This window comes from Podarcis erhardii, assembly GCF_964252035.2.
Source record: "Podarcis erhardii genome assembly, chromosome: 4".
Taxonomy (NCBI): domain Eukaryota; kingdom Metazoa; phylum Chordata; class Lepidosauria; order Squamata; family Lacertidae; genus Podarcis; species Podarcis erhardii.
Genome location: NC_138508.1, coordinates 11,886,013 through 13,039,445, shown reverse-complemented (window position 1 = coordinate 13,039,445; position 1,153,433 = coordinate 11,886,013). Strand labels below are relative to the sequence as shown.

The window sequence follows — 1,153,433 nt, the reverse complement described above, 5'->3', positions numbered from 1 at the left end:
ATCCCCTAACATCTACCTTAATTTAGTAGATAGGATCATTAGCGGCCATTATATCTAATCAACATCTAATCCTGGTAGAAGTGATTCATAAACAGGCTGATAAGAGAACACAAATGCACTTGATGATAAATGTTTATTTCCCTTGGATGAATTCCTCCATTAAAACAAGAGAAAGTTGGCAAGTGGTTTTGCAAAATTTAAAGTTGAGCTGTCAAATTCAGCTTGAGGAGGGGATGAACGCTAAAGTTCCCCACTCCTCTCTCTTTAACAGTGACCTAGGAAATATTACAACGTCCCTCCAAGACAGAATTTGGATACAAGATATAAAGAACATCTGCAACAGCATTTGCCCATCTCTATTCCATGTGTCTTTATTTCCACTGGGGGGGGGGGGGACGGGAATTTGCCACTCAATTAGGCCTGCCCCGCAGGAAACCACCACCTGAAACCTGCTAGCATTGGTCAGTTGCTAGCAGCCGGGAGATCCACCCCCAGCCATTCATTGAATCACTGGCGTGGCTTGTGACCTGGCCGCAACACCACCCACCATAGAAGGTGAGTGGTTTTATGGTTAAAAGCTTTCTAAAAGCTGATCCAATTGAAACATGATTCCATCCAGTGATCTCAGGGTTGATAGGAACAGTATTCTTCAGTTACCACATGCCTAGGTAAACATTTTCAATTTCCTTCTGAAGCTTAACCACCCCCTCTCTAGGGAAGGCATTCTACATGGACTCACAGCTGTCCATGGAGGCACAGGTCAAATCTGTATCCAGGGCAGCTGTTTACCAGCTCCACCTGGTACGTAGGCTGAGACCCTATCTGCCTGCAGACTGTCTCGCCAGAGTGGTACATGCTCTGGTTATCTCCCGCTTGGACTACTGCAATGCGCTCTACGTGGGGCTACCTTTGAAGGTGACCCAGAAACTACAACTAATCCAGAATGCGGCAGCTAGACTGGTGACTGGGAGAGGCCGCCGAGACCATATAACACCGGTCTTGAAAGACCTACATTGGCTCCCAGTACGTTTCCGAGCACAATTCAAAGTGTTGGTGCTGACCTTTAAAGCCCTAAATGGCCTCGGCCCAGTATATCTGAAGGAGCGTCTCCTCCCCCATCGTTCTGCTCGGACACTGAGGTCCAGCTCCGAGGGCCTTCTGGCGGTTCCCTCACTGCGAGAGGCCAAGTTACAGGGAACCAGGCAGAGGGCCTTCTCGGTAGTGGCGCCCACCCTGTGGAATGCCCTCCCATCAGATGTCAAAGCCATAAACAACTACCTGACATTCAGAAGACATCTGAAGGCAGCCCTGTTCAGGGAAGTTTTTAATATGTGACATTTTAGTGTATTTTTCATCTTTGTTGGAAGCCGCCCAGAGTGGCTGGGGAAACCCAGCCAGATGGGCGGGGTACAAATAATAAATTATTATTATTATTATTATTATTATTATTATTATTATTATTATTATTATTATTATTACAATGCAGGAACCACCACTGAAAAGGCCCTATCACAGCGCAGTGCCAACAGGGCAGGCCCAGTTCAACATGATGGCAGTGTCCTTGCAAACTGGAGGTGGGCAAATGTTGTCCCCATCTTCAAAAAGGGGGGAAAGGAAGACCCTTTACATCGCTACCAGGGAAGGTCCTAGAACAGATAATTCAACAGTCGGTCTGTGAGCATTTAGAAAAGGATGCTGTTATTACTAAGACCCAGCAAGGGTTTCTCAAAAATAAGTCATGCCAGACCAATCTGATTTCTTTCTTTGATGGAATTACAAACTTGGTGGATCAGGGAAATGCTGTGGACCTAGTGCATCTTGATTTCAGTAAGGCTTTTGACAATTTCCTGTGTGATACTCTCACAAGGAAGCCGGTAAAATGACAAGTGGGGTGCCATAGGGTTCTGTCCTGGTTCCCTTGTTGCTCAATGTCTTTATAAATGACTTGGATGAAGGAATTGAGGGGATGCTCTTCTAATTTGCAGATGACACCAAACTTGGGAGGGGTAGCTAATGCAGCAGAAGACAGAATCAGAATTCAAAATGACCTTAACAGATTGGAGAACTGGGCGCAAGCTAACAAAATCAGCTAAGTTTGATTTCTGCTGGTTGCTAACTCCTCCCTCAGCCTGGTCCTTTGGATATTCCAGTTATAGGCCCTTCCTACTATCTATCTGCCTTTCAGGGTAGTCAATACCAATCAATAGTCAACGTGAACTCTTGTTCTGTTGTTATAGTCATTCATCTAGCACTCCTGGTGATGGAAGTCAAATCCCTCTGACATTATGGTACAATGTCTTATAAACTCTAGTATTTCCTTGTGCCATTCAATATTTACTGGGCAATTCAATATCTAGCAAAGCCACAATGGACGTGAGTCTTATATTTCAAGTGTAAACACTGCAAAATAATGTGCGGAGGCATTTCACCAAGGGTAAACGGGGACATTATCAATTCTCATTTGCAAAAAAACCCATTAACGGCTTAGCTATTCTTCGATGGTTGCAATCCCAAAGGGCCACTCAATGTCCCAACCAATAGGATGTGTTTTTTGTTTCTTGGCATATGAGATGAATTTCAAGGTGTTTTCACATCCTTCAAGATAGAGATGAATCAAAGCAAAGTTGGTTCCTCGCTGGAGAAGGCGAGTAATACTGGAAAGCCTCCTTGAAAGACAGTCTGCCTGCTATCAGCAGTCTTTTTAGCAATGTACATTGCTGTACACTGGCCTGTCCAGGGCCCATGAGTGTCAGGATCTGGGCAGAGGAGTGGTGGAGACCGACTCCCCATCCTGACCCTTCCAGGGAGGAGGAAGAGGAAGGCAGTCTAGATTTACAGTAGTGGTTTGCAGGAGGTCACAGCTCAGAGGCAGATGATGGTATAAGTTGGGAAATAATGGGAGAGGAGGATCAGCAAGATCTGGAGCAGCAGCTGGCTGACACGTTGTCATTAGAAAGCATTCCAGACCCACCATCTCCCAGAACCTGGTGAGCCTTAAAAGTAGGCGAGCAAAGAGCTCAAAGACAGGGGGCACTCAGAGGCACCTGTAGAGGAGGTGATGATGATGACGAATGAGGAAGTGGGAGAGAAGTGGGGTGGAGATTCACTCGGGACAACGCCATTATCCAAGAGGCTGGGTTCTACAGCCTCTCTCTGTAAAGTTTGAAATAAAAAAGGCCTGTAAGAAACTTTTCTTTGTCTTTATACTTTCCTGGGCAACCAGCCGGGGGCCGTGGAAAACATTCTGACAATGAGTAGAGACCCTATGGTCAAAGGTGGCTTATCTGTCCCTAGGAATTCTCTCTAGGCCACACCTCTTTCCCTAGGCCACACCCCTCTTCTCAGGTCATGCCCCACACCTTATTGGCTTTGCAACCTGAATGCTTTTGCCTGGGTGGAATGTATCCTTCAACTCTGATCATGCCTGTTCCTTGTTTGGATGGAGGGAGGGGTGTGTGTGTGTGTGTATCATGGTCAATGGTCAGGAATGATGGGAGTTGTAGTCCAAAACATCTGGAGGGTACAAGGTTTCAGAAGGACAATTTCTGTACAGTGGTACCTCGGGTTAAGTACTTAATTCATTCCAGAGGTCCGTTCTTAATCTGAACCTGTTCTTAACCTGAAGCACCACTTTAGCTAATGGGGTCTCCCGCTGCCGCCGCGCTGCCAGAGCCCGATTTCTGTTCTCATCCTGAAGCAAAGTTCTTAACCCAAGGTACTATTTTTGGGTTAGCAGAGTCTGTAACCTGAAGCTTATGTAACCTGAAGCGTATGTAACCCGAGGTACCACTGTATTGTCTTGTGGTCCTGACTGTCCCTAGACCAGCCTACACCAGCTTTCACCAACCTGATGCCCTTCAGATGTTTTGGACAACTTCCATCATCGGTGGTGGTTCAAAACATCTGGAGGGCACTGGGTTGGTGAAGGATGCTGTCAGAGCCACCCTGGGTCCCAGCTCACAAGAGACCAAAGTCCAGTCCAAGCTATATACAAAAGGTTTTATTGAAGATCATTGTCGTCATTACATCCAAACTCCGTGGCTCCGCATCTGTTACCCTTAGATGTTAGAAGTCCCCTCTGAGTCCGTCCCTCCCCTGCACCAATTTAAGAGGCTTGTACTGCTCCACCTTTTCCTCTCTTTCCTTTTCCGCAGGGTCTTCCTGCCCCCCTGTCTTCCCTCTTTCCGGGACTCCCCAGAGGCTGAGTCTTCTCCCGCCTGCTCCCCCCTCCTTCGTGCTTTGGCACCAGGCTCCTCCTCAGAGCTCTCCTCATTTCCGCGCGCCTCTATATTTGAACTTGGCGCGCGTACGTTGCCTCTGACCTTCCTTTCTACAGTTACGCTGCTCTCGGTACTACACTCCTCCCTTTCAGGCAGGACGTCTTGCTCCGAACTCCTCCCCCTTCCTCCTTCCTGTCCTGCTCTTTCTGACACACTGGCAACTCCCCCCCCTCTACTCCGTTCCGACGGGGGAGCTGGTCCCGCTTTGCCACTCCCACTGGGGATTCCCTCTTCGTTCCCCTCTCTCTGACTGATTCCCTCTCTATTGCCCCTTGGCCTGACCAGGGGGGCTCCCTTCTGGGAATCCTCTGATTCGCTAGACGGACTTTGGGACAACCTCGGCTCGTTGTCGTCCTCTTCCTCCTCGCCCTCGCTCTCTGTCTCCTCTCTCCCTAAAACCCTGACATCCATCCCCCCCTCGAAGCCCCCCCTTCCCCCCTTCCGCTCATCGGGTGCAGGTTGTGGAAGCTGCCGCTCTTCGGAGGCGGACGCAGGATACAGATTCTGCACCTCCATCTCCTCTGTTTGCAGTTCGTTGTACGAGTGTTCGAATTCGGGTTCTTGACCCAAGGTGTTCTCTTCTCCCTCCTCCATTGGTACCTGGTCCGGTGCTGCCTGCCAAGGTCCCGTCAGCCATTTCCTGCGCCAGTCCTCCTCTGGTTGCTCGTCCCACCAATAAGAGGGTTCTGTGTCCACCCCCGAACACGATCCCCTGGGCGAGTTGGAGTCCGGCGACCTTTCTTCGGCTGAAGAAAAGCCGTGGAAAGTGCTGCCTGAACATGTGGGCGTAAAGAGCCAGTCATCAAAGTACTCGGCTGGCATGGGTCTATGAGGGAAAAGGGCATGGAACTCGTCTTTTAAAAGAGGTTCGTCTAAGGCGTAGCCCGGCACCCAACCATTGGCACTGACTGGGGCACCCTCTCTGACTAGAAAATATTCTACTCCCTCTTGCCCCCATCTCGAGTCCAGGATCTCTGTGACCTCGTTGAGTGGTTCGGCCCTAGGCGCCCTCTCCCTCTCCTGTGACTTAGTGTGTTGTTGCGTGACTGTGTCAGACTCCTGAAACCTGTGCGGTGCCTTGTAGGGAGTGAGCACCGATCTATGAAAGACCGGGTGCACTCTGGAACCTTCGGGGAGGGCTAGTCGAAAGGCTACAGGGTTGATTTTAGCCTCCACCTGGTACGGCCCTAACTGCCTGTGCCCCAGCTTCTTCTTGGCCAACGACTTGGCTGGCATCGCTTGGGCCGCTAACCACACCCAGTCCCCCACCTGGATCTCCTCTCCCTCTCTCCTGTTTTTGTCAGCCTGCACCTTATATGCTTGCTTGGCCAGCTCTACCTTTTCCTCTCTTTCCTTTTCCGCAGGGTCTTCCTGCCCCCCTGTCTTCCCTCTTTCCGGGACTCCCCAGAGGCTGAGTCTTCTCCCGCCTGCTCCCCCCTCCTTCGTGCTTTGGCACCAGGCTCCTCCTCAGAGCTCTCCTCATTTCCGCGCGCCTCTATATTTGAACTTGGCGCGCGTACGTTGCCTCTGACCTTCCTTTCTACAGTTACGCTGCTCTCGGTACTACACTCCTCCCTTTCAGGCAGGACGTCTTGCTCCGAACTCCTCCCCCTTCCTCCTTCCTGTCCTGCTCTTTCTGACACACTGGCAACTCCCCCCCCTCTACTCCGTTCCGACGGGGGAGCTGGTCCCGCTTTGCCACTCCCACTGGGGATTCCCTCTTCGTTCCCCTCTCTCTGACTGATTCCCTCTCTATTGCCCCTTGGCCTGACCAGGGGGGCTCCCTTCTGGGAATCCTCTGATTCGCTAGACGGACTTTGGGACAACCTCGGCTCGTTGTCGTCCTCTTCCTCCTCGCCCTCGCTCTCTGTCTCCTCTCTCCCTAAAACCCTGACAGATGCCCTGGATGATAAGATTAAGAGGGCATTTTTTAATTGACATTTGTGATGGAACATGTGAGTGGATGTGATCTCGTGGATTGTGCTAGGCCTGGGTCATTGGAAGCTTGTAGGTCCAGCACCTTGAACTGATCCTAAAAAGCAACAGAGCTCAGAACTGAAATTAGTTATTAATCAGCCTGCCAGAATTATAAGAATATAGCTACAAGCATGGGAAATGGGAAGAACAGTATAATCTCTTTTCATCCCTTTTCAGGATCCCAGAGAGGGAAAACGATGCTTCTTGGGGGGCTGTTGTACAACACTGCTAATTAATTTAGAAGCCTGTTTATGTAGGTTACTTTGTTAGACTGAATGGGAAGAGAAAGCCAAAATGGTACTCTTTTATAGGAGCTCATCACTTACAGCAAAGCTCTTATTGTAACATCTTGACAGCATTAATCCACAGACAATAAGATGCTTCTAGCTACATCGCAGGCCGTATTCCTCTGATCACTCACACTCCTGCATGCTGGATCCTTTCCTCTTGCTGGCTGATAAGTTTTCGTTTCGATATAACCAGATGGAGGGACAAATCTGCATGTCCGTTTGGAAAAAGTGAGGATGGGGTTCAGGCAGGAACAGCCCAGCCTACCTCACCACCTGAGGCAAAATTTCAAGATCTCACCAGATGGCAATGCTGCCACTTCTGCAGGGGCAGTACCCTATGGGATTCTGCCACCCGAGGCAGCTGCCTCAGTCTGCCTCATGGCCGGTCTGGTCCTGGGTTCAGACATTGTGGTTTGAATCTTTGCAGTGGTGAAGGAACCCTCTCCGGCACCCGGGGCGGAACGCCGAGGGGCAGGGCAAACTGCCCGGTGGTGCACACATGGCATCTGTACGGACTGCCCCTGAATCTTTGTCGAGCTTTTTTATTATTATTATTATTATTATTATTATTATTATTATATTTCTATCCCTCCCTTCCTTCCACAGGAGCCTGCGGCAGCACAGAATAAGACAGTAAAATACAATGATTAAAAATGAACAGCAAAACATTTAAGAACATTTGAAAACAGCTACATGCAGTCACACCTAATAATTTCGAGGTTGTTCAAGGAATCTCTTTCTTTGTTTCAATAAAGTTCCCAGTCGGTCAACCTTCAACAACAATGTGCCCTTCAGATGTTGTTGGACTCCAACTCCCATCAGCCCCGGCCAATATGGCAATGGACAGGGATGATGGGAATTGTAGGTCCAAATATCTGATGGGTACCAAGTTGGGGAAGGCAGCAGTAGAGCTCCCACTTATTTCTAAATAAAACCAGGGTTATGAAGACACCAAAACTCTCTTATGCTCTTACATCCACAGGAAACCAAATCCTGGCTAAGGCTGACCTTTGGAACCTCTCACCACTTGAAGCATGCATCAATATTTATTGCATCTGATTGTTCCTGAGTTGAGACTGGAAGGAGATGGCTGCTTAAATATTTCAGACAGTATCTTTTTTTTTATGGCTCAAAGTAACTGTTCCTCGCTAGTGCATGCTCCTGTTATTGCTAGAAGTGGAAGAAAGCATTAATGTCCAAACCGTAATCAATAAGGAGAGTGTTTGACAGGAAGACTCTGTTCCCCTGGAAGGTCTATGATTTACACACCTTAAGCCTTGGTAAATATTTATACCATTGATTTTTGTCCCCAATGAGCCTCTTAGATATATATGCTTATCAAGAGCTTTCGTCAACAGCTCCTTTTCCAGGCCATGGGAGTGTGTGTGTGTGTGTGTGTGTGTGCGCGCGTGCGTGTGATCCAGGCCTTGACCAAAATACATAATGGCTGTAGCATTATTGCTAATTAAATGCAGGGAGAAAACCTTTGCTCGATAATGCCAACTTGCCACAACTGGGAAGGATTGGTTCCGGTTCTTCTCAGATGCAAAATCTATCAGGGATTTGTTTTTGTTTTTTTTTAGTGTCAAGGGTAAGGAAGGAAAAACCCACCACATCCTGATACAGTAGAATTCAGGAATATATGTGCAGTCTGCGGCAGAGATGCAGATAAAGCAAGGTTGGCTTATGCCAGTTCCGGGGGCCGACATATGCCCCCCCCCGGCTTCTCTATCTGCGCTACAGGACACATTCCACCCCAAGCAAAAACAGTGAAGGAGAACATGGAGGAGGAGGAGGGCAAAGGAGGGAGAGTCTAAAGAGCCAGTCAGAGAAGCCACAGGATGGAGTTTCAGTGCACACCTGGTGTAGACAATACAGTGGTACCTCGGGTTACGAACTTAATTCGTTCTTAACCTGAAACTGTTCTTAACCTGAAGCACCACTTTAGCTAATGGGGCCTCCCGCTGTTGCCGTGCCGCTGGAGCACGATTTCTGTTCTCATCCTGAAACAAAGTTCTTAACCCGAGGTACTATTTCTGGGTTAGCGGAGTCTGTAACCTGAAGTGGCTGTAACCTGAAGCGTATGTAACCTGAGGTATCACTGTACTGAGCTTGATAAACCAGTTCTCCAGAGGCAATGCTTCCCCATTTTTCTGCCTGAAGTGAATTTTCACCAAAATCCTGCCATGAGATCTCATGCACGCTATGAGATTTGGGTGAGATTGTGAGAGATTTCGGTGAGATCTCATGAGACCTCGCTAGAAACTGGTGGTGCTGCTTCTTCTCTGGTGGTGGCAGGGTGGGCAGGACACCCCCAGGGGTGCAGCCTCTTGAGTTTCCACCACTTGAGATGGCTGCATCAAGCTGCCTTATGGGCGGCTCGGCCCTGCAGTGCTCTGACCGTGAAGCGTTTTCCTATGTTGGCATCTTATCATTCTAAGTTTCTTTTTTATCAGACGTTAGTTTATTCTCTGTTTCAAAAAAGCCAAAGCGGTGTTCAGCAAAGCAAAGAATTAGGACACCACGTCAGTTACAACAGAAAAGCAACATTGATGGGCCCTTTATTTATTTATTTTTCAGAGACTCTGTCTAAACTTCCAGCAAATGAAGCAAATCAGGTCTTTCCGGTGCAAAGAGGTACTTTGAAGCTCTCCATCCTCTCCTGTCAGCACTCGGGGCCTCCGCTTTGAGTGTTTTCTCTCTCGGATGCCAGCTTTCATTTGCTTCGTTTACCTGCCTCCGGAGACGCAGAGATCCAGTCCTGCCAATTTCACCGGAATATCCTGTGGTTTATTGGGCGTCGCAAAAGTAATGAGAAACTCCATCAATATTATTAAATTAGGGAGATGCTCACCAGATGGTGGGGATATATATGGAAATGTGGTGATAAAGATGTGCTGGAGCCAAGCAGGCAAGTCGCTGTCAGCCCCAGCGTACTTTCCCAGCTGGCTCGGTTCCATCTTTCTTTTCATTGCCCCCTAGTTCCTCACTCGTTCAAATCTGTAGAAGCCTCACTCCTGCCCATGGCTTCCTCGGCAACTCTGTCTCAGCTGCTTCCTACACCAGTGTGGTGTAGTGGTTAAGAGCAGTGGACTCGTAATCTGGTGAACTGGGTTCGCTTCCTTGCTCTTCCACATACAGCTGCTGGGTGACCTTGGGCCAGTAACACTTCTCTGAAGTCTCTCAGCCCCACTCACCTCACAGAGTGTTTGTTGTGGGGGAGGAAGGGAAAGGAGATTGTTAGCCACTTTGAGACTCCTTTGGGTAGTGATAAAGCGGGATATCAAATCCAAACTCTTCTTCTCTCTTTCCTTATTCAGGGGTCCCCTATGTGGTGCCCACCAGAGCTCTGATACCACTTTAAACAGTCCTGGCTTCCCCCCAAAGATCTCTGTTAAGGGTGCTGAGAGTTCTTAGGAGCAGCGCTTTCCCCCCCAAAATAGGTGCCGGAACTCACCATGAAGTTGTTACAGTAAGTTGCTGTGCGCTGGCTAGGTTCAATTCTAATCCTTCTAACCTCCTTTGGGGTAGGTTTGCGGGTTTGGCAGAAGGAAATAGGATCTGTCCATGCGATGCCCACCTGGTGGAAACACTAGCTCACATGGCCCTTAAATGTAAAATGTATGATTATCTCCGCCAACAGTTTCTAGACCATCTATGTATTCCAACATGGAAACCAGAGACGGAGGTTATGTGCTTCTTATTACAGGGGAGAGACCAGGAGCTCACCAAGACAGTAGCTAAGTTTCTCTATTTGATTTTTTGTCGCCGAAGTATGCTACAGGATCCTGCCCTTGCTAGAAACCCACAGAGATGAGGCGGATTGATTGCCTCTTCTGCCCTTTGGTGGGTGACTGTGCCATTGGGGTGGCGACGAGATCGCACTGGCCTATCTATTCTGAATGTGTTTTGAATGTTCTTATGTGATGCCAATAAAGGTTACTTGACTTGACTTGAACTCGGGGCAGCCCTGAACAGATGCTGGTTTGACAACAGCTGTGTTTACCACCAGTGGAGTTGCTAAAAACTACAGCAAGCTGTTTCCCTAGCTGGTTTGGGGGTTGCCCCTGATTCTGCTGCAGGTCAAATAAATGTGCCCCCACATCTCTTGTTGTCTTAGATTAATAATAATTATAATAATTTATTATTTATACCCCGCCCATCTGGCTGAGTTTCCCCAGCCACTCTGGGCGGCTTCCAATCAAGTGTTAAAACAATACAGTATTAAATATTAAAAACTTCCCTAAACAGGGCTGCCTTCAGATGTCTTTTAAAAAGACGATAGCTGCTTATTTCCTTCACATCTGAAGGGAGGGTGTTCCACAGGGCGGGCGCCACTACCAAGAAGGCACTCTGTCTGGTTCCCTGTAACGTCACTTCTCGCAATGAGGGAACTGCCAGAAGGCCCTCGGCGCTGGATCTCAGTGTCCGGGCTGAATGATGGGGGTGGAGACGCTCCTTCAGGTATACTGGGCCGAGGCTGTTTACTGCTTTAAAGGTCAGCTCGGAAACGTACTGGGAGCCAATGCAGATCTCTCAGGACCGGTGTTATGTGGTCCTGGCAGCCATTCCCAGTCACCAGTCTAGCTGCCACATTCTGGATTAATTACAGTTTCCGGGTCACTTGAAGCACATTGCAGTAGTCCAAGTGGGAGATAACTAGAGCATGCACCACTCTGGTGAGACAGTCTGCAGGCAAGTAGGGTCTCAGCCTGCGTACCAGGTGGAGCTGATAGACAGCCGCCCTGGACACAGAATTAACCTGCGCCTCCATGGACAGCTGTGAGCCCAAAATGACTCCCAGGCTGCACACCAGGTCCTTCAGGGGCACAATTCCCCCATTCAGGACCAGGGAGTCCCCCACACCTGCCCACCCCCTGTTCCCCAAAAACAGTACTTCTGTTTTGTCAGGATTCAACCTCAATCTGTTAGCCGCCATCCATCCCAGGTCTCAACTCAACACCCTAACCCAGTGATGGCCAAACTTGGCCCTCCAGTTGTTTTGGTACTACAACTCCCATAATCCCTAACTAACAGGACCAGTGGTCAGGGATGATAGGAATTCTAGTCCCAAAACAGCTGGAGGGCTGAGTTTGGCCATCACTGCCCTAACCAGTACACCATACTGGCTCTCCACTGAGGACATATTGCCCCCTCCTGCTCCCTGTGTAGACACCGATAAGTTCAGCTTATGTGTAAAGAGAAGGTGCCGAAGGAGAAGAAGAGTTTGGATTTGATATCCCGCTTTATCACTACCCGAAGGAGTCTCAGAGCGGCTAACATTCTCCTTTCCCTTCCTCCCCCACAACAAACACTCTGTGAGGTGAGTGGGGCTGAGAGACTTCAAAGAAGTGTGACTAGCCCAAGGTCACCCAGCAGCTGCATGTGGAGGAGCGGGGAAGCGAACCCGGTTCACCAGATTACAAGTCCACTGCTCTTAACCACTACACCACACTGGCTAGAGGCAGGCTGCCCATGCACTTCCGGAAGATTCTCCGAGGCATTTCGAACACTGGCTGTGATGGAGACTGGGAAGGAAATGACAAGTACTAATGAAGACAGTCAACAAGCGAGAATTTGGCCCACCTCTAATCTCGAATCCCCACTGAACATCTTGGCTTCACTTCTTTTCTCTGAGCGTGTCAACCAGCCTCCTCACGGAGTTCCAAAAAAGAAAGACCCAACGTCCTGTTAGTGGCAGGATTTATGTAGGAATAACATTTATCACACACTTCCCTGACAAAATAAGCCCTTTGATCAATACCGTGAATGTCATATCTGCATTGCTTAAACTCCGCCAGATTGCTTTGTGTACAAGAGTTCTTTCTTCCCTTAATATAAATGTATTTTTAATGAGTTTTTGCTGGTTGCATTTTTCTCCCTCTGTTCACGTTCCTCTTTTATTTATGGTTTACTTTTCTCCTGGGTGGTGTTCGTTTTCTTCTGTTGTTGGGTGTTCTTTTTTTTCTCCCTCTCGTTTTTTTGTTGTTGTTTTGTTTTTACACTGGCCTATGGAGATTAATCTATTGTTGATTTATTCATGGCTAAAGTCATGTTACTTCAGGGAATGACACATCTGAGGAAACAAGTGACCTCAGATAAACGAGGAAAAATTCCGCAGCAATGCTTTCTTTTGAATACAAAGAAAAATAGCAGGTGGGTTGCATTCTAGCTGTGATAAAAGCCATGAGCCTTCTCCACTTCTTTTCTGGTATATTCAGCCCTGCCATGACCCATTTTACACAAGACTGAAGTGAGGCTAGCAGCCATTTCGGATGTGGATACATACCAGCCTTCCCTATGCTGACGCCCTCCAGCTAAAACTCCTGTGCTACAACTCCCATCAGCAGAGGCAGGCTGATTTGAGGCCCTTTTTGTCCCTCTTTTTGCAAAGAAGGAGGGTGGACAGAAAAGGCCAAGGAAGAAACAGGAACAAGTGAGCCCACCTGTCTCTTAACTCTTTTCCCCTCTCCATTTAAAGATGGACACACGTACGCAGTGCCAGATTTATGTATAAGCTAAACAAGCTATAATTTAGGGCCCCACTGTTTTGGGGGTCCCCAAAAAATTTTAAGGGAAAAAATCCTGGATGTGCATTTCCAAAATATAAGATAAAAAAACCAAATAAAATAGAACCTACATGCAGCAACAGTGTTTTGTGTTGTGTAGGCTCCTATGATGTAAGTCAGCCTGCTCCCTAAAATATCACTGGTTTGATCATTTCTATATATAAGGTGCCTACATTCTGCATGGACTGGTTGCATGGCAATATGTGCAAATGGCTTTAGATATCTATTAGGTCCATAAATTACCATAGAGCATTTATTCAACACCAAAAACAGTGACAATTTGTTGTTGACAAAGGACAGCTGGACATATAAAGGGCCCCATTACCTTCAGTCGTTTAGGGCCTCATCAAAACTAAATCTGGCCCTGCTCACTATCCCTCCCCATTTAAAGATGGACAAGCATAAGCCAAGTTGTAACCTCATGTCCCTGCTCGCAGCCCCCACTGATTAATATGGACCCCCGCCAATAATGAACCAAAGCTTTAGTTGATGAATGTTTCTTCGCTTATATGAAAAAGGCACTGTGATTATAATGGGCCTGGAGCCGCACTAATTATGACCACTGAAGTCTGCAGCAAGGAGAACGACATTTCAAACTGTTCCAAACTAGCTTCATCATATCGCCATTGTGTTGCCTGTTCATTTAATCACAGCATCTATTTTGCCATTGATTTGTATCGGCTGAATGTAGCAGTTTGGGCATGTATCAGCAATGATAATTAATTTACGAAAAGTATAACTCAGGAATAGATGAAAGGATCAGTGGAAATAGATTTCCAGCATCTTAGAGCGGACAGACTCGTCATATCCCCTCTTAGAGGAATGTAGCATATTCTGTTTGCATTTAGAGGTGGGTGGTTTTTGTGTGTGTGACAATCAATGGAATTATAGATTTGCAAAGAAAAAAAGAAAAGGAAAAGGAAATGTTTATAGATGAGAGAAATCATGTGAAGCTAACAGCAATTTGAAAGCTTTCAAAACCAGTACCATTTCCACTTCTTAGCCATCTCTGTTTTCGGAACTGCTCCAAGTAAGAACCTAAGAACATAGAAAGCTGCCTTTTGCTGAGTCTGGCCATTGGTCAGTCCAGCTCTGTATTGTCTACAATGACTAGTAGAGGCTTTGCAGGACTTCCTGCTGGGAGTCTGTCCAAGCCATGCCCCAAATAATCTAGGATTAAATCTGGAGTTTTCTGCAGATACTCTTTCCCAGTCCTACCCAGGGAATGAACCTGGTTCTGGTCAAGCAGATCTTCTTCTTCTCTGATGACCACTCGTAGCCGAGTAAGATTGTCTTCCATAAACATGGTTTTAACAATGAGTCCGTAAGTGACTGTGGAGGCCAGTTCTGAATCCACATGTCCTTCCACAGTGGGGACATTGGTTTCCGGGAGAGAGTTGATCCCTGTTATGTACTGAAGTTCTCACCCTGGTCCAGCAGGGGGATACTGTAGATAGTTCAGGTCCACATATGCAAATAAGGGATCTAAAGTGACGTTCAGTGATTGGATAGTTACAGAAAATGGTTACTGTTGCGTTCTAGTGGAGCTCTATATAAGCAGGCTGGCTGAACCCTTCAGTTCAGTTCTGTTCTGGCCTGTGAATAAACAAGAGCTGTTTGAAGAATCGCTGTGTCGTCTGATATGTCCACCCACAACTTAACTGTCCCGGTGTGCAATTTGCCAAGCGTGCCTTCCTCTTAGCACGTTTCTCCCTTGCGTCCTGAGTTTGAGTGTCTTCAAAGCCCATGACACCTTTGGTAAAGGCTGTTCTCCAATTGGAGTGCTTGCAGGCCAGTGTTTCCAAGCTGTCGGTGTTTATACTACATTTTTAAAGATTTGCCTTGAGAGCGTGTTTAAACCCTTATTTTGTTGACCACCTGCATTGCACTTTCCATTTTTAAGTTCGGAATAGAGGAGTTGCTTTGGAAGACAAGAATCAGGCATCAGCACAACATGACCAGTCCAATGAAGTTGATATTGAAGAATCATCGCTTTGACACTGGGAATCTTGGCTTCTTTCCAGTACACTGGTATTAGTTCGCCTGTCTTCCCAAGTGATGTGTAAAAATGTTCATAGACACCATTGATGGAATCTTTCGAGGAGTTGGAGATGGCTGTTATAAGTGGTCCATGTTTCACAAGCATTCAGATACTCCCCCACTGAGCTATAGCTTTCCCCCTGAACTTGACGTGATAGGACTCTTGCACCTGACATGAGTGGCATGAGGTGATTTTTTTTTGAAGGACACTAGCTGGTGAGGGCAATTGTGGGGGCCCAATGTTGTTGTGCATAGGGGGATGCGGGTGGCGCTGTGGGTTAAACCACAGAGCCTAGGGCTTGCTGATCAGAAGGTCGGCAGTTCGAATCCCCGCGACAGGGTGAGCTCCCGTTGCTCGGTCCCTGCTCCTGCCAACCTAGCAGTTCAAAAGCACATCAAAGTGCAAGTAGATAAATAGGTACCACTCCGGCGGGAAGGTAAACGGCGTTTCCGTGCGCTGCTCTGGTTTGCCAGAAGCGGCTCAGTCATGCTGGCCACATGACCCGGAAGCTGTACGCCGGCTCCCTCGGCCAATAAAGCGAGATGAGCACCACAACCCCAGAGTCGTCTGCAACTGGACCTAATGGTCAGGGGTCCCTTTACCTTTACCTTAATGTTGTGCATGTGATGCCCTAATGTTCAGGCTTTGGGAAGATGTTTCATTGTTGTTTTCCGACTGCTTAAATGGGTTTTTATGAATATGCTTTTATGTTTACTCTAAGGCAGGGTTTGTCACCCCCCACTCCATGGGCAGTATGGTGTCCCTGAAGGCATTCATTGGTGCCCTTGGGCATGTGCCACTGACTCTGAGCTTTTTTCTTGTTTATCATCATCATCATCATCATCATTATTATTATTACTACTATTACTATTATTATTATTGTACATTAAATTTCCATTCCACCCTTTATCTGAGGATCACGGGGTGCTTTGCAATATATTGAAAAAACACAAAAATACATAACATAGTAACAAACGAAAGGACATTATATCACTGGGGATGAAATCTAGGCATAGAGAATGAAAATCTCATGGGGGAGTATTTGGGCGATTGAGAAGAAACACTTCTTAATTATTCTGAAGGTTACAAGGCTGGAATCAATAGTTATCAAGTCTAAATTCGGAGCTGTGGTGGAAAAAATGTAAGTCAAAATGGTGCCGAAAGTCACCCCGAGAAGCACATTAAGCCTGATGTGTGCAGTTCAATCCAAAATGTGAAATTCATTTGTTCCTTCTGTTTTACAACACTTTGTATTCTTAAGAAAACATTTTATGTTTTGGATGACAAAACTTTTTTTTAGTCAATACAGCAATACATCTGCATGAAAGGTGATGGTGGGGGGAAAAACGTTTTGCTTTACTTTATTTATTTATTAAGTTTGCATGGCAGGTTTCCCAGCCAAGGTATATGATTTGCCAGTTGGCCTAATTAATGGGCCTTTGATGTATAATGCATTCGCTTGAAGAGAGGTGCAGAGACTATTTGCAGGGGCATTTTGGGCTAAAATGCCAGAGGAAGAATTAATGAAAGGATATAGACAGATAGGGCCAAAATAGTTTCAAAATGGTATAAGGTGTTATTAGACAAAGAGAAATCACCAAAGGAAGCTTTGAAAGAATATTGGAAACTAGATATTCAGGAACCGATTTTAGATGAAGGTTGGGAAAGAATCTTTCAGCAACCACCCTTTTGTTCCGACCTCTAGGATAATCCAGGAACAAGGGTTGAAGTTGGTACAAAAATGGTATTACACACCTGTAAAGTTATATCATATTACAAAATCTGGAAGTAAGAATTGTTGGAGGAAATGTGGAGTGATGGGAACATACAGTCATATGTGGTGTGATTGTCCGTTAGTTAATGAATTCTGGAAACAGATTGGTATAGAAATATCGGGAATTATGGGTAGGAATGTGGAAATATCTAAATTAATGGTTCTTATTAGCCTGAGTAGCACTGAGTTAGAAACAAAAGAGGAATGTAAATAGGTAAAATTGATGGTAATTGCAGCCAGACAGGTTCTGGCAAGTAACTGGAAAAATGCAGAAGATCTAGGGGTGAACCAATAGAGGGAAAAATAGAAAAATATTCTAATCTTAGAATATCTAACTGTGAAGATACATAAAATGAAAGGGTTTAAGGTCAGTGAGAAGGAGGAGGATTGGTTTGAGAAGGTATTGAATTATTTGGGCAGGTTTGAACAATTTGGGGCAATTAAAATGTTAAAAGTTAAATAAACCTTGTGAAGGGAGGAGTGTTAAGGTATATAGCATTGTACATATGGTTGATTTGAATATGTTGTTATTGAGTATGTATACCCAGTGTATCAGTCGCCTGGGAGGTTTCACTGTTTGTTTTCACTGTTTGTGTTTTGGTTGTTGGTTAAAAAAAGTAAATAAATGCCAGAGGGTTGGGCTTTTAAACCTCAAATAAGGGAACTAAGGGAGCAATCCCATGGCATGGTTCCCCAGGTTTAGCAGTTTGGCATGCAATGGATCTCTGACTCAGCCAGCTGGTTCCTGGCTCAGCCAGCCTTAAATCCATAGGCCCATTGCATCTAAGCTCAGCTGGGGTTCAACTGGCTGAGCCGAGGCCAGTGGAAGTTCCCCAAAAGGGGTGTTTTGGGGGCAGGAAGGACCAGAGAGGTTGAATTCTAAGCCCATTCATCTCAGTGATGTGACCTGGCAACCCTGCAGAAAACATAGGGATGACTCAGTTGGTAGAGCGTGAGCCTCTTAATCTTGGAGTCATGGGTTCAAACCCCACATTGGGCAACAGATTCCTGTATGGCAGGGGTTGGACTAGATTACCCTCGTGGTCCCTTCCGACTCGATAATTCCATGATTAATTTACTAATTTTATTAATTTAAAGGCTTGTTTCCCCTCTGCCATGCTTGGGTGAAGAAGAAGCCCTGCTTCATAATGTGTGGGAGAGTCCAATAATGTGGCTTCTGGAGATAATAAGCTAGAAAAAAAATGTCCCCCCCCCAAAAAAAGTTTCACATGGAACTTTTGGCATAAATCTGCTAAAATAACAAATTGACTGTAAATATAAAATATATAAAAAGGGACGTGGGTGGTGCTGTGGGTTAAACCACAGAGCCTAGGACTTGCCGATCAGAAGGTCAGCGGTTCAAATCCCCGCGACAGGGTGAGCTCCCATTGCTCAGTCCCTGCTCCTGCCACCTAGCAATTTTAAAGCACGTCAAAGTGCAAGTAGATAAATAGGTACCGCTCCAGCGGGAAGGTAAATGGCATTTCCGTGTGCTGCTCTGGTTCGCCAGAAGCGGCTTAGTCATGCTGGCCACATGACCCGGAAGCTGTACGCTGGCTCCCTCGGCCAATAAAGCGAGATGAGCGCCGCAACCCCAGAGTCGGTCACGACTGGACCTAATGGTCAGGGGTCCCTTTACCTTTACCTTTATACATATATAAAACCTCACAGAAAGGCTGTTGATGCTACCATTGGTATGTCCCTCTTAAAAACAAAACAAAACAGGGTTGTGGGTTCGAGCCTCATGTTGGGCAAAAGATTCCAGCATTGCAGGGGTTGGACTAGATGACCCTTGTGGTCCCTTCCAACTCTACAATTCTATGATTCTATGACACCCCACCAAATATAATCTAAACACACACTTTTGCAGCTTGCAAATGAAGCTTTTAAGTTGTGAAAACTTTAGTCTATAGCCTGTGGCCCTCCAAGATGTTCCTGGATACTTGGACTACTGCATTGCGCTCTGCGTGGGGCTACCTTTGAAGGTAAACTGGAAACTACAACTAATCCAGAATGTGGCAGCTAGACTGGTGACTGGGAGCGGCTGCCATGACCATATAACACTGGTCCTGAAAGACCTTCATTGGCTCCTAGTATGTTTCCGAGCACAATTCAAAATGTTGGTGCTGACCTTTAAAGCCCTAAATGGCCTTGGCCCAGTATACCTGAAGGAGCGTCTCCACCCCCATTGTTCAGCCCGGACACTGAGGTCCAGCGCCAAGGGCCTTCTGGTGGTTCCCTCCCTGCGAGAAGTGAGGTTATAGGGAACCAGGCAGAGGGCCTTCTCGGTGGTGGTGCCTGCCCTGTGGAAACCCTCCCACCAGATGTCAAGGAAATAAACAAATATCTGACTTTTAGAAAACATCTGAAGGTTGTCTATTTAGGGAAGTTTTTAATGTTTGATGTATTTATTATGGTTCTGTTGGGAGCTGCCCAGAGTGGCTGGGGAAACCCAGCCAGATGAGCAGGGTATAAATAATAATAAATGATGATGATGATGATGATGATATAAGAGTTGCAAACAGAAAACAGGCAGTTCCCCACACATCTGGGATGAAGGTATCTGGGCTTTCAAGGGTGCAAAGTATGACTTCTGAACTTGTGCTTCATAGTTTAAAGCTTTAGGCCGGTAATTTGAGCCAAGCTGGAGGCTTGGACATATCCCTTTTGAATAATGTGTGAAATAAAGTATCTTCCTAAATATAACAACCTGACCTTTCTTAATGGTTCTCAAAAAAATGGACGTAGATACAAATTACTCTTGGTGTACAAGCCATTAAACAGTGGAAATATACTTTGCCTCATGTTCCCAAGGAAGCATTCTGCCTCTGCAGTATCAATCGAGTGACCTGCTGCCTTCACTGGGAGCAACCTTGAAATTGATCACAGTCCAATCGGTTATTAGGAATTGAGCAAATATGGGTTGATGCAAAAACAAAGACAATTCACATTCCAAGTACCTGAATTATACATTGTCATGAACTTGCAAGACAATGGGGAAGAGGATCTCAGTGAGGGGTGCAGCCAGGGCCGGATTTAGGTTTGATGAGGCCCTAAGTTACTGAAGGTAATGAGGCCCTTTATATGTCCAGCTGTCCTTTGTCAACAACAAATTGTCACTGTTTTTGGTGTTGAATATATGCTATATGGTCATTTATGGACCTAATAGGTATCTCAAGCCATTTGCCACTGTTGTTGTATGTAGGTTTTATTATATTTGTTTTTTTGGGGAGGGGCAAGAGAGTGGGGCACTAAGCTATAGTTTGTTTAGCTTATACATAAATCCGGCACTGGGTGCAGCCATGACACCAGGGCAAGCTGGGGGTGGAGAGGTTGGGGTATAAAAAGTATTCGCGGGGTGACGGCAGGGAATCAGAGGAGCAAGGCCCATCACCTGAGCCAGAAGGATCCTTGTCTCCACAAACACAGTGGGCTCTGAGGTGTAGGGAGCAGTGGGAGGTACACTCTAGGAGGCAAACTCAGCCCTCTAGATGTATTGGGACTACAACTCCCATGATCCCTAGCTAACAAGACCAGTGGTCAGGGATGATGGGAATTGTACTACTTCCAGTGGCCTAGTGCAGGCATAGGCAAACTCGGCCCTCCAGATGTTTTGGGACTACAATTCCCATCATCCCTGACCACTGGTCCTGTTAGCTAGGGATCATGGGAGTTGTAGTCCCAAAACAACTGGAGGGCCAAGTTTGCCTATGCCTGCTCTAGGAAGCTGAGGCAGGTAAGGGCCCATAGCCCAACTCACTAGCTGGCCAGGTGGGGCTCGCTAGCTCTGGGAGAAGGTGTAATTCCTCAGCTGGAGTAGGCTGAGTACAGGTGAGGGTCACCTGCCTCATCAAGCCCAGATGCTGCAGTCAAGGTATAAAAGGGAAGCAGAGCTGAGCTGCTGTATCTGCTCAATTTCTCATGTTGATGTACCTCAGCTTGGATGGTTCAGGAGCTCTACGGGACTGTACTTTTTTGGGACTATATACACCAGTAGGGAGTTGTTGCTACGTACTCCAGGGTGGAGTTCATTTCCCCCAAAAGCCTTTCGAGAGTTAAGTGTTGAGGGAAACATTGGCATTACAAAGCTGTAGATATACTTCATATTAAATGCAAACTCCCATTAATCACAGTTTTGACTGTGTTGAGGCACAGTTTTCTATTCTACTCTGTTTTTGTGGCATATTCCATTACAGTGGTACCTCGTGTTAAGTACTTAATTCGTTCCGGAAGTCTGTTCATAACCTGAAACTGTTCTTAACCTGAAGCACCACTTTAGCTAATGGGGCCTCCTGCTGTCACCACACCACCAGAGCACGATTTCTGTTCTCATCCTGAAGCAAAGTTCTTAATCCGAGGTACTATTCCTGGGTTAGCGGAGTCTGTAACCTGAAGCGTCTGTAACCTGAAGCGTATGTAACCCGAGGTACCACTGTATTTCCTTTCTGCTGCAGTTCGCCTTCTGCAAAAAACCTGGCAATATTCGTCTCACAGTCCAGTGTGGTGAAATTATGTAACTTACATGATTAATAACACAAATTAAGTTCGTTACATCCATTACATTGTCATCTGCATGGTGAAATTGCAATAATTAACGTGAACCAAACACTAACCGTTGCCTTAAATGTCTACCCTATTGCAAGTAGTTTTTCCGATTAAGCACTTCTAAAAATATATGTTTTAAATGGGATCGACATTGGAAAATTTAGAGAAGTGCAAATGATGAAGAATATTATGGTTTGTACACATTGGTTTGGGAAGTGGAAATTAGGTAGGTATATGACTCATCCCTACATTGAACTTAGCAAAGCGACCCTACCCCGCATGAAGCTATAGGTTATTGCAAATGTTTGAGTTACCTACAGTTACCCTTCTTCTCTTTACACTGCTGAAAATAAGCTTTTCAGTTTTTAATGGCCTCTAAGAAACTCAGATAGTTCATTTTTTTAATGTACTAAGGAGCCAGAATCTTGGCGAGTCATGTGGGTCAGCGTCGACACTATAAAAAGTCCAAGGAGTCTATTACCGGAAGACAATGGTTGAAATTGCTGCCACTATTAATTCCGTGGAGAGGTTTTGCTTATTTTGTGGTGAAGGCCTGAAGAGAAGCATCGTATATTTAGCTCCCATTTCACACTGAATGGAGCAAACTCAAGATGAAACATCATCAAGCCAGAGATACGACTCCCTAATTGCCTGAAAATTGTCAACTAAATATCTGTTTTGGATGGTTCCCCAGGAATATGTAGCTATCAGAGGAGGAGAACATACAATGGACAAATGCAGGCTGAGAGTCTCTTGCTGGACTGATGCTCAAATGTTGTTCTGTATACAACTGCATCAAATATTCCTCCATTTCTGGAAGAAGTATTTCCAGGAAAAGAACTCTGGATATTGGAAAAATATCATCTACCTCATCAGATGCTGTAAAAAGATGGTGCTATTTTAGAGAGTGTTTAGTTTGGGGTTGGCATACGTCCAGAATTTCCTGGACATGTCCAGGATATCAACGACGAAATTAGTATCTAGGTGGAATTACGAAAAATCAGAGAAATGTCCAGGTTTTTTACAACAGAACAAGGAAGTGTGTGTTTGAGTATCACACTTTGCCTTTTTTTGTTTTGTTTTGGCGAATTCCCCAAAACAACTTTCAGGTTCAGATTTTTACTTCTTGAAATATGGCAACCTTAGTTCAGTTTCTTCTTTTGCTTTTTTAAAATCTCGATTTTCATTGTTATCCATTTTTGTACGATGGGTTTAAAATTTTCATTTTCTGTCTTGCAGATTTTTTTTTTTAAGATATAAGAGCATAAAAGCCTGCTGGATCAGACCAGTGGCTTAACGTGTCCAACATCTTGGTGGCCAACCAGATTCCTGTGGAAAAACCCCAAGCAGAATTTGAGCACAAGAGCACACATCTCTCCTGTGGCTCCTAGCAGTTGGTATACCAAAATGCAGGTTGCAAATGTTTATCTATCTGTGTGAACACGTGTTGCTCTGTGTATGAACTAAATAAATCATGGATAGAATGATGACATGAGGCTAAGTAACTGTTATGTACTGAGTTGAATAGGATCCAAAATGCAGCAGTCTGATTGGTCCTAGAACAATAGGATTCAGAATGCAGCAGTCTGATTGGTCCTAGAACAATGCAGCAGTATGATTGGTCCACAGGAGCCACCCAATCCAGCTCCAGATGGAAGTGAATCCACAACCTGATTGGCCTACAGGAGAATTCCTGAATTAGCCAATCACATGCATCCCATTGTTTAAATAATGTATATAAAGGAGATACTTTGGGGGAACTTCCATTCCTCCTCCCACTATGAGCTGAAAAAAAGAGCATGAAATCCACTCTCGACTCCGAGTATATTTCAGTAACCTATCAAGGTTACCTAGAGTGAAGCCAATGGAGGGTTAGCCCAACATTTTCCTATATCAGTTAGATGGGCGATCCCATGCAATCAAGGATCAAAGAGTGACCGTGTGAATAAAGTAACATCATAATTCTGCTTGAGGACAAATGAAGCTGCGGGAGAAGAAAATGTAAATTAACAGGTTAACATGTTATCAGGTGCTGTCAAAAATTCATTGAAAAGGATGAGGAGCTTTTGAAGGAAAATACACCCCAAATAGAGTAGGTTCTCCCATAGCAGCCAAGCCAGTGCCAGCAGCTCTCCTTTCATCTCTCTCCTCCATGCTAAATTTAAGGATGTGTTTTATTATATATAAAATTTTTATTAAGTCTCCAAAAATAGTACAAAACTCTGGTCATCATATACAGTTGTTTTTTTTTTTTTTTTAAAAAAAAAAAAACACATATAATTCCTTCTTGAGTTCCCACCTCTCCTTTCCTGATTTTTTTTTGTTACTCCTTTTTATTAGCTGTTTTAGAACACATAGTTTTTTATTATCTAAGCCCCATTATCATTAATTCTTTCAGTAATCCGTTGCTTCTATTTCTAATCCTACCTGCTACTTCATATATGGACGATAGTTTAACAGAGAAGTCCATCCATGGCCTCCATTCTTCCTTGTACAAATTCTCACTCTGTCTTCTCAATTTAGCTGTCAATTTCACCATTTTAGCATAGTCCATCAGTTTTAAGGATGTTTTGAAACATTTCCCCCTCTTAATTTCCAAAGATGCAAATCCTTTCTCAAAACCTCCTTGTTCATTCGGGAGATAACATGTTCCAAAAATATCCACTATAATGCCTCAATGATGTATTTGCATCACTCACTTGCTCTAATGGAATCTGTTTAATGCTAACAGTAGACTCTCTGATCACTAACAGTTGCTCTACAAAATCAGAGTAAAACCCATTAATTTTCCCCATCAATTCTGGTGTCCTCATGGGTCATTAAAAAAAAAGAAAAAGGAGGTGAAGGTTATAAGGGCAGTTGTCTGTTAGTTAGTTCTGAGAACTTGTGTGATATAAGGGCTAGCATTCCAAATACAGAGTGGGGAAATCTTGACTTATATCTCTCATTCTCAATGCAAAGGTGACCTTTGATCTGTCGCTATCTCTCACCTTAACCTACCTCACAAGTAGGCATAGATGAATCTGTGAAATCTGTTTTCTTCCCCCCCCCTTTCCCCCTTTTAATTTTAGTTAACATAATTGTTACAAAATATAAGCAAAACACTGCAAATACATACACACATATACACTTCAAATAAGCACATATACATGAAAAAGGAACAAAAGAGAGAAAAAGAGAAAAGTTGGAAGAATTTCTTCCAAATTTATTCTACAAATATCTCAGTATGAAAATAGTAATAAAATTTCATTAATTGACTTCCATCTGTTTTCTCTCCATTTCTCATTCCCCGCAATCTTAAAATCAGTTCCATGTATTTCCACATCAATTTGCAAGTTTTTAATACATATTTTTTAAATAAAAATTTCAATTAAAAAATCCTCACATAAATTCACCTGCATTTTAGTGTGCCTTTCTCCCAACAATTCAGCAGGAGGTTCTGCCTAATGTACATGCAATGTTTCGCTGCCCCCCCATGTGATTTTCTACAAAGTGGCTTTTGAATTGCATATTTTCGAGATTCACCCAGTTCGTGTGATTGCGACTTGTTGTAAACTGTTGCGTTTTCTTTTTACCATGATGCAAATAGTTTTCAGTTTGGGGTTTCATTGAGGAGGGAGTGGTATGGCTACAAAATAAGGGTGATATAGCCTCAGTCGTAAACACTTGTTTAGGGAAAACCCCAACTTCAGCTAATGAGTTCTTGGATCTCAATAGATAAGAAGGAAGTTGAGGAGGGTTAAACAACATTTATAGGATCATTTTGGAACCTGGGCATGAATGAAGCCAAGTTAATTGAATTGAATCAATTCTAGAGGAGGGTAAATGCAAATGAGTTCCAAGAGTTTTAAGGAATGATGTCATATTGTGCCACACTCAACAAAACCTTGTAGACAGGCTAAAAACCACCTGCTACCTAACTGAGAAAGGACTGGTGCAGAGAATATAGTTTTAATGCCCTGTTCTAAGATCTCCTTTCCATCCATCACCTATTGTCCTCTGTATTTGAATGTTTGCCACCTGATTGTTTATCAGACTTAGTGGACTCCGGAAGAAGATGCAGTTTAGATGCTATTTTTGTAAACTCATAAATGTCTTTGAATAAGTATTGAATAGTTTTGGCAAATAGAAGGGGAAGAAATGGAGGCAGTGAGAGATTTTACTTTCTTGGGCTCCATAATCACTGCAAATGATGACAGCAGTCATGAAATTAAAAGACGCCTGCTTCTTGGGAGAAAAGCAATGACAAACCTCGACAGCATCTTAAAAAGCAGAGACCTCACCTTGCCAACAAAGGTCCATATAGTTAAAGCTATGGTTTTCCCAGTAGTGATGTATGGAAGTGAGAGCTGGACCATAAAGAAGGATGATCGCTGAAGAATTGATGCTTTTGAATTATGGTGCTGGAGAAGACTCTTGAGAGTCCCATGGACTGCAAGAAGATCAAACGTATCCATTCTGAAGGAAATCAGCCCTGAGTGCTCACTGGAAGGACAGATCGTGAAGCTGAGGCTCCAATACTTTGGCCACCTCATGAGAAGAGAAGACTCCCTGGAAAAGACCCTGATGTTGGGAAAGATGGAGGGCACAAGGAGAAGGGGACGACAGAGGACGAGATGGTTGGACAGAGTTCCCAAAGCTACAAACATGAGTTTGACTAAACTGTGGGAGGCAGCGGAAGACAGAATGCCTGGCGTGCTCTGGCCCATGGGGTCACGAAGAGTCGAACACGACTAAACGACTAAACAACAACAAAAGTTTTGGAAATTAAAAAGTGACATTGTTCTACTGAAACCCCTGGTCACTTTTATCAGCAGGCCAATCGTTTTTGTGATCTAAAACTTGGAAGAGGGAGAGGAAACTGAAGGAAACCAAAATAGAGGCACAGCCATCCATTCCTTGTCTTCGCATGCGCACGAACAAGTCAGTGGGCAAAGAAAGCAGAGCCATGGCTCAGTGGTAGAACATCTGCTTTGCATGAACTTGGTTCAATCTCCAGCATCTCCAGGTAGGTCTCTTAGAAATTGTGGAGAGCCGCTGCTAGTTTGTGTAGGTGCAACTGGGCTATGTGGACCAATGGTTTGTCTTCCTTGACAAACTGGAATAGCTCAGTTGGTAGAGAATGAGACTCTCAATCTCAGGGTCATGGGTTTAAACCCCACACTGGGCAAAATATTCCTGCATTGCAGGGGGTTGGACTAGATGACTTCCAACTCTACAATTCTATGATTCTAAGTGTTGACAAAGCCACTTTCGACCTTGGGAGGAGTGGTGTTCACGCCCCCAACACATGCGTGGAGGCTGGCTTCCAGCCCCCGCACGATCAGGGGAATCCTCGGGCCGCGTCATCCCCTGAGCCAGCCAATTGTGTGGCTTGCCTCATTTAAGGCAAGCGCGGCCCCGGGATCTCCCTCTTTGGTTCTGCTCAGCTGTTGAGTTTTTCCCACCCGCCCACCCTTTAAGGTTCCCCTTCTGATCTTGCTATGGACCTTGATTGGTCACCGTTAAGGGGCCTGGTAGGAATTTTTTCCACTTGGCAAATTGGCACCGGCCATTTGGTTTTTTGCCTACCTTGTAGCAAATTGTCACAACTCCTTTGGTTTTGGCGGTTAGGCATTGGTAGGGGTATTGTTATGTAGATGTGTTGGGGGGGGAGCGCCATCACCTCCCCCAAATATTGAAGGGTAGTCCAGTAAAGGATTCCGGGGGGGGGGGGCGTGGCCTTGTCCGAAGCCTACGGAGGCCAGGGCCTAAAGCGCGCCCCTGAGCGGTGACCCCAGGGGAGTCCCTAGTTGATGTGCATCAGCAGGGCTCCCCCTCCTGGTGTTAACCCTTCCCGGTCTTCAAGCAAATAGGCTGGAGCCGGATAGTCGGTTAGGACCAATGCCTAAGCCAATACTGCTCTTTACCTGTAACCAATAAAGTTGTGGCCAATTTTAGCCCATTAACCTAAAATAATGGTGTCATGTGTCTTTATTTCTACTGGTGGGAGGCGGGAACTCGCCACACAACTGGGGTTTTGCAGATATGGGATTTTGTTCCCTTTGTTATTCTTGTAAAAGAAGAGTTTAGACACATTTCTTTGAATCTTCTTTGCCAGCCAAGATTGTAAAAACGCCAACAGATGGTTCTCCCAGAAACTGGACAGATGACAGCTCTCAAGTAAGTAGTGTTGGGAGATTTCTCAGGGATGTTTGGGGACAGGCAAGACAGCTGTCCCCAAATATCTTAATTACTGCATTTACAAAGTTCTAATTAATGTAATGTTGTTTTTATGATTATATTAATGTTGCATCCAGTAGAGCCTCTGGTTCCCCTTTATGGATTATGTTTGGAAATCAGCAAATAGTTTGAGAGATGCTGATGTTGCATTCTACCTGTGGGGAGTGGGTTGAGAGTGATGCCTTTGGACTTTGGCTTTCAAGCGAAAGGTGCACGTTTTGCATGGTACGTCTTCCTTTCTTATCATTGCCAACGGGAGATCTTTGCAGGGGAATGTTGATCATTTAGTTATTAGCACTTCAGTAATGTGATTCCATCTGTGACAGACAAATTCTAAGGGAGCAACCCTGTGCCAAAGAAGCAACAGTGTGACGCGGCAGCTAAAAAAGCCAATGCAATTCTGGGCTGCATCAATAGGAGTATAGCATCTAGATCAAGGGAAGTAATAGTGCCACTGTATTCTGCTCTGGTCAGACCTCACCTGGAGTACTGTGTCCAGTTCTGGGCACCACAGTTCAAGAAGGACACGGACAAACTGGAACGTGTCCAGAGGAGGGCAACCAAAATGGTCAAAGGCCTGGAAACGATGCCTTATGAGGAACGGCTAAGGGAGCTGGGCATGTTTAGCCTGGAGAAGAGGAGGTTAAGGGGTGATATGATAGCCATGTTCAAATATATAAAAGGATGTCACGTAGAGGAGGGAGAAAGGTTGTTTTCTGCTGCTCCAGAGAAGCGGACACGGAGCAATGGTTCCAAACTACAAGAAAGAAGATTCCACCTAAACATTAGGAAGAACTTCCTGACAGTAAGAGCTGTTCGACAGTGGAATTTGCTGCCAAGGAGTGTGGTGGAGTCTCCTTCTTTGGAGGTCTTTAAGCAGAGGCTTGACAACCATGTGTCAGGAGTGCTCTGATGGTGTTTCCTGCTTGGCAGGGGGTTGGACTCGATGGCCCTTGTGGTCTCTTCCAATTCTATGATTCTATGATTCTAGGTCTAAGCTAGGCTAGTGTAAGTTAGGCTGGTGTGAAGTTGCACCATTTTGAAACCCTATCCAGGAGTGGGGCTGCTGCTGCTGCTCTGCCTAACCAGGGCAGAGGGAAAACAAATCTTTAAAATAGTGTCCAATGCCATGTTGCCAGGCCACATGATGGAAATGAATGAGCTGAGGATCCAGTCTAAGTCCCCTCCAGCCCCTTCCAGAATGTCCCCCCCCCCTTTTGGACTTACACTGGCCTTGGCTTAGCCATCTAAGCTGGGATGAGCAAGTTACAGCAGTGAATATTTGGCTGAGCCAAGGTTGGGAATCAGCTAGCTGAGCCAGAGATCTACTGCATCCTATGCTGCACATCAGGGACGCGGGTGGCGCTGTGGGTAAAACCTCAGCGCCTAGGACTTGCCGATCGCATGATTGGCGGTTCGAATCCCCGCAGCGGGGTGTGCTCCTGTCGTTCGGTCCCAGCGCCTCCCAACCTAGCAGTTCGAAAGCACCTCCAGGTGCAAGTAGATAAATAGGGACCACTTACCAGCGGGAAGGTAAACAGCGTTCCGTGTGCTGCGCTGGCTCGCCAGATGCAGCTTGTCACGCTGGCCACGTGACCTGTAAGTGTCTGCGGACAGCGCTGGCTCCCGGCCTATAGAGTGAGATGAGCGCACAACCCTAGAGTCTGGCAAGACTGGCCCGTTCGGACAGGGGTACCTTTACCTTTACTATGCTGCACATCTTTGTGGATCTTACTATAGGATTCTGGGTCTCCCAAGACTTGGGTGTATTTGAACATACATCTCTGTGTGTGAAGTGTGCACATCTCAAAAGTGTGTGGGAAAGACAGTTCACAAAACTCAGTTACATAATGTTGTGACATTTGATACACAGCCTTCTTATCTATAGCAACAATTAATGAAGGGTGGCACCGATGAGAGGTGAATCCTGTCACCTGACCAGCCTTCTCCCCACCCAATTGCTTTGGTGAAGGTGGGTGTAAGGAGAATAATAATAATAATAATAATAATAATAATAATAATAATAATAATAATTTATTTATACCCCGCCTTCCCTGGCCAGAGCCAGGCTCAGGGCGGCTAACACCATTAAAATTACAATAAAAAGATAAGGGGGGGATTTAAAATATAGGTTAAAATGCAATTTAAAATACAACCTCATTTCAAAAGTAGCCCATAGAACAAAACCATAAGGGGAGGGAAACATAAGGGTCAGACTGAGTCCAAACCAAAGGCCAGGCGGAACAGCTCTGTCTTGCAGGCCCTGCTGAAAGATGTCAAGTCCTGCAGGGCCCTGGTCTCTTGTGACAAAACATTCCACCAAGTCGGGGCCAGTACTAAAAAGGCCCTGGCCCTAGTTGAGACCAATCTAACCACCTTGTGACTTGGGACCTCCAAAATGTTGTCATTTGTGGACCTTAAGGTCCTCCGCGGGGCATACCAAGATAAAGGTGGCATACCATCGGATTTGGAGAAACCATGGGGGCATACCATCGGATTTCGAGAAACCTGTCCTCACCCAACCAAGGCTAATCCTGTTATTGACTCCTATTAGTTTCAGCCCTGTCAACTATGGCAAGTCTCCTCCAGTGGGTCCATCACACATTATTACACCTGAAGATCTTATCCCTATTCAGGAGGTCAGCAGAGCTTGTCCCCATCTCCAGTCTTTGTGTGGCACAAATGTCTGTAGGTGGGATTGCCATAAGTCCTGAATTTACCAGGCAAAAATTTCAAAAATGTCTAGGAAAACCCAGACCATATGGCAACCCATGTCAGCAGTTTTGTTTTTGGTGATTTTCCTTCAAAGTAGCTCAAAAACTTCCTTTTTTGCGATTCCCCCCCCCCCCAATCCTTTGTGTCCGGACTTTCACTTTTTGAAATATGGCAACCCTTCTGACTATAGGAAGCTAAATGTGGATAGAAGCCTCTGCAGAATCGAGAACCCCGATGCAGTGCTTCTAACTGTATTAAACTAAATGCAGTCAGCACATGTAGAAGAAGAAGAGGAGTTTGGATTTGATATCCTGCTTTATCACTACCCGAAGGAGTCTCAAAGCGGCTAACATTCTCCTTTCCCTTCCTCCCCCACAACAAACACTCTGTGAGGTGAGTGGGGCTGAGAGACTTCAAAGAAGTGTGACTAGCCCAGGTCACCCAGCAGCTGCATGTGGAGGAGCGGGGAAGCGAACCCGGTTCCCCAGATTACGAGACTACCGCTCTTAACCACTACACCACACTGGCTCTCCTAAGATTTCTGCTCAGAGATTTGCACCAGCTGCCTATTTGCAACCTGGCCGAATTCAAGGCGTTGCTATTAGTATAGAGAGAAATGTCTATATTCATGCAAGTAACATGGGAAAACATCCTAGGGAAAATGCTTGCAAAAATATATATGGAAAACTGCATGCAAATGGTGGGATTCAAAGTAGTGCTAATATGATCGTTCCATTATCACAAACACCTCTGCTTGCCCGATAGAATTACTTCCCCTTGCCTTCCCCTGCATGATGTCCTGGGGTTCTCCCAATGTTCCCCCAACCCAATTTGGGTGGGGCACAGGGGTTGTAGGAGAGAGGGGAAGCCTCATTGTGCTAGTGCAACTCATCACGCTGGCTCCCACTAGCACAATTATTCAGTTGAATCTGGCCCCAATATATTAGGAGAGATTTGCAATAAAATGCTGGCAAATTGTCACGAGCACTTAAATATATATATATCTCACAATGTGGAAATGTGGCAACCTGAACTGAAAGGTTGGGGAGAACGCGAGGAATGGAGAGGAATCAAAATTGATCAATTTGCCCCTCCCTAAATGCTCTGTGCATTTGATGAAGTGGAATGTGGACCACGAAAGCTTGTTCCATGATAAATTTGTTAGTCTTTAAGGTGCTGTGAGACTCTTTGTTGCTTTTGCTGCCAGAGACTAGCATGGCTTCACCTCTGGAAATCAAAGTCTGGAGACAGGTAACCTCAAGCTCTTCAGGAATATCGAAGCCAACCAAACGATCTCATTTTCTAGCAATTTAATCAGGAGTCGGAGAAAAGCAGCCGTCATCAAGGCAGCATTCTGGTGCAGACTTCGCAGGGGAGCTGAGCAGCTGTGATTGGCCTCTCTTTGTGCAATTCCACCTCGAGCAACAACACTGGATTCTGGACAATTGGCATCCTGCAGTTCCCCCCACTGAAAATCAATAGGATTTCCATTACATTTCAATTGTCTTGCAATGGAGAAAAGCCACAGGGCTTTGATGGCTGTTGCTCATACATTTTTAAATATTACCTCCCGTGTAGAGAAGTGCAGTTTTGTTCTTTTTAATACTTTCCCCCCTCTAAGCAGCCAGCGAGGAACATGCAAAACTAATCAAATCCAGGCATCAAGCTCTCCTTGGGAGCAATTTCCTTCCCTACCAGAGTGGACTCTGATCCTTGCATGTTCTTTCTGTTACCCACTCTCATCTCCCACAGTCCATCACAATTTCTGACATATCGCCCTTATTGACTGCTCGATCCCAGTCGCATTTTCCTATCATGAGTAATTGCTTCAGTGAGATTATCCCTAGCGGCGAGCGTTTTAGAAGATGGAAAGGGGATTGGCAGGTGCTAAAGACATATCAGATAGGAAGTTGCTAAGATGCCATCAGAGAGTGCCTGGAAATAATGCGGAAACAATAAGTCCTTTAACTCACATCTCCTTTTTTTGCACTTAATTGTAGACGCTGCTACTTGAATAAAAGGGCACCCAAAATGATCGAAGGGATTGGAGTGGGTCCCCTGCAAGAAGAAGTTGCAGCATTTGGGACTTTTTAGCTTGGAGAAAAGACATAAGAGGTGTAATGATCGAATGTCATGGAGAAAGTGGGTAGAGGAAAAGGTTTTGCGCCTCACTCATAAGAAATGTAGAGAACTAGATTGCAGTTCTAGAGACCTTACAAGGGTAATCAAATACAACCCCCTGCAATGCCGGAATCTCAGCTAATGCATCCCTGATAGATGGCCATCCAACCTCTGAGAGCCAGTGTGGTGTGGTGGTTAAGAGCGGTGGACTCGTAATCTGGGGAACTGGGTTCGCGTCTCTGCTCCTCCACATGCAGCTGCTGGGTGACCTTGGGCCAGTCACACTTCTCTGAAGTCTCTCAGCCTCACTCACCTCACAGAGTGTTTGTTGTGGAGGAGGAAGGGAAAGGAGAATGTTAGCCGCTTTGAGACTCCTTTGGGTAGTGATAAAGCGGGATATCAGATCCAAACTCTTCTTCTTCAGCCTCTGTTGCTTTCCCACCCATCACCCAAATCAAAGCTACCAGCATGAGTTTGACCAAAATGCAGGGGGCAGTGGAAGACAGGAGTGCCTGGCATGCTCTGGTCCATGGGGTCACGAAGAGTCGGACACGACTAAACGACTAAACAAGCAACACAAAATGCAGAACTTTACATTTGTCCCTGTTGAGATTCATTCTGTTAACTTTGGCCCGGTTCTCCAATCTCATACCCTCCAACATTTATCTGATTAAAATAGGGGCGTCCCATTCCATAATGATAACTTTACTATTTAAATCACACACATCTTACTGGGTTGCCCCAGCCAATCTCAGGAGCTTCCAACATATATAAAAACATAATAAAATATTAAACATTTTTTAAAAAAACTTCCCTATACAGGATTGCCTTCAGACGGCTCGGGGGTTGGATAACTCCATACCCTCCAACATTTCTCCGGGGAAAATAGGAACATCCTAAGGAAATGTGGGACGTTCTGGGATCAAATCAGAACCGAGGCAGCTTCTCTAAATCTCAGGACCTTTGCTGGAAAATAGGGATACTTGGAGGGGCTGTAATCTTTTAAAGTCATCTTGAATCCTGATTCTGTCTTCTATGGCATTAGCTACTGATAATGCTAGAACTTAAGGACGTCCAATGAAGCTTCATGTTGGAAGATTTAGAACAGAGAAAATAAAGTCAATGACTGGGGGCCACCAACCTTTTGGAACCAGTAAGCATATTTATAATTTTGCTGAACTGTCATGGTGTCGTGGCATATCACAAAATGTATGCTGTGGGGCATGGCAAAACCACAAACTGGAGATATACTAAGACCTTTTGTGGGTGCTGCAGAAGGTACAGTAGGATACATTGAATCCCATGGACACCACGTTGGCAACCCCAGTAGATAGTACTGAGATGGACAGACCAAAACTCTAACTTGGTGCTCCTAAATAATCTGATTTAACTTGTGTTGTGCACATTTCATTAATTGTTTCCAAAGCTAACACTATTAGCAATCAGGTCCTGAAGTTCCATGAGATGAATAAATTAAGGTATGCTTGATTGATTTCTTGCACTTAATTTTATTTACTTCTATATTTATATAGGAGAATTTATTTTTAGATATTTATATGGAAGCATTTTAAAGATTATCCCTCCCCAAGAGGCTCTCAACCCATTTCAAGTATAAAAATTATTCATAGTGCAATTACAAACCATAAAATCAAAGTCTATAAGAGATCTCTCCCCCTCCTCCAAAAAGCGAGATGCATATGATATAACATTTCTTGTTGTTAGTGGTGGATTCAACACTTCCTCTCTGCTGATGAAAGGCATATGTCAGTGGGGATAATCCTTCTTCTCCTGAAGTCCCGCCCCCCACTGTCATGATCCAGGGTATGAATGGCAAGGGTCCTGGGCAGGAACGCTAGGACCAGGTAAGGGCAGGGCAGCAGCGCCAGTAGCAAAGGACCACTTACGACTGAGGTGCCACAGGCAAGGGCTGGAGCTAAGGCAGTCCAAGGTGCCAGCACATGATCAATGGAAGTCCCAGCAAGGGCCAGAGGTAGTCCGAGTAGCTGACAAGAAGTCAAAACAGAGGGAGAAGAGGCAGGGAACAATCTAGCTAATGGGTCTATGGGCTGAAGGAAGCAACAAGTCCAAACAGGGATCAGAGGCAAGAGGAAGTCCAGAAGTGTGCCAGAGCGTCAAGAATGAGCCAGCTGCAAGTGAAGGTTTGCAGCCAACTGCAGAGTGCAGCCAGGAACAGAGAGGCTTAGATGTTACTCAGGCAGGGGAGAGCCGGCAGCTGCAGACTTTGGCCTCTTCCTGACCTTGACGGGTAGGCTGATAAGGCAGTAACCCCTTATGGTTATGATCTATGGGCTACTTTAAAAAGGAGGCTGCATTTAATTGCATTTTAACCTGTATTTTAAATTTGTCCCCCCCCCCCAATTATGTTTTTACTGTAATTTTACTGGTGTCAGCCACCCTCAGCCTGGCTCTGGCCAGGGAGGGTATGAATCATCATCATCATCATCATCATCATCATCATCATCATCATCTACCCATTGCTCAGAATCAGTCTCAATAAGTATTGTCCCGCTGGAAATTAAGCAAAATGGTTATGTGTGAAAGAGAAAGGCGAAGAATAGAAAACTGGCATGATGTTAATTGCCACAGCACCTGCTGTTGTGCTAGGATGATATGGAGCCTTCGAGACCACTTACATGCTTTATAGCAGGCATGGCTAAACTTGGCCCTCCAGCTGTTTTGGGACTACAATTCACATCATCCCTGACCACTGGTCCTGTTAGCTAGGGATGATGGGATTTGTAGTCCCAAAACAGCTGGAGGGCCAAGTTTGGCCAATTCTGCTTTATAGGGTCAAAACCCCAAAACCTGCTTGCCATTTTCTTACATTTCATTGAGTCCTAATAAAGGCATTGGCCTGCCACATGTTTTGGAGTTCTCCCATTTCCCCACCAATAAAATAAAATAAAATAAAATAAAATAAGGAGAAAAATGTCTATATCTGTGCTATTTCTCTACATATATAGTTATGGTCAAGATTACAATAAGGGTACAACATTTTATGAGGTCTAACGTGTATTTTAGGGTGCCTTGTTGTTGTTTAGTCGTTTAGTTGTGTCCGACTCTTCGTGACCCCATGGACCAGAGCATGCCAGGCACTCCTGTCTTCCACTCCCGTAGTTTGGTCAAACTCATGCTGGTACCTTCGAAAACACTATCCAACCATCTCATCCTCTGTCGTCCCCTTCTCCTTGTGCCCTCCATCTTTCCCAACATCAGGGTCTTTTCCAGGGAGTCTTCTCTTCTCATGAGGTGGCCAAAGTATTGGAGCCCCAGCTTCAGGATCTGTCCTTCCAGTAAGCACTCAGGGCTGATTTCTTTCAGAATGGATAGGTTTGATCTTCTTGCAGTCCATGGGATTTTAGGGAGCCTATTTAGCCTTTATTTAGCTAGGAGCAAGCCCCACTGAACTCACTAGGCCTTACTTTCAAGCAGACACCTATAAGATTGCACTTAAACCTTTTACTCTTCTCTTGATGCAACATAAACTTCCCTCACTCAAGTGAGCGTAATTTAAAAATCACAAAAAATTCAGTTATTGTTGTTCTTGTTATTATTATTAATAATAGTTCAATTTCTTGCCAGCCCTTCACAATCAGATCCCAGGGCAGGTTACAACAATTTAAAATTCAATATTAAAAACAGTTAATTCTAAATATTACTTTGGAACCAGTGGATATAAATATGAAAATACCCGCCCCCCCCAAAAAAGTGAGATGCACAAACTATTGCTGGAGAACATTGGACCCAATTCAGGATCAGGTCAGGCTCTAGATCACCCGTCAACCCAAATGTTTGCAGTGTGTGTGTGTGTGTGTGTGTGTGTATCTCCTAATAAATATGGAAACAGTAAGGACAACACGATGGTAGACAACTCTGAACATCCTGCCTCTCTCCACAGGCACTGACTGCCAACCTCCAAACTTTGCTCTTCTCCCTTTGGGGGCCTCCTATGACAATGACAGGTTAGGTTATGATTGAAAACAAATTACAGGTTAGGAGAGCAGCAGAGAGTCTTGTGAGAGTTGGTCAAACATTGTGCTAAGTGGAAGGGGTGTGCATTGTGATTCTCTGTGGATTATGAGATGAAGGTCTTTAAAAAAAGAATTCGACCCCAGGCTGTGATTGCATTTGACCCAGATAGATTGGGTGTAAGTCGACACTCCTCCTGTGGTAGACCCTGTGGGATGAAATGCAGAGGTAGTCAACGGATGAGGACAGTCCCAGCAAAAATATAGCATAAAACTGAGCCCCAAGCCCGTAAGTAGTCTGCATAATATAGCAGGGTGCAAGAGAACTTTGATAATCTCCAACCAGAGACGAATGGTTGATGAAGATGATGGACTTCGCTGAAATGGCGAAAATGACCAGGAAAATCAGAATCCAGGAAGATAGAAACTTTAATAAGGAATGGGGGGGGGGGATTATAAGTTACTTAAGAGAACACTGTAAACAACTAAAAACTTTGGCAGGATTTGAGTAACTAAAAACTAAGGTACAAATGGACTATTTTAAGAAAATTGAAGAAACCATATTTTGCAGTAGAAAAAAAGTTTGATAATGGAAACCATGGAGGGATGGAGGGAAGTATAAGGATTCAGGGAATCTTAAATGTTGATGATTATGATTGTTTGAATTAAAATGTATAGTGTAAAATTGTGTGTGTGTGTGTGTGTGTGTGTGTGTGTGTGTGTGTATGTGTGTGTGTGTGTGTGTGTGTGTATGTGTGTGTGTGTGTGTGTGTGTGTGTGTGTGTGTGTGTATGTATATATATATATATATATATATATATATATATATATATATATGATAATTCAGTGCTGTGAAATAGGTGGAATCTACACATACCGTATTTTCCGCCCTATAGGACGCACTTTCCCCCCCTCCAAAAATGAAGGGGAAATGTCTGTGTGTCCTATGGGGCGAATGCAGGCTTTCGCTGAAGCCTGGAGAGCGAGAGGGGTCGGTGCGCACCGACCCCTCTCGCTCTCCAGGCTTCAGGAGAGCTGCAGCGCCAGTCCCACAAGGTCGGGGGACAGCGGGGAGGCAGAACGCCGCCATCCCGCTGTCTCCCGATGTGGTTTGGAGGCTGACGGTGGGGAGACGCGTGCTTCTCCCAGCCGCCAGCCCCGCAAGCTCCGGGGACAGTTGGGAGGCGCAGCGCGTCCTCCCGCTGTCCCCGGACCTGGTCTGCAGGCGGGCGGCGGGGAGAAGAGCGCTTCTCCCTGCTGCCGGCCCCACAAGCGCCTGGGGGGGAAATAATTTTTTTTCTTTATTTCCCCCCAAAAAACTTGGTGCGTCCTATGGGCCGGTGCGTCCTATGGGGTGAAAAATACGGTATATAAAAAACGCGCTGAAAATGCTTTTTAAAAAGCGTTTTGAAAAATACATTGAATTTTGCATAGCTCACTGTTGCCATGTAGTGTCTTGTTACAGCACATTTAAAACGTTTTATTTGCAGCTGTGTGGATGAGTCATAGTCATTGATAAGTTAGTGGTGTACAATAGACATTGACTATGTGCTTTTAAATCAAGGTGGAGCCAAAATTTATTGCCTGGTTTTTTTTATGAGTACAAAAGTAAGTGCTTTACATTTTTGATGTTCATTGCAATATATTTTGCTTTGCTTTGAAGGTGTTCAGTAGTCCCTCTTCTACCTGCTTCTTCTTAGTGCTATCTTCTTCTTCTTCTTCTTTTTCCCGGACCCTCATTTCCCATCACTGCCCTTCAGTCTGACTGGTTGTGGCAACCAAAGTACTTCTGGCCAATGATATGTTTGATGTCAGGATATCACAGGCGTTTGAGGACAAAGGCCATGTGTTCTTGGTGTGGAGGTGCATATAGTCTTGTGACTTCCCATCCATCATTTCTGAAATGCTGCAGTCAGGACATCCGCTTTTACCCACCAGTTCTCACTGAGAGCTATGCCTGTGTGTTTGTGCATAAGTGGGAGAGTTAGGTAGAATTAATTTTGGCAATTAACATTCACATTGATTGCCATTTCTGCACAGTTTGACTTTGACAGCTAAATAATGTAGGTCATTGATTTCACAGTTGTGGGTTTTCTGGTTGTTGCTTTTTTTTACTTATTATTTTTTGCACTCCCAACTTAGTATATGTGGTTGCATATCTGTGTTGAGCAATGCCTCAGTTTAACTCTGACATGCACAATTTGTCAAAGCATCTCATTTATGGCTAGTTGGCTTGGGTGACCTCTGACACCCATTACAGCTTCCAGGTGCCAAACCAGCATGTTCAGTTAAACCAAAAGTCCACAATGGGTGACCCAAGACTGGTATTGGACATTAGCATCACGTTCTCCAATACAGTGGTACCTCTGGTTACGTACTTAATTTGTTCCGGAGGTCCGTTCTTAAACTGAAACTGTTCTTAACCTGAGGTACCACTTTAGCTAATGAGGCCTCCTGCTACTGTGGCGCAGCCGCCACGCGATTTCTGTTCTCATCCTGAAGCAAAGTTCTTAAGCTGAGGTATTATTTCTGGGTTAGCAGAGTCTGTAACCTGAAGCGTATGTAACCTGAAGTGTATGCAACCCGAGATACCACTGTACCCTTTTGGAGAAGAAGAAGAAGAAGAAGAAGAAGAAGAAGAAGAAGAAGAAGAAGAAGAATAGTAGTAGTAGTAGTTTCGATTTGATATCCCGCTTTATCACTACCCGAAGGAGTCTCAAAGCAGCTAACATTCTCCTTTCCCTTCCTCCCCCACAACAAACACTCTTTGAGGTGAGTGGGGCTGAGAGACTTCAGAGAAGTGTGACTAGCCCAAGGTCACCCAGCAGCTGCATATGGAGGAGCGGGGAAGCGAACCCGGTTCACCAGATTACAAGTCCACCGCTCTTAACCACTACACCACGCTGGCTCTCCACGCTGGCAAGCCATTGCCATAGCTGCCTTGCCAATACACTTGTCCAGCTCAGCGTGTCTACGGAAAAGTTTGCTGGTTATGGTGGAACCCAAGGTAAGACAAAGTTGTCTACCCCTTCAAGCACATGGTCACCAATGCTGATGCATGGAGTGCTGAAACATTTCCCAAGTCACAATTTGGTGCAGTCCAATGATGAATATTGAGAGCCAGGGTGATGTAGTGATTAGAGTGTTGGACTAGGACTTGGGAGACCAGGGTTCAAATCCTCCACTTGGCAATGAAGCTCACTGGGTGATCTTGGGCCAGTCACTGCCTCTCAGTCTATCCTACCTCACAGGGTTGTTGTGAGGGTCAGATATGGAGGGACAGGGCAATGCACACCCCTTGAAAGGTGGGGTGCTAAATAAATATTAACTTATGGTCTGTGTGTGTGGTTTGGGAGTTGCATGGTCAGGGGGAAAAACAATGCTGTCCAGGGTTGTAAAGACTGCGGAGAGAATAATTGGGTGCACTCTTCCCACCTTGGATCAAATCTATGCTTCCAGGTGCCATAAGAAAGCTGCAGAGATAGCACAGGATAGTGTGCACCCCAGAAATGATCTCCTTCAGCTTCTGCCTTCTGGAAGAAGGTACAGGGTTATAAAGAGTAGGACTAGCCGCCTGAGAGACAGTTTCTATCCAAATGCGATTTTGGTTCTAAACGCATTGTAAAGAGTCTGTATGGGAGTATATTGAATTTAAAAATGGGGTATCAGAGTTTTTAGGGGGCTAACCAGGTTGGGATAGTTGGGATAGCAGGCTTGTTGGTTTTTGAATGTCTTATGTAGATTTTTCAATTTTGTTGTTCTGTATGGGATAATGACAATAAAGATTATCGTATCGTATCGTATCGTATCTAAATAAATAAATAAATGTCCACATTTATTTTTATTAATTTGCATAGTGCCTTCAGTCAGCAAGTGTCAGAGACCAGTCTGAGGAGTACAACTCTGATGAGGAAATGGTGGGAGCCTACCCCCCCCCCCTTGGCCAGGATACTGAAACTCCACAGGAGCAAAATTAAAAAAAATTCCTTCCAGTAGCACCTTAAAGACCAACTAAGTTAGTTCTAGGTATGAGCTTTCGTGTGCATGCACACTTCTTCAGATACCGTGTGCATGTACACGAAAGCTCATACCCAGAACTAACTTAGTTGGTCTTTAAGGTGCTACCAATAATTCAAATACTGAATAATATAATTTAGATAAAGTGGCCCCCCACATGCTAGAATTGATGATTTGATTGTTTTCTTTAATTCTGCATTCCAAAATCTTATTAATTTCCTTTACATTCTGTTCATAATAACAATCCCCTATACAACTGCAATATTAATAACTTCTTTTCGTGTTGACACATTAAATGATTTATAAAACTACAAGTGAGGCACTCAGACTATATCCTTGCTCTTCCTGTGTGTGGCAATTATTCCACCTTGGGTGGAGCTGATATCCCATTGTTGTTCCAGAAAAGGCAGGAGAGAGTATTAATTCTACCCAGTGTATTAAATAGATGAAGTGTATGGGGTGGTTGAGCTATTTGGGATTTAATTTCCCATTAAGCATATTTAACTATATGCTAGGTAACTGTACGATAAACTGAGGCACTAATGTAAATATCCAGGGGATATATGATACTTTTTTTTTTTAAAGCCTTGCTTTTACTTCCTTTTCAACATAACCTAAATAGTGGCATTTTTTTTTTTTTAGGTATGCTCAACTTCACACTGTCTAGAAAGCTAAGCAAACAGCTTGCAGATTTATAGTCTCATTACCTGCTGTAATAAACTCCGCCAAAAGTAATCTTCATAGCCCATGACTTCAAAATGAATGGGACTGTCTAGGCCAATAAAATAAAATGCTGGCCAGAAAGGGCTTAGAGTCGTTCTCAGTGTCATTCATTACCACTGTAGATTTTCATTCCTCTCCCAATTCCTTCTTTCTCAAGGATATTATTTCTAACAAGGGTCATCATGGTTTTTCTTCTGGTCTTCCAGAGTTTGACGCCTTGCAGTAATATGCTGACATTCATTGGGAATTTAAAGTCAAGTTTTGTGAACCTCTGGAAAGACTGGTTTGTAGTGCTGGGCATCATTAATTACAGCTTTCACCTTGGTCATTTGACCTATCTTCTTCTTTCTTCTTTGGCACTCACTCGTAGCTGAGTAAGATTGTCTTCCATGAATACGGTTTTAACAATGAGTCCGTAAGTGACTGTGGAGGCCAATTCCTTCCACAGTGGGGACACTGGTTTCCAGATGGGAGTTGATCACGGTGAGGATTTGCCAAGCGTGCCTTCCTCTTAGCACGTTTCTCCCTTGTGTCCTGAGTTCTAGTGTCTTCAAAGCCCATGACACCTTTGGTAAAGGCTGTTATCCAACTGGAGCGCTCACAGGCCAGTGTTTCCCAGTTGTCAGTGTTTATACTACATTTTTTAAAGATTTGCCTTGAGATAGTCTTTAAACCTCTTTTGTTGACCACCAGCATTATGCTTTCCATTTTTAAGTTCGGTATAGAGTAGTTGCTTTGGAAGACAATAATCAGGCATCCGCACAACATGACCAGTCCAACGAACTTGATGTTGAAGAATCATTGCTTCAACACTGGTGATCTTTGCTTCTTCCAGTACACTGATATTAGTTTGCCTGTCTTCCCAAGTTATGTGTAAAAAATTTCGGAGACACCATTGATGGAATCATATATCAAACAGATGGAAAGCTCTTCAATCTGAGCAGGCTGAAAGCAAAGAGTAAGGTTACCATAACTTCCGTCATAGAGCTTCAGTATGCTGATGACAACATAGTGTGTAGACGCTCAGAGGATGACTTCCAAACCTTCCTAAATATCTTTGCAGAAGCTTATGAAAAGCTTGGCCTATCACTCAACATCCAAAAAACCAAAGTGCTGCACGAAAAAGTACAAAATAACCACTCTGCAGTGCCACAAATCCAACTCAATGGTGTAATGTTGGAGAATGTTGATCACTTCTCCTACCTAGGCAATTATCTTTCCACAAGGGCCAACATTGATGCCGAAATCCAGCATTGCCTGAGCTCTGCGAGTGCGGCTTTCTCCTGAATAAAGTGCAGAGTGTTTGAGGACCGGGACATTCGCAGGGAAACCAAAATGCTTGTTTACAAAGCTATTGTACCACCAACCTTACTATATGCTTGGACCACTTATAAATGCCATCTCTAACTCTTTGACCTATGATGGGGTAGCCAATGCGACATGTTCTTCAGATGCTGCTGGGTGACAACTCTCATCCTCCTTGACTACTGGACATGCCAACTAGTGATGATGGAAGCTCAAGACCAACAACACCTGGAAGGTACCACGTCAGATCCCCTGATCTAGGTGTTTGTCTGGGTTACGGCTTACCTATGGGAAGAGCTCATAGCTTGGTAACAGAGCACACACTTTGCATGCAGAAGGTCCCAAAGTTAATCCTTAGGATCATCTCCAGTTAAAATGATTAGATGATGGGAAAGAGCTCTGTGCTTGAGGCCATGGAGAGCAGCAGCCTGTCTGAGTAGGCTAGGGGTGGGGAACCTTCTCCCTGCAGGCCAATTGTAGCTTGTCAGGGGTTGTAATTCACCCTGCAAGGACATTTTTCCTGATGTCACTCCAAACAGCCTATCTATCATCTATCTATCTATCTATCTATCTATCTATCTATCTATCTATCTATCTGCAGTTCAAATTTGATGCTGCATGCATCAGTTCTAGTGTTTGTAGTGAATGAGTGGAAGTGTAAATCCTACACAGGTGCAGACAATGCAACAGCTCCTGCAGGGAACTGAGGTAGCGGGAAGAGCAGCAGGATTTATTTCCCCACTTCTCAGATGATGAGTGGAGTGTCAAGTCCTGCTCACTTCAGGAAGATTCAGTGTGCATTGAAACCACTGCTTAAAAGTGTTCTCCCTCTGTTTTTGCAATGCCTTGCTGCCTGTGAGCTGCTTTGAAGTCCTCATTTGGGGCCTTCAAAGGGTCAAACCACCTGCCGTCATTATCATAGGATCGTAGAGTTGGAAGGAACTTTGAGGGTACTCTAGTCCAACCCTCTGCAATGCAGGAATCTCAACCGATGCATCCCTGACAGACACCCAACCTGATTCCTGACATTTAGTCGGAATCTCCTTTCTTGTAACTTGAATCCATTGCTTTTGGCCCAAGCCTCTGGAGCAGGAGAAAAAAAGCTTGCTCCATCCTCCATGTAGCAGCCATTTAGATATTTGCAGATGGCTATCCTATCTCCTCTCAGTCTCCTCTTTTCCAGGCTAAACATCTCCAACTCCTTTAACTGTCCCTCATAAAGCTTGGTTTCCAGACCCTTGAGCATCTTGGTCACCCTCCTCTGCACATGGCCTAGCTTGTCAATCGGGCCTTTTTTATCTGGCCCTTGTATGGTATCTCCCATCATGCCAAAACTGAAACAGCACTAGCCTAAAATGGCTGGTGTAGAAAGTTCAAATGCCTCCACCTAGTGGTGGAAAAGTATGAAACTAAACTGAATAACCGGCACTTTGCAGGTGTTTTGTTTAATTGGATGGGTCTCAACAGGTGCCCAACAATGTCTCCTTCTGGCATTGGCCCAGGTTGGAATAATATTGCAACAAGTAAGTAAAAAAACACACCCATACCTGCCCCCTTCACAACTATTGAAACCCTTCTTTGTGGCAATTCTCTCTGCTGGGGATCAAATGTCTGCATTCTAAACTTACCAGAAACCATCTCTTTTTTGTGTGACATTTTTATACCTCATGGACCAGGACTCTCACTCCCCTGGCTCCACTTCTCAGCTCACAATTCTTAAACCTCCAGAGCTGTATCATTAGACCTCTTCCTTCAGATCACCATAGGAGGACTCAGATCGGTGAAGCACACCTGCTTTAGCAATTCTCACCCTCTCTCGCTCCCTTTTCTCCATCTCCTTTTCCCCCAGTGAGCTTTGAAATGGGGGAAAAAAATCATCTTGGGAAATATCATTGGAAGCAGAGCTGCAGATATGCAGCTCAGCACAGCATGATTTTTTTTTTAACCGCTTCCCTTCAAAATATCCTCATAGTCCTAGGGCTGCAAGCCTACAATTAAAGCTCATCCCGAATCACCTGGTGAGCTTCAGAGCTTGAGAGAAATACAGGGCAAGCACACTCTATTTTCAGAACACCGAGGAAGCTGAGAGTTACAGGGCTAAAGTGAAAATGCGATCTCCAAGAATCGTGGGAAGCCAACCCTGCAGAAAGTCAGTTGAAGGCTGTTCCATGGAATCCTGCTCCTCTGACTTCCCCATTCTGAGTGATCCAGATTCCTATTTAATATCCTCCCTCTCCCCTGATAAATACTTGGAAATGGATAGGGGAGAAAATGGCAAACTAGAAATTACCGTATTTTCCCATTGAAATATACTCGGAGTCAAGTGTGGATTTCATGCTCTTTATTCAGCTCATGGTAGCGAGGAATGAAAGTTTCCCCACAATATCTGCTTTCTATACATTATTTACACAATGGGCCACACGTGATTGACTAATTCTGGGATTCTCCTGTACGCCAATCAGATTGCGGACTCACTTCCACCTGGAGCTGGATTGGGTGGCTCCTGCAGACCAATCAGACTGCTGCATTGTTCTAGGACCAATCAGACTACTGCATTCTGAATCCTATTGTTCTAGGACCTATCAGACTGCTGCGTTTTGGATCCTATTCAACTTATGTACTAACACCCATCTATAGGATGCTCCCATGTATAAGACCCCCCCCCCTTTTAGGGGACTCAATTTTAGGAAAATGAGGGGAAATGGACCAAACACTTCCTAGAACATTTCTTGTGCGCAGCTGCATTGGGAGAATTTTGCGCTCCCGCCAGCCATTGCACTCCGATGCTGCCATGCATGGGAAACAATCCAGAGAGCGCAAACTGCATGCAGCGGCATCAGGGGAAGTTGCGCTCAAGGAACACAACTTCCCCCAATGCAGTCGTGTGTGGGAAATGGCCCAGAGAGCGCCCGCTGCATGCAGTGACATCAGGGGAAGCTGTGCTCCCACCAATGAGCTGGCTGGCGGTGCAGCGCTTCTCCCCCCACCCCCCATGCCACTATGCGAGTATTGGACGACCCCAGTTTTTTGACGTGATTTCCCCCACCCCAGGTTTTTTTTATTCATTTTATAACACAAATAAACAACACAAACAGAAAAACAAAAAATACAAACAAATTCTTGTCTTCTCCTTATTTTTTCTAAACGTTGTTAAGTGGGCTTCCCTAAGTCCCCCCTATCTGATATTCATTATACAGTGGTACCTCGGGTTACATACACTTCAGGTTAAATACGCTTACAGGTTACAGACTCTGCTAACCCAGAAATATTACCTTGGGTTAAGAACTTTGCTTCAGGATAAGAACAGAAATCGTGCTCCGGCGGCACAGCCCCATTAGCTAAAGTGGTGCTTCAGGTTAAGAACAGTTTCAGGTTAAGAACGGACCTCCAGAACGAATTAAGTACTTAACCCGAGGTACCACTGTACCTCATCTTTTGCAGTTTACATATATCATAATTTCTAATCATTTTTTTTTATCACACTTACTCTTACCATTAAAATCTTCACATTTTATCTCTTACAAATAATACTATTTTAAAATACACTATCTTCTACTTCTATCCCTACAGCCTATATCCACTTCCAAAGCTATTCCAAGATTTAAATATTAACATATTTTTTTCAAACATTCCTTAAACTTCTTCCAATCTTCTTCCACCGTTTCTTCTCTCTGGTCTTGTAGTCTCCCAGTCAGTTCGGCAAGTTCCTTATAGTCCAGCATGTTCATCTGCCATTCTTCGATAGTTGGTAAGTCTTGTTTCTTCCAATTCTTTGAGTCAAAAAAGCTCGTCCAATTCACGGAAAAATATGGTATTTTTTAGAGGTGCAGAGGCTGCAGAGGTTCATGTTGCATAAAATGAGTGTTGCACCAAATTTCCACCAGTGAAAATTTTCAGGATTTGGAGAGGAGCATGATAAACCCCACCAGTGGCTGCAATCTGCAAGAGACAGAATCCTTCCCATCAGGAGGTTTGTTCCATGCAAAGTTGGAGCCACACCTTTAGCAGAGCAGTACCCACACTTTGAAACTCCCTCCCATTAAGTACCAGACAAGTGTCATCTCAATGGTCTTTCCGGTATGTGTGGAAGATGCCCATCTTTTTCAACAAGCCTTCAAGTGATCTTTCTGTGAGTTATCTCTGTGGGGATCTGTACTCTATTTGAATTTCCCCCCATTGGCAATTGCTTTAATTGTTTTTATGACATCACCTTGCCAACAAAGGTCTGTATTGTTCAAGCTATGGTTTCCCCAGTAGTGATGTATGGAAGTGAGAGCTGGACCATAAAGAAGGCTGACTGCCGAAGAATTGATGCTTTTGAATCAATGGTGCTGGAGGAGACTCTTGAGAGTCCCATGGACTGCAAGAAGATCAAACCTCTCCATTCTGAAGGAAATCAGCCCTGAGTGCTCACTGGAAGGACAGATCGTGAAGCTGAGGCTCCAATACATTGGCCATCTCATGAGAAGAGAAGATTCCCTGGAAAAGACCCTGATGTTGGGAAAGATGGAGGGCACAAGGAGAAGGGGACGACAGAGGGCAAGATGGTTGGACAGTGTTCTCGAAGCTATGAACATGAGTTTGACCAAACTGCGGGAGGCAGTGGAAGACAGGAGTGCCTGGCGTGCTCTGGTCCATGGGGTCACGAAGAGTCAGACACGACTAAACGACTAAACAACAACAACATGTGTGCAGTTGTTCCATATAAATTTATGGAGCTGCTTCAAAGGAAGTAATTCATAAAGGAAATTAAATAATAATGAAATGACCAGAGTGTTGGAGAAGTTATTATTTGTTCACATAATTTGTTGTTGCTTGTGGCTGTTCAGCTGTTTCTCTGTTGTTGAACGTACTATATGCTTTCTCTTTGAAAAAGCGCTGGATTGCAGAATGCTGAGCACTAGAATACTTCTTCTAGGTTGCAAAAGCAACCATTGCTGGTGCAGCACTGCATTTCCTATCATGCCATGGCTTGCTGTCCCCTCTGGGGGATGTTTTGGGTCTTCTGCCCTGCTATCCAACCCTAATAGCACCACCTTGCTTAAGAGAGACTGCCCTTTTGAGCTGCATTTATTTTGACAGTTCTTCCTATTGTAAGCTATTTTCTTCTTCTTCTACAGCTAGATCGATAAGGTAAGAACATGCCAGATCCAATATTTGTCTCCTTCCTCCCCTCCAGAAAGGTTTTAAAAAGTAAAAAGAAGAAGTCTAAATTAATAACAGCCATAATTTGACATCCTGTATATGATCTGGATCGGAAGAATATACAATTGTGTGTTTGCAAGGAAAGAGACCGTGCATATGTTCGTTTCCGATCGCTTTGGCAGAGATTCAACCGGTACAGAGCATTTCCTTGTTTAATGTGTGAGATATTATGGGAAGAGCAAGGAGAAACATCTATGTTTTTAGCAAGGCGCATTTCCAGCAGTCCAATGGAGAACAAATTTAGGTTGTGAGTCATCTGCATTCAAACCCCTGCCAAATCATTTGTGGGTTCCTTTCCCGTAGGGTTGCCATATTTCAAAAAGTAAAAACCAGGACACCCCAATTGTTGAGACCCCAATTGTTAAGCTTTTTTTTGTTTTTTGTAAACCAGTGAAATTGATGAGCTGTTTTTAGACAAACCCCAATGTTTGTTACAAAAAGGAGTGATTTTTCAATTGACTTGCCTAAGATCCAGGACAAAGCGCCATCTTTCGGAGATTCCCCTTGGATGTCAATTTTGCCTTTGAAATCCCGGTAATGTCCAGGAAAATATGGACGTATGGAAGCCCTACTTTCCTGGATGACAGCGCTTTTCTGTATATCTTTCCACTGCTGGAACCATCCAAGGCCCACTGGAATTTAAGAGAAGACATCCTAGTCACCTCCATTGCTTTTAGGGTGTGTGTGTTGTGGGGTGGGGTTGGTATTTGGTCTGATAAGCATTTTAATGCAAACCCACCTAATTTGTACTTCCTCAAACAAAAAGGTAATTATTTTTCGTTTGTACTTTTAAAAAATTAGTACGGTTTTTGTTTCCTGCAGGGCCTGCTAGCTTAAAATACGGGGGGGGGGGATCTCTGTTAGGCAAAGTCTTGGATCTCTCTCTCTCACTCACTCACTCACTTGGTAGAGCATGAGACTCTTAATCTCAGGGAATGTAAAAAAGTGAAAAACTTCTGGGAAATGATATATAATGAGATGAAAAAGATGTTGAAATATATATTTATTAAGAAACCAGAAGCATTTTTGCTTGGCATTGTAGGAGATGATATTAATAGACGGGATTGTAAGTTGTTTTTACAGTATATGCAATGACAGCAGCAAGAATATTATTGGCACAAAAATGGAAGCAAGAAGAATTACCTACAAAAGAAGAATGGCAGATGAAATTAATGGACTATGCAGAATTGGATAAATTAACAGGAAGGATTTGAAACCTGCGGGACCAGAGATTCTTAGAAGACTGGAGTAAATATATGAACTATTTGAAAAGTAATTGTAATGAGCAGATTATGCTAGTAGGATTGCAAGAAGTTTTGTAAAGATGAATATTTGAAATATTGCAAGAAAGACTATGAGGAGAACTATTAGTTAATGATAATTAAGAGTAATAGAGAAATTAAGAAATGCAGAATACGGTAAGTGATAAAGAACGGAAAATCATCAGAGGTGTTGACGGAAGTCTAAAATATTGTATAAGATAAGAAGTTATGTTATATGATTGTTGGAGATGATATGTTTAAAAAACTAATGAAAATGTGTATATATATAAAAGAAACTCTTAATCTCAGATTCATGAGTTTGAGCCCCACGTTGGGCAAAAGATTCCTGCATTGCTGGGGTTTGGACTGGATGACCTGCGTGGTCCCTTCCAACTCTACAGTTCTGTGATTCTATATACTTATTTTGTTGGCTTCCATATGTTACAAAGTTGTTGATACTTAATATTATCTTTTTGGTACTAAGTTACATTAACTAATAAGGTATCTATATTCCCCCTCCACCTTTCAAATTCCTTTCAGCTCTTATCCTCAGTGCAACAAATGAGGAGACACTCTGTTTTAAAATAAGAAAGAAGGCAAGAGCTTAAAATTGACATCTGAAAATTGACTTCCTCGTGTAAATGTGGGTGGGTTGTGCTGCTTGTATATGACTCACAACACACTCTGAAAACCCCCTTTGAGAAAACAATGACTTAAAGTATAAAACCTTGTTTTCAGTCTTTAAACGCTTGCTGCCAGGGCAATGGATAGCTCAAGTGTTTTCTTTAAAACTACCTTTCAAAGTCTAAATCTACAGCCTTCTCCTGTGCTCCATATCACATAGCCCGCTAACAATACTTATATGAAAAGACTGTGGAAGGCTCCATGATGAATTTCTCAGCTTCCCCCATATCCATGCTGGACACCCCAGCCCCATTCTTTCTCTCCTCCTGACACATTTTATCTCTTTTAGCCCTTCTTTAAGAAAACATCTGTCCATTAGCATACTAACAGCGGTTCTGCTGGCGCTTAACGGAGGGAAATGTCTACCTTTATTATTCCATCTGGTTTTGAGAAACTTTTGGAGAAGAAGTTAACAGTTTTTTTTAAAATAATATTTATTAAAGTTTCAAAAAAGTTACAAAAGTCAGAGGGAAAAAAAACAAAAATACAAAATACAATAAAGTAAAAACAATTAAAAACAAACCAACTTTTCCATATCTTGTCTTTCATTTACTTGTTTCCCTGACCTCCTCACACCTCCCTTTTTTGTATTCTAGTTCAATTGGTTATTTCAGCAAATCCTTTCCATTTTTACTTTTATCTTACTAATTTATCTTAATATATTATAACTTTACATTCTCACCTGTTAATAATCCATCTTTAAATACTCCTTTATAACATTACTACTAAAACCACATAACTTCATTCCAACATCCTTCTAACATTCCTTAATTTTACAATATTTCTGTAGATAGTCTTTAAATTTCTTCCAATCTTCTTCCACCGACTCTTCTCCCTGGTCTCGGATTCTGCCAGTCATTTCCGCCAGCTCCATGTACTCCATCACCTTCATCTGCCATTTTTCCCGGGTGGGTAGCTCTTGTGTCTTCCAATACTTTGCGATGAGTATTCTTGCTGCTGTTGTGGCATACATAAAAAAAGTTCTATCCTTCTTTAACACCAATTGGCCGACCATGCCCAGGAGAAAGGCCTCTGGTTTTTTCAGGAAGGTATATTTAAATACCTTTTTCATTTAATTATAGATCATCTCCCAGAAAGCCTTAATCCTTGGGCACGTCCACCAAAGGTGAAAGAATGTACCTTCAGTCTCTTTACATTTCCAACATTTATTATCGGGCAAATGATATATTTTTGCGAGCTTGACTGGTGTCATGTACCACCTGTATATCATTTTCATAATATTCTCTCTTAAGGCATTACATGCCGTGAACTTCATACCTGTGGTCCATAACTGTTCCCAGTCAGCCAGCATAATGTTGTGTCCCACATCTTGTGCCCATTTAATCATAGCAGATTTAACCGTTTCATCCTGAGTATTCCATTTCAACAGCAAGTTATACATTCAGTTAACAGTTTTTTTAAAGGTGCTGTTCTCCTGTTTGCCGGGATAGGAAAGAGATCCCAAGGGTGTTGACTGAGTAGGCCGCCTGGTTGGATGAAACCTCTCATGCAAAGACTCTGGGTTGTATCCAAAATGGTGCTAAGGAACTCGTTCTATTAGCACGATAATTTATGCTTCTGCAATATAATCTTCCTTCTTTCCTTCCCCCATGCACCTGCTAAATCTCCCTCAACCCCATCGAACAGATTTCCCCCCTGGGGGGAAATCAAGGCACACAATGGGAGGAGAGAAGGAAGTTCCATTGTACAACTGTAGATCCTTGCACTAATGGAATTAGTAAGACTCGAACCAACAGAGGGTAGGATTTGAACCAATGACTTCAAGTTACGAGGAAGGAGATTCCAACTAAACTTTTGGAAAAAAATTCTGACAGTAAGAGCTGTTCAGTATGAGCCAGTGTGATGTAGTGGTTAGTCTCGTAATCTGGTGAACCTGGTTCGTTTCTCTGCTCCTCCACATGCAGCTGCTGGGTGACCTTGGGCCAGTCACACTTCTCTGAAGTCCCTCAGCCTCACTCATCTCACAGAGTGTTTGTTGTGGGGGAGGAAGGGAAAGGAGATTGTGAACCCCAGGACATCATGCAGGGGAAGGCAAGGGGAAGTAATTCTATCGGGCAAGCAGAGGTGTTTGTGATAATGGAATGATCATATTAGCACTACTTTGAATCCCACCATTTGCATGCAGTTTTCCATATATATTTTTGCAAGCATTTTCCCTAGGATGTTTTCCCATGTTACTTGCATGAATATAGACATTTCTCTCTATACTAATAGCAACACCTTGAATTCGGCCAGGTTGCAAATAGGCAGCTGGTGCAAATCTCTGAGCAGAAATGTTAGGACAGCCAGCGTGGTGTAGTGGTTAAGAGTGGGAGACTTGTAAGCTAGTGAACTAGGTTTGCTTCCCTGCTCCTCCACATGCAGCTGCTGGGTGACCTTGGGCCAGTCACACTTCTTTGAAGTCTCTCAGCCCCACTCACCTCACAGAGTGTTTGTTGTGGGGGAGGAAGGGAAAGGAGATTGTGAGCCACTTTGAGACTCCTTAGGATAGTGATAAAGCGGGATATCAAATCCAAACTCCTCCTCCTCCTCCTCTTCTTCTTCTTCTTCTTCTTCTTCTTCTTCTTCTTCTTCTACCATGGAACAGACTCCCATGAGAGGTGGTGGACTCTCCTTCCTTGGAGGATTTTAAGCAGAGGTCAGGTGACCATCTGTCATGGATGCTTTAGCTGAGAATCCTACATTGCAGGGGGTTGGACTAGATGACCCTTGGATCCCTTTCCAGCTCTAAGATTCTATGATTCTAACTTGCCAGCACCTGGCATCCATGCTATTCCTACACATTAGGTCTCGTCCTGGCCTCTGGATCAGGACAGACAAGCTAGCTCCATCTTCTGTTAGTTTCATTTCCATCTTCACAGCATTATGGTCGGAGCACGTTTTTGGGCAGATTTCCACCTTTCTAGTCTTCGGTGCCAGTCCTCTAGTTATCCATATTTGGTCAATTCTAGTCCAGGTCATTTGGGCTTCAGAGAAGAAGGTCCCTTCTCTTCCTAGGGGATTTTTAGTTCTCCAGATGTCAATCAAGTCCATATTGTCAGTTAGATCAAAAAAGGTTTTAGGTAGTCTGCCATCTTTTGTTATGTTTTGTCTTTGTGCTTTATCCATGTTTGTAGATACCACCCCATTCATATCTCCCATCATGATGATGTTGTTGTAGTCCATATAATCCAACATTGTCTCATGCAACTTCTTATAAAATTCTGACTTCCCCTCGTTTGGTGCGTAAATTCCTAAAATCAAAAATTTTTCTCCTTGTATTTGAATTTCGATTGCCAAAGTTCTCCCTTGTTCATCTTTAAATAACAATTTTGGTGATAGGCTTTCTTTTGCGTAGATAACAACTCCTATCTTCTTCACTCTGTCTGATGAAATAAATTCTTGGCCTAGTCTTTTGTTAATTAAGACTTTCCTGTGCAGCCTAATCACATGTGTTTCCTGTAAACAAATTAGGTCTAATTGTTCCTTTTTTAATATATGAAATATCCTCTTCCTCTTTTGGGGGGAGTTACAACCATGAATGTTCCACAAGCTAGCTCCATCTTCTGAGTGAAGCCTTTCAAGTATTTGAAGACCACTATCGTGTCTCCTGCTTAATCTTTTCTTCTTGAGGCTCAATGCACCCAACTCTTTCAACTGTTTGTCAGAGGACTTAGTTTCCAGACCTATCACTATTCTGGTCTCCCTCTGTAGGTGAGATATAGATCTCTCAGTTAAACTGAATGTTTGTCAAGGAATATAGATCAAGGGTGGGAGCCCTGCATTCCTCCAGTTGTTGTTGGACTGCAACTCTCCTCAGCCCCAGTCAGCATGGCCAGTGGTCAGGGATGATGGGAGTTGTAGTCCAATAAAATTTGGGGTGGGTGTGTCACATTGGCTGCCCCCGGAATAGATTATATTTTTTAAAATGGCATTAATCTCCATACTCTCACTTTCATAGGAAAGTCATTTAGTATCAGCTGCCTTCAACTGTAGTGGAGGTGAAATAGAGAGAATTAGAGAAAGCATCAAATTAAGCTCTACTCTGGACACACCATTAGGTATGACATTTGGTTATGATATTTTGAGTCTTCGGTACTTTTTTCAGGGGGTGGGGTGAGATTAGTAACAGGAAAAATACAGGCTGTTTGCATTCCCATTTTTACTTCTTCTACCCCATAATATATATAGGGTGATATCCCAAAACGATGGGAACTTATCTTTCTTCCCACCTCCCCCTGTCATCCTGGCTACCCCATAAAGCCATCAAATGCTGTAAAGTAATACGAACGATATGATTTTTCTTCTTCTTTTGGTATCAGGCTTTTTATAAATAGTTTGTATTACTTGGATATATGAAAACTCAGCTGTAATAACATTTATATTCATGAAAACCCAGTTGTAATAATAATACAACATCAAGATAGCAAAAGGATCAAAACTGAGAAAGGGATATGCCTCAAGAATATTATTTCGCCAAAGTTATTCACTGCCTCTGATCCTACGGTACCAGTTTTATTGGGCCAGTACAATGGATCTTCTGTCTTCAAGAAACTTTCCACGGCAGGTAGCCTAGTAAGGAACTCCATGGCATCTGCCACAGAATCCCCATGTGTTGCAAAGGATTATGGGGCATGTAGGGGATATAATCAGCACACCTGTCAGACTCACTGCAACTATTCCGCGTGAATTATGACTGTGTCCCAAAATATAATCCCTTATTGAGTAGGGTTGCTTTGGATGAGTAAGCAGAATTTCAGGAAAGTTTGTCTGGCGCTACTGATCTTCATTTCACTTTTAATTTGTACACCACCTTTCAATAATAGTACACAAAGGTGGTTTAAAAGGTAAAGGGTCCCCTGACCATTAGGTCCAGTCATGGCCGACTCTGGGGTTGTGGTGTTACAGCAACCAAATATGCAACAAAACAACATATAATAATCTGAGCCAGTACAAAAAGTCATAATATAACATAACTTTAACATGGAACGGTTTATATCAACTAAAGTAATGTCCAACAATTTATTAGAATATAATAATGCAGAATAAAATTCACTCTCAAAACAAATAATAATTAAATAGAAATTAACTCTTAACAATCACAATTACTAAACTATGATCGATAAAATCAACTGCAAGCCGCAATGCATAAAACAGCACAATACAGTGGTACCTCAGGTTAAGTACTTAATTCGTTCCGGAGGTCCGCACTTAACCTGAAACTGTTCTTAACCTGAAGCACCACTTTAGCCAATGGGGCCTCCCACTGCTGCCGTGCCGCTGGAGCACGATTTCTGTTCTCATCCTGAAGCAAAGTTCTTAACCTGAGGTACCACTGTACAATGGTATACAATATTGTTTTGAATGCAGTTTTCTTATTAATGGAGGGAGAATGGTACAACAACCAACACACACAAAAATTACAATATTCTACTATTGGAAAGAGGATTAGAGAAATTCTTGGAGGCTAAGGCTCTCAGTGGTTGCTAATCATGATGATTGTATACTAACTCCATGATCAGAGGAAGCATGCCTCTGAATACCAGTTTAAAGGAAACGGCAATGAGAAATGGCTGTTGCGTCCTGCTAGTGGGTTTATCAGAGGCATATGGCTGGACTAGATAGGACTTTCATCTGATCCTGCAGGGCTTTGCTTATGTTTTTAGATAATGGAAGATATTTTTTTATTTTTTTTAAAAAAATCTTCCTTAACACAAACACAAAACTGGAATTTGTCCTTTCCCTGCAGCTTTACATTAAAAGCGTTCTTCCTGGCTGCATCGACGACTTATACAATATATATAAATAACAGTTATTTTTTACTTATTATTTTCTTAGCCAGTGTGGTGTAGTGGTTAAGAGCAGTGGACTCGTAATCTGGGGAACCGGGTTCGAGTCTCCGCTCCTCCCCATGCAGCTGCTGGGTGACCTTGGGCCAGTCACGCTTATCTCAAGTCTCTCAGCCCCACTCACCCCACAGAGTGTTTGTTGTGGGGGAGGAAGGGAAAGGAGAATGTTAGCCGCTTTGAGACTCCTTAAAGGGAGTGAAAGGCGGGATATCAAATCCAAACTCTTCTTCTTCTTCTTCTTAGCAAGACTTTCAGGTATTGTTGGCGTGTTTTGAATGGTGTCCAAAGTAGAACTCTCAGCTCTTTCTCATGTACCTTTAAAAGGGGGTTTCTCCCCTTATTGGGGGAAAAGAAAAATCCTGAACGTAGATGCTGAACTTCACAAAACTTTTATAACATTTTATTTGAAGTTAAAAATGTAAAATTGCATGTCAGCAGCCTGAAACTTCCTTTATGGCCACCGCTGTGCAGAGTCTAGCTCTCCGGTGAAGCTCTCTTCCAATTAAAGAAAGGACGGTTTGACATGAAATGAAACGAAGTGGGACATGTTTTAAAATAGACCGCTATCTGAAATTAGGAAATTAGAACAGGCCATGGAGTGGTGCTCCATTTAAAGACAGGGCCATCTCTAGCATAATCTTTTTTTGATTTCATCAGAGCACGGTGCTGTTGCAACACGGGTGAGAACAAAATCACCAGTTTATGTTATTATTCAGGGGTCTGGAGGTATTTTTTTAGATGTCAATTTTATTCCCCTTTCAAAGTCAGCATGCATTGTGGGAACCAAATCTCATAGAGGGGGAGGCAAACAGCAATGGGTTAGATGCAGACTTAGCTGAATTTGAGTTAAACCATGACTGATGTGTCCCATTGATTTCAGTAGGGAAGAAGTTCAACAAACATTATTATTATTATTATTATTATTATTATTATTATTATTATTATTATTTTCACTTTTTGAGTTGCTTGCTAATCAGGAAGCCTCCAAGTGCCTTAGAAAATTTTAACAGCAAAAAGCATAACATAAACTTGGAGGCAGCGTTGCAATGAAAGCCATAAAACTAACTAGAGTTGACTGCCAATTTTCATTTTTCCAATATCAGGTTCAGTTCTCCACATTCCCATATGAGTTTGCCATTATTATTATTATTATTATTATTATTATTATTATTAACTCCTCGTGAAATTTCATCATCCTTCTAGTGTAAATTTAGCCTAATGCAATTTTGTCTAATACTGTACACACAATTTTAGAAAGCGATAATGCATTTTTGTATTCTGTTCTCACCAATAAATGCATTTCACCTTCGTATATACATTTTTGGGATACACTACTTGACTGCAGAACTTCATTACAAAATTCAGAGAACTGCAAATTCCATAGGGTCACTGTGCTTGAGTTCACTTATTGTTCCAGAAAATGCAAATAAGATAGATTTGCCCTTAAATGCAAACTGAATCTAATTTCTTCCCATCCCAACAATGACCTACAAACCAGAAAAAAGCAGACAAAAGCAAATAGCGGTGTCTCCTGAAGCCGATCGGAAGCCGCAGAAGTCGCGTTGGACATTCGGGTTCCAAAGAACGTTCGCAAACCGGAACACTCCTGGGGTTGTGGCATTCGGGACCCAAAACGTTTGACTCGCAAGGCATTCGGGACCCAAGGTACGAGTGTAATTCAAAGAAGAGTAGAAGAGTTTGGATTTGATATCCCGCTTTATCACTACCCGAAGGAGTCTCAAAGCGGCTAACATTCTCCTTTCTCTTCCTCACCCACAACAAACACTCTGTGAGGTAAGTGAGGCTGAGAGACTTCAGAGAAGTGTGACTGGCCCAAGGTCACCCAGCAGCTGCATGTGGAGGAGCGGGGAAGCGAACCCGGTTCACCAGATTACGAGTGCACCGCTCTTAACCACTACACCACATTGGCTCTCAAAACAGAAACAATAATATACCGTAAAATAAATTTTATTTTTCAAAATGAAACAAAGCCTACAGTAAGGCAGAAAATGAAATTTGCTTTTGTATACTTCCACTTTATTTATATTTGAAAAATTTTCTCCTTCTTTTTCCAACTGCAAAGTCTTTGACCCGATCATTGAAACTAATCTTAACGTAACATACCTGCTTCTATACTTAGTAGAGATAAGCCTTCCTCCAGCCTGCCTTGTTGATGGTTGTTCTGTTGGGATTTTTTAATATATTTCATCTGAGAAAATGAATGCTCAGCTGAGCAAGTTGTGACCATTCATGTTCAAAATCCAGCAGTGGGAAATTTCTGTGGTGCCCGGCTTCCCTTGATGCCCTGAGCACATGTTTATTTTGCTTAATGGTTAATCCAGCCTGGACTGCATTAGATTGGCAAAGGCCAGAGTGCGGGATGACCAAACCATACTCTGAGTGGGTGTGAGCAGAGTTATTTTTTCCACCATTGTGGAAGCAGAAATGCATTTACTTCTATCAGCTGCATTTGTATGCTGCAGCTACCTTGAGAACAGCTGAGGAAATGGTGCTAAGGTTAGCATTACCTGGAGTGCAGACTGGCAGATCATGATTAATTCAATCTGCTCCCGGAACCTGTTGGAATAAATATTTCCCTCTTTGAGCGAGTGGCAACAAGAATTTATTTCCAGATTATATGCAGAGATGGCGAGGAACAATATCAATAAATCATGAGAGGATTCTGTAGTCACATTCCTCTCTCTCCCCCACCCCCACCCCCCGTCCGGGTAACTACATTTTCAATGCATGATTTCTGTCATTTACAATTCAGAGGACCTGTGATCCTTTGAGCTAACAGCTCGCTACAGCTGGAGTTGGCATAGCTTGGTCTTCTCCTGCAGCTGCCATGCACTGAGGTGTCATTATAGCTGAAACCCCCTGCACTAAAAAAACCCCAAGCCCACCACAAAATTATCCTTAAAATTTCTGTTCAGGAAATTTTTGATAGGCAAGTATTCTCAAATATCCAGCAAATGTTTACCTAAATCTGGCAAAATGACCTTTCCTCCCTTACCATGCCTGGGTTGGGGGAGGGAGGCACTGAGTCTGCCCCCAAATGGAGGGGAGACATCATATTGACGTGGTGGCACCACATTTCATCACCCCCCCCCCCGAGTATGGTAGGGCATGTGCTGTGTCCCTGGAAAATCAAGACACTGGGAGGGTATGGTAGCATGGCTGAAACGGCCTTCTGAGCTTAATGGGCAGGCCTGGTGGACTTGATAAGGCCCAGAAACCTGGGGCCAGAGGTTTCCCACTGCTGTGCTAAGTAGATCCAATCTAGCAGGGCTCTCCTTAAAGTCTTCCATTTTAGACTGCAAGGTGTGTGTGTGTATATATATATATATTCCTTGCACTCTACTCCATGCCCCCTTATTCCTGCCCAGTGTGCCAGAAGCGGTTTGGTCATGATGACCACATGACCGGGAAAGCTGTCTGTGGACAAACGCCAGCTCCCTTGGCCTGAAAGTGAAATGAGTGCCACAACCCCAGAGTCATTCTGAGAGTCGTTGAGAGCCAGTGTGGTGTAGTGGTTAAGAGTGGTGAACTTGTGATCTGGTGAACCGGGTTCGCGTCCCTGCTCCTCCACATGCAGCTGCTGGGTGATCTTGGGCCAGCCACACTTCTCTGAAGTCTCTCAGCCCCACTCACCTCACAGAGTGCTTGTTGTGGGGGAGGAAGGGAAAGGAGAATGTGAGCCGCTTTGAGACTCCTTAGGGTAGTGATAAAGCGGGATATCAAATCCAAACTCTTCTTCTTCGTTCACGACTGGACTTAACTGTCAGGGGTCCTTTACCTTTACCTTTTTATTTGTTTTCACCCCACTTTTTTGCCTAATGGGACTCAAGGCAGCTTAAATATAGAAATTAGAACTCCCTTGGCCTGAAAGCAAGATGAGTGCCACAACCCCATAGTCACCTTTGACTGGACTTAACCGTCCAGGGGTCCTTTAGCTTTTACCTTTACCTCAGAGCCTGGGTGTGCATGCGCTTGCACATTATGTCATACTGTGGGGGCAGAGGGTGCTGCGAGGATGACTGCATCCCTCCCAGGTGCCTTCCAGCTGAGGGAGACAGGCTGTGTGTGCACTGGACCCATGCTACTTTTTTGGGCAGTGCTGGGCCTGCAGGGTGCCTGAGCTGCCGCTTCCCTCCTGGGTGCCCTCCACCTGGAGGATGGCTGGGAGGGATTCTGTGGCTTGGGTGTGCTGCAGGCCCAGTGTCGCTTGTGAGGCCAGAGCCCACTTGTTGCATCCTTCTCAGCCACAAGTGGGCGGCTGGTTGGGAACCCGGCAGCTTGCACACACTGTGAGGCCAGCCCTGCACTGCCTTTGTGAGTGGAGTGCTGGGCTCTCAGGGCACCTGGGTTTGCCAGCCACCTTGGGCTCCATTGTGCTGCCCCCCAAAGTAAGTGCCGCCCAGGGCGATCCATCCCTTGCGCACCCCCTAGTTATGCCAATGCCTAGTAGGCTTGAGTGGGCCCACAGACCTGGGGCCAGAGGTTTCCCACTGCTGTGCTAGCTAGATCCAATCCAACAGGGACCTCCAAACCATCCTAAATATCTTTGCAGAAGCTTACGAGAAGCTTGGCCTATCACTCAACATCCAAAAAACCAAAGTGCCGCACCAACAAGTACAAAATAACCCCTCTGCAGTGCAACAAATCCAACTCAATGGTGTAACGTTGGAAAATGTCGATCACTTCTCCTCTCTAGGCAGTTATCTTTCCACAAGGGCCAACATTGATGGCAAAATCCAGCATCACCTGAGCTCTGCGAGTGCAGCTTTCTCCAGAATAAAGTGCAGAGTGTTTGAGGACTGGGACATTTGCAGGGAAACAAAAATGCTTGTTTACAAAGCTATTGTACTACCAACCTTAGGATATGATTGTGAAATATGGACCACTTATAAATGCCATCTCCAACTCCTCAAAAGATTCCATCAACAGTATCTCCAAATTTTTTTTACACATCACTTGGGAAGACAGGTGAACTAGCATCAGTGTACTGGAAGAAGCAAAGATCACCAGTGTTGAAGCAATGATTCTTCAATGTAATGGTTCTAGGGGTTGCTCGTGCATAAACCGGTGCAACACCTGGCTGGGTTGCCTGAGTGAACCTTTTCTGTCCGGACAGCCACTCACCCGTGGCTGTCTCAATCGCTGGCAGAATCCGTCAGTGGGTGTTTCTTGAACTTCTTCCCGCAAAGAAGCTCTTTGACGCCTAGTCTCCTCCTACTCTCCCTGCACGGAAGCCTTCTGCGCAAGGAGGGTGTAGGCAGCGGAGGACCCTTACTCTCCCTGCTGGTCCCTGGTAAGGAGTCATGGGACCGCCTCACCGATTCCCCCATTTGCCCCCCTTCTCCACTAGTGCTACGCTGATTCCCTTCCCCAGAAGATGGGCTGCCTCTCCCCATCCCGGGACGCTCTCTGGGACCCCTCCGGAGCCCGCTCTCTCCCTCCGGCCCTGATGGCAGTTCCCTGACATTCAACATCAACTTTGTTGGACTGGACACGTTGTGCGAATGCCTGATGATTGTCTTCCAAAGAAACTACTCTATTCCGAACTTAAAAATGGAAAGCGTAATGCTGGTGGTCAACAAAAGAGGTTTAAAGACTGTCTCAAGGCAAATCTAAAAAAAATGTCGTATAAACACTGACAACTGGGAAACACTGGCCTGTGAGTGCTCCAGTTGGAGAACAGCCTTTACCAAAGGTGTCATTGGCTTTGAAGACACTCGAACTCAGGATGCAAGGGAGAAATGTGCTAAGAGGAAGGCACATCTTGGCAAATCTACACCGTGATCAACTCCCATCCGGGAACCAATGTTCCCACTGTGGAAGGATGTGTAGGTCCAGATTTGGCCTCCACAGTCACTTACGGACTCATTGTTAAAACCGTGTTTCTGGAAGACAATCTTATTCGGCTACGAGGGATCGCCAAAGAAGAAGATACACCGGTACCTTGGTTGTCGAACTTAATCTGTTCCAGGAATCCGTTCCACTCTAGGAACCGTTCGGAAACCAAGGTGTGACTTCCAGTTGGCTGAAGGAGCTTCTGCACTCAATCAGAAGCTATGGAAGCCATGGCAGACATTCAACTTCCAAAAAACGCTCAGAAACTGGAACACTTACTTCTGGGTTTGCAGCGTCTGGGAGCTAATTTGTTCAGGAGCCAAGCTGTTCGACAACTAAGGTACCACGGCAGTCTTGTGTTTCAGATCACAGTTGCTTATCTCTGGGCAACGCGTTGATTCTGCATCCAAAGTTCGTTGGAAACAAGGAACTGTGTGTTAGTTCAAATGCACTTATGCCTTTTATTTTTTAAGCTACACTTTGATGTGTTTTGAAAACACTGCAACAGTTATGATGAGGCAGAAAATTGCTTTAAAAACATACTGCTTGAAAAAATATTTTTAAAATCCTGAATATATCCAAGTCTTGCCCTTTAAGTATTGCTAAAATCTCTGCTTCCATATTTTGAAATCGAGCCCTCTGGGCAAGCAGAAAAGAAAAGATGTTGCCACAACTTTTTTAATTGTTTTCCTTTTACTTCAGAGATATTTTTCCTCCGTCCCCTTTAAAACAACCCCAAAAAGCACAATCATGACAGAGAAGTAATATAGCAATTTCATCGAGAACAGAGGGTTTGTCTGACAGGGCCCATTAAAAAGATTTAATGAAATTCCCAAGACTTATTTTGAAGTCAGCCTGGGAAGGTTTTTATTCTCAATCTGCACATCAGTATTAATTTAAAAATTTAAAAAAAACCTCCACACACCCACAGATGGAGATTTTATTGATACCCACGGAAAGAAGAACAAAGCGAGATTACTGGAAAGTCTAGATGGAAGCAGGGGTTCTATGAAGCAAAAATTTCTTGCTGAGGTAAGAATGAGATGAAAAGCAGGAGGAATTATGATTGCAAAATTGATAGGGATGCACCTGTTTCTAATGGACCTGCCACTGATGCATAAATTAAGTGGAGAATAATTCATTTATCTGGGTGCCTGCGAGTATCTCCTATGGCATCCATGAAAAGTTTCAGAATGCATCCCCTCAAAAATCTGCAACACAGGTGAAACTGTTCTTCCTGCTCATCTCCTGTTTGCACCGACTCAGCCTCTCCCACATTGAACACGCCCCCTTGAACATGCCCACATTTTATTGGATGCAAGGATTGGACACGCCCTCTCTTTTGTTCCAGACAGAGGTGCAGTGCAAAGAGCTTCTGTTTAGCAAATTGGATTTGTACATGCCTCTATGTAGGGCCAAGGGACGCGGGTGGTGTTGTGGGTTAAACCACAGAGCCTAGGACTTGGTCCCAGCTCCTGCCAACCTAGCAGTTCGAAAGCACGCCAAAGTGAAAGTAGATAAATAGGTACCACTCCGGCGGGAAGGTAAACGGCATTTCCGTGCGCTGCTCTAGTTCGCCAGAAGCTGCTTAGTCATGCTGGCCACATGACCTGGAAGCTGTACACTGGCTCCCTCGGCCAATAAAGCGAGATGAGCACCGCAACCCCAGAGTCCGTTCACGACTGGACCTAATGGTCAGGGGTCCCTTTACCTTTACCTATGTTCTTAAATTAAGTATTGGTCCCAACTTTATGATTCTATTCTAGGATGGTGGTGGTGGTGATATAATATTACTGGATTTAAAGACGATAAAGCAAAGATTATGGGAAAATACACACACTGACTTGTGATCTCGATCACACGCAGTCTGTAGTCCTCTGGCAGTAGGAGTACAATATGGGCATGTCTTTAAGTTAACACTTTACATTAAAAACCTGACAGCACCAAATTATTGAAGGTTATTCTCCAAAGCCAGACTAAACGTCTTTCCTTCTGCAGGTGGATGGCAGGTTGAGAGGAGTTCCCCACCAAGAAAGACTTTGCTCGTGTGCTCAAGACATCGATTCTATAAAACATATTTTGCTGCACTGTGCGAAATATGAGCAAGCCAGGGTTGAACTGATATTACCCTTGCTGGTACCTTTCCCAGGAAAATCAGAGGCTCACTATGTCAGGTTCCTATTGGAAGACCGGACAGACACTAGAACATTAGCAGTGGCAAAGTTTTTATTGGTGGTTGCAAGAACCAATGATCCCTACCTTTAAGTCTGAACAAAATGCTTGTTTAACCTGGAGGTAGGCTGTCTGAATTGTGCATTGCTTTATAACAATTTGTTGGATCTCTGGACCATAATAAAATTAAACTATATATATATTACTTATACGCCGCCCATCTGCCACTGTGGGCAGCTTCCAACAGAATATTAAAAACATGATAAAACGTCAAACATTATAAACTTCCCCAAACAGGGCTGCCTTCAGATGTCTTCTAAAAGTCAGATAGTTGTTTATATCCTTGACATCTGATGGGAGGGCATTCCAGAGGGAGGGTGCCACTACCAAGAAGGCCCTCTGTCTGGTTCCCTGTAACTTCATTTCTCACAGTGAGGGAACTGCCAGAAGGCCCTCGGAGCTGGACCTCAGTGTCTGGGCTGAACGATGGGGTTGGAGACGCTCCTTCAGGGATACTGGGTCGAGGCCGTTTAGGGCTTTTAAGGTCTCTACATGTCTCTCTACAACCACAGCAGGCACTGTACCCTTCCAACAGTTTGACTTTACCCCAAAGGCACACTCCTCCGTTGTCTCCCAAGAACAACTATTACTATTAATTTATCAATCACCTTCTAAACCGCCATCTCAAGGCAATCGACATGGGAAACAGTTGCAGACACTTAAAAACGCAAAACCAACAAATATATTTAAAACAACAAATGCATTTAAAACAATACAAAAACTTGTTTTGTGGTTACGACCCATTTATTCATCTGGGAAAGCCTGTCGTAACAAAAATCCATTCAACTGTTCCCAGAAAGTGTGGGCAGTGGGCACCTGTTGTATATCAACAGAACAGGGGCAACTAAGAGCCCTGCTCTGAGTTCCTGCAAACTGGGCTGCTGAGGTTTTTGGAACTTGCAGGCGAGACTCTCCCTAAGACCATAGAGATCCACTGGTGGTCTCTCAGAACTGGTCCCAGCCTGTTTAGGGGCTGTTTAGTACCATCATATTGAACTTGGCCTGATAGCAATTTTTTTATTTTTTAAAAAGTTTTTATTTCATTTTAATACACCACATACAAAAAGAAAATACGAAGATACACAAATATCCATCACCTCCTAACAACTAAGAAAGAAAGAAGAAAATGAAAATAAAAAACGACAACACCACCAATACATTGAATATTACTCACAATACATTTAACATAAAAATGACTTTTTCCTATATAAAGCTGACTTCCTGTCTCCTCTTTACTTCTGTTTCTCATCCATTGTTCACTGCCATAATATAGCATATTTTGGCTTTAATGTTATTTATTCTATCCTAGGTTTTCCATCAGATTTAAAACTCCTACCGAAGTTATTCAAACGCTGCTACAGACTTCAAACTGTCATTGCTATTTTTCAAATAAATTTTAAAGACTTCCCATTTTGGTGTAAATACTTCCTTTGATTTTATTTTTTATTCTTTCTGATAGCTGGTCTAATTCTGCATATTCGGTCATTTTTTGAATCCACTCTGATCTAGAACTTGGCCTGATAGCAAATTGGTGAGCAGTACAAATCCCATAAGCGGGGTGGTGGTATGCTGGTGGTAGTTTGTTCCCACACCCAAAGGAACCTAACCACATTCTGCAGAAGTTGCAGCCTTCAGATGAACCCCAAGGGTGGCCCTACATAGGTAAAGGTAAAGGGACCCCTGACCTTTAGGTCCAGTCGTGGCCGACTCTGGGGTTGCGGCGCTCATTGGACGAGGGAGCAGGTGTACAGCTTCCGGGTCATGTGGTCAGCATGACCAAGCTGCTTCTGGCGAAACCAGAGCAGCGCACGGAAAAGCCATTTACCTTCCCGCTGGAGCGGTGCCTATTTAACTACTTGCACTTTGACGTGCTTTCAAACTGCTAAGTTGGCAGGAGCAGGGACTGAGCAATGGGAGCTCACCCCGTCGCGGGGATTGAACAGCCGACCTTCTGATCGGCAAGTCCTAGGCTCTGTGGTTTAACCCACAACACCACCCGCGTCCCTTAATTTAAGAACATAGGAAGGTGCTATGTACCATGTCAGACCAATGATCCAGCTAGCTCAGTATTGTCCACACTGGCGGCAGTGGCGTTCCAGGATTTCAGGCAGGAGTGTCTCCCAGCCTTACTTGGCGGTGTCATTGGGGATTGGAACCTTCTGCATGCAGATACTCAACCACTAAGCTACAAGCCTTCCCATAACTAATTGCAAGAAACAGGGGGTAAAGAAAAGCTTATCCAAGTTTTTCTTCATCTCCTCCACGCACAACATTTGCACTTTACCCCAATGCCATGTCCTTGTCTTTCTTTCATTGACATAAGCTAGCCTAATCTGCTCCTGGGTGCATGGAATGCTACCACGGAGAATTTAATCAGAGCCCTTAAAATGTATTCTATTTGCTTACCCATCCTTTTCGTGTTTACGAACGTGCTGCCGACTCTCTGTGGGAGTAGCGTCAGCCAAGGAAAGGAGAGGTCAGTCAAAGTGCAAGTAGATAAACAGGTACTGCTCTGGTGGGAAGGTAATTGGCGTTTCTGTATGCTGCTCTGGTTCGCCAGAAGCAGCTTTGTCATGCTGGCCACATGACCCAGAAGCTGTACGCCGGCTCCCTCAGCCAATAAAGCGAGATGAGCGCCGCAACCCCAGAGTCAGCCACGACTGGACCTAATGGTCAGGGGTCCCTTTACCTTTACCTAGCCAACATGTGGCCCTCCAGATATTGTTGGAGGCGTTAGGGGTGGTGTGGCCCTGCAAAGCACCTAAATTGTGGGAGTTACAATTTAGACCAGTCTTCCTCAACCTTGGCCCTCCAGATGTTTTTGGCCTACAACTCCCATGATCCCTAGCTAGCAGGACCAGTGGTCAGGGATGATGGGAATTGTAGTCTCAAAACATCTGGAGGGCTGAGGTTGAGGAAGCCTGCTTTAGACCATATTCATTGAAGAATTCAGGAAGAACTTTCTGATAACAAGAGCTGTTTGACAGTGGAGGAGACTCCCTTGGAAAAGGTGGTGGACGCTCCTTCCTTGGTGGTTTTTAGGCAGAGGTTGGGTGGTCATCTGTCCGCGATGGTTTAGCTGAGATTCCTGCATTGCAAGAGGCTGATGACCCCTTCCAACTCTGCAATTCTGTGATTCTAGAATTCTAGACAGCATCTTAAAAAGCAGAGACATCACCTTGCCGACAAAGGTCCATATAGTTAAAGCTATGGTTTTCCCAGTAGTGATGTATGGAAGTGAGAGCTGGACCATAAAGAAGGCTGATCACGAAGAATTGATGCTTTTGAATTATGGTGCTGGAGAATACTCTTGAGAGTCCCATGGACTGCAAGAAGATCAAACCTATCCATTCTGAAGGAAATCGGCCCTGAGTGCTCACTGGAAGGATAGATCCTGAAGTTGAGGCTCCAATACTTTGGCCACCTCATGAGAAGAGAAGACTCCCTGGAAAAGACCCTGATGTTGGGAAAGATGGAGGGCACAAGGAGAAGGGGACGACAGAGGACGAGATGGTTGGACAGTGTTCTCGAAGCTACCAGCATGAGTTTGACCAAACTGCGGGAGGCCGTGGAAGACAGGAGTGCCTGGCGTGCTCTGGTCCATGGGGTCATGAAGAGTCAGACACCACTAAATGACTAACAACAATAAAATCCACCACTAAATGACTAACAACAATAAAATCCAGATCAGATGTTCACTGTGTGTACATGGTGCTTTTCTTTCATTCTGCTTTTAGACTTGTCTGTTTTGGAAGACTAGCGGTGCATTCACATGCATGTCTCTTTAGAAGCAAACCCTCAGGGAATTTAGTGTATAGGACTTCTTCCTAATTATCCATATGTGGCACTGATCTTTGCGGAGGACAATAAATGGGCGTGTGTCACCTCACTGGAGTATGCAATAAAGCATTAGATCAAATCGCCATTGTTTAAAATCCAGAGTTGACTGAGTCAGTTGGTGCAAACTCTACAAATCTGTCAAATCTAAAGGAAAGTTCCGAAAGGAAATGCCTGATTCATTACATGAAATGCCATCTCTACCCATTGTCCTGCATGAATTATGACTCTGTGAGCAGGTTATTTGTAGTTCCTTTGAAGTCTATAGATGAAACACTTCGGTTTCTTTTTATCAGCTGTCCTAAGGGATTTTTAGTCTACATAAGGAAGGAAAAGAAAGAACACAGAGAGAACCATCCATTCTTGGCTTGGAGGAAGTTCAAAGAACATTTCCCAGAATGCTTGTTGAATTCTTTTGTATTTTTTAGGTGTAAAGTCATCGGCCGATGTGTAAAGTTGGAAGAGACCACCAAGGGCTATCTAATCCAGTCCCCTGCCATGTTTCTGCCACTGGTCTTGCTTGTGCTCCGAGTAGCCTGGCTTAAACACAGTTCAGAGGGGAGGCATAGATGGCACATGGCTGGATCAATATCCTTACTCCAGAGGAGGTTGACTGCAGCAAAAGGCAAATGTCAGGGAGGGCAATGATGGTAAGTCTCTTTCCCAGCCTCCTGGAAGTACCAACTTCATGTTATTTGCACCAGAGGCGGGGTCAGGAATTATCTCTAAATTTAAACCACTTTGGATAATACACGGCAATTTTTTAAAGATCTGGAAAGATGCTATTACTGTCACTGACACTAGGTTCACACACACACACACACACACACACACCATTAGTGAAAGCTTCTTGTTCTATAATATAATGCTTTATGCAATTTAATGTGAAGCAAAGAAACAGCATCTAGATGCTGTTGCTGACGGGGTCCACAACCTACCTTTAAAGCAGATTTGAAGTGCATTTCCCTCTCAAAAATTTCTGGGCATTGTAATTTACCCCTCGCAGAGTTGCAGTTCCCAGAACCCTTAACAAACGATGGTGCCCAGAATTATTTGAGGGGGAAATGTACTTTGAATGTGCTTTGAAGGTATAGCGGGTTTTCCGTCTTAGCAGAAGAAGTGGTGCGATTGTTGTCATTTGCGCTGTTACAGCTAACAGGCTTTCAACAAAGGGCTAGATGATGTGAGGGGCATGCACACAACCAAATGTTTAAATTACCTAGGCCAAACTACGTGTTATATCAAATGTGGAGTTTGACACTAAATGTCTGATAAACAGCGCATGGGTGCACCAGAGGTCAGTGACCCATGGGAGATGGGGCAGTTGCAGTATCCCTTGAGAGTGCTCCATCTTACTTGGGTCATCAGCCCCAGGCACACTGAGATACTTTGCAATAGGTAAAGGTAAAGGAGCCCTGGACAGTTAAGTCCAGTCAAAGGTGACTATGGGGTTGTGGCACTCATCTCGTTTCCAGGCCAAGGGAGCTGGCGTTTGTCCACAGACAGCTTTCCAGGTCATGTGGCCAGCAAGACTAAACCACTTTTAGCGCAAGGGAACACCCTGATGGAAACCAGAGCACATGGAAACGCCATTTATCTTCCCACCGCAGCGGTACCTATTTATCTACTTGCACTGATGATTTTTCGAACTGCTAGGTTGGCAGGAGTTGGGACAGAGCAACAGGAGCTCACCCACTGTGTGAATTCGAACCACCAACCTTCTGATCGGCAACCCCAAGAGGCACAGTGGTTTAGACCACAGCGCCACCTGCATCCCTTTACTTTGCAATGATCCTGAATGAGGGGGAAGTATGCCTCTTCAATTCATTCCTTTCCCTGTGTGCAAGGCTGCTGCTTTTTTTACTCCCTAATTAAGAAGCAGGAACAGAAGAAGGGTGCTTGGAAATGCTGTCTGACAGTTGGCATGTTTGGGGCATCATGAAGGAGAGGAAGGGATGCAGGAATAGATAGACAGATTAGCCAATGGCCATAGCAACAATAAAACATTACAGTATACGCAGAAAGGGAAATTTGAAATATGAGCACAATTTAAAGTCCTGAATCAGCAGTCAGTTAGCGGGCCTTATTCTGATTGCCCCAGCTGTGAACCTAGCAACCTTTGCTGTTATCTGCTCATTTTGATCTGATAGAAGAAAGGACATTGTGGCAGTGGTTGAGCGCCCTGGGATGGTTAGTACGAGTGGGGTGATGATCATAGAATCATAGAATCATAGAGTTGGAAGAGACCACAAGGGCCATCGAGTCCAACCCCCTGCCAAGCAGGAAACACCATCAGAGCACTCCTGACATATGGTTGTCAAGCCTCTGCTTAAAGACCTCCAAAGAAGGAGACTCCACCACACTCCTTGGCAGCAAATTCCACTGTCGAACAGCTCTTACTGTCAGGAAGTTCTTCCTAATGTTTAGGTGGAATCTTCTTTCTTGTAGTTTGGAACCATTGCTCCGTGTCCGCTTCTCTGGAGCAGCAGAAAACAACCTTTCTCCCTCCTCTATGTGATATCCTTTTATATATTTGAACATGGCTATCATATCACCCCTTAACCTCCTCTTCTCCAGGCTAAACATGCCCAGCTCCCTTAGCCGTTCCTCATAAGGCATCGTTTCCAGGCCTTTGACCATTTTGGTTGCCCTCCTCTGGACACGTTCCAGTTTGTCAGTGTCCTTCTTGAACTGTGGTGCCCAGAACTGGACACAGTACTCCAGGTGAGGTCTGACCAGAGCAGAATACAGTGGCACTATTACTTCCCTTGATCTAGATGCTATACTCCTATTGATGCAGCCCAGAATTGCATTGGCTTTTTTAGCTGCCGCGTCATACTGTTGGCTCATGTCAAGTTTGTGGTCAACCAAGACTCCTAGATCCTTTTCACATGTACTGCTTTCAAGCCAGGTGTCACCCATCTTGTATTTGTGCCTCTCATTTTTTTTGCCCAAGTGCAATACTTTACATTTCTCCCTGTTAAAATTCATCTTGTTTGTTTTGGCCCAGTTCTCTAATCTGTCAAGGTCGTTTTGAAGTGTGATCCTGTCCTCTGGGGTGTTAGCCCCCCTCCCAGTTTGGTGTCATCTGCAAATTTGATCAGGATGCCCTTGAGTCCATCATCCAAGTCGTTGATAAAGATGTTGAATAAGACCGGGCCCAAGACAGAACCCTGTGGCACCCCACTAGTCACTCTTCTCCAGGATGAAGAGGAACCATTGATGAGCACCCTTTGTGTTCGGTCAGTCAGCCAGTTACAAATCCACTGAGTGGTAGCATAGTCAAGACCACATTTTACCAGCTTCTTTACAAGAATATCATGGGGCACCTTGTCAAATGCCTTGCTGAAATCAAGGTAGGCTACATCCACTGCGTTCCCTTCATCTACCAGGCTTGTAATTCTGTCAAAAAACGAGATCAGGTTAGTCTGACATGACTTATTTTTCAGAAATCCATGCTGACTATTGGTGATCACAGTATTCCTTTCTAGGTGCTCACAAACTGTTTGCTTAATGATCTGCTCCAGAATCTTCCCTTGTATTGATGTCAGACTGACTGGGCGGTAATTATTTGGGTCCTCTCTTTTCCCCTTTTTGAAAATAGGGACAACATTTGCCCTCCTCCAGTCTGCCGGGACTTCGCCTGTTCTCCAGGAATTCTCAAAGATGACTGCCAGTGGTTCTGAGATCACATCTGCCAGTTCTTTTAATACTCTTGGATGCAGTTCATCTGGCCCTGGAGACTTGAATACATCTAAACTAGCCAAGTATTCTTGTACTATCTCCTTAGTTATTCTGGGCTGTGTTTCCTCTGCTGAATCATTTGCCCCAAATTCTTCAGGTCGGGCATTGTTTTCTTTATCGGAAAAGACTGAGGCAAAGAAGGCATTGAGGAGTTCAGCCCTTTCTGTGTCCCCTGTTTGCATTTCACCATCTTCTCCTCTGAGTGACCCCACTGTTTCTTCGTTCTTCCTTTTGCTACGAACATACCCATAAAAGCCTTTTTTGTTGCTTTTAACCTCTCTAGCAAGCCTGAGTTCATTCTGTGCTTTAGCTTTTCTGACTTTGTGTCTACACGTGCTGGCTATTTGTTTGAATTCCTCTTTGGTGGTTTCCCCCCTTTTCCATTTTTTGTACACATCCTTTTTAAATCTTAACTCAGTTAAAAGTTCTTTAGATAGCCACCCTGGCTTCTTTAGGTACCTTCCATGTTTCTGTCTCATTGGTATTGCCTGAAGTTGTGCTTTTACTATCTCCCTCTTAAGAAATTCCCAGCCATCATGAACTCCCTTTCCTTTTAGTATTACTGTCCATGGGATCTCACCCAGCACTTTCCTAAGTTTTATGAAGTCGGCTTTCTTAAAGTCAAGAAATTGAGTCTTAGTATGCTTGGCTGCCCCTTTCCGCTGTATAGTAAACTTCAGAAGAGCATGATCACTCGCGCCTAATGATCCTTCCACTTCTACTCCACTAACCAGGTCATCAACATTGGTTAGGACCAGATCTAAAATGGCTGTTCCTCTTGTTGCTTCTCCCACTTTCTGGACAACGAAGTTGTCTGCAAGGCCAGTGAGGAATCTGTTTGACCTTATGCTCTTGGCTGAGTTTGACATCCAGCAAATATCCGGGTAATTGAAGTCCCCCATTACTACTATCTCCCTTCCTTTTGCATGCTTGGCCATCTGTTCCAGGAAGGCATCATCTATGTCCTCCGTTTGGCTTGGGGATCTATAGTAAACTCCCACAATGAGGTCCCTGTTATTCTTCTCTCCCTTAATTTTGACCCAAATGCTCTCACTTTGGCTTTGAGGTTCTAAATCTTGGATCTCTTCACAGGTATACACATCCCTGACATATAATGCCACTCCTCCTCCTTTCTTGTCTGGTCTGTTTCTCTGAAATAGATTGTATCCCTCCATTATTACATTCCAGTCGTGGGACTTATCCCACCAGGTTTCAGTGATGCCTATTATGTCATATTTAGTTTGCTGTACCAAGAGCTCAAGCTCATCTTGTTTATTTCCCATGCTTTGCGCATTAGTGTACAGACACTGAAGTCCATTAATCATTCCCCCGTGTCTCTTATTTAAGGATTTTTTCCTCCCACCACTAGGTCTGCGTGCTGTTTGCTCCATTTGGTCTATGACATTTGGATGATCATCTTCATCAATTGATAGACTCCTACCTTCAGGAGCACTGTCTCCCTCCCCCACATTAGTCAGTTTAAAGCCCTCCTGATGAGGTTTCTGAGATTTTTGGCAAAAACATTCCTCCCAACCGTTGTGAGGTGCAGCCCATCGCTTGCCAGAAGTCCATCTTCAAGAAACTGCAGTCCGTGATCTATGAATCCAAACTGTTCCTGTTTACACCATTTGCGAAGCCAGCTGTTCACTTCAACTATTTTTCCCTCTCTCCCTGGGCCACGTCGTTCAACTGGGAGGACAGATGAGATGACAATTTGTGCATTTAATTGCTTCAATTTCCTGCACAGAGCCTCATATTCTCTTTTGATCTTCTGGAGGCTATTGCTTGCAGTGTCATTGGTTCCCACATGAACCAAGAGGAAGGGGTATTTGTCGGTGGGTTTTATGATTCCTTGCAATCGTTCAGTTACATCTTGGATCTTAGCCCCGGGGAGACAGCACACTTCCCGAGACATCTTGTCAGGCCCACAGATCTCGTTCCTCAAGTCTTTGTAGAGAGTGCAAGACAGGAGGACGTGTGCCGCTGTTTCGGTGCTACCGTCTCCACAGGGGCAAAGACGTTTCTTACGTGGGATCTTTTGGAATCAACCCTCAAGTACCGCAGATGGCAAAACATCCAGTCTTGCAAGTGTAAAAGCACGTCTGTATTTTGGGATAATAAGTTTGTGCAGATATGGGGCCAGAGAATCAAAATGGAAAGGTGGAAAATGCACATACCAAGGGCAGAATTTCCTTATAGTGACCAGGTTGTTCTGATGTTCGATATCTTTTAGACGTTGACCAACTAGACTGTTTGCTTTAGTAGGGCCCATAGTGAGTAGGTGTTGGGGGGAATCAGCCACAAGAATGAAGTTTTTTGATAGACGGTTTTAAGCCAGGCACTTTTATGGGAGTCTTGAAGTACTAGGGATAGTAAACTGGGGGGGTTGAATTTAGGCGGAGCCAGAAGTTAAGAGTTCTTTGCCAAGTACGTACTTCTACTGAAGGGAGACTTGCCTCCAGTCTCAATGATGCATTTGGGATGCATGGCGGTACAGAAAAAACCTGCCTTAGAAACTTTGATTGAGCACCTAATGCAGGAATAATTCTTTGGTTTTTGTCCATGCTGGATCACACACACACACACACACACACACACACACACACACACGGCTGCCATACCTGCTCACATTGCTAGCCAACCTGACCTATCCACACCCCCTTGCCAAGTCTCAACCCCTTGCCAAACTCTCACCCTTTACATTTCACCCAACCCCCAGCCACCCCCTGCTGTTCTACATCCATCCATCCACCCTGACTACCCACCATGCCTCACCAGCCAAGGAAACTCAAAAAGCAGCCTCCATGAATGTTATCGCAGTCTGGGTACACATAGAAGACTTTGAGGGGCTTCAAAACTTGTCTATCATTTGAGCCAGACTTTCAAGAGCATCCAAGTTTTGTTTCCACTCCTGGCTCAGGAAACCTTCACTGGAACCCCTGATGATGGAGGATCCACATTTCATGCAGTAGGTTCTCAGTGCAAGAAAGGTTCCAGCAGAGAACCTCTACCAGAGAGCTTGGGGAGCTGTTGTTCCTTAGACCAACCTTCCCCAACCTGGGACCCTCCAGGTATTGTTGGACTAGGATCTGCCCCACCATCCCCAACCAGCAGAGCCAATGGTCAAGGATGATGAGAGTTGCCTATCAGAACATCTGGTGGGTAAGGTAAAGGGTAAAGGACCCCTAGATGGTTAAGTCCAGTCAAAGGTGACTATGGAGTGTGGCACTCATCTCACTTTTCAGGCTGAAGGAGCCGGCGTTTGTCCACAGACAGTTTTCCGGGTCATGTGGCCAGCAGGACTAAACCGCTTCTGGCACAATGGAAGCCAGAGTGCACCATTTACCTTCCCGCCGCAGCAGTACCCATTTATCTACTTGGACTGGTGTGCTTTTGAACTGCTAGGTTGGCAGAAGCTGGGACAGAGCAACAGGAGCTCACCCTGTTGCATGGATTCAAACCCCCAACCTTCCGATCAGCAAGCCCAAGAGGCTCCGTCATTTAAACCACAGCGCCACCCATGTCCCTATCTGGTGGGTACTAGGCTGGGAAAGGCTGGACTAGACAATTCTCTGCTAGATGAATGAATGCTTTGACAGAAGAGAGAAACCCCATTCTCCGTTTGTCTCCAGAGACACTTCCCACCCCCCCATCGGCTCAGGTAACTACAAAGGTTCCTTTTAGATTCATTACGTGGAACATTTACAAGTTGTTCTGCCTTCAGGTCGCTAAATTTATCCAGGTGTTTTGACTTTAAGCCTCCACATATTTCACATGTACTGCTCTCTGCCAAGATCAATGGACTTTTAATTCCCCATGCCATTAGAAACCCAGACTAACGTTAGAGGTAGTATTACTTTCTCTGATGAACCTAACGCTGATTGTTCAGTGAAGAAAATGGGACATAACCAGATCACTCCCATCAGCGTACAAGTGGCAGGGATGCTATATCAGAACATCCCAGCACGAGCAATTTTGGGAAGAAATGTTCTGCTCTGTTACATCCATGCCATTCCACCGAGGAGCTAATGAAATGGAGGGCAGACTTTCTAGTCAGGATAAGCTTGAAAAAAACACTGAAAGATTTTCCAGGCCCGAGTTTGAATAGAATATCAGAACTGTTCCAGAGAAAAAACTGCATCATGGAGGAATCCCCAGTATTTGTGCACTCCTCAACGTCACTGTGATTCTCTGGGGAATGGCCCCGTGATGTTAGGACATGGGGAATATACTAGAAATAGTATGTACAGTCGTACCTTGGATCTCGAACGCCTTGGCTCCCAAACAAATCGGCTCCCGAACGATGGAAACCTGGAAGTGAGTGTTCCAGTTTTTGAATGATTTCCGGAAGCTGAAAGTCCGGCACGGCTTCCGATTGATTGCAGGAGCTTCCTGCAGCCAATCAGAAGCTGTGCTTTGGTTTCTGAACATTTTGGAAGTCAAATAGACTTCCAGAACAGATTCTCTTTGATTTCCAAGGTACGACTGTATATGGAAGAATAGGAGGGGGTGACAGAACAGCATCAACAAACAGCAAGTACTGTTGGACAGTTTCTGAGGTTCCTGCACCCTGGAAAGGCCCGTTCTTGAAGCTTGCCCCACTATCCTTCACATTTTCCCCCAGTGCTTCAATCAGTCCTGAGTTGACTAAGTCTAAGAGGTGCCATTTTGATTTCCCATGATGCCCCAGGTCATGGGTAGGGAACCTCAGACTTGGGAGCCAACCTATCTGGCCCTCAGGACTCTCCCCAGGACACCCCGCCCTCCTGAGCCCACTGCTTTTAATATAATGACAAGTGTTTTTCTTGTAATTATTTGTATGGTTGTAATAGATTATATCTATGTATATATGTAGTCTTACTTCTAACAATGTTTTTTTTAAAAAATTATTGTTTTTTCTACATTTTAGCAGTTCTCATTTCTATATGCAAGCTGTCTTGAGTCCCATCAGGCAAAAAAATGGGGTATAAACAAATAAAAAGGTAAAGGTAAAGGACCCCTGACAGTTAAGTCCAGTTGCGAACGACTCTGGGGTTGAGGTGCTCATCTCGCTTTACTGGCCGAGGAAGCCGGCGTTTGTCTGCAGACAGTTTTTCTGGGTCATGTAGCCAGCATGACTAAGCTGCTTCTGGAGAAACCAGAGGAACGCACAGAAATGCTGTTTACCTTCCCACCGGAGCGGTACCTATTTATCTACTTGCACTGCATGCTTTCAAACTGCTAGGCTGGCAGGAGCTGGGACCAAACAATGGGAGCTCACCCTGTCGCGGGGATTCGAACTGCCGACCTTCTGATCAGCAAGCCCTAGGCTCAGTGGTTTAGACCACAGTGCCACCAGCGTCCCTTAATAAACAAATATATACTACTACTACTAATAATAATAATAATAATTCTATGGGCTCTAATGCTTTGGGATATGATTCAGCGGGTTCCTGCCTGCCAGCCTCTGGTTCTGGGAGTCTCCTGATCACCTGGTCCAACTCCTCAGCCAGCAACAATGTAGCCTCCAACCCAGTGTCCTGGTCACTGCTGGAATCTGGGGCCATGTGTTAACTAGGGTTAGGACTCTTACCTATCCTCATTCTGCCAATAGAACACACACACACACAGTGTAGGTTGGCACATTAGGGTCAATGGGACGCTGCCCCACCAACCTCAGCCTGCCCTCTGCCAGATCCCACCTGCCTTCTTTCTTCTTTACAACCAGCCCATGGACTTGCCCTGGGCTTCTCGCTTCCTCTTCCTTAGTCCTGACATTGCCCCTGTAAAACGTAGCTGGGAGGAAATTGGGTCGCAACTAGAATTGGTTGGCTCTGCCTGGCATTGGCTCTGGCTCCACCTACTGGTGGGCTCCTTCACTTCCGCCCTACTGGCCTCAATGGGCAGCAGCCATATCCCCACAAAGCCTTTGTTTGGGAAGGAAGGTAGGCGACAGGATAGGACAATGCTCCAGAGAACTCTTGGATTTGTGACGAACAGCAGGTGGCAGCAGCATCGTGGATTTAGAGCATTGCCTAGTAGTGAATTAAAAGCTACTAAAATGATATAGGTTAAGCAATGAAAAGAAAAACAAATAAAGAATGTGCATTTGTATCTTTATGGCTGGCAAGGTAACGGCAAGGCTGCCATTTCTTTCATTCAAAAGCGTGAGATTTCTGCTATGTGCCTCTGGAAATTTCAGTTTTATTCAAGTCTGAAGCCTAAACTCTTCACATGCGTGACTATGTGCCTTTTCAAGCTGAAACGTTCTCATTGAATGCATTTCAATCCACCCTTTAATTAAGCACTGATGTAGAGTAGGGTGTTTTTTTCTGGGAATGCAAGAAGGTCAATTCTTGTTTGTTTGTTTGTTTGTTTGTTCTACATCCTTTCAAAAATTAATTAATCACTTCCCCAGAGGGCAGTAATCCATAGCACCAAAGCTTAATTTCAACAATGAATTGGGCAGTGATGAAGAAAACTGTAGTAAGTTTGAGAGTGTCATTGGATGGAGGACGTTGAAGACTTATTTTTTGGAGAGCTGGGTTCAACTTCTACCCCCATATGGCCCTTAGCAAGTCACTTATTTTCTCAACACCTCATGTTAACATCTGGAAAACTAGGAACAATAACTAACTTCCTTTCTGCCCAGTACATTTACATTGGAACACATATATTTTAGCAACAGCGACATAGGACTATGGGAAGTCATCAACACTGACTGATACTGGCTCTCCAGGGCTTCAGAAGTTTCGGGACATTGAAATGGAAATACAATAGATCTCATCATATTGGGGAGGAGAGTGACCAAGTGGCCTCTGTGCCCTTCTCAATCTGCTGTGCGCAGTTGATAGGCAAAGTCATCTTTTCCTGAGGAACGCATTTTTGTTGCTGACATGGGTACATGTTTGGGGTCAGATCAAGAGCAACTTCTGCTCACAGGCTTTGAGTGTTATTATCTTCTGTGGTTTGCTGGATTTCATCGAATCATAATAGAGATGGAAAGGACCACAAGGGTTATTAAGTCCAACCCTCTGCAATGCAGGAATCTCAGCTAAAGCATCCATGACAGATGGCCATCCAACCTCTGCTTAGAAACCACCAAGGAAGCAGAGTCCACCACCTTCTAAAGGAGGCTTTTCCACTGCTGCACAGCTCTTACCGTCAGAAAGTTTTTTCCTGATGTTTAGTTGGAATCTCCTTTCTTGCAACTTGAAGTCCTACCCTCAAGAGCTGGAGAAATCAAGCTTGTTTCCTTTTCCATGTGACAGCCCTTCAGATTTTTGAAGATGGCTATCCTGTCTCCTCTCTTTGTTCTTTTTTGTTGTTAATTTGGCCACTGGTCCCATCACCTCCTGGCACATAGAAGGGGAAGAAATGGAGGCAGTGACAGATTTTACTTTCTTGGGCTCCGTGATCACTGCAGATGATGACACCAGTCACGAAATTAAAAGACGCCTGCTTCTTGGGAGAAAAGCAATGACAAACCTCGACAGCATCTTAAAAAGCAGAGACATCACCTTGCTGACAAAGGTCTATATAGTTAAAGCTATGGTTTTCCCAGTAGTGATGTATGGAAGTGAGAGCTGGACCATAAAGAAAGCTGATCGCCAAAAAATTGATGCTTTTGAATTATGGTGCTGGAGGAGACTCTTGAGAGTCCCATGGACTGCAAGAAGATCAAACCTCTCCATTCTGAAGGAAATCAGCCCTGAGTGCTTAGTGGAAGGACAGATGCTGAAGCTGAGGCTCCAATACTTTGGCCACCTCATGAGAAGAGAAGACTCCCTGGAAAAGACCCTGGTGTTGGGAAAGATGGAGGGCACAAGGAGAAGGGGACGACAGAGGACGAGATGGCTGGACAGTGTTCTCGAAGCTACAAACATGAGTTTGATCAAAGTGCGGGAGGCAGTGGAAGATAGGAGTGCCTGGCGTGCTCTGGTCCATGGGGTCACGAAGAAGGTCATAACTAAATGACTAAAGGGTCATGACTAAATGACTAAAGAACAAAAAAAATTATGTCCTGTGTAAATTGTTTTGAGACCGTATGGCATGAGATGATACATGCATAAGAAAACTTCCATAATAATGCAGGTATGACTCATAAGGTCTTTGTCTTTAAAATTGGACTGCACAGCTTTCCAAACAGAAGGGACGAGCCACAGGTCAGTAGCAGAGCAACTGCTCTGGATGCAGATCAGTCCAGGTGCAATACCTGTTATCTACAGGTAGGGCAGGTAAAGGTTCCTGTTTGAAATCGTGGAGAGGCACTGCCAATCAGTGTACGCACTACTGATCTAAATGGACCAATGGTTGCAGTATAAGGTAGTTTCTCATGATCCCATGTAATCTTCCTTTGTAAAGAGGGCTCCTTCAAACAGAGGACTGTAAAGGAGGGCGCATGATTGATCACTCTACCCCCAATTTAGCATTGCTCCAGGGATTTAAAATGGCTGCTCACAGCTATCCAACCACAAGGTGCTGATCAGAGCATCAAAGGAGGATCCATGCGCAGATGTGAGCAGTGGGCCATGCTGGGCACTGAATTCCCAGCCCCTGCCCAGTAGATGTCATGTTGGTGGATCTGCTTGCCTTGTTGTATGGTTAACTCTGGTCCTAACTTCAAATAGCCATAAGATACTTGCTATGGTCGGTGGCCTAATATTGTCTCGTTTTGCTCCTGTCGGCCTCAAATAATGCTGCTCCCTCAAGCTCTGTTCATTTTATTGAAGTGTTTATTGATGCTGCAAAGTGCCACGCTTGGAAGCCTTTTCATCATGTCTGTGCTTACCATCAAACTTTCGGCCAATATTACCTGCTGAAGTGATATGGTGGCTGGGCTGCAGGAAAGCTGCTTAAAATACACGCAGGCTGAAGCCAAACTTTAAAATTTCCCAGGGGCCTTTTGGCTCTAATGAGAGCATACTATAATTTGAAAAGACTAGCTTTTGAACTTCTGTAAAAAAACACGGTTCAAGGCCAAGGTGCCGGTTGGTTTTGATGCCTTATTGCTGGAAGGGATAATGCTATTTCTCAAAAAGGCTCCCCATTTTGAAGCCTTTCCTCCTGCCCTCCAAAATACTATGCTTTGGGACCAAACTGGGTGTGAGTTATGAAACACATTCCTAATGTGATTTTAGAATATATTCCAAGTAGGATGTTTGGTGGAAATTACTGTTCCAAGTTGCTTTTTCTTTCCCAAAGGGAAAGAAAGGGAACACCCTAACCCATCAGATGTCAAGGAAATAAACAACTATCTGACTTTTAGAAGACATCTGAAGGCAGCCCTGTTTAGGGAAGTTTTTAATGTTTGAAGTTTTATTCTGTTTTTAATGTTCTGTTGAAAGCCGCCCAGAGTGGCTGGGGAGACCAAGCCAGATGGGTGGGCTAGAAAATAATAATAATAATAATAATAATAATAATAATAATAATAATAATAATAATAAAAATAAAATAAAATAAAATAAAAATAATAAAAAGATCTATGGATCCAGTAGGACTGTCCTCCTGATGAGAACCCTATGATAAGGTATAAAGGTAAAGGTAAAGGGACCCCTGACCATTAGGTCCAGTTGTGACTGACTTGGGTTGCAGCGCTCGTCTCGCTTTATTGGCTGAGGGAGCCGGCATACAGCTTCCGGGTCATGTGGCCAGCATGACTAAGCCGCTTCTGGCGAACCAGAGCAGTGCACAGAAACGCCGTTTACCTTCCCGCCGGAGTGGTATCTACTTATCTACTTGCACTTTGACGTGCTTTCGAACTGCTAGGTTGGCAGGAGCAGGGACAGAGCAACGGGAGCTCACCCCGTCTCGGGGATTTGAACCGCCAACCTTCTGATTGGCAAGTCCTAGGCTCTGTGGTTTAACCCACAGCGCCACCTGCGTCCCCCATGATAAGGTATAGTTCCTGACTATTGCTCTAGAATAAGATGTGGTAAGGACCAATCGACCTGGATGGCTTAAAAAGTAGTTATGACCAATTGTTGGAGGAAAAGCCTACCATGGACTACTAGACATAAGAGAGTTGTTAGGAGACCACTATTCCCTTCATGGAGTGACCATTCCCAGTGTTTTAACACTTTTCTTTTTGAGTGGAATAGATACGACATTATTTCCTTCTTTTTTAAACAGCAAAGTCTGAAACTCTGCAGAAGTAATTAATCCTACATCAGTTTCAATTAGTTTCATTGGTCGCCCTCAGTGACATAATCGTGTTGCTCATAGATTGGTTCTATGTGACATCTCCTTTTTTTAGGAGCGAATGCAGGCTGCGCAGCTGTCCCAGAAGCCAGAACAGCAAGAGGGATTGCTGCTTTCACTGCAGAATATATTTTATATTGTTTTCCTCCTCCAAAAACTAAGTGTGTCTTGTGTGTCTTATAGAGCAAAAAATACGGTATATGTAGAGCGCAAAGCCAGTTTCTCGTTTTCTCATTTTCCCTTTTCTAAATTTGGTTGACAGTGGAAATATTAAACGCCTTATTTGGGGGAACTTAAGGAAAAAGAGACCCACCCACAGCACAGCTCTTCTGTTTTAATCATTCTCTCTGTCTCCCGCCACCCACCTCTCCTTCCCTTCCTGGTTGGAGTTCTCGTGCCAAGTTACCTAGTGTTTAATCAACAGCCTAATGTGGTAACACTTTTGCAACAATGATTCTTCACTTATCAGACTGTCTGGAGCCGAGCTCCATCAAGCAGTTTCCTTTCTATTTAACACCTTAATGATCCTCCTGACAAAACAATGTGTGCGTGCGTGTGTGTTTCTCTATGTGGAAGGGGAAATGGATCCTCAGAGGTGGGAATCATTACGGGACAGACATGCACAATTGCTTCTGGTGCCAGATTTTGTTACTCCAAATAAGCAGAATTAAAGCAAACGTTTTCTCTTCTACGGTTACATAGCGAGTTTCTTGAGGTGGTTTTAGGGCAAATGGATTAGAAGACATTTGCGCTGCGTGGGGCTACCTTTGAAGGTGACCTGGAAACTACAACTAATCCAGAATGCGGCAGCTAGACTGGTGGCTGGGAGTGGCCGCCGAGACCATATCACACCGGTCCTGAAAGACCTACATTGGCTCCCAGTTGTTTCCGAGCACAGTTCAAAGTGTTGCTGTTGACCTTTAAAACCCTAAAAGGCCCCGGCCCAGTATACCCGAAGGAGCGTCTCCACCCCCACCGTTCAGCCCAGAAACTGACGTCTAGCTCCGAGGGCCTTCTGGTGGTTCCCTCCCTGTGAGAAATGAGGTTACAGGGAACCAGGCAGAGGGCCTTCTCAGTGGTGGTGGAACGCCCTCCCGTTAGATCTCAAGGAAATAAACTGGAATAAAAGGAAATATGAAATAAAAGGAAATAAATCTGACTTTTAGAAGACATCTGAAGGCAGCCCTGTTTAGGGAAGTTTTTTTAAATGTTTGATGCTTTATTGTGTTTTTAATATTCTGTTGGGAGGCACCCAGAGTGGCTGGGGAAACCCAGCCAGATGGGCGGGGTAAAAATAAATAAATTATTATAATAAATTATTATTAATTGTGGCCTTGACACGCAGCCTGTAAGTGAATGGGATCAGGCAGTAGGGTCAACCTTGCACACAGCAATGGGGCAAATTGTGGCACAGATTGAGGCCTGGCTATTATGTATATTTTATATAATGATTTATGCATTTGAATACCAGTTGTTGGGATTTACAGGGGGGCAGAGTGTTGCGTGGCAAGTTCCCGCCTCCCCCTGATGGAAATAAAGACACAAGACACAATTAATTAGGTTAGTAGGCTAAAATGGCCACAATTCTATTGGTTACAGGTAATGAGCAGTATTGGCTTAGGCATTGGTCCTATCTGACTATCCAGCTTCAACATGATTGCTTGAAGTCCGGGAAGGGTTAACACCAATCAGGGGAGTCCTGCTGATGCACATCAACTAGGAACTCCCCCGGGGTCACCGCTAGGGGGCGTGCCTTAGGTCCTCACCTCCATAGGCTTCGGACAGGGCCATGCCCCCCGGAATCCTTTATCGGACTACCCTTCAATATGCGGGGCAGGTGATGGCGCTTCCTCCCCCCTTCATCTACATAACAATACCCCTACCAATGCCTAACCGCCAATGCCAAGGAAGTTGTGACGATTTGCTACGAGGTAGGTGAAAAACCAAGTGGCTGGTGCCATTTTGCCAAGTGGAAAAAAATTCCCACCAGGCCCCTTAACGGCAACCAACCGATGTCCATAGTAAGGTCAGAAGGAAACCTTTTAAAAGGTGGGAGGGTGGGAAACCGGTGAAGCTGAGGCGACAAAAAGAGGGAGATCCCCGGCCACATTGGCGTAATATAGGGCAAACCACGTTCCCCCCAGACCAGCCAATTGGGTGGCTAGGGGATGATGCGACCGGGGATTCCCTCAATCGGCGCGGGGGCTGAGAGCCAGCCCCCGCGCACGTGGAGAATGCGTGAAGCCCGCAACTCAACCTCCTCTTGAATTCGGAAGTGGCTTTGTTGCACTCAGGTCAAACTTGCAGGTTTCCCAGGGGCCTCCGAGTGGCTACTGTGAGAGCAGGATGGTGGCCAAAAAGGTCATTGGTCTGATCCAGCAGCCAACCTCTTCTTATGGTCTTATTGCTGGCTCTCTTTCTCTCTCCCGTGTTAGGTATAGTAATTTAACCCACTGAAATTGTAAATGCTTGTATGCATTACTGTGTGTTTAAATCTGATTGGTTGGTAACGGAATTCTAGAGAGTTCTCTAGCAGTTCTCATGGGATTGGCTAACTTTGGTCACATGGGAGGTATCTAGTGAAGGAGAGACTCCATTTTATGTGAGGCAAGGTGACTGTGTTTTAGAATCCACTGTGATCACTGCTAATTTGAATAGAGTGCTGTTTCTCTGCTTGGAAGAAAAAGAGCAGAGCTCTAGGAGAAGGTAAAAGTAGAAATTTCTCATAGGAGCTGCAGGGCATGGTCTAACTGAGATACAAAAAACTGAATGCTGAGCTTTGGAAAGAGAGGAAAATACAGTTGTTTGGAATTTAGAAGAAGAGACAAAACTCATGCTTGCAGAAGCATGCGACTGTAAATACGATGTTTTCAAAGAAAGGTTCCAGTCATGCATATGGTTTGAGCTCCTTAGCTGCAATTTCATTACCCTTACTTCAACACCCCACTCTTTCTACATAAAATGTCCCCAAAGTAGTTCACAAATTATTAAAATTGGCATTAAAATTATTGGGCCTCTTTCCACGATTTGCCAGTAGCTGGGGAGGCTTAGGACTCTCCTTATGTTCCTATTGATTTATTTATAAAATATTGTGATGGATGATCCCAACAGGTCATGAACGTTAAAAAACCAAGTTGTATTTTGTCCATCTATTTAAGAAATAGTTTTTTACCACGTAATCCTAAAGTTCTCTTAGGGTGGTATTCGGCGAGGTTATACTCAGAGCAGACCCACTGAAATTAATGAACATGACTAAGCTGGGTCTACTCTGAGTAAAATTTAGTCGACTTCATGTTCATGTTATTTGAATGAGAATTATAGTAAAGGGCTTGGCTGTTCATTCTGTCTCCCCTCCACCCCACTTCAAGGTTCTGAAGATTTAAAGAGCAACAAACAATTTTATGTGCAATTCATCCAAGCATATCTTTATTTGCTATAAAAGAGAAAATAGCTTGAGGAACAAAAAATGGGGGGAAGGGGGATAACACATAAAATCCCGTACACAGGAGCATTAAAAAAGTGGTAAATAAATAAATAACCAAAAATAATATGGATGAAACTGTAAAATAATGATGATGATGATGGTGTTTATCAAACCATTTTTATACAATGGCCATTTAAAAGCAATAAATACTTCCGAATAATTCATGGATTAGTGCTAGATGAAATACATTTTTCCTAGTAAAGGTCTTCTTCCTGACGTTTCAAATGATGTGTTTTCCCCTCTTCCTGGCTATTGATTACTAAATTGTGTAAATCTTAATCCAGAGACGTAGGGGTTGGGCCCAGAGTTTGCTCATCAATTTCTTTCTCTCAGGGAATAATGGCTATGTTTAGAAAGGGGGAAAGAACTTTTAAAACCGTTTCCCTATACAGGCGTACCTTGGTTCGCGAACACCTTGCGACTCGAACGTTTTGGCTCTCAAACGCTGCAAACCCGGAAGTGAGTGTTCCGATTTGCGAACATTCTTTGGAACCCAATAGTCTTCTGATCAGGTGTAGGAAGCTCCTGCAGCCAATCAGAATTCACGCCTTGATTTTCAAACGTTTTCGGAAGACGAACAGACTGGATTCCGTTTGAGAACCAAGGTACGACTGTACGTTCCTTTGAGTGAATTTAGGCTCTTGATGTACTCTACTGAACAGCCACGTTGACTCCATGGCCACCCACTTCCTAGTTAATGAAGTTTCCATGTCATCACCAGATGATAGCCTCATGCCTCTTCTTTTACTGCAAGCAGGACTTCGCATGCAATTGCCCTTGAAAATAGCCCCCAAACCTTGACACATTTCAATGTGCTGGGCTGGATCTGTAAGAGCGTAAGGGGAACCTGATGGATCAGAGCAAAGGACCATCTAAGCCACCATCCTATTCTCACAGTGCTCAACCAGATGTCTATGGGACACACTGTGCTGGACCCGAGGGTAACCTGAGCAAAACAGTTCAGGTCCGGTCCCGAATCCAAGGGTTCCGTGAGGAGTCAGTCTGACAGGGCCAAGGCAGGACACGAGGCAGGTAACCAGGCTAGGTCAGGCACACGGTCTCAGGCAGGATCTAACATACAGCAATGTTGCTCCCACAACCTGGCGCGAGGTCCGACAGCCTTTTATCTTTGTCAGGGTAACGGCCGGTCCTGATCCCCCGGCGACTTACCTCTCTGTTTTGTCTGAAGGCAAGCACTCCTCCTGCAAGTACTCAGGTCTCTCCTTCTCTCAGACTTGGCTTGGGAGATGTCGGTGGGTTACTAGACCCAGGGGCCACCTCAGCCTCCCCTACCCAACCAGTAGTGGAGCAGCTGTAAGTGATGGCCCAGCTGAAGGCAACAAGGTAATCCCTGCATCTGGAGCCAGGGCAGGCTCAGGCCCCTGACTCGGCCCAGCTGGTGCTTGTTGCAGGGGAACCTGTGCAGACTGGGGCTCTTCAGGATCAGGCCCCAGACTTGGTTCAGATGCCGCCTGAGGCAAAGGATCCGGTGCGGACTGAGACTCCTCTGGTTCTGAGCCCAAGCCCAACTCCCAGGCCATCACACACACAGGGAGACCATGGCTTGAATCGTCACTCAGCCATGAAGCTTACTAGGTGACCTTGGGCTAGTCTCTCACTCTCAGCCTAACCTACCTCACAGGGTTGTTGTGAGCAGAGCTAGGTATGAAGCAGGGACATTAGGAGGTGTGGCTGGAAAAGGTGTGTGGTCTTTGTAGAGCCCAAAGGACCACAGCCAGGAGTTTGGAGGGGCACTTTCAGCCCCTGAGCCCCTGGTATAACTATTGTTCTATCTCCCTGACATATTTGTATGAAGACAAATGTGAAACAGCTTTTAAAATAGCTCTCCCAGTAGCTTTCCTCTTCGTCTTAGTCATGCTTTCATACACACACACACACACACACACACACACACCAAACATAATGCTTTTTTGGGTGGTGGTAAAATTCAATTTTAACACAGAAAACTGGCTGAGGGTTTGCACTGACAATTGTACATTGTTTCATGGTTATGATGACCTCAGTCCCTTTTCTGTTTTCTTTTTTTTAATGTTTAAAATTTTTATTTTTTTACCAACAACCAAAACACAGTGAAACCCCCCAGGTGACTGATACATTGAGTATAAATAATAACATATTCAAATCAACCATATGTACAATTTTATATACTCCTGCATCCACAAGGTTTATTTAACTTTTAACATTTTAATTGCCCCAAATTGTTCGAACCTACCCAAATAATTCAATATCTTCTCAAACCAATCCTCTTCTTTCTCACTGACCTTAAACCCTTTCATTCTGTTACAGATAGGTAGCCGTGTTGGTCTGCCATAGTCAAAACAAAACAAATTCCTTCCAGTAGCACCTTAAAGACCAACTAAGTCAGTTCTTGGTATCTGAAGAAGTGTGCATGCACATGAAAGCTCATACCAAGAACTGACTTAGTTGGTCTTTAAGGTGCTACTGGAAGGAATTTGTTTTCCTTTCATTCTGTGTCTTCACAATTAGATATTCTAAAATGATAATATTATTCAGTTTTTTCCTCCATTGGCTCACCCCTAGCTCTTCTGCATTTTTCAACCCTTTTCTGTTTTCTAATTCTCTTTTTTTGGAACATAGGAAGCCGCTGTTTACCAAATCAGGCTACTGGTCCATCTAGCTCAGTATTGTCTACTTCAGGATTTCAGACAGGAGAGTCCTGATCTGCGAGCAAACTTGGTAATGTTGGAGCAGGTTGGTCTGTTAGTTTCTGTTTGCCACTGAGCAGTGCTTTGGAGTCACAAGACTCTATTTACATTCCACACATTCCGGAGACAGTCCAGGCTCTTGAAAGTCTCACGGGAGATGGGAGATGGATGTGACGTACTGGTTTTCTGTTTCTTTGTTCCTCTGTTGTTCAGTTGCTCTCTGCTTTCACAGAGAGAGGATGTTTCTTTTCTGTCTGCGTAGCAAGAAATAAAACTCTTTAGCCATGTAGCCATAAATCTCATCACTTCCGTGTGCTGCTTTGATTCTGTGCTGGATGGGAATGTGCCTGAGGCCTCATCAAAGGCTCAGGTCGTTAATCACGTCGGGAGACGATTCCGGAAGATGAGCTTTATCAGCTTGGCCAAGCGGAGATCCCGACATTGTCTGCTGCAAAATGCAGGCCAAACAAAATCTTCACCCTTCCCTATCCCATGTTGAATGGCAACCTCCAAGGATTATTTTCAAGAATAAATAAACCGAAGGAGAGATGTGGAACCCCATGTCTCATTTACCGTATTTTTCGCTCTATAACACGCACCTGACCATAACACGCACATCGTTTTTAGAGGAGGAAAACAAGGGAAAAAACATTCTGAATGAAACAGTGGATGTATCATTTTTGGGCTTCATGCTGTGGCCACAGACATGTGATCTGATGGTGAATTTGGGGTGACCCAATGCAAAGATCCTGAGAATCCCTGTGGATCCATGCTTTGTAACCACGTTTTTGCACCATTGCAGCCCCAGGCAACAGTGAGTGCGTGATTTTTTTGGTGCAGGCTGTAGCCATGGACATGCTATGTGATCTGATGGTGAATTTGGGGTGACCCAATGCAAAGATCCTGAGAATCCCTGTGGATCCATGCTTTGTAACCACGTTTTTGCACCATTGCAGCCCCAGGCAACAGTGGGTGCGTGATTTTTTTGGTGCAGGCTGTAGCCATGGACATGCTATGTGATCTGATGGTGAATTTGGGGTGACCCAATGCAAAGATCCTGAGAATCCCTGTGGATCCATGCTTTGTAACCACATTTTTGCACCATTGCAGCCCCAGGCAACAGTGGGTGCGTGATTTTTTTGGTGCAGGCTGTAGCCATGGACATGCTATGTGATCTGATGGTGAATTTGGGGTGACCCAATGCAAAGATCCTGAGAATCCCTGTGGATCCATGCTTTGTAACCACATTTTTGCACCATTGCAGCCCCAGGCAACAGTGGGTGCATGATTTTTTGGGTGCAGGCTGTAGCCATGGACATGCTATGTGATCTGATGGTGAATTTGGGGTGACCCAATGCAAAGATCCTGAGAATCCCTGTGGATCCATGCTTTGTAACAACATTTTTGCACCATTGCAGCCCCAGGCAACAGTGGGTGTGTGATTTTGGGGGGGCAGGCTGTAGCCATGGACATGCTATGTGATCTTATGGTGAATTTGGGGTGACCCAATGCAAAGATCCTGAGGATCCATGTGGATCTATGCTTTGTAACCACATTTTAAGTGGGGAGCGAAGGAAAAACAAAGAAGGGACATGAGAGGGGTGTGCAGAGAAGCAGCTGGCTAAGAATGCAGGAGAGGGATTTAACAGGAGGGAGGAAAGAAAGGCAAAAGTTTTCCCCCACCCAAGCCAGCCATATCTCTCTCTCCCTCCCTCCCTCCCTCCCTCCCTCCCTCCCTCCCTCCCCTTCTCTCTCTCCCTCCCCCCTCTCTCTCCCTCCCCCTCTCTCTCCCTTCCCCCCTCTCTCTCCCTCTCCCCCAGCAGCACAGAGAGGAATTCCCCTCTGCTTGCCTGGAGGGGAGGGGCTTTCCCTGCTCTTTGTTCCGTTTCAGCAAACACAGCAACGAAACAGAGGAGGGTGGGCAGTAAGACCCTGAGGCAGAATGCAGGAAAGCAGCCACTTCCTCTTTTCAGGTTTCCCTTCTCCGTGCAGCGCCGCGATTTGATTTTTGCCTGATTTTTCGGCTCCAGGGACCACACATTCGCTCTATAACACGCACAGACATTTCCCCTTCCTTTTTAGGAGAAAAAAATCTGCGTGTTATAGAGGGGAAAATACGGTAGCTTGGCTTTCAACCTCGACATTGCAATAGGAAAATTTATTACCCATTCATTCATTAAGTTGCATAGCTCGTTCGGCCGGTCTCTCATTTTTCCCACTTTAAGTTCAGCCCTCTACGTTTCCACATCACATTGGGCTCTTTTTAAAAAAGAATTTCTTCTGAAAATTCACCAGCATTTTCATGCAAGTTTTCCCTAATCTACACATTCACATGCAATCTTGCCAATTATACACATACATTGCAATTTTATGTTATTTTCACTAGTATGTGCATATTTAGGGACACTATACCACAGCATATGTCTTTTTGTACACATTTGTTGACTGCAATTTAGCATTGCAAAATTCACAATTTAGCACTGCAAAATTCGCAATTCAGCACTGCAAAATTAGGAAAAGAGCAAATTTCAAGTGAAGGCTGCGAAGGATGAAGTGTGAATGACACAGATTCCCCATTGAATGGATCGGGTTGCTTCGCCTCCGTACGTTTAATGCAATTCTGTTGAAATATCCCAAATCACGTACAGACTGCAGCCATCATTTGATTCACTATAGGGTTGAAACAAGCATCACATGATCATTCCTCTTGGATCTTTCCTTCTTATCAGATTGGCCACTTTCCCAGCAATGGGAGCAAAGCTGAAAGATGGCAAGCCTCTGACATACACTGGCAACCAGCCATTACATAGCAGCCTGCCTAGTCCTTAGGCTTGCTCCAGCTCAACTAATTTTAACCATCCATTTGCCTTCCGTTCAGCTCTGGCTGAGCTTCTTGTTTGCTGAAAAACACCACCACCCTTGCTGGTTTGCATGTTCATCAACCACCGAAGGTGTTGCTTGTCTATCGTTTCCTTATTTGATCACCTTTAACTTTGAGACACACTCTCCCTGCTCCGTTGACACAATTTCACACTTCATAAAGCACCTGTCAGTGTAGCCGTTTTAAACACTCTTACAATAAATCCAGCCTGGTATTAATGTGAGCGAGGGAGATCTGAGCTCTACGAGCAGTGAACATGACACTAACATTTTGGAAGGAAGGTTCCCATTCTTATCGAGCTCCACAAAATGCACTTGATTTGTTCCGAGGCTTGACATTTATATGAAAGCTTCCAGATATTGCACTCTAGCTCCTATCAGAACCAGACTCTGTGGGACTGGTAGGGTGGAAGACAAAGAGATCAGCGAGAGAGGTGAAAAACAGGCTCTGCACTTGCCTCCTGGTGACCCAGCAACCAATGGGAGTTGTTGAGTTCATCAGCCAATCTGGAGAGAAAGAGTAGAATTGAAGTTAGATGCTGACAGATAGGGAATGTCCAGAAGAGTGCAAACAGGGATTGCCCATGGGTTAGGCAGGGACCTGGGGTCAGAAGAACTGGATGGGTAGAAGGGGACCTCTGGCTTTCGGAGCCGACTTAGAGAGGATTAATCTGTCAATGGGGTCAGAGAGTGAATTGTCTCAGTTAGAGATGAATCAGAAGAGGTTTTACCTACCTGTGAAGAAGGTTAGGATTCTAGATGGGGCTGGAAGTGCTTTACAGGTAGTGTCAGATAATAGGCATCCTCGAAAGAGTTTCTCTGTCCAATGATGGGTTTGAAGCTTGATTGTAAGCTTTGTTTGAAGCAAAGTGTTGTGCCTTCCAAAAGTAACCACTAAGCCAGGGGTCAGCAAACTTTTTCATCCACTTGTGGACCTTGTGAGGGGGCTGGACTATATTTTGAAAAATATAAACACCCTGCAAGCCGGTCCCACAGCTGCCTCCGGACCTGGAGGAGGAATGCATTCTGCACGCGCTCAGGAGCACGTCTCAGTGCCACCCGCTCCCTGGCAGCAGCCACTCCGTCGGCCCGTCCTCACAGAGCTCCCAGGTGGCATGCGCCATGCGCTGCAGTCCATCGTCCGAGGCCAGGTCAGTGGGCAGGTCGCACACGCGGAACGTCGGGCAGGCAGCACACAGCTCGTCCTCCAGCTGCTCCATTGTGGCCACCAAGCGTGCCACCAGCAGCAGCGCCGAGCCATGCACCAGGTGTGGGGCCAGCAGGCATGCCAAGCTCCGGCTGAAGTCCTGCTACATGCCTGTCACGATGCCCATGGCATGGCCCAGACCTGCCGCCCGCCCGCTGGCCTCTCTGTCCATAGCCATACCAGGTTTACCTCAGCGTGCGGGTGACGAGGGTTCGGATTGTCTGCAGGAACTTCATGGAGCCAATCTGAAGCTGCGCAGCATTGCCACCTGCCCAGAAGCCATGCTAGCGTCATGGAAGTCAGTCCTCACGCAGTGAGGGGGGATTGACCGAGCAGGCGGCAGGGTCTGTGGGCTGGATTTACAAGCCTGGGGGTCCGCATCCAACCCCCGAGCCTTAGTTTGCTGACCCCTGCACTAAGCTATAACTTCATTGAGTGTAAATAAAGTTATTGCTTTGATCTAAAAATGCATCAGCCTTAACTTAGTTCCTCTGGGTGAGGATTAAGTGGCCACAAATCCCCATTCACCTAATTATAATACTTTGCTGCTGGTAAAAAACATAAATGCTACAACAATCAGTACATTCAAAATGTCTGCTGTGGGAATACAGGAAGAGATTTGTCCTATAACACACCAATAATAATGGTTGTGTTGTCCAGCACCCATGTTAAGGGCCTGTTTTAAACATGGCAGCCTCTTTTCCTTTTCCTTCCTGGGAGGTTTTTAAGCAGAGCTTGGATGGCCATCTGTCATGGATGCTTTAGCTGAGATTCCTGCATTGCAGAAGGTTCGACTAGATGATCCTCAGGGTCTCTTCCAACTCTACAATTCTATGATTCAGACTGTTGTGGGATGTTTTTCTCCCCATAGGTGTAGTCTGCAACATATCATTGACGCAATAATAATGCATTAGTCATGGATTTATATTCTAAACGTCATTCTATGTCACTAGCTGTTCCATGATTCTTCCCCAATGCTACCACATCAGTGCCATCTGGCATCTTGTGTTGTATCACAACAAAACCAAGTCAAAAAAGTCTAGAACATTTGTGCTATGAAAGTTGTGGAATTTCTGCAGGAAGCTACAGGACAGGCACCAAAATCTCTGTCCTGAAACATTTGTGGCTGTAAGTAATATTGAAAGCAGGATCATCTTTAACCTTTCCCTGTAGCATCAGAAACACAAAAAATCAAGCATACAGAATAGAAAGGATGCCTGAAGTGGCTCTGAACCTTACTTGCATCTGAGTAGACATACAGAGGATTATTTCACTTACATTCCCCTCCCTGTACCTTTTCCAGCTGGAATGGATTTTGGGTGATGTTTTAAGATGTATATGTCATACACACTTGAATGTCTTCAATGGATTTTTAATGTAATCTTTCTATATAGTTATGCTTCAGCTGTGCTTCTGAATCTATAAAATGTGGTGACTAATCTATCTGGAAGGGAAAGATGGGGTTTGTGAAATAGGTTTGCGTTTTTATTTGCAGCATTTTCTTTATGCCGGAATAACATTAGTAGAGTGAGTTGGAATTGCGTGAGGCGTTGGTCTCAAATGAACCAGCAGCTGGATAAATAAAATCTATGTGTCACTGCATCACAGTTCCGGTGGTGCTGATAAAGAACTGACAAATGTCTTACAGATCCTTTAGGCCATCGTCTTTCACCAGCTAGTTTGCTCAACTGCATTTTGAAGAGATCATATAAAGTAAATTGTTCCCCCCCCCCCTTTGTGGCTTGCTGAAAGAGAGCAAAGCTCTGGTACTTTCAGCTGGCTATCATAGAATCATAGAGTTTTGGAGAGACATGCTTGGATTCCATACTTTGGGTAACCCTTGTGTCTAATGATTTGACTCAAACGTTTTAGGCCAATTCTTGTCCGTGAAAGCAAAATCATATCATCTGCGTATAGAAGGATGGGAATGCTTGATGCGTTGAGTTTTGGGCTGTGGGCAGCCACCTGTTTTAGTAAAGAAGCGAGGTCGTTAAGAAAAATAAAAAGATCAACACTGCATCCCCAAATGGAAACCAGAGTTAGAGGTCATACATTTTCTATTATTGTGGAATAATCAGGAGCTCACCAAGTTAGTGGCTAAGTATCTTTATCTGGTTTTTCGTCGTTGAAACATATTGCAGATGTCTGCTCTCCCTGGAGACCTAGAGATGTAATGTTAGACTGCTCTGCCTCTTTCATTTGACAAATGTTTTGTGTCACTGGGAAGGTGGTAATTCTGTATTGATTTGCTACGGATGTTTGTATGTGGTGCCAATAAAAGGTTTGATGATGATGATGATGATTTGACTCAAATCAGAGAACATAAGAAGAATATGGGGCAGCTGCATATTCCTGCATTGCGGGGGTTTGGATTGGATGATCTTCAGGGTCCCATCCAGCTCTACAATTCTATGACTCTATGATTCTCTAACTATGTTGGATCAGACCAATGCCCCCTTTTCTCCAGCATCCTGCTCTTACAGCAGCCAAACTGAGGTCCATGAGAAGCCTACAAGCAAAACCTGAGTGCAACAACACTCTGCACTCTGGAACATGTGCAGAGGAGGGCAACCAAGATGACCAAAGGTCTGGAAACCAAGCCTTATGAGGATCAGTTGAGGGAGCTGGATATGTTTAGCCTGGATAAGGGGAGACAAAGAGGAGATCCTAGACAGCATCTTCAAAAGCAGGGACATCACCTTGCCGACAAAGGTCCATACAGTTAAAGCTATGGTTTTCCCAATAGTGATGTATGGAAGTGAGAGCTGAACTATAAAGAAGGTTGATCGTTGAAGAATTGATGCTTTTGAATTATGGTGCTGGAGGAGACTTTTGAGAGTCCCATGGACTGCAAGAAGATCAAACCTCTCCATTCTGAAGGAAATCAGACCTGCAAGGACAGACCCTGAAGCTGAGGCTCCCTGGAAAAGACCCTGATGTTGGGAAAAATTGAGGGCACAAGGAGAAGAGGACGGCAGAGGACGAGATGTTTGGACAATGTTCTCAAAGCTACTAACATGAGTTTGACCAAACTGTGGGAGGCAGTGGAAGACAGGAGTGCCTGGCGTGCTCTGGTCCCTGGGGTCATGAAGAGTCGGACACGCCTAAACAACCAAACAACAATAAAGAGGAGATCTGAAGGGCAGTCACATGGAAGATGGAGCAAGTTTGCTTTCTCCTGCTCTGAAGGGTAGAAAGGTTGGAATCGAACAGAGGAGGTTGCTGAACTAGTTGGACAAGTTTCATTGCCATTGGTTTTATTTACACATATATGCAACCTGAGCATGTGATGGAGGGGCCCATAGCATGAACACTCCAAAAGATCTTGTTTTCTCCTGCTCCGAAGGGTAAGACCTAAACCAACGACTTCAAGTTAGAAGAAAGGAGATTCTGGCTAAACATCAGGAAGAGCTTTCTGAGGGTAAGAGCTGTTAGACAGTGGAACGGTCTCCTTTGAGAGGTTGTGGACTCTCCTTCCTTGGAGGTTTTTAAGCAGAGGTCGAATAGCCATCTGCCATAAAGACTTTAGTGAGATTCCTTCATTGGGGTCCCTTCCAACTTTACAATTCTATGATTCTTCCCAGCAACTGGTATTCAGAGGCATACTGCTTCTGACAGTAGTGAAAGAACATAACCATTGGCTTCATATATACGCGTTGGCAAGAATTCTTGTTTATATATGGGTTCAGAGGGCAGAGGTACTCAGCAACTAGAAATTATCAGAAATGCTGTCCTCGAGGTGCATGTTCAGGCAGATGCACCAAGGAGCAAAACAGCAACCATTATTACATCTATAACACAGCCTGGAGCATAGGTGACCTTAAGAGGAAACAAGAAAGAGAGAAAGAAAGAAAGAAAGAAAGATATACAGCTAGTGGGGCAGGAAGTCCTCTTCTTCAAGGAGTACAGACATCCCAGTGACTTCAGCTGCATCACCTTAAGGCTTAAACTTCCACGAAAGACTTCACATGCCAAAGAGCGACATTGGAATGCAATGGAGTTATTCTTAAGCATAACACACCGTACACACTTGAATGCATTGAATGGATTTTTAATGTATTCCCTCTGCGCTGAGAGCCGGCATGGCAAAATGAAGCTTGAAGCACAATTTGGGTTGTTTGTCACAAACAAGTTGTGTAAGATGGGAGGGTGAAAAGAAAGAAAAGAAAAGAAAAGAAAAGAAAAAGTTCTGTCCTTCTTTCCCCTCTGCATCCTCGTCACTGACAATCACCTTGGGTCAGGAGACAATTTCAGATGTCTTTCCCCTCTACTGAGAATGGCTCCTTCGCCCCCAGCAGTGGTGGAATATATTGAATTTATAGGGCGACATTCACACTGCATGTCTGGAAAACCCAGGCACTTGTAATTTAAGGGGAAGTCATTTATTCTCCAGCGAGTCCTCTGTCAGAGCGTTTTGCGAAAGCTTTCAAAGTCGTCATTTAAACAGGGCATCCATCACATGACGCCAGGCTCCTTAGCCAAGCAAAGATTTTCACACCGCTGCGCCTGGGATGTAAACAAAGATCATGCATTTGATTTTTGTATCGATCACTTTGAGGGAGGCTAAAAGCATCGTGCGAGACAAAGGGGACTCTCCAGATCCAAACAGCCTGCCAAGCTTGGTTTACTTCTTCCTCTATCAGGCACGGGCTCTTTCCCCCTCTCTCTTTCTCTCCTTCAATTTCCAGAACCTTCTATCTGATTGCAATTCTTTTCTTCTTTTCTTTTCTTGTCCTCATACCCTTTTTGTGGTGATTAATGACAGGCCAGCGTTGGGAGGTTGCTTGATACTGCTTGACTGAACTAAACAGAGAGTACAAACAATCTCTTTCTGGGGTTCGTGCTTCCTGGTAAAACACTGTTCTTGCAATCTCTGGAAGGTCAGCCGAATTCAAAAGGAGGGAAACGAGTGTCTCTGGCAAAGGGGTGGGGGGTGGGGAAGTCACGTAAATACAACATCCAGCTGACATATCATGGGAAGGCATCTGTTTGTACAGTGGTACCTCAGGTTAAGAACTTAATTTGTTCTGGAGGTCCGTTCTTAACCTAAAACTGTTCTTAACCTGAGATACCACATTAGCTAATGGGGCCTCCCACTGCTGCCGCGCTGCCACGGCGCAATTTCTGTTCTCATCCTGAAGCAAAGTTCTTAACCCGAGGTACTATTTCTGGGTTAGAGGAGTCTGTAACCTGAAGCGTCTGTAACCTGAAGCGTCTGTAACTCAAGGTACCACTGTACTCCATGTCATGTTGTTGTTTAGTCATTTAGTCGTATCCGACTCTTTGTGACCCCATGGACCAGGCATGCCAGGCACTCCTGTCTTCCACTGCCTCCCACAGTTTGGTGAGACTCATGTTAGTAGCTTCAAGAACACTGTCCAACCATCTGGTCCTCTGTCGTCCCCTTCTCCTTGTGCCCTCCATCTTTCCCAACATCAGGGTCTTTTCCAGGGAGTCTTCTCTTCTCATGAGGTGGCCAAAGTATGGGAGCCTCAGCTTCAGGATCTGTCCTTCCAGTGAGCACTCAGGGCTGATTTCCTTAAGAATGGATAGGTTTGATCTTGCAGTCCATGGGACTCTCAAGAGTCTCCTCCAGCCATGTCATATTATACTCAAAATTCCTTTCCATTCTGCTTCCATATAGAATCATAGAATAGTAGAGTTGGAAGGGATACCCTTAGGGGATCTATTAATCAGCTCCTATTAATCCTCTATTTACACCCCCATTCTCGCAAAATGCGTATTTAAATTGTATTTATTTATTCACTGCATTTATACAACCCCTTTCTCCCCAAGGACCTCGATGTGGCATGCATAGTTCTCCTGCTCTCGCATTTAACCATTCAGCCAGGAACCAACCAGTCCCCAAAAGAGGGTGTTCCAAGGATACAGGGGGGTTGGGACCAGAGAGGGGGGACTTAGGCTGGATCCTAAGCCCATTCAGCTGAGTCACGTGATCTGGGAACCTGGCATAGCCTCCCTCCCCCATCTTAGGCTGAGCAGCAACAGCAGCCATGCTGCTCAACAGAGTTTGGATCCAGTGTAACTTCGCACTAGCTTTCTTTTATGCCAGTTTAAGATTGCTCCCCGAGTTAGATCCACTTACAGCAAATGTTTCTTATGGCTATCTCTCCTATGAGTTAAAGCAGTACCTAAACACAGTTCGGCAAACATTAGGAAAAGACGTTTCAGGTTTTTGGAAATAATTGCTCTCCGTTTCCTTCTCTTTCTCTCTCGTTTCATGTGACGTGGCTTCAGGGAGAAAATCCGAGTTTCCAGTAATCACTGGCATGTTGAACCAAATCTCTCCCCGGTTCCTGCTTTGTATATCTTAGCTCTTGTCTCCTGCAAGGCATCAGATAGGATCTTTCATCAGGTGTTGCAAATTGGATGGACTAGTGCCTAAATCACACCCAGTAGGGTGTTCATTCCAAAGCTACAGTATTGTGTATCACCGCTGAAAGCATATCTTCATACAGAATGTAAGGATTTCAATAAAATGCCAAAAAACGGGGGGAAAAAAAGTATCAGAATAAATTAATTTGACAGATTGTGTCACAGAGCCGGACAACCAGATCCTATCAGATTTGGTATTGTGCTCTTCTCAGAGTCGCTACATCCCAAAGTATCCCTAAGATTATGCAATGGTTAGGTTTTGGTGATGCACAGTGCATGGGACTGCCTAGGGAGATTGCTTGGAAAATTTCAATCAGCTCAGATTATACCTGCAAGGTGGCTGATAAAAATCAGAGGAATGATAACTTCCCTGGCTAGCCACTTTTCTTTTCCTGGGCACAATTTAAATTCAAAACACAATTTTGTTTTGACCCCCAAAGCTCTAAATTGCCTGGTGCTGGGATACCTGAAGGACCACTTTCTTTCATATAAACTTGTCCAGTTGTTAAGATCTGAGAGTTGTATCCCAAGGCTGCATGTATGGAGATTTAGTCACACAGTGGGACTTCTCCTTCCCCTCCTCAAATTTTGAGGTTGAACATGGGTAGCTTGCAGGAGAGAGAAGAGGAGGAAGTTTCATTTCACAAAGTCTGCCATGGAATGACAAACTCAGATACTAACCCAAATACCTCCACCTTCTCATTTGCCTCCTCTGCGAGCATCTTGCCATCTCTGGCCATCCTTCTCCAGGTTACTACTATAATCCTGCTCTGATGAGTTTTGATTACAAGATAAAATACTTCTGGCTTACATGGGCATTTCATTTAAAGAAACTGATTTGATTCTGCATTGCGGGGGGTTGGACTATAGATATTTTGGGGTCCCTTCCAACCTTTCTTTAAAAAAATAATACTGGGTAATCTGTTTTTTCTCTTCTTGTAGTTGTGACCGCATCTTGTAAGACATCTCAGAAATCTTTGGTGATTTGGTGGGCTATCAAAATTGTAAATAATAATTTTAATAAATATTAAAATTTCACCCTGCCCCCCATTTAATAAATGCAATTACAGTGAAACCTTGGTTTTTGAGCATAATCCATTCCGGAATTCCGTTCAACTACTGAAATGTTCAAAAACTGAGGAGCAAAGGGCTGGCTGCAAAGTCAATGGGGGGAAAAATGAAAAATGTACCTCGGAAGCAGTTTGACTTCCAAGGAGCATTTGAAAACCGAAGCATTCACTTCTGGGTTTTTGGCGTTTGGCTTCTGAAATGTTTGGCAGCTGAGACGTTCGAAAATAGAGGTTTGACTGTATTGTATATGTCTGTGTGTCAAATTGTTTTTAAGTTCTAATTTTTTCTTTGTTCCTTTGGGCACTTGTATACAAATACCTAGCATAAAATACAGTCATGCAGATAACTAGTAAGTAATATAAATAAGCTGCTGTCAAATATCATTCATTGGAACTGATGGTTTGACAACTGATGACAGTGCCAAGAAAAGATCTGTTCAGTTTCAAAATGGTGGATGGAAAGTTTGCTTTAACTTTAGGGACCTTAAAAACAACAACCCCTTCTTAGAAATAGTCTATTCTTCCCTTATTTTGTCTGGCAAACCTTAATTTACCTTGACCAAGGGACTTTTTAACAAGGCAGTCAGAAGAAACTTATTTAGCAAAGGTTTTATAGGTAAAACCTCATTCCTATAAAATGCTTTGTTTACAAGAATATCCTAGGAGAGATCAAGGTAAAGAAGAACGTGTTAACGTCAACCATTCGTTTAGAATTGCTCTGACTTGTACTAATAAAAAAAAGAACTTAATGTGATTTGCTCATAACATCGAAATCCACAGTTTGTAGGTCTGTGGAGTCTTGGGTACTTAACTCCTCCTTTGCCAGGGATACCAGGTAAGGACAGAAAATGGAGAAAAAGATCCTGTGGATTTTTAGTTTGAGGAAGGTTTGAGATTCATAGCCTTGCAGTCCTATTTATGTTTACCCGAGAATAGGGCAGGGGGAGAAATTCAGTTTAGTTTGTGTTTAAAGGTGAACCTGACAAATTTGCCATTTCTAAAACAATATGTTTTAGAATATGTTTTAAAAGCTATGGTTTTCCCAGTAGTGATGTATGGACGTGAGAGCTGGCCCATAAAGAAGGCTGATTGCCAAAGAATTGATGCTTTTGAATTATGGTGCTGGGGGAGACTCTTGAGAGTCCCATGGACTGCAAGAAGATCAAACCTCTCCATTCTGAAGGAAATCAGCCCTGAGTGCTCACTGGAAGGACAGATCCTGAAGCTGAGGCACCAATACTTTGGCCACCTCATGAGAAGAGAAGACTCCCTGGAAAAGACCCTGATGCTGGGAAAATGGAGGGCACAAGGAGAAGGGGACGACAGAGGATGAGATGGTTGGATAGTGTTCTCGAAGCTACCATCTTGAGTTTGACCAAACTGCGGGAGGCAGTGGAAGACAGGAGTGCCTGGCGTGCTCTGGTCCATGGGGTCACGAAGAGTCGGACATGACTAAACGACTAAACAACAACAACAAAACAGTATGTACATGGAGGGTCAGCAGATCTATGAAATTCTCACATCTTGCGGTTTTGCCATGCAGTTCTCCAGCCAGGCAAGTCAAGCAATGTCTGCAAACATGCATATATTGAGCCAAGGCAGGCATTAAAATGCACATGTTGGTGAAAATAATATACAAAAATGCATTATCTTAAGCTACATCGCATACAAAAATGTGCATATTGAGAGAAATTCACACAAAACTGGTGGTCAATTTTCAGGAGGACTTAATTTTTTTTGCAAACAGATGTGGAAATGGGGGGAACCGAACTTAAGATTGGGGAAAAAAGAGAAGCAGAGGGGAACTGAAACTGACAGAATCATCCACCCAGCTCCTTTAAGTAACTCTGGCATTTTGGATCAGATGCCAAAAATTTTAGAGCCCACTTCACAAGTGGCTTAAAGTGTGTGGGTCCAATTGATTTCCGTTTGATGGATGTCAATGGACTTAAATCGATTTGCACCTTAAATATTGCATCTTAACTGAGTCTCTTCTGGATGAGTTGGCCCTTCTCTAACAGGTCAGGGCCATCCCAACCTGGGGAGACTACCTGATCCAATTTTAACTTTGAAGTGGTCTCTGTGGCATGAAGGATGTCTTGCACACACCAGTTGGCCAGTTATCCATGCTCACATAACATACCACTTGGTTTGTGGAATGGGCTTAGAAGGCTGTTTGGAAACCCTCGTTGGTACCATGGACAGCATCTAGAATACTTTTAAGAACTAGGTGTAGAGGACAGATATCTCCAGTTTTAAAACAGCCTTCACTAGCCCTTGGTTGCTTTCTGGCCTGAGCTGTCCCCTCACTCTGGTCAAACTACTGCCCATAGACCAGACCTGACACCTGTCCCATTCCTCAGCCACATTCTCCAGGATAGCTTCCCCAACCTCACAGTGTGGTTTCCAAAGCATGCTGGATACAATAAATCTGTAGAAACATGCAGTTGTGGCTGGTACCCATTGGGACTGGAAGAGCAGAAGGCAAGGAGCCCAAACAGAGTTCTACAAGGGCAGCACTGAGACCTAAGAGGAGGAAGCTGACAGCTAACCTCATGGCTTGGGCTGGTTTTAAGTAAGAAGGCAGGAAGGTGGGAGCTGACTGAGGAAAGACTGAGACCATATCTACTGTCATGCGTCCAAGTTTCCAGCTTGATAACACTGCAAGCATCATTAATTAAAAATGAGGATTTATTGCAAAAACAACAGATATCTCTGGATGGCTGTAACAAAGCCTCCAGCAGCACAGTCAAGATGACCCGTCTGAAGACTGCTTCCAGTGTGACCAGAAGCAACTGAACTTTTGCTTCATACGCCTTTTGTTTTGCTTCCTGTCTTGCAGCCCTCCCATTTGTCAAGACCTCAGACTGAGTGGGTCAGCTCCCTCCTCTTCACCATTCTCTGAGAGGCTGTCTCTTAACTCTTTCCTGCCTGTTTGTGCTTCTGGTGAGCTTTGACTGCCTTCTAGCTTGCTCACCACCATTCCCTTATCAGCCAGCATTCCAAGGGGTGGGGAAATTGGTACTAGTCAATGCCCATCCTGCATGGCAGTTAACCCTCTCTGTTCCTGGCTGCTTTCTTCAGTTGGCTGCAACCCTTGCCTGGGAGCTGGCTGATTAATGACATCAACACCATACATTTATAGCACTATGATGGCGCTTTAAAGAGTCATGGCTCCCCAAAATATTTCCATAGGGTTGTTAGGAGGCCCCTATTCTTCTCACAGAGCTGTGATAATCAGAATGGTTTGACATTCAATTCTTCTTCATAGGGAACTCTGAGAATTGGAGCTCTGCGAGGACAATAGGGGCCTCGTGACAAGTCTCAGCACCCCTTAACACACAACTGTTCCCAGAATTTTTTTTTTTTTTTTTTTTTTTGGGGGGGGAACCTGACTGCTTCAAGTGCCATCATAGTGCTTTAAGTGTATGGTGTGATTGTGGCATGAATTTGGTCGGGTAGTGCCCTGATTGCCCTAATAGAGAAGATTTCACTGGAATCATGTATCTCTGTTTTAAAGTGTTCTTAAAGGTAAAAGGTAAAGGGACCCCTGACTGTTAGGTCCAGTCGTGGCCGACTCTGGGGTTGCAGCGCTCATCTCGCTTTACTGGCCAAGGGAGCCGGCGTACAGCTTCCGGGTCATGTGGCCAGCATCACTAAGCCGCTTAAGGTGAACCAGAGCAGCGCATGGAAACGCCATTTACCATCCCGCCGGAGTGGTACCTATTTATCTACTTTCACTTTGATGTGCTTTCGAACTGCTAGGTTGGCAGGAGCTGGGACCGAGCAACGGGAGCTCACCCCGTCGCAGGGATTCGAACCACCGGCCTTCTGATCAGCAAGCCCTAGGCTCTGTGGTTTAGACCACAGCACCACCCTTGTTCCATTTACCTGCTCTTACCTGCTCTTACCTGAGGGACGCGGGTGGCGCTGTGGGTAAAACCTCAGCGCCTAGGACTTGCCGATCGTCAGGTCGGCGGTTCGAATTCCCACGGCGGGGTGCGCTCCTGTTGCTCGGTCCCAGCCCCTGCCAACCTAGCAGTTCGAAAGCACCCCCGGGTGCAAGTAGATAAATAGGGATCGCTTACTAGCGGGAAGGTAAACGGCGTTTCCGTGTGCTGCGCTGGTGCTGGCTCGCCAGGGCAGCTTTGTCACGCTGGCCACGTGACCCGGAAGTGTCTCTGGACAGCGCTGGCCCCCGGCCTCTTAAGTGAGATGGGCACGCAACCCTAGAGTCTGGCGAGACTGGCCCGTATGGGCAGGGGTGCCTTTTACCTGCTCTAAAACAGAGTGCACCACTGTTTCCCCTCCAGGTTTCCCTGGAGGTGGGATGTGGCATTGCTTTACAGCTGCAGGATGTGTTTCTTCGTCCTTCATCATCTCCCTTGCCCCTTCTGCTGCCCAGTTCCGGATCTCCTTGACACCGAAAATGGAACGAAGCTAATCATCTGCTCCTTTGGGTAAGAGACCGTTTAATACAGATGGCAAATCAGTTCCTTTTTCAGAGAGAGCATTTAATTAAATTAAAGTGTTTCAACACTGAAATATTAAAAAGGAGGGGCGGGGGAACAACAGTAGCTGGATTTTATCATCTCTATAATGGAAAAAGGCCAGAAGTTCTGCTTTGCAGTCTGATTACCTCTGAAGTCCCCGCTAGCTTTTGTGGCTCGTCTTAATGGGTAGAGCTGTCTCATCCTGTCAATCAAGATCTTCCACTGTGATATTTATAATGTCTATATTATTATTCACAAGATCCTTTTCAAAGTTAAGTAGACCCTGATGTGCAGAGTTATATAACGGTCGTACCGCTGTTAACAAGACATGCCTTTGTATTCTAACAAGGAATGGAAGATAATAGGGGCAAAGCTGTTTTGGCTAGAGCTTAGAGATGCTGTCAGAGTTTGAATAGCAGTGGCTTTGAAAAGGATTTCACAAGCTCACGGGTAGTGAGACCCCTTCAGATGTTGCCAAACTACATTTTGCACCTTCCGTGGCAGTCAGTGGGTTAACATTGAGCCCCAACAAGACAGAAGTACTGTTTCTGGGGGACAGAAGGTGGGAAAGTGGGGGTTGGGGGATTCCCTGGTCCTGAATGGGGTAATTGTGCCCCTGGGAGTCATTTTGGATTCACAGCTGTCCATGGAGGTGCAGGTCAAGTCTGTGTCCAGCACAGCTGTCTACCAGATTCAACTGGTACACCAGCTGAGACTCTACCTGTTCACAGACTGTCTCACCAGAGTGGTACATGCCCTAGTTATCTCCCGCTTGGACTACTGCAATGCGCTTTATGTGGGGCTACCTTTGAAGGTGACTCGGAAACTACAACTAATCCAGAATGCGGCAGCAAAACTGGTGACTGGGAGTGGCCGCAGGGAACCTATAACACTGGTCCTAAAGGATCTTCACTGGCTCCCAGTATGTTTCCAAGCACAATTCAAAGTGTTGGTGCTGTCCTTTAAATCCCACAACGGATTTGGTCTTGTACACTCAGAGGAGCTTCTCCACCCCCATCATTCAGCCCAGACACTGAGGTCCAGCTCCGAGGGCCTTCTGGTGGTTCACTCACTGCAAGAAGTGAAGTTACAGGGAACCAGGCAGAGGGCCTGCAAAAAATATCCTGGATCCTGCAGAGAGCTGTGCTCTATCAGTCGTGCCGTTAAAGTGAGTCCTCATCTAACAGTTAAAAGCATTACAGAAGTAAAATCCAATGTAAATAACCAACTGATAGCCATGAGCGATGGGAAAGGAAAAAGAGGAACAAATGGTCCATAATTAATTCAGAAATAATTGCAGCGGGCAGAAAAACAGAAGAGATGGCATGCAGGGTGTTGGGGGAGTGAATACGAGAAGAATATAATGACTCCTGGAAAGCTTTTGGACAAATTCTGTCAGGCGGCAATTGATAAGAATTATCACACTATTGGAATGCTTTTTTCCTGCTTTTTTTTTGGGGGGGGGGAGAGAAACATCCCTAATTGTATCATAGCATGTGTATCTAGTGTTCACAAATATCGAGTTTGTGTCTAGCATTTGAAGGACCTCTTAGAATGCAAAGGGATCTCAGCCTATATTGGTTTGGAGCAGTGGTTCTCAAAACATTTACCTCTGGGCCACACTTTTCAGATTAAAAATTTGCTTGCAGTCCTTGATTCATAACATGGGATACAACTGCTTTAGAACATGATCAGGGGACATCCAGAAAGTATAAAACAATGCAGCTACATAAGAGCACAAATCATTCTGAAAATATAATACTGATTGTCCTTGAATCTTCCTGCCACACTTGCCATCCTCTCCTGACATACCAGTGTGGCGTGCCACACCAAACACTGCTCGGATGTTACCATCAGTGCCGGATTTACGTATAAGCTAAACAAGCTATAGCTTAGGCCCCCACTCTCTTGCCCCCCCCCCAAAAAAAAATTAAAGGGGAAAAAAACCCCTGGATGTACATTTCCAAAATATAATATAAAAAACAAATAAAATAAAACCTACATACAGTGTTTTGTGTTGTGTGGGCTCCTATGATGTAAGTCATAGGCCCCGCCTGCTAGCCTGCTTCCTAAAATATCACTGGTTTGCTCATTTCTATATATAAGGTGCCTAAATTCTGCATGGACTGGTTGCATGGCAACATGTGCAAATGGCTTTAGATACCTATTAAGTCCATAAATTACCAACACAATTATTCAACACAAAAAACAGTGACAATTTGTTGTTGACAAAGGGCAGCTGGACATATAAAGGGCCCCATTACCTTCAGAAGCCTGGGGCCTCATCACACCTAAATCCGGCCCTGCTTACCGTTTTCTTTTTTTTGCTCCCCGCCCCCGATACAACCATCAACTTCCTTTGGTTTCTTTCTCTGCTTCATATGCTGAAATGTTACTTGGCTGTCCCTCACCATTTGCAGCAGGATAGCAGCACAAAGGACAGCATCTTTGAAATGGTCCCATCTGCACTATACCTTTAAAGAAGTACCATGCCACTTTAAACAGTTGTGACTTTCTCCAAAGAGTCCTGGGAAATGTACCTTGTTAAGACTGCTGGGACTTGTTAGGAGACCCCGCCCCCCACACTATTGCCCCCACAGAGCTACAATTTGCAGAGGGGTTTAACAATCAATCTCGCTTCCTGGGGAACTCTGGGAATTGTAGCTGTGTGAAGGGAAGAACTCCCGGCTAAGGGAGCTGGGCATGTTTAGCCTGGAGAAGATGAGGTTAAGGGGTGATATGATAGCCATGTTCAAATATATAAAAGGATGTCACATAGAGGAGGGAGAAAGGTTGTTTTCTGCTGCACCAGAGAAGCGGACACAGAGCAATGGTTCCAAACTACAAGAAAAAAGATTCCACCTAAACATTAGGAAGAACTTCCTGACAGTAAGAGCTGTTCGACAGTGGAATTTGCTGCCAAGGAGTGTGGTGGAGTCTCCTTCTTTGGAGGTCTTTAAGCAGAGGCTTGACAACCATATGTCAGGAGTGCTCTGATGGTGTTTCCTGCTTGGCAGGGGGTTGGACTCGATGGCCCTTGTGGTCTCTTCCAACTCTATGATTCTATGATTCCCACCACCCTTAACAAACTATAATTCACTCTCTCTGTCTCTCTCTTTCACACACACACACACACACAACCTTGCCAGGGGCAGAGAAAGGGGTTTGTGGCAGGGGCGGATCACCCCGGATATCACCTCTAAGGGGGAGGTGACAAAATGCCGGGCGGCACTCGCCGTGGGGCCTGCAGTGCACCCAAGCCATGCGTCTCTCCTGGGAGTGATACAGTGGCTTGGGCGCCCGCAGGTTCTGCACTGCCTCAAACGGTCCGCCCGCCACCTTCCCCTCAGCTGTAGGGTGGCTGAGTGGGAGGAGGCAGGCAGACTCCTCAGAGGCATAGCTGTCAAATTTTCTTGTGAGGAATCCTATTCAGAATAAGGGAATTTCCCTTAAAAAAGGGGAAACGCTGACAGCTATGCTCAGAGGCCCTGCAGAGTGTCCTGCCCCGGTTGGCCCCGCTCCGTGGGTGGCTGGTCCTGCCCCTGGGCGCACCGCCCCAGGCACCCTATTGGCTTGTTCCGCCGCTGCCCCTTGCTCTCTAGCACAAATGGCAGTTAAGTTTTCCTTGTACAGTGGTACCTCGGTGAAATATACTCGGAGTCAAGAAGGGATTTCATGCTCTTTATTCAGCTCATAGTGGGAAAAGGAATGGAAGTTCCCCCAAAGTATCTGCTTTATATACATTATTTACACAATGGGCTGCACGTGATTGGCTAATTCCGGAATTCTCCTGTAGGCCAATCAGGTTGTGGATTCACTTCCATCTGGAGCTGGATTGGGTGGCTCCTGCAGACCAATCATACTGCTGCATTGTTCTAGGACCAATCAGACTGCTGCATTCTGAATCCTATTGTTCTAGGACCAATCAGACTGCTGCATTTTGGATCCTATTCAACTCAGTACATAACACTCTGGTTACAGACGCTTCAGGTTACAGACTCTGCTAACCCAGAAATAGTACCTCGGGTTAAGAACTTTGCTTCAGGATGAGAACAGAAATCTCTGCTCTGGCGGTGTGGCAGCAGCAGGAGGCCCCATTAGCTAAAGTGGTGTCTCAGGCTAAGAACAGTTTCAGGTTAAGAACGGACCTCCGGAACGGACATGCCCAAGGATTAAGGCTTTCTGGGAAATGATATATAACGAAATGAAGAAGATGTTTAAATACACTTTTCTGAAGAAACCAGAGGCCTTCCTCCTGGGCATGGTTAGTCATGTGGTGTTAAAGAAGGATAGAACTTTGTTTTTATATGCTACAACAGCAGCAAGGATTCTCATTGCAAAGTATTGGAAGACATCAGACTTACCAACCCTGGAAGAATGGCAGATGAAGATGACAGATTATATGGGACTTGCAGAGATGACGGGCAGAATTCGAGACCAGGAGAAAGAGACAGTGGAAGAAGATTGGAAGAAATTTAAGGACTATCTTAATAAATACTATAAGATTAAGGAATGTTAGATTGACGTGGATTTAAAAATATGGTGGTTTTCAGAGATACTAGAGTATGAAAAGGAATGGAATTTGTTAAAAAAAATTGGGAAATAAGGGAATGGAGTTGCTGACGGGATAATGAAATTAGAATACAAAATGGTGAGGTATGAGGAAGTCGGGGAAATTAGGTTGAGAAAATAATTTTTGGAATTATACTTGTTTTTTGTTTGTGTTTGTCTTTATTGTAATTGTTTTGTATTGGTATGTTTTACTGGAAAATTCAATAAATATTATTAAAAAACAAAAAAACAAAAACGGACCTCTGGAACGAATGATGTACTTAACCCGAGGTACCACTGTATTGCTGTTTGTTCTGATTAAAAGCTAAGAAGCAGGTTTTCCCTGGGAAAAGACTGGGGGCAAGTGGGAAAACCGTTTCGACCCATGCTTTCTCGGCATAAGACAAGCAGAAGTGTGGATGAGCTCTCTCTTTCTCTCAGAATCCCTGCACATAGAAAAGTAGCATGCAAGGCAAAGAGCCAAGCTAGAACTCATGTGGTTTTCTCTCTCTGTGTGTATTATTGTGTGTGCATATTTGTGGGGAATTCTGAACCCCATTTGCAGCCCTGACATGGATTTACAATTTCAGCGAGAAGAGGGCCTTTGCGTTTTTCTCTAGGTGTATTTAGCAATGCAAATATCACTGCATAAAACCAAACCAAACTAATAGTAAGATAAATTTGTTTGGGCTCAAAGGAGGCATCTGCCTGAAAGCCTCAAACTGAGCAGACAAAAGGAAGAAGTATTGGTTGATGTAATATTTATCACTCAAATCACTAATGCTACAATGATCAAAGGAAATCTATTTGCCAGTGGGATGCTGGGGACAAACATTGTCTGTGGCTGAAAACAGGAACAGTGGAATATATATGAATCCGGAATACCATTTTCATACATTAAAATGCTCCGGGTTGCTCTAATTCTGCTCAGAATGAAAATATTCATGTGAAGACCCAAAAGGAGGACTTCATAAGCAATCAATTTCTCACAGAAAAGAATAGCTAAGATGTTGCGCTCTTGTCTTTGATAGCAATCCTGCAGCGTCGAAATAAATAAATAAACTAAAATAGAAAGAGTTCAAACTTTTAAAATATCCTATTCATAAAAGGTGCTGTCATAGTGTGGAGAGAACAAGGAACTTGATTTGAAAGACGCATTGATTCTCCTTAAAAGACAAACTTGATGACGATGACGAAGATGAATGGATTGTACCACTTTGGGCTGCTGGTGTGTGTGCAGGTGGCATTTCTGAACAGCACAATGGGTAAGCTGGGCTTTGCTGGCCAGTTTTCTCGCACAGAAAAGCTCTGCCAGAATTACACCTTGCACTGTTCCATTTCCTCCCTGAAATAAATCAAGTATCTATGTTTAGGAAATGATGTGAGCACTGACTTTCCAAGCTCTGTATTCCTTTGACATGCTGTAACAAATGTGTTTTGTCCTGGTGATCAACAAATTTTATGGCCCCTCTTATGCTCAGAACTCCATCTGTTTCCCAAATGCAACATGAGTGCAAGAAAGCGATTGCTAATCTTATAGTGTAGTGTAAAAAGCATCCAAAAACAACCTGGGGAGGTTTTTTTTTTGCGGGGGGGGGGTCTAGGTTATAATTTACTGCGGGGTTTTTATTTTTTAGCATACTTATTCCCTGGTGGATAGTGTCACTCAACTATGCCCTGCCATGTGACTCTCCTTGAGAAGAGGACAGAAGTCCCTTTCTCCAGAATAGCTCATGTGTTCAGCTGTGTCCTCTGGCCACAACCACTGACACCTGGGAACTTAGTACATGAGTGAGAATCATAGAATTGTAGGGTTGAAAGGGAGCACAAGGGTCATCTAGTTCAATGCCCTGCAATGCAGGATTCTTTTGCCCAATATGGGGCTCAAACTCACAACCCTGAAAGAGCATTATTGTAATGGTTGGATCTCTCCCATAGAAGTGAGACAACTCTGGCAGCAATTAACCCGAGGTACCACTGTACTTCTTGGGAGAAAAGCAATGACAAACCTAGACAGCCTCTTAAAAAGCAGAGACCTCACCTTACCAACAAAGGTCTGTATAGTTAAAGCTATGGTTTTCCCAGTAGTGATGTATGGAGGTGAGAGCTGGACCATAAAGAAGGCTGATCGCCAAAGAATTGATGCTTTTGAATTATGGTGCTGGAGGACTCTTGAGAGTCCCAGGGACTGCAAGAAGATCAAACCTATCCATTCTTAAGGAAATCAGCCCTGAGTGCTCAGTGGAAGGACAGATCCTGAAGCTGAGGCTCCAATACTTTGGCCACCTCATGAGAAGAGAAGACTCCCTGGAAAAGACCCTGATGTTGGGAAAGATGGAGGGCACAAGGAGAAGGGAACGACAGAGGATGAGATGTTTGGATAGTGTTCTCGAAGCTACCAGCATGAGTTTGACTAAACTGCAGGAGGCAGTGGAAGACAGAAGTGCCTGGCGTGCTCTGGTCCATGGGGTCACGAAGAGTCAGACACGACTAAACGACTAAACGACTAAACAACAACAACCACTGTACTCTCATTTTCCTACTCATATTGAAATACTGCCCCTCAATGAGGCCAAACTTAGATTCACAAAATGTTTAAGGGTATGGGTACCCCCAGAAAAACAACATTGGGTCCTACCCTCTGGGGCAGCAGAATACAAGCTTGCTCTATCTTCCATGTGAAAGTCCAACAGATATTTGAAGATGGCTATCTTATCACCTCTCAGTCTTCTCTTCTCCGTGCTGAACATCCCCAACTCTCTCAACCATTCCTCATAAGGCATTTTATCCTCTTGTCCACCTTCCTCTGCACACATCCCAACTTCTATTGTCATGTGGTTCGGACATCTTAGAACTGTTTCAGCATTGCGTTTTTTCAAGGAGGGGTGCCTAATAATGAAATGTTGAAAGTACAGTGGTACCTTGGGTTACATATGCTTCAGGTTACATACGCTTCAGGTTACAGACTCCGCTAACCCAGAAATATTGCTTCAGGTTAAGAACTTTGCTTCAGGACGAGAACAGAAATCGTGCTCCGGCGGCAGCGCAGCAGCGGGAGGCCCCATTAGCTAAAGTGGAGCTTCAGGTTAAGAACAGTTTCAGGTTAAGAACGGACCTCCGGAACGAATTAAGTACTTAACCCGAGGTACCACTGTATATGGTAGATATAGGCACTTCATTAGACATGAATACATACTGTCAGGGAACTGCCATCGGATCAGAGTCGAGAGATGGAGGGGCAGTTGTGTTACAGGGACCTCCGAAAATCTTGCGAAGCAGTTCCTCTTCTGGCGAGGAGGAAAGCCCCACCTCCAGTGGAAAAGAGGTGCAGAGACACGAGGATGCTAGCAAGAGCCTTAACACTGCGCCTGAGCAAGCCGGAGAGGAGGGAAACACACCCCTCCCATCGCCCATCATGTGCAGTAGTTTGAGACGCAGGGAGAGGCAGAAAAGGCTGGGGGTGACGAAACTTTTATGTTGGGGGATGTACAAAAACAGACCACTCCCGGATTCTGCTAATGATTGAGCCAGACATGAACTTATGACGCTCTGCACTGTAAATAGTTTGCACCAAAATAAAGCCTGTAAAAGACAGGTCGGAGTCCTGCCTGGTTACTCTCGAGCAACCGCAACAGCATCTGACACATACCTAATTAACGTATTCCATCTGTTAGAAATTTATATTTGTATGAATACACATACTTGTCAGTATTCTTAAACAAGGATATTTCCTTTGGTAATGCTAGGTGGGAAGAGGACTTCCACAATTATAAAATTTACTTCCAATCGCATAAATCAGCTCCTCAATCCCGGCCCTCCAGATGTTTTTGGCCTACAACTCCCATGATCCCTAGCTAGCAGGACCAGTGGTCAGGGATGATGGGAATTGGAGTCTCAAAACATCTGGAGGGCCGAGGTTGAGGAAGCCTGGCATAAATGATCACCTCGTTCTAGCATCATGTATACAGAGCGAGAAGCACTGTTGCGCCTGTTAAGACAGGACAGTTTCAGCCAATGGCTTTTGAGCCAAAGGTTATCTAAACAGCTGCTGGCTTAATCCATGTTGGAGCCAAATTGGTACATTAAGAGAAAACCTGTTCGCACTGGTTCTATTTTTACACACTAAAGCGCAGCAAACAGAAACCAACAAGTGTAACGGAAAGGAAGTAATTGGGCTAATGGGCTCAAATGAAGCTTGCTGTGATCAAATAGGGAGAGTAATGTATCATGATTTTATTTATTCCTTTCTTATTTTGAATCCCGTTCTGTGGTGGAGCATAGGCAATGTTCACTTGGTGGAAGACTGCATTAGAGATGTATAAGGCCATTCAGAGAAACTCTCCACCTGTGAGAATAACTGTGAGGAAGAGCCATAGGTTCAATCCACAATATCTCTATGTAGGGTTAGGATAGAACCCTGCCAAAAATCCTGGAAAGCCACACTGCTTGCCACTGCACAGTACTGAGAAAGGTAGCCACTTGTTTGACTTGGAATGTTCCAAAATGCACTTGCTTACTTTGGTTAAAATGAATACCAAAATGTCTATACTGCGATCAAACGTGTAAAAATTGTATTTTTTTTCCTGGGTAAAATGGCTATTTATCTGCCATTTTGGTTGGCCATAATGAAGGGATTTTGGAAGATTTTGCAACAAAAGTGGCCTGCATGCTAATGCAATTGTTGTTGCTGCTGCTGCAGTTAAATTTATTTGTAACCTACCTTTCGCCCAGACCGGGACTCAAAAACTAAAACAACACAGATAAAATACAAAAATCTAAAAATATATGCAAGGTAATCATTAAAGAATAGTTAAACTCTAATAGGTTTGCAACAATATATAAAAAGCAAATATATTAAAATACAGATAGTAAAAGCAAGACAGTAACCTGCCTCTTCTCTGCTTTACTTATTTGTTGTGTTTCTCTCTGAGAAAAAGAAAAAAAAAACTATTTGGCATGCAGATGATTGGTAAATGGAACTCCAGGAGATGACATCATCACTCCTGTTATGAAATAAGTATAGTGGTGCCCCGCAAGGCGAATGCCTCGCAAGACGAAAAACTCGCTAGACGAAAGAGTTTTCCATCTTTTGAGGTGCTTCGCAAGACGAATTTCCCTATGGGCTTGCTTCGCAAGACGAAACGTCGGGCGAGTTCTTGCGAGTTTTTTCCCTTCCCCCCCCTTTCTAAGCCTCTAAGCCGCTAATAGCCGCTAAGCCGCTAATAGCGCTAATCCGCTAATCCGCTAATAGCCGTGCTTCGCAAGACGAAAAAAACGCAAGACGAAGAGACTCGCAGAACTGATTAATTTCATCTTGCGAGGCACCACTGTAGTGCATTGAAATATACTCAGAGTCCTGCAGTGATTTCATGCTCTTTATTGCAGCTTGTAAAACAGTGATTGTATTTCCCCCCAAACCTCAGGCCTTTATATACATTATTTACACAATGGGTCCCATCAGATTGGCTGATTCTGCTTCCCTCCTGGAGCCTGATTGGTCTTCTCTTGCAGGCCAATCAGTTGTTGCATTCTATGATATTACCAGCCTAATAGGCTGCTTAACTTCCTCCTGGAGCCTGATTGGTCTTCTCCTGCAAGCCAATCAGTTGTTGCATTCTAGGATACTACCTGCCTATTGTTCTAGGATCCAAGCTTAGTACATAACACTTATCCTCACCCCTGCTTGCTCATTGGTTTCTGCGATGCTGGTGTTTTCCTGGAAAGCACTGAGATGTCTTCCTGTTTCCCTCATCACGTCTCAGAAGCAGGCACGCCCCCCCCCCAATTACTGAAGTAGCTTTTTGTTTTATTTCATTCATTTCAAATCTCCCCGCACGACATTGTTTGTCTTTGCGATTCTCCTTGAAGTGCTTTTTGAAATGTTAAGAGTACCATGTTCGACAATCCCTGGGAGGGACTCCTGCCGCTTTAAGTGATCAATAGGGGTAAAAACAGTTATTACACAACCCCATAGTGACACAGAAAGCAGTGCTCTGCAAAATGAAGCATCCTTAGGTCAAGAGTCCTACTGAGTGCAGGGGAAATATTCTTAAGGTCTCGCCTTAATCTCGAGGTCTCACTTTATTGCCTTGGTTCATCTTCCAGCGAATCCCAGTCTGGGTTTGTGTTTATGTTTCAAGTACAGCATGTGATTGGCTGGCTGGCTGACTCATGGAGCCATATTTTTTTAAAAAAATATTTTTTTATTAAGTTGTACAGTTTTATAATCATCACAATCAACATAGAAACAATAAAGATTATCATTCTCCAATGACTTCCCTCAGCTTCATCTTCTGGTTCTTTGGATATTTGCTTCCCCTTCTTGTTTTATTCTACCTTAATATTGCAGTCTTTAACTTAACTGTTGTTATAGTCTTAACATTTTTATACCATACTTATTATCAAGTTCCCTCTTATACTTTGTTATTTTCCAGTTTTTACATGTTAATTTCTATATTTATTTGGTTAATTGTATTTACTCAAACCCTGCTAGTGAGTCCCCTTCTTTACAATGTTTCTGTAAATACAACATAAATGGTTCCCAGTCTTTTTTTTAAAAAAAGTCTCTATTCTCCTTATCTCTGAGTTTTCCCGTGAACTTTCCCATTTCAGCACACTCCATCAGTTTTTCTTGCCATTCTTCTTTAGTTTGTATCTTTTCATCTTTCCATTTTGGGGCTTGTAATATCCTAGCCACTGTTGTTGCATAAGCAAATAACGTATTCTGCTCTTTGGGCAAGTCTTGTCCTATAATGCCTAACAAGACTCATGGAGCTATCAACATTGTTGGAGAAACTCCTCACAAGACAGGAAGCTGAAATTTGGTGCACGCTCATCAGGGGGTCTTTGGATTTGTAGAAAAGTCTGACCGTGGCACATTCTGCAAAACAGAAGGCATAAAGAGCGCGGCAGGGCTCCAATTAGCACCAGGCAGCTATGCCCAGAGATCACCATTTTAATTTCCCATAATACTCCCTGTTGCATTGGAGGCACTGTGGGAAATTGAAAAGGTGGTTCCTACCCTGATGTTGGGAAAGATTGAGGGCACAAGGAGAAGGGGATGACAGAGGGTGAGATGTTTGGACAGTGTTCTTGAAGCTACCAGCATGAGTTTGACCAAACTGCAAGAGGCAGTGGAAGACAGGAGTGCCCGGCGTGCTCTGGTCCATGAGGTCACGAAGAGGCGGACACGACTAAACAACAACAAAAGATTCAGCCACCCAATTCTCAGCTGAGTACTGAACATACTGGCAGACAAATATGCTGTGATGCAGCAGCTAATGAAACTAATACAGTTTTAGGCTACATCAACAGAAGTATAGTGTCCAGATCAAGGGAGATAATAGTAGCACTGTATTCTGCTGGACATTGGTGTAATGTATCCATTTCTGGGCACCACAACTGAAGGTGGATATTGACTAGCTGGAACTTGTGCAGAGAAAGGCAACCAAGATGATCAAGGGTCTGGAAACCAAGACTTATGAGGAACGTTTGAGGGAGTTGGGTATGTTTAGCCTGGAAAAGGGGAGACTGAGAAGAGATAGGATAGCCATCTTCAAATACAGTGGTGCCTCGCAAGACGAAAAGAATCCGTTCCGCGAGTCTCTTCGTCTAGCGGTTTTTTCGTCTTGCGAAGCAAGCCCATTGACGGGTTAGCGGATTAGCGCTATTAGCGGTTTAGTGGCTTTTAGTGGCTTTTAGCGGCTTTTAGCGGCTTAGCGGCTTAGCGACTTAGCGGCTTAGCGGCTTAGAAAAAGGGGGGGGGAAACCCCCGCAGGAACTCGCAAGACATTTTCGTCTTGCGAAGCAAGCCGATTGGAAATTCGTTTTGCGAAGCACCTCCAAAACAGAAAACTCTTTCGTCTAGCGAGTTTTCCGTCTTGCGAGGCATTCGTCTTGCAGGGCTCCACTGTATCTAAAGGGCTGTCATCTGAAAGATGGAGCAAGCCTGTAGAACTGTACCAATCAATTCCAGTTACTGGAAATGAGATTCTGATCAGGAATTCTTATTCTGATTCTGATTCTTCATCAGGAAGAACTGTCCTAACCTAGTCGTGTTCATGAATTCCAGTAGGTCTACTCTGAACAAAACTTAGTAAAGGTAAAGGGACCCTTGACAATTAGGTCCAGTCTCGGACGACTCTGGGGCTGCAGAGCTCATCTCGCTTTATTGGCCAAGGGAGCTGGCGTACAGCTTCCGGGTCATGTGGCCAGCATGACTAAGCCGCTTCTTGCGAACCAGAGCAGCGCACGGAAACACCGTTTACCTTCCCGCTGGAGCGGTACCTATTTATCTACTTGCACTTTGATGTGCTTTCAAACTGCTAGGTTGGCAGGAGCAGGGACCGAGCAACGGGAGCTCACCCCATCATGGGGATTTGAACCGCCAACCTTCTGATTGGCAAACCCTAGGCTCTGTGGTTTAACCCACAGCGCCACCCATGTCCCTGAACAAAACTTAGCTGAACACTACTCACTGCCTCTAATTAAAACAAGCAAGCCTCTTGAGAATGGGAAAATCTGGGATCGGGGCAGGGCAAACAGCAAGTTGAGTTCCCAAGGCAACAATGTCCAAGAATGTCTTATAAGCATAAGGTCACTGCTTTCATAGAATCATAGAATTGTAGAGTTGGAGGGGACCATGGAGGTCATCTAGTTCAACCCCCTGCAGTGCAGGAATCTTTTGCCTAGCGTGAGCCTGAAACCCATGACCCTTAGACGTTAAGAGGTTAAAAATACACTTCAATGCTCTTGGGGGAAAAAATGGGGCAAAGGACAAACTTTCATCATTGTTCACTCTGCATAGCCTATCCTTCATGGACAGGGATTTTGGGGTGGGTGGATGGGAGATGCTATGCCAGATTCCCAACCTTAATGGTGGGCATTTATCTCATAAATGTAATTAAAATAGCCTCATATGTGTGTTTTGCATTTAATTTTTAATATATTATTTGTTGTGGGTCACTTAAAGCCTTCTTAAAACAATCTCATTCTGAGAACAAGAATATTTGAGGCAGATTATATATATATATATATATATATATATATATATATATATATATATAATATATATCGCTCTCTCCTCTTCTCTCCAGGGTACTGAGGGCAATCTAAAACCAAACAAAGCTACCAGAAGTATACAACATGTCCAGTTCTCTGTTATCTCCTTTTTAAAGCCACATCAATTCCATGCACCTGAGCCTATGGATACACAATGATTTGATTGGACAGTCGAAACAGTAGGCCTCCAGTCAAAATCTACTGGGGTGTTCCGGAAGTGTCCATTGGTTCATACATATTTATATATTCGTGGGTGTCTTACTTGTCACATCAGGTGTTTTATGATTTTGTTTACTGCTGCTCTCTGATGTATTTATTGCTTGGTTGGTTTCCCAGGGACTCTTGCGGAGTCTGGGAAAGATCTGATAAAAGGGGGCACTTTGCTGCATGGAATGGCCTCTCCACAGCGCAAGCTGATTCCGATATTAATCACCCAGACAGTTACCTCTGCCTATTTAGGTAATGATGGAGCATTTAATTTCCAAAACTTCCAGTGCTTTTGTGTGTTTGTGTGTGCGCACACACCTCGAGGAACAGTAAAGCCCAACACTCCTGCCATTGATTTTATTTTAATTCTCCACCCACCTTAAAGCAGTTTAAACTAATTCACATGCCTTGGCATTTGAGTTCAATAAACATGAATTAAATTATTTACTCAGGGGATAGAGGGTTCGGCAATCATTGCGTTGGGCTAGCAGGAGGCGTCTTTATCAATCTTTGATACAGCACTTTGGAGCTGTGATACTAACACTGCTTATTGGGTACAAGCTCTGTTGAAAGAAAGATGTCTCCATGGGAGCAACTTGCACAGAAACCCAGTGGGCGCTACCCATCAAAGCTCAATCTCTCTGGGGACGACTGCATGAGGAAGTGGTTGACTGCTTAGGTTGGAACACAGGGAGTCTCCTTGTACTGAGTTGGACCTTTGGGTCATCTAGCTAAATATAGACTAAAATGACTGGCGGTGGTTCTCCAGAATTCCAGGCAGGAGTCTTTTTCAGCCACCTGGAGATACTGGGAATTGAAACAGATGATCTATCACCGAGCTGTCCCAAGGATTGAACCTCCCAGTGCCCAAGGACTGTTGGACCTTGCTTATCCCCTAAGGTCTGCTGACCATATGAGGGTAGTTTGGTGACAATATATTTCATAGGAAGCTGTCCAATCCCAAATGCGACCTTGTAGCTCAGTCCAGCCAACACTGACTAGTAGTGGCTCTCCAGGATTTCAGATGTCCAAGTCATTTCTGGAGATGATGTGGATGGAACATTTGCGTTTTTCATACAAAGCAGATGCTCTTCCACTGAGCCTACAGTCCTCCCCTTAGAAATGGCTGGTCATTGGTCATTGTTAAGAGGATCTCTTGGGATTTGAAATAGGTACAAGAGGCCAAGCATAGAGCCCAGTGTGGTGCAGCTTCAATGGCCGGTGGGTCCTCCTCTCTCATGCTCAGAAGGAGCCAGCCCCTGAAGCCACATCACACTCACTTCTGTGCCTGGTATCTTCTGCTCCATTGTCAGGTACTTACGTACGGCTCTACTTACTTAAGATTCCAGTTACGACCTTCAGTAGGTGCTTTAACTTATGAATTTTCTTCTAGATATGAACAGAGGCCTTGCCAGCAGCCTGGAGCTTGCCCAGCCAGCTGCAGGGCAGTGCTGGGGCCTCCACTGCTGGGGAGAGGCCCCCCCCCCCGAAGCTGTGGAAGAGGTGCCGCCTGCAAGAAGCACAGCAGGGCGCACTGCAGCCCCAAACCCTGCTGAGGAACTCACCTTAGGAAGTCCAGAGAAGAACTTGGCCTGGCAAGAAAAAAAAGTGACCCTGGCCGAAGTGAATCAGCTCTTTACTGACCCTTGTCCCACCCCCAGCTTGTAGCCAGGTAAGCCCACCCACCCTCAGTGCACGTAATAAAAAAAAATGTTAAATTTTTTCATCTACAATACTGTCTTATTTATTATATAGTACAGTACATTGATTATTTGAGTGCTCACTGGAAGGACAGCTGAGGCTCCAATACTTTGGCCACCTCATGAGAAGAGAAGACTTCCTGGGAAAGACCCTGATGCTGGGAAAGATGGAGGGCCCAAGGAGAAGGGGACGGCAGAGGACGGGATGGTTGGATAGTGTTCTCGAAGCTACCAGCATGAGTTTGACCAAACTGTGGGAGGCAGTGGAAGACAGGAGTGCCTGGCGTGCTCTGGTCCATGGGGTCACGAAGAGTCGGACATGACTAAACGATTAAACAACAACAACAACACATTGATTATTGCCTTCATTTTATGGATCTATGGTCTTGTTAGACAGTAAAATCCGTGTTAAATTGCTGTTTTAGGGCATGTTTTTCATCATCTAGAATGGATCAATTCACTTTTGCATTACTTTCTATGGAAAAGTGAGCCTATACTTATGTACATTTCTAGTTATGACCGGACCTCCAGAACAGATTATGGTTGTAAGTAGAGGTTCCACTGTATAGATTTGGAACAGTGGTTTACAGAGGGGCAAATTTCAGAAGGCAGAAGCTGGGAAATGCTGGACGGAGAGCAGCTAGGAGAAGAAGCACTGGAAGAGAGAGGGTTAACAGATTCACAGTCTCTGGACAGCATTCCTCTGCTCAGCCCAAGGTCAAGAAGAGCTCAGAAAGTCTCAGAACAGAAAGCACAGAGGGTACAAACTCAGATTACAAGACGTAGGAGTGATGTAGATTAATAGGGACAAAAGGGGGAGTGATCCTTAATTGGGAGCACCGCCATTTCTAGGAGATGTGTTTGTTGTTCTCTCACTGTGATTATGAAAGTTTCTAACTGGTAAGACGTTCCTTTCTTTGATCTTCTTATCTACTGCCATGGGTGGAGGAAGCCGATTCCCTGAAGCCTGACACCCATCAACATTGAGGGGGAGCAGCCCCCTACCAACAGATATGGGGGCACTAAGACACCTTGGCCCCATAGAGTTGGTGCCCCTGTTGTGTGTTTGCAATAGGATTAAAACCCATTGAAGTCAGATAGACAGCATCTACAACTCCTGCCACTGGAGAGGGCTCTCATGTACCCTTGGCTCTTGTCTTTGTACTTCTCCTAGTGCCCCTTGTAACACTTCACTGTGTGCTGGTCTCTCCTCTCATCCTCACCCTTTAGATTCCTAAGAACACCAAGCCACTCTTGTTTACAAAGCAGAACTGGGAGGGGGGTGTCCTTTGTTCTCAGACCTCGGGAAGCTTGTTTACCACAGGACCGTCCTTTGGGCTTCTCCTATCTCCTTGTGCTGAGGTTCCTTCTCCTGCGGGAGCGGGTGGCGCTGTGGTCTAAACCACTGAGCCTCTTGGGCTTCCTGATCAGAAGGTCGGCAGTTTGAGTCCGTGTGATGGGGTGAGCTCCCATTGCTCTGTCCCAGCTCCTGCCAACCTAACAGTTTGAAAGCACACCAGTGCAAGTAGATAATTAGGTACTGCTGTGGCAGGAAGGTAAACAGCATTTCTGTGTACTCTGGCTCACATCACGGTGTCCTGTTATGCCAGAAGCAGTTTAGTCATGCTGACCACATGACCCAGAAAGCTGTCTGTGGACAAACGCTGGCTCCCTCAGCCTGAAGCGAGATGAGTGCTGCATCCCATAGTCGCCTTTGACTGAACTTAACCATCCAGGGTTCCTTGACCTTTACCTTTTTTTCCTTCTTCTTCTTTCTCCAAGGCTTGCTACTGTGCACAATTAACACAGAAATCCCAGCCAGTGTGGTGTCGTGGTTAAGAGCAGTGGACTCATAATCTGGGGAACTGGGTTCGCATCTCTGCTCCTCCACATGCAGCTGCTGGGTGACCTTGGGCTAGTCACACTTCTCTGAAGTCTCTCAGCCCCACTCACCTCACAGAGTGTTTGTTGTGGGGGAGGAAGGGAAAGGAGATTGTTAGCTGCTTTGAGACTCCTTAGGGTAGTGATAAAGTAGTGATAAAGTAGGATATCAAATCCAAACTACTATTCTTCTTCTCCTCCTCCTCCTCCTCCTCCTCCTCCTCTTTCCATTCATACCACTCTCCTGTCCTGCAAGGACATATTTAGATTGTATATTTGTTGCTGATGCTGGGAAAGGGGCAGGATCCGGAATAGCAGAAAGACTGTAAGCTAGGGACCTTAGAAAGCAAGAAGGCTGGGAAAAAATGGGATGCTGAGCTTCATATAAAGTATTTTTTTGCTTGAGGTGTCCAGCTCATATAAGAAGACAGGCAGGTTATGTTTCCAGGACATGCATATAAGGCTTCTCCTTCTCTCACACACCCTTCAATATATACAGCTCTCAGATGATTTAGAGAATAGACTCACACTTTTCATTTGAGTTCATTGAAGGATTCAGCCTGGCTCAACCACTAAAGATAAGTTTCTAAGGCGTCTCCATAAGGAAGCCTTTGTTCCAGACCTACTTAAAAATAAAAGATATTTTCCTGACACCTGTAGTCTATACTCTCTCCAGTGCCTGGGACTGTTTGGGTTTTGTCCAGGAGTAATGATAACACTGACCCATTCTCAGGTGGTGGAAGAAACATCATCGCATCCTGCTGGAATGCCCATTAGTGCTCCAAAACGGCCTTGTTAAATCTTACAACAGATGCCACATTTGCTCATAATGATGTTGATGGTGCCTAGAAGGAATCTTTATTCCGTTATATTCCCTGACGTTCCCCTGGAAAAAAAAAAGTTTCCAGTTAATGAGATCTTCTTTGGGTTTATTACACACAAGGCTGAAAGGCTGAAAAGATCAAGGGTATTAATAAAGCTACTCCGCTTCTCCCGAGCACCCAGCCAGCAATTCACTTTTTTGTGATATAAAGGAAGGTGCTGCGATTGCCTGTGATAGATGAAGCAAACAATGACTGTTTCCCAAATAGACCCAATTAAGCTTCTATACTAACAGTGATCTTGGTGCTCACAGGCTGATGGTCAAGGAGTCTGTTTGGAGGGGAAGCCATGGAAACCAGGACTCCTGATCATCAGTAGAGACCCAGTAAGCTTGCAAAAAGAGAAAAAGGAAAAGTCCACTAGCTTAGAGCATGTGATTTAGAGGGATTCTTGCAGTAGACAGAGTTAGCTTTAGGGAAGGACCTTTGATTGAAGAAGGTCCCATGTTCAATTGCTTGGTAGCAGAGTTTGGATTTGATATCCCGATTTATCACTACCTGAAGGAGTCTCAAAGCGGCTCACATTCTCCTTTCCCTTCCTCCCCCACGACAAACACTCTGTGAGGTGAGTGGGGCTGAGAGACTTCAGAGACGTGTGACTAGCCCAAGGTCACCCAGCAGCTGCATGTGGAAGAGCGGGGAAGTGAACCCGGTTCACCAGATTACGAGTCTACCACTCTTAACCACTACACCACACTGGCTTGGTACAGCTGGGAGAGACTCCTGTCTGAAACCCTGGAGGGCAGGTCAGTGTAGACAATACTGAGCAAGGCAGCAGCAAAATATGTGCATCACTCATCTACTTCCCAAGAGTTGTCTCTGGACTTGCTGGTGAAAGAGAGATAATGATGGGGCTAGACACACCTTGGAAGGGAGGGAGCTCTACAACTTAAAGGCCACCACTCCAAGGGCCTTTCCTGTTGATCTTCAGAATGGGAGTATTGTTGGGATGGTCTATTCCACTGTAAGGAACAGATGTGAGACTGTTGCATGTTACATGTCTGTAACACATACCAGCATTGCTTGCTGGGAACTTCTGTTTTGCTTTGGACATAAAGGAGATCAGACATGTTTCCTTCTGTCCTGATCTACGCTGAATAAGACCTGCTTGTAAATATGCTCATACAGCCTCTCGTGCCACTTCTGTCTGCACAGCGTTTTCTTTGCTGAATAGCGTGCTCAGTCTTCTAAAGCCTGGGCTGCAGTTTTATGCTGCACCAAGGACCGGAGTTCGCCTGGCACACCGGCCGATGGGCTGGAGCCAGCTGGGGGCCTGCCAATTGCCCCCGTTTCCTTGGGTGCATGCCAACATGTATGTGCTCCTCCAGATATTTGGGCCTAAATCTTTTAGGGTTCTATACAGTGATACCTTGGTTTTCGAACAGCTTAGCTCTCGAACAACTGGGAACCCAAATGCTGCAAACCTGGAAGTAAGTGTTCTGGTTTGCAAACTTTTTTTGGAAGCTGAACATGTGCCATTTTTAGCGTTACACTTACAATTTCGAGCGCAATGCTTCCATTCGGAGTGCTACACTGAAGTCTGTCTGCTTTTGCTATTTATTTTGCATTTTTGTTTCTGTGACTTTTGGCTTTTTGTGTGTGTGTGACTGTGTGGTACCCAGTTCAGCTACTGACTGATTGATTGTGTGACTGCAGAAATGAATAAAATCTGCAAAGCCAAGAGAACCTTTAACAGTAGAGGTAAATTGCTAAATTGCTGTTTTAGGGGTTGTTTTTAAAAGTCTGGAATGAATTTTGCATTACTTTCTATGGGGAAGCATGCCTTGGTTTTGGAACACTTTGGTTTTAGAATGGACTTCCAGAACAGATTGAGTTTGAGAACGAAGGTAGCACTGTATATCTTCTCAGGGGGACCCTGTAAGGTGCCCAGTTCCCATTCGCAAGCTTATTTTGAGTCCATAGTCTGGAAAGCCACCCACCATTTGAATTTCCCACAGTGCCCTGGAGTGACTCTATGTCTGGTAATCTGGAGCAGTGTAGAAAACTCAAGGGTGAGACTGGCTCCCCACACCCAGCCACCACTGCCAAATGAGCCCATGACCAACCAAGGGAGCACCTTGGACTATGCAATGTGCTCTATGTGGGGCTACCTTTGAAGGTAACCCCATGTAGATAGTTAGTTTAGATAGTTAGTTAATCTTCCCCACGTAGATTAGTTGAAGATAACTACAACTAATCCAGAATGAGGCAGCTAGACTGGTGACTGGGAGACCATATAACATCAGTCTTGAAAGACTTACACTGGCTCACAGTATGTTTCTGAGCACAATTCAAAGTGTTGGTGCTGACCTTTAAAGCCCTAAACAGCCTCAGTCCAGTAGACCTGAAGGAGCGTCCCCACCCCCATCATTCTACCTGAGGTCCAGCACCGAGGGCCTTCTGGTGGTTCCCTCACTGCGAGAAGCCAAGTTACAGGGAACCAGGCAGAGGGCCTTCTCGGTAGTGTCAAAGAGAACAACAACTACCAGACTTTTAGAAGACATCTGAAGGCAGCCCTGTTTAGGGAAGCTTTTAATGTTTGATGTACAGTGGTGCCTCGCAAGACGAAAAAATCCGTTCCGCGAGTCTCTTCGTCTAGCGGTTTTTTCGTCTTGCGAAGCAAGCCCATTAGCTCCTTAGCAGATTAACGCTATTAGCGGCTTAGCGGCTTTTAGTGACTTTTAGAGGCTTAGCGGCTTAGCGGATAAGCGGATAAGCAGCTTAGCGGCTTAGAAAAAGGAAAAAAAAAGGGGGGGGAGTCAAAAAAACTTGCAAGACATTTTTGTCTTGCGAAGCAAGCCCATAGGGAAATTCGTCTTGCAAAGCACCTCCAAAACGGAAAACTCTTTCGTCTAGCGGGTTTTTTTGTCTTGCGAGGCATTCGTCTTGCGGGGCACCACTGTATTATGGTATTTTAATATTTTGTTGGAAGCCACCCAGAGTGGCTGGGGAAGCCCAGTCAGATGGGTGGGGTATAAATAATAAATTATTATTATTATTATTATGAAAAGAAGCATCAGTATTGATGAACGTGGCACAGGGGTCTGATGCATCTGGCTGTTAACCAAAAGGTTGGTGGTTTAAGCCCACCCAGAGATGGCTGTGGGCAGAATTCCTGCATTACAGCGGGTTGGACTAGATGACCCTTGGGGTCCCTTCCAGCTCTACAATTCTATGATTCTATGGACCCTAGATGAGTGTTTGGGCCCTTGCAGATGCCCATGGGCATCAATTGTTGGGGTCAGCATCCCAACAGAGGAGCACAAAGTCATCAGCCAGTCAGCTCACAAGTCACTTACACTTTCTCCAACATTTTTTAAAAGTTTTCTTTTAGGTGTGGCTCCTAATCCACCATTCTTCAGCAGCTGGGAACAACTGTCACAAATGCAAATTGGGGCTTTACTCCAGATTAGGCCTCCTCGTTATTCAGAGCCGGTAGGAGAAACACACATTTTCAAAAGAGCCTTGTTCATGAAAGAGACTCGGAAGGCGTAGCTGTCATATACAAATCTTGTAAAAATATGAGGGGAATTTAATGCCATTCTAATATCTTGGAAGGTAAATTATTAATGTTCCCTGGGAAAGAGGAAAAATGCCGTCTACTAGGTTAAACACACAACCTGTCTTGAATGACATTCAGGTACCCTTGCTTTGAAAGTTAAAGAGAAAGTAAAGTCAACAGTATCTTTAGAAAGTCAAGTGTGGAATGCTAAGGGAAACTCGGCAGCTGAATGAAAGATTCACCTCACTTATCATAATCTCCTCTTAGTGCAGTTGTAAGTTTTCAGTTTAGGATTCATCTGCCAAATATCTCTTCTCCTGAAGAAGGTTCTGGGGTGTGTTTTAGAAGCAACCTTCTTCCACCTTGGGTCCATATATGTTGTTGGACTACAAATCCCCTCATCCTGGATCATTGGCTACACTGGCTGGGGATGATGGGAGTTGTGGTCCAACAGCATTCACCAAGTCTGTTGGGTTACTCCAATTCTTTCCATATACAGTTGTACCTTAGATCCCAAATGCCTTGAGAGTCAAACGTTTTGGCTTCCGAACGCCGCAAACCTGGAAGTGAGTGTTCCAGTTTGTGAACATTCTTTGGAACCTGAACATCTGGCACAGCTTCCATGGCTTCTGATTGGGTGTAGGAAGCTCCTGCAGCCAATCGGAAGCCGTGCCTTGGCTATTGAACATTTCTGGAAGTCGAACGAACTTCTGGAATGCATTCCGTTCGACGACCAAGGTACGACTGTACTTGAAAGTGCACCCTAGATTGTAAACACTGTGGATAATTAATTAATTTTTTCCCCCATGGACAGCAGTCTAAGGTGAGACATGGAGATGAAGAGTCATAGGAGCAGCCAGCAATCAAAACCAAAGAGTAATTCAGAATCACAAAACAAATCAGGAGTCAGGATTAAGGAATAACTGAGAATATGAATCAAAAAGCAGAATGATGGAGAAGTTCTTCTACATTGGTTTCACTTCGTAAAAACATGCCAGGCAATTCAGAACCACACAGGGTAAACTTTGGGTGAGGAGGGGAATTCTGGAACAGCCCTATGTGATGTCTTTTTAGGAGAACAATACTGTTTTATAATATGGTACATAGTATGCCTCATATCCAGCAAGGAGTATAAAGGCTTTATCAAACAACAGTTTAGATCGCTAGAGTAAGGAATTCCTTCTCCTGCTCAGAAGCTATTCCCTTAATGCTTGCTTCCTATTGTTTATCAGTGTGGCCACCAGCCAAAGCAACTTGAACCATGATCTTGTCACATTTTATAAGTAAACCAGGGTCCAATCTGAGGAGATTTCACCCCTCCCATATCCAAGAATCTCCTGACGAGTCTGCTGATTCTCCAGAGAGGAGGAGCAGTGTTCTGCTTTCTATTTATTCAGCTCCAGCACCAAGTCAGTCAGTCAGTCAGTCAGTCAGTGTGTTGGGGAGAGAGAGAGACTGAGTGTTAGAGATCATGTGTAGAGATAAGGTTGCTGCTAAGAGCAGCTGCAGACACTCAGTGCAGCATTCATTTATGCTTAGACCTATTTAGCTCTGTATATAGTTTTGTATCATACTTGTAGTTATAGAATAAAAGAAGATATTCTACAGAGCTGCTCTCTGACTTGTTTATACACTGCCAGACTCTGCTATACTCTGCTGTGCGACGACTGTATAGTGGAAGTGAATCCGGTGCTAACAGCTCTAAGCTGTGAGTCCACAGCACTTTGACCTGGTGGTCTCTGGAAGTGCTACCCAGCTCGCCTAGCCCAGTTGGGGTTGAAGTGCATGAGTCCAGTTGGTGACACTGGCTCAAAGGCGATGCTGACACAATCAATTATTGGACAAGGCAATCCAAGGACAATATTGGGAAGATTCCAGAGGTTCATCTAGGCAGCTCATCAGCCATATTCAAGTGTCCTACTCATGGTTGACAACCACATGAGAGCAGGCAGTGGGGTCATGCTATGTAGTCTCTCCACCTATTGTCTACACATAGAATGCAAGTGTCTGAATGGAGGGGCAACACTCACAACCCGAACATCCAAGTGTGGTGTTCATGGTAGGCTCTCCTGTGCCCGGAAAGTTCTCTCTGGTCTGAGCAAATTACAATGACATCCATTTCCTAAGGCCTGACGTACACATTGGGTAGAGTGAGGTGGAAATGAAAAGGTAGACTCCTGAAGCGGTTGTATGAACTGTACACAAGAACCAAAGGAAAAAGCCTGCTGGATCAAGCCATTGAGACAAAGTGGCCAACCAGATGCTTGCGGGAAACTGTTAAGCAGAGCACAATAGCATTGTCCTCTCCGGAGGCTTCCAGCAGCTGGTTTTCAGAAGCATTACTGCCTTCAACCATGGAGATAACTCAAAGACATTATGGCTAGTAGGCACTGATAGCCATACCATCCTTTAATTTGCCTGGTCCTCTTTTGAAGCCATCCACATTGGTGTCCATCATTGTCTCCCATGGGAGCAAGACCCATAGTTTAACTGTGTGCTGCATGACGACATTCTTATATCTGTTCCAAATCTTCCAGCATTTTGTTTCATTGGATTTCCATAAGTTCCAGCGTTCCAGGAAAAGATTTGTCCTCCATCCACTTTCTCCATGCCATGATGATTTTATAACCATCCATCATATCACCTCTTACTCTCCTTTTCTCAAACTAGTAAAGGGTAAAGGGACCCCTGAAAGTTAAGTCCAGTCGCGGATGACTCTGGGGTTGTGGTGCTCATCTCACTCTATAGGCCGAGGGAGCATTCGTCCGTAGACAGCTTCCGGGTCATGTGGCCAGAATGACTAAGCCGCTTCTGGCGAACCAGAACAGTGCACGGAAACACCGTTTACCTTCCCGCCGGAGCGGTACCTATTTATCTACTTGCACTTTGACGTGCTTTCAAGCTGCTAGGTTGGCAGGAGCAGGGATCGAGCAATGGGAGCTCACCCCATCGCGGGGATTTGAACCACCAATCTTCTGATTGGCAAGTCCTAGGCTCTGTGGTTTAGACCACAGCGCCACCCGCGTCCCGTAGTTTCTCAAACTACGAAGTCCCAAATTCTGCTCCTCATAGAGGAATAACTCCATGCCCTTGACCATTTCAGCTGATTTCCTCTGAACCTTTTCCAGTTTACCATATCCTTTTTGAAGTGGGGCAACCAGAACAGTACAGAGTGTTCCAAATGGTTTTTTTTTCCAGCCGGAAATGGGGTTTTTTTTCCAGCCAGAACTCACCGGAATTCAGTTCCGGCACCTGCTAAGTGGGCGCCACTGATGTTAGAAGAGAACAAGGGTGAGTTCATGGTGAGTTCCGGCACCTTTCCCCCCTAGAAAAATACCATAGATTTGTACCACTTCATAATGCACATGGGGAAAGATATTTTTAACGGCTCTCTTTTTGCTTGTTTGTTAAAAAACAATAAAAGAGTCTAGCACAGCAGGTTGTGGAAGCTGACCTTTCCCCCTGCTGCATTCTGTAGGCCTGCTTGTTTTGCTTCCAGGGAGCTTTTGCATGGAGAAATATTCAAAGTGGCACCCCCCCCCCCCCGGCCTGCAGAACGAAATGGTACTGTCTACTCTACCACCTTAGGATTCTGTCGCATGATTCTGCTGAGCATTTCAAGCAGTCGCCAGTCTGACATCCAAGCATAATCAGTTCAAGCCACAGATGGGGATAATGAGGGCAATGATTAGGATGGCACTATTGAAAGTGCATGGACGGAGATTCTCTGGAGAGTGAAACTTCATTCCAAGAACTGTCAGTATGACACTGGGCGGGGGGGGGGGGGGAGTACTGACATGGCCTAAAATATTAATGGGATCATTAAAACCCACCATTCTGCTTTATTTAATAATACCCTTCTAATCCCATAACCAGTTCATTGAGACAATCCATCACGCTCTGTACTAGGGGGATGGCGGAGAAGACACAGAAACCAGTGGTGCCCATTCTGTGGAGGTATACCACATGACTCTTATGGAATTTGGACCTCCCCCCTTATCCATACCAGATGGTAATGACTAACAACAGGGAAAACTCGCCACAAGAGTCTGGCAGCAGGGGTGCAAAGGTAGCCACGCCCCACTGAATCCTCCAAGGATGCTCCCATTGACTCCAGAGGGCCAACAGCTATAGAAGGGGCTGCTGATCATCTCTTTCATCTGTTATCGTCTGGTGAGAGAAGCACTGGATGGAATGGAGCAATTGCTGCCTGCACTCGAGGCTAGCCCAGTGAGTCATAGCTGCAATGCTAGCTTCCTAGCAGCTGTTGTTAGGATATAGTTCCATTCCACCTTTAGTACTGGCATGTGGAGTTTTTGTATGTCACATGTCTGTTTACTTCCAGCACAGTCTGCTGGGAACTTCCGTTGTATATAGCTTTTGCCTATGCTGTTTGCTTGGACACGAAGGGAAGCAGACATGTTTTTTCCTTTGTCCTGCTGCTCAGTAAATGCTTGTAAATATGCTTACATATGCCTCTGTCCACTACTTCTGTTGCAAAGAGTTCTTATCTCTGCTGGCTTGTGTGCTAAGCTTTTGAAGGCTTCTGAGGCTTGAGTCGCAGTCTTGATGCTGTTCTGAGAACCGGAGTTCGCTCGGCTGCTGGCCGGTGGGCTGGAGCCAGCTGGGGGCCTGCCAATTGCCCCCGTCTCCCCGGACACATCCCAACACCTGTGTCACAGCGACTTATCGTGAAGGAGAGGAGGAGGAGAGAGGTGTTAGGGAGGTTGGTGCAGCATGAGCACAACAATGGGAGTACCATATTTGTTCTGCAGGTGCCCCCACATTGTATCAGTCTCCCTGTGGCTTCTCCCTTCCATGTTAGCAGCAGCGACACACCTGACGGGAACCTAGCATTGCAGCTCTGCCCTCCACCACCACTCTAAGCAAGGTGCTTCTGTCTCTCTTAGGTTCTCTTTAGCCCAATGAGTTCCTTGGGGTAGCTGGGTTTTTTTAATAATAATAATAATAATAATAATAATAATAATAATAATAATAATAATTTATTTATACCCCGCCCATCTGGCTGGGCTTCCCCAGCCACTCTGGGCGGCTTCCAAAAAATATATTAAAATACTGTCATACATCAAACATTAAAAGCTTCCCTAAACAGGGCTGCCTTCAGATGTCTTCTAAAAGTCTGGTAGTTGTTCTTCTCTTTGACATCTGATGGGAGGGCGTTCCACAGGGCTGGTGCCACCAGAGAAATGGGTGGTTGTTCCTGATGCATTGTGATGGGGACAAGGCCTATTTCCTGATACCGTGGGGGGTTTCTTTGGTGTGTGTGTGTGTGTGTGTGTGTGTGTGTGTTTGTGTGTGTGTGTATGTAGGAGGGTCAGTCTGTTTGATTCCTTAAGTCCCTTCCAATTCTTGGGGTCCTATACCCCATGAGGGTTATAATCTAAGACAGGAGAATTCTGAACTAGTTGGACAAATTTCTTTGTAAGAAACATCAGGAAGAACATTCTGACTGTAAGAGATGTTCGACAGTGGAATGGACTCTCTTGGGAGGTTGTGGACTTCCCTTCAATATGAAGCCTCTGGTATAAATTAAATTTCAGGACCCTGGCCTTTTAAGAGCCCTACTGGATCAGGTCAAAAGCCCATCCAACATAGCTCCCTGTTCTCACAGTGGCCTACTCATGGGGAAACCCCAAACATGAGTCATGTGCAACAGCACTCTCCCCGCTTGTGATTCCCAGCAACTGTTATCCAATGTTTTCATTGGTGAACATAGCTATCATAACTATTGGTACCCTTCTGCACCATGAAAGTATCTAATCCTTCTTTGAAGTCTTCCAACTTGGTGGCCATCATGACCATCATTGTGTCTCTTGTGGCAGTGAATTCCATAAATTAGCAAGCAGAATGCTATCTGTTGCACTTTGGTCTCAAGTTTCAGGAACAGAGAGAGGGTTGGAAAATGCCCAGTACAGTTCTGGATTCGATCAACATTGTTAGGGGAAAGAGAAGAGAAAAAGCAGAGAGAGAAAAGCGCAGCCCAGATCATTTCCTTTCCAGTCATGGTTGAAGATTTAGTTGCTGTTCCACTGCAAGCAAGCGAGTCAGCTTCCCTCGAGATTTCCCAGCCAGGACAAACAATGTGTTGTAGTGCCTCTCAGTTATTGCCCTGGTAGATTTCAAGGAATCTTCTTCTATAAAGCTAAGAGGCTGTTTCCTCCCTGCCATTGTTCAGACCAACTGAGCTAGATCAGCGGTGAGCACTGTGGGGATTCACTCCAAGAAGGAAAGGCTTGATGAATAAGAAATGCCACAACCCCAGCAAGGGGGGGGGGGGAGAACCCAACCCTGAAACTTTACCCTCTCTGACAGGTGTCTGTAACAATAAAGGAGGCGGAATCTGCTTGTACGAAACCTCTCTCTCTTTCTTGACTGATCAAGTCCTTGGTGATCTATCGCGGGAAGGTCAATAGGGTGTAATTAGCAGTGGGATTAAAAAGAGAGGCTGCGCTCCAGGAGCCTGCTTCTCCTTGCTGTGGCTTTTTCGGCATGCATCTCACATCTCTCTGCTCGTGGCTGGCTGATGAGCGTGCACTGCTACTGCCGGCACACACATACTTCAGCGCTTTCCCGGAGAGTGGAGCATTAGCAACTGCAGTTGGGAAAAGGACTCCAGCCTCCCTGGCTTGAGGGCGAGAAGCCACTGTCTGATCCTGCTGGGAGGAAGGAGACGGCAACCACCCTGGAGGCAAGTTTCAAAAGGACCTCTCCGCGCCTCCTGTCAACAGCAGAAAAAGTGCCACTGATGCTGAGCGCACTTTCAGCAGCATTCCAGGCACATCAAGGGCATACGCCGGCATAGAACATTGGCTGCCTTGATAGGTGGGGGAAGTCCACGATTCAAGGTATGTTTGCCATCCTCTTTGCCTGTAATTCTCTTGTCAAATGCCTGTGGCTGCCTTCTTCTCAGTAGTGGAGAGCGATCTTGCTCTGCACAACTCCCTGTCGCAAGCTGTTGGATTTAGCAAGTCACCACGGTAGGAAGGAATTGCCAAGGGTCTCCCCCTGAGTAGGCACAGACCCTGATGCTAAACGACTGGACTGAGCAACCGGTGTGTCGACATTCAGCGCAAACTGATGGTTCGGTCTGTGCATCAGGGCAAGCTAACCACTGGGTTGAAAATCATACTTTGAAAGCAAAGCATTTTCTAGTTGACTGCATAGATTTAGCTGTGTACAAGGGTTTTATCAGCTGGTTCATTTGTTTTTTGTTGAAAACCCTTCCCATGCACCAGGGGTAGTTACACCTTGCAGCAAGATCTGGCTGTCATCAGCAGACTTTTCAATTAACTTTGATCTTGTTAAGAGCTTGCAAGATGCTTTGCTGTTTCTTAAGGGGGGGAATGTGGTGAGAGCAGTTAATCTTAGGTAGTGCCTGCTTTTAAGAATCACAAGTCAAGATGCGAAAAAGTTTTGAGGCAAAGCTTTGAGAGGGTGGACTTTCTGTAAAATGCAACCAATACGAAGTCATCAGAGGCTTAGCATTCATGTGGCCCCCTTGAAGGCTATGGCGGGGGGGGGGGTGGAATGCAACTTGAGCAATGTGCTATCAAAGGCGGTGAAGTTGCTTTGATGTGGCTCTTTCCAAAACACAGGTGGTTTCAGGGATGCTACTGGATTAAGACACAGGGCAGAGTATCCAATCAGTGTGAAGTAATTGTTGGCTTATGCTGCTGTGGTCCCATTAAAGTGAGTACTCAAGGAATCATGCTCTTGCAATGTTTAAGAAAACTCCACTGAATTCAGTAGGACGACTTCTACCCTCCCCTAAAGTTAGGCTTGTGTTATACAACCAGAACTATTAAGTGCCAAAGTAGCACCTGATCGTACCACTTTAGATGGTGGTGGGGCAGCAAAGTATGTCTGAATGCTCTCCCACAGAATACAAACTAGAAAAATGTCATGTCATGGAGAAAGAGCGACTAGGCTTGGGGCTTTCTGACTCTAGCTTGATATGGTATGTGATCCCAGAAAAAATATTGGTCATGTGACTTTGCTGATTATATACGGTGTCTTTAGAGGTGTCTTGCTGGTAGCGAGAATTCAGTCCGCAGTGGAGTGCACTTAAGATATTAACCTCAATGTTCTTGAGTACACTGAAGTTGGTTGGATTAGGCGTGCTAAATTTTCCAAAAGTGTATGTGTTTGCAGGGTGGATTTCTCCGTCGCTTCAACTTTTTGCAAATAACTCGAGACACTTGTTGATTCATGCTACGATTCTTTGAAATGCTACTGGCAAGTTGAAGTAATCCTGGTTAGCAAGTCAAAGGCAACTTTTACAGTGTCCTGAGCAGAGAAATATCACCTAATCTTTCCAAATGGTTTATGCTGAAATAGTGTCTTTAACACCAGTGAGACTACTTTATATTGGCTTACTTCCCTTTGCAATAAAGCTACACTTTTGTTGAAGGAATATTGGTTTTGCTTCAGAATTCCCAAAATTGCTGATGCACACTGCAGCTTTTCCTGGACTTAACCACCAACACTGTTTATTATGTAAGGTGTTGTTTTTCCCCTCCCCAAAGGAAGGAGGCAGTTGACTTGGGAAAGCTTCCTCTGTAACAATCATTTGTTGGGGTATACTGTTAATTGATTACCTTAACTGATCCCTATTGCTGGTCTACAACTTCCATCATACAAAACTGCTGACCGAGCTGATGTGAGTTGGCGTGCAACAACATCTGGATGGCAACTGATATAATTGTCTTACTGTACAAAGTAGGCTGGTCAATGATGGTATCCTGGGACATTGCTGATATCTTTGGGGAAAGTGATATTGCTTATGTGATCCCTTTTTTCAGTTTGTATAGATGAACAGATATTGTAAAAACCAGGACACAACTCTCTCCTTGCATGAATGCTGCTTTGCCTTCTCCTGTGTGTGTGTGTGTATAATACAATAATTCTATTTGTATTTTATCACCTATTGTATTTGGCACTTAGTGCAGAAAGGCCAGATCTAAATCTGAGTCAATCGGTTAAGGCATCATATTACAAGCTAGTTTATTTCCATTCCATACTGGGTTGACGTTGTCATGGAACTATCCACCATGACTCCACAGTGTCTTTCCTGGTTAGTCTTCAGCAGTTCAGATCTCATTAGTATACATATGGAGTTTGGGCTTGTTTCCTCATCATACATCATTTACACTGACATCCATTTGACATTTTATTTTGCCCATAAGTGCAGTTTGGAGACATCTTCTGGAAGATCTTTGCAGTCTAGTTGGGTTTTCACTACTCTGAGTGATTTGGCATCATCTGCAAGCTTGACCACTTCACTGCTCACCAGTAATTCCAGATCATTTGGAATGATCCCACAGGTCCCAGTACAGATCTTTGGGTGATTTACTGATTCCCAAACAAGAACTGTCCTTGTAGGCTTACAGTTTCCTCTTTTCCAGGCTAAACATACCCAGCTCCTTCAACCATTCCTCATAAGGCTTGGTTTCCAGAGCCTTGATCATCTTCGTTGGGCTCCTCTGCACACATAGTATTCCCGGTGTGGTCTGACCAAGGCTGAATAGGGTGAAACTATTACTTCACTTGAGCTGGACAGTATACTTCCGTTAATGCAGCTTAGAATAGCTCATTACTTTCTGAACTGACTGGCAGTGACTCTGGGATTTAAGATTGGAGTCTGTCCCAGTTTAACTCAAGATGATGGGGATTGAACCTGGAACCTGCTACATGCAAAACAGATGCTCGCCCACAGAGCTATAGTCCCTTCTCCATCCTCTTTCTTGACATTGCTGACTCAGCTGGGGACCTGTCCTTTTTACTTTGTCAAAAGCTTTTTCAAAGCCCAAGAATACTGAGTGGTATCCAACTAATACATCCCATTAGTGCAAGGATTTCTCCTTTTTAGAAGACATCTAAAGGCAGCTCTGTTTAGGGAAGTTTTTAATGTTTGGTGTTTTATTGTGGTTTTAATATTCTGTTGGGAGCAGCCCAGAGTGGCTGGGGAAGCCCAGCCAGGTGGACGGGGTATAAATTAGTATTAGTATTAGTATTATGCAATGGAACTTCCCTATTCTTCTGCCCCCACATGTGCCCCCTGCCCTTCCTAAATCAGTTCCTGAGTGTTCAGAGAAACTCTAGAATGGATTTAAGGGGTACATGGGGGAGGAGAGGCAGCAAGTCCCATTGTGCAAGCAGAAATCTTTCTTCTGATCGGATGCATCACCTAGCAGTACTTTGGGTACAAACCATAGGCTCAGATTCAGCTTTCTCTGACTGCTAGCATAAGGACTGTTGCACTAGCATAAGGGTAAGAATAACATTTGCACGATATGAAATCCCATGAAACGATTATATTAGCAGATGCTTGTTGTGTAACTGGTTGTGCAACAGGAAGCGCTGGGGCTACTGCAATCTGTTGCACAACCGGGCACAAGAACCATGCTGGCATCCTGCCCTTCTCTTGCACAAGCTATTCTGCTAGCTCAACAAGTGCACCACTAACAGACTTGTAACTTAGAGCAACGTTGAATTTCTCCCATAATGTATGTCAGACCCACATTTATTGACATGTTTATTGGCATATTCAGGGAAGTCTAAAAGGCTGCTGAAGCAGGGCTTCCCGTTGCAGAAGCCATGCTAATCCTTCCCCAGGAAGGCTTGTTCTTCGGTACACTTAATAATCCTCTCTTTAATAATGTTTCCTACCAAATTATCTGCAACAGATGTTAGGCTGAGTATTACATTAATGGTAGTAGTGCTACGTGGACACATCTTGTCAGAAAAATTGAGAGGTAGGGAGGAAAGAAAATCATTGCAAAATCCAAACAGGTGCACCGTTTCTAGACAGCCTCTATTTATAGACTGCATCAGATTTTTTCCAAAATAGCTGAAGATTAAAAATAATCAGTAGCAGTGGCATTTTGGGTACCCATCACTCTAATGAGTGATATATATATATGGCTTTTTTTCTTATAAAAAAAGGAACAGCATGATACATACCAGCAGTAAAGTTGAAAATTAGGCTCCAGATGGCAAGCCTTTATATAGCAATACACTGGATTAATACACTGTGTATCTGAAGAAGTGTGCATGCACACGAAAGCTCATACCTAGAACTAACTCAGTTGGTCTTTAAGGTGCTACTGGAAGGAATTTTTTTATTTTGTTTTGACCATGGCAGACCAACACGGCTACCTATCTGTAACTGGAACACTGGATTAAGTTTAGGGCTCTCCTGCCTGCTGTTCCTCAGCTTTAATTTTTCTTTGTTCTGAGTTGTTTTGGGATTTTTAAATATATATATATATATATATATACCCTCTCTTCCGTATCACCCCAGTAATTCCATGACAATGTAGAGATTAGAATAGCTTGTCTGCTTTAGCAGAAGCTTTGATTGCTCTCCCATTATCCTCCGCATTCCAACTGATAAGCCAAGGCAAGTGGCGAGAATTCAAAGGGCATTCATGTCCCCATGGCTCTTGGACATTGTCCGAAAACAAGATGCTTGGTCATGAAAGGTTAACTTCTCATTTTGCACCCTGGAATCCATGGGCGTGTGTGTGTGGGTGTGTTGTGGATTGGCTTTGATTACAGGAGCAGTTTCAAAATGTAGCAGCTGGGAACTTTATTGCTAAGAGCAAACTTATATATTCCAAAAGAGAGTTGAACTCTCCAAACAAATATATCAATGCCATCAACTCTGGTTGGTTATTTTCAACAAGGGATTTGTAAGCTAGTGTGGCATAGTGGTTAGAGTGTTAAGAATAGTACTGGGGATACCCAGGTTCTATAAAAAAATCAATGATGCAGTGCCAGGGTGGGGACAGTGGAAATATCCACACACCCGCAATTGAAAGGTTATACACCTAGTTTGCACACACACATACGTACACACATACGTACACACACACACACACACACACACACACAAGTCTTTTGAGAGTGTGAGTTGTGTAGATGTGCGTGCATGGCAAAGTGGCTGTGTGATCACTTTGGTATGGTTCAACCTATCCCACAACCACCAATTCTCTTCAGCTTTCCTGTGTACCTGTCTTTGAACCATTGACTTCCTGGTGTGTACATGCTAGCGGTGTGCCTTGACTATGAGATTTTGTTTGAACTTCAGTTTAGCACATTGGAAAACAGCCTGCTTCAGTTTCTAGGCACTTTGTTGCCTGTCCAAGTCTACTTAGCCCTCCCCCTTCATCTATTTGGAAACAACAAAGAAAAAAAGGTGATAACCTCTCTCTTTTTATAAGAGTGAATAAAATTCACAGACATACTAGCTCTTCCAGAATGTATAAAGCATTTGTTTGGGGATTATGTGCTGGTTACTTCTAAAGTGACCCCCCCCCCCAAGAGAGAAAAAAGAAAAGTCCTTAACTGTTTGGGGGCAGAATTGGATTAAATTTGCAGGTTAGGTTCTCCTTCTGAGGGGATGAATCCTGTCAATTTTCAGAAGAATAGCAGAAATGCTTTTCCTGCAAGGGCAACTTTTGAGTTTTTTGATTTGAGGAAAAAATGGGATTCCTCAATATTTCATAGTGTGTTGTGGGCATTTGGTATGAGAATTACAAAAATTAGAGAGATTCCCAATATAAGAAACTGGACTATGAGTCTTAACATTTTGCTTCGCTTAAACAGTCAATTTCTATTACTCCATCATTTGCTGCATGCTTAATTAAGCTAGGATTGCCAGCTGACCATGAAAAGCCTCCCCTGTGAATTGCTCTTATGCCTTTAACTGCAGTTTGATATTTCTCAACATTTCTATCATTAAGCTCTCCCCAAAGTTTAATGCAGTACCTCAATGAACCATTGGAGTTTGGACACTCATTTATTCTGGTTTTTATGGTCTTATTTCTGCTGCACTCTGTCCTACACCATTGCCTGGGATGTGTTCTGCCTGTCTTCTACTTTCTTTGGTGATCACTCACAGCCGAGTAAGATTGTCTTCCATAAACAGGGTTTTAACAATGAGTCCATAAGTGAATATGGAGGCCAATTCTGGATCCACACATCCTTCCACAATGGGGACATTGGTTTCTGGGTGAGAGTTGATCCCGGTGTGGATTTGCCAAGCGTGCCAAGTGTACCTCTTAGCACATTTCTCCTTTTCATCCTGAGTTCAAATGTCTTCAAAGCCCATGACACCTTTGGTAAAGGCTGTTCTCCAGTCGGAGCGCTCACAGGCAAGTGTTTCCCAATTGTTGGTGTTTATACTACATAATTTAAAATTTGCCTTGAGACAGTCTTTAAACCTCTTTTGTTGACCACCAGCATTACGCTTTCCATTATTAAGTTCGGAATAGAGTAGTTGCTTTGGAAGACAATCATCAGGCATCTGCACAACATGACCAGTCCAACAAAGTTGATGTTAAAGTATCATTATTTTGACACTGGTGACCTTTGCTTCTTCCAACACTGGAAATAGTTTGCCTGTCTTCCCAAGTGATGTGTAATTTTTTTTTCGGAGACACCATTGATGGAATCTTTTGAAGAGTTGGAGATGGCGTTCATAAGTGGTCCATGTTTCACAAGCATATAGTAAGGTTGGTAGTACAATAGCTTTGTAAGCAAGCATTTTGGTTTTCCTGTGAATGTCCCAGTCCTCAAAAACTCTGCACTTCAATTGGGAGAAAGCTGCACTCGCAGAGCTCAGGAGATGCTGGATTTCGGCATCAATGTTGGCCCTTGTCGAAAGACAACTGCCCTCTGGCCAACAGGCTAGCCTCATTTTTGTTGTAAACTCTCTCTCTCTCTCTCTGTCTCTCCAGCGTTCTTACTTACTTAACAAAGCAGTCCTGAGTGAATGAACTCTGCTGCCCCATTTCAGGAAAATTCACCATAACTTTGCATATTACACGGGACCTTATTCAAAGGCTTAATTCCATGTTCTCCCGACATGTTCTGACCACTAGCTGCTCCCCCCTGATGCCACACTATCCCTGCAAAAAATCCCCTGTGATCCAGAACACAGATCATTTAGGGCTGCATGCTGCATGGAAGCTTTTACAGGTACAGTTGTCTGTTCAAACGTTCCGTCCTTACAGATGTCCATGCTTCATGCATGGATGCCAGCAGATGTAACCAGTCAGGGCAGCCCCATTCATGTGCTGGGAGATCCCATAAATACAAACCTCTGACTGTGCTAGGTGAGCTAAGGGTGTTGTTGATAAAATGATTTTCAAAATGTCTATACTTTGTCAGGATGGAATACAACAATTTACTTGGAAATGTCTCGAAGTTGAACAAAAAAATGTATAATTCTTATGAAACCTTAAGGTATTCAGAACGATTCAACAATAAGGTGCTAAGCAAGTTTATTTCTGGGACATTAGATGGAAGTGACAGATGGTACCCAAACAAAGACACAGTTGCGTTGGCAGGCATCCTAAGTAACATGACTGGTCAGAACTACTGGGAAATTATTATTTGTGTGGAGTAAAGCTGTTGGAGAAAAGCATTCATTTGGCATAATCTGTCTTTCTAGAGTCATAGTGGGCTTGTTTGTCAGAATGGAACAGGTAAGTAGGGATGGAGTGTAAGCTCTGGTGATGGCAAAGCCTGATTCTCTCTTGCCAGATATGGACTGATCAACCTTATAGCTCCTCTCTAGCCCAATTTGGTCAAAACTGGAAACACAGGAACATAATTTGTAACAAATATAACAATTTCCCCAAACTTTGGTTTCATGATTATTCTTTGAGTGTGTGGGGGTTTCAAACTGTGTGAAAAATCACAATTTAATGTCATTGAAATATGTATTCTAAAGCATTTTCTCATCAAACGAACCTTTCGAAATGCATTTCCTCTCCATACATGCATGCTTAATTGTAATTTGGTTTGCTTTTTCTATCTGAGAACTGTGTCACAACATTCTGCAAGTGTGAAAATGAGTTGATAACATTCTGCTCTGCTTGTTAGTTCAAGAGGGTCTATCCATATCTGAATTCATATGAGAATTCACAGTTGCCCTCAAGAGACCCCAGAATCCAGGATGTACCTGAAAAATATCACACGGGACAAGGCCTAGTCAGGTGGTCTGGGTTGGGTTAAGGATAAAGCCCCAAACAACAAGGAACCCCAACTTAAATGAGTCTTTTTTTTTTTTGCATTTTAAAATTTTTTATTAATTTCATTCTAAATACAATATATCCGAAATACAGAACTTTCCATTCATTTTTTACTTCCTTCAGCGACGTTGACATTCCTTCGAATTTGAGTCTTTGAAACACATTCCATCCTTACATATTGCCATACATATCTCCCTTTATACATTATTTCGATTGAGTCTTGAAGGGTTTCTACTGATTTTGGAAAAGTGTCTAAGCCTCTCCACACATGCATGGAAAGCTCTATCCATGGAGGCCTCTGCTCATGTGCAAAGAGACTTGCAGCAAGTTAGCTTTGTATTTCAGGCTGAGATTTGCCTGAAGTGGAACCCGCAAATTGGGTTCAAATTTCAGTTACTGTGAGATTTGAGATCATTGATGTGAAGGGTGCTTGTTGGCTGCTTTTAAAGGGTTGGCCTGAAGAGGGCTCTGCTCTCTTGCAATCAATGTCCCGGGTAGGTCTGTGAACTGGATGTTTGACTAAAGACACACACTTTGGAAACCTGTGTTCTCTGCCGCCAATCTATTTCAACTGGCTTCAAGGAATCCGCACAGCTAAGACATGGAGATTTGTGCTATTGAACACCGATTTATCTCCACGCGTGGCAGACATGGAAATAATTTCCTAAGAAGCATATCTAACATACCCTGACCCCATTAAACATGAATAGTCCCTACCCTCTAGATCAGCTGAAGGCCTATTTTGATAAATAGGGATGGAGGAGAAAATTGTTCAGTCCATTTTGCTGTGGATTACCCAAAGTGCCATTCCTGAATTTGCTTGAAGTTCAAAATGCAGCTCCTAGCTGGATCACACACTTCTCTAGAGTTTGCAATGCAGTTTTGGTGCGCAAAAATCAGAGCTGCACAAAGACCCCAACCCCGCTTTTGGGCATAGCTCCAGTCTGTGGGGGCCACCAATCAGCACAACCTGCCCTTGTCCAACTCAGGGACCTCCCTGCCCCATCTCGGATCCAGTCCAAATTTAGTTAGGGGGCAGGGCTAAACTTTTATTATGGTGGCCGGGGGAACAGATGGATGCTGATTAAACATATGTCCAGGAGGGGGTGGGGGATGCAGAATGGGGATGAGTTTCAATTATTTGGGGTGCACTTCACAAGCTGCTTGTGAGCATCCTAAATTCTGCAGAATTGATGCCTCTGCTTAACAGCTATTGACTGGAGGTAGCAATCCTGCTGGACAGGGTATCAGGCAGGAAGGAAAGTCAGGGAGCACCCTACCTTCGCCTGGAAAGATGTAGCCATTGTTGAGGTAGGTCTCAGCCTTCTCAAGGGTTTCCCCACCTGATGCTCTACTCTCTGAAAGACCCAGATCACTAGAATCATAGAATCATAGAATCATAGAGTTGGAAGAGACCACAAGGGCCATCGAGTCCAACCCCCTGCCAAGCAGGAAACACCATCAGAGCACTCCTGACATATGGTTGTCAAGCCTCTGCTTAAAGACCTCCAAAGAAGGAGACTCCACCACACTCCTTGGCAGCAAATTCCACTGTCGAACAGCTCTTACTGTCAGGAAGTTCTTCTTAATGTTTAGGTGGAATCTTCTTTCTTGTAGTTTGGAACCATTGCTCCGTGTCCGCTTCTCTGGAGCAGCAGAAAACAACCTTTCTCCCTCCTCTATGTGACATCCTTTTATATATTTGAACATGGCTATCATATCACCCCTTAACCTCCTCTTCTCCAGGCTAAACATGCCCAGCTCCCTTAGCCGTTCCTCATAAGGCATCGTTTCCAGGCCTTTGACCATTTTGGTTGCCCTCCTCTGGACACGTTCCAGTTTGTCAGTGTCCTTCTTGAACTGTGGTGCCCAGAACTGGACACAGTACTCCAGGTGAGGTCTGACCAGAGCAGAATACAGTGGCACTATTACTTCCCTTGATCTAGATGCTATACTCCTATTGATGCAGCCCAGAATTGCACTGGCTTTTTTAGCTGCCGCGTCACACTGTTGGCTCATGTCAAGTTTGTGGTCAACCAAGACTCCTAGATCCTTTTCACATGTACTGCTCTCAAGCCAGGTGTCACCCATCTTGTATTTGTGCCTCTCGTTTTTTTTGCCCAAGTGCAATACTTTACATTTCTCCCTGTTAAAATTCATCTTGTTTGTTTTGGCCCAGTTCTCTAATCTGTCAAGGTCGTTTTGAAGTGTGATCCTGTCCTCTGGGGTGTTAGCCCCCCTCCCAGTTTGGTGTCATCTGCAAATTTGATCAGGATGCCCTTGAGTCCATCATCCAAGTCGTTGATAAAGATGTTGAATAAGACCGGGCCCAAGACAGAACCCTGTGGCACCCCACTAGTCACTCTTCTCCAGGATGAAGAGGAACCATTGATGAGCACCCTTTGGGTTCGGTCAGTCAGCCAGTTACAAATCCACTGAGTGGTAGCATAGTCAAGACCACATTTTACCAGCTTCTTTACAAGAATATCATGGGGCACCTTGTCAAATGCCTTGCTGAAATCAAGGTAGGCTACATCCACTGCGTTCCCTTCACCTACCAGGCTTGTAATTCTGTCAGAAAACGAGATCAGGTTAGTCTGACATGACTTATTTTTCAGAAATCCATGCTGACTATTGGTGATCACAGTATTCCTTTCTAGGTGCTCACAGACTGTTTGCTTAATGATCTGCTCCAGAATCTTCCCTGGTATTGATGTCAGACTGACTGGGCGGTAATTATTTGGGTCCTCTCTTTTCCCCTTTTTGAAAATAGGGACAACATTTGCCCTCCTCCAGTCTAGGAGCTATCCAACCCGACCTATAGTGATCCATGACTGTCTCGCCTCAATTGATGCCCCAATCTCTCCGAATAGGGAAGGCGAGAGCAATAAAGAAGCATTCTTAAATGCCCACCAAACCCAGAAAATAAGAAACTCCAGAGAAATAAACTCCTTTTATTAAAGCTGCTTTCTAAAAAAGCGGCAGCTTCCTACAATCCTTTCAATCTTCTGTTCCCCTCTTCTGTCTGTCAAAATAATAATAGGAAGGCACAGTTTCAATGGAACATCTTTGAAGCGCATTTGGAAAACTGCAAAGCCTGGTTTTGAACGTTTATAGTGTGTTTTAAAAAAATGTCCACCTGCTGTTGTGGCTTGAACATTTGTCTGCAGCAACCAATTCAATTGTCCAATGGCAGATGGGTGGGAGATTCTATATTTAAGAGAGCAAAAGGAAAAGGGCCAGATTTCCAGTAGTGCTAGATATTAAAGAGCAAAGGAACCTTTTGTTGCTAATGTGCATTAGGAACCTGGTTAATACCACCATGTACCAGGTAACTATGAGAAGGGCTTGCAACAACATCCAGCTGGCCACAACAGAATGTTGAACCTGAGTTCAACAAGACTTTGATGCACAGTAAAGCTATCACATGACCAATTCAACCGTTGACAAGGATCCCAAGCTCTTTTTTTGTCAACTTGCATTTCACTGCCTGAAAAGAGTTCTCCTTTAATATAGAATCAAAAGAAACTTGCGCTCAACATTCAGCTGAAACAAAGAGGTGTATATGAGATTTTGGGTGAGGCAGCTCACAGGGCTTGGAATGCCCATGGGATGTGTGAACCACCATAATGGGTTTCCCCTCAACTGATGGTTGCACTGAAGCCCCTCCGCTTTTATCTAGAAAGAAGTTTGGGTGCTCTGGAATTATGTGAACTTTGACCCCACTTCTTGACGATCAGAGTCTGAGTCATCATCCAGGGCCAGGGATGTGATAGTGACAGCAATAACTGGGTCAGCAGTTTGCAAAAATAAGTTCAAAGAACCATTTGACTCATAAGAAGGCACTGGAGGCTGGTCCATTAGAGTAACTGATGCACTGTCATACCAGTTTAAGGAATATGTGTGTGTCTAAAAAATAAAAATAAAAATGCAAAGAAGAAGAGTTTGGATTTGATATCCCGCTTTATCACTACCCGAAGGAGTCTCAAGCGGCTAACATTCTCCTTTCCCTTCCTCCCCCACAACAAACACTCTGTGAGGTGAGTAGGACTGAGAGACTTCAAAGATATGTGACTGGCCCAAGGTCACCCAGCAGCTACATGTGGAGGAGCGGGGACGCGAACCCGGTTCACCAGATTACGAGCCTACCGCTCTGTTTCCCACACACTCCTTAGTTTTTCCAACATAGAGATTCCTGGAGACATCTCTATCCATTCTCTGTCCAATTGGCTCTTTGCACTGCTCAGCCAATCCCAAGCCAAAACAATTGCTATGGCCAGGCAATTCCTCTCTCTCACCTCCAGGCAGAAAAATCCATGTGTTTAGCAGCTGGAGGGGCTATAAGAGAAGAGGTGGAGGGCTCTTTCTCTCCTCTGACATAAAAGCTGATCTGAAACTCCTTAATGAAGACCTGCACTGCTGCAACTTTCTGCTGAGCATGAAATACGGGTGCCATGACTTAGGAAGGAAATTCTGATTGACACCCCGTTGATGCCCCCCTTTGCATGCTCCAGCAAAGTGCATGTCAGCCAATGTAGACAGAGGGAAATAATGACATTTTAAACCTGCTTTTAGCCAAATCAAGTTACTACATCCGAAAGAAGGGAAAATAGAGCAAGGGAGAGAGAGAGAGAGAGGAGGGTGGGGTATGATTGTTGAATGATAAGCTGTAAAATGAAAGGAGAACTGGGGAGGGGGAGAGAAATGGTAGCTACCCAAATCTTGCTGCAGGGAATAAAAGAGAATGACAAAGTGGGCAACTCCTTATCATGCTGGTCTTTCTGAATAATCAGGTAGGAACAAAAGAGGGGAAAGAACAATCTGTTAACTGACAGTCCTTTGTAGACTACACAATAGGAAACAAAGGTACTTTTTACTTTTCTCTTCCTCAGGAAAGGCGGGGAATCCTACAGGTGCTTTCAAGAATGATTTGTGAGTCTCCAAAATATTGGCTGGGATCCAAAGAACTGCAACTACTTTTGCTTTTCTAAGAAGTCTTAGGTTTGTAATCTTTTTACAGAAACCTCCTTTTGATATGGAAGGCAATCTCAGAAGAGCAAAGGAAGCATTTTGCTGGATAAGGTCAAAGGCAGATCTGATCTATCACTATGTTGTCACAATGGCTAACCATTGTGGAAAGCCTCCATCACCTGTGTGCAGTGATGCCTTCCTCACTTGTGATTCCCACCAACTGGTATTCAGAGCCATATTGGGTGGTATGCAACCTGTTGAGGTTAAAGGGCCTAACTGTGCAGAGGCAGGACATGGAGGCAGTTGTATAGAGGCCAGGCCTTCCAGTTGAGATTTAGAAGGTCCATGTGCAGAGGAAATCTTCCCCTGAAAACCCTTCCCTAAGGAACAGCTATAGGAAATGGCTATTTTTTTCAAGCCTTGCTCATGGACTTATTGGAGAGATCTGGTTGGCCATAGTAAGAAATGCTCTGGACAAGATGGGCCTTTGGTCTGATCTAGCAGCATTCTTCTTCTTCTTCTTCTGTATTTTTATTAAAGATTTTCTTGGTTTATAAAAGTATATGCAATGTCTCTCTCTCTCTCTTTTCACCCCAAGTAACATTTTTTACAGATCAGTTTGATTTGAGACATTAGGAAGAAGAGGGGGAAAGAGGTGGAGGGGAGAAAAGATGAGTGGGGGTGGGGTCTGGTGGTGATGTTTCTATTAACCCCACTCAATGGACCAGAATGTGGTCTAAGGTAAAGGTAAAGGGACCCTTGACCATTAAGTCCAGTCGTGGCCGACACTGGGATTGTGGCGCTCATCTCGCTTTATTGGCCAAGGGAGCCGGCGTACAGCTTCCGGGTCATGTGGCCAGCATGACTAAGCCACTTCTGGCAAACCAGAGCAGCGCACGGAAACTTCGTTTACCTTCCCGCCGGAGTGGTACCTATTTATCTACTTGCACTTTGACGCGCTTTCGAACGGCTAGGTTGGCAGGAGCAGGGACCGAGCAACAGGAGCTCTCTGTTCTCATGTTCAGTATTGTCTACTCTGTCTGGTAACAGCTTTCTAAGGGACAGATGTCTTTCATATCACCTGCAGTGTCCATGTCAAGCAGGGAACATTCAGGACTTGGGACTGTTCTGAGGAACCTTGTTGCTACAGGAGCAGCTTTCTCTGTAAGGAGCTAGAGCCCAGTTGAAGTCCAATATTGACTGACTAGACCTGTAGTGTGTTAGGCTACACTCCCCTAGAGTTGCTGACTGGCTTTGTTAAAGGGCCTTCACATAACCTTTGGTTTCTGCAAGGCAGAATAGATAGAGATCCTGCAGAGCATCAATTTTCTAAATCATCTTGATGAACCCTGCACAGTGGGGCATGGGTGTGATTGTTGCACCTACAAATACCAAGCCTCAACTTGTAAGAAGGGAGTAATCATTGGCTGATGGTTTTCTGACTAAATGATTAAGGAAATGTAGGCCAAGACATACACAGAAGGATTCTGTTAATATGTGGATCAGGCTTGGTGAGAAAAGGGGAAATCAGATTTAAATCAAATCTGCAGAAATATTTTGTTCTCCGCCCAATTTGGTTCAGGATTCAGCCAAATCTGGAGCACACTGCTAACTCCTGATGCTCCTGCTATTTTCCTGGTTCCGCAAAATGCTGTATAAATAATGTCTGACTTCACATGTGCACTTTAGGAGCACCCCTGACTGCACACATGACAAGCAACTTTGATCTTCATGTAGAGGATGCAAATAGCACATTTGGATTCATAGCAGACTGAACTGTCCATGGTACTGAAACTGCATCTTGCAGAATAATCTCTGGGTAAATAACTTTTGACCCAATTCTCCTGGATTAAACTTGCAGACATCATGGAGCAGTGTCTGCATTACATTACATTATATGAAGTTTGCATGGGGAAAACTTAACTAGTCTAAAGACACAATTTTATAAGTCATCAAATGGAGTTTTGACTTGTTTCCACCAACAAACATCAAAATTGTTGTCCCCCTTAAACACATCTAGACTTTAAAATGTACTCATCCTATTTATCACTGTCCTATCAACTGAAAAATCATCCCTCTTTCTTCTAAGCCCTAACCGTTTTAGGACCGACTTACACAATCAACCTAATCAAAGTTCTTGCTGGGTTGTAATATATCAGCCTGCTGGGGGTTGTTATGAAGCACTCCTAAAATATGTTCAGCTCTTGTTCCATTTGTAGATTTAAAAGAAAACAAAAGAGCACCAGACTCCTTCAACCAAGATATGGCCACCAACATGTCTCTCCCCCACAGTTACAAATCAAGAAGTTACAATAGACAGAGGCTCTTCCCAGCAGAGCCCCAAAGATATGTTAATCTCTTTCCCCCCCATTTCACCTGAACCACAGAATAATTCCCCCCCGGCAAGCCACTTTGCTAACTTTTTTTAAAAAAAGATAAACTCTTTCCGGCACCATCTTAAAACTTTCTTAACCTGCCTTAGAAGCATAGCAGTAGGTGTTACACAGAGAGATACCATATTTTTCTCTCTATAAGACACACCAGACCACAAGACTCACCTAGTTTTGGAGGAGGAAAACAAGAAAAAATATATTCTGAATCTCAGAAACCAGAACAGCAAGAGGAATCGCTGTGCAGTGAAAGCAGCAATGCCTCTTGCTGTTTTGGCTTCTGGGATAGCCGCACAGCCTGCATTCGCTCCATAAGACTCACACACATTTCCCCTTACTTTTTAGGAGGGAAAAAGTGAGTCTTATAGAGCAAAAAATATGGTACTTTTGCTGAAGCCTGGTCTTCTTTCTTTTCATATGTTAGAGAAGAAGATAATAATTCTATCCCACCAACTACTCATACTCAATGCATTTTTAAAAATTATTATTAACCCAGCTATTATTATTATTATTAACCCAGCTATTGTTGTTCACAGGTTTTTTTTTGGGGGGGTGGTATATTGGGGAAAAAAAATTAAACACCCATTCACTATGAGGAAGATGGGATCTACGGCCTTTGTTTCTATGTTTATTTCTGATCCCATCTCATGTACAAGAGATGATTCTTTTCACCTGACTACTTAGAAATCTTTTGGACATTGAAAGCATCTCATCTCCATGCACAGGGCAATCTCCTCTGTTGACACCCCCTTCCTTCCCCCTTTTCCTTCTACAGTGGTGCCTTGGGTTACAGACGTGTCAGGTTACAGATGCTTCAGGTTACAGACTCCGCTAACCCAGAAATAGTACTTCGGGTTAAGAACTTTGCTTCAGGATGAGAACAGAAATTGTGCTCTGGCGGTGCAACAGCAGTGGGAGGCTCCATTAGCTAAAGTGATACCTCAGGTTAAGAATAGTTTCAGGAATGGACCTCCAGAACGAATTAAGTTCTTAAACCAAGGTACCACTGTATATTACTTTCTGCTGGTGAAGAGGTGCTCTCACCTTTGTCCCATAACACCAAACCCCAGCTTGACAGATTAAGAACATATCCGGATCAAGCCATTGGCCCATCTAGTCCAGCATCTTCTTCTCACAGTGACCAATAAGATACCTCTTCTGGGAAATCCACAAGCAGGACCTGAGCACAAGTCTGCTTTTCCCTCCTGCTGTTTCCTCTGGCTGTGGCGGAACAGCATAGCCATCATAACTATTGATAAGGAAAAGTATTAAACTCTCTCACACACATGGCAAAAGAAGAAGAAGAAGAAGAAGAAGAAGAAGAAGAAGAAGAAGAAGAAGAAGAGGAGGAGGAGTTTGGGTTTGATATCCCGCCTTTCACTCCCTTTAAGGAGTCTCAAAGAGGCTAACATTCTCCTTTCCCTTCCTCCCCCACAACAAACACTCTGTGAGGTGAGTGGGGCTGAGAGACTTCAAAGAAGTGTGACTGGCCCAAGGTCACCCAGCAGCTGCATGTGGAGGAGTGGAGATGCGAACCCGGTTCCCCAAATTACGAGACTACTGCTCTTAACCACTACACCACACTGGCTCTCAAACCCACATTTGGCAGCTGACCAAACCTTCATTCTCTCTAATTCCTTTCCCCTGCTGAGAGCAGAATGAGGTTGATGGGACAATACCTCCTGCATTCTGATGGATTGGCCTTCACTGCTTGGCTCTCTCCTACCAGTACTCAGAGACAATCATAGCTGTTTGCTAAACGAGATTTGCAAGCTGCTTGAAATTGTTTGCATGGTTCCATCACATGAACTATCTGCCTGTTTACCTTACTGGAACATTTCATAAACAGCCTTATGGTTCTGAACCACTTTCCACCATATCAGATTTTCTTCACAGCCTCCTTTGTGCCAACTTCTGTTTTTGTGTGGGTGGAAGGGGAGCCTGAAGCAGATGGCTGCTGCAAACACAGGATCACAGTGGGATTTCCCTTTCCGCAGCTGCTGAATGTTGGTGTGGAGAAAACCCTCAAAATGGATCCATCTCTGTTAAGTTGAAATCCCCGTCTTAAACCCCGGTCAATATTAAAGATGGTGTGAGACTTAAAACTGGGCTTTTTTTGGGGGGGGGGGAGCTCAAAATATGAACTCTTTCCTCCACCCCTGCTTGAAAAGGAACTGATCACAAATAATGGGACTTTGAGATGCCCCATTCTACCACCCTGACCCATCCAGCATCAAGTGGGGAAACACATTTATAGGCCTGCCTGGCTGAAAATGCCAGCCCCCTCTGATGCTGTGTTGTGCATAGCATGGGGGCTGACAGGTTCTAGCATCCTATTTAAGGGGCAGTCTGTAGACAGCATCTTAAAAAGCAGAGACATCACCTTGCCAACAAAGGTCCGTATAGTTAAAGCTATGGTTTTCCCAGTAGTGATGTATGGAAGTGAGAGCTGGACCATAAAGAAGGCTGATCGCCGAAGAATTGATGCTTTTGAATTATGGTGCTGGAGGAGACTCTTGAGAGTCCCATGGACTGCAAGAAGATCAAACCTATCCATTGTGAAGGAAATCAGCCCTGAGTGCTCACTGGAAGGACAGATCCTGAAGCTGAGGCTCCAATACTCATGAGCAGACCTCATGAGGAGGCCACCTCATGAGGAGAGAAGACTCCCTGGAAAAGACCCTCATGTTGGGAAAGATGGAGGGTACAAGGAGAAGGGGACGACAGAGGATGAGATGGTTGGATAGTGTTCTCGAAGCTACCAGCATATGAGTTTGACCAAATTGCAGGAGGCAGTGGAAGACAGGAGTGTCTGGCGTGCTCTGGTCCATGGGGTCACAAAGAGTCGGACACGACTAAACGACTAAACAACAACAACTGTCTGCTCCTTACTCTCTCTTCTCTGTGGTGGCAGCCACCCTCCCTCCCTGATTCACAGTGTGATTCACTTGGTTGCTTGGGAGCAAAGTACGAATTTTTGACCTATTCATTCACAATGTGTAAATAGGTTAAATTAGTCACTATGGTGGTTAGGTGTGGAAAGGTGAGCGTCCTACAGGCTTCCACTAGTTTACCCATGAAAGATGAAGGAAAGTCATTTTCTGAGAGCCAGAAATGCTTTGAAAACTCAGTCAATTTTAGGTGGGGAGGGGGCGTTCTTTGGCAAAGAATTATGCCATCAAATCAATTCCATTGTAATTGCAAGAAGTCCCTTAAGATCTCATATGCAACAAACACACTTGAAGGTGAAAGCAGTGAGTCTGTGCAACCACTGTGCTTGAATGAAACAGATACCAAATTGTGCTAATTAGAAGAGGCAGAAATTAAAATAATTTAAGAGTGTATTTAATTTGAGGCAAATAGCTCTGAATGGAACAATTAGCTCATTATATTGACATCATATTGCAGGGGTTTCTCTGCTTCTACATGTACTGTGCTCAGCAGTGAGAATCAAGGGGTACATTTTTCTCCCCCAGCTTTTCCTTTTACTTTGCTTCCACTAGAGAAAATGCATTATTATCTACTTGACCCGAGACACGGCAATTAAGAATGCAGAGCTGAAATGTCTGTAGAGATTATAACAAAACCATTCAGTCAGCTGGAAACATTTAATTAACACACATATTGTAAAGTGTACACTGAATCCATTGGTGCCATCCAAAACCGTTTTGACATAGCGAGAGGTTTAGGATATAATTCCGTAGCAGGGTGTTCCTGGTGCTACCCAGGATTTTTAAGAAATCAAAACGTATTGGCTTATTTTTTAAAAAATGGATAGTGTAATTTGTGAGTTTGGGCCTATTGTGCCAAAAAATAAAATAAAAAATGGGTGAAATCATGCCCAAGTCACATTTCAGTCCTCCATCTAGATTCAATAATATGGTGCCTAGTATCCAAACATCAATGAAGACCCCCACCTTGGGAACTCTCATGCCACATTTGGTGGAGGTCAAACCTTGAATGGCAATCAAATCTGCGGCAAAAAACAGGTGAAGTTATGCCAACGTCATGTTTCAGTGCACTATCCTGATTCAAAATGGCACCTGGCATCCAAACACTGACCAAGACTGCCACCCCCACCTTAGAAACCCTTGTGCCCAGTTGAAGGTGACATTCATGGTTCTGTTCCTCCCCATTTGATCCTCACAACAACCCCACGATGTAGGCCGAGAAACTAAGACTGGCCTCAGGTCACCCTGTTTAGGGAAAATTTTTAATGTTTGATGTTTTATTGTGTTTTTAACATTCTGTTGGGAGTCGCCCAGAGTGGCTGGGGCAACCGATTCTGATGGACGGCATAAAGAAGAGGAAGAAGAAGAAGAAGAAGAAGAAGAAGAAGAAGAAGAAGAAGAAGAAGAAGAAGAAGAAGAAGAAGAAAGAGGAGGAGGAGGTCCTAGTCCAGCACTCTGGAGCCAGTGTGGTGTAGTGGTTAAGAGCAGTGGACTCGTAATCTGGTGAACCGGGTTCGCCTCTCCGCTCCTCCACATGCAGCTGCTGGGTGACCTTGGGCCAGTCACACTTCTTTGAAGTCTCTCAGCCCCACTCACCTCACAGAGTGTTTGTTGTGGGGGAGGAAGGGAAAGGAGAATGTTAGCCGCTTTGAGACTCCTTTGGGAAGTGATAAAGCGGGATATCAAATCCAAACTCTTCTTCTTCTTCTAACCAATACACTATGTTGGCTCTCTTAGGGTATAATTTTTTGTTTCTTGGATTTGTTGTCGACTCCGCTAAGTAATTCCTTGCCAATGAAGTCATTCTTTCACTATGTTCGCTCACATATCCTGGAGTCTCTGCAACTCTGACATATGGCTTTTTCTCCTCACTGTGCATTGTTGTTACTTTTGGTGATGTTGCTTCTCAGTCAAGTTGGGTTTCTCTCCTTTTTCTGGGCCATGAGGATCTCAGCTTCCCTTTGCCACTCGCAACAGCTGCATGTGCAATTCTAAATTAAACTGTGATAAACCTGAAGATCTCATCCTGCCTGCAATTAACTTCCAAGCCAATTAAAAAATGGAGGGAAATTGACAAAAGAGGGACTTCTGTTTTTTTTTAAAGAAAAGTTGGTATGCTGTTAAGGAAAGGTTCTGCACTGTTATATATATAAAAAGAACATCTGCCAATCTGAACTGCAGTGGTGCTAAATAACTCTTTCCAGTGATAGGGCTTTATAGACAGGGAAGTAAAACAAAGACAGGAAACTGAATGTTGGAATATTCAGGACAGAAGAAAGAAACTACTTATTCACACAGTGTATTGAATTTCATTCCACAGGAGGTGGTGGTAGACAACCTAGAGGGTTTTAAAATAGGGTGGGACAAATTCTTGGAGAAGAGGGCTATCAATGGCTACGGTCCGGAAATAATAACATCTTGGAGATCCCAGGCCTCAAGGAGTTTATACTGCCCTTGACCAGAGCCAAGGCCTTTTTGGCCACGGCCCTGCCCTGGTGGAATGCTCTGCCACAAGAGACCAGGGCCCTGTTAGATCTGACATCCTTCCGCAAGGCCTGCAAGATAGAGCTGTTCCACCAGGCCTTTGGTCAGGGTCCAGTCTGACTCCCCTCTCTCCTTATAAGAACTTGTATGAAAGTGGCCCCCCAACTTTTCACACAGGCTGATATAAGATCAGTATAAACAGTTAGGCTGGTGAGCATTTAAGGTCCCCAACCCTAATCTGTGGGTTGACATCTGATTGGATTTCACTTTGATTCTGATTTGAGTTTAGGATATATTTTAATTGATTGCCTGATTTTATGTTATATATTTTATGTTAGCCACTCTGAGCCCGGTTTTGGCCAGGGAGGGTGGGGTATAAATAAAAGTTGTTGTTGTTGTTGTTGTTGTTGTTGTTGTTGTTGTTGTTGTTGTTGTTATTATTATTATTTACTGAAGTTCTCACCCTGGGCCAGCGGGGGGGGGGTACTGTAGATAGTTTTCACTCAGGTCCACATATGCAAATAAGGAATTGAAAGTGACGTTCAGTGATTGGATAGTTACAGAAAGTTGTTACTGTTGCTTTGTAGTGGAGCTCTATATAAGCGGGTTGGCTGAACCCTTCAGTTCAGTTCTGTTCTGGCCTGTGAATAAACAACAGCTGTCTGAAGAATCGCTGTGTCGTCTGATACGTTCACTCACAACTTAACAATTATTATTATTATTATTATTATTATTATTATTATTATTATTAGTCACAATGGCTCAGCTCTGCCTCTATGGTTGGAAGAGGGTAAGATCTCCCTTCCCTGTCCCTTGGCAAGGCAGGTACCAGGAGCAATGGGAATTGTAATTTTCCCAGTGCTCCTTTCAGATACTTTTCCAGGTTGGATTTTATAAACTGCATAAGGATGCCAGGAAAAACTCCCTCTTTGGATCCAGAGTAATTTAGTTCAGTATTCTCTCTTCTGTCCATCTAATAATTCTTATTAGCCCTTCCATTTTAGATTCCTTGTGGCTTTATATGCCAAAGAACAAACCAGAGACCTTCAAAATACCAAGGAGGAGCGCTTATGACCCATCCCATAATGCAGCATCACAAGATCTGCCATCGAAAGAGAGCCTTCTCCTCTGAAACAGCCGCAACAGCATCTCCTGCTAGTTCAGGCTTTTAGGATGAACTGAAGGTCAGTGGAGAGATGCTGGAAACACTTAGTTAATAGCCGAGCGGTGTCTAAAGAACAAGTAGGGGAGTCTGTTATGTTGTAAAGGAAAAGCTAACCTGAATCATTGCAGGTTAAAAGTCTGTGAATAAAAGCTGATTGCCAAGGAGGTTTTGGAGAGCAATACTCCAACCTGCTGAATCGAATTCTCATTGCATGGTATGACTTCATCTTCTAAATGAAACCAGCACGACTTCTTCTTTTTCTTGACCCTTGAAGGTAGCTAAACCACCTGGCTTTTGATATGACAGGTGCATTACTGTCAGTCTATAACTAAAGACTATTGATTTCTTGAATGCTCCCCCAAAATATTCATAATGTATAGGCTATTGTTTACTACAAATTGTGCAGGCCATTTCAAGTATACAATCACATGGAATCATTTTTTTTTATTCTTATTACTGTCTCATATTTGTCCCATATTTGCACATTCTCTACTAACTGTTGTCTCCTTGCCTTCTCCTAAGAATAGTCTTGTGTAGACTATTGTAATCTACAAATCATGCCTGGCATTACTCGTTTGCGGGCACAGTGCAATATGGTTTTTTTGAGTCATGTTTTTTCCTCCAGGTCTGTACTTTCCAAATTGTCTCCACAGTTGGGCAGGGATAGGAGCAGAGATGAGATGAAACATTACCAATTCAGTGAAACAGAACAATTCAGTTTTCATATCTTCATTGAAAAATCTGGAATACCCATTTTGAAGGTTGAAAATGTGAGAACATCTGCCCCCAAAATTCAGAATTCAAATGCTTTTCAGTTTGGCAGTCTTGACAACAGGAATCCAATAAGCTGTCAGTTTTAGATACTAATATATCACCATGTGTTATGTGTAAAATGCTATCCACTCTCATGCCAATCATCAAATACTATAAAATATGGAATTCAGTTGTCTTTAATTTTAATATATAACTAAATGGTGAGGAACTCAAGTCATATCCAATCTGGTGCATTCCAGATGTTGTTGGACTACAACTTTCATAAACCCTGATCCTTGGCCGTGCTGGCTGGGTCCTAAAAATCTGGGTGATACTAGGTTAGGAAAGGCTGTCCTAGGCTTCAAAACATTGAACAAACCCTTGCCTTTGGGTGCCTTCTGCCCCTTCCATTAGGCCTTTTATATAGCATACCCTGTCTAGTACTGGTACAGTTCAATTTTGAGCAACTAGGAGATTTCTATGGGGAAAGAATGGCCACTGTGATGTGACCCCATAGCTTCAATGTCCGCCAGACTTTAGCCAACAGTTCCATTGCCCCCCACCTGTTGCATTTTCCTCTGACTATTACACACTAGTTTTCTACTCATTGGGGAACAGAAATAAAGTAACACCACCTATCTGCAGTCTGAAGTGATATAGCCCAGTGTTCTTCAAACTTGGGTCCCCAGATGTTGTTCCTAATCATCTCCAACCATTGACTAAGTTGGCTGGGGAGGATGGGAGTTGTAGTTCAACAACATCTGGGCACCCAACGTTAAAGAACATAGTCCATTTGACCACATGGGAACTATTTCAGTTTCCATTTCTGCATCTGTAAGCCAGGTTTTATGTTGGTTTCCTTAAGTCTCTCTCTCTCTACCCCAGGCTCATTGTGCTGCCCTCCAGATATTTTGGATTCCCATAATCCCTAACCACTGCCCTTTCTGGTTGTGGTTGATGGTAGTTGCTGAAGACCAAAACATCTGCAGGATATAGCTCTTCTTATTTTCTGGAGCTCCACAAATAGGGTGCTATTACTGAGAAGACTCTGTCTGAGGCGATGGCTATCTTCACCTCCCTTGGTGGTGGAACACACAGTAGGATTTCTGATTACTGTAATTGATAGACATGTCTGCGGACTGTCTCACCAGAGTACTGCATGCTCTAGTTATCTCCCGTTTGGACTACTGCAATGCGCTCTATTTGGAGCTACCTTTGAAAGGTGACTCAGAAACTGCAATTAATCCAGAATGCGGCAGCTAGACTGGTGACTGGGAGTGGCCGCCGGGACCACATAACACCAGTCCTGAGAGATCTGCATTGGCTCCCAGTACGTTTCCGAGCACAATTCAAAGTGTTGGTGCTGACCTTTAAAGCCCTAAATGGCCTCGGTCCTGTATACCTGAAGGAGCATCTCCACCCCTATTGTTCAGCCCAGACACTGGCCCAGTCCAGCTCCGAAGGCCTTCTGGGGGTTCCCTCCCTGCGAGAAGTGAGGTTACAGGGAACCAGACAGAGGGCCTTCTCGGTAATGGTGCCCGCCCTGTGGAACGCCCTCCCATCAGATGTCAAGGAAATAAGCAGCTATCTTATCTTTAAAAGACAACTGAAGGCAGCCATGTTTAGGGAAGTTTTTAATATTTAATGCTGTATTGTTTTTAACACTTGATTGAGAGCTGCCCAGAGTAGCTGAGGAAACTCAGCTAGATGGGCGGGGTATAAATAATAAATTATCATCATCATCATCATCATTATTATTATTATTATTATTATTATTATTATTATTATTATTAATTACTGGTAGCAACCTTCAGATAAAGCCCTTTAGGGTTGTATTATTGCTAAGAAACAACACCTCGAATATACAGTGGTGCCTCGCAAGACGAAATTAATCCGTTCCGCGAGTCTCTTCGTCTTGTGGTTTTTTTGTCTTGCGAAGCACAGCTATTAGCAGCTTAGCGGTTTAGCGGCTATTAGCGGCTTAGCGGCTTAGCGGCTATTAACGGCTTAGCGGCTTTAAGAAAAAGGAAACAAACTCACAAGAACTCGCAAGACGTTTCGTCTTGTGAAGCAAGCCCATAGGGAAATTCGTCTTGCGGAATGACTCAAAAAACGGAAAACTCTTTCGTCTTGTGCGTTTTTCGCCTTGCGAGGCATTCGCCTTGCGGGGTACCACTGTAGTTAGTTTGGCATCAAGAAATTTGAGCTACTTGTGAGAAAGCAGAATGGTTTTATGCAGAAGTTGGAAGTATTGCAGAAATGCAAATCTCTTGAGGATTCACCTCACCAACTAACCTGAAGCTGAGATGACTCCCACATCTGCAAAAAAGGGTCTCCCCCCCCCAAAAAAAACCCCCTGTGCCCTGCAAACAATTGCCAAGCAATAAATCAAAACCACATATATTCTTTAGCCAAGCAAAATTCAGCAAGCTAATCCTCTTGCTTCAAAAATGCACAAGAAATGTGATAATGTAGTAGCCTATGGGGCAAAACGACACACACCATAACAGAATATATAGCAATAGCTCTGCTGAAGCGCTTGCAGGCAATTATGCATTGATCTGTGTGGGAAAGAGTTCCTAAATACTCAAGGACATGATAGATCTTAGCAATACCCAGAGGATTTCACCGAGTCCCTTTGGCCAATAATCCATGTTACCGTAGATTTACATGAAAAAGTACAAGCATTTTGCAGAGTCTAAACAGTCTATTAGGTCAACTGCTATAAAACCCAACCGTGTGGGATTTATCTCACGTTCAGCATTTCTTGCTTGCTTTTTGAATGTGCGTTCAGAGGATTTTCCTCCACCACTGTGCAGATGAGTATTTTCCTTTTCCTTTTAAAAAGCCAATGAAAATGCTCACAATTAGCTACAACCAAGGAATGCTCCCCGAGGACAATGTGAAAATCTTTACATTTCAGTTTAGGAAAAGAGTTGATTTGAGGAGCAGGTGGTGGAGGAGGAGGAGGAAGAGCAGGTAGATCAGTGGTGGGGAATCTGAGGGACACCTTCCCTCCTGAAGGCCACATGCCAAGTGGTGGGTGGTGCCAGAGGTAAAAGAAGGCTGAACAACTAAGGTAAATTTCACCATTTTGTAGACAGCTAGCATCTACACATAATAATACAAATAATAATTTATTACTTATACCCCACACATCTGGCAGGGCCTCCCCAGCCACTCTGGGCGGTTCCCAACATAATACTAAAGACACGATAAAACATCAAACATTAAAAATTTCCCTAAACAGGACTGCCTTCAGATGTTTTCTAAAAGTCAGGTAGTTGTTTATTTTGTTGACGTCTGATGGGAAGGCATTCCAAAAGGCGGGTGCCACTACCAAGAAGGCCCTTTGCCTGGTTCTCTGTAACCTTGCTTCTCACAATGAGGGAACTGCCAGAAGGCCCTCGGAGTTGGTCCTCCGTGTCTGCGCTGAACGATGGGGGTGGAGACGCTCCTTCAGGTCTACTGGGCCAAGGCCATTTAGGGCTTTAAAGGCCAGCACCAACACTTTGAATTGTGCTTGGAAACATACTGGAAGCCAATGATGATCTTTCAGGACCAGTGTCATCTATCCTCCACGCAGACAAGCAAGAGGTATTAGCAGAATTCAAGGACACATTCCAACCAGGCAAAAGCACTTGGGGTTGAAACAACAGAGCATTTGGTGTTGAAAGAGGCATGAGGGAAAATATGATAGAAGACCAACATGTTCCTCCTGTCCCCCTCTTTCCTCCATCTAAATTCCAACCTCATAACAGTTACAAATGTCATCAGCTCTTCATGCTGGACGTGCTGCTGAACAATGTGGGTTCCCTTTATTTAGGCTTGATCCAGTCTTGAGAACATAAGGAGAGTCCTACTGGATCAAACCAATGGCCCATCTCATCAGATGGTTCCTACTCCTTCTAATTAAGCATCCTGTTCCCCAAAGCAAGGAACCACGTGTCTCTGTAAAACTCGCACACAAGATATTAACAACCATATGTGTCAGGGAACTGCCATCGGAGCTCAGGGGGGTGGAGAGGCTCTCGGATGCTGGGAGACCCTCGGATGCTGGGGAGGGAGCCAGCCGGGAAAGAGGGAGAGCTTCCGCTGAAGAAGGAGGGGAGGAGGAGGCGTCGGAGGTAAGGCTCAGAGACGCTTCCAGCGAGACCAGTGGAGAGAGCTCAGGACCTCCCCTTGGAACGCCCACTCTGCGCAGAAAGCTGTCGCGCAGGGAATCAAGGCGGAGACTTTCTGTCAAAGAACTGTTGGAAGAAGTTCAGGAAACGCCCACTGACGGACTCTGCCAGTGATTAAGACAGCCACGAACTGAGGGCTGTCCGGCTAGGGAGAGTTTTAACCAACTACTCAACTTGGAGCGGTTTGGCGCTGACGCACAAGCAACCCCTTATCCCATTACAATATGTTTCTATTGACAACCATATGTCAGGAGTGCTCTGATGGTGTTTCCTGCTTGGCAGGGGGTTGGACTCAATGGCCCTTGTGGTCTCTTCCAACTCTATGATTCTATGATTCTATGATTCTATATAAAAATACCCCAACATCTTCTGTCTGCGAGAGCAGTGAGACCACCAGCGCATCTCATATGCACATCTGAGGCCCTTAGCCAGGTGAAAGAATGGCAGTTGATGAAACTCCTTGCATTAATATTGGCAGGTACCTGTTGATTTTAACCCTGGCTAAGATGCGGCTAGGGATGCAGGTGGCGTTGTGGGGTGAGCTCCCGTTGCTTGGTCACTGCTCCTGCCAACCTAGCAGTTCGAAAGCATGTCAAAGTGCAAGTAGATAAATAGGTACCACTCTGGCGGGAAGGTAAACGGTGTTTCCGTGCGCTGCTCTGGTTCGGCAGAAGTTGCTTAGTCATGCTGGCCACATGACCTGGAAGCTGTACGCCGGCTCCCTCAGCCAATCAAGTGAGATGAGTGCTGCAACCCCAGAGTCGGTCACGACTGGACCTAATGGTCAGGGGTCCCTTTAAAATTTCATCCAACTTTCTATTTTCACTGTGGCCTGCATGCCATTGCTAAATCATTTGTTCTCTCCTTCCCTTGCACACAAGCTGTTGCCATTAAACAAGCAGAGAAGAGAAGAGAAGAGAAGAGAAGAGAAGAGAAGAATGATGAATTTATGAGGCTTGCCCAAATGACTCTCACTTCCAAATTTTATTATTGCACTACAATTTGGGCAAAATTAGAATGTCATTAGGTAGATGAGTGACTCCTTTAGAATGTACCCACCTCTCTTCCCATCGGTGAGTTTAAAGCCAACAAAAATGCAATATGATACAGAAGAGCTGTTTTAGAGAGTTGCCTGGAGACTCAAAATTGGAAATGTAAAATGGAACCAACACGAAAAATGCAGAATGCATAGAGAGAGCAAATGTAGATAACAAAGGTCCCATTTGATTTTAGTATAGGCCTGACTTTATTTTGATTTTAGAATAAATTTTGGAATAGGCCATTTGATTTTAGAATAGCACCAGGCTCATTCTAGACTGCAAGCTATGTAAGAACATAGCTCAGGAGAACAGAAGAAGAGCCTAGCACCCTGTTCTCACCATGGTCCTCTTGATGCCGAGTGGAAGCCCTTAAGCAGGGCCTGAGCTCAGCAGCATTTTCCCACTTGTGATTCCCAGCAACTAGTACAGTGGTACCTTGGTTCTCAAACTTAGTCCATTCCAGAAGTCCGTTCCAAAACCAAAGCATTCCCAAACCAGGGTGTTAAGAAACCAGAGGCATTTTTGTTAGGAATGGTAGGAAATGAAATAAACAGAAAAGATTATAAGCTTTTTTTATATGCAGTAAGAGCGGCAAGAATACTGCTAGCCCAAAAATGGAAACAAGAAGAATTACCCTCGATGGAAGAATGGAGAATGAAGTTAATGGAATATGCAGAACTTGATAAATTAACAGGAAGGATCCGAGGCCTACGAGACCACAGATTCACTGAAGACTGGAGTAAATTTGTAGACTATTTGAACAGTATTTGCGATGAACAATTAACGTTTGTAGGTTTGCAAGAGGCTCTGTGAAAATAATATTAGAAATATTGTAAAAAAGGGAATAAGAGGGAGGAGGTTTTTTAATAAAAGGCAATATTAGATTAAGAAATGCGGAAGAAGGACTAAAATGGAGGATTTGCAGAAGAGCTGAGGGAACTCAAAAAAATGTATTTGTGAAAAATTGTGTTACGTGTTTTTATATTTTTGTATTGCAAAATGAATAAAAAATATTTTTTTAAAAAAAAGAGAGAGTAATGCAAAATGGATCAATCCATTCCAGACTTTTAAAAACAACCCCTAAAACAGCAATTTAATATGAATTTTACTATCTAACAAGAGCATAAAGGATAGTCTCCTTTAAAGTGACTTCGGTCTTAATTTCTTTCAGAGTTCACCAGTAATCCTGTTATCACCAGTATTTATTCCATCGCTACCCTGCTCTTCCTCCCAAAGGAGCCTGGAATGGCAAACAATAAAACAGGAAAACAATATTGAAATGTTTAAAATATATAAAAACAATCACGTGGTTTACAAAGATAGACTGGCGTCCAAAGATCTGAGCACATGTGCTCAGCATCCTCAGGATTTCTTGTTTCAGCTCTGCTGAAACTGTGCCACGGCTCACTGAGACTTGAAGAGTAAAAGTATCCCAGTTAAGAGTAGTTTTGTAATGGGAGGGGAGGTCCAAGAGGACAGGGGAGAAGTTCTCTTCCACAAGCAGATGCTCCATCTGCAGTTCCTTGGATCCTGCCCAGATTTTCCTCTTTTGGCATCCTGAAGAATAGACAACCTGGACTCCATCGAGTATGTTGAGAAATGCATGCCAGTGGTACCTCCCAGTAATGGGATGCTTTGGTTTCGCTGTTGTTCCGCTCGATGGTTGAAGCATCAACTGTTTTCCCAACTGTGTAATGTTTATGATATGCCTGCTATAAAATACCTTTGCATGAAATATCGCTTTGCTCGAACTCCCTTGTTCATCATTAACTCAGACCAGATGGCTGTTTGCTTACAGTAAAACAGTAAACACTTCATAGGTCAGTGAGTTTAATTCAAAGGGAATATCTTGAGAGCTACTGCTCATCTTTCCCTTTCTGAAAGAGGAGAGCAGGAGGAGAACCCTGCTGGATCAGACGAAAGGTCCATCTAGTCTGATAGCCAACATCCAACAGAGACCAGCCAAGATGCTTCTGGAAAGCTCAGGGCTGACCTAAGATGTTTTGCAGCATGAGGTGAAGGACAAAATGGCGCCCCCTCAGCATTCCATGGGCTAATGCTGACTGGACTGGCAGCTGAATCTTAATTATTATGGTGTATCAATTTTCTATCTCGCCCTTCCACCCAAAGGAGCTTAGGACAGCAAACAAGAATATAGCAAAACAATATAATTAGAAATAAAACAAGCACATTCAAAACAGTCACATCACATCACGGCCTACAATTTCAAGGTTGCAGTATTGTTCAGCCATCAAGTGATTGGGTGAACAGGAACAGTTGTTGCAGCTAAGATTCCGAGGTCAGGAGCATCCCAGACTCAGTTTTCAGGGCCTAAAACTGAGACCTAGGGGTAGCCCCTGGTGATGTCACTGGGAGGAAAGCCCCTGATGATGTCATGGAATCATTCCCCAGTGATTTCATGGGGCAGGTCCTGAAGATGGAGGTTAATTGGGGAAAGGGAAAGTCGGACCCCCCCCCAAGTCCTAAATGGCTTGGGACCCAAGTACCTAAAATAGCACATCTCCGAATATTAAATATTTTGAGCAGCTGGGCAGGCCTTGTTGGTGGTGGCCCCACTGGACGCTGCTTGGTTGGTGCTGATGTGTAACAGGACCTTTCTTGGTGTCAGTTCCTTGTGTGTGAAATGCCCTCCCTAGTGCGATGTGCCTGTCTCCCTCACTGGAAGGGGCAAGGCAAACCTAGAGACTTCATCTCAGACCTGGAGGTCTGGCAACCCTCTTTTCAACATGGGCAGGGGACCTGTGGCCCTCTAGATGTTGTTGGACTACAACTCCCATCAGCCAGCATGGTCAATGGTCAGGGATGATGGGAATTGGAGTCCAATAACATCTAGCCACAGATTCCTATTCAGAATGCATAGAATACGCACCTTCCGCCGTGTATTCACCAAGCAACGGAGGCCTGGGGATTCCACAAATATCTGTAGGCTTCCACCCAGGTATCAAAGGAGAAGATTTCAAAGGAAAGCTCACACAATTCATTTTTGCAAATAAATGTGTCAAAGAAAGAACAGGTTTGCAAATAGCGTTTTCAGATCAGCAGTGAGGGGGAGAGTCGGTGGCAACTGAATGAATGAGCTATTGCACAGTTAAGGCCAATTTATGCATACAGTGCTCAACAATGCTGTATAATGCTGCTGGCTGAGCTGTTGAATGGAGAACATGATGTGCAATTAAGCCAATTGTGAGTGTAATGAGCAACAGCAAATTGGGCCTGGAGATGGGTAGCAACAGTTATGGCATGTGCCGATTGTGAAAATGGCATCTCCACTGGAGGTGAAATAAATTTGATCTCAATAGCCCCCCTCAAAATTGTCTTCTGAGAATGTTGATGCCAGTCCCCAGATAGTGTCTCAATTCTCAACTAACTGCCAAATATTTATTGCAAATTTACAACAGTGTAGTTGACCTTCTGCCATTGATAGTGAGCTGTTGTCGATGAGGACAATGTTGATGTTAATTTTAATTTTATTGATTTTATTGTTGTATCGATATATACAATCCTTCCTCTAGGGAGCTCTAGGTTGTATACCTGATTCCCTCTCTGTCCATAATGTCCTCAAAATGTGGTGTAGGTTAGGCTGAGAGTTCATGGCTGAGCCAACATCACCCAGCAAACTTCTGAATTTAGTGAAATTGAAACCCTGGTCTTCCATGCCCTTGTAAGACACTCTAACCACTGCACCACACTGCCTCTGCAAACTGATGCAGAACTATGAATTTAAGATTTGAAAAATGAGAGACTGAAATTAACAGATTTGCCCATCCAGATTGCAGACTAGTCAGAAGATACAATGTAGATCTCTGCTATGCTTAAGTTTAATACAATTGCGGCCCCAATTAACCCAATGACAAGTGACTCATCTCTTTATTCTGGGTGTAGACACTATTATTATTAGTGTTATGCAATTTATATACTGCTTACTTGTCCAAATGGAGGTTTAGAATTGTAAAACCATATATATATATATATATATGAAAATGTACATAATTAAATTGCACAATAAGTCAGTTTCATGAAAACTTTTTTTTTTAAAAAATCCATAATTAAAAAGTATAATAAAATAAGCCCACCAAAACAGTGTAGCAATTCAGTGTCCCACTCATAGGGTGAAGGACCACTGTGTCAGATGGAGTTAACATAATCAGAAAGGATGTAAGATGATGTCCTTCCTGAACCAATGCGGTCATGGACAATCTCACCCTGCTACTTGTAACAGCAAGAGCTTACCCAGGTGTCCTGGAGAAAGGCCAGAAAGGATAATTGTATTATGCCAGCCATTCCCACCCCCTGAAGTTTCAATTAGATATGCCGTTCTGCACTTGCCACATTAACTTGTCATGTTTTGTCAAGTACATGCTTCTCGGGACTATGAAGATGTGATCGCTATAAACTCCAAGGACATAATTCAACCAAAGTTAAGAATTTTAAGGACTGCTGGTTTTGTTGGGGGAAGTACTGTTGACAAGACAGAAGTACTGTTTTGGGGGGGAACAGGGGGCAGATGGGTGTGGGGGACTCCTGAATGTGGTCCTGAATGGAGCAACTGTGCCCCTGAAGGACCGGCTGCGCAGCCTGGGAGTCATTTTGGACTCACAGCTGTCCATGGAGGCACAGGTTAATTCTGTGTCCAGGGCGGCTGTCTACCAGCTCCATCTGGTATGCAGGCTGAGACCCTACTGCCCGCAGAGTTATCTCCTGTTTGGACTACTGCAATGCGCTCTATGTGGGGCTGCCTTTGAAGGTGACCCAGAAACTACAACAAATCCAGAATGTGGCAGCTAGACTGGTGACTGGGAGTGGCCGCCGGGACCATATAACACCAGTCCTGAAAGATCTACATTGGCTCCCAGAAAGTTTCTGAGCACAATTCAAAGTGTTGGTGCTGACCTTTAAAGCCCTAAATGCCTTTGGCCCTGTATACCTGAAGGAGCATCTCCATCCCCATTGTTCAGCCCGGACACTGAGGTCCAGCTCCGAGGGCCTTCTGGCGGTTCCTTCACCTCGAGAAGTGAGGTTACAGGGAACCAGGCAGAGGACGTTCTTGGTGGTGGCACCCGCTCAACCCGTTGTGGGGATTTGAACCGCCGTCTTTCTGATCGGCAAGCCCAAGAGGCTCGGTGGTTTAGACCTCAGCCCCACCCGCGTCCCCAAGGGTAGCCCCACATAGAGTGCATTGCAATAATCCAACCACTAGACAGGATGGTAGACTAGAGGACCTTGCTGTGTTGCACCAGCGCTCTTTCTGGGCCCTTATGGTTGTACAGGATGCCACCCACTCACACAACCGTTGCAAACAACCCATAAATTATTCATCATGTTAATCAGTTTCAACAAAGAACAGAAAACTGATGCCCCATAACCGTGAATGAAACCTTTCCTATTTTAACAGGAAATCCACATTTGCATAAAGATTAAATCAATGCAATAAAAAAAAGTACTTTGCTCGGCTGTAAAATGTTTTTAGCAGCCTAATAAATTATCAGGTAGACTTGAGGGTGAAATTAGCAAAAGATAATGAGTGAGTCTTGTGAAGCAACAGCTTCAATTTTCACCTAAGTGCGGGAGAGATTGGCGTTAAAAGTGATAGAAACGGCTTCCTGTTCTGACGGGCTCCTTCTCCAGACCTTGTTAAACAATCCATTTCCACTCACTGAATCCTGAACTAATCGTTGTGGGGTTTATGGAGTTTATCTGTTTAAATGCACTCTAAATCTCCCATTTAGAAAAATGGGCATTTAGTTGGTGAAAAGATGGAAAATAAATCATTGGAGAGATTCTCTGCGTTATCAAGAGATGAGCCCAAGCGAACTAGATACTGGCCATATTAACGTTAACATCTCTTCGGGTGTTCATTTCTCTTCCACTAACCCACATTCACACAGTTTTATTGCTGAAACTCACTTTGGCATCTCTGGCATTGATAAATCTGTTCACCCACTAAGTTTTCCCTTTCAAACTACAGTGGTACCTCAGGTTACATACGCTTCAGGTTACATACACTTCAGGTAACACACTCCGCTAACCCAGAAATAGTGCTTCAGGTTAAGAATTTTGCTTCAGGATGAGAACAGAAATCAGGGTCCGGCGGCGCAGCAGCAACAGCAGGAGGCCCCATTACCTAAAGTGGTGTTTCAGGTTAAGAACAGTTTCAGGTTAAGTATGGATCTCCGGAACGAATTAAGTACTTAACCCGAGGTACCACTGTATTCTAGGCTTAGCTATTCTTCATGAATGGTGATCTCTAGTGGAGCCGGTGTGGTGTAGTCATTTGAGTGTCAGACTAGGACCTGGGAGACTAGGGTTCAAATCCCCCCTTGCCCATGAAGCTCTCTGGGAGAAGGGTTGTAGCTCTGTGGTAGAGCATCCACTTGCATGCAAAAGGTCCCAGGTTCAATGTCAAAGTAGGAATGGGAGAGACCTGTGTTTGAAACCCTGGAGAGATGGTGCCCGGCAATATGGAAAATATTGATCTTAGATGGAGCAGTGATTCCATCTCAGTTTAAGGGAGCCAATGTGGTGTAGTGGTTAAGAGCGGTGGACTCGTAATCTGGTGAACCGGGTTCACTTCCCCGCTCCTCCACATGCAGCTGCTGGGTGACCTTGAGCTAGTCACACTTCTCTGAAGTCTCTCAGCCCCACTCACCTTGTGGGGGAGGAAGGGAAAGGAGAATGTTAGCCACTTTGAAACTCCTTAAGGCAGTGGTTCTCAACCTGTGGGTCCCCAGATGTTGTTGGACTACAACTCCCATCATCCCTGACCACTGGTCATGCTGGCTAGGAATGATGGGAGTTGTAGTCCAACAACATCGGGGGACCCACAGGTTGAGAACCACTGCCGCCGCCTTCTTCTTCTTCTTCTTCTCCCTCTCCCTCTCCCACTCCCACTCCCACTCCCACTCCCACTCCCACTCCCTCTTCTTCCTAATTGTTTAAATCAATTCATAAACCAAGAACTTATACAGTGGTACCACGGGTGACAGACACTTCAGGTTACATACTGTCAGGGGTTCAGGAGCAGAGACACAGGAGAAGGAGCAAATGGAGAGTGAGGAGGAGGAATACGAGGGGGGTGTAGGCAGTGACAGTGGTCAGAGAGATTCCACGAGTCTCTCCAGCGAATCGGAAGATTCACAGAGAGGAGCGCCGATGGCCAGGGCAAGGGGGGTGCCAAGGGGGAAACCCCAGAAGGAAGGGGCCAGCGGGGACTCCCTGAGCAGCAGTTGGAAATCAGGACCAGCGTCCCCACCAGAGCGTAGTGGGGGGGAGGAGTCCCAGGCATCGGGACCAGTCTTCCCACCACCAGAGGGAGGAGATGAGTCAGGATTGGCCACGCCTCCATCGGAGAGCGGGGAAACGGTCAAGAGGAAAGTCACCGGCTGGGCGCGCGCGCCAAGTTCAAATGTACAGGCGAGCGGCACAGCAAGTAGCCCGGATAGGGAGCCAGGTCCTAAAGGAAGGAAGGAAGGGCAAGACTCAGGGGGGTCAGCGTCAGAAGAGTCCAGGAGGGAGGAAATCCCAGGGGGCAGAAGGACCCAGAGGAGGAAGGAACAGCGCAGGAGGTGGAGCCGGGCTAGGATCTTAAACTGGTGCGGAAGGGGCAGTGACTCAGAGGGGACTTCGCCGATCTAGAGTCTAGACGTAGGGTTGCACGCTCTGGCTTTAAAATGGAAATTATACTTCAATAAAGACTTTTGTACATAATATCAGCCTGGCGTTGGCCCTCTGTGAGCTGGGACCTAGAGGCAGCCCTGACACATACGCTTCAGGTTACAGACTCCGCTTACCCAGAAATAGTGCTTCAGGTTAAGAATTTTGCTTCAGGATGAGAACAGAAATCGTGCTCCGGTGGCGCAGCAGCAGCAGGAGGCCCCATTAGCTAAAGTGGTGCTTCAGGTTAAGAACAGTTTCAAGTTAAGAACAGACCTCCAGAACGAATTAAGTTCTTAACCCGAGGTACCACTGTACATTGACCACTAATAATGAAACCTATGTTGTAGATATTTTCCCCCACATTTATTATGCTATTTTTTGTGATATACAAATGGCATGAGGAAACTTGGTATACTTATTTGTATAACATTATTCCTGTTTATAAAACACAATAAAAAATTAAAAATAAATAAAATTTTTTTGAAAATAAAATAAATAAATGGAAGCACATAAATCGGTCATTGCCTGTGCTGCATTAGATAGTCTGATGATCTGCCTCAGTAGATGATATATAGATAGATAGATAGATAGATAGATAGATGATAGATAGATAGATATAGAGAGAGTTCCCCTTTTCCTTCTTTTTATATTATTTATATATACTTATCAAGTTTTTACATTTCACTAATTCTATACATTTCACTCATTTAACAATCATTTTGACATTTCAAAACTTGACTTCCTTCCCCCCTCTTTCTGCAGTTCCTTAAATTTGTCTTTAATATCTTCTGCATATCCAGATTAACTTAATTTGCTCATTTATTCATCTCCTTTAAATATATACCCTTATAAAACAGCAGGTTATTACAGTAATCCTGCCAATGTTTTTATCTGTTTATAATTAATCTGTAAATAGTCAACAAACCATTTCCACTATTTTATTTTATTTATTTTTTTAATCTTGATTTCTTATTCTTCCGGTAAGTTTCTCCATTTCTGCATATTCCATAAGTTTTTGTATCCATTCTTCCTTTGCTGGGACTTCGGCTTCTTTCCATTTTTGGGCAAGTAACATTCTGGCTGCTGTAGTAGCATACATGAGTAAGTTTCTATACATTTTAGGTAGTTCTGTCCCTATAATTCCCAAAAGAAAAGCTTCTGGTTTTTTGTTTTTTTGTTTTTTTACAGAGGTTATTTTAAACATTCTTTTTATTTCATTATAATAATAATAAATAATAATAATAATAATAATAATAATAATAATAATAATAAAATAATAATTTATTTATATCCCGCCCTCCCCAGCCGAAGCTGGGCTCTGGGCAGCTAACAACAATAAAATAGTACAACATTCTAAAATCATTTCATTATAAAATTAATTCAAATCAAATTGATGGCAACCATTGGGCTAGAGTTCTGTGAAGATTGCCGAAGGAGGCCTGATGGAACAGCTCTGTCTTGCAGGCCCTGCAGAAAGATGTCAAGTCCCGCAGGGCACTAGTCTCTTGTGGCAGAGCGTTCCACCAGATCGGAGCCACAGCTGAAAAAGCTCTGGCTCTAGTTGAGGCCAGCCTAACCTCTCTGTGGCCTGGGACCTTCAAGATGTTTTTGTTTGAAGACCGTAATTTCCTCTGTGGGACATACCAGGAGAGGTGGTCCCGTAGGTACGAGGGTCCTAAGCTGTATAGGGCTTTAAAGGTTAAAACCAGCACCTTAAACCCGATCCTGTACTCCACCAGGAGCCAGTGCAGTTGGCAAAGCATTGGATGAATGTGATCTCGCAGCGAGGACCCCATAAGCAGCCTCGCCATGGCATTCTGCACCCGCTGGAGTTTCTGGGTCAGTCTCAAGGGCAGCCCCATGTAGAGCGAGTTACAATAATCCAGTCTGGAGGTGACCGTCGCGTGGACTACAGTAGCTAGGTCAGGGCGAGAGAGGTAAGGCGCCAACTGCTTAGCTTGGCGGAGATGAAAAAATGCCACCTTTGTTATAGCTGCAATCTGCGCCTCCATGGAGAGGGAGGTGTCGAAGATTACACCCAAACTCTTAACGGATGGTGCTGGCACTAATTGTGCCTCTGCAAGAGATGGGAGTTCCCAGTATAAGGGAACTCAATATAAGGCAACTTCCTCTGATTCTGTGCCTCCCCATATTCTTCAGTCAGGAAGTGGGGCTTGGACCCTAGTCTTCGCTTTCTGGGATGAAAGACTGGCTGAAATGCAGGGCATGACTTGCTTTGCAGTGGCCTCCAACTATTAGGGCTCTGTCGAAACTATTCTATGAAACCACCACCTCAATCGCTTGCCGTAACGAACAAGTGTGTGCCTTAACAAGCAATACATTGCTGCTGTTCTTTCCCCATAATTTAAAACAGTTTTTAATCTGCCAATAGACTGTTTTTGCATGGCTCGGCTTATTAAGTTCTTTAAACTATTTTATTGATCTCTGTAAGGTCCTTTGTGGGATTTGCTTAACAGAAAACAACAACCCAGCAATCCATTAAACAAACGAAGAGGCAGACAGGCAGAGAACTACTATGCAAGGTGATTTGATACAGAGAGCACATTAGTTGCAGAGGCACAGATCCATATTGGTACACATTTGTTTCTGAATTACATGGGTGAATTACCTTAATGGGTGGAGAACCTGGGACCTTCCTGTTGTCACTGGCTAAATCCCTCATCATCCCAGACCCAAGGCCATGCTTGCTGAGGCTTATGGGAGTTAGGGACCAACAAGACCTTGAGGGCCACATGGCCCATGTAGGTAATGGTAGGACCCCAAGGTGCAATCTTGAGCCCAGCCTGACAACAGTGGAGCTCAAAGGAGTGGCAGAGTCACCGCAAATCTACATCCACATCATTCACATCCATCCAAACGGCCTTGGTCCAGTATACCTGAAGGAGCATCTCCACCCCCATCATTCTGCCCAGACGCTGAGGTCCACTGCCAAGGACCTTCTGGCGGTTCCCTCACTGTGTGAAGCCATATTACAGGGAACCAGGCAGAGGGCCTTCTTGGTAGTGGCACCCGCCCTGTAGAACACCTTCCCATCAGATGTCAAGGAGATAAACAACTACCTCACATTTAGAAAACACCTGAAGGCAGCCCTGTTCAGGGAAACTTTTAATGTTTAATAGGTTATTGTACAGTGGTACCTCGGGTTAAGTACTTAATTCGTTCCAGAGGTCTGTTCTTAACCTGAAATTGTTCTTAACCTGAAGCACCACTTTAGCTAATGGGGCCTCCTGCTGCCGTCGCGCCACCGGAGCACGATTTCTGTTCTCATCCTGAAGCAAAGTTCTTCACCCAAGGTACTATTTCTGGGTTAGCGGAGTCTGTAACCTGAAGCATCTGTAATCTGAAGCATATGTAACCCGAGGTACCACTGTATTTTAATATTTTGTTGGAAGCTGCCCAGTGGGCGGAGTATTATTATTATTATTATTATTATTATTATTATTATTATTATTATCCAGGAACAGGCTGTTTTGCTACACCATCTCCAAGGCTAATGCAGCAAATGGACCCTGCTTAGGTCTCCTGGCGCAATTTGTGGTTTGCTGAGGATCCTGAACTGCCTCAGCTTCATCTCCTTGCTTCTCTCCCCCCACCTCCCAAATGCCCCCTAGGGTGGCTTTCCCCCCTGTCTACCATATGTGGAGATACTTTCGGTAAGTGGAGCCACCCTTTTAGCACAGCCTGGTGCAGCTAAGCAGAGATGGATGGATGGATCTCTGCATCAACAAAACCCTCTCCAGCATGGTAGATTTAGGCACTGGTGGAGGAAGAGGGGGGCAGGGGGAGTGCACTACCCCTGATACCACGATCCTGGTGGGGTGCCATCATGGCTGCCCCCCCCCTGTGCTGGGCGCCACACATCTGTGGGTGGCATGTCACACACCCCAAGATGCACACCACGCCCCCACCTGTTCTCCGCCCCCAGTGCTGGAGCATGAAGCTCTGCCACTGGCTTTAGGATTTGGATTGTTCTGGAAGTCAATAGACATCTCTTGTTGGGGAGGTTGGTAACCATGTCCTAGATGAAACCAAAGTCACCCTCCCAAAAGCAAATTACAATGTAGAGAGTCTGTATGGATCCTTTAAAACACACCCACCCTATTATTAAATATCACACTTGAGATCTGTAAAGCTAGTAACTGGATTCTGAATATTCTTCCATCCCAGCACAGTGGTACCTCGGGTTACAGACGGTTCAGGTTACAGACTCCGCTAACCCAGAAATAGTACCTCGGGTTAAGAACTTTGCTTCAGGGTGAGAATAGAAATTGCGCAGCAGTGGCAGCGGGAGGCCCCATTAGCTAAAGTGGTGCTTCAGGTTAAGAACAGTTTCTGGTTAAGAACAGACCTCCAGTTCTTAAGTTCTTAACACGAGGTACCACTGTACTGTATTTAAATGTGAATTTTTGTGCAGAGCTTTTTGGTTTTTTGCTTGTTGTTGTTGTTGTTTTGAAGGGCATATTGATTTAGAAACTGGATTGGAGAGTCCTATGCAAAAGTGATGTGGACCAGATTGATTTGTCTGTCAGTAGGCTTAGCTCTTCTTGTTATTGGGGTTCCCCCTTGGTGGCTCATCTCAACATCGGAAAAAGCAAATAGTTTTGACAATGGTTAATTGGGTCCAATGACTGATCCCTTTCAGTAGGGACACTAGCACTTCCCTTTCCTTGGGAAACTATTGAAAAGTTGGCTCCCCGTTAAGAGCAGCCAATTATTCAACACTTCATTATGTAGGGAGGTAGATTGTCTCTGTGACCAAGCATTTATGCTAGCTTTATTCAACCGCTCCTGCAAAGTTTGTGCAAACTAATCTTATGCTAATTAGGATAATGATTTCAGTGAGGCTGGATCCTAATCCTTTAAAAGCTTATCCACATTAACTGAGCTTAGAGGTAGCTTGTTATTAATCGTCATTACAATGGAAAGGCCACTTATCCCTTCCTGATTTTCTGCCAGCCATTTCCTGGATGATTCAGATTGCTGAAGAATCTCATTCTATAGCCCTGGTATGGAAGTTCTGATAAGCAAGCTTGATGATGTAGGTAAGCTTTCGACTATTATTATTTGGGGGGAAATATCGAAGCTCCTTTCTCCTTGTTAAGGGCCACATTTCCATGACAAAGGCATGCAAATGATTTTTGGAATTAGATTGAAAATGCTGATAGAGAATTCAAAAGAGAGTATGCAACTTGCAGGATATGAGAAATGGCAGAATTATTATTATTATTATTATTATTATTATTATTATTTAAATAGATTGCTGCCTGCTCCATCCTGATGGCTTAAGGGGGTTATGTATTAGAATCTAGATCTAAACGTAAAACTAGATTTCACTGAGGGGCGAATAATATTTTTTACCTGAAGCTATCTGGTCTACCATCCAGATAATAATAGGTGTTCTGCCCTGCCAGGATCAAATATAATAGTTGTTTGGGACCAGTTATGGACTTTGTATAGCATTTATTTTTGTTTTTAAGTTGTAATCATTCTTCTTGTTTTTATTATTGTTTGTAAGCCGCTCTGAGCCCGGCCTTGGCTGGGGAGGGCGGGGTATAAATAAAAAATTATTATTATTATTATTATTGTTGAAATGAATGGCCAAGACCCCCTCAAATTCAAGGATCAAAAAGCATGGGGACTATTAGATGGATTTTTATGGGTGGGGTGGCCTCCCTCATGGTGGTTTTGGAAGTGATGTTCCCGGTGACTGCCACCATTCCCCAACAGATACGCTCTCAAGGCAAATATTTAAAAAATGTAGTATAAACACCAACAACTGGGAAACACTGGCCTGCGAGCATTCCAGTTGGAGAACAGCCTTTACCATGGACTTTGAAGACGCTCGAACTCAGGATGAAAGGGAGAAAGAGGTTAAGAGGAATGCACATTTGGCAAATCCACACCATGATCAACTCCCGCCTGGAAACCAATGTCCCCACTGTGGAAGGACTTGTGGGTCCAGAATTGGCCTCCACCGTCACTTATGGACACATTGTAAAGACCATATTCATGGAAGACAATCTTACTCGGTTACGAGTGATTGCCAAAGAAGAAGAAGAAGAAGGGATTCTAGACTAGATGGGCTTGATCCATTAGGTTCTTAGTGTGTTCTTCTGATGGCTCACTCTTCCCTCAACACAATGCGACAGCATTCTCATTCCATGCTCGGCGTTCCTGGAGTTTGTGGACCTGAAATCTGTCCTTTTATTTCTCTCATTCTTAGCATGAGAAGCTACAGGCAGTATATCTCCATGGCCATAAAAGCATCAGGCAACATCCCATGTGAATCCCATTGCTTGAACCTTAAAACCAGATGTGAACATATAATAAATGGATGGGATTTTTCTCCTCTCCCTTCTCCCCTACCAGGAAGCTATTGCTCTCATAAATTTCAAGCTTCTCAATTTACAGCAGACCATCTTCTCTTTGATATTTTTATTGTTGCCACTAAAAGTTGCTTCGCAGCTTTCTGACACTGGAGGGGGGACATAAATCATCCCATTTTCCTCCAGGTTTTGCCCATATTGAAAGCAGCTTCCATATTCTGAAGGGCACCGTTAAGCTTATGGATTATATAAAATGGTGCTTCTTAGATGATGCGACAGTCTTCCCTAGGTATGCTTAACTGTCCACTCCTTGCTTCAGACACACAACAGTTTGATTTATACATTAGCCTATTGCAAGGATGGAGGGGGACCTGTCATTCAGTTGGGGAGTCCCTTAGGGCAATTTGTTGGAAGAAGCCAGAGGGGTGAGCAGGATGGGTCTCTCACTCTCTCTCTCCAACAACCCCTTCTCTGTTTCTCTCCTCTCTTCCTCCCTGCCCAGTGAACTGCAGCGGAAGGAAGGGGCAGGCAGTCCTCGCCATAATTTCCTAACTGGCTTTCAGTAGTTGTGGGAAGAACTGGATAGCAGTGATGGCAAATCCCATTTTGATCCCAACATGAATTCATAGGAGTATAAGCTTAGCTCAAACTAGGATGAGAATTCTTTTGACCTGGGAGACTTTCTATTTCGAAGTCCCCCAAAGGATAATTACCATACTTTCCCCATGCATAAGACACCCCTATTTTGGGGGACTCAAATTTAAGAAAACAGAAGGGGGGGGGGAGATGGCACACAGTTGGTGAGCTTTTTTTTGGCGGAGTATTGCCCATAGTTTTGGAGTTTTTCAAAGAGGGGATTGCCGAAAATCGTTCACCTGGGCACGTCGCTGACTCCGCCTACCGTCTGTCCCAGAAGCTGCCAATCGCCCTCCTAACTGCCAGAACGTCAGCCAATCAACACCACCCATTGATGCAGCAACCAATAACATACACAATAGCCGCTGACGACCTTGGCAGCAACCAATCAAATGTCCACCCTATGCAGTACCCATGTATAAGATGACCCCCACTTTTTAGTATGATTTTTAAAGAAAAAAACATAGTCTTATACACAGAAAAGTACGGTAGCCATTTTCCCCACCTCCCATTAGTAGGGTTCGCAGGTCCACCTGCTACTTACAGAGTCCCAACAACACTCATGATGTGGAAATCTGGCTCCTGCATGTATTCTGCTTGAGGTGTTCCATTCCATTTCTAGTTTTTGAAGGCTGCTCTGTTGGGTCAACAGTGAAACTGTAGAACCTGACAATTTAGATTTCTCTCTCTCTCCTCTCACTTTTTGATCCCAGATTAAATCTTGCCTTGAATGAAAACTTTATTGAGAGTCAATTTCATCACCCGTGTCCAGTTACAGCTGCTGAAACTCAATAAGCCCTCCTCTGTCAATATCTTCCTATCTGCCTTCTTTCATTCCAGATAATTACACGTCCTCCCTCAGGAATGGCCTGGCTGATGTTCCTTTGTATATTTTGTGGATGGTGTCGAGTTTGTCTGAAGTGTGCTATTAAGCATTTTAAAACTTGCTTTGAAAGAACCTTTCAAGGGAGCTGGTCATATTGAACAACAAACATAAAATCAGGGGTAGGAGCAGCTGGCTTGGTAACCTTACTGTTGGGTGTGGTTTTTTTAATGGCTATTGCAAGGAATTCTTGCTCACTGTACAGGTATTAGAGGGGACATTCAGAGCCCAACGTTTTATGGTGCATTTTTATGGTGCTAATTTGTTCAAAGTCTGGTTGTTTCTACCATTGCCCAAAGTAAAAATAAAATAAAATGGCATTTTAAATCTTAGCCTAACCTACCTCACAGGGTTGCAGTGAAAGTAATATTGGATCATCCAAATATATGATAACTTGAGGAAGGGCAGGATGCACAAATGAGGAATAGTAATTGCTTTACTTTTTGGAACAACTCTCCCTACGCCACCCTGCCCAAAGAAATAGAAAATGGAAGCCGATAAACAAATGCTTTTCTTATTTTCCCCCTATCTTTCCAAAGTGTCTTGTTTCAAAGTTCAGAATCAATGCCTGGGAAAGCCCAAAGGTCAGTAAAGGTTGTATGGAAATGACACTTTTGTACTGTATGTGAAGTGAAATATAAAACAATGGAGCCACTGGTTTTCCTTTACATTATATCCAGTTCTTGTATGGTCCACATTTCCAGTATTGTTTAAACTAGTTGCATCCAGATGCAATGTATGTTTACACAGAGATCAAACTCACTAATTTCAATGGGGCTTACTCCCAAGTAAGTGCATCCAAGATTGCTGCCCTGTAGTATTGTGCTGCCTTAAGAATTACAGTGGCACCTACATGCTGACATGTATATGAACTCGATAAGTGTATTTTGCATCACTTCTAGCTCCTTATGTAACTTGTTGTTGTTGTTGTTGTTTAGTCGTCTTCGACTCTCTGTGACCCCATGAACCAGAGCATGCCTTGGAAACTCTCACTTTCTTCTCAAAGCTTCTCCTTTTTTATGTCCATGGAGTTTTCTTGGCAAAATAATGGAGTGGTTTGCCAGTTCCTTCTCCAGGTGGATCACGTTTAGTCTAAACTCTCGGCTATGACCTGTCCGTCTTGGGTGGCCCTGCATGGCATAGCTAATAGCTTCTTCGAGTTATTCAAGCCCCTTCGCCACAACAAGACAGTGATCCCCGAAGGGACCTTATGCAATTACTATGAAACAAAAAGAGAAGCGGGTGGCGCTGTGGTCTAGACCACTGAGCCTCTTGGGCTTGCTGATTGGAAGGTCGGTGGTTCAAATCCCCACGACGGAGTGAGCTCCCTTTGCTCTGTCCCAGCTTCTGCCAACCTGGCAGTTCGAAAGCATGCCAGTGCAAGTAGATAAATAGGTACCGCTGTGGCGGGAAGAAAAACGGTTTGTTTGTTTGTTTGAACAATAAATCTGAAATAATTGACTGTCGGAGTCCTCTCGTGTTTGTGGGAGAGACCCAAGCCATTACAACATGCAGCCAGCTCCTTAAACCATGGGTAGGCAAACTAAGGCCCGGGGGCTGGATCCAGCCCAATTGCCTTCTAAATCCATCCCGTGGACAGTCTGGGAATCAGCATGTTTTTCCATGAGTAGAATGTGTCCTTTTATTTAAAATGCATCTCTGTGTTATTTGTGGGGCCTGCCTGGTGTTTTTACATGAGGAGAAAATGTGTTTTTATTTAAAATGCATCTCTGGGTTATGCATATAGAAATTTGTTCATTCCCCCCAAAAAAATATAGTCCGGCCCCCTACAAGGTCTGAGGGACAGTGGACGGGCCCCCTGCTGAAAAAGTTTGCTGACCCCTGCTAGAACCTTGCTGAGACATTTTGGATACTGCAAGAGCGCTAGCCATGGTCCTGAACCTTGGTGCCTCCTGTGGACATCCAATGAAGGCCATTGGTAGGAATTCAGGAGGAACAAAGCTACCCAGTTAAGGCTGGGATATCTCAGTCAGTAGAGCACAAGGGTCATGGGAATGAGCCCCACATTGGGCAAAAGATTCCTGCATTGCAGGGGGGTTGGACTAGATGACCCTCATGGGTCTACTAGCTCTATGATTCTATGAAAGCACAGGCCATGGTGAATCCATGGAAGAGTACAGAGAAGACAGAATGGGGGGAACAGGTTCATATCTAGCTTCTGGTGTTCTGCCGCAACTCATTCATATATTCCCCCACCATCACCTGATGCTGCACTCATCAGTGATAAACACAACATCTGTTCTCTTATATATTCATATGTAATAGAGGTGGAAGAGCTGGATATAATGCTTGGTTAGGTTTAAATCATTACTATTGAACATGAGGTCAATGGGTCAATAAATCCTACTGTTCCTCTTCTTCCCCCCTCCTTTTCCTGCTCCACAATTTCTTCACTCTTCACTGGTTAATAAATCCTGTTTTTTTTCCATAATAGACCACTGTGCAAAATGCTTTATGAATCGCAATGAAATGCAATAGGATATTATGATATTTTACTGTAGCCCACCCTAAGAAATGCTGAGAACAAACAATAGGACAGTGTGTGTGTGCGCGTGCGTGCGTGCGAGCCAGAGAAAGAGAGAGATAGAGAGAGAGAGAGAGAGAATGGTAAAGATTCAGATGGATAATTGATGCCAGCTCTCTCATGGGTTTTTTATGCTTTATAAAGGTAAAGGTAAAGAGACCCCTGACCATTAGGTCCAGTCGTGACCAACTCTGGGGTTGCGGTGCTCATCTCGCTTTATTGGCTGAGGGAGTCGGCGTACAGCTTCCGGTTCATGTGGCCAGCATGACTAAGCCACTTCTGGCGAACCAGAGCAGCACACGGAAACTCCGTTTACCTTCCCGCTGCACAGTACCTATTTATCTATTTGCACTGGTGTGCTTTCGAACTGCTAGGTTGGCAGGAGCAGGGACCGAGCAACAGGAGTTCACCCCGTTGCGGGGATTTGAACCACTGACCTTCTGATCACTCTGTGCTTTATAGCCATCTCTAAAAGAAGCAAATGGCCCCCTCTCCCTTGACATTGGTTTGTACTTACGTCAGAATTGCACGGGGGGAGGTAGAAAAGAGTTAATGCAACTAATTGCACACCTTCCTGGATTTCACAGGTGGAAAAATGGGACACACTTGCCTGCATTGTCCCCTCCAGACATTGTTGGACTACAACTCTCATAATGACTGATTGGCTGGGACTGATGGGAACTGGCATTCAACAACGCCTCATGGGCTCCATGTAGGCCACCCCAACGTAGTTCATCACCCTGCTTCCTACACTGGCGAACCAGATGCCTCTGTAGTTGCTCCCTAGCGATAGTGGCATGCTGCCGCCGGGGCCTAGAGTTTGCATACAGCCCTTGTAATCAGCATTCACTGTTTTCTAAAAAGCCTAATCTCTGGAGTAAAGATATGAGGTGTAGCATGTAAAATGGCAGGCTGTGAATGGCATGAAGCCTTATTGTTCATAAACCTGCAGCCATATGCCTTGGATATCATTTAAAGGATTATTAGGGGGCAAGGCTACAATGTGACCCTATACAACTACACATTGTCCACCAGGCTGGATGTCAGGCCAAATAGATCAGTGATCTGAGCCAGTAGAAAGCAGCTACATGTCAACAGAGCTTTGGAGAAAGCCATTGTTCAATAGTAGAGAACTTGCTGAAGGTTCTATGATGAACCACTGACATCTTCAATTAAAAAAACATATTGAGTAAGCAGGTAGATATCAAGATGAAAGAACAGAGACTCAGGCAAAGTCCCACTCTGAAAAGAAAACACTGATCACCCTTCCAGTCTTCTTGAGGAGAGCCTAGGTGACTGGAGTCAGGCTGAAGAGGTCACAGCTCGCTGGTAGAGCCTATGAATGCTGATGTTTCCAAGCTTTGTAGTAAACCACTTAGAGGTTCTACTTCACAATCAAGCAGTATACAAATTTCATTATAGGGAAAGGTAAAGGGACCCCTGACCATTATGTCCAGTCGTGGCCGACTCTGGGGTTGCGGCGCTCATCTCGCTTTATTGGCCGAGGGAGCCGGCGTACAGCTTCCGGGTCATGTGGCCAGCATGACTAAGCCGCTTCTGGCGAACCAGAGCAGCGCATGGAAACACCGTTTACCTTCCCGTTGGAGCGGTACCTATTGATCTACTTGCACTTTGACATTTCATTATATAAAAGGAATAAATAGTTCAATCTCTGGTATCTCCAGTTTATAGGGACAGATGGTGATGGAGATACGGTTGAGACACTGAAAAGCTACAGCCAAGCAAAGTAGACATTACTGGGCCAACAAATTGACTTGGGATAAAGACAGATCGCTTTCTTGGGATATTTATAGAGTTGCCATATTTCAGAAAGTAAAAATCAGCACACCCCAAGCTTTTTTAAGGAAACCCCCAGAATTGTGAGCTTTTTTTTAAAAAAACATGCAAATAAATGGCGATTTTTCAATTGACTTGCCTAAGATCCAGGACAAACTGTCAGACGTATGGCAGCCCTATTTAACATGGCACTAGGGGAGGGTTTGGTGGTGCTGGGGGTTCCGACTGCTTTTGGTACTACACCCCTGTTGCTGAAAGCTAGCCTAATACCCAAGAACATACTGGGAATCTTGTTGAAAAGGCTTCCTGGACCGTACAGCTCATTTACTGTAAGAAGTTTGGGGGCACTTCAAAGACAATCTACCCAGGAATTTTGGCACTTTGGAAGTCAGCGGGAATGTTGCCATCAACTTCAGTAGAAACTGAGATACTTTAGGACTCCCCATCCAAATCGTTTGGCTGCTGTCTGCCTCCATTTCTCATCTCCCTGCCCCTGCCCCAGGGTACCTTCCATCATCCAACTGGTGTTAAAGTAATGTTTCCATGGCTGTTATTAAGTGGTGTACCAGAATTCAGCAAGAGGCAGCCAAACCTTAGAAGAGCCACTTGGGTACGCTTGCTGATGTGGTACTGTCATCGTTTTTCATTAATTACCCATATGCTCCAAAAGGTTTCAATGCGCCTGTCAGTCCCATGATAATTATAGGCTTCTGCTGTGAGAGCTCATTTCTCATTGCTGGGATCATGCCATGTTTATAGGGCTTGATGAGTTGTTTGTTCAGGATGGATGCAGTGCAGTCTTGCTGCAAACTTTTGCATTTGAATTGCAAATGGCTTGACAAATATATATTTAAACCAGGCCTGGATTTTTCAGGTAGCACACGGTGGTAGCCTTGGAAACCAGTTTTGGCAAGGAAGAATGTAAGCCTCTGGCTGTAAATAAGAACAGGACAGGAAGGATTATCTTGTTCTTCTGTGGAATTAAGTGGTATGAGAACCAGCTTTGGTCCAACTGGATAACAGTGCTGGTCGCAGATGTGGGTTCATTACCCATCTCAGCCATGACCTCACTGGGTGGCATTGTTCAAGTCTTATTATCTCATCTTCATAACAAAAATAATAGGAGCTCTATTGGATCAGATCAAAGGTCCATCTAGACAAGCCATCTTTGTCCCCCAAGCAGGACATGGACACAACAGCACTTTCCCCAATTGATGCCCAGCTGCAACCACAGATCAAATGGAATTAATAACGACCAACATCAAAGAGAGTCCCATGGACTGCAAGAAGATCAAATCTATCCATTCTTCAGGAAATCAGCCCTGAGTGCTCACTGGAAGGACAGATCCTGAAGCTGAGGCTCCAATACTTTGGCCACCTCATGAGAAGAGAAGACTCCCTGGAAAAGACCCTGATGTTGGGAAAGATGGAGGGCACAAGGAGAAGAGGACGACAGAGGACGAGATGGTTGGACAGTGTTCTCAAAGCTACCAGCAAGAGTTGGACCAAACTGCGGGAGGCAGTGGAAGACAGGAGTGCCTGGCGTGCTCTGGTCCATGGGGTCACGAAGAGTCGGACATGACTAAACGACTAAACAACAACAAACATCAAAGATGTAGCATGTACCAATGACTGGTGATTCTTCTGTTGGGTAGATTGCTGGCCATATGCTACCTTCAATAACATAGATAACATGCTTCCAGTTACAGATAGGTAGCCGTGTTGGTCTGCCATAGTCAAAACAAAACAAATTCCTTCCAGTAGCACCTTAAAGACCAACTAAGTCAGTTCTTGGTATGAGCTTTCGTGTGCATGCACACTTCTTCAGATACACTGAAATAGAAGTTTCCAGACCCTTCTATATAGTGAGAAGGTGGGGAGGGGTATTACTCAGAAGGGTGGTGGGAATGGGTGATTGGCAGATAGCTGTGATGAGCCTGTTGACGACTCTTAATGACTGCAATAGGTCTTACAGGAAAAAGCAAGGGGTGAAAAGGTGAAAAATGGCTTTGTCATGTATAATGAGATAAGAATCCAAGGTCTTTGTTCAGACCAGGTTTCTCCATGGTTTTGAGTTTGGTGATAAGTTGTAATTCAGCAGCTTCTCTTTCCAGTCTATTTCTGAAATTCCTTTGTAGTAAAACAGCTACTTTGAGATCTTGTATAGAATGTCCTGGGAGATTGAAATGTTCTCCTACTGGTTTCTCTGTCTTGTGATTCCTGATGTCCGATTTATGTCCGTTTATTCTTTGGCGTAAGGTCTGGCCTGTTTGTCCAATATAGAGAGCTGAAGGACACTGTTGGCATTTTATGGCATACATAAAGGAGAGGTTGTAGATCTCTGATGACCCAAGTTAAAACAGTACAACGCATCATCAGAGATCTACAACCTCTCCTGGACAATGACAGTTCTCTTTCTCAAGCTCTGGGAGGAAGACCTTTCATTGCCTACAGACAGCCACCCAGTCTTAAACAACTCCTAACCCACAATAATACTACAACCAGACTTAACACGGACACTGGCACCAGAGCCTGCAATAAACCCAGATGCCAACTTTGCTGCCACATACACCCGGACAACACCATTACTGGCCCCAACAACATCACACATACCATCTCGGGACTATTTAATTGCTCATCGTCTAACATTGTGTATGTATAGTTGGAAGTTTCTTTGTATTTTTAAATGAGATATCAAGAAAGAATTTGGAACTGGTGATGACCCGCTAGTTGATGAGAGGGAACAGATGCATGTGAGAAGCAGGAGCTGGTAATGAGAGGGGTGGATTGTGGTGGGGAAGGAGAGAGAGAGAATCCACTGATTCAACTGAATCCTCAAGAGAGACTGGGGTGAGGGCAATGTCACCATCCATGGTCATTGTTCGGTAGTAGGCTTCTTCGCTTTACATGGATTTTAGGGTCTACAGTGGAGATTTCTTCAGTAACTTGAATACAGTGGTACCTCAGGTTACATATGCTTCTGGTTACATATGCTTCAGGTTACAGACTCTGCTAACCCAGAAATAGTACCTCGGGTTAAGAACTTTACTTCAGGATGAGAACAGAAATAGTGCTCCCGCGGCACGGCGGCAGCAGGAGGCCCCATTAGCTAAAGTGGTGCTTCAGGTTAAGAACAGTTTCAGGTTAAGAACAGACCTCCAGAACAAATTAAGTTCTTAACTCGAGGTACCACTGTATAGGGACGCGGGTGGCGCTGTGGGTTAAACCACAGAGCCTAGGACTTGCCGATCAGAAGGTTGGCGGTTCGAATCCCCGCAACAGGGTGAGCTCCCGTTGCTCAGTCCCTGCTCCTGCCAACCTAGCAGTTCAAAAGCACGTCAAAGTGCAAGTAGATAATTAGGTACCGCTCTGGCGGGAAGGTAAACGGAGTTTCCGTGCGCTGCTCTGCTTCGTCAGAAGCGGCTTAGTCATGCTGGCCACATGACCCGGAAGCTGTATGCCGGCTCCCTCGGCCAATAAAGCGAGATGAGCGCCGCAACCCCAGAGTTGGTCACGACTGGACCTAATGGTCAGGGGTCCCTTTACCTTTACCTTTACCACTGTATAGGAAAGCATGAACTGAAGCAAACAAACACAGTTTTTTTTTCATCTCCCAAATCACTGTGATTGGAGTGCCCTGGGGAAATAAGTAACTGTGATTAAAAGCTAGACCTGTCCTGAAAAACAAATCTCCTCTAAATCACCTCCCACCTTGAAGCCAGGGTGTTTCCTCGAGCATCTTGGTTTGGTTCTTTGGGGTGGGAGGGAGAGGATGGCCATGTATCTTTTTTAGACAGCCAAGGCCAGAGAAAGACTCAGAAGCTTAGGGAATCCAGCTTGAGAAATTTTATTTATGGTGCAATCTGACTTGGAATCATGAGAACCTTCCCAAAAGAAGCTGAACAATTTGGGGTAGACATAAAGCTGATGCAGACCTGTAAAAAATAAAACAATACTAGAACTCATCTTCCAAGTAATCACCAGGGGGCAAGTCTAGCTTCTACTTTGGGCCAGATTTTCCCAATAACCATCAGTGTTGGTTACCAAAGGCTCTGTGTCCAATCATGTGACAATTTTACATTTTCTCAGATATAATTTCCATGAAATTGTGTGACATTGTATGAAGGTTTAGGAGAAAGGGGCAGGATGATGTTCTTTGGACCATACGTCTCATTATGAGATTTGAATGAAGTTTACGGTGCCCTGCATTTTCACACAACTTGTCTGCTTATATTACACACACACACACACACACACACACACACACACACACACAACTTTAAGTGTCAGCATGGCCCATCTTTCTTTCCTTGAATAGGATTAACCTTTCCTTCTAATTAGTTTCCAGGCTGAGCATCTTTCCTTTCTTTCTTCAGAGTTCCAGGGAGATTTTGACTCCCAGTTCCCAATTAACATTAATGGAATGGGGGAACATTGTAACTCCCATAACTAGCTTTGCAAGTCTCGGATGTGAGATGAAATAATGGATTTTTCAAGGATCCATATGGCACGTCCACATGGGGATTCACCTGTGGAAACTTGATTTTGGTCTCATCCACGATACACTTTCCAATCTCTCCATCAAGAGATGACTAATGGCTTAGTATCACTACTGCCTGGAATGCACAACCATGGGCTGTATCTCAGGAAAGGTATCTATTAGGCGATAGAGTCAAGTAAAACATGGCGAGTTGTTGCCAGAAACATGTAAGTAAATTCCCCTCCTTGCTTAGAAGAAGCCCAAGCTTTAATTTTGAGGGGATATGATGACTCACAGCAAAGAGGGTGAAGGAGTCCAGTTTGGTGACTTCACACACTAACATATACCACATGGCACAGCTAGGGATGCAAAGGATTTAACAGTTTCATTTCTCTCTGTTTCTCTCTCTCTTTTTGAAATATTTTTTTTATTTGATTTTACAGTGGTACCTCGGATTACAGACTCTTCAGGTTACAGACGCTTCAGGTTACAGACTCCACTAACCCAGAAATAGTACCTTGGGTTAAGAACTTTGCTTCAGGATGAGAACAGAAATTGTGCTCCAGTGGCGTGGCGAGAGCAGGAGGCCCCATTAGCTAATGTGGTACCTCAGGTTAAGAACAGTTTCAGGTTAAGAACAGACCTCCAGAAAGAATTGAGTTCTTAACCAGAGGTACCATTGTACGAGTGTAAAGTCATAACAATACTAAATACATATTCATATTTAGAGATGTATCTGAGTTTCCAGACTACCCACCATCCCTTCTATGGGTCCTATTGTCAACATTTTCAACCGCATATTATTTCATCATCCATATTTTATATCTCTCCATATTGTCCATGGTATTTGTTACATTACAAGTGTTATTAGAATCTTGCTAATGTTTTCATTTGCTTACAGTGGTCTCCTAAATAAATTACAGTGGTACCTCTGGTTACGAACATAATCCGTTCCAGAGGACTGTTCATAACCAGAAACCACTCATACCATGAGGCGTGCTTCCACTAATGGCGCCTCCCGCTGCATGCCTTGGCGCGCGATTTCCGCTCAAATCCTGGGGCAAAGTTCGCAACCAGGAGCAGCTACTTCCAGGTTAGTGGAGCGCGTAATCCTGAGCGTGCTCAACCAGAGGCGTTCGCAACCAGAGGTACCACTGTATAAATCTTCCCCATTCTTTCTTGAAGTTTTTGTCTTCTTTGTTTCTGAGCTTTCCAGTCAGTTTTGCCATATTGCCATTTTGCTGTACTCCAACAGCTTAATTTGCCATTTTTCTCTGGTAGGGACTTTACCTTTGTGGCATTCATACGGAGCTCCCGGTCGTCTCAGGACTATTGACTTGTACACCACTAATCCGCTGCCACCAACCAGGTCCTCCCCGGTAAATCACTTAGTCTCAGTCAGGTTCTTAATTTAACAAAGAAGAGTGTAGTTTATTGCAGACACAAATAAACTTTAACTGCATTCAAAACTTTGTTACTCTTTACCTTCTTAGTCTTATTTTTATCCTGTCTCTAACTCTTCTACCTCCCCTCACACAAGAACCAGCTGCACTAACTGTCTTTCTAATTCCAACTGTCTGCCAACTGCTTTCCCAACTGCCTTTTCCCAACCAACCAACCAACCAACCAACCAACCTCGGGCTAAGCCCTTTTATAAACAGATAGGCTCCGCCCCTGGCTTTTCTATTGGTCTACCTATTAACTCTTTCTCTCCCCCTGTACAGACATTTTCAAATGAACAAGCAAACGCCACATCTTTTTTTCCAGCTCGGGGCCATTTCTCTCTGTTTCTCATTTTACCAGTCTGAAATGCAGTTCTCCACATTTTGCAGTGGTGCGGTGTGTTGCCACGAGTAGAGTTTCCCTAGATGATCTAGATGATCTTATGGGTCTATACTTGGGCTGATAGTATTTCAAACCATTGGGAGTTGGACTTCAAGGCCGTTTAAGCTCAGATCACAATGCCTTGAGGGATTTGGTTCTGAACCACATCTTCAGTTGTGAGCTTTGGTGCCATTTCAAATAGCTGATGGCACCACAGCAGCTAAACCCTAGGATCAAGCAGTTTCTTCTCAAGTAACTCCTGTCTCATTTGCTTCCCAAGCAGACTACCAATGTCCCCAACCCTCTCCCCCCCCCTTCTCTTTCTCTGTCTCTCCATCTCTCTCTCTCTCTCTGACTTGGTAATGTGTCTCCCGGGAAAGTTGCACTGCCACAAAAGAAGCAATTCATAGCATTTTCCAATAAGAGCAAACCAGATTACAGCAGAATATATGTCAGTAAAATGTAAAGTGCTATTGACAAGAGCTCTGTATGGCTTTATAAAATTCCTGCTTACTGGCTCATGAGGTGCCAGGAGTGCATCAGTGGCCTCATCCAGCATTTTGCTTATGTGTTCTGAACCAGGACCACTTCTACTCACATGGACTCCTAAGGCTGGAGCCATCCGCTTTAATAGATGCACCGCTTCCCTGCTCCCTATGTGTCGATGCACTAATGTCATGCAAATAGGAACAAAACCAGGCACAGACAACCCCAAGGGTGTGTGGGGCTTGCTTTAACTTCAAGACATTTAGGGTTGTCGTGGCATGTCAGGACTGTCCGAGCCATTATATTCCAGCCCAATCACCGAGATCCCTTAGAGATGTGTGGTGAGTTGTCCTTCATCTTCCAGAGGCCCAAATGGACCAGAGGTTGGGCATGTAGTGTCTCTGGTTCCATGCTGTGGAATCTATTTTCAGCAGAGATCTGGCAAGTCACCCTTGCTTTTAACTCTCATAGGTGCCTTGGAGACTAAAGGATCATCAATACTTCCACTTGTCTCACCACTTTCCCATGGGAAAGGTTTCAGGGGCTCACAGGAGGAGGAGACGGGTGAAAAGTTCCTCCTTCTCCTCCTCTTCCTCCTCCTTCAGCCAGGAGTATGATATGGTCTTAACAGTGTGTCCATGACTGTGAAGGCCAATTCTGGATCCACACATCCTTCCACAGTGGGGACATAGACTTTTGGGCAGGAGTTGATCACTGTGAGGATTTGCAAAACATACCTTCCTCTTAGCTCATTTCTCCCTTTCATCCTGAGTTCGTGCTTCTTCAAAGACTCCTTCCCCATTACACTAATGAAAGCCCTTATGGGGTTCTGTTATTGGAGCCACCTACTTAAATCCAGTCCAATGATTCGTATTCTCACAGGCTTTTAATAGGTGCTTTCTGTTTTTACTTCCCTTTCTAGTAGTAGACTTCTTCTTTTTTAATTGATCAGTATGTACGGTTGTCACCCTGTGTCAAATTCTATAAAGCTCTTTGGATATGATATTTTCCACAGAAAAGCACTATATATAAACATTGGGGGGGGGACGCAACTAGGTTCTACTTGGAATCAGTCCATTGAAATGAATGGACTTCATTTAGGCTGAAGTCTCAACTCCACTTACTTGGGTGTAGGCCCCATTGACTTCAATAGGCCTTACTTCTGAGTAAACAGTAGGCAGTTAGGGCCACCAACTTGGATTGCTTTAAAAGACCATTAGACAAATTTATGGGGAGGTGGGCATCTGATTGGCCACTGTGACGACTGGGCAGGATAGGCCATTGGCCCGATCCAACATGATCTTCTTATGCTCTTAGGATTGCACCACAAGTCACATTCATCCCAATGGGTCTACTCTGAGTGTGGCTATGGTTGGATACAGCTCATTCTAAACACATTGGGGGGGAAAGAATAACTCACACCACACATCAGAAATAGGGTTATGAATCACACAGGTAGGTCCAAATAAGTGGCAGATTATGCTGTTAAATGTGAGGAGGAGGCAGAAGAAAATTCCTTTGTGACATATGTTCTCCAACAGCTGGTATAGTACCAAGCTGCAAAAGGTGGCACAATTATAGCAAAAGGTAATATCAACCCCTTGGGTACAAAGGCTGCAGTGCTGCTAAGCTGAGATGTGAAATATGCCAGCGTATCTGTTAAATACAGAAGCTGCACATGCAAACACAAATTAGCAGCGCATAAGTTGTGGCTGCCCAGGGCTCCCAGTGTTTCCTCACAAAAGAGGAAACATCTGAAAGAGCAAAGCTGTCAGTTGTATTCAAGGAAATAGACACAGAACTGGCATCCTTTATTTTGTGTGTGTGGGTGTGGGTGTGGGTGGGTGTGTGCGCACACACACACACACACACACACACACACACACACACACTGTGTACAGGTCTGGTCACCTGATGTCAAAAAGGATATTTCAGAACAAATAAAGGAGCAGTTCGGTGACCTTGAAACAAATTGGCTGTCTGCACACCAAATTTTACATTTCTCTGTTAACCCAACAGTATTGTCTGAAGCTGCCCCAAACCTTAAAACCTGTCACAGAACCAGGGACGTATGAAGTGGGGGGTGGAGGGGCAGTCTGCCCCGGGTGCTACTGGGGGGGGGGTTGACAAGATGGCCCCTGCTTCTCCCTAGCTGTAGAGCGGCCGAGGGTACGCACAGTCAGTAGGGGCGCCGCTCTCGTGCGCCGTCCGTACGGGTGTCCATATGGACTGCCTCTTGCACAGCAACCGTATGGACTGTCATGCATGCGCACTCTGTACAGGGTGCCACACATGAGCAGTCCATACGGACATCGCACATGCGCCACTGGGTGATTCGCCCCACCCCTTGGCATCCTGCCCCAGGTGCTAGAGAGGGTTCCTCTGCCGCTGCGCAGAACCCATTTTGAAATTCCACATACGCATAAAAAGGACTCTCAAATATCTACAAGATTTCCTGAGATGTCATGGTATTATCAACTCTAAACTATTACACAAGCCTGCTTAATATTTGACTGTATCCTTTAAACTGTATATGCATGGAATGTTTCTTGGGCTCTGTGGGGATTGTTTATTATGGGTATTGCCCCCCCTCACAGAGCTACGGTTTCCAGTGCCTTCAACAGACTACAGTTCCCAGGAATCTTTGAGGAAGTTAAAGGTAAAGGGACCCCTGACCATTAGGTCCAGTCGTGACCGACTCTGGGGTTGCGGCGCTCATCTTGCTTTATTGGCCGAGGAAGCCAGCGTACAGCTTCTGGGTCATGTGGCCAGCATGACTAAGCCACTTCAGGCGAACCAGAGCAGCACACGGAAACACCGTTTACCTTCCCACCGGAGCGGTACCTATTTATCTACTTGCACTTTGACGTGCTTTCAAACTGCTAGGTGGGCAGGAGCAGGGATCAAGCAACGGGAGCTCACCCCGTCGCGGGGATTCGAACCGCCGACCTTCTGATCGTCAAGTCCTAGGCTCTGTGGTTTATGTGCTTTATATATATCATACCCTCCAAGTGTCCCAATTTTCCTGGGACAGTCCTGGAATTAGGAAAGCCACCCTGGCTTCTGATTTGACCCTGGAATGTCAACCCTATTTTCCCCACCAGTGCTGCCGCTGCTGAGCTCAGGGAAGAGGATGAGCCAGTGCTTATCCTGAGTGGCAGCCATGGCTGCTGGCCTCCTCTCTTGGGCAGTTCATAGCGGGCGAGGTGGAGGAGAGACTGCGACCACCAAGGCCCAGCCCTGTGTGATGCCCTGGCTCTGAGGGGCAAGCAGAGTGCAGACCCGTCCTGGGAAGCAGAGGGAGCAGAACGGAGGGGGCAGAGCAATGAGTCTTGATATGGTTGTCGTTAAAATGATTTGTGTGTCTGCGTCTAATCTTGCCCCTTCCTAAAATTTTCTTATTGGGGTGTGTTTTCCTTTTTGTAAATCTACCAAAGAATAAAATAAAACCAAGATTAAGGCGTTTCCCCAGGATGGTGGAGGGCATGTGCTCTGTTGGTGTCTCAGTGCTGGAACTTGTCCTTCTTGTCTGATAGGAAATGCTCTGTCGTAGGGCAGGGGAGAGAAAAATGGGGGCTTGTGGCAGCGGCGGAGCAAGGCGATGTCGACATGCAGAGGGCTGAAAGGCCAGCTGTCTCCTTCCAGCCATCCCGCTGCGGAGATCCATTGGCCTCTTTCCAACATAAATCAGCGACCCGGGCTTCAAAGCCAGGGCACACTATCAGCAGATCAAACTGAGGACACAGAATAGGCGTGAGGCTTGTGAAAGCATACTACAACTACAGATTTATTAATTATAAATCAGGGCAAAGAAACATGTCGTCTCTCTCTTCGTCTTCTCAGAGAGACAGGGAAAAGCAAAAGCAATGCACACAATGGAAGTTCCCAGCAAGCTGGGATGGGATGGAAACGGACATGTGACACGCAACATGTTCCACACATCTGCTCCTTAAGGTGGAATAGAAATTCTCAACAGGCAATCTGGCACCTGGCAGTCAGCTGGGCCAGGACGCTCCACGGGGCCTCTGAGGAGTCTGCCTGCCTCCTTCTACTCAGCTGCCCTACAGCTGTGGGGGGGGGGGGAGGCAGCGGGCAGACCGTTTGGGCAGCACAGAGCCTGTGCACGCCTAAGCCACCACATCTCTCCCAGGAGAGACACGTGGCTTGGCCGTGCTGCAAGTCCCGCAGTGAGTGCCGCCTGACATTTTGTCAACCCACCCTCAGTGGTGACACCCGGGGTGGCCTGCCCCTATTGCGCCCCCTCCCTCCAGCCCTGGGTTGAGGAGGGTCAGTTGCAAGAGAGTGAGAAATGTCCCTATTTTCAGCTGAGGAATGTTGGGTGTGTGTGTATGATATATATATGATATGGATCTGCCCTTCCTTAGTTTTCTCCCCCCCAAATAAGTTTTTATTGTATTCTTTACACATTCTTTCTTACAATACATTAATCAACATATAAACATTTTAGCCCTGCCGAGCTTGTGACTTCCTCCCTTCAATTGGTATCTCTTATCAAATCCATTTGCGTATTTTATCTTTTCACATCTTCTATCATCTACATTAGGGGATGCGGGTGGCACTGTGGGTTAAACCACAGAGCCTAGGACTTGCCAATCAGAAGGTTGGCGGTTCGAATCACTGCAATGGGGTGAGCTCCCGTTGCTCGGTCCCTGCTCTTGCCAACCTAGCAGTTTGAAAGCAAGTCAAAGTGCAAGTAGATAAATAGGTACCACTCCGGCAGGAAGGTAAACGGTGTTTCCGTGCGCTGCTCTGGTTCGCCAGAAGCAGCTTAGTGATGCTGGCCACATGGCCCGGAAGCTGTACGCCGGCTTCCTCGGCTAGTAAAGCGAGATGAGCGCCGCAACCCCAGAGTCAGTCACGACTGAACCTAATGGTCAGGGGTCCCTTTACCTTTTATCATCTACATTGTGGGAGTTATTTCAATCCTGCTAGTGTCTTTAAGTTTGTACAGCTGTCCTTTAGATATGCAATAAATTTACTCCAATTTTCTTGGAATCTCTGATCGTCCTGATCCCGAATCCTTCCGGTCAGTTTGGCTAACTCCGCATAGTCCGTCATTTTCGTCTGCTACTCCAACATGGTAGGAACTTCTTTTGATTTCCAATTTTGGGCTAACAAAATCCTTGCAGCAGCTGTGGCATACATAAATAATCTTTGATCTTAATCTCCTTTCCCATCAAGCCAAGTAGAAAAGCCTCTGGCTTTTGGGGGGGCCCCTTCCTTAGTTTTCTAGGTCATCTGAACGTCCTTCCCTGCCTTTTAAAAAGGTGGTTGTTTTGGGAAGTACAAGGTTTGGTGCAGGTACACAGGCTAGTGAGCTTCCCTGGACTGTGAGGTCAAGCCTCAAAGCTCTCTTCACTCAGGCAGAGAAAACAAGATATGCAGCTACTGTGACTGGCAGGAAGTGTGGATCCGCTGGAATGGACAGGCCAATGACTAGGAAGCAGACTTTCTGTCCTTGTTCGGACAATTGAGCCATGCCTTCTTCCTGCAGCTTCCAGCTCCAATTTCCAGTTTCAGTTCAAGCAACTTAGTTCAGATTTAATTACAACTGCCCGTGGTCCTGGCCCGACCCGGGCAAGTTGACTGTGAACAACAGCCGGAGTATTTTATTAAATAGAAAGCACCTGGGCGACATTTTGAACCTTGAAACAAATATGGGAAATTGAAATGGACGGTGGAATTTCAGGGGGCTTTTAGAAATGGTTGCTACATAATAAAATAAAGGAATAAATTATTCTCCCGATTTTTATTACTTCCATTTTTTTCCCTGTGCCTCCATGGCTGTTCTGCTTAACAAGCAACAGGAAATCGGTAAACAAAATCTTTATGGTAGATGGAGAAATGTCCCCGAAGAGGAGCTATGTTAGAAATAGATTGTTTTCTATTGACACCTGGGGTATCTTGCTACCCTCATTAGCCCTCCTAGTCAATTTCATGTTTGCATAATGAAACTTTGTGCTAGCTTTTGGCCCCGGCATTATGGCTTAATGAGTGGTTCTTACACCTATAGTCAAATTAGGGCAGTCACAAGGGTTTCCGTGGCATAGCAAAACAGCACTAATATGCCTTGGATTTGAGTGTGCTAAATATTTTGAAAACGCAATGAACAAATCAAGGTTTTCACTCCCAGCAAAGCCTAGCTCTGCATATTGAAAGCTTCACTGAACTGAATAATAGGCTTCAGCTGAAATCTGGATGGATAAGAACTAGCAGGGATTCTGGGTAGAAATCTGGATAGATTTGATAGAAAGGCAGCCTGAGAAAAGAACTGGAACATTTGGGATCTGGACAGTTCAATATTTATAGGGATGCCTAAATTGGCTATGCATGAAAATGGCACCCGAATACTTGCCCAGAGCCTGCGTTCAACTCTCTTCACTTTTTCTATGACCTTTTCAAAACTGAGCATTTGAAATGCCTTGAGTATTTTAACAATAAACTTTAGAAATAGTGGGCTTCCAATGCACTATCCCCTAGCTCACCATTGCACTGCGGGTTGAATTCCCTTAGACTCATAGAATCATAAAATTGTAGGGTTGGTAGTGACCCTTAGGGCCATCTGGTCCACCCCCCTGCAATGAAGGAATCACAGCTTCTCCTCCTCTTCTTCTTCTTTGACAATTACTCATAGCCGAATAATAATAATAATAATAATAATAATAATAATAATAATAATAATAATAATAATAATATATTTATACCCTGCCCATCTGGCCGAGTTTCCCTAGCCTATCAGGCTCTCAATCGAGTGTTAAAAACAATACAGCATTAAATATTACAAACGTCCCTAAACAGTGCTGCCTTCAGATGTCTTTTAAAAATAGAATATTGGGGAGCGCAACACTGGGGAATGGGACATTTGGATAAAAGGAGATGAAGAATTTTACTACATAGAGTCCTCCAGAGATTGGCTCCCCAAAGAGAAAGAGAAGAAAATGCGAAAGAATACAACAGGGAACAAGGATCTATGTAACTACAAACAGAAACAAGAAAACTCGCAGAGGGGGCCTGGAGGTGACTTGAGTGCCTCAGATATTAGAACACCGGACTGACAAGGGTTAAAGACTTAAGGACTGACATTATCCAGAACCAGGAAAAGGGATGTTGGAGAAACTTAAATTGAGAAACGCTTTTGTAATAAATTCATATTTATGGAATTAGTGTAATTCTAATGAAATACTAAGAGATGCTGGAAAGGAAGTAATTGGCTTTAGCAATGGTTTAAATTTAAGAATTTTAAAGATTTGAGGACAAGATAAAATTGGGGAAATAAGAATTTGTAAGAATGGGTTGATTATAAATGAAAATATGAGGTAAATATTACATGGGGACATATAATTAAGGGTAAGACAAGTGGCCATGAATTTGCTGAATTAAATTTAAAATGGAATACAAGGAGGGAGGTGAGAGGAAGTCATGAAAATAAGTTAAAGAATGCTGAGAATTTGAATGGAGAGATTTTTATTTTTTATTTTTCTTATCTTTTTGTTTTTTGTGTGGAATTTTTGATTTTAGATTGTTGTAATTTTTCTTTTTCTGTCTTTGATGTTTACTTTTTTTGTTATCTTTGTGGTCTTTATTCTTGAGAAAACTTAATAAAATATTATTTTTTAAAAATGCAGCTCTCTTTCCCACTCCCCCTTTCATGATAATTGTTGTTGTTTAGTCATTTAGTCATGTCCAACTCTTCATGACCCCATGGACCACAGCACACCAGGCACTCCTGTCTTCCACTGCCTCCCGCAGTTTGGTCAAACTCATGCTGGTAGCTTCGAGAACACTGTCCAACCATCTCGTCCTCTGTCGTCCCCTTCTCCTTGTGCCCTCCATCTTTCCCAACATCAGGGTCTTTTCCAGGGAGTCTTCTCTTCTCATGAGGTGGCCAAAGTACTAGAGCCTCAGCTTCACGATCTGTCCTTCCAGTGAGCACTCAGGGCTGATTTCTTTCAGAATGGATAGGTTTGATCTTCTTGCAGTCCATGAGACTCTCAAGAGTCTCCTCCAGCACCATAATTCAAAAGCATCAATTCTTCGGCGATCAGCCTTCTTTATGGTCCAGCTCTCACTTCCATACATCACTACTGGGAAAACCATAGCTTTTACTATACGGACCTTTGTTGGCAAGGTGATGTCTCTGCTTTTTAAGATGCTGGGTTTTTTTCATGATAATAGGGGATATGTAAACATGGCCATACCTCCAGCCCCCTTTTCACAAAAAGTAGGTGAAAGTATACTGCAGATACAGGAACCACTCTGCAATGGATGGCTAAGTCTGCTAAATTATAGTCAGATGCAGCTATAGGTTTTCATGCAGGGCCATAGTTCAGGCATATCCTTCACAGGAAGAGGATCCCAGGTTCAAACCCTGACATCTCCAGGTAGGGCTATGAATGAAAAATCCCAGAGAGCTGCTGACAGTCAGTGCTGGCGGTGCTGAGTTAGATGGACCTATGGTCCAACTCAGCATAAGAAAGCTTCCTATGTTGCACCTCAACAGGAATTCTATACTTTCCCATCCTTTCATTGCATCTCTTCCAGCTGTTCTGATTCATTTCAGGCCAAAGCTTCTGGCAGAGATGACAGGTGTCTGTTTCTCTGCTTATCTGCCAAGCCATCTCTACATCCCAGTTCTCCTAACATCTCCATTAAAGAAGCCTACATTAAATCTGTCTAGAACTTGCTGAAGCCCAAGGCATCTTCAAATTGTGTTGGCTTATCAAGATGTGAGGTTTGCTCTTAAAGGTAAAGGTAAAGGGATCCCTGACCATTAGGTCCAGTTGTGACCAACTCTGGGGTTGCGGCGCTCATCTCGCTTTATTGGCTGAGGGAGCCAGCGTACAGCTTCCAGGTCATGTGGCCAGCATGACTAAGCCGCTTCTGGCGAACCAGAGCAGCGCACGGAAATGCCGTTTACCTTCCTGCTTTTGACGTGCTTTTGAACTGCTAGGTTGGCAGGAGCAGGGACTGAGCAACGGGAGCTCACCCTGTTGTGGGGATTCGAACCGCCAACCTTCTGATCGGCAAGTCCTAGACTCTGTGGTTTAACCCACAGCGCCACCCGCGTCCCTATCAGGTTTGCTCTTAGGAAAGGATAAATGGGATTGGATTGATAAATAAGACCATAAAATGGGTCTTGACAACTTATGGAGAATATTGGGGGGCGGGGTGGGGCGGTGAACCTCATCCACAACAGAAAACTATACAAGCAGCTGCTGTCTCTCAGTTATTACCTGAACAACTGGCGTGCGGAATATTGCATTGGTTTTCCTGACTATGAAGCTAGCTCTCCTGTCCTATTTTCTAATGCTCCTTTCACTCTGTTGTGTTAGGGGGGCAGTGTGGTGTAGTGGTTAGAATGTCAGACATTCTGGGAGACCAGAGTTTAAATCCCTGCTTAGCCATGGAATCATAGAACTGTAGAGTTCGAAGGGACCTTGAGGGTCATCTAGTCCAACCCCTTGCAATGCAGGAATTTCAAATGAAGCATCCATGACAGGTGGCCATCCAAGCTCTGCTTAAAAGCCTCCGAGGAAGGAGAGTCCATCAGCTTTCGAGGGAGTCCTTTCCACTGCCGAACCGCTCTTACCACCAGAAAGTTCTTCCTGGTATTTAGTTGGAATCTCCTTTTGTGTAACGTGAATCTGTACATGGTTGTGGGTCACTTTGAGCTCCTTGAAGAAAGACGTGATCTATAAATGCCCTTTTTTAAAAAAGGGAACTGTGGGTTTTTGACACACACATCTGCATGTTGCACTAAATTCCATTCACATCACAGGGTGTGGTGTGGCAGAACAATAAACACCATTGGGCAAAATCACTACACCCCTGAAATATACTCTGAGTCGAGAGTGGATTTCATGCTCTTTATTCAGCTCATAGTGGTGAGGAGGAATGGAAGTTCCCCCAGAATGTCTGCTTTATATACATTATTTATACAATGGGCCCCACATGATTGGCTAATTCCGGGATTCTCCTGTAGGCCAATCAGGTTGCGGATTCACTTCCACCTGGAGCTGGATTGGGTGGCTCCTGTTGACCAATCAGACTGCTGCATTCTGAATCCTATTGTTCTAGGACCAATCAGACTGCTGCATTCTGAATCCTATTGTTCTAGGACCAATCAGACTGCTGTATTCTGAATCCTATTGTTCTAGGACCAGTCAGACTGCTGTATTCTGAATCCTATTGTTCTAGGACCAATCAGACTGCTGCATTCTGAATCCTATTGTTCTAGGACCAGTCAGACTGCTGTATTCTGAATCCTATTGTTCTAGGACCAATCAGACTGCTGCATTCTGAATCCTATTGTTCTAGGACCAATCAGACTGCTGCATTTTAGACCCTATTCAACTCAGTACATAACAACCCCTAAACATGTGCTCTCTTCTTCCCCCATGCAAACAGCAGGAAAGACCTGTACACTGATGTGCTTCCCCCAAATGTCGTCTCACTTTCCTCTGCATTTTTTCCACTTAAAGGAGGCTGCAAACAGATTCCCCCCCCTGGAATCTAATAACACAGAAATGAGTGCTAAACTTGCGCTATATTCCATTAGTTTTCTGGCACTGGCTTTTTTTATGTTTTGCGAAAACTCGGATAGAATGCTGAACTCGTCAATTAGGGGGAAATTGGGGAAATGGAATAAGCTGACATGGGAATGTAGCCCCAAAGAGGAAAATGCTATTCGAAGGAAAACAACAAGCGCAGAAGCAGCAACAACAACAACAGGCTCGGGGTGTTGAGGACTTGGAGCGGCCTTTTCCGACATGGCCCCTCTTCTCAATGTATATTTTGGACTCCACCAGCCCTAAAAAGCATGCTTGATGGTCAGGAATAGTGGGAATCATTGTCCAACAACATCTGCAAGGTTGGAAGTTCAGAATACACGCAATTATAAAATAGATTTAGATGCATGGGGAAGATAGAGATTATGTTGCGGGCGTCAGAAGTGAGCAATAACCAGCCTTTGAAACTAATAAAAATGATTGCAACCCAGGTCACTCCATTCTGGGCCTACGTCAAGCTCACATGCTGTCATTCATAAATGCAGTCCATCCTCTTTCCTCTTTATTTTGTGATCTTAAAGGGGGGAAAGAATGTATGAAGATTAACATTTAAATATCCACTTCATCTCGATGTACGCATTTCTGAATATGCTTTATCCCGAAATATGTATGTTTACAAATACCAGTACTTCCCCCCCACTTAAAGTCAAGAACTGTCTCACACAATTCTGCAAAGCACCAAATTCAAAGGATAATTACCTTCTAATTATGCATTAGACTGGAAGGTGTGAATTAGGTTGGTTCGCTTAAAATGAGGTCTGAAATAAATCCTTCTGCATCTCTAGGGTGGGGAAACACTTTAATACCTGAAATAACTTTAACTGCCCTGGGGAAAGCTCATCATATTTTCCCCAACCCTACTGAACTGGGATGGGAGGATCAGAGTAAGCCATGAAAAGGAGAATTACAGGGGAGTATCAGGTGTGGAGGGACGCGGGTGGTGCTGTGGGTTAAACCACAGAGCCTAGGACTTGCCAATCAGAAGGTCGGCGGTTCAAATCCCAGCGACGGGGTGAGCTCCCGTTGCTCGGTCCCAGCTCCTGACAACCTAGCAGTTTGAAAGCACGTCAAAGTGCAAGTAGATAAATAGGTACCACCCCGGCAGGAAGGTAAACGGCGTTTCCGTGCGCTGCTCTGGTTCGCCAGAAGCGGCTTAGTCATGCTGGCCACATGACCCGGAAGCTGTACGCCGGCTCCCTCGGCCAGTAAAGCGAGATGGGCACTGCAACCCCAGAGTCGGTCACGACTGGACCTAATGGTCAGGGGTCCCTTTACCCTTTACCTTTATCAGGGGTGTGACCAGTTCAACATAGCTCAGTTGGCAGAGCATGAGACTCTTAATCTCAGGATTGTGGGTTCGAGTCCCATGTTGGGCAAAAGATTCCTGCGTTGCTGGTGGTTGGACTAGATGACCCTCCTTTCAAGTTCTATGATTCTATGACCTAAGAATCTGGATACTGAACCCATTTGGCTTGGTCATGTGACCTGGTAACCTAACAAGTTAAGCTGGCAAAAAAGGGTTTTGTAACGCAAACACTATAGGATTTCTTCCTGAAGAACCAATCCCCTGTGCACACTCACCTTTGAATAAACTCAACTGGATACAAATGGCACTTATGCACCTAAACCATCCAAGAATCAGACCAGATTAAGATTGGTCAAAGACTTAGAATAGTACTAATTTGTATGGGGTGGGCAGAAAAACATGGCCCTTTATGGTACAAAAATGCAGCACTCTGGTTAAAGGAACCGTTATGTACTGAAGTTCTCACCCTGGGCCAGCAGGGAGATACTGTAGATAGTTCAGGTCCACATATGCAAATAAGGGATTGAAAGTGACATTCAGTGATTGGCTAGTTACAGAAAATGGTTACTGTTGCATTCTAGTGGAGCTTTTTATAAGCAGGCTGGCTGAACCCTTCAGTTCAGTTCTGTTCTGGCCTGTGAATAAACAAGAGCCTTTTGAAGAATCGCTGTGTCGTCTGATATGTTCACCTACAACTTAGGTAAAGGGTAAAGGGACCCCTGACCATAAGGTCCAGTCGTGACCGACTCTGGGGTTGCGGCGCTCATCTTGCTTTATTGGCCGAAGGAGTGGGCGTACAGCTTCCGGGTCATGTGGCCAGCATGACGAAGCCGCTTCTGACAAACCAGAGCAGCGCACGGAAACGCTGTTTACCTTCCCACCGGAGCGGTAACTATTTATCTACTTGCACTTTGGTGTGCTTTCGAACTGCTAGGTTGGCAGGAGCAGGGACCGAGCAAAGGGAGCTCACTCCGTTGCGGGGATTCGAACCGCCGACCTTCCGATAGGCAAGTCCGAGGCTCTGTGGTTTAACCCACAGCACCACCCGCGTCCCTTCACCCACAACTTAACAGGAACCAAATTTGATGTCTATAATGCCAGCAATAAGTCCCTTCGCTGAAGCCATTTTTAATGCCTTCTCTATTTTCACAACAGCCATGTGAGGTAGGCTAGGCTGAGGGTTGGTGATTGGTCCAAGGCCAAGAAGTGAGCAAAACCGGTGAAAAATTCAGTGAGCTTAAAATGTGGAACTGCATGTGCTCAGAGTATTTTCTTTTGTTTATCAGTGTTGGCAAAATGTTTTTGCTTGTTACTATTATTATTGTTGTTGTTGTTGTAAACGTATTAGCCATCCTTCAGCAGAAGTTCCCAAGGGAAGGTTACAGTATTAAACACAGTATTGAAACCAATTTAAAACAACATACAATCATAAAAAACAAGACAAATCCTAAAAACATGCTCCTTGAATGTCAAAAGCCAGGGTAAAGAGGTAAATCTTCAGCAAACACCTATATAATGAAGATTCCAGGCACACATATGTGAGGAAGGAGTTCCACAGTTTAGGAGCCACAGGGAATGACCAAGAGTTTTGCCAAGAGTTGTGAACCACCACAAACTCATAGTATATTTTGCAATGTTTGGAAGCTTAGATTTGTTAGTCTTTACTGCTACTTATTTTGCGGTAGCTTATTTCATGCATTCCTTTTGAGGGGAAGGGGATCATATATAGGAGGGACTGTACCAGGGGCCCGATCCACCATAACCCAGCCTTGAAAGCAGGACTTCTGAGAGGCATGGCCTGGTGAGAGGGGTCACAATTCATAGACTCACAGACCCTCAAGGGTCACAATTCATAGAATCACAGACCCTCCAAGTGACCCTATTTTCCAGGGACAGTCCCGGATTTACAGAAGCTGTCCCAGTTTCTGATTTGATCCTGAAATGCCCTGCTTTCCTTAGGACATCCCATTTCCATTGGAGAAATGTTGGAAGGTATGGAGTTATCCAACCACTGAACCAAGGAGATAAGTCTAGAAGACATCTGAAGGCAGCCCTGTACCTTGGTTCTCGAATGCCTTGGTACTTGTACGTTTTGGCTCCCAAACTCCGCAAACCTGGAAGTAAGTGTCCCGATTTGTGAACGTTTTTCAGAAGCCAGACATCCAACATGACTTCCGCTTGACTGCAGGAAGCTCCTGCAACCAATCGGAAGCTGTCCCTTAGTTTTTGAGTGGTTTCAGGAGTTGAACGGACTCCCAGAATGGATTAAGTTCAACAACCAAGGTACCATTATATAGGGAAGTTTTTTAAAACGTGTAATGTTTTGTTGTGTTTTTAGGTATGTTGGAAGCCACCCAGAGTGGCTGGGGCAACCCAGACAGATGAGCAGGACATTAGTAAAACAACAACAACTGTGGTTATGCAATAGGACATCAAGGAAATTTACATCAAGGAAATCTTGGAGGGTATGGAATCATAGAACTAAAGAGTTGGATGGGACCCTGAGCTTCATCTAGTCCACCCCCTGCAATTTGTCCCCCAGGCCCAAGATGCTTCATCCCTGGAATAGACAATAGTAGAGAAATAAATCTGGCCTTGTAATGAGCTCCTTACATTCCTTTTGTACGGGATTTGACAGTCGCTTTGAATGCTACTTCAGTTGGAGATACAGGGAAAGTTAAGCAAAGTATTTAACCGCCCATAACTATTAAGATTATACTGGGAAGCAGAGTGCTTTTTGTTACTCGCCAACCTGTCTTCTTCAGAATTAGATAGATGAATGAATCGCTTAATGTAACAAAATGAGACAAATCTTATCTGCAAAGGGATATAAAAAATACATTCCCAGCCATCAAAGCAAATGCACTCAGCGTAATTTATGCTCGCGCCTTAAGTCGGCGAACGGCAACACAGAGTTAAAGTAAATTCCTTTATGCCCAGTCACTAAATCCTCTAATATACATGTCATTAAAATAAAGTATGGAAGGAAATATGCGACTCTATCAGAAATTGGGGTCAATTAGGGACTCATTATGAAGGAGCAGTGAAATTGATTTGTAAGTGTAGCTCTTCAGGCCGGCTGCCTGTTCCACAGAGCTAATAATAAAATCTGAATTCTGACAAGGAAAGTCATTAAGCCCCTTCACAGCCAAGAGTTATTCATTACTTTAGAACTTATTATCTGGAATTTATTCCCTTCTGCTAGCTAGATTCATCATGTCCAAGTGATTAATGATTTTGAATACAAAGGAGTCGAGCTGTTATCTGTGCTAATATTCGCCCGCTCCTAGTGGATTGATGTTCTTTGTTGCCACATGCTTCCTCCTTTGGAGGAGAGAGTTCCCCATCTCAGGTAGCAAGCCTTTGTCGGAGACCATACACGGCGCACCCCGTCCTTTATTCATTGCACGCACCAATGTTTCCGTTCTGCTGCAGTTTGGTCCTCTGCCGAAAACTATGTTAATCGCGCCACTGTTCACTGTGGTGAAATTGCACAACTTCCTTTGCAATTATTCCATCCCATTCATTTCAGTGCCAAGGAAAAAAAGCAGAGCAAAAGAGGAGAAATGCAATCTGTTACATGTGATTTGCAAACTGGAAGCAGGAACCATTGAATATTTGCTGGACTGATTTCTGTTCTCATAAGAGGAGAAATAGGCAAACGCTGGCAATTTCCGCTCACTTTCCCATTGGAATTCTCCAACATCTCTAGTTGTCACTGCTCCTATAATCGGAACAAACTGACTCACTTTGCCTTATGTCAGGTGTGGCAGCGTCCATCATCCCCATTAAATCTCTACTATGGCGAGACTACAACCACCCACCAATCTTATTTATTATTGTTATTATTTATTGAATTCATATACTGCCCTATACCCATAGGACAGTTCACAGGATAAAACCACAAAGTACATAATAAAAATTAAAATAACAACAACCCAATAACCCCCTCAAAAAATTTTTAAATGCATAGGTTGTCAAGCAAATCAACCAGAGGTATGGTGAAAGAGGAACACTTTTGCATGGCACCTAAAGGTGTATTGTGAAGGCGCCAAGGAAACCATCCAGGAGAGAGCATTCCACAGATGGGGAGCCACTGCAGAAAAGGCCCTTTCAAAGGCATATATATGTCTATACATATCTATACATTTATTTATTGCGTTTTTTAATCCTACTTTCCCTCTAAGGAGCTCAAGTTGGCACTGTCAGGAGGCAGAGGAACCAACCCCCACAGCAGGTTGGCCAGCAACGGAGAAGACAAGGAAAAGTCCTTACCATCTGATTTTATTCAATACAGTGGTACCTTGGGTTAAGAACCTAATTCATTCTGGGGGCCTGTTCTTAACCTGAAACTGTTCTTAACCTAAGGTACCACTTCAGCTAATGGGGCCTCCCACTGCCGCCGCGCCACTGCTGCGTGATTTGTGTTCTCATCCTGAAGCGTCTGTAACCCGAGGTACCACTGTATTCACAGTAAGCGGCTTGGAAATGGAGCCTCTCAGAATCATAGTTGTCAACTTTTCCCTTTTCTTGTGAGGAATCCTATTCGGAATAAGGGAATGTCCCTTTAAAAAGGGGAAAAGTTGACAGCTGTGCTCAGAATAATGGTGTTGCCCCAAGTGAATCTCCACCCCCCTCCCTCTTTCCAATTTCCTACAGGTGCTGAAAAGTGCCCTCTGCTTTTGAGTTCTTTACTCTCCTACTTTCAAGGCTCGCCAGGTTCTCGGGTTGCTTTCTAAAGACACTGAGCCCATCAGCTGTCACACCCCTGGGGCTTCTTCTTCCCGCTCCTCCTCTCCTATTATTCCCCAGCTTTCCCCCTCATCTGCATCTGAGCTGCGACCTCCCTCAAACCCCTGTTGTAATTCTGAACTGCCTTCCTCTCCTTGAAGGGGCAGGCTGGGGAAGCAGTCTCCATCATTTCTCCTCTGCCCAGTCCCTGACAGGCACGCATACTTTCCCCACTCCTTATTTTATCCTCACTGTGACCCTGGGAGATAGGCTAAGCTGAGACAGAGGAACTGGCCCAAGCTTTATGGCTGTGTAGGGATTTGAACCCTGGTTCCCCAGCTCCTAGTCTGGTGCTGTAACCACTTAACCACACTGTCAAAGCAAATCTACATTCATGTCATGCTCATTTTTTTCCTGGAGCCTTTTAAGTATCTGGCAACGCCCTGCTACCCATTGAAATGGCCGTTGTGATTGAGCCACACAAAAGCACCCTGGTCTGCTTTATTGCCAGAGTTAACTTCCCACTATTTGGAAATATGGGCATGACTATGGCCTTTAAGAAGATGGAGCACTGAAGAAAGTGCTGATGAAGGCCATAAAAGCCAATGAGGCTTGTTGCTTCTTGACATTCGGGACACTTAGGGACGATTCCTCCGTGAACACACCAATAGCAGAGAGACTTTCTAAGATAAGTCCTTCCCCGCCTGCTAAAACCCCGCAAAAACAAAAGCACCCTCTGAAGCAGTCAGCAGGAATTCATTACCCAAATGCCGTGCCTGCTCTGAAGGTTATGATCTCCGCTTGCTAAATGGGCGACGGGATGGGAACACAAAGAGCTGTTTTCTCATAACCTTTGCAGCCATTATTTGGATGATTAACAGAGAGGTCAGAGGTGTGTTAGCATTTCCAAGGATTCCTGCTTTCTTTCTTTTTTCCTTTCTCTCCTCTGCTTGATCAACACCTCAGAAGAGGAGTAGTTGTGTGAGCCTTTGTTTGGTGCAATGATTCTGCATAACACACCCACCCCAAAAAGGGGTTGAAAACTTTCCTAGGCCCCATTTGCATCATATATTCAAAGCACTATTGTATTGATTCTAAGGCCATATTCACACCACACATCTACAACACTATGAAACCACTTTAAACAGGCATGGCTTCCCACAAAGGATTCTGGGAGCATTAACAGTGCTGAGAGTTTTTGTTGTTGTTGTTTAGTCATGTCCTACTCTTCATGACCCCATGGACCAGCGCACGCCACGCACTCCTGTCTTCCACTGCCTCCCACAGTTTAGTCAAACTCATGCTGGTAGCTTCAAGAACACTGTCCAACCATCTCATCCTCTGTCGTCCCCTTCTCCTTGTACCCTTGTGAACACAGACAGAAAAAAAACTTTGTTTTTAGATTCAATTCCTGCTGCTTTTAATAATTTTACATTGGGTAAGATTTCCTCATGCCTTTTGTACAGATCTGATTATTTTATTACTTGGTGAGCTTCATACTTCACTATTTTATTTTTAAACGTTTTTTTCTTTTATCTGGACTAATTTTCTGTTTGGTTTTCTTCTGGATTCCTTATCTGGGCCACCTCTGAATTCTAGTAGTGTGCACTCACAGCTATCATGACTAGCAGTCATTGATAGTAGCTGGAATCGGCAAGGGTTAAGTTGTAGTTAATTCTAAGCTTGCATATTGTTATTCTGAGTAGAAGAAAGCTAAGCTGCATATGCTTATTCTGTTTTGCTCATCGCGCAATCATTATTTGCATGTCCTACTCATTTTTTCTCCCTTTCCCCAAGACTCATTCGTGTATAATGCACCATTGAATTTGCTTGATATCAAATCTTTCCTAAACTGAAAGGCACACACTGGCCTTCTGCTCATGTCTTTAAAACAAATCTTTTCTAATGAATTTTAGCCTCTTGAGCCCTTTCTGGTCAAAAGCCTCATGCCCGTTGGGGCAATTTAAGAACCTCGTTTTCGCATCCTGCAGATTAGAGATGTTGGTGAGTTTAAGGGAAAGGGCTGTGGGTTTTCTCTCTTCAACTGTGAGGTGAACATATGTTCAGATACTCGGAAAGGTTCATCTGCCAAATCAGTATCATATTCAGAATATGGTTCTTCCAAGGATATAAATTAATTCCCTATCCTGGAGCTAGGAAAAGGGCTGTGTGGATGAAAAAGAGACACACAGAGGGATAGTTTAATTTCTTCCCTTCTGTTGGGTTTCTTGATCATGCCTGGCTGGCTGTTCATGAAAGAGGCATCTTCTGGCTCCGTCTTTTGCTTTGATGGATGTTGCATCTGCCTTAGCATATGACCTAGATGGGTTGCGGCCACTTGTTCAGCATGCCTCCTGTTCAGCTACCGAACCACCTGAGCAGCTGGATCCCGAGGCAGAGGAGTATAATTCATATACTTTCCTGGCCAAGTGAAAAGAACATATCATTCAAGGGCAGCTCTCCAACTCCAACGGAAACACTCCCCGTGTACAAATTACAATGGTATGAGTTTGGTGACAGATTGACAGAAGGAGCTAGAGCAGGGGTCGGCAAAGTTTTTGTGGCTTGGGCTGGTTCACGGTCCCGCAGACTTAATTTTAAACTGGTTTTAAATTGTTGTAACCCACTTTGAGACCTTAGATTAAAAAGTGGGTAACATCAACAACAAGGGATGCGGGTGGCGCTGTGGGTTGCCAATCGGAAGGTCGGCGGTTCGAATCCCCGCGACGGGGTGAGCTCCCGTTGCTCGGTCCCTGCTCCTGCCAACCTAGCAGTTCGAAAGCACATCAAAGTGCAAGTAGATCAATAGGTACCACTCCGGCGGGAAGGTAAACGGCGTTTTCGTGCGCTGCTCTGGTTTGCCTGAAGTGGCTTAGTCATGCTGGCCACATGACCTGGAAGCTGTATGCTGGCTCCCTCGGCCAATAAAATGAGATGAGCGCCGCAACCCCAGAGTCGGTCACGACTAGACCTAATGGTCAGGGATCCCTTTACCTTAACAACAACAGCTGCATAGCAGGGGGTTGGGCTTGATGATCCCCAAGGTCCCTTCCAATTCTACAATTCTATAATCTTATGATTCTATGAGTCAAGACAGCTTACAGGTAAATGTGCAGCAGCTGCTCCCGTTGCCAGGTCACGGTGCCAGATTTATGTACAGTCATACCTTGGGTTGAAGTAGCTTTGGGATAAGTATTTGCGGGTTGCGCGCTGCGGTGACCCAGAAGTAACAGAGCACGTTACTTCTGGGTTTCACTGCCCGCGCATGTGCAGACGGTCAAAATGACGTCATGCGCAGAAGCGTCGAATTGCGATCCGCGGATGCGGGTTGTGTTCGCTTCTGGATGCAAACAGGGCTCTGGAATGGATCCTGTTTGCATCCAGAGGTACCACCATATAAGCTAAACAAGCTATAGCTTAGGGCCCCACTCTCTTGGGCCCCCCCAAAAAAAATTAAAGGAAGAAACCTGGATGTACATTTCCAAAATATAAGATAAAAAACAAATACAATAAAACCTACATACAGCAACAGTGTTTTGTGTTGTGTAGGCTCCTATGATGTAAGTTATGGGCCCCACCTGATAGCCTGCTCCCTAAAATATCACTGGTTTGCTCCTTTCTATATATAGGGTGCCTACGTTCTGCATGTGCAAATGGCTTGAGAGGTCCATAAATCACCATATAGCATATATTCAACACAAAAAACAGCGAGAATTTGTTGTTGACAAAGGACAGCTGGACATCTAAAGGGCCCCATTACCTTCAGTTGCTTAGGGCCTCATCAAACCTAAATCCGGCCCTGTGCCAGGACCTCTAAAATAAAGGAAGAACAAGAAATGGATCAGCCGTTGGACTGCCACATAATGGAACTGAGAAGAATTGCACATTTTAAAGTCTAATCTGTCTGGAGGTGCTGATTAGGCGAGTCCACTTTTGCAATTTGAACTCCCCCAAATTCTTCCCTGAAAATTATTTACGCGGGTTTTGCGCCTTCTCCACAGATGTGAGATGTCTATCACCCCAAGCACCGTGATGCCTAGAATGCTTTGCTAGTTTCCAGACTTAATAATATTGACCACTTACTCACCTCATTATGTCAACTGCTTTCTGAATATTGAATGCTAAAATGAGGTTGCAGAGTATAAGTGGTTTGGAAAGTGGAAACTCAATACTCAAGGATGAGAAAACAGTACTTACTAATTGAGTGAAACAGGCCGGAACAGAAACAAAGCAATGGTGCAGCATTAATAATGTCATAATAAAACAGTGGGTGGGTAGGAAGCACTGGGAAATGGTGGGGCTATGCTGACACCTTCAAATAAAGTAGTATTAACTAGGGGTAACAGAGATATCAATTTTGGCTACTCTCCACTTCTCAATTTTCCAAACTTAATTTCTCCATATTTCCCCATCAGTTTGAGAGTGTGTGTGTGTGTGTGTGTGTATCTCCTCATGAAAATTAATTGTCTTTTAATTTAATTGCAAAATTAATTCACATTTTCCTGTGAATTTCTCCTAAGATATAGATGCTTGTGTGCAATTTTGCCTAAAATACACATTTTAATTTTTTTTTGCAAGTAATTATCCTAGCGCTCAGCTGAGCAAGCCCCCCTCTGCCACTCCAGCTCTTCTCCTTCTAGAAAAACAAGCACTGGTTGTCACAAATGGATGGAGCAAACTTGTTTTCTGCTGCTTCAGAAGGTAGGACCCAGACAAATACAAGAAAGGAGATTCCAACTAAACGTCAGGAATAACTTTCTGATGGTGAGTTCTTGCTTGACAGTGGAAGGTGATGAACTCTTCTTCATTGGAGGTTTTCCAACACATAATAGATGACCATCTGTCAGGGATTCTTTAGTTGCGATTCCTGCGCAAGATGTTCGACTAGATCAGGCACAGGCAAACTCGGCCCTCCAGATGTTTTGGGACTACAACTCCCATCATCCCTAGCCAACAGGACCAGTGGTCAAGGATGATGGGAACTGTAGTCTCAAAACATCTGGAGGGCCGAGTTTGCCCAAGCCTGGACTAGATTACCCTTGGGATCCTTTCCTACACCACAGTTCTGCAATTCTATTGCATCAAAGATAGGAGGAGAACCATCTTATGCTAATAACACTGTTATACGGGGGAGTCTCCCCAGAGGTGTTCTTAAAATACTCTTTCGGCAATCAAGCATTACATCTTCTGAGTCTCACCTTCCTTTAATAACATACCCATCTTCCTCCCCCATTCATCCCTCCGAGTTTCCTTGCTTCATTTTATGGGTTGGAAAAAAACCAACTGCCTGTATAAAGCTTTGTCATCTGACTTATTAGCTATGACCTGATTGTTCCGCCGAGTGCTGTGGCCTGGACATGTCTCGCCTCTGCCCCAGAAAACCCTTAAGTTGCTGTTCTTGACGTGATTCAGCACGGCCTGTCTAGCAGCATAAAATGTCACCGTCTCCCCTGGGTTAAGCGGGTCACCGAGGTCTATTGCTCTGACTGATGCAATTAGAGATTTTGCTTCCAGGTGCGATGTACAATCACTGCCGTTTGGGCGCAGGACCAGGAGCCCGCCAGGGAGATCCTCCGTCACTATAACAACCTGGAGAACATGAATAATTCAGCCCATTTTAAAATGCTTGTTTATTTATGGAATACCTTAATTACAGCAAAGGAAAATTTCACAGTTACTGAAACAGTTTCCCTTCAGAGATAACTTGCTCTTATTGCTTATCAATTATTGAAACCTGGCAGTGTTGGGAGAGAGAGAGAGAGAGAGAGAGAGAGAGAGAGAGAAAGCAGGAAGGAACAGAAGATAGAGAAGAAATCAGCCTGGATAGAAGGGTTTTGTGGAGCCCTGTAATAAGAATGAACAATAGAATCATAGAATTGCAGAGTGGGAAGTGTCATCTATTCCAACCCCTTCCAATATAGGAATCACAGCTAAAGCATCTCAGACAGGTGCCAATCTAACCTCTAAAAAACCTCCACTTTTCATGACAGTCCATTCCACTGTCATACAGCTCTTACCATCAGAAAGTTCTTCCTAATGTTTAATCAGAATTTCCTTTCTTGTAATTCGAATCCATTGGTCCTTGTCCTACCATCTGGAGCAGCAGCAATTAATGAACTTTTGTGAAAGAAATCACCTTTTATCGTTCAGTGACATACGGAGGGCCATAGGTTAGCTATCCCCAAATTAGTCAGTGAAGTGCAGCTATCTTAGATGACGCTGAGATTTAAGAATCTTGTGCTCCTATCGACTGAGCTATTCCTTGTTTGAACATTTCACATGGATCATCCCATATGTTCAGTAAACACATCTGCGGTGAAGTTGGAATGGCATATTTGAGAGCTTTGGCCATTTCTTGACAAAGTGCATTCTAACATTAAGAGAGAGGTAACAACATTTGCAGGATCCCTGTAGGAGAATGTCATCTGCCATAGGCCCTCAAGCTCAGGCGTTTTGATAGCCGATAGCCTGATTTATGGTGCTGGAGGAGACTCTTGAGAGTCCCAAGGACTGCAAGAAGATTCAACCTATCCATTCTGAAGGAAATCAGCCCTGAGTGCTCACTGGAAGGACAGATCTTGAAGCTGAGGCTCCAATACTTTGGCCACCTCATGAGAAGAGAAGACTCCCTGGAAAAGACCCTGATGTTGGGAAAGATGGAGGGCACAAGGAGAAGGGGACGAGAAGGGGACAGAGGACGAGATGGTTGGACAGTGTTCTCAAAACTACCAGCATGAGTTTGACGAAACTGTGGGAGGCAGTGGAAGACAGGAGTGCCTGGCGTGCTCTGGTCCATTGGGTCACGAAGAGTCGGACATGACTAAACGGCTAAACAACACAGCCTGATGCAATGGGGCAATGGAGAGAAGTTATGGAGAAAGAACCTGCCTAGTCTTTCTTCCTTGTACACCTTCACTGCTGCCAGCTCTGACTTAATGGAAAGGAAGGGGAAGCATACTTGGTGATGGAAGAGTGAGCTGGGTGGAACAGTCTCCCAAATACAGTGGTACCTCGGGTTAAGAACTTAATTCATTTTGGAGGTCCATTCTTAACCTGAAACTGTTCTTAACCTGAAGCACCACTTTATTATTATTATTTTTAATAAATATTTATTAAGATTTTACAGAATCATAACCAATACAACAAAAAAGAGAAAAAAGAAAACAGAAAAATACAAAATACAAAAAACAAAAAACAAAATGTAGATAAAAATAAAGAGAAAACAGAAAAAATCCCTCTTTCCTTTTTTAACTTTAAAGCTCATTACCTTGTTTCCTTGACCTCCTCACACCTCCCCTTTTTGTATTCCCATTTACATAATCAAATCAGCAAATCCTTGCCCTCTTTTAATTTATCATCTTTAACTTTGTATCTTAACTTATCACAACTCAAATATTTTCATCCATCAATTCATTTTTGCATACTCTTTCTAACTTTATCACTAATGCCACTTATTTTTAATCCAACATCATTTTAGCATTCATAAATTTTACACTGTTTCTGTAGATAGTCTTTAAATTTCTTCCAGTCCTCTTCCACCAACTCCTCTCCCAGGTCTCGGATTCTGCCAGTCATCTCCGCCAACTCCATATAGTCCATCACTTTCATCTGCCATTCTTCCAGTGTGGGTAGATCTTGTGTCTTCCAATACTTTGCGATAAGGATTCTTGCTGCTACTGTAGCATACATAAAAAATGTTCTGTCCTTCTTTGACACCAATTGGCTGACCATGCCCAGGAGAAAGGCCTCTGGTTTCTTCAGGAAGGTGTACTTAAACACCCTTTTCATTTCATTATAGATCATTTCCCAGAAAGCCTTAATCCTTGGGCACGTCCACCAAAGGTGAAAGAATGTACCCTCAATCTCTTTACATTTCCAACATTTATTATCGGGCAAATGATAAATTTTTGCAAGCTTGACTGGGGTCAGGTACCACCTGTACATCATTTTCATAATATTCTCTCTTAAGGCATTACAAGCCGTAAATTTCATACCGGTGGTCCACAACTGTTCCCAGTCCGCAAACCTAATATTATGACCAATATCTTGTGCCCATTTAATCATAGCTGATTTAACCGTTTCATCCTGTGTATTCCATTTTAACAGCAAGTTATACATTCTTGATAGTATCTTAGTTTTGGGTTCTAGTAATTCCGTTTCCAATTTTTATTTTTCCACCTGGAAGCCATTTTTTTTGTCCGAATTGTAGGCCTCTCTTATTTGAAAATAATGAAGCCAATCTCGCACTTTGTCTTTTAATTTCTCAAAACTCTGCAATTTCAGTTTGTCTCCTTCTTGTTCCACTTTAGCTAATGGGGCCTCCCGCTGCCGCCTTGCCACGATTTCCGTTCTCATCCTGAAGCAAAGTTCTTAACCCAAGGTACTATTTCTGGGTTAGTGGAGTCTGTAACCTGAAGCATCTGTAACCTGAAGCGTCTGTAACCCGAGGTACCACTGTAGACTGTTTTACCAAAAGAATTTCAGAGAGCTTGCTCGCTTCAACTTTGAGCTCTTCTACTAGAATGTGAACCAAGCATTCGGCAAGACCTACCTTTGTGAAAATTAGACTTCTTTTGGGGGATAAATGCACTAAATGCATGTTGTCGCATTTGGAGAGGTGGAAATATTGGCGGTGATAACAGAACATGCCTTTTCAACATCCCCAGTAATCTCTGCTCAGGGAAGGACAATATTCTGGAAAAGACACCCAGAGGCTTCCGCTAGATGTCCTTGAGGATGCAAATCCGAGAAGGATTTCATCAGTGAGTGTTCAGATTACTTGTGCACACAGCATTTACATAAATCTCATCTATGGTATTGTGTATGGATCGGCAGCTGGGATTTTGCATAGCACCGTCCTGTGTTTCATCGAAATTGCTTTCCTGGGTTTTGTGGGGAGAATTGGGAAGAGAACGCTGTTCGAGGAGAAAGCTGTTATCTAAGCTTTTCATTTCGAGAAATCTTTTTAGGGCAGCGGAATCTCATAACTCAGCAAGCAAAAAAGCTGGCTGGGGCAACTGCGATAATTTATCAGGCGTGCTAGAAAAACTCATTTTAAGCTAAGCAAACAAAATAGAACAGGGTAAGACAGTCAAGCGCTGGTTCCTTTTGAGCTGTTCGTCACATTATGTTCCCTGTCTGTTTCTTGAGGACGTGGGTAGGGAAGGGTCTGGAGGATTGGAGAGGCAAAACTTAGCAGTGGTGCTTTGCATGTAAAACATCCTAAATTCAGTTCCAGGACTCTTCATTTAGAAGACTCCAAATAGCAGGGTCAGGAGAAAACTCTTATCTTGGAGAGTTGCTTTCAGGCAGAGATGATGTGAACAGAGTAGGGCTACACCATCCATTTATAGCACTATGATGGGTAAAGGTGGTTTGATTTATAGCACTATGATGGGTAAAGGTTAAGTCCAGTCAAAGACGACTATGGTGTTGCAGCACTCATCTCGCTTTTCAGGCCAAGGGAGCCAGCATTTGACCACAGACAGTTTTCCAGGCTATGTGGCCAGCATGACTAGACCGCACCATTTGCCTTCCCACTGCAGTGGTACCTATTTATCTACTTGCGCTGGCGTGCTTTCAAACTGCTAGGTTTGCCGAAGCTGGGACAGAGCAACAGGAGCTCACCCCATTGTGGGGATTCGAACCGTCAACCTTCCGATCAGCAAGCCCAAGAAGCTCAGTGTTTTAGACCATAGCACCACTCACGTCCCGCAAAGCACTATGATACCACTGTAAGCAGTTCTAGGTTTCCCCACAGAATTCTGGCAGCTGTAGTTTGTTAAGGGTGCTGCAAGTTGTTCGGAGACCCCTGTTCCCCTCACAGAGCTACAATTCCCAGAGTTCCCTATTGATTGTTAAACCACTCTATAACTGCAGCTTTATATTATACACAGCCCTGTGATCCCCAGATGAAGGGTGGTATAGAAATTCAATGCACATAATAAACATTAGTGATTTAAATGCAGCATGTGAATGTGGTCTAGATCAGGGCAGACCTACTGACTGGCACAGTGAGACAACTGCTTTGGGCAACTGATGCTGGAGGTCAACAATAGTAACCTCTCAGCTGTTCCTCCTAAGCTACTTGCCTCTCTTGAGGACACAGCTGTGTATGTAGATGGCCTGTTCTTGAGCCACTAAATGAACCTACTACCCCCAGGTGTAGTGCAGTGTGCGACTTTATCATCAGGCTTTTGTGGAATGGGAAGGGGTGCCATCTTGTTTTCCACCTCAGGCAACAAAATATAAGCTTATTAAATTTGTAAATGGCTGACTCTTGAAAAAAGAGTCCTAAAGTGATTTGCAAGCAAGTAAAAATAATAATACAAAAATGAAACTTTGTTGTTGTTTAGTCATTTAGTCGTGTCCGACTCTTTGTGACCCCATGGACCTGAGCTCGCCAGGCACTTGTGTCTTCCACTTCCTCCCGCAGTTTGGTCAAACTCATGCTGGTAGCTTCGAGATCACTGTCCAACCATCTCGTCCTCTGCCGTCCCCTTCTCCTTGTGCCCTCCATCTTTCCCAACATCAGGGTCTTTTCCAGGGAGTCTTCTCTTCCCATGAGGTGGCCAAAGTACTGGAGCCTCAGCTTCAGGATCTGTCCTTCCAGTGAGCACTCAGGGCTGATTTCCTTCAGAATGGATAGGTTTGATCTTCTTGCAGTCCATGGGACTCTCAAGAGTCTCCTCCAGCACTATAATTCCAAAGCATCAATTCTTTGGCGATCAGCCTTCTTTATGGTCCAGCTCTCACTTCCATACATCACTACTGGGAAAACCGTAGCTTTAACTATACGGACCTTTGTCAGCAAGGTGATATCTCTGTTTTGAGCAGGAACTGGCAAGTCACTCCAGTATCCATGCCAAGAAAACTCCATGGACAAAGACAACAGGCATATAATGAAACTTACAGCATGTATATTAAAAACAGATTTAGAAATAGAATAGAATAGAATATTGTTGATTCTGCCCACATGCCTGGGAAAACCTTTTCCTGATGCTGCAATGATGGCAAGGCCGGGTGGACATTTCTGGGAAGACCATTCCATAAAACAGAGACGATATTAAGATATATTAAGGGCTGGGTGATCATCTGAACAGGTGTGCCTGGTTATGTGAACAGGGCCCAATTATATCATTTTTCCTCCCAATATGGGGACATTTCAGGTCTGACTCTTCAAATCCACATGCTTCTAAAGAGTTTTGTAATATGCTTGGCAGTCAGGATGACAGAAGGAGACCACTCTTTGACGTCCACATTTACTAGACAGTAGGTACACAGAGGCATGGAAAAGACCATGCAAATGTCGCAAACAGGATGTTGACCTGCCCAGTCCATATTTATGTTTCTAGCAAAACAATCCTAGCTTAAATAAATTTCTGCAGCCCTCTCTTGGATAAAAGACAGAGAACTGCATGGCATCTTAGCCACACACACAGTCTGCTGTCCAAGGTACAGGAAGTCTCTAATCAGCTTCTGTTTGTCCGCAAATCGAGGAGAGATGTTGGGATCAGCTTTTCTCCATTTTTTCTTTCTCATTGTCATCACAGCTATGCTTGTCATCGGCTTGTTGGGAAACGGATTCATCACCATTGCAAGTGGCCTTGAATGGTCCAGAAACAAAACGCTCTCTTCCTCTGATATGATCCTGTTGGTGCTGAGTGTGTCCCGCCTTTTTTTCCTGGGGCTAACTTTGGGCATCCATTACTCAGTTTTTACTGACATCAGCAATCCAAAACATATGCCAAAATCTGTTGTTTTCCTCTGGGCCTTTTTCAATGCTGTTACCCTGTGGACAGCCACGGGGCTTGCTGCCTTTTACTGCATGAAAATTCTCACCTTTACCCAGCCTCTCCTCGTGAAAATTAAGATGGGGATCTCCAGGATGGTTCCACACTTGCTCCTAGGATCAGTGTTGGGTTCCTTCCTTGTCTCCCTTCCTTTCAACTGGTTTGAAAATTGCTACCAATGCTGCAATGGGACAAATCTCCCTTTGGGTAACAGTACTGGGAGGTGTTATGTTCAGACCACCGGGATGCTGTTTTCTTCTCTTCTGTACATTGCAGGGACATTCCCATCCTTTATTATATGCTTAGCTTCTTCTGTCTTCTTGATTCACTCCCTTCTGCACCATGTTAAGAGGATGCAACAGAACAGAGAAGGTTTTAGAGATCAGAGGATGGATGTTCAATTGAGAGCGGTCAAGATGGTGGCATCATTCCTTCTCCTCTACACTGTAGCATTTGCAGCTGAGATTTCACTCATGTTGTTCATCAATCCCTTGACAGTGGTATTGTCCATTGTTATGGTGGCTGGATATCATTCAGGACATGCCATCAGTTTGATTATCACAAATTCCAAACTCAGGCAGATGTTCCTCATGACTTTGTGGGATCCTCTGAGTCAGAGACTGAGGGCAACTATATCACCTTCCTATCCCAAGACTCCCAAAGGAACGAGTCAGTCTTAGGGATGTTTGAAGCATCTTGTGAAATTTTACTAGTAGTCAAGCCTCTTTTTTTTTTTTTCAAACCTCCCTAAAAATTACTCAGACATTTCTTTGAGCAGAAGCCAAACAGCCTTTGGCAACATCTCTGTATCTCCATTGGCAGAGTCTGGAGGAAATGATCTTATTCTTCTATCATGTGGCTTGAAGGAAATATCATTTGCTACAACAGAAAAAGCTGAGAAACACTGTCCTGCTCCTCGTTTGAACAATATTATCATGTTTCAATAAATAGCTCATGCTGATTCATGCTGTGGTCTTCAGATGCAGGTGCTGAGGGTGTGTTGCATTGGATTCCTGAGCTCTGGAAGAGGAAGTGTGTTGACAGTTGTAGCTTTAATTGTGAATGGCAGGGTGGACAAATCAAGGCACATTGTTGCCACTACACAAAGAAGAAGCCATGCCAGGGAATATGTTCATTCATAAATCCATTTGTCCTGTTCCCACATCGATTTGTAATATATACATGGGGGATTTGCACTTTAAATACTTTTAAAGTATGCATGTTATCACAAAATACATATTTAAATACACATTTTATGTGTATTTTCAAATGCATTTTTTAAACCCAAAATGCGGGAATTGTTCATTCATTTTGGTACTTTTTTGAAAATTGTATCGCATAAATTTTGGAGAAATGCGAAATCTGAAAAATGATTATGTTCTGATCTTTGTACTACTTTGGAATGTGTCAATTAGCTTGGTTCAGTTAAAAATGCAGAGCAATTGAAATTCCATCCATCCCTAGCTGCTGCTGGTAATTTAAATAGTGGACCTGGGAACTGGACCCTAAGGGCAGATGTATAAATAGGAAGTGGGATAAAGAACATAGAGAAAGCACTGTTGCATAATGCCTCTTGCTTCCTGGCTAAAGGCTAGAGAGGGGGATGTGAGTGTGAGTGCAAACTAGCAAAAATTATATTCCTTGCTCCGCCCACTTTTCCTCTGGCTCCACCCACCACTGCGATTTGACCCTACAGGCTTAGGCTGAAAATGTTTCCCTACCCATTATCTATTCTGGAGGTTATACTGCAAACAATGGCTAATAGTCACTGATGGCTTTTCTCTGCAGGTGACCCTAAGAATAAAATACCTGCCTAGTTTCTCAATTTCGGAGAACGCATGTCCTCTGTCCTATGCATCAGCGGGATGGATTCCACCCTTCCTGATAACTTCTGCCTAACAGGAGTTGATAAGGAATATCTCCCATGGCACTCCTTTTGTTTCCATCTTCTCAAGTTGGAAAAACATCAGTGGCTCATTTCCCTCTGTGTACTTGCTGGAACGACATGCACCAAATGCACATCACCTGGTCACACCTGAGAGGTGGATTCTCTTCCCTCTGCCAGCCCTCTCCCCTGAGTCTCCCGGGAGGAAAATGAGGCTTATCATGTGCCATCCATTCTTATCCACTTGCCACCACTTTGTCATCTCAGAATGTCATGGACGATGCATGTAAGCTTCAGCATCTATGTTCAGTTGTCTGAAATAAGGTATTTAGAGAATATACTCTTTTGTTTCTTTGCCTTTATCCTTCATCTTAATAAAGCTTCAGAACTGGAACCTGGGGGTAGATTACGTATATTTTGGAAAGTCCAGTGCTCTTTCATACTGTGTTCTAAGCATGCCATTTAAAAAATGGGGAAATAAAGGGAAAGGTGGATTAAAAAATGCTCAGCAGTGACTTGGGGTAGGGGGTTAAGCAATAGTTGTCCCATCCCAGGATATGTGTGTGTGTGTGTTTAGGTTTGGATGGAAGGGAGTAGGGAGAATCTGAACTGGGGGGGGGGCAGGTTTTCAACTCCACAACATCCATGAATTTGACTAACATCTTTTTGAAGCCACCATAGCCACCATCACATCTTGTGACAGTGAGTCCAATAGTTTTAATTGTACTCTGTGTGAAAAGTACTTGTTCTCCCTTATATGCCATGAATGACTCTCCCCACTCCATTCTCTCTCTTGTCATCCTCTTGACTTTTGCTAGTCTTGCTTTCCCCAGGGAATGAATGCATGAGACATTAATGGAGTTGAGGCCACAACTTCCATTAAATCTCAAAAGGATCTCAAAAGCCACCCAACATGTGTCACGATCCAGGTTGTAGGCAGCAACCATCCAGACCTGACACACTGGGACCAACATATGGATGGTAACAATGGTAGCAGTTCAATGGAGGATGGAAACTTCATGAGGTACAGAACAGAACCCAGGAACAGAAACTGGAACAGGAGCAAGGACAGGAGCACTAAAGCAGGATCAGGAACAAAAACAGGAACTGTCAACAGCAGAGTATAAACCACATTGCTGTGGCAAAGAACCAGGGCAAAACACTGGCCTTATATACTCCTCTTGGGCTTGCTTCCAGTTGCTGCACATCTCCTGATCTGGCCACACCTGCCAGGCCACACTCAACTCCCCCAAGACAAACACAGCAAGGGCCTGGTTCTGCAACTCCTCACTGAGGTCAGGGCCTGGCACAGGCAAATACTCATGGTACTCCTTACAACATGTGTGAGCAGCCTGACTTGGTGAAAATGACCGGAGGCATTCATCCACTTGCACATTGGTGATGACACCAACAGGGCTCGGGTGTGCTGGTCCCAGGGGAAGGTTACTGTTGGCGTAGTCAAAGTCCGGTCCTGGGTCACTAGCCTGGAAACAGTTCAGAAGGAGTGGGACGAGGTCTGAAGCAGGAAGCCGGGCGGGGACAGGAACACTGGAAGGTCAGGTCTGGGTCCGGGCAGGAGCAGGTACTCAATGATGTTGCTCCCACAACCTGGGACCGGGCTGACTGGCCTTTATCTTCTCTAGGGCCAGGGGCGGCCCCGGCCCCCAGGAGACCCACCTCTCCTGGCCATAAGGCGAGCACTCCTCCTGGGAGAAACCAGTTCCCTCCGCCTCTCTGCCCTAAGCCTCTGCAGTTCAGGAGAGGCTGGAGAGTTACTGGACCCAGAGGCAGCCTCACCTTCCCCTGACAGGGCTGGGAGAGGAGCACCTGCAGGCAATGGATCCTCGATCACCTCCAGAGCCAGAGTGGATTCAGCTGGTGTCTGCTCCTGAGGATCTGGCACAGGTGCAGGCGCTTCAGATCCAAGGCCCTGCCCCAGTTCAGCCGGCCCTGGAGGCGGGGACTCCTGTGCAGGCTGGGATTCCTCCGGTTCAGCCTCTGAGTCGGATTCCCAGGCCATCACATCGGGATAGCAGATGGGAGCATTCATTGATTTGTTCCCGTCTTCACCCCTTCACCTAGATGGCTTTGAAAAAGGGTGAGACAAAGTACCGGGGGAGAGGTTATTGTCTATGGTTATTAGCCATGATGATTATGCTCTGTCCCCACAGTTGAGTTGAAGGAAGCAATGCTTCCGAATACAAGTTGCTGGGAACTGCAGGTGGGGAGAGTGTTGTTCTTGTGCTCCTGTTCTGCCCGCTGGGTTCCCACATGCATTTGGTTGGCCACTCTGAGAACAGGATGCTGGACCAGGTGGACCTTTGGCCTGATCTAGTAGGGCTCTTCTCATGTTCGGAGTGCAACAGCCCTCTCACAACTTCTGATTTCTATCAACTGGTGCTCAGAGGTATATTGCCTCTGAAATTGGAGGTATAACACAACCATCATCCCTGTTTGCCTACGTCAGTGGTGGCCAAACTTGGCTCTCCAGCTATTTTTGGACTACAACTCCCATCACCCCTAGCTAACAGGACCAGTGGTCAGGGATAATGGGAATTGTAGTCCCAAAACAGCTGGAGGGCCAAGTTTGGCCACCACTGGCCTACATAGTCCCCTCTGGCAGGCAGATGATGACGATGACGATGACGATGACGATGACGATGACGATGACGATGACGATGACGATGATGATGATGATGATAATAATAATAATAATAATAATAATAATAATAATATATTTGTACCCCACCCATTTGGCTGGGTCTCCCCAGCCGCTCTTGGCAGCTTCCAACAAAGATTAAAAATACATTAAAATGTCACACATTAAAAACTTCCCTGAACAGGGTTGCTTTCAGATGTCTTCTAAATGTCAGGTAGTTGTTTATCTCTTTGACATCTGATGGGAGGGTGTTCCACAGGGCGGGCGCCACTACCAAAAAGGCCCTCTCTCTGGTTCCCTGGGTCAAGGCAGCCCCTGCAGTAACATCAGAGCTCAACTTTATCTCCACCAGTAGGTCTGGCCAAACTTTTGAACGTATGGGTTTATTTTTTTGCATGGGCAGGTGGGTACAAAACTCCCTCTTCTCTTTCAAGAACTGCAAATATTTTTGGAGGGAAGGGAGGAGGGCCTGAAATTTACCAGAGTTCCCTTTCATCTCTGATAGGTTCACCATATCTCCCCGTCCCCCAATGGTCCAAATGATATTTTGGAGGAAAAGTTGGTCAGGGTAAAGAAAGGATGCCTCCCCCCCCCCGGAACAGAGCACTGGGGGTGGGGTGGGGGATAGATCAGTCACCAGCCCAAAGGAATTCCTTTGATAAGTTTCCTCCCTATAATCATATATCCACTGACCCTGAAAACAGCCCAATACACACATACCAATTTTTGGCGGGTAGCAAATGGGATCATGAAGGAGGAGTATTCTCAATCCTTCCTATTTTATAGCATAAGAAAAATCCACACACATAGTTTGTAGCCCTGAAGATCTTAGAATCTAAAGTATGACTATAAGAAGAGAATGGACAGCAGGAAGGGGTGAAAGTAACAAGGGATGTGTTTGAGCAGATGCATCTTGCAAATGTATGTTCAGGAGAAAGGCTGGCATTAAAGCCAAATTGGAAATCACACCAATCATTTGCATGCCCTGAAACAACACCAGAATAAAACACACAGTATAGATTTCAGGCGACTTCCTGGACCAGGAGAATGAGAATATTTGGGTGGACAATGCATGTGCTCTGGCTGGATCCCAAAAGAATGGAAGGCTGTAGGACTGATGGAACCAGGTAATACCAATACTTCACATTGCCCTGTTTACTGTTTCCGAACATGATCAGAGCTACATGCTACCCCTGAAGATCCTTCACAGGATTGTCCAAATCGCGGATTGTCTGTGGATATATCACCAAGGCAAGAAGCACAGGCAAGGGTGAGTGCAAGGATGTCAGATTCTGTTCATAAAACCTTACAAGTCATAATCGTGAGCCAGGGTGCTGTGGGCATGGCTGCCAGTGCGTTCATTGTGGCCGTTGGCTACACAGACTGGGCGAAAAGGAAAAAGCTGCCCACTTGCGACGTGATCCTGGTCTGCCTCTGTTCATCTCGGCTTCTTCTCCAGGGAACCATCCTGCACTCTGCCCTCTTACCGAAGATGTACCAGTGGGAAGTGATCAGAGTCCACTATGTCCTCCTGGTTTTGGCCAGCACAGCTTGCCTCTGGTTTGCTGCGTGTCTCAGCATGTTCTACTGTGCCAAGATCAGCACTTTCACCCAGCGGTACTTTCTGATAATCAAGCTGAGAATCGTCAGGATGGTTCCGCAGATTCTGCTGGGTTCGGTGCTGGTCTCTTTGATCTCTTCCCTCCCTTTCATCTGGATGGATTATAGTGTCCACCTCTGCAACTCAACCAGGAGCTTTCTGAAAAACGCCACCTTTGACAGCCCCGTCGGGACCATCTCCTACTTCAAGGGTTTCATCATGTTCCTGACATTGGCAGTCATCCCGCTTCTGTTCTTTGTAGCATCATCCACCTTGCTCATTGCATCTCTGTGGAGACACACCAAGGAGATGAGGCACAGTGCGGCGGACAACAAGGACCTGAGGACTGATGCTCACATCACCGCCATTAAATCTCTGATCTCTTTCCTGATGCTCTACATCTGCAGCTTTGTGGCTGAGATGCTTGTGGGAATGCCTTCCTGCCAAGTGAGGAGCAGATGGAAAGATTATATCTGTTCACTGGTGATTGCTGTGTGTCCTTCGATCCATTCCATTCTTTTGATTCTTCTGAATGTTAGACTGAAGCTGGCATTCAAAAACATGCTATTTTACATGAAATGCTGTTAGGTGATCCATAAAGACAGAATCAGCTGCTTTGGTGGGAACTGGGGCCAAAAAGAATTTGAGGAAGGAAAACTGCTTCTTTTTAATGTGCAGTCGTATAGTCTTTTGTTTTTCCTTTTCTTTTGCATTTATATCCCACCTGTTCTCCATCAAGCTCAAGGTGGTGTCTCCAGTTTTATCTTCATAGCAACCTGTGAGTTAGGTTAGGCTCAGAGGCAGTGACTGGCCCTCAGTTACCTAGTGAGCTTTATGGCTGAGTGGGGAATTTGAACCCTGGTGTCCCAGGTCCTAGTCTGACACTCCAACCGCTACACCACATTGGTTGTCATTCACATTTTTTTAAAGCAGGTTCATTTCCCCCCAAAAGCAAGATTGGCCAATAAGGGATGCTTTGGATAGAGGGCTTTTTAGGTAAAGGTAAAGGGATCCCTGACCATAAGGTCCAATCGTGGCCGACTCTGGGGTTGCGGCGCTCATCTTGCTTTATTGGCTGAGGGAGCCGGAATACAGCTTCCAGGTCATGTGGCCAACATGACTAAGCCTCTTCTGGCGAACCAGAGCAGTGCACAGAAGCGCCATTTACCTTCCCGCTGGAGCGGTACCTATTTATCTACTTGCACTTTGACATGCCTTCGAACTGCTAGGTTGGCAGGAGCAGGGACCGAGCAACGGGAGCTCACCCCGTCGCGGGGATTCGAACCGCCGACCTTCTGATTGGCAAGTCCTAGGCTCTGTGGTTTAACCCACAGTGCCACTCGCGTCCCTAGAGGGCTTTTTACAAAAACACAAAATCGTTTATTGTATTTAGAGAGAAAATTATTAATATCACCTAGCTATATTAAATGGTTGCTGCTGTTATTGTAAGCAAAACCAGGACTCTGATCCAAATAACTAGCCTGTGCATTTTTAAAAATTTGATTTTAAGTCTAAATTTTAAAAAAATCCAAGGAAGCTTTCTTATACAAGTCTGCCCACAGTACTGTCTACACTGATTGGCTACCACTCTTTTGAAGGCTTTAGCGGGAGATGCCAGGGGAATTTTAATGCAAGGCTCTACATGAAGAGCAGGTGTTCTGCCATGCAGATACAGTCTTCCACCATAACCCTGAATTTTGCTGACAAAAGCGAACTGGCTGAAAGTGGACTGAGATTGGTGGGGCAGAGCCAGCCTTAACTGGCAGCATGTAAGCAGATCAAACAGAAGTTGAGCTCCTGGGCCTATTACTGTGGAGCGATTAGTCAAATGTTGTTACTGTTGGGTTGAAGGAGGATGTTACAATTTGTCTAAGGCAGGGTGTGGATTCCAGAGTGAAATGCTCCCCAGATTTGCATCTGAAGAGACCGCAATATTATTTCGAGGCTGCTTCCTGTTCTTAGATAAATAGCAGGTGCATAGCTATAGCTTTGCCAGGTGCATCAGTTTATGGGTTACTTGAAGGGTGGCCTCCTTCCACCTGTAGCTACAGAGGCTATGGATTGGTTGAGCAACTAATCCCACACTGTTTCCATTTCACCGGAGTTTATTCACAGGTCTGTTTCATCCTAGTCGGTGCAGATGAAAAGTCCACAATTAGAGATTTTGTATGGATTTCCAACTCTACGGTTGTATGACTCTATGACTTCATACATAAAAATAGATCCTTGTGAAAAGCAAAATATGCATTCCCAGCGCATTTGTCAGCAATATATGCATTTTATATATATATAGAAAAATCTAGTTACAAAGGTAAAGGACCCCTGGATGGTTAAGTCCAGTCAAAGGTGACTATGGGATTGTGGTGCTCATCTCGCTTTCAGGCCGAGGGAGCCAGCGTTTGTCCACAGACAGCTTTCCGGGTCATGTGGCCAGCAGGACTAAACTGCTTCTGGAGCAACGGGACACTGTGACAGAAAACAGAGCGCATGGAAAGACCATTTACCTCCCGGTCACAGCAGTACCTGTTTATATACTTGCATTGGCGTGCTTTCGAACTGCTAGGTTGGCAGGAGCTGGGACAGAGCAATGGGAGCTCACTCCGTCACGGGGATTTGAACCGCCAACCTTCCAATCGGCAAGCCCAAGAGGCTCGGTGGTTTAGACCACAGTGCCACCCACATCCCCCAAAGCACTATGATACCACTGTAAGCAGTCATAGATTTTCCCCAAAGAATTCTGGCAGCTGTAGTTTGTTAAGGGACACTGTGATGAGTGCTAGAGCTCATGGATACGCTGTTTACCTTCCTGCCGCAGTGGTACCTATTTATCTACTTGCACTGGCGTGCTTTCGAACTGCTAGGTTAGCAGGAACTGGGACAGAGTAATGGGAGCTCACCCCGTCGTGCGGATTCAAACCACCGACCTTCCGATTGGCAAGCCCAAGAGGCTTGGTGGTTTAGACCACAGCGCCACCCGCATCCCTTATACAAATCTAAACTGCATATTTTTGTACACAAGTTTTGCTCACTAAAACTGCTTCACAAACTGCTTTGAAAAATGGACCAAATTCCTTGCTCATTCCTCACCAGACCCCGAGGCCTGGTATATATCTGTTGCTGAGAATCAAAAGCAGGGACAGAGAGCTGTCACTCATACAGTGCTAGCAGGCTTCCCATCCACATCTGCCTGATCACGGTCATAATAGGATGCTGGACAAGGTGAGACTTTGGCCTCATCCAACAGGACACATTTATATCATATGTGTGTGTGTGTGTTGAAGCTTCGAGAAACACCTTTGTACTGTCACGTGGCCTAGTCATCTTAGCATTGTCTCACCAACGCTTCTTTTTGTAAACGGTGGGGAGGTGTCTACATAATGAAAAGCTGAAAGTGATCGGGGACACAAACAACACATTTCATTAGATGTGATTGCATACTTAATTACCTTACCCCATCCATTAGGAATTATATTAGTATAATCAAATACAAAAGACACATACATGCAAAAAGGAAATTAGTAGAGAGAGGTGTGTTGTAATAAAAGTAATAATAATACTAACTAAGAGAGAGTATATAAGTTACAGGACAACATAGAAGCGGGGGAAGGGGAGGGGGAATGAAAGCAGGAAAGAAGAGAGAAAGGAAAAAGAGAAGAAAAGAAGAAGAAAAATGGAGAAAGAGAAAAATGTTTGTGTGTAATATATGAATATGCAGAGGAGAGGTATTCAGAAGTCATTTGAAAATAGATTGTCAGTTATTATTTTAATAGTTTTTCAATTTTACTGTTTTTATATTTGCAATGGTGTTCCGTACGTTTTTCTTGTATTGTGAAGACGCTCCATGGGAAATGAATAATAATAATATATGTGCAGAAACCTCTGACTTTTATATGAAGGGGATCAAGCAGAAGGATTTGGGCTGGGGGAGATCTTCTGAAATGTGTGGCAGGAGATGGGATAATGAGTATTTTTTATTGGTTGTTTGGTTGATTGATTGATTGATTGATTGATTGATTGACTGTGTGACTGTGTGACTGTGTTTATATCCCACACTTTCCCAAGGAGCTCAAGATGGTGACCATGGTTCTCCCCCTCCTCATTTAATCCCCACAACAAGCCTGTAATGTAGGTTATTCTCAAACACAGTGACCGGCCCAAGGGCACCCAGCCAGCTTCAATGCTGCGTGGAGACTTGAACCCTGGTCTCCCAGTTCCTAGACCAACACTCTAACCACTGTACCACACTGACTGGCTCATTTTATATATTTACTTAGGAATCCAACCAATTGAAATCAATGGGACTTACTTATGAGTAAGGCTTGCACTGTAAAACAGGGGTGGGGGCAATTGGCTGCGCACCTGAGGCTGTTTTGCAACGTTCAGATAGAACATTTTGATATAATGTAGTATAATTTATTACCTCCTCTTCACCCTAAAGTTCCATGGCAGATTGGAACAATTTAAAACGCAACATTAAAAACAGTTTAAAACAAAGTTGTGTGAGTCCTAAAATTCTACATCAGGGTAAAGAGCACTATCTATTTTGTATTATTTTATTGTACTATCTATTTTGAACTCACCTACTTTGGTGCGGTTGAGGCACACCGGGTTGCTTCATTTGTCACTATCTTGAAAGACTCTTGACAATTTGAGCAGCCGCTGAATATAATTCAACTGGAGCACCTTTTCATGCTAATATTTCCATCCCCAACCCATGCATTAATTTTGCAATATCAGTTTAAGCTTCTCTCCGGAGAGAGTCAAGGGGATGCTAATCAAACCAAGTTAGTTAGAGACAATGATACGGTTGGCTAGTGCACTGGCCTTCTCAAAAATTTCAAGTGGTCATTAGTTAAGGTGCTGCTGGAGGGATTATTTGACATATCATTCCAGGTATCATGAGTTTCTCATTAGAGGAAGATGGCACAGCCACTCAAGTCTGCCGCAGGCCAAATATATCTGATCAAATGAGGTCAGCACAATGGAACTTTCCTGGCGCTGTAAAGTTGCATTTGTAATGAAATCAGGACAAATGCTTTTCCTGGGCAAGAGCATATAGGACAATGGTTGCAAGCACAGAAGTGTGGGCCAAACCATTCCACCAGCATGTTTTGTGTGGTTAAAAATAAAATAAAAAGTCTGTACCATAGAAGACCAAGCAGTGGGCAAGAAGTACCTGTGGGGTGCAGGTTACATACTACTCAACAAGTGATGTGGGGGAAGTTTCCTAAAGACTAGGCATGTTGTTGTTTAGTCATTTAGTCGTGTCTGACTCTTCGTGACCCCAAAGCACGCCAGGCACTCCTGTCTTCCACTGCCTCCCGCAGTTTGGTCAAACTCATGCTGGTAGCTTCGAGAACACAGTCCAACCATCTCGTCCTCTGTCGTCCCCTTCTTCTTGTGCCCTCCATCTTTCCCAACATCAGGGTCTTTTCCAGGGAGTCTTCTCTTCTCATGAGGTGGCCATAGTATTAGAGTCTCAGCTTCAGGATCTGTCCTTCCAGTGAGCACTCAGGGCTGATTTCCTTCAGAAAGGATAGGTTTGATCTTCTTGCAGTCCATGGGACTCTCAAGAGTCTCCTCCAGCACCAAGAGACTAGGCATACTGACCGGAGAAAGTGCATATTGCCTGGAGAAGGCACGAAATGCAGTTGAGATATGCCAGGCATAGGCAAACTCGGCCCTTCACATGTTTTGGGACTACGACTCCCATCATCCCTGACCACTGGTCCTGTTAGCTTGGGATGATGGGAGTTGTAGTCCCAAAACATCTGGAGGGCTGAGTTTGCCTGTGCCTGAGATATGCACGTTACCCAAAACCTGTTGGAGATTATGCATAAAGTCCAGGGAATGTGCAAAATAAATAAATTCCCAAGGTCTGTTGGAGATTTATTTTAAAGATATATGTTTTTTATTGATATCTGTCTGTCTCCAGTGGCGGAGGAAGGGGGGCGGGCTGCCCGGGGTGTCATCACTGGGGTGTGTGTGACAAAATGACAAAAATATTTGGGGTTTTCCCCCCAAAAAAGCGGGGCTCACGAAACCTTTTAGTTCAGTTAACAAATGTAACGAAATGCGGCTGGCACTGGGCGCCACACTTCGGGGGCCAGCACTTACTGTGGGGCCTGCAGCGTGCCCGAGCCACACGTCTCTCCTGGGAGTGACGTGGTGGCTTGGGCTCCTGCAGGCTTTGCGCTGCCTGAAATGGCAGCGTGGGGCTTGCTTCAGCCCACAGCCTCACCCTCAGCTGCTCGCGCCGCACCTGGCACCTGAGCGGCTAGCTACGCCGCTGTCTGTGTCAAGAGACAACAGAATGTACTGCTGGGGGTGATGCCAAACCATTGCATTAGCAGCACCAAGTGACCTCCCCAGGGCGCAAGCCTGGGCAGTGTGTATGGAGGTCCTGGGAAGGAAAGCAGAGCAAGATGTTTGGCACCAGCTTGGCTGCAGGAGTTGCCGTAAGGATGCTTACAAGGTGCCACCCAACCGCCTTAGGGACTCCAATCTGGATTTGTCTAGGGTTCACTCCTTAGCCCTTTCTTCTTCTGAAGATATCCTGCAAGGCATCAAAGGTTTAGGATCAGAGTTTTCCATTACAACTCCCCACTTACAACATTTCAGGTCAACGAATATTAATATCCTTCTCTTTCACTTTACAATACAGTGGTACCTCAGGTTAAGAACTTAATTCGTTCTGGAGGTCCGTTCTTAACCTGAAACTGTTCTTAACCTGAGGTACCACATTAGCTAATGGGGCCTCCCACTCTCGCCACGCCGCCAGAGCACAATTTCTGTTCTCATCCTGAAGCAAAGTTCTTAACCCAAGGTACTATTTCTGGGTTAGCCGAGTCTGTAACCTGAAGCATCTGTAACCTGAAGTACCTGTAACCCGAGGTACCACTGTATTGCTATCTCAACCAGAATGTCCACATAGCAATTCATTGATAGCTAATATAATATCCTGAGAAACATGAACTAGGACAATAGTTTCTTTTGTGGCAGGATTAGGATTGCAGTGCATTTTCCATAAGCATTGCTGTAGGGGTATTTCTTTTAAAAAAATGCTTCCCTAATTCTGCAAAAGGACTCCATGGCATAGAATAATAGCTTCTGCCAGCCCACTCTAACAGATGGTAAGATGGACTTTGCCCTCAACTCATGGTCTTACTCAACTATGTTTTCATCTCATAGCTTTGTGGAAATATCTGTTTCCCAAGCTCATGTATTACATGATGATAGCAGAAAGGTGGCATTGTGATCCAGCACTTGCCCAGCAAGACGTCTTCCTCGTCATCGATGGTGCTCCCTCTTCTGGCTGAGAAAAGCTAATTTCCTGCGTCACACTTTTAATAAGAACTTGGACTTGAGTACAATTTTAATAATAATAATAATAATTTTTTATTTATACCCCGCCCTCCCCAGCCAAGGCCGGGCTCAGAGCGGCTTACAAGCAATAATAAAAACAAGATGAATGATTACAACTTAAAAACAAAAATAAAATACATTAAAATAATGGAACATTAAGATATTAAAATGTAGCCTCATCGCAGGAGGAGAAGGAAAAGAAAGGGGGGGGAAAAGAGAGGGAGGGAATCAAATTGGCTCCAAGCCAAAGGCCAGGCGGAACAACTCTGTCTTACAGGCCCTGCGGAAAGAAATCAGATCCTGCAGGGCCCTGGTCTCATGAGGCAGAGCGTTCCATCAGGCCGGAGCCAAAGTTGAAAAGGCCCTGGCTCTGGTTGAAGCCAATCTAACTTCCTTAGGGCCTGGGACCACTGGGGTGTTGTTATTTATGGACCTTGAGGCTCTCCGTGGGGCATACCGGGAGAGGCGGTCCCAATTTTGAGGGTTGAACTCAAGTAGCACTTACTCAGAGCAGGTTCACTGAAATTTATTGCCAGTACTAAGTTGAGTCCATTAATTTCAACGGATCTACGCTGAGTAGAAGTTAGTTGAATACAGTCTTGAGGGTGGGTTGTGGTGGAATTTTTTCCCCATCCATAAAACTCAAAATGATTTGCTAGATATCAAATACACTGTGTTTGATTTATTCAATCAAGAACATTTATACAATCAAGAACATATACATTTACTTTGGGCTGTATAGAGCTGAGGTGCTTGCAAAATCATTTCTCTCCATCCAAATTTCTTCCTGGATCTTCCCAGAGTTCAGGACCACCTGGCCTTGTTTGTAAAACAAAACCAATGCTTTAGAAACTTTAGAAACTTTCCATAGTCACATTTTTTTAAAAAAACAAAACCCCCCAAAATTTATATAGAGTGCTGTTCATTCGTGGATTGTCACAACTTTCAATTTGTACAGTTCATTCACGACTCTTTTCCCCTCTGTGTTACTGATGCACACATGCCCATGTATAAAACACTGTGAAAAAGTAATCCTGGTGTGATTCTTTCTGTGCAGTGTTTTATTACAGTGATAGCTTGGTTCTCAAACTTAATCCGTTCTGGAAGTCTGTTCCAAAACCAAAGCCGTCCAAAACAAAGGCGCATTTTCCCATAGAAAGTAATCCAAAATGGATTAATCCATTCCATACTTTTAAAAACAACCCCTAAAACAGCAATTTGACATGAATTTTACTCTCTAATGAGACCATTGATCCATAAAATGAAAGCAAGAAACAATGTACTGCAGTCACTCACTCAATCAATCAATCAGGAGCTGAACTGGGTTCCACACAGTCACAAAAACAAAAAAAGAGAACCACAAAAACAGACAGACCTCAGCGTAACACTCAAAATAGAAGCGTGGCACTCAAATCGGAAGTGTAACACTCAAAACGGAGCATGTTCAGCTTCCAAAAAGGGGTTGCAAACCGGAACACTTACTTCCGTGTTTGCAGTGTTTGGGTTCCAAGTTGTTTGAGTACCAAGACATTTGCACCTTTATTATTAGTAGTATTAGTATTAGTATTATTCTAGAATCAGCTCAACAGGTGTAGGGGAGCAGCTATGTTGGTTTTCCAGTACAGTGGTACCTTGGGTTAAGAACTTAATTTGTTCTGGAGGTCCGTTCTTAACCTGAAACTGTTCTTAACCTGAAGCACCACTATAGCTAATGGGGCCTCCTGTTGCTGCCACGCAGCCAGAGCACGATTTCTGTTCTCATCCTGAAGCAAAGTTCTTAACCTGAAGCACTATTTCTGGGTTAGCGGAGTCTGTAACCTGAAGCATCTTTAACCTGAAGTGTATGTAACCCGAGGTACCACTGTAGGTGAATCTTCATTGCTTACTGGGAGGGAGAGGCAAAGGAAAGTTCAGGACTATGCAAACAGACTGGCAGAGTTAATTCAGGACTCCTGATGGTACTTTTGCATGGCGCTGACCTCCATGCTGATGCCTCCTTCTGACTTCTAGAAGGCAACAATCATCTCCCTGCCAAGAATTAGTGCAGCAACTCCTCCCCAGGTTTTGAGCAGCTTATGCCTTTCTCCGAATGCAGGTCACCATACAGAGCGGCTGGGTGATTACAGCAAACCTACATAGGTTCGCACTGCATGGCCAGCGGTGGGTGGGGTGATGATTCAGTGTCCAATCTCTTCCTTGCATTTACAATTTTGTTAAGTTCTAACTTGTTCTCTCTTTGCAGTCTTCTTTCTAAAATGGCAGTCAAACAAAATGTGAGCCAATCAAATCAAAGCAAGAGCTCCCTTCCTCGTGTTGTTCCTTCCACTTCAAATGGTTATAAGTGTTTGCTCGTCTCCAAAACTCATTCTTTGTTGTTGTTGTTGTTGTTGTTTAGTCGTTTAGTCGTGTCCGACTCTTCGTGACCCCATGGACCAGAGCACGCCAGGCACTCCTGTCTTCCACTGCCTCCCGCAGTTTGGTCAGGCTCATGTTTGTAGCTTCGAGAACACTGTCCAACCATCTCGTCCTCTGTCGTCCCCTTCTCCTTGTGCCCTCCATCTTTCCCAACATCAGGGTCTTTTCCAGGGAGTCTTCTCTTCTCATGAGGTGGCCAAAGTATTGGAGCCTCAGCTTCAGGATCTGTCCTTCCAATGAGCACGCAGGGCTGATTTCCTTAAGAATTGATACGTTTGATCTTCTTGCAGTCCATGGGACTCTCAAGAGTCTCCTCCAGCACCATAATTCAAAAGCATCAATTCTTCGGCGATCAGCCTTCTTGATGGTCCAGCTCTCACTTCCATACATCACTCATACATCACTCAAAACTCATTCTACATGAGGTTATATGGGGTGGACCTTTTGGGTCATTTATTTTCAAATTTGAAGGAATTTTCTCAATGAAAATTGCAAAAACTATGGTCCTTTGGCCTTTCAACACAACTTACTGAATGGGGGCGGGGGAGAGAACTTACAGGAATGTGGCATCAACTGGTTGTCTGAATCTGCAAAATACTGGAGACAGTATTAAGATGTCCCCAGCATATTGCAAAGCTGAGGGTCAGGCTATAGGTCTTGAACACAACATGAGAACATGCTTGCCCTCTGCTTCCCTGTCAACCTCACAGTCTCAGGACAGTCTCAGATTTATAATAATTTAACCACTGAACAATTATGACAGGTGATGAATTGAGCGCAAGGAGCTAGTTCTCAGTGTGCTATTAATCATGAGGCCACCATGCAGGGAGAGAACAAGCAATCTATATCAGTTACGAATGTTGTAAGGCGCACATTACTCAGACAGCGTGAAAAGGTCATTGTGCTGCTGAAAAGCAGGATGAGTAGATTTAGCTGGATTGATGAGAGACTCTGATTTTGTGTATTTATTTTCAAGGGAAAAAACATCATTAAATCTGCACAAACACCATAAATAACTGACTTAAGCAGGGGGAGGAGATCAAGTTTCAGACCAGTGTTCCACGTTTTTAGCAGCTTATTATATACTTCCCATGCAGCTAACTTTGCTTCTTTATATTTAGCCTGCTCTCCTGACCCAGAGACATGTAGGAATAAAGTATGGGGGCTTGCACACCCACACACATGTGAATCAACAATGCCAGAGGCCCAGCGCTGTGCATATGCTTCCGTGTGAAGATGGGTATATGGGCATGAGCGCACTAAAGGCTGTTTCAAATATCTTGATTTTCCATTCAGTGAGGTTGATGTTGGCGGCTTTCCAGAAAAAAAGACAACAATTTTCTGAATATTGTTGTCAGAACTATGGCTGGCAAAGAAACAGCCAGTGGGTTAACCAAACCTGCTGCTTTTGCTCAATGAAGCCAATTGCACATTTGATGAGGCTACAGCCGTTCAGATCTGCACCATTCTCTGGGCCACCGAATTGAGAACATAGAATCATAAAATCGTAGAGATGGAAAGTATCGGCAAAACTTATTTGGTGTTTCACAACTTTCTGACTAGTTGCCGGACCTTAGCCAGACCTAGCAGAGTAAACGCAGAAACCACGGAAGCGATTGGCAGCTTGGCTGCAGACAGGATAGACGAAGCAGGAACCAGGAACTTGTAGTTAGGTGTTTATTATATACAGTGGACTATTTACAGGAACAGAACACGGATCTTCTGCTAGCTCTCTCTGACACGACTCACAACTCCTACACTGACACACATAACTCTGAACCTCTGAACTCCTGAACTAACACATTCCAGTTAGTGGGCCATTAATTACCACTCCCTTGAAAAGAGCTTGACCAATCAGGAAGCTGCCTTCATGTCTCTATTATCTTCAGGCAGACTTACTCCTTCAGATTGCCTTCTGGCTGTCTGCCAAACCTTAAGTGACTCTGTGTGAGTAGCTGCACGTACACAGTTTCCCAACAGAATGGACCACAAAGGTCATCTAGTCCAACCCCCTGCAATGCAGGAATCTTTTGCCCAGCGTAGGACTTGAATCCATGACTCTGAGATTAAAAGTCTCATGCTCTACTGACTGAGCACGTCACACAAATGGATATTGCACGTGATTCAGGCATTTTCACCTGTGCACGTGATGAATCCCAGTGATTGGGCAGCCACAGAAACTGCAGAGCATGATTATACTTTACATTTTTATGCATGAAGGGAGCAATGTGGCCAGAGTTCAGTCTATTTTATGTGCTTCATCTCTTTATTCCTGGGTTTGACCACAAGCATGGCTATCCCTCTAGAAATTACCTGGATCTAAAAAGGTTCCTGTCCATGTGCAGTTTGCTCTTCGATTCCTTCCATTCATTCACCTATGGCATGTATATGTATACAGTGGTACCTCAGGTTAAGTACTTAATTCGTTCCGGAGGCCCGTTCTTAACCTGAAACTGTTCTTAACCTGAAGCACCACTTTAGCTGATGGGGCCTCCTGCTGCTGCTGTGCTGCCGGAACACGATTTCTGTTCAAATCCTGAAGCAAAGTTCTTAACCTGAAGCACTATTTCTGGGTTAGTGGAGTCTGTAACCTGAAGCATATGTAACCCGAGGTGTCACTGTATGTATATGTATATGTATATGTATGTATATATATGTATATGTATGTGTGTGTGTGTGTGTGTGTGTGTGTGTGTGTGTGTGTGTGTATATATATATTCCTTTGTGGATAATCCATGCACACCAGTGGCGTAGCGTGGGGGGTGCAGGGGGGTCCGGCCGCACTGGGTGCAACATCTGGGGGGGCGCGCTTGCCGCCTCCAGAGTCGCCGAAAAGCCTCGGGCGCAGGCTGTAGCAGAGCCCCATGTCTCGCGGAACCGACGAGCTGTGTGCGTGCGTCCAGGCTGAAGGCATCTGGCAGGCAGCGGCTCTCAGCGCTCGCCGCGGTCCCTGAGCGTCAGGGCCGCAGAGGGCGCGCCAGGCAGCCCCTCCTCACAGCCCCGCCGCCGCTGCCGCTGCTGCAGCTGCTGGGCCATGTTGCATTTTCCTTGCCTCTCTGCCCTCCTCCTCCTTCTCCTCCTCCGGGCAAGCGGCATCGTTTGGGCGGCAGCGCCAGCGGCAACTCACCTCAGATCACCTGACACGGACCTGCCACCGCTGCCGTGGCTACCTTACCGTAAATACCCCAGCCCAGGCAGCAGCAAGAAGAAGCTGGCAGCGGTGGCAGGTTAAGGGTTAGGGGCGCAAATTACTTGCCTTGCCCCAGGTGCTGACAACCCACGCTACGTCGCTGATGCACACAAGAAACTGTTTAGCATTAAAGGACAGCATTTTTAAACATTAATGGAAAGTGCAGCAATTACATCTGAGTTCCTTAACTGTCCTTGAAAAATTCCCCACTGAGAGAAATGGCAACAGGGAAGTTTAGGGAGAACAAATCTCCTGGAGAGCAATTTAATCAATGCTAGAAAAAGCCAGGCGGACTGGCTTCATGGTTGCACCCTGATCTAGATAAGGAGATCAGCATTGAAAGGGACAGCCAGCCCTACTGTGACACACTTATAAGAGCATTCGGTTTGGGCCATTCGAACTCATAAAAAGATGTACCACTAAGTAGGGCAAAAGAGGTTTGGGTCTCCTAGATGACTTACCTTCCCAGGTTGATGTGAAGCATTAGTCCCATGGAAGTTGTAGTCCAACGATAACTAGAGGGCACCACATGACTAGACCAGCACATTTGAAGAAGGGTAAAGGTAAAGGGACCCCTGACCATTAGGTCCAGTCATGGCCAACTCTGGGGTTGCGGCGCTCATCTCGCTTTATTGGCTGAGGGAGCTGGCGTACAGCTTCCGGGTCATGTGGCGAGCATGACTAAGCCGCTTCTGGTGAACCAGAGCAGCGCACGGAAATGCCGTTTACCTTCCCGCTGGAGCGGTACCTATTTATCTACTTGCACCTTGACATGCTTTTGAACTGCTAGGTTGGCAGGAGCAGGGACCGAGCAACAGGAGCTCACCCCGTTGAAGAAGGGTAATAGCTACTAATAACAGGGATGCGGGTGGCACTGTGGGTTAAACAACAGAACCTAGGGCTTGCCGATCAGAAGGTCAGCAGTTCGAATCCCCAGCAATGGGGTGAGCTCTCATTGCTCGGTCCCTGCTCCTGCCAACCTAGCAGTTTGAAAGCACATCAAAGTGCAAATAGATAAATAGGTACCACTCCGACAGGAAGGTAAACGGCGTTTCCGTGCACTGCTCTGGTTTGCCAGAAGCGGCTTAGTCATGCTGGCCACATGACCTGGAAGCTGTACGCTGGCTCCCTCGGCCAATAAAGTGAGATGAGCACTGCAACTCCAGTGGACCTAATGGTCAAGGGTCCCTTTACCTTTACCTTTACCTATAGACTGCATTATGACTAAGCATGAAATGAACATCCCCAGGATTTATCTATTTATTTTTATTAGATCTGATTATTTTGATTTGATCATTTATTTTCTATACTGCTTAATATATATTTTTCAAATTTCTAAGTGGTGTCCTGAAAACTGAAGCAATAATGGACAACTTACACTGCAAAAATTTGCAGTTGCATATAAAAATGTTATAGTAATACAAAGTTACACACACACACATACATAGAGTGGCACCTCAGTTTTTGACCATCTCGGAAGCCGAACGTTTGAATGCCAAAAACCTGGAAGTAATTGCTTCCGTTTTCAAACGCGCCTCAGAAGTCGAACAGCTCTTCCTTCACTCTCTCTCCTCTCCTCCTCCAGCTGCTTCGATTCCAGTTAGGAATCGCTTCCCATAAAAATATCTGAACACAATTTCACAGTAAAAGCATCAACAACAAACACAATTCCATACATAAAAGCTATTCCATAAAAAATGATTCCGTTGCTACAAAAAAAGTAAAGACAATAATAACATGGTGCTTTCTTATTATTTTGGTGATTTAGAAACAGGGGGGCAAATTCAGGCTTTCAAATCGGCGGAAAGTGGGTTGTTCGTTCATTCATTCGTTTGTTTTCCTCAGGGGAACCAAAAATATCCTCCACCATCCTGGTGTGTGTGTGTGTGTGTGTGTGTGTGTGTGTGTAAACTTTAGGGTTGGAGGCTTCACAAACACACCAACACAAACAGACACACATATAAAGATATACAATTTCCCTTTGCAAAATTCCTTGGCCAATAAAGCGAGATGAGTGCCACAACCCCAGAGTTGTCCGCGACTGGACCTAATAGTCAGGGGTCCCTTTAGCTTTACCTAATAGCTGGGGAAGGGCCATAGCTCAAGGTAGAGCCTCTGATTTGCATACAGAAGGTCCCACAATCAATTCCCGGCATTTCCAGCTGAGAGAAGCTTCCACACCTGAAGCTTCCAGAGGTGAGCCTTTGCTACTCTGTGTAGACCATACTGAGCTAGATGACCCAATGGTCTGACTTAATATAAGGCAGCTAGCTTCCTATGTTCCTACATTGAGTTTCCCCATCAAGTTGCTCCCTGTGTTCAGCTGTAGGGGATGGGGGAAAATAAATTCTACTCCCCTCTTGTGTTGAGTGAATCACACTATTGAGTCCATGGACTTTTGATGCAGTTGTGGTGCTTTCTCGCCTGCTCCATCATGATTGGCTGAGTGGGTCTACAGACTGGGGAATGGCCTCATAGTATAGAATGGCAAATAGGAGCCATTAACTGTAGCTATGTTATATGCATGCCTTCCGCCATGAAATGAAACAGTTGGGAGCATGCCTCTTGGGCCATATCCTCTTAGTACACAATTAATTTATTTTGCTGCTTCAACCTCCACAAAAACAAAACAGGTAAGGAAAGAGCAGAGCGTTGTTCCCTTCTGCTTTATTTATTAGCAGCAAGAAGTTCTGACTCCTGCCTTTATTGCAAGTGATGTGTTAGGCAGGCATCATACCGAGTGCTCTCAATGTGGTGGCAATTACAGACGTCTCGGCTGTAACTAGCACACCAGTTTTATAAGCTTGTTAGCACAGCAGAATGAAGAGGGTACCAAAAGACGTCATCTTACAAGCTCTTTCTGTTTGAGAGAGGCTTTTCAGCTCCTTAAGTTATGTTGTTCTCCATTGTCCTTGCTTTATGAAAAAGCCTGCACGAAAAATCCATGCATGGCATATAATGTATTTTATTTGTTGTTGTGTTCATTGGTGTCATCTGGAAAAAGATGTGATCGAAATAATAATAATAATAATAATAATAATAATAATAATAATGCTTGATCTTGAGTCAGCATGTTGGAATGTGCCTTGACCTGGGGTGGAAAACCTATTTCAACGTGAGGGCCACATTCCAGTTGGGGCAAGCTTTCAGAGGCCACATACAATTGGTGGGTGGGTCCAGAGACAATGTCTGATGGAACAATAAATAATTTTGTTACCTTTGTACGGTAGGCTGGTTTCTATATACAGTGGTACCTCAGGTTACATATGCTTCAGGTTACATACTGAAATATGCTCGGAGTCGAGAGTGGATTTCATGCTCTTTATTCAGCTCATAGTGGTGAGGAGGAATGGAAGTTCCCCCACAATATCTGCTTTATATACATTATTTACACAATGGGCTGCACGTGACTGGCTAATTCCGGGATTCTCCTGTAGGCCAATCAGGTTGTGGATTCACTTCCACCTGGAGCTGGATTGGGTAGCTCCTGCGGACCGATCATACTGCTGCATTGTTCTAGGACCAATCAGACTGCTGCATTTTGGATCCTATTGTTCTAGGACCAGTCAGACTGCTGCATTTTGGATCCTATTCAATTCAGTACATAACACATTCGCTTCAGGTTACAGACTCCGCTAACCCAGAAATAGTGCTTCAGGTTAAGAACTTTGCTTCAGGATGAGAACAGAAATCGTGCTCTGGTGGCACAGCAGCAGCAGGAGGCCCCATTAGCTAAAGTGGTGCTTCAGGTTAAGAACAGTTTCAGGTTAAGAACGGACCTCTGGAACGAATTAAGTACTTAACCCGAGGTACCACTGTACACTCATACATCCCTCTTTGTTCTCCGTTTAGGTGAGTGAGAGACATTGATCCAATCTGCACAATAAATTCAAAGCAAAATCATACCATGTTACACAGTTATGCTTTCCCCAAAGCATCCCAGAAATGGTGTCAGTTAAGTCCACCCTGATGCTCATTGCTGAGTTTGAAGAGATGGTCATTTTCGGCTAAAAACGTTTGTTGTTTGGATATCTGCTCTGTATCTCCTTGAAGGCAATGCTGATTCCCTTTCAGCAAGACTTATATCAGCCCTGCCCTACCCCAACCTTAACCACATGTGAGCATCTTTAAAAAACTAGCTATGATTCAGGAACCACTATGGGAGAACATGTAACAGAGGCCTATTTAAAACACTTTGCATATTCTACCTCGTTAGTCTAGAGCAATCCCACCACTCACCATGGAATAAATGTCACCATGGGTATGTTTGTATCACAGTGTATATGTTCTGGTGCCCTCTAGCTATCTTTCAGGGTAAATCCTTTATGTCTCAGATAGAATCTATCTTAAGAAATGCAATACATCTTGTTAACCAACTGGTGGGAAATTGGACAGGGAGAGATATTTTAAGAACATTCATTCAGCATTGTCTATGGCTTGGTCTGAGACCAAGCTCTGTTAGTGGGATCAAGCTAATCATCCTTTATAATGGTGTGAATTAAGGGTATGCTGAAATAATGTTCCCATCACAATGCTCCATAAGCAACAAATTCAGAGTTAACTTGGCAAAACTGAGGGTTCGTGAGTGACACCTCACAGCATCACAGCTTCTCTTTAGTATGCACCAGCTGGTTTCTGCAATTTTTTTTAGTGCTGTACCAATAGAAAGATAGATAGATGATAGATGATAGATATAGATAGATAGATAGATAGATAGATAGATAGATAGATAGATAGATGATAGATAGATAGATAGATAGATGATAGATAGATAGATAGATAGATAGATAGATGATAGAGATGATAGATTGATAGATGATAGATAGATAGATAGATAGATGATAGATGATAGATGATAGATGATAGATGATAGATGATAGATGATAGATGATAGATGATAGATGATAGATGATAGATGATAGATGATAGATAAAGATAGATAGGTGATAGATAGCTAGATAGCTAGATAGATGATAGATAGATAGATAGATAGATAGATGATAGATAGATAGATAGATAGATAGATAGATAGGTGATAGATGATGATGATAGAGATAGATGATAGACAGATGATAGATGATAGATAGATAGATAGATAGATAGATAGATAGATAGATATAGATAGATATAGATATAGATAGATAGATAGATAGATAGATAGATAGATAGATGTAGAGACTTTTGGGGGTAAAAAAAAATGGAGATCCCAGTATTCATATCTTGATAAAGGTGCCCAAAATGGCTGCATGGCATCCCTCCAATGGAGGTTTCTGGATAAATACAAATGGCAACCTCCAAAAATATATTCAAATATCTGAAAGACTGTCGCAGGGAAGATGGAGCAACCTTGTTTTCCTTTGTTCCAGAGGGAATTCAGACCTATGGATTCAAATGACAAGAAATGATATTCTGGCTAAACATTAGGAAGAACCTTCTGAGCTGTTCAGCAATGGAATGGATGCCCTCAGCTGATGGTGGACTCTCCTTTACTAGAGGTGTTCAAGCAGAGGATGCATGGCCATCTGTCAGGGATACTTTAGTTGTGATTTCTGCATTGCAGGGGGTTCGACTTGATGATCCTTTGGGCATCTTCCAACTCTTCAGTCCTAGGATTCTATGAACACACTGACACGGTGGGCTGCAATTTTTTATAACCTTTAAGCTCCCATCCCAGCAGTGCTGCACCATCACATTAGGACATTCTAGGGGGCAACTGGGTAAAACAAGTATGTCAAGGCAGAACCCAACCAGAAGCTGCTGCCAGGGGCAGGGAAGGGGGGAGAGTTGACTTTATCCCCCACAGCCAGTTATGCCCCCACTCCTTTTATGGTCTTGATCAGGACTCCTCAGAGACAGAGTTCTGCAGCAACTGTAGCCATGAGGGAAAATGGATCCACTCTCAGGTCCATCTCCTGTGGGTTCATAAGCACCATAGTCTCTCTCCCCTTCCTTGAGAAGTCATCTCTGCCACCAGACTCTGATGGCTGGTTCACAGATTCCTTGGGGAATCCAGAAATCCCTGAGGAGAGATCCTCCACAGTGAAACCTGATTACCCTGTGGAAGCCAATAGCTGCAGAAGAAGGCCCGGGGGCTGGATCTGGCCCAATCATCTTCTAAATCCGGCCCACAGACGGTCCAGGAATCAGCGTGTTTTTACATGAGTAGAATGTGCTCTTTTATTTAAAATGCATCTCTGGGTTATTTGTGGGGCATGCCTTTTTACATGAGTAGAATGTGTCTTTTTATTTAAAATGCATCTCTGAGTTATTTGTGGGGCATAGGAATTCGTTCATCCCCCCCCCATATAGTCTGCCCCCCACAAGGTCTGAGAAACAGTGGACCGGCCCCCTGCTGAAAAAGTTTGCTGACCCCTGCTAGAACCTTGCTGAGACATCTTGGATACTGCAAGAGCGCTAGCCGTGGTCCTGAACCTTGGTGCTGAATCTTTGCCTTGGGAATCAGGAACTTCAGACCTCCCTTTGTTTCAGCCCTTCTCAGCGGTGTCCTTCTCTGTCAATCTCTGTCCTGAAATTGAAAATAATCAGCTCTAATGTATGATGATCTCTATGCACCATGGGCAAGTTTGTCTGTGTATCTAAGGAAGGGCCATAGCTCTAGGCCAGTGTTTCCCAAACGTGGATCTCCAGATGTTTTTGGACTTTGTTGTTGTTGTTGTTTAGTCGTTTAGTCGTGTCCGACTCTTTGTGACCCCATGGACCAGAGAACGCCAGGCACTCCTGTCCTCCACTGCCTCCCGCAGTTTGGTCAGACTCATGCTGGTAACCTCAAAAACACTATCCAACCATCTCGTCCTCTGTTGCCCCCTTCTCCTTGTGCCCTCCATCTTTCCCAACATCAGGGTCTTCTCCAGGGAGTCTTCTCTTCTCACAAGGTGGCCAAAGTACTGGAGCCTCAGCTTCACAATCTGTCCTTCCAGTGAGCATTCAGGGCTGATTTCCTTCAGAATGGAGAGGTTTGATCTTCTTGGACTACAAGTCCCATAATCTCTTATTACTGCTCCTAGTAGCTAAGGATGGTGGGAGTTGTAGTCCAAAAACAGCTGGAGGCTCAAGTGTGGGAAACACTGATCTAGGCAAACTGCCTGCGTTGTTCCAACAGCATGTGAGCATGGAGTCATGCTACTGGCTGAACCCCTTTTCTTCTGCGAATTGAAATCTAACTGCATTGTAGTAGTTGACTTGAGCAAGCTGCATCCAGCCACAGGAATCACCCATCATTTGAAAATCTTACAGCATGATCTGGATCCTGACCCTGAAAATTATGTGGAGTTTGTTCAGGAGGGCAGGCTGCGGCTGCTCTTTTATTTTTTATTTTTAAAAAAATATTTATTTATTTTAACAGAAAGAAAAAAAGGAAAAAAAAAACATCAGAAAAGTACAAAACTGCAAAAACAATCACAGACATGAATCAAAAAAAGAAAAAATACGAATTAAGAATAAAAACTCCAATTTTTAAATTCATGTTTGCATAGCTTTCTTTCTTGACTTCCTCACACCTCCCTTTTTTGTGTTCCTCTTTGTCCAATCAAATACAGCAAATCCTTACCCTTCTTCAAAACCCATTTCTAGTTATTGTGATCACTTCTATTATGTCTCCAATCTTTCCTCCTTATAATTAAACACTTTTATCATAATATTTACTTTGACATAATGTAACCTTATTTTTCCACCCTTTTTCTATTACATTTTTTTGCATATTTTTTAACACTGTACCGCTAATGCCATATTATTTCATATCCAACATCATTTTAGCATTCGTACACTTTACAGTGTTTCTGCAAATAGTTCTTAAACTGCTCTTTTAAAAGGGCTAGAAATGGTGCCATGCAGCTCGTTGACTGAAGAACAGGAGGTTTAGATCTGCAGCCAGGCAGAAACCAAATTAAGGATTTCAGAAGAGCCCTGGTGGATCAGACCAAAAGGCCTGTCTTCTCCAGCCTTCTGTTTCCAACAACATCCAGCCAGATGTCTCCGAAAAGCCCACATGCAGAGCTTAAAGATAACAGCTTTCCCTCGTGAGCCTCGCACAGAAGTCTTAGGCATCCTACCAGCATCAGCTTCCAGTTCTTCTATCCAAGAATCGGCTGGGTCTTTCTTGAAAATATCTTGCCCAGGATACTTGGCTGTGCATCACAAAGCCAGGAAATCCCAGCTCTCAAAGTTAGCTCCCTCTACTGCCTCCTAAAAGAAGCTTTCTAGCACATTGAACTAAAATAGCCAAGTCTCCTCCTTAACTATTACCTTAACTTTTACCTATGTTTTCATTTCCCCCCAATTGCTGTCCCATCTCATTCTCTGTTTCTGACAACTTCTCGGCTGTCATTCTCAACATTCTCCACCTGTCACTCAGCCTGACCCTGCCAAACATTTCAACCCACTCTCCTGCTGTATCACATTTTCCTTTTCACTCTTCTTTGTCGTACTTCCCTTCCTTTTGTGCATGTGCGGTGCCATTTCAGCTACATATGAAACAGCAGTCAAAGGTTGAACACTAGAAATAGGTAGAAATTATTATTATTATTATTTAGAAAGATAGTAAAGAAAGCATTAAACAGCCATCTTGGAAACAGCATGGTTTTTATCTGAGCAACTGATAAGGAGGAGGAAACTCAGATGTTTTGCTATAAGAATTTAACATTTCTGTTTCGTTTGCCACTGTATCACACATACACACAAACACACATGAATTTCCAAAGCCACCTTTCCTAGAGGACTGCAGCGGCTGATCCTTATGCTGTGTGCATCACCGTGGGATTATAGATATTCCGAATGTATGTAATGTCAATTTTTTCAGCCACTAAAATATTATCCCCGAGGCATTACAAACCTCATTCATTTCAAATGTGGTGATTCAGGTTGTTGCACTGCAGGTAAAGGGATTTCAGCTGGCAGGGTTGAAAGTGTACTCGCTTGCCAAGATAAGAATGTGCATTGCAAATACTGTTGATTTATTGCTGGTTACCGTGAGATGAAGTAGGACAGCATGCTTAGCAAATGCCAGATAAATGGTAATCAGGCTAGTCCAGCGCACATTAAGAGCAGGGCAACAGGCAAGGCTAGTCCAAGATATATATATATTTTCCTGCTGTCCTAGGCAAATTGAAATCTCCTCCCGCGTGTCTTATTGAATGCTGAGCAGCATAACAATACCACATTAAATGAGCAGGCCTTGTCTGGAATACTGTTCCCTCATTTACATGTTTAATATGACTTCTTTACTTCCTTCCCTTTATAACTTTCTCTGTGGCTCAAGCCATCAGGAGTTCATTATCACAGAAAGGGGGAGTTGGGAGGGACCCTAAGGATCATCTAGTGCAACCCACAGCAATGCAGGAATATGCAGCTGTGCTGTATGCAGATTGAACCTCCGACCTTGGAGTTAGCACCACCACACTCTGAGCAACTGTGCTATTCTGGCCACACACAAAAAAGTTTGAGAATAAACATGGGAAGTTGCCTAATACTGAATCAGACCATTGGTCCATCTAACTCAGTATTGTCTACAATGACGCAGCAGCTCTCTAGGATTCCAGGCAGAAGTTTTCCTGCAGTGCCACTTGGAGATGTCAATCATCTTCATGCAAAGCAGCTGCCCTACCACTAAGCTATGTCTAGGGGTGGGTAAGAAATTCAATTAAGTTAGCACTTAATAAGTCACACTTATAGCTCAGTTGGTAGAGCATGAGACTCTTGATCTCAGGGTTGTAGGTACGAGCCTCCCTTGGGCCAAAAGAATGACCACTGTGGTCACTTCCAATTTTAAGATTCTGAAACAAGGCAAAAACGAAAACAAACTCTGGGACAATCTGTTAAGACAGAGAATGGAAGGTACTTAACTGATACAATCAACTCTAAACTGTTGCACATAACTGCTTGATGTTAAAGGTGAAGGGACCTCTCACCATTAGGTCCAGTCATGGCCGACTCTGGGGTTGTGGCGCTCATCTCTCTTTATTGGCCGAGGGAGCCGGCATACAGCTTTCGGGTCATGTGGCCAGCATAACTAAGCTGCTTCTGGTGAACCAGAGCAGCGCACGGAAATGCCGTTTACCTTCCCACCGGAGTGGTACCTATTTATCTACTTGCACTTTGACACACTTTTGAACTGCTAGGTTGGCAGGAACAGGGACCGAGCAACGGGAGCTCACCCCGTTGCTGGGATTCGAACCGCTGACATTCTGATCAGCAAGTCCTAGGCTCTGTGGTTAAACCCACAGCACCACCCGCTGATACAATCAACTCTAAACTGTTGCACATAGCTGCTTGATGTTAGGCTGTAGCATTTTCATTGTTTCTCATGGGGTGGGGGGGATTTTTGAAATAAAAACAGTGGTACCTTGGTTTAAGAACAGCTTAGTTTATGAACAACTTGGATTAAGAACGCTGCAAACCCGGAAGTAGGTGTTTTGGTTTGGGAACTTTGCCTTGGAAGCAGAACATGTTTCGCTTCCTGTTGAGTGTGTTCCATTTGCAAATTGAGTTCCCCGCTGCTATGGGAAAGCTCACCTTGGTTTAAGAACCCTTTGGTTTAAGAACGGACTTCCGGAACGGATTAAGTTCGTAAACCAAGGTACCACTGAATTTACAGAAACTGGGAAATAAATGGTTTTAAAAAGCAACAACTTTCTGATGGCTAGAGTTGGGATGGACACCCTTGTAAGGTGCTGGAATTTGTTGAAGGTTTTTAAGCAGAGGTTGGATGGCCAGCTGTCATGGATGCTTTAGTTGAGATTGCTGCATTGCAGAGGGTTGAAGTAGATGACCCTCAGATTCCCTTCCAACTACACACACACACACACACACACACACACAGACAAACACACACGTTATCCTTTTTGAACCATGACAGAGCGCAGACAGGGATTTCTGAATGGAGCCCTCTGCTTCAAGAGCAATTTAAGCACACATCCACCCTCTGCCTTATCAAATAGCTAAAACCACTTATCCTGGCAATGGAATAATTCCTTCCTCTGCTACCAGCACCCAAAGCAGAGATAATTCATTACAGGGCTGCTCAGAGCCCTAGCCCTTGGAGTCTGGACCACATCAATGGACCACACAGCGAGTGAGCACAGTGACAGTCCTTTTTACGGTTAGGATCAGAAGGCAAAGAGGTTCCTGGATGAAAATTGTGGCTGTCTAAAAATGGCAGCCACAAGTCGGGGCTATTTTTAGGCTTAATTTTTTTTGAGGCAGCCACCATTTATAACAATGGAGCCTCCAGGATGTTTGGAGCGGGTACAGGAAACAATAGCAGAGTCTCAAAGGGGGAATTTTGCAAAGGGAAATTGTATATCTTTATATGTGTGTCTGTTTGTGTTGGTGTGTTTGTGAAGCCTCCAACCCTAAAGTTTACACACACACACACACACACACACACACACACACCAGGATGGTGGAGGATATTTTTGGTTCCCCTGAGGAAAACAAACGAATGAATGAACGAACAACCCACTTTCCGCTGATTTGAAAGCCTGAATTTGCCCCCCTGTTTCTAAATCACCAAAATAATAAGAAAGCACCATGTTATTATTGTCTTTACTTTTTTTGTAGCTACGGAATCATTTTTATGGAATAGCTTTTATGTATGGAATTGTGTTTGTTGTTGATGCTTTTACTGTGAAATTGTGTTCAGATATTTTTATGGGAAGCGATTCCTAACTGGAATCGAAGCAGCTGGAGGAGGAGAGGAGAGAGAGTGAAGGAAGAGCTGTTCGACTTCTGAGGCGTGTTTGAAAACGGAAGCAATTACTTCCAGGTTTTTGGCGTTCAAACATTCAGCTTCCGAGATGGTCGAAAACTGAGGTGCCACTGTATGTATGTGTGTGTGTGTGTGTGTGTGTGTGTGTAACTTTGTATTACTATAACATTTTTATATGTAACTGCGAATTTTTGCAGTGTAAGTTGTCCATTGTTGCTTCAGTTTTCAGGACACCGCTTAGAAATTTTAAATATATATATTAAGCAGTATAGAAAATAAATGATCAAATCAAAATAATCAGATCTAATAAAAATAAATAGATAAATCCTGGGGATGTTCATTTCATGCTTAGTCATAATGCAGTCTATAGGTAAAGGTAAAGGGACCCTTGACCATTAGGTCCACTGGAGTTGCGGTGCTCATCTCACTTTATTGGCCGAGGGAGCCGGCGTACAGCTTCCGGGTCATGTGGCCAGCATGGCGAAGCCGCTTCTGGCAAACCAGAGCACTACTTGTGGAGTGGTACCTATTTATCTACTTGCACTTTCGAACTGCTAGGTTGGCAGGAGCAGGGACTGAGCAATGGGAGCTCACCACATCGCGGGGATTCAAACTGCCAACCTTCTGATTGGCAAGTCCTAGGCTCTGTGGTTTAACCCACAGCGCCACCCACGTCCCTTTACAGTCTATGCTGCAGCATAATTCCTATCCCAGTTCTTGACCACCAGGATACAGGAGCGAACAACTTGTCCGCACGGTGGCATAAGAGTTCCCAGCCATCGCCAGCCAAGCCCTAGGGTGAACATGTTTCTAACCCCCCCCCCCAATTTGTTCTTCATAATGGGACTGCACTTAGCAAGCCACCACCTCCTGGCTCATTTCAAGTCCTCTTCAATTTCAGTGAAAATTGTCTTCAGCTGTTAACTTAATTCGGAAGTACCTTCCAGGCCTGCTGGCGAAGGAGCCAATGTCATCGCAGGGGCTTTCAAGAAAGCGAGTGAGGTTTCCTTTGAGCAACAGATTATAGCCACATTAAGCAACAATTACTATAATGGAAATTATTGAAGCAGCAAGGTAGCAGGCGAGTGTTGTAGTTCTGGACAGCTGGTGTGTTTCTATGGAGAGGGGCTGGTGGAAAGAGTGCTGAGGCTGGATTTCACCCCTCCATCCCATGGGGAGAGCATCTAATTGTAATATACGAGCCAGGGGAACTTGCCTGGCTTCAGTCAAGCATCTCTTGTGATATCCAAAAAGTACTGAGGTAGCCCTGCATTTAAGGTGGGGGGAAAAATCTATTTTAAAAAGGAGTGGGGTTTAGTTGTATGGATGTGTGGATTCTCTCTGGTTTACCCTGTGGATTTTTCACCATTCTGAATTTACTGTGCCACCCCCCCCCCCAGAACCCACCACCACAACATCTCAATCAACCACTTCCTGCCAAAAGGAAAAAGTTATTTACCTTTCACTATGCTTGAGAGATTCTGTGTCTGATTATTGTACCTTGGAAAAAGCAACATTACACAATTAACTCTTGGGTCCTTTTATTATGTACTTTGACGTGTGTGCGTTGCATCTGTTTGTATACTGCTTGAGGAAAATCATCATGCGTTCTCCCTTATGCAAGATTTAAAATCCTCTGTGAAATTTAATTAGCTGCAACAATGGTTAGAACCAAATAAAAAAATTCCTTCCAGTAGCACCTTAAAGACCAACTGAGTTAGTTCTAGGTATGAGCTTTCGTGTGCATGCACACTTCTTCAGATGGTATCTGAAGAAGTGTGCATGCACACGAAAGCTCATACCTAGAACTAACTCAGTTGGTCTTTAAGGTGCTACTGGAAGGAATTTTTTTATTTTGTTTTGACCATGGCAGACCAACACGGCTACCTATCTGTAAATGGTTAGAACCGTTTGCAAACGCTAAATAATAGAGCTTAGTCAACATTTTTCAATAGCTGCAAATAAACTACTGCAAATAAACTAAATAGCTGCAAATAAACTACTCAAGAAATCCCAGTTTATTAGGGGGTGTTGTCTGTGTTTAACAAAAGGACTAAAGAAAATGGTGTGTTAAGTGAATTTTCACTATGCACATACCTGCTACTATTAAGAAATGCAATAAATGACACATTGTTCTGATCCTCAGCGTACCCAGAGGTAAGTCTTGGTAGTGCACATAAGCCCAAGGGCATCACTAGAAAGTATTCAGGCATTCCAGATGACCAAATACCGGTCCAAAGTCAATCCCACCCCACCTCTGCGGAAGATCCAGGGTTGGAACACTTGCGGTCAGTCCCAAAGTCACAGGCCAGTAGTGTTCCCAAAGCAGCCAAGCTGCAGTCCATCAACAGAGAAAGTTGAGCAGATACAGAGTCCCTGCCTTGCTTCCTTTTTATCTTAGAATCTTAGAGTTGAAAGGAACCCAAGGGTCATCTAGTCCAACCCCCTGCAATGGAAGAATCTCAGCTAAAGGATCCATGACAGATGGCCATCCAACCTCCACTTAAAAATCTCCAAGGAAGGAGAGTCCATCAGCGTGGTGTATAGAATCATAGAATCATAGAGTTGGAAGAGACCACAAGGGCCATCGAGTCCAACCCCCTGCCAAGCAGGAAACACCATCAGAGCACTCCTGACATATGGTTGTCAAGCCTATGCTTAAAAGCCTCCAAAGAAGGAGACTCCACCACACTCCTTGGCAGCAATAGTGTAGTGGTTAAGAGAGGTGGACTCGTAATCTGGTGAACCGGGTTCATGTCTCCGCTCCTCCACATGCAGCTGCTGGGTTAGTCACAATTCTCTGAAGTCTCTCAGCCCCACTCACCTCACAGAGTGTTTGTTATGGGGAGAGGATATTGTTAGCTGCTTTGAGACTCCTTAGGGTAGTGATGGGGAGCCACAAGTGGGGAGCCACTGCAAAAAAGGCTCGTTCTTGTGTTGCCACCCTCCAGACCTCTCATGGAGGAAGCACACAAAGAAGGACCTCAGATGTTCTGGGTCCAGGCCGGTTCATGTGGGGAGAGTTGGACTAGATCAGCCATTGGCCTGATCTAGCAGGCTCTTCTTCTGATCATTTGGCATAGTCTCCAACAGGCCTTGGGAAACGTGCATAGCTCCAGGGCTGTCTTAAGCATATGCAGCGCCAGGGTGCAAAGATCCGCCCAGCACACACACACACCCTAGGTTGCCCAGAGTTGTTGACCTTTTTTAGGTTCCCCAGAGTTGTTGTTGTTGACCTTTTTTTAGGAAGCTGACACACCACACTTATCTCCGCTCAGGAAAAGGAAACAGGAGACATAATTAGCCCAGCGCAACAAACCAGTCCAAAGTGTTGGCATCAGCGACTGAGCGAAACCAAGCGCCTTGTGGTGTAAGCTGTGTGCGTTTGGCGGGCCTCTCCATGGCCATACGCCAATCCCAGATGCACAGGAGGGTGGAGCCAGCCAGCCGCCTCACGCCTTGCTGGCTCGCTTGCCCCCGAACTCAATGGCACAGAGCCACCATCAGCAGAAGAGCCCTCTGTGGCGGTCTGACCGACTTCAACTCTCAGGCCCTGGACTCTCGGCCTGGCATCCCTGAGAGCCTGGCGCCTGGGTGCCCTGCACCCATGGTGCCTATGGTTAAGACGACCCTGCATAGCTCGAGAGGATTTTGCAAAGAGATGTGTCTGTCCTATCGCTGTTAAAATGCCCTAGATGGCATCTTCTTTTCCTTGGCACATTGGGTAGCATGCTCATTGATCTAGGTGCATGTGTGATCACGCCCTAAAAAGCAGAATTTAGCTTCGTCTTTGCCATATTAACTGTCACACGACTATATCCCAGCATTTGCTGAGTGCAAGCATTGTAACTCTTGGTGACAGCCAATGCTTCATAAATCTAGGTAAGATTATTAAATTTAGACTGCCAATTACCACTTCAGAGAATTCTGCAGGCTTTGCATGTGGATTGGATAATCATAGAAGCTTGTTTTTAATTAGCTGCAAGCCTTTACTGTTTATAGTGCATTACATCAAGGTCATTTCCACTTCGGTGTCTTGTGAAACATAAATCAGGTGTCCATTGTTGTTTCTAAAAGGAGAGAAGTTACAGCAGAGATCCAATGGACAGTCAACCTATGGGCAGAACTGAGCTCAGGAAATCACCCGAACAAGGGTATTATTGCTCTCACCACGGTGGCAATAATGGCAAAACCTTTAAGATCCCAGCTTTAGCTAAGAGATATACCGTATTTTTCGCACCGTAACACTCACTTTTTTCCTCCTAGAAAGTAAGGGGAAATGTCTGTGCGTGTTATGGAGCGAATGCCTACGGATGGCGGGGGGATCTGCTGCAGTCGTGAGCAGAGGATCCATGGTTCCCCTTCCTTCCCTCCTCCGTGGCTCACTTTGAAACAGCAAAGCAGGAGAAGAGCCGCTGAGTGAGGAGGAGAGAGAGACAGAGAGCCTGCTTGCTTTAAAGGAGCAAAGCAGGTTGGCTCCTTTAAAGCAAGCAGGATCTCTGTCCCTCTCTCCTCCCCACTCGCTAAATAGCAGCAAAGATTTTTCAAACGGGCTCTCTGTCTCTCTCTCCTCTCCACTCCTCTTATAAGAGCCTTCTCCTCTTATACCCCTCTTCTGCATTATTAACAGCATCCTTCTCCACCCACCCCACACGTGTTCCTTGTCCCTTGAGTGCTTTTCCTTCCCTCCCCACTTAAAACATGGTTACAAAGCACGGATCCACATGGATCCTCAGGATTTTTGCACTGGGTCACCCCAAATTCACCATCAGATCACATAGCATGTCCATGGCTACAGCTTGCACCAAAGAAATCACGCACCCACGGTTGCCTGGGGCTGCAGTGGTGCAAAAACGTGGTTACAAAACAAGGATCCACATGGATCCTCAGGATTTTTGCACTGGGTCACCCCAAATTCACCATCAGATCACATAGCATGTCCATGGCTACAGCTTGCACCAAAAAAATCACGCACCCACTGTTGCTTGGGACCGCAGTGGCGCAAAAACGTGGTTACAAAGCACGGATCCACATGGATCCTCAGGATTTTTGCATTGGGCTACCCCAAACTCACCGTCAGATCACATGTCTGTGGCCACAGCATGAACCACAAAATTCATACATCCACTGTTTCGTTTAGAATATTTTTTTTCTTGTTTTCCTCCTCTAAAAACTATGTGCGTGTTATGGTTGGGAGCGTGTTATAGAGAGAAAAATATGGCAGTTAACTCTGGGTGGGAATAAAAGTGAAAGTAAGCAATATCAGGAAAGGGTCAATCACAGAAAGGTGTTCCCTTTCCTATGGCCTGTCTATCCAGTGATTGGGTTTCAGTTGGCCCGCTGGCCAACCCAGCTGCCAACCAGGGGTCAATACAATTGAGGTCACTTTAAAATATCCCCTTGGCTTCTTTATTCATTAATTAAAAGGACACTTTCTGCTGAATGATACCACCAGCCTCCGTGCCACAATGGTTCATTAAAGGCCAGATTTTATTACATATTACATGCTTTCTGCTTTTCACACAAACTTATTATAGCATTCCGAGAAGGTGATCTTTTAAAGCACATTAGACTAATGTTCCTGAAACTCCAGCTAATGTAAGTTTTATTGAATTGTGGTGACTTTTTTTCTTTAATACATATTAAAAAGATCACCTAATGATGTGCTCTGATAATGGTTTTGGTGAAAGGAAAACAAAATGAATAACTTATTCGAAGGCATGCGAACCTGAGATGCATCTATAGATACTGAGATTGATTAAAATTGCAACAAATAAAAATAAAAGATTTGGGACCAATATTGCTGCCCCTATTATCAAATGATGGATTAATATGAGACAGCTTATAAGGGTATGGAATAGATCTGTTTATCTATGGCTGGTAGTATATGTGTTGTATCTAACTAAGCCATTCTCAGAGTAGACTTGATTTCAGTAGGTCTGTTCTGAGTTGGATTCAAGCTGACATCTTTATCTGTCTGTCATCTGTCTGTCATCTAACTAAAAATAATTACTTGCTTACTTACATTGATAGTGACACGGGTGGTGCTGTGCTCTAAACCACTGAGCCTAGGGCTTGCCAATCAGAAGGTTGGCGGTTCGAATCCCTGCGACAGGGTGAGCTCCCGTTGCTCAGTCCCTGCTCCTGCCAACCTAGCAGTTCGAAAGCACATCAAGTGCAAGTAGATAAATAGGTACCACTCCGGCAGGAAGGTAAACAGCATTTCTGTGTGCTGCTCTGGTTTGCCAGTAGCGGTTTAGTCCTGCTAACCACATGACCTGGAAAACTGTCTGGAACAAACGCCAGCTCCCTCGGCCTGTAAAGCGAGATGAGCGTTGCAACCCCAGAGTCGTCTGCGACTTAACTGCCAGGGGTCCATTACCTTTTACCTTTTTACTTACATTGATAGCTGAGCTCACCTCCAAGGAGCTCAAGATGGTCCATGTAAGCCCACCCTCCCCATTTTATCCTCAAACCAACCCTGTTGAGGTAGGTTAGACTGAGGAATGGATATTGGCCCAAAGTCAGTTTTACGAATATAGTCCAGCAAGACTTTCCTGTGCTCATGCACTGAGGTGCAGCTCTGAGGGCCTTCTGGCGGTTCCCTCACTGCGAGAAGTGAGGTTACAGGAAACCAGGCAGAGGGTGTCTTGGCAGTGGAACGCCCTCTCACCAGATGCCAAGGAAATAAACAACTATCTGACTTTTAGAAGATATCTGAAGGCAGCCCTGTTTAGGGAAGTTTTTAACGTTTGAAGTTTTATTCTGTTTAATGTTCTGTTGAAAGCCGTCCAGAGTGGATGGGGAAACCCAGCCAGATGGGCGGGGTAGAAACAATAAAGTATGATGATGATGATGATGATGATGATGATGATGATGCACAATCTGGCATAATGATGGGAATTTTCCTAAAATAAAGAAATAGGCAATCTTATGCAAGGGTATTCTCCCACCTCCCACCCTTGCAACAAGGACTACTTCAAAAAGCCATTTGCTAACCTGTTGCTTAAAACGCCGTTACAATGAAAAATACGCTGAACAAATCCAGGTCATGCCATTTCGTCGTTTGATGAATGAAAGTGGAAGATCTTACAACATGGTTTTCCTTTTGTTTTGTATTAAACTTGCCCTATCAATCAATGTGGCAGAGGAGGTCCATAGCTCAGTAGAAGAGAGCAAGCTTTGTACACTGAAGTACTCAGGTTTAATCTTCAGCGTCGCCAGTTAAGGATATTGAGTAGCAGAGCTCTGAGTGAGCTTGGCCTGAAACCTTAGAGAGTTGCTATCAGTAGACTTGCTAAGGATGTATAAGACTGAATCAGATAAGTGTTGGAGATGCAACGAGGTCGAGGATATGTTCTATCATATGTGGTGGACCCGTAAAAGGGTAAAAGAGTACAGTGGTGCCTCGCAAGACGAAATTAATCTGTTCCGCGAGTCTCTTCGTCTTGCGGTTTTTTCGTCTTGCGAAGCACGGCTATTAGCGGCATAGCGGCTATTAGCAGCTTAGTGGCTTAGCGGCTATTAACGGCTTAGCGGCTTAGTGGCTATTAACGGTTTAGCGGCTTAGCGGCTTTAAGAAAAAGGAAACAAACTCGCAAGAACTCGCAAGACGTTTCGTCTTGTAAAGCAAGCCCATAGGGAAATTCGTCTTGCGGAACGACTCAAAAAATGGAAAACTCTTTCATCTTGCGCGTTTTTCATCTTGTGAGGCATTCGTCTTGCGAGGTACCACTGTATTGGGAAATAATCCATAATGAACTGAAAAATTGTTTAAATGTACTTTTCCAAAAATCAACAACCAGGCTCCTTTCTGTTGGGGATAATTCAGGCGGAAATTCCCAGGTGTCAAAAAAGGTTTTTTTATGTATGCCACTACTGTGAGGGCACTACGAGCAAGGTCCCAACCAAATAAGAAGGGCAACTTAAACTGATGGAATATGTGCAGTTTTAGGACCTAACACACAGAATAAGAGAACAAGAAAAACATACGTTTAAAAAAGACTGGAAAATGTTTATTGAATATATATATATATATATATATATATATATATGGAGGAAAATTGTGATTATTTGAAAACATGGGCAGCATTAAGATAAATTCAACAGTGTAAATAAGTTTTGATGGATGTAATAATGGAATACTGAATGGTTAGTAATAATAATAATAATAATTTATGTACCCCACCCATCTGTCTGGGTTTCCCCAACCACTCTGGGCGGCTTCCAACAAATGTCACACATTAAAAACTTCTCTGAACATGGCTGCCTTCAGGTGTCTTCTAAATGTCAGGTAGTTGTTTATCTCTTTGACATCTGATGGGAGGGCGTTCCACAGGGCAGGTGCCACTACTGAGAAGGCCCTCTGCCTGGTTCCCTGTAGCTTTGCTTCTTGCAATGAGGGAACCGCCAGAAGGCCCTCGGAGCTGGACCTTAGCGTCCGGGCAGAACGATGGAGGTAGAGATGCTCCTTCAGGTCTACTGGGCCGAGGCCATTTAGGGCTTTAAAGGTCAGCACCAACACTTTGAATTGTGCTCAGAAATGTACTGGGAGCCAATGTAGTTCTGGTTTAGTTTATATAAAATATGCAGGGATTTTATGTTATGCAAATGAACCATGTAAAGAGAAGAAGGGAAGTCATTGATATTTTAAGGTAGTTTGAATGAATAGTCTAAAATGTAAAACAGGAAATTTAATAAAAATTTTAGGGGGGTGGTCCTCAAAGAGATAACAGTGGGTTAAATGGTCCTGGGGTCTCACGCCAGTACAAAGTAGCATCACACATGTTCAAGTGGTGGTCCTTTCAGTCTATTTGGCTTGATGTTTTGCTTTACTGTTGTGTTTCTGCATTTCTTAAATCTGTTTTATTATTTTATTTCTTCCATTAATATGCCATCTTTTTCCTCCAAGGAGGTCAAGGCATTGTACATGGGTCTCCCTTCCCTATCTAATCCACAGAACATCCCTGCGAGGTAGACTAGGCTGAGAGACAGTGACTGGCCCAAGGTCAGTGGTGGAATAGCTCTATCTTGCAGGCCCTGTGGAAAGATGTCAAGTCTCACAGGACCCTAGTTTCTTGTGACAGAGCGTTCCACCAGATCGGGGCCACAGCCAAAAAAGCCCTGGCTCTGGTTGAGGCCAGCCTAACCTCCCTGTGGCCCGGGACCTCCAAGATGGTTTTGTGTGAAGACCGTAATGTCCTCCGTGGGACATAGCAGGAGAGGCGGTCCTGTAGGTATGAGGGTCCTAGGCCGTATATGGCTTTAAAGGTTAAAACCAGCACCTTAAACCTTTGACAAACTGCAGTCTCCAAGATGCTTTGGGGGAAGCCAGGAGAGTTTAAAGTGGTATCATAACATTTTCATTGTATGCTGTGAATGTGGCCATAGACCTGGATGAAGGGCCTGCTTAGGTTTCACAATGGGAAGAGCATCACATGCCCCTGGAGTCAGTTGGAGTCGCTCTGTAGACCCGCTGAGCAACAGCGCTTTAAATCTCCATTTCAGTGCAGTGAGAGACGACCCTTCACTGCCCTTCTGTGAGGGAAAAACAATAGCATACAATCCTGTCAGGTTTAGCACTGTTTGCAAATGAATAATGTGGATCAGAATATTGCCTGCTATTATGTGCTCATAAAGTGGCTGGAAGTGGGCTTTCTCGCCCCCCAGTTAAAGGTATTTAAGCCTTTTTTAGCAGAGGATAGGACTGCTGTGTGGAGTGGTATTAAGGCGAAACGCAGCTGGGATTAAATTCCACATAGTGCCAAATTCTTCTCCGCTTGCTCTTTAATATACCCATAATGGTCTTCCTGAATCTGCTTAAACCACGTTTATAAAATACTTCATATTCTCTCTCCTTTAGCACTGTATGTTCAGAAATAATAGGCTTTAAAAGAGGCTTATTTTTCTTTTGCATTTGCAAGGAACAGGCACTGTGGTCTAACCTCACAGGGAAATATCGCAAAGACGATCGGTAGCTTAATGCAGGTGGAGCAATCGGGACCTATCCTGGCCTCTGGCACACTAAATATTGAAGGGTGGAGGAAGCAATACTTCTGAATACCAGCTCTACCTATATTTGTAAAGACTGTACTGTGTGGACAACTATTTAAACACTGTTGCCTTTGCAGTTCGGAAAAGCCAAGCAAGTTTTCTGGTAGAATAGCCAGCCTGCTGAGGTTTAGCATGAACATTTGGTTGGGCAGCGTGGCAACACCTGAAAGGTTTCATTGGCTTGCTGTTGCAGTTTAACATAGTAAAAACACATTCAGCTAACTTCACCTAGGGCATATGACCTAGGGTCATGTGAAATCAGGTGTGGGGCAGGTAGCATCACACCTGTCAAGGAAATAACCAGGAGCCACAGAACACATTTCCAAGGGTTCCCCTTGAACACTTGCATTCAGCATCCTTTATTCTGGGCACCCAATGCCAGCTCTGCTAAGACTGGTTCTACTAGGGAGCTTCATACTAGAAAGCAGGACTTAAACCGGTTGCCAGGTTTTAAACTGCTAACTGCAAGCCCGGCTTTTGGCTGGAATCTTCGTAGTCCTGGTTTAAATTAAAGACAAGGCTGCAAATGAAGAAAGGGTGAATTGGGAGCATGTTGGGAATGTTATCACTGGAGGAGAGAAGGGATGTGCCCCACGTTGCCAAGGCAACCAAGCGATACTCTGCCTTCTTCCTTTGTACCATTGGGGCAGCCAATTGAAAAAATCCAGTGGTAGCCAATGTGGTCCCCTCCTGGTGTAGTTGGATCAGAGAGCATGGTCAGGGGTCAAGGTATGATTCCAATGTAAGAAAACAGCACCATCAGGTGGCCTTAGTAAAGCAGGGGTCAGTTTCTGAACCATTTGGTTGTGCCTTCATATGTGTACAGTAGTACCTCAGGTTACAGACGCTTCAGATTACAGACTCTGCTAACCAAGAAATAGTACCTCGGGTTAAGAACTTTGCTTCAGGATGAGAACAGAAATCGTGCGGCAGCAGCAGAGGAAGGCCCCATTAGCTAAAGTGGTGCTTCGGGTTAAGAACAGTTTCAGGTTAAGAACAGACCTCCAGAATGAATTAAGTTCTTAGCCCGAGGTACCACTGTGTTTGGATGCAGGGGCGTCCTACCCATAGAGGCTAGTGGCGTGGGGCACTGGGGCGCCAAGTCCTGGAGGGCGTCAAGGAAGAGGCGGAGGCTGGACGCAGCACCTCCTGGCATCAGTTTGCCAGCCTTGCCTGCCTCTGCCATGCCACGCTGAAGCAACACCGTGCCTAGAGCCTTTGTCTGCCGTGGCCACCACGGCACAAAGCGGCCAGCTGAGCTGGGAGGCACCGCGTCCAGCCTCTGCCTCTTTCCCACCGGAGTAGCTGCCCTCCAGCAACTGCCCACCTCCTCCAGCCCTGCCAGCAGCCCTGCCACCACGGCGCCGGATATGCTTAAGACGGCCCTGTTTGGATGTCTGCATCGAAATGTGCACACATCCGACACTCCTGTTTTTCCAAATTCCAGATTCCAAAAGGGAGCGCTGTTCCTTTTGAGCCAACAGAGATCCATTTCTTCTCTGTGTGTGAACAAGTTCAAACCCCTTTGAAGACCTCCCCCTGGAAGAAGAAGAAAAATCACCAAAAATGAGGGCTGCTTTTCCAAGCGTGAAAACATATTTGCAAAGCTCAGTCCCTGATTTTGGATCATCTGTAGATTAAATCAAACTGCTGATTTCTCTTGGCCAGTAAGCTCACTTGGCCAGTCCCAGTTCCCCCATTGCTTGCCCATTGAATAATCTCCCTCCCTTATGTCTTCTCTTTCCACAGGCTTCAGTAAATGGGATGCGAATGGACATTTCCATGACAGCCTGGTGAGTCACACATGGTTTGATATTGGTTTATTCTCGCTGGATTGCGTTTTTGACAAATTATGTGAGAACATCTCTGATTTGGACTTTTGGACTGATTTGAATTTGGACTGATTTGGCTTGCTTTGCATGTTGTCTTCTACTGAACATTTGGATTTTGATAAAGGAGACATATGTCTTGGTGGGATTTTGGAAAGCTCTGGTCCCCTCTAAAGAAGGCCTGAGCAATTTGTCACTGGCCAAACTGGGTTTAACTGGGTTTAAAAATCATCACTGGGTTTAGCCCACCAGTTGTGTGTGGAGTTGTGTATGGTGGTCCTATCCTGTTTTTTGAGTTTCAGGCAGTGGCTGCAGCAAGAGATTTATCAAGAACACAAGGGATGTTGTAGATTAGGGCTGGGGAACATCTGGCTCTCCACAATGGCGTAGCTAGCTGCTCAGGTTCTTGGTGCGACTCACGTGTCCTGCAGCCAGGGGCAGGGCGAGCTACCCATGGGGGCAGGGCAAGCTGCGTGGAGCCTCTCTGCTGCCTCCCCCTCAGCTGTAGGGCGGCTGAGGGAGAGGCTGTGGGCAGATGCAAGCCCCACACTGCTGTTTGAGGCAGTCCAGAGCCTGCAGGCACCCAAGCCACCACATCACTCCCAGGAGAGATGCATGGCTTGGGCACACTGCAGGCCCTGTGGTAAGTGCTGGCCCCCGTGGTGTGGCGTCCAGTGCTAGCCGTGTTTTGTTACGTTTGTTGACTGAACTAAAAAGTTCTGTGAGCCCAATTCTTAAGAAAACTCATATTTTTGTCACCCCCCTCAGTGTTGACACCTGGGGTGGTCCGCACCCCCCTTCCTCCACCACTGGCTCTCCATATGTTTCTGAACTACAACTCCCATCATCCTTGATCACTGGCCAGCGATGATGGAGATTTGTGGATCCCAACTCCATCTGGAGGGCCACAGGTGGTGGTGTTCAGCTTGATGTGTCTATGTCTGCTCTAAAGATGTCCCATGATTATGTTGTATAGCTATCTCAAATGCCTTTGAATACTTTGCATTCCCAGGAGTGGAAGCTTATTCTTACTGTAAGGTGCAACCTCATCACAGTACATCCAGAAGCCAGTTGTGTATTAAACATGCACCACAGTTCAACTGGCCCATCAGATACACAATACACGATGGGTCACTTGTGAAGCAACTGTGTGTAGGCGATCTGGCTGCGCCATCTGTCACCCCATTGATCGCCAGGGTTGATTCGGCTGATCGGGCTGGCTAGGCGGGTGTCCCCTTCCTCCCTCACCGCTCCATGTGCGTCCCTCCCGAAGCTGCGTGCTCGGTGGAAGAGGACGACCATCCCAGATAGAAGGAGTGTACCATTCTTCGGTCAAGGGTATACGATAGCTGCCCTCCCCTGCTAGACACCCCAAGATGCACATTTGGGGGTGCCTGCTAGCATCCGAAGGGGCACATGTTTTCCACTCCTGCTTTAGATATCAAGAATTTCCTGTCCTGTTTTAACAGTCATTCCTGGGCAACTTCGGTCATGGTTATGCTACTGAGATTTTAATCGAGGAATTTTTTTGGGGGGGATAATTCTTGATCCTTTGGTTGTCAGATGGATGTAGTAATAGTTTTAATTGCCATTATTTGTGGAGTACATAAAACACACACTAGGTGCTGCCTAAAATACATTAAAAACAGACTCTGTCCAAATGGGATTATATAATAATGATTTAATGTGATTATAATGATGGAATAAACATAAGTAATGGTACTTTGGTTTCTTCATGGATCAAAACTGCTTTAGAACAAGACATACACTGTGGGTGCCCCCCCCGAGGTTTTGAGAATGATGGGAACTAATCAGGCTAACATTTTACCGTTGGACAAAGGAATGGGGATTTAAACCTTGAAAATACATGATCTCTTGCAATGGAAAACGGTTCCCTGTTCTTTGTGGGTGTGAATCCCAGTTATGGGATTAAAGCAGCAAAATATTTAGAAGTGCTAAATCTTTATAAATATAGGCATGCTTTAACATTAGCTGGGTTCAGTGTTTTACTGTACAACGAAGATTTCATAGTATTCCTTTAGCTCCCTGTTTTTTATGTTCTGGTGGAACTACAGAAGGTGGGTCTGTCAAATTCAGTTTTTATTTTATTATCCGCCTTCAAAAAATTGATTGAAATGTTTGATGGATTTAAGGAAATACCTGAATCTGTTAATTGGGAGTTTAACAGGTGTCAGATTGAGACTTTTTTTGGGGGGGAGTTACAAATGCAGTAAGAATAAGTTTGGATTTATTGAATAATGCTGTTTTTCATTGCATTTATGCTCATCTGTGGCTATAATAAAAAGCATAGAATTTCATCCTCTAGATAATGAACAAGGTATCTAAAATAAAAAAGACCAAAAAAACAGAGGAGATGATAGCTTAAAAAACAACAACTTCTCAGCTAGCTAATATAAATGAAGTCGTGTTGTGTGAAACCCTCCTGTCTCAGTTCAGAATAGCCTAGGTTTTTCCAACCCACTCTGGGGGAATTATTCCAAGATCATCAACTTTTTGTTTTGTCACTTTTCTCTGACTTCCCCACACTTTCCTAAACTTGCAAATTTTGAAAGGTGAGGAGCAAAAAACTTCAGCTGCATGGGCTCAAAGGAGCCAAGATTGATCTCTTTCCAGTTTTTAGCTACTGACATTTGAAAGATTCTGGGCATGCTCACACCCTGCATTCTCCAAGGAAATGATGGGAATTGTAGTTTTGCTCTTGATGCAGAGTAGGTTTTGCGTTGACAGACAGGACTTTAGTCTGAGTCTTCTACTTACTGTCAACAGGCATTCTTGAATGCAACAGAAACAATTGGAAGGCTCCCATTTTTGTCTCATCACTGCAAACTTCCTCCTCTTTGAGTATTTGCATCAGCAGTCTCAGCCAACCGGGAATCCCATGGTGAATGTGATGATGTCACAACTTTAGATAGCCAATCGCCTTGGTCTGGATGATAAGATCACTGGCAGCAAACATAGTTCCAAGCAAGGATGAGGCTCCCTGTATACTTCCACCTCTTTTAAATACTGCAACCAGTGAAAAATTAGAGGATGGAATGGTGTTTTTCGTTGCTGTTGAACATGTTTACAAAAAGGTCTTGCTTTCATCTCAGTTCAATTTAGAATGTACTAATTTCCTTTGTTAATTGGTTGTACTCATACCGACTGACAAATCTGATCTGAGCTATCAACGCCTGCTATCTCCCTCTCGTTCCTGTACCTGAATAACTGGGTCAGCCACAACATGTAAATAATTAAGAATTCAATCATTACATTGTTGGAAGGAACTGCTGGTGTGTGCTTTGTGCTTCATAAACAAAGCTGATGGTTGTGTGTATAAAACAATGCACCCTGAAGTATCAAGTATCCAGATGAGATGAGCTACTGCTCTCAATAGGAACAGCATCTGGGAAAAAAAACCCCAACCAGTTTCATTGTAGCTATGCCTAGTTATCCACAAGTCTTGCGTTTTCCAAAAGAGCTGGTCCTACTATGAGTAAGTTTTGTGGGGTGGGGATTACAATATTAAATGCAGCAGTGTACCCCTTGCTAATACACCCTGGAAGAAGTCTCTAGTGGCAGATAGGTGGTCGGATCCTTGGATGGCAGAAGAGTTCTGGGAGTGCTAAATAAGGAGGAGGAGATTGTGGAGAAGATGGCATATAATGGAGCTTTTACAAACTGAGTGGTTCCTTTCTCTATAGCCTGTGTTGACTTGCATACAGTGCCATGCACTTCAACACAACGTGGTCCAAATTCGGAACACCATCTTCCAGGTCTGAAATCCTACACGGGTTACGCTATCCGTGTGAGATTGCAGACCTTGCAAAAACATTCTTGTTGGGCCTGGCACCCCAAAATGCATCCTTTGGGGTGCTGCACAAGATTGCAAACCCAGAAAAGGTGCTTTGGGGGCACGACACCCCAAGATGCACATTTGGGGGTACCACGTGAGATTGCATAACACACAAAAAAACCACTCTGGGGGGGGCTGGGCAAGATCTCAGTTTGAAATCACGAGAAAGCAAGGAACCCAAAATGTAATGTCCATACTCTTGCATGAAAAAAAGTGGGGTGTCCCTGTTTTTCCAGAACAGTTGATGGGCATGCCATGACTTGGGCAATGTTGCTCACCTGGCTTTGCAACATGGAGGTCACTACTGGTAACTGAAAGGGAGAGAGGAGGAATGGAGAAGCAATAAGGAGGTCAGCAGAGTGGGGGTGCAGTGGCGGAGCCAATGCACTGTTCCCGCCATCGCACCCGCACCATACTGGCCTTCTCGCCACCTGCCCCTTACTGTATTCAATCACCAGAAGTGACCTCTGCATTGGGCAGCCAGGTGAAAAACGCTGGCTACTCCCCACTCTGCCCTGCCACCTGCCGCTGCCTGCATACGACAGAACTAGACTCAGTTTTTAGCACCAGGTGACTGAGGTCTTCATGTGGAAGAGCTGCGGTAACCAATTCAGTAACCTTCAAATGTTCAGGCTGCTGAGGGGTGTGGCCTGGAAAGAATATCAAAGACCAGATCGTGGGGACTGGGGACCCCAGCCGATCCCTAGGCCAGAGGTCCCCCAGTTCTGTGTAACAAAACATTCCTGGAACATAGGAAGTATATTATATTGTAAATACAGTGGTACCTTGGTTCCCGAAAGGCTTAGTTGTTGAAGAAATCGGCTCCCAAATGCTGCATTCCGGTTTTCTCCTGCAGCCAATCGTAAGCTGCGCCTTAGTTTTTGAATGGTTTCGGGAGTCGAACGGACTCCCAGAATGGATTAAGTTCGAGAACCAAGGTACCACTGTATAGTGAAGCTTCCCTGTAGCTGTACGTTGGAAAATTCAGGACAGATAAAAGAAAGTGCTTCTTCACACAGCACACAGGTAATGGTAATAATAGTAATAATAGTAATAATAGTAATAATAGTAATAATAGTAATAATAGTAATAATAGTAATAATAGTAATAATAGTAATAATAGTAATAATAGTAATAATAGTAATAATAAATTATTTATATCCCACCCTCCCCAGCCAGAGCCAGGCTCAGAGTGGCTAACAGAAATAAAAATAACACAGCATTCTAAAATCAATATTCTAAAATCAGTTCAAAATAAAATGGCAACCACTGGGCCAGAGTTCTACGAGGATCAACAAAGGAGGGAGGGGGTCAGACTGTGTCTTGGCCAAAGGCCTGGTGGAACAGCTCTCGCTTGCAGGCTCTGCGGAAAGATGTCAAGTCCCGCAGGGCCCTAGTCTCTTGTGACAGAGTGTTCCACCAGATCGGAGCCACAGCCGAAAAAGCCCTGGCTCTGGTTGAGGCCAGCCTAACCTCTTTGTGGCCCGGGATCTCCAAGATGTTTTTGTCTGAAGACCGTAAGGTCCTCCGTGGGACATACCAGGAGAGGCGGTCCCGTAGGTACGAGGGTCCTAGGCCGTAGAGGGTCCTAGGCCGCAAACTATGGAACTCACTTCTGCAGGAGGCAGTGATGATTACCAACCTGGATGACTTTAAAAGATGGCTCTGCCTCCACAGTTTGAAGCAGCGATACTTCTGAATACAAGCTGCTGGAAATCACGGGAAGGGAGGAACGTATTTTGCTCGAATCCCACTTGCTGATTTCCCCCAGGAATCTGGATGACCACTGTGAGAACAGGACATAGAACTAGATGAGCCATTGGCATGATCCAGCAGGATCTCCTTCTGTTCTTATCTCTATGCCCACATGCTATTTTCTTATATCATATTTTGCTGCATTTCAGACCTGCACAACCTGAAGCTATGGACCTGTGTTTGATTGCATTAAGTTAATGTGGTGTGTTAATGAAACACAGGTCCAAATGAACTTCATTTTGTTTTGTTGCCAGGTATTTAAAACTGTAAGTTGTGTTGCTAGGTTGCAGGAAACACAGCACTTCATCCCCCTCCCCCTGTCTTTTTCCGCAAAAGGGATTGACAAACGAAAGCAAAACCTGCTGCATTTGATTGCAGGTTGCTCCCTTCAATGAAAATAGCAGCACTAAAATTGTGGTATAGTATGTTTAAAAAGCAGGATTGGGCCACAGACATAATGTCTGAACTAGAGTTGCGAAAACTGAGGACCGGGAACGGATGAGGATGCTTGCTGTTGATGACCAAGTGACAAGTAAATCGAATGGAAGATGGAAGATGCCGTCAGGGACTCTGGGTTTTGAATCAATAAATATGGGGTTCGAGGCTGAGACTTATATCTCTAGCTTATGGTGGTTCATGGTTGTTGCAAAATTCGCCAGCCCATTCTTAGGTGGAAGATGGGCAGTGGGGGTGGGGACAGGGAGGCAGTTCAGAAATTGCAGGCATGGTGAAATATATTGTTTTTGGAAGAGAGACTTTTCTTAAACTATTTTGGTCAGCACTCCTCTATGGTAGCCTGGCTGGCATTTCCCCCACTCCCCACAAAATCCCCTAGGTACAGCAATGTTGAGGCAGCATTGGACTTCTAGGATGTTCCTTGTTTTTTCTCTTAAAACTCTGAGGTCCATCAAGCAGAGAGCCTAGTGCCAAAGAATTATTAACTGCAGGGGTTTGTTTTGAGTTCCCTTCCAAATGAAAAAGTCCCTTCTGAGTATGCCTCCCCCCAGCTTCCGGCATTTTAGTAGTACGTGTATTTGTGTATGTATGGAGGAGAGTCATTTTGTTGTTGCTGTTGTTTCTGGGAGCCAGAAATCCAACTAGTAAGGAGCCACAACTGAAAAGGCCTTTTCTCTTGTCATGACCCTCCAAAGCTCCCTCAGATGAGGAGGCCTCAGATGAAGAATATCAGAGATTATTTGATATATTTTATTTTATCACCTCAGTTATCGTAGACCAGTAGCTTTCTGCCTTGTGCCATGTCTACCACATATGGTAGAAGTTTCATATATATAAATATTTCCACATGCCTATCAGCCTGCAGGAGGTTCCACAAGCCTTGCTGTGAATGCCTGGCCCTGCTACTGTAAACCTCCTAGACCCCTTACCTGAACTCCCAAAAGGTGCCTCTGCTTGTTATTTCCCCCTGAACTTCAGAATATTTAAAACTACAAATTAAAATGAATAAAACACATTTTAATTTCAAAGAGGGACAAATGTAAGGTTCTGCTGTTGTTGTTGTTGTTTAGTCGTTTAGTCGTGTCCGACTCTTCGTGACCCCATGGGCCAGAGCACGCCAGGCACTCCTGTCTTTGAGAACACTGTCCAACCATCTCGTCCTCTGTCGTCCCCTTCTCCTTGTGCCCTCCATCTTTCCCAACATCAGGGTCTTTTCCAGGGAGTCTTCTCTTCTCATGAGGTGGCCAAAGTATTGGAGCCTCAGCTTCACGATCTGTCCTTCCAGTGAGCACTCAGGGCTGATTTCCTTAAGAATGGATAGGTTTGATCTTCTTGCAGTCCATGTTCTGCACTTTGGCAGGAATAATCAGGTACAGAAACATAGGGTGCAGGACACCTGGCTTCACATCAGTACATGTGAAAGAGATCTATGAGTCCACAGTGTGATGCAGCAGCAAAAAAAAGCTAATACAGTTCAAGGCTGTGTCAATGGAAGTCTATTGCCCAGGTCAAGGGAAGTAATAGTTCTACTCTATTCTGTCTTGGCCAGACTACACCCGGGATACTGTGTCCAGTTCTGGGCGCCAAAATTTAAGAAGGATGTTGACAAGCTGGAAGGTGTGCAGAGGAGGGCAACCAAGATGATCAAGGGTCTGGAAACTCAGCCTTATGAGGAATGGTTGAAGGAACTGGATATGTTTAGCCTGGAAAAGAGGAGACTAAGAGATGATATGTCCAAGCAGTATACATTTAAGCAGTATGCATTTCCCAAGTGATATCGGAAGATAGGAGGACAAATTGATTGGGGAATGTGTAATACTGCCCAGGTGGAGTGGAGAATATGTACAGTGGTACCTCGGGTTAAGTACTTAATTTGTTCTGGAGGTCTGTTCTTAACCTGAAACTGTTCTTAACCTGAAGCACCACTTTTGCTAATGGGGCCTCCCGCTGCCACTACGCCACTGGAGCACGATTTCTGTTCTCATTCTGAAGCAAAGTTCTTAACCCAAGGTACTATTTCGGGGTTAGCAGAGTCTGTAACCTGAAGCGTATGCAACCCAAGGTACCACTGTATAATAACTGAGCATAATGTAGGGCTGCCATATTTCAAAAAGTGAAATTTGTTGAGCCTTTTTGAAGTTTTTGAGCTATTTTTAACAATGTCACCAAAACCTAAACTCTTCTATATGCCCTGGGTGTATGGCAGCCCTAGCACAATGTATTTCTGCTGCAAAGGTGTGCATCCTCCTAAACATCATTTGAAGAATATGCAGAATGAAAATACAAAACAAAGTTATTTTCCAAAATATATTCAGTGCTTCATCCCTTGGCTTAAGGTGTGCAAACTTCTCAATATGTAGCACCAAGGCAATTTTTCCCTTCACCCCGCAAGAAGACTCACCTTCTGAAACCAACAACTGCAAATATGATTAATCTCTCTTCTCTCTGAGTCATTTATTATAGATGGCTCATATCGGTGCTGCATAGGCTGGTATCCCAAAGAGGGGTGTGTGATAAAGTGAAGGGCTATACAAATTGGATTTTTGCTTGGCTGATGACCACCCGTATTACCCACCTGAAATTGCTTGAGTCCTGCAGGTTGTAATGGGCTGAGAAACAATTGCAATATCTGGGAGGTAGGGTTGGCAGGAGAATGGGGGCGGGGGGGGAGCATGCAACCTGTATTTGCAAAATTATTTCCATAATGTTAGAAAATTTTGATTTCCAGCAGGTTCTGAGCTGTTCCAGAGGCTGCAAAGGATCTTTCTGCCATGACCATAGATGAGGGCATTTATAGGTTGCTCCTAAAAGTGCAGTCTGAAATAAGAACATAAATAGAGCTCTGCTGGATCAGGCTAATGGCCCATCTAGTCCAGCATCCTGATAATAATAATAATAATAATAATAATAATAATAATAATAATAATAATTTATTATTTGTACCCTGCCCATCCGCACTTGTGATTTCTCACCACTTGGTTTTCATGCACATCCTTCAACTTCCATTTGAGTAGCTTCAGCTGAAGCAGAGGAATAATGGAATCATAGACTGAAGAGCTGGAAGGGACCCTGAGGACCATCACTTCCAACCCCGCTGCAATGCAGGAACATGCAACTGTCCCATACGGGGATTGAACCTGCAATCTTGGCATTATCAGCACCACACTCTAACCAACTGAGCTATCCAGGTGATAGGGGAGTGGAGCTGTTTCAATCTGAGGGCCAGATTCCCTCCGGTGGTGGCATCCAGTGCTGGACTTACGTATAAGCTAAACAGGCTATAGCTTAGGGTCCCACTCTCTTGGGCCTCCCAAAAAATAATAAATGAAAAAACCTGGATGTACATTTCCAAAATATAAGATAAAAACAAATAAAGTAAAACCTACATACAGCAACAGTGTTTTGTGTTGTGTAGGCTCCTAAGATGTAAGCAATGGGCCCCACCTGCTAGCCTGCTCCCTAAAATATCACTGGTTTCCTCCTTTCTAAATATAGGGTGCCTACATTCTGCATGGACTGGTTGCATGGCAACATGTGCAAATGGCTTTCGATACCTATTAGGTCCATAAATTACCATGTAGCATATATTCAACAAAAAAAAACAGTGACGATTTGTTGTTGACAAAGAACAGTTGGACATACAGTGGTACCTCGGGTTAAGTACTTAATTCGTTCCGGAGGTCCGTTCTTAACCTGAAACTGTTCTTAACCTGAAGCACCACTTTAGTTAATGGGGCCTCCTGCTGCTGCCACGCCGCCGGAGCACGATTTCTGTTCTTATCCTGATGCAAAGTTCTTAACCCGAGGTACTATTTCTGGGTTAGCGGAGCCTGAAACCTGAAGTATCTGTAACCTGAAGCGTAGGTAACCTGAAGCGTAGGTAACCCGAGGTACCACTGTATAAAGGGCCCCATTACCTTTAGGAGCTTAGGGCCTCATCAAACTTAAATCTGGCCCTGGTGGTGTGCCACTGGTGGTCATGATCAGAGGCAAAAGCGGATGGCACAACAGATGCAACTTGTATCTTTGTACAGAAGGCAACCCAGCAGGGCAAAATCCAGAGACTCCTTCCTGTACGCACACATCTCTCCATCCTCTATACATGCAAGCAAGATACATCATGACAGTTCAGGCAGCAGTGGTGGACTTGGGGCTTTAAAATTTCAGCAGTGCCCTGTGCAACGCCAAAATTGGGTGCCCCCCGCCTCCCACCTTCCATTTCTTATCAGTGTTGCTGGATCCTCTGCAACACCCTCATGATCCCCTAAATCCATCTCTGCAGCCAGACAAAATCATTCAAAGAGGTCGAGGGACCCAGTCAGTGCGGGTTGTGTCCTGAGGGGAGGTAGTGTGGCCTGAGGGGGTTCCTGGGGGCCACATTCAAGATGAAGGCTCCCCACCCCTATGCTAGAGATTTCTCAAGGCCGTGGGACAGCGGAGTAATCCCACAGGTATATGTATTTGCCACTTCCAGAGTTCCTAGACTACGATCAAAGGGATGTTATTAGTGTGGAACAGCTGTAGTTTTAATTAAGATCAGCAGTCATCACCAGGGAAGCGTGCAGAGCATATCAGATGCAGAACGCTTTGCGCTTACTCTGAAATCTCGGAAAGTTTTTCCCTCGCCCCGCATGAAATAAAAGAGGATAAAAAATACCCCACTGATTCCCAAACTCGGCGGAAGTCTGAAATAGATGAGGTTTTCCCTCCACAACTCTGTTTTTAATTTTCTCCTCAGGAATCTACACTTCAAACGCATTAAAGAGTACACGATTTGAGGCGTCCAGCTGTGCTGCTCGCAAGTTGCCTCGCCATCCAAAGGAGTCGCCTTCCGCCTCCCTTATGGCGCCAATTTCATTGCTAAAAGGAGCCCTCCCTCCCCCCCCATTTTTCTCCCTCCTCTCGTCTTCTGCAGCTAGATTATCTTCCTGTTTCTTATCAGCTGACAAAGGACAGGCATGTTAGTCTCTTTCAGCAAGATCAACAAAGAGTTAGCAAGTAGCTGAAGGGCAATGAGTTCATGGCAGTATGACCCAGAGTCCATTTCATCAGGTGCATGAAGAATGGACAATGACCATAGTGCAATGGCGGAGCTTTTCATAAGGTCTCAGGTTCAATCCCCAATGACATCTTTAGGTAGGGCTGGGAGTATTCTCAGTTTGTAGCCCCGGAGAGCCACTGCAGTCAGTGTTGTTGTTTGTTTAGTCGTTTAGTCATGCCCGACTCTTCGTGACCCCATGGACCAGAGCACGCCAGGCACTCCTGTCTTCCACTGCCTCCCGCAGCTTGGTCACACTCATGCTGGTAGCTTCGAGAACACTGTCCAACCATCTCATCCTCTGTCGTCCCCTTCTCCTTGAGCCCTCCATCTTTCCCAACATCAGGGTCTTTTCCAGGGAGTCTTCTCTTCTCATGAGGTGGCCAAAGTCTTGGAGCCTCGGCTTCAGGATCTGTCCTTCCAGTGAGCACTCAGGGCTGATTTCCTTCAGAATGGATAGGTTTGATCTTCTTGCAGTCCATGGGACTCTCAAGAGTCTCCTCCAGCACCATAATTCAAAAGCATCAATTCTTCGGCGATCAGCCTTCTTTATGGTCCAGCTCTCACTTCCATACATCACTATTCGGAAAACCATAGCTTTAACTATACGGACCTTTGTTGGCAACGTGATGTCTCTGCTTTTTAAGATGCTAGCTAGATTTGTCATTGCTTTTCTCCCAAGAAGCAGGCGTCTTAAAATTTCGTGACTCCTGTCACCATCTGCAGTGAACATGGAGCCCAAGAAAGGATTGGCCTGATCCACATCAAATGCACATTTCTGGTGTTATGAGAGAGAGCAAAAATATTCTTTTGGTCAGTGGCTTTCCTGATGTTGTTGGACTGCAGTGCCCATCAGCCCCAGCTGGCATGGCCAATGGACAGGGATGATGGTCCAGGAACATCTGGAGGGCCACAGTTTGCTCATCCCGGCTCTATGATTCCCCCTTTTAGTCTTCATCCTCCAAGGTGCTGCTATAGATATGTCAGATAGCATAGTGAGATAGATTCCCCCCTCTTTCCTTCTTGAATATCAGTCAAATTTGCCAAGTCAGATGAAAATCCCTTCCATTTCTAAAATCCCCTTGGATTCTTCAAAGAAATTCTGCCATATGGCATATAGGAGACTGCCTTTCAAGGAATGCAAGCAGAAGGCCTCCTTGGGTTTGCAAAATGAGTTGGACAGATATTTGGATACTGGACAAAGCTTTTTTTATTTTTAAAAAACCGTATTTAATAGCTAAAAGAAAAAAATATATATCAGCCTCTTTTAAAATGCAAAATGTTCCAAGGTATTCACCCTAACACAATTGTTGCCTTCAAGGATGAAAGCAACTGAGCCAATCAAATACTTTTTCTCTCTCTGGATGTTGTTAATCTTTTTCTCGCGGGTGGGGAATGTCTAGAAATTTTGACCTGTTCGAATGACCAAGCAGCCTCTCCCTTTGAAAAGGATGGGACTAGTCATTGGAGAAAGACGGATGGCGAGAAAAGATTGAGGTTTCATGTGTATGTGTTTTAATATCCTGAAATATTCCGAGCCACCAGATGTCAGTACAGTTTAAGCAATAATACAAGGAGTTCTCTAACGTTGAATATACAGTATTGGCAAGGGTGAAAACAGAAACAGAGGGGGGAATGTCACCAAATCACGAACAGGAGCCTAGGAAGCTGTATTATACTGAGTCAGATCTTAGGCCCACCTAGTTCAATACTGACTACCCTGGCTGGCAGGAGCTCTCCAGGATTTTTAAGCGAGGGTCTTTCGCACATGCCAGAGATTGAACTCAAGACCTTCTGCATGAAATGCAGTTACTTTCCCACTAAACCATGGTCTTGTTGTTGTTGTTTAGTCGTTTAGTCGTGTCCGACTCTTCCTGACCCCATGGACCAGAGCACGCCAGGCACTCCTGTCTTCCACTGCCTCCCGCAGTTTGGTCAAACTCATGCTGGTAGCTTCGAGAACACTGTCCAACCATCTCATCCTCTGTCGTCCCCTTCTCCTTGTGCCCTCCATCTTTCCCAACATCAGGGTCTTTTCCAGGGAGTCTTCTCTTCTCATGAGGTGGCCAAAGTGTTGGAGCCTCAGCTTCACAATCTGTCCTTCCAGTGAGCACTCAGGGCTGGTTTCCTTCAGAATGGATAGGTTTGATCTTTTTGCTGTCCATGGGACTCTCAAGAGTCTCCTCCATCACCATAGTTCAAAAGCATCAATTCTTCGGTGATCAGCCTTCTTTATGGTCCAGCTCTCACTTCCATACATCACTACTGGGAAAACCATAGCTTTAACTATATGGATCTTTGTCAGCAAGGTGATGTCTCTGCTTTTTACGATGCTGTCTAGGTTTGTCATTGCTTTTCTCCCAAGAAGCAGGGGTCTTTTAATTTTGTGACTGCTGTCACCATCTGCAGTGATCATGGAGTCCAAGAAAGTATAATCTCTCACATATTATTCTTTTTACAAACCTCTTTGCCCTGGCTTTCGATGCTTGAGGTGTATATTTTTAGGATCTGCCTTATTTCTGTGATTGTAAGTTGTTTTAAACTGTTCCTCATATTGTGGGGCTGGCTGTGTGTGTTTCAGCCTGGATAATGTCCCGAGTCCCTTCCAGTTCTTGGAGTCCTTTACTCAGTAAAGGTTGGAATCAAACAGAGGAGGTTGCCGAACTAGCTGGACACGTTTTGTTGTCATTGGTTTTATTTACACATATATACAATCTGAGTGTAATGATTTCTGGCAGGCAAACAAGCCCCGATAAGAAGTAATGACACTCTGGCAGTTTTATGTATGTTTATGTCAGGAGTCCAGGTTCCCAGCTTGATAACACAGTAAGCATAGGTAATTAAAAAGGAGGATTTATTGCCAAAACAAACAGATATCTCCAGACAGCTGTAACAAAGCTTCCAGCACCATTACTCACAATGACCCTTCTGAAGACTTCCTCCGGTATCTACAGAATATATTGAACTTTCACACCTTGTTTTGCTTCTTGTTTAGCAGCCCTCCCATCCGCTGATTGTGTGGACTTACTGGATCAACTCCAACCTTATCCTTTTCAGAGAGGCTGTCTCTGAGTTTGTTTGCACCTTTTTGTGCTTACTGGGAGCTTTGGCTGTGTTCCAGCCTGCTTTCAGCTACTGCCTTATCGGTCTGCTCATCAAGGTCAAGAAGAGCTGAAGTCTGCATCTGCCGACTCTCCCCTGGCTGACTAACATCTAACCCTCTCTGTTCCTGGCTGCTTTCTGCCATTTGCTGCAAACCTTCGCTTGGAGCTGGCTCATTCCTGACAGTTCTTTTACAAAAAAACAAACAAAAAAAACCCCCACATCCAGAGCACAGCTTCTCGCCTGCTCACATTGACAATAGTTGGTCAGTCTGAATCTTTGCCCCACCACAGCAGGAAGAACGCCAAACTCCCACCTTTGCCCTCTTGCCCTTCTGTTGCCCTCTAATCTTATCCAGTCTCCTAGAATGGGGACTGAGAGGCTGGCCTCCGCCCTCCCTACTTCCACATCACACAGTCTCAGACCTCTGCTTATCTGCTGATTCCTCTCCTTGAGAGCTAACAGAGTCTTCCCCAGGAAGGGGGGTCAAACTGCCCTTTCTTGACTCTGTCAGCCAGCTCTCATCCGCAGAGTCGGTCTCTTGCCCACTTAACTCAATTTCTGAGTCTGACTCTTCCCCTGCGCTTGGGGGGGGGGCACGTTCCTGACACTGAGCATGTGATGGAGGGGCCCACAGCATGAACACTCCAAAAGATCTTGTTTTCTCCTGCTCCAAAGGGTAAGACCCAAACTAATGACTTCAAGTTAGAAGAGAGGAGATTCTGACTCAACATCAGGAAGAAAGTTCTGACGGTAAAGAGCTGTTCAACAGTGGAACGGTCTCCCTCAGGAGGTGGTGGACTCTCCTTCCTTGTTGGTTTTTAAGCAGAAGTTGGGTGGCCATCTGTCATGGATGCTTTAGCTGAGATTCCTGCATTACAGGGGATTGGACTAAATGACTCTTGGGTCCCTTCTAACTCTACAATTCTGTGATACTATTATTCATATTTGTGTTTTTCTTCTTCTAAGTGCAAGCTAAGTTCACGTGAATACTTTTATTGACCACCTTACTGAAGCTCAGGAGTGAATACCTTTCTGTGACAATGGCTACATGTAACGGACGACTAATCACAGAGAATGTTCCTTAGTTGAATGTCACTGGTAGTGAAACAAAAAGGCAACGGAGAACAGTCTGAGCTTTAATTTGGTGACAATCTCGGCTCACAATGCCTTGTTCCACCCAATGAGTTAACAGCTGTAGAAACGAATGTTTGAACTTGGCAGGCTCCTTTGATTACAAGGACACAGGTGCTAACTGGGAAACCTTGGAACCTCTTTAACCAAAGAGTTATCAGGGGAGGAAAATCTGCTCTGATGCAGTGGTGGATAATCTATAGATATATAGATAATAGAGTAAGGTAAAGGTAAAGGGACCCCTGACCATTAGGCCCAGTCGTGACCGACTCTGGGGTTGCGGCGCTCATCTCGCTTTATTGGCCAAGGGAGCTGGCGTACAGCTTCTGGGTCATGACTAAGCCGCTTCTGGGGAACCAGAGCAACGCACGCAAACACCGTTTACCTTCCCGCCAGAGTGTTACCTATTTATCTACTTGCACTTTGATGTGCTTTCGAACTGCTAGGTTGGCAGGAGCAGGGACTGAGCAATGGGAGCTCACCCCGTTGTGGGGATTCGAACTGCCAACCTTCTGATCAGCAAGTCCTAGGCTCTGTGGTTTAACCCAGAGCGCCACCCGCGTCCCTCTAGGTTATAGAGTAGGTTCAGAGTTTATGAGCTTTTCCAGAAAACTCTTGGGGAAAACTCACCAGCAGCCATCAAGGGCCAGTTGCTAGGGAGGGACAAGGAAAGGGGCTGGTGTCTTCATGCCCTGCTTCTCAACTTCTTCTCAGAGGCACCTGATTGGCCACTGTGAGAAGGAGAGTGCTGCAGTAGGTGGATCTGAAGTAGATGGATCCCATAAGGTTTCTTCATATTTCTGATGTTGGTATAGTCTTCCTAGTTTTATTTCCATGTTCATCAGTTATTATTTGCATCAAGATGAAAGTGAAGCAGGTGAAGACTGCATAAGCTGGCAGGTATTAATTTTCCCCAACCCTGGAGTAAAACAAGCAGGTGTTCTGTTGGATTGTGGTCCTTATGAGATCTGTACTGAATATCATCAGCAACAGCAACAGCATTGTTGGTAGTACTAGTGGTATATTGGTATTAGTATCATCATGGTTATGTCTTCCATTTAGCCATCATTTTCTACAAAAGATGTCTCAAAGCAACTTGCATATGTATAAAATACCAACCAGTTTGTCAATCATTTAAACCAAAATACAGTGGTACCTCGGTTCTCGAACATCTCCATTAACGAACGTTTTGGAACCTGAATGCCGAAAACCCGGAAGTAAATGCTTCTGTTTTCGAAAGTGCCTTGGAAGTCGAACGGCTTCCGCTGCATGTTTTTCAGTTTTCTCAGCTGAATTTGCAGACAGCCCTTTGTCCCTCAGTTTTCGAACGTTTCAGAACTTGAACGGTCTTCCGGAATGGATTACGTTTGAGAACCGAGGTACCACTGTACATGGAAGAAAATAAATAGGACAAAAGATTCCAAAGGTGTTCATCCAATGACACAAATGAAAAGGATGACTCTTGCCCCACATAAGGATGAACACCACAAAATCATGCTGCATTATGATCTAAATTAAATGGTAATAGTAGTTTTGAAAGTAATGGTGGTAATTGTTAGTACTTACATGTCCTCAGATGTTCAAAATATTGTACGTTATGTTGGCAAATCTTGCAACAACACCCTGTATTCTGGTATTGTTAGTTCAATATTTATTATACCCATTTTTCAGATGCAGGGACTGAGGCTGAAAGAGAAAAGAGCTTGCTTATGTGCTTACAGTCACCTACTGAGGTGATGCACTGGCAGAGGAACAGGGGTGCGGGGGGAGCACATAGCCACCAGTGGCACGATCCTGGTGGGGTGCCATCGCGGCTGCCCCCCCCCATGCTAGGTGCCACACCTGCGCAGGTGGAACACCATGCCACCATGATGTGTGCCACGCCCCTGCGCCAGCCACGCCCCCACCTGCTCTCCGCCCCCCCACTGGAGCTTGAAGCTCCGCCACTGAGGTGATGCCAGAGATTCAAACCAGAGACTTCCTATCCTCCAGCCCAGACTCTAAAAATGTAAAGGACCCCTGGCAGTTAAGTCCAGTCGCGAATGACTCTGGGGTTGCAGTGCTCATCTCGCTTTAGTGGCCGAGGGAGCCAGCGTTTGTCCACAGACAGTTTTTCCGGGTCATGTGGCCAGCATGACTCTGGTGAAACCAGAGTAGTGCATGGAAACGCCATTTACCTTCCCACCGGAGTGGTACCTATTTAATTTTAATTTTAAGATGTATTTTAATTAATTTGTGTGTGTTTTTATGCATATTATGTTGTTTTTATGTTGTTAGCCGCTCTGAGCCTGGCCTTGGTCAGGGAGTGCAGGATAAATTATTATTATTATTATTATTATTATTATTATTATTATTATTATTATTATGTTTGTGTACTACCCTATGGCCACAGACCTCAGGGCGGTCCTCAACATAAAATCACAATATAAAAACACAAAATACATAATAAAAACACGAACAACCCTATGACCCCTCACCATCCCCAACATACTTTAAAAGGTCACTGGATGTCAATTAGCTTGGTTAAAGAGGAACGTTTTGGCCTGATGCCTAAAGGTGTATAATGAAGTTCCCCAGGAACTTTTATCTACACAATCTTGAATTCAGTCATGGAAGAAAGGGGAGAGATATTCAGCTATTGCTGAAAAAGCAATGGCCTTCTTAAATGAATGGCCTTTAAAAAACACAAAAAACACCACTCACTTCACAGAACATTTGTATAGTTTTGGATGTTGTTCAGTACATCTTTGTTCCCTGGACTGCTTCTGTTTTTCACTGCCATTTCCAAGCTCCTCTTCCTCTCCTTACAGGAGAAATGTTACTGGCTGATAACCAAAGGACGAATAAGAAAGCCTTTATCTTCTGGGCCCAGGAACGATGCCCCCAATTTACACAACCTCCTTGGTGCCACCATGACATCTCCCCTATACCTCTGAGAACATCTCCCCATGTCCACAGAAAAGCAAATAGCTGAGGATGCTTAGAAGACTGTGCAACTGGAAAACCCGATAAGATGGGTTTCCCAGTGTTGCAGACATTGCAGACGTAAAAGCCTCTTTCAGACCTCAATGCTCAACATGCATTGGTACGATGGGAGCCCATGCATGTGAGGACATTGGAGGCATGCCTTGTATGCCCCCTGAACTCCTGATTCTGTATGCAGTGCTCCCCATAGGCTCAGATGAATGCCTGAGGAAAGTTTCAGTATTGCACATGTGTGCTTGCTGCCTTGTAAGCATAACAGCCTAAGAACCCTGCTGGATCAGGCAAAATGCACATCTGGCCCTAAGAACATAATATTGCACACATTAATATTGTGCTGTTTGAAGTGTCTGGATACACAAAAAATGACTCCTTTTGAAATCATGCATTACCCAGACCCATTAGATATCATTCAGAATTTTACTTGCAGAACTTTCTTCAAAGCAGAACAGAAACATCAAATGATACATCCAAACAGTTCCAGTTCTTACAAAATACGAAATAATTCCAGCAGACCTAGAAGGAAAGGTGTCTCTCCTTACAGCATCCATTCCACTCGGAGCTGCTTTCCTGGAGAGCTTCATTTACATCCTTGCTCTTGCAGAGCCTGAGAACAAAAGACTCCAGCCAGCACTCTTCCAAGATGGCGGATTTGCAATTCAACACATCTCATGTGATCTAAGGTTAAAACACCATGTCAGAGCTACCTGAGAATAATAATGGTTAAATATCAACCCATCAAAGCAGCTCATAGAGTCCTTTTTGCTCTTAGTTTAGCTTCAGTGGAATCTTCCAGTTAAGCCCAATAGATGCAGGCATTCCTATTTCATTGTGAATTAAACCAATTATACTTAACACATAAGAAGTCCAACATCCTGTTCTCACAAGCAGAACCAGAGTGCATCAGTGCTCTTCCCACTGGTGATTTCCATCAACTGATATTCAGAGGCATACTGCCTCAGAAAGTAGGGGAACAACACAGCTATTAACTCATCACAGGCCGCTCCCTTTCTCAAAAGGTCCATGAATAACCATAGTTTAGAGGTCCTGGGCCCTAAGGAAGTCAGACTATCCTCCACCAGGGCCAGGGCCTTTTCAGTGATGGCTCCAACCTGGTGGAATGCTCTGTCCCATGAGACTAGGGCCCTTCAGGATTTAATTTCCTTCTGCAGGGCCTGTAAGACAGAACTATTCCGCCTGGCCTTTAATTTGAATTCAGCCTGATCTTTTATTTCCCTTCTCTTCCCTCCCCCTCCCCTTTTATGAAGATCACCCACTCTGAGACCCCACAGCTAATTCTCCCCTGGCCTCCTCGCTGGCCCAAGTAGGACCAATTCAGCCAGCTAGCCCTGGGGATTATCTAATTGATTTTTGAATTTTATTGTTACTCATGTTTTTATACTGTAATTTATGCTGCTTTTAAAATTAAGTGTTTTAAAGTGTTTTAAATTTGTTGTTAGCCTCCCTGAGCCCGGTTTTTGAACTGGGAAGGGTGGGGTATAAATAAATTATTATTATTATTATTATTATTATTATTATTATTATTATTATTATTACTACTATCATCATCATCATCATCATCATCATTAAAAATAAAAACCTAGATCCAGCACTGGCCTTGCTCTACCCGTCATTGCCCAGCACCTAGATTTGACCGTGAATCCGTGATGGGTATAGGGACGCGGGTGGCGCTGTGGGTTAAACCACAGAGCCTAGGACTTGCTGATCAGAAGGTCGGCGGTTCTAATCCGTTCTAACCCGTTGCTCGGTCCCTGCTCTTGCCAACCTAGCAGTTCGAAAGCACATCAAAGTGCAAGTAGATAAATAGGTACCACTCTGACGGGAAGGTAAACGGTGTTTCTGTGCGCTGCTCTGGTTCGCCAGAAGCGGCTTAGTCATGCTGGCCATGTGACCCGGAAGCTGTCTGCGGACAAACGCCGGCTCCCTCGGCCAATAAAGTGAGATGAGCACCACAACCCCAGAGTCAGTCATGACTGGACCTAATGGTCAGGGGTCCCTTTACCTTTACCTTTACCTGTGATGGGTGTTGGTTAAGCACGAGAGGAAACAAACCTAAAGGAGCATCTCCACCCCCATCGTTCATCCCGGACACTGAGGTCCACTTCCGAGGGCCTTCTGGCAATTCCCTCACTGCAAGAAGTGAGGTTACAGGGAACCAGGCAGGAGGCCTTCTCGGTAGTGGCGCCCGCTCTGTGGAACGCCCTCCCATCAGATGTCAAGGAGATAAAGAACTGCACAACTTTTAGAAGACATCTGAAGGCAGCCCTGTTCAAGGGAAGCTTTTAATGTTTGACATTTTATTATTTTTTATATTTTGCTGGAAGCCACCCCAGGAAACCCTCAAACAGGGCCGGATCATAATAACTCTCTCTCTCCATTTTTGATTCCTAGCATCTGGTATTCTGAGGCATATTGCCTCTCAGAGTGGAACACTGGTCGTGAACCCTCCTCCATGTTAAAGCACAGTGTCCTCTTCAGAACTCCTGCTACCAGTCGCAAAGTACTTTATTTGAAGACAAAGGCACTATGAACCCCTCAGCCTGTTCTTATTTCCCTGATAATGTGGTTGAACTAATGGTGGATACCTCTTAGTCTCTGACCTTGCGCACACAGAAAGAATGTAATGGATTTTAATAAAACATAGAGTGATACAGAGGCCAAATTTATAGTTCCGTCTACTCTTCGGTTAATCCCTTGTTAGGGTGTATTAACTTGTAAGTGGTGTATGCTAGGAATTGGTTATTAAGGTTATACTAAATGGGTCAATATTGCATCAATAATTCAAGGTGTAATTTAGCAGTATAATTATACAATATTACATTAGTGCTGTCCTCTGTTTTGAGCAAGGCTAAACTTCCATGCAGGGATGTTCTAGGCACGCTTTACATCCATGTTGAAACGTTTCCATTAGTGAGTGGTGTGGGTGGAGGCAGGGCTTGGTTTGTGTATTTTTGCAGATGCGCCTCTGACAGTTTTAAGACTTAGGCTTTAAGCCTCATGCTGTGCTGCATAAAGCTACCCAATGTAGGGGTGCCCTATGTCGGCTGTCGGAGACAGTGTCCAGGCGGAAATTGTGAAAAACAGCTCAATAACTTCGCCAAAGAAAGCTCAACAAATTTTCCATCTGAATTTTCACTTGTTGGAATATGGCAACCCTATCAAATGGAACTTAGAATGCCAGGATCTCTTATGTTTCCAGAACTTCATTTGCAGAATGAGGCAATGTCACCTTCAGAACGTACATTTAAACCAGTCTCGTGCATGTTATCTATAAGACAGTGGCGGTTAAGAACCAGCTGTTCAAAGATGGACAACAAATGGGGACATATTCAGATTGCAGTAAAGTGTAACGAAATCCTGAGTGATAATGATATTAAATGCTTTTTGCGACAGAAAATGGTAATTGATTGTTTCCATTTGTATGAAAGCAAACAAAGATACTCTACAGGTAAAGGGTTTATGTTGCTCAAGAAGCAGAAGGCAAATCTTATCTCTGTCCATCAATCTGAGCTCTTCAGGATATCTTTCAAAGCTGCATCCAAGGTTGCCCAAGCAGAAATCCTCTCATGCAGCCTTGGATGCAGTCTAGGGATGGAAGGTTATGTCAATTCCAGTTCTCTCATTTCCCTATTTTCCCTCAGTCTAAACTTCAGTTCCCCACATTTTGCAGCAATTTGATTTTTTTCTTCAAAAAATAGTCTTCGTGAAAATTCATCAGTATTTTAGTTTGAAATTTTCCTAATTAAAAAAATGTATGCAATTTTGACTAAGGTACACATTTTCGCAAACAATTTATATTGTGAACAATATAACACATTTCTCTACGCTACTTTCACAAAGATACTTGTTTTTTGGCACTCTTGAACCTAGAATATGCATTTTTGTAAGCACCCTTTGGTTGGAGTACTGCATTGCAAAATTCAGATAAGTGTGAATTTCAAAGGACAGCTGCGTTCATGTATTGTTTCTGGAAGTGTGGAGTTGATAGATTCAGCTTTGAATGTGTATTGAATTGAATTTCTCCTTCATGCCAAGCTACAACCCCTGAGTTGGTTTGCTTTGACAAAAATGGACACAATCAACTACAGCCTACAGTGTCAAGAGACCAGTTAATACATTTATCACTCTGAATTTCATTGCAGTTAATCTGAACATGTCCCTGCTGTTGTTGCTCATCTTTGAGAGCCTGGTTCTTAACTTCCTCTGTCATAGAAATAAATAATTTGGGTTGTGGGCAATGATTTCTGGGAGATGAGAAGAGGGAATTCTCCGCAGCTAGAACATCTACTCTGAAGCACTACCCACAACCCCATGGGGCAGAATTTGAGGGTGCAAAGGAGGATGTTGTGGAGAGGAGGGGAAGATCCATTGCACAAGCAAGAGATTGTTGTGTGAGTAGAATGCAACATTGGATAAAACTCCCTGGGGATATCATGGGAATGATAAAATATAGCATTACTTTCCTCCTCCACCAACCAGACTTCCATGGAGTATCTACTGAATATTACAGAATGACAATCTTCCTGACTGTCACTTCTCAGATGGAACTATGTAACTCTGCTGTACCCCTCCTGTCCTTCATGTTTGCCCTCAGAATATATACAGAAATGAATGAAATGTAAATTTTAAAGGAATGTTGACATTCAAGAGAGTTGTCATCGCCATGGGAGTAATCGGGATGTTTGATGGGTTTGTTTGACATATTCAGAGCTTGCTAGGATGCTGAAATGTCATTCACCCATTGCTGAAAATCAACAAGCACCCACAGTGGTTCATATGGAGCTGTCTGCTGTGACTAAATGCACAGAAGAAATTGGATGGTGCTTTAACTGTGTGATTGGCTTTTTCCTAGGTAGGCAAAGCATTTTTAGAAGATGAATTCTGGGGAGGAGGCATTGACACATTTGAAACCTGCTTATATCTCTCCCCCTCCATGCATTTCTGTGCTTGCATAACATGTCTCCACCTCAACTCCATCATTACCTATTGTGTAGTGTGAGAACAAACTTTGGGAAACGACTTTACAACAGAACAGTTGTCAAGAGATTTACTTTGGGGAAGGGGAGTCCACAAGCTGTAGAACACAACCACCATGTTTAGTAACCATGTTGTTGTTGTTGTTTAGTCATTTAGTCGTGACCGACTCTTCGTGATCCCATGGACCAGAGCACATCAGGCACTTCTGTCTTCCACTGCCTCCCACAGTTTGGTCATGCTGGTAGCTTTGAGAACACTGTCCAACCACCTCATCCTCTGTCGTCCCCTTCTCCTTGTGCCCTCCATCTTTCCCAACATCAGGGTATTTTCCAGAGAGTCTTCTCTTCTCATGAGGTGGCCAAAGTATTGGAGTCTCAGCTTCAGGATTTGTCCTTCCAGTGAGCACTCAGGGCTGATTTCCTTCAGAATGGATAGGTTTGATCTTCTTGCAGTCCATGGGACTCTCAAGAATCTCCTCCAGCACCATAATTCAAAAGCAAGTAACCATTGTTAGCCTTATGAATTTCACTACTCTTCTTTTAAAGCCATATGAATTCTTGGTGGTGGAAGGAGGAGGAGGTATATGTGTTTGTGTTATAAATTTAGACTGAAAGTTCAAGTAATGCAGGACACCACAGGAGTGACAAAATGTTTTCAGAGCCCAAATGAATACAAAATCAAGTCAAATGAATAAAATATCCCATCAGTGGGTGGCGTGGGTGTGACCCTCTCCTGACTGGTGGCCACTGATAATGATGAATGGGTATAGCACAATCAATAATGTAAATAAAAACTGAAAGTGATAAACTAGCCACTCCCAGGTTTTGTTGGGATCAAGTTCCAATGTGTCAAGTTTGCTAATGAATTCCAAATCAGTTTCATGGTGGCATCTCTCATTGAAACTTATAGGTTGGAATACAGCAGTTTGAGGTGGACTTCTGTATTTCAAGACTATCCCACTGCTTCGGATTGTAACCCAATTTGTGTTCACTGATTATCTTGCATAGAGACTGATCTCCTTGGCATATGATGGAGAGCCTCAGGGCTGGAGTTCAATGGCAGACCTCCAGACTTTTGTTTCTGGTCCTTGAAACTCTCTCCAAGCAAACACACCTCTTTAGCCACACCTCCTCTTCCCAGGCCACACCCCTCACCAACCCTACTTCATACCTTCCTGGCTCATTATTTTTTTCTTGTCTGGAATGTGTCCTTGAATTCCCATAATGCCTCTTGGTTGACTGGATGGGGAATAGAGGGGTGTGCATTGGTGTATGTTGAAAATAGCATACTATATAAGCATTTTCATTTGTTGCTCTGGCCATATTTGCCTGTCACCTTACCCGTTGCTGACATGTGGCCCTCAGAAGGTTTCACAGAAGGGGAATTGTGGCCTACAGTCTAAGCAGGTCCTTCATTCCTTGCCTTTGCAAATGGCAGAAAAGCTTTGCTGGGAGTTGATCAAGGATGGCCCATCACATTAGAAGATGTACAAATGGATATCTTGATGGTGTGGTCGTTGGTGTTGTTTGTTCCCATGATAGCACCGTCAGAGTAAATATATGGGGACAAAAATTGCATAGAATTCGATTTGTGAGCGCTTGAGGTATGAAGCCCAGAAGTTTGATTTGGCTCCCCCTGCCAATTTCCCAGTCCCACACAAGGCCAATTTGTAGACAGGTTGAAAAGTTTCCTACTCAGGCTCCAAGGTGGCTGGAAGAATAATTCCCTGCAACTATGAGTGGTTTAGGTGCATGCCAGAGAAACCAGAAGTTTGTGGAAGTGCGCACACATTTTGCAGCATCAACTCATCTTACCTCTATCCTGATACTGCCACAAATGGCTCTCCCTGAGTGCTGGTTGGAGGAGCAGTATTCTCTAATCTCCGGAGAAAAGGTCGCAGAAAAGATGGCAGAAAATAGAGGGTACGCTTGCTTTGATGTCTCTGCCTATGTGTGCTTCCGAAGAGAAGATTGCAAACAGCTTCTCCCATGATTATCCTTGGTGTAATTATTTTAAATCTCTTTGACCCGTGGCACCCGAACACAAATTGTGAAATGACAATGAGCAGACAAGTCATTGTGGGGGAAATTAAGACCCGTTACTTTTATTTGAATGGGCTGCTGGTTTTTGGCATTCCGGATGAGCCTACCATGGCAGTTCACAATCCCGGCGCCTCGTACAGAGATTTCTAGCCACATTCAGGGAGCTAATCTCCTTGTTTGTTTACAAATGGCGAGGCACCTTCTTATGATGAATTATTAATTGCACACGGAAAGTGTCTTCGATGCAAATGTGTAATTAATGGCCCGTACGACCACAGGCAACTTTGGAATTAAGGATTCTCACGGATCAAGGATGTGGAACATATGAGACACATTTGCAAATAATAGGATAGGCTCTAAGTGGTGTTATTTATAATCTGTGTCAGAGTTGTAACGGAAACCTCCGTCAAGGATCAGTATCTTATTGTCCCACTGCCACCACAGAAACAACAACAACAACAACACCACACCACAAGGAGGCAAATGCTGGGTTGAAACCCTGCTTTTCCTTACGACAGCAGAGAGCAGACCATCATATAATGTGAAAAGGCCAAGATTCTTGACATAGAGGTGGAGGAAACAGCTGCATGCATAACACTAGAACTCATAGTCATCCAATGAAGCTAAATGTTGGAAGATCAAGACAGATGAAAGGAAGGAGTACACAGCAGGACATAGCTAAACTGAGGAACTCAACCCCACAGTGATGATCACCAACTTGGATAGCTTTAAAAGAGGATTGAACAAATTCATGGAGGAGGTGGTGGTGATGATGATGATGATGCTTTATTGAGTTTATATACCGCCCTAAACCCGGAGGTCTCAGGGTGGTTCACAGAAAAGATCACAATATATATAATCAGAATAAAAACAACAACCCAATAACCCCCCACCCCAGGAAAGAGCCACATTTTAAAAGGGTATAGGATGTGAAACAGATCAACCAAAGGCCTGGTTAAAAAGGAACGTTTTTGCCTGGCGCCCAAAGGTGTATAATGAAGGTGCCAGGCAAACATCCCTGGGGAGAGCATTCCACAGATGGGGAGCCACTGCAGAGAAGGCCCCGTTCTCGTGTCGCCACCCTCTGCACCTCTCGAGGAGGAGGCACACAAAGGAGGGCCTCAGAAGATGATCTCAGGGTCTGGGTAGGTTCATATGGAAAGAGGCTGTCCTTGAGGTACTGCGGTCCTGAGTCGCTTAAGGCTATTGGTGTCTACTAGCCATGATGTCTATGGTTGGAAGGCAGTGAACGTGTCCAGAGGAGGGCAACCAAAATGGTCAAAGGCCTGGAAATGATGCCTTATGAGGAACGGCTAAGGGAGCTGGGCATGTTTAGCCTGGAGAAGAGGAGGTTAAGGGGTGATACGATAGCCATGTTTAAATATATAAAAGGATGTCACATAGAGGAGGGAGAAAGGTTGTTTTCTGCTGCTCCAGAGAAGCGGACACGGAGCAATGGTTCCAAACTACAAGAAAGAAGATTCCACCTAAACATTAGGAAGAACTTCCTGACAGTAAGAGCTGTTCGACAGTGGAATTTGCTGCCAAGGAGTGTGGTGGAGTCTCCTTCTTTGGAGGTCTTTAAGCAGAGGCTTGACAACCATATGTCAGGAGTGCTCTGATGGTGTTTCCTGCTTGGCAGGGCGTTGGACTCGATGGCCCTTGTGGTCTCTTCCAACTCTATGATTCTATGATATTTCCAAATATCAGTTGCTGGGAATCTGCAGGTGGGCTGCAGTGCTCAGCTCCTGCTAGTAGAGTTCCCACAGGCATCTAGTTGGCCAATGTGAGGCTGGATGGGCTACATGGGCCATTGGCCTGACCCCAGAGGCTCTTCTGAGATGGCCAAGTCTTTCTCAGAACACTAAGGGAAAGCTCCGATGACTTCCTACCCACTAGAGATCAAGGCAAAGATCAATCTGAAGCTTCTTTGCCAGGCCTCTGCCATATCTAACCTTCCACTTGCTCTCCTCCTTCGCCCTATTGCCAAAGTTTTCCCCAAAGTCTACATTTTGTACCAACACTTGGAAGCTAACAATGGGCCACTGACTGCCCCAAATGTTTTTGACTGCCATCCTCCCCCCTCCCTGCCCCCAATTCCACAGATGAGTTTGGGAAAGGAGCTGTAAAAGAGGAATTGGCGCAGCAACTTGACTTCAAACAGAGCCAGATTTCAAAGGGGAGTTTGGCTCATCTCATGCAGTAATTGGGACACCTTACCAAAGGGTAGAGGGCATTATTCTTCCTCCGCCACTCATTCCAAATCGCTGTTTCTAATTTTAATTCTGGGACCTGTTCCTTAGGAAGTTAAAAAAAGAAAGAAAAGGCACCTCTCTGCCAAACTTATTGAAAATCGTGGAAAATATCCAGTTCCATCAATACTGCTGTAAGAATTCGTGTGTTGAGTTCAGGAGCCCTCATCTATGGACACCAGATGGTGCTTTGGATATTATTATGCAGAATATGAAAGGTGTATGAAACTGTCAGCTATTGGCATTTGTACTGCCTGGTGTCACAGTATGGACAAAACCCACTTCCTGTTTCGAGGAGAGGCATTTTGTTTGCATTATTCATACTGCCTCAGGTTATGAGCCACACTGTCCATGGTCTGTGACAGCTGTTCGCAAATGTTTTCTCCATCAAAGGAACAGAGGAAGCTGCCGTATGCCGAGTCAAACCATTGGCTCATCTAGCCCAGTAATGTCAGCACTGGCTGACAACAGCTCTCTAGGGTGTCGGGCAGGAGACATTCCAAGGCCTATCTGGAGATGTTGGGGATTGAACCTTTAGACCTTCTGCATGCAAAACAGGTGCTCTGAGCTACCCTCATGGCCCTAACACCCACAAAGAAATCTCATAAGGCAAAGCATTGTGGGGGGCGAGGTTTATATTCTTGGGAGAAAAGCAATGACAAACCTAGGCAGCATCTTAAAAAGTAGAGACATCAGCTTGCCAACAAAGGTCCGTATAGTAAAAGCTATGGTTTTCCCAGTAGTGATGTATGGAAGTGAAAGCTGGACCATAAAGAAGACTGGTCGCCGAAGAATTGATGCTTTTGAATTATGATACTGGAGGAGACTCTTGAGAGTCCCATGGACTGCAAGAAGATCAAACCTATCCATTCTGAAGGAAATCAGCCCTGAGTGCTCACTGGAAGGACAGATCCTGAAGCTGAGGCTCCAATACTTTGGCCACCTCATGAGAAGAGAAGACTCCCTGGAAAAGACCCTGATGCTGGGAAAGATGGAGGGCACAAGGGGAAGGGGACGACAGAGGACCAGATGGTTGGACTGAGGGCACATGGAGAAGGGGATGGCAGAGGACAAGATGGTTGGACAGTGTTCTCGAAGCGACCAAAATGAGTTTGACCAAACGGCGGGAGGCAGCGGAAGACAGGAGGGCCTGGAAGACAGGGGCCCTGGTCCATGGGGTCACGAAGAGTCAGACATGACTAAACGACTAAACAACAACAACAATATAAGAACTTGGAGGAACTGGAAACCAGGTACTTCCTCCATGCTAGGTGAGCCTTGGGTATGAAGCTGACACATACACCCAGGCCCCACTATTCAGCAATCACTCCAAATCTGCATACCAGGCCCAAAGGTTGCCAATCTAATTAATCCCAGTAGCATGGTGTAAGCAAAAACTAGGGTATCTAAGACCAATCAAGGAATACCCCACCACCACCAAAAAAAAAATCCCTGTCAATCCCACTAAACTGGTGACTGGAAGAACATTTTTCCTATGAAAATAGGAACATCCCATTCCATAACAATAATTTCCCTCCCCCAGCCACTCTGGGCAGCTTCCATCAAGTAGAAAAACATAATAAAACATTAAGCATTAGAAAACTCCCCTATACAGGGATGCCTTCAGATGTCTTCTAAAGGTTGTATAGTTACTCATCTCCTTGGCTCGGGGGGTTGCCTAACTCCATACCTTCCAACATTTCTCCAATTAAAATATGGACGTTCTACCATACCCTCCCGCATTTTTCTGATGAAAATAGGGACATCCTAAGGAAAAGTGGGACATTCCAGGATCAAATCAGAAACCGGGATGGCGAGCCAGTGTGGTGTAGTGGTTAAGAGTGGTGGACTCGTAATCTGGTGAACCGGGTTCACTTCCCCGCTCCTCCACATGCAGCTGCTGGGTAACCTTGGGCTAGTCACACTTCTTTGAAGTTTCTCAGCCCCACTCACCTCACAGAGTGTTTGTTGTGGGGGAGGAAGGGAAAGGAGAATGTTAGCTGCTTTGAGACTCCTTAGGGTAGTGATAAAGCAGGATATCAAATCCAAACTCCTCCTCCTCCTCCTCCTCCTCCTCCTCCTCCTCCTCCTCCTCCTCCTGTTGTTGTTGTTGTTCTTCTTCTTCTTCTTCCTCTTCCTCTTCCTCTTCCTCTTCCTCTTCTTCTTCTTCTGTAAAACCTGGACTGTCCCTGGAAAAATAGGGACACTTGGAGCATCTGGAAGAAGCGCACATAGAGGCTACAGCCGTTTAGATCTGTACCATTCTCTGGGCCACTGGATTGAGAACATAGAATCAAAAAATCTTAGAGCTAGAAGGGACCCCAAGGGTCATCTAGTCCAACCCCCCCAAATGCAGAAATCTCAGCTAAAGCATCCATGACAGATGGTCACACTTGGGGAGGGTTTTGTAAACATCACAAAGAGACAAAATTGTTCTCCAACCCTCTCCCCACTGGCGAATAGCCAAGATGTGACCCCCTCTACTCACCCCCCTCCCTTGAAGGGCAAACTCCTGAGTCCTCTTTGCAGGGTAAACACACCTGTGTTGTACAAGCAGGAATGATACGCCAGAAATACTTGTGATGCAGAAATATAGAAATACTCACATTCTTACTGTCATGTTGTATCAGCAGGAAACATGAAACTGAAGAACTGGATGTGCCGCCGCCTTTTAATCTATCACCTTTGCATCTTTCCCTTCTACCACCAAGGTGTTTAGGGTGCTGGAATTATCCCAATCTCAGAACCTGACCCGGAAGCACAGAACACCTGCAGATTGTGACATCCTGATGTTTTCAGCTTTAATTTAAAAGGGGGGGGGGACCAAGTTTCTTCCCCTCATGGTGGCAAAGCTATGCAGGCAGCTCCTCCTAAAATCTCATCTATCCAGCAGATCGGCCGTCCCCTGTGACTCGGCTCACCAGAATAAATTGTTCATTACTACCTCTTGTTTTCATCATGGCAACTCTGAACTTCCTTCATTTGCTATTCCGTTATTTCTATGAGCCCTGTCTTAACAATCTCCGACAGCGTGCCCAAGAGAAATGGGCTTGGGGAGGGAGGGGGAGGCATTAAATGCTCTGTCTGCTTTTGCAGCCACACAGGCATGATGGCAAGTATTCCTCCAGGACCTTTCTCTTCATTTTAACCTCTACAGCTGCCGAACAAGCCTGTTGCTTCCCTCCCAGGTAAGGAAGAGTGACATCCCAGGTGTTAATCAGGACTGTGTCTTTGAGCGGAATAATGCTTGGCTCAGCTGTGACAGCCTGACAGCTGAAGGAATTTCTTGGGGACCCAACAGAGCTGTGCGCTGCTGCCAAGGTGGCATTCTCATGCCATTTACCTGCCAGTCTGTTTGGGGACCGGGGCTTGGGGTTTCCAGAAGGCAGGAGAAAGCGTAGGGCAATCTCCAATTGCAGCAGTCTGTTTGCGTGAAGAGCTGGTCTGTGAATGGTAAAGCGCATTCTCCCTAAAACAAGAGCGCAGGTTGCGGTGTAGGTCGCCAGGCCAGCCCTGTGTTGCCAGGCAGGTTAATGGCTATTTGCCTGGTGCAATGATTGGCTGACCAGGTTGCTGGGGCAAATTGCATGTAGCAAATCGGTGGGTGGGACCATAGGCTTTAAATATTGGGGCTCACTGCTTCTACTTTCTCTTTTGCAGTGAGCATCGGATCACCCGCCTGCCAGCCCTGTGTTCTGGTTGACCTTGCTATGCCTGTCATGGGGTCGTCTGCCTTGGAGCATGGGCCTAGTAGGAATTTTGCCATTTGGTGATTGGCTATTGCCATTTGGTTTTTGTCTACTACTCAGCAATTCGTCACAACTTGTAAGGTTGCGGTTAGGCATTGGTTATAAAAATGCTGGTGGTGGAGGGGTCAGGATAGGCTGTGCCTGCCCCTCCAATGGTGCTGGAAGGGAATTCCATTAAAGGAATCCTGGGGCTTGCCACAATTTCGTCCAATCCCTGAAATGGGACCAGGGCCGTCAAACCTTGGGGAGCTGGTTGGGTGAGCGGTGAGGGACTGACGCTCAGCTCAACTGATCCCCAACATTGTCTTTCCCTTCATACTGGCTTCCGATGGAGTTCGGAATGTCAGTTCTGTCCCAGGCGGGGGGACAGATAGTCATAACCAATGTCTAAGCAACCATTGACTGATTTTGTATTTTAATAAAGTTGTGGCCAAAATAGTGTCCAAAAACCTAAAACTAAAATTACATGTGATGTGTGAATTATTTTGAGGGGTGGCTTGGGGACCTACACACGCAACCCCATTCTATGCATAGCACAACGGAACATTCTTTGACAACCAGCATCTGATGGATCAGGCCCATGGCCCATCTAATCCAACATCCTGCTCTCACATTGGCCAACCAGATGCCTATGGAAAACCCACACGCAGAATCTGAGCACAGGAGAACACTCCCCTCCTGTGGCTCTATCTTTTGCACCACTGCTTCTGCAACATTGTCTCTTGAGCAGAGGCGTAGCAAGGTCAGGTGGTACCCGGTGTGAATTTTTTTTTTTAATAATATTTATTAAATTTTCCAATAAAAACATACAAATACAGACAACAACAATAAGAACAAACACAAACAAAGGACAACAAGTATAATTTCAAACCTTGTTTTCTCAACCTAATTTCCCCGACTTCCTCATACCTCACCGTTTTGTATTCTAGTTTCATTATCCCATCAGCAAATCCATTCCCTTGTTTCCCAAAAGTTTTTTACTAATTCCATTCCTTTTCTTACTCAACATCTCTGAAAACCACATTATTTTTAAACCCATGTCAATCTAACATTCATTAATCTTATAGTATTTATTAAGATAGTCCTTAAATTTCTTCCAATCTTCTTCCACTGTCTCTTTCTCCTGGTCTCGGATTCTGCCCGTCATCTCCGCGAGTCCCATGTAGTCTGTCATTTTCATCTGCCATTCTTCCAGAGTGGGTAAATCTGATGTCTTCCAATACTTTGCAAAAAGGATCCTTGCTGCTGTTGTGGCATACAAAAACAAAGTTCTGTCCTTCTTTAACACCACATGGCTGACCATACCCAGGAGAAAGGCCTCTGGTTTCTTCAGGAAAGTGTACTTAAACATCTTTTTCATTTCATTATATATCATTTCCCAGAAAGTCGGTGTGAATTTTTTTTGTCACCCCTCCCACATTGCAATTTTTGGGAATGTTACCCAGAGCTGCTGAGCTTTTTTTGAAGGGAGGATACCCAAAAGTTGTTGAGTTTCTTTTAGCACTCAGCTACCCGCCGATCGCATAAAACCATGCGCCGGGGATGTGAACGCCGCCTGCCAGGGGGTGCCAGGCTAATCACCGGCCGTATTTGCACGATCATTATCGTCCACCCTGGCTGCTAACTCTTTTGGAAACTCTTTTGTAATTTCCTTGATAAGGTATACAATAAACCATTCATCTTGGACTAGGTGAGCCTTTGGGTCTCTTCCAAATCTACTATTCTGCAGAGTGCACTGTTCTTTCCAGCTTTATCACAAACCTTCATGCATTGTGTGCAAGAGGGATTCTTCATGCATTTGGCTGGACATGCATAGACCTTCTTGTGTTCTGGAAGCCTGGTTGTGCAACGTTCTTGCTCAAGGGGATGCTTCCAAGGGTCTTAATTAGAACACAGATAGAAGCCCCCCTTCAGAGATCTGGACTCGCAAGACGAATGCCTCGCTAGACGAAAAACACGCAAGACGAAAGGGTTTTTCGTTTCTTGAGTTGCTTCGCAAGATGATTTTCCCTATGGGCTTGCTTCGCAAGACGAAAACGTCTTGCGGGTTTGCTTCCTTTTTCTTAAAGCCATTAATACCCAGGGAATCCGCGCTCCGCAAGACGAAAAAATCGCAAGACGAAGCAACTCGCGGAACGAATTAATTTCGTCTTGCGAGGCACCACTGTAAAGTCTGTGAGGTCAGTGTGCACAGGGCCTATCACCCCCCTCCAAAGGAGGGCTTTATTTATTAAGTTTATTTGTTATGTTTATGTTCATTTACTATGCTTTTTGTTGGAAGCCATCCAGAGTGGCTGGGGCAGCCCAATCAGATGGTTGGGGTACAAATAAGAAGAAGAAGAAGAAGAAGAAGAAGAAGAAGAAGAAGAAGAAGAAGAAGAAGAAGAAGAAGTGCAACCTAAATGCTAATTTTTAATATTAAAAGAAGTCTGTCCTCGTAGGTCTACAGACTCAGGGATAATTTATAAATACTAGTTAGTAAAATCAATACCTAACAAGAAGGTCACTGGGCCAAATTTAATTGCAGCAATTTCACATTTGCTTTCTCAGACAGTTACTGCACCTCTCCTGCTGCCCATCACAAGTGGTTTGCAACTCTATTTTTGTTATCAGGAATGTGGCTGGTGTGTAAGGAAGAACCAGTGACAGCTGTCGCAGGAAATTAGAAGGCCTTGACAACAGTGTCCCCATTTATTTCTTGCAACAGTGACACAGTTCAGAGAAGATTAAGTCTGATAATATAACTTCAGAAATATGACAACTTTGTTAAGGCTGCTCCACAGCTAGGGATGTGCTGGATGTTTGCCCATGTTCAAGTTTCAGTAGTACTTTCAGGATTAACCCAAAGCGGGGCTTGTGTCAGCATCCAAAACCTTCAGGTAGTTTCTAGGGCTCCTGTATCCCACCAGGACCCAACCACAGATGCTTGTTCTAGGGCCCTCTCTAATGAGCACCCAGCAGCTTGGAACCGCAGTTTAAATTTCCCATAATGCTTTGGAGCAACTGTACATGAGCTGAGTATGTTTAGCCTGGAAAAGAGGAGGTTGAGAGGAGATATGATAGCCATCTTCAAATATCTCAAGGGTTGTCCCATGGAAGATGTAGCAAGCTAGTCTTCTGCTCTGGAGGGTAGGACCTGAACAAATGACTTCAAGCTCCAAGGAATGAGATTTTGACGAAACATCACGAAGAACTTTGTGACACTAAGAGCTTTTCGACAGTGGAACGGTCTCGCTCAGGAGGTTGTGGGCTCTCTTTCTTTGGATGTTTTTAATCAAAGTTTGGAAGGCCATCTGTCATGGATGCTTTAGCTGAGATTTCTGCATTGCAGGGGGTCTCCTCCAACTCTCCAATTCTATGATTCTATGAGGGCTGAACCAGGGCATGGTAGAATACTCAAATGGCTGCTCCAAACTGACCAGCACTCATTACTCCCTGTCACCAGGTAAGCCCACCAGCTAAGCGTATAGTGAGGAGGGAGGGAACCCCGGAGAACAGTATCCTTAAGGACCACACAAACATGCCCCAAATACTGCCCTGCAAGCCATGCTATTTTCCTTAAAGTTGTAAGATGCCATTTCTCCTCACTGCTGCTGCTTTGGTGCTGTCTGAAAACAGACAGAGATTGCAATGGGCTCCCCTGTGGAGGGCATCCCATGACTGGTGTACATCATCCCAAAAGGCCCTGCCGCCACCTGCCAATCTTCAGCCAATGGTAGGACACAGAGCAAGTCATCTGATGTTGACAGAAATGCTTAGGTAGCTACATATGGAAGGAGGCAGACCTGAAAGCATGGGTGAAAGATTCACTGCTGTATTTCTTGATCTCTGCTGTATTTCCTCGTTCTCTTTTGGGGAAGACTGTAAGGTGGGGCCAGAGCAAAAGTGGGTGGAGCAATCAATGTGCAATAGGCTGGTTTCTATACACACTTACAGAGCCCCTGAGGACCAAAGAGAGGCCCATTGAACCCCAAGACCTGAAGTGCCTCCAACTGGGATGACCTCAAAATGGCTCTTCTTTATTTCATATACAGTGGTACCTCGGGTTAAGTACTTAATTCGATCTGGAGGTCCGTTCTTAACCTGAAACTGTTCTTAACCTGAAGCACCACTTTAGCTAATGGGGCTTCCCGCTGCCGCCGCACCGCCAGAGCATGATTTCTGTTCTTCTCCTGAAGCAAAGTTCTTAACCTGAAGCACTATTTCTGGGTTAGCGGAGTCTGTAACCTGAAGCGTATGTAACCTGAGGTACCACTGTACAACCCAACAAGACAATGACCTAACCTTCCCAACAGCATACGAATCAATATGGCTAATTTGACCCCACTAACCCCCCACCCCACCCCACCCCCTCACACACAGAGACAAAACCGCACTGCAGGCAACCAAAGGCAACCAACTGGGCTCTGGGCTCCACAACCTTTCGCACCGCCAACGGAAATGAATAAACAAACAAATAATGAACCTCTCCACATGACACTGATACCAAAACTCTGCACATACTCTATGAAAAGAATGAAAGATTGTTATCTCTTCCCTTTCTCCCCCTCCAAAGGTCCCCTCTCCCGGGACCTCCAAAGTGTTGTTATTTGTGGACCTTAAGATCCTCTGCGGGGCATACCAGGAGAAGTGGTCCCATAGGTCCGTGGGTCCTAGGACTCTATGAGCTGGAAACAGAGACATCATATGCACCTTTGTTATCCATTGAAATCTTTTATTTTTTCTTTAAAGAAGATTAGACAGATTCCTGGAGAAGGAGAGGGCTATCAACGGCTATTAACCACAATGGCTATGCTCTGCCTGAACAGTCAGAAGCAGCGATGCTTCTGAAGACCAGTGGCTGGAAACTACAGAAGGCAAGAGGGCTCTTGTCTTTAAATCGTGCTTGTTGGTTTCCTGTAGGCATCTGGTTGGCCGATGTAAGAACAGGATGCTGGGCTAGATGGGCCATTGGCCTGATCTAGTAGGCCCTTCTTCTAGGAAGTTCCCAACCCTGTGCAGCATGATCCCATATTTAACCAGGGATCTTCTGCATGCAAAACATTGTGTGTTCTGCCATTGAGTTCTGACCCCCTCTTCCATGAGAGTTGTTCAGTCTGGAGAACTTCACCGGGGTCTGAACGGAGATCAAAGACTCCAGTCCCGAATATTCCGGTCCTGCAATTTTCGCATCGTTCCCACCGGTTTGTCTCGGCTGCTCTCTGTCACTTCCCTTTGACGTCCTCACTTATCACAGCCATTGGCTTTTGGCAGGTTCTTGCTGCTGCCAAACCATCTGCGAGAGCCACTGCGAAGTGTGGCGCCGATGCCTCTCTGAGAGAGCGTTTGGGAGGGTGATTGATGCGAGGCAGTGGGTCTCTGTTAAGTCAGTGTCAAGCCTTGCCTTATCTCTGAGGCTCGGCTGAGGACAGCTGCAAATGGAAGAGGGGGAAACGAAAAGACAAAAAGACAAAAAGCCAAAGCCAAGGGGGAACCGAGGGTTTCTCCATCAAAGCAGTTTATATAGTTAGGGAGTGACAGTTAAATCATGTATATAAACAGCAGCCCTGGGGGAATAGACTTCCATGCAAATGTTCCTGCCATAGTCCCCTCCTCCCACCCTGGGTAAATTTATTATGTTAAGAGCAGTTAAGTATTGCATAGTATTGACGATCCAAAAAATACATTGTTGGGACACAGAAATCAGTCTTTACGATAAACACACAAATCTTTATCCGTGTATTCAGTGTGATCGTTTTCACTGCAAGCTTTCCGGTTTACAAAAATAACAATAAAATAAATAAATACTTGGTCTCACCCTGTATTTTGAGGAAGATAATGAAGCACTTCATTGCTGCTCGTTTAAAATTTCATTTACGGTTTGCTTCTTATGAAGCATCTCCAAGTGATCAAATTACACACATTCTATGTGGTACAGTGGTTAGAGTGTCAGACGTGGACCTGAGAGAGCAGAGTTCAAATCTCTGCCCTACTCAAACATGAAGCTCCCTGGGTGACCTTGGGCCACGGCCTCCCTCCCAGCCTAACCTACCTCACAGGGTAGTTGTGGAGATTAAAATGAGGAGGGAGAGAACCATGTACACCACCTTGAGATCCTCAGATAAAAGCTGGGATAGCGAGAGAGAGAAAGGGAGGGAGAAAATAGTGTTGGTGCCCCTCTCTCCCTACTTCAGTGCTCAATCAGAGCAAATGTCAAATTGGGTTTTCTTTAGGATTGCCTTTTGCTTCAATTCGTGCCTGGAAAGAGCGAAGGAAAGATAAGTGTGACGAAGCCCTGAGTCATCTTCCAATGTTCCTATAACTCCACAGACCACCAGTATTCAAACATATCTGAGCTTGACACAGCAAGAGAAGTTTCAGAGCCTGCAAACTGACAGGTGTTTCCAATCTGTCTAACACTCATCCTGAAGATGATTGTGGTTTCCCCCCTCCTCCTTCAGGTTGACTTTTGCAAAACTAATAAAAAGTTGTGTGCTGAAGTCATACAGTTCCACAGCTCTTGAGAATACATTTCGCCCCCTCTCCTCTTCCCCTCCCAACAGCTGAGCTGAATGCTTCTAAGTCAAGACAATAACTGAGAGATTTCATCAGATATATATTTTTTTCCTAGGCAATAAGGTTTTTTTTAAAAAAAGTTTTTGTTACAAACAAGAAAAGGACCTTAGGATGAATGCATTGCCAAAGAGACCAAACTGAAGAAAGAAGGATTTAGCCTTGCTGATAACAGCAAAGGAGGCTGAGATGTAAGATAAAATGCTATCAGTGCGACCGTGAATTCACAAAGAGCTTTAAGACCTGCTGAAATGTATTATGTAAGGAAGAGAGAAAAGATTTGTCCCAAAGAAACATCATGGGGAGTGGGAGTTTCACTTTGAATATTCAAGATAATAATATACACATCTTCCCAGAGCTGGCAGAGAACAAAATGTTGGTTGGTCTGTCCTTAAAAGTGAGATAGTTTCATACTTCATCTGACATTGTGAGATTCTGAACATATGGAGAACACACACACACACACACACACACACACACATGCAAGGTGTCCACCCTGAAGCTCCTTTTGAATCTAGATACATTATTCCCAAGGTCAAAGCCATTAACAACTTAAGGGGTAATAAATTCAGTGATGCAACATACCCAATTTGCAATGGTGCCGAGACAAAATGTGGAGCCCACTTCACAAACACCTTGACCATGGTGGTTCACGAATTGGTAACTTCAAGTCTAGACTACTGTAATGCACCCTGCATGGGCTTTCCCTTGCAATTCACCTGAAACTGGAGTTAGTGCAAAATGCTGCAGCATGATTGCTGGCCTGAGTAAGAGTTATGTCGGCATGTTACACCTGTGCTCAAAGCTCTGTGCTGGTTGCCAGTTTGCCACCAGGCTGTTCTTGTATAGAAAGCTCTTAATGTCTTGGGACCAGTTTCCTTCAAGGATTGCCTTACCCCACACATGCCAACTCAATCACTTCGAACTGCAGAACTTATACTTCTACAAGTGCCACGCAATGTTTGTTGTTGTTGCTTAGTTGTGTCCGACTCTTCGTGACCCCCTGGACCAGAGCACGCCAGGCACTCCTGTCTTCCACTGCCTCCCGCAGTTTGGTCAAACTCATGTTAGTAGTTTTGAGTTGTCCCCTTCTCCTTGTGCCCTCCATCTTTCCCAACATCAGGGTATTTTCCAGGGAGTCTTCTCTTCTCATGAGGTGGCCAAAGTACTGAAGCCTCAGCTTCAGGATCTGTCCTTCCAGTGAACACTCGGGGCTGATTTCCTTCAGAATGGATAGGTTTGATCTTCTTGCAGTCCATGGGACTCTCAAGAGTCTCCTCCAGCACCATAATTCAAAAGCATCAATTCTTCGGCGATCAGCCTTCTTTATGGTCCAGCTGTGACTTCCATACATCACTACTGGGAAAACCATAGCTTTAACTATATGTATTTTTGTTGTCAAGGAGCCATTCCTTCAGTATGGAACACTTTGGAATTCCCAGAGACATGATTTGGTTATATCTGCTCTTAAATTTGCTTCAGTTGTTCTACTGTGTTTTGGGGCTTTTGGAACAGAAGAAGAGCCTGCTGGATCAGGCCAACGGCCCATTTGGCACAGCATCCTGTTCTCACAGTGACCCACAAGATGCCTGTGGGAAATGAGCAAGCAGGATTTGAGCAGATGCTCCAATGAAAATGGAGTGAGTCCATTGAATATCTCCGTATGGCTTGGCCTACAGCCATCTGCATGTTGGTTTCATACGTTAGCTATGTTGTTATGGCCACATAATGAAAGGAGCAGAGAAGGTGATACAAATAAAAGAAGCATCTCCCTAAATAATGCCTTTTCATGTAGCTTTGTGCTGTGGGGCTATGGTGGAGCACATGTATTATAGAAGAGCCCGGTTTCAAACTCATGATACTTCACGGTAATGTTATGAAATATACCCTGAAGAGCTGCTACCATTCACTGCATGCAGTAATGAGATAGAATCATAGGACTGTGGCCTTTTAAGGGACCAGAGGGTCATCTAGTCCAACCCCTGCAATGCAGGAATCTTTTGACCAACCTGGGGCTTGAACCCACCATCCTGAGATTAAGAGTCTCACACTCTAGTGACTGAGCTACAAGGCAACAAGTGATAAGAACCTGATAAGTCCTGCTAGATCAGAACAAAGGTCTATCTAGTTCAGCCTTTACAGCATGCACAGACATTGGTCCATTGGCCCAGCTAGATGAACCAATGTTCTACTTTGGTAGAACTCAATATTGTATGTTCCAAAAACCCTGAAAACTCATCAAAAACGTCATTAGATTTTCTGGCAGTCCTATGGACTTGTTATGATTGCAACTCCCCTCCCATATCTACATATTATTATCAACATGGTCAGTGCTTTCTGTGTAGAAAACACATGAAATATGTGGTGATTCTTGAACCAAACATTGTGCTATCAATTCATTATCGCTGGAGAAGCACCTACACCTTGAAAAGCAAACAGTGATTAGTTATATTTAGTAGAATGTCTAATTAGCTAAAACATTTAAAGAGAGAGAGAGAGGAGGAATTTAAGTTGTTTATCGCATATCAAAGTACATGTTAATTAATGTGAAAAATGCAATATGTCATAACGGATCCAACAAAAATGGGCAACATCTTGAAGTTCCCCATCAGTTACCCACCAAAAGCCACTGGAGTCATCTTCCAGTAGAGAACACATCTGGTCCGCAGTTCCCCCTCTTAAATTAATAAATCAGCTATCACATAATTCTGACTGCTACCTGAATGACAGCTCAAATTAATTTCATGCAGGTTCTCAGTGCAGAGGTGAGGTCAAGGTATCGTTGGCTCCATTCCTATATTTAAACGCCAGAAGGTATCACCCATCTGGTTAAAAGCAATCAATATTCGCAATTTATCATAATTTGCTCCACGGGTCCCGCGTCTGCTGTTTAATCAAGCGTCCTGAGTGAACAGCAGTTGCCCGTGATGTCTCAAAGTAGGTACTACTGCAAACCAAAATGGCCGTTTTATATATATATATATATATATATATATATATATATATATATATATGACTACATACATATACACTGCCCTTCCTTTCATCAGACTTCCCTAACAAAGTCACCATCAGGTTACCAACCACACTGGCACCCATCAAATCATTCTACTGTGATTGTGGCACCACTCGGACATATCTTACCTCTTTGCCATGCTGTTAATCCCAAATCATCTTTTGCTTTGCTGTCCTGTACCACTGCAACACTTGCGTTTGTTTGATTGTAACTTGTTGGTTGTTCTGTGATTGCGTGGCAAGTTCCCGCCCCCCACCAGGGAGAAATAAAGACACAGGACATCAGAATTAAGGTTTAATGGGCGAATTAGGCCACAACTTTATTGATTTCAGGAATGAGAGGCATTGACTTAGGCATTGGTCCTATCGACTATCTGGCTCCAGCCCGTTTGCTGAAGACCAGGAAGGGTTAACACCATAAAGGGGGAGTCCTGTTGAGGCACGTCAACTAGGAGCTCCCCCGGGTCACCGCTTGGGGGCGTGCCTTAGGCCCATACCTCCATAGGCTTCGGACAGGGCCACGCCCCACCAGAGTCCTTTATCGGACCACCCTTCGCTTTTTGGGGGGAGGTGATGGCGTTTCCTCCCCCCCACATCCTCTAAACCCCTCCTTACCAATGCCTAACCGCCAATGCCAAAGAGTTGTGACGAGTTGCTACGAGGTAGGCGAGAAATTCCTACTATGCCCCTTGCGTCGACAGACCGAAGTCCATAGCAAAGTCGGAAGCCTACCTAAAGGGAGGGAGGGTGGGAAAACGTGCCAGCTGGCACGGCGAAAGAGGGCGAGCCCCGGCTGCGTCGGCCCTAAATAGGGCAGGCCACGCCCCCCAGCCATCCGATTGGGTGGCTGGGCGGACGACGCGGCCGGGACTCCCTTGTTCTTGCGGGGGCTGCAACCCAGCCCCCACGCACGTGGGGTGGGCGTGAAGCCCACAACGCCACCTCCTTGCCAGGTCCCGGAAGTGGCTTTGTAGCAAGAAAGACTGATGGATCGATAGTTTTACTGATAGGTTCAAATCAGGGCCAGATTTAGGTTTGATGAGGCCCTAAGCTGCTGAAGGCAATGGGGCCCTTTATATGTCCAGCTGTCCCTTGTCAATAACAAATTGTCACTGTTTTTTGTGTTGAATATATGCTACATGGTAATTTATGGACCTAATAGGTATCGAAAGCCATTTGCACATGTTGCCATGCAACCTGTCCATGCAGAATATAGGCGCCCTATATATAGAAATGAGCAAAACAGTGACATTTTAGGGAGCAGGCTAGCAGGTAGGGCCCATGACTTACATCATAGGAGCCTATACAACACAAAACACTGTTGCTGTATGTATTTGTTTTTTATCTTATATTTTGGAAATGTACATCCAGGATTTTTTTCCTTTAAATTTTTTGGGGGCCCCCAAGAGAGTGGGGCCCTCAGCTATAGCTTGTTTAGCTTATACGTAAATCCAGCACTGGTTCAAATGTATGTTCACATTACCCTACCATATACATTTTTAAACACATTATTTGGTTAACACATTAACTGCATCACAAACATTAGAGGATTTCAGATTTCCAAAGGGTCAATGTGTTCTGGTTCTGATAATTTGTAGGAAAGGGCAAATTAGGTAAGTTCATGTTAAAATGTGAGCTGAACTGAGTTTCTGTCCCATCCTAAATTGTAGTAGATGGGTCAGTGGGTGGAAGTTTTTTCTTTATTTACACTCTTGACACCTGGTGTGTGTGTGTGTGTGTGTGTGTAAGAAGGACACAATTGTGTGGCAATTCCCGCCCCCTCCCACAGTTGGAGAAATAAAGACACTGTACACAGACTTTGAGGTTAATGGGCATAAATGGCCACAACTTTATTGATTACAGGTAAGAGCGGTATTGGCTTTAGGCATTGGCCCTAACAGACTATCCGGTCTAACTGGGAAGGGGTTAAACACCGCCAGGGGGAGCCCCCGAGATGCACATCCCTAGGCGCTCCCCGAGGGGTAGCCGCTCGGGGGCGCGCTTTAGGCCCTAGCCTCCGTAGGTTTCGGACGAGGCGACGCCCCCCGGAGTCCTTTAACGAACTGCCCTTCAAGACCTGGGGGAGGTGATGGCGTTCCTCCCCCCCAACTTCATTTGCATAACAATACCCCTGCCAATGTCTAACCGCCAAAACCAAGGAGTTGTGATGTTTTGCTACGAGGTAGGTGAAAAAACCAAGTGGCTTAAAATGCAGCCAATTAGCCAAATGGAAAAACTCCTACCAGGCCCCTTGCGGCGACCAGCCGAAGCCCATAGCAAAGTCCGTATGCACACCTAGAGGGTGGGTGGGTGGGGAAAACTGCAGCTGCTGAGAAGGAAAGAGGGTGAGCCGGGGCTGCCCTGACCTTAAGAGGACCCGGTAAGCCCGCCCCCTACGCCAGCCGATTGGCTAGCGCCGAGGGAGATGAATATGTATGAAAGAGGGGGAATCCCAGCGTCCAGCGGGGCTGACACCAGCCCCGCGAGATTGTAGTTGGGGGCGTGAGCCCTGCAACCCCACCCCCTCCTGAATTCGGTAGTGGCTTTAGACTCAGAATGAATCAACCAATTATCTGAGTTTTAGGAACTGGAATGATTTTTCTCAGCTCCGTTTCTGAGTCTGCATGGAGATGTTCTCCTCTTCATTGATTACTGCTTAGAGCAGCGTTCCCCAACCTGGCTCTCTCCCGATATTTTGGACTACAACTCCCATCAACCCAGCCCAGTGACACACTGTTGCCCATTGCTGGCTGGTACCATTGGGAGTTGCGATCCAAAACAATCTGGAGAGCAACAGGTTGAGGAAGGCTAAACAAAGAGCTAAACGAAGTCGAGGCAGAAAAATTGAAGCCTGTTTCACAGAGGAGGAAAACTTCCAGGAAACCGGAGGACAGATTTCAGCACAGTGCTGATACTGACACAATGAATCGGGCCCCAAGGAGTTAACGCTGGCTTTTAGAAATAAGTGTTTTCATGATGATCACGTTCATGAGAATCTTGCCGTGGATTCAAACGGACTTCAGAGAGCTTAAAAATTCTGAGGAAACCCTTGATGATATCTACCACCAGATGTTCCTTTAGCTCCCCCCCCCTTTCATCTTCTCCCCTGAAGGCGTGGGTTGTGTGTCCCTCTTGCCAGAAATCAAAATAATATGTTTTAAGGGCTTTTAAAAAAAGAGATAATGGCCTTGCAGATAAATATGAAGCATTTACCTACCATTCCCAAAAAACAACTGGAGAGGGTGATGGCACATGAAGGGAGATTTTAATTTAGTTTAAAAAATGAATTAAGAAGCTGGTAGAAGGCAGGAAGCCATCTAACAGCAGTTCAGAGTCTAGTTCAGTACTGGTAGCTCTGGCTGGCAGCAGCTCTCCAGAGTATCCATTACTGGTCACCTGAGACTTTTAACTGGAGATACCAAGAATCAAACCTGCAACCTCCTTCATGTAAGGCGTGGCACTCAGAACATAAGTACACGATAACATGTTAAGAGTAATTGTTTAATTGACACTGAAATGGATAATGCTAGAAGATTGCATTGAAGTTAAAGTAGTGTAAGAAGGGCTCTCTGAGTTCCTTGATGGGTTGATATAATTAACTGTTATTCTCTGCTAGCTAATATGTGAGTGTTTAACTTTAGATCACATGGGAGGCTATTGAACTGCAAATTCACCATCTTGAAAGGATGGCGGCTGAGTCTTTGTTCTCAGGCTCTGTTTGAACAATACTTTTATGGGCTTGGACAATGAATCATTTCCAAAAAGAGTCAGTTCTTATGCTTCCAGTCATTTGAGACTGCGCAATATTAATAATTGCAACAAACAGTGAGTTGGTATTCTTCCCACCACTGTTACTCTGTGTCTTCATAGAATCATCCAGAGGATTTTTCCAAGGTCTTCACCTCTAAGGCCACATCTGTACCTTACATTTAAAGCAGTATCATACATGGTTTCCTCCAAAGAATCCTGGGAACTGTTGTTTGTTTATTTTCAAGATATATTTTTAATTTATTAGCTTTATATACCGCCCTTCATCATAAGATCTCAGGGTGGTTAAGGGTGCTGGGAGCTGTTGGGAGAACTCTACTCTCTTCAGAGAGCTACAATTTCAAGAAGGATAATCACTCTGAGTAGTATGCTTCAAATGGAAGGGGCAGATGTGGCCTTGGTTTCACTCCGGAAAAAAGTTGGTAGCTCTTCTCATTTTGCCACATCAGAGTTGAGCTGCGCACAATAAATTCCCAGCTGAGTTGAGATGCTGCCTTTTCAAAAATGTGTCATTTCAAAATTATTGACAAATTGCGCTGACCGAGTTGTGGCCAGAAAACCTTCTCCTGAACTTCCAGCGACTTTCTAGCAGGACAGCGCGGGGCTCATGAATAAACAAAGGTGATACATTCTGAACTCAGAAGACTCAGAAATGAAATTTAAAGGCAAGATTAACATGTAGTGCAAAGCGGCTCCCGGACACCACTGCCAGGCTTAATGCATTCAGCTAGAAGGATGTGAGCATCTTTTTCATTGAATGTGAAATCTGAGTTGTATTTTGCCCCTTAATAGAGGTTATGAAAAGGTCAGCTGGAAACGATATATATACATTTGCTGTGGTGCAGGAAAGGTGTTTATTTGGCCATACCGGCACAAAATACCCTGTAAAATGAAAAAGCCTATTCCGCAAAATGCCCCCAGTTTCAGCCAATGGTGCGGCTCTCTTCATGTATTGGCTCCTTCAGGAAAGAGATAATTCCTATTATTTGTGGCATATCATTCCTACGAAATGCTTGGAGTCAAGTGAGTTCAGAGGCAAATGGTGCACAGCAAGGAAGGCACATATTGAATCCAAAGGCAGCAATCGAGAGTCCAGAGGCAACTAAAACAGGTGATGAATGGATTCTGGGGTAGGCAAGCAAAGATTAGAGAGGACAGAGGAAGGTGTCATGGTGAAAAATAGGCCGAGGCTCAGATCCTGGAAGGCAGGTGGAGCAAGGTGAGCAATGGGTTGTTCCAACTGAGGAACCAAGCCTTGGAACAGGAGTGGCGAACCTACAGATCTTTGTTTATTGATGGACTCCAACTCCCATCAACTCTAACCATTATGACCAGTGGTCATGGATGATGCAATTTACAGTCCAGCAACATTTGGAGGGCCACAGTTCCCCAACAGTTCAACAGAGCAAGCCATGATTTGTATGAATCTCAGATGACAAGTTGAAGACGGATGTCTCAGAAGGATTTGGGCCTTCTGTGAGACAAGATCTCTATGATGCAGGAAAAGTTGAAGCAAAGACCCCTGGGAGTTTTGTGGCCCCATCAATCCAGACATTTTGTTTTCAAAAGTTGTGGACATGTGTCTGTTGAAAACAAAACTATGGGAGCTATTCAACTACGTTTTACTCAGAGTAGAACTACTAACGTTCATGAACATGACTAAATTGTTTTCAGTTGCTCTACTCTAAATAAGTTTAGTTGAATATTGCTGCATGTCTCTAAGATTAACCATGAAGGTCAAAGATGCAAAATCAAAACTCATAAAACTCTTGTACATTTTAATAAATGAAAAATAAAAATTAAACAAATACGTTTCTGTGATGTAGAATGGGTCTGAGCAGCTCAGGTCATAAGTACAGATGGAAACTCAGTTTGTTGTAGTTTCTCATTTTTCAAATCTAATGATCTGTTCTACATATTTTCACACCAGTCTTCACAAAAACATGGCAGCATTTTAGTGCTAATATCTCCTAATATTATTATTTTTTTTTGCCATTTTCCCTGCCACCCACATTTTTTTGCAATGCATTTTTCCTTTATATAATGTATCTTGCGCATGCTCTATTCACTAAGAGATGCATTTTATTAACAATTTACCCTAGGATGCATTTTCCTGCACATTAATTTGCTGGAGAGTTGCATTGCAAACTCATTCATTCATTCAATTTCTATACTACCCTTCATCTGAATGTTGTGCTCATTTAATTTCCCCCTCTTGTAGGGAATGCTCAGATATGGACACCTTCATCCACACATTGAAATGACAAGATTCCATTCTGCCACCCACTCATTCGTTCCATTTGGGCAGACCAAGTGTTAGATGTATTATAAGATAAGGAGAAAGCATTCTGCTGTTATAACTTTGTGTACTATTTGATGCAAGAGTACATCCCGTTCTACAGCCTCAGGACTTTGATCACCTCTTGCCCACCTCTTTCGGCGGCCTGCACAGATCAGGCCCTTTTCTCACCTCAGCAGAAATAGAATGAGGTCCGCAAAGGTCGCTGCATCAATCAGACAGAAAATCACAACCTTACCAAAGTACAGAACCTTGGCTGCAGCTGCTTTAGGCGCAGAGTTTTGATCCTCTCCGCGGTGCAGCCTAGGGGGAGGCGTTGTAAATAAACTTGTCTATTACGCTGTGTATTGAGAACACAACAAGGAAACAGATTGTGGAGGGCTTCTGCACATCACTACCATCATAGATTTTGCCACTGGTCTTTGGAGGATACAAAAGTCAAAACAAGCTTATCTTCTCTGAAAAGCGGGCGCTTTTGCTAAAACATAATGCCCTTTCCTTTCCTTTATGACAGCTCTTCTGAATGGTCCTTTTTTTGTACCTGAAAATGCCCTGAAGGATGAAACTAGCAGAAAGCTATTGAGTGACAATTGATAGAAATTTAGAGTGCAGGTGGGCTTTCTTAACCTTCCTGTAGATGAACACCCCCTCCCCACAATGTTGGCTGAGGAAACGAATATTGCTTAAGGAATGACACATCCGAGGCCCCATTTGCACTATGCATTCAATACAATATTATGCCACTTTATGTAGTCTTGGCTTCCCCTAAAGAATCCTGAGAGCTGTGGTTTGTTAAAGGTGCTGAGAGTCGTTAGGAGACACCCACCCTGTTCCCCGTTGCAGAGCAACCGTTTTCAGATGGAACCATTAATCCCTGTTCCCAGGCAACGTTGGGAACTGTAGCCGTGTAAAGGGAATATTGTTTATTTATTTACAGCAACTTCATTTTGCTTTTCAGGCAGACCTCACCAAGCATTTTGCAGGAGATTATTATAAACATAGGCATCACTTTAAAAAAAAAAAAAAAGAAAATAAAAGCTGTAACAGAATGGATAAGACAACTTGTTTGTTTAGGGAAAAAATGTGATTTCTGCTTCTTCAACATTCCCCTCAGTGCAAGAGCATCCTTCAGCCATCCCTGCTTTGGCAGCTGTGGGGAGTGGGAGGCCACAATGTTATAGGGGGGTCTCCACAGCAGGTGGCGCTGTGGTCTAAACCACTGAGCCTCTTGGGCTTGCCGATCAGATGGTCGGCGGTTCAAATCCCCGTGATGGAATGAGATTTTGTTGCTCTGTTCCAGCTTCTGCCAACCTAAAAGTTCGAAAGCATACTAGCGCAAGTATATAAATAGATACCTATGTGGCAGGAAGGTAAACGGTGTTTCCATGCTCTCTGGTGTCTGTCATGGTGTTCCATTGTGCCAGAAGCGGTTTAGTCCTGCTGGCCACATGAAATGGAAAGCTGTCTGTGGACAAACGCCAGCTCCCTCAGCCTGAAAGCGAGATGAGCGCCGCAACCCCATAGTCACCTTTGACTGGACTTAACCGTCCAGGGGTCATTTACCTTTGTGTGTGTGTATATATATATATATATATATATATGGCATATGTTACTGATAATCCAACCAGGCAAAAACATTCCAGGAGGCTACAAAGCCATGATGATGAGGTATGTAGCTAGGGAAAGTATGCCTTCTGGAGAGAAACCCAGGGGCCAGATAGAGAACTCTGGAGGGCCACATTTCACTCCCAATCCAGAGGTTCACCATCCTTGAGCTAAGAAAGTATGATGGAATCCATAAGAGTTTTGACTACCATGATTTCTCAGGAGGACATCCCTAAATATAATCCAAAGTAGAACCCATCAGTGGTATTTAGACTGCAACAAAAACAAAAAACTAGTTGCTTTTTCATAGCCAGCATAGGAAATGATGGCTTATATTTTGTGTCAGAGAAATGCTGTGTAGTTAAGAGGCAATTCTGGTTGGCTAGGACATAATAGACCAATGCAGGAAGGCTAAATGACTGTTGCTTTGGTGACTCCAGAGAACAAGCTGGCCTTTCGCAGGGTGGAGGAGGAGGAGGAGAAAGAGGAAGAGGAAGAGGAAGAGGAAGAGGAAGAAGAGGAAGAAGAGGAAGAGGAAGAAGAGGAAGAGGAAGAGGAAGAGGAAGAGGAAGAGGAAGAGGAAGAGGAAGAAGAAGAAGAAGAAGAAGAAGAAGAAGAAGAAGAAGAAGAAGAAGAAAACACAGAAATCTTTGGCCTCCTGAAACAGCCAGAATGGCAATGTGAAATAGAATGGAAATTGCTCTTCAAAACATTGTCTTGCCTATGGCGCTGCAATCTGCAAAAAGGCCAATTGCTTCAAACTGTGTGTGCCTTCAGGTTGGTGAGCAGAAAAATCTCTTTCATTAGAATCAGCAGGAGTGGCTTTGCCGTTGGACAGCGCCGCAATGCCTTCACGCAGGAGCCCGCAGTCCACGAGTGAGTCAGTTTCTGGCACACAATTATGCAGCATTAAAAGAAAGGTGTGATGGGGGGGGGGGGAGTGAGGGATGAGAGAGGTTGATTCATCCTGAATGGCTCAGAGAGCAGAGGAAAGGTCCTTTGATGGGAACAATACCACAATACCTAACCAGCTTAACTATGGAACTGAGAATTGAGATTAGTCACCTACCTCTGACCAAAAAAATTCATTGATTTCATTTAAGTGCATTTGCTGATTACCATCATGCTAACAATGTAGAGTTATGTGTCCACATGTCACCTCCCTGCATTTGTTTAATTAATGTTCTTTTTTTTAAAAAAAAATGCACATTGACTTCCTTATGTTTTTGTGAGTCTTACATTCCTTCATGATTCCTGATCGTTTTCATTTTCAAACTCTATGTCTCTTTCTGTTTAACTCTGCGATGGGGTGATGCAGGTGTGCTGGGCCCAGGGGGAGGTGAAGCCAAGCCTTGGCTAATGGTGCCGCATAGGGTCCAGAGGGCTGCGCGCGACCACGCAAAGGGCACCCCCCATTTAACGTGGGGAGCGGTCATTCTCGTCCTGGGGCAAAGTTCTCAACCCGAGGTACTACTTCCGGGTTAGCGGAGTTTGTAACCTCAAGTGTTTGTAACCCAAAGCATTTGTAACCTGAGGTATCACTGTATCTCTGAAAGAGAGAATGGACAAAATATGGCACTGATTTACAAGGGACAAGTAGTAGAAAATCAGATAGATCCGGGCAGTAGATATCACTCAGCTGGAATGAATGAATGAGGTCCCAAGTCATCAGCTGTCAGTCTTCTTCCAGTCTGCCCTCACCTGCCTGCTTTCTTACCTACAACCAGTCAGGTGGCATTGCCTGACAGATCCCTCCTCTTTGTCTTAGGGTTGACCTTGTAGAGCTGCAGGGACCCAGAGGATGGGGACAGAAGTAGAACTGGAATCTCTGTGGCACAGTGGGTCAGTGCATTCAGCTGTTAACCAGGAAGTTGGTGGTTTGAGCCCACCCAGAGACTGCTCTTAGCGGGATTCCTGCACTGCAGGAGGTTGGACAAGATGGCAGTCAGGATCCCTTCCAACTCTACAACTCTATGATTCTATGGTTGTGCCTCTCGTTGGCTCTGACTCCACCAGTCCGGGGCTCTGGCGCCACCTAGTGATGGTCTCCCTGTATTCTACCCTGTCAGTTTCAATGAGCACCAGCCCCCAGCAGTTGGCGTACATGCCAAATACAGCATATGCTAAATCTGGTCCCGATGTGTTTTTGTGCAAATAGAAGGAGAAGAAATGGAGGCAGTGAGAGATTATACTTTCTTGGGTTCCATGATCACTGCAGATGGTGACAGCAGCCACGAAATTAAAAGACGCCTGCTTCTTGGGAGAAAAGCAATGACAAACCTAGACAGCATCTTAAAAAGCAGAGACATCACCTTGCCAACAAGGGTCCGGATAGTAAAAGCTATGGTTTTCCCAGTAGTGATGTTTGGAAGTGAGAGCTGGACCATAAAGAAGGCTGATCACCAAAGAATTGATGCTTTTGAATTATGGTGCTAGAGGAGACTCTTGAGAGTCCCATGGACTGCAAGAAGATCAAACCTATCCATTCTGAAGGAAATCAGCCCTGAGTGCTCACTGGAAGGACAGATCCTGAAGCTGAGGCTCCAATACTTTGGCCACCTCATGAGAAGAGAAGACTCCCTGGAAAAGACCCTGATGTTGGGAAAGATGGAGGGCACAAGGAGAAGGGGACGACAGAGGACAAGATTGTTGGATAGTGTTCTCGAAGCTACCAGCATGAGTTTGACCAAACTGCAGGCGGCAGTGGAAAACAGGAGTGCCTGGCGTGCTCTGGTCCATGGGGTCACAAAGCGTCGGACACAACTAAATGACTAATCAAGAGTGTGTGCCTGCACAGTCTGTTATTATTATTTTTTATCTGCCACCTTTTCCCAAAGACTAATATTTCCTATGTGGAGTCAAGCTTTAACCAACAAGGTAGCTGTTATCCACTTTCCAAGTTACTATAACAGGAAATTCTCTAGTGGGCTCTCTTCTAATAAGCCCAAAGCTACTTTATATATATTTTGAAAAAGCAGAACTCTTATATATATATATTTCCTTCCTGGGTATTATCAAAGACTTGGCATATCCTGTGATGTTCCTTGAGACTCCAAGGGATTATTTTAGGGTCTTTTCAGTCTCAAGTGAAAGCCTACGACTGTTCTAGAAGATTTGTACTTAATTTTGTTTCCTTTAAGGAACCTAAAGTGAGGCTGTGGGGAGGGATAACCATGAAACTCTTTACCTACCAAGCAAAACCCAGCTTTTGAACTTACTAGTGTACCAGTCATAAACACAGATCCTTGGGAGTAGAGCACTGTGCAGTAGGTAGGAGGGAAAAATTCAGGTCAGGTCAGCTTTTAATATGAACCCATCTAATTTGCACTTCTGTTCTAGAACTGAATGGCAGCTGCCCTTCAAAATTCACACTGCTCTGAATTTTGCTATGAAGTTCTACAGGCATTGTTAACAATAACTAAAAACACACACATGTGAATATTAGGGGGAAATGGACATACAAACACACTGAATTCAAATTTCCTGGGTGAATGCATGGCAAAGCATTCCCCTAAACTGGCCACTGTGAGAACAGGATACGAGACTAGATGGGATTTTGGCTTGACTCAGGAGGACTCTTGGCACACGGTTATGTTCTTGCTGGATTTTGTGCTCCTACTCCCTCAGTTCAGGAATTGCTCACAACCAGTACTAGGCCAAAAGAGGAAGCCAGCTGACCAACCTTTGCAAATCCTATTTTGACTTGTGTTGAGCCTGAATCAAGGCTGAATCTCTATCTCTGTTGGCATCTGTCTATCTTGGGTGACAATGGAGGAATGTGTCTTTGGGAGTGAAGTCAAACCGTTGGAGATTTACAGCACCTGCTGTGTCTGTAGAGACCAATGCATGAGAGCAGTGGCGTAGCGTGGGGGGTGCAGGGGGGGCCGGCCGCACCGGGCACAACATCTGGGGTTAGGGTTAGGGGGCGCAAATCCACAGGTTAGGGGGCGCAAATTACTTGCCTTGCCCCGGGTGCTGACAACCCACGCTACGCCACTACATGAGAGACATGCTTTGTTGCAGCTGGGGCAGATGAAGATGCCCGGTTGTGTTGCCGCATATGTCCCATGACATTTCTTCTCTCTGCGCTCCTCCCAGCGGTCATTCCTCCTCTGTGGATATGCAGTCTAACCATATCCAGGCACTGTGGTCATCTGCAAGGGATTCCCACAGAGCAGAGTTAATGTTGCCTGCCTTCATGTCTCCTTTGCAGACATCTTTGTAATGCAGAGTTGGGTCTGGTGCCTGAAACCAGCTACCCATAGAACATGTCTTCCATTCTGAGGACATGGCCAAGCCAGTGTAGACATCACTGAGACAGGAGTGTGAACATGCTGGGAATGTGGACTTGGGAGAGCACATCTTTCTTTGAGACTCTGCCCTGCGCTGTGATTCCCCAAAACTACTTGATGCAGTGTATGTGGAACGCATTGCAGCATTGCTCCTGGCTGTTGCATGTTGTTGTTGTTTTTAATAATTTTTTAAATTTATTTTAACATATAAATTATAAAATGTACCACAAAACTTATCACTTATACAATCTTTTTGGACTTCTATCAGCACCTCTGATGATCCACTGTTTTCACCACTTCTTATGCATTTATTAACTTTATATTTCCTTTATATCTCTTAACAAATCATCCTCCCCTTATCCATTTTTACAATACTTCTAATAATACTCCTCACAAAACTTCTTGCAACCCTACCAACATCGTCTGTTCTTCACAATTACTTTTCAAATAGTTCATAAATTTACTCCAGTCTTCCGTGAATTTCTGGTCCCGCCGGTTTCGAATCCTTCCTGTTAGTTTATCTAGTTCTGCATAGTCCATTAACTTCATCCTCCATTCTTCAATCGACGGTAACTCTTCTTGCTTCCATTTTTGGGCCAATAATATTCTTGCTGCTGCTATTGCATATAAAAAGAGCTTACATTCCTTTCTATTTATATCACTCACCACAATGCGCAATAGAAATGCTTCTGGTTTCTTTAAAAATGTATATTTCAACATTTTTTTCAACTCATTATATATCATCTCCCAGAAGCATTTCACCTTTTTACATTCCCACCACATGTGATAAAATGTTCCCTCTTTTTCTTTACATTTCCAACATTTATTAATAACTTTATACATTTTCGCTAACTTGACAGGTGTAATATTCCATCTATACATCATTTTCATCACATTTTCTTTTTTCACATTGCATGCAGTAAATTTTAAACCTTCCTTCCATAATTTCACCCAATCACTCAGCTGTATATTATACCCAAAATCTTTGGCCCCTTGGCTGTTGCATGTTGCCCGCAACTCACTTCCATAAAGCAACATGCTCAACATGCAAGGCTGGTCAGGGCTGTCTTAAGAATATGCGGCACCGGGGTGCAAAGATCGATGGGCAGGCTCTTCCCCGGACTCAACTCTTGGCCCTGGACTCTCGGCCTGGTGCCCCTGAGAGCCCGGTGCCCGGGTGCCCCGCATACCTAGCACCTATGGGTAAGACAGCACTGAGCCTGGTAGACCTTTATCTTCATATGGGATGTTAGCATCACATTCTCCCATGCCCTTTTGGAGAGGTGAGCCATAGCCATAGCTATATTACCTATACAGTGGTACCTCGGGTTACAGATGCTTCAGGTTACAGACACTTCAGGTTACAGACTCCCAGAAATAGTACCTCAGGTTAAGAACTTTGCTTCAGGATGAGAACAGAAATTGGGCAGTGGCAGTGCAGCGGCAGCAAGAGGCCCCATTAGCTAAAGTGGTGCTTCAGGTTAAGAACATTTTAAGGTTAAGAACGGACCTCCGGAACGAATTAAGTTCTTAACCAGAGGTACCACTGTACTCCTTTTCAGCTCATTTCCAGTGCACCATCAACATCTGAAATTCGTGATCCACTAGTACAAAAGCCTGCCAGGGAAAATAAATAAATAAAATGATGCTGACATCCGACCCTCCCTGGTTGTATTAAGTTTTCTTAACTGGCGGTCCCTCGCTTGCGTTAATTTGTGCTCCTCTGAAACAACCCTGAAAGGTCAACTTGCCAAGGATGAGACAAGGAACGGAAGCCCCCTTTTTAATGGTTGATTGGGACTAAATGAAAGCGTGTCACAGTGAGCACTTGATAATGAGATTCAATTATTTCCAGTGAGGGGTTTGAGTCCCTGGGGAGCCCCATCTTCTGCTTACTGTAAGCAAAGCAAAACAAAACCTCTCCAAGTTTAACGCGATGCTCAGCCCTTCCTCTCCCACTCTGTTCCTTTGCATTCTTGTTGGCTCCAGAAAAAAAGAAGTCAGAGCCAATAAAAACCATGGCTTTTGACACACAAACACTTTCCTTTTTTATTTCTATTTCAGTTGCCAAGTCAGGGCTACCACCTCACATGGGGATTACAGCCTGACTGCTTTCTCTTTCATGCAGCGTTGCAGTTATGTAATTTTTTAGACTCTGGGTGTAATGGATTCTATGAATCCTGTCTCCTTCTTTTGACAGCAATGTGCTCTACTTGACTGTGATAAGCCAGCCCTGCTGCATTTAGAGGCCCTGCTGCTCAGTCTGCTGAGAGGAGTCCTGGACATCTGCCCTGAAGTCCTACCCTGTTGCTGTCACTGCATGTTAATCCATACTTTCCAAGCTCTCGCTGGGGTTATGCATGACTCAGTACCGCCGCTGCAAGAAGGATCAGCCCATCAAGAGCTCACCCACTGTCTTTCTTCACGAGTCCTTGATCTAAAATGTTGCATCAAGCTCAAAGTTCTAGATCAGTGGTTCCGAAAGTGGGCGGTGACGAAGGAGGCGCAGGAGGCAAAAACAGCAGCTGAGAAAGAAGTATTGGCAAAACCTATTTGGTGTTTTGCAACTTTCTGACTAGTTGCAGGACCTTAGCCAGACCTAGCAGAGTACGCGCAGAATCCATGGAAGCAATTGGCAACTTGGCTGCAGACAGGATAGACAAAGCAGGAACACGGATCTTTTGCTAGCTCTCTCTGACACGACTCACAACTCCTACACTGACACGGAACTCTGAACATGAACACTGAACCAACACATTCCAGTTAGTAGGCCATTAATTATCACTCCCTTGAGAGAGCTTGACCAATCAGGGAGCTGTCTCTGTGCCTCTGTTATCACCAGGCAGACTTACTCCTTCAGATTGCCTTCTGGCTGTCTGCCAAACCTTAATTGCCTCTGTGTGAGTAGCTGCACGTACACAGTTTCCCAACAAGAAGTGCTGCCTCTGTTGGCTCGGAGGAAGCCAGGGAGGAAAAAGGAGGATGGCTGGCATTTCTAGAGGCAAGCAAGGACTTGCTGGGGCACCCAATGGCCACCCACTGCAAGAACACTCTATGGCCTCTGCTATTCCTAGATTTGTGCCCGCTGCTGTCAACCACTTCTAGGTTTCTTCTCAGGGCTTTCTCCTGGCATGAGGGTAGGGGAACTGCCTGCAGAATTCAACAGAGAGCTGCTTCTTGTGGGAAACCAGCAGCAGGCAACAGGCAGGGTGAACAGCAGCAGAGATAGGAGGAGGCAAGGTGTGTTGCCTTTGTGGATCCCACACCTGAGGCAACTGCTCCAGTCTGTCTCATCCCTGGGATGGCACCGTAGCCTGAATTTATGTGTCTTGAACCTTCCCGTCCAACACTTGCCCCCTGACATTCCTGGATTGCGCCAAGCAGTCAACCCAACACAGAGCAATTGGGGAGCTGTCACCACCTGACTTGACCAATGCCTATATGATGTTTTTATATACTGCTGGAAGCCACCCAGAGTGGCTGGGGGAATCCATCCAGATGGGCGTAGTATAAAAAAAATTATCAGCATCATCCACACCCCACCCAGCAACAGACCAATTCAATTCACGATTCAGCCTAATCCATTGCACAGACCTTTATTTTTTGCTGTAGGTGAACAGTTAGGTACTTAAAGTGAACGAGAGAATCTAGTCCAGGCATAGGCAAACTCTGGCCCTCCAGATGTTTGGGACTACAATTCCCATCATTCCTAGCTAACAGGACCAGTGGTCAGGGATGTTGGGAATTGTAGTCCCAATCATCTGGAGGGCCAGAGTTTGCCTATGCCTGATCTATTCTGATTCTCTTTTCAGCACGTGTAGCCCATCCATGCTTTTTATTCCATATAGATATATATATATCACCCAACAGAACTTTGGCTTCATTAGTATATTTCTTTTCTTAATTAGTTTTTATTAAACATTTTTTGTGATACAAAACAAACTAATAAACAAGGAAAAGTACATATAGTGTCTCCATTTTCAATTTATAGAGTCTTTCTCACAGTTCGTTTACATTTGGTCTGAGACCCTAATGGTCATAGGCATTGAGGGAAAGAGGGGGAGAGAGAGACTGGTGCCATAATGTATGGGGAACCGCCCTACTAGAAATGTTTAGTATATTTCTGAGGCACCTGGGTCTGCTTCTATAGACAGCATCTCAAAATGGACGCTGGGTGTCTGCATTGCAAGAGCACACCGGTTCTCCTCCAAGCTGGCCCCACCCGCTCATTCACTTCAGCCTCAGTGTAAATGTGCAAAGAAATCTTGCCGAGAAATCCCCCTTCCAGGCCACTTAACAAAAGCGCCTTCGAGTGTAAAGAAACAACTCCCGGAGCCTGCAGAGTGGGAGAGAGGCGAAGTGTGAAAAGCTGCTTGGAGCAGTTAAAAGATGCATGCCCCCTGGACTTCCTTAAAATTAGTCATTTTAAACACCTGAAGCATGAAACAACATCTGCATGGGCTGTGATCAAACACAAATGCAAAAATTAAAAATGAAAGGCGTCGCTATTGAGTTCGGATAAAGCCCAGCGCGCTGTAAACAGAATGCAGCTTCCTCTTGGTCTTTTCATCTTCGTTCTGCTTCTACCCATCTATTGAATTCCCTCCCTCCCCCCAGCTGTGTTTCATTTCCCTGCCTCTCCGTATTTTTCCTCTTCACCAAGCCCGCAGCGTGCCATAATTCCTAGCTCTTACCTAACGTGTGACTGAGGATAGCCTTAAGCACAGTTCATTTCTCCCAGCCGAAAGAATGATGGCTGCCTTTCCAGCTTGCATGCTAGGAAGAAGTCAAGGAGGAGAACTTTGGTGGTGGTGTGTTGTTATGGTTTAATGGTTCTGGGTTTTTGGAGGAGACAAGCAGTGGTGATATCATAGGAGAAGGCTAGGACAGTCTTGGCCCTATCATTAGGCAAAGTGATGCAGCTGCCTCAGGTGGTAGCTTGTGGGGAGTGGCATGAGAACATAAGAAGAGTCCTGCTGGACCACTGAGTCCAGTATTCTGTTCTCACTGTAGCCAGCCAGATGGCTCAATGGGAAGGATGCGAGTGTAACAACACTCTTCCCACTATTCTCCAGAAACTGGCATTCTGAGGTGTTCTAACAGTGAAGGTAGAACCTAGCCATTGTGGGTAGTAACCATCAATAGAATGATCCTCTAGTGATTTATCTAATCCTTTTTCGAAGTCATCCAAATTGGTGACCATCACTACCTCTTATGAGAATGAATTCTATAGTTTAACTATGTGCTGTGAGAAGAAGTACAGTGGTACATCGGGTTAAGTACTTAATTCGTTCTGGAGATCCATTCTTAACCTGAAACTGTTCTTAACCTGAGGTACCACTTTAGCTAATGGGGCCTCCTGCTGCCACCATGTCGCCGCCGCAGGATTTCTGTTCTTATCCTGAGGTAAAGTTCTTAACCCGAGGTACTATTTCTGGGTTAACGGAGTATGTAACCTGAAGCGTCTGTAACCCGACATACCACTGCATTTTCACTTGTCTTGGATCTTCCAACAATCACAACTGAAGGCACCCATGTGTCTCCTTCTTCTCTGGCAATCCCTCATAGCCAAGTAAGATTGTCTTCCATAAACACAGTTTTAACAGTCAGTCCATAAGTGACTATGGAAGCCAATTCTGGATCCACACGTCCTTCCACAGTGGGGACAAAGGTTTCCGGGGGGAGCTGATCATGGTGAAGGTTTATGAAGCCTGCCTTCCTCTTAGCACATTTCTCCCTTTTGTCCTGAGTTCGAGCATCTTCAAGACCCATGACACCTTTGGTAAAGGCTGTTCTCCAACTGGAGCGCTCGCAGGCCAGTGTTTCCCAGTTGTCGGTGTTTATACTACATTTTTTAAAGATTTGCCTTTAGAGAGTCTTTAGACCTCTTTTGTTGACCACCAGCATTACACTTTCCATTTGCAAGTGGACCAATGTGTGGACTCATGTGTGGACCAATGTTCACCAAAGAACCATCAGAGAAATCACATCTGTGCAACCCATGTGTGCATTAACACAGCCCATGCCAAGGATGTGGGTGGGTGAAATGCACAAATGTTATTTCAGATACAGGGGCAGCATCTCCTAGGGGCTGAACTCTCCCCTCCCCACATGGGGGGGGGGTGTTCTCCCCAACGGCAGCAGCAGGAGGAGGCAGAGAACCAGAGAAGAGGACCCCTCAGACAGTGAAGCTTATGGTGGCGTCACATTTGGCTCTGCCTCTGGCCTCTCCCGATGTTGTGAGGAGACAATGCACATATGAAGTCGTGCACAGTGCTGCCTCCAATCTTTGGCGCAAGTTGATGCCTCTGTTCAGGTAGCAGTTTTCTCAAATCGCAAAGTGAATGAATCAGTTCATGACGTTTCTTGAAGCATTTCCTCCGCTCCCCAAAAATCAAACTTCTAACCAGCGGACAACAGTGTTTAACAGTGTGTGTGTGTGTGTGTGTGTGTGTGTGTGTGTGTGTAGCAGTTCAGAAGCAGTGTCTTCACAAGCATGCTAATGTTTCTATTGAGCTTTTATGAATGGCACTACTTGGTTATAAATAAGCTGTTATCTGTTTGGCTTCAGAAGGCAAATTTCAGGTGCCACCGTGGTTTGCCTTGAACGTTTCCTCTCCTTCCTTTTTTTTACCCACCTGACAGTTTGTACAAAATGTTATTCATGCCTTGAAAACTCACAGGAGAACAATTAGCCAAAGTAGGGCAAATTATCTCTGACAGTTGTGTGATAATACAAACTCTGAAGAGTCTCTCGCAAAAAATTATGAGGGAGACAAACAAAGGCTTTATGGTTGTTATTTCCTTTGTCTCCCACCTCAGAGATTGCTTCTCTCTGTCTTCCCACCCCACACAATGAAGTTATTAATTGATTGTTGTACAAGTTGCCCAAGGTGGGAAAGAACTGGGGGGGGGGGGAGGAGGAGGGATGGAAGAGCGTGTAGACAAAATGGAAATAAAGAATGGAAAATTCACCACCGAGGTAGCTCAAGATGTTTTGGTGCCGGAGGCAGAAAATCCAAATGCCGTTCCTCACCCCTCACACTAGTGGTAAAAATATATTAGCTAAACTAAAATAATTGTCAATGTGCTGCCCTTTTAAAGTACCTCAAAATGTGCTGCCTCAGGCTGGTCTTCCGTCGCTTGCTTTCAAGTGAATAAGACTCAAAACTCATAAACTAGATCATCTGTTATCCCTCACATGCGAATTGAATTTGTCGTATGGATTTTTTTTTCTTAAACCCTCTTATTTGACCATAAAAGGAGTCGAAACGATAATGAACAGTGGATTCATAGAATTGAAAGTGTTGGGAGGAACCTCAAAGGTCAATTTCAAAGGTCAGCTAGTACAGGAAATCTACTACCAAAGTGCCTATTACAGGTACAGGCCCCTGTTTTTAGCCTCCATCTCTTCCACTGTCAAACAGTTCATACCATTTAATACATTTCGTGACATTGTGAGAGATCAAGTGCCTTTCGGTGTGAGAGCTCAGCCTTAAATTGTGCAAGATCACGGCGTCCAAAATGGCCACCATCCTCTCACATGGGACGTCCCTGTTTTTCCAGGACAATTGCGGGGTGTGCTGTGTTAGAGTGCATCTTGACCACCAAATCGGTTAGAACCAGTTTAGGAAGAACTTAACTAGAAAACAACTCCAGATAAGATGCAGGGAGGGCTCTGTACATACAGCAAAAACTTGGGTTGAATAAGTTTTCGAGGACTATGGTGGGATGACGAGATGGTTAAATGTAGGGGTAGCAGAAGGTAAATGACTAGAGAATAAAAAAAAGCCAATATGACGTACTTTTCCTATATAGGAAAACTCTCACACAGTCTTTTGATCTCTGTCCTGTGATGCATTACTGAATAAAATTCTTACTAATCAGGAATCTAGTTTGAGCCTCTATACTGAACCCCCAGAGGGAATTTTCTCTCACAGAGAACAGTCAATTCTCTGCTTCCCCATAAGAGGTTCTTCTTAGATTCTTAGATTCAGCTCAGGGTCAGATATAGCTTGGCTCCTGACAAAAATTATTTATCTATTCAAGCCATGTGGTGGCAATTAATTTTACCTCATAATCAGCTATTTGGTTCCCCCATCGCTTTTAGAAAAGCATGTCATTTTTGGCAAATTATGCAAAGAAGGCAACCTAATTAACTTTTACTTTTCAAATCTTTGCTTAGATATACTAGTGACACATGTGATTTGTCTGCTGAGATTGAAATTACCTTTCCCCCCCACCTTCTTAAGTGTAAACAAATGTCCACTACAATTTCTGGGTGCTGAACAGAGAGCATATCTGAATATGCTGAATCAGCTGGCAAAGAAACCTCCTGAGAAAGCCTGCGCAAACATACTGAGTTTGGGAAGCTGGGCAACTCATGGCTCGCCCTGTGTACAAAGCTGCAATAAGGCTGTAGGAACATTGGAAGAGGTTTTAAACTGAGTAAGACCATTGGTTCATCTAGCTACTGTCTACACTGGCTTTCAGAGACTGTCTAGGGTGTCATGCATGAGATAGTCTCAGCAGTGGCGGAGAAAGCCTCTCAGGTACCTGGGGCGGCACATCCAGGGGTGGGGCGAACTAGCCATAGGGATGGACTGGATGGGGCGCACGACACCCATAGGGATGGAACGGGACGTGCGATGGCCATTCCCACCCTCTTCCATTGTTTTTTCGCCTGCCTCCTTCCCATCCTCTCCTCTTCCTGCTTGCCTGCGTGCCTCCTTCAGCTGGGAGTGTGGGGTAATGGTAAACGGTCCACCCATGACTCTCGACTGAGGGAGCAGTGCAATTGTGCCCGGCTGGGGGACATGATCTGGTGCAGCGGCCAGGGCAGGGGGTGCGATCTAGCACAGCTGCAATTGCGCCCAGCCAGGATTGTGTCACACCCCTAGGGATGACACCCGGTGTGCTGGTCCTGTGGGTTACCCGAGAGGCAAGGTCCAAGTCCGGTCCGTGGTCAAAGGTGCAATGTGGAGGCAGTCCGTAGTAGCTGAAGCTGGGTGCAGGGCAGGGAGTCGGGTGAAGTCAGGAACAGGCTCGCAAGCAGGGAGCCAGGGCGGGCCAAGAGCTCAGTCAGGAAAGCAAGGCAGGGTTCAGGCAGGAACTAGCAACCAACAATGTTGCTCCCACAACTTGGGACTGGGGCCAGCTGGCTTTTATCTGCCCTGAGGCATAGGGCGGCCCCAATCCTCTGGTGACTCACCTCTCCTGGCCTGGAGCCGAGCAATCCTCCTGCGGGAACCTGGTTCCCTCCGCCTCTCTGCCCTGAGCCTCTGCAGCTCAGGAGAGGCTGGAGGGTTACTGGACCCAGAGGCAACCTCAGCTTCCCCTGACAGGGCTGAGAGTGGAGCACCTGCAGGCAATGGGTCCTCCACCACCTCAGGAGCCAGAGCAGACTCAGCTGATGCCTGTACCTGAGGATCCAGCACATGTGAGGACCCTTCAGGCTCATGCCCCATCCCCGGCTCAGCTGGTTCTGGAGGCAGGGAATCCTGTGCAGGTTGGGATCCCTCAGGTTCAGCATCCGTCTGAATCCCAAGCCATCACACCCGGGGCGGACCGCCCCACTGCCCCGCTTCTGAGTCTCATTGAAACATACCTGGAGATGGAAAGTTTCAGGCTTCAGGGACTCAGCTCCCCACTCCCCTTTGGCAGTAGATAAGCAGAACAAAGTGAAAGGAGTCTCTTACCAGTTAGCAATTTTAATGATCACAGAGAGAGAACAAAGAATCCATTCCTCGGAATGAAGGTGCTCCTAATTAAGGGTTCCACTTACTTCCTCCCTAGTCACCCACTTCACTACCGTGTCTTGTAACCTGATCTCACAACCACTGTGCTTTTTTTTTGCTGCCACCTTATCTGCTCTCCTTGACCTTGGGCTGAGTGGCTGGATGCTTTCCAGTGACAGCAAGCCTGTTAACTCTCTCTCTCTCAGTTCTCCTCCTCCTAGCTGTTCCCCACCCTGTACTTCCCAACTTCTGCCTTCTGAACTATGTCCCTCTGCAAACCACTGTTCCAAATCTATACTACTTCCCTGCTTTTGGGAAGATTCAGGATCCTGATCAGGAGCAGGGGGAGGCTCCTGATCAGACAGAAACTGAGACCTTCTGCAAATGCCCTACCCCTGAGCTACAGCCCTTCCCCAGGCAACATAATGTATTGAGATGACCCTACATACCAACACATGAATCTAGGAATGCAGGGTGCTGCCTTATAAGTAGCCAGACCATTAGTCATCTAGTTCAGAATTGCCTACACTGACCTGCAGTAGCTCTAGTCTAGGATTATTCCCAGCCCCACCTGTAAATACCAGGGACCCTCTGTGTGCAAACCCATACTCTTCAACATTTTTCTGATGAAGATAGGGACATCCTATCCCATAATAATAACAACAATACTTGTCTTATTTATACCCCACCCATCTGGCTTGCCCCAGCCACTCTGAGCAGCTTCCAACATAAATAAAAACATAATAAAGCATTATTATTTTTTTAAAAAACTTCTCTATACAGGGCTGCTTTCAGATGTCTTCTAAAGGTTGTATAGTTACTCATCTCCTTGGCTCATGGGTCGCAGAACTCGGTACCCTCCAACATTTCTCCGATGAAAATAGCGACGTCCTAACGAAGAGCAGGACATTCCGGAATCAAATCGGAAACCGGGACAGCGTCTGTCAATCTGGGACTGTCCCTGGAAAATACAGACACGTGGGTGGAATCTACACACATATAAAAAGGCCTTTTTAAAAAGTGTTTTTAAAAATACATTGAATTTTCCATAAGGCTCACCATCGCTATCTTGTGTCACATTGTATATTGCACTTAAAGCACACTTAAGATGTTTTATTTGCCGCTGTATAGCTGAGTCTTTGGAGGGTCTGCAAATCACATGCTCTGTCACTGAGCCTATAGCCACCCTAGCATGGCCAGTCTGCAGAATTAAGACACTATGCAGTTGATGTACCACTGAGCTATGGATGAAAGAGGTGGGCACTGATGCCACTGATTTCTCCACATCATCTGCTTTAGTATTCGGCCCTCCAAAGAGAAGAAGAAGAAGACTGAGAGGGGTGGGCAGGACCGAACAGCTGCTGAGTCCTCTTGTTTCTGGACCATGTAGATACAGCAGCAGCAGCAACAACAACAACATCCATGCTTCCCAGCACTGAAAATTGCTCTCATGCAGCTGTAGGGAAATAATAATAATAATAATAATAATAATAATAATAATAATAATAATAATAATTATTATTATTAATTCCCCGCCCATCTGGCTGGCCTTCCCCAGCCACACTCAGCGGCTCCCAATCGAGTGTTAAAAACAATACAGCATTAAATGTTAAAAACTTCCCTAAACAGGGCTGCCTTCAGATGTCTTTTAAAGATAAGATAGCTACTTACTTACTTCACATCTGAAGGGAGGGCGTTCCACAGGGCGGGCACCACTACCGAGAAGGCCCTCTGCCTGGTTCCCTGTAACCTCCCTTCTCGCAGTGAGGGAACCTCCAGAAGGCCCTCGGCACTGGACCTCAGCATCCTGGCAGAACGATGGGGGTGGAGACCCTCCTTCAGGTATACAGGACCGAGGCTGTTTAGGGCTTCCAAGGTCAGCACCAACACTTGGAATTGTGCTCGGAAACGTACTGGGAGCCAATCTCTCAGGACCGGTGTTATGTGGTCCTGGCGACCACTCCAAGTCACCAGTCTAGCTGCTGCATTCTGGATTAATTGCAGTTTCCGGGTCACCTTCAAAGGCAGCCCCACGTAGAGCGCATTGCACAACTGTGCAAGAGAGACTGGATGCAAGGGCTCTTTAGAAAGCGACATTTGCATTGCCGTGGTGGATCCCTCTGGACCCTGGAGGAAGAATTTCAGCATCGCTGGTGACTAAGGTCGGGAAGGGCTGTGCTTCCAGGCTCCCCACCCTCCAAAGTACGGATGTATGGGGAAGGGCTGTGCTTCCAGGCTCCCCACCCTCCAAAGTACAGATGTAGGACTACAGAGACATAGGAGGCTCACTTACTGAGTTATACAATTGGTCCATCTAGTTCAGTCTTGTCTACACTGACTTGCAGCCACTCTCAGGGGTTTCAGTCACCCTCAGCCCTGCCCCCTTGAATTGGTGGCTATACCGTCTGTTTCCGTGTACATTTTCTCCCTCCAAAGCCCTTGCCCCCCCCCGTCTAAATAAACACCAAAATAAATCTTACAGCCCATCGATATGAATTATAAATGCTCCAGCAAAGTCTGTTTATGGAATGCACATCCACAGCTTAGCATCTGAATGCCTTATATAAAATGCAAAGCTTTCTGCAGAATTTCAGCAAAAACAAATTACAGTTTGAGACTCTAATTTATGGGAGCTATGTAAATATGGTCCCCCCCTTCCGTTTTTGTAGTCGACACTGTTTAAATTACACACAAACTACTAATTATACAGTTTTCAGCTGCAGGATACGCAGAAAGCCCTCGGTGATGGAATTTCAAAGCTACTCCTGCTTGACATTTTCCAATAACGCAGCGATATTCTAGGTGCAATGTTTCAATTATCCAATGTATCCACGAGATAATAAATTTGGGGCGAGATTAGGGCTGTGGGCAACTTGATTGTGTATCCTCTCATCCGGTGATGGACTTGGGTGTGTATTCAAAAGTCCAGAGTCAATTTCTAGAGCCTGAGATACATTTATTGACTCCAGAAAAACAAGCATGGAGGAAAAGACTATTGATCGCTACTAGGGCCGTCTTAACCTGGGGGTGCAAGGGGTGTGGGGCACCTGGGCGCCAAATTCTGGGGTGCGCCAGGCACCCGCCACTGAAGCCGCCTAAGCTCTTAACCATTTACCTGTTATGAAATAATAAATAGTTTTGATCAAGCTAGAAAAACCAAATACATATATACCTACAGTAGGTATTACCGAAATGTATTCCTACTGTTTCACTAAAGGACTTTCTATGAGCTCATTTAGCAAAGACGTGTCAGGCTAGCGGCGGCGCTTGTCATTCACAACTGCGGCGCTTGTCAGACTCAGCAACGGTGCTTGTCATTCTCAACGGCATCGTGCACGTGAAATTAACTAAATTTGGGGGCGCTAGGCGGATCTTTGCACCCCGGCAGCACATATGCTAAAGATGGCCCTGATGGCTACTACCCATGAAATCTAAGCCCTGCTTCTACAGTTGGAGGCAATAATACTTCCGAAACCAAGTTGCTGGAAACCACAGGAGTTGAGTGTACTCTTATGCTCATGCCCTGCTTGTGTGTTTTCCACAGGCCTCTGGTTGGTCGCCATGACAACGGGATGCTGAATTGGTTAGGCCTTTGCCCTGATCCTGCATGCGTTGTATGGATCATAGGTGTCTCTGATGACCTTACACAGGGAAGGAGAGCCACCAGGAGTATGTCAAAAGGGGATAGGTTTGAGGAGCTTTGGTTTCTGTGCTCCTCTTTCATAAATATGGGAGAGCACACTCTATACACCCAGTCTGTCAGGTTCCTCTGTGGAGAAGCTGTAGGGGACTCACTGAAATGGGGTAATGAATAGGCACAAGATCTCTGCAATAAGATAAATCTCCAAATACATGAGAGCAGAGCAGTCATAATAATATTTGCCTTGTTTGTGTGCTATGCTTTGCTCCGTACAAGCTTGTAGGTGAAATAATTATATAGAGTTCTACTTGTTTGTAATGTTTAGTGAAAACAATAAAAAGTTCAAAAAATAGATCCGGAATCAGCGTGACGAACTGTTTCAAAAGGACTGGAGCAAATGTATATTATATATGAAAGAATATTGTAAACTTCTGAAAATGTTTGTAGCTTTGAGTTGAAATGTTTTGTAATGACAATATAAGGAACTGATTTACATTTAATAAGGGGAAATATAAAAATAAGAGGGAAGGTAAAAAAAGTGGTTATAGAAATGCTAAGAATAAAGCAAATATGTATGGAAGTCAGAAAGAGGGGTGGGAGGAGGTAGATGTTCGGATAGAGCAATGTTTGAGCTTATTGATTTATGTATGGATATTGTGATTACAAAAAATTGAAAATGTAATAAAAATTACTTTTTTAAAAAGTTCAAAAAATAGACACCTGATGGGCCCTGGGGAAGACAAAGTCCACAGTTGACTGCCGTATCTGAAAGCTTCATACAGTGGTACCTCGGTTTACAAACAGTCCTGTTTACGAACGATTCGGTTTACGAACTCCGCAAAACTGGAAGTAGTGTTCCGGTTTGCAAACTTTACCTCGGTCTGTGAACAGAAGCTGAACGGTGGAAGGGCACCGGCAGCAGGAGGCATCATTAGGGGAAGCGCGCCTTGGTTTAAGAACAGATTTGGTTTAAGAACAGACTTCAGGAATGGATTAAGTTCTTAAACTGAGGTACCACTGTACTGCCTTCCAATCACAGGGGGTTAATGCTGGACACCACAATTCTGCTTTGGCCTTCTGGAAATCCCACCAATAATAATTAAAAACCAGTCCAGATTGCTTCCCTCCCTCCCGGTTTGAAGTTCTGTCAGTGCCTCACATCTGGCTTTGTGATTCACTATGCACTTTTGAGTTCTGATATATTCCTTCATTGGCTTCCTGACCCATTGCCTACTTTGTAATCCCTGGAAGATGCTCCCTGGATGAGCGTTTTTTGGTCTGTCTCACTTTCCCAGTTACAGATAGGTAGCCGTGTTGGTCTGCCATAGTCAAAACAAAACAAATTCCTTCCAGTAGCACCTTAAAGACCAACTAAGTCAGTTCTTGGTATGAGCTTTCGTGTGCATGCACACTTCTTCAGAATTTGTTTTGTTTTCACTTTCCCAGTGTCAGTCTTCCTGGAGAAGTGTTAAATCACTGAGATACAAAATGAACTGACCTTTGCTTGCCTTCCTCTGGCTGATGTCACATCAGTTGGTAGGCATTTCACTTGCCAGTTATTACAGGTGCTTCCCAACAGATGCTCAACTGTCGCTGTTATCCCATGCCAGTCCAGCTCAGGTGTCCATTAACAACAACAAGCTATAACCAGGTGCTCTCATGATTTGCAATATTCTCTGAATGACGTTAAAGCAAAGATTATGGGATAATACACACAGTGACTTGCGATCTCGATCACACACAGTCTGTAGTCTATTGGAAGTTGTTGTTTAGTTTAGTTTGTTGTTGTTTGTTTAGTCATGTCTGACTCTTCGTGACTCCATGGACCAGAGCATGCCAGGCACTCCTGTCTTCCACTGCCTCCCGCAGTTTGGTCAAACTCATGCTGGTAGCTTCGAGAACACTGTCCAACCATCTCGTCCTCTGTTCTCCCCTTCTCCTTGTGCCCTCCATCTTTCCCAACATCAGGGTCTTTTCCAGGGAGTCTTCTCTTCTCATGAGGTGGCCAAAGTATTGGAGCCTCAGCTTCAGGATCTGTTCTTCCAGTGAGCACTCAGGGCTGATTTCCTTAAGAATGGATCGGTTTGATCTTCTTGCAGTCCCTGGGACTCTCAAGAGTCTCCTCCAGCACCATAATTCAAAAGCATCAATTCTTCGATGATCAGCCTTCTTTATGGTCCAGCTCTCACTTCCATAAATTACTACTGGGAAAACCATAGCTTTAACTATACGGACCTTTGTTGGCAAGGTGATGTCTCTGCTTTTTAAGATGCTGTCTAGGTATGTCGAGTACATGCCTTTAAGTTAACACCTTACATTAAAAACCTGACAGTATCAAATTATCGAAGGTTATTCACCAAAGCCAGACTAAAGATTGTTATAAAGATTGATTGATATTCTCTGAATGAGTTTTTATAAGGTGAACAGGTAAAGGTAAAAGGTGAAGGACCCGTGGACAGTTCAGTCCAGTCAAATTCAACTTTGGGGTGCAGTGCTCATCTCTGCTTTCAGGCCGAGGGAGCCGGCATTTGTCTGCGGACAGCTTTCCGGGTCATGTGGCCAGCATGACTAAACTGAAAAGGGACCTACAGAAGGAAGCTAAAGAGATGGTTTACCCTAGTAAGTCTGGCCCGGAGTCCAAACATGTCACAAAAGGATGATGTCAAATGGTGGGGCTAATCAGAATATGTGAGCCATGTATTCTGAAACAGCGCTTGGCAGTGGGCTCCTTCTTCCTCTTTCTTCTTTCTCCTTCTCTCTTCTCTCTTCTTCTTTTGGGCAATGTCTTTCCTGTTTTAGTTAGTAATTGCCAGGATTGTAAGCAAGGGGTAAAACGCTACACACTTCACTGCTCTTGTTATACTGCATTAAATATTTAATTCCTCCCCACGCTCCGCAGCCATGAGTCAGCAGACTGTAACTTTAATACATTTCATCGCCTCAAGTGCTTAAGCCTCTCTTTACTGTACAGTGGGAGAGAGAATTATCTATCTATCCATGGTCCGTACGTACCCGCTTCTCTTTTACTGTAATATTTGAGCACCTCATAATCTTTAATGTATTAATCCTCACAATGAGGCAAGACAGTGCTCTTATCTTCCTTTTCCAGCTGGGTGACCAAGACACAGAGAGATGAAAGACTCGGGGTGAGGCAGACACTGGCCAGGTATCTGAGCCCCAGCTGGAGTATAACGCCATCAGCCGTTGTTCTGCAAAGATCCTACCTATTACACCACCCATGACAAGGTGCTTTGAAGCTAGCCTTCTCCAGGGAATCCTGGTGCTATGAGGGCATGCAGAAATCTAAAGAAGCGAGCAATTGGCAAAGAAAGGAGGTGTCTTTCCAAAAAGACTTGGGGAGAGCTGTTGCTCAGTGCTAGAGCATATGTTTATATGCAAAGGGGATCCACCCCTGGCATCTGCAGGAAAGCCTAGGTAGGACCCATGCCCTTCCCAGACTCCCACTGCCAGTTAGTGTAGACTAGAGTTAGTGTAGACTACAACTCCCATCACGGGGTCCCTGCCATGGGAGCATATTCACCCAGTGCTTTTCCAGCTGCACTGGCTCCCGGTGGAGTACAGGGTCAGATTTAAGGTGCTGGTTTTGACCTTTAAAGCCCTTCACGGCCTAGGACCCTCATACCTACAAGACCGCCTCTCCCGGTATGCCCACGGAGGACCTTAAGGTCCATAAATAGCAACACCCTAGAGGTCCCGGGCCCTAAGGAAGTCAGATTAGCCTCAACCAGAGCCAGGGCTTTTTCAACACTGGAATGCTCTGTCTCATGAGACCACGGCCCTGTGGGATCTGATTTCTTTCCGCAGGGCCTGTAAGACAGAGTTGTTCCACCTGGCCTTTGGCTTGGAATCAATTTGATCCCCTTCCCCTCTTTCCTCTTTCCTTTCTCTTTCTGTGATGGAACTCCTGTTTGGGGACTTCCCTGGCTTTTTTCTGGCCCACGTAGGACCAGTCTGGCCTTGGTGAAGATTAAACGTTTTCATCCCCCAAAAGTTTTTGATTTGAGTTTCTACTGAAATGAGGCTGCATTTTAATCTTGTTTTTAAGTTGTATTTTAATCAATTGTTTTTATACCTGGTGTTAGCTGCCCTGAGCCCAGTCTTGGCTGGGGAGGTTTTGTTGTTTAGTCATTTAGTCGTGTCCAACTCTTCGTGACCCCATGGGTGGGGTATAAATAAATTTTTTTATTATTATTATTATCCTCGGCCAGTTTAGTCAATGGCCAGGGGATGAGTGGAATTAAAGACCAACAACATCTGGGGACATTTAAAGAAGGCTGATGTAGACAGTACAGAGCTCAGTGGACCAAATTGCTGGTTTTGTAACTAGGAAGCTTCCTCCGTTCCAAGGACCCATAGTAACAGAGCACTTCCTTTGCGTGCAGAAGATTCCAGAGTTAATCTGAACATTTTAGTGGGAATGCACTTAATATCTATCAGATCATGGTGAGTGGGAGAGGGATTAATCTAATTGAGTTGCCATCTATCGGGAGTACGCCTTTGGAGGTGAAGTCAAAGTATTGTAAGGATACAGCACCTGTTGTGGCTGCAGAGACTTAAACGGGGAGAGACATGTTTTATTGCAGCTGGGGCAGATGAAAGCTACCTGCTGGACTGATGCAGATGCACAATTTCTTCTCTCTGTGCTCCTCCCAGTGGCCATTCCTCCTCTGGTCACTGCTATGGATGTGCAACCTGCCTGCAAGGGATTCCCACAGGGCAGAACTGATGTTGCCAGCCTTCTTGTTGCAGACATCTTTCCAATGCGGAGTTGGTCTGCCAACAGGCCCGATGCCTGAAGCAAGCTCCCCATAGAGCACGTCATTGGAGATCCTGCCATCTTCCATTCTGTGGACATGGCCAAGCAAAAGCATTTCTCTAAAATATAACCCACCTCAAAGCTGTTCTCCGTGCCTGAAGCAAATCTGGTGGGGGTGTTAATGTCAACACTGATTCTGGGTGAATGGCATCTTAAGAAGGGCTGGGAAAGCTTAAGTGCTGCCCACAAACTGTCATCTGACCATGTTTGCCCATGAATGGTGGTGGTGGACGGCAGACACATTGAATGCATTCATACTGAAAACATACTGGCTAGTTTGACCCTTAGGTGGCAGATTTGGGATTAGCACCCGCCTAAGATATCCAGGAGTCACTGGCCAATTAAAGAAGACTACTGTTGGACCAGGGACGCGGGTGCCACTGTGGTGTAAACCACTGAGCCTTGGGCTTGCAGATCGGAAGGTCGGCGGTTTGAATCCCCGCGACAGGGTGAGCTCCTGTTGTTTGGTTCCAGCTCCTGCCAACCTAGCAGTTCGAATGCACGTCAAAGTGCAGGTAGATAAATAGGTACCGCTCCGGCGGGAAGGTAAACGGCGTTTCCGTGCCCTGCTCTGGTTTCACCAGAAGCAGCTTAGTCATGCTGGCCACATGACCCAGAAAAACTGTCTGTGGGCAAACGTCGGCTCCCTTGGTCAATAAAGCGAGATGAGCACCGCAACCCCTGAGTATTTCGCAACTGGACTTAACTGTCAGGGGTCCTTTACCTTTACCTTTTTACTGTTGGACCAATGATATGGTTCTGCGTCATATGTTACTATGGTATTATCTAATAGTCTGCATGCACGAGTGCTAAAGTTTTCCAGGTTCCATTCTTCCTAGTTCCCAAAAGTTAAATCTCAGAATGGGGGGGGGGGGGGTGAGCGGATGCTTGTACAATGTATGTAATGCACACATAAGGACACAAAATCACTGTGCTCTTCTTCTCCCCAATGACCAAATGAGCAGTTAGTAGGATAGGAAAATCCTGGTGAAAGCCATGGGATTCTCTAATTGAGTTGGAGTTGAGTAGGAATGGCCTAATTTTGAATTATGACTTGTTTTTCATATGCGCCATTTAGCCTTGGGCATGGGTAGGCAAACTAAGGCCCGGGGGCTGGATCCGGCCCATGGACAGTCCGGGAATCAGTGTGTTTTTACATGAGTAGAGTGTGTCCTTTTAATTGAAAATGCATCTCTGGGTTATTTGTGGGGCATAGGAATTCATCCCCCCCAAAAAATATAGTCCCCCCACATGGTCTGAGGGGCAGTGGACCGGCCCCCTGCTGAAAACATTTTCTGACCCCTGGCCTTGGCTTCCATTACTTGGTCACACAGGAGAGTTAGACGGGCACCAAACAGGATATATCAGGTGCCGGTTGCCAAGCCAATGAGTCACTGCCCCCATTTTATGTACAGTGTATTATTCAAGAAGATAAAAATCTTCTTTTCTGGGTCAAATCTTTATCAGTCCTTCCTTGTGCAACATTCAGGCTTATTCGTTCAAGTTTGCCTTCCAGGTCAGTGCATAAATTCCCCTTCCTTAATATTTCATAAATGTTACTTAACAAATTCCAACCAGTAAGACCATTAAATGGAATCTTCTGGCTTACGGCGCACTTGCATTTACTTCTAGTGTATGGCACAATGAAAAATCCTATTTATCCTTCCTATCAAAGGAGTAGCAAGGCACCGTTTTCACAAATGCAAACACCATTCTGGCAGGCACTCCTAGTAAATCATAACACATAAAATTGAATCTCTCTTAGTATATATATATATATATATATATATATATATATATATATATATCACTGCTCTCCAAAGCCAGCCCATAATTTAGCTGTGGGGGTGGGGTGGGAGATGACTGGTTTCCTTTCTGCAGTTGGTCTGCAAACAGCTTAGAAAATATGAACAAATATCTCCAGGAAAACAGGTTCCCAGGTGTTTATATGGAAAAGCTGGCTTGATAAATTTCAAAGGCTGTTAAGTGCATGAAGCGGGGAAAGCTCAAGGATAGAGATGAGTTTGAAGCAAACATCAGACATGACTACCCTTACAGGTTTTGTAAAATTTCAGAGCTGTGTCTTAAAATAGCCTTAATATTGTATTTCACCCTAAGTATAAAGGCTGGTTTGCACAGACAGCTCCCCCTCTCCCTCCCCCCGCCACATGAATCCCTGCAGACCCTCCTGGTCCAGGTGTGGTGTGTGCCTGTAGTAAAGTATATAAGGATTTAGAATTTGTGGGTTCAAATAATGATAGTTATGGTGATGATGGTGAAGATCACAGAAGAAGAATCAAAGAATCGTCGAGTCAGAAGGGACCCTGAGGATCATCGAGTCCAAATCCTTGCAGTGCAGGAAAATGCAGCTATAACTTTATTGATTACAGACTGTGAGCGGTGTTGGCTTAGGCGTTGAATGGACCCAGCTATATCTGAATCCTGCCCATTGCGCAGGGAGTCCAGTAAGGGTAAACCACCAGAAGGGGGAGTCCTGTTGATGCAAACCAACTCAAGCTCCCCCAGAGGCTCCCAACTGGGTCGTGTCATGGCCCTAGCCCCCGACCCGGGCTTCAGACAAGATCCACACACCCCTGGATTCCTTTAACGGAATACCCTTAAGCTTGGAGGGACAGGTGATGGCCACACCTCCCCTCCCCATCAAAAGGTCAAACAGTGTTGTTGTTTAGTCGTTTAGTCGTGTCCGACTCTTCGTGACCCCATGGACCAGAGCACGCCAGGCACTCCTGTCTTCCACTGCCTCCCGCAGTTTGGTCAAACTCATGCTGGTAGCTTCGAGAACACTGTCCAACCATCTCGTCCTCTGTCGTCCCCTTCTCCTTGTGCCCTCCATCTTTCCCAACATCAGGGTCTTTTCCAGGGAGTCTTCTCTTCTCATGAGGTGGCCAAAGTATTGGAGTCTCAGCTTCAGGATGTGTCCTTCCAGTGAGCACTCAGAGCTGATTTCCTTCAGAATGGATAGGTTTAATCTTCTTGCAGTCCATGGGACTCTCAATAGTCTCCTCCAGCACCAGAATTCCAAAGCACCAATTCTTTGGTGCTCAGCCTTCTTTATGGTCCAGCTCTCACTTCCATACATCACTACTGGGAAAACCATAGCTTTAACTTTATGGACCTTTGTTGGCAAGGTGATGTCTCTGCTTTTAAAGATGCTGTCTAGGTTTGTCATTGCTTTTCCCCCAAGAAGCAGGCGTCTTTTAATTCCATGGCTGCTGTCACCATCTGCAGTGATCATGGAGCCCAAGAATCATGGAGCCCAAGGTCAAACAATGCCTAACCGCAAAACCTTACAAAGTTGTGACGATTGCTAGTGGTAGGCGAAAACCGAATGGCCCCATGCCAATTTTGCCAAGTGGAAAAATTCCTACCAGGCCCCTCAACTGCAACCAACCGAGGTCCATAGCAAGGACAATGAAGAAAACCTGTAAAATAGGGAAGGAGGGTGGGAGTTTGAAGAAGCGAGCCAAGAGGAAGCCCTCCGGCTTGCACTTCAGCTTAAATGGTCCTGGCCACGCCTCCACCAGCCAGCGGATTGGCTTGCTGGTCGATGACGTGGCTGGGAACCCCGGGCAATGCGTGACTTCATCCCCTGCACCCGGAGGAGAGTGGGTGGCCACGCGGTCCACTGCAACTCCTCCCCACAGTAAAGTGGAGCAGACTTCTAAGTGATTGGTTATCTTTTCCAATAGGTTTTTGAGGGAACGAAGACCAAATTACAGTGGTACCTTGGGTTACATACGCTTCAGGCTACATACGCTTCAGGTTACAGACTCCGCTAACCCAGAAATAGTGCTTCAGGTTAAGAACTTTGCTTCAGGATGAGAACAGAAATCGTGCTCCGGTGGCGCGGCAGCAGCAGGAGGCCCCATTAGCTAAAGAGGTGCCTCAGGTTAAGAACAGTTTCAGGTTAAGAACAGACCTCCGGAACGAATTAAGTACTTAACCAGAGGTACCACTGTACACAAAATACATTTACTGCTGCTTCTGCTGCTATTGATTGCTGTTTAGTGATTTGTTATAAGTTGCGTCATTGTTACGTTATTTTAGGGATTTGATCTATTATTTCTGCCTTATTTGATTTTTTCTTGTAGCTTATGCAAAGGGCAGCATATAAAGAAATTACATAAATGTATAAATATTAAGTACACCCTATCCCCTTAGCAGAAGATTTTATTAAATAAAAATATTTCATATACTGCATCTCACACTTATATCAATAACTGCCAATTGGCCTGTATTTTATTTTTACCCTGATGTATATCTCACAAAAAATTCAATACTTCAAGCACAAGGTGGCAGTGTTACTAATCATTTTCAGTGCTGTTCCCTCATTAAAATGTACCGTAGATTATTCCTGGGTGTTCTCCCTCCACCCACATTTACGCTGCAAGATCTCAGAATAAATCTTTCACTTTTCATGACAATTTCATGTGTGCAAATGATGACCCAATGAAAAATCCATTTGGGGGTTCTTTATTTCTTCTTTTTTTAAAACAACAACAACACAGCTCAAGGTGATTTTCCCATCAGCTGTTTCATAGCAAGAGTTATTAATGAGGGCCTTGCACAATGTCCAATATCAGTTTGGATCATAGTCCGGGATGAAGGCTTGTTGATGTTGTTGAGTCATTTAGTCGTGTCTGACTCTTCGTGACCCCCTGGACCAGAGCACGCCAGGCACTCCTGTCTTCCACTGCCTCCTGCAGTTTGGTCAAACTCGTGCTGGTAGCTTCGAGAACACTATCCAACCATCTCGTCCTCTGTCGTCCCCTTCTCCTTGTGCCCTCCATCTTTCCCAACATCAGGGTCTTTTCCAGGGAGTCTTCTCTTCTCATGAGGTGGCCAAAGTATTGGAGCCTCAGCTTCAGGATCTGTCCTTCCAGTGAGCACTCAGGGCTGATTTCCTTCAGAATGGATAGGTTTGATCTTCTTGCAGTCCATGGGACTCTCAAGAGTCTCCTCCAGCACCAGAATTCAAAAGCATCAATTCTTCTGCGATCAGCCTTCTTGATGGTCCAGCTCTCACTTCCATACATCACTACTGGATGAATGCTTGTACTGAATAGCAATGAGGGAGAAGTTCAGTTCAGTTCCCTTTTTAAAGCAAACCTACCTGATTCAGACTTCCCAAAGTGATGCACCGACCCAAAAGCAGATGTCCTTTGAAATTTGCACGCTTCCAAACTTTGCAATACAGTTCTCCAGCCAGACTGTGTGTGTGCAAAGCATCACCTCACATATACAAGGGGAAAGTGTTCACAGAAAAAGGCATATATTGTTGCAAGCAAAATGCACTACGGGGTGGAAAATTGTGACCAAAATGTGTATTTATGCAAAAAAACGCTTATAAATTTTCATGGTGACTTTTTTCTTTTACCACAAAAACTTGTCAAACTGAACGGAATGTTGGAGAAAGCAGAAACGTGTGTTCCTGAGCTCAGTAATGTTGCTTTGTGACCTTGGGTGCCATTGTCCCATCAGCAATGTTCAAGCACAATTCAACTTCCAGTCCACTCAGCTTCTGTACAAGAAATTGGGGGGCAGAGAGTCATCTTTCTCTTTACCAGAAGCACAAAACACCTTAGGTCTGATTAGATCTGATTTATTATTATTTATTTATTTCATTTCTATCCAACCTTTTTCTCCAAGGAGCTCAAGGTGGTGTGCATCATTCTCCTGCAATAATAATAATAATAATAATAATAATAATAATAATAATAATAATAATAATAATTTTTGTACCCTGCCTTCCCTGGCTGGAGCCAAGCTCAGAGTGGCTAACATCATACAAATAATACAATATGCATAAAAACAAGCAATCAATTGATTAAAATGCATCCCAAAATCAATTCAAATAAATTAAAATTAAAGGTAAAACTGGAGAAATGACAATCCTCAGGTTAAAATTGGAAGCGGTTAATACTCGCCAGGACCAACTGTTTTCACTGATATTATAAGGACCTGTGAGAGGGCTGGTAAACCTCCTTCGTGCTTGTTCTTATACAAAGAGAAAATGAGTCAGACTGAACCCTGACCAAAGGCCTGGCAGCAGTGGCGTAGCGTGGGTTGTTAGCACCCGGGGCAAGGCAAGTAATTTGCACTCCCTAACCCGTGGATTTGCGCCCCCTACCCCTACCCCCCAGATGTTGCGCCCGGTGCGGCCGGCCCACCCTGCACCCCCCACGCTACGCCACTGCCTGGCAGAACAGCTCCATCTTGCAAGCCCTGCGGAAGGATCTCAAATCTTGCAGGGCCCTGGTCTCTTGTGAGATAGCATTCCACTAGGCTGGGGCCACAGCCAAAAAGGCCCTGTCTCTGGTCGAGGCCAGTCTAATCTCCCTGGGGCCCAGGATCTCCAGGGTGTTGTTATTTGCAGGCCATAAGGTCCTCCGTGGGGCATACCAGAAGAGGCGGTCCCGTAGGTACAAGGGTCCTAGGCCATAATCTCCACAACAACTCTGAAAGAGAGGTTAGGCTGAGAGGCAGTGATTGGCCCCCAAAGTCACCCAGCGAGCTTCAAGGTTAAGGCAGGATGGGATATAAATATATAAATAAGGGGTGGATCCACAGTTGTGATCAAATTTTCCATGCTATTTGCTGGGGGGCAGGGACAGAACTGAAGGGAGGGACTTTGCCAAATATTCTCTGGGAAAAGAGAGGGTTCTGGCATTTGTCAAAGATTTGAAGGAAAAAAATGAGCATTTCTCAACCCGATCTTTCCTGAGAAATTTTGGCCCAACTCTAGGGAAGCTAAAACTCTGAAACATTGGCTCAAAGTAAGAAGTCAGGAGCCTCACATGGTATGTCCTATTAATTGTCTTTTACTGGAGAGCAATAAGGCAATTTTCATGGACTACCCAAAGGCATCTAGGACAGCCCAGAGACAAAGTTGAATTGGTTAAAGAAAAAAATGGAAGAAAAGATTAAAGAAAGGCATATAAGATGGATATAAATTGGTTAAAAGAAAGAAAGACATATCAGAGGTATGTTTTGTGTATCTATATTTATATTATATTATATTATATTATATTATATTATATTATATTATATTATATTAATTTATTCATTTTTTAAAAGTGTGACTAAAGTTAAAAACAATGAAGCCATAAAAATACATGTCTAAGAATGTCACTAATGAGTGACGAGAAGTAAGAAAGACAAAAGAATCTGATAGGTTTTCAGGTTCTTTTCATCTGAATGAATTAAAAAGAAATACAATGTGACATGATAGGAAATTGGGAGTTTTAATAATAATTTTAAAAAATTGGTCGGGTTACAAAAACAAGGGAACATGGTGCCTGCATGTGTATTTTTCCAATTCTACCCCATAATTCCAGATCATTCTGGCATCCAGTCTTGCTGCCATTAAGGTTTGGATGGCTAGAAAGACCATCTTTCCACCACTAGCAGAAGACAGTCCTCAGATACAACTGGGAAACACCAGTCAACCACACCACAAAGCCTCAGTGAAAAGATGATAGAGATGGCACCTGTCTGCTGGGTAACTGGATGGATTTCCAATGGTTGGGGCCACCACACTAAAGGCCTGACTCTGACGTCGTACAGAACAGACCTCCTGACGAGATGGTATTTGCACGAGGCTCTCTTCTGGAGAGCCAGAGTGCTGTGATTGGTTGGGTAGGTAAAGAACAAGAATATGTAGGTATTCTGGTACCAAATTGGATGTGATTTGCTAGGTTGGTGGGACTTGTTGCTTTGAAGCACAAATGGATATAGGTCAGTGGCTGTGGCCCTCTCTGGTTTCAGTAATAATATTATAATAATTTATCATTTATACCCCATCCATCTGGCTGGGTTTCCCCAGCCACTCTGGGCGGCTTCCAACAGAAGATTAAAAGTACACTAAAACATCAGTCATTAAAAACTTCCCTAAACAGGGCTGCCTTCAGATGTCTTCTAAGCATCAGATAGTTGTTTATTTCTTTGACATCTGATGGGAGGGCGTTCCACAGTAAGTTGCTTCTTCCTTGTGAAATGAGTCTCCAGTTCAGATTTATTGTTTTCCATGGTCATTGATTCATCACCTAGCTAAAAGCTATTGGAATGGAATGTTTCCTTCATTGGACAAGACTCACATTTTAAATCAGTGCAGTGGGGACCTTCATGTATGTGAGGTATTTATTTTTGGACCCAGCACTGTGGTCCTCAGGTCTTGCTTGAAGGTTTCCCCAGTCATCTGGTTGGCCACTGTGAGAACAGGATACTGGACTACTTAGCCTGATACAGCAGGCTCATCTTATACATACATAAAATAGCATATGCATTATTTAGGTAAAGGTAAAGGGACCCCTGACCTTTAGGTCCAGTCGCGGATGACTCTGGGGTTATGGCACTCATCTCGCTTTATTGGCCGAGGGAGCCGGCGTACAGCTTCCGGGTCATGTAACCAGCAGGACTAAGCCACTTCTGGCGAACCAGAGCAGCACATGGAAACACCATTTACCTTCCCGCCTGAGCTGTACCTATTTATCTACTTGCTCTTTGACGTGCTTTTAAACTGCTAGGTTGGCAGGAGCAGGGACCGAGCAACAGGAGCTCACCCCGTTGAGGGGATTCGAACTGCCGACCTTCTGATTGGCAAGCCCTAGGCTCTGTGGTTTAACCCACAGCGCCACCTGTGTCCGCATCATTTATGTGTGTGCAAATCTGTGCCTTCTTTCCGCTCCCTTCTTTGGTGATGCATTAAGTCATCACTCCATCCCTAAAGCTGGAAGTAGACAATTTTTTTGCTTCAGGAAGCAAATGTGTTAACAATCCAGATCTGCGAAGCCGTCAGAGTCTCTACTACTGGAATCAAATTGTCTATGCAGAAAAAGAAATTTGGGGGGGGTAGTAGAAAGAGGAGGGGACCATTCTTTTTTGCAACGAAAATTAAGGTGAGAATGTCTGATTTTTCAAGGCGTTTCCAAAAGTGACACCTTTTGGCCTCTGCACCTCTGGCCAAATTGCTTTCATTTGAATACAATTTGGAATTGGATCAACTAATCACCATTGGATAATTGCATTTTGGAGGAAGAAAAGGAAAATTACATGGAGTGATGGGTTCTCGTTAAGCTTGTGCCAACAGCTGAATATAGAACTTGGGCTATTGTAACTTAAGAGCTGCAAGAGCAGCGTTTTCCCTAAGCATTCACAATTCAGCTTTCTGCCTCCTGTTGCCCGCCAAACACATCGTTCCATTGTGTTCATCATCAGTTATATTATATGCTGTTGTTATAATAGCATGATTCAAATTGGCACGAGTGATCTTTAAAAGTACATGCTACTGTATCCAGCCTTGATTGATGTACTAATGCTGATCTTCATTTCACCCAGCGCTGATGTCATTTCAAGATAAATTAACTTGGATCCCGGAGGTGTTAATTGTGTCAAAACATAGACACTTCTCTAATATACCCAAAAAAGTAGCCTCAGGAAGTTTTTTTTTAAAAGGACACAGCTGAGCTCAACACAAATGTGGTACTGGGAAAGAGGGGGATAACTGGATTCAGTTTGCATTTAAAGACAGAGCTACATAATTCACGCTTCCTGAAACAATGCAAAAAGATCAAAAATTGCACTTTAAAAAATAAAAAAAAAAATTGTGACAGTTCTCCAACCAAGCAACATTTACAAAAATGCCTGCATTCAGGGAGAGCATGCATAGTGTAATTCTCCCCACCCCAATTTACACATTTTTTTCTATGCAGTTTTGCCTATTATTGTGATCTGCTTGTAGGAGAAGCTCTCATGCAGACCAAAGTCGTTCATAAATTAAGAACAATAACAACCACCACAATAACATACACCATTTTTTTGTAAAGCAATTTTTCTGAATAGAATGGAATTTTGTATTTTATTTTCACCAATATATGCATTTTTATGGATATTTTACCCTAGCATACTTGTACACAGTTGGAAAACTGCACTGCAAAAATTTGGAGAAATGCAAGTTTTGAAGGACAGCTGTGCTTTTGAACTAAAACTAATCCCCCCCCCCCAGTGTGAAGAAGGACTTCCTTGCCAGTAAAAAGTGTTACTCAGTTGCTTGAAACAAATAGGTGACTCAGGAAAGCATGAGAGGTTATCACAACAGTGGTCCAACTTCGCCAGTCAAAAGGCTGCATGGGTAGCGTCTAAGTCTGATTCGGCAGCCAGGGTTCGTTATTGGAGTTTTCTCCAATGCTGGTTATCTGAAGGAAGGCAGACAGTTTTTCTGGCAGTCAAGCATTGGGATAGGTTGTCTATGACCAGCTCAATCTATGGCTGAGCAGAGCCAGCAGTTTTGTAGGGCAATATTTTTTTCATTTTATTTAGCAAGTGAATTTATATACCACTTTGTATTTCAACAGAAATCACAAAGCGGTTTACATATCCCAACATGGGATGCTTGGGGCTCTTTGCATCGCCTGATCCCTGCCAGGCTGGCAATAATAATAATAATAATAATAATAATAATAATAATAATAATAATAATAATTTATTACTTATACCCTGTTGATCCCACTCCGGGGGGCTTCCAACAAGAGATTAAAAATACATTAAAACATCGTCAGTCATTAAAAACTTCCCTAAACAGGGCTGCCTTCAGATGTCTTCTAAACTGTAGCCGCAATGCCACTTTCCAGCCATTTGCAATGATGGCGCTACGGTGCAGGCTTGATATTAGACTTGCGCTTCCCTCTTTCTGGCTAGTTACCAGACAGCACAGAAAGTAGAGCACCTGTGACCTCTTCTAGTCTTCAAACTGAGAGCCCTGGTAGCCAAGCATTAGAAGGGCCTTTACATAGCCTCGTGATCCTAAGGCTTCCAGTTCATATAGCTCCCTGCCGCAGCAATTTTGGACATTCCCTTTCTTCAAATTGCCTTGGGGTTTGCAAATATACTGGATGCATTGGTCCAGAACAAATATCATTACCTTGGGGGAGAACGTCAGATATGATTACGGCATGCATTCTGTACTATGGACCTAGGGGTTGGAGAAACTGGCCCATGCCCAGGGGCTGTCAGAGACTGGACGAAGATGAAGAAGAAGAAGAAGAAGAAGAAGAAGAAGAAGAGGAGGAGGAGGAGGAGGAGGAGGAGGAGGAGGAGGAGGAGGAGGAGGAGTTTGGACTTGATACCCCGCCTTTCACTACCCTTAAGGAGTCTCAAAGTGGCTAGCAATCTCCTTTTCCTTCCTCCCCCACAACAAACACTCTGTGAGGTGAGTGGGGCTGAGAGACTCCAGAGAAGTGTGACTAGCCCAATGTCACCCAGCAGCTGCATGTGGAGGAGCAGGGAAGCGGACCCGGTTCACCAGATTACGAGTCCACAGCTCTTAACCACTACACCATGCCAAGGAGGAGTCATGGAGACCTCCCCCCCCTCCTCCTCCTGAACCTTCCAGAGAAGAGGAAGGCAGTATAGAATTAGAACAGTGGTTTGCAGAACGTCATCATTCAGAGGCTGCAGAGGGGAGAAGCTCAAAAATATTGGGAGAGGAGCAAGAAGAAGAAGAAGTACCACCACCAGGGAAGAGATAGCTGACAGACTCAGTGTCTTTAGAAAGCATTCCTGACCCCCCCCCCAGGACAAGGCGGGCATTGAGAGTAGGAGAACAGAAAGCTCAGAGGCAGAAAGCACAGATCAGCCGACACAGGGATGACGTAGAATAGGAGAGACGGAGCAATGCCCTATACTCTACGTCCCTCTCTGTGAATACTGTATAAAATACCTTGGTAAGAGCTTCTTGTTTTCCCATTGCTGGCAGCCTGCCATGAGGGAGGGGGATTGGATTCCCCAAAGGGGCAGGGACAAAAATTTGACTATGTGTCGTGATGTGCCACTGCCGTTGTGAAGAGGTCAAACATGAGAGAAACTTCTCTCCCTTCTTGCACTGCAGCACAAAATGTGCATTTTTCCCCCGCCCTTCCTTCTTGCCTTGCCCTCACTCTGGATGCTTTGTGTGATGGCCTGGGCTTCGGACTCGGATGCTGGACCTGAGGGATCCCAGCCTGCACAGGATTCCCTGCCTCCCTAACCAGCTGAGCTGGGGCTGGAGCATGAGCCTGAAGGGTCCTCACATGTGCTGGATCCTCAGGTGCAGGCATCAGCTGAGTCTGCTCTGGCTCCGGAGGTGATGGAGGACCCATTGCCTGCAGGTGCTCCACTCTCAGCCCCGTCAGGGGAAGTGAGGTTGCCTCTGGATCCAGTAACCCTCCAGCCTCTCCTGGGCTGCAGAGGCTCAGGGCAGAGAGGGAACTAAGTTCCCACAGGAAGAGTGCTCGCCTCCAGGCCAGGAGATGTGAGTCACCAGAGGATCGGGGCTGCCCTATGCCTTGGGACAGATAAAGCCAGCCCCAGTCCCAAGTTGCGGGAGCAACATTGTTGGTTGCTAGTTCCTGCCTGAACCCTGTCCTGCTTTCCTGCCTGAGCTCCTGACCCGCCCTGGCTCCTTGCTTGCCAGCCTGTTCCTGACTTCACCCAGCTCCCTGCCCTGCACCCAGCTTCAGCTGCTATGAACGGCCTCCACGTTGCACCTTTGACCACGGACCGGGCTTGGACCTCGCCTCTCGGGAAACCCATGGGACCAGCCCACTTTGAGTACTTGGGTCATGTAAAATGTAGTGATTTCTAATATGGCTATTGCAGTAAAGTGGTTTGTTTTCATGGTGGGGTGCCCGTACAGTTCCTTGCCGAGGGCACAAGGGACTCTAGGTACGTAGTGCTGACAATGTATAATAAATTCCAGGGCCCGTTGCTAGTTCTGATAAATAATTTCATTGGGGCCTGAAGGTTTATTACCATAATTTAAGCAGGGACTCAGTGCAGTAGCACAATTCATATTGTCTCTGGGGTCTTGCTAACGTGTCATTCCCCTTTGCAAAAGCCATTTCGTTTCGAGCTGCAAGGGGGACGTGGGAACTGGGGGTAATAATAAAGAGCCTAGCGTTCTGGCTCTGGGAAGGCAGACTCTGGTGTGCTGTGGTTGTTATCGCTTTGTTGCAAATTCCAGCTTTTCCTTCCACCATTGTCACATACCGGTGGCGTGAGGAGGGAGTGGTAGGAGCCACTCTAAAAAGTTCGCCATGGGAGTTGAAAATGTATTCCAGCTGCGTTGGGTTCACCGTCCCTCTTCCAGACAACTGATAATTGATGAACACAAAGAACAATTACACACCTCTCCAATCTGTACCGTTCATTGTTCCTTGCTTACTTTTTAATTGCCAACAAATGCTAGATGCTTAGAGAGACCCTCGGAAAATAATCCCTCATACAGCTGCCTTTTTCCTTCACTTTAGCAAAGCACTCACACGAGAGCAGTTGCAGATTATGACACACTTTTTTTAAAAAAAGAGAGCATAGAATTGTACCTTTAATTAAGGTAAAGGTAAGGTAAAGGACCCCTGAATGGTTAAGTCCAGTCATATCCAACTATGGGGTGTGGTGCTTATCTCGCTTCAGGCTGAGGGAGCTGGCGTTTGTCCACAGATAGCTTTCCAGGTCATGTGGCCAGCATGACTAAACTGCTACTGGTGCATGGAGGATTGTGATGAGTGCCAGAGCACATGGAAACGCCATTTACCTTCCTGCCAGAGCAGTACCTATTTATCTACTTGCACTGGTGTGCTTTCAAACTATTTACCTTCCTGCCAGAGCAGTACCTATTTATCTACTTGCACTGGTGTGCTTTTGAACTGCTGTTGGCAGGAGCTGGGACAGAGCAACAGAAGCTCACCCCGTTGTGGGGATTTGAACCGCCGACCTTCCTATTGGCAAGCCCAAGAGGCTCAGTGGTTTAGACCACAGCGCCATCCACATGCCTTTTTACCTTTCATTACAGCTAGGAGAGACTGTAGAAAAAGAACAGAGAGAGAGAAAGAAAGAGGGGGAGAGGGAGGTGAATATGCAGGAAAAGAAACACTAAAGCTTATTGTTTCCCAAATTGGGATGTCATTGAAAATGATTAGCTGCATTAAACTGCAGAGACTTGGAAGTAATGAACTGTAGGCAAAGCACATGCACTTCCAGAAAGTGTGTGTTTGCGTGCATGAAACGATCTTTATTTCAATATTACAGCAGGTTCTTATTTCTTTTGCATATAAACTGTCACCGTTCCTGCTCCATTTTTCTATTTTCACTTCCTTCAAGCTTGGAAGGCTATTTCCCCAAAATGGAAGGTGACCTGCGAAACACTTTCGCAATTGTCCAGGGCTGGGTGAGGAAGCTGTTCCAGTCTGAGGTCCACGTTCCCTTCTGGAAAACCTTTTGAGGGCCACAAGCCAGTGGTGGGCTGGGGCAGAGACAAAAGTGAGGTGAGCAATGGATGCAATTTTTGGTGATTGGCTAGTTCCTACACATTGGTTGGCACCCATCTATCTCGGGTGACAGTACTGGGAATATTAGGACTGTACCCCCAAAACCTGCATTGGGAAGCCTTTCTGGAATCTTTGTAGGTTCTGTTCTGAAAAATGCTGGGAGTGTGTAAAATGTCTTCAAAGAGTGTAGTATATCTCTGATACAGCTGAGCGCTATATTCCCTCTCCACTTCTGTTGTTAAGCCACAGTTGTAAAGTTATAATCCATAGCAATAGCGTAATACGGTATAAATCAGAGGGTGAAAGCAATATTGTTTGTACACCATCTTGCTTTGTGGCTTTCATTTCAAATCTTCTGCAGCAAGGATACTAATAGATCATTCATATTTGCACATCAACTTTCTTTTCCTTCCCTCTTTCTCTCTCCCTCTCCCCGCCAAGTCCTGTAATCAAAACTTTGCTTCTTTCCACTCTGTTATTACCAACCAGAAGGTGTTGAAGGATTAGTGGGCCTTGCTGGTAATGGAAATTGCAGAGTACACTAAAAGCATCACTACTTCTTTGCAAAGGTGGCATTTGCATTTTAAAGCTCTTGTAAAACTGCATTAACATTTATTTTCTCATTATCATTTGGATGGTACCTTTTGTTGACTGTGAGTGTTCTCACTGCCTGCCCCCCCAACACACACACTTTAAAACAAAGAATGGAAAGGGAGATTGTCTCTTCCTTTGTGTCCTCATATGAACCTTAGCAACACTAAGGAAGAGTTGATTCACCTTAAGGCAGGCTTGGCCAACCTAGCACCAGTAGGGTAGTGGGAAATTCAGGGTCCTTTTATTATTGGCACAGCTCCACACCCTCTAAGATTATACAACAATAATAAAATTATACCAGAATAATAATGAAGGATGTACTGCAATGATCAATGCAATCTCCATGTGTTGCCTTTCAGCTTGTGCATGTATATGGGCAAATGTATTTTATTTGGAATGCTCCAATACAGTCATACCTCAGGTTACGAACACTGCGGGTTGCGCATTTTTGGGTTGCGGACTGTGCCGAACCCAGAAGTACCGGAATGGGTTACTTCCGGGTTTTGGTGCTCGCACATGCGCAGAAGCACAAAAATGATGTCACGCGCATGCGCAGAAGTGCCGAATCACATGCACAGATGCGGTGCTTCAGACTATGAACGCTGCAGGTTGCGAAAGTGCCTCCTGCACGGATCACATTTGCAACCGGAGGTATGACTGTATTTTATTTTGGACTGATTTCCTTGAAGTGCTACTGCATGTAAAAGAACTTGCACAACATGACCTCGACACTGAAGCTCATTGTGTTTCCAGTATCCCTAAATGGTAAGCTTTGGAATGCACAGGACAACTCACTGGTGTTCTTCCCATGCTGACTCACCACATTTCACCATGGATTGGGTCCAGAACGAAAGGTGCCGACTTTCTCATTGGGTGAAAAGCTCAACATTCATGCTGATTGGGCAAGTCTAGGATGCTGGAGACAAGGACCTTGATGGGACCCTGCTGCAGAAATACTAGTGGGTCTTTGACCCCCTGCAACCCAGGACCACTACAGCTCTAGCTAGCTAGCCAGGAGTGAGACAGAGGGAACTACTCCCATGTTGAAGTAAGGGTAGATGGATTAAAACATTATACAGTAGAGCCTTGGGTTACGTTACCTTCGGGTAACGTAACTTTCGGGTTGTGAACGCAGCAAACCTGTAAGTGTATACTTCTGGGGTTTGCCGTCTGTGCATGCACAGAAGGGCTCTGCACACCGCATGTGTGCGCAGAAGTGCTCTATTGCACCGTGCACATGTGCAGAGGTGGAGCTTCATGTTGCGGACTTTTCAGGGTACATAAGGACCCCCGGAACAAATTAAGTTCGTATCCAGAGGGTCCACTGTTGTTGTTGTTTAGTCGTGTCCAACTCTTTGTGACCCCCTGGACCAGAGCACGCCAGGCACTCCTGTCTTCCACTGCCTCCCGCAGTTTGGTCAGACTCATGCTGGTAGCTTTGAGAACACTGTCCAACCATCTCATCCTCTGTCGTCCCCTTCTCCTTGTGCCCTCCATCTTTCCCAACATCAGGGTCTTTTCCAGGGAGTCTTCTCTTCTCATGAGGTGGCCAAAGCATTGGATACTCAGCTTCACGATCTGTCCTTCCAGTGAGTACTCAGGGCTGATTTCCTTCAGAATGGATAGGTTTTATCTTCTTGCAGTCCATGGCAAGGCGATCAGCCTTCTTTATGGTTCAGCTCTCACTTCCATACATCACTACTGGGAAAACCATAGCTTTAACTATACAGACTCTAAACTCCATGGAAGGAGACAACAGGGTCCACTGTATTTACAGTCAAAACCTCACCCAAGGATGGGCTTACAGTTTCTTCTTCTAACTTCCAAGCAACTGTATTTTCCTCTCTTTCCAGAGCTCAGCACTCAGCCTTCTGTATCTCAATTAGGCCATGCCTTGCATCTCCTATGAGAGATTTCCACTTTCCTCTTCTCCTGCAGCTCTGCTCTCTTTCTTTCCAGCAGAGAAGAAGCACTCCCACACTCTATTCAACTTAGCAGTGTTCACAGTGCATTCTAAAACACAGTCATCTTGCTTCACATAAAATGGAGTCCCTTCTTTGTTAGATACCTCCCATGTGACCAATGTTGCCCAATCCTACGTGAACTATTAGAGAACTCTCTAGAATTCAGTTACCAGCCAATCAAATTTAAACACATAGGAACTCATACAAACATTTACAATTTCAGTGAATTAAATTACTATGCCTAACATCCCATACGTCCCCAGAGAAAGATGCCTGCAAGGACCAAGTTATTCAATTTTTGCTCAAAGCCAATCCTTATTCAAATAATAATCAGATCATTGTTTTGATTATAAAGTTGGGACTCTTTAAGTAACTCATTGCTTGACTTTGTGGCTCCTTTCTGGGTTTGAAAGCAAGGTGACTTTACAATCCACTTTGAATTCAACAAGAAGGGCATGAGGACAGCAAGGACAGACTTTTTTTAATGACTCTTGGGCAACAAACAAAATGGCTGCTTACATTGCTTGCCTGAGAGTTGCTACCTCAGCCCAACAAGTCACACAACAGAAAACATAGTGGAAAAATGTCTTGTCTTAGTCAGCCTGTCAGTTTGATGATGTTGATGTAAGAGATTTATGGCAATCATTGTGGTAACAGTAAGTTGGCCTTACATCGTATGTACAATAATTTTTATTGTAAATGGACCTTTCGGGGAGAGATCGTAGAAGAACGAAGACCTAATCCATACAGTTTTAAATTACATTACTTTAACCTCATCCAGAGCTCTGAATCTTGTTTAGGACACTTTTTTTAAGGAAAAGGCTAGGACTTGCAGGAGAACAGCAACAAACATGATAAAGGGCTTTGGATGCAAGATGTATGAGGGGAAATGGGAGGAAAAAATGTATGCTTAGTTTAGGGAAAAGAAGATTAAAGGCGACCGTTTTCCAAGCCTTAAATATTTAAAACCCACCATAAAGAAAATGGAGAATAGCTGCTTTCAATTCCCATGGAAGTTTTGCAAGAAACTGTTTTGGCCACACTCCAGGAGAACCCAGCCGATGCAGTTTTCATGCATACAGCCCCATGCACAAAACTGCAAGAACATCAATCATAAAAATGATTCCATATATACAAACAGCTAAAAAGCATTTGATTTGTGTGTGTGTGTGTGTGTTTAAAAAAGGTTGCAGACCCAATAGAGATACCGTATTTTCCGCCCTATAGGACTCACCGTCCCATAAGGCGCACCTAGTTTTTTGGGGGGGAAATAAAGGGAAAAAATTATTTCCCCCCCAGGCGCGGGGCTGGGGTGGGGGAGGCCCGCCCGAGCTTCCCCCGACCCCAGCCCCCAAACAGGCAGCTCTGTGCAAGCTGTGGGAGCCCAGCGCTGGCTCCCGCTGCTTGCTGAAAGGTCCGTGAAGCCTGGATGCGCTGAGGTCAGCACGCGCAGGCTTCAGCATGCAAGCAACTCTCCGCAAGCAGCGGGAGCGCTCCCGCTGCTTGCGGAGAGGTCCGCGAAGCCTGGTCGCACCAACCCCTCTCACTCTCCAGGCTTCACCGAAAGCCTGCATTCGCCCCATAGGACGCACACACATTTCCCCTTCATTTTTGGAGGGGAAAAAGTGCGTCCTATAGGGCGAAAAATACGGTACATACTGGGATAAAAGAAAGCTGCTTAGAAGGCTTGCTGGAAAAGGTCTTCATGGGGGCCCGAAAAGATAAGAGAGACAGTGCCTGTCTGGTGTGCAACAGGAGAGAGATCCAAAGAGCAAGTGATGCTCCACTAAAGACCCAAATTCTCCATCATCCGGAATGGACCTCCTGGTGCGATGAGATCTGCAGGAGGCCTTCTCCTGCAGAGTGCAATAATCACTTGGGTGTATAAGGGGCGAGTCTACCATTTAGGCATTTCCACATTGGTGATGGGTCAGTGTACTCCACTGCACCCGAGGACAGCATATTAGCCCAGGATACTTTAAGACACACAAGGGACGCGGGTGGCGCTGTGGGTTAAACCACAGAGCCTAGGACCTGCTGATCAGAAGGTCGGTGGTTCGAATCCCCGTGATGGGGTAAGCTCCCATTGCTCGGTCCCTGTTCCTGCCAACCTAGCAGTTCGAAAGCATGTCAAAGTGCAAGTAGATAAATAGGTACCGCTCCTGCGGGAAGGTAAAGTGCGTTTCCGTGTGCTGCTCTGGTTCACTAGAATGCTGGCCACATGACCCGGAAGCTGTACACCAGCTCCCTTGGCCAATAAAGCGAGATGAGCCCCACATCCCCAGAGTCGGCCATGACTGGACCTAATGGTCAGGGGTCCCTTTTCCTTTACCTTTACTTTAAGACAAAGCATGCAGTGGACCCACCTCTGCCCTCCAGCACCTCACTTTCAACCCCTCAGCTGCTTGGGCAAGTCATTTTTCATTCCTGAAAATACATGTGTCTGTTGCGTTGTGTGTGTGTGTGTGTGTGTGTGTGTGTGTGTGTGTGTGTGCATGAGAAAGAGAGAGCTCTTCATCAAGGAGGCTGAGTAAAAGTGCCTCTTGGGTGCCAAACTCTTTGACTCCCAGTAATTATCCAAAAGCTGTTTGAAGAGACACGGCTTCTTTCAATTAGTTTCCATTGATGAAGCGAAGTGGCGATGTTCTCACGGCGCTAGAATCTGGGAGCGCTCTGACAATGTTTTCCACTGTGTTGATTTTCACGGGCTGTTAGGAGAAACTTCAAGAGTGCCTGGGTTGAGAGCGGAACTGATTTGTCAGTGTGTATATTTCATCTCTGCCCAAGATACAGGTCTTACCACCTCTTTGCTGAAAAGACGCCCACACCTTAGTCTTTTCCTCAGCTTGTTGCTACGTGAATAAAATAACATTTCCCTCACACAGGCGTGGTGACTTGGCAAATGACATTGCACATGAAAAAAAGTTATTATTATTATTATTATTATTATTATTATTATTATTATTATTAAATTACTAATACAGTGGTACTTCGGGTTAAGCACTTAATTCGTTCTGGAGGTCCGTTCTTAACCTGAAGCACCACTTTAGCTAATGGGGCCTCCTGCTGCTGTCGCGCCGCCGGAGCACAATTTCTGCTCTTATCCTGAAGCAAAGTTCTTAACCTGAAGCACTATTTCTGGGTTAGCAGAGTCTGTAACCTGAGGCGTATGTAACCTGAAGCGTATGTGACCCAAGGTACCACTGTACAGTCATACCTCAAGTTACGTCCGCTTCATGTTACGTTCTTTCAGCTTATGTCCCGCAGCAACCCAGAAATACCGTAAAGGGTTACTTCCGCGTTTCGTTGGTCACGCATGTGCAGAACCGCAAAATGATGTCATGTGCAGAAGCGGCGAATCGCAACCCGTGTGTGCGCAGACGCGCCGCTGCGGGTTGCGTTCTTTTCATGTTGTGAACAGGCCTCCGGAACGGATCCTGTTCGCAACCAGAGGTACCACTGTAAATATAACGCAGTTTCCATCAACCGTAGATTATTAGCAACTTGTATAGATTTGTATAGATAGAGGATAGATTTTTCTTGCATTATTTCCTTCTACTCCTTCCTTCTTTCTCTGTCTCTGAAATGGGTAACAATGTTTACTAAAATGCTATCAAAATCTGAAGGTCATCTAGTCCAAACCTCTGCAATGCAGGAATCATTAATACTGTGCGGTGATTTGTGTTGAAGAGTGCAAGCCTAACCATGTCTACTTAGAATCAAGCCCTGGTGGATTCAGTGGGACTTACTCTCAGGTAAGTAGGGTTAGGATTGAAACTTAATTCAATCATAATAGTGGTGACAGCATGAATAGTTTTCCTGCACTCCTATAGTTGTTATCTTTTTGTAAACCGCTTAGAGACTGTTCTAAAGTACTAAGCAGTATATAAATATAGGAAATAAATGAATTACGTGAATGCCATTCCTTTCAAAGAAAAGTCTTGCTTTGGGGTCATTATTTACCAAGGTGAAACACTATTTTCTGGTCTTTCATTCTGAGGGAGCTAAGACTGTGGACTAAGAAAGAAAGAAAGAAAGAAAGAGAAAGGAAGAAAGAAAGAAAGAAAGAAAGAAAGAGTGTGTTTTAAACGTGTTATACAGTGGTACCTCGGGTTAAGTACTTAATTCATTCCGGAGGTCCGTTCTTAACCTGAAACTGTTCTTAACCTGAAGCACCACTTTAGCTAATGGGACCTCCTGCTGCTGCTGCGCCACCGGAGCATGATTTCTGTTCTCATCCTGAAGCAAAGTTCTTAACCTGAAGCACTATTTCTGGGTTAGCGGAGTCTGTAACCTGAAGCGTATGTAACCTGAAGTGTCTGTAACCCGAGGTACCACTGTAACACTGTGACCCCAGATGATGCTGTAGAGTTCAATCCTTCCGCAACTTGATTTCCCATTATGAGCTTTCCAACGTGTTTTCCTGGAACAGTTTTTTTGATGTGTCTAGATCCAGCCTGATTCTTGATATGAGAACTAGGAAATTGTCAGCATGTCTCTGTTTTCAGTTGTGAAATATTAGACAGTAGGAAATTGATGGCAAATCTTTAGGTCTGTGTCCTATCTCGGACCAAAGAATAGGTCTGGATTGCAATTGGATCCCTTCCAATTCTGGTCACCCTAGAGTGGCAATGCCATCACCAACAATGCTATTCAGAATATTCCAGTTCTGAACAGACTCCATGACTAGAATCATGGATCAGTGTCTTGCTTTCCTGGCAAATCTGCTGTTATACATGCCAAATTGCAAAGAGCGAGAAGATATGTCTCCGTCTGCTGGCTGCCCATCCAGGCATCTGCTAGGCTTTTCCTTGGGAGTAATTATTACGGTGCATTTGATCGCAAGTGAGGCCCACTGGTGTTACAGTCCGCTGCCTCCTGTTGTGTCACTGAAATCTAAATAAGATGGGCATAGTCAAGGAACTGGGCCAGTTTCTTCTTTTTAGCACTGTAGGGCCCAACTCTGGCAACACCAAAACAGTGTCCTCCTGACTTGAAGGTGGCTCCAGGGGCTACCAAGGAGACATGTTGAGAAATGCATTTCCAAATGCTGAATATTGAACTGTTAGAAGCAAGGAGGACCAACACGGCTTTATCAACAGCTTAAGCTGCAACACTCTTGCTTTCTGTTTATCAAGTCAGGCTTCAGACTTATGGTGAGGATGTTATGTACAATAACTTGAAATACATTTTTTTCTCCCTGTTTACAGTGATCCCAACAGTATATTTGACACTGCAATTTCTTCAACTTGGTTGTGCCAATACATAATAAATATGCTCCGTTATACAGTCATGATATTGTTAGACTGCACGTCCCCCAATGTTGGTTTATATTACGTGCAAACTGTCATTCCAAACCATTTAGAATCTCAACCCTCTTAACGCTGGGATGTCTTCTTTCCCCCTAGTTTGCACAGATTGTCATCCGAGGGGCTGTCTAAAGCTGTGGTATCATTTCTCTAGCCTTTGATAAAACTCACATACCCAGCTCTGCTGGGGTATTAGCACTAGCAAGAGGTGCTATTGTAATACTCTGTCCCAGTTCACAATAGGACCAGTGCTATTTTTCTAGAAAAAGAGGTGCCAGAATTCACCATGAATTGTTCTCTTATCATGTCAAAGTCTTAGCCTGTGTACCAGGTGGAGCTGGTAGACAGGGCGGCTCTCTACCAGCTCCATCTGGTATGCAGGCTAAGACCCTACCTGCCCGCAGACTGTCTCGCCAGAGTGGTGCATGCTCTAGTCATCTCCCGCTTGGACTACTGCAATGCGCTCTACATGGGGCTACCTTTGAAGGTGACCCAGAAACTGCAATTAATCCAGAATGCAGCTCCTGAGAGATCTGCAATTGCTCCCAGTATGTTTCCGAGCACAATTCAAAGTGTTGGTGCTGACCTTGAAAGCCCTAAACAGCCTCGGTCCTGTATACCTGAAGGAGCATCTCCACCCCCATCGTTCAGCCCGGACACTGAGATCCAGCGCTGAGAGCCTTCTGGCAGTTCCCTCATTGAGAGAAGTGAGGTTACAGGGAACCAGACCCTGTGGAACACCCTCCCTTCAGATGTGAAGGAAATAAGCAGCTATTATATCTTTAAAAGACATCTGAAGGCAGCCCTCTTTAGGAAAGTTTTTAATATTTAATGCTGTATTTTTAACACTCGATTGGGAGCCGCCCAGAGTGGCTGGGGAAACTCAGCCAGATGGGTGGGGTATAAATAATAAATTATTATTATTATTATTATTATTATTATTATTATTATTATTAGAACACCCACCTGAGAGGTGCTGGAACTGAGTTCCTGTGAGTTCCTGCTAAAGAAAAGCCCTGGATAGGACAGTTGTATTCTGAACAAACTGATGTCAGTGGGTTGTTTCCAAAGAAAGCCCCATTTATAACAAATTTCAGTAGTCTAAGCTGGATGTCACCAGAGCATGAATGACTGAAACAAAATTTTGTCCCCTGTTAAGTTCAGCTAGCCCTCCTCTCCCCACCACACAGAGCATTACACAAAATCTAGTGAACTCTGAAATTCACCTATTTGTTAGGTGCTGGCCAGGAGATCTGCATCCAAATATAGCCAAGAGGGGGATAATATCCCTACTTCAGTATCATAAAAGGACAATTTGAAACAGTCAGTGTGGTTAATCTGTGTGATCGTATGTCTGGCTCAGATTGCGATGCTTTCTCACAAAATAAAAATGGCATCTGCATGCAAGTTTGGGCTAGATAAGTATTCTCTGATGCTGATTAGCTGAAGGTAAGTGGGGAGGGCTTCAGATTACAATCTGATGAGGTCATTGATCCATTGCCACTTGAAGAGGACAGCGAGCACCTTGGTAGTTTGAGAACATGGTCCCATCGATAATATTGATGGGAAGGGGAAAGTTATAATGACATGCAAGGGCAGGCTGAACCAACTTCTGAAATCTGAGTGCCTTCATAATACTCTCTCCCAAACAATTAATATCTGTGCCACTCCAGTGCCATATCAAGTTGGTAATAGAAGATTAGAGTTGCTGAGAGCATCATAGGATTTTTAAAAAATAAAAAATGAGAAAAGCCTTGCTGGCTCAGAGTGAAGGTCCATGTAGTCCTGAAGTCTGATTTCCTTTCCTCCAGGAAATGCAGCAGTGAATGAAAACTATTGCCTTCCTGTTCTGCATGTGTGGTTTGCAGACCCTCCTAGGGTCCCTATTTTCCAGGGACAGTCGCGGATTTATAGAAGCCATCATGGTTTCTGATTTGAACACAGAATGTCCTGTTTTTCCTTAGGATGTCCCTGTTTTCATCGGAGAAATGTTGGAGAGGATGGAATAGGATGTCCCTATTTTCATCAGAGAAATGATTGCTGGACTCCATTGCCCATTATCTCTAACCTCTAACCAGCATGGCCAGCAGAAGGGGTCATAGCTCTGTGATGGAAGATCTGCATTGCTCCAGGTCGCAGGTTCAATCCCTGGTATGGTGATGTCAGGAATGAGCCAGCTCCTAGTGGAACTTTACAGCCTGCTGCAGAACAGAGAGGGTTAGATCTGACACAGGCAGAACAGCGGTTAGTGCACTATGAGGCTTCCCTGCCCCTTGGAATGCCGGTGGCCGAGGGAACGACTGAGAGTGGGCTTGGACACAGCCAAAGCTCTCAGGAAGTTCAAACAGGCACGAACAGACAAGGAGATAGTCTGTCAAAGCAGGAAGAGGCTGGAGCTAATCCAATAAGTCTGAAAAGTCAACAAATGGGAGGGCTGCTAGATAGGAAGCAAAACCAAGAGATGTAAAGGGTGAAAGTTCAATATCTTCTGTAGACACCGGAACGAGTCTTCAGAAGGGTCATCTTGAGTGATAATGCTGGTGGCTGCGTTAGAGCCATCCGGAGCTATCTGTTTGTTTTTGCAATGAATCCTCCTTTTTAATTACCTACGCTTACTGTGTTATCAAGCTGGGAACCTGGACTCCTGACAGGTGAATGTGGCCTAATCCACCCATCCACATCCAACCGATTTGCTGATCACTGTAACTGACCGCTGTCTCAGCCTCCAAAACCATCTCCCTGCACCTCAGCAAAAATGCCTGGACATGTGCGAAAAATGACGATCTCCTTTTGCTTTTGAGGAAAACGTGTTCCTGCCATTTCATAATATCAGTGTGGTACCAATGAAAGCTCTGCATTTAAATATTCTGGTTAAATTGCTGCCTTAGGGTGGTCAGCATATTTTCCCTGGTTTGGAAGCTAGAGAGTCTTTAAACATGACTCTGCATACATTAACAATGAACATAAGCAGCATTGTTTTCTAAGCTTCTCACCCCAATATCTCTTGTTGTGCCAGTTGGAAAGAGGCCAGAAGTTTTGGAAGGCCGGGTTAATTTGTGATCAGCATTACCTTTTCACCTGGTAGTCAGTATAGCAATGCTGGAAAGAGAGGTTCCAGTTGGTTCCAGTAGAGAGTTTGCTTATCAAGGAGCCGAATTGGTTGGCCACTGTGAGAAGAGAAGGCTAGATGAGATGGGACTTTGAAGGCATCCAGCAGTGCTTTTTCAAGTGAGGAAGGTTTTTTGCTCATTCGCAGAGCATCTGCTTCACATGTAGAAGGTTGAATCTCATGCCTTCCAACGAAAATAGGGATGTCCTATGGAAAAGTAGGACATTTTGGCTTCAAATCAGAAACTGGAATGGCTTCTGTAAATCCAGGACTGTCCCTGGGAAATAGGGACACTTGGAGGGTCTGGAATCTCCAGGTAGGACTGGGAATGTTCCCCACCTACAATCCTGAAGAATAACTGCCTACCCGTGTAGACAATGCTAAGCTAGATGGACCAATCGCTACAAGACTCCTTTGTTCTCATCTCATCTACATGCCTGAGTCAGCCCTAAAACTGCTTCTTAATATACAGCTTATGAATTGCAACCCAAGTGTGCCGCAGCAATGATTATTTAAAACCGCTAAAATAGAAAAAATAATAATAATAATAATCATGCTTCCTTTGGTGTCACGTTGTTTAACAAAGCTTAATTGGTGAAGCTAATTGCTTTGCTTGTGCCCCTGTGAAATAGCCCAAAAACACCAATTACAGAGAGAAATCCTAGATAAACATATCCTTCTGTTCTTTTGCCACAGTGACTATCTGTCTTTGGGGGTGGGTGGAACATTGGTTGCGCATCTCCTTTTCTCGGGGAGCAGCTAATGAAAATGTATTCCATAAGCCCGTGCGTTCCCCCCTCCCTGCAATATTTATGAACTCGTTAGCTAAATATTTAATGCGCCTAAGTATGCGGAGTGGTATGCAAAGAGCAGGGATTTGACTATAATTGTGTCCGATCACTGAAATGGGTTCAGATCCCAGATGCTCCTTCTCAGCTCTGCGCTGCGCAAGTAAATGAGAGAGTTGTCCCCTGACGATGCCTTGGTTTGCAGAGGTCTAGCCTCCGGCATGCGCTGACAAGATTAATTACAGACCTCTGAACCTGATGTGTTTTCTTAATACCTGACATCACTTTTTATTTTCCTCATTCAAGCTGAAATATGAGGCTTCCTCGTGCATAATTCAGCGGGTTTTTTCTCTCCGAAGGTGGCACTGTTTTCGTTTTCACATTTTTTTTGTGTGTGTGTGGGTTTCCTAAGCGGGTGGAGATGGCTTCAGGTGCATTTGGAACGGTGTAGGGTGGCTGTTGATCCACTGCTTTGGAAGCAATTCCCGAGAAAAATAAGATTCACTCCTGTAAAAGGAGGAGGCAGGAGGGGGAGCTGCGCGAAGCAGGGAGATGTGTGACTTTCGTAGGAGCTGAAATATCACTCATACAAATTGACAGAGCTAGTGGGAACTAGGAAGTTCTCAGTTCGGATGCGATCTCCATTATATATACTGCTGCCTCACTGTAACCACGATTCACTTTGGCTTCATACACACCATACATTTAAAACACATCCACTCCCCACAAAAGAATCATAGGAACTGCAGTTTTCCCTTCCCAGAGCTACAACTCCCAACACCTTTTTAAAACTTCTGTTCCCAGGCAGAGGTGATGTCCTTTAACTGTACTGTATGGATGCAACTTAAAAAGTAGAGACATCACCTTGCCAACAAAGGTCCGTATAGTTAAAGCTATGGTTTTCCCAGTAGTGATGTATGGAATTGAAAGCTGGACCATAAAGAAGGCTGATCACCAAAGAATTGATGGTTTTGAAATATGGTGCTGGAGGAGACTCTTGAGAGTCTCATGGGCTGCAAGAAGATCAAACCGATCCATTCTGAAGGAAATCAGCCCTGAGTGCTCACTGGAAGGACAGATTGTGAAGCTGAGGCTCCAATACTTTGGCCACCTCATGAGAAGAGAAGACTCCCTGGAAAAGACCCTGATGTTGGGAAAGATGGAGGGCACAAGGAGAAGGGGACGACAGAGGACAAGATGGTTGGACAGTGTTCTCAAAGCTACCAGCATGAGTTTGACCAAACTGCGGGAGGCAGTGGAAGACAGGAGTGCCTGGCGTGCTCTGGTCCATGGGGTCACGAAGAGTCGGACATGACTAAATGACTAAACAACAACAAAAACAACAATGGATGCAACAAAGGATCAGCAAACAATGAAACAAAATCAGTTAAAAGACTGAAAATTATGAACAGCCAAAGACATCTGCATTTTTTTTTAATAAAATGTATACACCACTTGACTGTATGAAACATCATAGAATTACAGAGTTGGAAGGGTCATCTAGTCCAACCCTCTGCAATGCAGGAATCTCAACTAAAGCATCCATGACATATGGCCATCCAACCTCTGCTTGAAAACCTCCAAGGAAGGAGAGTCCACCGCCTTCCGAAGGAGTCTGTTTCACTGCTGAACAGCTCCTACTGCCAGAATGTTCTTCCAGAAGTTTAGTTGGAATCTGCTTTCTGGTAACTTGAAGCCATTGGTTCCTTATTAGCCTCCTGATGTCATGGACAGGTTGAATACAGAGGAATGGTGGGAGGAACCAGTTGGGGAACCACCAAGGGCAGAGGGCTCAGATCCTGGGGAGTGGTGCTGGGACAATGATGAGTGCTCAGAGGGAGATGACTGGGAAGAGGAAGTATTGGAAGCTGAAGAGGTAACAGGGCTTAATGAGCTGGCAGAGAAAAGCCCAGAATTAGAGGCATTTCGTTGGTTATGCCAACAACTTTTCAAGTTATGAACATAAGTAAAGGTTTATCAAGAGCTCCATGCTAAAAACGTCCAATGGGATAATAAAACCTGCTACCAAATCCCATTCTGGGGTGCAACTTGGTGCAAACTCCAGTGGTGAAGCCTTGGAAACTGTTAATTTGAAGGAATGCCTAGGAAATGAAGAAGTCTCATTTTTTTAGGGCTGTGAACTGTATTCATCCAAAGCCCAAAGAGAATCAGGGAGACATGGGCTTGGGCCAAGTTGGACTGCTCTGGGTTGGGCCACCTGGAAGAATCTGGGACTGTCAGGGGGTAGTTGAGCCAGAAATCTGTGAGATCTTATCTCATCCTGGTGGATCTTGGGTTTGGATTATCCCCAAAGCCAGGAACTGCAGCCCAGGTTCTTAACCCTGAGTTTGCCACTAGGCAGTCACAATAGGTCTTCAGAAAACTCCAAAGTATAACCAGCACTATCCATGATATGCTTTTAAAACACAAACAAGCTGTGTCACATCAGAACACGAAGTGGAAGTGTCCTGAGTGAAGATGAATTTGTTACTAAAGAGGAGGAGAAAAAAGTCTGTTCCGTAGAATCCCTTGGGGAATTTTCTTGTCTGTGAAGATTTACATAGCTTGATTAACATTCTCTTGGAGTTTAAGGAGGTATATTTTGTGAGCATATGCAGTGTAGAGATGAGATGAATGAATTGCGTATGTGAAATATATGGACCAGGCTGATTTAGGGGAAGCCAGGCGGCATAAGAAATTGCTATGGAGAAGCTGCCCATCTAGCTTTCCTCCCAATTAGCCTGTACCCCCTCCTTGAGATTTCTTGGACTCTTGCGGATGGGGAAACTCATGTCTGCTTTTGATGGTTCCCCAGACAGTACCAGTTCTTCTATCTGATGATGCTCCTGCAACTGCTTTGCAGCAGCATTCCTGGCCCCTACCTCATTCTCCAGAAGTAAGTCTGAAGAAAGGGGGGAATCTGCCACAGAGAAGGCTGTCTGATAGTGGGGAATGTTGGTCCCAATGTAAACCCCTTATGAGCTGGGCCTGAACTTCAGGAGGATATGAGCTCAGCTTGCAATAGCCTGGGGCTTCCCAAATCAGGGAAGTGAGATCCTGAACCTGCCAAATTCTATAAACCCAACCCACTTCGATACAGTCTTCATGCGCACACCATGTTGAGTGGCAAAAATAAATAACATTCTGTATAGAACTGTATGGGAAAGATGAAAGAAGTCATGTTCAGATGACTGTAATTGGCTTCTGCTCATCCTGAGCCAATAACAATGGTTCTAGTCCAGGCTTGGGCAAACTCGGCCCTCCAGATGTTTTGGGACTACAATTCCCATCATCCCTGACCACTGGTCCTGTTAACTAGGGATCATGGGAGTTGTAGTCCCAAAATATCTGGAGGGCTGAGTTTGCCTAGGCCTGTTCTAGGCTGAGAAATCTTTCCTAAGCCACCAGTAATGGTACTGGTTGTTTCTTATTTTCCAACGGTGTTGCCTACTTCTTATTTTGCAATACTTTGCACTTGTATGTATCTGTATCATACAGATTGTTATCTCCAACCCAGACTCCCCAGCTTCCAATATGGTTTCCTGGCTTCTTCTGCTTCTCTAGCCATCACATTCCTTGCACCCAGGGTCAAGCCTTTCATTTCCCTGGAGTGATCTCTTCACTCACAGATCTCCAGATCTTGATGGTCTACAACTCCCATCATTCCTGACCATTGGCCATGCTGGCTGCTCTTGATGGGAGTCCAGCCACATCTGGAGGGCCACAAGTTCCCATTCCTGTCCTAGCTGTTGACCCCATCTTGTTCTGCAGTGGTGCATGGTTTAACCCTCCAAATGTTCAACCCCTGAAACTGGTCACTCGCTGTCAGCTGGTCGTCTATGGCCAAAAGCAAGAAAGTCACAGATAAACAGACGCCATCTCAGCAGCAATGAGAGGCATTGTTTCGACAGCAGTGTGCTTCTGGTCCAAACCTCTGATGTAATTCGCTGCGTGTTTCTTAAATTAATTAAAACCACTACTGTTCAGAGGAAGACTTTTAAACCAAGTGCATTAGGTTTCCAGCTTCAGAGACAACTACGTGTGATTCTGATGACTCTGGAAGCTAATACAAATTAGAATACCCCGGAGGAAAGTCAGCAAAAGGGTTATCACAGCTAGTACATTTATCACATAAAGCCTCTGTATCTTCTCCCCCGACCACACTGCCTTTGAAGTCAGGCTCAGTATCATTTCCTCATTATGATCATTGCATCGGAAGACGATTGTTCCTTCCAAAAGAGGCATTTTCCAGAACAAAAAAAGAGAGGATTGTATCAAATTTTAAAAGCTGGATTGGAACAGACCCCTCCCTAAACCTTTTGAGCTGCTATGAAAGAGACAGCTTCCCCTGAGGCTTTCTGTCTGAAAGGTTATTAAAATTTTAATTTTAAACAAGGCAATTCATGCCGTAAATACAAGAATGTACACACGCTGCTTCAAACTCTCCTGATCCTCCTCAATGGCTTATTTCTAAGTAAGGTGGAGCTGTAATGTATTCATAATATTTCACCATGCATCAAATCCCCTAACCAAATGCAAATTATCATACTGGATTCCGTGACGTGGATGCAAAAGCCACAGGGCTAAGAATGCTGACTAGCAGGGGAGAGTTTGAGCATGAGTCGGTAGCCTTTGGGCAAATAATAATAATAATAATAATAATAATAATAATAGGCAGTAGCATTTTACCTGAACTAGTACAAAAACTGCATGTACAAACCTTGGTTCCTGAACGACTTAGCTGCTGAACAAATCGGCTCCTGAACGCTGCAAACCCTGAAGTAAGTGTTCAGGTTTGCGAACGTTTTTCAGAAGCCGAACATCCACCGCTGCTTCTGCTTGAGTGCAGGAAGCTCCTGCAGCCAATCAGAATCCGCGCTTTGGTTTTTGAATGGTTTCAGGAGTCGAACAGACTCCTGGAACAGATTAAGTTTGAGAACCAAGGTACCACTGTACTAGTAACAGGGCTTTTCAGTGATGGCCCCACTTCTTGGAATCACCACATTCATGCTGTTGGGCCATTTGGGGGAGCAACATTCTATCCAAAAATTTCTGAGTACACTCCTCTCCCAAAGCAGTTCCCGAGGTGAGGGGAGAGAGATAAAAACTTAGTGGTAGAGCATCTGGTTTGCATGCAGAGACCCCAGAACCTCAACATCTCCAGCTAGGTCTTGGCCCTGTCAGAAGCTATGGAGAGTTTGCAAGTTAGTTTAGACAATAGTGAGCTAGATGGACCAATTGTCTGATTTGGTTTAAAGCTGCTTCCTAAGTTCAACTCATACCATCCAACATTCTGCATGAAACTAGGGACATTCTATTGCTTCCTGTCTCCAAGCTTAAACTAAGATTAAACAGGTGTTCACAAAAAAGAATATGCACACAAGTTGACAGCACGACCACCAAACTGTCTTACTTTTGACTGTCCTGGAACACACTGGGTGAACCCATCATGATCTGTTGGGATCCAGGACTGCTCAACCTGGTCCAGGCAACACAATTGACCGAATTTGGTTTGGGATCTGGCTTGGGATCTGGTGTACATCCATACAGGACATTTTGCCCCATAGCCTCCTGTGTTCCAGAACTCAAAGACATAGGCACCAACTTCAGGGGGCAGCTGCTTGAGCAACCATGCATGTGACGTCACATGTACTATGTGCAGGCGTGTGCGTGTGATGTTGCATGTCCGTGTTATGGTGGTGGGCACCCACAATCCTGAGGGCGAGATGATTCCCCTGCTCAGAGAAACAATATGCCATTGGCTTCTTTGGGTAAACTAAGCCCCATAGTGTCGTTTTCCAAAAATGCCTGAGGCCTTCTTGGGTTCCATCACACTGAAAAAAACCCACAAGAAACATCTGCAGATTTCTCTGTGCATTAGGAAAAGCACAAAGATATCAGCATCTGCTCTGCATTATTATCTGCCCAGCAAGTGAATTCTTGCAGGTATGGTTTATTTTTTCTCTCAGGAAGGTTCTGTTTGCTAGAAAATATCCTCTGAACCCTACTGGCCTACTGCTGGGGCAGAACATGTGGATCTAAAGCAGGTTTGAAATAATGGGGACATGTCCTCATTAAGATCTGCAATCTCTGCCCTCCCCCTCAATTCATCTCTTCCTCCCTTCCTCTTCTTTTTTTCCCTGAGCCTGTAGTTCTTTCCGTTTGAGCTATTCTTGGAAACCAATGGCACTTCTATCTCTGCTCCTACTGCTACAGAAAAGATGCCTGGGAGAGATGCAGGCCCTACATCCTGTCATTATACCAGAAGTACTAAGCCAGTCATTTTAAGAGTGTATGATGCCTGCCAAAGCACCCTAGCGACACTTGATGGAGATGATAGCCACACAGGCACAGCCAATGTGGTACCCTCCAGATTTTGTTGGACTTCATCTCCCATCTACTACTTCCGACATGGTCAATAGTCAGAGATGATGGGATGCTGCATTGTCTACCCTTAACCTAGAGGGTACATTTGCAAGCCTAGTGATGCTAAGGTCAAATGCTTAAAGAACTGAGAGTTGTATTAGCTGGAGCTTGAAATACCACAAGTGGAATGTACTGTTGCATTGGACGATGTACCCAAGTCATTCACACGGGTGCATATTTCCTGCCAGCAGCAGAGATTAAAACTGAGCACTCTTATTCCCTGCTGAGCCTAAGGGTGGAACACAGATTCTAGGATCTCATCTGGGGTCTAGGATCCCGCTTCAGGGCCTAAATTTTCTGGTTGTTAACCTGGAAGCCATCATTTTATGGGGATGGGCTGTGGCCATAGAAAGCCATTGCCAGTCAATGCAAGGCAGGGTGTTGCGAGAAATAAATGCAAAGGCTCCTTTCAGTCAAGTTCTTTGGAGGGCAGGTAGTAATCTCATGGTTAAGCTTGTACAGTCATACCTCAGGTTGAATGTGCTTTGGGATGAGTGCGTTCGAGTTGCGCTCTGCGGCAACCTGGAAGTAACGGAGCGTGTTACTTCTGGGTTTCACATGCGCAGACACTCAAAATGACGTCACGCACATGCGCAGAAGCGCCAAAATGTGACCCGCGCACGCACAGCCTCGCGGACACGGGTTACGTTTGCTTCTAGATGCGAACGGGGCTCCAGAACAGATCCTGTTCACATCTAGAGGTACCACTGAATCTCGCTTGTTCACTGAGTGATGCTCAATAAGAGTAACATGCAAAGTAAAATGCAAAATAACCAATCAAAACATGAAAGCTTGAAACATCATATATACATCATGTGTGTTTGTGTGTGAGAGATGATGATGAGAGTGAAGGTAAGGGTGGTGTGGTGGTGATAATAATAATAATAATATTAATATTAGTAATTATTATTATTATTATTACCCCACACATCTGGCTGGGTTTCCCCAGCCATTCTGGGTGGCATCGAACAAAGATTAAAAATACATTAAAACACCATCATTAAAAACTTCCCTAAAGAGGACTGCCTTCAGGTGCCTTCTAAATGTCAGATAGTTGTTTATTTCCTTGACATCTGATGGGAGGGTGTTCCACAGGGTGGGCACCACCACTGTGAAGGCCCTCTGCCTGGTTCCCTGTAACTTGGCTTCTTGCAGTGAGGGAACCGCCAGAAGGCCCTCGGAGCTGAACCTCAGTGTCCAGGCAGAATGATGGGGGTGGAGACGCTCCTTCAGGTATACTGGGCCGAGGCCGTTTAGGGCTTTAAAGCTCAACACCAACATTTTGAACTGTGCTTGGAAATGTACTGGGAACCAATGTAGGTCTTTCAGGACCGGTGTTACGTGGTCTCGGCGATGTTGTGTTGAAAGACATCAGTTGAAAGAACAACAGCCAACTGAGCAATTGAATTAGAAACAGACAAAAGATGTGCTGAGCAAAGGAGCTGCAACACTTACCATTTTTAATATCCAAAAATGGGTGTGGATCCCAACATGATATTTGCTGCGGTCTAGAGGCATTCTGGGATACTCAATAAGGCAACTGCATCCATATATGCATTTTAACGAACACTTTACCTTACTAGATACATTGTTAGATACATTACTCGACTGGAGAACCACACTGAAAAAAAAACAGAGAAGTGCAAATTTCAGAAGTCTGCATTTTTTTTATTCATGCCTTCTTTCAGAACCTGCAAATTAAGCAGGTTCACCTTTAAAGGCCAGTTTCAGTTTCATTTCTCCCCCATCCCTTGTCCTAAGTGAAGGCCAAATAAAAGCAGTGTTTTCCTCCAGACCTCGTGACTTCAGGCAAAATGGCTTCCTGCTTTGCAACAACTCCAATAAAATCAGGGGCAAAACTTCCTTTGACTGTCATTGCTACAGGAAAGAACCCAAACCACCTCCAACTCCTCTTTGCAGCTCATAATCAAAGGGGATTAGTTTCCCCAGATAAATTTGTCAAAAGTCTTATTAGAAACACTCCTTGGGGATCAGTTTACATTACCGGGAGGAGCTGGCATAATGGAAAGCCAAGTCACTTCCAATTTGTATTGAGTTTCATGACAAAAGTTCTAGTGAGACTTTATCCTATCTGTGCCCCGAGACAAACAATTTAGATGAGTGCTCGCCTTGACATTTGCTTCCAAGATTGATTTTGCTTGCAATCTTCTCTTGCCCCAAATATCAAGTTTGTAGCCACTGAGCTGCTGAGGTGCAACAAAACTATACTTTTCTAATTGTCCCTGATAGCGTTGTTTTCCTTTGTGTTTCCTAGCTACTACAGCCAATGAGGTGTCTGGCTGTTTGGGCAGATTGACCAATTCATTGCATATCCCAAGATGGGAGAAAAAAAAATATTTATTTATTATTTATGTATTTATTGGATTTATATACCCCCCTACACCCAGAGGTTTCAGAGCGGTTCACAGAACAAAATCAAAATATAAAACCCCTATATATATAATCAAAAGAAAAACAACAACAACCCTATAACACACGCACACACCCAAAAAGAACCACATTTTAAAAGGGCATAGGATGGCAATCAAATCAACCAAAGGCCTGGTTAAAAAGAAACGATTTTGCCAGGTGCCTAAAGGTGTATAATGAAGGCGCCAGGTGAACGTCCCTGGAGAGAGCATTCCAGAGATGGGGAGCCACTGCAGAAAAGGCCACGTTCTTGTGTTGTCACCCTTCGGACCTCTTGAGGAGGAGGCACACAAAGAAGAGCTTCAGAAGATGATCTCAGGGTCCAGGTAGGTTCATATGGGAAGAGGTATTGTGGTCCTGAGCTGTTTAAGGCTTTATAGGTCAAAACCAGCACTTTGAATTGGGCCCGGAAACGAATTGGTAGCCAGTGCAGTCGGACCAGGATCAGTGTAATATGCTCAGACTGTCTGGCTCCAGTGAGTATCCTGGCCACTGAATTCTGCACTAGCTGAAGTTTCGGAACCATCTTCAGCAGGCACAAGCAAACTCGGCCCTCCAGGTTTTTGAGACTACAATTCCCATCATCCCTGACCACTGGTCCTGCTAGCTAGGGATGATGGGAGTTGTAGTCCCAAAGCATCTGCCTGGTCTTCAGAGATAGTCCTACATATAACGCATTGCAGTAATTGAACCTTGAGGTTAGAAAACTCCCTTTTGGGGTTCAGTACAGAGGCTCACACCAAATCCCCAATTATTTAGACTTTACTCAGCAATGACTGTGAGATCATTTCCATTAGCACAATTCCTGCAAAGGAAACATATGTCATCTTAGTTGGTTCATCTCTAGCTAACCTCCTTCTAACAGCGTGGTGTAGTGGTTAAGAGAGGTGGACTCATAATCTGGTGAACTGGGTTCGCGTCTCCGCTCCTCCACATGCAGCTGCTGTTTGACCTTGGGCCAGTCACACTTCTCTGAAGTCTCTCAGCCCCACTCACCTCACAGAGTGTTTGTTGTGGGGGAGGAAGGGAAAAGGAGATTGTTAGCTGCTTTGAGACTCCTTTGGGTAGTGATAAAGCAGGATATCAAATCCAAACTCTACTCTTCTCTTCTAACACCCCAGCACCTCACCACCCCTCACCCAACCAACCACAGTCCTTGAAAGGACTTGTTCAAACTAATATTTTTGCTGTACATACAGAGCTCTCCTTGTACCTTATCTGGCATTGATTTTGGCTCTAACCATCAGCGATAGGTTTCTCCTAAACCGTTTCTTCCCAGTTTTGTGGTCAAGCTATACTCTACTGCATGTGACACTGGCCTCAGATACTGGTGACGAGAGAAGAAGTTCTAGACCAGATAGGCAAAATAACAACTGACAAAATGCCAGGTATGGATGGCATCCACCTGAGAGTTCTCAAAGAACTCAAAAGTGAAATTGCTAATCTTCAATCAAAAATACGTAACGTGTCCCTTGAGGACTGGAAAGTAGCCAACACAACTCCAATTTTTAAAAAAGGGATCCAGGGGAATGCTGATAATTAAAGGCTAGTTGGCTTAACATCTGCTCTGGGGAAACTGGTGGAAAGTATTTACAGTGGTACCTCGGTTTACGAACTTAATCCATTGCGGAAGTCCGCTCTTAAATCAAAACTGTTCTTAAACTGAGGCACACTTTCCCTAATGAGGCCTCCAACCGCAGGTGCCCTTCCACCATTCAGATTCCATTCTTAGGCCGAGGTAAAGTTCGCAAACTGGGACACTACGTCCGGTTTTGCGGAGTTTGTAAACCAAATAGTTCTTAAACTAGACTGTTCTTAAACCGAGGGACCATTGTATTGTTCAAGATAAAATAGCCAAACATCTCAAAGAAGAGAAAGCCCTGCCTCACAAACCTTTTCCGAACCACCACCACTAATAATAGAATGTTCTCATCGGGCTGCTCTTATAAAGGGTTCAGAAACATCAACTGGCTTCAGATATGGCTGCCAAAGTATTAACTCGAGCTTACTACTTCTTAAAACATTGAACGGTCTACCAGTCCTTTGATAGTGTTCTGGGAACAAGACATGTTGTTGTATTTGATGGTCCAGAGATCCAATCCAGAGACAGGCCTGTGAACCTAGGGGGTTTCATGAGGCTAGGGATTTCCTGAACTAATCTGTACATCACAGCCTTTCCCCGTGCAGATCTCTGGATCGAGCTGTATGGGTTAAATGTCTGCTGAACTCGTCTTGAGCTGCTACATAATTTACATGCAGCAAACATTGAATTACAGTGGCTGTTTTATCTGTGATGCTTACATTTCTCAAAGGAATATGGCTTATTTGTACCTTTGAAGCCAGCGCCGGTTATTTATTTTTGGATCAACAGAAGCAGGCCAGCATATCTCAATACTATCATAATTGATTTCTCCCCCTTTGCCAAATCCCTCTGAACATTCATTAATGCTAAATAATAGGTTTCAAGATGATCCATTATTCTGTCATTTTGAAAAATCGCAGACATAATATGGGCCGGTCTGGTTTGCTCACCATTCACAGTCTCATGCTAAAACATCAGATTCCATTGATCAGCCCCTCTGTACCTTTGTACAGGTATCTCAGCAATCTCCACCACGTCCTCTCCGCCCTCAAATTTACAGCCTCGTTTTTCTTCATTTGTATATTCATTATTTGAAATGCAATCTTGTAAACTCTTGAGATCGCCAATGAAATTTGTGAAAAGCATTGAGCTACAGAAGTCCATTGTTCTGCTCACCAATGGAGAAATAATGCGGTTTTGGTTCTACTTAATTGATTACAGAAGCTCAAGGTGGGGGAATTGTAAAGGAAAACAAAATAGTGAATTGGTTGGTTATAATGCAAACATAAATTATACTTGTGCAATCACATTAAGGTAGGGGCAGCCAACAAATGTCTCAATGCAGCCTCCAGCTGATAGTACTGTTGGGGTGAGACACTGGGGCCACCACTCAGGAGAATAAGCAGGGAGGAGAGGGCAACACAGCAAGACTAGCTGACTTCATTTTGAAATAAGTGAACCAGCATGCATTACTGCTTGAAGACCTACACACCATCTTATGTAATCTGATGAGTGATCTCGGATATTAAGCAGTATATAAAGACTATCATCACCCTCTATAGAACACCTTACTTGTGTCCTGGCTACCAGTTTGCTACTATGTCAGGGCAGGTTCAGCTGTGTCACAGTCCAGTTCACAGGCAATCAAAGTCCCGGCTGGGGACATCGGGACCAGGGGTAAGATTGCAGGGTGGGAGCAGGAATGGGGGTCCAGAAGCCAGGAGTCAGGAAGCCAAGAATCAGAGGGTCAGAGAGCTGGGAGTCAAGAAGCCAAGGGTCCGAGGGTCAGGAAGCAAGGAGGCACAAAGCCAAGGGTCCGAGGATCAAGAATCAGGGAGTCAAGAAGCCAAGGATCAAGAATGTAAGTGAAAGGGAGTTCATGATGGCTGAAAGGGAGTTCATGATGGCTGGGAGTTTGTTAAGAGGGAGATAGTAAAAGCACAACTTCAGGCAATACCAATGAGACGGAAACATGGAAGGTGCCTAAAGAAGCCAGGGTGGCTATCTAAAGAACTTTTAACTGAGTTAAGATTAAAAAAGGATGTGTACAAAAAATGGAAAAGGGGGGAAACCACCAAAGAGGAATTCAAACAAATAGCCAGCACGTGTAGACACAAAGTCAGAAAAGCTAAAGCACAGAATGAACTCAGGCTTGCTAGAGAGGTTAAAAGCAACAAAAAAGGCTTTTATGGGTATGTTCGTAGCAAAAGGAAGAACAAAGAAACAGTGGGGTCACTCAGAGGAGAAGATGGTGAAATGCAAACAGGGGATACAGAAAGGGCTGAACTCCTCAATGCCTTCTTTGCCTCAGTCTTCTCCGATAAAGAAAACAATACCCGACCTGAAGAATTTGGAGCAAATGATTCAGCAGAGGAAACACAGCCCAGAATAACTAAGGAGATAGTACAAGAATACTTGGCTAGTTTAGATGTATTCAAGTCTCCAGGGCCAGATGAGCTGCATCCAAGAGTATTAAAAGAACTGGCAGATGTGATCTCAGAACCACTGGCAGTCATCTTTGAGAATTCCTGGAGAACAGGCGAAGTCCCGGCAGACTGGAGGAGGGCAAATGTTGTCCCTATTTTCAAAAAGGGGAAAAGAGAGGACCCAAATAATTACCGCCCAGTCAGTCTGACATCAATACCAGGGAAGATTCTGGAGCAGATCATTAAGCAAACAGTCTGTGAGCACCTAGAAAGGAATGCTGTGATCACCAATAGTCAGCATGGATTTCTGAAAAATAAGTCATGTCAGACTAACCTGATCTCGTTTTTTGACAGAATTACAAGCCTGGTAGATGAAGGGAACGCAGTGGATGTAGCCTACCTTGATTTCAGCAAGGCATTTGACAAGGTGCCCCATGATATTCTTGTAAAGAAGCTGGTAAAATGCAGTCTTGACTATGCTACCACTCAGTGGATTTGTAACTGGCTGACTGACCGAACCCAAAGGGTGCTCATCAATGGTTCCTCTTCATCCTGGAGAAGAGTGACTAGTGGGGTGCCACAGGGTTCTGTCTTGGGCCCGGTCTTATTCAACATCTTTATCAACGACTTGGATGATGGACTCAAGGGCATCCTGATCAAATTTGCAGATGACACCAAACTGGGAGGGGTGGCTAACACCCCAGAGGACAGGATCACACTTCAAAACGACCTTGACAGATTAGAGAACTGGGCCAAAACAAACAAGATGAATTTTAATAGGGAGAAATGTAAAGTATTGCACTTGGGCAAAAAAAATGAGAGGCACAAATACAAGATGGGTGACACCTGGCTTGAGAGCAGTACATGTGAAAAGGATCTAGGAGTCTTGGTTGACCACAAACTTGACATGAGCCAACAGTGTGACGCGGCAGCTAAAAAAGCCAATGCAATTCTGGGCTGCATCAATAGGCGTATTGCATCTAGATCAAGGGAAGTAATAGTGCCACTGTTTTCTGCTCTGGTCAGACCTCACCTGGAGTACTGTGTCCAGTTCTGGGCACCACAGTTCAAGAAGGACACGGACAAACTGGAACGTGTCCAGAGGAGGGCAACCAAAATGGTCAAACGCCTGGAAACGATGCCTTATGAAGAACGGCTAAGGGAGCTGGGCATGTTTAGCCTGGAGAAGAGGAGGTTAAGGGGTGATATGATAGCCATGTTCAAATATATAAAAGGATGTCACATAGAGGAGGGAGAAAGGTTGTTTTCTGCTGCTCCAGAGAAGCGGACACGGAGCAATGGTTCCAAACTACAAGAAAGAAGATTCCACCTAAACATTAGGAAGAACTTCCTGACAGTAAGAGCTGTTCGACAGTGGAATTTGCTGCCAAGGAGTGTGGTGGAGTCTCCTTCTTTGGAGGTCTTTAAGCAGAGGCTTGACAACCATATGTCAGGAGTGCTCTGATGGTGTTTCCTGCTTGGCAGGGGGTTGGACTCGATGGCCCTTGTGGTCTCTTCCAACTCTATGATTCTATGATTCTATGAATCAGGAAGAAAGAAGCCCAAGGCAGGGCGTGTGTTGCTGTGGCAAAGAGCTAAAGGGAAATGCTGACCTTATATCCCTTCCCAGCTCTTGCCACCAGGTGCAGTGAGTTACCAATCGGCCTCACCTGTGCGGCCGTGCTTTGCCTCTTCAGAACAAACTTAGGAAGGCCCCAGTCCTGGTCATAGGGCCTGGCTCCTGCACACACATCTGACAAGCTGTGTCAGATGCACAGAGACTGAGGGAAAAGTCAAAGAGACTAAATTCAAGCAGAGAACTCCACAGGCAGAATAGCCCGATGAAGCAGTTGCCAGGACTGAGGATCTGAGCCTACCACTTCCTTCGAAGGCTCCTCCCCAGCTGCCTGCCTTCTCAACAGCCTCAAACTCTTTCAAGGAGGAGCTGTCTGTGCCTTTTGCTCTGCTATGTGTAATTCCCTCCTTGTTCTTGGAGACAGGAGAGGAGGGCAGAGGAAAACTGTGGAACTGGCAGGTTACTATAGATCTGTTGCAGCCTCCTCCTCCTCCTCCTCAGCTGCTTCACTCTCACTCAAACTTGTTGCTTGCTCAGCCTCCAATCCATCTGCACCCCCTTTCCTCCTCTGACCTGTCTTCTGTATCCCACCACCATTCTCCTTGCTTGGAGCCTTCATCCTATGATGCTTCTCTATAGGGTTCCCCCAGCTGTAGCCTCCCACCATTCCTCCTTGTCTAGCCAGTCCCTGACAAATTCAAGGTCTTGGAACTAACATATAAGGCCCCCCACAGTTCAGGACCGGGTTACTTATCCCATGTACATCCAGTGGGTCGCTGTGGTCTGTGGGAGAATTTCTCTTGCAAGTTCCAAAGAGCTCTGAAGCCCACTCCGCAATAATTCAGAATTGGGCTTTTGCTGTAGCTGCCCATGTTCTTTGGCACAGGATTCCTGTTGAGATACAGCAGACACCCACTATTGGCACTTTCCCAAAACAGTTGCAGACATTTTTGTTTTAACAGGCTTTGCCAAGTGGGTATATGGATCTGCACCACAAATGTCCACTCGCTAGGGCTCAGGGGTGCCAACTTGGATAAAATATTCGGGGGCGCCAGGTAAGCCTTGCCCAACATAGTCAATCACAAGACATGGTGCACACACACCATTTGAATGGCAATGCTCTTTAATTTTGGGTCCCCTTGGCCCCTCAGATATTTTATTGGGGGGTGAAGGGACCTCAGCCCCTAGGAGTCTGCTCCTATGCTAGGGCTTTAGTCTTGTTTCAAGGGTATTGGTTGTTTTGTGTTCTTACCAGTTTTTATTATCTTACATGAACATCGTCCAACCCCTCCAGTCAGGAATCACAGCTAAAGAATCCATGAAAAATCATCATCCAAGGTTAAAATCCTCCAACAAAGCAGTGTCCATCACCTCTCAAGGTACTCAGGGTAGTCTGTTCCTCTGTTGAACAGCTCTTACCAGCAGAAGGTTCTTTCTGATGTTTAGTCGTAAACCTCCTTTCCTTTAATTTGAATCCATCGTTTTGAATCCTATCCTCCTGTGCAGGAGTAAACAAGCTTGCTCCATCCTCCATGTGACAATCCTTTAGATAACTGAAGCTAGCTATCATATCTTGTCTCAGTCTCTTCTTATCCTGTGTAAACATACCCAATTGCCTCAACCATTCCTCATCAGGCTTGGTTTCCAGACCCTCGATCATCTTGGTTGCCCTCCTCTACACATGTTCCAGCTTGTCAACATCCTTCTTAAACTGTGGTGCCCAGAACTGGACACAGTCTTCTGGTTGTGGTCTGACCAAGGCAGAGTAGAGCGGTACTATAACTTCCATCGATCTGGACACTACACTTCAGATGATGCAAGCCTAGAATTGTTTTAGCTTTTTTTGCTGATGGTGGTTTAGAAGATGATTAATAAATTAATTGTAATAATAATTAATATTATGAATTAATAGGTACACAGTTACACAAACATAAATAATGAAAAATTGCTGTGATGGCTCAAAGCAAAGGTCCAAAGTCTGTAATTTTGAAATAGTGCACAGCTCCGCATCTGACTTCCTGTCACATCTTGGCAATATTGTAGGAAGTGCAGACAGTGCTTAGAGCAGCACACCTTGTTTACCAACATGGAATAGCACAGAGTCTCTTTACAACTCTATGTCTCTGTTAATAATTTTAAAATTAGCATAGAAAAAGCTATTGATTGGCCATCAGCCCTGATGTTGTTGTGAGCTGACGCCCATGAAATTATAGGATTGCTGTTTTCTGTTTTGATTAAACCTGCCTCGTTCTTTTATACATTATTTGACAAACTAATCTTCTAAGGATTTGAACATCCAAAGGAAATGGATTGTTCTCTCCAGCAGAACCTCCATTCATTTGGTACTAATACTAAATTATAGGAACACAAGCAAAAGATGTGCTGGTGTGCTGACCCTTCGCACAGTAGAGGAGACTTCAAAGCAGTCTGTTCAGCAAGGGGGGGGGGTTGTGGCCTTGTAGATGTCATTGGACTCCAATTCCCATCACCCTCAGCAGTTGGCATGGTCGGGGATGATTGTGGTTGTCATTCCGGAAAGCCACAGGTTCTACACCCCTGTTCTTCAGAATTAGCTTCCTCTTGAGGGATCCGTGAGAACTCTGACTTTGCATTGAGGCAAGAGTTCTCCAAAACTTAGTTTAGTTTCAGAACCATGGCATTCAGAAGACCTGAGTCTAAACCAGATGTAGCCCGTGTAACCTCTGACATCTCTAGGAAGAGCTGAGAGACAGCCCTGTTTGAAACTCTGGAAAACCACTACCATTGTGGACAATGCTGGGCTGGATAGACCAACAATCTGACTCACTATAAGGCAGATTCCTATTTTTAACACACACACCCCTTTTTTAAAGATCCACTCCTAGTTTGTTGTTTTTTGACTTGTCTTGGATCAAACTGAGCAGCACCTAACATGGACATATATCAGTCCATAAGCTACAGAAAGATGTTGTTGTCTCTTTCCAAAATAACAAAGCAGCAGCAGGAGAAAAACTGCTGACTACAACTAAGTCCAGCGCCATCTAGTGATGAAACTGCATAAATGACATTATCCACCCACCATTTGTAAGAGAAGTCACACCAGCAAAATTCACAGCAGGTATTTTGCAGGGCATTTGGCAAGAAAATATGTAGAGCAGATACATCATTATCAAATTAATATGAAAATCAGAGCAATTTTAATCTTATGACTGATTTGACACAGTGCCTTTATTTAGCTTTCCTTTCTCTCTCTCTCTCTCTCTTTTCCAAATGGTTTTTGAAAGGGGACATATTTAATTACATGGGTGCATCAAGTAATTATTTTAAAAGAAGAAAACAGGACTGAGACAACACATTAGCATGTAAAATTGCAGTTGCAATTAGGTAGTGCTGTAAACAGTGGGGTTTTGGCATGATGTTAGATCTTCAATAGATTTCCACCCTCCCCTCCTCTACTTTCCTTGAGCTACTTTCAAATACTCCTCCCACAGGAACTGTAAATGGCTCATTCTTGCTCCTGTAGTAGAGCCAATTAAATTAATTTGCTGGAAATAACCACTCTCTTGCCTTTATGCATTACTAGATTAGGCTTTCTATTTTTCTAGGCCACATTGCAGAACTGAATGCAATCATCAGGAGTAAGGAACCAGGGGCGGAGGACCTCTGGCAACCAGATGAGGGCACCTTCCTCTCTGTGCCACCAGCATGGCAGCTTGCCAGAAGAGCTCACCTGCTCCCTGCTGCGCATCAGTGCTGTTGGCACATATGGCCAAAGAGCAGCATCACAGCTAGGGACATAGAAAGCTGCCTTGCGCTGAATCAGATCATTGCTCCATCTAGCTCAGTACTGTCCAAACTGACTGGCAGCAACTCCCTTGGGTTTCAGATGGGAGTCCTTTCCCAGCCCTATTTGGAGATGCTGTGGATTGAACCTGGAACCTTCTGCATGCAAAGCAGATGCTCTACCACTGAGCTACAGCCAATCCCCTGTGTTGGTGCTGACCTTTAAAGCCCTAAGCGGCCTCAGCCTAGTATACCTGAAGGAGCGTCTCCACCCCCATTGTTCTGCCCAGACACTGAGGTCCAGCTCCGAGGGCCTTCTGGCAGTTCCCTTGCTGCGAGAAACCAAGTTACAGGGAACCAGGCAGAGGGCCTTCTCGGTAGTGGCACCCATCCTGTGGAACGCCCTCCCACCAGATGTCAAAGAGAAAAACAACTACCAGACTTTTAGAAGACATCTGAAGGCAGCCCTGTTTAGGGAAGCTTTTAATGTTTAATAGATTATTGTATTTTAATATTCTGTTGGAAGCCACCCAGAGTGGCTGGGGAAACCCAGCCATATGGGTGGGGTATAAATTATTATTATTATTATTATTATTATTATTATTATTATTATTATTATTAAATTCGCTGCCCCCGCCTCTCACACTCCATTCCATAGCATTGTTTTGGCGTGCCCCTGCTGTGTGGCACCCAGTGTGATTGCACCGGTCGTGCTATCCTAAAACCACTTAGCATTAAGATTTCTGTGCCCATGCAATTGTTGTTCCTGTCATGGCTTCCCTTGTTGTTCCACAGGCTGCACTGCCTTTGGGGTTTCCCAAGACATGTGGTTGGCCACAAAGGGAAAACAGGAAACTGGACAGGATCTCAAGGCCATTTCAATGTAACGCTCTTGCATGGCGTGGTGAAATTTGGAGGGAAGCAATCAAGTTCTTGATAGGAGAAGCAGCATTTCTTGAAGGGGTGGAGGGAAATCAGAGGATTTCTCTTTAACATACCTTGCTGCTTTCTTGTAGGGCTGATGTAGCAGTGATCCTCTGCCAAATATTCACAATCCAATTTTCCAGTGTACCCAGGGAACAGTCTGCTACTCCACATTCTTCCACCACTGCTAGGGGAGAAAATATATTCTGTTCAGATTCACACCAGAATGAAAAGAAAAAAAGCTTACTTCACCTGACATACAGATGACTAGATCTATAATGAAGTGCTTTCCCTCCCTGTGAAAACGAAGAAAATCCTGCAAACGGAAAATTGGGGTTGCTATATGTGCATTGTAAAGGAATAGTTATTTGGGTATTGAATCCGCCAGAAGGAAAATTTAAAAATGATGAAGTGGTTCGAATCCCCGCGATGGGGTGAGCTCCCATTGCTCTGTCCCAGCTCCTGCCAACCTAGCAGTTCGAAAGCACGCCAAAAAGTGCTAGTAGATAAATAGGTACCACTCTGGTGGGAAAGTAAACAGCGTTTCTGTGCACTGCTCTGGTTTCAGTGTTCCGTTGCGCCAGAAGCGGCTTAGTCATGCTGGCCACATGACCTGGAAGCTGTCTGCGGACAAACACCGGCTCCCTCGGCCTGTAAAGCGAGATGAGCGCTGCAACCCCAGAGTCGTTCGTGACTAGACTTAACTGTTAGGGGTCCTTTACCTTTACCTTTATGTTAGGAGAGGGGACCCTGTAGTATGTTCATTCTATGCTCGTCCACACTCCCTGCCACACTCCTCCATACTCCCTGCCACTGAGGATTCTCAGAGGACCAAGATATTGTTACAAAGGTCACCCACCACCCCCAATCTCTGTTGAGCGATGCATACGATTTCAGGGGTTTCTGGGTGCTCACCCAGGGTCATGTTTCCATTGAGAATCCAGTTGTGGTGGAGGTAATACTACTACTACTACTAATAATAATAATTTATTATTTACACCCCGCCCATCTGGCTGGGTTTCCCCAGCCACTCTGGGTGGCTCCCAACAGAATATTAAAAACATCATAAAACATCAAACGTTAAAAGCTTCCCTAAACAAGGCTGCCTTCAGATGTCTTCTAAAAGTCTGGTAGTTGTTTATTTCCTTGACATCTGGTGGGAGGGTGTTCCACAGGGCGGGCGCTACTACCGAGAAGGCCCTCTGTCTGGTTCCCAGTAACCTCACTTCTTGTAAAAAGGGAACTGCCAGAAGGCCCTCAGAGCTGGACCTCAGTATCCGGGCAGAATGATGGGGGTGGAGATGCTCCTTCAGCTATACTGGGCCAAGGCCATTTAGGGCTTTAAAGGTCAGCACCAACACTTTGAATTGTGCTCGGAAACGTACTGGGAGCCAATGTAGGTCTTTCAAGACCGGTGTTATGTGGTCACGGCAGCCGCTCCCAGTCACCAGTCTAGCTGCCACATTCTGGATTAGTTGTATACAAATGCAACACCTTCCATTCCATCTGCTCGCCCCCACTTCTTCTAAGGCTCAAGTGAAAGGAAAGAATTTTCCTGTATGGCATCAGGCCCCTTCATAGGAGCCGTGGGGGGATCGGCCCCCACAATAAAATATTTGAGGGGGACGGGCCCCTACAAAGTTGATGGGCATTCCCATTCAAATAGGGTGTGGGCACTTCATCATGTGATCTATTATGTAGGGAGGGGCTTACCTGGGCCCCCACAATATTTTATTCAAGTTGGCACCCCGGGCCCCTCCCCTTCACCTTGGCAACCCCCTGTTTGGCAGAGACCCAAACACCTTCTCTAACGTGGAGATACCTGGCCATCGTTTCATAACAGCTTACATTCAATCAGCTCAGCCAGGATTGTTTGCACAGGCTAATCCCAGGAATTTCCATGTTTGGCGCAGTTCAGGTGAATTGCTGCAGCCTGTAACTTCCCTTTAATATGCCAAATATCCTACCATGTATTAATTCCTAACATTAATTAACAGACTCTGGTACCCCGGCTATAACAATACTCTTATTTCAAGGTATATACTGGGTGAGGTTCTTGCTACAAGAGCTATACAAGAGTTATAGTACAGACACTCCCAATTAACCTCCATCTCCAAGTCCTGCCCCCGTGGCGTCACTGGAGCCACCTCTAAGTCTCAGGTTTGGGCCTTGAAATCTCAGGGTCTGTGGTGATGCTGACTTGGCAACGCTACCACCAAACAAATACGGGACTACTTTAGGGGTTGTGGCTTACCAGAGACAGATTGAAGGAAACAGTGGTTCATTGGGATGGATAAACAGGGGAAAGTAGAGCATTTGAGCCTAGTCTTGTGGATGGCTCCAGGGCTATCAGAACTGTCACCCACATGCAGATTTGCCATTTGTTTCTGCTTCTGCCAGCATTCTGTCTCTTTGATGGAACACTCGCATCCAAGCCAATTTGAATTAATTTTTCATTTTCAATCATTTTCCTAGCCTAGCGCCTCCCTTATTCATCTTAAATATTTTAAGGCCAATTAACTTGCCGTTTTAATGAAAGGTGTGACAGCTACGGAGAACTCTGAGGAGCTCAACGGCTACAGGAATAATTAATGTGATAACATGGAACGAAAATTGTGATTAAAAATTTAATAAACTGATTTCCTTTCCCAAATAGCCAAATATCAGGCCCAGCATTTGTTGGTGTGGGTGGAATCACGGTCCATCTCCACTGCAGAAATAGTGATCCATGTCTTTTTAAAAAAGGGAATTGTTTGTAAGATGCAGCCGCACAGACTGTTGGCCTAGATAATGTGATATTTTGGGAGGTTGCTGCTATCCCTGAAATGGCTGAAAGAGAGAGGCAGTGAAATCCAGACTTGCATACTGCTAGAGAAATACAGCGAATCGATTAAATCTTCCATGATACATAAACTGCACTTGGATTAGAAATCTTTAACTTAAAATTCAACGGCCATGGGGAGAAAGCAGGAATAACAAGCTGATCACTAAAAGACTCCCCAGGCTATGGGACAGTCTAGTTTGGGGGAACATCAGCTGTGTAAATGCAGAACATTTTAATCTAGGATGAGTGGAAACTGAGTACTTGTTTTTTCTGAATATTCTACACACAGTATCGATCCGCTGCATATTTTTTTGTCCCAAATCCTGCTTCTTGAGATACTGGTTACATTCCAAATGTAAAAGCACACTGCAGACAGGTTCTGCACCACTGCACAGTGGGTCCATTTGGAAACAGATGAAAGGAGGTGTCAGCAGTCCCACCAAGGGGATGGGTGTGTGTGATGTAGTCACACCTGTCCAAAGACATTGTGGATCGGCTTATTCCAAGGTCGCCATTATCTCTCCTTCATTCACCACGGATAACCTAACCGTGGGGAGGGTTTTCAAATGTGCATCAAGTCACCACAACCCCCCCCTTGTGGACAGCAGGCTCTAGAATCAATCTAGATTGAAGGCAGCATGTTGAAGATGAGCATACATGATTCTGGATTGAGGAAAGCTACATGTTTGTGCCACAAACGGGTTGGCGTGTATGAGGCCTTAGTTTTCCTAGAGTGATAGAGTTGGAAGTTGCCAAGAGTCATGTAGTCCAAGCTCTGCAGTGCACGAATTACTGCTGATTACTGTGGACCATCCTGAGACCTTTGGATATAGGGCGGTATATAAATTCAAATTATTATTATTATTATTAATAATAATAATAATAATAATAATATTTAGAGAAGCTTTTAATGTTTAATAGACTATTGTATTTTAATATTCTGTTGAAGGCCGCCCAGAATGGCTGGAGAAACCCAGCCAGATGGGCGGGGTAAAAATAATAAATTGTTGTTGTTGTTGTTGTTGTTGTTGTTGTTGTTGTTGTTGTTGTTGTTGTTGTTATCTGATAGATGGTCATCCGACCTCTGTTCAAAAACCTCCAATGAAGGAGAGTCCACCACATTCAGTTCCTAGGCAATGTCAGTTTCTGCCCCACAATTTTGACGATAGTGTTTCACCTCTCTAAGCAATTATAATTCCCTCCTTGCTGACCAGTACTTACCTACCACGTACCTAGGCTATTCGCTTTTTACTTTTATGCTTTACTTTTGAAAATATTTTTTGGGGGGGGAAACAAATTTTAAAAGTGGCTAGCACAGTGAGTCCTTAATCTATCTGTCTGAAATTTGGCAGAGTTGAGTCTCTCTTGTTATCCCTCCATCACTGAAGGCAGAATCCACCAGAAGACCAGTCTGAAGAAGGCTGCTGTGCTTAGGTCCTGCCTGCCGCCTGCCTTCAGACATCTGATCGACTCCAGTAAGAACTGGATACTGAACTAGATGAGTCTTTGACCTGGTCCAGCAGAGCTTTTCTCATGTTCTCATCTGTGGGGTGGGGGACACATGGATCTCCTGGCCCATAGCTTGCCCACCAGTGCTCTAAAAATGAGGGGCTGTTCTTCCATCTTTGCTCTCGAAAATGGCATGACACCTTTTTAATCATGCACATCCATCGGTATCTCGCAAGACACCTGCAGCGAGATTTTGATAACACGCAAGTTTATTTACAATTTAGGGTTGTCAATAGATGTTAAAGCGGTTAGTTGATTAATTAATCACCTGCCCTTTATCTGGTGAGTCAATTAATGAACTAAAACATTTTAATCACTTAATTAGTTAAACTGAAGATAATTGATCAATTAAGCATTCTCTAGTCAGTTGACAGTCTGAAATTTTACAAATTATGATAGAATGGGGTTCCAAGATACAGACAGAGAGAAAAAAGATGGAGGATGAGTTTATCTACAGCTCGGAATGGCATTATATTGAGTTAGACCACAGATCCATCTAGTTTAAGAAGCAACCATGTGGTGCCCTCCAGCTGGCTTCAGACTTCAACTCCCATCAGTCCCAGCCAATGTGACCAATGGTCAGGGATGATGGGAGTTGTAGTCCAACAATAACACCTGGAGGCCATCCCATTGGCTAGCCAGTATTGCATTAGCCCTGTAGCCAGTGCTGTCTATGCCAGGGGTGGGGAACCTGCAACCCTCCAGCTGTTGCTGTACTCCAGCAACCACTAAACCCTGCCAACATGGCGAATAGTCAAGGGTGATGGGAGTTGTAAGCCAACAATTTATGGAGAACCACAGGTTACCCACCCTTGGTCTACACTGAAGCCAGAGTTTCAAACATGAGTCTTCCCCAGCCCTATCTGAAGATGCCATGGATTCAGTATGGAACCTTCTGCATGCCAAGCATGTGTTCTGCCACTGACCCACAGTCTTTCTCTATTGGTCATGATGGCAATATGGTATCTCCATGTTCAGAGACTATGAACTGGGGCAGAGGGAAACAGCAGGTGAGTGCGGCTATCTTCAGTGCTGTTTTTTTGCCAGAACTCACCATGAACATCTTCCTTATTCTCTTATAATGGCAATGGTGCCCACCTGAGAGGTGCCGGAACTGAGTTCTGGTTTGAAAAAAAAGCTCTGGCAGGTGGCGCTGTGGTGTGAACCACAGAGCCTAGGGTTTGCCGATCAGAAGGTCAGCAGTTCAAAACCCTGCGATGGGGTGAGCTCCCGTTGTTTGGTCCCAGCTCCTGCCAACCTAGCAGTTCGAAACCATGTCAAAGTGCAAGTAGATAAATAGGTAGCGTTCCGGCGGGAAGGTAAACGGCGTTTCTGGGCACTGCTCTGCTTTGCCGGAAGTGGCTTAGTCATGCTGGCCATATGACCAGCTGTCTGCGGACAAACGCCGGCTCCCTCAGCCAGTAAAGAGAGATGAGCGCTGCAACCCCAGAGTCGTCTGCAACTGGACTTAATGGTCAGGGGTCCCTTTACCTTTACCTTTACCTTTGTGGACTTCCTGGAAGCATTTGTCTATGTTTTGTTGAAAACAGCGTGCTAGACTAAGTGGTACTATATGAGCTCTGTTTATGCCCTAGCAGACTTTATGCCTTCTTTACCCAGTGAATGCTCTTGTGTACTTTAAAAGTATTTCACTAAAATTATTAAGTGATGTGCGCCTCAGCACTACACATAGCCAATGAGTTAATTCTGTGTTTTTAAACTATGCATAATAGATATACCACAGAGTGTAACTTAATGTTTTTATATTGGAATAAAACACACTGGTGTCTTGGCTTTTCATTATACTGAAGAATATTTATCCCATCTGGACAGATGTTTCATTTATTTTTCCTAGCCAGTGTTCCAGGAAGGCTAACCTCTTTTTGCTTATGATTTGTATTTATAATGGTAACATTTGTAATGTTATGTTTGCTTAGAACACAGTGAAACCAAGATTCTTAAAAAAAACAAAAAAACTAACAGTGCCCTGAAAGAAATCCGATAATTATGCAAAAAGTGTTGAAATAAAACAGCAGTTAAGGGAGTCATTTGTATTATTAATAATTCAATATCTGCATCCTTGGGCAAGAGAACAGCAACAAAAAAAATGTTATTTTCTAATATTCTGTGTCTAAATCCTGACGGGTGTAATAAAACAAGGGGTAGGTCTCTTCTCCAAACATTTGGAGAATGGTAGAAGTAACAGCAATGAGGGATTCCTAGGACGAAAGATACAAAACTCCCAATCACAGCTAGGCTTTCTCAGTTCCTGCACAGTCTGAGCAAAAAGGACTTTGTAGTGCATCTCAAATGCTATCATTTCATTTCATTTATTATTTCCATGTCACAAAATGGCTTAAATACCATAAATAATAACATAGTAGAACATCACAACTGCAACACAAATCATCGAAAATGCTTCGCAGATCATCTGCAAAACAATTACAAGTCATCAGCAAAGCAACCAACTTCTATAAAACACTATAAACAGAAGTTAAAAAATAGATTAAACAGCTCAACCACGAAGTGTTACAGCGCTCATAATCCACAAAACAATAGTAACAACATTAATAGGTAAGCAACCAAAAACAAACAAGGCACTGCTGAACGCACACTTTCCCCATCCCTGTGACTCATAGGGCAGATCTGCACTTGTGGTTTATAACATTAGGAAAGGGTTAAGAAAACGTTTCAAAATGTAAGGTCACCTTGTGTTTAGCTGAACGTTAATAATGCATTATTAAAATGTGACACCAGAGGGGGCTGTGGAGCAACTAGCTATCAAAACGGGGTAGACCTTGTGGAAAGGAAACGAAACCAAATGGGACTGACGTTTTAGAACGATATTTCTAATACCGTTCTTGTTGTTTAGTCTTTCAGTCATGTCTGACTCTTTGTGACCCCATGGACCAGAGCACGCCAGGCACTCCTGTCTTCCACTGCCTCCCACAGTTTGGTCAAACTCATGCTGGTAGCTTTGAGAACACTGTCCAACCATCTCGTCCTCTGTCATCCCCTTCTCCTTGTACCCTCCATCTTTCCCAACATCAGGGTCTTTTCCAGGGAGTTTTCTCTTCTCATGAGGTGGCCAAAGTATTGGAGTCTCAGCTTCACGATCTGTCCTTCCAGTGAGCACTCAGGGCTGATTTCCTTCAGAATGGATAGGTTTGATCTTCTTGCAGTCCATGGGACTCTCAAGAGTCTCCTCCAGCACCATATTTCAAATTTTTGGCGCTCAGCCTTCTTTATGGTCCAGCTCTCACTTCCATACATCACTACTGGGAATCCCATAGCTTTAACTATATGGACCTTTGTTGGCAAGGTGATGTCTCTGCTTTTTAAGATGCTGTCTAGGTTTGTCATCGCTTTTCTCCCAAGAAGCGGGTGTCTTTCTAATAACTTTTAAAGTGTGAATGTAGATCCAGCCATAGTCTTCCACACAAAATAGTCATGGGTAGCAAATAATGGTCATGGGTAGCAACTTCCTTCTGAAGGCTCCTGGGGCTCCGATGGTTGAAGGGTGGGGCAAGGCAGGTGGGAAAAGCCCTTGCCTGGTCTGAAGAGACCCCCATTCCCCTCCTATAAGTCAGCTGATTAGTGGTGCTTGGGAAGGTTTGTCTTCAGAGCTTCCCAAGTGCTGACCATCAGCTGACAGCTGGCACTTGGGGATCAATGTCCAAGCAAAGTTCCTTTCATCTGAGCCCCATGTTGACATACCCCACACCTGATATCAGGTGTAGGGAAGGTGGGTGTGGTTTAGTCAGAATGGCCTGGTAGGCCAAATCAGGAGACCTGGCAGGCCTAAGTAGGTTTGCAAGCCAGAGCTTGCCAATACTGAAGCAAATCAATCCCACCAAGACCAGCCAAGGTGAGAATAATGTCCCAGTGTCCCCATGCAACCTTACAGCTCCCCTTAATGTGGTTGCATAGCAAGGATCTTTCATTGATCACCATTTATGTGAGATGTGATACATAAGTAGCAGTCAAGTACAACATTCCTTGTTTTCCTAGAGTGGACATGCGGGGGAATGTTTTGTCCAGCCAGTCGAAAACTTCCTGTTTCGTCCTGGCTGGGACATACTTCCTTTGCATGTGACTAGAGGTGGGCGTGACCTTACCTGTGCAGGTAACAAAAGGACAAGTCACACAGCACTCCCTCTCTCATTTTTTGACTTTCTCCATCGTTGGAGCAGCTTTTTAGCTAGAAATGCTTTGTTGGCTTTCATATGGGATAGAATCCACATGTATATACTTTGTAACTAAGCCTGCCTTCAGGGATCCAACTGTGAACTGAATGTAAGTAAACTACTTTTATATGCTTTAAACAAGATTAAACTGATAAGAACAAGATTGTGGCATGTTTATTCCTTTAAGAGGGATATAAGGGAATTTACCAGGAACCTAATAGTGAGAGGATTACACAAACATGCAACCAGCTATTTGTTGTGCGTTAAAAGGGGGAATGTAAACTCTGTTAAGTAAAGGAATTTGCTAGCGCAAGTTAGGAAGGATATTAATAAACAATATATCCTCTCCTGCCTCCCTAAACATTCCCACAAAAGACAGATGCAAAGAGGGATGCTGGAGGGAACTGAATGTAAACAAGGCAGGAGAGGACCTCCTCGAAGGACACTGACAAACTGGAACGTGTCCAGAGGAGGGCAACCAAAATGGTCAAAGGCCTGGAAACAATGCCTTATGAGGAACGGCTAAGGGAGCTGGGCATGTTTAGCCTGGAGAAGAGGAGGTTAAGGGGTGATATGATAGCCATGTTCAAATATATAAAAGGATGTCACATAGAGGAGGAAGAAAGGTTGTTTTCTGCTGCTCCAGAGAAGTGGACACAGAGCCATGGATCCAAACTACAAGAAAGAAGATTCCACCTAAACATTAGGAAGAACTTCCTGACAGTAAGAGCTGTTCGACAGTGGAATTTGCTGCCAAGGGGTGTGGTGGAGTCTCCTTCTTTGGAGGTCTTTAAGCAGAGGCTTGACAACCATATGTGAGGAGTGCTCTGATGGCCCTTGTGGTCTCTTCCAACACTATGATTCTATGATTCTATGACCTTATCGGTGGCTGCTCCAGACTTTGAAAGTCTCTTCCTAGGGAAGCTAGGCTGGCTCCCTCTTTGTTGTCCTTCCAGTGGCAGGTGAAGACTGTTTTGTTCTGACAGGCCTTTGGGAACTGACTGTTTTTTTAAGAAAAGGGGTTATAATATATCTATATTTCAATAGGTCAGTTATTGTATTGTTTTAATTATTGTTTTAATTCTTTTAAAGTTCAATTACTTTTAAACTATTATCTCCTATATGTTTTTAGCTTTCTGGATTTTATCCGTGTTGTTTTAATTTGTGTAAGCCACCTTAAGTCCTGTTCTGGAGAAAAGGCAGGCTAGGAGGAAGAAGAAGAATTAGAATGAGAAGAAGCAAGTTAAGGGCAGATGGAAAGGTAGCCTACCTCGGAGGAAAACTCTGATCCTAAACCTCTACTGCCTTGTGGGATATCTTCAGGAGAGGCTAAGGAGTAAACCCTACACAAATCCAGAGTGGAGTCCCTAAAACAGTTGGATGGCATCTCGTACGCCTCCTTCCAGCAACTCCTGCAGCCAAACTGCTGCCAGGCTTATTGCTCTGCTTTCCTTTGGGCCACATCAGCAAGGCGGGGGGGGGGGGGCGGGGCTGTTGCCTGGGCTGCCCAGGACCTTCATCCACACTGCCCAGGCTTGTACTGCCCAGGGTAGGTCACTTTTGGTGCTGCTAATGCAGCAGTTTGACGTCACCCCTGGAGACGCACCCCATTGCCTCTGGAAACAGACGAATGCCAACAACAAGCAATAGAATTGTTAAGTTGGAAGGGACCCCAAGGGCCATCTAGTCCAACCTCCTGCTGCTTCAGCAGCAACAGCAAGAGCAGGAACACTGACAACAACAACAACAAAAACAACAACAACAAGTAGTAGTTGGGAGGAGTCAGCATGGACTCTAAGATGAGGGGAGAAGAGGAGATGGAATGAAGTCAGCTTGTGTCTGTTCCATGCAATATGGCTTATATTTGCTCTCAAGGATGGAAATGTAAAGAGATTGAAGGTACATTCTTTCACCTTTGGTGGACATGCCCAAAGATTAAGACCTTTTGGGAGATGATCTATAATGAAACGAAAAAGGTATTTAAATATACCTTCCAGAAGAAACCAGAGGCCTTTCTCCTGGGCATGGTCGGCCAATTGGTGCGAAAGGAGGATAGAACTTTTTTTATGTACGCCACAACAGCAGCAAGAATACTCATCGCAAAGTATTGGAAAACTCAAGATCTACCCACTCGGGAAGAATGGCAGATGAAGGTGATGGAATACATGGAACTGGCTGAGATGACTGGCAGAATCCAAGACCAAGGAGAAGAGTCGGCGGAAGAAGAGTGGAAGAAATTTAAAGTTTATCTTCAGAAATATTGTAAAATTAAGGAATGTTAGAAAGATGTTGGGGAAAAAATTATTATGTGGTTTTAGCAGAAAAGATATAAAGGATTAAGTAAAAATGAATTGGTGAAAGAGAGAATGTAAAATTATAGTATATTAAGATAAACTATTAGGATAAAAACAAAGTTGGAAGGATTTGCTGGAATATCTAACTGAATTAGAATACAAAAATGGGAGGCGTGAGGAGGTCAAGGAAATAAGTGGATGTAAGTAAATGACTTAAAGGTTTGACTTGTTTCTTATTTCTTTTTTCTCTTTACTGTTTTTTGATGATGTTTTTCTATATGTATTGTTTTTTCTTGTTTTTTCTTTGATTGTTATGTGTGTGTGTGTGTGTGTGTGTATATATATATATATATATATATATATATATATATATATATATTCCTTTTTTCTGTAACCTTTAAAATCTTAATAAAAATTTATATATATCAAAAAATATATTTGCTCTCAAGGCATTTTGATCCATTTGTTTTGCAGGTGTATGACATCAGAATTTGGATTGTATGGGTTGATGTTGGGACAAGGTCTGCTGCATGAATAACCCTGCTTGTTCACTCTTTATTTATTTATTTATTTATTGTGTTTATGTGTCGTCTTTCTGCCCTGGCATCCCAGGCAGTTTACAATTTTAAAATCCTCAAGCACGCAAATTGTGGGAATGTTCAGGGAGGCAGGAGAGGATATTTTTTTTATTAAGATCCTTCCTAACTTGCGCTAGCTAGTTCCTTTACTTAGTTTACATTCCCCTTCTAATGCACAACAGATAGCTGGTTTCAGGCTTGTGTAAGCCTCTCACTATTAGGTTCCTGGTAAGTTCCCTTATATCCCTCTTAAAAGAATAAACTGCAGACCTTCCTGTTGATAAATACCAACACAGAGGACCAAATGTGTTCAACCTCAATACATGGGGAGGTTGAACATCCGAAATATGAGCTGGAGCAGCTGGTTCTGCTAAGTGGGGGTGGGGTGGGAGGAACCAAAGCAGGCCACTCAAAGTCTCAGCAAGACACTTGCATTTGCCAGCTGAGCGCCAATCACTTTAGAGCAGACAGGTGAAACTGTAATGGACAAGAGAAGTGAAGAGGAACCAATAGGTGCAGAAAGCAGAATACAGAAAGCAGAATACAGTAGCACTATCAAGGGAAGTAATAGTGCCACTGTATTCTGCTCTGGTCAGACCTCACCTGGAGTACTGTGTCCAGTTCTGGGCACCACAGTTCAAGAAGGACACGGACAAACTAGAACGTGTCCAGAGGAGGGCAACCAAAATGGTCAAAGGCCTGGAAACGATGCCTTATGAGGAACGGCTAAGGGAGCTGGGCATGTTTAGCCTGGAGAAGAGGAGGTTAAGGGGTGATATGATAGCCATGTTCAAATATATAAAAGGATGTCACATAGAGGAGGGAGAAAGGTTGTTTTCTGCTGCTCCAGAGAAGCGGACACGGAGCAATGGCTCCAAACTACAAGAAAAAAGATTCCACCTAAGCATTAGGAAGAACTTCCTGACAGTAAGAGCTGTTCGACAGTGGAATTTGCTGCCAAGGAGTGTGGTGGAGTCTCCTTCTTTGGAGGTCTTTAAGCAGAGGCTTGACAACCATATGTTAGGAGTGCTCTGATGGTGTTTCCTGCTTGGCAGGGGGTTGGACTCGATGGCCCTTGTGGTCTCTTCCAACTCTATGATTCTATGATTCTAAGTACCTTGATGATACGTCAGGCTATGTCCTGCCAGGATCAGGCAGTAGTAATAAAATGTGTGTCCCTAGCAATCAGAGAGGAGTCAAAACTCCTAACAGCTTATGCAATGCATAATGCTCAGCAAAATCCACTGTTAGAGCCTCAGCTGAAGATAAGGGATGTCCGCATTATTCATTTCATGTAAAATAGGTCTTGTGCAACCACTGGGCTGCATTTTATCATTTGCAGAGTTAACCCTAGAGAGGTAAGAGAAATAAGCAAACAGTGAAAGCTCTCGAACTAAACCAACATTTTCAGAGATGCGAGGTGAGGCGGGGGGAGAGTTTTGACAGGGAATGCTCAAGATATTTCAACCACGCATAGCAAGCATTAAGGAGGTTAGAGTGAAGATTGAGTAATTCAGACAAGAGTATCAGCTCACCAGGGATTTAGCTTTTAAGTTTCTATTTCATGGGGTGACAACTTGAAAATGTCGAGTGGGTCTCCCCCCCCTCTTTTTTGAGATCTTCAAAGGCTGCTTGCTTCAGCTAATCTAATTCTTTGGCCGAGCCATTAATTTTGACTGGGAGAATGGGGAGGGCGGTTCGGCCCCCTCCCAGCTTGTAATGAACTCTGGGAGAACAAGGCATCAACTTGATGTGATTAAAACAAGCTCCTGCCTTGATGGGCACAGCTGAGGAATCTGGATAAATGCTAATATGGTGATTTTCATATTTGAAGGCCTTTGCTTCTGCATCAGTCTCCATTCCTGCTTATGTTGGCCAGAGAATCGAGTGGAAAGAAAATGGCAGATTAGCAGTGGAGGCATCTTCAGTGTGCCACTGGTGCTGTGAGAACCAGCCCCCAATTGATGGCTTCTCAATGCTTCCTTAGATGGAAGGACTATAAGGAGGGAGTCAGTCAAGCTTCTCTAGGAAGGGTGTTCCGAAGTCTGGAAGCCGCCACTGAAGGTCTTCTTTTAGGTACCCACCGAGCATGCAACTGAGAGAAGGTCTTCCCCAAAAGATCTCAGTGCATACAGTCTTTCAGATATCCTGGGCCCAAGCCATGTGGGGTGTTATAGGTTTGTTGTTGTTGTTGTTTAGTCGTTTAGTCGTGTCCGACTCTTTGTGACCCCATGGACCAGAGCACGCCAGGCACTCCTGTCTTCCACTGCCTCCCACAGTTTGGTCAAACTCATGCTGGTAGCTTCGAGAACACTGTCCAACCATCTCGTCCTCTGTCATCCCCTTCTCCTTGTGCCCTCCATCTTTCCCAACATCAGGGTCTTTTCCAGGGAGTCTTCTCTCCTCATGAGGTGGCCATAGTATTGGAGCCTCAGCTTCAGGATCTGTCCTTCCAGTGAGCACTCAGGGCTGATTTCCTTAAGAATGGATAGGTTTGATCTTCTTGGAGTCCGTGGGACTCTCAAGAGTCTCCTCCAGCACCAGAATTCAAAAGCATCAATTTTTCGGCGATCAGTCTTCTTTATGGTCCAGCTCTCACTTCCATACATCACTACTGGGAAAACCATAGCTTTAACTATACGAACCTCTTATAGGTTATAACCAGCAATTTGAATTATGCTTGGAAAGGTAAAGGTAAAGACACTGGTGTACAAAGGGGGGCAGGGGAGTGCACTACACCTGGTACCATTTGGGGAAAGGGTGCCATAGCGGCTGTCCCCCCGGGACATGCACCGCACACCGCGAAACCCCGCGAGCAATGCGTCATGCCCCTGGGATGCACGCCACGCCCCCGCGGGTGACACATCACACCCTTGGGTTGCACACCAGCCATGCCCCCGCCTGTTCTTCTCTCTGGGGGCTGCAGCATGTTGCTCCACCACTGGGTAAAGGGCCCTTGGATGGTTAAGTCCAGACAAAGGCGACTATGGGGTTGTGGTGCTCATCTCACTTTCAGACCGAGGGAGATGGCGTTTGTCCACAGACAGCTTTCCGGGTCCTGTGGCCAGCAGGACTAAATCGCTTCTGGCACAACGGAACACCGTGATGGAAATCAGAGTGCATGGAAACACCATTTACCTTCCCACTGCAGTGGTACCTATTGATCTACTTCCACTGGCATGCTTTCCAACTGCTAGGTTGGCAGGAGCTGGGACCGAGCAATGGGAGCTCACTCCATTGTGGGGATTTGAACTGCTGACCTTCCGATCGGCAAGCCCAAGAGGCTCAGTGATTTAGACCACAGTGCCACCCACTTACCTACTTGGAAAGAGACCAGTGCTTGGAACAGACCAGTAGCCCATGGAGCTGATATTATTATTGTTATTATTACTTATCCCCATCAAAACCAGGAGCCACCCTACTAACACAGAAAGAAATAATGCAATGAAATCAGGTCCTGTTGTGTGTTGCAGTAAATCTATGTATATTGTTTTTATTTTCAAAGTTCATTTTACGGTTTACTGTAGCTTTTATTTTATTTTGAATTACATATGGGGGTACCATAATGTTTTCAGTGCTTAGGGTCTCTGAAGGTCTTAATCCAGCTCTGTGCAGGGGAGAAACACTTTGGATAAATTGGGGGGTGGATTCTGTTGTAGCCCTGTCAGTCACAGCTTTGAATCATCAAATCAGAGGGAATTGGAAGAGACCATGAGGATCACCTAGTCCAACCCCTGCACAGCAGGAATCTTTTGCCCAGCATGGGACTCAAACCCATGACCTTGAAATTAAGTGTTTTGTACACTACCTGGAGGGCTGTATTTATCTACGTTTAGTGAATCACAACTGTGGATGGCATAATCTGTCAATTGTTGTTTCCTTTAGCTTCTCATTTTTCCAGACTTAAATTCAGTTTTCCACATCTCCACTTAATTTTTTTTAAGTCCTCGTGAAAATTCACCACCGTGCAGTGCGCACAGATCCTAATATACACATTTCTGTTTGCAGTTTTGCCTAACAGACTCAGGTTTTGCCAGCAACCTTCCCTTATAGAATTTCCCTCTTTGTTATTATTTAAAATCCATATGCAATTTTGCATATGAACTTTTTCCTAGCAGATACAAATGTTGTACCCATTACCTGGCTAGAGAAGTGCATTGCAAAATTCGGAGAGGCGCAGATTTCAGAGGATGGCTGAGCATATTGTTTCAGGAAGTGGAAATCAAGAACCAAAATTCTCCCCGCACAGGTCAAGTTGTACTCCTTCCACCCTATCATGCATTTCATGAACCCTCCTGCTCATGAACTTGATCCTCATTTATTGCTAGCAAGGCAACTTGGCGCCTTCTCTAATTAATAGCTTATGACCGACTGCTAATGCAGCACAGCTCAGCGGAAGAGCATACAAATGCCTGAGTCTGTGAGCACAGCATAGCTTAGCTCCTTATTCCCAAGGCATATCTTGCGATATAAATGTACGAACTCCATCGGAGGCAGGAATACATTACTTATTGTGTCCGCTGCCATCCTGTGATCTTCACGGATTGCTATAAAAAGGAAAGGGAATGACAGAGCAGTCGGGTTTTTTTCATTACTGTAATAATTTCATTTAAATCCAAAGCAAACCCGACAGGATCCCAGCGACTTTCTTATGTCAACTGTCACAAGTGGTTCAGAATTGTAAATACTCCTGCTCAGCTTTCCAAAGCAATGCCGTTCTAATTGTGTGCTTATTCTTTCCACGGTAACTGAAAAGCACACCGCTTATTTAAACGCCACACTTCCCTCCCCTCACCCAGTGAATGCCATTGTTACTTGCCTAAAGAAAAGAGTTTCACCGAGTCAACATTTGCCATTAGTGAGGGAGCAGGATGAAAATTGTGTATCACTAGTATCAGTATAGGGATACGGGTGGCGCTGTGGGTTAAACCACTGAGCCTAGGGCTTGCCGATCGGAAGGTCAGTGGTTTGAATCCCCGCAACGGGGTGAGCTCCCGTTGCTCGGTCCCTGCTCCTGCCAACCTAGCAGTTCAAAAGCACGTCAAAGTGCAAGTAGATAAATAGGTACCACTCTGGCAGGAAGGTAAACGGTGTTTCCGTGCACTGCTCTGGTTCACCGGAAGCGGCATAGTCATGCTGGCCACATGACCCGGAAGCTGTACGCTGGCTCCCTCGGCCAATAAAGCGAGATGAGCGCCGCAACCCTAGAGTCGGCCACGACTGGACCTAATGGTCAGGGGTCCCTTTACTAGTATCGGCATGTGACACATTAATCTCCTGATTTTATCTGTGTTTTTAATATACAGTGGTACCTTGGTTCTCAAGTGCCTTGGTACTCAAACAGCTTGGAACCCAAACACTGGAAACCCGGAAGTAAGTGTTCCGGTTTGCAAGATTTTTTTCAGTTGCCGAACATTTTGAGTGTTACGCTTCCGATTTGAGTGCCACACTTCCATTTTGAGTGTTACGCTAAGGCCTGTCTGTTTTTGCTATTTATTTTGCATTTTTGTTTTTGCGGCTCTTTTTTGTTTTGTTTTTGTGACTGTGTGGAACCCAGTTCAGCTACTGATTAATTGATTGATTGTGTGACTGCAGTACATTGTTTATTGCTTTCATTTTATGCATCAGTGGTCTTGTTAGATAGTAAAATCCATGTTAAATTGCTGTTTTACGGGTTGTTTTTAAAAGTCTGGAACGGATTAATCTGTTTTGCATTACTTTCTGTGGGAAAGCACGCCTTGGTTTTGGAACACTTTGGTTTTGGAACAGACTTCCGGAATGGGTTACGTTTGAGAACCAAGGTACCCCTGTAGTTATTTTATGTGTATTGATGTCTGTGTTTTAACAGTTTTGTGAACCGTTTAGAGAGCTCTTGGATTAAGTAGTTTGCAAATTGAAATAGCATCTTCCAACACCAATTTATTTATTTATTGAAAAACATGTACCCAGCCTTTCCCCTCCAGTAAAGGGTGACTCAAAGCAATGCACAAGAGACTGATTGCTCTCCCAGTTCCTGCTTGCATTGGCTTGGCCTCTCCTACATTGAACCCACAGACTTTCAACATGCCCACATTTTGTTGAATGCCAGTGTTGGGCACTCACTGCCCAGATGGCTGGAGCTGCAACACTAAAAGCCTGATTTCTAGTGCTTTCGCATGCAGTTGGAAGCTGCCCAGAGTGGCTGAGGCAACTGAGTCAGATGGGCGGGTTAAAAATATATTATTATTATTATTATTAATAATAATAATGCTCTGCTAAGCTACAGACCTTCCTCCCTGTTCTGAAAATTCTCAACTGTCCCCTCGAATATATGACTTTTTCTTTCTTTCTTTAGAAAAAGGAAATTGTAGATATATATATGCAATTAAAAACAGCATTTCAAAATGTATTTAATATGCTATGCTATAGTAGTGTCACCACAAGCAGGGGCTCCTACTCGTGGAACTACTGGAGCATCCAGCCTCCGACAATTGCAGAGGAGTCATAATTTATTTCCGCTCAAAAATAGACTTGTGTGTTGGAACTTAAGCATAATGTGGCACCTCAAAATAAATATGCACCACCGAACAGCTATTTCTCACTTAGCTTAGGGTACACAGTTTGCCCGTAAACCTGTGTCAGGTATTAATGGGCTGCCAAAAATAAGCCTAGGATGAAGCATTTAGCACCTCAAAAAATACATACCTTGGGTACAAGCTAATTAGCAGCGAAGCTGCAATTGTGGTTGGAGGCTACTTATCTTTAAGAGTGGGAATAAATATATCATCCTCCAGTTAAGTGCTCAGCTCTCTAATTATGAAAAGGAACTGCAGGAAAGAAATATGCTGACAAATTCCTAGGCCATTTACTAAAGCAGGGATGGGCAGCATTTGTTTTCCAACCCGAGGGCCACATTTGCTCATAAGCAACCTTCCAGGGGCCACAAGAAAGCAGTGGTCAGGGCTAGAGGCAAAAGCGGGCAGGGGAATGGGTGGGACTCTTACCTTTGCAGAGTGGAGTGGGGTGCAGCGGGGAAGGCGTTTTATAATAACCATTTTATAATAGCCATAAAACCAGGAGATGGAAATATTGCTTTAAAAAACCCCTGCTGAAATAATGGTGGTGGTGGTGATTAAGAGCAGCAGTGGCAGACCTTTGCCAGAGGTGTTAGGCCAGTTGCTGGGATCACAGGTGGACAGAGAGCTTGCAGATTTCCCACAGGCTTTTGTTTGGCCACTGTGAGGACACAGTGCTGGACCAGATAGGCCACTGTGGCCTGATCCAATACTCTTAGTATGGTTCTTGTGGTAAAGGCAAAGGGGTGAAGTGTGACGGTGGAAGACCAGAAAAGATAAATAGGGTCAATGTGGGGAGTTATCTGGAGCATGAACTAGAACAGAAAAGTGGGAAGCTACTGAATTAAAGTATGGCCAGCCTGTTCTTGGCCAGAGCAGAGGACCTTCAAGTATTATGAACATCTTTCTTCAAAGAGAGAGAGAGGGAGGGAGATATGGCAACACACATTGCGAAGAAATATCTAGCAGTCATTGAACAAGGATATATTAATGCACATTCCAAACCTGTGGTTTCAAGCTGGCATGTATTAATCTACTGACATCTTGTGTAATAACACATGGCTGCCTTGGAAGAAGGATGTGGCACTTATCAAATAGAATTTGATGGCCAAAAAAATAAAAATCTCCATTCAGTGCAGAGTAACTGTGAAGGCAGAAGGGTTAGGGCAATTTAAATACAGCCAACCAAAGACACGCAAAAGCACAAAGTTTTTGACCTTTGCATTTATATTTGTATGCCATTTATATTCACAGTTATATTGTTTTAATGTGTCAGTCGTTGGCTGCCATGGAAAATATAATTAACAAAAATGGTGGGATATAACTATGAAATTAGATAAATAATCCCACCCAAGCTCTCCCTGATACAGTATAGGCAGTGTGTTTCTTATGGGTCCTCCTCAAAGTAGACCCATTTACTTTAATGGACACAGTGAACTTAGATCCATTAAATTCAGTGGGTCTACTCTGACTTGAGCTTAGTTGGAAACAACTCTGTATTTTTAAGCCCTAGCCTCCACATTTGGAATTGCTTGAATTTCCCATTGTAGATCTGTGAGCGATTGATCCAGTCTTAGCACTGGGCTGATGGGTACTGTAGCTGGAAACATATGAAGGGCACTAGATTGGCATGGCCTGGCTTAAGTCATTCATAAAAGAAGATCCGTTTTGCAAATTGGAAGCGCAATCTTTTCACAATATGACCAGAATTACATGCCACACAGTGAACTAAATAAATGATCAATTTTCATTATGCTGGTGATTTTCATTGTCAGGAAGTTTGACATAAAGTGCTCCACACAATGCTAATTTGTAAGGGGTTCTCTCTCAGAAAAATAACATTTTTTAAAAAAATTCATTGGCACCCAATATTCCTTGGCATTGAATAATTGCCTTCTCAACAATGGTCCTAGGTTTGTGCCATTTACTTGCAGAGCGGTACACCTTGAAGTCATTATTGTTCATCTGAAGACAATTTAATTAGTTGACCTTTCCATAGTCTTCAGAGACATCATTAATTGCTCTCATTATTTGGGTCCTTTCAAATTCTTTCTTGGTAACAGCTTATTGATTCTAATTCCTTTTGTGACTAGTTTAATTTCTGTATCAGTTGCATCCTGCATTTCTCCTTGTTTACTCACTTGTCGGCAAAAGAAATTTGACTGGGGTCATAAAGCATACAGCGTAAATCGAAATATTACTTTTGGAGGAGGGAGGAAGAGAAAACTCCCTGATTCTGAGCTCTAAGGATAACTCCTTCAGAATGCCGATTTTACTAGAAGAATTTGTAAAAATAATTCTGGCATCTAGGCATGTTCGCATATGCCCCCCTCCTCATGTTAATTCTACGCACACAGGCAATATTGTGCTTTGCTGCCCACTAGCCTTGTGGAGCAAGCAGCAGCCAGCTGCTCTGTCCATGGAGTTGTTCCTGAAAAGTAGGTGTGTGGAGGAAAAAGCACAGGATTCACTATTTGCTGCTTAATTTGTTTTGATTTGCTGTCTGTCAGCCATATGGAGCAGTAGTCAGGCAGCTACTTTTAAACATCTGTATTTTAAACGAGTGGGGTAAGCACGGGAATATTTGGTTATTTGTTTTGCTGCCTGCCAGCCATGTGGCAGGCAGCTGCTTGTGGCACTTTTTGAAAATGGGTGTTGAGGACAGAGAAGAAATGTAGGACTTGTCTCTCTGCAGTGATTGCTTTGCTACTTGCTGGCACATAGAGCTACTTGAGAGGTGGCTTGTTTGTCTATATGATGTGAAGGGGTGGGGAGGCTATGGCAACTCTGTCCTGTTTCTGTAGCATGCCCTGCAGCAGGGATTGTTTCAGCTCCAAGCAAGCAACTTGCTCCAACAAAGTTTGGGGGCAGAGGCCTTTTATGACTCTGTCTCCAGACTGTCTCCTCCAGCCTCCACTCCCTTGAGTTCTCTTTAGAGCATTATAAGGTTAAACCTCTGGCCTGAAGATGGGCATTGCTCCTTCATTCATAGCCTCATATCAGGTGCACTGCTGGACTGGTGATATGTAGCACCTGGTTCTTCAGGATCAGGAGAAGGTGTCTGAGAAATTCCAGGCTCCAGGCTCTGGTGGGCTAGGTGGTTCCTTTGGGACTTACTGTACAACTGCCTCAGATGCAATGGTTTTCCTATCTTCTGCACTTAGCTCTGAGCTCTGACCCAGACATGGCTCCCTATCAGGTGCCTTTGTAGCCTCTACAGCTGGGTACAAGGGTTCCATCTATAGCAGGTGTGGAGAACCTTTGGCCCTCCGGATGTTGCTGAATTACAACTCCCATCATCCTTTGGACATGCTTGTGGGACTGTTGGGAGTTGTAGTTCAGCAACATCTGGAGGACCAAAGGCTTCTTACACCTGATCTATAGCTGCTGCTTCTGCTGCTGCTGCTTCGGCAATCACTCATAGCTGAGTAAGATTGTCTTTCATCAACACAGTTTTAACAGTGAGTCCGTAAGTGACTGTGGAGGCCAGTTCTGGATTCACACATCCTTCCACAGTGGGGACATTGGTTCCTGGGTGGGAGTTGATCATGGTGTGGATTTGCCAAGCGTGCCTTCCTCTTAGCATATTTCTCCCTTGCATCCTGAGTTTGAGTGTCTTCAAAGCCCATGACACCTTTGGTAAAGGCTGTTCTCCAACTGGAGCGCTCGCAGGCCTGTGTTTCCCAGTTGTCAGTGTTTATACTACATTTTTAAAGATTTGCCTTGAGACAGGCTTTAAACCTCTTTTGTTGACCACCAGCATTACGCTTTCCATTTTTAAGTTCGGAATAGAGTATTTGCTTTGGTAGACGATCATCAGGCATCCGCACAACATGATCAGTTCAACAAAGTTGATGTTGAAGAATCATTCCTTCAATACTGGTGATCTTTGCTTCTTTCAGTACACTGATATTAGTTCGCCTGTCTTCCCAAGTGATGTGTGAATTTTTTGGGAGACACCATTGATGGAATCTTTTGAGGACCAAAGGCTTCTTACACCTGATCTATAGCATCTCCAGTTAAAAGCATCTTAAATGGAGTGGAGACAATATTGGGCAAGACTAACTTTCCCTAACCTGGTTTTACACTGCAACTCCCATCATCCCAGACTACTGGCCAGGTTGACTGAGGCTGATGGGAGTTGTAGTGCAAAAAATCTGTAGGATAACAGGTTGGGAAGGCTGGGCTCATTGGACCAGTGGTCTGATTTCAGACACAGGAACTTGGGATTTGGAACATCCTGGAGTCATATTCAAAATGGAAGACATATTAGAGTCCTTCACCTCACCGTTCCTCTCAAATCCTTCTGCTTCATGCACATTTTTTTTTTTAAAAAAAAATCATGTTGTAAGAAAATTACTTGTAAGAGAAACAAACCCTATCCATATGGTTGTCAGGAAAATTATCTTAAATGTGGAGACAAGAAAGTACTCTTCGACAAGCAAGACAATTACTCTAAAACATCAGAATCAGTCAAGTGCATAATGAATGGAAGGGAAAGTAGTTTAACATTTTGTTAGACAAATGCCTTATTGACCGCAGCCACAGATGCTGCAGCAACTGTTGTGGTGACTCTGTCAGAACCGGACTTTAAAGTCAATTCACGAGGGACTGATTCTTCTCTGATTGGCCAGCTGTTTCAAAGCTGTCAGTTCTCATGAAGTGTAAAGTTCTGGGATGATCTGGGAAGCAGGAATGTTTTTAGAATCATAGAATCATAGAATCATAGAGTTGGAAGAGACCGCAGGGGCCATCGAGTCGAAGCCCCTGCCAAGCAGGAAACACCATCAGAGCACTCCTGACATATGGTTGTCAAGCCTCTGCTTAAAGACCTCCAAAGAAGGAGACTCCACCACACTCCTTGGCAGCAAATTCCACTGTCGAACAGCTCTTACTGTCAGGAAGTTCTTCCTAATGTTTAGGTGGAATCTTCTTTCTTGTAGTTTGGATCCATTGCTCCGTGTCCGCTTCTCTGGAGCAGCAGAAAACAACCTTTCTCCCTCCTCTATGTGACATCCTTTTATATATTTGAACATGGCTATCATATCACCCCTTAACCTCCTCTTCTCCAGGCTAAACATGCCCAGCTCCCTTAGCCGTTCTTCATCGTTTCCAGGCCTTTGACCATTTTGGTTGCCCTCCTCTGGACATGTTCTAGTTTGTCCGTGTCCTTCTTGAACTGTGGTGCCCAGAACTGGACACAGTACTCCAGGTGAGGTCTGACCAGAGCAGAATACAGTGGCACTATTACTTCCCTTGATCTAGATGCTATACTCCTATTGATGCAGCCCAGAATTACATTGGATTTTATTTATTTTTTTAATTTTAATTTTTTTGCATACTAGTTGCTGGAAACTTCAGGATGGATGATTGCTCTTGTGTTGGGGTCCTCCTTGACGGTTCCCCGGAGGCAACTGGTTGGCCACTGTAAGAATAGGGTACTAGACTAAATGGTTACCTGGCCTTTTCCAGCAGGCTCTTCTTATGTTTTTATGTCAACACCGCCACCGCCACAAAAGGGGAACCATAAGCCCTGATATATTTGTTTATGTTTTGACCCCCCCCCTCCAAAGAGCTAATGGTGCGATACATGTTGTTGTTGTTTAGTCGTTTAGTCGTATCCGTCTCTTCGTGACCCCATGGACCAGAGCACGCCAGGCACTCCTGTCTTCCACTGCCTCCCGCAGTTTGGTCAAACTCATGCTGGTAGCTTCGAGAACACTGTCCAACCATCTCGTCCTCTGTCGCCCCCTTCTCCTTGTGCCCTCAATCTTTCCCAACATCAGGGTCTTTTCCATGGAGTCTTCTCTTCTCATGAGGTGGCCAAAGTCTTGGAGCCTCAGCTTCAGGATCTGTCCTTCCAGTGAGCACTCAGGGCTGATTTCCTTCAGAATGGATAGGTTTGATCTTCTTGCAGTCCATGGGACTCTCAAGAGTCTCCTCCAGCACCAGAATTCAAAAGCATCAATTTTTCGGCGATCAGTCTTCTTTATGGTCCAGCTCTCACTTCCATACATCACTACTGGGAAAATCATAGCTTTAGCTATACGGCCCTTTGTCGGCAAGGTGATGTCTCTGCTTTTTAAGATGCTGTCTAGGTTTGTCATTGCTTGGTTTCTCATTGCCATACATACCCACCCACTTCCAGATGAGCTTGGTACATACCTACCAAGTGTCCTGGAAAAAAATGGGACATCCTGTTTTTTCACACAATATTGCAGTGGCCATTTTGGGTGCCATGCTCTTGCCCCCCAAAAGGGCTTTTGAGGGGGTTGAGAGTGTGGCATAAGTCATGTGACTCACCCAGGAGCATTTCCCGGAAGCTGTGCATCCTGATTTTGGCTCTGGAAAAGTTGGATAGTATGGAAGTAACTAGCCTGAGCTCACCCAGTAAGCTTTGCAGCCATGCAGATATTTTAATCCAGCTCTTCCCCCTTGAAGACTCTAGTTCATCCTTCACTAATGTGATGCCCTCCAGATGGTTTGGACCGCACTGTTATTGTGCGTACTTTCATGCTAATCGACCTTCAACTTTATTAGCTGGAAGCAATGTATAAATGCAGGTATTAGTACGCTTAGTTTTGGAAGAAGAGTCAATGGAAGGTTGAATCTGACTGTGATAAAAGATGGTATGGATGAGGTGAAAAGACAATGCAAGTCATGACCAAGCCCTCCAGGCTGCAATCCTTCTTCTGAACAGAGCTGTGATTCAGAGTGACAGAGAACAAGGACAGAGCTGCGCTGCCCTTGAGCTGGTAGGGGTTGCAGTAGTCCAACAAATTCTGAAGAGCACCAGGTTGGCAAAGGCTGTGCTAGCCAGAAACTACTAGGTCTTATATTGTTTGGCTCCTGGAGACCTTACTGGGGTGGAAAGATAGGAGAGATGGGAGTGGTGGGAAGAGAGAGAGAGAGAGAGAGAGAGAGAGAGAGAGAGAGAATATGTATTGAAGCAGAATTCCTTCTTGGTGGGCCAAGATCCCCTCATCATTCTTCTCCAGGCTGCTGAGATTCAGCCATAACTTCATGTCCTCTGTGATGTGTTGCCTCCTGAGTGAGATAGCTCACCATTGTACATCCCTTTTGTGGCAAATTCCTCTCTCTCTCTCTCTCTCTCTCCCCCCCCCCCCCATGTATTAAGGTTAGGGATGGGGAAGAAATACAGTCCTGTTCATGTTCAACAGCAAACCTATCAAATCCACTCTTTCCATAACAAGGCATAAAAGCTAGCTGCCAACCTCTGCTTTAGCCTATGTGGCTCATATAGGCTGATTGCTCCCACCGTTTGACATTGTATTTGTGTGTGTGGCATATTTGTGCTCCTGGTCAGACTCACTGTGGTCAGTGTGTCTTTAGCTTCTTTCCTTAGATACCTCTTCACCTTACAAAAAGAGAATATTGCAAATCATGAGAGCACCTGGTCATAGCTTGTTGTTGTTGTTAATGGACACCTGAGCTGGACTGGCATGGGATAATGGCGACAGGTGGGAAGCACCTGTAATAACTGGCAAGTGAAATGCCTACCAACTGATGTGGCATCTGCCTGAGGAAGGCAAGCAAAGGTCAGTTCATTTTGTATCTCGGTGATTTAGCACTTCTCCAGGAAGACTGACACCGGGAAAGTGAGACAGAATGAAAAGCGCTCATCCTGGGAGCATCTTCCAGTAATTACAAAGTAGGCAAAAGGGCCAGGCAGCCCAGTGGCTGCAAGGAATACAGCACAACTCAGAAGTGCATAGTGAATCACAAAGTCAAATGTGAGGCAATGACAGAACTGCAAACCGCCCAGGAAAAGAAACATCTGGGTGATTTTTTAAAATTATATTTTTGGGGGGGAGTGGGCGGTTATTGCCCAAGGAGCAGAATAAAACTGTGATGTTCAGCAATTAACCAGGGCATGAGCCCCAAAACACACATTATTACTTATTATTACTCTTTATTACATTATTATTACATTATTACTCTTATTACTCTTATTACTCCCAGCCAGTGCAATTCAGAGGCATGCGGTTCATCTACCTCAGTATTGTCTACACTAACTGACAGCAACTCTCCAGAGTTTCAGATGGGTTGAGTTCAATCAGAACTTGGATTGGCTTAGAAATAAGTTGAACTATTCACCATTTAAAAATAAAAACTTAGACCATATTTCTGAAAATGTCAGATGTTTGATACATTTCCCTCAACAAAACCCAATATGCACTATTTCTAATGCAAACTGTATGTGGCAGATGTTCACTCGCAGGTATATACCATAATTTTGCCATAAATGCAGAGCTGTCCACATAAAATTTCCCCATGTTGAGGCTGAGACCCCACAGCAGCGGGTTCCCTATGAAACTGAGGTTGTCTTCTCCAACTCCATTCAGTGTTGATTGGCATCAGCCACAATTTCTCCTCTTGTCAAAGATGCATCGTGCCAATTACCGAAGATGATGTGCCGTTGCTTAAAAACTGATTACAAATTGCTTCTGACTGATTGGCAGAATAATGAAGTGGAGGGGGAGATATCTGGGAACGAGAGCTGGGCACATGGAGCATCATCTCATGCCAGTGGGTTCTGCAGATGCTATTTATCCAAAGTTGCTTTGAGCACTGACTCATCATATGATGGATGGCTTGAAACAGGTTCAGCTAGATGGTTCAGCCTTGCCACTTCCCTGCGTCACTGATTTGCAAATCTAGACTTCCACTGTGACACAAGCGCCCCTCCATCAGTGTGGAGATTCCTGCTCTGCCCCACTGTATGTGTGGGTGGGTGTGCTGCTAATGGTAACTCCAAAGCCATGACTCTGTCCCTGCCCCCTAAAGAATTCTGGGAGTTATATGCTGCTGGGAGTTAATAAGAGACCTCATAGAGCTACAACTCCCATAATGGTTTAACACTCAATCCTTCTTCCCAGGGAATTCTGGGAATTGTAGTTCTGTGGAGAATAGGGGCCTCCTAACAACTCTCTGACAGGACGTGGGTGGTGTTGTGGGTTAAACCACAGAGACTAGAACTTGCCGATCAGAAGGTCAGCGGTTCGAATCCCCACGACGGGGTGAGCTCCCGTTGCTCGGCCCTGCTCCTGCCAACCTAGCAGTTCAAAAGCACCTCAAAGTGATAGTAGATAAATAGGTACCGCTCCGGAGGGAAGGTAAACAGTGTTTCCATGCGCTGCTCTGATTCACCAGAAGCAGCTTAGTCATGCTGGCCAGATGACCCGGAAGCTGTACACCGGCTCCCTCGGCCAATAAAGTGAGATGAGCACTGCAACCCCAGAGTCGGTCACGACTGGACCCAATGGTCAGGGGTCCCTTTACCTTTAACAACTCTCTGCACCCTTAACAAACTACAGCTCCCAGAATTCTGTGGGGGAAGCCATGGCTGGAGGCAGGAGGACCGCCTGCTGAGGGCCTGAAGGACCCTGCCCTTGCCTCTCTCCACCTGGCTTGGGGTGGGGCTTGGCAGGCTTCACAAGGACTGCAGCTGCTGTTAATTGTTTTTAATTTTTATCTGCGTTGTCTTAAATGAGACCATCTTGCCTGTGAGCCCTGGACAACCTGCACCCTGCCTTGCTGGCCCTTTCCCACCTGGCCTGGGAGAGTGGAGTGCGGACTGACTCCAGCTACAAAAGCTGAAGCTTTACGGGGGGGGGGGGTTGAGAGAGCTGTTGCTCTTATTGATACTATTGTTGTATCTTTAGTTTTAGATCTTATGATTTACGTGGAAATGGTTTCCATTTGGTTGTGTGCTTTTTGATGTGTTTTATTTATTGTTTATGACTTCGGTTGTGTTTGTAATTATGTAAATCTTGTCATGTTGTAAGCCGCCTTGAGCATAGTTTCAACTATGGAAAGCTGGCGTATAAACAAAATGATAATGGTGACGATTATGACTGCTTAAAGTGGCATCGTAGTGCATTAAAGAAATGGTGTGAATGTGGCCTAGGTCTCATACACATTTGTGGGTGAGTGATATGGAGAAGGTCAAGGTCTGGGGTTCTCTCCAAGGACATCCTGCGTGCAAATTATCTGCTAATAATCCTCTTATATCGTCAAACCTCTTTAATTTCAGCTCATGATCTATTTATTTATAGGAACCCAGTCATTTCTCATATTCCCCCCCCCCCCAGGCATATCACCTCCAGTGGAGAAAGCCGCTATGGTGTTTTGTTGTTTTTTTATATTTTCCCTGTACTTCATACACTGCTTTCCTTACTACATGATTCAAAAAAGCTTTATGAAGTTTAACCTCACATACCACAAATATACATGCCAAGCAAATCCAGAGGAAAACTGGGACACGCGAATCACATGCATCGTGTGAGGGAACTGTGCCCCAAAATGTGTGCCTTTTAGAAGAAGAAAAGGAGGAGTTTGGATTTGATATCCCGCTTTATCACTACCCTAAGGAGTCTCAAAGCGGCTAACAATCTCCTTTCCCTTCCTCCCTCACAACAAACACTCTGTGAGGTGAGTGAGGCTGAGAGACTTCAGAGAAGTGTGACTGGCCCAATGTCACCCAGCAGCTGCATGTGGAGGAGCGGGGAAGCGAACCCGGTTCACCAGATTACGAGTCCACCGCTCTAAACCACTATACTACGCTGGCTTTTAGAGTCATGATCTCACATGAGAGAGCCCCCAAAACAGGATGTTCAGTTGAGGGGTATGCAACTTTCTACCTAAGAACTCAGAGATCTAAGAACTAGGGTTGGTAATACTTAGTTTGTTCATCCAGTATCATCCACTAACACAAGGCACAACTAACACAGCTATCTTCAAACCGATGGCTTAAGGCTCCAGGAAAGGAGATTCCAATTAAACATCAGGAAAAATTTCTGACAGTAAGAGATGTTCAACAGTCTCCCTCGGGAGGTTGTGGAGTCTTCTTCCTTGGAGGTTATTAAGCAGAGGTTGGATGGCCATCTGTCTACATGATCTAGATGAGATTCCTGCATTGCAGGGGGTTGGACTAGATGACCCTTGGGGTACCTTCCAATTCTACAATTCTATGATTGTATGATTCAAAAGAGCTTTGCCTGAGCATCATCAGTCAATGTAGATAATACTGCTCTAGGTGACCCTAAAGGTAAAGGTAAAGGGACCCCTGGCTGTTAGGTCCAGTCACAAATGACTCTGGGGTTGCGGCGCTCATCTCGCTTTACTGGCCAAGGGAGCCGGCGTACATCTTCTGGGTCATGTGGCCAGCATGACTAAGCCACTTATGGCGAACCAGAGCAGCGCACGGAAACGCCGTTTACCTTCCCACCGGAGTGGTACCTATTTATCTACTTGCACTTGACATGCTTTCAAACTGCTAGGTTGGCAGGAGCAGGGACTGAGCAACAGGAGCTCACCCTATCGCGGGGATTCAAACCGCCGACCTTCTGATCAGCAAGCCCTAGGCTCTGTGGTTTAACTCACAGCGCCACCTGCGTCCCTACGTCAATATAAAGCAGGGGTGGAGAACATTTGCCACCAATTGTCGAATTGCCATTCCCATGATCTCTGGCCATTGGTTCTGCTGGCTGGGGCTGATGGTAGTTGTGGTCCCGCAACATCTAGAGAGCCACAGATTCCGCAACCTTGGAGAATGGCATCATTTTATGTCCACATGAATGAGATGCCTGCCTCGTGCACCGGAGCTTAGATCTCGTTCTTTCAGCTGCTACCATTAATTTAATGACACTGAAATGAAACAAAAGGTGAAAAGCAGAACTAAGAACTCCGTCTGTATAAAACTCTGTGAACCGAAACTAATGATGCTTCCCCCCTTCTTCACTGCCACCTCCACTCCAAGCATCACCTCTGTTATTTTTATATTCAGAAACCAAGGAGGAGGAACGATATGGAGATGTTCCGTGCTTATTTCAGTAATGTTTAACAAGCAACATTGACAGCGCTCTCTGAATATTACACACGTACACAGCTGCTCTCCTGTGCCAGCTAACCAATCGCCAACACATCTCGCCCTAATTTAATCTGAGATGTATAGCTATTTCAGCTACTGCCTCCGTCTTTCAACTCCAGACTTTTTGCATTCAGCATCCGGTAACCTGAGCCAATCATGTATAGTGGTACCTCTGGTTGCGAATGGGATCTGTTCCGGAGGCCTGTTTGCAAGATGAAAAGAGCGCAACCTGAAGCGCCGTATCTGCGCAGGTGCGTGGCGCAATTGGTGCTTGTGCGCATGCCCGATGCATGATTTAGTGCTTCTGCACATGCGCGAGTGGTGAAACCCGGAAGTAACCCTTTCCAGTACTTCCGGGTCCCTGCGGGACATAGCCCGTAAGAATGTAACATGAAGCAAACGTAACATGAGATATGACTGTACAGCTATCCTGATCTGCTATCCTGACAAGTAACATAAGAGCCTGCTGGATTAGGCCAATGGCCCATCTAACCCAGAATCCATTTAGTCCAAGAACCATCCAGATACTTGCTGGTAGAGGCAGTTTTAGGGTAGCATGACTGCTTCAGCCACACTGAACACTGTGCTGCAAGGGGACACTGCAATGATGGTGTGGAACAGACCATGAGAGGTTGGGGCTGCTGAATTTTAGCTTCACACAAGGCACCCTTGAAAGTCTACCACTGCTGTGGGAAACCCTCAAGGGGGACCCGAGCAGTACTCTCCCTTCCCATGGTTCCCAGAAACTGGTACTCAGAATACTCTCTCTAGATGTTGAGGCAGACTGTGGCCATCGTGGCAGGCAGCTCTTGACAGATGTGTTCTCCATTAATTTGTGCAGTCCTGTTTTGAAGCCATCTAAGTTGGTGACCATTACTGCCTCACAGTTTAGCTACACATTGATTTCCATTGACTTAGAGTGTGATGTATGGTATAGAGCCTCTTGGGCTTGCCAATTGGAAGGTCGGAGGTTCACTTCCGTGTGACGGGGTGAGCTCCCATTGCTCTGTCCCAGCTTCTGCCAACCCAGCAGTCCAAAAGCATACCAGTGCAAGTAGATAAATAGGTACCACTGCGGAGGGAAGGTAAACTTTTACCCCGAGCCCCACCTTCAGCTGTGCCACTATAAACTCCTCCACCACCTCTCTTAGTAATGTGCACCATGTTTTGGGGTGCTTTGCCTGCACTGGTACAGAAACCCCATTAAAAATCTGGGCCCGTTCACTTTAGTTCTCGACCAAGGGAATGGAACCCATTTCTTTGTGATTTACAACGCAGTACTGAGCAAGTGCCGAGTCTGTAGAGATATTTGTCTTTCGGAATGTCAATAATCACACTGTTTAATTTCCTTAATGAGAGATTCTTGTGGCTTGCTGGGGCCTTGGAGAGTTTGGGCTGGCGTAGACTCAGGCTGACATAGACTATGCCAGGAGTCTTTTAAGGCACACCATGTTGTCAGAGGAAGTCAGTACACAGAGAAGAATGTAATTACTAGAGCTTTGATGGGAGATAAGAGGTCAGATCTGAGAGAAGAGCTCCTCATTTTCTTGTCGGAGGTTGATGTAACTTTGCAAAATGTACCCTTTCTTCTCTTTCCCCAAACACTCGCAGGCCTAAGATGTGAATTATAATGAGGAATGGGAAGCATGTATGCATGGCAAGGGAGAGGTGGGAAGTTCATGCAAGATTGTCTTCAAAAACACCGAGTTACTAGAGAGAATATTATGAAAATGATTTACAGGTCATACATGACCCCAGTCAAGCTTGCTAAAATTTATCACCTGCCTGATAATAAATGTTGGAAATGTAAAGAAACTGAGGGTACATTCTTTCACCTTTGGTGGACGTGCCCGAAGATTAAGGCTTTCTGGGAGATGATATATAATGAACTGAAAAAGGTATTTAAATATACCTTCCCTAAGAAACCAGAGGCCTTTCTCTTGGGCATAGTCAGCCAATTGGTGTTAAAGAAAGACAGAACGTTTTTTTATGTATGCGACAACAGCAGCAAGAATACTCATCGCAAAGTACTGGAAGACACAAGATTTGCCCACCTTGGAAGAATGGCAGATGCAAGTAATAGACTACATGGAATCGGCGGAAATGACTGGCAGAATCCGAGACCTGGGAGAAGAAACGATCGAAGAGGACTGGAAGAAGTTTAAGAACTATCTGCAGAAACACTGCAAAGTTTATGAATGCTAAAATGATGTTGGATAGAAAAACAATATGGCATTAGTGATACAGTGTTAAAAAAGTATGTAAAAATGTAACAGAAAAAGGGTGAAAGAACAAGGTTATATTATGTCAAAAGTAAACAATATGTTAAAGGTGTTTAATTATAAGGAGGAAAGATCGGAGACATAATAGAAGCGATTATAATAATTAGAAATAAGTTTTGAAAGAGGGTAAGGATTTGCTGTATTTGATTGGACAAAGAGGAACACAAAAAAGGGAGGCGTGAGGAGGTCAAGAAAGAAAGTTTTTTAAATATGAACTTAAAAATTGGAGCTTTTATTTTCAGTTCTTTTTTTGTTTTTCCTTTTCTTCTTTGGTGTATGCTGGTGACTGTTTTTGCTGTTTTGTATTTTTCTCTGTATGTTTTTTGTTGTTGTTTATTGTTTAATGCATTGTAACTCTTTTCTTTTTGTTAAAACTTTAATAAATATTATTTTTTTAAAAAAACAACAACACCGAGTTACTGATTTGGAGTCCTGTTTTTATTTCATTTGGACTTTGAGCTGGTTTACATGTTTGAAATCTGCAGTTTCAAACACGCATCCTTGTGTGCAGGGCTTTTTTAAAGGGGGAACTCGCAGGAACTCAGTTCTGGCACCTCTCAGGCAGGCGCCACTGTTGTTATGAGAGAACAAGGGTGGCATTTGTGGTGAGTTTTGGAACCTTTCAAAAAATAGCACTGCTTCTGTGGAAGTGTGCAAGCTCAATAGCAGGCTTGCAGCCCAACAGGGATTGGGTGCTGTCCCTGGCTACATAAACATCTACCTCTGCATTGGAAGTGGGCACACACTTCTGAGGATATGTATGGTTGCAGCAGTCTGAGAAAATGCCACAGTAGTTGTGCAAACCTTATAACTAACAAGAGTAGTGGGTTAGTGCTTTTTACCAAGAAAAATAGGTGCTGGAGCTCAGCAAAAAGTTGTTACAGTAATAATAAAAATAAAAACAACAACAACAACAACAACAACAACAACAACAACAACAACAACAACAAATTTTATTTATATCCTGCCCTCCCCAGCTGAAGCCAGGCTCAGGGCGGCTAACAACAATAAAATAATACAACATTCTAAAATCATTTCATTATAAAATTAATTCAAATCAAATTGATGACAACCATTGGGCTAGACTTCTGTGAAGATTGCCAAAGGAGGGAGTCAGGCTGTGCCCTGACCAAAGGCCTGGTGGAACAGCTCTGTCTTGCAGGCCCTGCGGAAAGATGTCAAGTCCGGCAGGGCCCTAGTCTCTTGTGACAGAGCGTTCCACCAGATCAGAGCCACAGCTGAAAAAGCCCTGGCTCTAGCTGAGGCCAGCCTGACCTCTCTGTGGCCTGGGACCTTCAAGATGTTTTTGTTTGAAGACCGTAAGTTCCTCTGTGGGACATACCAGGAGAGGCGGTCCCGTAGGTACGATGGTCCTAGGCCGCATAGGGCTTTAAAGGTTAGTCGCTGGCTGATTCTTGGCAGCCCTGAACAGACACCGGTTTGACAACAGCCTGCGGAGGTGCCAAAAATGATGACAAGCTGTCTTCCTAGTTGATGGGGGGGGGTCACCCCTGGTTCTGGTGCAGGCTAAATAAATGTACCCAGAAGGGTGATTGTGCAAATGCACCTCTGTGTAACAGTAGAAAGATTAAAGGTAAAGGAGCCCTGGATGGTTAAGTCCAGTCAAACGTGACTATGGGGTTGTGGCGCACATCTCACTTTCAGGCCGAGGGAGCCGGCGTTTGTCAATAGACAGCTTGCCGGGTCATGTGGCCAGCAGGACTAAACCGCTTCTGGTGCAATGGGACACCGTGACAGAAGCCAGAGCACACGGAAACACCGTTTACCTTTCTGCCACAGCGGTACCTATTTATCTACTTGCGCTGGTGTGCTTTCAAAATGCTAGGTTGGCAGGAGCTGGGACAGAGCAATGGGAGCTCCCCCCCCCCCCCCCGTTGCGGGGATTCGAGCTGCTGACCTTCTGATTAGCAAGCCCAAGAGCCAAGAGGCTCAGTGGTTTAGACCACAGTGCCACCCGCCTCCCTGCAACAGTAGAGGCCTGGCTGGAATGCTTAAAAACTGCTGCCGCTACACAGGAGATGCTCCACCACTGAACTATGGCCACTCTCCATGGTACTGAATCTTGGACCTCTGCTGGCCATCTTCAAAGAAAGCTTCGGCTAGTCAGTGTAGACCATACTGAGTTAGATGGATCAATGGGTCTGATTCAGTATAAGCCAGCTTTTCACATTCCAGCTTGGTGTCAGCCCTTCACACTCCTGGAGACACTTGCATGAGTTTTACTGCAGAGAGGAAGTGCCCTTAAAAAGAAAAGGGCACATTTATAATTGCCATGTCACTGTCAAACTAAATCCTAATAGTGTTCTGCCAGCCAGCAGAATATGCAGTATGCATATCCTATGCATAAAAGCAACGATTCCTTTTCAGAAAATGCCACAGACTTCCAGCCCAGGTTATTTCCCACAGGGAGCTGAGAGAATGCCATTTTAACTCCAGCTCACTTAATGACTTTTGTCACTATGCAAATCTGGCAGACATCTGAAGTGCTTCACATTGCTTCTCTCTTGAACACGGACAAATACAATTGTCTAATGCAACAATACCAATTTTAATTATATTCCACATGGTGAAATGAAATCTCTTTTTTGAGCCACGGTATGCATTTTAAATAAAAAGAAGATACCCGAAAGAACATATCGGGGGTCAGAATTGGAGTTGTTTTTCATCAGCATCTGAAAGGAAGTTGTTTCATTACTGTACCCAATAATGTGAGAAAGCTTTTTTTTGGAAAATAAGTAAATACAGGATATCAGTGGATCAGGGAGGCAGTAATTCAGAACAACATCCCAGAGGCAGATTTGGAATCAACTCACAAATTAGTGAAACCTGTAATTTATGGGTGAATAGCGGTATATCACAGTTTGTGGCATTTCTAATGTCAATGCAAAACATAAATCTATGCAAGAGGAGAACAGGCTGACCCAAGTACAACCAGGAGTCACAGGTCATAATGCACTTTGCTAGTAACCTAAGAAGAGCTTGCTAGATCTGGCAAATGGTCCACCTTTACCAGCATCCTGTGGCCAACAAGATCCCCAGAGGATCCCCACAATCCCAAATTCAAGAGCAGGAACACTTATGCCCCACAAATAACCCAGAGATGCAATTTAAATAAAAGGACACATTCTACTCATATAAAAAAACCAGGCAGGCCCCACAAATAACCCAGAGATGCGTTTTAAATAAAAGGACACATTCTACTCATGTAAAAACACCCTGATTCCCGGACCTGTCCGTGGGCTGGATTTTGAAGGCGATTGGGCCGGATCCGGCCCCCGGGCCTTAGTTTGCTACCCATGGCTTAGAGTGTCAATGGGAGCGAAATAATGTGAGTGAGTGTAAGAGATAACAACAACAACAACAATAATGGGTATGCTCAAGCTTCTAGCACCTTTTGTGCTGCTCTTCCATATCAGGGTTCTACTCCAGGGTCTTTGTTTTCATGTTTTTCTTTTAATTTGCTTTCTTGTGATTTCAATGACGTGCAAGCCAGCCTTGAACCTCTTGAAGGACAGGTTATGAATAAATAGTGTAAGTAGGTAAACAGCTTCTACTACCCTAGAAGGGTCGAGATGAGGGTCAAAGAGATGCCAACTTGATGTAAAATTTCCTTTCCCCACTCACTGGCAACCTCTTCCCTTCCTGCTGTATTATTTATTGTCGACATTTCTCCGCTAGCATTGCAAGGGCCGGCTCAGCATTCGAGGTCTTCATTGCTATTCAGCAGGAGTGGGGAACGCATGGCCCTCCGAATGTGGTGGGGTTCAAGCTCCTCACAGCTCAGCTGCCATGGCCAACAGGAAGGAATGATAGGAATGGAAACCTGACAATATTCATAGGGCCACAGGGTTCCCACCCTTGCTTTATAGCATGGTAGCAGAGGCACCAACTTGTGCAGAATATTTGGGGGGGGGGGTGGAGAACGACATATGTGTGACATCTAGTTATCTCCTGCTTAGACTACTGCAATGCGCTCTACGTGGGGCTACCTTTGAAGGTGACCCGGAAACTGCAATTAATCCAGAATGCGGCAGCTAGACTGGTGACTGGGAGCGGCCACCGAGACCACATAAAGCTGCTTCTGATAGGTCTGTACTGGCTCCCAGTATGTTTCCGGGCACAATTCAAAGTGTTGGCGCTGACCTTTAAACGGCCTCGGTCCTGTATGCCTGAAGGAGCATCTCCACTCCCATCATTCAGCCCGGACACTGAGGTCCAGCTCCGAGGGCCTTCTGGCGGTTCCCTCATTGCAAGAAGTGAGGTTACAGGGAACCAGGCAGAGGGCCTTCTTGGTGGTGGCATCCACCCTGTAGAACGCCCTCCCATCAGATGTCAAGGAAATAAGCAGCTATCTTATTTTTAAAAGACATCTGAAGGCAGCCCTGTTTAGGGAAGTTTTTAATATTTAATGCTGTACAGTGGTACTTTGGGTTAAGTACTTAATTCATTCCAGAGGTCTGGTCTTAACCTGAAACTGTTCTTAACCTGAAGCACCACTTTAGCTAATGGGGCCTCCTGCTGCTGCTGTGCTGCCGGAGCACGATTTCTGTTCTCATCCTGAAGCAGAGTTCTTAACCCGAGGTACTATTTCTGGGTTAGTGAAGTCTGTAACCTGAAGCGTAAGTAACCCGAGGTACCACTGTATTGTTTTTAACACTTGATTGGGAGCCGCCCAGAGTGGCTGGGGAAACAAAGCCATATGGGCGGGGTATAAATAAATAAATTATTATTATTATTTATTATTATTATTATTATTATTATTATTATTATGCCACATGTACCATGCCAGTATGTTGGGAGGAGCCATGGGGTGCAGCCAAACAGGGCGGCAGTGTGGCTTCAATGGCTGGTGGATCCTTCTCTCTCGTGTCCTTCTGCTGCTGCGGCGGCCAACACCACCTCCTGGGGTCTACTTCCCCTGGCTTTCCATTACATGACCAGCACCGTCAGAACTGCCAACCACCGAAGGCATGCCATGCTTCTGCAGGGACATGGGACCGATTCGGATGGTCTGCCCCCGCCACTTAATGGATCCAAATGGTTTCCAGAGAGTGATAAGGAATGTTTTATCCCATGTTGATGGCCTTTCAGCTGATTCCCTGGTGGCCCACTAGAATGTGGAGTTAACCAGGACTATTGACTGTCTGGCTCCAAAGCGCCCTCTCCGATTGCATGGGGTCCGGACAGCCCTGTGGTTTCCCCCAGAGCTGAGGGCAATGAAAAAATCACTGAGACAGCTACAGCACCAGTAGTGGAAAACTCATTCTGAATCTGACCAAACATGGGTTAGAGCTGAACGCTGAGCCTACCAAATGACGAAGGCAAAGAGGACCTTCTTCACCGCCTCTATTGCATCTGCAGAAAACAGCAGCAGGAGACTCTTTCAGGTTGTTTGCAATTTAACAGAACCACCTGCACCATTGGGGCCTGGTAAGGGCCCAAGATCTCCTGCAATGAGGAGAGGAGCCGGTCACTGAAACTGTGCCACACTTGGCTCTGTGCTTGGCCTCCTCTGACACAGTTGCCAGGAATCACAAACTGTTGTGCTTAGGTCTTGCTTTGGGCTTCCCATATGGGCTGACTGCTGTGTTAATAGGATGTTGGACTAAATGGGCCATGGGCCAGTAGGAATCTTCTTATGTTCATAAATGGGCTTAAGTCAGGCATAGGCGAACTCGGGCCTTCGGATGTTTTTGGGACTACAATTCCCATCATCCCTGACCACTGGTCCTGTGAGCTAGGGATCATGGGAGTTGTAGGCCTAAAACATCTGATGGGCTGAGTTTGCCTATGTCTGGCTTAAGTTAACAGGAGAGCATACTGTAGTTGAATATTAGGACACCGTTAATGTTGATAACTGTTTGACAGTGGACCCAATTATCGAGAAGCATGGTAGGCTTTTCCACAGTGAAGGTCTTCAAGCAGAAGCTGATAGTCATCTGTTGACTATAAAGCAGGCATCCCCAACCTTCGGCCCTCTAGATGTTTTGGACTACAATTCCCATCATCCCTGACCTGTTAGCTAGGGATCATGGGAGTTGTAGGCCAAAACATCTGGAGGGCTGCAGGCTGGGGCTGCCTGCAATAAAGGGAGGAGGATTTCATGTCTTTAAGCTGTTATCAGGTTTCACCTAAAGTGAAAGTCAAGGCTATTACAGAGGTTTCACCCAGGTGAAATATCAGAGGAATTATAAGAAGTTAAAAAGCAATCTGATAAGACTTGAACATCTTTAAGGTGTACATCTCTGCCTCATTTGGGATCAAGAGGTTAATTCAATGCAAAGAAAAGAAGTTCTAAAAGGTTGGTAAGCATTGCTTGCCATTTATCAGAGTTTCTGAATCTTGTTCAAGGCTTTAAAATTGACATACAGATAAATCTGATATATAAATAAGCCTGTATATATGTTCATACACACACCTTTCTATTCCCCTCCTCTAATTCCTCTTGCAAAAGGCTGGCAATAATTAACATTTGGTGATGAAAAAGGCATCACTCCGGAGCTCAGATATATTCCTTTCATGTTTTATCTATTGTTGGCCTGGGTGATGTATTATTTATATACCCGGAATGAAAGGTTAGCAGTGAAATTACTGATTGTAACGTATGAGCACAGAAGGTCAACAGCAAAATCTGAACGCTGGGTGCATAATCTTTTGGTTGACCCAGTCAAAGCAACTTACTTAATGAGCCTGGATGGAAACTCAGAATTAATGCAGCCACTGTGCATTTTAATTCTCTCTCTTTCATCACGGTTGGCACACTGTAAAAATGTTCATGTGGCAATATTACTATGTTACAAGCCAGAGGATGGATGACAGATAAAGTCCAGGACCACAACAGCAGTCACCAAAAGCTAGACTGGACTTCCCAGCATCCTTTGCAAAACACACAATGATAAATGAATAATAGCTGTTGGTTGGATGGAGTGTTCTCATCTATATTTCACCAAGAGAGTTCTGACTATCTGAAAGGCCATATATTATTGAAAACATCGTTTTTATAGCATTGGCGGCAGCAAGAAAGCTAAGTGGGGGAAAAGAAGCTACTGGTAATTCAAACACCTTTGAATTTTAACTTCTAAGAAATACAGCGGGAGTATTTCATAACAAAGACACATACACAGTCCAGATTGTATGACACTTGTGATGCCTTTGGTTATTGGTTGAGGCTTTGTGATGTCACGGAATGCTCAAGGAATGCATCTACTTGCAGTGAAGTTTCTGTGGGGGAAGGAAAAGCAGTCAGTTTGTCTGAGATTAATGCCTCTCAAAGGCTAATAATAATAATAATAATAATAATAATAATAATAATAATAAATTGTATTTATATCCCGCTCTCCCCAGCTGAAGCTGGGCTCAGAGCGGCTAACAAGAGTAAAATATACAACATTCTAAAATCATTTCACTATAAAATCAGTTCAAATCAGATTAATGGCAACCATTGGACTAGAGTTCTGTGAGGATTGCCAAAGGAGGGGGTCAGACTGTGCCTTGGCCAAAGGCCTGGTGGAACAGCTCTGTCTTGCAGTCCCTGGGAAATGTTCCTAGGGTGTAAGGAATCTAACAGACAGGGACCCACATAACAAAGAGCAGGAAGGAATGGTTCCAGCTAAGTAACGATAATTTGCTGTATTTGCTATACTACCATATCACATACTGCAGTTATGCCATTGCTGACTCAACAAAGCAAAGCAGCAATAGTGGATAAAGAAGGGGAACTGTTGCACGAGTAGAAGGCAGCTCATGCGCTTGAACTTTCTGTTTGCCCCATCTCCCTCTGCAGGCCCCAGAGAGCTTCCCCAGTGGGGCTGGAAGGGAGGTCTGCTGAACTGTGGGCTATGTTATACAGGGTTGCCTGAAACTGGGCGGAGGTGAAGGGGTCTAGCTCAGCGATAGAGCACATACTTTAGGTTGCAGCCAATGTTAGTCCTACTCTGGGTATACCCACTGAGGTTAATGAACACGATTAACTTTGTCCTGCTGGTCACATGACCGTGGGTGGTGCTGTGGGTTAAACTGCAGAGCCTAGGACTTGCCGATCAGAAGGTTGGTGGTTCGAATTCCTGCGACTGGGTGAGCTCCCGTTGCTCGGTCCCTGCTCCTGCCCACCTAGCAGTTCAAAAGCACGTCAAAGTGCAAGTAGATAAGTAGGTACTGCTCCAGTGGGACGGTAAACGGCTTTTCCGTGCACTGCTCTGGTTCGCCAGAAGTGGCTTAGTCATGCTGGCCACATGACTCGGAAGCTGTATGCCCGCTCCCTCGGCCAATAAAGCGAGATGAGCGCCGCAACCCCAGAGTCGGCCACGACTGGACCTAATGGCCAGGGGTACCCTTACCTTTTAACTTAAGTCTATTAATTTCAGTGGGTCTACTCTGAGTAAAAACCCCAGCCACTTAAATACGCTTTTTTTGCAGGGGAACTTCAGAAGAGAAGGGTAACAGAAAGATAACTGCACAAGGTGTCCATTGGATGCAACCTTTTGCGGGCAAAATCACTGTGCATTTGGGACCCAGCTCTGTGATATATTCCTCAAATTTTATAAAGGCCTTGCTGTAAAGTAACGGGACATGAACTTAAAGTGGAAAATGTGGCGTTCAGTAAAACTGTGACATTTCCCTGGTTTTTATCCACAGACCAGACCCTCAAGAGGAGGGGTGTGTGCATATTCTGAGGTCTTTTTTTGCATACATTCCAGCAATGGGGCATTTTGTGCCTGTGAAAGCCGTCTCGGCTTGCAAAGGATCAAAAGCCCTTCCCTCTTTGAAATTGCTTTGCCACCAATCCCAGCTTGCGCACGCTGACTCCAATCCATCAAGCACCACCAATTTGGAAACCTGAACCTGCCGAGGTCAGATTCCTCCCTACCCTTTGCAGGGCCCATAGCCGAAGACCCCCCCAAAGCTTGCAAAGCTTTCGTCTTCAGCAGCTCCTTGACATCCTATTGCCTGAAAGCAGAAATCTGATAATTAGCCAGCGGAGACAGGAAAGGGGTGTGGCCACCGGCAGCTGACTCATACCCTGGAGGTTGCGGGAGACTTAATGCTTCTAATTCTCAAGGGTGGTAATTATCTGGAAATAGACTGAAAGGCGGCTATTTTTGGAAATGTCAATTTTCAGGATTTATTGGAATTGAAGCACTCTTGTATCCACAGCCTCCAGTGGGACCGAGCAGCCCTTTTTGAAGGTTCAAGCCGTAGCCACAGGTGCTGGGGGAATTGGCTTGGAAAGTGCCCTCAGAAGCAATACCATTCTCCTCTTCCCCTTGGCCATTGCTTGGCACTGCAGGCATTGATTGGGTCCAATTAATGGGGCTGCTTCCCCCTGCCTCTTCTTTCCTGGCTTTTTCCTACGGCTGCCGCTCTTTAACCCTTAGAGCACCTGACAGCCTCAGGACGGAGCTCAGGTTGCAGTTGGTCGAATCAGGCAAAAAGCCAAGGTGCTTCTTTTCCCTTGAAACAGTCCAGAAAATGGAAGAGTAATGAAATCCCCTCTATACAAGATTGGATCCAAAAGCTAACAGAATATGCCGAATTAGATGGTCTATTAGAAAAAAAATAAAGAATAAATCAAAACAGGAATTTGTTTCAAAATGGGAGGTTTTCAAAGAATATCTGAAAAATAAATATAGTAGTTTAAATTCTGCTGCAGCATTCGGGGAACTTCAGTAATAGTTTCAAGGTAGATATACGAAATTAGAAATATTAAGAAGAAGTTTAATTATGATAAAAGTGTGTATTGGCAATAAGTATTATGAAATCGAAATATGGAATAGACGGGAGGTCGGGTCTTTAGTGTTAAGACCAATATATGTTATATTGTTTGCTAAGAAAATTATGTGCCTATAGTTATTCCTGTGTGTATTTTGGTATTTGTGGGTTTTTTTTTTCCTTGTTGTATCAATAAAAAATCTTTAAAAAAGAGAAACAGTCCAGGTTTGAGTGCCCACTTAAAATGCCTCCTAGCACAGCAGATTGCCATATGCAGGAGAAGATGGAGTTAGGACTACAGGAAGGTGTGTATTTTAGTGGCAGAGGACCTGTGTTACATGCAGGGCTGGATTTAGTTTTGATGAGGCCCTAAAACAAATCAATACAGAATTACCACTTCCCCAGTGGCACAAAATATTTGCTAAAAGAAAGGAGGCAGAGCAGTCTATCATCACATCTCTAGGTCTCCAGGGAGATCAGACGTCTGCAGTGTCTTTCAATGACAAAAAACCAAATAGAGATATTTAGCCACTAACTTGGTGAGCTCCTAATCATTCCCCAGGAATAGAAAATGTATAATTTGTTTTGGATGTATGTATGTGATGCCAATAAAAGGTTTGATGATAATGATGATGATGCCCTAAACTACTGAAGGTAATGGGGCCCTTCATATGTCCAGCTGTCCTTTGCCAACAACAAATTGTCACTGTTTTTCTGTGTGTGTTGAATATATGCTATGTGGTAATTAATGGACCTAATAGGTATCTCAAGCCATTTGCACATGTTGCCGTGCAACCAGTCCATGCAGAATGTAGGCACTCTATATATAGAAATGAGCAAACCAGTGATATTTTAGGGAGCAAGCTAGCAGGCGGGACCCATTACTTATATCATAGGAGCCTACACAACACAAAACACTGTTGCTGTATGTAGCTTTAATTTATTTGTTTTTTATCTTATATTTTGGAAATGTACGTCCAGTTTTTTCCCCTTTATTATTTTTTTTTGGGGGGGCAAGAGAGTGGGGCCCTAAGCTATAGCTTGTTTAGTTTATACATAAATCCAGCACTGATTACAAGCAGAAGGACTGGGGGGCAACTTAATTTCACACTGGTGTCTTTGCCTCTCTACAGCATAGACAATATCAAACCGTTGGAATGGCTAAACTGTCCCTCCCCATCCACCCAGAACTCCAGAAGGGAAGTTTTCAAACTTATTTATCAGAAAATTTTTGACTAAGGAATTTTGGCTCAGCCCTAGGCAGAATTGTGTCCAACCAGACTTCCAAGTGAATAATCTAGATCATAGCTGTCAACTTTTCCCTTTTCTTGTGAGGAATCCTATTCGGAATAAAGGGAATGTCCCTTTTAAAAAAAGGAAAAAGTTGACAGCTCTAATCTAGATCTGGAATCTTGATCTATTCAGTGCTCAGAAATAAATTATTTCTTCAACTGCTTAATGATGGGTATTGACATGACTATTGCCAGGCACTTGTTCAAGGGAGGAAGACAGTGGAATTTGCTAAAAGGCAAACTTTCTACCTGGAGAGAACTTCACCAGTGACATCCCTTAGGGATCAGCCCCAGGCCTTAATTTATTCAATATTTGTGTTTGTGACCTGGGAGAGGGGAAGCTAGTGTTCCGCTGATGAGACTTTGCATGTGGTATCAAGCTAAGAGGCATTGTTCATTACAGAGAAGGACTGGGGAATTATGCGGGATAAATTGGATGACCTCATCAGCCGGAGGAATAGAAATGAAATGGAATTCATTAGGAGAAAGGGCGGGGGATTTAGGTTAAGATGCCAGCAGCCATACTTAGTCAGACTATTGGTCTGGCTGCAATCTGCTCCTATGGAAAGTGCTTTCCCAGGGTCTCGACCAGCGTTCTTTCCAGTCCAACTACTGCAGATCCAGGACAGATTTTTTTTTATTTAATTTTATTTAAAATAAAATACTTCTTCATGCAGTGCACAGTTTAACTATGGAACTGCCTCCCACAGGAGGAGGCATTGACAACCACTGACCTAGATGGAGTTAAAAGAGGATTAGATATTGAACTCATGGAGGCTATCAAAGGCTACAAGCAATGATGGCTATGCACTCTCTCTCTCTCTCTCCAAAGTTGGAGGCAACAATGCTTCTGAATAACAGTTGCTGGAAACTGCAGGAGGGAAAAGTGCTCTCGTGCTGGAATCATAGGAGCCAACTCCTAGGAGCTGAGGTCCTTTTGGCAACCCAATGCAATATTTGAGGGGGCCGCCCACCTCCAAGTTGATGAGCCTTGCCATTCAAATGGTGTGCATGAGCCACATTTTGTGACTGATTATTTGGGACAGTGCTCACTTAGCTTCCCCGCAATATTTTACTCCAGTTGGCACCCCTGGCTTGAATCCTGCCTGTTGGTTTCCCATAGACATCTAGTTGGTCACTGTGAGAACAGGATGCTGGACTACGTGGGCCACTGGCCTGAATCAGCAGGATCTTCTTAGATTATTTTAACAGGAAAGGTTAGGAATTGCAATGTGCTCTATGTGGAGCTATCTTTGGGCCTGTTCTGGAGGCTCCAGCTGGTACAAAATATTGTGGCTGAACAATCGAAGGGGACAGGATATTGCCAGCATGTCACTGGTATTTACCATATTTTTCGCTCCTTAAGACACACCTGACCATAAGACGCACCTAGTTTTTAGAGGAGGAAAGGGGGAAAGCCATGAAAAAGTGTGTCTTATGGAGCAAAAAATGCGGTACTTGAATCCATCCCACAAAATACTGACAGTTTGAATTGACCAAGTGCATCTTATGGAACGAAAAATATGGTACTTGAATCCATCCCACAAAATACTGATAGTCTGTATTGACCGTACAGAAGTAAATTTGCATTATTTCCCCCACCCACTTTTCCCTCTGGCCCTGCCCACCACCAGCATGAGATCCCCCAGAAGCTTGTCCACAGGGGGAAAAGTTTCCCCACATCTAAGAGGATGTCAGCATTTCACTCCTCTGTTGCTGGATGTGTGGTTGTTATATCACATGTCTGTGTTTACTTTCCAGGCTTGGAAAGTGTGAGAACGGAAGCCAGTTTTATCTCTTCCACTTGTACTGTACTTTTGTACTTCTTTGCTCTCTCTCTCTCTCTTGGGGAAGAAGTGAGAGGATGCCACGATTGCTTTGTCCAATATATATTGCTTAATAAATACTTAGAATGCTAAACTCACAGTCCACCATCGTTTCTGCTATACTCTGCTGAGTGAGCGTGCACATGTCTTTTGATATGTGAAGAGAAGAAGAGAAGAGTTTGTATTTGATATCCCACCTTTCACTCCCTTTAAGGAGTCTCAAAGCGGCTAACATTCTCCTTTCCCTTCCTCCCCCACAACAAACACTCTGTGAGGTGAGTGGGGCTGAGAGACTTCAAAGAAGTGTGACTAGCCCAAGGTAACCCAGCAGCTGCATGTGGAGGAGCGGAGACGCGAACCCGGTTCCCCAGATTACGAGACTACAGCTCTTAACCACTACACCACACTGACTCCCCAATGTGCCACTACAGCGCACTGGGACTGGAGATTGGAGAACGTCCTGGGGCTGTGCTTCATCAGGAAGATGCCCGGAGAGGTCTGTCTCATCCTGGGGCTGAGTGTGCCCCCCAGGTGTGTTCCAACAGGGTACAAATGTAGCTGCTGAGAGGCTGCACAAAAGAACAACCCAAAGGAGTGTGTGCAGTTCCCTTCAGTATGACCTGGTGGCACAGTGTACCCCAACTGTGACTCCTGCATAGCAAGGGGGTTGGACTAGATGACCCTTTGTGGGAATGTTCAGGGATACAGGAGAGCTTATATTGTCTGATTATAGCCTTTCCAACTTGTGTTAATAAGTTCACAGTTTAGCAGAGTAACATTCCCCTTTTTAAACTTGCAGTGGATGTGTTTGCTCAGGCTTGCTAAAGCCTCTATAATAACTGTTCTGGTATTTTCCCCTTATTCCCTCATAAAAGATAAGACACGACACAGTCTTCTATAAAAGTATAAAAAGAGTTTACTCACATTCTGTTCACAATCGGATCCCAGAAGGCAGACTTAACTTAGAAAAGTAACATACACCTGGAAACTATCTCATAAGAAGACAGTCCCTTTGTCTTCTCTTGGCTGGAAGCCAAGAGAGCATCTTTGGCTAAGCAGATGTTGCTTCTTAGATGCATGTAGTCAAAAAGAGAGAGATGGCTGCCCTGCCCTGTGCTTTTGTCATTATCTGCACAGGTGAGGCCACGCCCACCTTTAGTCACGTGCAGAGGAAGTCTGTCCCAGCCCAGACAAGTTTACCTGCTGGCTGGACAAACATTCCTCCCCATATGTAAACATGTTCACTCTAGGAATGTTGTACTTGACTGCTCTTGTGTTTCACATCCCACACCTTTGAGCCCCAACTTCTATAATTCTATGGTTTCCTCTGAGCTGTTTGGGAGACCATGCTGCGCACAGCACTCACTGCAATCTACACTTCCAGCCTCTCTGCATTCACATTTCTTCCTTTGTAGTTTTGCTCTGCAGGACTGCATTTGAACGGGCAATTCCAAGTGTGTATCTGATTGCCCACTTTCCCCAGTGTTCTAACAGACCCTCCAAGTATCCCTATTTTCCAAGGATGTCCCTGATTTCTGATTTGATCCCGGAATGTCCCGCTTTTCCTTAGGACGTCCCTATTTTCATCAGAGAAATGTTGGCGGGTATGGAGTTATCTGACCCCCGAGGTGTCTGAAGGCAATCCTGTATACAGTGGTACCTCAGGTTAAGAACTTAATTCGTTCCGGTGGTCCGTTCTTAACCTGAAACTGTTCTTAACCTGAGGTACCACTTTAGTTAATGGGGCCTCCCGCTACCGCTGCGCGATTTCTGTTCTCATCCTGAAGAAAAGTTCTTAACCTGAGGTACTGTTTCTGGGTTAGCGGAGTCTGTAACTTGATGCGTCTGTAACCTGAAGTGTCTGTAACCTGAGGTACCGCTGTAGTTAAGTTTTTTTTAAAAAAAATGTTTAATGCTTTATTATGTTTTTATATATGTTGGAAGCCGCCCAGAGTGGCTGGGGCAACCCTGTAAGATGTGTGGGGTAGTAATACTAAAACAACGTCTCTATTTTCATTAGAGAAATGTTGGCTGGTATGCTCTAATGAAAATGAATGGAGTATACCAGCCACCTGAACTCTGGCTTGTGCTTGGCATTCACTCACCATTTTAGCTGAAACTGTTTGTGGACAATCATACCCTTCCACTGACATTAAGACGGCTCCCGGGAACCGATTGAAAGCCATTTGCAGGTTTGTTGAGTAAACCTTTATTGATTAGAACGTCAATTACAGCTGCTCATACACTCCCATTAATTACAGCATCTATGGGACTTTGGCAGGCTATCAGTGGAGATATTGGGCTGTCAGTTGGAGCAGTTTCAGATTAGAAGCCCATTGAGGCTTTTGAGACGATAGTGTCAAGAGCAGAAGGCGGCACAATAGCATTTGCACTTAAGAAAATGCCTATCAGGTTCACCATGTCTAGCTGCCTTTTCCTTATTTCAGTATCAACAACCCAGAACTGGAGTACAGTTATACATAAAAGCACTCGCCTCCTGCATTATCAATAGAGTGTCGACCACTGAAAATATGTCTATTAATGTTTTTTTTCAGATTGATACAAGACTTGGATGGAACAAAAAAATGAAGCAAACATGTTAAAAAATTCAGAACTTCACAAAACTGAACATTATCAAATTTCACTTTTAAAACTCGGGTTCCGTTCATCGGCTTTAAGGCAATTCTATAAAGCAGCTGGTCTGATCACTATTACGTGTTAAGTGTAAGCTTAGAGTAACTCTTCCAATCAACTTGGTCCAGCCCTTTATAATGCAACCCTAAAGATATTTAGGGAAGCGGGTGGTGCTGTGGGTAAAACCTCAGTGCCTAGGACTTGCCAATCGTATGGTCGGCGGTTCGAATCCCCGCGGTGGGGTGAGCTCCCGTCATTCAGTCCCAGCTCCTGCCCACCTAGCAGTTCGAAAGCACTCTTAAGTGCAAGTAGATAAATAGGGACTGCTTTATAGTGGGAAGGTAAACGGCGTTTCCGTGTGCTGCGCTGGTGCTGGCTCGCTAGCTGCAGCTTCGTCACGCTGGCCACGTGACCCGGAATTGTCTTCGGATGGCGCCGGCTCATGGCCTCTAGAGTGAGATGAGCACGCAACCCCAGAGTCGGACACGACTGGCCCGTACGGGCAGGGGTACCTTTAACTTTACCTTTAAAGATATTTACTCAGAAGTAAGTTTCATTGTGTTCAATTGGACTTACTATCTAGTTAGTACGTGTGTGTGTTTAGGATTGCAGCCTTAAACAAGCAGTAGCCAATATGTGGGATAATAAAAGCAAAGTTTACTTACTTAAATAATCTAATATCAAAAAAGCAATCATAGCAATGAATTCTCAAAGAAGATTACTCTGGAGACCATGATTGTTCTAATCCTCTCCTTTTGGTTGCTCTCAACAGCGTCCTCTCTGCTCCCATCACACTGAAGGCCGAGACCTTTCAAATTTCTATTTCTCCCTCGCTCCCCCAGCTGATCACAAGGAGATCATGCAAGTTGTTTCATGCACAGATAGGTTTTTGATACTCCGACTGCTTCTCATGGAAAAGTAGTTTTGGAGGTGACAATTCAGAAGAGGGGTGGGGAAGCATTTTCAGTCTGAGGGCTGCATTCTCTTCCAGAAAGACTTCCAGGGGCTACATGTGAGTGGGTCCAAAGGCAAAAGGAGGCAAAAAAAATACCTTTGCAAAGCAAGCTAGTTCCTACATGCACACCCCTCTGTTGTCCATCAAGGAAAACAAGAAGCATTATAAGAGTTCAAGGAGACATCTCAGCCAGTCAAAAGCATTCAAGGAGGTAGATGAGGGTCATGGCCTGGGAACAGGGGGAGCCACTGGGGAAGAAGGTGTACCCTCCAAAAGAACAGATAGAGAGGGCAAGTGACTCCCCTCACCTTATTCAGAATACAAAAAATAATGAGCCCCAGGGCTGATCTGTATGCAACGTCCCTGGTGACTTCTCTCCTAGTAGAAAGTTTGCCTTTAGAGAAGGATCAATCTGATGCAACCAGATCTCAGCTCTGCTCATTTCCTCAGTCTGGGTAAGTTGTTGTGGGGATAGACCACCTGGCTCTTACTCCAGGCCCCAGATCACAAGGCTCTTTAGCTCTTTGGACCAGATGATGGCGATGATGATTGAATGAATGTGCTGCTGAATGCCAAGTAGACACCTAAGCATTTTAGCAAACACTGTTGCAATGCGCAGTAATTACAAATGCACTGTAATTAAAATACCCAATAAATCAATCCCATTAAAATATAAATCCCCATAATTAAAACACACACACATATTGTTGTTGTTTAGTTGTGTCTGACTCTTTGTGACCCCATGGACCAGAGCATGTCAGGCAATCCTGTCTTCCACTGCCTCCCGCAGTTTGGTCAAACTCACCTCCTTGTTGTGGCGAAGGGGCTTGAATAAGAGAAGCTATGAGGTATGCCGGGCAGGGCCACCCAAGACAGACAGGTGAAAGTGGAGAGTTTTGACTAAACATGATCCACCTGGAGCAGGAACCGGCAAGCCACTCTAGTGTCCCTGCCAAGAAAACTCCATGGACATATATATTAAATTCAATTAAAAGAATATAGTGATTTGAACAGGAGACTTGGGTTGGGAGCAAAGGAATGCTTTTCTAAATAGGTGTGTCTTCAGCCAGCCCATCTAAACTGCTTTGAGGGTGGGTTTGTTTGTTTTTTTTACAATCAAGCAATGTTTAAACTGTATGAAATAACTAACTAACTAACTGACTGACTGACTAACAGGTCTGAATGCATGACAAAATATTGCTTCTGTCCAATTAACTATTTTTCTAATGATCACTGATGATTGCAAATCACTATTCTCCACCCCGCAATCTGGAGAGCTGAAATCAAGATTAGAAAAATGATGAACTGACATTGTTTTCTCCTGCTGGGAAGGGTAGGCCTCAAATCAACAGATTTAAGTTACAAGAAAGGAGATTCCAACTAAACACCAGAAAGAACTTTCTGATGTCAAGAGCAGTTTGACAGTGGAACAGATTCCCATGAGAGGTAGTGGGCTCTCCTTCCTTGGAGGTTTTTAAGCGGAGGTTGAATGGCCATCTGTCATGGATGCTATAGCAGATATTCCTGCATTGCAAAGGGTTGGATGAGATGATCCTTGGGGTCTTTCCCAACCAAGGCCAGATTTGGGTTTGATGAGGCCCAAACTACTGAAGGTAATGGGGCCCTTTATATGTCCAGCTGTCCTTTGTCAACAACAAATTGTCACTGGTTTTTTGTGTTGAATATATGCTAGATGGTAATTTATGGACCTAATAGGCATCTCAAGCCATTTGCACATAACAAAATATGTATTTTATCAAATTAATTGTTGAATTGAAATCCAATTAAGAAGAAGTATATTAATAGTGAATTTTTTTGGGGGGGGGCCAAGAGAGTAGGGCCCTAAGCTATAGCTTGTTTAGCTTATACCCCAACCTTAATCCTGCGGAAAGCCATCTAATAAGATTTTAATTTGATCCTGACTTGTTTTTAGGAGGTAATTTAATTATTGTCTGATTTTATACCAAGGTTATACATTTTATGTTAGCCGCCCTGAGCCCAGTTTCGGCTGGGGAGGGCAGGATACAAATAAAAGTTGTTTATTATTATTATTATTATTATTATTATTATTATTATTATTATTCGTAAATCCAGCACTGCTCCCAACTCTACAATTCTATTATTCTATGACATAAACAGACATTGACATTTGCCTGTCCTACCTGCTAACATGCCTGCTCTTCTGGGATAAGTATCTAACAATATTTCCCACCTCCTCTAGCCAAATCGCATGTTTAATAATAGCTGCAGGAACCAGCCTGACATCAATTAATATTTCCTGTCCTGGTTCCTCCCAGAGTGACTGGCCTGCTCTATGTAGAGGAAACCAGACTAACTGATACTATGTAATTATTTAAGAATGATATGTGGATAAAATATCATTATAATTATTCCATTTAAAAACTGGAGACCTCCGGAGGTAACCCTACAGCACTGCTAATTAGCTGGGCTCGGTGTCATTCTTGTAGCTTACCCCGATTCTAGCGCTGAGTGTAAATTTCAAGTTGTTCCAATGAAACCTACAGACCCCATTTGAGTTTAGCTTCACACCACTGCGATATTCAGAGACGTGCCAGTTTCAAAGGATAGCTATAGTTCAGTTTCCTGATAGTTCCAGGAAGTGCAAATTAGATACAGTCACTTAGGGAAAATGCAATCGGGACCAGATTTCTCCTCCATCTCTTCCTGGGAGCAAGACTATTGAACTAAGTTGGTACATACTTCTCTGTGAATATGTATAGGATTGTGCCTCATGTCTGAAGGCCTCAGGCTGATCAAAGCCAACATTGGGCCCACACAGGAAATCTCTCAGGACCATTGATTGCTAAGCCCTGTTCAGGGAAGTTTCTATTATTTTTCTTCATAATTTTATTTAGTTTATCGAATTTTAGAAATTTACAATCAATTATCCAACAACCAACATAAAAAGAGGATTCCAAAGGATCTCCTGAACATCCCTCCTCCCCTTTGTGGGTCCTTATATTAATAATAATAATAATAATATTTTTTTATTTATACCCCGCCCTCCCCAGCCAAGGCCGGGCTCAGAGCGACTTACAAGCAATAATAAAACAAGATGAATGATTACAACTTAAAAACAAAAATAAAATACAACATTAAAATAATGGAAAATTAAAATATTAAAATGTAGCCTCATCACAGGAGGAGAAGGAAAAGAAAAAAGAAAGAGAGGGAGGGAGGGAGGGAATCAAACTGGCTCCAAGCCAAAGGCCAGGCGGAACAACTCTGTCTTACAGGCCCTGCGGAAAGAAATCAGATCCTGCAGGGCCCTGGTCTCATGAGGCAGAGCGTTCCACCAGGCCGGAGCCAGCGTTGAAAAGGCCCTGACTCTGGTTGAAGCCAATCTAAATTCCTTAGGGCCCAGGACCACTAGGGTGTTGTTATTTATGGATCTTGAGGCTCTCCGTGGGGCATACCGGGAGAGGCGGTCCCGTAGGTACGAGGGTCCTAGGCCGTGAAGGGCTTTAAAGGTCAAAAGCAGCACCTTAAATCTGACCCTGTACTCCACCGGGAGCCAGTGCAGCTTGAAAAGCACTGGGCGAATATGCTCCCATGGCAGAGACCCTGTGAGGAGCCTCGCTGCAGCGTTCTGCACCCGCTGGAGTTTCTGGGACAGCTTCAAGGGCAGCCCCGCGTAGAGCGAATTACAGTAGTCAAGCCTGGAGATGACCGTTGCATGGATCACTGTGGCCAGGTCGGGGCGGGAAAGGTAAGGGACCAACTGCTTGATGCGGCAAAGGTGGGAAAATGTCTCCTTGGCTGTTGCTGTAACTTGCGCCTCCATGGAAAGGGAGGCGTCAAGGATTACACCCAAACTCTTAACAGAAGGCAATGGCACTAATTGGGCCCCCACAAGAGAAGGGAGTTTGTCCTTCATCCCCATGCCATCCCGACCTAGCCATAGGACCTCTGTCTTCGAAGGATTTAGTTTCAATCGGCTCCCACGAAACCATCCAGCCACAGCTTCCAAGCATCTGGTCAGTGTGTTTGGGGTCGAGTCGGTGTGGCCATCCATCAGCAGATAGAGCTGAGTGTCATCAGCATATTGGTGACAGCCCAGCCCAAAGCTCCGGATAATCTGGGCAAGGGGGTGCATAAAGATGTTAAAAAGCATCGGGGAGAGAATTGCGCCCTGCGGCACTCCACACACCAAGGAGTGGCGCGACGACATTTCCCTCCCTAGTGCCACCCTCTGTCCCCGACCAGAGATAAAAGAGCACAACCAGTTACGGGCTATGCCCTGTATCCCCACGTCTGCAAGGCGGTGGTCCAGAAGATCATGATCGACCATGTCAAAGGCTGCTGACAATTCTAAAAGGATCAGCAGTCCTGTCCCGCCTCGATCCAGTTGTCTATGGAGATAATCTGTTAGGGCAACCAGAGCCGTCTCCGTCCCAAAACCAGGACGGAAACCGGACGGAAATGGATCTAATGCCGATGTTTCCTCCAGAAACCTACCAAGCTGTTCAGCAACCGCTCTCTCAATTACCTTACCCAGGTATGGAAGATTTGAAACTGGGCGGTAATTGGATAGGTCTAAGGGATCTAATGAAGTTTTTTTTAAGAGTGGACACACCACTGCTTCCTTCAGTTCCCCTGGGAATGTCCCTGTGACAAGGGACAAATTGATAATTTCAACCAGGGGGGTCCGTGCAACATCTGGACACTCCCTAATCAGCCAAGACGGGCACGGATCAAGGAGGTAGGTGGTGGGCCTACCAACTTGGAGGAATCTATCCACATCAGTAGGGAGTATCCGATCGAAATGGTCCAACACTGGACCTGAAGTCAGTCGAGGGGCCTCCAGTTCAGTCACTGTATCTAAATTGGCAGGGAGGTCACGGCGGAGCAACAGGACTTTCTCCGCAAAAAAGCTCGCGAATGCCTCACAGCTGTGGGTCGAATTTGTGCTTAAATTTGGTTGTCCTCCTAAGGACGTTATTGACCTAATTATTCTAAAAAGTTGTGCCAGGCGAGAGCTAGCGTATGCAATGGAAGCTGCAAAGTAAGATTTCTTAGCAGCTTTCATAGCCATCTCATAGGCTTTCATAAGCGTCCTATAAGATGTTCTTGAGGCTCCGTCACGAGTCCGTCGCCATACTTGCTCTAGCCGTCTGAGATCCCGCTTCATTTTCCGGAGCTCCTCAGTAAACCAAGGGGCCTGGTTTCGACGGGGTCGCAGAGGGCGCTTAGGCGCGATATCATCAATGGCTGCCAAGAGCCGGGTATTCCAGTCCTCAACAAGGTCATCTAATGAGTCGTCAGGAGGAGCAGGGTTCCGCAAGGCTTGTCGGAATCTATCAGGATCCATCAGTTTTCACGGATGAGCCCAAATAGGTTTGCCACCCGAGCCGGGGAGGAGCGGGAAGTCAATCTTGGCTTTCAGAGCGTAGTGATCAGACCATGGCACTTCCACAGCGGGGAGCATGATCACATCTATGCCAGCCCCAAAGATCAGATCCAGCGTGTGGCCTGCTTGATGAGTGGGGCCCAAAACAAACTGGGAGAGCCCTAGTGTTGCCATGGAAGTCACTAGGTCCAGAGCCTGTGAGGAGGGAGCGGCATCGGCATGGACGTTGAAGTCTCCCAAAACCAGTAGGTTTGGGAACTCCAAGGCCCAGCCCGCCACCACCTCCAGCAGGTCTGACAGGGTGGCTGCAGGTGTGCTGGGTGGTTGGTACACCAGCCAGACAGCCAAGCTCTCCTTGGTGCCCCACACGAGACCAACACATTCAATGCCGGAGATCGCCGGTGATGGCAGAGCTCTGAAAGAGCAATCCTTCCGGAATAACGCTACTCCTTTAATTAACCTTTTCCTCCTGCATCTTTTCTACTAATCCAAATCTTTTAAATCTCCATAATACCCAAAATTCAACATTTAACTACAAATGTTATTCCAGTGCTACTAATGATTTCAATTGTTTACAATGGTTTTTAAGGTAAATTATGTATCCCCCCTCGCCCCATTCCTTATTAAAATTTTGGTCTCCCTGGTTTCTGATTCTTCCAGTCATTTTTGCCAATTCAGCATAGTCTGTCAACTTAGATTTGCCATTCCTCTCTGGTCGGGACTCTTTCTTATTTCTAATGGTTAATGTTTTATGGTGTTTTTAATATTTTGTTGAGAGCCACCCAGAGTGGCTGGGGCCATAGCTGTCAACTTTCAGGTTTGAAAATAAGGGATCATCAGCCTCAAAAATAAGGGATCAGCAGCCTCACCTGTCCTGGGGATAGTCTACGGGATATCTAACAATCCAGGATAGCAGCGGGAAGCAGCGGGAAACGGTGCTGGAATAAGGGGATTTCCCGCAAAAAAGGGAAGGTTGACAGCTATGACTAGGGCAACCCAGGCAGATGGGCGGCATATAAACAATAAAATTATTATTATTATTAAGCCATCCTTTAAGTCATTAAGTGCCCACTTTACGTAGGGAACCATATAGATCAATGGTAGAGCATCTGATTTGCATGCAGATGGTCTTGGGTTCCATTTTTGGCAACTCGAAATAGAGCTGTGGGATACCCCTGTCAGAAATCCTGAAGAGCTCCTGTCAGTATACACCAGGCACAGGCAAACTCCAGCCCTCCAGATGTTTGGGACTACAATTCCCATCATCCCTGACCACTGGTCCCATTAGCTAGGGATGATGGGAATTGTAGTCCCAAACATCTGGAGGGCCGGAGTTTGCCTATGCCTGGTATAGACACTGTCAGGCGTGGAGAGTCATCATAGGCAAGAATAACAAGCAGTTCGCATTTATAGTCCTTTCTATTCAGTCATCTGGTTGCAAGACAAGAATCCATGTCTCCACATGAAAAGAGATGTTGGCTACTCTGAGTCCCTCCTCTTCCTTTCTCAACAACATCCTGAGTGCCAACGGGAAGTCTCAGGAGTCCCACCCCTTTGTCTTCTCTGTTCTAGAATGTGGAGGGACCAACAGGCCTGTGGAGATGGAGGATCCCCCATACTCTCCAGGGAGGAGGCCTCTGTCGGCTATGCTCTCACCTCCCCTTCCTCCTCCACTATCTCGTAACTAGGCAATTCCTCCTTGAATGGTATAGCATATCTCTCTCTCTCTCTTCCTGAAACTGCTGGAGACAAGTGGGGGGGGACTTCCCCCTCCTCCTCCTCTTCGAAGAGAAGCTGATCAGACTGAGTGTACACTTCCCAGTCTTCCTGTCCCGACCATTCCCTGACAGACACTGAGTGAGATGGACCAATGGTCTAACTCAGTATAAAGTACGTGTTCCTAACAGCATTTACTGTGGCTTCCACTGTGGTGTAGTGGTTAAGAGCGGCAGACTCGTAATCTGGTGAGCCGGGTTTGCTTCCCCGCTCCTCCACAAGCAGCTGCTAGGTGACCTTGGGCTAGTCACACTCTCTGAAGTCTCTCAGCCCCACTCACCTCACAGAGTGTTTGTTGTGGGGGAGGAAGGGAAAGGAGATTGTTTGCCGCTTTGAGACTCCTTGAGGGGAGTGAAAGGCAGGATATCAAGTCCAAACTCCTCCCCCTCCCCCCTCCTCCTCCTTCTTCTTCTTCTTCCTCAGCTTGGTAATTTCAAATTTCCATTCCAGCTTACTTCAGTGTTTCATACCCGTGAGTTCATCCTGTTTGATTTCTGCATTACTTTTTTGATTTTCTCTTTTTAATAGGTACTGTCAAATGACATGTTTAAATGCAAATTTAAATAGCATGCCAATACTTACTTACATGCACATTTTCTCTCAACATCCAAATTAATTTCCATATATTTAGGCCACTGAAAACCATGTTGCAATGTATGGAGATGTGTGAAATCTGGTGGATAGGGCCTAGCTGCACAATCTGCGCATCAGCCCCTCTGAAAGGGGCCATTCCATATAAGAATTCATAAAATAAAATATAAATCCCATAAGCCTCCCTACATTCAAAGGGTGGAGTGAGCAACTTCATTCATTGAGATCAAACGAGGTTGTCTTGCTTCGCTGGCCTTAAGAGGAATGGTTGAGGGAACTGGGAATGTGAGCCTGGAGAAGAGAAGACTGAGAGGTGGCATGATAAAGGTAAAGGTAAAGGGACCCCTGACCATTAGGTCCAGTCATGGCTGACTCTGGGGTTGTGGCGCTCATCTCGCTTTATTGGCTGATGGAGCCGGCATACAGTTTCCGGGTCATGTGACCAGCATGACTAAGCCGCTTCTGGCGCACCAGAGCAGCACACGAAAATGCCGTTTACCTTCCCGCCGGAGCGGTACCAATTTATCTACTTGCACTTTGATGTGCTTTCGAACTGCTAGGTTGGCAGGAGCAGGGACCTAACAATGGGAGATCACCCCATCGTGGGGATTCAAACCACCGACCTTCGGATCAGCAAGTCCTAGGCTCTGTGGTTTAACCCACAGCGTCACCCGCGTTTCTAGGTGGCATGATAGTCATCTACAAATATCTGAAGGGCTATCACATGGAAGGTGGAGCAAGCTTGCTTTCTGCTGCTCCGGAGGGTAGGGCTCGAAGCAATGGAAACAAATGGCAAGAAAGAGGATTCCAACTGAACATGTGGAAGAACTTTCTGATGGAAAGAGCTGTTTGACAGTAGAATGGACGACCTAGGAAGGTGGCTTCATTGGAGGTTTTTTAAACAGAAGTTGGATGGCCACCCGTCAAGAATTCTTTAGCTGTGATTTCTGCCTTACAGGAAATCGGTCTAGATGATTTTTGGGATCCTTTGGATCCCTTCCAACTCTACAGTTCTATGATTCTACCATCCATATATGATTCACTTAAGATTCAGATCCCAGAAGTTCTTATTTCTCCTAGCAAACCTGATTTCTCCTTTAATAACACACCAGGTCCTTTCCTGCCTCTGGACTAGCTCAGTTTATCTTGGTGTCACCCACTTACGCCAACCAGTACTCTCCTAAAAATAAAAGACAATGAAGACAACAATGCACATCGATAAGAAGAGCCCTGAAAGCATAGATGAGAGACCTGTCTAGTCCAGTCTTCTGTTCTCAAGGTGTCCAACCAGATGCCTATGGGAAACCCCAAAGCAATGACCTATATGTAATTTATTTTATTTATTTATTTATTTATTTATTTATTTATTTATTTATTTATTTTATACCCTGCCCATCTGGCTGGCTTTCCCCAGCCACTCTGGGCGGCTCCCAATCAGATATTAAAAACATAATACAGAATTAAACATTAAAAACTTCCCTAAACAGGGTTGTCTTCAGCACTCACGACCACTACAGCATGCAAGTATAAACGTACCAAACATAGACAACTTCCTTTCACTTTGAGTATGGGAAATGGCTTTTACCCAAGAGAGGATTTAATATATCTGTAAGTTGTAAAGTTGGAAGAAACATTGATTTATAGCTCAAAATCAAGGATTACTTCTGTCAACTTGCTCCGAGGAATTTACTCTGCTCATAGACACACTTTCCCTTTCCTGGAAAGATCAAAGGCAATGAAGGAAATCTTATTAAAAGTCACTTTAGTTCATGCTTTTGAGCAGCTGAGGTCACCTTGCGCTCTCGCTCTCTCCCTCTCTCTTTAAATGACAGTAGAACATGTGATTGAGTGGCAGCCCATTTGTCAATTGATATCTCAGCAACCAGGCTAGTCTTTTGAGTGCGCCTTTTGAGAATATTAATTATAAAACTACTCTATTTGTGAAAGTTATTGATAAGTGTTTTGTTTTTTAAAATAAACAACTGAGCTTGAATGGAAACCCATCATTTACTGGCCACAGTGTTGTTGTTGTTGTTGTTGTTGTTGTTGTTGTTGTTGTTGTTGTATACCCCACCATCTGGCTGGATTGCCCTAGCCACGCATCACTTAGTTAAATCCCAATTGGACTGCTATGGGAGAAAAGCAATGACAAACCTAGACAGCATCTTAAAAAGTAGAGACATCACTTTGCCAACAAAGGTCCATATAGTAAAAGCTATGGTTTTCTCAGTAGTGATGTATGGAAGTGAAAGCTGGACCATAAAGAAGGCTGGTCGCCAAAGAATTGATGCTTTTGAATTATGGTGCTGGAGGAGACTCTTGAAAGTCCCATGGACTGCAAGAAGATCAAACCTCTCCATTCTGAAGGAAATCAGCCCTGAGTGCTCACTGGAAGGACAGATCGTGAAGCTGAGGCTCCAGTACTTTGGCCACCTCATGAGAAGAGAAGACTCCCTGGAAAAGACCCTGATGTTGGGAAAGATGGGGGGAACAAGGAGAAGGGGACGACAGAGGACAAGATGGTTGGACAGTGTTCTTGAAGCTACCAGCATGAGTGTGACCAAACTGCGGGAGCCAGTGGAAGACAGGAGTGCCTGGCATGCTCTGGTCCATGGGGTCACGAAGAGTCGGACACGACTAAACGACTAAACAACAACAACAAGACTCTCTTTGTGGGGCTGCCTTTCAAAAGTGTTCAGAAGCTCCAGCTAGTTCAGAATGCTGCAGCCAAACTGCTGACTGGACTGGATACAAAAAAAAGCATGCTACTCCCTTGTTAAAACAACTTCACTGGCTACCGGTCCATTTCCAAGCACAATTCAAAGTGCTGATTATAAAACCCTACATGGCTTGTGTCCAACATACCAGAAAGATCAAATCTCTCTTTTTTTAACATTGTTGTGATGAACAGGTTATCCACCCTTGTCCTGTGCCTGCTGGAGAGAGAGAGGGAGAGGGAGAGGGAGGGAGAGAACTGGTATTACTTATGAGGGATATGGTTTGGTTCACTGGTGCTGATAGGGACATTTGTCTCATCTTGCCGCCGAGATGAGTTTGGATCCCATGTTGTAGAGAGGACAGTGTGAGGTCAATAAGAGGTTTAAGTTTTTCTGCTATTGATTTCTCCCGCAGCAAACTGGGCATTGTCCTAATCTTATTTTCTTCTTCTTAGCCTCTGATACCCTTAATAAATACTGCCACTTTCGCAGACCTGTGACCCACGAAATCTGAAGCTTGCCTTCGATGAAAGATATAAGGTGTTTACTTCTTCCTCTTTCCCACAAAGAGACGACACAGCTCCAGGAGACAAAAGAGGCAGTATAAGTGAGGAACAACCTCTCACTGAAACCTATTAGCTTCCCACCTTTTGAAATACACCTTTTGTGACGGAGGGAAAGTGTAGAACCTTGGAGTTACAAATTGTTTGAGAGTGGAGGCTGTTTGTAACCTGGAGAAAATGTGAGGTGGAGAGGCAGGTGGATCCAGATTTCTGTCAGGGATAAGATGACTTAGAGGCAGTTTGACGTTCATCCTACAAAGGTCGCCACAGGGTGAGTCACACCATCAAGGGCTGCTTCTTCCTATTATCTCATGCCCATGCTCCTGTTTCGGGGCTGTTCGCAAGAAGTAATAAGAAGTGAAGGTATCAGGGAATGGTCTGAAGCTGAGGACCGGGGAATGCATTCTATGCCAGACCAGCTTCTCTCCGATGGAGAGTTGGAGGGAGGAAGAGTCGCCCCCTTTGTCCACAGAGTGTTCAGAAGCAGAGAGAGAGAGAGAGACAGAAGCTGAACAACTTAGGGAGGTGTTACCCAGTTACGAGATAACGCAAGAGAACCAGAAGGGAGGGGACAGCTAGTCGAGACATCACTTGAGAGTGTGGGGGATGTCCCAAATTCTTCTCAGCACCCCAGCAGAAATGCTCAGAGTTCCAGGCTCTTCAGTGCAGTATATTCATTGTGAGCCACATATACAAATATCTACAGGCCACAATACACGAGCAGTTCACACAGTCAAACAGAGCACCCGGCTGCACCCCAAGGCAAACAGGCAAACCTTTCTCTCTCTCTCTCTCTGACCACACTCTACTACACCACACTTACTGCTGGACAGGTTTCCCTTTTAAACTGGTGACAGCCAATCAACTGTCAGCACTTTACTGCTGAGTCATTCTGACCCAGCACTACCATAGAAAGTATTGCAGGCGGATTGCATCAGCCAGTTGCATCAGCTAGCAAACTCAAGCCTGCAGACTTACTATCTCATACAGCATTCTGTGCATCCCGACGGGGACCCCCCCCCCACATGGACTCGGAGGTCCGAACGTATCAGAGAGCAAAGGAGTCAGAGGGAGGGAGGAACTTCCCGTTTGCGCCTAAAATGCTGTGGAAGTCGGAAGTAGGATTTAGAGTCGTCATCTCCTCCTCCTCCTCCTCCTCCTCCTCCTCCTCCTCCTCCTCCTCCTTTCTTCTTTGGTGATCCCTCGTAGCCGAGTAAGATTGTCTTCCATAAGCACAGTTTTAACAATGAGTCCATAAGTGACTGCAGAGGCCAATTCTGGATCCACACGTCCTTCCACAGTGGGGACATAGGTTTCTGGGCAGGAGTTGATCACGGTGTAGATTTGCCAAGCGTGCCTTCCTCTTAGCACGTTTCTCCCTTTCATCCTGAGTTTGAGTGTCTTCAAAGCCCATGACACCTTTGGTAAAGGCTGTTCTCCAACTGGAGCACTCACAGGCCAGTGTTTCCCAGTTGTCAGTGTTTATACTACATTTTTTAAAGATTTGCCTCGAGATAGTCTTTAAACCTCTTTTGTTGACCACCAGCATTACGCTTTCCATTTTTAAGTTTGGAATAGAGTAGTTCCTTTGGAAGACGATCATCAGGCATCTGCACAACATGACCAGTCCAACGAAGTTGATGTTAGCCAACTTGCAGAAAGCTGTGTATTTGAGCTTGCAACATGATGCTGTAATAAAAGGACTATAAATATATCAGCTGCTTGTTAATTCTTATCTGTGAAGTTACCAAAGGGAGAGGAGGCCTTTCCACACCTGACAGAAGGAATGTGACCAACACTAGCATTTTTTCTTGCTGTGGACATAAGAAGAACTGTGCTGAAGTCCACCATTCTGCTCTTAAAGTGGTCAACCACATGTGTATGGGAAGCCCACAAACAAGGATCTGAGTGCAACAGTGTTTTCCCAGTTCTGATTCCTAGCAACTGAAATTTGGAGGCAACCTGCCCCCAACTAGCCATCATGGTTGTATCAATAATAACTACAGTTGCATGGCACTTAATATATAGAATAATAGAAGCGTAGGGTTAGAAGGGACCATGAGAGTCATCTAGTTCAATCCCCTGCAGTGTAGGAATCTTTCCCCCAGAGTGGGGTTTGAACCCATGGCCCTGAGATTAAAATGAAGAGTCTCATGCTTTACCTACAGAACTATCCAAGAGACGACTGAGCTATCATAGTATGTATGGCAAGTACCCTCCTTCATGGATCACTGCCTTGCCGTGGCGAAGGGGCTTGAATAACTCAGAGAAGCTATGAGCTATTCCGTGCAGGGCCACCCAAGATGGACAGGTAAAGGCTGATCGCTGAAGAATGGATGCTTTTGAATTATGGTGCTGGAGGAGACTCAAGAGTCCCATGGACTGCAAGAAGATCAAACCTCTCCATTCTGAAGGGAATCAGCCTGGAGTGCTCACTGGAAGGACAGATCGTGACGTTGAGGCTCCAATACTTTGGCCACCTCATGAGAAGAGAAGACTCCCTGGAAAAGACCCTGATGCTGGGAAAGATGGAGGGCACAAGGAGAAGGGGATGACAGAGGACGAGATGGTTGGACAGTGTTCTCGAAGCTACCAGCATGAGTTTGACCAAAGTGCAGGAGGCAGTGGAAGACAGGAGTGCTGGCGTGCTCTGGTCCATGGGGTCACGAAGAGTCGGACACGACTAAACGACTAAACAACAACAATGGCAAATACCCAGATGTTGTTGGACCACAAGTCCCATCATCCCTGGCCATAAGCTATGACTTGAGCTGATGGGAGTCGAAGTCCAACAACAATTGAACAGATGCAGACTCCTTGATCCTTGCATTTTACAGCCAAAGTAGCATAATTGGACCAGAAGCATTTCAGGAAATGTAAGACAGACACATAAGGAATGGCAAGTTGAGTTCTTCATTAGTTCACTTGTTTGCTTCCTTTTCTTATCATAATTTTATTTATAGTTTCCATTTATATACATTTCAATAGTTCAACAATAGTTCTAACATTTCAAACCTCAACTTCCTTCCTCCTCTTTCTGCAGTTCCTTAAATCTATGTTATCATTTCCTGATTGTTCTAAATCAATTTAACTTATTCTTTTATTCATCTATTTTGATTATATATTCTTTTGAAGCTGTAGGTTATTACAGTAATCCTGCCAATGTCTTTAGCTGTTTACAATTTGTTTGTAGATATTCAATAAAACATTTCCATTCTATTACATATAAAAAAGTTTGTTATCTTGATTTCTTATTCTTCCAGTAAGTTTCGCCATTTCTGCATAATCCATAAGGTTTTGTATCCATTCATCTCTCATCAGGACTACTACTTCTTTCCATTTTGGGGCAAGTAACATTCTTGCAGCTGTAGTTGCATGCATAAATAAATTTCTATACTGTTTGGGTAGAGATACCCATTAGCTCGCTGGTTAACAATTGCAGTATCAGAGAAGAATGTGGTTCTCAGAAGCTTTGCAAGTGTCTTGGAATATTCAAAGTGTGAAAGGTGGGATGGGATTTTCTCTGTCTCAGAATAATATTGGTCACCTTTCTATCCCAACATCCCTCCAAGGTGAATGTTCAGAGATCCAAAACAGACCAAAGGAAGATGGAGCAAGCTTTTCTCCTACTGCTCCAGATGTTAGGACCTGAACCAATGGGTTCAAAGGACAAGAAATGAGATTCCAGCTAAAGATTAGGAAGAACTTTCTGACAGTAAGCATTGTTTAGTGGAACAGACTCCCTTAAGGTTCTCCTTAATCAGAGATTTTTAAACAGAGGTTGGATGGCCACCTGTCAATAACTCTTAGCTGTGATTCCTGCTAGATGACCCTTGGAGTCCAATCCAATTCTACTATTCTTTGATTCTGAATAGAATCATGGGTTCCTAAGTTAGTAAAATATTCTCCTTTATTCCTGGGGTTTGAGGACTAAAGGTGGTTCAGCACCACCCCAAAACTATGAACCTGTTCCTTCTAACAAAGTGTGACACCCCCCCCCATCCAGAGAAGGCAAGAGAAAGGGGAAAGAGACATCTTTCCTATTTAAGTGAGCATATTAAAAACCTTGCTTACCAGCCGTGCATTTATCCTCGAATCAATTCCCACTTAGAGCAATCATTCTTCTTTTCCATGGATTGGCTATTTGAGGTTCCGCTCTGATATCCATCTCCTCAGAGGAAGGTGGGAATCTTTTATTAGAGATCTGACAGTTTCCTAGATGGGTGTAGGGGGGTGGGTGGGTAACAGGACAATTCCTCTCCAGCTATAACTAAGATGTAACTTGAGTGGTGTGCCTTGCTAAGTTGTTTCCTAGCAAATAATACAAATAATACAATGGAGCCTCAGTCCCTGACACGTCCCCTGACCGGGTCACAATCAGTTTTGAAGCTGGCATTGTGCATTTTCCTCCCAATAGCAGCCATGGGTTGGAATTATTCTTATTATTAGTGTTGTTGTTGTTGTTGTGGTTGTTGTTGTTGTTGTTAGTGTTATCTTAACCCGAGGCACCACTCTGCTCTGTGAGAGACAGATCAACACACACACACACACACACACACACACACATATGATTTTTATTGGTTTTACATATAATCACATTACATAACATCGTACCCTCTTATTTTATCTCTTTGGCTCAACGACATCCCACCCTCCCATCTGATGGTTTACAAAGTTTAAACTTTACATCTTTACATTTTGCTTCGTTTCCTATCCTTGTTATATCATTACCTGAATGATATATATTACACAACCTGAATGGGTAGCAATTTCATCTTACAAATCTTCAGATAACCCTGCTAATGATGATCATTGCTTACAGTTGTCTTTCAAATATAATATAAATATGTTGTTGTTGTTTAGTCATTTAGTCGTGTCCGACTCTTCATGACCCCATGGACCAGAGCACGCCAGGCACTCCTGTCTTCCACTGCCTCCCACAGTTTGGTCAAACTCATACTGGTAGCTTGGAGAACACTGTGCAACCATCTCGTCCTCTGTCGTCCCCTTCTCCTTGTGCCCTAAATCTTTCCCAACATCAGGGTCTTTTCCAGGGAGTCTTCTCTTCTCATGAGGTGGCCAGAGTACTGGAGCCTCAGCTTCAGGATCTGCCCTTCCAGTGAGCACTCAGGGCTGATTTCCTTAAGAATGGATCGGTTTGATCTTCTTGCAGTCCATGGGACTCTCAAGAGTCTCCTCCAGCACCATAATTCAAAAGCATCAATTCTTCGGCGACCAGCCTTCTTTATGGTCCAGCTCTCACTTCCATACATCACTACTGGGGAAACCATAGCTTTAACTATACAGACCTTTGTTGGCAATGTGATGTCTCTGCTTTTTAAGCTAGTATAGTATAAATTTGTTCCAGTCCTTTTGGAATGCTTGGTCTCGCTGGTTCCGGAATCTTCCCATCAGTTTTGCAAAGTCCATCACCTTCACCTGCCACTCTTCTTTTGTTGGTAACTCCTGTTGTTTCCATCTTTGGGCTAACAAAATTCTTGCTGTGGTTGTTGCATATAATTCGGAACTGGAATTTATTTATTTTTTTGCAAGATGGAAAATGATGAAGGGGCAGAAATGCACCACTCTGCTCTGTGAGAGACAGGTCAACTTCTTTGTCCCCCACACTCCTTTTAGGATTCCTAAACTGTGCAATTGGGAACTGTAGCTCTGCAAAAGGTCCCCTGGCAGCTCTTAGCACCCTTACCAAACTGCAGTTCCTAGGATTCTTGGGGCAAGAGAGCCATGGCTGTTCAAGTGATGTAAGAGTGCTTTAAATGTTTGGTATGGATGTGAATGGGAGGAAAATCCTTAGCAGTAAATGTACTTTTTATATAAGTAAATATTCCTACTGTACATTTTCTTTCATTTCTCAACCCTGCCTCTAATCTCTCTGATTTCTGTGAAACTGGCTTTGATATGTCTGGAGAGATAATTTAAATGAAAAAAGACAAGAAATGATAAAAAAATGGTCACTGCTTTGAAACTATGCCTTTGTAAAGGATTTGTGCAACCACCTGACAGATATTCCTCAGCGGGAAATGGTGTTACAATTAGGTTTATAATCTTGTCTCTACAAGAGCATCATTCTCCCAAATACCACCTGAGCATCGCTGGGTTTATTATGGCAACTTTTGCAAAGAACTGTGTGTGACTCATTCGACTGAGAAAGGTCCATTTGCCTGCTTACTCATATTTTAATCTTCTATTTGCTTTGAACTCTTTTTTTTTTTTTAAATATTTTTATTGGATTTTCAAAATTTTTTTTTAAACAAACACAAACATATATCATAAACACAAAACACAAAACAGAATATCTGTAGTTTCATACCCTTACAATCATTACCCTCTTTCAGTGACTTCCCCCCACCCCCCCCAGCCACCTTCCCATTTCATTAAATATCTCAGCAAGTTATTTGTTCAAATCTCTTAAATATTATTCATATCTTTTCTTATAATTTATCCTTTATCCATTTTTACTTTAAATCCCATTATACATATTAAGTTGTTTCTCTAAGGTCGGCCTAATTTCTCTCCCATAAATTCCTTGCTCTTTATATTAAATCAAAAAACAATAATATTTCTATTCTAAACCCCAGACTTTTACCACTCTACACTCCCCTCCCCCTCTGTCCCGGTATTTGCCCCTTCACACATTAATGTTCAAAAGAAAAAAAAAACAGATTTAACCCGGATTTCTCACATCAGAGGCCCTTAGGCCCCCGTTAATCACTCTCCAGCAGTTTTGTTTATAGTCCTTTTTATTGATCTTCTCTTCTCGAAGGAATTCTGTCACCAGTTCCTCATATTTTTCAAACAAAAACAGTCTTTGTCCAGGATCAACAAATCTCCCATGTTGCAGCTTAAAGAAGAAGTCTCCATCATACTTGTTCGTTCTTTCATAGCTTAATGTTTCAGTTGTTCCAGGGACTTCCATCTTTCTCTCTCTTTGCAGATTTGTGATCCATTGGTTGTCTTTTTCACTTCTTTTCCTCCCAAAAGTTACAGATATTTGATTACTCTCTTCCTCCTGAACTCCTTCTTCTTTTTCTTCTTTTTCCCCCAGTTCTGAAGTTGTCTCTTTTTCTGCAGCTGCAGATTCTTTTTCCATCCGGTTAGCTCCACCAACAGAGTTGTTTAGTTTAAGATTGAAGGTCATCAGTTGTTCTCTCATGGCTAAGCTCTGCTCTTGCAGAACTCCCACCAGAGAAAACATTTTTTTTATCTCTGCCAGTAGTTTTCCTTCCGCAGCCATTGCAATGTCTTTAGTTCCCTCCAGGGGGATTTCCATCATAGTTCTTTTCCAACAGTTCGTTACTTTGTTATTCAGAATTAGTTTGTTTCCAGTCAATTTAATGTAACACTTTTAGTCCCAACAATATAGTTGTAACACAATTTTAACACAATTTCCAAGCTGACGTCCGTTTGACAGCTCTTTTGACAGCTGTCAAACACCTTGTTTTTTCTCTCGGGTTCCCAAGCAGGGCACTGCCCGGGTTCGGGGGGGGGGGTCCGCCAAAAAGCAAAACCTCTGAGATTCCCCTCTCTTCACTCCAGCACAAATAACTTTTTCAACCAATTTATGAAAGTGTTCTTTTTCCTTTCAACACCAGAATCTTTCCGACTTAGTGCTCCTCTCCTTACTTTGAGTCTTTTGGTGGGGGGGGGGGAGTGTGGACTTCCTTTTTAACACATCCCCCGCTCGTACTCGAATTCAATGATAAAACTTTTAGTGCCAAAATTTCCTTCTACTCACGAGTTGTTTTTTCAGTCCAAATTTCAGGAAGAAAGATAGCGCTCTCCGGTCATGGCTCGCGGCTTCGCTCCGCCAAGGCAGCGATCGACTCTCAGCTCCACACCACTCTCCGGTCCCCTCCGTAGCCTTTAAAAAGGCTCTTCGCGGGTCGGGGAGGGCGCTTAAGGTGCCCACCGAGTCTCCATGTCCGCAGGCTTCAGCGCCTGCGGTTTCTGAGGGTCCCCGTGTCGCCGGCACGGCAAGACCCGTCCTTAGCGGAGCCGATTCCCTCCAGAGCTCGGAGGGAATCCGCCATTACCCGTTCGCGCTATCCCGGAAGTCCCTTGCTTTGAACTCTTGATTCCCTTTGCTTGAAAAGGGAAATTGCTCTTTCAAATGCACTCTCGGAGTATTGCTCCTATGCAGTCATTTGTGGCCAATGCAGGAGCTCCAAAAAGTTCCCTTCCATTTCAGTGGAAGGGCAACCATGCACATGTATGATTTTGCATGTAGGAATGTAGGTGTGTAAGAAGTGGTCCCATCACCTCCTGGCAAATAGAAGGGGAAGAAATGAAGAGATTTTACTTTCTTGGGCTCCATGATTACTGCAGATGGTGACAGCAGTCACGAAATTAAAAGATGCCTGCTCCTTGGGAGAAAGGCGATGGCAAACTTAGACAGTATCTTAAAAAGCAGAGACATAGAATCATAGAATCATAGAGTTGGAAGAGACCACAAGGGCCATCGAGTCCAACCCCCTGCCAAGCAGGAAACACCATCAGAGCACTCCTGACATATGGTTGTCAAGCCTCTGCTTAAAGACCTCCAAAGAAGGAGACTCCACCACACTCCTTGGCAGCAAATTCCACTGTCGAACAGCTCTTACTGTCAGGAAGTTCTTCCTAATGTTTAGGTGGAATCTTCTTTCTTGCCAACAAAGGTCCGTATCACCTTGCCAACAAAGGTCCGTATAGTTGAAGCCATGGTTTTCCCAGTAGTGATGTATGGAAGTGAGAGCTGGACCATAAAGAAGGCTGGTCGCCGAAGAATTGATGCTTTTGAATTATGGTGCTGGAGGAGACTCTTGAGAGTCCCATGGACTGCAAGAAGATCAAAACGATCCATTCTGAAGGAAATCAGCCCTGAGTGCTCACTGGAAGGGCAGATCCTGAAGCTGAGGCTCCAGTACTCTGGCCACCTCATGAGAAGAGAAGACTCCCTGGAAAAGACCCTGATGTTGGGAAAGATGGAGGGCACAAGGAGACGGGGATGACAGAGGACAAGATGGTTGGACGGTGTTCTCGAAGCTACAAACATGCGTCTGACCAAACTGCGGGAGGCAGTGGAAGACAGGAGTGCCTGGCATGCTCTGGTCCATGGGGTCACGAAGAGTCAGACACGACTAAACGACTAAACAACAACAAGAAGTGCCCTGCAGGATCAGGCCAATGGCCCAGCTACTCCAGCATCCTGCTATCACACTGGCCAAGCAGATGGCCTTGGGAAGCCCACAGCCAGGACATGAGTTCCAACAGCTGTGGCTTCCAGCGGTTGGTATTCCACGACAAATTGCCTTGAGAGTGGAGGTAGAACACAGCAGTCATGACTGGTAGACAATGATACACTTACTATCCATGAATCCATCTAAGCGAGAAGTGAGGTTACAGGGAACCTGGCAGAGGGCCTTCTCGGTGGTGGAGCCCACCCTGTGGAACGCCCTCCCACCAGATGTCAAGGAAATAAACAACTATCTGACATTTAGAATACATCTGAAGGCAGCCCTGTTTAGGGAAGCTTTTACTGACTGATGTTTTAATGTGTTTTTAATCTTTTGTTGGAAGCTACCCAGACTGGCTGGGGAAACCCAGGCAGATGGGTGGCATATAAATACATCACCACCACTATCATTATTACTTTTATTTGTCCTGAGTCTTCCAAACCCTGGAGATCCCCTGCCAGTTTCTTTAGACAATACTGAGCAAGATGGGCCCGACTCAATATAAAGAAGCTTCCTTTGTTCCTGTGGGTGATAGTCAACTACGTTTTACTCATAGAAGACCCACTGAGAGGAATAGACTTAATGTAGTCATGTTAAGAACATAAGAAGAGCCACCTGGATCAGGCCAGCTGGCCTATCTAAGTCCAGTATTCTGTCCTCACATAGGCTGACCAACTGTTCATTAGGAGGAGAGGAGTAGTAGTTTGGATTTGATATCCCGCTTTATCACTACCCGAAGGAGTCTCAAAGTGGCTAACATTCTCCTTTCCCTTCCTCACCCACAACAAACACTCTGTGAGGTGAGTGGGGCTGAGAGACTTCAAAGAAGTGTGACTGGCCCAAGGTCACCCAGCAGCTGCATGTGGAGGAGCAGGGAAGCAAACCTGGTTCCCCAGATTACGAGTCTACCACTCTTAACCACTACACCACACTGGCTCTCTTAATTCCAATGGGTCTACTCGAAGCAAAACTTAGTTGACTGCCATCCTTTGTTGCAGTCTGGCTGGGAAAGAACCTCACAGACTGCAGGAAGAAGCCAATTCACCCGCTGCCCTCTAAAATGCTTTCAAAGAGATTCACATCTCTCGTCAGATGGTATATATTATAAAACAGATGCTGGAAATCTGAATAATGAGATCTGTCTGCCTCGAGAGTGAGGAGTTCGACTGATTTCCTGAAAGTTTTGCATGTCAATTTGTCTCTGCGTAAAGCCACAAATTAACATGCAAAACTTCTTTGAAAAAATGTTGAACTCCCCGCATTCATGGCACACAAATCTCCATTATTCAGATCCAGCGTCTCTTGTTTTAGGAGAGGCGATGCCGTTTGCAAGATTGCAGACATTATGTCAGGCTCATTCTTTGTACTCTGTTTTGCAGGGTGAACTTCCTTCAATTCCACCCTCCACCCCCCCCCCCCCGAAAGAGGGAAGAAACAAGTCCCGGCCAATATAGCACCCTAGCACTAATTGCGTTGTCTGGGCACATTGAGTAGAGATTTCATTTCACACATCACAAACTAGCAGCAAAAACCCTTGTCATAGTCATATTTCATACAAAGCTCCCCTTTAGTCTAAGCGTCCCATTACCCTGAAACAAAGCTCAGTTAAATCTTAATGGAAAAAAATGCCAAATTTAAAAGAACCCAAACAGTCAATCTTTCCATCACTGCCCCTAATTCCACTCACTCCAAAGGCTTTGTGGTACTGGCCAATGTCCCATGAGCCACCAGGTGCAGATGGATAATGCTTCTGATAGGTCAATATCTCAGGAGGACGTTTCCGTCCAATAGCACCAGGGGAATTGCACATACAAGCCCTGGTGGTTGGGAATTTGATGAATGCTCCTTTTTAAAATGAAGATGGAGACCATGGATTTTTATGGGATATATTTTGGTGTTGCTAATCAATGCTGAAAGGATGCCCCGAAGAAGTTGGCTGAGGCAGGCTTAGGGCAATGAGAGTAATGTGGTTGCACTGGATGAACAGCCAAGAAGGGCATCTCCTCAAAGCCCCATAAGCGCTTGCCAGATTTTATGAAGGGACAATGGGCAGATGAAAGCCATTTGCCACTTTAAAATTTCCCATGGTGCTCCAGAGTGAGAGTGCACCAGTGCATTGTGGGTAATTAAAATGGCGGCCATCCAACCTTGTATCAGGATACTGTTCCTGTTTGTCACGACTGCCTGCAAGTCTGCCCAAGCGGGCGATGATGTTGGGTGTGAAACTACTGGTGGTGGACAGGACTTTGCTGGTAAAGTGGGGCGTGTGGATGTGGGTGTCTCCAACATTGGTTTAATGTGTACAGTTGAGTCGAGAGCCTGTGTGGTGTAGTGGTTAAGAGTGGTAGACTCGTAATCTGGTGAACCGGGTTCGTGTCTCTGCTCCTCCACATGCAGCTGCTGGGTGACCTTGGGCCAGTCACACTTCTCTGAAGTCTCTCAGCCCCACTCATCTCACAGAGTGTTTGTTGTGGAGGAGGAAGGGAAAGGAGAATGTTAGCCACTTTGAGACTCCTTAGGGTAGTGATAAAGTGGGATATCAAATCCAAACTCTTCTTCTTCTTCTCACTGGGGGGGGGGGCTTTTCCAGATCTTCCAAGGCTTTTGGTACTCTCCTGCATAGTGTCCGAAATAAATAATTTTTTAACAGCGGCAGAACAGCATTGCAGAAACAAAACGCCTCTCTATATCAGGACAAAACGAAAGCAAACCAAAGGGAGAAATGGAAAGGTTCCCAAGATCAAGCAGTGGCACAGGACTACTGCTAGCGTAGTTTGATTTGCAACATTTCTGCCCAGGTCATTCTGAGGTAGGCCTTCGAGTGCAATATTCAGCCTTCTAAATTGATGGCTGATGAGGGAGTGTAACATGTACAGTGGTACCTTGGGTTAAGAACTTAATTCGTTTTGGAGATCCATTCTTAACCTGAAACTGTTCTTAACCTGAGGTACCACTTTAGCCGCACAATTTCTGTTCTCATCCTGAAGCAAAGTTCTTAACCCGAGGTACTATTTATGGGTTAGCAGAGTCTGTAACCTGAAGCGTCTGTAACCTGAAGGTACCAATGTAGTTGCTTCTCCACCAGCTCCTGTCAACAGAGAGGAGGATTGCCTTCCCTCTCCTTTTTGGGGGTGGGGCCTCCACCATGGTAGAGACACCACCATCACTGGGTGGGCAGTGTCATGATCCTGAAATCCAATTGCCCTTCTTCAATGGATGGGATCAAAGGCTTGAGTTGGAAGGGAATTTGCATGCAGCGCCACACCCAGAGGAAAAAGTCTGCTCACATTTTCCAGTGGACAGTGTTGTGGCCAGACATCCAGGACTTCAATGATCTGACATGGGGGCAGAGAGTTGAGCCCCCCCATGTAGTCCTAGCTGTGTCACTGGCACTGGCTGGCCAATCAGCGCCGGTAGGGGGTGTGGCTGTGGGAGATTTAACCGCAGCACAGCCGGGGGGCCCTCCTTTCTCACCCTTTCGCCAGATCTCCCAACCCACCCACCCTGTTTCCATGCTTTTCTGTGATATGAGCTTGCTATGGACAAATACCAGCCGCCTTATTGTCGGGGCCATGTAGGATCCATTAGGGATCTGTGGGTCACACAAATCCTTTCCAGCCTGAATATGTTCTGAAAGCCTTCCCAAAGACCCAATTCTAGACATTAAGCTCAGCTGCAATTGAGCAATTTTATCTCTCTTGCCCGTCTCCACACATTCAGTTCAGCTCAATTTGATACATTTCTTGGAAAGCGGCACTTCTGGGTACTGCTCATAACAGAGCTCATAGATGGGAACTAATTTCATACATCTTAGATAAGTGCTTTAATTAGCTACAGCTTCGAGGAGAAAGTCCATGCATCAACATGGAACTACAGTATTGTCTTACTAGCCAAAGCGAGGGAAATTCTATGACTATTAACAGTAATTTAACTATTTAGAGGAGTTGTTTAAGGCCCTAAACAGCCTTGGTCCTGTATACCTGAAGAATACTATAACTAGACCACTATAACCTCTTAAGAATAATTTTTTTAAGAATAATTTTTATTAACCGACCAATCACATCAAATCAAACCAAATTACATAAATTCCAAATTACACAACCAAATTTTAAATTTTCGTTGGGGGTACCCATATTTCAAATTCCGAAGGGGATCCAATCAACTTCTTGCTTCTTACTGCTGTTTTAATGTCCACAAATCTAACCTTATGATGTTCACAGTACTATCCAGTCCTTTCTTATTGTTTTTCCACGTCTCTTGTTGTTATTTTCATATATTTTTCCTTTTTCTTTGTGACCTCTGATAGTCTCTGCAAGCTGGTTAGAACAGTTTGTAATCCTGCGTGGATATTTTTTTTTTTATCCAGTAGCCATATCCAGACGTTTTCCATATAACATCACTTCCATACATCAGAACAGTCTTAGCGTCATTAATCTTCACCAATCTGCCTCCTTTCTCAAAACCTCTGAGGAGATTCACTAGGAATGCAGTCTAAAAACAAGTCCGTTCTTCCTCCCGGCTATAAATCCTTTGGCAAGATGGCGACTCCGAATTAATTGCTGCGCCATTCCCAAAAGCTCTTATTGCTTCTTGGTCTCCATAAAACATACTTTTGGTTAAAGTTTATCTCCACACAGACCTTAATCATCCTGCTTGGGTCAGTTCAACCAATGATTCTAATGAGGAGGGGTTCTTGTAAATCACATAGAAGGAAAGTAAAAAAGGTTTCCCCCCCATTCAGTCCCAACATACCCAGCCTTTGGTGTATCTTCATCATAAAATATTCCTGTTTCTCCAACCCGTCGTCTTCTTTCGCAGAGGTCACTTAAATTAGCAGACTTCACTCCCCTTCTTCACTTGAAATATGTGCATTTGCTTCTTTTGTAATTAATTATTCCGAATTGCTGCAGCTAGTGCGCGATCAGAGACAGTGTCCAGGAGAGCCGAGGTCCACACGGGGGCATTCTGCCTAGGGCCCTCACCCTCTTCTTTCAAATTAGGGGGTGGTTTATGGGCACAGCAGGCAAGGGCATTGTTCCCCATTTCCTTGGGGCAACATGGGAGGCTGCCTACTCCCATAACAGCCTCTTAATTACCCCGTGTGGGTCGGAGAGATGGTATTGTCGGCCATCTTCCAATGTGCCCCTTAGTGGGCCCCCGACTATTATAACCTCTTAAATGTGTTGTGGGGTGTGAGTGTGTGCTGCTGCTGCTGCTGCTTGGTTACTATATATCTTTGTGTGTGTTTTTATAGTGTAAACCACCCCGTGATCTTGGAGTGAAAGGGCAGAAATAAATAAATAAATAAATAAATAAATAAATAAATAAATAGACAAACATACAACATGTAAGTATACACTGGTACCTCGGGTTAAGAACTTCATTCGTTCTGGAGGTCTGTTCCTAACCTGAAACTGTTCTTAACCTGAGGTACCACTTTAGCTAATGAGGCCTCCTGCTGCCGCGCCGCCGCCACCGCACAATTTCTGTTCTCATTCTGAGGCAAAGTTCTTAACCTGGGGTACTATTTCTGGGTTAGCGGAGTCTGTAACCGGAAGTGTCTGTAACCTGAAGTGTCTGTAACCTGAGGTACACTGTACATGTCAATATACGTTAGGGGAAACTGCTTGGGGGAGAAATTGTGTATTGAGGGAAAATGTGCACTAATGAGGATTTTTACAGGGGTGGAGATGTGTAAATGTTGGCAAAGGGAATTTCAGAAAATGTGCAACAGATTGAAGCTGGAAATGGCAGATTCACCCATTCCTCCTGCTGTCCCATCACCAGTGCTGAAGTAAGATTCAACTCCTAGTACAGTGGTGCCTCGCAAGACGAAAATAATTTGTTCTGCGAGTCGCTTTTTCGTCTTGCGGAGCGCGGATTCCCCGGGTATTAACAGTTTTATGAAAAAGAAAGCAAACTCGCAAGATGTTTTCGTCTTGCGAAGCAAGCCCATAGGGTAATTCGTCTTGCGAAGCACCTTGAAAAACGGAAAACCCTTTTGTCTAGCGAGTTTTTCGTCTTGCGAGGCATTCGTCTTGCGGGGCACCACTGTACAGTGGAATGCAGGATATTGTCTTCTTCGCTTTGGCCTAGATGTCTTGGGATGTCTTGGGATGGCCTAGAGTTGACTATACCCTACCAAGCTATCCCAGTGCTGTTCCCCACGACTGCTGCTCTCGCTTCAGTAGACTCATGATCACATTTGTTTTTTAAAGCCATGGGTGCACACAGGACAATCAATATTTATTTTCTGTCTTGGCGGGTATCGTAAAGAAGAGAAACTATTTCTTTTCTATATGCATGGTCAGAAAGAGAGAGGAAGCGAGTTTGAGCAAGATGTGTTCTTCAAGTGGTGTGATTCACATGAAAAGCTGGAAATCAATAGGCCATTTACTGAAAAGGAGTGCACTTTGTTCATTATACACTCTTGCTAATGCCTTTTATGTATGAATGGAATTGATAATGGTCCTTCTTCAGTGGGAGAAAGAACATACATTACAGACAAAAACCCACAGCCTTCAGGTTTTGTTTTTTTGCAGGGCGGGGAGAGTTCTTGTAATGGGGAAAAATGTATCAACTGTATGTAAAGCTTAGAGCATTCAGTTCTTCCAATGATATAAGCTGCAATGTGCCATCAAGATGCAACATCATCAAAGCTAGAAGTCAGGTCATTCATTATTCACATCTAGAAATCCCCCACATTCTCATGCATGCACTTTTGTGTTGGGGCAACTGGCTAAAATGTTTTTAAATGTTTTTAATGGTTCTAATTTTGGTTCCTCTGTTTTGTTTTTGTCAGGCTGATGTTGGTTAAATGTTTAGTTGGAGTTGGTGGTTATTTCAATTTCAGTATAACTGCAAACTGTTTATTATTGCTATTATTGTTGCTGTCATCATTGGCTTCTATTGATTTATTGGTTGGTTTGTTGCTCGTATAGGATATTTTGTTTTTGTTTTAATGTTCGATGCTTTGTTGTGTTTTTATATATGTTGTAAGCCACCCAGAATGGCTGGGGAAACCCAGCAAGATGGGTGGGATATAAATAAAAAAAAAAATATTAATAATAATAATTATTATTAAATCTGGTTTCTAAGTTTAACATGGGTGATCCTAACATGGCTCCCCTCCTGTTGCATCCTCTTCATCCACATAATTTGATGATAACTTTGAAAATGATTTAAATTGCGCTTGCTCTCTCTTTCTTTCTTCTTTTACTGGCGAAGCCTAAGTTAAAATGCTGTGGGAGGTTTAAATCAGCAGTGATGGTACGAGATCCAAGCTCTTCCACTGAGTGGGTGGGCTAGATGCTGCATGGGGCAATGGCGCCAATTAATTCTGGAAGCCGACAGTGTGACATCTTATCCCACCATGCATGCTAACGACAGAGTGCAACCTCTCCGTAGGTGGGAGGGCTCAATTGAGAGTAATTAAGTGTGAAGGGAAGTTCGGTAGGCCTTTAGAAAACTTAGAGGGGAGGGGAGTGCATTCCCAGCAAGGGTCTTGTCCAACAGTGTCAGGGCACCTGGCCTTTTGAAGTAGCTTGTGATCTTCGAATACCTGGGCAGGAGAAGCAACAGCATTTAATACATGATAGCTTGCACAAATTTCTGTACAGTAACTGCCCCCTCCCCCAATTACCTGCTTTGATCGCAGGGAAGGCTAATCAGTTGGGCCTCCTGTATTATTTCAAATGAAATAAAATCAGAACATATCAGCTAAAGAGAGAGAGTGGTCGTTTTCCATTATTGTTGTTGCTGTTGTTATTATTACTATCTTTCGTATCAGGCTATTTGCAAGTGCACAATAAGAGCAACAACAGGCTTAAAAGCAGCACATACATCCAAGGCAGAGACCTTGAAAAGACAATAAATCGTCCGGCTGGAAAAGCTTTTTGAAGCAAACATCTCTTCAATTTTCCCTAGAAACTACAAATAGAGGTTGTCTGTGAATATCTCACCAGGGATGCTATTCCACAAAGCAGGGGCAGCCCCACTGAAAGCCTTGTTTCCACATCTTATTAACATTTTAAAACATCTTATTGCTGCTCCTGACAACCTTGCCTGGGTTACCTTATAACTCCCACCCCACTTTTTCTCCTTTTGTGTTTTCTCCTTTAACCTTTCTTTCTTTTTCTTTTTTAAAGATATTTTTTGAGGTTTTACCAACAGAAAAAAGAAAGTAATTACAGAATAAAAAAGAAAAAGTTACAAATACAAAAATACAAAAGAAAAATACAAAGTACCTGAAAAGTGAAAAAGAAAAAACAATTAGAGAAAAAGAAAAAAAATCAATCTTTTCATATCTTATATTTTGTTTACATGTTTCCTGACCTCCTCACACCTCCCTTTTTCGTATTCCAGTTTACATGATTGGTTCAGCAAATCCTTTCCCTTTTTGTTTTTATCTTAATTCTATATCTTAACATATTATAGCTTCATATTTTCATCTGATTATCAATCCATTTTTTACATACTCTTTTTAACCTTATTGCTAAAACCGTTTCATTTCAATCCAACATCATTTTAACATTCATTAATTTTACAATGTTTCTGCAAATAGTCTTTAAATTTCTTCCAATCTTCTTCCACCAACTCTTCTCCCTGGTCTCGGATTCTGCCAGTCATTTCCGCCAGTTCCATATAGTCCATTACTTTCATCTGCCATTCTTCCAGGTTGGGTAGATCTTGTGCCTTCCAATACTTTGCGATAAGTATTCTTGCTGCTGTTGTGGCGTACATAAAGAAAGTTCTATCTTTCTTTGGCACCAATTGGCCAACCATGCCCAGGAGAAAGGCCTCTGGTTTCTTCAAGAAGGTATACTTAAATACCTTTTTCAATTCATTATAGATCATCTCCCAGAAAGCCTTAATCCTTGGGCACGTCCACCAAAGGTGAAAGAATGTACCTTCAGTCTCTTTACATTTCCAACACTTGTTATCGGGCAGCTGGTATATTTTTACAAGCTTGACTGGTGTCATGTACCATCTGTATATCATTTTCATAATATTTTCTCTTAAGGCATTACATGCCGTAAATTTCATACGCCTGTAACCTTTCTTGCTCAACAATGCAAGTGTTGTTAGAGGGGCCGTCTTTGAAAAACATGCAGGATGTTCAACCGATTCAGATTGCATTGGCCATATTATTGTATTGAGGCTGTCAAGCACAGATTCTGGCAAGTGCAAGGCAAAGGTGGCTAAGCCCCATTTGGGAAACATGATCTCTTCCACACAAGCCAATTGTTATTTGCCTCTGTCCCAAGAAGACCTCACTGATTTCAGCCATGGTGCCAAAAAGAAGAGGATGGGGTCGTACCCTCGTGTGGATTCAGGTTGATTCCTCCCTGGTAATCAGATCGTTGTTCAGATGCAGCCCTTGAACAACAACAAAACACACCATCTGCCCCTATTTAACACAACTATGTTCTCAAGGTCATCAATCCACACTCCCCATAATCCACCTTTGCTTCCAAAGCAGCTTATAATAATAAATAATAATATTTTTTTATTTATACCCCACCCTTCCCAATTCAGAAAACAGGGCTCAGGGCGGCTAACAACAAATTTAAAACAATTGATGCAACAACAAAAACAGCATAAAATACAGTATAAAACATGAATAACAATAAATTTAGAATTCAAAAATCATTTTAAGGGGGAAATCCATCCAATAAACATTAGATGATCACCAGGGCTAGCTGATTAAGTTAGTCCTATTTGGGCCAGTGAGGAGACCAGGGGAGAATTAGCTGTGGGATCCCAGAGCAGGTAATCTTCATAAAAAGGGGAGGGGGAGGAAAGGAAGGGGAATAAAAGATCAGGCTAAGTTCAAATTGAAAGCCAGGTGGAATAGCTCTGTCTTACAGGCCCTGTGGAGGAAGTTAAATCCTGCAGAGCCCTGGTCTCATGGGACAGAGCATTCCACCAGGTCGGAGCCATCACTGAGAAGGCCCTGGCCCTGGTGGAGGATAATCTGACTTCCTTAGGGCCCAGGACCTCTAAACTATGATTATTCATGGACCTTAAGATCCTCTGCAGGAGAGGCAGTCCCATAAATACGAGGGCCCTAAGCCACAAGAAATATAATAAATATTATAATACATTTATAGCAAACATCAATGTAAATATATAAAAAGTCATTAGGATCCTTCCCACAATGCAGTTGGTGGTGGAATGGTCCTGTGCTGGGAAGGAAAGGCCAGCTGGAACCTCTGTTAAGAAACTTCCAATGAAAGAGAGTCCACCACATTCCACTCTTGAACAACTCTTACCTAAATAAAGTACTTCCAATGTTTAGCCGGTATCTTCTTTCTTGTAATTTAAATCCATTAGTTTGGGTCCTGCCCTTTGGAACAGCAGAAGACTAGTTTGTGCCTTCATCCATGTGAAATCCCTTCAGATATTTACATAAAGACAAAGTTTTTGGGCTCTGAGAGCTGGTCTTATCTAGGGGAGATTTTTTAACACTTCAATGGGCATTTTGGTAGCCCTATTAGAATCATAGAATCATAGAGTTGGAAGAGACCACAAGGGCCATCGAGTCCAACCCCCTGCCAATATTGCATTATATTGTTAAATTGTTTTTAATACATTTTTATTTTTGTAATGTTATTGTTATATATATTTTATTCCACCTGCTTGTAAATCACTTTAGGACTTGGTGGAAAACAATAGGCCGAAGTCTCCACTGAAGTGCCTTAAGGTGAGCTCCTGTAGAAAAGAAGGGGAAGTTTCACATACACAACCTTTTCAATTCCTGTTCACCTTCTGAAATTACAAAGGGTGGAAGAATGAAAAAGTGGAAGCATGAGGCATATAGTCCCTAGCCACCCCCTCCCCATTTTATCAAATCTGAAGTTGAGGGCAGTTCCAAGTGTCTGGGGCTTTTCTTGAGGGCAAGCATAACTCACTCAGCAAGTGTCACTTTAAACATCACACATCCTTAAAATACCTTGCCTCCAAAGGATGCTTTGACATAAATCAGAATTTCATTACTTTAATGTGACTAAATCAGTACCCCCTAACGTTACCGTAATGTATTTCTGTTTCACACTTTTTTTGGGGGGGGAGAACATCTATTCATTAGAAAATGATTACCCATTTTAAGGTATTTTATAGATCAGTGAGTTCCTGCAGCCCTGAAGTATTATTCAAGCTACATTAGGCTACATGTAAAAATTGACAATGCCCTGAACAATTCGTCTCCCAACGAAAAGGCACAATATCCAGTGAAAAGACAATGCCGTGCGTTTGCCTTGCACGGAACAAAATATTTAGGCTGCAGTTCTCCGCACACTTCCTTGAGAGCAAGTCCCACACGACATAGTCAAGAGCACAAGTCTAGCAGAGAGAGTGTACAGGACCTTGGACAGCTACCATGGGTCCTGCTGCTAAATCAGATACAGCAGGGAAGTCAAACTCCCAAGAGACTGCGATCTGCTCCCAGAAAAAAGTCCTGTCAGTGATCTACCCATTTTCTGGGGGATGGGGGAGTTCAGAGAAAGCCTGTGTGGTGTAGTGGTTAAGAGCGGTGGATTCGTAATCTGGGGAACCAGGTTCGCGTCTCCGCTCTTCCACATGCAGCTGCTGGGTGACCTTGGGCTAGTCACACTTCTTTGAAGTCTCTCAGCCTCACTCACCTCACAGAGTGTTTGTTGTGGGGGAGGAAGGGAAAGGAGAATGTGAGCCGCTTTGAGACTCCTTCGGGTAATGATAAAGTGGGATATCACATCCAAACTCTTCTTCTTCAGAGTGGTCAAACCTTTTTTAGGGGGGCAGGTGTCTAAGTTGTTGAGCTTTTTTTAGGAGAGCAGGTCAGACTTGGAGTGGGATTGGCACACCTCTCTGGAGGAAGTTAGCTGTGTGGACCCTTGTTTCATTTTGCAGTCTTTGGCTCTGCACGGCCAGTTAGAAAATAGAACTGCAGGGAACTCATCCTTTGAGGGACAAGGTTGTGAACTTTGGGGGGAAATGGTTGTTCCACCAAGGAAGTTTCCCAGGTCTCATCCTCATCCAATTCATTTTCCGGCGCTGCACTTTCCATTAGTTGTAGGTCATGCTGACCTTTTTGAAAACTGAGCCTTTCCTAGCCTGGTTGTGGTCTTCTCCAGATTTCACCCACTTTTCCTGGAAGAAGCATGATGTTGCAGAGAGGATCCAGATGAGGAAGGGAATGAGGTGTATGTTAGCATTTCACTCCACTGTTGCTGGATATGTGATTGTTATATCACATGTCTGTGTTTACTTTCTAGGCTTGGAAAGTGTGAGAATGGAAGCTAGTCTTATCTCTTCCATTCTACTGTACTTTTGTCCTTTCTTTCTCTCTTGGAGAAGAAGGAGGAGAGACGCCATAATAAATACTTAGAATGCACACACAGATGTTCCACTTCATTTCTGCTAAACTCTGCTGAGTGAGCGTGCACATAGTCTTCTGATATCTGTTGCTGGAAGCATGCCGGGACTGAAGATTTATGGACGTCTTGAGCTGCGCTTCATAAGGAAGACGCCCAGAGAGGTTTGTCTCATTCCGGGGGCTGCGTGTGCCCCCCAGGCATGTTCCGACAGTGTAATGAGGTGTTTAGGGCCAGTCATGTTCTTGAGAGCACCATTGGGAGTACAGCAAAGCTAGAAGTTGCACCAGTTCATAACTGATCCCATCTAAAAATGCATTACTCTCACATGTCCAGTGGCCAACCTTATTATTAACCTTAGGTACTTAAGAATCAGATGTTGTGAGGCACCTGCCATATTCATCACTAAACTATAATCAGGGAATGCTTCTTGAATTCTCCTAACCCAAACTTCTCCCTGGATTTTGGGATTCCAGATTGCCCGGCCAAGTTTCTCAGGCAGAAACACTGTATTACAAAACCTCTTTTGCCTTTTTCAACCTGGAATTTCTGACCACACATTCAGTTGCTTTGGTTCGTTCATACAGCTGGATAGTTCATTTATTTTCTGGTCCATGACACTTTCACATGCATTAATTCTTATTTCCATAGGTAAAGGTAAAGGGACCCCTGACCGTTAGGTCCAGTCGTGGCTGACTCTGGGGTTGTGGCGCTCATCTTGCTTTACTGGCCGAGGGAGCCGGCGTACAGCTTCCGGGTCATGTGGCCAGCATGACTAAGCCACTTCTGGCAAACCAGAGCAGTGCACAGAAACACTGTTTACCTTCCCGCCCGAGCGGTACCTATTGATCTACTTGCACTTTAATGTGCTTTTGAAGGGCTAGGTTGGCAGGAGCAGGGACTGAGCAATGGGAGCTCACCCTGTCATGGGGATTCAAACCGCTGACCTTCTCATCAGCAAGCCCTAGGCTCTGTGGTTTAACCCACAGCGCCACCCACGTCCTTATGCCCATACTTCCCTGCTTATGCATTAATCTGCATTTTAAAGAAAGAATGCATAAAAATTCATATTCAGATTTGTAGGTGCCGTCCAACTAAGTCATGCTGAGACTGAAACCAATGAAGCTAAGTTACTTAGTTCCACTGAAGCTTGATCTGCCTTGAGTTACTCAGTCTCAGCACCACCTTTCTGTTTCTTTTCACACACTACTAGCATTGCTTAAAAGGGAAAAGTAAAAATCTCAAGGGTCCCATTGGTTTTTTAAAAAAGGTTCTGTACTTACAGTTCCTCTTATTCACAAGGATGGCTTGGGATTCTAAACTATATGACTGGAACTTGTTTCATGACATCCTCACGCAAGAGCGCGGAAGATGAGAGGGAGAGCAAGAGGAAGGTGCAGAGCTTAGGTGTTTAGTTAGAAACCACAAAGTGTATGATCTCAACGCTTTGCTCCACTGACTGCAGGCACACAAAGTTGCTTATACTAGGGTTGCCTTGCGTCTAGAATTTCCCGGGCTTACATGAAACACTACAATCGGAAGCAGTGTCCAGGTGAAAATCTGTGAGTTTGCCCAAAAAGTTCTACAACTTTGGGCCAGAATGAAAAAAGCACAACAACTTTTGTTTCCGGAATTTCACTTCCTGAAATATGGCAACCCGACTTCTACTCAGCAAGAACTACCTCGCAAAATTTGCAGAAATGCAAAATCCAAAACACAATTATATTTTGATCCTCACATTATTCTGGGAGGTGGTGATCAGGTCCATTTGTATCAGAATACACAAAGATTGATTGCCTCAGAATATCCCTATTCATTCCTCTTTTTGCTCCCCATCCTCTATATTGCCAGTACACCCATGTAAATAGATAATAAAAGCTTTCTTAAAATAAGCACCATTTATAGGCTATTTGTTTGCCATTGCTGATACTTTGGGCCCTTTGTCTCCTGATGAGATTTAGGCTGTTTTTCTCCATTGGTTGACTCTGCCAGCAAATTATGAGCACTTCTTGTGAATAGAAAATATAGCAAATTAGTAATTCATGTGGTAGTAATAATAATAATTTGCCTCTACATATTGATTGGAGCTGGCTGACAATTGTGATTCTGTACAATTGAAAACAATCCATCTTTTCAGGATGAAGTGTTAAATCAAAACAAAAATATTTGACATTTGAGAGGTTCCTTTGTGATCATGAATGAAGCAATAACTTTCATATGTGGGGAGAGGAGATAAGCCTTGCTAAATAAGGCAGAATACTTTACAGGAACCCAAGAATTAGAAGGAGCTCAGGGCATCATGCAGCCTGACCCCCCTGACTTCACAACATTATTTACAAGGTTATTGCCTGTTGGTAGCACTTATTAGGAAGAGGAAGAACCTGCAACACCATATCTCACCCCCCCTTTCTGTTGCATAAAATGAAAATCATTATCTTTCCACCATCGAAAGCCAAGAGATTGTTTTGTGGAATGCTATATTATTTTAAGAAGAGCAGGACAGACTCTTTGGCTGCCTGATCCAAGAAATTAAGAAGACTTGTTTCCATCTCTAGCTTGCGTACGATCAAAAGCTATCACCAAAAATGGGGAATGGGCACAACAAACAGATCAGGTGGCTGTATTTCATCCTTGGGGGTCTGGGTGGGTTTTTAAAGGGACATTTGTGGTGCAGTGTGTGACGTTTTGTATTTTACGGCCTGAAAGACAGCTGCCGAGGAGGAAAGGAACTGGTGGGAACCGGACACATCCTAGCAATCCTAAAGGCAGCATTTGGGTTGTCAGCACTTTTGCTGAAATACCAATTAGGGACTAAGCTGCATGTAATACTTTAATTGAAATGTGTCAGAGGTAAGACAGTGGCCTGTTAGCTCTTGTAAATCCGTTTTGTGCTCCCCTTCCTGCAATTAGGCTTCCACCAGGTATCCATCAAACAGGCTGGTTGAAAAAGGAGCTGAATATGCAGGAGATTGTCAGCTACACACTGATGTGAGGTTTCTTTGGCAAGTAAAGTGTCTCACGACCAATGCTGGATTTAGGTAAAGGTAAAGGGAACCCTGACCATTAGGTCCAGTCGTGACCGACTCTGGGGTTGCGGCGCTCATCTCGCTTTATTGGCTGATGGAGCTGGCATACAGCTTCCGGGTCATGTGGCCAGCATGACTAAGCCGCTTCTGGCGAACCAGAGCAGCGCACGGAAACACTGTTTACCTTCCCACTGGAGCAGTACCTATTTATCTACTTGTACTTTGACGTGCTTTTGAACTGCTAGGTTGGCAGGAGCTGGGACCAAGCAATGGGAGTTCACCGCATCGTGGGGATACGAACTGCCGACCTTCTGATCAGCAAGTTCTAGGCTCTGTGGTTTAACCCACAGTGCCACCCGTGTCCCAATGCTGGATTTATGTATAAGCTAAACAAGCTATAGCTTTGGGCCCCACTCTCTTGGGGGCCCCCAAAAAAATTAAAGGAAAAAACTGGATATACATTTCCAAAATATAAGATAAAAAGCAAATAAAATAAAACCTACATGCAGCAACAGTGTTTTGTGTAGGCTCCTATGATGTAAGTAATGGGCCCCGCCTGCTAGCCTGCTCCCTAAAATATCACTGCTTTATTCATTTCTATATATAGGGTACCTACATTCTGCTATTTATAGTTACAGATAGGTAGCTGCTATTTATAATTATTAGTAGTTTGCATCATATATTTACACCATAGCTGTCAACGTTTCCCTTTTTTAAAGGGAAATTCCCTTATTCCAAATAGGATTCCTTGCAAGAAAAGGGAAAAGTTGACAGCTATGATTTACACCCATTATTATTTCATGTTACAGCAAGTTTCTAGAGGCTAGATTATGAGTCTTTGCAAATTGTCTTTCTAAAGGAACCTTTGTTATTGCCAAATGCCAATGTGTTTGCATTATTAAGTTTGTTATGAATAAAAAATCATTTTAAAGTTAGAGCTTAATAATTATTTCACTGTTAACATACTTCTTCTTAATTGTATTTCAGTTCAACAATTACTTTGATAAAATACGTGCAAATGGCTTGAGATACCTATTAGGTCCATAAATTACCACATAGCAGATATTCAGCACAAAAAACAGCGGCCATTTGTTGTTGACAAAGGACGGCTGGATGTATAAAGGGCCCCATTACCTTCAGTAGCCTCATCAAACCTAAATCTGGCCCTGCTCACGACCACTTGCTCCCACATTCTTTTGACTAGATATATTATGACGGCCAGCAAAGACTCTTCTCCAGGTGGATGGCAACTGGGTGGCTGACAAAGAGGGGAAAGAGCCTTTTTCTGTTATGGTACCCCATCCTTGGAATTCTCTACCCAAGGATGCTCACCTGGTGCCTGCTTTGATGACACTGAACCAAGACATTTCACTTTGTTCAGGTTGTTAGTCCTTCATTTGATGGCTGCAGCACTTTATTATGCTGCATTGACAATCTTGTTTGTAAAGTTACCACCCGACTGCTGCTTTTACTCTTTTAAATTGTAATTTTGAGACTATTTATTGTCCTGAGCTTTCAGGGGAAAGCATTTTAAGACTGCTGTTATCATTTTATTGCTGTCTTTCTCCTAGCTGGTTTATTCTGGACCCCAGAGTTTGTTTGTTTGTTTTATTGGAGCGGGGGGAGTCTTTAATTCTACTTTGATTACCTTCTGCTCTTTTTACTGAATAGAAATGTTTACTGGGTTGAAATGAAATAAAAATTGAAAACATAAATGGGTGGAATATTCAACAAAAGTATCTAGAGTCAGCATTCGCCAAAAATTAATATGCACGCTGGACACCAAAAATGATATTCTGACACCGTCAGCTTATTTATATATTGCATTTCTCATAAATACATTGCACTCAAAGTGATTCACAGAAGACAATTTAAGTACTATGCAAATCATAACAAAAACAATACATTGCAAAACACCATTGACATTGCAACACTTACAATTCATTTAAAACTCGTCAAGAGTGCAAATGTGCATGAAACATACCAATAGGTCAGTTAGCAATATCCAGTGCCAATAATATCAACTTCATAACCCACATTAAGCAATTTATTTAGCAGTTTGCAGTAGGAAACCTAACACATCATATCGAACTAGCAGCAAAAGATTAAATTAACAACAGCCTCCAACAAAGCATATGGTATCACGATGCATAATCACAGCCAAGATGTATTTTTGTGTTTTTATATCATAAACCGCCCTGCGATCCTTGGATGAAGAGCGGTGTAGAACTTCAATAAATAATAATGAAAATAATAAAAGTCAGCTATCTAGGTCCTAGTTCAAAAATATGGAATTCTGTGTGCTAGGACAGCATGTAGTGAAATAGCCTGTGGCGTTTGCCCTCCTATGTTTGTGGCATCATACTGGGTTCATAGGGAAAGGGTTAACTAATTGTAAAATGACTAACCAATGGGAACCCAAGGGGCAGAGTTAACTGTGTATAAGGTTTAAGCACAGAGAGAATTTGTTAAGAGGAGTTAGAGTTAGAGTGGTTGAGAAGACAGTCTGGAGTTAGACGAGAGAGGGAAGATAAGTCTGTGGGTTGGCTAGTCTGGTGTGTGTGTGTGAGAGAGAGAGAGAGAGAGAGAATTTGTTAAGAGGAGTCAGTCAAACAGTTGAGATAATCAGTCAGAAGGTAAAGAAACTAAAGTTAAGATACTGACAGGAATATTATCTGAGAAACCATAAACTTGTTAATGTTTGTAAAATAAACTTGTCACTTTTAACAACTGACTGGACTCAGTGTTTTACCAGAGAGGAACTGGTTGGTGGCAGCAGGGAAGCGATCACAGTGGTGGCACAGGGATCAATAGACCGTTAAATGTCCGGGGACCCTGTGTGATACCACATAGCCGTCAGCTTAAAAGGGGAATAGACAAAGGAGTGGACAATAAAGTCACTGATGACGGTATTTTACCAACAGTATCAGAAATAGTATACCAATTCCAGGAGATCCTGAGACAGAGAGTGCTGCTGCAGCCAAAGATTCCTGCATTGTAGGGGTTTGAAAAGATGGCCTTTCCAGCTCTACAGTTCCATGATTCATGTCTTCTTTACCTAAGCATGTTGGTGGTGTTGGGATACTGAGACGGAGGCATCAGGCAGGCCCCCAGTTGTCTCCGGACGATCACCGGTCTCCTGTGGAACAGCATCAGTCAGTTAGCGACATGAGCCTCAGAGACATCCCAAGACCCGTGCACACCCTTTCAGCAGTCTCCACAACAAAAGATGCAGACAGGAGAGCATATTTACAGCTTTATTCAATGTACAGTGGTGCCTCGCAAGATGAAAAGAATCTGTTCCGTGAGTCTCTTCGTCTTGCGGTTTCTTCGTCTTGCGAAGCAAGCCCATTAGCGGCTTAGTGGATTAGCGCTATTAGCGGCTTAGCGGCTTAGCGGATCAGCTGATAAGCAGCTTAGTGGATCAGCTGATAAGCGGCTTAACGGATCAGCTGATAAGCAGCTTAGCGGATCAGCTGATAAGCGGCTTAGAAAAAGGGGGTGGGGAAGGGAAAAAATACCGCAGGAACTCGCAAGACATTTTCGTCTTGCGAAGCACCTCCAAAACGGAAAACCCTTTCGTCTAGCGGGTTTTCCATCTTGCGAGGCATTCGTCTTGCGGGGCACCACTGTAGTTCAGAACAAAGGAAAAAACATGACTGCTTGCCTCCATGTCCAGGAAAAACAGCCAGAACAAAAGCTACATACAAAATGGAAGTTCCCAGCGAGAAGCTGGAAGTAAACAGGCATGTGACACACAACAGCTTGTTCCCTTTTAAGGTGGAACAGAACTATATCCTAACAGGTGGCCACTCTCAGAAGTAGGATGCCGGTCTAGACAAGACAATGGCTGCTTCAGAAGGGCTCTTTGGATCTTCTCACAAGTCTTACAAAGAAAGGAAGAATTGATTTATGGCATTAAACACCACAGAAATGCCTGGTGGTGACCACTGGCTTAGATCTCCTTTTAAAAAGGAGGTCAAGGGGCGGGGGGACATGAAGGCTCTCTCCTTCAACACCAGGACATCCAATGAACCTGAGCATTAGAAGATTCAGCACAGACAAAAAGGAGGACTTCTTCACACAGCACAGAGTTAAACAATGCGATTTGATTCCCCAAGAAGAAGTGATGGCTACCAACTGTGATGGAGCCAAAGGCTAACCATGGCTACTAACCCTGATGACTGTCAAGAGGCAGCAATGCTTCTGAATACCAGTTTCTGCAAGCTGCAAGAGGGGAAGAAGAGTTTGGATTTGATATCCTGCTTTATCACTACCCGAAGGAGTCTCAAAGCGGCTAACAATCTCCTTTCCCTTCAACCCCCACAACAAACACTCTGTGAGGTGAGTGGGGTTGCGAGACTTCAGAGAAGTGTGACTGGCCCAAGGTCACCCAGCAGCTGCATGTGGAGGAGCGGGGACGCGAACCTGGTTCCCCAGATTACGAGTCCACCGCTCTTAACCACTACACCACACTGGCTCCATGCTGGGAGAATGGTGTTGGACTCAGCTTGGGCTTTACGGTTTCCCACAGGGACCTGGCTTGTCCCTGTGAAAACAGGATGCTGGGTGATATAAGAATTAGAGACCCAAGGTATCACTTTTTAATTGCATTTAACCTCTTAAATAGAAGCATGGAGGGGAAAGTGTGTTTTCGTCTTCCAGAGCAACTACTCTATTCCAAACTTAAAAATGGAAAGCGTAATGCTGGTGGTCAACAAAAGAGGTTTAAAGACTGTATCAAGGCAATTTTTTTTTTTAAAGTAGTATAAACACTGACAACTGGGAAACACTGGCCTGCAAGTGCTCCAATTAGAGAACAGCCTTTACCAAAGGTCTCGTGGGCTTTGAAGACACTCGAACTCAGGACACGAGGGGAAAACATGCTAAGAGGAAGGCACTCTTGGCAAATACACACTGTGATCAACTCCAGCCCGGAAACCAATGTCCCCACTGTGGAAGGACGTGTGGATCCAGAATTGGCCTCCACAGTCACTTACGGACTCACTGTTAAAACTGTGTTTATGGAAGACAATCTTACTCGGCTATGAATGATCGCCAAAGAAGAAAGATAGATAGACTGATAGACTCATAGATAGATGATAGATGATAGATCGATCAATCAATCAATCAATCAATCACTTTTTAATTGCATTTAACCTCTTGCGAGAGCCAGTGTGGTGTAGTGGTTAAGAGCGGTAGTCTCGTAATCTGGGGAACCGGGTTCGCGTCTCCGCTCCTCCACATGCAGCTGCTGGGCGACCTTGGGCCAGTCACACTTCTTTGAAGTCTCTCAGCCCCACTCACCTCACAGAGTGTTTGTTGTGGGGGAGGAAGGGAAAGGAGAATATTAGCCGCTTTGAGACTCCTTAAAGGGAGTCTTCTTCTTCTTCTTCTTCTCTTAAATAGAATGCATGAAGGGGAAAGTGTGTTTTCTGTGTGAGTTTCCTGTGGGCCTGCATGTTACAACCTTATGCTTTCTAGGCCATAAACAAGAAACCCTATCTGACGCTGAAAGTGCTTTGCCCTATTGCAATAGCTACTATAAACACTGGGTCCCTCCTGGATGCTGCGCTTGAATTAATTTCCTTGGTTCTGTGTTTTATTTAAGAGGTGGTCCCTCACCTGGGTAACAAACACAGTGGTGTAGAACTAAATTCTTACCACATGGATTAGCTTGGCCACTGGCCTGAACCAGCAAGCTCTTCTAATGATCAAGAAGCTACTCGTTGCTAATTGTAGCGGCTATGTTTTGGGGGTTTTCATGACTCTACTAGAGCAAAACAAATATTGTGGGCATACGGAGAGGAGATGAGGAAACTCCATTGCCCAAACAGAAATCCTTGCATGGGGCTTCTGCTGATGGGACTCACTAGCTGAATCTGAGAGAGGGTTGAAGTGAGGAGAGAATATACTCCCTTTCCATCTCTTTGGACTAAGTCTTCGAACAATGGGCTCCTTGCTGGCAGCTTTCACAGCGTTTTGCTGCACAAGTCTTTTCACCCAGCAATTTTCCCTGGGAAGGATTTGTTTTAGAAAGTGCCTCCAAAAGTCAGAAGTTAATCAAAGGGCAACAATGCGGGAACATAAGCATAAGCTCTCCCTCGTCCGGAGGCAGCTCAGACTGTAAGGCGCTGGCGAAATTATACGGCACGGCGACGCACGGCATCTTTTCCCTGACAAAAGGATCAAGACCAACGAAAGGTCAGCGTTGTTGAGACACGAGTCTATTAGCTTACTATTGTCATAAGTATCGGGAGGAGAAAAGCAGCATGTTAGATGATGCTTCGAAGACAGGGGCTGCAAAGCAAGCAGGAGCTATAGGGCATGCTTGGCATTTCCCCTTAGGAACTGCTCCGTTCTCCCCCCCCCCCCCAAAAAAATATCCACATCAGGCAATTGAGCATGAACAATGCTGCGCGCTTGGGAATGGATTTGGGATGGAGCATTAGAAGTTGGGCAGATCCTAAGACCAGGCTGGCGATCCGCAAGGAGTCAGGAGTCAGATACGGCCCTCCAGGCCTGCCAGTCAGGCCCCCAGGACTCAGTCTGGGCACCAGTGCAAGAGACTTCCAGTTTTCACCTACACAATCCTGGCCCTGTCACAGTCTTCCTGTGTGTTCTCCAGGGTGTAATCACTGCAGAGGTTATATTTTCTGAGAATCCTCCGGAAAAATAATCTCTGTTGGACCTGTTGATGGCATTTTACCATTGTGCTGTGGAGAGTGTATTAACTTATGGTCTCTGTGTGTGGTTTGGGAGCTGCACGGCCAGGGAAAAAACAATGCTTTCCAGGGTTGTCAAGACTGCAGAGAGAATGACTGAGTGCACTCTTCCCACCTTGGATCAAATCTATGCTTCCAGGTGCCATAAGAAATTTGCAGAGATAGTGCAGGATTGTGCACACCCCAGAAATGATCTCTTTCAGCTTCTGCCTTCTGGAAGAAGGTACAGGGTTATAAAGACTAGGACTAGCCGCCTGAGAAACAGTTTCTATCCAAATCCTATTTTGGTTTTAAATGCAGTGTAAGGTAGTCTCTCTGGGAGTATATTGTATTTAAATAGGGGGATCAGAGTTTTTAGGGGGTTAACCAGGCTGGGATAGCTGGGACAGTAGGTTTGTTGGTTTTTGAATGTCTGATGTAGATTTTTTCAATTTTGTTGTTCTTTATGGGGCAATGACAACAAAGATTATTATATCATATCGTAGGGCCAACCCAAGACATTTTGGCACCTGAGATGAACCACAAAATGTGCCCCCCAGCAGGGAAAAAGGAGAGAGTGAAGATCTACATCAGGAGCAAGAGGGGAATAAACATCTACATAGGGAACAAGGGTGGGAGGAGACCATTAGCACCTCCTAATTGCCAGGAGCCCTCTGTAGAGACGGAATTAAGGGGGGGGGGGTGCCAAGGAGGTGGCAGATGTGCCACTCACAGAACAGACCTTTCAAGTGTCCCTAGTTTCAGGAACAGTCCTGGATTTATAGAAGCCATCCTGGTTTCTGATTTGATCCCAGAATGTCCTGCTTTTCCTTAGGATGTCCCTATTTTCAGTGGAGAAATGTTGGCAGGTATGGAGTTATGCGATCCCTTTAGAAGACATCTGAAGGCAGTCCTGTATAGGGAAGTTTTTTAATGTCTAATGTTTTATTATGTTTTTATATATGTAAGTAGTGCTGGATTTACGTACAGTGGTACCTCTGGTTGCGAACAGGATCCGTTCTGGAGGCCCATTCTCAACATGAAAAGAATGCAACCCGCAGCAGTGCGTCTGTCCACACGCAGGTTGCGATTCGCCGCTTCTGTGCATGCACGTGACGTCATTTTGCACGTCTGGCCATGTGCGAGAGGCAAAACCTGGAAGTAACCTTTTCCGGTACTTCTGGGTGGCCTCAACTAGAGCCAGGGCTTTTTCGGCTGCGGCTCCAACCTGGTGGAACGCTCTCTCACAAGAGACAAGGGCCCTGCAGGACTTGACATCTTTCCGCAGGGCCTGCAAGACAGAGCTGTTCCACCTGGCCTTTGGTCAGGGCGCAGCCTGACTCCCTCCTCTGGCAATCTTTACAAAACTTTAGTTTATGGTTGCCATCAATTTTGATTTTAATTCATTTTAATCCATTTTTATACTGTTTTATAATGCTGTACTGTTTTAGTGTTGTTAGCCGCCCTGAGCCCGGCTTCGGCTGGGGAGGGCGGGATATAAATAAAATTTATTATTATTATTATTATTATTGGGTTGCCGTGGGACGTAACCTGAAAGAATATAACATGAAGCGGACATAACATGAGGTATGACTGTATAAGCGAAACAAGCTATAGCTTAGGGCCCCACTCTCTTGGGGGCCCCTCAAAAATATACTTCTTCTTAATTGTATTTCACTGTTAATATACTTCTTCTTAATTGTATTTCAGTTCAACAATTACTTTGATAAAATACATATTTTGTTATGTGCAAATGGCTTGAGATTTATTAGGTCCATAGATTACCGTCTAGCATATATCCAACACAAAAAAACAGTGACAATTTGTTGTTGACAAAGGACAGCTGGACATATAAAGGGTCCCATCACCTTCAGTAGCTTAGGGCCTCACCAAACCTAAATCCAGCCCTGTATGTAAGTCACCTAGTCAGGGAGCAGGGGTATAAATAGTAAAATGATGATGATGGTGGAATGGGAACTCCCTTTTTTCATCGGAGAAATGTTGGAGGGTATAAGAGCATGCCTCGGCCATCATTGTCATGGCAGCAGCATTAGCGGACAGTGAAATCCTTGGAGGTCAGATCTGCTGCCTCTGTGGCAGTCCCCTCACTTTTCCTCATGAGTAGGCCAGCCCAGGTAAGCACTTCCCACTGGACTAGGAAAGGATTGCTCCTTGCCAGGAAAGTGTGTTCATAAAGCCAGGTAGTTAAATCCAGCGGGTTCATTAAAGAGCCCACACACCTCCAATGAAACAATCCAACAAGCACTATGCTCTTCAAAATCCAAATCCATAAACTCAGCTGTGTTAAAATATGGGGTCTTTATGGGCTATTTGCCATTTGGAAATATTTCATGTCCTTTGTTCCCTGATGAGATTCACGTTCCATTCCTCCCCCCCCCCCCAACCATTAGTTGGCTTAGCCAATCACAAGCACTTGTGGTGGGTGGAAAATAAAGTAATTCAAGTACTACTGCTGCAGCTAATAATGATTTGCCACTACTTATTGATTGGAGCATGGATTTTTGATTCCTAGTGACTGAAAAGCACTCTTCTTTTCAGGATGACATGCTCAGAAATATCTGCTACTGCATGTGTGTGAGAGAGAAATCCTGAATGAAGCAGTAACTTTCATTTGCTAAAAAACACCCCCCCCCCCAAAAAAGCTGTAATCTTATAACCGCTTACCGGGGAGCAGTGCTGTTTTTCTAGAAAAAGAGGTGCCAGAACTCACCATGAACACTTCCCTCGTGATAATGGCAATGGCACACACCTGAGAGGTGCCGGAACTGAGTTCCGGTGAGGTCCAACTGGAAAAAAGCACTGCCTGGGAATAAGCTTCACTGAATTCAAAGGGGTTTACTTTTGAGTAGACACAGTTAGGATGCTGCTGCAAGGCTGTAATGCTCACTTACCTGGGAGCAAGGTCACCTTGAACTAATCTTGCGTAGGCATGCCTGGGTTTATAAAGGTAAAGGGACCCCTGACCATTAGGTCCAGTCGCAGACGACTCTGGGGTTGCGGCGCTCATCTCGCTTTATTGGCCAGGGACTGCAGCATCTTCCTGCTCTGCTAATGCTTCTTACTACCACCCCACCCCCCAATCACTCAGACACAAAGGTAGGTCAGTACTTTGGGGCAGGCATGCATGGGTTGGCATAAGAACATACGAGCAGATGGCTAGTGGCTCATCTTCTTCAGAATCCTGTGGGAAACCCCCAAGAAGGACCCTAAGCACTGTTCCCTCCTGCAGTTTCCAGCAAATCTGCTCCACTTCCCAGTGGGGAGGGGTTGCGGTGGACTGCGTGGCCACCCACTCCTCACTGGGAGTGGGGGACTTAGTCCTCCATTGCCTGGGGGATCCCAGCCACGTCAGAGACCGGCCAGCCAATCCGCTGGCCGGAGGGCGTGGCTAGACCATTTAAACGGAGGTGTGAGCCGGAGGGCTTCTTGCTAGCAGTGGCGTAGCGTGGGTTGTCAGCACCCGGGGCAAGGCAAGTAATTTGCGCCCCCTAACCCATGGATTTGCGCCCCCTAACCCGTGGATTTGCGCACCCTAACCCTAACCCCCAGATGTTGCGCCCGGTGCGGCCGGCCCCCCCTGCACTCCCCACACTATGCCACTGCTTGCTATGGACCTCGGTTGGTCACCCTTGGAATTTTTACACTTGGCAAATTGGCACTGGCCATGTGGCTTTCACCTAGGTAAAGGGACCCCTGACCATTAGGTCCAGTCGTGACCGACTCTGGGGTTGCGGCACTCATCTCACTTTATTGGCCGAGGGAGCCGGCATACAGCTTCCAGGTCATGTGGCCAGCATGACTAAGCCGCTTCTGGTGAACCAGAGCAGCACACAGAAACACCGTTTACCTTCCCGCCGGGGCTGTACCTATTTATCTACTTGCACTTTGGCGTGCTTTCAAACTGCTAGGTTGGCAGGAGCAGGGACCCCCGTTGCAGGGATTCGAACTGCCGACCTTTTGATCAGCAAGCCCTAGGCTCTGTGGTTTAACCCACAGCTCCACCCACGTCCTGCCTGGGTTTATGCACAGCAGTAATTGTAATGCTCAGAGGAAATATAAATAGACTTCATGTGCATTACAAAACAGCATGGGATTATTATTATTATTTTAAAAAAAAGACAGGCCAATTTTTTATGTGCATCCACAAATGCTTTTTGTTAACATTTTAATATGCTTTATCAGCATGCACACACCCTAACAGCACCTGGCCTAAAAGATAGCAGACAACCTTTGTTCAAGAGAGGGTGAAATGATGCCAACAAAGAACAGCATACTGAGAACAATGGTTTGCAAGCGGGCATCAAAACAAGGAAACAGTGCTGAGTAAGAGATTAGTGGACCTCTTTTACTTTTCCTAGGAGTGTAGCTCTAGAACATGTTTTTTTCACACAGCAGGGCTGATGACATCAACTGCCAGAGCACCAGGGCAAATGATGGATCTTCCTTGGTTGGGCAAGCGAACGAGGTGACAACGAGGCTTTCAAGTTTTACAATTCGCAATGTGTAATACGGATGACATGCTTTTTGTTTGTTTTAGGCATTTGAATAAAACGTTACAAAGATTTTCTGCAGCACTAGGCAGCGGATAACATTGTCACATCAAATCAAATACTACAAATAATCCCACTTTCTGTACATAATGTAATGAACGGTAGGGCAACCCCCCCCCCATCTTGCTCGGTGCCCTACATTCCCAAGCTGCATCCCCATTGTATTTCAAAGAACCAACTCTCTTAATCATGCCACAAAATGCTTAGAACAAAGGCGCCATCAATCTGTGTTGATTTTCTTATTCCATTTACGACGTAATATGCAGCCGAGCCACATCTGCTGGACATTAATAAGGGCCAGAAGATTAATATTGAAGCAAATGTTAGTAATCCCTTTTTATCCACTTCAGAAGCAAGCAAAGAGGGGCAAAACTCCACATCTGGAATGACTGTCACCGGCATATGAGGTTTAACCCAATTTTCATGCATTCGTATGGGTCTAACCCACATATCTCCCTCTTTAGGCATCTAGAATTTCCTCTGGATAAATTTTCTCCTATCTGGCCATGATCACCGAAGTAAGCATACTTGGTGCGCACAATGCTCATTTTGCAAATCCTGGACGTCCCCTTGGGTCTACGCAAGTGTGCAAAATCAATTAAGAATTTGAGACTTGGGGATGATGGCAGGAGCTGATGGGGGAGTTTTCGTGAGTCGAGAGGGTGAAGCAATTAATTTGATGGTTGAACTTGACCAGTGAAGCATATTCGGGTCAGCTCTTACAGGAAACATGAGTAATTTGTACAGGGGCCAGATGCTGTGGGGAGTCCCAAATAGTCTGCAAGGAGAGCAAAGCCATACAGAATATGCAGCCTGGTCCAGTCTAGTTATATGCACGGCAAACAGCAACTGAATTTTGTGGCTGGACACGGGAAGCAAGGACTCTTGGAGAAGACAGAGAAATGTCTGGGTAGCCAGGGACTGCAGCATCTTCCAGCTCTGCTAATGCTTCTTACTACCACCCCACCCCCCCAATCACTCAGACACAAAGGTAGGTCAGTACTTTGGGGGCAGGCATGCATGGGTAGTCATAAGAACATACGAGAAGATGGCTAGTGGCTCATCTCCTTCAGAATCCTGTGGGAAACCCCCAAGAAGGACCCTAAGCACTGTTCCCTCCTGCACTTTCCAGCAAATCCGCTCCACTTCCCAGTGGGGAGGAGTTGCGGTGGACTGCGTGGCCACCCACTCCTCACCGGGGGTGGGGGACTTAGTCCCCCATTGCCCAGGGGATCCCAGCCACGTCAGAGACCGGCCAGCCAATCCGCTGGCCGGAGGGCGTGGCTAAACCATTTAAATGGAGGTGCGAGCCGGAGGGCTTCTTGCTATGGACCTCGGTTGGTCACCCTTGGAATTTTTACACTTGGCAAATTGGCACTGGCCATGTGGCTTTCACCTAGGTAAAGGGACCCCTGACCATTAGGTCCAGTCATGACCGACTCTGGGGTTGCGGTGCTCATCTCGCTTTATTGGCCGTGGGAGCCGGCGTACAGCTTCCAGGTCATGTGGCTAGCATGACTAAGCCGCTTCTGGCGAACCAGAGCAGAGCACGGAAACACTGTTTACCTTCCCACTGGAGCGGTACCTATTTATCTACTTGCACTGTGCCATGCTTTCGAACTGCTAGGTTGGCAGGAGCAGGGACCGAACAACGGGAGCTCACCCCGTCGCGGGGATTCGAACCACCGACCTTCTGATCAGCAAGTTCTAGGCTCTGTGGTTTAACCCACAGAGCCACCCGCGTACCTCGTAGCAATTGTCACAACTTTGTTAGGGTTGTGGTTAGGCATTGTTTGACCTTGTGATGGGGGAGGGGAGGTGTGGCCATCACCTGCCCCTCCAAGCTTAAGGGTATTCTATTCAATGGCCAAGCCAATACCGCTCACATTCTGTAATCGATAAAGTTGTGGCCCAATTCGCCCAATAACATTAACCTAATATCTGTGTTCTTGTGTGTGTTATTCCTCAACAAGGGCGTGGCTTTGGGGTCTTGACATGCAACTGGTATTCAGAAGATTTACTGCCTCCAACCGTAGTGGCAGAGCAAAGCCATCAGGGTTCGTAGCCATTGACCGCCTCCTCCTTTGTGAATTCGTCTAATCAGCTTTTAAAACCATCCAAGTTGGTCCTATCACTGCGCCCTGAGTTCCATAGTTTAACTATGCACTGCACAAAGATGTACTTTCTTTTATGTGTCCTGAATCTCCAACACTCAGCTTCTAGGGTTACGAAAGGAGGAGGGGAAAAAAATCTCTATCCACTTCCTCTGTGCCATGCATAAGTTTACAGTTTTAAAACTATAAACTCACCTCCTTTAGAAGGATGAGGTGTCTAGAACCTTAACCATTTTCCAAGTGCAGGTTCACCATAGCTTTGTAAAAAGGTGTTAACGCTATGGGCCGGTTTTATTCCCAACCCTTTCGCTCATGGATCTTTATGGAATTGCTGGAGATGTGGGAGTAAAAATGTGTACATATGATGATTAACTGCCTGATGATAAGATCATTTGGTGTGAGGTGAGGATGTTTATAGCAAGAGTAATAAAAATAAATTGTTATTTAGGGGAATCAAATTTAATTCTAAATTATATTCCAGAAACGTGGGAGATTACAAGGGTCCAAAAAAATATATGGATGTAATGTGCTATATTAGAAGCAAAAAAACTTGACTGAAAGATTCCATTGAGCACAGGGATTGATAATATGGAAAGATTAGCTACATACGAACAAATTGCATATTGACACAAATTAAGAATGGATAAATATGAAGAAATCTGGAAAGAATAATTAAGCGATAAGGCGGATAGTGGTGGGAAGTAGGGGGAGGAGAAAGAGGTGGGAAAATATTGTAAAAAAAGGCGTAGTCATAGGTATATCAGTGTATTCAAATCTGACTTGTCAAATTGTGTTATTATGGTTTTTGTTGTATGTGTCTGTTGCGGTTGTTGTTTGCATTGAAAAAAATTATTAAATAATTTAAAAAAAGAAAAAGAAATGGATCCTTATGGAAATTTCCTGCCCCAAAGAATCTCAAACGGGCTTTGAATCAAACATATTGCAGTACTGCTTAGCCTTTATTTATCACAAGAATGGTTATTTAAAAGTGATCAGTGGCACCTGCAGACACGATTTTCAGACCAGCGACATCTTTACATGCCCCACAGCTGTCATCATATATGATATCAGGTGCAGGGAAGGCAGGCATGGTTTGGCCAAAATGTCTTTGTGAGCCAAATATGAAGGCCTAGTGGGCTTAATTAGGCTATCAGGTTGGTGGTTGGCAAACCCTTTAGTATAGTAAGGGAGCTTCTTCTGAAGCCCTGACAGCCTCACCCCATCTAAAGCTGTCTATTGCGGGTGGGTGATGTTGCGGATATTAAATATTGTACAGTTTGAAGTGACGGGAAGTCTAAGAACTGACTCCTTTGGAAATGAAACATTGTTCCGTTCCATGTAAATATTATTCAAATTTCACTAGCAGAACTTTCTTCATAACAGAATTAAAACATCAAGTGTACATCAAAAATATCCATACAATGTCTTGTGCTGCCCAGCACAGGCTCAGCATCTTACAAAATATGAAATAATCCAATCAGATGTATAAGCAAAGGTGTCTCTCTCTCTCTCTCTCTCTCTCTCTCTCTCTCTCTCCAGCCTGCTTTCCAGCCTCCTGGCTGTTTGCACTCCCTTCGGAAGAGCCTTTATTACATGCTTTGTTCTCTGTCATGTTCAGAGGAAGCCTAACAGCCACCACCCTTTCAAGATGGCGAGTTTGCAACTCAATACCTTCATCACATGATCAAAGGTTCACTACTCCCTACAGAGCACAGAAACAATCAACAGGCAAACATTAACTAGTGGAAAAACCCCAGTGCCAGCAACACACATTTAGCTATTTTCTATTTCAAACCTTCTTTAATACATATACATTTTTTTCGTTTCTGTGTGATTTAATCCATTATACCAGTGGTACCTCAGTTTACGAACTTAATTCGTTCCGGAAGTCCATTCTTAAACCAAAGCTTTCTTAAACCAAGGCACACCTTCCCTATTGACTTTCCACCATTTGTCTTTCAATACAAAGTTCGCTAACCGGAACACCTATTCCTGCTTTTGCGGAGTTCGTTGCCCGAATAGTTCATTAACAGGACTGTTCGTAGACCGAGGTACCACTGTGCTTAACAATGAAGCAGTCATCGGTGTCTTGGGCAAACCTTTAAAGTGAAGATTGCTGAAGGTCTTGGTGAACCGCCTAATGTTTTTTCTGCCTTTTAGTAGCAATTGCAATGTACCGTGCTAGGTGCTACATGATTTCTAATTGAATCAAGATTAAATGTCTCCTTAATCCTAGCCTGTCATTAACTTTACTCCTTATTTCCCTCACTCCTCTCAAGTGTGTATTTCTCTCCATTCAACCTTCTGGGCAGGTTCTAGGAATGAAAGAATATATGCCGCATCCTTCATTCACACCTGCTGCTCCTGTCTGTTTCTATCAGTGTTCCATGAAACACCTGAATGGAGCTTGTGGACCACTGGCAGTCCAGGGACCAAAATTTGGGACTTAGAAGAATGCAAGCAATCTATTACACTAGCTCTGCTTTTGCCTAACTGGTGTATAGCGTTGTAGCTCTGCGTTGACAGGCATCAGGTTGTTGAAGGCAGGACAACATCGAAAGCAAAGCAAGCACACAACTCAGTCCCCTAAAGAGCTATGCAGAATACAGTGCAAATAAAAAAGATGATTAAAAAAAGTAAGTCTTAAACCTAATAATAATAATAATAATAATAATAATAATAATAATAATAATTTTATATATACCCAGCCCATCTGGCTGGGTTTTCCGAGCCACTCTTACATGCAGCTCTGCTGTAGATGTAAAGCAGTTGTCTCCCTTCTGCAACATACCTTCTGTGATCTCACTTTTTAAAATCATTATTTCATTTTCTCGGGATGAAACAGAGATTGCTAACTTTAGAAATTCACCCCAGCAGCATTTTCAACTAGGGAAACCACGGCAAAATGAACGAAGTTTCAGTTTGTAATCCAAGGATAATATTTACTTCCCTTGCTTCTGAAATTATAATATTAGCCTGTATGACCTTCAGAAATAATCCTTCCTCCTCTCTGTTAATTAGCTAGCACCTTTGCTGATTTCGTTCTCCTCAAAGATCTGGTTCTGTTCATCTAAATCATTCCAAAAGGGGCAATGATAAAGATGACGGATGGGAACCTTTAATCTTGTTTGATGGTGGCTTAAATAAAAATAAAGAGATCACTTCAAGAACAGTCCTGTGACTTCACCACCTTGGTGAAGCTAAGCAGGTATGATCTGGTCAATGTCTGAATGGGTGATGGTTTGGGATCCTTCCACGTGTAGCCTGCCTTCGATTCCATGAGTTGGATATAAAAGTAAACTCTAGGGGGCCAAGGTGTCTTTGGCCCCTTAAGTATTTGTTGGAAGGGGACTGGGCCCCCTCAATGAGTGGATGGAGTGGATGAGTGGGTGGAGGAGGTCAACACAGTAAAGCTTCAGTGGCTAACTCCTCCAAAGGGCTTGACCTGCTTCAGAAGTCACAACTGTCGCTTGAGTAGGACCCTGGCAGAGACACATGCCCAACTGGCATGTTCCCTCCCTCCTGGTCGATCTTTCGGGAGCTTCAAAAGCTTTCTTCAGCCTGAACATCACAGCAACCAATGCCAACCAACACCGACACACTTAGGGATCAAAAGAGTTTGCGCAGTTGCGTGACAGACCTCAGCAACTCAGCATTTTGGCTAATCTACTTTATTTACATATAAACACACATGGAGCACTGCAACATGGCTCCCTCTCTCTCTAGCATCAGGCAGCAAAGAGAAAAAGAACAAAGGACAATAGTCCCACTTCACGGAACACAGTAACACAAACATCCTGTCTCCGTCACTTCCCACTCTGTGGAGTCAAAACATACACCGTCATGTGACAGACAACAATCCTATGACTGCGATCATAGATCAGGAATTCTAACAATGACATCACACCACACTACTCACATAACATCACACACATGCGACCTGTGCTGGGCCCCCAAAATCTTAGGAGCAATTTGGTGCCTTTGAATGTAAGATTATTATTATTATTAAGTCATTGGTTTCTAGGTGAAACTTTCAACAATTTCAATGGACTAAATGAGTCTGTTGGAATTTAAACACACACACAACCACATTCACACATATTTCCTTCTCCCCATCCCCATTAATATCCACAACAAGCTTGGCGAGTTGTAAATTATGGATTAAAGGATCTTACACCAGGCAGAGGGCCTTCTCAGTAGTGGCACCCACCCTGTGGAACACCCTCTCACCAGATGTCAAAGAGAACAACAACTACCAGACTTTTAGAAGACCTATGAAGGCAGCCCTGTTTAGGAAAGCTTTTAATGTTTGATGCATTACTGTATTTTAATATTTTGTTGGAAGCCACCCATAGTGGCTGGGGTAGCCCAGCCAGATGGGTGGGGTATAAATAAATAAATAAATTATTATTATTATTATTATTATTATTATTATTATTATTATTATTATTATTATTACACGACAATCCCAACCCCAACTGGGCTGAATGCGTCCAGTTCAAACTCTCCCCAGCTGGGTCATGAAGGGGTTTTCGATCACAGCCTGAGTTGACCCACCACCTGCCTTTTCCTCGATTGATTAATTAATTAATTAATTAGTGGGTAACATTTAAATAGAAGTGCAAGTGAACTTGTGATGAGCAAATTTGATTTGGAAATAGGTTAGCACTTAGGAGTATTCCTTGAGAATGTTCAGGGGAAAGATTGATCTAAATTAGCTCATAGGTGTTGATCGCACCACATTCAATTAGCTTAACATCTCACCCATTTTTCAATTGTGCCCTGGCTAAACAAACAACCACAAATAGGATTTTTTTTAAAAAAATAAAAGATTTCAGGGATTGACATGCAAGCCCAGTACTCGCTTAACCCAGACATTTGCTTAACCAAGCTCTGGGAAAATTCCTAAGCCGGTTACCTCTGGGTATAGGGTGGTATAGAAATTCAATAAACAACAACAACAACAACGTATCATGCAAAGTACATTCCAACTACCATCAAGGCAGTTGGGAACGTCAGAGGAGCTTGCTGAATCAGGCCAGTGTCCCTTCTAGTCTAGCATCTTGTTCTCATGGTGGCCAACCAGATGACTCTGGGTAGCCTGTAAGGAGGACCTGAGTACAACAGACACTCTCAGCACTTGTGATTCCCACCAACTTGTAGCCAGGGGTTTACTGAAAACTGTGTGACAGATGTCATTCTCTGGACCTGACCTGGACATTGCTCTCTGCTGTGCTACTGAATTTGGTAGCCAGGTTTCTTTCTAGGGGCGGCAAGGGCTTCCAGGGATGATGTGTTTTTTTTGTGCATCACGAAGATCAAGACAGGCTTCTTTGTGTGATGTTCAGAACTCTGCCAAGGCCCTCCCTTCTCCCTGTACCGCACCACTCACCAGCCTTGCTCTACATCAGGCTTCCTCAAACTTGGCATTCCAGATGTTTTGAGACTGCAGTTCCCACCATCCCTTACCACTGGTCCTGCTAGTTAGGGATCATGGGAGTTGTAGGCCAGAAATATCTGGAGGGGCAAGGTTGAGGAAGCCTGCTCTACACCCTTTTTGAGTGTGTGGTGGGTTTTTTTGTTTGTTGGTTGGGCTTTTCACTTGGCTGAAATGTGTCCTTGGACTCTGATAATGCCTCTTGCTCACCTGTATGGAGAGATGAGTGCTATTGAAACCTATGATTTCTGCATATCTGGGATGCAGTGTCTCTTACAATGATACGAGTTACATTGATCGCTCTTCCTGCTGTGACTCCACCAGCACTGGCATGGTGACCTGCGAATGTGACTTGTGGGAATGTGAACCTCACACTAGAAACAGTCCCCCACACCTGACCTGTATTGTGGGAATGCAGGATATACATCTATGAAATATATTTCACAAGTATATTGTGACTAGATGACTTTGAAACCCTCTTCCAACTCTTGCTGATTGACTTTGTTTTCCTCCCCTTATCTTCAGTAAAGAAGTAAGGAGGAAGTGATTTCTGTCTCATCCTGGGTTCATCAACACTATCAACACTGTTTCCCTTCTGCTATGGTTCTGCTTCTGCCAAAACCTACATTATGTTATTCCGCTGTCTGCTGTGGCCAAAACCTATGCAATTAATTACTTAATAAGTTTCAATGAATTTTGTTGGGAGGGGGGGATGTCAGAAGTCCAACGTAAATTCCATGTTTGCGAACTAAAAAATAACTGTGAATACCACTCATATCAAGTGGTGCGATTTCTATTCCTAACCCTGAACATGCAAGTCGCAGAAATCTCCTCTCCCTGTGCCATTTCTGAAGGAATTATCAGACATCACTAGTGTTCAGGAGCTGGGTCTACCATGTTAGCTTTTGGAAAAACCCAAGGTAGTTAGCTGAACACATGCCTTTGTTGTCAATGATGGAGAGAACAGAACCTGTGATCCCAGATAGGTTGATCAGGACCGATGGCTTCCCTGACAAGCTGACTCCACAATAATGGATGGAATGCACCGTTTTTGCCTAATTAGTTACATTTTACAGTACTTGGTGTGGAACATTAAGGAGAGCTCCAGGAGGGTCACATTTGGGCTTTTTTAAAAAAACCAAAAAACCTTCTCCCCCCCTCCTCTCTCGCTCCCAGAATTAATGAATTAATTTAGCTACAGTGTTGCATACTGTGCTAACGGCACCTCTTAATTAATTGGAAAGGTTTCTCATAATTAATGAATTATACCAAAGACATAACCAATTAGGGTTGAAAGGGGAAGGAAACAAAGATGTCACTAAACTTTAAACAAGTATGTGTCTGTGCTATACACCACACCACCTCTACAGTATTTATAGGAACTCAAACACTGAGATCCTGCTCTGTTCCAGTAACAAGAAGCCAAAAGCACCAGCCTGAAGATGACGAGTGAGACCTCGTCGAAACGTCGCCTAGACACCCCAACTTTTACACGGGAAGACACCCGAGGACACCAAAACCTGCATTCCTGTACCCGTGAAAATCTACGAAAGCAAATATATATATATATATATATATATATATATAACATATATATATATATATATTTAAGGGACTTTAACAACTAATCCACACCTAATGACCCACCTAAGTGGTACTCAGGATATCACTCAAGAAATCACTCAAGATATCTCTCAAGTAATTAAGGAACAAAAGAAGAAAAGGCACACTAGCCTGGGAACTTCCTCTCTGCCCAGAACATTGGAGGCTATACACCACACCCCCTCTACAGTATTTATAGGAACTCAAACACTGAGATCCTGCTCTGTTCCAGTAACAAGAAGCCGAAAGCACCAGCCTGAAGATGACGAGTGAGACCTCGTCGAAACGTCGCCTAGACACCCCAACTTTTACACGGGAAGACACCCGAGGACACCAAAACCTGCATTCCTGTACCCGTGAAAATCTACGAAAGCATATATATATATATATATATATATGCTTTCGTAGATTTTCACGAATAATATTATATATATATAATATTGTTCAGAACCTCCCAAGTGTTAGATGTGTGGAGAGGAATAGTTTGCCATCTACTTATTGCTGCCTTTTCAAGGGGTGCCTTGAATACTCATGAGAAAGAGTGCTAGCCCCTTTCTGTTCTTCTCAACAATCCTTCCAAGTTTACCATGACAATTCACTTTAGAAGAAGCATGTCTTTGACCGGTGGGCAGAGCCATGTGGTGGGTTGAGGGACAACCATGGCAGATAAGACTATCAGTAGTTACCAGCCATTGTGTCTCTGTACTACCTCCAATATTGTATACCTCTGTCTACCAGTTGGTGGGAACCTCAAGTGGAGTCAGCACTGTTGCACTCGGGTCCTGTTTACTGATGTCCCACAGGTATCTGGTTGGTCACTGCGGGAACAGAATGCTGGACTAGATGGGTGAGCCACCGACCTGATCCAACAAATTCTCCTTATCTTTTAAACTACCTTGATAGTACTTGGAATGCACTATACATCTGTCTGCAACTTTGGGAACATAGAGAGAGCTATCTTACACCAAGCCAGGCCATCATTCCATTGTACACCAGTGGTAGCCAATGGGATACTGTCCATATATTCTCAGGAGGCTACACCTTCCATCAGTTCTTTACAGCATGGCCCTTTTTCAGGAAAGTTGGGCATCGAGGTCCAGGAACATCTGCAAGGCAGCATGTTGACTATCCCTGTCCTACCCTGATGGGCAACAGCTCCCAAAGGTTTCAGACAGGAGTCTTTGCCAGCCTTACCTGGAGATGACATAAATTGGATGTTTTGCACGTGAAGCAGAAGTTTCAAAGTCAAGGTTGGGTGGCCATCTATCATGGATGCATTAGCTGAAATTCCTGCACTGCAGAGAGTTGAACCAGATGACCTTTGGGGTCCCTTCCAACTCAACAATTCTATGATTCTAAAGCTAGGGCTCTTCCTTTTTTCGTTTATTGAAATATGGATATTGATAACAGACACACAGAAAGAAATATGAAATATGGATATTGATAACAGACACACAGAAAGAGAGATATCCTGCCTTTTGGCCAAGCAGTTTACAATGTTTACCTAAAACGATCAACATATTCAAGTTCTCTGAGTGCTTGTCCTTATGTAGCCAAAACAGTGTCCATGTGCACTCCCTACCAGCACCAGAACCTTCACTAAATAATATCCCATTCCCTGCCAACTCTCAATCTTCAGGCATTGCAGCACAATGTTTATCTACTTGCACTTTGATGTGCTTTCGAACTGCTAGGTTGGCAGGAGCAGGGACCGAGCAACGGGAGTTCACCCGGTCTTGGGGATTCGAACCGCCAACCTTCTGATCGGCAAGTCCTAGACTCTGTGGTTTAACCCACAGCACCATCCACGTCCCAATTGCAGCACAGTAGCATCCAAATTTAACAGCAGTGGTGGCTGGTGTTACGAAAAGGACCAATGCAACAGCGAGCTGCAGCTGGCTGGAATGCCAAACAGGATGTTGATGTTTGTGGCTGTACCGTGGGAACGAAGGGACAGCCTATTCACTGTACTGAGCACCGGATGTTAGCTCAGTGTGTCATCTGACCTGTACTGGAAGTACAGGGGTGGAGTTTATCTCTCTGCTGTTAGTGTTTGGAGAGTACAGACGTGTTTCTCTGTACTGCTGCATGGATAGAAATAAAGGCATGTAAATACATTTCTGTCTGTCTCTTTCCCCCTCCTGGGGAAAACAGGGAGGAGGGAAGAGTGGTGTGTTCTTCTCACGTCAGAGGAGAATCGCCGATAGATTACCTTGCCTGTCTCCTGCCGGGAGTCGCTGACAGGGGGTCAGCAAGGAATCCAAGCCGGGTGCCTGGAGAATGGCACATTCCTCTGACTGGGCTTGAAAGATTCCAACAGCTGGTACCTGCTGGTGATGGTTGGGAAGAAGGCACAGAGACCAATGCCATATCAACACCATACACTTAAAGCAACATGATACAACCACAGCTTTCCCCACCAAAATTATGGGAGCTGCAGTCTGTTATGGCAGCTGAGGGGTGTCAGAAGACCCTGATTTCCCCCAGAGAGCTACAGTTCCCAGAGTTCCCCGGGAAGTTGGACAGTCTGAGAACTGTAGCTCTGTGAGGGGACTACACACCTTCCAACATTTCTATGATGAAAATAGGAATGTCCCATTCCATAATGATAATTTTACTATTTATACCCCACACATCTTACTGGGTTGCCCCAGCCACTCTGGGCAGCTTACAACATATATAAAAACATAATAATAATACCTTTATTGTCAATGTACAACCTGTGTACAATGAAATTAACTGAGCCTCCCCCCAAAACACTCAGTCTCATTGCACTCTGTGTGCTTGTCGCACAACACACCAACCCCGAAAGTCAGTTGCACTATATTATTTTCTGTTCAGCAGCCTTACAGCCCACGGATAGAAGCTGTTTCTTAGCCTGTTAGTATGACTGATTATACTTCTATATCTCCTGCCTGAGGGTAGAAAATTAAAGAGGTGCTGGCCAGGGTGTGAATCGTCCCTGAGAATTCTTCTTGCTCTCCTAAGGCAACGATCCCTTGCGATGTCATCTAGCGGGCTCAGGGGACAGCCCATGATATCATGTGCTGTGTTCACCACCCTCTGTAAAGACTTTCTGTCCGTGGCTGGCAAGCCAACGTACCACACTGTGAAACAATATGAGAGGACCAGTAGAAGGAGGTCATCAATTGTTGTTTAACATTGTTCTGAGAAAATGGAGTCTCTGTTGGGCCTTCCGAACCACCTGAGTTATATTGTTTTTCCAGGTGAGGTCTTCACTAAGGTAAACTCCCAGGAATTTAAAGGAAGAGACTCTCTCCACACAACCCCCCCCCCCCAATATACAACGGGACTAGTTCCTCTCTCTTCCTCCGAAAGTCCAACACCATCTCCTTTGTCTTGCTAATATTTAGGTGCAAGTTATTCTCTATGTACCATGTAGATTAAACATTTTTTAAAAAACTTCCCTATACAGGATTGCCTTCAGCCAGCTAGGGGGTAAGATCACACCATACCCGCCAACCTTTCTCCAATGAAAATAGGGACATCCTAAGGAAAAGCGGGACATTCCGGGATCAAATCAGAAACCGGGACAGTTTCTCTAAATCAGGGATATCCCTGGAAAATAGGGAATAGGGAGGTCTCCTGACAACTCTCATCACCATAAACAAACTACAGCTCCCAGAATTCTTTGGGGGAAGCCATAAGGGTTTAAAATGGTATTATAGTGCTTTGAATGTATGGTGTGAATGTGACCCAGTCAGAGCCACTCAAAGGTGCTCAGTTGCACCCAACATTGGGGGGGGGGCGCATATTATGTGGTTGACATCATGTATGTGTGACATCACAAACATGTGGCGCTAGTGTGCTGGGCTCTTCAAAGGGTCAGTCCAGAGTGCTGGTCCTTCAGAAATCATATGTGACCCTGCAGTTGAGCTCAACGTGCCTTCTTGTCCATCACTGGTTCTCTGGGCTTGTGGAGGAAGTTGATGGTCAGAAGGCTGAATGTCAGGAGCATTGTCCGCTTCCTCAACATTGAGGAGACCTGGTTCCTTGCACAGAGATTTTGAGGGGTCCAAGAACACCTGGAGTTGGTGTGCTTGGAGCCATTCTGGACTGGTTGCAAGAAGGGAGGCAGGAGGAAGCTGGCTGAGGGCAGACTAAGGTGGGTGGATCAGTGCCCCATTTGCCCTAATAGGCGTGCCTCCACCTTCCACTGGTGAGAAACCAATCCTTTATATCTGCACACCATTAGATCCAGTTCAGGGCCCGTTCCCCCAGTCCCCCCCCCCCTCAATTTCCCCTCACCTGAAAGTATCCCCTGCTCTATTATTCATGCATTTTTTCTTCCTCTCCTCTTCTAAAACCTGTCTGCATGCCAAATTACCTTTGTCAATCTGAAGTTAAAAATATAATGAGTGATTTAGGCAGCTCCAACAATTGATAGGATTTGACCTGCTGATTTTGAAAGGTCAATGGAACACATTTTTTTAATATAAAAATGTCCAGATAAGTAGGCTCTTTTTGTATGCGAAAAGCCATTGCTTCCGTCCCTTGATTACAAGGCGAGGCATCCTGTAAAAGGTTACTTTTAGAGAAGGAAGCCATATAGCCTCTCCAGGTGGCTATTCAATTTTAATTTTGCCTTGACACTTGTCTGTACCATTCTAGTGTTCTCCATGGTGGAATCTTTTAATGCCGTATCACTGACTGATGTGTACTTGGGAGGTAATGAAAATCCACCTCATTTTTTTTTTATTTTTTTATTTTTATGTAGGTAGAAATATGACCTTTAGGGCACCTCATATAATCCAGACAGATTGTAGCTGCACTGATCTCCAATTTGTGTTATGTTTTTATGGGCAAGAATTCATCATCATAATAGAAGAGGGAAGTGGAGAATGGAGGGCAAAATGCTTTAATAATCCTGTTTAGGTTTCAGCCAGTGTTGAAGTTAGATGAGAAAGCTCACAGCTCTCCAGTAATGGGCTTACCTGGTGGTTACTTTTACATATATCAACCCCAAGGAAAAGGCTCTCATTTCCCCGTTCTTTTCTTTTAATTTAGAGATGGATGGATCTGCCAATTCCAGTTTCTCTCAGTTTCCCATTTCTCCAATCTCAGGTTCAGCTCAGCTCATTTCCGTGCCAGTTTGTGTGGTGGTTGTGTTTGTTTTACTTAAAAGGGAAAAAAATATGAAAATATACTTTATGTTCCAGTGTTCCTGTTTGGCTGCAGCCTGTATTTAGTTGCCCTGTTAATAAACTTGAATTTGACTGCTGATGACTCCAGTCCAACCTAAGAGAGTTGGGGCAGTGCTTTAAGGGTAGAACTGGGGAGTTTCAAATTCTCCCTTGGGGATGTTTTTGTAACAGTGTGAAAAGAGACTAGCAACATGATCCAAACCCAAGATATGCTGGGATGAGAGATTTTGGATTCATCAGGTCTCGGGCTTTAGTGGCTCAGTCAGGGCTCAGTCAGCATAGCCTAAGCTGATATAATTTACACTGGTGTAAGTCTCGGCGGTTCAAATCCCCGTGACGGGGTGAGCTCCCGTTGCTCTGTCCCTGCTCCTGCCAACCTAGCAGTTCGAAAGCACGTCAAAGTGCAAGTAGATAAATAGGTACCACTCTGGCAGAAAGGTAAATGGCGTTTCCGTGCGCTGCTCTGGTTCGCCAGAAGCTGCTTAGTCATGCTGGCCACATGACCCAGAAACTGTACGCCAGCTCCCTCGGCCAATAAAGCGAGATGAGCACCGTAACCCCAGAATCAGTCATGACTGGACCTAATGGTCAGAGGTCCCTTTACCTTTAAGTCTCAAAAAAGGAGCAGGAATGATGGAACTGAGCCCGCTGGCACTCATCGTCTCAAATGGCCAATCACTGGGGCTCCAGCGTTGTTCAAAGAGCTATGTGCGCAGAGCTCCAGCTGCTGGATCTGGAAGGAGCAGAATATGTGCAACGACCTTTTTGCATGGCACACACCATTCTGTGGAAATCTACTGCATTGCTCACATAGTCCTTTGCTGAATTGGGATGAATGAATCCCCCACCAGCCCTGAATGACAAATTACTGACTAATGTTGCATCGGGAAGAAAAAAAACAATAACACAATATAACACAATATTTTGATGGCATCACCTAGCCCAAACCAATTGGGAGAATTTTAAGGCTCTTCTTCTTCCTCTGCCATCGAATTCACACCATTTATATATATCACTTTCCCAACCTTTTTATTATAAAAATATTCCACGTGATTGCATTCCACATACAGTAATTACAGCTTGTGACTAGATCAAACCTAGTGTTTTCCCAAACCAGCAGTAATCAAATCAAATGCTTTAAATTTGCCATTTGACATAATTACTATAAATATGGCAGGAAATGATATTTCTAGGATGCATAAATTTGTAACCATGTCAGATGGCTGCCTGGTGAGAGCGAGAGAGAGACAGACAAATAGATGTATTGTGATCTTACAAAGTGCACAGAAAAATATAATGGTCCTTAGAGAGTTGGAGATTGGGGGTTGCATCCAATGTTTGTTCTTCCATGGAGTGCAAGCATATTGAAATCAATGAATGTAGGTTAGTTGTACCCATTGATCTCAGTGGTTCGGTTTGCATTGGGACTTTCACTGAATAGGATCCTGTGGTCCCGAGGAGACTGCAGAAAAGGAATCTAGGTAGATACAGTAGATAGATGGATGGACAGATAGAAGATAGATGAAGATAGTGGTACCTCGGGTTAAGTACTTAATTCGTTCTGGAGGTCCGTTCTTAACCTGAAAGTGTTCTTAACCTGAAGCACCACTTTAGCTAATGAGGCCTCGCACTGCCGCCGCACCGCCAGAGCACAATTTCTGTTCTCATCCTGAAGCAAAGTTCTTAACCCGAGGTACTATTTCTGGGTTAGCGGAGTCTGTAACCTGAAGTGTATGTAACCTGAAGCGTATGTAACCTGAGGTACCACTGTAATCACTGTTGTGGTGTTATTCAATGCACTACACACATATACATTTTTATTTATAACATACTCCAAAGTAGAAAAACTTACAACACATTTCCAAGTCGCAGAGCAATATCAGTTGCACCCCCTGACCACACTAACAAACTAATAGGCCACTAACAAGCTCCCATGTACAAGTCTTTATATATAGGGTAGTAAGATTTTTTTAAAAAAGAGTTAAGTTGCTATATAGCCTCTACAAATTTGGGAGCAAAATTTAGATATCCATCAGCCTAGAAGAGCCACTTAACTCGATCAAAGGCTTTAAAGGAGTCTGGTGTCAGCTTAGCCAGTCGTGGAGAATGTGAAGCACCTTTCTAACTGAATGTGAGAGGTTTCAAAGACAGTATTTCTAAAAAGAGATGCAGCTTACCAGGTGGAAAGCAACCTCAGAGACAGGGGCAGTAAAGTACAATCTATAACACGGCTGGGCTAACTTAAGTATGACACAGCCTACTTTTGTCCCTCCCTAGAATTTCCATTGTCAAGAGTTCAAGAACACAATCCAGTCATGAAAACAATACTCTAAAGAGGGCTTGAACTGAAGCCAATGTAATTTCCCCCGCCAAGGGGGCATGGTACGGGCATGGCTGGGGTTGGAGCAGGGAGCAGGGAGATTTAGGCTGGATCCTAAGCCTATTCAGCTCAGTCATGCGCCCTGGCAACCTGGCACAGAACACTATTGTAAAGGACAAAAAGCTAAATGATTTTACATTTTCGAAATGCAATTTGGAAAAGTATGCAATATTGAGCTGCAAGTAAGGCTGGGAAGTCATCAAGGTAGTAGGGTGGAAAGTCAGTTTTTAAATTTGAATTAAATTTGTTGTTAATTTGTTAAAATTAGGCAGAGCAGATGATACTGAAGGGGAAGTGGACCTTCTGTGACTGTATAATCACTTTCATCTGCACCTGTTATGCTCCTGCCCCTAAATTAATAATAATAATAATAATAATAATAATAATAATAATAATAATAATAATAATTTATTTATACCCCGCCCATCTGGCTGGGTTTCCCCAGCCACTCTGGGCGGCTTCCAACAGAGTATTAAAATACAGTGGTCTGTTAAACATTAAAAGCTTCCCTAAACAGGTCTTCCTTCAGATGTCTTCTAAAAGTCTGGTAGTTGTTCATCTCTTTGACATCTGGTGGGAGGGTGTTCCACAGGGCGACCACCACTACCAAGAAGGCCCTCTGCCTGGTTCCCTGTAACTTGGTTTCTCGCAGTGAGGGAACTGCCAGAAGGCCCTCAGCGCTGGACCTCAGTGTCCGAGCAGAACGATGGGGGTGGAGATGCTTCTGCAGGTATACTGGACTGAGGCCATTTAGGGCTTTAAAGGTCATCACCAACACTTTGAATTGTGCTCGGAAACGTACTGGGATTGATTTCAATCAATTTAATCTGAGTAAAACTTAGTGGAATACTCTATTACTCTGGCCTGTTCCACCTCACTAAGCCAGAGATTCTACTTGCTTCACCCTTCAGATCCATGGAACAATTTTTCATCTGAGCAGAAGGCAGCTCAGGATGATTTCATAGGAAGATGCTCTATACTGAAGTCAGACTATTGGTCCAACCAGCTCAGTCCTGTCCACATTGACTGGCAAGTGTATCTCTCCAGGGTTTCAGACAGATGTGCTTCTGAGGTCCATTTGTTGAACAAATAATCTTGCTGGGCTCTGCTTTAGACTCTTTCAAGGTCAGGCTAAAAGCACTGCACATGTTCCCGTACTTTGGTGAAATATTACTATAAGAAAAGTCCCCTGCACGATGTTTTTTTGCTGTTCTTCACTTGGATTGCAACCTGTTACCCATAATGGCCGAACAGACCTTGCTTCTGAGTGCTTCCTTGTAAACATACTCTATTTATAGAACACGTTAGAGCAAACGCCGCTACAATGAATGGCAAATATGTACTTTGATGATTTCGACAAGACATCTCTAATGGAAGCATCCACCGTCTCTCTCCATTCCAGCCTGCCTTTCAAAGAGGGGGAATGGCAGCAATGTGTTCTCTGTGTTTGTGCTTGTACACAATGGGAGAGGTTGAGATTTCACTTTAGCAGCAACCCACATTCTTTTCCAAGGCCAAGTACTGAGGAGTCAAGGCATTCTTTCAATCGCTTTTCATTTATTTCCATTCTAAGCAGATGCTCAGGTGAGGATGATTCCATGAGGATCACTCCTAAAAGCTTGAGGGCGAATGCATTCTTTACAAGGCAAAATGATCTGCATAAGAGATGGAGAACATGGGGCCTTACAAATTTTATTGGACTACAACTCCAATTGTCACTGGCCTTTGAGCTATTCTGGGTTGGGGCTGATGGGATCTGAAGTCCAACAACATCAGAGGGTCAACGATTCCTCACTCCTTATCTGTGCATTTGACAGGTCTCACTACATAGTAGCTGTCAAAGGACAAACATGATGTAAGAACATAACAACTGAAGAGAAGAGAAATGTTGTTTGTGTGCTACACACAAGCCCATCTAAAGGCTCACTCCCAGAATCAGCTTGCCAGATGGAGACGGAACCATTATGCAAGTCTCCTGGCAGGTGGACTGCTGCTGCTTAACCAGGCAGGAAGGTGCACCCCCCCAATGGTTTGTTTGTGCCCTGCTGACCTCCCCACAGCATGGTATCTTCCCCACCTTTTTTCCCACAACAGCAACCCCCCTGCCGGGAAGCTAGTGTGGTGGCACACCACTTCAGACCATTTCTTGAGAGCCAGTGTGGTGTAGTGGTTAAGAGTGGTAGTCTTGTAATCTGGTGAACCGGGTTCGCTTCCCTGCTCCTCCACATGCAGCTGCTGGGTGACCTTGGGCTAGTCACACTTCTTTGAAGTCCCTCAGCCCCACTCACCTCACAGAGTGTTTGTTGTGGGAGAGGAAGGGAAAGGAGAATGTTAGCCGCTTTGAGACCCCTTAAAGGGAGTGAAAGGTGGGATATCAAATCCAAACTCTTCTTCTTCTTCTTCTTCTTTCCAGGGTTTCAAATTATCTCATTGTGCCACTGGAAGTAACTGCGCCCGCAAAAGTCAATCATTCTTTAGTTTGTTAGCAGGAAATTGTAAGACTAGAGGTGATCTAATAAAAAAGAGAGCCTTTGAATGAAATGTTTATAAGCTGGTCGGTTCCTAATTCACTGTGTTATTTTATTTATTCAACCTATATATTGCCCTTTCTTCCAAAGGAGCCTAGGGTGGCAAACAGCAGCAAGTAATAAAATGATTCAACCTTCCTAAAAACTTCTTAAAAACAATTAAAATAGGGATACGAACTTGGAAAGGTTGAAACTTAAAAGTCTTGTTGGAAGAATTGGAGGCAGCAATGTTTCTGAACAGGGGTGCCAACTGGAATAAAATTTTGGAGGGGGCAGGTAAGCCCCGCCCTGCATAATCAATCACAAGATTTGGTGCATGAACACCATATGAATGGCAGTGCCCATCAATTATTTTCTTGGGTGGGGGCGAAGGGACCTGGGCCCCAGGAGTTGGTTCCGAATTCTAGTTGCTGGAGTTCTGGGTGTTAAGAGAAAGTGCACGCAGGAAAGAAATCTCCATCTGCTTTCTCCACATTGAACATAATTTGCTGTGTTCGATCAGCAGGATGCGGTGATTGCTTGAAAATATTTAATTTGATTGAAAAGCTTGGCATGAGCTTTTAAAGGTCACAGTTGAATGGAGCAAGAGAAAAGAACATGGCATTTGTCAATAAGCAAGAAATGAGAAGTTATCATCACATGCGTGGGCATGTCTTTTCTTGTTAGTGCTGGTACACCTTGGGTGTAAATTAAAGAATAAAATAGGAAAGTTAGTCCATTTCTAAATTTCAAGTGAAGTTGGCTAGTCAAATGCGAGTGGCGTGGACAAGTAACGTTAAATGGTTATCCATGATGGACAAAGATGGCTCTAGGCCAATCATACATTTGTATTATCTTGAATTCGGGCTTAGACCGTGGGAAACAACTGTTTTGGATAAAAGGGGTATGTCCAGATGAAGACTGGAGAGAGGGAGCCCATCCCCTCTGGGATGCTGATATTGACAGTGTAATATGATGGCTTGACTGACTACGAGAATGCTTCTCTAAACTGTACCAGATATGCCATTCGAAAAGAAGACTAGCTGTGTTTCATTGCTATGTGGATTGGAAATCCCTAGGCTAAAACATGCTTCACATCCACATGTGACCAATGGCCAAGAAGGGGCCACTGTTTATAGGACATTTCTAAGTAATTGGTTCTAAAATTATAATTATTTGACCAAATCAGAGACCTCCAAGAAAAGGAAGTTGTGTTACAAATGTGCTGTCCTTTAGTTCTCTGTGTGGTAGCATAAGGTAAAGGTAAAGGGACCCCTGACCATTAGGTCCAGTCGTGGCCGACTCTGGGGTTGCGGCACTCATCTCGCTTTATTGGCCAAGGGAGCCGGCGTACAGCTTCCGGGTCATGTGGCCAGCATGACTAAGCCGCTTCTGGCGAACCAGAGCAGTGCACGGAAACATCATTTACGTTCCCGCCGGAGTGGTACCTATTTATCTACTTGCACTTTGACGTGCTTTTGAACTTCTAGGTTGGCAGGAGTAGGGACTGAGCAACGGGAGCTCACCCTGCCATGGGGATTCGAACCGCCAACCTTCTGATCGGCAAGCCCTAGGCTCTGTGGTTTAACCCACAGCACAACCCGCATCCCGTGTGGTAGCATAAGGAAGTATAAAAGTGACTTTTCAGACATTGTTGGAGTCCAACTCTCATCAGCTCCAGGCAGCATGACCAGTGATCAAGAATTATGGGACTTAGGAGGCAATCCTCTGCACACAAACCTGGCATAAAGCATGGCAGTGTAAGTTAAGGTTAAGATGACACCTGATCCAAACCCTGTTCAGAGATGGGACTACTGCTGCTGTTGCTGCTAAGCTTAAGCCTAACAGAGGGGAAACAAGTCTTTAAGATAGTGTTTGGATGTGCTTGGTTGCCAGGTCATATGACTGAGCTGAAAGGGCTTTGGGTCCAGCCTAAGTCCATCCTCCCCTCCACATCCTTTGGGGGAAAATTACACCAGCCTCAGTTAGGCTCAGCTGGGATGATAATGTTATGCAGACTTGTTTTTGGCTAACCTGGGGTTGGGCGGCTGTTAGCTATTTTTTCTGAATCATGGCTTCATCCTCGAAGCCTTAGTGGTGAAGCAGACTCCACACACAAGACCTTGAATATGACTCTTTACTTGCAGGGTAGCAACTATTAACAAGCAGTAGTGTTTATCCACATCGAGTCCAATACAATGTGCTGATCTGCCTTGAGCCCAAGAGAGGGTTTTCTTGCTTCTTGCTTCCAAAACTCATTTGTAGCAGTACATATCTTATCAGCCCATAGCTTCTCTGTCTCCACAAACTTTCCTGGACACAGTAACTGCTTGAAATTTCCTTACTCCCACAATCGCAAGACAACCAGCCAACCTTCACCTCCCACCCCTTCTGTCTAAGACACACGGTCACTAACTTTTAAAGGGAGTTAACAAATTAACAAGGCAATGATTCAACATTCCTGTGACCTTAATTGGAGTCACAAGATTCTGCAGCTGTTACATAGGTTTCCCCCCCCCCAGTACAATTATTCTTTGTAAAATACATTTCCTAACAAAGGCAGCACCAGTACAAATACTAACAGGGACTGGCTGAGCCCAGCTGTCCCAGGAATCTGGTAGGTGAATCAGAGATCGGCTGTATCCTAAACTGGTTGCCCCAATGGATTTGACCATTAGAATCCAGCAAGATCCGCAGGATCCTTTCTGGAGGTGTCATCATAATTCTGGACTATGCAGTGCCTTGAAGTATTTAAAGCCCACCTGAGCCCTCTCTGAGCTGTGATTAGTATTCAGGACTAATCAGCAGCAAAGAAACACTTCCTCAGTTTTGTGTGATTCGGATCCCTTCCCCTCATCAAACGTGCCTGTTTCAAGACGAAAATTAAAACCTGTGAAAATTTGGCTCGACTCTAGTTAAAATTCTCAAATCCTTCTCGCAGCCTAGATCTGATTCATTTCACAGCTGAGATGTCAGTTAACAAATAGATTTTTATACCTTATCACCTGCTGATGCAATGAGTCAATTAGCGTGCCTTCATATAGTGTTCAGAATGAATGCACAATCAGATTTCAATGGTGAAAACTGAAAGTTCTAAACAGCTTCTGCTTGTTTATTTAAAACATTTATCAACCATTAACAGTCACGCGGTTATTTTAACATCTGCAAGGTCAGGAATTCAGCGCAAGTTCAGCTTATATGGAAGTCATACGGTCCTAGAATTGAAGTGCTGGAAGGGACGCCAAAGGGACTGGCGGACTTTGGGCTTTAAAATTTCATCAGTGCCCTGTGCAATGCCAAAATTTGGCGCTCCCTGCCTCTCGCCTTCTGTTGTTCGTCGTTATTGTGGCATTCCCTGAAGCACCCTCTGGGCTCGGCACCCAGTGCGGGTGAGCCAACTGCACTCCCCTAATTCCTCCTCTGCTAAGGGTAATCTAATCCAACCCCCTGCAATGTAGGAATCGCAGCTAAAGAATCCCTGACAGGTGGTCATCCAACCTCTGTCTAAAAACCTAAAACTCTCCTCCATCACCTTCCCAATGGACTCTCCTCCATCACCTTCCCAATATAGTTTATTCTACTGTCAAACAGCCCTTTACGATTGGAAAATACTTCCTAATGTTTAGAATCATAGAATTGTAGAGTTGGAAGGGACCCCCGAGGGTCACCTGCAGGAATCTCAGCTAAAGCATTCATGACAGATGACCATCTAACATCTGCTTAAAGACCTCCAAGGAAGGGGAGACCACAACCTGCCCCTCCCAGTGTCCCTATTTTCCAGGGACAGTCCTGGATTTATAGAAGCCATCCCGGTTTCTGATTTGATCCTGGAATGTCTCGCTTTTCCTTAGGACGTCCGTGTCTTCATCGGAGAAATGTTGAAGGGTATGGTAGGATGTCCTTATTTTCTTTTTTGAATTTTATTTATTTATTAAAGTTTTTATGTTACATCGGTAAACATTATCATATTGCATCACAAGGTTTATTATACTATAATTTTCAACATGTATACAGTCATACCTCGGGTTAAAGTCACTTCAGGTTGAGCGTTTTCAGGTTGTGCTCTGCGGCGACACCCAGAAGTAATGGAACGGGTTACTTCCAGGTTTCGCTGCTCGTGCATGTACACACACTCAAAATGATGTCACACGCTTGCGCAGAAGCGGCAAATTGCGACCCGCACAGACGTGGGTTGCGTTCGTGTCAGGATGCAAACGGGGCTCTGGAATGGATCCCATTCACATCCAGATGTACCACTGTACAAAGTTTATATACAAAAAGAAAAAAAGAAAAAAGGGCAAAAAACTGTTCCAAAATCATATATATACCAACACTTTGGACTTCCTGTCTATCCCGTTGTATATTCCTTTTTTTCAAATGAAATCACTCTTATTACTGTATATTTCTTTACGTTTTATCTAATACATTCCTATATCAATATGTACCCTTGGTCTTATTTCTCAACTCAGTCTCTCTCCAACGTCAATCGAATGCTAGCATAGATAATGAACCTTTACTGTATTTTTGAATAGGATGTCCTTATTTTCATTGGATAAATGTTGAAGGGTATACATTCATCTGACCCTCAAGTCATCTGAAGGCAGCACTGAAGGCAGACAGAAGTACTGTTTTTGGGGGACAGGAGGCGGGCAGGTGTGGAGGATTCCCTGGTCCTGAATGGGGTAACTGTACCCCTGAAGGACCAGGTGCGCAGCCTGGGAGTCATTTTGGACTCACAGCTGTCCATGGAAGCACAGGTCAAATCTGTGTCCAGGGCAGCTGTTTACCAGCTCCATCTGGTACGTAGGCTGAGACCCTATCTGCCTGCGGACTGTCTCGCCAGAGTGGTGCATGCTCTGGTTATCTCCCGCTTGGACTACTGCAATGCGCTCTACGTGGGGCTACCTTTGAAGGTGACTCGGAAACTAGAACTAATCCAGAATGCGGCAGCTAGACTGGTGACTGGGAGCGGCCGCCGAGACCATATAACACCGGTCTTGAAAGACCTACATTGGCTCCCAGTATGTTTCCGAGCACAATTCAAAGTGTTGGTGCTGACCTTTAAAGCCCTAAACGGCCTCGGTCCAGTATACCTGAAGGAGTGTCTCCACCCCCATCATTCTGCCCAGACACTGAGGTCCAGCTCCGAGGGCCTTCTGGCGGTTCCCTCACTGCGAGAAGCAAAGCTACAGGGAACCAGGCAGAGGGCCTTCTCGGTAGTGGCCCCTGCCCTGTGGAACGCCCTTCCAGCAGATGTCAAAGCAATAAACAACTACCTGACATTCAGAAGACATCTTAAGGCAGCCCTGTTCAGGGAAGTTTTTAACATGTGATATTTTACTGTATTTTTTGTTTTTATGGAAGCCGCCCAGAGTGGCTGGGGAGGCCCAGCCAGATGGGCGGGGTATAAATAAATTATTATTATTATTATTATTATTATTATTATTATTATTATTATTATGTATAAGAAAGGGTGTTTTTTTAATGTTTTATTATGTTTTTATATATGTTGAAAGCTGCCCAGAGTGGCTGGGGCAATGCAGTCAGATGGGCAGGGTATAAAAAGTAAAATTATTATTATGGAATAGGACATCCCTATTTTCATCAGAGAAATGTTGGAGGGTATGCACTCCACAGTCGAACAGCTTTCACTGTCAGAAAGTTCTTCCTGGTGTTTAGTCAGAATCTCCCCTCTTGTAACTTGTGAACTCCCAGAAGCTGTTGATGGCTGAACCCCATTTCTGTACTCATTCCATTTTCCCGTAGTACAGTGGTACCTCGGGTTAAGTACTTAATTCGTTCTGGAGGTCCATTCTTAACCTGAAACTGTTCTTAATCTGAAGCACCACTTTAGCTAATGGGGCCTCCTGCTGTCGCCACGCTGCCAGAGCACGATTTCTGTTCTCATCCTGAAGCAAAGTTCTTAACCCGAGGTATTTCTGGGTTAGTGGAGTCTGTAACCTGAAGCGTATGTAACCCGAGGTACCACTGTAGTAGCTTTCACCTTTACTTTTCCAAGCAACCATTGGATAGTAACAAAGGAAGCACTCTTACACCTGGTGCTTACACCAGGTCACAACATTGGTCCATCCATCTCAGTACAGTGGTACCTCGGGTTACATACGCTTCAGGTTAACCTAAGGTACCACTGTATTGTCTGCCTTGATGGGCAGAAGCTGCCTAGCATTTCAGACTGGGTTCTCTCCCAACCCTACTTGGACTTGTTAGCAATTGGACTGGGACCCTCTGCATGAAAAACAATTGATCTACTATGGAGCTATGGCCCTTCTGCAAGAACCATTACAAAATCTAGGTTCTTGGAAACTGGGTTGACTGGCATACACTGGGTATGACACATGTATGGCAAAGGTGTGCTTGTTTCCCAAATGCTGGGACTGATATGTGCTGCAAGGCTGTTCAAAGACAAGGGAATGGGCTTGTTGGCTGAGGAAATACAGTGATACGGAGCTGGTTCAGTCCCACATATTGCAGGAGCTGCGCAATGTCCACTGCTGTAGGAATGAATCCAAGGTGAGAAGCTAACCATTTCATTGAAGGTTTAAATCAGGGATGGGGAACCTATTGCCCTCAAGATGTTGTTGGGCCACAACTCTAATCAATCCTGGTCAACAGTCAAGGATGATGGGAGTTGTAGTCCAGTAACATCTAGCATTCTACAGGTTCTCCATCCCTGGATGAAAAGTCACATGCAAACCAGTTGGGAAACTGTGTACGTGCAGCTACTCACACAGAGTCAATTAAGGTTTGGCAGACAGCCAGAAGGCAATCTGAAGGAGTAAGTCTGCCTGGTGATAACAGAGACATGGAGACCGCTCCCTGATTGGTCAAGCTCTCTCAAGGGAGTGATAATTAATGGCCTACTAACTGGAATGTTTTGGTTCAGTGTTCATGTTCAGAGTTCTGTGTCAGTATAGGAGTTGTGAATCGTGTCAGAGAGAGCTAGCAAAAGATCTGTGTTCTGTTCCTGTAAATAGTCCACTGTATATAATAAACAACTAACTACAAGTTCCTGGTTCCTGCTTCATCTATCCTGTCTACAGCTAAGTTGCCAGTTGCTTCTGTGGATTCTGTGTTAACTCTGCTAGGTCTGGCTAAGGTCCTGCAACTAGTCAGAAAGTTGCGAAACACCAAATAGGTTTTGCCAATAGAATCCTCCCAATGGTTTCTCCCTGGAGGAAAATTATACTGAGGAAATCAGCTAGCGAAGGTAGAATTTCTCAGTTTCTGGCCTTTGGGTCAATGTCTAAAGTGGCCAGGTATGCCCTGTTGCCTAGTAACAGAGTGTGGAAGCAAGGGGAAGGAGTGACATATCTGTTCAATTAAATGTTAACATCCATTTGCTGGAGTAGGATTTAAACACCTGTATGCAAGTTATCTCTACATACACACCTGTCAGATGAAGGTAGATGGAGTTTTTAAGGATAGGGCAGGGCAAGGGAACTGGAGGAGGGCAGTGGTAGAGGATAGGAAACTACATAGCCTAGACATGAAATGGAAAAGATAAGATGACACAATCAAGGAACTCCAAACATGAATGTCCCACCTGCCAGTAGTTTATTTCTTTTTCCTTTTTTCTTTTGGTCATTGCTTTTTATTGGTTTCATTAGATATTATATCTATTCCATTCATCATCAAAAATATCATAGAGTACAGAAAAGAAAAAAATACGAAAAAACTCCCATACTTAATAAAAATATTCAACACCATATTTCTCTGTAACTTTAAATTATTTATTTATTTATTTATGATCTTCTACTTTTCTAATGTGACTTCCATCTACCTCACTGTGGGTCTTTTCTTCCTTTTTTAACTTGACCCTTTTTCACCTTATCAATCATCAATATTATACAAAATGCATTATCCATCTTTCATGCAATTTGCAAAAATTAATAACACTAAAGATTTTATTGGGAGCAATGTTTTTTTAAGTACCATCTATAGCAGTGTTTCCCAACCTTGTGCCTCCAGCTGTTTTTGGACTACAATTCCCATCATCCCTTGCCACTGGTCTTGCTAGTCAGGGATGATGGGAGTTGTAGTTCAAAAATAGCTGGAGGCACAACCCCGAGGTGGTTATCACCAGTGGAGGCCAAGGCCAGAAAAAGACTCAATATGGAGGTCGGATGGCCAAAATATTGGGAAATGATAGAAAAAACAGGAGACAATTGGAGACTGCTGAGCTTTGAAAAATTAAAGAATAGGGTGCAAGATTGGTTTCACTATGCTCAAATTCAAGAAGTTTTTAAGTCGGACAAAAAAATAGGATTCCAGGTGGAAAAATCGAAACTAGAGACAGAACTGTTAGAACCTAAGACCAAGGTACTTTCGAGAATGTATAACTTGCTGCTTAAATGGAATACTCAGGATGAGACAGTCAAATCAGCCATGATAAAATGGGCTCAGGATATTGGGTACAACATTATGTTTGAAGACTGGGAAAGGTTATGGACCACTGGAATGAGATTTACGGCATGTAATGCATTGAAAGAGAATATTATGAAAATGATATATAGGTGGTACATGACCCCAGTCAAACTTGCAAAAATTTACCATCGATCCGATAATAAATGTTGGAAATGTAAGGAGGCTGAAGGGACATTTTTTCACCTTTGGTGGACTTGTCCAAAAGTGAAGGCCTTCTGGGAAATGATCTATAATGAACTAAAAAAGGTGTTTAGGTACACCTTTCCCAAGAAACCAGAGGCCTTCCTCCTGGGCATTGTGGACCAAAGGGTGATAAAGAAGGATAAGACATTTTTTATGTATGCATCTACAGCAGCAAGAATACTTATAGCAAAATATTGGAAGACACAAGATCTTCCCACGCTGGAAGAGTGGCAGACGCAGTTGATGGACTATATGGAATTGGCCGAAATGACTGGCAGAATCCGGGATTTGGATGAAGAGACAACGGAAGAAGATTGGAAAAAATTTAAGGACTATTTGCAAAAACAATACAAGCTATATGAATGTTAAGAATCTGCATGCTTTGGAACCTAGCTCCAGCAACTAGATCGAGAAAATGGGAAGATAAGTTACACTTAAGAAAAAGTTGAAATTTAAGGTTATTATATTTTTTATTTTAAGGCATAAATATTAGATAGAAGGCACCTTAAAATTAGAAGTAAAATATTTTGAAAGGTATAGATAAGATACGAAACAAGGTAATAATTTGCTGATATGTTTTATTGTAAAGAATGCAGGGTGAGGGAGGTGTGGGGAAGTCCAGCTAACAATCTAAAAATGTATTTTGAAAGTTGGAGTATTATTTATTTTTCTCCTTTTTTCTTCTGTAAACTGAAAATGCAATAAAAACTTAAAAAAAAAAAATAGCTGGAGGCACAAGGTTGGGAAACACTGATCTATAGCACTCCCACTCCTTTATAAACTTTTGATTCCTGATTATTTCTGTCATCTTTGCAAGTTCCAAATATTCTAAGAGTTTTATCTGCCATTCTTCTCTCGTTGGAGTTTTCTCTGCCTTCCAGTCCTCAGCAATCAACATTCTCGCTGCTGTTGTTGCATATAAGAATAACCTTCTCTTATCAATTGGGATATCTGTTGTCAAAATGCCTAGAAGAAAGGCTTCTGGGTTTTGTTTTGTTTTTTGCAAAAAAAAATGTGATTTTTTTTTAATTCCTCATAAATGATATCCCAATTTATTTATTTTTGTACACCCCCACCACATATGGTACATTGTTCCCTCAGCCTGTTTGCACCTGCATCATATGTTTGAATTTGATTTGTACATTTTTGCCAATTTGTAGTTTCTTACTGCTTCCAAAGAGAGCTGATCATAAAATTCTGGCAGTTTCTAGATATGTAAACCAGAGTTCTTCGTGTTTAACCAAATAACTTGCTCCTACCCCTAAAATGACACCATGCACAGATTCAGCTGGCCTGTGGAACGCACCCCATAAGAGTCCCATATGCTAGCCTGGCTCCTATCAGCCTCACTTGCATCCCCTGTTACGCAGATGTTTTCAATCATTTGCTCACCTTAGTCCTCATTCTCTGAAATCCATGCCACTTATCAGCACACTTCTGGTAAAGCGGTGCCCTGGAAATCAATGCAACAGCCCGTGGAAATGGCATCGCTGTTTCCTATTTAATTGTTCATTAGCCTTTTATTGCACTTCGGAGCAGTGTGTGTGTTTCTGTGTGTGTTTGTGTGTCCCTGTACAGTTCTTTCTCATGTGATCTAGAAATCAGAATGTACCATGCAACGCAAATGTATTAAACCAGGGAATGAGGACCACAGGCATGGGGCCCAAATGAGCCCCCTGGGCTGGCCCCTGTGACTCTACTTAAAAAAGGTAAAGGACCCCTGACAGTTAAGTCCAGTCACAGACAACTCTGGGGTTGTGGTGTGCTTTACAGGCAGAGGGAGCCGGCGTTTGTCCGCAGACAGTTTTCCTGGGTCATGTGGCCAGAATGACTAAGCTGCTTCTGGCGAAACCAGAGCAGCACACGGAAACGCCGTTTACCTTCCCGCCATGGCAGTACCTATTTATCTACTTGCACTTTGACATGCTTTTGAACTGCTAGGTTGGCAGGAGGTGGGACCCAGCAATGGGAGCTCACCCCGTCGCGGGGATTCGAACTGCCGACCTTCTGATCGGCAAGTCCAAGAGGCTCGGTGGTTTAGACCACAGCGCCACCTGAGTCCCTTGTTACTCTCTTTACCTGCCTCCTTTTGTTCCATGCTTGAGGGTTCGTTTCTTTGCTTGTTTGTTTGTTTTAACCTGGTTGGGATGTGTCCTTGAACTCTGATATTGCTTCTTGCTTGCCTGGATGAAGGTTAGAGAGGGAGAAACTGAGAGAGTTGGAGCTAGCCTATTGCACAATGAAGGACGTGGGTGGCGCGTAGGACTTGGCCTAGGACTTGGCCAATAAAGCGAGATGAGCGCTGCAACCCCAGAGTCGGTCATGACTGGACCTAATGGTCAGGGGTCTCTTTACCTTTACCCTTAACATTTCCACCCATCGCTGTGCCCACTTCGGCCTCTGTCTCTGGCCACCAATGGCCCATAGCTCCCAGAAAGCTACCCAGAAGGGAGAAATGGCATTCAGGCTGAAATAGCTTCCCCACTCCTGTTGAAAAGGAAGGTCTCCCATTCCATGCCCAATGCCGTCCAGATTAAGGCTCTCCTTCATTCTTCCCCCGAGGCAATTTCCTACATTTTTGTTGGTCAAGGAACATTGCGTGAAATGTTCCATTTACTTCCATCTTCCTAAAGCACCTGCACTACGTGCTTGATGGATCATTTCAAAATGACCTTGTTAAATGGGAGTGTGTAAACCGTGGTGTATTTATTGCGTGTGGCTCTGACCGGTCAAATCCTTTCATTAAATGGGTGATATGTCAGAGAACTCAAGGCACAAATTCAACTTGCCATTGATTTCTCTCTCTCTCTTTTAGCTTATAAGTTTGTCTTTGAAAGAGAGCAGGCCGCCCGTGTCTTATCATGGAAAAAGTATTCAATGGGGCTGCTCAAATTCCTTAAGCTCTTGTGGTTCTCTTACTTGGGCTCTATGCTTGTGTGCTGTTTCAGGGCTCAACATGGCAATCTCGTTCCCACTTCCTTAGATGTAAAACTCTGACCATGATGAGACTTACTTCTGAATTTGCTACTGCTGTGATGAGCATTACTCCTGAATTTTCTTGAAATTGAAATACTTTATTGTCACTTGTCCAACTTGTATACAGTGATATCGCATGAGCACCCCCCACTCAGCTCTCTTAGTCTTAATTCCCCTCGTTTACTGACACACACACACCAAACCCGAAAGTCAGTTGCCCTGTTGTTATCTTTTCATTCAGCAGCCTAACAGCCCACGGATAGAAGCTGTTCTTTACCTTGTTGGTGTGACTAATCATGCTTCTATATCTTCTGCCTGAGGGCACGAGATCAAGAAAGTGCCGGCCAGGGTGTGAATCATCCCTGAGAATTTTCCTCACTCTCCTGAGGCAATGTTCTTCCGCTATTTCATCCAGCGGATTCATGGGACAGCCCATAATATCTTGTGCTGTATTCACCACCCTCTGTAGGCACTTCCTATCAGTTGATGTCAACCCAGCGTACCACACCATGATGCAGTATGAAAGGACACTTTCTATCATTGACCGGTAGAAGGAGATCATCAAATGTTGATTGACATGATTCTTCCGCAATACTCTGAGGAGATGGAGTCTCTGCTGGGCTTTCTTAAACACCTGGATTGTATTTATTTTCCAAGTAAGGTCTTCACTGAGATAAACTCCTAGGAATTTAAAGGAAGAGACTCTCTCCACACAGCCCTCCCCGATGTACAGCGGGGCTAGTTCTCCTCTCTTTCTCTGAAAGTCCAACACCATCTCCTTTGTCTTGCTGATATTAAGGTATATCAGTCCATCCATTTATGAGAATAGAAACTGCATTAGAAAGCTATGAAAGGAGAGGGGTGTTGGAGGTAGACATCTGGTGGTAAGAGCTGTTCATATGTGCAACAGACTACCTCAATCATTGGAAGTTTTTAGGCCATTTGTCAGGGTACCTGAATTTCAGGGGGTTGGTCTAGATGACCCTTGGCGTTCCTTCCAATTCTACAATTCTTTGATTATATCTCATGGGTAGGGTGCACCCGAGGGGATTATGGTCCTCAGGCTGAAAAAAAGCACCACCACTCTGCCAGCGAAAAGGGGGCATAATGTCTTGTCCGAGAAATGGCGCTTTCCAATGATGAGTTCATTATTTTTCAGGATATTTTCTGAAGCTCAGAAATTCACCTCTGCTGGGTTGTCTTAACCTTGCTGTTATCTTGTGTTATTAATGGACATACATTTCCTTTGCCGTGACCCGCTTTCTCTCGGTAATGCCACTTAGTGTACACACATACACACACTTAGGAGAGATTGCATTACGGTTTGGGGCTCTGTTTTTATAACCCTTTCTACTTCGCTTTCCCTGAGGGGAAGAATAATTCATAACCACCCATACTCTAGAATTATGGCAATCAATCAATCAGCCAGAAAGAAGGGTGGATCAACTTACTGCTAATCTTGTGTGGATCATTACATGCAAATCTCGGATTTAGCCGGTGTGGGCTAACAGAACAGCACATAAAGATGTTCACTTGAAGAGGATATAGTACAGCCTTTGCCAACCTGACACCCTCCAGGTGTTTTGAACTATAGTTCCCATCAACCCCAGTCAGCTGGGGAGTCTCCAAATGGCCCATCATACCTTCACACAAAGTATTTCATTCCTGGTACCATGTACTATTGTCTATATGAAGTTCCAGAATCAATGTATAGGGGACGCTCGGGTTGCGAACATGATCCATACAGGATGCACGTTTTCAACCCGCAGCGTTCACAACCTGTGTCTGTGCACGCCCGGGTTGCGATTCGGCACTTCTGCGCATGTGCAAAGTGTGATTTAGTGCTTCTACGCATGTGCGACCACCGAAACCCGGAAGTAACCCGTTCCGGTACTTCTGGGTTTCGGCAGTACACAACCCGAAAAGACGCAACTTGAAGCGGCTGTAACCCGAGGTATGACTGTAATAATTTAGAACAAATATTTTACTAATAAGCAAGCAGACATATATGTACAACAACAGTCAACTGAACTGGGCCTTTTCCAACTTCCAGAGGTCACTGACCAGTTTCTATTCATCTTAAATACACAGCAACATATATCATCATATGATTAAAAATATACCTATATTGCTGCCTTCGCCAGCAATTCTTGTATAGCTTTAGCATACTCGGGAATCAAAGTTTTGTGTTTCTTTGTAGGAAATGTATACTTTTTTGTGGATTCTGCAACTCCCCCTCTCCCCCCCTTTTTTTTGAGAGCACCAGATTGGTCAATGCAGTATTTAAATATCAAGTATGCATGTGTGATAGTTGTTTAAAATGACACACACGTGATCTTCCTATATGCATAGAATTCTAAGGCTGTTGTCGCACTGTAGTTTGCATGACTGCCAGAAGACAAGCAAGTGAGCAAGCAAGCAGTAAGGAGGGGCAGTGGCCTAGGTGAGCTTTTTTAGGCAAGTGAGGAAGGTGCTTCAGAGAGCGGTTTGGCAAACTGCTCTCTAAAGTGCCTCCTCCCTGTGGGAATGTTCAGGGAGGCAGGAGAGGATATATTGTTTATTAATATCCTTTCATAACTTGCATTAGCAAGTTCTATAACTTAGCAGAGTGTTAAACATTCCCCTTTAAACGCACAGCGGTTAGCTTGTTACAAGCTTGTTTAAGCTTCTAAATATAGGATTCCTGGTAATTCCCTTTAAAAAGATAAAGGGACCCCTGACCATTAGGTCCAGTTGTGGCCGACTCTGGGGTTGTGGTGCTCATCTTGTTTTATTGGCCAAGGGAGCCGGCGTACAGCTTCCAGGTCATGTGGCCAGCATGACTAAGCCGCTTCTGGCGAACCAGAGCGGCACACGGAAACGCCGTTTACCTTCCCACCGGAGTGGTACCTATTTATCTACTTGCAACTTTGACGTGCTTTCGAACTGCTAGGTTGGCAGGAGCTGGGACCAAGCAACGGGAGCTCACCTTGTTGAAGGTTTTGAACCGCCGGCCTTCTGATCGGCAAGTCCTAGGCTCTGTGGTTTAACCCACAGCACCACCCGCGTCCCAGTAATTCCCTTTACTCCCTCTTAAAAAGAATAGACACAACACAAAGTTGTGTAAAAACTATAAACCAAGTTTACTCACACACATTCAATTCACAGATGGATCCCTGAAGGCAGACTTAGGTTACAAAAGTATATACACATGGAATCTATTCCATAAGGAGATAGTCCCTTTGTTGCATTACTCCTTTAGCTGGTATAGGCACCCCCAAACTCGGCCCTCCAGATGTTTTGGAACTACAACTCGCATGATCCCTAGCTAACAGGACCAGTGGTCAGGGATGATGGGAATTGTCATCTCAAAACATCTGGAGGGCTGAGTTTGAGGAAGTCTGGTTTATCTTTTCTCAATTGTTGTTGTCCATCATGCCTTGGGTGGTGCTAGTGTCCCATTGTTTTACAGCTACAAAAGTCACACGGTCCCAATCAGTTTCCAGTTTTGACCATCTTTCTCTTCGCCCTGGGAAGGGGATCAAGATGTTGAACTTCAAATAACTCAATAATGGACCTTATTAACTTATTGGCAAGCTCACAGCTTCTATCTTTGTCCAACTGGAGATACGCTTCTAATTAAATTAAATTCTAAGCCCTTTTGAGGCATACCATATCTGATCCTGGAAAACTAGTAGTCAACAGATACCTTGCCCACCATGAATCTGCCCAATCCCATTACAGAGTCATTCAAATTGGTGGCCATCACCAAATATTATGGCAGCAAATTTCATACTTCAGCTATGCTTATGATTTTTACTAGTTTAGCCATGTAAAGAAATCTTACATTTTGCACAGGTTGAATCTCCCATGCTTTGGCTTCATTATATGACCCCCTAGATGTGGTATTATAAGAGGAGGAAAATGTCGCCCTCTTCACTTTCTCCTCGCTATGTATGTATGCAAAGATCTGCCTAGCACCCCCAATTTTTGGGGGGGCAAGTCAAAGTTGTTGAGCATTTTTAGGGGGGCAGCTCAAAATTGTTGAACTTTTAAGGAAGGGAACAGTGAAAACCACTAACATGAAAAAATAGAAACCGGCAGTGATAACTCCTCTTTCCATTTTTGAGATCATGAGAAAATGAAAGACACCACTAGGGGGCGCCGCTGGATACATTGATTCTGCAGCTCTTCCGCAAAAGAGAACGGAAATGATGTCATGCATTTGATATGTATAAAAGCTGTTGGTCGTAAGTGAAGAATAAGATTATTTTTAGAATAAAAGCAGCATTCTGCAAAGTACTTTTTCTCAAGAACTCTTTGTGCCGACTAGGGTCCGAGGACCAGACAAAGGAAGTCAGAACCTTTTTTCTCCCCCCCCCCTCAAAAAAACCACTGACAAATGACCCATCAACCGCAATCACCCGGGGATCGTGGTTAAGAGCTTAGACAGCTTCAGAAGCGTGCGCCCCCCAGAATTTGGCACCCAGGTGCACAGCACCCCTTGCACCCCCTGGTAAAGACGGCCCTGATTGTATACACCTTTCTCCTGTCTCCTATCACTTGCATTTTCTTCTGTTGCCCCAGGCATTGTTACAATTCTTTGCTAGAGGGATGAGTCATTCCTCCCTCTTAATTATAATATAATAATAATAATAATAATAATTTATTATTTGTACCCCGCCTATCTGGCTGGGTTTCCCCAGCCACTCTGGGCGGCTTCCATAAAAACCAAAAATACACTAAAATGTCACAGATTAAAAACTTCCCTGAACAGGGCTGCCTTAAGATGTCTTCTGAATGTCAGGTAGTTATTTTCCTCCTTGACATCTGGTGGGAGGGTGTTCCACAGGGCAGGCGCCACTACCGAGAAGGCCCTCTGCCTGGTTCCCTGTAGCTTTGCTTCTCGCAATGAGGGAACCGCCAGAAGGCCCTCGGCGCTGGACCTCAGCGTCCGGGCAGAACGATGGGGGTGGAGACGCTCCTGGTTTCTCTTTTCTGCACCTTTCTAGCTCTACTAGATCCCCTTTCTCTGGATTCTAACACACTGAAAATCTATCTGAAAATATTCTCATATATACAAAAATTAACTTCTCTTAACACTTCCGCAGGCGTCTTGCCTGAGCCGGACCTTCCGCATTAGTATCAGATGTTAAGGAAACTCAGTGTGAACTATAGTAATTACCGATTAAGAAATAGGCAAGAGTTGCTGAGCGATCTTAGCCTCACGTCTTTCTCGATAATCATCGCAGGAAGCCATTTTAATAATCAGAATTGCCAGCTTGATTGTCTGAAAGATTCTAAACCTTTTGAAAAACAGAACTTCAGAATCCTCAGCTTGGTCCATTATGCGTGCTGAAATTAATATTTGCTCCGAGCAAATAAGGCTCAGATATTTTCAAATGGAGATGATAATTGAGTACTTGTCTGATAAGATGGCTGTGTTTAAACAAAGCACATTTGTAGTTATGTTGCGCCAGCCGCTTTCCAGCTCTGTCGTTTTCAAACTGTACAATTGTTTTCGCAGGCATCAAAATTAAAGAACTGTGTTTGTCTAAAGCTTAAGATGGTTGGATAGGGTTTTCATTTTAAATATAAATGTATATTAGGCAATATTTTTAAAAGAACACGAAGGAACTGCGTGTTAAAACACTGTCCTGACTTGTCCCCAAATTTCACATAAAGCAAAATTTTATGGCAGTTTTCTCCTCAGGCGAAGCATTTAAGGAATTTCATGGGCAGTGAAAAGAGATTCGATTAAGCTAGATTTGCCAGGGTGTTCCATAAATCCCTACGGGGGAAAGCTATAGCATGGTGGATGATCACATGCTTTGCATGCAGAAGGTCTTAAATTCTGTCAGGTAAGGCTGGGGACTTGACTATGCTACCACTCAGTGGATTTGTAACTGGCTGACTGACCGAACCCAAAGGGTGCTCATCAATGGTTCCTCTTCATCCTGGAGAAGAGTGACTAGTGGGGTGCCACAGGGTTCTGTCTTGGGCCCAGTCTTATTCAACATCTTTATCAACGACTTGGATGATGGACTCAAGGGCATCCTGATCAAATTTGCAGATGACACCAAACTGGGAGGGGTGGCTAACACCCCAGAGGACAGGATCACACTTCAAAACGACCTTGACAGATTAGAGAACTGGGCCAAAACAAACCAGATGAATTTTAACAGGGAGAAATGTAAAATATTGCACTTGGGCAAAAAAAAGGAGAGGCACAAATACAAGATGGGTGACACCTGGCTTGAGAGCAGTACATGTGAAAAGGATCTAGGAGTCTTGGTTGACCACAAACTTGACATGAGCCAACAGTATGACGCGGCAGCTAAAAAAGCCAATGCAATTCTGGGCTGCATCAATAGGAGTATAGCATCTAGATCAAGGGAAGTAATAGTGCCACTGTATTCTGCTCTGGTCAGACCTCACCTGGAGTACTGTGTCCAGTTCTGGGCACCACAGTTCAAGAAGGACACAGACAAACTGGAACGTGTCCAGAGGAGGGCAACCAAAATGGTCAAAGGCCTGGAAACGATGCCTTATGAAGAACGGCTAAGGGAGCTGGGCATGTTTAGCCTGGAGAAGAGGAGGTTAAGGGGTGATATGATAGCCATGTTCAAATATATAAAAGGATGTCACATAGAGGAGGGAGAAAGGTTGTTTTCTGCTGCTCCAGAGAAGTGGACACGGAGCAATGGATCCAAACTACAAGAAAGAAGATTCCACCTAAACATTAGGAAGAACTTCCTGAGAGTAAGAGCTGTTCGACAGTGGAATTTGCTGCCAAGGAGTGTGGTGGAGTCTCCTTCTTTGGAGGTCTTTAAGCAGAGGCTTGACAACCATATGTCAGGAGTGCTCTGATGGTGTTTCCTGCTTGGCAGGGGGTTGGACTCGATGGCCCTTGTGGTCTCTTCCAACTCTATGATTCTATGATTCTATGATTCCCGTTGGGAATCTTGGAAAGTCACTGCAAGGTCCAATCTGCACTGCAAGTTTAAGTAAGTGTTGTACCACTTTAAACACAGACCCTCCAAGTGTCCCTATTTTCCGGGAACAGTCCTGAATTTACAGAAGCCATCCCAGTTACTGATTTGATCCCAGAATGTTCTGCTTTTCCTTAGGACATCCCTGTTTTTATTAGAGAAATGTTGGAGGCTATGGAAGGGACGCGGGTGGCGCTGTGGGTTAAACCCACAGAGCCTAGGACTTGCCGATCAGAAGGTTGGCGGTTCGAATCCCCACAACAGGGTGAGCTCCCGTTGCTCGGTCCCTGCGCCTGCCAACCTAGCAGTTCGAAAGCATGTCAAAATGCAAGTAGATAAATAGGTACCACTCCAGTGGGAAGGTAAACGGCGTTTCTGTGCGCTGCTGTGGTTCACCAGAAGTGGCTTAGTCATGCTGGCCACATCTCCCGGAAGCTGTACACCGGCTCCCTTGGCCAATAAAGCGAGATGAGTGCCGCAACCCCAGAGTCGGTCACGACTGGACCTAATGGTCAGGGGTCCCTTTACCTTTACCTGGAGGCTATGGAGTTATGTGACACCCCTGCCCCCCTGCCATCTAAAGGAAGCCCTGTATATGGAAGGTTTTTTTTAATGTTTGCTGTTTTATAATACTTTTATATATGTTTTTTTATATATATATAAATATTTATTAAAATTTTTGAATACAAATACACAAATAATAAACAACCTTACTTATATCATAACGTGGTTTCATCACTTCTTTGGACTCCCTCACGTCTCCTGCTCCCATTTACATCGTAAAAAGGTTTTTCCAAGCAAATTATCAACTTGTTTACGATCTTATATCCACTCATTTAAATATAATCTAGCAATTCTCCAAAAAAATTATGTTTTCTTTAATCTCACTTATCATCAAATTCAAATCTAATTTAGTGGTGGCCATTTTTTTATAATCTAGCATCCTTCTTAACATTCAACCAAATTGCAATGTTTTTGTAAATACGTCTTAAATTTCTTCCAGTCTTCCTCAATCCTCTCTTCTCCCAGGTCTCGGATTCTGCCAGTCATCTCGGCCAGTTGCATATAGTCCATCAGCTGCATCTGCCACTCTTCCAGTGTGGGTAGATCTTGAGTTTTCCAATTTTTAGCAATGAGTATCCTTGCTGCCGTTGTTTGGTCCTTCTTTAGCACCTTCTGGCCGACAATACCCAGAAGGAAGGCCTCTGGTTTCTTAGTGAAGGTATACTTAAATACCTTTTTCAGCTCATTATATATCATTTCCCAGAAGGCCTTCACCTTAGGGCATGTCCACCAGAGGTGAAAGAATGTTCCTTCATTTTCTTTACATTTCCAACATTTATTATCAGACGAATGGTATATTTTGGCAAGTTTAACTGGGGTCATGTACCATCTATATATCATTTTCATTACATTTTCCTTCAGAGCATTACATGCGGTGAAGTTCAGCCCAGTGGTCCACAACCTTTCCCAGTCCTCAAACATAATGTTATGCCCAATGTCCTGTGCCCACTTTATCATAGCCGATTTAACCATTTCGTCTTGTGTATTCCATTTTAACAGCAAGTTATACATTCTAGATAGTACCTTAGTCTTTGGTTCTAACAATTCTGTTTCTAACTTCGATTTCTCCACCTGGAACCCTAACTTTTTGTCATTTTTAAAGACTTCTTTAATCTGAGCGTAATGTAACCAGTCTCACACTTTATCCTTCATTTTCTCCAAACTCTGCAATTTCCAATTGTCTCCATCTTTTTCTAATATTTCCCAATATTTTGGCCATTTGGCCTCCATATTGGGTCTTTTTCGGGCCTTAGCTTCCAGAGGCGAAAGCCACCTCGGAGTCTTGTTCTCCAATAAGTCTTTGTATTTTGTCCAGACATTAAATACTGCTTTCCTAACAATATGGTTCTTAAAGGCCTTATTGATCTTAACCTTGTCGTACCATAAGTATGCATGCCAACCAAAAGCATTATTAAAACCTTCCAAATCCAGTACGTCAGTGTCTTCGAGAAGTAGCCAATCTTTTAGCCAGCAGAAAGCTGCGGCTTCATAGTACAACTTTAAGTCTGGCAGGGCAAAGCCCCCTCTTTCTTTCGCATCAGTTAATATCTTAAACTTAATTCTGGGCTTTTTGCCCTGCCAGACAAATTTAGAAATATCTTTCTGCCACTTCCGGAAGCACTCCGTCTTGTCCACAATCTGTAATGTTTGAAACAAAAATAACATTTTTGGCAATACATTCATCTTAATAGCAGCAATTCGGCCTAACAAAGAAAGCTTCAATTTTGTCCAACTGTCCAAGTCTCTCTTAATTTCAGTCCAACATTTTTCATAATTATCCTTAAATAGACTCAGATTTTTTGCTGTTACAGTGGTGCCCCGCAAGACGAATGCCTCGCTAAACGAAAAACCCGCAAGACGAAAGGGTTTTCCGATTTTTTAGCGGCTTTGCAAGACGAATTTCCCTATGGGCTTGCTTCGCAAAACGAAAGCCCATAGGGAAATCTCCGGGGACAGCGGGGAACCCTCCTCCCACCGCAAGCCCCGGGAAGAGAGGAGAAGTTGCGCGCCTTCCCCTCTGTTCCCGGACCTGTCCTGAAGGCTTGCGGTGGGAGGTCCGGGAACAGAGGAGAAGGCGCGCAGCTTCTCCTCTCTTCCCAGGGCTTGCGGTGGGAGGAGGGTTTTTCCTCCCCACCGCCAACATTCAGAAGGCTGTTCTGAAGGCTGGCGTGGGAAGAAAAGCCCTTCTCCTGCCTCCAGCCTTCAGAAGAGTTCCCCGCAGGGCTCCCCAAGCTGTGAATGTCTGCCACGCGCGAGGGGCGCTCTGCTTAAGAGCGCCCCTCGGGCGGGGCAGCAGGCTGCTATCCGCAGCTTGGAGAGCCCTGTGGGGAAGTCCGGCAGGGCTCCCCAAGCTGCAGATGTCTGCCCCACCTGAGGGGCGCTCTGCTAAAGAGCGCCCCTCGTGCGGGGCAGCAGGCTGCTATCCGCAGCTTGGAGAGCCCTGTGGGGAAGTCAGGGCTCCCCAAGCTGCAGATGTCTGCCCCGCCCGAGGGGCGCTCTGCTTAAGAGCGCCCCTCGTGCGGGGCAGCAGGCTGCTATCCGCAGCTTGGAGAGCCCTGTGGGGAAGTCCGGCAGGGCTCCCCAAGCTGCAGATGTCTGCCCCACCCGAGGGGCGCTCTGCTTAAGAGTGCCCCTCGTGCGGGGCAGCAGGCTGCTATCCGCAGCTTGGAGAGCCCTGTGGGGAAGTCCGGCAGGGCTCCCCAAGCTGCAGATGTCTGCCCCACCCGAGGGGCGCTCTGAAGCAGAGCGCCCCTCGTGCGGGGCAGCAGGCTGCTATCTGCAGCTTGGAGAGCCCTGTGGGGAAGTCCGGCAGGGCTCCCCAAGCTGCAGATGTCTGCCCCACCCGAGGGGCGCTCTGCTTAAGAGCGCCCCTCGAGCGGGGCAGCAGGCTGCTATCCGCAGCTTGGAGAGCCCTGTGGGGATGTCCGGCAGGGCTCCCCAAGCTGCAGATGTCTGCCCCACCCGAGGGGCGCTCTGCTTAAGAGCGCCCCTCGAGCGGGGCAGCAGGCTGCTATCCGCAGCTTGGAGAGCCCTGTGGGGAAGTCCTGCAGGGCTCCCCAAGCTGCAGATGTCTGCCCCGCGCGAGGGGCACTCTGCTTCAGAGCGTCCCTCGCACCCGGCAGCAGGCTGCTATTCGCAGCCTAGGCAGCCCTTCAGGAACTCTTCTGAAGGCTGGCGGCGGGAGAAGGGCTTTTCTTCCCACCGCCAGCCTTCAGAAGGCTGTTCTGAAGCCTGGGGGTGGGGAGAAAAGTCCTCCCCCCCCCCCAGCCTTCAGAAGAGGTCCGGGGAAAGACTGTCCCCGGACCTGGTCTGAAGGCGGTCTCCCTAGGAACGCATTAATTGATTTTCAATGCATTCCTATGGGAAACCGTGCTTCGCAAGACGAAAAACTCGCAAGAAGAAAAAACTTGCGGAACGAATTAATTTCGTCTTGCGAGGCACCACTGTATATTCACCCCTAGGTATTTTACTTTTTTAACCACAGTTAGTTCTGTTTCCCTCTGAAACCGTTCTGACTCTGTATCTGTCAAATTTTTCCCCAGCACCTTGGTTTTCTGTTTGTTTAATTTAAATCCCGCTACTCGACCAAAGTCTTGTATCAGTTGCAATACTCTTTTCGTACTAGATTCCGGCTCCTGCTAAGTCAAAACTAGGTCATCTGCAAAGGCTTTAAGTTTATATTGTTTCGCTCCGACCTGGATCCCTTCCACCAACCGGTCCCCTCAATATTTTTATATATGTTGGAACCCGCCCAGAGTGGCTGGAGCAACCCAGTCAGATGGGCAGAGTATAAGCAGCAGAATTGTTGTTGTTGTCTGTTGTTGAATAGGACATCCCTATTTTCATCAGAGAAATGTTGGAGGGTATGTAAACAAGCACTTGCTTCTAGTGACAAGGCTTCACCCTGCTGTCCAGCCTCCCCAATTGGCTGACCAAAGTCCTCTCCAGACATGTTGAAACTACAACTAGTTCATTTCCAAAATTAACTTTCCAAGTTCTGAACATAGTGCCCTGGTTTAGAGGCCTGATCTTTTCAGAACCTAATGTGGACTCCACATTGTTGTTCCAGATACCAACCGATCACATATTATAATGGTGAATCGGATTTGAGCAGGTCTTCCAACCATTAAATATGTCATGAAATCCTATGCACACTCACTAGAGTAGACATAACACCAAACGAAGTGGAACAAACTTCTGAGTAGACATTTATAGGAACACCACTCGTTGCATGGGGCCTTTAACAGTACAGGCTCCTACCTGTCTACTCAGAAGTAAAACCCACAGAATTCAGTGTTGCTTACTCCCAGGTAAGTGTATACAGGATTGCAGCCTTCAATATGCAAACAAGCAGTCACACACACACACACACACACACACTTATGGACTCCACAGGCATCATGACCTGAATGCAATTGTCGGCATTAATAAAGCCACTGATGGCATCAATTTCCTTTTGAGGGTTTTTAACCGATTATCCATTATGGAGACCTTTGTTCCCCAAAGAAAATGAAAATCAGGTTTTGGGTACTTGAACCAATGCATTGTAATTACAGTTCCTCCAGTAATGACTTGTTAGCATTTCCATTCTGGCATGTTCATAAGTAATTAGGTCTTCCATCAATATCTCCTCTATGTTCCTGATTGCTGCAGTTACTACACTGTTCTTTGTTGCAACATCTTAGCAAAGTGTACCTGGAGTTCAAATGGCATTCCAGGGGCATTCATCACCTCTATGTTCACCCTGAATAATGAAACAAATAGACCCAGAAAGTCCAGAGCTGGACTATCCCTTTAACAAGGTGGATCAGGAAGTCAGCAGCCTTCCAAGTCATTCTGCTGCTGTTTCCCCACCAAAAAAAGGAGATAAATGCACGTACTTTCATTTGACTATACAGTGGTACCTCGGGTTAAGAACTTAATTCATTCTGGAGGTCCATTCTTAACTTGAAACTCTTCTTAACCTGAAGCACCACTTTAGCTAATGGGGCCTCCAGCTGTCGCCGCACCGCTGCTGCGCAATTTCTGTTCTCATCCTGAAGCAAAGTTCTTAACCCGAGGTACTATTTCTGGGTTAGCGGGGTCTGTATCCTGAAGCGTCTGTAACCTGAAGCATCTGTAACCCAGGTACCACTGTATAGTTATTTCAGCATGTCATTTCAATAACAGCGTGAATGGAAAAACATGGTGTATGACCAGGGGCCCACAAGAAAACTGCCCTTGGAGAAGATATTGCTGGGACTGATATTTGGCCTGTCCTTCACTTGCTAGCCCTCTTCCTCTGGACTCCTCCCAAGCAGACGTAAGCTATGGCAAGGAGGAGAAACCTCCTCTCTGGGCATGTCTGGCCCATTGCTCAGCAAAATGCAATGCTCTTTGTGTTCTCGGTGTGGAGGGAGCAGGAGAGCTCATTTTGAACTGATGTGAAGCTGAAACAGTGTCTTGTTGAGAGCCAGCGTGGTGTAGTGGTTAAGAGCAGTAGACTCGTAATCTGGTGAACGGGGTTCGCTTCCCCGCTCCTCCACATGCAGCTGCTGGGTGACCTTGGGCTAGTCACACTTCTCTGAAGTCTCTCAGCCTCACTCACCTCACAGAGTGTTTGTTGTGAGGGAGGAAGGGAAAGGAGATTGTTGGCCGCTTTGAGACTCCTTAAGGGGAGTGAAAGGCGGGGTATCAAGTCCAAATTCCTCCTCCTCCTCCTCCTCTCTGTCCTGTCTTTCAGAGTCTGAACTCACACTGAGAACCTCGGCACCCCACCTGTCCTTGAAAGACTTTTGTCTTCTGACTCCCCATAATCACACATGCTTCCTGCTTCTACCACCTCCCAGCTTGTTCCCTCCTTCCTCCAGTATCCCACCACTGTTCTGCTAGGTCTAAGTCTTCTTCCTCTGAGTCATCCTTGGGTGGGCAGCACCCAACCAGCCGGTTCCTGAGACTTATAGGTTCTGCATGCCAATTCTGGGCAGAGCCAGTGGCGAAAGTGGATGGAGCAATGAACTTGGACTTTGTCCCTCACCATCCTCCATCCAATCAACCTGGCAGGCAATTTTTTGAATTCCAGGACATATTTCAACCAAAGCAAAACACTCAAGGAAGGTACAAAGCAGGGCTGGTGAAAGGTGTGGCTTGGATGTGACTTGGGGAGAGTCCTGAAGCCCAGACAGAACAGTTTTGAGGGCCGCATTTGGCCCCTGGGCCTGAGGTTCTGTTTTCAGAGATACATTGAGCGCTTGATTTTAATTTCATTTTGCACCTTAAAATTATTCAGCGGGGATGAGGTGGGGAGTCATTTTTCATATAACTTTTAAGTGGCTAATTCGTCTCTTTTAGAAGCAAATTTAATTGCTTTTTTGTCAGGTTTTATTCCAATCCCAGGTAATATTTTTATAAATGGCTGTGTTGCTCGGAAATCAAAAGGTAAATGCTCGAATTACTTTAATGATTTAAATACTTAATTGCAACATGAGATAGGGGAGAGGAACTCAGCAAATAATTACTTAGAAGAGATCTGACAAATTATACGGTTCAAACATCTACCCTAAGTTAGCACCCCGCCAGTCCCTGGAGCAAGACCAAGAGCTGTTACACAACCCCATCCCTTGAACTCTCTAAAGAAGGAGATTCCAGAGAGCATATTCCTTTGACCAGCTGCTCTTGTGCTTAGAGAGCATTGCTTCATAAATCTGCTCAATCCATTATTCATTCATAAAAATATGCATATAGCATTGTATCATGAATATATATCACAGCAGTTCACAACAATATATAAACAGTAAAGCTATAAAAAAATTAAAGAATTAAAATTAAACACCAGTAGACCATTGTGGGGGATGTACGCTTAATTGCCTGAATAGGCCTGGTGGAATAGAGAGGAAAAAAATCCACCAGCATTTAAAAGTTAGTACAGAAGGCGCCTGCCAAATATCTAGTGGCAGGGTGTTCCACAGGACTAGGCCAATGACACTAAAGGCTTGGTTTCTCTTTGTTGTCAAATGAGCCTCACGAACTCGGGGAATGGCCAGAGACACTCCTACAGATCTCAGTTATCGAGCTGGGATATAAGGGTTCAGGCAATCCCCGATATATAATTTTAAACCAATTTGCTCCCACATTTCAGGAGTGATCTGTGGCGGGGGGGGGAGGAGATTGGTATAATATAAGGTGGTGGTCAATGGCAGGGGTTGCCAGCTGTGGGGGAGTCAGTGGCAATATTTTGAATGTTTAGGAATTGCTGTGGGTGTCAGCCACAAAATGGCTGCTGTGGGGGGGGGCACAGTTTCACACAACATTTGGCAATTTCCTCCTCACTTTGAAGTTCCCAGCTTTACTTCTCACACTGTGAGAAGTGGCCCTAGATGTTAGATGGGAATGGGGAAACTGGCAATAGCCATATAAGTTCATCTTCGGTTGGGTAGTTCGCAAGTCTCTGTGGCTTTGCATAAGGTTTTGTATTTTTCTCAGAAGATTGATAAAGAATGTATAATCATTTTGGTAATTATTGTGTGTATATTAGTCGCCAACGTGTTGCATGAGTCGTATTTCATATTTCCAGATACCAGCAGCAAGACTTTCTTTCAGTTGACCTTCCCACTAGTGAGAGCAGAGCATGGATCCAACCGAGTATAACAGTGAATTAATTAAAACAATAACAAGCAATAGATAACATAACAATATTCTACCTATCCACCTGATGTCAATCTCTTATTACCCAGTAGAAATGACTGAACGGGATAACTCTGCAGCATAATGAACAGAGAATTTAGACAAGTCTCCACAGCCCTATTCTGATTCTCATCCTCCGTGATTTAATGCCCAGGATCTACTTGGTGCTAATTTCCTGAAGTTGTCTTTATAGAAATAGCACAAATTAAAGGCACAGGGAAACCTACCGCAAGCAATCCCCAAAGGGCAGGAATTGATTGCCAAGTTGAGTTGCTCTTTAACTAAAAGTCAAGCAAATTAAGAACCAGCTTCCCTAAGGATTGACTGAGAGGTCGCACAGGAGATGCGTCGAGAAGAGAACTTTTCTAAAGTTCTGCTTCCCCTACATTTGTGCAGCAAAGTTGTCTGGAGTTTTCTAACCTGTAGCCTTGCCTGTCCTGTGTTGGTTAGGCAGTGGGGAAGCATTTTTAATCTGAGGGCTGCATGGTCTTCTGGGGTACCTTCCAGTTGTGGGTAGTCAACATGGGCAGAGCAATTAATCCTAATTTTATTTTTTTTATTTTTAAATAATATTTATTACTTTTTTAAAAAAGGAAAAAGAGATAAGAGAGAGAGAAAAAAGAACAAGAACAAAAAAAAACACAATACAATACAATATATAAACCATACAAAACACAACCTTAACACATTATCTAACACAATGAACTAAACAAAACAAAACAAAAACAAAACAAATTCCTTCCAGTAGCACCTTAAAGACCAACTAAGTCAGTTCTTGGTATGAGCTTTCGTGTGCATGCACACTTCTTCAGATACACTGAAACAGAAGTTTCCAGACCCTTCTATATAGTGAGAAGGTGGGGAGGGGTATTACTCAGAAGGGTGGTGGGAATGGGTGATTGGCAGATAGCTGTGATGAGCCTGTTGACGACTCTTAACGACTGCAATAGGTCTTACAGGAAAAAGCAAGGGGTGAAAAGGTGAAAAATGGCTTTGTCACCTTTTCACCCCTTGCTTTTTCCTGTAAGACCTATTGCAGTCGTTAAGAGTCGTCAACAGGCTCATCACAGCTATCTGCCAATCACCCATTCCCACCACCCTTCTGAGTAATACCCCTCCCCACCTTCTCACTATATAGAAGGGTCTGGAAACTTCTGTTTCAGTGCATCTGAAGAAGTGTGCATGCACACGAAAGCTCATACCAAGAACTGACTTAGTTGGTCTTTAAGGTGCTACTGGAAGGAATTTGTTTTGTTTTGACTATGGCAGACCAACACGGCTACCTATCTGTAACTAAAACAAAAACAGTTTAAAAACACACATCACACCTTTTCCATATTCTAACTTTCATTCCCTTATATCATCAACCTCCTCTCACCTCCCTCTTTGTATTCCACTTCCATTAATTGCTTCAGCAATTCCCTTCCATCTTTCTCCATTTTCTATCATATAAATGTCTCAACATATTTTTAATCTTATTTCCATTAAAGTTAGTATACTTATTTAAGCTTAACTCCTTATAGCATTTCTACTAAGGCCATAAAAATTCATTCCAACATTTTCCTGTCACTCATTGATTTTGCAATATTTCTATATATAAACTTTAAATCTTCCAATCTTCTTCCACCATCTCCTCTCCCCGGTCTCGGGCTCTGCCAGACACTTCCGTCCACTCCATACAGTCCATCAACCTGGAGATTAATCCTAATTTTAGGCTATATACCTGCATCCTTCTCCATCCTCTATCCAGGCAAGGAGGAAGTATTGTCAGAGCTCATGGGCACGTTGTAGCCAGACCAGAAAAATATTTGAGGAGGTTTCAAAGCAGTGCTAGTGGCCTGAGGAGAGAGGATGTGGGACCCAGTGAGGGCCCCCAGGGGGGGCGGCATCCAGGCCTGAGGTTCCCAATCTTTGCTGTGAAGTAAGTATGGAAGTATGGGACTCGGGTGGTGCTGTGGTCTAAACCACTGAGCCTAGGGCTTGCCAGTCGGAAGGTCGGTGGTTCGAATCCCCGCAATGGGGTGAGCTCCCGTTGCTCGGTCCCAGTTCCTGCCAACCTAGCAGTTTGAAAGCACGTCAAAGTACAAGTAAATAAATAGGTACCACTCTGGCAGGAAGGTAAATGGCATTTCCATGCGCTGCTCTGGTTTCACCAGAAGTGGCTTAGTCATGCTGGCCACATGACCCAGAAAAACTGTCTGTGGACAAACGCTGGTAGTAAAGCCAGTAAAGCGAGATGAGCGCCGCAACCCCAGAGTCGTTCGCGACTGGAGTTAACTGTCAGGGGTCCTTTACGTTTTAAGTATGGAAGTGCATCTGGAAGAATACAGTAGCAAGTGCATACACAGAAGGAAAAGGGCCTCATTCACCTCTGCACTGTGCACTTCTTTCCTTCCACACAGGTGTTTACAGTTGACATGTGGTAAATCTGGAGCCAGTTCATGTCACGGCTAAAAATTGGCCATTCTTTAATGCTAAAGACCTAAGTCAGCATGAGTCAGTGGCCTACAATGACTCATGCACCCTTTCACCAAATTGTACCTGTATATATAGAGTGGTCAATGTTACTGTTGAGTGTGGGTGGGTTGGATGGTAGAAAGCCGGTTGCATTTGGTGTGTGTAAAAACTGTCGGCCGTGGGTGGAGAAGAATACTTTTTTAAGAATAAAAGCAGCAATACTCTGCAAGAATATTCTTTCTCAAAGACTCTTTTGTGCCAACTAAGGTCTGAGGACTAGGCAAAGGAGCGAAAAGGAGGTCAGAACCTCTTCTTTTTCGAACACTGACAGTTCACACTTAATCTGTAATAGAATCGGATAGTGCTACTTTTCTAGAAAAAGAAGTGTGAGAAATCACTGTGAACACCTTCCTTGTTCTCTTAGAATGGTAATAGTGCCCCCACCACAGCTACAGCTACAGCTACAGCTACAGCTAGTGCCCTTATTTTCCCCAGGGCTACCCTTAAGTATTCCTACTCAATCAGGGATCCTGGTTTGACTGTATAGCCAATCAGATGGTGGTTGCATGGGGATGTTGCAGATAATAATAATAATAATAATAATAATAATAATAATAATAATAATAATTTATTTCTATCCTGCCCATCTGGCTGGGTTTCCCCAGCCACTCTGGGTGGCTTCCAACGAAGTATTAAAATGCAGTTGTCTGTTAAACATTAAAAGCTTCCCTAAACAGGACTGCCTTCCGATGTCTTCTAAAAGTCTGGTAGTTGTTCTTCTCTGGGGGGGGGGGGCGTTCCACAGGGCGGGTGTCACTACTGAGAAGGCCCTCTGCCTGATTACCTGTAACTTGGCTTCTTGCAGTGAGGGAACTGCCAGAAGGCCCTCGGCGCTGGACCTCAGTGTCTGGGCAGAGCAATGGGGGTGGAGACGCTCCTTCAGGTCTACAGGGCCGAGGCCGTTTAGGGCTTTAAATGTCAGCACCAACACATTGAAGTGTGCTCGGAAACGAGGGCAACTGCGTGAGTGAGAAATGCAAGGAAATAACCAAATAGTTTTGCAAACAGTGCAGTAAGGGTGAGAGACAAAGGAAGCTGCCTTATGCTGAGTCAGACCATTAATCTGGCTTGAGTAGTATTGTCTACATTAACAGGCAAGGGCACTCTGGGATTTTGGGCAGAAATCGCTCCCAGCCATTTACCTGGAGATACCCAGGATTGAACCTGGGACATTCTGCATGCAAGTCAGATGCTTTGGCCCTGAGCCACAACCTCCCCCTGCCCCACGGAGGGCAGACTTAAAGTAGAGTCATGTTTTTGACCTGGATAATAAAATTCATCACACACAAACACAGACACACCAGAAAAGTGGTTGTTGTTTTTACTCCACTCCAATTCAACCTGTATGCATCTGCACAGAACACTTTGCAAAGATGTGCAAAAGCAGAGTTTACTCTTGATCCAAAGAACTGCTTTGTCCATTAAAGCGTCTTTCCCCTTAATATGATTCCTCAGGATTTAGTGCATTGTGTCAGCATTCTTGATGGTGACCTCCTCAGCCAATGGATAATAGGGCAGAGTCTTTGTAATGGATTGTGAATCACAGAGACAATGTAACCTCCTTTTATTTACATCTGGCCCACACACCTTTCATCTCTTTGTCCAAGTGATTTTGTTCTTTTTACTCTTCTTCTTTTTCTTCCAAAAGCAAAAGAAGAAGCCAGAGGATAAAAACTTTATAAAAGATTGGGAACAATTTATAAGTTATTTAGGCGGCCACTGTAAGCAGATGGAAACAAGAGCAGGATTTTGACTCACTTGCAGTGTAAAAATTATTAATGATAATAAGGTTTGATATAAAAATTGGATGAATATGCAGTTGTAGATGTTTAAAATGAGATCCCACGGAGGGGATGAGGGGAAGTCTTGAGATTTGGAGAATCTCTTTATATACATTTGTTTTTACAGTTTGTGTTTATTTGCATTTTGTATTTGTAAATCCAATAAAAAATATTTCATAAAAAAGAAGAAGCAACCAAGAACATTTTGTAATTAGTAAAAAAAGTAAAGGACCCCTGGACGGTTAAGTCTAGTCAAAGGTGACTATGGGGTTGCGGCGCTCATCTCACTTTCAGGCCAAGGGAGCTGGCGTTGTCCATAGACAGCTTTCCGGGTTATGCCACCAGCAGGACTAAACCGCTTCTGGTGCAATGGGACACCGTGATGGAAGCCAGAGCACACAGGAACGCTGTTTACCTTCCCGCCACAGCGGTACCTATTTATCTACTTGCATTGGTGTGCTTTTGAACTGCTAGGTTGGCAGGAGCTGGGACAGAGCAACAGAAGCTCACCCTGTTGCCAGGATTTGAACCGCCAACCTTCTGATTGGCAAGCCCAAGAGACTCAGTGGTTTAAACCACAGAGCCACCCGCATCCCATGCAATTTTGTAATTAACACTGCACCCTCAGCAGTTACATTCATTGAAATGATCTCTGTATTGTATTCAAGTACACAAAAGTTTTACTGGGTGATATACACACAGTTTAGGAAAAGCTTTTGACTATGACCGGGTGCTGGGAAGTATACTATTGCAGAGGCCGTTAAACCAGCTCCTAAATAGCCCCATTTAATTGTCTTTTAAAGTGCAGTGAAACCAGAAAAGAAACAAATAAAAGGGTCTGGAATCTATAAGTCTCATCAACGTCTTTGGGGTTTGCTCTGATTCACTTGGCTTTAAGCATTCACTATGCAGAATGTATGGGACGCGGGTGGTGTTGTGGGTTAAACCACAGAGCCTAGGACTTGCTGATCAGAAGGTCGGCGGTTCGAATCCCCGCGACAGGGTGAGCTCCCATTGCTCAGTCCCTGCTCCTGCCCACCTAGCAGTTCAAAAGCATGTCAAAGTGAAAGTAGATAAATAGGCGTTTCCGTGCTCTGGTTCACAGGAAGCGGCTTAGTCATGCTGGCCACATGACCCGGAAGCTGTACGTCAACTCCTTCGGCCAGTAAAGCGAGATGAGCGCCGCAACCCCAGAGTCGGTCACGACTGGACCTAATGGTCAGGGGTCCCTTTACCTTTATGCAAAATGTGGGTGTTTCGCATTCAGCCCTCTGCCCTCCCTGAGAAGGCCAATAATTGAAACGTGGGGAGAAATTTGATCAGGTTCACATTTAAAGGCAAACTTTCCTAATTTGCTCTTTATGAAACAAAACACAAATTGAAACACAGCCATTTTTTCAACGTAGTACATCTCCAAATTTTGCAGAGCAGTACAAAAGTGCATATACCCAGGTAAAATGTATACATGTATGCATATATATTACTGAAAAGAGCATGCAAAACTGCTATGCAAAAATAAATGCACAAATAAGTGTATATTCAGAGGAAATTTGGGGAAATTTCAGGCAGACTTTAAAAAGAAATCACAAACTGATGTGGAAATATTAGGAACTGAGCTTATGACTGGAATGTAGTGTGTCATTTGCAGAAGGAAAAAAAACAGGGAGCTGTAAGGCAGGTTGGCAGGAACCTCAAGTCATACACCATATTTTTCAATCCATGCTATTATTTAAATGACATACTGAAATAACCAGGCTTCCCAAAGCAGCCTAATTGCACTCGTCACCTGCAGAGATCACTGGGACTAATGGAGTTATGAATGCCTAAAACAAGTTGCGTTCTCTTGGTTGTTTGTAGGAAATCAATTCTTGGCAAAAGTTTCCTTCCCACAATCATATTCCAGCCATTAAACACTCACTCACGCAGCTTCAAACGGCATCTCTAGCACTCATTTTTCAAAAAGTGCTTTCCCTACGGTGAGGCAGGGTGGGCCGACCCCCTCAAGGGACAGATGTTTGGAGATCATTAAAGGCCAGGGAATTGTTCTTCACTGGAGAAATTTGAAAGGTGTTTCTAGACTGGAGGTATCCCGTCCGGAAAAGACAAAGAAAAGGATACAGATTCCAAGGGAAAATAATAATAATAATAATAATAATAATAATAATTTATTTATACCCCACCCATCTGGCTGGGTTTCCCCAGCCACTCTGGGCGGCTTCCAATGGAATATTAAAATACAATAGTCTATTAAACATTAAAAGCTTCCCTAAACAGGGCTGCCTTCAGATGTCTTCTAGAAGTCTGGTAGTTGTTTATTTCCTTGACATCTGATGGGAGAGTGTTCCAAGGGGTGGGCGCCACTACCAAGAAGGCCCTCTGCCTGGTTCCCTGTAACTTGGCTTCTCGTAGCAAGGGAACTACCAGAAGGCCCTCGGAGCTGGACCTCAGTGTCTGGGCAGAACGATGGGAGTGGAGACGCTACTTCAGGTATACTGGACCGAGGACATTTAGGGCTTTAGACAGGCCTTTGTTGAAATACAAATATGCATAGGGTCAACCTCAAAAATAAAGAGAAGGGTGCAAAGAGTTACATCCAAAGCAATGTTTCTTATACTCTTCCAGATTACACACGTGGTTTCTTTTCACCAAAGAATCTCAGCAGTCTTCATAGTTGCAGCTCAACACCACCATGCTGAACCAATCAAAATCATTTAGTTCCTCATCACAAAATCATATGATTACATATACAGTGGCACCTCGGTTTAAGAACAGCCCTGTTTATGAACGATTTGGTTTATGAACTCCGCAAAACTGGAAGTATTGTCCCGGTTTGTGAACTTTACCTGGGTCTAAGAATGGAATCCGAAAGGTGGAAGGACACTGGCGGCGGGAGGCCTCATTAGGGAAAGTACACCTCAGTTTAAGAACAGTTTTCGTTTAAGAACAGACTTCCGGAACGAATTAAGTTCTTAAACCAAGGTACCACTATAATGATTTTTTAAATGTCTTTATTTATTTAGACTTTGACTAATTTTCTCATTCATTAAATGTCTCCCGATATCTGCTTTCGTCTGTCTACAAAGCAATCCAAGATTAATCACAATTGCCATGCCTCGCCAATTTTCTTTCGTGCAAACAAATGGATACCATAGATTGTAACAGTTTATTCTTTTTGGTGTTTTGGAACGAACATTTGCAGCATGCAGTACCTGAAAACAACTAGTTCTGTACTTTACAAGGCAGACACAGGCCTTTTCAGTTTAGCAGGCTATAGGCTCAGGAGAAAAGGGAATAATCAAAATGAAATAGTATTGTTGTTGTTGTTCTTTAGTCATTTAGTCATGTCCAACTCTTCATGACCCCATGGACCAGAGTACGCCAGGCACTCCTGTCTTCCACCGCCTCACACAGTTTGGTCAAACTCATGCTGGTAGCTTCGAGAACACTGTCCAACCATCTCGTCCTCTGTCGTCCCCTTCTCATTGTGCCCTCCATCTTTCCCAGCATCAGGTTCTTTTCCAGGGAGTCTTCTCATGAGGTGGCCAAAGTATTGGAGCCTCAGCTTCAGGATCTGTCCTTCCAGTGAGCACTCAGGGCTGATTTCCTTCAGAATGGAGAGGTTTGATCTTCTTGCAGTCCATGGGACTCTCAAGAGTCTCCTCCAGCACCATAATTCAAAAGCATCAATTCTTCAGCGATCAGCCTTCTTGATGGTCCAGCTCTCACTTCTATACATCACTACTGGGAAATAGTATTATGAAATTATTATTATTTCCTCCATCCGCGGCACCCCACAACTGAGCATTTTAAAGCCCCAGCTTCACTTGACAGCATCCCAAATCTAATTGCACCCTAGTGCTGATTCTGCTAAAGACTGGCCTCCCCTAGCCTGTTCTTCCAAAAGCCTCTCATTCCAGTGATGCATTTGCTAGCAACCTTCAAGGTGTTCCTTTGGTCCAGAGTCTGCTTGTTCTCCCTTGCAAAGTTGGCATACGTGATGAATAGTCACTAGTTTGCAGTACAAGGAGATACAATGAGAACAACAGAAAAAGGACCCTAATACTTTTAATGGTGATTCTTAGTCTGAAATCAAAGGAATATTTGCACTGAATGGATTCTTCCCCCCTCCCCCCTACTGACAAAAAGAATAAGCATTACCCCACTTAATCTAGTCATTTGAAACATGGCTCAGATAAATCTATTTGACTAAATGAAGAAAGTCAATCTCCCTTTGATTGCTCACCCAAGGTGCAGGAGGAGAATACATTATGTCAGATGATTGAGTAACTCAAAGCAGGTCTTTCCATGATTAATGGACACTGCAAAAATGTATATTTAATAGGCTTTCACTGAATGGTCCAAAATGAGATCAGCCATGTTTGGCAAATTTGAGATGTTCTGCATTGGTGGCTATTTTGAATGCCAAATCTCTGGGAGGTTTTGATCATTTGATATGGGAGAAATTGCAGTCACCTACCGCTCGCTGAGTTATTGCAAAACTAGGCGGTTTGGGGGGTGGGTCTCTGTTGCCAGTCTCCGGAATGAACTTAAATAGTTCACAAAAGCCCACTCATATGAGGAGCGAGGATTAGAAGTCCTGAATTCTTCTACGGCTTGGATCAAAATCAGAGCCCAGGAAGGGTTTCCAGCCCCACTCCCTTCTCCATTACACTTCCCTTCCCTAGAATGCGGCAGCTAGACTGATGACTGGGAGTGGCCACTGAGCCCAAATAACACCGGTCCTGAAAGACCTACATTGGCTCCAGTACGTTTCCAAGCACAATTCAAAGCCTCGGCCCAGTATACCTGAAGGAGCATCTCCACCCCCATTGTTCTGCCCAGACACTGAGGTCCAGCTCCGAGGGCCTTCTGGCAGTTCCCTCCCCGTGAGAAGTGAGGTTATAGGGAACCAGACAGAGGGCCTTCTTGGTGGTGTCGCCCGCCCTGTGGAACGCCCTCCCATCAGATGTCAAGGAAATAAACAACTATCTGACTATTAGAAGATATCTGATGGCAATCCTATTTAGGGAAGTTTTTTTAATGTGTAATGTTTTATTATGTGGCTGGGGCTACTCAGTCAGATGGGCAGTGTGCTGTTATTATTCTTCAACATCAACTTTGTTGGACTAGTCATGTTGTTCAGATGCCTGATTATCGTCTTCCAAAGCAACTACTCTATTCCTAACTCAAGAATGGAAGGTGTGATGCTGGTGGTCAACAAAAGGGTTTAAAGACTCTCTCAAGGCAAATCTAAATATGTAGTATAAACACCGACAGCTGGGAAACACTGGCCTGCGAGCGCTCCAATTGGAGAACAGCCTTTACCAAAGGTGCTATGAGTTTTGAAGATGCTCAAACTCAGGACGCAAAGGAGAAATGTGCGAAGAGGAAGGCACGCTTGGCAAACCCTCACCATGATCAACTCCTACCCGGGAACCTATGTCCCCACTGTGGAAGGACGTGTGGATCCAGAATTGGCCTCCACAGTGACTTACGGCCTCACTGTTTAGACCGTGTTCATGGAAGACAATCTTATTCGGCTATGAGGGATTGCCAAAGAAGAAGAGGGTTGTTGTTGTTGTTGTTGTTGTTGTTGTTGTTGTTGTTGTTGTTAAATAGGACATCCCTATTTTCATCAGAGAAATGCTGGAGAGTATGATAGAGCTGATTGGAAAGGTTTTTCTCCATAAAAGGCTCTGGAGGAATTGTGATATTTGTTTAATAATAATAAAAAGTAACTAAAATTTAAAAAAAAATCAAAGGTATTTAAAACATCCCACCAATGCAGAATGTTACCCACGCTGTTGCCTTTTCATTTCTCTCTGTTCTCCAGCAACATATAACCCAGAATCAGTTTGGGGAGGGGGGGGGAGAGCAAGTGTTATCTAATTCTGTGGGAGAATAATAATAATAGGTTGTAGAGAGAGAAGCAAGAAGGTCTAAGAAAATTAAGAAAATTACAGGCCTCGGTGTGTAGGTATGTTGAAAATGAGTTGGGAACAATATATCTGCATTCCTCAGGCTTCTTTGGCACTTCAAAGTCACCGTTGCATTCTCTAATTGCATATAATAAACAGGTATCAGATCAGCCCAGCGTGGGGCTGCATCGTCTGAATCTTGGATCTGTTTATAAAGAGTCAATTTAGGGATTGGGGAAAAGGCAATTAAGAAAAGCTAAAGTGATGCTGCGGGTTTCATCGTATGGTGGCAGCAGGAGGAGCTGGGAAATGTGAAGGCAACCAATCCTTTCAGACATCCTTGTCTGGTGCAAACATTGATGCTGTCAGAGCTGCCTCTAGGTCCCAGCTCACAGAGGACCAACGCCAGGCTGATGTTATGTACAAAAGTCTTTACTGAAGTTTAATTTCCATTTCAAAGCCAGAGCGTGCAGCCCTACGTCTAGACTCTAGATCGGCGAAGTCCCGTCTGAGTCTCCGCCCCTTCCACACCAGTTTAAGATCCTAGCCCTGCTCCACCTCCAGCGCTGCTCTCTTCTCCTCTGGGTCCTCCTGCCCGCTGGGGCATTGCCCTTTCTGGACTCTTCCGACGCTGAGTCGCTTAGCTCCTCCCCCTGCCTCCGGCGTGCTTTAGGACCCGGTTCCCAATCCTCACTCTCTGCTGTCCCGCGCTCCTGTACATTTGAACTTGCTTCTCGCGCCAACCAGTGACCTTTCTCCTAACCGTTACACTACTTCTATCACTGCTTCTCTCTTCTGTGACACTGGCCGGATCTGACCTCCCTTCCGTTGTCCGACTCTCCGAGGGAGGCATGGTAGACTCTGCCTCGTCTCCTCTCCCTGGTGGGGAAAGCACTGGCCCCGATGCCTGGGACTCTTCCCCCCCACTCTGCTCTGGTGGGGAAGCTGGTCCTGATTTCCAACTACTGCTCTGGGACTCCCTGCTGCCCCCTTGCTCCTGGGGCGTTCCCCTTGGGACCCCCCTGCCCCTGGCCACTGGCGCTCCCTTCTGTGAATCTTCCGATTCGCTGGAGAGGCTCATGGAATCCCTCGGACCACTGTCCCCTCCTACGCTCCCTTCGGATTCCTCCCCCTCGCTCTCCATCTCCCATCTTCCCTGTGCCTCAGCTCCTGAGCCCCTGACAGATGCGAAATTGAATTAAGAGTTGGTTGTTACAAGTCGTCGGTCCTCATAACAGCTCTGCAAGGTTGACCAGCAATATTGTTTCCAAATTGGATGTGAGGGAGGTGACCAAGGTCTAGAGGAAGTGGCCTGACAGAAGCCATCTATCGGGTTTGCAGCAGAGGCGAAATTTGAACCAATAACTTGGGATCCGATTTGTAGGTAGGTTTGGATAAATCTGTCCATTTCAGTTTCTCTTTTTGCAGTCTTACCTTCTGTTCTTCACACTGCCACATCAGCAAAAAGCCCTCATGAGAATTAATCATCATTTTAGTGCATGTTTCTCTCAAGACACACATTTCTATGCAATCTTGCCTGGTGTCTATGTTTTGGGCAAATCAATTCCCCCAAATTGTATGCATTTCTGTATGTTCCTTTTTCCAGTACATGCATATTTATGAACGTTTTGCTCCAGTGAATGTAACTTTGTACACTTAACTGGACTGGAAATTCGGAGAAATGCAAATTTCAAAGGATGGGGAGGTTTGCCTTTAAATGGGAACTGAATGGATTTTTTACCCTGTCCTTATTTTTTTGGGCCAACTCATAGCCACTCTGGGTGGGACTCACATAACAAGCCCTGAAGGATTCCTCCTAATCAGCCCCCAACCCAATTTCTTCCACCTCCTGTTTCCCAACAGAACTGTGGAGCTCAGAACAAACACTTCCTCTAAAATACACATTTTTGGAGAGCTTTTCTATGCATTTCCCCCTAGAATACCATTTTTTGCCTGCATATTTTGAACTGAGTCACAACACTCCGTGAAGCACATCATCTGACTGATACCTGCCTTTCTGATGCTCATACAAAGCGGGTGTCAAATCAGTTGATTCACTTTGAAATATGGTCCAGATCCATTTCTCCTATTTCCTTGAGAATTTGCCATGTGGGTATCCTTGGTTCCCACCGGTTCCACCCTCCCCACAGAACTGTGGTTGAAGGCTAGTAGGAAAACGTTGGGTCCCTACTTCCCCACCATTCATCAGAATTTTATCCCTGAGGAGGAGGAGGAGGAGGAGGAGGAGGAGGAAGAAGAAGAAGAAGAAGAAGAAGAAGAAGAAGAAGAAGAAGAAGAAGAAGACGACTTTTAAAAAAAATCATTTTTATTAAGTTTCCCATTTTAACAATCCAATCAAATCATATTGAATCTTCCAAATTATACAAATACATATCAAATAGTCCAAATATTCTGCCTAAATTATAATTTTTTTGTTGGGACTTCCCATGCTTCAAGTTCGGGGGGGGGGGGTGGGCTCTGATCATCTCATATCTCTGCTGCCTTGAATAGTCTTTCCAATAGTTCCTTTAAATCTTCCTGTTGTTAACCTTCCTTAGAGGAGTTTGGATTTGATATCCCGCCTTTCACTCCCTCTAAGGAGTCTCAAAGCGGCTAACATTCTCCTTTCCCTCCCTCCCTCACAACAAACGCTCTGAGGTGAGTGAGGCTGAGAGACTTCAAAGAAGTGTGACTAGCCCAAGGTCACCCAGCAGTTGCATGTAGATGAGCCAGGAAGCGAACCCAGTTCACCAGATTACGAGTCCACCACTCTTAACCACTACACCACACTGTACGAACACCAAATCCACAGCAGATGCTTCACAATAGCTGGAGTCTATTTGTTGTTCCTGCCTTTGCACACAAGACTGTGTGATTCATATTCTAACCCAGCTATAATCCTTAATTGTTACAACAACACTCAGTGATGGGGTGACTGATCCCCGCCTCTTCTATTCTTTCACTGGCCACATTCATGCCATACATTTAAAGCACTGTGATAGTAATCTAAACAGCCATGGGTCCCTCCCAAAGAATTATGTAAAAGTACAAGTTTTGCAGATCAAAGCAGTCAAGTGGGCATGTATGGGGTGTCATGGAATTCTACTCAATATTAATCCAGAGTGGATTCCAGTGTATAGTTAACAGAGCAACAACTTAAACACGTTGCAGGATCCCCCCCCCCAAAAAAAATAGACCAGAGACAATTGTATTTCATCGCAACAGAGCTTTGCTGCTACTGAAGGCAAATGCGCATAATGGTCACAAATCCAATACATTCAGGATTGGCCCTGTCCATAAGAAATCCAGTTGCAGCAGACTTAACTTACTTACAATAACTAGTCTAAACCTTAACACTAAGCAAACTATGTACAGAACATCATACTAAAAGGAAAAGAGATAGAAAGTGAAACCCAGGCTCCTTTTGACCTATTTTTATAGTCTGCATGACCTTGACAGAAAGAGACAAGAGAACCAGTTTAAGCCAGCTGTACTCAGCTTCTCCGAAGGAATAACCCAAACATCATGAACCTTCTGCTTGTTTACCTCACACAGAGAAGCTTCCAGAAGCTTCCAGAACCCTCTTGAATTAAGTAGAATAGGAAAGATCTCTACACATCAGATCAATACTTTCTGTACTAAGAAATGCAAACTGACATGGGGTGCAATACTCTGCAGCAAAGAAATCTATATTATAACATATGTGAGAAAAGCTGCATGCTTCTTTTTATTTTGTAGAATTTGTTATGGGTTTGCAGGTGTGGCAAAGGTCATGGTAAATTAAAGCCCCACCTTCTACCTCTGGGAAACTTCTTCAGACTTCACTGGCATCCAAAATTGTCTCAGGAGGAATTGGCTGTTGATTGGAATGCGAAGTATATTTTGCTTTTTAAAGAAAGGTTTTTTTTTTTTTTAAAAAAAGAGTACAACATAAACAGACAATTAAATAAATATCAATTGCATAATCCATCCATGCACGCTGCGGACATATGCTAATATGACAATATAATATGGAAATATTCATGAATATTTTAATGAAACATAAATCAGTTTGATTTACGTTGGGCTTGATAATAAAGTAAATGTTTGAGCACAAAAGCAGCAAACAAAAAAAATGAGGCAAAGATAATATCATAATATCAATAAAACTTAACATACAACGAAGATAATAATGATTAAGTTTAAGTGTTTTGAGGTCTCCTGAGAGGGATTTTCTTTTCATGGATGTTTCATATTTCTATTAGAAGCCAAGAAATTATATAGCTCAATCCCCTGTAATGCAGGAATCTCAGCTAAAGCATCCATGACAGATGGGTATCCAATCTCTGCTTGAAAATCTCCAAGGCAGGAGAGTCCTCAACCTCCCAAGGGAAACTGTTCCACTGTTGAACAGCTCTTATCACCATAAGGACCAGGTGCACAGCCTGGAAGTCATTGTGGACTCACAGCTGTCCATGGAGGCGCAGGTCAATTCTGTGTCCAGGGCAGCTGTCTACCAGCTCCATCTGGTACGCAGGCTGAGACCCTACCTGCCCGCAAACTGTCTCACCAGAGTGGTGCATGCTCTAGTTATCTCCCACTTGGACTACTCCAATGTGGTCTACGTGGGGCTACCTTTGAAGGAGACCCGGAAACTACAACTAATCCAGAATGCGGCAGCTAGACTAGTGACTGGGGGTGGCCGCCGAGACCACATAACACCGGTCTTGAAAGACCTACATTGGCTCCCAGTACGTTTCCGAGCACAATTCAAAGCCTCCCGCTGCTGCCACGCCGCTGCCATGTGATTTCTGTTCTCATCCTGAAGCAAAGTTCTTAACCCGAGGTACTGGGTTAGTGGAGTCTGTAACCTGAAGCGTCTGCAACCCAAGGTACCACTGTATAAGCTAAACAAGCTATAGCTTAGGGCCCCACTCTCTTGCCCCCCCCCCAATATACTTCTTCTTAATTGTATTTCACCATTAATATATTTCTTCTTAATTATATTTCAGTTCAGCAATTACTTTGATAAAATACATATTTTGTTACGTGCAAATGGCTTTAGATATCTATTAGGTCCATAAATTATCATATGACATATATTCAACACAAAAAACAGTGACAATTGGTTGTTGGCAAAGGACAGCTGGACATATAAAGGGCTCCATTGCCTTCAGTAGCTTAGGGCCTCATCAAACCTAAATCCGGCCTGCCCATGGGCATCTACTTGGCCGCTGTGAGAAGAGAATGTTGAACCTACCTGGACCCTGAGATCATCTTCTGAGGCCCTCCTTCGTGTGACTCCTCCCTGAGAGATCCAGAGGGTGGTATCACGAGAACAGGGCTTTCTCTGCAGTGGCTCCCTGTCTGTGGAATGCTCTCCCCAGGGATGTTCACCTGGCGCCTTCATTATACACTTTTAGGCACCAGGCAAAAACGTTCCTTTTTAACCAGGCCTTTGGCTGGCCTAATCAACATTCTATACCCTTTAAAATGTGGCTCTTTGGGGGGGGGGGGAGTTGTTATTGGTTGATTGTTTTTATTTTTATTTTATATATTGTGATCTTTTCTGTGAACCACCCTGAGATCTCGGGGTACAGGGTGATATATAAATTCAATAAATGAATGAATGAACTAGATCAGCCTTTGATCTGGTCCAGCATGACTCGTCTGATGTTCAAGTCCACGTCATGAAGAGCCAACAAAACAGAAAAGGAAGATGCTACTAAAAACACGTACATACCTGGGTCAGATTGATCATCGAGTTCAAAAAACTGAATTGGTTCCAGAGAAAGGTCTCTAGAATGTGTGCAATCACAAATGCTAGGACAGGTGGAACAAATCCTGCAACAACTTTCTACAAAGCCAGTTGAGCTTCTAAATGCTTTCCAGATCAGTTGACCCAGCGAAGAAGAGGAAGAGGAAGAGGAAGGAGGAGGAGGAGGAGGAGGAGGAGGAGGAATTTTGTACCCCACCCTTCTTACTTCCTTAAGGAAGTAAGGACACCAGTCCCTGGGTGCTGAGCACCCTACTATCTAAAATCCACGTGTGTGCATAGACACAGCTGCCAGACAAATCCCTGCAATATATTTCCATTTCGATAGCATTTAAACAAAATGAATGCATTAGCCCGATTTCGCGGAGAGTTTAAGTAATCATAAAATCAGATGTGCCATTTTGGGTGCAATATAGAGGATTTTCCATTTCCTCATTTAAACGGCAAGGAGAGAACTCTGGTTCAAGAAGTACAGCGTGGGATATTTGCCATTGTTCATCCCGAATAACAAACAAAGCTCTCCCATGCCAACGATTTCTTCATGGTTTCTCCTTTAGCATATTTACTGAACACACCTCCACCACATTCAGGGCAATGAATGTGAAATATAAAAGCAATTTGCTTTTTTTTTAAAAAAAAGAAAGAACAAGGGGAGGAAAATCCTTCCTATATGCTGTTCCGTGCTAATTACCAAGGCTACTTGAGTGCAAACAGAAGCTTTCTTCCCGTTTCTCTAATTGAAAATTTATTATAGGCAAACAAAGCAGGGGAAATTAGAAGTCATATATATGCATGTGCAGAGCCTGAGCTGAAATTAGTTCCTTGCTTAAAAAGGAAAATACAAGGGGGGGGGGGATACTGTAGCTTCTTCTCCTCTCAAACCTTCTATGATGCTAGAATACAGAAACCTCAAATTCAGAAGAGATTTTGAAACCATCACCTTCCCCCAATGACATACAATGCCTACCATCTTCCACATACTGCAGGATTTGTGCTGCCCAGAAAAATCTCCCTCCTTGAGCCTTGGGTAAGCAAACCACCCCATCCTATAGATACGGAAGGGGGGGGCATGTCTTCTTCACCTTCTTCTTCGCTACAATATATCCATTTATTTCCAATTGTCAATGTCAAAAGGGACTAAAATCTATAAAATTCATAGAAACTCAACGTGCCAATTTGCTCAATTTCTCTAGGACTCCATGACACCTCCCCTGTCCTCCATAATCCCTCAAGCAAGGTGTCAAGACCCTAATCCTGTCAAATCACTCTGCCAAACCTTTCCTCCAGGCGATGCCAGTACATGGACCATTGTCTTCTCATCACCGGTACTCAGGATGTGCTTATCTGCGCATATCTCCAGCTCTGCATATTCCCCCCTCCCTCCTCCATATGATAATCCTGTGTAACCCAACCTCTCCTTAATGTATTCATGATGTAATCTGTGTAACCCAACCTCTTCTTAATGTATTCATGATGGAACTGGGATGTATTTTGCACTGTATTCTGGGACATGGAGGGAAGTTTCAAAAGTTCATGTCACCCCTTTCTCGCTGTTCAATCTCGCCTTGAACCTGTTGCGCAATAAACTTGGATCTTCTGCAGCTTGCTCCTGTCTCCGGCTGAGATCATTTTCCTCCACAGGGACCTGCGAACTTAGTCCGATGAGCTGGGTGGCAGAGCAGCCTCACACCCAGATTTTACCGTAACACTATGCACCCTGGTCCCACTTTCCAACGTTCATCATGATGCATAGGCCAGGCCCCAAGTCTCCATTGCATCCCTCACACCCATAATGCATTTGGGTGGCAGCAAGTTCACATCTGACCTTTCCACACCTGCCCACACCAAATGCCAAATCATGACATGAAATTTATTATGGTCAGAGACCAGCTTGAGAAACACAAATGGAACTACAATCCCAATAGCAAAACAAACATTTAAAACAATATGCAACAATGGATTTTAAGTTTAAAAATGTGATAGGCATATAAACACATAAAAACTTTAAGATAGACTACCTTAGAGAAATGAGTTATGGTGCTGGAGGAGACTCTTGAGAGTCCCATGAACTGCAAGAAGATCAAACCTATCCATTCTTAAGGAAATCAGCCCTGAGTGCTCACTGGAAGGACAGATCCTGAAGCTGAGGCTCCAATACTTTGGCCACCTCATGAGAAGAGAAGACTCCCTGGAAAAGACCCTGATGTTGGGAAAGATGGAGAACACAAGGAGAAGGGGACGGCAGAGGACGAGATGGTTGGACAGTGTTCTTGAAGCTGCCAGCATGGGTTTGACCAAACTGTGGGAGGCAGTGGAAGACAGGAGTGCCTGGCGTGCTCTGGTCCATGGGGTCACGAAGAGTCGGACACAACTAAACAACACCACCTTAGAGAAATGACCCAGAGTCGCGTGTGGATCCAAGTTTTGGAATTTTCTTAATGAACTAGATTGAATTGGGGGATGGTCTGTGCCTACAGATCTGTGTGCAGAATCTGGCGACAATCCAGGTCGTTTTGTGGTCTTTGCCTAACAGGAGAAGATCAAATTTTTGCTTTACCAGGAGGACAGCAAGCCTCACCAGCAGAGGGTCAATAGTTTCTCTATGTGTCTCATCGTAAAAGGGACATCTAAAAAAATATGTGTTCAGGGCTTCCTATATACCCCAATGGACCGGCGCAAATTCTCTGGTCATATGGGACTTTTTTAAAGGATCCTTCCAAAACCGGCGAGGGCAGAGCCAACTTCTGGCAAGTGTAAAAGCCCTTCTTGCATTTTTGGATACAAGAAAAAAAGAGATATGCTGCTGGTGCAGCTATATCTCTCTCAATTTCTACAATTTTGTAGTCGGGGCACCTTAAGCAGTCCTATTGTCTCTTGGTGTCTATAATTCTTTGCCTAACCATTGCTTTTGCTTGGCCCAAGCCCAGGCTTAGAAGGGCTTGAGGGGCAAAACCCAGTTTCTGAAGAGTGTTCAGGACTGCTGTCTGCCAGCCTGACTGGAAATGGTTGCAAAGGGTCAGTGGAGCTATACCACGGGGGAGCAGTTTCAGGGATAGCCATTTATAGATTGATGTTAGGCTGATGTGAGCCTCCACTCTCACCATCTCCGTTTCTAGTCTGATCCATGCGTTTGATATGGATCAATGGGGAATTGTAGGAGAGCTCTGAGGAGTTTGGATTGCACTCTTTCTAGGGGGGAGAAAGCAGAAATGCCAAATCATGCCAAATCGGGAGAAGATGCTCTACAGAGTGAAAAAGGTGAAAACAGAGAGTCCCACTAGCTAATCAGGGTCTCCCCGCAAATTCCTACTTGGCCCTGAAAAAGGCATTCAGCTAAAGCCCACATTGTAGAGGGAGAGAAGGAGCTGCAAAGTGAAGAAGAAGAAGAGTTTGGATTAGATATCCCGCTTTATCAGTACCCAAAGGAGTCTCAAAGCAGCTAATATTCTCCTTTCCCTTCCTCCCCCACTACAAACACTCTGTGAGGTGAGTGAGGCTGAGAGACTTCAGAGAAGCATGACTAGCCCAAGGTCACCCAGCAGCTGCATGTGGAGGAGCGGAGATGCGAACCCGGTTCACCAGATTATGAGTCTAACGCTCTTAACCACTACACCACACTGGCACTCTGTGAGAATTGGGGAGCACAGCAGCCTTGAACAGGAGGCTGATTCACCCCCTCCAATAGGCTTGGGAGACATGTGGCCTCAAGGCCACTCTCAGAGGAAAAGATAACCTCAAGTCTTCTTTTCTCTTGGGCTGGGGGTGAGGCAAACCCATCCCTACCAAAGGAAGGAACTGCACTCTCTGGACTTCCTCCTTTAGCTCTCTCAAGAGAGAGAAAGACCATAGACCAGATGGGTGGAGGTCACCTGCTTTTGATGGGGTCACACTTCCCCTGAAGGAGCAGGTTTGTAGCTTGGGGGTACTCCTGGATCCTTTGCTGTCGCTCGAGGCTCAGGTGGCCTCAGTGGCCCAGAGTGCCTTCCATCAGCTTGTGCTAGTGGCCCAGCTGCGCCCCTAAATGGACAGGGATGGCCTAACTACTGTTGTCTATGCTCTGGTAACCTCAAGGTTAGATTACTCCAATGTGTAGGGCTGCCTGTGAAGATGGTTCGGAAATTTCAGCTGGTACAGAATTCAGCGACCAGGTTGCTCACCGGAGCAAGACATTTTGAGCATATTTCACCGATCCTGGTCCGACTGCACTGGCTACCAATTAGTTTCTGGGCCCAATTCAAAGTGTTGATTTTGACCTATAAAGCTCAGGACTGCAATACCCCAAGGACTGTCTCTTTGCATATGAACCTACCTGGACCCTGAGATCTGAGGCCCTTCTTTGCATGCCTCCTCCTCGAGAGGTCCGGAGGGTGGCAACACGAGAACAGGGCCTTCATGGCTCCCCGTCTGTTGAATGCTCTCCCCAGGGAAGTTTGCCTGGCACCTTCATTACACACCTTTAGGCTCCAGGCAAAAATGTTCCTTTTTAAGCAGGCCTTTGGTTGACCTGATTGACATCCTATACCCTTTTAAAATGTGGCTCTTTTTTGGGGGGGGTGTTATTGGGTTGTTGTTCTTATTTTGATTTTATATATTGTGATCTTTTCTGTGAACTTCCCTGAGACCTCCTGGTATAGGGCAGTACAGTGGTACCTGGGGTTAAGTACTTAATTCATTCCGGAGGTCCATACTTAACCTGAAACTGTTCTTAACCTGAGGTACCACTTTAGCTAATGGGGCCCCCCGCTGCCGCCGCGCCGCTGGAACACGATTTCTGTTCTCGTCCTGAAGCAAAGTTCTTAACCTGAAGTACTATTTCTGGGTTAGCAGAGTCTGTAACCTGAAGCGTATGTAACCCGAGGTACCACTGTATGAATGAATAAATGAATAAATAAATAAATAAATAAATAAATAACCACCCTTTAAGGGGCAGCTTGCAAGTAGTGATGGTGTTCAAAGGCTTTGTGGGTGCCAAAAGACCTAGAATATTCCTTTTCCTAACGCCAGAGTCTCAAAGAAACCCAGAAGCTCTGTTTTACAACATCCCCGCTCTTAAAATTGCAAACAGCCCCAGTTTGTGCGTTTTACCATTATACGAGCAGCGAGCGTTGGGTGAGCTTTGAGTGCTTTGCCTCCTTCTAGGAAATATTTCTGCCAAGAATGTCATTTTCCTATTGCAATATCAGCTGAATGCAAAAAGGCCTCAGCAGCTAAAATAAAGTAGCTATAAATACTTTCGCATTCTTGGCAAGCGCCGTCTCTGCAAGGAAAGCTGAAACTCTGTCCGGGTGCAGGGGGAGGGGGGAGGTTTAGGGAAAGGGAGACCAGCGGGGGGCGTGAGTGCATATGTGCTACCTCTCCCTGTTTAGCAAGAACACCTCTTTTCTGTTGTTGTTCATAGTGAATCCCTGTCCATTTTTATCCTTTATTCTCACCCCCCAAACTCGCCCATCTTTTGGGAATTCCTTGTTAAATGGTGCTAAAGTGATGTGTCTGAGCAGTCCTTCCCATAAGTACTTAGAAATTAAATCTCAAAGTTGTGATGGTGGAGAAGTCAGGTGGAAATTGGTGCAATTTTCAGGTTCATCTGAGGTCAGCAAGGAAATATGAGAGGTATTTCCCTTCCTTTCTTAGTCCACAAGCATTGTGTGAACAATTAAGCTGTTTCCTGCATTGTTTGTGATGTTTCCCTTCCACAGAATTGCATTGAAATTAATTATGTGATTAAGTGCATCAGTTTCGGCCGTAGCGGATAGCAAAATGTAGCTCCTTGTTCTCCATTCAGTATAATGGGGAATGTAAAAAAAATATATCTATAGCATTTTCCTCTTTGGACCAAAGTAGGCAATGGTCGCAGTCATAGGAGCCCCTCCAGAGGGGATTAAGTCTACCAAATGGTAGCCAGGCATTTCTGTGCAGGATACTGTTAGCATTTTTTTTTTAACACAAAGGAAAACTCTATAACTTTTTTATTTTCTGTCAGAATTGGATTCACTTTGCAGGCATGGTCTGAGCCTATGCAGCCTGCCAGATTTCAGAATTATAGCTGCAGGGGCTCCCAGTGAAGGTCTGTTCCCACTCATCTTGTCCTAAAGATTTTTTGTACTTCTGCAAACTATGGGATTTCCCACAAGCCTGCTGATACCTCAATTTTCTATTTTACTTTTTTTTCCATGGACAGAGTTTTGCTCCATCGTCATTCTCCATCACTTAACCAGAATTGATTGCACACATTTTGGCTACATACAGATCCTAACGACAATAATAATTCAGAAAAAATATACTGTTATTTTTAATTATTACATTTTTATACTGCTGAATTGGCCAAGGTGGCTGCCAAGCGGTTTACAAGTGTAAAACCGGCAACAAAACCCACACACAATTGAAACAGAGAACAAAACTGTTTTCATGAAATATTGAAATAAACATCCGCACTGAAAATGTAAAATGAAACAAGCCGATTAAAAGAGCACAACAATCAAATTCAGCAATGAAAACAACTGGAGCAGGAGATTCAAGGCTGCAAGCCTAACTCCATCAACCTTGGAGTTAGTACTATTTAATTTAGTAAGACTTACTTCTGAGTATACAGTGGTACCTCAGGTTAAGTACTTAATTCGTTCCGGAGGTCCGTTCTTAACCTGAAACTGTTCTTAACCTGAAGCACCACTTTAGCTAATGGGGCCTCCTGCTGCTGCCACGCCACCGGAGCCCGATTTCTGTTCTCATCCTGAAGCAAAGTTCTTAACCCTGGGTACTATTTCTGGGTTGGCAGAGTCTGTAACCTGAAGCGTCTGTCCCCTGAAGCATATGTAACCCGAGGTACCACTGTACATGGTTAGGACTGCAGCCTAAGTCAGAAGATTGGGGGAATGGTCTTCTACACAGGTGTGTCCTTGAGAGCTGATGAGATGCCACTACTGATGGGACCTCTTTTCATAAAGTCAACTCCAGGGGGGCTGTGGGTACTTGGGTACCCACGATAGTATAATTGTGGGGGCTGGGCACCCACAAAGTCAATGAAAAATGTTGTCAGGTGGCAGTGGTGCTGACTCTGAGACAGAAGCAGTTCAGCTCCGCCTTCTGTAGCCACTGAGCAAGTCACTCTTTTCTGGGGGGTGAGGTTATAATGATTTTATTTATTTATTTATTTATTTATTTATTTATTTATACCCTTCCCATCTGGCTGGGTTTCCCCAGCCACTCTGGGCAGCTCCCAATAGTATATTAAAAACACGATAAAACATCAAACATTAAAAACTTCCCTAACCGGGGCTGCCATCAGATGCCTTCTAAAAGTCAGGTAGTTGCTTATCTCCTTGGCATCTGATGGGAGGGCGTTCCACAGGGCGAGCACCACCCTCTGCCTGGTTCCCTGTAACCTCACTTCTCGCAGTGAAGGAACTGCCAGAAGGTCTTCGGTGCTGGACCTCAGTGTCCTGCCTGGACGATGGGGAGGGCGACGCTCCTTCAGGTATACTGGGCCAAGGCTGTTTAGGGAGGCAGTCTCTCTGCCTTCGAGCCTGAGACCCTCTGCATGGAAAAGGGTGCCTTTCTGGCTGTGGATAGGAGGAGGAAGAGAAGTCACTGCCACCAGCCACCACAATGCATCACACATACTATGTGCGGGCGTACACATGTGATGTCGCACGTCTGCATTGCGACGGTGGGCACCCACAATCCTGTGGGTGAGATGCTGCCCTTGCCTCTTGTATTTCAGTAGGAAGAACATTCCACAACACTAAGGCCATCAATGAAAAAGCCCCACTCTGTGTGACCTGATGATAATCATCAGGCCCATGGCAAAAATAACTGGGTTCCATTTTTTTTTTTATCTTAATGGCCATGAGGGCCAGGGCCTTCTCAGTGATGGCTCCAACCTGGTGGAATCATAGAATCATAGAATCATAGAGTTGGGAGAGACCACAAGGGCCATCGAGTCCAACCCCCTGCCAAGCAGGAAACACCATCAGAGCACTCCTGACATATGGTTGTCAAGCCTCTGCTTAAAGACCTCCAAAGAAGGAGACTCCACCACACTCCTTGGTAGCAAATTCCACTGTCGAACAGCTCTTACTGTCAGGAAGTTCTTCCTAATGTTTAGGTGGAATCTTCTTTCTTGTAGTTTGGCTCCATTGCTCCGTGTCCGCTTCTCTGGAGCAGCAGAAAACAACCTTTCTCCCTCCTCTATGTGACATCCTTTTATATATTTGAACATGGCTATCATATCACCCCTTAACCTCCTCTTCTCCAGGCTAAACATGCCCAGCTCCCTTAGCCGTTCCACATAAGGCATCGTTTCCAGGCCTTTGACCATTTTGGTTGCCCTCCTCTGGACACGTTCCAGTTTGTCAGTGTCCTTCTTGAACTGTGGTGCCCAGAACTGGACACAGTACTCCAGGTGAGGTCTGACCAGAGCAGAATACAGTCGCACTATTACTTCCCTTGATCTAGATGCTATACTCCTATTGATGCAGCCCAGAATTGCATTGGCTTTTTTAGCTGCCGCGTCACACTGTTGGCTCATGTCAAGTTTGTGGTCAACCAAGACTCCTAGATCCTTTTCACATGTACTGCTCTCAAGCCAGGTGTCCCCCATCTTGTATTTGTGCCTCTCCTTTTTTTTGCCCAAGTGCAATACTTTACATTTCTCCCTGTTAAAATTCATCTTGTTTGTTTTGGCCCAGTTCTCTAATCTGTCAAGGTCGTTTTGAAGTGTGATCCTGTCCTCTGGGGTGTTAGCCACCCCTCCCAGTTTGGTGTCATCTGCAAATTTGATCAGGATGCCCTTGAGTCCATCATCCAAGTCGTTGATAAAGATGTTGAATAAGACCGGGCCCAAGACAGAACCCTGTGGCACCCCACTAGTCACTCTTCTCCAGGATGAAGAGGAACCATTGATGAGCACCCTTTGGGTTCGGTCAGTCAGCCAGTTACAAATCCACTGAGTGGTAGCATAGTCTCTGTCCCATGAGACTAGGGCCCTTCAGGATTTAACCTCCTTCTGTCGGGCCTGTAAGACAGAGCTATTCTGCCTGGCCTTCAATTTGAATTCAGCCTGATCTTTTATTTCCCTTCCCTTCCCTTCCCTTCCCCTCCCCTTTTATGAAGATCACCCGCTCTGAGACCCCACAGCTAATTCTCCCCTGGTCTCCTCGCTGGCCCAAGTAGGACCAATTTAGCTAGCTAGCCCTGGAGATTATCTAATGCTTCCCCCCCAATTGATTTCTGAATTTTGAATGTTATTGTTATTCATGTTTTTATACTGTATTTTATGCTGCTTTTACAATTAAGTGTTTTAAATTTGTTGTTAGCCGCCCTGAGCCCGGTTTTTGAACCGGGAAGGGCGGGGTATAAATAAAATTTATTATTATTATTATTATTATTATTATTATTATTAGGGATAAAGGCTAGCTAGAAGGAACTTCCATGGAGGAGTATACCTCCTCTGCGTACCAATTTCTAGAGGCAACGCCTGCCATCTTTATGCCTCGCTCATGAGCTTTCAGATATACCTGGCAGGCTGCTGTTGGGAAAAAGAAAGAGGGATGGAACAGCCTTTAGGTCTGATTGAGACATGCAATTTTGTGGCCTTGTGGTTTGTTGGTGTTTGTTTTTAATGCAAAGAAGAAACACTTAGATTTTTTTTCTGTTTGCTAATTGGAATCCACTGTGCTAGCCCCCTGATCTTAGCTGGTTGACATCCCGCGTTCAGAGGGAGTTGGAACCATTTTCTCTGGATAGCAGGGAGTTAGATTTCCTGTAAGAGATGTTGATGTACTTCTCTGATAATAGAATGACCTTGAGGCAAAACGCAAAATGAAATGTGGAGTGAGTCTCTTTCCGCGGAATGGACAGTGACAGCTACTTCATAAGCAAGTCTCAAAGTTATATGATGTTTACAGAGAAAATTGACTCGCTTTGCTTGTCGTTGGGTCATAAAAGTCTACATTCTGTCAACTTGGCTGCAAACAGGAATAGCTTACTCTGTGAGTAAAGGCTGCTGCACTCTAAATACTTGGAATATATCGCTTCTTGGACTGGTACCACTCTGGATTTCAACACATGCTTTCTATCACAGACAACCTGTGTGTGTGGGGGGGGGGGGGGGGCATTGCTTCTGCTTTGCCCTTGGGTGAAATTTGGGGGGTGACTTTTCAAAAGATGTTTGTACAAGTTGCTAAATATAATATCGTGTCACACACACAAAAATACAGTGAACGTAGGAGCTGAGTTGTAAGGTGGATATTAGGAGAATTCCAAGATCTGCCTAAATAGAAAAAATAAATAAATTGGGGGGGGGGGTTAGGAGATCGTGCTTGCTGGCCTGCACCTGATTCGTATAAGGTCAGCACAGCCAGGGCCTGGCTCCTGCAAAACCTCACAGTGCTCATTACACTTGCAGGATCAGACCAAAGGCCAATCTAGTCCAAGACTCTTTTCTCTCAGATGCCCACAGGAAGTCTGAATGCAAGAATGCCCTCCTCTCCAACTATCTTATTCCTAGCAATTGGTATTTAGAAGCATACCACCTCCAACAGTGGAGTTACCCAGGGGCAGAGAAAGGGGGCGCAGTGGGGGCGGCTCGCCCCGGGTGTCTTCGCTGAGGGGGGTGACATTTGGCACGCCCCCCAACCACAACTCCCAAGCCTACCCTGAGCCGTTGGGGGAAGGGGGGAGTTGTGCCGTTTTGCCGGCGGCATTCCCCCCTTCCGCCTTCGTTTTGATAGCTCGGGGGAGGCTTGGGAGTTGTGGGTGGGTGGCACGCAGAATGTCCGCCATTGGCGGCTCACTCCACTCATGGGTGGCTCACTCCGCTCTTGGCTGCAGGGCACGCACGCCGTTCCGTGCACTCGAGAGGCTATCCTGCACCTGGGAGGGCACCCTCTGTTACGATATGGATGCAATGCAGCTGCAAAGTGCTAGCTTGAAAAGTAAACATGATGGGAATGTTGGGACTGCTCCGTGGGAATCAGAGGGACAGTCTATTCACAGTGCGAAGCACCGGAATTAGCTCAGAGTGTAATATGAGCTCTTCCGTTTATTCCTATCCAGGAAGTGTTAGTCTCTAGACTGCTGGAGCTTGAAGAGAGCAGTCACGTTTTTTGTAATGCTGCAAAGACAGAAATCAAGGCATGTAAATACGTTTCTGTCTATCTCTTTCCCCTGCCAGGGGGCAGGGAAGAGGGAGTGTGTTCTTCTCACGTTTGAGAAGAATCGCCGATCGAGACCTTGCCTGCGCCTGCTGGGGAATGCAGCCAGGGAGGTCAACAGGGAATCAAGCCGGGTGCCTAGGATTGTTGCCAGTTCCTCCTGATAAAGAGCTTGATATCCCGACACCCTCCACCCCCCTTGGAAGCACGCTCCACCCCTCTGAGAAGCACACTCCAGCCCCCTAAGAAGTTTGCCCTTCCCGCCTCGGGAGCACGCCTGCCCTGGGCAGCGCAGGCATAGTTACCTACTCCAGCACACAAAACAGCCCCATGAGAACTGAGCATTCTCAGTGGTTACAGAATGCTGAATCCCACTGGAAGATTGGCCTGGGAGTTGGGGGAGATGGGAATCAGGGGAGGTCTGTATCTGCCTTGCATGCAGAATATTAAGTAGTGGGTGGACATAGCAGACGACACAGAGATTTCTCCAAATAAAGAGCTCAGCCGGCCTGCTTATATAGGCAGCTGGCTGTCAACATTGTAACAGCAACACCCCAGGGTTTCCCGCCTAGATTAACTGACGTGGACCTGAGTGAAAACTATATACATGATACTCCTGGTGGCCAGGGTGAGAACTTCAATACGTAACACAGAAGGTAGCAGGCTCCATCTTTGGCATCTCCATGCAAGGATGCAAATGTCCACTGCCTGGAAGCCGGGAGACTTAATGCCAGTCACTGATGTGCCAGAGGGATCTGAACTTCACAGACCAACAGGGATCTACAAAATGATGATGATGCAGTGTGGAGCATTCATGTTCCAGTTAGTCAGCCAGGAATCCTTCCAATCTACTCAGTTTCATTTTTCCATTCTCCTCCCAGTGTGGTGTAGTGGTTAAGAGCGGTGGACCCGTAATCTGGGGAACCGGGTTCGCGTCTCCGCTCCTCCACATGCAGCTGCTGGGTGACCTTGGGCCAGTCACACTTCTCTGAAGTCTCTCATCCCCACTCATCTCACAGAATGTTTGTTGTGGGGGAGGAAGGGAAAGGAGAATGTTAGCCGCTTAGAGACTCCTTAGAGGGAGTGAAAGGCGGGATATCAAATCCAAACTCTTCTTCTTCTTCCTCCCATAGTTTTTCATTCCTTCTCCCCTAAAATCTCCCCAGATGCTGAGCATTTGGTGGCGACTGAGCTGCAAGCAGTAGCTTATTCTACTTCACCTGTAGACACCACCCCATCTTGCACACACTGCTCTGGCCTCCAACTCTTGGCCTGTCATCTCAATCTTTCTAATGGTAAAGCTGGCTCTGCTTCTAGTTGAACTTATTCCCTTGGAAAATGCTGGACTGCTTCTTTTTCTCTTCTTCTATATTGGTCTTGGCAGCTGGGACCGAAATTCCCCCTATCCTCAGAGAGTCTCTTTGTTGGCATCTGCCCAGCTGAAGCTGTGTGTCTTCACTAGAGAGGGGGAAGAAGTTTGACCAGGTTGCATTTAAAGCCTGATCTGTCAAACCTGCACTTTCCAAAGCCAAGGTGAGGGGAAGTGGATGTGCCTAAGCTCTAAGCCTACCAGGACAGCTTACTTTGTGGTATTAACCCCTTCATGCATTAATTAGACTTGAGCATGCTAGGTATATGAGACTGGTTATCCCACAAAGTTTGCAACAATGAAAAGCTTACAAAGGCAAGCACATTTCAAACAGAATGTCCAATGAAGCAAAAGGACTGCCCCATCACCAGATTTCATTTGGCATTGTCCTCTCCCACAAATGGATTCATATTTTTGTGGGGGGGGGGGGTTGGGGGACAGCTATTGGGTTGTGGTTTTTATTTTGATTATGTATTTTGTGATTTTATATTTTGATTTTATGCTGTGAACCACCCTGAGACCTCTGGGTATAGGGCAGTATATAAATCAATCAATCAATCAATCAATCAATCAATCAATTTCTAGTCATTTTAGGTAGCTGCCTCTCTTCTGAGTGTCCATCTAGCCTGGAAAAGAGGATCCTGAGAGAAGGTATGGTAGCCATCTTCAAATATGTCAAGGGCTGTCACATGGAGGAGGGAACATGCTTGTTTTTTCCTGCTCTGGAGGGTAGGACTCGAACCAATGGCTTCAAGTTACAAAAAAGGAGATTCTGACTTAACATTCGGGGGGAAACATTCTGATTGTCAGTGGAACAGACTCCCACAAGAGGTGGTGGACTCTCCTTCCTTGGAGGTTTTCAAGCAGAGGTTGGATGGCCATCATGCTTTAGCTGAGATTTCTGCATTGCAGGGGGTTGGACTAAATGACCCTTGGTTCCCTCCCAAATCTAAGATTCTATGACTCTTCTGTCTTCTCTTACTGTCAGCAGTTCTCCTGGGACATAAGCAGAGAAAGGTATTTCTAATTTATCTGAGACCATTTTAGACGGAAAACATCAAGAATGAACCTGGAGCCTTCTGTCCGATTCCGTGCCACCGAGCTATGGTCACTCCCTTTTAGCATCAAACTTATTTACTGTACATTTTGGTTGATTAGCTCAAATGCCCCAGGGATGATTCTCTCAGTACAGCCAAGTCCCACAACTTAATATACCATGCTATTAGCTTTGAAATCTGTCTTCTTTTACAATGCTTAGCATAAGTAATTCTTTCTGCCACTGCAATGTGGAGCAATAATTTCTCTCTCTCTCTCTCTCTCTCTCTCTCTCTCTCTCTCTCTCTCTCCTTAGTGAGCTCTGTTCTTTTCTATTTGTGGCTTCAGCACTCATGTCCATTTGCATTTGAAATGTGAACAGCCAAAGCAGATCTTATATCAGGGCTCACCAACATTTTTAAGGCCTGTGAGTACATTTTGATTTTTGAGTGAGGACTGAAGACACCACCGCCTCTGGTCACTTTCCTCCCTTCCTCCTATCGACCCTTCCCTCAGAGAGACAGAAAGAGAAAAAGTGTGTGTATACCCAGTGGCGTAGCGTGGGTTGTCAGCACCCGGGGCAAGGCAAGTAATTTGCGCCCCCTAACCCGTGGATTTGCGCCCCCTAACCTGTGGATTTGCCCTAACCCCAGATGTTGCGCCCGGTGCGGCCGGCCCCCCCTGCACCCCCCACGCTACGCCACTGTGTATACCAGTTCACTTTTCCAGGAGATATGAGTAAAATTTGGGTTCATGGCGATGGTGTGTGACATGAACTAGTGGTCATAGTGACCAGTTCACAACAGCCATAAATTTGCTATGTTGATCAGCACTTGTAGTGGGAGAGGGAACCATTGTCTTGCTTTAGGCCAAACTAAATAGAATCAAATTTTCTGATAAATTCAGATTCAGCCATTTCACTCTGGGACCTCTCCTTGAGTTGGAAAATGTCAGCTTTCAGGCCAACAGCAGAGTGCCGTGGGAGACAAAAATGTTCTCCTACTTCTTTAATATTTGCCAGCTGAGCTTAACACCTCATGCACCTGACATCCCACAAAGGCTTACGCCGCAATAGGGCCAAAGTCACACATTTAAAGCACTATGATGCTGCTTTGAACAGCCGTGGCTTCCACCCAGAGAATTCTGGGAGCTGTTAATGGTGCTGAGAGTTCCCAGGAGACGCTTTTTCCCCTCACAGAGCTATAATTTCCCTGCAAAGAGGGATGGATTGCTCAGCTACTCTGGGAACTGTTGTTCTATGCTGGGAATAGGGGTCCCGTAAGAACTCTCTTAGTGAGAGCTGGACCATAAAGAAGATCTTTGGACAGTGTTCTCAAAGCTTCCAGCATGAGTCTGACCAAACTGCGGGAAGCAGTGGAAGACAGGAGTACCTGGCGTGCTCTGGTTCATGGGGTCACAAAGAGTCGGACATGACTAAATGACTAAACAACAACAAGAACTCTCGGCACCCTTAACAAACTACAGCTCCCATAATCCTCTGGGGGAAGCCATGGCTGTAGCATAGTGCTTTAAATGCATGGCACAAATGTGGCCTAGATCTTTAAGGTGCTGTAAACCACTGTGATAAAGCTCACTGCTGTTTTTGCTGCAACGGACCAGCATGTTGTTGTTTAGTCGTGTCTGACTCTTTGTGACCCCATGGACCAGAGCACGCCAGGCACTCCTGTCTTCCACTGCCTCCCGCAGTTTGGTCAAACTCATGCTGGTAGCTTCGAGAACACTGTCCAACCATCTCCTCCTCTGTCGTCCCCTTCTCCTTGTGCCCTCCATCTTTCCCAACATCAGGGTCTTTTCCAGGGAGTCTTCTCTTCTCATGAGGTGGCCAAAGTTTTGGAGCCTCAGCTTCTGTCCTTCCAGTGAGCACTCAGGGCTAATTTCCTTAAGAATGGATGCGTTTGATCTTCTTGCAGTCCATGGGACTCTCAAGAGTCTCCTCCAGCACCATAATTCAAAAGCATCAATTCTTCGGCGATCAGCCTTCTTGATGGTCCAGCTTTCACTTCCATACATCACGACTGGGAAAACCATGGCTTTAACTATAACTATACAGACCTTTGGACCAGCATGGCAGCCTGTCAAAAAAGAAAAAAGAAAAAAGAAGGCCAATGTATGGGATTGGCAACATAATTAGAGAAGAATCTGTCACTTTTCAGGTTCACTAATACAGTGTTTGTTTGTTTGTTTGTTTGTTTGTTTGTTTATTATTATTTATTACATTTATACCTTTCCTCCAAAAAGCTCAAGGTGGCATACTTGGCTATCCCACTTCCCATTTTATCCTCACCACAACCGGGAGAGGCAAGGATTGTCCCAAAGTCGCCCAGTGAACTTCATGGCTGAGTGGGGATTTGAACCCAGGTCTCCCGGATCTTAGTCCTTTACTCTATCCACCACACTGTCTCCACCCTTTTTTCCATTCATTTCCCTGAGAGCCTTACTTGGCAAACTTGCAGCTCGAAGGATGCCTGTTCATAGTTCTGCTTTGGTGGGTGGCCAATCCTGTAGGCCTTAACCTAACAGGATTATTATTTTTTAACGAAGTCCCTCTGCTGGAAACTCTTCGTTCCTTGGTTACTTTTTCCCTAAAGGAAATTCTAATTTCTGTTATTCTAAAGGGAACCTGGAAAACACGGCAGTCTGCTAAATGTCAGGCCCTGTCAGCTCTTTGACTCCAGTTCCATGCCTACATTGCATCCTACGTGTTCGGTTCAAGCAACCACAATAATGCACTTTGTAATCTCATTCTTAAAACAATCTGGGCTCCAAGTCAATTTTTCTTTTAACATTTACAATTGGCAACCCTGTATTAAGATTATTTGAATGCCTTTTGAGATGGAAATGTAGGCAGTAGTAATTAATGATGTACAATAATTGGAAATGATTTCTTTTTTTAATTTCCAAGGGAAGGGAAAAAAAACACCTCAGTTGCTTTTATAGTTTTGAAGAATGGCTGTCAAAATTATGCTGTTAAATGTGCCTTTTCAAAGTTTCCAGCATCTTTTAATTACCGCTTTCCTCTTCTGTGGGATTTTCAGATTCCTGTCACTTTTCACAGATGTGTTAAGTTCCTAGCCCTCAGCCCTGGTACACTCGGGCTCAACACAGTATCTTCAATTCCAGCAAGGCCCGTGTAACCTGAATGCAACCTACAGTTCTGTAATTAGTAATTTCTACATTCTGATCACTCGTCGCATCCCACTTAACACCCTCACACAGGACCTTGGTCTCAAACAAATTAAATATCAATAAATTTCGCGAGATGACATATAGCAGAATAAATCAAGGGTCACTTCTGGATCGATCCCTGTCGAAGAGGGATGGAGAGTCTCTAGCGGTTATCTTCTCATGAGGTGGCCACAGTACTGGAGCCTCAGCTTCATGATCTGTCCTTCCAGTGAGCACTCAGGGCTGATTTCCTTCAGAATAGCTAGGTTTGATCTTCTTGCAGTCCATGGGACTCTCAAGAGTATATCCATAAACAAAAACACAGAGGTTCCTGATGTGGACCTCTAAGCGTATTTCTGATGAAACCCCAAGTTCTCTGACTCTGACAACTGTCTCTGCTGACCTTGACTTTGGCTCTGCCCAAAGCTTCTTGGCCGCTGCTGTCCAGTCAGCATCAGTAGGCCAGTGCCACATGATTTTTCTCCTTCGCTGGGGAGCACAATCCAGTAGATGGCTATGTTTTGTTGCATCAGGCTGCAAGCACAGCACCAACAAGAAGTTGCTGGGTTGTCCTCTGCCTGGTCTACTGCCCTCGCTAAGCCTCTAAGAAGACTCTTGTACATCCTTTCATCAATTCCCTTGCAAGCGTGTCTAACAGATTCCAAAGCGAAAATGAAATTTCACATAGTTTAATTTTCAATTACTGCCGAATCCCTTAACTATTACCTAGGGAAATTACTTAGAGAAGAGAGCCACCTTTTCAGTCACATCCTTTGCCGTTGCTGCACACAATGGGAGAGCTCAATAAGATGTTACAGCCTTTCACGGACTATTGCATCTCACCTTCTGCCACATATTCGCACCTGAAGTGTGGTAGAAAAAATGTTTTCTTCCTATTTCTCAGAATGATACCGCCAGCCATCTGTATGGGTTTCTCCCCAATCAAATACAGTGAGCTTTAATGTGTGTGCCGCTTTCTGGATTTAGAATTAAATGCGTTGGCCTTGCAGCTAGAATTGTAGGAGCAGGATTTTATTTTTTCCTTTAGTGTTTTGCTTCCTTGGTTCTTGTAAAAAGAAGCAATGAATATGCTAATTCTCTTTCAGTTGCACTCTCATTAGCAGACAGGACCAAATAGGAGTCAACAAAGGAGTTCATTCTGTACATACAAAACACCAAACCAGGGCTGTATTTTTCGCACTAAGAAGGCGGTGGCGGCAACACTTGCAAAGGGGTAGTTTTTTTAAAGCACCTTAAGGACAGGAAACAGAGGAAATCTAAAGCTGGAATGACTTTTGCACCAGAAAAATCTCCTTCATATATTCTGATGGTGAATGTTTCCCAATAAAATTCTCTGGCAGCGCAGATGTTTTACATGCCTTCTGTCGGCAGCCTCCCTAATCTGTTTATTACTTTGCCAGTCTCAACATTGGACATCCAAAGATGTTGTAGTAGAGTTCACCATTTTACAGCATTAACGTCTTGCGGGTAGTAACTGAATAGGTAACTACCTATTTCTGGTAGATATAGCAGTCAACAACTGACAATGTCTGGCATGTGACAGTCTGCAGCAATAAGTAGGTTGTACCCAACAATAGGGATGCAGGTGGCGCTGTGGGTTAAACCACAGAGCCTAGGACTTCCCGATCAGAAGGTCGGCGGTTCGAATCCCCGCGATGGGGTGAGCTCCCGTTGCTCAGTCCCTGCTCCTGCCAACCTAGCAGTTTGAAAGCATGTCAAAGTGCAAGTAGATAAATAGGTACCGCTCCGGCGGGAAGGTAAATGGCGTTTCCGTGCACTGCTCTGGTTCGCCAGAAGCGGCTTAGTCATGCTGGCCACATGACCCAGAAGCTGTACGCCGGCTCCCTCGGCCAATAAAGCGAGATGAGTGCCGCAACCCCAGAGTCGGTCATGACTGGACCTAATGGTCAGGGGTCCCTTTACCTTTACCCAACAATGTTCCACTCAAGGGTAGACCCATTCATCTGAGCTGGAGTTCTGCAGGCTTAGACCCACAACATTGAATGTGTGAGCTGTGAAGATGAACACTACAAGCGACCACCAAAAGAGATTCCCTCAAAGACTTTAGTGATCAGGCATGGGTATAAGGGATTAGGCTATGCTTAAGATATCCTGGACCCAAAATGATTAAGGACCTTGTAAATTAATACAAGAACCTTGAACCTGACCTGGTAACATATAGGCAGCTCGTGCATGCTTTGAAGCACCGGTGTTACTTGATGACAAAATCACTTAAATAATGCAGAAGGAGCCCAGAGATAAGTCTTGATGCTACTTTGCTGAAAAACCAGTGTACAGTTTTAGAAGAAAGGAGCAGAGTGGTTTCTTACTTCAGGCCTTGTTCATGAAAGGTTGAGCACTCAACCAACCCCACAGAGCAGAACTCCCTCAGAACTACACAGCCAATCAGGGCACAGCACATCATGCCACTCTTGGCTAGTTGCTAAGCAACTCTTTCACCACCCCCTCTTGGAGAATTGCCTAACACCGAGAACAGAATTAACCCTTAAGCTGCACACTGAATGATCTCTGCTGTTCTCACCAGCAGGCTGGCCACAACATTTTGCCCCAGATGTTATGGAGCCATGTGCAAATAACCTCTCAAAATTATCCCCCTTATTTGGGGGCAGAGAAATTTTGTGTGTGCGCAAAACCAACTTTCTCCAAGGAGAGGAGATTTCCATTCTTTTTCTCCTTTTCATGGCCCTGCAGACTTAACACATCCAAATTCCTGTCCATTTTGGACCAAGTGCAATGCAGAATCAAGGAGGCTGCTGCTTCAACACAGGTTCCTCCTGGGGTTGATATTCTGCATGATTTTACTCCCCCCCCTCTCATTTTGTCTCTGGTTCACCCAGGACTAAACAAAATTTATAAATGGAAGCAGCTGAGGGGATTTCCTCCCCCCTCCACTTCTTTCTTTTCTGTTTTTCCAGCTGCTAGAAAGAAAGAAAAAAGGTTAATAGGTTTGGTTGCCTGGGGATACAGTTCTAGTTCAAGACTCACAAAAGTCTAATCTAGTATCTCCATGGAAGGGAATGACAGTAGCAGATTTTGTCCCTGTTGTGTGTTTCTAAAGGAAGAGGAATTAAAAAGATTTCCCCCCTACCATAATAGAGTTTGTTTATATCCAATACCCTGTTGCTTGTCCAATTAGCCCTGGATATTTGTGACTAATTTGAAGTGCAGGTCTGCAGTAGATAACAGAAATAACATTTGAGAAAATGTCTTCTTACACCTGCCTTCCTGAAACATTTGAAAGCATTTCTTATAAAATCCTGGTGTGAGGGTCAAGGATTAATATCTGTCTAACTTGACTACTCTATTTTAATGGGCTTGTTTTAATATATATTTCCTCAAAGCCCTTGAGTAGGCACAGGCCACAAACTGGGTAAATATAACTCATGTTGCAATCCTGCAAAGATGTGTGTGTGTGCAGCAGGAGACCATAAACTATCCTGGCCACCAGCCATGGTTGACCTCAAACTGGTGACCTTCTGATGACCATAGTCACCGTTCTTTGAACCAAAACCAAGAACCATCTAGATCCCAAAGTGTTTCACAAGTGGGAGCAGTGCTGCCATACTCATGGCAATGGCTTTCCCAGAGACATCTGGAGGGCCACTGTGAGAACAGGACACTGGACTCAATGGGCTTTTAGACCCAGCAGGACTCTTCTTGTGTATTAGTTAGCATTCACTGTAATCTGAGGCGATTGCATTTCACCATCCATGATCAATTTCACCAGCAACATCAATTGTTCTTTTCTGGAGGGAGCAAGGATGTTGTCCATATCATGGCACCAACTCACATGGCTGAGTTATCCATTATGAATCAGCATGGTGCATATAACACCAAGACTGCTTTTTTGGCAGCATATTGGTACCCAAGAATTAAGGGATGTTATAAGGACCTAGGCAGCATCTTAAAAAGCAGAGACATCACCTTGCCAACAAAGGTCTGTATAGTTAAAGCTATGGTTTTCCCAGTAGTGATGTATGGAAGTGAGAGCTGGACCATAAAGAAAGCTGATCGCTGAAGAATGGATGCTTTTGAATTATGGTGCTGGAGGAGACTCTTGAGAGTCCCATGGACTGCAAGAAGATCAAACGTATCCATTCTGAAGGAAATCAGCCGTGAGTGCTCACTGGAAGGACAGATCGTGAAGCTGATGCTCCAATACTTTGGCCACCTCATGAGAAGAGAAGACTCCCTGGAAAAGACCCTGGTGTTGGGAAAGATGGAGGGCACAAGGAGAAGGGGACGACAGAGGACGAGATGGTTGGACAGTGTTCTTGAAGCTACCAGCATGAGTTTGACCAAACTGTGGGCGGCAGTGGAAGACAGGAGTGCCTGGCGTGCTCTGGTCCATGGGGTCATGAAGAGTCGGACACGACTAAACGACTAAACAACAACATGAGGAATTGAAAAGTGGAGCTTGTAAACATGGTCTCCTCAATCCATATTCCTGACATGTAACATAGGCCCTCTTAATTTGGTGCTGAGTTTAGATGTGTTCTGGTGATCCACCAGCCGAGTACATCCAAGGCTTCAGATCTACTTTGTCTGAAGACTGACACGGTATTTCAATGGCCAGCTGATAAACATGCAAACACACACACATACCGAAAAAAGTCCATGAAAAGCATTCTAAGGCTACACTCCTTTGCATACTAATTTGGGAGTAAGTCCCGTTGAACACAATGAGGTTGTCTTTTGAGTAGACGTAGGTAGGATTGCACTGAGAGTTTTACAGGCAGGCTAGCTGCGGGTTGGAGGAGATACTTGTGTAAGCTACATACCGCAATCAGTGAGTCACCATCCTGAAAATATGAGCAAGGTAAAATGCTTTTAGCACAAGGCTAACCACTTTTCAATCAACACGCTCAATAAAAGAGGTCAGGAAATGTATCCCTTTAGATGTGCTATGTATTATCAGCCTTATAGCTGCCTGCTTCAAAAGCAGGCTCACCTTTCGTCTCCTGAGCACATAAATTCCCCCATTCTTTTTTGTTCCACAGGAAAACACACACTCACACCATAAATTATCTTCCATCAAAGACACCACTTTCTTGGAGATCTTTTGCTTGTGTTGCATGAAATATGCAACAATGCGATCGGATAATCTACAGCTCTCATTAGGGGATGGGGAAATCTGTTGGTTTGTTTTTCATTTTTGCAACATTAGGTTCCAGCCCTCCACTCTCCCACATCGGTTTGCAATGAAAATCCATTAGCGTTTTACCATGAACTTTTGTGTGTGCGATTTTGACCAATATACACATTTTCCCCTACATAGAAATCATTCTGTATGTTAGCTTCACGAATATATGCATTTTTATGCACAATTTACCCTAGTGTATGCATTTTTCTACACATTACCTGGCTGGAGAACTGCACTGCAAAATTTGGGGAAGTCTGACTCTCGAAGGATGGCTGTGTTCTGGTTAGTGTATTGTTTCAGAAAGTGCAGATTATGTTGTTGTTGTTGTTGTTGTTGTTGTTGTTGTTGTTGTTGTTGTTGTTAATACCCCATCTGGCTGGGTTTCCCCAGCCACTCTGGGTGGCTTCCAACAAAGATTAAAAGTACATTAGATCCACATTTAATTGTGAACTACCGGTAAGTCGAATTTCTCCCCATCAGCAGGCCCCAGTTAGCCAGTCACTTGCCCTCCCATGCAATTAGAATAATTTAAATATTGTTGGTCCTTCCCCCTCCATAGCATCTTCATCTCCAGCCCTGTTGTGTTGGAGACTGAAAGTCTGCAGCAGGGAGCTTACATAGACAAGGCTCCTCACTGAAGAAGTTCAATCCACAAAAAAGTGAAGGTTGAAGAAGCCCCAAAGGTGAAGTGAAAGGGGATGGGGTTTTCACCTGAGCAGGCCCTGCAGGAAAGGGAGGTCATTTCCTTCCGTCTCATTCCTCCCTGTGTGTTCTGTATACCGTCTTCTGTCTTTAAAGAGGAGTAGGAGGTGGGAGAAGGGAGCAAAAAGCACACCTGAAGGACAGGAGGGAAAGACGGAGGTCAGGATTCCAAATAAATGCTGGTGTATATTTCCTGAGAAACGTTGAAGGCAATTTTAAGGGGAGCACGAGTTAAGATAAGAGGCTATTTTGTCAGCTCAGTCAGCTTTGCCCCATAGAGTGCATTTAATTGCTCCTTCCTAACTGCCTCGCACTTCGCACTAGTCTAAATCAGATCAAAGCTGGATTTGATTGCACTTTAAAGATTCTTAGTAATTATTATTCCTAGGCAATTTAGTCTCTTAAGGTAGCTGCTTTTAAAAGCTTCCTTCTTCGGAAAGTTGAAATGTTCACCGATTTAGCAGATGGGCTAAATCCGCTCCAATTACATTTCTAACAGCTTGATGCAGCACAGATCTTCTTGCTCGCATGAAAGGGTGGGGCTGGGGGCCTCTGACTGAGCTACAGACTTCCTCGGCTCATGTCCTCCTCAGATCAATGCCTGGACACCCAAGATTTATTCGACAGACTGTTGGCTCCAGATCTCTGTCCAGCAGCAACACCTCTTGTTGACATGGGGAGGGACCGCAGCCACAGACTCATTAAGAGCTGAACTATATATTCAGAATGCCTTTCACATGGCAAGGCCTTTCTGGCCTTGAAACAGAGCAAGCAGATGATGAATTAGATGTATGAATCGTCCCCCATGTCAATGCTCCCTTGTCCATGGAAAGCTATCATGTCAACATCTTTTATGTGCCGGAGATTTTATGAAGGAGGGGCGTTAAAAAGAAAAACAGGGTTTCTTGTGTTGGTGCTGGGTAAATTCAGATTTCTTCTTCCCAAAATTCCCCAGCATCTGAGGCTGCACTAAGCTTAAAGCCACTGATAGATCTCTCCCATTCCCTGTTTTTATCCCACCTTGAGGAAAAGGTGGCATAGACAAATAAGTAAATAAATGCACGAACCGAAAAAAGCATCCGTTATCTTTCGTAATTCACATTTTCTCTGAATTTTTCAGCGCAGTTCTCCTGCCAAACAGTGTGCACAGAAAAGCATATATTAACAGGAAAGTGCACCCCCAAAACTGCTAACGTTAGTGAAAATAACATGAAAAGATGGGGGGGGGATTCTTGCCAAGAACGTGCACTTTGGGAGAAATTCGTACGAAAATTCTGGTGAAGAGGAGTGAAATTCACAAATTGCTATGGCAGTGTAGAGAATGAAATTTAAGGTTAGAAAAATGAGGGGCTAAGAGAAACTGAAACTGACAGATTTGCCCAGAGCCCTCCTATCATCTCCAATTAATTTAGCAGAGCCGAGCCATTTCTTGCTTGGACTCTTACCCATATTGTTTAATCTGCTATTTCCCTCCTTACTTTAACATCTAGGCTATCCGTCTTTCTGCCAGTTTCTATGGTTAAGGTTTACCTGTTAATGAGGAGAGAAGCCAGCAGGAAAAGAAACCCATTGAAAGCAGTATAATGTAGTGCGGCACATTCTGTCTTTGGCAGGAGGAGAAGAACGTTAACCCAGTGTAGCATTTAATAATAGTTAATCCACGGTAAAATAATTATCTGCAAGCGCACACATGCCAGAGCCCCAGTGCCTACTTTTTCAATAAAGGGAGGGGGGAAATGCAGCGCTTGGCACAGAACACCATCGCTTTTCTTCCCAGCCAGATTTTCATTCCAGCAGGAGAGTCGGAAGAAAACAAAGTGGAACTGATGGGGGAAAGTGAATGTTGCTTCTCTAAAGGGAAAAAAAGAGAATGTTTCTCCCCCATATCTTGTTTATGGGATAAAAAGAGGAATCATAGAGTTGGAAGGGTCCTAAAGGTCATCTAATCCAACCCGCTGTAATACAGGAATCTCATCTAGATCATCCATGACAGATGGCCTCTGTTGTAAACAAAATCTGCCCTTTTTCCCTTATGGGGTGCCCAAGAGCCCGCATAGAGTCCTTACATGGGTTCCTTATTGGTAACAGGCCAACCAGAGAATATTGAGAAGCAAAGCAGCTAGTAAGCCTGATCTTTATTGATCTGTTGCAACAGGGTGCTCCCCTCACATGCAGGAAAGGAGGAGGACCTCAAACAATGGCAACCAAGGCCTTATATCAGTGGTTCTCAACCTGTGGGTCCCCAGATGTTGTTGGACTACAACTCCCATCATCCCTGAGCTCTGGCCTTGCTAGCTAGGGGTGATAGGAGTTCAGCAACATCTGGGGACTCACAGGTTGAGAAAGGCTGCCTTATATAGACATTTTAAATTCCCTGCCCTGTAGATCAAGACCACCCCCAGAAACATCATACATACATCACAGAAGGGGTGTAACCCAAGACCACCACCCCACAAACATCATACCTACATCACAGAAAAGGCGGTCTACAACAGAAATTTGAATGCTGTTGTTCTTCCTGTCTGCCCCTATCTGATAATGCCTTATCTGATTGGCTTTCCTGGTCGTCTTTTCCTGGTAGTCTGTCACCCTTTGAAATGGTGATTACTAAATTCCTGTAACAAGGAAGGTTTTTTCCCACCTCCTCCCTCCTTGCAGAGAAACATTTGGTCAGCTTGGGAGTCAAAATGGTTTCAGGACTTGTCAGGGAACTGCCATCGGAGCCAGAGGCGGAGGGAAGGCTCCAGAGCGATGCCGGAGAGGGTCCCAGCAGGGAGAGAGGCAGCCCATCTGCTGGGGAAGGAAATCAGCGTAACACCAGGGGTGAAGGGGGGCAGAGGGGGGAATCGGAGAAAAGGCTCCAGGACTCTTCACCGGAGACCAGTGGGGAGAGCACGGGCACTCCGCTGCCCACACCCTCCCTGCGCAGAAGACTTCCGCGCAGGGAGAGTAGGAGGAGACTTGGCGTCAAAGAACTTCTCTGCTGGAAGAAGTTTAAGAAATGCCCACTGACGGATTCTGCCAACGACTGAGACAGCCACGAGTGCAAGGCTGTGCAGAAAGAAAGGGTTCAACCAGGCAACCTAGCCAGGAGTGGCGACAACTTACGCACGAGCAACCCCCTTAGAACCATTACAGGACTGTCTTCCTGTGCTTCTTCAGACATGTGGTTTATATATTTATGTACGTGTTTGCTTGGTACATTTATGAACATTTATTATATATCTTAGACCTTAAAATTCTTATTACACCATCAAACCTCTGCTTATAAACCTCCGAAGAAGGAAAATCCACAATCTTCCAAGGGAGTCCATTCTACTGTCAAACATCTCTTACTATCAGAAAGCTTTTCCTTATGTTTAGTCGGAATCTCCTTTCTTGTAACTTGAAGCCATGGGTTCGATTCCTGACCTCCAGAGCAGGGCGGGGGGGGGGGGGGGAGCTTGCTCTACCTTCCATGAGACAGCCTTTGAGATATTTGAAGATGGCTATTGTATCTCTTCTCAGTCTCTTCTTTCCCAGGCTAATCTCTGGGTAAACCCATCAGAATGAAACCAGTACCAGAAGACCATTCCAAGAGCACCTTACGCCCCCAAAATCAGATTGTTAGGAGGGGTATTTTAAACCACTCTCCAAGTACCATTGTTTCTGTTTTAACAAGATCCCATTAACTTAAATTAGACTAAGACGATTGAGTTTGCCTGTAAAAGTTTCAGTGGGGAATGATTAGATCAAAGAGGCGCAGGTGTATATTCAAAAGGCAAACATTCATTTTTGTCTTTTTTATTGCAAACCCTCCTGTGATCCTCGGATGAAGGGTGGTCTAGAAATAAATAATAATAATAATAATAATAATAATAATAATAATAATAATAGCACCAGAAAATGGCTTGTGGACTGCAGCATCTAGCAATCCAAGATCAAGCAAGGGCAACAGGAAGAGGGTCACCTGATCTGCATTAATTATGCTTCATTACAGCAGCCCAATCAAACACTGTTTGCCTAATAAAGCAGCACAGTACATTTTCGGCAACTTTAAAGAGACACGTGACATCTTGTAATCTGGCTAATTACATTTGTATAAATAAAGGTTGGAAAACAATGGGGAAAACAAAAGCTTGACTCTCCAACTAGCCTGGAACAAAGCATGGCACTTAGACAACTGCTTTCTTCTCTGCAATCCAGACATACTGGAAGATAACCAAAAGGTTCATGCATTTTTTTGGCTTGGGTTATGAGGCAGCCATTGTTTGTGGTTGCCTCTCTGCTCCTCTGACCCCCTTTCAATTTCTGGTTTTTCCCCAAGGATTCACAGGAGCCAATGAGTCTTGTCCTTTTGTTTCTGCTGAGCTTTGATAGGATGGGGGAGCAGAGTTGTATCCAGTGGCCGCAGCCTCCCACGGGATTCATGATAGTGATGTGGCCCCATGTGAAGTGTGGCCCTATGCCTGCCTATGTACATAGGGCAGTGTTCTTCAACCTTTGGTGTTGTTAGACTACAATTCCCATCAGCCCTGGACATAAGATAATCTGGCTGGGGATCATGGGAGTTGTAGCCCATCAACATGTGGGGACCCAAGGTTGAAGAACAGTGACATAAATAGACCCTTCAAGTGTCCCTGTAATGATCTCAGGCAGGAAACCAAGCTCCGATAAGAATTAATGAGTCTCTGGCAGTTTTATCGTACGTTTATTTACAATTAACATCCAGCACGAAGGGCGCCAAAGTCCAGTTCTTCCTCTCTTGTACTTCCATGGCATTTGAACCCTTTCACCCCTTCTGGTTCTCCACCCCTTTCACAGCACGAAGGGTGCCAAAGTCCAGTTCTTCCTCTCTTGTACTTCCATGACATTTGAACCCTTTCATCTCTTCTGGTTCAGGGAGAAGGTGGATAAACTCTCCCCCCTTTCAAATAAAGAGCCCTCCAAATGCTGTCTCCCTCCTGGTTGCATAGCAACCCCCTCAATGCCGTCTATCTCCTCCCCTCCCTCTGCCTGTGAGCTTTCCAAGTCTGCTGCTGTGAGTCTGGGAAATCTTGATGAAGGGGGGGGGCTGAACTAACCCACTCCTGCTCTGTCTGTGACTGCATTCCCTGGTCTCCAGAGTCGAACTCTTCCCAGGCATTTGATTCACCCTGACAGACAGTCCCATATTTACAGAAGCCATCCCAGTTTCTGATTTGACGCTGGAATATCCCGCTTTTCCTTAGTACGTCCCTATTTTTATCAGAGAAATGTTGGACGGTAAGGAGTTCTGCGACCTCTGATAAGTAGCTAACCTTTTGAAGACATCTGAAGGCAGCCCTGTATAGTTGTATTATGCCTGGATAGAAGACAGAGATGTAGGTAGAAACTAAAGGTAAAGGTAAAGGGACCCCTGACCATTAGATCCAGTCGTGACTGTCTCTGGGGTTGTGACATTCATCTCGCTTTATTGGCCGAGGGAGCCAGCGTACAGCTTCTGGGTCACGTGGCCAGCATGACTAAGCCGCTTCTGGTGAACCAGAGCAGCGCATGGAAACGCCGTTTACCTTCCCGCCAGAGCGATACCTATTTATCTGCTTGCACTTTGATGTGCTTTCGAAATGCTAGGTTGGCAGGAGCAGGGACTGAGCAATGGGAGCTCACCCCCCTCACGGGGATTCGAACTGCCGACCTTCTGATCAGCAAGTCCTAGGCTCTGTGGTTTAACCCACAGCGCCACCCGCGTCCCTGTAGGTAGAAACTAGCCTGCTGTAAAAAGGTAAACTTAACATTGTGTTGTGCCTGACTTTGCTCCTGGTCCTGATTACCACTGGTACCTCCTCCCTAGATGGTTACCCAGAAGGGAATCTGGCGAATGGGGATCCCAGCCAGTTCAGGTTCACTCTTCATGTGCAGGAAATAGCAGCAACCATTCAAATGTATTAGGGATACAAATTCACCTTGCCTAAAATGGTCATGGAAGCACAGATGTGTCATTTAACTACTTTTGACAGATCTTGAGATAGTATGTAGAGCATCTGCAGAAGAAGACTCAACGCTGGGGTGGGAAACCTGTGACATGTCAGGTGTTTCTGCACTACAACTCCCATCATTCCAGTCCATTGGCCATGCTGAGTGGGGCTGATGGGAGTTGTGGTCCAACGGCATCCAGCGGGCAGCATAGATTTCCCCACCACTGTTCTTGCAAAAATATGTGTGCGGAGAGAATTTGCGTACAAAAATGTGATGAATTTTCATCAGGACTTGTTAAAAGCTTTTTTTAAAAAAAGATTTGGTTGATTGACATTCGATGCCCTTTCAAAACGTATTATGGGGGGTTAGTGGGTTGTTGTTGCTTTTATTTTGATTATGTGTTTTCTGTTTTTATATTGTGATTTTATTCTGTGAACCGCCCTGAGACCTGCAGCTATAGGGTGCGTGAACAGATTTAATTAAATATTATAATTCAAAAAGTTAACAAACTGATGTGAAAATGTAGAAAGCTGAAGATTAGACTGGAAAAACAGGAAACTGAAATGGGGATACAGTGGTACCTCTGGATGCGAACAGGACCCATTCCAGAGCCCCGTTCACATCCTGAAGCGAACACAACCCACGTCTGTGCATGCGTGGGTCACAATTCGCCACGTCTGCGCATGCGTGTGATGTCATTTTGAGCATCTGTGCATGCGTGAGCGGCAAAACCCAGAAGTAACATGTTCCGTTACTTCCGGGTCACCACAGAGCGTAACCTGAAAACGCTCAACCTGAAGCATATTTAACCCGAGGTACGACTGTATTTGTATTCTGAAAATCCACCCAGTAGTGATGTATGGAAGTGAGAGCTGGACCATAAAGAAGGCTGATCACCGAAGAATTGATGCTTTTGAATTATGGTCTGGAGGAGACTCTTGAGAGTCCCATGGACTGCAAGAAGATCAAACCTATCCATTCTTAATCAGCCCTGAGTGCTCACTGGAAGGACAGATCCTGAAGCTGAGACTCCAATACTTTGGCCACCTCATGAGAAGAGAAGACTCCCTGGAAAAGACCCTGATGTTGGGAAAGATGGAGGGCACAAGGAGAAGGGGACGACAGAGGACGAGATGGTTGGACAGTGTTCTCGAAGCTACCAGCATGAGTTTGACCAAACTGTGTGAGGCGGTGGAAGACAGGAGTGCCTGGCGTGCTCTGGTCCATGGGGTCACGAAGAGTCAGACATGACTAAATGACTAAACAACAACAACAATGCTCTTTTAAAAGCTAGTATAAAATGAATCAGTGCTTCATGCCCATTAAATAGATGGTTGCAAGACCTGGCCAGCTGTACACCCAAAGATAGTTTTTAGACCATCCATGTTCCTAAAAGCTACTCTCCCCCTGCCATATACACACAGAGATTGCAATTTTCCCTCAGGCAGCCCACCTACTGCACCGACGCCAGGCCTTGGCCAGCTGGGCTTGTTCCTTTGAGAGCTTTCCTGCTTCCAGCAGCTCCCCCCCCCCCCCCCAAAAAAAAGCTTGAGGCCACCACAGTTGCCTTCAGGGGAAACCCTCTGGAATCTGCTATGCAAAAGTGCAGACTTTCCTCCCTCCCTTCAAAACCCTTTCCCGAAGAGAACCACGGCTCTTTCTTGTGACATGGTGTAAACAGAGATGTTAAGGAATATGTGCAAAATGGAACCACATGCTGACTGTTGTAGCTGCTCTTAAAACGATAAATACCAGATGGGAAACTGCGAGACAAGCAAGAAGGATGAGGCATCTGGTCCTGGGCTGGGAGCAGACAAAAGGGTTCCCTTTCCCCATATCACGCTTCCTGAGAGAGTCAGGCCTGTCTTGTTAGAAGTGTAGCCGCATATCTTTACCTCCCAACGTTTTGCAGATGAAAATAAGGAGACGTGCTCCGAACACCCTGATCCGCATTCAGGACGTGCCTTGAACACCCGTAGTCTCACGCCAAGGGCAATTTTCCCCATCATTATAGGTTGTTAAAGGCTCTGATCCACTTCACTTCCTCTGCAGTGCCATGCCCTTTACCAATTGGATAGCCGAAATACCGGAGTGTTTCTTGGTGTTTTGGTTATAGATAGACAAGAAAAACAGAACTGTTCTGAAATATACTCGGACTCGAGTGTGAATTGCATGCTCTTTATTCAGCTCATAGTAACAATGAATGAAACTTTCCCCAAAACATCTAGCTATATGTACATTAGGGACGTGGGTTAAACCACAGAGCCTAGGACTTGCCGATCAGAAGGTCGGCGGTTCGAATCCCCGCAACGGGGTGAGCTCCCATTGCTCGGTCCCTGCTCCTGCCAACCTAGCAGTTCGAAAGCACGTCAAAGTGCAAGTAGATAGATAGGTAAGGTAAATAGTGGGAAGGTAAAGGGTGTTTCTGTGTGCTGCTCTGGTTCGCCAGAAGCGGCTTAGTCATGCTGGCCACATGACCCAGAAGCTGTACGCCGGCTCCCTCAGCAAATAAAGCAAGATGAGCGCCACAACACCAGAGTCGGCCACAACTGGACCTAATGGTCAGGGGTCCTTTTACCTTTACCTATATATACATTATTTACACAATGGGCCCTATGTGATTGGCTAATTCCGGGCTGCTCCTGCAGGCCAATCAGGTTGCTGATTCACTTCCACCTGGATTGGGTGGCTCGTGCGGACCAATCAGACTGCTGCACTCTGGATCCTATTGTTCTAGGATTCAGATCTGTACATTAACATGTTCCATTGGGCAGGATCCAACTAACTCGCTCTGTCAGTGCAGGGATTTGCATTTGTGCAACATTGAGCCCTTTGGAGAAAAAGGTGGGATGTAAATGCAATAAGCACAACTCTACTCCTCTCTTTCCCCCATGTGTGCCCCATGCCCTGATCTGGAGGGCTGGGAGAAACTATTGGGGGGAAGGGAGAGAAAGTGAGAAAGGTATTTATTTACACAGCACAGAGTTAAACTATGCATAGCTGTCAACTTTTCCCTTTTCTTGTGAGGAATCCTATTCAGAATAAGGGAATTCCCCCTTTAAAAAGGGAAAACTTGACAGCTATGAAACTATGGAGCTAGCTCCCACAGCAGCCAGCCACTGAGCCTCTTGGGCTTGCCAATCAGAAGGTCAGTGGTTCGAATCCCCGCAATGGGGTAAGCTCCTGTTGCTCTGTCCCAGCTCCTGCCAACCTAGCAGTTCAAAAGCACTCCAGCAGATAAATAGGTACTGTGGCTGCGGCAAGGTAAACGGAATTTCTGTGCACTCTGGTTTCCATCACGGTGTCCCATTGTGCCAGAAGCGATTTAGTCCTGCTGGCCACATGATCCAGAAATCTGTCTGTGGACAAATGCTTGATCCCTCAGCCTGAAAGCAAGATGAGCGCCACACCCCCACAGACACCTTTGACTGGTCTTAACCATCCACAGGTCCTTTACCTTCTACCTTTACCTTACCAGCTTGGCTGGTTTTAAAAGAGGACTGGATAAATTCACGGAGAGAGAGCGAGAGAGAGAGTGCTATTGATGGCTATTGATGGCTATTGATGACTGTGCTCTGCCTCCATGCTAAGAGGCAATAATGCTTCTGAATACCAGACACTGGAAACCACATGATAGGAGATGGCTTTTGTACTTGGGTCCTCTTTGAGGGTTTCCTATGGGCATCTGGGTGGCCACTGTGAGAACAGGATGGTGGGCTAGATGGGACACCAGCCTGATCCAACAGGCTCTTACATTTTTCTACTTTGTTGTTGTTTAGTCGTTTAGCCGTGTCCAGCTCTTCGTGACCCCATGGACCAGAGCACGCCAGGCACTCCTGTCTTCCACTGCCTCCCGCACTTTGGTCAAACTCATGTTAGTAGCTTCGAGAACACAGTCCAACCATCTCGTCCTCTGTCGTCCCCTTCTCCTTGTGCCCTCCATCTTTCCCAACATCAGGGTCTTTTTCCAGGGAGACTTTTCTTCTCATGAGGTGGCCAAAGTATTGGAGCCTCAGCTTCACGATCTGTCCTTCCAGTGAGCACTCAGGGCTGATTTCCTTCAGAATGGATAGGTTTGATCTTCTTGCAGTCCATGGGACTCTCAAGAGTCTCCTCCAGCACCATAATTCAAAAGCATCCATTCTTCGGCTATCAGCCTTCTTTATGGTCCAGCTCTCACTTCCATACATCACTACTGGGGAAACCCTATAGCTTTAACTATACGGACCTTTGTCGGCAAGGTGATGTCTCTGCTTTTTAAGATGCTGGATACCACTCATACATAGGGAGCTGCACTATACCAATTGAGAATACTAGTCCAGGGTTCCATGCAGAATTCTTGTCCCAGCCACATCTGGCTTGTTGTCAGGAATTGAACTTTCAAACTTTTGATGGCAAAGCAGATTCTCTATCACTATGGATGAGGTGGGGTGAACTCCCTAATTTCCACTTCGCAAAACAATGTGCTAACCCAAACACAACTACCCTGTAATTTGTGAACACCCCAATCCAAGTTTGTGTAGAGGCACACTTTCCCACAAACTTGTGAACCTGTGTAGGCACAGCTTGGACTTGCGTTCAGTGTAATGTCTGACCAAGCCACAGGGCAGGCTTGCTTGGGAAGCTGGAGAGAACTTGACAAAGATAAATAGGGGCAAGTTCCCTTTCCCCTTTCCCTAAGAATTCTCTCTTACATCTCAGAGGGCGTGGCAACAAAACGTCACTCATACTTCCTGGGAATTTGAAAATCTGCAAATTTTAAAATTCAGATATGATTCCAAATACAGGGACTCACAGAGAGAGGGGGGAGATTTGGTATGAAGCAAGAAATGCACTACAATAAGATCAAAATTTATGCATGTTTAACTTGTGCACATTCAGCTGTATGTGTTCAGCACTATTTTTTTATAAAAGAATTAAAAGAATTAAACAGTCTTTGGCAAACCCACCCACCATTGCACCCAATGTGTTTTGACTAGACATGATTTTGGATTTAGGCATGATCTCCAGAACGTAACCTCTGCCTATGTTTCAGGCTTACTGTATATAGTTACAAAGTAGGTGCAGACATATTTTTAAGGATACTTATAGATTCACTCCCAGGATGTTCCTTCCCTCGCTCCCTCTTTTGAAGAACGTCCCATGAGTTTTCAGCCTATCGGCACCATCCGAGAACTTAAACAGGCAAATCCCTTTCTTTTATTTCCAAATATTTATGAACATGCAACTCAACAGCATTCCGTTCCCAGCAGAAATATTTTCAACGAGGGACTTTTACTGATGAAGGGAAGCAGAAGAGAAAATAATTGAAGTGCTATCTTTTGGTAGAGGAAATATTTTGATTCTCTTTGCTCATATGAAATTGGCTCTTCGCTGAAATAAGCCCAATGGGAAATGACTTACACGAAACGGGAAGGATATACAACTTATGGCCCAGACCTACACATGTTTACTCCATAGTTTTCTTCGGCAGTTTAAATGAATTTATTGCCACATGCACCCCAGTCTTGAAGTAGTGAGTTGCAAAAATAAAGTAATATAAGCTGGCCCAATAAGCAACAAATTAACAATTATGTCACAAGGTAAACAAGCAAAACTTGTTTAATTAAAATGTCCAAGTCTACCAAATAACTAGGTAAAAAACAAACGTAAGACAGCCCCCTCAAAAAATAATAATTTGGGGAGCGGAACTGCCTCAGTCCCTAAGAGTTGGCCCCTATGCCTTTCACCCCAGCTACTGGCTGCCAGTTCATTTCTGGATGCAGTCCAAGGTGCTCATGTTAGGGTTTCAAACCCTAAATGACTTAGGTTCCAAATATCTGAAATACCACCTCCTAAATATTAAAATCTTGGTAGTTCCACCTCCTTCAGAAGTTGGGGAGTGGCCTTGAAGAGGGAATTTTCTGTAGCACCCCCTAAATTGTGGAATTCCCTCCCTACAAAGGGATATCTGGTTTCATCAATGAAGAAACATTTCTTTACACCTTTGACAACTGATATGTAGTTCCCCCTCTTCCTGCGACCGTCCTGTGATTTAACTCTTTTGAATTTTAAGTTGTCACCTGCCCTGGGACCTGTGGCTTACTGTAGTGAATGCAGTAATAGAAATAAAAGTATCCAGCCCTCTTGGGCTCCCATCTTGAGTAGGATGCATTGTTGGCCACAGGCACCCACAGCAATAAATTCTGCCTTGCCCCTGGTCCATAGAGCAAAAATAGAGAATAAAAAGATGGTGGGAATAAGGACCAGCGGGTGTTTCTCTCCTCTTCCCAGTCCTGAGGGGACTCACAGGCCACAATGTGGTGTGTTGGTGTGGGATGTGCAGTTGGATTTGGGCATTTGTGCGCATGTGGGATTATGCAAAAAAAAAAAAAAAAATCTCGATAAATAAACGAATACCTTTTGGGTCCCTTATCCAATTAGCCGCAGTTGTTAAAATACCTCGTATTTGCGATCTTTAGATTTGATTTACTGCCTGGTAATTCACTATTAATGTTTGCAAGTTTTGCCATCTCGTTTGTTAATTATCCCGCCGCTCCATTTTGATCGCATTATTAATCCTTTGAACACAACATCTCTTTCTTATTTATTTATTGCACTGGATGCTTGTTAGTTTTGGAATTACTTCATTTTCGGAATGATGTGATAGCCCATCATTAGTAATCAGTTACTGTGTGGATACGGCTCTCGTTTAATTGTTTTCATTTCACTCACAACAATTTGTTTGCCTTATTTTTGAAGATAGCGTACGTGGAGTGGAACTCCGCTACAAGCCTGGATGTCTAGATGAGCGGGAGGGCGGCCATTTTTAATCTGGTGCTGGAGCTATAATGAATCACATGCAATGCAAGAAAATCAAACAAACCCCAAACCAAAAATTATCTATTGTGTTCTTCCGGAACTTGGGTATCACTGGGGAGGTTGTAACCATTACTGGAGGCCATAGCTAGAAAGAATGGGTAGAAATGGAAGGAAATCAGGTAAATATTAGGACATACTTTGCAACAGTAAAAGCTATTCAGTAGTGGAACAGTCTGCATCAGAAGATGGTGGACTATTCTTCACTAGAGGTATTTAAGCACAGCTGGAGGGCCATCCGCCAAGGATGCTAATATTGCATCCTGCATTTTTAGACCATGCATTGCACCCAGGCTACCTGAAAGATCCTATCTCCCTATACGAACCTGCCCAAGTACTATGATACTTGGGTGAGGACCATCAACATCAGAAGCATGGTTGGTGAGACAGCCTTTTCTGTGGTTTCTCCCTAAATGGCTTCGGCCCAGTATACCTGAAGGAGCATCTCCACCCACATCGTTCTGCCCAGACACTGAGGTCCAGCTCCGAGGACCTTCTGGTGGTTCGCTCACTGTGGGAAGAGAGGTAATAGGGAACAAGGTAGAGTGCCTTCTTGGTGGTGGCACCCGCCCCGTGGAACACCCTCCCATCAGATGTCCAGGAAATAAACAGCTATCTGACTCTTAGAAGACATCTGAAGGCAGCCCTGTTTAGGGAAGTTTTTAATGTTTGATGTTTTATTCTGTTTTTAATCTGTTGGGAGCAGCCCAGTGTGTGTGTCTGTGTAAAATTAAAATAAATAAAATAAAATAATAATTTGAAACTCAAATATCAGGAGAGGTTAGATTGGCTCCCTCTTTGTTATTCTTCCACTCACAGGCTAAGTTCTTCCTATTCAAACAGAACTTTGAAAACTAAGGTGTGGACAGTGCTAATCAGGGCAAACTTTATTTTAATCACTGATTCTAAATGTGTTCTGATGCATTTCAGTTACTAATTCAGTTTTCATTACTTTGTGTTTTATTTACAGATAGGTAGCCGTGTTGTGTTTTATAACGTTCTTAAATGCTGCAAGCCATCTTGAATCCCGACTTGGGAGAAACATTAATAGATTAAACTATAACAACAACAATAATATCCATTGAGTGGGGGATTTGAACAAAATGACCTGCAAGGTATTTGATGCCATAAGAACCACTGTTGCACTCTTTCTTTCTTTCTTTCTGCATCTGAAACTGAAGGTAGTGGCCTCTGAGCCTCAGTCTAATCTGCTGTTAATAAAGCAATTCTATTACTTCCATGTCGGAAAAGCATGTCTTTTTAGTGATGCTAAAGGCTTGAGTTCGGCACATTTGTCAAAGGCATCACTCTTATATTAAAAAAAAAAAAGACTCGTAATTCCAAGGAGCCACAAGAATTGCAGGGAAGGCAGGTCAAAGAAGCATGTAGTTGCAAAGCAGCGTTGAGGAGCGGCCGAGGCACTTGTCTGTAAATGCATTTCACATTGGCAGGGCCCCTTGTGGCTTAGACAGCTGTCAGATTAATGATAAGAAGACTCAGACAATAACTGAGATGTTTCCAATAAGGGAAGCAGCTGCCGGCTGGGTCCTGGTGGATCCAATTTTCTATCTTCTGTGTGATTCTCCCCACAACAAAATCCTCTGTGGCTGTAAAGCTGAATCACATTTTAACTGACTATCGAGCGATGATTGTATTTGAGGTGGGCGGCAGAAAGGAAGGGAGTGGCACAGATCATCCAAAACAGGCTTCCAGAAAAGGGCTGGCTGGCAGCTAGACTCTTGACGCCACAAACCAGAGGTGCAAATGGCCCAGTAAAAGCCGAGTTCTGACTGTACACGAATCCTGAATTTGAAAATGAGCTTCCTCTTCAGGTACACTTATGTATTCATTTGCAGTTAGGAATGGCTTCACATGAACCACATCATAGTGACTGGCAATAATAGCACCACCAATTAAAAGCAATCACAGTTTTATACAGTGGTACCTCAAGTTACATACGCTTCAGGTTACAGATGCTTCAGCTTACAGACTCCGCTAACCCAGAAATAGTACCTCGGGTTAAGAACTTTGCTTCAGGATGAGAACAGAAATCGTGCAGCAGCGGCGCAGCAGGAGGCCCCATTAGCTAAAGTGGTGCTTCAGGTTAAGAACAGTTTCAGGTTAAGAACAGACCTCCAAAACGAATTAAGTTCTTAACCCGAGGTACCACTGTATATGAAAGCAACTGGAACAAATTTTCCCCTAATAGAGAACTTCCAACTGGAGCTGGGTATGTTTAGCCTGGAAAAGAGGAGACTGAGAGGAGATATGACAGCCATCTTCAAATATCTGAAGGGCTGTCACATGGAGGAGGGAGCATGCTTGTTTTCTCCTGCTCTGGAGGGTAGGACTCGAATCCATGGCTTCAAGTTACAAGAAAGGAGATTCCGACTAAACATTCAGAAAAAACTTTCTGACAGTAAGAGCTGTTCAGCAGTGGAACAGACTCCCACAAAAGGTGGTGGACTCTCCTCTCATTCGAGGTTTTCAAGCAGAGGTTGGGTGGCCATCTGTCATGGATGCTTTAGCTGGGTTTCCTGCATTGCAGGGGGTTGGACTAGATGACCCTTGGGGTCCCTTCCAACTCTAAGATTCTATGAACATTCAGCTTCAACAGATGCAGATTTAGGGAAGTGCAACCAGTGGGACAGGGACGCGGGTGGCATTGTGGGTAAAACCTCAGCGCCTAGGACTTGCCAATCGCATGGTTGGTGGTTCGAATCCCCGCGGCAGGGTGCGCTCCCGTTGTTCGGTCCCAGCGCCTGCCAACCTAGCAGTTCGAAAGCACCCCTGGGTGCAAGTAGATAAATAGGGACCGCTTACCAGCGGGAAGGTAAACGGCATTCCGTGTGCTGCGCTGGCTCGCCAGATGCAGCTTGTCACGCTGGCCACGTGACCCAGAAGTGTCTGCGGACAGCGCTGGCTCCTGGCCTATTGAGTGAGATGAGCGCACAACCCTAGAGTCTGTCAAGACTGGCCCGTACGGGCAGGGGTACCTTTACCTTTACCTTCAACCAGTGGGACAACATCATGCGGGGTGGGGGGAAATTACCACACACAGGAAAGAACAATGATTACAGACTGAGTACCTCACTTGAAACTTTATAAACTTCTTTAACACAAATTGAAACCATATGGTTGTAGCTGTGGTGTAAGGGATTATTATCATGAAGGGAATGCAATTGAAATTATTAAGATTTTTGAATGTGGAAAATAAAGAGGAAGCCATAAAATCTAGCACGCGAGGCGGCCACTTTAACTGAATTGTACAATTTGGCATATAAATAATTGGTTTTAATAATTGTATTAATTGGATAAAATTGGCATCGTTATAAGGAGGCTGTTATTGGAATGATATTGGAAAAACAATAAAAGTGCAACTGGTTCATCTCCACTGCATACCATGTCGTGAAGGAACCACAGGAGACGCTGCAAAACTGACTAAGAACGAAACTGACTTTAAAACCCAAAACAAAACAAATTCCTTCCAGTAGCACCTTAAAGGCCAACTAAGTCAGTTCTTGGTATGAGCTTTCGTGTGCATGCACACTTCTTCAGATACACTGAAACAGAAGTTTCCAGACCCTTCTATATAGTGAGAAGGTGGGGAGGGGTATTACTCAGAAGGGTGGTGGGAATGGGTGATTGGCAGATAGCTGTGATGAGCCTGTTAACGACTCTTAACGACTGCAATAGGTCTTACAGGAAAAAGCAAGGGGTGAAAAGGTGAAAAATGGCTTTGTCATGTATAATGAGATAAGAATCCAAGGTCTTTGTTCAGACCAGGTTTCTCCATGGTTTTAAGTTTGGTGATAAGTTGTAATTCAGCAGCTTCTCTTTCCAGTCTATTTCTGAAATTCCTTTGTAGTAAAACAGCTACTTTGAGATCTTGTATAGAATGTCCTGGGAGATTGAAGTGTTCTCCTACTGGTTTCTCTGTCTTGTGATTCCTGATGTCCGATTTATGTCCGTTTGCCTGGTTCCCTGTAGACTCACTTCTTGCAGTGCGGGAACCATCAGAAGGTCCTCAATGCTGGACCTCAGTGTCCAAGCAGAACGATGGGTTGGAGACGCTCCTTCAGGTATACTGCGCTGAGGCTAAAGGGCTTTAAAGGTCAGCACCAACACTTTGAATTGTGCTTGGAAACGTACTAGGAGCCAGTGTAGATCCTTTAGGACTGGTATCATATGGTCCCAGCGGCTGCTTCCAGTCACTAATCTAGCTGCTGTGTTCTGGATTAGTTGTAGTTTCCAAGTCACCTTCAAAGGTAGCCCCACGTAGAGCTGCCACAATGCATTATTTTATAAACTTCTGTCTTGTCTCACCTTACCTTTTCTCCAAACTAGTAAAAAGGTAAAGGGACCCCTGACCATTAGGTCCAGTCATGGCCGACTCTGGGGTTGCGGCGCTCATCTCGCTTTATTGGCCGAGGGAGACGGCATTTGTCCACAGACAGCTTCCAGGTCATGTGGCCAGCAGGACTAAGTGGCTTCTGGTGAACCAGAGCAGTGCACGGGAACGCCATTTACCTTCCCGCCGGAGCGGTACCTATTTATCTACTTGCACTTTGACATGCTTTCGAACTGCTAAGTTGGTAGGAGCAGGGACCAAGCAATGGGAGCTCACCCCGTCACCGGGATTCGAACCACCAACCTTCTGATCGGCAAGTCCTAGGCTCTGTGGTTTAACCCACAGCGCCACCCGCGTCCTCAAACTAAAAAGTCCCAAATGCTGCAAGCTTTCCTTACAGGGTAGTTTTTCCACCCCTTTGATCATTCTGGTTGACCTTGTACTGTACTTCAGTCTATTCTGATAAATGTATGTGTGTGATTGTGTGCATTGCACATAGTTGTACAAATCTGAGTTGCTGAGAATTTCAGAAACATGCCCACCTTAATTTCTCTCTCAACCTCTGAATATTTCCCAGTTTGTCCCGCCCCTCTGTCCCCTGACATATAGGAGGAGGAAAAGGATTTTGTAAATAAGCTTTCCATGTCTCTTTAATTTGTAGCAAAGAAAATCTCTTAACTAACCTAGTAATAATGCTACAATTGGATTTCAGCTCCCCCTTAGGAGAACAGACCGGACCAACAAGGGAACTATAAAGGAAAATGCTTAAATCATTCAAGGTTTAATAAGCAGGGTAGCAATACTAAGTGTTGAACATACACTGGGTTGCAAATAATCTTTTAGACAAGGAGACAGCAAAGGAAGAATGAAAAATTGTTTTAATTTAAGTCCAGCAAATTAAATGGATTCCAAAAACAAAAAAAGCTGCCTCTTCCATTAACATCCTACTAGATTCTCCTATAATTTTTCCAGTGCTGGAAACACTTTTCTAACCCCTCCCTTTGATGGTCGTCTTCACAGCCTTTACAGCAGTGATCATTCTCTTTCAATATACATCAGCTGCCAAATCCCTCCCACCGCAACTGTTATTTGCTGGAGAATATCCAAAAGATCACCATAATTAAGTCTGTGATCTTAAGTTCGTGATCTTTGTTTAAACGAGGTGATTTGCCGTTAAGCTCTTTGGCTCCATTTAAAAGGTGGGTGGGGGTGGAAATCAGATAATTTGCCAAGGAAACACAAGGGCTGTCTTTGCACTTGTGCCGTAGAAAAGTCACAAGAGGAATCCCATTGCTAAGTCAGCTTTCCCAGTCTGGAGCCATGGAGATTCCATTGGCTGAATATAAAATTGCCTGCTTCCACAGGCTCTCTAATTGTCCACTGCTTTTTCATGTGGTTGTGACCGTCCAGACTCCACACTACAAGCCCCATTGTCCTTGACCACCGGAGATGCCGGCTGGATCTGATGGAAGTTGGACTAATTGGGGAAAGGGCATACCTCAGTGGTAGGCATATTTTTGCAGGCAGAAGGTCCTCGGTCTGATCCTGTCAGGAATGAACCAGCTCCCAGCAAAGGGTTACAGCAAACTGCCGAAAGCATCCAGGAACAGAGAGGCTGCTTTGATGTTAGTCAGGCCCTTTGGAGGACGCCCTGTGCTCTGTGCTGCCGGCTGCTGCCCGCAAGCCTTGCGCGCCTGGGGGAACTGCCCCTGGGTGCGCAAGGCTTGCCAACACCAGCGCGGAGCACGGGGCGTCCTCCGAAGGGCACCCCGTGCTCCGCGCTGCCGGCTGCCGCCTGCAAGCCATGCACGCCCGGGGGGAGATTCTCTGGCTCTGGCGAGGGGTCCTGCTGCTCTGCTGCCTGTGTACTGGCCCCCGTCTCCTCCTCATCCTACATCACCTAATAATAATAATAATAATAATAATAATAATAATAATTTTATTATTTGTACCCGGCCCATCTGGCTGGGTCTCCCCAGCCACTCTGGGCGGCTTCCAACAAAGATTTAAAATACATTAAAATGTCACACATTAAAAACTTCCCTGCCGTCAGATGTTGTCTAAATGTCAGGTAGTTCTTTATCTCTTTGACATCTGGTGGGAGGGCATTTCACAGGGTGGGTGCCACTACCGAGAAGGCCCTCTGCCTAGTTCCCTGTAGCTATGCTTCTCACAGTGAGGGAACCACCAGAAGGTCCTTGGAGCTGGAGCTCAGTGTCTGGGCAGAATGTTGGGGGTGGAGATGCTCCTTCAGGTCTACTGGGCCAAGGCTGTTTAGGGCTTTAAAGGTCAACACCAACACTCTGAATTGTGCTCGGAAATGTACTGGGAGCCAGTGTAGGTTTTTCAAGACCGGTGTTATGTGGTCTCGGCGGCTTCCCCCAGTCCCCAGTCTAGCTGCCGCATTCTGGATTAGTTGTAGTTTCCAGGTCACCTTCAAAGGTAGCCCCATGTAGAGCGCATTGCAGTAGTCCATGAGTACAACTTATGCCAACCTCTCCTTCCCCTACCCCAACTTGCCCCAGTGTGTCCGAGTACTGGCAACATCCCTCTCTGACATCCTCTTCCTCCTTCCTATAGTCTTGCCAGTTCATGACAGCTTGCAAGATGAGGCCAATGGCCCATCTAGTCCAGTATTCTGTTTTCACAGTCACTGGTATATCTACCCTCCATTTCTCTGTGCCCTGCCATGGGAGAGCTTCTGACTGTTAGTGAAGACACTACTTAGTTGGATGACCTATTATAACGCAGCTGCCTTTGTTCTGTTCCAACTCAATGTTCATGTTGCTCTTGGCTGATGGATTTGTTACAAACTATGTTTTATTTCTGGTCTGGGATATTATTGCCAGTTTTATTAATGTTTATTAAAGTTGTGGTTATGTTTGATTTCTATCTCTCTGCGTTGTATTTTATCTTTTCCATATTTGAAGCTGCATTTTTAGTTTTGTGCAAGGTGCCTTGACGGAGTTCTGCTCATAAAGGTGGCCCCATAAATATTTTACAAATAAATAATATGACATTAACATTTATATCACAACCTTATGCATGCTTACTTGGGCGTACGTTTTGTTGTGTTCAGTGGCTCTCACTCAGGTGCAGAGATTTCAGTCCCTGTGATTTATATGCATGCTTCTTTAGCACATTGCTTCGCTGCATCATGGGTTTTGTAGTCAATGTCTTTACTTTTCACAAACATCAAATGTGAAATGGAGTTACTGGGAAGAGAGTATCCACTCTGCAATTACGAGCAAGAATAACTGATATGAATGGCATTACAGGTTAAGTTTGGCATGAAAACCTCATGTTTTAGGACCAAAATGACATTTTCAATAACTCCTTCCCTTTGCTGTGAGCCCTCACCAAAATCAGAATCTCTTGAAAGTGTTGTAAATGTGTTTGCCGGGCTTAATCTGACCATTAGGGTTGCCATACACCCAGGAATTCCCAGACATGTCTCCTGGAGGGGGGGGGGGTGTTCCCACATGCACATCCAGTGGGAATTTTACATTTTAAAGCAAATGTCCTAGACTTTGGGTATATAAAAAAAGTGCAGCTCTGGTTCAGGCTCTGCTTGCCCTAAAAAAGCTCAACAACTTTGTGTGTCTGGATTTTTACCTCTTGAAATACGGCAACCCTACATTTACTAGCAGTTTTTAAGCAAACTAAGATATTACTGAGGTGCGGGTGGCACTGTGGATTAAACCACAGAGCCTAGGACCTGCCAGTCAGAAGGTCGGCGGTTCGAATCCCCGCAACAGGGTGAGCTCCCGTTGCTCAGTCCCTGCTCCTGCCACCTAGCAATTCGAAAGCATGTCAAAGTAGATAAATAGCTACCACTTCGGCGGGAAGGTAAACGGCTTTTCTGTGAGCTGCTCTGGTTCACCAGAAGCGGCTTAGTCATGCTGGCCACGTGACCCGGAAGCTGTATGCCGGCTCCTTCAGTCAATAAAGCGAGATGAGCGCCGCAACCCCAGAGTCAGCCACGACTGGACCTAATGGTCAGGGGTCCCTTTACCTTTACCTTTAAGATATTACTACTCAGTCCATGCCTTCCAAATGGCTTCCAATTAGCTACTGAGCTAAATTAAAGGATCAGAGGATCTATATAAGGCTTAGGACCAGAAAACATAAATGATCATCTCACCCCTTACATGTCCAACCAGTCACTGTGCTCTGCAGGAGAGGGCCTCCTGAAAATGCCATAATTCTGCATGATTCTGTGAACTGCCCAGAGACCTCCAGGTATAGGGTGGTATATAAATTCAATATGTCCGGGATGTGGGTGGCGCTATAGTCTAAACCACAGCCTCTTGAGCTTGCTGATTGGAAGGTCGGCAGTTCGAATCCTTGTGACAAGGTGAGCTCCTGTTGCTCTGTCCAAGCTCCTGCCAACCTAGCAGTTCGAAAGCACACCAGTGTAAGTAAATAAATAGGTACAGTTCCGGTGGGAATGTAAATGGCATTTCCATGCACTCTGGTTTCCGTCACGGTGTCCCGATGCACCAGAAGTGGTTTAGTCATGCTGGCCACATGACCCGGAAAACTGTCTGTGGACAAATGCCGGTTCGCTCGGCCTGAAAGCGAGATGAGCGCTACAACCCCATAGTTGCCTTTGACTGCACTTAACTGTCCAGGGGTCCTTTACCTTTACCTTTATAAATTCAATAAATAAGAATAAGAATACCATCTCCTCAGAGAGTCTATTCCATATGATAGAGGAATCAGGCATTTAATGTGGCAGCACCCAACCCCTTAGATCTCCCTATTGTTATATATCAGACCAGAGCCATCCTCTGTTGTCCTTTCGTCACCTGCTATAGATACTTGGGGCTACCTTTGAAGGTGACTCGGAAACTGCAATTAATTCAAATGCGGCAGCTAGACTGGTGACTGGGAGTGGCCACCAAGATCATATAACACCGGTCCTGAAAGACCTACATTGGCTCCCAGTACATTTCCGAGCACAATTCAAAGCGTTGGTGCTGACCTTTAAAGCCCTAAATGGCCTCGGCCCAGTATCCCTGAAGGAGCATCTCCACCCCCATTGCTCAGCCCAGACACTGAGGTCCATCGCCGAGGGCCTTCTGGCGGTTCCCTCACTGCGAGAAGTGAGGTTACAGGGAACCAGGCAAAGGGCCTTCTCAGTGGTGGTGCCTGCCCTGTGGAATGCCCTCCCAGCAGATGTCAAGGCAATAAACAACCATTTTAAACAACTATGTATTGTTTTTAATATTTGGTTGGGAGCCACCCAGAGTGGCTGCGGAAACCCAGCCAGATGGGTGGGGTATAAATAATAAATTATTCTTATTCTTATTCTTATTCTTATTACTCAGTTCTCCACTTTCCACTCTGAATAGCTCAGTTAATTAGTGTGTGATGCTGATAATGCTAGGGTTGCAGGTTCAAACCCCATTTGGGACAGCTGCGTACTCCTGCATTTCAGGAGTTTGGAGTAGACAATCCTCAGGATCCCTTTCAACGCTATGATTCTATGATTCCATTTTTGAACAAGCCTTGTTAAGTGTTGATTTTTCACACCAGTCTGTATCTGTCTTCAGTTCTGACATTGTTTTCACATCTGAAATGGTTTTAATTGCTGCCATACCTGAAATTGTTTTAGCTATGTTATTTTTTGTTGTTGTTGTTGTTTTTTGCTGATGAGTGTTTGCTGGGGAGCAATTTCTAAATGGAATTAAATAAATAAATAATAAGCCTGGCTCGGAGATCGAAACAGCTGAACAAAAAAACCCAAAACAAAACAAAAGCCTGGGCTCTTTTAATAACATTGAGATGTGCTATTAAGAGTCAAAGATATCATTTTGCCTTAATAATCTGAGTGGGTCCTTTGGGAGAAAAAAGTCCATGCATCAGTTACATAGACACCCCCAGTTAAATTATCTTTCGTCCCACAGGTTCTTTGCTCCGAATGGTCCGCCTTCCCCTTGAGACACGAAGCAATCTAATTGTGCTATTGCTGTTTAATCCCACAAGATGTCTCAATATGGATGAGCAAAGGTTTTTTTTCCCCCTCTTAAAAAAACAACACAAAAAACTAAGAAGATAGTACTGAGACACCAAACTAGAGACCTAGTTCTCATTTAAGTGGCAAATCTCTGGCTGGGCTATGCATCGCCCCCAAATGGCTGATAAAAAAAAAACAGCCGCCAGGAAAACCATTTATGCTATGAGCAAGTTATGGGCGTGATACTAAGGAGGGGGGACCTTCTGTACCGGGGTTGATGATTCTCACGTGATATGCCAGATTAATAAATAACTGGGTGCACATATATGTTGGCGAGAGATATTTCAGGTAATGTCTGAATGTAAGATTATGGAGGGTAGTGATTACTGGATATTCATGAGTATATACAATGATGCACGATGTAGATATGAGGACACGGGTGGCGCTGTGGTCTAAACTACTGAGCCTCTTGGGCTTGCCGATCAGAAGGTCGGCGGTTCGAATCCACACGATGGAATGAGCTCCCGTTGCCCTGTCCCAACTCCTGCCAACCTAGCAGTTCAAAAGCACACCAGTGCAAGTAGATCAATAGGCACCGCTCTGGCGGGAAGGTAAACGGCATTTTCGTGCGCTTTGGCTTCTGTCACTGTGTCCCATTGTGCCAGAAGCGGTTCATGCTGGCCCTATGACCTGGAAAGCTGTCTGTGGACAAACACTGGCTCTCTTAACCTGAAAGCGAGATGAGCGCCCCAACCCCATAGTCACCTTTGACTGGACTTAACCATCCAGGGGTCCTTTACCTTTACCTTTTACCTAGCTAGAACGTTCTTAAATCAAATAAATAGGTTAATAATACATGCTTAATAGGCATATGGAAGATAATAATATGATCTGTATTTTTCTTCCATACAAAGCAGTTCCTTTCACATAAGAGGAGAGTGTCAGGATGCAGGCGTGTAAGCCAGTGGCATAGAGTGGGGGGGGGCAGAGGGGGCAGTTGCCCTAGGCACATTTTTTGGAGGTTCCCAAAATTTGGAGGGAGCAAAAGGCAGCTCCTTCACAGGCCTGGCTCCAGCGTGTGACCCAGAGGCAGAATGAAGAGTTGGCAGCAGAGAGCTGCTGTCCCCCTCCTCCGCTGGGCTGTGTGCATGACAGAACTGCCAAGGCTTAAGTTTATTTTGCAAGGAAGTTTATTTTGCAAGGAAATTCTGGGCCTTTATGCTCATGGCCCTTAAAAAAATAAAAAAAACATTGGACATAGTGATATATAAAATCTGCTTCTTAGCAATGTAGATGGGGAAAGTATGGGTCCACTGGGTGTCATCAAATTTCTTAAGGTTATATCAGCATTATGCCTATGCAACAGTATTATCTCTCAAAGAAGAGAGAAGCGCCAAAGGTCACCAAGTCTGAAAGCCGAGACACGAAAGCCCCACAGTGTTCAGCATTTTCAGGTCACCAGTGGCTACGTTTGCATTCGGGAAAGTAGATTAACTCATTTTGGATCTGAATTACATGAACCTGAAGAGTCACCTTTCTTGCACTCCTGCGTGACTGTTCTGCAACTGTAAGGAAGGAAAAGGTCATTAAGTTGGAATATTACCCTTGGCATGAGCAGCATCTGCAGAAGAGATTTGAAAGGTGCAGGCAGAGCCGTGCTTCAGACACAGGGCGATGATGGACAGACCCTTTGACACTTTCAGTTATCCAGGGATAATGCCTGGACACTCGCTCTGGCCTCTGCATGCTCAGGGGGTATATTGGATGCTGAAGTTAGTTGAAGGAGAATCAACACATCTCGAGAGGCCATGAGCAGAGATAGGCAAATGCTTGTTTACCCAAATGACAATTCAGTCAAATTTTGACATTAATTTGGATTTTTTTAAAAAAGAATTCAGAGAAAAAAATGCATTTAAATACTATTTAAATATAGTTTTAAAATATATATTCTCTCAAAACACTAATAATAATAACAATAATTTATACATGCATACATATGGGACGCGGGTGGCGCTGTGGGTTAAACCACAGAGTCTAGGACTTGCCGATCAGAAGGTCAGTGGTTCAAAGCCCTGCAATGGGGTGAGCTCCCGTTGCTCGGTCCCTGATCCTGCAAACCTAGCAGTTCGAAAGCACGTCAAAGTGCAAGTAGATAAATAGGTACCGCTCCAGCGGGAAGGTAAATGGTGTTTCTGTGCACTGCTTTGGTTCTCCAGAAGTGGCTTAGTCATGCTGGCCACATGACCCGGAAGCTGTACGCTGGCTCCCTCGGCCAATAAGCGAGATGAGCGCCGCAACCCCAGAGTCGGCCACGACTGGACCTAATGGTCAGGGGTCCCCTTACCTTTACTTTACATACATCCATACATCCATACACCACCCATCTGTCTGGGTTTCCCCAGCCACTCTGGGTAGCTAGCTCCCAACAGATTTAAAACAGAATAAAACATCAAACGTTAAAAACTTCCCTAAAAGGGGCTGCCTTCTAAAAGTCAGACTGTTGTTTATTTCCTTGACATCTGATGGGAGGGCGTTCCACAGGGCGGGCACCACCACCGAGAAGGCCCTCTGCCTGGTTCCCTGTAGACTCACTTCTTGCAGTGTGGGAACCATCAGAAGGTCCTCAATGCTGGACCTCAGTGTCCAAGCAGAACGCTGGGTTGGAGACACTCCTTCAGGTATACTGGGCTGAGGCTAAAGGGCTTTAAAGGTCAGCACCAACACTTTGAATTGTGCTCAGAAGCGTACTGGGATCGGTGTTATATGGGCTCAGTGGCCACTCCAAGTCACCAGTCTAGTTGCCGCATTCTGGATTAGTTGTAGTTTCTGGGTCACCTTCAAAGGTAGCCCCACATAGAGCTCATTGCAGTAGTCTAATTCTATCAGAGAAAAAATTCCAAGTGGGGACTTTTTGAATCCACAGCTCAGCCCTCTAGGTACTATGCTGCAACGGCTTTGCAGATAGCCGTTAAGCTTATGCAAACTTACCTTTTGCTCCACTCTTTCCAGGCACAAGTTGGCACTTTAAAACTCTGTGTCCAAGCACTGTTTGGTTTCCCCTGCAGCTTTCTGCACGAAAACATGCTCTTTAGTGCTTAGTCAGAGCAAACAACAATTTGGGCTTTCATGGGGAGAGCTCCAGAGCAAAAAAGAAAAGAAAAGAAAAGAAAAAGGCACATGGACACAGACCGTATCTGGAAAGAGCCGAGGAAACTTAAGTACAGATAAGTCCATTATCTCCTTGGTTTCATCACTGCTGCCAAATTGCACATAACCAAACCAATCACTAGTTAGCTTTGAGTCCTTGCAGGACCTAGTGGTCTTATTCGATTCCATTCCCCCAGCGCGCATGTAAACACTTTGCCTCCTTTCTCATCAACGGCCAATCACTAAATCTCACTTTACTTTCCCTTTCCCAAACCCCGTTGGAAGGAAGAGAGGTTGCAAATAATACCTTATTTCATGTCTTGCATTTTGGGTGCTTTGTTCAGAGTCTCCTCTCTGTCTTTCTGCATTGAGGTGACTGAAATTGGATGAAGCGCTAAAGCTTGGGTTTATCGACTGCCTCGTATTGCATCGTAACTGTAGCTGAGCCACAGTTTTCATTGATTTTGCCAGAGCTCCCTGCAGATAACCTGTATCCCAACTGCCTTTGCTCTGCAGTTTAAACTGAGCCAACAGCTTTAAGGATTTTTTCCCCTTCACCCTTCCTTAATATTTTTCAAATCCTCTTTTTTTCCCCCCTTCCTGGACAATAAGTTGGAGGATGTTTCATTCTGAAAATATATTTTGCCATCAGTTTTTGAACGGTTGAAAGGCTTCTCGGTTTCATTCTTATCTAGTTTACTCTGGAGCAAGGATGTTGAAGAATTCCAACAACAATCAAAATGGAAACAGGTATAGCTTCCTGTCTACTTTTCTTCTGACCCCATCCATCAGTGGCATGTGTCCCCCATACCAAAAAAAGGGGGGGATATTAACAAAGGAAGTCCCACCAGCACCTGCTGGATTCCAAGTGATACTTAAAATGGACGTCACACAGAATTGGGAAGAGGAGAATGGGATTTCGGTTCATAATCCTGGTTATAACAAAGAACTTTCTTTTGTGTGTCGAGGTCCCCAGGTCCACCCCAATAACTCACACATCACACAGAAATTTTTGTTTATGGTTTTTGGCATCATTTTGGCCACAACTTTATTAAAATACATAAATGTGAGTGGTTGCTTAGGCATTGGTTGCGACTATCTGCCCCCCCCCATGGGGGACAGACTGACATTCCGCACGCCTGTGAAAGTCAGAAAATGTCAGAAAGTCAGAAAGTCATGCTGATGACACTCAGCTCTATCTGCTGATGGATGGCCACACCAACTCGACCCCGAACACACTGACCAGATGCTTGGAAGCTGTGACTGGATGGTTTCGTGGGAGCCGATTGAAACTAAATCCTTCGAAGACAGAGGTCCTATGGCTAGGTCGGGATGGCATGGGGATGAGGGACCAACTCCCTTCTCTTGCGGGGGCCCAATTAGTGCCATTGCCTTCTGTTAAGAGTTTGGGTGTAATCCTTGACGCCTCCCTTTCCAGGGAGGCGCAGGTTACAGCAACAGCCAAGGCGTCATTTTTTCACCTTCACCGCATCAAGCAATTGGTCCCTTACCTTTCCCGCCCCAACCTGGCCACAGTGATCCATGCAACGGTCACCTCCAGGCTTGACTACTGTAATTCGCTCTACGCGGGGCTGCCCTTGAAGCTGTCCCAGAAACTCCAGCGGGTGCAGAATGCTGCAGCGAGGCTCCTCACGGGGTCTCTGCCATGGGAGCATATTCACCCAGTGCTTTTCCAGCTGTACTGGCTCCCGGTGGAGTACAGGGTCAGATTTAAGGTGCTGCTTTTGACCTTTAAAGCCCTTCACGGCCTAGGACCCTCCTACCTATGGGACCACCTCTCCCAGTATGCCCCACGGAGAGCCTCAAGGTCCATAAATAGCAACACCCTAGTGGTTCCAGGCCCTAAGGAAGTTAGATTGGCTTCGACCAGAGCCAGGGCCTTTTCAACTCTGGCTCCGGTCTGGTGGAACACTCTGCCTCATGAGACCAGGGCCCTGCAGGATCTGATTTCTTTCCGCAGGGCCTGTAAGACAGAGTTGTTCTGCCTGGCCTTTGGCTTGGAGCCAATTTGATTCCCTCCCTCCCTCTCTCTCTCTTTTCTTTTCTTTTTCTTTTTCTTTTTCTTTTCCTTCTCCTCCTGCGATGAGGCTACATTTTAATATTTTAATGTTCCATTATTTTAATGTTGTATTTCATTTTTGTTTTTAAGTTTGTAATCATTCATCTTGTTTTTATTATTGCTTGTAAGCCGCTCTGAGCCCGGCCTTGGCTGGGGAGGGCGGGGTATAAATAAAAAATTATTATTATTATTATTATAAAAGGGGAATACACTTGGGGGTAGTGACAGAGCAGGGAACCTGCCCTTAGCCCTCCCCAAATGCAACCAAGGGCTCTTGCATGGCCCGATCCCCCTTGACAGGGTGGACAAAAGCAATAGTGAGCCCCTGTATTCCTTTAACGGAATCCCTTGCAGCAGCAGCAGCATTAGTGGGACAGGCACAGCCAATCCATGCCCCTCAACCAACCAAACCATAAACCAATGCCTAACCGCAACCTTACAAGTTTTGACGATTTGCTACGCAGTAGGCAAAAACCAAATGGCCCCAGCCAATCAGCCAGATGGACAAAATTCCTACCGGGCCCCTGCCCCAAGAGCAGACGGCCCCATGACAGGCATAGCAAGTTCAAAGCGAACAACCCTAAATATAGGGAGGGGGGAACAGGCAATCCGATCCACGGGGCGAAAAGAGGAAGCTCAACGCCTCGTGGAGGGAGTTTTAGCATTTCTGGCTGTCAATCAACAAATGGCAGCATTAACTTCTTCCCAACAACAAGGGAATCCCAATCACATCAGTGGCCAACGATCAATTAGCCAACACAACTTTGGAGTGTCCTGTCGGCCCCCACCGCGACATGTGTTCTCCATGAAAGAGAACACGCTTTTCCACATTTGTATTGTATGAAACGTTTTGTAAAAATTTTTGAAAGAGAAGGGGGCAAGTTAAAAGTAGGGGGTCTTACTAAAGCTGCACCAACCTGGCCCCATCATGGACTGTAAAGTTTACGGGAAATGTTTTCCACTATATTTCCAGAATTTTGCAAGCCAGAATATAAAGGAAAGAGGATCCTCTCTTATTTTTTTTTTTAATAATATTTATTACTTTTAAACACTACAAAAAGAAAAGAGAAAAGAAGAAAAAAGAAAACAATACAATACAATGTATAAACATTACAGAACACAACACTAACACAATAAACGAAACTAAACCAAACAAAAACAATTTAAAACATGCATCTTACCATTTCAATGTCTTAACTTTCATTCACTTGTTTCAGCGACCTCCTCACACCTCCCTTTTTGTATTCCACTTCTATTAATTGTTTCAGCAAATCCTTTCCATCTTCCTCTGTTTTCTGTCATATAATTATCTTAACATATTTTAACCTTACTTTCCCTTTAATACTCTAATAATCTATTTATACTTAATTCCTTATAACATTTCTGCTAAAGCCATATAACTTCATTCCATCATTTTTCTAACTTTCATTAATTTGAGGATCCTCTCTTATATGCTCACAGACATGAACCTTCATCTACCCAACAATGAACTTATAGCTTAGCCCTGGGTGGGGAAAGTCACCTTACCTCTCTCGCCCTGACCTAGCCAATGTGAGCCACGCAACGGTCACCTCCAGACTGGATTATTGTAACTTGCTCTACGTGGGGCTGCCCTTGAGACTGACCCAGAAACTCCAGCAGGTGCCTCGCCACGGGATCACATTCACCCGGTGCTATACCAGCTGCACTGGAGTACACGATCAGTGCTGGTTTTAACCTTTAAAGCCCTATACGGCCTAGGACCCTCATACCTATGGGACCGCCTCTCCTGGTATGTCACACGGAGAACCTTATGGTCTTCAAACAAAAACACCTTGGAGGTCCCAGGCCACAACCAGAGCCAGGGCTTTTTCGGCTGTGACCCCAATCTGGTGGAATGCTCTGTCACAAGAGACTAGGGCCCTGCGGGACTTGACATCTTTCTGCAAGGCCTGCAAGACAGAGCTGTTCCACATGGCCTTTGGCCAAGCCACAGCCTGACTCCCTCCTTTGGTAATCCTCACAGAACTGATTTTAGAATGCTGTATTATTTTATTGTTGTTAGCCGCTCTGAGCCCAGCTTCAGCTGGGGAGGGGGGGATATAAATAAAATTTTATTATTGTTATTATTAAAGTTGATAACAATGGCAGTTTTGTTGCTGGGGGGATAGATAGCAAAGGGGGCTAGGAGGGACAAGGACCACCGCCCCTCACCCCACAGCCAGGATCTGGTGCTGATTTTGCAACTAAAATCCAAAGATAATCAATTCAGAAAAATAGGGAATAATTCAACTAAGTTTTATTCAGAGCACACCCATTGAAATTAACGTAGTCACGTTACTGAATTTTGGCAGGCGAAACTTGAATGCTACATATTAGCGTCGTTTTGTAGATGGACAAATGCACTTAGATTACATCTATATTTCCAGCACAAATACTTCTAGTATAAACATTGCGATTCATTTGGAAACATAAACTCAGCACCCATGTTCCTTATGTTTTAAATACTACACAGCACACTTCACAAAATATAGCAGAGCCTTTAGGAGAATCTCACAAAAAAACTTCAGTAGTCCGCATTAATCTTGAGGCAAGATAAATATTCTGCTGCAGGACACTGAAGAATCACACAATTGTTTATATTTGTCGTCTCCCTTTAGATAAGTGGACCAGCTAACCAGTGATAACAAGGCCCAAACATTTATTTTTTTAAAAAAACTCATAACCCCCCCCCCCCAAACACACACATACCTATTTCTACATTGCCAGAATGTTACAAATGCCATTCTGGCAGCAGTCAATAGATGCTAAATTAATACCTCAATTCTTTGACATAATACAGTGGTACCTCGGGTTAAAAACTTAATTTGTTCTGGAGGTCTGTTCTTAACCTGAAACTGTTCTTAACCTGAACAGTTTTAGCTAATGGGGCCTCCTGCTGCCGCTGCACCACTGGAGCACAATTTCTGTTCTCATCTTGAAGCAAAGTTCTTAACCCAAGGTAATATTTCTGGGTTAGCAGAGTCTGTATGTAACCTGAAGTGTATGTAACCTGAGGTACCACTGTACAGAGGTGGTTTTAGGGTGGCACAACCGATTTGGCGTCACTGCCACACTGCAGGGGGTGTCATAGCAGTGCTTAGAACAGAGCAAGGGGTGTTTTGTTTGGTTTTTGCTGAATTTTAGCATTGCAAAAAGTACCACTGAAATTTGAGAGCCCAAAGTCGGACACTGCAGAATGGGTTTCATCCATCTCAGTGGCAAAAATCCCACCAATTAAATAGAGATGGATTGTTCAGATCCCTGGCACAAGCAGACCTGCATTTATTTCGGTGGAGGAACCCTATCCACATACACAAAGCAATGCATATATGGATCCTGCTCTTGTATTGGAATAATTAGGGGAATCACCTGGCATTGGGACAATACTTTGGAAATGGGGAAAGTCCTTTCCTCCATTTAAAGAAATACTCTACCTGGATTCAACCTAAGTCACTTTCTTTGTTTTCTTCTTCTTGGGTTTATGAAATTATTATAATAAATATTCTCTGCTGCCTTTTCTGCTTGTAAAGGAAATTGGTGTTGTTCATGGGTAAGAAGAAATACACTCATCGCTTGGTTCTTCATACCTCAGGAAATTGGTGTAAGGAATAATTCAATGATTATACAGCAGGAGCAAATCTTTAGTTTTAGCAGTAGCTAAAATTAACAGCTAAAGGAGACCTGCTAGTAGGATTCACATAATCAGAAGCCTCGAAGTGACTGCAGCAGCTAAATCCATTTGTAGAGAGCTCTTTTCTAACATTTTCTCTGTGACGCTGCCTGCTGGAAGCACTCAGCAATCACAAAGAGTAAGAAGTTATCTTCTTGTTCCAATGCCTACAAGATCTGAAAAGAGGCTTTCTACGATGAATGTGCATGTACCCAAAACAATTCGACACATGGTCCTGTGTTTTGGAATGACCCAGGCTTGACCTGGATTCCATCTATAAACAAATTGTTCAAGCAAAGATCAGGCAGGAACTGAGAGGTTTGATGCCATTGCAGGTAGACCTGTTGAGGGAAACCTGTGGTCCTCAGACCACATCTGAAGGGCCACAAGTTCCTTCACTGTGAGTTTGATCTACCTCTTCTTCATCACCAGGGCTGGATTTAGGTTTGACGAGGCCCTAATCTACTGAACGTAATGGGGCCCTTTATATGTCCAACTGTCCTTTGTCAACAACAAATTGTCGCTGTTTTTTGTGTTGAATATATGCTAGATGGTAATTTATGGACCTAATAGGTATCTCAAGTCATTTGCACATGTTGCCATGCAACCAGGCCATGCAGAATGTAGGCACCCTATATATAGAAATGAGCAAACCAGTGATATTTTAGGGAGCAGGCTAGCAGGTGGGGCCCATTACTTACATCATTGGAGCCTACACAACACAAAACACTGTTGCTGTATGTACATTTTATTTTATTTGTTTTTTATCTTATATTTTGGAAATGTACATTCAGGTTTATCTTTCTTTTATTTATTTTGGGGGGGGGGGCAAGAGCCCCTAAGCTATAGTTTGTTTTGCTTATACGTAAATTTGGCACTGTTCATCAGCTGAGCAAGAAGATGTACATGGTTCCTCCTTATCTTGAATAGATCCATCTTTCAGAGTAGACCTCCAGTTCTGAAATCTCCTTGCAGCTAGGTTGTCATTACTCTGCCAATTCTATTTCATCCAGCAGACGCACATTCTCATTAGGACCTGGGGGTTGAAGGGGGCAGAGTCTAGATCCATGGCGTGAGGCAAGGGCTCATTTAGGGCATCAGATGAGAAGTCTGAGAGACCAGGTGAGTTGGACTTTCTGCAGGGTCCCAAGGCTTTTGCTCCAATGAGGTTTCTCCAGGGTCCAGATCAAAATGACTTCTGACATCATCAGTGGCCAACAGGAGAAAATAAACATGAAAGTTAGCAAGGCGACAGAAAGTAGCTATAATTGCAAAACTTTAATTGCATGTGACGTAGCCAGCCAGGCAAACTAAGAGTGACTAGGAAGAACCTTTGAAGGGCACAGTTGAAAAATCAGTGAAAGACTAAATTGCCATCTCTGAGGGCATTAAGCAATTTCTCCATATAGGCAAACAGTCAGAAGGCACAGTAACATTCCCAAGTGCCCATGATACATTTTTTTCTGGAGGAAAACCGAAATGTTAAAAGGCATGTCTATTGCACCAGAGTTGCTAATGAGGCAATTAGAGCTATTTGAAATTGACGAAGCATCAGTTCTCAAATGAATTCCACCTCATAATTCTGAGGGAAATTTTGAGGGGGGGGGGAGGCCTAGGAAAAAGCCTTTGGCAAAGATTTTTTATGATACTCTGAGGAAGTGGAGGAAGGCAGACCATAAGGGGGCATTAAATATGGTGGCAGCCGTCCACAGAGCAGGTTGTAGACCTCAAGATGACTTCATTGCTAAATCTTCTTCCAGTACTTTCTGAGAATGGTAGTTCTGAGCAGCTACAATAAGAGAGGGTTTTCGTATTAATGGTTGTGTGGTTCCATTGTGCCTGGTTCCATATGTTTATAACATTGAGATTATTGAGAACAGACCAACGACATCATTGCTTCTCACTTAGTTATCTGAAGGAGCGTCTCAACCCCCATCATTCTTCCCGGACACTGAGATCCAGCGCCGAGGGCCTTCTGGTGGTTCCCTCACTGCGAGAAGCCAAGTTACAGGGAACCAGGCAGAGGGCCTTCTCAGTAGTGGCGCCTGCCCTGTGGAACGCCTTCCCACCAGATGTCAAAGAGAACAACAACTACCAGACTTTTAGAAGACATCTGAAGGCAGCTCTGTTTAGGGAAGCTTTTAACGTTTAATGCATTACTGTACAGTGGTGCCTCGCAAGACGAAATTAATTTGTTCCGCGAGTCTCTTCGTCTTGCGGTTTTTTCGTCTTGCGAAGCACCCTTATTAGCGGCTTAGCGGATTAGCGCTATTAGCGGATCAGCGGCTTAGCGGCTATTAGTGGCTTAGCGGCTTAGACAAAGGGGGGGGGAGGAAAAAAATCGCAAGAACTTGCAAGATGTTTTCGACTTGTGAAGCAAGCCCATAGGGAAATTCGCCTTGCGAAGCACCTCAAAAGACGGAAAACTCTTTCGTCTAGTGAGTTTTTCATCTTGCGAGGCATTCATCTTGCGGGGCACCACTGTATTTTAATATTTTGTTGGAAGCCGCCCAGAGTGGCCGGGGAAGCCCAGCCAGATGGGTGGGGTATAAATAATAAATTGTTGTTGTTCTTATTATTATTGTTATTATTACTCCACCCCAAAAGAGGAGGGTGTTGTGATGGGAAGCAATCATGACCCACACTGTTTTTCTAGTAGGCTGGGTTGAGATGATGGCACCTACCCCACTTTCAACCTGTTAGGGCAATACAGTGAGGGATCCTATGTGTGCCACCTAAAACCCCTTTGGAGAATGCTGGGATATTGTTAGGAATTTAGGATGCTACCTAATTTTGAATCAGACCCTTGGCCCATCGAGCTCAGTACTGCCTACACAGGCTGGCAGTGGCTCTCCAGGATTTCAGGCAGCGGTAAATTCCAGGCCCACCTGGAGATGCTGGAGATTCAAATTGGGGCCTTCTACATGAAATTGCTTCAGGGATGGATCTCCGGCAGAGTGCTGACTCCCAAGGTGGCACAGGGTGAATTTGGCTGATTTGGGCCATGGGGCAGATGTAGGGGTCGGTGGTCACCCCTACTATAGTTCATATACCTACTACAAAATCCATTTAAAGTAAGAATCAAATAACCATAGGGCTGTAGAGATAATATGATCCACTTGGTGTTAGCAGGCCTTGCAGCTTTGGTGAATTCGATTGACTAATCACTTAAAGCTTCTGGAGTTCAAAGACTTTATTCATGCAGGAACTTTTGACAGGAAGAGTAAAGCTAAGAGGAGAAAATAGCAAACACCTTGTCTCAACAAGTTGGAAGAGAACAACAAACAAAAATGGCTCAGCTTTTAGGGGTGGAGTTAACTTAGATAAAGAGGCAAGCAGGTGTTGGCTAGATTGCTATACAGACAGCAGTTTAAAGCAACATATGCATTAACTAGAAGCTTAAGAGAAGTAAATGCATTTGTTTTCCTCCAATAGTTGGTTCATCTGCCTCTGGCCCTGCTGTTCTGAAGCCCTTTCTTATTGATATTTGCAGTTATGGAATCTCATTGCAAAGCTCCACAAATACTGATATTTTGATATGAAGATTTGCCCAACCATATCGTCCTCCCCTAGTGTTGAATTCATTTTCGTGGACCACAATTTCCCAAACCTCCATCAACATAGAAGAGTGGACCATAGCTCAGTGGTTGAGCCTCAGCTTTGCATGCAAGAGATCCCAGTTTCAATCCCTGATGTCTCTTGGTAAAAGGTAAAGGTAAAGGGACCTCTGGCCCTTAGGTCCAGTTGCGGATGACTCTGGGGTTGCGGCGCTCATCTCGCTTTACTGGCCGAGGGAGCTGGCATACAGCTTGCATGTGGCCAGCATGACTAAGCCGCTTCTGGCAAACCAGAGCAGCACACGGAAACGCCGTTTACCTTCCGGCTGGAGCTGTACCTATTTATCTACTTGCACTTTTTGGCATGCTTTCAAACTCCTAGGTTGGCAGGAGCTGGGACTGAGCAATGGGAGCTCACCCCGTCGCGGGGATTTGAACCGCCGACCTTCTGATCGGCAAGTCCTAGGCTCTGTGGTTTAACCCACAGCGCCACCTGCGTCCTGATGTCTCTTGGTAGGAGTAGGTAATCTCCCAGCCTGAAACCCTGGAAAGTCACTGCCAGTCACTGTAGACTATACGCATCAAGATGGACTAGTGGTCTAGACTCAGTACAAGGCAGATTTCTATGTTCCTAACATCTGCTTCAGATTTTAACTCACGGCTTGCGCCTCCTTCACAGACATGAGATATGGGCTAGGAACTAGCGGCGAGCTAAAATCTGACTCAGCAGCTGATGGATGCAAAAGGGGCTGGGTTCAGTTTTATTGCTACCTTCCCAAGAAGGTGCTTGGAATTAGAGGAATGGCAAAAATGTCATGAAGGAAAGATTGACTGCTAGGAATTTGCAATGCAATGATCCTGTCCTTATCTCCTGTGCTGGGAAAAAGATAAGTGGCATTTTAGAAAAATGGCATAAAAGTTCTCTCCCTAATGGAGCACATTATTTATTACTAATATTTATTTCTAGTTTAAATGTCTGCATGATTTGCAATCTGATGGCTGCGCCTGTAGTTAAACCTTTTGAGATGCAGTGCATTATGGCTCTGGTGACGGTGATCTGTGCATTATGTGTGGATATTGAAAACTCCCCCAATGCTTTCTAATGTATAAACCAATTCTCCCGGGGAAGGCAATTGTTGCTGACCCTTCTGTCTTCTAAGTTGTGTTGTGTGTGATTTTGATTTGAGAGCATGGTCCTCCCCACACTTCTGCTTTTTTCCAGTTTCCCCCCTTTTCATCTTGTTACAAAATTGTACACAAATAAATCACAAAACATGACATGACTAACAAAAAAAGGGTCACGGGGGGGGGGGGATACGAAAAGTATTACCGTATTTTTTGCTCTATAAGACTCACTTTTTCCCTCCTAAAAAGTAAGGGGAAATGTGTGTGCGTCTTATGGAGCGAATGCAGGCTGCACAGCTATCCCAGAAGCCAGAACAGCAAGAGGGATTGCTGCTTTCACTGCGCAGCGATCCCTCTTGCTGTTCTGGCTTCTGAGATTCAGAATATTTTTTTTCTTGTTTTCCTCCTCCAAAAACTAGGTGCATCTTGTGGTCTGGTGAGTGTTATAGAGTAAAAAATACGGTATTTTACAGTCTGTAATGATGAGATAATTACAGAAAAGCAGTTCTTCAGTAAGGCAACTTAGAAAACACAGAGTAATAGGTGAGAGCTAATAGACAGTGCCTGCTTATCTATGCCTTATTGCAATGCTTGTTGTAAGTATTTCTCATCCATGTGTTGTTTCATTTGTATATTTAATAAAATCACACCATAAAGTGTACAAATTATATTGGGTTTTTTCCTTAGCCCCTTGCCACCTTCAATTTTTATGACAGCTTCTCTCTTATTGACGGTGGTGATCACACACAGGCCCTCTAGGTTTCAAACCCCATCAGCATCTGAGCACAGGGGAGTCTTGTGGGCTTTGGGGAAAATCAGGGGGTTCCACTTTTGCAGAAAAATTAAACCAAGTCCCTATGCAGGCTGCGTAAAGCCTACATTGGGGGCCAGCAACTGGAGATTCTGTTTTTTTTTTTAAAAAATAATATATTAACCGGCCAATCAAATCAAATCAAATCAAATCACATCACATAAATTCCGAATTACAAAGCTGAATTTTAAATTTTGTTGAGGGGACCCATATTTCAAGATCCGAAGGGGGATTCTGATCATCTTCTTGCTACTGCGTTAATGTCCAAATCAGTCCAAACAAAGTTCATAATTCTATCCAGTCTTATCTTGCTGTTTCCACATCACCTCTTGTTCATATATTTTCTCTTTTTTCTTTATGATCTCTTCTGATAGTCTCCTTAAGCCGATAAACACCAGTAATAATCCTGTGTGAATTTTTCCGTTCTTCCAATCCTCAAATCGAGATGGTTTCCATATATCATCACCTTCATAGATAACAGCGCTCTTTCCATCATTAATTACAGAACTGTCGTTCTTAAGTCCCACTGAGGAGTTTCACCCACAATATAAAAACAGCTCTATTTCTCTATTTCTCCTCTCAGACTTAAGTCCTCCGACAGAACTTCCCAATATGGCGACGGCACTTTTAACTGTGTCATTCCAAAGCTCTTATACATTCCACGCTCTTCTCAAAACATGCTTTGGTTCGAAAGTTTATCTCCACACAGCCTTAAATCCACAGCTTAAGTCCTTAAAACGACATTTCTGGCTTGTGGGGGGGGGGGTTTCTTGTTTAATCACATATAGGAAAGAAAGTAAGGTTTTTCCCCCCTCCCCCATCAGTCCCTTTGCCATACCGAGTCTTGGCGTATCTTCTCGTGATTTATACTTGCTCCTTCGACTCTTCTTGTTTTATCAGAGATCTCTTCTGTTAGCAGTCTTTACTCCCCCTTCTTCCTTGAAGTATGTGCATTCGCTTCATCCAAATTGTTTCTTTTGAAGTTCTTGCAGCTAGTGGCGTGGATCAGAGACGGCATCCAGGAGCACCGAAATCCCACAGGAGGGCATTGTGCCTAGTGCCCCCATCCCCACAAATTCGGGGGTGGTATAGGGCACAGCAGGCAAGGGCAGTCCCACCCCACAATCCTGGGGGGGGGGGTAGGGAGGCTATTTACTCCCATCACAGCCTCCAAATTACCTCGTGTGGGTCAGAGAGATGTTATTGTCAGCCATCTTCTGAAGCGCCCCCTAGTGGCCCGTCGCAACTGGAGATTCTGGAGCTAAATCTAGCCCTACAAGTGTGTGCTGGGTGCACCACTTGAGAGCAAGCCTACAGGCAGTCAATGCATACCCTCTCACATTTCTCTGATGAAAATAGAGGCACCCTGTTCCATACCCTCCAATATTTCTCCAATGAAAATAGAGACATCCCCTCCAACATTTCTCCGAATAAAAGAGGGACATCCTATTCCATACCCTCCACCATTTCTTCAGTGAATATAGAGACGTCCCTTCCAACATTTCTCTGGTGAAAATAGGGACATCCTATTCCATGCCCTGGGATGTGGGTGGCGCTGTGGGTTAAAACCACAGAGCCTAGGGCTTGCCAATCAGAAGGCCGGCGGTTCGAATCCCCGCGACGGGGTGAGCTCCCATTGCTCGGTCCCTGCTCCTGCCAACCTAGCAGTTCGAAAGCACGTCAAAGTGCAAGTTAATAGGTACCGCTCCAGCGGGAAGGTAAACGGCGTTTCCGTGCACTGCTCTGGTTCGCCAGAAGCGGCTTAGTCATGCTGGCCACATGACCCGGAAGCTGTACGCCGGCTCCCTCAGCCAATAAAGCGAGATGAACGCCGCAACCCCAGAGTCGGCCACGACTGGACCTAATGATCAGGGGTCCCTTTACCTTTTATTCCATGCCCTCCAACATTTCTGCAGTGAATATAGAGACGTCCCTTCCAACATTTCTCTGGTGAAAACAGGGACATCCTATTTCATACCCTCCAGCATTTCTCCAGTGAAAATAGAGACGTGTGGAGGTAGAGGGACAAGAAAAGGAACAGAGCCTGAGAGGTAGCGAATCAGAGGGTGGACCAAGGTGTGGGATGCATAAGGGAAAATAGTCATGACAATAATTTAAAACCCCTGGCTCTAAATCAAGCAAAACACCAAACCTGAGATTAAAATACTGGTCAGGCCAAGCAAACTGGGCCCTGCAGGTGGCAACAATGTTTGTGGACATGCCTGATGAGAACTCTGGTGGACTCCCCAAGAGGGTAACAGGCGCCGCATTCACTGTCAGCTTACTCTGGTTTCGAGATTAAAGTTATAGGAGGCACAGTCACGGCTAGGAACACCAGGGAAACATCACAGAAAATAGTGAAGAGATGGGATTCTGGGAAGGGAGGGGACAGTTGAGGAGCAGAATAATATGGGGAAAGGTGTCAGACTGTCATGTTTGTCTCAGCAGAGCCTCGGAGTATTAACAGTTGTCACGGTAACAGTTGCGACAGGCCCAGGCACTTAACTTTTCCCCCCTTCTCCCCATTGATAATTACAAACGCGAACAAGCGCTGCCTTGCACTTTACACACCTGCCTGGCTTGTGAGTCTACCTTAATTGGATGTGCCAAGTTTGAGAGAGGGGAAAAAACGTAATCTGCCCTTTCAAGGCGTGTGACAGGTAGATAAAGCGGTGTTTAGGCCATTTCCCTGACAGAATTGCAAAATAAATATCTTCCCCTCGTATTCGATAGTGGAATCTGGGGTTTAACCAAACTTTTAACGCAGCTAATTTTGCAAAGGTGTCGCGGGATGTAGAAGCCAGACCTGTAGCAAACTGAATGGAAGAATGACATTTTGCTGTCTTCTTCTCTGACCCAGAATGTGGGATCTCCCTGGGGAGTCCAACCATCAGTTGGAAATGTTGACTGGCTGGCAAAAAGAAAAAGCTGCGCGATCCTAGGTCAAACCATTGGTCCTTCCAGCCAAGCATTGTCTACTGCAGATATAAGAAATGTAGGCTACGCCGGGAAGGTGAACAATAACTGCTTTTAATTTTGTTAATTTTTGTTACACATCATTTAGTCTGGCGTCCATCTTGGAACCACTCCCAAGGCAAGTACAGTGGTACCTCGGGTTACAGACCCTTCAGGTTACATATGCTTCAGGTTACAGACTCTGCTAACCCAGAAATAGTACCTTGGGTTAAGAACCCAAGGATGAGAACAGAAATTGTGCGGCGGCGACATGGCAGCAGCAGTAGGCCCCATTAGCTAAAGTGGTGCTTCAGGTTGAGAACAGTTTCAGGTTAAGAACAGACCTCTGGAACGAATTAAGTTCTTAACCTGAGGTACCACTGTAATAGTACCACTCTGTTCTGCCTTGGTCAGACCACACTTGGAATACTGTGTCCAATTCTGGGCACCACAATTTATGAAGGATGTTGACAAGCTGGAACGTGAGCAGAGAAGGGCAACCAAGAAGATCAAGGGTCTGAAAACCAAGCCTTATGAGGAATGGTTGAAGAAGATAGGGTGTTTAGCCTGAAAAAGAGGGGACTGAGAGAAGATATGATAGCCATCTTCAAATATCTCAAGGGCTGTCACATAGAAGAGGGGGGGGGGATCTGGAAGGTAGGACTCAAATCAATGGATTCATGCTACAAGAAAGGAGGTTTCAGCTAATCATCAGGAAGAACTTTCTGACTTGGCAGTGTAACAGTCCCCCTTGGGAGGTAATGGACTTTCCTTCCTTGGAGGCAGAGGATGAAAGGTCATCTGTCATGGATGCTTTAGCTGAGATTCCTGCATTGCAGGGGTTAGTTGACCCCGGGGTCCCTTCCAATTCTACAGTTCTCTGATTCTAACATGGGCCTGAATGATGCTCAGTTCCAACTGTCTTCTCAAAAAAACGCTGTTGCCATTTAGCCACTAGGTGGCAACCACATATACACATATTTTGGCAGGGGCAGCCAAGTGTGATGTTCTCCAGATGTTTTCAGCAACAACTCCCATCATCATCCTGGACCACTGGCCCTGCTGGCTGGAGCAGATGGCATGCTCTCAGCCCACCCTGAGCTAGTCCTTGTGCAGGGCTCAGGCTGAATGCAAGTAAAACATTTCTGTCCTGGCAGGTCGGATCCTTATCTCATTACTCCCACCTCCCACATGGACCGACTTTGACAGCCAGGTGTGACAACCTGCTTGTTAACCATTTGGCACAATAAGGATATTGGGTGGTTGGCAATGGTCAAAGTCCCTTGTGCAGAGCTTCCCAAAGGCCTGACATCCAGCTGGCTTGCCAGTCCCTGGTGCAAATGTGGGTGTTGGGAGGGGAAAGGTGGAGGGTGAATGGAGTCCACTGTACCAGCACAGCACAGCCCTCAACACTGATGTCTCTGGAGCGACCCCCCATCTCACTAGAGCCAAACAGAGCCAAGCTACACTGCCTGCTTACCCTCCCATGCAGGGGGGGGGGAGCCTGACCGGATGACCGCAAAGGTGGGGGAGACTCTCTTCCTCTTTAGCGGAATCCTCTCAAGCAGAGGATGGCATTTATTTATACATACTGTTATGTAGTGAAGTTTCACCCTGGGCCAGCAGGGGGATACTGTATATAGTTTTCACTCAGGTCTGTAGGTAGTTTTCCCTCAGGTCCGCGTCAGTTATTTTAGGCGGGAACTCTGGGCTGTTGTTGCTACAATGTTGACAGCCGGCTGCCTATAAAAGCAGGCCGGCTGAGCTGTTTGCAGGCAGTTCTATTCCAGCTTACGAAATAAAGAGCTACTTGGAGAAATCGCTGTGTCGTCTGCTATGTCAACCCACAACTTAACACTGGCGACGAGGATGGGATGGATGGACATCAGAGCACAGCCAGATGCGGCCAGCCTCTGAACTGAGCTGAATCACTGAGCTGAATCACTGAGCGAAATCACTGGACAGAACCAATTCAGAGCTGACTGTTCTGGCTAGAGCACTGTGTTCCATCCATCGCCCTTCACGCCGGCATCGGAATCATGGCTTCACTGGTGCCTCTACCGCCGTTTGCGCCAGCCTCTGAATCATGGGATTCCTACCTCGCTCGGTTCGACTGCTACCTCCAAGCCAACGAGCTGACAGCAGTATCAAAGGATCGTAAGCGGGGCCTATTCCTCAGCCTCTGTGGGCCTGAGGTGTTTGAGACGGCCCGAGCATTGGTTGCGCCCGAAGCGGTCCAGGCAACACCATGGGACACGATCCAAGAGAAGCTCCGCAACCACTACGCACCAAAGCCGTCCAAGATTGCTGCCCGCCATGCGTTCTACCACCGGAACCAGGCAGAGGGGGAGTCAATCAACAACTACACCACCGCCCTGCGACAGGCTGCAATGCACTGTGAGTTCCGAGACTTAGACGATGCCCTGATGGATCGAATCGTCTGCGGGGTCCGGGACATCCATCTGCAACGGCGTCTCCTTGCCAAGCCAGACCTCACGCTGCAGAAAGCCATTGAGGAGGCTGTGGCCTCAGAAGCTGCTGAACGCTCCGCCCAGGAGATCCGCAAGTGCAGCAGCCCGCGTCTTGCTAGGGAGCCAGTTCCAGTGCATCATGAAGAGGCCAGCAGTGATGAGGCATCCTCCAGTGAAGGCGATGACGTGCACCAGACAAAGCGGGAGCACAGGAAGTTCCAACAGAAGTCCAAGGGCCAACCGGAATGTGCCGGCTGCGGAGGCAACCATTCCCGTGCCAAGTGTCGATTCAGAGACGCCATCTGTAGGAAGTGTTCCAGAAGGGGCCATATCGCTAAGGTCTGCCGATCGGCTCCGTCTGACACCCCCCCTTCATCGACTCGCAAGTCCAAGCCTTCACTCCAGTCTGCCAAGGAAAGTTGTTTCGCTCTCACCAACTGCCGCTGCCCGTCTGGAACCACGATTGGCCAAACTGACTCGCCTACGCGACGCAAGCTGAACGTCACGGTGCTCATTGAAGGAGCTCCATGTGACATGGAAATCGACACCGGGTCTGCCCTGTCCATCGTGTCATGGAGCACCATCAAAAGACTGGTACCCAGAGTGTCCAAAAGGCAACTCGACTCTCACCGCGTACACCTGAGAGACTACCAGGGAAACGACATTCTCGTGGTAGGCGTTGGCCGGTTCCGGATTGCCTTCAAGGATTTTTCGGGCCTGCTCCGGTTGGTGGTGGTCGAAGGTCAGCGGCCAAGCCTCCTAGGGCTAGACTGGTTTGATGCCCTCGGCCTGGAAGTCACCGGCATCAACTGCATCTCTAACGCAGAGACTGAGGGTCTGGTCAAAGACTTTGCCGAGGTTTTTGACGGCACCTTGGGGCAATATACAGGTACGCCCATCTCCTTTAGCCTTGATCCACAAGTCGCCCCCATCAAGCTAAAGCCACGCCGGGTTCCCTTTGCTCTCAAGGCTAAGGTGGACGAACAACTGGACAAACTGATCGCCCAAGGAGTTTTGGAGCCGGTTGACCACGCCAAGTGGGAAACCCCCATCGTCACGCCTGTCAAGCCAGATGGGTCGGTGAGAATCTGCGCTGACTACAAGTGCACGATCAACAAGGCACTTCAGCAGCACGCTTATCCGGTTCCTGTTGTCCAACACCTGCTGCATTCCCTGGGTGAGGGTAAGGTCTTCGCTAAGCTGGACCTTGCCCAAGCCTATCAACAACTGCCAGTCGATGATGCCACTGCTGAAGCCCAGACGATCGTCACCCACCGGGGGGCATTCCGTTGCCGCCGGTTGCAGTTCGGGGTGAGTGTGGCTCCTGGCATTTTCCAAAGCCTTATGGAGCGTCTCCTGCAAGGGCTTCCGGGCGTGGTACCATATTTTGATGACGTCTTGGTGTCTGCAGACTCACACCAGCAGCTGTTCGAGCGCCTCCGTGCCGTGCTGACCAGGTTCCAAGAGGCCGGGCTCAAGGTAAAGAGGGAGAAGTGCCAGATCGCCGTTCCACAGGTAGAGTTCCTGGGCTATCTTATCGATGCCTCCGGCCTTCACCCGACCACATCCAAGATCCGCGCTATCCAGCAGGCCCCCACCCCAAAGAACAAGACGGAGTTGCAGGCATTCCTGGGGCTGCTGAACTTTTATAACATGTTCCTGCCCCACAAAGCCACAGTGGCTGAGCCTCTTCACCGACTCCTTAGTACAAAGACGCCTTGGGCCTGGGGTCATCGGGAGACGGCGGCCTTCAACGCGGTTAAGGCTCTCCTTTCATCAGACAGTGTGCTGGTACAGTACAGTGAATCCAGGCCGCTGGTCCTTGCCTGCGACGCCTCACCTTTTGGCATCGGTGCTGTCCTTAGTCACCGTTTTCCAGATGGAAGAGAAGCACCACTCGCCTACTTTTCCAGGACACTATCTCTGACGGAACGGAATTACAGCCAGCTCGACAAGGAGGCATTGGCACTTGTGGCTGGAGTGAAGAGGTTCCATGAATACCTCTATGGCAGGACTTTTGACCTCATCACTGACCACAAGCCACTCCTGGGCCTCCTCGCCGGTGATCGTCCAACTCCACCGGTCCTCTCGCCACGCATGCTGCGATGGACTGTTTTCCTGGCTGCCTACCACTACCGGCTCATCCATCGCCCGGGGAAATCAATGGGCCATGCCGACGCCCTCAGCCGTTGCCCTCTTCCAGCATTTGTGGAAGACCCGGCTCCAGCTTCATCGCTCCTTCTGATTGAGGATCTTCCGGCAGCGCCTGTATCAGCTGCCACTGTGGCCTCCGTGTCTGCCCAGGATCGCACCATCAGCCGGGTGCTCAACTGGGTGTGGAGGGGGTGGCCACAAGGGCCTTTTGCATCGGAGTTCCAGCCCTTCGCAACCAGACAACATGAACTCTCAGCTCATCGCGGCTGTCTGCTGTGGGGAGACCGCGTCGTGATTCCCCAGGGACTCCGTCAGCGCGTCCTGGAGGCTCTGCACGTTGGCCACCCGGGAATTGTCAAAATGAAGGCGTTGGCTCGGTGTTACGTCTGGTGGCCTAATATGGACGATGCCATCACTGCCTGGGTGTCCACCTGTCAAGCGTGCCAAGAGTCGAGGCCTGCACCACCGGCAGCTAAGGGACACACCTGGGAGACGCCAAAGACACCCTGGTCGAGGGTGCACATTGATCTGGCTGGCCCCTTTCACGGCCGGACCTTTATGGTAGTGGTGGACGCCTATTCCAAATGGTTGGAGGTCGCCCTGATGCCCTCCACCACTACCGAAGCTGTCATCCGGGTGCTGCGAGGCCTGTTTGCAACGCATGGGTGTCCTGATGTCCTTGTCTCTGACAACGGACCACAGTTCACGTCAGGCACGTTTGAGCGGTATCTTTTGGGACTGGGCATCCGCCATGCCCTAACGGCACCCTTTCATCCATCCAGCAACGGGCAAGCGGAAAGAATGGTGCGCTCGGCAAAAGAGGCACTGGCGCGCCTGGACCGGGGAGACTGGCATGAGTGGGTCGCCGAATACTTGTTCGTGCAACACATCACCCCTCATGCGGCCACAGGGAGGAGTCCTGCTGAACTGCTTATGGGCCGCCGCCTCAGGTCACCGCTCGACCGGCTACACCCGGACTTTGCCGTGGCTGAACCCCCAGGCTGTGCCAACGCGCCACGGTCATTTGTCCCAGGAAACCAGGTCTTTGCCCGGAACTATGTGGGGGACATTCCTTGGGTGCCAGCCACAGTAGTGGGAGTCACTGGACCTCGCTCGTACCAGGTGGCACTCGAAGACGGACGCTTGTGGCGACGGCACATAGACCAGCTTAGGCGCAGGGTTGGGGACTTGGACACTACCGAGGTGCCCCCAACTGCGCTTGCGGCTCCAGAAGAGACACGTACAGATGGCGAGGCCCCACCTACACCTCCCTCGCAAACTGCCAGCGTGGAGCCGAACCAAGCCGCTTCAGAGGGTCTGCCAGACTTACCACAGACTCAGACCACTCCACTTGCGGAGGCTCCACCCACAGCAGCGGATCCAGGGGAGTTGGTTCCAACGCCACCTAGGGTCGCACCACAGCCTCAGCAAGAACTGTGTGGCCCTCCGGACTTGGCTACCAGTCCCCGGCGGTCTGGCAGAGTTCCCAAGCGCCCAACTTATTTAAAGGACTATGTTGTTGGACATGTATCACTGTTGGTCTAAGTATGGGAAATGTAACCAAGATGCTTTTGTGCCTAATTGAACCATTACGTGTAGTGCTGTATATAAGGAAACCATTACGATTGTAACTAACGCCTTGTCTCGGTGGGGAGGGGTGTTATGTAGTGAAGTTTCACCCTGGGCCAGCAGGGGGATACTGTATATAGTTTTCACTCAGGTCTGTAGGTAGTTTTCCCTCAGGTCCGCGTCAGTTATTTTAGGCGGGAACTCTGGGCTGTTGTTGCTACAATGTTGACAGCCGGCTGCCTATAAAAGCAGGCCGGCTGAGCTGTTTGCAGGCAGTTCTATTCCAGCTTACGAAATAAAGAGCTACTTGGAGAAATCGCTGTGTCGTCTGCTATGTCAACCCACAACTTAACACATACATACATACATACATACATACGGAAGCAGGTGGAGCTGTGGGTTGAACCACAGAGCCTAGGACTTGCCGATCAGAAGGTTGGCGGTTCGAATCCCCGCAACGGGGTAAGCTCCCGTTGCTCGGTCCCTGCTCCTGCCAACCTAGCAGTTCGGAAGCACGTCAAGGTGCAAGTAGATAAATAGGTACCGCTCCGGCGGGAAGGTAAACGGTGTTTCCGTGCACTGCTCTGGTTCGCCAGAAGCGGCTTAGTCATGCTGGCCACATGACCCAGAAGCTGTATGCCGGCTCCCTTGGTCAATAAAGCGAGATGAGCACTGCAACCCCAGTGTCGGTCCCTTTACCTTTACCCTTATAAAGAATTTTAAAAGCCAAGCAGAAAAAACCTGAACTTCGCTTGTTATTTGGAAATTTTTAGAAAATGATGGCAACATAACACATCTTTTCTCTCTTAAGTTGACTATATCTAGTGGGGATTTTCCTTGATACTTTCAATATATATTGTATGATTCTAGTTGATTGATCAATCCATAAAATTAGCATATAAAATAGTAAATAGATAAAAACAATCGTTCAGCAGCAGAAAAAAGAAGAAATTGAAATAGAATAAAATCTTCCAAGTTCCATTGTTTGTAAATGATGACTGCATATGCATAAAAACAATCATGGAAAAGAAAGGAAAAAAACAACTATCTTTGTTTTTAGATGATGTGCACATCTGTTCTGACTTGTAGCAATTGTCTTCTTAGAAAGAACATTCCCTCTCATGTAACAGAAAAGAGCTGCATTTTCTTAGATAGTGCTTCAGATATGCGTTGTTTATAGGTACTCCTTATACCAAATTAACCTTTAATTCTGCTGCCTAATCGATGCCTGGGCACCTTTTTAGTTTATTAAAAAGTTAATCAATTACACATTGCAACCTTTAAAAAAACAAAAACTCCCAGGAGTTCAAGGTGGTGTATTGTTCTTCCCTTACATTGTTATTCTCCCAACAATCCAGGTAAAATAGGCTTGCTCACCCAATGAACTTCGTGGCTGAGCAGGAATTTGAACCCTGGTCTCCTAATCCAACACTCTAACCGCTAGCCCACACTGTTCTTAGTGGGCATGCAATCCTCTGGGCTAGCAATGAAGCAGTTGAACTGAGTTGAAGTAATCCACAGATGAAATAATGTCTTAAGTTAGCTGAACTTTATCCCCACTGAAATCAGTGGGGATGACTAACTTGTCCCATTGTTTTCAATGGGAATAAAGTTCAGTTAACTGAACTGGAATCCAATCCAGTGCACATGGTGAAATACTGAAGTCCCGTCTAAATGAATGAGCCAGCTCTTCCTACCTTTCTCTACTGCTGGAATGCATGCTTAGGGCTACCATATGTCCAGGTTTTCCCAGACTGTCAAAATGGCGTCTGAGTGGATTTTCGTCGAATCGGCAAAATGTCCAGGAAAACCCAGATGTATGGCAACTAGGATGTTTTTTTAAAAAAGAAAAGAAAAAGAAAAAGCAAAACAACTTTGTCTGGGTTGTCACTCTTGGACATTTTAAATAGTTGCAAGTAACAGTAGTGGTGTCTGAATATAACAATGCAGTTGCTTTAGTTGGAAGGCAAATGTGATGGGAAAGTGTGGTGCTTACAGTCGGCTTGTGAACTCTCCAGAGATATTTGGTTGGAAGCCGCCCAGAGTGGCTGGGGAAACGCAGCCAGATGGGTGGGTGGTATTATTATTATTATTATTATTATTATTATTATTATTATTATTTTGATGTGTGAGCAGCAGTGACTGCCTCTCTGCAGTGGGACTAACCCCCATATGGGGTAGTTCCACGTGTATCTACTTTGTAACCTAAGTCTGTCTTCAGGCATCCATCTGTGAACTGAATGTGTGAGTAAACTTTTATAATATTTCACACAAGATTGTTTCGTGCCTATTCTTTTTAAAGGGGAGAAAAGGGGATTACCAGGAATCCTAATACAGTAGACCCTCAGGTTACCTTACTCTTGAGTAACGCAAACTTCGGGTTGCGAAAGCGGGAAACCCGGAAGTATTTTTCTGGGTTTCGCTGCTCGGGCATGCACAGAAAGACCCTCAGAATGAATTAAATTCATATCCAGGGGGTCCACTGTGTTGAGAAGCTTAAACAAGCTTGCAACAAGCTAGCTGCTGTGTGTTTAAAAAGGGAATGCACTCTGGTAAGTAAAGGAACTTGCTGACGCAAGTTAGGAAGGATATTATTGTTATTATTATTTAAGTGTTTTATTAGCAATTTCAACATAACAAAGTATCAAAAACATATCTTACTCATTATTTCCCCCACCTCCCCATCAAACCCTCCCTCTCCCCCCACGAGACCTCCCTCAGCTCCTCTCTCTGATTTCTCAACACATGCTATTCTCTGCATATTATAAAATTGTATAAATCCTTATATTATCTATCTACCATGTTATCAATCAATAAATTTGTGTATGTTTATTCAAAACCTGCCAAGGAGGCCAATTCATTTTGTTGTCTTTTTAAGTAATTTGTAAAAAGTTCCCATTCTTCTTTGAAGTCACAGTTGTCCTTATCTCGCAGTTTGCATGTCGGTTTAGCCAATTCTGCGTAGCTCATCAGTTTCTCATGCCACTGTTCCTTCATCAGGGTTTCCTCATTCTTCCATCCTTGTGCTATCCAGACTCTTGCTGCTGTTGTGGCATACGTGAATAAATTCTTTGTTTTCCTTGGCATGTCTTGTCCTACAATCCCTAACAGAAATGCTTCAGGAAGGATATTATTAAACAATATATGCTCTCCTGCCTCCCTGAACATTCCCACAGCATTCAGTGCCCTTTTTATAAGAATGTAAGAAGAGCTTGCTGGATCAGACCAGGGGCCCATCTGGTCCACCATCTTGTTCTCCCAGTGGCCAAACAGATGCCTCTGGGAAGCCCTCAAACAGCTCTCTCTGCTCTCCTGTGGTTTCTTTGCTGTTGTTTAGTCGTTTAGTCGTGTCCAACTCTTCGTGACCCCATGGACCAGAGCACGCCAGGCACTCCTGTCTTCCACTGCCTCCCACAGTTTGGTCAAACTCATGCTGGTAGCTTCGAGAACACTATCCAACCATCTCGTCCTCTGTCGTCCCCTTCTCCTTGTGCCCTCCATCTTCCCCGACATCAGGGTCTTTTCCAGGGAGACTTTTCTTCTAATGAGGTGGAGTATTGGAGCCTCAGCTTCAGGATCTGTCCTTCCAATGAGCATTCAGGGCTGGTTTCCTTTGGAATGGATTGGTTTGTTCTTCTTGCAGTCCATGGGACTCTCAAGAGTCTCCTCCAGCACCATAATTCAAAAGCATCAATTCTTCGGCGATCACCCTTCTTTATGGTCCAGCTCTCACTTCCATACATCACTACTGGGAAAACCAGAGCTTTAACTATACGGACCTTTGTTGGCAAGGTGATGTCTCTGCTTTTTAAGATGCTGTCTAGGTTTGTCATTGCTTTTCTCCCAAGAAGCAGGTGTCTTTTAATTTTGTGGCTGCTGTCACCATCTGCAGTGATCATGGAGCCCTGTGGTTTCTAGCCACTGGTATTTGGAAGAATTACTGCCGCCGCCACTGGAAGCACTGCAGAGCCATCACATCCAGTACCCATTGATAGGTTTATCCTCAATGAAAGCATTTTGCATACTCCAATCCACCCCCAACTTTTCTTCTGTTTCCTGCCTCTCTGGAAAGATCAGGAGCTTGGTCTGATCTTCTTGTGCTCTTTTTATAATTCCACACAAGCGGGAACTGCAACAGAATGTTGCAGAATGGGATGCATTCTGTTCCAGCCAGCTAGTCGTGCCTGTCTCCAGGATGCTCCAGTCCATTCCCTGCCCTGCCCTGCTTTTCCATTTCATTCCTTCCTGCAACAGACACTCAGCAATCTCCTTACCACTGATCATGCTCTGTCCTCAATGATCTGCTTTTATTTCTGCCCCTCTTATTTGTGGCTCTTTTCTCCTAAGGTTTTTGTATTTCTGCAAAACATGTGCTTCCTCTGAACCTGCTAATATCCACCTTTTCTTTCTCAGTAGCTCTCTTTTGGCAAGCCAGCCGTCATAACTCAGCACCTGAGTTCACTATCTGTCTACATGATAGATAATTGATTAGCTGATCAGAATCCAAGTAGCTGTCCAGCCATTCAGGAGATTTTTTTTCCTGAATCACTACCAAATTGCAGTCATCTCCAATTTTTGATGGGGGAATTGCTAGTAGCCCAGTCATGTTCCACTCACAGCACAGTCATACATTGCTCAGTTCCTAAAAAAATAAAAAGGAAAGGAAAGAGGGGAGAAGCTTGCAGTTGCTTGGCATATTAATCTTACCAAAAGAAAAAAAGAAAAAGAAAAATGTACTTGTACCTTTTATAATTTATATAGAATAGGAGAATATTCATTTAACATAAGGCATAGTTGCGATAAGGGAATTGGAATGACCCAAGGCATCTGTTGTAGCAGACCCAGTTATGAAATGTGTGTAGAGTTTCTCACAAATATATATATATAGAGAGAGAGAGAGAGAGAGAGAGAGAGAGAGAGAGAGAGTCATACCTTGGATTACAGATGCTTCGGAATACACAATTTTGGGTTGTGCACTGTACCGAACCTGGAAGTACGGCCCCGACCTGGCCATAGTGATCCTCCAGGCTTGACTACTGTAATTTGCTCTTGCGGGGCTGCCCTTGAAGCTGTCCCAGAAACTCCAGCGGGTGCAGAATGCTGCAACGAGGTTCCTCACAGGGTCTCTGCCATGGGAGCATATTCACCCAGTGCTTTTCCAGCTGCACTGGCTCCCGGTGGAGTACAGGGTCAGATTTAAGGTGCTGGTTTTGACCTTTAAAGCCCTTCACGGCCTAGGACCCTTGTACCTATGGGACCGCCTCTCCTGGTATGCCCCACGGAGGACCTTAAGGTCCATATATAGCAACACCCTAGAGGTCCCGGGCCCTAAGGAAGTTAGATTAGCTTCAACCAGAGCCAGGGCCTTTTCAACTCTGGCTCCGGCCTGGTAGAACGCTCTGTCTCTTGAAACCAGGGCCCTGCGGGATCTGATTTCTTTCCGCAGGATCTGTAAGACAGAGTTGTTCCACCTGGCCTTTGGCTTAGAATCAGTTTGATCCCCCTCCCCTTTCTTTTTTCTTTCTCCTCCTGTGAAGAGGCTGCATCCTAATGTTTTAAAGCTGTATCTTAATCTTTTAAATTGTATTTTAATCAACTTGTTTTTATTATTGGTTGTTAGCCGCCTTGAGCCCGGTCTTGGCTGGGGAGGGCGGGGTATAAATAAGAATTTATTTATTTATTATTCCTGGTTTTGGTGCTTGCCCATGCGCAGAAACGCCAAATTGTGACCTGTGCGTGCACAGACGCACGGGTTGTGGGTTGCGAATGCTGCAGGTTGCGAACATGCCTCCCGCACGGATCATGTTCGCAACCTGAGCGTCCACTGTATATAAGAATGTTCTGCTGGATCAGGCCAGTGGCCCATCTTAGATCAGCATTCTGCTCTCACAGTGGTCAACCAGACGCCTCTGACAGAGGTTTCCAAGCTTTTTGATTCCATTGGCTCCCTTGACCAACTACATTCTTTCTTTGACACCCCTGTTGGGCTCAGGAGCAAAGTAACGTCACCCCTTGCCTGCAGAGCTGGCAGCCTCTCACCCTTTTTCGAACACGCTCCCTTGTGGAGTGTTCCCTCAGCCTCCTCTCCTCCCCTTAGGAGTCATCTGGGCAGCCGCTGCTGCCACCCTGGCCTCTGAGCCACCGCCACCCGTCCCAAATAGAGGTGCCTCCTCACACTGCCCCACAAAGGCCTGGGAAGAGGATGCCCCCAGCCTTAGTGGCCCAAGGGAGACTGGCCAATGGTGAGTGTGAGGCCAGCACTTTACCTTGGGAGGTGGTGGCAGCCGGAAGGCCCCCCTTCAGACCTGCTCCTAGGCAGACCTTGCACACAGCAAGCACAAGAAAGGCCAGGCCCTGCCTGGCGTCCATCACCCACTAATCTGTTTACCCTGAGTCCACCTCTGCTCCTGGCAACCAGCACCCCCTGGCCAGACCCAGAGGCACCATTTGTCTGGGGAGATTGTAGTCAGAGTAGCTGCAGCAAACAGCTGCACAAGCCTTTTGGAGACGGAGATACGAGAGGGCATCAGAGGAGCGAGGGAAGGAAAGGGGGACAGAGGCCAATGTTGCTCGCGGCACCCCCAACCATCATTCAAGGCACCCCAGGGTGCCGTGGCACACTGGTTGAAAACCACTGGCCTACGGGAAGCCCACAAACAGGACCCGAGAGCAACAGCCCTCTCCCTACTTGTGTTTCACAGCAAAGGGGAATTAGAGGCATATTGTCTCCTACAGCTGAGGTAGAAATCAACACTCACTGCAGTCAACTAAAGAAGAAGGGTTTGGGTTTGATATCCCACTTTATCACTACCCGAAGGAGTCTCAAAGCGGCTAACATTCTCCTTTCCCTTCCTCCCCCACAACAAACACTCTGTGAGGTGAGTGGGGCTGAGAGACTTCAGAGAAGTGTGACTAGCCCAAGGTCACCCAGCAGCTGCATGTGGAGGAGCAGGGATGCGAACCCAGTTCCCCCGATTACGAGTCTACCGCTCTTAACCACTACACCACACTGGCTCTCAACCACTGCAACCAACCATGCCCTGCCCCCCCACTGCTGAGGAAAAATAATTAATGAATAGAAAGAGAACCCGCCCAAGTGACACTGACACAAAACCCCCACACATACACTCAGTAAAAGAATGTAATCTTACCACCCCCTCTCTTCTCCCCCACTTTATATTTATACTCTTTAGTTTAACTGTGCACTGTGGGAAGAAGTTCTTTAGATCTTGCAACCTTTCACTTTACTGGATGCCCCAGATATCTTGTATTACGGGAAGAGGGAGAAAATTGGGGGACACATTTTTGCCTTGCTCCAGTGAAGTTATTGATGATATCAGCACACACACACATAATGCGCTGGTCTCAAAAGTGCTGTGGTTCTGAATACAGTGGTACCTCAGGTTACATATGCTTCAGGTTACAGACGCTTCAGGTTACAGACTCCGCTAACCCAGAAATAGTACCTCGGGTTAAGAACTTTGCTTCAGGATGAGAACAGAAATTTGTGCTCCGGCGGCGCGGCGGCAGCAGGAGGCCCCATTAGCTAAAGTGTTGCTTCAGGTTAAGAACAGTTTCAGGTTAAGAATGGACCTCTGGAACCAATTAAGTACTTAACCTGAGGTACCACTGTAGTTTGGTCGGAAGGCGAGTCCCAGTCCTTTTTGGTTGACAGCCACAAGTCCTCTTCACTGGCATCGCTCCACAAGCTTCCCTTTAGCTCCTCACGCAAGGCACGTAGCACTGTGTCCTAAAGTGTGAAGGACAAACTGCAAAGCTACAGTGACAAACGTCGCCATTGCAAATTGTAGCCGGTGATTCCTTCAGACAGTTTGTCATTCCTTTGCCATTGTTAGTGCTGGTGTGCCGTTTGCCTGCTGTACAATGTACAAGAAAAGGGAGATGGGACCCACGATAAGCTCCTAAGTTGCACTCACAGCCTTTGCTATGTTCTTTGGGATTTTACCCAGTATGGACGGGAGTGGGGGCCAAGTAACAGGGGTGGCCTTCCAACCTGCCATTGGCAGAGGGGATGGGAGTTGTCTTGCAGCCACCATCTTTCTTTGGCCTTACTGGGTAGAGTTGCCACACAATTAGCTGACTTCACGACACTTTCCACCCTTGTTCTGGCATCTTAAGGGAAGTGTTATAAGCTCAATGGCAGAGCCTGTGCTTGGCATGCAGAAGGTCCATTGGATAATCTTGCTGTGTCAGGCTTCAGGGAATCGGCTTCCTTCTCCGTCCCCCTTGGCGGTAGATAAGCAAAACAAAGGAAAAGGAGTCTTCTTACCAGTTAGAAACTTTAATGATCACAGCAAGAGAACAAAGAATCAATTTCCTAGGAATGGCGGTGCTCCCAATTAAAGGGTTCCACCCACTTCCTCCCTAGTTACTACTGCATCTTGTAACCTGAGCTCATGCTCTGTGCTCTCTGTTCCGCCACCTTATCAGCTCTTCTTGTCCTTGGGCTGGGCGGAGGAATGCTTCCCAGAGACAGTGAATCTGTTAACTCTCTATCTCCCAGTGCTTCTTCTCCTAGCTGTTCCCCATCCAGTATTTCCCAGCTTCTGCCTTCTGAACTATGTCCCTCTGCAAACCACTGTTCCAAATCTATACTGTCTTCCTGCTCCTGGGAAGATTCAGGAACCTGATCAGGAGCCGGGGGAGGGGAAGACTCCCACCATTCCTCCTCAGCGGTCCATGTCAGGGACTAGCTAGATGACAAGGAGTGGTGGGAGGTACCAACCAGGGAACCCTCAAGGGAAGCCCCAGAGGAGGAAGGTTCAGAGCCTGGGGATTGGTGGTGGGACATTGAGGAGAGGTCAAAGGGAGAATGCAGGGAGGATTGGTTGGGTGCTGAAAAAGCAACAGGCTTTAGTGAGCAAGGAGAGCCTGCGACAGGGAGCAGCTCAGACTCAGAGGCTGAAGCAGAGGGGGCAGGAAGAAGCTGCAGGAGAATCCCAGGAGTCTGTCTCTCCTACTGCGACAAGCTTTCTTCACTGCTTGGCCCCAAGGACATGCAGGGCAATGAGTAGGGCACAACAGAGATTACAGGTGCTCCGACATGCTTTGAGGCCGCTTGAGAAACATCCAGCAGAGAAGGAGACTTAGAGGAAGTAGAGGGTGGAGACCATCAGGCCTGGCAACTGCTCAATGGGGACAAATCCTACTGGGAAGCATTGTTGAGTTATATGCCGGTTTCTTGAACAAAGAATTAACTACCCTGTCGAACTCTGGATCTGCTGTGCTGACCCACATCTGACCCAGCTCCGTCACTTGCTTGGGCTGATGGGAGATGGAGTCCAGTAACTTCTAGGGAAGGAAGCACAGCTTCCCCACTCTTGGTATAGACCAGAACAAGGGGACCAATTGTTTGGTTCAGCTCCTTATGTCCTTCTGTACATTGAAAGGCCATAGCTTGGAAGCCAAGCATCTCCCATGCATGCAGAAGATTCTAATTTCAGTCCCCAGCATCTCCAAACTTGTTGCTCTGCAGAAGGAGCTGCATTGTCTGGAAAGACTTTAGCACTGATTAAAGCATTTTTAAGAACGACGGGGGCAGGCACCGAGTCCGAGGCTCTGGAAGGGCGAACGCTTAAGCCTATTACCACCTGATAGAATATCAGCTTTTTTCCCAAGGCTTATTTGTTTCCCTGTGCAAAGTGACAGGAGAAGGTGATGCCTGCCATTAAAGGGAGACATTAGTTACGATGCTGCCCATAAATACAGCTCCTGCTACAGCAGAAGGGCAGCTAGCAATGTTCCACTTAGCAGGGCATGGTGCTGCATAATCGAGGTGCAGCTCCTTTCTCTTTGTCCCACTAGCTATGCTTCCAGCCTAGGTGAGGGTCTCATAGAAGGGCCTTTCCTTCTGATCTTAGGCATGAAATTTGCTTGCAGCAGCCATCGTAGCAAAGGCATAGCTAAAAACCATTTCTAGCCTTTACGCGGGGCTGCCCTTGAAGCTGACCCAGAAACTCCAGCGGGTGCAGAATGCCGCGGTGAGGCTCCTTATGGGGTCCTTGCCACGGGATCACATTCATCCAGTGCTTTACCAACTGCGCTGGCTCCCGGTGGAGTGTAGGGTCAGGTTTAAGGTGCTGGTTTTCACCTTTAAAGCGCTATGCAGCCTAGGACCCATGTACCTACAGGACCGCCTCTCCTGGTATGGCCTGCAGAGGACCTTAAGGTCCACAAATGACAACATTTTGGAGGTCCCAAGTTGCAAGGTGGTTAGATTGGTCTCAACTAGGGCCAGGGCCTTTTCAGTACTGGCCCCGACTTGGTGGAACGCTCTGTCACAAGAGACTAGGGCCCTGTGGGACTTGACATCTTTCCACAGGGCCTGCAAGACAGAGCTGTTCCGCCTGGCCTTTGATTTGGACTCAGTCTGACCCTTATGTTTCCCTCCTCTTACGGTTTTGATCTATGGGCTATTATTAAAATGTGTCTGCTTTCTAAATTGTATTCTAACTTGTATTTTAAATTGGTTCCCCCCATTATGTTTTTAATTGTAATTTTACTGGTGTTAGCCAGTTTGCTGTTTAGTCGTTTAGTCGTGTCCGACTCTTCGTGACCCCATGGACCAGACCACGCCAGGCACTCCTGTCTTCCACTGCCTCTCGCAGTTTGGTCAGACTCATGTTTGTAGCTTCAAGACTCATGTTTGTAGCCCTTCATGGATCACTGCCTTGTTGTGGCGAAGGGGCTTGAATAACTCAGAGAAGCTATGAGCTATGCCGTGCAGGGCCACCCAAGATGGACAGGTCATAGTGGAGAGTTTTGACCAAATGTGATCCACCTGGAGCAGGAACCGGCAAGCCAGTTAGCATTCTGTAATTTTCCATTACATGCAGCAAGTTCTGTTATGTCCAACTTCCCTGTGCCCTAAGATCAGCAGATGTTGCCCTCCGGGTGCTCCCTTCTCACTATGAAACACAGTGGTAACTTGGTAGTCGAACGCCTTAGCTGTCAAACAAATCGGCTACCGAACTTTGCAAACCCGGAAGTGAGTGTTCCGGTTTGTGATTTTTTTTTGGAAGCCGAACGTCTGACGCGGCTTCCAATCGAGCTCCTTCAGCCAATCGGAAGCTGTGCCTTGCTTGTCGAACCATTTTGGGAGTCGAACCGACTCCCGGAACGGATTAAATTCAAGAACCAAGGTACGACTGTATGTGTTGTAGGGTCCCAGGAAAGGGCCTTTTCAGTGGTGGCCCCTTACATGTGGATCTCCCTCCCTACGGAGATGTGTCTGGCCCCATCTCTCTACAGTTTTAGGTGGTTAGTTTAAAAACTTGTTTTTCGGCAGGAGGAAACCTGATCACTTATGCAGCTGCTGTTGGTTACCTTTATTTAGTGATATGTTATCTGCTTCTTTAAAAAAGGTTGTATTATTTCATGGCTTTCATAGATTTTAATCTGTCAGCTGCAAGCATCCTTGTGGCTTGTGCAAAGGGTGGCCTACAAATAATCTAAATAAAATAAATTGCTTTAGATTGTATTTCTCTAAATAGTAGGGAGAAGGGTGCTGGCTATATGGAAACCGAACAGCCTGCCCATATTTTTCACTTTCTAGCAGGGTGCCACATATGATTTTCTCCTCACAGGCTATTTTTCTCCATGTGGAGAGTTTCCCCCCGACAAGGGGAAGTCTTCCAATAATTAATCTCCTATCTGCAGCCTACGGTGGCAGAATCCATAGACAAACTTTAGCGTTTGAATCTGCTGACCATGTAATCTGTTGGCACCAAGATGCTTGGACCAGGGAAGAAAGAAAGCTTTCAGTAATATATGGAAATGTGCAATTATGAAGACAGTAAAATCTTAAAACTTTCCTACATTTTTTTTCCCTTATGAGGAGGAATGAGTCATTTGTCTTGGCATTTTAACTTTAATATTGTGCAAAATGAACTGAATCCTTCCGAATTCTAATAACTGTTTTAATGCTGTTTCATTTCTAGGGTGGATACCCTTTATTTCTCTGCAAAACAGTTTCCTCACTTCTTCGTGGATGTTGAAGGAAGGTGCTAATTAAGGTACTGGAATGATTAACTTGCCTTTCTAAAAATGCCACCGTCCCGTGACTTTGTGCTTTTTGAAAGTGTCTCTGCGCTCGGCTTCTCGGAACCCAGGAGACTGCCTTGATTTCTTTGCTGAGTGTGTTGTCCGTGCTGAATCTTGTGATGGTTTCTTGCAAATATCGTGTGAGGTGGTTGTCCTCTATCATAAACCTCTTTTGCCATGATGCAGAGCAAGTGGGAGCAGAGGGTGGGGAGCATCTTCCCGGTGGCGGTGGGGCAAGGTCAAGGATGCTTCAGGTTGGTGCTAATATCGCTCCAGGTGACACCTGCAACAGGGGTGGACTTGGGTCTTTCAAATTTCAGCGGTGCCCTGTGAGAGCCCAAAATTGGGGCACTTCTCACCTTCCGTTCTGCGCATGCGCTACATCAGAGGTAGGCAACCTAAGGTCCAGGGGCCGGATGCGGCCCAATCGCCTTCTAAATCCAGCCCGCGGACGGTCCGAGAATCAATGTGTTTTTACATGAATATAATGTGTTCTTTTATTTGAAATGCATCTCTGGGTTATTTGTGGGGCCTGCCTGGTGTTTTTACATGAGTAGAATGTGTCCTTTTATTTAGAATGCACCTCCGGGTTGTTTGTGGGGTCTGCCTGGTGTTTTTACATGAGTACAATGTGTGCTTTTATTTAAAATGCATCTCTGGGCTATAGGAATTCGTCCATTTTCCCCAAAAAAATATAGTCCGGCCCACCACAAGGTCTGAGGGACAGTGGACTGGCCCATGACTGAAGAAGGTTGCTGAGCCCTGCGCTACATTATTTTTGTGGTGTAGTGTTTAAGAGCGGTGGACTCATAATCTGGTGAACCGGGTTCGCTTTCCCGCTCCTCCGCATGCAGCTGCTGGGTGACCTTGGGCTAGTCATACTTCTAGTCTCTCAGCCTCACTCACCTCACAGAGTGTTTGTTGTGGGGGAGGAAGGGAAAGGAGAATGTTAGCCGCTTTGAGACTCCTTCGGGTAGTGATAAAGCAGGATATCAAATCCAAACTCTCTTCTTCTTCTTGTGGTGCCCTGCTGCACAATCCTGCTGCCCCAGTGTGAGGGAGCCAGTCAGGATGCCTTAAATTCTCCTCTGCATGCAGCTCCCCGGAAGGGTCATTTGGGGCTGAGAAACTGTTCCCCTCCTCTGACTTAGGGGGAACAACCGGAGCTGACCTTTCTTACCATTCCTGAACTTTGCAAAGGGATTCTCCGCTGATCTGTCCCATTCTCTTTAACTGCTTAGCTTGATCGATGGCCTTTTTGTACATTTGACAGCCTATTTTACTACATGTGGTTGTTATTTTAAGCTTTGGTTGGCAGCGGTTTGGGTTGTGCTTTTTGTGCCTGTACCAAACACGTGGGCGATGCGTATTGTTAAAAAATGAAATAAATAAAGCATGCAGCGCCATCACTGGGTGTGCGCTAACAGTGTGCACCAGGAGAGAAACATCTGGAAAACAGGTGAGGTGTTCGTTTCTCCCTCATCCCCCCAAACATCTCACTGAGGATACCTAGCTAATGTTGAATGGAAACATTTTATTTTGGATCGTTTTCTCTCGTTGCTGTTTTTTTTAAAAAAAAAAATTATTTGCAAATATAACAAACAAACAAAAAGGAAGAAAGATGGGGAGAATAAAAACAGCACCAGCTGGTATTGACAATAAAACCCTAATATAGATGCATAGGTTAATGTAAGCAGTCTCTGGTTGTGGAATGCCGCCCCTAGGGAGGGTCGCCTAGCTCCATCATTACGAACTTTTAGGAGGAATTTGATAACTTTCCTGTTTACTTAGGCACTTGGCTGAAGGATCCTGTTCCTAGCAAACCTGAGATCATTGGATGGGGAAATGTTTTTAACCATAACTGCTTCTGGATGCTTTTAACGGCAATTCTTTTTCGGCTATTATTGCTATTTTAGAATATTTACTTGCATTGTTTCTGCTTTTAAATTGTGCATCTGTTTGTCCCCCTTGTGCAGGATACAAATTCAACAAATGATAAATAAAATGCATGTCCAGATAGGTTTTGAAATGAGATTGATGCATATGTGTGTATATATATATATATATATATATATATATATATATATATATGCCATGCATTCAAATGCTAGAAAGGGTTGTGAGATGGTTCAGACTAAGGCATAGTAGATGGGGGATGTTTATCCTTCCAGTCTTGCAATTTCCATCTCTTAGCTGAGAGGTGTTTCCCCCATTTCTGGCTCAAAACATTGTCCATTCTGCTCCTCAGGGGAATGAAAGGGGGAGGGCTACTGATAAATTCTGACACAGACCCCTTTCCAGATCTACGGTCTCCAGGATTCTGTAGGCTTGGCTAATGCATTTCAAGCCTGTTTTAAGTCTCGGATACAGATATGCCTGCAGTGTGACAGCAGTTGTGGCTTTTCTGGCTATGGGTTAGACGTGTGGATTTCTAGGATTTGGAGAGATTCAATTTTCACTTTGGCAGCAAGAGGTACAGTTGATTGTTGCTTTTCCTGCTGTTAGTTGCTTGCAGGATTTTCTTTTTGTCTTCTCACCTCCCAGGCATCATTCAGAATCTCCTTGCATTATTTTTAACAGTTCGAGTATTTATTTAGTCCTTGGTATTGAAAGCTACAAAGTACAACCCATTAAAGATTGCCTTTTCTCATTGGATGCCAGCCAGCATTGGACTTTGCATTCATCTATCTATCTATCTATCTATCTATCTATCTATCTATCTGTGACGCGGGTGGCACTGTGGTCTAAACCACAGAGCCTGGGGCAGCCTTTCTCCACCTTTGGGTCCCACAGATGTTGTTGAACTACAACTCCCATCACCCCTAGCTAGTAAGGCCAGAGCTCAGCGATGATGGGAGTTGTGGTCCAACAACATCTGAGGACCCACAGGTTGAGAACAGCTGGCTTGTTTAAAGGGATTTATATACCACTTAATCATCAAAAACCTCATCCAATTCTAGGAATGTGCTCCCAATTCAGGATTCCACCCATTTCCCCCCTAGACAACCACATCACTTCCATCACTTCTGCATCTTGCAACCTGATCTCACAACCATTGGGCTTTCTGTGCAGCTCTCCTTATCTGCTCTCCTTGACCTTGGGCTGAGCGGATGGATGCTTTCCAGCGAAAGGGAATCTGTTAATTCTATCTCTCGCAGGTCTTCTCCTCCAAGCTGTTCCCCACCCAGTTCTTCCCAACTTCAGTCTTCTGAAGTGTGTCCCTCTGCGAACCACTGTTCCAAATCTATACTGTCCCACTGCTCCTGGCAAGATTCAGGATCCTGAGCAGGAGCAGGGGGAGGCACCCACCATTCCTCATTGGTGCAGCCCTCCTCAGCACGTTCCCTGACAATTGCCTATTGCCACTCTCTGGGCTGGATGTCTGTAAGAAGGCAGGCAGGTTGAGGTCTGCCACCAGACCGAGATTAGTGAGGCCCCATTTACCTGAATAGACTAGCCTTCACTCAGAAGTGCCAACTTGTAAAGGAGACTGGGTCGGCCAAAGTCACACGCATGATGTCAGCACGCGATGCACAACATTGCGTCATGATGTCAGGACATCAGGAGGAGCCAGGGATGGAGCAGAACATGGGGGCAATGTGGCTTCAATGGCCAGCAGCTCCTTCTCTCTGACACTTGGCCTCTTCTTCCTCCTTCCACCACCACTAGCTGGGGGCTGCTCCCCCCCCCTCCATCCCCTCTGTGGCAGGAAAAGGAGCCAGCCACTGAAACTGCATCTCACTTGGCTCCTCTCTTGGCCTCCTCCGCCCCCGATTTTATTGAACATGTGGGGGGAATTTGGACCCCAAAAACAATATTGGGGGGACCAAATGAGCTGGGCCTCTAGGAGTTGGTACCCATGCCTTCACTGGCTCCATGTAGGTTTTCTGTGGGCATCTGCTTAGCCCCTGTGGGAAGGAATATCCAGTTTCAGGGCACTTCTTCTGCTTTATTCTGAGCTCCCTTGTTATGTACCACACATATTGAATTATTCTTGTGCAACTAAGATAATGATAGAGATGTGTCCCCATGAATGTTTTCTTCCATTTCCTAGATCCACCTTTGGAAGCTCTGTAGATAATGGCATAATTGTGAATGTGTGTGTTGGAAACACATGTAGCAGCTTTGCATCTTCCAAGAAGGGAAATATCAGGGCTCATCTACTGAACTTTTAATTCCTGTACAATCATGCAAAGCATAAATCGTCCAGAGGGTGTGGGGGGTGGCATAAAGCTATGAGATTCAGCTTTTGAAGCAGAATGAATATGTGATTTTTATTGTTATGTGATTGTAAACTTTATATCTGATTGCATTAACCAATGCAAATGAGATAGGGCCCTTCAACCTGCTGTAACACTCCAGTTCGTTGGTAGGTTGAGGCACATGCAATGTGTCTTTAATATATGCAGTAGTACATGTCCCACTTGCAGTTCCGTGCAACTGGCATTGGAATATTGTTGTTGTTTTGATAACAATTTATTGATTTTCCAAAAATAACAACAACAAAACAGGGGGAAAAAATCATAAACATATTAAACTGTAATAATTTTATTTTATTTGTTTGTCTTCCCTCCACTCCCCCTCTTGGTTCCCTTATAATATACTTGTTTACACATGTCCATAAAACCTTATACACTTAACAATCCAATTTTAAAACATTCTTCATCTTATTACAAGTGACTTTTACAAGATATACTAATGTAAAAGTCTGTAGACAAAGCTTAAAAAATAGGCATTGAGCAATTGTCCTTTTTTTGGAATAATATGTCCTGCATAGTTCAGTGATTTATTTTGCCAATATTCTTCTTTTCCTCTTCTTTATCTTCTTTGGCTGAAGCTTCTTCCTTCCATAAGGGCTGGCTGATCTTGGCCTGGCATTGGAATATTGTGGCTAGTAGCCATTGATAGCCCTTTCCGCCATGAATTTGTCTCCCTTTTTGTAAAGGCATCCAACACATCTCATGGGAGCGATGACCATCTGTCAGAGTTTCTTTAGTGGTGATTCCTGAATTGCAGGGGTTTGGACTAGATAACCCTTGGAGTCCCTTCCAATTCTACAGTTCAAATGATTATATCCCAAGGGTAGGGTGCTCCCAAAGAGAATATGGTCCTCAGTCTGAACAAGGTCACACACACACGCACGCACACACACACACACACACACTACCCTGAGATCTTCTGACCGCCTTGAGATCTTGCAGTAAATAAATGAATAAATAATATTTATTTATTTCCTTTCAACAATGAGTGTACCATTTAATCACTCTTGTCTCTACATGGTGAACTCAATAGAATAAGACCAAAAATGAGTTAAAATTATAAAACCAGAATTCAATTTAAAAGCCTGCTGGAATTGAAGTGGCAGAAGTTCTCCAAGGAGGGGTCCTGTCTGATCTAAACTGAAAATGAGTTCCATAAAAATTGGGCCCCAAATACTGAATACACAGCTTCTAGTGGATATGAGTCACTCATCCAAGCCAGTTGAAGACCGCTCACAGTGACTCTCCTGAAGGCTTTAGCAATTAGCATAAGAACATAAGAAGAACCTGCTGGACCAGGTCAATGGCCCATCTAGTTCAGCAACCTGTTCTCACAGCGGCCAAACCGATGCCTGTGAGAAACCAGTAAGCAAAACCTAGGCAGAAGAGCATTCTCCTTTCCCATGGTTTCCAGCAACTGGTTTTCAGACACATTACTGCCTCTGACTGTAGAGGCTGAACACAACCAGCATGGCTAGTAGGCAATGATAGCCTTCACCTCCATTAATTTGCCAAATCCTCTTTTAAAGCCATCCAGTCATATTGGAAGACACAAGATCTACCCACCCTGGAAGAGTGGCAGATGAAGGTGATGGACTATATGGAATTAGCGGAAATGACTGACAGAATCCAAGACCTGGGAGAAGAGTTGATGGAAGAAGATTGGAAGAAATTTAAAGACTACCTGCAGAAACACTGTAAAATTAATGAATGTTAAAATGATGTTGGATTGAAAATAAGTGATATTAGCAACAAAGTTAAAAAGAGTATGCAAAAATGAATTGATAATGGGTGAAAACATAGAGTTCTAACATGTTAAGATATAGAGTTAAGATAAGTGAAAGAGGGCAAGGATTTGCTGATTTGATTATATTAATGGGAATACAAAAAGGGGAGGTGTGAGGAGGTCAACGAAACAAGCTAATGAGTTTAAAGTTATAAAAAAAGTGGATTTGTTTTAACTTCTTTTTTTTGTTTATTTTTCTTGTTTTCTGTATTTTGTATTTTTGTCTGAGAGTTTTTTCCTTTTTTCTTTTACTATGTATTTTTGTATTTATGACTTTGTAAAATCTTAATACATATTCTTAAAATAAATAAATAAATAAAGCCATCCAGTCATAGAATGGTAATAGTTCATAGAATTGTAGAGTTGGAAGGGATGCCAAGGGTCATCTAGTCCAAGCACCTGCAATGCAGGAATCTCCGCTAAACCCTCCATGACAGATGGCCATCCAACCTCTGCTTAAAAACCTCCAATGAAGTCTACAACCTCCCAAGGGAGACAATTCTACTGTTAAACAGCTCTTGCTGTCAGAAAGTTATTCCTGATGTTTCATCAGAATCTCCTTACTTGTAACTCAAAGCCATGGGTTCAAGTCCTACCCTCCAGAGGAGGAGAAAACAAGCTTGCTCCATCTTCCAGGTGAGAGCCTTTGAGATATTTGAAGATGATGATGATGATTGTTATGGTTGTTGTTTTATTTATACCTCACCCATCTGTTTGGGTTTCCCCAGCCACTCTGGACAGATTACAGCACAGTAAAATATCAAACATTAAAAACTTCCTGATACAGAGCTGCCTTCAGATGTCTTCTAAAATTTATGTATTTCTTTATCGTCTTGACATCTGAAGGGAGGGCATTCCGCAGGGAGGGTGCCACTACCGAGAAAGCCTTCTGCCTGGTTCCCTGTAACTCTGCTTCTCACAGTGAGGGAACCAGCAGAAGACCCTCAGAGCTGGACCTCAATGTCTGGGCTGAATGATGGGGGTAGAGACGCTCCTTCAGGTATAGATGGCTATCCTATCTGCTCCCAGTCTCCTCTTTTCCAGACTCAACATACCCAGCTCCTTCAACCGCTCCTCATAAGGCTTGGTTTCCAAGTCATCAGCCATCACAGCCTGTTATGTGTGAGTTTCATAGTATGACTATGCACTGTGTGAAGAACTGGTTTCTTTTATCTGTCCTGAATTGTAATGTTTCCAAGGGGTTGCTCGAGAGCAAGCAGGCAAATACCTCCCTGCTCGGCTGTGAAACCTTGCTTTTGCTGCAGAAATAAACTTTGTCAGTCCGGAGCACCACTCTCCCATGGCTGACTCATTCACTGGCAGAATCCGTGAGTGGGCGGTTCTTAAACTTTCCCCAGCAAAACAACTTCTTGACGCCCAGTCTGCGCCTCCCCTCTCTGCGTGGAAGCTTACTGCACAAGGAGGGCATGGGTAACAGAGGACCCCTCTCCTCCCAGCTTTGCCCAGGCAAGGTGTCCTGGCACTGCCTCGCCTCCTCCGAGCCCTGCAGCTCCTCTCCGCTGGAGGTGTTCTTACTTTCCTACGATGAAGAGTCGCTGCTTCCCACGATCCTTGGAGGCTCTGTGTAATCCATTTGGCTTTTCCTCTCTCCCTCCTGAACCGATGGCAGTTCCCTGACAAGAATCTTCCGGCATAGCACATTCCTTTGTATTTATGTCACAATTTCATCCAAATGTCTGAAGAGCACTGCTGGATCAAGCAAGCACCCCTGTTGCCCAGCATCCTTTTCTTACAGTGGTTAACCAGAAGCCCACAAGCATGACCTGAGTGACAAAGGTTCTCTCCCAATTTGTGATTCCTAGCAATGGACATGACGAGTGATCCATCTATTGGCGTCTCCAGTATGATCAGCATGTGAGGATAGCCAAAAGCCATTTGGCCACCTCAGCTGTATTGCTACCCTGATAGCTGACATCCCTCTGCCCTGAAATGCCCTGAACTCAAGGAATGGATAGTTCTATTATATACTCTGCCCTTTGCCACAGTTATTCCCCGTTGCTTTTCTCCTCCATGACAAAGGCATATTTCAGGACGAAGACTCCATTCTTCACTAATGGCCGCACATCCAAATCACTGTCAGAACTGCTGAATGTGGAAGATTGGGGGAAGTGGTGGATAAGTCCCAATTACACTTGCAATGCACTTGAGGTTCCATGACCTTCCGTGGCCTCATTCTCATTATTAATGATAAGTCACAGATTGCTTGTCTTCTTGACCTCATTCATAGCTGCTGTCCTCCTAGCGCCCTTCAAAAGTTTTAACCAGACCATTAAAAAAAAAAAAAAACTTTCCTAGGAGGCAGAAAAGTCTTTACCCCCTCCTGTTCCTAACCTACTAAACTAACAGAACTCTACACAAAGAAATTTCCCCCCTCTTCTTATTACATCCAATATGTCATTCGACCTCTGAAGTAGGAAGAAGGGCAAGAGGCCACTTCTGGTCTGCCATCTTGGCTGGCATGCCAGTTTAAGGGAGTTGGTCAAGTTATGTAAAGTGTGCTCTGACCACATCCTTCCCTCTGTGAAATAACACTCCTCGCAAATGCTCCCATGGGGGAAGTGTGGTGTCACTTCAGTTTCCTCAAGTCAGGAATATTTCCACTCCATTCCTCCAAGAGAGTCAATTTCCTCTAGAAGGGCACGAGAGAGCCCTTTCTGCTTCTGCGCTGCTGCGAGACCAGCTGGGAAGCGGGAGCCATGCTGAGGCCACAGAGTTCAGTCGCGCTGTTCCCGGCTTTTCTGGTGTGAGTTAGGCTCCTAGAGAAGCTACACTCCCAGGAAACTCCCTTTGCCTCTGTGGCGATCACACAGGGTCCCCGGATGTTTAACGGTTTATTGATCCCTGTTCACCACTGTGCTCACTTCCCCACTGCCACCAACCCGTCATACTCTGCTAAAACACTGAGTCCAGACAGTTGTTAAAAGTGAACAACAGCAACAAAAAGTTTATTTTACAAACATTAACAAGTTTATGGTTTCTCAGATTATATTCCTGTCAGTATCTTAACTTTAGTTTCTTTGCCAGCCTATACCTTCCTAATACCTTCTGACTCATTATCTCAACTGTTTGACTGACTCCTCTTAACCAGTTCTCTCACTCTCTCACACCAGGCTAGCCCAAGCCACAGACTTATCTTCTCTCTCTCTTCTAACTCCAGACTGTCTTCTCAACAACTCTAACTCCCTAAAAAACCTCTGTGCTTAAACCTTATACACAGTTAAATCTGCCCCCCTGGGTTCCCATCGGTTAGTCATTTTACAATTAGTTAACCCTTTCCCTATGAACCCAGAATGATGTCACACACATAGGAGGGCAAACACCACAGCCTCTCTCACAAGTACTCAACTGTTAAGGCAGAAAGGAATAAAAGCTTTCAAAACACTTACGTGTCCTGGCACTTGGCTCAAAATGGTGCACAGAGCCTTTCTTTGCTGCCGTGCTTCTCTGCTCTTCAGCTGTTTGAGTTGAGGCAGGAAGCTCAGCCTGAGGACTTCCTGTCCACTGAAGATGTGCTGGAGATGCGCTCTGGCACACTCTGGCTGGAAAAAGAAACCTGGTCATTACAGTGGTACCTTGGTTCTCAAACTTAATCCATTTCGGAAATCCATTCCAAAACCAAAGCGTTCCAAAACCAAGGCACGCTTTCCCACAGGGAGCAATGCAAAATGGATTAATCTGTTCCAGACTTTTGAAAACAACCCATTGATCCATAAAATGAAAGCAATAATCAATGTACTGTACTATAAAATAAATAAGACAGTATGGCAGATGATAAAAAATAAAATTAAATATTTTTCGTACATTATTACATGAGCACTGTTCCACAGCATTTGATATTTTCATTTACATACATTCATTCGATTTTCAGAGACTTTTGAGACTAAAGATGGTCATCATGTTCCCTAGACGTTGCTGATGCAACCAGTCTATGCAGAATGTAGGCACCCTATATATAGAAAGGAGCAAACCAGTGATATTTTAGGGAGCAGGCAAGCAGGCGGGGCCCATGACTTACATCATAGGAGCCTACACAGCACAAAACACTGATGCTGTATGTAGCTTTAATTTATTTGTTTTTTATCTTATATTTTGGAAATGTACATCCAGGTTTTTCCCCTTGAAACTTTTTTGGGGGGCCCCCAAGAGAGTGGGGCCCTAAGCTATAGCTTGTTTAGCTTATACGTAAATCTGGCCCTGATTCGGCATAAGGCAGCTCCTGATATCTCCCTCCTGGGAAAGGGATGACAGAAGCCAGGGGGACTTCAGCACTGATAAGAAGCATCTTCAAAAGCGGTGGGGGCAGGCACTGAGTCTGATGCTTTAGCAGGGCGGGTGCGAAGGCTATTACCACCTGATAGAATATCAGCTTTTTCAAGGCTTATTTGTTTCTCCATGTCACTGTAAAGTGACACGAGAAGGTGATGCCTGCCATTAAAGGGAGACATTGGTTTTGATGCTGCCCATAAATACAGCTCCTTCTGCGGTAATGCTTGCCTGTCTCTTCAAAGGTCATCTGCGATTCAGCTCTTTGATTCCTGGATTTCTTTACGCTTTGAAGCAGTGTCTTGATTGCCATGAGCAGAAAGAGAGAAGAAAGAAAGACAGAAAGAAAAAGAGAGAGAGAGAGAGAGAGAGAGAGAGAGAGAGAGAGAGAGAATATAGAGAGAAGTAATTTTGAAACAGATGAAATTGTATAAGCTTCGTTTTGAGTTAAGTCCCCAACAGGAGTCCCAGAACAAGGACGTCCAATATAACAACAACAACAACAACAATTTATTTATACCCTGCCCATCTGGCTGAGTTTCCCCACTGGGCGGTTCCCAATTGAATATTAAAAACACAATACAGCATTAAACATTAAAAACGTCCCTAAACAGGGCTGCCTTCACATGTCTTTTAAAAGTAGGATAGTTGCTTATTTCTTTGACATCTGATGGGAGGGCGTTCCACAGGGCAGGCGCCACCACCGAGTAGACCCTATGCCTGGTTCCCTGAAACCTCCCTTGTCGCAGCAGCGAGGGAACTGCCAGAAAGCCCTTGGAGCTGGATCTCAATGTCCAGGCTGAACGATGGGGGTGGAGATGCTCCTTCAGGTATACAGGACCCAGGGCATTTAGGGCTTTCAAGGTCAGCACCAACACTTTGAATTGTGCTCGGAAACGTACTGGGAGCCAATGTAGATCACTCAGGATCATATTTCACTCTGTGATCAGTTCAGAGAGTATTTTGCCTCTCCTTTTTTGGAGTCCATTATAGGAGCAAGTGAAGCTGGCTTAGAATCATAGAATGGTAGAGTTGGAAGGGACCTTGAGAGTCATCTAATCCAGCCCCCTGCAATGGAGGAATACACAGCTGCCCCATACGGGAATCGAACCTGCAACCTTGGCGTTATCAGCACCATGCTCTAACCAACCGAGCAATCCAGGCCAGTCAGGTCAGTCCCTTGCCCTAATTTGAACACAGCTTGGAACACAGCCCAATCAGGGAATACAGGAACATAGGAAGCTGCCATATACAGAGCCAGACCAATGGTCTATATGGTTCAATATTGTCTGCATTGATGGGCAGCAGCTCTCCGGAGTTCCAGGCAGGAGTAATTCCCAGCCCTGTCTGGAGGTGCCAAGCACTGAACCTGCCACCTTCTGCATGCAAAGCCGATGTTCTGCCCACCGAGCCACAGCCCCTCTGGCTTCGCAATCCCCTCGCCTCCCTTTTCTCCCCCCATCAATCTGCAGAGCAGCCGAGAATGAAACCCGAGCAATATGCAAAAGGCAAACAATCCGTTGATCAAGATTGGAAATGAAATGTTACACCACGCGCAAGATTGATTGCACGGGCTTTTTTTATTTTTTAAAGGTGGCGGTGTATATTATGAGCACGTCCATCATCTCGCTAACTAACCATGAAACCCAAACAGAAATGTTAGCTGTTGCACTTATTCCCCTTTATCAATAAACATCACATGGGACAATTTCAGTGTGTTGAGAGAAAGCACATTTTTTAGTATGTCAATCGAGATTGCTCCTGGGGCTTGGATTTAATGAACATAAGAGGAACTGATTTGGGGAACTTGCTCTTAAGGCTCCAAGCGGGGAGGGGGGAATTGCCCTTCATGGCAAATAATTATTTTCTTTTTAACCAAGAGATCTAAACGGGGTCCTGATTGCCTCCAAAGGGACCTGCTCCATCTCTTATGTGTCCTATCACATGGGGAAATCTAGGGATAAATGGGATAAATGCTGAGGGTGGCCCCCAGAAAAAAGAGGACAAGAAAAATATAGGATTGCTTCCTTACTTACTTACTTTGCCAAATCTTTATTAGGCATTACAAATATAGGCCATCATAAAACATCCATACATAAAATTTTAAAATACATAGCATAAATCCCTGTATATTTTATATAAACTAAGCCATTTAGTATCCCATTATTACTTCCATCAAAACTTATTTCCACTGTTCAATTTATCTTAATGTTGCCAACGTTTTCAAGTGTACACAATTCCCCCCCCCATTTATTCAGTAAACATTTACCAATCTTCTTTAAACGAATGTTCTTCTTGTTCTCTTATTCTATATGTTTGATCTGCAAGCTGTGCATATTCTATCACTTTAAGTTGCCATTCTTCTTTGGTTGGGACCTCACCCGTTTTCCATTTTGGGGTTAACGAAACACGGGGCACAGTAGCTGCATACATAAATAGCCTTTTTTGACACCTGGGAATTTCCATCTGAATTATCCCCAGTATGGATTGCACTCGACTTTAACTTAGAGTTTGTTGTTGTTGTTTAGTCGTTTAGTCGTGTCCGACTCTTCGTGACCCCATGGACCAGAGCACGCCAGGCACTTCTGTCTTTCACGGCCTCCCGCAGTTTGGTCAAATTCATGCTGGTAGCTTCGAGAACACTGTCCAACCATCTCGTCCTCTGTTGTCCCCTTCTCCTTGTGCCCTCCATCTTTCCCAACATCAAGGTCTTTTCCAGGGAGTCTTCTCTTCTCATGAGGTGGCCAAAGTATTGGAGCCTCAGCTTCAGGATCTGTCCTTCCAGTGAGCACTCAGGGCTGATTTCCTTCAGAATGGAGAGCTTTGATCTTCTTGCAGTCCATGGGACTCTCAAGAGTCTCCTCCAGCACCATAATTCAAAAGCATCAATTCTTTGGCGATCAGCCTTCTTTATGGTCCAGTTCTCACTTCCATACATCACTACTGGGAAAACCATAGCTTTTACTATACGGACCTTTGTTGGCAAGGTGATGTCTCTGCTTTTTAAGATGCTGTCTAGGTTTGTCTAACTTAGAGTAGACCCATTTAAATTAGTAGATTAAAGTTAGTGATGGCCATAGATTGCGTAAATGGGCTATCAGTTATCTTCACTGCAGCACAGTAAACTGGGACTCTGCTAAATCACTCTCTTCTTCTGCATATGCTTCTTCTGACTCACCTGCAAAAGCCAACAAGGGAACTACAAACACTCCATCTATTAAACAGCATTGCAAGCCTAGAAAAATCTTTCCCTATTCTGCATGTTCCTCCATGGAGAGGGCACCTTTGGCCTCCAAGCCCTGCCTTAAACGCTTGGGACATCCCTGCATTAGACAAAGCTCCATTCTCTCTGCTTCAGCCCTCCTTCTGCAAGATGAAGATGATAATATTGGCCCACCATTCAGGGCCATTTCGATATCGCACTGCGAGATAATGTATGGGAAGAACACTCAGAAATGCTAAGCATGGTTAATGTGTTTTAATTTCTTTGGAATGTTTTTATGAATTTTCTCTGCGTTTTATGATTGTTGATTGTTGCTTTGAGGGATCCTCGCATACTGAAAAGGGGGAATAAAAAAGGAGAATTAAAATAAAATAAATGCCAGCCATTCCGCCAAAGCTGAAACCGGGAGAACGGAAATCTTCAGCATCCCAGAAAGCTTAATATGCATATAGTAAACTGTGTCTATTTGTAGAATGCTGTACATTTCCTCTAAACATTCCTGGAAGATGTTTCCTACCTCTAGGTGTATTGAATTAATCAATCATCTTTATTTTTTATAGCACCATTCTGGAAAATCTACTCATGGCGCTTTCCAGTAACAGTGATAAGGACTCGGGGGTGGTGGGGAGAATCCATACTGTCCAATTAAGAAGAAAACATTTGTCTTCTTGATTATGTTCACTGAACACGTTTGACGAGGAAGTTCAAACCGCTTTGTTCCCTGAAGGAACTTCTCAACTTTACCTGCAAAAAGAAATGAGATCAATAGAGGGCAAGTGAAAATGGCCTTTACTGGACTGATAATGTTACTTCAGAGCCAGTGGGACACAGAAAATAGCCTGCTGGATTAAACCCAAATTCAGGCTCACCTTTGATCATGGACATATTTGGAGGGGGGGGGGCACTGTGACATTGCACCATGAGTGCTGGGTTTGGGTCTGAACAAGCTGTACTCAAATCCCCATGAAGTTGAGGCTTTTAGGAGTTATAGTCCATAACAGATGGAGCGCACCAGGTTGATTTAGGTATTGGGCTAATCAATACACAAAGTTGCTGTGAGGCTGAAAATTGTGAAGACAAAGAAACTAGGGTAGAAATGTAAAAATAGCCTTTCTTCTCCATTCCCCAATAACAAGAGGGAGACTAGCGTGGAGTTGTGTCAAATAATAATCCCACTCAAAATAGAATTTTGTTTGATATATGGGGAGGCCAAACAGAAAACTTGCATTCCCTTTGTGAAATGCACTGCGAGTGTATCCAGAAAATGCTCTGCATGCACAATAACCATTATTTACACAGTCTCAAGACTTCAAAACCCATGATGCTGTGTGACATGCAAAAGCTAACAGCTATCTTAAGACTGCAAAACACGTGGTGTTCTGTAACACTGAGCAACCCACACACAACAAAGGGGCTGTAACCAAAGCGAGGACTTGCTAGTGCGGCGAAAGGAACCACTGAAAATCTGGCGGTCCCAGCAAAAATCAACTGTTCTCAGCCAAGCAACTATATTTTGGGGGGAGAATTCCTTTTGGAGGCTTTCCAGCTTCCCCAGAAAAGCCCGTTTTTAAACTTGTAATTTATAGGTCTCCAGACATTTCCTGCCTGCCTTGAGCTTACATTATATGGTCTTTTTGCCGTGAGATTTTCCTTTTCCTTTATTTCCCTGGGAAACTATTTCCCTCTGTCTTTTGGGGACCTAATTGACACCCTGCCTCTTTCGTAACCTCCTGATCCCTGACTCCCTCTCTTTGCTGACTTATAACCTTCCCCATTCAGTCTGGGAAGGTAATCAACTCCTACACCTCGAAGCCCCCAATTAATCTGAGGCAACACTTTTCCTCCCCTGGAGGTCTGGTTATTGTAACCGACTTCAATTGTCCTAGAGGCGTGCTTTCACTTGTTGTCCTAGAGGTGTGTGTCCACCCATTCACATATCTTCTGATGGCATCTGGGTGTGCTTCATGACAAATGATCAAGAATAACGACAAAACTCCCAAAGACGGTGCCATTATACACAACACCCAGAATATCTGCAAGCAGGTTTTCCTGGATCTATCTTTTCTTCTTCTTTATAACACAAGGCTTAAGTTGCAATTAAATACCCTGATGCTCTGGAGTAGCTCATTAGGCCTGGCTTCTCTGAAGGCCAACATGGCAGAGGTGATGTACGTTGAACCCAGTCACAAGAATGTGCAAAGGCTCTTGCTGGAATAGGCTAAGGGTCAAGCCAGCCTTCGGCAATTTGCAGCCAGTTGTCTTGAGAAAGTCTGCAAGCAGAGCATAAAAGCCCCAGCATTCAGAGGAGCTCTCCATGGAAGCTCCATTAATCTATCATGGGTCAAGGCTGTGGATTCCCGACACAGGAATGGGGAACCTGCAGAGTGCCCCTGTAGCTGCTACTGCCAGTATGCAGCTGGTGTGGTGGGGCAGACCTGTGGGGCCACATCCCATTCAGAAGTAGAGCTGCTGGGAAAGGGGAGGGCAGCAATGAGGTCAAGACTACAAGGATGTACCAGTGGAGCCAATACATTGGTCCTACCGGTGTGTCTACTCAGTCACTGCTGCCCTGGCCCCATCCAGATAAGCTTCAGCTACAGCAGTATCAAGGAGGGTGGCTGTGGGTCTCTGCCCAGATGTGGACTCTAACTCCCATCAACTGAAGCCAGTGTGACTAATGCTCAGGGATGATGGGACTTGGAGTCCAATGACACCTAAGGGGCATGAGTATGAGACTCTTAATCTCAGGGTTGTGGGTCCAAGCCCCACATTGGCAAAAGATTCCTGCAGATGACTGTGCTGGTCCCGGAGGGGGGGGTGTACGGTGCGGCGTGGTCCGTGTCCGGTCTGAGGCTGAAGGGGGGTCCAAGGCAGGGAGTCGGGCATGGTCAGGAACTTTGGCAGAAAGCAGGACAGGGTGCCGGCAGGAAAAGGTAACCAACGACGTTGCTCCCGCAACCTGGGACTGGGTGGGCTGGCCTTTATCTTCTATGAGGCATAGGGCGGCCCCAATCCACAGGTGACTCGCCTCTCCTGGCCTGGAGGTGAGCACTCCTCCTGCGAGAACTTAGTTCCCTCCGCCTCTCTGCCCTGAGCCTCTGCAGCTCAGGAGAAGCTGGAGGGTTACTGGACGCAGAGGCAACCTCACCTTCCCCTGACAGGGCTGAGAGAGGAGCACCTGCAGGCAATGGGTCCTCGATCACCTCCGGAGCCAGAGCAGATTCAGCTGATGCCTGCAACTGAGGATCCAGCACAGGTGAGGACCCTTCAGGCTCATGCCCCAGCCCCGCTCAGCTGGCCCTGGAGGCGGGGACTCCTGTGCAGGCTGGGATTCCTCAGGTTCAGCCTCTGAATCAGATTCCCAGGCCATCACAATGACCCTCATGGTCTCTTAAAATCCTGATTGTACGAAACCCCAGAAAGCTGTTGACAGTCATTGTCACAATGCTGAGCTAGATAGACCAGTGGATTGACTAGCTATGAAGCAGCTCCATCTGTTTCGAGTTTTATCGGCATCACGAATTATATCCTGCATCCAAATAATCAATTGCTTTGTGGACATATCTTTATTAACAGAGCTGCTTGGCTCTACACCAAGCAAGCGGGCTTGTCTTGTCAGGTCCTGCTCCTTGGCCTCTTTGAGAAGTTTGTTTTCTCTCCGCCTTAACACTTTGGGGTGCGAGAGCATCTCAGCTTGTAGCAAAGTATCTTGTCATCATAAAGCTCCCCGCCCGCCTGCCCGCCCGCCAACTGACAGCAGAGAATTTCAGATTAATTACCTGATTTCTCAAAGCTCTTTGCTCTCCACTTTCCAGCCTGGTATCGAGCGTTTGTGGCTTTCTCTGATTTCTTGCAAACCTGTCTTCCCACGTAAGCTCCTAGCCATTTGCTGTTGGTTGTCCTGGGAGCGCTGCAACTATCAGAACAGCAGTGTGTTTTCTACTGCTTAAGGCTGTCAATAAAATTAACAGGTCGGGTGAAGTACTTATTTGCCAGGTGCAGCAAACGCAGAAGACGTTGTCAGATGCTTGGTCGAAAGGAGAGCGTTAATATGCCACATTAGCTTGAACCAGGACAACAGAACCTGGGTTCATTGACCACTTTCTCAATGGATCACTGTTCCGTTTTAAGAGACGACGATGGTCATTCTGAGAAGACCCAGGGTTTATTTGAATAAAGAAAATGGCTGACAGACAGACAGTCTGGCCATTCACCTGAAACCAGGGCCGCCTTTAGCAGATGCGGCACCAGGGTGCAAATATCTGCCCAGCACCCCCAAATTACAACAGATAGTGGGGGGTGCGAAACTCTCCCCCATGCCACTGTGGAGAACAATCCCCACAGAGGCTTGGGAGGGAAGGTGCGTGCCCGCTAGCCATATTGTTGGCGGGGCGCAGATTCCATCCTAAGCCTCTGCAGGGATCGTTATGTGGTGTAGTGGTTAAGAGCGGTAGACTCGTAATCTGGTGAACCGGGTTCACTTCCCCGCTCCTCCACATGCAGCTGCTGGGTGATCTTGGGCTAGTCACACTTCTTTGAAGTCTCTCAGCCCCACTCACCTCACAGAGTGTTTGTTGTGGGGAAGGAATGGAAAGGAGAATGTTAGCCGCTTTGAGACTCCTTTGGGTGATCAAAGATAAAGAGGGTGATCAAATCCAAACTCCTCCTCTTCTTCTTCTTCTTCTTCCTGCTGAGGCTTGGGAAGGAAGCTGTACACCTGCCAACCATATAGTTGATGGGGTGCAACTAGCGGGCATGCAGGGAAAGGGGAGGCCGCCGGCAAAGCTGCACAGCTCCCCCTCTCACTGGGGCGCCCCTGAGAGGCTGGTGCCCTGGCGCAACGCACCACTAAGCCCAATGGGAAAGACGGCTCTGCCTGAAACCTATCCCTGCCCTCAAATTTATAGGCCCATAGTACTCAAAATACAAATCTGAACTCCCAAAGGAGATACCCTGACTCCTACCAGTCCTGGATTCACCCAATAGGGAGATGAAACGTATGTTTAGGGTACCAGAAAAGCAGGGGCACATATGAACACACAAATGTGATTTTTTTAAAAATAGTTTGGCATTCTGCTCCAGAGGGTAGGGCCCGAACAAAACAGATGGTGGTGATGATAATAATAACAATGTTATTATCTGTAGCCCACTTGCCTGACTGGGTTGCCCGAGCCTCTCTGGGTAGCTTACCACAAATATAAAAGCATAATAAAACAACAAACATTAAAATCTTCCCTATAAAGTGGTGCCTCGCAAGACTCTTCGTCTTGCGGTTTTTTCGTCTTGCGAAGCAAGGCTATTAACGGCTTAGCGGCTATTAACGGCTTAGCAGCTTTAAGAAAAAGGAAACAAACTTGCAAGAACTCGCAAGATGTTTTGTCTTGCAAAGCAAGCCCATAGGGAAATTCGTCTTGCGGAACGACTCAAAAACCGGAACACTCTTTCGTCTTGTGCGTTTTTCGTCTTGCGAGGCATTCGTCTTGCAAGGTACCACTGTACAGGGCTGTCTTCTAAAAGTTGTACAGTTATTTATCTCCTTGACATCTGATGGGAGGGCATTCTATAGGGAGGGCGCCACTACCGAGAAGGCCCTCTGCCTGGTTCCCTGTAGCTTCACTTCTCGCAGTGAGGAAACTGCCAGAAGGCCCTCAGTGCTGGACCTCAGTGCCCGGGCTGAACAATGGGGGTGGAGACTCTCCTTTAGGTACACAGGCCCAAATTACAAGAAAGGAGATTTTGACTAAACATCAGGAAGAATTATCTAACAGTAAGAGCTTTTTGGCAGTGGAATGGACTCCCTCAGAAGGTGAAGGGCTCTCCTTCATTGGAGGTCTTTAAAAGCAGAGGTCGCATGGCCATTTGTCAGGGGTGCTTTAGCTGTGATTCTGCCATTGCAAGCAGTTCGGCTAGATGATCCTTGGCGTCTCTTTCAACCCTCCGATTCTATGGCATTTGAGATTTCAAAGAAGCATCAAAATAGTAATCATGGGACTGGCGAAAGGGAAAGGTCCAAGTCTTTGTCCCCTTCCTTCTCCCTCCCACTGTTGTTGCCATTGCCTGGGGAGGGGGACGGCAACGAAGGACAGACTTTCTACTCTGATTCCTGCTTTTCCTGCCCCTGGCAGGGAAGGAGGGCAAAGGAATGGAAACCTTTCTTCTCTTCAACCCCACCACAACCGCTGTTGCCACCACTCATGAGACAGAAACCCGTAATTTTTTATTATTATTATTAATAATAATAATAATAATAATAATAATAATAATAATTTATACCCTGCCCTCCCTGGCCAAAACCGGGCTCAGAGCGGCTGACATCAAATATATAACATACAGTAGTACCTTGGGTTACCAACGCTTCAGGTTACATACGCTTCAGGTTACGGACTCCGCTAACCCAGAAATAGTACCTCGGGTTAAGAACTTTGCTTCAGGATGAGAACAGAAATTGTGCAGTGGCGGTACGGCAGCAGCAGAAGGCCCCTTTAGCTAAAGTGGTGCTTCAGGTTAAGAACAGTTTCAGGTTAAGAACGGACCTCCAGAACGAATTAAGTACTTAACCCGAGGTACCACTGTACTACCATAAAATCAAGCAATCAATTAAAATACACCCTAAAATCAAATCAGAATCAAAGTGAAATCTAATCAGATGGCAACCCGCAAATTAGGGATGGGGACCTTAAATGCTCACCAGGCCTAACTGTTTATAATGATGAACAAGCTGAATCAAACTGAAGCATAATACTTTGATAGCCTCCATGAACTGTGGGTTAAACCACAGAGCCTAGGACTTGCCGATCAGAAGGTCGGCGGTTCGAATCCCTGCGATGGTGTGAGCTCCCGTTGCTCAGTCCGTGCTCCTGCCAACCTAGCAGTTTGAAAGCATGTCAAAGTAGATAAACAGGTACCGCTTTGGCGGGAAGGTAAATGGTGTTTCTGTGCGCTGCTCTGGTTCGCCAGAAGCGGCTTAGTCAATCTGGCCACATGACCCAGAAGCTGTACGCCGGCTCCCTCGGCCAATAAAGCAAGATGAGCGCCGCAACCCCAGAGTCGGTCACGACTGGACCTAATGGTCAGGGGTCCCTTTATCTTTACCTTAGCCCTTTCTTCTGTCCTGGCTCTGTCTACCGCTAGTCAATTTCAACAGGCAACCATGGATTTTAGTGATATGAGAGAGGGAGAATTCCCTTCGTCCACTTCTCCACACCACATGGCAATAGGATGAGAACACAAAGCACAATTGAGCTACTTTATTTATATCTGTGGTCGTGTCTTCGCGACATCAGCATGCTTATAGCACCGCATGTTTCAGATACACAAGGTGGACAGTGGCAGCAGTCAGAGGACGGAAGACTGAACTTCATGGACATTAAATCACCTCCCAACTCTCCATGGTTGAAGGATGGGGGAAAGAACTGTATCATATCTGAACAGTGAGAAGGAAATGGTGATTATTGTAATGTTGTCACTCATTGCAATGTATCTATTTTAATTAGAATGAATTAAAATGAAGCAGCGGCCTTGCCAATATCTTGCTGTGAGTCTTGCGAGTTTAACTTCCCCAAAGGATGGAGGAAGTCAAACTCCCCTTCCTGGAAAGCCGAAGTTCAAAGCACTAAAAACTCATCAACCCACCCTGCTAGCACTTTTCCCCGAGATCAATTTTCCACTCAGGCAGTTTTGACCAACTGTGCTAACTACCGCCAAATCTATACCTACTAATGGATTAAAGCTGGGAGGGCAGGGATTGTAAAATCATCAATTCCCAAGCCTCATTAATATTAGAACTGCACCCGATCTTGCTGCTCTGGTTAAAGGCCTCTCGGCATATTTGTTTTAGTAAACCAAGTTTGATTCCACCCAAATCCAGCGAGTTTGTGGCAGCTACCCGTGTCTGCTGCCTTGAAAAGTGAATGGGTAAGAATAGGTTTCTTAAGAACCTAAGCAGTGTCTTGCTGAATGAGGCCGATGGCTTATTGAATCCAGCATCCTGCTTTCAAAAAGAATGCCCTAGTCTTCCAGAGTCAGCAGCATGCAGGTGGGACACCTCATATTTCAGCAGCGAGAGCATTCTATATAACCCTGGTGCCACCAGTAAAAAGGCCCTCCACTCCATTACAACATAGAAAGACGAACCAGGTTCTACTTTTTGGACGATGGAGGAGGTGTTGGTCTGGAGTTGTTTAGGGCTTTATATGTAAATTAAAAGACCTTGCTATGTCAGTGACAATACCTCAAAACTACCATATTTTTCCCTGTATAAGATGTCCCCATGTATAGGACGACCCCTATTTTTTAACCCAAAATTCAGATTTTTTAACAAAATTATTTTTATTAAGTTTTCTATTTTAACAATCCAATAAAATCACGTTAAATATTCCAAATCATACATATCAAATAATCCAAATATTCTGCCGAATTATGAATTTTTTGTTGGGACTTCCCATGCTTCAAGTTCGGATGGGGCTTTGATCATCTCATATCTCTACTGATTTTGATAGTCATTTCTAATAGTTCCTTTAAATCTTCCTGTTGTTTTCCTTCTCTCACTGCCTCTGAGTTGTTTCCACAAGCGAGTTGAGGTAAAATGATGTGTTTCTGTGTGGATTTTATGTGTATGATGCCCCTCTGTCCAAAATTCAGAAATTAAGTTGTTTAGCTTTTTTGAGGGGGTGGGGAAGGTCACTTCCGCCAATCGCTCACCCGCCTGCCCACCACTGCCGATCGCTTGCCACAGCCAATCACACACCTTGCCACAGCCGCCAATTGTCTGCCCTCTCACCGCCACCAACAGCCCACCCGCCCACTTGCCGCAGCCGCCAATCGCCTGCCCAATTGCCGCAGCCACAGCCAATCACCAGCAGGCCTTGCCACAGCCACCAATCACCCGCCCAATCACCGCTGCCAATCTCCTGCTTGCTGCTGCCATTAATCACACGTCCCCCCTCTGCATTCACTATCCGTGTATAAGACGACACCCAATTTTTGCCTATTTTTTTTTAGCAAAAAAGCATGGAAAAATACAGTAACTCGGTGTCTAATAGACCCCTGATTTGTCCCCCCACCCAATACCAGGGAAGCCCCAAAACAGCCCCATAGCAGAACCTGGGTGGCTCTAAATTCATGGCTTTTAATGCTTAAAAATAGAGTTAAGGAATGGTTCCTATAACCATATAGCCATAAAATATGGTGGGTGGGTTTTTTTTTTTTTTAAAAAAAAAACATTAATAATGCATTGGCTCTGTCTGTCATTGCCTCTGGCTCCCCCTGCTGTTCAGCTCCCCGCTCTCTGCCCAAACAGTCACACTGGGCACCGGGCACCACTGATTTATACTCACAGGTGGCAGGTGAATTCAACAGGCAGAGCTAGCTACAATTTACCTGTCATTACGTGATAAGTTGATCTTGCTAGGTGATGGTGGACGTCTTTCCCGCTTCCCTGGAATTTTAATTAGGATCAGATGTATAACATAAAGAGAACAAGTCCTAGCAAATGGAGCATGAATGTAGAAGTAAGCATTAGGGATAACAATGGTCAACAAAAGCTGCTTTTTAATGTATTTTAAAAGGGAAATGGGTTTTCAAGTGCCTTTTTGCAGGGCTTTATTTTTTTCCTTCCCAGAGTGTGTGGCGGTTAACCTAGGGAAGAGAAAGGTCTCAGATCTTGCAAAACTGATTCTCTTGATGGGTTGTTGTTGTTGTTTAGTCGTTTAGTAGTGTCTGACTCTTCGTGACCCCATGGACCAGAGCATGCCAGGCACTCCTGTCTTCCACTACCTCCCACAGTTTGGTCAAACTCATGCCAGTAGCTTCGAGAACACTATCCAACCATCTCGTCCTCTGTCGTCCCCTTTTCCTTGTGCCCTCCATCTTTCCCAACATCAGGGTCTTTTCCAGGGAGTCTTCTCTTCTCATGAGGTGGCCAAAGTAGAGGTTGCAAAAAGGGAGTCTAATTAAGATAGCATTATCTTGTGCTGTTTTTTTAAGTTTCCCAATGGAATTTAAATGCCTTTTTTTTTTTTTTTTTTTAGCAAAAAGGGGAAGTGCCCCAAAAAGCAGTTGCGATCAGTCTGTCTTTTCTATCTGGCTTTGGCTGTTGGATTTTGGAGTTCCAGTGGGAAGTGAATTCTGCATGTTGGAAGTCTGTCCAATCCTAGTTAGGGGTGTCCAGTCCACCAGAGATGTGGAACAGGTTTGGGAAAATGCTCATCTTGGTGACTTTGGGCATGGGATACCTTAGGTCAGGAATGAGGAGCTGGTGCCCATTTGCTGGAAGATCAGCCCTGGCTAGCATGACCAATGGTCAGGGATGATGGGAGTTGTAGTCTAACAACATCTGGAGGGCCACAACTTCCCCATCCTTGAGCTAGAGGGTTCAGACAGGAGAGTGGGGGAATGTAAACACAGCATTTCAGAAAACTTCATCTGCATCCTGCTTCACCCTGTTTTGCCTGGGAATTTATTCCCATGACTCTTCTAAAATAAATTGGCATTTTGGAACATCTGCACCATGGGTAGGCAAAGTAAGGTCCGGGGGCCGGATCTGGCTCAATTGCCTTCTAAATCCGGCCCACGGACAGTCCAGGAATGAGCATGTTTTTACATGAGTAGAATGTGCCCTTTTATTTAAAATGCATCTCTGGGTTGTTTGTGGGGCCTGCCTGGTGTTTTTACATGAGTAGAATGCATGCTTTTATTTAAAATGCATCTCTGGGTTATTTGTGGGGCATAGGAATTTGTTTATTCCCCCCCCCATATAGTCTGCCCCCCACAAGGTCTGAGGGACAGTGGACCGGCCCCCTGCTGAAAACGTTTGCTGACCCCTAATCTACACCATTTTAGTATCTGTGGTGTTATGTAGCATTTATGACACGTAAATATGAAAAAGCATACTGGGGAAAATGCTTGCTCTCAAACATGCACATCTCTGAGTTTGCTGTGTCGCAGACGATATCGCTTGACACAACTCTAAACATTTTTTTTCAAACCTTGGCTCATTTTTACTGGGTGATATTCCAGGCTGTTAATCCCAAATGTTTCATAAGCCTACTTTCTGTAATATTGTTTTTTAAAAAAACCTACTGTCGAGTAATTACCCTTTGGAAACTGGCTAGTGCTATAATTTTAGCAAGAAAGTTTTCAGCAGATATATTTAAATGATAATAGCGGCATATTACAATAGATCTTCAGATGGAGAGCACCAAGCGACAGAAAATAGCAGCTCCAAAGCAGTTAAATGTATGGGTGCTATTAGACTGTGTTAAAGAGCCAGCTGTTAGTCTGCATACACACGAGGGTCCAGATCCAGCTGTGGTTGCCTTCAAGTAATCACTCTTCACAGCTGGTAGTCTTGTGTACCATTCACTTCAAATGATGTCCTGCTAGTTCAAGAAATCTCAGTTGAGCAGCAGAAAGTTATTGACATCAGTAACGTGCACAGAGGCTTATATGGTGAATTAATGTTCCTGGCACCTACTGTAATCTCCCATCTCTCTTTCCCCTGCTACATGTTATTATGCAGCAGTAGCATTCACTGTGACATTTGCTTCGGGAAATACACAAAGGCTGCGTACACACTGACCCATTTGTAGCACAAAGATGTACACTTTCTCGTTCCAGGATTGCTCGTGCTCATCTTCTTCTTTTTTAAAGGTTTTTATTAGCAATTTCAGCATTGTTGTTGTTTAGTCATTTAGTCGTCTCCAACTCTTCGTGACCCCATGGACCAGAGCACGCCAGGCACTCCTGTCTTCCACTGCCTCCCGCAGTTTGGTCAGACTCATGTTTGTAGCTTCGAGAACACTGTCCAACCATCTCATCCTCTGTCGTCCCCTTCTCCTTGTGCCCTCCATCTTTCCCAACATCAGGGTCTTTTCCAGGGAGTCTTCTCTTCTCATGAGGTGGCCAAAGTCTTGGAGCCTCAGCTTCAGGATCTGTCCTTCCAGTGAGCACTCAGGGCTGATTTCCTTCAGAATGGAGAGGTTTGATCTTCTTGCAGTCCATGGGACTCTCAAGAGTCTCCTCCAGCACCATAATTCAAAAGCATAAATTCTTTGGCGATCAGCCTTCTTGATGGTCCAGCTCTCACTTCCATACATCACTACTGGGAAAATTTCAGCATATCATATTCATTATTTTTTCCCCCTTCCTCCCCATAACTCCCCACACCCAGAGTCTTCCCTCAGCTCCTCTCTCTGATTTCTCAGCACATATTATTCTCTGCATGTTATAAAATTATACATATCCTTACATTACCTGTCTACCATGTTATCAACCAATAAATCTGTGTATGTTCATTCAAAACCTGCCAAGAAGTCCAGTTCATTTTGTTGTGTTTTTAGATAATTTGAAAAAAGCTCCCATTCTTCCTTAAAGTCACGGTTGTCCTTGTCCCGCAATGTTCATGCTCATCTTCAACATGCTGCTTTCAGTCTAGATTGGTTTGAGATCCTGCCATCTGCAAGGTTAGGTGTGGTTTCTTGAGATGCATGGAAAAGCCCTCCCTTTGGTTAGGTTATCCATGTCTTTTCATCCTGGCACATGACCCAGGGGGGTGAAGAAGGAAGTGGTGGCTGAAGTCTTGGCATACACCCTCCCACAATGTCATTGGGCAGGTGTGAATATGCCCATTATTGTCAAGACTGCCTCATAATAATAAGAAGAATAAGCAGGAGTGCCAACTTGGCCCCATGACTGTGGGTGCGCAGGGCCATAGGTGCCATGCAGCCCTGGCACCAAAATTTGAGGGAGCCCAGTCCCTTCATGGGGAATTTTGATTTTTGTGGGTGGTTGGGCACACAGTGCCCGAATGGAGTTGGCATCTATGATGGTGATGATGATGATGATGATGATGATGATGATGATGATATCCTGCCCATCTGCTGAGTTCCCCAGTCTACATTTGTTTTCAAATGGGGACACTATGGGGTAATGCAGAATCAATTTGCAATGAGCTTATATTTTCAGAATGAAACCAGTTACTCAATACAGTGGTACCTCGAGTTACAGACGCTTCAGGTTACAGACTCCGCTAACTCAGAAATAGTACCTCGGGTTAAGAACTCTGCTTCAGGATGAGAACAGAAATTGTGTGGCAGCATGGCAGCAGTGGGAGGCCCCATTAGCTAAAGTGGTACCTCAGGTTAAGAACAATTTCAGGTTAAGAATGGACCTCCAGAACAAATTAAGTTCCTAACCCGCGGTACCACTGTAAGTGCTTTTTTAGGGGCAAAAAAAAAAAAAAAGTTATAGATCTATATTGTGTGTGAACTACATAGACAAAACCTTGCACTACACCTTGAAAAGGCCCACTCAGCTGGACAGAAACTGATACAGCTTCAGTTGCTACAGATTCAGAATGTGGCGTAGTCTTTGCAAATAGCCCAATGTACCTTTTCCAGCCATTTGAGGTGAATTGCTGGCATGTGTCCCTAGATTATAAATTCCCAGACTGTACTTCTTCAGACCACAAGGAGGTGCACGTTATCCTTTCCAGATGATGTTTGCCCAGTAGGATGGACCTGCAATGTTCACTTGCCAGCTGTGGTGTCGCTGCTGCTTACTGGAGGGAAGAAGTTGAAGGAGGAGGCCAGGGAAAGTTCAGTGTGGTACGGGCTCACCAGAGGTTGACTCTGTTGCTGAGTCTGTATCACGCCACCCTTCTGATCCTTCCACATTGAAAAAAGCAGAGAAAATCAGATGCCAAGGAGAACATTTATCACCTAGCTTTCTCCCTGGCATGATAGTCATCTCTGTGCAGGGAATGTCGGCCCCCTATGAGAGATCGCTGGAACACTGCAGCCCAGGTACAATTTTGCTGTGTGTTGTTAGTCATTGGTTTAAGCTTATGTAACTCATGTTGTCAGGAAACTGGCAGCAGCTCCCGGCTGGTGGCCCAGGAAAGTATAAAGACAAGGGAAGGATTCTTACCGTACTTTTTTAAAATTTGGTCATTACAGAGAGAGAGGATGTGGGTGGCACTGTGGGTTAAACCACAGAGCCTAGGACTTGCTGATCAGAAGGTCGTGGTTCAAATCCCCACGATGGGGTGAGCTCCCGTTGCTCGGTCCCTGCTCCTGCCAACCTAGCAGTTAGAAAGCACGTCAAAGTGCAAGTAGATAAATAGGTACCGCTCCAGCGGGAAGGTAAACGGCATTTCCGTGCGCTGCTCTGGTTTGCCAGAAGTGGCTTAGTCATGCTGGCCACATGACCCGGAAGCTGTATGCTGGCTCCCTTGGCCAATAAAGCTAGATGAGCGCTGCAACCCCAGAGTCGGCCACGACTGGACCTAATAGTCAGGGGTCCCTTTACCCTTTACCTAATTACAGAAAGAGACTACAGAATCTAGCCTCCTGGATAATGTCATTGTCCCAAGTGAATCTCCACCCACCATCTCTCCCACTTCCTCATTTGTCACTTCTATGGGTGTTGCTACGTGCCCTCTATCTCTGAGCTCTTTGCTCTCCTACTTTTAAGACTCGCCAGGTTCTGGGAGATGGAGGGGCTGGAATGCTTTCTAATGACATGTCAGCCAGGTGTTGCTCTGGCTCTCCCATGATTTCCCAACTTTCCCCCTCATCTGCCTCTGAGCTGCGACCTCCCTCAAGGCCCTGTTGCAAATCTATACTATCTTCCTCTTCCTCCTCCCTGGAAGGGTCAGGATGGGGAGGCCGTCTCCGCCATTCCTCCTCTGCCCAGTCCCTGACACATGTAAATAAATCAGGAGAGGGCTTTGCCACTATTTCTGCTGCTGGGCCCATTGTATGCAAGCATATACAGTCGTACCCTGGATCCCAAACGCCTTGGTACTCAGACGTTTTGGCTCCCGAACGCTGCAAACCCGGAAGTGATTGCTCTGGTTTGCAAACGTTCTTTGGAACCCGAACGTTTGATGGGGCTTCCGTGGCTTCTGATTAGCTGCAGGAGCTTCCTGCAGCCAATCAGAAGCCACAATTTGGTTTCCGGGTGTTTTGGAAGTCAAACGGACTTCTGGAACGGATTCCATTCAGCTTCCAAGGTACGACTGTATTTAAAAGTTCTCTCCCTGGTTCTCAGCAAAAGTGAGCAGGATGGTGGTTGAAAACATGGGAGACTGGAATCCTGAACATTTTGTTGCAGGACCCACTTGTAATTACATAAAAAAGCAAATTCCTTTGATTTTTGGGGGACTGGGGTAAGGATTTGGCCATGCTTTTAATATTTCCCATTGCAACATTAAGGATTCCCCCAAATTGCTGATGTTAAGTTATATATTCTTTTCAAAATGTATCATTTATTTACTTGAAACATTATTTGAATTCACAAGGCCCCTTGCATTATGCAAATAGGGAGGAAAACTTTGTCAACAGAGGGTAGAAAAAAAGCATGCATCTCTTTATGAGTTACAAATAATTGTTTTACATGTTGCTATAGAAAGAGACACTGAGTGTGGAAGTTTGTATAAGAGCTCATATATAATGAATAGAATAATATTTAAGAGAAAATATATTAAGGCAGACTCAGAAGGAAGGAAATGTTCCCTTGTTGCATGCAAATGTAATTTGCATCCAGCAAAAAATGTGGTTTGGAAACTAATACCAAAACAAAATTCAAAAAGTAAATTAAAATACAAATAAAGTACAAAAAGCTATTTTTTGAGGTCAAAATAGAACTTGATTTGGGGCAGAAGGGGCATGAACACAGGAAAATCACAGAAACAACTGGACTTTTTAAGTGTTCTATAACGCTCTCTGTCATGACCTTCCATAGGACAAACTTTTTAGGATGGCTTTCGAACCCAAGGCTTGCTCCTTCCTTGGAGGGGCAATAATTGCCATGGTTATATTGTTTCTGATTGCTGTTTGAGCAGAGCAATCCAATGAGCGTGAGAGAGGGAGGTTTTGTGGTGGTTGCGCAGGGAATTAATTTTAGGAGACTTTTAATTCGGTACCAGAAGCTTGATTTGGAAGCTCCCTCAAAAGTTCCTTACCATCTCAAAATATCTTGCTAATGTTGCGATGTGACTTGGAAATGTGAGGACCTTCCCTGAATTTGCAATCATACTCAGCATGCACAGTAATTGCTGAGACGTCTTCCCAAACTCAGGAATCAGGCCCCACTGGGAGCTGACCATGGTCCTGATTTGCCTTGTCTTGAATCTGGACCTGGAGTGGGCTGTCCTAAGATCTGCTATTCATCACAACTTCCCATACAAATACTCTTGTTACTGTCTTGTTGGGCTGTGTAAAGGGGAGGCATCGTCTTTTTATTTGTCCCCCTGCTAGTTTCAGTTCGTTGGTTAGCTTTTCTAGTTAGGCTGTTTCCCATACAGGTTGGTAAGAACCCACCAACAGCATACAAATCAATATGGCTAAATTGACTCAGTGACCCACACACACTCCTCCCCACACAAGGAAAACTGACTGCAGTCAATTGTAGGCAACCTTACATGCCCTACTGCCCCACAATCTCTCTCACTGCCAGGGAAAACGAATAAATGAATAAAAAGAGAACCTGCCCACATGGCGCTGACACAAAAAACCTGCACATACACCGTGTAGGAGAATGAAAATTTACTATCCCCCTTCTCTCCCTCCTCACCTGTCTTCTCCCCCCAACCTTATACATCAAAATCCCACACAGAATAGAACTGGCTTTATGTAGAAAGGGCTTTATGATCTGAAAACAGAGATGATGTACAGTGGTAGCTTGGTTGTCGAACGTAATCCATTTCAGAAGACTGTTTGACTTCCGAAATGTTCGAAAACTGAGGCACAATGTTTTCGCTGTTTGAAAACCGAAACTTTTAGCTTCTGAGACACTCGAAAACCGAGGTTCCACTGTATGTACTTTTGTAACCCATGAAATTCTTTAATAACATCAGTTTTTTTAAAAAATAGTTTGGCTCTGTCTGTTTGTGTGTCCCCCTCCTCTATATAAATATAAATTGACCAAACCACTCCTGGCACAACGGAACACTGTGACGGAAACCAGAACACACGGAATGCTGGTCACATGACCCGGAAAGTTGTCTGTAGACAAATGCCAGCTCCCTTAGCCTGAAAGTGAGATGAGCGCCATACCCTCAAAGTCGCTTTGACTGGACTTAACCGTCCAGGGTTCCTTTGCCTTTACCTTTTCAATATATATATGGAACTGGACTAGCGAATGAACTCATGTGAAATTCACATGAACCAGAAATACATTTACCCAGCTATCCATAACTATAACTCGGCAATGCCTCCACCTCACCATAGTTCATTCCAGCATCACAAAGCAGGTATAGCTTGCAGATGATGGAGGAAAGGACGTCATTCATAAAGGAAAAAAGACAGAAAATCCAAGCTGTTTGTAAACAGGCAGTTTTTCAAATCATGCCATCCCCTTACTATTAAAAGTTTCAGCACAAACATACTTGTCAGGAGGAGTATTTTATTTTTATTTTTTTAAGTGAGCTTTCAGGCAAACATCCAGTCCAGGAGATTCTCTCCCCCAGCGCGCGCGCGCGCGCGCTCTCTCTCTCTCTCTCTCTCTCTGTGTGTGTGTGTGTGCAATGAATAACAACCCCCTTGGCTCCATGTTGTCAAGGAATTAGGATTCCAGGTAGAGCATGACATCTGATTCCTTCAGTTCTGTGAAGAATATTTCATAAGCGACCACAGTCCTGAGGGATTCCATTCCCCACTGAAATTCAAGAATGACACTCAATCAAATAATTTTATGGTCCTGGCAGTTAAAATGGGAGTTAAACTGCATGTAAATGCTGGCGTGTCAGATATCCCATGATTATACAAAAGCCCTTGTCAGTCTTGGGAGTGTATATTTCCTTGAATGTGGTTTTGATATTTAGTGTGGCCTCCCTGTTTTTTTTTTTCAAGAATAAAAAAGTGCAGAAGGAATATATCTTTGTAGATGCTCACCTTGAAGGGGAAATGAAATAGTGTGTCTCCCACCCCTGTTGTTGTTTAGTCGTTTAGTCGTGTCCGACTCTTCATGACCCCATGGACCAGAGCACGCCAGGCACTCCTGTCTTCCACTGCCTCCCACAGTTTGGTCAGACTCATGCTGGTAGCTTCGAGAACACTGTCCAACCATCTCGTCCACTGTCATCCCCTTCTCCTTGTGCCCTCCATCTTTCCCAACATCAGGGTCTTTTCCGGGGAGTCTTCTCTTCTCATGAGCTGGCCAAAGTATTGGAGCCTCAGCTTCAGGATCTGTCCTTCCAGTGAGCACTCAGGGCTGATTTTCTTCAGAATGGATCAGTTTGATCTTCTTGCAGTCCATGGGACTCTCAAAAGTCTCCTCCAGCACCATAATTCAAAAGCATCAATTCTTTGGCGATCAGGCTTCTTTATGGTCCAGCTCTCACTATGGGAAAACCATAGCTTTCACCCCTACTTTGGAGCAAAAGAAACAGGGGATCCCTGTAGGTATCTCCTGTGCTGGTTTCACTTTTAAAGTCACAAGGAATTGTCGTTTCATTTCAATACTCTGTTCTGCAAAAAGGGAGGCGTACCTGGAATTTGCAGCAATGGCAGCCAGCTATGAAGACTTTACAAGAGGATTCATGGAAGATGAGGTTATTACTGTCTGCCAACTATGATTGCTATAGTCAAAAACTGGAACTATGATTGCTATGTTCTGCCTCGACTCTTGGAGGCAGCATGCTTCTGACAGTGCTGGATTTACGTATAAGCTAAACAAGCTATAGCTTAGGGCCCCCAAAAAAATTAAAGGAAAAAAGAACTGGATGTGCATTTCCAAAATATAAGGTAAAAAACAAATAAAATAAAACCTACATACAGCAACAGTGTTTTGTGTTGCGTAGGCTCTTATAATGTAAGTAATGCACCGCCTGCTAGCCTGCTCCCTAAAATATCACTGGTTGGCTCATTTCTTTATATATATACATTGTTATTGATTTTTTAACATATCAGTTCCAACAGTCATACAACATATCTTCACATCTTATACAATATTTTTGACTTCCATCAACACCTCTGATGATTTTCCGTTCTTTATCATTTATTTCTTAATTTCCTATTCCATTTAATTATCCTTAACTAATAATTCTTTCCGTAGTCTTTCTTGCAATATTTCAAATAATCCACCTTACAAAACTTATTGCAGTCCTACTAGCGTAATCTGTTCATCACAATTACTTTTCAAATAGTTCATATTCTTCTAAGAATCTCTGATCCCGCAGGTTTCGAATCCTTCCTGTGGTTGGCTCATTTCTATATATACAGTAGGGTGCCTCCATTCTGCATGTGCAAATGGCTTTAGAAACCTATTAGGTCCATAAATAACCATATAGCATTTATTCAACACAAAAAACAACGACCATTTGTTGTTGACAAAGGGCAGCTGGGCATATAAAGGGCCCCATTACCTTCAGTAGCTTAGGGCCTCATCAAACCTAAATCTGGCCCTGCTTCTGAACACCAGTGGCTGGGAATCACAGGTGGAGACAAGTCACAGGTTGCACTCAAGTCCTTCTTCTGGACTTCCTATTGGGGTATCTGGGGGCCACTTTGAGAAGAGGACCCCGGACTAGGTGGGCCGTTTTCCTGATCTAGCAGCTGAGTTCTTATGTTCTCTGTTTAGAGAATTATACAATTATACCCCTTAAAGATGGCCTGGGGAGAGGGGCTGTGGTGACGAGTATAGCCTGCAGAGAATTCTGAGGGCCACATAGAGAGGCCTTTGGCCCCTGGGCCTGAGGTCTTCCTCTCTTTTCATAGGCAACGGTTGGCATTTGTCTGTCTCGGGAGACAATGGAGGAGTGTGTATTTTAGGGTGAAGTCAAACTGTTGGAAGGTTGCAGCACCTGCTGTGGCTGTAGAAACCGATACGGGGGAGACATGTTTTGTTGCAACTGGGGCAGATGAAGTGCTGCTGCAGATGAACCATCGTGTTTCTTCTCTCTTGAGCTCCCCTCAGCAGGCCTTCCTCTTCTGGTCCCTGATCTGGATGCACAATCTGACTGTTGGTCTCCAGGCACTGTGGTTCTCTGCAAGGGATTTCCAAATACAGTGGTGCCTCGCAAGACGAAAAGAATCCGTTCCGCGAGTCTCTTCGTCTAGCGGTTTTTTCGTCTTGCGAAGCAAGCCCATTGACGGCTTAGTGGCTTAGCGCTATTAGCGGCTTAGCGGCTTTTAGTGGCTTAGCGGCTTAGCGGATAAGCGGCTTAGCGGCTTAGAAAAAGGGGGGGGGAGGGAAAAAAAACCACAGGAACTCGCAAGACATTTTCGTCTTGCGAAGCAAGCCCATAGGAAATTCGTTTTGCGAAGCACCTCCAAAACAGAAAACTCTTTCGTCTAGCGAGTTTCCGTCTTGCGAGGCATTCGTCTTGTGGAGCACCACTGTAATAATAATAATAATAATAATAATAATAATAATAGTAAAAAAAAATTATTTATATCCCGCCCTCCCCAGCCGAAGCCGGGCTCAGGGCGGCTAACAATAAAATAGTACAACATTCTAAAATCATTTCATTATAAAATTAATTCAACTCAAATTGATGGCAACCATTAGGCTAAAGTTCTGTGAAGATTGCCAAAGGAGGGAGTCAGGCTGTACCAAAACAAACAAGATGAATTTTAACAGGGAGAAATGTAAAGTATTGCACTTGGGCAAAAAAAATGAGAGGCACAAATACAAGATGGGTGACACCTGGCTTGAGAGCAGTACATGTGAAAAGGATCTAGGAGTCTTGGTTGACCACAAACTTGACATGAGCCAACAGTGTGACGCGGCAGCTAAAAAAGCCAATGCAATTCTGGGCTGCATCAATAGGAGTATAGCATCTAGATCAAGGGAAGTAATAGTGCCACTGTATTCTGCTCTGGTCAGACCTCACCTGGAGTACTGTGTCCAGTTCTGGGCACCACAGTTCAAGAAGGACACGGACAAACTGGAACGTGTCCAGAGGAGGGCAACCAAAATGGTCAAAGGCCTGGAAACGATGCCTTATGAGGAATGGCTGAGGGAGCTGGGCATGTTTAGCCTGGAGAAGAGGAGGTTAAGGGGTGATATGATAGCCATGTTCAAATATATAAAAGGATGTCACATAGAGGAGGGAGAAAGGTTGTTTTCTGCTGCTCCAGAGAAGCGGACACGGAGCAATGGTTCCAAACTACAAGAAAGAAGATTCCACCTAAACATTAGGAAGAACTTCCTGACAGTAAGAGCTGTTCGACAGTGGAATTTGCTGCCAAGGAGTGTGGTGGAGTCTCCTTCTTTGGAGGTCTTTAAGCAGAGGCTTGACAACCATATGTCAGGTGTGCTCTGATGGTGTTTCCTGCTTGGCAGGGGGTTGGACTCGATGGCCCTTGTGGAACTCTATGGTTCTATGATTCTACCCTGACCAAGGGCCTGGTGGAACAGCTCTGTCTTGCAGGCCCTGCGGAAAGATATCAAGTCCCACAGGGCCCTAGTCTCTTGTGACAGAGCGTTCCACCAGATTGGAGCCATAGCCGAAAAAGCCGTGGCTCTAGTTGAGGCCAGCCTAACCGCTCTGTGGCCTGGGACCTTCAGGATGTTTTTGTTTGAAGACTAACCCGTGGCAGGGTTAGTCTTGCCAGCCTTCATGTCATGTTTGCAGACATCTTTGTTGGTCTGCCAATGGGCCTGGTGCCAGAAGCCAGCTCCCCACAGAGCACATCCTTCGGGATCCTGCCATCTTCCATTCTGTGGACATGAGCAAACTGTAGACATCACTAAGACATGAGTGCAAGCATAAATATTGGTCCAATATTTATGTATGCAACTATGGCGGCAAGGTTATTGATTGCCAAAAATTGGAAAAGCAGCAGTGTCCCAACTAAAACAAACTGGTTATCTAAAATGATGGAATACTTCCATATTGCCGAACTAACAGGGAGAATAAGAGGAGATATGTTACAAAAAGTGAATAAGGAGTGGGCTATCTTTAAGGAATACATCAAAATTTATGTGGAAAAAGTAGAATTTCTGACAGATATTGAGTGAATCCAGAAAACAATTAGAGTGAAAGGAGAGTAAAGTCAAGATAGAAGAAGAGATTAAAGAAATGATGAAATGCGTTTAAGCTAGTTGGAAAAATAAAGTAGCGTAACAAGAAGGGCTGGAAGTCAAGTCACTTGGTGGGTGTCCGTGTGGGGTAGGTGTGTAGGTATGTTGATATGTGCAGAATAAAGGTAAAGGGACCCCTGACCATTTGGTCCAGTCATGAACGACTCTGGGGTTGTGGCGCTCATCTCGCTTTATTGACCGAGGGAGCCGGCGTACAGCTTCCGGGTCATGTGGCCAGCATGACTAAGCCGCTTCTGGCAAACCAGAGCAGCGCATGGTAACGCCGTTTATCTTCCTGCCAGAGCGGTACCTATTTAACTACTTGCACTTTGACGTGCTTTCGAACTGCTAGGTGGGCAGGAGCAGGGTCCGAGCAACGTGAGCTCACCCCGTCACAGGGATTCGAACCACCGACCTTCTGATCGACAAGTCCTAGGCTCTGTGGTTTAACCCACAGCGCCACCTGCGTCCCTATGTACAGTATAGGTAGGTATTATATAGAGTAATGTTTATGTTATGAAAATAAGGTAGTGTGCTGTGTATGTGTGTTGTGTAAATGTATATGTATGTGTTTTATATGTTAATAAAATTTAAATAAAAAAATCATGAAAGATATGAGTGCAAGCATATGCAATAAAATAATATAAAAGGAGAGAAGTAGATAGCGCTTCTGTGGTGGCCACTTTTGAATGGTGATATGAGCCGTATTTGAGCATTCAGTTCCTGCAGGGGTTGGAATCCCATGCGGCAGTGTGGAGACATGCTGCCTGGGCCTATCCCCACCACCATTCCTTCCATGAAGCAAAGGCTACTGGGAGTCTACTCCCCCTGCCTATAAGGAAGAAGGCAATGGCTGGATACAACCTGACCCTATACAGTGGTACCTCTGGCTACGTACTTAATTCGTTCCAGAGGTCCGTTCTTAACCTGAAACTGTTCTTAACCTGAAGCACCACTTTAGCTAATGGGGCCTCCCACTGCTGCCGCACTGCCGGAGCACAATTTCTGTTCTCATCCTGAAGCAAAGTTCTTAACCCGAGGTACTATTTCTGGGTTAGCGGAGTCTGTATGTAACCTGAAGCGTATGTAACCTGAGGTACCACTGTACATCAACCAGAGAAGGATTAGCTACAAGGAGCCCACAACACTGCTTGAAAGAAGACCTGCAATAACTTTGCAACTAATAATTGTTGCTAGTGTCTGCTTTCTTCCTCTTCCCTCCTACTCCTTAACTTTTCGTGCGGTGTATTTTAGATGGTTATCATGAGAAGAAGAGCGTCCTTATTGCTCAAAGCTGTTCTGGGAGCCTTTGGAGGCTGACAAATGCCATCAAAATTCTTTAAATAATAAACAAACACCAGCAACATCTAACTTTTTGTTGGATTGTACCCTTTGGGCTTAAATCCTGGAACGGATTTAAATTTTGCGGTGCAACGGAAGCTCGTGTTGGGGGATACAATTCTCAGCTGGACCATTTGTTCAGTTGCTAAACCGTTATTATACTTAGAAAAATTCTTCTGTAACATTATGCCTGGATCTGTATTGCAGCTTAAAGCTCTTGCCTCCAGAATAGTATTATTGACACAGATTTTTTTATTATAAAAAACCTGAAATGAAAGCCCTCAAAGCAAAGCTTAAAATATCTGGGGATATGTGTTATAATAAAGAGTGGGGATAATTAATTATTTGCTGTAATAGTTTTCTACATGGTGAAACTCTTAAATCCTTACTGGAGGGTATCAAAGGAATCTGATTAGCTTTCTCATGAGATAAACACACACATTCACACATGGTAGACCTAAAAAACCAAAACCAAAATATATACAGAATTTGAATTTGAGGAGGGAATAGAATTGCAATCTGAAAATACACTAGAGGGGGGAAACTTATGTAGGTTATGGGAGTATAAGGTTACACTAAGTAATGTAGCTTGGGGAACAAAGAGGGAAAGTTTTAAACTCTCAAAGAAGTTCAGTTCTAGCTGCAGTGGAGTAGATGAAGAAGGCAAGAACGCTATCAACTAGGAGGTGCAATTCACATTTTGCCTTTGCAGAGAGGGTGTCATGTTTCTCGTGGCTTCCATCCACGCCACACTGAAAACGCTGGCAGCTCAGAACCAGGTGCACGGGTGTGATCCAGTCCTACAGCTCCTTTCCACCAAAATATGATGTCCCTTCTGTTATGTACTGAAGTTCTCACCCTGGGCCAGCAGGGAGATGCTGTAGATAGTTCAGGTCCACATATGCAAATAAGGGATCGAAAGTGACGTTCAGTGATTGGCTAGTTACAGAAAATGGTTACTGTTGCGTTCTAGTGGAGCTCTATATAAGCAGGCTGGCTGAACCCTTCAGTTCAGTTCTGTCCTGGCCTGTGAATAAACAAGAGCTGTTTGAAGAATCGCTGTGTCGTCTGATATGTTCACCCACAACTTAACACCTTCCTGGCCAGGGAACAAGACAATGGGGATAGGGATCCTGGATTCGACACTGGAAACTTAGGTGGCCTTGGTGGCTAGGAGTAGGGCTGGGTGATATCTGGTTTTCAACATCAACCTATGTCACCGGCTAAACGATATGCCTCACAATCTTTGAAATAAGGATGGAACTATGTAGACTGCAGTCAGGAGAAAAGGATGGGTGCTAAAATGAAAAGGCCCCTGAAGCTATTTGTCTGCAGTTCGGCAGGCTTAACTTGCCTAGAAGGGACTCTGCTGCCTGCAAATTTCATCCACTTTGGACAAAAGGGGGAAATGTTAGCTGTTTTTAGATTTCCCATTGTACTGAATGGGGCACGCAGACCTTCATTTTGTGCAGAGAGGCTCAGATCAATGCAAATGAAAGCAGAGAGAGCACAGAGTGACTTGGAAACAAATCAGCATTTCAAAAAAATGTCCAGGTGCAGATACAAGGTGAATCTTGGCGCCCATGTAAAGCCCCAGTAGATGCAAATTCACCCTCCACAACATGCAAATTCATTTGGAAATTGTGCTGGTTTCGCTCAACGATGGAGCTTTCTTCAGAAACGGCGACTTCTTCAAGTGGAGTTTAATGTGAAGACTTTGAAGCTTTAAAGAGAAATAAAATCCAGCAATGCTTTATTGTAACAGAATGTTAACTTGAGTCCCAGAAGCCCAAAGACATATACGGCAGCCACGTTCCCACCAAAATAGCTCGTCATAATGGTTAATGTTATATGGAATGAATCCCTGAGAAATATAATTGGGTTTTTTCCTTTACCAAAGTTGCAAGTTCTGCACATTCTAATAGAGGGGGGTATGATAGCAAATTACATTTAGGTAAGTTATTACAATGAGCTCCTAGGCTGTTGTGTTGCATGTGGCAGAGCAACAGGAGCTGCACAGTGTCACTAAAACCTCAGCCTCCCTTCCCACAATCTTGAGCAGCGTGATTTCCATTCTATGCAAATCGGTGTACTAATTATGCTAATTAAGTGCGCTGAATTAGCATACACAATTATTTCCAGCACTTGCTTCATCCCTTCTCCTTCTGAGGAACGGAGGCGGTGAGGAAAGTGTTCCCCTTAAGGATCTTACAGGGACTTGCACGAAGGTGAGATTCAGAGCACCATGGGATACGTTTCTGCATGTGCTCTGACTTTCAAATGCCACCTCTTCTAACCACAGCTAAAGATGGAGGAATCCTGAGTCGTCGTCCCCCTCCAAAAATGCTCATTTCTTCCACCCTTAAATTCAGTGTGCTTGAATGCAAGTAGACCATCAGTGCTTCTCAACCTTGGGTGCGCAAAGGTTGTTAGACTACAACTCCCATCGTCCACAGTCAGCTGAGTCACTAGTCATGGATGATGGGAGTTGTAATCCATCAACATATGGCGATGTGAGATTGAAGAACACTGCTCCGCCCAATTGGGAGCTCTGATAAAGCAAGGTTGTCAATCATACAGAGGCTCTCTGCTCACGCTCAAGCAAGAACAGGTATGAGCTCTGTTCAGATCATCCCAGCTCAATATAGGAAGGTCAAGGAACTTCCTCCACTCTCAGAGCCGCTATGCTTCTAAATAGGTGTGGTGCCCCTATAGTCATATACATAGATGCCTAATGCAACTGCATTGTTTTAACTATAACTGCAAATTAAACAAACAAACAAACAAACAACATTCAAAAAGAGAAGCAACCAAACCAGAAATACATCATTGACATGAGTAGACAATAACTGATGTTATGGGAATCTGTATTAGATCGTTTTTATTACTATAATCGTATAAATGCAACTGTTTTAATTGGTTTTGTTTAAATATGATGTTAGGTATAGACATATATTGTGCAACACCCTCTGCTATTACTGAGATAATATATGCACAACTCTCAAAGGTTTTGCACAAATGCGAAGAAGAATAAATGCATATATATACAGATAGATACATCTATCATCTATCTATCATCTATCTATCTATCTATCATCTATCTATCTATCATCTACCCAGTGCTTTTTTTCTGGGGGGACACAGGGGTATGCATACCCCTAAACATTTTGTGAATCTAAGTTTGGCCTCATTGAGAGGCAGTATTTCAATATGAGTAGGAAAATGAGGGCACCCCAAAATATTTTTATAGAAAAATGCAATCTCTCTCTCTCTCTTGATAATAATTTATTATTTATACCCCGCCCATCTGGCTGGGTTTCCCCAGTCTGCAGCCACTCTGGGCAGCTCCCAACCGAATATTAAAAACACAATACAGCATTAAACATGAAAAACTTCCCTAAACACCTATCTGTCTATCATCTATCTATATCTGCCTGTCTGTCTGTCTGTCTGTCTGTCTATCATCTATCTATCCTTGGACGCTTGCTGTGCTAAGGAAGCAATGTAGAGAAGGGAGTTTGCTTTCTTTACTCGCTTGGCTGCGAGAGGCTGTCAAAAACAGTCTCACCTCCAGGGCCTTTTTTGAATTAGCACCAGCTTGACATTTTCTGCTGGATTAAAAGTGTGCAGAATAGAGATGTCACTCTGACCACAAGAGGAGATGACATTCAGTAGATTCTTATTGGATTGCATCTTTATTACAGGGGAAAGCATGTCTCCCTTGTTCTAGTACATGTCTGGCTCGCTTTTCATTTGGGCAGGCACCAAAACAATGCAGGTTGACAGACTGATTAGCTTGAGTATCTCTCTCCCTTGATTATTCTCTACTCGGCTGGGTTCTGAAGGGGCCAGAGACCGCTTTGAGGCAAGGACAAGAAAGGCAGGACATTAACGTCAAACCCGCTCATCGTCACCTTTCAGACAGTCGAGCTAATGAGCCAAATTTTATTAGTGCGGACTCGGAACGATGGACAAGGTCCCCCTCAAATTTTGACAAGGCCCTGTCAAAAACCAAGTCTTTTGCGTTGCTCCCCTTCGACTACAAGAAAAAATTATTTGGGCCTCTGTTTTTCCTCAGCGAAGGAGACATTGAAGTAAGACTAGTGGAAGATAGCTGTGTTGTTTTGATAGGAACTCAAGAAAGGAAGGGCCTTCTTGGCAACAGAGCCCAAGATGTTGATACCGCCTACTAGAGATGGGTGAGAAACTCTCTTCAGTTGACAGTCAAAGGTGAATTTATCAAATTTTCACTTTCTGAAACAGAACGAGCTCGAAAACACAGCCGTTCTTTGAAATTCACACTTCTCTGAATTTCACACTGTAGTCCCCCCATCAGTGCATACATTAGAGGAAAGTGTGCTTCAAAATGAATATATTCACAACCATAGCTGGCAGAGATATATTATATTAGGGGGAGATTTATTTATGAAAATGTGTACACGGGTTGAAAATTGGGGGGGGGGTGCAGTAGGAGAAATTCTATCCAAAATGCTGGTGAATTTTAATGAGGATTTTGTTTTAATGCAAATTATTGCAGAAATGTGGAGAACTGAATTTAAGACGGCAAAATGAAAAAGGAAGAGAAACTGAAATTGGCATGTCCACCCATCGCTGTTCCATAGTGGAATAGGCTACATGTCCAATTTACAGAGCAAAATCAGTGTTTGGGAATTCTGTTTCAGTAATTAAGTGGGGCTGGCTTGGTTGTTACTTCTGAAATACATGCTGCAATCCCAGGACCCCAAGCCTTGTTTTGTGGTTCTTTGTACCCCAGTGTAGAATAATTTGACAACCTTTTAGTATGGGCTGAACCTTTGCTATAATGTGGCAGGCCCTGCCCTGCGGAACTCCCTGCTACTAGAGGTTGAGCAGGAATCATTCCTCCTTTCTTTTAGACATCTTCTGAAAAATGTGTGATTCAGACAAGCCTTCGAAATATGAATTCCTTTTTCTCAACCAGTGCTTATTAGGGGTTTACAAAAAGAAAACATTTTTCTCGTAGTTTTGTTTGTATGTTTCAAAGTGCCCTGCTGTATTTTTATGAAAGCGAGATCTAGAAATATTTTAAATAAACAAGCAAGCAAGCAAATTGTGGTGCATTACAAAATCAGATCTAGCAACCACCAAACCACTATGGTTTACTTTCAAAAAAACAGTGACATATTTTCTAAATAAAGACCCACAGGAATCAAGGTGGTACCATTGTTTTATTGATGCGAGCTGTCTTGTATTCTAATAACCCATTTTAAGTCATCACAGTTATTATTTTTTTAATTTCAGGGAGAAACTCCTTTCTGCTCTATGTGTTAATCATAACTCAAGAAGACATGTATCCGTCTTCCGAGCAAATCTGAATGACATCTGATTTGCTCAGCAGGATGTGATCATTAAATTTAGAGGAGGCAAATTTGATTAATATCAAATAAAGCTCATTTGAGCAAGTCGGTTGATCAGAATGGAGTGGCACGTGCAATAATTACATTTTAAAAACGCCTTGATTTCCGACTGGCATGAACAGAATTGTCTTTTCTTCTAACTTGACAGTGCCGGCTTCTTTCAATGAGATTTATGGCTGGCAAGTTCTTTTTCCTGTAGGCTCCCGCCCCCCTCCCCTCGAGGTAACATAATTTCTTGCTTCAAACAGAAATAATTTAACTTATTTATGCCTTTCTATTGTGCAAAGCTTCCAGGTTTCACAAAGAAAGGGGAAAGATGTGTTTTAGATTTACTAGTCCTGCTGGAAGTTTAATCATCCAGAAGATCCGAAAGAAAGGCAATGAAGATGCATTATTCTATTTAGGAAGAGTTACAACCCATTTAGCCCCTATGTAGAATTATATTCTCTCCCCACACCCCTTATTTATTCAGCTGTTTTTGCGGCAATGAAGAGCAGTCAACGGGATCTGCCACAATTCGCCATTGGTTCTGAGGAACCTGCCTGCGGTGAAGAACCAGGATGAATCAGCATGGGAGATCTGGAGCTCAGCAGTTTCCTCCTTCTTCTTCTTTGGCGATCACTCGTAGCTGAGTAGGATTGTCTTCCATAAATGCTGTTTTAACAATGAGTCCGTAAGTGACTGTGGAGGCCAATTCTGGATCCACACGTCCTTCCACAGTGGGGACATTGGTTTCTGGGTGGGGGTTGATCATGGTGTGGATTCCGTGTGTGACGTCAACATATGAGAGTGCTGGAGGTGAAATAGTTAAACAAGTTACCCAATCAGAAGCCAGGGGGTGGAGTCAGATGGACTATAAAACCAGCAAAGGGAGGAGTTCATTGGGAGTTGGGTGGTTGGTTGGAGTGGGAGTGAACTGGGATAGAGTCTGTAGGTAGGTTGTATTAGTGTAGCAAAATAAGCTGAGCCAGGAACGGTTAGGAGCTAGGAAGACAAGTAAATATCTGAGAGGTGGTTTAGTGAGTGAGAGCAGGTAGCGGAAGTCATAGGTCTGGATAGGCACCCCATGATTGTAATTGACCGATACCGTTTATGAAACCACACGCTTGTTAAACTGCAATAAATAAACAGAAGTTTATGTTCCAATTTAAGCCTGACTGGACTCAGGATTGTACCAGGTAGGGCCTGGGTAGTGGCAGCGAGAAATAAAGTGGTGGCACAGGGATCAATAGACGGTGAAACGTCCGGGGACACTGTGTGATAGCCACACCGTGTTCCAAAGCTCAATTGTCTTTTACGACCTATGGGTGGTGACCCCATTGGGTGTGGTAATCCAGTCAGGGAAAAAGGGAGGCAGTCTATGTTTAGGGCACCTTTTCTAGCCCCTCCCCCTTTTCGAGGTGAGCAGAGTGGATCCTAAAAAGGGCTGCTCAGTCCTGGATACAGCTGCCGAGCTGCTCAACTGCCTTGTTCCTTGAGTCAGAGCGACTGAATCTGTATCCACTGCCCATGTGCTGGTTCATGACTAGGGGCTTCCAGATTTCACAATCCTGCCCCCGTTACCACTTGCCAATCTCCATGGGACTTTGGGGGGTTTGGGATGGGTTTTTGGAAGATGCCCCTAATTGAATTTGTTTTCTGTGTGTAGATCAGTGCACGCTGACCAACGCACAGTCTTTGCAGTAAGGCTCTGTTCCGATGGCATGAGTAGTCACGACGACTGGTAGATTCTTATCTACTGCAGCCTTCATCCATGTTCACAGCCGTTGTAACACACTTGTTATCATGCGCCTTTTCTGTCATTGAGCACATTGCATCAAGGAAAGGCAGAGCTCTTCTGCACTGCTCAGTGGTAGTTCCCAGGCTCAATTCCACTGCTTAAGCCCAGACCTTCCAAGGACTCAGCTACATTCCTAAAGATAAAGCTCTTTAAATGTGTTATGACACCATGACACGAGATGGAGCTGTGGAGTCCCATCTTTCGTCCATGTGACTTCCCTTTACGCAGTTTACAAGGTGTTTCACTGAAACACTTCTTTCATATGTCTAGATCTAGCCCAAGTGTCCCTGTTTTCCAGGGACAGTCTCAGATTTACAGAAGCCGTCCTGGTTTCTAATTTGATCCCAGAAAGTCCTACTTTTCCTTAGAAAATCCCGATTTCCGTTGGAGAAATGTTGGGGGGGGGTATGGTAGGATGTCCCTATTTTCATCGGAGAAATGTTGGAGTGTATGGAGTTATGTGACACATATATACCCGAGCCAAGGAGATAAATAATTATACAACCTTTAGAAGGCAGCTCTGTATAGGGAAGTTTTTTTAAATAAATAAATAAATAAATAAATAATATTTTTTATTTATGTTGGAAGCTGCTCAGATTGGCTGGGGCAACCCACTCAGCTGGGTGGGGAATAATAATAATAATAATAATAATAATAATAATAATAATAATGGAATGTGACGTCTCTATTTTTGTAGGAGGAATGTTGGAGGGTATGCTAAGTCAGATGGCCCAATGGTCTGACTCAGAATAAGGTAGATCATTTAGAGCGGGAGATCATTTTCTGGGAGTTTTATAAGGTGCAAGAATATTCAAAGCCCAATACAGTTTGAAGGCCCATATTCTTCCATCTGAACCTGCTTGGTCTCTGAGATCTTCAAAGGAGGCCCTTCTCTCAGTACCGTCACCCCACAGGCATGCTTTGTGGAGATGCAGGAGAGGGTCTTCTTGGTGGTGGCTCCCGGACTTTGGAACTCGCTCCCTAGAGAAGCCCGACTGGCTTCCTGTTGTCAAACTTCCAATGACAGGCGAAGAACGTTTTATTGCAACAGGCTGTGGGGAACTGATTTGGGTTTTGTGTGTGTGTGCTTTTAAGGAAAGCGTTTTTAATCGTGCTGTGCTGTTTCTACGATCTGTATTTCCATAGATTTGCTTTTATATTGTTTTAATTCCATTATAGTTTAATTACTTTTTAACTATTATCCATCTATTTAATCATTATGCTTTTAGCATGATAATTTCTGTTTGTATACAAGTTAAAATTGTGTCTCATGCCATTAATCTACTTAACACTTCAAAAAAAAAAAAATCAGTTGCATATAACTCTTAACAAGTGTTGCATGTAAATTGTGTTATACAGTGGTGCCTTGGTTCTCAAACTTAATCCGTTCCGGAAGTCCATTCCAAAACCAAAGTGTTCCAAAACCAAGGCTTGCTTTCCCATAGAAAGTAATGCAAAATAAATTAATCCATTCCAGACTTTTAAAAACAGCCCCTAAAACAGGAATTTAACATGAATTTTACTATCTAACAAGACCACTGATCCATAAAATGAAAGCAATAATCAATGTACTGTACTATAAAATAAATAAGACAGTATTGTAGATGATAAAAATTAAAATTATTATTTTTTTCTTACCTGCACTGATGATAGTCATTGTTTGGATGGGGGGCTTTTAACCATTTCCGCAGTCACACAATCAATCAATCAATCAATCAATCAGTAGCCATAGCTGTCAACTTTTCCGTTTTCTTGTGAGGAATCCTATTCGAAATAAGGGAATTTCCCTTTAAAAAGGGGAAAGTTGACAGCTATGATCAGTAGCTGAACTGGGTTCCACACAGTCACAAAAACAAATGATCCGAAAAAGCCTCAAAAACAAAAATGCAAAATAAATAGCAAAAACAAAAGAGACAAACTTAATCCGTTCCAGATTAATCTGTTTGCAGCTTCTGATTGGTGCGGGTGCCCCAGAAACAATAGCGGACAACCGCACTGGACGTTTGGCTTCCAAAAAACGTTCAAAAACCAGAACACTTACTTCTGGGTTTTCGGTGTTTGAGAACCAAGGCATTTGAGAACCAAGGTACTACTGTATCTGTTTTATTTAAATTTGTGTAAACTGCCTTGATTCCCAGTCTGGGGGGAAAGTAGGATATAAAAGAGGAGGAGAAGGAGAAGACAAAAAATGTTGTGTCTGGGAATCTATCCATGAGATCTTGCCTGGTTGCTTTTCCTACAATATCGGTTCCTTCTAAGTTCAATGATTAGAATGCCTAACAGATTGCTTAAAGTTTAATGAACTTTGTAAATGAAAAAAGAGATGATCTCAGCAGTTCCAAGGCCTGCATAAAATAATCTAGATTTCAGCTGGCAAGGAAGATTGCCCAGGAGGCCTGATTATCTAACCTTTTGCTCAGACATTACCTTCCCCACTATTGACGGAAATGAGACACTTAACACAATGCTCGCTTTGTCCCAGAAAATTGCAGGGTTTTAAACAATGCAAAATGGCCCTGTTCTGATCGTAACCACCAGTCCCTGTCAAGCAGGTATTAGCCAATAAATAATCATTAAAAATAGAGATTTAGAAACGTGCAGCTCATTTTTCAAATGGAATTGGGGGGCGGGGACTATTCCGAATAAATCAGCCTCACAGCTGGCTGCTGACACTACAAGGATTTGAGTTAAAAGTCAACAGGAAGGGATTTTACCCGCTAGGGTTTATTTAAATTAGCAGCTAAGTAAATGTAACCTTCTGCTTCAGCTCTCTGTTTTTGCATTTGAAAATGAACTCAGGCAATCGGAAGCAGACTTGCCAGGCAAGGCTGCATTAACCATTGTGACCAGTGCTCTCTAAAGGAAGGGGCTCAGTTAAACTGGTTCCTCACCAGGGTTTCAGAGAAGGATCCGTCCCTATCCCACAGCTCCCTAAAAATGCAAGAGATTGAACTTCAGGTCTTTTCCTGAAGTTATCTCCCGCTTGGACTACTGCAATGCACTCTACGTGGGGCTACCTTTGAAGGTGACCCGGAAACTACAACTAATCCAGAATGCGGCAGCTAGACTGGTGACTGGGAGTGGCCACCGAGACCACATAACACTGGTCTTGAAAGACCTGCATTGGCTCCCAGTACGTTTCCGAGCACAATTCAAAGTGTTGGTGTTGACCTTTAAAGCCCTAAACGGCCTCGGCCCAGTATACCTGAAGGAGCATCTTCACCCCCATCATTCTGCCCGTACACTGAGGTCCAGCACCGAGGGCCTTCTGGTGGTTCCCTCATTGCGAGAAGCAAAGCTACAGGGAACCAGGCAGAGGGCCTTCTCAGTACTGGCGCCCGACCTGTGGAACGCCCTCCCATCATATGTCAAAGCGATAAACAACTACCTGACATTCAGAAGACATCTTAAGGCAGCCCTGTTCAGGGAAGTTTTAATGTGTGATATTTTAGTGTATTTTTGGTCTCTGTTGAAGCCATCCAGAGTGGCTGGGGAAACCCAGCCAGATGGGTGGGGTACAAATAATAAATTATTATTATTATTATTATTATTATTATTATTATTATTATTATTATTTCCATGCAAGGCAGCTGGTTAATCACTGAGCCATTGCCCTTCCTCCGATTTCCAATATGGGCTGTCACCCAAAATAGCATCATTTGTGCTTATCTCCCCCTGAAAACTTTTCTGCTTAAAACAAGACACTTGGGGGTGGTGGGAAATGTCCAGGGGTTGGATCTTGAAGCCAGATTCCTCCTCTTTCGCCTCTGCATCGGCACTGTAGAACCCAGTGTGGGATGTGAAACACAAGAGCAGTCAAGTACAACATTCCTAGAGTGAACATGTTTACACGTGGGGAGGAATGTTTGTCCAGCTGTGCAGGTAAACTTCCTGTTTCCTTCTGGGCTGGGACAGACTTCCTCTGCATGTGACTAGTGGTGGGCATGGCCTCACCTGTGCAGGTAACGACAAAAGCACAGGGCAGGGCAGCCATCTCTCTCTTTCTGACTACATGCATTGAAGAAGCAACATCTGCTAAGCCCAAGATGCTCTCCAGCCAAGAGAGGACAAAGGGACTCTCTTCTTATGAGATAGTTTCTAGGTACCGTATATGTTACTTTTCTAAGCTAAGTCTGCCTTCTGGGATCCTATTGTGAACAGAGTGATGTGTGAGTAAACTCTTTTTATACTTTTATAGAAGACTGTGTCATGTCTTATCTTTTATGGGGGAATAAGGGGGAAGTACCAGAACAGTCATTATAGAGGCTTTAGCGAGCCTGAGAAAACGCATCCGCTGGTAGTTTAAAAGGGGGAATGTTACTCTGCTAAATTGTGGAACTTGTTAACACAAGTTGGAAAAGGATATAATCAGACAATATATCCTCTCCTGCATCCCTGAACATTCCCACACTCAGCGCCTAGGAAGGTCAAGACAAAATTGGAATTAGTTGGCTCTGCCCTCCGTTGGCTCTGGCATCACCTGTGGTTGGGCTCCCTGCCTCTGCCCCCAGCAGGCCCAAAGAGCATCAGAATGAAACTCTTAATCTCAGGGCTGTGTGTTCGAATCTCATGTTGGGCAAACGTTTCCTGCATTTCGGGGGGGGGGGTGAACTGGATGACCTTCGTGGTGCCTTCCAATTCTACAATTCTCTGATTCCATGAATCTTTCTTTGGGTCTCATTCTTACCAAAGTTGCCTAGTAGCTCCACCTGTGGCACCGAATGCTACCTTATGGCCAGTTGGAGCATTGATCCACTTGTCCCAAGATAGCCTGCCATGACTGGCAGTGTCCCCCTGGAATCTCAAACAGAGATCCTTACCATCACTTGCTTCCCATAATCTGTTAAACTGGAAATGCCAGAGATTGAATATGAGACGATCTATAGGCAAAACGTGTATGTACTGTGCTGGGCCTGGGGGTAACCTGAGAACTGCGGTCCAGGTCCAGTCCAGAATCCAAAGGTTCCACTAGGAGTCAGTCCAACAGGGTCAAGGCAGGAAACTAGGCAAAGACAGGTACAGGATCTCAGGCAGGATCTAGCATACAGCAATGTTGCTCCTGCAACCTGGGGCGGGGTCTGATAGCCTTTTATCTTTGTCAGGGTAGTGGCCGGTCCTGATCCCCCAGCGACTCACCTCCCTGTTTCGCCTGAAGACGAGCACTCCTCCTGTGAGTACTCAGGTCTCTCCTTCTCTCAGACCTTAGTCTCTGCAGCTCGGGAGACGTAGGTGGGTTACTAGACCCAGGGGCCGCCTCAGCCTCCCCTGACCCAACTGGTAGTGGAGCAGCTGTAAGTGATGGCCCAGCTGAAGACAACGAGGTCATCCCCACATCTGGAGCCAGGCCCCTGACTCGGCCCAGCTGGTGTTCGTTGCAGGGGAACCTGTGCAGACTGGGACTCTTCAGGATCAGGCCCCAGACTTGGTTCAGATGATGCCTGAGGCAAAGGATCTGGTGCAGACTGCATCTCCTCTGGTTCCGAGTCTGAGCCCGAGTCCCAGGCCATCACATGTACAACCGAACAAGGGTGCCTCCTCCTCTTCAACACAGAGCCCCTGGTGTCAGGGCTCAACCCTGCCAATATCTGAGGTCTCCTCAGGGGATGAGCAGAAGAAAGGAGGAGGAGCTCCAAGCAGATCTCCACACTGTGAACAACTTCAAAGAGATGTTGGATCCATAGATCTAGCACTGGAGTCTCCCCTACCCTGCTGCTTGGGCTCCTGGCTGGCTGTCAAGACCCTACTCAACTCTCCCAGAGCCACAGGAGCAGAGAAGAAGAGCAAGCCAGACATGAGATTCAGGGCTAACCCCACTGAAATGAAGCTATTCTGGATGAGGGCCTGGCTGAGTACAAGCAACATCTCTCTTTCCAAGCTATAGCCTTTCTGAATGGGGGAAATGGACCACTGAGGTCACTTGCTTGTTGCTATCATCAGAAGATGAAGAAGATCTGGACTCTGAAGCACAGAAGTCTGAATATTACTGCTCTGTAGACCAGGCAAAGGGAGGGAGGGAGCCAGAATGCTTTTATTCATTCCAGGCCTGGTGCATCCAGTGGCTTCATTTTGCCTGCCAATTTCTCGAGTGAAATGTGAGAGAAGAGGTTCCTTTCAATATCAATTGATTCACACACACACACACACTCCTGGCTGGTAAGCAGGCTTCCTACAAGTGGAACTGGAAGCTGTAAATTTCATTATCCAGATTATATCACAATGGCTTGCGAGAGACGGGAAGAGTGTTTTCAATAAATAAACGCTAATCTAATCTCTACAAATATTTCAAACATAGCACCCTGAATGCTTAATTTGCCAGCAGAATTCTACTGCAAGCCAGGCAATGGACAAGGACAACATATGGCCTGGCCCCATAGTCTGCACAAGGAAGGTTAGCAACGTAAGAAGTTGCCTCATATTGAGTCCTGGTTCCTCTACCTCAGTGCGGCCTACACAAAGTGGCTGTGTCTCTCTTGTGCAGGAGTGAGGAACCTGTGACCAGATCTCCAGATGTGGTAGAACTCCAGCTCCCATCAGACAAAGCCAAGCAGTGGCGAAGGTTGATGGGATTTGTAGTCCAGCAACATTTGGCAGACCACAGGGTCTCCATCCGTGTTGCACAACCTCCAACATTCCTCAGATAAAAATAGGGATGCCTGGGCTTTGAGGCACAGCTTCTTCTTCCACTCCAGATGGCTCTGACAGACACCCAACTTCATCTCCAGCACAACCACTTTCTCTCACAGGGTTGAGAGTTTGGAAGTCTGGTGGTCCCAGAGTTTTGGCCATCCTTCAGCTTCCACCGTCCCATTGCTTCACCTTCTCCTCCTCTCCAAGGCCAGGGCAGCAGCACAGACTCAGCAGCCGAACAAAGAAAGATGGCGTCAAGCAACCATAATGGCTTTGCAGAAAGGACCTGCCCCCTTCGTTCACCCACTCACCGACTGAGGAGAGGGAAGCCTTTCTTAGGGACATGCAAGTGACCCAGAACTTGTTTTCATAGACCAAAGAGCTGCCTAGTTCTACTTTGCATTCTCACACAGTGGCCAACCAGTCCACAAACAGGACACGAACGCAATTACTCTCTCCTCCTCGAGTTTCTTAACAACTAGGATTCAGAGGCACCCTGTCTCTAATACCTGAGGTAATATATAGCCATCTGTTGGGTGGGGAAACAGGGCAAAGTGCCGGACAGGTTGCAACTTAATGACCCCTGGGGGTGGTCCCAAACGTCCCAATTGGTTGGCTGGGCTTTCCGCCAGGGGAATGCCCAAGCAAAGTCTGCTGGCATAGGCCAATTAGACGGCAGCCGGTCCATCTGGCCTGCCATTTGCTGGATCACATGGTCTGAGGCTTGGCCACAACACCACCCACCAAGGAAGGTGAGTCAACCTACGCCACACTGACTCTACAGCGAGATGTAGAAATGAGCATTGAAATGAATAATTGGGGTGCCGTTTCCAAGAAAATCAATTGTCTCATTCCACAAGCCGCAGCACCCTTCCATCAGATTCGTTAAGCTGCCAAGTCCTTGCGTTCGCTGAGAAGATTGAGCAGTCCCACCTACAGAGAACATGTGGAGAAGTTACAAGGGGTGGGCATCCTCTTAGTTGACTGAGAGCCATGTTACTCCTGAGCGTGCCAGGCTATCTGTGGGCTGCAATTTCATCTTGCCATCTTCTTGAAGAAGCTCGTGCATTGTATTTCCTCCAGATTGCTTGCTCACAGTTGTTGTGGAGTCCTCTGCCTGGTGCACCATCTGTTACCCAACAGGTGGAATTCTGAGCAGTTTGCTCCATTGGAATCCTGAGCTGAAACGCATGTGCTTGTACACAAGGCTGTCTGCTCAGAAATGAAGTTACGTCAGAGAAACTTTGGGTTGCCATATTTCAAAAAGTAAAAACCAGGACACCCCAAAAGTTGTTGAGCTTCTCTTAGACAAACCCCAAATCGTTGGCAAACAATTGCCTTCTGTAAATTCCCCCGGACATCACTTCTGCCTTTGAAATCCTAATACACAGGTACCTCGGGTTAAGAACTTGATTCGTTCTGGAGGTCCGTTCTTAACCTGAAACTGTTCTTAACCTGAAGCACCACTTTAGCTAATGGGGCCTCCTGCTGGTGCTGCGCCGCCGGAGCATGATTTCTGTTCTCATCCTGAAGCAAAGTTCTTAACCCGAGGTACTATTTCTGCGTAAGCGGAGTCTGTAACTTGAAGCGTCTGTAACCCGAGATACCACTGTCTGAGATAATCTGGACGTATGGCAGCCCTAGAGATACCAAGGATCACAAACTGTGCTTTGCAGTCTACGTTGCATACATTTGTGGAACAGAGCAGGAGGAAAATGGGGAGAGAACTCCGGTAGAGATCATGGAGGCAAAAGATTCATTTTAAAATATAATCTTTTTCCAAAACAAAGGGTTATACTCTTACATGTGAAGTGATGATGATGATGATGATGATGATGATGATGATGATGATTTCCATTTATGTACTGCCCTCTATCAAAAGATCCCAGGGTGGTTTACAACATTAAAAACACATTGTTTGTTTAGTCATCTTAGTCGTGTTCGACTCTCCATGACCCCACGAACCAAAGCAGGCCTTGGAAACTCTCACTTTCCTCTCAAAGCTTCTCCTTTTTATGTCCACGGAGTTTTCTTGGCAAAATACTGGAGTGGTTTGCCAGTTTCTTCTCCAGGTGGATCACGTTTAGTCTAAACTCTCGGCTATGACCTGTCTATCTTGGGTGGCTCTGCATGGCATAGCTCATAGCTTCTTTGAGTTATTCAAGCCCCTTCGCCACAACAAGACAGTGATCCATGAAGGGGTAAGAATACATTACAGAACATCAATAATAAAAACATAATAAAAAGCATACTGACAGACAGACAAATAATAAAATAGTTAATAGCAGTCCTCTCCCCCACGCTTCCACAGGCTATAGATTATTTAATAGCCATAGGCCTGGGTAAAGAGGAATGTTTTAGTGTGGCATCTAAAGACATGTAACGATGGCGCTAGGCGAGCCTCTCTGCGGAGAGCATTCTACAGTCAGGGAGCCACTACCAAAAAGGCTTGTTCTCTTGTTGCCACCCTCTGAACCTCTCTGGGATTGCGGACATGTAGATGGGCCTCAGATGACATGTGCAGGGTCTGGGTTGGTTCATATGGGAAGAGGCAATCCTTAAGGTATTTCGGTCCTGAGCTGTGTAAGGCTTTATAGGTCAACGCCAGCACTTTGAATTGGGTCCAAACAGTAATCGGCAGCTGGGTGTTGATGTGCCAGGATGGGTGTTACGATGTGCTCAAACTTTCTTGTTCTGGTGAGCAGTCTGACCATTGCATTTTGGACCAGCTGAAGTTTCCGAACCATTTTCAGAGGCAGCCCCACATATCACATGGGACTGCAAGAAGATCAAACCTCTCCATTCTGAAGGAAATCACCCTGAGTGCTCACTGGAAGGACAGATCCTGAAGCTGAGGCTCCAATACTTTGGCCACCTCATGAGAAGAGAAGACTCCCTGGAAAAGACCCTGATGTTGGGAAAGATGGAGGGCACAAGGAGAAGGGGACAATAGAGGACGAGATGGTTGGACAGTGTTCTCGAAGTTACCAGCATGAGTCTGACCAAACTGCGGGAGGCAGTGGAAGACAGGAGTGCCTGGCGTGCTCTGGTCCAGGGGGTCACGAAGAGTCGGACACGACTAAACGACAACAACAAACTCTAAGTTAAAGTCGAGCGCAATCCATACTGGGGATAATTCAGATGGAAATTCCCAGGTATCAAAAAAGGCTATGGACACGACTAAACGACTAAACAACAACAACAAACAATCTGTTGTACCTGAAACATAAAAGAGACATTTTAGATAAAAGATAGATAGATAGATTAGATGATGATGATAGATAGATAGATAGATAGATAGATAGATAGATAGATAGATGATAGATAGATGATAGATAGATAGATAGATAGATAGATAGATAGATAGATGATAGATAGATAGATAGATAGATAGATAGATAGATAGATAGATACATGAATGATAGATAGATAGATAGATAGATAGATAGATAGATAGATAGATATAGATAGATAGATATAGATAGATAGATGATAGATGATGATAGATAGATAGATGGATGATAGATAGATGATAGATAGATAGATAGATAGATAGATAGATAGATAGATAGATAGATAGATGATAGATAGATAGATGACAGATAGATGATAGATAGATAGATGATAGATAGATAGATGATAGATAGATAGATAGATGATAGATGATAGATGATAGATAGATATAGATAGATAGATGATAGAGATAGATAGATAGATAGATAGATAGATAGATAGATAGATAGATATAGATGATAGATAGATAGATAGATAGATAGATAGATAGATAGATAGATAGATAGATGATAGATGATACATAGATAGATGATAGATAGATAGATAGATAGATAGATAGATAGATAGATAGATGATAGATAGATGATAGATAGATAGATAGATAGATAGATAAGATAGATAGATGATAGATAGATAGATAGATAGATAGATAGATGAAGAATGATAGATGAGTTTGAATTTGATATCCCACTTTATCACTGCCCAAAGGAGTCTCAAAGCGGCTAACATTCTCCTTTCCCTTCCTCCCCCACAACAAACACTCTGTGAGGTGAGTGGGGCTGAGAGACTTCAAAGAAGTGTGACTGGCCCAAGATCACCCAGCAGCTGCATGTGGAGGAGCGGAGACGCGAACCCGGTTCCCCAGATTACGAGGCCACCGCTCTTAACCACTACACCACACTATGTGGTCATCCGTGACCATTGGCTATGCTGACTTGGGTGTTGGAGTCTAACAACATCTGGGGACGTCTAACCTAGAAGGGCCAATGATCCAAACTCAGCCACACATCCTGCGCTCAGTATGGAAGTACTTTAAACTGTACAGAAAACCTCTCAAATGCTACACCTTCAGTGTAGAGGAATTACTTGGCATTACGGTGATCCGTTTTAATGTTTATTAGCTTAATACGGCAACATTTCTGTCATTATTTTGTGTGGTGTGTGTTTTTTTAAAAAAAGGCTAGGGAAGCAAAATGAATAGAGATGCTAAAAATAATCAAATATTACCATTTTATTCCCTCCCCCATGCTTTGAAAGAAAGAAAGGGGAGAAACCGGTATTACCTCCTTGCAAAGTCGAAAGTGCATTAAAAAGTAATATTGTGCTGAGCTCACATATATGCAAACGCCTCTAGATATCTTGTCTCAATAAAGTTTATAGGATGCATTCCCAGAGGTCTGACAACAAAAACAGAATAAATCGCAAGGCTCATAAAAAGATAATGCATGCTTTTTCTTTTCTTTTTTTGCTTACATAAACACAAACAAATGTAGCAAGTGGTGATGGTGGTGGTATGAGTAGTGTGTGTGTGTGTGTGTGTGTGTGTGTGTGTGTGTGTGTTTGAGAGGCAGTCTCCCAGCATTCCAGCCCATTTTCTTCATCCTAGAATTGTGAATAAATTACCGCCAATGAAAGGTGGGGAGAGGGGAATTGCTACTGTAGTTCAGACACACGTCCTAAGCTTTAAAAATGGCAGACGGGCCAAGCCTACAGAGGGTTGTTCAAATTTCCCCTCCCCTTTTCTCATTTTTTTTTCATTTTCTTCCAGCGAGCTATTCAAAAAGCTATCTTTGGGAGGCCCCATTCCCCCAAAGATGAGAAATCAAGGGGTAAGAGAAGGCTAAATAAGTCATCAGAAAAGAACCCATGCAGAAGAGAGGAAGGGGGCAGTCCACAGAAGAGAATCCACACACTGGGGAAATCTCTTGAATAAGTCCCCTGCCCCCATCCAAGCCACAATGTTATGCAAAGTACATTTATTTGTGTTGGAAGCCGCCCAGAGTGGCTGGGGAAACCCAGCCAGATGGGTGGGGTACAAATAATGAATTATTATTATTATTATTATTATTATTAGTCATTTTTCCCCTACCAGTGCAACCCAAAGATATTTACAGCAATATTTTTTTAAAAAATTAAAAAACCAGACATCAAAGCGTGGAAAAATCTAAAGCACATTCATACTCTTTTTAAAAGGCAGGATTAAACACACACACACACACACACACACACACACACACCGCAGATAATTAAAAGCCAAAGGTCAAGCAAAAATAAAATGTTTTCACCTGGCACCTAAAGATATGCCATCATGACGCCAGGTGAGTCTCCTTAGAGAGAGTTTTCCACAAGTGGGGAGCCACCACTGAAAAGGCCTCTTCTCGTGTTGACACCCTCTGAACCATCCACGGAAGGGGCAGGTCTCAGTTGACGACTGTAGGGTCCAGGTTATTATTATTTATTAAATTTATATACCGCCCTATACCCGGGGGTCTCAGGGTGGTTCACAGAATAAAATCAAGATATAAATAAAATACATGATGATAATAAAAACAACAACCCAAAAGTGCCCCCCCTCCAAAACCTCCCCCACATTTTAAAAGGGCATAGGATATAAATCAGATCAACCAAAGGCTTGGTTAAAAAGAAACATTTTCGCCTGGCGCCTAAAGGTGTATGATGAAGGCGCCAGGTGAACTTCTCTGGGGAGAGCATTCCACAGATGGGGAGCCACTGCACAGAAGGCCCTGTTCTCATGTTGCCACCCTCTGGACCTTTCCTGGAGGAGGCACACAAAGAAGGGCCTCAGAAGATGATCTCAGGGTAAGGTGATATGGAAAGAGACGGTTCTTGAGGTATTGCGGTCCTGAGCTGTTTAAGGCTTTATAGGTCAAAACCAGCACTTTGAATTGGGTTCATATGGGGAGAGGTGGTCCTTGAGGTATTGACATCCTCAATCACTGGCTGCCAGTTAGTATCTGGGACCAATTCAAAGTGCTGGTTTTATCCTATAAAGCCTTCAATGGTTCAGGGCAACAAAACCTCAAGGATTGTCTTAGTTTATGCAATTTTCTTAGTTCACGCAATCATTGAAATTGTTTTTCAATGATTGAAATACTATTATTTTAACGGGCTTGTATGGATGCCATTAGGGACACGGGTGACACAGTGGGTTAAACCACAGAGCCTAGGACTTACCGATCACAAGGTTGGCGGTTCAAATCCCCACGACGGGGTGAGCTCGAGTTGCTCGGTCCCTGCTCCTGCCAACCTAGCAGTTCGAAAGCACATCAAAGTGCAAGTAGATAAATAGGTACCGCTCCGCCCAGAAGGTAAATGGCGTTTCCGTGCGCTGCTCTGGTTGGCCACATGACCCAGAAGCTGTACGCCGGCTCCCTTGGCCAGTAAAGCGAGATGAGCGCCGCAACCCCAGAGTTGGTCACGACTGGACCTAATGGTCAGGGGTCCCTTTACCCTTTACCTTTATGGATGCCATTGTTTTAAGTATGCTTTTTTGTACTGTGAAATCACTTTGAGATGCTTTGTAGGAAGAGATTCATAAACTAAACTAAACAAAAATATTCCTGATCCTGTATTATACTCCCAATAGGGAAAGGCTGTAGCTTAGCAATAGAGCAAATGTCTCGCATGCAGAACATCACAGGTTCAATCTCAGGTGTCTCCAGGTAAAGTTGAGAGAGCCCACTGCCGGTCCATGTTGACTCCACCAGGTGCAATGGACCAGTGGTCTGACGCCGTACAAAACTGCTTCATTTCTCCCCATCTTCAAGACAAATAGCAGTTTCGGGGTGCTCTTTCTTAGCGTTTGTGATTGCCCCAGCCCAAAGTGGTCGGCGATGTCTCAGTACAATGGAGCTTTCGTCAATATATTCAGAAGAGGCTATAATCATCAGAGACAGAACACTATAATTTTTAGCTCATGGCTTTCTTTCACATTCTCCAGTACTCCTTTCCTCGTTGCATTAGTGATTACATGATACACGGTTTCGAAACAAAGTGTTGCGTCGAGCTGTCGCTCGTTTCACCGAGTCTTTTATCCAATCGCTGTAAGTGGGAAATGTTGAGCCTCACCCGAGCACTGTAATGACTTATTCAGAACCAGGTTATGAGTCTCTTGCCAATCAAAAGGAGCACTTACCAAGATGTGTGTTTCCTATTATCAGCACTTATGAAGCAGATGCTATGTAAATCAATGCGTTTTCATGTTGGCCTTGCTATTTGTGACTGATGCACACACCCAAGGCTTGCTTCATGCATGAATCTGTTCCTACACGAGAGTAGTGCCTTCACCCCAGTGTGGTTCCCCTTTATCACATACATAGCACAATAATATATACCACCTGGGACACGGGTGGTGCTGTAGGTTAAACCACAGAGCCTAGGACTTGCCGATCAGAAGGTCGGCGGTTTGAATCCCTGTGACGGGGTGAGCTCCCGTTGCTCGGCCCCTGCTCCTGCCCACCTAGCAGTTCGAAAGCACATCAAAGTGCAAGTAGATAAATAAGTACCACTCCGGCGGGAAGGTAAATGGCGTTTCCGTGCGCTGCTCTGGTTTGCCAGAAGCGGCTTAGTCATGCTGGCCACATGACCTGGAAGCTGTATACCGGCTCCCTCGGCCAATAAAGCGAGATGAGCGCCACAACCCCAGAGTCGGTCACGACTGGACCCAATGGTCAGGGCACAATAAAGGTAAAAGGTAATAGGTAAAGGACCCCTGGATGGTTAAGTCCAATCAAAGGCGACTATGAGGCTGCAGTGCTCATCTCGCTTTCAGGCCGAGGGATCCGGCGTTTGTCCACAGACAGCTTTCTGGGTCATGTGGCCAGCAGGACTAAACCCGCTTCTGGCGCAACAGGACACTATGACAGAAACCAGAGCGCACAGAATCAGTGTGTTTTTACATGAGTAGAATGTGTCCTTTTACTGAAAATGCCTCTCTGGGTTATTTGTGGGGCCTGCCTGGAGTTTTTAGATGAGTAGAATGTGTACAGTGGTACCTTGGGTTAAGAACTTAATTCATTCTGGAGGTCCGTTCTTAACCTGAAACTGTTCTTAACCTGAGGTACCACTTTAGCTAATGGGGCCTCCCGCTGCCACTGCACTGCCGCTGCCCAATTTCTGTTCTCATCCTGAAGCAAAGTTCTTAACCCGAGGTACTATTTCTGGGTTAGCGGAGACTGTAACCTGAAGCGTCTGTAACCCGAGGTACCACTGTGTAGGAATGAAAATCACGACAGACGAGTAGTGGGTGTCATGAGGCGTCTGCCGGGAAAGTCCCGGGAACTCTCTTTTATTGAATATTACAAACATTGCCACAGGTGTGCTTGTGGCTGATTGGTTGATACAAACACAAAGAAACTCATTGCCTATTGGTTAATGCAAATGCAAGGCGGGAATTACATGTGAGGGGTGGGAATTACATGTGAACATTAATCACCGGTAGATTAAAGGCTGGGAAACGAGGTTGGGACTAGACAAGCATGAAACCTCCTAATTAATAATAACTAAAGATTAATATGGCATAACACAATTACTAATGATTGATCATAACATGAAAGAATACAATAATCAAGTTCTATAGATGTGGTCAGCTATGCATGGAGAACAAGTCACCATGAACTTAAGGTGAACTGAACTTTTATTTAAAATGCATCTCTGTGTTATTTGTGGGGCATAGGAATACGTTCTTCTTCTTTTTTTTTCAAAATATAGTCCAGCCCCCCCACAAAGTCTGAGGGACAGTGGACCGGCCCCCTGTTGAAAAAGTTTGCTGACCTCTGATATAAGGCCACCCTTCCACGTTGACAGACTGCTGGCAGTTTTGATTATATAAATAGCACTTTGCAATTCCAAAGCAGTCGTGGGAAACAAGGGAAGGGGCTCGCAGGCTGCCTTTTGCAAGCCTCATCTATCACGGCATCGTTTCTCGCTTGCCATACATCATCTGCCTCCCTCCCCCCCCCCTCCGGTGCCTTCCTCGACATCTGCAGGATTTGTAGCCGGCTAAGTGGAGCACGGCCTCTTCTGAAATTCCTTACCATGTACCTGGGCTGGCTGACACACTTCTGCATTTTTTGCCGCTTTAGCTTTACTTTAAATAAAGTTGACAGGTTCAATATATCCTTCCTACGAAAGGATATATTTGGCAGGATCATAAGTAAAAGGGAGTAAACTGAAGGTCTTCAGCTGGGGAAGAGAGAGAGAGAGAGAAAGGGAAAGGAAGAAAAAGTGGAGGGGGGACGGGACTTAGAGAGTCGGAGAATTGCTCATCTCTAATGCTTGTGCGCGTTTATAATAACAAGCAGCTACTGTTACAATTATTGTATTTGCTCTTAACTCAAGGGGCCTATAAAACAGCATAATGTAGAGTAGGCATTGCTACTCAATCCTTATTTGTGCAAAGCATTATTTCACATAGGGAAGCTCACTTCCTGGACATGAATGCATGTAAGCCTTTTCTCCTGCAGGTTGTTCCTCCAAAACTTCGACTTTTTCTGTAGGGTGAAGTATGAAATTTTCCTCACTCAAATTTCTCTCCACATTTCAGGAGTTTTGGGGGAATGTGACTTGTTTCCAAAGTGGAACCAAAGCTGCTCTTCTTCTTCTTCCTCTTCCTCTTCTTCTTCTTCTTCTTCTTCTTCTTCTTCTTCTTCTTCTTCCTTCTCCTCCTCCTCCTCCTCCTCCTCCTCCTCCTGAATTTGGGACAGAGAATTTCCTATATAATAACAGTGGTGCCTTGGTTCTCAAACTTAATCCATTCCCGAAGTCCATTCCAAAACCAAAGCGTTCCATAACCAAGGCACGCTTTCCCATAGAAAGTAATGCAAAATGGATTAATCCGTTCCAGACTTTTAAAAACAACCCCTGAAACAGCAATTTCACATGAATCTTACTATCTAACATGCATTTTACTATCTAACGAGACCACTGATCCATAAAACGAAAGCAATAATAAATGTACTGTACTATAAAATAAATAAGATGATAAAAATTAAAATTATTTTTTTTTCTTACTTGCACTGATTATAGTCATTGCTTTTACCCATTTCCTGCTCTAGATCAGGGGTCAGCAAACTTTTTCTGCAGGGTGCTGGTTGACTGTCCCTCAGAACTTGTGGCCGGCCTGACCGTGCGCACAAATGTGTTCCCTCTCTCTTTCCCTCAGAGACAGAGTGGCTGAGATACCTCCACTCACCGTGTTCAGACGGAGTGGGCTGGGCTGGGGAGGGGGCTCCCCATTGGCACTGAGTCTCGTCTTGCATGGAGGGGGGGCTGCAGCCACCCTACCAGGAAGGGCCCCTACCCCGGGGTGCCCATGACCGTGCTGCTAATGTGCCACCGCCAATCAGCACAGAAGAGTCCTCCTCCTCTTCCTCTTCCTCCTTGCAGGCTCTCTGCTCCCACTCTCTGCTTCTCGCCCCTTTGCTTCTCTTCCTCCCTTCTTGGAGCTAGATGTCAACCAGGCACCCAACAAGGCAATTGGAGCAGCGAATCTCAGGAAGGGGGTCGCCATTGGCCGCCAGCTCGTGTCAAACCAGCCAATGGGGGGGGGGGAGGCCTGAGGCTGCTAAGGCTTCAGATTGGCCAGCGTCGCATAAGTCTGAGCAACCTCGGAGCATGCTGGGAGATGTAGTCCGGAGGGAAAAATTGCAAAAAATGGCACCAGGAAAAAAAATGGCGATTGTGCCGATCCAAGCGGTGATTGCTGAACCGTTCATGGACCAGATCCAGAGGGCAATTGGGCTGGATCCAACCCGCGGACTGTAGTTTGCTGACCCCTGCTCTAGATGTTGCAGGATGACAACATTGACCATCCCTGTCCAATATAAATGCTGGCTGGGAATGATGAGTGCTAGAGTCCAGCAACATATGGCAGGCCAAACTTTCTCCATCACCGGTGTAGATAATTCTGAGCTAGCTGAATGGTGTGGCTGGGTCCAAGAAAGCTCCCTCTCTTCCTATTTAAAATACCGTATTTTTTGCCCTATAGGACGCACCTTTTCCCCTCAAAAAATGAAGGGGAAATGTGGGTGCGTCCTATGGGGCGAATGCAGGCTTTCGCTGAAGCCTGGAGAGCGAGAGGGGTCGGTGCGCACCAACCCCTCTCGCTCTCCAGGCTTTGCGGACCTCTCCACAAGCAGCGGAGCGCTCCCGCCGCTTGCGGAGAGGTGCCTGCATGCCGAAGCCTGCGCGCGCTGAGCTCAGCGCGTCCAGGCTTCGCGGACCTCTCTGCAAGCGGCAGGAGCGCTCCCGCTGCTTGCGGAGAGTTGCCTGCATGCTGAAGCCTGCGCCCGCTGAGATCAGCGCGTCCAGGCTTCGCGGACCTCTCTGCAAGCGGCGGGAGCCAGCCCTGGGCTCCCACGGCTTGCAGAGAGCTGCCTGTTTGGGGACTGGGGTCGGGGGAAGCTCGGGCCTCCACCGCCCCAGCCCCGCGCCTGGGGGGGAAATAATTTTCCCCCCTTTATTTCCCCCCAAAAAAACTAGGTGCACCTTATGGGACGGTGCGTCCTATAGGGCGAAAAATACGGTAAATATATATCCGGAGGGACTCATATTTCAGTCATCGTTGGGAACAGCAAAGAGAGAGTGTTGTACCTTCACCTTTCAAGCACACACTTTAAAAAAAGATCTTCAGGAGAGACTTAATAATTGCAAATGTCGAATAACATAAAAATAGACAGGTCTTTTTTTCTGGAAGGCTTTTTCCCCTTTTCTTTAACAAGCTTCTTCTGTCTTTCTTAATCAACTAAGAATAGGCTGTGATTACAGTCATCATTATGCAATTAATCACTATAATTACATTTTATTGGGGTAATAGTTTAAAAATCAGTGAACATACTCTGTACTTTCGCTTGACTGGGAAACATCCTAGAGCCTGTCAAACAGGAGTTTCTCTGAAAAGTTCCATTGTTATTTCATTTCTTGTTGACATTTGTCAAGTGGCTTCCTCCCCTTATTTTCCTTTTGCGGATATAGCTCTTGTAGTAGAAACTGGGGGTGGTTGACCATCCTGGTCCAAAAAGAGAATATGGACCTATGCAGTTAGAATTCCAGATATTTGAAATTTGTTTGTGTGAATGGTGTTTTCAGGTCAGGTCAGCCTCCATCCTTGTTGAACACTGGAAGATTCAGGACAGATAAAAGGAAGCACATCTTCACACAGTTCATGGTTTAACTGTGGAACTTGCTTCACCAGGAGTGATGGCCATTCACTTAGACAGCCTTAATGGAAGGTTGGACGAAATCATGGAGGATGAGACAATAAATGGCTCCTAGCCACAATGGTTATACTCTGCCTCCATGGTTGGAGGGAATAATGCTTCTTAACGCCATTTTCTGTCAGGCTTTGGGGAAGTGGCTTCTTCCCTCCCTTTAGCCATGGATAAGTAGAACAAAGTAAAAAAATAGTCTCTTGCATTTTTAGAGATATTTATGATCACAGTGAAAGAACAAAGAGTCCATTCTCGGAGTAAAGGTTCTCCTAAATAAGGTTCACACCCACTTCCAGCCAGCAGTGGTGTAGTGGTTAAGAGCGGTGGTCTCGTAATCTGGTGAACCGGGTTCAATTCCCCGCTCCTCCCCATGCAGCTGCTGGGTGACCTTGGGCCAGTCACACTTCTCTGAAGTCTCTCAGCCCCACTCACCTCACAGAGTGTTTGTTGTGGGGGAGGAAGGGAAAGGAGATTGCTTGCTGCTTTGAGACTCCTTAAGGGGAGTGAAAGGCAGGATATCAAGTCCAAACTCCAAGTCCCGATCCTATGACAGGTGGAACCAATTAATTCCAGTTTTGTCCCCATCCTTCTCCTTGCTGAGGCAACATGGAGACTTAAGAAGGAAGAAGCTGACAGGTAGTGCTCCCCTGCACCCCAAACAGGTTGCAAGAAAGAAGGCTGGGTGATCAAGGCAGGCTGTAGTTGGTAGGGCAATGCCCCCATTTCCCCCACAGGCTGACCTACACTGGTCAGGAGGCTGTTTGCACATCTTCCGTGTGACACCTCGTTTGGCCCTACGTTTCTTATCTTTGTCCAGTTGTAAGCGGAGGTGGCTTGGCTTGCTTTTCCTTCCCCCAAGTGCTGCCACGGAACCGAGAGCATCACACGAGTTCAATTATGATAGACAAGATCACCCAGTAAGTCACGGAAATAGGATTTTGTGTATAAATCCAGCCAGATTTAAGGAAGGCTTTGACGAGTGGAACACAGAGGGAGAGAAATACCAACAGGAGCAAAGGTTTCTTATTTGAGTGCGTGTTCAGTTATAATGTCGCTAAACTCTCAAAATGCAATGAAAGCCTTTCTAAAAAAAAAATACCCAGAAATGTTCAGATTCGCGTTGTTAGATCAGAGGTTGAGAAAACCATTATATGTTACTATTTCTTCTTCTTCTTCTTCTTCTTCTTCTTCTTCTTCTTCTTCTTCTTCTTGGCTCGCAAGAGCAATATACATATTCAGAAATTCCCTCAGGAGGAGGTGGCAAAGCATTTCATAGCTCACCAGAAAGAAATTATAGTATATGAGATTCTAATTACAGCACGTGAAAAAGGCGGTTGAATGTTCTTGTGGCACTTTATCTGTCGGGTCTTGCGGAAACTTCCCTTGACTTGAAAAGCATTGAAAAATGTCTCTTTTATGGGAAGGGTGTACACAAAATGGATACAGTTTGCATGGAAATTTGTCCTGTGAAAATCTGCCAAAATCAAGTTGAAATAGATTGAGGCCTAGTGAAACTGACAGAGAATTCAGCTTCAGCTGATGTGTGCATTCCTATCTTTCTTAGGGACATCCTATAAAGCTGGGGTTTTCAGACTTTCTACTCCTTATGCGTACTTGAGATGGTTGAGAATTACTCAGGCCCACCAGCCATAAAATGGGGGGTACAGGGGCAGAACCAGCCACAAAATGGCAGCAGATGGAGTGGAGTTTGGCATAATCAGCTGGCAAGTCCCAACATCACTTTCTAATCCATCTATGGAGTTCCCTAAATTATTTGCTGTTGCATTTTCCTTGTGGCAAGGAGTTCCATGGCTCATCCCATCAGCAAATAAAGATGTATGGACCACCTTAATTCCATTCCATGCCAATTTCACTGGTACTCGGTTATGTAATCTCATTTCTACACATTTATTGCTCTGGACATGTCTTTCAGAATGAAGAAAAATGGCAACTTTGGTCAAGTTTTGTTCTTTCTTACCAAAACAAACGTATCAGGAAATCCGTAGCGTTTCTGGTGAACAGGGGCTATTGGCATATATCTGTAACACCCAGCTCCAGTATTCTGTCCCCTGCAACACATAGACTCTTCTGTCTTCTACCTAGCACAGAGGTTGTGTTTTTTAATAGCTCTGTAAATCAAATGTGCCCAGCTAATAATTTCTGTCTATGGAACAGAAGATTATTTATGGGAGGCAAAGCACTCTAGGAAATCCATCATTTTCTTCCTAAAACGAACTTGTAGGAAGCAGTTAAATCTTTTCTGGAGGAGAAATTTGCCCAGAAATCGTTTCCTCAAAAGGACAAAGGGAAGAGTCGCAAGAGTAAACACGGATGCACATTTTCCATCTCCCTCTAAATTGTAGTTATAGCCACAAAAAGGTAGGGTTGAACGAAATCAGTCTGTTTCTAGTCTGCCTCCCTTTCACACATGCTCACAAAGGTCCTTTTTTGACATCAAACTGCGAAAATAAATGAATAGATGAATTCTGCATGGAAATTTGCTGATAAATATGTAGTTAAATACAGAGTTGAAAATGGGTCTTCTTTCCACATCTTACTCTCTGCTTTAAAAAGAAAAAAAAGCTTTCAGGAAGTGTAAAGTAAAGGGACCCCTGACCATTAGGTCCAGTCGTGGCCGACTCTGGGGTTGCGGCGCTCATCTCGCTTTATTGGCCGAGGGAGCCGGCGTACTGCTTCCGGGTCATGTGGCCAGCATGACTAAGCCGCTTCTGGCGAACCAGAGCAGCACACGGAAACACCGTTTACCTTCCCGCCAGAGCGGTACCTATTTATCTACTTGCACTTTGACGTGCTTTTGAACTGCTAGGTTGGCAGGAGCAGGGACCAAGCAACGGGAGCTCACCCCGTCACGGGGATTCGAACCGCCGACCTTCTGATCGGCAAGCCCTAGGCTCAGTGGTTTAACCCACAGCGCCACCCGCGTCATTTCAGGAAGTGTGAAACAGGAGAAATAACTAAGTCCTCATCTGCACACTAGTCTGGTGGGGGCATATAAGACCAAAATTCAAATTCACAAAAATCACAAATTCCTTAAGCATAAGTATGTGTGAGAGAGCTTATTCTGTCTAAAACAATAATCAGACATGCCGATGAATTCTGGCATTGTGGGAGAGGGAGCCATGCATAGTTTTATAAAGACCGGACACTTCTCATTGCTTCTCTAAACTAAATGCTGCAACCTTTCTTAACAGGGAAGTCACTTTATCTTATTGATCATTTTTGGTTGCCTTTTTCTGATGGTGTTGGCTGAGCCCCGATCCCTTCTCTCCCTGGCTGAAGATTAGCAGTATGGCTGAGATGAGGTCCACTGTCTCTCACTCAAACTCACTGTGTGGTGTGACATCATCATGACATCACTGTGTGTCGAGTTTCGCCTGCCTCTGCAAAGCCCAGCCAACTGGAATGGAATGAGGGTCGGGGGGGGGCAGGACGTACAACTAGCTTTTTGTTTTTTGCACAGTACTAAGAAGTGGGGCTGGGACGCGGGTGGCGCTGCGGGTAAAACCTCAGCGCCTAGGACTTGCCGATCGCATGGTCGGCAGTTCGAATCCCCGCAGCGGGGTGAGCTCCCGTCGTTCGGTCCCAGCTCCTGCCCACCTAGCAGTTCGAAAGCACCCTTAAAGCGCAAGTAGATAAATAGGTACCGCTTTATAGCGGGAAGGTAAATGGAGTTCCGTGTGCTGCGCTGGCTCGCCAGATGCAGCTTGTCACGCTGGCCACGTGACCCGGAAGTGTCTGCGGACAGCGCTGGCTCCCGGCCTCTAGAGTGAGATGAGCGCACAACCCTAGAGTCTGTCAAGACTGGCCCGTATGGGCAGGGGTACCTTTACCTTTTTAAGAAGTGGGGAGGGAGGTGTATTTATCTGTTCTTCCCTCTCATCCTCAGCGAACTTTCAGAGCTACTGCAAAACCATCAGCTTCCTTTACCTTATTAAGGCTGCTTTGAAAGTAAATCAAAAGAGCGTGGAGTATGAAGTGATGTAAAACTACGAAAACACCGTTTACTACAAAGACAGCCGGTCGCGGTGAAGTAAGAACTGATCTTTTCAGACATGAATGCACGATCAGATAACCCCGCTTCGGTTTTCCGTGTTGCGGAAGGGTTTGCGGAAATCAAAATGCTTCTTTTAATAGGCTGGCTGAGTTGCAAATACATGTGTGTTTTTTTCCTTGAGAGATAGCACTGATTTTCTTCTTTCTTTATCAAAGAGCGAGTTAATAGACTCAACACATTAGGAAACACATTCCATGCATATTCAATTGATAAATATTCCAGAATATTAATGGGGGGAGAGAGAGAGAGAAGAAGAAGAAGTTGCTTTTTTAAAAAGTGCATTACTATGAGTTGCATTACTCCTTTAGCTAGTATAAAGGTAAAGGTAAAGGGACCCCTGACCATTAGATTGAGTCGTGACCGACTCTGGGGTTGCGGTGCTCATCTCACTTTATTGGCCAAGGGAGCCGGCGTACAGCTTCCAGGTTATGACTAAGCCAGCATGACTAAGCCACTTCTGGAGAACCAGAGCAGCGCACGGAAACGCCGTTTACCTTCCCGCCGGAGTGGTACTTATTTATCTACTTGCACTTTGACGTGCTTTCAAACTGCTAGGTTGGCAGGAGCTGGGACCGAGCAACTGGAGCTCACCCCGTCACGGGGATTCGAACCGCCAACCTTCTGATCAGCAAGTCCTAGGCTCTGTGGTTTAACCCACAGTGCCACCTGCGTCCCTTAGCTAGTATAGGCTTCCCCAAACTCGGACCTCCAGATGTTTTGGGACTACAACTCCTATCAACCCGTAGCTAACAGGACCAGTGGTCAGGGATGATTGGAATTGTAGTCCCAAAACATCTGGAGGGCCGAGTTTGGGGGTGCCTGAGCTAGTACAACATGGGTCGCCAAGGTGGTGCCCACCTGCAACACTCTGCCCACCAATACTTCCTATGAGACCCATGGAAGGTTTCAATATATATATCCCCTCAAAAATATACTACAAATGAGGCAGTTGGTACTTTTTACTCAGTTCCTGTTTGATAAAGAACTACAGTGGACGCTCGAGTTGCAAACATGATCCATGAGGGATGCACGTTCGCAACCCGCAGCACTCGTAACCCACGTCTGCACGTCTGTGCACGAGTGGGTTGCGATTCGGTGCTCCTGAGCAGGCACAAAGCACATTTTAGTGCTTCTGCGCATGCGCGACCGCCAAAACCCGGAAGTAACCAGTTGCAGTACTTCCAGGTTTCAGCGGTCTGTAACCCAAAAAAACACAACCTGAAGCATCTGTAACCCAAGGTATTACTGTAGACAACTTTTAGAAGACATCTGAAGGCAGCCATGTATTGAATCATAGAATCATAGAATCCTAGAGTTGGAAGAGACCACAAGGGCCATCGAGTCCAACCCCCTGCCAAGCAGGAAACACCCTCAGAGCACTCCTGACATATGGTTGTCAAGCCTCTGCTTAAAGACCTCCAAAGAAGGAGACTCCACCACACTCCTTGGCAGCAAATTCCACTGTCAAACAGCTCTTACTGTCAGGAAGTTCTTCCTAATGTTTAGGTGGAATCTTCTTGCTTGTAGTTTGGATCCATTGCTCCGTGTCCGCTTCTCTGGAGCAGGAGAAAACAACCTTTCTCCCTCCTCTATGTGATATCCTTTTATATATTTGAACATGGCTATCATATCACCCCTTAACCTCCTCTTCTCCAGGCTAAACATGCCCAGCTCCCATAGCCATTCCTCATAAGGTATTGTTTCCAGGCCTTTGACCATTTTGGTTGCCCTCCTCTGGACATGTTCCAGTTTCTCAGTGTCCTTCTTGAACTGTGGTGCCCAGAACTGGACACAGTACTCCAGGTGAGGTCTGACCAGAGCAGAATACAGTGGCACTATTACTTCCCTTGATCTAGATGCTATACTCCTTTTGATGAAGCCCAGAATTGCATTGGCTTTTTTAGCTGCCGCGTCACACTGTTGGCTCATGTCAAGTTTGTGGTCAACCAAGACTCCTAGATCCTTTTCACATGTACTGCTCTCAAGCCAGGTGTCCCCCATCTTGTATTTGTGCCTCTCCTTTTTTTTTGCCCAAGTGCAATACTTTACATTTCTCCCTATTAAAATTCATCTTGTTTGTTTTGGCCCAGTTCTCTAATCTGTCAAGGTCGTTTTGAAGTGTGATCCTGTCCTCTGGGGTGTTAGCCACCCCTCCCAGTTTGGTGTCATCTGCAAATTTGATCAGGATGCCCTTGAGTCCATCATCCAAGTCGTTGATAAAGATGTTTTATTATGTTTTATTATGTTTTCATATGTGGTAGAAGTCACCAGAGTGGCCAGGGATACCCAGCCAGATGTGTGGGGTATAAATAATAATAACATTATTATTATTATTATTATTATTATTATTATTATTATTACCATAAACACAGCCCCTTAAATGTACCCGCATTTCATCAGTTGCTACATTTCGTCGGACATCCGTTCCCCATCCATTTTGATCATAGTGGAAGCTGTTACAGGAGTCCTTTCCCTTAAGGATGGGGCAGCTGATGTGGAAGGGGGAGTTGAAGGCTATATGAAAATGTTAACGTTCTCTAGGGTTGCCATATTTTGAAGAGCAGAAAACAGGACACATTTGCTGACTTCTACTTTTAACTATGGATCGCTATGACGGCTCTCATTTTACATGAAAAAGAGAAGACAATTTCCCCCCCTTTCTTTGATGACTGTTCCAAGGTGACTCTGTGGGACTCCTGAGTAAAAAGGTAAAAGATAAAGGACCCCTGGGCAGTTAAATCCAGTCAAAAGTGACTATGGGGTTGTGGCGCTCATCTCACTTATCAGGCTGAGGGAGCTGGCGTTTGTCCACAGACAGCTTCCGGGTCATGTGGCCAGCAGGACTAAACCACTTCTGGCACAACGGGATACCATGACGGGTGCCAGAGCACATGGAAACACCGTTTACCTTCCCGCCACAGCAGTTCCTATTTATCTACTTGCACTGGTGTACTTTCGAACTACTAGGTTGGCAGGAGCTGGGACAGAGCAACGGGAGCTCACCCTGTCGTGGGGATTCGAACTGCCAAGCTTCCAATCAGCAAGCCTAAGAGGCTCAGTGAGTACACATGGATTGGGTCAGACTGTAAATCGGTATTGCCGGAGGAAGCCTTGCTCAGAGGTACAGCACCTGCTTTTTGTGAAACCAGGATATGGCAGCTAGACTGGTGACTGGCAGCCGCCACTTAGACCACATAACACCGGTCCTGAAAGACCTACATTGGCTCCCAGTACGTTTCCGAACACAATTCAAAGTGTTGGTGTTGACCTTTAAAGCCCTAAACGGCCTCGGCCCAGTATATCTGAAGGAGCGTCTCCACCCCCATTATTCAGCCCGGACGCTGAGGTCCAGCACCGAGGGCCTTCTGGCGGTTCCCTCACTGCGAGAGGCCAAGTTACAGGGAACCAGGCAAAGGGCCTTCTCAGTAGTGGCACTGCCCTGTGGAACGCCCTCCCTTCAGATGTCAAGGAAATAAACAATTATCTGACTTTTAGAAGACATCTGAAGGTAGACCTGTTTAGGGAAGCTTTTAATGTTTCATGTATTTATCGTATCTGAAGAAGTGTGCATGCACATGAAAGCTCATATCAATAACAAACTTAGTTGGTCTCTAAGGTGCTACTGGAAGGAATTTTTTTATTATGTATATCGTTTTTTTAATATTCTATTTGGAGCCGCCCAGAGTGGCTGGGGAAATGCAGCCAGATAGGCAGGGTATAAATAATAAACATTATTATTATTATTATTATTATGGTTCCAGATTTACAGAGCTCAATGGGATATCATCACCATTATTATTATGGTTGTCAATAACATCATCATCATCATCATCAAATGGAATTTGCATCACTGCCTGGTTTTTGCCTCTACAACTCGGGCACGTCGAAGACTTGTTTGTCACTGCATCACCTTCTCAGAAAACAGTCGTGCTCAAACCTGAGCTGATGTTTTTTGGGCCAAAGTGTTAACTTCTCTGTCACACGTTTCTCTGCAAAGTCGGTTAATGTGCGCTGTAAAGATCACTAATTATCACGTCCTGAGATGCCCTTGGTAGTTCTTTATATCTATATATGTATAAAAGCCTCTGGCACATTTGCGCTGCAGCATATATTATTCCAACCCCAACCCCCAACCCCCCGTTCTTGCTATTACGAGATATTTGCTTCTTTTAATCTCTGCACAGCAGGCCGGCGTGGACGCTGGGTGGCACAGAGAGATGTAGGGAAGAAAATGAGAAGGCGGACGGCCTCATTTTATCTTCCTTCAACATAGCATGGCATCACAGAAGTAGAAGTGGAGTTAAGTCCCATTGAATACAGCGGGACTTCTATCCGAGTTAAGCAATCAAAGGCTAGCCCTGTGGGACAAGAATGTTATTTTGCGTAATGTTTAATCTGAGGCTGAAATCCTCACACACTTACTTGGGAGTAAGTTGTGTTGAAGACACTGGGACTTAACTTCCGAGTAGGAGCTGGAAGAAAAATCAGTTCAGTTTGCCTTTAACAAGTGAACATACCTAATTTGAATTTTCCAAAACAATATGGAAACTGAAACACAGCCGCCCTTCAAAATTCACGGTTCCCTTAATTTTACAATTCGCACTGCTCTGGCCAAGCAATGTGCCTACAAATACATACAAAAATGCATTCTATTCTCCTTTGAAAAATTGCATCAATTAGGTATTAGGCAAAATTGCATTTAAAAGTGTGTATATATGGAAAGAAATTTGCACTAAAAGGCTGGTGGGTTTTCATGGGGAGGGTTATGTGAGAGAATGTTAGAAGCATATTGCTGAGTGCATGGTGTGCCAACCCATTTTGAAATAATTATCCTTTGGTGTTCATGGAGTGATACACCGATCTTCTGTCTGATTATTATATGGAGGACTGGTAGATTAAAAGTTTGTTTACCAGCTCTTAGTACTGGAGTGGAACTGGTTAAAAAAATTAGGAGTCACTCGCTGAAATGGCAAAGCTTACAGGAAAACTCAGAGACAAGGACAACTGAGACTTTAAAAATGACTGGGAATTGTTTATGATGTACTTACAAAAATACTGTAGAGAAGTGAACTCACCAGCAGCGTTTGAGTAAACACTTGCAATTAAGAAAACTAACGTTAAAGTTAAGGAGCAATAACAGGGAAAATAAAATACAAAGTGTAAGATGCAATTTGAAAAGATATGGTGTAAGAATATAAGAACATTTAGGTAAAAGATTTCAGAGTTAAGGTAATATAAAATAAGAAGGAGAAGCTAATGTCAAAACAAACCAGAAGAGGAAATTGAGGGAAGTCAAGGGAGGAGAGAGATTTGGATTTACATATTTCTTCTTGTGATGCTGACAACTATGTTCACTAAAAAATTGTAAAATTCAACAAAATATATTTTTTTAAAAAAACTTAGTAGGCACTTATCAGCTGACCATTCCAACTTTTTGAGAGTGACAGACCATAGTAGTAATTACTGTTGTTGCTGTTATTACTGAGAAGGCATAAATTGCAGCAGATGCATGATTTCACATGAACGTTCTCCAATCTGCATATGCTATAATAAGCATTTCGTCGTACATCGTTATGTTGGCCACAATCCAAAACTGAGCTAAACATGCGGCAGCCCACTGATTTCAATGGGCTTTAATATGCTTCGCTCCATGTATGACTGCAGCTTTTGTCTTGTGGAATGTGTTCCCCCCTTATGGGATGTGTAGTCTATCTGCTCCACTGACTGGTGCAGACACAACACTGTGTTAAGAAAAGCAAGCTGTCCAGAGTTTGAGCCTGCGGGCTATGATTAAGGTTTTTTGTAGATTGCAGGTGGCTTTGGGAACAAAAAATAAAACCATCACAAGATCTTGCAATGATATACTTCCAAGGTCTATTTTCTTGAAGCCCGTTTAGACACAGGAGAGTTTTGTGTACATTTTTTTTTGGGGGGGGGCACATTTTCTCTGCCCACACAGGAGCGCTGTGCATTCTTTGAAACTCCGGCACACATGCAACGCCCCCAGACCTGGCTGCCGTGTTTGATTAAATTAGGCTAAAAATAAAACAAGTTTTCATTATGACTCAGAAGGGTGGTTGGTTCTGACAAATTAGCAGCTGAACTGATTTGACGCTGTCCCTCAAAGACGGGCGCGCAAGCTCGTGAGTCACGGTGCAAGTTGTGCAAGTGGGATGATGAGCCTTGTTGGCGCCCTTCCTGCCTGCAGTGTAAACTTTGACTCAGGACCTGCAGCAGCTGGCAAAGCGATTGCTCATGGTGGGAAAAGGCATACCATGACCCCCAACTGGAATGGTACAGAAGCATAGATGCGCTTCCATTTTATATGCATGCAGTCGGCGCACAACTGGCGCACATTTAACTTGTGCAATCGCAGCATTGTGTGCTTGGGGGCTGGTCAGTATGCAATTGCACAAATTAAATGCCTGCGAGGTGGGAGGAATATCCCCAGACAGCCCAATGATGTCCAGGTTTGCTCAGTGGCCAACAAAATGCCAACTTGTGTGGAGGATGTGTGTGAAATTGGTGGCAGGGAAATGGAAAATGATCAGGGAGGGGGATGGAATGTTGTTGTTGTTTAGTCGTTCAGTTGTGTCCGACTCTTTGTAACCCCATGGACCAGAGCACACCAGGCACTTCTGTCTTCCACTGTCTCCTGCAGTTTGGTCAAACTCGTGCTGGTAGCTTCGAGAACACTGTCCAACCATCTCGTCCTCTGTCGTCCCCTTCTCCTTGTGCCCTCCATCTTTCCCAACATCAGGGTCTTTTCCAGGGAGTCTTCTCTTCTCATGAGGTGGCCAAAGTATTGGAGCCTCAGCTTCAGGATCTGTCCTTCCAGTGAGCACTCAGGGTGATTTCCTTCAGAATGGATAGGTTTGATCTTCTTGCAGTCCATGGGACTCTCAAGAGTCTCCTCCAGCACCAGAATTCAAAAGCATCAATTCTTTGGCGATCAGCTTTCTTTATGGTCCAGCTTTCACTTCCATACATCACTACTGGGAAAACCATAGCTTTTACTATACGGACCTTTGTTGGCAAGGTGATGTCTCTGGGGGATGGAATAAAGTAGTTCAAAATATGTAACTCAGGCTTCCTCCAGATGTTTTGAGGTGAGGCTACAATTCCCATCAACCCTGACCTCTAGCTAGGAATCATGGGAGTTGTAGGCTGCTAGCTAGGAATCATGGGAGTTGTAGGCCAAAAACATCTGGAGGGCTGAGGTTGAGGAAGCCTGATGTAACTATCAACTCGCCTCTGACTTTGCTTATTTCCTCCTCCCTCCCAATCCACCTTCCTCTAGTGTGGTGTCTTTCTTGATTGTGAACTTGAGACCTTTTGCATGCAAAGGAGGTATGCGCTATGGACATTAGCAATTTCATGTGTTCCACAATAGCTTGCATGCAAACTACTATTTTATGCATACGGATTGGAGTCTGTTATTTTTGATTAAGCGGTCTATAAATCTTGTTACATAAATGAATGAATATTAAATCATTAACAGCTATTTAACCATTCAATGCTATATATGCCTACTCAGAAGACCCACTAAGTTCAGTAGCACTGATTCCAAGGTTTGTGAGAGTAAGACATCAGCCTAAATGGAAGAATAAAATAAAAATCTCCATGGGGATGGCAGATGGGGGGGGGGAGGGCATTTCAAATGCAGCTATTGTGAATGTACGCCATGGAGGTCAAATCAAAGCACAGCGCCATTCACATTAAGAGTTCGTCAGATCTGGCAATTACAAGGGGAGTCTGATCTACACAATATATAAATATTTGTGAGTGTGATTATACTGGTAAAATGATCAAGGGGCTGCCTCACCTTTCCCTCACGGAAAAAAGAAAAGCGCTGAAGTGTTTGGGGATGTTTTATTTCAGCAGAAAGTGATGGGGCCCAGGGAAGGCCTGTGTTTATAAAACTATTTATGGTGTTGAGAGATGGATCCACCACACACCCTCCTCTACTCATAATACCGGCGGCCAAAGAAAAAGGGGGAAAATACTGCTTCATGTGGCACATAATTTAATGGACAGGATTTTCTAACGTAAAATCTGGGAACCAGCTTAGGTGATGCTTTTGAAATGCTTTCATCCATGCAGAAGGGGTTAGGCATTTTCGATGGCTTTAAGCAACGATACCTAAATTGAACCTCCATTTTGATACATAGCACACCTCTGATGACAAGCAGCTGAAGACAAACCGCAAGAGAAAGCCGTCATAGCTATGGTCTGCCTCAACAGCTGGAGGCAGTGATGCTTCTGAATGCCCGTTGCTGGGTACCACCGAAGGGAAAAGAGCTTCTGGGCCCAGATCCTGATTGAGGGTTCCCAACTGGTATCCATCTGGACCTTGTGAGAACAGGATGCTGGACTAGATGGGTCATTGGCTTGATCCAGCACACTCTTCCTGTGTACTTAGGGAATGCTTTTCTCCTGAGTGTCCAGAGGCATTTGGTGACTGCTGTTTAAATCAGAGGGAGCATGTCCCTGAACACCCGTGGATGGGAATTGCGGGTTGAAATTGAAATTGAAATACTTTATTGTCACTTGTACAACTTGTATACAGTAAGATCACCGTGCTAGAGAATAAACTTTTTTTTTAAAGTTTCTCCTCCCGTTAGATTCACAAAATGTTTAGGGGTATGCATACCCCTGCATCCCCCCAGAAAAAGTACTTGACTTAACTGTCCAGAGGTCCTTTACCATATTATTATTATTATTATTATTATTATTATTATTATTATTATTGGCAGCTCGTGGGCCAGAGGTTCTCCAACTCATTCTAAAAAGTAAAGCATAACTGTATAAGCTGGGTAGCTCAGTTGGTTACAGAATGGTGTTGATAATGCCAAGGTTGCAGGTTCGATCCTGGACAGCTGCATATGCCTTCATTTCAAAGAGCTGGACTAGATCAGGCATCCCCAAACTCAGCCCTCCAGCTGTTTTGGGACTACAACTCCCATCATCCCTAGCTAACAGGGCCAGTGGTCAGGGATGATAGGAATTGTAGTCCCAAAACAGCTGGAGGACTGAGTTTGGGGATGCCTGGATTAGATGATCCTTAGCATCCCTTCCAACTCTATGATTCTATTCTTTTCTATTCTGAAGTTGTAAAGTACTACCTTAGCACTCCCCTTCATTCTCCTCCTTTGCTTTTGTGTTCACCGCTCCCCACAACCTGTCGTTTTACTTCGCAGAGTAACTTCCACTTACTCCTAGTCTCCTAGCGATGTCCTTGTTCTCCAAATGGCTCGCCCTGGATTTGTGCTGCAACTCCCAGCCATTTAATATCTCTGATCAGGGTATGCAAATGAATTCAGATTGAATTCCTGCTATCTACATCTGGCATGTCTCATTGCATTATCATATCGCTGATGTACGGCCTGATGCGACATGACACCTTTTAATGCCACGCGAACCGAGTCAGCAGCCATGCAAAGGGAAGAGCTTGTGCACACACACACATTTGGGTTTCCACCTTTTCTTTCTTTCTGATAGGCCTTCTGATAGTCTAAGACAAACTGATCTGATGGGGAGGAAAGCAAACAACGCGTGTTTGAAAGAGAAGGCAGCTTTGTCTTCATTCCGCTTCCAGCGCTGCTCGTTCGTAATCGTCTGTGTGAGAATTCACTTAATGTTAGAGCTGGGCAAATCCTCTGTGTGTGCATAAGTCATTTGTGTAGCCTCCCTGCAAAGTGCCCTCCACTATCCCAAAGCCCATGGGGGAAAGTTAGGACAGGCGTTTCAGGACAACGGATAGCTCCAGGTGTGGGATTTGCTGCAGCACTGGTGGGAAGCAACAGAGCCTTTTCAAAGTTTGGCCTTAGCCTACCTCTCCCATTCTCCAACCTCATGTGAAGAACTTAGATGCTTAAAGGCCAACCTTCTGGCCTTATCCCTGTAAGGTGGCTTTGTTGTTGTTTAGTCATTTAGTCATGTCTGACTCTTCGTGACCCCCTGGACCAGAGCACGCCAGGCCCTCCTGTCTTCCACTGCCTCCCACAGCTTGGTCAAACTCATGTTCATAGCTTTGAGAACACTGTCCAACCATCTCGTCCTCTGTCATCCCCTTCTCCTTGTGCCCTCCATCTTTCCCAACATCAGGGTCTTTTCCAGGGAGTCTTCTCTTCTCCTGAGGTGGCCAAAGTATTGGAGCCTCAGCTTCAGGATCTGTCTTTCCAGTGAGCACTCAGGGCTGATTTCCTTCAGAATGGATAGGTTTGATCTTCTTGCAGTCCATGGGACTCTCAAGAGTCTCCTCCAGCACCATAATTCAAAAGCATCAATTCTTCGACGATCAGCCTTCTTTACAGTCCAGCTCTCACTGTAAGGTGGCTTACAGATAAAAATAAGAATGGCACAATGCCAGTCCTTTCAGTCAGTTCCCCAAAGCCTTTTGGGACAAGATGGTCTTCACGTCCCACCCAGAAGGACAGCAAGGACTGAGCCAGTCTAACTTCCCTAGGGAAGAAGTTCCAAAGTCCGGGAGCAGCCACAGAGGAGTTGATCTGTGTGGTCTCCTCTTAGGCTCGGTGGTCACTGGATTTCCAGCTGCAGATCCAGAATCCTGAAAATAATAATAATAATAATAATAATAATAATAATAATAATAATAATGTAGCCAACTTTCATCAGGAGCTCCCATGGCGGGTTCCAACAATTCAGAATTCAAAATGAAAGACATTCAAAATGGAGGACAGGCCCAGGAATAGGGTGAGTCTTGAAAACACACATCTCAGTTTTCAAAGGCCAGGGGGAAGAGGTGTTTCTTCAGCATCTGCCAAAAGCTATAAAGTGAAGAAACCAGACACACTTCTATGGGGAGGGGATTCCACAACTGAGGGGCTGCCACAGAGAAGGCCCTCTCCCAAGTCGCCGCCACTGAGGGCTGTGATACAACCAAGATGGCCGCTTCTGAGGGCTGTGATACAACCAAGATGGCTGCCTCTGCCGATCTCAACACCTGACAGGGTCTCTAGGGAAGGAGAGGTTTCAACAGGGACCACACCCAGCTGCCTAGTGCTGCTTGAGTGCATCGTCAGATTTTAAAACTTCCTTCAATTGAAGCTGCATGTATGTATTCATTTGCAGTTATGAATGGCTTCACATAAACCACATCATAGTGACTGGGAATAATAGCACCACCAATAAAAATAATCACAGTTTTATATATGAAAGCAACTGGAACAAGTTCTCCCCTAATAGAGAACTTCCAACAGGAGCTGGGTATGTTTAGCCTGGAAAAGACGAGACTGAGGGGAGATATGGGAGCCATCTTCAAATATCTCAAGGGCTGTCACATGGAGGAGGGAGCATGCTTGTTTTCTCCTGCTCTGGAGGGTAGGACTCGAACCAATGGCTTTAAGTTGCAAGAAAGGAAATTCTGACTAAATATTCAGAAAAAACTTTCTGACAGTACGAGCTATTCAGAAATGGAACAGACTCCCTGGGGTGGTTGTGAGCTCTCCTTCCTTGGAGGCTTTTAAGCAGAGTTTGGATGGCCATCTGTCATGGATGCTTTAGCTGAGAGAACTGCATTGCAGGGAGTTGGACTAGATGACCCTCAGGGTCCCTTCCAACTCCACAATTCTACCATTCTATAATGCTATGATCCCAAGACATGCATCACTGGGGCCCTGGGGCCCTGGCAATGCTTTCCCAGGATACCAAGTGCTAATGCCATGCCAGAATTATTAAATTGTAAGTATGAATTTGGTATTTTCTCAGTTTTCCTGTGTACACTTGATTCTTGCCTACTGAGATTACAAGAGTACGCATCAGAGCTGCAGACAAAATGTTGCAGTGTGGAATGTGCAGTGCTTCAGTCAGCCAGTCACACCTTCCTCCAGAACAGTGTATTCAGTTTCCCATTCCTCCTCCCAACAGCCAGCCAGCTTTCTGGTGCCACTAAGTATACTAAGCCATCACTGGGGGGTTATATCCCCCCCAATAAATATATTTCCCCATGCTTTCCAATATCTCTCTCTCAAGAGGCAACACTCACCTCTGAACATTGGAAATAGTATTCACAATCAAGCTACCCCAACACTTGAAGATAGCACTTGAAAGATTGGGTGCGAAAGCCGACAGAGGATTGTTAGGAAAAGCAATAAAATGTGACTATCTCCTACGAACTGGTACATCTTCTCTCTCTCCCCACCCCCACCCCTTCCTGCCTGACATTACATCCTTGCATCTGTCATGTCCCTTTTCTTACAAACACATTCATCAAAACTTCCCTCTGCCAACAACGGCTGAGCCACTCGTGCTGGCCAGATTTATCATAAAACTCTTTCCTGTCTCTTTTGGGGAAAGGAGGTAAATGCACACAGTCGCTAGCTTCTGTATCACTTTGGAACCCAGAAGTGGGAGTGTTCATTCAGAAACTGCACTCACATGGCAGCTTATTCCATTTTTGCAACGTTCCCCTGTTTCCAGCAACTTAAGGTCCACAAATGACAACATTTTGGAGGTCCCAAGTCACAAGGTGGTTAGATTGGTCTCAACTAGGGCCAGGGCCTTTTCGGTACTGGCCCCAACTTGGTGGAACGCTCTGTCACAAGAGACTAGGGCCCTGCGGGACTTGACATCTTTCCACAGGACCTGCAAGACAGAGCTGTTCTGCCTGGCCTTTGGTTTGGACTCAGCCTGACCCTTATGTTCCCTCCCCTTATGGTTTTGATCTATGGGCTACTTTTAAAAGGAGGCTGCATTTTAAATTGCATTTTAACCTGTATTTTAAATTGTGGTGTTTTTTTTCCTATTATGTTTTTACTGTAATTTTACTGGTGTTAGCTGCCTTGAGGGGAGGGTATAAATAAAATTAATTTGTTGTTGTTGTTGTTGTTGTTGTTGTTGTTATTTATTGCCTCCGAACATGGAGACAGAGCATAGACATCATGGCTAGTAGCCATCGATAACCCTACCCTCCATGAATTTGTCGGATCCTCTTTTAAAGCCATCTGAGCTTGTGTCCAACACCACATCTAGTGGGAGTGAGTTCCATAGGTGAACGAGGCACAAAGGTATTTCTTTGGTCTGCCCTGAATGTGCCAGCATTCAGCTTCCCTCCCCGACTTCCAGGGACTTCCTGAACTTCTGTGTCGTTTTCTCACTGCGTTCTCTTTAACTTAGATCAGCATCCCGCACCCCTCTTTAAGACATAAAACCCCAAAATGGCTCTTTTGCATTGCACTAGGGGGAAAAACACACACACAAATTGCTACATAAATGCTTTGTTCTCTTAGGAACAACACAGCAGACTTGCGCAGGATTTCTCAAACTATTTACATTTCTCTCTGCGTGTCCCCAAATCACCCAGCCGCTGCAATGTCTCTTTTATTATTGCTTCTGGGAGCGATTTATGAGTTCTTAGAAGAAGAAGAAAATCTCGCTCCTGTGTTTCCACTATTTAGGAACATAAATAGTGCGAGGAGACTAGGCCTGGCGTTATTAAGGCCTCGCCCGAGGCACCGAGTAAAACCTACGAGACAGTGGAGGGGGGAAAGAGAGGAAGCAAATGGAAGTGGCTAGGAAACAACGACTCTTTCTCACACACACCTGGGGAGACTGCTCAGGGAGAATGCTTTTGTTCAAGGATCACACGGAAAATGCCCATGATAGAAAAGCTTTTGAGGAAGCCCAAGGATTTTTTTTAATGAGGGGCTAATTGGGGGCCTCTCAACATTAGGGATGGAAAAAATTTCAGGGTCACATTCCCTTGTGGGCTGCTGAGGCAGAAATTCTGCAATATCCATTATCAGGAAAGCCAGCTTCACGAACACTCGGGTACAGCATGACCACAAAACTAGTAATAACCAGTTTTAAGAGGAGACTAATGCTGATTGCTGTAGGGAAGAACAACTAACAGGTACAAACTACATGGCTTTTAGAAGACATCTGCAGACCCACCAAGTGTCCCTATTTTCCAAGGACAGTCCCAGATTTATAGAAGCCGCCCTGGTTTCTGATTTGATCCTGGAATGTCTTGCTTTTCCTTAAAGGTAAAGGTAAAGGGACCCCTGACAGTTAGATCCAGTTGCGGATGGCTCTAGGGTTGCAGCGCTCATCTCGCTTTACTGGCCAGCATGAATAAGCCACTTCTGGTGAACCAGAGCAGCACATTGAAACGCTGTTTACCTTCCCACCAGAGTGGTACCTATTTATCTACTTGCACTTTGACGTGCTTTCGAACTGCTAGGTTGGCAGGAGCTGGGATTGAACAACAGGAGCTCACCCCGTCATGGGGATTCCAACCGCTGACCTTCTGATCGGTAAGTCCTAGGCTCAGTGGTTTAGACCACAGCACCACCCGCGTCCCTCTATGTGCTTTTCCTTAGCACATCCTTATTTTCATCACAGAAATGTTGGAGGGGAGGGAGTTAGGCAACCCTGAACCAAGGAGATAAGTAGCTATATTGTATAATGTTTAATATTTTATTATGTTTTATATATGTTGGAAGCTGCCCAGAGTGTCTGGGGCAACCCAGTCAGGTGGATTGTGCATCATCATAATCATCATCATTATTATTGAATAGGATGGCCCTATTTTCATCGGAGAAATGTTAGAGGGTATGCATATGAAGGCAGTCCTGTATAGATAAGTTTTTAATATTGGTCTTACTGGGTTTTTATGTTTTGTTGGAAGCTGCCCAGAGTGGCTGCGGCAACCCAGTCAGATGGAAGGGGTACAAATAATGAAACTACTACTAATGAGGCCTCTGTGCACAGCAAAAACTCGGGTTCAATCAGTGTTTTCAAGGATTGTGGTTGCATGAGGAGGCGATGAGGTGCTGAGGTGTCAGGAGGTGTCAGGCTGCAGAATAAGCAGCTGAGAGGACATGTTTTTTCTGTGCTGAATGAAAAGTCTGACTATCTGAGAATCTGGTTTGAGTCTCTGCACTGAAGCCACATAGGGAATTTCCCCCCTTTCAAGGTGCATATGGCAGTGATGGGCAGGGCAAGAGGCAAAAGTGGGTGGGGCAAGGGGTGGGGCTCTCTTACAGCCATGCAGAAATTGGACCAACCACAGCCTCCTGCCAGCCTTCTTTCTTGAAACTAGTCCTGGAATTGGCAGCAGCTGGCTATCTGCTTCTTCCCCCTCAGCCTTAGTGCTGCTCTTGGAGAACTCTGCAGGGAGGAGGATGGAGACAAAGCAAGAATAGGCTCTGGTGCCACCTACAGTTCGGCTCCCTACATTTTGCCCTACCAGTCTCAATGGGGCATCAGCCTCCAGTGAGTGGAATTGCTTCCTGGTAGCAATGACAAACCTAGACAGCATCTTAAAAAGCAGAGACATCACCTTGCCAACAAAGGTCTGCATAGTTAAAGCCATGGTTTTCCCAGTAGTGATGTATGGAAGTGAGAGCTGGACCATAAAGAAGGCTGATCGCCGAAGAATTGATGCTTTTGAATTATGGTGCTGGAGGAGACTCTTGAGAGTCCCATGGACTGCAAGAAGAACAAACCAATCCATTCTGAAGGAAATCAGGCCTGAGTGCTCACTGGAAGGAAGATCCTGAAGCTGAGGCTCCAATACTTTGGCCACCTCAGGAGAAGAGAAGACTCCCTGGAAAAGACCCTGATGTTGGGAAAGATGGAGGGCACAAGGAGAAGGGGACGGCAGAGGACGAGATGGTTGGACAATGTTCTCGAAGCTACCAGCAAGAGTTTGACCAAACTGCGGGAGGCAGTGGAAGACAGGAGTGCCTGGCGTGCTCTGGTCCAGGAGGTCACAAAGAGTCGGACACAACTAAACAACAAAAGCCCAGAGGGTAGGGAAACTCAAGCCCAAGGACCAAATGTCTTTGTATTTGAACCCTGGGACTCTCTCCAGGCCCCAGGCCCACTTGACAGGCCACAGCCCTCAGTGGCCTGACTTTGCACTCCCCTTGATTGTTTTTGTGTTGCTGGAACGTGTCCTTGAATTCTGCAAATGCCCTTTGCTTTTGCCCTGATGCATTGAGGAACTCTGATAAAACCTCTTTCTCACCTGGGCGGAGGATAACAAGAGGGTCATGTGAGTATATATAGAAAGCAGACTACTGGACAAAGCTGAAGTTTGCATTCATTGCCCCACCCATTTTCTGCAATGAAGGAAATGCAGCCCTGCTTTAACCACTTCAGAGAGCCTCCGAAACCTCTCCTGGCATCCTTAAAACCACGTGAGGATTTATTTAATTTTCCTGCTATTTTTTAAATAGTTTGAAACCACCATGCTTTGGGACGTCAGGCGGTTAAGAATACAAAGCCAGCGAGAGCGCTGCAAAAAGTGATCACCGGGGACTACAATGCATAATAAGGTATATAAATAAGTGTCACGCCAAATTCTTATAAAGGAACACAAATCGAGGCCTGCGCCGTTCCCCCATTTCCCTCCGTAATGGCTTTGTGGAAAAGCCCATGTCGCTTTGCAAAGAGCTCTGAGTACAATGGGGACCCCTGCAGATACTGAAATTTTGCAAGCCGTGGGACACGGGAGCCCACAGAGAAGTGAAAGCGCAGGTTTAATGGCATTTTAAATGTTATGACTCTACAGAAGGCCAAATCTGCAATATAATCCCTTTTCAGAATTCTTTATGCACTGCGAGACAGGCGGGAGCTCTCGCTCTGCTCTGTAAATCTGACTGTGACCCAGCAAAGATCAAGTGCTGATGGGTAAGGAAAGGGCTGCTGTTAAGGGAAACCGTTTGCAAAATGAGAGCTCAGAGGGCAATTACCGTCCGTGTAGCTCCAGGCTTTGGTCTGCATTGTGTTAACCCTGAAGAGCGATTGGCAGTTACGCACGTTCCTGGTTCCAATGCCACAGAATCATGGGAGAAGGAAGGGGCCCCAAGAGCCATTTGGTTCAACCCCCTGCAATGATCCAAACTGTTGCACACAACCCCCGTCTCTGAGCTTTGAGAATCCAGGGGTTCCTGGCAATTACTTGGGGTTCGGTTTCCTCAGAATGAGGGTCAAGGGAGACTGTGGTGCCTTCAGGATATGTGTTTGTATTTGCACACATAAGATGGAGGGGCTCACAGCATTAACACCCCAACAGATGTCACTTCTCCATTAACCACAGTCTTGGTTCCAGCACAGAACAATCAGGGCTTGGTGTCTCCAGATTCCGGCCTGCTTCCTCCCAAGCTCACACAGGAACACTGCCTCTATTGTTCTTTTACCTAACAGCTAGGTGGTGGTGGTGGTGGTGGTGGTGATGATGATGATAATAATAATAATAATAATAATAATAATAATAATAATAATAATAATTTATTTATACCCTGCCCATCTGGCTGGGTTTCCCCAGCCAAACTGGGTGGCTTCCAACAAAATATTAAAATACAATAATCTATTAAACATTAAAAGCTTCCTAAACAGGGCTGCCTTCAGATGTCTTCTAAAAGTCTGGTACAGTGGTACCTCAGGTTACATGCACTTCAGGTTACATACGCTTTAAAGATCAGCACCAACACTTTGAATTGTGCTCGTAAATGTACTGGGAGCCAATGTAGGTCTTTCAAGACCGGTGTTACGTGGTCTCGGCAGCCGCTCCCAGTCCCCAGTCTAGCTGCCACATTTTGGATTAGTTGTAGTTTCCAGGTCACCTTCAAAGGTAGCCCCACGTAGAGCGCATTGCAGTAGTCCAAGTGGGAGATAACTAGAGCATGCAGCACTCTGGTGAGACAGTCCACAGGCAGTAGGGTCTCATCCTGCGTACCAGATGGAGCTGGTAGACAGCTGCCCTGGACACAGAATTGACATGCGCCTCCATGGACAGCTGTGAGTCCAAAATGACTCCCAGCTGCACACCTGGTCCTTCAGAGGCACCGTTACCCCATTCAGGACCAGGGAGTCCTCCACACCTGTCCCCCTCCTGTCCCCCCAAAACAGTACTTCTGTCTTGTCAGGATTCAGCCTCAATCTGTTAGCCACCATCCGTCCTCCAACCGCCACCCTGGATTGGGGGTGGGTTGGGGGGAAAGTCCCACCCATTTACCCAGAGGGCACCATCACTTAGTTGTAGCTCTTGCAACCTAGCCGATTCTTTTGGGATGCTATGAGTACACTTAAGTGGCCAGCTAAGGCCACTGTCTTACAAAGAAACCTTTCTGACCAGTCCAGCAAAATCCTCCTGTCCATTTCTCACCTCACTGGGTTGAATGGCAAAGCATACAGAAAGCCTAGAAATTTGTACTCTTTAAATGTGAATTTTTCTTTTTCTTTTCTTTTTTTAAAAGATATTTATTAAGGTTTTGCATAATAAAACAAATATCACAATCAGAAAGAACAAAGAAGAAAAACAATCAAAAACAACACAGTTCAGAAGTGAAAAAAGAAGAGATAATCAGGAAAAAAAACAAAAAACAAAGAAAAAACTATTTCTTACTTGCTGTCTTTATAACCCTCTTTCCTGACTTCCTCACATCTCCCTTTTCTGTGTTCCCCTTTACACAATCAAATTCAGCAATTCCCTACCCTCTTTCCAGTCTTATTCAATATTGTACATTTCAACCTATTATGCCTTTAGTTTCCTTTCCTTTTAAAACCATTTATCACATGTTCTTTATAACTTAATCCTTTATATCATTTGTTTAGTCTCGACATAATAATAATCTGGTCTTACCCCTTTTTTCTTCAAAACCTTTTTACATATTTCTTTTTACCATGTCACTGATGCCCTATTCTCTTTATATCCAACATCATTTTAACATTCAAACATTTTACAGTGTTTTTGGAGATATTCTTTAAAATTCTTCCAGTCCTCTTCCACCGACTCTTCTCCCAGGTCTCGGATTCTGCCAGTCATTTCTGCCAGTTCCATATAGTCGATCACTTGCATCTGCCATTCTTCCAGGGTGGGCAAATCTTGTGTCTTCCAATACTTTGCGATGAGTATTCTTGCTGCAGTTGTTGCATACATAAAGAATGTTCTGTCTTTCTTTGAATGTGAATTTTTCATCTTTCATTTTTTTTTAGTTACAGAAAATGGGACAAGCCCAAGAACTTTCAGTGCATCCTATGTTCATTCAAGCTGTGTGCTATATTCATCTGTACGTGTCCGTTAGTGAGCAAAAAATAAAAAAAATCCTCATAACACAGAGAAAGATGATTCATACTGTCACCTATTTTTACTATTTTATATAAGCTGGTCTGGCCTTGCTATTATTTTTATCCTTGCCTAAACTTAGCATCAGTCGAGCTTCTATGGAATTGGAGTTCTAATGATGCCACAAACCTTGCAACCCATCTATTTGACAACAGTGTGACAGAGCAGATTGTACTGGGGAGACTTGGGTTCAAGCCCCTCCTCACTGGGTGACATTGGGCCAATTACTATCTTGCACCCTAATCCGCAGCTCAGCTCAGGTTTGTTCTGTGGGTAAAAGAAGAGAACTGCATCTATAATATTCTGAGTTATTTAGAAGAATACGTGCACCAAACCACAGAGCCTAGGACTTGCCGATCAGAAGGTCGGTGGTTCGAATCCCCGCAATGGGATGAGCTCCCATTGCTCAGTCCCTGCTCCTGCCAACCTAGCAGTTCAAAAGCACGTCAAAGTGCAAGTAGATAAATAGGTACCGCTCCGGCGGGAAGGTAAACGGTGTTTCCATGCGCTGCTCTGGCTTGCCAGAAGCGGCTTAGTCATGCTGGCCACATGACCCGGAAGCTATACGCTGGCTCCCTCGGCCAATAAAGCGAGATGAGCGCCGCAACCCCAGAGTCAGTCACGACTGGACCTAATGGTCAGGGGTCCCTTTACCTTTACCTTTATCCTCAGTTAAGTTACTCTTATGACATTATCTTTTCAAATGATTTTTTTAAATGCAGCTTTTCCAAGAACTGAAATAAATTTGCCACATACATACATACGTGTGTGTGTGTGTGTGTGTGTGTGTGTGTAATATAATATTGTTGTAGGCATCACACTGTAGTTTCAATGGCCACCAGCAGGTGGCCACAGCAACTGCAATGTGATAACAGACCAGCAGTCAGGCAAGCGTCGTGGTTGGCAGGCCTGCCAGGTGAATTGTTGATGTAAAGGTAGCATTTAAAGGAGGGTGGGAGGTGCTTCAGAGAGATCAGCAAATTGCTCTCTGAGGTGCCCCCTCTGTTAAATGTTGCTGGAGCGAGGGGGGAACATAAACACTGCCTGGACCCAAAATTCCTGCCGTCGCTGGGACATAGGAACATGCAACATAGGAGCATAGACAAACTCGGCCCTCCAGATGTTTTGGGACTACAACTCCCATGATCCCTAGCTAACAGGGCCAGTCATCATTGATGATGGGAACTGTAGTCCCAAAACATATGGAGGGCTGAGTTTGCCTATACCTGCATTAGACCATTAGTACATCTAGCTCAGTACAGTGGTACCTCGGGTTAAGTACTTAATTCGTTCCGGAGGTGTGTTCTTAACCTGAAACTGCTCTTAACCTGAAGCACCACTTTAGCTAATGGGGCCTCCTGCCGCCGCCGCGCCGCTAGAGCACAATTTCTGTTCTCATCCTGAGGCAAAGGTCTTAACCTGAAGCACTATTTCTGGGTTAGCGGAGTCTGTAACCTGAAGCGTATGTAACCTGAAGTGTATGTAACCCGAGGTACCACTGTATTGTGTGTGCATTTACTCGCAGTGGCTCTTTCCAGGGTTATAGACAGGGGGATATTCCCACCTCTACCTAGAGATGCGAGGGAAGGAACCTGGGACCTTTTGCATGTCAGAGAGATGCAGTGATGCTGAGGTACAAGATTCTGCTATTGTGCTCATGTCCTGCATGTACACTTCCCATAAGGCAGCTTGCTGGTCTATCAGGATGATGAACTAGGTGATCCTTTGTTCTGGTTCAGCAGGCCTCTTATTTATTTAGAAAATTTATAACCTGCTTGATTTGTTTTTTAAAGTCCTCCAGGCAGCATGCAAATAAAACGGAAAGGTAATGCATAGCCAAAGTCCCCAAAACAAATATATATAGAACTGTCATGGTTAAAAACAAAAACAAAACTACAGCTTTCAAAACAAAAATCGGGAAACTAAACTGCAGTTCTGGAAAACAGAATTATTTTCAGCCATCTAAAGCTTCTTATGTTCTTTTCAGGTGTTGAGGGGCAGGGAAGGGTTTTGTGAAAAGTTTGTTTGTGGGTCTGAGCACAGCTGAAAAGAACTTGTCTCCACTGTAGACATGAATGCCCAAGAGTAGCCCTGTTTTCATCTGTAAAATAACAGAGGGTGTGAAATCAGTGTCTTCTAACGCAACAGTGTGTTGGAAATGGAGACGGGGAGGGCCTGGAAAGCTGTGTCAAGCAAGGCCCAGCTGCTGAACATAATGAAAACAAATAGTCATAGAGGAACAAGATCTCTGAGAAAAGAGCTTTCATTCCATTGTCTTCTGCCAAAGCTTTGTCAGCCACAAACCCTGCTATTAGCCAGCTGTTTGGTTAACTGGGGCATCAATTGCACCTGTCGCCATCTTCTTTGTCAGGGACAAGGGAAGGCCCTGACCCTTCACAGAAAATGGCAGCGACTGGGTCTGCAATTTGATAAGTGCTTGTTCAGGGAGGAGTTCTGTCTATGGGTCACTGTGATGCCCAGTTACTTGTGGTCTCCTTTGTTAGCCTCATAAGATCAAGTTTAGGCTCCAAAAAATCTCGACAGTTTGAGGAACCAACGCTCATAATTATGGCCAGTTTTTTGGAGCATCTCTTATCATCCCCATCCTATTCATTCATTCATTCATCGTCTTCTGCAGCTCCAGAGGTTAGGACCCAAACCAATGGGTTCAAATTACAAGGAAGGAGATTCCAACTAAACATCAGGAAGAACTTTCTGATGGTAAGAGCTGTTCAACAGTGGAACGGACATCCACAGAAGGTTGTGGACTCTCCTTCCTTGGAGGTTTCTAAGCAGAGGTTTGATGGCCACCTGTCACAGATGCTCCAGCTGTGGTTCCTGCATTGCAGGGCATTGGACTAGATGATCCTCAGGGTCCTTTGCAACTGTACAATTATATGATTCCATATATTAAGCAACTTTGAATCCTGTGTGTCTGTGTTAAGTGTCCAAGGTGGGGAACAACAATATATATATATTTTTAAATCCATTGAGTTGTTGGAGTTAATATATTGTAGCAGAATGCAGATAGAAACAGTGTGGTTAAACTGCTGGTTGAAGGGATAAAGAAAATGCTATGTTTATTACTTGTGGCAATCAAAGCATAAGTTTTAAATGTGGGCAAGATGGAGCCAAGTTCATACTAGCACCTGCTAACTCATACTGGCTGAATTTTAGGAAGAAGCAGGAAGGAAATAAAACCTGAAAGGAAGTGATCTACATTACCAACAAGTACTTCCTGAATTTTAGGAAGAAGCAGGAAGGAAATAAAACCTGAAAGGAAGTGATCTACATTACCAACAAGTACTTCCTGCAAAGAGAAGAAATCATAGAGGAGGAAGAACAGGTTGACCTTCTGCCTATCGCCGCCCTACTGGTTTGGACAACTTATTGCAAGCGTTTTTGCTTTACTCCCAACACCGACAAAGCTGAATGTTGGAAGACACAGGGCAAGCAAAAGAAAGTAACAGATGGGAAAAAAGACACATATGTGTGACTCCATGATCAAGGAAGCTGGCCGAAAAATTAGGTACTCCTGGTGAATAACGGAAGGAGAATTTTTCCTAAGGACGTTTCTACTCCCCTAATTTCAGACAGGAGGTGGATTATCCATTGACACCGTTAAAATAAGCGATTACTGTTTAATTAGAGCTGCGGAGAAGTTGCATTCGTTTTGATAGACAAGATGGGAAATTCCCATGGTAGATGGGTCCTTTACAGTCAAGTAGAGTATTCCCCCCAAACAAGCCTACGATAGTCTGTGATAGGGGTTATCCACTCCCGCTCCATTACAGAAAACTTTCCATAATTGTACCTTCCCAGGACATAATAATAATAATAATAATAATAATAATAATAATAAATAATAATAATAATAATTAATAATAATAATTAATAATAATAATTAATAATAATAATTAATAATAATAATAATAATAAATAATAATAATAATAATAATAATAATAATAATAATAATAATAATAATTGTACCTTCCCAGAACAACTCTCATCTACATTCCCTTTTCTCATAAACTCCTACAGACATGGCACTTTGGAGAAGCACTTAATTATCTGCAATCAGCCCCCACAGTGGCCTTCCACTTTCTTTCCTTCCAGCTGCTGCGGCTTACCTCGGGAGGGGTGAGATTCGACTCATCCCACACATTCAAGGAATGACCTAGGGCCTAAGAGTTTCAGGCTCACTGTTATGTCAGCAATTTAATTGGGGGTGGCGGGGGGGGGGGAGAGAGAAGGAATCTCCAAGCTCGCATCATTATCCGGGAGGAATAGCTTCATACATCAACAAAAACCATCCATGTATCTTTCTGTTACCAAGGCAATGGCAGATTAACATACGACCTAAAATTACACTGCCGCTAATGTATCTTGTCACTTGGCAATTCTGATAGCTGATCGCAATGTGTGAAGATTCGCCTCTTAAGACGGAGAATTTCCACAGATAGACTGGGTAACTAATTCCTGTGCACGGGGGTGGGGGGGGTGAGGTGGGAAGGGCATGATTGACACACAAATCTTGGCTGGTCCAAGACAAAGCTGTCACAGTTTGATTGGGGATGGGGAAGTAAAGTAAAAAAAAAAATCAGAACAGGGTTGCCCAGTGGGGCAGAGATGCTCTGCTAGCTTCCCAGCAGATGGATCACTGTTGCTTCCCAGGACAGGGATGGTCAAGGTGGAGGGGAGGTTGGTGCAGTGCAAATGCATCAGCAGAGCCAGTCAGGCGCTCCTGCCAATTTGTTTGCACCATGCTGTACTTCCCTCCCACTAAAAAACAGATGATCCACCTGTTGGGAATCTAGTGTGGTCAGACCACTCAACCCAGTAAGCTGCTTCAAGTAAGAATGCCCCATTCCCTTGATGGCTTAGGCAGAGAGTCCATTCTGTCCAGGGTTCTGTTTCCAACTGTTAATACACTACAGTGGTACCTCTGGATACGAACAGGATCCGTTCCGGATCCTCGTTCGCATCCTGAAGCGAACGTAACCTGTGCCTGCACGGGTTGCAGTTCGCCACTTCCGCGCATACGCGTGATGTCATTTTTGAGGAGATTTCACCCCTCCCATATCCAAGAATCTCCTGACGAGTCTGCTGATTCTCCAGAGAGGAGGAGCAGTGTTTTGCTTTCTACTTATTCAGCTCCAGCACCAAGTCAGTCAGTCAGTCAGTTAGTGTGTTGGGGAGAGAGAGAGACTGAGTGTTAGAGATCGTGTGTAGAGATAAGGTTGCTGCTAAGAGCAGCGGCAGACACTCAGCGCAGCATTCATTTATGCTTAGACCTATTTAGCTCTGTATATAGTTTTGTATTATAGTTATAGTTATAGAATAAAAGAAGATATTCTACAGAGCTGCTCTCCGAGTCGTTTATACACTGCCAGACTCTGCTATACTCTGCTGTGTGACGACTGTATTGTGGAAGTGAATCCGGTGCTCACAACTCTAAGCTGTGAGTCCACAGCACTTTGACCTGGTGGTCTCTGGAAGTGCTACCCAGCTGGCCTAGCCCAGTCGCGGTTGAAGTGCATGAGTCCAGTTGGTGATACTGGCTCAAGGGCGATGCTGACAATTTTGACCGTCTGCGCATGCACAAGTGGCAAAACCTGGAAGTAACGCATTCCGTTACTTCCGGGTCGCCGTGGAGCGCAACCCGAAGCGCTCAACCTGAAACATATTTAACCCGAGGTATGATTGTCCTTCTGAGCAAATTAGGTATGTTAGCAAAATGTCGACACTTTAACCTGGTTGCTCATATGTTATTGGGCCCAGTTCAAGGCTCTTGTGTTTATATACAATGCCCAGAACAACTTGGATCCAAATCCTTTGGTAGGAAGGGACCCCAAAGTCATCTAGTCCAACCCCCTGTAATAAAGGAATCTCACCCAAAGCATCCATGACAGATGGCCATCCATCCTCTGCTTAAAAACCCCCAAGGAAGGGAAGTCTACCATCTTCCGAGGAAGTCTGCTCCACTGTGGAACAGCTCTTGCTGTCTGAAGGTTCTCCCTATGGATACCTTAAGGACTGCCTGATCTCTTTCTTCCCACAAAAAATCAGCAGGCATCCAGGCTGCTGATTTTCAGGAATCTCTTGAATAAATGTTTTTATATTACACAGCAGAAATCTAATATTTTATGAGCAGGTGGTATATACTTTTTATAAAGAAACAAAGGTGCCTTTTGTGAAACTAAATTTGCTGTGAGGTTTGACATAAACACTACCACTTGCTACTTAAAAGCATGGCTATTGTTCATATTGTCTTTGTCACGTTTTATGACAGTAACACACCGAGAACAAAGTAGGCAAGACCGTCTTTACCAGGGGATGTAAAGGGTGCGGGGCACCCAGGCACTGAATTGGGGGGGGCGCCTGCTGCTGAAGCCACCTAAGCTTTTAACTATCTGCCTGTTATGAAATAATAAATAATTTTGATCAAGGTAGAAAAACAAAATACATATACAGTGGTGCCTCGCAAGACGAAAAGAATCCGTTCCGCAAGTCTCTTCGTCTAGCGGTTTTTTCGTCTTGCAAAGCAAGCCCATTAGCGACTTAGCGGATTAGCGCTATTAGCGGCTTAGCGGCTTTTAGTGGCTTTTAGCGGCTTAGCGGATAAGCGGATAAGCGGATAAGCGGCTTAGTGGCTTAGAAAAAGGGGGGAAGGGGGGGAAAGTCGGAAAAACTCGCAAGACATTTTCGTCTAGCGGGTTTTTCATCTTGCGAGGCATTCGTCTTGCGGGGCACCACTGTATACCTAGGTATTACCGATATGTATACCTACTGTTTCACTAAAGGACTTTCAACTTTCTGCCACACCAGCAGTGGCGTTTGTCATTCACAATGGCGGTGCTTGACTCAACGACGGCGCTTGTCGTTCTCAATGGTGCCGTGCATGCGAAATTAACTCTTACATCATAATTAATTTAATTTGGGGGCTAAACTTATGCTAAAGACTGCGCTGAAAGTAAGGTAAAGGTAAAGGGACCCCTGTGCATTAGGTCCAGTCATGGCTGACTTTGGGGTTGCGGTACTCATCTCACTTTATTGGCCGAGGGAGCCGGCATACAGCTTCCGGGTCATGTGGCCAGCATGACTAAGCCGCTTCTGGCAAACCAGAGAAACGCACGGAAACGCCGTTTACCTTCCCGCCAGAGCGGTACCGATTTATCTACTTGCACTTTGACGTGCTTTCGAACTGCTAGGTTGGCAGGAGCAGGGACCGAGCAACGGGAGCTCACCCCGTCACGGGGATTCGAACCGCCAACATTCCGATCGGCAAGTCCTAGGCTCTGTGGTTTAGCGCACAGTGCCACCCACGTACCACCTAATGAACAAACATGACTTCATTCTACAACCCCACCAACTTATCAGCTATAATCAATTAAGCTGCCTTTCTTGACAGCCTGTCAATTTAAGAACTATTGGAGACCTGTAACTCTTTAGTGGAAGGCCTCTAAAGTATGCAAACATCCATCCGAAAGATGGTTCAAAATGTTTTTGAAAATGAATAAGCAGAAGCACACACCACTCGGCTACTGCTTAATTATTTTAATAATAATAATAATAATAATAATAATAATAATAATAATAATAATAAATTTTATTTATATCCCGCCCTCCCCAGCCAAAGCCAGGCTCAGGGCGGCTAACAACACTAAAACAGTACAACATTATAAAAACATTATAAAAATTAATCAATTTTAAGGTTTAAGACACAAGCCCCTGCACTGCTCATAAGGGATTATGGAGGAAAGTGCCCCACTTTACCCCCCCACCCCCATTAAAAACTCCCAGACCTATTTGCCTGCAATCTGGCAGGCTTAATCCACTAGGGGGATACCCCTGTGCCTGTAATTTTTATTGGTTTTAGCCCAAAGGTGGGAGGGAGTTATGACAGTTTTTAGATGCCCCCTTATCATGAATAGAGAAACACAGAGCTCTTTTGGGGGGGGGGAAAGGCTCAGAAGCAAAAACACCCACCAAAGCAGAAATAGACCGGCATTTTTAAAAGCACACGGGTACAAAATGAATCTTCGGGTCTGTGCATGCCCCTAATATATCCTACTAAATCCTGTGGTTCACAGCAACTAATTCTTCCTCTGCTTCAGGTTGAAGTGGCCAGAATTTTTTTAAAAAAGAGGGGGGGGGATGAAAAGCCAGCTAGGTTTTTGGAAGTTAAAAACCCAAGTTGAAAGCGTGTTCTCCAATAAATGAGAGCACGTGTTGCGGTGTGGGCCACCGGGCCAGGCCTCTTGTTGCCAGGCAGGTTAATAGTTGTTGCCTGGCATTGTGATTGGATAACCGGGTTGCTGGGGCAAATTGTATGTTGCAAATTGGGTGGGTGGGACCATAGTCTTTAAATATTGGGGCACTCTGGTTTCTCTTTCTCTTTGCAGAGTGCATCGGATCACCCGCCCGTCCGCCCTCTTTTCCGGTTGACCTTGCTTTGCCTGTCATGGGGTCGTCTGCCTTGGCGCAGGGGCCTAGTAGGAATTTTGCCATTTGGTGACTGGCTGTGCCATTTGGTTTTTGCCTACTACTCAGCAATTCGTCACAACTTGTAAGGTTGCGGTTAGGCATTGGTTATAATATGCTGGTGGTGGAGGGGTCAGGATAGGCTGTGTCTGCCCCTCCTATTGCGCTGAAGGGAATTCTGTTAAAGGAATCCTGGGGCTTGCCACGATTTCGTCCAATCCCTGTCATGGGACCAGGGCCAGCAAGCTTTCGGGGAGCTGCTGGGGTGAGCGGCGTGGGTCCGACGCTTAGCTCAAATGACCCCCAAGTTTGACTTGCCCTTCTACTGGCTACCGATCGGACCTCGGGATGTCAGTTCTGTCCCAGGCAGGGGGACAGATAGTCATAACCAATGTCTAAACAACCACTCACTGCTTTTGTATTTTAATAAAGTTGTGGCCAAAATAGTGCCCCAAAACCAAAACTAAAATTATGTGTTATGTGTGAAGTTATTTGAGGGGTGGCCTGGGGACCTACACACGCAATTTCCAGATCTATATTATTTTCTCCAGCAGTAATAGTTAGTCTGTGGTTGCTGATGAAGCTCCAACACTGGAACTGAAAGCTAGACATGTTTACTGAACACTGCCTAGGTATAATGGCACCTTCTGAGGTCACCTTGCACATCGCCCTTCCAGCAGTTGAATTTTAGAGATTCCATAATATTTTACGGTTTTTTAGTTGCAACGTACACCACCACAACGGCTTTGGTTTTACTGCCCTTGCTTTCAGAACCACTGGAGGGTTCCTTTGCCTAGTTATTGTCAAAGGGGAACAAGCTGCTGCTTCTGCCATAAACTGAATATCACTGGTAGACTCCTGGAAGAAAAAAAGAGGAAATATATATATATGTCTGACATGGGAGAAACCTCAGATCATTGTTTGCTTGAATGGTGCTTAGCTCAGTACTGCAAGCAGTTTTAAAATTTATTTAAAAGGGAGAGTTCTCAGGAGGCCCCCTTTCTCCTTACAGAGTTACAATTTAACAGTCAACCCCTATTCCCAGGCAGAGGCGCCAAGTTCTGCCTGACATTGGAGGATCTCATCACACGTGTGACACACATGACATCACACATGTCAGAAACGGCTGCGAGGCCCAATGAGGCCCACTGCCACCGTGGGGAGGCCAGAAAAGGCTCAGCCCCTCAAGACTGGGGGGCTCAGCCCCATCTCCACATACTGGGAGTGGGGCTGAGGTGTCCTCAGTGCCATAGAGTTGGCACCAATGTTCCCAGGTAACTCTGGGAATTGTCACTCTGTGAGGGGAATAAGGGAATCTCCTAATAACTCTTAGCACCTTGAACAAACTTCGTTTCCCATAATTCTTTGCGGGAAGCCATGACACTTCAAAGGGGTATCGTAGTGCTTTCAATGTAGGCTGTGAATGTGGCCTAGGGATAATTAAAGCAGGTGTAGCCAAAGCAGTGCCCACCAGATGTTGCTGAAGTCCATCTCCCAGCTTCTCAGCAACTGGCCACAATGGCTGAGGATGATGGGAGTTGGAGTCCATCAACCCCTAGAAGGCACCATGTTGACTACCTATAAAGTACCGGGATACATTCAGGGTCTCCATTTGGAGTGGGGGCGAAACCTCGGCTCACAGGTGCAGGTAAGGATGAGGGACACATTTGGTTCAGTTTGACTCAGGCACATCTAGCCAATACACAAACCAGAATGCATCTATGTGTGCTTTAAAATGTGTAACGTAAAGGGACTCCTGACCATTAGGTCCAGTCGTGGCCGACTCCGGGGTTGCGGCGCTCATCTCGCTTTACTGGCCGAGGGAGCCGGTGTACAGCTTCCGGGTCATGTGGCTAGCATGACTAAGCCGCTTCTGGTGAACCAGAGCAGCGCATGGAAACGCCGTTTACCTTTCCGCTGGAGCAGTACCTATTTATCTACTTGCACTTTGAAGTGCTTTCGAACTGCTAGGTGGGCAGGAGCAGGGACCGAGCAACGGGAGCTCACCCCGTCGTGGGGATTCGAACCGCCGACCTTCCGATTGGCAAATCCTAGGCTCTGTGGTTTAATCCACAGTGCCACCCCAGGTCCCATTAAAATGTGTACTTTTCTGAATTTTGTGATGCTGTTATCCACCCCTTCCCCCAACAAAAAAAGGTTTACAAAAATGCACACACAAGGGGGAAATGTGCATAAAACTGCATATGTTAGAATCGTAGAATTACAGAGGGTCATTTGGCCAACTTCCTGCAATGCAGGAATGTCACTGAAAATAATGTAAAAATATGCACCACATTAGGTAAAGAACAATGTACAGAAATGCATTGTATTATTAGGTAAGATATGCAGCAATACAACAAAATTGCCCCAACCATATGCATGTAAAATATAGTACAGTGATACCTCAGGTTACAGACACTTCAGGTTACAGACTCCACCAACCCAGAAATAGTACCTTGGGTTAAGAACTTTGCTTTAGGATGAGAACAGAAATCGCACAGCAGTGGCACGGTGGCAGCGGGAGGCCCCATTAGCTAAAGTGGTACCTCATGTTAAGAAAGGTTTCAGGTTAAGAATGGACCTCCAGAACGAATTAAGTTCTTAACCTGAGGTACCACTGTACTTGTGAAACTGCATGAGAACTTTGGGCTGGATTTTTAGAAAATTACAAATGGAGGGGCAGATTGGAAGAACTGAACGTAAGACTGCGAAACAGAGAGAAATCTAAATTAACAAATTTGTCCAGCCTCCCTCTGTCATTCCAGTCTTTGGGAAAAGGCAGCATTTCACCAACTCCTGCTTCTGTAATATTTAGTAATGTTAGTAGACTGGGAATGTCAGGAACTGGCATACATAAGGGGGAAATGGTGCCTGTTAGCAGCTCTCCAAAAAATTATGGAGTACTGTAGACAGCATCTTAAAAAGCAGAGACATCACCTTTGCCAACAAAGGTCCGTATAGTTAAAGCTATGGTTTTCCCAGTAGTGATGTATGGAAGTGAGAGCTGGACTGTATATAAGGCTGATCGCCAAAGAATTGATGCTTTTGAATTATGGTGCTGGAGGAGACTCTTGAGAGTCCCATGGACTGCAAGAAGATCAAACCGATCCATTCTTAAGGAAATCAGCCCTGAGTGCTCACTGGAAGGACAGATCCTGAAGCTGAGGCTCCAATACTTTGGCCACCTCATGAGAAAAGAAGACTCCCTGGAAAAGACCCTGATGTTGGGAAAGATGGAGGGCACAAGGAGAAGGGGATGACAGAGGATGAGATGGTTGGACAGTGTTCTCGAAGCTACCAGCATGAGTTTGACCAAACTGCGGGAGGCAGTGGAAGACAGACAGGAGTGCCTGGTGTGCTCTGGTCCAGGGGGTCACAAAGAATCGGACACGACTAAATGACTAAACAAAGCTGCCAATCAGTGTTGGCAGTTCTGTGCAATGGTCGGTATAAGGCAGCTCCCTATGTTTCTGTGACATAGTGAGGCACATTCAAGGGGAAGAAGGAGGCCTCCAGACAGATTTATACTTTTAAAAAAAAAGAATGTGGAGAAGGAAACACGTCCTGCTCCTTTCCCGAATCCGGGGCTTCTTTGATATTTAACACCCAGTTCCTGACATTCTCGAAGGCCTGGTGGCATCGCTCACTGCACACCGAACAGCTGTAAATAATGCTGTTGAGAGGCACAGCATAATTCCCTATCCTTTGTCAAGAAAAGCCTCCTCTGGCAGCCTGACTTAGAGAGTCATCTTGCTTCAGAGAATGTCAATACGATGATTTTAAAATCCTTCTGGAGAAGAGTCCTCGCCTCCGCACTCATCAAAGTCTACTGACACCTATCAAGAACGCGGGTGTGGGGGGAGGAGGGGAGGGAGCGAAAAGGCCTCCTTTGATGGATCTGTCAGTTCCTTGTTTAACAATGACTTTATTCCTGCGCTTTCAGTGGGGTTTATATGCAATGCCACAGGGGAACGGCAGAACAAGGGTCCTTTGTCGATGGGGATCGACAGCCAAAGCTTATGAACGGATACTCAGAAGGGAGTCCCACTGTATTCAGTGAGGCTTATCCCCAAGCAGAAGCAGATGCCTGGTTGAGGTGGAGCTGCTATGTCACCTTCCCAGAAAGTGGGACACTGTTGCTTACCAGGGTGGGTGAGGCGGCAGGGAGGTTGGTGGGGTGCAAACACACCAGCAGGACTGGTTCTGCCAGTGCATCTGCACCACGCCGACTTCCCTGCCATCTACACCCCAGGAAGCAATATTCCGGGAAGTGTCAGAGACCAGGCTGAGGAGTGCTGCTCTGCTGAGGAATGGTGGCAGCCTTCCCCTCCCCCTGCTGAAGCTGCCCAGGAGCAGTGGAGCAGTATAGATTTGGAACAGTGGTTGCAGAGGGGCATAGTTCTGAATTGATGCTTTTGAGTTATGGTGCTGGAGGAGACTCTTGAGAGTCCCATGGATTGCAAGAAGATCAAACCTATCCATTCTTAAGGAAATCAGCCCGGAGTGCTCACTGGAAGGACAGATCCTGAAGCTGAGGCTCCAAGACTTTGGCCACTTCATGAGAAGAGAAGACTCCCTGGAAAAGAACCTGATGTTGGGAAAGATGGAGGGCACAAGGAGAAGGGGATGACAGAGGACGAGATGGTTGCACAGTGTTTTTGAAGTGACTAACATGAGTTTGACCAAGCTGTGGGAGGCAATGGAAGACAGAAGTGCCTGGCGTGCTCTGGTCCATGGGGTCACGAAGAGTCGGACACGACTAAACAACAACAACAAAAAGTTCTGAAGACAAAAGTTGGGATGAACTGGGGGGTGAACAGCAAAGTGAAGAAGAACTGGAAGAGAGAGAGAGCTAACAGACTCTCTCTCGCGCTGTAAAGTGTCCAGCCTATCAGTGCAAGGAGACGTAGAGCAGATAAGTTGGCTACACAAAAAGCACAGTTGTTGCGAGATCAGGTTCCACAGCGCAGAAGTGACATGGGGGGAAGTGGGGGGAAACCTTAATTGGGAACACCTTCATTTTGAGAATGGCTGCTTTGTTCTTTTGCTGTGATCATTAAAGACGCTTTAAATGGTAAGCGACACTTTTCACTTTGTCCTGCTTAACTACGGCTAAAGGGGAGGAGGAAGCTGTGTCCCCAAAGCCTGACAGGAAGTTAGCATGGCAGTTCCACCCCACCGGGTGAGTCACTACTCCCCAAGGTAAGCATGCAGAGGTTTGCACCGTCACTCTGAGTTGGGCGAGAGTAGCCTTCAGTCCTGCAAGCACCTGTTGGAGAGTATCCCCTGGATCATAGCTGTCAACGTTTCCCTTTTTTTAAAGGGAAATTCCCTTATTCTGAATAGGATTCCTCGCAAGAAAAGGGAAAAGTTGACAGCTATGCCCTGGATCACACGCTTTACACTGCTTATTTCTTTAGGTGATATATGCACCACCCATTGCACAAGCCGCAAGGAGGTTCGCGACAAAATCAGTTGGGATAGAAAGAAGGCATAAAATCCAGAAAATAGTGCAATCCCTTAAAACAACAGGACAGCAACTCATAACAAATCACTAAATCACCATTACTAACAGCAGCAGCAAGTGATGAATTGTTCTCTGATTGATTAGGCCAATTTTGTACAGATAAAGCAGGAATCCATCATGTAGGGCCTGCCTTACCTTAAAAATAAATAAAAATAATTACGAACCAAATAGGTATGCCTGATAACTAGGGTTTGGGCAGAAATTCAATTCAGTTCACATTTGAAGGAAAACCTACCAAATTTTCACATTCCAAAGCCATTGGCAAACTGAAATGCAGCCATCCTTCGGAATTTCGCTTCTCTGAATTTTGCTGTGCAGTTCTCCAACCAAGTGGCATGTTCAAAAATGCACATCCTCGCATAAAGGTGCAAAAATGTGCAAATTAGGCAAAATTGCATGCAAAAATGTGTGTACAGTATTAGGAAAAACTTTCACTAAACACTGATGAATTTTCAAGAAGCCTCTCGCCTGATTCCCCCAAAAGATGCAAACTGATGTGGAAATGTGCACAACTGAACTTAAGAAGTGGGAAAATGAGAAACTGAGAGAAATCCAAAATGGTTAGATTCATCTAGCAAAGGATGTCCAGAACATGAGTGCATGAAACTTACTTCCAAGGAAGCATGTATACGGTTGTAGCCTAATTCCACCTTCTTGGTGGATTATTCAGCAATGAATGAAAGTAAGCGGGATAAAACAGGGCAGGGATCAATTTTTGGTACCCCAAGAGTTTCAGCTACAATGGGGAGTAGCAAAAAGGGAGAGTATACAGTCATACCTCATGTTACATTTGCTTCAGGTTGAGCGTTTTCAGGTTACGTCCCGTGGCGACCCGGAAGTACTGGAACGGGTTACTTCCAGGTTTTGCCGCTCGTGCATGTGCAGACATGCAAAATGATGGCACGTGCATGCACAGAAGTGGCGAATCATGACCCACGTGTGCGCAGACGCAGGTTGCATTCTTTTCAGGTTGTGAACAGACCTCCAGAAAGGATCCCGTTCACAACCAGAAGTCCCACTGTAGTTGCTTCCCATTTTATTTGCATGAGAGTGGGGTGCATTTCAAAGGTAGAAGGTGCAATCTTACCAGTTCACCCTCCTCACTCAATCTCTAAGATATCCAGAATTCTCTCTGAACTAAAATAAATAAAATGGCATGCCTAGAACACTGAGTTGGGCAGAAATATTGGTGGCTGTCCAACTAAGCTGTACTCGGAGTTGGCCCATTGGGTTGAGTAGACTTCCTTTGACCTACTCTGAGTTGGACATAAGACTATCCTGTTCTCACAGTGGCCAGCCTGTGAGAAGCCACAAGCAGGATCCGAGCACAAGAGCCCACTCTCCTATATTGTGTATTCAGAAGCATTGCTGCCTCCAGCTGTGAAGGCAGAGCATAACCACTGTGACTAATGGCCATCTATGTCTATGGATACCAGCCATCAGTTTCCCTGAGGATTAGCCACAACACAACCTGAAATGTGGGTGGGGAATACACAACCGCCCGCCCACCCAATCTGCTGCTGTGGTCCAAACCACTGAGCCTCTTGAGCTTGCCTATCAGAGGGTCAGTGGTTTGAATCCCCATGACGGGGTGAGCTCCCATTGCTCTGTCCCAGCTCCTGCCAACCTAGCAGTTTGAAACCATGCACTCTGGTTTCTATTGCGCCAGAAGCGGTTGAGTCCTGCTGGCCACATGATCTGGAAAGCTGTCTGTGGACAAACGCTGGCTCCCTCGGCCTGAAAGTGAAATGAGCACCACACCCTATAGTCACCTTTGACTGGACTTAACTGTCCAGGGGTCCTTTACCTTTACCTTTTGCAGCCTCTTTAAATGTGTATCTGGGACGCGGGTGGCACTGTGGTCTAAACCACAGAGCCTAGGGCTTGCCGATCAGAAGGTCAGTGGTTCGAATCCCCACGGCGGGGTGAGCTCCTGTTGCTCAGTCCCTGCTCCTGCCAACCTAGCAGTTCGAAAGCATGCCAGTGCAAGTGGATAAATAGGTACCGCTCCAGCGGGAAGGTAAACGGCGTTTCTGTGCGCTGCTCTGGTTCGCCAGAAGCAGCTTAGTCATGCTGGCCACATGACCCAGAAGCTGTACGCTGGCTCCCTCGACCAATAAAGCGAAATGAGCACCGCAACCCCAGAGTCGTCCACGACTAGACCTAATGGTCAGGGGTCCCTTTACCTTTACCTTTAAACTTGTATCAGCATGGGACATATGCTTTTCCCAGCTTCTGCCAACCTAGCAGTTTGAAAGCACACCAGTGCAAGTAGATAAATAGGTACCGCTGTGGCGGGAAGGTAAACAGCATTTCCATGCATTCAGGTTTCCGACACGGTGTTCTGTGCGCCAGAAGTGGTTTAGTCATGCTGCCATACAACCCAGAAAGCCGTCAGTAGACAAACGCCGGCTCCCTCGGCCTGAAGCGAGATGAGCGCAGCAACTCCATAGTTGCCTTTGACTGGATTTAGCCATCCAGGGGTCCTTTATCTTAACTTTTACCTTACATAATACTCCTTTTTAATGAGCTCCTTCCGTAGACAAACCATGACCCAGATGCCCGTCCCATTGCCTTGAATATGGAAGAAACAATAGACTGGCATTTGTTACCGATCCTGGTTCACTTTTCAGTGACGATGGCTTTATGCTAGGTTCGTTTCCTGCTCCGTTCCTCTCTGCCAGAGAGAATGAGGTATCATGCAGCCAGGGAAAGATAACAGCAACGTGTATTCCACTGACTTTATCGCCGTTCTGTAATTGGCTTGGTGGACTTTATGCATTCTCGCTACTTTTCAACCTCACTGATCATTAAGGGACCCAGTCAAAAAAAGAAAGAAAGAAAACCGCTTCTCATCCGAGAGCTTGAATACACACACACACACACGAGTATATGCCATAATTACTGATACTGGTTTTTAAGACTCAGAGCCATGAGTTAATTTCAGCCAGGGCTGAGTTCCAGACAGTTGTGATACTGAGATGTGCAGGCAGGTGGCAGCAGAGAGAATACCTCAAGGGCATACCCTCCAACATTTCTCTGATGAAAATAGGGATGTCCTATTCCATTCTTCTTCTTCTTCTTCTTCTTCTTCTTCTTCTTCTTCTTCTTCTTCTTCTTCTTCTTCTTCTCAGGAGCATCTGACTGAACAAGAAGCTGAATTTGTTGGGCCTCTGGTCTAAACTAGCAAGGCTGCTCCTAAATTATTAGATTTGAAAGAGAAGTTTGGGTAGATTCCTTCTCCTCCTCCTCCTGCTTCTCAGTGGAATCAATTAAGAATATGCTGAACTAAGAGGGGGGGGGGAAACCACCCGCCACCTGATTTTTAAGGAGCGCAAATTGTGAATAGCCAGCCCACAAAATCCTAATAACTTCAGCTCTCATCATTCTTTTAACTATGCGGAACTGTACTGTGCCGATAAAAGGCACTCCGTAATGTTAGTCATCTTTCAGAGGGCTGAACAGCTTTGTGTCTAAAAGCTACAATCTTCTCTCACTTCTCTGACCTTGGATGGAGGGCTAGTAATGCCCAGGTGAAAGAAGCCTGTTGTTTCCCCGCCTCCCCGGAGATTTTTGTCAGGCGCTTGAGGCTCCTATGAGAGAGCCGTGATACCTGAAAGATACTGTTATCCCTTATATGTCACACTCTTCAGGTTAGTGCAGATACCATTATATCAGGAGGTCTGTTCCACACAACATGGCAATTGGGCCTTCTGTGTGTTGGCCCCTGCCCTTCGCAATTCCTGCCCATTAAATATCAGACAGGCACCATTCCAGTTGTCTTTCCTCCTCTTCCATACAATACTTCATCCGTACTGAAATTGTTTTTAGGTGTCTTAATGGTTTTCTCATTTGTGTGTTTGCTGCCCTGGGCTCCATTAGAAGCAAGGGTGGGATAGAATTTTTATACATAAACTAATCATCATTGTTCAGGTATATCAAGGATGAAGAACCTGTGGCCCCAACTCTCATCACAGACCCTCCAAGTGTCCCTATTTTCCAGGGACAGTCCCGGATTTACAAAAGCCATCCTGGTTTCTGATTTGATCCCAAAATGTCCCACTTTTCCTTAGGACGTCCCGATTTTCATTGGAGAAATGCTGGAGGTTATGGAGTTGTGCAACCCCCGAGCCAAGAAGATAAGGAATTATACAGCCTCTAGAGGACATCTGAAGGCAGCCCTGTATAGCGAAGTTTTAAAAATGTTTAATGTTTTGTTATGTTTTTATATATGTTGGAAGCTGCCTATAGTGACTGGGGTCACCCAGTCAGATGGGTGGGGTATAAATAGTAAATGATGATGACAATGTCCCTATTTTCATCAGAGAAATGTTGGATAGGGGATGATGGGAATTATAGTTCTTCAACAACAACAACAACAATTTATTATTTATACTCCACCCATCTGGCAGGGTTTCCCCAGCCACTCTGGGCGGCTTCCAACAAAACACTAAAATATAATAACCTATTAAACATTAAAAGCTTCCCTAAACAGGGCTGCCTTCAGATGTCTTCTAAAAGTTTGGTAGTTGTTTTTCTCTTTGACATCTGGTGGGAGGGCGTTCCACAGGGCGGGTGCCACTACCGAGAAGGCATTCTGCATAGGCTCTTTAGCTCTGAGTTATGATTCGCAGCTTGGGGGGATTAGACAACCAATCACATTGAGAGTGGGAGTGGCCCAGGCCTTCAGAAATACATATAAGCAGTTGCTTTGCCCCTGTTTGACTGTTCTGTTCTGTTAGTTCAATAAAATCTCTTGCTGTAATCAGTATGTCTCGCCTCATAGAAACCCATGTACACTTCACCCCCTCTATGATTTACACTGGGGTAGGGAACCTGAGACCTGGGGCCGCATACGCCCCATGCCCTTCACACCTCAAGTGTTATTGCCTGTCTGGAATATGTCCTTGACTTCTGATAATGCATCTTGCTTGTTTAGCTGGAAGACTGAGATGGATGCATGGCTGTGCATGTAGATAGGGCCGGCTTACCCATAGGCGCTAGGGGTGTGGGGCACCCGGGCCCCGGGCTCTCAGGGGTGCCAGGCCAAGAGTCTGGGGCCTAGATTTGGAGTCCAGGGATGATGATGATGATGAAGATAATAATAATTTATTTATACCCCGCCCATCTGGCTGAGTTTCCCCAGCCACTCAGGGCGGCTCCCAATCAAGTGTTAAAAACAATACAGCATTAAATATTTAAAACTTCCCTAAACAGGGCTGCCTTCAGATGTCTTTTAAAAATAAGATAGCTGCTTATTTCTTTTATATCTGATGGGAGGGCGTTACACAGGGCGGGTGCCACTACGGAGAAGGCCCTCTGTCTGGTTCCCTGTAACCTCACTTCTGGCAATGAGGGAACCGCCAGAAGGCCCTCGGTGCTGGACCTCAGTGTCCAGGCTGAACAATGGGGGTGGAGACGCTTCTTCAGGTATACTGAACCAAAGCCATTTAGGGCTTGAAAGGTCAGCACCAACACTTTGAATTGTGCTCGGAAACGTACTGGGAGTCAATGCAGATCTCTCAGGACTGAATTGAAGGATTGAAGAGCCAGGCCAGCCGACAGCCACTGCCGAGCAGAGCAGAGCCTGTCGGAGCTCCGCAGGCTTTACTGCTGCTGGTACTGAGGCAGCCGGCCGGCTCCGCCCTCCTACGTGCCTGGGATTGGTACAGCGCACACATGCTGCTCACACGAGGTGCACAGGTTCCCTCCCAAGCCTCTGAGTTGTGTGCCCCCCAAAAAGCTCAACAACTCCAAGCTGCCCCCCTAAAAAAAAAACCTCAACAAATTTGGCTTGCCCCCCACAAATGGGGGTTCTGCACTTAACCTGAAGCTCTTCTTAACCTGAAGCACCACTTTAGCTAATGGGGCTTCCCGCTGCTGCTGTGCCGCCGGAGCACAATTTCTGTTCTCATTCTGAAGCAAAGTTCTTAACCTGAAGCACTATTTTTGGGTTAGCAGAGTCTGTAACCTGAAGCGTATGTAACCTGAAGCATATGTAGCCCGTGTTACCACTGTACTAAAGACAGCCCTGAATGTAGAAACTAGAAACTATGAGGATACAGGTTGCATGTGGTGCTTCGCCCACTTTTTCCTCTGGCCCCAATCACCGCTGGCATGCAGCCCTCTGAAAGTTTCCCAGGTGGGAATGTTTCCTAGGCTGGCCTGAATAAAGGCTCCCCGTCCCTGCTGTATATTCCATCCTGCTTCACCCTCTCTCTTCGAACGGGTTTTGCTGGACCAGATGCACGAGTGGGGATCAGGTTTAATTAACCACATTGGGTAATCGTTTCGACTTCTCGCCAGCCCACTCTTGCAAAACAAATCGAAGTGATCAGAAAACAAATGTTAAGAGGGGGAGATATTGGTCCATCTCAGTCAGTGTTGTCTACACTGGCTGGCAGTGATATTCTGGGGTTTCGGGCAGTAGAATCATAGAATCATATAGTTGGAAGAGACCACAAGGGCCATCGAGTCCAACGCCCTGCCAAGCAGGAAACACCATCAGAGCACTCCTGACATATGGTTGTCAAGCCTCTGCTTAAAGACCTCCAAAGAAGGAGACTCCACCACACTCCTTGGCAGCAAATTCCATTGTCAAACAGCTCTTACTGTCAGGAAGTTCTTCCTAATGTTTAGGTGAAATCTTCTTTCTTGTAGTTTGGATCCATTGCTCCGTGTCCGCTTCTCTGGAGCAGCAGACAACAACCTTTCTCCCTCCTCTATGTGACATCCTTTTATATATTTGAACATGGCTATCATATCACCCCTTAACCTCCTCTTCTCCAGGCTAAACATGCCCAGCTCCCTTAGCCATTCCTCATAAGGCATCATTTCCAGGCCTTTGACCATTTTGGTTGCCCTCCTCTGGACACGTTCCAGTTTGTCAGTGTCCTTCTTGAACTGTGGTGCCCAGAACTGGACACAGTACTCCAGGTGAGGTCTGACCAGAGCAGAATACAGTGGCACTATTACTTCCCTTGATCTAGATGCTATACTCCTATTGATGCAGCCCAGAATTGCATTGGCTTTTTTAGCTGCCGTGTCACACTGTTGGCTCATGTCAAGTTTGTGGTCAACCAAGACTCCTAGATCCTTTTCACATGTACTGCTCTCAAGCCAGGTGACATACCCAGCTCTACCGAGAGATGCTGAATACTGAACCTATGACCTCCTGCATGCAAGTAGAGACTATACCATTGAGTTATATCCAGGGCCGGATTTAGGTTTGATGAGGCCTTAAGCTACTGAAGGTAATGGGGCCCTTTATATGTCCAGCTGTCCTTTGTCAACAACAAATTGTCACTGTTTTTTTGTGTTGAATATATGCTGTATTGTAATTTATGGACCTAATAGGTATCTCAAGCCATTTGCACATGCAGAATGTAGCACCCTATATATAGAAATGAACAAACCTGTGAAATTTTAGGGAGCAGGCTAGCAGGCGGGGCCCATGACTTACACCATAGGAGCCTACACAACACAAAACACTGTTGCTGTATGTAGGTTTTATTGTATTTGTTTTTTATCTTACATTTTGGAAACGTACATCCAGTTTTTCCCCATTTAATTTTTTTTTGGGGGGCCCCCAAGAGAGTGGGCACTGGTTATGTCCCTTCCACAGGTCTTGCTCATCACCAGCTGTCAAGGAACATTCACATTTTCTTCTTAAACCCCTGCCTGCTCCCTATCAGGTGCATAGCTGTCAACATTTTCCTTTTTTTAAGGGAAATTCCCTTATTCCGAATAGGATTTTCCCTTTTAAAAAAAGGAAAAAGTTGACAGCTATGATCAGGTGACACTTTAAGGTAAGACCATATTGCTTAATCAATGTGGCTAAACATAACAGCACATTTCTGGACACGTTGCCATAGAATTCAAGGTGGTGGTGAAGTGTTAGTGTACAAAAAGCACTGGATGTAACCAAGAGATTTTAACGGAGGGTTTATGTTAACAAACGGGGGAAACCACACATGCTGAACTCTCCCAGAAGGACAAAAGAGTTATTATTCATTTTTCGCTGGGTGCTCCGGAAACCCTCAAAATATCTCTCGCCCGCAGCAAGAACAACACATGGAGACACAGACGGCAATTTACAAATGTAATCATCCACTGCTTCGAGAGGATGAGAGGAAGGGTTTAAAATATTGCATGCATCATTCTTTGGGAAATGCTGACTTGCGTGTTAACAGCTTGCAAAACACAGCACATCCTGAACAAACACAAAGCTGCCGAGGTGCTGAGCATTGCTCTCACAGCCACAAGGCAGAGGAAAGACAGGCTTTCAAAAGTCAAAGCCCATTTTCCTAGCCAGAGATTGAGGGCTCACCAAGTCTCTTCTATGGAAACTTAAGAACACAAGAAGAGAAGAACATAAAAACATGAGAAGCTGAATCACTTTTAATTTGTATACCGCTTTTCTATATTACTATATAGTAAAGGTGGTTTAGGGACACAGGTGACGCTGTGGGTTAAACCACAAAGCCTGGGACTTGCCGATCAGAAGGTCGGTGGTTCAAAACCCCACGACCGGGTGAGCTCCCGTTGCTCAGTCCCAGCTCCTGCCAACCTAGCAGTTTGAAAGCACGTCAAGTGCAAGTAGATAAATAGCAGTAAGAGCTGACAGTAAGAGTTGTTCGACAGTGGAATTTGCTGCCAAGGAGTGTGGTGGAGTCTCCTTCTTTGGAGGTCTTTAAGCAGAGGCTTGACAACCATATGTCAGGAGTGCTCTGATGGTGTTTCCTGCTTGGCAGGGGGTTGGACTCGATGGCCCCTGTGGTCTCTTCCAACTCTATGATTCTATGATTCTATGATTCTAGGTACCGCTCCAGTGGGAAGGTAAACGGCGTTTCCATGCGCTGCTCTGGTTCGCCAGAAGCGGCTTAGTCATGCTGGCCACATGACCCAGAAGCTGTACGCCGGCTCGCTCGGCCAATAAAGCGAGATGAGCGCCGCAACCCCAGAGTCGGCCACGACTGGAACTAATGGTCAGGGGTCCCTTTACCTTTACCTTTAAAGGTGGTTTACAGCAACAAAATATACAGCAGAGAACTACCTACAATAATCTGATCCAATACAACAAGTCATAATAAATGATAACTTTAAAATGGAACGACTTATATCAAATGAAGTACTTTTCAATCATCTACAGTGGTACCTCAGGTTACATACGCTTCAGGTTACATATGCTTCAGGTTACATATGCTTCAGGTTACAGACTCCGCTAACCCAGAAAGAGTACATCCGGTTAAGAACTTTGCTTCAGGATGAGAACAGAAATCGCGTGACGGCGGTGCGGCAGCAGCGGGAGGCCCCATTAGCTAAAGTGGTGCTTCAGGTTAAGAACAGTTTCAGGTTAAGAATGGACCTCCGGAACGAATTAAGTACGTAACCAGAGGTACCACTGTATAAGAATATAATACACAATAAAATTAACTCTCAAAACATCAGCAAATACGATTCTATGAAATAATAAAAAGAAATTCACTGTTAACAATTACAATAAATAATTACTAAACTACAATCAATAAAAATAGCTGCAAGCCACAATGCATTAAATACCACAAAAAGGAGTGGGGTGGGTTCTTTTGCACAGCCCCATTTTTCTGGGGCCTTCTCTTGTTGCTCCACCCCATGAAGCCCTGAAAAAATAATGGATTGAAGGATTCAGCCCAGCTCAGTATTGAATCATAATATGGGTGAGATCGAAATTTGAAGATCTATCCAACTGCAGGGTCTATTCCCAAATCCATCTGTTTCTCCATATAAGGAGTGATTAGGTTCAAGAACAAGAGTTTATAATCCGAATCCCATTAAATATATAAATACCTATGCCTTGTAATAATATTTCTGCTGTATAAACCCAATTATTTCCGAATAAGGAGTCAGTATCCTTGAAGCTTAATGAGGTGTGCTAACAGACCACCGTTCAGGGGGTGTACATTAATCTATGGTATATAAAGTCAAAAAGAAGTAGTAGTACATTCAATATGCAAAGTTCTTACAGATGTATGGTAATAAAAGACAGCTTGTTACAAGGTGAAAGGCTGATATTGGATGGTTTGCATGGCTGTTTGATGGTGAAATTTGGACATGCTCCATCAAGATGTTCTCCTATGCAAAGCCCACCGAACCAATGAGGAGGCACAAAACAGTGGCTTGGACTTTTTTATGTAGAGTGTAATATTAACTTCTTAGTAAAATAGCATTGATCAATTCCAGCTAAGCTTTTAGAGTGCTGCGTGCTTGCTGCAGGCACATATAAGAAGAAAAACTGAGTAGAGACACTCAGATAACTGAATCATTGAATCCATTGCCGTGGCTTTAACTGTCCATGACATGGCCTCTCCATCAGTAAGCATGAGTAGTTGCAGGTTTACCATTAATGTCACTTGTATTTACATGACCGATATATACGGAACATACCTCATCAAAAAGATCATCTTCAGATTGGCCACCAACTAGCCTGATCCAAACTTTACTTTGCCATCCCATTAGAGATGGACCTTTGCGGGTTTTTCAAACGGGAAATGATCTCTAAATAGGTATCAGTAAACAGCATGATAGTTAGGTCTTTATATATTTGGCATCTAGTGACAAGTGACCAGAGTAGGTTTGGGGTTCAATGGTTGACCAATAATATTAGAAACAACATCAAAAATGCTTTGCCCAAAGCCCAGGGAGCTTGTTATGCTCCCATCATCAATGTATGAAGGTCCATCTCTTGTTACTGCCCCACCAGCATTGGGATGAAGTTGCAGAGGGAATGAACGATTGCTTGACTGGAGCCTGGTGCCAGTGAAACATTCCCTGTCCCCTGGCCAAAATTGTCTTTATAGGAGTCTTCACTGATATCTTGGCCCAGGCACCTTCATCTATTGGTACACCTAGGTTAACCTGAGCTCAGGTGTTTACTGCAGGGAGGTATGGCAGGACCCACTGCTGCCATGGGGAGGCCCAGCAAGGCCCTCCGCTGCCGCAGACATATATTGTGATATATCGAGATATCGTGATATTTAGCTGGTGATATATTGTGATCCTGAAAACCAGATATTGCCCATCCCTAGCCAGGAGGTTGTGCTGGTCACTCCTGTTCAGCTGATCAGGAGCACCTGCTGGGCATAGGACTTCACATGGCTTCCTCCAAGCACTGATGCTACAGTAGATCTGGGCAATGTCACCCAATGGTTTCAGGTAGATCAGGAGCAGGAAACCTATGGTCAGACTATAGCACCCATCATCCCTGACCTGGCCATGCAAGGTGAACCTGATGACAGTTGGATTCCACAACATCTAGGTTCCCCATCCCAATGTAGAACATTGCATGTGTATACACATTGCAGACAAACACTTGGATGTGTGTAGGTTATGGAATGGAGCCTGTTGCTTTTCACCATTGGCCCCAGCCAGCATGGCCAACGCTCAGGGATGGTAGAAGGGGGAGTCCAGCAAAAACTTTAGGGCCAGAGATTCCTCACTCCTGATCTTCATGAAATTGCTAGAAGAGGTGGTATAGAATTTTTGGTTTGGGGGGGTCACCAATATAGATAGACAGGAGTAACTCTCATTTTTGTCAAATCCAATGGAGGCCTTGTACGTCCTGAACTTAGGGTAGCAGTGGATCAGATTCCAATAAACAAGACTTAACCTAGATGAGATGGAAATACTGTTGGTTGAGGGGGGGAGGGGCAGGTCAGCTGACCTGGGAAAATACAGCCTGCTTTCTTCTCACTATATCACCTTAAAATGCTTCAGAGGACAACCTGTCCTAAGAGCCAGACATGAGGGCCATATTTGGCCTCTGATCCTGAGGTTCTCTAGCCCTACTATATGTTTCAGTAGGGGAAAGAAAAGATTTTGAGGACACGGCCTAGAATATTGCAGATGGACCCAATCCTTGCAGCCCATTCTATCCAGTCACTGCCCCGCTTCTGAGATAGTTGCAAGCAGATCCATTGACCACTTTTCAGAACACAACAATCCACATTGGTGAGTACTCTCTCCAATAGGGGCGATTTTTTTTCATAGAATCATGGAATCATGGAATCATGGAATCATAGAGTTGGAAGAGACCACAAGGGCCATCGAGTCCAACCCCCTGCCAAGCAGGAAACACCATCAGAGCACTCCTGACATATGGTTGTCAAGTCTCTGCTTAAAGACCTCCAAAGAAGGAGACTTTTTAATTGTTTGCATTGATTTAACCACCAGTTTAATTTTATTTTTAAAGAAACACTCCGGTAGGGAATTCATTAAACGCAGCAAGCAATAAAACATGCACATTAAGGGTGCTGCTGGGATGCTTTTTCTAGCTCCTTTCCCCTCCCTCTTCCAATGCAAATACGCACCGCAGAGGCTATTGTGACTCCTTCTGTTTTTGCCAATTACTGGGCAAACGACTTTCTCAATCACCAATTAAGGGGAACTCTCTGTTTTCTGTTTAATCAATCTTCTTACATATGCTCTTTCATATCCCTGAACCCGGACCTGCCCTTTTGCTTTATTCCCCGCTGCTTTTCAAGGAAGACATGTGTCTGGGAAACATGAGATCAATGAGGCATTCCTTAAAGACAATTAAATGAAACGGCAATAAGAGGAGAATGGATGACCCAAACATATCCCCCCCCTTCGTCGTTTGAAGGGAAGGGGGAGCAGAGGTCGAGTAGGATGCCTGAGGGAGGGACGAGTTAAGGGCATCCTTTGCACGGAGCAATTTCTCACACTCTTGGCTTAGAATGTCTTGAATACATTGTTTGGAAGCCAAAGGGATCTATGAAATTATGGAGTTCAGTCTACTGAAACCAGCCGAGCCTCAGAACTGGTGTTACCAGTAACTAAGAATAGGGCTGGGGGGGAATTCAATTCACCCCCCAATTCTCATTTTCCAGAACAGTACACAAACCAAAACACTGACATCCTTTGAGAGGAGCAGTCCTCCAAATTTTGCCTGCAATCAAGTAAGGTGTACAAAAAGCCATTAATCGGGGCAAGGTGTGATTAAGCATGTATATATCAGTGAAAACAAGATGTCTGGGACACGGGTGGCGCTGTGGGTTAAACCACAGAGCCTAGGTCTTGCGAATCAGAAGGTCGGTGGTTCAAATCCCCATGATGGGGTGAGCTCCCGTTGCTCAGTCCCTGCTCCTGCCAACCTAGCAGTTCGAAAGAACATCAAAGTGCAAGTAGATAAATAGGTACCACTCAGACGGGAAGGTAAACGGCGTTTCCGTGCGCTGCTCTGGTTTGCCAGAAGAGGCTTAGTCATGCTGGCCACATGACCTGGAAGCTATACGCCGGCTCCCTCGGCTAATAAAGCAAGATGAGCGCTGCAACCCCAGAGTCGGTCACGACTGGACCTAATGGTCAGGGGTCCCTTTACTTGGTGTTAAGAGGCTTCAGCTATGCATTTGTACATCTATCCTTTTGAAAGAGTCATCCTAAAGCGAGGTTGAGGGTTAATCTTAAAAGGTGGGCAAAGAAAGTAAGGAAGGGCATGGAGATGAGGCTCAAATAGGGAAAGCAGATGTTCAGCCAAGCCTGGGTGGTTGTTATTGAGACAATTGCTCGGCTCTGGGTTGTAACGTAAGCCTGCTCCTTGATGGGTGAGCTGGAGGTCATACCAAACTCTTTGAGCTTAAATGATGGGGGAGGAGTCCCACCCCTACTCAGAAATCTGACTTGGAGTGTCTGGTCAATGTCAGGTCTCACCTGCTCAAAGAACACCTTTCTGCCTTTTTCCTTATATTATGCCCCCCTTCTGCAACCCTATCCGCTTATCATTCTGAACAGTAAATCTCCCGGATTGCTCTAGCCAGGCAACGCAAGCAATAAAAAACTACTTTTTGGGATGGATCTTTGCCCCGGCTTCGAGTTTTCTTCTTCCCACTGAACCCCTACATCATTCAACCCGCAATCCGTTTGTTTTCTTAAAGGAGAGCTCAGGAAAGGTGCTGTTTTCCCAAGGAGTTGTGCATTTAAAAAGAAGAAGAACCGGAACCCCAGATTGTAACCATTGTGAGGATTTTGCAGGCTCGTGGGTCCAGAATGCTTCTCTGATGGAAAGAACATGAAGACATTTCTCTCCCTCATTATCGGCAAGGAAGACTCCGGCTGGAGAAGGACTTGGATTAAACAGAAGATCAGGTTGCCTTCCCACAATATCCAGTGTCATAGCAAAGCCAAATCCCATCTGAAACATTTAGCTAAATTATAGATAAACCTGTCTAATGTGACACAAGGAGGGAGTCTGTCTCATACCAGCCAAAGACCAACCGGTTTTTAAGTGGTTGGAAGGCAATAAAGGATTTCTGCTGCATTTGAACTGGCTTTCTTATGCTGGTTGATGAGAGTTCTTGCTAAGGCTGGCTTTATATTTATTCATTTATTTAACAGAATTGGTATGCTGCTAAATTGTAGCAACTTGACGGATTGCCTTTGCAGTGAGTGCAGCCTTGCTCCTGTTACTTGATCTCTTGTTGACTTTTGATACCGTTGACCGTGTATCTTCCTGGACTGATTCTGGGGAATGAGAATCGGTGGACCTATTTCAGTGCTTCTGATCTTACCTCTGGGAATAAGTCCAGAAAGTAGCATTGAGAGAGTTTTTTGGGACACCTCCCCCAGCCCTGGCAGCTCATTACCTTCCAACACTTTGAAGCCAAAATACGGGACGCCTATCTTCCCAGATGCCATCTTCCCGTTGTTTATTGTGGTGGCATGACGGCCATTTTGGTTGCCATGATCTCATGAGATTTCACACTGCGGTTTCCCCTCGTCCCCCAAATGTTTTTTTGGGCACGGCACCCAGAAACCACACATTTGGGGGGCGCCGCATGAAATCACAACCCCCAAATAGTGCTATTTTCAGGGGGAAATTGCAGTGGTAAAACAGAAAAGGGAATGCAGGTTGAGCTTGAAGCCTACGAGGTATATATTTTATGAAATAATAAATAAATAAATGCTTCACTTAAAATATAGTATATTTATTATATTTTTTTTAAAAAAAATAAGCTGTTTTTAAGTATACATAATGAATTTCAAAATACAAATAAAATCTCCCAGGTTTTTTTAGACCAACACTTTACTCACAACACCATGCTAGTACGTAAGTCAATTTTCCTAGTTATAATGTTAGTGTTTTTATCCCATTGTAGCTCTTTGATTGATATGCTGCCATCTAAATTTTAAATGATGAGAAAGAACAGTATGCCAGGATACCACCCCAAGTTCCATCAAGACAAAAATCCTGCCATTTTCCAGGTCAATGGGTTGCACAGGATTTTTTTTTCCTGGAAGCAATCAACATGGAAATTAGTGCTAGACTTCCACTAGATTTCCAGAACTACCATACTTTTCCGTGTATAAGACTATGTTTTTCCCCCTTTAAAAATCATGCTAAAAAGTGGGGGTCGTCTTATACATGGGTAGTTCATAGGGTGGACGTTTGATTGGTTGCCGCCAAGGCTATCAGCAGCTATTGTGCACGTTATTGGTTGCATCAATGGGTGGTGTTGATTGGCTGATGCTCCGGCAGTGGGGCAGGTGATTGGCAGCTTCTGCTGGCAATGGGGCAGATGGGAGGAGGATTTTGTGACGCGTGTGGGTCAGCGATTTTCTGGGCAATCTTCTGCAAAAAAAGCTCAACAGCTCTGTGCCATCTCCCTCCATTTTCTTCAATTTGAGTCCCCAAAAATAGGGAGCGTCTTATACATGGGGGTGTCTTGTAGACAGAAAAGTACGGTAGCTTCTATATCATCTGAAAGCTCAAATAAAATGCAGAAATCATCAGGTAAGGAAACACCAGGAAAATGGAATAAACTGCCATATGAATGCAATCTATCTGAATTGCAAACAATATATTTGCAAAAGCTGGTGCATAATCCAACTGGGAGTCAGATTCTGATCCACAAATAAGTTTCAGAGTACCGGATTGTGCAAAAAGATGGCCAACCAATCCCCTCCACCATTTCTACCCCATACTCTCCCAGGGTGGGCTGCAGAATCCATTCCTACAGCTGCAACACATTCCGGAATTGAGGTTCAATTGAATTAAATTTCCATTAAGGGGGCAGAATAGGAATTTCAAGTGGGTGAACAGACTTTGCTCTAGAATTCTGATTGGATTCAATCTGACCAACTCCAAGGACAGGAGCAGCAGGAGCAAATGTACTAGGAAGAAGAAAACCATTATAAAACGGGACTTCCGGAGGCGGCGCGAACGGCAATGGCGGTCCTCCTTGCGCTGTGAGGGGGAAGCTCCACTGAAACGGGTCGTCCGCTACGGCGAAGCGGAGACCCACATCGGAAACCCACAGGCAGCGAAAGCCTGTGGTCGTGGGACTCGGCGGGCACCAAAAGTGCCCCCCGAAACGGAGAAGGGACCCCGTAAGGGGTCTCGGAACGTGGAAGGGTGGCGCGGTGCTGTGAGTCCATCGCTCTTTCAGTGGAGTGAAGCCGCATAGCCGCTGTCGGTGAGCGCTGACCTTTTTTCCTGGGAACATCCGATTCGAAAAGCAACAACCCGTGAGTAGAAAAAAAAGACAGAAAGAATCAGAGACTAAATTTTTGTAAATTCGGCTAAAAGCAGGAGACGCAACCAGGAAGTCCGTCTCCCGCCTCTGCTTAACATCTAAAGCAAAGGACTTTGATGTATGGTGCCTTTGAAGAGGTGTTAAAAGTAATCAATTTGCGCATTTACTGGAGCTATCTTCATGGAAATTTAGGATTTAAATTTTTAAGCGACTTGTGGACTTTGTTTCACCTCTTCTTTTGGAGTTACAATTTTATTGAGAAACCCAGGTAGTTGGACTGCCAGATTAATAGAACTGTCAGATTGCAGATTTTGACATTTTGTTACCTGGGTTTGTTACATGCTGAGTGCTGCTAGATCTGCTACATTGAAACACTTTTATTGGCACTTGCTAGAGACATTGTTGTGCTTTTAAGACCAACTCTGCTAACTGCAAGAAAATTGAAGGTTCTTTGGAAATTAATGGTTGTTTGGACATTGATGTTTGGACTTTGGATTAATTGGAGTTATGAATTACTGATTTTAACAGTTTGGCCTCTTCCCTCAAGACATATTTGAACTCTCTATAGAGGCTTTTGGATTTATATCCGTATGCGACTTTGCTTTCTCTTTCTTTTCCTCCTATTTGGTTGTTATTCTCTGGGCTGGTGGATTCTCATGGGAACGCACTCACTTTGACCTTGACTAGGAGACAGAACTGGAATGAGTGGCCTTGGGAAAACAAGAGCGGCTAAAGCGAAAGCTAAACAAACAACTTTGACTTTAACTTCACAGCCGCGTAGATCATCTGTTCCTACTGTTTTGCTGGCAGAGGAAGAAGGAATTGAGCAACCTTTGCTGGAAGATATGGCAGCAGGAGGATCTAATACAGTACTAGATAAAATCCTTGAAAAATTGGAAGGTTTGGATAAAAAAGCAGATGAGCAAACGGCCAAGATTGACCAAAACACAGCCAGTGTTAATAAATTAACTGAACAAGTTACTTTGAATGCTCAATCAACTGGGAAACTATTTGAAGCCACTACAGAAAACCGCAAATTGGTTGAGGAAGCCAATCAAAAAGTTGAAGAACTAAAGCAGGAGGTAAAACCATTGCACAAGCAGATTGGTGAACAGCAGGCCTATCTATCTATGATAGAACTACGGAGTCGGGAAAATAATCTGAGATTAAGGTCAATATTAGAACTTGAACAAGGGAATTTGATTGAGTTCCTGACAAAAGAATTTTCCAAGTTTTGGTCTGTGGAGGAAGAAAAGGACTTTAAAATCGTGACTGCTTTTAGACTTGGAAAATTAACAAGGAAAGACAGGCCCAGAGACTGTTTGATTACTTTGAGATCTAAGGAGGAAAGAGATAAAATATTAGGCCTACATTACGAAAAGTCACTTGAAATTTTGGACAGAAGAGTAGAAATTTATAAAGATATTCCAAAACAACTTTTGGACCTTAGATCCACCTACATTGAGCTAGTAAGATTGCTGAGGAGTAATTCAATTGTTTTTAGGTTGGAATTTCCCCAAGGATTATCTTTCACATTCAGAGGGAAGAAGGTGAAAATTAAAACAGCTGAGGATAAAGAAAATTTTTTGAGTGCTTATGGAGAGGACCTTCAGAAAGGGATTGAAAGACCTTCAGGGGCTGGGCCATTGCCTGAACCTACACCTTCGGGACCTGAAGATCAGGGAAAAAAGATACCACCATCAAAGGAGTAACAGATCAGTCCAGGATGTCTCTGCAACTTCTGAGTTGGAATATTAATGGCTGCAACTCCCCGGAAAAAAGGAAAAGAATATTTCATGTATTGAAAAAAGAACAATTAGACATTATTTGTTTGCAAGAAACACATGTGACTAGGCTCCACAGAAAAGTGTTAATAAATAAAAGATTAGGCCAAGAATTTATTTCTTCGGACCGAGTTAAGAAAAGAGGAGTGGTGATATATGCAAAGGAGAGCCTGTCACCAAAATTCTTATTTAAAGATGAGCAAGGAAGAATTTTAGCAATTGAGATACAAAACCAAGGAGAAAAGTTTTTGTTATTAGGAATCTACGCACCAAATGAGGGGAAATCGGAGTTTTATAAGAAGCTGCATGAGATAATGCTGGACTATCTGGACTATGACAACATCATTATGATGGGAGATATGAATGGAGTGGCATCAACCAACATGGATAAGTCACATAGTCAAAATGTGACAAAAGATGGAAGACTACCTAAAACTTTTTTCGAACTGACTGACAATTTGGACTTGATTGACATCTGGAGGACAAAGAACCCCCTGGGAAGAGAAGGAACATTCTTTTCTGAAGCCCAACTGACATGGACAAGAATCAACCAAATATGGATAACTAGAGGTCTGGCACCCAAGACAAGGAAAGTGGAAATCTGCCCAAAGACTTGCTCCGACCATAATGCCGTAAAGATGGATATGAGATTAATCCCAACCGGCTCCTTTAGATGGAAGATGAATGACAACTTGTTTAGAGATCAGGAGATAATCAAAAAGGCCCAAAAAGCTTTGAAGGACTATTTTGAGATAAATTTGAACACTACGGTGGAAAAAAGAATCATCTGGGATGCAAGTAAAGCGGTTATGAGGGGGTTTCTGATACAACAGAACTCTATTAAGAAAAGAGCACAGAATGAGAAAAAAGACAAGATTTTGGAGAAAATTAAAGAATGTGAGAAGAAATTAAGATCGAGACCGAAGTCACAGGAGATTCTGAGAGAAATTAAACTTTATCAAGCACAATACTCCAATTTGATGAATCAGGAAGTGGAGTGGAAAGTCAAGCTAATGAAACAAAGATCATTTGAATCAGCAAATAAATGTGGAAAACTGTTAGCATGGCAGTTGAAAAGGAGACAAAAATTAAATATGGTTACTAATTTAGAGATTGAAGGAAGAAACATCCAGAATCCAGTGGAGATCAGAAAGTGCTTCCAGAGATATTTCAAACAATTATATACTCAAGGGCCGCAAAATGAGGTAGAGATAGAACAATTTTTGATAAAGAATGGATTACCAAGGTTGTCTCAAGAAAACAGATCAATCCTGAATTATAAAATAACACAGCAAGAGATCGAAGTTGCCATTCAGAATATGCAATTGGGCAAATCTCCAGGGCCGGACGGGCTTACCTCCAAATATTATAAGACATTGAAAGACTACTTGATACATCCATTAATGGAGGTTTGCAATGAAATCATGGAGGGGAAGAAAGCACCAGAATCGTGGAAAGAAGGTTTCATCACATTGATACCTAAATCAGAAACTGAAAAGACACAACTTAAGAATTACCGTCCCATCTCCCTTCTAAATGTGGATTACAAAATCTTTGCAGACATTTTAGCAAGCAGATTTAAAAAAGTTTTAAATGAAGTGATTCATAAAGATCAGGCAGGCTTTCTCCCTGGTAGATATTTGTTTGCTAACACAAGGAACATTATTGACATTTTGGAACTTTTGCAAACAAATATCAATACAAGAGCAGTGTTAATATTTATAGATGCGGAGAAGGCCTTTGATAATATCTCATGGAAATTCATGAAGAAAAATCTGGAAGGGATGGGAGTGGGACGGGGATTTGAAAATGGGATAGATGCAATATATTCAGAACAAAAAGCTAAATTGATAGTAAATAATGTGGTGACGGAAGAGTTTAAAATTGAAAAAGGAACACGACAAGGTTGCCCTATTTCCCCTTTGCTATTTATCTCGGTCCTGGAGGTGCTCTTGAATATGATTAGAGGGGACCGGTTGGTGGAAGGAATTCAGGTCGGAGCGAAACAGTATAAACTTAAAGCTTTTGCAGATGACCTAGTTTTGACTCTACAGGAGCCGGAATCTAGTACGAAAAGGGCATTACAATTGATTCATGAGTTTGGTCGGGTGGCGGGATTTAAATTAAACAAGCAAAAAAACTAAGGTATTGGGAAAAAATTTGACACCTTCAGAATCAGAAAGGTTTCAGAAAGAGACAGAGTTAAATGTGGTTAAAAAAGTAAAATACCTAGGGGTAAACATAACAGTAAAAAATCTGAATTTATTTAAGGATAACTATGAAAAGTGTTGGTCAGAAATTAAAAGGGATCTAGAAAGTTGGTCAAGATTGAAACTCTCCTTGTTAGGCCGAATTGCTGCTATAAAGATGAATGTATTGCCAAAGATGCTGTTTCTTTTTCAAACTTTACAGATTGTGGATAAAATGGAGTGTTTCGGGAGGTGGCAAAGAGATATTTCTAAATTTGTCTGGCAGGGCAAAAAGCCCAGAATTAAGTTTAAAATATTAACTGATGCTAAAGAAAGAGGGGGGTTTGCCCTGCCAGACTTGAGGTTGTATTATGAGTCAGCAGCTTTCTGCTGGTTGAAAGATTGGCTGCTTCTTGAAAACACTGATGTTTTAGACTTGGAAGGATTTAACAATGCTTTTGGATGGCATGCATATTTGTGGTATGACAAGGTTAAAATTCATAAGACTTTTAAGAACCATATTGTCAGGAAAGCAGTGTTTAATGTCTGGACAAAATATAAAGACTTACTAGAAAACAAGACCCCAAGGTGGTTGTCACCTATGGAAGCTAAGGCTTTGAAAAGACCTAATATGGAGGCTAAATGGCCGAAGTATTGGGAACTATTAGAAAAAGATGGAGATAACTGGAGGCTGCAGAGTTTGGAGAACTTAAAAGATAAAGTGTGAGACTGGTTACATTATGCTCAGATTAAAGAGGTTTTTAAATTAGATAAAAAGATAGGCTTCCAGGTGGAAAAATCGAAGTTGGAAACAGAACTGTTAGAACCTAAGACTAAGGTACTTTCAAGAATGTACAACCTGCTGTTAAAATGGAACACACATGATGAAACGGTTAAATCAGCTATGATAAAATGGGCACAGGATATTGGGTACAATATTATGTTTGATGACTGGGAAAAGTTATGGACCACCGGTATTAAGTTTACGGCATGTAATGCCTTGAAAGAAAATATTATGAAAATGATATATAGGTGGTACTTGACTCCAGTCAAGCTTGCAAAAATATATCACCTGTCTGATAATAAGTGTTGGAAATGTAAGGAAACTGAAGGAACGTTCTTTCACCTCTGGTGGACTTGCCCCAGGGTTAAGGCTTTCTGTGAAATGATATATAATGAGCTGAAAAAGGTATTTAGGTATACCTTTCCTAAGAAACCAGAGGCCTTCCTTTTGGGCATTGTGGGCCAGAGGGTGCTAAAGAAGGACAGAACATTCTTTTTGTATGCAACAACAGCAGCAAGGATACTTGTCGCCAAATACTGGAAAACACAAGATTTGCCCACGCTGGGAGAATGGCAGATGCAACTGATAGACTATATGGAGTTAGCGGAAATGACCGGCAGAATCCGAGACCTGGGAGAAGAAGTAGTGGAAGAGGACTGGAAGAAATTCAAGGACTATTTACAAAAACATTGTAAACTATATGAATGCTAAGAAGGGTGTGAGACTGAAAATAATAGGGCACCATCAAGTTAGTTGAAATGAATATGAGAATGAGTGAATTTTAAGAGAAAGCTAAGTTTTGAATAAATATCATGTTTAATTTAGGTATTTAAGATTTACATAAATGTATTCAAAGTTAGGGACGCAATATTGGAAATTGATAGATTAAGAATGGAAATAAGGTGATAAATTGCTGGTTAAAATTGTTTAAATTTGGAACGCAGGAGCGAGAGATGTGAGGAAGTCCAAAGTGAAGAAAATAAGCTGTTATCTTTTGGGGGTTTTTTTTCGTTTTTCTTTTTTTCCTGTTTTTTCTTTTATTGTATTAATAAAACCTTTAATAACAATCTTTTTTTTAAAAAAAGAAAACCATTATAAAACGGAAGCGTTTCCTGTGTTAGAGCATAAGAGCTGGATATGCTTTAGGCAAGTGGATTTAGGGCTTTATTTTCATTGCGACGAACAGGAAATGAGATGGATGGCTCTCCATGGAGCCATGAAGATGCTAAGTTGCTGGTGTGTTGCACAAAATACAACTCAGAAAGTGGGGCCAAAAGTTAATATACAGAGGACTGGGCAACTGCTGCCAACAAGAAGTTTTTTGGGGGGAGGGCAGTCTGCAAGAGCAGAGCATCAATGATATTTCTATCTTCCTGGAGGCCAGTATCTGATAATGAGCCTGGAACGTTTAAATCTATTGTTTGCAATTCAGAGAGACAGTGTGATGTAGCAGGTAAAGGTGAAGGTAAAGGGACCCCTGACCATTAGGTCCAGTCGTGACCAACTCTGGGGTTGTGGCGCTCATCTCACTTTATTGGCCGAGGGAGCTGGCGTACAGCTTCCGGGTCATGTGGCCAGCATGACTAAGCCACTTCTGGCGAACCAGAGCAGCGCACAGAAACGCGGTTTACCTTCCCGCCAGAGCGGTACCTATTTATCTACTTGCACTTTGAGGTGCTTTCGAACTGCTAGGTTGGCAGGAGCAGGGACCGAGCAATGGGAGCTCACCCCGTCACGGGGATTCGAACAGCCGACCTTCCGATCGGCAAGCCCTAGGCTCTGTGGTTTAACCCACAGCGCCACCTGCGTCCGATGTAGAAGGTAGAGAGCTGGATTAAGTCCTGTGAATTCTGGGTTCAGGTCCCCAGTCTCCCATGAAGTTCATGGGGGGACCTTTAGACCGTGGGTAGGCAAACTAAGCCCCCGGGGGCTGGATCTGGCCCAATCGCCTTATAAATCCAGCCCACAGATAGTCCGGGAATTAGCGTGTTTTTATATGAGTAGAATGTGTGCTTTTATTTAAAATGCATCTCTGAGTTATTTGTTGGGCATAGGAATTCGTTCATTTTTTTTTTTCCTTTTCAAAATATAGTCCAGCCCCCCACAAGGTCTGAGTCACAGTGGACCGGCCCCCGGCTGAAAAAGTTTGCTGACCCCTGCTTTAGAGCGTCCTCACATCTCAGCCTAATCTACCTTGCTGGGAGGTTGTAAGGATAAAATGGGGGAGGGGGCTAGAAAACTGTGTATGTCACATTGAGTTCCTTAGCAGAAAGACGGGACAGAGTTGTAATAATAAATAAGTGACATAAATACAAGATCAAAATGTAATGACGCTTTGGGTTTCACACTTCGAGTTTTGCAATCTAGTTCAAAAATGTGTCAGAAATTGCATATATTAGGATGAAATGTGTTTAGAAATACACTGAGGGGAAAATAGGTGTCTTGTGTAAAAATATGCATTTGCGTATTCATTTAAAACTATGTAAAAACACACTTTGAAAAAGCACGGATTAATGCAGAAATGGGCCAGGGCAGATTTATGAATAACCACATATGAATTTGACATGGGAAGATATAGAGAGATCTAGCCATCTATTCATGGGAAAAACTAAATGGTGCCAGCCCCAAAGTGGCCACACTTGAATCATCCTATTAAAATACCGTATTTTTCGCTCCATAAGACAGACTTTTTTCCTCTTAAAAACTAAGGGGCGTTTTATGGAGCAAATGTGTGGTCCCTGGGGCGGAGGGGGGCGGAACCTTGCCGCCGCTCCCCGACCTGTTTTGGGGGCTGAGGTCGGGGGAAGCTCAGGCCCTGCGGCTAAAAAGGAAGCCAAGACAGCGAGCGGGATCCATCCCGCTTGCTGTCTCAGCTTCTTTGCTCTTTGGGGCTGGCGGGGGGGGGGGGACCTGGGCTTCCCCTGGCAGCCCAAGAGGTTCTGGGAGCTGGGGGGGGGGATAAGATTTTTTTCCCCTTGATTTCCCCACCTAAAAACTAGGTGTGCCTTATGGTCCGGTGCGCCTTATGGAGTGAAAAATAGGGTAGTTTGCCATCGTAAAAAAAAAAGAGGGGAGGGTCGGTGTGGTAATATCACCCCTTCCCTATTTTTAGGGGGGTCACAGAACAGGTTAGGAATGTCAGCAGGCTTCACAATCTGTTCCTGAAAATTTTAAACTAACCTTTTGTGCTACAGTCCATCATGCTTAAGCAACTCAAGAAACTGATATTTACTACCATCTGGGACAAATCATGTCCCACTCACCCCCAACTAATAATAATAATATATATATATATATATATATATATATATATATATATATATATATGAAGGAAAAAGCCACCTCCACCTGGAGTCATTGAGATTACGGTAATTAGAAATCGGATACAAACTAGGCCCATCTGTTTAAATGGTTTGGCTCCGTGGGCTGACCATATGGTTCTTCAGGTACAAGGCAAGCCTTTCCGAATGACAGCTTTCAAAGCATGTGTTGATTTTCCTTTGGGATAAAGCCTTTTCTACTGGCAGTGCCCCAGTTTGGCTTGTGTGCAGGGGATTTCCACAGTATTCAGCATGGCACTCAAAACAAGAGGTGAATGGGAGAAGCAAATTGCATGATGCTTCCTTAGCATGTATCCTTAGCTGCAATGTAGAGTTGCATGTCTAGACCCCACCGCCACCCCCTCGTAAGGAATAAAACACACCAAAACACAGATATTAGGTTAATGTTATTGGGCAAATTTTGGCCACAACTTTATCGATTACAGAATGTGAGCAGTATTGGCTTAGGCATTGAATGTTGTTGTTGCTGTTTAGTCGTTTAGTCCTGTCCGACTCTTCGTGACCCCATGGACCAGAGCATGCCAGGCACTTCTGTCTTCCACTGCCTCCCGCAGTTTGTTCAAACTCATTCTGGTAGCTTCGAGAACACTGTCCAACCATCTCGTCCTCTGTCGTCCCCTTCTCCTTGTGCCCGCCATCTTTCCCAACATCAGGGCCTTTTCCAGGGAGTCGTCTCTTCTCATGAGGTGGCCAAAGTATTGGAGCCTCAGCTTCAGGATCTGTCCTTCCACTGAGCACTCAGGGCTGATTTCCTTCAGAATGGATAGGTTTGCTCTTCTTGCAGTCCATGGGACTCTCAAGAGTCTCCTCCAGCACCATAATTCAAAAACATCAATTCTTCGGCGATCAGCCTTCTTGATGGTCCAGCTCTCACTTCCATACATCACTACTGGGAAAACCATAGCTTTTACTATACAGACCTTTGTTGGCAAGGTGATGTCTCTACTTTTTATTGAATGGACCCGACTATATCTGACTCCTCCCCATCGCACAAGGGTAAACCACCAGAAGGGGGAGCCCCGTTGATGCAGACCAAGTTGGGCTCCCCCAGATGTTCCTGTCGGGCTCGTGGCATGGCCCTAGCCCCACCCCAGGCTTCAGACAAGGTCCACACCCCCGGATTCCTTTAACGGAATACCCTTAAGCTTGGAGGGGCAGGTGATGGCCCTGTTAGTTTCTGTTCTTATCACTGAGCAGCTGCGTGGAGTCACAGGACTCTGTTTACATTCCAGAGACAGTCCAGACTCTCGGAAGTCTCACGGGAGGGGAGACAGGATATGACGTTAGTGGTTTCCGGTTTCCTTTGTTCCTTTGTTCAGTTGCTCTCTGCATTCATAGAGAGAGGATGTCTTTTCTGCTCTGTGTAGTTTAGAAATAAAACTCTTTACAATGTAGCCATAAATCTCATCACTTCCGCATGCTTGCTGGAAACTCCGCTGGATAGAATGTGCTTGAGGCCTTATCAAAGGCGCAGGTCATTAAACACATCAGAGGCGATTTCAAAGGCTCGGCTCGGAGGAAGATGAGGCCTTATCGGCTTGGCCGAGCGGAGATTCCAACAGGCCACAGCTCCCCTCCCCATCATAAGGTCAAACAATGCCTAACTTTAAATGTTCCCGGCCACGCCCCCACCATCCACCGGATTGGCCAGCTGGTCGATGATGTGACCGGGATCCCCTGCCCCCGGAGGGGAGTGGGTGGCCACACGGTCTGCCACAATTCCTCCCCACAGGGTCTGGAGAAAGAGAACTGCTTACATTCAGAGTAGACAACACTGGGTTGGATGAACAAATGGTCTGACCTGGAGTAAGGCAGCTTCTTCTATCCCAGCAGTTGTGGAGCAAAAGCTGGAAAGGGTTGTTCCTTTGTGCCCCACTAGCGAAACCAGGATGTGGGATCGTTGGTCAATGTAAAATGGTCCCCAGTGAAGTGTCACCTGTAGGATCATTCCACACATTCCACAGAGGCGAAAGAGGTGTGGCACTAGGTGCACTCAACAATCAGTTTCAGCCTTTTTTGGAGGCGGGTGGTGCTGTAGTCTAAACCACTGAGCCTCTTGGGCTTGCCGTTCAGAAGGTCAGCGGTTCAAATCCACTCGACGGTAGTGAGCTCTAATTGCTCTGTCCCAGCTCCTGCCAACCTAGCAGTTCGAAAGCACACCAGTGCAAGTAGATAAATAGGTACCGCTGCGGCGGGAAGGTAAATGGCATTTCCGTGTGCTTTGGTTTCCGTCACGGTGTCCCATTGAGCCAGAAGCGGTTTAGTCATGCTGGCCACATGACCTGGAAAACTGTCTGTGGACAAACGCCGGCTCCCTCGGCCTGAAAGTGAGATGAGCACCACAACCCCATAGTCACCTATGACTGGACTTAACAATTCAAGGGTTCTTTACCTTTACCTTTTGCATCCTCTTTAAATGTGTATCAGCATGGGACATATCCTTGAGGGCCTTTTTATTGCACGAACACACAGAAACATGGTCTCAGATTTGCTTAAACTGACTGGCAGCAACAAAAGTGGGGATCGTGTTTAATTAACCATACTGAGTATTCAATAAATAAATAAATAAATAAATAAATAAATAAATAAATAAAAACATACTGAGTATTCATTTCTGCTTATCATCAACCCGCTAAACAATCTGACATGATAAAAAATATATATTAAAGTGGAAAATATTGGTCCATCTCAGTGGAAAAACTGTGTCCAGTTCTGGGCACCATAATTTAAGAAGGATATTGACCAGCTGGAACGTGTACAGAGGAGGGAGACCAAGATGATCAAGGGTCTGGAAACCAAGCCTTATGAGGAACAGTTGAGGGAGTTAAAGATGTTTAGCCCAGATAAGAGGAAACTGAGAGGAGATATGATAGCAATCTTCAAATATCTCGAGGGCTGTCACACGGAAGATAGAACAAGCTCGTTTTCTTCTGCTTTGGAGAGTACAACTCAAACCAATGGATTCAAATTACAACACAGGAGTTCCAACTCAACGTCAGGAAGAACCTTCTGACAGTAAGAGCAGTTTGTCAGTGGAGTGGTCTCCCTTGGGAGGTGGTAAACTCTCCTTCCTTGGAGATTTTTTTTTAAGCAGAGGTTGGTTGGCTATCTGTCATGAACCTTCTACTTGAGATTCCTGCAATGCATGGGGGCCAGACTAGATGGTCCTCTATCAGTATTGTCAACCAAAATGGTCAAAGGCCTGGAAACGATGCCTTATGAGGAACGGCTAAGGGAGCTGGGCATGTTTAGCCTGGAGAAGAGGAGGTTAAGGGGTGATATGATAGCCATGTTCAAATATATAAAAGGATGTCACATAGAGGAGGGAGAAAGGTTGTTTTCTGCTGCTCCAGAGAAGTGGACACGGATCAATGGTTCCAAATTACAAGAAAGAAGATTCCACCTAAACATTAGGAAGAACTTCCTGACAGTAAGAGCTGTTCGACAGTGGAATTTGCTGCCAAGGAGTGTGGTGGAGTCTCCTTCTTTGGAGGTCTTTAAGCAGAGGCTTGACAACCATATGTCAGGAGTGCTCTGATGGTGTTTCCTGCTTGGCAGGGGGTTGGACTCGATGGCCCTTGTGGTCTCTTCCAACTCTATGATTCTATGATTCTATGATTCTATGATTCTATGATTCTATGATCAGGATTGTCTCCACTGACACCCTGGAGATGCCAAAGATGAACATTCTACATGGAAGGGAGATGCTCTTCCTCCATGTCTAAAGAAAACCAATTGTGTCCTTTTTAGGCATACACGTTTAAGAAATGTAACGTGTGAAGGCTGTTTGAGTGGGAGCCCAGGCTATGTGCCAGGGGGAAAGTGGACCCCCATCTTTTTGCAAGAGAAGCTTGACATTTATTTAAATAATAAAGGCAATGCACCATCTGCCACTGTCAGCCATCTGCTCCCTCTCCACACCCCTCACCAAGGGCTTCTGTTTGGCTTGGCACCAGAGGATGATGTCATCTGAGATCAATCCAGGGCTGGCAGCCAAGCTGAATTGGCGGTGGTGGGAGTCGAGATAGAACCATATAAAAACCGTTTGGGGACAGGACTCACATTAGCATGTGATACGCTTGGACAGCTGTCACGGACTTCATTCCCATGCTAGTCCTACTCAGAGTTGGGCCACAGGAATGAATGAACACAACCAACTTAGATGCATTGATTTTAATGTGTCTACTCTGAGCAGGGCTGAAAAAGCCCTCTCATGGGTCACGGCCAACCAGGCAGGCCCCAGTGCAATAAGTCCTCACCTTCCAATTGTAGGGCGCAAGGTAGTTGTTACTGCACCCTAAAAGGCTTTATATTCTAGTAGTAACACCTTGAATTTAGCCAGGTTTCTCATTGGCAGCCAGTTCCAAGGGCCAGTGGTCCCATCAAGCTGCTCCATTTACCAACCTAGCAGCTGCATTCTGCTCTAGTGGCAGTCTGTGGACCGTCTCCAAGGGCAGCCCCACGTAGAGTGTATTACAGTAGTCAAAGTGGAAGATCACCGGAGTGTGGAGAACTGAGGCCAGGCTATCCTGGTCCAGGAATGGCTACAGCTGGTGAACCAGCCTAGAATAGGCCTATGCACTCCTAGCAATCCTCACATAGTATTGCCTATCGATCTGGGAAAGCGAGAAACCAAGAAAAACCAAAATTGACAGATTTCTCCATCGCTGGTAACGACGACGGAGTGATCTCAACATCTTTATAAGCAAACCTTTCTCCCATGAAATATCGTCTCCTGGCGCATCTGACAGCTGTCTCTTTAAACAAAACAAGCACAACAAAAGCAGTCTTGATATGATATGTGTGTGTGTGAGAGAGAGAGAGAGAGAGTGAGTGAGTGTGACATAGAGAGAGAAGGTTTCCAATGTGCGTTCCACCCTCATGACAGGCCGTAAAACAATTAGCAAGCACACACGCTAATGATAAATGTTAGCTTTTGGAAATGGGGATTTCAGGAAATTAGCATAATCTGATTATACAGATTCAAAGAGTCTTCCCAGGCTGAGTTTTCATCATCCTCTTCCCATCTGCGGCTGGGTGTAGCAAGCAGGGACACGGCGCCTGGGTTTATTATTGAGCACTGGGAGATGCAGCTAAAACAACTTTGGATTCCTCCTCCTCCATTTTAAAATACAGAAATGCAAAAAGGACTGGAAGAGCAGGGCGTCTCTTGGGAACGAGCTTTCCCTCGCTCTTTGGGGCAAAGCGATAAGATTTGTTGCAGGACCTCGCTTTGCTTTGCTGCTGTCAGAGGGCTCTGGAGCAGGTCTTTCAATTATAGATAATTTTAAAACAAAAAGCTTTTGTCAACAAGAGCCAGGAAAATGCACCCTGAAAAGATTAAGCTTGGAAAAAGTGGTTTCTTCATCTTCTTTTTTAAATAATGTATTATTAAAGCTATGTAGTAAGGCAGAGGAATTGAGGAAGCGCCCATCTTTTAACTACAAACAAAATAGCTATCTTAGTCTTGCTTCGTATCACAGCAGAGGTGAACAAGCGAGGGCTACAGAAAGCATTAATGCCTGGAGTAAGAAAACAGCACCATGTTGTGCTTAAGTAAATAGCTCTCCTGTGGTGTGTCTTCCAGGCAAGGTAGGAGCATTGACCAGCCAAGCCGCTCTGAGATTTCCCCCGTGTCCCAACACTAGAACTTGTGGACATCCAACGAAGCCGAATGCTGGAAGATTCAGGACAGATTTGTTGTTGTTTAGTCGTTTAGTCGTGTCCGACTCTTCGTGACCCCATGGACCAGAGCACGCCAGGCACTCCTGTCTTCCACTGCCTCCCGCAGCTTGGTCAAACTCATGCTGGTAGCTTCGAGAACACTGTCCAACCATCTCGTCCTCTGTCATCCCCTTTTCCTTGTGCCCTCCATCTTTCCCAACACCAGGGTCTTTTCCAGGGAGTCTTCTCTTCTCATGAGGTGGCCAAAGTCTTGGAGCCTCAGCTTCATGATCTGTCCTTCCAGTGAGCACTCGGGGCTGATTTCCTTCAGAATGGATAGGTTTGATCTTCTTGCAGTCCATGGGACTCTCAAGAGTCTCCTCCAGCACCATAATTCAAAAGCATAAATTCTTTGGCGATCAGCCTTCTTTATGGTCCAGCTCTCACTTTCATACATCACTACTGGGAAAACCATAGCTTAAACTATACGGACCTTTGTTGGCAAGGTGATGTCTCTGCTTTTTAGGATGCTGTCTAGGTTTGTCATTGCTTTTCTCCCAAGAAGCAGGCGTCTTTTAATTTCGTGGCTGCTGTCACCATCTCCAGTGATCATGGAGCCCAAGAAGGTAAAATCTCTCACTGTCTCAATTTCTTCCACTTCTGTTTGCCAGGAGGTGATGGGACCAGTGGCCATGATGTTCGGGGTTTTTTTTTTTTTTTTTTTTTTTTTTTGATGACAGAAAGTAATTCCTCATATGGCATAGAGTCAAACTATGGAACCCACAGATGGCCACCAACTTAGCTTTAAAAGAGAACTGGACAAATTCACTTGGTGAAAAGGGCTATCGATGGCAACTACCCATGATGTGCTCTGTTCTGCGTCCACATTTGGAGGGAGTTGCGCTTCTGAATACCAGCTGCTGAAAACCACAGAAGGGGAGAGTGCTCTTGGGCTCAAATAATAATATTATAATAATTTATTATTTGTACCCCGCCCATCTGGCTGGGTTTTCCCAGACACTCTGGGCGGCTTTCAACAAAGAATAAAAATACATTAAAATCTCACACATTAAAAACTTCCTGGAACAGGACTGCCTTCAGATGTCTTCTAAATGTCAGGTAGTTGTTGTTCTCTTTGACATCTGATGGGAGGGCGTTCCACAGGGAAGGCGCCACTACTGAGAAGGCCCTCTGCCTGGTTCCCTGTAGCTTTGCTTCTCGCAGTGAGGGAACCACCAGAAGGCCCTCGGCGCTGGACCTCAGTGTCCGGGCAGAAGGATGGGGATGGAGACGCTCCTTCAGGTCTACTGGGCTGAGGCCGTTTAGGGCTTTAAAGGTCAACAACAACACTTTGAATTGGGCTCGGAAACGTACTGGGAGCCAATGTGATACGGTCTCAGTGGCCACTCCCAGTCACCAGTCTAGCTGCCGCATTCTGGATTAGTTGTAGTTTCCGGGTCACCTTCAAAGGTAGCCCCACATAGAGCGCATTGCAGTCTTCCAAGCAGGAGATAACTAGAGCATGCACCACTCTGGCAAGACAGTCCGCAGGCAGGTAGGGTCTCAGCCTGTGTACCAGATGGAGCTGGTAAACAGCTGCCCTGGACACAGAATTGACCTGTGCCTCCATGGACAGCTGTGAGTCCAAAATGACTCCCAGGCTGCACACCTGGGAAGGGTGGTATATAAATTTAATAAATATCCATCATCATAATCTGGTTGGCCACTGTGAGAGCAGGATGGGCCCTTGGTCGAATCCAGCAGGCTCTTCTTGTCTTCTTGAAAATAGCATCTCAAGGAGACATCTAACCCGAAAGTTTCTCCTTAGCTTTTGAAGTTTGCATCTGCAGGACTTTTCTCCAAGGGTGGAGTGTTTGAGCTTGCATTGCAAGGAATATTGCAGAAAACAGGTGACCCATATTTTTTTGCCTCAAGCGGCCATGGGGAACCCCTAGCACTCCAGACCAGCAGCAGCCATCATGGCAAATGGCCAATGGAATGATGAGAGATATATAGTCCGAAGGCAGCTGCAAAGTTATGGGCAAAAATGGAAGATCAACCTTCTTTCTTTCTCCCCAAAGTCAACTCTAAGAAAAGCATTTCCATCTAAATGTAATTTTAGAAAAGAACTTTTTTAAAAAACCAACAACCTTCATAATAGCTCTTAATAAGCTCTTCATGTACTTAGATGAAATAATAAACTGGCTAATTTCTTTCTCCACCCCACATCACATTCTTTTTGTCTTCAAAATGGCTTTCGAGATGTTGCCATGTTTGGGAAACGGGGGCCCATTGTGCTCACATAAAGGAGGCTCCTATTCACAGTGCAGATTGCTTGTCTTTTGAAACATAGTTTGCGGTCCATTTCTGTCCATCCCCATCGCGGGAGAAGAATGACAAATGGTAATTAAATGCAAGAGCATCCACAATGCTATAATCATAATTGCTGCGATTGTATTTGCAATTTCCCGCACACATTCTGCAGATGCTGCTTCTTTTATCCGTATGCCACGGGGTTCATATTTCCATTTGCTGGATGTTGTCATCAATTTGTTGCCACATGTTTCATGGGTTCTCGTTGCTCGTCGGCGCATCCTACCGCCACCACCAAATCCCACACAGGCAGCTCCTCCCTTTGAGGAATGGAGGTCCAAGTTACAGGCTGTCAAGGGAGAGCATGCACTATTGAGATAAAGGGCTCATCGATTTGACTCAGTCTAAGGCAGATTCCTATGTTCCTATCGGGGCGAACGAAGGCTAACCAACACCTGGGGCGGGGCAAACCACCGGCTGTGCACACGTTGTACACCGCATGTGTGGCGTCGCTACGTAGGGTGCATGTGAGTGAGAGCCAGTGTGGTGTAGTGGTTAAGAGCGGTAGACTCGTAATCTAGGGAACTGGGTTCGCTTCCCCGCTCCTCCACATGCAGCTGCTGAGTGACCTTGGGCTAGTCACACTTCTCTGAAGTCTCTCAGCCCCACTCACCTCACAGAGTGTTTGTTGTGGGGGAGGAAGGGAAAGGAGAATGTTAGCCGCTTTGAGACTCCTTCGGGTAGTGATAAAGTGGGATATCAAATCCAAACTCCTATTCTTCTTCTTCTTCATGTGTGGCGTCACTACATACAGCACATGCGTGCGACACCACACATGCATTGTACATAGCGGTTTGCCGCCGGCGCCCCCTGTCCACCGTACGGATGGGGCGGGATCCTCTGCTCGCGGCTGCAGAGGGATCCTCCACTTGCGGCTGTAGCGGCAATGGAGGCATCCCACCGCAGTCTGTACTGCGCTCGAGCAGCAGCGGCGGCAAACCTCTATGTACAGAGCATGTGCGACGTCACTGCGTACAGTGCATGTGTGTGACACTGCACACACCGACTGCGGAGAGAATAACTGGGTGCACTCTTCCCACCTTGGATCAAATCTGTGCTTCCAGGTGCCTTAATAAAGCTGCAGAGATAGCGCAGGATAGTGTGCACCTTCTGACTTCTGGAAGAAAAGACTAAAGACTAGGACTAGCCGCCTGAGAAACAGTTTCTATCTAAATGCGATTTTGGTTTTCAGCACAGTGTAAGGAGTCTCTGTGGGAGTATATTGTATTTAAAAATGGGGTATCAGAGTTTTTAGGGGGCTGACCAGGTTGGGATAGCTGGGATAGCAGGCTTGCTAGTTTTTGAATGTCTTATGTAGATTTTTCAATTTAATTGTTCTGTACAGGACAATGACAACAAAGGTTATCGTATTGTATCATATCGTATCGTATGCACTGTATGTAGCAGTTTGCCGCCGCCACTGCCGCTCAAACGCCGTATGGACAGCGGTGGGATCCTCTGCTCGCAGTTGCAGCCACGACTGGAGGATTCTCCACATGCGGCAGCACGATGGCTGTTCGTGCCACTGCGCCTGGGCAAGCACCCCGCGGGGTACCTTCTTGTCTCCCCTCCAGACATGGCACCCGAGGCACACCGCCCCGCCCCGCCCTGCCCCGCCCCGCCTTGTGATGCCTCTGGTTCCTACATCTCTGCATAATATGCTCCTGAGAACATAGCAATGGCCAATCTGGATCTGGCCAATGGTCCATCTAGCCCAGCATCCTATTTTTGCAGTAGCCAACCAGATGCCTATGGGAAACCAACCAGCATAACATGAGCACAAAAGCAATTCTCTTCTCCTGCAGCCTCCACCAAGTGACATGCAGAAGCATTACTGCATCCAGCCATGGAAGCACAGCATAGCCATATGAACCACCCCTGACCCTGAGATCATCTTCTGAGGGCCTTCTTCGTGTGCCTCCTCCTTGAGAGGTCCGGAGGGTGGCAACATGAGAACGGGGCCTTTTCTGCAGGGGCTCCCCATTTGTGGAACACTGTCCCCAGGGAATTTCACCTGGCGCCTTCATTATACACCTTTAGGCACCAGGCAAAAACATTCCTCTTTAACCAGGCCTTTGGTTGGCATCTGATGCCCTTTTAAAATGTGTTGAAAGAGGGTGGGTTATTGGGTTGTTTTCGTTATTCGTTTTGTGTTTTTATATTGCGATTTCATGTTGTGAATTGCCCTGAGACCTGCGGGTATAGGGCAGTAAACAAATTTTAACAAAGCCACTTCCGAGCTCGAGAGGAGGTGGGGTTGCGGGCTTCATGCCCTCCCCACGTGTGTGTGGGGGGCTGGCTCCCAGCCTCTGCACCATTGAGGGAATCCTCGGCTATGTCATCTCCCTAGCCAGCTAATCGGCTGGCCTGGGAGGGAGGCGTGGTTTGCGCTATTTAACATTGGCGCAGCCAAGGATCTCCCTCTTTTGCCGCTGCAGCTCCTCTGGCTTCCCACCCTCCTGCCCTTTAGGTTTTTATTAAGACCTTGCTATGGACCTTGGTTGGTCGCTGTTAAGGGGCCTGGTAGGAATTTTTCCACTTGGCAAATTGGCACCAGCCACTTGGTTTTTTCGCCTACCTCGTAGCAAATCATCACAACTTCCTGGGATTGGCGGATAGGCATTGGTAGGGGTATTGTTATGTAGATGAAGGGGGGAGGAAGCGCCATCACCTGCCCCAGATTGTGAAGGGTAGTAAAGGATTCTGGGGGGCGTGGCCCTGTCCGAAACCTATGGAGGTGAGGGCCTAAGGCACGCCCCCGAGTGGTGACCCCGGGGGAGTTCCTAGTTGATGTGCATCAGCAGGACTCCCCCTACTGGTGGTTAACCCTTCCCAGTCTTCAAGCAAACAGGCTGAAGCCGAATAGTTGGTAGGACCAAAGCCTAAGCCAATGCCACTCATCACCGTAACCAATAAAAACTAGATGTGTTGTAATATTTTGTTGGGAACCACCCAGAGTGACTGGGGCAACCTAGTCAGATCAGTGGCTAACAACAACAACAACAACAACAACAACAACGCCCTATAAAGAACCATTTCCTTTTATCTGTCCTGAGTCTAAACTGGGCAGCTGGTCAATTCTTCCTTCCTTCCTAAAGGGTGTAAGCTGTGTCAGATTTGCCCGCTATTTGGCTTCTCATTTGCCCTTAAAATTAAAATGATCTTGGAACAGAGATGCAGGGACTGGAGGAATGCTGTCTAATGGCGAGCGCTGTCTAGAGATACTTGACAGGAGTTTTCCAGGCCAAGGAAGACGTGTGGTCCATTTGCGATGTTAGGCCACAAGGTGAATCTGTCCAGATTGCAAGCGATACATTGTCAGGTTCTGATAGGCTTCCATTTCTTTTCTCTCTTTCTTTCCCCCCCCAAACGAAACAAAACAAAACTCTATAGCAGATGTTGATACGGTTATGGCAATTAAACTCTCCAGATGGGTGTTTGTCTGTGCAAGAATTTCTCATAATTCCCCCCTCCCCCCGTTAGCTTTCTTTCCCTTCGCCCAGGGTTGGGCGCCAGTTGGTGGGCAGAAGCACAACCGGGAGCAATGGCAGAATCTGCACTAGAGAGGTGATGCCCTATAAACTTAACGCTGTTACGTAAGAGCTCTGAGTAATATTTCAAGGAGATGCCCTTGGCTGGAGAGGGCAGAGTGGAATAAGCAGGCCAACTTGAGAGCAGTACATCTGTCTTTTCCCTTCCTCTTGAATTCATCTCGTCTGTTCCTGAAAACATTTTTAAAAAGCTGCTATGATGATGGCACAGTAACAGAATAATCTCCTGGTACTGCTGTACAGATGGAAGGTTGGTTTGATGCCTGAGAGGGTCAGAGACGGCAAATACACGGCTCATCAAAAGTAGTATAATAAGAGGCAATGCCCACCAACTTTGTGGGGGGCCTAGGCCTGCAAATATTTTATTCAGGGGGCCAAAGGGACCTCAGCCCCTAGGAGTTGGCTCCTAGGTGTCCCAAGATGAGTTGCACAATACAGTGGATGCTCAGGTTGCGAACGTGATCCGTGCAGGATGCACGTTTGCAACCCACAGCGTTTGCAACCTGCAGTGGTGAATCTGTGCATGCGCGGGTTGCGATTCGGTGCTGCTGCGCATTCACAAAGCATGATTTAGCACTTCTGTGCATGTGCGACCACCAAAACCCGGAAGTAACCTGTTCCAGTACTTCTGCATTTCGGCGGGTGCATAACCCCCAAAAAACGCAACCTGAAGCGGCTGTAACCCCAGATATGACTGCATTGAACACAAATTGTTATTCATCATTATTCATAAAAGGGGATAGCTCAGCATGGGATTCTTAATCTCAAGGTTGTGGGTTCAAGCCCCATGTTGGGAGAAAGATTCCTGCATTGCAGAGGATTGGACTAGAATGGTGAAACTCATGGTCTCTTCCAACTCTACAGTGTTAAGATTCTATGATCCCCTGATGCACACCAGCAGGTCACAGGTCAGCCTTCCGCAATTTAAAATTCAGAATCAAAACCAGTTGAAACAAATCAGGGTAAAAAGGCAAAAGATGGGAATACATGCAGAACGTCACAGACTAAGGTCTGCTGGAAATGCAGTTGATTCTTCTGGAAAATAAGGGATATCCATATTAATGGTGTTTGTATTTTTATAAACTTTTTTTTTCTTTATCCGTTTACTTATTTCATTTTCACAAAGGAGCTTGAGGTGGCATACATGGTTCTCTCCCTCCTCTTTTAATCTCCACCATCAACCCTGTGAGGTATCTTAGGCTGTGAGTGGCTCAGAGTCACCCAATGGGCATCATGGGATCTTAGTGTCCAGGCAGGTCCTTATAGGTCGGCTGGGTTGACGCTATACAGTATAGTGCTTTACAGTTCATAACCGGTGCTTTGAATCATGCCCAGAAAGAGGGTGGCAGCCATGCTCCCAGTAACTGGTCCCAGTTGGCAGTCTCATAGTGGTGCTCATGAAACAAGAGAGCCATCTTAAGGGGGGCATTGGACTGAGGACCCCCCAAATTTTCAAGGAGGGGGCTGGGCTGGAGACTCCATCTCCTCAGAGTATTGTGGAAGAACAATGTCATTCAACATCTGATGATCTCCTTCTACTGGTCAACAATAGAAAGTGTCCTTTCATACTGCATCACGGTGTGGTACGCTGGTTTGGCATCATCTGATAGGAAGTGCCTACAGAGGGTGGTGAATACAGCACAAGATATTATGGGCTGTCCCGTGAATCCGCTGGATGAAATAGAGGAAGAACGTTGCCTCAGGAGAGTGAGGAAAATTCTCTGGGATGATTCACACCCTGGCCGGCTCTTTCTTGATCTCCTGCCCTTGGGCAGAAGATATAGAAGCATGATTAGTCGCAGCAACAGGGTAAAGAACAGCTTCTATCCGTGGGCTGTTAGGCTGCTGAATGAAAAGATAACAACAGGGCAAGTGACTTTCGGGTTTGGTGGGTGTGCGTCAGTAAACGAGGGGAATTAAGACTAAGAGAGCTGAGTGGGGGGTGCTCGTGTAATCTCACTGTATACAAGTTGTACAAGTGACAATAAAGTATTTCAATATTCGATATTCCACAGCCCACCGGGCTCCGACGTGCCTTCCCGCAGCTAGTGGAAGGTTCCACAGGCCTGCATGGTACTGGGAGACATGTGTGACATCACACATTGCATTTGTGATGTCACATGTGCATGTCGTGCCCTTCCAGTCTTGGGGGCAGCCTAGCGACTGTGTCATGAAATACATTTTACCCATTTCACCAGATCCTGACACACCTCTGCCACGTCCTCCCTAGAGTCTGGTGTGATGGGCTTTGACTTCCTCCTTGCTTACTGGTCAACACTCCAGCCTCCCCAAACTGCTTCCCACAGGATCCGACATACCTTTTCCATCACAGCTCCAGTCCCATTCTGCATGTCCTCCTAGCACCCGGCACCAACCCTGGAATCTGAACATGAACCCACCATCCTGCACAAACACTCGATTCTGCCGCCTGCTAAACTACATAGCAATCACTCGCAAGAGAGAGAGAGAGAGAGAGAGAGAGAGAGAGAGAGAGAGAGAGAAACTAAAAAGGCACTTTGAGTGCAACTTGCAAAAACGCCCTGACATTTTCAGTAAACAGCTACCAGCAGTTCAGCTGATTTATTCTGCTTTCTTTGCTGGGAGCCGGGCGGCGTTTTTCATTGAAATTCAGGTCTAATTTTCTAGGTCAGGAATGTGTTGCATATCAATAGTGAAGGGGAATATCAGTTCATCCCCATACAACTCGAGTCCATTAGCTTACCATTGTGAAACACACCTGGCTCAGCAGGACGCCGAGGCCCCTGCGGCTATACAGAACTGGTCGTAAACATTAGCGGCGTCCAACGAGAGCAGCAGAGGAATTCCAGACAGATGTAGAAGCAGCAAGGATCAGAGAGCCCCTTTATTTCACAGTGACGGCGGGGCTGTAGCTGAACGGCGGAGGGACCTCAGTGAGCTGGATCACATGCAGAAGGACCCCGGTTCAAGCCCCGCTAGCTCCAGATAGAGGATTTCTGGTAGCAACACTAGAGGGGAGAAAAACCTCCCTGGATTGCTGACCATCTTCACATTACCCGAGAGCTGTAGTACCCGAAAGCTGCACTACCAGCAAAAATTCGTTAGCCAATCCCAGGGGTCAGCAAACTTTTTCAGCAGGGGGCCGGTCCACTGTTCCTGAGAACTTGTAGGGGGCCGGACTATATTTTGGAAAAAAAATAATGAATGAATTCCTATGCCCCACAAATAACCCAGAGGTGCATTTTAAATAAAAGCACACATTCTACTCATGTAAAAACACCAGGCAGGCCCCACAAATAACCAGAGATGCATTCTAAATAAAAGGACAGATTCTGCTCATGTAAAAACACGGTGATTCTTGGACCGTCCGCAGGCCAGATTGAGAAGGCAATTGGGCCGCATCTGGCCCCTGGGCCTTAATTTGCCTACCCATGGCCAATCCCATGAGAACTACTAGCAAACTCTCTAGAATTCAGTTACCAACCAGTCAGATTTAAACACACAGTACAATGGTACCTCAGGTTAAGTACTTAATTTGTTCCGGTGGTCCGTACTTAACCTGAAATTGTTCTTAGCCTGAAGCACACTTTAGCTAATGGGGCCTCCCGCAGCCGCCGCATCGCCGGAGCATGATTTCTGTTCTCTTTTTTTTTTTTTTATAAATATTTATTAAAGTTTTTAAATATAAATGCACAAATAATAAACAGTCTTACTTCTATCACAGACATAATTTCATCACTTCTGTGGGCTCCCTCACGTCTCCCGCTCCCATTTACATCGTTAAAAGTTTTTTCCAAACAAATTATCAACTTGTTTACAATCTCATGTCCACTCATTCAAATATAATCTGGCACTTCTTCCAAAAAAATTTTATATTTTCTTTAGTCTCACTTATCATCAAATTTCAAATCTAATTTAGTGGTGGCCAGTTTTTTATAATCTAGCATCCTTCTTAGCATTCAACCAAATTACAATGTTTTTGTAGATACTTCTTGAATTTCTCCCAGTCTTCCTCCATCTTCTCTTCTCCCAGGTCACGGATTCTGCCAGTCATCTCGGCCAGTTGCATATAGTCCATCAGCTGCATCTGCCACTCTTCCAGTGTGGGTAGATCTTGAGTTTTCCAGTTTTTTGCGATGAGTATCCTTGCTGCCGTTGTTGCATACATAAAAAATGTTCGGTCCTTCTTTAACACCTTCTGGCCGACAATACCCAGAAGGAAGGCCTCTGGTTTCTTAGTGAAGGTATACTTAAATACCTTTTTCAGCTCATTATATATCATTTCCCAGAAGACCTTCACCTTAGGGCATGTCCACCAGAGGTGAAAGAATGTTCCTTCGTTTTCTTTACATTTCCAACATTTATTATCAGACGAATGGTATATTTTGGCAAGTTTAACTGGGGTCATGTACCATCTATATATCATTTTCATTACATTTTCCTTCAGAGCATTACATGCGGTGAAGTTCAGCCCAGTGGTCCACAACCTTTCCCAGTCCTCAAACATAATGTTATGCCCAATGTCCTGTGCCCATTTTATCATAGCCGATTTAACCATTTCGTCTTGTGTATTCCATTTTAACAGCAAGTTATACATTCTAGATAATACCTTAGTCTTTGGTTCTAACAATTCAGTTTCTAACTTCGATTTCTCCACCTGGAACCCTAACTTTTTATCATTTTTAAAAACTTCTTTAATCTGAGCATAATGTAACCAGTCTCGCACCTTATCCTTCATTTTCTCTAAACTCTGCAATTTCCAATTGTCTCCATCTTTTTCTAATATTTCCCAATATTTTGGCCATTTAGCCTCCATATTGGGTCTTTTTAGGGCCTTAGCCTCCAGAGGTGAGAGCCACCTTGGAGTTTTATTTTCCAGTAAGTCTTTGTATTTTGTCCAGACATTAAACACTGCTTTCCTGACAATATGGTTCTTAAAGGCCTTATTGATCTTAACTTTATCATACCATAAGTATGCATGCCAACCAAAAGCATTGTTAAAACCTTCCAAGTCCAACACGTCAGTGTCTTCGAGAAGTAGCCAGTCTTTTAGCCAGCGAAAAGCTGCGGCTTCATAGTACAACTTTAAGTCTGGCAGGGCAAAGCCCCCTCTTTCTTTCGCATCTGTTAATATCTTAAACTTAATTCTGGGCTTTTTGCCCTGCCAGACAAATCTGGATATATCTTTCTGCCACTTCCGGAAGCACTCCGTTTTGTCCACAATCTGTAATGTTTGAAACAAAAACAACATTTTTGGCAATACATTCATCTTGATAGCAGCAATTCGGCCTAACAAAGAAAGCTTCAATTTTGTCCAACTATCCAAGTCTCTCTTAATTTCAGACCAACATTTTTCATAATTATCCTTAAATAGACTCAGGTTTTTTGCTGTTATGTTTACCCCTAGGTATTTTACTTTTTTAACCATAGTTAGTTCTGTTTCTCTCTGAAACCTTTCCGACTCTATATCTGTCAAATTTTTTCCCAACACTTTAGTTTTCTGTTTATTTAATTTAAATCCTGCCACCCGACCAAAATCCTGTATCAGTTGTAATACTCTTTTCGTACTAGATTCTGGCTCCTGCAGAGTCAAAACTAGGTCATCTGCAAAAGCTTTCAGTTTGTATTGTTTCGCTCCGACCTGAATCCCTTCCACCAACCGGTCCCCTCTGATCAAGTTCAAGAGCACCTCCAGAACCGAAATAAATAACAAAGGGGAAATCGGGCAGCCTTGTCGTGTTCCTTTTTCCATGATTTCTGTTCTCATCCTGAAGCAAAGTTCTCAACCCGAGGTACTATTTCTGGGTTAGCGGAGTCTGTAACCTGAAGCGTATGTAACCTGAAGCGTATGGAACCCGAGGTACCACTGTACTGCATACAAGCATTTACCATTTCAGTGTATTAAATTACTATACTTAACATGGATCAGGCCAGTGGCTCACCTAGTCCAGTATCCTGACTTCACAGCATCCCCAAAAGATGCCGCAATGGGGAATTCACAAGCGGGACCCATATTCAGAAGCATTACTGCTTCCAATTGTGGAAATTTGAAAATTCGTTCGTATTTTAGTACAAATTTCTTGTGAGGTACACATTTTTGCAAGCATTATTTGTTGGAGAACTGCACCCCAAAATTCAGGGAAGTGCAAATTTTAAAGGATAGCTGAGTATTGGTTCACGTTATTCTGGGGGGAAATTAGAAGTAAGGTAAAGGTAAAGGTAAAGGACCCCTGACCATTAGGTCCAGTCATGGCCGACTCTGGGGTTGCGGCGCTCATCTCGCTTATTGGCCGAGGGAGCCGGCGTACAGCTTCCGGGTCATGTGGCCAGCATGACTAAGCCCCTTCTGGCGAACCAGAGCAGCGCAAGGAAACGCCGTTTACCTTCCCGCTGGAGTGGTACCTATTTATCTACTTGCACTTTGACGTGCTTTCGAACTGCTAGGTTGGCAGGAGCAGGGACCAAGCAACGGGAGCTCACCCCATCGTGGGGATTCGAACCGCTAACCTTCTGATCGGCAAGTCCTAGGCTTTGTGGTTTAACCCACAGCGCCACCCGTGTCCCTAGAAGTAAGGTAGGCTTATGTTAAAATTTGAAGCAAACCAAATTTCTCCCCCATCCAAAGCTAGGTAAACCTGTAATCCTTTTCTCTCCCACAACCAACTGAAGCTGTAGTGGCTTCAGATCTCTTTCAGGCTGCTTTCTCCTCCTGAAAAATATGGTGCAATCTCAGCAACAGTGGTATTTAACAATATACGGATTAAGTAAAATTCACTGGATTGTACAAAGCAATTGTTGGAGGGACAATACAAGGCCAAAAGAAAAGAAACTGCACATATTTTGGAACCTCTCCATAATTCTTTTGTGTTAAAATCCCACATTTAATCAGAGCTCTGACTAGTTATTTACTATCTTAAGATCCAAAGGTTTTACTATTGAGATACCTGAGAGATTTAATCCCTACTGGAATGGTCATTAATCTTCTGGTTGCTGCTGTTCTATGTATTGTGGCCAAGTGGAAAAGGAATACAGCTCCTTTGTTATCAGACGGGTTTAATAAAATATGGAATATAAGCTAAGTTTTCTATGCTACTATAAAAGAACGTAGGAATATTAACAGCCAAATAAATTTATAGACAGAGTCTATTCATAATGCTCTGGAATGATAAATTTCAGGGCAATACCCAACTCTACAGTTTTCTTGCCTTATTGCATTTGTTTATTTTGTTCTCCTTTTATTGCTTGTTCTTTCTTTCTTTCTTTCTTTCTTTCTTTCTTTCTTTCTTTCTTTCTTTCATGTTTTGCTTCTTCCTCCTAAGTCATGCCCCTTTCAGACTGTCTCTATTTTTGACTGTGAATCAGTCACATACCAGCAAATTCAAGGCTGGCCAATTACAGTTGAACGCATAACAAATCCATTTCCTAAAAAGACCGGTCTTTTTGCAGTAAGCAGAGCAGTGTGGAAACTCACTGGGAAGTGTGGGCGACACGGGCTGTGATGCAACATTGTCTACAAACACCCCATAAACAATTAAGGATGGCTGCTCAATCAATAGCTACTGCAATCTAATCACCCCATGAACAAATCCAGAAGAATGTTCAATTAAATAGGTTTATTCTGTAGCACCCTCAGTCTGTAGTTTTGAAATAGAAATTTAGAAGCAGGGTGGAAATCATTCACAAGACCACAAGACCTCACAAAGCTTCTCAGCTGTTCCTAGTCGATTGGCTGTTGCAGAGTCAATTCTTCCACCTCTGGCATCATCCCAGCTCCATCAGATCACAGTAACGTGGTAGAATCCATCTCCAATTTTCCATACCAGTCTCACTTCTTTGACCCTCAGCCCTTTGCAAGCTTTGCTGTGCTGTTTGCAGCCAGCAGCGCCATGTTTCCTTATTCACAGGGTTTACATCCACTGTTAATCACTTTTATGATTTAACAAATTAGCCTTCCCCTTGCTCCTTGCCCTACCCTTTGCCTATATTGTGGGCAATAAATTGCTTGAGACTCCAGCCTCTCGCCCCCTGCAACTTCGCCCAGGCCATCTGGAATCTGGTTAATAAGATGAGTGGGTGAAACGTTTCTGGTGGCCAGTTTATTAGGCTGTTCTGCAAAGCCCAGCAGCCTGAGGATACAAAGCCTCCAATACTGGCACTGTTCAATCCAGCCTTCCTTTTCCCTCTCTAGAGCAAGGTGAGAATCAGTGTCTGGAAGGGGTGTGTGTGTGTGTGTGTGTGTGTGTGCATCTCAAAATGGTATTCAGAATTCCCATACCCTCCAACATTTCACCAATGAAAATAGGAAAGTCCTATTTAATAAGAATAGGAATAGGAGGAGTTTGGATTTGATATCCTGCTTTATCACTACCCGAAGGAGTCTCAAAGCGGCTAACATTCTCCTTTCCCTTCTTTCCCCACAACAAACACTCTGTGAGTTGAGTGAGGCTGAGAGACTTCTCTGAAGTGTGACTGGCCCAAGGTCACCCAGCAGCTGCATGTGGAGGAGCGGGGAATCGAACCCAGCTCACCAGATTACGAGTCCCCCGCTCTAACCACTACACCACACATTGAATACGAATAGGAATAGGAATAAGAATAAGAATAATATTTATACCCCACCCATCTGATCGGGTTGCCCCAGCCACTCTGGGTGGCTTCCAATATATCTTTCTTTCCTTCTTTCTTTCTTTCTTTCTTTCTGGATCACTTGTAGCCGAATAAGATTGTCTTCCATAAACACGGTTTTAACAATGAGTCCATAAGTGGTTGTGGAGGCTAATTCTGGATCCACACATCCTTCCACAGTGGGGACATCGCTTTCCGGGCGGGAGTTGATCACAGTGTGGATTTGCTAAGCGTGCCTTCCTCTTAGCGCGTTTCTCCCTTTCGTCCTGAGTTCGAGTGACTTCAAAGCCCATGACACCTTTGCTAAAGGCTGTTCTCCAACTGGAGCACTCGCAGGCCAGTGTTTCCCAATTGTTGGTGTTTATACTACATTTTTATAGATTTGCCTTGAGACAGTCTTTGAACCTCTTTTGTTGACCACCAGCATATATAAAAACATAATAAAACATTGAACATTAAAAAACTTCCCTATATAGGGCTGCCTTCAGATGTCTCCTAAAGGCTGCATAGCTAATTATCTCCTTGGCTCAGGGGTCATGTACATCCATACCCTCCAACATTTCTCCAGTGAAAATAGGGGTGTCCTAAGGAAAAGCAGGCTATTTCGGGATCAAATCAGAAACTGGGACGACTTCTGTAAATCCAGATTTCTGTAAATAGGGACATTTGGAGGGTTTGAAACGTTCCTGTACAAAGACCCTAGGCAGCAATAATGTAGTGAGTGGAACAGGGGGCAGGAAACCCAACATCTTTGCTGAAAGAGAAAAGTCATTTCAGGGTCAGATTAATTAAAAAAGAATTAGACCAATGTAGAGGGTGTGGAATGCTTGCTGCTTACCTTTGATCATATCTGCTTGCTAATCAATTCATCTTTCTCTAGGCTCAACATAACAGGCTCCTTCAGTGCAACTTAAAAATCACACACACACAAGCACACACAAGTCCATATCGCCATCTGCAAAGCCCTGCTGTAATTCTGAAATTTGGCACTGAAGGAATCCTTGCAATTCTGGATGTCCCCCCCCCCCCTTCCTGGTAGGATTTTTTGACTGATTCCCATGGAGGAATTAGGGTTCTTAACTAGGAGGTTGTTGTTGTTTCTTTGCAAGGACGTTGGGCAGAAATTTTACAGGTAATCATTTTCCGACATAGTAATGCTTCACTCAAGGCAGACCTGCCTACTGAGCTGCTCTTAAAAAAGATAGGAATTGAAAGTTGGGAAGTCAACATTTTCAAGGAGGAAATGTTACATGTCCAGCTTCTGGATAGGGGGTTAGTACAGATGTTCCCATTTCATCACTGCTCAATGGTTTTATTTATTTCAGGTATTTAATTGTTTTCTTTTAGGTATTTATATTCTACTAAATTTCTAAGCTCTGAGATTTTAAGAGACGTACAATTTCTTCAAAGGGTCAGAGCTGGCAGAAAGCAGAAATGTTGTTATTATTATTGTTGTTGTTGTTGTTGTTGTTGTTGTTGTTATTATAACTCCAGTTGTGGACGGAGTTGGAAGCTGCCCAGAGTGGCTGGGGAAACTCAGTAAGATGGGCGGAGTACGGATAAATTGTTGTTGTTGTTGTTGTTGTTGTTGTTGTTGTTGTTGTTGTTGTTGTTGTCAGCAAGATGGGCGGAGTACAAATAAATTGTTGGTTGTGGTGGTGGTGTTAAGTGGTATCAGGATACATTTTCTCTATGGACTCTGCCTGCATTATTTAAATTTTATTTCCTAACTACGAGAAGAACCCCCTCTGCCAATCTTAATACTCAAAACATCCTGCAGGGATGAGGGCAGTCTTTCAGAACCGAGCCACCGCATGGAATTCAGTTGTATCTGGATAAGCAAGTAAACCTACCGTCAGTTAGAAGTAGATTGATAGAGTTGGGCTGTAATTGAAAACCCATTTCCCCTCTCCCCCCCCCCCCCCAGAAATAAACCTCTCTCTCCCCACACCCTGATTAATTTAATGCAATTTGCTTGTCCCCAAATAAACAGACAAAAGACTCAATCCTCGGCAGTCTCAGAAAGCACCTCTCCCCTCCCATCCTTCGCAATGCAATCACCAACATCCATTTTATTTGTTTCTGGGTATATTATTCAGATCTTATTTACTATATTATTAATTGTGTGATTGCATTTTCTCAAATGTAAACAAACCCGTAGCAAAACAAAACATGGCTTAATTGTGGCAGGTTCCATTGCTCAGCAAAAGAGACATCTCAGAAAGAAAAGAGTTCCTTCTTTTTCGCCTTCCTTCAGGTTATTAAACCTTCATCTGTTTCCGCCTTCAGGCTAAACACGTCTTCCTCAAGAATGTATACTGCCTCTAACAAATTGTCATAGTAGCTACTGATTGTAACTATTAATTATCGAATAGTTGCAATAACTATTAACTGTTACTATTGACTATTAAATTACAATTAATTGGCAAATAGCTACTATTAGGTATTTTTTTTAAACCATTATTACTACTGTTGGACGCAGGTGGCACTGTGGTCTAAGCCAGAGAGCCTAGGACTTGCTGATCAGAAGGTCGGTGCTTCAAATCCCCACGATGGGGTGAGCTCCCATTGCTTGGTCCCTGCCCCTGCCAACCTAGCAGTTCAAAAGCACGTCAAAGTGCAAGTAGATAAATAGGTACCACTCCAGCGGGAAGGTAAACGGCGTTTCCGTGCGCTGCTCTGGTTCTTCAGAAGTGGCTTAGTCATGCTGGCCACATGACCCGGAAGCTGTACGTCGGCTCCCTTGGCTAATAAAGTGAGATGAGCACTGCAACCCCAGAGTTGGCCACGACTGGACCTAATGGTCAGGGGTCCCTTTAGCTTTTTACTACTGCTGTAAGTTGCTGTAAACTGTTTTTAATAATTGTGTTTTAATGTTGTAAGCCACCCTGGGACTTCAGGTTGAAAGTTTGTGTAATAAATCACCATCACCTTGCACCATCAATGTGCACGGCGTTTACAGATTGCAACAAAAGAGGTCCCTGTCACAAGGAGCTTACAAGTTAAAATTCAAAATGGGGGGGGAGGGGACAAGAATGGGGAGGTAACTGGAGACAAGGGTAAAGAGAGGAGCGATATGTGGCTGTTTCAGTCGCATGACCTTAAGCTTAGTTGGAGACTGACACAGCAATCCTGACCCAGGGATGAGCAGATCAGCCTCTGCGGCGTCTCAAGTCTGACTATGCACTGAGTGAGGAAGCATTTTCTTTTATCTGTTCCAAATCTTCCAACCTTCAACTTTGTTGGGTGTCCAACTCACGTTGGCCAGGACAAAGAGGGCACTATTTTTTTTTTGCAATTTGTTTTGCCTGCTCTATGACCTACATTAAACAGGTCATCCACTTCTCATTTTTTCCAAACTTAAATTCAGTCCGCCACATTTTCTGCATCAGTTTGCAATAATAATTAAAAAAAAACCTCACAAAAATTCGCATTTTTTTCATGCGAATTTGCTACTTAAGTAAGCAATTTCCCCTGGTATAATGCATTCTTCACTACATTATTTTTTGTTCTTCTTCTTATTATTATTAATAATAATAATTAATTTGTACCCCGCCCATCTGGCTGGGTCTCCCCAGCCACTCTGGGCAGCTTCCAACAAAGATTAAAAATACATTAAAATGTCACACATTAAAGACTTTCCTAAACAGGGCTGCCTTCGGATGCCTTCTAAAAGTCTGGTAGTTGTTTATTTCCTTGACATCTGATGGGAGGGCGTTCCACAGGGAGGGCGCCACTACCAAGAAGGCCCTCTGCCTGGTTCTCTGTAACCTCACTTCTCGCATGGAGGGAACCACCAGAAGGCCCTCGGAGCTGGACCTCAGTGTCCGGGCAGAACGATGCGGGTGGAGACGCTCATTCAGGTGTTTAGGGCTTTAAAGGTCAAAACCAACACTTTGAATTGTGCTCGGAAATGTACTGGGAGCCAATGTAGATCTTTCAAGGCCAGTGTTCTTTTCACTAATAGGTGTGTTTTGGTGCACACTTCCTCCTGCTTTTTCACATTTCGTACACTTTTCCTTTTAATCGGAGAGCTGCGCTGCAACATTCAGAGACCATTTCAAAGGATAGCTTTTGGGTTTGGCTAGCGTATTGGTTCGGGCAGTGAGAATGAACCAATTCCCCCCTTGTTTCCAATTCTTCTGCCCCTGAGCCAGATATATAGGATTCTGGGCTTAATGGACTCTTGACTGTTTTGCTTACATCCTTATCTTCGTGGCGCTTATCTCGCCAAGCTCCCAAAGTCATTTTGCCTTCATTGTAAGACAAAATGACACCCGCCTGTGCCGCAAGAATGGGCTGAAATTGTTATTCTTATAAATAATGGAAAGTGAAACTGAGAGTCAAGAGTGAGTGACTAGTTTCAAATGATAAAAAGAATGAAATGTGACAAATCTGCAGAAGCCCGCTATGTCGAGATAAAGATGGGGAAAGAAAAAGGCATTGATCATGTATCACAGCCAATGACAACAACACAGTTACTCACCGATGAGCATTGCAAAGAGCACATCCCAAGAGGGTGTAGCTGCCACGGGGCCCTGTGGAGACAGAATAAGGCATTGTGAGGAGCGTGGAGGGGGTGCCAAAAAAAGAAGAGACAGACATTATCCGTTCATTGTGCTGAAGGTTTTAAAAAAGGACAGCACAGCACTAGTTGTTTGAAACCATGCAAAGTTGGCCATTGGCCATTCATCATCTCTCAATAGACCCACGTCTATGCGTGCTCCGATATAAGCAGCCTCAGCATGGTCACCATTTAGACAACTTGCAAGCATTAATCTGTCCTTTTCGACAGCTTGCTTGCTCTGAACCACGATTGAGTCTAAATAAAAAGGGCTGTGTAAACGGGGACCGCGTCCAAACGAAGAAGCGTAGAAAAGCACTGGTTGCACGATCCGAAGGTGCAAATCCTCTCTCTTTTAGTGACAGGGTTGCTAAATTGTGATCATAAGTATGCACTGTTGTGGGAAAATCCTTGGGCTCATTTGGGTTGCCAAACAAAAACACCAGCCAAGAATATAGGCCCAAAACAGCAGCCTGTAGGCCTGATCTTTATTGTTGCAACAAGGCTTTCAACCACCACATGGGAGAAGCAGGAAGAAGCCCGGAACAAAGGATGGCTCCTTCTTTTATAAGTTTATGTTGTTGTTTAGTCATTTAGTCGTGTCCGACTCTTCATGACCCCATGGACCAGAGCACGCCAGGCACTCCTGTCTTCCACTGCCTCCCGGGAGGGGTCTTCTGGCAGAAACCTGATCATCAGGTTTGCCCCCATCCCTCCCTTGACCTTCACTTCACACCCATTAAGTAAAACAGAGATGAGTATGTACATGTTCCTGTTCTCCTAGTCAAGTTAATCACATCTCTTTGTCTTGACCAAGATCCTAATTTACTGAGACTGGGTTTACTATTGTCTCTGAAATGGCTACCTGGGGTTACAGACTGCCGAAACCCAGAAGTACCAGAACAGGTAACTTCTGGGTTTTGACGGTCACACATGCTCAGAAGCACTAAATCGTGTTTTGCGCATGTGCAGAAGCACCAAATCACAACCTGCGAGTGTGCAGATGTGCTTCTATGGGTTGCGAACGCTGTGGGTTGTGAATGTGCATCCCGCACGGATCACATTCGCTACCTGAGCGTCCACTGTATATGACTTTCTAAAGTTTTCCCATTGAGCCAGTGCATAGACACATTTATCAGTGAATTGTTACACTTGGTAATGTGAATAGAGATGGAGGGGGGCTGTGTGAGGAAGTGGGGACATTTGCAGGGGTGATTTTGGTAGTGGGTGGGTGTGTATGATGTCCACTGGAGGGGCAACACCCCCAACCTTTCCATAAATTCCGATAATAGCACCTAAGAAGAACCACAGTAATTACATGTGAAAAGGATCTAGGAGTCTTGGTTGACCACAAACTTGACATGAGCCAACAGTGTGACGCAGCAGCTAAAAAAGCCAATGCAATTCTGGGCTGCATCAATAGGAGTATAGCATCTAGATCAAGGGAAGTAATGGTGCCACTGTATTCTGCTCTGGTCAGACCTCACCTGGAGTACTGTGTCCAGTTCTGGGCACCACAGTTTAAGAAGGACACTGACAAACTGGAACGTGTCCAGAGGAGGGCAACCAAAATGGTCAAAGGCCTAGAAACGATGCCTTATGAGGAACGGCTAAGGGAGCTGGGCATGTTTAGCCTGGAGAAGAGGAGGTTAAGGGGTGATATGATAGCCATGTTCAAATATATAAAAGGATGTCACATAGAGGAGGGAGAAAGGTTGTTTTCTGCTGCTCCAGAGAAGCGGACACGGAGCAATGGTTCCAAACTACAAGAAAGAAGATTCCGCCTAAACATTAGGAAGAACTTCCTGACAGTAAGAGCCGTTCGACAGTGGAATTTGCTGCCAAGGAGTGTGGTGGAGTCTCCTTCTTTGGAGGTCTTTAAGCAGAGGCTTGACAACCATATGTCAGGAGTGCTCTGATGGTGTTTCCTGCTTGGCAGGGGGTTGGACTCGATGGCCCTTGTGGTCTCTTCCAACTCTATGATTCTATGATTCTATACCCTTCCACACAATGTGATTTGGAATGTTTCTTAGAGAGGGCTTACAGAGGTTGAAGCCAAAGGGGCATGCACATACACACACTTTGCCAAAGCTCCCAGACATGGGAAGCATGGGATGGGGTGCCAAAGATGAAGGACCAAGTGTGGAGGAGAGATCCACGAGCAGCGGTGGCCCTGCCACCAGTAGCAGCTGGTGGGATGGGGTGGAAAGCTCCTTTGTATTGATGAGGAGATGAGACTTCGTCTCAAATTAGACCTATGAGATACCCCGGCAAAAGCAAGCTTACACCTCTCATTGAGTCTGTATACATACTTGAGGTACATATGGAAGAGGGTCGTTTATAATTATATTTTAGGAATGATCCCTCTTCTTGCGCAGCTGCATCGTTTTAGACTTTCTGAATGTCCCATCATCATGTTGCTGTTGTTTAGTCGTTTAGTCGTGTCTGACTGTTCGTGTCCCCATGGACCAGAGCACGCCAGGCACTCCTGTCTTCCACTGCCTCCCACAGTTTGGTCAAACTCATGCTGGTAGCTTCGAGAAAACTGTCCAGCCATCTCGTCCTCTGTCGTCCCCTTCTCCTTGTGCCCTCCATCTTTCCCAACATCAGGGTCTTTTCCAGGGAGTCTTCTCTTCTCTTGAGGTGGCCAAAGTATTGGAGCCTCAGCTTCAGGATCTGTCCTTCCAGTGAGCACTCAGGGCTGATTTCCTTCAGAATGGAGAGGTTTGATCTTCTTGCAGTCCTTGGGACTCTCAAGAGTCTCCTCCAGCACCATAATTCAAAAGCATCAATTCTTCAGCGATCAGCCTTCTTGGTGGTCCAGCTCTCACTTCCATACACCCCGTCATCATATTCTAAAGTAATTGCATTCTCCCAAGCACTGCTGGGAGCTTTTTCTTCTAGTTTTTCAATGCATTTCTTATCCATATAAAAAAATTGTGGCGCAAGCAAATTTTTATTCTGAAAGTGTGGCCCAGAGAAAATTTTTGGAGAACCACTGTTATATATCTATATCAGGGGTGACGAACCTCAGGCCCAAGGCATAATGCAGCCCATCACCCTCGTGTTTCTACTAGGTACTCAGGACACTGCTGAGGCTATGTCTCCTCCTTAGCCATGCCCCTTCCTCCAGGCCATGCCCCTCTCTGGTCCTGTGTTGCACCGCAAGTGTTTTTGGCCTGTTGGAATCCCTCCTTGATAATGCCTCTTGCTTGTCTGGATGGAGGACAAAGAGCATAGGTGGCCCTATGTAGAAACTAGACTATGGGACAAAAGCAAAATTTGCATCAGTGGCTCCTCCCACTTTTGCCTCTGGACACACCCACCCCTGACAAGTGGTCCCCGGAAGAGAATGTGGCCCTTTAGCTGAAATAGATTTCCCACCCCTGATTCACATAGTGTGTCTGTGTGCTTTTGCAAAAAGTATTTCCCCCTCTCTGTGGTCTGGAAACTTGCCAGAGCTGAAGGAGATAAAACACTTCAAAACACACCGATTCCACCAGACTCCCATAGCAGCTGGTAAGGCACAGCACCTGACGAGAGATGGAACAAAGAGATCGAGCAAAAGAAATGCCTTTTGTGTGCGACTTTTAAATTGCGGTTGCCTTCCCGCATTTATAAGCGTCTCGCTTTAATCTGTGGCAATTAGCAGAAAGGACAGTTCAAATTACTTTGGACGGGAAACGAGCCTTGGTTGCTTGGAGAGGAGAGATATCACGAGGCAGTTCGAACCAGATTCTCCTTATTGTATATCTGTCACCCAATGTATGGAGCCTCAGACAACATTATGCACCATTAGTGCAGTATAGATTTTCCAATCCTATATAACAGTAATTACCAGACTGTTGGGCTGAGGCACACTTGTAGGGTGTGCGTGTGCCATAGGAAACAGAAAGGAGTTTTGCCTCTGAATCCCAGTTGCTGGGAGCCACAAGAGGAGTTGTGGTTGCAACTGTGTCTTGTAGGCTTCCGATGGGTGACTGGTTGGCCATTGTGATAACAGGACGCAATTGGCCTCCACAGTCACTTACGGACTCATACTTACATCATAGGAGACTACACAACACATAACACTGCTGCTATATGTAGATTTTATTTTATTTGTTTTTTATCTTATATTTTGGAAATGTACATCCAGTGCTTCCCCCCCTTAATTATTTTGCGGGCTCCAAAGAGAGTGGGGCCCTAAGCTATAGCTTGCTTAGCTTATATGTAAATCTGGCACTGCCTGAGAGTACCCATTTTTCAGGGTTTACACCAGTGTAAGGTGACCGAGCTGGGGTGAGGGAGTGATGCCTGCATAGCTGACCAATCCAGGAACTGACTGGCCAAACTGTTGATCCACGGGTTTAGATTGTCCGCCAAGACTGGAGCCTGGTTAAAATGAAGGAACAGTGAGCTCTAAAACAGCAGTGCATCATGAAGAATCAAGAGAGTTGCCATAGCGGAGGGGTGGGGAAAACTCTCTAGGAAGCAATGCCGGATGTCGTCCATTTCCCAGCCTCCGCTCTTACGAGAGCTGCTGTAGGCCTTGTGTTAAACAAGTCTATAAAAACAGCCTCTTGTGAATTACAATTGCTTACGTTTCCTTTGACATATGGAGTTGGCTCTCAGCCTTAGATAGTGCAGAGAATTTTTATTATTGGTATTATTCATAAAAATTATTTGCAGAACGGTGAGCTTAAACACTGCCTTTCTCCTCAAGGGAGAGCTCTGATTAGATTCACTCTTGCGCTGGCGTCTCTCTCTCTTTTTCTTAAGCTAAGTTAGAGCTTGATTTAAATTGTTCTGGTCCCTTAATAAGGGATAAAACTGTATGTACGTACATGTTAGTGGTACCTGGTTGGGGACTAACAAAAACTCTCTCCGTCCACTCAAATTAAACTGGGTGCTTGTGCTGTGCTCAGGCAGAGTGAAAAGTAACAACAACAACAACTTATTTATTTATTTATACCCCACCCATCTGGCTGGGTTTCCCCAGTCACTCTGGGTGGCTCCCAGCAGGATATTAAAAACACGATAAAACATCAAACATTAAAAACTTCCCTAAACAGGACTGTCTTTGGATGTCTTATAAAAGTCTGGTAGTTGTTTTTCTCTTTGACATCTGGTGGGAGGACGTTCTACAGGGCGGGCGCCAATACCAAGAAGGCCCTCTGTCTGGTTCCCTGTAACCTCACTTTTCACAGGGAGGGAACCGCCAGAAGGCCCTCGGACCTGGACCTCAGTGTCCAGGTTGAACGATAGGGATAGAGATGCTCCTTCAGGTATACTGGGCTGAGGCTGTTTAGGGCTTTCAAGGTCAGCATCAACATTTTGAACTGTGCTCAGAAATGTACTAAGAGCCAATGTAGGTCTTTCAGGACCGGTGTTATGTGGTCTCGGCGGCCGCTCCCAGTCACCAGTCTAGCTGCCGCATTCTAGATTAGTTGTAGTTTCCGGGTCACCTTCAAAGGTAGTCCCACGTAGAGCCCCACGTAGAGTCCAAGCCGGAGATAACCAGAGCATGCACAACTCTGGCAAAACAGTGGGCAGGCAGGTAGGGTCTCAGCCAGCGTACCAGATGGAGCTGGTAGACAGCTGCCCTGGACACGAATTAACCTATGCCTCCATGGACAGCTGTGAAGCCAAAATGACTATCCAAAATGGGGTACTATCCTTTTAAATGCAAGCCAGCTATTGCCTCCCTTCCCTTGACCTATAGTAGAGGTATCCAATATGGTACCCTGTGGATGCTCTTGAACTCCAAGCCCCAACAGCCCTGTTGGCACGGCCAAGAGTCAGGGATGAGGAAGTTGTAGTCCAGCAACTATTCACTGGGAACTTTGAACAGTCATGGCTTCTCCCTCCCCAAAAATTCTGGGAGCTGTAGTTTGTTAAAGGTTGTTAGGAGATCCCTGTTCCCCTCACAGTGCTGCATTTCCTAGAGTTCCCTGTGGAGAAGGATGGATTGTTAAACAACGCTGGGAATTGTAGCTCTTTGAGTTGCAAACAACTCTCAGCACCCTTAACAAACTACACCTCCCATAATTCTTGGCGTTGGGGGGAGGGAAACCATGACCATTTAAAGTGGTATCAGATTTTTAAATGTATGGTGTGAATGTGCCCTGAAAAACCACTTTGCTCCTACAAGAAGCAGTGATGGCCACCAACTTAAATAGCTTAAAAAGAGGTTTAGACAAATCTTCATTGGTTGCTAGAGCCGCCGTATGTCCAGGACATATCCAGGATTCATCCATTGAAAATAGTGTCCAAGTAAATTGGTAAAAATGCTCCAGGAAACCTGGGTGTATGGCAGCCCATGTTGGAAGTGTTGATTTTTTTTGGCGAATTCCCTTAAAAAATAGCTCAAAAACTTTGCCCAAAAGTTGTTGTTGTTGTTGTTGTTGTTGTTGTTGTTGTTGTTGTTATTTTGCCATTGGAATCTGGTTGGCCACTGTCAAAAAAACAAGACAGAACCATAGAACCATAGAGTTGCAAGGGACCCCGAGGGTCATCTAGTCCAACCCCCTGCAAAGCAGGAATCCCAGCTAAAGCATCCATGACAGATGGCCACCCAACCTCTGCTTAAGAACCTCCAAGGAAGGAGAGTCCACCACTTCCTATGAGAGACCATTCAACTAGATGGACCTTTGACCTGATCCAGTGAGTCTCTTGTGCTTTTACAGAAGCTTCCTTTGCAGGAAGAATAAAAATCTGCACAAAATTGGAGGACAGATTTTGGCCCCTTTGTCACTCCAAATGTGATATTGCAGGGCTCAGTTGACCTCCGTCCAGGAAGATTTGAAACTGGTGCCCCTTTTGCAACTGCTGTTCCCATTTTTATAAGAAATCTTCTCTCTTCCAAAAGATCTAGCAATAGCAGGGACTTTAAAGCATCGGACCAATGGTTGTTCTCTGCAGAGATGATGTGAGGAGCAAAACAATAAGGGCAAATTAATATTTACAGTTCCTCGCGAGGGTGACCTCATCCAAGGAGCATTTGGCTTCCTGTTGTGAAACTAACACATTCTCTTGTCCACGACCTTGCCTGGCTTGCTGGGGTTTCCTCCACTTAGCAAAAACAATCCAATCTGTCTTATTGCAGACTTTTGCTTCGCTTTAAGATAAGCATATTCATTTTGCCATCAGAATAATAGGATATGCATCTCATTTCGAGGTACAACCGAGAAATGTCTCCTCCCTGGTCAAGACACCCGTTGCTAAGGGAAATGTAATCAAATCAGCCTGAAACTCAGGACTAGTTTTACTTGTAAACACACACACACACACACACACACATGCATATCTCACAAGAATCTGCAGTATGATCATACTGAATATACTTTCCCCCACAGGATCCAATGTCAGGGTCAAATCTAGAACATCAACCAGTTTATGTTCCTGAAGCAATAGGGAAACCATCATGGGGGCTCCCACATGCATTTATGAAGGCAGGTCTTAGTTATTTATATACATGGTAGTAGTAGTAGTAATAATAATAATAATAATAATAATAATAATAATGGTTTGTTTTTTGTACCCCACCCATCTAACTGGGATACCCCAGCCACTCTGAGCAGCCTCCATCATATACAAAAACATAACAAAACATTAAACATTAAAAAGCTTCCCAATACAGGGCTGCCTTCAGGTTATATTGTTACTCATCTCCTTGGCATCTGATGGGAGGGCATTCCACAGAGAGGGTGCCACTGCCGAGAAGGCCCTCTGCCTGGTTTCCTGTAACTCCACTTCTCCCAGCGAGGGAACCACCAGAAGGCCCTCGGAGCTGGACCTCAGTGTCCGGGTAGAACGATGGGGGTGGAGACGCTCCTTCAGGTATACTGGACCAAGGCCATTTAGGGCTTTAAAAGTCAGCACCAACACTTTGAATTGTGCTTAGAAATATCCTGGGAGCCAATTTAGATCTTTCAGGATGGGTGTTATATGGTCCCAGTGGCTGCTCCAGGTCACCAGTCTAGCTAGATCACTTGTAGTTTAGTTGTGGCTGAATATCTAGATCCCAAGCTTTAAAGGGGTGCAGTACACCAGGGGGAAGATAACTTGGGACACAGCGGCTGAGGCACGGTGCCGCATTTCAAAGTTCATCTTTCCCCCCTCTCTTCTTGTTCAAGTTCTCTGACCTTTAGAATCCCTCTCATTATTTGCCTCTTGAGCCTAGAGCACCATTGTCACTATTCTCCTTTAATGCTCATTACTCTAAAATACTACAGCCCACCTGCTCAGCCTTCAAGATTGCCAAAATCAAATCAAAACACTTAATTAAATCAGCTTTTAAAAAGCTTGCCACCACCTGGACACATGTGCTGCCTTCCCAGGTGGCAAAGTAGAATTTGCTAGGCTTAGAATTCATTTGGTTTGTGCCGCCGCCTCCTCCTCTTACCCCCTCTTTTATTGTGAACTCATTATCACATCCCTCTACCCCCTTGCAAAAAACAACAACCCTAACACCCAAAACTTCCACTACCAGGCAAGGGCAGTGGGCCACAAAACTCCAGCAATAGAGAGTCTTTTGTATTGCCACGCAAGGCAGGAGCAAGAAAACTGTTTCCCTCTTAAAGTTTCTCAAACTTGGGTTCCCAGCAGTTGTTGGACTACAACTCCCATCATCCCTAGTGAGCAGGACAAATGGTCAGGGATGATGGGAGTTGTAGTCGAACAACACCTGGGGACCCAAGTTTGAGAAACACTGTGACGTTGGATTACAACTTTCATCATCTCTCACCATCTTTTCATTTCTCTAGTGGCATCAGCAGGAGCTGATTTTGGTGGCTAGCCATGGCAGCTACCATTCCACACCCTCAATAGCAGACCCTCCAAGTGTCCCTATTTTCCAGGGACAATCCCAGATGTACAGAGACCATCCGGTTTCTTATTTGATCCCAGAATGTCTCGCTTTTCCTTAGGGCATCCCTATTTTCATCGGAGAACTGTTGGAGCATATGGAGTTATGCAACCCCCGAGGCAAGGAGATAAGTAACTACACAACCTTTAGAAGACATCTGAAGGCAGCCCTATATAGGGAAGTTTTTTAATGTTTAATGTTTTTTAATGTTTTTATATAGAGTCGTACCTTGGTTGTCAAACTTGGATGTTTTGGCTCCTTAGTACTTGGACATCAGATCAGATCTAACCTGCAAATGAAATTCTCCCCCAGACAATCCAAAGATTAAATCAATCAATAAGTTCCGTGCTTCTTTTTTAAGATGGATGTGAAACACAAGGAAATACAACCCCCTCCCCCTCAAGAAAGAAATGAGAAGTGAATAAACCTTGGGAGTTCTTCTTGTGAGAAGGAAAGCCTATCAAGATGTAGAGTTTTATGGTCCTGCACTTTGATTTTGAGTGCAGGCTCAAGTTGCTATGGTGATTCAGCAATGTCAAATACGCTGCAGCTTAATTAACTGTGTGATTTTTTATTTAATAAGGTGGGATATTCATTTCTAATCAGCTTCTGGGGCACAGTCTAGATTCTCTTATAACTTCCTATATTTTTACTTTCCTTTAGAGTCTTGATTCCCAGTACAGGCCTGTAGAAATCCCCAATTCCATGGGGCAGTCTGTAAGAACCCAAGACGAGCCTGCTGGATCAGGCCAAGGGTCCAGCTTGTCCAGCATTCTGTTGTTACAGTTGCGTGGTGATTCCCGCCTCCCACCAGTTGGAATAAATAAAGACACAGGACACCATTATTTTAGGTTAATGGGCAAAAATTGGCCACAACTTTATTGTTTACAGGTAAGAGCGGTATTGGCTTTAGGCATTGGTCTTATTAGACTATCCGGCTTCAGCCTGTAAGCATGAAAACCAGAAAGGGTTAACACCAGCAGGGGGAGCCCTGAGATGCACATCAGTAGGAACTCCCCGAGGGGTCACCGCTCGGGGGGGGGCACTTTAGGCCCTGGCCTCCATAGGTTTCGGACGAGGCAACACCCCCTGGAATCCTTTACCAAACTACCCTTAAATATTTGGAGGAGGTGATGGCGCTCCTCCCCCCCAACTCATCTACATAAAAATACCCCTACCAATGCCTAACCGCCATAACCAAGAGGCATTGTGACGATTTGCTACGAGGTAGGCAAAAAACCAAATGGCCAGTGCCAATTCGCCAAGTGGAAAAAATTCCTACCAGGCCCCTTAAAGGTGACCAACCGAGGTCCATAGCAAGATCAGAGAAAAAAACCTAGAGGGTGGGTGGGTGGGAAACCAAATCCGCTGCAAGGACGAAAAGGGGAGATCCCGGGGCCACGCCGGCCTTAAATGACCCAGGCCACGCCCCCAGAGCCAGCCAATTGGTTGGCCCTGGGGCTGACACGGCCCAAGGATTCCCCCGGTCATGCAGGGCTGAAGGCAGCCTGGCACAATTGTTGGGGGCATGAGCCCGCAACACCACCTCCTCCTTATGTCGGAAGTGGCTTTGCCAACCACATGCCTGTGGAATATTAAGGACCAACTGTTAAAGAGAGAAATGGCTCCATATACAGTACAAGGTGGGCTCTGGCACTTCCAGTAAAAGAAGTTGCTTGAGTAAGTTTAATGGACTGTGGTTGGGTGAGACATGGTGATGTGCTGGGGTGGCAGAAGCTGGTTGGGTTGAAGATGAACAACTAAAATGCCATACATTTGCCTGTGCGGTGTGTGTCCTAATGGAAATGCTCTTTCATCTCAGTTGCAGGTTGGATCTGGTTTGGTGTACAAACCATTGGCTCTTTTCTGTCTTACGTTGTGGTTTTCAAACCCCTCCTGGGAACATCTGGGAACCTTATCATGGGTTCCTTGCTGCAAATCATAGAATCATAGACTGTCTCGCCAGACTGTCTCGCCAGAGTGGTGCATGCACTGGTTATCTCCCGCTTAGACTACTGCAATGCGCTCTACGTGGGGCTACCTTTGAAGGTGACTCAGAAACTACAACTAATCCAGAACGCGGCAGCTAGACTGGTGACTGGGAGCGGCCGCCGAGACCATATAACACTGGTCTTGAAAGACCTACATTGGCTCCCAGTACGTTTCCGAGCACAATTCAAAGTGTTGGTGCTGACCTTGAAAGCCCTAAACGGCCTCAGTCCAGTATATCTGAAGGAGCATCTCCTCCCCCATCGTTCTGCCCGGACACTGAGGTCCAGCTCCGAGGGCCTTCTGGCGGTTCCCTCACTGCGAGAGGCCAAGTTACAGGGAACCAGGCAGAGGGCCTTCTTGGTAGTGGCTCCCGCCCTGTGGAACGCCCTCCCATCAGATGTCAAAGCGATAAACAACTACCTGACATTCAGAAGACATCTGAAGGCAGCCCTGTTCAGGGAAGTTTTTAATATGTGACATTTTAGTGTATTTTTCATCTTTGTTGGAAGCCGCCCAGAGTGGCTGGGGAAAGCCAGCCAGATGGGCGGGGTACAAATAATAAATTATTATTATTATTATTGTTGTTGTTGTTGTTGTTGTTGTTGTTGTAGAGTTTGAAGTGACCTCAACGGTCACCTCATCCAACCCCCTGCAATGCAGGAATCTAAGCTAAAGCATCCATAGAAGAAGAAGAAGAGTTTGGATTTGATATCCTGCCTTTCACTCCCTTTAAGGAGTCTCAAAGCGGCTAACATTCTCCTTTCCCTTCCTCCCCCACAACAAACACTCTGTGAGGTGAGTGGGGCTGAGAGACTTCAGAGAAGTGTGACTGGCCCAAGGTCACCCAGCAGCTGCATGTGAAGGAGCAGGGATGCGAACCCAGTTCACCAGATTACGAGACTACCACTCTTAACCACCACACCACACTGGCTCTCATAGCAGATGACTATCCAACTTCTGCTTCAAAATTTCCACAACCCCCAAGGGAAACCGTTCCACTGTTGAACAGCTCTTACTGTCAAAATGTTCTTCCTGATGTTGAGTTGGAATCCCTTTTCTTATAGCTCCTTGTTGAGGTGTGTCACCATTATGAACTTCCAGGCTGATTGAAATATACTGCTACCAATCACCCCAATGTTTATGTGGCAAGAGAATCCCGGGGTTCCAGGCACTTATCCAGGTCCAGTTTCCTTGGAAAACTTAGCATAAGTTGGAGGGGCTTACAGCATGGCCACACCAACAGATCTTGCTTCTCTGTTACTCACAGCTTTCAATCATGTATAGAGCAAGCATGTCTCTTTGTCTTCATCTTCTAGCCTGCTTCCTGCTCAGCACCCCTCACCCAAGCCTCCGGCTATTGTTCTCCTACCTAGCAGGTAGGAGTTGGGTGGAGCAACAGCCTAACCATTAGCCTGGAGGCCGCCATCACTTCCTCATAGCTCTTGCAGCCCAGCTCATTCTTTTGGGATGCTGATGAGTACATCTATGTGGCCAGGTAAGGTCGTTGTCTTACAAAGAAATGTGCCTGACCAGTTCGGCAATTTCTTTTATTAGTGTGCTGGGCCCAGGGGTTAACCCAAGCAACACAGTCCAGGCCCGAATCCAAGGATTCCGCGAAGAGTCAGTCCAACAGGGCCAAGGCAAGTCACAAGTCAGAAAACCAGGCTAGGTCAGGCACAGGGTCTCAGGCAGGTTCCAGCTAACAGCAATGTTGCTCCCACAACCTGGGGCAGGGTCTGACAGCCTTTTATCTCTGTCAGGGTAATGGGCGGTCCTGATCCCCCGGTGACTTACCTCCCTCTTTCGCCCGAAGGCGAGCACTCCTTCTGCAAGTACTCAGGTCTCTCCTTCTCTCAGACCTGAGCCTCTGCAGCTCGGGAAATGTCAGTGGGTTACTAGACCCAGGGGCTGCCTCAGCCTCTCCTGACCCAACTGGTAGTGGAACAGCTGTATGTAATTGCCCAGCAGATGGCAATGAGGTAATCCCTGCATCTGGAGCCAGGGCAGGCTCAGGCCCCTGAATCGGCCCAGCTTGTGCTTGTTGCAGGGGGAACCTGTGCAGACTGGGGCTCTTCAGAATCAGGCCCCAGACTCGGTTCAGATGCCGCCTGAGGCAGAGGATCTGGTGTGGACTGAGACCGAGTCTGAGCCCAAGTCCCAGGCCATCACACTTAGATTCTACCCCCTACCCCCTTTGCATACAGGACCCCAAGAATTGGAAGGGTCTAGGGGCATCATCCAAACTGACTCCCCCCCCCCAAAAAAAAACCCTCTCAACTGTACTGTTCTCTGCAGCAGTGAGGATATGTGATTGTTTTGAAAGCTTATTGGATATTTTTAAATTAATTTAAATATGTTTTCATTTCCTTTGTAATTGTATTGCTTCATCACTGATGTGTTTGCTATGCTGGGCTCCTTTGGGAAAAAGGGCAGGATATAAATTTAATTAATACCTGGATAGCATGCAAAGTATTTCTATGCAGCAGGAAGTTTGAAAAGCATCAGTCTCCAGCTTTCATGCCTTTTCTGTTTTCTTCTTCTTCTGAAGTTCAGGCCTTTTCCACACAAAGGGGCTTGATAAATCCGTGCACACACTTTTCTGTCTGCTTATTTCAGACTCTGTTTAGATTTTAGTCTCCACCAGGTTCAAAAGACATCATGTACATATCTCCAGAGACAAAATGTCTCTCTTGGGTTTCAATGGCAGTCCACTGCTACTTCTTAAAGGACTATTGTTAATTTAAACGGTGTCTCTGCGAACTGCTTTCCCAGCCCTGCTGTAATATGGATGGCTGAATTCTTGCCACGTAATGATCTTGATTGCCAATAAACAGGCGGCAATCTGTCTTGAACATTTAAGTCTTCCTCGTCTCCTCCACCACCGCCAGCAGTAGCTGGAGAAGAAGGCGGGGAGGGGGATTCTCACCAAAGACTTTTAGCAAATTAAGTTGGATTTTCCACATCGTTCTGTGTGCATTCTGAGCTGGCGACATGTTTCTGTTTGAACTTTGTAATCCTTGAATAAAATGCTTAATTAACCTCTTTTGACAACATCCATTATTTGTTTCCATTACATTTAGCAGGCAGTGTGGACACTAAGTGTTGGCTGATATACAAGACAGTGTTTGCTTGTCTCCGCCACAGTCTCCCTCCCCAATCAAATGCCCTGGGTAACCTTGCAGTCTTGTAACCTTGCTGGCTTGGCAATGGAAGACTGAAGCAAGAGGCGGGTGCATCTGTCTATTTGCAGTCCATCTCTTTTTCGCGATTTTTCACCTCGCCCTGTTCCATTCCATTTCTGCGTTAATCTGTGGGGCTAAAAAATAAATAAATTCAAATACTGTACATATTTATTCATTTATTTTCAAATGCCAAGGACTGTATCATACTGTTTGGAGAAGTGCAAAATCCAGCGAGCAGCTAAGTCCAAAAGGTGAGTGTCATCTCATCCAATGTTATTTGTCAGGCTTGTATGCTGAGCATGCTGCTTTAGGAAAGTGAGTCACGGGCAACTTGGAACCGCCAGGAGTGATGCCTCAACATACATTGCATCAGGAAGTTTTGGGGCATCACATGGCAGGACAGAGGCTGAAACAAAGATGTGCTCTCCTAAGCACACATTCCCAGCATGTCCGCACTCCTGTCTCGGCGACGTCTACGCTGGCTTGGCCATGTCCACAGAATGGATGGTGGTAGTGTTAGGATTCTCTTCCCGTGTTGCAGTCATGGGATTGTTTATATCACATAATGCTGTATGTTTTCATTCCACATTGTGGGAAGTGACGGACACAGGATGTTTATATTACTGTGTTTCCGTGATGTAGGACATTTGTCCTTTTGTTCTTTCTCTTTGCTGTCTGATGCTGAAGAGGAAGGAGCTGAGTTATGATGCTCCAAGTTTATATATGTAAATAAACGTAGTTTAGCCAAAGTGCTGCGCTACTGAGTCTGAACGTTGACTGCCTATACTCTACTGATCCTGAAGTGTGCTGATACCTCTTGGTATCAGTCACTGTGATGTTCAGGCTGGAGAAAGCTTTTGAATCTCCCGACCGACCAGGAGGGAGAGAACATGCCAGTCAGTCATGTGTCTCTGCAAGACTCCTGCTTGTGTGTAGGACATCCTGACAGGTAGACTCCCCAGGGACGTGCTCTATGGTGAGCTCCTTGATATTTTGTCAGACTCTCCTTTCTTCATTGGAACCTACTCTCCAGAGCAGGGAAAAACAATCTTGCTCTCTCCTCCATGTGACAGCCATTGTATCTCTTCCCAGTCTACTTTTCTCCAGGCCAACTCCCTCAACCATTCTTCATAAGGCTTGGTTTTCACACCGGGCGTATCTGCAGGTAGGGCCTGAAGCCCTGGAGAGCCTCTGCCAGTCAGTTTAGGCAAAGTGGAGCAAATCGGATCAATGGTCAGCAGAAAGCAGCTTCCTATTTTATTTCGAGGAAATTAATCTGCAACCAGTCCTCAGATCTACAGCAATCGTTCCTCTTCAGGCTGTCTGGAGTTGCTTTCTATGGTGCTGTGCTTGTCATTACAAGTTTTTTTTTTTTTTTCTCTCCAGGCCTCAGAACTGTTTCATCTCAATCTGACATTTTCTCTCCACCGCCCCTCCCTCCCCCCCACCACCACAGTCACCCCTGCTGTCTATTTTCATTAGGCTCTGTCAAGGCAAGCCTTCTCCAAGAGTTATTTGTCAGCGTTGTCCCGAGAAATCGTCACTTTGTCCGCCAATTCTAAATACCACTGTACAAGGAGGAGAGATACCACAGCTGTCCTTATTTACCATTCCCTTACTTTCTGGAGCCCAGCCCTCTCCTTTCTGGGTGGTTGTTGCTTCTAATTCAGAAATAGTAGGGGGGAAGATGACAAAATCAGATACTGACCTGCCTTCCGTCCATCTTTTGGGGAGATGGAGATTGTAATGAGGAACATTCCGGTGATGTTTTTATTTCTGCACCTTCACCCCCAGAGTCGCTAACAAATCAAGAGATGAGGATGTAGGTGACTTAATTAATTTATATACCGCTTAATGTCGAAATAGCTTTCTAAGCAGTTTCCAAGTGTAAAATCCAAGTGATGCAGACATTCAAAGATAAACACCCATAATTTAAAATATACCATTTATTTTATTTCTTAAAATGGATGTACTGCTTGACTGTAAAAAACAAACAAACCTCAAAGCAGTTTACAAAAAGAATAAAAGCATCAGTAAGAACAATTTAAAACAACTTTTTAAAATGTTGCTTCAAAATGTTTTTTTTAAATGTTCAAAAATAATTAAAACCAACAATAAGCTAAAAACAGGTAAAAAACACATGGCATCTTTCTACCTATCTGGGTAGGCTTGTCTTTATTTTTTTAATATAATTTTTATTGATTTTAACATATAAATTATAAAATGTACCACACAATTTTATCGCTTATACAATCTTTCTAGACTTCCATCAGCACCTCTGAAAATCCACCGTTGTAATAACTTCTGCATTTCTCAATTTTATATTACGTTTAAATCTCTTAACAAATCATCCTCTCCTTTATCCATAGAGAGCCAGTGTGGTGTAGTGGTTAAGAGTGGTAGTCTCATAATCTGGGGATCTGGGTTCGCATCTCCGCTCTTCCACATGCAGCTGCTGGGTGATCTTGGGCCAGTCACACTTCTCTGAAGTCTCTCAGCCCCACTCACCTCACAGAGTGTTTGTTGTGGGGGAGGAAGGGAAAGGAGATTGTTAGCCGCTTTGAGACTCCTTCGGGTAGTGATAAAGTGGGATATCAAATCCAAACTCTTCTTCTTCTTCTTTTGTAATAATTCCAATAATACTCCTCACAAAACTTCTTGCAAACCTACAAACGTCGTCTGATCTTCACAAATACTTTTCAAATAGTCCGTAAATTTGCTCCAGTCTTATGTGAACTTCTGGTCCTGCTGGTTTCAAATCCTTCCTGTTAATTTATCTAATTCTGCATAGTCCATTAACTTCATCCTCCATTCTTCAATCGTCGGTAGTTCTTCTTGCTTCCATTTTTGGGCCAATGATATTCTTGCTGCTGTTGTTGCATATAAAAAAAACTTACATTCCTTTCTGTTTATAGCACTATCCACAATGCCCAGTAAAAATGCTTCTGGTTTCTTTATAAATGTATATTTCAACATTTTTTTCATCTCATTATATATCATCTCCCAGAAGCTTTTCACCTTCTTACATTCCCACCACAGGGTAGGCTTGTCTTTAAAATGTTTTTAGCAAGTGTGACGTCACATGTAACGTGATGTTACACAAATAGAAAGGAGGCTGCAAGGCCCAGGAGGGATCTCCGCCATCTTGGGAAGTCCAGCAAGGCCCACTGCTGTCATGGCCCGACCCCTCAAGATTGGGGGGCTCAGCCCCATTCCCATTGGCAACTATGGCTAGTAGCCACTGATAGCTTTAATTTTCATGAATTTGTCTAATCCTCTTTTCAAGGCACCCAAACTGGGGGCATTGGCGACAGCCTGCCGGAGCAAATTTAATCGTAAGACCGCAACAATAGACATTACGCTAGAAACAATGAAGCAACATTGTCATAACATCATGGACAAATGTGATTCATAAAGAATGTGTTTCATTTTTAGCAGAGATTTAAAGACCATTATTGGAGTGCCTGTTCCTCTTTCTTTACAAACCACATTCTCCCAAACTGGTGTTTCTTTCCTGAAGCAAATAATGCCTTTGGGAACCAAAAGTATTTCAGGGGAATTTGGGCATGAATAAGGCATGATGGGATAGGATTAAAAAAATAACCCTCAGGCATAGTCATCCCAGTCTGGTTTCCAAACACACACACACACACACCCACACACATACACACCATAGCTGTCAACATTTCTCCTTTTTAAAGGGAAATTCCCTTATTCCAAATAGGATTCCTCGCAAGAAAAGGGAAACATTGACAGCTATGACACACACACACACACACACACACACACAAAGTTGTTTTTTGGGTTAAGGGAGAGGGGGTTCTCTGCCTTATGTTGCAAGTGAGTCTTATTCTTTCTGGTGAAAATGAAAGGGAGTAAAAAAGAAAGAAAAGTGAAGTCGTTTTTTGGGAGGACAAATCTGCAAATGGGCTTGCGAAGAGGGGGACCATTATATGGAAGAATGCATTTGGTTGAATTGGAAGCCACAGTCCGTGATGGCTGCCAAGGACCGCTGTGGAATGGCACTGGGAGAGATACGTTTGGCCGGCACGGAGATAAAAGCTCAGCTGTGTGATGCCTCAGTTGGGGACTTCCTGGCACGTGGCAAGTGAAGTGGACAAGAAAAGGAGAACGGTTTTATTCAAGTTGTGGAGAGCTTGGGAGGGGGAGGAAACAAAGAGGAAGATAAGAGTGGCTTGGCTGGACGGCTGCCCAGGCAGCCTGAAACAAAATATGCTGTTTGTGCTCAGGAGCACGTGATCCGTCACGGGGCGTTTGGAAAGACCTGGAATATGGCAATCTGTGGTAAACAAGCTTTGAGAAATTATCTCTGTGCAGGTATTTCAGAGCAGCCTGATGGAATGCAGCCATCAACCCACATGGTGTAGCGAATGACATGCAAAACGTTCCCTGTGATTTGCAGGCGTGTTTTCAGTCCACTAGGGATGAGGTAGAGATTTGGTTCCCATTGCATTTTAAAGCGAACCTACCTAATTTACGGGATGCAGGTGGTGCTGTGGTCTAAACCACAGAGCCTAGGGCTTGCTGATCAGAAGGTCAGCGGTTCAAATCCCTGTGATGGGGTGAGCTCTCATTGTTCGGTACCAGCTCCTGCCCACCTAGCAGTTCGAAAGCACATCAAGTGCAAGTAGATAAATAGGTACCACTCTGGCGGGAAGGTAAATGGCTCTGGTTTCACCAGAAGTGGCTTAGTTATGCTGGCCACATGACCCAAAAAAACTGTCTGCGGACAAACGCCGGCTCCTTCGGCCAATAGAGCAAGATGATCGCGCTTAACCAGAGTCGTCCGTGACTGGACCTGACGGTCAGCGGTACCTTTACCGTTACCTAATTTACACTTTTCAAAAATGGTGTGCGAACTGAAAGGCAGCCACCCTTCAAAATTTGCACTTCTCCAGATTTGGGATTCAGTTCTGCAGCCAAGTGGTGTGTACAGGAATGCTTACGATAGGGTAACGTGTACGTAAAAGACACATGTTGGTGAAATTAATGAAGAGAAATGTATTCTCTTAGGGAGATATGCTTTGCAAAAATTGTGCGCATTTAAGATTCGCAGACAAAAGGCTAATGGATTTTCACGAATTAAAGAAAAACTGCAGACCAATGCGGAGAACTGAACTTAAACTTGGAAAAAAATGAGAAATGGAAAATGACCAAAAATTGCAGATCCCAAAACTCACAAAAAAAGAGAGTTGGGACTCAGCTATATAGCTGCAAATACAACGTTTTAAATGTATTTTAAGCGCATTATACAAATGTGACACTAGATGGCGATGGTGAGCTTATGGAAAATTCAATCTATTTTTCAAAACGTTTTCTGAAAAAGCATTTTCACAGTGTGTTTTCATGTGTGTCTAGATTTCACCTTGGTTGTGTTCTAGATATATCTTTTGTGCAAAGCAAGATAAGCTAGGACTTTTTAAAAAAAAAAAAAATATGGGCCTTTTCCCTGCCTTATTTCCATTTCACAACTTTAATGATAGGAAGTCTTATGCGCTTATTATTATGGAATCTCAACTAAAGAATCCAAGAGAGATGGCCGTCCAACCTCAGGTTTAAAAACCTCCAAGGAAGGAGAATCCACCATCTCCCGAGAGAGACCATTCCACTGTCGAGCAGCTCTTAGTGTCAGAAAGTTTATCCTGATGTTGATTGGGAATCGCCTTTCTTGTAACTTGAAGCCATTGGTCCAAGTCCTACGTCCCAGAGCAGGAGAAAACAAGCTTGCCCCACCTTCAATGTTGTGGCGATCACACAGGGTCCCCGGACGTTTAACGGTCTATTGATCCCTGTGCCACCACTGTGCTCACTTCCCCGCTGCCACCAACCAGTTACTCTCTGGTAAAACACTGAGTCCAGTCAGTTGTTAAAAGTGAACAACAACAACAAAAAGTTTATTTTACAAACATTAACAAGTTTATGGTTTCTCAGATAATATTCCTGTCAGTATCTTAACTTTAGTTTCTTTACTGGCCTATCCCTTCCTAATACCTTCTGACTGATTATCTCAACTGTTTGACTGACTCCTCTTAACCAGTTCTCTCACTCTCTCACACCAGACTAGCCCAAGCCACAGACTTATCTTCTCTGTCTCTTCTAACTCCAGTCTTCTCAACCACTCAAACTCTAACTCCCACTCCTAAAAAAAAAAGCCCTCTGTGCTTAAACCTTATACACAGTTAACTCTGCCCCCTGGGTTCCCATTGGTTAGTCATTATACAATTAGCTAACCCTTTACCTTCTTGGGCTCCATGATCACTGCAGATGGTGACAGCAGTCACAAAATTAAAAGACACCTGCTTCTTGGGAGAAAGGCAATGACAAACCTAGACAGCATCTTAAAAAGCAGAGACATCACCTTCCCAACAAAGGTCCGTATAGTAAAAGCCATGGTTTTCCCAGTAGTGATGTATGGAAGTGAGAGCTGGACCATAAAGAAGGCTGATCGCCGAAGAATTGATGCTTTTGAATTATGGTGCTGGAGGAGACTCAAGAGTCCTATGGACTGCAAGAAGATCAAACCGATCCATTCTGAAGGAAATCAGTCCTGAGTGCTCACTGGAAGGACAGATCCTGAAGCTGAGGCTCCAATACTTTGGCCACCTCATGAGAAGAGACGACTCCCTGGAAAAGACCCTGATGTTGGGAAAGATAGAGGGCACAAGGAGAAGGGGATGACAGAGGACGAGATGGCTGGACAGATGTTGTAAAATTAATAAAAATTATTTTTTTTTTTTTAAAAAAAGAGATGGCTGGACAGTGTTCTCGAAGCTACCAGCATGAGTTTGACCAAACTGCGGGATGCACTGGAAGACAGGAGTGCCTGGCGTGCTCTGGTCCATGGGGTCATGAAGAGTTGGACACGACTAAACAACAACAAAACCCTTTCCCTATGAACCCAGTATGATGTCACACACCTAGAAGGGCAAACGCCACACGTGTGACAGATCATACCGTCAGAAAGTTCTTCCCTATCTGGCGCAAGTTAGAGGTGTGCGCAGAGGCAGCGAAGGGATGTAGTGCTTCACACTATGTTGGGTGCAACCCTAAGTTGTGGACATGTTAGTTTGATACCGCCCCTTGCCAAACCCTTCTAGATTTTTCCTTTGCCCTGCCAAGCACCACCTCCTGAGATGCCTGTATCACTCCAACTGAGTGTGGTGACCCTCTGGACGAAACCTTCCCCCGATAGCTTGCCAAGCTATGTCCACGAGTTTATAAAATTTGGGACGTGTCATTTCCAATCAGTCAGAGCGAGGCTGTTCCTACTGGGCTCATGTCTGTGAAAATCCCGTCATTTTTTAAAAAATGTAATTTTTAACTAAGCCAGACCCGTCGGCCGCAGAGGCGTCCACGTATATTGCAATGCAACAAATTAAAGGCATCAAATCACAGCGGCATGGCGCTTTGTCTAAAGGGTGCCTTCAAAGGACTTTCTCTCTCTCTTTTTTCAAAGGCTGGCGTAGATTAATATTGAAAAGCCACATTAGAAGCAGCCCATTCCGATTAATTATGGATGAGAGCTCTCTTTTAAAGTTTATGCCTCGCCGGTGAAATGAACGGACCCTTATTAGCATCGGGGGCTCTTATTATTTTAGACGCTCGCTCTCTCCCCCTCTCTCTGAAAATTTGCTTTTATTTTTTTTGGGGGGGGGCGCTTGTTTTGTTCTTTCCGTTCTTCGATCGGATCACGTTTCAGCCAGATGCCCGCAGCTTTCCCACACTGTCTTTTAATTATCACTTTCTCTTGCCACCAATCCTTCAGGGGTTAGGATGGGGATTTGCTCAGCCCCCCCATGGGATGCGGAAACATGGTGCCACTACTCGGCTGTATTATTTTTGGAAGCGCGGTGCAAATTGAAAGCTGGGGGCCCCAAGGGAGAAATCTGCCGGAAAGGCTGTTTTGCTTTCGGATACTGTCTAGAGCCCTGATCTTTCCTTCACCTTATTTGTCTGTCTTATCTTCCCCGTGCTTCAGACAGCAAGCGGAGAATGGATTTCTTTGGCGCACTGGCCGTCTTATCATTTCTCCCTCTCTCTCTTTTTCAAATGGCTAACAGGCTGCAACAGAATTGTGCAAATGCTCTCTCTTAGGCCTGGTTTCCAGGTGGGTTTCTGAGGTGGTACAGTCCTCACGCAGGGACTGTACTGCCATGGGACCAGAGCCCATATCTCATGCATCAGGTGGAGACCATGGGGCAATAGCTCCACACTAGAGCTCTTGGGATCCGCAGGATGAGTGAGGGGAATCCCATGAGGTGCCAATGGTGTGATATCATATGTATATCATAAAAAGGTAAAGGTAAAGGGACCTCTGACCATTAGGTCCAGTCGTGGCCAACTCTGGGGTTGCGGCGCTCATCTCGCTTCATTGGCCGAGGGAGCCAGTGTACAGCTTCTGGGTCATGTGGCCAGCATGACTAAGCCACTTCTGGGAACCAGAGCAGCGCACGGAAATGCTGTTTACCTTCCTGCTGGAGTGGTACTTATTTATCTACTTGCACTTTGATGTGCTTTTGAACTGCTAGGTTGGAAGGAGAAGGGACTGAGCAACGGGAGCTCACCCCGTCGCGGAGATTCAATCCGCCGACCTTCTGATTGGCAAGTCCTAGGCTCTGTGGTTTAACCCACAGCGCCATCCGCGTCCCCTATGTATATCATAATACATAATAAAAACAAGAACCCAATAATTCCCCCCATCCCCAACACATTTTAAAAGGGCATCAGATGCACCCTATGTTTCCTAAAGTAACCAGCATATAAAGAGGTACATACAATAATGCACAGAACTACGTAAAACTAATTATGGATTAATACTTCCCAAAGTATGCAGCAGAAATACAGTTCAATGTGAGACCTGACTCATACTTTTTAAATGTAATTTTTATTTGATTTTACAAGTGTAAAATTATAACAATATCAAATACACACCCAAATTTAGAGATTCCTCTGAATCTCAAGACTTCCCTCCATCCCCTCCATGGGTCCTATTGTCATCTTTTTCAACTGCATCTTATTTCATCATCCATATTTTAAGTCTGTCCATATTATCCAATGTATTTGTTACATTACAAGTGTTGCTAAAATCCTGCTAATGTTTTCATTTGTTTACAGTGGTTTCTTGAATACATTATGTATAAATCTTTCCCATTCTTTCTTAAAACTTTTGTCTTCTTGGTTCCTGAGCGTTCCAGTCAGTTTTGCCATTTTGGCATAGTCCAACAGCTTAGTCTGCCATTCTTTTCTGGTAGGGACTTTATCTTCTTCCCATCTCTGGGCTAGTCGCATCCGTCATTGCATGCATGAAAAGTCTTCTCTGCTCCTTTGGCCTCACTCATACTTCTATACATATGTTGTAGAAGACCCCTGCATATAGTTATGCGACCCCCGAGCGGACTGTCTCGCCAGAGTGGTGCATACTCTAGTTATCTCTCACTTGGACTACTGCAACGCACTCTATGTGGGGCTACCTTTGAAGGTGACCCGGAAACTGCAACTAATCCAGAATGCAGCAGCTAGACTGGTCACTGGGAGCGGCCGCCGAGACCATATAACACCGGTCTTGAAAGACCTACACTGGCTCCCAGTACGTTTCCGAGCACAATCAAAGTGTTGGAGCTGACCTTGAAAGCCCTAAACGGCCTCGGTCCTGTATACCTGAAGGAGCGTCTCCACCTCCATCGTTCTGCCAGGACACTGAGGTCCAGCGTCGAGGGCCTTCTGGCGGTTCCCTCACTGTGAGAAGTTAAGCTACAGGGAACCAGGCAGAGGGCCTTCTCGATAGTGGCACCCACCCTGTGGAACGCCCTCCCACCAGATGTCAAAGAGAAAAATAACTACCAAACTTTTAGAAGACATCTGAAGGCAGCCCTGTTTAGGGAAGCTTTTAATGTTTAATAGGTTATTGTATTTTAGTGTTTTGTTGGAAGCCGCCCAGAGTGGCTGGGGAAACCCAGCCAGATGGACGGAGTATAAATAATAAATAAATAAATTATTATTATTATTATTATTATTATTATTATTATTATTATTACACTTCTACACACACACACACACACACACACACACACACACACACAGGCTGTATCCAACGTTCTCTGTTGGCTCTTGGATCTACCAGGGAACCTTTTTCAAACTGAGGGCCGTGTTCTCTTCTGAGTAACCTTACAAGGGCCGCACACCAGTGCTGGGCATGGCTAGAGGCAAATGTAGGCAGAATAACTCTGTTTGCAAAATGTTGATGGGGCAGGCTACCAAGGTGTCATGTGGCTCAGGTGGTCAGCTGACCAAGAAAAGCTAATGCTGAATCAGAACATTGGTCAATCTACCTCAGTATTGTCTACTCCGACTGGCAGTGCCTGTCCAGGGTTGCAGACTGAGGACATTTCCAGCTCCACCTGGGGACTGAACCAGGGACGGTCAGCATGTAGATGCTGAAGACATACCTCTTTACATTAACCTTTGACACTGGAGATATGTGTTTTCAAGGTCCACCCTATTCCCGTGATTGAGATCTGTTTTGAATTGTTCTAGCGCACCCCGGGAGGAGCAGGTAATAAATTTAATAAGAATGTTACGTGCATCCCCAATCTTTGAATGGTGAGAGACTCTGGGGTTTCCAACCCAGGGTTCACTTTCCTTGAAGTGAAGATCAGAGGGGACTGTGTTGTCTTTAAGATATATGGTTTTACTTACACAAATATACAATCTGGGCATAATTTGGAAGGGCTTGCAGCACGAACATTGCAGGCAATGTATCTTGCTTCTCTGTTAGTCACGGCACATCTCTGTGCCCAGCTTCCAGCCTGCTTAGAATAGAATCATAGAATCATAGAGTTGGAAGAGACCACAAGGGCCATCGAGTCCAACCCTCTGCCAAGCAGGAAACACCATCAGAGCACTCCTGACATATGGTTGTCAAGCCTCTGCTTAAAGACCTCCAAAGAAGGAGACTCCACCACACTCCTTGGCAGCAAATTCCACTGTCGAACAGCTCTTACTGTCAGGAAGTTCTTCCTAATGTTTAGGTGGAATCTTCTTTCTTGTGGTATGGAACCATTGCTCCGTGTCCGCTTCTCTGGAGCAGCAGAAAACAACCTTTCTTCCTCCTCTATGTGACATCCTTTTATATATTTGAACATGGCTATCATATCACCCCTTAACCTCCTCTTCTCCAGGCTAAACATGCCCAGCTCCCTTAGCCGTTCCTCATAAGGCATCGTTTCCAGGCCTTTGACCATTTTGGCTCAGCGCCTCCACACTCACTGACTATTGTTCTTCCGGGTGAGTGGGATGGAGGAAAGGTCCACCCATTAGCCTGAAGGGCACCATCACTTAGCTGTAGCTCTCGCAACTTGGCTCGTTCTTTTGGGATGCTGATGAGGACACTTAAGTGGCAAACTAAGGTCATTGTTGTGTCAAGAAACTTTGGCAATAGGGTCCTCTATTTGTGTTAGATTCTACCCCTTACGGAGTACAGGACTGCCAAGAATTGGAAGGGTCTCAGGGCATCACCCAGGCTAACAACCCAACAACAACAACAAAGCAAAAGAGATGCTCTTCCACTGAGCTATGCCTCTTCTTCATGAAGTCAGCAGTCCTGCAGAACCAATAAGTGAGTAGGTGGTGGATCTGTTTGGAGAGCAGAGCTTCAGAATATTTTTGTAAGGGTGGAATTTGCTGGGAATCAGGACTTACCCAGATGGTCTTTTGTTCCCCATTGCTCAGCCCCAAGAGTACCAGAACTAATCTTCCCCCTTAATATGTGCCTGCCTGTGTATAACTGCAGCACACTCACGGTGTTGTGTTGTTTTGTTTTTTACCTTTGCAAGCCCAGATTCATCTTCATAACATTTGCACCGGTTCCGTGAGGCAGAAGAGAAATATTGAGAAAAGGAGAGCGACAGAGACACTCAATTGTCGCCTTATAAAATAATAGAAGTTCAGCTGCGCCGTCTCCAGGAACTGAGAACGATTTAGAGGGAAATAGGATTCAGCCAAGCCTAAAACAGGCTCTCGCTGCAGAGGGAAATAAAGGAAGAAACAAGAGTCTTGATTCCAGTCCACTATCTACTTGTTTCCTACAGACATAATGCTGTGCATCCTTTAAAAGCTGTGAGTTCTGCTGTGAACCTGGCGGAGACCAGCAATCCCCTGCAACGGTGGGGACCTGCGTATATTTGTGTTTCGATAAGGAGAAGAGAGCTGGAAAAGAGGCACAAGGGGCAAGCAATATGGTGAAAGGGCTGGAGCAACTCCGCTAGGAGGAAAAATCATAATGTTTGGGGCTTTTTTGTTTAGAGAAAAAGGACAGTAAAGGGGACAAGATAGAGTTGGATATAATTATACTTGGTTTGGAGGAAGCAGATAGAGAGGCGTTCTCCCCCCCCCCCATAGTAATCCTAGAACAGGGATCAGCAACCTACGGCCCATGGGCCGGAAATGGCCCGTGGAGGTCGTTTGACTGGCCCACAAGCCGCCGCTGAACTGAGCCACCCGCTCGCGCGCTGCACTAAACTGGCGCAGCGTGGCACAGGGACTCGCTTCCAAGGGCCCAAAATCGCGTCTGTGCATGCGATGTTGTCGAAAATTGCATCTGCGTAGACAGACGCATATATGGATGCGGATGGCGCTGTGAGTTAAGTGACAGAGCCTAGGACTTGCTGATCAGAAGGTCGGCGGTTCAAATCCCCGTGATGGGGTGAGCTCCCATTGCTCAGTCCCTGCTCCTGCCAACCTAGCAGTTCGAAAGCACCTCAAAGTGCAAGTAGATAAATAGGTACTGCTCTGGCGGGAAGGTAAATGGCATTTCCATGTGCTGCTCTTGTTCACCAGAAGCAGCTTAGTCATGCTGGCCACATGACCCAGAAGCTGTACGCCGGCTCCCTCAGCCTGTAAAGCGAGATGAGCGCCGCAACCCCAGAGTCATTCATGACTGGACATAATGGTCAGGGGTCCCTTTACCTTTAGACGCATATGCTGAAAATCGTGTGCACGCGCAATCCAGCCCACAGAGGGATCTCCAGAGGACCGATCTGGCCCAGGCAGGATAAACCTTGCTGACCCCTGTCCTAGAACTTGGGTCATCCAGTGAATGTTGGAGAATTGAGGGCTGAGAGCATTGATTCACGCTGCGTGTGGGTGAATTGTGGAACTTACTTTCACTGCATGTAGAGATGGCCACCAACATGGATGACTTAAAAAGGGGGCTAGACAACTTTATGGAGGGTAAATCTATCAGTGGCTACAAGCCATGGTTGTGGTGTATTGGAGACTGCCTGCCTCAAAATAGCAGTTGCTGGGGAGAATATGTAGGAAGAGTCCCTTCCAGTGTTCTAGAAATGCAGTGGAATTGAACACACAGATATCCTGTTCCACAGACTAGACTTAGGCCACATTCACACACACAAACCCCATACATTTAAAGCCCCATGATGCCACTTTCAACCATCACAATGTCCCCCAGAGAATTCTGGGAGCTGTAGTCTGTTAAAGGTGCTGAGAGTTCACTGGGAATAAGGTTTGGTTACTAAACCACTCTGGGAATTGGCGCTCTGAGCGGGGAATGGCTCTTTGAGGGGAATACTGAAAGTGGAATCATGGTGCTTTCAATATATGGCATGAATGTAGCCATAGAGGAAGACATAAAAATGGCTACACTGGACATTACATCAAATTTAAATATTCTAAGGAAATATCGTACTTTTCCATGTATAAGACTATGTATTTTTCTGTAAAAATCATGCTGAAAAGTGGGATTCGTCTTATCAGTTTGATTGGTTGCTGATGCAGCTGTCAACTTCTATCATGTGTGTTATTGGTTGCTGTGTCAATGAGTGGTGTTGATTGGCTGATGTTCCAGCAGTTGGTCACGTGATTGTCAGCTGATTTTGCGACCCATGCAGGTGAATGATTTTTGGCAATCACCCCTTAAAAAAGCTCAACAACTCTGTGCCATCTCCCCCTATTTTCTTAAATTTGTGTCCCCCAAAATAGGGGTAGTCTTATACACAGGGGCATCTTATAGACAGAAAAGTATGGTATTTGAAGGGAGAGAGAGAGAGAGAGGGAGGTAGCAAAGTTCTGTGGGGCAGTGTGGAGGAAATTCCCCTTGGGTGTTAAAGTATGGAGGCTCAGACCAAATTCGCAACTGGTCAGAATTTATTCAGTGATGAATTACCTGACAGAGTCGGAAGATACACACTACATAGCCAAATATATGTCATCTTACGTGTTCATCCTCTACACAACCATTTCCCTCAGCAAGACCAACTACACTCCATGAAATGCAACTTATTCAACCCATTTTTAAAAAACTGTATGTGTCCTTGTACCTTATATGGAGTTGTTTTTCTCTTAACAGTCAGCTGTTAATTTCCCCCTTTAACTGCTTCGTACCAGACTTGTGGACAGGTTGCACTGTTGCGTACGTGACACTGGCCTTGCTAACAACGGGCCTAACAGAAATTCCACTTCAGCAGCAAAGTTGTCCTTAAACGCACACAGATTGCACAAGCGGAGCCTGCTACAGGCTGCCTTTTCTCTTTGGATTGTCTTAATGCTCAGTGCAAAAAAATAAAATAAGAATCCTTTCATAGGTGGGTATTTTATGCAACTTGGTTGCTACGCAGTGATTTCAAGAGCTTCCTGATGTTGCTAGGACTCCCCGCCACACGCTCTGCCAAAGTGACAGGAACAGCCGCAAGCTAAAAATAATGTTGTTTCTCTTTCCACAGCTAGTTCAGGTGTCCCTGATTGGTCTGGTTCCCTGGGATCATTCAAACAGCCAGAGTTTCGAGATAATAATGGAATGGCTGTGCCGTTTCCCTAATCAGCCCCGGCCAGCATTGCCAATGGCCAGGAACAATGAAAGTTGGCAGCCAGAACATCTGGAGGTAGGGATGGGGAAGAATTTCAGCTTGGTTTGCATTGTATTGCAAATCTACATAATTCGCATTCAGGGCAGCCCCCGGGAGACTTTTGGCCCTTTCACAGAGGCCGGGCAAAAATAGAGGTGGAGGATGGAAGTGGGCAACTAGCAAGACACCAAGGAGAGAAGCCATGCTTGGCTTCCAAGTGGAACAATGCTTGCACACCACCGCTTGGGCACAGCAGTGACGTAGGCCACATTCACACCCTACATTTAAAGAATTTTAAGCACTATGTTGCCTCTTTGAAGGGTTATTTTGTTGTTGTTGTTTAGTCGTGTCCGACTCTTCATGACCCCATGGACCAGAGCACGCCAGGCACTCCTGTCTTCCACTGCCTCCCACAGTTTGGTCAAACTCATGCTGTTAGCTTCAAGAACACTATCCAACCATCTCGTCCTCTGTCGTCCCCTTCTCCTAGTGCCCTCCATCTTTCCCCGCATCAGGGTCTTTTCCAGGGAGTCTTCTCTTCTCATGAGGTGGCCCAAAGTATTGGAGTCTCAGCTTCAGGATCTGTCCTTCCAGTGAGCACTCAGGGCTGATTTCCTTCAGAATGGATGCGTTTGATCTTCTTGCAGTCCATGGGACTCTCAAGAGTCTCCTCCAGCACCATAATTCAAAAGCATCAATTCTTTGGCAATCAGCCTTCTTTATGGTCCAGCTCTCATTTCCATACATCACTACTGGGAAAACCATGGCTTTAACTATACAGACCTTTGTTGGCAAGGCTTATGCCTTCCCCCAAATAATCCCGGGAACTGTATCTTGTCACAGGTGCTGAGATCTACTTGTAAAAAGGGATTCATTGCTAAACCACTCTAGGAATTGGAGCTCTCAGAGGGAAATAGCGTAGCCTTCAACAAGTTGTGTTGAAAAACCAAGATGCCATTTTCCAGGGCCACACTCCCACCCAGGCCATATGACCCATGTGAGCCGGCGGTCCTGAAAAAGGGCTTTTTTCGGGCACAGCGCCCAAACACTCACATGTTGTGGCACTGCGCGAGATTGCAGTCCCCGCAAAAGCACTTTTTTCAGGGTGAGATATTGTGCAAGGTTGCTGGGTCCAAAATGGCTACCGTGATCTCTCAGTGGGGGAAAGGATCATGTCCTGATAGAGTTGAGGTGTATGGAATAGGGGTCTCCTAAAACCTTTCAGAATCCTTAATTGACTACATGAAATATACTCGGAGTCGAGAGTGGATTTTATGCTCTTTATTCAGCTCATAGCGGTGAGGAGGAATGGAAGTTCCCCCAGAATGTCTACTTTATATACATTATTTACACAATGGGCCCCACGTGATTGGCTAATTCCGGGATTCTCCTGTAGGCCAATCAGGTTGCGGATTCACTTCCACCTGGAGCTAGATTGGGTGGCTCCTGTGGACCAATCAGACTGCATTCTGGATCCTATTGTTCTAGGACCAATCAGACTGCTGCATTCTGAATCCTATTGTTCTAGGACCAATCAGACTGCTGCATTCTGAATCCTATTGTTCTAGGACCAATCAGACTGCTGCATTCTGGATCCTTTTGTTCTGGGACCAATCAGACGGCTACATTTTGGATCCTATTCAATTCAGTACATAACACTACACCTCCCATAATTCTTTGGGAGAAGGCCTGGCAGTCTAAAGAGGTATCGTAGTGCTTTAAGCCTGCGGCATGACTGTGCCCTAAGTGGGCAGGAAATTGGGCAGGTGACGGGACCTTGTAAGCCATGAGGCCACATCTATTGGCCAGTCTAGCTGGCTGTTGGTGCCAGGGCTGTTCACACTTCTTGAGACAACATGTCAACAGTGAAGCAATGCTCCTTCAAAATCTGCTCTTCCCCAATTAGGTAGATTAGCCTTTAACTGCAAACTGAATAGAATATTCCCCCCATCCCTAGCTGACAGGTTAGGTCAACTTGGGTCTTGGCTCATTGAAAAGAGGGAGATTGATGGTTGCTGATGCTGGCAGTAGTGCATTGCTCAATCTCTCTCTCTTCCTCACCCAATACCACTCTTGCAAGACTCTTGATTGTATCAGTGAGGCTTCCCCAGCATAACTTAACTTACCCTCCCACTCAATACAGTGGTGCCTCGCAAGACGAAAAGAATCCATTCCGCGAATCTCTTCGTCTAGCGGTTTTTTCGTCTTGCGAAACAAGCCCATTAGCAGCTTAGCGGATTAGCGCTATTAGCGGCTTAGCGGCTATTAGCGGCTTAGCGGATTAGCGGATAAGCGGCTTAGCAGCTTAGAAAAAGGGGGGGAAAGTCGGAAAAACTCACAAGACATTTTCGTCTTGCGAAGCAAGCCCATAGGGAAATTCGTCTTGCGAAGCACCTCAAGAGACGGAAAACCCTTTCGTCTAGCGGGTTTTTCGTCTTGCGAGGCATTCGTCTTGCGGGGCACCACTGTATTTTCTTCCTCTCTCCACTGTACCCTTTTGTGCATTATTTCTCTCTCTTCCTCTTTTTTTTTTTTTTTTAACAAAAAACTCCCTCTTGCACGTACATCCCCTCATTCTTCCTTGGAAGAAAGGTGAGACAGATGTAGCGTTCTGAATAAATCCATTCCCCTTGCTCCACGGGCCCACGCTTTGAAAGCATCCCAAAGCTTAATTGTCCACATTTATATATTGCATCCTCTTCATTTATTGACTCTTTAAAATGGACGCTTTATCTTTTGAAAGGTGTTGCATGGAAAGAAAAAAACCCCATAAGAGATTAAATATAAAAAGGATGGTGTAAATAGGCCGATACTTACTGCAGTGCACCACACTGCCTCTGAAAGTGGATTAAATGGTGGTGCAGGATCTGGGCAGGATCTGGCCAGATTTAAGGTAAAGGGACCCCTGAGCATTAGGTCCAGTCGTAGACGACTCTGGGGTTGCGGTACTCATCTCGCTTTATTGGCCAAGGGAGCCGGCATAGAGCTTCCGGGTCATGTGGCCAGCATGATTAAGCCGCTTCTGGCGAACCAGAGCAGCGCACGGAAACGCCATTTGCCTTCCCGCCGGAGCTGTACCTATTTATCTACTTGCACTTTGACGTGCTTTCGAACTGCCAGGTTGGTAGGAATTGGGACCGAGCAATGGGAGCTCACCCCGTCGTGGGGATTTGAACTGCCGAGCTTCTGATCGGCAAGCCCTAGGCTCTGTGGTTTAACCCACAGCGCCACCCGCGTCCCCAGTGCCAGATTTACCTATAAGCTAAACAAGCTATAGCTTAGGGCCCCACCCTCTTGGGCCCCCCCAAAAAATTTTAAGGGAAAAAACTGGATGTACATTTCCAAAATATAAGATAATAAATAAACAAAACAAAACTTACATATAGCAACAGTGTTTTGTGTTGTGTAGGGTCCTATTTGTTATGTGCAAATTGCTTGAGATACCTATTAGGTCCATAAATTACCATATAGCATATATTCAACACAAAAAACAGCGACAGTTTGTTGTTGACAAAGGACAGCTGGACATATAAAGGGCCCCATTACCTTCAGTAGCTTTGGGCCTCATCAAACCTAAATCCGGCCCTGGGCTTACTTCTGAGTGGGCCGGGTTACGATTGCAGCGATAGATGGCTTTGTGATGCATCATTAGCCACTTCATTAATTTTGTCTTTAAGGTGGCACAAAACTCTCCTGTTTTTGCTGCAAAAGGCTAAAAGAGGGAAGTTGAGGCAGGTCCTTTTCTGCAAAAGTGCCATGGTTGTGGAATTCTCTTCCAAAGGGGGTTAGACTAGCCCCGTCTCTGATGGTGTTTGGTGGGCAATGAAACCATTCGTATTCTGCTTGGCTGTTTTGCTCTGTTGAAATATGCAATTTTATTAAACATGCACTTTATCAATCTAAAACAAAAATATACTACAAAAAAAGCATCTGACTCTATAATAGAAATTATCTTCTGTCATACATTTTCTCGCTTGGACCCTAGCTAGCCACTCAAATTTAAATCCATTTAAGCACTGTAATCAATTATAGCAACAAAGAGTTCCAGTGCTCTGTTAATATGCTTATAGTTATATAACTCCCTTAATTCAGCACTTCTATGTACTTTTCCTCATTTCTTGATTTTTTTTGTGTGTCAATGTAATCACATTTAGATACGCCTGTATTTTCCCCATTAGGTCTAATTTATTTGGCTTCTGTGTATTTTTCCAGGTCCACTTATTCCATGTGGCTGTTAAAACTCCGCTCCTTTTGATCTTAAGGTTTAAATTTTCATTTTTGTTCATTGGTGGCATTTTGTTGATTTCACTCTTTTATGTCAACCACCTTAGGAGGGCCTCGTTAGGACAGAAAAGTGGTTTTCGTTTTTTTAAAAAAAGTTCCAACAAATAAATAAAGTGTGTTTCTCTATTAAAACTTGGAATGGAGTGGGTAGGATGTGGAAGCAACAGGAAGCCAATCAGTCCTTCGAGCAAGAGGAAGCCAGCTGGCGCCCTGAACGGGGACTGAGGTGCATTTAAGCAAGGAAGCAGCTCCAGAAGGATGTTGCAGAGAGAGAAAAGGTTCAGTAAACGGCAACCAAAACAAGGAGGTGGAGTGACTTTCTCCAGCCCCTCAGCCCCAAGGAACTCTCTTTGAGGCCTTTTAGTTTAAGGGGGAAAGGGCATGTAAGAAGTGGAATTGATAATAAAAGGTAAAGGGACCCCTGACCATTAGGTCCAGTCATGACCGACTCTGGGGTTGCAGCCCTCATTTCGTTTTATTGGCCGAGGGAGCCGGCGTACAGTTTCTGAGTCATGTGGCCAGCATGACTAAGCCTCTTCTGGTGAACCAGAGCAGCGCATGGAAACGCCATTTACCTTCCCGCTGGAGCGGGACCTATTTATCTACTTGCACTTTGACGTGCTTTCGAACTGCTAGGTTGGCAAGAGCAGGGACCGAGCAATGGGAGCTCACCCCGTCGCGGGGATTCGAACCGCCGACCTTCTGATCGGCAAGTCCTAGGTTCCGTGGTTTAACCCACAGCGCCAACCACATCCCTTAAAATTGATAATAGTGCATGCAATTTTAAAAAATTATAATACATACTTTTCAAATTTATACATTTCATTAATTTGACAATCATTTCAACATTTCAAAGTCTGACTTCCTTCCCTCTCTTTCTGCAGTTCCTTAAACTTATTTTTTAATATCGTCTGCATATCCAAATTCATTTAATTTGCTCATTTAATTATCTACTTTAAGTATGAACTCTTATGAAACTGCAGGTTATTACAATAATCCTGACAATTAATTAATCTGTTGGCAATTTATCTGTAAAATCCAATAAACCATTTCCGTTCTTTTATAAAAAGTTTGTTATCTTGATTTCTTATTCTTCCGGCGAGTTTCGCCATTTCTGCATATTCCTTAAGTTTTTGTATCCATTCTTCTTTTGCTGGGACTTCTGCTTCTTTCCATTTTGGGGGGAGTAGCATTCTTGCTGCTGTAGTAGAATACATAAATAAATTTCTATACAATTTAGGTAGTTCTGTCCCTATAATTACCAAAAGAAAATCTTCTGGTTGTTGTTTTTTACAAAGGTTATTTTGAACATCCTTTTCAATTCATTATATATCATTCCCCAGTAATAGTGCATGCAATTACACATGCTGTAGAGAAAGTTGATAGAGCAAAGTTTTTCTCCATATCTTGTCACACTATAAATTGCAGTTATCCATTGAATAGCTGCAGGCGCACTATGTTTCACCCTACATTGAGAGGGGTCGGCGACATGTATGTGTGGAAGGAGGCCTGATTTGGATCCTGTTTTAATATTATTTGATATTATTTTACTATAATTGCATAACCCTCAACTGTCCCAATATAACTGGGACATCCTGTTTTGCGTGTCGAGGTCCCCAAGCTACCCGTAAATAAATTCACACTTCACACCATAATTTTTGTTTAAGGTTTTTGGCATAATTTTGGTCACAACTTTTATTAAAATACAAACAAAGTGAGTGGTTGCTTAGGCATTGGTTGCGACTATCTGTCCCTGCCCTGGGACAGAACTGACATCCGCAATCCTGCGAAGTCAGTAAGGGAAAACATTTTATGGGGAGTAAATGGAGCTAGGTACCAGACCCTCATCTCTCCCCAAATGCTCCCAGGGGCTCTTGCGTGGCCCTATTCCCCTTTACAGGGGTGCGGACAAAAGCATGGTGAGCCCCTAGATTCCTTTAACAGAATACCCTTGCAGCAACAACATAGTAGGGGTAGGCACAGCCAATCCCTACCCCTCCACCAACCAATTTTTCTATAAACCAATGCCTAATCGCAACCTTACAAGTTGTGATGATTTGTTACGCAGTAGGCAAAAACCAAATGGCACCAGCCAATCAGCCGAATGGACAAAATTCCTACCAGGCCCCTGCCCCAAAAGCGGGGGACCCCATGACAGGCATAGCAAGGTCAAACACAACAAATTCCCTAAAATGAAGGGAGGGTGGGAGGGTGATCTGATGCGCGCAGCGAAAAAGAGAACGCTTAACGCTGCACACAGAGAATATATATATATATATATATATATATATATATATATATATATATATGCTTTCGTAGATTTTCACGGGTACAGGAATGCAGGTTTTGGTGTCCTCGGGTGTCTTCCCGTGTAAAAGTTGGGGTGTCTAGGCGACGTTTCACAACATGAACAAGCGTGACGACACATCCCGCTTGCCAGACATCTGGAAATTAGCCCTCCCCACAAAAACTGACACCAGATCCAGAGGCACACAGAACGCCAACACCAATCAACCACACCAGACCCAAACCCAGACCCTCTCCACAGATGAATTACAGACACCATCCAGTAGCCAATCCATGGTGGCACCTCCGGATGCTGCACCCCCCTGCAATCCCTACACAGATCTGGCTGACACAAGCCACAAAACCACAGCTCGCCCCTATACACGAAGCCAAGCCAGAGCACAACTAAGTACAGTACAGCCATCTTCTCAGGAAAACTCTTCACAAAGTTCAAGAGGTCAAGACACAAAGACTTTAACAACTAATCCACACCTAATGACCCACCTAAGTGGTACTCAGGATATCACTCAAGAAATCACTCAAGATATCTCTCAAGTAATTAAGGAACAAAAGAAGAAAAGGCACACTAGCCTGGGAACTTCCTCTCTGCCCAGAACATTGGAGGCTATACACCACACCCCCTCTACAGTATTTATAGGAACTCAAACACTGAGATCCTGCTCTGTTCCAGTAACAAGAAGCCGAAAGCACCAGCCTGAAGATGACGAGTGAGACCTCGTCGAAACGTCGCCTAGACACCCCAACTTTTACACGGGAAGACACCCGAGGACACCAAAACCTGCATATATATATATATATATCTATATCTATATCTATATCTATATCTATATCTCAACCCAGGCTGTCAATCAATAATAGCAACATCACACTCTCCCCAGAAATCCAAGGAGTCCAATCACACAGTGGGCCAACCAAACCAGCTTGCCCAGCAACAGGGGGTGTCTGGTTAACCCCACCGCAACCCGTGTTCTCCATGAAGGAGAACACCATTTTCCGTGCCGTGATCTTATGCCACGATCTCACCCCCAAAAAACCCACTTTTTCCAGGGGCACGACCATACATGGGTCATGTGACCCGTGCGGAAGTGCAACCTCGGAAGATGGCGCCCTGTTTTTTCACCTCCACATGTTGGAGGGTTTGTCATTGGAGGAAGCCATGGGCCTGTCCCTGCTTTTCCCATTCCTCCTCTCTTAGTTCAGCGCTTCGTTTTGTCTACCAACGCAGTCTAACAAGCGAGCTGCACTTGACATTAAGGCCACAGTCACGTCATGCATTTGTAGCACTATGATGCCACTTTAGCTTCCCCCAAAGAATTATGGGAGCTGTAGTTTGTTTAGGACCCTGAGAGTTGCTAGGAGACCCAGTATTCGCCTCCAAGAGCTACAATTCCCAGAGCGGTAGAACAATCAAAACTTCTTTACAGGGAACTCTAGGAAATTGTGTTTGTGTGTATGTGTAATATTTTTATTAAGTTTCCATTTTATAATATTTAAACACATCCTCATTATCCACTTCTTTTGCTCTTATACATTTCCCAGTTTCACTCATTCAGAATATCACAACTTTTAAATAAATAGAAAAAGGTAATGACAATTATTACAAGACTCCTTACAACCCTGCTAGTGTTGTTAATTGTATACAGTGGTCCTTTAAATATTGTATAAATTTACTCCAGTCTTTTTGGAAAGTTTGATTACTTTGGTTTCGGATTTTTCTGGTCAGCTTCGCCAGTTCCACAAAGTCCATCACCTTCGTCTGCCATTCTTATTTCGTCTGTATTTCTTGTTGCTTCCATTTTTGCTTCAAGGATCAAGAACTCTAGGAAATTTGTGAGGGGAATAGGAGTTTCTTAACAACCCTTAACAAACTACAAATCCCAGAATTCTTTGTGGGGGGCATCATAATGCTTTAAGTGGCATCATAGTCATAGCTGTCAACCGTCCCTTATTTGGCGGGAAAGTCCCTTATCCCAGCGCCGTGTCCCGCTGCTGTCCCTTATTGATGATGTCCCTTAAATTTCCCGGGTTTAAAGGAAGCAGCTCCTCTCCCTCCCTCTCTGCCGGCCAGGGAGGAGGGAGGCTCCAACTGTGTTGCTTGGCTGCGTTGCTCACCCAATAAGGAGTCTAGGTGATGGTGGTTTCCCTTGCTGCATCCCCTTTGCCAGGTTGCTGCGCTGTGGGAACCACTGCTTGAGTCTTCATTTGGCTGCTGGTTGACTAAAATCCCTTATTTTGGCTGCTGATCCCTTATTTTCGAGGCTGCTGGTCCCTTATTTTCAAATCTGTAAGTTGACAGCTATGATCATAGTGCTTTAAATGTATGGTGTTAATGTAGCCTAAGTGAGCCAATAATAATAATAATAATAATAATAATAATAATAATAATAATTTTCTGAAGAAAATCTCCCCCCTAACAACAATATTCAGCAAAAAAAAAAAAAAAAAAAAAAGCCCACGTGCCAAATGCCCACCTCTTGATTTCAGCACCCACAAATAACGTGGAGAATTTGGGGTGGCCATTTCCCCTTGCCCCGTCCATTTGTGCCTACTTTGTGTATCCCAGTTACATCCCCCTTTCTCCACTTGCTTCAAGGTTCAACTGCTGCAGAACGAACCTCTTTCTTTCTCCACATTACCTATTTTCCCCCAGTAATACAATCTGCCACCCTGACCTTATTTGCTGATGGCATAATCCGTCTTACAACCCTACATAAATACACTGCGTCAATAACTTTTCCTCAAGGCTATTTTCCTCTCCAGCCACATGGGAGCAAATTGGTTATTCTTTTCCCTCCCTTTCCAGGGGGTGCTGAGGTAGAGGCCATTACAAACCTCCCTTGTATGATTCTAATGCAAAGTGGCCTGGCAATTTGGGTGTTATTTTCTTTCCCCTGGTTTTTCTTTTTTAACTTTGCCCTTCATTTTTCATTGCATTTCACACACACACACACACACACACACACACACACACACCCAGCAACAGAAGGTAAAATGGTGACTTGGAGCCCAGGCGCTTTCTGATCGAGTCTTCATTCGAAAAACGTGACCTTTTCCACTCCAATTCTGTGTGTTCTGATGGAGCAGCTGCAAACGAATGCTGAAAAGAACAATTAAAGTTAAATGTTAATTTGCAAAATAATGCCGCCTTTGTTTCACATCATGCTTTCTGAATTACTCCTACGTAATGCGGGCCCAGCCTTCTGGGGAAATATGCTCAGGAGGAAGCCTGTTCAGTGGCTAATGTTGAGAAATGGTAGTATATCATAGATGCTATTTTAAGAGGGAACCAGAGGGTGCAAAGCAGCTGGCTGGCTGGGTAGCAGGCAAATCAACCTCAGTTTTTCTGTAGCGGGTCAGGAAATGGTCCAGGGTTCCCTAAGAACATAGGAAGCATATGGCTGCTTTGCTACAACAGCTCCGCTGGATGCTGGTCTGTTTCCAGGCACAATCCAAAGTGCTGGTTATGACCTATGAAGCCCTCCATGGCTTAGGTCCAGGCTATATAAAAAGACCATATTCCCTCACATGATCCTGCCTGGGTTCTGAGCTCTTCAGGGGAAGTCCTTCTCTCAGCCCCACCACCCTGGGAACAATGGAGAGGGCCTTCTCAGTGGTGGCTTCCTTCGTAAAGAAGTTAGCCTGTGTGGTGTAGTGGTTAAGAGCGGTAGACTCGTAATCTGGTGAACCGGGTTTGCCTTCTCTGCTCCTCCACATGCAGCTGCTGGGTGACCTTGGGCTAGTCACACTTCTCTGAAGTCTCTCAGCCCCACTCACCTCACAGAGTGTTTGTTGTGGGGGAGGAAGGGAAAGGAGAATGTTAGCCACTTTGAGACTCCTTCGGGTAGTGATAAAGTGGGATATCAAATCCAAACTCTTCTTCTTCTTTCCTTCCTGTCCTTCCGACGGCAGGCGGAGATCTTATTGTTGCAACTGGCTTTGGTGGAACTGACTTCTTCTAATGAAAAGGCTGGGGCAGACTTTGGTATCATGGCACCCTGAGCGAGTACAAAAATCGACACACACACCCCTCCAAATATTTCTTGTTTTCATGAGAATTCTTTTTGGAACAGACTTTGTAAAAGCGCCCGCTCCTCTCTCAAATTCCGCTCTGTGCATGCTCCCAAGAGCCCTCTCCAGCAGAACCACCCCCACTTCCCTAAATCTGGTGTTGCTGTGGGCCCCCGGGCACCCTCACACGGGCACCCCATGGCACCAATCGAAGCCCCCTGACCCTCCTTAAAAAAAAAGAGTTGGAACATAAGCATGTGCTTTAAAGTGAGTCAGTCTATCAGTCCATCTAGCTCAATACTGTCAACACTGACTGGCAACATCTCTTCAGGGTTTAAGACAGGGGACATCACCAGCCCTATGGAGAGATGCTGGTGGTTGAACCTGGTATCTTCTACATGCAAAGCAGATGCTCCAGCCCAGAGCTCCAGCCCCTTTCCATGTTGTTGTTGTTTAGTCATTTAGTCGTTTAGTCGTGTCCGACTCTTCATGACCCCATGGACCAGAGCATGCCAGGCACTCCTGTCCTCCACTGCCTCCCGCAGTTTGGTCAAACTCATGCTGGTAGCTTCAAGAACACTGTCCAACCATCTCGCCCTCTGTCGTCCCCTTCTCCTTGTGCCCTCCATCTTTCCCAACATCAGGGTCTTTTCCAGGGAGTCTTCTCTTCTCATGAGGTGGCCAAAGTTTTGGAGCCTCAGCTTCAGGATCTGTCCTTCCAGTGAGCACTCAGGGCTGATTTCCTTCAGAATGGATAGGTTTGATCTTCTTGAAGTCCATGGGACTCTCAAGAGTCTTTCCATAGATTACAACAAAGTACGACCTCTCACAGTTCATTCATACATAGATGAGGGATGCGGATGGCGCTGTGGTCTAAACCACTGAGCCTCTTGGGCTTGCGGATCAGAAGGTCAGCGGTTCGAATCCCCATGACGGGGTTGCTCTGTCCCACCTCCTGCCAACCTAGCAATTCAAAAACACGCCAGTGCAAGTAGATAAATAGGTACCGCTGTGGCGGGAAGGCAAACAGCGTTTCTGTGCGCTCTGGTTTCCGTCACGGTGTCCCGTTGAGGTTTAGTCCTGCTGGCCACATGACCCGGAAAGCTGTTTGCGGACATACGCCAGCTCCCTCGGCCTGAAAGCGAGATGAGCGCTACAACCCCATAGTTGCCTTTGACTGAACTTAACCCTCCAGGGGTCCTTTACCTTTTTTTACCTCATATGTAGAGATACAGACACGCTTGGAACAAGTTTTCCACAAGCAAAGCAAACCCCAACCCATCATTGTGTTTTCTCCCTATTCTGGTTGTCACTGAAGTGCAGGGTTTTGGAGGGGGAAACGAAACGGTTCTTTGAATGCTGAAATATTCACTCCTTTTCGTTAAGGCTGAGCTGCAGACATCAATATCTATGAAGCTGGCGCAGCTCAGTATAAGAAAGGAAAGCAGCCAAGTCTCGAACCATTTGGGCGCAAAGAACCTGTCTAGATTTGTTTCCACTTGTCAGGCTGAACCAATATGGAACACCAAGCTCACCTGGCGATGCTCGAGGCACACGGATGTTTCAACTGTGATATAATGTGGTGCCAGGCACTTACCCCAACTCTGCTGAAAACACAAGTGGGTATAAAGGCATCTCCAGTCGGGGAGGAAAATTCGTCACTGTCTTAGCACCTGGCTTCATTGGGGAGGTGGGGAATGTATTGTTTGGGGGCCTGGAAATACAGTATAGAGGGATAACGCAGGAGCAGCTGACTCAATGAAGAGATATCAGCAATTCTGGATTTGCCTACACTTCCACTCGCCCCGCCCCTCCCCCCGGGAAAACCTGATCTTTACTGCTGAATCGGAGCAAAAGTCCTTCAGGTTTCCTTTAGATGGTTTGCTCCGATTTAGAGCAGTAGGGAGAAAGCAGCAGGGCAAAGGTAAAACCACCCAGACCCAGACCTAGCACTGGAAAATAATAATAATAATAATAATAATAATAATAATAATAATAATAATAATAATTTATTATTTATTATTTATACCCCGCCCATCTGGCTGAGTTCCCCCAGACACTCTGGGCGGCTTCCAATCAAGTGTTAAAGACAATACAGCATTAAATATTAAAAACTTTCCTAAACAGGGCTGCCTTCACATGTCTTTTAAAAAGAAGATAGCTGCTTATTTCCTTCACATCTGAAGGGAGGGCGTTCCACAGGGCGGGCGCCACTACCGAGAAGGCCCTCTGTCTGGTTCCCTGTAACCTCACTTCTTGCAATGAGGGAACCGCCAGAAGGCCCTTGGTGCTGGATCTCAGTGTCTGGGCTGAACGATGGGGGTGGAGACGCTCCTTCAGGTATACAGGACCAAGGCCATTTAGGGCTTTAAAGGTCAGCACCAACACTTTGAATTGTGCTTGGAAGCATACTGGGAGCCAATGCAGATCTCTCAGGACCGGTGTTATGTGGTCCCGGCGGCCACTCCCAGTCACCAGTCTAGCTGCCGCATTCTGGATTAATTGCAGTTTCCGGGTCACCTTCAAAGGTAGCCCCACGTAGAGCGCATTGCAGTAGTCCAAGCGGGAGATAACTAGAGCATGCACCACTCTGGCGAGGCAGTCCGCAGGCAGGTAGGGTCTGAGCCTGCGTACCAGGTGGAGCTGGTAGACAGCCGCCCTGGACACGGATTTGACCTGTGCCTCCATGGACAGCTGTGAGTCCAAAATGACTCCCAGGCTGCGCATCTGGTCCTTCAGGGGCACAGTTACCCCATTCAGGACCAGGGAGTGGAAAACTGCTCAAATCCACGCTTTCTAGATATTGCACTAAAGTGTGGATGTTGAAAAGCTGGAAAGTGGGTTTTCTGTTAGCAGTGTTTTTGTAATATCATTTAAACAGACTCTCCATAGGAAATTGGATTGAATCGTAGACTGCAAGGTCTTTGCAACGGAAGAGGAGAAAGAGCAGGAGAGACCCCCTCATTGGCTTTTCAAAGCTAGGAGGTCTTTTTTGTCCTTGAAATGTAAGTGTAACTCTCTCCCTCTCCCTCTCTCTCTTTGTCTATGGATTACACTTCCACGTGGGTGAAGTTTAAACAAGCCCTGATTGGACTGTAATCCAGAAAGAATTAAGCCCCATGACTCCTGTTCTGACTTGTGTGTGGCATAAAATCTACAGGCATAAAAAAAAAAGAGGAACGGCGGGGGGGGGGAGCCAACTCACTTTGCCGCTAACTTGTTATTTTTAATGGGCTAATTGCCATTTTGTTCTGGCATGGGTAAATCCAGGCAGAAAGTTAGATGGGACTTAGAGGCCGGAGAGAAACAACTCTTCAGAAAAGATCATTGGGAGTTTATTAAATCGCTCAGTCATGTCAGCAAAAGAATTTAACAAGGAAGCACACACACTAAGAGAGAGAGAGAGAGAGAGAGAGAGAGAGAGAGAGAGAGAGAGAGAGATATCAGGAAAAAGCACCCACACAGAATGGATTAAAAAACAATTGCAACATCCCTTTCTGAATCATGATTAATACTTCCATCTCTGTAATCCTGATGTCAATCAAAAACGTTTTGTGGCAAGGGTTAAAGTGAATTTCCTTGTTCAGAGGTGTCACGGACTGGTTGAACACACTTCACTGGTTGGAGAAACCAACTGGGAAACCACAAGGGAAGAGGACTCAGAGCCCCTATCTACATCAGGCCATGTTCTGTCTTTGTCACCAAACTCCGAGTATAACTGCACACTGTATTAATTAACATTGTTTTTTGATATATTAGTGGCCATGTGATGATTTTAGCTTACGAATTTTATTGTTTAATGTCTTGATTTGTATATTGGGGTCCTTTTATAGCTCCGTTTAGAGTACGCAATATTTTGATAATATAAATGTTTTAAGTCTTTTGTATCAATCCAGTATATTTTCTTTTAACTGTTGAATGATTCTGTGTGCATTGCGGCAGCCTTTGGCTATGTGCAATAAAACTGACTGACTGACTGACTGACTCAGAGCCCAGGGATTTGTGGTGGGACAGCAAAGAGTGGGGAGAGGAAGAAATGGGAGAAAACCTGGAGGAGGAGTTGTTGGTAGAAGAAGAGGTAACAGGGCTTAGTGAGCTGGGAGAATCTGTGCCAGAAAGAGTGGGGGGAGAGAGGCCAAGAGACAGAGATGAGTTAGGCTGGTGAAGAGTCAGGAGTGCCTCCCACTCCTGCAGTCACTAGCTCCCCTCTTCCCTTGTCTCCCAGAACCAGAAAAGGCATGAAAAGGGCGGAGTAGAGGTCGACTACACAAGGCGTAGTCCTTGGGGAAAGCCCTGGGGAGGAGGAGACTTAGATGGCTGTGAGGAGGTGGAAACTTTCAGTCTTGGCAACTGATTTCCATGGAGAACGATCACTGGGAATGAGCTGCTCTGCTCATTAGGCTTGACCCTCAACCAAGTCTGCAGAGATCATGGTTTTGCTAATGATCTTTGAACGGTGTGATAACTGACACACGCTCCTGAGTCAAGAAGAGCAACAATGAGGGAGTGCTGTTACCTTCATGCCCTGCTTATGTGCTTCCCAGGAGCATCTGACTGGCCAAGAGGAACCATAGAAACTTATCCTTAGCTCCTTCCTCCATCTCCACTTCTCTCATGCATATCACCTCACGCCCATTCCATCCTGGGCTTGAACCAACTCTTCCTGCCTCCCATTGCCACAAAACAGAAACTTTGGAATTTCCGCAGAATTTTGGTGGGCACAGGGATCATCTCGGCTTATTGCTGTGAGATGGCCAAGGGTTGTGTGTTTTCCTTTCCAGTAAACATCTCCAGCACTCTGCAGCTCCCTGTTTGCCTATGCTTTCTGATCTGAAGATATCCCCTAGGAGGGGGTCACCTTTTGAATATTTTTCCTGGGCTCTCATTGAGGAATGAGATGCCGGGGGGGGGGGCTGCCTACCAAATGCCTGAGATCGGTGTGATCACTGATTATGTTTAAATGGGAAGCTCTTCCTTTTACCTTAAAAAAAAAAAACTTTTAAACAGTGATTTACAAGTAAAAATGATTCACACACACACACACACACACACACACACACACACACAATCAGCTGCTATTCTGCCTCCCTGCATTTACAGAATAGCCCCCCCCAAGTGCTTTTTTCTCTTTAAAAATGTTTAGGGGTACTCTCATTTCGACTCAATAAAATCACCATTTTATAGTTCAAATCGGAGGAAATAAAAACAGTAAATGGACAAAAGTACGAAGATTCACAAAATGTTTAGGGGTATGCATACCCCCCCAGAGCCCCCCCCCCCCCGAAAAAAAGCACTGGCGCATCCATAGATGGCATGGTGTTTTTAGGAAGTAATAATAATAATAATGATGATAACAACAACAACAACAACAACAACAACAACAACAACAATAATAATAATAATAATAATAATATTTATACCTCACCCTTCCCGGTTCAGAAAACCGGGCTCAGGGCGGCTAACAATAAATTTAAAACACTTAATTGATGCAACAAAAAAACAGCATAAAATACAGTATAAAACGGGAATAACAATAAATTCAGAATTCAAAAATCAATTTAGGGGGGAAATCCATCCAATAAGCATTAGATGATCACCAGGGCTGGCTGGCTAAATTAGTCCTATTTGGGCCAGCGGGGAGACCGGGGAGAATTAGCTGTGGGATCCCAGAGTGGGTAATCTTCATAAAAAGGGGAGGGGGAGGGGAATAAAAGATCAGGCTAAGTTCAAATTGAAAGCCAGGCGGAATAGCTCTGTTTTAGGGGCATCTGGGCAGGCTGCAGAATGCAGGCCACAGGAGAAAAGATGCCGAATGAAAGAAATGAGACTCTCAAAACCAGTTGGCCATCCTTAGGTACAGCAGGAATGACAGAGTGACTGGCTCAAGGTCACCCAGTGACATAGCTGTCAACGTTTCCCTTTTTTTAAAGGGAAATTCCCTTATTCCGAATAGGATTCCTCGCAAGAAAAGGGAAAAATTGACAGCTACGCCCAGTGAGCTTCACGAACACCTGGAATTTAAAAGCCAATCTCACTGTGTGGTGTTTGTCCTTCTAGGTGGGTCATAAGGAAAGGGTTAAAGGAGTGTGAAGTGATTGGCCAGTGGGAACCCAAGGGGAGGAGTTAGAGTTAGAGTTGGTGTTGTTTGGAAGTCAGCTGAGAGTTGGGAGTTGGAGAAGGAAGAGGGAGGATAAGTTCTGTGGGTTGGTCGAGTTGTGTTGTGAGAGAGTGAGAGAAACTGTTAGGTGGAGTCAGATAGATAGTTGGGATAATCAGTTAGCCGTTATTAGGAAAGGTATAAGCCGGTATAGAAACTAAGATTAAGAAACTGACAAGAAAAATTAACTGAAACCTTAAACTTGTTCATGCTTATAAAAATAAACTTGATTATTTGTTAATGTTAACAACTGTCTGGACTCCGTGTGTACCTGAGAGAAACGGGTTGGTGGCAGCAAAGAGGCAATCACAGTGGTGGCACAGGGATCAATAGACCGTCAAACGTCCGGGGACCCTGTGTGATCGCCACACACTGGTCCTAGTATGACACCCAAACCAGAACTATGCACTGGATCTTACCAACAATGAACCAAATACTTAAACTTTGGGAAAGGTGCTCTTTTCCTTCGCACGTTCCGCAGCACGTTTTCATCCACAGCGAGCAGTTTTGTCCGAGAAAGGCACTAACCATCTTTCCCGGGTGTCCAAACAGGTTCTGTCTCCTCTAGCTTGCGTGACGGTATTAAACTAGCTGTCTGGGTAAGCATTTCCAATATTCCCATCGCCATGTTGGTACCCCAAGGGCTTCCTGCCCTGCAGAGTGAATTCCGCTGAATGACATTGATTTCCTGTACAAAAGAAATGTTGTCCCTGCAAGTGACGCTGAGCGAGGAGGCTGCTGCAACCCTCCCTTCAGGGGTAAAGAGAAAGGAGAATTTGACGTTGGGTGTCAACGAAAAATCCTGCCTTGATTGCTGCAGGATTACTCGGCGGTATTGTTAAATGGATACAGGGAGGGTTGAAAGGGAGGGAGAAGATTGCCGTAGAGAATCTCCCACAGAAAATAGCGATAGATTCCTCCCCTCTCGCACAGATAAAATAAAGGACTTCCTCGTTCAATGCATCGTTAATCTATCAAACTTGCTCCACAGGAGGTAGTGATGCCCACTATCTTAAAAGGTAAAGGGACCCCTGACCATTAGGTCCAGTCACGGACCTCTCACTTTATTGGCTGAGGGAGCCAGCATACAGTTTCTGGGTCAGGTGGCCAGCATGACTAAGCCACTTCTGGCGAACCAGAGCAGCACACAGAAATGCCATTTACCTTCCCGCCGGAGCAGTACCTATCTACTTGCACTTTGACGTGTTTTCGAACTGCTAGGTGGGCAGGAGCAGGGAACGGGCAATGGGAGCTCACCCCGTTGCAGGGATTAGAACTGCTGACCTTCCGATCGGCAAGTCCTAGGCTCTGTGGTTTAACCCAGAGCACCACCCGCGTCCTTATCCACCACTGTAGGTGAGGGCAAAGGGACCAGTTTAAGGAGTGCAAAGTAGGCTGTGTGGTACATTCAGGTCTGTCCTCCCACAAGAGAGGAAGAAGGCCACCTGCCATCTGAGGCAGGAATCTGAGTCTTCTGAACGGCAGGACTAGTCTGAGGGTCAAACCACACAAGCAAAGTCTAAAGTTCACAAGCCAAAGCCCAAAGGTCAGGAAAAACAGACCAGGGTAAATCCAAGTCGCCAAGCCTGAAGTCCTGCAGTCAGGATACAATCCAGAATCAAACCCAAAGAACAGTCCATAGAGGTCCAGAGGAAGCAGCCAAGGTCCTTCAACATGGGCAGTTTGCTGATTGCAGCATCTGGGCTTGATGGTAACCCTCACCTGTTCAAAGTCTTCTCTGGCTGAGGAATCACACCTCTCCTCCCAGAGCCAACGTGCTCCACCTGGCCAGCTAGGGAGCTGGGTTGTGGGCCCTTGCCAGCCTCAGCTTCTCAGAGCACCATTCTGGCTGCTCCATACCCCTCCAGGCTCACCGTATTGGAGGAGACAGGGGCCGTTCTGGCTCTGGTGATGGGTTCTGCTGCTCTGCTTCCCGTGCATTGACCCCCATCCCTTCATTATCTTCCATCAGCCTGTGAGTTCTTCTTTTTCATCCCCTGCTTGATCCAGTGTGTCCTATAACCCTCGCTGGTATCCTCTTCTTCCTCTTCCTCCTCTTCCTCCTCCCTGTTGTCCTGCCAGTTCATGACATTTATCTTCTCTTCTCTTCTCTTCTCTTCTCTTCTCTTCTCTTCTCTTCTCTTCTCTTTTCTTCTCATCTCATCTCATCTCATCTCATCTCATCTCATCTCATCTCATCTCATCTCATCTTATCATATCATCATCTTATTATACCTACATGCTGGAATGGCTTATAAGCATATCAAATCAGTTGTAAAATATCTGCACTTAATTAAAATACGGAATAAAGTAATTCCATCAAATCATTAGAAACATCCATACCCAACTATACAATGAAACAACCCCAGGATATATATTTTTTTATCTTAAAAAGGCATTAAAGCTGTTTAAAACAGTTAAAAGAGCAATTAAAACAATGAGACCAGGATGCTTACACCCAGGGGAATGCTTGTCTGAACAGGTGTGTTTTCGAGAGCTGGCAGAATGCCAATAGTGATGGAGCCTTTCAGCAGGGAAGGCAGCCCGCAATACAGTGGTACCTCAGGTTAATAACTTAATTTGTTCTGGAGGTCCGTTCTTAACCTGTAACTCTTCTTAACCTGAAGCACCACTTTAGCTAATGGGGCCTCCTGCTGCCGCTGCACTGCCGCCGCACAATTTCTGTTCAGATCCTGAAGCAAAGTTCTTAACCCGAGGTTCTACTTCCAGGTCAGCGGAGTCTGTAACCTGAAGCGTCTGTAACCTGAAGGGTCTGTAACCCGAGGTACCACTGTACTGGTGCGGCCAGTGAAAAAGCCTTTCTCCACATTCCCACAAGCAGATAATCATCAGGCCATGGCAAAAGGAACCAGGATCCATTTTGCCTTCTTACTGGTCTTACTGGGCAGTGGAGAAGGATATGGTTTTAAGTGACAGGAGGATAAAGGTAAAGGGACCCCTGACCATTAGGTTCAGTTGTGACCAACTCTGGGGTTGTGGCGCTCATCTCGCTTTATTGGCCGAGGGAGCCAGCGTACAGCTTCCGGGTCATGTGGCCAGCATGACTAAGCCGCTTCTGGCGAACCAGAGCAGCGCACGGAAACGCCGTTTACCTTCCCGCCGGAGTGGTACCTATTTATCTACTTGCACTTTGACATGCTTTCGAACTGCTAGGTTGTCAGGAGCAGGGACCGAGCAATGGGAGTTTAACTGTGGAACCGATTAGCTAGAGGGGTGGTGGACTCTATCTAGTTAGACCTTTTCCATCAGTGGCCACACAGCCATTTGTTGGAGACACCCTAGATTTCCTGCACCATACAAGGGGCAGGACTAGATGGTCTTCATCAACCCCCGAGCTAAGGATTGTTATATGAGTTGTTGTATGATATGTTATATGAGAGGTGGGACGCGGGTGGCACTGTGGTCTAAACCGCTGAGCCTCTTGGGCTTGCCAATCAGAAGGTCGGCGGTTCAAATCCCTGTGACGGAGTGAGCTCCTGTTGCTCTGTCCCAGCTCCTGCCAACCTAGCAGTTCAAAAGCACACCAGTGCAAGTAGATAAATAGATACCACTGCAGCGGGAAGGTAAATGGCATTTTTGTCTGCTCTGGTTTCCATCACGGTGTTCCGTTGTGCCACAAGCGGTTTAGTCCTGCTGGCCACATGACCCGGAAAACTGTCTGTGGGCAAACGCCGGCTCCCAAGGTCTGAAAGCGAGATGAGCACCACAACCTCATAATCACCTTTGACTGAACATAATCGTCCAGGGGTCCTCTATCTTTACTTTTTTAGAGGTGGTTTTTGATCCCTAAACAAGGTTGTATAGTTCTGGCTAATGCTTTTATTTAAAAAGAAAGAAAAAACCCAACCACATTCCACTAGGATTATGATGAAGGAATCAACAATCTTTTATTATTGCAAGTACCTACTTAGGAGCTTAATTGCAGAAATGCCTTATTTTTAAATGGCTCCTCAATAGCAGAAGACGAAATATATGCTTCAGGCTCAGGGGAGGTCGTGCCTTTGAAAAAGCACTGAAAGACTAAGAATATATGTTTACTAAAAGAGAGAGCAGTGTGGTGGGGGGGGGGAGAGTCAGAAAAACAATACTCTTCTCTGAAGAGTCATAAATATATTAAACAAATAAGCATTCCAAAACCTGCTATGCATGTTATTGGAAAATGGCAGTCTGGTACATTACAGGAGTTCCAACACTCACTATAACCAGGAATTTAGGGGTGTCAGGGCACCCACAAACTAATAACAACATATAATATTTAACAATAATTTATTTTGCACCGTCACAAAATATGAAATGATAAATTGATTATTGTAATTGTTAGTGGTGTCATTTAATTAATTTATATACCACTTAAAGCCACTTGCATGTGTAAAGAAGAAAACAAAAAACAATCACACATTGAAACATAAACTTCCAATAGTTAAAACATACAATAGACAACTCTATTAAAATATAACCACCCACAATTAAGATATGGAGTAAAACAACCCGTTTCAAACAGAAGAGCAATTAAATCAGGTGATATGGGTCAAGAGAACAGGTGCCTCTTCAAAAGCCAGAACTTTGGTAAATGCAGTTTATGCTAAAATAAACAATTTTTGTGCATTTTGGGACTTTTTTTAAAGTCAAGAATTGTATTGCTGAATTCTATGAATCAACAGAATTTCCCCCCATTCCTGATATATATATATGTATGTATGCAGTGCTTTTTTCTAAAAAAAAATGTTTAGGGGTACTCTCATTTTCCTACTCATATTGAAATACTGCCCCTCAATGAGGCCAAACTTAGATTCACAAAATGTTTAGGGCTTTGCGTACCCCTATATACCCCTAATTTTCCAAAAACAATACAAGAACGATACAAAATCAAAATATAACAAATCTAATTGACTTCCCCCTAGTCCTTTCCTTGGTTCCATTATTTATCAACACACCACATGTCCATTGTATATTTAAAAACCATTTAAATTACTTATTCTCCATTCATGATAAGATTACAAGTAGTTCTAGAACCCTGCTAATGTATTAACCTGTGCATATTGCTTCTGTATATATGTAATAAACTCCTTCTGCTCTTCCTTAAATTCCTTGTCATCTCTTCCTCTTAGTTTCAATTTTGCCATTTCAGCATATTCCATTAATTTAACTTGCCAATCTTCTTTGGCAGGGACAACTTCTTCTTTCCTATGTTGCACTAGTAGTATTTGTGTGGCCGTAGTTGCATACATAAATAAATTCTTTTGTGATCTTGGTAAATCCACCAAGACCAATATCTATCTATCTATCATCTATCTATCATCTATCTATCTATCTACAAATCAAAGCGTACACAAAAAACCCTCTCTCTATATATGTAAGTATATGGGCCTTGATTTGCCATCTAATTATTTCAACAGCCTTTGAGATTCATTAGCAATCCATGTATGAGTCAGGATGTCACTTGCTTTTACTCTAAAGGTTACAGGAAGGAAAACAAGAGCTGACACGTTCCTTGAGCTAGCCCCCCAACAGCTCTGCTTCTAGCCTGATCTCCATCAGCAGTACAAGCCACACTTTCTCTGCTTTCAAGTGATAAGAGAGGGGATTTGAACTTGCTGTGTCCCCTGGTCACTCACGATTGCCCCTGTAATAATCCCGATTTTGGACTATGCTCAGCGGTTCAAGCTCTGGACTACCCCATCTCCAAAAGCAAAGGAGGCTACAGACGAGATTTTGTAGAAACCAGACAGCGCAGTGTCAGATGTAAAGATACTCTCCTCCCTTACTGTGGGGGGAGCCACAATTTATGCTAGCAGGGCAGGGACAAGCTACCTGCAATACGATTGGTCAGTTCACTGAAGCCAAGCCTATCACTCAGTCCAGGGCTGTCTTAAGCATATGCGGTGCTGGGGTGTAAAGATCTGCCCGGCGTGCCACCCTCCCCAGCAGCAGCGTAGCGTGGGTTGTCAGCACCCGGGGCAAGGCAAGTAATTTGCGCCCCCTAACCTGGGGCAAAGCAAGTAATTTGCACCCCCTAACCCGGGGCAAGGAAAGTAATTTGCGCCCCTAACCCCTAACCTGCCGCCGCTGCCAGCTTCTTCTTGCTGCTGCCTGGGCTGGGGTATATACGGTAAGGTAGCCACGGCGGTGGCGGCGGCGGCAGGTCCGTGTCAGGTGATCTGAGGCGAGTTGCCGCTGGCGCTGCCGCCCAAATGACGCCGCTTGCCCGGAGGAGGAGGGCAGAGAGGCAAGGAAAATGCAACATGGCCCAACAGCTGCAGCACCAGCGGTGGCAGCGGGGCTGTGAGGAGGGGCTGCCTGGTGCGCCCTCCGCGGCCCTGACGCGCAGGGACCGCGGCAAGCGCTGAGAGCCGTTGCCTGCCGGACGCCTTCAGCGCGGACACGTGCACAGCTCATCGGTTCCACGAGACATGGGGCTCTGCTACAGCCTGCGCCCGAGGCTCTTCGCCGACTACGGAGGCGGCGAGCGCCTCCCCCAAATGTTGCGCCCGGTGCGGCCGGCCCCCCCTGCACCCCCACACTATGCCACTGCTCCCCAGGCTGCCCAGTCCCAGGCGTGCAGGAGGGCATAGCCGGCTGGCCACCTCAGCATCTTGCTGGCTCGGTCGCCCCCGAACTCGCAGCACAGCGGGTTGGCTCTTCCCTGGACTCCAACTCTCGGGCCCCGGACTCTCCGCCTGGTGTCCCTGAGAGCCTGGCACCCGGGTGCCCCGCACCCCTAGCACCTATGGGAAAGGCGGCCCTGATTCAGTCAGGTCACCAGTTGCATCGCTAGAATGAACCATGACATTATCCAAGTGACCTCAGTCAACATTTCAACTTCAAATATTCTTATTATGTCTACTTTTAATTAAGTGTTTTTATTTACTTGATGGGGGGCAACTGCTCCCCCTGCCCCTCTGGCTACACCCATGTCTCTTATTACGTTTAGTAGCCGAGAGAAGGGGTCACCTCTGGTTACGTACTTAATTCGTTCTGGAGGTCGGTTCTTAAACTGAAGCTGTTCTTAACCTGAAGCACCACTTTAGCTAATGGGGCCTCCCGCTGCCGCCGCATGATTTCTGTTCTCATCCTGAAGCAAAGTTCTTAACCCAAGGTACTATTTCTGGGTTAGGAGAGTCTGTAACCTGAAGCGTATGTAACCTGAGGTATCACTGTACTCATTTGGAGCAAACAGCCAGAGCTGGAAAATCCTAGCCATTTTTACAATCTGTTTATGCCAGGAGTGGAGAACCTCAAAGGCATTTATTTTGTGTGTGTGTGTGTGTGTGTGTGTGTGTGTGTGTGTGTGGTCCTCAATCCTAGGCCACGTCCCCTCCTCAGTCAGGGCCCTTCAACAGCTGTGTTCTGTGCTCTCCCCGATTGCTTTAACCTGGCTAGAACTTCTCTGCATTCACAAGGTATTTTATTCTGTTCCCCGAATGTTTCTCCAATTCTTTATTTCCAAATTATATTCAAACTTTTGCACAACGTAAAAGCCACTGCTGTGTTTGGGGCAAGGGATTTGTTTGCGGTCCCCTTAACCCGGAACATCTTGTGACAAAATCTGAGGTGGTATACCAGCATACAGTTCTTTCCTGCCATTTTTCATGGGGGAATGATGTGGAGTTTCTGTTAAATTCATTATCATTGGGGCCAAAAAAGTGACCTGACCACAAATCTGGTATGAACTAGTTAAGGAGCAACCTTTAGCTGAATGCTAAAGTGAAAAATAATTCCAGTTAAGGTATAAGGAGGGTTCTAATATGTATAGTATGTGGGGAGGGGTGGATGAGTAAATGTTTTCAAGGGCTGTGGGTGGTTGAGAGATAGTGGGGTGCTGGGGTGACAGAAGGAGGTTGAGCAGAGAATGAACAGCTAAGATGATGTATAGATCCTATATATTGTGTGTCCTAATGGAAATGCTCTTGCAGACTCTCTGGACGCTGTCCTGTAATGCATTACTGAATAAAGTCAGACAAAATGGGAATTTGATGTAAACCTCCGTACTTGATATTTTCAAGGGGAATATCCCTTGAATCCCAGCAGGGCCCACCAGAGATGTTGTGCATAGCTGTCAACTTTTCCCTTTTATTGCGAGGAATCCTACTGGAATAAGGGAATTTCCCTTCAAAAAAGCGAAACATTGACAGCTATGATGTTGTGTCACTGTAGACAAAATGCCCTGACAATGCCCCGATGTCCCCCTGATCCTGCAGATCCAGGTCTCCATCATCATCATCATCATCATCACCATCATCGTTTTATTTGTATGCCGCCTTTCCATAGTTAAAACAATGCTCAAGGCAGCTTACAACATGACAAGATTTACATAACAAAAGTCATAAACAATAAATAAAACACATCAAAAAGTACACATCCAAATGGAAAACAATTTTCACATAAATCATAAAATCCAAAACTAAGAATACAGCATTAATATCAATCACAATTTAAAATGACACAGGTAAAAAATAAAAGGAAATTAAAACAAAAACGTAGCCGTCTCTTCCCAGCAGCAATGGCAACAATCCTTTGTGGAGCTTGTCAGCCCCCATCCCAAGCCAGGTGGAGAGAAGCAGGACAGGGCCCTTCAGGCTTCCAGCAGGTCAGTCCTGGGTCTCCATTCTGCCCCCGCCTTTGTGCGTACACTGCTGCCAGGAACTGTTATGTACTGAGGTTCTCACCCTGGGCCAGCAGTTATGTAGATAGTTATGCAAATGAAGGATCGAAAGTGACGTTCAGTGATTGGATGGACACTGTAGATAGTTATGCGAATGAAGGATTGAAAGTGACGTTCAGTGATTGGATAGTTTTAGAAGGTTGCTACAGTAACGTTGTACTGGAGCTCTATATAAGCAGGCTGACTGAGCCCTTCAGTTCAGTTCTGTTGTGGCCTCTGAATAAAGAAGAGCTGTTTGAAGAATCGCTGTGTCGTCTGATATGTTCACCCACAACTTAACAGGAACCACAGTCGCACCCTCACCTGCAGCTGTGTCTATGTTGCTGCCACAACTCAACAGCAGTGAGGGCACAGTGGCAGCAGTGAGGGCACTGTGCTGGCGAGTGGAGCCCTGTCAGGATCTGCTACTTGAAGCACATGGCTTCACAATGCTGTCCAGGGTTGTAAAGACTGCGGAGAGAATAATTGGGTGCACTCTTCCCACCTTGGATCAAATCTATGCTTCCAGGTGTCATAAGAAAGCTGCAGAGATAGCGCAGGATAGTGTACACCCCAGAAATGATCTCCTTCAGCTTCTGCCTTCTGGAAGAAGGTATAGGGTTATAAAGACTAGGAGTAGCCGCCTGAGAGACAGTTTTTATCCAAATGTGATTTTGGTTTTAAATGCAGTGTAAGGTAGTCTCTGTGGGAGTATATTGTATTTAATTATGGGGTATCAGAGTTTTTAGGGGGTTAACCAGGCTGGGATAGCAGGCTTGTTGGGTTTTGAATGTCTGATATAGATTTTTTCAATTTCGTCGTTCTGTATGGGACCATGACAATAAAGATTATCGTATCATATCGTATCATAATTCATGGGCCACCCCAGGGCCGGATATAGGTTTGATGAGGCCCTAAGCTACCGAAGGTAATGGGGCCCTTTATATGTCCAGCTGTCCTTTGTCAACAACAAATAGTCCTGTTTTTTTGTGTGTTGAATATATGCTATATGGTAATTTATGGACCTAATAGGTATCTCAAGCCATTTGCACATGTTGCCATGCAACCATCCATGTAGAATGTAGGCACCCTATATATAGAAAGGAGCAAACCAGTGATATTTTAGGAAGCAGGCTAGCAGGTGGGGCCCATAACTTACATCATAGGAGCCTACACAACACAAAACACTGTTGCTGTATGTAGGTTTTATTTTATTTGTTTTTTTATCTTATATTATGGAAATGCACATCCAGTTCTTTTTTCCTTTAATTTTTTGGAGGGGCCCTAAGCTGTAGCTTGTTTAGCTTATACGTAAATCCAGCACTGGGCCACCCCTAGACATCTTGAGACAAGTAAAGTGACTCTTTTGCCTCCTCCCTACACCCCATTCTTCGACTCTGCTTACACGTCAATCTCAGTTGTTATCTATGACACATTATAAAGTATTTGACTTAAATTTCCCCACTCGTTTCCGGATGTCAGCTTGCCACATACTGGAAAAAAAAAATTAGTTAAACTAGAATCATAATGATTCATGACTTGAATACCTGTCGAGGTGGCCTCAACACCACATCAACCCACCAAACGTTGCTGCACATCAATTCTGTTTAAGTGCTGCCTTTTGAGGCAGCCTGCGGTCACTCTGCAAAATAAAGCTTTTGCGAAGCTTCGGATTCAGCTTTGGGGATCGAAGCGCTTTCCAAAATCTTTGGAGAAGCATCTGCTTGTCTTATTTTATGCCTGCTTATTCGAATGGATCAAAGACCCAGACTCTGGGTCGAGCTGGTTGCTAAAAAAATAATAATCCCCATTTACCTTTGCAAGGTCTTTGAAGGACATCGCTGCTGTGTGTGCAAAAGTCAATTATTTTGACTAGAGCCATTAGACCAGCTAGGAATAAAACACGCAGACACATACAGGAGACAGGGAACCCTCGAGCGAGAGTGGAAATATTAACGGGAGCACTTTCCCTTGCATTAAAAAAGCAACAAGCAACATTTGGGATGACATATCAAAGCGCAATAGCCTCTAGGATGGTGTGCCGAGTGCTGCAAGGATTTTTACAAGCCGGCTTCAAACCAAATGGCATTTTGGAAACGTGGCTGCTCCTGCTTGGCTCCAAACATCCCACAATCAGATGACTCAGGCTTCTGAGATGGCCTGAAATGGTTCCAAGCCGAAGATCTGCCATTGCAATTGAGCTCCTCTCTCTCCCTCTCTCTCTCTCTCTCTCTCTCTCTCTCTCTCTCTCTCTCTCTGTGTGTGTGTGTGTGTGTGCTGCTTTCCTACAAAGGCGCTGCAAAAAAAAATCAAATGTGAAGCCATTAGGAGAGAAAGCTGCCTCAAATTGGTCGTTTGATTTGCTCTCGGCCATAAAAAGAAAAAGCTTGGATGAGGCCGGCTGTACCATTAGATGGAGTGAAGCGACTGGTTCAGGCGGCATTTTGTGTGGCCAAGTGGCAGGGAGCAGTGCCAGTGTTGGAGGAAACAGTTCTGTGTGCCGTAAAGCCTTCTCTGTGACCCCTATTCTTTCCCTACTACACTCGGGTGCAATAGAGGATGCTGCTGAAGGTTTGCCAGACCTCCAGGTGTGACCTGAAGCCTCTAGATTTGTAACAGAGCTGTTATGTTTGTGTTCATCCAGCCCACCAGCACAATCCAGGGCATTCCATTTCTGACCTCCAAGTCACTCCAAGTATAAAATGAAAATGTCTAGCATGAGTTTGCTAAATTAGAGTTCACTGACAGACCAGGCATATTTTTCATCAGGTATGGATCATGACCGAGGTTGGTTGACTCACACACACACACAAAAATGTTGATTGCTTTGAACGCGGTGTCATGTAATTATCCGTAATGGTTGGGTATGTCTAGACATATCTGTGGGCTTGTTGACTCCTTGGGAAGGAATCCTGTTTTGTTCAGCTGGTTGACTGTAGGAGAGTGTCTTTGTTTCCTGTGTTAAAGAAACACCACCTTTTCCAAACGCAAGAGATTGAGAAAAAAAGTCAAATGGATTCCATTTGAGAACCAAGGTACGGCTGTATTCTGGATGCAGGAGGCTTCAGGTTCAATCCCTGGAATATCCCAGTAGGGCAGGAAAATAATTTTGTTTAAATCCTGGAAAGAGCTGCTTCCTGTCAGCATAGACCAACCCTCCCCAACCTGGGGCCCTCCAGATGTTGTAGAACTACAACACTGCTCTGTTTTGCCAGAAGCAGCTTAGTCCTGCTGGCCACATGACCCGGAAGCTGTACGCCAGCTCCCTCGGCCTGTAAAGCGAGATGAGCGCCGCAACCCCAGAGTCGTCCACGACTGGACCTAATGGTCAGGGGTCCCTTTACCTTTACGGCTCATCCAACACTTCTGCCGCCCCACCCCCCGAAAACCCACCGTTTACTGCTCAGTCGGCTAAAATGTGGTGCTGATAATGCCAAGGTTGCAGGTTTGATCCCCATAAGGGACTGCTGCAAATTCCTGCATTGCTGGGGGTTGGACTAGATCATCCACGGGGTCCCTTCCAACCATAGCTGTCAACGTTTCTCTTTTTTAAAAGGAAATTCCCTTATTCCAAATAGGATTCCTCGCAAGAAAAGGAAAAAGTTGACAACTATGCTTCCAACTAGAAGGAACCCAGGTGGCACTGTGGGTTAAACCACAGAGCCTAGTACTTGCCGATTCGAATCCCCACAACAGGGTGAGCTCCCGTTGCTTGGTCCCTGCTCCTGCCAACCTAGCAGTTCAAAAGCATGTCAAGTGCAAGTAGATAAATAGGTACTGCTCCGGCGGGAAGGTAAACGGCATTTCCGTGTGCTGCTCTGGTTCGCCAGAAGCGGCTTAGTCATGCAGGCCACATGACCTGGAAGCTGTACGTCGGCTCCCTCGGCCAAGAAAGTGAGATGAGTGCCGCAACCCCAGAGTCAGTCACGACTGGACCTAATGGTCAGGGGTCCCTTTACCTTCAAGGAATGTTAAAAACTCCAGTGACACATCATCTAAAACCAAAGAAAATTGCCCCTGCCCTATGCTTTTTAGGACTGTTTTCTCCTACGCAGGTGATATTTATCATTGGACCAACTCATGGATTCAACTTGTATGGTTTCTTTAGCTGAGTGCCATATATTAATTAATAAATTGCAATATTAGTATTGATTAATTAATGCACTCTCCTCCCACCCCATCCCAATCTCTCTTTTCAGGACTCTTCATCACTGCTTGTGGATCCTGAAGGAATTAAACTTCTCCTGAAAATACTGGAAGGACGATTGCCAGTGCCTAGCAAGCATACTCGGTGAGTAAAAATCACAAGAGTTCTTTGATGCCTTAAAACCATGCTAGAGGCCACCTGATCCTGATGGAGTAATGTGTGTGTGTTTTTTCATAATCAAATACCGTTTTGCATGTTTCGGATTTTTGTTCAGCACGCCCAGCCTGTTCCAATGTCCGCGGCAATGTCCTGTCTCTAGGAAGAGAAGGTTTTCAATGGGCAGCTAAGTCCTATTTGAGTCGGAGAGTGCTTTGCAAGATAAGTGACACTGAAATGGTTTAGCTTCTTGTCTTTGTGAGCCGTGGCGTGCCGAGTGAGTGGTCTGGGCCTTGCTGGAGGGCTCCTCAGTGTGTACCTTTTACTGTAGGTACTATATTGCCGCTTGTCTGACGCCAAAGCGAGCTTGTGAGGCCATAAATGCCACTGCAGTTTTTATTTCTATCTGGTTAATGATACTCTGAGATCTTTAGAAAGGCTTTGGAAAGCACACCATAAAGTACAAAAGAAAGAGAGTTTTGTCCACAGGAAGCGTAAGTCTTGGGGTTGTAAACCTTACGAATCCTGCTCAAAAGTACAATGTGACCTTCCTCTTATCGCATCATTATTCTCTTCGTTTTCCATCCCCGGCCTGAACAGCTTGGACTTCTTAGATAACAATATTTGTTCCGTGGTGAAGCTTAGCTTTTGGACGTCAAGAAATCAATGCTTTCCAAGGGGCAGCCAGACCAAGCTGGTCAGTCACTGAGGGAACCAGGGGGTAGGTCCCCCAAGGGCCCACTGAGGCCCAGAGCCTGAGATTCAAGGGGAGGAGTTTGGAGGTTGAAGGCTGGAGATATGGGGCGGAGCCCAGTACAGCCCAATATGGGGGCAGAAGTTGGCTAGTTTGTAGCCTTGAGTAGTCTCTTAAGAAAACCACTTTCTCTTTATATAAAGATGAACTTGTTTTATTGTGTGGCTATTATCCTGTTGGTAATTGGAGGTGCTGGCTTCCTCCTTTTGAATTAAAAAGTGTTTGGCTTCCAGGTTTTTTTTACCAACATTACCCAACACCAGGAGGATAAAATGTGTACTTGTCTGTATATTTGTGGTATGTGTGGCAGAGCCTTCTCCTTGGTGGCCTTAGTATTATGGAGTATATTTCCTAGCCCAAGTGTACATATTTTTTTTACATGGGAGCAGAAATGCAACACCATTTGGGATTTATTTATTTTTTTAATATGTCTTCTCGTTTGCTTTATATTTGCCGGTCTTCCAGCCCTGTACCATGGTGGGGCTACTCTTATTCATTGAACTCCCTTCATTGTGTGCTTGACCATATATTTGCCTGACTGTAAACCATGTTGCTAATTGGGATAGAAGCCTAATGAATGAAGTAGCATGAGGTCCAAAGTCTGTAGATCTCAGGATTCTGGAGAGGATGAGACCATGGAAACATGTTGGTCAGTAGCATAGACTGAGACAAGAGGTCCTATGAGGCTCGGGAAAGATGTGCTGGCTTAAATTCTCTCTGATATTCCCAGACAGCAATGTAGTGGGGTGGAATGACAAAGCATCTGTGCAATCTTCTTGGGTCACAAAGCGTGCCCCACAAGTCATGTAATATATAGCAACAGTTATTGCATCATTTAAGATTGTATTTATTCTTTTCATTATTATTTTTTAAAGGCAGTTGTAATGGGGCTGGGAGCATTGTTAGCTGGTATTAATAAGTATCTTCCATAGATCCTAATTTAAATGTATGAATAAATATAGACAGGCTGTATCATCAGAATGAGACTGGCCATTACAGGTGAATCTCGGAAAATTAGAATATTGTGGAAAAGTTCATTTAAAAGGTGAAGCTATTATGTGAGATAGACTCATGACATGCAAAGCGAGATATGTCAAGCCTTTATTTGTTATAATTGTGATGTTTATGGTGTACAGTTGATGAAAACCCCAAATTAACAATCTCAGAAAATTAGAATATTAAATGAAATCAGCAAAACAAGAACTGCAAATAGAGCCATATTGGACCTCTGAGAAGCAGAAGCATGCACATGTACTCAGGACTTGGTTGAATACCACGCATTCAAACACAGAAAAAATCAGTGAGATCTTCAGTCTACTGAGTAGCGGATAGCGGGTGTTTACCCTCACAACATTGCATTATAAAGGAGAAATCCTCTGCACAAAAAGCTGGCGTAAAGGAAGCGTAAACTTACACCAGATCCAAACCCCATTCAGAAGTGGGGTTGCTGCTACTCTGCCTAAGCCCTGTGGAAGGAAAACAAGCTTTTAAAATTGTGTTCTACGCACTGGCAGAGAAAGGGGGGTGCAATGGGTGCTGTCCGCCCTCGGTGTCATCCCTGAAGGGGGTGACATCGCTGTGCCACCCCCTGGGACGCTCGCCATGCGTGGCTAGCCGTGCCACTCTGGGTGTCGGACTACCTAGTTCCGCCTCTGGTTCTATGCCAGATTTCCAAGTCACAAGACCAAGATGAATGGGCTTAAGATCTAGACTAAGACCTCCTTCTTTGGTCCCATCCCCTCACAACCCTAGAATGCCCCTGGTTTGAGATTTATGCTGAGCCATGACGTGAGCCAGGATTGGGGACACTGACTGATCCGGGAATCGACCAGCTGCACAAGAGATCTGCTGCCTTCTAAGCTGTTCGTGCTGATAGATCTTCCCCATGTGCCTTTGCAATCATAAGAGCTCTCATGACCCACTTTTGCTGCCCATCTGTTATCCCCCACATCATTGCCTGAACATTTGCAAATATCGATGATTTTTTTTTTTCCTTCCAAGCCAAAGTTAATACGAAAAACTTCTGGCTAGAAAGAAGACCTCATTGCACATGGCTGCCTCGCAGTCTTTGAGGTTTTCCTTTATATTTGGAATAATCAGGCATATCTAATTATGGAGACAAGAGATAGGAGTCAAGCCATTAGGGACCCCAGACCTCAGTGCCCTAAATCAATGGTATCCATGCCAGATTTGCGCGCAGAGCCAATGTCACTGGCCAAGTTAATGAAAAGTGAGTGAATTATTTTTTTTTTGTGATTCCTGACATTGGAAAGCACACAATCTTGTTACAGGGGCAAAGAATTTCAGCTCATGCTTTTAAAAAAAAGTCTGAACAAATCAATAAAGAGAAAGGGAGAACACCAAATGTTGGGCTAATATTTTATTAACTAAAGATGGGTGAGTGTCTGAGACATCCAGTTCTTTCATCAATTAACTTATTTATGTTTTATTGCAATTTATATACCACCCCTCATTCAAAGCCACAGAGCAGGTCATGGAAAAATGTCTTCACCCAAAAGGAAAGCAGAATAAACGATGCAAGGAGGGAGTTGCAGCCCAAGAAAGGAAAAGTGGTGGCAAGGGAAACAGTGTCCAGTTTGGGCATCACAATTTAAGAAGGAAGTTTAAGAAAGGAGGGTGACCAAGAAGATAAAGGGTCTGTGTTATGTACTGAGTTGAATAGGATCCAAACTGCAGCAGTCTGATTGGTCCTGGAACAATAGGATTCAGAATGCAGCAGTCTGATTGGTCCTGGAACAATAGGATTCAGAATGCAGCAGTCTGATTGGTCCTGGAACAATAGGATTCAGAATGCAGCAGTCTGATTGGTCCTAGAACAATAGGATGCAGAATGCAGCAGTCTGATTGGTCCTGGAACAATAGGATTCAGAATGCAGCAGTCTGATTGGTCCTGGAACAATAGGATTCAGAATGCAGCAGTTACCCTAACCTGTCAACTAGGGAAGGGGGAGATATTCTATTCAGTTTGCAGTTAAAGGCTAATCTACCTAATTGGGGAAGTGCAGATTTTGAAGGAGCACTGCTTCACTGTTGACATGTTGTCTCAAGAAGTGTGAACAGCCCTGGCACCAGCAGCCAGCCAGACTGGGCAATAGATGTGGCCTCATGGCTTACAAGGTCCCCTCACCTGCCCAACTTTCTGCCCACTTAGGGCACAGTCATGCCGCAAGCTTAAAACACTACAATACCTCTTTAGACTGCCAGGCCTTCCCCCAAAGAATTCTGGGAGGTGTAGTGTTATGTACTGAGTTGAATAGAATCCAAAATGCAGCCGTCTGATTGGTCCTAGAACATAGGATTCAGAATGCAGCAGTCTGATTGGGTCCTAGAACATAGGATTCAGAATGCAGCAGTCTGATTGGTCCTAGAACAATAGGATCCAGAATGCAGTAGTCTGATTGGTCCACAGGAGCCACCCAATCCAACAGCAGGTGGAAGTGAAGCCACAACCTGATTGGCCTACAGGAGAATCCCAGAATTAGCCAATCACGTGGTGCCCATTGTGTAAATAATGCATACAAAGACATTTCGGGGAACTGGCATTCCTCACTATTATGAGTTGAATAAAGAGCATAAAGTCCACACTCGACTCCGGGTATATTTCAGTCTGGAAGCCAAACCTTATGAGGCACGGTTGAAGGAATTGGGTATGCTTAGCCTGGATAAGAGGAGATTGAGAGGAGATAGGATGGCAATCTTCAAATATCTCAAGGGCTGTCACATGGAGCAAGCTTGTTTTCCCCTGCTCTGGAGGGTAGGACACGAACCAACGGAGTCAAGTAACAAGCAAGGAGATTCTGGCTAAACATCAGGAAGAACTTTTTGACAGAAGAGCTGTTAGAGTCTAACATGGCCAAAAAAAGGTTGGGAACACTGGGTCTCACTCAGTGGTGGGATCCTAACACCACATCTGCTTTATACATTTAAAGCACTATCACTGTCTCGCCAGAGCGGTGCATGCTCTGGTTATCTCTCGCTTGGACTACTGCAATGCGCTCTATGTGGGGCTACCTTTGAAGGTGACCCGGAAACTACAATTAATCCAGAATGCAGCAGCTAGACTGGTGACTGGGAGTGGCCACCGAGACCATATAACACCGGTCTTGAAAGACCTACACTGGCTCCCAGTACGTTTCCAAGCACAATTCAAAGCGTTGGTGCTGACCTTGAAAGCCCTAAATGGCGTCAGTCCAGCATACCTGAAGGAGTGTCTCCACCCCCATCATTCTGCCCGGACACTGAGGTCCTTCTGGCGGTTCCCTCACTGCGAGAAGCCAAGTTACAGGGAACCAGGCAGAGGGCCTTCTTGGTATTGGCGCCCGCCCTGTGGAATGCTCTCCCATCAAATGTCAAAGAGAAAAATAACTACCAAACTTTTAGAAGACATCTAAAGGTAGCCCTGTTTAGGGAAGCTTTTAATGTTTACGGTAATAAATTATTGTATTTTAGTGTTTTGTTGGAAGCCGCCCAGAGTGACTGGGGGGACCCAGCCAGTTGGGCGGGGTATAAATAAATTATTATTATTATTATTATTATTATTATTATTATTATTATCATTATCATCATCATCATCATCATCATCATCATACCACTGAAAATAGTCATGGTTTCCACCAAAGCATCCTGGAACTGCAGTCTGTTAACAGGTACTCACAGGGGTTGGGAGACTCCTATTCCCTCCACAGAGCAACAATTCTTAGAGCAGTTTAAAAATCAATCCCTCTCCCCAGGGAACTCTGGGAATTGGCCATCACTAGAGCAGAAAACACAAGTTCAGCCATTCTCCCGATAGTCTGAACTTCCTAAGAAGCAGCAATTTGGATTCACATTTTGTCTCCTGACATTTCAAGGATGAATCCATGTTTTGGCAATGAAGGCATTTGGAATATTTTTCCGCATGACAGAGTGTATTTTGCCAATTGCACATACTTCCTTTGAAAAAAATAATAGTAATTGGCTTTTCGGTTTTTATCATGTCGCCATTGGCTTAGGAAAGCAACGCTGGTTCGTTATACAGTTTTTCTCTTCTACATCAGTCAACATGCAGCATTTTATATTAGCTCATGTGGTAATGCTGCTCATGGCTTAGAAGACATCTTGGGCTAAATCTCTTAGGTTCCATTTTTTTTAACACCAGCCAGGCTCAATCTTGGAGTGCATAAGAGAGCCAGTGTGGTGTAAGGGTTAAGGTTTTAGACTAAGACCAGGGAGATCAGGGTTCAAATCACCACTCAGCCCTGAAGCTCACTCACTTTGGGCCAGTTACTCTCTTCCATAATACAGTAGTACCTCCTGTTGTGGATGGGATCCATTCCGGAGCTCTGGTTGAATCCCGAGGTTTTCGCAACTGGAGGTGTTTGTTCTGTGCATGCGTGTGTCGCAGTAGTGTACTTCTGCACATGCGTTCGTGGCGAAACCCGGAAAAATACTTCCGGGTTTGCCGTGTGCGTATACCGAAGGATACATAACCAGAGGTGCTCGTAAGTAGAGGTTCCACTGTAATAATAATAATTTTATTTCTACCCTGCTCACATGGATGCATTGCCCCAGTAGTCTGCCTTACAGGTTTGTTGTGAAGCTAACATGGGGAAGTTCCATACATTCCACTTTGAGCTCTTTGAAGGAAAACAAGTGAGCTATAAATTTAATAATGGTCATATAAACAAAGCCCCCCTCCCATCCACTGGTTGGTGCTTTAAACTCATCCTCCACAATTGGTCTGAATCTCTTCCCTGTGTATGACCCCTCTTCCTCAAACTCGCCCTCCAGATGTTTTGAGACTACAATTCCCATCATCCCTGACCACTGCTCCTGCTAGCTAGGGATCATGGGAGTTGTAGGCCAAAAACATCTGGAGGGCCGAGTTTGAGGAAGCCTGGTTTAAACGATGCACCGCGTGAAGAAGCACTTTCTCTCTAGAGCTCCCTGGGAAAGGGGGATTGATTGTTAAACCACTCTGGGAATTGTAGCTCTGGGAAGTGAATAGGGACCTCCGGGCAGCTATAAGTGCCCTTAACAAACTACAGTTCCCTGAATTCTTTGGGGGAAGCCATGCCTATTTAAGGTGGTATTCTTTGGGGCAACCCAACCAGATGGTATAAATAATAAAATTATTATTAGTGCTTTAAATGTATGGTGTTAATGTGGCCTAGGTGCATGAATTGCCACCAGCCATAGAAGAATGTTTTTATGGGGGGGGGGGTTGAGGTGCAGTCTCCCCATAATTCCTGGATTTAGCAGAAGTTAGAATTAATCAAGTTTTGATTAAACTCCGTCAAATGCTGAAACGCTGATTTAGTTTTTATGCTAACAACCCAAGCCAACTTTACGAAGGTGCTCAGGTGGACCATTAGCAGGGGACAAAGGCCACTAATGGCCCATTGAGGGCAAGAATGCCAGGCTAGGAGAGGAGTGTGATAGTGGGCAGGGAAAGAAAGGCTTAAGATATCAGTGCTCCAACATTTCTCTGATGAAAATAGGGACATTCTATTCCATACAGTCCAACGTTTCTCCAATGAAAATAGAGACTCCCCTCCAACATTTCTCTGGTGAAAATAGGGAGGTCCTAAGGAAAAGTGGGATATTCCAAGATCAGAAATTGGGGCGGCTTCTGTAAATCCGGGACTGTCCCTGGAAAATAGGGACACTTGAAAGGTCTGAATAGTGGCCCTTTGTAAGAGGTATGAAAAGCAGGGGAGAAGGAGGGCTGTAACAAACGGACAGGCAGCATGGCTGGTTCCTCTGTTTGTAGACTGAAGCCTGCTACTCCTAAGAAAGACTAATCAAGAATAATATTGAGATGTGAATGCTAGAAACTCCTTCACTGTAGACTTAGGTTGAATGTATGTATACATAGTTATTGGCATCCATCTGTCTCAGGAGACAATGGAGGAGTGTGCTTTGGGGTTTGAAGTCAAACTGTTGGAAGGTTACAGCTCCTGTTGTGGCTGTAGAGACCGATATGCGAGAGGCGTGTCTTATTGCAGCGGAGGCAGATAAAGGCATGTGGTTGAGTTGCTGCAGATGCACCATAGCTGCTCCCAGTGGTCATTCCTCCTCCGGTCACTGCTGTGGATGCACGACCTGTCTGTCTGTCTCCAGGCACTGTAAATAAGCCATATATCATAAAGACACTGCAGTCTCCACTCTGCCTAGTGTGCCCACTAACACTCTATATCAGGCTTCCTCAAACTCGGCCCTCCAGGTGTTTTTGGCCTACAACTTCCATGATCCCTAGCTAGCAGGACCAGTGGTCAGGGATGATGGGAATTGTAGTCTCAAAACATCTGGAGGGCCAAGGTTAAGGAAGCCTGCTCTATATGCACCCAAACCTCTGGAATCTCACACTGTTTGGAGTAGAGTGTAAAGGTAAAGGGACTCCTGACCATTAGGTCCATTCGTGGCCGACTCTGGGGTTGCGGCGCTCATCTCGCTTTATTGGCTGAGGGAGCCAACGTACAGCTTCCATGTCATGTGGCCAGCATGACTAAGCCGCTTCTGGTGAACCAGAGCAGCGCACGGAAACGCCGTTTACCTTCCTGCTAGAGCGGTACCTATTTATCTACTTGCACTTTGATGTGCTTTTGAACTGCTAGGTTGGCAAGAGCAGGGACCTAGCAATGGGAGCTAACCCCGTCGCGGGGATTCGAACCGCCGACCTTCTGATCGGAAAGTCCTAGGCTCTGTGGGTGGCTCCTACCCACAGTGCCACCTGTGTCCCGGAGTAGAGCGTAATGAAATTATAAATGCAACCCTGGACAGCACTGGATACTACTTGTCTCCAGCTAGCTCCAAGTTCATCAGCTGCTGGAATGGAGCTGGGATCTTTTTCTTTCTCTCTCCCAGTTTGTGAAATTTCTTTTGGTGGTTACAAATATTCAGAGCCTCCTTCCGCAGGGCATGTTGATTAAGAGATGCGAGTCAAAAACTGGAGGGGCTGTGGATGCCTGGAACAAAGAAACAGACCAGGCTGCTTTTCAAGATTGAATGCACTGACCCCCGTGCCCTCCCACATTTTTGTTTCAGGGCAGGTTAAACAATAATAAATATTGAACAAAGAACTCCTGACTGCATCTGGACTACTTTAAATAAATGAAGAGTCGAACATAACTGAGGGCAAGAGGCTGGAGGCCCCTGCCTCGCCTTGTTTGAGTACGACATGCCAGGTTGTATATTTTAGAAGACCCCCAGTTCAAGGGTAAAGCGATTAATCCTGCATTTGCTGGAAAGAAGAGGGGCAAACTTTTTTCTTTTTGCCGCAGAGGTTTGGAAACGCAGCTTCTGTCCAATAAATTTTGCATTCATCACCGCCGTTGCCTGTCATTCAGAGGAGGGCAGCAAGACCTGTTGATTGATGGCCCCCATCAGCTCCTTGAAGACACCTGTGGCAGTGCGAGGCTCCCAATGCTTGATTTGTTTGGAATTTAGCCTCTCCGCAGATTCTTCCATCTGCAACAGCTGCGCTCGGGAGGAGCAGATCAGGTCGGCTTTGTCATTGCGCGCCCTGAAAATTGCTAACAAATGGAGCTGATTTCATTCCGTCCTTGTGTTGTTTACACTGAGCAGTAGGTGATAAAAAGTGTGATTTGTGGCAGGCAAGTTGGTGGAGGAAGAACGGAGCTCCTAATGATGGATGTGTGTTAAAAGTAGCAAAGGGAGCACGGCTGGAATCTCTTCCAGCTTGACAGGGGATTGAAACTGAATAAATACCTGTCTTGTGCCACATAAAGGGCACAAGTCAGATCAGAGAAAGGGGGGGGGGCCTGTAGCGCAGCAGTAGAACACCTGTCTTGCATCCACAAGGTCCCATGTTTGATCCCCAGTATCTCTGGATAGGGCTGGAAAGATCCATTGTCTGAAATCCCAGAGAGCCACTTCTGATCAGTGTAGGCCAGGGCTGTGGGACCTTTTTCGGCTGATGGACTTTATATATGTATAAAGAGCAAAAGAGGCTTGAGCCAAGGAGTCAGCCTCTTTTCTTTTGGCCTTAGGCCCACCCCCGGCCGGCCGTCCATTGTCCTCCCTGGCCGAGGGCGGGTCAAAGGCCGGCTCAAGCAGGTGGGTGACACCTGCCCAGGTGAGCCCTGCTCGGTGCCGCAAACCCCGCCCACCTGTGAACCAACCAACGTAACTGCGCATAGATGCTAAGACTGCAAAAGATAGTAACAGTTAGCACACATCCTTATTTGCGGATACCAACCGGAGAGGACAGGGGGTGCGAACATGACCGCCATGCGGCCTGACTTAAACCCCCCCCCCCCCATAAGGAAAAACTGAAGAGGTTGCCATGCAGCCCGGCGAGGCGCTCCTCCCCAGAGCGATTCAATTCAAAAAAGCTGCCATGCGGCCCACTGCTGATGGCAAAACAAACAGGCCGGCCTAGCAGCCTGGCTGACCTGGAACACAAAATATTAGCCTGTAAAGAAAGAACTGTTAAATTGAAGATCACTGTAATTATTATTATTAGATTTATTTATATATTTTGCAATCGAAAGATTTTGGTGAAAGACAGAATATATATATATATATATATATATATATATATATATATATATATATATATGTTTTTTAACATATCATTTTCCACAATTATAAAACATACTTTTATATCTTATACAATTTTTTTGACTTATGTCAATTACATCTGAAAATTTTCCAATCTTTTCCACTTAATTTACATTTCTTACTTCCACTATTACATTTAAGTATCATAACTAATGTCTCTCTTCTTTATCTTCTTTGCAATATTTCATATATTTCTCCTTACAAAACTTCTTGTAGTCTTACTAGCCTAATTTGTTGATTACAGTTGCTCTTCAACTAGTTCGTATATTTCTTCCAATCTTCTGTGAATCTCTGGTCCCGCAGGTTTCGAATCCTCCCTGTCATCTTATCTAATTCTGCGTACTCCATTAATTTCGTCTGCCATTCTTCTTTCGTCAGTATTTCTTCTTGCTTCCATTTCTGGGCCACCAATACTCTTGCTGCTGCTGTTGCATATAAAAACAGTTTGATGTCCTGTCTATTAATGTCATCACTTATAATACCAAGTAAAAATGCTTCTGGTTTTTTAAAAAATGTATATTTCAACATCTTTTTCGTCTCATTATATATAATTTCCCAGAAGTTTTTTTTTCTTACATTCCCACCACATATGATAAAATGATCCTTCTTTTTCTTTACATTTCCAGCATTTATTACTTGTCTTTTACATTTTAGCTAATTTCACAGGTGTAATATACCATCTATACATCATTCGGCTGATGGACTTAGGTCCTCTCCCACCCTTTTGCACTGCTCTCTGAACACAGCAAGTGCTCTATGAACTTCTGAAAACAGCAGGTTTGGGGAGCAGCACTGGGCTGTTTGCAAAAGGGCTTTCAAAAAGCCCTGCACCGCACCTCGCCTGTGCATCCCTGCTGGTAAGTGGAGGCTTCAATCCTGCTGGCTGCAGCCATCCACTTCACCAGCAAGTTTCCCACAAGGAATGTCCTCCAAAGCAGACCCCGGCAGGATTGTGCTCCGCCTTCCCACCCTTCAGCTGATGTCACCCAGTGATGTCAGCTGATGGACAGGTGTGCATGGTTTGGGTTGGTTGAGGCCAACTTCCTTTTCAACCTGGGCTAGATTAGGTAAAAGTAAAGGGACCCCTGACCATTAGGTCCAGTCGTGACTGACTCTGGGGTTGCGGCACTCATCTCACTTTATTGGCCAAGGGAGCCAGCATACAGCTTCCGGGACATGTGGCCAGCATGACTAAGCCACTTCTGGCGAACCAGAGCAGCGCACGGAAACGCTGTTTACCTTCCCACCGGAGTGGTACCTATTTATCTACTTGCACCTTGACATGCTTTCGAACTGCTAGGTTGGCAGGAGAAGGGACCGAGCAACGGGAGCTCACCCCGTCACGGGGATTTGAACCGCCGACCTTCTGATCCTAGGCTCTGTGGTTTAACCCACAGCACCACCCGCGTCCCTGGGCTAGATTAGCTGCAGTGAAATTCAGTGGTGTTGGAGGTTTTAGGCCTCTCTCTGTGATGTAGAAAATCTTTTCTATTTTTCTTTCCTTGGCTGCTTCAAACTGGGTTTGACTTCTAAACCTTTGCCACCATATTTCAAGTGGTGCTACTTATCACTAAGAATCAAGCAGGAGCAATATAAAATGAAGAACTTTATTTAAGCAAGCTTGGATTCAATTCCTAACTCTCCCTGACCCTCCTGCTCTGTCTTGTTGTGCTTCTGGTAGTTGCTCCCTTAATAATAATAATAATAATAATAATAATAATAATAATAATAATTTATTATTTGTACCCCGCCCATCTGGCTGGGTTTCCCCAGCCACTCTGGGCGGCTTCCATAAAAACCAGAAATACACTAAAATATCACAGATTAAAAACTTCCCTGAACAGGGCTGCCTTAAGATGTCTTCTGAATGTCAGGTAGTTATTTATCGCTTTGACATCTGATGGGAGGGCGTTCCACAAGGCGGGTGCCACTACCGAGAAGGCCCTCTGCCTGGTTCCCTGTAGCTTTGCTTCTCGTAATGAGGGAACCGCCAGAAGGCCCTCGGCGCTGGACCTCAGCGTCCGGGCAGAACGATGGGGGTTGAGACGCTCCTTCAGGTATACTGGGCCGAGGCCGTTTAGGGCTTTAAAGGTCAACACCAGCACTTTGAATTGTGCTCGGAAACGTACTGGGAGCCAATGTAGGTCTTTCAAGACCAGTGTTATGTGGTCTCGGCGGCTGCCCCCAGTCACCAGTCTATCTGTTCCTTCCTTCTATAGCACCAAGTTTCTCTCTCTGACCGCTGTCCTAACCTTCTTACTTCATTCCACATACATTGATACAACTTGGGCGCTGCTGATTGGCCAGGATTGACCCACAGGCCACAGGTCTCCTAGCCCGGGTGTTGTCAGTGCTGAGCAATACTTGATCTAAGGCAGTTTCCTGGGTTTCTACCAGAGCTGAGAACACTGTGTCACCAAGGAAACTCTCCTCGCTGCTGCTGTCTCACTGGGGTACAGTCTCAAATAAATCCAGCCCATTGAGCATCAGCAAGAAAATCCCATCTGTACGGATGAAATCAAAAAGCTCCTCAAAAAGTATTGGAGAAATTATCGGGGAAGGAGAGAGTGAGAATGGGAGGGGGATGCTGTGTACGTTTCTGGTCACTATACATCAGAAAGACTGTAGAGCTGGGAAAGGTGCAGAAAAAGGTACCCAAAATGAGCAAGATGCTGAGCAACTCCCTCTCCTGGTATGCCCTGCAGAGGACCTTAAAGTCCATGAATAACCATAGTTTAGAAGTCCCGGGCCCTAACCCTAAGGAAGTCAGACTATCCTCCACCTGGGCCAGGGCCTTTTCAGTGATGGCTCTGACCTGGTGGAATGCTGTGTCCCATGGGACTAGGGCCCTTCAGGGTTTAAACTCCTTCCGTTGGGCCTGTAAGACAGAGCTATTCCACCTGGCCTTTAATTTGAATTCAGCCTGATCTTTTATTTCCATTCTCTTCCCTCCCCCTCCCCTTTTATGAAGATAAGAGACCCCACAGCTAATTCTCCCCTGGCCTCCTCGCTGGCCCAAGTAGGACCAATTCAGCCAGCTAGCCCTGGGGATTATCTAATGCTTATTAGATGGATTTCCCCTAAATTGATTTCTGAACTTTGAATTTTATTGTTATGCATGTTTTTATACTGTATTTTATGCGGCTTTTACAACTAAGCATTTTAAATTTGTTGTTAGCTGCCCTGAGCCCAGTTTTTTGAACTGGGAAGGGCAGAGTATAAATGAAGAAATATTATTATTTATTATTATGATAGAGGCATATAATGTGAAGCACATTGTGGAGAAGGGAGACAGGAGTTGATTCCCTCCCCCTCTCTCATAACACTAGGGCTTAGGGACCTCCTCTGAAACTGTAAGGTGGGAGATTCAGGACAGATGGAAAGAAGTAGTTCATCACACAGCACAGAACTACGCTTTGGAATACAATGTGAGAATGGTCACCAAACTTGTTTTAAAAGGGGGTCGGAAAAATTCATAGAATCACAGAATTGTAGCATTGGAAGGGATCCCAAGGGTCATATAGTCCAATCTCCTGCAGGATACCATCCTGAAGGTTAAGGATATCTTATATGGTTGTGGTGGCCATATAAGAGCATAAGCTCAATGGTAGGGCATCTGATCTGCATGAAGAAGATCCTTGGTTCAATCTCTGGCATCTCACTGCCTGAAAAGCCAGAGAGCCTCTGCCAGTCAGTGAAGACAGTACTGAGCTAAATGGACCAATGGTGTGATTCTGAATAAGGCAGCAGCCTATGCTTCTTTGTTAGGCAGGTGCCATGCTTCTTGTCCTTCTGGTGCCTTCAGAAGACCCACCTCTTCCAACAAGTCTTTGACGTTGAGATCTTTCCCAGTGGGTCCACGCTCAGTAGAACATAGCTGGATATAATACTGTGTGTTGCAATATAAAGGTAAAGGTAAAGGGACCCCTGACCATTAGGTCCAGTCGTGCCCGACTCTGGGGTTGCGGCACTCATCTCGCTTTATTGGCCCAGGGGGCCGGCTTTTGGCTTCCAGGTCATGTGGCCAGCATGACTAAGCCGCTTCTGGCAAACCAGAGCAGCGCATGGAAATGCCGTTTACCTTCCCGCTGGAGCGGTACCTATTTATCTACTTGCACTTTGATGTTCTTTCGAACTGCTAGGTTGGCAGGAGCAGGGACCGAGCAACGGGAGCTCCCCCCGTTGCGGGGATTCGAACCGCCGACCTTCTGATCGGCAAGTCCTAGGCTCTGTGGTTTAACCCACAGCACCACCTGCATCCCTGTGTTGCAATATACTCCTCACCAGACCCCCCCCTTTCTTTTTCAGTGAATATAGGACAGGTAGTTTCTTCATTGACGGCTACGTGTGGCACATGGAGAACATTCCTGAATAGGTGACAGTCATGGGGGCATTCCAGCCACCACCCATAGCGTGAGAGTCAGTGTGTTTATAAAGGATTGCAACAATATCCCCATTTCCGTTTGTAAAGCGTCAGAGAGCAGAGTGGAAGTCTCAGAAGCATATTATGGAACATAAAACCACCTCAGCGGAGGTGCAAATTGGAAATAAAAGATGATGCGGACCTCGTTAAGAAAAAGACAGCGCGGCGCCAGGCGAGTGGGGTCAAACCACTGGGAGTCCTTAGAGGGGACATTCTCCCTCACTAACCTGTTTGAGTTCATTGCGGAAGTTCATAAAAGAGCAGCTAAAGGTGACCCAGTGGATATAATTTGCTTGGATTTCTGGAAAGCTTTTGATGGGGCATCTCATAAAACAGTATTAAGGAAACTGAATCTCCCGCAGGGTAAGGAGGAAAGTCTTCCTTTTGATTTATGGATTGGGTTAGTGGCAGGTGATAGGATGGAAGGAATAAGCAGCATCTCCATGCCAGCCCAAGGGTCAAGGCAAAGGAGTGTTTTGCTGACTAATGAACTGGAGGAGAACATAAACATCGAGTTAAATGGTGGTTGTCAAATGGCACGCACAATCTGGCAGCGGTGCTCAAACTTGGTTGCAGTGCAGACCGCTATTGTGATTTCCTTCTGCTTTGCGGACCTTGGGTCAAGATCAGCTGGGAGTTGAACTGGGAGAGCTTCCTCTTCTGTGCCTCGTCACCCCTGTGGGAAGGGAAGAAGGGAGGAGGAACTGTGGAACTCCCTGTGGAACACTGAGAGCCAGTGTGGTGTAGTGGTTAAGAGCGGTGGACTCGTAATCTGGGGAATCGGGTTCGCGTCTCCGCTCCTCCACATGCAGCTGCTGGGTGACTTTGGGCCAGTCACACTTCTCTGAAGTCTCTCAGCCCCACTCACCTCACAGAGTGTTTGTTGTGGGGGAGGAAGGGAAAGGAGAATGTTAGCTGCTTTGAGACTCCTTCAGGTAGTGATAAAGTGGGATATCAAATCCAAACTCCTCTCCTCTGGCCTTTGGCCAGGGCACAGCCTGACTCCCTCCCTTGGCAATCTTCGCGGAGCTCTGGCCCAATGGTGGCCAGTGGCTTGAATTTAATTAATTTTATAATGAATGATTTTAGAGTGTTGTTTGTGCTGTACATTTGTACTGTTTTATTGTTGTTAGCTGCCCTGAGCCCGGCTTCGGCTGGGGAGGGCGGGATATTATATATATATATATATATATATATATATATATATATATATATATATGATTATTATTATTATTATTATTATTATTACTACTACTACTACTACTACTATTCATCTTCCCTCCCACAGGAAGCAGCAATGGCCACCAAGTTGGATGGCTTTAAAAGAGGACTGGACAAATTCGTGGGGGATAAGGCTACCAGTTATGATGGCTAAGCTCTGCCTCTAAAAATGGAGGCAGCAACACTTCTGAATTCCAGTTGCTGGAAACCAACAGAGGGGAAAGAGGGCTCAAATCCTGCTTGTGAGTTTTCCACCAGCTGGCCATTGTGAGAACTGGATGCTGGAATAGAAGACTTATTATGTTTCAGAAGGCCTGGGGGTGGGGGGGGAGAGACCAGAAAAATGGGGGGGGGGGAGAGACATCCTGGCATCAAATCAGAAACCAGTATAGCTTTTGTAAATCCGGGACTGTCTCTGGAAGATATGCAGATGCAGTCAGGGACACTTGGAGGGTCCAATATCTCCAGGTAGGGTTGAGAAGAAACCCTGCCAGCACCCCAGACAGCTCCTGCCAGTCGGTAGACAATACTGAGCAAGGTGGGCCAGTGGTCTCAAGTCCATTTAAGGCAAGTTCATGTATTCCTAAGATTCACTGCACCTTTGCATTCCCTGGGCTACAACCTCCATCATCCCTGTCCACTGGCCATGCTTCTTAGGGCTGATGGGAACTGGAGTCCATCAACATTAAGAGGGCCATAGGTTTCCCACCCCTGTTTAAAATGAGGGTTTTTTCCCTTGAGGATGGAGGATGCCACATTTCATGTTTGCTTCGTAAGAGCATCAAACTGCAATGAAAACAATTACACATGCAAAAGCTTGCAGATATTAAGCAAACCTGAGAAGCAAGTGTCGCATTCCGTTTTTAGACCCAAAACCCCATGCAGAGTTTTAACCTTTTATGCGGATGGCATAAAAATAATTCATTATAACACAGCTAGTTAGCTCAGAGGGAAAATGGAATAAAGCATTGGCAGAAGGAGGAAACAGTAGCTGGGCATTAGCTGCGCAGTCTCTGCGCTCCGTCTTGCTGGCTTTCTTTTATTTCCCTTTTCAATTAGAATACAAAAGGCATATTAATTAAATGGGCTCCTATCAGATTGACTCGGCATCCGGAGAATCTAGCTGCTTTGCACCAGTTTTGCATGTGCGACTCTTTTAGAAATAGAATAAAACAAAGTAGAAATTGCTAACTGGGGGAAAGAAAGCAGTTGATTCAGACCTCAGATGTGGTTGGATTCCAACTCGCATCAGCCCCTGCCAGAGTTGCCAGTGACCAGGGACGATGGGCATTGTGGTACAACATTTGTTCAAAGTACTACAAGTTTCTTCATCCCAGCTCTACTTTTCCTTACTGTCTGCTTGTGGAACATGGACCACTTACAAACACCATCTCCAACTCCTTGAAAGATACCATCAACAGTGTCTCCAAAAAATTTATGCATCCATTGGGAAGACAGGCAAACTAATGCCAGTGTACTGGAAGATGGGGAAATGCACCAGCAGTTATGGTTGGGGTCTTCCTAAGTTAGCCATGTGTTCTGAGTGCAGTAGCCTTGGCCCTGGACATCACATCATGAACCTCAGGGCAAATGGGCAGGAGACAGTAAATACTCTGACCAAGATTCAATCATACTGAAAACAAAGATCCTACTGGAAAAGCAAGAAAGGGTACTGGAAGAAGTGTACTGGAAGAAGCAAAGACCACCAGTGTCGAAGCAATGATTCTTCAACATCAACTTCGTTGGACTGGTCACGTTGTGCAGATGCCTGATGATCATCTTCCAAAGCAACTACTCTATTCCGAACTTAAAATTGGAAAACGTAACGCTGGTGGTCAACAAAAGAGGTTTGAAGACTCTCTCAAGGCAAATCTAAAAAAATGTAGTATAAACACCGACAACTGAGAAACACTTGACTGTGATCTCTCCAATTGAAGAACAGCCTTTACCAAAGGTGTCATGGGCTTTGTTTTTTGTTTTTTGTTTAAATAATATTTATTACTTTTCCAACAATTTAAACACTACACTACAAAAAAAGAAGAACAATACAATACAATACAAAAACACTACATAACACTAACACATTAAACTAACAAAACAAAAACAAAAACAATTTAAAACACATAAAACAATTTCAGTATCTTATCTTACATTCACTTATTTCCGTGACCTCCTCACACCTCCCTTTTTGTATTCCACTTCTGTTAATTGTTTCGGCAATTCCTTTCCATCTTCCTCTGTTTTCTATCCTATAATTATCTTAACACATTCTAACCTTATTTTTCCTTTAATACTCTATTAATCTATTTATACTTAATTCCTTATAACATTTCTGCTAAGCCTCTCTTCTTTTCTTTATCCGAGGATATAAATTCATTTCCCAATCTGTTGTTAATCAAAATTTTTTTATGTTTCCTTGCCACGTGTGTTTCTTGAAGACAGATGATGTCCAAATTTTTCCTTTTTAAATATTGTTCAATGGTATTTCTTTTCTTCTTATCATTCATCCCATTAATATTCCAATTCCATAATTTCAATGCCATATTTTCTGATAATTAATTAAAAAATATAAAATTTTGTTCTAAATTTCTCTCTTTATAATTCCTCCTCCTTTTCTTCTTCCTCCTCCTCTTCTTCTTCTTCTTCTTCTTTCTCCTCCTCCTTTTCATCCGTCTCTCTATTCTTTTTATACTTTTCTTTTAGAAATTTTCCTCCCGCCGGGTCAATTCCTCCTACCGCACCTTCTTCCTCTTCCTCTTCTACCATCAATTCTTTGTAACGTCTCTGAAACTTACTTGTTTCTTCGGGACTTGTAAGTCTGTGTCTCTTGGCTTTATAAACAAAAGAAATCCCCTGAGGGAATTCCCATTTAAATTCAATCTTGTTTTTCTTCAGAATTTGGACCAATGGTTTATATGGGTCTCTCCGTTTCAGCAATCTGAATTGGTATGGTATGTCTTTAAAAATAATTATATAACTCCCGTCAATGTTCAGTCGTTTCTCTCTGTTTTTTTGGAGTATTAAATTCCTCATGTCTTTGTCTTTAAAAGTAATCAAGCAATCTCCTGTAACTTTCCTTGTCTTTGTTGTCCTTACTCTCATCCTAAATGCATTTTGAACTCTCTTCTCTACATCTTCTTTTTGTAATTCCAACCATTGAGCAATTTCCGTTATTAATTTGTCTTTGATGTCTTCTCCTTGGACCTCTGGAACTGCTCTCAACCTTAGGTTCACCTCCCGTTGCCTCAGTTCGTTCATGGAGATTGCATCCCATAACTCCTCCTGCGTTTTGCTCATTTCTGAAATTCCTGCTTTCATCTTCTCCTCTTCTCTCCTAACTTCCCTCATCTCCACTTTTGTCTTTTTTAATCCTTCCTCCACAGATTGTGTTCTCTTACTGACTTCTTTTATTTGGCCTTTCAATTCTTTTACTGTATCATCAATCTTTTGGTCCATTTTACCTATTTTGTTATCCACCTGCTCAATTCTAGTGTCTACATGTTCTAATTTATCCTCCAAATTCTTTTCGCTTTGTCTAATTTCTGCGAACATTTTTAAAATTTCGGCTTTGAAATCTGCCTCAGGTTTTGAACCTCTTCTATCTCCCGGTGTTCCTCCTTCCCCAGCTTTTTTCTGTGGGTGAGACATTCTCTCCTTCTCCTTACTTTCTAACCTGTTTCCTTTTCTAATAGTTCAGTCCCACTTCCCTGATTCAGTTGGATCCAGACCCCAATTTCTACTGTGTCCCTCTTCAAAACAAATTCTTATGAAACATTTAAATGACACTTTTTCAAAATTTCACAATTCAAAATACAAATACCACTATCAACCATTCATAGTCCATCAAGTCCAGTCCAAATCTTAATATAATCGAATATAGTCAAATTAAATCCCAACAGTTCAAATTGTCTGTAAACGTCTTCTTGCCACCAATTAGGCTAATCCATAAATATAGGTACTTGTTTTAAATATGACCCAACTTTTGCAAATTACTGGAGTTAGAGGAAATCCAAAAGAGAAGAGGAAAAAAATAAAAAAATAAAAAAATAAAAAATATATATATTAATGTTCAAACCAATCTTCTGCCACCAATTAGGCTAATTCCTTAAATCGATATGAATAAATATTTCTTCTGCCACCAATTAGGCTAATCCAAATTTGTATGAATCAATAATTCTTTTAATCCAACAGCCAAGGGCTATTTATTAAAGAAAAAAAAAATAAAGACCCGGAAAAAAACAAGTTGTTATATGCGTTCTGACCACTAGAGGCAAGGTCTCCAAACTGTTTTAATTTGCTCAAATATTTAGGTGTTTCAATAAAAAGAAATTGGCACACACAAAAAAAGAATTAAACAGTCAAAAAGTATACCGAATTGTATTCAATCCTGAAACGCCAGTCCAGATCAGTTTAGAAAAAAACCTTCTTTCCACGGCAAACATCAGACAGTCTCATAGAACTTTAACAATGGAGTCTGGAAATCCCCTTTTGTTACGCAGTTTTTATTCCGCCACCGCTGCAAAGTCTAGTTACGCCAAATCAAATTCACAAGCTTCAAAAAGGACTTAAATAACTCCGTCTTGTTCTTCTGTCCCCCCTTTCCCTTTAGATCTTCCTTGATAAATTGTATCTCCCCCAATAAGGGTACTTTTTATTCAGTTAAAGGGGAGAAGAAACAACAGCCGCGAGCGGTAGCTTACTTTCACTTTTGATCGCTTTGTTGTTTTCATGCGTCTAAGCTGATTGCGAATAGAGAAGCTGGTCTCGTACCTTTCAATTTTTTCATCCGGTTTCTTTCCTTGATTTTAAATTCTTCTTATATCCAATTAAGTCCGAATTTCTTTCAAATCGAGAATTGAAAGCTCTCCTTGCAAGCCCGGGGCTTCGTTTCTCGGAGGTAGCTATGGCCTCCCTGCAACCCGCTCTCCCCCCCGCCGTTCTCGTCACTCTTTTTGAGAGCTACCTGACGGCCGGGAGGTTCGCGTTTCGGCTGCCTGCGGGAACCTGAGTGTCAGAACACCCTCCTGACACTACTTCGAGGGGTCACTGCGCCCTGTGCTATAATTATCTTAACACATTCTAACCTTATTTTTCCTTTAATACTCTATTAAATACTCTATTAATCTATTTATACTTAATTCTTTATAACATTTCTGCTAAAGCCATATAACTTCATTCCAACATTTTTCTAACATTCATTAATTTTGCAGTATTTCCGTAAATAATCTTTAAATAATCTTTAAATAAATATTTAAATAATCTTTAAATAATCTTTAAACTTTTTCCAGTCTTCTTCCACTGACCCTTCTCCCGGGTCTCGGATTCTGCCAGTCATTTCCGCCAGTTCCATATAGTCCATCAACTTCATCTGCCATTCTTCCCGGGTGGGTAAATCTTGTGTCTTCCAATACTCAAATGTAGTATAAACACCAACAACTGGGAAACACTGGCCTGCGAACGCTCCAATTGGAGAACAGCCGTTACCAAAGGTGTCATGGGCTTTGAAGACGCTCGAACTCAGGACAAAAGGGAGGAATGTGCTAAGAGGAAGGCACGCTTAGCAAATCCACACTGTGATCAACTCCCACCCGGAAACCAATGTCCCCACTGTGGAAGGATGTGTGGGTCCAGAATTGGCCTCCACAATCACTTACGGACTCATTGTTAAAACATTATTTATGGAAGACAATCTTACTCGGCTATGAGTGATCACCAAAGAAGACCTTTCCTGGACTTCCATTACCCCTAACCAGCATGGCCAGTGGAAGGGACTACAGCTACTTTGCTCCAGGTACCGGGTTCAATCCCTGCTATCTCCAGCTAGAACTGGGAAAGGCTCCTGCTCAAAACTCTGAAAAGCATCTGTCCCGGTCAAGTGTCAACAATACTGAGCTCATTGGACACATGGTCTGACATGGTAAAAGGCAGATTTCCCTTGATCCTCTGAAAATTACTTGAGAGAATGAACCATCTAGTAAAACTCACGTTGATGAAGCCATTCTGGGATCAGTCATTTGATTGGCATTTGAGTGGGTGAATAAAGAGAGGCACTTTTTTGTCTTGAAGATAGAGCCTCGTGTGACTTGACAATCATCAGTGATGTCTCCATTTTTTTGCATCCCCAGGATTTGTAGCCCAATTGATCGGTTGCGTCAAAAGAGAACACCCGACAGATTTCAGGGACATGGCTTGGATGGGGTTGGAGTTTCTAGCTTCTCTCTCGACCTACTGAATTTACATTCAGATTTTGTCAAAGCGCCAGTTGCTTGATTTGTGAATATGCAGATTGCGCGCTTGGCACTTGTGATGAATTTGTAAATTCGCTCTTTGGTATATGCAGATTAACTGGTAATTCATAGATCCTCGGTTCCTTATTAAAATGTATACATGAAGCCCGTGATTTGCAGTTTGTATGTTTTGCTCCTGCTTCTTTACCTACTTTTTATTTTTTATTCTTTGCACTACAAAAAAAAAAAAAAAATTGCTTGCAATTCTGCTTTCTCAAAAGAACATTAGAAAAGTCATTTAGCTGGATCAGGCCAGTGACCCATCTGGTCCAGCACGGCTCTCACAGTGGCCAATCAGATGACTCTGGGAAGCCCAGAGGCAGGACCTAAGAGCAACAGCATCTCTCCCCTCCTGAGGTTTCCAGCAACTGCTATTCATAGAATCATAGAATTTATGAGTTGCAAGGTATCCAAAGGGTCATCTAGTCCAGTGTTTTCCAACCTTGGGCCTCCAGCTGTTTTTGAACTACAATTCCCATCATCCCTGACCACTGGTCTTGCTAGCTAGGGATGATGGGAGTTGTAGTCCAAAAACAGCTGGAGGCCCAAGGTTGGGAAACACTGATCTAGTCCAACCCCCTGAAATGCAGGAATCTCATACATGACTGACAGGTGGCCGTCCAACCTCAGCTTTAAAAACCTCCAAGGAAGGAGAGTCCACCACCTCCCGAGGGAGACCGTTCCACTGTCAGACAGCTCTTGCTGTCGGAAAGTTTATCCTGATGTTGAATGGGAATCTCCTTTCTTGTAACTTGAAGCCATTGGTTGGGGTCCTGCCCTCCAGAGCAGGGGAAAAGAAGCTTGATCCTTCCTCCATGTGACAAATCTTTAGATATTTGAAGATGCCTATCATGTCTCCTCTTTTCCAGGCTAAACATCCCCAGCTCCTTCAACCATTCCTCATAAGGCTTGGTTTCCAGACCCCTGATCATGGTAAAAAGGTAAAGGTAAAGGGACCCCTGACCATTAGGTCCAGTCGTGGCCGACTCTGAGGTTGTGGCGCTCATCTCGCTTTATTGGCCGAGGGAGCTGGCGTACAGCTTCCGGGTCATGTGGCCAGCATGACTAAGCCGCTTCTGGCGAACCAGAGCAGCGCACAGAAACGCCGTTTACCTTCCCGGCGGAGCAACGGGAGCTCACCCCGTCTTGGGGATTCGAACCGCCGACCTTCTCATCGGCAAACCCTAGGCTCTGTGGTTTAACCCACAGTGCCACCTGCGTCCCTCCCTGATCATGGTAGAAATGCTATAAATAGATGGAGTTGTTTTTATACCAGTCTGTAGCTGGTAGCTTGAAAATTGTTCTTAATATATGGAATTGCTCTGTTTGCTCTTATACGCGAAGTCGTTTTAGATATGCCTTTGTTGTTGCTGTTATTATTGTTCGGCAATTTAACAGCGCTTCACAGGAAGTGATTCATGAATGGAAATAAATAAAAAATGAATGAATGAGTGTAACAAATGACTCCCATTTCAGCTATCCTCTTTGAATTATGTTTCTTTCCAGTGGAATTTGGGCAGGGGGGAGGCGCAGGGACTCCCAGAAAGCTGACATTTGTACCTATCACAAGCAAGGAATTAAAATGCTCGGTTCAGAGTTTTTAGTTCAGCGATTTTTACCCAGCACTTAAATCACCTTATGCAATAACCATACTCTGTATGTGCGTGTATATGTGTATGTGTGAGAGTGGGTGGGTGTGTTACTTGTGTTTAACTCTTATCTATGCTGCTGGAAAAGAGGGAATAAAGGGTGAGCTATGTTTGCTGGCTCAGCAGGTGAATGGGCCAACTTAGAGATTGCCATGCGCTCGAGTAATTGGGTCTGATCTCCCCCTCCTCAAAACAGTTTGGTTAGAGAAACTGCAATCACCTTAATAAGAAACATTATTTATCTCTGCATGCCAGGTCAGGATGGGAGGGGTAGTGAGCGAATGCCCTGCCTGCAGGAAGGGGTGAAATTAAAGTGCGCCTTTCTGTCAGTGCTGTCTTTAGCATATGCGCTGCTGGGGTGCAAATATCCGCCAAGCGCCCCCAAATTTAGTTTAGCCCCCAAATTAACTTTTATTATGCTTGTGTCAGACACCACGCTTATCTCTTGTTTATGAAAGAAGGGAGGAAAAAGAAACAAACTTTTTTATTTACTCATTTATTTACAATATACTTACACTTAAGTATACAACACTACCACACTTTAACTTATAAGTATTGTTTAGGCACCTACTTAGGAGAAACACCAGTGTCAAAGGTGCTGCTGACCCTGCCGACGCATAGCAGTTCAATACAATGTTGTTGTTGTTTAGTTGTTTAGTCGTGTCCGACTCTTCGTGACCCCATGGACCAGAACACGCCAGGCACTCCTGTCTTCCACTCAGTGGCGTAGCGTGGGTTGTCAGCACCCGGGGCAAGGCAAGTAATTTGCGCCCCCTAACCCATGGATTTGCGCCCCCTAACCCTAACCCCCAGATGTTGCGCCCGGTGCGGCCGCCCCCCCTGCACCCCCACGCTACGCCACTGCTTCCACTGCCTCCCGCAGTTTGGTCAGACTCATGCTGGTAGCCTTGAGGACGAGATGGTTGGACAGTGTTCTCGAAGCTACCAACATGAGTTTGACCAAACTGCGGGAGGCAGTGGAAGACAGGAGTGCCTGGCGTGCTCTGGTCCATGGGATCACGAAGAGTCGGACACGACTAAACAACTAAACAACAACATGTTATCATCACCAATATATGCGTAGGATATATTGGATATTGCAAAATTTGCAGCCGTGTGCTTTTGAAAGAGTGGCTGTATTTTGTTCCAGAAAATGTGAACTGGGTAACTTTGCCTTTAAACACAAACTGAATCACATTCCTCCCCTCCATCCCAATTCCCTCGATTTCCAACGTTCAGAGTTCTGTGCCGCTGCATATGTGGCCAAAACGGCAACAGCCACATGCCGGAGGAAGGAATCAGCAGACATGGGGGAACTCTTATGCATGTGGATATTCAAACAAATTTGGGGGGAGGGAAGTTGGGGGCAGGGGGTGACCCAAGAACAGGCCAATGAAAAATGAGCATGTTCAGTGGTCACATAATGCTGATGAACTATTTGGGAAAGGGTGAAAAAATGGGGGAGTGGAACGGAGTGACTGGAACACTCCATGCTGCAACATTTTGTTGCAGATCCCACTTGTGATAATCTTACTGTCGCTGTTGAGAAACCCAGTCGATGGGATGCATTCATTAGTTGTGTGTTGTGAAATTGGCTCTCATGAAATTACAAATAGACTGGGAGCCGGGACTGGGTGAGACAGCTTTAAGACTCCGACAGCAATGACAGTCAGATGCTCACAGGATACCTTCATAAAACTTTCAGGATATGTTTTTCTGGAAAGCTTTCAGTCATTCAGTCAAATCCCGATCATTGATTTTAATCTCCATCTGTTATATTTTATATAAGGAAGGCTCGGCTATGACAGGAGCCTCAAAGTACTTGAACGCTCGGTAAAATTGTTACATATGTATGCCTTGAGTTTTATCCCCGCTGCAATCCTGCAAAAAGGCAGCGGTGGAACTGGGTCACTCCATGCATCATTGAACAAACTGCCGCTTAACCAAAGGAAAGGATGCCTATGCTTAGGTTGAGATTTGCACCGAAAAAGATCAGGCTCCAAGTTGAACGTTTCAGCTCTGTCACTTCTGGATCCTGATTAGGGACCAGTATGTTTCACGGGTCCAAAACATTTCACTTCCTAAGACAAAGGACGAGATGGTGCCCACAATTCCATGTACGGAAGCTGGGCGAGCAATTGGATCTCATCTCAGTGCTGGTGATGGAACAGCATCGTCCACTGTACCTGAGGGCATCAGGCTAGCTTCCGGGGGTGTAGGACACTTGCAGCACGGTCCTCCAAAACCCGACTGCTGCCCGAGGCAGCTGCCTCATTCTGCCCAATGGTAGGGCCAGCCCTGGAGAGAGGAGTGGGGGAATTGTTTGGAGAGGGGAGAGGTAATTGGAGGGAGCACAGAAACCCACAGCCCACTTAACCATAGAAATAATAATAATAATAATAATAATAATAATAATAATAATAATAATAATTTTTTATTTATATCCCGCCCTCCCCAGCCGAAGCCGGGCTCAGGACGGCTAACAACAATAAAATAATACAACATTCTAAATTCATTTCATTATAAAATTAATTCAAATCAAATTGATGGCAACCATTGGGCCCTGGCCAAAGGCTTGGTGGAACAGCTCTGTCTTGCAGGCCCTGCGGAAAGATGTCAAGTCCTGCAGGGCCCTAGTTTCTTGTGACAAAGCGTTCCACCAGATCGGAGCCACAGCCGAAAAAGCCCTGGCTCTGGTTGAGGCCAGCCTAACCTCTCTGTGGCCTGGGACCTCCAAGATGTTTTTGTTTGAAGATCGTAAGTTCCTCTGTGGGACATACCAGGAGAGGCGGTCCCGTAGGTACGAGGGTCCTAGGCCGTATAGGGCTTTAAAGGTTAAAACCAGCACCTTAAACCTGATCCTGTACTCCACCGGGAGCCAGTGCAGCTGGTATAGCACCGGGTGAATGTGATCTCGCAGCGAAGACCCCGTAAGGAGTCTCGCCGCGGCATTCTGCACCCGTTGGAGTTTCTGGGTCAGTCTCAAGGGCAGCCCCGCGTAGAGCGAGTTACAATAATCCAGTCTGGAGGTGACCGTCGCGTGGATCACAGTGGCTAGGTCACTCTGCCCAGTGGATATAATCCAAAGGAACATCCCATATTTGGAATCTATACATCTCTCTATATCTCCATCTCTGTCTCTGGAAACAGCTACATTAGTAAAATGAACAAAACATTTTGAATGTGTTATAAACATGCGACACTGGATGGCGCTGTACAGCAGCAAAATTTTCTATGTGATTTTACATAGTGGTTGTTTTTCTTTTGTTATAACCATTTAATTTCTGACTTATTCATAGCATCCCCCCCCCATGTGTAGATCCACCCTCTATCTCTGTCTCTATATTTTTATATACTGAGAAAGTACTTTCATGGTAACCTTCACAAGAACATATGGTTCTTCCCTGCTGGATCAGGCAAATGGCCCATCTGCTCCAGCATCCTGTTCTCACAGTGGCCAACCAGACACCTGTAGGAACCCAGCAAGCAGGACCTAAGCACAAGAGCCCACTCTTCCCTCCTGCAGTTTCCAGCAACTGATGTTTGGAAGCATCATTGACTCCAGCTGTGGAAGCAGAGCAGAGCCGTCATGGCTCCATAAGTTGTCAGATCCTCCTTTAAAGTCAGCCAAGCTGCTGCCCATCACTGCCTCCTGTGGGAGTGAGTTCCATAGTTTAACTACGTTCTGCGAAAAGATGTGCTTTCTTTTATGCGGGCGGGTGTGGAGGACTCCCTGGTCCTGAATGGGGTAACTGTGCCCCTGAAGGACCAGGTGCGCAGCCTGGGAGTCATTTTGGACTCACAGCTGTCCATGGAGGCACAGGTCAATTCTGTGTCCATGGCGGCTGTCTACCAGCTCCATCTGGTACGCAGGCTGAGACCCTACCTGCCCACAGACTGTCTCCCCAGGGGGGTGCGTGCTCTGGTTATTTCCCGCTTGGACTACTGCAATGCGCTCTACATGGGGCTACCTTTGAAGGTGACTCAGAAACTACAACTAATCCAGATTGTGGCAGCTAGACTGGTGACTGGGAGTGGCCCCCAAGACCACATAACACCAGTCTTGAAAGACCCACATTGGCTCCCAGTACATTTCCAAGCACAATTCAAAGTGTTGGTGCTGACCTTTAAAGCCGTAAACAGCCTCGGTCCTGTATACCTGAAGGAGTGTCTCCACCCCCATTGTTCTGCCCCGACACTGAAGTCCAGCTCCGAGGGCCTTCTGGCGGTTCCCTCATTGTGAGAAGCAAGGCTACAGAGAACCAGGCAGAGGGCCTTCTCGGTAGGCGCCCACCCTGTGGAATGCCCTCCCATCAGATGTCAAAGAGATAAACAACTATCTGGCAGTAGATAAGCAGATCAAGGAAAGTGATGTCTTACCAGTTAGAAACTTTAATAATCACAGTGAGCAAACAACGAACACATCTCCTAGAAATGGCGGTGCTCTCAATTAAGGATTACACCCCCTTCCGTCCCCATTAATCTACATCACTCCTACATCTTGTAATCTGAGCTTGTACCCTCTGTGCTTTCTGTTCTGAGACTTTTGGAGCTCTTCTTGACCTTGGGCTGAGTGGAGAAATGCTGTCCAGAGACTGCAAATCAGTTAACCCTCTCTCTTCCATTGCTTCTTCTCCTAGCTTTTCCCCACCCAGTACTTCCCAGCTTCTGCCTTCTGCACTATGCCCCTCTGCAAGCCACTGTTCCAAATCTATACTGTCCTCCTGCTACTGGGAAGATTCAAGAGCAAGAGCAGGGGGAGGCTTCCCAGCATTGCTCCTCAGTGCAGCCCTCCTCAGCACAGTCCCCGACAGATGTTGATAGGCAGAGGGGCCTCTCTTGGTAGTTCCACCAGCCTCAGAAGTATGATGAAGGGCAGCCTAGAAAAGGCCTTTCTCGGTGATAGCCCCTAGACTGCAGCACTCCCTCCCCGAAGAAGTGCATCTAGCTTCATTGTTGAATAGCCTTTGCCCTATGCTCAAGACAGATCTCTTCAATCTGGAGTTTGCTAGTTAAGGTGTTTTGTTTTGTGGGCCTCACCTCTTTTGCTCAATTCTTCTGGCTGGAACAGTTATATTTGCCTGGTTTCATAATTGTCTATTCTGTTGCTGTAAGCTTCGCTGGGACCTTCAGGTGAAGGACAGATAAGAAATTTTATAAATTAATAAATTTGTGTCAGCCTGGATCACAATCCAAAAGAAATCTCCTGGCCGTTCTGAAATGGGCTATACCTTTCAATTTACAGTCATTACATGTTCTTGTGATAGCGGTGTCATTTTAAGAGTCAACCTTTTGCAACAAACCATCTGCATTCTTGTGACTGACTGACTGATTTCCATTTATGCTTCACACTTAAAGTTGTTCCCCCAACAAGCCATTTTCATTCTTACAAGTGAAGCACGCAGCCAAACCATGCATTTTCACAATACTTTTTTCCCAGACAGATTAATTGGGGCAATCTTTAAAATGTAAATCCTATGAACAAAACTCAGCCATGAGTGAAACAACCAAACAGGTTGGGAAATGTGCAGTGTTCTTTCGAAAAGCTGATCAAAATCTTGTTTTTAAAGTCTTCGAGGCTGACGGGCTTTTTGAGGTTTTATTTTATTCATCGACAGATTCGTAAACTGCTTCGCAACCCAAACTTGCCAAAAATGTTGTGCAGTCACCTAAGACAAAGCAGGAAAGATTATAAACTCAGTAGACTAAAAGTAATAAATCTGTTTCTACCATTGCATAATTACCCACACACATGCCTGCATACACCACACTGGCTTACCATACAGTCGTACCTTGGATCCCAAACACCTTGCGAGTCGAACGCCACAAACCCACAACTGAGTGTTCTGGTTTGTGAATGTTCTTTGGAACCCGAACATCTGACACGGCTTCCGATTGGCTGCAGGAGCTTCCAAAACGTTTCCAAACATTTTGGAAGTCAGATAGACTTCTGGAACTGATTCCGTTCGAATTCCGAGATACCATTGTACTTGGAGAATCATCTTGGGGGGGAAGTGATGGGCTGTTTTTGGAAGGAGAGCAGATCACAAAAAAACCTTGTGCAGATGTTGTTGATGCGATGCTTTGCAGGGGGTTTTACACTACAACTCCAGTGATCCCTTTAGCCATCACCCCAGATCATTAGCCATGCTTGCTGGGGCTGATGGGTAATGTAGTACAACAACATCTGTAAAACTGCCCCTGTCCTTCTCCCAATGTTTCTTACGTAGCCCAAAGTAAAAGTAAAGGGACCCCTGACCATTAGGTCCAGTCGTGGCCAACTCTGGGGTTGCGGCGCTCATCTCACTTTATTGGCCGAGGGAGCCAGCGTAGAGCTTCCAGGTCATGTGGCCAGCATGACGAAGCCACTTCTGGCAAACCAGAGCATCGCACGGAAACGCCGTTTACCTTCCCACCAGAGCGGTACCTATTTATCTACTTGCACTTTGAGGTGCTTTCGAACTGCTAAGTTGGCAGGAGCAGGGACTGAGCAACGGGAGCTCACCCCGTTGCGGGTATTCGAACCACTGACCTTCTGATCGGCAAGTCCTAGGCTCTGTGGTTGAACCCACAGCGCCACCCGCGTTCCAGCCCAAAGTACCTCCACCTAAAGATTGCTTCCTTCATTTCAAAACACGTGTTGGTTGAGAAAAGATCTTGCTCTGCGTGCTTTTTTTTTTTTTTTTTTTTGCTGTGGAACCACGACAACTTCTCTCTCCCCCCCTGCAGATTTCGTTGAAAGTTGTTAGCAAATCGCTGCCTTCCCATAATTTTTGTGTGTTCCTAATGTCCCTGAGGCCTGTTTTTGTGGTAATGAGGGGTGGACAGAGAGGAAAATACAGCTGCAACACCAGCACATGCATCTATTGTTGACATGCAAAGCCTGGTGGACTTTGAAGGTTTTTAAACAGAGATCAAACGTCTGGGATTCTTCAGCTTTGGTTCCTGCGTGTCAGGGGGTTCGTCTAGATGACCCTTGGGGTCCCTTCCAACTTTACTGTTCTATAATTCTACAGAAGCTTATAAAAGCTGCTGTAGTTTTATAGCAATTTCAGTCCCTTTTAGTCCTTGTTCAGCATATTAGGAGAAGTGGTGATGAACTTCCCCTTGGTTAGATCCTGCCCCTTAGTTAGATTCTGTTCTCTCAGGGGTTTGGGGATTTTGCAATTAATTGTTCTCTTCTATTATCCTTCATAAAACAGTTAATCACTAATCACACAGCCACGATGAACAGGGAGGAATAACTGGGGTAGAACAGGTAAGGAGAAAGATATTACTTAACGTTGCATGGGATATTTGCTGAAAGGGGCTTGTTGTTGTTTAGTCGTGTCCGACTCTTCATGACCCCCTGGACCAGAGCACGCCAGGCACTCCTGTCTTCCACTGCCTCCCGCGGTTTGGTCAAACTCATGCTGGTAGCTTCGAGAACACTGTCCAACCATCTCGTCCTCTGTCGTCCCCTTCTCCTTGTGCCCTCCATCTTTCCCGACATCTGGGTCTTTTCCAGGGAGTCTTTTCTTCTCATGAGGTGGCCAAAGTTTTGGAGCCTCAGCTTCAGGATCTGTCCTTCCAGTGAGCACTCAGGGCTGATTTCCTTCAGAATGGATAGGTTTGGTCTTCTTGCAGTCCATGGGACTCTCAAGAGTCTCCTCCAGCACCAGAATTCAAAAGCATCAATTCTTCAGCGATCAGCCTTCTTGATGGTCCAGCTCTCACTTCCATACATCACTACTGGGAAAACCATAGATTTACCTATACGGACCTTTGTTGGCAGGGTGATGTCTCTGCTTTCTGCCAAGTCCCTTAGCTGCGGTGAAGGGTATTGCTGAATCATATGGCATTCTATTAAATGCCAGCTGGTCTGCTATATTAATTCCACTTTTGGCTGGTTGAACAACAGCAAGGAACACACCCGTCCGGGCCTGACTGCGGAAGCACCCTATGACAGCAATCCTGATTGTCACCAAACACCTGCAGCGCCTTGAAAATGGAAGCAAAGCATCAAATCAGTGTGCTCCTTCAGAAGCTCAAGGAAATATGGAAATGGATTGCAATCACCGCCACTGGCAGGGGAGGTGGGTGGGAATCACAAAGATGATGAAAGAGCTGGCTTTGTAATCTACTCATCACGCCGCAATTTTCTTGCCTCTGCATATTAATTACAAATCTATCAAGTATCGTGCTTGGGGGAGAGACAGAGAGAGTGAGAGAGTTGCCTCCTCAGCGCTGAATATTTCTAAGTGGGCAGCAGGTCAAGCTCCCTTTTGGGTTGCAGCAGAGAGCCAGTCTAGCCAAGAGTGGGGAAGGAGAGAAGAAGAAGAAGAAGAAGAGTTTGGATTTGATATCCCCCCTTTCACTCCCTTTAAGGAGTCTCAAAGAGGCTAACATTCTCCTTTCCCTTCCTCCCCCACAACAAACACTCTGTGAGGTGAGTGGGGCTGAGAGACTTCAGAGAAATGTGACTAGCCCAAGGTCACCCAGCAGCTGCATGTGGAGGAGCGGAGATGCGAACCCGGTTCCCCGGATTACGAGTCTACCGCTCTTAACCACTACACCACACTGGCTCCCAAGAGAGAAGCATAAGAACTGGTATTTGAGATGGAAGCCATGATGATGGCTGACATTTTGCGGAATTCTAAGTGAGCTAGTCAAGGTCCTTTTAGGGAAGTGACATGGAACACATCTGATTCATGGGGAAGAGGTGGGGTCAAGAGAGCGCTGGAGAATTCAGGGAGTTTTTGTGGAGATTAAACAAGGAGGGGGTGAAACATGTAAAGGTAAAGGTAAAGGAACCCCTGACCATTAGGACTAGTCGTGACCAACTCTGGGGTTGCGGTGCTCATCTCACTTTATTGGCCGAGGGAGCCGGCGTACAGCTTCCGGGTCATGTGGCCAGCATGACCAAGCCGCTTCTGCCGAACCAGAGCAGCACACGGAAACGCCGTTTACCTTCCCGCCAGAGTGGTACCTATTTATCTACTTGAACTTTGACGTGCTTTCGAACTGCTAGGTTGGCAGGAGCAGGGACCGACCAACGGGAGCTCACCCTGTCACGGGGATTCGAACCCCCGACCTTCTGATCAGCAAGTCCAAGGCTCTGTCCTATGTAAGTCCTATGTACCTATGTACCCCACCTCAAACTCCTTGGAGAAAAAGGTGGGATGGAAAAGCAATCAATCAGTCAATCAATTAATAGAATAGAATAGAATAGAATAGAATAGAATAGAATAGAATAGAATAGAATAGAATAGAATAGAATAGAAAAGAAAATGTCACTTTCAAATCACAACCATATAACGGGCAGAAGTAGAGGAAGAAAACACAACAGTGAGAACTTTAATGGGAAATAGCTAGAGAACAGATGGGGAGAGGAAAATATGATAAGGAATGAATGCAGATCAGCGAGGGGAAGGATGAGGTCAAAGCACATCTGACTCATATGAATTAATCTAACTGAGCTGCACCTGACAAAATATACCCTCGGGTGCCAAATGAACTTAGCAGTTTTTCAGATCCAATGCCAATTACCTTTTTCTGAGAGATAGGTCCTCTAGTTGAGGAGGGCCCAAGGAATTATTGACAAATTAGTTTTGATTCCAAACCCTGGGAAATTATTAGGCAGAGAAAAGGTTACGAAGGGATTCACCTGCGAGTGCCCAGAGTCACCTTTGCCGATCCAATTCCCTCCAAATGCTTTGGACCACAAATCCCATCAGCTCCAGCCAGCACAGGGGCTGTCAGGTGGGCGGAGGCTGACCTAGAGAATAGAGTGATGATTGACAGCTGCCAACCCAGAACAACCCAATGCTCTTCATTTTGCAGGACACACCTGTGCTGGTAGGTGTGGATATTTTCCCCAATGCAACATGCCAGGATATCAGGAAAGGTCCCTCCCCCCACTTCAAAAAGGGTTCCTATTTTGTGACCCACCTGGGCTGTCTTTTCCATTTGTATGAATGGCATCAGATAGTTATTTATTGTTAGATTTTCCAAGGTACTTTTGTTGTTGTTGTTGTTGCCTGATATGGCATTCAAAGTGTTGTACACATACCTATTAAAACAACTGATAAAAAAAGCAAAAACGTAAATTAAATTAAAAGAAAATACAGAGTCAGCAAAATGATTTAAAAAGTAGGGAGGAACCAATTTTCTAAAGTGGCACATTGGCTGGGAGAAGTTTAGGAAGTTAATTCTGGGAACTTTGGTGGTGAAAGCGATCCTCTGGATCCCTTTGAATCTGGCGCCAGGCTTATCTTAGCTGCTGTGGTCAATGATCAGTACGAAAGAAGAGGGAGGGAGGTTGATCTTGTGGATTTTCCAGGAGCTCTTATTAACTTTCAGAACTATTGGTCATGGTATTCAACTGGACCAATTGTCTTAACTGGGGGTTGAGACGCTGTGTCGTGGTGGTCCTGCTCTTCACTAGAGATTAGGTTCCAGAATAAGAGTCCAAGGCTCAATAAAATCAACTGACCCAGACTCCACAATCGTCATATGAGACCCTTCTTTGTGTGCCTCCACAAGAGGTCTGGAGGATAGCAACATGAGAACGGGGCCTTTTATGCGGTGGCTCCCGTTTGTGGAATGCTCTCCCCAGGAAGGCTCGCCTGGTGCCTTCACCTCGCCTGGCGCCTTCACCTTTAGGCACCAGGCAAAAACGTTCTTCTTCAGCCAGGCCTTGGGCTGATTAACATTCTCCCACCATTTAAATGTGTTTATAGGAGGGGGGTTATTTGTTTGTTTTTGTTTTATTATGTATTTTGTGCTGTAGTTTTGTATTTTTATGTTGTGACCCGCCCTGTGATCTTTGGATGAAGGGCAGTACAGTGGTACCTTGGTTCTCAAACGCCTTGGTACTCAAACAACTTAGAACCCAAACACTGCAAACCCAGGAGTAAGTGTTCCAGTTTGTGAACTTTTTTCGGAAGCCGCACATGTTCCGTTTTGAGTGCCACACTTCCGTTTTGAGTGTTATCCTGAGGTCTGTCTGTTTTTGCTATTTATTTTTCATTTTTCTTTTTGTGGCTTTTTTGTTTTGTTTTTGTGACTGTGTGGAAACCAGTTCAGCTATTGATTGACTGATTGATTGATTGATTGATTGTGTGACTGCAGTACATTGCTTATTGCTTTCATTTTATGAATGAATGGTCTCGTTGGATTGTAAAATTCATGTTAAATTCCTGTTTTAGGGGTTGTTTTTAAAAGTCTGGAACGGATTAATCCATTTTGCATTACTTTCTATGGGAACAGTTACAGATAGGTAGCCGTGTTGGTCTGCCATGGTCAAAACAAAATAAAAAAATTCCTTCCAGTAGCACCTTAAAGACCAACTGAGTTAGTTCTAGGTATGAGCTTTCGTGTGCATGCACACTTCTTCAGATACACTGAAACAGAAGTCACCGGGAAAACGTGCCTGGCTTTGGAACGCCTTTGGTTTTGCAACGGACTTCCAGAACGGATTAAGTTTGAGAACCAAGGTTCCACTGTATACAAATTATTATTATTATTATTATTATTATTATTATTAACCATAACATGCAAAACATCCCAGGTTCAGTCCCCAGCATCTCCAGGTAGGGCTTGGAGAGTCCCCAGTCTGAAGCCCTGAAAAGCCACTGCCTGCCAGTGTAGACAGTATTGAGCTGGCTAGGCCAATAGTCTGACTCCGTATAAGGCAGCTTTCTATCATTCTAAGCCTCTTGCCTTTGCTTCATGCTGCAGAAATGGGGGTCAGGCACTGGTGGATCACAAGACGTGTTTAGCAGACTTTGTTCATTTTGGTAGGTCACATGTTCTGCTGGCTTGGTCTAGATTGAAGTTTCCATTTTTCCTTTTAAAGGGGAGGAAAAGATCACTCCTCTGATCTGATCCGGGCTTAGAGACCTTTGCAGCTAGCACCTCTCAGCCAGTGTGGTGTAGTGGTTAAGAGAGGTAGATTTGTAATCTGGTGAACCGGGTTCGCTTCCCCGCTCCTCCACATGCAGCTGCTGGGTGACCTTGGGCCAGTCACACTTCTCTGAAGCCTCTCAGCCCCACTCACCTCACAAAGTGTTTGTTGTGGGGGAGGAAGGGAAAGGAGATTGTTAGCCGCTTTGAGACTCCTTAAGGGGAGTGATAAAGTTGGATATCAAATCCAAACTCCTCTTCTTCTTCTTCTCCTTCTTTTTCTTCTTCTTCGCAAGGTGGAGCTCATTCTGTTGCAATGCAAATTTTGCCGAATAAATTCCCTTCAACGTTTTACAGTGGAGAGAAATTGCGCACACCCCTTTAGGCCAATTAGCATCATCTCATTTCTAGTCCTGCTAACGTTAACGTCAATAAGGAATGCAGTGACAGGGCAGCAGTCGGCGAGAAGGGACGCACTGTTAATGTTCGCATGCAGAAACACTGCTCTCTAATGCAAGTTGTCGGAGGAGTGCAAGCATGAGCGAAAACTCTCATTTTTTGTTCCTTCAGTTTGAATGTGAAGACAGTCTAATTGGGAAGAAACCATGGATCAGTAGGAGAGCACATGCTAGCATGCAGAGCGTCCTAGATTCAGTCCCTGACATTTTCATTTAAAAGGATCTCAAACGAAAGGTGGACATCTCATCAGATGGATGGCTTCCATTGAAGAAGTTCCCTTTGTGAGATCATCTGAGATAAATCTTGTGATGCGACTTGTCATTGCCTTGTGACTTTCTGCACTCCACTTCACTGGGAGCTTCTTGTGATGGGCGATGTTGCCGCTCAGTATTGAGGGGCCCCAGACCCCCCCCCCCTGAAGAAATTGGGTGGGGAAGCCAAAGTCCCTCGCCCACCCAGCCCCAGCTGGCACAGCAGACCGCAGGCAATTCTTATAAGTGGAACGGCTGATTTTGGAGAAAAGGCCAGCCAAAATTCTAACGCTTATTCATCCCAGTAATACTCTATTTTTAAAAAATGGTTGGATGGGGTGGTTTGCAATATATATATATCCAAATTATATTAATCTTCAAATCAGGTGATTTATAAGAATTAGGATGGGGAGGGTCTTGTCTTTAAATATGAGGTTGCCTTGATATTTGTAATAAAGTTGTATCTTGGAAGTTGAACAGAGCCCTCCTTCCCATAGGGCTTAGTGGTGTGTCGCACCAGGGCCTCTCAGGGGTGCCCCAGCAAGTGGGGGAGCTGCGCGGCTTTGCCGGCAGCCTCCCCTTTCCCTACACACCCGCCAGCTGCGCCCCTCCAACAATAAGGCTGGTGGGTGTGCAGCTTCCCTCCCAAACCTCTGTGGGGATCGCCCTCCTCCTGCGGAGGCTTGGGAGAGGCGCAACTTTACTCCCAAGCCACTGTGAGAATCGCTCTCCCGAAGCAGCATGGGGGGGAGTTGGCCCCCCCCCCATGGCTGACAGTGCACAGCTATGGCCACCCTAACACTATCTGTGGTAATTTGGGGGCTCTGGGTGGATATCTGCACCCCGGTGCCGCATCTGCTAAAGACGGCCCTGAAGTTGAATGCAATCTGTTCCAGAAGTCCTTTCGACTTCCAAAACGTTCAAAAACCAAAGTGCGGCTTCTGATTGAAGAAGAAGAGTTTGGATTTGATATCCCGCTTTATCACTCCCTTTAAGGAGTCTCAAAGCGGCTAACATTCTCCTTTCCCTTCCTCCCCCCCAACAAACACTCTGTGAGGTGAGTGGGGCTGAGAGACTTCAAAGAAGTGTGACTGGCCCAAGGTCACCCAGCAGCTGCATGTGGAGGAGCGGAGATGCGAACCCGGTTCCCCAGATTACGAGACTACCGCTCTTAACCACTACACCACACTGGCTCTTGCACACTCTTGCTCTTACACCACACTGGAAGCTCCTGCAGCCAATTGGAAGTGGTGTCAGACCTTTGGGTTCCAAAGAACGTTCGCAAACCAGAACACTCACTTCCGGGTTTGCGGCGTTCGGAAGCCAAAACCTTTGAGAACGAACCTATTTGAAAACCAAGGTACGACTGTACAATGAATGAAGATAGATATCTCCTGGGTGCTTCCTTCGACACGCACAACCTAATTGATTCCACCCCGGAATTCCATGTCTCCTACGTTCCAAGACAAAACCACACTTGCAGCCATTGCAGATTGCAAGCCTCCTTTTGTCTCCTGGCCAGCCTTGGCTTAGCGTCGGGGCTTTCCAAGACACGAGTTCTTCCGCACCCGCTTTCCGCAGGCTTTGAGTTACGACCTACGGCTCCGGTGCCGTAAATATCCACTCAATATGTGCGCTGGCCCACGATTGGCCGCCGCTGGAAAATGAGCAAGGCATGTTGATGAGGGACGGGAAACGACGGCTCCAGAGAGAACTATAAAAACCAGGCAGGAGATGCTACGACGGCGTGCAAGAGAGCTGAGGGAAGGGGGTTGTTGGAGGGGGGGGGTCTGCCTTTATATATATATATATTTATATATTTATTTCTTTTTACTAGCAGCCTTTCTGCCTAATTACTGCCTGCCATAAAATAATCTGGTTTATTGCTCCCATCCAAGGCAGAAAGAATTTTCCCTGAGAGTGCTGCATGCAGTGTGCTGTTGCGCTAGAGAGGAAATACTTTTGCCGAGTGCTCTGTATATATAGATTGCCTAAAAACGTTAGTCGATTTGCATTAAAAATGGCGTTTGCTCCTTAAGTGGTCCCTGCCTTTAGTTAGGTTGTTTCCCCCTTTGCTTCCTGGTGAGCAAAGATGGCTTCCGCTATTTGGCTGCAGGGCATTTTTGTGTCCGGAATATCCGTCACCAAGCTGGTGTCCTCCAGATGTTTTGAACTGCAACTCCCGTCAGAGCTGTCTGTTTTCATTAACCCATCAAAATGGGTTGGTAAAGAGGTAAGGTAAAGGACCCCTGGTTAGTTAAGTCCAGTCAAATAATAATAATATAATAATAATAATTTATTATTTATACCCCGCCCAACTGGCTGAGTTTCCCCAGCCACTCTGGGCAGCTCCCAATCAAGTGTTAAAAACAGTACAGCATTAAATATTAAAAACTTCCCTAAACAAGGCTGCCTTCAGATGTCTTTTAAAGATAGGATAGCTGCTTATTTCCTTCACATCTGAAGGGAGGGTGTTCCACAGGGTGGGCGCCACTACCGAGAAGGCCCTCTGTCTGGTTCCCTGTAACCTCACTTCTTGCAATGAGGGAACCACCAGAAGGCCCTCGGCGCTGGACCTCTGTGTCCGGGCTGAACGATGGGGGTGGAGACGCTCCTTCAGGTATACAGGATATGGGATATGATCTCTGCTTTCAGGCTGAGGGAGCCGGCGTTTGTCTGCAGACATCTTTTCCAGTTCATGTGGCCAGCATGACTAAACTGCTTCTGGCTCACGGAGGACTGTGACAAGTGCCAGAGTCCCCAGAAACATCATTTACCTTCCCACCGCAGTGGTACCTATTTATTTACTCATGCTTTCGAACTTCTAGGTTGGCAGGAGCTGGGACAGAGCAATGGGAATTCACCCCATCGCACAGATTTGAACTGCCGACCTTACGATTGGCAAGTCCAAGAGGCTCGGTGGTTTAGACCATGGCGCCACCTGCGTCCCTTATCACAATGGTACGTCTATGGGGACAGGGAGGTGATCTGATCTGCTAGCTACCGAGGCAAGCAGCCACCTTGCCCTGATTAGTGTCCACTGGTGAGCCGCCATTTTCAATTTCCCACAATGCCTTCAGTTTAGCATCACTCTGGGGTCACTGTGGGAAAATTGAAATGGTGCTTGTTTGTTTGTTATGGAGGCAGTGAGAAATTTTACTTTCTTGGGCTCCATGATCACTACAGATGGTGACAGCAGCCACGAAATTAAAAGACACCTGCTTCTTGGGAGAAAAGCAATGACAAACCTAGACAGCATCTTAAAAAGTAGAGACATCACTTTGCCAACAAAGGTCCGTATAGTAAAAGCTATGGTTTTCCCAGTAGTGATGTATGGAAGTGAAAGCTGGACCATAAAGAAGGCTGATCACCGAAGAATTGATGCTTTTGAATTATGGTGCTGGAGGAGACTCTTGAGAGTCCCATGGACTGCAAGAAGATCAAATCTATCCATTCTTAAGGAAATCAGCCCTGAGTGCTCACTGGAAGGACAGATCTTGAAGCTGAGGCTCCAATACGTTGGCCACCTCATGAGAAGAGAAGACTCCCTGGAAAAGACCCTGATGTTGGGGAAAGATGGAGGGCTCAAGGAGAAGGGGACGACAGAGGATGAGATGGTTGGATAGTGTTCTCGAAGGTACCAGCATGAGTTTGACCAAACTGTGGGAGGCCATGGAAGACAGGAGTGCCTGGCGTGCTCTGGTCCATGGGGTCACAACGAGTCGGACATGACTAAATGACTAAACAACAACAACAACAATCAGTGGGCCTAGAGCAGGTGTCAGTTCTGGGTCTCTGGGTACCGCCTGAAGATGCCTTGCGCTGATGTCAGGCCTATGCCTGCAGCAGGAAAAGTGACAGATTCTTTGGGGAATAATGCTTTGCAACGGGTCCAGCCGAATGCATCAACCGGTCGTCAGTTTTCCTCCTAATCACATTCTTTCAGACAACATTTCAAAAAGAGCCTCTGTTCCCAGTTGGATAACCTGGACGTGTGGCCTGCAAGCAGGTCTTGGGGTTCTTTCTCCCTCTCTGTTTGTGTGTGTGTGTTTCCTCCCCCCACCCCACCCGCAAATATGCAAATTTGTTCTTGGAAAATCGTCAACTAATTTGACTCCGTTCAGGCTGACACGGTCCTGCTTGCCAACAGTTACATTTGCATACTAATTCGCCTCCCCTCCATTCATTGAGAAATGGATGCAAATGATTTATCATTCGCCTGATACCTTGCCTGAATGTAGAAGGGGAAATTGCTGCAGTGTCGCAGGCAGCGCGAAGAAAGCCTCTCAAAATGGGCTTGCCTCTAATCTCATCACATCAGCTATAAAGCACCTGGTTCTTTATAGAACCCCCCGCCCCGCCCCCGCCCCCGCCCCCCGGATCCAGCTCCCAAGTTCTCTATAGGGTTACTACACTTCCCTTCATATCAACTAGTTGTATGTTCTAGATGGAGAACAGTAGTATATAAACTGTACATTTCAAGCCTTTAGGAGGGCCAGCTGCAATTAACTCTGATCATCGCTGCTGATTTTTAAAAAAACACCTGCCCCATAATTTGACTTTGCAAAGGCCTGGCGTAAAAGGAAGGTCCGTATAGTTAAAGCTATGGTTTTCCCAGTAGCGATGTATGGAAGTGAGAGCTGGACCATAAAGAAGGCTGATTGCCGAAGAATTGATGCTTTTGAATTATGGTGCTGGAGGAGACTCTTGAGAGTCCCATGGACTGCAAGAAGATCAAACCTATCCATTCTGAAGGAAATCAGCCCTGAGTGCTCACTGGAAGGACAGATCATGAAGCTGAGGCTCCAATACTTTGGCCACCTCATGAGAAGAGAAGACTCCCTGGAAAAGACCCTGATGTTGGGAAAGATGGAGGGCACAAGGAGAAGGGGACGACAGAGGGCGAGATGGTTGGACAGAGTTCCCAAAGCTACAAACATGAGTTTGACTAAACTGTGGGAGGCTGTGGAAGACAGGAGTGCCTGAAGTGCTCTGGTCCATAGGGTTATGAAGAGTCGGAAATGACTAAACGACTAAACTATATATATATATATATATATATATATATATATATATATGTGTGTGTGTGTGTGTGTGTGTGTGTGTGTGTTGAGATATATATATATATATATATATATATATATATATATATATATATATCATCATACACACAAAAACACACACGTCCTCACAAAAATTCATCAGCATTTTCGTATGAATTTATCCTAATAAACACAAATTGCAAAGCAATTGTTGTATATTCCTGCATGGCAGGAGGTTAGACTAGGTGGCCCTTGAGGACCCAAACCAATGTTCTCAAGTTACAAGAAAGCGGATTCTTGACGCAATATCAGAAGTACTTTTTGTAAGAGCTGTTCGATAGTGGGACAGACTCCCTCAGGAGGTGATGGACTCTCCTTCCTTGCAGGTTTAATTAATTAATTAATTAATTAATTAATTAATTTTATTGGTTGTCAAAATTAAAAAAAAATGGTCCAAATTATTTAAATTTAATACAATTTCTTGTAAAAAATTAGGTTTCCCCTCTCTTGTTGCAAACATGTGTCCGTTACTTCCTGATGTAGCCACTTCATTCTTCTTTAATCTCCTCTTCACCCTTCTCTTGATGTTAATCCATTCTCACACAGCTGACCTTTCTAGTTCCCTTACTCAGCACCTCTGTAACTTTTCAAAAATATAAAATCCATTTCACGTGTGTAGTCTTCATAAACATTTTCCCAGACTTGGTGTGTTGAAATAAGTAGATTGTTTACACATTTTTGTCTACTTGAAGAAGCCATGGTCTGATCTGAAAAAATACAAATATTTAGGTTACAAAACTATAAAAATAAAGAAAAATTAAGTTTGCAAAACAATAATTACCATGCGGTTAAGGTAGGTCAACGTGTCAGTGTCCACTTATCCCCAGTGTAAATTTGACATATTGTCAAAAGTCAGAAATTGAAAATAAATACAGTGGTGCCCTGCAAGACGAATGCCTCGCAAGACGAAAAACTTGCTAGACGAAAGAGTTTTCCATCTTTTGAGGTGCTTCGCAAGACGAATTTCCCTATGGGCTTGCTTCGCAAGATGAAAACGTTTTGCGAGTCTTGCGAGTTTTTTCCCTCCCCCCTTTTTTCTAAGCCGCTAAGCCGCTAATAGCCGCTTAGCCTCTAAGCCGCTAATAGCCGCTAAGCTGCTAATAGCGCTAATCTGCTAAGCCGCTGATAGGGGTGCTTCGCAAGACAAAAAAACCGCAAGATGAAGAGACTCGCGGAACGAATTAATTTCATCTTGCGAGGCACCACTGTATAGCATGTACACAAAAATTGATTTCAGATTTGAAATCAGCCTTGAAAGAACATACAAGAACAGTTGAAAAATCTCATGCAACTTCAGTTCTCTTCAATGTTTACCTTTCTTGGAGGTTTTTAAGCAGACATTGGATGGCCATTTGTCCTGTATGTTCGAGTTGAGATTCCTACATTGTAGGGGGTTGGGCTAGATGACCCTCAGGATCCCTTCCAACACCATGAATCTATATTAAACAGTACAGATTCATTTCCAAAGCCGTGGCAGTAAAACAATAGAACAGCTATAGAACAATATGACAACAGCATGTCCGAACAAAAATACATCTGTGAAAAGCTCTTTGAAACAGGTGGATTTTGAGTGCTTCGACTGTTGTATTCATATAAGCCAGTATCCAAATAGCCTAGCCTTATCTAGGAACAGGAAAAAGAAAGAAGCAGTTTCTGATGATGAACAGAATAATAAGGAAGCAGCCTTGGCTTCATCTGCAGCTTATTTCCCCAGTCCAGCACTGGGTCATCAGGTCTGCAATCGCTGCCTCATTTTGATTCTCAGATCAAATTGCAGATGGAAATGTCTCTGCAAAACGACTGTGATGCTCCCTTCCTAAACCACATTCCTAAACCACAATGTGGGAGACAGTTCTTGATTTGGATACCATGTCAGGTTGCCCAAACTAGTCACAATATCCAGAGAGAGAGAGAGAGAGAGAGAGAGAGAGAGAGAGAGAGAGACTGACTTTCTATTTCTTTTTAGAAGCTACAGTAGGTACTTTCCATAAATCCAGACTGTCACTATTTGGGAATGAGACTCAATTGCATACAACTCAATTCAGGTTGCAGCGTTAAAGATGATCTGGAGCTATTGAACAACAAACCTGCTCCCCGCCAGAATGGGACTCTTTGTAGTTGTAATGAGCATTGTGAGTTTTGTAGGAGCCAGGCTGGCTGTGTTGACCTTATCTGAATCGAGTGCAGGTCAGCAAGTACAGTCAGGTGATGAGACGCACTACAGCTGGGAGCAAGTCAAGGAGGACTACATAAGACCTGCATTTCGCCCTTCGTCACTATGGGCCCTACTAAAGCAAACCGTCTAATTGGTCAACATCCAAAAGATACCAAGCATCAGAACAACGTGGCCACTATAAGGAAATTCTGCCCTTGGTATGTTCATTTCCCACCTCCCCATTTTGATTCTCTGGCCCCATATCTGCACAAACTTATTATCTCAAAATACAGACGTGCTTTTATACTTGCAAGACTGGATGTTTTGCCATCTGCGGTACTTGAGGGTCGTTTCCAAAAGATCCCGTCTGAGAAACGTCTTTGCCCCTGTGGAGATGGTAGCACCGAAACAGCGGCACACGTCCTCCTGTCTTGTACTCTCTACAAAGACTTGAGGAATGAGATCATCACCCCACACGTACTAACCATCCCAGGGCGCTCAACCACTGCCACAATGGCCTTTCTTCTATCAGATCAAAATGAGCAGATAACAGCAAAGGTTGCTAGGTTCACAGCTGGGGCAATCAGAATAAGGCCCACTAACTGACTGCTGATTCAGGACTTTAAATTGTCCTCTTATATCAAATGTCCTTTTCTGTGAATACTGTAATGTTGTACTGTTGCTATGGCCATTGGCTAATGCAAATAAAGTTTTATCTTATCTTCGCCCTTGGTCTTTGCCACAGCAACGCGATCTTCTGCTGACCTGTAGCCTATTCCTGTGATCCTTGCCTGGCTGGACTTCTCACCTGCCTAGACTCCAATACTCTTCTGGGCCTCCTCTTCCCTCTGACCTTGGTTGGCTTGTTGTTGCTCCCTGACCATGGACCCGCCAGTTTGACTGCCTCTTCTCCCGCTTCCCCCATTGAAGTTGTCGTTTGTGTGAGGCACACAATGCAAACTGTAAAGCATGTTGTTACAACATAAGAGAAAGCAGCTTTGTGCTAGGAAACACGGCAAGGCGATAATAATAATAAAAAAATACAGTGTGTGTCTGTGTGTGTTACAAAAAGGAAATCTTGCAACCTCAATTTAGAAAGGGCTGCTTCTCTCCCGTGTCAGCAGATTCAAAGCTTAGTGGGTCAAATGTGAAGGGCAGAAAATTGATTTAGGTGCAGTAATAAAAATCTACATTGGTAGCGATAGAAGAGGTACTGGCCATACTCTGAACTTAACTCTTTCCTAGGGAGTGGGAGAAATTTGATTCAGTTTGATTTTAAAGGGGGAACCTACCTAATTCGCTTTCCAAACCAGTATGTGAACTGAAACGCAGGCATTGTTCAAAAACTGTGCTTTTTATGAATTTTGCAATGCAGTCCTCCTGCCCGGTAACATATACAAATATTCAGGTGCTAGGGTGAAATGAGCAATAATAATAATAATAATAATAATAATGCATGTGTTGGAAAATAACATTCACTAGTGCATTATACTGGGGGAAATTGTCTTTTTGGAAATGTGTATATTAGACAATAGTGCATACAAAAGTGTGTATATTAGAAGAAATTCACATTAGAATGCTGGTGCATTTTCATACGGACTTAAAAAAGAAAGAATGCAAATGGATGTGGAAATATGGAGAACTGTATTTAGGATTGTAAAAATGAGAGAAACTGAAATGGGCAGATTCGCTCAGTCAGTAGAGCATGAAACTCTTAATCTCAGAGAGTTGTGGGTTCCAGCCCTACGTTGGGCAAAAGATTGGGGTTTCAGGGGATGACCCTTCCAACTCTACAGTTACACAATTCTATGATTTCTTCATCAGTTCTCTTACTGCATTGGTCCAGATGGTGGGACCACTTTTGAATGGGACACAAACTCTGCTCCTGTTCATGTTGACCACCTGCCACCTTAGCATACCAGAGATCCCGTTCGCCAGACAATAGATCTCTCCCCAAAATGCATTGGGTGCTGAGCATGGCTTCCATTCAAAAGCACTGCTGTCACCCGTCTGCAGGGGAAATGTCCATTCCAGGGAATGGCCCTGAGGTCAGGCCAGTGGGGGGCCCTTCTGAGCCCGAAGAAGAAGAAGAAGAAGAGGAAGAAGAGTTTGGATCTGATATCCCGCTTTATCACTACCCAAAGGAGTCTCAAAGCGGCTAACATTCTCCTTTCCCTTCCTCCCCCACAACAAACACTCTGTGAGGTGAGTGGGGCTGAGAGACTTCAGAGAAGTTTGACTGGCCCAAGGTCACCCAGCAGCTGCATGTGGAGGAACAGGGAAGTGAACCCGGTTCACCAGATTACGAGTCCACCGCTCTTAACCACTACACCACACTGGCTCTCTTGGACAATTCCCAACGTAGCTGACCTCCTATGCACAGCTGTGGAGCTTCGCATTGGCATCAGAGGGCTTCTCTTGTGCCATGAGTGCCCCAAAACAGGCTTCCCTCTCCATTAGCAACACAGTGTTCCCACTTCTTCCAAAGGCCCCTTAGCCACCCATCCTTGGCATTAGGCTTGCTCCCAAATTGATTGTATTATAGCGTAAGATTTCATGGGCTGGCGCTCGCTTCACGTATTTTGGTTTGATGGGCAGTGTTAATTCCTCCCCCTCCCCCTCCCCCTCCCCTGCTATGTAATAGAAAAGGCTGTTTATGTGCTGTATTTAGCAGATGTTTGATGCCTCTCGAGTACACAGACCAGCATGTCAGAACTCAGCCCAGAATCGATTGCTTTACAACTACATTCTGAACCCGGCAAATAAGAAAATGCTGACAGGTCTTTAACTGGAGCACTGCTGCTGAACATCAATGTAATTAGCTGGGCATATCAGACCGCGCATATGGGCTGTCCATCATCTCTGGCAAGAAGAAGAAGAGAAAAGAAATGTGTACAATCTGACCATAATGGTTTGGAGATTATTATATATATTTTTCCTGGTTTGCTTTTTAAAAGCATGCCTTGGACAGGGTAGTGTTTTGAACGCAGACATGCGGAGAGAGATAATTATTATTATTATTTCGGGAAGTTTTTAATGTTTGGCATTTTACCATGTTGTTATATGTGATGGAAGCTGCCCAGAGTGGCAGGGGCAACCCAATCGGATGGGAGGGGTATAAATAATAATATGGTAATTATCATAAGAATCATAACTGAGAGAAGTTTTTCTTTCCCTCTCCAACTTGAAGCTGTCCAGTGAAGCTAAAGATTGTGAGACTTAGCACAGACAAAAGAAACTACCGTATTTTTCGCTCTATAAGACGCACCAGACCACAAGACGCACCTAGTTTTTGGAGGAGGAAAACAAGAAAAAAAAAATATTCTGAATCTCAGTGTGGTGTAGTGGTTAAGAGTGGTAGACTCGTAATCTGGTGAACTGGGTTTGCTTCCCTGCTCTTCCACATGCAGCTGCTGGGTGACCTTGGGCCAGTCACACTTCTTTGAAGTCTGTCAGCCCCACTCACTTCACAGAGTGTTTATTGTGGGGGAGGAAGGGAAAGGAGAATGTTAGCTGCTTTGAGACTCCTTTGGGCAGTGGTAAAGCAGGATATCAAATCCAAACTACTAGTACTACTACTACTCCTCTTCTTCTTCTTCTTCTTCTTCTTCTTCTTCTTCTTCTTCTTCCCACTTCACTGTCCAGGGATGTCCCTGAGCTGTATCTCATTTGCTCCAAAGCATCAAGGATAGCCTAAGGTCAGCAAGCTGAGCACGTCAAAACTTTTGATGTAAGCCTCTGACCTGCCATGGAAATCAATGGTGTGGCTGGCCTCTCAGTGTGCCTGAGGCTGCAAGGCATGTCAGGAGAGCGTACCAGGGCAGGCATCAACAAAAACACTGATTTGCCTGAAATGTGCATATGCTCATGTATATGTATGGATGCAAATGTAGAAGTAATGGCTATAATTTAAATAGAAATGCAATGTATCTCTCCATAATGGGGAAGACTATGTGCTGGTGCCCTGCATACCTGCTCAGTCTGCTTCCCAGGTGTTCACCGTTGATGGGCAATTACCAGGCCCTTCTTATGATTCTTTCTGTTCAAACCAGACCTGGATTTCATCATAGAATTGTAGAGTCGGAGGGGACCCCAAGGGTTATCTAGTCTAACCCCTTGCGATGCATCCATAACAGGTAGCCAACCAACCTCTGCTTAGAAACCTCCAAGGAAGGAGAGTCATCCAGAACCTCCCAAACACCTCTCACTGTCAGAAACTTCTTCCAGATGTTCAGTTGGAATCTCCTTCCAAGTGAACAGCCTTTCAGACAGAGGATGTCTTCAGATAGAGAAATGTCCTCTGTAAAGTAGGACACACAGTTGCCCGACTTACAAGCCAGCCTTCAGTTAGGGCAGATATCAGGCCGTATTCGTGTCAAACATTTCAAGCACCATAATACCACTTTAAACAGTCGAGGCTTCCCCTAAATAATTCTTTTTTTGTGCTTATTTCTCTCATATATATATATATATATATATATATAATTTTCATATATATATATATATATATATATTTAATTTTCATATATATATATATATATATATATATATATATATATATATATATATATAATTTTCAAATAATTAAACATACTTTTACATCTTATACAATTATTTTTGGACTTCCATCAATCACATCTGAAAATTTTCCACTCTAATCACTTAGTATACATTTCTTACTTTCATTATTACCTTTCAATCTCATAACTAATCGCTCTTCTTTCTCTGTTTTGCAATATTTCATACGTTTCTCCTTACAAAACTTCTTGCAGTCCTCCTAGCATAATTTGTTGATTACAGTTGCTCTCCAAATAGTTCATATATTTCCTCGAATCGTCTGTAAATCTCTGGTCCCGCTGGTTTCGAATCCTTCCAGTCATTTTGTCTAATTCTGCGTAGTTCATTAATTTTGTCTGCCATTCTTCTTCCCCTAAAGAATTCTAGGAACTGCAGTTTGTTGAAGGTGCTGAAAGTTATTAGGAGAGCTACTATTCCCAGAAAGATGTGACAGTCAATCCTTCCTCCCAGGGAACTCTGAAAATTATAGCTCTGTGAGGGGGATTGGGGTCTCCTAAGAGCTTTCCTCACCCTTAGCGAACCACAGCTCCCAGAATCCTCTGGGGGAAGCCATGACTAGAAGTGGTATCATACTGCTTTAAATGTGTGGGGTGAATGTACCCTATATCTTGCCTTTAACCCATTTTCTCTGTTATGTTTCCTTGCTGGCTCTGGCTGAACAGCGGGAGAGGGATGGAAGAGCGAACTTAAAACCAGCAAATGTTCTTCAAGTTTCAGGCAAATTCACTGGGGTGGAATTAAGAAGGAATATGATCCAGCAGATTTAAAATGTCTCAGAGTGCTGAAAGTGACATAATCTCAGCAGCAAAAAACCCCCAACAACCAGGCCTTCCTGAGTGGAAGAGGAGGAAAGAATGGGATTTCATCTGGGCCTAGGAAAATGGACATGACATTTCCAATGATACTATGCTTTTCCCCCTTACTCAGTGAACAGTCTACAAATAAGACTGAACAGGCCTGAAATAATAGCTACGTACATTTGGACCTCCTTTCATGTTACGTGTCATAGCAGTTCTTAACATTGCTTCCCAAGAGTGGTCTTTAGAAATCCAGTTCCTTGTTACGGTGTTGAGGAGACCAAACCCAAATGATTACAGCACATTTGCTTTCTCTCAATTTTAAGCCCACCTTTATGCCAAGAGATGCATAACAAATTATGTGGCTGTTTGCAAAAGGGACTGGAAGACAGATTTTACTAGCCCGGAGCTGGAAAGATGACAAAGTCCAGACCAGAAAAGAACGGCAGACTAAAATGATGGATTACGCCGAAATGGCGAAACTGCCTGGAAAAATTAGAAATCACAATGATCAAAACTTTGAACAAGGGATGGGGGGAATTTATAATTTACCTCAACAACCACTGTAAACAGCTGAAATCGTTAGTGGGATTTTAATAACACTTGTAATGTAACAGATATTATAATTGAAATGGAAACATAAAATTTCAGATTATTTTTAAAAGATGCAGTAATAGTAGGGTGAATGACTCAGCAAACCGTACACTCAACCTTGCTGTTGTTGCTATGGTAACTGAGTGCACCTGGTACCCTTATTCCTGAACATCCAGATGTAGGGGATGTGCTGACTCAAGACATGGACCAGGCCCAGTGTATTGTTCACATTATACTGAGCAACAACAAAAACCCGCTTCCCCAAAAATATCATACTCCCCCCCCCCCCCGATAAGGAAAACAATGAGAAAGGAAAGTGTGGGGTGAACACATCATCTCGCTTCCGTTGCAAATGGATTGGATCGGATACTCATCAAAGGGGACTCTGGGATCCTTTGGAAGGAAAGGTGGGGAAAAGGATTTGCTGAAACAGTTAATTGAAGTGGAATACAAAAAGGGAGATGTGAGGAAGCCAATGAAACAAGCGTATGAAAGTTAGGATTGAAAATATTGGAAGTGTTTTTAATTACTTTTGTTTTGTCCTGTTAATTTAATGTTTTATGTAGTGTTTTTGTTTTTGTTTAAGTCTTTGTATGTTAATTTTTTTTTTCTTTTTGTAATTTCCAAAATCTTAATAAATATTATCTTTTTAAAAAATGGAAGGAAAGGTGGGATCTCTGTCTCTAATAACACCTAGAACTCAAGGACACACAATGAAGCTCCTTCGTTGAGTGCATAGTTAAAACTGTGCAACTTGCACCCACAGGGAGAAGTGATGGCCACCAATTTAGATGGCTTTAAGAGAGGACACTGGTGGCACTGTGGTCTAAACCACAGAGCCTAGGGCTTGCTGATCAGAAGGTTGACGGTTCGAATCCCTGCAACGGGGTGAGCTCCCGTTCCTCGATCCCTGCTCCTGCCAACCTAGCAGTTTGAAAGCACGTCAAAGTGTAAGTAGATAAATAGGTGGGAAGGTAAACGGCGTTTCTATGTGCTGCTCTGGTTTGCCAGAAGCGGCTTAGTCATGCTGGCCACATGACCCGGAAGCTGTACGCCAGCTCCCTCGGCCAATAAAGCAAGATGAGCACCACAACTCCAGAGTTGGTCATGACTGGACCTAATGGTCAGGGGTACCTTTACCTTTACCTAAGAGAGGATTAGACAAATTCGTGGAGGAGAGGGCTGCAGATGGCTACCAGCCCTGATGACTATGGTCTGTCTCCATTTTCAGAGGCAGTATAGTTGCTGGGAATCACAAGTAGGGGAAAGTGCTGTACATGTTGTGCGGATGCCTGATTATCATATTCCAAAGCAACTACTCTATTCTGAACTTAAAAATGGAAAGTGTAATGCTGGTGGTCAACAAAAGAGGTTTAAAGACTGTCTCAAATGTAGTATAAACACCAACAACTGGGAAACACTGGCCTGCGAACGCTCCAATTGGAGAACAGCCGTTACCAAAGGTGTCATGGGCTTTGAAGACGCTCAAACTCAGGACACAAGGGAGAAACATGCTAAGAGGAAGGCACGCTTGGCAAATCCACACCGTGATCAACCCCCACCTGGAAACCTGTGTCCCCACTGTGGAAGGATCCAGAAGGATCCAGAATTGGCCTCCACAGTCACTTACGGACTCATTGTTAAAACTGTGTTTATGAAAGACAATCTTACTCGGCTACGAGGGATCGCCAAAGAAGAAGAACAGAGAGTATTAATGGATCCATACCTACGTATCTTTACTAGATAGTAGTGTTTAGCTGTAGAGTCTGGAGACGCTTTTTGAACTGTGTGGAAGAGTACTTTCCCCCTCAACAGAGGTCTCTGGAAAAAGCTGTTCTGTTAGGAGCAGGAAATCTCTACTGGAGCTCTGTATCTTCTGCTGATATGTCACAGTGGCTGAGGTGCAGCAAACTACTGACCAACTTCCACAAATCACCCACAACTATAGTTGTGCCAGCAGGGATTTGCCGGTACGTGATTGGAGCCTGTCGAAAACAGCAGTAGTCTGGAAGTGCCCTCAGATTATACGCAGAAGCTGAACATCTCTGCAGATGTTCCAGGTTTGAAATCCGTCCTGCACCCCCAAAACCTGCGATAGGTAGCACAGGTTACAAAACAGCAAAACTTCCTTTCAACATGTGTGTGCCTTTCAAAAGAAAATCGCAACAACTGGTTATCATATAAGCAAGCCATTTAGTGAAAAAAGAGGCAGGTGGTGAGAACACTCCAAATAACCATCCAATAGAACAGATGGTTAGTCCCTTGGCAATACTGATGGCCTGTTGACTCTCCACCTCTGAATCTAAACCAGACAATGCATCTATTCCATGAGGATTCTAGCTGCCATGACAAATCAGGGGAGAATCACTCTAAATGCTTTAAAAATGAATGGAGTGGCGATTGAATTAGAGCCCCTTAATGTTCCAAAATGTGTTTGACTTATCCACAGGCCTGGTGATTTCTCATTTGGAAAGAGAATATTGTCTTGCACTGAATACAGTCATATAATTCACAGAGCTTTCTTTCCCACAAACTGTAGCTCAGCTCTGTTTGGGTTTTGTCGTGTTGATTTTTTTTTTTTCCTTTAAGCCACAAAAGAACTCCATTAATTTTCCTAAGAAACTTGCCTACGTGGGGAAAATATGCACTAATTTTAGAAAGTAGGTGTTAATCTGATCTGGATAAATGAGTGCAAATCCATAACATCACTGCACTTAAACCACTGGAACCCTTCTTGAAATCAGTTTAGCCTCCCTTGCTAAATGACGGAATTAAGCAAAAACTGGTTTAAGTGCATGTACATTAATGGCTTGAAGCTCTTGAACTAGATCAATGCAGAACGAATTAGGCAGCAGAAGAAAAACTCAATGAACTATCAATGGCAGGGGGAAAGGTCTTTCATACTTTGTCCATGGCATTTATTATTATTATTATTATTATTATTATTATTATTATTATTATTATTACAGGCAAGAATATTAGTCAGGGATGGTCTTTTGCTTTTGTGTTAAGATGATCAGGGCATGAAATTGTATTGCAAACTTTGAAAATCAAGGCTGCGTCTTTTAAAACTTTATGATCATTGGTCTGCTGACTTTGTAATCTGTCAGAAACCTGTAATATTGAGCAGGGCTCTGCAGAATGTCAATCACGGTGGGCAAACTGACCCTGTTGTAACCCGAAACTGGGGAGCTGATTTTATGACTCTGGCTGTATAAGAGCTCTCCTGTATTCTGAGCTTTGAAATCAATGCCAGGTTTTAGCGCAAGCCCATTCCTGATGTGCCCCCTAGGAACATGGCGTGTTTATTGGAACATTCTTCCCAACTCCCACACCCCCATGCCGGTACAACGACCATGTGGCATACTGCATCCTTCTCTCATTAGCCATTGTCACATGCGTTTTAGGAACATATTTCTATAGGAAGCTGCCTCGTTCTGAGTCAGATCATTGGGCCATATAGCTCAGCACTGTCAACACTGAGTGGCCAGTCGTATCTGGAGATGGTAGGGACTGAACCTGGGACCTTGCATTCACACATAGATCGATGTGGAGCCACAGACGGTGGCAAGGTGCTGTGTGATTCTGGAGCAACAGAATCAGGAATCAATATATATCCAGGGACCCACAAGCTGGCAGGTTTATGATCAGAGTTAAAGCTCCCGTTGTCTCAAGCACCACAAAGCTGGGGAATTGGAAGTTGAAATGGATGTCTCAACAGATGTGTCCTGTGATGTCAAAGAAGCATGGGTCTAACGGTCAAGAAAGCGGTTTGTGAACGTGCTGTAGATGGAAGTGAGGGGCATGTGGGGATCATCAACCTGAGAAGGGAGCCTATCGAAGAGAAGGAAAACTCTGATCCTAAACCTCCACTGCCTTGCAGGAAATCTTTGGGAGAAGAGATGCCAAGGAGTAAACCCTACAAAAATCCAGAGTGGAGTCCATAAGATATAATAAAAATTTATTATTTATACCCCGCCCATCTGGCTGAGTTTCCTCAGCCACTCTGGGCGGCTCCCAATCGAGTGTTAAAAACAATACAGCATTAAATATTAAAAACTTCCCTAAATAGGGCTGCCTTCAGATGTCTTTTAAAGAGAAGATACCTGCTTATTTCCTTCACATCTGAAGGCAGGACGTTCCACAGGGTGGGTGCCACTACCAAGAAGGCCCTCTGTCTGGTTCCCTGTAACCTCACTTCTCACAATGAGGGGATCGCCAGAAGGCCCTCGGCACTGGATCTCATGGCTGAATGATGGGGGTGGAGACGCTCCTTCAGGTATACAGGACCGAGGCTGTTTAGGGCTTTAAAGGTCAGCACCAACACTTTGAATTGTGCTCGGAAACGTACTGGGAGCCAATGCAGAACTCTCAGGACCGGTGTTATGTGGTCCCGGTGGCCACTCCCAGTCACCAGTCTAGCTGCCGCATTCTGGATTAATTGCAGTTTCTGGGTCACCTTCAAAGGTAGCCCCACGTAGGGAGCATTGCAGTAATCCAAACAGGAGATAACCAGAGCATGCACCACTCTGGTGAGACAGTTCGTGGGCAGGTAGGGTCTCTATCTGCATACCATGTGGAGCTGGTAGACAGCCTCCCTGGACACAGAATTAACCTGCACCTCCCTGGACAGCTGTGAGTCCAAAATGACTCCCAGGCTGTGCACCTGGTCCTTCAGGGGCACAGTTACCCCATTCAGGACCAGGGAGTCCTCCACACCCGCCCACCTCCTGTTCCCCCCCAAAACAGTACTTCTGTCTTGTCAGGATTCAACCTCAATCTGTTAGCCGCCATCCATCCTCCAACCGGTTTTTACGCCTCCATCGAGCAACTCCTGCAGCCAAGCTTGTGCCAAACATCTTGCCGCTGAAAGGGGAGTCTTGTGGTCAGGGCAGCCCAGGATCTCCAGACACACTGTTCAGTCCTGCACCCCAGGGAGGTAATTTTGTTGCTGCTTTCGTTGGCATCCGTCTCGAGAGACAATGGAGTCTGCCTCCCGGGGTGAAGTCAAACTGCTGCATTAGCAGAGCAATACGTTGGACTTCTTGGATGATAACCTGCCTGTAAGAAGCCACAGCCCAATGGTAGAACACTTGCCTTACATGCAGAAGGTCCCAGGTGCAATCTCCAGCATCCTCAGGTAGGGCTGGGAGAGAATTCCACCTAGACCCCTGCAGAGAGGGGACCTAGAACCCTGGACAGCTGCTGTCAGTCAGTATAGACAATACTGAGCTACATAAACCAATGAGGCAGCTAGGTTTAAGGCACCTTCCTGTTTCCGCCTGTCTGATCTATAAGAGCTGATAACATGATGAAGATCCTTGTCTGTCAACGGCATAGCATAGCAGCCGAGAGACTGCGTTAGAAATCGGGAAATCCCGGATTTAAATCTTGCTTCTGCCATGGAAATGCTACTTTCCCAGGGGCTACTAACTGTGGATGGCTTCCGAGTCAATCCGATTCAGCCCTTTTGAGGGTTTGCTCAAGTCCAGCTATTCTATAAGTGAGTGTCAAATTCAGATATCAAATATTCAGTAAATACTCCAGCACTTAGAGGATATCTGGAGGGTATTTAACGTCAACATTCACAGAGGAGAATTTGGAGTCGGGTTGTTGGAAGCCAATGCGCGCCTCTACCTTTTCCGTTCTGCCAACCTCCTCCAGGCCTCGTCCAAGATGGTCGCCTGCCAACCCTTCGCATCTGTCTTCATTTTGTTTCCGTTCCACTTGGGAACGCTCAAAACAATTTCAGTTCTTGACTTTGGGAGGCTCACTATCTCAGAGTCTGAGAAGCTGGGCTCTAATGCCAGCATCACAATCAGACTCGGAGGCCTATAATTACCAGAACAAACATACAATGCCCTCTATTCACAAGATGGCAAATGCTGTGTGATCCCATAGGCAGGCAGACATCTGCCAAGAAAGAGCTCCTTTGCCATGTAGACAAAACCCTTGTCCTCCTTAAGAATGCAGCAGCACAATCCTACTCGGAAGCAAGTCCCCTTGAGTTAATTAGATTTACTCATGCATAGGCATGCGAGTGTAAGATTGCAGAGTTCCCTGGGGCTCTGGTCTTGCTTTTCAGCTTCTCGTGGGCATCGGGTTCGGATGTGAGAACAGGATGCTGGACTAGATGGGCCTTTGGTCTGACTCAGAAGGACTCTTCTCTTAAAAATGTCAGAACATTATCCTGAGTCAGACCCACTGGTCCATCTAGCTCAGTATGATCTACATGGACAGGCAGGGGTTCTCCAGAGCTTCAGAGAGGGCAGGTCTCCCAGCCCTACTTGGAGGAGCCGGGGATTGAACACAGGAGCTGCTGTGTACAATATAGATGCTCTGTGTCAGGGAGCCAAAAGGGAGAACAGGTCTTTCACTGAACAGAGAAAGTCAGTAACAAGCCAGCAAACTTGCATTTAGTTTGATGAAGATGATGATGATGGTGGTGGTGGTGGTGGTGGTGATTGATTAAGGAAGGGTTGTTCCTTTGACATCCAGTGTGGTGTAGTGGTAGACTCGTAATCTGGTGAACCAGGTCCGCATCCCTGCTCCTCCACATGCAGCTGCTGGGTGACCTTGGGCTAGTCACACTTCTCTGAAGTCTCTCAGCCTCACTCACCTCACAGAGTGTTTGTTGTGGGGGAGGAAGGGAAAGGAGAATGTTAGCCACTTTGAGACTCCTTCGGGTAGTGATAAAGCAGGATATCAAGTCCAAACTCCTCCTCCTCCTCCTCCTCCTCTTCTTTCTAGATGAAACTGTTGCCCAGACTGACTTTTAACTCCTCCCACTTCACTCTCTAACCCTCTGAGTCAGGCCCCTCTCTCTGTCTACGGCGAGCCCCAAGGGACTCTCTCTGTTTCTGCCTGGCACTTTGCTTTGTGACATGCAATAGATGCCTTGTTCTGGGAGTTGGGGGGGGGCGGTCTTGCAGGCTGTCAGTAGAGAAGCTGCCAGGGTGACTCTGTCAAGTCTGATTCCTGTGGGCTGGGGCATCTGCCTATTTTCTCTTCCAGCACTTCCCAGCTTTCCCCCTCCTCTGGGGTGTAGCTGGTTTCCCACCACCAGGAGCCCGGATCCAAATCTTCTCCCTGGGGGCTCCTGGTCAGGCAGCTTCCACCACCACTCCTCATGCAGCCAGTCCCTGACACTCTACCCCTGAGCTCTCGCCCTTCCCCAAATGGCAGGATGTTCTTCTGCTCAGTTTAACAGTTGCCTTACTGGATCACATCAAATATCCCTCTAGTCCCACATTCTTTGCGTCCAAAATAAGCCAACGCAAAGCCTCTGGTAGCTCCCAAGCAGGGCATGGAGATGCTGACAAAAGGTAGCAGCATAGAGGAGGAAGAGGTGGTGGTGGCTGTTAGGATTCTTGCTCCATGTTTGCAGTCATGAGATTGTTGTCTATCACATGACGGTGTATGTTTTCATTCCACAGAGTGGGAAGTGACGGAGACAGGATGTTTTGGTATTACAGTGGTGCCTCGCAAGACGAAAAGAATCCGTTCCGCGAGTCTCTTTGTCTAGCGGTTTTTTCGTCTTGCGAAGCAAGCTCATTAGCGGCTTAGCGGCTTAGCGCTATAAGCGGCTTAGCGGCTTTTAGTGGCTTAACGGCTTAGCGGATAAGTGGATAAGCGGCTTAGCGGCTTAGAAAAAGGGGGGAGGGGAAAAAAGTCGGAAAAACTCGCAAGACGTTTCGTCTTGCGAAGCAAGCCCATAGGGAAATTCGTCTTGCGAAGCACCTCCAAAACGGAAAACCCTTTCGTCTAGCGGGTTTTTCGTCTTGCGAGGCATCCGTCTTGCGGGGCACCACTGTACTATGTTCCGTGAAGTGGGACTATTGTCCTTTGCTTCTTTCTCTCTTTGCTGTCTGATGAGAAAGAAGATGGAGCTAAGACAGAATGCTCCGAGTGTATTATATGTAAATAAAAGTAGATTAGCCAAAATGCTGTGCTATTGGTTCTGTTATGCAAACTGCAAATACTCTGCAGGATCCTAAGTGTGCTGATGCTTCTTGGTATCAGTCGCTGTGATGTTCGGGCTGAAGAAAGCTTTTGAAGCTCCTGAACAGCAGACCAGGAGGGAGAGAACTTGCCAGTCAGGCTTGTGTCTCTGCCAGAGTCCTACACGAGAGTAGGACCATCCTAACAGTGGCGTGGTGGGGCAGGGCAGTGCTTCTAACCTCCCCTCTCCACACCAACATCGCTGTGTGCCTGGATGATGCAGAGGCAGGGCAGGGCAGCAACAACATGGTGGCTGCTTGGGCACATTGAGAGAGCCAAGCTGCTACTCCCACAGAGCTACTTGCACAACCCGAGTCTCACCATTGTCTTCTCCCCACACTTTCTAGATCAGCCTTTCTCAACCTGTGGGTCCCCAGATGTTGTTAAACTACAACTCCCATCACCCCTAGCTAGCAAGGCCAGAGCTCAGGGATGATAGGAGTTGTAGTCCAGCAACATCTGGGGACCCACAGGTTGAGAACTGCTGATCTAGATACACAGCAGGAACAACAGTGTGGTGGGTTTGGCCAGGTGACACCTCCCCACCCCACCAGTCAGCCCTGGTACAGAGGGCATCTGTTCACCATTCCAGCCAGTTGGTCATTTTCTTTTCCAGGAAAACATTCCTGGAAACATTCCCTCACTTTCTCTTCACTCCTCATCCATTTACTTTTTGCATCAGGTCCTCTTATGACTGTAAGGCGAGGGACTGTGAAACTGTCTTAAATGGTGATCTGGAAGGTGCTCTGAGGTTCGCTTTTAGCCAAAACATGGGAACAGTGCCAGATTTACATATAAGCTAAACAAGCTGTAGCTTAGGGCCCCACTCTCTTGGGGGCCCCCCAAAAAATTAAAGGAAAAAACTGGATGTACATTTCCAAAATATAAGATAAAAAAATTAAAGTAAAATAAAACCTACATACACTGATACCTCGGGTTAAGAACTTAGTTCGTTCTGGAGGTCTCATCCTGAAGCAAAGTTCTTAACCTGAGGTACTATTTCTGGGTCAGCAGAGTCTGTAACCTGAAGCATCTGTAACCTGAAGTGTCTGTAACCCAAGGTACCACTGTACAGCAACAGTGTTTTGTGTTGTGTAGGCTCCTATGATGTAAGTCATGGGCCCCGCCTGCTAGCCTGCTCCCTAAAATATCACTGGTTTGCTCCTTTCTATATATAGGGTGCCTACATTCTGCACTGACTGGTTGCAATGCAACATGGGCATTGAGTAGGCTTGAGATACCTACTAGGTTCATAAATTACCATATAGCATATATTCAACACAAAAAACAGCGGCAATTTGTTGTTGACAAAGGACAGCTGGACATATGAAGGGCCCATTACCTTCAGTAGCTTAGGGCCTCATCAAACCTAAATCCAGCCCTGTGTGGGAGATGCAGGTGTAGAAATAATGTTGGTAACTTAAATACGTGTGCTGCAGTGGGAAAGACTTTGATCAGCTGACCTGTGCGCCCAGGTGTCAACTGCTGACGGGCAAGACCTTCTGACGATTCCTTACCTTTTAATCCATACTTGGACCAGGCAGCAGCCTTCCAAACAGAGGACTATCCTCCATTGTGTAGGATAGGTGGCCTCCCTAGAAACCCTGACCCAGTGTCTCAGCAGCCGTCAAGACCATATAACACTGGTCTTGAAAGACCTACACTGGCTCCCAGTACATTTCCGAGCACAATTCAAAGAATTGGTGCTGACCTTTAAAGCCCTAAATGGCCTTGGCCCAGTATACCTGAAGGAGTGTCTCCACCCCCATCATTCTGCCCGGACACTGAGGTCCAGCTCCGAGGGCCTTCTGGTGGTTCCCTCGCTGCGAGAAACCAAGTTACAGGGAACCAGGCAGAGGGCCTTCTTGGTAGTGGCACCCACCCTGTCAAACACCCTCCCACCAGATGTCAAAGAGAAAAATAACTACCAGACTTTTAGAAGACATTTGAAGGCCGCCCTGTTTAGGGAAGCTTTTAATGTTTAACAGACGATTGTATTTTAATATTTTGTTGGAAGCCGCCCAGAGTGGCTGGGGAAACCCAGCCAGATGAGCGGGGTATAAATAATAAATTATGATGATGTATGGCAATGGACTACGTCAGAAAATGCCAACTTCGTGGGTGTTTGTGTATGCGTCAATTCCTGCCTTTCTCATGTAATGTATCCCATCGTCGTTCTTTCTCCACACCCCAGGGAGGGAAGAATCCGCCCGGCGTTTAAAGCGGGATGAATAGGCAGTGCCACTTCGGGTGGGCTGGCATTCCTCGTGTCACATCTGCTTCCAGTCCTCTGCTACTGGTTTCTAGATTGATTTAGAGAGGTCCCTTTGTAATAAATTGTTTCATTCCTTATTCACAACAGGGGGCCAGCTGCTACTGGCGTTCGCAGCATGTGGGGCACAACTGTGTATTTAGAACGCAACGGCAGCAGATGTGCGGTTTTCAGATTTCTGGAGGTTTGCTGCCAATTTAAGCCTTTGTTTCCATTTGATCAATTACGAGGGTTTTCCCTAGCTCCCCCTCCCTCCCTCCTCCCCCTCCTGATATTCACATCATGGATTTCGAGTATATAAGAGCTTCCGACTCGCTCGAGCATATAGGCCTGCCTCTATAGGAAATGCGGGTGGTGCTGTGGGTTAAACCACAGAGCCTAGGACTTGCTGATCAGAAGGTCGGCAGTTCGAATCCCCGCAATGGGGTGAGCTCCCGTTGCTCGGTCCCTGCTCCTGCCAACCTAGCAGTTTGAAAGCACACCAGTGCAAGTAGATAAATAGGTACCACTCCGGCGGGAAGGTAAACAGCGTTTCCGTGTGCTGCTTTGGTTCGCCAGAAGCGGCTTAGTCATGCTGGACTCATGACCCGGAAGCTGTATGCCGGCTCCCTCGTCCAATAAAGCGAGATGAGCGCCGCAACTCCAGAGTCAGCCACGACTGGACCTAATGGTCAGGAGTCCCTTTACCTTTACCTATAGGAAAGGGCCGTAGCTCGATGGCAGATAATCTGATTTGCAAGCAGAATCTCCCAGTTTCAATTTTCGGCATCTCCAGTCAGGGCTGGGAATGGTCCTTGTCTGAAACCCTGGAGAGTTGCTACCAGCCAGTGTAGCCAATACTGACCTAGATGGACCAATTCCTTATTGGCATCTATCTGTCTTGAGAAACAATGGAGTGTGCCTCTGGGGGTGAAGTCACAGGCCTCACTGATGTGGTCCAAAGGAAAGCAGAGCAATCCATTTGGCACCAGCTTGGCTGTAGGAATTCCTGGAAGGAAGCGTACAAAGCGCCATCCAACCACCTTATGGACTCCACTCTGGATTTGTGTAGGGTTTACTCCCAAGCCTTTATTTCTTCCAAAGAAGGTGTGCACCTCACAAAACAGCCATAGGTGAGACCAGGGCTTCTGATGCTGAATGCATGCATGAGATGTCAGTGATGCTTCTATTATCCCGGAATGCAAACTTGCCTGCCTCGTAATATACTTGCTGCTTTTCCAGAGAGACTTACTTGGCACCAAGTCCATTTTCTTTTTTGCACCAGGCAAAACATTTTTCTTTTTTACTACAGTGGTACCTCTGGTTACATACTTAATTCTCTCCAGGGGTCCGTTCTTAACCTGAAACTGTTCTTAACCTGAAGCACCACTTCAGCTAATGGGGCCTCCCGCTGCTGCCACGCCACCGGAGCACGATTTCTGTTCTCATCCTGAAGCAAAGTTCTTAACCCGAGGTACTATTTCTGGGTTAGTAACCTGAATCTGTAGAGACATCACTTTGCCAACAAAGGTCCGTATAGTAAAGTTCCATTTTATTATCACATTCGTGTGCAGTGGTGCCCCGCAAGATGAACGCCTCGCAAGATGAAAAACCCGCTAGACGAAAGGGTTTTCCGTTTTGGAGGCGCTTCGCAAGACGAATTTCCCTATGGGCTTGCTTCACAAGACGAAAATGTCTTGCGAGTTTTTCCGACTTTTTTCCCTTTCCCCCCCTTTTTCTAAGCCGCTAAGCCGCTAAGCCGCTAAGCCGCTAAGCCGCTAATGGGCTTGTTTCGCAAGACGAAAAAACCGCTAGACGAAGAGACTCGCGGAACGGATTCTTTTCGTCTTGCGAGGCACCACTGTATTGCATTGTATATACATTTTCTGTTTCTTCAGCTTGTAAACCGCCTTGAGTATTGTAAGATGGAAAGATGGAACACAAATTAAAAATGATGATGGTGGTGATGATGATGTAGTCAGGCCCTGTTTGTGGGCTTTCCAGAAGAAACATCTGGCTGGCCACTGTGTGAGCAGGTTAGTGGACTAGATGGACCTTTGATCCAATCCAGTAGGTCTCTTCTGATGTTCTTAGGTCCTTCTCCCTCAATTAATGTTGAATTAGATGTGCCTGTCCCCTTCTACAGCATAAGGGGCCATCGCCATTGGTGACACCATGGTAATAGTACCCTACACATTCTCACAAATGTTTGGGATGAGCCTCTAAATTTGTCTCGAAGTTCCCTTTGGATGTCGATTTGGCAACCACACGACGTGGGAGCTATCTTTTGGGAGAAACCTGATCTTGGCTGCTTCGGAGTTCTGTAGAGGGTTGATTTACATCTCCTACTTGTCTCCATGTGGGGGAAGGAAAAATACCCTTCAGAAACTTAAAAAGGGGAAGCGAGTGATCGCCGTCCCACTCATTGCTCACTTGGAGCTTCACCTCTGGTGAATTATGAGCCACTTTCTAAGGCCTCGGCTATATCTCATAGAAGCCAGTGGCACAATAACTCAACCAAAGGAGTGAAAAATTAACTTGTCGTCTTAACACAGAAGCTAGGAAAATAAGTTAATCTTTCATACACCAAAAAGAGGCCAACGCAGGGAACATTTGGGTCACCTAGGGGTGGGCAAACAGAGAAGAATTCCTTCAGCTGACACAAAGACACCGATGACGGAGAGCCAAATTTTGGCTTGACGGATGGATTTCTGTTGCTTCAGCACTCAGCTTCTGTGTTTGGGGTGGGGGTCCTCAATGTGAGAACACAGTTTAATATATCGTAGCAATTCATCCCAAACATAGAGGAGCTGGACTTCTGGACTGAAAATGGCAAAGATTGCAAGAGATGATCCAGCACTTGAGTCCTGAGAAATCTTTCAAGAAAGGGATATAGCTCAGTGGTAGAGCATCTATCTACCTTTCATGCAGGAAGTCCCAGATTCAATCGCCAGATAGGGCTGGTCGAGGCAAATGCCTGATCATGGACCACCTACAAATGCCACCCCCAACTTCTTGAAAGATTCCATCAATGGTGTCTTTGGGGGAAAATTACCATATTTTTCGCTCTGTTGGACGCACCGGACCACAGGACGCACCTAGTTTTTAGAGGGGGAAATAAAGGAAAAAAATATTATAAAGAAACTACTAGTAGTAGTTTCTAGTAGCACGTAGCCTGTCCACTTCTCCCAGAGCTTCTCGGGGCTGCAGAGGAAGCCTGGGTTCCACCCCGCCCCCCAGCCCCAAAAAGCAGAGAAGCCAAGACAGCAAGCGGGATCCATAGCCGTGCGACCTCTCCAGCCAGGAGCTAAACCTCTCTAAAGAAGACAAGGTTTCATCCAGCTCGCTGCCTTGGCTTCCTCTTTAGCCTTGCGCAGCATCTTTTAGCCTTGAGCAACGGGATGGATCGCGCCCACTGTCCACTGGGACTGGACTAGATGACTCCTGGGGTTCCCTTCAAACCCTGCAATTCTATGACCTCGGAAGGTGTTGGGGGTCTCCACCACTGGAGGCTTTTAAGCAGCGGTTGGGGGACCATCTGCCTGGCGTTCTTTAGCTGTGATTCCTACATTGTGAGAGGGCTGGGCTAGATGACCCTTGGGTGGCCCTCCCAACTCTATACAGTCCTACAATTCTGCAGCAGGAGATCCACAGCCACTTCACACAATGCCCACTCCCAATTTTCATCGGAGAGACATGTGGCTTCAGTGTCTAGGTAGGTACCCCCCTACCTGCCACTCTTCCCCCACCCCGCTTAAGCCGAGGGAATTCCTGCCCAGAGAAGCTCCCAGGTGAGGCAAGGGTTAAGATCTACCTCTGGTAAATGGCTTTGTATCCCCCCTCTTTCCCTTTTCTCTTCTTCTTCTATGCTATTTCCTTCTTTTGTGTTTTATTTAATCTGTTTTTATTGTATACTAAAATAAAAGCTGCAAAGTTTCCTTTTTTATAATATTCCCCCCCCCCGCAAATTAAAACATTAATCTAGATAAAAACACTGATCCAGAGGAAAAGAAGGGGGTGGAGAAAGGATGAAAAAAGAAAAAGAGGTAGAGATAGAGAGATTTTTTAAAAGTTGGCTTCTTTAGCCTTGCACAGCCTCCCGCGGCTGGAGAGGTTGCGCAAGGCTTTTCTAGAGGAGGGAGAAGGGACTGACTGGCCGCGTCAGTCCCTTCTCCCTCCTTGGGAAAAGCCCGCAAGAGCCGCGCGAAGCTTGTGTGTGGCTCTTGGGGGCTTTTCCTGCCTGCCTCCCCCCTGCATTCGCTCCATAGGACGCACAGACTTTCCCCCTTAGTTTTTAAGACGGGAAATGTGCATCCTATGGTGCGAAAAATACGGTAAATATTACTTGGGTAGACAAACAAATGTCAGTGTGCTGGATGAAGCAAAGACCACTAGTGTCGAAGCAATGATTCTTCAACATCAACTTCGTTGGACTGGCCATGTTGTTTGGATGCCTGATTATCGAAAGCAACTACTCTGTTCCCGACTTAAGAATGGAAAGCAAAATACTGATGAGGAACAAAAGAGGTTTAAAGATGCTCTCAAGGCAAATCTTCAAAAATATAGTATAAACAATGACAATTGGGAAACACTGGCCTGCGAGCGCTCCAATTGGAGAATAGCATTTCCTAAAGGTGTCATGGATTTTGAAGAAGCATGAATTCAGGATGAAAGGGAGAAATGAGCTAAGAGGAAGGCACGTTTGGCAAATCCTCATTGTGATCAACTCCCACCAGGAAACCACTGTGGAAGGATGTGTGAATCCAAAACTGGCCTCCACCATCATTTACGGACCACTAAGACTATAGTGATCGCCAAGAGAGGAGGCTCATGCCTGAACTTCTGAAGAGCTGCTGTTAGTCAGTGTAGACAACATTGAACTAGATGGACTATTGGTCTAACTCAGTACAATGCAGCTTCATATGTTTGTATGCAGGCTCCGTTCCCCAGAACAGAGGCGTATTATTGCATAACTAGATGAGTGTTCAGTGGGCATAGGACAGGGGTTGCCAATGCAGCTACCCTCTAGATGTTATTGGACTACAACTTCCAGCACCCCTGGCCAATGTGACACAAATTTTGGCTGAAGAACTGCATCACACCATTCAGGGTAGTGTTGAATTTCCAAGGGTAGATGCCTTTTGTTTTGTTTTTTTATATAATACTATTTATTAAATTTTCAATAAGAAAAAGGTTACAAAAATGATAAAAGAAAAAAACAAACAAATACAGATTACAAAAGAGAAAAAAATGAAAGTTAAAAATAAGTCCCTCTTTCTATATCTTACAATTCATTTACTTATTTTCATGACTTCCTCACACCTCCCTTTTTTGTATTCCAGTTCAAATAGTTAATTCAGCAAAATCCTTACCCTCTTTGTTTTATGTTAGTTCTTTATCTTCACATATTATAACTTTATATTTTCATCTAATATCAATCCATTTTTACATATTCCTGTTTAACCTTATTACTAAAACTGCTTCGTTTCATTCCAACATCATTTTAACATTCAATAATTTTACAATGTTTCTGTAAATAATCTTTAAATTTCTTCCAATCTTCTTCCACCAACTCTTCTCCCTGGTCTCGGATTCTGCCAGTCATTTCCGCCAATTCCATATAGTCCATTACTTTCATCTGCCATTCTTCCAGGGTGGGTAGATCTTGTGTCTTCCAATACTTGTATTGGAAGTATTCTTGCTGCTGTTGTAGCGTACATAAAGAAAGTTCTATCCTTCTTTGGCACCAATTGGCCGACCATGCCCAGGAGAAAGGCCTCTGGTTTCTTCAAGAAGGTATACTTAAATACTTTTTTCAATTCATTATAGATCATCTCCCAGAAAGCCTTAATCCTTGGGCATGTCCACCAAAGGTGAAAGAATGTACCTTCATATTCTTTACATTTCCAGCACTTATTATTGGGCAAATGATATATTTTTGCAAGCTTGACTGGTGTCATGTACCACCTGTATATCATTTTCATAATATTCTCTCGTAAGGCTATGCCTTTTGGTTTACATATTGCTTTAGGAACTAAGAATCAAGTAGATCTGCATTAAAATGTGAACGGAGTCAAATGTTCCCGTTGTCATGGACTGCTTGAACACAGAGGAATGGTGGGAGGAAACATCTTTGAGAATACTTCACACAGAGAGTCACAGTTAAGGAGCTACTGCTTAAGACTAGCTGGTGCTTATGACTATTGTGGTAACATGCCTAATGTTTGCGCAACAGATCTAATAAACACTTGCATTATTACTGTAGCGCTCAAAGCTTTGAGGACCCATGAAATAAAGTATTGTGCAAATACAGGAAATGAGGACGTCCCCCCCAGCAGAAGCGCAGGAGAGAGAGAGAGCTTGAGGAAAATCCAGGCATGTCTTTGTTGCTCCAGAAGTCCATTGCACAAAGACTGTGAAATCACACCTGTCGTTGATAATGTGTCCCTGGGGCACCAAGCGATGTGTGCAGCAACCACATCAAGGTGATGTGTAAAAGGGAAGGGGAGAAAAATGTAATCTGCCATTGAAGAAATTGCAAGTAGTGTAGCTGTGTAGAACATAGGCAGCCAACATATCATTATTCTAATGAAAAGCCACATAGGCTGCTGAGACTTCTGCTTTTGAGGGGATGGAACGTATAATAATAATAATAATAATAATAATAATAATAATAATAATAATAATAATAATTTATACCCCACCCATTTGGCTGGGTTTCTCCAGCCACTCTGGGCTGCTTTCAACAGAGCATTAAAAACATGATAAAACATCCAACATTAAAAACTTCCCCAAACAGGGCTGCCTTCAGATGTCTTCTAAAAGTCAGATAGTTGTTTATTTCCTTGACATCTGATGGGAGGGTGTTCCACAAGGTGGGTGCCACTACCGAGAAGGCCCTCTGCCTGGTTACCTATAACTTCCCTTCTCGCAGGGAGAGAACTGCCAAAAGGCCCTCGGCGCTGGATCTCAGTGTCCGGGTAGAACGATGGGGGGGGGGGAGACGCTCCTTCAGGTATACAGGACCGAGGCCATTTAGGGCTTTAAAGGTCAGCACCAACACTTTGAATTGTGCTCAGAAACTTACCTGGAGCCAATGCAGATCTCTCAGGACCGGTGTTATGTGGTCCCAGCGGCCACTCCCAGTCACCAGTCTAGCTGCTGCATTCTGGATTAATTGCAGTTTCCGGGTCACCTTCAAAAGTATCCCCACGTAGAGTGCATTGCAGTAGTCCAAGTGGGAGATAACCAACCAAAGTCCAAAGCAAGGCCAAAGGGCACTTAAATTAAAGGGAGGGTGGGCAGGTGTTCAGCAGTGCAAAGCAGGTGCTTGGCACACGTCGCGCGGCCACTTTTATACTTTCTCCCACAATCACGCTTCAAAATGATTGGGTGATTGTGGTGCCACCCCAGCATAAGGGTGATAGCTCCACCCACGCCAGGTCGGGGGGGGGGGAACCAGGTTGAGGGCCTGCCCGCAACCAGGACCATCTATTTAAATGATCCTATTTGGTGGGCCACTGTTCTGCCTCCTTGTGGTTATTTGGATTTGATATCCCGCTTTATCACTACCTGAAGGAGTCTCAAAGCAGCTAACATTCTCCTTTCCCTTCCTCCCCCACAACAAACACTCTGTGAGGTGAGTGGGGCTGAGAGACTTCAGAGAAGTTTGAGGTGAGTGAGGCTGAGAGACTGAGAGTGAGGCTGACTAGCAGCTGCATGTGGAGGAGCGGGGAAGCGAACCCGGTTCACCAGATTACAAGTCCACCACTCTTAACCACTACATCTGGTCCTGGTGGCCCTTCTGATGCAGGGCTGGGGGCAAATGTGGTTCTTCTGGACTCTCTGTTTGACGCCCCCCAGGGTTGGACTATACAACTCTTGGGTGGAGCTTCCAGTTCTATGATTCTTTAATTCTATTATTCTATGTTTTATTTGGGGCACGCTGAAAGCCGAGGGGGCGCCCCGTATTTGGTTTGTGACCACAGCTTGCAGAATGCGTCAAGGAATGGAAAATGACCTAAATCTCAAAGGAACCACACAAGCCCAGCCAACCAAATTGCATAAATCTTGGGGCTTAGCTACAAGAAAGTGATTGTTTGGGAATGTGTTTCAGAGATATCCTAAAATCCTCTTCGTTCTTTCGAGTCCCCTGAGCTCGTACGTCTTCATCAATTGCACCCGTTCTGTGCGCCTCGCTTTTATTTTAAACAAAGGGCCTTTTTTAAAATTAGATCCTGAAATCCATATTTAGATACCCTGAATAAGTGCCCTGGTTTTCTAAAATGCTGCCTGTACATGTTCAATTGGATTATTTGAGAGCAAAGGACTTTTTGAAGAGCATAGAAAATAGCATTCACTTGCTGGCAGTTTCTTAAATGAGGCTCCTATATGTTCCTGGGCACCCAATTCATATTGCAGAAGATATCGCAGGTGCTGTTAGTGTGATCCAATCAGCATTTTAACATGAGCATACTTCACAATTCCCTCCAAATACATAGACTGACTGAAACTCCTTCGAAGCACACACATCTCCAAATTTTGCAGCATTGTCCTCCGACCAAAGTGTATAAAAATGCACATTTCATGAAATGCATATACTCATGAAAATGTATGAAAGCGTGCAATATATTCAGACAAAACGGCATACAAAAATATACGTATTAGGTGACTCCTGCACTAAAATGCTGGTGAATTTTCAAAGGGACCGTTCTTTTTAAAAATCACAGGCTGATACAAGAGCAGGGCAAAGTGAAATTAAGGGTGGAAAAATGAGGAACTTGGAGAAAATTAAATTGACAGATTTGCCCGTCCGCATGCCACCCACAGTCTTGTTAGCTACTGTGCATGTTCCACCTCCAGAGTCTCTTCTTGTGCATAGGGACATTGCTCATTCCCCCCCCCCCCGACCCTCCTTGACCTCCCTTTTTCGGTGTCCCCCCCACACCTTGAGTATTTCCTATCAGAATAAAGGAGAGCGCCACTACTACAGCAATGGGACATAGCATATATTCCCTCCAGTGTTCTGAGAAAACTCCTTAATCCCAATTTTATTTTATTTTATTCTTTAGTAAGTGTAAAAAAATTAAAAACACACATGAATAAATTTTAGAAAGGGGCAAGATTAGACAAAGGGTCTAATCTTTGTGCGTACGCAGGGACGTAGGAAGTGAGGGGCGGAGGGGGTGGCTTGCCCCGGGTGCCACTTGGGGGGTGACAAGATGGCCCCTGCCTCCCCCCAGCTGTAGAGCAGCCGAGGGCATGCACAGTCAGTATGGGCACCACTCGTGCGGCATCCGTATGGGCTGTCGCTCTCGTGCACCATCCATACAGGCATCTGTACAGAGTTATGAAGATTAGGACTAGCCGCCTGAGAAACAGTTTCTATCCAAATGCGATTTTGGTTTTAAACGCAGTGTAAGGTAGTCTCTATAGCAGTATATTGTATTCAGTTATGGGGTATCAGAGTTTTTAGGGGCTAACCAGGCTGGGATGGCTGGGATAGCAGGTTTGTTGGTTTTTAATGTCTGATGTAGAGTTTTTCAATTTTGGTGTTCTGTATGGGACATGGGTGGCACTGTGGACATGGGTGGCGCTGTGGGTTAAACCACAGAGCCTAGGGCTTGCTGATCAGAAAGTCGGCGGTTCGAATCCCCACGACGGGTTGAGCTCCCATTGCTCGGTCCCTGCTCCTGCCAACTTAGCAGTTCGAAAGCATAGTAGTGCAAGTAGATAAATAGGTATCTACTTGCACTACTATGGCGGGAAGGTAAACAGCGTTTCCATGCGCTGCTCTGGTTTGCCAGAAGTGGCTTAGTCATGCTGCCCACATGACCCAGAAGCTGTACGCCGGCCCCCTCGGCCTATAAAACAAGATGAGCACCGCAACCCCAGAGTCGGTCACGACTGGACCTAATGGTCAGGGGGCCCTTTACCTTTACTGTGGTACAATGACAATAAAGATTATTGGCTGCTGCACATGTGCAGTCCGTATGGGATGCCACTTGCGCAGCAGCCTGTACAGATGCCTGATCTATGCTGAATAAACTGCTTGTAAATATGCTTTACGTATGCCTCCGTCTCCCCTTTCGCAGCAAGGAGTTTGTTATCTCTGCTAGCTTGCGTGCTCAGCTTCTGAAAGGGTTCTGAAGCTCGGGTCACAGTTTTGATGCTGTTCCACGGACCGGAGTTCAGCCGCCTGCTGGCCGGTGGGATGGAACCAGCTGGGGGCCTGCCAATTGCCCCCCGTTTCCCTGGACACATCCCAACAGTGCTGCCCCACCAAGCCATGTCCATGCACATCTGGTTCTCGGCAGTGGCAGCCTCTCCTCCTCCTCACCTATTCTCCAGCAGCTGCCACGAGCTGCCCAAGGTTGGGGACCTGGCAGCAGCGCCACGGAGAGGCAAGGGGATGTTTCCTTGCCGCTGCCCTGGACAAATGTCAGCGCAGCCTCCTCCCAGAGCTTGGTGGCAGCAGCACTGTCGGGGGAAATAGGGACATTGCTGGATCAAATCAGAAGCTGTGATGGCTTTCCGAATTCCAAGACTGTCCCTGGAAAACCGGGACACCTGGAGGATATGCTTGCGTTCTTGTGCACCCTGTTCCATTCCATTTGCCTGAAGTGCCTTGAGTCTGAAATTGTCATTATCTTGGAGGAAATATGGCCTTAAGCCTCCTCCCATTACCCTGGGCTCCGTAAGTTCCCTTGGCTGCAAGACTTTGAAAAAGATACATCTTTGTGTGTGCTGTTGTTGTTTAGTCATTTAGTCGTGTCCGACTTTTCGTGACCCCATGGACCAGAGCACACCAGGAACTCCTGTCTTCCACTGCCCCCGCAGTTTGGTCAGACTCATGTTTGTAGCTTCGAGAACACTGTCCAACCATCTCGTCCTCTGTCGTCCCCTTCTCCTTGTGCCCTCCATCTTTCCCAGCATCAGGGTCTTTTCCAGGGAGTCTTCTCTTCTCATGAGGTGGCCAAAGTACTGGAGCCTCAGCTTCAGGATCTGTCAGTCCAGTGAGCACTCAGGGCTGATTTCCTTCAGAATGGAGAGGTTTGATCTTCTTGCAGTCCATGGGACTCTCAAGAGTCTCCTCCAGCACCATAATTCAAAAGCATCAATTCTTCAGCGATCAGCCTTCTTTATGGTCCAGCTCTCACTCCCCTACATCACTACTGGGAAAACCATAGCTTTAACTATACGGACCTTTGTTGGCAAGGTGATGTCTCTGCTTTTTAAGATGCTGTCTAGGTTTGTCATTGCTTTTCTCCCAAGAAGCAGGGGTCTTTTAATTTCATGGCTGCTGTCACAATCTGCAGTGATCGAGGAGCCCAAGAAAGTAAAATCTCTCACTGTGTGTGCTAGGCAGAGACTAAAACCCACCTGGTTTGCTATTTCATTGCTTCCCTTTATCCTAGCTTTCCCACTGCAGGTTAATTACTGTCCTTGGACATTCGTATGGCTCCTATTAATGCCAACTGAAGCCATATGTTTGCATTCAAGGGCAAAATTTAGCCCCCAAAGCATTCCCCTCACTAATTACTGGATGTATTATTGCAAAGTGACTTCTCTCATTATCACTCATAGGAACCAACTTTATTTATATATATATGGAAAAGATCCTGACTAATGACAGCATTAATGCATGGTGGCAACTCATAATCCACTCTCGGCCTATTAACCGGGGACGGGGGACGTATTCTTATTTACTTAGACTTTATCCCTGTGCAATTTCAAGCACTCAGGTTAGGTTACAGTATAGATTAATCTGATTTCTATCCCCCAAAGACACTTGTTTCAGGATTAGCTTCGGCTGCAAGAAAGCGGATAAAATCAACAACTTTTTTTTTGCAAATTTCTTCTGCACAAATCATTTCCATCTAGTAATTAATATGCAATCCGCTTAAAGATTGTCATGTGTTATGCTAAGGGTAAGCTGAAACTCTACATCTTATGAACGTTTTCAGCAGCCTTAATACAAGTCTTCTCCCCCCCCCCCCATTTGTTGAAAAAATATTCGCTTCGGTTACCCTCCCTTGCACGCTGAGATCCACAATCCCTGATCAAATGGGACTGTCCGTAGTCTGGCATTTCATAAGTCCTTCCAATGAAGCAAATCAACAGAGTTGATTTTCCTCCTGGCTTTGAAATTAAGTGGCATCCATCCGTCTCAGGTGACAACGGAGGAGTGAACCTTAGGGGGTGAAGTCAAAGGTGCCTGTTGTGGCTATTGAGACTGATACAGGAGGGACATGTTTTGTTGCAGCTGGGGCAGATAAAAGCATCCGGTTGGGTTGATGCAGATGCATCATGGCATTTTTTCTCTCTGGACTCCTCCCAGTGGTCATTCCTCCTATAAATACACAACTTACCGTACTTTTCCGTGTATAAGACGAGGTTTATTTTCTTAAGTAATAATGTAAAAAAATTGGGGGTCGTCTTATACACGCATAGTGGGCACGTGGGGTTGATTGCTGCCGCAAGCTGGAGATTGTCAGCGGCTATTGGGTGTGTTATTGGTGGCTGCGGCAAGGCGTGGGGTTGATTGGCTGTTGCTGTGGTGAGGGGACAGATGAAAGTTGGCTTTAGTTACACGTGCGAGTGGCTGTGTCAGCGAGGTGGGTGAGTGATTTTTTTAATTATTATTTTTACAAGTATTTTATTGAAATTCCTCTTTTATAACAAATTACAAATAGCAATTTTCCAATTTTAGATTTTTCATCCCGTCCCCATGTTCATATACAGTCATACCTCAGGTTAAAGACGCTTCAGGTTGCCTTTTTTCAGGTTGCGGATGGCCAAAACCCGGAAGTACCGGATATAGTGCCACTGTATTCTGCTCTGGTCAGACCTCACCTGGAGTACTGTGTCCAGTTCTGGGCACCACAGTTCAAGAAGGACACTGACAAACTGGAACGTGTCCAGAGGAGGGCAACCAAAATGGTCAAAGGCCTGGAAACGATGCCTTATGAGGAACGGCTAAGGGAGCTGGGCATGTTTAGCCTGGAGAAGAGGAGGTTAAGGGGTGATATGATAGCCATGTTCACATATATAAAAGGATGTCACATAGAGGAGGGAGAAAGGTTGTTTTCTGCTGCTCCAGAGAAGTGGACACGGAGCAATGGTTCCAAACTACAAGAAAGAAGATTCCACCTAAACATTAGGAAGAACTTCCTGACAGTAAGAGCTGTTCGACAGTGGAATTTGCTGCCAAGGAGTGTGGTGGAGTCTCCTTCTTTGGAGGTCTTTAAGCAGAGGCTTGACAACCATATGTCAGGAGTGCTCTGATGGTGTTTCCTGCTTGGCAGGGGGTTGGACTCGATGGCCCTTGTGGTCTCTTCCAACTCTATGATTCTATGATTCTATGGTTTACCTCCGGGTTTTGGTGGTCGTGCATCTGCAGAAGCGCCAAAATGCAACCCGCGTGTGCGCAGACCGAGCTGCAGGTTGTGAACGTGCATCCCGCATGGATCACATTCGCAACCCGAGCATCCACTGTACTTTAAATTTTATTACATTATCTTCCTCTATGTTTTAATTAAATAAAATTGTGGGTGTTTATTCAAAACCTACCAATGAGTCAATTTCTTTATGTTGTTTTTGTAAATAGGTTGTAAGGGATTCTCATTCGTTTTTAAAGTCTCTGTTGTCCTTTTCACGCAACTTATCTGGTTGAACGGTTTTTTGGCAACCCCCCCCCCAAGGAAAACTCAACAACTCTGGGCCACCCCTCCCCCCAAAAGAACTCAACAACTCTGGGCAATCTCCCCCCTTTTTCTTAATTTTGCGTCCCGAAAAATAGGGGGCGTCTTATACATGGGGGGGTGTTATACACAGAAAAATAGGGTAACTGTCTCCAGGCACTGCCGTCATCTGCAAGGGATTCTCTTTTTATATATATATATAGAATATTTATTAAAGTTTTTCAAAAAATAATATAATGTAAAAGAAAAAGAAAAAATAACAAAAATACAAAAATAAAAACAATTAAAAACACATAGAATTTCCATTACTTATTTTCTTTTGACTTATTTTCCAGACCTCCTCATACCTCCCTTTTTTGTATTCCAATTCAAATTATTAGTTCAGCAAATCCTCACCATTAGTTTTTGCTTATTTCTAAACCTTTTTTTCATATTCTCTTAAGCATTACAGCTGGAAACCACTTAATTTCTGTCCAACGTCATTCTAACATTCCTTAATCTTACAATATTTCTGTAAATAGTCTTTAAATTTCTTCCAGTCTTCTTCCACCGACTCTTTTCCCTGGTCTCGGATTCTGCCCATCTGCAAGGGATTCTCACACGGCAGGGTTAATGTTGCCAACATTCATGTCATGTTTACAGACATCTTTGGAACACAGAGTTGGTCTGCCAACAGGCCTAATGCCCAGAGCCAACCCTCCGTACAGCACATCCTTAGGGAATCTACCATCTTCCATTCTGTGGAGATGGCCAAGCCAGCACAAATGTCACTGAGACAGGCTTTGAAATTTAAGTGTGGACATTCATACTGGCCTGTGCTTGGTGACCATGAGGACTAGAAAAGAAATCTCATAAACCAGGGGTCAGCAAACTTTTTCAGTAGGGGGCCAGTCCACTGTCCCTCAGACCTTGTGGGGGGCCGGACTATATTTTGAAAAAAAAAAAAATGAACAAATCCCTATGCCCCACAAATAACCCAGAGATGCATTTTAAATAAAAGCACACATTCTGCTCATGTAAAAACACCAGGCAGGCCTCACAAATAACCCAGAGATGCATTTTAGATAAAAGCACACATTCTACTAATAAAAGCACACATTCTACTCATGCAAAAACACACTGATTCCCAGACAGTCCACAGGCCGGATTTAGAAGGTGATTGGGCCGCATCCAGCCCCCCGGCCTTAGTTTGCCTACCCATGTCACAAACTGTCTCTCATGTATCCCAATAATGCCAAAGTCAAGGGGTTTGTTTTGTTTTTCTTTCATTTTAGGAAACAAAACAATATAGAACCTTGCTAGGATTTACACAGAGGTCACATGATTTGGACAAATTGCGGCTTGTTTGTGGCTTTTCTGCCTCCAGTGGAATTTTTGCAACCCAGCTCGGGAAAAGCTGGTAATTAAGAACTTTAGACCTGCTGCCTTAATTCAATTGAATTCAGTACAATTTGTCACTGGCAACTCTGAAAATGATGGGGAAGAAATAATTCAATGCCCTTTTCTCATTAACAGTGGCTGACAAAAGAAAGCTTTTAAAAAACAAAAGTCACAGAACACTCATGATAGTTATAAATTTTTAAGCATTTGAAGGAAGCAAGATATCTCAGATCTCAGATGCTCCAAGTGCCCCTATTTACCCATCAGTGGCAGTGGGCACTTCCTAGGGGATGGAGAATTTATTGAGAGAGAGGAATCTTGACTACAAATGGAGTAAAGGATTGCAGTTCACCACCTCTCACCACAGTCCTGATCAGGATCCTGCCACCTGCAACTGGGTTTTGTTTAGTTTTTTGCGGGGGTGGGGGCATGAAATGGTTGCATGTGTAAATAATGCCATGTCTGATTTGGTACAGAGATACAGTGGTGCCTCGCAAGACGAAATTAATCCGTTCCGCGAGTCTCTTCGTCTTGCGGTTTTTTCGTCTTGCGAAGCATGGCTATTAGCGGCTTAGCGGCTATTAGCGGCTTAACGGCTTAGCGGCTATTAACGGTTTAGCAGCTTAGCGGCTATTAATGGCTTAGTGGCTTAGCGGCTTTAAGAAAAAGGAAACAAACTCTCAAGAACTCGCAAGACATTTTGTCTTGCGAAGCGAGCCCATAGGGAAATTCGTCTTGCGAAGCACCTCAAAAAATGGAAAACTCTTTCGTCTAGTGAGTTTTTCATCTTGCGAGGCATTCGTGTTGCGGGGCACCACTGTAAACAACAAGCTGTAAGGGCTGGAAGACATCATCTTATATTACATCAAATTGTTTAGCAAGATTTATAAGCTGTTTTATCCCCAAATTCCTTAAGCAGTAGACCTAAAATATACATTAAAATTACCAATAAAATCAGATGTTAAAAACAAGTTAGCTTTTAAAAAAAAATCAAAACAAAAGAGTTTGCAAAATATACATTATAAAATGAAATATTATACATTGAAATCCTATTTAGATGTCTAAGTAGGCTTGCGTCAACAAAATAAAACAAAAGTTTTAGCAGGTGGCCAAACTGTAAAGGAGCCTACACATTATCATTACCATTAATATTATGATTATAATCATCATCTTTATTACATGCTGTTGATAATTGTAATAATAATTCATTTTTGAATCCAAATTTTTAAAAATTAAACTGGGGGGAGAGAGAAAACCTAAATTAGGAAGAAGGCAGATAAAACATCCGCATCAACAGCTCCAAACTCTCCGGTTGATGCCGCCATCCCATAATATAGGGCAGCCCAAGCAAACGTCCCACTTTGTGCTACTTTCCCCAAACTACTTTTCCCGCTGTGGTCTCCGAACAGCATGAGATATTATGGATGATATACATGCCAATGGGAGGCTAATTAAAATTCTAGCAAAGCTCCTCTATTGCTGCTCAGGGTGGGGAGGGCGGGGAGTTCATTAGCATGAGTTATCTTTCTCTTTATAGTTTCCTGTTTTCGTAAACTGCGTGTCTGAAAATAAAACTTAAAGAGAGAAAGAGGGGGAATCGTCAGTTGGCTGAATGCCACAGATCAAAGACTTCTGCTCAGTTCCTGAACACAAGGACCAGTTTATACCTTACCCAGGCAGCTTGGTGCCCAGTTTCCTAAAGCTCTGTTTCCCAGTACCACTCCAGTACTGAGCTGCCCACATTCATCTCATTGACCACTGTAAGGATTCTGAACTAGGTGGACTATTGGCCGGATCCAGCAGGCTATTCTTGGGTTCTTAGTAGGAAATCACCATCCCAGACCCTAGTGTGTCTCTACTTCTGAGGCAGTTTAGGGGTTCCTCATGGCTATCTTGCTGTCTGTGGGTCTAGATTTCTCTTGCCCCAAGTCATCTGTACATGCTCTAGCAGTAGTTTTGAACTTTTCCCAGAACCAAGTGCCAGGAGTTCAGCCTACACTCGAGTAGGACCCTGGTAGAGTTCCCTGGTTCTCTCCCTCCTGGTCGATCGTTTGGGAGCTTCATAAGCTTTCTTCTGCCTGAACATCACAGCAACCGATACCAACCGACACCGGCATACTTAGGGATCTGCAGAGTTTGCGCATCATGTGTAACAGACCTCAGCAACTCAGCATTTTGGCTAATCTACTTATTTAATATAAACACACACGGAGCACTGCAACATGGCTCCCTCTCTCTCTAGCATCAGACAGCAAAGAGAAAAAGAACAAAGGACAATAGTCCCGCTTCACGGAACACAGTAACACAAACATCCTTTCTCTATCACTTCCCACTCTGTGGAGTCAAAACATATACCGTCATGTATATATTTAGATGGGGGTCATGTTGCTGTTGCATCTCATCTTAGATCAAGCCTACACTGGTCATGGGCATGGACCCATCAACTCCCTCAGCCAATAAAGCTTCCTCAGCCAGTAAAGCGAGATGAGCGCCACAACCCCAGAGTCAGCCACAACTGGACCTAATAGTCAGGGGTCCCTTTATCTTTTAGGTCTTTGGCCAGATCTAACAGGCTCTTCCTGCATTTTTAGGGTATCTGAAGAAGTGTGCATGCACACGAAAGCTCATAACAAGAGCAAACTTAGTTGGTCTCTAAGGTGCTACTGACAATTATATATATATATATATTTCTACTGTGTCAGACCATCACGGCTACCTACCTGAATCTTTATGGCTAAAAACGTTCTTAGTTTTAGACATGCATCTGTCAAAGGGTGTTTTGGTAGAATACTGGGTAACCCACAAGTGTCCCTTCCAACACAGAGATGATCTGATCACCATAGCAATCTCATACCCAACAATAGTTACCATGGAGATTATAGCACTGAGATTGGGTTCCATGGATATGTTTTGAAGAATCTTCAGCTCTTACAGGAAGAGTCTACCACACCTGATGCCCTCTGTAGATTTTGGACTCGAACTTCCACCAATGCATGCAACTCAGTCTAGAGACCGGTCATTCGCGCAAGGGAAATGAAGTCCCATTGACAAATCTAAATTGATCTACATTTTTAAAGGACCCACTTGGTGCAGCCTTCCCTGTATCAATTCAGGATACAAGTGATAGGGTGGGTGGATCCCAGCATGTTCAGGTTGAATCACAGGCAACACGAGAGAGTAGAGGCAAGGGGAATAAGTGGGTGGCGCTGTGGGTTAAACCACAGAACCTAGGACTTGCCGAGCAGAAGGCCGGCCATTCAAATCCCCGCAATGGGGTGAGCTCCTGTTGCTCGGTCCCTGCTCCTGCCAACCTAGCAGTTTGAAAGCACGTCAAAGTGCAAGTAGATAAATAGGTACCACTCCGGCGGGAAGGTAAACGGTGTTTCTGTGCGCTGATCTGGTTCACCAGAAGTGGCTTAGTCATGCTAGCCACATGACCTGGAAGCTGTATGCCAGCTCCCTTGGCCAATAAAGCGAGATGAGCGTCGCAACCCCAGAGTCAGCCACGACTGGACCTAATGGTCAGGGGTCCCTTTACCTTTACCTCCCTCATCAAACAGTGACATCTCCCACACCACTGTTAGAACCCTGTGGCCATTTTCACTGGATTAGAAACTGAAAATTAAATCTGCAGCCTCAGGCAGGCTTACTTGGTAATGAGCTCCCTCAAAATCCATGGGACTTGCTTTCACAAATCCATTTAGGCTGGGAGCGTTAATGCGAAATATTCCATTTCTGAAATTTAGCAGGTGGGACAAAGCCCCCTCCTACTCTCCAAAGTCCTTTCTGCAGTACAGTGGTACCTCTGGATGCGAACGGGATCCGTTCCATAGCCCCGTTCACATCCTGAAGCAAACGCAACCTGTGTCCGCACTTGCGCGGGTCATGATTTGCCACTTCCACGCATGCGCGTGACATCTTTTTAAGTGTCTGCACATACGCGAGCAACGAAACCCAGAAGTAACGCGCTCCGTTACTTCCGGGTCGCCGCGGAGCGCAACCTGAAAAAATTCATCCCGAAGCTATTTCAACCCGAGGTATGACTGCATTGGAAGTTACACAGGTAGATGTTTGAGCTGGCTACACGTCAACCAGATTATCATCTTTCGTGATATGATGAGGTTTATGTACCAGATCATAGAATCATAGAATCATAGAATCATAGAGTTGGAAGAGACCACAAGGGCCATCGAGTCCAACCCCCTGCCAAGCAGGAAACACCATCAGAGCACTCCTGACATATGGTTGTCAAGCCTCTGCTTAAAGACCTCCAAAGAAGGAGACTCCACCACACTCCTTGGAAGCAAATTCCACTGTCGAACAGCTCTCACTGTCAGGAAGTTCCTCCTAATGTTTAGGTGGAATCTTTTTTCTTGTAGTTTGGAACCATTGCTCCGTGTCCGCTTCTCTGGAGCAGCAGAAAACAACCTTTCTCCCTCCTCTATGTGACATCCTTTTATATATTTGAACATGACTATCATATCACCCCTTAACCTCCTCTTCTCCAGGCTAAACATGCCCAGCTCCCTTAGCCGTTTCTCATAATGCATTGTTTCCAGGCCTTTGACCATTTTGGTTGCCCTCCTCTGGACACGTTCCAGTTTGTCAGTGTCCTTCTTGAACTGTGGTGCCCAGAACTGGACACAGTACTCCAGGTGAGGTCTGACCTGAGCAGAATACAGTGGCACTATTACTTCCCTTGATCTAGATGCTATACTCCTATTGATGCAGCCCAGAATTGCATTGGCTTTTTTAGCTGCCGCGTCACACTGTTGGCTCATGTCAAGTTTGTGGTCAACCAAGACTCCTAGATCCTTTTCACATGTACTGCTCTCAAGCCAGGTGTCACCCATCTTGTATTTGTGCCTCTCATTTTTTTTTTGCCCAAGTGCAATACTTTACATTTCTCCCTGTTAAAATTCATCTTGTTTGTTTTGGCCCAGTTCTCTAATCTGTCAAGGTCGTTTTGCAGTGTGATCCTGTCCTCTGGGGTGTTAGCCACCCCTCCCAGTTTGGTGTCATCTGCAAATTTGATCAGGATGCCCTTAAATGGTTAAAACCAGTTTAGAGGCACAAATACAAACAAGCGGACATTCTTGATAAAGACCTATTTTGGGTCACATTATTCTGGGAAATGACAATTCGGTAGATTCACATTAAAATGCAAACCAAAATGCATTTCACCTTAACCCCTAGCCCTATGCATGTCCACTCAGAAGTCAACCCCATTCATACTGCTCCGCTGTCCCAATTTAAGCGGGACATCCCGAATTACATAAGCCATTCCCAGCTTCTGATTGGATTCCAGAATGTCCCATTTTTTGATCCAGTACTCATTATTTAGTTTCATGCTCTTGTGCAAATCAGCTGGCTCCCACAAGAGCTGAGAACCCCCAAAAATGAGCATCCTGATTTTTATCAGCAGGATGTTGGAGGGTATGCTCATTGTTTTCAATGGGAAAAAGTACTACTACTATTACTACTACTACTAATAATAATAATAATAAATGCTGCCCATCTGACTGGGTTGTCCCAGCCACTCTGGGCTGTTTCCAACAAATTTAAACATAGTAAGACATCAAGCAGGACGTGGGTGGTGCTGTGAGTTAAACCACAGAGCCTAGGGCTTGCCAAACAGAAGGTCAGCGGTTCAAATCCCCGCGATGGGGTGAGCTCCCATTGCTCGGTCCCAGCTCCTGCGAACCTAGCAGTTCAAAAGCACATCAAAGTGCAAGTAGATACCATATTTTTCGCTCCATTGGACGCAGTTTTTCCCCTCCAAAAATTGAGGGAAAATGTGTGTGCATCCTATGGAGCGAATGCAGGCTTGTGCCATAGCTGCGCACAACCCCTCCAGCAGGGAGAGGCTGCACAGGGCTATGGCTTCTTTAGCCCCGATCAGCCTCTCCCAGCAGGATTTTTTTTATTGATTTCCCGGTCTAAAAACTAGGTGCACCCTATGGTCCGGTGCGCCCTATGGTGTGAAAAATACGGTAAATAGGTACCGCTCCGGCGGAAAGGTAAACGGCGTTTCCGTGTGCTGCTCTGGTTCACCAGAAGCGGCTTAGTCCTGCTGGCCACATGACCCGGAAGCTGTATGCCGGCTCCCTCGGCCAATAAAGCAAGATGATCGCCACATGTCCAGAGTCGGTCACGACTGGACCTTTACCCTTTACCTTTTAAGACATCAAGCATTAAAAACTTCCCTATACAGGGCTGCCTTCGGAAGTCTTTTATAAGTCAGATAATTGCTTATTTCCTTGACATCTGACGGGAGGCCAGCAGCCTATCTGTGACTCCATCCCCGCTCCAGTCACTCGTGGCATGCCACATTTTTGGTGTGTTCCTGTTTCACAGAAAGCAAGTGTTCTGTGACTTCATTTTTAATATTTTTTTTAATGGATCCTTCTCAAGGTCTTCTAAGTGTAAACAAGATCGTTAAGCATTTAATTTGACATTTATTATCCTGAAATATTCATGAGCTATTGAATAGCTAGGAAACGCCTATTGGAGCATTCGCGCTTGAGGGAACTGCCTAGGTCCAGGTTGGGCACATTGAATTCTTCTTTTGGGAGAGCTTGTGATCCAACTTCAGGAAAGCCAGCAGGTCAGGGAAGAATGATGGTGCTCCCTACAAGTGATGCTCAGAAATCACAGTTGGTCTCTCCAATTGTGGATAAGAACAAAAGAAGTGACCTGATAGATCAGGTCAACAGCTAATCTAGTCTGGCCCCAGCTGCTCTGAGTGGCTCCCAACCAAATACAGTGGTACCTTGGGTTACATACGCTTCAGGTAACATACGCTTCAGGTTACAGACTCAACTATCCCAGAAATAGTACCACGGGTTAAGAACTTTGCTTCAGGATGAGAACAGAAATCGTGCTCTGGCGGTGTGGCGGCAACGGGAGGCCCCATTAGCTAAAGTGGTGCTTCAGGTTAAGAACAGTTTCAGGTTAAGAACAGACTTCCAGAATGAATTAAGTACTTAACCCAAGGTAAAAGGTAAAGGTAAAGAGACCCCTGACCATTAGGTCCAGTCGTGACCAACTCTGGGGTTGCGGCGCTCATCTCGTTTTATTGGCCGAGGGAGCCGGCGTACAGCTTCCAGGTCATGTGGCCAGCATGGCTAAGCCGCTTCTGGCGAACCAGAGCAGCACACGGAAACGCCGTTTACCTTCCCACCAGAGCGGTACCTATTTATCTACTTGCACTTTGACGTGCTTTCGAACTGCTAGGTTGGCAGGAGCAGGGACCTAGCAATGGGAGCTCACCCCGTCGCGGGGATTCAAACCGCCAACCTTCTGATCGGCAAGACCTAGGCTCTGTGGTTTATCCCACAGAGCCACCCACGTCCCTGTTACAGTGGTAACCCAAGGTAATACTGTATTAAAAACACAGTAAAACATCAACCATTAAAAACTTCCCTGAACAAGGCTGCTTTCGGCTGTCTTCTAAAAGCTGTGTAGTTATTTAGCTCCTTGATATCTGATGCTGGGTATTCTACAGGGAGGGCACCTCTGCCAAGAAGGCCCTTTGCCTGTTTTCCTGTCGTTTCGCACCTCACAGGGAACTGCCAGAAGGCCCTCGGAGCTGGACCCCAGTGTCTGGGATGGGGGTGGAGACACTCCTTCAGGTATACAGGACCAAGGCCATTTAGGGCTTTCAAGGTCAGCACCAACACCAGAAATGTACTGGGAGCCAATGTAGATCCTTAAATTCACCCCCACTCTAGGCAGTTCATTGACACACTGTGCAGTCCTATATCCATGACTACTCCCAAATAAGTCCCATTGATAGCGGGAGAATAGCTAGATGCAGAGATAGATTCTCCCAATGATTGCTGGAACTCAATGTAATGTGCCAAATCTCTCTCCAATAAAACTGCTTTAAAATAATCTCATAATATTTCCCCCTTCAGCAATAACAGATTTTTTTTATTATTATTTTTAAAACAATCTATTCCTGGGAGACGGTTTGATAAGAGCTTTACATTGATTGCTTTTTCTTTCCTTTCTTCCCCAATCCGGTGTCCTATTTGGCTGATAAGCTCTGAGAATCTCCATCGTTCTTACATTGTTTTTATCTCTCGGCATTCAACCACACACGCTCAATGTCATCTTCTCTTTCTGTGTCGTTCTTCAACAAGAAGGTGTCGCTTTTGGTGGGCTTGGAGGGCAGATCTGGGGTTGGGGGAGACACGGTAAGGGGAGGAGGTACCCAAACGCATGTCAGGAGTGGAGGATTAAAGGTTACTCAGCAGGAATGAAAGAAACGGAACAGTTGAAGAATTAAACTGATGATCTCCAGTAGGCTGTTCATCCTTCATTACGGATGTAAGTCATCAACAAGGTCTCCAGTCTCACGGCAGCATTGTATATCCTTCTGCATTTCACAGTGATGAGATAAGAAATTAAAGATTGGACTCCACATAATAATAATAATAATAATAATAATAATAATAATAATACCTTTTTGTCATTGTACAACCTGTGTACAATGAAATTAAAAGAGTCTACCTCCCCCCGCCCAAACATTCAATCTCTTATCGAATCACACACCACCTCGCAAGTCAATTTCGCTATGTTATTTTCCATTCAACAGCCTCACAGCCCATGGATAGAAGCTATTTTTTAGGCTGTTGGTACAGCTGATTATACTTCAATATCTCCTGCCCAAGGGTAGAAGATTAAAGAGGTGATGGCCGGGGTGTGAGTCATCCCTGAGAATGCTTCTCACTCTCCTAAGGCAACGATCCCTTGCGATGTTATCTAGTGGGCTCAGGGGACAGCCCATGATATCATGTGCTGTGTTTACTACCCTCTGTAGAGACTTTCTGTCCGTGGCTGTCAGGCCAGCATACCACCCTGTGATACAATATGAAAGGACACTTTCTATTGTGGACCGGTAAAAGGAGTTCATCAGTTGTTGTTTAACATTATTCTTGTACACTCATCAGCCCAGATCCACAGATCTCCTGCATGCGCAAATGAAGGCTGGTACAGTATATAGGAGTTGGACTCTGAACTTCTTTGATGGGTGTAAAAAACAACAACACCTGTTGTGTTCTCTGTTGAAGCATGGCTCCTGAATTCAGGCTTTGCGCTGGTGTGGGTGACTTAGAATCAAGGTTCCTAACACAGACCTGTTGAATTTTTCAACTTTTGAATTCCAAAAATGAGGGGTGCTAAAAAGCTGTAACATAACAAAAAAAAAAATGGGTAAAATTAATATGATTTCATCTTGCTTGGTAAGTATATTGTGATGGGAGAGAGATTTGATTTGGCTCACATTGGAAGGCAAACTTTCTGAATTTTCACTTTTCAACATTCTGTGATTGCATGATTCTGTAATAAATGAACCGAATCACAGTTATATTTCGAAATCTATGCTTCTCTGGATTTTGTAATGCTGGTCTCCAGCCCAGTATTGTATATAAAAATGCACATACTGAATATCATATGCAGAAATGCATTCTGTATGGGCAAATTACTTTGCGAAAATGTGTATATTAGGAAAAATCACATATAAAATGTGCATTAGGAGAAATTTGCGCTGGTGAATTTTCATGGGGACTTTAATTTTTTTAAAAAAAAAATTGCAAAGTGATGCAGAAATGTTGTGAATTGAACTTAAGATTGGAAAGGCAAGAAACAGAATGAAAACAAAACGGACAGACTTTCACATCCATAACTGACACTCAATCATAGGTCTGTTCCATCACATTTTACACAGATTGTTTGAAAGATTTATGAAAAGATGGCACTAAAATTAGATGCATTATTAGATGCTTTTTAATACAGGTTTTCCCCAAAGACATTAATTAATGCTTTTCAAGGCATTGCCCCATGACATAGGAATTTTAATTACATTTTAACTGTAACATGCACATTTGTTTGTGTGTGCTTTTTGCACACCGAAACTGCACCGCAAAATCTGGAGAAATGCACAATCAGATTGGGAAATGTTCTTCAATCTGTAGGCAAGTTCAGGGCCACCAAACTGAGTTCATCCACTGCAATCAGTGTGTTTGTGTGTGTGTGTGTGTGTGTGTGTGTGTGTTTATCCTCCTTCCCTATTGCACAACAACCAATCTTCTTTCTTTTCTTTTTTAAAAAATCCAGCATTTAAGAAAATGATTATCAACAATGTAATACTGACATTATTACGCTCTTGAAAGCTGGATCAAATTGAGAGATAGGCGGTCTATCCCTCCGATATCTGGAGCATTAACAGGGATTACCACGGAGATTTGCGGAGTACATCAGAAGGGCATCAGGAGCCCCAAGTTGCAGCCTGAACATATAGCATGTATACCCCAGCAGGGAAAACATAGCACTCCTCTTATTATATCTTAAGATGAAGACCCATAGCACAGCCAGACCCAGACCCCAGAATAGCTATATAGCTATAACCGTTGTGGCCACTCCCCTTGAGCTGGGTGCTGATTTCCATTCTGATTGTGCAATTCTAAGCGAAATGATGCTTTGCCATAGCTCAGTGGTAGAACACCTGCTTTGCATGCAGAAGGTCCCAGCCTCAATCCCTGGCATCTCAAGGCAGGGCTGGGAGGTACCCCCTTTCTGGAAGCCTGGAGAGCCTTTACCGGTAAATGGTGAGATGGATGGATCAATCAATGGATTCAGTGTACAGCATCTTCCAGAGCTCAGCTGCACCACACTGTTCAATATCTACCTCCTTGTGGTGTAGGGTGGTCTGCCGTAAAGAGAGGCCACCACTGTGTGGAAAAGGGTGGGGGACAGACAAAAGGAAGTACCTGGAATAGCCTTCGACAAAAATGCAGTGATGGCCCCCGACTTAGATGGCTTCAAGAGCAGATTAGGCAAGTTTGTGGAGGTTTCTGATAATGATGATGATGATAATAATAATAATAATAATAATAATAATAATAATAATATAATTTATACCCTGCCCATCTAGCTGGGTTTCCCCAGCCACTCTGGGTGGCTCCCAACAGAATATTAATACAGTATTAATAATAAAGCGATCAAGCATAAAAAAGTCCCTAAACAGGGCTGCCTTCAGATGTCTTCTAGTCAGATAGTTGTTTATTTCCTTGACATCTGATGGATGTTCCACAGGGAGGGGGCCACCACCAAGAAGGCCCTCTGCCTGGTTCCCTGTAACCTCATTTCTCACAGTGAGGGAACCACCAGAAGGCCCTCAGAACTGGACCTCAGTGTCCAGGCTGAACTATGGGGGTGGAGACGCTCCTTCCGGTATACTGGGCTAGGGCCGTTTAGGACAGGCTTCCTCAAACTCGGCCCTCCAGATGTTTTTGGCCTACAACTCCCATGATCCCTAGCTAGCAGGATCAGTGGTCAGGGATGATGGGAATTGTAGTCTCAAAACATCTGGAGGGCCAAGTTTGAGGAAGCCTGGTTTAGGACGATAGTGGTGGAGACGCTCCTGCAGGTCTACTGGGCCGAGGCCATTTAGGGCTTTAAAGGTCAGCATCAAGACTTTGAATTGTGCTTGGAAACATACTGGGAGCCAATGTAGGTCTTTCAGGACTGGTGTTATGTGGTCTCGGTGGCCACTCCCAGTCATCAGTCTGGCTGCCGCATTCTGGATTAGTTGTAGTTTCCAGGTCACCTTCAAAGGTAGCCCCACATAGAGCGCATTGCAGTAGTCCAACCTGGAGATAACTAGAGCATGCACCACTCTGGCAAGACAGTCCACAGGCAGGTAGGGTCTCAGCCTGCGTACCAGATCAAGCTGATAGACATCTGCCCTGGACACAGAATTGACCTGTGCCTCCACTGAGAGCCAGTGTGGTATAGTGGTTAAGAGCAGTAGTCTCGTAATCTGGGGAACCGGGTTCGCGTCTCCGCTCCTCCACATGCAGCTGCTGGGTGACCTTGGGCCAGTGACACTTCTTTGAAGTCTCTCAGCCCCACTCACCTCACAGAGTGTTTGTTGTGGGGGAGGAAGGGAAAGGAGAATGTTAGCCGCTTTGAGACTCCTGAAGGGGAGTGAAAGGCGGGATATCAAATCCAAAACTCTTCTCTCTTCTCTTCTCTTCCATAGACAACTGTGAGTCCAAAATGACTCCCAGGCTGCGCACCTGGTCCTTCAGGGGCACAGTTAACCCCATTCAGGACCTGGGAGTCCTCCACACCTGCCAATGTCGACCTATCAATGTCAACTAGTCACAGGAAGCCACAGGAGGCAAATCCTAACACCCTCTGGGGCATGTTGCCCCAAGGCTGCCCTACGACCTTCAAAGCTGAGCAGAGTTCAGAATGTCCCTAAACAGTCCAGACCATCCATTATCCATCAGAGAGCTCTTGTGTCCTTCACAACGATTTACGTCTCAGAGGTCCTCATGGACATCAATGAGAATCTTATTAAAAACGATGGTGCTGAAATGGATTAGATTTTTCGACTTGCCAAGGATGGAACGTTCTAGAACACCTCTCCTCATCCCAGGCAGTCTCAGAGTCTGCTTGTTGTTTCTTTCCTCCTCCTTTCAGCTTCTTCCTCCTTCCCCTGGAGCAGGAACGCCCTGTTCTTTTGTGTCACGAGAAGCTTGTCCTCACGCAAATTCCTTTTTCAACCGGCACAGACATTGTTTTCGAGCCGCCCCTCAGTAAAACCCATTTTCTTCCAATTAGCCCCATTTGTACAGAGATAGTTTAATCACTACATTAAGCACCACATTGTGAAGCCAAAAGCTGAGGACCTCCCGTCACAACTTAATTGTATAATTACAGTGGTTTGAGGTAACGCACAATAATTGCAATCCTCGTGATTTATTGCTTTCGGCAAGGTGCGACTTGCTAGAATGGAAGGGTTTGGGGGCTGGGGGGGGGGGAGAACGCTGAAACATGATTGACTGATTCAGTAAAGAGTTAATTGTAAGGGATCAACTGAGAGACGTAAAGGCAGGCTGCCACACAGCAGCCGCTCTACTTCAAGATGGTGCTAGTATAGAGAAATTTGAGGTGAGGCACAAAGAAGGAATGCCTGCATTTTTACATGCTCTGCACCGTAAGAACCGTTCCGCATTTGTATGTATTTGGCCGTTTCGTGCAGCAGAAACTGCACTTTGGAACTCCCTGCCTTTTGATATCAAGCAGGAGTTTTCACTCTATTCTTTTTGCTGCCTGCTAAAAACATTATTAGGGACACGGGTGGCGCTGTGGGTTAAACCACAGAGCCTAGGACTTGCTGATCAGAAGGTCGGTGGTTTGAATCCCCGCGATGGGGTGAGCTCCCGTTGCTCGGTCCCAGCTCCTGCCAACCTAGCAGTTCAAAAGCACATCAAGTGCAAGTAGATAAATAGGTACTGCTCCGGCGGGAAGGTAAGCAGCGTTTCTGTGCGCTGCTCTGGTTCGCCAGAAGCGGCTTTGTCATGCTGGCCACATGACCCAGAAACTGTACGCCGGCTCCCTCGGCCAATAAAGCGAGATGAGCGCTGCAACCCCAGAGTTGGTCACGACTGGACCTAATGGTCAGGGGTCCCTTTACCTTTAAAAACATTATTGCTTAGACAAGCCTACTGAGATGCTTAGAAATGCTGGTGTGAATGCTAACCTGCTTTAGTATTTAATAATAATAATAATAATAATAATAATAATAATAATAATAATAAATTAATAAATTAAATATGTATACTGTCTACAGTGACTGGCAGCTGTCCAGGGGTTTCAGAATGGGGACCATAACTCTACCGGGAAGTACCAGGAATTAAACCTGGTGCCTTCTGCCCCCCAAGCAATACTGTTCCACTGAACTACAGCTTCACGTTTACAGCTAATAAATTTCTGTGTATCTGAAGACGTGTGCATGCACACGAAAGCTCATACCAAGAACTGACTTAGTTGGTCTTTAAGGTGCTACTGGAAGGAATTTGTTTTGTTTTAGCTAATAAACATTTGCTCATGTTGAGGCTCAGGGCCGAGTTCTTATCTGCTTTCTGGAGGTTGGAATTGGGGTTCTGAGGTGCCTTTGTGTGTGTTTGCTCTATGGCAGCTAACTGCCCCTGCAGCAGGAAATAATGAATAAATACAGGCCACGCTGGGTGCAAGGAGGTAGCGAAGTATTCCCGCTTATTTGCTCTGGAGGCAAATAAGCGCGCATCTGTCCTTTTATTTCAAACAGGGTCAAACCGAAACTACGCATTTGGCTTGATCAAATTATTCCATTTAGCACAGATTTGTTGCAGAGCCACCTCTTGCCCTAGGAAGGCGAGGCTCTGCATATGCGGATGGTTGGCAGACCCCTAACAATGGCGTTGGGCAGGAGGTCAGCGAGGGCACCACCGAAACAGATCCCTTTCATTTTCATCGAAGCCGGCCAGCCATAATTGGACGAAATTCATTAGCAGAAGCCGTTCAGTTTGAGGCAGAGAAGATGAGGCTCCATGATCCAGAGGCAGTTTGGTTTCTGTTGTATCAGTGCCTCCACAATGGCTGTTGTCCTCGCGGCGTGGCCTGTAGGAACCCTCCACACATCGAGCTCAACATGAAAGAGCACTGGGTGTGTTGAATTCAAAGAGCAGGCCCCACGCTGTGGGGAACGAACAAGGGAGAAGGCCGAGAGAAAAGGATCTTGCTGACCGTCATTAGGGAGACCATCAATCTCTGTCCGGAGAGCAGGGGTGGGGCGGGAGGCAGCTGCCTCGAGAGAAAAGCAGGCAGCGAGGCGCAATTCTGAGACGTCAGCGCATTTCTGAATGGCTTACCCACCCAGAAGACCTTTCCTGATGACTTTTCTCAGTCGGTACAATGCTCCTTTTGTGGCAGCTGTTGGTAGCAGAGAAGCTTCCCACCCAGCCAGATGGAGACTGGATCCGCAGCGAGAAGGGACATCGCAGTAAAAATGAGGGACAGGAGAATCGGTCCGTATCGGTTTCTCTAAGCAATCCCTCGGTTTCTCATTTTCCCAGCCTTAAATTCAGCTCTCCGCATTTCCGCAACAATTTGCATTTTCAAGAAAAGTCCTCCTGAAATTTCATCTCCATTTTAGTGCAAATTTCTGCGCGCTCTCTCTCTCACACACACAAAATTCTGCATGCAATTCTGCCCAATGTTTACATTTTTCGCAAAGCATATTCTGCCGAATATATTTCGTTTTAATGCTATTTTCATGAATCTGTGCCTTTTTATGCAAGCCTTATTATAAACATTCTTGCACCTGTTGCTGGGCTTTTATACTTTTTTGCCTTAAAGTGAGAATTTATTTTTAGGAAGGCTGTGTTTTGCCTCTCACGGTGCTTCAGAAAATGCAGATGAGGTAGCTTCACCTTTCAATGTGAGCTGAATCGAATTGCTACTCCATCCCTTGCAACATGTTGACGGAAACCAGTAGTGGGGTTTCGTTGTGCACAGATCTGCATGTAACATGCCCCCGAGCATCTTCTGACAAGGCGTTTTCATTGCATGAAGAATGAATCGTTACGCAGATCATGCCAGACAAGAGCTTTTAACAAGATCCCTGGTTCATTAAACTGATTGTCTCTCATCCAGCTGGAATCCGGCTTATAATGTGATAGAAAAACAATGCAAACACAATAGTGCAACAGTATTGTTGCTTGAGATTTGTTTGCCTCAAGGTAACCAATCTTTCTGCTCCTCTCCCATTTTTCTCACTCGTTTTTATTAATTTTTTTTGCCCTGCCATTGTTGCGAGAACTTCTTCGAAGATTTAGATTGAGCCAAAAGCTTTACATACTTCTTTTCTATCCAAAAGAATAGAATAGAAAACCGAGCATACACACTAAACCTAGTTTTTGTGGGCTATGAGAGAGATTGGGGAGCCCAAAGCATGGTTGGTGACATTCGGCTGATTGCGGTGCGGTTTGTTCGTATGTGTGTGAAGGAGGGGGTTGTGGGTCATTTTAGCCATTCAGTGGTACCTCAGGTTACTTTACCTGAGATACCACTGTATTGATTTGCCATGGAGCACGATTTCTGTGCTCATCCTGAAGCAAAGTTCTTAACCTGAGGTACTATTTCTGGGTTAGCAGAGTCTGTAACCTGAAGCGTATGTAACCCAAGGTACCACTGTATCTGGTTGGTCACTTTGAAAACACATCCTTCCACAGTGGGGACATAGCTTTCCGGGCACGAGTTGATCACAATGTCGGTTTGTCCAACATGCCTTCCTCTTAGCATGTTTCTCCCTTTCATCCTGAGTTTGAGTGTCTTCAATGTCCATGACACCTTTGGTAAAGGCTGTTCTCCAACTGGAGCGCTCGCAGGCCAGTGTTTCCCAGGTGTCAGTGTTTATACAGTGGTACCTTGGGTTAAGTACTTAATTCGTTCTTGAGGTCCGTACTTAACCTGAAACTGTTCTTAACCTGAAACACCACTTTAGCTAATGGGGCCTCCTGCTGCTGCCACACCGCCAGAGCACGATTTCTGTTCTCATCCAGAAGCAAAGTTCTTAACCTGAGGTACTATTTCTGGGTTAGCGGAGTCTGTAACCTGAAGTGTATGTAACCTGAAGTGTATGTAACCCGAGGTACCACTGTATTACAATTTTTTAGATTTGCCTTGAGAGAGTCTTTAGACCTCTTCTGTTGACCACCAGCATTACGCTTTCCATTTCGGAACAGAGTAGTTGCTTTGGAAGACAATAATAAGGCATATGCCCTTATTGCTTTGTGGTTTTCACTTTAACCATTTACTTGTGCTTTTACCTTGTATTTTGTTCTGTGAACCACCCTGAGATCTTGCGATGAAATTATATAAATTTAATAAATAAATAAATAAAAATGGTAGAATTCGGCAAGGAGAAGAATTTGGGACCAAACCAGAACTAGCTGATTCTGCCTATCGTTGGCTCTGACTTCTTCGCCTCCCTGCTTTCTGCCCTCCCTGTCCCAATACGAACAGCCTCCGTTGGCTGCCCCATAGGTACATGGAGGCAGCAGCCATCTTTTGCTCCATACAAGTGCCTTGGAAGTGGTGAGAAATCACAGTGTACTGCAGCTTCCGGCAGCTTTTCACTCAAAACGGCTCAGCAAACGTGGCCTTGCCACGTTTTCTTGGCGTTCCAACCAGACAGGCAGAAAGAAAACGAGCCAGAAATCCCTCAGACCACCTCATTTAAGAACAAATGCACACTAATAATAATAAGAATAATAATTTTATTTATACCCCACCCTTCCTGGTTCAGAAAACCGGGCTCAGGGTGGCTAACAACAAATTTAAAACACTTACGGTAATTGATGCAACAAAAACCAGCATAAAATACAGTATAAAATGGGATAACAATAAATTCAGAATTCAAAAAAGCAATTTAGGAGGAAAATTCATCCAATAAACATTAGATGATCACCAGGGCTAGCTGGCTAAATTAGTCCTATTTGGGCCAGTGAGGAGACCAGGGGAGAATCAGCTGTAGGATCTCAGAGCGGGTAATCTTCATAAAAAGGGGAGGGGGAGGGAAGGAAGGGGAATAAAAGATCAGGCTAAGTTCAAATTGAAAGCAAGGTGGAATAGCTCTGTCTTACAAAGGGGTGGTGCAACAGTGATGGCTAGTGCCCTTTAGGCTGGCAGGATGGAAGGACAGGAGACCAACAGCAGGGGGAGCCAGAACAAAATGACAGGCTGAGCTAACTCGTTTTTGTCCCTGTTCTCCTCTCTGCTGAGGTCTACAAGGGTTAACACTGGGAGGAGCAAGCTGACTGGTCGTTCTAGCCTCTAGCCCAGTTGGCAGGCAGGTGGTAGTGTGACGTCCCATGTATCCACAGCTTGGAAAAATTCATTCAGAGAGAAGAGATCTGTATGCCTGGGCATGATTCATTGTGTGAAGGCTTGGTAGGTTCATTCCAAATTGCGGAGTGAATCGAAATCTTGCCTAATCCCTAGTGTAGACGGACGGGGATATATGACAGGCAGACAGATTAGAACAGATGACCCTTCTCCCGAACTTTAACTGCCCTTTCCTTGCATCCATCTCTTCCTCCAGGGCCCAGTTTTAAAGTCTTCCTGCTCCAACTAGGCAAGGGAACGACATTCTGGCAATCACTTGACTCAGGATAAGCTAGTGAGTAACAGATGCAATTCAGTGGCTGGTGTGTGGGGAAAAACTGACTCGGAAGGGGCTATAAATAGAAGTTGCCTTGCTTCCATCAGCGCCTGCTAGCAAAAGAGCTCTCACTCTCCCAGCCAGCTCCCTTCTGAACAATGTCCCATTTATGAAGGATCTTCGTTTATCCCGCACTTACTCTGCCTTCAGCCTCTGTTTCAATGGTCCTTAATCAGGACGGCTTCAGCTGTGATGTATTTCCTACACAGAAGTGCCTGCAGGCGATGATCAGGTTGATAATCACATCAGACAATATTCCGCAGATGATGTCCAACTAAGTTTGCTTTTGCATTTTTTTGTTGTCATTTCCGTACCGTGTTTTTACAGTAGGCTTTATTTTAAGCCGTTTTACCGTATGCCGCTTATGTTGTTGTTGTTGTTTAGTCATTTCCGACTCTTCGTGACCCCATGGACCAGAGCACACCAGGCACTCCTGTCTTCCACTGCCTCCTGCAGTTTGGTCAAACTCATGCTGGTAGCTTCGAGAACACTGTCCAACCATCTCGTCCTCTGTCGTCCCCTTCTCCTTGTGCCCTCCATCTTTCCCAACATCAGGGTCTTTTCCAGGGAGTCTTCTCTTCTCATGAGGTGGCCAAAGTACTGGAGCCTCAGCTTCAGGATCTGTCCTTCCAGTGAGCACTCAGGGCTGATTTCCTTCAGAATGGAGAGGTTTGATCTTCTTGCAGTCCATGGGACTCTCAAGAGTCTCCTCCAGCACCATAATTCAAAAGCATCAATTCTTCGGTGATCAGCCTTCTTTTTAGTTCAGCTCTCAGTCTAGAATGGCGTTCAAAGAGAATAAGGTCATAAGTAGACCCATTGACTCCAATGAACAGGATTCAAAGTAGCAGTAAGGAGATCGTCATTCTGTCAGGGCAAGCAGATTTTGCAGTCGCCCCTCACCTCACCTTGTTTGCTGGTCTTGGGGATCTCCTGGCCCCCCAGAGTGGATTTGGGGTCAATGTGGGGCAAAGAGGGGAGGAGAGGCCCCTTTGTGCTAGCAAGAGTCCTCTGCTAGTGGAACAGTGTAGCTGAATCTGGCCTATGGGTCTACTCTGGTTATAACTAGCATTGGTTACTGCTCTATGTATATTTGCTGGGATTCAACAAACTACTTCAACTCTTATAAACAATGCATATCCATATAACAGCAGGAGGAAAAACAGCAAGACATGTCTATAATCGCCTACAATCATGCTTCAGATGTGCAGATGTGTCTAGGTCATCTTACTGAACCACTTTGCTGTCCCAGGAAGAAGAGAGTTTATTAGGAAGCTGAGTGTGAGGAATAGAGAAATAGATTTTTCCCCTTTTGCTGTGCATGGAAGAAGACACATCAAATGCTTTGTCCCCAAGGAATGAGAGCTAGGCAATGGATCCCTCAGTAGGAATGCTTGAAGAATTCAGTCTTTGTGAATTCTGATACAAATGGCCTTGAGCTACATCTCCTGGACTCACCTACAGATTGGAACTTAGCCTACGGTCCCAGTGCCACTGCCCTTGGAGTAAGCCGCATTGGATTTACTGGGGACTTACTTCCGAGTAGACATGATTAGGATTGCAGTCTTGGTAATCCATTGGCTTTCACAGTACCTCAATGTTCTGAGGCATCCAAAAGAAAAATGTTTTGCAGGGTGTATTTTGAGAAAAAATTGTACTTGGAAACATTTTTTAAAATATATTTAAGCATGTGACCTCATGCCTCCTCTCTCAATTAACCTCCACTTCCAGAGTCTGCATCCATAACATCACCAGGGGTCACCCCTAGGTCTCAGGTTTGGACCCTGAAACCTCTGGAATACTCCTGACCTGGCAAGCCTAGTCAAACGCAGGCGCTGTGGTCTAAACCACTGAGCCTCTTGGGCAAGCATAGGCAAACTCGGCCCTCCAGATGCTTTGGGACTACAATCCCTAGCTAACAGGACCAGTGGTCAGGGATGATGGGAGTTGTAGTCCCAAAACATCTGCCTACTCTTGGGCTTGCCGATCAGGTCGGTGGTTTGAATCCCCATGACGGGGTGAGCTCCCATTGCTCTGTCCCAGCTCCTGCCAACCTAGCAGTTTGAAAGAATGCCAGTGCAAGTAGATAAATAGGTACCGCTGTAGTGGGAAGGTAAACGTTTCCGTGCGCTCTGGTTTTCGTCACAGTGTCCTGTTGCGCCAGAAGCAGTTTAGTCATGCTGGCCACATGACCCGGAAAGCTGTCTGTGAACAATCGCCAACACCCTCAGCCTAAAAGTGAGATGAACACCACAACCCCATAGTCACCTTTGACTGGACTTAACAATCCAGGGGGTCTTTACCTTTACCTTTTTACCTAGTCAAACAGTCCTCTCTTCTAACTAAAGGAGTTCTCCATGAGGTATAGAACCTAGGTGAATTATTATTATTATTATTATTATTATTATTATTATTATTATTATTTCAATTTCTCGCCCACCCTTCCTCCCAAAAGAGTTCCAAGGCTCCATACACATCAGTAATAGTAGAAAAATTAAAAGCATTCTATAAAACACTTTTAAATACCCCTAGTTCAGTTAAAAGCATTCTCTCAACCACAGATTTCGGGGTGGCCAGGAACCTTCCAGCCATCAAATGGCAGAGTAAACAAGAACGTGTTTAATTTCCTCCTGGAAGTCCATAATGAAGGAGACCATTTTAAGATAAGGATCCCTAAGGAGTGTGGTCGGCAGGAGGTCTGCAAGTTGCCTGTTGACAATGAACAGACACACCTGGCCACAGTCTTCCTGGATATTTTGACGGTGATTGTATTTCTTCTTTAAATCATAGTCATTATTTCTAAATTGCACCCGTACATATAAATTAGCACATGCGAATTTTATGCAAATCTGTTCCTTCCTTTTTGTCCTCTCTTTTGGCAACACTTCCACCATCCCCACCCCCCACCCCACTTTCCTTCTAACTCATCAAACTCAGTAGGCCTTTAGCAAGTCGGTATATTCAAGAAGGACACGGGTGGCGCTGTGGGTTAAACCACAGAGCCTAGGACTTGCCGATCAGGTCGGCGGTTCGAATCCCCGCGATGGGGTGAGCTCCCGTTGCTCAGTCCCTGCTGCTGCCAACCTAGCAGTTCGAAAGCATGCAAAAAAAGTGCAAGCAGATAAATAGGTATCGCTCCGGCGGGAAGGTAAACGGCGTTTCCGTGCGCTGCTCTGGTTCGCCAGAAGCGGCTTCGTCATGCTGGCCACATGACCCGGAAGCTGTACGCCGGCTCCCTCAGCCAATAAAGCAAGATGGGCGCAGCAACCCCAGAGTCGGTCACGACTGGACCTAAGGGTCAGAGGTCCCTTTACCTTTACCTTCATATTCAAGAAGTTCGTACTGGAAGCAGAACCTAGGTTGGAGCTTGGCTGGTGTCATTGAGGCTTACATACCCTCCAACATTTTTGTTCCCCAAAATCGGGATGTCAGAAAGGGCATGCTTTCCCATCTGGCGCTTTGGTGCTCTTAGCAGGGTCGTGCCATCTTTCTGTTGGTACTTGGGCACTTGTCAACAGGGTGTACCAGAGCTCTGGCATGACCCTGCAGATGAGTGTCAGAGTGAACACTTTTGGGTCTGTCTCTCTGGTGCAAGGACTCCAGAGTGCCAGACCAAAATATGGGACATTCCGGGATGCAAACAGAAGCATCTGGGATTGGTTTCTGGGATTCCAGGACGTCTCACTTATAAAGGGACAGTTGAGGGGTATGAGTACACATGGATGGGGGCCTAAATATGGCTTGGTTAGAGACTGGATATGGCTGAGATAGGGATCAGATAGGAAAAAGGAGCTGTGTGGTTAGGGGTTTGCTAGGGCATTCCATATTATTTCCCTGTGGGAGAGGAAAATATTCTAGAAAGTTCTGGAAGTGTTTTACAGGCTTAGTAGAGCAAATAGCCATCCTAGGAGGAATTGGTTTAGTATGGGCATTTTAACTAAAGTTCTTAATTTCTTCGGTAAATTGATTTTGACCCAAAGCCGTGCACCTTATCAAAAAAGCCTTCCAGTTTTGTTTGCAATCTGTCTCATCATGACTTTGAGAGATTAAGTGGTCACAGTTTATTGTTATTGTTGTTGTTAATCTGTATATGACCCTTCATCTGAAGATCAAAGGGTGGCTCAAAACAGAAAAAAAATACAAAATGGCAATACAACATACGCAATAAAAGACAAACAAACTAATAACCTCCCTCACTTTCAGTGGGTTTACTCTGAGTATAAGTAACATTGGATACAACCCAGGCTATCAGGATGCTAATTACTCTCACCTCCTCATAACAGACGACATCACTACCATTATCATGGGCAATCAATAATTAGTAATACAGTCAATAGTATTACAGTGGACGCTCGGGTTGCGAATGTGATCCGTGCAGGAAGCACGTTCGCAATCCGCAGCATCCGCCACCCGCAGTGCCGAGTCTGCGCACACACGGGTCGCGATTCAGTGCTTCTGCACATGTACAAGCGCCGAAACCCAGAAGTAACCCATTCCAGTACTTCGTGCACAGCCCAAAATCGCACAACACAAAGCATCTGTAATCTGAGATATGACTGTATTAGCAGTGAACCAGAATTGGGGTTTTTTTTGGGGGGGGGGTTCTATGGTGGTGGTGACGACCACATCAATTATTCTTTTCACATGAATAGGAGTCCTTTAAAAATATATTATTGAATGATTTTATGTTTTAACCTTCAAAGCCCTATACGGCCTAGGGCCCTCGTACCTACGGGACCGCCTCTCCTGGTATGCCCCACAGAGGAACTTACGATCTTCAAATAAAAACATCTTGAAGGTCCCAAGCCACAGAGAGGTTAGGCTGGCCTCAACTAGAGCCAGGGCTTTTTCGGCTGCGGCTCCAACCTGGTGGAACGCTCTCTCACAAGAGACAAGGGCCCTGCAGGACTTGACATCTTTCCGCAGGGCCTGCAAGACAGAGCTGTTCCACCTGGCCTTTGGTCAGGGCGCAGCCTGACTCCCTCCTCTGGCAATCTTTACAAAACTTTAGTTTATGGTTGCCATCAATTTTGATTTTAATTCATTTTAATCCATTTTTATAATGTTTTATAATGTTGTACTGTTTTAGTGTTGTTAGCCGCCCTGAGCCCGGCTTCGGCTGGGGAGGGCGGGATATAAATAAAATTTATTATTATTATTATTATTATTATTATTATTATTATTATTATTATTATGTTACAAAAAAACAATACAGCCATACTACCACTAAATATAATTAAGAAATAAAAATTACATACATCAATTTTTAGTTTGGGTTTTTTTTGGGGGGGGGGTTCTATGGTGGTGGTGACGACCACATCAATTATTCTTTTCACATGAATAGGAGTCCTTTAAAAATATATTATTGAATGATTTTATGTTACAAAAAAAAATACAGCCATACTACCACTAAATATAATTAAGAAATAAAAATTACATACATCAATTTTTAGTTTGTTTGGTTTTTTGTTATTTACCATCTTATTTCCTCCCAAACATTGCATACAAAAACACACATATGTGCAGACACCCACACACCCATACCCACACACAAAATTACAATAATTAAAGTAAATATTTTCCCCCTTTTATCTTCCAAAATCTTTTCTTCAACTTTGACTTCCTGTCAAGTCCCTTTGCATATATTTTATCTTACATTTGAATGTACACAAAACAATAAACCTTTCTATATAATTTTTCCAATTCATTCTGAAAACATAATAAATCCTTAATTGTTGTCCACCTCCTTTTAGTTCCTTTATCACTCGAATGCTAGCACGGAGTCAAAACTATTATTGTATTTTTGAACATATCTTCTATAACCATCCCATTTCCCCTCAAATTTTTGCTTTGAGTTTCCTCTGAGTTTACTAGTCAGTTGAGCCGTCTCCACCAATTCCTGTAATTTGATTTGCCAGTCTGTTATTTTTGGAGCTTTGTGATCTTTCCATCCCTTGGCCACAAGCATACGAGCCGCTGCGGTTGCATACAAGAATACCTCTCTTAGATTTTTTGGGATCTCTTTATCTAAAATACTTAATAGAAATGCCTCCGGTTTTTTAGTAAAAGTTATCCCCATCATCTTTTTTGATTCATCGTATATTTCCCCCCCCCCCCAAAAAAAATCTTAATCTTTTCACATAAATAGGAGTCCTTGCTGCTGGATATCTTCAAATGCTACCACATACTGAGAATCTCAGACCTCTCAAGTGTTGCTGACAGTGAATGTCTAAGTTCTATAATACCCTAAACTCAGTTGAGTTACCTCGCTCCCATCTTTACTGAGAGAGTTTGCCGCAGGCTCTTGCCTCTCTCCTATGGGCAAGAACACTGAGCACAGGTTGGCTTGCCCACCTGTCACTCTCCTGATAGGGTCTGGCATGGCCCTCAGTGACAAGGCAACTGTGATGGGTTGCACATGCGCAGCCACAGTAATTGCAATGTGCAATCCCTGCCTTTGCCATCCCTCTCACTGGCCTCAACAATGGGGCATTTTGCTAATTCATTATAAAATGAATTTTCATCTGGTAAATATTGGAGGGAGCATGGGAAACAGATATTCAAATTCTTTTCTCCCTCCCTTGCAGCACTTTATACACACACAAAAGCACATACACCCCCCCCAATATTTTTCCTAACATCTCCCTCCTTTTTTGTTTTTTTAAAAAAGGCAAATTGGCAACATTTATCTCAATGGCGGTCCTGCCTTGGACTCTGATTCCTTCTGCCCGCTTCTCATAATTCATCCTCGAATATTCTGGCGGTGTGTGGGCAGGAATGTGTAAAACAGCAAAAGGGCCTGAAGGCTACAAATAATGATGCCACTCCTATGGAACAGGGCAGAAGTTTAAATGCCCTGTTACACTCTTTCCTTTTTTGCAAACCCTGCCACAGGCCAAATGGTATGAAACAGAGGCAGATTTGATCTTAGCCAGCTGAAAGCCAGATTTTCCTTTCTTTGCTGTGTGAGGTCCTCACAATCTTATTTCCTTGGCAACATTGTCCTCTCTAAGACCCCCATCTACACTAAACATTCAAAACAGTCTTATACAACTTCAAACAGCCACGGCTCCCTCCAAAGGATTCTGGGAGCTGTAGTTTGTTAAGGATGGAGGAAGAACTCAACAATGGAACAGACTCCCTTGGGAGGTGATGGACTCTCCTCCCTTGGAGTTTTGAAAGCAGAGGTTGGATGGCCATCTATCATGGATGCTTTAGTTGAGATTCCTCCATCTTCCCTCCAACTCTACAATTTTATGATTCTAAGATGGATTGATCATTAAACCACTCTGGGAATTATAGTTCTTTGAGGGTAATGGCATGAAGGCCAGTCTCTGCAAATGCAGCATGCAAGCTCTTTCCAACGCCATCCCCATAAGATGGGAGTGGTACTCATAGCTGTCAAGTTTTCCCTTTTCTTGCAAGGAATCCTATTTGGAATAAGGGAATTTCCCTTTAGAAAAGGGAAACGTTGACAGCTATGGCGATACTTCATGGACCTTTGCTGCTGTCTGAAATTGTGGGTAAACATTCGAGAGTCTGAAATCCTGCACAATGCACTGTAGATCATCCTGAGATCTACCGATCAACCCAGATCCTGCTTCTGCTCACTCCTGATCTAGACTAGCAGTCTTCATTTGTTTGGTTTTGTTAATTTATTGTTTTGGGGTTGGTGTTGTGTGGTGTTTTTGTTTTTGTTTTTGTATAGTATTGTATTGTTTAATTTTTTTTCTTTCTTTTGTAGTCTTTCTTTTGTAGTCTTTAAAATGTTAATAAATATTATTTTTTTAAAAAATAGACTAGCAGTCTTCAGCTAGGGATCTGGTTTTAATGGCAACATGCATTTGGAGAGTCATTTTCAAAAAAAATTGTCATCTATTTGTATGGTGGTAGTGCTGTTGTTTGCCAACAAAGATCTGTATAGTAAAAGCCATGGTTTTCCCAGTAGTGATGTATGGAAGTGAGGGCTGGACCATAAAGAAGGCTGATCGCCGAAGAACGGATGCTTTTGAATTATGGTGCTGGAGGAGACTCTTGAGAGTCCCATGGACTGCAAGAAGATCAAACGCATCCATTCTTAAGGAAATCAGCCCTAAGTGCTCACTGGAAGGACAGATCATGAAGCTGAGGCTCCAAGACTTTGGCCACCTCATGAGAAGAGAAGACTCCCTGGAAAAGACCCTGATGTTGGGAAAGATGGAGGGCACAAGGAGAAGGGGACGACAGAGGATGAGATGGTTGGACAGTGTTCTCGAAGCTACCAGCATGAGTTTGACCAAACTGCAGGAGGCAGTGGAAGACAGGAGTGCCTGGTGTGCTCTGGTCCATGGGGTCACGAAGAGTCGGACACGACTAAACAACAACAAGTGCTGTTGTTGTGACCCACCTTAGATCACACCTGGTACAGTGGTGCCCCGCAAGACAAATGCCTCGCAAGACGGAAAACTCGCTAGACGAAAGAGTTTTCCGTTTTGTAGGTGCTTCGCAAAACGAATTTCCTATGGGCTTGCTTCGCAAGACGAAAATGTCTTGCGAGTTCCTGCGGGTTTTTTCCCCTCCCCCCCCTTTTTCTAAGCCGCTAAGCCGCTTATCCGCTTATCCGATAAGCTGCTAAAAGCCGCTAAGCCACTAATAGCGCTAATCCGCTAAGCCGTCAATGGGCTTGCTTCGCAAGACGAAAAAACCGCTAGACGAAGAGACTCGCGGAACGGATTCTTTTCATCTTGCGAGGCACCACTGTACTGGTTCCCAACCAGCTGAAGACCTTGATCTGGACCACCACCCTATTTTTCACAGTAGCCAGCCAGATGCCTCTGAGAAACCTACAAGCACGTCAGGGAGGCAAGAGCCACTTCCTGTTCATTGTTCCCCAACAAACAGAATTCAGTGGGTAAGTTTCAAAACGGGGCAGTGCAAAACACGGATCAAGTTCCTAGTTCCTATCGTGAAAGAGTGAGAAACAGCTGCTAGGGAAAGGGAATTAGCTGCCTATCTCCATTTGTAACTCCACGAACAGGACAGATCGCTTGCTTTAATCATTTGAGCAGCTCTGCTTCACTGTGTTTTTTTCTCCTGCTCATGTTACCTCAGATTTGATTGCAGGTTGGGAGCGAGGAAGGGGGGGGGGTGTTAAACCATGCGTTCCAAAATGAAGTCTCGGGAATCAAATGGCACATTTTTGCTCACATGAAATAACGGTTTCCAAGAGAAATTAGCTTGAATCATCTGTAATTCATAAATACAGCAGGGGTCTTCTCTTCCTGTCGGAGTGGAATGTAATTTAAAAATGGCGCTTTCGTAGATATAAAAATTGAATAATCAGGATTTTGTACGCTGCCGCTGCTTGCAATTGTTTGCATGATTCCGGTGCAAAGCACCAAGGTTTTGTCTTGTACAGGATCGCTCCTTTTTCCTACAGTAGGATCCTCCTTTGGAGGGAAATTTCCATCAAGAAGAACACACCACACTTTTAAAAATGGGATGGGGAAGATGATGAGACAAGCTTGGTGAATTTGTTTTCCAGCAGGAACCACTTAAAGGGAAAATGCTGTTTCTGTCACTAGTGCTGATTGCAAACCCTTATTAAGACTGTGCATATGTTAATGCTGATCAAGAGTGACAAAATGGTAGGAAATATGCTAATTGCAGCCTGTTTATTATTAGTTCCAAAATGGGAAGAAACAACAACTGCCATTAATAGAGGGCTGGAAATGAAATAGATGGCCCAGGGTCTTAATGCAAATGATAGCATAACAGATTTTGAAAAGATCTCTTTGGAATATTGATATCAGTCCTTGTGGCAGAGATGGGACCCTGTGGTCCTCTATAGATTGCTAGACTACCACACCCACCACTCCTGAACATTGGCCAAGCTGGCGATGGCTGATGGGAGTTGGAGTCTTCATTCTGGAGGGCCCCAGGTTCTCTGTCTCTGCAGTTCTGGAATGCAAAACCCATTCATCAAAGTGTTGGATGATTGATGTTGGAGATAATTCAATTCATCAATTGCAAAGCGATAGATAGGACAAACAGCTAGCTAAAATAATCAAACAGGCAAAACATTTGATGCTTATGTGTATGTTTGTTTCAATTTCCTCTCTAGTCTCTTTTTTCCAATTCAGTAAAGATTTAAAAAGGAAAAGACTGTACACATGTTACATATAACCACTCAATCAAACATTAAGCTACGGCGGTACAATGGATCCCTGCTCTGAGCTTAGACAACAGAACACAGGAATATGCTTTATACTGAGTCAAATGGCCTCGGCCCAGTATACCTGAAGGTTCCCAGTATACCTGAAGGAGCGTCTCCACCCCCATCGTTCAGCCCGGACGCTGAGGTCCAGCACTGAGGGCCTTCTGGCGGTTCCCTCATTGTGAGAAGCAAAGCTACAGGGAACCAGGCAGAGGGCCTTCTCGGTAGTGGCACCCACCCTGTGGAACGCCTTCCCATCAGATGTCAAAGCGATAAACAACTACCTGACATTCAGAAGACATCTTAAGGCAGCCCTGTTCAGGGAAGTTTTTAATGTGTGACATTTTAGTGTATTTTGGTCTCTGTGGAAGCCGCCCAGAGTGGCTGGGGAAACCCAGCCAGATGGATGGGGTACAAATAATAAATTAGTATTAGTATTAGCCCATCTAGCACAGTATTGTCTACACTGGCTGGCAGCAGCTCCCCACAATTTCTGGTATCCCCTACCTGGAGATGCCTGGGATTTAACCTGGGATCTTGCACATGCAAATCATGTGCTCTACCTTGAGAGGCTTTGTGTGTAGAAGTGTGAACATGGACTGGTGAGGGTAATGGGTTCGAATCCTCAACTCCATGAAGCTCACGGGAGTTTGAGCCACTCCCTATCTCTGAGCCTAACATGCTTCACAGGAACCTAACATACCTTTCTCTCACAAACGCAGTTCCAGTTTTGTTGAATTCCATATTTGTATTCCAATTTCTTCCTCACTTGTACAGATATTTTTTTAAAAAAACTTGCCTTCTGGGGAGGGTTACCGTATCATAAATGTACAGGAAAAATTTAATATAAGCAAACCATCGGCTCCCCTCCCTGTATCGTCTCCTTCACCAAACGAAATCCCCTCTCAGTCCAAACCTGTTAAATCCTTGTAGCTGGGTTCATTTTCACAGTTTCATATCTCATCTTGTCTAGTACGTGCCTGTAATTTACTCCAGTTAAAAAACCCAATTAGCAAGATAACCCGTGCTTCCAGAAATGGGATCAGGGGGTTGCTGTAGCCAGAGTGCTCCATGCACCCATTTCCTTTGCCAACTGAAGAGGAAAGCAGAAATTGCAATTCCCCCATCATTTTCTGATTACCTCCATCTGTCTCCCTCCGCGGTGTTGGGAGAGGCTTCCATCCCCTGGCACACAGCAAACAGGAAGCCCAAGGAGCAGGATTTTTCTCCATGCTTGGATACAACTGGATGCCATTTTGAATCAAGATGGCGGACGGAAACTTTCAAAATGGCACTGTTTTAAGCCACTGATCCCAATGTTGTGTTGGGTTCCTGTTATGTACTAAAGTTCTCTCCCTGGGCCAGCAGGGGGATATTGTAGATAGTTCAGGTCCACATATGCAAATAAGGGATCAAAAGTGACATTCAGTGATTGGCTAGTTACAGAAAATGGTTACTGTTGCGTTCTAGTGGAGCTCTATATAAGCAGGCTGGCTGAACCCTTCAGTTCAGTTCTGTTCTGGCCTGGGAATAAACAAGAGGTGTTTGAAGAATCGCTGTGTCATCTGATATGTTCACCCACAACTTAACAGTCCCCCCCCCCCGCGCTTCTTATTACAGTTGTACCTCAGGTTAAGAACTTAATTCATTCTGGAAGTCCGTTCTTAACCTGAAACTGTTCTTAACCTGAAGCACCACTTTAGCTAATGGGGCCTTCTGCTGCCGCCGTGCCGCTGGAGCACGATTTCTGTTCTCATCCCGAAGCAAATTTCTTAACCTGAGGTACTATTTCTGGGTCAGCAGAGTCTGTAACCTGAAGCGTCTGTAACCCGAGGTACCACTGTATTCCCGAGCAATGAAACTGCTGGTAATAAATAAACAATACCCTTGGTGAAGATATGCAAATAGCTTTTGCAAACACCACATAGATGTGAACACAGGATCATGCCCTCTGGCCCTTCACCCCCCCACTGTAGTCATGTTCAACCTAAACATGTGAAAAAGCTTTTGCAAATATACCTTGCACGATATGGTGAAAATGTGCAGAGGAGTTTCTCCACATATCGGTTGTACATGTGCATAGCTTGGCCCTGAGAACAGGGGAACAGACTGAGGCTGCAACTCCCTGCAGGAACTTACCCCGGAACAAACCCCATTGACCTCACTTCGGGTTACCTAAACTTGCCTAGGTATGAACTGAAAGTACAGGAGTAGAGATGAAAACCAGAGACCCATATAGAAGGCGCATAATGCCCCTTGATAGAAGGGAAGGATGCACATACCACTGACAAATTAATAAAGCGCCTTCAAACCTGATATGATTTACAAAGCGCCCAGGTTCCCTATGTAATATTTACCCAATATTTACCCAATTTTGAAGCCCTCGCTTCTAACTGTGGTTAAAATGTGGCATTAAGGAAGTTAAACAGCCTCCTTATTAGCATTAGCATGATAGTCAAGTCGCATTATACTGGGCTAATAAATTTATTTTTTATGTAATGGAAATGCCATCAAAGTGCCGTTAATCTGAATTGAATTAGATTATAATTGGCGCTCTTGTGTGTGAGGAACGGAAATGCTTCTTTATTGTCTCCGGCTGACAATGCAAAGAAGACAAAAAGACCACCCACCCATCCACCCCCAACGTCCCGAAATCCTTCTTACTGGAGGTGAGCGGCCTAGCAGGCATCTCCAGATATGCCGCTGTGCTGTCCGCAGTCTAATCGGAAGCAACTTCTTGCCCTCTGGTCTGAGAGTGCGCAGACAGGATTGTGGCTGTGTGTATCTCTGGGAGGAAGGAGAACAACAGCAATGAATGAATCCATGTCCTGATACTAGGGATTGATTTCTGGGACTTTCTATGGTTCTAGCACTGGGCTAGGCATGGGGGTGGCACTGTGATCTAAACCACTGAGCCTCTTGGGCTTGCCAATCAGAAGGTTGGCGGTTCGAATCCCTGCGACGGGGTGAGCTCCCGTTGCTCTGTCCCAGCTCCTGCCAACCTAGCAGTTCGAAAGCACGCTGGCGCAAGTAGATAAATAGGTACCGCTGTGGCGGGAAGGTAAACAGCATTTCTGTGTGCTCTGGTTTCCATCACGGTGTCCTGTTGCACCAGAAGCAGTTTAGTCCTGCTGGCCCCATGACATGGAAAGCTGTCTGTGGACAAACGCCGGCTCCCTCGGCCTGAAAGTGAGATGAGCATCACAACCCCATAGTCACTTTTGACTGGACTTAACCGTCCAGGGGTCCTTTACCTTTACCTTAGCACTGGGCTACAGCCCTTCCACAAATTCATACCCTCCAACATTTCTCCGATGAAAATAGGGACGTCCTAGTCTGTTGTTGTTGTTGTTGTTGTTGTTGTTGTTGTTGTTGTTTTACTATTTATACCCTGCCCATCTGACTGGGTTGACCCAGCCACTCTGGGCAGCTTCCAGCATATATAAAAACATAATAAAGCATTAAACATTTTTAAAAATTCCCTATACATGGCTGCTTTCAGATGGTTTGGGGGTTTCTCCAATGAAAATAGAGACATCCTACCATACCCTCCAACATTTCTCTGATGAAAACAGGGACGTCCTAAGGAAAAGCAGGATATTCTGGGATCAAACTAGGGTGGCTTCTGTAAATCTGGGACTGTCCCTAGAAAATAGGAGCACTTGGAGGGTCTGCAAACAGAAGCCATGGCAGGTCATTTCAAAGGACGGGCATGTCTATGCAGATGAAAGGGCAGAGCTATGCAGATAGCACAAGGTTTAATATGCTGGGATCCCACAAAGCAAGCGGGTTCCTCCTGTCCTCCGTTGGGTCTGCCTTCACTTTCCCATATAACTGAATGGCTGGTATTCATTTCCAAAGTGAAATGTTGGTGGCAAGGTTGCTGTGTGGGCAACCAGGGGGTGCTATACATTTTAAGGATTTGGGTGCTACACTTATTGTCAGAGGCAGTTGCTAGGAATCACAAGAGAAGAGAGTTGCTAACTTCGGGGGGGGGGGAGTGGGGCAATAATAGTAGTAGTAATAGTAAAGGTAAAGGGACCCCTGACCATTAAGTCCAGTCGTGGACAACTGCGGGGTCGCAGCGCTCATCTCGGTTTATTGGCTGAGGGAGCTGGCGTACAGCTTCTGGGTCATGTGGTCAGCATGACCAAGCCGCTTCTGGCAAACCAGAGCAGCGCATGTGTCACAGCCACCCAGGTGGGTCCCAGCTCACGAGAGACCCTACTCCGTTATAGTTTACTTACAGGAAAAGTTTATTGAAGATAATTGCTTCTTTCACAGTTCAGCATTGTGGCTGTACGTCTGTCACGTTAGACCGCCGAAGTCCCCCTCTGACTCCTCCCCTCCTCCACACCAACTTAATAGCCTGGCTCTAGACCACCTCTTCCTCTCCTTTCTTTTCCGCAGGGTCTTTCTGCCCCCCTGGGTTCTCTCTTTCCGGGATTCGCCTGAGGCTGAATCCTCTGCCGCCTCCTGCCCCCTCCTTCTGGCTTTGGGGCCGGGCTCCTCCTCTGAGCTTTCCCCACTTCCGCGCGCCTCTATGTTTGAACTTGGCGCGCGTACGTTGCTTTTGACCTTTCCTTCGTCCTCTATACTGCCCCCTGTTCCACTCTCTACCCTTTCCGGCTGAACACCTTGCTCCAACCCCCTCTCTCTGTTTTCTCCTGTTCCTCCTCCCTCCGAGAGGCTGACAACTCCACCCCCTTTACTCCGTTCCGGCTGAGACCCCTCTGACAGCGTCTGTGCTTCACTGGGCTTTCTCCCCTCCTTTCCTGACTTTTCACAGCTTCTCTCTTCTCCTGCTTTTCGCCTGATCATGCTAGCTCCCTTTTGGGAATCCTCTGACTCACTGCTTAGGCTCATAGATTCCCTTCGAATTCCGTCATCTTCTTCCTCGTCTCTCTCTCCCTCCTCCCACTCGCTTTCCGTCTCCTCTGCCATCTCCTCACTTCTCCCAGAAACCCTGACATCCATCCCCCCCTCGAAGCCCCCCCTTCCCCCCTCCCGGTCGCTGGGTGCAGGTTGAGGGAAATGTGGTTCTTCCTGGGTCGGTTCAGGATACCGGGTGTCCACGTCAATCTTCTCCTCTGGCAGCTCCGTATACGTGTGTTCGAACTCGGGTTCCCCCCCTGAAGGCATCACAGTCTCTTCCTCCCTCACTGCTTCTCCTGGCGCTGCCTGCCAAGGACCTATCATCCACCTCTGACTCCATACCTCCCTCGGCTGATCCACCCACCAATAAGGGTTTGTCTCTCCCCCCCCCAGGCGGGGATCCCTGGTCGGGCTTGTTTTGGGCGTAGAGCCCTCGGGCGAGGAGAAACCCCCGAACGTGCTGCCCGACAAGGTGGGCGTGAAAAGCCAATCATCAAAATACTCCTCGGGCATGGGTTTGTGCGGAAAAATTGCATGAAACTCCTCCTTCAACAGGGGTTCGTCCAAAGCGTAACCCGGCACCCAGCTATTTGCAGAGACTGGAGTGCCTTCCCTGGCGAGAAAATATTCAACTCCCTCCTCCCCCCATCGTGAATCCAGTATCTCTGTGACCTCATTAAGAGGTTCTGGTCTTGGCGACTCCCCTCCCTCAGGCGCCCTTCTACGTGGCTCTGGAGGTGCTCCTGACTCTTGAAACCTGTGTGGGGCTTTGTAGGGAGTGAGCACCGACCTATGAAAGACCGGGTGCACCCTGGAGCCCTCCGGAAGGGCTAGGCGAAAAGCCACCGGATTGATCTTAGCCTCAACTTGATATGGTCCTAGCTGCCTGTGTTCTAACTTCTTTTTGGCCAACGACCTGGCCGGCATCGCGTGGGCTGCTAACCATACCCAGTCCCCAACCTGAATGTCTTCCCCCGCCCTTCTGTGTTTATCGGCTTGCACCTTATACGCCTGCTTTGCCAGCTCCAAATGTCTCCGCAGCTCCTCGTGCACCTCTTGCAACTCTGCTGCAAACTGGTCGGCATTTTGAGGTCCCCCCCCTTCAGGTGCTGTAAAGCTCGGGAAGGTTCTGGGATGACGTCCATAGTTCGCGAAGAAAGGCGTCACCCCGGTGGATGCGTGCTTCGTGTTGTTGTAGGCGAACTCAGCCATCGGCAGGTAGTCCACCCACGCCGCGGGTCGCTGGTTGGCGTAACACCGTAGGTACTGCTGCATGATCGCGTTGACCCTCTCCGCTTGACCGTTGGTCTGTGGATGCCTCGCCGACGTCAGGTTGATCTTGACGTGCAAGATGCCCAGAAGCTTCCGCCAGAAAGTGGAAACAAATTGGCGCCCCCTGTCGGACAAGACGGACTGCGGTAGTCCATGCACTCTGAAGACGTGATCGATGAAGAGCTTTGCGGTCTGTTCTGCCGTCGCCACCTTGGCACAAGGAATGAAGTGCGCCATCTTGGTGAACAAGTCCACAACCACTAACACCGCCGTCTTACCTCTGGAGCTGGGCAGGTCTGTAACAAAGTCCAACGCTACCCTCTCCCACGGTTGCTGCGGTGTCTCCAGCGGTTCTAACAATCCCGCCTGCTTCTGATGCACTGGTTTGGACCTCTGGCAGATATCGCACCTGGCTACGTAGTCCGCCACCTCTCCTCTCATCTGGGGCCACCAAAAGTCCCTTGCCACCAACTCCATCGTCTTCTCTTTGCCGAAATGGCCCGCACTCGGGGCATCGTGCAATTGTTGCAAAACCGTGGCGCGAAGCTCGTCGGTGGGCACGTAAAGGGCGCCCTTGCGAGTCAAAAGTCCATCCTGCAACTGAAACTCATTGTTGTCAGGCGACCCTCTGCGGAGCTCCTCCATCTTGGATTGTGCAAACTGATCCTCTTGCAGCGCGCGTCGCACCGCGTCCAGGTCGACTGCGATGGTAGCGCACGTCCACGCCTGCGGTGCGAAAATGTACTTTGCTGCGATTGGAGCTACTTCCTCCAGGTATTGAGGCTTCCGGGACAGCGCGTCTGCTATAACATTGGAGTCTCCAGGGATGTATTCTATTTTGAAATCGAAATCCGCAAAGAATTCCGCCCAGCGCATGTGTCGTTGGGTTTGCAATTTAGCCGTCCGCCAATACTCCAAGTTCTTGTGATCCGTGCGGACCTGCACCGTGTGCTTGGCTCCTATCAAGAAGTGTCGCCACGCTTTGAAAGCTGCATGAATGGCCAACAACTCCCTGTCCCATATGGTGTAGTTGCGCTCCGTCTTGCTGAGCTTCCGGGAGTAGAATGCACCCGGTCTCCAGTTGCCTTGCGAATCCTCTTGCAAGAGGACGGCCCCAACTGCTCTGTCTGATGCATCTGTCTCTACCCGCATGGGCCTGCCAGGATTCACGTGCAGCAGCTGCTCCTCGGAGGCGAAAAGGCTTTTAAGCTTCCGAAAGGATCGCTCTGCTTGTTCGGTCCAGACGAACTTCTTCTTCTTGGAACTGAGGGTGTCAGTGATTGCCGCCGTCGCGTTTGCAAAACCTTTAATAAACTTGCGATAAAAATTGGCAAAGCCGATGAACCTCTGGACCTCCTTCCGATTTCGAGGGCTCTTCCAGTCCAACAGCGCTTGGACTTTAGTCTTGTCCATGGCCAGTCCCTCGTCGGACAGCTTGTAGCCAAGGAAATCTACCTCTCTCACATCGAACTGGCACTTCTCCAACTTGGCGTACAGCCTGTGTTCCTTCAGCCTCTGCAGAACTTCCTTCACGTCCTTATCGTGATCCTCTGGCGATTCCGAGAAAATCAGGATATCGTCGAGAAAACAGACACACTTCTTGTAGAGGAGACCTGCCAGGACGTGATGCATGAATGCTTGGAAAACATGGCTGCCATTTTGTAGACCGAAGGGCATAACTCTGTATTCGTACGTGCCCAAAGGAGTGAACATGGCCGTCTTCCACTCGTCGCCCTTCCTGATGCGGATGAGGTTGTAAGCTCCACGTAAATCCAGCTTGGTAAAAATCTTCCCCCTCCTGACTGTAGCCAAAAGGTCGTCAATTTTGGGCATGGGGAAGGCCTTGGGCTTAGTTAGTCTGTTTATGAACCGGTAGTCCACAATGAGCCTCTTCTGGGGCGTGTCTTTCTTTTTCACAAAGAAAACAGGACTGCCTCCCGCTGCTTTAGATTCCTGGATGAATCCGCGCTTGAGGTTGTGTTCTATGAACTCCCGAAGCTCTTGCAGCTCGTCTTCCGACATGGAGTACAGCTTGGCAGTTGGCAACTGCGCGCCTGGCACTAAGTCAATCGCGCAGTCGTAAGGTCTGTGAGGCGGCAATTTGTCAGCTTCCTTTTCGCAGAAAACCTCCAAGAACTCCGCGTACTTGTGAGGAACCGCTTGCACCATACTCAGATGCAGCTGCTGTTCGGCTTCTCCTCCTTGATCGGTTTGGATGCAATTCTGGGCGCAATACGATGAACAAAAGGTGATCTGCCTCTGGTACCAAGCAACCGCGGGACTGTGCCTGTCCAGCCAACTCATGCCCAACACGATGGGCGTGTCCGATAAGTGGGTGACATTGAAACTAATAAGCTCTCGATGGTCTCCAATTTGCATCATCATGGGAGGGGTTTGCTGCACCACTTGCCCCCCCAGCAACTTCCTGCCGTCTACCGTGACCACGTTCAGAGGCGTCGTTGCAGGCAGGAGCGCTATGTTATGCTGCTTGACGAACTCTAATCCCACGAAATCGGCGTTGCTTCCCGAATCGATGGTTGTTGGAACCTCGAGAAGTCGCCCATCAGGCAGCTGGAGTGTTGCTGTGAGTAAAACTGCTGGTTTGGGAGGTAAAGGGTCCATGCGCTGCAAGGATGCTGGGGACTTCTCTACAGATCCGCCTGGCTGAGCCCCAGTAGCTCTGCTTCCAGCCAGGCACTGCAGTTTCCCTGAAGCTGCTCCTCTGATTGCACCTCTGCTGTCACAGTTGCTAGTGCTGCAGTGTGCTTCTGGAGCCTCTGGGGGCACTCTTTCGCCATATGGTGTGCACTGTCGCAGATGTAACACTTCCTGGTCCCTCTAGGAGGCTTCGCTTTGGCTGCAGCAGGGATGGGGCTCTGAGATGGCTTTTGAGCCCTAGCACCACCAATCTCCATTGGCTCTTCGCCTTCCTTCCCCATTGGTGAGGGGTGCGCACGGCTGAAATCCCTGTGCACAAAAGGGAGAGCTTTTGCTTGCGCGCGCGCTTGGGGCCCCCCCTCCTCGTGCCACGGACGTCCCTCATGTCGAATTCCTATAGCCAAAGCCCGTTGCACCACGTCTTCCAGGGTCTGGGGTCTGTCCCCCCTTGCGATCTCATCCTTGACGGAGGGGCTCAATCCCTCCCAAAAAAGATCCCTGACCGGTAGACTGTCCTTCGGCCAATCTAAGGCGGTGAGCAATGCAAAAAATTTAGAATGATATTGGCGTACAGTGGCTCTCCCCTGCCTCAGCCCGTGCATCTGCCGGCGCGCAATGTCCTTATCCACAGAGGATTGAAAACAAGCATCCATTGCCTTGATAAACGCATCTGCATTGCGACGGGCTGGTCCATCTTCGCGCCACAGATTGCGTAGCCAAGCCCTGGCCTCCCCATGCAGGTGCGAAACAATAAATCCCACTCTCTCCTCCTCATCTCTAAAGTCATGACGGAGTAAATGCAGTGCATACACGACATCTGCCCTGAAGTTGGGATAGTCTTGCAAGTTGCCATTAAAATGCGAAACTAGGGCACCCCCCCTCCTTCCAAGCGCAATGCCCTCCGCTCTGGAGCCCGGGGTCCCCGCCTTGTCCGCATTTTCCCACCTTGCTTGCAAATCCTGGCACGCTTTCTCCAAGTCAGCATTCTTCTTCTGCGAAGCAATGACTGCCGTTGTGAGAGTGGTAATCTGATCCCGGAGTGCAGCCAGCTGTTCCTCAGCACTCATGGCTGCCCCGTTCGTGAGCTTCGCAAAAAAAAATTTTTGCTTTCAGTGAGAGGGGGACTTTCTGTCACAGCCACCCAGGTGGGTCCCAGCTCACGAGAGACCCTACTCCGTTATAGTTTACTTACAGGAAAAGTTTATTGAAGATAATTGCTTCTTTCACAGTTCAGCATTGTGGCTGTACGTCTGTCACGTTAGACCGCCGAAGTCCCCCTCTGACTCCTCCCCTCCTCCACACCAACTTAATAGCCTGGCTCTAGACCACCTCTTCCTCTCCTTTCTTTTCCGCAGGGTCTTTCTGCCCCCCTGGGTTCTCTCTTTCCGGGATTCGCCTGAGGCTGAATCCTCTGCCGCCTCCTGCCCCCTCCTTCTGGCTTTGGGGCCGGGCTCCTCCTCTGAGCTTTCCCCACTTCCGCGCGCCTCTATGTTTGAACTTGGCGCGCGTACGTTGCTTTTGACCTTTCCTTCGTCCTCTATACTGCCCCCTGTTCCACTCTCTACCCTTTCCGGCTGAACACCTTGCTCCAACCCCCTCTCTCTGTTTTCTCCTGTTCCTCCTCCCTCCGAGAGGCTGACAACTCCACCCCCTTTACTCCGTTCCGGCTGAGACCCCTCTGACAGCGTCTGTGCTTCACTGGGCTTTCTCCCCTCCTTTCCTGACTTTTCACAGCTTCTCTCTTCTCCTGCTTTTCGCCTGATCATGCTAGCTCCCTTTTGGGAATCCTCTGACTCACTGCTTAGGCTCATAGATTCCCTTCGAATTCCGTCATCTTCTTCCTCGTCTCTCTCTCCCTCCTCCCACTCGCTTTCCGTCTCCTCTGCCATCTCCTCACTTCTCCCAGAAACCCTGACAGCATGGAAACACTGTTTACCTTCCCACCGGAGTGGTACCTATTTATCTACTTGCACTTTGATGTGCTTCCGAACTGCTAGGTTGGCAGGAGCTGGGAACAAACAACGGGAGCTCACTCCATCGTGGGGATTCGAACCGCCAACCTTCTGATCAGCAAGCCCAAGGCCCAGTGGTTTAGACCACAGCACCACCCGCGTCTCCCAGTAGTAATAGTAGTAATACTGCATTTATATTCTGATGCTGACTGCTGAACATGGAATATTCGCAAAAGCAGGTTATGCAATCCCCCCCCCAAACAAACTTATTGCCCAGTCTAAAACCATCTGCAATTTATAACCCCAGCTTGTTTTGACAAACCATTATTTCAAACTAACCAGAGCTCCCAGATTCAGGCATACCAAGAAATACCCAATTCTTTAAAATGGGAAGCAGATGTTTCCAATCTACTCTTTTCAACCAGGCCAGAGGGGGAGACAGGAGTGAGAAGGGAATGTGTGAGGCCCAAAGCTTGCTGCTGCTCCTTCCTGCAGTGCTAAACTACAGCTCGGTGCAATGTGTGAGCCAGGTCATTGTTTAACCAAAGAAGTAACTGAAAGCATGCCAGCAAATGATGTAAAACGATCACAATGCAGTAACGAAACAGCCTCAAATTGCCTTGCTAAATCTGCATTGCAATCAACAACATTTGTTTTAGCAAACAGGGCTCTCAACTTTTGCTGCAATCAAGACTAATAAAGGAACCTCATGTGCGAGCTACACTGTGCCTCCCATTGACAAATATTTCAAGAGCCTCAAAGACAGACCAGGGAAATATCCTAATGCAAACTGGGAAGAGGATTTCACCCCCTGATATTTCTGCAACTAGGGCAGCACAAACCACATCCTCTACTAAGCTTTCTCCATGAATGCATAAGAACATCGGAGCATCCTTGGTGGATCAGACCAAAGGCCATCAAATATAGAATCCTGCTTATCCTGAGAACATAAGAAGAACCTGCTGGATCAGGCCAATGGCCCACCTGGTCCATCATTGGCCAACCAGATACCTGTGAGAAGACTGCTGACAGGATTCGAGGACAAGAGAACTCTCCCTCTTCTGGTTTCCCACCAATGAGGCAATGGGAGGCTGCCTCGGGCAGAAGCATCTACACAGCCAGCAGATCCAGCCTCCAGGGAATGTATCACCCACTGCTGCTACTACCACCATGGTGGCAGAGGCAGCTGTGGGGCAGCCCTTGGAGGCTGGATCTGCCACCTCCTTGGCAGCTTCCCCAATGCCACCTCTACAACCTAAAACCCTTGTACCTACGGGACCACCTCTCCCAATATGCCCCAAGTAAGACCTTAAGGACCATAAATAGCAACACCCTAGAGGTCCCGGGCCCTAAGGAAGTCAGATTAGCCTCAACCAGAGCCAGGGCCTTTTCAACACTGGCTCTGGCCTGGTGGAACGCTCTGTCTCACAAGACCAGGGCCCTGCAGGATCTGATTTTTTTTCCACAGGGCCTGTAAGACAGAGTTGTTCCGCCTGGCCTTTGGCTTGGAATCAAGTTGATTCCCTCCCCCTCTTTTTTTCCTTTCTCCTTCTGTGTTGGAACTCCTATTTGGGGACTTCCCGGGCTTTTCCTGGCCCAAGTAGGACCAGTCTGGATAGTTAGCCTTGGTGAAGACTTGATGGTTTCATCCCCCAAAAAGTTTTTGATTGAGTTTCCACTGAAATGAGGCTGCATTTTAATGTTTTAATGTTGTATTTTAATCTTGTTTTTTAAGCTGTATTTCATTCAATTGTTTTTATATTAGGTGTTAGCCGCCCTGAGCCCGGTCTTGGCTGGGGAGGGCAGGTATAAATTTATTATTATTATTATTATTATTATTATTATTATTATTATTATTATAGCAGCTTCTTGGCAAATAAGATGCACTGCTGGTTTTCTCCCACCCTTGTTCCCAGTGTAGATCTTTATTCCCAGCTTGTTCCTGACTTCTGCAACAAATTTGCCAATGTTATACATTTCCCTGAGCTCGCCGGCGCATCTCAGGATCAATCCCAGGCACCGACAGGCAGGGCTGGGTGAAATCTCTGCCAGAAACCCAGGTGTTTCCTGCTTGGCAGGGGGTTGGACTCGATGGCCCTTGTGGTCTCTTCCAACTCTATGATTCTATGATTCTATGACAGCAGGTGCTGAACAGTGTAGACTAGGAATAAGGAACTTTTAGATTCCTGCATTGCAGGGGGTTGGACTAGAATGATCTTCATGATCCCTCCAACATCACCATTCTACTATTCAATGATTTATCAGCCTGAGGCCCATGTTCCCTTTCCAGGAGCCACATGCAACACAAGTGAAATTTACTTTCCTACAGCAGACTGGCTTCTAGGAAGGATGTTGACAATCTGGAACATGTACAGAGGAGGGCAGCCAACTTGATCAAGGATCTGGAACCCAAGCCTTATGAGGAATGGTTGAGGAATTCGGTATGTTTAGGCTGGAAAAGAGGAGACTGAGAGGAGATATGATAGCCACCTACAAATATCTGAAGGGCTGTCACATGGAAGATGGAACAAGCTTGTTTTCTCCTGCTCTGGAGGGCAGGACTCGAACCAATGGCTTCAAGCTCCAAGAAAGAAGATTCCAACTGAACATCAGGAAAACTTTCTGACAGTAAGAGTTGTTCAACAGTGGAACAGTCTCCCTTGGGAGGTGGTGGGCTCTCCTTCCTTGGAGGCTTTTAAGCAGAGGTTGGGTGGACATCTGTCATGGATGCATTAGCTGTGATTCCTGCATTGTAGTGGGTTGGACCACAGTAAATGACCTTGGGGGTCCCTTCCAACTCTGCTATTCTATTACAGTGGTACCTCGGGTTAAGTACTTAATTCGTTCCAGAGATCAGTTCCTAACTTGAAACTTTTCTTAACCTGAAGCACCACTTTAGTTAATGGGGCCTCCTGCTGCCGCCGCGCCGCCAGAGCACGATTTCTGTTCTCATCCTGAAGCAAAGTTCTTAACCCGAGGTACTATTTCTGGGATAGTTGAGTCTGTAACCAGAAGCGTATGTAACCTGAGGTACCACTGTATTATATATCTGCCCCCCACCCAGACCAGCAAGGGGTGTTATCAGAGTTCAAGGTTATCAAGCAGGACCAGTGAAAAGAGTGTGGCCTGGGGAGGGGTTTGTGGTCTGGGAAGATATAATAATAATAATAATAATAATAATAATAATAATAATAATAATATATTCATTCATTCATTTATACATACATACATACCCTGTCCATCTGGTTGGGTTTCCCCAGCCACTCTGGGCAGCTCCCAACAGAATATTAAAAAACCCAATAAAACATTAAAAACTTCCCTAAACAGGGTTGCCTTTAGATGTCTTCTAAAAGTCAGCTGTTTATTTCTTTGACATCTGATGGGTGGGCATTCCACAGGGTGGGCGCCACCACCGAGAAGGACCTCTGCCTGGTTTCCTGTAACCTCACTTCTCGCAGTGAGGGAACCACCAGAAGGCCCTCAGAGCTGGACTTCATTGTCTGAGCTGAAAGATGGGGGTGGAGATGCTCCTTCAGGTGTACTGGGCCAAGGCCATTTACGGCTTTAAAGGTCAGCACCAATACTTTGAATTCTGATTTCAGAGGGCCAAACAGAGTCCTGGAGGACCACAAGTTCCCCATCCCGGTGGCATGGACAATAATGAGGCCTGACTTAGGATGAAGAAGCTTCCTTGTGTTTGCCATAGAAGAAAGAAGAAGCACGAAGGGGCTCCGAACACTTGTGTACATGCGTCCTATGGACAAGTCCCAGGGACCTTTGACTGGCTCCACTCCTGGCTCATGTCCTCTCTGTGCTTAGACATGCCCGTCTCTCCATCACAGTTTGCCTGTTCATGACGGCAAACAGTGATGAAACACTGTGTACTCACCCCGGCACCGAGGCAGAATGAAGCAGCGCTGGGTCCCAGAATCTGCTTTCAGTGCCAGAACGCAACCTTGGAGCTTTTTTCCACATAATCATCAAGAAGAGTGCTCTCATCACACCGATGAATAAGCACTTCTAGCCCACACACATCCCTGAGATTAAAGCAGAAGCACTTCCTGGTCGGCAGATGCGGCTGAAAAGGCTGTTAGCTATCTGTCAGCCTGGCATTTCTCATGGCAGTCAACACACAGAGATCTCCCTTACTGCACATGATCTGAACATGACTGAAAGCAGCCTCTCGCTGCAGGTATAAATTATGCTTGCTTTAGTACTACTCCGTGTGTGAAGTATAGGGCTATTCATCAATTAAATGCTGGTTAATTGGTTAATTAAAGTTCTTAAATTGGTTAATCACCCACATTTCAATCCATTGTATGTTTGCCATTACCAAAAAGCTCTCTGGAGGTGCCTTTTTTTTCTTTTCTTTTCTTTTCTTTTTTTTTTTGGACAGCGTTGAAAGAACAGGGAGATAACGTTCAAAGAGAAACAGAGAAAGACCACCATCAATTATTACGTGGAAACAGCAGTTTTAACGGCTTCTCTTCAGCCCTTATGACAAAACCATTTCAGAACTACACTAACGTTGGGACAAAGTTCAAAATGGCAAAATATCGCTAAATAATGCGGTCTATAGTGTGACCACAAGTGGTATAGTAAGCATCGTTCTGGTCGCCTTACCTAAAAAGAAAGTTGGGAAAGGTTCAGGGAAGGGAAACTGAAATGATCAAGGGGATGGAATGATTCCTCTATGAAAAAATGTTGCTGCATCTTGTTGTTTAGTCGTTTAGTCATCTCCGACTCTTCGTGACCCCATGGACCAGAGCATGCAAGGCACTCCTGTCTTCCACTGCCTCCCGCAGTTTGGTCAAACTCATGCTGGTAGCTTCGAGAACACTGTCCAAACATCTCGTCCTCTGTCGTCCCCTTCTCCTTGTGCCCTCCATCTTTCCCAACATCAGGGTCTCTTCCAGGGAGTCTTCTCTTCTCATGAGGTGGCCAAAGTATTGGAGCCTCAGCTTCACGATCTGCACTCAGGGCTGATTTCCTTAAGAATGGAGAGGTTTGATCTTCTTGCAGTCCATGGGACTCTCAAGAGTCTCCTCCAGCACCATAATTTAAAAGCATCCATTCTTCGGCGACCAGCCTTCTTTATGCCCCAGCTCTCACTTCCATACATCACTACTGGGAAAACCATAGCTTTAACTATACGGGCTGCATCTTAGTTTAGACAAGCAGGAGGTGACATGATGGAAGTTTTAACATATTATGCATGGCATGGAAACAGTGCGTAGAGAAAAGTGTTTGTCCCTCTTTCATGACACTAGAACTGATGACATCCCATGAAGCTGGTTGCTAGAAGATTCAGGAGAGATGACAGGAAGTTGATTCTTCACACAGGACACAACTGAACGATAAACTTGCTGCCACAAGAGGGAACAGTGGCAGCCAAGTTGGATTGCTGTAAAAGACAAATTCATGGAGGAGAAGGCTAGCAATGGCTGCCAGCCATGATGGCTATGTTCAACCTCTGCTCTTGGAAGCGGCGTACATTTGAGAACTCCCTGGTCCTGAATGGGGTTACTGTGCCCCTGAAGGACCAGGTGCGCAGCCTGGGAGTCATTCTGGACTCATAGCTGTCCATGGAGGCACAGGTCAATTCTGTGTTCAAGGCAGCTGTCTACCAGCTCCATCTGGTACGCAGGCTGAGCCCCCCCCCCTGCCCACAGACTGTCCCGCCAGAGTGGTGCATGCTCTAGTTATCTCTCGCTTGGACTACTGCAATGTGCTCTATGTGGGGCTAACACTGAAGGTGACCCAGAAACTACAACTAATCCAGAATGCGGCAGCTATACTGGTAACTAGGAGTGGCCACCGAGACCATATAACACCGGTCTTGAAAGACCTACACTGGCTCCCAGTACGTTTCCGAGCACAATTCAAAGTGTTGGTGCTGACCTTTAAAGCTTTAAATGGCTTTAGTCCAGCATACCTAAAGGAGTGTCTCCCCCTCCATCGTTCTGCCCAGACACTGAGGTCCAGTGCCAAGGGCCTTCTGGCGGTTCCCTCGCTATGAGAAGCCAAGTTACAGGGAACCAGGCAGAGGGCCTTCTCAGTGGTGGCGCCCACCCTGTGGAATGCCCTCTCACTAGATGTCAAAGAGAAAAATAACTACCGAACTTTTAGAAGACATCTGAAGGCAGCCCTGTTTAGGGAAGCTTTTAATGTTTAATAGGTTATTGTATTTTAGTGGTCTGTTGGAAGCTGTCCAGAGTGACTGGGGAGACCCAGCCAGATGGAAGGGGCATAAATAAATTGTTGTTGTTGTTGTTGTTACTACTACCAGTTGCCAGAAACCACAGGTGGAGAGAATGCTGTCATGCCAAGGTCCTGGGCCTCCCATGGGCATCTGCTTGGCAGCTGTGAGACCAGGATGCTGGATGAAGTGGCCACTGCAGCAGCACTGTGTCCTTCGTTGGTGCCCAGGGCATACATGTGTACCAGGCAGGAACAGGCGCTGGGCACGGAGGGTCAACAAAACCCATGCGCCAGCCCCAACCCTTGCCAGACACCACCACTGGAAAGGCATGGGGCACTGTCATGAGCAAACCAGCTCCCAGTGTAATCTTGCAGCCAGCTGCAGAATGCAGTCAGGAACAGGGAGGCTGGGCTTTCATGTCGGCACAGGAGAGCCCGTAGCTGCCAGCATCAACTCCCCCTGACTTTGAACGGCTGGCTGATAAGGGAGGAATGGAGAGCAGGCTGGAAAACAGCCAAAGCTCCCGGGAAGCCCAAACAGGCGCGGAAAGCCACAGAGACAGCTTTTCGGAACAGGAAGGGGCTGCAGCTAACCAAATAAGTCTGAGGCGTAGGCGTATAGGAAGGCTGCTGGACAGGAAGCAAAATAAGAAACGTAAAGGTCGAAGGTTCAATCTCTTCCGTCGACACAGGAAGAACTCCTCAGAAGGGTCAACTGAGTGATGGGGGCCAGAGGCTTGCTAGAGCTGTCCATGAGATAATTGTCTGGGTTTGGTTTTTTTGCAATAAATCCTTTTTTAATTACGTACGCTTATTATGTTATCAAGCTGGGAACCTGGACTCCTAAAAGTCACTGAGGGTTCATGGAGGCCATGTTGTGCTGTGCAACGCTGACTGCCTGACTGCCCTCGCAGGGGGGAGTCTGGCCAGCCGACATGGACCATGGTGGGTGCATCTCCCCACCATGACCACCACGCTGCCATTCAGTGAGAGGATTGGGCACAGCAGCAAAATTTCCAGTGGCAAACAGTGTAGGGATCCCTGCAAGGGGGCAACTAGCTTGTGCCTCCTCAAAATCATACACCCAGAGCTACGGCCCCCTGGCCCTCCCAACATTATGCTCCTGGGACACTGGCCTGATGCAACATGAATCTTACTCTAAGGCTGCAGCCCTGTGTAACCGAATGCCTCTTTGATGCCTTATTGTCGTGTCAGCCTTCCATGTGCAAATGAACATTTCAATAATGAACAAGTGTCTCTTTTTGGCACAGCCAAATCAACCGTCATTTGATAGATAGATAGATTCTTTATTGTCATTACACAAGTGCAACATTGCACAAGTGCAACAAAATTGGATGCCATCCCTTAAAAACAACAAAAGCAAAACAACAACAACAACAACAACCAAACAAACCACATTCCAGCCACACCCACACCCACACCCATCAAACTCCCAGGTCACACTATCGAGTTACTGCATTTAAGAAGGCCACAGCTCTTGGATAGAAACTATTTTTCAGTCTATTTGTCCTTGACTTGATGTTTCTGTATCTCCTGCCAGAAGGCAGTAGTACAAACAGACTGTGTCCCGGGTGAGATGCATCCTGCAGGATATTGTTTGCTTTCCTAAGACAACGGGAGCCGTACAGTTCTTCCAAAGATGGGAGGGGATGACCAATAATCCTTTGGGCTGTGGTTATGACCTTCTGGAGCACCTTCCTCTTCCTAGCTGTACAGCTAGAGAACCAGGCACAAATACAGTATGTGAGAATGCTCTCTATGGAGCCTCGGTAGAAGGACACCAGCAGTCTCTCACTCAGATTGTTCTTCTTTAAAAGTCTGAGGAAATAAATTCTCTGCTGGGCCTTCTTCACCAGAGCAGTGGTATTTGCGCTCCAAGTCATGCCCTGATCGATAGTCACTCCCAAAAACCTGAATTCCGCCACCCTCTCCACCCGTTCCCCGTTGATATACAAGGGCTGAATGTCCTCAATACATTGAGCTGATGGATCTGCCAATTAGAAGGGTTCGTGCTCTCATTCCTTCCCCAAATATGCCTGGAAATCGATGGAGGTGACGGCAGGAAGGCAGAATATTGCACTGATAAGAAACGCACCGACTGTACCACTCTACACATGTGCCACTCTACCGGCAACCTCTTAGCTTGTGTGGGCTAAGCGCAGCTCTAACCGATCCCAGCAGACGGATAGAGAATTTCATTTGAGGCACTTTAAACCTGAGCCGTTTCCGATGCCGGAGCACACCTGCAGCCAGGAGCCCAGCGCTGCTGCCAAGTTTCGGCGTTTGGAAGCAAAAGCTCTCCAAGTGCGGAGTATAAATGATCATTGCTTATTGTAACAACCTCATAGTGTTGTCACCGGGCCGGGCTTTAACAAATCATCCTCTCACCGCTGTCATTTTTCAGCAGCTGCTGCCCCTCTGCACATGTGCTTGAGATCTCCTTCCTGAAGCTATTTGACGAAGCAGAAAACAATGGGGATCAATTCTGTTGCACACAGACGGCGGAGTCAGAGAGGGGAGCCTGGATACGATTCTTATTTTTTGAAGAAAAGCAAGGGGGGGAATATATGCAAGAAATCTACTCCAAATCTTGCAGTGAGAAATGAAAACTTACTATGTGTTGCAGAGCTGACTAGTCTGTACATGAGAGATTTTTTTCTGCCTAAGACAGAACAGCAAGTGACACACACGGAAGGTATCTAAGGCAAAGTGCACCATACTCGGGGTCATTCGAGTTATTTTGGCACCTGAGACAGAAAATCCCACAAGTGCTTGTCCTTGGGAGTTGAAATGCAGCAGCGAAAGAGCCGTGCAGTGAGGAAAATACTTTCTGGCAAGAGCCACATGGGAAATCCCAGGCAGCTGGGGGATTTCGTAGCAAATGGGATTGCGCCACGAAGCGTCAACAGGATGCTGATGACACGCAGTGCAAAGGACCTCTGTGGAGAGGAGACCTTTTGTCAACTTGGGCTGGGAAAGCCTGGTCGCTGGGATCCTGTGCACTGGTACCCTCAAGGTCGCAATGTGCTCTGTGGGGAGCTGTGGCGAAGTCACAGCTGCTCTAGATGATGCCATGCAGCTGTTGTGCGGGACAGCCTGCCAGGAACACATTTCACGCATGCGAAAAGGACTGCATTGGGGAACTGCAGTAACCCAGTGGCAGAACATGCAGGAGGTCCCAGATTCAACCCCCGGCTTCTCCAGATAGGGCTTGGAAAGTCTTGGAGAGCTGCTGCCAGTCACTATATACCAGAGGGCAATGCATTGGACTTTAAAGGTAAAGGGACCCCTGACCATTAGATCCAGTCATGACCAATTCTGGGGTTGCGGCTCTCATCTCGCTTTATTGGCCGAGGGAGCCGGCGTACAGATTCCGGGTCATGTGGCCAGCATGACTAAGCCGCTTCTGGCGAATCAGAGCAGTGCACAGAAACGCCGTTTACCTTCCTGCCGGAGCGGTACCTATTTATCTACTTGCACTTTGACGTGCTTTCAAACTGCTAGGTTGGCGGGAGCTCAGACAGAGCAACAGGAGCTCACCCTGTTGCGGGGATTCGAACCACCAACCTTCTGATCGGCAAATCCTAGGCTCTGTGGTTTAACCCACAATGCCACCCACTTCCCTTGTACTTTATTGACATGCAAATCCCTGTTGAGCTCAGGAGCTAGAGTTTTAGCTGATTACCTGCTCCTATGTAGACCTTAAAATCTGAAGCGCTTGCCCTCTTGGCAGTAGCACAGTGACTTGAAATTCAATCCGTAGTGACAAAAGAAAGGGCGTTCTCTGTACAAGCACCCCAATTGTGGAGTTCCCCCTCCACTTGGATAAGACTGACACTAACTCACCTGAGTTTTTGTTTTGCTTTGTTTTGTTTTACACCAGTTAAAGACCTGTTCATTTACTCCGGCAATTGGGTGAATTGCTGGCTGTTCGGTTTGTATATGAAGTTCTATTGCTCTGAGCGAAAGTTTTAGTCTTTGTTAGTTTCATTAAATATATGCTTTTTAAAGTGTTGTGAATGGGAAGGAGAGAGAGGGAGAGGGAGGGAGGGAGGGAGGGAAGGGGGGAGGGGGAGAGAGAGAGAGAGAGAGAGAGAGAGAGAGAGAGAGAGAGATGAAACAAAGCCCATTCAGAATTAGAGCAATAATCCCAGAATTGGCGAACAACGAAAAACCCATTTGCAGCGGCCGCAGATAAAATTGCCAAATGAGAGGTGCTTTTTTCCCATGTCAGCACTAGTTCAAGGTGCTAGAAAGGAAACACCTTTATCTCATCACCTTTTCCTTGTTCTGATTACTTCCCATGGATAACGAATATCCTGCGCAATTCTCTCCCGCTCACTTTCCTTTTCGACGACACCGGGGGAAGCTGCAGAACAGATACAGCAGGCTGCAGCATCCATTACAAAGTTAGCCTTTTAGATGGGGAAGAGAATTTGCCCTTAAATTGTGAAAAGTAGTTGGGAGAAATTATCACATCTCCTAAACGGCTCGAATCCTCCGGTGGTTAGATGGGTCTGCTGGATATACATTTTCATTTATTTTTAGAACCCAGTTACAACACCGGGGTAATAAGATGCAAAGTGCAGGAACTGGCAGGTGCCTTAATCAGGGCTTTTAGAGAAGGAAACTCAGGAATGCTTGGAAGAGTGTTTCTAAATGGTACCTCCCCTGCCGCTACTATGATGTAATATTGCTGAAAACAAGGTCTTTATTCTGGAACTGGGATCATGTTGTTGAGGGGGGGGGGGATCACTAGCCCTATATTTACATGAAGGATAGGTTTTTTTCTATGTGGTTTAAAGCATATTTCTGATTGGTTTTTTTTTAAGGAGACTTCACTTGCCCAGCAGCCCAGGGAGCACAGCAGGTGAGAATAATACAGTGGTACCTCGGGTTACATACGCTTCAGGTTACAGACTCCACTAACCCAGAAATAGTACCTCGGGTGGCAGCAGGAGGCCCCATTAGCTAAAGTGGTGCTTCAGGTTAAGAATAGTTTCAGGTTAAGAACGGACCTCCGGAACGAATTAAGTACTTAACCCAAGGTACCACTGTAAGAATAATAATAATAATTTATTATTTATATCCCACCCATCTGGCTGGGTTTCCCCAGCCACTCTGGGCGGCTTCCAACAGAACACTGAAATACAATAACCTATTAAACATTAAAAGCTTCCCTAAACAGGGCTGCCTTCAGATGTCTTCTCAAAGTTTGGTAGTTGTTTTTCTCTTTGACATCTGGTGGGAGGGCGTTCCACAGGGTGGGTGCCACTACCGAGAAGGCCCTGTGCCTGGTTCCTTGTAACTTGGCTTCTCAAAGCGAGGGAACCTCCAGAAGGCTCTTGGAGCTGGACCTCAGTGTCCAGGCAGAACAATGGAGGTGGAGACGAGGGGTACCAGAGGTTTGGCTCTTTAAGAACGCTAAGGTCATTCACAAAGGAGCAGAGCCTGGGGAAAAGAGTATGGGGGCTTAAAAATACCTGGTCTTCTCTCAACCTTTGCTGGAGTGAGTTGCTCACCTGCAACCATCTGTGGTCCTGCAGCTCCTGACTTGCTGCTGCCACCTTCTCTATAGGATCTGGCATCACAAACCAGACACTACCTGTTCAGGTAAGTTAGGGCCGGCCCATCCATGAGGCAGGTGCTTCAGGCAGCAGAATCCAAGGATGCAGACATACACACACGTTGCTGCCACCAGAGATGCGAAGAGAAGCGCCTGCAGCAGCTTCTGGATTCCAGCAAAGTCTTGTGAGATCCCCCACGAAAGCTCGCGAGATCTTGCTGGAACCCAGAAGTGACAGTCACACGACCCCAGTAAGCAAGACTTGGACCTGGGGCAGCACACATGCAGGGTGGCACCTTCGTGTTTCGCCTCAGGTGATGGAGTGAGACAGGTAAGGACAAAATCAGAGGAGCTTGCCAAGTGCATGTCGGCTGTCTTCATGAGCTGGAACCATGCACCGACCGGGTGCCAGTGCATGAAGACAGCTTGCATGTGTTAGATGGGTTTTCCCCAACACAGAAGCATAGGAAGCTGCCTTCTACTGAGTCAAGTCATTGGTCCACCTTGCTCAGTATTGCCTAGACTGGCTGGGAATCTTTTCCAGCCCTGCCTGGAGATACCAGCAGGGATTAAGCCTGGGACCTCCTGCATGCAAAGCAAATGAACTACATAATCTGCCTAGATAGGTCAGCTGGTTAGAGCATGGTCTGATAACTGCAAGGTTGCAGGTTCAATCCCTTGTATGGGGCAGCTGCATATTCTTGCATTCCAGGGGAGATTTCACCCCTCCCATATCCAAGAATCTCCTGACGAGTCTGCTGATTCTCCAGAGAGGAGGAGCAGTGTTCTGCTTTCTACTTATTCAGCTCCAGCACCAAGTCAGTCAGTCAGTCAGTGTGTCGGAGAGAGAGAGAGACTGAGTGTTAGAGATCGTGTGTAGAGATAAGGTTGCTGCTAAGAGCAGCTGCAGACACTCAGTGCAGCATTCATTTATGCTTAGACCTATTTAGCTCTGTATATAGTTTTGTATCATACTTGTAGTTATAGAATAAAAGAAGATATTCTACAGAGCTGCTCTCCGAGTCGTGTATACACTGCCAGACTCTGCTATACTCTGCTGTGTGACGACTGTATTGTGGAAGTGAATCCGGTGCTCACAACTTTAAGCTGTGAGTCCACAGCACTTTGACCTGGTGGTCTCTGGAAGTGCTACCCAGCTGGCCTAGCCCAGTCGGGGTTGAAGTGCATGAGTCCAGTTGGTGACACTGGCTCAAGGGCGATGCTGACAGGACTAGATGATCCTCAGGGTCCCTTCCAACTCTACAATTCTATGATCTGGGGCTAGGAATGTCCCCTGGGCAGCCACTGCATGGACCATACTGAGCTGTATGGACCAATGGTTGTCTGTGCTCCTATGCTACAGGGCACGGGGGCATGGGTGGCACTGTGGTCTAAACCACTGAGCCTCTTGGGCTTGCTGATCGGAAGGCCGGCAGTTCGAATCCCTGCGACGGGGTGAGCTCCCGTTGCTCTGTCCCAGCTTCTGCCAACCTACCAGTTCGAAAGCACAGCAGTGCAAGTAGATAAATAGGTACCACTGTGACGGGAAGGTAAACGGTGTTTCCATGCACTCTGGTTTCCATCACGGTGTCCCGTTGTGCCAGAAGCGGTTTAGTCCTGCTGGCCACATGACTCGGAAAACTTTCTGTGGACAAACCCCGGCTCCCTCAGCCTGAAAGTGAGATGAGCGCCGCAACCCCATAGTCATATTTGACTGGACTTAACCATCCAGGGGTCCTTTACCTTTACAGGGCACTCTTGGGGCTTCTGAATGTCAGCTATAGTCTGGAGGCACATTCCATGGCATTGTAACACCCCATTCACATTTGGGAACAAAAGCCAGGCTTCAGAAACGTCGGCCACTGCTAGGCTTGCTTCCTTCCCAGGGCTTGCAGGAATTAGCAAGGTGCCTGCCATTGTCATTTTTGAGTTTACAGCTGTGTCAATAGGGAAATTTATATTAATGGCCCCAAGCCGGCTCGTGTCACCTTGTCAAAGATGAGGAGCCATTGCACCTGGGTAGAAAGGACCTTTTTGCTGCCTATTACAAGCTGCCAAGCGGCTCTTGAAAGACAGCGGTGGAAATGTAAATGTAAATATTAACAAATAAAAAATACTGTCTGGGGAGGGGGGTTATTGTTTTGGTTTGTTACATATTTTATATTGTAAACTGCCTTGTGCTCTTCAGATGAAGGGCAGTATAGAAAATTAATAGATAAAAATAAATAAAATTATATGTTTTTCTTTCACGTAATCAAATCACATCAGGCTTTACAGCAGGGATGGGAAACTTCAGACCTTGGGGGCCTAAATGCAGTCATTGAGGTTTCTCTCTCTCTCTCTCTCTCTCTCTCTCTCTCTCTCTCTCTCTCCAGTCCTTGGGATTCTCCCCTGGTCAGACCCTTCACCAGCCACTCCCCCTCTCTCCAGGCCACACCCCTCATCAGCCACACCCCTCTCTCCAGGCCACACCCTCATCAGCCACTCCCCCTCTCTCCAGGCCACACCCATCTCTCCAGGCCACACCCCTCATCAGCCACATCCCTCTCTCCAGGCCACACCCTCACTAGCCACTCCCCTCTCTCCAGGCCACACCCCTCATCAGCCACACTCCTCTCTCCAGGCCACACTCCTCACCAGCCACTCCTCCTCTCTTCAGGCCACACCCCTTCCCACTAGGCCACACCCCTCAGCAAGCCTGCTTTGCACCCTCCTTGAGGGTTTTTGCCCGGCTGGAAACCTGCCCTTGAACTCTGACCCTGCCTTTCGCATGCCTGGATGGCAGATAAGAACGTAAGAAGAGCCAGTAGGGAACCCTCAAGCGGGAGCTGAAGCCGAGAGCGCTCTCCCCTCCTGTGAGCCTCGCCAGTCATGTGGGGCTTGGCTTGGTGGCGGCAGCCTCTTCTCCTTCATGCCCGCTCTCCAGCAGCTGCCCAAGTGATGGCCACAGAGGCACCCTCTTAGCAACAGTCGCAGCCACCACCACTTGGGACATGTCCCAGCTTCTCCTCCTTCCTGTACTGAGAGCAGCGGTTCTGGCAGGTGGAAGAGGGACATTCCTTGATCAAATCAGAAGCCAGGGTGGCTTTCATAAATCTGGGGTGGTCCCTGGAAAATCGGCCACTTGGTGGGTCTGTACCACACACCACACTGCCCCCATGACATGCACACACATCGAAATCTAGCACATTAGGGGAGAAGTTAGTGTAGGACCTTCTTCCTGGCATGTAATTTTTAGTTGTTGGGGGGTTTTTTAGGGTGAAGGAGCAGTTAGTCATGAAATTCCCACCTCCATCCTTCCGTCTGAAGTGGTACAGGCCAGAAATTGCCGTATCACCTCTACCTTGCTTGTTTGTGAACCTTGAGTCCTTGTGTGTCTGTCAGGACTTGCAGGGCAATAATCGTGCCATCCGTTCACAGGGTGAGGCATGCTGGGTATCTAAGCAATAGGACGGCAGCCTTAGGCAAGAAGCAACATGATGCAGCATATTCCAAAAAGGGATCCCAGTTCTCCTCCCTCTGGTCTCCATGGATCCAGTGGTACACTTCAATTATTTTAGACTCTGGACTTAATGCTCTAAGCCGATGGCTTGTTCAGTGGTAATTTGCATTAGGGGTGGGTAACAGCCCAGCCTTTCACCTGATGAATTCTGCATATAAATTAAATAAGCAGGGAGACAATATACAGCCTTGTCGTACTCCTTTCCCAATTTTGAACCAATCAGTTGTTCCATATCCAGTTCTAACTGTAGCTTCTTGTCCCGCATAGAGATTTCTCAGGAGACAGATGAGGTGATCAGGCACTCCCATTTCTTTAAGAACTTGCCATAGTTTGCTGTGGTTGACACAGTCAAAGGCTTTTGCATAGTCAATGAAGTAGAAGTAGATGTCTTTCTGGAACTCTCTAGCTTTCTCCATAATCCAGCGCATGTTTGCAATTTGGTCTCTGGTTCCTCTGCCCCTTCGAAATCCAGCTTGCACTTCTGGGAGTTCTCGGTCCACATACTGCTCAAGCCTGCCTCTTAAAAAGCAGAGACATCACCTTGTTGACAAAGGTCCGTATAGTAAAAGCTATGGTTTCCCCAGTAGTGATGTATGGAAGTGAGAGCTGGACCATAAAGAAGGCTGATTGAATTGATGCTTTTGAATTCTGGTGCTGGAGGAGACTCTTGAGAGTCCCATGGACTGCAAGAAGATCAAACCTATCCATTCTGAAGGAAAGCAGCCCTGAGTGCTCACTGGAAGGACAGATCCTGAAGCTGAGGCTCCAATACTTTGGCCACCTCATGAGAAGAGAAGACTCCCTGGAAAAGACCCTGATGTTGGGAAAGATGGAGGGCACAAGGAGAAGGGGACGACAGAGGGCGAGATGGTTGGACAGTGTTCTCGAAACTACAAACATGAGTCTGACCAAACTGCGGGAGGCAGTGGAAGACAGGAGTGCCTGGCGTACTCTGGTCCATGGGGTCACAACGAGTCGGACACGACTAAACAACAACAATGTTCATTGTAAACTGTTTTGCAATAAAGAATTTTTAAAACAATAAAAAAGAAAGAAAATAAACCATAAGCAGCACGAAAAATGCAAATGCAAGAGAGAAGGGGACGACAGAGGACGAGATGGTGGGACAGTGTTCTCGAAGCTACCAGCATGAGTTTGACCAAACTGCAGGAGGCCGTGGAAGACAGGAGCGCCTGGCTAAACGACTAAACAACAACAACAAACAACGATCGGTTTCAGTTTCTCTAGGTTTCTCATTATTCCAATCTTAAATTGAGTTCTCCACGTTTCCACACCAGTTTACCAATTTTTTTTTTTAAAAAAATGTTGAAAATTCACCAGCATTTTAGCGCTAATTTGTCCTAAATATGCACACTTTGGAATGCAATTTTGCCTATCAGGCACGTTCCTGCAAAGCAAAATTCCTGAATATGATGCACGCTTGTATGATATTTTCACTAATCCGGGCATTTTTATGCTTTGCCCTAGTCTGTGCATTTCTGTACACGTCACTTGACCAGAAAACTATACTGGAAAATACAGAGACATGTGAATTATGAAGCAGTGTTGTGTTTCGGCTTGCATGTTGTATCATGTATAATAATAAAACCCACCCCTCTGCCTGAGAACTCGGTGACCCAATATCTCGTGTTATTGGTCTTACGTTATGTACCTCCACGGTCGGAGGCGGTATGCCTCTGAATACCAGTTGCTGGTGCATTCAGGTCCTGCTTATTGGCATACCATAGGCATTTGGTTGGCCACTGTGTGAGGAGGATGCTGGTCTTGACGGACCACTGGCCTCATCCAGAAGGACTCTCCTTCTGCTCTGCTCTCTTCCTCTGAGCTACAGCCTTTCCCCCAAAAGAACCTGCTTCCAATCTTTTGTGGAAACGCAAGAAGACAGTTCATGCAGATCTATGGCAGGAGAGAAGCTCTGTAGTTTGAACAGGATTGGACAGGGCCAGATTTAGGTTTGATGAGGCCCTAAGCTACTGAAGGTAATGGGGCCCTTCATATGTCCAGCTGTCCTTTGTCAACAACAAATTGTCGCTGTTTTTTGTGTTGAATATATGCTATATGGTAATTTATGGACCTAATAGGTATCGCAAGCCATTTGCACATGTTGATGTATGCAGCCATGCAAGCAGTCCATGCAGAATGGAGGCACCCTATATATAGAAAGGAGCAAACCAGTGATATTTTAGGGAGCAGGCTAGCAGGCGAGGCCCATTCCTTACATCATAGGAGCCTATACAACACAAAACACTGTTGCTGGATGTAGGCTTTATTTAATTTGTTTTTTATCTTATATTTTGGAAATGTACATCCAGTTTTTTTCCTTTAATTTTTGGGGGGCCTGCAAGACAGTGGGGCCCTAAGCTATAGCTTGTTGAAAAAGGTAAAGGGACCCCTGACCATTAGGTCCTGTCGTGACCGACTCTGGGGTTGCGGCGCTCATCTCACTTTATAGGCCGAGGAAGCCAGCATACAGCTTCCAGGTCATGTGGCCAGCATGACTAAGCCACTTCTGGTGAACCAGAGCAGCACACGGAAATGCCATTTACCTTCCCGCCGGAGCGGTACCTATTTATCTACTTGCACTTTGACATGCTTTCGAACTGCTAGGTTGGCAGGAGCAGGGACCGAGCAATGGGAGCTCACCCCGTCGCGGGGATTCGAACCGCCGACCTTCTGATCGGCAAGCCCTAGGCTCTGTAGTTTAACCCACAGCGCCACCCGTGTCCTTATAGCCTGTTTAGCTTATATGTAAATCCAACACTGGGCATGGACAGGAATGCTGCACCACTGTTCCTGAGTGTTGGATTATTCCGCGGCATCGCTCTGCAAAAGCAGGGTTTATACTTCCTCCTTCACATTGGCTCAAGGAAGGAGAGCACCTCTGGAATCCAAAGCCACTCCCTTCCTTTTCAATCTGCTTCTGTTCCCCCCCTTCAAATAAAAGCGGTCCTGCTTGCATCACTCCGAGACAATTCCACACTGTGCTAAACCTGACAGCTCTCTTTAAAACATTCCCCAGTTCATTTCCTGCATCACCTTCTCTGTGTCCGCTCTGGTTCTTTTACCTCGCACTCTTGACGCTCGCATTGCATCTGATGGGGCACCGTTCCCCATTACCGGGAAATGAAATGTTTTCCTTGCAGATCGCAAGGCAAATGACCATCAAACATGGATTTGCTGGAGCCACCTGATGCTTTCTGTCAGAGAGTGGCAGCTGGAATAGGAAACCCCGACTTAGCAGGTAATGCAGGGTGATTCCTGTAATAACTTGTACATCCCCATTGTTGAAGAAATGAATCAGCTGCGGTGGAGAAGGGTGTCAAATATTTGAGGCACATCGAAAAGAGCTTTGGAAGGAAAGCGCCTCTCGTAACAAGATGTAGGGATCCGCGAATCTATCACTTCGAGTTTCCCTCAGCTTCTCATTTTTCAGATCCTAAATTCAGTTTTCCAACTTTCCACATCAGTTTGCATTTTTGTATATGTGAAAAATGTCACTAGCATTCTAGTATGAATTTCTCATAATACACACGTCTTCGTATGCAGTTTTGCCTAATGTATGCATTTTGCAATGCATATTTCCAGTGATTTTTTTTGGGGGGGGGACACAGAGGGACGCATACCCTTAAACGTTTTGTGAATCTAAGTTTGGCCTCCTTGAGGGGCAGTATTTCAATATGAGTAGGAAAATGAGAGTACCCCTAAACATTTTTTTTTTTAAAAAAAAAAGCACTGCATATTTCCCTGAAATTTACATTTTGCCTAATATAATACAGTCACACCTCAGGTTGGAGTAGCTTTGGGATGAATATTTTTGGGTTGCGCTCCGCGGCGACCCGGAAGTAATGGAGTGAGTTACTTCTGGGTTTCGCCGTCGTGCATGCGCAGACGGTCAAAATGACGACTCGCGGACACGGATTGTGTTCGCTTCAGGATGCAAACAGGGCTCTGGAATGGATCCTGTTTGCATCCAGAGGTACCACTATACATTTTTGTATGATATTTTCATGCATGCTTTAGCCTAGTAGATGCAATCTGGTACACATTCCTTGATTGAGAACTACATTGCCATCACACGAGTTTCACACTGTGCTGCAAGAATATTTTCCAACAGGCAAGCCCGATAAGGCCGAGAGCTCAGAGTGCTATTGGAGGGGCTAGTAAGGGCATGGAGCAGAGAGAGGAAGAAACCTTACGAGAGGGAAGGACGAGTCCTCCTATACAAAACAGGTGATTCGAAGCAAAAGGGTGGATTAGGTTTAACAGGTAATCCCATCTCTTATTTTTGTCAAAGAACAGAATCTTTCAAAACCATTCATCCTGTTACACCCAGAGCTCTGCATTCACTGCTCCACAAAGGGGTGCGTGAGTTGGTACTTCGTGGGGTTGGTACTGAATGTGCCGAAAGGGTTTATCGGAACGTGCTGGATGGATCCCTACCCCCATCCTCTAGATTAAGGTTACCAGATTTTTTCCAAAGAATCCGGGGACTTTTTTTTTTTTTTTAAAAAAAGGAGAAATATATTTTTAAAAAATTATTTTAAAAAATTGAGAAGTAATACCTTCTCTTCTGTGGTCTTCTCTGTCGCATGACCTTCCTCTGGGCCCCGGCCTGCTCTCTTGGAGCACTAGCCGCTGTGGAGTAGGCTTGGGTTGGGCCTGGGCTCGGCCACATGTCCTTGCCCTCCCGGTGCTCTCCTACCTCTCCTCCTGAGCGGCAGCAGTGACAGTAGCCTCTTTTTTCTCCTTCCTTTTTCTCCTTCTTCCTTCTCCTTCTCCTCTCCTCCTTCTCCCTGCATTGGCTCCAGGGTTTCGCTGGACAGTAGGCCGGGTGGCCGTGCGCTCTCGCTCCCGGCTCAATTTGGGTTGTGTTGTGGGGTGTGTGTCAGCGGTTCCCCCAGTTGACGCACCAGGCGTCCCCGGTTCTCCCTCGGCAGTGGCGGTGGCAGCGGCAGTCTCATAGAATCATAGAATCATAGAATCCTAGAGTTGGAAGAGACCACAAGGGCCATCGAGTCCAACCCCCTGCCAAGCAGGAAACACCATCAGAGCACTCCTGACATATGGTTGTCAAGCCTCTGCTTAAAGACCTCCAAAGAAGGAGACTCCACCACACTCCTTGGCTGCAAATTCCACTGTCTCAGCAGCACGGAGCCAGCCTGGTAGCGCAGTTGGCTCTGGCTGTCTTCAGTATAGGAGTATAGCATCTAGATCAAGGGAAGTAATAGTGCCACTGTATTCTGCTCTGGTCAGACCTCACCTGGAGTACTGTGTCCAGTTCTGGGCACCACAGTTCAAGAAGGACACTGACAAACTGGAACGTGTCCAGAGGAGGGCAACCAAAATGGTCAAAGGCCTGGAAACAATGCCTTATGAGGAACGGCTAAGGGTGCTGGGCATGTTTAGCCTGGAGAAAAGGAGGTTAAGGGGTGATATGATAGCCATGTTCAAATATATAAAAGGATGTCACATAGAGGAGGGAGAAAGGTTGTTTTCTGCTGCTCCAGAGAAGCGGACACGGAGCAATGGTTCCAAACTGCAAGAAAGAAGATTCCACCTAAACATTAGGAAGAACTTCCTGACAGTAAGAGCTGTTCGACAGTGGAATTTGCTGCCAAGGAGTGTGGTGGAGTCTCCTTCTTTGGAGGTCTTTCAGCAGAGGCTTGACAACCATATGTCAGGAGTGCTCTGATGGTGTTTCCTGCTTGGCAGGGGGTTGGACTCAATGGCCCTTGTGGTCTCTTCCAACTCTATGACTCTATGATTCTATGATTCTAGGAGCTGCTCGCTGCTGTGGCACCCACCATTTTGCCTCACTGGAAGTCCCCATATGATGTGTCTTGTGCCGTTGAACCAATCACGCAACATTTATTACCTACTAATAAATCTTCAACCCTTAAAATATAAATCCGGGGACTTTTAATGAAATCCGGGGACGGATTTTGTCCAGGGCCAGTTTTGTAAATCCAGGGACTGTCCCCGGGAAACAGGGACGTCTGGTAACCATACTCTAGATCAGAATTCTTCAACTTTGCGTTCATTGGACTACAACTCCCATCATCCTCAGCGAGCTCAGGCAACAGCCAGGGATGGTGGTGGTTCTAGTCCAGCAATATTACGGGACCCAAGCTGCTCTAGATGCCTGTGCCTCAACCTGGCTGCCTAGCCAATGCCTACAACTGTGAGTGGGGCAGTCCTTGGGCTTCATACGGAAGCTCCAGTTGGCACAGAATGCAGCGTAAAAGATTGTGAGTCATGGGAATGAGGAGTGTATAATCTCAACAGGTCTTATGTTATTTATTTTTTGGTTGCTATTTTGTTAATGTTGTTTATTGTAGAATCAGGAATATGCAGCTGCCCATATGGGAATTGAAACTGCAACCTTGACATTACCAGCACCGCTCTCTAGCCAGCTGAGCTATCCAGGCACATAAAATTGCTTTATAGATTATAAATGTTCTATTGATTCGTTTGTTTCTATTGGTTTGTTAATAATATAGCGTGTCTTTCTTGTAACTGTGGTTCATGGCTGAGTGAGGATTAAAAGCCCTGGGGCAGATCTACATGTTTGGGTTTTTAACGCTGAAAAGGATAACCATATGATGTTCTTTTTTAACGTTCATAATGTGTTATTAAAATGAGACGCCAGAGTGCTGCAGAGCAGCCCCCTGCCAGAAACCAGTTAGATGGCCTAGAAGCAAAGCGAAAGAGAGACCTTCTCCTATCTTTACGATTTAGAAAAAAATATTTCTAATATCGTTCTTGTTGTTGCTTAGTCGTTTAGTTGTGTCCGACTCTTTGTGACCCCCTGGACCAGGGAGTCTTCTCTTCTCATGAGGTGGCCAAAGTATTGGAGCCTCAGCTTCAGGATCTGTCCTTCCAGTGAGCACTCAGGGCTGCTTTCTTTCAGAATGGATAGGTTTGATCTACTTGCAGTCCATGGGACTCTCAAGAGTCTCCTCCAGCACCATAATTCAAAAGCATCAATTCTTCGGCAATCAGCCTTCTTTATGGTCCAGCTCTCACTTCCATACATCACTACTGGGAAAACCATGGCTTTAACTATGCGGACCTTTGTTGGTAAGGTGATGTCTCTGCTTTTTAAGATGCTGAATATCATTCTAATAACATTTAAAAGGTGCGTGTAGATCCAGCCCTGGTCTCCCAGAGCCTAGTCTGGTTCTCTATAACCACTACACCACACTACCTCTCATAGACATTTCCCCCTTCAAACCGTCACCAAACGCACATTGTCATCTAGAGGACAGGGAGAGCTGGTAATTTCTCAGAAGTCACTTCACACATTTGGTACCAAACAACTGAAGAACTCTTCATAAATTCAAAGACCTGTATTTGCCTGCTGGTAAACTCTCTTCATTTCCTGGAGCAGTTTATTTTTCCCCCTCATAAACTGTCGCATGACTAAGGTCTATTTCAATTTGCTGTCTGCCCAAACCGTTTTCACGATGCCTTTCTTTTACTGCTGGTGCTTATTTGTTTAGGATTGCTTTTAATTGGTTGGAAAATGCCTTTCTTTTCTTTCTGAAGCGGCCCTGTGCATTTATTTATCGTGAGTAAGGTGGGGGCATCGATGCCAAAATAGATAAAGGGGGGAAATTGCAAGGGGTGTGTTCCGCATATGCCATTGTTAATTCCTGCAGAGTAAATCGCAGTCTCAAAGTCACTTGCAAAACGGCTACTTGGGCAATGTGTATAATCGTATCTGGATGAAGTGTCCTTTTGGGAAGATCGATACCTTAATGGGCATTTTACCTTCTGTTTTATCTGTAACAATGGCTGCCTGTTGCAACCCTTTGGGAAATGGCAGGCTAAAAGTATGCATAAATCAATGGGAGAGAATTCCATCTCTTAGACTAGACTTCTGTACAGGTTAGACTCAGGGGCAGATTTAGGTTTGATGAGGCCCTAAGCTACTGAAGGTAATGGGGCCCTTCATATGTCCAGCTGTCCTTTGTCAACAACAAATTGTTGCTTTTTTTGTGTTGAATATATGCTATATGGTAATTTATGGACCTAATAGGTATCTCAAGCCATCTGCACATGTTGCCATCAGTCCATGCAGAATGTAGGCACCCTATATATAGAAAGGAGCAAACCAGAGATATTTTAGGGAGCAGGCTAGCAGGCAGGGCCCATGACTTACATCATAGGATGTAACACAACACAAAACACTGTTGCTGCATGAAGGTTTTATTTTATTTGTTTTTTATCTTATATTTTGGAAATGTACATTGCTGTTGTTTTTCTTTTAAAAAATTTGGGGGGCCCAAGAGAGTGGTGCTCTAAGCTATAGCCTGTTTAGTTTATACGTAAATCTGGCACTGATCCTGGGGACTGTAATTTGTTAAGGGTGCTGAAAATCCTTAGGAGACCCCTATTCTCCCTCCAGAGCTACAATTCCCAGAGCTACAATTTCCAGCGTGGTCTAACAGTCAATTCCTCTTCACTGAGAAGTCTGTCGTTTACAGGTTTGTGAAGAGAACATGAGTCTCTTGCAAACTCTCCTCCACCTTAACAAACTGCAACTCCCAGAATTCCTTGGGGGAAGTCATAACTCTTGAAAAACATCTGAAGGCAGCCCTATGCAGGCAGGTTTCTAACATTTGAGGCTTTGAGGTTTTAATGTTTTGTTGAAAGCCACCCAGGGGCAATCCAGTAAGATGGCTGGCATACAATTATTATTATTATTATTATTATTATTATTATTATTATTATTATTAGTGCTTTTTTCTGGGGTACGCAGGGGTACACATACTCCTTGTGGGCCAGTATTTCAACATGAGTAGGAGAATAAGAGTACCCCTAAACATTTTTTTTTAAAAAAAAGTACTGATGATGATGATGATGATGATTATGATTATGTAGTGGTAGAGTACATGCATTGCATGCAGAAAGTTCCATGTTCAATCCTTGATATCTCCAGAAAATAATAATAATAATAATAATAATAATAATAATAATAATAATAATAATAATAATTTGTTATTTATACCCCGCCCATCTGGCTGGGTTTCCGCAGCCACTCTGGGTGGCTCCCAACAAAATATTAAAAACACGATAAAACATCAAACATTAAAAACTTCCCTAAACAGGGCTGCCTTCACATGTCTTCTAAAAGTCAAATCGTTGTTTATTTCCTTGACATCTGATGGGAGGGCGTTCCACAGGGCAGGCACCACTACTGAGAAGGCCCTCTGCCTGGTTCCCTGTAATTTCGCTTCCCACAGCGAGGGAACTGCCAGAAGGCCCTCGGAACTGGACCTCAGTGTCCCGGCAGAACGATGGGGGTAGAGACACTCCTTCAGCTATACTAGGCCGAGGCTGTTTAGGGCTTTAAAGTTCAGCACCAACACTTGGAATTGTGCTTGGAAATGTACTGGGAGCCAATGCAAGTCTTTCAGGACCAGTGTTATATGGTCTAGGCAGCCACTCCCAGTCACCAGTCTAGCTGCTGCATTTTGGATTAATTGCAGTTTCTGGGTCACCTTCAAAGGTAGCCCCACGCAGAGCGCATTGCAGTAGTCCAAGCGGGAGATAACCAGAGCATGCACTACTCTGGCGAGACAGTCCACAGGCAGGGAGGGTCTCAGCCTGCGTGCCAGATGGAGCTGATAGACAGCTGCCCTGGACATAGAATTGACCTGCGCCTCTATAGAAAGCTGTGAGTCCAAAATGACTCCCAGGCTGCGCACCTGGTCCTTCAGAGGGACTGGGGATGATCCCCTGTCTGAGAGATGCTCCCGCTCAGTGCTGACCATACTGAACTCAATGGACCAATGTTCTGATTTAGTAGAAAGCATCTTCCCGAGTGCCTAACTTAGCATGCTTTTATCCTGGTCTGCTTCCACCTTTCCGTGTTTTATCTCTGCTTTTTATCGGCTTTGCTACAATGTTTTATTTGCTGGTTTTATCTGTTGCTGTACTCACTGTTTAATCTGCTATTTCACCATTTTATCACATTATGATTTCATGCAGGGGGGTATGGTGTTCTAGCTCTGTGTGTTATTATCTCCCTTTACTGTAAGTCTGATGGTTTTACGGTCTTGTCAGCCAATTTTGAGGCTCCAAATTCAGACTGGCCTCCAGAGATGTGCTCAGAACAGTCTCTGCTTTTGACAGAGTCAACAGTTGTTGTTGTTGTTGTTGTTGTTGTTGTTGTTGTTGTTGACAGAGGACTCCTCCTAGACACTCCCCATTCCTCTTCCCCACTTGCAGACCATAAGTGCCAGCCATCTGTCTGGAGAACGGGACCCTCCTGTCATTCATTTGTTTGTTCACAGTGCAAACCAATAAACACACACTCATGAGTAAGTCCCTTTGGGCCCAATGGAGGAATTGCCCCCAAGTAAGTGGGCATAGGGACGTGGGTGACGCTGTGGGTTAAACCACAGAGCCTAGGACTTGCTGATCAGAAGGTCAGTGGTTTGAATCCCTGCGACAGGGTGAGCTCCCGTTGCTCAGTCCCTGCTCCTGCCAACCTAGCAGTTCAAAAGCACGTCAAAGTGCAAGTAGATCAATAGGTACCACTCCAGCGGGAAGGTAAACGGCATTTCTGTGCGCTGCTCTGGTTCACCAGAAGCAGCTTAGTCATGCTGGCCACATGACTCGGAAGCTGTACGCTGGCTCCCTCGGCCAATAAAGCGAGATGAGCGCCACAACCCCAGAGTCGGCCACGAGTGGACCTAACAGTCAGGGGTCCCTTTACCTTTACCTTTAAGTGGGCATAAGATTGCAACCTAAAAGTGCAGTGCTAATTGGGTTTGGGGGTTGTGTGTGCAAAGTAAGGACAAAAGAGGAGCCTGAAGAACATACAATACTTTTCCATGTATAACACGCCCATGTGTATAAGACTCGATTTGGGGGGACTCAAAATTAAGAAAATGGGGGGAGATGGCCCCGAGTTGTTGAGCTTTTCGGGGGGGGGGATCACTCACCCACCAGGCCAACGCTGACAATAGCACACTTAGCAGAAGCCGAAAACCGCCTGCCAACTTGCCGCCAGCAGCTGCCAATTGCCCAACCAATTGCCTCAACAGCAGCCAATCGACAGCAGCCCTCACCACAGCCACCAATCACCAGAAAAAAACGTCACTGAGAATCCCCTACTCATGGCAGCAATCAGTCACCTGTCCCCACTCTGAACTACCCATGTATAAGATGACCCAATTTTTAAAAAAGCATGATTTTACGGGGGGAAACCTCATCTAATAATAATAATAATAATAATATTTTATTTATATCCCGCCCTCCCCAGCCGAAGCCAGGCTCAGAGTGGCTAACAACAATAAAAGTAACACAGCATTCTAAAATCAATTCATTCTAAAATCAATTCAGAGTCAAATTAATGGCAACCATTGGGGTAGAGTTCTGTGAGGATTACCAAAGGAGGGGGTCAGGCTGTTCCTTGGCCAAAGGCCTGGTGGAATAGCTCTGTCTTGCAGGCCCTGTGGAAAGATGTCAAGTCCCACAAGGCCCTAGTCTCTTGTGACAGAGCGTTCCACCAGATCGGGGCCATAGCCGAAAAAGCCCTGGCTCTAGTCGAGGCCAGCCTAACCTCCCTGTGGCCTGGGACCTCCAAGATGTTTTTGTTTGAAGACCGTAAGGTCCTCCGTGGGACATACCAGGAGAGGCGGTCCCATAGGCACGTGGGTCCTAGGCCGTATAGGGTTTTAAAGGTATAGAGCTTTATACATGGAAAAGTATGGTAATTATTATTATTATTATTATTATTATTATTATTATTATTATTATTTATACCCTGCCCTCCCCAGCCAAGGCTGGGCTCAGGGCAGCTTACAAGCAATAATAAAAACAAGTTGAATGATTACAACTTAAAAACAAAATTAAAATATAACATTAAAATATTGAAACATTAAAATATTAAAATGTAGCCTCATTGCAGGAGGAGAAGGGGGGGGGAGAAAGAGGGGGAGAAAATCAAATAGGCTCCAAGCCATAGGCGAGGTGGAACAACTCTGTCTTACAGGACCTGCGGAAAGAAATCAGATCCCGCAGAGCCCTGGCCTCATGAGACAGAGCGTTCCACCAGGCTGGGGCCAGTGTTGAAAAGGCCCTGGCTCTGGTTGAAGCTAATCTAACTTCCTTAGGGCCCTGGACCACTAGGGTGTTTCTATTTATGGACCTTGAGGCTCTCCGTGGGGCATACCAGGAGAGGCGGTCCCATAGGTACGAGGGTCCTAGGCCATGAAGGGCTTTAAAGGTCAAAAGCAGCACCTTAAATCTGACCCTGTACTCCACCGGGAGCCAGTGCAGCTTGAAAAGCACTGGGTGAATATGCTCCCATGGCAGAGACCCCGTGAGGAGCCTTGCTGCAGCATTCTGCACCTGCTGGACTTTCTGGGACATCTTCAAGGGCAGCTCCGCGTAGAGCGAGTTACATTAGTCAAGCCTGGAGATGACCGTCACATGGATCACTGTGGCCAGGTCGGGGCCGGAAAGGTAAGGGATCAACTGCTTGATGCGGCAAAGGTGGAAAAATGTCGCCTTGGCTGTTGCTGTAACCTGCACCTCCATGGAAATGGAGGCATCAAGGATTACACCCAAACTCTTAACGGAAGGCAATGGCACTAATTGGGCCCCAATATGCAACAGATAAAAGAGTACTTCTTTACAAAGCACAGAGTTAAACTATGGAACTCACTTCTGCAGGACGCAATGACATCTACCAACCTGGGCAGCTTCAAAGGAGGATTGGACAAGGCTACCCATGGCTACTAGCTATGATGGCATTACGCCTCTGAATGCCAGTTGTTGGGAAATCCAGGTAGGCAGAGTGACGTCGCGCTCATGCCTGGCTTATTTACTTACTTATTAAATTTGTATAGCACCCTGTACCCACAGATCTCAGGGAGGTTCACAACATAAAATCACAATATAAAAAACGCAACATGCATAATAAAAATCGAAACAAAGGCAACCCAATAATTTCCCCCACCTTCCACAGCATATTTTAAAGAGCATTAGATGTCAATCAGCCCAAGGGTTGGTTGAAAAGGAATGTTTTCACCTTTTTGCCCTTTCTGGGCTCTTTTAGGGCTGTTTTTCCCCTTTTTAAAGTCACTTCCAAGCTCAGTATGATGCGCATCAATGCGGTCGCACATCAATTGGATGTGCATAAATTGGACGTTGCCTCTATATATGAATTTGCATGGACATTTTGCCGTAGTGCAAAATTAAGAGAAATGCAGATTTTGAAGGATGTCTTGGTCCACCTGTAGTCTCAGAAATGGCAAAATTATATGCAAACTGAACAGAATTTCTCCCCCACCCCTATCCAGGTATTGAAACTGCTCTGTTTTTCATCATTCTCTCTATTTTATTTAAGTACCTAACAGCTTAGCTTTCAAGGTGGTGTGCAAAAAAACAACTCATCTTTCTGAGGGGGGAGAGACTTTTAAAATATATAAATATATATCAAGAAATGGCAGCATAAAAGACAGCAGACTTGAAAACAGCATGTAAATAACTATAAAAGGGGCTCGCGCAAAACAAAAAAAAAAAAACAAAACAAAAACTACAAAAACATTTCAGCTGACATTTTAAAAAGGCTTGTCTGGGATTTTTATTTTTAAAAGTGCACCAAAAAATACACGAGACAGGATTTAGCTCAGAAAATTGAGCTTGGTGGACCAGGGATGTGATAATTCCCTAGTTTCCCTCTTATCACACAGATCTGCTGAGTACTAAGCACCCCCAAAGGGACATCTTGTTGTTGCTGTTCAGTCATTTAGTCGTGTCTGACTCTTTGTGACCCCCTGGACCAGAGCACGCCAGGCACTCCTGTCTTCCACTGCCTCCCGCACTTTGGTCAAACTCATGCTGGTAGCTTTGAGAACACTGTCCAACCATCTCGTCATCTGTTGTCCCCTTCTCCTAGTGCCCTTCATCTTTCCCAACATCGGGGTCTTTTCCAGGGAGTCTTCTCTTCTCATGAGGTGGCCAAAGTATTGGAGCCTCAGCTTCAGGGTCTGTCCTTCCAGTGAGCACTCAGGGCTGATTTCCTTCAGAATGGAGAGGTTTGATCTTCTTGCAGTCCATGGGACTCTCAAGAGTCTCCTCCAGCACCATAATTCAAAAGCATCAATTCTTTGGCGATCAGCCTTCTTTATGGTCCAACTCTCACTTCCATACATCACTACTGGGAAAATCATAGCTTTTACTATACAGACCTTTGTAGGCAAGGTGATGTCTCTGCTTTTTAAGATGTTGTCATTGCTTTTCTCCCAAGAAGCAGGCGTCTTTTAATTTCGTGACTGCTGTCACCATCTGCAGTGATCATGAAGCCCAAGAAAGTAAAATCTCTCACTCCCTCCATTTCTTCTCCTTCTGTTTGCCCAGTGATGGGCCCAGTGGCCATGATCTTAGTTTTTTTTATGTTGAGCTTCAGACCATATTTTGCGCTCTCCTCTTTCACCAAAGGGACATCTACTGACAAGCAAAGTACACAGACAGGTGTATGTGAGATGGATGGATGGATGGATGGACTGATTGACTGACTGATTGATTGATTGAGTGATTGATTGATTGATTGGCTTGGTGGCACTGCAGCTGCACTGTTTGCAGAAGGTCCCCTGGTCAGTCCCCAATAGCAGCTCCAGGCAGGGCAGAGAGAGATGCCATTCCTGAACCCCACGGTGGGTGGGGTTTGCAACACCGTGCGAGGCTTACCTGGCCAGGTGCCACCCACCTTGCTACAGGGCGGCTGTCGTCCCACCCACAGTCTGGCAGGACAATGGGCTGCCAGCTGGGGGTGGCGCAAGGGTCAGTGGAAAAGGGGCCGATTTCGGCCAAGACTCAGCTTTGTTTCTTCCTGCTCCAGGTTCACCTAACCCCACCCTCCCTTAAATAATAAGACCTTCTTTGCAGACTAACCTCTTGCTTCCTAGGTCAGCGGGTGCCGCTATGGTTGTAAGATGGTTGCTGTATTCAGAACCGGGAAGGAATTTTCCCTGCATTGGCAGGTTTTGCCTACCCCGTAGCAATTCATCACAACTCCGGCGATTTTTTGGCGGGTGGCGCCGTGGCTTAAACCACTGTGCTGCTTGGGCTTGCTGATCGAAAGGTCGGTGGTTCAAATCCCCGTGACGGGGTGAGCTCCCGTTGTTCGGTCCCAGCTCCTGTCAACCTAGCAGTCGAAAGCACGCAGTTCAAGTAGATAAATAGGTACCGCTCCGGTGGGAAGGTAAACTGCATTTCCGAGCGCTGCTCTGGTTTCGCCAGAAATGGCTTAGTCATGCTTGCCACATGACCCAGAAAAACTATATGCAGACAAACGCCGGCTCCCTCGGCTTGGAAAGTGAGATGAGCACTGCAACCCCAGAGTTGTCCGCGACAGGACCTAATGGTCAGGGGTCCCTTTACCTTTACCTTTAGGTATCCTTTAGTCTATCTTCAAGTTGGGGGGGAGCATTTCATGCACTCCCACGTGGCGGCATTCGCAGGGCCCATTAAAGGGTTGATTATGGGAGTCACTGGCCCTAGAGTGGCAGCAAGTAGGTGAAACTCCTGGCTGAGGTGACATGGGAGCTTCCTGTGTTCCTATGTGCCTTTACCAAATTTAAAACGTCTCACCATAAACAACCAATGAATAGCGAGGAACGCCAAACCGTCTCTCAAAGAAAGACGTCTCACAAAAGTCTCAAAGGAAGATGTCTCTCCGAAGTCTCAAAAGGAAGTTTCAAAAGGACAGTGCATCCGGAATAGTTCAACTGTTTCGGAATAAAGTCTTCATCAGCGAATAATTATCAATGAAATATACATACTAGTGAAGATCATACTAGTGGATCAGTGCTCACTGGATAATGTAGCTACTGATCATTGGATCTTTGAATCATAGTTTGACTCTGATATATATAACAACTTGCAGTTACTTGTATATTTTGTGAGATGTGTTATATGAGATATATACATATATATATTATTTTGAAGTGGCTTATTAGTATGTTTTGAATGACATCATACCAATTAAAAATTTACTAACAGTTATTAGCCAGTGTGTTGCATTTGCTTTATTGTAGAGCTTTGGACCTGGCACTGAGAAGGCCCTGCTGTAGACCTCCCCCCTTACACCAAAAGCCCTCCCCCCCCAACCTTACAGGATAGGCAAGCGGGTACAGGAGGAGATGCTGGGTTATTGTTATTATTGTTATTAATATTTCTATCTTACCTTTCCTCTCAAGCAAGCCCAGTACAGCAAACACTCAGACCTTACAGCAATACCATTAAAAACAAAATTATAAATGCAATTAAAAGCAATCACATATCCAAAACTTACTGGAAGAATAAGAAATCAAGACGACAAACTTTTAATTAAAGAATAGAAAGGGTTTACAGTGTTACCTCTGGTTACGAACTTAATTTGTTCCGGAGGTCCATTCTTAAGCTGAAACCGTTCTTATCCTGAGGCATGCTTTTGCTAATGTGTGCTCGCCTCTGGCGTGCAACTTCCGCTCACATCCTGGGGCAAAGTTCGCAACCAGGAGCAACTACTTCTGGGTTAGCGGAGCTCGTAACCCGAAGCGTGCATAACCCGAAGTGTTCATTAGCAGAGATACCACTATATTGAATATTTACAGATAAATTGTAAACAGATGAGAACATGGGCAGGGTTATTATAATAACCTGCAGTTCCACAAGAGTATATATTTAAAGAAGATGAATAAATGAGTAAATTAAGTTAATTTGGATCAGCAGAAGATATTAAAAATAAATTTAAGTAACTGTAGAAAGAGGGGGAAGGAAGTCAAGTTTTGAAATGTCAAAATGATTGTAAAGTCAGTGAAATGTATAAACCTGAAATGTATAAATATATTTTTTTAAAAAATTAATCACAGCTTCAGGGTGGCCTGAAGTAAGTAGTGTATTTCAGCCATCAAATGCCTGCGAGGAAAGGAACGTTTTTGAACTCCACCTGCATTGCAAGAGGCAAGTGCACTTCACTGCGGGGCGGGGATTCCACAAACAGGGAGCCACCACCAAAAAGCCTGTGTCACGGGACAATGCCAACCAGATAGCGGCCAGTGCCAGCCCCACCAGGAGGGTCCCAGTCCAGTAAGGCCTTTAAAAGCCCACCTCAACAATAGGCACATCATCGCCAAGTCAGATCTTTGAGCCGGGGGGCTCTGCCCCACTTTCTCAGTCCTCTCCCTATTCTTCCATAAGACAGAAATCCACCCCACTTTTATTTTCTTTGCAGGCTCGTTTTTAGTTCTTTTTTGGGCAGTGGAGCTGGGGGAGCAGGACAGAAGCTGGACGCAGGCCTCCCAACCTTACCATTAAAGGGAAGCCCAGCCCAAGCTGCTGAGCATGAGTAATCGGGAGATCTGATTAAAGCAACGCTGAGAAGCAAAAGAAACGTGAGCTAAGCAATAATGGTAAAAAAGTAGTGTGTGGTACATGGCAGAACCTGCCAGTTCCTTTCGAAGGACTCCTTCCCGTCCTTTGTAAGCGTCCCAGGGAACGAGGGGCGGGGGAAATTGCCCAGTGACACCAAAACAGTAATCAATAGATATCCACCTCTAGCAACGCCAAGATTCTTGCCTGTAGGAAAACCGTAACCACGCGGTCTCGCCTACCAGGGTTTCTTTTTTTTTTCTAAACGAAGAGACTGTTGCAATAGCATTGCAACAACCAGCAACCCGCATGTCCTATTACACCAGGTTGAGCCATTGCCGGATCCCTTGTGCCGTCCGCCGCCTATCATCATCTCGGCAGCATTTTCACCTGTTGCACCATTTCTCAAAACGGAAAGCTTCGGTTTGGGTTAGGGCCCTTGTCGGCGATGGCTTGTTTACCTGTCCTGGACCTCGGTGGATGCTTTGATTTCAGCCTTTGAGCTCGGCCGTCTCAAATGACATTTCCAGCCCCTTGGAGCTCGGGTCTAATTCTCGAGGTGGTACAAGGGGGAGGATTTTGCAGAAACCGGTGTTTCGAGTTTGCTGGCGTGGTCTCTGCAGCCTGCAGGGGTTTGCTGGTTCCTAAAGACCTGCAGAAAGAGCATCTGTGGGTAAGTAAATCCTGGGAAATGGGGCAGACAGAATCCTGACTTCAAAGATTTGTGTGTGGTATTTGGAGTATATTGCTGGACTTGGAATCCTCGATTAGGTTCGTTCTGCACCTAGGCTGTACTGGTGTGACTTACAAGTGTCTATGATGTTTACTTTGAGGTTGATCATGTCGTCCCTGGACAGAATATAAAGTCAGCGTATGCATTTCAGTTATTGGAAAAACTATATCCTATCAGGTCGAAATGTTGGCGAAATGAATCAGGCATGCATATGTATATATTACTGCAGTCCATAAACTTGTTAAGCCTGTAATATTAAAAGTAAGGCAGATTAAGTCCCACAACAACCGCAGGGGTTTAATTCCCAGGCTGCATTTTCATACACACAGGCAGAGCCAGCACAATCATTGACACAGACTTGGCACCCTCCCTGGCAGAAAAAAGTGTGTTGAGAATAGGGATGAGCAGACCTCTCAGTTTCCATTTCTCATGCCTTTCCCCCATGCTTCCCGTCTTAAACTCGGCCCTCCACATTTGCCGATTTAGTTCCGTTTAAAACTCCCTGTGAAAATTCAGGAATGTTCTACTGTGAATTTCTCCTAATATACACATTTGTGTGTGTGTGTGTGTGTGTGTGTGTGTGTGTGTGTAGCTTTTCCTAGTGTTCACATTTTTGAAAGGTTTTCCCCCTACCAAAATCCAATCTTAAGCTCAGTTCCCAATATTTCTTTACCAGTTTGCAATTGTTTTAAAAACCATCATGAAAATTCACATAATGCAAATTTCGCCCAATATATCCACTTTTTTTACAGAGCCGTTTCTCCTAATGCAATGCATTTTGCATGTTGTTTCCACTAAGATGTGTATTTTTGCCCTTATACTTAACTCACCACTTGACTAGAGAACTCCGTTGAAAATTTGGATACGTAAGAATTTAGGAGGGTGTCTGTGTTTAATGTATTGTTTCAGAAGGTGAAAATTAAGTAGGTTCACCTTTGAACGCCAGCTGAATTGAATTTCTCCAATAACAGTGCATGGGTATGGCTCACTCTTCAAACAGAAGGAGCAGCCCGGAATCCTCATCAATTTCAAAATGAGTTTTGGAATGGGACAGATCTCCATTATATCATATGGCACACCTACAGTAGCAAAACAAAGTGACAAGCAAAGTGGACATGTTGTGTGTGTGTTTCTCAATATAGGCATTGATAAATTAGTTACCACATTTGCAAAACAAGTCGTCCCCCCGCCAAACCAATTAATTCCTTTATTGCTTCCCTGGCCCATGGCACCCAGAGCCCACTCCCTATTCATTCCAATTTAACTAGCATAATTTTTAATGATATACACTAGCGATGGGTGGACCTGTCTGTTTTGTTCCCCCTTAAACTCTTACTTTTTCAGGCATAAACTCACTTCTCCACATTCACACACCGGTTTACAATCAAAAAGAAGTCATCATGAAAATTCACCAGCATTGTAGTGCAAATTTCTCCTAATAGCGTATGCAGTTCTATCTAATACATTTTTTTTTTTTTTGCAAAGCGCATTTACTCCTAATATTTGTATTTCCCCCTTCTATAATGCATTTCTGTATGTTATTTTCAATGATACATTCAATTTTATGTAGTAGGTTCTTTTTCTTTTTTTGCATGCACTCAGGGGGGGGGGGGACGTACATTTAGAAAGTTGTGCTTTGATTCGTCTCTCATTTCATAAAGTGTTAATGAAATAGGTTCATTTTCAAATACAAACTGTGTCAAATTTTGCTCCCATTTCTATTATAAACTCCAGAATTGGATCCTGTTCAGTTTGCTAATGCTCTATGTCCCTTCAATTTTGTGTGTGTTCACTTTCTATATTGCCTGTGTTCAAGGAGATTGCTAGATACTTAAAGGACTGAAAGCATAGGCCCAAGACACAAATTTGTATCAAATTTGCCTGTGCTGGTTTATTTTTTTATTTGGGTGAGTTACATCCTGTCTATATTCAAACCAAGCTCTAAGTGCCTTAAAACATAGGTTGAAACCTCCTCAAAAAACAACAACTAAAAAAACCCAGCCATACAGTCTATAGAACACAGTGAACTAAACAGAGCATTTTTTCCTGTTGAAAACAAGCATTGCACAGAAAAACCAGCTACTAAAAGCAATTCATCATAAACATGCTAAACACCTAAACAAAATAACCGTTAAGCATTAGGAATGAAAATCAACTAAAAATATAAGTAACTTTTGAAATAACATTGTAGACAATCAGGCCAAAGACTGTCAATGAGGAAAGGTACCATCAAAATCGGAGTGGCAACAAAAACTATTGGAATACGCAGACCTGGCTAAGCTATCAGGAAGAATAAGAGCCCATGCAGTTCAAGCATTTTTCAATAAATGGGGTTTATTTAAAAGTTACATAAAAGATTGCAATAACATGAAGTCTGTGGCAGCCTTTGAATAGCTTCTGTTATCCACCGAATAGGTTTAAGAAAGTACAATATCTTGGTTGTCATTATTAAAAATAGAGACACATAGAGCACTAGATAAATATATATTTAAAGCTAGATGGAGTTGGCAGGAAGTCATTGAAAGTAAAAGAAGACTGTGATAAAGTGTAATAGATATTGATAATTTTTGATGTTTATTTGTTATGGATAAAATTTTGATTTTGTGTTATGTTTTTTAAAGTTCAATGAAACAATTTAAAATAATAAAAAAGACCGTCAACGCAATTCCCATCCTTCCATGCGTCAGTCAATCATACCATTTTAAAAGCCAATCCGATTAAATTCCCAGCCCCTTGTATAGCAATTTATTTAGTTTGTGTGTGTGTGTGTGTGTGTGTATGTGTGTGTACATGGATGCTTCAAGGCAGATTCAGATTTGGCATCTAAGTAGCACTGCACTTTGCAGTCTGGCCAGACACCCTGCAAGCAAAGATTATTTTATTTTTTTAAGGGAAATGAAATGGGGAGGCAATCTTGACCCCCATGCACGAGACCCAGAGCCCGGGCACTGTGGCCTGTCCTCTAACCACACCCCTGGTTGCTGTGTCCATCAATACAATGCTGCAAAAACACAACCTGAACCAGTGCCGGATTTACATATAAGCTAAACAAGCTATAGCTTAGGGCCCAACTCTCTTGTGCCCCCCACAAAGAAAAAAAACCTGGATGTACATTTCCAAAATATAAGATAAAAAACAAATAAAATAAAACCTACATACAGCAACAGTGTTTTGTGTTGTGTAGGCTCCTATGATGTAAGTTATGGGCCCCGGCTGCTAGCCTGCTCCCTAAAATATCACTGGTTTGCTCAATTCTATATATAGGGTGCCTACATTCTGCATGTGCAAGTGGCTTGAGATACCTATTAGGTCCATAAATTACCATATAGCATATATTCAACACAAAAAACAGTGACAATTTGTTGTTTGCAAAGGACAGCTGGACATATAAAGGGCCCCATTACTGTCACTAGCTTAGGGCCTCATCAAACCTAAATCCAGCCCTGACCTGAACGTACATTTGACTGTATGACAATGAAGAAAAGCGCTCCTACTATGCCCACTGCCTAGACCTCAGACTAAAATAATATAAATACAAGTGTGTGTGCAATCGGCTTTTTGCAATGCGTTTCCATGCAGCCAAAGGTATACGCACATGGATTAAAGCACCACACAGCAAGAGGGCTTTTATGTTGTAGCTCTGTGGTAGAAACTCAAGCTTTGCAGGCAAAGGGTTTCAGGTTAAATCCCCAGCATTCTGGTTACGGCCGGGAGAGACTCCAGCACGAAATCTTTGAGCGCTACTGCCCATCAACATAGGTAATGTTGAGTTATATGGACCAGTGGTCCAGCTTAGAAAAAAGGCATTTTCCTGTGTTCCTAATCTTGATGGAATAGGTTTACGTGGAACGTTGGAGAATTCCTAATCCCGCGTTTCAACTTCGGGAACAAGACCAGGTGATCTAAACCTCCAAACTTGGCGGTGGGGGGGGGCAACTTGGGTGTGAATTTAGAAAGCATCTTTTTCAGTGTGAATGCTGGGATGAGTGAAACCAATGATTCAGTCCACTTGCTATAACCTGTGTGCTTGTCCTCCGCCATCTGTATGACGATGTAACATGGAAATTGACGATAAACAGCCAATATCACGCAGCTTTGGGGAAGCAAAATGTGAACTAAAAATTTTGGATGTGATTTTTTTAAAAAAATGGAAATATAATGAATGGAATTTAAAAGCGAATACGTTTAGAATTGAGACGCTGATTGCTTTAAAATGCACGGCATGTGTATTGTAGCTGGTTTACGGGCCGATATTTGCCGCGATCATACCGGGTTAGATAAAATAATAAACCGTTACCAGAGATCAGCGTCTGAGCTGCACTCTTAAAAGAAACATAATTAGAGTTCATTATTGGGAACCTGGTGGCAAAGACCAAAGTGGAGGGGGGGATGTTACAAGAAAAAAAAATGCCCCTTTGTGTATAGGTAATTGTCTGTCTGGCTTCTCAGGCAGCTGGTCAGCTCTGACCAAACCAGCAAGGCCAGATTCTCAGCCGCTCTGCTTGCGATTGTTGCTGATGCATCTTTGCAAGGCTGTTTTTATGCCAGGTGAGAAGTACCCAGCATGTTGTTTTATGGGTACCTTTTGGGAACAGGGTTATTTGTCAGGAAATGAAAACGAGTATTGTGCTTATAAAAAATATATATAGAAAATCAATGCAGGTCCCAAGAATTCTCTTGAGTCAACTAGCCTCTCTCTCTGTGTGTGTGTGTGCTTCTGTTAATGCCAAACAAAGGTTCGACAGACTGTACCGTAGCCCAGTTATTAGAACTTGCCATTACATCAAGCTGGCCTTATCATCTGGGCACCCTGATTTTCAGCGCATAAGCCTTGCTTGCTGCAATATTGTCTGCATGATGTTTCCCTTCCATACGGCTCAGAATGTGCAGATAACCCAGAATGCCTCTGCTTGGCGATTGGCTGGGGTAAGCTGCAGAAAGCTTTTTATATTGGTGTTATCGTCCGTCCACTGGTTAGCACTGGTAGATCAGGGACTCAGGTCAAGCTTCCATTTAATAATAATAATTTGTTATTTATACCCCGCCCATCTGGCTGGGTTTCCCCAGCCACTTCTACTAATAGGGAAATCAAGGGTTGAGCGCCGACAGAAGCTGAGCTAAAATGGAACCACTGGGCAACAAGATGGACATCTCAGTGCTCTGAAGACTGGGAATGTTTAGTGGCCATGGAATGTTGTGTGTCAATGGGAAAAGAGAAACAGAACACTGAGGAGAAGGAAGAGGAATTTTCTGCTCAGGCTCCTTTTAGCTGATACTGTCCTGGAGGAGGGTGTGGCAGGCTGGCAAGAATGTTGATCAGAAGCTCTCCTATTTGGAGCTAAGGTTACGTGGCAAATATTTTGTTGTTGTTAGGGACGGATGAACCTGCCAGTTTTGGTTTGCTGTTTTTATTTTTATTTTTTGCAATCTTATTCTCAGCTCTCCACTTCAGTTTGCAATTTAGTCCTCATGAAAACGTATCAGTATTCTAGCGTGCGTTTCTTGAAATATGCATATTTTTGTGTGTCGTTTGGTGCAATGTACACGTTTTTTGCAGAGCAATTTCCCCTCACATAATGCATATTTTTTTTTGCAACAATGCCTGCAGTTTTCTGGACATTTTACCATAGTATATGCACTTTAGTACACATTAAGTGGCTGGAGAATGTGCAGTGCAAAAGTCAGAGCAGTGCAAATTTCAAAGATTGGCTGCATTTCAGAAAATGTGAATTAGGTAGGTTCGTTTTTGAATGTGAAACCCCCGCCCCCCCAAATCCCTACTTGTAGTTTTCACTTGCTACTGTGTGATTGACTGATTTACTTATATACCACTTTTCCACGATGAGCTTTGCTCAAATTGACTTGTAGTAAACATTCAAAACATCAAAATACAGAAAATGGAAAATACAAAATACAGATTATGACAGTAAATTTTAAAAAATGACAAAAATCAGCAATTTGGCAAACACAGAATAAATTCAATATTACAAAAATAAATATATCTAGGCTTAGGTACCATATTTTTCGCCCCATAGGATGCACTGCCCTATAGGACGCACCTAGTTTTTTTTTGGGGGGGGAATACCCGAGGGAAATACCCGAGGGTTGCGCAGAGCTTCCTGAAGCCTGGAGAGCGAGAGGGGTCGGTGTGCACCGACCCCTCTCGCTCTCCAGGCTTCAGCGAAAGCCTGTATTTGCCCCATAGGACGCACACACATTTCCCCTTCATTTTTGGAGGGGGAAAAGTGCGCCCTATAGGGTGAAAAATATGGTACATAAATACATAGCAAAACAAGAGTTAATTGACAATAAAGATTCTGGCACTGGTCTTGCTGCTCTCGAAGGAGCCAAGCTTAAATACAATTCATAGGAAGGTGGTAGATTATATACAGCTGGCATATTTGCTAAATGACAAGCAGCTGGCTCCCATATCCTTACTCCAGAGTGATGGTGTATAGTTCCAGGCCCAAAGGGCACCTGATGCAACAAAGTCTCAGGTCTGAGACTGGTTGCTACCTGAATGGCAGATTGCATGCCAATCTCATATACGTTGCCTGGAGTTCCATGATAGGAGAAGGCAGGTTAGAAGATGCAAATAAATGTGGACTGCACCTTCCAGGTGTTATGGAACTGCAATTCCTATCAGCCCAGCTGTCAGGCTTTGAGGAAACAGCCTCCTCCTTTCCTTTGGCCGTGGATAAGCAGAACAAAGCGAAAATAGTCCCTTACCAGTTGAAGAGACTTTTAATGTTCACAGCAAAAGAACAAAGACTCCATCTCGGAGGAAAGGTGCTCCCAATTAAGGTTTCCTCCCACTTCCCCCCGAGCCACCCCCGTCACTTCCTAGTCTGGCAATCTGATCTCACAACCATTTGGCCTTCTGTGTAGCCATCTTATCTGCCCTCCTTGACCTTGGACTGAGTGCTGGGACACTTTCCAGCGAAAGGGAGTCTGTTAATTCTCTCTCTCCCAGTTCTTCTCCTAGCTGTTCCCCACTCAGTTCCACCTAGCTGTTGTCTTCCGAACTATGCCCTTCTGCAAACCGCTGCTCCAAATCTATACTGCTCCACTGCCCCTGGGCAGCTTCAGGATCCTGGTCAGGAGCAGGGAGAGGGGGAGGCCCCCCACCATTCCACACCACAGTAGCTCTCCTCAGCCTGGTCTCTGACACCAGCCAACACAGCCAACAGTCAGGGATGCTGGGACATGTAGTCCAACAGCATTGATAAGGTCCCAGAATCTCCATCCCTGGTAATTAAAACAAAACAAATTCCTTCCAGTAGCACCTTAAAGACCAACTAAGTTGGTCTTTAAGGTGCTACTGGAAGGAATTTGTTTTGTTTTGACTATGGCAGACCAACACGGCTACCTATCTGTACCTGGTAATTAAAACAGTCCCCTTCCTACCAGGCTTTCAGAGCACCTTGAATCAGCTGCTGCTCCTGTACCGTGTTGGTTTTGGTGGCGTCTGCTTGTTAAATTTCAGAAGAACGCTCCCTGTTTGGTTTTATTCTTATTTGTTCTTCTTGCGGAAATTATGTTTTATTTTGTAAGCTGCCTTAAGGGCTCTTGGAGCTGAGTGGCAGGGTAATAGGCATTGCACGTAAACAAACAAACAAACAGAATCTCTGCCTGCGATGGGGGAGGAAGAGACAACCGCCGCCGCTGTCACATTCTGGCTTGTGTCATTGCAGTCGTTCCCCCGTTCAGTTTTCCATGCACTGTGAATTGGTGTGCTGGCAAGCCACAGAACAGGGTCGTAGGAAGGAAGATACAGCTGGGAGAGACCCTTGCTTGAAACCATGGAAAGCCACTGCCATTCACTGCATGGAGACAATATCTTCTTCTTTGGTGATCCCTCGTAGCCGAGTAAGATAGTCTTCCATAAACACAGTTTTAACAGTGAGTCCGTAAGTGACTGTGGAGGCCAATTCTGGATCCACACATCCTTCCAGAGTGGGAACATAGGTTTCCTGGTGGGAGTTGATCACGGTGAGGGTTTGCCAAGCGTGCCTTCCTCTTAGCATGTTTCTCCCTTGCGTCCTGAGTTTGAGCGTCTTCAAAGCCCATGACACCTTTGGTAAGGGCTGTTCTCCAACTGGAGCACTCACAGGCCAGTGTTTCCCAGTTGTTGGTGTTTATACTACATTTTTAAAGATTTGCCTTGAGAGAGTCTTGAAACCTCTTTTGTTGACCACCAGCATTACGCTTTCCATTTTTAGGTTCAGAATAGAGACGGGACTAGATGGACTCATAGTCTGACTCAGGAGAAGGTATCTTCCATTGCTTTTTATTGGAAACTGGTGAAGATGCTCAGAGTGCTCTTACACACCATGTAATATAATAATAATAATAATAATAATAATAATAATAATAATAATAATTATACCCCACTCATCTGGCTGGGATCTACCAGCCACTCTAGGCAACTTATATATAAAACATAGAATACAATTTTTTTTACTTTCTCATGGGATAACCAAAGAGCTAAACCAACCCACATTTGGAATAAATGTGAGCCCCCTTACGGTTCCTCTTGGATGTTTTTTGCTTTGGGATAAGTCCAGGTCAACTCCTGGTGTTTCAGCTGATGTTTTGAGAAGGACATAATTCTGGCCTCCACGAGAAAAAAAAAGTAAAGTTGATAATTATGATGATCACTGCCACTGCTTGGCAGTAAACAAAGCTTCAACACAGACCATGACAAAACAATCATTTTTAAGTATCTCCCTTTATAAGAACCCAAATCTCATAATCTAATTGTTACGCAGCCTAGCTTAAAAGAGCAGCTCAAATAGGAGCTTACAGTAGTCACAGCAATTAGCACTCCAGAAGCTTAAAACTATCCAGGCAAATTGCAGCTTTTGCTGGCTGGAATTTAGCAATATTATCGTTTTCCATTCGGCCTTTATCTCTGGAAAAACGTGGGGAAAGCACTGATGCCCTCCTTCACATGGAGTGGGAAGAGAAGTGACCTCATCGTTACTGCCACTTCCTTCTGTTTCATCTCTCCACCCCTGCATCAGTTCCCAATGTCTCCTCAGAGAGCATCCTCTCTTCCCATCATCATGACGGTCTCACCTTTCTCCCAAAGTCTGGGATTTCAGCAAAATGCTCAGAGCCACTTTGAAGCCCCCCAAAGGCCAGATCTGGCCCTTGAAGCCTCTCCTTAGGACACAATCGCTCTCTAGAAATCCACTTCCCATTGCCTTCTGGGCAACCTTCTGAGGGGACCTCATTCCACTGCTGGTCAGGGCTGGAGGCAAAACTGGGTAGAGCAACACATGTGAATGTTACAGCAGGCATGTTTCTTTCCTTGCTTATTTTTTAAGCTTTAGAGTTTGCTAAGCCTCTTGGCATCCTGCTTAAGTGTTTCTGCCTGGCTGGATCATGTCAACAAACTCTGATAACCAGGGGCGCCGACTTATAAAAAATATTGGGGGGGCGGGGGCCCATACCGACTTATAAAAAATATTGGGGGGCCCAAGACCTCCAAACCGCTGCTGCTGGGGGAACGAAAGGGACGAGCCCCAGGCTGCCCCGACCTTAAGTGAACCTGTGAGGGCCCGCCCTTTGTGGCAGCCGATTGGCTGCCGCCGTGGGCGGTGAATATTAATGAGCTAGGGGGAATCCCCGCTTCTCGCGGGGCTGACGCCAGCCCCGCGAGATTGTTGATGGGTCGAGAGCCCGCAACCCCACCCCCTCTCTAGATCGGGAGTGGCTTTGTTTTAACTCATTACTGAATGTATTTTAAAAGGTAACTATCGTCAAACAAGGAAAATAAAAAATACCAACATAATTTTGTGATTTTACAAAGCATAATATAACTAATCATTTTCTTAAATTATTGGGGGGGCAGAGCCCCCCCAAACGAATTTTTGAGGGGGCTCGGGCCCCCTCAGGCCCCATGGAGTCGGCGCCTATGCTGATAACGCCTCTTGCTTATCTGGATGGAAGACAGAGGGTGTGTGTGTGTGTGTGTGTGTGTGTGTACTGCATACCCTCCAACACTTCTGCAATGAAAACAGGGATGTATATAAAACACAATTAAACATTAAACTTTTAAAAATAAAAACTTCCCTATACAGGGCTGCTACCAGATGCCTTGGGGGGGGGGTCACATAACTCCATACCCTCCAACATTTCTCCAATGAAAATAGGGACATCCTAAGGAAAAGTGGGACATTCCAGGATCAAATCAGAAACCGGGACAGGTTCTCTAAATTGTTATTGTTATTATAATATGTATTTATTTATACCCCACCCATTAGGCTGGGCTTCCTCAGCCACTCCAGCCAAATCAGGGACGTCCCTGGAAAACAGGGACATTTGGAGGGTCTGGAAACTGAGATGGCTTCTGTAAATCTGGAACTGTCCCTGGAAAAGAGGGACACTTGGTGTGTTTCCTAATGTACAAAAATAATATTTGCATTCATTACTCCACCCACATTTTCTTCTGACCCCACCCCCACTGGCATGTGACACACACACACTGTGAGATATATGAAATGCTCAAAAGACCCTCATTCGCTAAAGCTAAGCGATGCTGGCACCATCCTCTAGTAAAGTGTCCAGCATGTATATACAGTGGTACCTCGGGTTAAGTACTTAATTTGTTCCAGAGGTCCATTCTTAACCTGACACTGTTCTTAACCTGAAGCACCGCTTTAGCTAATGGGGCCTCCTGCTGCTGCTGCGCCGCATCCTGAAGCAAAGTTCTTAACCCGAGGTACTATTTCTGGGTTAGCGGAGCCTGAACCTGAAGCGTATGTAACCCAAGGTACCACTGAACATCCAGAATTTTTCCCTTTTTGCTGATGTGGTTGGATCTGCTGGCATCTCTACAGCCATCACTGATTAGTCCATCAAGCTGTAGTTTTCAGAATATAAGTAATGGAAGGGAAGAGAGAATGGGGTATTGGAGTTGGTGACCCAATGAGCTAAACATAGTTCACCAGCTAGATATGCTAGCTCCAAGAATGATACTTGTTGATCTGCTGTTGTGTACATCAGTCCATTCTCTGTCCTCTGGTGACGTCCAGCTCTTTACCACACTACTTGGATAACGCAAGCCCAAGCACTTGGCAAAGGGACAAGGCCAGATCAAAGGCTCATTCCATTTCAGCCCTGCCCCCAGTTCCTAGCAAGTGACCACTTGTGCTGCAAGTTGACTTTGGATATGTTCATGATGTAGCAAGGAGGCGCACAACAACAACTCCCACATTGTAATGGTGTGGTAGCTAACTATCAGGGACTGTGCTGAGGAGCCACCGCCTCCCCCTTCTCCTGCTCCTGTTCCTGAATCTTCCCAGGAGCAGGAGGACAGTATAGATTTGGAACAGTAGTTTGCAGAGGGGCATAGTTCAGAAGGCAGAAGCTGGGAAATACTGGATGGGGAACAGCTAGGTGAAGAAACACTGGAACAGAGAGGGTTAACAGAGTCACAGTCTCTGGACAGCATTCCTTCAAGGTCAAGAAGAGCTTTGAAAGTCTCAGAACAGAAAGCACAGAGGGTACTAGCTCAGATTACAAGACGTAGGAGTGATGTAGATTAATGTAGGAGTGATGTAGATTAATAGGGACGGAAGGGAGTGTGATCCTTAATTGGGAGCATCGCCATTTCTAGGAGATGGGTTCTTTGTTCTCTCGCTGTGATTATTAAAGTTTCTAATTGGTAGGACATTCCTTTCTTTGATCTTCGTATCTACTGCCATGGGGGGAAGAAGCCGGTTCCCTGGAGCTTGACACTAACATGGTGTCTGCCAGGTGGTGTTAGACTCCAACTCCCATCAGCCCCAACCAGCATGGCCATTGGTCGGCGAGGTTGGGAGCTGTAGTCCAGCAACTTCCAGAGGACCACAGATTCTCCATCCTTGCCATTAAAGGTAATATGAAATACCTGGCTGGTTGGGACTCCGTTGTAGATAATTCTATCTGACTTAACACATGTAGGCTGCAAGCATATTCTTGCAATATAGATGCAGCTACCTCATAGAGCAGACGGAGGACAATAAAACTTTGAATTTCTATAACCCTCCATCCAAAAGCACTTTACAGCCATTAGTGGATTTACGGCTTGTAGTGCCTTCGTCTGGAAGGTATTACCAGTAAATATGAAAGAATAAGGACAGGTAGCACCTGAAGATTCAGCATTCCCAAGAGGGGGAAATACTAAACTTGACAATCACAGCAACGCTACTGGTACAAATGCTTTTCTCCCAACAATCTGCATATAAAAAATGAATGTGTGTGTGTGTGTGTGTGTGTGTGTGTGTGTGTGTGTATAAACTTGAATTAAAATAAATATGGCAGCAAGTATAAGATGACTTCCTGTTTGTCTTCCCTTCTTGGTTTTGGTGATAACTACCAGTGCGGGTGGCGCTGTGGGTTAAACCACAGAGCCTAGGACTTGCCGATCAGAAGGTTGGCGGTTCCAATCCCCGCAACGGGGTGAGCTCCCGTTGCTCGGTCCCTGCTCCTGCCAACCTAGCAGTTCGAAAGAACGTCAAAGTGCAAGTAGATCAATAGGTACCGCTCCAGCAGGAAGGTAAACGGCGTTTCCGTGCGCTGCTCTTAGAATCATAGAATCATAGAATCATAAAATCATAGAGTTGGAAGAGACCACAAGGGCCATCGAGTCCAACCCCCTGCCAAGCAGGAAACACCATCAGAGCACTCCTGACATATGGTTGTCAAGCCTCTGCTTAAAGACCTCCAAAGAAGGAGACTCCACCACACTCCTTGGCAGCAAATTCCACTGTCGAACAGCTCTTACTGTCAGGAAGTTCTTCCTAAGCAGCTTAGTTATGCTGGCCACATGACTTGGAAGCTCCCTTGGCCAATAAAGCGAGATGAGCGCCGCAACCCCAGAGTTGGTCACGACTGGACATAATGGTCAGGGGTCCCTTTACCTTTACCTTTAACAGTGCCAGTGATAAATTAGCTTTTAAAAATCTACCTCCTACTGAACCAGACCAGCATCAAATCCTCCTTCCTGGAAGTGATCCAGAAATTGGCATCAACAGGTATGTTGTGGCCAAACTGTGTGATATGGCCTTTGGGCCTTATGTTTGACACCTTGTCTCATACCATTAGTATACAGCTGGTTTTGATCAGATCAGATGCAGCAGTTTCATTGGGGGTGGGGAAGGGTACGTAAAATGAGGGTGGTTGTCCAAAACAAAAAATTACATTGCTAAAGGAACTGAAGTCATTGACGTGACCACTTTGGTGGGTAGCAATTCAAGACAAATTGATGCTTTTGAATTATGGTGCTGGAGGAGACTCTTGAGAGTCCCATGGACTGCAAGAAGATCAAACCTCACCATTCTGAAGGAAATCAGCCCTGAGTGCTCACTGGAAGGACAGATCCTGAAGCTGAGGCTCCAATACTTTGGCCACCTCATGAGAAGAGAAGACTCCCTGGAAAAGACCCTGATGTTGGGAAAGATGGAGGGCACAAGGAGAAGGGGACAACAGAGGACGAGATGGTTGGACAGTGTTCTCGAAACTACCAGCACGAGTTTGACCAAACTGCGGGAGGCAGTGGAAGACAGGAGTGCCTGGCGTGCTCTGGTCCATGGGGTCACAAAGAGTCGGATATGACTAAACGACTAAACAACAACAATTCAGGACCACAAACTACAACTCCGGCATGTTGAGTCTCTTCTCATTCACATGGTGTATGTCCCGACCACTGCATAAGTCATGCAGAATCTATATGGAACAGGTGGCTTTGCTCTTGTCTGCACTGTGTTGTCTGCATTTCATCAAATAGCTGTGTCTGAAACCCAAAGCTCATGTGCGGAAATACGTTTTGCTATTTCCCCGCCCCCTGTGTATAATTTTTGACTTCTTATCTGCACCTGCTTTCATGCTGGAAAGCCTTTAAGTTTCTAGCGCTGCAATCCTCTACACTTGCTTCTGCAAACCTTGCTGAATTCAGTGGAACTGCCTTTCTTCCAGGTGACTAAAACTCGAAAGGTCACACCCTGCGCTGCTATAGTCAGGAGGCAGAGGAACCAACCCCCACAGCAGGTTGCCAGGAACAGACAAGACAAGGAAAAGTCCTTACCAATTGTTTTTTATTCAGTATTCACAGAGAGAGGCTTGAGAATGCACCTCTTGGAATAATGGCGTTGTCCTGAATGAGTCTCCACCCCCTTTATCTCTCCCACTTCCTCATGCATCATCGCTAAGGGTGCTGAAAAGTCCCCTCTGCCTTTGAGCTATTTGTTCTCCTACTTTCAGTGCTTTCTGGGTGATGGGGGGGGCGGTCAGGAGTTCAGCCTACACTCAAGTAGGACCCTGGCAGAGACACATGCCCAGCTGGCATGTTCCCTCCCTCCTGGTCGATCGTTCGGGAGCTTCACAAGCTTTCTTCAGCCCGAACATCACAGCGACCGATGGCAACCGACACCGGCACACTTAGGGATCTGCAGAGTCTGTGCATTTCGCGTGACAGAACCCCAGCAACTCAGCATTTTGGCTAATCTACATATAAACACACACGGAGCACTGCAACATGGCTCCCTCTCTCTCTAGCATCAGACAGCTAAGAGAAAAAACAAAGGAGTCCCACTTCATGGAACACAGTAACACAAACATCCTGTCTCCGTCACTTCCCACTCTGTGGAGTCAAAACATACACCGTCATGTGATAGACAACAATCCCGTGACTGCAATCATGGAGCAGGAATTCTAACACTGGAATGCTTTCTAAAGACACTGTGTCCATCAGCTGCCACCTCCCTGGTGCATCTTCTTCCTCCTCCTCCTCCTCTCCCATTATTTCCCTGCTTTCCCCCTCATCTGCCTCTGAGCTGTGATCTCCTAAAACCCCCCGTTGTAATTTTGAACTGTCTCCTTCTTCTCTGGAAGGGTCAGGCTGAGGAGGCAGTCTCCACTATTCCTTCTCTGCCCAGTCCCTGACACCCATACTGCTTTAACAGCCACAGCTAGTCCTGGGAACTGTGGTCCATTAAGAGTCCCTAAGGTCAGCTCCTTTAACAAACTACAGTTCCCAAGATTCTGGAGGGGGAGGCATGGAATAAGAGTCCTTCAGGTGTACAGTCTGGATGGGGATGTAGAAGCTGTGGATCTCCAGGTGTTGCTGGATGAGAAGCTCAAGTCATCATTGATCATTGGCTATGCCAGGGTTTCCCAAACTTAGGTCTACAGCTGTTTTGGACTACAGTTCCCATCATCCTTGACCACTGGTCCTGCTAGCTAGGGATGACGGAAGTTGTAGTACAAAAACAGCTGGAGACCCAAGTTTGGGAAGCCCTGGGCTTTGGTAACCAGAGTTGATGGACTCCCAACAACATCTGGTGGGACAAGAGGTCTCCCACCCCTATTCTTACAGAACTCAACTAATGTAGTTTATGGGTCACCAACGTTCACATGGTTGTAAGCTGGATGGTGGCTATGGTGAGGTCATGGAATGTTCACAAACATTCTAACATAGAGAGATGGTTCATACCTTTGCTAGGCAAGTCTCCTCTGAGTAACCAACCAAGAGCTATTTCTGGAAGCAAATAAACAAACTGGATATTCACACCGTTGGGATGTGCAAGCTTCACTCTTCCTCTCATTCTTGACCTTCCCCAGACAGCGGAGGCAACATGTTTCTCAAGCCCCGTACCACTTTATGCCTCCTTTTTTTCTTCCTTCATCCGCATTCGGCAACCTCCAAACACTTCCCTTAGTAGTCAGAAAGCAACAGCAGCCCCAACACCGCAATGCATTTACAGAGTTAAATTGTAAATAATTCAGGAGCAGGGAGGGGGAGAAATGAAAGGGCCAGGCAAGAGAGAATAGAGACCCCTGCACATTTAATAGGACCTTCCATCTAATTGCTTAGACATAACTGTCTGCTACATATTACCCATAAGAGGGCAGAGTCCCTGACAGAATGATAAAACTTGGGATGTCAGCTGGGGGAGCTCAGCTGCTGTTTGCAAATAGCTTCAACCGTGCTTTGGATTTTTACGGTGCTTACCGTAGATGGCTTTATTTTATGGGCAATGTGCTGCAAGCATATTCTGCAAGAGCAAGGTAAAAACAGCAGCTTTACAAGCGGGTGAGTCTTGGGATGCATAGAGGAGGGAGAAATCGAACGGATTGCAGAATAGTCTAAGGTGGGCAGGCTGAACAGGAGAGCATAGCAAGTGAGGAGAACCTTGCTGAATCAGACCACAGGCACAGCTGTTGTAGCACCACACTCCCCAAAGTGGCCAGCCAGATGTTTCTGGAAAGCTCACAGGTTGTAAAGACAAAAGCCCTGACCCACAATTTGCACACCTCGGCAACTATTCAGGGGAAGACTGCATGGAACATGGAGGCTTCGTTTAGCTTTCATGAGCAATCTTCTTCTTCGTCTTTGGTGATCACTCATAGCCGAGTAAGATTGGCTTCCATGAACACAGTTTTAACAGTGAGTCTGTGAGTGACTCTGGAGGCCAATTCTGGATACACATGTCCTTCCACAGTGGGGACATAGATTTCCGGGCAGGAGTTGATCACAATATGGGTTTGCCAAACATGCCTTCCTCTTAGCTTATTTCTCCCTTTCACCCTGAGTTTGAGCATCTTCAAAGCCCATGACACCTTTGGTGAAGGCTGTTCTCCAACTGGAGCGCTTGCAAGCCAGTGTTTCCCAGTTGTCAGTGTTTATACTACATTTTTAAAGATTTGCCTTGAGAGTCTTTAGACCTCTTTTGTTGACCACCAACATTATGCTTTCCATTTTAAAGTTCGGAAGAGAGTAGTTGCTTTGGAAGATGATTATCAGGCATCTTCACAACGTGACCAGTCCAACGAAGTTGATGTTGAAGAATCATTGCTTTGACACTGGTGATCTTTGCTTTTTCCAGTACACTGGCATTCGTTCGCCTGTCTTCCCAAGTGACATTCAGCTGTCATGAGCACTAGCCACTGGTAGACCTATGTTTGGAGAATTGGTTCAACAAAAACAATAGGCTGCAGAGGGAAATTTTTCAATTGATGTAACAATGAAAGCCTGACTCCTTGCTCCATCTGAAATCCTTGGGAAGCTTCTGCCAGCCAGTGTTGGCAACACTGAGCTCGGTATACCATTGATGTGACTCAGCATAAGACACACACACAAATATGGGAGAGCATTTCATTTCCATTTCACTTTTAATTTGTATATTGCCCTTCTATTTTATTATACACAAGGCAGTTTGCAGCAACAAAATGTACAGCAAAGAACAAACACCTTATAATAATCTGATCCAATACAAAAAAAAGTCTTAATAAAACACAACTTTAAAATGGGACACCTTAAATGAAATAAAGTAATATTCAATAATCTATTAGTACACAACAAAATTAACTCCCAGAACTGAAGCAAAGAATAAATAGAAATTCACTTTAAACAATTACAATAGATAATTACGAAACTATATCAACAAAACTAACTAACTAACTAACTGGTGTATTTCTACAGCAAGGTCTTGGGGGGTAAGAACCAGCAAAGTACGTACTCCATGCAGCATCACCAAAGTTTGAGGTATCAAGCCTGCCAACAAATAAATAAATAAATAAAGAGGCCACTATATTGCAACTATTTCTTCTTCTTCTTTGGCGATCCCTCGTAGCCGAGGGGTCTTCCATAATCACGGTTTTAAAAGTGAGTCCGTAAGTGACTGTGGAGGCCAATTCTGGATCCACACATCCTTCCACAGTGGGGACATACCGGTAGGTTTCCGGGCAGGAGTTGATCATGGTGTGGATTTGCCAAGCGTGCCTTCCTCTTAGCACGTTTCTCCCTTGCGTCCTGAGTTTGAGCATCTTCAAAGCCCATGACACCTTTGGCAAAGGCTGTTCCCCAACTGGAGCGCTCGCAGGCCAGTGTTTCTCAGTTGTCAGTGTTTATACTACATTTTTTAAGATTTGCCTTGAGAGAGTCTTTAGACCTCTTTTGTTGACCACCAGCATTACGCTTTCCATTTTTAAGTTTAGAATAGATTGGAATATGATTGCAGCTATAATGTAGAATAGAAGGCAAAAACGGGCATGAATGAAATAAGATTTGTAGCAGTTCACTATTTCCACTTAGAAAAGCAATGGGTGTGCAGATGTCTCCTGTCACCTGGCAAGGTACGTCTACCTAGTCACCTGCAGAGACAACTGCCATTCTGCTTGAGCAATGTGGCACCTTTTGACCACGCTGCTGCTTTCTCTCCTGGATGGATGGAAGGAAGAATTTCATGAACTGTGGGCTGTCTGCACACAACAGAGCCCGCCACCATCCATTATTCTCCAGGAGCAAATGCCAGCAGGCAAAACAGAAGCCCATACCGGGGCCATTAAGTGGTCACCTGAACAACAGCTCCACAGCGTGAACTCCCCATGCCCTAGAAGAGAAGGTCTTGAAGGCTGGCGCATTAGGCTTCCCAGATGCCTTCCATAGGGACAGACAAAGTTGAACCAAGGGGAGGGAGAGACGAATGCAGCCTAGAAGCATCGAATTATTATATTCCAAGCACTCATCAATCTCGCTGCTACAACACTGATGGACTATTTGGTGAACTCCCTGGCCTGGCAATTTGCTAACAAATACATAGATTTCAATTTTTATTTTTTATTTTCAAAATAAGATAATAATAAAAAAAACACCTCCACATTTGTTGAAAAATAAGTGTCCTAGCCCGCCAGCAGCAACCGCAGTAATTTGCTGTTAAGTGAAGTGGGAGAGCATCCCAAGCAAAAATAGTTTTCCCATTAAATTGACTATTGTCCAATTTTCCAAACACATCATTGTCTACTTCGGTTAACAAGGAAAGGTCAATCATGTAACGAATGCCGGTCTGTTAAGTCTGGGTTTATCAGCTGAGTGTAAACCCAGGAAAAGTGGGTGGGGGAGAGTTTCTGCGTGCTCAGCCTGTGTTTACTGGTTGTCATTAAAAATTTCTTCTCTACCCCTTTTAAACTTATTGTGTCTCTTCCAGTGTGGTGTAGTGGTTAAGAGCGGTAGACTCGTAATCTGGTGAACCGGGTTCGTGTCTCCGCTCCTCCACATGCAGCTGCTGGGTGACCTTGGGCTAGTCACACTTCTCTGAAGTCTCTCAGTCTCACTCACCTCACAGAGTGTTTGTTGTGGGGGAGGAAGGGAAAGGAGAATGTTAGCTGCTTTGAGACTCCTTAAAGGCAAAGGGACCCCTGACAATTAGGTCCTGTCGTGGCCGACTCTGGGGTTGTGGCGCTCATCTCGGTTTATTGGCCAAGGGAGCCGGTGTACAGCTTCCGAGTCATGTGGCTGGCCAGCATGACTAAGCCACTTCTGGCGAACCAGAGCAGCGCCGCAGTGGTACTATTTATCTACTTGCACTTTGACGTGCTTTCGAACTGCTAGGTTGGCAGCAGCAGGGACCGAGCAACAGGAGCTCACCCCATCGCAGGAATTTGAACGGCCGACCTAAGACTCCTTAGGGTACTGATAAAGCAGGATATCAAATCCAAACTCTTCTTCCTCTTCGTTATATATATATATATGCACAAACAACTCAGCTGAGAGTAAAGCCTTTGCAAGGGTTGAAGCGAGGTGGACCACAGAACTGGCCCACACAGTAGACAGAGTGAACCGCCCACCTCAGGCAGAGGGAGCAAAAGAGGCACTGCTCCACCCACCCAGCCCTGCCACCTTCTGATGGCTCAAGTGTTTTGTGGGGGGCCTGGCAACGTTTGGGTGCAGGAAGCGGTAATTCCTGTTATGCCCCAGGTGGACCCCTATGAAAATCAGACCATTGACCCTTTGCGCTCTGTACTGTCAGCACCACTCTTCCCCAAGCTGGTGCCCTCCAGATCTTTTTGGGACTGCAGCTCCCATCATCAGCTTAGTGGTAGGGCATCTGCGTGGCACACAGGAGGGCCCAGTTTCTGGCCCAAGCATCTTCAGAACCCTCCACAAACCCCGGAGAGTTGCTGTCAGTCAGTGTGGATGCTGCTGAGCAAAATGGATGACTCAGTGCAAGGCAGTGACTTATGTTCCTCTCTTTCCTGACTGTTGGCCAGGCTGGTTTGCGTGAACAGGTGGAGTCCCCCAAACCCTGGGTGGCCCCCGCGTGTAATAACGACTCAAGACAACGTGCTTTGGGATTAAAATAGGCCACAACTTTACTATGTTTCAGATGTGGGTAGACCTTGGCTCAGGCATTGGGCGTTTATCCCTCCCAGTGCCCCACTGGGGATCTGGGGAACATCAAGGTTATCCAGTGTGGGGGGGTGGGCTGGCTCTGGAGAACATATGTTCAAGCAGGGAGAGCCCGCCCCCATTATGCCGCCGTCGCAGGGGAGAGCAATGATGACCTCTAGGCGTACGGCCAGAGCCTCCCCTCAAACAACCCCTTTAACGGGGAACCCTGGTATTGCTGCCACAATGAGGAAGGGGGTGTGGGTCAGCGCTGGAGGCCCCCCCCCCCATTCAGGGAAGATAGACTAAAGGATTCCACCCAAGGCCTGATACTGCCAAAGTTGTGACATTTTGCTATGGGAAAGGCAAACCTGCCAATGCAGAAGAATTCCTTTCTGGCCCATCAACAGCGACCTTGACGTAGCAGTGCCCATGTAACTGTGGAGAAAAGGTTAACCTGCAAAATAAGTCTTAACTGAGGGTGGGTAGGGTGGGAGAAGCTCTGGAGCCAACTGACAATTCCCAGGTAAGATCCTCCCCCTATTGTGTGGGCAGGTAGTCCCTCCCCCTACCTGGCTCAATCACCTTGGCAACAACTCCCCAGGCGGGATTGGGTAACTGGCTGAGGTAGGCGGAGACTTCCAGGTTTCCCACCTGGGGGGAGGCAAAGCCAAGCTTGTGCGTAGGGCCCAGGGGGCTGAGCGCGACCATGCAAAAGGTGCCCCCCATTTAATGTGGGGAGCAGTCATTCCTGCAGCACTCTCAAGCAGTGGAGGGCAGTGGTTTGCAGTCAGTGGACTAGGGCGACTAGACTAGTCCCCTAAATGTTCCCCTGGTGATACTGAGAGCCAGTGTGGTGTAGTGGTTAAGAGCGGTTAAGAGTGGTTAAGAATCTGGTGAACCGGGTCCGCTTCCCTGCTCCTCCACATGCAGCTGCTGGGTGACCTTGGGCTAGTCACACTTCTTTGAAGTCTGTCAGCCCCACTCACCTCACAGAGTGTTTGTTGTGGGGGAGGAAGGGAAAGGAGAATGTTAGCCGCTTTGAGACTCCTTCGGGTAGTGATAAAGCGGGATACCAAATCCAAACTCCTCCTCCTCCTCCTCCTCCTCCTTCTCCTTCTCCTTCTTCTTCTTCTTCTTCTCCTCCTCCTCTCTTTTCCAAAGATCAAGAAGCTTCTGCCTGGTTGGGGTCAGGAGGCACAATGCTCACAAGCAGCCCCTTTTGCCCTTGCAAGCTGGCACCTCTGACCCGAACTGTTCCCCCCTGAAAAATTCCACCACAAGAGACTGGTGGAGAGGACCATTTGCTACCGCAGTGAATTCAATTGAGATCTGTTCTGAAAGCTGTATGATGTTCCCCAATTTAAATATGTCCTTCTTAAAGACCCATCTTACTCCTCCCACCCCCATCTTGAGTTAAGTTTCTTTTAAAAAAAAAGTGTTGCAGAATCAATACCATCAATGCAAACATTAGTGCATTTTGAATATATCCAATCGTAAAGGAATTAGCAATGGCAGCCACATCTGCCCCTCTAGAATTCTGCCTCGAAAATTCTGCTGCTTATAGTAAAAACTCCGTATCTGCAATTCCTCTTCTGCTTGGCTTTCAAAATCTGAATTACAGTGCACTGACTTTTTGCTTGCTCCCCCCTCCCCGCCAAATCTTCACGGTAGCTGAAATGGGTGAGGCAGAGAGACGGCGAAAGCGGGGGGCAGCAGTTTTGGCTTTGTGCTGTTTGCAAGGTAAACTTTGAATAAATGACATTTTAGTAGATAGTAAAAACATAAAAATAAAAATGGAATGAACCTGCACTTCCACCATAGGCGCCAACTCCCAGGGGCCCTGAGGGCCCAAGCACCCAAATAAATTCCCCTGAAAACTTGCAGCCAACCTCAACATTCAACAAGGAAAGGATAAATCCAGGTTTCCCCAACCTCGGTCCTCCAGACGTTTTTTGGCCTACAACTCCCATGATCCCTAGCTAGCAGGACCAGTGGTCAGGGATGATGGGAATTGTAGTCTCAAAACATCTGGAGGGCCGAGGTTGAGGAAGCCTGGATAAGTCTATAAAGCTGTGAAGCTGTCTTTAAAATGGCAATTTAAAGCAAGAACCAAAAGAAAACAACAGAACACCAGAGCTATAAGGAATCTGAGAATTAGGCAGTGAAGGAAGCAACAGACTTGAGGTTTGGTTGCGACCTTCCCAGGTTTCTTAACTGGCTCTGTTTTCCAGGGACAGTTTCAGATTTACAGAAGCCATCCTGGTTTCTGATTTGATCCCGGAATGTCCCACTTTTCCTTAGGGTGTCCCTATTTCATTGGAGAAATGTTGGAGGGTATGAGTTTTTGATCTGATCCTAGAATGTCTTGCTTTTCCTTAGGCTGTCCCTATTTTCATTGGAGAAATGTGGGAGGCTTTGAGTTTTTGATCTGATCTCAGAATGACCTGCTTTTCCTTCTTGTTGTTGTTTAGTCGTTTAGTCGTGTCCGACTCTTCGTGACCCCATGGACCAGAGCACGCCAGGCACTTCTGTCTTCCACTGCCTCCCTCAGTTTGGTCAGACTCATGCTGGTAGCTTCGAGAACACTGTCCAAACATCTCGTCCTCTGTCGCCCCCTTCTCCTTGTGCCCTCCATCTTTCCCAACATCAGGGTCTTTTCCAGGGAGTCTTCTCTTCTCATGAGGTGGCCAAAGTATTAGAGCCTCAGCTTCAGGATCTGTCCTTCCAGTGAGCACTCAGGGCTGATTTCCTTCAGAATGGATAGGTTTGTTCTTCTTGCAGTCCATGGGACTCTCAAGAGTCTCCTCCAGCACCATAATTCAAAAGCATCAATTCTTCGGCAATCAGCCTTCTTTATGGTCCAGCTCTCACTTCCATACATCACTACTGGGAAGACAATAGCTTTAACTATACGAACCTTTGTTGGCAAGGTGATGTCTCTGCTTTTTAAGATGCTGTCTAGTTTTGTCATTACTTTTCTCCCAAGAAGCAGGTGTCTTTTAATTTCGTGACTGCTGTCACCATCTGCAGTGATCATGAAGCCCAAGAAAGTAAAATCTCTCACTGCCTCCATTTCCCCCCCCCCCTTCTATTTGCCAGGAGGTGATGGGACCAGTGGCCATGATCTTTGTTTTTTTGATGTTGAGCTTCAGACCATATTTTGCACTCTCCTCTTTCACCCTCATTAAAAGGTTCTTTAATTCCTCCTCACTTTCTGCCATCAAGGTTGTGTCACTGCATATCTGAGGTTGTTATTTCTTTCTGGAATCTTAATTCCGGCTTGGGATTCATCCAGCCCAGCCTTTCGCATGATGAATTCTGCATATAAGTTAAATAAACAGGGAGACAATATACAGCCTTGTCCCTATTTTCATTAGAGAAATGTGGGAGGGTGTGGAGTTATGCGACCCCAGGGGCATCAGAAAGCAGCCCTGTATAGGAAAGCTTTCATTTTTAAAAGTTTAATGTTTAATTATGTTTTATATATGTTGGAAGCTGCCTAGAGCGGCTGGGGCAACCCAGTCAGATGACCGGGGTGTAGATAGTAGAGTTATTTTTATGGAATAGGACGTCCCTATTTTCATCAGAGAAATGTTGGGGGGTATTCATACCAGCACACCTCATCTCCCCAGGCTGCTCTCCTTGCTTGCACTATCAGAACTCGAACTCAGATCCCGGTAGTTAGGTTTAAAGGTTTTATTCAGGAATTCAGCAATGTATTACTGGTGACGCTATTGTGAGTGCTATTTCCACATGGAACGTCACTGTGAGGCCCTCACACTGCTGTTTTCTGGGTAGGCTGGTAGGAAGCACAAAGGAAATACTGTAGTGTGCCAGTACTTGCAGAAGTGCAAAAAAAAAGAAAAAGTGTGTTTGTGTCTGTATGTGTGTTTGTGTGTGAAAGATATATAAATCTTTGGGGACTTCTCTCTCTCACACACATACACGCACATGTTAATGCCCCAGTTTCAAGTTTAAAAGGTTCTCAAAAGAATTTTTGGCTGAGATCTCATGCATCTACTGTAGTGCACTCAAGAGAGGCATTGTTTGATATTTTGGACATCAGCTGTAGCCCCCTTGCCAAAACGATTGGCCGTCATTAAGAGTATCAGCCACACCGAAGCTCCGAAATGCTGGCACTTCAGCGCTACTTGGCTTTGCAGAAATTCTTGCACTTCAGAAATATGGCGTTATTTATTATACTAATATTTATCGATTGCGGGCATTGATTTAGCACCAACCGCATTGCATGTGGAATGCAGAATACGGGGAGTTGTACAGCTTCTGCCCAGTGGCAAACTGCGAGGATAATGAAGCTTGACACAGCTTATTTAAAGGAAACGCAGCCTTGGGAGGTGGCAGCCTTGATGGGAGAAGATGTTCTGGGGAGAGGAGGCTTAACCCTTTCCCCTCCTGCCATTCCTATCTACTCAGCTTGTTTCTTCCTAACATAAAGGTAAAGGTCCAATCGTGACCAACTCTGGGGTTGCGGCGCTCATCTCGCTTTATTGGCCGAGGGAGCCGGCGTACAGCTTCCGGGTCATGTGGCCAGCATGACTAAGCCGCTTCTGGCGAATCAGAGCAGCACACGGAAACACCATTTATCTTCCCACCAGAGCAGTACCTATTTATCTACTTGCACCTTGACATGCTTTCGAACTGCTAGGAGCAGGGACCGAGCAATGGGAGCTCACCCCGTTGCGGGAATTCGAACCGCCAACCTTCTGATGGGCAAGTCCTAGGCTCTGTGGTTTAACCCACAGCACCACCCATGTCCCTCTTCCTAACGTACACGCACACAATTGGGGTTCCAGATGCATTTTGCCATATATATATCAAACATAAATCATAAAAACAAGATTCCAAGGAATCTCCTGGACTTCCATCTTCCCCTTAGTGGGTCCTATTATTAATCGGCCTCGGTCCTGTATACCTGGAGGAGCATCTCCACCCCCATCATCCAGCTGAGGTCCAGTGCCAAGGGCCTTCTGGTGGTTCCCTCACTGCAAAAAGTGATGTTACAGGGAACCAGGCAGAGGGCTTTCTCGGTAGTGGCGCCTGCCCTGTGGAACGCCCTCCCAGCAGATGTCAAGGCAATAAATAAGCATTTTATTTTTAAAAGACAACTAAAGGCGGCCCTGTTGAGGGAAGTTTTTAATGTCTGGTGCTGTATTGTTTTTAATATTCAGTTGGAAGCTGCCCAGAGTGGCTGGGCAAACCCAGCCAGATGGGCGAGGTATAAATATTAAATTATTATTACAGTGGTACCTCAGGTTAAGTACTTAATTCATTCCGGAGGTCCGTACTTAACCTGAAACTGTTCTTAACTTGAAGCACCACTTTAGCTAATGGGGCCTCCTGCTGCTGCCACGCCGCTGGAGCACGATTTCTGTTCTCATCCTGAAGCAAAGTTCTTAACCCGAGGTACTATGTCTGGGTTAGCAGAGTCTGTAACCTGAAGCGTATGTAACCTGAGGTACCACTGTATTATTATTATTTATTATTATTATTATTATTATTATTATTATTATTATTATTATTATTATATCATTTCCTCCTGCAATCTTTTATGATGATCCAAAACCTTCTACACCTCCATGGTGTCCAGAATTCAACCTTAAACTACAAGCGATATTCCAATCCTACTAATTGTTGGTAGATTTCCAAAAAGAAAAACACACACCGATAAATAAATTTCTAGAAAGGGACAAGATTAGAGGTGGATGCCCAAAGCATTAAAAAATCAATCAATCGAAAGCCCTTGCGCTCTGCTCTCCATTTCTTCCCAACCAGAGCAGACCTGCCCTCTGCCTGCCCCTCAGAACCGGCACATCACATGGGGCTTGGCTTTCTTTCTACAAGCTGCCCAAGAGAGGAGGCCAACAACAGCAGCCATGTTCCCTCACTGCCACTCGGGACAATTGCCAGGTCAACCTCTTCCCCAAGCTCAGCGGTAGCAGCACTGGTGGGGGAAATGGGACATCCCAGGATCAAATCAGAAGCCGGGGTGGCTGTAGTACCGTATTTTTCGCCCTATAGGACGCACCGTCCCATAAGGCGCACCTAGTTTTTTGGGGGGAAATAAAGGGGGGGAATTATTTTTCCCCCAGGCGCGGGGCTGGGGCGGGGGAGGCCCGAGCTTCCCCTGAGCCCAGTCCCCAAACAGGCAGCTCTCTGCAAGCCGTGGGAGCCCAGGGCTGGCTCCCGCCACTTGCGGAGAGGTCCGCGAAGCCTGGACGCGCTGAGCTCAGCGCGAAGGCTTCGGCATGCAGGCACCTCTCCGCAAGCGGCGGGAGCGCTCCCGCCGCTTGCGGAGAGGTCCGCGAAGCCTGGAGAGTGAGAGGGGTCTGTGCGCGCCGACCCGTCTCGCTCTCCAGGCTTCAGCGAAAGCCTGCATTTGCCCCATAGGACGCACACACATTTGCCCTTCATTTTTGGAGGGGAAAAAGTGCGTCCTATAGGGCGAAAAATACGGTAATTCTGAGGTCGTCTTTGGAGAATCAGGATGTTGGATATTTGCAGTATAGTAACGCTGCAGAGAGCTAGCTGGGGAGACCATGCATTAAAAAGGGACTCAAAATATAACTTAAACAAGGTTTTAATTACAAAAACAAAAACTCCATTTACACTAAATACATCAACAACAAACCATGACCCAACCACCAACCCATCCCCCAGGGTAATGGGAGAGCTAGGTGCTGCTCCTTATATACTACACCCAATTGCTGACGCAGCTTAATCAATACAACTCAGCAGCACCTGCTATGTTTCTTAGCTGTAAAGCTGGGTCTCGTTATTTTGCTCTGGCCCCTTAAAGACATAAACATCGAGTGGAACAATGATGAACCTTTACATTTAAAGAAACCATTCAACACAGGATACCTGGACCTGCAGAGTTAATAGCCAAGTGGTGATTCTGTCCCCTTTCTGCTCTGAGTATGAGGAGAGCGTAATAATAATAATAATAATAATAATAATAATAATAATAATAATAATTTATTATTTGTACCCCGCCCATCTGGCTGGGCCTCCCCAGCCACTCTGGGCGGCTTCCATAGAAATCAAAAATACAGTAAAATATCACACGTTAAAAACTTCCCTGAACAGGGCTGCCTTAAGATGTCTTCTGAATGTCAGGTAGTTGTTTATCGCTTTGACATCTGCTGGAAGGGCGTTCCACAGGGCGGGTGCCACTACCGAGAAGGCCCTCTGCCTGGTTCCCTGTAGCTTTGCTTCTCGCAATGAGGGAACTGCCAGAAGGCCCTCGGCGCTGGACCTCAGCGTCCGGGCAGAATGATGGGGGTGGAGACGCTCCTTCAGGTATACTGGACCGAGGCCGTTTAGGGCTTTAAAGGTCAGCACCAACACTTTGAATTGTGCTCGGAAACATACTGGGAGAGATGCAAGAGAATGACCCTCTCAGAGAAGAAGCTGCCTGTCGCCTGACTGCATGAGTTACTGCTCTCTAGCTCTCCTTCATTCGAGTCAGGCGGCACACTCACAACACGAAGTAGTGCAGAAACATGGAGGAATGGTCAGAGAATAAGCTCTTATGTACTCAAAGTCAGCATCCTCTGTGAATGGGACTGGTGGTTCTCCAGGGTCTCTCCCAGGCCGACCTGCAGATGCCGGGAGTTGAAGCTTCAGCCTTCTGAATGCAAAGCAGCTGCTCTGGCAGCGATCTACAGCCCTTCCTAGTGGCAGGATGTTAGGCCATTGGGTTATGAGGGTCTGGAGGTACTCTGGAGTGGGAAAACAACAGGCAGTGGGACAGTTAAGCTGCCCCATCTTGCTCCTTCTGCAATCCAAAGCACCTTCTCCCTGCTCTTTCTTTGAAAGAGAAGAAGAAGAGTTTGGGTTTGATATCCCGCTTTATCACTACCCGAAGGAGTCTCAAAGCAGCTAACATACTCCTTTCCCTTCCTCCCCTACAACAAACACTCTGTGAGGTGAGTGGGGCTGAGAGACTTCAGAGAAATGTGACTAGCCCAAGGTCACCCAGCAGCTGCATGTGGAGGAGCGGGGAAGCGAACCCGGTTCACCAAATTACGAGTCCACCGCTCTTAACCACTACACCACACTGGCTCTCTTAAAGAGGTTTAACTGATACCTGCAAACGTGGACCCTTGGGACCAGGCAAATATTCTCCAGTTACAGGTGTTGAGTAAAATCCAAGCCTTGTCAAAATCTCATTAGGATGCGATCCCAGACTTGTCTTGGGTGAGTCCTTTCTAATTTTCTCCTTCGCCTCCAACCCAAACTGAAATGCAGTTTATTCTGAACGCACACGTGTCAATTTGCTCATATACCTTCCTAGTTATCCTCACCTCACCTTTCGCATCCTTCCAATCTCCCCTCTTTTGCTCCTTCGCTGTTAAAATTAGAAATCACAATTCCGTGCTTTGGCTCCTGGTGCTCTGTAAAGGTACATCGAGGGTGTAATATACTGCTATACGAACAGAAATCATAGTCAACAACCTCAGCAGGAACAGCAAGAACATCTCCAGATGTTGCTGGACTACAAATCCCATCAGACCCAACGAAGCATGGTCAGTGGTCAGGGATGATGGGAGTTGTAGTCCAACATCATCTGAAAGACACCCCAGTGACTATGACTGGTCTGTGACGCCTTTGACCAACCATGTGACTGCCATGCTGGCTGGGGCAACAACCTCTGAAGGGTTGGGGGACACTGTCAAAATGTGAAGGAGTCCTCCTCACTCGTTGATATTTAAACAATATTTAGGGAATGGGGAAATGCCGTTACTCTAAATACACCATCAGTTTCCCCCAGGACAAGAAGCCACCATGAGGCAAGATTATTCCTGAGGCTAGAGCTGGCCTGAGGCATTGTACTAGGGATGCAATGCATCCAGATTTTCCCAGAAATGTCTGGGATTCCAACGATGGAACTAGTGTCTGGGGGGAATTTTGGGAAATGGCCAAAATGTCCAGGTTTTTGAAACCTCTTCTCCTCCCCCCCCCCACCCACTGCAAAAAAAACCCTCAACAACTTTCTCCCACAACTTTTTATGCCTGGGTTTTTTCCTCTTGAAATATAGCAACTCTTAAAAGGTAAAGGACCCCTGGACGGTTAAGTCCAGTCAAAGGCGACTATGGGGTGTGGTATTCATCTCGCTTTCAGGCCATGGGAGCTGGTGTTTGTCCACAGACAGCTTTCCAGGTCATGCGGCCAGCAGGACTAAACCGCTTCTGGTGCAATGGGACACCGTGGTGGAAACCAGAGCGCACAGGAACACCATTTACCTTCCTGCCGCAGTGGTGCCTATTTATCTACTTGCACTGGTGTTCTTTCGAGAAGCCAGAATTCTGGTAGCTGTATCTTGTTAAGGTGCTGAGAGTAGCCAGGGGACCCCATTTATTGCAAAGAGCTACTATTAGAATCATAGAATTGTAGAGTTCGAAGGGCCCCTCAGCGGTCATCTAGTCCAACCCCCTGCAATGCAGGGATTTCAACCCACTCTGCAAACTGTGGCTTCTGTGAAGTTAATAGGGGTCTCCTAACTATTCTCACCCCCCACTTTACAAACTACCATTCCCAGAATACTTTTGGGGAAGCCATGGCTGTCTAAAACATTATCATGTTACGAATTCTGGTGTTTTTTTATATTCCAAACTGCACTGTGATCCATGGAAGAAGGGCGGTAAATAAATTTTAAAATAAATTAAAATAAACAGTGCTTTAAATGGCTGGTGTGAATGTGGCCTAAGTACAAGACAGCTCCTATGATTTAGGTTTCCATTATGGGCAGCTGATTCTATGTGCTTTGGAACTTTTTTAAAAAAAAACCAAAACTTTAAAATTTATTTGGAGCAGGTGGGTGTAGAATTCTGTTGCAGCACAAACAACAAAGAGAGGCAGATTTTTTCCACCTGAAATCTCTCCTCCATCTTCCAGTCATTAGCAGCTGAGTAACCAAGTGATTAGAAAGCAAACTGGTGTACAGGTGTGTGAGAGACCAGCCTAGGATGTGCTTAAATCTAGTGTATGAATATTTACTTTTAAAAAAAATGTGCAGCTATCGACCAGGTAAATTGCTGAAGGTCACTCTGCCAAGATAAAAAACTAAACTTCAATAGTTGAATATGAATTCTCTCCCCTTCCTCCCTTCCCCCTCCCCTTTCTCATACACACGGACAACTGCCATCCAAACAAAATAATCTTAGCTTCTTAATTAACTGAAATATATCTTTCATCCATTTCTCCTTTAAAATTTTTTACTTTTTTAGATAATGCACACATATGTCAGAGCAGATCTCGTCTTTGAAAACGCGTTGCCTCTTCTCTACCACGCAGGAGGGGATGCCTCAATTAAGACGGTGGATGCCATCTGCAGTATTAAAAATAAATCTGCCGCCCATTTAATTGGGGGAGGGCGCATCGTTAACCTAATATTAACTCAGGAGTTGGCCATTTGTAGGTCTAGGCTCACGCGAGGCCTAATTCTACAAAGAATGAGGCTTATTGTTCTGCTGGAGAGTCAGTGTGGTTTAGTGGCATAGCTGTCAACTTACAGATTTGAAAACAAGGGACCGGCAGCCTTGAAAATAAGGGACCAGCAGCCAAAATATGGGACCTGCAGCCTCACCTGTTCCAGGCACTCCAGTCTTCCTGTCCTCCTGCAGTCTGGTCAAACTCATGTTGGTAGCTTCGAGAACACTGCCCAACCAATTTTGTAACCAGAGGTTCAACTGAATAGAATCTGAATCACATGCACCACAAGGCCTCAACTTAAGATGGCTCCCCGGCCTGGCTTTGCACTGCAAAGTTTGCAGCAGCACGTGCAACAAAATGGCGTCCAGCATTCAAAAAGCCCCTCAGCTTGCATTAACTAGCCACACACACAAGGCATGCAAGCTCCACCCCGCTGTCATTCTTAGACTTCTTATTGGGTGAGTAACACAGCCAAGCAACACAGTTGGAGCCTCCCTCCTCCCTGGCCGGCAGGGAGGGAGGGAGAGGAGCTGCTTCCTTTGAAATTTAAGGGACATCATTTAAGGGACATTTAAGGGACATCCATCAATAAGGGACAGCAGTGGGACATGGTGCTGGAATAAGGGACTGTCCCTTCAAATAAGGGACACTTGACAGCTATGTGTAGTGGTTAAGAGCGGTAGTCTCGTAATCTGGGGAACCGGGTTCGCTTCCCTGCTCCTCCGCATGCAGCTGCTGGGTGACCTTGGGCCAGTCACACTTCTCTGAAGTCTCTCAGCCCCACTCACCTCACAGAGTGCTTCTTGTGGGGGAGGAAGGGAAAGGAGAATGTTAGCCGCTTTGAGACTCCTTTGGGTAGTGATAAAGCGGGATATCAAATCCAAACTCTTCTTCTTCTTCTTCTGGTGGCAGGGAGGAAGAGTGGGAGACAGCGGTTGGCGGTGAGAGAAAGAGAGAAGCAGGTGGCTGCACCCATTTTGGACTCCACCCGTGCCAACCTATCAGGGGGTACCAGCCATGATGGCTGTGGTCTACCTTCACTCTTGGAGGCCACATGCCTCTGTGTACGAGCTGCTATGAATCGCAAGTCTCCATGAAAGTTTGCCCGCATTTTTGTGAGAATTCCTTCGAATACATTTTCCATTTGCAATTTGTTCACCGTTTTGCAAAGCAGTTTCCCCGAACAGAATGCATTTGCATTTGTTATTTCCACTCATGGGCACTTTGATGCACGCTTGACCTTTGCCCATGCATTTCTGCACACATTATTTGACTGGAGAGGTGCATTTTGGAATTGGGGGCAGGGAGGGGGGTTTCCAAAACGTCCCACCCCACACGCTCGCCATTTGCCCACTCGACTATAAAGGGTGCTGCTCCTTTCCCTAGAACGCAAACAATTCCAGCCATGAGATTTGCAAGGAAAGTAGTCAATGGCAAGCTTTATTTTCTCCTGCCCCAGAGGGACCTGAACCAATGGGTTCAAATTGCCAGAAAGGAGATTCCGACTAAACTTTAGGAAGACCTTTCTTGTGGTAAAGGCTGTTTGACAGTGGAATGGACTCATTTGAAGAGTAGTGGACTCTCCTTTTTTGGAGGTTTTTAAACAGAGGTTAGGGGACGCGGGTGGCGCTGTGGGTTAAACCACAGGCTTGCCAATCAGAAGGTCGGCGGTTCGAATCCCCGCGACGGGGAGAGCTCCTGTTGCTCAGTCCCTTCTCCTGCCAACCTAGCAGTTGGAAAGCACATCAAAGTGCAAGTAGATAAATAGGTACCACTCCGGCAGGAAGGTAAATGGCATTTCTGTGCACTGCTCTGGTTCGCCAGAAGCGGCTTAGTCATGCTGGCCACATGACCCAGAAGCTGTATGCCAGCTCCCTTGGCCAATAAAGCGAGATGAGTGCCGCAACCCCAGAGTCGTCCACGACTGGACCTAATGGTCAGAAGTCCCCTTTACCTTTACCTTTAAGCAGAGGTTGGGTGGCCATTAGTCCAGGATTTTTTTAGTAGTGATTCCTGTATTGCAGGGGGTTGGACTAGATGACCCCTGGAGCGCCCTTTCCAATCCCACAATTCTATGGCTCCAGGACAACCTTGTTGGAGACACCTGCTGTCTAAGAAAATAACTGCATTTGCTTCCCAGCTCCTTCCTTGGTCTCCCCACTTCTTTATTATATTCCTCAATATCTGCTTGAGATTTCAACTTTCAACTTTTGACCAACCAATTGGTTAACTCCAAGGTGTCTTCCAGTTGACTGCAAATCCCATCAGCTCCAGCTAGCACTGTGAATGGTCACAAATGATGTGAGTTGTAGTCCAACACCTTCTGGGCGGCACCATTTTGACTACCCCTGAGTTAACCAATGAGAAACTTTCTCAATGGACTAAAAAGGCACACACAACGATTAACCAGGTGCATGGGTGTTTTAAGAAAGTTAATTATTTTTAATATAGATGCTTATTAGAAACAGCAGATGGCGGATGGTGAAGGGACATAGCTCATTGGCTCAGCAGATGCTCTGCATCATTCAGCCTGGACACTGAAATCCAGCTCTGAGGGCCTTCTGGTGGTTCCCTCACTGTGAGAAGTGAGGTTGCAGGGAACCAGGCAGAGGGCCTTCTCGGTAGTGGCGCCCGCCCTGTGGAACGACCTCCCACCAGATGTCAAGGAGATGAGTAACTATATAACCTATAGAAGACATCTAAAGGCAGCCCTGTATAGGGAAGCTTTTTAAGCTTTAATTTTTATTATGTTTTTATATGTGTTAGAAACCACCCAGAGTGCCTGGGGCAACCTGGACTGATGGGCAGGGTACAAATAAATTATTATTATTATTATTATTATTATTATTATTATTAGCATGCAAAAGATCCCAGGTTCATCAATTCCCAGTGCCTCCTGGCAGGGCTTCCAGCTGGGACACAAATCCAGCCCTGCAGGTCTAAAACAAGGCCGCCTGGCCATGATTCAGTGGTTATTATTATTATTGTTATTATTTATTAAATTTGTATACCACCCTTCATCCGTAGATCTCAGGGCGGTTTGCAATCAGGCAGTGCCGGATTTAGGGTGTTGCGGGTGGTTCCCACAACACTTCTCAACTTAGAAAGCAGTATTCCCTAATCAGTACCAACTGCACCGAAAGGAATTATTTTGAAATCAATATTCAGGGCACCATATTACCAAAGTCTGTTCCCGAACCAGGGGTCCGTGTGCGCTGGAGAGGCCAACTGGCCACATCCGCACCATGTCATTAAGGATGCTTATATAGTGGTACCTCGGGTTAAGTACTTAATTCGTTCCGGAGGTCCGTTCTTAACCTGAAACTGTTCTTAACCTGAAGCACCACTTTAGCTAATGGGGCCTCCTGCTGCCACCGCGCCGCCGGAGCAGGATTTCTGTTCTCATCCTGAAGCAAAGTTCTTAACCCGAGGTACTATGTCTGGGTTAGCGGAGTCTGTAACCTGAAGCGTATGTAACCCGAGGTACCACTGTACTCCTTTAACAGCTGTGGCTTCCCCCCAAAACAATCCCGGGAACCGCAGTTTGCTGCTGGGAATTGCCACCCTGCGGAGAGCGAACTACAGTTCCCAGGATTCCTTGTGGGGCGCCAGGACTGTCAAAAGCAGTACAAAGCATGCTTCCAATGTGCTGTGTGGATGTGATGCACGTGTTTGCGCGCACATTGGGCGCCCTCTGTTCCTGATGGTTGTCACGTCTACAGCGGGACAGGAGGAGAGAGCGATAGGGGGAAGGATTTTAAAAGGCACCTTGCAGGATCCCCACATTGTTCCCCCAACAGAGATGGGTCTAGGAACGATCCAAGACGTAAGAACCAACTCCTAGTGGCCGAGGTCCCTTCACCACCCCCTAATAAAATGAGGCGCCTTCCCTCCCTCTCCAACCAAAGTTGATGGGCACTGCCATTCAAATGGTGCGTTTGTCTTGTGATCAGTTATGTGGGGCAGGGCTTACCTGGGCCCCCCAATATTTGGGGCACCCCTGATCCCAGATCAATGCCCCCCCCACGAAAGCCTCATCCAACGCAGGAGCGCCGGGTGCGCTCAGGCGATGGGAAAGGGGGCAGGCTCACCTGAGCCGAGCTGGCTGCTCCCCTCGCCCGCCCGCCCCCCGGCGCCCCTCCCCGGCGCGCGAATGGTGCAGACCAGCTTGCAAGCGTCCGGGTGGCTCTCCCGTTCGCAGGCAAGCGGAGGATTGGCTCGTGCGCTCCCATTCATGCAACCTGCCTGGCTGAGCGCGCAGCGCTCGCTTCGCCCCTCCTGCGCCCGCCTGCCTGCCTGCCTGCGTGTGAGTGTGTGTGTGTCTCTGTGTGTATAAGAGAGCCAGAAGGCGAGAGAAGGAAGAGAGAGAGAGAAGCAGAAGAGGAGGAGAAAGGCACGCGAGGCGTTTTTTGGTGGGATTGCAGCTTGCTGGGAAGCCTGGACATTGGAAAGCAGAGAGAGAGAGAAGAAAAGAGATGTGCGCGTCCTGATCATCATTTTCACCTCGCTTGGCGGAGAGAGAAATCTGCTGCTGAGAACGGGGAACGGGGCGCTTCCTTTTGATTTGGGGATTTGGCGTTTTTCATGGGTTGGTCTCTGCATGGCTGATCCCGCCTGGTTTTAGGATGAGCCGCGGCCGTTTCCGGGCTTGATTTAGCGCGATCCGCACAGCACCCTCCCGGCTTGGGATCCAGCTGCTGGGCAGATCGGAACGCGCAGGCGGAGCGGACGGCGAGCCCTGCAGAAATGGTAAGCGCCAAAAGGGCTTTTTTATGGTGATGATCTTCCTCTTCCTCCTCCTCCTCCTCCTCCTCGAAAGTCCCCTCCCTGCTGCCTCCCCACCCCCACCCCGTTACCTCCCTGGCGCTGTCCTCTTTTCCTCCCCACCCCCACCCGAGTCAGGATTTAGAGAGATCTGCCCGGCTCTCTCGCGATCGCCAGCTGCCTTTCCCACCCTTTGGGCCCGGTTCGTTTCGTGCTGCAATACAGTTGGAAGAAAATCCATCTCTTCCATACACCCATATATATATATATATGGACGTCTGGGCATTTTTTTACTCGCATAGGCTAGAGAAGGGCGATTTACCCCATAAGCAAAGACACCCCTCCCTGCCTATTTTTGCAACGGCTTGGTTCTCTGCTTTTCAACCCCCGCTTTTATTATTTTTTAAGAGATTGCAGACACGAATCCGTACAGCTTCCTCGGGTTGAATAGCATTGCCCGAGGGTCGGCGGATCCCTCGCGGTGTAAACTAGGGACAGACCTCCTCTGTGCTGGAAAGCTTGTGGCAAAAGCCTGCGTGACCCGCTTTCTCTTTCCAGTCATTCTTTGGAGGGGGGGCAGAGTGAGAGATCCTGCTCTCAGTTCTGCTGCTAGAGATGTGGGAGGAGGAGATTTAGGGAGGGAGGGAGGGAGGAGTTTTTGCCCAATAGATCAATAAGTTATTTCAGAACCACAGGCTGAAAATTAGAAATGGGGTGTGTGGGGGGGGGGGGTCACCTGCTATTCCTCCCTCCTCCTCCCAAAATCTTCCCACCCTGAGAGTCTCCTTCCTCACCTTGACTCCCCCACCTCCTTCCTTTGGTCTTCTGTGGGTCTGTTTACATCTGCATCTTTGAGGAGCTATGCATACTTTTACCAGGGTGCAAGTCCCATTGAAATCAGTGGGACTTCTTTCCAAGGAAAATCCATGCCTGCTTATAAAAAGAGGGGGGGGGTGTCGTTGTTGCTGTTTTAAAGACTGGGGAGAAGTTTTCGGAGTTCCAGCTCCAAAGGAAGGAAGGAAATGTGCCCTCCTGCTAATTATATTTCTAAGCACTTTCCTTCCCATTCTTGGCAGCCAAGTTAGTACTGGGAGACCCTACACCCCTTGAACTCTGGGATTTGCTTCTGAGCAGACATGTATAGGGTTTTGCTTCTGAAGGTGTTGCTGTGTGTGTCTCAGGGAGTGATGTTGCTAGGTGCACGTTGAAATTTGGAATATATAGAGAGAGGAATGCATAGGTAGACACCCAAATAACATGTCCTGTATTGCATTGCCTGTTTTAGTATTGCGTTCATGCACACACACATGTGCATAGTTTTGGCAGGGGGAGTGGGTTTAGATACCTTGGATTTCAGAAGGTATAAAGTGTCTGTTTTTGAACTTGTGTAGCACTGAAGAAAAGAATGTGCTGAAAGAATCGCTTCCAGAACAACACATCTGTCATACGTTGCAACCATTGTGTTGTGCTGTCAACCATACTGAGAAAGAGTTTGCTTTTTTGAGACAGGGGGTTCAGCATTCCTGTGGTATGTCTTGTCCTCTTCTGTAGCTGCAAAGCAGATTTGCTCAGGTGGCTGAGACTTTCTAGAAATATATAGTCCTGGCCTTCTAGAAAAGCTGATTTATTTATTTTTGGGTTGTTTTCTTTTTTAAAAGATGTGTTTTAAGGAACAAACAAATCAACAGCTGTTAATTTGAATGTGTTCTTTTTCAATGCACACACAAACTTTCATGATCTTGGGCTACCAACTGGCTTTGGGCATCTGATGAGTTAGGTCTTGGTTGCACATTCCTTCCTCTTTGACTAGACACCGTCTCACGGCAAGAGCAAGGGAGGTCTAACTCGTTCCATATCCATACTGATCTGCTTGGTTGGCCCATTAATGCAACTCACTTTTGGGAGGTTCAGAATGCTGTGAACAATGGCAGAGAAGAATGACCCCTTGTTTTTTTTAAGAAAATGTCCTTCATCCGAGGCACATTATCACGCACCATGTGCTCTTGCCATGTTAGGTGCAACCACAAATGGAAGCTAGGATGTGTGCTTGATACATACTCCCACTGTGTCTTCCTCTGGACCTGGGAAGCATTCTGAACCAAGGGCAAGGTGGAAAAAAATGCATCCAAGAGAGAATATATTAGTTCCCAGGGCAGCATTAGGTTTGGGGCAGCCTGGCTGATTAGTTATGGACTCGAGTAATTTGTCTCCGTTTAATTTATTTCACTGGCCTTTCCAGGGCCAGAGATACCTGTGCTTTTCCCCATTTCACAGCCTGTATCTACTTTTGCAGGCTTTGAGGAAAGAGCCAGCATGCTCTAGGTAGTAATTTCTCTCTCTCTCTCTCTCTCTCTCTCTCTGCATGCTAGGCAGAACTTAAAGGGGGAGGTTCACCATTCCTGAAAACCTTGCATTGTGGCAGAGATTGAAGATTAGAATCCACAAGGCTGGATAGATTATTCTTTTGGAATTCACACACACACACACACACACACACACAGAGAGAGAGAGAGAAAGAATCTGTACCTATAATAAAGAGAGACCACTCTCGCTTCTGCCTTCTTCCCCGGTCAGCGTGCTGGAGCCAAGGCTCTTGCCGCAAGCCTGCCGGATAATTTCTCCCTGGCTCAGACTGCTTGGGGCCATTAAGGCTTCCCTGCTGCCACAATCCCCCTTTGAGGGAAAGGCTGTTTGGGCAGGAAAACCCCACGCCTGGGTTTCTTTTCAGCAGCTATGCGTGTTGGAATTGGGCTGAGGTTCTTCGGCATTTGCTAAAGAAGGCTTTCTCCAGTCACCTACACGGAAGCAGCATGTGTGCTGCTTCCACAAGAGAGAGAGAGAGACTGGTGCACTGCCACATGTCTCTGTGTGCATGAACACACTGTAGTTGTGTGTGTGTGTTTCTGTTTGCAACCTGTTTCCCTTGAAAACTAGCTGTAACAGGAGAACCACTCAGTCAAGGAATTCTACAGGGAGTCTCTCACAACTGCCAAACCACCTTTCTGCATTTCACTTCTCTCTTTTTGCAACCTCCATCACACACACCCCAATATATTTGGGGGGTGGGGTGTCTCTGTAGGGGAAGGGGTTGAGAAAATGTGCTTCTCCTTTGACAAATTTGCAATCCCAGAGTCCGTTGGAGCCGATGAAGACTGTGGCAGATTTACTGGAAGAGGCAAAAATGTTCTGTGTGTATATGCGCGCCATTGAGTAAAAAAAATTGGAAAGATAGCTGGGATTACCGTACTTGTCTGGTTTCTGGGATTACTGAGGTTAAGTGTGTGTGTGTGTTTCAGAGAAATAGCACTTGGATATTCTGCTATATTGCTAGCACATGCTATGCTTCGCCTTTTTTAGGGAACCGAGTTTTGAGGCAGAAGCTAGGAGTGAAAAATCAGTCAGTTTGGGTTTCTCATTTTCCCCATTTTTAGGTTCGGCTCTCCACATTTCCACACCACTTTGCAATTTATTTATTTTCGAGAGCCCTCTTGAAAACCCACCAGCAGTTTGGGGTGAATTTTTCCTAACGCACATATTTTGCATGTTGCTTTTGCCCAATACACACTTTTTTTGGGAGGTGTAAACAATTTCTCCTAACGAGATACATTTGTGTATGCAGTTTCCCCTAAGATGTGCATGACTGTGCAGAGTTTATCCCTGCATATGTGTTTTTGTACACATTGCTTGGCTGACACTGCAAAATTCGGAAAAGTGCAAATTCAGAGAAGAGTGGCTGTGCTTTGGTTCTCAGAAACCCAAAACCGTGTTTTCAGAAAGGGCATATCAGGTACGCTCAACTTTGAATGCAAATTGAATTGAATTTCTTTGCCCACTCTAGGGGACTGCCATTCTTTCTTTGTGCTGTTTCAAGAGACTAATTGGGACCTGATATTTCTTTATGTCCCCCGCTCCCCTGGCATGTATAACAAGAGAAACCCATCTCTTTCCCCCAGCAGTATTTCAATTAAAATACTTGTGCTCTTTTGTTTTATGTGATCCCCCATTCACATGCATTCTGCTACCCAGAAGTGCAACAGTGCAGTGAACTCTGGTCCCACTTCTAAAAGGAGGAAGATGCTTAAATAACGAAAGGTCGTCTTCTCTCTCCCTCTCTCCTTTTATTGTTATTTTTTTATCCCAGGGAAAGTCAAATCCAGTTTTGTTCACTTTTCTGCTCCAGTGGTTCGTTTTCTGACAGAATCACGTCCTGACCACAGAGCAGAGCTAAGATCTTATGTAACTTGATGTCTCCAAATCTAACGTTGCAAGTGCCACAGTAAGGAAACCGAAAGGTAGGGGGTGTTTGGCGAGATGAACAGTGAATGACACAAGTGGCTTCCTATTAGGGATTTCAGATCAATGTTGCTTTAAGTCGCTTAATCCCAAAATGCTTCGATAGCATTGGCATCGGTCAGATGAGATGGAGCCTTCAGTCTTTGTCTTGTTGAAACCCACAGGCTTCTTACTCCTCAGTAGCACCGTCAAATCAGGGGATCCTGTTGCCCAGTACCTCCAGGCTTTGAACCAGGATGGAACAAGATAGGACAGGTGTGGCTAACCTGCTGCCCTCCAGATGTTGTTGGCAGTGTTCAGAATTAGCCAGGCGCAAGGCACATTTTGCACCTGCCTTTCGACCACTTACAACCAAATGAAGATGCCTAGGCACCAGGATGGGGCCTGATATTTCCACTGTCTGGGGATCATTGGATCCGGGCTGTTTTCACACACTCATACCCTATCCTGCAGAATTCTATCTGTTATATTTTACCTGCACAATCGGAATGCATTTCAGGAACCAAAACGCCTTTTCTGTGCAGCCTGAGGAGCAGCAGTCACCATTTGGGAAAAGAGGTTGGAAAAGGCCAGTGTAAATGTGTACCGGCAATGGATCAAGTAACGTTTCTTCTCAAAGCTCTTAACCCAGCTCAAGGTTGTCATCTGAACTAGCCAGATGTTTAACGGAGAATCAATCACAGTCAGTCCGTCATTTGAAAAATAAGACTTGAGAGCTGTCTTCCCTCCAAATGGTAATTAGACATTCAGTTTTGATGACTGCAACCTTGGTTTAAGGAGCCATTTCGCACCTGGCGTATATATATCTGAGTTTCTAACACTGGTTGTTGGACTCAAGGTGGGGAATATGTTTCTTTATCCCCATCCCCCTCCATTTCCCCCTCACAACATCCCTGTGAGGTAGGTTAGGCTGAGAGACCATGACCGAGTTGAGATTATTCAGTGAGCTTCATGGCTGACTGAGGATTTGAAGCCTGGTCAACTGGGCCTCACCTGTCCAACAGTCTCACCATACTGACTCCCTGGTATCAAATGCCAGCTGAGAGGGTCAAGAAATTCAACAGGGTCACATACCCAGACCTTCCAAGTGCCCCTGCTTTCCAGATATGGCCTTGGATTTACAGAAGCTGTCCCGGTTTCTGATTTGATCCTGGAAGGTCCCATTAGGACGTCCATATTTTCATCGGAGAAATGTTAGAGGGTATGGATGGGATGTCCCTGCTTTCATCGGAGAAATGATGGAAGTCATCCGCCCAGCACATCTGAGGCAGCTTATCACATAACCTGGTCTGCGAATGGACTGATATTGCCCTTTAGATCTTATCACCCGTGCAGGGTGTACGTGTGTGAAAAAGTGATTAGATTCTTGCACTCAGCATGCATAGTTTAAGCAGTATGCAAAGCATTTCACGCACTTGCCTTGAAATGTGTGATATCTAAAATGGAGAAGCAGGGATTGAAATTGCCTTTTGCTGATTAAACCTCCATGTGATGGAAATGTTCAAATCAACATCGGCTCAGATTTAATGCCTGATTGCTACCTGCTGCACGCTTTCGGCCTATCCGTCCCGGCTAGCCTATTGTTGCTAAAAAGCTAAAATATTTTGTTGCTGACTTGGAGCTGACAGATTGGCGTATCTGGGCACTTTGACAGAACCGCACGCACCACTTCCCAGTGAATTGGGTATTCATGGATCTTTGACCAATATGTTTTCAGAGGGAACAAGATTCTAATGAAAGGCTTCTAAAAATATATACACGTGCGTTTTCACCATGGCAAAGACCTGGGTGATGCTGAGAAGGTAAGGCGGGGGGGGCGGGGGGCAGCGGGGCGGAGAGAGAAACAGAAAGAAATTTGATCTTTGCATAAGGGGCGGGGGCTAGCTGATTTGTTTCCATGGTATTTCTGAAGAAGATACTCTCCTGCGTAATGTTCTAAATTTACTGTGCTAATAGGCAAAATAATTTTCCTCGAAATATTTGGACAAGGGGGGCAAATCCCAGACCCTCCAAGTGTCCCTGTTTTCCAAGGACAGTCCCAGATTTACAGAAGCCATCCCAGTTTCTGATTTGATCCCAGAATGCCCCACTTTCCCTTAGGCTTTCCTTATTTTCATTGGATAAATGTTGGAAGACATCAGCAGTCCTGTATATGGAAGTTTTTAATGTTTAATGTTTTATTATGTTTCTATATATGTTGGAAGCTGTCTAGAATGGCTGGGGCAACCCAGCCTGATGGGTGAGGTATAAATAATAAAATATGGATATTATTATGGAACAGGACGTCCCAATTTTAACTGTAGAAATGTTGGAGGGCATGAGATCCTCTTGCATTGACATTTTCAATACAGTTGTACGTTGGTTTTCGAACAGCTTAGTTCTCAAATGTTTTGGCTCCCGAATGCCGCAAACCAGGAAGTGATTGTTCTGGTTTGCGAACTGTTTTCGGAAGCTGAACATCGGGCGGGGCTTCCATGATTTACGATTCTGCAGCCGCGCTTTGGTTTCTGAACATTTTGGAAGTCAAACAGACTTCCGGAACAGATTCCGTTCAACTTCTGAGGTATGACTGCACTTTGAAGACACGGGGGATCTGTGGTCTTCTAGATCTTAGAATCATAGAATCATAGAGTTGGAAGAGACCACAAGGGCCATCAAGTCCAACCCCCTGCGAAGCAGGAAACACCATCAGAGCACTCCTGACATATGGTTGTCAAACCTCTGCTGGACTCCAGCTCCCACCATCCCCCTACCACGGGCCATGCTGGCAGGGGCTGGTGGGAATTGGAAGCCACCAACATCTGGAGGTCTCCACCTACCCCACCTGTGGGGTAGAGGGGCCATCAGCTGACTGAGCATAAGGTGGTGTCTTATCATTCTCTGTGCATGGAAGACCCACCAGTTGAACGCTTATTGAGTCCAGAGCTGCCTCTGTTTGTGACCATTTCTGATGTTTCTCAGCAAACTACAGGGACCATCTTGGGAGGGTGGAATAAGCATGACCTCAATTTGATCAGGAGCAATTTGGCTGAATATTCCTACAATACGTTTCTTAAAGATATGTATCATAAGGCTAGCGTGTCTGTTGGTTAGTGATTACAGAGTTCTAACGGCATTTGTGGAGATCTTATCGTAAGCACAATTACATTTGTCGTTCGGTTCTTTTAAGCCAGAAAATACAGATTTGCCTCCTAGGACGGCGGCATCTTTCTTCCAAACAAAGGCGAGCAGAAGTTACTGATGGTCTGCTTAGGATGCCTGATTCACAGAGACAGTCGTATTAATTTGCATGTATCAGTCTATTGTAATGGAGAGTCTTTAATTAGATTGTGTTGATAGGGCTGAAAGCCAGCCTTTGGTTACATAAAAAGAAATACAGACCGGGAAACCCAGCCAGGCTCATTTATTCATTTTCACAATCTGCATAACGCCAACAAGCCAATCGGGTGCCTGGGGTGGCATGTGTGCCCTGTGCCTGGGGGCGGGGCCAGCTGCCCACAGGGGTGGGGCCAGATGCCCATGGGGGCAGGGACACCATGGGGCCTCTGCGGAGTCTGCCTGCCTCCTCCCACTCAGCTACCCCATAGCTGAGGGGGAGGCAATGGGCGGACTGCTTGGGGCAGCGCAGAGCCTGCAGGCGCCCAAACCACCGCATCAATCCCAGGAGAGACGTGTGGCTTGGGTGCACTGCAGGCCCCGCTGTGTTACTCGGCATTTTGTCACCCCCCTCAGTGGGGACATCCGGGGCGGACTGCACCTACCGCACCCCCCTTGCTACGCCCCTGCATACCGCTTCATTACGATTGTCTCCGAGTGGCGTGCAAGACACTCGAGGCAATGAAAATGAGTTAAAATGGCAAAATCAGAATCCATTGGAAATGCATAATGGAATAAAAAAAGTTTTCAATGGGTGCTCGAAGTTCAGCAGGGCAGTTGTCTGTCTGGCCTGAAGTGGAAGGGAGTTTCATAAACCCACAGTTCCTGGTGGATATGAGTTATGCATCCGAGTAATGGAAGAATCACTAACATTGACTTGCCTGAACACCTCAGTGATTGGGCAGGAATCTAAGGGATCAGGCAGTCTCTGAGGCATCCTGGATCCAAGTCAAAGTAGATAAAAATCATTGATTTTTTTTAAAATAATAATTAAAAAATCAGATTTTTAAAAATTTAAATCAGATTTTTAAAATAAAATGCTTTAGGAGGAAAAAATCTTTCTAAAGCTAGTTTTCTATTTAAGTTACATTATAGTCCAAAGGCTATTCATAAGGAAATAAGGATTTGTTTTAAGTTTTTCAGGTGTGCCCAAACTTAGTCTAAGTTTTTTTTAATTGTTTAACCACATCAGTTAACAAACATGAATACATATGCTGTAATGTTGTTGTTTTAGTTAAATAAATATTTTAAATTGTTATTAAGGAAATGATTATTTCCCCCTTCCAATAAAGTACAGCAGAAAAGTTCTCCAAATATAAACAGTTAACTTACTAAACCTCACAATAATTTCATAATTATCTGTCTATGTATTTCTAATAATTGGGATGTCCGTCTTCACACTTAGATTCATCTTAACAGAATTGGAATGGCAGTGAGGAGAGGAAGGCAAAGCACACAGCTATTAGGAAATTTTATGAGCCCCGTGCAATTTTATTTGTTTTAACACAGGTCCATTTTTTGTGCATATGCTCTTTCATCCCTAGCGCAAACTGGAAACAACTGGGGCTGCTACCAGAGGCGGCTTCTGCCCAGCAGATTTGCTGTCAATGTTTGTGCTTTGTTTGCACTCTGCTGGGAAGAGGAGATTGCACTTTGCTTGCACCTCTTTTAATGAAAGGTGTTGACAGCGCACTTGTGTTGGGGGATGTGCTTGGATTTGGCTTTAGCAGAGCATAGACCTGGCCTGAGGTGTGCTAATTAATGCAGGATTTAGTGCACTGGTCAGAAAGAATCAGGCCAAGCATGCCTCCTGCTTGCCCCTGGTCAACATTTCCAACCCCATATATTCTCCGAAGCCGCTTCTCTGATTACAGCAGCACCAGTAGTCATGAGCGCTTGATTCCAAGCTTGGACTTGATTTTCCTTCCCCACAGTCCTGTGTCAACAAAAATACCCTGAGTAAGCTTTGCAGAATTGGCACGCACGCCATGGTAGCTAGCCTTACATCACATTCCTCTGAATATTTCATGAAGGCCTTTCTAAATGTGTACTACGCTACCAGTCTGTGTATTTGGGAGCGCAGGCATCCCATGTGCTGCGGCTGGCAAGATTCATTTTTTAGCTGCAGAGTACGATGGTGCGTTATGATAGGACAGGGCTCAGCTACTGTCACCCAGAGGCCAAATCTGACTCTGGTGGGTGCCAACCGCCCTTCCCTCAGTTGCCAATTCCAGGCGTAAAACTGGTGTGTTGATGAACGGTGTTAGCAGCAAGCAGCCTCAGCTTCTTGGCCACCCACAGGGAAAAATGGCACCCACACCTTTCGTTGTGGGGACCGTAACCTGCATTTAAAGTGCCAATTGGCGATTACCTTATATAACTGAGTTTCTAACGTTTGTTAGAGTGCTTTTGTGTTCCGGTCCTGCTTGCCAGCATCTGGTTGGCTGCTGGAGAGCAGGATGAAAGGACACATGTGGTGCTGGGGTCTAAACCACTGAGCCTCTTGGGCTTGCTGATCAGGTCGGTGGTTCGAATCCCCGTGACTGGATGAGCTCCCGTTCCCCTGTCCAAACCTAGCAGTTTGAAAGCACGCCAGTGCAAGTAGATAAATGGGTACCGCTGCGGTGGGGAGGTAAACGGCATTTCCGTGCTCTCTGGTTTCCGTCACGGTGTCCTGTTGTGCCAGAAGCTGGTTTAGTACTGCTGGCCACATGACCCGGAAAGCTGTCTGCGGACAAACACCGGCTCCCTCGGCCTGAAAGCGAGATGAGCGCCGCAACTCCATAGTCGCCTTTGACTGGACTTAACCATCTGGGGGTCCTTTACCCTTTACATTGGACCAGATCCAGGAGGCTCTTCTTATGATCTTATGTCATAAGAAAGCTGCAGAGATAGAGCAGGATAGTGTGCACCCTGGAAATGATCTCTTTCAGCTTCTGCCTTCTGGAAGAAGGTACAGGGTTATAAAGACTAGGACTAGCCGCCTGAGAAACAGTTTCTATCCAAATGTGATTTTGGTTTTAAACACAGTGTAAGGTAGTCTCTATGGGAGTATTATTGTTTTTAATTATGGAGCTCAGAGTTTTTAGGGGGTTAACGAGGCTGGGATAGCTGGGATAGCAGGCTTGTTGGTTTTTGAATGTCCGATGTAGATTTTTTCAATTTCGTTGTTCTGTATGGGACAATGACAATAAAGATTATTGTATCTTATGTAGGCTAGCTTAGACTCACACGCCCTGACCATTAGGTCCAGTCATGACTGACTCTGGAGTTGCGGCGCTCATCTCGCTTTATTGGCCAAGGGAGCCGGCGTACAGCTTCCGGGTCATGTGGCCAGCAGGACTAAGCCGCTTCTGGCGAATCAGAGCAGCGCACGGAAACGCCGTTTACCTTCCCACCGGAGTGGTACCTATTTATCTACTTGCACTTTGATGTGCTTTCGAACTGCTAGGTTGGCAGGAGCTGGGACTGAGCAATGGTAGCTCACCCAGTCACGGGGATTCGAACCGCCAACCTTCTGATTGGCAAGTGCTAGGCTCTGTGGTTTAACCCACAGCGCCACCCGCGTCCCTCTACCCAGGTGAGGAACAGGCATTAGCCGAACTCAAGGACACATTGTAGCCAGGCAGAAGCACCCAAGGAGGCTGCAAAGCAGGGGAGGGTTTGTAGCCTGGAGAGAATTCCATGGGTTAGACACCCCCACTCTGGCTTACCATGTGTGGATCAGGTCAGTGTCACGGGTACTGCTCTCTCTGATTCCCCACCCCCACCCCCCACCCCAGCTACAAACCTCCAGCTCACCAGATGCAAGATATACTCCGGCTAAGAAAAATAAGTTTGAGAGTTCTCGGCTTTTATTTCATTGGCGAGAGGCTTAAAAGCTTTGTTATCCGAAAGATCTCCTGCCTTCACATCCGTTTCTCGTCTCTGCGCTCCACACTTTTCCACATCCAAGAGTTTAGTGATTTAATGTTCTTCTAAAGTTTCTGCAAAGAGAGAGCTGCTTCTCTTCTTCTTCCTGCAGCCTTCCACATGCCGTTCCTCTCAGCTCCCCAGACACACTGATAAGCACGAGATTCCTGCCTTGCAGGAGACCTGAAAGTCTATCGCAACTTTTTAAAAAGCATTAGCAGGGAGGTGGCTCTGACGTTTCCAAGAGTGATGTTTGGAGTGGGGTCAAGGTATCTTCATCATCTGAGTATACATGGTCACAAAATGTATTTTTGCATTGTTATTCCCTTGGTTATTGGCACCTGCCAAGCTGTCTATTGCACGGAAATGTCTCTTGCATTATGGCATAAAAATGCATGGGCTGAACAAATAACCCACAAAAGTTGTGTACTTGAAGGGAAAAGATCTTTGGCATAGAATCATAGAGTTGGAAGGGATCCCAAGGATCATCTAGTCCAACCCCCCCTACAGTGCAGAAATATTCAAGTGTCCCTTACGGGAATTGAACCTGCAACGATGGCATGATCAACACCACATTCTAACCAGCTGAGCAGGATCTGTGCCACACTGATTTGGTGGGACTTCATATCTTACGTTTCAATGGAAGATCTATGTGTTGGGATATTTTGTCTACGTGCCGTTTTTTTTTATATATAATTTTTATTAAAGTTTCAGCAAATTTTGTAGTAACACATAAAACAAAACAACACAACAACAAACAATAAACACTAAAAAACAAAAATCAAACAAAATTAAAAAGTTCAGTTCTTAGTTTCATACAGCTTTCTTTCTGTACTTCCTCGCATCTCCCTTTTCTGTATTCAAATTTCCAATTTAGTTTCAGCAGATTTTTCCTCTATTTTAACTAATTTAGTATATCTTAATTTCTTTTAAGTTAACCATTCCTACTGCTATCCACTCATCTTCTAATCTCCCATCCTTAGGTTAACTGAACTGTGATTCTTTTACTTATTACTTATAAACCATCTTTACACATTCCTTTCAGCTTTGTCACTAATGCCACATTGTCTCAATATCCTGTAACACATTTAACATTCATATAATTTACAATGTTTTTGCAGATAATCTTTAAATTTCTTCCATTCTTCTTCTATTTGTTCTTCACCCGTGTCTCGGATTCTGCCAGTCATTTCTGCTAGGTCCATATAGTCTATCAATTGCATCTGCCATTCTTCCAGGGTGGGCAAATCTTGTGTCTTCCAATACTTTGCGATGAGTATTCTTGCTGCTATTGTTGCGTACATAAAAAAAGTTCTATCCTTCTTTAGCACCTTCTGACCGACAATGCCCAGAAGGAAGGCCTCTGGTTTCTTAAGGAAGGTATACCTAAATACCTTTTTCAGCTCATTATAGATCATTTCCCAGAACGCCTTTACCCTTGGGCACGTCCACCAGAGGTGAAAGAATGTTCCCTCAGTTTCCTTACATTTCCAACATTTATTGTCGGGCAAATGATATATCTTTGCATGCTTGACTGGTGTCATGTACCACCTGTAAATCATTTTCATAATATTTTCTTTCAAGGCATTGCATGCCGTAAATTTCATACCGGTGGTCCATAACCGTTCCCAGTCAGCAAACATAATGTTATAACCAATGTCTTGCGCCCACTTAATCATAGCTGATTTAACCATTTCATCCTGAGTATTCCATTTTAACAGCAAGTTATACATTCTTGACAATGTCTTAGTTTTAGGTTCTAACAATTCCGTTTCTAATTTCGATTTTTCCACCTGGAAACCTAATTTCTTGTCTACGTGCCGTTTGATGCAGCTTCTCACAAAGCAATTAAGAGTTGGCCAAAGGCCAAGAAGACTGAGCAGAGGGAGTTATTCTGCCTAGAGATATGGGACCTTGGATACAGCTCAAGTATAGGTCGAGGTCTCCACATAGGCCTGAAGATTCATGACCTTCCTTGCTGGATAGTTTGTTGGTCAGTTCTGAGAGTCGTTTGGAGTTTGTTAAGAGAGAGTTTAAGATCCGTGTCTGTATCTTATATATAGTAACTTGTAGAGTCTGCTGTAAATAATAAACACCTCTAAGTAACCAAGTTGGGACACTGGTGGTGCTGTGGATTAAACCACAGAGCCTAGGACTTGCCGACCAGAAGGTCGGCGGTTCGAATCCCCGCAATGGGGTGAGCTCCCGTTGCTCAGTCCCTGCTCCTGCCAACCTAGCAGTTTGAAAGCACGTCAAAGTGCAAGTAGATAAATAGGTACTGCTCTGGGTTGGATTCAGCAGCACTTAGTTGTTACCTATTTTGTCAATTTTGTGGAATGCAAATAAATAAATCGGACAAGATAGAACCACACTTTGGGGAGTTTCTCCGTTTCTCCCATAATAGGTAGTAATGGCCACAAACTTGGATGACTTTCAAAAGAGAAGTAGAGAAATTCATGGAGGCGGAGGCTGCCAGGGTCATTGGCCATGGTGCCTGATGTTCTGCCTGTGCTGTTGACGTACCTCTGAGGACCAGTTGCTAAGGATCCAGAGAGGGGAGTGTTTTTAACACGCCCTGGGGGGCCCCCACTGCCCCGGTATGAGACAAACTTCTCCAGGTGTTGTCCGGTGTTGCGCTCCCCCTTGATGGACATCACTCTTCATTGATGTCCATCCCGGGGGAGATGGACACAGGTCGGATGATCCTGTGCATGCTATTAATCAGCAGAGTTAGCAGTGATGACTGGAAGTGTGAATGTGAGCATCCTAAGTAGTAGTAGTAGTAATTTATTATTTGTACCCCGGCCATCTGACTGGGTTTCCCCAGCCACTCTGGGCGGCTTCCAACAAAGATTAAAAATACATTAAAATGTCACCCGTTAAAAACTTCCCTAAACAGGACTGCCTTCAGGACTGTCTTCCAAATATCAGGTAGTTGTTTATCTCTTTGACATCTGATGGGAGGGTGTTCCGCAGGGCGGGCGCCACTACCGAGAAGGCCCTCTGCCTGGTTCTCTGTAGCTTTGCTTCTCACTGCGAGGGAACCACCAGAAGGCCCTCAGACGTGGACCTCAGCATTCGGGCAGAATGATGGGGGTAGAGACGCTCCTTCAGGTATACTGGGCCGAGACCGTTTAGGGCTTTAAAGTCAGAACCAACACTTTGAATTATGCTTGGAAACGTCATAAGGATTTATTAAGCAATATTTACAGGTCAGATCATAATGGTGTCTGCTCTCTTCTTCAGCAGCAGGCAGAGAGAGAGAAACACAGCGCAACAGCATGACATAACAGAAGAGATAAGACGTAACTTCCTCCCTCAGACTTTCCCAGCTCAGGAAAGTAAACAGTGACATGTGGCTTTCTAGCCACACATCAGCAACAGAGGAGTGATTTGCTAACAGGGAGGGGCCTGTTGCGTTCAAGTTGTTTTTGTGGGCTTTCTCCTGGGGCATCTCTTGGCCACCCGGCAAGCAGGACGATGGAGGAGATGGACCTTTGTCTTGATCCAGCCGGTCTCTTTATGTGTTTTCAAGGTGGGCAATGTGGCACTCAAAGCAATTTCAGGGCTGTTTACTTACACCTCCCTGCAGAGGCGGAGCTAGCTGCTCCAGCACCTGGAGCACTTAGGGGCGGGGCTAGCCAACCTTGGGGGTGGGGCAAGTGTCCCAGGGGGCGGGCAGCGATGCCACCCCCCTCAGGGATGCCACCCCCCTCAGGGATGCCACCCAGGGCAGACCACACCTACCGCACCCCCTTCCTCTGCCAGTGGCTCCCCGTTATGAAGAGATCGTGGAATATGTAAACCTCACAGCAACATGGCATCTCCACTGAGCTTTGGGAATAAAAGGTGGTTGATGGACAACATAATTTCCACTTTGGGATCTGAATCAGGGTTCGAAATTAGCCGGGCGCATTTTGCACCGAGATTTCGACCACTTGCGACCAAGTCAAGATGCCCGGATGCCAGGATGGAGCCTGGCATTTTCATCATTTAGGGATCTGAATACTCCATCCTGTACAATTCCATCAGTTATATTTTATCTGTACAATCAGAATGAATTTCTGGAACCAAAGTACTTTTTCAGTGCAGCCAGAGCTGGAGCAGTGATGAACACCAGTTAATTGTTGTAGCTTGTCTTCACTTCCCTCTTCCACTGCCCTGCTCACAGTTGTGAAGATCATTCCTTCGTTATGGTTGGTCCATGGTCAGTATTAAGAAAAATAGGTTGGAATAGGCCAATATGTGGACTGTCCCTGGATTGGGTAACTTTTCTTTAAGTTGTCAAAGCTCTTAACCTAGCTTAAGTTGTCATCTGAAGTAGCCATATGTTTAACTGAGACTTAATCACAGGGCCTTTTCGGTAGTGGCACCCGCCCTGTGAAACGCCCTCCCATCAGATGTCAAGGAAATAAACAACTATCTGACTTTTAGAAGACATCTGAAGGCAAGCCTGTTTAAGGAAGTGTCTAATGTTTGATGTTTTGTGGTTTTAATATTCTGTTGGGAGCCACCCAGAGTGCCTGGGGATACCCAGCCAGATGGGCGGGGTATAAATAAATTAAATAAATTATTATTATTATTATTAGTCCATCATTTGAAAAATAAGCCTTTAGAACTGTCTTGCCCCAAAATGGCAACTAGAGATTCTGTTTTGGCATCTGCAACCTTGGTTTAAGGAGCCATTTGGCGCCTAGCTTATACAGTGGTACCTCAGGTTAAGAACTTAATTTGTTCCGGAGGTCCGTTCTTAACCTGAAACTGTTCTTAACCTGAAGCACCACTTTAGCTAATGGGGCTTCCCGCTGCCGTTGCGCTGCTGGAGCACGATTTCTGTTCTCATCCTGAGGTAAAGTTCTTAACCCGAGGTACTATTTCTGGGTTAGCGGAGTCTGTAACCTGAAGCGTCTGTAACCTGAGGTACCACTGTATATCTGAGCTTCCAAAACTGAATTGTGAATGCTTGCTTAACCCCCACACCTGCTTCCAAGCCATGGCACCATTCAAGCCAGACTTGGGGCTCGGCCCCATGAGCCACCACCAGACCTAGGTGCCACCAGACCTAGGTAACACAGGAATACCTGTGTTAGTTTTAATATTAGCTTGTAATGAGTCGGACCCTTGCTCAGTATGCTGATGGGCAGTCTCTCTCCAGAATTACCAGGAGATGCCAGAGATTTCAACTGGGACCTTCTGCCTGCAAAGCACCAAGCTAGGGCCTTTCCTGCCGAACAAATGCCTTTGCGTCAAAACAAATAATAAAAAGGCTTCAAGTGAAGTCTGCGATGAAAACGCTATATACTGTGGTGTCTTGTGACTATTTTTAAACCTGCATCGGGCTTGAGCAGTGATGGCTTTGAATTATTCAACGTTTTTCTCTTTCCCTTCCATGGCTGTCCTCAACTGGAAAGCTTCCCATTGTTTGGAAACGCTGTAACTCCAAGGGCAGAAGCGATGCCAGTGGGCCTCAGTGGTCTACCAGCATTCATTTATTCGCACAGCAGCCTCCGACCCCTGCCCGGTTTCCAGCAAGGAAACTGGCGGGCAAGATATTAAATCATAACTGGCCAAACATGGTCAGTGACTGAGGCATAGCTGCGCCGAATGTGGAGAGATGGGCAGTAGAAAGGATTTTTTTGTGGCTTTAAGGACCAAACGCTTGTGTGTCAGTTTGAAATCTGCTGGAGGGAACAGCCAAGGTTTTTAAAGCATTCAGACCATTCAGTAAACATTATTAGGCCCCAAAGGTAATTTAAAACCACATCTGTTAAAACCATATGTGGGGTATATATATACTTCTTTTAAATGTTGGTTTACAGTTCTGAGTTGCTCTGTTTCTTGAGGGTTGTCCTCACCAGGAAACCACCTTCGTTTTAAAAGGAAGGGACTGATGGACTTCAAGTGACTGGGATGTAAAAAAGAAAAAGAAAATGAACCAAACGCTTATCTGTTCTTTAATTGATGGCCTAGACTTTAAGTGGGTAACTGAAAGCGTGACGGAAAGAGAACAATCTCTTGAATGAGATGCTGCGCTCTGGCCTGTGGGTTACCGAGCTTATAAATGTTGCTTCATTTTGGGTTCCTCATTTCCATTTACAGCCTTATGGGGGATTTAAGGGTGGCTGACAACCCATCTGGAGAGGCCTACAAAACACAGGCTGTAAACCTAAACCCAGTTTTAGGGAATCAAGTCCCATTGGGAACTATAGGACTCACTGGAGGAGAGTATTGCTTGCAACTCTCATGGGTTGCAGCGACTGAGGATGTAGTGGATATTGTGGTGGGGGTCAGACTGTGGAGACTGGGGTTCAAATCCCTGCTCAGCTATGGAGTTTACTTGGGCAAGTCAACCTCTGCTTAACCTAGAAAGGTAAAGGTAAGTTAGTTAAGTCCAGGTGCAGAAAACTCTGGGGTTGCAGCGCTCATCTTGCTTTACAGGCCAAGGGAGCCGGCGTTTGTCCGCAGACATTTTTTCCGGGTGGCCAACATGACTAAGCCGCTTCTGGTGCAACGGAACACAGAAACCAGAGCAGCGCACAGAAACGCCATTTACCTTCCCACCAGAGTGGTACCTATTTATCTACTTACACTTTTTGGCGTGCTTTCAAACTGCTAGGTTGGCAGGAGCTGGAACCGAGCAACGGGAGCTCACCCCATTAAGGGGATTCGAACGGCCGACCTTCTGATTGGCAAACCCAAGAGGCTCAGTTGTTTAGACCACAGCACCAGCCACGTCCCCTGCTTAACCTTCCTAACGGAATTGTTGTGATTCCCCCCCCCCCTTTAAGTTTCCCTTGTTGCACCTAGGGCGATTTTTCGTTAAAACCAGGCGACTCATAAATGGCAGCAATAAATACACAACAGCAGGAAAAATGGCAAAGGAGAGGACAAAGAGGAAGGTGGGAACCATTTTCAGCATGCTTAAATGGGGAAATGACTGGACTTGTAGTGCTCGTGAAGCTAGTGCGTCTCTTCTGAATCAAGCCTGTGATGGATTGGAGAAGGGAAAGCCCACAGACACATGACCCAAACACACATTCAGGCATACGCTGATGTATGGGGTGGGAATGGGCAGTGCCAGAATTGCGTATAAGCTAAACAAGCTATAGCTTAGGGGCCACTCTCTTGGGGGCCCCCAAAAAATTTAAAAGGAAATAAGTGGATGTACATTTCCAAAATAGAAGATAAAAAACAAATAAAATAAAACCTACATACAGCAACAGTGTTTTGTGTTGTGTAGGCTCCTATGATGTAAGTCATGGGCCCCGCCTGCTAGCTTGCTCCCTAAAATATCACTGGTTTGCTCCTTTCTATATATAGGGTGCCTACATTCTGCATGGACTGCTTGCATGGCAACATGTGCAAATAGCTTGAGATACCTATTAGGTCCATAAATTAGCATATAGCATATACCCAACACACAAAAACAGGGACAATTTGTTGTTGACAAAGGACAGCTCAACATATGAAAGGCCCCATTACCTTCAGTAGCTTAGGGCCTCATCAGACCTAAATCCAGCCCTGGGGATAGGTGATGTGATAGTTATCTTCAATCATTTGAAAGGTTGTCGCATGGAAAATGGAGCAAGCCTCTTTTATGCTGCTCCAGAGGATGGTACCCAAACCTATGGATCCAAGTTACAAGAAAAGAGATTCTGACAAAACATTAGGAAGAACTTTCTGATGGTAAGAGCTGTTCAGCAGTGGAACGGTCTCCCTCAGCAGGTGGTGGACTCTCCTTCATTGAAATTTGTTAAATTGAGGTTGGGTGGCCCTCATTCATGGATTCTTTAGCTGTGATTCCTGCATGACCCTTGGGAATTGTAGCCCCAAACATCAGGAAGGCCACCAGGTTGGGAAGAGGCTGACATTGACACGTCAGTTTTCTGGATCTGAACATGACCAGGATTGCTCAGTCAGTAGAGTGTGAGATTCTTAACCTCAGGACTGTGGGTTTGAGCCCCACGTTGGGCAAAATATTCCTGCACTATAGGGGGTTGGACTAGATAGATAGATAAATAATTTTTTATTTATACCCCACCCTTCCCAGTTCAGAAAACCGGGCTCAGAGCAGCTAACAAAAATTTAAAACACTTAATTGATGCAACAACAAAAAACAGCATAAAATACAGCATAAAACGTGAATAACAATAAATTCAGAATTCAAAAATCAATTTGGGGGGGGGGATCCATCCAATAAGCATTAGATGATCACCAGGGCTAGCTGGCTAAATTAGTCCTATTTGGGCCAGTGAGGAGACCAGGGGGAGAATTAGCTGTGGGATCCCAGAGCGGGTAATCTTCATAAAAAGGGGAGGGGGAGGGAAGGGAGGGGAGGGGAATAAAAGATCAGGCTGAGTTCAAATTGAAAGCCAGGCAGAATAGCTCTGTCTTACAGGCCCTGCGGAAGTTAAATCCTGCAGCCCTGGTCTCCTGGGACAGAGCATTCTACCAGGTCGGAGCCATCACTGAGAAGGCCCTTGCCCTGGTAGAGGATAATCCTTAGGGCCCAGGACCTCTAAACTATGATTATTCATGGACCTTAATGTCTTCTGCAGAGCATACCAGGAGCGACGGTCCCGTAAATATGAGGGCCCTAAGCCACAAAGGGCTTTAAAGGTGACCCACATGGGTCCTCTCAACTATGATCCCATTCTACAATCTCAGTGCATGGAAGGCATTGTATTTGAAATAGCACAAAAATACCTTCTGCAATGGTAGATCTAGAGGTGACCTGGACACCCATGCCAATTACCACTTGATGCTCCATCGGCAATATGTGAGCACCAGCAGTCTTAAGTCAAGAGACTGTTAGGGATTGCTAATAGTCCCCCAAGCTTCTGTGATTACATCCACATATACAAACAGCAGACCACAGTGTAATCATAGCTCTAATTAAAGTTTTGGTTAGCGAACATTTTCCAGGCTTGAAATATCTCCACCTGCCGCAGCTATTGAGGAACATGTGTAAATCTCTGAAAATGAGGTTGTTGTGCTTTTTGTTTTCTAAGTGCTTTTTGGCATAGACATTTTATTGCGTATGAAGTTTTATTAGTAGCGGCATAATAAAGATGTGGCTTGCATGGGAATGGGACCAGGTTTTCCTCATTAAGAGAGTGCCCTTGTTAATTTGCTGACATCATCAGCTCAGCCATCAGTTTCCATTTCCATTCTGCCTTAAGGAACTAGGATGGAGAGGCGATGGGAGAGTCGGTGGCTGCTTTGCATATGGGCGGGGCCAGAGTGGTTGTAGAAAAGTGGTTGTTCAGTGTGGGACCTGTGTCTTCATTTAAACCGAAGTTTATTCCATTGTTCCGGCATTTCCCTGTCTGCAAATTTCTGCGTTAAGTTTTGACCTTTCACACAACGGAAAAAAACCTGCTTCTGAAAAACCAATGGAATGTAAGTTGTGTTTAGCACTCATTTTTGTGTTATTCGACTCCATAAAAAATCCATTTGCAGTCCCATCTGCTAGAAGATCAGGGGGGCAAAGTGATGAAATTTGAGTAAGTATACCGGCATATGGATCTTTCCCAATGTTTTCATGGGGGGGGGGGGGACAGAAGCGTTCATGTGTAGAAAGGGTAGGGCAGCAGCAATGTTGTCCGATAGTGTTTGTTGTCACACCATCGTACGCCTACTGGTGTGAATGAAACTTAGCACAGCATAGCTTAGTTGGTTAGAGCATGGTGCTGATAACACCAAGGTCGCAGGTTCGAACCCCATAAGGACCAACTGCATATTCCTGCATTTCAGGACTAGATGAGGCAATTCCAACCGGTCGATCGCAATATACAGGTCGATTGTGGGGTGTCCCTGGTCAATTGTGGTTGATGTTTGGATCCTGAAAGCCAGCGTGGTGTAGTGGTTAAGAGCAGTGGACTCGTAATCTGGTGAATCGGGTTCGCTTCCCCGCTCCTCCACATGCAGCTGCTGGGTGACCTTGGGCTAGTCACACTTCTCTGAAGTCTCTCAGCCCCACTCACCTCACAGAGTGTTTGTTGTGGGGGAGGAAGGGAAAAGGAAATTGTTAGCCGCTTTGAGACTCCTTTGGGTAGTGATAAAGCGGGAGATCAAATCCAAACTCTTCTTCTTCTGAGCGATCTCAAAAAAAGAAGAAGAGCTCAGCAACTCTGGTTCTTCCCCCCTAATAAAACCTGAAACAACTCTGGCTCCCTAAAAAAAGCTCAACAACTCAGGTCAGTTCCCCAATGACAATGGGTAGATCACTGCCAGTTTTTTAATAGAGTAGATCACAGTCTCTTGGGAGTTGGACGTGCCTAGACTAGATGACCTGCAGGCTTCCTTCCAACTCTGTGATTCTGGGGTTAGTTGCTCTACGGATGTATCGGTCAAAAAGCCACAGTTCCATAACGCAACAGGTATCACAGTGCACAAGGAACATTAGAAAACAGGAGAGAAGCACTAGCGTTATAACCATGAAAACTAATGCAATGCTCCTCACGTCTGAATGCACCAAGTGTCAGGAGTGGGGCAGATGCATTCCCAGCAACATTTGGGGCAGCAAAAATCTCCCATTTCATAACGTCATTCATGGCAATGAATGGATGCCCATTGCGAAAACAGTATTAGGGCAAGCTTGGTCATTTCAAAGTTGTCATTAATGTTTCTTTCAAGGGATTGTCCCTAGTAAGTATATGAGAGAATACAGGTTGGTCATTTATTTAGTTATTAAATTATTAGTGTGTCAGCTGCTTCAGGACCTTTAGATTTTATTTCTTTTTCACCTCAAATGTAAACAATGTAAAGGAAGTACATTCTGTTGTCGTTAAATTTTTATAATTATCCCAATAAAAATTTCTGCATGGTTGACACCCAGTGTAAGTCATATTTACGTTCCTTCGTCTTGGTGGGTCTACTCTGAGTTTAAACTAAGTATGCTTTATTTTCCCCCACCCTCACATATTTCAGCTCAAGTACCTGTGCCGTACTGGAATAAATAAACATGAGATGCTTTTTAAAGCTTTATCTATTAAACACAAACAAAATAAGCACGCTGAATTATATTATTCTCTTAGGCATCATAATTTATTTTTGGTACAAATTACCATATGACAATTAGCCTAATTTGCATAGGACAGTTGCCTTGCTATTTCATAAGTCATTTTTATACACGATAGCCATTGTTTTGGCATTCCTGTGCTTTTGTTCATTGCTTTCCCATAGTTTGGGGAAGTTCTCTGTATTAGCCTAGCAGCCATTCAGAGCTTCATTCTCCATGACTTTGTCTAATCTCTGTTTAAAGCCATCTAAATCGGTGGCCATCACCTGTTGTTGTTGTTGTTGTTGTTGTTGTTGTTGTTGTATTTGTACCCCATCCATCTGTTTGGGCTGCGCCAGCCACCGTAAGCAGCTTCCAACATATATAAAACATAATAAAACATGATACATAAAAAAATACAGGACTGCCTTCAGATGTCTTCTAAACGTTACATTGTTACTCACCTCTTCCTGATGGGAGGGTGTTCCACAGGGTGGGTGCCACTACCGAGAAGGCCCTCTTCCTGGTTCCCTGTAGCTTCACTTCTCGCAGTGAGGGAACCGCCAGAAGGCCCTCTCCTTGCTTCTCCTTTATTTAAGAACATAAGAGGAAGCTGGCTGCTGGATCATGCCCATAGCCCATCTAGTCCACTATCCTGTTCTCATGGTGGCATCTCAAGATGCCTTCAGGAAGCCCGCAAGCAGGACCTGAGTGCAAGACGACTCTCCCCATTTGTGACGTCCCCATATTCTGGTTCAAATCCTGACATCTCCATTTAGAAGACAGTCTCCTTGTCCCAAACCCTGGAGAGCTGGTGGTGGCCAGGGAATACAATACTGAGCTAGATGGCCAAAATATAGAAGTCAGCGTCTAGTGTTATTATCTTACCAAATGGCACAGCAACAAGTTACACAGATTATTTTGTGAACGAGAATGGGATGGACTCTTTTAATTCCCTCAGGTGGCGCAATGGGTCAGTGCAGCTGGCTGTTAACCAGAAGGTCGGTGGTTCAAGCCCGCTCAGGGACAGCTGTGGGCAGGATTCCTGCGTTGCAGGGGGGTGGACTAGATGACCCTCGGGGTCCCTTCCAACTCCACAATTCCTGTTGATTCTAATGTTTCATCACCGATACTCCTAATGACGCCCTTGCTTACCATTGAAGGCTGAGCTGCCTGTTCCAAAATATAGTCATCTCTGATAAATCCTAGGAAATTCAGGTCTTCTACAAAATGGAAGGAGTGGGTGGTCTTTTAATGCAACAAATGGAAAGAATGTCCCCCAATTCAACAGCTCCTGGTTGAACAAAGAGATTCCATTTCTAAAAGGAATCTGACACACAGGTTTTTCTGCTAAAAAAAAATATCCGTCCATGAGAATTCATCTCCGTTCTATACAATGGATTAGAAATGAACCACCTTGGATCTCAAGAGCCACACTGACAGCTAAATGGCTAATCTTCCTCAAAATGGAGGTAACTAGCAGTGCCTAATGCAGAACAATGGGGTAGTAATTTCCTACATCTGACAAATTTAGAAAAAGGATTTTGTGCAGGTGTTTGGATGTGTGCGTTTTATGATCCTGTCCTAAAACGGCACCGAGGAGATCAAAGCCATCACAGGAAGAAATACAATAAGACTAAATACCCTGAAACAGGAGGCTGACTAGTTTTTACCTTCTCTATCCTAATTGCACATGCAAGGCAAGTGGCAGTAAATTCTTAAGATGGAGAGGGATGTTTTGAATTTCTGCAGCATATGTGGGATAGCTGGGAACGGATAGCTTTCAACTATCAGAGTGATGCAGTTGCATGTGAAGCAAAGAGGGAAGCTCTGGCATAAAGAATGCCATCATTAAGGTGAATGGAAACCAGGCTTGTTGCAGAAAGTGTCGTGCATTTTTTATACCCATTTTACAGATGGGTTCATCAAGGCCGACTCCTATGTTACAACTATGGTTCTTTTCTTAGGACCCCCTTTGGCATTCTCAAGATACATCCAGAGAGCTCCAGAGCTGTGTTTTCTGCCCTCATTAGATATATAATCATACGGCGATGCTCTAGATAGAAAAACAACAACAACCCCTGACTTTTTACGATGTGTGAAACTTGAGTGGAGTTGTGGACAGTTCTGCAAGTGGAGCCTGAGTTGGGTCAGAGGACAACCTTATCAGATTGATCAGATCTGGAAGGGAAGCCTAAAGCGTCAAAAGCAGGCATGGCCAAACTTGGCCCTCCAGCTGTTTTGGGGGACAAATCCCATCATCCCTAGCTAACAGGACCAATGTTCAGGGATGATGGGAACTGTAGTCCCAAAACAGCTGGAGGGCCAAGTTTGGCCATGCCTGGTCAAGAGTATGAGAGGACCCTCCAGATGTGCTTTTTACTGTGTACTAGCGGGGACTTGGTGGTGCTGCCTAGGAATTTTTAGAAACAAAAAATAATAATATTGTGATTATTAAATGGACCTGTCTTGCCAAAAATCAGGTGAAGTCATGCCAAAGTCACATTTTGGTCCGCCATCTTGATACAAAATGGTACCTGGTATCCAAACATCGATGAAGACTGCCACTCCCACCACGGGAACTTTCATGCCTTGTTTGGTGACCATATCTCAAGAGGTGGATGACCCTAAGCCAAAAAAAAAACCCCGAAGCACTGTCACAGCCACCATTCCCTATAAATGTCTGCCTTCTGCTGAGAGCCACCCATCTCTTGCTGGCTGGTAGCAGAGCTGGTTCAGACAGAGACCGAGGGAGGACAAAGCCCAGTGAGGCAATTTGATCCAAAATAGTTCCCGCCGTTGTAATCTAGAGCAAAATTAGACACTGGCTGGCCCCTAACATTTGGCAAAGAACCTTATTAATAAAGGAGAGAACATAAAATCAGAGGTTTAATTGCGTTTGGTAAGCGCTCCTGCCAGAAACGCATGAAGTAATCGGCAATTACCCTCTTCATCCATCAAGCGTCAGAGGATCACACAAGGACGAGAAACGAGAGGATGGAAAAATTACGTTCTGAAGGAGGTTTTGAGGGTGGAGGTGGGAAAACACAACAGCAGAGCATTTTCCTTGAAAGGTTTCTCCACTTTAACCCCCACTGCGCACCCCTTGGTCCCTAATGAACCTGCTTTTCAAAGATTCCCTCATCCCAACTATAGTTCAACCTCATTTGTTCAAATGGCCTGTGGGATTGCCAAAGCATTTGGATAATTAGGTGTTTAGTTTAGGAAAAACAGAGGAGGAACGTGAGTTGTACAGTCAAATGGGTGTGATGAGGTAGCTCATACTCAAGGGCAGATCTAAGCTAGGGTTGTTGACTAGCTGGCTGATTTACTGACCTCAGGAAAAAAATAAAACCATATACAGTGGTACCTCAGGTTACATATGCTTCCGGTTACATACGCTTCAGGTTACAGACTCCGCTAACCCAGAAATAGTACCTCGGGTTAAGAACTTTGCTTCAGGATGAGAACAGAAATGGTGCTCCGGCGGCGCGGCAGCAGCAGGAGGCTCCATTAGCTAAAGTGGTGCTTCAGGTTAAGAACAGTTTCAGGTTAAGTACGGACCTCCAGAATGAATTAAGTACTTAACCTGAGGTACCACTGTACAGACCTTAACAAAAAACAGCTGACAGAGTAATTGTGCCAATAGGCCCTGCCTCCTCTGGTGAGTGAATGAGATGATAATGGTGCTTTTCATTTTAAACACTTGTTTGTGACAGATTGGTTCAGATTCAAAAGGTGTGAATATTGAGACAACCCAACTAGTCCTCTGGTTGGAGAAGGCTTGCTCACTTAAAAGTAGCTCAGTCTTCTCCAGCCTGCTGCCTTTGGACTACAACTCCCATCAGCCTGTGCTGGTTGGGACTTAAGGGAACTGTAGTACAAAACACCTGGAGGGATCCAGGTTGACAAAGACTGAGCTACCTAAGTTAACCAGTGCAAGTACAGTGGTACCTTGGGTTACATACGCTTCAGGTTACAGACTCTCCTAACCCAGAAATAGTGCTTCAGGTTAAGAACTTTGCTTCAGGATAAGAACAGAAATCGGGCTCTGGCAGCACAGCAGCAGCAGGAGGCTCCATTAGCTAAAGTGGTGCTTCAGGTTAAGAACAGTTTCAGGTTAAGAACGGACCTCCGGAACGAATTAAGTACTTAACCTGAGGTACCACTGTAATGAACCCAAAACTGAAAAGAAGTGTTGAGGGATGGAGGATGGAGTATTGCCATGGAATAATCTCTTGCACATGAACAGTGTCAGAAAAGCAGATATATAAGCTAATCACCAAATGCCACCTAAAACCTAGGTTACGGTCCCCAGAACGGAATGTCTAGCTACCTTTCTTCTTTTTTGCTGTGGGATATTTTATCAAGGCTTATTTTCAGATCCGGCACCTCTTTTTCTAGAAAAATAGCACTTATTATTATTATTTAATATTACGCAAAATAGGCACTTGACCACTGAGTTATGGATGTGCATATATCCCCCTTGCACTGATATACTAACTGTCTCCCTGACATAACTCCCTTTCTCTCTGCTCAGAACAGACTTAGATCAAAGGAGCTAAATCAGTCTCAATGCAGACAGGATTCAGATTAACTCACACACACTCCTTCTGTAAGCCATTCGGAACACCTTTTGCATTGGGAAGCAACGGACAAATTTAATAACTGAACCAACTTAGCAGCTCTGCATTTATGTTTCATTGACTGCTGTTGTGTGTTTTTTTTTGTGATTATACTGGTTTTGCAGAAGCCTCTCTTGAGAGTGTTGTCATCTGAAGAGCTGGATAGAAATACCCAGTTCCTTTTTTCTGGGGGGCGGGGCATGGAGGTGTACACATACCCCTAAAAATTTTGTGAATCATTGTACTTTTATCCATTTACTGTATTTATTTCCCCTGATTTGAACTATAGATGGTGATTTTCTTGAGTCAAAATGAGAATACCCCTAAACATTTTTTTAAGAAAAAAAAAAAGGGCTGGAAATTGTTGTTGTTGTTTAGTTGTTTAGTCAAGTCCGACTCTTCGTGACCCCCTGGACCAGAGCACGCCAGGCACTCCTGTCTTCCACTGCCTCCCGCAGCTTGGTCAAACTCATGCTGGTAGCTTCGAGAACACTGTCCAACCATCTCGTCCTCTGTCGTCCCCTTCTCCTTGTGCCCTCCATCTTTCCCAGCATCAGGGTCTTTTCCAGGGAGTCTTCTCTTCTCATGAGGAGGCCAAAGTATTGGAGTCTCAGCTTCAAGAGTGGAAATACCTAATTTAAATAAAATCCGTTGATGCAAGGAAGGGGGCATGATATTCCCATTTTATTGAAGTGAATGGTGGCACTTTGCCAAGAGACCTGTAGGGGGAACAATGTGATGAAAAAAATATATATATAATAGCATGTAGGAACGTAAGACAAACCCTTCTGTCTCATGCCAATGGCCCATCGAGTTCCATATCCTGTTCTTACAGTGGCCAAGTAAATCACAGAACCATAGAATGCTAGAATTGAAGAGTTGGAAGGGACCCTGAGGGTCATCTAGTCCAACCCGCTGCAATGGAGGAATCTCAACTGAAGCATCCATGCCTGTGGGAGACCTGAAAGCAATACCCGAGCACACCAATGCTCTCTCTGCCTGCCATTCCCACCTGTCCCTGATGATTTAAAGGCATACTTCTTCTGACAGTGGAGTTGAAACATAGCCATAGTCCTTGATACCCTTGTTCTCTGTCTTGCTGGAGACAACAGCTGCCATTTTTAACAGAATGTTCAAATGGGTGATAAGAGAGTTATCTCCTTGGATGCTGCTAGGAATGCATGGCATTGCTGGCGTTCATATATTTTTCACCCACCCACCCCCCTGGTCTAGCAAATGCATTGATAACCACGAGGCATGTTCCTTCCGAATGGATGAGCAGGAACTGGGAGGCTGAGATAAAGCACAGGTTCTGCCAAAGAATCATTTGCAGAACAAACCAACAAAAATGCTAGAGCCTATTTTGACTAATGGGTCAGAAACAAAACACCAAACTTAGCCCCGCCTCCAAATGGTTAGGTGGGTGTGAGGGTTGCCAGCCTCGCAGCATCTGGCAAACATAAAAAAGCAGACCTGGTGAATGCTTTATGCTAATGAAGCAAAGGTCATTGTTGCACATGGCATGGCGATCAACGCTGCGCCATCTGAAGTGTGCCGTGAGCATTGTTCCTGCTACAGCTGCACAGAGAGGGCAGTGGCTGTGCAGATCAGCAGGATGTCAATATGCACAAGAAAGAACATTATTTAAGGGTCCAGAGACGTTGACTTGGCTTACAAGACGGCTATCAATTGAGGTTGCAACAATTGCCCTTTGATGTACCCTTCAGCATGCTCAGAGTGCTTTGGAGATAGCTAGGTCACCTTGCCAACAAAGGTCTGTATAGTAAAAGCTATGGTTTTCCCAGTAGTGATGTATGGAAGTGAAAACTGGACCATAAAGAAGGCTGATCGCCGAAGAATTGATGCTTTTGAATTATGGTGCTGGAGGAGACTCTTGAGAGTCGCATGGACTGCAAGAAGATCAAACCTATCCATTCTGAAGGAAATCAGCCCTGACTGCTCACTGGAAGGACAGATCCTGAAGCTGAGACTACAATACTTTGGCCACCTCATGAGAAGAGAAGACTCCCTGGAAAAGGCTCTGATGTTGGGAAAGATGGAGGGCACAAGGAGAAGGGGAGGACAGAGGGCGAGATGGTTGGACAGTGTTCTCGAAGCTACCGGCATGAGTTTGACCAAACTGTGGGAGGCAGTGGAAGACAGAAGTGCCTGGCATGCTCTGGTCCATGGGGTCATGAAGAGTCAGACACGACTAAACAACAACAAGGTCTTCAGTCATTAGGCCTTGGGTCATTGACAGAGGGGAAGGTAATAGTCTTTTCTGCTGCTGTGGTCTAAACCACTGAGCCGCTTGGCTCATCAGTCATAAGGTCAGCAGTTCGAATTTGCACGATGGGGTGAGCTCCCATTGCTTTGGCCCAGCTCCTGCCTGGGCCAAAGCATAGCAACATGAGCAGATAAATAGGTAAGGTAAGGTAAACGGCGTTTCCGTGCACTCTGGCTTCCATCACTGTGTTCCATTGCACCAGAAGTAGTTTAGTGTGGGTTTTTTGCACATGTCCATGTCAGCTAGCAGCCATGGAACATCTATATTTTCAGGGTGCCTGAATATGATCGTTAGATAGATCAATAGATAGATAGATAGATAGATAGATAGATAGATAGATAGATAGATAGACAGATGATAGATGATAGGTGTTACATGGCTGCTCGCTGACATGAGCATGTGGGGAAAAACCTGCATTTATTTATTTAACTTAACAAAATTTGTATACTGGTTAATTGTAAATAAAGCTTTTCAGTGGTTTAGAGAGAAAAAAATATGCATTACTGTTGTTGCTAAGATGGCAGCAATAAATCTGGAAGCATATTTGCAAAGCTAAGCAGGGTCTGGTATGGTTTCCAGATGGATGGGAGACTGCATGTTGAGATTTCTGCATGTTCAGGGGGTTGGACGGGGTGTCCTTCAGGTATCCCTTCCAACTCTACAATTCTAAGTTTATAATTTTATAATTTATAGTCTATAATTTTGTGATGTAGCTGAGTGTTATGAGCTGGAGACCTTTGTGTTCCAAACCAGGAAACGACAACCTTTGACGACATTGCTAGTTGTAAGGTGTGCGAGTCTGGTGTAAGAAAGCAAAATTCAAAGGGTGAGGCAGATACGACGTAGTTATTAAGGAGGTTAAAGACCCGTTAGGAGAGCAGCAAATGTACACCAGCGTCAGTTCACCTTGCCTTATGCCTGGAGTCCTCGCCAGCTGCCCTTTGAATCCTAATCACTTGTGTACATTAATTTGGAGTGTGTTTTCTCCTTTGTAAAGGGGTTTGGACATTCTGGCATAAGTAGGTCAGAGTTGCACAAACTAATCCTCACTGATAAAGGGTGTGCGATAAATGAGACCATGATTCCTGGAGACAGTTGTTTCTGGCGGAATGTACACAGCTGTATCCTTGTTTTATTGCTTGGACGAGGAACTAAACACAGTACTGTATATATTTCGGTAGCTTGGGTATAATACATAATGTGCCTTTTCTGTTTACAAGAGGGTGAAGGGACATCTTTCTCTCACATCCTATTAACCACAAGCCAAGTGGGGTGTTTCTTACTGGTTTACTTTTCTGTGCTGACCCTTACAGATGCACAATTCTGGCAATTTCAGTTCTCTGCATTCCTCCTTTTTACAATCTTCAATTCAGCTCCCCACATTAAAATTGAAATTAAAAGAAGATGCTCGTGGCATTTCCTGTGGTGAGGAGGTTAAAAAGGAGGACATCCCCTGGCCATGCCATCGATTATCCGGCCCACGGCCACGCCCCTGGCTGTGCCGATTGGACAGCTGGGGGCGTGACACGGCCAGGAGTCAGAATGACGCGGGCAGCATCCCACAGCCAGGTCACTAAAGGTCCCAGATGCCCGGCTGCAACATCGCCCACCGCGGAAGATGAGTGGACCTCTGAGGAGTGTCAGGAGTGCTGATTCAGAATGAAAGGCCTGGACAGTCCCAGTGGCCCAGATCCTGACACCAATGCAAAATTGACTACTGATTCCCTAAGATAGAGGTCCTGAGCCAGAACTCCCTGAGATGCCACTGCCAGGTCTGAACGCTCCTCTTCCCCCAATAGCCGCTGCACTCAGCACCAAAGATATATCAGTCTCACCCTCCACACAAACATACTACAGAGATGGCAGTGCATCAGGTAGCCTGAGCCACAAACAGTGATGGAGTGCAAGGCTCCATTTATCCTAGATGCGCTGGAGTCTAGAATAAGTAGCTAGGGGCAGGGTTGGGTACCAAGCATTCATCTTGCTGCCAGACCTCATTGGAGCAAATGGTAGAGTTGTAAGGGATCTTGAGGGTCATCTATATCTCTTGCAATGCAGGAATCTCAACTAGAGCAACCTCTGCTTAAAAACCTCCAAGGAATAATAATAATATTATAATAATTTATTATTTATACCCCGCCCATCTGGCTGGGTTTCCCCAGCCACTCTGGGCGGCTTCCAACAGAATATTACAATACAATAGTCTATTAAACATTAAAAGCTTCCCTAAACAGGGCTGCCTTCAGATGTCTTCTAAAAGCCTGGTAGTTGTTTCTGACATCTGAAGAGAGGGCGTTCCACAGGGCAGGTGCCACCACCGAGAAGGCCCTCTGCCTGGTACCCTGTAACTTGGCTTCTCGCAGCGAGGGAACTGTCAGAAGGCCCTCAGCGCTGGACCTCAGTGTCCGAGCAGAACAATGCGGGTGGAGACACTCCTTCAGGTAGAGGAGAGTCCACCACTTCCAAGGGAGTCCGTTCCACTGTCAAACAGCTCTTACTGTCAGAAAGTTCTTCCTGATGTTAAGTCGGACTCTCCTTTCTTCTAAGTTGGAGCCATTGTTTTGGGTCCTACCTTTCAGAGAACGGGAACAGCAAATGGTACCTGCCCTGCCCAAGACTGACCAAGTTATTTTGGCACCTGAAACTGAAAGTCCTGCAAGAACCTTACAGTTCTCCTCTGTCCCATATTCATTTCAAACCATGGCCAGTATGTGTTCTATCTTCTGAAGATCCCCCAGGGGTGGGGTGGAGGGAGAACAGACTGCTTTTCTGGTTTGGTTTGATTTTTTTGCACATTCCCTAATAAGGCATGCTCTGCATAAACGATGCATGGTAATATATAAATTAAAAAAGATGTCAATTGGCTGCCTTTTCCTGATCGTCAAAGTCAGCTGCCTGAGGCAGTCACCTCGCTCCACCCAGTGGCAGGGTGCAGAGCCCTTGTTAGCGAATGTCATGCAACGCGCCTGGCCCTTAATTTGCATAGACCCATACTGTGCTGTGTCTCCTGGTCACACTACAGTGTGACACGGAGCTGCAGTATGTGTGCGCGCATGCATATGTCTCTATTGACAGGCCAAATTCTGCTCTTCAAAGCGTACGTGATCTGCTTTGCTGATGAATTGTTTGCAAAGCTCTAAGTGTTTCTCTCTTAATTCAGGCAGCAAGCAGATGAATAATGTGGCAAATTCATCTGAACTGCTGCCAAGAAACTAGGAAGGAGAATATTCCTTGTATGTTCCCTCCTGGTTCCTGCTGTACATTCTGTATCGAAGCAAGAACATTAACCAGTTTGTCCCTTGTTTGACTCTAATCTCCATTTTGACAGGGATCCAATAACACTGGTGTAACTGGCCCCCCACATGTCATATAGTTGTGCAAATATACTGAGTGATTTGGGTTCTATTACTGATGCTAATGAACACCATCACCTTGCCGACAAGGGTCCATATAGTTAAAGCTATGGTTTTCCCAGTAGTGATGTATGGAAGTGAGAGCTGGACCATCAAGAAGGCTGATCGCCAAAGAATGGATGCTTTGGGATTCTGGTGCTGGAGGAGACTCTTGAGAGTCCCAGGGACTGCAAGAAGATCAAACCTATCCATTCTTAAGGAAATCAGCCCTGAGTGCTCACTGGAAGGACAGATCCTGAAGCTGAGGCTCCAACACTTTGGCCACCTCATGAGAAGAGAAGACTCCCTGGAAAAGACCCTGATGTTGGGAAGGGTTGAGGGCACAAGGAGAAGGGGACGACAGAGGACGAGATGGTTGGACAGTGTTCTCGAAGCTACCAGCATGAGTTTGACCAAACTGTGGGAGGCAGTGGAAGACAGGAGTGCCTAGGGTGCTCTGATCCATGGGTCACGAAGAGTCGGACACGACTAAACGACTAAACAACAACAAATATGTTTTGTGGCTTTATGTTCTGGTTTTGTTCTGTAAGCTGCCCTGAGACCTCCAGGTATAGGGCGGAATATAAATTCAATTTAAAAAGAGAGAGAGAGAAAGACAGCCTTCTCCTTGAAGCTGAGCAGCGATCGGGTAATCCCCACCAACAACAGAGGCTGCAAATGTGCCCCAGTGCTGCGCAATTGCTCTGACCTCGCTTGGCTTCCATCGTTGCTAGACTTCTGTTCTGGGTACCACAATTTATGAAGGACGTGGAGCAACTGCAGCATGTTCAAAGGAGCGGATCCAGGATGGGGAACCTGGCAGTGACTGTAAGGTATCCGATGAGCTCCTATGCAGCAGATGGAGCAAACTTGTTCTCTGTTGCACCAGAGAGTAGCACAAGAACCAAGCAGTGGGGATTTCAAGGGAAGCAGATTTTGGCTAAATATTAGGAGTAACTTCCCAATAGTAGCTGCTGTTCAACTGTAGAACAGACTGCCTTGGGAACAGACAGGTTTTCCTCCGCTGAAAGGATTTAGGAAGAGGTTGTGTGGCCAAGGGTGCTGTAACCACATCTTGCATTGCAGACCCTGAACTAAGCTGAGGGTTGGACTCAGTGACATTCAGGAGAGGTAGCTCTGAAGAGCATCTGAAGTCTCAGGTTCAATCCCCAAAATAGCTGTAATTCCTGCATTGCAGGGGGTTGGAAATAATAATAATAATAATAATAATAATAATAATAATAATAATAATAATAATTTATTTATTTATTTATACCTCGCCCGTCTGGCTGGGTTTCCCCAGCCACTCTGGGCGGCTTCCAACAGAATATTAAAAGCACCACCAAGTCCCCGCTAGTACACAGTAAAAAGCACATCTGGAGGGTCCTCTCATACTCTTGACCAGGCATGACCAAACTTGGCCCTCCAGCTGTTTTGGGACTACAGTTCCCATCATCCCTGACCACTGGTCCTATTAGCTAGGGATCACGGTAGTTGTAGGCCAAAACATCTGGAGGGCCGCAGGTTGGGGGATGCCTGGTATAAGGCATCAGCAGCCTGTTTATCAGTTTGCAGGGCCCTTTTCTTTCCATTTCTCAGCTCCATATACTTTCTGTAACAGGATGTCTTGAAAACCAGCCGTCCTCTTCCTTATCCTCCAGCTGTGCTCTTGAAACATCGTTTTGGCTAATGGACTTTGAAGGCAGGTGGGTCTTGCAGGATCATTTCCAGCTCTCAAATTCTATGTTCCCTTGATTATACAGATCTGGGGGAAAGTATCACGGAACACAAACATTTATCGCACAAGTTAATTAGGGAACATCCGCTTTTAAAATTGCTAATGGCCCTTGGTCATTAAAACAATAGCATATATTAATAGTGCTAAGATAGACTGATTCCCAGTTGGTAAGAAGAAGAGAGGGGACTCAGAAGGGAGGGAAAATGTGTGTGCATTTTGTTAATTAAGATTTCTTTCAGTTCATTCATTTATTTATCACTTCTCTATTCTTCCCTTCCTTCTTAAGAACTCAGTATGGTCTATTTGGATTCCCCCCCCCATTTGATTCCTTTAACAAGACTGTAAGAGAGGCTAGGCCCCAAATCACCCAGGAAGCTTTTTGGATCAGCATGGATTTGACCTGGAATACTGGGTCCAGTTCTGGGCACTACAGTTCAAAAAGGTTATGGTCAAGCTGGAATGTGTGCAGAGGAGGGCGACCAAAATGATCAAGGGTCTGGAAACAAAGCCTTATGCAGAATGGTTGAGGAAGTTGGGCATATTTAGCTTGGAGACTGAGATTTAGAGGAGACTGAGATGGGATATGAGAGTCATCTTCAGGTATCTTAAGCGCTGTCCCATGGAAGATGGAGCAAGCTTGTTTTCTCCTCTTCCGGCGGGTAGGACCCAAACCAATGCCTCCAAGTTACAAGAAAGGAGATTCTGGCTAAACATCAGGAAGAACTTTTTGACAGTAAGAGCTGTTTGACAGTGGAACGGTCTCCGTCGGGAGGTGGTGGGCTCTCCTTCCTTAGAAGCTTTTAAGCAGAGGTTGGGTGGCCATCTGTCATGGATGTTTTAGTTGAGATTCCTGCACTGCAGGGAGCTGAAACAGATGACCCTCAGAGTCCTTCCAACGCTTGTTGGCATCCATTTGTCTCAAAAGATAATGGACTGCACCTCTGGGGATGAAGTCAAACCACTGGAGATCCATTGTGGCTGTAGAGTCCAGTAATTCATGACTAAAGCCTCCTGCATTGTTTTTGTGTGTAAGCAGCACCAATTGTCCTCCCCGGGGCGCAAGTCTGGGCAGTATGTATGGAGGTCCTGGACTGCCCAGATGACAAGACCCCCCTCTTGGCCTTGCTGATATGGTCCAAAGGAAAGCAGAGCAAGACGTTTGGTACCAGCTTGGCTACAATTCTATAGAATTGTATGGAATTGTAAGGAAATCAGCCCTGAGTGCTCACTGGAAGGACAGATTGTGAAGCTGAGGCTCCAATACTTTGGCCACCTCATGAGAAGAGAAGACTCCCTGGAAAAGACCCTGATGTTGGGGAAGATGGAGGGCACAAGGATAAGGGGACAACAGAGGACAAGATGGTTGGACAGTGTTCTCAAAGCTACCAGCATGAGTTTGATCAAACTGTGGGAGGCAGTGGAAGACAGGAGTGCCTGGCGTACTCTGGTCCATGGGGTCACGAAGAGTCGGACACGACTAAACGACTAAACAACAACAAATGATTCCATCTAAAGGCTACTAGCTGCAAAGTCTATGATCTACTTCCAAATACCACTTGCAGGGAAACTAAAATGAGGAGAGTTCTGCCTCATAAGCATCTGGTTTGCTGCTGTGGAAACATGGTGTTGGACTGGATGGGTCTTTGACCTGATCCAGGAGTGCTTTTTCTTAGGTTCATAATTTTCTGGCCAACACACATTACTTACATTAGTTCTCTGCTCTGGAATTTTTTTTTTAGCAGAAAATGAGTTGGCACCATCATTTCCAGTGAGGAACCTTTCTTCTTAGAAAGGTTTGCTTGGGGAACCTCAAAGACACACACACACAATCAGCAAGGAGTTAATGGCACTCATGGCAAAACACTGGTGTTCATTGTTGTTGTTGTTGTTTAGTCATTTAGTCGTGTCTGACTCTTTGTGACCCCAAGGACCAGAGCACGCCAGGCACTCCTGTCTTCCACTGCCTCCTGCAGTTTGGTCAAACTCATGCTGGTAGCTTCGAGAACACTGTCCAACCATCTCATCCTCTATCATCCCCTTCTCCTTGTGCCCTCCATCTTTCCCAACATCAGGGTCTTTTCCAGGGAGTCTTCTCTTCTCGTGAGGTGGCTAAAGCATTGGAGCCTCAGCTTCAAGATCTGTCCTTCCAGTGAGCACTCAGGGCTGATTTCCCTCAGAATGGATCGGTTTTATCTTCTTGCAGTCCATGGGACTCTCAAGAGTCTCCTCCAGCACCATAATTTAAAAGCATCAATTCTTCAGCAATCAGCCTTCTTGATGGTCCAGCTTTCACTTCCATACATCACTACTGGGAAAACCATAGCTTTAACTATACAGACCTTTGTTGGCAAGGTGATGTCTCTGCTTTAAAATAAAAACAACAACCCCCCCCACCCTGCTCAGAGCTGTCCTTCCCATAGGGCTTAGTGGTGCTTCACGCCAGCGTGCCAGCCTCTCAGGGGCGCCCCAGCAAGTGGGGGAGCTGCATGGCTTTACCGGTGGCCTCCCCTTTCCCTGCACAACCACCAGCTGTGCCCCATCAACCATATGGCTGGCAGGTGTGCAGCTTGCCTCTCAAGCCTCTGTGGAAGGAGAGCAATTCCCGCAGTGGCTTGGGAAAAGGTCGACAACTCTGGGAAAGGGTGGGGGGGTGCCAGAATGATCTTTGCACCACGGCGCTGGATATGCTTAAAACAGCCCTGCCCCTGCTTTCTCTCTTGTGGACACCTCTGCATTAGGGATGGCAGGTATGCCCCACCCCAAAAAGAGCTGAACTGTGTTCTCCTTACTCTTCTGCCTTAGCTCTCCGCAAATATCCATTGCTGATCTCAACAATTGTTCCTCTGCCCATTTCTCACAGGCCTTCTGAAGACTTTAATTTCTATTATTATTATTATTATTATTATTATTATTATTATTATTATCATATAAATTTTTATTAGTTTTTTAACATATCATGTTCAACAGAAATTAAACATACGTTTACATCTTATTCAAATTTTTGACTTCCATCAATCCTGTCTGAGAATTTTCCAATCTAATCTCTCTCACACTGAGAGCCAGTGTGGTATAGTGGTTAAGAGCGGTGGACTCGTAATCTGGGGAACCAGGTTCGCGTCTCCGCTCCTCCACATGCAGCTGCTGGGTGATCTTGGGCCAGTCACACTTCTTTGAAGTCTCTCAGCCCCACTCACCTCACAGAGTGTTTGTTGCGGGGGAGGAAGGGAAAGGAGAATGTTAGCCGCTTTGAGACTCCTTAGGGTAGTGATAAAGCGGGATATCAAATCCAAACTCTCTTCTTCTTCAGTATGCGTTTGTTATCTTCCCTATTACATTCCAAACTCATAACCAATATCTCTATCTTTTTCTACTTTGTAACACTTTGCATATTCCTCCTTACAAAACTTCTTGTAGTCCTACTAGCATAATTTGTCGATTACAGTTGCTCTTTAAATAATTCGTATACTTCTTCCAATCGTCTGGTCCCGCAAACTTTTATTTCATTGCCCCCTGCAAACAGAGCACTCCCTCCCTGATGCAGAAAAATGAAGATGCTTCTTGTTACAGTGATCATGATTTTCCCAGCCAAACTTTTTTTCCCTTTTCTTTTGGTGGGGAAGGGAAGTCAGACGCCAATCCCTTGAGCCCGTGACAATCTGTAAGTCGCCCCTTCTGCTTGCTGAGCTAGCAAATGCGGCTCAGCCAGCCTTTCCCCTCTTTTCCACCAGTATAGAGAAGAGTTAAACACAAGGAACACTCCCTGCGTGCTCACAGAGAGATGCACATATAGTGTGTGGTTATCGCATAAGGCGATTTAAGTGCTGTGTAAAAATTGCTGAACTAAAAACTCTGAACCGAGCAATTTTAATTCCTTGGGGGTTCCACGCATCTTAATGCTTGTGGAAAGGATAATATATGCAATTGTCAAATTTCTGGGGGCCCTGCCCCCCTGACCTAAATTCTGCTGGAAAGGCAGATACGTCAAGGAGGATAACTGAAAAGGAATTCCTTAGTTATCTTCATTCATTTATTTTCGTTTATGAATCGCTGCCTGTGATGCATCTCGGAAGAGATTTGACAATAACAACTACAGCGATGCAGACATGACTAAAACAATATTACAATTAGATGCTTTTTATTATGTTTTTATCAACTGATGTACTTTAATGTGTTTTTAATGTTGTACACTGCCCTGGTATTGATAATGGGTGTTCTATAAATTGAAATACTACTACTAATAATAGTAACAAAACAACAAAAATGTTTTCCCCCTTCACTTCTTAAATATTACAAGATTTTTTAAAAAATAATTTTTATTTGATTTTACAAATATAAATTTATAGCATTCCAAATGCATATCCATACATAGAGATTACTCTGAATCACAAGACTCACCCCTCATCCCCTCCATGGGTCCTCTTGTCAACATTTCCAAGTGCATATTATTCCATATTCTATATTTTAAATGAATCCGTATTATCCATAGTATTTGTTACATTACAAGTGGGTTTCAAATCCTGCTAATGTTTCCATCTGCTTGCAGTGGTCTCCCAAATAAGTTATATTTTCCCCCCAGTTCTTTCTTAAAGTTTTTGTCCTCTTGGCTCCTGAGTTTTTCGGTCAGCTTTGCGATTTCAGCATAGTCCATCAGCTTAGCTTGCTATTCATCCATGGTAGGGACTTTGTCTTCTTTCCATCTCAAATTTCATATCCAATACGGATCCAGACTCTGATTTTTTAAAAATCCCTCTCTGTTTACAATATTTCTATCCTGCATTTTGAGGGATGCGGGTGGCGCTGTGGGTTAAACCACAGAGCCTAGGATTTGTCGATCACAAGGTTGGCGGTTCAAATCCCCATGATGGAGTGAGCTCCCGTTGCTCGGTCCCAGCTCCTGCCCACCTAGCAGTTTGAAAGCATGTCAAAGTGCAAGTAGATAAATAGGTACCACTCCGGCGGGAAGGTAAACAGCGTTTCTGTGCGCTGCTCTGGTTCACCAGAAGCGGCTTAATCATGCTGGCCACATGACCCGGAAGTTGTACGCCGGCTCCCTCGGCCAGTAAAGCGAGATGAGCGCCGCAACCCCAGAGTCAGCCACGACTGGACCTAATGGTCAGGGGTCCCTTTACCTTATCCTGCATTTTGCTTCAAGAAGGCCAGCGCCTTGGGTAGGATAATGTGTGGTATATAAATTGAAATACTACTAATAACAATAGTAAGAAAACAACAAAAATGATTTCCCCCCTTCACATCTCACTTCCCTCTCTGGTCCTACTAGCCTCTTGCTGTGGCCCCTCATTTACACGATTTTCACCTGGGGCCCCCTTGTAATATCCTGGGGGTGGCGGCAGGGGTCCATATGGCCCCCAATTGGGAAACACTGGTGTAAATCATGTAAGGAATCTACATGTGTGGCTTATAACTCATGCAGTGAGACTACGCATGTATTATTATTATTATTATTATTATTATTATTATTATTCATGCAAAGGTATTTGAAAGCTGCATCTCTCAGTGATCTTGGGCCACTCACAGTTTCTCAGTCTATTCTACCTCACAGGGTAGTTGTGATGATAAAATGTGGGGAGCTGGGAGTTGGGGGTGACCCGTATATACCAACTTGAAAGCATGGTGGGATATAGATGCAATGAAGAAACAAATAAACAAGAGATTGTGTGGAAAGCTTCTGTGTGGAGTGAGGAAAGGCATTGTTTATCACTGAAATATCTGCACACACATTTTGCTTATTATGGAGAAAAGGGCCTATACCAAGTAAAGCTGTCTAATCTCCTGCATAGCTCTTGTTTTCATCAATTGAGTAAATATCCCTTGAATCCAGACAGGAAAACAAACAGCTGAAAGGGATGGTTTTATTTAAAAACTCTCTTAGCAGAAAAACAGCAGCAGCAGCAACCCATTTTCTGGGTCCCCTTTTGAATCCAAAAGGGCAAGTTTCTCCAAGCTGCATAGAGGGAACAATGCAGCCATTCAAAGTTATTAACGCCCTGCTGTTACTTACATCTGGTCCATATTGTATCAATGGGCAGAGGTAGCCAACCTTGAAATCAGTTTGCAAACTTAGCCTTAATTAGAACATTCAGAGCGTCAACATTCCAAACTACGGCCATATTCTGGATGGCAATTTTTCAGGGAGCCAATTTAGGGGGATTGGTGGGTGGGAATTAAATTAAGCTGCTCTGTGTTTTTGGTCATTCCACAACAGCAGCCCTCCTCCGTTCCTCGTGAAAAATGGATTTATGACCCTGAGCAAGCTAAAAGTAGATTTTGAGCGTGCTAAAGTTAAAATAATAATAATAATAATAAGAAGAAGAAGAAGAAGAAGAAGAAGAAGAAGAAGAAGAAGAGGAGGAGGAGGAGAAGGAGGAAGAAGTGGGGGTGGGATGGGATTTATCAATTAGCTTTTTCATTAACCGCTCCCTCTAGTGTTTGAAATCCGAAGGACTAAGGAAATGGAAATAGATCTATTTTGTTTTCCATGTACATTACTCTTAAATACCACTTGCTGTCTCCATATCTCATTTCTCATCAGTCCACCTTGCAGAAATGTCTTGAGGAACAATGCCGTGGCATTTGAAAGGGAGAAATATATCTGATATTTTTCTGTTTTATTTAAGCATTTGTGACATGCACCCCTTCATTGTGAGGGACAGGTGGGGCTTGTGTGTTTGTGTGTTGTCCAGAACTCCTGCTTCTTGTCCAATGAACTAAAATGATGCTTCTTCTAAACCCATTTCTTTCTTTCTTTTTTCTTTCTTTTTAAAATATATCTTCATTAATTTAAAATAAATACATTTATGAGAAAACAGATGTACATACAAGTAAACAAACATACAATCAAACAAAGAAATAACAGAAAAATCAAACAAACCACCACACTATAAGATACAAGAAGATTAATATCATCATATATACTCCTGATACTGAACACAATTATAAAACTTATAGAGAAGAAATTTAAAACTGACTTCCAATTAATCTCACGGCACTTTATCTATCCATTACTTTATACTGTACAGTTAAATATTTCTTATATAATTTCTTTTTACCTCCCTACAAACTTTCTGTGCTTTGTTCTTCAGTCGCTTGCTCACACTCAAATACAGTGGTACCTCCTGTTGCGGACGGGATCCGTTCTGGAGGTCCGGTCGGGTCCCAAGGTTTCTGCAACCTGTGGACTGCTTCTGCGCATGCACGCGTGGCGAAACCCGGTAAAATACTTCCGTGTTTGCCGCAAGCACATCCTGAAGTTTATGTAACCAGAGGGTTATGTAAACGGAGGAACGACTGTACATACACTATGCAGTATACCCCAGATCTTTTGGACCTCAGCCGCTTTTTGATTTTGCACTAAAATTCAAGCCACACTTTACTCTGCACACAGAAAGATACCTATGCATATTGTTGGGTCAGGTTCCAGAGTGCCAGGCAGGACTGGCTGTTGGAGATTTTCTTGGGTGATTTAGCTGAGGTTCCTACATTGCAGGGGGTTGGACTGATTTAAACCTGTTACAAGTTAAGGGCAGTGAGATCTTTAGACCACTGGTAGTCGATGTTTATCCTCAGTGGGTGGTGGATGTTAGTACATGGTGGGTGTTAATTCTTGGTGGGTAGTGGATGGTGGAAGTCCATGCTTGGTGGGTAGCAGATCATAGAATCATTGAATTGCAGTGGTACCTCGGGTTACATACGCTTCAGGTTACATACACTTCAGGTTACAGACTCCGCTAACCCAGAAATAGTACCTTAGGTTAAAAACTTTGCTTCAGGATGAGAACAGGAATTGCGCAGCAGTGGTGCAGTGGCAGCGGGAGGCCCCATTAGCTAAAGTGGTGCTTCAGGTTAAGAACAGTTTCAGGTTAAGAATGGACCTTCGGAACGAATTAAGTACGTAACCAGAGGTACCACTGTATAGAGTTGGAAGGGACTCTGAGGATCACACAGTCTCAACTAAAGCATCCATAATAATCTCAACTAAATAGTCTCAACTAAAGCATCCATCATCATCATCATCATCATCATCATCATCATCATCATCATCATCAATTTGATTTATACCCCGCCCTCCCTGGCCAGAGCCGGGCTCAGGGCAGCTAACACCAGTAAAATTACAGTAAAAACATAATAGGGGAAAAAAACACAAGTTAAAATGCAAGTTAAAATGCAGCCTCATTTTAAAAGTGGCCCATAGCTCAAAGCCATAAGGGGAGGGAAGCATAAGGGTCAGCCTGAGTCCAAACCAAAGGCCAGGCGGAACAGCTCTGTCTTGCAGGCCCTGCGGAAAGATGTCAAGTCCCGCAGGGCCCTAGTCTCTTGTGACAGAGCGTTCCACCAAGTCGGGGCCAGTACTGAAAAGGCCCTGGCCCTAGTTCAGACCAATCTAACCACCTTGCGACTTGGGACCTCCGAAATGTTGTCATTTGTGGACCTTAAGGTCCTACGCGGGGCATACCAGGAGAGGCGGTCTCATAGGTACTTTAAAGCTTTAAAGCTTTAAAGCTTGGGGCTTTAAAAGTCAAAACCAGCACCTTAAACCTGACCCTGTACTCCACCGGGAGCCAGTGCAGTTGGTAAAGCATTGGATTAATGTGATCAGACATGTGATCCATGACAGATCGCCATTCAACCTCTGCTTAAAAACCTCCAATGAAAGAGAGTCCATCACCTCCTGAGGGGTTCTGTTCCATTGTCGAACAGCTCTTCTTGTCAGAAGGTCCTTGCTGATGTTGAGTCAAAATCTCTTTTCTTGTAACTTGAATCCATTGGTTTGGGCCCTGTCCACCGGAACAGCAGAAAACAAGCTTGCTCTGTTTTTCACGTGACAGCCCTTTAGATATTTGAACATGGCTATCATATCCCCTCTCAGTCTCCTCTTATCCATTCCTCCCTTAATTGTTCCTTCTAAGGCTCGGTTCCCAGACCCTTCTGGGTTGCCCTACTCTGCACATGTTCCAGCTTGTCAATATCCTTCTTAAATTGTAGCACCCTTTCAACGCCATGGTTCTGGTGGTTCTCAAAGAATAAGGCAATTTCATGCATCCATTTCTTGTTGGCCAGGTTAGTTTCATTTTTCAGGGCAGGAAAAAAAAAGATACAATTCTAATGCTTTCCAGCTTCCATGCACCAAGATGTTAATTGGCTCATTAAAAATGTGCCGTTGTCTCTTGGATTTCCATGATAGGAATGGATTCTCCTATTAGACTTTAATGACCAAAATTACACCCATCCTTCCCCTTTTATTGCTCTAGCAGTAATCAGTTTTAAAAATAGGTGTACGCCCACACATATACACACCCAACAAGAGTTGTGACTGCCATGCAAGATATTATTTTAAGTTTCTGGCTGCAGTCCTGATGAGACTCTTTAGCAGGCGAGGAGTTTAGCATGATGCAGTTTGCTGAATGTCAGTCTCTAATGTACAGATGCTTTTGGAGCACTTCCCTGCGTCTTAAAACAAATTCTTTTGTTTGGAAAGGAATTCACTCTGGCAAGTTTTGTGTTATTATTAATGTATCGCTAATCAAATGTGCTTCAGAAAAGAGTTTGAGAGGAGACCGAATGCGAGAGGAAGGGTGCTAATTTGATAATGTCAATTTGCCTTGACTTGTGTTGGTGCAGTTTATGTAATCCTATCTGATTCCTTCAGAATTCTCCTACACCGAACCTGGCAGCTGGCTTAATATTCTCTGTGTATTCTTTTCCTCTCTCTGTGCGAGTTTTCGCCCCTTCATTGATGGGTTTCAGTTTCAGAGGGCTCAGGCATGTGATAGCCTGGTTGTAGTAAATTTGTCTACTCAGGACCAGTGTTATGTGGTCTCGGCAGCTACTCCCAGTCACCAGTCTAGCTGCCACATTCTGAATTAGTTGCAGTTTCTGGGTCACCTTCAAAGGTAGCCCCAGTAATAAAAGCGAGAGATAACCAGAGCATGCACCACTCGGGTGAGGCAGTCCGTGGGCAGATAGGGTCTCAGCCTGAGTACCAGATTTAACTTGTCTTCACTTCCCCCACTCATTGCCCTGCTCACAGTTGTGAAGAATATTCTTGTTATGAATGGTCCCAGTTACCACTAAGAAAAAGAGGCCAGAAAAGGCCAATATACTTGTGGACTGTCCCTGGATCAAGTGACTTTTCTTCTTTAAGTTCTCAAAGCACTTAATCCAGCCAAGGTTGTCATCTGACCTAACCAGATGTTTAACTGAGAATCGATCACAGTCAGTCCATCCTTTGAAAAATAAGACTGCCCCCAATGGCAACTAGACATTCTGTTTTGGCGACTGCAGCCATGGTTTCAGGAGCCATTTGGTGCCCGGCTTATATACCAGAGTTTCTAATAACTGATTGGATAGCTTTAAAAGAGGGTGGGACAGTTTCATGGAGGATAAGGCTATCATTGGCTGTTAGCTAAGATGGCTATGCTCTGTCCCAGAAAAATACCAGTGCTGGGAACCACAGGAGTGTAGAGTGTATCTCGGGTTGGCCACTGTGAGAACAGGATCCTGGACCAGATGGGCGTCTGGCCTGATCCAGAAGACTGTTCTTGTGTTTTTATGCCAATGTTGGCTAGCACCTGCCCCTGGTTTAAGAAAGTGACTTAATGAGAAGCAGAAGGCACCTCAGGGGAGAGAGAGAAAGGGGGAAAAGGGAGGGATGAATTATTTAAGAGGCAGTTTAGAAGTGAATAGATGTTTTCTTTTTCCTTTCTCGGCTACAACCACACAAGTTGAAGCTGGCGGGGTGCAAGTTAATAAAAAGGAAAAGGAGCGCGAGAGATGATCTGCCCGCTTTTTGAATCTCAGTCCTTTTAGCATTCCACTTGAGTGGCTGTTCTACCGGAGCTTTCACCCCTGGTCCTCTCCATGTCTTTGTAGCCTATTTGTCGTTGTCAGGGAAGGCTAAAAAAAAAAGTGTGTTGGGGGGGGGGGGAACCAGGCTGAAAGCAAATGTTAATCAGGAATGAGATGAAACTTTCCGGCCTAAACCCTCGAGAGGAGGAATTATGCATGCTGATTGCATCAACCTCTTATCTAGCGGGTAAGGGCCTGCGGATCAAGACACCCATTCAGGTTAAGGCCCCGTGAACTCTGGTTATTTATTTATTTTGGGGAGGGGGGGAAGCCTTTGGTTGCTCAGAAACCGTTCCCCAAATTCGCCTCTCCTTGCTTCCCGGGCCTTCGACCCTCGCATGTGTCCAGCCCTCCTGCTGACTGGGTGCACCCCACTCCCCAGCACCCCACTGAAAGCGAGACTCCGGTCCAGAAAGGCAACAACAGGAAGAATGAAAGGAATTATTGGAAACTCAAGGCAGTAGAGATATAAGATGATCAGAGTCCCACTGAACTTGAAGCATGGGAAGCCCCAATAAAAATTTATAATTTGGCGGAATATTTGGACTCTATGATATGTATCTTTATAATCTGGAATATTTAATGTGATTGGATTGAATTGTTAAAATGGAAAATTTAATAACAATTATTGAAAAAAGAAAAGAAAGCGAGACTCCGGTCATCGAAATGTAGTTGGGAAGCACTTGCGCTTCCCGGATGCTTAAAAAGACCACTTGGCAGAGATGTGACAAGAAACCCAGCGAGGGGATGCTGACAAGCATACGCTGAATAACTCCGCCATCCTCTGCAAAGTTCCCTTTTCCTTTTCCCTGACAACTGAGGGGTAATTGAAGGCCTTGAAGATTGTACCCCGTTTGAGAACTGGAGCCTTGAATTGCATTTCTGAAGGCTTTCCTTGGATACAAGAGGGATCTTCCCCTCTCTGTTGCAGGAAGATAAGAAATGACTGGATCCACACACCCCACAAGCTGCCTGAGCTGGGATTGTAGAAACCCATCCATGAGATAATAGCAGCCGGCCCCGGAAAATGCTGTTGTCGCTAGCAAGGTGAGACCTGTTCACACACCTCTCTTCTGTAGGCCCCATGTGTGGTAGAGGATCAGGACTGCCTCTGCCACGAGCCCACCTGATAGCCACCCAGTGGATACCATGCTCATCTATAATTAATAATAATAATAATAATAATAATACAGTGGTACCTCGGATTACATACACTTCAGGTTACATACGCTTCAGGTTACAGAGTCCGCTTACCCAGAAATAGTGCTTCAGGTTAAGAAGTTTGCTTCAGGATGAGAACAGAAATTGTGCTCCAGTGGCGCGGCAGCAGCAGGAGGCCCCATTAGCTAAAGTGGTTGTAATGGTTCTAGGGGTTGCTCGTGCGTAAATCGGCGCCACGCTTGGCTGAGTTACCTGGGGGGTGAACCCTTTCTGTCCGGACAGCTACTCACCCGTGGCTGTCTCAATCGCTGGCAGAATCCGTCAGTGGGCGTTTCTTGAACTTCTTCCAGCAAAGAAGCTCTTTGACGCTTAGTCTCCTCCTACTCTCCCTGCGCGGAAGCCTTCTGCGCAGGGAGGGTGTGGGCAGCGGAGGACCCGTGCTCTCCCCGCTGGTCTCCGGCGAGGAGTCATGGAGCCACCTCGCCGATTCCCCCCTCTGCCCCCCTTCTCCACTAGTGTTACGCTGATTTCCTTCCCCAGAAGATGGTCTGCTTCTCTCCCTCCCGGGACGCTCTCCGGAATCCCTCTGGAGCCCTCCCTCTCCCTCTGGCTCCGATGGCAGTTCCCTGACAGTGGTGCTTCAGGTTAAGAACAGTTTCAGGTTAAGTACGGACCTCCAGAACAAATTAAGTACTTAACCTGAGGTACCACAGTAATATTTTATTTATACCCGCCCATCTGGCTGGGTTTCCCCAGCCACTCTGGGCGGCTTCCAACACAATATTAAAATACAGTAATCTAGGGGCGTTCATGGGCAGATCTTTTCTCCATGTTGGATACCTGGGACCCCTGGGAGTCTTTGTTCATTTGTTTCCGGCAGCAAGCAATCTAGCTGTTAGTTCCTCCTCTGTGAGAATCCCTGCCACCTGTCTTTCTCTTTGCAAAAAACCCCAACAGGATTCTGCTTGGTGAGTTTAGAGCAGTGTTTCCCAACCGGTGTTCCGCGGCACACTAGTGTGCCGCGGGACGTCGGCTGGTGTGCCGTGGGAGGGAGGCGGGCGAGTCGGGCGGCGAGAGGCGGGGCGGCGGCGGCGAGCACACGCGGGGCGGGAAGCGAGCTCCCTCCCACATCCCATCGCCCCGTGCTCCGCGCTGGTGTCCGCAAGCCTTGCGCACCCGGGGGATCTCCCCCCGGGAGCGCAAGGCTTGCGGGCAGCAGCCTGCAGCGCGGAGCACGGGGCGCCCTCCAGAGGACGCCCCGTGCTCCACGCTGGTGTCCGCAAGCCTTGCGCACCCGGGGGATCTCCCCCCGGGAGCGCAAGGCTTGCGGGCAGCAGCCTGCAGCGCGGAGCACGGGGCGCCCTCCGGAGGACGCCCCGTGCTCCACGCAGGTGTCCGCAAGCCTTGCGCACCCGGGGGATCTCCCCCCGGGAGCGCAAGGCTTGCGGGCAGCAGCCTGCAGCGCGGAGCACGGGGCGCCCTCCGGAGGACGCCCCGTGCTCCACGCAGGTGTCCGCAAGCCTTGCGCACCCGGGGGATCTCCCCCCGGGAGCGCAAGGCTTGTGGGCAGCAGCCTGCAGCGCGGAGCACGGGGCGCCCTCCGGAGGACGCCCCGTGCTCCACGCAGGTGTCCGCAAGCCTTGCGCACCCGGGGGATCTCCCCCCGGGAGCGCAAGGCTTGCGGGCAGCAGCCTGCAGCGCGGAGCACGGGGCGCCCTCCAGAGGACGCCCCGTGCTCCGCGCTGGTGTCGGCCAGCCTTGCGCACCCGGGGGATCTCCCCCCGGGAGCGCAAGGCTTGCGGGCAGCAGCCTGCAGCGCGGAGCACGGGGCGCCCTCCAGAGGACGCCCCGTGCTCCACGCAGGTGTCCGCAAGCCTTGCGCACCCGGGGGATCTCTCCCCGGGAGCGCAAGGCTTGCGGGCGTCAGCTGGCAGCGCGGAGCACGGGGCGCCCTTCGGAGGACGCCCCGTGCTCCGCGCTGGTGTCGGCCAGCCTTGCGCACCCGGGGGATCTCTCCCCGGGAGCGCAAGGCTTGCGGGCGTCAGCTGGCAGCGCGGAGCACGGGGCGCCCTTCGGAGGACGCCCCGTGCTCCGCGCTGGTGTTGGCCAGCCTTGCGCACCCGGGGGATCTCCCCCCAGGAGCGCAAGGCTTGCAGGCGGCAGCTGGCAGCGCGGAGCACGGGGCGCCCTTCGGAGGACACCCCGTGCTCCGCGCTCGTGTTAGCAAGCCTTGCGCACCCGGGGGGCGCATGGGGCGCCCTGAAACAGAGGGTTCCCCATGCTGCGGACTGTAGCCTGCCGCCGGACGCGCGGGGCGCCCTGAAGCAGAGCGCCCCTCGCGCCAGGCAGACATGGGCCAGCCCCACAAGCTCGGGGGACAGCGGGGAGGCGCAGCACCGCCATCCCACTGTTCCCCGACCTGGTTTTTTGGGGGGGAAATAAAGGAAAAAAAATTTTCCTTTATTTCCCCCCTCAAAAAAGTAGGTGCGTCCTATGGGACGGAGCGTCCTATGGGACGAAAAATACGGTACTTACTATTTCATAATAAAGTAATTATAAAATACTTTCTTTGTGTTTATTTGATTCCTATTAAAGAGAGTTACTTTATATATAGTCAATATAGGCACAGAGTTAATTTTTTAAACATTTTCTAATGGTGGTGTGCCTCGAGATTTTTTTCATGAAACAAGTGTGCCTTTGCCCAAAAAAGGTTGGGAAACACTGGTTTAGAGCATGGGTAGGCAAACTAAGGCCCATGGACCGGATCCGGCCTAATCACCTTCTAAATCTGGCCCGCAGACCTTCTAAATCCAGCCCGTGTATCAGCATGTTTTTACATGAGTAGTGTGTGTGTTTTTATTGAAAATGCATCTCTAGGTTATTTGTGGGGCCTGCCTGGAGTTTTTACATGAGTAGCGTGTGTATTTTTTATTGAAAATGCATCTCTGGGTTATTTGTGGGGCATAGGAATTCATTCATTCATTTATTTTTTCAAAATATAGTCTGGCCCCCCCACAAGGTCTGAGGGACAGTGGACCGGCCCCCTTCTGAAAAAGTTTGCTGACCCCTGGTTTAGAGCGTAAAAAAAACCAGTAACAAATGTTTCCTACCCCCCTGTTTAACTATTTGAGCCAAGGCATATTCCCAGACCCCCTCAAGTGTCCCTATTTTCCAGGGATGTCCCTGGTTTAGAGAAGCTGTCCCAGTTTCTGGTTTGACCCCAGAATGTCTCACTTTTCCTTAGGATATCCTAAGTTTCATTGGAGAAACATTGGAGGGTATGGAGTTATCCAACTCCCAAGCCATCTGAAAGCAATCCTGTATAGGGAATTTTTTTAAATTTTACATTATTATTTTTTAATGCTTTTATTAGCTTATTATTACAACACAAACACACACATAAACCAGACTTGAAAAGAAGATACAGATATAGATACAAAACAAATAATAGACATATATCCATACAGTGGTACCTTGGGTTAAGAACTTAATTTGTTCCAGAGGTCCGTTCTTAACCTGAAACTGTTCTTAACCTAAGATACAATTTTAGCTAATGGGGCCTCCAGCTACCGCCGCATGATTTCTGTTCTCATCCTGAAGCAAAGTTCTTAACCCGAGGTACTATTTCTGGGTTAGCGTAGTCTGTAACCTGAAGCGTCTGTAACCCAAGGTATTTCAATTCTTATTCTTTTCTAATTGACTTCCTTCATCCTTTCATTATGTTTTTATATGTGTGGGATGCTGCCCAGAGTGGCTAGGGAAACCCAGTAAGATATGTGGGGTATAAATAGTAAAATTATCATTATGGAATAGGATGTCCCTATTTTCATCAGAGAAATGTTGGATGCTATGCATTGCTACCTCCTCCCTTTGTGTAGAAGGATTTTTGCAGTCCTAGCAGAGTCAAAAAAGCATTATCCAAGGGTAATCACATCTGCAGCTTGCCTCCTCCCCACTCCTGCCAAGAATTAGATTCTTACCCCCCCCAAAAAAAAAAATCATGGCTGTGTCAACTCCATTTCTTTTTTGCAAATAACCTTACGAGTTGCTCTCATGTGGAAGCAATTGCTAATGGCACGGTGAAGAGGCTAGATTTCCAAATAAGTTGTTGAGGTGCATCTGCATACTCAGGCTTTTGAAAAGTCCACACGCTGTGCCCCCGTGTGTGTTTGGGAGCAGGAAAGAGCCGCCACCTCTCTGTTCTGTTTTACCCGTCCAAGCAGCTTGCTACAGACAGTACAATTGTGTGGCGAATTCCCACCCCCCCCCCCCAGTGGAAATAAAGACACATGACACAATTATTAAGGTTAATGGGCTAAAAAGGGCCACAACTTTATTGGTTACAGGTGATGAGCGGTATTGGCTTAAGCATTGGTCCTAACCGACTATAGTGGTGCCCCGCAAGACGAATGCCTCGCAAGACAAAAAACCCGCTAGACGAAAGGGTTTTCCGTTTTTCGAGGTGCTTCGCAAGACGAATTTCCCTATGGGCTTGCTTCGCAAGACGAAAACGTCTTGCGAGTCTTGCAAGTTTTTTCCCCTTTCCCCCCCTTTTTCTAAGCCGCTAAGCCGCTAATAGCCGCTAAGCCGCTAATAGCCGCTAAGCCGCTAATAGCGCTAAGCCGCTAAGCCGCTAATAGGGATGCTTTGCAAGACGAAAAACCGCTAGATGAAGAGACTCGCGGAACGGATTATTTTCGTCTTGCGAGTCTTGCAAGTTTTTTCCCCTTTCCCCCCCTTTTTCTAAGCCGCTAAGCCGCTAATAGCCGCTAAGCCGCTAATAGCCGCTAAGCCGCTAATAGCGCTAAGCCGCTAAGCCGCTAATAGGGATGCTTTGCAAGACGAAAAACCGCTAGATGAAGAGACTCGCGGAACGGATTATTTTCGTCTTGCGAGGCACCACTGTATATCCGACTTCAACCCGTCTGCTTGAAGTCCAGGAAGGGTTGACCACCAGCAGGGGGAGTCCTGCTGATGCACATCAACTTGGAACTCCCCCGGGGTCACCGCTAGGGTGCGTGCCTTAGGCCCTCACCTCCATAGGCTTCGGACAGGGCCACCTCCCCCCGGAATCCTTTATCGGACTACCCTTCAATATGTGGGGCAGGTGATGGCGTTTCCTCCCCTCTTCCATCTACAAAACAATACCAATACCGATGCCTAACCGCCAATACCAAGAAAGTTGTGACAATTTGCTACGAGGCAGGCAAAAACCAAGTGGCTGGTGCCAATTTGCCAAGTGGAAAAATTCAACAGCGACCAACCAAGGTCCATAGCAAGGTCAAGGAATGAAAACCTTAAAGGGTGGGAAACAGGAACAGCTGACAGGTGGGAAAAGAGAGAAATCCCCGGCTGTGCCTGCGTTAAATAGGGCAGGCCATGCCCCCAGAGCCAGCCGATTGGCTGGCCAGGGGGTGACACAGCTGGTGATTCCCCCAATCGGGGCTGGGCTCCAGCCGCCCACAATCCCACTTCTCTGCAGGGCGGAAGTGGCTTACTCACAAACCAAGCAAGCTACAATTTAGGGTCTTGAGGTATGAAGGGCCCCTAAATACCATTTTATTTCTGTGTTACTAAAAGTCTTATTTTTTTAAAAAAAATAAAAATAAAAAATAAGCAGGCTCATAGCAAGATGCATGTTTTATTTGGATTGCTGGTTTTTAGTTGCATCTTGGCCTGTAATTGCAGAGGAGAGTGACTCCTTTGGGCAAATGGAGCTTGCCCTCAGCTCAACCACACCTGCTGACTTGCATGCAGCTCAGAGGGTGGCCTTGGCTGCTGGCTTTTTTAAAAATAACAATAATAATAATAATAATAATAATAATAATAATAATAATATTAAAGTTTCCAAAAAAATACAAGAATAAAAACAAAGAAAAGAAAAACAAAAAAAACCCAAAATACAAAAAAAGAAAAACAATTAAAAACAAATCAACCTTTCCATGTCTTAACTTTCATTTACTTGTTTCCCTGACCTCCTCACACCTCCCTTTTTTGTATTCTAGTTCAATTAGTTATTTCAGCAAATCCTTTCCATTTTTACTTTTATCTTAATAATTTATCTTAATATATTATAACTTTACATTCTCACCTGTTAATAATCCATCTTTAAATACTCCTTTATAACATTACTGATAAAACCACATAACTTCATTCCAACATCCTTCTAACATTCCTTAATTTTACAATATTTCTGTAGATAGTCTTTAAATTTCTTCCAATCTTCTTCCACCGACTCTTCTCCCTGGTCTCGGATTCTGCCAGTCATTTCTGCCAGCTCCATGTACTCCATCACCTTCATCTGCCATTCTTCCCGGGTGGGTAGATCTTGTGTCTTCCAATACCTCGCGATGAGTGTTCTTGCTGCTGTTGTGGCATACTTGTCTGGTGGCTTCCTTCTCCTCAGTGCTCCCCTTGTGGAACTCAGCTGCCCTCGTGGAACTCAGCGCCCTTGACAAACTACAGCTCCTGGAATTCTTGGGGGGTAGCCATGACTGTTTAAAGCGGTATCATACCACTTTAAATGTACACTCATACCTCATGTTGCGTCCGCTTCAGATTGCGTTTTTTCAGGTTTTGGACTGCTGAAACCCAGAAGTACCGGAACGGGTTACTTCTGGGTTTTGGTAGTCGCACATGCACAGAAGCACCGAATCGCAACCCACGCATGCGCAGACGTGCAGACACGGGTTGTGAATGCTGTGGGTTGCAAACGTGCATCCTGCATGGATCACGTTCACAACCCTGAGTGTCCACTGTAATGTGTGAGCGTGGTCTAAACCTGATGAAGAACTCAAAAGCTGGATCACCCTTACGTGGCCATACCCTCCCACATTTCCTCGATGAAAATAGAGACACCCACTACAACATTTCCCCGATGAAAATAGGGACGTCCTAAGGAAAAGCAGGGCATTCTAGTATCAAACCAGAAACTGAGATGGCTTCTGTAAATCTGGAACTGTCCCTGGATAATGGGGGCACTTGAAAGGTCTGTGTGGCGCTTGGGTTAGCATGATAAATATATCAATCTAATATGGGTGGACCCCCTCCCAAATAATTACTCCCCCCCCCCCAATAATTACTCCAGTTCTTTTTCTTTCAGTTAAGGCAGAGCTTTCCAAACTTTTCATGCTGGTGACACACTTTTTAGACATGCATCATTTTGCAACACAGTAATTCAGTTTTGCATCATTTCGCAACACAGTAATTCAGTTAACCAGAGGTTAAACTAACCTCTCTCCAGCCCTGAGAGGATTGTGGGGAGCATATGTGCGACACACCTACACACCGCAGCCGACACACTAATGTGTCATGGCACACAGTTTGGAAAGCTGAGTTAAAGGGTGGCAGTGGATAAACTTTTGTTTGAGGCTTGTGTTCGCTTTCTTGGCTGGGCCTCTCAATGTCTCTAGGACCTTTGCCTAACCTAGACATCTGCTGGCCCCGGGAATGTGCACCACATTGATTCCTAATGGATCACATTCAGAGGTGTCAATCAACAGAGAATGTGACAGGCTTTTCCTGCGATGCATTCAGCCACTTTGTCTGGTCAGCCACGATGCATATTGAAAACATTAATCTCCATCTTTCCACCTTATCGCCTTGACTCGTGGTCTCTGGAGTGCAGGTATTGTTGTGAGTCAGTGGCCTTCCTGCTACCTGCTCTTGCTCCTCACAACTATGAGTAACAGGGGAGAAAATGTCTGTAAATAGATCCCTGGGTATGGTAATTGCCATATTAACATTTGAATGCAGAAACCTTTCTCTTCCATTTGGAGTGCTTCCATCTTTCACCTACCTAATGCGAAGAGAGGCAGCCGATCTCTCCTGATATTGAAAAGCCCTGATGTATTTAGAAACATAGCATTTACCCATAAATAAATGCCTTGCTCAGCCCCATTAGCTCTATAAAAGTTATCAGAGGAAGATGAGATTATTTACGGCCCATGAATCGAAAGGGAAAATATTCTGACAGCAACTTTTCCTCCTCAAAAGACGGAGGGAATCCAGGGCTTCCTTAAAGGAGTATTGCTGGTTTATTTTTTTGTGTTTAATAATAACAATAATTTATTATTTATACCCCGCCCACCTGGCTGAGTTTCCCCAGCCACTCTGGGCGGCTTCCAATCAAGTGTTAAAAACAATACAGCATTAAATATTAAAAACTTCCCTGAACAGGGCTGCCTTCAGATGTCTTTTAAAAAGAAGATAGCTGCTTATTTCCTTCACATCTGAAGGGAGGGTGTTCCGCAGGGCGGGTGCCACTACCGAGAAGGCCCTCTATCTGGTTCCTCTGTTTGAAGCATCCTTCAAGGAACCAGGTAAAAGTGGAAATATGCAACAAAGGAGGAAGGCTTGGTGGGTGTTTTTTTTGTCAAGGCAGGACCATGCTGGGCTTCAGGAAGGAGCTTACCTTCCAAAATGCACTCCACATGAGGCTACCTTTGAAGGTGACCTGGAAACTACAACTAATCCAGAATGCAGCAGCTGGACTGGTGACTGGGGGCGGCTGCCGAGACCACATAACACCAGTCCTGAAAGACCTACATTGCCTCTCAGTATGTTTCTGAGCACAATTCAAAGTTTTGGTGCTGACCTTTAAAGCCCTAAACGGCCTCAGTCCAGTAGACCTGAAGGAGCGTCTCCACCCCCATCGTTCTGCCTGGACACTGAGGTCCAGCTCTGAGAGCCTTCTGGCGGTTTCCTCACTGTGAGAAGTGAGGTTACAGGGAACCAGGCAGGGGGCCTTCTCGGTGGTGGCACCTGCCCTGTGGAACTCCATCCCATCAGAAGGGAGCAGCGGTTGCCTAGCAACTCTCAGCACTGCTCAAGAAACTATAGAGCCCAGAGTTATTTGGGTGAGGAACCCCTTATGGCCAGAGGGCCTTTTGTGCAACATTCCAAGGGCCACGTGGCACTGGAGGGCAGAACCAGTGGGAAAAGTGGGTGGAGTAATGTATGAAAATTTTAACCTTTGTACAATAGTTTTGTACATACTCCATCAAGGCATTGCCAGAGTTCAGTGACACTTTTCCAGGCAGGCAGAATGAATCAGATGTGAAGGAAGCCTGTGGGGTGTTTGGTCTGGAAAGTCTTTAAAGGGCCAGTTTTTGGAACTGAGGTGTGTGTGTGTGTGTTCTTGAGCTTCATTTTGGAGGCAGAGAGGAAAGCTCAACTTGGGAAAGAAACTAACTTTCAAACGAATAGAGGAAAAACCCAGGATTGTACAGGCCGACAGCCAGAGTTTAGAATATCTGGAGCTGTAAAGGTTTTCAAAATGTATGTGGAGCTGCTGGATTGATTTGCTCTTGTCTTGGTAACCTCCGAGCGAACAATATTTAATCTAGCAGTTGTGGGAAGAGGAGCACAGTGTTGTGTTTCCACCTCCGCTCTTCAGTACCGGGCAAAACACATTTCAAACATTGTTTTCAAACAAAGGAAGATTTCTTCTAAGACTTTTCTTCTCCATCCTCTCCACTAGAGATGGGCGAGCAGCTCTTTGCTCGTACAAAACAAGAAATCTGAAATAAGCGGAGAGCTTTCTCCAGAAACTATATTGGTTAGAACACTTAACATTTCTCTCTCCGTTTCTAACATTCCCTTTATGCCGCCTCATCTGTTGCATTGTGGAACTGAAGTCTTTTGAGCCGACATATTGCCGTGTGCTAAATTTCAAATGGTGGGAAATAAGTCCATGCCTGGATGCCACCCCAGATTTTGTCATGTGAAAAGAGCAGCCTTAGAAATTGGCCAGGCGCCAGGAGCATTTTGCGACTGACGTGGGTCCAATTGTGACCACGTGGAGAATTCTGGAGACCAGGCTGGCGACTGACATCTCCACCTGGCTGGCCCCTCCAGCTTTCTTAAGCAGATAAGCAGAACATCTTATTTATTGCATTTAGATTCCACCTTTTTTCTCCAAGGAGCGCTTGGTTAACCCCCACCCTCAGTTAATTCCTAAAACAACCCTAAGAAGCTGTGACTGGCCCAAGGTCACCCAGTGAGCTTCCTGGCTGAGTGGGGATTTGAACCCTGACCTTCCAGGTCCTAGTCCGACACTCTAACCGCTACACCACACAGGATCCCTAGAGTCTTTCTGCTATGGGGCAGTGACCTTTAGTGTTGGTGCTGACCTTTAAAGCCCTAAATAGCCTTGGTCCAGTATACCTGAAGGAGCGTCTCCACCCCCATCGTTCTGCCCGGACACTGAGGTCCAGCATTGAGGACCTTCTGATGGTTCCCTCATTGCGAGAAGTTCGGTTACAGGGAACTAGGCAGAGGGCCTTCTCGGTAGTGGCGCCCGCCCTGTGGAACGCCCTCCCTTCAGATGTGAAGGAAATAAGCAGCTATCTTATCTTTAAAAGACATCTGAAGGCAGCCCTGTTTAGGGATGCTTTTAATATTTAATGCTGTATTGTTTTTATCACTCGATTGGGAACTGCCGAGAGTGGCTGGGGAAGCCCAGCCAGATGGGCGGGGTATAAATAATAAATTATTATTATTATTTTAGGTTACTTCAAAATGACCTTGACAGATTAGAGAACTGGGCCAAAACAAACAAGATGAATTTTAACAGGGAGAAATGTAAAGTATTGCACTTGGGCAAAAAAAATGAGAGGCACAAATACAAGATGGGTGACATCTGGCTTGAGAGCAGTACATGTGAAAAGGATCTAGGAGTCTTGGTTGACCACAAACTTGACATGAGCCAACAGTGTGACGCGGCAGCTTAAAAAGCCAATGCAATTCTGGGCTGCATCAATAGGAGTATAGCATCTAGATCAAGGGAAGTAATAGTGCCACTGTATTCTGCTCTGGTCAGACCTCACCTGGAGTACTGTGTCCAGTTCTGGGCACCACAGTTCAAGAAGGACAATGACAAACTGGAACGTGTCCAGAGGAGGGCAACCAAAATGGTCAAAGGCCTGGAAACGATGCCTTATGAGGAATGGCTAAGGGAGCTGGGCATGTTTAGCCTGGAGAAGAGGAGGTTAAGGGGTGATATGATAGCCATGTTCAAATATATAAAAGGGTGTCACATAGAGGAGGGAGAAAGGTTGTTTTCTGCTGCTCCAGAGAAGTGGACACGGAGCAATGGTTCCAAACTACAAGAAAGAAGATTCCACCTAAACATTAGGAGGAACTTCCTGACAGTAAGAGCTGTTCGACAGTGGAATTTGCTGCCAAGGAGTGTGGTGGAGTCTCCTTCTTTGGAGGTCTTTAAGCAGAGGCTTGACAACCATATGTCAGGAGTGCTCTGATGGTGTTTCCTGCTTGGCAGGGGGTTGGACTCGATGGCCCTTGTGGTCTCTTCCAACTCTATGATTCTATGATTCTATGATTCTAGGTCTGTATGTACAGTGGTACCTCGGGTTACAAACACTTCAGGTTACAAGCTCCGCTATCCCGGAAATAGTTCCTCGGGTTGAGAACTTTGCCCCAGGATGAGAACGGAAATCGCACAGTGGCGGCGGCAGGAGGCTCCATTAGTGGAAGCACCTCAGGTTAAGAACAGTTTTGGGTTAAGAACAGACCTCCGGAACAAATTAATTTCGTAACCCGAGGTACCACTGTATATATATATCCGAGCTTTCTTTAATCATCACCTCTCTGAGCAAATGGAGGGCTGTGAGGAGTGCGATGCGAGTCACACTGGCCATGTGCAAAATAAAAAATCGTCTTCCAGGGCCTCCATTACTTATCCAGACTGTGCGTCTCTATAAGCTTTTCCCTCTTTGGGGAAAAAAATGCTAGCCTATGTATAATTATGTTGTTTGTCAAGAATGTTTGTTCACATCTGTCTGCCGGCAATTTTTATAAATCAATTAAGCCTTCGACAGATACCATGCTGTCGTTTCTTTGAGTTCCCACAGATGTCGCTTAGTCATCAACCAGCATGAGTTACTTCGGAAAAACAATCCGCTGGTGTGAGCGGTTGACTGACTCGTGCGCGCATGCGAAGGCTAATTAAAACATTTTAAGAAGAAGAAGAAGAGTTTGGATTTGATATCCCGCTTTATCACTCCCCTTCAGGAGTCTCAAAGCGGCTAACATTCTCCTTTCCCTTCCTCCCCCACAACAAACACTCTGTGAGGTGAGTGGGGCTGAGAGACTTCAAATAAGTGTGACTAGTCCAAGGTCACCCAGCAGCTGCATGTGGAGGAGCGGAGACGCAAACCCGGTTCACCAGATTACGAGACTACCGCTCTTAACCACTACACCACACTGGCTAAGCAGCCCTTAACTGCGCGCATAAGTGGGAATGCTCCCCGCTTTTCCTGGCAACCGTTTGGTGGCGTGGCAAAGAGTCGTGCACCTGTTTTGGAACAGGATCCGGTTCAGCTCGTCCGGCATTCTGTTTGGCAAATGCTAGTCTTAAGTCGGGGAATAACTGGTCCCTATCGCTGTGAGCCTAAGACCGTCCTCTGCTCAACTTGGACTTGAAAGATGCCTGTTGTGGTAGCCAGAAGAATGGATTGAAATGTATGATCTGTTGTGGTGTGTGTACAGGGTCTGCAAGAGATTCTGCAGCTCAGTCTGTAGAGCACAAGACTCTTAATCTCTTTTTTTTTTCAATTTTTTTCAATTGGTTTTCCAATTTATAACATACAAAAAGCATAAAAAGCAAAGAAACAGACAGACAAACATTTATCCTTGCTATAATGATTCCACTTTTGTTAACATTGTTGAATGACTTCCTTGAATCCCCTTAGCTGAGTTTCCCTATATTCCATTGTAACAGTTTTCCAAAACTATTTTCCCATAAAATTTACTTAGTCAATTTACATCTTTCTTTCTTCTCATTTTAACATTAACATAGTATTTTACAACATCACAAATTTAAATCCTTGGCCTATCTGGTACTCACAAGTAATTCTATTTATGCTATTTTAACATATTTAGCTAAATAATCTTTAAATTTCTTCCAATACTCTTGGTACTCCTCCTCCCTCTGTTCACGGACTCTTCTGGCCAGGTCAGCTAGCTCCCCAAAATCCATCATCTTCATCTGCCATTCCTCCACTGTTGGTACTTCTTGAAGTTTCCAATTTTTGGCCAACAAAATTCTAGCTGCAGAATCTTAATCTCAGTGTTGTGGGTTCAAGCCCTCTCCTTCTCTCAGACCTGAGTCTCTGCAGCTCGAGAGACGTCGGTGGGTTACTAGACCCAGGGGCTGCCTCAGCCTCCCCTGACCCAACCGGTAGTGGAGCAGCTGTAAGTGATGGCCCAGCTGAAGGCAACAAGGTCATCCCCGCATCTGGAGCCAGGGCAGGCTCAGGCCCCTGACTCGGCCCAGCTGGTGCTTGTTGCAGGGGAACCTGTGCAGACTGGGACTCTTCAGGACCAGGCCCCAGACTTGGTTCAGATGATGCTTGAGGCAAAGGATCCGGTGCAGACTGAGACTCCTCTGGTTCCGAGTCTGAGCCCGAGTCCTAGGCCATCACACAGACTATGTCAGGGTTGTTTGCACCTCGATCCCACTGGAAGGCTGCTGAGCATTGATGCTCCATTATGCACATGCCAAGGCACATATGCTTCTGGGCTCCTGGGTCTTCACAGGCCAGTAATATTTCAGTATTCTCCGATATGTTGTGTGAAAAGGCATTCCTTCTTCTCCAAAGCTTGAACGGCCTATCGCAGCGATCTTTGCCTCTTCATCGCTTCCGTTGCCATTCTCTGTGCCTGCTCAGATTGCCTCCTTTTAATGTGCAATGGCAAATAGAACAGCACAAGGGCGCTCAGTGTGTGGAACTACTGCAGACACCCAAATAATGCGGCGGCGTCATCCCTGCCCCTTGCTTTTAATACAAAAGTGAAAAGAGTTCAGCTTTGATCTACCTTGCAGTAAAAAAATAAAATAAAAATGAAGCCTTTTCCTTAAAAGGGGGGCAGGGGTTTGAAAAGAAAGCATTCATTTTGAATGGCGACAGTACATGTAATTAAACATGGACGGGCTCTAATTAAACTAAAATTGATAGGTGTGAGCGCACATAAATCAGCGCTTAAATAATCTAAAAGCAGATTGCTGTCATTCAATGAAAAAATCTATTGGTTTAAAGTTGTTGCTGCGTGTGTGGTTTTTTGTTTTGTTTTTTACTTAATGGAATGCCACGCATGACAATTGGTGAAAGAGATGGAAAAATGAACATTTTCCCTGGAAAAACAACAGCCACAAGGTTGATGAGGCCCTGGTTGGCCTTAGAATGGAAGAAACTCATTGTGGATATTCAGGCGTGCAAAACTGGTAGCTCTGCCCAGGAAGTGCCGTGCAAACTGGTGTGTGTTTGTGTTTTTTTGTAAAATGTTATGAAAATAATAATAATAATAATAATAATAATAATAATAATAATAATAATAATAATAATTTATACCCCACCCATCTGGCTGGGCTTCCCCAGCCACTCTGGGCAGCTTCCAACAAAATATTAAAATACCGTAATGCATCAAACATTAAAAGCTTCCCTAAACAGGGAAAAGAACGAATGAAACATCCTCAAAACTCAGAATGGGAGATCTGACTCAAATGCACGATATATAGATTACACAGCTACTGGGCAGCAATGGGAAAGACCCACAAAGTTTAGTATATTGCTTCTAATGCCTTCATTTGAAAATGATTAATCTATTGTCTTGAAATAATGATCTTAACACTTCTTGGTTCTTCCTGATTGTTCTGTTTCTTTATGGCAGTGGGGTGGTTTTATCATTTTATGGAATTTGTGTGGGGGGGGGGTGTTTTTTAAAAAAGCTATTTTTTTATTTAAAGAATTGTATATCAGAACCTTTTCACTGTATCCAGCATAGTGCTGAGTAACTCCTTGTGAAAGCAGAATGACTTCCGCTTTGCACAACAGGACTTTCCCCCTCCTCCTCCTTGCACCCCCTAAACCTGCTCTGGGGGGTCCCCCAACCCCTTAGGACAAAATTAGGGGTGATGTGGGTCATGCACAGGGCAGTGGTGTGTGGAAGTTTCATTGTGCAAGTGGAAGTTGTTCCACTCACACAATTAACGCCGCATGGTTCTTCATTAGAAGAAGAAGAAATGTAATATTGCTAACTAACTAGAGGTTCTCCAGATCCTTTGTGAAGCTGCAGCAGCTACATCTCTTGAGTCACATAGACAGAAATGACTCACTAGGTGGGAAAGGGAAAGTTTCCAGGTCTGATGCCTGAGGCTGGAAGGCTTCCAGGTTGCTGCCTTCCTTTGACTAGGTAGATGAATTTGAGAAAGGGGGGAATGAAGGTGGAATTGGGAGAACAAGGAGTTTTCCAGCCTCCTTGATGGTCACAGTGACACACAGGAGTGCTATAGAGGCGAAGCACAGGTGAGTTAAATTGAATCTTGTCTGCATTGAGCCTGATTTAGCTCCTTTGACATGAGTCTGTTCTGAGCTGAGAGACAGGGAGTTATGTCAAGGAGACAGTTAATATATCAGTGCGGGGGAGATATGCATTGTATCCACAGATTTCACAAACTGGGGAAAAACATATTTCAGTGGTCGAGTGTCTGGTTTTTAAAAAGTTTTTATTTATACTTTTCAAATTTATACATTTCATTAGTTTTACAATCAATTTCACATTTCAAAATTTGTCTTCCTCCCCCCTCTTTCTGCAGTTCCTTAAATTTATTTTTTAATATCTTCTGCATATCCAAATTCATTTAGCTTGCCCATTTAATTATCTGCTGTAACTATCTACTCTTATGAAACTGCAGGCTATTACAATAATCCTGCCAATGTTTTCCCAGCTTCTCGATTTTTCGCTCATGCTTAGCTTCAGTTCTCCACAATTCCCCATCTGTGTGGTCACAAAAATTCACTAGCATTTTAATGCAAATTTCTCCTAACGTACATATCTTTGCATGCACTTCTGCCTAACACAATGCATCTTGCATGTTATTTTCACAAATATATTTATTTCTGTGCACATTTTACTGCAACATGTGCATTTCTGCACAAATCATCTGACTGGAGAACTGCATTGCGAAAATTCGGAGAAGCACAAGTTTCTAAGAATGGCTGGGTTTCAGTTCATGTATTGTGTTGGAACATGCAGATAGGGTACATTTGCCTGCAGAAGTGAACTGAATTGAATTTCTCCCCCCCACCCCCCCAAAGGACATGGGGAACCATCTCTGACTCCTGCTTTGAGCCTTTGCTCCTCAGGTGGCAAAGCATCTTAGGCCAACATTGTTTCGGAGCGAAGGAAATGCAATGACAGGGAAAAGGGAATTAATAAGCCTTGTTCGCCTCAGCTTCAGCTTCCATTAACATTAACCCGACGCATTGGAAGCGTGCTGCAGTTAGAGAGGTAATTACAATAAACAGATTCCATTTGGAACCTGCAATCCAAATGTGAGGGAGGGGGGAGACCTGCATTTGGGAGAATGTTGTTATTTGCCTGGAAAGTCAGAGAGACGTGTTGGCAGGCAATAGCTAGAGGGCCATTCCTCTTTTGAGCTAAGTTGTTTTTTCGGCAACTGTCTTATTCTGCTCTCCCTGCAAATGCATCTTTCGCCTTCTGCAATCAAGCTTTTGATAGCTGAATGCCACAAAGCTCAAGAGTTGTGTCTGTGATTAAGATGCAATGCCTCTTCCATTCAGAAAGAATAACGGAATTGTAGAGTTGTTAATGAATGTTCCCAGCCCTGTGTCTGATCTGACTTGCAGCAGTCCCCAAACTCTCGGGTGGAAGTCTTCTCCAAGCTCTGATGGCAAAGGTCTTTTTAAAATGGAGATGTTGAAGTTTGGTCGAGGGACATCAGTTTTTGAGCTATGGCCCCGCTCCAAGTGCAAATTTCAACACGGCACCTCCCAGTGATGTGCACCGATGCCAGCAAGCACTTATCGGCAGATCTGCTGCGATGTTTAAGAGGCACTTAGTCTGCGCTTTGGCTAAGAGCCCATCTGCGTTTAGTGCATCCAAACCAAATATGGATAGGCCTTGCAGCCCTTGGAGGCACAGCAAATACATGCGCCAAGCATGTTCATCCTGGCCACCACATGGAATACCACTACATGCAAGGGTTGAAGGAGCTGGGTGCATTTAGCCTGGAAAACAGGAGGCTGAGAGGAGATATAATAGCCATCTTCAAATATCTGAAAGACTGTTACATGGAAGATGGAGCAAGCTTGCTTTCTCCTGCTCTGGAGGGTAGGACTCGAAGTCACAAGAAAGGAGATTCTGACTCAACATCAGCAATAACTTTCTGGTGGTAAAGAGCTATTCAACAATGGAACGGTCTCCAACAGGAGGCTGTGGACTCTTCTTCCTGGGAGGTTTTTCAGCAGAGGGTGGGTGGCCATCTGTCATGGATGCTTTAGCTGAGATTCCTGCATTTTAGGGGCTTGGACTGGATGACCCTTGGGGTACCTTCCAACTCTACAATTCTATGATTCTCATCCCCAGCCCCATCCTCATGGCTGGTTAGGATTATGTCCTCTTAGAAAGAAACACACCAGGCCTACTGAAGCACATCAAAGGATTCCCTTTTCCAGTGATCTTATGCCACGGCACAATATAATTAGTTTTAATCATAGCATTGTCATTTTTCCTCAAACAGAGCAAGCAGAAATGGGGATCAGACATCCAGAATTTAATCAAATAACTTCCCCACATCCACGGAGACAGGCTTTGTTTAGATTCAGCTGACCTCCCCGTCAACTCCTCAAAGTTAAATGGGCTCTTAAAAAAAAAGTTTGGGGTTCTTCCGCCCCCTGAAAAAAAAAAATCACCTGGTTAATATTGAAGAGCCTGGCCTTAATTGCTCGCCACTGGTAATCAGATCGTCGTAGCTATGGTGATGTCCTTAAATGGAATGGAATGAAAGAGTGGTTACAAACAATGACTTTCATTCATTCTGAAGGACTTGATGGAGAACCTGATCATTTCATATACATATTTACTTAAGGTATGATGGATGTGGTTTGTTTTTTTAAAAAAACGACAGTGTTATCAATAGAGGCTGACGGCACAAAGTAAAAGAATGGAATGTAGAGAGATAGGAAGCTGCCTTATAGCAAGTCAGCCCATTGGTCAAACCAGCTCACCTTGAGATTAGATTACTGCAACACATTGCGCATGGGGCTGCCTCTGAAGCCAGCCAGGTGGAGACATTAGTCGACAAACCTGGCGATAAGACATCCCCACTTCCTCTCTAAAGGCTGGTTGCCTATCATGAAATGTGGCTGGCTCCCGGTTAGTTTTGAACGCTGTTGGCCATACACAAAGTCGCCACCATCAGTTGCTTTCGATGTGTTACAAAGACTTAGTTTTTGCTCAGGCCGTCCCTGACCCATGAGTGCTTTTTTTATTCATTGTTGTTGTTTAGTCGTTTAGTCGTGTCCGACTTTTCGTGACCCCATGGACCAGAGCATGCCAGGCACTCCTGTCTTCCACTGCCTCCCGCAGTTTGGTCAAACTTATGTTGGTAGTTTCGAGAACACTGTCCAACCATCTCGTCCTCTGTTGTCCCCTTCTCCTTGTGCCCTCCATCTTTCCCAACATCAGGGTCTTTTCCAGGGAGTCTTCTCTTCTCATGAGGTGGCCAAAGTATTGGAGCCTCAGCTTCAGGATCTGTCCTTCCAGTGAGCACTCAGGGCTGATTTCCTTCAGAATGGAGAGGTTTGATCTTCTTGCAGTCCATGGGACTCTCAAGAGTCTCCTCCAGCACCATATTTCAAAAACATCCTCCAAATTCATTTCTTTTCGGTGTTGTATGCTTTTATACCACCATTTTACTTGGTTTATGTTGTATTTTCATTTCAACGATCCTCTCTGTTGCTTCTGTGTTGTACACCACTTAGAGACGCTTAAAATATTAAGCAGTTTATAATTGCTTTTAAATAAATAAGTGACATGGGGTAAACATGATATGGACTTACTCAAAATGTGAAACCGAGATACCACATAGTGATTCTACAGGGTTACCCGAGCTTATTCTGTAACCTAACTAAACATTGACTTTGGTCACTTGCCATCTTTTGAAAAATGGTTAGTTTTGCGCATCTTGTAAACACTTATCTTTTTGCCCAGGCTTTCCATGGACCCTGTTTTATGTGTGCAAATTAAGTCATTTCTCATTAAAATGCAAACAAAAACAAACTTCTCCCCACCCCAAAAGGAAACTAGTGTGGCTCCCAAAACGGATTTTGCCCTGGTGCCTCTATGTTATGGGCCTGGTCTTAGTGATGTCTAGTGAAGACATCTGAAGACAGCCCTGTTTAGGGAAGTTTTTAATGTCTGACGTTTTATTGTGTTTTTAATACTCTGTTGGGAGCTGCCCAGAGTGGCTGGAGAAACCCAGCCAGATGGGAAGGGTATAAATAATAAAATTATTATTGTTCTTGTTGTTGTCTGGTGCTTTCCAGATGTTTTGAACTACGAATAGCCCCCATCAGCGCTGGCCAACACAGCCATGCTAGCTGAGACTGATAAGAACTGTCAGGGAACTGCCATCAGAGCCAAGGGTGGTGGTAAGGCTCCCCAATGACGCTGGAGAGGGAACCAGCAAGGAGAGAGGGAGAGCTTCCGCTGGGGAAGGAAATAGACGTGACGCCAGGGAGAAAGAGGAGGCTGAGGGAACTTCGGAGGGAAGGCTCCGGGACTGTTCCAGCGAGACCAGCGGGGAGAGCACAGGACCTCCCCTTGGGACGCCCACTCTGCGCAGAAAGCTTCCGCGCAGGGAGGCTAGGCGGAGACTTGGTGTCAAAGAACTTTTATGTTGGAGGAAATTCAGGAAACGCCCACTGACGGATTCTGCCAGTGATTGAGACAGTCACGGAGTACTGACTGTCCAGCCAAGGGAAAGTTTTAACCAAACTACTCAGCTGGGAGCAGTTTGCGCCTTACGCACAAGCAACCCCAAACCCCATTACAAGAACTATAGTCTGAAACACACCGTTTAGACTTTGGTTATACATTATGAAGAAACCCTTTCTGGGACCCCACATTTAAATTCTTTCCTTGTCTCCTCGCTGGCCCTAGTAGGACCAACTTGGCCAGTTAGCCCTGGTGATCATTTTATGTCTACTGACTGGGGTCCCCCCCCCCAAAAAAAATGACCCCTGAATTCTTGAATTTTATTGATATTGATGCTGCATTTTATGTTGTATTTTATGCCGTTTTAGGCTGTTTTTAAGTAGCATTTTAATCAATGTTTTATATTTGCTGTTAGCCGCCCTGAGCCCAGTTTTTAAACCGGGAAGGGCGAGGTATAAATAAATTTATTATTATTATTATTATTAGTGGCGCCGGAGCCAGTGATAGGTGGAGCCAACTAATTTTGCTCCCATCCACATCCCTGCTAAGTTCTATGAGGGCAACCCTGGGACTAAGGAGGAAGAGGAGGAAGCTGACTGGTTGCAAGCAGACAAAAAGGCAGCCAGGTGAAGGCAGAATAAGGCCCCATTTGTTCTAATGGATCACCTCCTGCTGCCTGAAAGTTGCAGCTTCTGCAAGTAGGAGATCCCAGAGATCTTGGCAAGAGGCAGCAGACATTACCCCAGTACCCTGGCGGTCCTCCATGTAGGATAACTACTGTCTGTCTGCGTCAATTTCTCCCACGGTTTCCAGCGGCACAGATTACTTTGTCCTGCCGTTTGGCTAGGCTCCACAGCCCACTCATTCTGGAACAGTGTGGAGGAAGGGAGCGAAATGATTGGCTTTAATGGGATTACTCTGGAGCAAACGCGCCTAACAGCTCTGGGTGACCTCATTTGTTTTGCAGCATGTTCTGCCTGCGCGTTGCAGCCTCTTGAGGAGCCGGGGTGTTTTTTTTACGGGATGGCTTCGTTTCAGGGGTGGGTGGAGTGAATGATTTGCTTTAAAAATAGCATTTGGGTAGCCTTGCAAATGCATTATTGATAACCACTTGCATTTATTATATCGGAGGAGTGCTTGCAAACAGCGTCTTCATTAAGGGCTCTTCCAGCTGACGGGAGGGGGAAAGGACGGTTTTCATTTTCATTTACCGTATTTTTCGCTCTATAAGACACACACCAGACCACAAGACGCACCTAGTTTTTGGAGGAGGAAAACCAGGAAAAAATATTCTGAATCTCAGAAGCCAGAGCAGCAAGAGGGATCGCTGCGCAGTGAAATCAGCAATCCCTCTTGCTGTTCTGGCTTCTGGGATAGCTGTGCAGCCTGCATTCGCTCCATATGACTCACACACATTTCCCCTTACTTTTTAGGAGGGAAAAAGTGAGTCTTATAGAGTGAAAAATACAGTAATTCTTTGGCATTGTATCCAATTCCTAGTTCTCAGAAAACAACTTTTGGCAGAATTTGAGGTGGACCTTTCTGATGTTGCCTTTTTTGGTGGGGAACGAAAGTGAATTGCAAAGGCAGGGGTGAAACAGCCTACACCTTCTTGTGTTCTCCTTGTAGTTGACAGCTCCCCCCACCATTTTTATTCTCCAGCAAAGTTCCAGAATGATGCTACAACATGTAATGTCATCCAAACCCATAGCCAGAAGGGGGCAGGAGAAAGAGTGGCTATCATTTTTTTTCACCAAATGCATCTCACAACAATGCTGTGTCTTGCTGTATAATAATAATAATAATAATAATAATAATAATAATAATAATAATAATAATAATAATAATAATTTATTTATACCCCGCCCTCCCCGGCCAGAGCTGGGCTCAGGGCAGCTAACACCAGTAAAATTACAGTAAAGACATAATGGGGGGAGACCAATTTAAAATAAAGGTTAAAATGCAATTTAAAATGCAGCCTCCTTTTAAAAGTAGCCCATAGATCAAGACCATAAGGGGAGGGAAACATAAGGGTCAGACTGAGTCCAAACCAAAGGCCAGGCGGAACAGCTCTGTCTTGCAGGCCCTGCGGAAAGATGTCAAGTCCCGCAGGGCCCTAGTCCCACCAAGTCGGGGCCAGTACTGAAAAGGCCCTGGCCCTAGTTGATACCAATCTAACCACCTTGCGACTTGGGACCTCCAAAATGTTGGAGGGTATGGAAGCGCCGTTGTACAAACCTTTGTGTGTGAAATAGCAGAGGTGTGGCTGGAAAGTGCAAAGCCCCTCTCCACCGCTAGACGGAAGACGGATTGAAGAAAAGGACCCGTGAATTGGCCCCACCCCCTAATTTGACCAATCGTGGCTAGAAGCAGCTAGGAGCAATGTGGAATCATAGATCTAAAAAAAACTTTAGACTAGTGCATGCCGGCCAGCTTCCATTTTGGACTTGAAACCATCATTTTGGGCTCATCAGAAGTACATAAAGGCAAGAATCGGGCAGGGGGAGCACTGGCCAGCAATGGCGACCACTTGCGAGGTGCTGGAACTGTGCTCCAGCTGGAAGAAGAAAAAGCACTGCTCTCAGTCATTGTTAAATCCTCCGCCTTCAAATGCATTTCCCCTTCTCCTAACCACAAGTGTTCTATTCCTTTTTTAAAGTGGATACGTTGCACTAGGGCAACAGAGCACTGGAATCCACTTCAATTGTGCAAACCTAATTTTTCCCGGAGGCATCCCTTGCGTATGTTGTGGGAAGATGGCAGAGTGTCTGCCTGGTGCTTATGGCCACTCATGCTGCTTGCTGGTTCTTCCTAATTTTTATATATTTGTATCGTGCTGCTGTTGTTTTCCTCATGGTAAATTGCCTCAAGCCTTTTGTTTTCGGTAGCAGGCACCTAACATAACGAATAAGCAATACAATTAATACTAATACGAAACTCCCATCTGACAGCTTGCTAGCAAATATTGTCTCCATTGTCTGAAAGTGGATGTGAGGCCATTTCTTCTTTTTTTTTCATAAAAGGGATTCTGAGCCCTTTTAGTTGCTGTGAATATTTAGAGATGAAGGAATTGTTCCTCTAGATTAATGAGGGATACAGGGATTAATGCTCTCTTGTAACGTGGCGCCAAATGTCAACCCTCGCTTCCTTACCATGACAGACTTTCAATTCTATTTGCATTTACATCTTCTGCAATCTTAACTCCATCACTTGTGGCACCTGCTTAACACTCGAGACCTGTGGAAGGTCTCTCCCCCCCCCCCAAATTATTTTGATTTTACATAATTTTTAACAAATTGTGACCAAATTAATACTAATTTGTATAACCCTCCCCAAATGTTCTCTCTATTTTCCTCCCCCCATCGCTGCTCCCGGTGCAGCAACATTTCCAATTTCATTTTAAAATTTCACCCCTTCTCCCTCCACGTCACCTGTTCAGTTACCAATTTCTGCTAAGACTTTTACATATTTTTTTATAACCTGTCTTCAAAGTAGTGGGGTAGAGTAAATCTTCTTTTATCTATCTATATAATAATCATTAATTAGGGCCTTTTCAGTGATGGCTCCGACCTGGTGGAATGCTCTGTCCCATGAGACTAGGGCCCTTCAGGATTTAACCACCTTCCGTCGGGCCTGTAAGACAGCTATTCCGATTGGCCTTTAATTTGAATTCAGCCTGATCTTCTATTTCCCTTCTCTTCCCTCCCCCTTCCCTTTTTATGAAGATCACCCGCTCTGAGGCCCCACAGCTAATTCTCCCCTGGTCTCCTCGCTGGCCCAAGTAGGACCAATTCAGCCAGCTAGCCCTGGTGACTATCTAATGCTCATTAGATGGATTTCCCCCAAATTGGTTCTTGAGCTTTGAATTTTATTCTTATTCATGTTTTTATACTGTATTTTATGCTGCTTCTACAATTAAGTATTTTAAATTTGTTGTTAGCTGCCCTGAGCCCGGTTTTCTGAACCGGGAAGGGCGGGGTATAAATAATAATTTATTTATTTATTTTATTAATCAATTTTAAATTGTTTCTCTCTGGTACCTCTTGAATAGTTGTTGTTGTTTAGTCGTTTAGTCATGTCCGACTCTTCGTGACCCCATGGACCAGAGCACGCCAGGCACTCCTGTCTTCCACTGCCTCCCGCAGTTTGGTCAGACTCATGTTTCTAGCTTCGAGAACACTGTCCAACCATCTCATCCTCTGCCGTCCCCTTCTCCTTGTGCCCTCCATCTTTCCCAACATCAGGGTCTTTTCCAGGGAGTCTTCTCTTCTCATGAGGTGGCCAAAGTATTGGAGCCTCAGCTTCAGGATCTGTCCTTCCAGTGAGCACTCAGGGCTGATTTCCTGAAGAATGGATAGGTTTGATCTTCTTGCAGTCCATGGGACTCTCAAGAGTCTCCTCCAGCACCATAATTCAAAAGCATCAATTCTTCGGCGATCAGCCTTCTTTATGGTCCAGCTCTCACTTCCATACATCACTACTGGGAAAACCATAGCTTTAACTATACGGGCCTTTGTTGGCAAGGTGATGTCTCTGCTTTTTAAGATGCTATCCTGTCATTTAACGCAGCTCAGATGCAGATAATTAAGTCGGTGGTAGGTGAGTGGACCAAAGGGGTGATGTATACAAGGATTGCTAGATTCCCTTTATTGTAAGATGCATGCCTTCTCCTCCCGGAATGGATGTCCCTTGTTTCGACACTCTTTGTTTCCAAGGGGCATAATGGATTCCTCTCATACATAATAGATGCTCTTCGTTTATTTCTTAGGGCATAATGGATGTCAAGCACCACAGCTCTAAAGCATCCCTTTATTATGAAATTTTGATCTGGAAGCCCTTGGGGCACGTAACCTCTTGGCTGCCTGTTTTATTTGGTTTCACGCTTCACACTTTACTCTGAATGGGAGGAAGTTCCAGGACAGCCTTCGAGGGTTGGCTTTCGATACGAGGAAAGCCAGACGCTGACAAGACATTCTGTGTTGGTGCATGGGTTTATACACAAATACTGGGATTGAATCATAGAATTCTAGAATGGGAAGGGACGCTGTAGGGTTCTCTAGCCCAACCACCTACAATGCAGGAATCTCAGCTAAAGGATCCATGGCAGATGGCCACCCAACCTCTGCTTGAAAACTTCCAAGGAAGGGTTTGACCATGTGGGAAGGAAATAGGCTACACTGGTAAGCCAAATAATAATAATATTATAATAATTTATTATGTATACCCCGCACATCTGGCTGAGTTTCTCCAGCCACTCTGGGTGGCTCCCAATCGAGTGTTAAAAACAATACAGCATTAAATATTAAAAACTTCCCTAAACAGGGCTGCCTTCAGATGTCTTTTAAAGATAAGATAGCTGCTTATTTCCTTCACATCTGAAGGGAGGGCGTTTCACAGGGCAGGTGCCACCACCAAGAAGGCCCTCTATCTGGTTCCCTGTAACCTCACTTCTCGCAATGAGGGAACCACCAGAAGGCCCTCGGTGCTGGACCTCAGTGTCCGGGCTGAACAATGGGGGTGGAGACGCTCCTTCAGGTATACAGGACCAAGGCCGTTTAGGGCTTTAAAGGTCAGCACCAACACTTTGAATTGTGCTCGGAAACGTACTGGGAGCCAATGCAGATCTCTCAGGACTGGTGTTATGTGGTCCCGGCGGCCATTCCCAGTCACCAGTCTAGCTACCACATTCTGGATTAATTGCAGTTTCCGGGTCACCTTCAAAGGTAGTCCCATGTAGAGCACATTGCAGTAGTCCAAGTGGGAGATAACTAGAGCATGCACCACTCTGGCGAGACACTCTGCAAGCAGGGAGGGTCTTAGCCTGCGTACCAGGTGGAGCTGGTAGACAGCCGCCCTAATGAAAGCCAAACCCTAATGAAACAGTGTCCATCCAATTCCTTAAGATCCTTCTTTAAAAGAGCCCATGAAACTATGTTGGCAGTTTCCCAGATTCTTTAGTCTGCTACCCCGCAAATCTTCTTATGCACAGTTAAGGGATTAAGATCACACTTTTCCCCACCAGCACGCATGCATGTCTCACCAGGCATCTGCATGTGGGCACAGCATTTCAGAAGAGGGCATCTGCATGCAATATCTAACATTTTTTTTATTTATGCATTTGTCTGATCATCCGCCTAGTGACGAGAGTCCTCCGGGCGATCGAGAAAGCAGAAACAAATTAAGAGTCGCAGTCGAAGTAAGGCAAGCATTTAAGAAGCAGCAAATGAAAAGGCTATAAAATCAAAACAAATTCCTTTGGAACAGAGATCATCAAGAGATTAAAAGATTGCTGCAATGGTCAGCTGGAATAGAGAGGCGAAAAGATAAACATTTCACAAAGCTGAACGGCTGTGCCAAAACCAGAGTTTAATGTACAGCCGACCTTGGAATGCAAGCAAGATTCACCACCGAGAAGAATCACTGTTTTGTCTGTGAAAGGTCTGGGGGATCTGTATTTTGGTCATGTTCAGTTACGGTGCAGTATCACAGGACTCTGTATGAGACAGGGCTTCTGCAAAGGCTGAAGTTCGACAGGTGCAACGACTTCAATCTCAGCTTTGCATCACTGGGGGGAAATAATAGCTAACGGGCATCCCCGTTGGAGGGGAAAAATCTCTGACCTGAATGAAATGTGGAGCCTCTGGAGACAAGTGGGAGTTTGTGTGCAGCCAGCGAAGTATGCCTACAAACAGCCAGTTCTTTAATCTCAACATGTGAAAGTTGAAAGAGAGAAAGAGATCAGTTTTACAGAGCAGAAATGCCGGCTCTCGTTGACACGGTATACGCAACGGAGAGAGGTCAAAACGCAAAATTCAGATTTTCAGTAATGCGGCCGTCTCTCAGTCATGCTGAACAAACTCCTCATTGTGTGCACATAACAAATGGACTTTTCTTCCATATTGGGCTGCAAGGCTCCTTTGTTGTCTTCCTTTCTTCCCCCCTTTCCAGAGCAAACTTATTTGTTGTCAACAGAGCCAGAGGGAGGACAAAAAACAAAACAAAAAAACCCAACCTATCGCTTTCCCTCTGTTTGCGTTCCCATGTGTCTCCTTTATGTTAACCCCGGCCATTGATAAAGTGCAGGATCTTGTTCCAGACCCTTATCTGGCTCCTGTTTGGCTTTGCTGTCTCCCTGCGCCCCACCCCCGGTGTGCTCTCCACCGAAACAACTCAGCTGTCCTTTACTCCCTGTGACCTTGCACTGGGAGCCATTCTGTCCCTTCCCAGTGCCGGAAACTGACTTCTCCCCTCTCATCAGCTCAGCGTGCACAGAGCCTAGACTTTTGCCCCCGGGCTCCGTCACCGCCACATTGGTATCGACACCGACAGCCGCGAGAACATCTAGGCAGCAGCTTCCTGGGCTTGGGCTGCGATATTATCAAGGCCATCAGCTTGAGTAAGCTGTAACCACGGAGTCCCGTTACAATCTTCCATCCCCGGCCCGTATTATGACACCGGGTCAGTCCCTTTGTGGCAGGCCTTGTAAGAAAGCACTGTCCTTGATAGGAGGGTGATAAATGAAGCCGATACTTCCTGCCGTACTTTGCATGGCACATATAAAATTACCGGCTGGGTGGAAGACGCTTTGCGATACAGTTGCGTCAGGAAAACCAGGCAAGACTGGAACTAAAGAACAGGCTTGCAATGACCTTTGCTCTCGGGGAAGAGCTGTAGCTCATTGGCACTGATCCTGGCTTTCATGTAGAAGGTCCCAGGTTTGATCCCCAGTATCTCCTGGTAGGACTGGGAGTGTCTCCCACCTGAAATGTTGGAGACACTCCTCTATTGATATTTCTACATTGCAGGGATTTGGACTAAATGACCCTTGGAATTCTATGACTCTGTGGGGTGGGTTTGTTTTGCTTTGTTTTTTGCATAATTTTAATTTTCAGGGTTTATAACGAAAATCCTGCTGTTGCCTTTTTAACATTCTAAATCTGAGATAGTCAACATGGTGCCATTCAGACATTGTTTGGCTACAACTCCCATGAGCCCCACCACCAAGGCCAATGCTCAGGGATTATGGGGGTTGTAGTCCAGCAAAATCCGGAGGGCACTGTGTGGAACAAAGGCTCTAAAGCTGTTTTCTTCTCGGTCCACTTGCTTTGCTTGTATGGCAGTCAACTAACCAGGCCGAACAGCTTTGGATGCTTATACGGCTGCTATCATTGTGGTATTTTATACACCATACACTTGTAACAAAGCTGAAACAGACCAGTCCGTGTATTACCCATTTGTTGCATCAGTTATCTCCTGCCGCTTTACTCAAGAGGACCGCACATGTCCGAAGGGATTGGCAAGTCTTCACAAACGTTCCCATATTGCTCTGGAGGAAAACCACAGCCTCACCGTCAGTTTTGTAAAAAGTTGGAGGGGAGATAAATAATAATAATAATTAATAATAATAATAATTTATTACAGTGGTGCCTCACAAGACGAAATTAATCCGTTCCATGAGGCTCTTCGTATAGCGGTTTTTTCGTCTTGCGAAGCAAGCCCACTGACATCTTAGCAGATTAGCACTATTAGCGGTTTAGCGGCTTTTAGCGGATCAGCTGATAAGCGGCTTAGGGCTTAGGAAAGGGGGGGGGAACCCTGCAGGAACTCGCAAGACATTTTCGTCTTGCGAAGCAAGCCCATAGGGAAATTCGTTTTGCGAAGCGCCTCCAAAATGGAAAACCCTTTCGTCTAGCGGGTTTTCCGTCTTGCGAGGCGTTCGTCTTGCGGGGCACCACTGTATTTGTACCCCGCCCATCTGGCTGGGTTTCCCCAGCCACTCTGGGCGGTTTCCACAGAGACCAAAAATACACTAAAATGTCATACATTAAAAATTTCCCTAAACAGGGCTGCCTTAAGATGTCTTCTGAATGTCAGGTAGTTGTTTATCTCTTTGACATCTGAAGGGAGGCCGTTCCACAGGGCGGGCGCCACTACCGAGAAGGCCCTCTGCCTGGTTCCCTGTAGCTTTGCTTCTCACTATGAGGGAACCGCCAGAAGGCCCTCGGCGCTGGACCTCAGCGTCCGGGCAGAACGATGGGGGTGGAGACGCTCCTTCAGGTATACTGGGCCGAGGCCGTTTAGGGCTTTAAAGGTCAACACCAGCACTTTGAATTGTGCTCGGAAACGTACTGGGAGCCAATGTAGGTCTTTCAAGACCGGTGTTATGTGGTCTCGGCGGCTGCCCCCAGTCACCAGTCTATCTGTTCCTTCCTTCTATAGCACCAAGTTTCTCTCTCTGACCGCTGTCCTAACCTTCTTACTTCATTCCAAATACATTGATACAACTTGGGCGCTGCTGATTGGCCAGGATTGACCCACAGGCCACAGGTCTCCCAGCCCGGGTGTTGTCAGTGCTGAGCAATACTTGATCTAAGGCAGTTTTCTGGGTTTCTACCAGAGCTGAGAACACTGTGTCACCAAGGAAACTCTCCTCGCTGCTGCTGTCTCACTGGGGTACAGTCTCAAATAAATCCAGCCCATTGAGCATCAGCAACACTTTGAATTGTGCTCGAAAACGTACTGGGAGCCAATGCAGATCTCTCAGGAGCAGTGTTATGTGGTCCCGGCGGCCACTCCCAGTCACCAGTCTAGCTGCCGCATTCTGGATTAATTGCAGTTTCTGGGTCACCTTCAAAGGTAGCCCCACGTAGAGCGCATTGCAGTAGTCCAAGCGGGAGATAACTAGAGCATGCACCACTCTGGCGAGACAGTCCGCAGGCAGGGAGGGTCTCAGCCTGCATACCAGATGGAGCTGGTAGACAGCCGCCCTGGACACAGAATTAACCCGTGCCTCCATGGACAGCTGTGAGTCCAAAATGACTCCCAGGCTGCACACCTGGTCCTTCAGGAGCACAGTTACCCTATTCAGGGCCAGGGAGTCCCCCATACCCGCCCGCCCCCTGTCCCCCAAAAAAGTACTTCAGTCTTGTGGCCTAGGGAAAAGGGGAGTGGCTATATAGTGGGTGGCCTGGCGGGAGCATCCTAAATGTTATATAAGGAGACCTGGAAGGGCTCTGGGGCCTGGGCTTCACCATCTCTGTCTCAGCCTCCCTTCGCTCTGCTTCCCCCCATGTCAGATAACGGAACTAGGAGAGGAAGTGAGGACCAGTCTGAATTTTGCTCGTGTTCTGCGGTTACAGAACCCCACGAGACGCCATTGCAATGATTTCTCACGGCATTGCCTGACAACTCCAGAGAGGGAAACACTAAACTCGCTACCGGAGCGACGGCCCTCCGCTTTTGATTTTTAAACGCAAGTTGTCTGCTTTTTCGGAGCCGGCCAGTGCAATGATTTCCCTGTGCGATGTAATCTGGTTTATAGATCTGTATAAGGGTTTTTATGGCAGCACTTGATTATGCAGTGTCCCAAATGATTTATCAAAGGAGCTGATGTAAAAGGCCAGCAAGAAATGCCGGGGAAATTAACTACCTAATTCTTTCTGGGAAGTAAACAAACAGCTGGAGTCTCGGGAAACTCGGGACCCCAGTCTGGGAGCAGGAAGCAACTTCTCGCTTCCCTCTCCCAAGTGACGTTCCTTTGTGTTCAGTAAAAATGTTTAACTCAGCATGGACAGAAGGCAGGTGAAAAGATTACAAGGGGAGACACAGTGTATGTCAGCATCCCTTAATTAAGAGCTGAGGAACCTTTTTCTTCAAAGGCCGCAGGGCATTCTCTGTGGTGGCCCCTAAATTGTGGAACTTGCTCCCCACAGAGGCACATCTCGCACCGTCATTGCACAGCTTAGGCACTCTAAGTGTATATTTTTAGGACTTGCCTTCTTTTTGTGACTGTAAATTGTTTTAAACTCTTCTTAATACTATGTTTTGATGTTGTAACTTGCCCTGGAACGTTAGGGTGAAGGGCAGGGAAGTAATAACAATAATTGTCAAGTTGAGGGTACACCTAAAATTCTAACCTGGTTGACCCAACTTGTAATCCAGGTAATACAGTGGTACCTCGGGTTAAGTACTTAATTCGTTCCGGAGGTCCGTTCTTAACCTGAAACTGTTCTTAACCTGAAGCACCACTTTAGCTGATGGAGCCTCCCGCTGCTGCCGCGCCGCCGGAGCACAATTTCTGTTCTTATCCTGAAGCAAAGAAGCACTATTTCTGGGTTGGCGGAGTCTGTAACCTGAAGCGTATGCAATCTGAAGCGTATGTAACCCAAGGTACCACTGTAATGGATAATGGTAATAAATTTTAGTGTGTTTTTCTGTAGTGCAATTCAGAACAGGAAAATGGCTCATCTTCTTCAAAAACTTCATTGTACTCCAGTACATCAAGGGCATTACACTTTCTAAATTTGGGGAAATATTTCTTTATCATGGTTTCCACTACTCCACCTCTCCCCCCCCCCAAAAAAAAAATCCTCTGGTTGCTGCTGTCATATGCTCCCAGGTTGTCTTCCAGTATAATGAAATATTAACTTAATACATTTTTCTTTTCTGCAACTGGGATATATGTAGAAATATCGATTCAGACCAGGCGAGACAGTATGTCGTTCATATAATATAGTATTTCATGAGGATGACATGAGGGTAAGTGCACAGGAAAGCGAAGTATTTATGGCCATGCATGGAATATAAAGATGGATTTGTACATTTGTTAGTGCAAAACCAATGCCTCCTGCATTGCTTTTCTGAGCGTATTAGTCACTAATCCCTTTCCCAGTGAATCTTCTTGTAGGAAAGAAAGAGAAATGGTTCTCTGGGCCATTGATTTTCCTGTAACCCAACCTTTTGCAGGAGCTTTTAGAATTTGCTATCTTGATACTACTGCATCTTAAGCTAAGAACATTCCCTCCCCCCCCAAAAAAACAACAACTGTGGCCCAGTTGGGCTGCTGCTGGATCAGGCCAGTGGTCCCTCTGGGCCAACATCCTGTCCTCACAGTGGACAACTGAGTGCCTACAGAAAGCCCACAAGATGGATCTGAATGTGACCGCGCTCTGCCCCTTGTCATTCCCAACAATGAGATTGAGAAGATAGGCGGAGCATTGCCATAACGGCCAGTAGTCATTGTTAGCCTTTGCCCTCCATGAATTTGCCTAATCCCCTTTGGAAGCCATCCAAGTTGATGCCCATCTGCTGTCCCTTGCGGGAGCTAATTCAGTAATTTACGCGGGTGGCGCTGTGGTCTAAACCACTGAGCCTAGGGCTTGTTGATCAGAAGGTTGGCGGTTCGAATCCCCATGACAGGGTGAGCTCCCGTTGCTCGGTCCCTGTTCCTCCCAAACCCAGCAGTTCAAAAGCACATCATAGTACAAGCAGATAAATAGGTACCACTCTGGCGGGAAGGTAAACGGCGTTTCCATGCGCTGTTCTGGTTCGCCAGAAGCGGCTTAGTCATGCTGGCCACATGACCCGGAAGCTGTACGCCCGCTCCCTCGGCCTGTAAAGCGAGATGAGCACCGCAACCCCAGAGTCAGTCACGACTGGACCTAATGGTCAGGGGTCCCTTTACCTTTACCTTTAAACTTGTATCAGCATGGGACATATGCTTTTCCCAGCTTCTGCCAACCTAGCAGTTTGAAAGCACATCAAAGTGCAAGTAGATAAATAGGTACCACTGCGACGGGAAGGTAAACAGTGTTTCTGTGCACTGCTCTGGTTCACCAGAAGGGCTTAGTCATGCTGACCACATGACCCAGAAGCTGTACGCCGGCTCCCTCGGCCACTAAAGTGAGATGAGCGCCACAACCCCAGAGTCGTTCATGACTGGACCTAACGTTCAGGGGTCCCTTTACCTTTACCTTTATGCACTGATTGAAGAGGGCCTGTCTTTTACATATCCAACATTTAGCTGCATTGGATGGCCCTGAGTTCTGGTAGTAAAACAGGGGGAGAAAAGATTTAGCCGCTTTCTCTATCCCATGCATTATGGCATACAACTCTATTGTGTCCCCAAATTACATTCCTAGCTTCAAAACCAGGTTTGAGTGTTAGGAGAACTCACTCCCTGCTCTTCCCTTGGACCCAGAGACCCTGACTCATTCCAAACCAGAGATACCCCTTGCATCCAAATCAATGAATACCGGTCCAATATCAGTTAACTGACTAAGGGAACAACTCGGGTTTCAATTTGAGTTCGCAGAGCTGAAGAAGTGGCACAGTCAAGCAAGTGCAACAATTTCCTCTCTCAAATTGAACAAATCGAAGCCTGATTTCTGTGTAGCACAGCCTAGCAATTAAGTTTGTCACCTTCGTTCCCTCTGTAATAAGTGCCACATCTGTAGGGAGAGTTGGTCCCCCGCACCAAAGGATGTTACGAAAAATAGGAAGATGCCTTTGATTTCCATTTTTGTAGGTTTAAATTGTGTTACATGGGGTAAATCGGCTGTAGGACTGCTTCCAGGAACCAGCCAAAAAATGCATGCAGAAGTAGGGATTTTGCGCAAGCAGTACAATCGCGCATCATGCAAGATCGCTGGATTCTGCTGGTGGTCATTTCCTTTCCTGGTGTTGCTTGTAAAGTCGCCCGTATAGTTCTTGGCGTTTTGGGGGCGGGTGTTGTTGTTGTTGTTTAGTCGTTTAGTCATGTCCGACTCTTTGTGACCCCATGGACCAGAGCACGCCAGGCACTCCTGTCTTCCACTGCCTCCCGCAGTTTGGTCAAACTCATGCTGGTAGCTTCAACAACACTGTCCAACCATCTCGTCCTCTGTCGTCCCCTTCTCCTTGTGCCCTCCATCTTTCCCAACACCAGGGTCTTTTCCAGGGAGTCTTCTCTTCTCATGAGGTGGCCAAAGTCTTGGAGCCTCAGCTTCAGGGTCTGTCCTTCCAGTGAGCACTCAGGGCTGATTTCCTTCAGAATGGAGAGGTTTGATCTTCTTGCAGTCCATGGGACTCTCAAGAGTCTCCTCCAGCACCATAAATCAAAAGCATCAATTCTTCGGCGATCAGCCTTCTTTATGGTTTTGGGGCAGGTAGATGAGAGCAAAGCTGTGGTCCAAGCAAACCTTGTCAGCACTGCCTTGCAGACATGCTGCAGTTTGTTCCTGTGCTTCCAATTAAGGGAAGCAAATGGCGATATTCAAATAGAGGGGAAGGGAAATGCTAGCCAACCTTTTCCCTATGATCAGATGACAGCAGCGTTTTGTTTTCTGTTTTTTAAAACAGGGGATTTGCCTGATTAGCTAGCTCTTTAAACCCAGAGCAGAAGCACTTGCAGCGGCGGGTCGGCCATCACAACTTATTTATTTTTATTTTTTAAAAAAATGGGGCAAAGCAACATGCAATTTCTCACAGCCGGAGATTTGGCTCAAAGGTTGTTTACACACCCTTCAATCCAAACGGGAAAGACCTTTTTTTATTTGATCATCTCTGGTTCGGAAACAGGCGTGATGTTGCAGCCGCCTCCAGCACAAAAGCCACATTGCAGACCTGAAACAACCAGCAGCGCCTCATTAATATTAAAGCCAGGAGATGATCGTTAGTTTGTTTGTTTTGTATCGCCTACTGGGAGGTGGGTTGAAAATTTGCGGCATTTCCCCCCTGTCTTACAGCAATTTTGAAGTAGCCTTCCTTAGCCAGGGGCTGCTCCCCTGGATGGACCTCGTCTGCCAGCAGCCCTGGCTAGCATGCCCAATGGTCAGGGATAATGGGAGTTGGAGCCCAGCAATGCAGGGAGAGTGTGGGCCGGGAGAAGATTATCTCGAGTTGCAACACTCTTTGAAGTGTGTGATGAAGAGCCCTCATAGATCAGGCTGTTGACCTGTCTAGCCCAGTGTCCTGTTCTCACAGTGGGTAACCAGGTGCCCATGGCAAGTCTACAAGCAGGAATTGAATGCAGTTTCTTGCAACTGGTATTTTAGACACAAGACTGCCCTTGAGATTGATGCAGTGAAAACCCTTGGTTAGGGAATATCAAAGCATGGTATGGGGATGAGGGACCAACTCCCTTCTCTTGCAGGGGCACAATTAGTGCCATTGCCTTCTGTTAAGAGTTTGGGTGTGATCCTTGATGCCTCCCTTTCCATGGAGGCGCAGGTTACAGCAACAGCCAAGGCGACAATTTTCCACCTTTGCCGCATCAAGCAGTTGGTCCCTTACCTTTCCCGCCCCGACCTGGCCACAGTGATCCATGCGATGGTCACCTCCAGGCTTGACTACTGTAATTCGCTCTACGCGGGGCTGCCCTTGAAGCTGTCCCAGAAACTCCAGCGGGTGCAGAACGCTGCAGCGAGGCTCCTCACAGGGTCTCTGCCATGGGAGCATATTCACCCAGTGCTTTTCAAGCTACACTGGCTCCCGGTGGAGTACAGGGTCAGATTTAAGGTGCTGGTTTTGACCTTTAAAGCCCTTCACGGCCTAGGACCCTCCTACATATGGGACCGCCTCTCCTGGTATGCCCCACGGAGAACCTTAAGGTCCATAAATAGCAACACCCTCAAGGTCCCGGGCCCTAAGGAAGTCAGATTAGCCTCAACCAGAGCCAGGGCCTTTTCAACACTGGCTCCGGCCTGGTGGAATGCTCTGTCTCATGAGACCAGAGCCCTGCAGGATCTGATTTCTTTCCACAGGGCCTGTAAGACAGAGTTGTTCCACCTGGCCTTTGGCTTAGAATCAGTTTGATCCCCTCCCCCTCTTTCTTTTTCCTTTCTCCTCCTGTGAAGAGGCTGCATCCTAATGTTTTAATGCTGTATTTTAATCTTGTTTTTTAAATTGTATTTTAATCAACTTGTTTTTATTATTGGTTGCTAGCTGCCCTGAGCCCAGTCTTGGTTGGGGTGGGCAGGGTATAAATAAAATTTATTATTTATTATTATTATTTCAAACGTTTCGGAAGTCAAACGGACTCCTGGAACGAATTCCGTTCGACTTCTAAGGTACGACTGTATGTTTATTGGGAAATTATTTGATTTGTATGTCAGTAAAAGTGTTACAACTGAAAAATAAAAATTATTTATAGAGATACAGCTCTCCATTCAGAACAACAACAATAATGGAAACCTTTATAAAACATATATAAAACACATATGAAACCATAATAAAACATCAAGCATTAAAAACTTCCCGATACAAGGCTGCCTTCAGATATCTTCTAAAAGTTGTGTAGTTCTTTATCTCCTTGACTTCTGATGGGAGGGCTTTCCACACGGAGGGCGCCACCACCAAGAAGGCCCTCTGCCTCCATCTTTCGTCCTGCTGGGCAAAAGGCGTTATCACAGTTCAGGGATGCCCTCCACCCACACAAAAGTGTTTAAGGAGGAAGCAGTGCAGGGCCATTGAGGGGCGCAACCTGGCAATAGGGGGCATGGCCTGGGAAAGGGCATGATCCGGGAAATGTCCCAAGGGCCATAGAGAGAGGGTGACATTTGTCTACATTTCCCCTTCCCTGGTCCTTGCTGCAACCAAGCAAGACTCTGAGGGCCAAACGAACATACAGTCCTCCAGAACTCTGCAGCCTCGCTCCCAGGCGAAGAAGTTCCCTTCTCCAAGGCCTGGAGCCTGTGACACAGTCCTTACTCACAGCTGCTTGTCTTCTCTGGTTTAGGGCGATGTCACTGGTGCTACATAACCATGCGATGACTCACAGTGTTGGCTACGTGATGACTCACAAAAGCTGCCGTCTTATATCCACTTAAACCTGTAAGTAAGCCTCAGATGAGCTCAGAGGGGACTTATCTCTGAGTAGGGTTGTGCCATGAGACAACTGATGGGGAGGGCAATGGAAATGTGCAGAAGTGTTCCTGCCTCTCTCTATAGCCATTGATAACCTTAAATCCACCCCCCTTAACCCTCCACAACAGAGAACCCAGATAAACCCAGGGTGGCAATAACACATTGACTTGACTGCAGACATGCAGCACTGTGAACTGTTGAGCATGTGCTAACTACAATTCCATGTGGCTGGATATTATTAGATATTTATTCATTTATACCCTGTCTTTTTCTCTGACAGGGACTCAAGGTGAAACAGTTAAAAACATGGGGGTGAGGGGGACAATAACTAAAAAAATAATGAAGTGCTTGTATTCCAGGCCCTAAGAGATCCCACTGCATTGTCTACCCAGCATCCTGAGCATTGTTTGCTGTTTCCTGCGCACCTTGCCTGCTTCCTATCTCATCCCCTCATTGCTACCCTGGAATCCTAGAATCCTCAACTCATAGAGTTGGGATCCTGAGGGTCATCTAGTCCAACCCCCTGCAAAGCAGGAGTCTGCAGTGCAGGACCCTGAGATAAAGAGTCTCATGCATGGCAAGCATGTTGTGTAACCTTTCTTCTTTGACGATCACTCTTAGCCGAGTAAGATGGTCTTCCATGAACACGGTCTTAGCAGTGAGTCCGTAAGTGACTGTGGAGGCCAGTTCTAGATCCACACGCCCTTCCACAGTGGGGACATAGGTTTCTGGGCGGGAGTTGATCATGGTGAGGGCTTCCCAAGCATGCCTTCCTCTTAGCGCGTTTCTCCCTTGCGTCCTGAGTTCGAGCGTCTTCAAAGCCCATGACAACTTTGGTAAAGTCTGTTCTTCAATTGAAGCGCTCGCAGGCCAGTGTTTCCCAGTTGTTGGTGTTTATACTACTTTTTTTTTTACATTTGCCCTGAGAGTCTTTAAACCTCTTTTGTTGACCACCAGTATTACGCTTTCCATTATTAAGTTCAGAATAGAGTAGTTGCTTTGGAAGACAATAATCCGGCATTCAAACAACATGACCAGTTCATCGAAGTTGATGTTGAAGAACCATTGCTTGTCATCTTTGCTTCTTCCGGTACACTGGCATTAGTTCACCTGTATTCCCAAATGATATGCATTTTTTTTTTTAATGGAATCTTTCGAGGAGTTGTAGATGCCGTTTATAAGAGGTACAAGCATACAGTAAGGTTGGTAATACAATAGCTTTGTAAACAGGCATTTTGGTTTCCCTGAGAATGTCCCAGTCCACAAACACTCTGCACTTCAATCGGGAGAAAGCTGCACTCACAGAGCTTAGGCAATACTGGATTTCATCATCAATGTTGGCCCTTGTGGAAAGATAGCTGCCCAGGTAGGAGAAGTCATCAACACATTCCAATGTTACACCGTTAAGTTGGATTTGTGGCACTGCAAAGGGGTATTTTTGTGCTTGTTGGTGCAGCACTTTGGTTTTTTCGATGTTGAGCAATAGGCCAAGCTTTTTGTAAGCTTCTGCAAAGCTATTTAGGATGGTTTGGAGGTCATCCTCTGAGTGTGTACACACTACGTTGTCATCAGCATACTGAAGCTCTATGACAGAAGTTATGGTAACCTTATTCTTTGCTTTCAGCCTTCTCAAGTTAAAGACCTTTCCATCTCTTGGATATATGGTTTCTACCCCAGTGGAGAGTTTCCTTCCTTTCAACAATGTATAGGATCAGGGAAATGAAAATAATGAATGGAGTTGGGGCATAACGCAACCCTGTTTAACACCTGATCCCACTGTGAATGGTTCACTTTAAGAGCCATTGTTATCTGTGATTGTTGCTGTCATATTATCATGGAGGAGCTGAAGGATGCTCACAAATTTTTCTGGGTAGTTCAATTCTGCCCACTTTGAAGGTTTTGGCAGGTATCCCATCAGGTCCGCTGGCTTTGTTGTTTTTCATTTAGTTAATAGCTGTACACAACTCTCCTGCTGCTAGCTCATTTCTAATTTCTTTTTGTAGAATTTGTGAGAGGACCTCAGCAGCTACGGGGGAGTTGTGGTTAAGGAGATGCTGATAATGTCCTAGTCCAATGCAATAGTTTCTTTATCTTTTAGAAGTGTGGGACCGTCTGTTGAGCATAGGGGACATATTTCATGAATTATTGGTCCATAGATGGTCTTTGTGGCTTTAAAGAAACTCTGTGCCTTAGTGTTGGCATAGGGTTTTTTCTTAGTTTCTATCTTTTTGCCAGATCCAAAAAGCATTCCTTTTCTTGTCAATAGTGTGTTCAATCTCACTATCATTTTCATCAAACTGGTCCTGCTGTTTCTTGGTTTGGTATCCAATAGTTTGTTCACACGCTGCATTAATGGATGTCTTTAGCTTGGTCCAGTGTTCCTCAATGTTATCAGCGAACTCCGAAAGCAGACAGTCCTTAAGAGTCGTTTGGAAGCAATCTGACTTAATAGGATCTTGAAGGGCTTGAGTGTTTATTTTGTGTCATGGTTTCCTTCCTTGAAGCTTGCATTGAGGTATAATTTTGATAGGCATTGTGGGACCTATTAATCATGAAGGTCTGTCAGCATTTTCACATGCATATGTCCTAATAAGCACATTTTTGCGTCCAGTTCTAACATTAACATTTTTGCACTCATGTTCCCCTAATATTTTGCATTTCATTTTCACTAAAGCATGCATAGTAGATGCCTTTGTTCCTGACAGAAGGATTTTTGTAACTATTGTCTTGGTTGGAGACCTGCACTGCAAACTCCAGAGAAGGGGGAAATTTTGAAGCGTGGCTGTTCTTCAGTTTGCATCTTGCTTCAGGAAGTGTGAATTAGGTAGTTTCTCATTAAAATCCAAACAAATTAGAATTTCTGCCCAGTGGTTCAGTATCTTTTTATTCTGTCAGGCTTTTATTTTGTGGGGTACACATGCAATATTTTTTATGGTTTTTAAGCTGCTGGCCCTGTCCCCTTTATTGCCACTGTTTTCATGGAATTAGAATTTTTATGTGTTGTAAAGTGCCTTGAGTGGTTTATTTATACGAGAAGGGTGAGATATGCTAAGTCAATAAATAAATAAAAGTCTGAAATGGATTAGGCAACTCTGCTTCAGAGGGAATTGGGTTAGCATTAACCCAATTAAAGTTGGCGACCCCACAGTTGCAATAGTGTCAAGAGAGAGGCTAGTAAATGGTTTTTATGAAAGTAATATCTAACACAAAATTAAACACCCAACATCGATGCTGATTAGAGATGGGTGAATCTGTCACTTCTGGTTTTTCTCAGTCTTAAGCTCAGTTCTCTACTTTCCACATCAGTTTGTGATTATATATGTTTTGAAATCATCAAGAAATTTCACCAGTGTTTTAAAATGCAACTGTGGTTAATTTGTAAACTGCTTTGAGGTGGGTCCCCCCCCCCCCGCAGTCAGGCAGTGTATATATTTTAAGAAGCAAACAGATACACTTTTTTTTTTTTTTTTGCAAAGCATATTTTCCTAATACAATGCATGTCATTTTAACAAATATGTGCTCTTCGATGCACACTTCAATCTAGTCTACGCATTGCCGTACACACTGCTTGGCTTGAAAACTTTACTGCAAGATCCGGAGGAGCACAAATTTCAAATGTTGGCTGTGTTTCAGTTTGTGCATTGTTTCAGAAAGTGCAAATTAGGTAGGTTCACCGCTAAATGTGAAATGAGTTGAATTCTGTCTCTCCCCGTCGGTCTGTAGTGTTGACCATAGATAATAAAATGGTAGAGTTGGAAGGGAATCTTTTGCCCAACATGGGGCTTGAACCCACAGCCTTCAGATTAAGTGTCTCATGCTCTATGAACTGAGCTATCAGGTGCTGTGATACTCAGTTGGGTTGGGTGATATCTGGTTCTCAACATTGTGATATATCACCAACTAAACATTGTGATATACTGATACAGTGGTACCTCGGGTTAAGTACTTAATTCGTTCCGGTGGTCTGTTCTTAACCTGAAACTGTTCTTAACCTGAAGCACCACTTTAGCTAATGGGGCCTCCTGCTGCCACCACACCTCCAGAGCACAATTTCTGTTCTCATCCTGAAGCAAAGTTCTTAACCCGAGGTACTATTTCTGAATAAGTGGAGTCTGTAACCTGAAGCGTCTGTAACCTGAAGCGTCTGTAACCCGAGGTACCACTGTATATCAAAAGGAGCTATGTTGGGTGCCTTCACGGTTTTCCCCACATTGTGATTTTTGCATAGCACTCTCTCTCACACACACCAGGATTTGCGATGTATTGCCAGGTCAAAAATTACGAAACTGATATCACAATATGGACTTCAAACCGGTTTTGAACAATATATCAATATATTGCCCAGCTGTAATACTCAACCATGTTAGAGGTTAGTTGGAGGCGATTACATGGGAGAGGAAATTCTCCACAGAGAATTTCTGATCTTTTAACCATTGTTAATACCACGTGGGTGGTGCTGCGGTCTAAACCACTGAGCCTCCTGGGTTTTCTGATTGGAAGGTTGGTGGTTCGAATCCCTGTGATAGAGTGAGCTCCCATTGCTCTGTCCCTGCTCCTGCCAACCTAGTAGTTCGAAAGCACACCAGTGCAAGTAGATAAATAGGTACCACTGCAGTGGGAAGGTAAACAGCGTTTCCGTGCACTCTGGCACTTGTCACGGTCCTCCGTGCACCAGAAGCAGTTTGGTCCTGCTGGTCACATGACCCGGAAAGCTGTCTGCAGACAAACACTGGCTCCCTCGGCCTGAAAGCGAGATGAGTGCAGCAACCCCATAGTCGCCTTTGACTGGACTTAGCCATCCAGGGGTCCTTTACCTTTTGCCTTACCATGACATCCTCCCCAGATCTCCAAAAGTAAAGGCAGGTGTGTATGGAATGACTCGAAATTGCACAAGCTCCAAGACAGCCTCAACATTTACCATTGCTCCTCGATGTCTTAATGTGCTGTACATAATCCTTGCCCGTTTTGATTTCCTCATATCCTGTCCTGGAATGAACTGGAGATGCTACGATGACAAGGACTGTGGGTTCTTGCAGTGTTCCTGCGTTTATCTCCTGACATATGGGAGGGAGCACGGTTTTGACCCCCAAGCCCACACACTGGGAGCACAGAAGTAAACAAGCTAGCTCTGAAGGGTGAGAGCATTAATTGGAACACACGCCTAGCAGCTGGCGAGCAGTCGAAAACCTTCACAAATGGGAGGTCCCTGCCTCACCAACCACCGAAGAGACCATTGCTCATACGGGGTCAGAAGAGGAAGCTGAAAAAGAGGGGGCAGAACTCTGGCACGTTTTGGCAGGTCGATGAAAACGACTCCCATTGTGGGAGGAAAAAAGGAAGAGAAGAAGGACCTCCGGAGATGAGAGTGGAGGCTGATCATTAGATCCTTGTCTAAGAAGGAATCCTCTTTTGGCAGCAGAGCAGACAGCAGCTAATAAACAGGCTGGTTGTTATCTTTTGTTCAGCACACTGTGTGCTAGTCCATGTGGGGTGGTTAATATCAAGTCCTCATAGCACTGTTTTTTCAACCTTGAGTCGCCATGTGATGTTAAACTACATCTCCCACCATCTTTAGCTGTTGGCTAAGCTGCCTGGCGATGGTGGGGTGGTTGGAAGCAAAGCCTGACTATGATTGGTGGAGAGCATGTGCAGGATAGTAACCTGAGTCACGTTTGGCACCTGCATTTTCAGAGAATGTTCCCTTATCATTTATGCCCACCTTGTGAAATAAGGTAAAGGTAAAGGGACCCCTGACCATTAGGTCCAGTCGTGACTGACTCTGGGGTTGCGGTGCTCATCTCGCTTTATTGGCTGAGGGAGCCAGCGTACAGCTTCTGGGTCATGTGGCCAGCATGACTAAGCCCTTCTGGCAAACCAGAGCAGCGCACAGAAACACCGTTTACCTTCCCGCCGGAGTGGTACCTATTTATCTACTTGCACTTTGATGTGCTTTCGAACTGCTAGGTTGGCAAGAGCAGGGACCAAGCAACGGGAGCTCACCCCATCATGAGGATTCGAACTGCCGACCTTCTGATTCGCAAGTCCTAGGCTCTGTGGTTTAACTCACGGCGCCACCCGCGTCCCTTTTACCTTGTGAAATAAGAACAGTACAAATTTCCTGTGACATGTCTCAGCTACAGACTTCATGCTTTGCATGCCCAGTCGTTGGCATCTTCAGTTTTAAAGCCCACAGGGAGCAGCACTGGGAAAGAGATGCCTGCCTAGATACCACTGTTACTTGAAACAAAAGATACTGAATGAAGTGGACTTACAGTATTGGCTACTGGAATGAGGCAGCTTCATATACAGTGGTAGCTCGGGTTAAGTACTTAATTCATTCCGGAGGTCCATTCTTAACCTGAAACTGTTCTTAACCTGAAGCACCACTTTAGCTAATGGAGCCTCCTGCTGCCACCACGCCGTCGGAGCACGATTTCTGTTCTCAACCTGAAGCAAAGTTCTTTTTTAAATATATATATATATATATATATATATATGCAGGTTTTGGTGTCCTCGGGTGTCTTCCCGTGTAAAAGTTGGGGTGTCTAGGCGACGTTTCGACGAGGTCTCACTCGTCATCTTCAGGCTGGTGCTTTCGGCTTCTTGTTACTGGCACCAGCCTGAAGATGACGAGTGAGACCTCGTCGAAACGTCGCCTAGACACCCCAACTTTTACACGGGAAGACACCCGAGGACACCAAAACCTGCATTCCTGTACCCGTGAAAATCTACGAAAGCATATATATATATATATATATATATATATATATATATATATATTTTACTTTTCCAACAATTTAAACACTACAAAAAAGAAAAACAATACAATACAATACAAAAACACAACACAACATGCCTACCCATGCTCTAAACTCACCAAGCACAATCCTGCTGGGGTTTTTTTGCAAACAGAAAGACAGGTGGCAGTGATTCTCCCAGAGGAGGAACTAACAGCTAGCTAGCTTGCTGCCGGAAACAAATGAACAAAGACTCCCAGGGGTCCCAGGTATCCAACATGGAGAAAAGATCTGCCCATGAACTCCCCTAGATTACTGTATTTTAATATTGTATTGGAAGCCGCCCAGAGTGGCTGGGGAAACCCAGCCAGATGGGCGGGTATAAATAAAATATTACAGTGGTACCTCAGGTTAAGTACTTAATTTGTTCCGGAGGTCCGTACTTAACCTGAAACTGTTCTTAACCTGAAGCACCACTTTAGCTAATGGGGCCTCCTGCTGCCACCGCACCGCTGGAGCACAATTTCTGTTCTCATCCTGAAGCAAAGTTCTTAACCCGAGGTACTATTTCCGGGTTAGCGGAGTCTGTAACCTGAAGCGTACATAACCCGAGGTACCATTATATTCATGTGTTGTTGTTCCATGATGTGATATTGGGAAGTTGTGTTGTTGGTCTTGAAAACAGGGGGATCCTGAGTTGAGATGGTTGTTGTTCAGTGCCTTTATAAATGACTTGGTTGAAGGTATTGAGGGGATGCTCATCAAATTTGCAGGGGACACTAAACTGGGAAAGAATCGTCTCCAGACAAACAAGCAGAAATTTATTTGGTTGTTATTCTGAAGATTTATATCCAGCTTTTCATTCCAGTGATTCTAACAGCAGCTTATATACAACATGTAACAATACATGTTTACAGTATTTAGTGTCAATTGGGGCCACATCTAGGGGTCTTGGTGGACCACAAACTTAACGTGAGTCAACAGTGTGATGCAGCAGCAAAAAAAAAGGTAACACTGTTTTAGGCTGCATCAACAGACGTCTAGTGTCCAGATCAAGGAAAATAATAGTCCCACTCTATCCTGCCTTCATCAGACCACACCTGGAATACAGTGTCCAGTTCTGGGCACCACAATTTATGAAGGATGTTGACAAGCTGGAAGGTGTGCAGAGGAGGGCAACCAAAATGATCAAGGGTCTGGAAGCTAAGCCTTATGAGGAGCGCTTGAAGGAGCTGGGTATGTTTAGCCTAGTAAAGAGGAGACTGAGAGGAGATATTTTAGCCATCTTCAAATATCTGAAGGGCTGTCATATGGAGAAGGGAACATGCTTGTTTTCTCCTGCTGTGGAAGATAGGACTCAAACCAATGGCTCAAGAAAGGAGATTCTGACTAAACATTTAGGAAACGGTAAGATCTGTTTGGTAGTGGAACAGACACCCACAAGAGGTGGTGGACTCTCCTTCCTTGAGGGGTTTTAAGCAGAGGTTGGATGGCCATCTGTCAGAGATGCTGTAGCTGAGATTCCTTCATTGCAGGAGGTTGGCTAGATTATCCATGATTTCCTTCCAACTCTAAGATTCTGTAGTCAGGTGTCTTGCATCCAGGTGAGCACCTATTCCAGGCTTCCTCAAACTCGGCTCTCCAGATGTTTTGAGACTACAGTTCCCATCATCCCTGACCACTGGTCCTGCTAGCTAGGGATCATGGGAGTTGTAGGCCAAAAACATCTGGAGGGCCAAGTTTGAGGAAGCCTGGCCTATTCAAAATCCAATAAGGTCATCAGTTCATGAAAGCTTCCTCCATGTGTATATTTATTGCTTCCAGGACAGGGGTGCCAGTTCACATTGCTGTTTGCTAATAGCGACCAGCTTCCTGGAGTCTCTGTGAAATCACCTGTAGCCAGTGGCTTGTATCCAAAGTAATACTATGAGAGTGTTCTGTTCATGGAAGTATTTCTGGCTGTGCAATGGAACAATCTCCTAAATCTGTTTTAGGGGTTTGGGGAGGGCACAGGGAGAGGAAACTCCCACTGCACACATGGGAATCACTGCATGATTGGGACCCAGTGTGAATGGGAAGATGTTTAATGTGCATTGACTTTTGCATTGCTAACTTTTCCAGAGTCAAATATAGACACACAACCAAAGACCGTTAGGAACGTCCCTGCGTTTAAATGCATGCATCCCGTAAATTGTTCGGTGTTGTGAGCAAACTGGAAAACAAAACTTGAGAGGAGGGTGGAGGGAGAGAGAATTGGCTAGGCTTGTTGAAAAGCATTCCTTTCGTTCCCATAATCAAGATAGCTGCAGGGTAGCAAAAACTGAAAATAGAGTGTTAGGTGATATTTGCTCTCATTACAAAGATTGATTTTTTAATTAAAATTAATTTAAGTTTTAATTAAAATGAGAGGCGATGTATGCTGGCATTTCCAAGAACACACTAATGTTTTGAATTCACGTGGCTCCTTTTGATAACAATGCCTGGGTTTTCCTTTGTTCCTGAGTTCTGTCGGTCAGTGTAATGGGTGCACTTGATTTTCAAATGGCACTTCTGTTTTTATTTATTTATTTATATTTATTATTTCTTTGGGACAGAGCCTAGGACTTGCCAATCAGAAGGTCGGCAGTTCGAATCCCCGCGGCGGGGTGAGCTCCCGTTGCTCGGTCTCAGCTTCTGCCAACCTAGCATTTCGAAAGCACGTCAAAGTGCAAGTAGATAAATAGGCACCACTCCAGCGGGAAGGTAAACGGCGTTTCCGTGCGCTGCTCTGGTTCGCCAGAAGTGGCTTAGTCATGCTGGCCACATGACCCGGAAGCTGTCTGCAGACAAACACCGGCTCCCTCGGCCAACAAAGCGAAATGAGCGCCGCAACCCCAAAGTCGGTCACGACTGGACCTAATGGTCAGGGGTCCCTTTACCTTTACCTATTATTTCTTTAATTTCTATACCACCCTATACCTGAAGGTCTCAGGGTGGTTCACATAAAATATCAAATACATAAAATCAAAACAAAACCAACAATCCAAAGAAAAACCCCTAAAGAGCCAGCATTTTTTAAAAAGGGTATAGGATATAGATCAAGTCAGGCAAAGACCTGGTTGAAAAGTAATGTTTTTGCCTGGCGCCTAAAGGTGTGTAGTGAAGGCGCCAGGCAAACTTCCCTGGGGAGAGCATTCCACAGACGGGGAGCCACTGCAGAGATGGCCCCATTCTCATGTTGCCACCCTCCTGACCTCTCGAGGAGGAGGCACACAAAGAAGGGCCTCAGAAGATGATCTCAGGGTCCGGTAGGTTCACATGGAAAGAAGCGGTCCTTGAGTATTGTGGTCCTGAGCCTTTTCCTCGAGAACATACATGAAGCAGGCATTCCAGGTCAGACGGTTGATAGCATCACTTCCATCACTTGAAGAAGGGCCATAACCCAGTAGTAGAGTATCTGCTTTGCAGGTTAAAGGTTCCAGATTCAGTTCTGGGCATCTCCAGCTGGACTGAAGGAGTTCCCATTCTGAACCCCTGGAAAGCCAATACTGGCCAGGGTAGACAAAAGTGACCTCTGATGGACCAGTGGTCTCATTCAGTATAAACAGCTCTGTGTGTGGTTCTCCCACACAATGTGGGGATCCAGCTGGAGGAGAAGAGAAGATCATCCCCCAACATGTAGAGGATTGTTGGAATGGAGGCAGAGAGCTGTGCAGAGGGAAGGTGGAACCAACAGGCTCATTCCCTCTGTCGCTCCTTCTCTCTCATACACATAAACACACACAATTCTATCAGGTACAGGAGAATGACCATGTTAGCCCTCTTGTCACCAGCATGCCCACGGTGCCCATGGGGAAACAGCCAAGATAGAAGTCGCTGGTACCTCTAGAGGGGTTGAGAGAACTCACAGGCACTGAATAAGTAACTTTATTGTGTTTCCAAGCTCATTTTATTTGACTTTTCATTTAATTTTGCTTTGCTGTTCACGAGCTGCATCATATTAAATATTTACTATTCTGGTTATATTGTCAAGATGCACTTGGCCGTCTTATGGTAATCACCACTCAGCCTTTCAGCAGAGACTGTCTCTGTGTTTATATAGTTCAGGGGACAGTGATGGACCCCATATCTAGCTATCACTGCCAAGGGATGCATCTGTCTTTTTCTGATCTGTCTTGCTTGCCTGTTCTGTTTTGTTTCCACAGTAATCACACACACACACATATGTATGAAAATGCATATTTAAATTTGTATCTTGAACATATTTGCTCCCTAAAATATGCATTTCTAAAGACGTTGCATCACAAAACACACATTTTTTCAGTATTTTTTTCAGCTGGTATATTTTTCAAGCTGCAAACTGTGTCACAAGCAGGGCTGTGTTGAAATCTGTTCTTCAGTGTTGTTGTTTGTTACAAGCTTCCTTCCTCTGACAAAGAGGAAGCCTTGGAGGATTTCATGTGAATGGCAAGGAAGAAAAAGAGGGAAGCATAAAGAGACAGAAAGAGCAGTGAAGGATGATAACCTTGTGCTCAGGAACCAAATGTGGCCCCCGGGCTCCTTTATCAGGCCCTCGGGACTTTCCACAGACTGCACCCTCACTTGCAGGGGGTTGGATGAGATGACCCCCAGAATCCCTTCCAATTCTGATTCCTCAGCCACATCCTTCACCAGCTCTCCTTGGCTGATTATGCCTGGCTAAAATATTATTGTTGTTGTTTAATTGTTTAGTCGTGTCTGACTCTTCATGACCCCATGGACCAGAACATGCCAGTCCTCCTGCAGTTTGGTCAAACTCATGTTGGTAGCTTCAAAAACACTGTCCAACCATCTCGTCCTCTGTCGTCCCCTTCTCCTTGTGCCTTCCATCTTTCCCAACATCAGGGTCTTTTCCAGGGAGTCTTCTCTTCTCATGAGGTGGCCAAAGTATTGAAGCCTCAGCTTCAGGATCTGTGAGCACTCAGGGCTGATTTCCTTCAGAATGGATAGGTTTGATCTACTTTTCCTATTATTTATTAAATTTATTAAATTTGTATGCCACCCTTCATTCAAAGATCACAGGGCAGCTCACAACATAATATGTTGACTATGTCATGAAACTCAGATAGCGCCACTTGCTTGCATGGACAGAGCACAGAGAGAAGGGTGCCCATGTGTGTAGAAACTACCTTATTGTAGAAATGTGAGACCCACAGCCATTGCTCTGCCTACTTTTGCTTCTGGCTCCACCCCTCCCCAACATGTTGTCAGGAATGAGCCAGCTCCAAGCAAAGGTTACAGACTCTGCTAACCCAGAAATAGTACCTTGGGTTAAGAACTTTGCTTCAGGAGGAGAACAGAAATTGTGTTCTGACGGCGCGGCGGCAGCAGGAGGCCCCATTAGCTAAAGTGGTGCTTCAGGTTAAGAACAGTTTCAGGTTAAGAACGGACCTCCGGAACGAATTAAGTACTTAACCCGAGGTACCACTGTATACACACACACACACACACACACACAAACATATATATATATATATATATACACACACACATGCGCACACATAGTTGTACCTCCGGTTGTGGACAGGATCCATTCCAGAACTCTGGTCGGATCCTGAGGTTTCCACAACTGGAGGTGCCACTTCTGCGCATGTGCGCGCGTCGGAACCCGGAAAAATACTTCTGGGTTTGCTGCGTACATATCCCAAAGGATATGTAACTGGAGGTGAACGCAAGCGGAGGTACCACTGTATATGTTTAAAAAGTTAAGTCATGATTTCTATTATGGTGCCTTTATTCTAGGCCCACTGGATCAGAAAGCCGTTTTCCAAACCGTTTAATCGTTCTGGAGGAGGAGAGGCCGGGGGATGGATGAAAGTAATTCCTACTTTTAAAAGTTGAGTTTTAAAAGTAGAATACCCATAAAAGTATGTCAAGGGGTTAAGAAGGGATGGCGCATTTTCAATTACGGGTCGTTATGGGAAGTTCCCTTTTGTTAAGCAAACATAAAACCGATAGTTTCCTCTGTAACGAAACATAAAGTGAGTTTGCTCGAATCAGTAAACTTAATGGAGGGTATTATACAAGAAACGGGTCCTTGAAAACCTGGCTTGTTTAACAAGCCTCCAACCCCTGCCCCATGCCTATGACATCCCCATTGGAGAAGCATAACTTGTTAAGAGGAAAGTCACCTCCAGCCTTCTAAACAATCAAGGTAATTTTATGAAGTTGAACATTTCTCAGATCTGCTGACCATTGCAAATATGTTGCCGCTCATCCTCATGACCTCTCCTTGATGGATGCAATTGTGATACTTACGGGCAATGTTTTTGTTTTAAGAAAGTACTCTCTTTTGGAGGATGTAGTTGGAAAGTTGACCGTAGGCCTCAATCAGTGCCGGATTTACATATAAGCTAAACAAGCTATTAGGGGACGCGGATGGTGCTGTGGATTAAACCACAGAGCCTAGGACTTACTGATCAGAAGGTCGGCGGTTCAAATCCCCATGACAGGGTGAGCTCCCATTGCTCGGTCCCTGCTCCTGCCAACCTAGCAGTTTGAAAGCATATCAAAGTGCAAGTAGATAAATAGGTACCGCTCCGGCGGGAAGGTAAACAGAGTTTCCGTGTGCTGCTCTGGTTTTGCCAGAAGCGGCTTAGTCAATCTGGCCACATGACCCGGAAGCTGTACGCTGGCTCCCTCGGCCAATAAAGCGAGATGCAACCCCAGAGTCAGCCATGACTGGACCTTATGGTCAGGGGTCCCTTTACCTTTACCTTAAACAAGCTATAGCTTAGGACCCCACTCTCTTGGGGATCCCAAGGAAAGAAAGGAAAGAAAAAATGTACATTTCCAAAACATAAGATAAAAAACACAGAAAATAAAAGCTACAGACAGCAACAGTGTTTTGTGTTGTGTAGGCTCCTAGGATGTAAGTAATGGCCCCCCAAATGCTAGCCTGCTCTCTAAAATATCACTGGTTTGCTCCTTTCTATATATAGGGGTGTCTACATTCTGCATGTGCAAATGGCTTTAGATACTTATTTGTTCCATAAATTACCATATAGCATACCGTATTTTTCGCCCCATAGGACGCACTGGCCCATAGGATGCACCAAGTTTTGGGGGGGAAATAAAGAGAAAAAAAATTATTTCCCCCCCCCCCAGGCGCTTGTGGGGCCGGCAGCGGGGAGAAGTGCTCTTCTCCCCGCCGCCCGCCTGCAGATCAGGTCTGGGGACAGCGGGAGTTCCGCCTCCCCGCTGTCCCCCGACCTTGTGGGACTGGCGCTGCGGCTCTCCTGAAGCCTGGAGAGCGAGAGGGGTCGGTGCGCACCAACCCCTCTCGCTCTCCAGGCTTCAGCGAAAGCCTGCATTCACCCCATAGGACGCACACGCATTTCCCCTTCATTTTTGGAGGGCGAAAAGTGCGTTCTATAAGGTGAAAAATATGGTATATTCAACACACAAAAACAGTGACAATTTGTTGTAGACAAAGGACAGCTGGACATATAAAGGGCCCCATTACCTTCAGGAGCTGAGGGCCTCATCAAACCTAAATCCGGCCCCGGCCTGAATGCTGAATTTGGCCCACTGGAAGCGTCTCATATGCATCCAGGTTGTAGCCTCAAGGATGCATCCCTTATTCCATACCTTCACCACCTCCTCCCATGCAAGATGAGGGTTCTTTACACCATTCCGCCCACCCTAGATGTGAACAGCAGAATTCCACATTCATGAACCTTCACCGCCAGGCATTTTGGACCACAGCTGCCATCAGCCCCCACCCAGCACAGCTGGAGGGTCACCAAGCTGACATAGGAATGTCCTTGACAAGCAGGATTCGAAAGGCGATTAGGGCATGTTGGATTTTTCAACTTTCAGATTCCAAAAATAAGGGGTGCTGAAAGTTGCAGCATGACTTGGGAATTCAAAAAATACTTTGGTTAGATTAATATAATTTAGTTTTGCTTGGTAAGCAGAATGTGTGTAAAACTGCGTAGAAATCATTAAAAATGATTGCCAGGTACTTTCAGGTTTTTTTGTTTGTTTGTTGTTGTTGTTGTTGTTGTTGTTGTTGTTGTTAGCATTATCTGACATTTTCCAAAAGGACACTTAAATTGTTTTGGTTTCCCAAAACTAATTTATGTGCTTCTTCATCAAACGTAGACTTACCAAGATAAATGTTGTCCATTCACAAAAATAATAGCAGATTTGAAACCCTCCCACCTAAAATCATGTTTTTCAGACCCCTCAGTGAAGAAATTTGCAGTAATTAAGTTTCACCCCCTAAAATAACACACCTTATCATGAAAGAACTACTACTTCTGCTGCTGCTGCCGCTGCTAATAATAATAATAATAATAATAATAATAATAATAATAATAATAATAATAATAATTCTGCTGCTATTCACACAGGAGAGTGTAAGAAGGACTGTGTTAGGTATAATCTACCCTCTTTCTAGCAGTCCCAAGCCAACGGCTTTCAGGAAATCCACAAACCTAGCCTGAGGGCAGCCATTGTTTACACACACACACATGTGTTGCTCTCCAATAACTGATATTTATTGGCCTGCTGCCCCCACATACAGAAGGAAGGGATGTATGAGTTTAAGAGCCCTCTGCGCATAGCTTAAGCCTTTGTCCATGATGACAGGACATAGGGAAGGGGCATCAGCTGACTTAGCACTGAGAGACACTGCCTTTCAGGTCCTTTTGCGAGCATCTTTTGTTGAAATGACTTGCAAATGGATTTCAAGGACGATGTGTTTTGGTGCCCGTCAGCTAATGGGGGCTGAGAAGCAACACTCTGCGCAGTCTCTGTGCGGTCGCAGTGCAAGCAACTGAAGTCCAGTTTCAGCACAAACTCCTTGGAAATGGACTTCCAAGGGATGGTGGCCATGTCTTTACCTGCCTGATCTCAGCTGTCACGCATGACGTTGGATGTGGTAGGTGGGTGTGGTTTGGAGAGAATGGCCTACGGACGAGAGGTTCCCCAGCCTGCTTTATGCAGAGTGGTTGCGCTGAATAATACACCCATGTGCAAATTAATTGAAACAAACCGTGAATTTAGTACAGTAGTTTTTTGTACAAAACTCACATATACATGTACAAAACTCACATATACATACATTAGTAACGGATATGATCTCCGCTATTTTTAAGCAGCATTTGAACACGGTTTGGCATGGAGTCTACTAGTTTTGATCAGTCTCTGTTGATTTTCAGATCCCTGCCCCACACTTGAATCAGCGCCATGGAGGCGACTTTTGAATATAGCCCACAAATTCTCAATGGGATTTACATCTGGGGAATTTCCTGGCCAATCAAATACCTGTATTTGCTGCTCCGTCATGAATTTCTTCACCACTTTCAATGTGTGACAGGAGGCTGGGTCCTGTGCTATATCCCAGTACCGTCTGGATACCTCTTTTCCAGTTCTGGAATAACTCTCTTTCATAGAACCTCAATATATTGTGGCGAGCGCATCATTCCTTCTATTGGCTGCAGGCTTCCGACACCATAATAACTGAAGCACCCCCAAAACACCTTCTTTTGTGGGTGCTTGACAGACTGATTGATGTGGCATAGAAAACATGCTTTATTTCAGTTAATTTGCACAAGGGTGTACAAGTGGAACTGGAGCAAAGCCTCTTCTGAAGAGCAGAGGGCGAAAGAGCCCTTTGCTCTGTATCTTGAGTCAGGTGAGAGTGGTTCAGCAGGCAGAGCAAAACTCTTCACCTTTGCTCAGTTCAGAATACGAATCATGTTAAAAACCAGCAACCAGCCAGGGCTCTTACAGTTTTCAGAGTGCATAACACACTACACAGCTCAGTCTTGTTAAAAACAATATATGCACTTGAGGGGGGTGAGGGTGCCCACACATATGTTTATGCAACTGTCATCTTTTTATTTATCTTCTCGGGAGTTATTTCATTTTCGTGAATTGGTGTTTACGACAACGCTGAGATGCAATTTGAAAGCAAAGAGCAGCATCGTCTAGGGAGGGGACCCGCAGATATCGCTCCGTGCTCACGAATCCGCTTGTTTTCATGAATTGATGCTTACTCTTTTAATTTTATTTAGTTATTTAAATTTATTCCCCACCCTCACCCATTGCCTCAGGGTAGCTCCTGGTTTTGGAAATGGGAAAATTAATTCATTGGCACAATCTAGTGAGGAAGTTAAAGGCCCAATATTCATGACATGCATTTATTACCCCAGCAGAACAATGGCAATTAAACATGGGCTCGTCAAAGATGTCCTGAATGTCAGAGAGTATCGCGCTTCAAAAAGATGTCTGGGAGAGTTATTCGGGACCGAGTTTTATATTAGAAACTTAGCATGAGCCGCCAAAACCATGTTCCTTGAATGTACGCAAGATTCCTGTAACATCTGCAATTGGAGGCGGCAAGTCAATGCCTGAAGGATGCATTGGTTTTCAAAAGACAGGGCTGGCACCCGCTTTGAGAGAGTCCTGAGCAACAGTGTCCTCCCATGGCTCCCAGTACACCCAGGTGGGATTACCTGGCTATGGTGGCAGGGTTCCAAGCAACATTGTGGAGTCGGATCTAGACATTCTTTTAATTTACCACCATGTCCAGAGTGATAATAGGTGGGCGACATTGTGGAAAATCAGAGTGGTGGATGGATGTAGCCATCTGGCAGTGCTCAGTGCTGGTCTGGGGGGGTGGGGGGGGAATGGAGATTAGGGGCTAGAGCAGGCACCAGCCTTGTCAGGGTGTTGGAGTCCTGTCAGCTGCCCAAGGGTGCCAACTGCTGATGCCAAACCTTTCCACATTTATTTATTTTTCCTGTGTGCACAGTTACAGTTTTGCATACTTTTCCAGGGCAAGTCATCTGGGTGTCAGGCTTGGGTGGGGGGTTATAGCCTCCCCCAGCAGCATCAAGGATCAAGGCAGAAGCAAGAAAGTTTGTATTTATGGTTTTATTCAGTTCTCGTGGTGCAAGACAAAGAATCCAGTCCTTAGCTCCATAGTGACAGTGCTCACTCTGAGTTCCACCCCTTCTTTCCCCAGCGACAGCCTGTCAGGAGTGCGTGCAGGAGCCAGGCCCTGTGACCGGTAGGGCTTCGCAGGATTGGGGCCTTCCTAAGTTTGTTCTGGAGAGGCAAGGCACGTCCGCATAGGTGAGGCCGATTGGTAACTCACTGCACCTGGTGGCAAGAGCTGGGAAGGGATATAAGGTCAGCATTTCCCTTTGGCTCTTTGCCACAGCAACACGTTTCCTGCCTTGTTGCGTTTGGCTTCTTGCTTCCTGATCCTTAAACCTCGGCTTCATGACTCCTTGCTTCCTGACCCTCGGACCCTTGGCTTCTTGACTGCCAGCTCTCTGACCGTCGGACTCTTGGCTTCCTGACTTCTGGACCCCCATTCCTGCTCCCACCCCGCCATCTTGCCCCCGGTCCTGACATCCCTGCCGGGACTTCGATCGCCCGTGAACCGGACCGTGACACAGCCTGTGGCCCTACAGGTGGCCTCAGGAGTCAAATGTCTTTGAGCCCTTTGCTCTTGAATTCTAAGAGAGTGTCGCGTACACAGGGATAGCGGCACTTCTATGCTTTCCAAGGACGTCTCTGCTGGCAATTCTCCCTCTCCTTCTCCTAACGCCTCGTAACTTGGCAGCTCTGCATTCTGCTGCAATTCAATCCTGTCTCTCTCTTCTCTTGAAACTACTGGAGGAGGGACTGATCCCCCCCCATCCCTTTTCTCCTCCAAGGGAAGCAAAGGAGGAGGGGGGGTGATTCCCAGCCTTCCCCTTCAGTCCAGTCCCTGACACTGGGTTAGGCTCACTTGGAGCGCCATGGGATTTTAATCTCACACTTCCGCACACAGGCAGAGAAGGCATTCATTCCACAAGTGGCATGGGCAGGGAAGCGTTGTGGCACACCTAGAATGGAGCGTGATACTTTTTGACGAAGCTCCATAGCTATCAGGGCTGGTTCAGCTGTGGGTCAGCACCAAGACTCCAAGACGAGCAGTAAAATTGTTTCTTTATTCAAAGACAAAATACAGACAGAGAACTTCACAGGCAGGACTAGCCCGATGAAGCAGTTGCCAGAACTGAGGATCTGAGCCTCCTACTTCCTCTGAAAGGGGGGGTGGGGCTCTCTATGCCTTTTGTTCTGCTACATGTAATACCCTCCTCGTTCTTGGAGACAGGGGAGGAGCTTCGAGAACATTGTCCAACCATCTCATCCTCTGTCATCCCCTTCTCCTTGTGCCCTCCATCTTTCCCAACATCAGGGTCTTTTCCGGGGAGTCTTCTCTTCTCATGAGGTGGCCAAAGTATTGGAGCCTCAGCTTCAGGATCTGTCCTTCCAGTGAGCACTCAGGGCTGATTCCCTTCAGAATGGATAGGTTTGATCTTCTTGCAGCCCATGGGACTCTCAAGAGTCTGCTCCCGCACCATAATTCAAAAGTATCAATTCTTCAGCGATCAGCCTTCTTTATGGTCCAGCTCTCACTTCCCTACATCACTACTGGGAAAACCATAGCTTTAACTATACAGACCTCTAGCTCTTAATACAGAGCTAGAGGGGCCAATGTTCTGACTTGGTATATAGAGCCCTAATGAGAGACCCCCACAGCTGTAAGCCCCCTTACCCCCAAAGAAAGCAATGGCTAGAGAAGAAGGCGCTGGCCCTTTAACTAGCCAGGGGGCAGCACTCTGGTTTGGGCTTGGAGGGACTCTGGCCAATGACCACCTACCCCTGTAAGATCTTGTTGAGACAACTTGGATGGATGGGCAGGAGTGCTATCCATGGTCCTGAACCCACACTATATACTCTATATACTACTGAACTGAGTGAGTTAGGATCCAGCTTAAGTTCCTCCCTCTGGTTCCACAGCTGCCATGCCCCCATCACAACACTTTTTCAAGGCCTGCGCCATCTTAAGATTGACTAGGTTTGACTCAACCAGCTGTGTCCTGGAAAATATGCCGGTGTAGCTCTGGTTGAACTGAGGATGGGGAGTTACACCAGCAAAACCTGGCTGCACTGCAGATGCCCAGCTTAGCTTCGGATCTGCTGGATCCTAACGTGACTCCTCTTGTGAAGGATTGCTTCCTACAAGATCAATACTGAGTAGACGCAATGTTAACTAAAATAACAGAAGATAGTATAATGGATACCATACAAACTAGCATTAACAAATCACAGCCTCCTTGGCTCCAAAAGCTTCAACATCATCAAAATTATATCCCGCCATTTATAAAATATCCAAAGACACACACACACACTGCAATAATTTTTTTTTTAAATCATGTAATCAAAATCATGATTAAAATCATACAACCAAGTCCATTGAACAGACTAAAAAGTGTTGTTGTTGTTACTGTTATTGTTGTTATTTTTTCATGTTTACACAAAGCTCCAGCGAGCATCCTTGCAGTCTCAGTAAAATCCTTGAAAGATGTGGTATAAAAGATTTAAGGGGAGATGTCACAGATAGAGGAAGGGAACTGTGATGTGAGATTCAGCCAAGAGGGGGGGGGGGGACACCAAGCTAATAAATCTAAAAGAAAATAATCTAAAACACAGATATTCAGCGAGACAAGGCAACCTGGAATGGAGTAATGGCAAAAGAGACCTTGGGGGTTTGGCAGACAGCACATATAATATATATAAGCTTAAAATGTTCTAAGATGACAAAAAAGGGCAAATGTGATCTGAGGCGATAGGAGCGCATAAGAAAACAGGCTTTCTCCATCCATAGGGAGGTGATATTTCCCCCCGCCCCTCTGCTATGCCGGAGTGGCGGTACAGCTCTTGGGTGTTGCTGATAGATGTTGACAAATTGGCGAGGATTCCAACAGCAGCAAAAATCATTATGGGGCTTGGAGAGGTACCTGGTTTGGGAGAAAGACTTGATGACAGCGGGGCTCCTTGATGGCATCTCAAGGCAATTGTGACAGGAGTGTTTGGACTGCTTGTTCCATAGGGTAATACGGGGCTGAAATTTCCCCTGATTGGTTTATTTTTTTTAAAGAACAGCTGCCCAAGAGAAGGAGGGAATGACTAAAAGGGCCTTGAAATTTGCTTTGCAGCCAGAGGTGTCAATGTCAAATCTGGTCAGCCGAGCACAGGAGGAAATTCATTGCAGGATTGGGACTACGGTTTGGGTGGAGAAGCTGAGGCAGTGTCAGTCTGGAGTCTGTGTCAGTTGCAAAACGAGCTTTGATTGCCTCGAGGAGCCCTGCCACCATCAAGACTCTTTTTCAACCTGCATTGTCTCTGGACCAAGAAGTCCACCTGAAAGGAGGTGGAAAGAGGGTAGCTGGCTGGTAGCAGAAAGGGGATTTGTGGGAAGAGGTTTCCCTCCTCCTCTCATCATACTGGAAGCAGAGGTCGTCCGAGGAAGCTGAATCTTGGAAGATTTGGGGCGCTTCTTCACACAACATGGTGCATAGCTCAAAGGAATGTGATGGCACAAGTTGCGGTGATAGCCACCAAATAAAGTTTAGGCACACTGATGGAGAATAAGGCTATGTTCTGCCTCCAGTCTTGGGACGCAGGTGGCGCTGTGGGTTAAACCACAGAGCCTAGGACTTGCTGATCAGAAGGTCGGCGGTTCGAATCCACGCAACAGGGTGAGCTCCTGTTGCTCAGTCCCAGCTCCTGCCAACCTAGCAGTTCGAAAGCACGTCAAAGTGCAAGTAGATAAATAGGTACCACTCCGGAGGGAAGGTAAATGACCTTTCCGTGTGCTGCTCTGGCTCACCAGAAGCGGCTTAGTCATGCTGGCCACATGACCCGGAAGCTGTATGCCGGCTCCCTCAACCAATAAAGCGAGATGAGCGCCACAACCCCAGAGTCGGTCACGACTGGACCTAATGGTCAGGGGTCCCTTTACCTTTACCTTTTACTGCCTCCAGTCTTTGGGAATCACAAGTGAACAGAGTTGTTATGATCATGTCCTGTCTTGTGGGCTGCCTGCAGGTATTTGGTTGGCCACAGAACGCAGGACTAGATGGGCCTTTGGTCTGATCCACCATAGTGAAGCTAGCTAAAGGAAATCATGATTGATCCTAGAGGAAAGGGAGAAAGGCTTGCCCACTCTCTCTCATGAACACCCAAGCTAGCTAGCCTAAATCCACCATGAGTCACCAAATCACCCAATTCCCGAACGAGGCAGTATCAAGTCTAAAGCGCATAGGCCAATAACTCAGGAATCTCATTACCTCTGCTATTTAGTGCCTTTAAAAAAATAATAATGGCAATTAACTAAAAACCAGTTGGCAGGAAATGGGAATGTAATGCTATTAGAACCTATGTTGCTGAACGCTCCGTTTGCTCTTTTTATCTAGTAATCTTTTAATCCGCTTTAATATTGAAATGTAGTAGTGCCAACATTAATATCTCATTAGTGTGGGCTTGGGATTTTTTAATTTTGTATTGGGGTTTTGTTTTTCTTTCTTTCCCCATCCCATTTAATAAGTCTATATCAGGCATAGGCAAACTCGGCCCTCCAGATGTTTTGGGACTACAACTCCCATCATCCCTGACCACTGGTCCTGTTAGCTAGGGATGATGGGAGTTGTAGTCCCAAAATATCTGGAGGGCCGAGTTTGCCTATGCCTGCTCTATATCTCCATATATACAGTACTTTCTCTGAATATATAGTTGCTTCAGTCTCGCCCCTGGGGTCCCACCCATCTCTACGATTCTGTTATAGTTGAATAACTTTTAAGCTATTATCTTTTCCAATTGTTTAAGCTTTCTTTGTTTTATCCATGTTGCTTTATTTTTTGCAAGCCGCCTTGGGTCCCAGTTCTGGAGAAAAGGAGGGAAGACTAACAGTAATAATAATAAAAATACCTTTGTTGGAGTCCATTTCAGAGTTTGGAGTCCCATGTGCAGAGTACATAAATGTCAGGCATTATTATATAGTCAGAAGGAGCACAATTATTTTGGCACGTATCTGGTTGTTTTTTTATTATGCAGTGGCATTACAGAAATAAATGTGTGAGGTCACTACTATGAGAAATAGCCCTGCTGTCTTTTTTAAAATGTGTTGTCTCTCCAAAGCTGGAAGACTTTCCATTTTTAAAAAATCTTCTCCTTTCCGGACTTAATTTTAAAATAACAGCCATCTTGCTCATCTAGCCAGAGAGCTTGGGAATCAAACGTATGATGATCAAGCTCAGTGGGGATCACTCCAGCGGGCGGTGGGGGCTGTCTGCCTGCTTAAATCCCCCATTCATCACCTTCATGGGCGTTATTGATTCAGGCGACATGTCATCCACCTATTGGAGAACGAAAAATTGCTCCAATAACGTCCACCCTGTCTCACTGGTGTGCTTGCATGTTCTATATTTATTGATCAATGACCCAGGGCAAGAACTGGGTACCATTCAGGCCTTTTGTGAGTTTTGAACTCCTTCTGCACTCACCCGGATAATGGGGCCACACAACAATTAGGAGGTTTCTGTGTCAGATGGATGAGCCCGTAACCATATTCCAACCAGCATTAAGTTCTGCCTTCTGTAACGATCGTCGCAGTTATTACCAATCCATGGTTTTTAATCTTCGACCGAAACAAGTTATTCCCAGCCAGGGCAGTCACTTTAGATTTGTTTTGTGTTTCCAAATATCATTCACTGGTGTTAATTAAAACAACCACTGACAGGCAGAGAGCGTATAAGCTATGTAGCGATGGTGTTTGGGTCTGGTCAACTGCTGGCTCTGAGCCTCGTGAGATGAATGCGATTCATGTGGCTGGCAGAACCACCAGGAACATTTCTGCGTGTGTTCACTCTTGCACCTTCCTAACCTTTTAATTCCCACTCCATGCAAAGGTTTATTTTGTGAGAGGGGGACCCCCCCCAAAAAAGAGGAAATTTGGGTCCTGGTTTCTGCAGTTGACAAAGTGATTGGTTGTGTGGATTTGACGTTCAGCCTGAGTTTTGACGACATGCATGTTTAGCATCGACGTTGCGCTGTGTACCTCACACAGAGCAGAAATGTTGCATTGTTCTCACATGCATTTTCACTCAAAGGTAGAAATGGAAGACCTTTGACCCTCCAGATGTTGCCAGATGTTCCAACATCCCTGAACGGGCTGGTGAGGTTGATGGAGTCCATTTGCAGACCATAGCTTCCGAGAGACACATTGAGAAAGGAGTTAAGCTGAAAAACACCAGAATACTGTTAAGAGCATAAGAAGAGGGTGCTGGATCAGGCCCCTGGTCCTTCTGGTCCAACATCCTTTTCTCACATTGACCTGCAAGATGAGGAGCTTGCAAGCAGGAACTGAGTACTCTATCTACTTTTGATTCCAAGCAACTGGTTTTTCGGAAGTGTTTCTGCCTCTCAGAGGGGAAGAAGGACATAACCATTGCGGCTAGTTTTCCCATGAAGTTATATATTGGCTAATATAATTCACTCTGATCCCCAGTGCACACACGCTTCCAACAGACCTCTCCCTCCCTCACGTTTTCCTCGCTGACCTTAAGAAAGTTCTCTTCTGCTGCTAAGTCTGCTCCCTCGGTGACTATTTGGAGGTGGAGCGGGGGAAAAGATGTCTGACAGAGGCGCCATAACTCATCAGCGAAACGGCAGCATTAATGAAACGTGTCAATGTGAAAAAGGGCCTCCCCCACTAAGCCTAGTTAGCCCAATTCATCCCCACGGTGGCAATCCATCGCATCTCAGCGCAAGCCGTCACCAGATGTGGCTCGGAGTCCCATGTGGTTTGTTAAACAGAACGTATTAAAAACAGTGGTCAGCCAGGCTTTCGAACAATTGACCCCGACCTTAGGAGTGGGTTGTGCAAATCGAAATCCTAATAACTTATTACTGTGAGTGCTGCCGCTCGGATAGACTGTGTGACAGATTTTCTCGCCAAAGGCAAGAAACAATGGATTTCAGATATGAGGCTTACACAGGCTGCTTGTGTTCGGCACAGGACAGATCATTTTATATACGTTCTTTGCCGTCCTGAATTGGCGTAGCGTGCTCTCCCCAACCCCAACCCCTCTCCAAACACCCCACCTCCCAAAATTCAATGTACATAGAAAGTCACAACCAGGAATACGCCAACTTCAGTTTAACTTCATTTCTCATTTTGCTCCTCTTAGAAACTCACCATGTTTCTGCATTGGGTTGCAATTTCTTATTTCTTACAGTCCTTCCCAAAAATTAACCAGCATGCCTTGCTCCTAACATTTTGTGCAAACAATTTTCCCTCACCTGACACATTTCTCTATGTTATTTCCCCTAATAAATGCATTTTCTTGCATACGTTTTTGGGCTTGGAAAAGTACCATAGCAAAATGGGGATAAACGTGAATTTTGAAGGCCAGTTGCATTTCGGAATGCATGAACACACAGGTTCATATTAAAATGTGAACTGAAACAGGTTGCTCTCGCTCCCCTAGTCTCAATGCAGACATAAATAGAGTGGCCATGTGTCCAACGTTAGAGAGGCAATCTACTATCTGGCAGGGTTTTCTATCTGGAGAGCATTAAAAAAGAACTTCCCTATACAGGATTGCCTTCAGATGGCTCGGGGGTCGGATAACTCCATATCCTCCAATAAAAATAGGGACAGAGCCTAGGGCTTGCCGATCAGAACATTGGTAGTTTGAATCCCCGCGATGGGGTGAGCTCCTGTTGCTCAGTCCCTGCTCCTGCCAACCTAGCATTTCGAAAGCACGTCAAAGTGCAAGTAGATAAATAGGTACCACTCCAGCGGGAAGGTAAACGGCGTTTCCGTGCACTGCTCTGGTTCACCAGAAGTGGCTTAGTCATGCTGGCCACATGACCCGGAAGCTGTATGCCGGCTCCCTCGGCGCCGCAACCCCAGAGTCGTCCGCGACTGGACCTAACGGTCAGGGGTCCCTTTACCTTTTCATGCCATCAAATTAATGGTGCGTTTTCAGAGGTCAGGCTGAGGACTGTCCCTTCTGTTTGGGCAAACAAACAGGAGTTGTATCAGGCATGGAGATGCATGAGGATACTGACTGCTGTGCCCTGGGCTCATACCTGGCCTGATTCTGCCTCCGAGTCTTGAACTGTTACCGCTCGCTGCTTTATTGTTCTCAGCGCTCCGAGCTGGGAGATCAAAGCACTGCGTAAGGGCCTGTTTCATCCACAGTAGCAATTAGCAGCCTTTTAAATAAGCATCATTAAGCTCCCAGGCTGCGGAGAGAGGCCAGTTCCCCCCTGACCCATCCACCAAAAGCCTTTATGCCGTATTAAATTGCCCAAACTCTACTGTGTGGGGAGCCACTGCCACCATCTCCTCCAGCCTCCCTCCCTCCCTTTCTCCCTGTGAATTTGCACTGATCTCCAGGCCACTTTGGACCTGTCTCCCAATTTTTCTGCACCACTCACAACTGCCGTTTATCTGATCTCTCCTTAATTCTGACCTCGCATCTACGCAGAGCTTGCTTGCTAGAGTTTCATGCCAGTTGCGGAATGGGCTGATCCTGTTTCTTACATCACTCCCCACGATAACATTAGGCTCTTTGTCTGGACCGAGTTCAGAGGGGAAATAAGACACACACACACACACACAACCCGAGCCCCCTCCTCTCCCTCTCTCACCTTCATAAAGGGTTATTTAGTACCCACACTGAGCAAATACGCTTCTGAGATCTCCCTGCTCAACCTTTCCCCACCATATTAGGGGTTTTTCTTCCTCTCTCCCACCCGACTTTGCTCTGCCATCACCCACCCACTGTCAGACATGCCAGAGGTGTAGCTCTGTTGAAATACAACTCCCGCTTGACCTTCAAGGCTGTCGAAGGCAAGCCGTTCTCAGCGTTCTCCTTTTCCGCACACAGCAAGTTCAAGAGTTGCCTATTTGACAGGGAAATGAATTTCTAACAGGAAATGGAGTGATCGGGCTATCAGGAATACAAATGTAATCAGAGTCTCTCTGGGCTTCAGCGACTCTGAGCGCTCTATCAATAGCCAGGACAGAAGCGTTTTCAGCTTACCTGTTGGGGAGCCTAGCATCAGATCAAAGGGGGCCTGGATTGCTTGTCTAGTCCAACTCCAAAAAAAATTTGTTTATTAGATTTCTACACCTCTCCCCTTTTCTTTTCCTTCCAAGTGTTCAAGATGGCGGTGTACGAGGGTTTCCCTCTCCTCAGTTAATCCCCACAGCAAAACCTGCCAGTTAGGTTAGGCTAAGAGACAGAGACTGGCCCAAGGTCACCCAATGGAGCATCATTTCCTTATTTATATATATCCCATCTTCTTCCCTGGCAAGGATGGTGGCTTACAGATAAGAAGAGCAGCTAAAAACACAGAAAACGATCAATTAAGCACTGATAGAATTGTATTATAATATCTATTATATATTTTAAGACAGAGTTGGTGAGACTGATGGGAAAGATCAGCAACCAGGAAGATCCAAGTATTTCTAAAAGACTGAAATATTTTTTTAACATACTTAAAACAGTGTTTCCCAACCTTTTTTGGGCAAAGGCACACTTGTTTCATGAAAAAAATCGCGAGGCACACCACCATTAGAAAATGTTTAAAAAATTAACTCTGTGCCTATATTGACTATATATAAAGTAACTCTCTTTAATAGGAATCAAATAAACACAAAGAAAGTATTTTATAATTACTTTATTATGAAATAGTAAGTACCGTATTTTTCGTCCCATAGGACGCTCCGTCCCATAGGACGCACCTACTTTTTTGAGGGGGGAAATAAAGGAAAAATTTTTTTCCTTTATTTCCCCCCAAAAAAACCAGGTCGGGGAACAGTGGGATGGCGGTGCTGCGCCTCCCCGCTGTCCCCCGAGCTTGTGGGGCTGGCCCATGTCAGCCTGGCGCGAGGGGCGCTCTGCTTCAGGGCGCCCCGCGCGTCCGGCGGCAGGCTACAGTCCGCAGCATGGGGAACCCTCTGTTTCAGGGCGCCCCATGCGCCCCCCGGGTGCGCAAGGCTTGCCAACACGAGCGCGGAGCACGGGGCGTCCTCCGAAGGGCGCCCCGTGCTCCGCGCTGCCAGCTGCCGCCCGCAAGCCTTGCGCTCCTGGGGGGAGATCCCCCGGGTGCGCAAGGCTGGCCAACACCAGCGCGGAGCACGGGGCGTCCTCCGAAGGGTGCCCCGTGCTCCGCGCTGCCAGCTGCCGCCCGCAAGCCTTGCGCTCCCGGGGGGAGATCCCCCGGGTGCGCAAGGCTGGCCAACACCAGCGCGGAGCACGGGGCGTCCTCTGGAGGGCGCCCCGTGCTCCGCGCTGCAGGCTGCTGCCCGCAAGCCTTGCGCTCCCGGGGGGAGATCCCCCGGTGCGCAAGACTTGCCAACACCAGCGCGGAGCACGGGGTGGCCTCCGAAGGGCGCCCCGTGCTCCGCGCTGCCAGCTGACGCCCGCAAGCCTTGCGCTCCTGGGGGGAGATCCCCCGGGTGCGCAAGGCTTGCGGACACCTGCGTGGAGCACGGGGCGTCCTCCGAAGGGCGCCCCGTGCTCCGCGCTGCCAGCTGACGCCCGCAAGCCTTGCGCTCCCGGGGAGAGATCCCCCGGGTGCGCAAGGCTGGCCGACACCAGCGCGGAGCACGGGGCGTCCTCCGAAGAGCGCCCCGTGCTCCGCGCTGCCAGCTGACGCCCGCAAGCCTTGCGCTCCCGGGGAGAGATCCCCCGGGTGCGCAAGGCTTGCGGACACCTGCGTGGAGCATGGGGCGTCCTCTGGAGGGCGCCCCGTGCTCCGCGCTGCAGGCTGCTGCCCGCAAGCCTTGCGCTCCCGGGGGGAGATCCCCCGGGTGCGCAAGGCTGGCCGACACCAGCGCGGAGCACGGGGCGTCCTCTGGAGGGCGCCCCGTGCTCCGCGCTGCAGGCTGCTGCCCGCAAGCCTTGCGCTCCTGGGGGGAGATCCCCCGGGTGCGCAAGGCTGGCCGACACCAGCGCGGAGCACGGGGCGTCCTCCGGAGGGCGCCCCGTGCTCCGCGCTGCAGGCTGCTGCCCGCAAGCCTTGCGCTCCCGGGGGGACATCCCCCGGGTGCGCAAGGCTTGTGGACACCAGCGCGGAGCACGGGGCGTCCTCCGGAGGGCGCCCCGTGCTCCGCGCTGCAGGCTGCTGCCCACAAGCCTTGCGCTCCCAGGGGGAGATCCCCCGGGTGCGCAAGGCTTGCGGACACCAGCGCGGAGCACGGGGCGATGGGATGTGGGAGGGAGCTCGCTCCCTGCCCCGCGTGTGCTCGCCGCCGCCGCCCCGCCTCTCGCCGCCCGACTCGCCCGCCTCCCTCCCACGGCACACCAGCCGACGTCCCGCGGCACACTAGTGTGCCGCGGAACACCGGTTGGGAAACACTGACTTAAAAGACCGCTGTAAACAGTTAAAATCATTGGTAGGGAGACAATGACACTTGTAATGTGAAATGAACTTTAGAAACTGTGACTATATATCAGGTAGATAACAGATAGATAGATAACAGTAAAAGTTGCAGAAAAAGAATATATTTTCTTTGGAAATGGAACCCATGGAGGGAGGGAAGGAGGTCCGAAGGTTTGAAAGAACCTTTTATTTTAATGCTTTGAAAAGGTTACATCGTGTGTGTGTGTGTGTGTGTGTGTGTGTGTGTGTGTTGTTGTTGTTGTTGTTGTTGTTGTTTAGTCATTTAGTCGTGTCCAACTCTTCGTGACCCCATGGACCAGAGCACGCCAGGCACTCCTGTCTTCCACTGCCTCCCGCAGTTTGGTCAAACTCATGCTGGTAGCTTCGAGAACACTGTCCAACCATCGCGTCCTCTGTCGTCCCCTTCTCCTCGTGCCCTCCATCTTTCCCAACATCAGGGTCTTTTCCAGGGAGTCTTCTCTTCTCCTGAGGCGGCCAAAGTCTTGGAGCCTCAGCTTCAGGATCTGTCCTTCCAGTGAGCACTCAGGGGTGATTTCCTTCAGAATGGATGCCTTTGATCTTCTTGCAGTCCATGGGACTCTCAAGAGTCATGTGTGTGTGTGTGTGTGTGTGTGTGGTATTTTAAGAACATACAGATAATTACCCTCCCCCCAAAAAACACAGCACAGCACAAGACCCCTCATTAAAAGTAGCCAGTTTCCCAAAGCCTGTTGGAATATTCTTCTTCTTCTTCTTCTTCTTCTTCTTCTTCTTCTTCTTCTTCTTCTTCTTCTTCTTCTTCTTAATTTATTTATACCCCATCCATCTGGCTGAATTTCCCCAGAAGGACAGCAAGGAGGGAGCCAGTCTAGTTTCTCTAGGGAAGGAGTTCCAATGCCTGGGAGCAGCCACTGTCAGGGAGCCACCACCGAGAAGGCCCTCTCCCACACCTCCTCCAAGCCGAAGCATAACCAGTGCTTTGAACTGTGCCCAGAAACAGACCGGAAGCCGGTGTTGTTGTTGTAACAAGGCATAAAAACCAACCCAATTCTCAGCTTCTGGATTATATGCAGATTGTATAATTCCTGCTGCCCACATCTCCTTTTCATACCTAATAATAATAATAATAATAATGATAATAATAATAATAATAATTCATTAATGGTCTTCTAAACAACCATCTCAAGATGATTTATACTAAGAAATGCTGTATTGCCAACTCCTGGAAGACTTTTAATCTTAATCATTTCGATTGCTGCTATATAAGGGCTTGGCGGTGAATGACTGTTTTCCCCATATACGGCATGATTTTACTTCTTTTGCAAATATTGAGGCACAGGGTCACTCAGTGCCAACCAGTATGTGATAATGTCTGGCTCATTTAAGCCTGTATAGAGCCTTTATTCTCAATAATAATGGAACTCACAAGTGGAGAGAATGCCTTTATTCTTATGAATCTTTAGTTTTGCAAAGGGAATATTTGTATGAGTTAATACTTTCATTATCCCTCGTAGGCTTCCCAGTATCTGTATTTTTCTCCTTCCAGGGCCGTGACTCTTTGCAGTTTAAATTTCCGATTCTTTGTTGTAGTTTTCTCTTTACTAGGTTTGCACTTGTTGCTGTCAATAAATCATCTTCTCTCCCGGCCAAGTCTAAAACCATAGTAGACATTTGCAGTAAAGATCCATTTATCCAGGTGGGCAAGCCTGACAGAGCTTTCAGGCGCCTTCCATTGTTTCTGGAAAGTACAGATATAGTGCATTCATTAGGAGGATCCTGAATTTCGCTGCCGTCAAGCAAGAGGCGTGTTCCTCAGCTCCTCTGTCATCTCTGCCTTCTTCCCCTGCAAGACTTTTTGCCTGGACAATTAGCTGTTTCATCATGTGCTTCTCAATCTTATGCAAGGATGTGAAACGACAAGGCAGTTTCCATCCCTAGGAGATAATTGACCCCCCCCCCCCCGTGATTTAGATTTGTGTGTGTGTGGATAAACACACACCATTTTCATTTCTAGGAAGGGTGTCAAAATCCCCAACCTGGAGTTGGTATAAGAATTGACACCACAGCTCAGTTGGGACTCCTAATCTTTGGGTTGAGGGTTCGAGCCCCATGTTGGGCTAAAGATTCCTGCATTGCAGGGGGTTCGATTAGATGACCCTCAGTTTCCCTCCCAACTCTGCAATTCTACAATTACCGGTATATCATTCTAAGTATGATGTAAAAGTTAAGAAAAAGAAATAGGCTGTCTCCCATCTTCAGCCTCCTTGCAGCCACAGACTTGCTGATTTCCGGACCATCCGTGGGCCAGATTGAGAAGGCAATTGGGCCGCATCCGGCCCCTGGGCCTTAGGTTGCCTAACCCTGGTGTGGAGGGATGCTCCCCCCTCCTGCCTTATTCCCTTGGAAGAGAATGCAAAGTGACCGCTCCGCATCGTGCCTTTGCCTCCTAGCTTTAGACCTTTCCGATTAGAGGCTGCAGGCAAAACACATCCAGGACCATTCCCTGAGCCTCCTATTTGGCCTGATGCTGTCAGTCTAGTTAGCGCAGCAGCCTGGCTCTCCGAGACTCAGCGGCCTCCGAGCCTTGTTGAGATGTCAGTCCTTGGATTTGTGGGATTTCCCTTTAGCTCCCGCCATCTGCCGCCGCTCCGCTGCCACGCAGGTAGAAGGCGAGCTTGCCAACATGACACGGTGTCCGTGATAATCGCTCGCTCAGGGAAAGGGGGAGTGGGGGGTGGAAATGCGAATTGACAAACAAACGCAGAAGGAATGGCAACACAAAGGTGGGCAGTTTCTCCGCCAGCTTTGATAAGCTCCAAGCCTGCATTTCCCTTTAAAAACAAGCCAGCACATTGATGGACTCTCATTCTGAGGTGGTGGTAGTTTATTTAGATCATAGGTAGGCAACCTAAGGCCCGGGGGCCGGATGCGGCCCAATCGCCTTCTCAATCCAGCCCACGGACGGTCCAGGAATCAGCATGTTTTTACATGAGTAGAATGTGTCCTTTTGTTTAAAATGCATCTCTGGGTTATTTGTGGGGCCTGCCTGGTGTTTTCACATGAGTAGAATGTGTGCTTTTATTTAAAATGCATCCCTGGGTTATTTGTGGGGCATAGGAATTCATTCATTTTTTCCCTCCAAAATATAGTCTGGCCCCCCCACAAGGTCTGAGGGACAGCGGACCAGCCCCCTGCTGAAAAAGGTTGCTGACCCCTGATTTAGATTACAGTGTTACCTCGGGTTACATACGCTTCAGGTTACAGACTCCGCTAACCCAGAAATAGTACCTCGGGTTAAGAACTTTGCTTCAGGATGAGAACAGAAATCGTGCTCCGGCGGCGCGGCGGCTGCAGGAGGCCCCATTAGCTAAAGTGGTGCTTCAGGTTAAGAACAGTTTCAGGTTAAGAACGGACCTCCGGGATGAATTAAGTACTTAACCCGAGGTACCACTGTATCTGTATGTAGCCCACTTTGCACAGGCCACAGAAAAGTTTGCAGAAAACAAACAAGTAGATGAGCAGTGAAGACTGGGCTATTAGGGCAAAAGGGTCAAGTTATCAAGTTAGACCATTGGTTCATCTAGCCCAGTGGTTCTCGAAGGATGGGGTGTGCCACCTTGGTGTGGGAGGAGAGGATGGCAAATGTGGCATGAAGAAACATTTAACCAGTGCAGTCTAGTTTAGTCTAGCATAATAGAAACATACTTTTTGGGATACAGTGGTACCTTGGTTCTCAAACTTAAACCGTTCTGGAAGTCAGTAACAAAACCAAAGCGTTCAAAAACCAAGGCGCACTTTCCCATAGAAAGTAGTGCAAAACGGATTACTCCATTCCAGACTTTTAAAACCAACCCCTAAAACAGCAATTTAACATTAATTTTACTATCTTATGAGACCGTTGATCCATAAAATGAAATCAATAATCAATGTACTGTGCAGTGGTACCTCGGGTTACAGACGCTTCAGGTTACAGATGCTTCAGGTTACAGATTCTGCTAACCCAGAACTAGTACCTTGGGTTAAGAACTTTGCTTCAGGATGAGAACAGAAATCACGCGGCAGCAGCGGGAGGCCCCATTAGCTAAAGTGGTACCTCAGGTTAAGAACAGTTTCAGGTTAAGAACAGACCTCCAGAACAAATTAAGTTCTTAACCCGCGGTACCACTGTACTGTAAAATAAATAAGACAGTATTGTAGATGATAAAAATAAAAATTAATTTTTTTCTTACATGCACTGATGATAGTCATTGTTTGGATGGGGGGCTTTTATCCATTTCTGCAGTCACGCAAACAAAAACGCAAAAATTTTTTTAGCAAAAACAAAAGCTCCAATTGTCACCTCTGTGTTGCGTGGGTGCTCGGGTCTCAACAGCCAACAGACTCAACAGAAAGCCTCTGATTAGCAGCGGGGGACTCAATTTACAAACGGAACACACAGGCGGAACATGTTCAGCTTCCAAGGCAAAGTTCACAAACCGCAACACCTCCTTCTGGGTTTGCAGTTTTCTATTTCCAAGTTGTTCATAAACTGAGCTGTTCTAAAACCAAGGTATCACTGTATACACCAGAAACAGTATCCATGCCTCTCTTCGAGAGCATTGGCTATTCTTCTACAGTCTAGTTGGGCCATTGGCCTGATCCAGTATGCTCTCCTTATGTTCTTTTGTCCGTCCCGCCCCAGCTCAGCCAATCAGTGCTGGGCTCCCTCACAGCACCGACCATCAGTGATCCCAGATTGACATTTGCTGAGCATTCCCTGCCACATACATAAAACATGGGCTCGTGTCTCTATCCCCGCATGTGAAGATCCTACATTTTACACGGTGCGTTAAAGAAATGAAATCTCTAATGGGCCTGCCAACCTAGAGACATCTTAATGACGGAGATATCCATAAATAATTGAGCTCCCTTAGCTGAAGGAGAGTGACCTCTGGCCTCCCCATTATTCATCTCATTTAATAAAATGTTTTGGTGGTGCCTTCAGAATCAACAGGGGTTTTGTCAATGTCGGAGGACGGCGCTGATATTGGAGCCGATTAATGCGCCTGTTGCTAACGAATGATAAATGGGGCTGTTGCCGGGCCGTCTGGCTTGGCGCCTGCAGCATTACATAACCATTTGTGTATAAACCCAAGAGTTTTGAAGGAGCTCGCATCCCCACTGTTATGCATCATCAGAAATTCTTTGTGGAAGATGGTAAATAAGTGATACGCTGCTGAAAGCTGGCTAGCATGGTTGTTGTTGTTGTGGAATTTGCAAAGGTCAGTTCTGCATGTTTGACTCGGCTTGCTTCTGAGCTGTTGTAAAATAGCTCGAAAGGCTAGTTGCCAGGGTTGAGATTCGACAGCATCGCAATGCCCTTACTTCAGCACCCGTGCAGCATGCAAGCAGCTGCCTATACCATTTCCAAATAATAAATAAATAGCAGAATCCCATGTTCTTTGGGCATTGTGATAAAAGGAAGGAAGGATCCATTTGGATAGTGAGCCTGCAAGTCTTTGAATACAGTGGTACCTCTGGATGCGAACGAGATCCGTTCTGGAGCCCCGTTCGCATCCTGAAGCGAACGCAACCCGCGTCCGCGCGTCACGATTTGCCGCTTCCGCGCATGCACATGACGTCATTTTGACCGTCTGCGCATGCGTGAGTGGCGAAACCCGGAAGTAATGTGCTCCGTTACTTCCGAGTCGCCGCAGTGTGCAACCCGAAAATACTTATCCCGAAGCTACTTCAACCCAAGGTATGACTGTAGTGTCAGAAAGTACAAGGGAAGTCACAGTACCACTCTATTCTGCCCTGGTGAGACCACACCTGGGAAACTGTGTCCATTTCTGGGCACCACAATTTAAGAAGGATGTTGAGAAGCTGGAAGGTGACCAAGATGATCAAGGGTCTGCAAATTAAGCCTTTTGAGGAGCATTTGTAGGAGCTGGGTATGTTTAGCCTGGAAAAGAGGAGACTGAGAGGAGATACGATAGCCATCTTCAAAAATCTCAAGGGCTGTCAGAAGGAAAAGGGAACAAGCTTGTTTTCTCCTGTAGGACTTGAGATAATGGCTTCAAGTTACAAGTTCTGACTAACATCAGGAAGAACTTTCTGATGGTAAGAGCTGTGGAATGGACAACCTTGGGAGGTTGTGGGCTGTCCTTCCTTTGAGGTTTTTAAGCAGAGGTTGGATGGCTATCTGTCGTGGATGCTTTAGCTGAGATGCCTGCATTGCAGGAGTTCATAGAATCATAGAGTTGGAAGAGACCACAAGGGCCATCGAATCCAACCCCCTGCCAAGCAGGAAACACCATCAGAGCACTCCTGACATATGGTTGTCAAGCCTCTGCTTAAAGACCTCCAAAGAAGGAGACTCCACCACACTCCTTGGCAGCAAATTCCACTGTTGAACAACTCTTACTGTCAGGAAGTTCTTCCTAATGTTTAGGTGGAATCTTCTTTCTTGTAGTTTGGAACCATTGCTCTGTGTCCGCTTCTCTGGAGCAGCAGAAAACAACCTTTCTCCCTCCTCTATGTGACATCCTTTTATATATTTGAACATGGCTATCATATCACCCCTTAACCTCCTATTCTCCAGGAGTTGACCTATTTGACCCTAGGTCCCTTCCAGCTCTACAATTCTATGAATCTGTGAATAGCCAAAAGAGCTCATTGTGGCATTCTACTTGGGTGATTCCTTACCTTGTCTGGTAGTTGACACAGTTATGGGCGGGTCCAGAGTGAAGCTTTCAGCACGCCTGAGTTCCTGTTGCCTTTGAAGTACTAGGATAGTGCGTTTAGAATTCAGAACGGCTCCCTCCATGGTGAAATAGCCTTTCTCTGAGTTATTGCTACAGGTTATTTAATCTTTTCCACCACTTTCTAAAGGTGCACTTTCACGGGCAGACGCCATTGATCTGCATAATGAAAGTGCCACAGGCAGGAGGTTGGCAATTTGTGCATCGTTAAGAAAGAGGAAACACGGGAGGGGGGGGGACAACGGTTTGGCACATGCCAGTTATATGCAGCCGTAGAAACATTGACTACAATTTCACTAGAAATACAGGACAAAGTGGGGAAGTCTGTGGCAAGATGACCCGTGAGCCTGCTCAATCTCTATTCATATAATAATATAATAATAATTTATTATTTATACCCCACCCATCTGGCTGAGTTTCCCCAGCCACTCTGGGCAGCTCCCAATCAAGTGTTAAAAACAATACAGCGTTAAATATTAAAAATTTCCCTGAACAGGGCTGTCTTCAGATGTCTTTTAAAGATAAGATAGCTTCTTATTTCCTTCACATCTGAAGGGAGGGTGTTCCACAGGGCGGGCGCCACTACCGAGAAGGCCCTCTGTCTGGTTCCCTGTAACCTCACTTCTCACAATGAGGGAACCGCCAGAAAGCCTTCGGCGCTGGATCTCAGTGTCCGGGCTGAACAATGGGGGTGGAGACGCTCCTTCAGGTATACAGGACCGAGGCCGTTTAGGGCTTTAAAGGTCAGCAGCAACATTTTGAATTGTGCTTGGAAACGTACTGGGAGCCAATGCAGATCTCTCAGAACCGGTGTTATGTGGTCCCGGCGGCCACTCCCAATGGGTTAAATGCTAGTGGCCTCAATTCTTAGGGTCCTTCTCTCTTACTGTAGACTTGGATGGGACTAGGGCTGGGCGATATTTCAGTATATCATCCAAATCCGGTTTGAAGTCCATATCGTGATATCGGTTTCATAATTTTTGACCTGGCAAATCATGGTGTGTGTGTGTGCTATGCAAAAATTACACTGTAGGAAAAACGGTGAAGCCTGCCAAAGTTTCTCTCGATTCCTGCAGCCCCTGTTATCTCTGCTGAGTCAGCTGTCAAAGTGGACAGCGAATCGCAAGAGCAGGCGCCGGCCAAAATCACCTTACAGGAAAAACCGTGAAGCCAGCCAATGCCTCTACATAGCTCCGTCCTTATTTCAGACATCGTGATATATTGGTTTATCACAATGTTTAGCTGGGGATGTATCACAATGTTGAAAAACAGGTATCGCCCAGCCCTAGATGCAATATCTCTTTGGATAGAGTAGCTCTGGGGAAGACTGTAGCTCAATGGCAGGGCGTCCGCTTTGAATATAGATGGTCCCAGGGTCAGTCTACAGCATCTCCAGTTACGGGTGGGATTGTCCCAGTTTGAAACCCTATAAAGCCACTGCCAGCCAGTGTATAAACTTGGTGCAAGATGGACCAGGTGTCTGGCTCAGCATAAGGCAGCTTCCACTTTGTCCAGGTACTCAATTTCATCTTTTAAAATTGCTTCCATTCCTCTTATCAGTGGGAACCCATTCAATGGTGTTAGTATACTTTTTGATTCCCGGGAGAGGACTACCTATTTCATTTGGAGCTAATTTCCGATAACACAGCCAGGAATTCGTAGTCACACCATCATGATTGTCCCTCCCCATATCATATTCCAATTGGGGGTTGAGATCGCAGCTCTGCATCTACACACTTAGAAGTTCCTCTGGTAGCCCTCTTTTTAACTATACATTTTGGAGAAACAGCTTGTGGGCAAAAGGCTTGATTGTCAATTGTTTCACCAATGTTTTGTTGTCCGTGCTGTTGTACAGTGGTACCTCAGGTTACATACGCTTCAGGTTACATACACTTCAGGTTACAGACTCTGCTAACCAGAAATAGTGCTTCAGGTTAAGAACTTTGCTTCAGGATGAGAACAGAAATCGTGCTCCGGCGGTGCGGCAACAGCAGGAGGCCCCATTAGCTAAAGTGGTGCTTCAGGTTAAGAACAGTTTCAGGTTAAGTACGGACCTCTGGAATGAATTACATACTTAACCCGAGGTACCACTGTATTTCCAATACTTTGGCCACCTCATAAGAAGAGAAGACTCCCTGGAAAAGACCCTGATGTTGGGAAAGATGGAGGGCACAAGGAGAAGGAGATGACAGAGGACGAGATAGTTGGACAGTGTTCTCGAAGCTACCAGCATGAGTTTGACCAAACTGTGGGAGGCAGTGGAAGACAGGAGTGCCTGGCGTGCTCTGGTCCATGGGGTCACGAAGAGTCGGACACGACTAAACGACTAAACAACAACAAGCACTGTATTTGAGTCAACTTGAAATATTAACTTAGCTAGTTTGGTGAGAATGCCACTTTGCTCCTTATCTGCTGGTTAATAAAATTACTCAGCAAATCCTTCCTATGTTCCTTCAAATAGAGGACTGTCCTCTGATAGCCCTTCAAAGAGAGGATCTCCTCGGTAAAGTAGGACACAGGACCACCTTAGCAGGCAGCCGTTTTCTACAGACATTAAAAAAGTACAAACGTGCCTGTTCTAAATGGGTTCACCTTGATAAGTCTTGCACAGCTTCTGGCTGAGCACAACTGCAAACCACATGTTGTGGCTTTCTAGGTTTCTTGACCTCTTCTTTGTGCTGTCCCAGGCAAGCAGCAAAAGCCTGAGATTTCATCAAGCCCTTGATGGGCTCCTATGCTTGGCTGTGTTTGGCTTGTTGCAGGGGGCAGGGGTCCTCAGAAATTTGGTAAAGGCAAGCTCACAGATTTTGAATCACTGCTCATGGGTGCCCTGCTGCTGCACTCAAGAGTTCTGAGAAGCCATGCCCCTTGGCACTGTCAACTGCCCACGCCTTTGGCACTGTAAGGCTCATATGCAAGCCAATGCCCACAGGTAGTTCCTGCCACCCTGTGCCATCTAGACGCCGGTTACATAGACAGAGCTTTGCCAATGGGAAGAGGATGCCACCTGACTCAAAAGGGGATGGTCTCAACTACTTAGTTAATTGAGAAATGTTTGTGCCGCCCTTTCCCAAAAGGCCACAGGGCAGTTTAGAACATAATAAGCAATGTAATAACTGTGCAACCCAAGAACTTAAGAAACCCTCATTAGAGACATAATGAGAAGTTGGCTTAGCAGTTTTCTAGCTGTGCCAAACCAACTATTGGCGATCGGATTCCTGCGTGAAAATCCAGAGATCCCTGCAAAGCTCAGCACCACTTTGTGCAGAGAAGGAAAACACAAGTTGAAGCTGTGGGCTGTGTGGGAAATCCAACCATAATCACCAGCAGACTATATGGTATGGTTGGAAGTGTTGGTTTGCAAATTCTGATGCTTTTGTGTGCATGCTTATGAGAACTGGGCTGGTTGCCAGAAGGAGAGACCATTTGGCCTCCTGCAAGCATCCTTTTGTGGCACTTGCAGCCTGTTCATCGTTCTGACCCGTAACACCTGGATCTCTCCCTCTGCCAGCCTTAACCACATACTCATTGGGGTTTCAGATGAGGAGAGAGGATGGGAAACAGCCAGGCTTGTTTGGTTAGCAAGTCGCAAGCAGGATGGAATGTTGCAAAAAGCACATGGAGGGAGGGAGGGAGGATGCTGGCCTCTAGTTGGAGGAAATGCCATTTCACTGGTGAAAATACTCAGCTGAAAGAAGTTGCACTTCAAAATATGCATTGCAGGGGTGATATGCAGCACTGGGGGTGGGCACTGGTGTAGCATGGGTTGCCGGTGCCCGGGGCCATGCAGAGAGCGTGGGGTTGGGGGAAGTGTGGGAAATGGATGGTCTACATATGTGCATTCAACTGCCAAATGGTGTCCGCATCACCCAACAGATCGCAGCCACAGAAATAAGAAGAGTCATTCCGTTGTCTGGAGAGGTCACTTCCTGGTTTTCATGAAGAAGCCGTTTTCAATGGAGCCCAGCAACGGAAGCGCACAGCTGTATTGAGACAGCACTGGGTGTTGACATTTTACACCCTAACAGTTTTGCACCCAGGGCAACCACCAATGTGGGTGCCCCCATGCTACGCCACTGGGGTGAGGTACAGCCCCCTTGCTAGTCACAGCATTGTTAGCATCCGTCTGTCTCAGGAGACAGTGGAGGAGTGAGCCTTTGGGGGTGAAGTCAAACTGTTGGAAGGTTGCAGCACCTGCTGTGGCTGTAGAGACCGATGCAGGAGATCCATGTTTTGTTGCAGCTGGGGCAGAGGAAGGCGTCTGACCGTATATCTGCAGATGCACCATGGATGCTTCTTCTCTCTGCGCTCTCACAGGGTCCGTTCCTCCTCTGGTCAAATGCCTGAACTCACCAACGCTGCCCATGGCCTGCTAGGATTTTGCCTGACTTCCATCGCATACCTGCCAGGTGTTACTCTGGCTCCATTTTGATCTAGCAGGTGGTGTTTCTGCTTTTTAGTTTTCCCCAGGCCCTGTGACACAGGCCACGAGGAAAGGGCTCGATGCCCACATTGGCACATTGAAATGTACTTACCGTGTGAGTTGGCCAATTTGCAGGGGAGCATTCATACACCAAGGATGCGCTTGCCCCTGCAGCTAGGCTCAAATGTTCCAGCCCAGTCTGTGCATTACCCATTGAGTAGCATGGGTCTCTTAGGAGCATGAGGTGGTGTTTTCTTTGTCTGCAGTCTGCATCATGTTTGCTTTGGCCATGGCATGAGGTCTGGAGAGCAGGACATGAAAACCTGGCACACGGGTATCTGACTGTCGCAATGGCCCTGGTGTTCCAGGCATTTTCTTTGCATCACTCCTCTCAATAAGGTCTGCTCTACCTTACATGAAATGCGCCTATTGTGTTCTCGATTTCTCCTGTTACCAACACGAGGTGTGAATGTGGTCATCGTGGAATGCTCTTGATTTCCTGTCAGGAAATGAGGGTAATAAGAAGAATACCTGTGGACACGCCGGGCTGTAAAATGGCACCGACAGCTTTTTCAGACACTAAAATATACAAAAGTCAGAGAAGATGTAGTAAAACTCTATACTTTTTCAAAGGCAGGCCCATGCCACGGAGCTCGTTTCACACCTTTTTAAATGCCTCATTTCTGCAAGGAATAACTTGGGTTGTGTTTGAAATAGCCAATGTATCAGACGTGAGAGGGACCCGCTCAAAATTTTGCTGCACATAGTATTTCCTGCTCAGTGTTCCAGTCTACAGTGCCCAACTTTTTTCAGGCCCAAACATCCAATTGGGAAGCCATTTCCTGCTTGTTCACCAAAGGTTTGCTCTGTGGTAGTGTTTCCATTGCCAGGGTGGGTGTGCTGGGTGCGGACTGCCCTGGGTGTCATCACTAAGGGGGGGTGACATTCAGCGCGCCACCTGCCCGCGACTCCCACTTACCCTGAGGCGTTGGGGGAATTGGGATAGTTGTGCCACTTTTTGCCTCTTCGTTTTGACAGCCCTGTGGTCCCAGGCTGCTGGAGGAGGCATGCAGATCTCTCAACTCAGTACCCAGACCCTGCAACCCCCCAAAAAGCTCAACAACTTTGGTCAATCCTCCTGTGCTGGTCCCAGGGGGTTACCGTGCAATGAGGTCCGAGTCCAGTCCGAGGTCGAGGGTGCGGTATGGAGGCTGTCCATCAAAGGTGTAGTGGGATCCAAGGCAGGGAATCGGGTGAGGTCAGGAACTCTGGCAGAAGAGCAGGACAGGGGGCGGGCAGGAACAGGCTAGCAACAATGTTGCTCCCGCAACCTGGGACTGGGCTGGCTGGCCTTTATCTCCTCTGAGGCAGAGGGCGGCCCCGGTCCACAAATGACTCGCCTCTCCTGGCCTGTAGGCAAGCACTCCTCCTGCGAGAACGTAGTTCCTTCCGCCTCTCTGCCCTGAGCCTCTGCAGCTCAGGAGAGGCTGGAGGGTTACCGGACCCAGAGGCAACCTCAGCTTCCCCTGACGGGGCTGAGAGTGGAGCACCTGCAGGCAATGGGTCCTCCACCACCTCCAGAGCCAGAGCAGATTCAGCTGGTGTCTGCTCCTGAGGATCCGGCACAGGTGAGGCCCTTCAGGTTCAAGCTCCAGCCCCGGCTCAGCTGGTCCTGGAGGCAGGGACTCCTGTGCAGGCTGGGATTCCTCAGGTTCAGCCTCTGAATCCGATTCCCAGGCCATCACACCTCCCCCCCCCAAAAAGTGCAACAACTCCCGGCAATGACAATGGGTAGATCACAGCCAGTCTTTTTATACTGTGAGTCGATCGCAGTCTCTTGGGAGTCCAACTAAATTATTTCAGTGATGGGGTGGGGGGTGACAAGAAATTTTCCGCCCCGGGTACCACCTGACCTTGTTACGCCACTGCCCATTGCGACCCACCTTGGATCAGGTTTCAACCCAACAGTTGAGCACCAGGGCTCTGTGAGATGTACATAACCCGCAAAAAGACCCACAGATATGTACCGTAGTTTTTGCCCTATAAGACTCACTTTTTCCCTCCTAAAAATTAAGGGGAAATGTGTGTGCGTCTTATGGAGCGAATGCAGGCTGCGCAGCTATCCCAGAAGCCAGAACAGCAAGAGGGATTGCTGCTTTCACTGCGCAGCGATCTCTCTTGCTGTTCTGGCTTCTGAGATTCAGAATATATTTTTTCTTGTTTTCCACCTCCAAAAACTAGGTGGGTCTTGTGGTCTGGTGCGTCTTATAGAGCGAAAAATACGGTACATGTGTGTGCACTTTACATTAAGGAACAAACACAGAAATGGAACAATGAATAATAATAATAATTTATTTGTACCCCGCCCATCTGGCTGGGTTTCCCCAGCCACTCTGGGCAGCTTCCAACAAAGATTAAAAATTCATTAAAATGTCACACATTAAAAACTTCCCTGAACAGGGCTGCCTTCAGATGTTTTCTAAATGTCAGGTAGTTGTTTCTCTCTTTGACATCTGATGGCAGGGCGTTCCACAGGGCGTTCCACAGGGCGGGGGCCACTACTGAGAAGGTCCTTTGCCTGGTTCTCTGTAGCTTTGCTTCTTGCAGTGAGGGAACCACCAGAAGGCCCTCTGAGTTGGACCTCAGTGTCCGGGCAGAACGATGGGGGTGGAGACGCTCCTTCAGGTATACTGGACTGAGGCCGCTTAGGGCTTTCAAGGTCAGCACCAACTGTGGAACAACTGGTTCTACATCCATTTCAATTAAAGCCAGTGATCCAGTCAACCAGCCACCTCCCCTCCAGGCTCCTCCATTTCCTCCCACCTGGTTTTCCAACCTCAAACAGCATTCTGCAACCACTGAGCGTGCTCATTTGGCTGTTCAGGATTCTACCTCTCCTAGGCTCCCGCTCCCTAACTTTTGCAAAGCTAAGGCTTCCCCTGAGCCTGCTCTTATCTCCATCTTTTGTAGAGATGGTGCTGTTTCTGCTGCATTCGCAGCTGCACTCACCCCTTTTTGCAGAGAAGGAATGCTATCGACCAAGGCTTTCCTAAAGATATATGGATCGGATTAAGGTTAGGTTCCTTTTCTTTCCATTCCCATCTGAAAGCCACGGTGCTTGGATACATTTTCTTATGCTGGCCAATCCATTCTGCCCTTTAAAAAGTGTGTTCCAGTTAGAGAATCAAATGCTTTTTGTGCTCATTCAAAGCATGTGTGATTGTGCCTGCACGCATCGCTGCAACCTGAAGCCAGAAAAAGGGGCGGGGCAGGCTTACATGCACTCTGTTGATGGGTAAGAGATGAAACTCTCGCACAAAACGGTTGTTGCCTGTATATATATTTCCTGCACATGTGCAAAAGGATTGCTATGTGAGCAATGTAACAGAGAACATAGTGCTAAGCATATTTAAATGTAATAGATTAACAAATAAGTATCTACCTGGTAGTAGGTCCCATGGGGGACGTGGGTGGCGCTGTGGTCTAAACCACAGAGCCTAGGGCTTGCCGATCAGAAGGTTGGCGGTTCGAATCCCCGTGACGGGGTGAGCTCCCATTGTTCGTTCCCATGTCCTGCCCACCTAGCAGATTGAAAGCACGTCAAGTGCAAGTAGATAAATAGGTACTGCTCTGGCGGGAAGGTGTTTCTGTGCGCTGCTCTGGTTTGCCAGAATTGGTTTAGTCATGCTGGCCACATGACCCAGAAGTGGACAAACGCTGGCTCCCTCGGCCTATAGAGCGAGAATAGCGCTGCAACCCCAGAGTCATCCGCGACTGGACCTAATGGTCAGGGGTACCTTTAGCATTTTTAGGTCCCATGAAGAACAGAAGAAGAGCACCACAGGATCAGGCCAGAGTCCCATCTAGTCTAGCATCCATTTCTCATAGTGGCCAACCAAATGCTTATGGAAAGCCCCCCCCCCCAAGCAGGACCTGTTAAGAACAGTACAGTGGTACCTCATGTTACAGACGGGATCCATTCTGGAGGCCTGCCCGTAATGTGAAAAGCTCGAAGTGTTGTGCCTGCGCTGGTGCGCGGCGTGATTTGGTGCTTCTGCGCATGCGCAAGCAGCAAAACCCAGAAGTAACCCATTCCGGTACTTCCAGGTTGCCACGGGACACAAGACAAAAACACACAACCTGAAGCGGACGCAGCATGAGGTGTGACTGTAATCAAATTCACTGAAATTGTAAATGCCTCTATGCATTACTGTGTGTTTAAATTTTATTGGTTGGTAACTGAATTCCAGAGAGTTCTCTGGTAGTTCTCATGGGATTGGTCACACAGGAGGTATCTAGCGAAGGAGAGACTCCATTTTACGTGAGGCAAGGTGACTGTGTTTTAGAATCCACTGTGAACACTGCTAAGTGGAATCGAGTGCGGGAGTGCTGCTTCTCTGCTTGGAAGAAAGCTGCAGGAGAAGGGGAAAGTGGAAATCTCTCATGGGAGCTGCAAGGCATGGCCTAATTGAGATACAGAAGGCTGAAAGTGCTGAGCTCTGGAAAGAGAGGGAAATACTGTTTTTTGGAAGTTAGAAGAGGAGACTGCAAGTGCATGTTTGGAGAAGCATGTGGCTGTAAATATTATGTTTTAATTCCTCCATAACTTTCTGTGAGTAAAGTTTTTTTGAATGTTAAAGTCTGGACATTGGTTTAATTTCCATAGGAGAGTGTCAAACAGGGATGCATTTTGGCGCCTTTCCTGTTTAATTTTTATATAAATGACATGGTTTTAAAGAACTGGAGGGTCACAGTTTGCCCCTGTCACAATTCTCGACCAAAAACTCTCAGTTTTAATGTATGCTGATGACCTAGTACTTGTATCTAGAACCCAGGTGGGCCTGAGATGGCTGCTTGCAAAATTAAGTTCATACTGCACAAGGAATACTTTATCTATAAACTACGATAAGATGCAGGTCATTGTATTTGGGAAGCACCCTAAAAAGCATGTTTGGCACCTGGATGAACACATCAGTGGAGCTACCTTTGAAGGTGACCCGGAAACTACAACTAATCTAGAATGTGGCAGCTAGACTGGGGACTGGGGGCGGCCGCTGAGACCACATAACACCGGTCTTGAAAGACCTACATTGTCTCCCAGTACATTTCCGAGCACAATTCAAAGTGTTGGTGTTGACCTTTAAAGCCCTAAACGGCCTCGGCCCAGTAGACCTGAAGGAGCGTCTCCACCCCCATTGTTCTGCCCTGACGCTGAGGTCCAGCGCCGAGGGCCTTCTGGCGGTTCCCTCATTGCGAGAAGCAAAGCTACAGGGAACCAGGCAGAGGGCCTTCTCGGTAGTGGTGCCCGCCCTGTGGAATGCCCTCCCATCAGATGTCAAAGCGATAAACAACTACCTGACATTCAGAAGACATCTTAAGGCAGCCCTGTTCAGGGATGTTTTTAATGTGTGACATTTTAGTGTATTTTTAGTCTCTGTGGAAGCCGCCCAGAGTGGCTGGGGAACCTGGCTCAATTCAAGTCCCTGGCGACTGGCATTCAGAGGCATCCTGGCAGTGACAAATGAGGCAGGACATAGAATAGGCCATAATGTAGACAGTACTGAGAAGATGGACCAATAGCCTCACTAGCTATAAGGCAGTTTTATACAATGGTATATGTCAACAGTCTGCCTGTGATTCCTCTTTTTTGCAACCATTCCCAACCCCTTTTTTTCTCCTGCACTGCCCAACTACCAGAACCGCAAGTGAATTGACGGATGAAGTAATTATGTGTTTGATGCCGGGGTTTAGACTGAATGCTCGGTGTCCCTGGATTCCTGCAATAAAGATTCAAGAGTCATCCACTCGCCCCCTTATCTCCCCACTGCAGATAAAGCACAAGGCACCGCCTGCCGCAAAAAGGTGAACTTTGCATTCGGGGACGTGATCAGCAGGACAGAATCAGCCGACCCCTCTGGGCCTAACCGATCATCTTCAGCGCAGGTGGTTCTTTTTTAAAAAAGAAAAGAAAAGAGATGAAATGAAATGAAATTTAATGCAGTGCCTTTGGCCTTTTTTTGGTAAAAAACAGATTCAAGGAAAAAAAGGAACCTTGGCATGTTAATGCACGTCAGTCAATCTTCAGCTATTGTGATTTTATTTTCGTGTTTTAATTGGCTTAGGTCTGGGAGGACACTGGCAAATACCAAGATGGCATTTGGACAAGAGCTCTCGCCCAACCTTTGAACTTTGGCATACTTGGGTGGTTGCTCTGCATCACAGAGAAGAAGACATTATTGACACAATACTTTTGCAGAGTATTTTGCCCATCAGTGGTGTATCAACCTATGCTGGCACCTGGGGCAGAGCTTTATTTTTTTAAGAGCTCGCCCAAAGATGTTCAGCTTCTTTTTTAGAGATCAGCCAAAATTGTTGAGCTTTTTGCTTTTTTTAGGGGATCAGCTAGCTTTTTGAGGCTCCATCACCCTCCTCCTCCTCCTCCTCCTCCTCCTCCTCCTCCTTCTTTGGTGATCACTCATGGCCGAGTAAAATTGTCTTCCACGAACATGAGCTTAACCATGACTCCATAAGTGACTGTGGAGGCCAATTCTGTTTGTTTGTTTTTAATATATTTTTTATTGGTTTTTACACATGTTTTCCAAACATAACACCCCATCTTAAACAACAAAACAGACCTTTGGCTATCACTGCCTTGGACTTCCATCAACCTCAACTGATAGTTTTCTAACTTCCTTTCTAATTTTGCATTTTATTCTTATAGTTATTGCTATAAAATCCAACTCCTAAATAAAACCCTTCTTAGTCCTCTTTCGCAGTAATTCATATAGTTCTCCTTACAAAACTTCTTGTAACCCTACAAGCGATGTCAGTTGATTACAATTGTCTTTCAAATATGTCGTGAATTTCTTCCAGGCCTTCAGGAAAGTCTGGTCTTGCTGGTTCCAAATTTTCCTAGTTAATTTTGCCAACTCGGAAGAATCCATCAATTTCATCTGCCACCCTTCTTTTGCTGTGGAGGCCAATTCTGGATCCACACATCCTTCCACACTGGGGACATAGGTTTCTGTGCGGGAGTTGATCAAGGTGAGGATTTGTCAAACGTTCCTTCCTCTTGACTCATTTCCCCCTCTCATCCTGAGTTCAAGCGTCTTCAAAGCCCATGACATCTTTGGTAAAAGCTGTTCTGCAATTGGAGTGCTCACACGCCAGTGTTTCCCAATTGTCAGAGTTCTTACTCCATTTTTTTACATTTGCCTTGAGACGGTCTTTAGACCTCTTTTCTTGACCATCGGCATTACACTTTCCATTTTTAAGTTTGGAATAGAGTAGATGCTTTGGAATCCAATGCCCAGCAACCCCCCTGAAGCCCCTACCTTTATCATGTCACCTCTTACTTACATTTTCTCTAAAAAGTCCTGAATGTTGTAACCGTTCTTCATGGGGAAATTCCTTGGTCCACCCCCTTGATCAATTTGGGTGCCCTTTCTGAACTTCCCCCCGTTTCATTTGGGCTGGATCCCAATATGTTAAAGATAGATGCTGTTCAGAACGGCTACATAAACCGCCAGGGCTGCTTTTGCAGTCACCTTTTCCTTCTCCGCCTACTCCCTACCCAACTATAATGTTAATTGTATTCTGGAGTACAATAGCATTTCTATTTTATTGTATGTGTAGCTTGGGGAGGGGTTAGTTTACTCCTGCTCCCCCCCCCTCCCCAAAAAAGGGAAAGCATATTTACTCCCCTGTCTTGAAATCCTCCTTATCAAGCTCTGTAAACCCAGCGTCATTACTTACCTTGCATTCTTGTGCTGACACCTCGAAGCTTTGATGCGCAAGGGAGGCAGCTGGTGATAAAGATTCCTTTGAAGTCGGTGATGAAAGGGAGCATAGCGAAGGAAGGTGGGAGTGGAGAATGTGTGCTGTCAGCCCGAATGCTTTTCCAAAGCCGTGGCTTTCAAGCGGTGAGGGGAACCAAGCCACTGTAACGGGGCAAAGGCAATTGAGAAGAGAGGAGAAGATGCCTTGGAGATGCAGGAACCTGCCTGATACGGAGTCACGCCATTGGTCCATCCAGGAGAGGGATGCTGATTGGCAGTGGGTGATTACAGTAGCTGGTAGTGGCTCCTCAAGGTTTTATCATCATCATCATGATCATCATCATCAAACCTTTTATTGGCATCACATACAAACATCCAAAACAAATCAATACAGAATTACCACTTCCCCAGTGGCACAAAACATTTGCTAAAAGAAAAGAAGCCAAGCAGTCTATCGTCACATCTCTAGGTCTCCAGGGAGATCAGACGTCTGCAGTGTATTTTGGCGACAAAAAACCAAATAGAGATATTTAGCCACTAACTTGGTGAGCTCCTGATCATTCCCCAGTAATAGAAAATGTATGACCTCTGACTCTGGTTTCCATTTGGGGATACAGAGTTGATCTAGAAATTGCTGACGGAGATAAGCATATAGTTTACAATTGAGAACCATAAGTGTAAGGGTTTCCACCAGGTGGTCTTCATATGTGCAAGTTCTTTCTCCTTCCACCCTGCCTGAGAACCTTCCCCAAAGGAGATTGAATGGATTTGAATTAAATTTGGCTAGTGAAAATGCCCTTCTTTCTTGAGGGTTAAGCAGAAATTCAAGGAAATTGTGGTTAGTTTCCCAAGGTTTTAGAGAGATGCCAAGGACTCAACCATGAGACTTCAAAGTAGAGCTAGGAAAGTCTCCCTCCAAGGCCACTCCAAGTCACCACAGACAATGCTGATGGACCATACTCACTGGTAGACCATCTGCTTTGCATGCTGAAGGTCCTACATTCAACCTCTGGTCTCCCCAGGTAGGAGAAAAAAGTGACAAGTGGGGTGTCACAGAGTTCTGTCCTCAGTCCATTGTTTTGTTCAACGACTTTATAAACAACTTGGACAAAGGCAGGGATGCTCATGCAGTTTGCAGGAGTTGGGGGGTTCTCCTTCATTGGAGGTTTTTAAGCAGAGATTGGATGGCCATGTGCCACGGATGCTTTAGCTGAGTTTCCTGCATTGTGGCACGTTGAACTAGATGACCCTCAAGATCCCTCCCAGCTTTATGATTCTATACCTGGGAGACCAGTTTCTGAAATCTTGGAGAGCCACTGCCAGCCAGTGTAGACAAAGCTAGATAAGCCATGGGTCTAATTTGGTATAAGGCAGCATCCTATGTCCCTGTATCCACCCGCTTCAGCTTTCTTTATTATTGCATTCATTCCTTGCCTTTATGCCCCAACTTTCCTCCAAGGAGCTTGTGGCAGCATGCAAGGTTTAGTCCCCCAAACAACCCTGTGAGGTGGGTTGAGAGGCAGTAACTGGCCCAAGGTCACCCAGTGAGTAGGGATTTGAACACTGGTCTCTCGGGTCCTAGTCTGACACTCAAACCGCTGCACCACCTCTGGCTCTCTAGTAAATTTCATAAGAAATTCAACATCTGGCAAGCCGGATGAGAAGTTAGAGGTCTGCAATAGAATCTTTGGATTTCTCTTCAAATGTAGCCACAGAAGGGAGGAGCAAATTGTGTCGAGATAACAATACTAGAGAAATTATTGTGTTTTCTGAAATCTCTTTCTCTGCCTACTTCTATTTGCCTTGCTGAGAGAATCAGGGCTCTGTTTTTTTACCTGGGGAGGGATGCAAACCTGGGATCCTTCAAATATCTTAAGTGCTATCACATGGGTGAGGGAGTATGCTTGTATTCTCCTACTCTGGAGGGCAGGATTCAAACCAGTGGCTTCAAGGAGAATCTGACTAAACATTTTGACAGTGAGAGCTGTTTGGCAATAGAACAGACTCCCTCGAAAAGTGGTGGACTCTCCTTCCCTGGAGATTTTTAAACAGAGGTTGGGTGGCCATCTGTCATAAATGCTTTAGCTGAGATTCCAGCATTGCAGGGGCTGGACTAGATGACCACTGGGGTCCCTTCCAACTCTATAAGATTCTATGATTGAATGATTCATGCACAGCTTGAATATGGTACATTAAACTTTACCCCTTCAGTGGTACCTCAGGTTAAGAGCTTAATTCGTTCTGGAGGTCCATTCGTAACCTGAAACTGTTCTTAACTTGAGGTACCACTTTAGCTAATGGGGCCTCCCGCTGCCACCGTGCAATTTCTGTTCTGATCCTGAAGCAAAGTTCTTAACCCGAGGTACTATTTCTGGGTTAGTGGAGTCTGTAGCCTGAAGCGTCTGTAACCTGAAGCATCTGTAACCCGAGGTACCACTGTACTGCTTTCCTTGCAGAGGCGTAGGAAGGGGGGTGCGGTGGGTGCGGTCCGAACTGGGTGTCATAACTGAGGGGGGTGACAAAATGGCAGGCGAGTGGGTGGCACACCTCATGCCCAGTGGCAGCAGCTCTTCTGACCCGGTGGCAGAGAGCAGGAGGTGAACAGCAGCTTCCCTGCCCCTCTCTTACCCTGAACTGTGGCACATGGGAGGGCACCCTCCGTGCCCCACCCCCCTCGGGAACGTGCCCCACCCCCCTCGGAGCACGCCCGCCTGGGCAGCGCGGGCACATGCTCCGCCACTGCTTCCTCGCTGCACATGTAAGACCAGGCTCTTATTTACATTAGCAAATATTATTTGATATATCTTGAAGCAGCAACACTCCCAAAGAGAAAGCGTAAAGAGATAAGCTCTGGCAACGGGCATAGTGTAAACAAGAAGTGGCAATATTGATTTCATACTATGTCCTCTTCACGGAGAACTCCAACTAATTACCCGAAGGATGACCAGTTCTTGAGATTTAATTGCAGGCTGGGGAATAGAAAAGATTTGGGAAGAATAGTAAAACGGCCTCACATCCTGGAAGTCTATAGCAGCAAAAATGTTAGAGATGGAGCAGAAAATCTGAGGAGCGTATGATATCCTGGCATTGCCCTGCTTTCAGAACCTTGCTCCTCATTGCAAAACCATAGATATATAGATTTTCCTAAACAGAACCTCCAGATTCGGGTGCAGTTGCTGGGGGAAAAGAGTGGGAGAGGGTTACTGTATTCCCTTCATGCCTTGCAGGTGGGCTTCCTCGAGGCATCTGATTGGCTGTGGCAGGGAACAAGATGCTAGGCAGGAGATGGGCCATTGGTCTGATGCAGCAGGGCTCCTCTTCTGTTTGGTTCCGAGAAACAACACAAAGGGCAAAGGTAAAGGTAAAGGACCGCTGGACAGTTAAGTCCAGTCAAATTCAACTATGGGATGTTACACTCATCTCCGCTTTCAGGCCAAGGGAGCTGGCGTTTGTCCGCAGACAGTTTTTCCAGGTCATGTGGCCAGCACGACTAAACCACTTCTGGTGCACAGAACACCATGACGGAAGCCAGAGCGCATGGAAATGCTGTTTACCTTCTCGTTGCAGTGGTACCTATTGATCTACTCGCACTAGAATGTTTTCGAACTGCTAGGTTGGCAGGAGCTGGGACAGGGCAACGGGAGCTCACCCCGTTGCACGGATTCGAACCGCCAACCTTACAGTTGACAGGCCCAAGAGTCTTGGTGGTTTAGACCAGTGTTTCCCAACCTTGGGCCTCCAGCTGTTTTTGGCCTACAACTCCCATCATCCCTAGCTAGCAAGACCAGTGGTCAGGGATGATGGGAATTGTAGTTCAAAAACAGCTGGAGGCCCAAGGTTGGGAAACACTGGTTTAGACCACAGCGCTACCTACATCCCTAGGGAAACTATGGAGGGAGGGAAGGATTAGGAGACAGAAAGGGGGGCCCTGGTGCTAAACAGAAGGCAGCACTGGAAACAGAAAAGAAGAAAAGTCTCAAAATCGTACTGGAAAGATACGTGGAATTTCAGGAAGTATAGTCATACCTCATGTTACGTCCGCTTCATGTTACGTTCTTTCTTTCTTTCTTTTTATAATTTTTTTTATTAAACTTTTCCATAAAATCTCCAATCATACAAAATTCCACATCACATATTTTAACTTATTGGACCTCCCTCAACTTCTCTGACAATCATTCGTAGTTGAATTTCTATCTTCACATTCCTTAATTTTAATATTGCCTTTAAGTACAATATTTCTGTCCTCATTTCCATTCTTGCAATATTCCTTAATTTTTCACAAAGCTTCTTTAAAACACACTGGCGTTGTATGTTCCTCACATACAGTTTTCAAATATTCTCTAAATTTCCCCCAGTCCTCTGAAAACTTATGGACCCTTTGGAATCTGATTTTTCCAGTTAGTTTATCCAGTTCTGCATAGTCTGTTAATTTTGTTCTCCATTCTTCCACGGTCGGTACTTCTTCTTGTTTCCATTTTTGAGCCATCACTGTTCTCGCTGCTGTTGTTGCGTACTGGAAGAGTTTACAGTCCCTCTTATTTATGTGTGTTCTAGTTATTCCCAGCAAGAAGGTTTCTGGTTTCTTAACAAAGCTATATTTCAGCATTTTCTTTAACTCGTTATATATCATTTCCCAGAACCCCTTTACTTTCTTACATTCCCACCACATATGCATAAATGTACCTTCTTTCTCTTTACATTTCCAACATTTGTTACAAGTTTTGTACATTTTTGCTAATTTAGCTGGTGTCATATACCATCTATATACCATTTTCATGACATTTTCTTTTAATGTGGTACATGCTGTAAACCTCATATTTCCATTCCATATTTTTTGCCAGTCTTCCATATCTATATTATACCCTAGATCTCTGGCCCATTGAATCATTACCACTTTTACTTCCTCATCTAACGTGTGCCATTCCAATAAGATTTTGTACATTTTTGAAATTATCTTGCAATCGTTATTAACTATTTCTGTTTGAAATTTTGAGTCTCATGTTACGTTCTTTCATGTTACGTCCCGCGGCAACCCGGAAGTACTGGAAAGGGTTACTTCCGGGTTTTGCTTCTTGCGCATGCGCAGCAACGCTAAATGACATCACGTGCATGCGCAGAAGTGGAAAATCGCAACCCGTGCGTGCACAGACCTGCCGCTGCGAGTTGCGTTCCTTTCATGTTGCGAACGGGCCTCCAGAACTGGTCCCGTTCACAACCAGATGTACCAATATAATAAAATTCCCAATATGTTTTAGTGAAGATTTTTGTGACAGGCACTGAAAGATCAACCACAAAATAATTAAACAAACAAACAGACAAACAGACAAACAAACCACAATGCAGATTACGATGGTTAGTTTATGGCCCTATGTTGTCTGAAATTACTTGAGACAGCTATCTTGCTGAAACTAAACACACCTGAGCCTGGTCATTGCCTAGATCATGGGTAGGCAAACTAAGGCCCGGTGGCCGGATCCAGCCCAATCACCATCTAAATCCAGCCCGTGGACAGTCCAGAAATCAGCATGTTTTTACATGAGTAGAATGTGTGCTTTTATTTAAAATTCATCTCTGGGTTATTTGTGGGGCATAGGAATTTGTTCTTTCTTTCCTTCAAAATATACTCCAGCCCCCCACAAGGTCTGAGGGTCAGTGGACCGCCCCCCCCCCCCCCCACTGAAAATGTTTGCTGACCCCTGGCCTAGATGGGTACCTGCCTGGGATCCAAGTGTATACTGCCTCAGCTTCTGTATTGGAAGAAAAGCAGGATAGAAATGGAAGAAAATAAATAAATAGTATACTTTTTTCTTTCTACATAGGGTGATGTCTAATGCCACCTAGCTAGATTTGCCCTTCCTCCTGGCACCTGCCCTGTTTTCCTCAGACACCCCTGTTGAAGCAAAATGGCATTGTCAGGTAGCTTCATTCTAGTAGGAGCTTTTGGGTAAGGAAAATTCTGGCTACCAGCCCATGGCTAGTTGGAGCAACTCTAGATACAGTGGTGCCCCGCAAGACGAATGTCTCGCAAGACAGAAAACCCGCTAGACGAAAGGGTTTTCCGTTTTGGAGGTGCTTCGCAAAACGAATTTCCTATGGGCTTGCTTCGCAAGACGAAAATGTCTTGCAAGTTCCTGCAGGTTTTTTTCTTCTCCCCCCCCCCTTTTTCTAAGCCGCTAAGCCGCTTATCAGCTGATCCGCTAAGCCGCTAAGCAACAGCTGATCCGCTAAGCCGCTTATCAGCTGATCCGCTAAGCCGCTTATCAGCTGATCCGCTAAGCCGCTAATAGCGCTAATCCGCTAAGCCACTACTGGGCTTGCTTCGCAAGACGAAAAAACCGCAAGACGAAGAGACTCGCAGAACGGATTCTTTTTGTCTTGCGAGGCACCACTGTAGTGGTGTTTCAAACACCCACCCACACCCTAGTTAAAAGGTATTCCTTTTTGTTGAGTGGAGTGGCGAATTTGAGCTAGGAATCCCCCTCACTCTCACATTGGGAAATAGAAGAAATTTGCTTGGTTTGCATTTTGAAGCAAACGCCTGATTTACCCGGTCATGGGAGGAATTCAGTGTGGCACAAAGTCCCTTAGAGATGCATTAATTGCACTGCTTGAGCGGCTGGTGGAAGAGAAGGCAGCCATTATGGTTATCATGGCTGGTTGCTCAACACATTGCTGTTTCCTCTGCTGGCACAGCTGTGGCCCTGGATTTCGTATTCCACAACCATTATTCTCGCCCTTATGCGGACACAAAACAGCCTTTGCGCTGGTGGTCAGAGACTGTGGAATCCAGGCCCATGTGTGGGTCAGAAACAGCTATAAATCAGAGAATGCACCTCTCTGAATTTTGCAATGCAGACGCACAGAAAACACACATTTTATCATAAAGGATGCACCCAAAACATATGTTTTAGCAGAAAATGCATTCAAAAAAAATTTTTTTAAGAGAAGGAAGGATCTACAAAAGGCAAAGAAAATGTGTGCTTTATAGAATGTGCACTTTACAATTTAAATGCTGTTTGTTGGTTTATTTAAAAAAAAATCCACAAAAAATGATATGAAACAGCTGTGTAATGGAAATGGGCTGATCTTTAGCTTGGTTTCTTAGCCACTACCACCCTGTGCCAAATGCATAAAGTTCAATGTGGGATAAGAAGTGCTGCTGCCAGAGACGATGTTGAGATGAGGTCAAGTGCCGTCCTCTATCCTGGATAGGTTCTTTGTCAAGAAAGACATCTACTCCCACTTTGACCAAGATGCAACTGCTGATAGTTATCATCTTCGTTAAAAAAAATAAAATAAAAGTGCATTACCTGCTTCTTTCTGATAGAATCCTGATAACAAGCAGAAGGAGAGTGGTTCCAATTTAATACGTGTTTCCTTGGCCAACTGTTTCCCATTATCTTCATGCTCCTAAATCCTGCGGTAGATAAATTCTGGCCAGCTTGTCTTTCCTAGGACTTTCCTGTGATTTAGTACAGATAATCAGGTAGTGTGTTACAAGATTTCACCTCCAAAAAAGTTTTAAGGCTGCTTCTCAATGTCCTTGTTTTATGGGGACGTGTCTGTGTTAAAACACGTAATGCCTTTCCTTCCAAAAAGGGGAAGAAGGCTTCTGCTACAGAGAGCCAGGGAAATAAAACAAATTAACCAAGTAAAGTTACTTCAGTTTAAGATCATAGCACTTAAAGACATCTGCTTTTTCTCCAGACAATTTTAAGAGCTCCCTTTTCCGTATTTAACATAAACTGCTGTCATTTAGAGATGGAAAGAGGAAGTGGGAGGGGGCACAGTGTGGCTCTGTATGCTCTGATAAGTTGGCCATTGATGCATCAGCAAAAGAGACGACCAATGAGGGAGGATGCTGATTTGCATATAGTTTGCATATGCCTTCCCACACATGGTGAGGGGAGGGGCGAAGCGGCTGATCTTCCATCCGGGTTGGTACACTTGAGATGTCAAAGAAACCTTATATATAAAAAATACAAAGTGAGACATTAAGGAAATCCAGAGGGAAAATATGAAGAACAGAGGATCTGACGAACAGATTATTAAAAACGCGTGAGGCAAACGGTGGAAGTCTTAAAAAAAAAACAACACCCACTTTATTTAAGGTAGATAAGGACAAGATGAAATTATACAATTGAATATAAATATAGATGGGAAACGGCTATGTATAGTGAATACTTATCTACTTTCAAAAATTTTCACCTATGATCTTTTTCTTTTACTTCTTTATTTTTTCTTTGTTCTTTTTTTCTGATATCTTATCTTTCATTTCACTCCTTTATTGTGAATAGCATTTTATAGAGGTATAAATAACTGGAAATATGAAAAGCGACAAAGTATTCTCTAATTTTTTTCCTTGATTATATGTATTTTTCTTTTGTATTAAATATGTATGTTTTCTAATTTGTACTTAATAAAAATTATTAAACTGGGGGAAAAAGAAACCTGCATTTAAGAGAAAACTGACTTGATCTCCACTTTCTGGACCCTAGATCTGATCCACTTTCTGGATCAGAACGTAGTTTTGCCACTCAGTCTGCCTTTGTGCCACAGTCTCTGAATTTCACGAGGTGCTCCAAGGTCTGCCTTTGAAGTTCGAAGTCTTTCTTTTGGTGGGTAGCAGCCGCCGCAAGAAGCTTGAAATCCCACTTGCGCTGCGACTGGCGCAGTGTTCAAAGATGCAAGAAGAGAAGATGTGCTCTCAGGGGGGCTAGTATACAATGTCATTCCATCATCCCAGGGATGACTTGTACAGAAACAAAAATAAAAATAAAAATAAAAATGGCTGCCCCCATACGTTAAGGGTGCTGAGAGTTGTTAGGAGGAGCGACAGAGGAAGCCATTCGGGCGCCTGGGGCGGCACGGCCATTGGCAGGGCGATCCCCCCCATAGGGGTGGGGTGAAGGTGGGGCCTCTGGGGTTTGTCTGCCTCCTCCCACTCAGTGGCCTTACAGCTGGGGGGGAGGCAGCGGGCGGACAGTTTGGGCAGCGCGGAGCCTGCGCACGCCCAAGCCACCATGTCTCTCCCAGAGAGAGGCCGTGCAGTGAGTACTGCCCGCCATTTTGTCACACACACCCCAGTGGTGCACCCACCGCACCCCGCTTCCTCTGCCCCCCGGTTAGGAGACCCCGTTCCCCTCACAGAGCTACAGGAGCGAATGTGAAGAGGGATTGGCTATTAAACCACCCATTGAAACTGTAGTTCTGTGGAGGGAAGAGGGGGTCTCCCAGCACCCCTTGCAAGTTACAGCTCCCAGAATTCTTTTTTAAAAAATAATATTTATTACTTTTCCAACAATTTAAACACTACAAAAAAAGAACAATACAATACAATACAAAAACGCTACATAACACTAACACATTGAACTAACAAAACAAAAACAAAAACAGTTTAAAACACATCAAATAATTTCAGTATCTTATATTTCATTCACTTATTTCCACGACCTCCTCAAACCTCCCTTTTTGTATTCCACTTCTGTTAATTGTTTCAGCAATTCCTTTCCATCTTCCTCTGTTTTCTATCCTATAATTATCTTAACACATTCTAGCCTTATTTTTTCCTTTAATACTCTATTAATCTATTTATACTTAATTCCTTATAACATTTCTACTAAAGCCATATAGCTTCATTCCAACATTTTTCTAGCATTCATTAATTTTATAGTATTTCCGTAAATAATCTTTAAACTTTTTCCAATCTTCTTCCACCGACTCTTCTCCCTGGTCTCGGATTCTGCCAGTCATTTCCGCCAGTTCCATATAGTCCATCAACTTCATCTGCCATTCTTCCCGGGTGGGTAAATCTTGTGTCTTCCAATACTTCGCGATAAGTATTCTTGCTGCTGTTGTTGCATACATAAAAAATGTTCTATCCTTCTTTGGCACCAATTAACTGACCATGCCCAGGAGAAAGGCCTCTGGTTTCTTCAGGACGGTATATTTAAATACCTTTTTCATTTCGTTATAAATCATCTCCTAGAATGTCTTAATCCTTGGGCATGTCCACCAAAGGTGAAAGAATGTACCTTCCAGCTCCCAGAATTCTTTGGGGGAAACCATGACTATTTAAAGTACAGTGGTACCTTGGGTTACATACGCTTCAGGTTACATATGCTTCAGGTTACAGACTCTGCTAACCCAGAAATAGTACCTCGGGTTAAGAACTTTGCTTCAGGATGAGAACAGAAATCGTGCAGCGGCGGCGCAGCGGCAGCAAGAGGCCCCATTAGCTAAAGTGGTGCTTCAGTTTAAGAACAGTTTCAGGTTAAGAACAGACCTCCATAACGAATTAAGTTCTTAAGCCCAGGTACCACTGTATTATCATAGTGTATGGTGTGTACGAGGCCTAAGACAAACTCTGAAAAGGTTGAGGGGATACTTGAAGCACGAGACAGAAGTAACCTGGTGTTTTGGGGGAGAGGTGTTACTCCCAGGATCTGATACGGTTGCACCATGCATGGTCTGCAGCATGGGTAGGCAAACTAAGGCCCGGGGGCCGGATCCGGCCCAGTCGCCTTCTAAATCCGGCTGAGAGACAGTCCAGGAATCAGCGTGTTTTTACCTGAGTAGAATGTGTCCCTTTATTTAAAATGCATCTCTGGGTTATTTGTGGGACCTGCCTGGTGTTTTTACATGAGTAGAATGTGTGCTTTTATTTAAAATGCATCTCTGGGTTATTTGTGGGGCATAGGAATTCGTTCATGTTTTTTCCTTCAAAATATAGTCCGGCCCCCCACAAGATCTGAGGGACAGTGGACTGACCCCCTGCTGAAACCCTTGGTCTGCAGGCTTCATCTTTCTGGAGAATGAGAACAAGACCTTTCACAGCATGTAAAATTCCCTCCCTGTCTTATCGTGTCTGCATTTGCTGAGGGATTTTTTTTGACAGAATCAGGATTGTGACTCCCAAGCACATGATGGAAGCCCGCAACTGCTTCATATGGAAAAGTTGCCGCTCCCTCAACCTCCCCACCACCACACCGGGTGAGATACCCCTGGGAATTACCCCAGAATGACTAGCCTGCAAGTACCGTAATAATCAAGACATCAGGGTTACTCCAACAGTAATTATCTGTTCGACATTTTTCGCTCGCTATATCCTGTCAGGTCAAGAAGCAAACATGAGGATTGACATCTATGCTTCACGGCAAATTATCATCCAATTACAGTGGATTTAGAACCGTGCTGGATGGTGAATTAAATTGTCCTTCTTGGGGCTTGGCAGCTTATGTGTACTCTTTCAAAAAAATAAACGTAAAGGCAAGTTTTAAAGAAGTTAAAGGCTGACTCAGAGATTGAGATTCTAGCACAGCATAAAGAACATCACCACGCAGAGACTGATCTGGGCAACGGGGTTTTTAGCCAGAAAATAGGACTAAAAACCAGGGCCCCCATTAAGGCAAGATTTGGGGGCAGATGTCCAGGACCCCCCAATGTAAACCTTCCAAGTGTCCTTATTTTCCAGTGGCAGTCCTGGATTTACAGAAGTTGCCCCTGTTTCTGATTTGATCCCAGAATGTCCTGCTTTTCCTTAAGACATTCCTATTTGCATCAGGTAAATATTGGAAGGTATGGAGTTATTTGACCCCCAAGTCAAGGAGATAAGTAGCTATACAACCTTTAGAAGGCATCTGAAGGCAGCCCAGTATAGGGAAGTTTTTTTAAAAAAATGTTTTATTATGTTTTATATATTTTGGAAGCCACCCAGAGTGGCTACCCAGTCAGATGGCCTGGATCAGTGCCGGATTTACATATAAGCTAAACAAGCTATAGCTTAGGGCCCTACTCTCTTGGGGGCCCCCAAAAAAATAAAGAAAAATTTTTCAACAATTACTTTGATAAAATACATGTTTTGTTATGTGCAAATGGCTTGAGATACCTATTAGGTCCATAAATTACCATATAGCATATATTCAACACCAAAAACAGCAACAATTTGTTGTTGACAAAAGACAGCTGGACATATAAAGGGCTCCATTACCTTCAGTAGCTTAGGGCCTCATCAAACCTAAATCCGGCCCCAAGCAGGATATAAATCATAATGATTATCTTTATGACACAGGATATCCTTAATTTCATTGGAGAAATGTATGAAAATGCAGCAGAGCTGATTGAACCCACAGCACATAGTTAAACTATGGAATTTTCTCCCACAAGCAGTAGCGATGGCGGTCACAAAGTTGCCTTCAAATTGTGCCACCACACAGGATGGGCACCGAGTTCTCATGAGAGTGAGAGAAAAACTTTCCCTAAGGATGACCTGAGGACCATTTGCTTCCTGGCAAATGTTTTGTAAATGCAAATGCAGAAGCAACACACGTGACACCTGCAGACGGAGATAATATTGGTACAGTGGTACCTTGGTTCTCAAACGCCTTGGTACTCAAACAACTTGGAACCCAAACACTGCAAACCTGGAAGAAGTGTTCTGGTTTGAGAACGTTTTTTGGAAGCCAAACGTGCTTTTTTTTTAGTGTTAGGCTTCCATTTTGAGTGCCACACTTCCGTTTTGAGTGTTACGCTGAGATCTGTTTGTTTTTGCTAGCTATTCTGAGTTTTTGCTGCTCTTTTTGGTTTTGTTTTTGTGACTGTATGGAACCCAGTTCAGCTACAGGTTGGTTGGTTGGTTGGTTTTGTGACTCCAATACATTGTTTATTGCCTTCATTTTATGGATCAAGGGTCTCGTTAGATAGTAAAATTCATGTTAAATTGCTGTTTTGGGGGTTGTTTTTAAAAGACTGGAACGGATTAATCCATTTTGCATTACTTTCTATGGGAAAGCGCGTCTTGGTTTTGGAACGCTTTGGTTTTGGAATGGACTTCTGGAACGGATTAAGTTTGAGAACCAAGGTACCACTGTACAAATTTAACATGGGCAGCAGGAACAGCGAAGCTCAAGGAGGTCTTTGCTGCAATGTTACATTCTTTGGTGCAGCAAAATGTTTCGGAAACCGTTAATAGCCCTCTCAGGCCTTCTTATAACATCGTCAGGTTAAAACAGGAAGGGGTTCATGAAACAGCAGCTTGCTTGATTCACTGGAACCTGAGCTTTTACTTCTTAAGATTCTAGCCCTCATGGGTGCATTTGGAAGCAAGTTGGAAAATATGTTGTCTAAATTTCCTCCCTATAGAACAAGTTCCTCTGCCCCTGCTTTAAATCATGAATGGGAAGGGACAGGTAGGAAGGGACTCCTTGCCAAGTTTCCATACTGCGACCAGTGAGCAGATAAATAAATAAAAATATAATTTAAAAAATAACAAGAATGAGTCATCGCTTTCGAATAAAGAGGAAGGGAAGGGAAAGGTTAAGCAAGAGGGGAAGGTTTTGAAGTGTGCAGAGTATACGAGTGCTCGGGGAATGAGGCTTTTTTTAAGCTTCAATGCTTTTAAAAAATTGAATTTTTTAAATAATTCCTAGACTGTGTTATCAGGCCAGGTTTATGGTAATCCTCCCAGAAGGTAGATGATCTATAGGTATTTAATGCATTCATGAAGTCTAAAGATTCTGTGGAGAAGGGGGTCTTGGCCGAATTAAGAATCCAGAGAGTGGAAAGTCCCCCAAGCGAGAATTACTTCGGCGAGGACAGGCGTTGATATGGAAATCCGCATAGCAGACATAAGAGGCAAAGCGCTTTCTGAGCCGTATTTATCAACAGGAGTCCAGAAAGGAATTCCTTCAAGAGCGTGTTCCAGAACAACATGAACAGAGCTACAAATGTTTGAGTCAAATCCAGCCGCCGCCTTTTATTTTATTTTACTTACTTAGCCTGGAGAGGAGAAGACTGCGACGTGATTCCCCCCACCCCCTTTGGTATTCATATTTTATTGAAAAGCTTTCAATCATAAGGAAATAAAGTGATGCAAAGAATAAGAGAAGAAAAGAAAAGGCACAAAAATCTGTAGAGAAAAAACAATACATATATATATATATATATATATTTGCTTTCGTAGATTTTCACGGGTACAGGAATGCAGGTTTTGGTGTCCTCGGGTGTCTTCCCGTGTAAAAGGGAAGACACCCGAGGACACCAAAACCTGCATATATATATATATATATATATATATATATATATATACCCTAACCCATACATACTTTTATAAATTTGATATTATTCTAATGCATATGTAAATATTAATAGCCTATTATGTTTTGTATAGATTCATTCCAAATATTGTCATATTAATCCAAACAAGGTCTACGTCATCTATAAGTTGCAGGTGTTATCATATTGTTGATCCATTTATTCAGTTCTTTTTTTCTAAAAAAAATGTTTAGGAGTACTCTCATTTTCCTGTAAAGATACCCCTGACCATTAGTTCCAGTCACGGATGACTCTGGGGTTGCGGCTCTCATCCCACTCTATAGGCCGAGGGAGCCAGCGTTTGTCCGCAGACAGCTTCCGGGTCATGTGGCCAGCACAATTAAGTCGCTTCTGGGAAACCAGAGCAGTGCACGGAAATGCCGTTTACCTTCCCGCCGGAGTGGTACCTATTTATCTACTTGCACTTGACATGCTTTCGAACTGCTAGGTTGGTACGAGCAGGGACCGAGCAACGGGAGCTCACTCCGTCGCAGGGATTCGAACCGCCAACCTTCTGATCGGCAACTCCTAGGCTCTGTGGTTTAGACCACACTGCCACCCACATCCTTCTCATATTGAAATATTGCCCCTCAATGAGGCCAGACTTAGAATCACAAGATGTTTAGCGATATGTGTACCGCTTCTCCCCCCCCCCCCCACAAAGCGCTGCATTGATTAAAGGGTATCATATCTTTATTCTTCCAGTACATCAATATCATTCTCTTGGCTACCATTAGAGCACGTAGATTCCATTTTCGTTGTTCCGTACAATAGGCTTAGCCTGGAAAAGAGGAGAGGTGATATGAAGGCTAGATCGCTCCTTAAATATGTTGCTAGGATCTGGATACACCTATTTCCGATACATTAGTAAGCTGGGCCAGGCCTGATGCCTCACATCTCTCCTATGGTCCTCAGGGACCTTTGTGTAAACTGAGAGTAAATCCTTATATTGGACATGCCAGCCATCAGTATTATTGCTAACAGCAGGTCTAAGAGGGCTAGAAAGGCTGGATCTCTCCTTAAATACCTCGCTAGGATCTGGACACACCTATTTCCATTACATTAGTAAGCTGGGCCAGGCGTGATGCCACCTCAGGAAACTGCCAGGGCAGGATCATTCCAGTAGCCTCTCCCCACAACTCTGTGGGAGTGCCCCTAACACCAAGTAATTGGGCCTGGGGGCCACCTTCCATTTGCACCACCATCATCTCAGCTATAGGATGAGGGGACACATGTGAAAAGGATCTAGGGGTCTTGGTGGACCACAAGCTGAACGTGAGTCAACATTGTGATGCAGCATTAAGAAAAAGCTAATGCAATTCTAGGCCGCATCAAGGGAAGTGATAGTCCCACTCCATTCTGCCTTGGTCAGACCACAGATGGAGTCCTGTGTCCAGTTCTGGGTACCACAGTTTAAGAAGGATGTTGACAAGCTGCAAGGTGTGCAGAGGAGGGCGACCAAGATGATCAAGGGTCTGGAAACCAAGCCTGATGAGGAACGGTTGATGGAGTTTGGGATGTTTAGCCTGGAGAAGAGGAGTCTGAAGTCTGGTTGTTGTTGTTGTTTAGTTGTGTCCAACTCTTCATGACCCCATGGGCCAGAGCTATGATAGCCATCTTCAAATACCAGAAGGGCTTTCACATGAATGGTGGCGTTTTCTGCTGCTCCAGAGGGTAAGGCCTCAACCAATGGATTCAAATTACAAAGAAAGAGATTTGGACTAAATATTAGGAAGAACCTTCTGATGGTCAGAGCTGTTCGACTGTGGAATGGACTTTCTCGGGAGGTGGTGGACTCTTCTTCCTTTGAGGTCTTTGAACAGAGGTTGGATGGTCATCTGTCAGGGATTCTTTAGGTGTGATTCCATCACTGGAGCTGGAGCATATGAACTTCTCTTCCTGTTCTCTCTCTCTTTTTCTGTGCCATAGTCAGAACAAAATAAAAAATTCCTTCCAGTAGCACCTTAAAGACCAACTAAGTTAGTTCTTGGTATGAGCTTTCGTGTGCATGCACACTTCTTCAGATACACTGAAACAGAAGTCACCAGACCCTTCTATATAGTGAGAAGGTGGGGAGGGGTATTACTCAGAAGGGTGGTGGGGTTGGGTGATTGGCAGATAGCTGTGATGAGCCTGTTGACGACTCTTAACGACTGCAATAGGTCTTATAGGAAAAAGCAAGGGGTGAGAAGGTGAAAAATGGCTTTGTCATGTATAATGAGATAAGAATCCAATGTCTTTGTTCAGACCAGGTCTCTCCATGGTTTTAAGTTTGGTAATAAGTTGCAATTCAGCAGCTTCTCTTTCCAGTCTATTTCTGAAATTCCTTTGTAATAGAACAGCTACTTTGAGATCTTGTATAGAATGTCCTGGGAGATTGAAGTGTTCTCCTACTGGTTTCTCTGTCTTGTGATGCCTGATGTCAGATTTATGTCCGTTTATTCTTTGGCATAAGGTTTGGCCTGTTTGTCCAATATAGAGAGCTGAAGGACACTGTTGGCATTTGATGGCATACACAATGTTAGACGATGAGCAATTAAATAGTCCCGAGATGGTATGTGTGATATTGTTGGGGCCAGTAATGGTGTTGTCCGGGTGTATGTGGCAGCAAAGTTGGCATCTGGGTTTATTGCAGGCTCTGGTGCCAGTGTCCGTGTTAAGTCTGGTTGTAGTATTATTGTGGGTTAGGAGTTGTTTAAGATTGGGTGGCTGTCTGTAGGCAATGAAAGGTCTTCCTCCCAGAGCTTGAGAAAGAGAACTGTCATTGTCCAGGAGAGGTTGTAGATCTCTGATGATGCGTTGTACTGTTTTAACTTGGGAGCTGTATGTGATGACTAGAGGTGTTCTGTTGTTTTCTTTTTTGGGTCTGTCTTGCAGCAAGTTCTCTCTGGGTATCAGTCTGGCTCTGTTGATCTGTTGTCTAACTTCATCTGCTGGGTATTTTAGTTCTAAAAAGGTTTGCTGTAGATCTCTTAGGTGAGAGTCTCTGTCTGTAGAATTGGAACAGATGCGGCTGTAACGTAGTGCCTGGCTATATACAATGGACTGTTTGGTATGTTTGGGATGGTAGCTAGAGGCATGTAGATATGTTTGTCGGTCAGTTGGTTTACGGTATAAGGTAGTGTCTATGCGCCCATCCTGTATTTTTATAGTAGTGTCCAAAAAATGTATTTCTTGCATAGATTGATTCATTGTTAGGTTGATTGTGGGGTGAAAATCATTGAATTTCTGGTGGAAGGTGTCCAGGGTCTGTTGACCATGTGTCCAGATGATAAAAATATTGTCAATGTATCGCAGGTACAAGAGAGGTTTGAGTGGGTAGGAGTTTAGGAAACGTTGTTCTAAATCCGCCATGAAGATGTTGGCATACTGTGGGGCCATGCGGGTGCCCATTGCTGTGCCGCTGATCTGAAGGAACAGGTCATCACCGAATTTGAAGTTGTTGTGGGTAAGGACAAATTGGCAGAGTTTGGTAGCAAAGTCCGCTGTGGTTTTATCTGAAATGGTGTTCCTTATAGCTTGTAAACCATCGTTGTGTGGGATGTTGGTATACAGAGATTCCACGGCTACCTATCTGTTTCTGTGCCACGTAACTTATGAGGACAGATGTGCCTACAGTAAGTTTTGCTCTAAGTTTAGAGCACATATTTGAAGCTACCTCTCTGTATTTCCACCTAAGAGTATTCCGCCTGGGTTGTCCTTTCTGCTGCTTAGATAAATGCATGAATCTGACCTTTGAAACAATTTGTGAGCATACCATTTTCATAGAATCATAGAATTGTAGAGCTGGAAGGGACGTACTTAACAGTATGTGGTCTGTTCGTGGCAAAAGGTGTAGAAAGAGGGGAACCATTGGCAAGTGGACTAAATTGGATAAAAGTGTCTAACAACCCATATTCCTAATGCTATGCCGCT

The 1,153,433-nt window shown here is 45.2% G+C and overlaps 2 protein-coding genes and 4 long non-coding RNA genes across 15 annotated transcripts in view; all 6 read left to right on the top strand.

The window, feature by feature from the left end:
• The first annotated feature begins 87,516 nt into the window (after positions 1-87,516).
• LOC309341401 lies at positions 87,517-161,679 on the top strand. Its single transcript, XR_014156303.1, has 4 exons — positions 87,517-87,633; positions 101,983-102,086; positions 103,454-103,600; positions 161,587-161,679. It is a non-coding gene; the product is annotated as an uncharacterized lncRNA (long non-coding RNA).
• Positions 161,680-221,331: 59,652 nt separating this feature from the next.
• LOC309340621 (taste receptor type 2 member 40-like) lies at positions 221,332-222,237 on the top strand (the record flags this gene model as incomplete). Its single annotated transcript, XM_081859505.1, has 1 exon — positions 221,332-222,237. The coding sequence occupies one exon, from the start codon at positions 221,332-221,334 to the stop codon at positions 222,235-222,237; it is 906 nt and encodes a 301-aa protein (XP_081715631.1).
• Positions 222,238-335,105: 112,868 nt separating this feature from the next.
• LOC309341406 lies at positions 335,106-992,650 on the top strand. The gene is made up of 3 exons (XR_014156308.1): positions 335,106-335,224; positions 744,095-744,767; positions 992,588-992,650. It is a non-coding gene; the product is annotated as an uncharacterized lncRNA (long non-coding RNA).
• LOC309341437 lies at positions 854,922-943,468 on the top strand. The gene is made up of 2 exons (XR_014156339.1): positions 854,922-854,967; positions 943,370-943,468. It is a non-coding gene; the product is annotated as an uncharacterized lncRNA (long non-coding RNA).
• Positions 860,416-866,563, top strand: LOC309341364. The gene is made up of 3 exons (XR_014156268.1): positions 860,416-860,517; positions 865,582-865,767; positions 866,295-866,563. It is a non-coding gene; the product is annotated as an uncharacterized lncRNA (long non-coding RNA).
• An 11,443-nt stretch (positions 992,651-1,004,093) lies between the features above and the next one.
• TENM4 (teneurin transmembrane protein 4) overlaps positions 1,004,094-1,153,433 on the top strand; it is a 659,336-nt gene continuing 509,996 nt past the window's right edge. For 9 of the 10 annotated variants that reach the window (XM_081859990.1, XM_081859998.1, XM_081859996.1 and 6 more), the window contains exons 1-2: positions 1,004,094-1,004,646; positions 1,087,347-1,087,441. The gene's annotated coding sequence lies outside the window, so the exon portion shown is untranslated. The remainder of the gene's footprint in view (positions 1,004,647-1,087,346; positions 1,087,442-1,153,433) is intronic. The other variant, XM_081859991.1, reaches the window with a different exon arrangement.